The 1060101-nt window shown below is 36.6% G+C and overlaps 2 protein-coding genes, 1 long non-coding RNA gene and 1 pseudogene across 6 annotated transcripts; 1 reads left to right on the top strand and 3 right to left on the bottom strand.

The window, feature by feature from the left end:
• Positions 1–39513: 39513 nt before the first annotated feature.
• Positions 39514–41635, bottom strand: LOC311600356 (ATP-binding cassette sub-family F member 3-like; annotated as a pseudogene). Its single transcript has one exon. The product of its transcript is annotated as an ATP-binding cassette sub-family F member 3-like (transcript).
• Positions 41636–85408: 43773 nt separating this feature from the next.
• On the bottom strand, positions 85409–300975 carry TEX47 (testis expressed 47). 3 transcript variants are annotated; one of them, XR_014780041.1, is made up of 3 exons: positions 300809–300975; positions 299242–300250; positions 85409–85426 (listed from the first exon to the last, which is right to left on the bottom strand). XR_014780041.1 is itself a non-coding variant. In XM_084785950.1 (2 exons), exon 2 carries the CDS (start codon positions 300177–300179, stop codon positions 299418–299420), a length of 762 nt encoding a protein of 253 aa, XP_084642076.1. In that variant the 5' UTR covers positions 300180–300250; positions 300809–300975; the 3' UTR covers positions 297367–299417. The 3 variants fall into 3 exon arrangements, 1 of the variants encoding a protein (XP_084642076.1); XR_014780042.1 differs by lacking the exon at positions 85409–85426 and adding an exon at positions 297367–298158 and having other exon boundaries at positions 299192–300250; XM_084785950.1 differs by lacking the exon at positions 85409–85426 and having other exon boundaries at positions 297367–300250.
• On the top strand, positions 258600–737252 carry ZNF804B (zinc finger protein 804B). Its single transcript, XM_084785949.1, has 4 exons — positions 258600–259021; positions 654168–654311; positions 728795–728925; positions 732897–737252. The coding sequence occupies exons 1-4, from the start codon at positions 258914–258916 to the stop codon at positions 736516–736518; spliced, it is 4005 nt and encodes a 1334-aa protein (XP_084642075.1). The 5' UTR covers positions 258600–258913; the 3' UTR covers positions 736519–737252.
• On the bottom strand, positions 494802–518923 carry LOC311599335. The gene is made up of 3 exons (XR_014779868.1): positions 518740–518923; positions 517281–517383; positions 494802–495286 (listed from the first exon to the last, which is right to left on the bottom strand). It is a non-coding gene; the product is annotated as an uncharacterized lncRNA (long non-coding RNA).
• Positions 737253–1060101: the final 322849 nt, after the last annotated feature.

The following is a 1060101-nucleotide window of genomic DNA, read 5'->3' as shown; positions in this document are numbered from 1 at the left end:
CCTGGGTTGATTATGCAACTGCTCAAAAACAATCATGTAGGGAAGCGTTTTTCAAGTTTAGTTGAGGTGGCATCTCAAGTGGGCAAAACTTGGTATTGGTCCAATTACCCCTATGGCTTTGTTTTTGTTGGCGTAAAAACACAAAACTTAAGGGGACTAAGAGGCTATAACCAAAGTTTTAGAAATCTGCTGAGACAGGACAATCTATGTAATGATTGTATCGCAAAAATTCCCCATGAGACTATTGCGTGAACATATGAAGGTGACATCTAAATTGTATTGAAATTCCGGGTTGTTGAAAATACCAGGACTTTGGGATGCCTGCTGAAAGACCCTGCAGGCATGGAGTGAAGCCATGTTCCCAAAGAAGCTACATGTTCTGCAATTGGCATAATGGAGGGGGTGGGGTTAACCAAGGCTGTCAGAGCACCATCATCTGGCCTTCTCTTCCCTCTATTGCTGCCAAGCATTCTCCACTGTGACAGGCTGTGTCCCCTTAAAGAATGAGCTAAGCAAATTGTTCCTCCCCGAAGTTATGTTTTATTGCAAATTTTGTCACAATAATGAACAAGTTCACACAACAACTTAGGAATTAATAGTGAGCCTTTCTTAAACATTCTTAAGCCTTGTAATAGCCATCACTCTCATTTATTTTCTTACAGAGAAAGACTATGAAAATGGACAGAGAAGGGGAAACCTGTCCATTTATTTGTGTTTCTTAGTGCCTGATGTAAAGGACACTGAAATAAAAGAATAACTATAGGGCATTTCTGAGAAAGGAGGAGGCAATTTTTAAAGGCAAATGTGTTTCACACAGTGATCGCTCTGCGTGTTGCCTTGTTTTAGGTTTTACTATCTCCCAAATGGTACTACCTGACACGTGAAATGAAAGCAAGGAGGCTAGTGACTCAGGGTTTGTTCGAAGCACCCAGATCATGGGTCATATTTTCTCTCTGACTTAAAGGCCCATCTTCTTATGCCTTTTGTGTTTTGAGTAATTTTTTTGTCTTTTAAACTCATACTTACTTTTTTTCCTCTTTTTTCTTTTATTTAAGCCAGGGAATGGGGCAGAAGGCCTGCATAGGAAAGAGAAACTGTGGGGGGTGGCGTTTCTGTGACCGGCTGGAGACTTAAGTCAGAATAGGTCTTTGTGGGGATTTGAGGGGGATTCTAGCGGAGACTCCTAGGAGCAGGGCTCAGAATTTTCTTAACTTGGTGTTTGATGAAATTGTTTTATCATTAATTATAAACTTACATTGTTTTGGCAAATGCCTTTTTCTCTAGCCTTGGGCTGCTTAAAAAGATGACTTTATAGCACACATGTAATACGTGTGTTTTGAACAGTAAAATAGCATTTTCTCCTATAGATTTTCACACATTAGAATGTGCCCTTCACCAATGCTTCTAAAGCATGCCTAAGCTGAATATGAAGTCATTAAAAGGATTATTAGTGAGAATAATGCCCAGGCTAGCTCAAAATTTCCTTTGAAGAGAACACAGGCTATAAAACTGCCACCTAACCATTGGTCTTTGCAGATACTGAAAAAAGAACCCGGCAGAATTTCACTGATCACCATCTGCAAGTGCAGGCAAGAAGGCACTGGGCAATGTTTTCCCCATGTAATATTTATCTTCCTAGCACCATTGCCTCATCCTTCTTCCCAATAAGAACTTCTCAATACATCCATATTTGTTCTTGCTATAAAATTGTATATTTCAAAATAAGCAAGGGAAAGAAAAACGTTTAGTATCAGTAAGCCACACTGAAAGCCATGCTGGACATGGAGGAAGGGTATAGTACCAAACATGTTCAGAAATATATTTCTGACTTGAGAGAGGACAGGCCTGTACAAAGTACTTCTGTCGCTCGTTGTATAAGAAGCTTTCAAACCCACTTATAAAAGAGAAATATGGAGAGCTATGAGAACATAAAACAAGAAGCAATCATTAGGGAAGACTTTCTCTGGGTCTCTGAGGCAGTGGTATTTAATTTAAAGGCCAGAGTATAAATTTATCAGGCAAAGAAGGCTAGAGATGGGAGTAGGGAGGGCAGGGTTCCAAGCAAAGGGAGTAGCGTTGTGAGTAATCAAACCACCGTGCGGCTCACAGTGAGCATAGGGACCAATCAGAGACAAGCTGGGGCTTGGTCTGGCCAGGACATAGAAATCTTATTTGGAACCTTGACTTTGTTTTGTGTGTAGTGGCATACTGATAGAATTTTAAGGAGAGGGATGTGTTCAGATTTGCTTTTGTGGAATTTTAGTCTAGAGAATGGATTGGGTAACAGTGACTCTGCTGATGTGTTAGGAGGTTATTCCAGCGGTACGGGTGAGGGAAGATGGTGGCTTCCAGTGAGGTGATAAAGCTCAAAGGAAAGCCATTCTCATAATCCGTGCTAATTTTAGCTGCTCAAGAGGTTATGTGACCCCATGGTAGGATATTTAGTTCGGGAGAAAGATGAACTTCATTATTCATTCTCATCAATCAAGTGAAGGTAACTTGAGAAATATATACTTTAGAATTGTTTCTAGGGGTGTCTTAATATTTCTGGATGATTGTCTGAAATATTTTTTCTTTAGATGTGTTTTCAGTTCTAATTTACATAATTTTGATTAAGCATTTAAAGTAGATCTCTATTAGATGCCATGCTTATTTTCTTCACATAATATTTATTATATTAGTATATGCTAATAGGCTAATATGAAATTTTATAGATGACTTCAATCAAATGACAATTTTATATCTCAGGTTACAGTGTATGGCCACTGTGATTCTATAATTCAGTCAGTTATTGTGGGAAATATATGTTTGGTGTGTCTTGGGAGGGAATAAGTAGGATTGATTTGAAGGATAATATAGGGGCAAATGATTTAAAAATACATCTTGACTTTAAAAATCTTGTTTAAGAAAGACCAGCGAAACAGGTATTTTGTCGTAGTAAGAATTTCTTCAAAAGACGGAATGTCTAGTCCAGTTCTAAAAGAAATCCATGGTAGAACAACCTATCCTTCAAATGGGCAAAAAGATCAGAGGCTATTCTCTTAAAGATATTTTCTGATGACACTTTAGAAATGTGAAATTTGAAAACTCAACTGTACATTGTCGAAATGGTTTACTGTGCACTTACTGGTGTGACTGGTGAGTGAGACAACACACTCATGTGTAACTATAGAAAGTCCCAAGCAATTAAGAGTCTTTGCTCTGTAATGATTCGCTTCCTCAAAGCTGAAGCAGATTGTGTCGAGCCGACGGAGTCCTGACTATGCATGATCCACAGATACCAGACTGTGGGGCCATGAATGGCCATCTGCCCTGTTTTCTATGCCCCAAAAGCCATGCAGAAAACTGGATATGATCTTGAAAGACATCCTGCATCTATGGGGTAGAGGGACAAAAGCTTAGTTTTGTCCTGGGCAGGTCTTCTCCATATTAAGATTTGACATTCTCTAAGAAGGACTGGCAGAACCTGGGGCAGTTTTAGGAAGCTCTCATATCTTGGGATGTGGATTGGCACATCCTGATTGTTTTCAGAACTACATGCCAGAATTGGTTACATCCAAAGTTACCCAGAAAACTATCCTGCTTACATAGTGAAGTAAACATATTTCTCATCCTATCAATCTGAAAGAAGGGCCTCCACACTTCCTTCTAGGCTCCTTTTTGCTGTTAGTTTATTTGTATCTACATAAGAATATACTAGCATTTTATTCCATGCCCTTCTGAGGGCATATCATAGATAATATACCTCATAATCTTGTTACAAGGTTATCAAACACAATTTGAGTACTATAAAAGGTTATTGATATATTACTTTTTATGTCTTTCTTTATTTTTAGTATTTTCCAATACACAATAAAACCAAGAAGTTTTTACCAAATTTTAGAAGTTAGTCACATTTACCCAATCTTTTTTTCACTTATTCCCATATACTTAAAGCATGTTTAAAAGACTGAGACGTTAAATTCTAATCATCATTTAATCTATAAATAGTTCTGAATATGTTTCTGGAAAATGTCATTTTTTTGTATAAATAAATATTACATCCATGTCTAAAATGTTAATTCCTTAATGCAATAAATATTAGTCTTATAGTCAAATATTCCAAACTGTCTAAGTAATTACCCTTTTTACAGTTTGTTTGTTTAAGTAGCAGCCAAATACTACATTTGGTTATCATGTTTCTTAAATCTCATTTATTTTCCAATAAGCTCTCAGGCTCCTACTTCTTGCATACTTTTATTTGAAAAACAAAAACAAAACAAAACAAAACAAAACAAAACAAAACAAAAACAAACTCCCCACCAACCTGATGATATAAAGTTATTTTTTTCTGAATTAAAACATTCATTTCTGAAGGGAGGTTCATAGGATTCTTGAAACTTATGAAACTTACAAGACTCAGAGTGCCCCACCATCCCCAAGGTTTCGTACTAAGAGTCAGCTTTTCGGTGGGACCGCTGCCTGAGTTACGCCTGCCCCTGGAAAGAATTGAGCTGGTTCAGCAGGCTAGACGTGGGTGGAATCATCTTTGGTGTCTATCCCAGTGTGTTACCTCCTGTGAGTAGGCTTTTGCTAACATCTCCTAAGAAACTCAGGCGATGCCTGCCTATTTTGCTCACAGTGTTTGTTGCGCCCTTTAAAAGAGGTCTGCTCTTCCTTCTCTTTGTGTGTTACATGTTTACTGTCTGTGTGTATGTTTATGTGGGTGTTTTGGTGCTCCCACCCATGTGTATGTAAGTGGAGGTCAGAGAAGGACTTTGGATATTTTATTCTGTTGCTCTCTATCTTATTCCCTTTAAACAGGGTCATTCACCAATTTTGGTATTTTTGACTAGGCTGGCTGGCCAAGGAGCTCCCAGAATCCACTTGTGTCCACTCACAGGCTCACAGTGCTGAAGTCTTGGACATATTCAAATATCCCTAGAATTTTTTAATTTTAATTTTAATTTTTTATTTTTTGAGACAGAGTTTCTCTGTATAGCCTTGACTCTCCTAGACTAGCTTTGTAGACCGGGGTGGCCTCAAACTCACAGAGATCCATCTGCCTCTGCCTCCCTGAGTGCTGGGATTAAAGGCGTGTACCACCACGCACACCTAATCAGCCCTAGCATGTTTAAGTGTGTGCTTGAGACTCATACTTGCATGCCAAGTGAAGTTGCTCACTGAGCCATCGCTCTAGCTGACTCCCGTCTTATTGATTTAGTGTACTGAGTCTGCATGCGCTGATTGAATTCTTACTCTCACCTCAATGCTTCCTGAAAACTAACAGCTGCATCAGAAGACTCTATTGAAGACTCTACTGAAGCCAGGTTCTGCGTTCTCTTGGTGAGAACATCTCCCAGTTGGAACTATTTACTTCTGACCACACTCGAGCTGCTCACGTGTAGTGGTGCTTGGGTAGATCTGCATTGTCGTCTCTGGGCTGACAACAGTGGCTGAATATGTGCTTTGCTTGTCTAGTTTCATTATGAATGATCCTCATACTAAAGATCGTGATGATCCAGTTGCCGACTGTTGGCCAGCGTCAGTTCCTTTAGCTTCCATTCCGTGTCCCTTTTACTTGATCCCATTTATAGTGGTTGTTTTCCTTGTTTGGGGGAGATAAATTCAAAAAATGGTTCTGTTCTCGTGGGTTCTTATTGTACGGATAGAAGTTAGAAGAAAGTTGTTCCAAACCTTAAAACTTTGATTACATGTCTAAGTTATTTTGAAATTTCCCATTTTATAAAAGTTTTGGAATTGAATTTAGGCATTTCTTGAGTTTTAATAATATTGTAAGGATTGTCATTATAAATTACCATTATAATCAGAACAATAAATTCAAATGCTGTTGCTTATAATAGCAGTGCATATTGCTACATTTTTTTCTCTCGAAGATTATACCAATTTATGAGTTATTCTGTAATCCTGTCAACTGGCTATTATTTTTATTGAGTTAAAAGCAAAAGAAATGAATACTGTTATTTTTTACTTTGCCTTTAATTAATAACATGAATGTATTTTTTCTGTTGGAACTGAGGCAAGTCTTTCAGTTAATTTTAGTTTTTATTACGCATCCATGCAAGCGTCTGCTTTACCTGTCTACTGTTTAATCCATCCATCTGCCAGTCTGTTAGGCATCATGTGTATCTAGCTATGTGTTGATTCCCTTGTGTCTCCATATTTAATTCCCATTCTCCCAGTGTCATATTATGTTTCATAGATATATTTTCTCTCAAATATATTCCAGAAAAATTATTCACATGTATATATATATATTCATTATATTATATATTTTATTTTTCACTTTGCTCATTAAGCACTCCAAGGTAAAGCTATATTGTTAGTGTAGGAAATCCTCTGTTCTTATAACTGCAAACTCCTCAGTGGTGTGCCACATTTCCTATTCACCTTGCCTGTGACTGATTTTCAAACTATCTTCAATTTCTCACCAACTATACATAAAAGATACAAAGGATTCCCTTGGTCATATTATATATAGGTCTTTGTCTGAAAAATTCCCTGGAATTCTGATTTTGTGTTGGCAATTACCTGATTAAATAATGCTACACATTTTTTCTATAAGTAGTACAGATAATTTATATATACAGATATCCTTAGCATCTCTTGGTGTTGTAAGTTGCCATGCTCAGATGTGTATTGTTTCATTTCTTTAATTTATATTTTCTAAAATTAAAAAAAAATAGAAATTTTCAGCATTTGCAGTGTGTGTGTGTGTGTGCGCTCGCGCGAACACGTGTGTTGTGTGTGTGTGAATTTAAGTGCGTGTTTATAGTTGCTCTGTTTCTTTGTTTTGTTTTGTTTGATTTGTTATTCTTTTTTATTTTTTAATTAATTTATTTATTCACTTTACATCCCCCTTTTCCTCCGAAAGGGGGAGTCCTCTCTTTTCAGTCCACCCCAGCATATCCAGTCACGTTAGGACTAAGTGTATCCTCTTTCACTGAGGCCAGACAAGGCAGCCCAGCTAAAGGCAAGTGATCTAAAAGCAGGCAACAAAGTACACATTGGAGACAGACCCAACTCCACTTGCTAGAGGAACCACCTGAAGACCAGGTTGCTCATCAGTTACATATGTGTCAGAGGCCTAGGTTCAGTCCATGCATTTCTTTTGGTTGGTGCGTCAGTCTCTGTAAATTAGTTGACTCTGTTGATCTTCTTGTGGGATCCTTCTATCCTTCCCCCTACTCTTCCACAAGACTCCCAGAGCTCCACCTAATTCTTGGCTGTGGGTCTCAGGATGTGTTTTGGTCTGCTGCTGAGTGGAGCCTCTCAGAGGAACGTTATGCAAGGCTCCTGTCTGCAAGCATAGCAGATTATCATTAATAGTGTCAAAGTCCAAATGGATTAAAGACCTCAACTGAAAACCAGACACACTAAATCTGTGAGAAGAAAATGTGGGGAAGAGCCTTGAACTCATTGGCACAGGAGACAACTTCCTGAACAGAAAACCAACAGCTCAGGCTCTAAGATCAGCAATTAATAAATGGGACCCAGTGAAACTGAAAAGCTTCTTGAAAGAGATGCTCAATATCCCTAGTCATCAGGGAAATGCAAATAAAAATGGCTCTGAGATTCCATCTTACACCTATCTGAATGGCTAAGATCAAAACTTCAAGTGACAGCACATGCTGGTGAGGATGAGAAAGGGAAACACTCCTCCATAGCTGGTGGGAGTGCAAACTTGTAAAACTACTTAGGAAATCAACCTGGTGCTATCTCAGAAAATTGGGAATAAGCCTACCTCAAGACCCAGCCATACCACTCCTTGGCATATACCCTAAAAGAGGGTCTACCATGCAGTAAGGTCATTTGCTCAACTGTGTTCATAAGAGCCTTGTTCATAGTAGCCAGAATCTGGAAACAACCTAGATGTCCCTCCACTGAAGAATGGATAAGAAGCTATGGTTCATTTACACAGTAGAATACTATTCAGCTATCAAAAACAAAGCAATCCTGAAATTTGCAGGCAAATGGATTGAACTAGAGACAATCATCCTGAGTGAGGTAACTCAGACCCAGATAGACACACATGGCATATTCTCACTCATAAGCAGATGTTAGCCACTTAATTTAGGTTAACCACATTACAATAGAGACTGATTTGCCAGCCAAGGTCTGTGTAGGATGTGGACCTAGACTTTCTGCTCAGATTGTAGTAGACAGGCAGCACAGTCTCCTTGTGGGTCCCACAATATGGGGAGTAGGGACTACTTCTGACATGGACTCGGGCCTCCTAATGTTCATTTCCCCCCTGGCAGGGTGATCTTGTCAGGCCACAGAGGAAGAGGTAAAGGTAGTACAGATGAGACTTGATAGGCTAAGGTCAGATGTTAGGGGAAGAGTACTCCCCTTTCTAAGGACTAGAGGAGGCAGGGAAAGGGCATAAGAGAGGAGATGGGATCAAGAAGTGATGAGGAAGAGAGCTGCAATCAGGATGTAAAGAATTCAAACTGTAGAACAAGCAGGTAACTTATATTGCTAATCCTGCTACATGGGAATAGCTCTGAGACTAGGTGAGACATGAATGTCTATGCATAGACAAGGTTTCTTGTTGGTCACAGGTTCTCTGTGACTTATTATTAGAGCCCATTCTTAGTATTGCATAAAGGAAGATAGGCAAATGTTTTACTTCTGCTCATACAATAAATAGAAAACCAACCTTAATTGTTCTTTGCATCCTGAACACCTCATACAATGCTGTATAATGCTTGTGAGAAATTATGTTTTCAGAGCAAAAGAACTGGACACTGATGCTGGATCAGACCTGACAGTATTCATTCCACTCAGCATGTTGGACACTGACATCCTGCATCCTCCATGTTCCAGCCCCAGGCACCTCAGTTGCTGTTACTCATCAGAACAGGACAACTTCCAGGACAGTGTTGTAGAAGAAAACTTCTGATCCCAATTGGTCCAGCATTTCAGACTGTCCCACACAGGACTCCTGTTAAGCCTGGAATTTCTTAACATTGAGAAAATGGACCCCAAATGCTATCCCTGGCTTGCTTAACCATTTTCTCCATTTTTTGGCCCCTTCAAAGGTATTATTTGCCACAAATTAGTCTGAAGAAACCTTAAAAGAATCACACCTCATTTCCTCTATGGGGGTTGGGTAGGTTTCTGTTTGCTCTCTTGGTCTACAGATGCTTGTGTTCATTTGGAGTTGGTTATAAGTTACTATTGGTCTTATACAAACATAAAACTAGGTTGGACCCAGGGATGTCCCTATTTTCCTTTATCTTTCTTTCATAAGTAAGGATATAAGAGCTAAAAAGAAAGAAAGAAAAAAAAGAAAGAAAGGAAGGAAGGAAGGGGAATATAGAGGTTATAGAGGGAAGATAGAACAAAAGATAGATTATTGAATCTGCTCCTCAACTTAAAGCCTTAACTGTTCCTCACAAATAAGGTTATTTTTAATTTATTGGTATACAATTTTGTATATAATGCAAAATAAGTGTAATTCTGATACATTCGTATAGAATTTATCTAAGATTATTCTTTACACACACACTATATATATATATTTCTACTCTAGTATGAGATACCCATCCAATTAAATTATAATACAAGATTTACTTCTAATACCTTAAAAGTGGGGCTGCAGCCTATTAACGATAATTAAGTAATACAAGCTAATTGTTAGTTGAACAAATCATGGTAATGTAAAATACTAGTCTAATTTTATCACAAGAATATATATCCTAATCTAACAGATAGATATAGTTCTATAGATATATAAGGTAAAATAGTTAAATAAGGTCTTCAAAAGCCTTATAAACCTGCAGCATATGGCATATAAAGATGTCTTTACTATTATAAAGATTCTTTGACAACAAGACGAGTTAACTCCTGGAAACACCCAGCCTACCTCAAAGAAGATGAGCATCAAAGAACCTCCTTATGGGAAAAATGTCCTTGTTTCTGCCACAGAGAAAATTCTGCCTAAAAATGGGCTAACTTAGATGCAGGTAGAGTCAACAGCCAAACTCTGCCAAGACAGGGTAAGCAAGTCCTCTACAGTTCCTGCCTTGCAAATATGTCTGTTAGATATATTGGGCTAGAAGGTTGACGATGATACTCCAGCATTATAATGACTTTCAATTGACTGTTCAAGCAGCAAACTGTCTGTGTTATTTTTTCATTTTGGAAGCTGCTAACCTGTACTTCTGGTTTACTCAGGTAATTAGACTTTATTCCTTCTCAAGTCTCTGATGGGGTTGAAGACCAGATAGTTTTGTCTTACTATTAAGCTTACTTGGTTAGGGTTAAGATGTTTTTAGATCAAGATAGATGCTTTAAGTTAATGGAGATGAGATATGATAGATATTGATTTTCATTCAGAAATTTAGACCCAACAAGATAGGAAAGATGTTTACTTCAAGTTTGCCAAATAATAAAAAACTGAAAAAAAAAATAGTTTCAAAGGTTGGCTCTCTTCTATGGGGTTTCGTCTCATGTTGGGCCAGTCATTGATTGGTCATTCCCTAAATCTCTGTTCCATCTTTATCTATGCATTTCTTAGAGGTGGGTAAATCTGGGGTAGAAGGATTTGTGGATGGGCTGGAAATCCTTCCTGGCTATGAGGTAGCTATTTCAGTCTCCATGCCCACTGCTACTAGGAGTCTCAGCTGGAGTCATGGCCATATTCTCCCAGGGGCCTATCCCATCTTAGGTCTCCAGCTTGGTCCAGAGATGTCCCCCATCAGTTTCCTTTATTTCCCCTAGCCACCTTACCCCTATTCACCCCACAGCCCTTCCCACCCTCATCCCCCTTCCCAGCCCCTTCCACCTGGTTCCCACACTTCATTCACTTCCGATGTCTGTTCTATTTCCCCTTACAAGTGAGTGGGATCCAAGCATGTCCCCTGGGACCTCCTCGCTTCTTAGCAGAGATGCTCTGCTTTTTGTTTTGTTTTAATAATTTTTGAAAGTTCATTGTCACTTTTGTCAATTCTTCTCTAGCTCTACCCCATTAAAATTTGTAGATATTTATATATACTGTTCTCTTGATCTGTAAACTTTGATTTCAAACACTTCAACTAGTTTAACAAGTTCCAGAAGCCCTAGGCTTTACATCTCTTACAGCATTCCTAAGCTTGTTTCTAAGTTTAATACTTCCTCAAAGATAGCTTTAGTATAGGATCCTGTTGTCTTCTGAAATCTAATGCAAGAAAACCTATTCTTCCTGAGCATCTACTGATCTAGACAACAAGGATTCCAACAGGGATTACATTGTCTCCTGACAGTCTCTTGGAACACCAGTATTAAGCATAGAAAGAGTTGCTAGTTGTCTAAAAGGTGAAGGCATGGGAAACGATCAACCAAACACAGTGTTTACATCCTCTCATTGTTTGTCCAGCTTCTCCAAGTCCTAAGCCTTAGGTGGCACTTCCAGCCAGTGCAGCCTTCAAATGAATTTGTCTCTGTGGTACATTCCCCTTCTACAGTTGTCCCAGAGTTAACTTTCTAAAAGAAGACAGAAACCCTGTGTTAAGTCACCATATGGAAAGGAACCAGAATTTTCTTCCATGTTGAGTAAATATTTTTCACAAACTGATGTCCTGTTTTGTAAGGCATCTGTTCATTCTTTGGCTTATTTATCCTCCAGGGTCGCATTTATACAAGCTCTATATGGTTATTGTCACATTTCATGCCATTTTTACATAAATATTTGTAATGTGGATATTAAAATCACCTTCCTTTTATTTGTCTTTTGTATATTGTTAGTGAATTAGAAAACATTTACCCTTCAATCATTATATCATTTTTATGATATCCAGAATTGCTATATATCAGTACCACGTTGAATCCAGAGGAGGTAAAAAACCATTTCGGTTGTTTGAAAATATCACACACACACACACACACACACACACACACACACACACACACACACACACACATACACACACACACGTATGTGTGTGTTCCAATAAGTTGTTCAATATCACAAATCTTGGGTTTGGAATGTGTTCCATAGCCTCATATGTTAAAAGCTTGTCTCTTAACTTGGCTTTTTCTGATGGATGGTAGAATCATTAAGTAGAAGTTTTTGGTCATGGAGGAATACCTTTAAAGGGGATTGTCTGACCCTGGTCCTCTCCCTCTTCTCTTTATTTTTCATTTTCTCATAATTATATGATTGGTTTTCTGTGCTACATGCTCCTAATATGAAAGTTGCTTCTCCACAGCCCACCCAATCACTTTTCTCTTTATGAGTTGACAATGTTAGGTGTTTGTTATAGTGACAGAAAGCTGACTATCACACTATGCTCCAGGATTGATGTTGGTATTTTGAATTCATTTAAAAGTTATTGATAGGTGAGTTTACATATTATTTAAGCTCTTTAATCCCAATTAAAAATCTGCCAAGTGATTATGGTGATGCATTTCAAATTAGATTGTTTTGTAACATTTCAAATACTTTAAATTTAAGAAAAAATATCACATATGAATTGCAAGAAGAAAAGAAAAGAAGAGGAAATGACTAATTACTTAGAGAAGTGGAGCTAATGGTACTTCTGTGTTATTTTGCATTCATCTTGTAAAGAGCTGTAGACTACGTAGAAAGTGATAAAAAACACTTCTAAACTGTTCTGATTCACTAGAGGATGAAAATGATAGACCAATACACAGATGCTTTCAATGGTTCTACTCTTAGGCATTGTATTTAAATACCACTCTGATTTCCATGGTAACATCCAGGATTGGAGAAATTCACACACACACACACACACACACACACACACACACACACACACACACACACTGCTTCCATAGTTGTTTAAGACTGATGTTTAAATTTTGTATTGGTAAAAAACATAAAAGATTAACATTCTTGTACAGTTAGAATATGCTTAGCTAATAGTAAGAGAAATTTAATAGTGACCAAGCTGAAAAAGTTCATTTTATTAGTCATGCAATAATCTGTAGGCCTGTAACACCTGGCATAGTGGCTCTGATCATTCAGTATTTCAGGGGTGCACCACACCATCCAACCCCACATCTGCTTAGGTGCTACCATCTCTTTCCTCACTGCCTTGGTTATGTTCTAAGCAATTGGGTGTAAGTAAGCAAACAAAAGGGACATATTCTCCTACTTAGGAACATATCGTAGACATTATAGAAGCTAATTCTATTTTATCCAGAGCATATCTGAATCAATGTTTTACTGCTAAGCTAAGCATTGTGGCCCATACTTATAATCTCAGCATTCAAGAAGTGGAGGCAGGGGGATTGCAAAGTTGAGGCCGGTGAAGGATGAAAACTTTTAAGAGACTCTGTTCCAAAAATGTTCTATTATCGCTATCAGTGGTAAAGGAATCTTGAATCTTTGTTCTGTATGGTTGAGTAGCTAAGTGGAAATCTGGTTTTTAATTCTCTGAGAGGGTAACAGAAGTGGGACTTAAGAGGAGCCTATGACTAGCAGCTTCTGAACATCAGTTCTTTGTGGATTGGATTGGATTTTTGTTCAAATCCCAGACTGTCATTTTTTTCTTGATTCTATGTTACCCTCTTTTCACAGCCTGTACTGGGGATCAAACCCAAGGACTTGGATTTACTCATCTAACCTTTTCCTACTGAATTGTATTTCTAGGTGTTTCCATTCCCTTTCATCCCTTTCAATCTCTTTTCCTTTTTTTTTTTTAAAGTTTGTTTTTGCCATTTAACTTGAGACAGGATTTTGCTAAAATACCAAGGCTATCATTGACCTCACTTTGTAGCTCAGGCCTCACCTTCCCAAATGCTTTGCCACCATGCCCAACTGTCATTTTTTTCTTTTTACTTATAATTGGACTATTGTGTTGTTTAAACTAAACAATTAGACATTTATCAATTGAATGTCACTTCCTGGAAAACTTGGCCCAAACCATTCATAACTATTTATAAAATCATGAGGTGATCATTCAGACTCTACCTCACAAGCTGCAAGGTAGACCCACTGCATGACTTTTTAACAAAAGAATACCATGATCAGGGGGCTGACTGGGGAAACTATAGTCAAGCAATCAGAAAAGAACACATTCCAATAGCAGCACCCACTTGAATATTGTTGAGTGCCTACTGTGTTCTTGTGGCCTGGGTGGGACACTACTGTTAAAATCGTGAGCACATGGTGTTTTGATTCTGCCTGTATGAAAGGGAGCAAGGGGTACCTAATCATACAAATAAGTGTGAGAAACAGATTAATTACTGTGAAGAAAGTTAAATGCTGCCAGTGGAATGAAAACTAGACACACTCAGCTAGTGGAAGAGGCCAGAGAAGTGATAATTTAGTCGTGAGCTGCAAGATGGGTCCGTTGTAGACCAGGTATCTCAAGGAACCCTCTTGACACTCTTCTTTTTGTCCCCTTTCCTTTCCAACTTACTTTCTACTCCCTTTTCTTTTCCATCTTCTTTCTATCCTCCATTTCCCTTTTCCTCTTTTTTATCACCCTGTACCCTTCTTTCATTTTTCCATGAATCTTCCCTTGTTATATGGCTTTTCCTGTACTGATATGAACCAACACAATTATTACAGATAGGACACTGATGACAGACCAAAGAAATGATTCCATGCAACTCCTGTCTAGTGTAGCTGTGAGCTTGTTAGGGTTACTTACAGCAACATGGGTCAGGAGTTACACACAGTACCATGGGTGACTCAAGGGCAGCTGCCTCACCTAAAAGCTCTCTTGAGCTCATAATGATTCACAGAAGCTACATCCTGAGGCTCCCTGTATAGCATGTTGGCAGCTTTGCCAATCCTACAGTCTCCTCTTTGCAGTAATAATTACTGTTCATGTAACTTTGTATCAGAGCTCTCCTGATGCCTGTAAGCTTCATAGCTTTTCTGAACCTTGTAAGTTCATTTTTTTTCAGGTCCTTATAAGCCTGCCTCCTGCTTCCTGGAAAGAATGCTCAGAGGAATTAGTTATAGAACATCCCTCTGTCTTTCTTTCTTTTTCTCTCTTTGCTTTATTCTTTCTCCTTTCTTTTTTTTTTTTTTTGAGGTACATTGTACATATGTGTGCTTAGAGAATTAAAGAGGTTTAGACCATTATTAGGGAAATAACTTTGATTATAAATCCAGGGTTGTTAAACAGCTTGTCTAATGTAATACCTTCTAGAGATTTTGAAAAATCTTGAAGAGAGGCATCATTAAGAACTGGGATAGAATTAATACATAAGGAGCCAACAGTTTCTAAACAATAATTTTCTCCAGTTGGTTTTTACTTGTGTTCATCTTTCTTATTAATAATGTATAGAAGTTTTCAGCTCAACATCTCTGGATCTCTTAAACTTTAAAACCCAGCACTTCTTTGGTATGCCGCTCTATACTGGGTAAGTGCGTGATGTCTTTGCATCTCCCTTTCCTGCAGTTTATCAATCCATCTCTCCACCTCCTGACTTGTTCCTTACAGTACCATCATGATGCCCATCATAGCTGTCCCCATTTCTAGGCTACGGAAAAGCTTATATGACACATGGTAATAGAGAGTAGGGAGCAATGGGTACTTCTTACTTCTGTTTGGGCTGAAGCTCCTTGTGTATGCTATCAGGATGTTCATCCCTGTTTCTATTGACTTTGCATCTGGCCATTCTCTGGCTGCCACACCTTATACCTGTCTGTTTTTAGTATAGGTGTCCATATTCATTGCCCTCACCCAGCCTAGGAAAAGATCTCTATTTTCGTCTCAACCTTTTCTGTCTCCATCCGCTAATGGTGTGGCTGATTCAGAGAGCTCCAATTCTATCAGTGTTTTGGGAAGTTGCTCTTCATCTTCTAGCAGAAGATCATGACATTTCTGGTGAACTTTCTAGCTTCAGCTATCTTCACAATCTACCAGCAGGACCTCTGGCTCCTCTAAATGCTATGTACAGGTTGAGAGAAAACAGGGAGCTCTTTCAGATCCATATATTTGGGCTAGTCCCTCAGCCATTTCTAACTGATGACTCAGGCAGCCTGTTCAATACAGTGTCACAATAATCTTCTGGGCACTTCACGTGTGCAGTTTTTGAGGTTATATCAAGGTAGGCCAGCAAGAATTTTCTTATTCTGGAATTTGGTCCACCCATTCACAAGTTTTTTTAGTGAGTATATCTTCCTCTTCTTGACTTTGCCCATGTGATGCTTGGGCTGCACCAAAGTGTTATGTGTGACAGAGCTCTCTTCTCTGACTCACTCTTGCTCTTCTAAGGAAGAGACTGTTCTTAAGCTTCTTCCTCTGTAGAAACAAATGCATTGATATCTGTCTTTAAAAAAATGTTTTTTTTATCAGTTTTTTATGATTGTTTATTTGTTCCCCTCTCCTAAGTCCTTCACATCTCCTTCATGCTCACTGTCTGTCTCAGAAAAACAAAACAAAGCACAAAAATAAAAACAAACAAAAATTAGTAGGATAAAAAGCTTGCCCAATCAAATTAACAAACAAACACCAAAAACTGGAACCAGAACACCATGGAGTTGATTTTGTGTTGGTTAACTACTCCTGGGTATGTGGTCTGCCCTGGACTAGTAGTTGACATACCCAGTGACAGTCCCCTAGAAAAAACTAATTTCCTCATCAATATCACTTGCAGATAGCTTCATGGTTAGGCATGGGACTTTGCCTCCACTCTTCCCTCTCAGTGCTGGGATCCAGTCTGGCTTGAACCTATGCTGGTTCGATGAATGCTGCCACAGTCCCTGTGAGTTGACCATATCTGTCTTGATGGCAGTAGAGAAGGGTATTGAGAGCTGGAAACTCTAAAACTGTAGTTTATAGTCAGGGTCAAATATTACCTCGGGATATTTTTTAAAGTGTCACAAACTGAAAAGTAGGAACAGCATATCCAGTGTCTAGTGAGATGGCCCAGTGGTTAAAAGTATTTATTCCTCTTGCAAAGAGCCTAGATTTGGTTCTCAGCAGCCATATGGTGGTTCTAAACTGTCTAAAGTTCTGGTTCCAAGAATTACAATGTCTCTTTTGATTATGGTGCTATATGCAGCGAATACCTAATTATTTTTCTTATGGATATTGCATTGTGTTGTAGGATATTTGATCTACTTTGAAGCCTGAGGTAGTGAACTGGAAAAATCCTGTTTCTTGTTTAATGTAGTTCAGACCTAGCACACACCTTTAATCCAAAAGCTTTTTGTAAATATGATTAAATGAAATTAACCCTAGGTCAAGAGGTGGAGCATGCAACTAGATTGACAGGCAGTGAGCAAGAGAAAAACCATAGAAGGTGAGAGGAAGTGCAGAGGAATGATAGAAAGATGCACAGTAAGTCGAGAAGGGACATTGAGTTGAAAGGTATTTTAAGACAGCTGGGAGAAGGAGAAAAGGCTTTTTCCTTCTGGGACGGGAGCTGAGTAGGAAGGGATTTTTCATTCTGGGTTGTTGGTAAGGAGGAAGGGCGGCTGGGTGCTTTGTCTGCCTCTCTGAGCTAGTAGGCTTTCACCCCAGCATCTGACTCCTGAGTCTTTATTGGAAAAATCAAAGGCTGAGATTTTGTTTTTCAAAATAACATGTTTGCCCTCAACCTAAAAACCTCAGGTGGGAAGCAGAGAATAAATGCTGATGTGGTAGGAGCCTGGGAACGATCAGCTTCCAGTGAGCTCAAAGCGATTTCTACTTTGAGGATGGCTATAATAGATAGGTATTTTCCTTTTTTTGATCTGCTGCCACCCTACTGTCACCACTGCTCATAACAAATAGGAGGCAGCCACTCCTGGCTCCAGATTGCACGAGGATAGCCTGCCCGTCATCATCTTTGGGTTTTAGAGTTTAGAACTTAGTGATAGTCTTTAGGGATAGCAAAGAGTAGAAGATGACAAAGAGAGGGGCCCCCATTTCAGCACCCGATTATGGCTTGTGTTGGGACCCCTTCGTGTGAGCATGGTGATGTCATGAGAGCACATGCTATTATCAGTGGGGGAGGGGAAAGAACTGCAGTCTGAAGGAGCTGTTTGTTCAAGTGGGTTTGCTTCATTTGCTGTTTTTTCTTGTCTGTAAAAGTCAAATATTGGAATTGGCTCTCTGTCTCCTGTGAAGCACTTGAGGCTCCAGAGCAACTCACTACCCCACCCAGCAGCACTTGCTGTTCTGGTGTTAAGAGTGCACGTCATCATTTCTAGTGAGAGAGGATGCCCTGGAAGCCGTTCAGTGAGATTGCTTGTCAGTACTTTTTTCTTCCTGCGTTTCTAAAGAGTGGTTAATGTGGATTTAAACAACAAATTAAAATTGTTTGAAAATGCCAGAACAGCTATTCATACATTTAATGAGGGCAAGATTTAAAAGAAGGGAAGAAAAGACAATACATTTTCAAGTTTCAGGTATTTTTTTTTTAAAAAGTATTGTGTGATTTAGACATTTATATTAAGTCAAGACATCTGTGGTCCAACCTCAGTCTCAGTTCTTATCTAGTGATAGTATAGGACAAATCCCTTGATATAAGGGTGTTTTCTAAAGTTAGAATTTGAATAGATGTTATTTTCCTTCCTGTGTTTTACCTTTCACTGACCACTGGACTGGGTGGCCTTCTTCTAACACACTGAAGACATGAGTCTAAGGAAAGTCTTCACTTATCAGGAAAGTGGGACAGAAGGGAGGACATCCTATTGGGACTTTAGATGAGAGAAGCATGGGAGAATGGGGAAATAGAAGGATCCAGAGGCTTCTAGAAACCTACAAGAAGAACATTATGACAGGCAAATCTGGGCCCAGGGGTCCTGCTCAAACTATGACACCAGCCAAGGACAATACATGCAGTAAACTTCGAACCCCTACCCAGCTCTAGGCCAATGGATAGGACATTCTCCACGGTTGAGTGGAAAGTGGGAACTGACTTACACACGAACTCTGGTACCCCATAGTTGACCATGTCCTTTTGATGGGGAGACCTGCTAGCACTCAGAGGAAAGAAAGCAGTCTACCAAGAAGAGACTTGATACCCTATGAGCATATACAGAGGGAGGAGGTCCCCCTCAGTCACAGTCATAGGGGAGGAGAATAAGGGAAAAATGGGAGGGAGGGAGGAATGGGAGGATCCAAGGGATGGGATAACAATTGAGATGTAATATAAATGAATTAATAAAAAGAAAAAAAAAAAGAAGGAATTACCCTCTTGCAAATAAGAGCAAGTTTCCTCCTGCCTCATGTCTTGAGTGGGGAGTTGGTTTTCTCTTGCCTTCATATTTAAGTAGAAAAGTTAATTTTTCCTTAATGAGCCCCTGGATCTGCAGCTCTCTGGGACTTGTCAGGCTTCAGCATTACCTTAGCAATTCTTCAGAGACCATCTCTGTCTCTCTGTCTTCCTTTCTTGAGAGATATCATTGTTATTTTTTCAGTTGAGAACTGAATACTATATATAGTTTTATTTAGTACTTAATTTGTAAATTAAGACTGTTTGCTGGCGCCATGTGGCTATTTTTGTCAGGCAGCTCTGTGTTTGTTTATCATACTGAAGACCCCCCCCCGCCCCCCGCCCCCCGCCCCCCGCCCTGTCCCCATTCTTTAAGGAATGCATAGTGAGGAAACTCATGGAGTTTCAATGTCTCAAACAGCACACAGAATCAAAGGGTTATATTTTCATGATTAACAACTCCTTGATATAAAATTAGAGACCAAAAACTACAAGGTCCCTTAAACTTCTATCATCTTACTAAAATTAAAAAAAGTTTTTTGAGGTTATGTTTTCATTGTCATCCACTTTCTTGCCTTTAGGCTTTTTTTTTTTCCCCCTCGCTGATCCAGTCTCATCTCAGGAAGAATCTCTCACTTGGCAATCGGCCAGACACACAGCTTGGACTACAGAGCCTCTTTCATCTTTGCAGGAAGCCGCCAATTGACATGTCTTAGTTTGCATTTCTGGAGCACATCAGCAGGAATGTGGGGTTTTGTGTTCACATAGATGTTGGCACAGGTAAGATGTATAATGTACTTCAGGGCCAAAAATAAACCAGAATTTTATTTAGCTTCTCATATATTTAAATAGAAAGTCTGGTCATACTGTAAGTATAGTACATTTACAAATTTTCCTTTGTTAAGGAGAGATTACTATTCTCTCACAAGTATACTCTTAGCTACCATTGTTATACTTAGTGTCTGTGAGTCTGAAGTATATTTTAGTGGGCATTGTCTCAAGTTGTAAATTCTTAACTGGCTGTTCAATCTCTTTTTTGTAATTAAACATTTTCTATAAATACACAGGTATCCTATCATTAAGTTTATGAACATGAAAATTAAACCATTTTTTTAAAAAATTGAAGGCCTCGCTAATTTATCCTATCAAAATCTTAAAATTAAAAATATTTATCCTATATTTTAAGTCTTGAACATCTATAAACAAACATAAAAGTGAGAATGCTATAATTGGAATTTAATAGAAAATCATGTTAAATGCTTATAGGGATGTGGGTTTGTGCACACTGGCAAAAACTCCAGAGAAAAACAAAAGTTAGGGATTTGTCCAGACATTTAAAACAACATGTACTTTTCACTCAAGTATTTCTCTAAGCCCTCACCTCAGTCTTTTTGTGCTTTTCCCCACCCATTCCCTCCGAATTTTAGTGATCTATTCATAGACACATCATGCTTTGTTAGTGTACACATTAAAAACTACACCATTTTATTATTAAATGAAAAAGTATCTTGTAATTGTGCTGAAATGCCATTTCTTAGCCTTTATAAAATAATCTTTTTTGAAGACAAATTTGTATATTTACTAAGAACCGTGGTTGACCAGAAAAATGGTACAAGTGATTTTTGTAAGATAAAAACAAAATTAAGAAAATAATTGAAGAAAATTGAGGTGAAAAATTTCAAGGCTAGGATATGCTTAGCAGCAAAATAGGTCAGCTATAGCCTCACACATATAATTCAGATGGGAAAGGCAAAAGATGTTTGAGAGTACAATATCAAAAATTAAAAAGGCCTAAAATTAAACTGTGGTAATAATGAGAGAAATTCAAAGGAAATGATTACCACTGAGCTACATGAATAGTTTTTCTCTCCAGAATGCTGTTTACTCTTTTCCTCAATTATTACCCATATTCCCTTGTAAGTTTACCATTTAACATCTTAAAGAGGACAAGATTCTGTATAACTCTAATTAACTCAGGGCCGTAAAGCCAGTTTGTGTGATAGCCCTTTATTTTTATGGCCATTTTCTTTCCCTTTTGAGGTCCTGTATAATTTCGGGTGCTCTTTTGAAAAATATATTTCAAAATAAAAAGATTCAAATGCTTGTATTTACTTGTAAGTTCCAGCACTTGGGAGACAGGGGCAGGTGGATCTCTGTAAGTTCAAGGCCAGCCTGTTCTACAAAGTTAAGTTCTGGACAGCCAAGGCTACATAGAGGAACCCTGTCTCAAAAAAAAAAAAAAAAAAAAAAAAAAAAAAAAAAAAAAGCAAACAAACAAACAAAAAATTAAGTAGTCTTTGAGATTTTCATACACGAGTACTATATTTTTGTTATTTTGAATCCCTCCCTCCTTACCCACATCCATGTGTGTTCACCTAACTCCGTTTCTGGTTTATGACACTTCTTTAATTATTGTTGTTACATATACATATATACATATGTGTATGTATACACACATATATACCATACACACATAGACATATGTGTGTCTTCACAGACTTTTTAATTTTTATACCATGATCTCAAACATCTTTTGGTTTTCCCATCTGAATTATATGAATGAGCCTGTAACTGACCTACCTTGCAGCTAAGCAGAGCATAATATTGCAAAATTTTACCTTTATACATTTTTTTCAATTACTGTGATCTTAACTTGACTTTTATACTGACTTAAGTTTCTCGTACAATATGCTGAGTACATTTAATGTTTCTGATATAAGGACATGTTCAGGGCTGACCTGTTGGGGTTGGGGAACCTACTAAAGGTTTGTCCCTAGAGAAGATAAATGTCTTTCTTTCACAGTTCTTCACCTAGGGGTGGAGCCTTGGCAGTTTACCCCATCCCCATTAGGATGTTAGCTAGTGTTGCCATTTGTTCAGATCTTGTTTTGCCCACCATATATTTTGGGTGCAGCTTCTCTGTACACTATTTCACAGAGGACACTATTTCACAGCATGCACACTGGTCTTCTTTCTCACTCTTACAATCTTCCTGCCCTTTCAATGATATTTCTTGAACATTTAGTGGTAGGGATTCTGTTATAGGCATTTCACCTGGGGTTGTGTGAGCAACCCCAATTGTTTTCTGTGTTTTGACCAGTGGTGGATTCCTGTAGCAGTCTCCATCTGCTGTAAAAAGATTCTTCATTGATGACAGTGAGAGTTACACTTTATGTGTGTGTACTAGACTAAGTATTTAGGTTACAGTTAGGATTTATACTAATTTAGGAAAGTGGCAGGAGTTGATTCTCTTCTAGAGTAATGACCTTACTAGCCAGAGGTAATTGGTGAGGTTATAGCAGTAGGCATGAATACTATTCTGTTGAGCAGGCCTTAAGTCTAAGTAGACATCCGTTAGTTAGCCTCAAGATGTAAATGCCGTTATTGTTTGATGATATCATGACAAGGTGGTTTTGTTTTCCGTTGGCAGCTTGCATAGTATCTTCTGGTTCTGTGAAAGTTAGTCTTCAAGGAGGAGGCTTCAAGGTTAGTTTCAGCTCTCTTTCTGCATGCCTTGTGGGTCTGAAGGGTGTAGCATTTTCAACAGTAGGGACTTACCATCAAGTTCTATATAGCAGCCAAGGGCAACAGCAGTAGCCTATGTTGTTTTAGGGGCCACTTGCACTTTCCTTGTGGTAAGTTCTTTGACCACTCAGTAGCTCAGGTCCTTTTATTGTGTGGAAGGATAATAAAAATTAATAATAATGATTATAATACCTGCCTAACAGAACAACTATATCATTAATATAATTAATATAAGTGAAAGTCCTAGAGTGAGAGAATGATTCCCTAAATATTATTATTGTTATTTTACGATTTTTATAAGTAAGCTTTACTGCTTTAAAAATCAAGTACACTATATACTTTTATCTGAAAGGTGAATGCTAATATCTACAGTTGAGTAAGTCGGAAAGAGAAGAAATCAATGTTCCTGCCAGCTCAGATCAAATCTTGAGATAGGGTAACCCTTGCTACTTTAGTGATTGCAATGTGACGTGTGTTCTCTCTCTCTCTCTCTCTCTCTCTCTCTCTCTCTCTCTCTCTCTCTCTCTCTCTCTCTCTCTCTCCTCTGTGTGTGTGTGTGTGTGTGTGTGTGTGTGTTGGGAGTTATAGAGTAAATGTCACTACAGGCTAAACTGCTACAAAACTTCTTTCCAACATATTTTTCAGGATGAAATAGGGTCATTCTTGTCAGTGTAAATCATTATTATTTCCCCTTCTGGATGCCACTCAGCTGAGTTTCCCTTCATTTGCAGATTATATCAGGAGATCGATACTGTTAGCAAATTGAGTCTGATGAGGTCTTAGGTTCAGAATTATCTTTCCTTCGATGAGCACATCACTATCAAGTGTCTCCTGCTGGTGCATACAGATGACATGAATTACACTATGTTTCTGAGTGTCACTTTGCCTGTCTCATGCATTTAATCAGGTATTTTGTTCTTTATACAATTAACTATTCACTGCAGTGCTGCCAAGATTTTAATGATATTTTCCCACAATACAAAACACATCAAGAAGTCAGAATTTTTGTGTGTGTGAATTCTCTTTTTCTGTCTGCACATCAACAGGCTCTCAGCAACCTTTGTGAATCTTTGGTGGATGCCCACTTCTATTCTCTCAGATCTACTGTGTTTCCCTCTATTATACTACTATCATAATTTTCATTTTTTTATCCTGAAGTAGATTTGAAGCAGGTCAAGATTTATTGGTCTTTTTCTCTAAATATTCAGTGCCTTGTATGTTAGGTGGAACTCATACATATTTACAGAATGAATAAATCATTTGGGAAAACGTCTGCAAGATCTCATGCTCCTAAGTCTAAATTTGTTTGGAGCCAAGAGTTACCTTCCTATAGCTATTCTTAACTTAGTATTTCAAGGCCACCACTGTATTAATTTCCACATAGTCCAACCTCTGTTATGATCCAGTGGCCTGAATTCAAACATCCATAACATTGTGCTTATTGAGATCATTCATTCCTACTGGAGAGAACCATGCACAGTTTAAACATAACTTCCCAATTAAGTGCAAATAATTCATCACCTTCCCGATCTGTCTGTTCCCATCCCCAAGGAGATGCATACTTGGTTGACAAATTGAGTCACTGTTGCTTGTTGCTGATCCTGTATAAATCAGTGAATGGGTATATGTTGTTAGCTAAGCTGCTCCAGGAAACCATCTTTACATTCCTAAGCATAATTGCTGGAGGGAAAGAGATCCGTATGAAGGAGGCTCAGTTTTGTCTTTGGCAACATGCATATGTAGCTACCTTATGCTATTTATGTGAATAATAACCACCAAGCAAGGCTGGAGAGTGGACAAGGCAGAGGCATGGCTGACTCTCAGTTCATTTCAACATGTCATTTATGGTAAGGACTCCGTGTACTGGATTTCTCTCTGCTTCTCTCCCTCCATCCTACTCTTTTTCCACCTCCTACTTTCCTCCACACTTTGTGTTGCTTCAATATCCTAATTGATGAGACAAAGTACAAATCACACATGTATACCAAGTATGTGACTGAGGGAGATAAACTTTTTACCCTGGAAGTCTCATTTTGGCTGATTGCTCCCTGCCCGTGGAGGTGGCGTGGCGCTGCCTAAGGAACGCCTGCTTGCTTTGGGATACCTCAGTGCACAGTGAAAGAAACTGGAGAAATGAAGCAATATGGTATGAGGAGATGACTTTTATACTAAACAATTTATTTTTCTAATTGAGCTCCCACTATTCAATTATTACTTGGGGTGGTTGTAGCCTAATATAAATTCCTAACTCTGTGCAGCTAATTTAACAGAAGTGGGGTTTTTTTTTTTAGGAACTGGAGAGAGTTCTTTGATAGTTGAGTTTCATTTTGCATCATTTTGTGTTATTTTTAAAGTTTTTTTTCCAACTTAAATGTAGAATGACTTTAAGAACACAGGAAACAAATCAAATTAAGACTTTTAAATTTAAACATATCCTTAGTGGGTATTTGGCATTTAAAGTCTTCTATCTAAAATTATGATCTGTACGTTTGCTTTCTTCTGTTTGTTTTGTGCCAAGTTTCATCCAACACTTGTGTGATTTCTCTCTGATCTTTAAGATGTCTTAGTAGTTGTTTCTAAATATTCTTCAGTATATGATATTTAATAGAGTTGATGTGTGAGCTTATATTGTACTGTGCTTCAAGTCCTAAATTCTTTTTTCTTTTTAAAAATATTTATTTATTTATCTGTTTATTTATTATGTGTACTGTGTTCTGCCTCGCATGTACACCTACACACCAGAAGAGAGCATTAGACCACATTATAGACAGTTGTGAGCCACCAGGTGGTTGCTGGGAATTGAATTCAGGCTTTCAGGGAGGGCAGTCAGTTCTCTTAATCTCTGTGCCATCTTTCCAGCCCAATACTAAATTATTAAATAAAAAAAAATCTGAAATTTGGGTTCCAGACTGTAAGTTAAAAGCAATCTCATGATGATGAGTTCCTTGGCATTGAACAAATACAAAACACATTTATGGAATTAAGAGATGGATTAATATCTTAAAATAATTTCTGTAGGTTTATAGCAAATCTATTGTGTACAAAGAACAAGTCAAGTGGTTAAGTAAGCTCATGGGTTTGAGGCAGGAAGTTGTTTCCTGGGCACCCTGCCCTTCTCATTTTGGAAGACAGGCTTTACTTCAGCTGAGCTCGTCAAAGCTGATAGCCTGGCACTCTGCCTCTGGCACTGCACTTGATTCAGCATTTTAAGACAAACGTGAAAAACATCAATATTCTGGGCTAACAGCTTGCCAATTGTTTTATATTGGAAAAAAAAAAGTCTTGTTTGATGCTCTGTAGTCTAGCAATGCCTACATGGGCATTTACAGTCTACTTATCCACAAACCAAAATTGACATGCTACCATCTAAATTATGTACTTAGAAATTCACTGCAATATATTTCTTATAAATAATTCAAATTTGCTAATACTATGGTGCTTCTTTCAATCAAATACCATATTATGCTAAAGCACACTATATAAAATGGACATGTCTTTACAATTCAAAGCAGTTATATTCAGTCTCTTTATATATTATTATCAATGACTTTGACCAAATGAAAATAAGTGATATATTTAACTACAGTAAAAGAAATTTTTACAAATGTTTTTTTTGCCTTAATTACAGTAACACATAGACACAAAGTATTGAATTGATTCATTATTCTCAATACTGTCAGATAATTGTTTCCCCTTAATTTTAAAGCCCCAATGCCAAATATCTTTAGGGATATTGCTGAATTTTGAAATAGAGAATTGAAAAGGCAACAAAAATTAAATGAGGTGACAAGGATGTAACTAGAGATCTTAGAACAAGAGGCATCGTGGATGCTTGTACCTACAGATGGACAGCCACAGTTCATCAGCATCTGTTGTTCAAGTACTCAAACAACTGGTGGTACCTTGTTAGGTCAGTCCTAAGGAGCTCCTTCCTGTAACCAGACCTAATTCTTTTCATTGCTGAAAAGATATAAGAAAGAAGGGGCAGGCTAAGGAAGAGGAAACTGAAAGAAAAAAAAAACAATGTACATGATCCATTCATCCATGGATGCTTAGGAGCAATTTGGAGAGTATGAGACAGTCACACTCTCTTGGGATACAAGAAAAAGGGTGACAGAGGAAACAATATCATTATTGGGTCTTGAATATGCATTAGACCTGTGGTAAATCCTGCTCAGACACTAGCTCACACAATCCCTACAAAAACTCTATTAAGAAGATATCGTTTACCAGCCTGTTAACTGTGATTTTCTAAATGTGTGGGCTGGGGCTTATTGAAAACAAATGGGAGTCCCAAGAACTGAACTCAGACCATTAGGCTTTGCAGCAGGCACTATTTCTTCCTGAGTCATCTTGCTGAGCATTGTTCACTTATAAAATATTCCTATTTTTCCACTTTGTGACACATCTTTTGAGTTTTCCTTTTCCCGTTAAGTATCTTGTTCTACATGAAAAACCCACTGTATGAGTTTTCTTACCTCATGTCCATTAGAAACCAGACTTTAGATCCAGGAGGCCTGAGTTTGTAGGCTGCTGCCTGTAATGGATTCTGAGATCTTGGTTATCACTTTGTCACCCTACTATTTGTATTTTATCTTCTGAAAACAGTGATATGAGAGAATCTATTGCAGGATTATAAAGTGGAACAAATGTACTGGAATGTGTAAAGGATTTTAAATAATGCCTAGTAAAGAAATCAGTATTCACATTAGTTTTTTCTTCTTTCTCTTCTTCTTCTTCTTCTTCTTCTTCTTCTTCTTCTTCTTCTTCTTCTTCTTCTTCTTCTTCTTCTTCTTCTTCTTCCTCTTCCCCCTCTTCATTTCCATTATACTTTCTGTTTTCATAGATATCCTAATTTTAAATTATCATTATATATTGTTTCGTCTGTTGTAAGTCTACCTAGTTGGTTTGTTTTGTCCTTTATCTTATCCTGTAAGACATGTCTGAGTTAATCCTCCAGAGAATATAATGAGCGTTATATTCTCTTAAGGGAATAAAATGTCCTTGAATGCACTAGTAATCATTTATATAACACTTTACAAAATCACCAATTCACTCACAAATCTCTGCTATGATGGAGAACATGTTCAAAAGATGACTCTACCTTTAATTTCTCATTTCATTTACAGAGCAATAAATGCCCCATGCATGCCGTTCAGCAGCGTTCTCCTGTTTTGGTTCCTGTGTACATCCTAGTGTTCAGGAGCCACTTTTATCCATTATCACATTCCTTTCCAAACTTCTAGCACATGCACAATAGTTTGCATGTAGTTTGATTCCAATGGTATTTATAGAATCAATGTGTAGACATGTTTTCTAAAGTCATTAGCACTTTACATAGCTCAGTAGAAACTTAGAATATAGAAAACTTAGCACTGTTTCTAAGGACCTATTAGAGATAAAGGAGGTTTTTTCTGTAACACAATTATAGGTGGTTCTAAGTTGTGTTATTGCATCATAGAAGGTCCTGAGCCATACAGTGAGATGCCTTTATCAGGGGCAGTATTTTTTTTTTTTTAGTTCATTTGCTTTGAGCATGTCAAAACAACCTGATACTTAGCATTCAAGTTCTCAGACTAGAGTCTCTTCTTCAACCTTCATGAGATGAGTACTTGGTTTCAAATACTACTCTGTGAAAATATTGAGCCACAATCCCTCAAATGGCAGGTGGTGGGCTCTCAACCTGTGGTCCGGAGCTGTGAGAGGGTGTGGTTTTTTTGAGGGAGGCTTATATTAGGCTCATAGGAGGCTCACATATTTTCTGAGCTTGTTCATACTGAAACATAGCACGATACAACAGCAGAATCATTGTCAAGGGGAAGAAGAAACTACAGTATTCTTCTCAGCCTATAATACAAAGCCCCGTGCCTGTAAACTCATCATGTGTTCTTCAGATACTTCCTAAAGTATATAAATTTTAAACAAGTATGGATAATTTCTTCCTAGGGACTTTTTAAGATACAAGGGCTAAAAAGTTCTGTCCTTTGATTTGCCCTCCATGGAGTATTTAGAGGAGGCTGGTGTTATTTATAACCCAATGCCATCCTTTCTGGGAAAATTAATTGCTCCCTAGTGTTGTAAAGTAAAGTCTACAGGAAAAGATTGGTTTCTGGATTATTGAGGATTAAAGCCCCATTTATTAACCCAAATTCGGTGGTTTTTTGATTAAATATCCCTATCTCACATAGTAGCTGTCAAGTCTCTACTTACCAGAGAAAGAACTATACTAAACTAAACTAAGTAGCTTGACTGACAGAAATCTAAGGGCAGACTAGATGCTGAATGATGACCAAGTATCTACCAAACTGTATGTGAACATTTCTTTCCCATTGATGCTGTATTTGACAAAAATAAGTGCTAAGATTTGTGTGTGTATGAAATCATTATTTTAATTATATTGAAGATTCCATTACGTCTAATTTCATACCATGTTCAAGTACTATTTATAGAGTATTTTTATGTATGTTTTTTGAGGTAGAGCCTCACTGTGTAGTCCATGCTGGTCTCAAATTTGCTTAGATTCTCTATCTCTTCCTCCTAAATCCTGAAACTATGGCTGTGCACTATCATACCTGGACAGATTTTTTTTTTCAAAAACAACAAAATTCCCCTTTTTGTCATGATTAGTTCCTATATGTATTTAAAGACATAGCTTCCTAGTGAAATGACATGACCTGAGAGGGGAGAAGCCAAAGCTCTGGTCTTTGCTTCAACTTGTTATAAATCCATGCATGCCCTTTACATGTGGCAATTTCTACCACCAGAAAAAGAAATAAACAAAAGGAATGTTCTCAGTAAACCTGCATTATTATAAATGTTTCCTAAATTTATTTTTTACTGCAATTACTATAAAGATACCTCTTCCATGTTTGATATTCTGCATAGTTGATTTTAAGACGTGGTTGACTATATACATAGTCTTTATTTTTTGTTATGCAGATTAAATTAAATTTAGGGCTTCTCAAATGCTAGGTAAATGCTCTACCATAGCACTATACCTGTAGTCTCAGATTCTAAAGTACAAGCTTCCTTCAAATCTGAGCTTCATTTGCTTTATGCCATCACTCTAATCTTTCAGAAAGCCTTGAGATTTGGAAGTTTTCCAAGGAATCTAATGTCTAAGAAATTCTAATTTCTATGTGTGCGCTCACACACACACACACACACACACACACACACACACACACACACACACACACACACATCTCATGCACAAAAAAGAAATTTGTCATTTAAACATCTAGATTGACAGTGATTTCTAAAAATACATGTAAATAGGATCCGATGAAGTAAATTTATGAGTCTAACCAAAACCTACAGCTATTACTAGAAATAACCTGCTAGAGAATGGTGATGAAGGTCAAATGGCAGCACCCGTAAATCATAGAGCGTTACCAATATGCCATTAAAATAAAAGCAATGCATATTTATGCCGGTTAGTACTGATGCTGTTGACAAGGCAGGACAGGAGTAGCTAAGTACTAGTTGCTCTGGCTGTCTGTGTCACATTGTTTTCCACAGTCCCACTCACTTTCTAAAGTACAGCATCTTATTCCTGTTGGACAGTCATTTTCATGGCTATGTTGTCATTCCTGCCTTTCTTATGAAGCCATTTCCTCTATTTCCCCCATCTGTTACTTTGTTTCTTTGTTCAAAATACCATGGAAAGGCCTCCTCTTTCCAGGTCGCCTTAGGAAACCAGCTCCCAAGGTACCTTGTAAAGTACCAAGTACAAGGTATCTTGTAAAGAACTAAGATTGGGCAAAATTCCTTAAGAGATTCAGTAGAGTGAATCTTTCAGAATCAAGCTCATTTACCAGCCACACATCAAACACAAAGAATTGAGCAAACTATGTGTCATTTCTATGAGGAATAGTATTCAATGATCTCTTTTAATCATTGCCATGATGAATTTTGATAAATATTTAGAAATAATGCAAGGTATTTTATTTAGCAAAAATAATAGAAAGGTGGAATATTGGAATATTTTTACTAAGTGTACCTTTTTGTTTGTTTGTTTTACACTTAGAACAGATAATGATAAATCACAGAGTATAATTGTGGAATTACAGTATTAGGTTTTATTATGGAATTTTCAGATAAAATTTGTTTTGCTGAGTCTCCTGTCCTGTCTTCTTTCTTATCTTCCAACTCCTTTTGTACCTACCCCCCACATGCCCTCCTATCTTTTTCATGTATGATGGGTCCTATTGCCCTCAACATCAGCATCCTCACTCATGGCCAAATAGCTAGTTTTATAGACTACACTTGCATTCACTGCATACTTACACATATACATGTAGATATTATGAGCCGTATATGAGACAGAACATATTTTCTCCATCTTTCTGAGTCAGGGTTACCTCACTCAATATCATAATTTCCAAATCCACCTTTGTTTGTTTGTTTGTTTGTTTGTTTCAGATTTCATGGCTTTATTTTTTTTTTTTACAACTGAATAACACAGCCTCCCCACAACTCCCCACCACTGACCCATTTAGACCTTGATGGATCTCTGGACTGGTTCTATTTTCTTGTTAACTCAACAGCAAATAAACATGGGCTTGCAGATACCTCTGTGGTAGGACATGAGTCATTTTAATGTATGTCTACAAAGTAGTTCTTTTAAGTTTTGAGAGACTTCCATACTGTCTTCTACAGTGACTGTACCAGTTTATAGTCCCACAGAAATGAACAAATGGTCCTCTTTCTCTCCCTCCTCCCCAACATTTGCTGTCTCTTTTTGGTGATGATCGTTCTGACCAAGTTGAGATGGACTCTCAAAGTAGTGTTAATTTGCCTACCTCCTGATTTTGAGTACTTTAAATAATAATTATTGGCTATTTTGCTTCTATTTTTGAGAACTGTGTATTTTATTTCTGTTTGGATTCAGACCTGGGACAAGTGGCTGAGGTGCCTATTTAACATATCAAAGTGGACCTGGCCTCCAGGTTCTCCCAGAATTCCTCAGTACCTATTCCTCTCTCTCTCTTTTCCTTTTTCCTCTCACTCACTCTCTCTCTGTCTCTCCTTCTCTCCTGTCTCTTCTCTCTCTCTCTCTCTCCTTCTTTTCTGTCTTCCTTTATATGGAAATGTCCCTGGTCTATTCCTTTGGAACTGGTGAGCCTTTGGGAAAGGTACCCTGGCTTGAATTGTCTCATTTCATTGGTGAAGACTACCTATTAATTTCCTTAGCCCATTTTGTGAACTGGCAATTTGGAGCTTACTTTTAAAGGTCCAAATATAGCTAATAATATCCAGAATGAAAGGGAATGAATCTCTTTTTATAAAAACAAAATGAAACAAAAAACCCCACTGACATTAGCATTCATAAAAATGGGATTCCTTAAAAATTTTGTTGTGTATCTCACAATTTACACTTACACCAAACTCCATCCCACATTCATAAATGAATAAAATGCAGAAAAGAATAAAAATACAAATAAAAAAATCAGATAAATATCCCATGACCATCAGTTACAAGATAGTTCCTTTACTCTCTAAAACATAAAGGTCAAACATTGGCTGATGGAATTGTGTATTAGTAAAAAAAAAAAAATTTGAACAGGGCCAATTGAGGGGAGCGCATCTTAGAAAAATACTTGTACTTTTCAAGTGGATTTTTATCTCTTCTATTTCAGCAAGCTTGATAAAGGTAAGAAAACAAATCACTTTCTTATATTTGACTTTCTTCCCTGAACTCTGAGCATCAGGAACGTTCTTATGTGAAGGGCATGTTTACAGGCTACTGCTTAAATGGCACTGCTCAGTCTCCACTCCTCCACGGACAATGACTTTATGCAAGTGTAGTAATCAGGCACGTGGAAATGAAAGGAAAAAGGGCCAGAGAGGTTATTCAGAGTCATTAAGCATTTCAAAGGACAGTTTATTATCTCTACTTAGTTTTCATGCTTGCCCAGTTCATCTGCAGGAAGATCAGACTTAGCATTGTCATCTGGTGAGGATGCTGAATTGGACTATATTATAGCAGAGAAACTTCATTTATGTTAGGCAGAAACCTTGGCCAGTTTCTATTCAGAGAACTGAAGCATTTCTATGACTACACCATCCTTTTGTTAAGGCAGCTGCACATGTCAACACTTATCTTGAAATGGGAGCCACACACAGTTCTTTCACATAAGAATGGACTAGAGGATTGAATAAAAAGAAATGGCTCATGTTTGTTCTTTTTGCCACAGGTGCTAGGTACAGAGAGCTCATTTAGCTTAATAAAGTAACATTATTACATACTTACTACTGTGAGGTTATTTTATGAATGTGTTATATATGCTAATCATCTTTGTTTTATACCTTAAGTTATATCTAATTTCTGTGATAGGTGATAAACTGAGGCAGTGGGAAGAGAAGCAGCTTTACAAATATTAGTAAATTATTGTAACTAAAGAGCAGGCATGAGATTCATCTGTGCTGTGTTCATGAAGAAAAAGTTAGGTCAAATTAATGATTGCAGATGCTGTGAACATAATTTTAGAAAAGTTGGTCTTATTTTAGATCCCGGTACCTGTAGGGGAGGGAAACACAATTTCTTTCACCTTTCTGAGTTCTCAGCTGGAACTCCTCTAACAAAACACAGATCAATAAGAGGAAATCAAATAGAATTTGGTTAATATATATTTGATACATACATGTATATGAGATTCCTAGGAAATGAATAACTTTCAAAGAGGCAGATTAGAACTCGAGCTTTTGTGCTTCTTCCTAAAGTAATAATGCAGTTTTGGAGACACCTTGACAAAGGCAAAGGACCGTGATCCTCTGGGAGAGGCAAATTATGGGAGATAAGAGCTCCTTAGTAATATTACCTGGCCGAGAATGATTTGTCTCACAATTTAGAGAAGGGAACAGAGGCATTTTTTGGTCAGTGTTGTAGCTTTAAGTAATAAGGAAAAGGGTAGAGAACTTGGCCTATTTTCACCTCTATCTTCAGCTTAAGCTTGTTTTTTCATTTAAAAAATATAGATGCAATAATTAATTAATTAATCAATTAAGTTTTACATCTTGATTGCAGTTTCCTCTTCCTCTTCTATCCCCAGTTCTTCCCAGCGCTGCTCCTCCTGACTCCCCTCCCTACTTTCCTCCATTTCTTTTCAGAAAAGCCAGGCCTCTCATTGCTATCAATCAACCACAGCATATAAAGTGGCAGTAAGACTAGGCACTTTGCTTTACACTGAAGCTGGACAAGGCAACCCGGGTAGGAGGAGAAGAATCCCCAAAGCTGACAACAGAGTCAGAGAGACCCCCTGCTCCCACTGTTAGGAATCCCACAAGAAGATCAAGCTACACTGTAACATGTGTACAGAGGTCCCAGGTCAGTGTCATGTAGGCTCCCTGCTTGTCGGTTCAGTCTCCGTGAACTCCTATGAGCAAAGGGTGGTAGAGTCTGTGGGTTTTCCTGTGCTGTTATTGATTCCTCTGGCTCCTACAATCCTTTGTCTGCTCTTCCACCGGATTCCCCAAGCTCCTCCTATTGTTTGGCTTAGGATTTCTATATCTGTTTCCATCAGTTGCTGATGACAGTTGGGCTAGGCACCAAAGCACAGGAGAAGCATGCCATGATCCACAGACCCACAGAAGCTAAGCAACAAGGAGGGTGACGGGGGAATGTATGAATCTCCCCGTGAATGGAGCTAGAGCAGACATCACAGGTGGAAGCATTAGAACACCAACCCAGCCACAGGACCTTTGCCCTACAATTTGTTGCCTGTGAGATGAGCTTTGATCAAGGTGGTGTAGAATTTGTGGGAGTTGCCAACCAATGACTGGTCTAGCTGGAGACCCATGGCATGAGAGGGAGGGAGGTAACCCTGACACTGCCTGGAGGACAGGACCCAGAGGCTGAGAAGCCTAGAGAAATAGGATAGAAATGGATTCCTAATGATATTCTACTAAGATCATTATTTTTGTTGTTATTGTTGTTTTTCCTTGTTTATTTTATTTTGTTTTGTTTTGTTGGTTTTGTGGCTTTTGGGACAGGATTTGTCTGTTGTGGTCTTGGCTGTCTTGAACTTGCTTTGTAGACCAGACTGACCTCGAACTCACAGAGATCCGCCTACCTCTGCCTCCTTGAATGCTGGGATTATAGGTGTGCACCACCATGCTCAGCTCTAGGATCATTCTTAAAGTGTAGTGGCATGTTTAGGGATAACACTTTGTGCTACTTTTCAAGCCTGACAGTTCGACTTCCCTGCATTTTAACATTTATCCTTGTAATGGGAATGCTACACTTATATCTTCTGTGTTAGGATGTGGAAACTATTTTCCTTCTTCATGTTTCTTTCTGTCTTTATGAGTCCTTATCTGTGAACAACCCATATCTCATATATACCTACATTAATAATAAAGGTTTTATTATCTCCCAAATGTCTTTTTTATTTTGTTTCTTACTTGGTTCCTAACTTTTCCATTCATATTCCTGATAGATAGGGTCACTAAGTGGGCTACGTAAGAAAAATGAATGTAGAAATGTTATAACATGGACTTTGGTGAATATTAACCACCTTTTGTATTTACTGTTATTACTTTAATGCAGTCTCTTTGGCAAAGTCATGCCTCAAAATTCATTGATGGTCTTTAAATTGCAAATTTATGCTATAGTAGCTAAAAGTAATGAAACTTAAAAAAAAAAAAAACCTCTCCAGCTCACATCCTTTGGTTTGACTAATTTGGAGTGATATTTATTATTTATTGTACTAAAAAGTAGTGATGTTTAGCTATACAATATTTCATCTAATCTAAAGTGTTACCAGTAATAGCTTACATATTTATTTTTACACCATTACCAAAGAAAAATGTCTCTAATTAAGGCTAAGATGCTATAGAGTCTGATTTTTCTATTCACCCGTGAGTTGAGATACTTTGAAATTAAAATAGAGGCAGTGGTCAGAGTATCCATATTTCATAGCCATATTACTGATTTCCTGGAGCCTATTGGCAATTCCAATAGCCTTGTTTCAGCTGGGCCAAATCTGAAAAATTAATATAGAACAAAGATTCCATAAATGTGCCTTGATCCTGGCTATGAATTATTCCATAAACATGTCTTGATCGGCTATGAAGTATGCCTCAAAACCGAACCAGTATTAAATTGCTGAGTTTTAACCTGCATTCAAATTCAGATGTCTTTCTAAAACACTAGCAAATAAAGTATTTCTCTTTGAGCACTTAAAACATGTACTCATAGATGTGCATACATAACTGTTCTTGTGAACAGGCATGAAGCAGAATCTATAATTTATGAAAACTATATATTGACAGAAAGCTAAATGATCCAAATAAACTCCACAGAGCACATAACTGGCATCCGTATATCTTTTGATTTGGGTAGTGTTCATCACAATGAGAGATTTAAAGGTACCAAAATGAATGTGCATACCCGATACGAAATATCAAGGGATATTTACCATTTTGGTGGTGTATTGTCATTTTCTAACCAATTAAAAGCTGGGAAAGATTGAATATAAATTCCTGTAAGTGGAGTGTTTTTTTTTTTTTCTTCAACTACTGTTTCTTTTTCTTTGACTGTTACTGCCATGTTGGCATGTTTATTCATGCATCTCGTTGATTCATGGGCTTATTGTTCTTGTTTATATCTAGTGCACAATTGGTACTGTAAAATATGGGCCTGGGAAGTGAGACTCTTGATTTGAAGTAGCTGGCCCATAAAACTAAGCTATTAGATTAACAAGTCAGTGCATTAAAGTGAGGAAGCAGAGCAAGGTTGATTTTCAGTCTATTTATCACTTCCATACCAGATGAGAGAGAAAAATGACTTAGCATTTGCATAGTTCTTGATTCTGTCTGGAATGATTTGCACACTTTTGCTAACACTGTAGCTGCATCTGTTAGACAGTGTTATGCCAGACCTGCTCTGTGTTCTTTAAATACTCTGTGCGCTATTATCTCACGAAGTTTACCCAGAATGGCAGGAAACAAATACAGATTTGTCACAATCCTCTAGTACTTGTGTTTCCTAAAAAATTTCATCTGTCAATATGAATCTCTGAGATACAAGGTAGTTCCCCTTATGTAAAATTTATTCTATCTGTGATTTTTAAGGGGCACGTATCCTTGAATAATATAAATGACGCAACGTGCTAGGATGTATTTGTGACAGTACCATGGAATGATTTTCAAAGAGTGTGCCACATTATTAAAGTATAGCTTTTGTGGCTACTTTTGAATTTCAGAGTTTTAAACAATTGTTAATGTGGAGAGTTTTCTCCATCTCAAGCAGAAATATGAATCAAATACAGATTAGACCTTAGCTCATTTTCTTTTTCCTCTTGATGTTTCACAACCCTAGCTCCCTTGTGTATCTTGCCCGTTGTCAGACTAGTGACACTAATACTATTTTTTTGTTCTATGTTTGCTGATCCCCTATAATTTCTCCTTTTACAGACACTTTCTGCATCAGTAATGAACTGTCAGTGGCTCATTTAGGGCCAGCGAAGACTTGGCTTGTAAGTAGGAATGAAAGGCTTAAGACCAGAAGGCTTAACCTCATTTAATTTGTGCAAGAAAGGATTTATCAAGTATACCACTATTTCTAAAGCACATTTCTCACCTGTATTTTTGTGCTAAGGACTGAAGAAAGTGCCAGGGGTGTTAAAGTGGATGGTAACCTTGCTGGGCACCTGCTGAAGTTCAGCTAACACTGAGGTTCATCACTAATTCCTCTTCATTTAGTGGTTGTGGCCTTTATTTTCTCATCCATTACATTTACATGTGCAACTGGCAAGCGCCGGCTGAAGCAGGCTTCTCTAAGTTTTCTGCAAGTTTATTTCACTGAGTAAACATTGTGGCATGGAAAAGAAATATGTGGACTTGGTTGCTGTGGTAGACTGGGTCCAGACGAATAATGATTTTGTGACTCCTTTCTTCCTGATCTCGAAGGCGATTGCATCATACACAGGCTCAATTGGAATCCAGTCAAGTTGTTGCCTGGAAGAAAAATAAAATGTTCTTACCAATACTCTTTGGAGTGCAGCGTGCTTGCAGTATTTCATGTCCTTGGTGTGTGTGTGTGTGTGTGTGTGTGTGTGTGTGTGTACATATATACATATGTATGCATGTATGTGTGTGTTATGCTCACGTGTGCATGCAGCTGTACATGTACGTAAGTGATTGTGGAAGTTATGAACCTCTATTGCTCACCACGTAATATTTTAAAATCTATTTATTTATTTGTTATTTATGTGTTTGTGTCTGTGTCTCTCTGTGAGTGTGAGTGTATGTACTTGTGTGTGCAGGTAAGCACGGTGGGAGGGGGGAGCCAGAAGACAGCATGACATATCCTCTATCACTTTGCCTTTTTATTTATTCATTTGAGGCAGATTCTCCCCATGAATACGGGGCTCACACAATCACATTTTCCATACTAAGCTGAAACCAGTAAGCTCCAAGGAGCCTCCATTCTCTATCCCCTTAGAACAGGGGCTACAGGGCTGTTCAGGGTACCTGGTCTGCTCCGTACACATGGGATCTGAACTTCTATCCTCATGATTGCATAGAAAATGTTCTTAACTTCTGAACCATCTCTCAAGCCTCTTCACTCTATTGGTTGAGGTAGAGTGTCCAAGTGAATCAAGAGCTCATCAATAAGGCTGGCCAGTGGACCTCAGGAATCCCTCTATCTCAGCCTCCACCCACCCATCACTGGAGTTGGGGCACATACCACCCACCCATCACTGGAGTTGGGGCACATGCCACCCACTCATCATTGGAGTTGGGGCACATACCACCCACCCATCACTGGAGTTGGGGCACATGCCACCCACCCACCACTGGAGTTGGGGCACATTCCACCCACTCATCACTGGAATTGGGGCACATTCCACCCACCCATCACTGGAATTGGGGCACATAGCAATGTACCCAAGAGTGCTGGCAATCTGCACTCAGCTTCTCTTGTTCCTTCTTTCTCTCTCTCTCTCTCTCTCTCTCTCTCTCTCTCTCTCTCACACACACACACACACACACACACATACACACACACACACACACACACACACACACACACACACACACACAGTTATAGACTGAGCATCTCTTCAGAATCTTCATGTCCATTTCAAAGATGAGACATATTTGAATATTCAATGAGCTCTCAGAGGGGTCCTTTCAAGACTCACAAGGAAGAACAGCTGCCATAGAGTCATTTTAATGATGGTTTGAATCCTAGATCCGGCACTCCCTGTAAGAACTTGGGGGGACATTCTTATGTCTGAGATTCAATTTCTTCTTTCATACAAGAGATATCAACATGTTACCCTGGGCAGCTGCTATGTTGAAAATATAAGAGTACACTAATTATTTACAGGAGTTCCTAGAACATAGGTAGATGTAGTGTCAATTCTTTCCCATCAAGGTGTTCTCAGCATGTCCAAGGTCTAGAAATTGCCCTTGCAGATGATAGATGATGAGCTTAAATGAGAATTTATATATATATATATATATTATATGTTTGGTTGTGAGCCTAGCCTTTAATAGCTGAGCCATCTCTCCAACCTGAGAATAAGTTTTTTCTTTTCTTTTCTTTGTTTTTCTTTTTTTTTACAGGAGGGTATTTAATTTACATAGCAGCCACATGGAGCCCTGTCAAGTTGGGCAGTGGGGTACTTATCACTCCAGATGGCACCCCTATCTTCTTCCCTCAGGATTGTATTCATAGGCCCTTGGGTAGGTCTCCCCACATTGTGTAGAGGATGCTCAAGTTGAAAGGAAAAGATAAATTTGGGGAGTAAGGCCATCCCCAGGCAAGGGGGAATCTGCAGCCTGCGGCTAGTGCCTACATGGTAGCTCAGAGGTCTGCAGAACCAGCCCACATCCTAGTCACAGTCTGCTCAGCTGGGCATGCTACAGGAAGCCCTCCCTGCATAACTGTTCTTGGAGGAGGGCACAGTACTGGTCAAATTCGCCCTTAACCGGGTGACACTGCCCTTCTCACACACCCACAGCTCCTTGCACACCAGCCTGATGAAGTGCTGGTCATGGGACACCAGAATTACGGCCCCCCTGAAGCTGTTGAGAGCATGGCCCAAAGCCTCAATCATCTCCATGTCTAGGTGGCTTGTGGGTTCATCCAGAATATAGATGTTGGGGCAAGGCATGGTCATCTGAGCGAAGCCTACCCGGGTCTTCTGGCCCCCAGATAGGCTTGCAACAGGCCGCATGGCTGGTTGTCCAGAGATGCCATAGCGGCCCAAGCAGTGACGATACTCTTCCTCAGGTCACCTGGGAAACATGCGAGCCAGGAGTTCCACAGCACTGACATTCAAGTCTAGCTATTCCACGTGGTGCTAGCTGAGATAGCCTATCTTCAGATTCCTGTGGGCATACCTGATACCTTCAGAGGTCTCAGGTCCCCCAAGAGCAGCTTCAGCATAGTAGATTTCCCAGCAAGCACTATTCTCCCCAACCACGCATATGCGAGACTCAGGATCAGCAGAGACAGACAGACGACTGAAGGTGATGCGTTTAGGGTCATAGCAGAAACCCACTTCTTCTAGCTGCAGAATCGGTGGTGAGAACTTCTCAAACCTATTGGGGAACTTCAATACCACCTCGGACTCCTTCTCCTCCGGCTTTAGTTCAGGTAGCTTCTCCAGCATCTTCAGTTTACTCTGCACATGAGAGGCTCTGTTTGCATTGTACGGAAAACAGTCATTGAACACCGACACGTGCTGGCGCTACTGCTGCTGCACGTCGTACTCGCACTGCCGATTGAGTACCCGCTCGTGCTTGCTCTTGAGGAAGGTTTCAAAATCCCCTCGGTAGCCAGCCAGCCGCTGGCTGTACAGGTGGATGATGGCTGTGGCAGTGGCATTCAGGAAGTTGCGGCCATGAGAGACAACTAGGATAGTGGAAGGCCGCGTCTGCAGGTAATTCTTTTCTCTAGCCACATGATGGCCATGTTTATAGGCTCATATAACAGCAGAAGGTCTGGCCTGACAAAACAGAGCCTGTGCTAAGGCCAATCTCATCCTCTAGTCACCTCAGAACTTCCTGGTATGCTGCTCCTGCATTTTAGGAGTATAACCGAGCCCTGCAAGAATGACCGAAGCTCTGGCAGGTGCCTTATCAGCCTCAGTTTCCTCAGGTTTAGCAGAGATTTCTGCCAACTGTGAAACTGGTGAATCCTCTGCTCTTCCGGCAGCAATCTTGACACTCAGCTTCGGTTCCTGCCATAGCAGGTCCTCTCATATGGTGTCACTTTCCAGCACACTCGGCAGGGCAGGGGTGTCATCTCCTGCAACTCCCTGCTCACGTGGAGCAAGGAAATATGGGTTGGAGCCCGCAGGCTCCAGGTGGCCAGCATCTTTAGCAATGCCGTCTTCCCCAGACCATTGCGTCCCACCAGCCCATAGCATTAGCCCCATGCCAAGTTCACCTCTGCTCCAGCAAGCAGTACCCTATCACCAAAAGACACATCGAATTTTCTCAACTCGCACCTCATAGTACTTAGTTCTTGCAGGATGACTCCAACTGGCTCTCCTTTCTGCAGTCCGCCTGGCTAGCCGATGCCTCCTCCAGGCTAGAGGGCTGCTGGTCTTCAGGGTCTCCTCTGAACGCTTCTTCTGCTTTGCCTACAGGCGAGCTTCTGCCTTGTCTAGTTTCTTTGCAATTACTGTCGAGGACTGTTCCCTCTTTAGTCATTCTGGAAGTTTAGTGTCACAGTCGTAGTTTTCCATTATCTTTGACGACTGGATGGGGATGTCCAGTAGCACCTGGCTGTTTGCCTGGTTCTATGGCTCAGCCAGGTATAGAGTGTGGTACATGAGCTGACAGATAGCCCTGATGTCAGCCTATTTCCTGTTGTCCCGGACACTTTTTGCAATAGTTTCCCCACAACTTCCACCAGGTCATCCAGAGACCTGAAGTCTGTGTTGCCGCTGTGCAAGATAGTAGTCATGTAATCTAAGATCTGCCTGTCAATTTCTGGGAACTTGCTCAGCAGGATATCTGTGCAAGTTGACATGTTTACTCGGGAGTCCATCTACAGGAATGATTTTTTTTTAGCTGTATTGTATTTTAGAATCTCTAAATATATGCTTTCTTTCAACTCTTTTTTTTTTTTGTCATTTTTATTTAGCTTCAAAGAACCTCGCTCATATGTCCTCTGTGTCTCTGAGCTCTATTTTTTCTAACTGAGGAAATGTGTATATATGTGTTTACAGGTTTTTGGGTGCACGTGTTTGTGTTGGTACATGTAGAGGACAGAGCTGGATGTCAGGCGTCTTACTCCAGCCCTCTCCACTCTATTTTATTTTTCTTTTTATTATTAGGTAATTTCATACAGGCATACAATAGATTTTGATCAAGTCTAACCAAGTCCCTTCAATCTCACCCCCTAACCACACCTCCCTTTTCCCTCCTAATTTTGTGTGCTTATTTTAAAAACAACGCTGAACATAGCGCTGCCTGTATAGTGCCACCTTAGTTTTTAGACAGGATATCTCATTGAACCTGAAGCTTGCTGAGCAGCTATACAGACTGGCCATCAGGTCTCCAGGATCCGCCTATCTCTGCTGTCCAGCACATGTGTTTCAGCCGCTCAGTGCCTTACACAGCTTTTAATAACGAGGGTTCTCATGCTTGCATGGTCGGCACTTTACCAAGGCCCTGACCCTTGACCTGGAAATTGAACTGTTATTTTCTTTCAGTTCTTCTAATTGGGAAGTTCAGGCTGAGATGTTAATTGTTTCTTCAAAACCCATGACAATTTCTCCATGACTTCTCATCAGTTTAACTGCTTTTTCTTTTTAAAGTTGTGATTATTCTTGCTACTCCTGTCATCAAAAGTACATTTATCGTGAACTCCCTGCCCAAAGCCATACTTTTCTCTTTTCCCAGTTCTTTTGTCCCCACCATGGCTTGTGTCACACCCTTACTGTCTGTGATGAATATGCAGTCAGCTTTTCACTTCTTTCTTGACCCTCATCGCTTCCTTTTCTTATTCTACATTTTTCTCTCAGCTGTGAGAATTACCACAGCCCCAGGCCTCATTTTCCTTCTTAGAAACTTCAAAAATGGTTACTTTTTAAGCCAAAGACTCTAAGCTAAATGTAATTTTAGTATTTATGTCCTAATTTGGCTCAGGCTCACTTTCATATTTTAGATAATATTGATTTGTAAAATTAAAAACATTGCAAATATACAAGTAAAAAGACTATGTAACAGCCCCACCAATATATATTCTCTGTTCAGACTCAGCATTTCTGATATTTATTTATTTGCTTCAAATTTTGCTGTAATTATGTATGTTAAAATAAGACCTGAAGTCACCCCATCTCACTCCCTTTCCTTCAGTCCCTAGTAGGAACCAACCATATCTTTTTCTTCTCTTTCCTATCTTGTGGGTTTGGAGTGGTGAAATGACAGAGGGTGCCTCTCAGCAAGGATAAAGGCTACTGAGGGGATAAAGGCCTCTATGGGGATAATCTGAGCACACCAAACTCGCCTCCCAGGGGGGAACCCTTCATGTGATCTTTGATTTACTGCTAGATAAGACCAATTGTCTCTTAGGCAACATAACAAAGTGGGCTCTTATGATGTTTGTAATACAAGCAGGGCACTTGGCCTCTGTAAAACAGGGTTTCCTATTTTGATATTCACCCATGAGTTGAGTTAACTTTTTAGTACCTATCTGAGGACTTGTGAAGTTGGCTTAAGATAATGTCTGCGGCTTGAGAAGATGTATATGACCTTACTATACCAGATCCTGGCTCAAATTGTTCTTGTTAAGCTTATTTAAATAACCATTGATGATGGCATGGATCAAGATGGAGTAGATGATATGGTATCACTCTTTTCTTATAAGAATGTTGTACTACAAATGTGTGGGTACCATGAGCATGGCCTATGGAGTTTATTGGATTATAGTAGTTTCTCCTCATCTATAAAGAAAGCAGCCTAACACTTGCAGTGAATGTTAAAACCACTAGGGCTACTAAAGCCTTCTCATGTTTTGTCCTAAACATATATGGTTATAATAATACTTAATGATAAAATAGAACAACAACAGTCATAAAGGCCATAGAAAAAACACATTGCAACCCTGTAATAAAAGTTCACCAAATGTTGCTACTCTTTCTAAACTAGAATTTTCCATTTAATGTTTTCAAGTGGTGGCTGACTGTACATAGATAGGATGTGGTAAAGAAAACCTCAGCTAAGCAGAGAAGAACATTTTATAAAATGCGGACTGTTTGGATTGCATCTGAGTTCAAGGCTGGCAAATACTCATGTCACCATCTCCCTTGCGCAAAAGCCTGACTTCCTTACCCTGTGTTATGATGAGGTTAAGAGGTGCAAGCATCATTCTGACTGTCTCAGGGGAAGCTGTAGTATGGCTGCTTCTTTATAGCCTTTACACCTGATCTATAAATTATCTCCTGCCTATTCCAGAGCCAGGAAATAGTTATGTGACTTGAAGTTTATTTTTTTCATAATATTTTTTGTTGATTATTTAGGAATTTCACATCACTTCCCAGTCCTCCCAGATCTGTCCCAATCTTTGAGACCTCCCTCCCACCCATCTCCACACATACAAAAGAAAAAAAGAAAAGAAAAGAAAAAGTCCATTTTTTTGTTCTCCATATACTGACTACAGCATGGGCAAACTCCTGACGGCCAGTCCCTTAATGAAAACTGGGTCCTTTCCCATCTGCATGTAACCAGAAGCCTTCAGTTGTGGAGAGCTATCTTTCAGTATCCTTATCACAGTTTTAAAGAGTTCTCTTTGATGGCTTCCTGTCTAGACTATTACTTTTGGGGAAGGGTGGTTGGGGTGGAGGTAGGGCTTGTCACGGAAGCCTTCTATGTCCTCTTCCTCAACTGTGAGCCCTCTGTGATCAATAACACTGCTAAAGTAGCTTCCTTGCCCTTTTCAGTCAGTAGAGATGTGGATAATAGATTTAACATAGGTTCTGGTGACAGCGTGGATCGTAGACATTCACATGGTCTTCAAGCATCAGCACATGCCACAGACCTCAGCATGGTCTCTGGTGGCAGTTCAGACCACAAGCATCAATGCTGCCCTCTGTCACTACACAGGTCACAGACACCATCATAGCCCTAGGCGACAGCACAGGCCAAGGACATAACAAGGCCTCAGGTGGTAGTACAAGCCACTGACATCAACATGGCTTTAGGCTGCAGCATAGACCATGGACATCTGGATAACTTTCGGTTTAACACATGGCTCTTGGTGGCACATGGGAGTTTCAATGATTTTAGTGAGACTAAGCTTAAAAAGCAGAAAGGGATCTGCTTAAAGGATACTCAAAGTAGAAACAGAACAGAACATGTATTTACTGTTTGGTTCCCAAATTGTGTCAATTGAAACCAGAATAAATTAGTCATCAACTTAATTAACAGTATCATCCTACTCCCTGTGTTACAATGTCAATGTTTGCATGAAGAGCCAAGGGAAGAGATTAAACAGCAGTCATGACTTTGGCAAAAGTCCACAATGAAGCCAATATGAATAAAGTGGAAATGTTCAGTCCATACTTGTGGCATTCTTAAATATTACCCTCCCCTTTCTAAAGCAGCGGCTCTAAGTAGCAGCTTTGCAGACCTGACATGAAGTCCCGCTAATGTTTATGGTTCTTGGAGTCCCTGTGAGATATTGACTATGCTGAGACAATTGGACATTTCTTACCGGTGACATCCAAGCCCACATTTTTTGGTACTCGACTATAGAAGTAAGCAATAGAATAAGCCCTGGGCAGTACTGTAGCTCTGAGAAGTGGAAATTATGCATATGCAGGAAATCAGGTCCTTTTGAATATCACAAAGTATGCACAAGCACCATTGAGTTTCTCTTTGCTCTTACCTGATGCCCTTAAAGGTTGTACACATTCATCAGAACAGTGTTTATGAAATATGTGACTTCATTAAGCTCATATATAAGTGATACATTGTCTTAAATTTCTGCCCAGGGAACATAAAAGATAGAGCGTGTTGTAGATCATGTGCTGCTAGAAATCATATACATAAGTGGTTAGCTGCAAAATTACAATAAGCTTACTCTAACTCCTGGTTTATCAGGAAGTCTGATTGCCATCTTAGTGGCTCATGATCCCAAAAAAATTAAGTATCTAATCTCTGAAGTGTAATATCTCCAAATGGGACTTTATTTGGGAATTCTATAACAGATGATGTGATTAGTTAATATGGCATCATACTTGTGTATGATGGGAATCTGTCATCCCTCTAAAACAGTGGTTCTCAGCCTGTGGCTAGCAACCCTCTTGGGGTGGTTGAATAACTCTTTCTAGGTCACACAAGATATTTACAGTACAATCCATAGCAGAAGCAAAGTTGCAGTTATGAAGTAGCAATGAAAATAATTTTATGGTTGGGGTCACCACAACATGAGAAACTGTATTAAAAAGTTTGCAGCATTAAGAAATTTGAGAACCACTGTTCTAAAAAGATCAACATGTTTCCTACTTGGACCCTGAATAATATTCCTACAAAAGGGTGGTGAGAGAAAATGCAGTTCTGCTATCAGCGAAGTGATGGCTGGAGAAGCTAGCATTAACATTCACAAGTGCATCCATGGAGTGGGCTTCTGGAAGCAGTCCCTGGGGCACTCAAAGAAACCTGGAAATCTGCCATGGAGGAGAGGCGCATTCCAGGTGTATCCATTGATATCAGGCCCAAGAAAGCGTCTACACCAACGGAGGAAGGAATGCATCATACTGGATCCATGTACCATGTTTAGAGAATGCAATGAATGTGAGGGTTGAATCAGCAAGCCCTGACTTAAGTCCCTGTTATCCAGACACACCCATGTATACACAGGCAAAGTGGGTAAGAGTTAGCTGAGGAGTGTGAAAGTCTTAAACCTATCTTCAGGGTCTGATTTCCTCTTTTGTTGCAGTTAACCAAGCTTCTAAATCTAAACCAACTCCGGGTTGTAGGCATGCCTGGAGAATTCTTCCCAAATGCTCTTGCCTACCCCACTCCTGGAGTTTATTTGAGCAGGGTAAGGCCTAAGGTGTGTGTGTGTTTTAAAGATTTATTATATATATATGGTGTTTGCCTGCATGTATATCTTCACACCAGAAGAGGGCACCAGATTTCATTATAGATGGTTGTGAGCCACCATGTGGTTGCTGAGAATTGAACTCAGGACCTTTGGAAGAACAGACAGTGCTCTTAACCTCTGAGCCATCTCTCCAGCCCCAACCTAAGGTGTTTTAAAGTGGGTTCTGACTAGTTAATGCTCTAAGTGTTTGAGAAATTAGAAGCACATTAAACATCTTTCCAGAAACCAGTGTTGTAGGCATAAGGTTATTGTATAAATTATGATTTCCTGTCTAAATGTTGTGTAACTTCTGACTCCCCATTGTCTCCCTGTTATGTCAACAAAGCAGCTTACAGCCAATCAATGAGAAGGGGAGAGAATAGGGCTGGACTTCCTGCAGGCCAGCGGAGAGGGAGTTAGGAGAGGAAGTAGGGCATTCAGCCATGGGTACAGGTACAAGGAAGGTCAGGAGGAAGGTCAGGAGGAAGGTCAGGAGGAAGGTATAGGAGATGGGTAAATCTACAAAGCGCAAGTATCACTGGGATGTTTGCTGGGAATAAGACAAAATAGCAGAGAGGGTTAAGAAAAGACTTAAATTGCTCAAGATTGTATTTTGAAGCCATGTATTATAAAAGAGCCTCAATTATTTTTGTGATAGCCAGGTTAAGAAATAAGCTAAGAGAAACATAGATATATAAAAATAGCACCAGCACAGTGTAAGAACTGTCAATCACCACTTTTAAACATTTTAAGAAAGCACAGTGTTACGTCTGAGAAAGGCCCAAAAAGAGAAAATGTAGCACAAATATGCTGTGATCATACCACAGATATTCAAAGTAGGCTATCATAAGCCAGGATCTATTGGGAGAACAGAGGAATCTGGCACAGAAAATGCCTAACGCCTTGGAGGAGCAGGGCCCTGCTTACATTGGATCAACTTTCAGATTGAGGACAGTTTTTGCTAGCTCCACTAATTCGTGCATTCACCTTGCTTGAGCTTGGCATACACATGGGAAGCATCCACGGACCTAGCCTGGTGTGATATACAGAGGAGCCGGTGGCACGCCAGAGTTTGACAGATGATGACCTGATCCAGTGGAAAGATCCTTAATGCTCATTCTTCTGTTATTAATTTTCAAAGAATCCCCCAAGGTGAAAATTTAAGGGTAGGGGTGGGTGAAAATTAACTTCCTTCATATCTGAACGCTTCTTAGTGACCTGTTTTAACTTTCATGGTTTTCATTTCTTCTTGGTGTAGTGGAGAAAAATCAGGGCTTGGCAGGTGCGAGGGTGAGCACTCTTCCTGAGATGCTGAGCCAGCTGTATCCCCAACCCAGGAATCTGCTGGTCTCTCAGAAGGCTGTAGGAGGGAACATAACAATTTTTCCACCTTCCCTGGTTCTCCATACAGATAGAGTGTAAAACTATCACACCCCTGATTTGTGGATGTTCAGCATTTGGTCTTTTGCTGATGGCTTGCCAATTTTACCCAGGAACAATTCCTTCCCAACCCAGCTCATTCTCAGTGGAAGAGCCACTTCTTTTCTTTTCTTTCTTTCTTTCTTTCTTTCTTTCTTTCTTTCTTTCTTTTTTTTTTTTTGCTATGTGCATGTCATTGAGATTTAAAGGGTCAGACTTTTGTGTGAACTTGTACCTTATCATAAGGACCGAAACATCTAGAATCACTTCACTCTGGTGATAATTGCTTCAAGATACTGATATTTTTTTCTTATGTGTCACAAAGCTCCAGAATTGCTTACTCCCCCTTCTTAAGATAGTAACCTTTTTTTTTTTGAATCCTATGAGATGTTCACTATTATCCGATGGATTCAATTTTCTTAAAAAAGTAAGGGTGGTTTCATTTTGCTTTCAAATATCCTTAGCTGATTCAGCCTATTTGATAGTTAAACTTGATTGTCAAGTTAATTGGCATTATAATTGTCTAAGAGATGTGCCTCTAGGTGGGTCTAGGTGCCTCAAGGGTGTTTGTGGAAAGGATTACCTGGTGTGGGGAGACCCTACTTTAGAGTGGGCAGCATCTCTGGACAGCAACCACAGTAGGAAGTGGTGGTACGACAAGGCAGGGCTGCCTGCTCGTCCGCCTTCCCTTCTCCCTGATCTGTGCCCTTACTTTTTTCTTGCTGCCACTGTGGTTACTGCCATTCTTCACTCCCGTTAGAAACCTTCAGACTGCCCATGTGGGCTCAAGACCTGTGGCTCTTGAGGAATCTTCTAGGTCTCCAGCTCCAGAGTAGGACTGTTGTAGCATCCAGACTTAAGGGATAAGAAGCCACTGGATCCCAGTCTCTCTCATGTGACAGCTGCTGTTGGATACCCAGACTGCATCATATAATCAGTCTAGTAAACTACCTTTCTAATATAGGTTTAGTCTATTTGTACTGCTTCTCAACCTGTGAGTCACGGCCCCCTTTGGCTTCGAATGGCTCTTCCACGGGATTCACATATCAGACACTCCTGCATATCAGATACTTATTTATATTATGATTCATAACAGTAGGAAAACAGAAGACTTTCGTGGGACGTGCCTTTTGGGCTAGTGCCCAGTTATAAGTGAGTCTTTACCACGTGAGTCTTTCTGCTTCTGAGTTAACTCACTCATTATGATCATTTCTAGTCCCATCCATTTGTCCACAAATTTCAGGATTTCTTTGTTTTTAATAGCTGAGTAGTATTCATAGTGTAAATATACCAGTTTCTTTATCCATTCTTCAATTGAGGGACATCTAGGCTATTTTCATGTTCTGGCTATTATGAATAAGGCTGCTATGAACATGGTTGAGCATATGTCCTTGTTGTGTGGTGGAGCATTTTTCTGGGTATATTCCAAAGAGTGGGAATAGCTGGGTCTTGAGGAGCCCTATTCCTAGTTTTCTGACCAAGTGCCAGATAGATTTCCAGAGTGGCTGTACAAGTTTGCATTTCCACCAGGAGATTGGGATTGATGTGAGGACATCCTACTGAGACTCTAGGTAAGAGAAATATAGGAGATGGGCAATTAAAGGACGCAGAGGGTCCTAGAAACCTACAAGAAGAACATCATGATGGGTGGATCAGAGCCCAGGGGGTCTGCTCAAACTATTGCACTAACCATGGACAATACAATAGTAAACATGGAACCCATACTCTGGTCTACCCAATGGACAGGACATTCTCCACAGCTATGTGGAGAGTGGGGACTGACTTTAACATGAACTCTGGTGCTCCATATTTGACCATCTTCCCTTGGTGGGGAGGCCTGGTGGCACTCAAAGAAAGAATAAGCAGGCTATCAAGATGAGACTTGATAGCTTATGACCATATAGTGGGGGAGGATGTCCCCTTTGGTCATAGACCTAGGAGAGGGGAATAGAGTGAAAGTGGGAGGGAGGGAGGAATGGGAGGATACAAGTAATAGGATAACAATTGAGTTGTAATCTGAATAAATTAATAAAATTAAAATAAAAAATTAAAGAAAACGAAACAAAAAAGCAACAGTAGGAAAATTACAATGATCAAGTATCAGTGAAAATATTTTTATGGTTGTGGGTCACCACAACATAAGGAACTGTGTTAAAGGGTCACAGCGTTAGTAAGGTTGAGAACCATCATTCTGTAGACTCTGGACTAATAGAGTTGTCACCTCATTTCAAGTCTTCTACTTTGCTGAAATTTGATTTTTCATATCCACTAACTGAATTCCAATGATTGCCTCCTTGTAGGAATTAGAAAAGTTAGGCCATTCTGTTATAAACAACCAAACCAAACAACAACAACAACAGGACAAACAAAATCCTTCACAAGATAGTGGCTTTTTGTGTTTGCTCATCAAGTATGTCAGTGAAGTTTTCATAGGGAAGGGTGGTGTGGTGCTTGTCGTAGTTATTCAGAGACTCAAACCAAAAGGGCATATTGAATGATGTCTGCCTACCTATTGCCAGAAGAAGAAAAGAAAAGCCAAATGGGATTTTCATCTTCAGTCAAGGGTTATAGCCTGGAGAGGACCAGTGTTTGACCACATAGCCCCACTCAATAGAGTCCTGAGAAATACCTATTATAAGCACATAGAGACAAAGTACAACAGGTTCCTTGTACTTTGTGGAAGTGCTTTGTAAAGTATAAAGTAATATTTATGTCCATCTTTTGACCCCAAAAGTACCCTCCTTTTACTATGACATATTTCTGTAAACATTGTTGTTAATTTTTGCTCTCCTATAATTATGTAGTGCCAAGAGTTGGCACATACGAGCTTAATCGCGATGCTGTGAGAAGGAATAGTCACCCTTCTCGGGGCATGCAGGTTTCAGTGTATCCAAGAGTGCAGAGCTTGACACAGTGAGATTACTACTATATTTTCCACAGAGAAGAGGATGGTTTCGCTCCTGCCCTGGGAGATGTTGCTGTACCTTTTATTATCTATTTTAGTAAGGTTACTTATACCTCTTTCTGGCTAATCCACTCAACCCCTTCCCAAACTCCAACACCAGGCAGGAAAGAAAGAAATTTAGAGGGGAAAGGAGAGTTCTCTAGTTTCAGCTGTTTAGGGCTGTCGGGTTCTTTGGGGGCCATACCAAGCTCAGTCATCAGAAAATCTACCAGTACAACAAACTAACAACAGCAAACATAGACACAGTAGTGGGATGAACAATCAGCCCTCTTCCTCCTCCAACTGTCTCCTCAAAGTATCCTCTTTGTCTCTCTGTCTCTCTTTGTCTCTCTCTGTCTTTTTGTCTCTCTGTGTGTCTCTGTCCCTCTCTGTGTCTCTCTCTGTCTCTGTCTGTCTCTGTCTCTGTCTTTCTCTGTCTTTCTCTGTCTCTCTGTCTCTGTCTCTGTCTCTGTCTCTGTCTCTGTCTCTCTCTCTCTCTCTCTCTCTCTCTCTCTCTCTCTCTCTCTCTTTCTCTCTCAGTGTCCTGGAAGTGTCCTTCTTCAACCATCTCTATCTTGGAGTGTTTTTAGAGGATATCTTCTGGAAGCATCCTCTCTGTCTCTGGGCTCTGGTATTTATACCCTCTCAGAGTCCTCAGAGTTCAACTATCTCAGCTGGCAAAGATCATGCCCTTTTCTGAGTCACAAGAGACAATTATCTGCTGCAGACAAACTAAAAGCAGCCTCATATACCACACTTGGGATTAAAATAACATAACATAATGTAACATAACATAACATAGCATAACATAACATAGCATAACATAACATAACATAACATAACATAACATAACATAACATAACATAACATAACTGGGTTTTAAAGAAACCAAAACTTCCACTACAGGGAGGCTACAAGCAGATGTTCATCTAGATGCTTGGTTTTTGGGAGTTTGCATTCTAAAGCCAACATTTTTTGCCACATCTACTCCTTGCTCTACATGAGAGTGAATTTTAGAAGGATAGTACCTAATTTAGCTATTTAAGAAACGAGATGTGAAATAAATGTGTTTGCTTGATATGTGATCATTCTATCAAAACACTATTTTCTGTGTGCTCAGAACCACTTGCCAACTCTTAACGATGAGTTATTTTAAAGCTGCTTTTTTCTCAAAAGCACAGAGCTAGCTTTAAATAAGGAAGCAAAGGTTTGTTCTAATGAATTCATCTATTACTGTTAGCTTTACTAGATTTATAAAAGGTACATTAAAACTTTTAGCTGCCTGTAGTTTTTGTCTAGAGGTGAGGCTCCTGGAAAAGGGAAGTGGGGAACAATTATACTATAATCACAAAAAATTTTAAAATATTTTAAAATTCTATCTCTCCTCTGCATAGTTTATAAATATTGATCTTGAGTTCTTAATGAAAGAAATATGCTCTTTCTAAGTCACTTCAGGTGAACACAGGAAAAACCAACTACTAATAAAATCTGAGAAGAGTGTATTCTAGAGGAATAAAGGGGGTGGAGAAAGGTGCTCTGCGGAATAGAAGGAACCGTATTCAGTTCACTCCGACAAACACCTAATGATGCTGTGTCACAGGCAAGCCTTCAGAAGATTTACTGACTGGCTGAGGCAACAAACACAAAAGCTATACACAATAAATTATAAGGACAATAAATGCCAATTAGCGTAATGAAAAGACAAACATGAAACACAAGAGGAAGAAGTGATACATCTGAATAAGCATCAGACAATGTTTTATGGACTACTAAAATGTGTTAGACCTAGAGCAAAGAGTGTGGTTTCAAAAGCACAGGGTGGGGAGCGGGATGTGCCTTGGGGCTGAGGTAGGGACACTTCAGTGGAAGCATACAAGAAAGCATATGGCTTATTTAAGCAATGACAAGCAGGAGCATTATGGGCTTTATGTGTATGGAGGGGAAGACACACACACACACACACACACACACACACACACACACACAGAGAGAGAGAGAGAGAGAGAGAGAGAGAGGGAGGGAGGGAGGGAGGGAGGGAGAGAGATTGAGAAAATTCCTCCAAAATTAGATTTACAACAAGATTTTTAGTGTGGAGACTAAATGAAGCTCACATCATAAGACTATTATAAAAAGGTCAATTCAGATTATGTTGCTAATTTCGATTCTTTTCTTCCAATTCATTCTACTAGCACTCTGAACTTCCTGCTCAGTTTTGCTGGAGATGACCAGTGAACCCAGAGCATTTGAGCTCATGTGAACTGTATTTTTCTTGGCATGTTATTCAACTACAGCCTGACAATCTGTTACCTAAAACACCAGGTTGAGACCAGAAGTGTTGCAGATATTGGAATTTGGATTATTTTCATGTAAATAATGGGATATTTTGATTATGGGGTCTAGATGTAAATAAGACTTTTATTGTTTTCATTTACAAACAAAACTTAAAGGCGATTTTATATTTTTAGCAAGCCTAAGTTTTGTCATCTTGCAAGGTGAAGCCTGAAATTTCAACTCAAGTTCTGATAGTGGTACTCAAGGGACTTTGGATTTTAGGCAGTTTTGGATTTCTGCTTCTCAGGATGGTGATTCTCAAACTCTCATGAAGTCTCTTTCTGCTTCAGTTCCAGAGACACCGAATAATCAGAGATGGCGGACCCAATTTCAAGCCCTTTTGGAGTGCGGCTAATACACCTAGGTGATTTAGAGTCTGATGTTATAACCTGCAAGGCATTTTTACTACATTGGGTTATATTGAGTTTATGCTCAGTTAACACCAGAGAGCTAGAAACCAACATGCACGAACTGGAGACATACAGAAGCGTTGGGTTATATATGTCACACTCTTGCCACACAGTGGACAGCCCACAGCTTTGGCAGAAGGGGGTCTTTTAAGACTGTCTATGAGATGTGGGATTTTTTCCCCTAGTTCTTTGTATTCAGTAGAAGAGTCACACCTGCCTTGGCTTTTCATTACTCTTGTCTTGCATTTGCCCATTTATTATTTGTTTCTTCTGATTTTACTTTAGGCCTCTTGTTATTAGGCCTGTTTTTTTGAGGACTCAGCCCCTGTACCACTCAAAGAGGGGAGAGGAAGCGCTACACCATCAACAACAGCAGACTCTATTGAGCTACAGAAATACACACAAAATTCATTAAAGCCCATTACTGTACCATCAATAATCATAACGCTGAAAATGACTCAAATGATTTATACTATCCTGTGAAGTTAAAATTTGTTCATGGTGAACGTGGAAATAATGAGTGAGGTTAAACGTATTACTAAAAGTAGGAGGGAAAAAGAAGATGTGTGGAGAAAAAGTTACCAACGAGGAAAACAAAACAAAACAAAACACAACAACAACAACAACAACAACAACAAAACAAGAGATGGGGGGGAGCTGAAATAAGAAAGAACAATAAAATCCATCCTAATACTGAGAAAAATTGAACACAAAATCAGATAAAAGGGGAATAAAATAAACTATAAGAACTTTGTTTTGAGAGTTTTCCAAGATGGCGTCGACCAGTAGGCACCATAGCTGATCTTCTCCGAGGAGACCAGGGACTTGAATGGAACCACAGACTACTGGATTTTGAGAACTGTAGGTGAGTGGGGCCCCAAACTCCGCAGACCACCAGGGGGTCCAACCCCGGGACAAGCGACAGCCCCGAGGGCTAAACGCACTCCCCAAACTCTGAAAAGGAATCCACAATCAAGCTGTAGCCAGCACAAAAAACCCAAATTCGCCATTTGGGGAGGAGATTTTCCGGAGCCCCAAGCCTGAGGAGTCTCAGCGAATAGGGTGAAACTACCATTGATCCTCTACATCCACACCACGCCAAACTGCGGAGGGCTCCTGCCTAAGCCGGGTGGAAACACAGGTGGCGAGTCTCACCAAAAACAACTAGAACTGGCGTATAGCTCACGGACCGCGTCCGCGTCCTGCGCTCAAGCTGAAGCCAGACACAAAGGTTTGACCCTGCAAGCTGGGGCAGTTAGGAACCGGCGTGGTCTGCTCCCACACCCCAGTGGGTCCGCCCATGGTATAGGGAGCCGAGGGTCACGCTTGCAGGGACTAACTACTGCCCTAAAGGGAACTGGCAGTACTCCGGCAGGAGATTCATGCCAGCGGTCTGAACCGCCTTTGGCGCCAGCTGCGTGGCCCGGCTGCCGGCAATCCCCCAAACAACTGAACTAACTGGGTCCATCTCTGTGGGCCCGCGACAGATCTACCCAGGATATCGGGAGCCGTGGGTCTTACTGGCAGGGAATAACTGCTGCCCTAAGGCGACGGACTCTACCTTTCTCTAGCAGAAAGGGAAAATACAGGAGATTTGTCGCCAGCCGAGGGGACGAGCTGCTGGCTCTGACTGGGCTTTCCCCGAACAATAGACCTAGCAGGGGGCATTCTTGCGCGCCCTCCTTAGGACCGCCCACGTTATCCGGAGCTGTGGGCCTTGCCGGCAGGGAATAACTGCTGCCTTAAAGCATCTGGGAGCGGTCTAAGCGGCTTATGTCACCAGCCACGGGGACGATCTGCTGGCTCTGACTGGGCTCTCCCTAGCTATATCCCACAATATAGGGAGCTGTGGCTCATGCGTGCAGGCTATAACTGCTAATTTATAGCAAGCTGGGAGTGGCCTGGCATACAGGGGCGTGGAAACTGCTACCTCCTCAGTCACTGCCAGTGGCCTGAAACCGTAGGGTTACAGGCACAGATCCTGTAATCTCCAACAGGCAGATCCTAGCTGTGTCAGCTCCTGCAGACCCAGCAAGAACTCCCAAATTCATGGGAAAGGCTGGACGCTCCTACAGAGTGTAGAGGCAGAGCTAAAAGACAGCTACAACCCAGAAGATCTGATCCACCTGGGGTCTTGGCTACAAAGCAACAGGAAAGACAGACAGCTGGGATCAACCTACACAACCAGAGAGCTTGTGTGCTGACCTTACTCTAGATCCCAACACTGCTGACTTGAGATACAGCAGTAAGGGGAAAAGGCCCAAACAGAAACCTACTTCGCATGACTCAGCCTGGAGCCTAAGGTGTTGAGAAAAATCTACAGGAGTAGAATCTGAATCACCAGCCTGGTCCAGGGAAGTACTCCCTGTTCCCCACAGGTAAGGGCACCCTACCTATAATCAGACATCAACTATCCACTCCCAAACAGGGAAGGTCACTACAAACCACCTCCCAACATTAGAGTCACCAAAATGACAAGGGGACAACGAAAGAATGCTAACAAAAACCAAAACAGGATGGCATCTCCAGATCCCAGCAATCCTAATGAAAACAACCTGGAGAACCCAACAGCAATGGATATACATGAAAACCACTTCAAATCCTTAGTAGGTAAGATGATATTGGAAGAAACAAATAAATTTTGTAAACAAATGCAGGAGGAAGCAAACAAGAGGGCTGATGACTTAAAAGAGTCATATAAAGAGGCATTTGAAGAATTTCAGAAAAACACAAATAACCAGATGAAGGAAATTATTAAAATAGTTCAAGACCTGAAGATAAGAATGGAAGATATCATAAAAGAACGCACGGAAGAAAAACGTGATCGAGAAGCATCAGAAAAGAAAGCAAACATCTCAGAGGTGGCCTTATCTAACAGATTGCAAGAAATGGAAGAACGAATATCAGGACTTGAAGATACAATCGCACAATTGGAAACAATCATCCAGGATAATGCTAAATCTGAAAAGTTCCTGACACAAAGCGTTCATGAAATAAAAGACAACATGAAAAGATGAAATTTGAGAATAATAGGGATAGAGGAAAGAGAAGGCAACCGACTCCACAGCCCAGAAAATATCTTTAACCGAATAATAGAAGAAAATTTCCCCAATTTGAAGAAGGAGATGCATACGAACATACAAGAGGCCTACAGAACACCAAATAGAATAGACCCAAAAAGAAAATCTTCCCGCCACATAATAATAACAACACAAAATATACAGAACAAGGAAAAAATATTAAAAGCGGCAAGAGAAAAAGGACGAGTAACATATGAAGGCAAACCTATCAGAATCACTCCTGACTTCTCAGCAGAGACCATGAAAGCCAGAAGGGCCTGGACAGAGGTTCTGCAAACACTAAGAGAACACAGATACCAGGCAAGACTACTATATCCAGCAAAACTATCAATAACCATTGGAGGTGAAGACAAGATATTCCATGACAAAAACAAATTCACACAGTACCTAGCAACAAATCCGGCTTTACAGAAGTTACTAGAAGGAAAACTCCACCCCAACGGGTCAAACTACAACCAAAAATACATAAGAAATAAATAACTACACCATTGCAAAATCACAACCTCACAAAAACTCGATTGTTACAAATACCAAAAATGAAGGGACTTACCAATCACTGGTCATTAATATCTCTCAACATTAATGGTCTCAACTCTCCAATAAAAAGACACAGACTAACAGAGTGGATGCATAAACACGACCCAACATTCTTCTGCATTCAAGAAACACATCTCAACCACAAGGACAGACATTGCCTCAGAGTAAAAGGTTGGGGAAAAATATTCCAAGCAAATGGTCACAAGAAACAAGCTGGGGTAGCTATTCTAATATCTAATAAAATAGACTTTCAACCAAAATTAGTCAAAAGAGACAAGGATGGTCACTTCATACTTGTCAAAGGTAAAGCCAACCAGGAAGACATCACGATTTTGAACATCTATGCTCCGAATACAAGGGCTCCGACATTTGTAAAAGAGTTATTAACAAAGCTTGCCCCATTCATCGATACCCACACATTAATAGTGGGAGACTTCAACACCCCACTTTCACTCAAGGATAGGACTTTGATTTCAAAACTAAGCCGGGAAATAACCTCATTAACCAATGTCATGAATCAAATGGATCTAACAGATATCTACAGAACTTTCCACCCAAACGCAAAGGAGTATACCTTTTTCTCAGCACCCCATGGAACGTTCTCTAAAATTGATCACATAGTTGGTCACGAAGCAAACCTCAACAGATACAAGAAGATTGAAATAATACCTTGTATCTTATCAGATCACCATGGTCTAAGGCTGGACTTCAACAACAATAGAAATAACAAAAAGCATACCAACACGTGGAAACTAAACAACTTTCTACTTAATGACACATGGGTCACGGAAGAAATAAGGGAAGAAATAAAAGACTTCCTGAAATTCAATGAAAATGATGGAACAACATACCCAAATTTGTGGGACACATTGAAAGCAGTGCTAAGAGGAAAATTCATAGCACTAAGTGCCTTTAAAAAGAAAATGGAATCATCCCACATAAACAACCTAACAACACATCTGGAAGCCCTAGAAAAAAAAGAAGCAGAAACACCCAAGAGGAGTAGACGCCTGGAAATAATCAAACTCAGGGCTGAAATCAATAAATTAGAAACAAAGAGAACAATCCAAAGAATCAACAAAACCAAGAGCTGGTTCTTTGAGAAAATTAACAAGATAGACAAACCGTTAGCCAATCTAACTAAAAGACAAAGAAAAGCTATCCAAATTAACAAAATCAGAAATGAAAAGGGAGACATAACAACAGACACTGAAGAAATACAAAGAATCGTAAGGACCTATTTCAAAGACATTTATGCCACAAAATTTGAAAATTTAAGGGAAATGGACAAATTTCTCGACTGATTCCATTTACCAAAATTGAACCAAGACCAGATAAAAAAATTAAATAGCCCTATTTCGCCTATAGAAATAGAAGCAACCATTGATAGTCTTCCAACCAAAAAAAGCCCAGGGCCAGATGGTTTCAGCGCAGAATTCTACCAGTCCTTCAAAGAGGAGCTAATACCGATACTATTCAAGCTATTCCGAAAGATAGAAATGGACGGAATATTACCAAACTCCTTCTATGAGGCCACAGTCACATTGATACCTAAACCCCACAAAGACCCAACAAAAAAAGAGAATTTCAGACCAATTTCTCTTATGAACATTGATGCAAAAATACTCAACAAAATACTCGCAAAGCGAATACAACAGCATATCAAAGACATCATTCACCATGACCAGGTAGGCTTCATTCCAGAAATGCAGGGATGGTTTAACATACGGAAATCCATCAATGTAATCCACCATATAAACAAACTGAAAGAGAAAAACCATATGATCATCTCTTTAGATGCAGAAAAAGCATTTGACAAAATCCAACACCCATTTATGTTTAAAGTTCTGGAGAGATCGGGAATACAAGGCACTTTTCTAAACACAATAAAGGCTATATACAGCAAACCAATAGCCAACATTAAATTAAATGGAGAGATACTCAAGGAAATCCCTCTAAAATCAGGGACCAGACAAGGCTGCCCACTTTCCCCATATCTCTTTAATATAGTTCTTGAAGTTCTAGCCAGAGCAATAAGACATCAAAAGGAGATCAAGGGGATCCAAATGGGAAAGGAAGAAGTAAAATTATCCCTATTTGCAGATGATATGATAGTGTATATAAGTGACCCCCAAAATTCCACCAGAGAACTCCTACAGCTGATAAACACCTTCAGCAAATTGGCAGGATACAAAATAAACTCAAAAAAGTCAGTAGCTTTCCTATATACAAATGACAAACAGGCAGAGGAAGAAATTAGAAAAATTACTCCCTTCACGATAGCCACAAGCAATATAAAATATCTAGGAATAACCCTAACCAAGCAAGTGAAGGATTTATTTGAAAAAAACTTTAAACCTCTGAAGAAAGAGATTGAAAATGACATCAGAAGATGGCGGGATCTACCTTGTTCGTGGATTGGAAGAATCAACATAGTAAAAATGGCCATCTTACCAAAAGCAATTTACAGATTCAATGCAATCCCTATCAGAATACCTACTAAATATTTTGAAGATATTGAAAGAACAATTCTCAACTTCATATGGAGAAACAAAAAGCCCAGAATAGCAAAATCAATCCTATACAATAAAAGATCCGCTGGAGGAATCTCCATACCTGATCTCAAGTTGTACTATAGAGCAACAGTAACTAAAACAGCATGGTACTGGCACAGCAATAGGCTAGTGGATCAATGGAATCGAACTGAAGACCCAGAGATGAATCCACACACGTTTGCTCACCTGATTTTCGACAAAGAAGCCAAATCCATTCAATGGAAAAACGACAGCATCTTCAACAAATGGTGCTGGTCTAACTGGATGTCTACATGTAGAAAAATGAAATTAGACCCATATTTGTCACCATGCACAAAACTCAAGTCCAAGTGGATTAAAGACCTCAACCTAAAACCACAGACATTAACCCAATTAGAGGAAAAAGTGGGGAAGAGTCTGGAACTCATAGGCACAGGAGACAACTTCCTGAACAGAACACCAACAGCCCAGGCCTTAACATCAACAATTAATAAATGGGACCTCATGAGGCTGAGAAGCTTCTGTAAGGCAGGTGACACTGTCAAGAGAACAAAGCGACAGCCTACAGACTGGGAAAAGATCTTCACCGACTCTTCATCTGACAAAGGTCTAATATCCAAAATATATAAAGAACTTAAGAAATTAAACACCACCAAACCAAATAACCCAATAGAGAAATGGGGCTCAGAGCTAAACAGAGAATTCTCAACAGAGGAATATCAAATGGCTGAGAAACACTTAAAGAAATGCTCGACCTCCTTAGTCATCAGAGAAATGCAAATCAAAATGACACTGAGATTCCATCTTACACCCATCAGAATGGCTAAGATCAATAACTCAACTGACACCTCATGCTGGCGAGGGTGTGGAGAAAGAGGAACACTCCTGCATTGCTGGTGGGAATGCAAACTAGTACAACCACTTTGGAAAGCTATCTGGTGCTTTCTCAGAAAAATGGGAATAGGGCTTCCTCAAGACCCAGCTATTCCACTCCTTGGAATATACCCAGAGGATGTACTACTACACAACAGGGACATATGCTCAACCATGTTCTTAGCTGCCTTATTCATAATAGCCAGAACTTGGAAACAACCTACGTGTCCCTCTATAGAAGAATGGATAAAGAAACTGTGGTACATTTACACTATGGAATACTACTCAGCTATTAAAAACAAGGAATTTCCAAAATTTGTGGACAAATGGATTGAACTAGAAATTGTCATAATGAGTGAGTTCACACAGAAGCAAAAAGAGCTAAATGGTATATACTCACTTATATCGAGACACTAGTCCAAGGTGTACGTCCCCATGAAAAACTGTACCTATCAGAATAGTGGGTAAGAGGGGAGGACATCCTATTGAAACTTTAGGTGTGAGAAGCCTGGGAGAAGGAGGAAATGGAAGGACCCAGTGGGTCCTGGAAAACTACAGGCGAGTCTGGCCCCTGGGGCCCTCCGCAAACTGTGGCAACAGCCAAGGAAAAAATAGGCAGTAAAAACCTTGAACCCCTACCCGGACTAGCCGATGGACATTCTCCACTGTTGAGTGGAGAAGGAGATCTAACTTTCACACAAACTCTGGTGCCCCATATTTGAACATGTCCCTTGAACGGAGATGCCTGGTGGCACTCAGAGGAAAGATAATAGGTCACCAAGGAGAGACTTGATACCGTATGAGCATATTCAGGGGGAGGAGGTCCCCCTCAGACACAGACTTAGGGGAGGGGAGGGGAGTAGGGGGGAAGTGGGAGGAAGGGAGGAGTGGGAGGATACATGGGATGGGCTAACAACTGAGATGTAATATGTATAAATTAATAAAAATGTATATATAAAAAAAAGAACTTTGTTTTGAAAGTTAAAATAAGATAAATTCAAAATATTGCCAAAACTCTAGTAAAGAAATAAATGTGGGAAACACAGAGGTATCAAAAGAAACAAAACCACGAAAAGATAGAAAAAGTTAGTCCAATAATGAAAAAATGCATAAACAGAATGAGGTAGATACATGAATGAAAATGAAAGTAAAAACATGAAGATTAAAAAAAATACTATAAAGTAAAGAAAGGAAAGAAAAGCAAAACAAAAATTAAAAGAAAAATCTAACAAAGTGAAAGTAATCTTAAAAGTGTGACTTTAGGAAGGGGGACATAATGGAAGAAGGGGGAGGGGGAGGGAGGAGCAGGGAAGGAGGGTGTTTTTAATTGGACTAAATTCACTGTTTACCCTTCCCTTCCTAGCTCACTGAGGCCCTCTGCTGGCCATGCTTGGTTTTGCAGTATGTAGAGTGGTCAAGCTCTCTGAACCTACCCACAGGCCCACATCCACCTTTTAGGGTGCCTAATGTTCTAGCTGGAGATCATCTCTCAGCCTCACTGAGAACGGGGTCTGTCCAAGTATTGCCCAGCCTCCTGAAGAAATGCAGCTGTGGTGATGTCAAGTACTGCATAGGAGTGACGTCAGTCTCACACTCTGTGAGACGCTCCACCCTTGGGCATCAGCAGGAGAGCTATTGAACTCCAGATTTACTGTCAGTTGATGGTGTCTGCACCTGGCTAGTGAGGGCTGACTGTCTCTGTGCACTTCACTCCCTGTACTTTCCCCCATTAACTGCCTCAACCAGGGGTCCATCCAGGGGCGGTGGTTAGGAAAAACGCATGTTTCCTAATTTATGGTTGTTTTTCTTTTCTTGGATTCACTAGGTAGCTCAGTTTTCAACAGCAGGTTTCCTCTTAGTGTGGCACCCAGTCATCACTCTCGGAGTAAAAAAAAAAAAAATCTAACTTGGGAGAACTGCTCCCTTTAGACCCGTTGCTAGAGGAGGTACTGTCCCACTCAAATCGGAAGCTGGATTTGAGGCTTGTAGAAGGCTGAGAGGTTCTGAGGGTGTGACTGCCATGTCTTACGTGGTTTACCTGTGGATTGGAGCTCCCAGTTTCTTCTTTTCTGGGGAGCTGCTTTGCTGAGCTGTGTCTTGGCTTAGTTTTCACGTGTTGCTCATCTTTTTCTCAGCAGCCTTCGGCTGTCAATCATGTCTACCTTTGTGGATTTCTGAAGCTCGCCCTCCCTTTCTCTTCAGAGTGCTCTATTCTTTCTCACGCTGACCATTCTTAACCAGGGCACATGCAGGCGTTTTCTAGGCTGCCATCTTACCTGGAATCTCAGAGAAGAGACACTGAATGATTCCTTATGAGCAGTGAAAGATGACTCTGGTTAAGCATTTTTCTTTAGCAGATCCTGTCTGGCATCATCATTTTTCCTCTTAATACTCCAGCGGTCCCATTTCACCTTAAACATTTTTTCCATAGCCAGCTTGTCTCATTTCTGACTAATGATAGAAGAACTGTTGCCGATTTCTCTTTATTTTTTATTTGAAAGAAAAATTATTCTACCATGTGGTTGCAAACAGGATGGATTATTTTTAGTGCTCAAACAACAGGATTTCTTTTATGTTTACCATAAAACTTCTTTATTCAACACATTATCATTTTCTATTATTGGAAATAATTTTAGATGTTGTGCCCATATGTAAATATAAATATTTTATATTTCACTTGGTACCACGAGAAAAATACATATGATATTTATGATATTAAAATTCAGTATGGTAGCCTAGCAATGGTAGTGCATGCCTTTAATCCTAACATTCAGTAGGCAGAGGCAGAAGCGTATCTGAGTTCAAGGCCAGCCTGGTCTATAGAACAAGGTCCAAGACAGCCAAGGCTACACAGAGAAATCCTGCCCCAGAAAAACCAAAACCCAAAATATTCAATACAGAGGTTTAGAGGTACAGATGCTGCTACAAGATGATTAACCAGAATAGAAAGTATAATTAGTTTAAATATTATTAAAGAGAATTATATTCACTAGGCATCAATTAGCTGCAAAGAAAGTTATTCAGATAGTGTTTTACCACTTATATCTGCATACTAGCCCAAGGGGCATGTCCCATGAAAGCCTCCACTTACCAGGAAACTGGGACAGAGGAGAGGACATCCTATTAGGACTCTAGATGAGAGTAACATGGGAGAATAGTAAAGTAGAAAGATCCAGAGGGTCCTAGAAACCTACAAATAGAACATTATGATAGGCAGATTTGGGCCCAGGGGTCCCGCTCAAACTAAGGCACCAGCCAAGGACAACACAGGTGGTTAACTTTAAACCCCTACCCAGATCTAGCCAATGGACAGAACATTCTCCACAGTAGAGTGGAGAGCGGGGTATGACTTTCACACGTACTCTGGTCCCTCATATTTGACCATGTCCCCTGGATGGGGAGACCTGGTGGCACTCAGAGGAAGGATAGCAGGCTACCAAGAAGAGACTTGATACTCTATGAGCATATACAGGGGGAGGAAATCCCCCTCAGGAACTGTCATAGGGGAGGGGAATAAGGGGAAAATGGGAGGATACAAGGGATGGGATAACCATTGAGATGTAACAAGAATAAATTAATAAAAAAATTTTTAAAAAGGTTTCAAATATCTCTTTATCCAAACTCCAAACTGTTCAAAATTATGATATGAACTGAAGACAGATATTCATTTACTAGCAACTCAGCTATTTTAGTAAACAACTGACTAACAATAGAACAAAGTCAGTTTGTGCATGGTATATTAGACTCACGGTTAGAACAAAGAGTATTATTAGGAAGGCCTCACAGTCGGCTGGAGTAGCTAGGGTAGTGCACAATGTAGCGAATGTGTTGTCTAGGCTGTAGTCAGTGGAGTGGGGGAGGCACACCACTAATGAACTAGCCTGCAGGTCTGTTTCATCCGTATTCAGGAGGCATTCTGAAGGAAAGCAAGATGCATGTAGAGGAGATCCTCTGAATGATGGGTAAAATACTGTAAAATCTTGGGCTTCTGAAGGAGGACGTCTACCCTGCCATGTAGGAAGTTCTGGAAAAAAAAACCACAGTCATAATATTGAGTGGTCTCTCACACTGAAAGTATTATCTCTTTGTTGGTATGCTATAAAATAGGTATGGATCATATCAGAGAAGCATAAATAGATGTAATATTAAGTTTGAAACCTGTGATAATTTGTAGTGGAAGAAATGGATGTTGAACTGCTGTATTTGAAATAGAATAGGGCTCGCATTCTGAGGATATGTAAGGAGTTAGATTACTGCAAATCTAAGTCTTTTATTCTATTGGTTGAATTGCTGTATTAGATGATATAATGTTTATAAAGGACCCAGAATTTGACTCATACTAGAACATCAGTAAATGACATCTGAATTAGCCATTTTCCTAATTGCTGTCACAGAACACATGACAAGTGAAACTTGAGAAAGGAAGGCTTCATTTTAGTTCACGATTTGAGACTTTCAGAGCATCATCTCAGAAAGCCTGGTGGGATACGCAAGGGGCAATGCATCGCATTCTGTACAGAGTGTTCAGAAGCCAGAAAGAGCTGGATGCTGATGCTCAACCGACTTCTCCCTTTTTCCTTTTCTATTCAGTTTGGAATGCCAGTCTGTGAAATTATGACATCATCCAGAGATAGCAAATAGTCTTCAGCGAAGGGTTTTGATTGTGGAAGTGGCAACACTGGGAAAATATGCTAGTTTCACCATGAAATGCATATGTTAGAAGGAGACAAAAATAGAGACATGAAAACAATTTAGAAATCAAATGTCTGGCTGAGGCATTGGATTTGTCTACACTGATGTTTTATGTCTGGGGTGTAAGGGAATTTTCAGGTAATAGACTTTTCTCATTTTTCAAAAAATATTGTACAGATGAAAGGAAGGTTTTGAGATAAGTTGATAAGGTAGATGTCATTAAATGAAAGAAATTAAAGTTTCAAGAAAAGGGAAGAATCAATATTGTCAGATATTAAGGTGTGAGAGAAATGAGAGCTGAGCAGAATTAGTTACATTCTGTAACAGGATGATGCATTTGCACCCAGACACTTGCTTGCGAGTGTGTGAGGTTCTGGGAAGGCTGAGGACAATTAGAGAAGGTGTTTGTGGAGGATATAGCCCAGAAAATCTTTTATTTTCCACACTTCTAATACATTTAAATCACCCTCCCCTCAAAAAAGACAAAATGAGGAATTCACACACACAAATAAATTAATGTGGTTATTTTGTTTATTGGTTTTCAAAGAATTTGTTCTGTAAATGACTGATTATCTTTCAGGCTATAGCTAGCATAGTCCAAATGTAGATCGGTCACTCCCAATGTTATCTTGTATCTACAGAGCTTTACACAACACACTCTCATGGCATACACACATATTTTAAAATCAGAGATTTGTATCAGAGTCATATCACATCTTAATGTTCGGTTTGAATTCCTTTCGTAACAATTAAAAATAGCATACGTAAGGCTTTAAAATTAGTGCTAGAGGGAAGGCATTGCGTTTGCAGTTTTACATTAGTATAAAAAATATTACACATTTAATCCAAGAGACACAGGTTACTGAGGACATTTGCCCAGGATATGACTGTGAACAAGAGGTGAGTGTGGAGGACGGAAGTCTGGGTGTTTGACGGACGTGGTGTGAAAATGAGGCACAGGTGCCTTAAAGCTGGAGGACGCCAGTAGACGGAGGGTTTGATGGTGTATGTTCTGTATTTATTTTGCATATGAGAAAGAGCCAATTTATTTATAAGTCTGGTGTCAGAGCTAAATAAAGACTGGGCTAGGAGGTGGATGTTTGGAAATACAGCATGGACAGTGTATAATATGTGAAGAAAATCTTTAATGCGAGATAAAAGGGTGGGGTGGGCCCAAATGAGACCAAGGTCAAGGGGAGAGAGAGAGTGGTTCAAAGCAAGACAAAGGGAAGTTTCAGTCTCTGAAAGTTGATAGAAAGGAGGAAGCAAGACACAAGACCCTGGAACTTGTCACTCAGAGGGCACACACTTGAGTGCTATTCCTCTTGACAGCTTCAATTTCTCTGTGAAACAAGAAACAAGATCATCCACAGAGAGGAAAGCTGGTGAGAGGGAGGGGGCAGGAGTTGGTGCCCCAGAAAGGAGAACACTTTTCCAGCTCCTGAGGAGGAGCAGAAGGATTTGGTCCTGGAAGGGTGAAAATTTTTGCTTTTGTTTCACCTACGTGACCTTATGGCTTTCTCAGATACTCAGAAGTCTGGGTGGAAATTCCTCTGAAAGGAGGCAACAACTGGCCTCATAAAACTAGAGGGGCCATCAATCTTTTGTGCAAATGGAGGCGCCAAACATTTAAATACGTGTTCTCTTTCTTTGTGAATGTTCTAGCTCTTTGTATACTTCACCAACTGTTTAGAAAGCATTTGAATGGGCTCATTCAAAAAGAATCATTAGTTGAGGTTTCAGCTGAAGGTAGTTTAATTAAACTTTATGTTATACTAGATCATATATTATATTTCTGACCTAGTTTTTTTTTTTATGAACATACACAGTAGTTAAACTAAGTGCCCCCTTTGATGCTCTCATTATCTGGCAAGTGACATAATTCTTGTTAGTTAATAGAAAGTGGTCCCTCTTATTATTTTCATGATTTCATGGGTCTGTCCTTTTGTGTATCTATCACAACTCATGTCTGAAGCACTTAATTTCATTATGTGATTTCACAGTATCAAGAATAGTGATGGGGGAAGCATATTTGGAAGAATTTCATCCAGTCTGGGGTCACATTTTCTTTCCCTTTCAAACTTCACTCTTCATAAGGAGTCTGTGAAAACAGATGTCTAGAATAAAAGTCAGCAAAGGACTGAGTTTATAGAGTACAGGCTTCTGCCTTGTTGTTGTGTGTCTAGTCCATGAGCTATAGAGTCTATATTTTTAAATGCTTAGAAAAAATTTAAAAATGAAGAATATCACAGGACTTGCATCTTATTAGCATTACTATTGATATGACGAAACACCATGACCAAAAGCAACTTGGAAAGGAAAGGGTTTATTTAGTTTACATATCCTGAAGTCACAGTCCACTGAGGGAAGCTGAGGCAGAAACTCAAACCTGCAAGATCCTGGAAGCAAGAGCCAATGCAGAGGCCATGGAGGGGCACTGCTTCCTGACTTGCTCCCAAGAGTTGTCTCAGCCTGCTTTCTAACAGAACCCAGGACCACCAGCCCAGGGATGGTACCACTCAAAATGGCCCGGACCCTCCCCCATCAGTCACTAATTAAGAAAATGCCCTCCAGGTTTGCTTACAGATGTATTATGAAGGCATTTTCTCAATTGATGATCCATCCTTTCAGATAACTCCTATTTGTGTCAGATTGACATGAAACTGTAGAATACAACCTGCGAGCCTTCCATGAAATTCAAATTTAAATAGTGTTTTACTGGAACATGCCCACTTTATTCATCTTTATGCTGTCTTTTATTTCTCCTTACAATGCACAATCCAGACTGGGTCAGCAATCCTAAAATGCTTGTCCTCTGACCTCCTGTGGAGGTCCGTGTTCACCCCTTGCTTAGAGGTGGTTCTTGGAAAGATTATGTTTCCATGTCTTCACCACTTTTTCATTTCATTCTTTGCAGTCTTAAATTGTTTAAAAGAGCAACATTGATTTTACACAATTTCCCCCTTTCTTTTCTACCTCCAAGCTCTCCTATGTACCCCACTTGTGTGAATATTTATATACAGAGAGACATACACATACATATATTTTCCTAAATATATAAATACTATGTGCTCAGTCAGTATGATGATACTGTATGTATATAATTTCAAGGCTGACCACTTGATGTTAGATAACCAACTGGGCTCTTCCCTGGGGAAGACTATTACTCCTATTCTCAACATCCATTAGTTGCCTACAGTCCTTTCTCTAGATTTGGGGCTACATTCAATTCCTGATGTTAGCATGTTTACTGATGTCATTCTTGTTCTGGTCTTGCTTAGGCAGCTATGTTGTTGAGACTTCATGGGTGAATATTCCTTGGCATTTCTAGGACATACAACCTCACAAATGTCCTATTCCTTTGGCTCTCTCTTCTGCCATGTTCCCTGAGCCTTAAGTGTGGGAGTTGTGTTATAGAGATATCTGGGACTGGGCTCAATGTGATCTCTTGTTATTTGCATCTTGATTTGTGGTATTTTCTGTAACAGTCTCTGTTGCAAAGAGACATTTCTTTGATGTATTTTTAAACTTTGTAATTGTGTTGGTAGACCAAAATATTAGACAAACCATCTCATGCCACTGATGTATTTAGTTGACTTTTTAAATTTTGGCTAAGCTCTTTGCCAGGTTTCATGGGTATAGCACTGACTCCAATAAACACTGTTCAATACTATTGCCCAATAAACGGCTTGACTTAGCTTTGGTTCAAACTGGGATTTATCGGCTTCTTTCTTTATAAATGTAGACAAGTTCTTTTGGTTATCTCACATGTCCAGTGTAGTGATATTATCCACACATATCTCAAGAGCTCTCTTGTGATCCTCTAATGAGATAATCTATGTATTTAGCAACTTTGCACACATTAACTACTCAATTAATATTTTATTAGTATTACTATTCATAAACTCTACCATCAGATAAGAACCTGGTTCTGTGGCACCCATGAAGAGAAGTATACTAAAACATTATGGGCTACTCTGACCCGTATTCATAAAGCTGGCAAGATTTGTCTGACATGTGATGTGGAAAATATTGTGCATTTTAAAATATGACCAGAACATTGGACTCCTGGACTTGGCCATTTGGGAGCTGCTATATGTAGGCGTTAAGTTTTTGTGGTTTGGAAATGGCTTTCTCCTTTGAAACCTCAGCATTCTTTGTAATGAAAGCTTGACAGATTCAAGATTAATTGTGCACCAGTCCCTGTGGTTGGTAGGAATGGTTTAGATGAGCATTTCTGGGCAGGTGGGGATTCTTCCCTCCAAAACCCTGTACTATAGGTAAGAACTGTGCTTTTAATTGGTGGATTTCCCTGCAGATGAGAGTTGTAATGGTCACTTGCCTCATCCTTTTTTCTTTTATCCCACAATACACGATGGAACCATTAGTCCCACTTCAAACAGGCCTTGCAAACTCCAATTCTCTGTTGCTATTGTGGCTGTCGCGATACATCAGTGTTAAAATTAGAAAGAAACAGGAGAGAGAAGTACAAAGAAGGATGCTAGTGAGAAGAAAAGTCAGTGGGCAATTCAGATCAAGTTCTGTCATTAAAAATCCTGTCTCAGATCTGAAAGCATCACCTGGAGGTCACTGTGCAGAGCCCCTCTCTCCTGAGAATTAAAGGAACTGATTTGAAAAGACACTCAAATTCAAAGCTAAGTTTTCTTGGATGATGACAGCCTCAATTACAGAAATCAAAACACATTTTAATTAGTGGGGCACATTTTAGTACAAATCTCTTTTAGTCATAGTGAAGTCATATGTTTTACTTTGAGTAAGTGATTCTGTTTTTAGCTAGTTTTGAGTTATTTGTTGTATTTTTGACAGTGGAATAAACACAGTGATTCTTAAAGGTAAATTAACTTTGGAGAGAAAACTGAGGTTGAAATTTTGGCATCATATCAATTATGGAATCATGGTAAGCCTTTTAACAATCTCTTGCTTTTCTTTTCTCCCCCTGCACCCATGTGTATTGGATGGGACAATTGAGCCCATATCATGGAATTCTGTGTTGTGTATGTGCTTAAATATAAGTGAGGATATTTAAATATATTATATATTATCTAAACTGTAGTTATGATCATATTAGAAGTGACTACTTTTTGCCTCAGTAAGAGGCAATCTGATTTAATCAGAATAGTTTTTGTTTTTGTTTGTTTGTTTTGTTTTATTTTGTTTTGGTTTTTCGAGGCAAGGTTACTCTGTGTAGTCTTGGCTGTCCTGGACTTGCTTTGTAGACCAGGCTGGCCTTGAACTCACAGCGATCTGCCTGCCTCTGCCTCTCGAATGCTGGGATTAAAGGTTTGAGCCACCATGCCCAGCTAAGAATAGTTTTTGTAAGAATAATTTTCTCTAACTTATCAATGCAAACCACCACTTAACTATATTAAAGCCCAGTTTTACCAACAATATTCTGTAATAAATTTTTCTTTTCAGATAAAAAAGTTCTTAAGTCCTCATTAAACATTAATTTACAGGATAAGTAATTTTATTTAAATGAACAAGAAGCAAATCCTCTTGGTATTTAACTGAAAAGTTGGTAAAACTCTTAATTTTTTAAAATTAAAGATTAAAAAGTGGCAGTGGGATTTTTTGGAGATGTTTTGGTTTCTCAGTGAATACTAACATATGAGACCAGAAAACTGTTACAGAGAAGTACTGAGCCAAAAATAATAAATGGAGATTAATTACAAAGAATGGGCTATTGCTTTTCTTTTCTGTACAAAACTCTGATTTTCACCGTACAGATGAAAGCCATTATCAAACATTTATACTGATTTAATGTGATGGATCAGTATATGGATGATCTTAGCAATGTAACCTGACAAAAAATCATGGCACACATATGAGAAGCAGGAGCTCTACACAAGGTCTGAAACATATGCACTTTTAAAAAGTCAGGGTCTTTGTTTGAAAGTAATAGAAAACAACTCATTAAGTCAAGAAAATGTGGCTCCATTGGGAATATAGAAAGCATAGAGACAGTATCAATAAATGAGCATTATGTGTAGTTTATATGTATGAACAGTGTGGATGGCTACTGACAGAACAGATGTGAAGGAAGGAGGACGTGAAGTGAGTGGATGCTGAGTCTGTAGACAGGTACTGAGTTGTCACTGACGTGTGACATTTGAGTGAAGACTAGAGGGCACTTCAGAAATTCACAAAGGGAGTTCTGGAGGACAAGTGCTGCTTGGGTAGCAAGTCCAAACAGCACTCAAGCTTTGATGTGTGGGAGTGAACGTGAAGTTGGCCAGCATGGGAGCAGAGTATAAAAGATGATGAAGTCTTGGAGAACTTATATGGGAAAAGTAGAGTAAGCCAGGTATCCTAAGGTGCACTATATGACATTCTGACTGTTGTCGAGTTGAAACTGTTGACTAATAAATAAAATAATCTTACTGTGAAAGGATTTCTGTGGCTGTTGTGTGAATCATAGTCTACAGGACAAAACAAGAAAGAAAGAAAGAGAGAAATAAAGAAAAAAGAGAGAAGTGTGTATAGGGAGACACTGGGTATGTCAGGGTTTTGGTGAAATATGATGTTTGGTTGTAATCAGGTAGTAGTTGAAATAACAGGGGAGGTTGATTAAAAAAAGTAGATTCTACAGGATTAATTTATAGAATATTTTTGAAATGGAGATGAGTGTGTGTGTGTGTGTGTGTGTGTGTGTGTGTGTGTGTGTGTATGTGTGTGTAATAATCAATGAGTTGCCAATTCCTTATGGAGAAAATAATGGAAGAGTAAGTATAAGGTCATGTTTACTATTTAAGGGTTTTCTATTAAAGTATTGACTGTCAGCATTTTAAATATTGATTTTCATTTGAGTTGACAGGTGGTGGTTGGGCACAGGAGTCTACATTTCAGGAAAGATATTTATATTGGTGATATAGACTATCTCTTTCAGACTCATGGCAGTGAAATTTCTAAGTAGTATCATTAAAGGAGCCATATTTGAGGAAGTGCAAGGGCTATGCCTACTGTTTTCTGAAGCATCAGGTTGGTAGAAGTTCCATGTAGGTGAGCAGTGCCAGGCTTCAGTCATCTAGGAAGAGGAAGCTGTGGCTCATACTTCCAGCATCCACAGACACACCAGGAGAAGGCTTTGCCATTTCCCTGAGCTTCACATGGAGGAGGCCTTGCTGTTTCACTGGGTTTGAGGCACTGGAACCCTTATGATGTTGACACATATTCATTCAGGACTTCATCTTCTCCTCACTTTGTTAAAATAGTGGGAGGCAAAGAAATGAAAGTCTAGGATATTGGATGGAAAAAAATCATGAATGAATTATAGATATTAGAAACTATTAAGAAATGAGTAGTATTGGGGAGAAATGAGTGAGCCAGGAGTTAAAAGTCTTCAAGCAACAAAGGGATATGTTGCTGGGAGTTTAAAAAAGGAAGTAGAAAAAAGTGGTGGTAGCTGGTAAAAAACAGAAAGTCCTTCCGGGCCCAGAAGGAGAAGAGTCATTAGTGGAAAACCTGAGCAGATTAGGCTTAGGAATCCTCAGGGGGAAGAGTAAGAGGCAAAGAGATGTGTAGAGGAGTTTGAGGATACAGATATACTTTGTGTCTATATACATGTGCTTTGTTGGAATTCTTTCTGTCATTTCTATTTTGTGTGAGAGGATGGCGCATTTCTTCCTCAAATGCCTGCTGGAGCATCCTTACCTAATACCTTCAGGGACACGTATTTCATTTGAGGACTTTGCTAAATTAAAACACTTGATATTTATATGTTTTTGACCCTGTGCTTAGAGACATTTATTCCTTTTATACACAATGTCAGTGGGACTAAAATGTGTTAGATAATACGGCAAACCCTCATTTTTGCATCACTTATCGTAAAAAGATTACTTACATCACTTGGTTTACAGGATTAAAAGATCCTTAATTTTGTTCTGGAGCAAAGATCATGTACGATCTATTGCCTTATCTGTTACATGTACTGCTGTGTCTTCAATGAGTACCATAAACAACGCACTCAACAAACAATATGTTCAAAAGGATATATGAACAGAGACTGGAATAACACATTCATTCATACATAAATGTTACTAATAAAAATGAGTGGTAAGTAGTACTTACAGGAGAAAGAATGGTAGGAGGGGTTACCTGTAGCATTGTCAGTTACTTATTAGTTATGGGGCACACTTATGCCTGAGATAGCCCATAGTTTTATTCACGTTTGGTAAGCTACATATGCAAGAATTTGTAAGGGCAAAAATTATCCTCATTATGGAATTCCTATAACTTCCATGGCTAAAAATATTTCCATGGCTTTAAAGTTCATAATCACAGATATATTTTCTTTATAAGACTTCTTTAAAATAGAAATTCTTACTACTTTTAATTCAAAAAAATTTCTTTCCGTACTTTGTCTTTACATCATGATAAAAGATTTGTTGTAGTTTTCTTTTGTTGTTATTGTTGTTGTTGTTGTTGTTTTGTTTTTAGACATGGTTTCTCTGTATAGCCCTGGTTGTCCTGGACTTGCTTTGTAAACTCACAAAATCCACTTCCCTCTGTTAAGATTAAAGGCATGAGCCACCACACCAAGCAAAAAGGTTTTATCTAGGGAATAAAATGTAAAAAATGTAAGGGCACAGTAAAACTATGTGTTCATTTATCTATCTCTGCCTTCTATATTTTCTTATTCATGCTTTCTCAATGGACATGACTAGTTTTCAGGAATGGTCACGACTGTTCTCACTTCTATTTCTTCATTCCCCTGCCCAATTTTTTTCTTACTGTTGGGAACACTGAAAAAAAAATAATAACATGAAGAAATATTTGTAGAGAGATAATTAGATGTAGGTTTTTTCATATTACTTCTTTTTATAATTTTTAATTTGTTCACTTTACATCTTGATTGTAGCCCCCTACCTCATCACCTTCCTATCCTACCTTCCCTCCCTCATACCCTCTCCCTCCCTCACATAGCCCTCCAAAAGGGGAGCTCTCCTCCCTTAACAACTGACCATAGCCTATCAATTCTAATCTTGACTGCCTGTATCCTCTTCCTCTATGGCCTTGCAAAGCTGTCTTGCCAGGAGGAAGTGATCAAAGTGTGGACACCAGAGTCCATGACAAAAGTAGTCCCTACTCCCCATGTTGTGGGACCCACGAGGAGACTGTGCTGCGTATCTACTACATCTGAGCAGAGGGTCTAGGTCCTCACCATGTATGGCCCTTGGTTGGTGCATCATTCTTTGCAGCACCCGCCTCCTCTGCCTGGATTTGTTGGCGCCAGTGGAGCTCCTAACCCACCCAGGTCACTCTATTCCCCAACTCTTTTATAAGACTCCTTGTGTGCTCCAAGTCTTTGCCCCCGACCCCCCTCATCCACGTGTTTGGCTGTGCTTCTCAGCATCTGATTGGATCTTTTGATGGGTGGAGTCTTTCAGAGGACTTCTATGGTAGGCTCCCTTCCTGTTCCTTCTCTTCAATTGCTTCCAGAATCTATTCTATTTGCCCTTATAAATGAGAATTAAGCATTCTTCCTAGGGTCCTCCTTGTTATTTAGTTTCTTTAGGTCTGTGAATTGAAGTGTGGTTACCCTGTATTATTTGGCTAATATCCACTTATAAGTGAGTATATATTCTGTGTGTCTTTCTAGGTCTGGGCTATCTCACTCAGGATGATTGTCTCTAGGTCCATCCATTGGCCTGCAAATTTCAATATTTCCTTGTTTTTAATAGCTGAGTAGTATTCCATTGTATAAGTATACCACAGTTTCTTTATCAGTTCTTTGGTTGAGGGACATCTAGGTTGTTTCCAGATTCTGGCTATTACAAATAAAGCTGCTATGAACATAGTTGAGCAAATGTCCTCATTGTATGGTGGAGCATCTGTTGGGTATATGCCCAGGAAAGGTATGGCTGGATCTTGAGGTAGCTCTATTCCCATTGTTCTGAGAACACACCAGATTGACTTCCAAAGTGGTTGTTCAAGTTTGCACTTCGTCTAGCATTGGAGGAATGTTCCAGCATGTGCTGTCACTTGAGTTTTGATCTTAGCCATTCTGCTAGGTGTAAGATAGAATCTCAGAGTAGTTTTGATTTGCATTTCCTTGATGACTAGTGACCCTTAGCATTTCTTTTAATTGTTTCTATTTGATATTCCTCTGTTGAGAAGTCTGTTTAGTTCTGTACCACATTTTTTAATTGGATTATTTGCTTTGGTGGTATTTACTTTTTTGAGTTCTTTATATATTTTGGATATTAGTCCTTTGTCAGATGTAGAGTTGGTGAAGATCTTTTTGCAGTCTATAGTGTTGTTTTGTTCTGTTGACAATGTCCTTTGCCTTACAGAAGCTTTTCAGTTTCATGAGGCTCCATTTATTAATTGTTGACCTTAGAGCCTGAGCTATTGGTGTTCTGTTCAGGAAGTTGTCTCCTGTGTTAATGATCTCAAGGCTCTTCCCCACTTTTTCTTATAACAGTTTTTGCATGTCTGGTTTTATGTTGAGATCTTTAATCTACTTGGACTTTAGTTTTGTGCATAAATAAGGGTGTGTTACATGTGATAAATAAAGGTCTATTTGCATTTTTCTACATGTAGATATCCAATTATACCAGGACAATTTGTTGAAAATGCTATCTTTTTTTCCATTGTATGGTTTTGGCTTCTTTGTCAAAAATCAAGTGTGTTAATTTATTTCTGTGTCTTAATTTGATTCCATTGCTCCACCTGTCTGTTTCTATGTCAGTACCGTGCCACTTTTATTACAGTTCCTCTATAGTACAGCTAAGATCTGGGATGGAGATACCTCCGAGTATGTAGGATTGTCTTAGCTATTCAAGTTCTGTAAAGAATTGTGTTGGCATTTTGATGGGAATTTCATTGAATCTCTAGATTGCTTTTGATAAGATGATCGTTTTTTACTATGCTAATCCTACTGATCCATGAGCATGGATGATCTTTTTATTGTCTGATATCTTCTTCAATTTCTTTCTTCGGAGACTTGAATTTTTTTTTTGTACAGGTCTTTCACTTGCCTGCCTTTTTCTTTCTTTTTTTTTTTTTTTTTTTTGGCTATTGTGAAGGGTGTTGTTTCCCTAATTTCTTTCTCAGCCTATTTGTCTTCTGTATACTGGAGGGCTATCTTTCTTTTTTAATTGATTTTATATCCAGCCACTTTGCTGAAGGTGTTTATCAGCAGTAGGAGTTCCTTTTTAGAATTCTTAGCATCCTTTATGTATACTATCGTATCATCTGCAAATAGTGATAATTTGACTTTTTCCTTTCCAAATTGTATCCCTTTGATCTCTGTTAGTTGTCTTATTGCTCTAGCTAGGACTTCAAGTACTATTTTTAAGAGATACGGAGAATGGACAGCCTTGTTCTGTTCCTGAATTCAGTGGAATTGATTTAAGTTTCTCTCCATTTAGTTTCATGTTGGCTATATACAGGCTTGCTATATATTCCCTTTACTATGTTTTGGTATGTGCCTTGTATCCTCAATCTCTCTAAGACTTTTAATATGAATTGATTTTGGGTTTTGTCAGATGCTTTTTCAGCATCTAAGGCTTTTTATTTCAGTTTGTTTATATAATGGATTACATTGATGGATTTCTGTATATTGAACTAACCCTGCATGCCTGGGATGAAGCCTACTTGGTTATGGTGAATGATATTTTTGATGTGTTCTTAGATTTGGCTTGCAAGTATTTTATTGAGTATTTTTGCATCAATGTCCATAAAGGAATTGCTCTGAAATTCTCTTTGTTGTGTCTTTGTGTGGTTTAGTTATCTAGGTAACTGTGCCTTCATAGAGTGAATTTGGTAATGTTCCTTCTGTTTCTATTTTGTAGAATAGTTTGAAGAGAATTGGTAGTAGCTCTTCTTTGAAGGTCTGGTAGAATTCTGTGTTGAATCCATCTGGCCCTGGGCACTTTTTCGGTTGGGAGACTTTTGATAACTGCCGCTATCTCCATAGGAGATATATTCCAACATTTATTTTGGGGAGACTGGAGCACACAGTAGTTAAATGAGTCATCTAAGCTTATATAGCTGAGAAAATTCATGAAAGTCTTTTGAGCATAAAAAATATACCTCAGTTGTGATGGGGGGGGCAAGTGAGAGGGAGGGACTGGGAGGAGAGGAGGGTGAGGAAGCTATGACCACGATGTAAAATAAATAAATAACCAAAGAAATAAATAAATAAAGATTCCATCTAAGACTACATTATTTAATAATTATGCCTTGTCTATTTTAAAATTTGTTTAATTCTATGTCTATGAGTGTTTTGTGCACATGTGTGTCTACGCACCACTTACATGTCCAGTGTCCAAGGAGGACAGGAGAGGGCATTAGATCCCTTGAAATGTAGTTATAGAAAATTGTAAGTGACCATATAGATGCTGAGAATCAAACCAATGTTCTCTTCAAGAAGAACTGCTCTAAACTGTAAAACCATCTCTTCAGCCCTAATGTTTTAGAATTTCTCAAAATGATTTTGCATATTATGTCTAAAGAAATTTTAAGTTACAAATATATTAATTATATATTGTAACATAGGAAACTACCACCAGATTTAGATATTTAAAACAATAAAATATATTATTTTATAATTCATGTGAATCAAAAATCTAGGTGTGGTTTTGCTGGTCCCTCTGTTTCTGGGTTCCCCCATAGGCTTGAAAGTCATTAATTTAAAAACTGCACCAGTGAAGGGTCTTTTAAATTCATTCTGTGGGGTGTGTGTCTCCAGTCCTCACTGTGGACTGGAGACCATTTTGGGAGTGTGGACCTTTCCAAACGGTTACCTCTTTAACATGTGCAAGATGAGAGGGCAAGTGAGAGAGAGTCCATCAAGATACATACTATAGACTTTTGTAGACTGTTCATAGACATGGTATCTCTTTTTAAAGAAAGATTTATTTATTTATTATTTTGTATACAGTGCTCTTCCTGCATGTATACCTGCAAGCCATAAGAGGATATCAGATCATGTTAGAGATGGTTGTGAGCCACCATGTGGTTGCTGGGAATTGAACTCAGAAGTGGTATCTCATCATTTTTGCTGTCTTCTGTTCTTTAGAGCAGGTCTTTAGGTGCAGTACATCCTTAATAGAAGGAAATGGCATATAGATAGCAATGTCTAAAGGCAGAGATCACCCTTAAAAGCTGTCTACCACAAATAATTAAATGTTTATCTTAGAACATATTTGAAAAAGACTTGCTTTTCTAAACTTTAGTGACACAATGAAAAATATGGAGTTAAATATGATGAGTCAACCTAAAGAAAACTTTATTAATAGCATATATACATATTATAAATATCTAGAAGGCAACATACATTACATACACTTATAAAATCATGTTATATGTAAGTGGATGATATTGCATTGGCTAAGGTTATATGTTCTTTACTACTGTGTATTAAGACTTCACTCTCGGTTAAAGAACAGAATCTAAAGTCACTAGACTGAGCTTATAAGCACCTTCTCAAATGTTCTTTAGATCACGTAAAAATGACATTTGAAATTGAAACATGTGACCTGTGTATAGAATATATGTCTTACTGAACTTGGAACAGTGATGTGTTGTAACAGCAATTACAGTAGCTGTGGCATTACAGTGTGATAAAGTCCTTCCCTCTGGCAATTGCAAAGATTGAATCCTAGTTTTCACTTATTTATGTTCAATCTAAAGGATACAGAAACAGAATTATATTGATGAAAATTTCTCTGGAGGTTTTATGAAGAAAATCCTAAATCGACATTTAGGGATTTTTCTAGCACTCCTATTCTTCTGAGTCTTCCCTCCTCTTGAGTATCACAGAGGGCCCCTTCTCTTATTTTTCTCATATGTTCCTCACCAGAACATAACCCCATGAAATCTAACTTAAGGTAAAATGAGCTATGAAGAATTTAGATGGAACTGTGTGGTAAAAAAGAGGAAATCCTGAAAAAGTATTTATCATACGTGAAATAATAATTCCATTCTTCTACCCCAGCATGGGAGAAAAACTCCCATGATCCTTCAGCACAGCCTGAGTGTAAAGACAAATGGATAATGACAATTCTGGAGTGAGAGATGTGAGCATCGAGCATAGATCTCTGAAGTGGATCTTTGATCACTTATCATCTAAGAATAATTATAGGCTTGTAGAAAAAACTAATGTATCTTTTTTTCTTATTTTGTAGGTTTCCCTACCTCGTTGTTTTTTTCAGTAAGACCACAGGTTGTTGTTTCAGTGTTTTTTTTTTTAAATAAGCATGCTGTTTTCAAAATATGAAATACCAGAAGAAGTGAATTTCTGTCTGACAAAAAAATCTTAGAAAATTGAAAATTAAATCTATACCAAATACTCTCATATCTTTACTAAATACCATATCATCTTCATGAAAGCTAGAAGCTGAGAGATAATCTTTGTATTTCTGCCACACTTTATATATATATCTAACTTTTATATTATATATATATATCAATTTATTTCTGTTATGTAGATTCTTGGTGCATTTAAAATATCTCTTCTTTTAAAATGTTTAATAGATAAGCAGTACTGACCCACCAACAAATAATTCGATTATGATAAGAATAAATCTAAGTTTGAAATTCTTAAGCCATGTGATTAGGGGCATTTTAGAAGAGGACTTGGGATTAGGCATGGTTTATTTGAATGATTATTGTAGATTAATAAATAATTAGAACACAGAACCTGTATAATGGAGCCCACCTCTTAAGTATTAGTTAAAAAGGGTCCCAGCGAAAAGATTTCTCAAAGGTTATGTAGTTGGTTTGTGTTAAAAAAAATCAATGGGGGCTGGGGAGATGGCCCAGTGGGTAAAAGTGTTTGAAGTACAAGCTCGGAGACTTGATTTTGAATCCTCAGAACCCATATGAAACCAAACACAACAGTATGAGCCTCAATAATCTCAGTACACTTACAGAGAGATTTGGGACAGATGAGAGAAGCCTAGGAAGCTCATCCCACCCCAACGTCACACAGAAGTATTTAAATTTCATATGCCACAGAATAAGAAAGTCCTTGTGTGGTAGATGACTATGCTAGGTCTTCAGAACTGTCTTAAAACCATGATTATTTATCTTGTTCAGGATTTGAAAGGCTGAAAGCATTATAATAGTTTTCATAATTATTATCAAAGTATTACATTATTTTCTAGAGTGGTGCAGTAGAAACATTTAAAGATACAAGTCTGAGTTTTGCAAACAGGAACTCTGAGGTGTAGAGAGAAGAGGAAATGTACCCAAGATCGGATGGTTTGTTGGAGATGAGATACTAAGGACGGTACCAATTCTTCCAGAGCTCCCTTGAGAGATATTAGTTGCATTTCCCATTTATTATTATCAAACTTATCATTGTGCAATCATGATTTTCTTTGAATTACTCTATAGGAATTCTTTAATAACCAGAATTTCTAGTCTTATTCTTTAAATATATTTCTTTTTTTTTTATTTGAAAGAAGAAACAAGAACTTATAGTGGAATGACATCCACATAGTAAGGTAAGTGTGATAGATTGAAAACAATTACCTAGACATCTGGGCAATATGCTACTCTGAAAAGAGAACAACAAAAGTTTTGTGAGCTTAAGGCTTCTCCATAAACTAATAATCTTAATTGGATTGACTTCCCAAATAAATAGGTCAATTTAATGCCAAGATTTCTAATATAATCATGGAACAAAATGCTTTTGGCTACCATATGCCTGCAGTTAGACCAAACTTTAAAAGATTCCCTTCAACCAAGATATATTTTTTCCTAATAAATCATTTGTCAGTATATATCTTCCCTGCCCAATGGGTAGCATATAATTTATAATCAAGCTCACGGCTTTTTGCTGATAATTATGCAGGTAAGCAGCATAAACCAGTACTCTTGGGCACATGGTGAGGCATGGCAATCCTGTCTCTGTTATGAAAATGGATGGGGTGAGGAATAGGATTTATACAAAATGGGTAAAATTTATTTTTGATGCCTTCCTTTTTTTGGTCTTACCTGATTCATTATCTTTCTTTGTTCTCCTGCCTCTGTTTGCATCCACTTGTGGGTTATGTTGCATGCTATCTCTAGATGGTGTTTCATATCTCACTTTTTTTTAAGAGAAAAATTGCTGTTCTCTTCGTTATGCAGCCTTGGGGCTGCATATCCACAACTTTGTTCCTCCAGCTCAGTTCACATTAAGTGTAAGATGTAGTTTGGTTCCAAGTAAACAAGCTTGAAAATATCCATGTGAGTGTGGTAGGCCCACTTTCTAGGTATGTAGTCTGTATCAGTTTGCATTTCCAAAGAAAAGGTATTGGAACACAATCCAACAGAACTCACAGTATTTAATGGGATGTTTCAGAGTGCCTGATAAGATTTGAGAAAGTTATTTTGCAGTTAAAATCAGATGGAAAAAGCCTTTTCTCTAACAAAGGAAAACAATAAATAGGAAATCAAATAGATTGCATATAAATAACCATATTCCTTCAACCTAGAGTATTCAGTTAATATTTACCATGTTTACTTAATCAATTATCTATCCTTCTTTTAAACATCCATCAGTTTGGGCTTTTAACTTTTTTCAAATGAATTGTTGACTTAATAAATGTTACTTTACACACTTTTGCATCCACTCTTATAAGCAGCATTCCATACTTGGTTATGTTCCCATTTTAATATAACTAATTTACATAGAGTGAAATACAAGTATCTCACATATGATCTACCAGTCATATATCCCTATCTGCCTGTCTATCTATCATCTATCTATCTATCATCTATCTATCTATCATCTATCTATCTATTATCTATCGATCTATCGATCTATCTATCTATCTATCTATCTATCATCTATCATCTATATCTGTCTACCTATCATATATCTACCTATCTATCTGTCTATCTATCATCTATCTGTCAGTCTGTCTATCATCTATCTCTATCTGTCCATCTATCTATTTATCTGTATATCCATCAATTGATAGATCAATTGATCTACCATCTGTCTATTACTTGGTGAAGTTTTTTTGAATGCACATACCAATTTGGCCAGGTTCCTAGCAGGATGTTTTCATTATCATTACTGCAGAAAGTATGTTTCTAAATCTATACCTACTTAGGCTCTTCACATTCAATGTAATAATATGGACAATACTTTTCATCATTGATGAGTTTTTTTTATAGAACTTTTAATAAATGAAGTTACATATACTCTTCTTGATTCTGCTTCTGTCATTTGATATAAGGATTCTAAGATTGGCTTATTTGATTTATATTGTATCAGCAGTTCATTTTTCTTTATTGCCAATATAAGGAAACACTTTTAGGAACACTTATCAACTACACCTCACAGTGGGTTCTGCTTAAGGTTAGAGGTAAACTCAGCCTAAAGGATCTTTATATTAAATGGTGAAATAAAATTGACAAGTTGTTTTTAAGCTTTTCCCACATAGTAGGATGTACCGTTTGAGAATACTTTTCTTATCTGTCTGTTGGAAATTGAACTTCTACTTGTAGATTCAAAAACATAAATTTGCCCTTAAGGTAAATGAATGTATTATATGGAGTAGAAATAGGCAGTTTTCCCCTCTTGACTTTCTTCTACTGCTCCCTGAATAGTTTGGGGGGGTGTACTTATCACGTATAGGCAGCTGTGTGTGCGCATAGGGTGGAGAAGAGAGAAAACCTACACACAGACAAGTATTTGCTCCTGTCACTAAATTGATGTGATAATGCAGAGAGTGTAATTCTTGATTGCAAGAATTTTCTCATTTGCATTCTGAATGACAAAAAGAAATCTCTGAAATGCTTGACAAAGGCCACATGATGTTTCTGACACTTACTAAGGTCTATGGCAGGGGTGAAAAAGGGAGATAAACAGCCAGTTACCCACTGGGCTGCCATGGATATGAAACCCTTCCAACTGTTTAAGGATGAAGCTGCTGTTAATACTATGTACAAGAATCAAAATTGTAAAGGAAAGTTGTTGAGATGATTGAAAAGTGAAATAAATTGCAAGAAAAGAAGTGATTCAATCAGTGAGCTGCACTCTGTCCCCTCAGCACCATCATCCAGGCCACAGCTCTCACTGTCTTCCTGAGAAGGCCTCCTGGCCTAAGTAACAATCAGGTTAGACCCCACTACTCCAATTCCCTGCCTTGTCCCTCTGTGGCACAGCCAGCATCACGAAGCCAGGCTCTGTCCCCTGAGCTCCATCATTGAGAACACTGTTCTGTTTGCCTTTCCAAGGAGGTCCACCAGCACCAGAAACATCAGTGTTAGATTCCTAACTGCCCCCCGACTCCCCCAATCCCCTTCTGGGTTCTCCTGGGGGTACAGCCAGCATTTCTAAGTTTCACTCAGTCCCCTGGGCTTCACCAACCTTGCCACAGCTCTGCCTGCCTTTCTAAGGAGGCCTGCCAGCCCAAGGAGCATCCAGGTGGCCAACTGGCATCAGTAATAGACAGATGACTAAAGGCCAGTATACAAACACAACCAACAAGAACCGAGGCAATATGGTATCTTCAGAACACACCTCTCCTACTACAGCAAGTCCTAGATATCCTAATACAATCTAAACACAAGAAGATGACTTTAAATACAAACTTATAAAGATGATAGAAACCTTTAAAGAATAAATGAATAAATCCCTTAAAGAAATCCAGGAAAATACAATCAAACAAATTTTTTTTTATATGTTCAAGATCTGAAAATGGATATAGAAGCAATAAAGAAAACACCAACTGAGGCAATTCCAGAGATAGAAACCCAGGGGAGAAAAAAAAAACTACAGATGTGAGCATCACCAGCAGAATAAAAGAGATGGACTAGAGAATCTCAGATGTAGAAGATATGATTGAATAAATCAATACTTGAGTCAAAGAAAATGGTAAAACTAAAAAGGTCCTGGCACAAAATAACTAAGAAATCTGGGACACTATGAAAAGACTAGAAAATATTGTCGACAAAATTGTAAAAGAAAAATTTCCCAACCTAAAAAAAAGAGATGCCTATAAACATACATGGAGCTTATATAACACAAAATAGACTGGACTAGAGAAAGAGGGGAATAGCTTTGAATGCATAGATACAGGAAACAACTTCTTAAACATAACACCAAGATCATCTATTGAGACTTCATGAAATAGAAAAACTTCTGTAAGGCAAAGGATACTGTCAGTAGGACAAAATGGCAGCCTACAGAACGGGAAAAGATTTTCATTACCTCTACATGCAAGAGAGGGCTTATATTCAAAATATAAACAACTAAAGGAATTAGACACCAACAAAACCAAATTACCCAATTAAAATGGGGGTACAGAGCTAAACATAGACTTCTCAATAAAGGAATCTCTAACAGCCTTAGTTATCAGGGAAATGCAAATCAAAATGACTGGGAGGTTTCATCTTACACATGTCACAGTAACTAAGATCAAAAACTCAAGGGACAGCACAGACTTGTAAAGATGTGGAACAAGAGGAATACTTCTCCATTGCTGGTGGGAGTGCAAATGTGTACAACCACTTTAGAAATCAATTTGGTGGTTTCTCAGAAAATTGAGAATATATCTACATTGAGACCCTCCTATACCGCTGCTGAAAATATACCCAAAATATTCTCTGTCATATAACAAGGACACTTGCTCAACTTTGTTCATTGCAACTTTATTTGTAATAGCCAGAAGCTGGAGACAGCCCTTGTGTCCATCAACAGAAGAATTGATAAAGAAATTGTGGTATGTTTACACAATGGAATATTATTCAGCTATTAAAAACAAAGACATCATACAGTTTGCAGGCAAAATGGATAGAACTAGAAATATCATGCTGAGTGAGGTTATAGACTCAGAAAGACATGCATGGTGTGTACTCACTTATAAGTGGATATTAGCCATAAAGTACAGGATAACCATGCTACAATCCACAGACCCTTCCCCCCCCCCCCAAAAAAAAAGCTAAGTAAGAAGAGGGCCGAAGGGAGAATGCTTGAATTCTTCTCAGAAGGGGAAATAAAATAGACATCAGAGGTGAATGGAGAGAGGGAACTGGGTGAGCAAGTGGTGGGGAGGGGATCATGGTAGAGATCGAGCATAGGAAGTGTAAGGTGGGATGTGAGAGGGGCAAGAGGGTTGAGAGAGAAAGAAGGGATATTGGTGAGGTACATCTTTGGGAGGAGCTAAGACTTGAATCATGGAGGCTCCTGGGAGCTTATGGGGTGACCCTAGCTGAGACTTTTAGCAGCAGGGGATATAGAGGCTGAAGTGGCCCATGGGGACGACAGTAGACGGATGGGGACACCAACCCATCACAAAGTCTTCTACCCAAAATTTGTCCTGCCTAGTAGATGTGCAAGGATAAAGATGGTACAGAGATTGAGGGGACAACTTATTACCACCCCAACTTGGGACCCAGTGTATGGGAGAGAGCCAACCCATGACACTATTAATGATACTCTGCTGTGCTTGCAGATAGGAGCCTAGCATAACTTTCCTCTGAGAAGCTTCATCCAGTAGCTGTTGAAAACAGATGCAGAGACCCACAGCCAAACATTAGGTAGAGCTCGGGGAGTCTTGTGGGATTGTCGGAGGAAGAATTGAGGAAGCTAGACACCACAAGACCTACAGAGTCAACTAACCTTGGCCCATGGCGCCTCACAGAGACTGAACCATCAACCAAAGAGCATGCATGGTCCATGGTCTCCTACACATATATAGCAGATGGGCAGCATGGTCTTCAGGTGGGTCTGCTAACAGTTGGAGCTGGGGCTGTCTCTGACTCTGTTGCCTGACTTTGTATCCATTTCCTCTAGCTATGTTGCTTTATCTGGCTTCAGTGGGAAAGGATGCACTTAGTCCTTCTTGACTTGATGTGTCAGGAAGGGTTAGTACACATGGGAGGGGGTTTCCCTTCTCAGAGGAGAAGAGAAGAATGGTGTGTGTGTGTGTGGGGGGGTGGGATTAGGATAGGAGTGAGTGGGGCTGAGAATTGAACTTAAAATGAGTGAATAATTAATGAAAAAATAGTGATTCATTGGAGATCAGAGAAATAGTCTATTTGACCCAGTCCTATTAATGCTAGAGCAAATTACCTTCACTTGAAACCAAATTGGGGAAGAGGGAAAAGAAAGGAATTATCCCTTTAAGTGTGTCTCAATCACTGTGACATACTTTGATTCAAGGATTTTTATAAGCAGTAAAAGGAAGTAGAAGAGAATCCTCACTTCCTAGCATTAGCTATACTCTTTAATTTTGATTTATGTCTATGGTAAATGCACACTGCCTTTCTTTTACCTTTTAATTTTTGTTTCAGATAATTTTTTTACAAAATATAATAAAAATTGATAGAAAAATAAGTAGAAGAAAAAATTCTTTAATAAGACAGGTCTAAAATCACTGCCATATTAATGACTTAGAAAAGTTTTTTTCCATTCTTCTCTGTGATTTGTTGTGTCATAGACAATAGAGATCACAGTTCTGATGATCATGAAGAAAATGTTCATAGTGTTTTGAAGGTGAATACCTAACAAAAAGTAAACAAAGGTGAACAAATCTTTCTTTTAAAATGACTTTAACCCTTCTATTTTCAGCATCTAAGTAGTCCATTGGTCATTACACATGTGTCTATCACAAATTGATAAAGCATTTAATTTACCTTAGAGATAATTTAGGTTTAACATTTTATAATAAGCAATGTTGTCAATAATGTATACTAACCATATCTGTATGAAAGCATCTATTAAGCAAGTTCATTGATGATGAGACAGAGTTATAAACCAAAATGTCACAGTGCATTAAGTTAGAAGTATAAAATCAATAATATTCTTACATACAAAATAACTTTGATTTTTAAAAAAATTATATAATTTTGTTACATAACAAAAAAAAATCATTTTTCTTTATTCCTTTCCCTCCTTTACTGTCTCGCTCATTAAACTTCATCCAGTCTCCTCTTCCAGACTTCACTAGCCACATATATCCTATGCCTTTGATATAATCCCAAAGCAGTTGAGATCATCCAATATTTTCACTACTACTTGACTAAAATAAATCCCTTTATTGTTCTTAAAAGACACTTATCAAAAAGAAAAAGTGCAAATACTTTCAAAGGAATCTTAACTTATTTCTAATTCTGCAAATACTCAGCCTCACACCGGAGGTATTCAAGTGACAGAAACTGTCACATCAAACGGAGCCAAATTAGAATTTAGCTTTCATGATCAGAGCTTAGACTTTTCATAATCCACTGAATCCACAGTGATTAATAATGCTTTATAATTTTCATTCCAATAATGTTGTTTCAATAATGTACATTCTCTTTTTATATCTTGAATATATGCTTTATTTAACTGGCTAAGTAATGAGATTTTACACAAAAACTTATTTGTTCTATCACTAGACCAACTGGTACAACAAAGGTTAAAGAGAGACAATATTAAAACCAAAATTGTCGGTAAAAAAATCAAACAGTGAAAATAAGGGAAGAAGCAGCTTCTGTGAAAAATATCTAATGAATTCATATGTGTTTTGAAAATATACATTTCTAGCTTATGCATTGTTTTTTGTTTTTTAAAGATATATAACAACCTATTGGGGATTATAATCACATACCTATGTATGTGAACTGGCCTTTCTGGGGGCAGGGTAACACTATTTGGTGTTGACATTTGTTAAATTGAAATCATTTCTGAGTTGGAATCTAGTATCAAAAACAAAAGCAAAAAAACCTTTTGAGCTGCTATACCCAGCATTTAAGAACACAGAGATAATGACTAGCAACAATAATCTCAACTAGTAAGGAGTAGATGTTGTAAGATTTGTAGTCAAAAGAAATAAAGTGGTTGAAACAGCCTGACTTATAAATCATCTCAAACAAGTATTTGAAATCGATCACTCCAGCATAGTACAACCTAACACTATAAATTATAGTTGCATCCAATGTAGAAGAACATTAAAATGCCATATTTTTCATAGCTAAACCATTGTATTTCTATAAGAGTAGATGACTTTGCATGTTCAATAAGGACAATGCAGTCTCAAATCTGAGCTGAGGTGTTTTGAGCAGCATGTGCTCACACCGCCTAGGATGAGTGTGTGGGCGGCACTCCATGGTCACAGACAAGGTGACAGTGAAGTGACGTGATACAACACAGGCTGACACTGTGAGAAACAAGCTCGGATTCATTATATAGTTAATTATCGACTAAATTTTGGTTGTTGCACATTCAGAAACATTTTTATTATTGATTGTATTTTTGTAGCTTCCAACTCAGTTAAGGGATGCCACATTGGGTTTGGACCTATAATTTACAAAGCTTCCCCTCTGGACCAAGCTGAGAATGTGTGAAGATTCTGGGATATAGCTAAATCCCTGAAGGAAATAGCTGTCTTAGGCCTAATCTCAGGGTGTCCTGTGTTATTTGGGGTTGCTTCTCTGATATTCTTCAGTTATAGCTATTGATTAAGTGCAATAAACACGGTGAGTAAAAACACGCCTTGCTCCAGGTTTCCCCTCAAACCCATTATATTTGCCACAGCTTGAGAAAGTTCCTCACTTGTTCTCAACTTTATTTTTGCTTTAATTCCTTAGCACCATCAAATTCCCCTAAGCAATGACATTAGCTTTTGGGAGTCAGTCATTGTACCTGCTGTCTTTTGAGTTGAGATTAAGCATTCTTAGACACCAGCTGTTACCTCTCCAACCCTCAAATGGCAGAAACAACGAGACACAACAAACCACAAGAAGAAGATGGAAAGTACAATGGAGTAAATTCATGAGTAAATCACAGTATTTAATGATGGAAATAGATTTTAAAATAGGAGCACTTCATTCTGTATCAATATAGATGCCAGGACTCTATGATGAGATTAGAGACTTTTTCTGCCTAATTATGTTATGTTTAATACCATGTGTATTAGTCTAAAAGTCTGTACATTTAAAAAAAATCTGACTGTACATTGGTATCAAACCATTTCAAGACTTACACTAGGTAATAAATAAGCATCATACCTCTCTTATTCCTCATCAAAGACAGACACAATCAAGTTACTAGACAAAATCCAAGTCACATTAAATTATCATTGTTTCATGGAACATGTGGGTGCAGGTCTGAAGCTAAAGTCACCCCACTTCATAGGGAAGTGAAAATGAGCTACTCTACCACTGTACTACTGTTTCCACCTAAAATGTTTTATACGTTGGCTTATCCAATCCTTGTGTTGTGTGGCTATAGGTCTCTAGACTCCTTCACAAGAATCTATTTTACTTTAGATTTTAGTGCATTTTTCTTTGTTAAATTATAAATGCATTTTTCATTTCATTTTTCTCTTGGTTATTTTTTTTTTTTTTGCATTGAGATGATACTTATATTTTCACACAAAACCAAGTCATTGCAGATGCCAGCAATGGGGGTTATTTGCTGGGACTGCCGAGGAGCAGAGTCCAGTTACATGTAAGGATGAATCTCTGTGACCTTGCAGCCTCTCAAGCAGCTTGTTTCTAAATAAGAACCTGAGGTTTCCCCTTTCTAATTTTCTTAATTTCCTTCCCACTCTTTCCAGCTCAATTTAAAAGATCTTCAATATCATCTTCGTGGTGTGTGTGTGTGTGGGTATGTGTGTGTGTGTGTGTGTGTGTGTGTGTGTGTGTGTGTGTGTGTGTGTGTATTTGTGTGTTGTATACAATTGTGACCATGGAATGCTGGGAAGTTTATAGTTGGGCAAAATTTATACCATGGTAGCATAGTCACCATCTGTGCTGCAAAAAATATTGTCTTTCAGATTGACGAAAAATTGATTTTTTTTTTGTCTTGACTTCAGGCCATTTAAATACATTTGAGTAAAATTTTCATTCACAGTAAAGCACTGGTTGTGTGTGTACATGCATGCATTAGATTCACTTCTCTATTCTTTATTTGCCTAGAGCCAGGTGTCATGCCTAGGGAACAATGGGGCCATCACATCAGGCCAGGATAGGCCTGGGCTGGGTGTCTGTAGAAGCCTATGGCTCCCGTGTACTTTTGTACTCCTAAACATTTTGCAACTCATTTCACAGCTTCACAAATTGCTAGAGAATTCTCTTTCGCTGCCTACTCCATTATTGTATTATTAACTTACCTAAGAGCCCATCAGTTCCTTATCCTCTTTTGCCTTTCTGCACTTAATTAAATCTAAAATCTTGGGGCTAGGAGTGCTGAATGCGTTCCTAAAGTCACTAGTCTAGCCTTCTGCTATCAGTTTTTCTCCTTTGAGCATTTTCCAAAATTGTAGATTTGATAGCTTGTGGAAACCCTGTTGGCATTTCATCTTTCCTTTGTGTATGTGTGTGTGTGTGTGTGCGCGTGTGCGCGCATGCACACTTATGTGTGAATTAACCAAATTCTATGCAACAGATAGTCCTGACTAACTAGCAGGTGCAGGGAGAAATAGAGCAAAGCACAGAGATGTGATAAGGCCAGAATTTAGAAATAGTGATTAAATTAGGCCTACAAAAGATATTTAGATTAGCTGAGTAACAGAAAGTAGATTGTAATGACTCATTAAAGATGATAAAAGTGGATTTTGGATTAATGATCTGAGGAAATAGCCTATGGCAGTTATAAGAATTCGATTATCTTTTTCCAAATAAATGTGTACATTGATAAAAATAGTTTTAACTATATATAAAAACAAAACTTTCTTAGTAAAACTTTCATGGGAAATGCAAACAGGGTTCAAACACCTGCTTTGGCTTGTTGAAGCTCACCTCTGCTTATCACTGCAAGAAGCAGAACATGCCAGTGACCACATGTGCGAATTCCATGCCCATATTTTAAACCAAAGAAATTAGAGAGAGCAGGTTTCTCTCTCTCGTTGGCTCCTGTGAGGGAACAGTGTAGACTGTATCCAGAGAACAGACCGGGGCTGCAGTCAGGGAACTTGAAGAAATCCTTTCACGTGCTGCCCCATAAGGACTTGAGTGAGGAACAGAACAGTATTTACACAGTCCATACACTCAAAAAAGAGATTTCATTTACAGGACATGTGACACTGCTGTGTTTACATCTAATTTTCCTTGTTCTGGCCTTGACTTTGAAGGTTCCAGGAAACACTGACTGAAGCAAGGAAGGAAGTGAGGAAGAGTAAGGACGCATCGGAATAGTCCGCACTCTCTCTTGCAGGCACTTAGCTGGGGCAACAGAAGAGAGCGGGGAACTGTGGGTTTATAATTATAGTTTATCAAATTGAGAGAGTGAAAAGAGTTAGAATATTGGGAACTTTCTGACTTGTTAGACGCCGAAGAAAGAATTCATTCCCAAAGGTAGGGGTGGGAAGAAAAAAAAAAGCCGTGTTCTACTTTCACCTTAAATCCTGCTGTTTTAATAAAGAACTTGCATGTTGTATAAGAGTTTAGTATCAGACGGGAAATGAGACCAGACAGGAGGTAATGTCAGCTAGCTACAGGTGAGGTTGAAAAACTATAAAGCTGGTGACAGAAGAAGAAAGGAATGAACAGCCGTGAGAGACTTGAAAGATAATTTCTTCAAACGAGGACTAATTAGGTTGAATAAGAAAACAGGAGCGTGAGAGATTGAGTTGATGTTTCAGGCCCGGTGAATGATAATGGGACTATTTAAAGAATCTGCCAAGAAAAGGGCTGAGCACTGGGACAGTAAAGGAGAAAAGGACTGTGGAATGGGAAGCAACACCAATGATTAAAAACCCTAGACTCATAAGTAAAGAAACAGGGGGAGCCTTGCTGAAAGCAGTGGAAAGGAAAACCATTTCCAAAGAAAATACAATCTCTCGGTAATAAACAACTGATCTCTTCGATACTTGGGAATTGTTCAAGGTTAGCACCAATTTCATCATTTTTTGTAGAGTTATAGTTACTGATATTTACTTCTAGGAGAGAAATGAGAAATGTGGCGCTTACCACATTACAGCACTTGCTATGCTCATTCCTTGTCATCAGTTGAGGTGCTTGTAGTGACTCACCTAAGGATATCAGCCCTGCGGAAGGCAAGCACCCTCCAAGAGGCAGGCAAGGAAACCAGCTCCTGTGGGTAGAGTTTCCATGACAATGATGATGAATGCTCCTACCACTTGCTTGAAAGTGATAAATAGCCACTTAGGTCTTGGTTATCAATAGTAGTTGATTGTCCTTTTTCTCCATTGTTGCTTTTTATGTAACTGTGCTTTTCTTCTGAAATTCCTTCACATGTCATTTTCTTATATGTATGTGTGTGTATAAGTACACGTGCTTGTAAAGGCCAGTGGTTGATGTTAGATGTCTTCTTCAAGGGGCCTTCTTCCATGGGTGCCAATTCTTGGTAGACTAGAGGGGTAGCTAGTCCCCAGGATTTCTCTGAGTATGATTCCACATCTGTGTCATTACAGACATGTCTCACTCTTACTGTGCCTAGCTTCTGGTTTTTGTTTTTGTTTAAATATAGGATCTGAACTCAGGCCAATTTGATATGTCTTTCCAGAACTTCATAATTCTTTATTAAAATTTCTATGTACTTATTTATTTTTTATTTTAAATTTTTATTAAACATTTTACATACACCTTTGTATTAGTACACATACATAAAGTAAACTACACATAGCAAGAAGAACCACAAAACAATCAGGAATTATATTAATGCTACATTCGTAGTGCTTTGGCTATTTGTATTTGGCAGCCTTTTAGAAAACATTTTCCTATATTGGTGAGTCTAAAATTCTGAATTTAAATCAGTATCTATCATATCTCATCTGCATCAACTTGAAGCATCTATCTAGACCTGAAAATATCTTAACCCCTAAAAAACTAACCTTAATTGTGAAACTAAATTATCTAGTCTTCAACCACATCAGAGACTTGAGAAGAAATAAAATTAATTACCCGAGTAAACAGGAAGTGCAGGTTAGCAGCTTCCAAAGTGAAAAAAAAATGGCAGATATAGTTTGCTGCCTGAACAGTCACCCAAAATTCTCTATAATACTAGAGCATCATCTTTAGCCTTCTGGCCCAGTATATCTGACAGACATATTTGTGAGACAGGAACTTTGAAGACTTGCTTATCCTGTCTTGGCAGAGTTTGGCCAACGACTCTGCATTCATCTAAGATTGCCCAATTTTAGGCAGTATTCTGTCAATGGCCGAAATGAGGACATTTGCCCAGTGGCTTGTTTGCCACATTTGAAGCCATCTCCATAAGGAGGTTCTTTGATGCTCATCATCTTCTTTGAAGTAATTTGGGTGTTGCCAGGAGTTAACCTGTCTTACTGTCAAAGAATCTTTAACATAATAAAAACATCTTTAAATGCCATATTCTGTAGGACTCTGAGGCTTTTTGAAGACCTTATCTAACTATGTTACCTAATATGTCTATAGAATACCTATGTGTCACACCAATGATTTATAACCTTGTGATAAAAATAGACTAGTAATTACCATGACCATGATTTGATCAATTGACAATTAATATATATAATTTACTCTCCTAAACAGCCTGCAACAGCACTTTCAAAGTATTGAAGGTAAACCTCGTATTCTACCTTAGCTGTATGGGTACAGTAACTCACATTAGGGTACATATATATATATAATGTATGAAGCATAATCTTTAACTTGAATTCTATACCAATGTATCAAAATTAAACTTATTTCACATCAACATAAAAACATCTTTAAATAACATATTCAAATCATGGTCATATCAATTATTATTCTATTTTTATCACAATAATATACATCCTAGGTGTATAGATAGATATGATTATATAGAAAGATAAGGTAAAATAGATAAGGTCTTCATAAACCTCAGAGAAAGCTTTTGTTTTTTAAATATAAGCTTCTAATATGAGAATGGATTCAAATTTATGGGTATATTGTCAAGATCATACATAGATTTTCTGTAAATTCCACATCTGTTTTTATTAATATTATATATTTGTGTGGATATTTGTTATGATTATTAATTAATATTGATAAATTATTAAGAATTGAAATCTATAATTTATTTGAATTGCCTTAGTTTTCTTTGTAATATTTTTGTGTAGTTAGTCTCCCAAGATGTTCTGTAAGATCTCATCTCTCTGAGCCATCTATAATATTAGACTATCAAATGTTCTTTGTTCTTAATGATGTGAATAATTTTGAAGATTAGTGTGATTTTATATTTTTAGAAGATTACCCAACCTGAATTTGTTTGACATTTTTTTCATAATTAGATTTGTGAGCTCCTGGAAGGAAGAACCACAGGTCCAGAACTTTCATATCATCTCACATGCTCATTGTATATATGTTAATTATGACAGTGTTGAATCTTGACCTTGGTTCAATATTGCATTTTCAAATTTCTCCAGTGTAAAGTTAATTTTTAATTTGTTTCTGTCCATTTTGTATATTTTGGAAGAAGTCATTGTGTGTAGACTCTATTAAAGCAGTGGGTTATTATACTTGCCCTCTTTGAAGGCAGAGAAATTGTACAAAATAGTGAAATTCTGCAGGAATGTTTTTCTTTTTTCCCTTATTTGTTTGTTCATTTATTTATTCACTATATTAGTGTAACATTTATATTTTGGGGTATAACATAATATATTTTTATTCTTTGCTCATATTATACCAAGGCTGGGCATCGGCACTTCCATAAGTAGCCTCCTCCATTGCTTAGACTTACAATAATGTGTGTGTTTGTGTGCATATGTTCATATGTTTGTAATCATGTGGTGTGTGTGTGTGTGTGTGTGTGTGTGTGTGTGTGTGTGTGTGTGAGAGAGAGAGAGAGAGAGAGAGAGAGAGAGAGAGAGAGAGAGAGAGAGAGAACCTATTTTTCTGTTTCCAGAATCATCTTGTTTAATTTCTACCATAATCTTGGAACTTATGATCTTTCCAGGGAAACTTTCTTTCTCCCTTTTATTGCCTTGGAAACCTAGATATACTGATGATGCTAGGACTGTTTTCTTGTTGTTTGGTGTAGTGTTTCCAGAGGGTGTTTATCATGTGAGGAATATATATATATATATATATTGGATATATATATATATAGTTGGGATACAAATAAACATCTTAGATTAAACAAAAATTTCCTTTCAGCACTGACAGTGCTCTAACATGCAGCACAGACTATCTAACAAAAACCTCAACACCATGTATGAGGAACCTTGTTTTGAGTTGTTTGTCAGGGTTGTTCAAGGAACTCCCCAAACATTATAGGCTATTTCTATTACCCTTGGTTGTTTCTCAGAGGAGGAAGTGTGAGTCCCTATTGCTGAAGGCACTGTACACTTTAGATACCATGCCCAGAGGCTGCTGAACTGGATCTGACCCAAAGCCTTCTCCCTGAGGATTAGTTTTCAAGGCACCATAAGGGCCATGCAAGCTTTGAAAGGAGGGAAGCAACCAATAGACCTACCCAGGCAAGATGCCTGTGAACCACATGATGCACCTAAGGGAGCAGATCTCTAATATGAACTTAAGGTCTACTCACCTAGAAGAAAACTATGCCTGGTAATAAAAACCTAACCAACTGCTCAGGGCTATTGAAGTAATGAAATTTAGAGGAAAATCTACAACTACTACTTTGCTAAACCAGGATAATTATAACTGCCTTCTAAATATTTATACTTATATTCACAGATAAGAGTAGTTCTCACTACTCACAAGGAACTTACCCTTTCCAACAGATAGAGACCGTTACAGAAAACCACAAACATTCAAAACAAGGAGTTCTGGGTCCAAGTTGTAACTACTTGTACATTTACATCACAGATTTGGAACCTAGGGCTCAGGGACCATTGCTGAAAAGTTGGCAAAAAAGTATAAGAGCCAGGACAACAGGAAGTTGATATGATATTGTATCTTCTAGAAAAGTCAGAGAAGTCACATGTGTGAAATTTCACTAACATGGCTGTTTAAACATGACCTGAACAAGGACAACATCAATAGACATGCTAACATTGAAAGGGGAAAGTTCATAAGGACTCGACCATGGGTAAAGAAATGCAGGAAACTAAAGAATTCTGTGAGCTGTGTGTGTTTGTGTATGTGTATGAGTGTTCATGTTGTATATGTACACATATTTAATTATACAGTTGACAAATTAGATGCACTTTACTGTGCTGTAGAACTCACTAGTTTTACTACTAATTAAAAACAGAAGATAATTCTTCTATTTAAGCAGTTATGTGTCAAGAATATTAATAATATCATATGATAAAGTATGTTTTCAATCTTAGCCATATCAGATTGTATTTTGTAAATCTCTCGATCTTGTGCATAGTGCATGAAGCAGTTTATAATTTTCTTAGTCTAAAAGGTCATACATAGTAAATAACCCATAGCTATCATGAACACACATAAAATACACAGACTGTGTTTCGTATCTCTGCAACAGGCTTCTTTTTCATTGCTTACTAGCATTTATGAGTAATTATCTAATTGCCTCAATAACGGAGACCCTCCTGATGCAGTGAGATGTGTCAAGAACATGATAAATTTGCAACAGAGAGGATGCAGAACTAATGTGCAAATAGCAAACATAATGAATAACTACAATTATGCTCAATAATTTTCCAAGAAGCTTGCCAAAATTGTTCCATGCTTCAGTGAGGGTATCACAAGTGTGAAAGTGTAGAGCCTTGAGGGCCACTGCTAGAAAGCTAGTGTGTGACTCCTTCTCTCTTACAGGACTGACATGTGGCCTTGGGCATTAAGAAGGCTCCTTCCTTTCTCTCATTTAAGAAGCCAGGGTAGTGCTATCACCATCACACTATCCTTCTAGAGGAAAGGATGCTGAGAGCATTTTGTGGGAAGTGGACAGAAACTTATAGGAGTGTTCTGAACTCCAGTGTTTTCTCATTTTTTGGGCATCAGTGGGAAGCAAGTGTTAGGTTGCATATTAGAAAACCACTTAAATCTATCTTTGTAAATTTCTACCTGCATTACCTTTTGTCAAGTCATTTAATGTTTTAGTTTATTTTATCATCAGGAATATATCCCTTGGCCTTAGGACTGCTGATTGGTTTAGGGTTTAGTCAATAGATATTTGCCAAATATCTGCTATTTTCAAGGTACTTTGTCAACACATGGGCATGCATAAATGATAAAAAGATAGGTTCATATCTTCTTGAAGCTCTTAATCAAGTGTAGGAAACAGACATTGTTCAACCAATGGACTCTGTGATGTAAATTATATAGAGCAAATCTATGGCCTATCACGATTTTATGCTGTAATAAAATAATGGTTCATATGTATAAAATACACAACATAATCATGGACAGTAGTTAAAATATGAGGTATTCCTTCATTGTGTTTGGATTTACTCAGTACCTTTCTCACATTTCTACAAGTACAAAATATGGTACATTCACGTCACAAAGATTATGTCCATTAAGGTTTTCATAGCTCTAGAGTGTTAGTCCATTATAATTAAAGTGAACATTGTACAGAGAATGGGATATATATATATATATATATATATATATATATATATATATATATATATATATGGTTAAATGTGAGATCCTTTGCTGCTTATGAAGTTATGAAATGTATGCTGTATGAGCTACCAGTATATGAGCATGAACAGATGATCGAGATCCATTTTTTTTAAACCTTAAAACTATGTAATCAAACTAAAGCAATGGAGGGTGAATACTAGTATTAAAATAATTAAAATAAATCTTGATTCTATGTACAAGAGAAAGCATGTGACTTATGTCTTTCCCTTCTTTCATCTTTTTTGTTACGTGTCTGTGATGTGTGGGCATGTGTGGGTGTACATGTGCATGTATATATGTAGGCCTAAGGTGGTTTGAAGACTCTCCCTTAATTTCTCTACCAACTTTTTTTTGAGGCAGGGTCTCTCATTCAAACACAAAGTTCAAAGAGAATAGCCACACTATCCCCAGGTGGCTTGCTCCAGGGATCTCTCTCTCTTATGAGGCGGGAACTACAAGTGAGCTGCCATGCCCACATGGCATTTACACAGGTTCTGGGTATCAGAACTCTTGTCCTCTTGCTTGCCTGGCAAACATTTTTAGCTGCTGAGCCATTTTCACATCTCTACCGTTTTTGATGTCCAGTCATGTGTGTTTATTGTTTAGTCTTGACTTATGTGGAGTTGGAAAACATGCTGCACAGAAAGAAGATTTAAATCATTACTGAGTTTGCATATTAAAACATTTTAGAAATGTGCATTCATCTTCTGGAAATACTTATACAATTTACAATTTTACTATTTTTATATTTAAAAATTATGAAATATTCACACCCACATAGAGCTATAAATATTTAAAAAGCATATATATCATTGAGATTTACTATATTTGCTATATTAAAACACAAACCACATTGAGTATTTGGTGTGCTCAGGCTTATTTTGATGTGTGCATTTCATTCTCAGGGTACACACAACCTTAGCATTTTTGACTCAGATGGTTGCCATTCTCCGACCTGCCCTTACAGCTTTCTGTCACTGGCATCTCCCACACAAAAGGTACAAAAACATACTGAAAAAAATATAGTCAGTATTTTTCTACCTTATTCCAATGCTGTTTTTTAGACATGTAAATTCTTCTAATTGTTAAGTCAATGTTGATTTTTATTGTAATCCGTTCTTCTATTGTCAGGTAGGTGCATGTGGTTGATAGATACCTAGTTGAGTTCCTTTGTTTTCTATTACCTGAAAATATAATAATCATCTTATATGCATTTTCTTTGCTAATGGGAGGAATTTTTCTACACCATATTTATAGAAGTAGAATTTCATGATTTATAGGGCACATATCTTCACATTGTCAACATATCAAATTTTAATTATTTTTCTTACTGTTTCACTGGTAGTACAGAAGAATGCTGTCCAAATTTTAAGATGATTTTCATCAGATAAGTATAAAATATATTTTTATACTTTAACTTTCCTGACTAAATAGTAAAGTATAATTTTACAATTGTAGTAGCCATTTGAGTTATAGTTTGAGTTGCCCATTCAGACCTTTTATCATATTGTTTCATTGGGTTGCTTGACTTTCAATTGTCTTAATACTTCTGCTTTGAATCATTATAATTCTAGAAGATATTTTATATTGTTTAAACTCTCCCAAAACATTACAGGGTATTGACAAGGCTATTGATCACCCTCTATAACCTGATAATAAAGTTGTATTATTGAAGACATTGCTTACATTACAGAACATGGAGAGATTGAGCTGGTGTCCAACTAAAAACATCACCATCCTGGACTATGATTCACACTGTTGGAAAGTACTCTGTGTGATGCTGGAGGGAAATTAATCATCAATATCACCCACTTACAAAACCTGCAACCTACAGCAGTGACCTTTCTGCAAGATATACCAGCAGAATAGTGATACAAGGGATATGGAAATTACCAGACACTTGAAAATTATTTTTAAGTATTTTATTTATTTATATTTTTGATCTAAGGCCCACCTTGTGAGATGGAACCCCTACCTATGACAGGTAACATGACCAAGAACTTGAGAGTGGATAAGTCATGGGCCCTAGAGGAAAAACTTCTGCTAGTATTCTGCTAAATGAACACGTTAATATGGCATGTTGTTATGCCTCAGAGCATTGCTCAACCCTCATCAGAAAAGCCTCCTCTGGTAGTAGATGAGAATTAATACAGAGACTCACAGCTGGAAAATGTGGAAAGTTAGAGACTATGGAGCACTCAGTGCTAAGTGGGATGTCTCTCTTTCTCAAGTGCCTTCTGTCAAAGGCCAAGGATTCTAAGCAGAAGAGTAGGCGGAAAGATTGTAAGAGCCAGAGTGGACTCTATGGAGAAGATGCCTTTACGTTCAACAGAGATTGGGACAACACATGCATGACCTGTACAGGCTGAAACAGACAAACTTCTACTCTGTTCAAATCATGGGCACTAGAGTTCATGTCAGATGCGATCTCCTGCTCCCCTTCTCTTCTTCATGTGCAAAATGAGCTGTCCAGTGCCTATATCTGAGCAGGGATCGATAATATTTTCAGATGAGGCAAAATGTGGATCCTACTAGCTATTCAAAGACTGAGAACTTAAAAAAAAAAAAAAAAAAACCAAACAAGATAGTAAGCTCATAAGGAAGCATGAGAATGATGCTGTGATTCAGATCTACTTTTGGGGGCTAGAGAGTTGGTACAGTGGTTAAGAGCAATTGTTGTAAAGAACCAGTGTTCGCTTCCCAGCACACACTTGGAGGCTCACTACCTCCGCAGGCACCAGGAACACATGTGGTGCACCGATGTACATGTAAGCAACACATTCGTACTCATAAAACAATAAAATATAATAGATAAATCTACTTTTTAAAATGTCAGAAATCTCAATTAGATGTAATATTACAAGTGATTTCTATACCTGCATTTTATCTCTTCTTGGACAGTGACTAAATTTTTTCAAACATTTATCATTTGCCAGGCGCCACCCCCTTTTGTGCATCTGGCTTTGCATAGTTAGTGTGGCTTCTTTCTTCTAAGGCCTGGGCAAAGCTGGAGCCCAGAGCCACATGGAGGTGGAGCCTTGGGGATCACTGCCACCTGCTGTGATGAAAGCCTGGCAGCTTTGGATTCATTCTCTTTGGGACACATTGGGTTGAGTGATCCCCCTCCACATCAGCGGTTTGGAGTGAAATCACCAAAGGCTTCTTATTTTACTTCCTCTGTATCTTCAAATTTGCCCTCTTCTCTTCATAACTATAGCAGTAGAGATCCCCAATAGTCTGCCTTCATCTCTTCCTCAAACATGCATCTCCCTTGCTGCTACAGAGCTGGTGACTTCATCCCCATTTTCTCCCATGCAGTGTCTGAGCTCCTTATTGAGGCAGAGGTATCTCCAGGGGTCTGACTGGTGGCCATCTGTAATTCATCCTTTGATCTTCTACTTTTTTGGCTCCCCAAGGACTCCATATCTTTCCTCTCCACAGTTCTGGCTACACTTCCCCTCTCCTGCCCAATGTTAAACAGTCTTCCTAATCCAGCCCTTGCTGAGCCCTTGTTTTTTCAGCACACTGAAATAAGACATACTCTCAGACTGTGGTCCACTGAGCCTCAAGTATCCTTCTACTAACCCTTCCCCCAAACCATTTAGCACAAGAACTATTTTCACTATTATTGTGTTCTGACAGCTATAGTTTTCTTTGATTCATTTAAAAATAAACTCAGGAATAGTGTTAGATGTGCAGAAAAAATTCCAAAGATATTGTGGAGACTTATCACATAAACCGGGCCAATTTCAGCTTCCTTATGTGATCACTGTATATTACTGTGGCATATTTGTCAAAACTAAGAAACCAACATTACTACCCAGCTATCAATAAGCTCCAAAACTGTGTTTAAATTTAATGTTTCTCCATTAGCATCCTTCTGTTGCAGGGTACGATCCAGCTTATTGGGCTGTATGTGGTTGCTGGCTGCTGTTTCTCTTTGGTCGCCTCTGGCCAGTGACTGTTCATCACCTTTTGGGGGTCAAAGGTGAGTGTTTCTAATTCAAAACTTAATCTTACAACTGAAGTCAACTCAGTAAGTCAGAAAATAGAGCAAATTTCTCAGTTTTGATAGCTCTTTTTTCATTTTTAATAAAAAATGTTTTTGAGATTTTTATTATCATTTCTGTCTTCAAAGTCTCCTAAATAACCGGTTCTCTCTCTCAAATTTATGGCTCTGTTTTCTTAATATATATCACATACACACATATCTCTCTCCAATATATGGTCTGTTTTCTTAATATATATTACACCGACATATCTATGAAACTAAGTTATATATATATATATGTGTGTGTGTGTGTGTGTGTGTGTGTGTGTGTGTGTGTGTGTACATATATACACCCCATTCATTCTGTATAATTTTACTTGTATGTATGATTCCAGGGTTGACCATTTGGCATTTAATAACTAATTGGTGAGTTTTTCCATAGGAGGACTATTTCACCATTTCTTCCTCTCTCAGCATTCCTTAGTTGCCTGTAGCAGAGTTGTGAGTCCCAGTCCCAATTGGTATATCTATCTATAAGACAATCCCTGGAACTAAGGCCTAGAGATAATTATGTTCTTTGACTTTTCTTATTTCCCAGCTTTGTCTCCTAACTGTAGTTAAAAATATGAAGCTTCAAATTACTTCTAGTCCCTGCCATTTTTAATCTTGGGGCTTTAGCTTAGCTGCCTTTGGTCCACTGGTGCTAGCTACTTCTCCTTGGTCTTCAAATAGCTAAATGTGAGACCTAGGGCTAACAGTTACAAAAATAAGAAGTTGAAATGTTTCACACACATGTTCAACATAGCGTTGAATTTTAAGGTTACATTCCAAAATTCTATACTTTTCTAGCTATGTAAATGCAGTAGATATACAGTCCACTAGACAAGGATTCGAAGCCCTCCTTAATATTTTATAGCCATCACAGAATGCTGTGGCAGTGTATGGATCAAAAGATTTTCCCAAACAAGCTTCTTTTAGGAATAAATCTTGGCATTTGAGTGTGTGGGTTTGGCATTAAGATCAATAACTCAGTACTAGATCTAAAAGAACAGTTAAAAATGGGCAGGAAGATGAACTTTGGAAAAATCTCTGTGGAGTTCTGTAGCCTTAGGCTTAGACTATTACCTCATTGTGAATGTAGTTTTTATTTACTCAGACAGGGGGATGAGATGAGATCAGTACCAAAGCTTCACAAACACATGACTTGGGTTGAGTGCGGAGCATTTCTATCTAACTATCCCTCAGCCTAGGCCTGGAAGCTTCAAGCACCTGTACAATCTAGTCTTCTGCAAGCCTGGAGCTTGAAGGCTTCAGCTTCCAGCCTCCATCTGCTAACTTAGGCCTGGCATGTTTTCATCCTCTAAGGCTACCTGATGAATTGATGAATAAGCTCACCCTTTCTAGTTCTTTCTGAGCTCTGGTTGGCTGGTTCAGCTGTTCTGGATCAAATCTCTACCGTGATTCTATACGGATTCTCTCCACTTCTCACTGAATTGATCTGCTTGGAAAAGCAGGCTCTGAACTCCACTAGCTGAGAACTGCATGAACTCAACTGCACTCAACCGAACTGCACCTAACTGTACTCTATTCCTGAATACAGTACAGGAATACAGTAGAGCTCCCCCATTGTACTGAACTGTCTGTCTGACTCTCTCTGAGCTGTTATTAAGCACCCCATTTCCAGTGAGAGTTGGGAATAACTTATCTCTAACTTATTCATCAAATCTTTCTCTGATTTGTCACTTTGTCTGTCCCTCAATTAGAGGGCATTGTTTGGTATTAAAGGTGTGTGCTAAAGTCATGCCTATATTCCATCCAGAAGATTTAGAAGTGTGTATTCCAACCAGAGGGATTACGGTCCATACTAAGGGTGTGTCTGTATTCCAGCCAGATCACATAGACCTAGGTCTTTGGATGTCATCCCTTGTCAGAGCAGCCACGTTGCTGACTTAAAATTTCTCTGTACCTCCTTTAATGCCTGTCACTGAGCCTTGAAAGTAATAACTTTATCCTAACTGTATCCAAGCTTTTATACAGAGTGCTTAGCTTTTATTCCCTTGAAATCTTCTATGATGCATAAGCCTGACCTAAACGCATGAATAAAAAAATTACCTGGCTCAAGTGGATGCAGAAAGTAATTTTTAAAATTTACTAACAATGTCTCAAAAGACTTTTTACATTATCCTCTTTATAACCCTTTGACTAAAATACAATTCAGATAAATCACAGTTCTGGAAGCACCTGCACCTGAGATAGATAATAACAAAGATTACAGTTTTTTTCACAAACATCATCCCCAAAGACTTAGAGCCAAATTATTTAGATCCTATGGGGGAAGATAAAACTTGGGGTTGCATTTGTATGTAATTTCATTTTGTCTGAGGCCAACCTGACTATGGAGAAACAATGCCTGGTGAGGGGCAAACAGCTTTGGCTCAGATTTATGGTGGTGTTTGGGACCACAACTGTCAGAACAGAGATTGGTAAATGCATAATGCTCTAATGATTGGCAGTCATAATTGCATTGTATACAGATTGAATCCCACATATGGAAATTTTGGCATCTACACTAGACCAATAACTCACTACTGGCCCTGAAGGGAAGGTGCTTGGTTCTTTGACTTTTGTTTCTGTGAATGTCATCAGACACACACACACACACACACACACACACACACACACACACACACACACACACACAGTCATAGTCCAATCTGTGCGTGGCAAAGAGTTAATAGTACAAAATAGAAGGGTCCAAAACTCCCTGGACCTTGGTGGATATGACTGATTCACAGAAGGAGCAGGTGACCAGAGAAACTTGATAGAATATATATGGTGGCAAATGTAACTAATAAAGTGATATCTCCTAACTCCAAGGATTATTGCAATTCTTCTACATAAGCTGTGGCTGAAAAATGGTTACAATTCATAAAAGCACACTGAGGTTTTAGTAGTCTAAAAAGAATTTTTGTTGAGAGAAGAAAGGAATACTCTGTTAGGTGAGCCGAGAGTACTAAAGAAGTTTACTTACTCCATCCTGTCAAAAATCGTTCCAATGCCATTTCTTACTGACTCTCTTAGGTCCACTGTACACTGCTTCTTCCTTGGGGTCCCAGCCTTAGGATTTTCTTCCAACATAAAAAATGGTGCCCTGGCTACTCTCTTGGAGCACAACTCAGATTAGTTCAGAGCATCATGAAGAAATATTTTGATATTTTGATAGCTTATGAAGTATAATTGACATACAACAATAAAAATCTAAAGTATGCAACCTTCTGTGTTTTGCCAGTTGTATAAACCTGCAAACCATGAATGGCTTTTGATGGTGAACATAACCATATTTCCAACAGTATTTTATTCTCTTCTTCCAGCACTTCTCACCCCATTCCGCACTGTTCTGCCCGCAATAACTGACAAACGTTCCTCACCATGGATTAGCATACATGATGTAGCATTTTTGTCCTTGTTAGTTTATAAGGAGATTGTTGTTGGAGACAGTCTTACACTGTCCCAGCCTGGCCTTGTATTTATTAATGTCCCTTAGACTTGTCTTCAACTTGGGGCAAGCCTCTCGCATTAGCCTCCTAAGTGCTGGGATTAAAATCATGAGCCACCACACTCAGAAAATTTCATATAATTTTAATTAAATGAAGTATAATGTATATTCCATTTTTACCATATTCTTTCACTCAGTATAATCATTTCAAGATTCATTCATGTAAGTCATATTGTGTATGCATGCTGAATTATTTTCAGAAACAGAATGGTGTTATTTTATTATATATATAATATTATATATGATAATTATTATATTATATTATATTATATTATATGTTATTATATTGCTATAATGTGAGAGTGTACCTTCTAGAAATGTTAGGGAAGCTACACCCATGAAGGGTAGACTGAAATAATAAACATACAAAGAATAATTTAAGGACTGAGGAGGCTCCACCTATATCTCTAGGAACATATGTATGTATATGTGTTTGCATAATATTCTGTTAATTTTATTCTGTACAACTTGTCCAGCATTCATTATGCATTATATAATATTTTCATCTTATATTTTTTAAATAAAATAGTCCTATTAAATGAAAATTGTATTATACCTCTTTTATATATTGGAAATTTAAATAACTTGATTAAGTCCTCCATCTTAAGTATCAATACTGGAATTTTATCCAAAGATGTCTCTCTAGAAGCTATGCTATCAAATACTATGCTAGGTTCCTGTTAGGTCATAAATTTAGTATTTTGTTTCCCTTAGGATAAATCATTAAGTTATCTTTTGTGAGCTTATATTATTTCTAAATAGAGATGTTAAGCACCTTGTGGACACACCTATGTTACACAGAACTGTAGCACAGTTAACTGAACATATAGACATCCCATAAACACTAAGTTATATTGAATTCTATGTTCAATTACTTATTATTTACATTTTAAAAGTATGACATAATGTGACTTACAATAATACACAACTACAAAACCACTTTCAAAAAAAAAAAAGAAAGAAAGAAAGAAAAGACAGAAAAGACAGAAACTAAGAATGTGTTGCAACCACTGCTGAGCTTGCTTAGGTGCTAGTTACCCTTCTTGGCTGCATTTTTGTTTCATTTCCTGGACTTCATTTTCATTTATTTTATCAATACTGTTGAGATTGGATTAGGTTCCCATAGCCACAGGCCAAGTATGAGACCCAATCCATTGCACTCACTAGGGCTCGAGAGGCTTTGTTCCTGAAGTATTATGGTAGCTTCTATGCCCAAGTTTGTAACCTAACAAAGCTGTGTTCTCTGAGACACTAGTCATTTCTGATTATTTTATATTTTGCTTAATTAGCTAAAGCTGATTTTCAGCAAACAATCCTGACAACCCTGGGCAGAATATACAGAACACATATTCAGAATATAGAGGCATCTCTTTCATCTCAGAAAACTAAGACTATGGCCATTAAGCTTAAAACCAATATACACCATAAAACTTACCTTTGAGCTTTCTGGGAAAAAGAAAAAAATGAGGTTCATAAATCTTTTTAAACTAAAAGAAAAGGCACCAAATAGTAGCACCAGGAGACAATTTTTTTTGCTTGCTTGGAACTTGAAGAAAAGGATAAAATAGAAAAATTTGTGTAAGATGTTGAGCAACACAGTAGTGCTGTCTTCAGTTGTGGCTTCACCAAGGACCTGCCCTGAGTTTCTTCCCAGATCTCTTGACTTTAGCCTCTAATGCTAATCCCAGTGCTGGATGACACTGCTCTGATTGCCTGACTTGCAATTGTGACAGGAATCTGAGGAAAACATGACGGTGAACCATCCATGTATGAGCATGTGAGTTTTATCAAATGCACCCTGCGAGGAGGAAAAGCAAAACAAAGGATTCAGAAAACATGTAATCACTTTCTCCATTTTTCTAATATGATCCTAGGTATAATTACTTCTTAATTATGTTAAAATACCAAAAAAAAAGTCTAATAAAGAATCATGAGGCCATTTGTGGGAAAGTCATCTCAGTTAAAGAGGAAGGGACATTTAATTTTTAAATTTTTAATTATATCCAGAGGGAAGAAAAACCTTAAATGACTACCATTTTGTAAAGTCTTGTAACTTAACTCATGAAATTCTCTATTGTCACTTTATTCTGTTTTAAAGGGTCCTGATTAGAACTCTTTATATTAAGCACTTTGTGGGGAAAAAAGGTCTTAAATGAGTTGGAAATAGAAAAGTAAACAGGAAAGTTACCATCACTGCAATAATGACACAAAATGAAAAGTGTAATAATAGTACAAGAGGCTTCTCCAACTGCACTCCGGAGAGAGATGGTGCTGATAGACAGCCCATTTCCGTTTGTAAACAAACGAGGAGGTACTAGGCTTTGCCATGATCATAATGGCTGGGGCAGCTCTTTTAAAAGTAAGTTTTCAATTTGTGCAACTGAAAGAAGAATGTTATTACCTCCAAAAGCTCACAAGAAGGTGCAGACAATAAAGCAGTAGACAAATAAAACAGAAAGAGTGAAAAGGACATGGTAGTGTGGGTTTAGGTAATGAACCAACTAGTATGATTTAATAATTTATATTTGTGAAGCTAAATAGATTTGCAAGGCCATGGATTTACTTTTAAAACGGCCCATTTTTTAACCTACGGAAGCAAGAAATAGGTAAAGAATTCTACCTAATAACAAGCCATTGCTGACTAAATCTGAATATATAATAAAATAAGATGGCCTGGGAAGGAGAAATACTCTTTATAATTTGAAAATTAAGGATAATAATATAGTGCTGAGCTCCATTTTAAATATGCCGTATTATCATGATCAAATAATATTTACAACATGACCCTATACAGAAAAGGTTTTTCTCACCTTTAGGCTGGGAATTTAGCATCTAAATACTCTGCATCTAGATTGCTCTATCTCTAAGGAGATGGATTAAAACCAGCACAAGAAATAATTGTCAGGCACATGACAATATTTGAGCACGGTCTGTGTTAGATCCGATGATGAGGTGCCAAGTAGTAGGCAAATGCTTGTTCCACCAGCTCATTGCTGAGAGGGAAACCCCTCTTGTTTTATAGTTTAAGCTCCAAAATGCAATCCAAAGTAATGGTACTCCCCTCCTGTGGCCTCAGCTCATTTATAAGCACCAGCTAAGCCTCATGGCGAACATCATCTCCACGTTACAAATACAAAAGCTGTAGTAGTGAGAATGTAAATGGTTCTCTAGGATTGTGTGGTGAAATGATAGAGGGACTGTGAGCAAAATGGTTTTCAGGAGTGAATTATTACTCTGACCATTCTCCATCTCTTGCACATAATTAAAAATCTCTTACAAGTTTTTCTTTTCTTCTTCTTTTATGCCCGTGCTGAAGTACATTTCCTCAGCCATTATAATTGATAAAATAAATGAATAAAGGAGACCTTACCCAACAGCTTTTAATCTTTGGTTGCTGTTAGTCCAATTAAGTAAGTCTAGTTAGAAAAAAAAAACGAAGCATTTTGGAGAGAGTTAAAACTTAAGAGTATAGTAAAATTTCTGCTCTCTATCTGAAATGTCAAGGCTGTGGTTGAAATAGGAAATATCAGTATACATTGGGTTGTGGGCCAAGTGTGTGGGCTTCATAATTTTTACTTTATTTTTCAAGAATAGAACCTTTTTTATATTATATAATAATATATATAATATGTTCCCTCAGAATTTGGTAGAAAGTTAAAGCGGTTCTCACAGTCTGGTCCCTGAGCAACATCATTAGCATTATCTGGGAATTTGTTATAAATGTAATTTTTAAAATAACCTATCCTTCTGCTGGTGTTCTGAATGAAGAGGCAGGACATAAGAAGCGCCCGATCATTTCAATGCCCACCAAGGATGGAGACCCATGGCTATCACTATTTCAATCTGACTTGGATTCGTTTAGCTTTTGTTGCAGTGAGGAGTTTACCGTGATTCCTCCAGCAGCTCTCTAAGGATAGACTGTATATATGTCATATAGCTCCCATATTGCTAAGGGCATAGAACTCACAGTATTTTGCATTCAGTAACTTGGCATGCTTGTAAATTATGTTAATCATGCTTGTAAAATATACATATTTTGTTAGTAGCACTGGGGAAACAGCATTGTACCTAAAAAAGGATATTAACTGTTTTCAATTGATCAAGGAACCCTAAGAGTATGCTGTGAATTTTCAGAGTCCAGTTTTTCCTTTTACTGGCCTCATCAGTTTTGTTGTATGTTCCTGATTAAGGGGTAACAGTTCAAAGTACAGAGTCTGAATCAAGACTGACCCAAGCTGTCGCCCAGTTCTGCCATCATCTTGGGTTTTGAGGAAGTTATTTAGCCTTTTCATGCCTGAGTTTCTAACTTAAAATATAAATTATAATGACCACATTTTCAAGGTGTGAATGAATTTGAAAAACTAAATGTAACACTTACTAAGCAATAAGCAAATGTTATTCATTTAAAAATTGTTAGTTTTATTATGAGTACCTTGAAAAAATATTTTCCTATGAATAACCAAAAGAATTGTATAATTTTTGTGCTATGAAAGGGTACAAGGTCTTTATTTCAGTGGGCAATCATTTAGGTTCCTAATTATGAAACTGATTAAATTACTTTTTAAAATAAAACACTAATGGTTACAAAGATCCTTTAAAGATGTTCTCTTCAAGGCTACCAAATCCAAATAGCCAAAACACTATGAATGAAACATTTATATAATTCCTGATTGTTTCACAGTTCTTCTTGTCATAGGTAGCTTATTGTATATTGTATTGTATGTATGTGTAATGATATAAATGTATATATAAAAAAGAAAAATTAAAAATAAAAAACAACCCAAAAAATAGTGGATAGCATGCTGCCAGGAAATAAACTATTTTCTTGGAACCTGAAGGGCTGAGCTGGAACCTGAATTTCTATTTTTGACTAAGATTTGAGCTCAAGAGACAAGTACAAAGCACTAGTTGAGAAACAAAGCTGAACTTCACTTTTCCACTATTACAAAATAAATGCAATCATATTTTGTAAATGAGTTCATTTCATCGGGCTGTTATAAGGAACAAACAGCAAACATAAAGGTGTCTGTAAAACATCGAGTACTACATAGCTACAAGACACCATTGTAGGATTGAACTACTGTGTTGCTCTTCACCTGCCAATATGTTTATTTTTTGGTGTGGACATGGCTTAGCCTTAGAGATGTAAAGCGAATGCATGTTGCACAGTATCCATGATGATCTAATAATTTCCCCTGAGAAGTTTGGAACTCAGAAACACTTTCACATGTGCTAATAAAATGCTATTGGGCACCAATGACTTCTGCTATGACAACAGGCCTGCTTGGATTTATATTGGTGTCCATGAGGTGCATGGCATCGCTCTGTATCATGCAGGGCCATCAGGTGCTCTGTCTTTGAAGAGAAAACGTAATTTCTAACCTACTGTCACTACAGCCTTAGTTAATCAGTTCCCTGGGGCTTCTCTTACGACTCCAGGCTGTGCAGTAGCTCAGGCAAAGCTGTATCTTCACAAGGCCTTTGATTTTATTTGAAGTTTTCATGCTCTTCCTTGAATTTTCTATTTTTAATATTTATGAATGGCACCATAGATTTGATGGCAGAATTAAACCCAACTGTGAAATCTAGGTGCTCTGATCTGGCTGCTTTTCCAACAGAACCACCACTTCTGACCCCTCCTGTTGGATAGCTTTCAAGGTTAAAACAGTGGGTCCAGTGAGATGGTTTGGTGGGTAGGAGCACTTGCCACCAAGCTGAGGACCTGACCTGTGTTCAATCCTTAGAATCCACATGGCAGAAGGAGAATGAGGCCTCTGACATCCATCCGCTCAGGCTCTGTGGCACACCTGTGCTCTCTCTCAAATATGTAAACATAAAGGAATAGCAGAACGTAAGATGTGTGCTTCAAATGCGATCCTCTTGCCTTTTTAATTGAATGGAAGTCCAAAGTAGCCAGTGGATGGTGATATATACTCTGTTACATCAAGGGAAGTTTCTATATGAAGGTATCTTAGAACAAATGCTGGGCCCTTAATGGAACTAGAAATGATCATGCAAAGTGAGGAAGCCAGACCCAGAAAACCATGCATGGTATATATTCACATATAAGTGGATATTAGCCCAAGATAGGTGTCCTCTGAGAGACTTCACTCAGTGGGAGATCGATTGAAATAGATACTGGGACTCAAAGCTGGACACCGCGCAGAGTGCTGAGAGTTGTAGGGAAGAGTTGGGGGATGGAAGGTCTGGGAGTGGGTAGGAGCTCCACAGGGAGACCATCAAGGCCTGAGGGTCGGGGCACAGCGGGCACAAACTGATGCACCAGTCAAGGACAATGCCTGCAGAGAACAAAGACCCCTTTTTCATATGTACCCATTGGACTGCCGATTCTCCATGTGGGGGTACACGGGACTGCTGCTTAACCCCTGACATGCACTTGGGTGCCCACTATTTGGTCATTGCTCGTTGGCAAGACGGCCTAGTGGGTACACAGTGGATGGGGATACAGACTATTCTGATGAGACATAATAGGCTGTTGCCAGAGGTCTATGGGAGGGGAATAGACAAAAGAGGGAGGGAGGGGGGCAACAGGAAGATAAGTGGGAGAGGATAACAATCGGGAGGTAATGTGAACAAATTATAATAAATATAATACACATTTAAAAAATCCGCGTGGAGGAAGGGGTTGCTTCAGAGACTGATGCACCATGTATAGCTAGTTCCTAGACACTCTTGCTCAGATGTAGTCAATAGGCAGCACAGTCTCCCTGTGGGTCCCAAATACAGGGAGTAGGGACTACTTCTGACATGGACCCTGGTCCCCCAATGTTGATCACTTCCCCTTGGCTGGATGGCCTTGCCAGGCCACAGAGGAAGAGGATACAGGTAGTACAGATGAGACTTGATGAAATGAGGTCAGATATTAGGGGAGGAGGGCCCCCCCCCCTTTCTGAGGACTAGAGGAGGGAGGGACAGGGGCTAAGGGAGGGAGGGAGGAATTTGGAGGTAATGAGGAAGGGGCTACAATCAGGATGTAAAGTATTTAAATGGCACAACAAGCAGGTAATTTATATTCTTAATCCCACTACATGGGAATAGCTCTGAGACTGTCTGAGACATAAATGTCTTTGCGTAGACAGTGCTTCTTGTTGGTTACAGAATCCCTGTGATTTAGGATTAGATGCCATTATTCATATGGCATGAATGAAGATTTACAGACATCTTCTGCTCATGCAAAGAGCAGAGAACTAGCCTTACTTGTTATGTGCATCCTGCACACATCATATACTTATAATTTTAGGACTGCATAGGACTGTGAGAAATCATATGTTTTCCGAACAAAAGAACCAGACACAGACATTGGATCAGACCTGACAGGATTCATTTCTCTCAGCATGTTGGACATCCACATCCTGCATTCTTCATGTTCCAGCACCAAGTGCTTCAGTTGCTGTTCCTCATCAGAACAAGACAACTTCCAAGAAAGCTTCCCATCCCAGTTGGTCCAGCATTTAAGACTGTCATACACCATGCTGTTTTAATTACTATTACTTTATAGTACAGTTTGAGATCAGGTATGGAGATTCCTCCAGAGCACCTTTTATTGTACAAGATGAATATACCCAGAAGATGCTCCAGCACACAGCAAGAAAATTTGCTCAACCATGTTCATAGCAGCCTTATTCATAATAGCCAGAACATGGAAACAGCCTAAGTGTCCCTCAATAGAAGAATGGATAAAGAAACTGTGGTACATATACACTATGGAATACTATTCAGCTATTAAAAACAAGGAATTCCTGAAATTTGTGGATAAATGGATTGAGCTAGAAATGATCATAATGAGTGAGTTAACCCATAAGAAGAAAGACTCAAATGGTATATACTCACTTATATCTACATATTAGCCCAAGGGGCATGTCCCATAAAAGCCTTCAATTACCAGGAAACTGGGACAGTGGGAAGGACATCCTATTGGGACTCTAGATGAGAGAAGCATGGGAGAATGGCAAAGTAGAAGGATCCAGAGGGTCCTAGAAACCTACAAGTAGAACATTATGATAGGCAGATTTGGGTCCAGGGGTCCCGCTCAAACTAAAGGCACCAGCCACGGACAATACAGGCTGTAAACTTTAAGCCCCTACCCAGATCTAACCAATGGTCAGAACATTCTCCACAGTAGAGTGGAGAGTGGGATATGACTTTCTCACATACTCTGGTGCCTCATATTTGACCATTTTCCCTGGAGGGGGAGACCTGGTGGCACTCAGAGGAAGGACAACAGGTTACCAAGAAGAGACTTGATACCCTATGAGCATATACAGGGAGAGGAAATCCCCCTCAGGAACTGTCATAGGGGAGAGGAATAAGGGGAAAATGGGCGGGAGGGAAGAATGGGAGGATACAAGGGATGGGATAACCATTGAGATGTAACAAGAGCAAATTAATAAAATAATATATATCTTGGAGAAAAAAAAGACTGTCACACACAGGGTTTCTATTAAGCCTTAAATTTCTCAACATTTAGAAACTGAACCACAAGTGCTATTCCTAACTTGTTTAACTATTTTCCCCAATTTTATTTGGGAAACTACAAAGATATTATTCATCCCAAATCAGCTGGAAGAAACCTTAAGAGAATGACACCCCATTTTCTTTAAGTTGGGTTGGGTAGGTTTTTGATTGCTTTCTTGGGTGATAGATTTTATTTTCATTGGGAGTTGACCATAAGCTACTATTGGTCTTATTCAAAAGAAAACGAAGTTTGACTCAGGGACGTCTCCCTTTTCCTTTATCTTTCTTTCTTAGGTTTGCAGATAGGGGCTAAGAAGAACGAAAGAGGACTATAGAAATATGCATGGATGAAAAGACAAAAAGTAGATTATTGAGTTGACTCCTCAACTTAAGGCCTTAATTGTTGCTCGCAAGTTTATTTTTAATTCATTGGTCAAGAAATTTGTATATTGATGTAAAATAAGTTTAATTTTGATACATTGGTATAGAATTCATATTTAAGATTATTCTTCACACACATTATATATATTTCTACCCTAATGTGAGTTATTGTACCCACATAACTCAAGTAGAAATCAAGGTTTACCTCCAGTACTTTGAAAGTGCTATTGCAGGCTGTTTAGGACAGTAAATTATACAAGTTAATTGTCAATTGATCAAATCATGGTCATATTAATTACTAGTCTATTTTTATCACAAGAATATACATCATTGGTGTAAGACATAGGTATGACTCTATATACAGATTATGTGAAATAGTTAGATAAAGTATTCAAAAAACCTCAGAGTCCTATAGAATATGGCATTTAAAGATGTTTTTATTGCTTTAAGGATTATTTGACAATAAGACAGGTTAACTCCTGGCAGCAACCAAACTATCTCAAAGAAGACTATGAACATCAAAGATCCTTTTTATGGAGATGGCTTCAAATGTGGCAAGCAAGGCACTGGGCAAAATGTTTTGGCCACTGACAGAATTCTGGCCTAAAAATAGGCAGCCATGGATGCAGGCAAGAGTCAATGGCCCAACTCTGCCAAGACAGGATAAGCAAGTCCTCAATAGTTCCTGCCTCACAAATATGTCTGTCAGATATATTGGGCCAAAAGGCTAAAGATGATGCTACAACATTATAGAGAGTTTTGGGTGACTGTTTAGGCAGCAAACTGTCTATGTCATTTTTTTTTTCACTTTGGAAGCTGCGCGCACACACACACACACACACACACACACACACACACACACACACACACACGAGACTTGAAAGTATGACTGGTATTAATTAGGAAGAATAAAGAATAAAAGTGTCAACAAGCATGATAGGAAAATAAGAGAAGGTTGTAGGGTGGGGGGATATGATTACAATATATTGTACATGGGTACAATACTATCCAAAATTAAAAAATTTAAAATGTATCTTATAAAAATCTGTAATAAAGATACAAAATAAGACCTGTAGATATAAATTGTGAAATGCACCTGAATGTCAATGAAAAGCAATGTACTTAAGGCATAGGGCTAGATCATCTAGAGAGGAGGAGAGAGATGGAGCCATAGGGAGAGAAGAAATGGGGGAAGAGGAAAGAGGAAAAAGAGAATGAATACAGATGATATAGCCACGTGAATATTTGAATGATGTAATAAAATAATGGAATAAATAAGGAATGGTAGGGGAGAAACCATAGAAGAAGGTGAAGATTAGAGCCAGTGCATTGTGTGTGTGTGTGTGTGTGAGAGAGAGAGAGAGAGAGAGAGAGAGAGAGAGAGAGAGAGAGAGAGAGAGAGAGAGAGAGAGAGCGCCCAAGCAGGCAGAGGAGGTGGTGGACAGAGTAGGAGGAGTCAAGGAAGAGGTACTGGCTGTGTGACTAGGAAGATATTGATTAAAATCTTGTTTTGTGGTAGGACAGCATCTCTTGGACATGTGTACTCCACTTGAGGATTATGAAGTCATTGCGTGAGCTCAGCAGCACAGCTCATGTTTCCTTTACACATGGTTGTGCTCAGGTGCAGGTGTGGACCCGCAGACAGCCGGAGTTAACCAGAGCCACAATTCTAAAAAATGGGTATGCTAGAAGAGAAGATTTAAGGAAGTGAACAAAGAAGAGAAGGAACAATTAAAATTATGAACTTCTTTCATTATTATACAAATAGGAAACTTTCTGAAGACAGTTAATTGTTATGCAGCACAGTTTATAAGCAATCAGTTTTTGGTGTACTTCAGTATCAGCAGTGTTTCTTGTCATGGTAAAGTGCTTCCCACCTTCAGACATGTAGAATATTCTTTGAAAAATTGGATATTCAGCTGGGCATGGTGGTGCATGCTTTTAATCCAGGACCTAAGGAGGCAGAGGCTGGTGGATCTCTGTGAATATGAAGACAGTCTGTTCTAAAGAGTGAGTCCAGGACAGCCAAGGCTACACAGAGAATCACTGCCCCCCTCCCCCCACCACACACACACACACACACACAAAAAAAAAAGAAAGAAAGAAAGAAAGAAAGAAAGAAAGAAAAAGTGGAGGATCTTTATCTGTGCTTGTTCTAATAAATGTTTTTACCTTTGTGCTTTCCATATTTAGCTATGTGTGTGAGGATTCCTCCACAGTCTCACCAGCCAGTTCTAAAGCTCTTCTTCCTAATGAGAGAACAAACAATAACTGTTTCTGTTTGGTTTTGCCTAGAATTTGGTCCTATAAAAAATCTGGAAGCAGAGCTGTCTGGTACTGAGGAAAGCATTACCATCTTAGGACTCCTCACCAGCTTTCTCCTTGGCATATAGATGGATCTCCCTGCTTCTCTGCTTCTGTTTCAGCTTCCATATGTTCCCTTGTGACTCGGCTTCAGGAAGCAGAGTGTAGCAGAGGAAATCAAATCCTTAATTTGATTTACCTCTCAGAAATAGGGAAAAAAAAACATGTGGTGACTTTGCAACATGGCTGAAGCCAGGCAAGTAAAACGGGCCTCCTGTTACGAAAAGATGTACAGTAAGCCTTCTACAAATCCAGGTTGGGACACCAAGAAAAACTAGGAAGCTGAGAAGCCGAGAAGCCAGGGTCAGAGCTCAGCTGTACACCACACTGTCATCCAGCTGGGTCTACTCTCGAGATCTGTTTATGTCCACTCGTGTAAGTGCTGTACGGGCCACCTGAGCTCATTCTGTTTTACTTACATACTCGCCCCTCCCCCACCCCGTCTTGTACCAGCATGCCATTGTGAATGAGTTCTGAAGTTATAACCAGTAGGTAAACCCTCTTAGTCTGAAGCTTTGGGAAGTACACTAAGTCTGCTAACCCCTAAGCAAGCATTTCGCTAATTAGCATTGTTGAGGTAGAGCCAAGCATCCATAAGTCTGTGTTGATCCGTAGGGGACAAGGCTGTAAAAGATTTAGTTCCCTCCAAAGTGGCCAGGGATGTGGACAGTCACCATGTCTGTATGACATTTGTCCCGTTCAACTATGATGGTCCTGGTGGGACAGATCCGTCTTTCCTTTGCTCAGGGTCACAGCATGCTGTTTGGAGGCCTGAGGGTAGCAGGAAAACCCTCCCACATAAAAAAGGCAATAAACAGGCTAGAACTTGGGAGCACGCCTTAATCTCCCCTCTGGCAGACTGAATAAAGTGAACTCTGAGAGCCTGACTGAAAGTCACACTGTTTTGAATGTAGAGACAAAGCCCAAATGTTCTTAATTCACTCCCAGGGAGCACTCCATCCAGCTGACTGCAACATAAGGAACTTAATAAAGTAAGAGCAAGTTATCTAGTCAAACTCCCTGCTGCTTTTTTATAATATCAAAATGAAAATAGGTTTAATTTGGTAGTGGTGTAATCAAATTCATTACCATACCCAAGCATGTTTTTATGCTCCCCCCTTGAATATTATACTGCTGCTGATTGTATGGGTTGAAAGTGGGCAAAATTGCTCCGTTGTTGAATGTAGATTCATTGTGAGCACTGAGCTGTCATTCATCAAACTCCACAGGCACCAGGAAGCTTGTTTCAGAAGGAGAATGTGGTGGCTAACCTGAGTTATTTTTTTATTTAATAAAAAGTCACCATGCAAAGTTTATATGCAGTCTCATGAGTCGAACAGGAGGAGGTCTTTTCAGAGAATTCCATTTTTCCTACTTCCTGTATGGAGCCATTCAGAGAGAGATAGATTCAGAACTCAAAAAGCATACTCTCATTCTGATCTGAATAGGACATGATTTCTGCTCTTTACATAGTATGGGCAGGGCATGGTACCTTCCCTCTGTGTGGCACACAGTGGTCTTGTTCTTCACTCACTACTGAATGTATTAGTGTGAAATATTTATTTAAAATTATCATTAACTTCCCAGTCAGTATGTAGTGTTCTTGTTTCTAATTTTAAACAGAGAGAGAGAGAGAGAGAGAGAGAGAGAGAGAGAGAGAGAGAGCGAGCTCAGCATGATTTAATAGAAAATAATTATAATTTCAGGTCAAGGATGCATTCTATTTCAATATTTTGTCTTGTAATCCAAGCTCTGCACCAGCCCTTTAAATGTAAGGATACTTGACACATGGTATAGAACAAACAAATGGTCCTCAGGTGCCCTTTGCTCAGCACAAAAGAGTCGTTTTAGAAAAGACTTTTTATATCAAAGCTCTTACAATGAGATAGTTCAGGGAAACATTTGGTATTTACAATAACCAGAATTTCAACAACTACAAAGCCCATGTCATATATATTTTTTTTAAAACTATTCTTCTGCAGGCAACCAAGGAATATTGAGAGTGGCTGGAGAGAGGGAGAAATGGTCTTCCTAATGGATGAACTAACTCCCAGATTGGCTACCCATTACCAAAAGGTTAGCTCTGAAATCATAGACATGCCAGTAGCATTATATGGACTGTTCAGGGTGTACTTATATGTTTAGGAATGTGATATATATATATATATATATATATATATATATATATATATATATATATATATACACACACACACACACACACACACAACCACACATACATACATGTATACATCATACATACACACCCATATATATATTTAAATATATATATTTGACCCTAAGCCTTTATAGCAGTGTGGTAGGTGGAAAGACAGGAGTTGATCTGAATTTAGATCTGTGAGATGAGTCTATGCTCCACCTCTAACCACACATAGGTTGTTTACAGTTTTAGCTTTGGTTTTCTCTTTTGTTAACTAATACATGACTTACAGATTTTTCTGTTCAGTGAAATAAGCCTACATATGTAAAGTGCTTGGTAGAGCCAACCTCAATAAGGGAGAGATATCTAAAGAGACTCTTTTTTTCCTACTGTAATTTCTTTTTGATTGTCACTACTTCTTTGCATCTACAAGCTCAAAATGTCACCAGGAAAAACTAAATTCACCTTTGTGTGCTTAAATTTTTTTAAATGGGGAAATATGAAAGATGACTCTCGTGACTTCTGAAGTCCTTTTGCACTGGAAAATAGTTCTTTAATTTTAAAATATTTATTTATATTAATATTTAATTTTATAATGTAAATATTTAACTAAATAAAGATGAAATAATTAAATGGCATACCTATTCTCTTTGATGCCTACCAAATTCACTTTAAAAGCCACTCTCACACTTCATTTATTTTCCAATAAGTTTCTGACAACAGGAATGTGGTCCACAGGGACCCTGCTGTGTTTTGGTAAATGAAGTCTGCAAAGGCTGACTGGGGTCAGCAGAAACTAAATCTTTAATTGTGGTTGTCACACACATTATTTAATGATAGTGCATCTGAAGTTCCAGGCTCCTTATGTTTTCAGTGGAGGTGATAATTAGCTTTATTGTACCTACGAGGTAACACATTTGCGGTTTCCTCACTCCTTTTCACTGCTTTGCATATTCCGAATTCAACCAAAGCTAAATCAGTCCTTCACACCTGAGTCGGGCTGTTTAGGTGCACCTGAAGTGTTTGTTTTTGGACTGTAAGTGATGACAAGCCTAAGACAGGATGCTTGCAGACGTTTCTGTGGGATACAGCCACTTAGATTTTGCTGCAAAACTGTTAAGGCCATGATTCTCCACTTCATCTGAAAAACACTGAACAGAATTAATTCTATTATTGCATAATATTATCATGTACGTAAATAATGTTTCACTTCCTCATTTCTTCTCTTTGTTCTTCCTTGCTTTTCATTTCTGACAACACGTCCTTCATAGCCTATGGATTCTTAGTGCTTTCTTTATACACGATCACTTCAAGTAAATTTTTTCTTTACTACTTTTGTCTGAACTCACTATGACTATTAATTTTTTATTAATGTATGTTATTTACATGAATTTATGTATTTCATCGTGACATTAAAAATATGTTGTATTTTGCTCCAGTTTGTGCCCTTCTCACTTTCAGTATGATGCCCCTAGTTCTGGTGCCCTCCTCCCTCCAAAAAGCTCATTTTGTCTCTCTTCCTCTCCCTGCTACCCATGCTTGTCCTCCCTCCTCCATCCCTTTGACTCCTCCCTCCTCCTTTATTTTTATTGCTTTTCTTCTATTTTTATGTCATATAATCAGTAGTGCATAATTACATTAAAATCTAGATTCCTCATATTAGAGAAAACATGTGGAATTTTCTTTCTGATTTTTTTTCCTTCACATGATGATTTCTATTCCAACTTATTTCCTGCAAATGACATGGTTTTTTTGTTTGTTTGTTTGTTTTGTTGTTGTTTTGTTTTTTTTTTTAACAGCTGAATAAAAACCCACTTTTGAGCTGGGCCTGGTGGTGCACGCCTGTAATCCCAGCACTCAGGGAGGCAGAGACAGGCAGATCTCTGTGAGTTGGAAGCCAGCCTGCTCTACAAAGTGAGACCAGGACAGCCAAGGCCACACAGAGAAACCTTGCCTTGAAAAAAACGCCAACCCCCAAAACCCAACAACAACAACAAAAACCAAAGAACAAAGCAAAACAAAGCAAAACAAACCCCCCAAATCCATTTTTTTTTTTTGGTGTGTGATCCCACTCTCTCTGTGTGCATGTGCCTTTCTCATTTTCTTTGTGCGTTTCTCTGCTGACCAGCACCCAGGCTTGTTGTGTAGCTTGACTATTTGGAATAACACTGCAAGGAGCATGGATTTGTAAGCATCTCCCAGCTGCCATCTCTTAGACTCCTCCGTGTAACTACATCTCCAGGAGTGCTGGAGTTATATCATGCATCATTTTATTTTTTTAAGTTTTTGAAGAATCACTGCACTGGTTTTCATAGTGTCTAGAATGATTTATAATCCTAACATTTGTCAGTGTCTGTTGACACTTTCTTTGTAATTAAAAAAATTTTTTTTCAAATATAGTTACATTATTTTCTCCCTCTTTCTCCTCATTCCATTCCCTCCCAATTTCCTACCATCCCTCTCAAATTCATGAACTCTTTTTCTTTAATTATTATTGTTGTATATATGTTAGAAGACAGTTGCCTGGGACCAGCCATCTCAGGAACGACTTCCATCTTGCTAGCAGTGTTAAAACCGAGCTCTCAGGTCCCAGAACCAATGCCTATGTTCCTTCACAGTGTTTGTCTGTTAGGCAGTAAAAAATGTAAAGAGGGAAGTTGATGATTTTCTAAACTAAGGCACGTAGTTTTAAATGTATTGCTTGTCCTGCCTTAATTGACTACATGCAGCTTGCCCACTACTTTGTTCCCATATAATCCTGAATTCTGGGCCAGAAGTCCAAGAGAGGACCTGACTACAAAAGCTAAGTCAAGGGCCCTGAAACCAGGTGACCCCGATAAGGCCCAGTCACTAAGGCTTACTTCCTTGCTCAAACCTTCCTGTCAAAATATGATTGGACAATGCTACAGCCCTCTCTACTCTCCTCTGCTTTGGGATTCCATCCTTTGAAAATGCTGTGTAGTTTCTCTTTGGAGTCACAGTTCAGCTCCTGTGTCTGTTCCATGGCCGTAATTGATCACTAACTGCCTGAGTACAATAAGATTTTGTCATCTGCTTAAATACTTTCTAGGATGAATGTGCAAAGACAGTCAATTCCTATGTTTGTGCTGTTGTCCCAGACTGGTCAGTTTTTGTTGCATAATTCAAACAAAGATCTTGCTTTGCTGGACTTGGTGACTGCTTGGGTTGTTTTGGGTTTTTGGACCCCGCCTCTCACATTCAACCCATGTAGTCCACTTAGTGTGGCTTGTATGTATATATTTCTAAGGATGCCCACTTGGTATTGGATAACAAAGTAGGTGGCCTCATCCCTTGGGAAGACTATTTCTCCTTCTCTCCATAGTTTTTAATAGCCTATAGCTCTTCATCTAGGAATGGGAAAAATCGAGATTTCCCCCTTTCCTGCTACCATGTCCACTGGTATTGTCATTGTTCCGGCCTTGTTTATGCAACCATGTTGTTTGACTTCATGGATGAAACTTCCCTGTCATTTCTAAGGGGCCAGTTTTGCAGCAGACTTCCTGGTCCGCTGGCTCTGATAATCTTTCTAATCCTTCTTCCCTGAGTTGTTTGTTTTCTTAGTGATAAATATGACCTGGATGAGATAAAATCACAGTGCCTTTGTGATTAGCATTTCTTGCATGGCTAGTAATATTGAATGTTTTTTATGTTCAACATGGTTTTTCATTGCGTTCAATATACTTATTGGCAACTTTAAATCTTTTTAAAAAGAGTTGTCTGTTCAATTGATTCACCCATTTATTGAATGGATTATTTGTTCTTTGGTGTTTAATATTTTGCATTTTTATATATTCTGATTATTAATCTGTCATATTATTGTTTTGCAATGTAGAGGAATTTTAATCCAGCAACATGGCTGCTCTGGCAAGGGATCACATAAAGACTCTTAGATCTGTGCGATTTGGCTGGAATTCTGAAATGTCCTTAGTACATACCTCTAATCCCTCTGCCTGGAGTTTAGTACTCACCTTTTATCCCAAGTAATGCCTTCTACGTCTAAATACATCTAAATGAGGGATAGATAAAGTGACAAATCGGAGAAAGATTGGACAGAATCCATCAGAGATAGGATAACTCTCAGGAGGAGAGGAAAGAGAAGCTGCTTAAGAGAACTCAGAGGAAGGGCAGAAGAGGTAGTGCAGAGAGTTGAGTGCTGTTCAGTTTGTGGATAGTAAAGACCCAAGTAGAGCAATTCAGTGAGAAGCTGAAAGAAACCAGTTTGAATCAGTTAGCTTAGAGAGGAGTTTTGAGCCAGAACAGCTGAGTTGAATCCACCAGCCAGAGTTCAGAAAGCACTACAAAGGGTGAGCTTATTCAGCATTAAGTTTTAGAGACTGAAAACATTCCAGGCCTAGGGTAGCAGATGGAAGCTGGAAGCTGATGCCTTCAAGATACAGGCTTGCAGAAGATTAGATTGTACAAAGTCTAGAAGCTTCCAATCCTAGGCCTATGCATATTTAGACAGAATGCTCTGGGTTGAGCCTAAGCCATGTATTCATAAAGCTTGGATACAGCTCTCATCTCATCCCGTCATCCTAGAAAATAGAAATAACATTTGCATTATAGGGTATATATTAAGACTTTATTATTTCCTTTGCTGTCCAGAAACTTTTTAATTTTGTAAGAAGGCCTCTGTCAGTTTTTGTTAGAATCTTGAGCTATTGGGATCCTATTAAAAAAATCACAGCCTTGTCCTATATCTTGAAGTGTTTTCCTCTATCATTTCCAGTGAATTAAAGATTTTAACATAAGACCTGAAACTCCCTTTGCTTTTGGTGTTTCTTTTCTGTTTAAAAACCAAGACCATGAGTTTTATTTAAAAAATGAGTCTATTAATAATATCTTTTCAAATATTTAGCTATTTTGTGTTTATTTAAAGTTTTGACTCCACCGTGTATTTATAGCCCACTTTGTAACAAGGGGACAGGAGTAACAAAGCCAGCACTTCTTACCGCTTATGCCTGATGTTTTGCCACATAAGTGCAATCTTTACACATCTCTAAAGAATGCTGAATTATCACTCCCTTTCTCACAGTTAACCTTGTACTAAGGACCACTAGAAGGTTCCTTAGTACAAGTTCCTGTCATGGTGATTTAGAGGGGAAAGAGATGGCATTAATAATAATAATAATAATAATAATAATAATAATAATAATAATAATAACAACAACAACAACAATAACAACAACAACAACAGCAGTCAAATTTTCCTGTTGAGGACCATAAATATCTCCATTATGCTGTGCATAAAGGTAGATGATGGTTCTGTGTTTGTCAATGACCTGATTTAGAATACACAAGAATAAAAGGCAACCATTTATGCCACTAAGGTAGCCACTACTAGTGGTTACACTTCAGCACTCTGATTTTTATTTGGCCTTTCTAAAGTTAGTAAAGTACCATTGTCTCTCTTATTTCAAATGTAAACTACTTAAAGCATACAGACATGTGCATGCAGAAGCACACATTCCTTTTTGAATTTATCAATAACAGAACAAAACATTTACTTAGATAAGCAACAATTAACTTTAGCTTAAGTTTTATGTCATTATTTGAAACTGAGTAACAGTCATTAGCATTGAAAACAACTAACTTGTAATAAATTTTTTATGTTGTGAAAGGAGGAAAGAAAAAAAGCTCATAGTCTATAAATTGACTCAGAGGAAAATATTCTGGCAGTGGGGAGCCACCTAAATCTCAGAAGTTTATAACTCTGTCTCTCAAAGATGGATGTTGACCTATTCAGAAGAAAAGATATTGTGATTCACAACCAAGATGTCATAAGTTTTCTTTTCATGTCCTCGAGTGCTAAGGAGAGCAATGCTCACGCCCTTACACGTTCCCATTGCCATCTTCTTCAACTTCATGACTTTTCCATCCTTAGCCTCAACATACAGGACAAGCAGAAATTATGTGCCCTCAGGCTACCTCTTCCTATTGGGCAGAACAGGTGGGTGGTAATAGATTAAAAATTGAGGATAGACGGTATGTCGAGGAAATACATTAGGGAACTGTTATTGGCCACACAGAAAATCATTACAGTAAGTTAAAAAGAATCATTCCCTTTACATTTCAAAAAAGCACACTTGAATTAAGTCATTTATTTTTAAAGAAGTAGAGAAATTTAGGAACTCTGAGTTGGGAGTTGCAACACAATTTAGATTTAGCTTATCTGTAATGCCAACTTGGGTTTTATTTGAGAAATATCTGTAGCTAAGCAATGCCTCTCCCAGAAGAAATGAGTTACTAAATGAAAATCACAGCACAAATCACAGCATACCTCTATATAAGTTAGGTCAGGAAGTCCCCCAAACTCTCCAAAGCATCACAGGCTACTGCCACTATCCTCAGTTCCCCGCCATCGCTACATCCTATACCAGAGCAACAGCAAGACGATACTACACTCTGGACTTCAAAACATTGAGAAACCAGTCTCAAATTGGCCAAGGCATGTTATCCTCCTGGCTAGGTTCCATGATATGAAAAGGTACTATAAAGACTTGTCGGGGACCCAGAGGGGACCCCCTCATGCTGTAACACTGACCTGTCAGGCAAAATCTGCCCACTGGTCAAATAGCAGCACAACTATTCATGATAACAAAACATTTTCTGATTGGATCTGAGGCCTACTTTACAGGAGGGGCATTATGCCTGGTACTGTAGTCCAGGTCAAAAGTCAATGGTTGAAGAGCTCACAGTCTCTTGATTACAGCTTACTATTGTTTATAATACTATCAATAACTTGATGTGACAAAATTCTATTTATTCACTTGGAGTAAGAGTTTTAAAAACCTATAAGTGAACTGATAGTAGTTAAAAGGGAAAAAAAGGAATATAAATGAGTGAATCATTTATATTTATGCAGGAATATCCTTGCTCTGTTTCAGGGAGCATTGTGTAATACTAGCTGTATCAACATTATGGACAAGAAGTGAAAGCTTATTATAGCTACTTAAAAGTTGTTTTCTAATGTACTAGCTTAAGCAACAAGTCAAGAGCCACAAAGATACTTAACAGATCCTGCTTTTTTCTTATTCTTTACAGTCAACATAAATAGCAATGATGCTTTCATAATACTTTGGGGTTTTTTTTTGTCCTTCTCCAGCTCACCCGAGCCCTATTCCCCTATGTATTATTTTCATTAGATATTGTAATTCCATCCCATAGCAGGAGTAGTTGATTAGGAAAGTAATACTACTTAACATGTCCAAAAAATTCATATTCTCTACTTTGTTTAAGATTACTTTTGTAAGACTAGAAGGAAACAGTGACTATGGTTAGCCAGTGATTTCCATCTTCTCTTGCAAAATATAGGATAAATCATGTGAATATTTAAATAAAAAGCATATTTTAGTTTAAGCTATGTTAAAACTTACTAAAGATAATTTTATCGTTGATTAGCTGAAATAATGTTCTCATTTATTAAATGTCCCCTCAAATCATTGATAAAATGTTGTTGAATCAATAGAGTCTAGGAAATGCATTAATGAATAATAAGCATTTAATCTTCTACTGGGTAAAGAAGCTGGTTGGGAAACTAATTATATCTCAATGTACAGGAGTTCTGAAAGCTTGATATAGCAGGCATTGCCTTAGCCATCCCATTTATCAGCTATAACAGTATCTCATGGTCTCCGGATGCCCTCTTTTTAGGATGACAGAAGCGGACCCTTACATCACATGCTAGCCACCAATAACCTACCTGCTCTAAGTCTCACCTTTCCCACAGAGCATTATAGCTTATTATTATGTTCTAACCTTGGAACAGGGATAAAAGCAAAAGAGTATTATATTGTTTGAACAAAGACTAAGAACTTGAAGAGGTACAATTTCCCTCTTTCCTTCTTACACATATGCCAAGTAACTGGACACTTAAAAATATATGTTCAAGTAACTTAAACCCTCAGATTGGCTACGAACAATTAAGGTAGATACTGAATTACTAAATTTAGGCTATTATACATTCCAAAAAGCTAGGCTAACTTTGCTATAGAACAAAGACATATATGACAAGTACACACACAGACACAGCGCTGTGAAGGTGAGAAGTCAGAGGACGATGGATGGGAGTCAGCTCTCTACTCCTGCGTGGGCTCTAAGAGTTGAGCCATTTACTTTGGCTCATGGATAGCCCTTAGCTCTTCGGAAAAGAAAAATAACCAAAGTGCCATGCTATGTATAACACCATAGAAGCACAATGGCTTATAATACTCTTAGAATGACATAGAGAATTATGAATTGATAAGAGAAGCTTGGAATGAGGAGATTCAGGAGGTGATGAATATGTTTGAGATGGACTCACAAAGAAAGTCTTTTCCACAATGACACAATGACATGTAATGCAGTCCAAGTTCATGCACTTATGACACAGGGTTGCAAACACTACATCAAAACAGACATGCTGTTAATCCAGAGTGCATCCAAAACAGGACCTAATGGAGGTTGTGATCAGATCCTGGCACATATGTAGTGGAGGTGGGGGGGGGATGCTATTTATAACAGGTAAAAATTCTAAATTTCATGTTGAAGGATGTTTAGAGATAATGGAATTCTATTTATATATCAACAATTAAAGAAAGAAATACCCATTTTCTTCTCTAAACTAACTGATATTTCTAGATAATTTCACTTTGTCAAACATGACAATGTATACTAAATAATCATACAAGTTTTATTTTCATTAAAATAAAGGTTCATTAGAAATTGAAGGTTCTGAGAGTGGATTGCTAAATTCTTGCTCAAAAGTGATCAAGGTGACCATGCTTCTGTGAACATTTTTTACCTAGTTTTATCCAAATGAGTTGTCTCATTGACCTGCTTCAAATTGATCTACTTAGTTTGTTGTATTGAAAATAAGAACATAACATTTCACAAGCAGGAATAAAAGGTAGTGGATGTTATGTGTGATTGACAATTTCAGCATTTACAAACCAACCATACTGTACAAGCATGACTATGAATTTGTATGCACACATAATACAACTCAATGCATAACTTCAAATGCTTTTCTTGCTGAAACATTTGTTAATTTTTTCATAACATATGCTATCTGTAGTTTATAAGGACTCTCAATCATTTGTTCAGCTGTTAGATAAATGAGTCATGAAATTACTGTTTCATCACATTGACACACATCATATTGACTGAGGCTAGTTTGTTCTAGCTAGTGATTTGGATTAGAACAATGACTCTTTATTAACAAATATCATAGGCTTCTTTCCAATTTTATCCAACTTGCTCTGGTTTTGAACTTTTATTATAAAAGGGGTGTGTGTGTGTGTGTGTGTGTGTGCGCGCGTGCACGCGCATGCATACGTGCACGCACGTGCGTACATATGCGGTATATTTAAGTATACATCACATTTTACTAAAAAGAAAAGATAAATCTGAAACAAAAGTAGAATGTTTGCAAAAGTTGTTGATTTGCAAGAGTATTTTACTTTGGCTACTTAAAAACATTTCCAATTTAAAAAGTAGTTTCTGATTATTAAGTGTATCTGTTTGAAAGAATTCTATACTACTTAGTGTGATGAGGCCAAGGTTCCTTCATCTTGTCCCTGCGGCATCCATCTAAGGTCTGACTCAGAGCTGGACTCTTGTGACCACCTGCCATCTTTCTTGTACCTACTCCTATAGGAAAGTCCTTTAAAACATTGTCCAGCGTTCCCCCAGGGACTTGAGGTCAAGGTGCCCAAGCTAACTGCCACCTTTTGCTTCTGTTAAACTTACCCTCCAACCGCCCGCCAGAATAGGGTTTTTCCTTTAAAGTTCTCTGCAGAAAACAGTCGGGGCTGTTCTGTGAGAACTGTTTTCTCTTCAGGCATTTGCTGACTGACCTAACAAAGACTCTCAAATTCCAACCCTCTTTTTGTCAAGTGACACTTAGAGTCTGTGTTCCACTTAGTAGGTATGTGAACTTTAACAATTATTTTGACATCTCCATGTCTTAATTCAAGGATCTATGAAAGGGAGGTCAACATACTAGAGTTGTCACAGATTTTGCAAGGATTCAATGACTTAATGCTTGTAAAAGCGTTTAGAACAATCACTAGCATATAACAAGTATTCAGCGTTTATTAGTCACTATTCTTATATTGCTTCCTAGTTGAATGATAATGTGTTCTCCTTTAAAGTCAGATGATTTGGTCTCGTGTCCATGCTACCGTTTTTTCTTTCAGTAAGCAGCAATGATATCTCTCTTCCTCTTGCTTCGAGATCTTATGTATGTTACTGTACCTTCGAAGATGAGATCCCGAGTCTTCTGCTGACATTTAAAAGACTCTGCTAGCCCACATAACCCATCTTTTGTTGGCATATTATATATTTTACTTTTTAACCTAGTTACCTTATTTAGTTAGGGTATGTGAGTATTAGAGTGATTTACAACATACCTAGTTGGTTGTGTTTAAACTTTTGGCTAATAATTCTCTCCCTCTCTTTTCAGCCTCATTCCCTGAATGGTAAACTAGATTATTAGCATCACAGAAGGATGACTGAATCATTTTTCAAGTTACTCAACCCTTTATAATTTATCTACTTTGTGAGCCACAATTCAAAATTCCATAGCTGGTTACACTCAACTATCATCTTTTTTTTTTCTTTTTTAGGATGTTTGTTGCTTTTTCCTCTAAGGTTATATGAAAGACTTCTTGAAGAGCCTCAAATGATATATACCAGCCCCTTCCTAAATTGTCTATTTGTTTTAGAACAGTACACATTTGATTGGCATAATTGTCTTCTGTATGTAACAAACAAGCAATCTTTAACTGTGCAAGTGAATGCTTCATCTATGGGGTATTATTAAACAGCGATAGCCCAGAACAGAAACAGCCTAAAGCTGCAAGGAAGCCTAATTAGATGCTCTGCTCGCTTGTGTCAATGTGGTTCATTTGATGATCAGATGAGACCTAATCTAAGTGACCTAGTTTATTTTTAAGCTTAATTTATCCTTTTGATAAAACTATGATTTGTAAAAGGAAAGGTCAAAATGTAGTAGCAAAGCCATTGTTTTTATTGGACTATTAGCATCTTAAGAATGGGATTGCTGAACAAAATGAGAGACTCCCTTATTTTTTACTTCTGTGGATATCAATAAAAAGCTAGATTATATAGGAGAAATAAAGAAAATAAAGAAAGATTTTTTAAATTGCTCCAGTCAACAGAAGTAGGGCCTCAGCTTTAAACACAAACCTTCTTGGGGTGTGAATTGTTGGTGTGGTCTCACTTCCCACTCAAAGAGCGCCGGCCTGCAGTGGATGATCCTGTCACAGTTGTACTTCTAGGTGAGGTGGAAAAAGGACAGCTAGATTATGTCAACACAGAGGCACAGCATCAGGTGCAAGGTGGACCCTGTCTGGGTATCACAGTTGGACAGAGTGTGGCTATCCTCCAGATGGTGGCTGGTGGATGGCATCCATCTCTGCTGGTCAGGTGAGAAGACTTCCATGTCTTGGATCTTGGCCTTGACTTTTTCAATTGTGTTTCATGAGTCACAGTCTTGCCTGCCAGAGTCTTCATAAAGATCTGTCTTTTGGCATCTGCAGTTTGGTCACCTTAGTTGAAGAGAAAGAGAAGAGTGGACAGAAATTAATCTGCTTGCTTCTCTGAGTGGTTGCCGACCATCCACATGGTGAAAGAGTGATGCAACTTAGTTTGGAATAGTGTCTCCTCAGAGTGTGCTATGGGCCGTGTGGGGCAAGTTTTTTGCATGAAAGAAATTTTCTTGTCAACCTTGTTAGCTAAGATTCACTTAGAAATCCAAGAATGCCAAGATAGGAAGAATTGAAGAGATTGGTGAAACTTACCTATTCCAATTCCAAGCAAAAATTTGTTTATACAATTGTGCATATAGGTTTTTTATGTATTTAAAAATATCTATCTACATGTTTAAGTATATTACAACAATTACGTTTTAAAAAGGCCTTGACTTTAAGAGAGGAAGGAGGTATATAGGATGGTTTGCAGGAAGGAAAAGTAAAGGTAAAATGTTGTAACTATATTCCTCAAAAAAACCAGGAAATTTAAAAAGAAAAAATAATTTCTTCTATTCCATCCTGACTTACACATAATCTTTTATATCTCATTGCAATCTCCTATTACTTATCCAAATTTTATAACCTTTCCTAAAAGTGGTCTCCCATCTTGTGATGTTATTTAAGGACTTATGTATCTACCTTTCTAACTAGTTCATGAGTCCCTATGAGGTAAAGACAGCCGACCTCTCTCTCTCTCCTTTCTCTCTCTCTCTCTCCCTCTCTGGATATATGGATATATAATATCTGTATATATTCTATCAACCATATAATACAAATGTATTAGAAAATATATATTATAATGCATTATATAAAATATAATCATAATACTTATTTCTAAATATATAAAATATATTCTTTATATGTATGAAGATCTATCTATCTGTTTGTCTGTCTGTCTGTCTATCACATTTGAACTCAGAGGATTTCACTCAAGCTATCAACTACTCTTTGTTGAATTTAAAACAAAAAAAATGTTTAGACATTTTTCTTATAGAAGAATAACTAGAGAATTTTATTTTTCTTTGTGATTTTAGAAGTTTCCTAATACCTGTTAGGTAATTATTCTTCTGGACTTATGTTTGAACACCAAAAGAAAATCATTAAAAAATAAAATAAAAAGCTTATGAAAAAATTCCCAGTTCAATAGATCTATTTTGAACTAATATGTTTTATGGTAACTATAACTGAAATATTGCTCTGAAAATTAGGATTTATGTCATGTGACCTGTTCTGATAGTGCAAATTTAAATACTATCCATGAATAAAGACTGCGAATTCCCAGTATGCCATTTTCTAATCTCCAAATACAGTTTCTCAGGGATGTAACATTGGGAGCTAAATAGTTCCAAAGCTCTATTATTGTGCCATATTTGAACAATAATTCAATATCTTGTTCTTCCTCTTTCTGTTTCCTTTTCTTGCTTTTGGGAACTTCTTGGAACAATCCTTTGCTTGAGGAGCTTACATTGAATTGATTATAAGTACAACTGAAATAAAAATATGACTACATGATAGAAGGAGAACAGGTTTTGTCTGAAGCCAATGTAGATCATAATCTGCTATGGAAAATTAATTATACACCCTAAGAAAATAAAACTGGCTCATGTTATGTTTCTATATGATTTGCAGAAAAACTGTTTTTAAAACTCCAGTATCACAACATGATTTGATCTTTCCTCTTTTTGGAAAAGAAAATCTTAAGAAAAATGATGCAATTGACAAGGCAGGATGTCGCAAGCCTGCAATTCTATCTCTGGTAAAGCTAGGAAGACTGCAATTCAAGACAACACTGGACTACACAGAGCATGTTTGTGGTCTAAACAAAAGGAGACAGCTTTGTCCAATTAATTTTGAGTGTGAATCCTACTCAGGAGTGGGGTTGATATACCCAGTATCACTTCTTTGGAGAAAACATATTTTCTTTCTTCTAGCAGCTATCAGTTGTAAATAACATTTTTGGGTGGCAGGAGACTTTTTGATCATTTCCCTTTCTTCAGTCTGGGGGTTTTGTCTGGTGTTTAGCTTCACCTAGCTACCAATACTCTAACCTACAATAATGACCTGCCTGAAAGATATACTGGTACAATGGTGGCAAATGTCCCGGGAGGACACTATTTTTGATTGGATTTAATGCCCACTCCCTGAGATGGGACCTATATCTGGCACTGGTGACATACCCGTAAGACTTGAGACTAGTTACCTAATAGGCCTTTTGGAAAAACCCACTGTTATTCTCCAGATAAATGAACAGAACAATAAAATAACCTCTAATGACCTAATGCTATATTCAGAGGTCAGTCATTCCTCAGCCTTCATCAGAGAAACTCCTGCTTGGGGTAGATGGTAATTAACATAGAGAGCCACAATTAAGCAATGTGTAGAGACTGAGAGATCTTGAAACATTCTGTTCTAAAAGGGATGTCTTTATCAAACCCCTCCCCTCCGGAAGAGGAGGCAGAAAAATGGTAAGAGCCAGAGACAGTGGATGACTCCATGGAAACAGCATTTTCCAGATATAACAGGGCAGATATACATGTGAGCTCACGGAGACTCTGGCAAAATGCACAAGGCCTGCCCAAGTCAAAGCCAGACAAAAATTCTATTTTTACATGAGGAAATTGAAGCCTATGAAAAGCACATATTATGTTGAAGTTTACACATCTCCCAAAAGTTTGGCTGCACATTGAAGTTCTTTGGTAGTATTATACTCAGAAATTTGATTTTTATTCTCTAAGAATAGGAAGCCATGAATGCTTTTGTGTAGAGGTAGATATTTTCAGATTTGTGTGTTGAAATTTATCATCTGCCCATGAAAGCACAAGTATATGATTGTTTAGAGGTGTCAGTGGGGAGATGGTAGAAATGTCACTAAGTAGATTGCTATGAGATCTGACTGAATAAAACTTAGGAGCTATCTTCTGAAAATTGGGCGGGGGAGGGGTCCTTATCCGCAGTGCATATCTAGGGGATGATAAAACACAAGACAGTTGTGCTGGTTAGTTGTCAGTGTCAACTTGATACAAGCTTATAACATATGGGCAGAGGAATCTTAATCAAGGAAATACTTCTATAGGACTGACCTGATTTTCTCAGTTGATGATTGATATAGGAGGGCCCAGCTCAGTGTAGTAATGCCACTGCTGTCCTAGTGGTCATGGGTACCATAAAAGACAGGATGAGCAAGTCATGGGAACATACAGTAAGCTGCACTCCTCCAGGCCCTCTGTTTCAGCTCTTGCCTCCAGATTCTGGCTTTGATTCCTGCTCCGACTTCCCTCAATGCTGGACTACAACTGTACGCTAAAATGAAACACTTCATCCACAATTTTCTTTTGGTCTTGGTTTTATCCTAACAATAGAAACCCCAACTAGACAACATTTGCGTTCTTTGCCTATGAGTCAAAAGAGTATTGACAATTGATCTGCTATGTGAGAGTGAGTTAGGCAGAGTAATAAACAGTGCCATTTGGTAATATTTAGTTATATTTGTAAAACATATATTTTGGGGGGCCTACTAATGATACACAATATTCTGGAACATCTTTGAGGGTTATGAAACTTTTCTTGCTTTTTCTGTTTGCTTTAGGTCAAGAGTTAGGGTGTGGGATACTCACAATCACATAAAACGTCAGTAGTCCGTAGCCTTCTGGTTCCCATACCATGAACCCCAGGGATGAAATTAATTAACTATAGAAAGTAAATTTCCAAAAAAAACCCTTTATTTTTTATTCATAGTTGGAATCTTAAGAGAAAGAAGGCAAAGCCTCCTACAGTAGGAGCTGGTCCTTAGCAATGGGATTCTAGGGAGGGTATTGAGATGTGCTCTTAGCTGGATAAACAACAAACAAACAAACAAATGAAACTAATCAGTAAATCTGCCACCAGTCATACCACACAGGCTGATGAATGACTTCTTTGTGGTGTTATAAAGGATGCCATTCCATAATTTTATTATGATAAAATGAGACTGTAGGGGCATGTGAGCATATGAAAATCATATTAAAGAAATCATATAAGATCTGTAGAGGGTATAAAACTCAACTGAGCCCATAAAGTGGGTCACAATTAGCACACACTGACCTCTCATCTGACACTCAGTGTATGTGTCAAGGCCTGACAGGCAGAGAACTCTTGACTGTCCCTGTGGATTTAGCTTGGCTCACTCCTTGGGGCTGTTGACTTTGTCTACTCACCTGCCATCTTTCTGTTACTATGTTTGCCTATTTGTACCTAAATCCATTATCTTTTCATGATCTATAACTTTCTTTGGGACTCTGTAACTTTGCACTTTGACTGTGACTCTCCTATGGTCTGAGCAGCAGTCTTTCCTTGAAGCTGGTCTTGGGTTTATTAGTTTCTCCATATAGACTCTGACTACATGTCTACTAGAATGCTTCTGAAGCTCTTCTGTAATGTTTTAAACTTGTTCATTTTGTAAATCACATATATGTATGTATGTATATATATATATATATATATATATATATATATATATATTTACTGTGTGCTATGTGTTTGATAGTTGACATTAATAATTAAGACTCATTTTTAAAAGACCCTGTATCCAATTTGGTCTCTGTCAGATAGCCAAGGAGGGTAGATAGAATTATCTGACTAATTCCTGTCATTGAAATATTGGAAATCTATGCTATTCTCTCTCTATATATATCTATATCTATATCTATATATATAAAATCTATCAATCATCTATCTATCTGTATACTGTCTATCTATCTGGATTATCTAACAATCCTATTGAATTAGAAAACTGTACCAAGACAGAACCATGTTTATGTGTGTTTGGGAATTGGGTGCCCACAATAGATGCCACTGTCTTGCATTGATATAGGCTGTGGTCATATGGTGGGGGAGGAGGTCCCCTTCTGTCACAGGCCTAGGGGAGGGGAATAAGGTTAAAGAGGAAGGGGGAACAAGAAGATACAAGTGAAGGGATAACAATCGGTATGTAATCTGAATAAACTATTTTTAAAAATAAAATAAAACAAGAATAACAATAAAGTATTATGGAATGGAAGCATGGACAGGGAATGGGCTGCTCAGGACAGTCTCATTCTCAAAGTATCCAGGTGTCTCTCAACTTTGGCACATTCTCATTTAGCGTTACCTGGAAAGGTGTGCTCATTTAGGGGAAATTGCCCAAGGCCAAAATCAGACCTCCCTTTGGGCATTCCAGGCCTAACCAGAGACTTTATGGCTCAAATATTTCTGGCATCTCTGGCCTCGGGCAAGGCAAAACTGCTGACAGCTTTTATACAATGGAGTGGAGTTAAGTGTTGACATTCAGGGTCTTCTGCCCCAAACTACCTATCCAATCCCTGTCTCCTCTTCTCTCTAACCCTCTACTTGTTCCATATCGTTTGTAATCACCATACAGTTGCAATCACATACAGGATTCCTCACTGAATTTGAGGGTTCCAAATAAACAAAACAGAACAGGGTTTTTCTTGCTGTTGCAGTCTATAACGCTGGGCCAGTGTGTGGCTCAGGAGATGGCTGCAGACTCATAGTAGTGGTCTTATATTTATCTTTAGAAATGTTTTAAAATAAATATTTATCTGAAATGATAGTTCTGAGATTACTTGGAGCTGAATTATAAAATACAGTACATGAGTCTAGATTATAGCGCTCCAGTTCCTTCTGTATCAAGCCCTGCGTCGGTTTCATGCACAATTCTCATTAACTTTTCTACAGAGAAAGAACAGGAAGAGCTACTGTTCCCAGATACCTCAACCTTTCTTCTTTGTTGAATCCTCACACAATATTGTTTTCAAAATGTATCTAGAACAGAAGGAAAAGGTAAAAGTTTCTTTTGTTGTGCAGTCAAGTCCAAATAACTCAAAAAATATTGTGTCTTATTGTGCACTTTAAAGTAAATAGTATACATAATTTAGAAAAGAGTATCTTTTTAACCTTTTTGGTGAGCACAGTACTTATGAATGCCATGCATGCATTTGTTGAGTACTGCACAATCTAGATAGTCAAGACAGGGTGGCTAGCATGTGACCCCCATTTTTATCTGTTGTACAGTGGTATTTTGCCTAACATTAGCCGTTTGCCACGGACATCTCTGAGCACACTGCAATGATATGCCATCAAAAGGAGTGCATGGTAATCTCACTGCAGAAGCTGAACTGACTTCACCTGGTATCTAAAATACACTGGATTTCCCTTACCATTTTATAGCCTTCTATCATACCTAATAAATTAGCTGTGACACCAGGAGAAATTTGCACAATTAGGGAAATGTGAAGAATTTTGACCTAAAACACTACTTTCAACATTGTTTCTTCAATTTTTTCCCGAACTGATTATACTATAGATAGAGAATGCTGTGGGGTGTTGAGTTGAAGGCGTGTTTACAGTTCCTGTTGGAAAGGAGCAATTGACTGCAGTGAGAGGTCACTAGCGTGCATTTGCCTTTGTTTCTTCGTGTATTGGGCAGAAATAAGAACGCACAACTCTTACGGTGATCATGAGAATTAGAGTCAATGCTGTGTTTACACTATCCAGGACAACACAAAGGAGCTTTGGCACTTTGCCAAGTACCCTTCTACTTTTGATTTCCTCTATTGTGAGATTTTGTTAAGCTAGACATGTTTCTCACTTTGCAAAATGAGAAGTCCTTCTGCAGAGATTATGAAAGACGACAAATTTAAAATTAGCAAAAAAAAAAAAAAAAAAAGGAGGCTAATGTGGTCAGGATTTGGTGTATAATTTTGGAAAATTTATTCCATAACCCATAACAGTCTCCTCTCTAGGAAATATTATCTCAGTAACGAGCCAGCAGTGAGTGAAGGAGAAGAGAGCAAGAGAGTCAGGGGAGACACAAGCTGACTGGGAGAGTCAACTGAGAGGTCACCTGTAATAAACATGTCAAATTAGGTTCTGGAGAAGATCCTTTTTCTCTCATATTTTTAATAAGTCCTGTCATTAAGGTCAAAGATCCTAATGCACTTTTTTTCTCCTTATGTTACTTGTAATGGTTTGTCTTAGCGAAATCATTGAGCTGCTGGGCTGTGCTCTATTGCCTCTGGGTCAGCCAAGTGCAGTTGGGAAAATTGGTTTTATTTACCTAAGAAGAATGTCTCCTTTGTTCATCATTCCTTAGCTATATCAGACCATTAACACGGATTTTCTCAATTAACTGCTAAATCAGCAATTAAGGCGTATGAGATATCTACTGCAAATAACAAGGTTATTTGATTGTAATTCAGTGACTTCTTGTAATGATGTATATTAATCACACACAGTCTTTAACTGAAAATTATGACTCTCTCTGCCATTTAGTCATGTCATAAAGAAGAAAAGCTAAATGGTTTTCAAATGGCCAAACTGCCAAGATTTACTAATGAGGCAGGGTAGTGTAATGGTCCCCTTTGGAAAAGTCAGTATGCTTTAAAACACAATTTTAAATGACTTCAGATTTACATTTAAGCTTGGCTAAGATCCATCAGGCATTCGATGCATGTGCACATTCATTTGCAGGATCATATAAATTATAGTAAGAGAAAGAAAACAAGTTCTACAACTGCTTGCAGCTATACTTTGCACTTGAACAAAGCAGTACACATGCTAGGCTGTGTTTTGAGTATCAAATTATATTGTTTATTAAATTCAGTGATGAGATAATGGAGGGAGTACAGTGACAATTCATTTATACTAAATTTCTTAAAATAAGAAGGTAGAAATTTCCATTTTGATATGTTAATTTTAATCTGACAAAAATACCAATGAAGTGATGAAAGTATGCAGTTTTTTTTTTTTGTTTTTTTTTTTTGTTTTTTTTTTTTTGGTCAGAGGCTAGAACTGCAACTAATTTAATTTCATATTGGCCTTGAATGAGTTTTGGTATTCTGGAAAGACTACTAAATTACAGAGCAAGGCCACAATTCTCCATCCCAAGTCTTTCCTTGCAATAACCAACTAATTACTTTAGATATGGGCACTTAGATCCTGTTTTTTTCTACAGCCATATACCCCTCACTTGGGCTCAAGAGATGGCTAACTGCACTATAAAAGCCTGCTGTCTTTGCCTTCATTTTGTGTCTCTATAACATTGGTCCACCTGCTCACCTCTGCACATACGTGTGTTAATCACTCAAGGGGTGTCTACCCTATGCTATCCCACCTTACATGGACAGAACATCTGTTGGTCATCTTCCTAAATCTTGGACTCCAGGAACAGGGACACTCTTGAATTCCTCCACCTCGATGATAACAGTCTTTCTTTAAGAAAAGCTTGCTTATATCCTTATAAAATATTACAAATTTGTCCTTTTGTGGGAAAAATTTTGAAGGAACTAGATTTTCTTTTATGCTAAACAGTCTCAAGAGTGCTCAAGCTAAATTTTCACTAGATTGAGTTTAATAGTTAAGGATGATTTTCTTCTAAGTTATACCAAAAGAGGAAAGACCATGATGCATGGTATGAATGCAATTTCCTTGAAGCACAGGATGAGAAATGTTTAAGACTTAGGGTAGCAGGGAACGTACAGACCAACTGGGGCTGCTAATTGGTGATGCCTGAAGGGAAACTAAAGTTGTTCTGGTTAGGAACAGGAATTAGGTTACAATTTGTAGCAGAATGACCATGCAATTTAGGATCCTGTGCTACCAAAGAGTTCAGGCAGCAGGAAGTCTTTGTTTATTGCTAAGTGCACATGTGGGAGGGGCAGACTAGGGAAAGAGGGACCTGCCCTGTGGAACAAGTCGGGCTTACAGCTCTTCTAGAGGGCCTGAGTTCTGTCACCAGAACCTATATCAGGTGACCAACACTGCATGTAACTCCAGATCCAGGGGATCTGATGCCCTCTTCTGATCTTGGTGGGCACCTCGGTGGCATACACTCACATAGATACACATGAATAAAAAAAATCACATGAATAAAAAAAATCTTCTAATAAAGACTTAAAAGGTCAATGCTCCAAGTTGAGGAAATCCAGGAATCCTGATTAGAGCCAGGAAGAAGATCATCTGAACTTCACCACTTTTGAAGACGCTCTAATGCTATTACGATCCCAAGTGTTATTGAGATGCAGTTGTGAAAACTGGACAAGAAATTTTTACTAATGGTAAATGGTTGGGGTACATTAAAACTTTTAGTAGAAACTTATCACAGATTCATCTTCCCAGAGCTTATTATGATTATGATGACCAACTTATTAGAACCATTTAAGAAATAACTAAGTCTATTCAGAAGGTGAACATGATTACTAGTGTAGGCAATATGATTTACTTCCTCATTGATTTCTACTCTTGACCCAGAAACTGAGGAAAACATAGAGAAATAAATGAGGAAAAAGTGTTTTTTTTTCATTGCATGTTGGGTTTTCATAATCCTTATTGTGTTAATAGACTACAGAAGTGGACCATATTGCCATATCTTTGATTTACTGTTTGACATGGAAGTCTTATATACAAAAGACTTAAATGACACTTATTTTAAAGGTTCAGATAAATTCAATGTATCATCATTGGTACTTAATACTTTAAAGTCAGAATTAGTGAGGATGTGGTAAATATGCATCTTTGTCAAGATGATTTTTCTAACATTTAAAATAGTTCACCATGAGGGTTGACATCCTTGAGATGTAAGCAATTCCCTGTTATTGGAGCAATTAGAACTGAAACTATATAGAGATATAACTAGAGGAATCAATGTACTGACTGAAAAACCCTACACCAAATTGATCTCTGAGGCTGCTTAATATTTTTTAATCTCAAAATATTTAGGCTTGCCATCTGTCCAGCCACAGTTATTATTGCTTTTCCATTCAATTATTATTCCCTGAATGTCAATTTTAATTCATTTGAACCTCTCAATGTGGAACCAAATCTGTGAGAGAATATTAAATAAAGTATTATGCCCTGGAAATTATTTGTCTTAAACACATGAAAAAAAAACCCAAAGCCTTCTAACTCTTCATTTGCCTGAATTAACATATAGTTGAATAACATATTAATTAGTAGGTAATTTAAAACCAAAGAAAATATGAAGGCCTTTAACTTCCTCAAGTAAAATTTAAAAACTGAAATGGTTGCATAGCTCCTTGAAGAAAGTTTCAAAATTTGCTAGAAGTATTTTCAGATACCTCTTTATTGAAAGTTTAATATATGTTAGTTTAATTCCTTAGATAATTTGGCTACTTAAAAATATTCAATTGTTTTCTTTTATGTGTGTTTTGCCTGCATGTGTGTATATACATTGTGTGTGCCTGATACCCTAAGAGTACAGACGAAAGCACCAGATTCCCTGGAACTGGTGTTACAGGCAGCTGTGAGCTACCATGTGGGGACTGTGAACTGAACTCAGATTCTCCACAAGAGCAGTAGGTACTCTCAACCACTGAGCCATCTCTCTAGCCCCAAATTTGGCTGAATTTAAATGAAGGGAACTATTGCCTACAAGTGAAAATTTCCATCAGTGAAATAAATAGCATTCTTAGGGACAAGAATCAGAGAATTTTAAAACATTTACATGAATCAAAACTTCATTTTCCCACCATTTATACTTCCTGATAAAGTTATTTTAAAGACTGTGAAAGAGGGTTGCCTTGGTCTTCTGAGAGTTGAAATTGTACTTTTATCAGTCATTTTTGCCAGATAAAAATAGTTTGGCATATTTTACCACTCTTTGTTTTGTTTATCCCCAGAGAAGCTTTCTTATGAGAACATTTGACAACTGCTTAAAAATGATTGAATGGTGTTGTCAACATTTATTTATTACCCATTTTACATTATTGCTTACAAAAGAAACACGTTGAAAACAGACTAACATTCAGTTCCAAGAGAAACAGTTGCTGTGCTAGTTTTTTTTATCAGGGAACTAAATGGCTGCATCAAGCCAGATGAGGAAGTATTTGCTTTGGCTCTTTGTTCTGGATGTGTCTGCAGGTGGTTGGCTGCCTTCACTTCTGCGGGCCAGAGCTGAGGCACAACATCTTAAAGGGAGGGTATGATGCATCCAAGTCATTCACCTAATATTGATCAAGAAAAAGAGCCAGGGACATTTGAATGCCAAAGTAACCCTCCAGGGCACACCCTGTAGTGACCAATTTCTTCCCCATCAGGCATCACCTCCCAAGGATATCATGAAACTATGATGAACTCAGACCTCTCAGAATTGAATCACTTTCCCAAAGCCTATCACCTGGCAACCAAGCCTTTAACACAAGAATCTTTTGGGAGGGCACCATATATTCAAATAACAAGCATGTTGGTATAAAAGCTAATATTTATTTTCTGAATTAAATGATCTATGATTCATCACCAGAAACTCCAACTTAAGTCTGTAGAAATAATATGTATATGCTACATAGACATATGCTTAATGAACTAAGTTGCAGTACTAAAAGTAAAGTTGATTTGGAAGATGTTTTGAATGTGGTCACTTTTTTTTCCCTAGTTCTTTTTATAGAAAATGTTGTCACTTGTCAGGCGGAGGAGAATATAACTAATTTTGAAGGATACTCTAGCAGAAGAAAGTCTTCCTCTAAACAGGTGATTATCAAAGCAAATAAATAATACAGCACTAATTGGTTCCACGTGCACAGGGTATATGTATCTTACAAAACTGAAAAAGTTACCATATCAAGAGAATTTTTCCATGATCCAAACTATGGAACAAATATTTCTATTACTTTTTAAGACAACACTGTACATTTGTGGCGTAAAGACAATGTTTAATGTATTCTGCTGGTTCACTAAAAGGAGAATCACTCCTTATATGTTTTTGAGTTGAAATTTTCAAATGTGTAACTAAAGATGATTTAACATGAGTTGTGAAACAAAAGCTTATGTGCTCTTTTATTACTTATTTTTATTTGTAATTGATTCACTTTACAACCCTAATATAGCCCCTCCCTCATCGCCTCCAAGTCCCACCCTCCCTTCCTCATAACCCTCTCTCCCTCCCCTAGTCCTCAGAAAGGGAGAGTCCTCCTCCCCTAACATCTGGCCTCAGCCCATCAAGTCTCATCCTGACTGCCTGTATCCTCTTCCTTTATGGCCTGCATGGCTGCCCTGCCAGGGGGATGTGATTAACTAGCAGGCACCAGAGTCTATGTCAGAAGTAGTCTCTACTTCCTATATTATGGGACCCAAAAGGAGACTGTGGTGCCTGTCAACTACATCTGAGCAGAGGATCCAGGTCCTCACATTGTATGGTCCTTCGTTGGTGCATCAGTCTCTGTAGCAGCCCCCTCTTATACCTGGATTTGTTGGCTCCATTAGTCTCCTTGTGGAGATACTGTCCTCTCCAGGTTCCCTTATTCCCCAACTCTTCCATAAGACTCCCCGTGCTCCATTCTAAAGATGGGTTGTGAGTTTCAGTATCTTTTTGGACGCCCTGCTGGGTGGAGTCTTTCAGAGGACCTCTATGGTGGGCTCCGTCCTGTTCCGTCTCTTCAACTGCTTCCATTGTCTAGTCTAACTTTTGTGTTTTGAGACTATCTCAAGAAGTTTTAAAAACAAACATCCAACTTCTTAAATTATTAGACTGAAATTAGGATTCAAATATTGGCATATGTTATAAATTCTTACCAAATTTAATTAAAATACCTTCATTTTTCACTAACGTAAACTTCATATGTCCAACAATCATAGAGAAGTGACCACACACTGTAAATCTGGAAGTTATTGAAGTTTATAATTAGGAAAATGTGACTACTCTATGTTACAGAAAGCTGACAGCTTCAGTAGAATGTGATTCTTGGTAGTGGAATTAAAACACAAAGTTATATTTAGAAACAGACAGATCACTTTTCCTTGTGGAATTCAAGAAAGATCCTCTAGAGAAGGGAATCCTTGCTCATCTCTGAAGAAAGAAGACAGGAAAAAAAACTTATTTGGTTTCTGGTACTGTGAGACTCACAAAGCAGTATATATGCTTCTTATTCACTTCCCAGTAAAGTTTCCTGTCACTCATATTCTCCCTTAAAGCATTTAAAATGTAGGAAACATTCTTAATTCCTGATTGTAATGGGCTTCAGGGTAGACACAGTTGGTTAACTATTGCTCAAGCAGTTCTTCTGCTCAATCCACAGAAGATGTCAGAGTCAGCCTCATGAGTAAAACCTTTTCCTGTATAGTAAAATAGGAACATGGCGTCAAGTAGAAATTCTACCAAAAGTAGGGATATGATGCTTTGTGCCTGTATAAAAGAGTAAGATAGGGATCCATAGCCATTTTCCCATGCCTCAGCAAAGAGGACCATACATGGGTTTCAACGACCATGGATGCCTGTATGCAATCCTGTACGAAATGTATAATAGTATGTTCACTCAGGAAGAATTAGTATATTTATTTATTGCACTTGAAATGTTTCTATACCCTGTAGCAATCTCAGTTCAATAATCTAGAAATATAACTTCTGAATGGTTAATGTATTGGAGTGAAGCTTCATAAATGATATTCATGTCTATTTGATTGTATTGAAAAAATACAGCTTATTTGATATTCACATGAATGAACAAAATTAATATATATGTCTCACATCATGAAACTATGACATTTTATTATTTTTATATCATTCAAAATCTAAAAAATGATTTAAGTTCCCTTTGGCCATCACCACCTACCTGTAACACGTGTAACATGATTTTAGCTGTAATAAAAGGAAACAAAATGTAAGAGTTTCACTTAAAATATTATATATTCAATTAAAGCATCTGTTGCAAATCAAGTATACTTAATCTCCTGTTGTCTACTATTAGAAGAATATAACATAGGTAGTTTAGAGAGAATAAGTAAAGCCAATTCTGACTTGACTGTTGCCTCAAGAATATGTGTTTGTGCCATTGTTAAGTACTATGACTGTATTTTATAACTAATACATAGTTTATTTCCAATATTTTACAAGGGGACACTAAGTGCAATTATTATATAAATGTAGCAAATTTGCTTTTTTTGCCTAAATTATCTATATATACAGATAATGGATCTGTTATATCAGATATACAGCAATGTGCATGACAACATATAACATTAATAGTTCCTGATAGAAGCATAGGTGTTAAAAGTATCCTGGCAATATAATATGAAGGAAAGTAGAATAGGTCTTGGAGTCAGGCTGTGGTTTCAAACTGTATTCCATTAGCAAGACCAGACACATTTTTGTAAGCAGAAAAACTAGAGACTTGTATGTTGCGAATGCCAACATCTTTAAAAAGTACTTAACAAATTATTAGCAAACAAAATAAAATTTACAAAATAATTACATACCATGTCCATGAATTTATTATTTTAGATATGCAAGGCTAGTTAAACAACAAGCCAATTCATGTAATTCATATATACCAAGGAAGAAAAAAAAATACCATATGAGCGCATAAAGGATTTAGAAAAGCATCTAAAACTGCAAGGGCTAGCTAGGGAGATGAGGGAGTGGATGAAGCTCTTGTCGTCAAAGCACTGGGACTGGAGTTTGGATCTTCAGGACCAACATAAAGGCTGGGCTGGTGTAGTGACCTGATTGTAACTTATTACTGTGAGAAGTGGAAACAAGTACCCCTGTAGCACGCTAGCCAGCTAGATTAGCTGAGTCCATGAGGTCCAGGTCCAATGAGCGATTCTGTCTCAGGAAATGATGTGGAGAGCAATCAATGATGTCAGACACACGATGTCAAACTCTGGCTTACACACACACACACACACACACACACACACACACACACACGTGTGCAACTGCATACTTGTGGACATGTCTACATAGATGGATGCGCACCACACACCTACACATGTAAATAAACAAACAAACAGAACCACAAAAAACTAGACATACAGAGTAACTCCTTAATTTCAAAAAGAATATTTACTTGACAACTATGCTAACCTCATATGTCCGGAGCAGAGGAAGCATGTGTAAAGAGTGGTTGAAGTCCTGAGTGGATGTATGTTGTTGGCATGAGCATAGCCATGTTAAGGTCCAATGTCTCAGACCTATGTGAACTCCAACAAAGCCATAAGCCCCATTACCTGCACACTGTGAGCCTCAGAGGGATGACAAATTCTTCCTCCAGTCCAAGTGTGAATGTTGGCTGTGTGTGCAAAATCTAGCAGCTACAGCGATCTCCTATAGGATGTTTGCAGCCTGAGACTGCTCACCTATAGAGATCTACCAGGACTAGCTACCCTCTTCCCCCTTATGCTGCACATAATACACTTGCTGAGGATACAGTTTTACAGTAGTTGGTGCTGCTCCATCAAAATGCACAGAGACCACGCGACCCCTGCTTTTCTGCACATGTATCTTCTTCATTCCCTTGCTGTTCCCTGGGATCCCAGCCCTCCTGGATTCTGGGGGTTGTAGTCAGTGAGAAACAAGTGATATTCTATCTAAAACCAGGAACACGGTAAAGATGTTCCTTCCTATTAGTTAACACTGTTTAAATACTGGCAAATCAGGCATAACAGAAAGAAATAGAAACTTTATAGGTTGTACAAAAAAATATATATATATGTATCAGCTACATGTAGATTATTGGTGATATAAACAATGTCAAAGAATCAACAAAATGGTCCCTGACTAGCCAGTGACTATAGCAAAGTTACCAGACATAAGGTTAGTAAACAAACTTAAATGTTCCTAGACACCTACTATGAATAGCTGTTTTTGAAATAAAGTAACAGACATTTACTTAAATGTTAAAAATATACAAATGTATTCAAAATGAAATATGTAAACATTTAGAAAATTTAGTTCTAATACAAGATTTTAACTGAGAAAAACTATAGAAATCTAACAAAAGATATCAATTGCATCCTGAGAAAATAGGGAGATAGTCTGTGTCCATGTGTAGAAGGCCCCAATATTTTTAAGATATCGGTTGCCTCTACCTTACATTCAATTACTTTGAGAATAATGGCACAGATCTGAATATTAATGTGGGAATATAAGGGACTCAGAATATCCAAAATAATAGTGACAAAAATAAAGTAAAAATATTGTCAACCTTGACTTAACCGCTTATTTCACAGCTATAGTCATGAAAACTGTGTGATGCTGGTGAGAAAACAGACAAATAGGTCAAAAGAGAGGAGCAGTGAGAAACATACCCAGCTGACACAAATAAAAACAACTGCTCTCTGACAAAGACACAAAGCAATTCGATGGAGAAATGACAATCTCTCATGAAATGGGGCTGGGCAGCTGTGTTTCACCTGGAAGCACTTGGAAAGAATCCAAACTTAGATTTTTTTTCTTTTTGACAAAAATTAACTGAAAATGCATCACAGTTCTAAACATCTAACAAAACTATGCTTGTATAAGGCTTGGTGATGAGCTTTTTAAGTATAAACTAAAAATGTTATCCAAGATAGAAAATAAAAAGATCAATTAGACCTGACTAAAAAAAAAAATCTTATTCTCTCTAAGAGTCACAGGCTGGAGCGATGGGTCAGCAGTTGAGAGCCACTTGGTATTCTTGCATTGGACCCAGGTTCAGCGACAGAACCCACATGTTAGCTCACAACCCTCTTTAATTCCAGTTCCAGGGAAGCCTATGCTGTCTTCTGGTGCCTGAAGATAAAGCACCCTGTGGTTCACATACAGACATGCAAGCCAAACCCTCATACACACTAAATAAATACATCTTAAAATAAGAAAACAAGACAAGCCACAAAACTGGGGGATGATCTCTTTGAAACACATATATAATAAAGGGCCCATTATTTAAAATATGAAAATATACAAGTTCGAATGCTGTAGTTAGGATTGGACCTATTCCAATATATCTGAGGTTTTTTTTTGGTTGTTTTGCTAGTATTCTATTTTATTTATTATTATTATTATTAATTTATTCATATTACATCTAAATTTTTATCCCCTTGCTTGTCTCATCCATTCCTCCCTCCCTCCCTCTTTAACCCTATTCCCATTCCCTAGGTCTGTGACAGAAGGGGACCTTCTCCCCCACCATAAGGTCACAGCCTATCAAGTTTCATCTTGATAGCCTTCCTATTCTTTCTCTGAGTGCTACCAGGCCTCCCCACCAAGGGAAACTGGTCAAATATGGGGCACCAGAGTTCCTGTCAGAGTCAGTCCTCACTTTCCACATGACTGTGGAGAATGTCCTGTCCTTTGGCTCGATCTGAGTAAGGGTTCAATATTTACTGCATGTATTGTCCTTGGTGCAGTAGCTTGAGCAGAACCCCTTGGGTCCAGAACTGACCATCATGATGTTCTTGAAGGTTTCTAGGACCCTATGGATCCTCCTTCTATTTCCCTATTCTCCTGTCCTTCTATCACCTAGAGTCCCAATAGGAGGTCCCCGCATCTATCCCAATTTCCTGGTAAGTGAAGACTTTTAGGGGACATCTCTGTTGGGCTAGTGTCCAATTATAAGTGAGTATATACCATGTGAGTCTTTCTGAGTCTGGGTTAACTCACTCATTATGACAATTTCTAGTTCTATCACTTTGCCCACAAATTTCAGGATTTCCTTGTTGTTAATAGCTGAGTAGTATTCCATAGTGTATATGTACCACAGTTTCTTTATCCATTCTTTGACTGAGGGACATTTACATTGTTTCCAGGTTATGGCTATTATGAATAAGGCTGCTAGGAACATGGTTGACCATATGTCCTTGTGTGGTGGAGCACCTTCTAGGTATATTCCCAGTAGTAGTTTAGCAGAGTCTTGAGGTAGCCCTGTTCCCAGTATTCTGAGAAAGCATCAGATTGATTTCCAAAGTGTTTGTACAAGTTTGTACTCTCCCCAGAAATGAAGGAGTGTTCCCCTTTCTCCACATCTTTGCCAGCATATGCTGTCACTTGAATTTTTGATTTTGGCCATTCTGATGGGTGTAAGATGGAATCTCAGAGTTGTTTTGATTTGCATTTCTCTGATGATTAAGGATGCTGAGAGCATTTCTTTAAGTGTTTCTCAGTCATTTGATATTCCTCTGTTGAGAATTCTCTGTTTAGTTCTGATCCCCATTTCTTGATTGGGTTATTTGGTTTGGTGGTATTTAATTTCTTGTGTTCTTTATATATTTTGGATATTAGACCTTTGTCAGATGTAGGGTTAGTGAAGATCTTTTCCCAGTCTCTAAGCTGTCGCTTTGTTCTGTTGACAGTGTCTCCTGCCTTACAGAAGCTTTTCAACCTCATGAAGTCCCATTTATTAATTGTTGACCTTAAGACCTAGGCTGTTGGTGTTCTGTTCAGGAAGTTGTCTCCTGTGCCAATGAGTCCCAGGCTCTTCCCTACTTTTTCTTTTACCAGATTTAGTGTCTCTGGTTTTATGTTGAGGTCTTTAATCTTTTTGGACTTGAGTTTTTTTTGCATGGTGATAAATATGGTTCTACTTGCATTTTTCTACATGCAAGTAGACATCCAATAACTGAGCTTTTTATAAAAGAAAATTTGTACAGAGACCAAAATCCTCAGAGAAAAGACAATACATGACAGAAATAAGAATACCAAGTAAAGATGAAGGCAGAGGCAGGAGAGTTTGTCTACAAACCAAAAAACCCTGAGGACAGCTAGAACCTCACTGGAAGCCAGGGAGAGGCTCCCTTACAGCCATGAAAAGCAATATTTCCTACTATCCTTTTAATATAGACATTTAGATTCTAGAGCAATGAGGCAGTCAATTTCTATTGAGATAAGCCATATAATTTGGGACACTTTGTTATGGAAATTATAGGAAACTAATATAGTAATACTGAAAATTTATTCAAAGAAATTGAAACTTCATAGTAACACAAATAAGGTTAGGATTTCAACAAATCGACAGGAGATAGGGATGTAGTAAGAGGCCAAGGTCAAAACTGTACATGAATATTTATAGCAGGTTTGTTTTTAATTGACAAAATGTAGAATAGAGCTAGATAGTTTTCAGTAGACAAATAGATAAATAAATGATCAATTCTATGGAAAATTATCCACTACTAAAAATAAATGAGCTATGGGCCATGAAAAGACTTAGAAGTGGCTTAAACACATGTTAATAAGAGAAAGAAACAAGTTTGCAAAGGCACCATGGTGTGTGGGCCCAACTAAATCATGTTCAGGTAGAGACAAGATTGTGGAGCTAGTGAAGGTGTTTACCATGTGCAGAGAGCTCAGCAGGTGGGATGGACGCTGGGACCGGTGAATTTTAAAGCAGGGAGGCAGCTCTGTGTGGAATTCCAGTGGTGGGTACACTACACTAGGCTAAAGACACACTCAACTGTACCACGTGGAATATAGGTGCTACTTAAGAATAAGGCATTAGCAACTGTGACAAATGGACCCTGTTAATGAGAAATCGGATAGTAGAACAGGGGCTTTCTCTGTACTTGCTGGTCATTTCCCCTCTTCTAAACCTTATACTGTTTTAAAACTGGTCTAACAAGGAAACTATTCTGCAATACTTATTAGTTACGTGTAGTGGATGTAAACATGTTTTTGTTTTGATCCCAAGTGTGGGATGTGAAACAGACTTATGTAAGGGTGTGCTGTGTGTGTTCCTTCCCCCTACTGAAAACAGACTTGTGAGAAAACAGATGATATTTGTCCACTGGAAGAGGAACTGTCTCTTGAGGGGGCATGGTCTTTGCCAACTGATAAACATATATATGCCCAAAACAAAAGGGGGGGGGCTCTTTTATCTTAGCTTTTCATCACTCCACTTCAAGATGCTCCTAGAGAGAACCGCTCCCAAGAATGCATGCAGGCTCCAGGTTTCAGCTACTGCTGTGGGCTCTGGCTGCTGCTCTGGGTTACAGAGGCTGCAGTTGTAGTCATCTTCGCTGAATTGCTAGTTTGCTCCTTAACTGGTCTATTGTAATCCTGCTGACTCTGCAAGTGCAATCATCCAAGGAAATGAGTGTAAAAAAGGTCTACTTCTCCTGTTCCCATTAACCTCCTTTCTCTCCTGTCTAGGGCAGGTGGGTTGGAAGAGAGGTGTAAGCATTAAAGAACCCCAAATAGTTTAAAGCCTACAGTTGTGTGTGATGGGGTGATGTTACCCTCTGGGGTCTCAGTTTTCTCATACTTACCTTTCTCTGTGATACGGGAGAAAAACTTGGTTTTTTTTTTTAATTTAATTTTTATTATTTTTAGGAATGCTTTACCTGCTTATATGTGCATTTATATGCTGCCACATGTATGCCTGGTACCCAGGAGGCCAGAAAAAGAGCATCAGATCCCCTGGACAGAATTACATACTATTATGAGCTACCATGTAGGCACTGGGGATAAAAACCAAGCCCCCTGGAAGAACAGTCAGTGCTCTCAATCACTGAGCCATCATTTTAGCCCCAAACTCAGTTTTCCTTTTCTTAAAAGAGGTTAAAGACTTGCCTTCCACAATAGTGTAAGAATTGAATGTTTATAAACTTCACAGTACAAGGGGTTCTACTTACTACTGATTTAAAAAAATTAACACTGAGAGAAACCCTGTCTCGAAAAACAATAAAAATATCTAATTAAAGAGAAATATTTCATAGATGGCACACACTAACATTTATTTGAAAGAAACAAGGCTCTGACATAGCTACACAGTGGCCTATTATGAATTTAATAGACACTATAGAACAACATTCAACTTCATTGCTTTTCTCACTGGGGTTGTGTGTGGTACACAGTACTAAAACAATCACACTAAACGAGAGATCCACTGGCTATAAGTGTTTCTGCAAGCAAGGGCTGGGGAGCCCTATGCAGCTTCCTGACTTTATGCACACATAGGAATATAGTGTGGAATTTACAAAGTGGTGTTACCATGACAGATAACTATGGACACAGCTTAAATGCCTCCTCCCCAGTGCTCCATTAACGTAATCCTGCTCAGACAAGCAAGAATTTAGAAGCATATTAGTGAGCATATGAGCTCCTTAGGGACCCTTAATAATGACTTATCTCTTCTTATTTTATTAGAAATCTTGCCTTTACTAGCAGGTAAGGTTGGAAATCAGCTTTTTGTTGTCTAACTCAATTTTTGAATCCTGGCAAATGTAAAGCTCACAGGCTGGTGGCAGCATTTGTAAATTAAAGATTACTTTAATCTTCAGTGACAGAGATTTATGAAATATTGCTTTAAATTTGTGCTTCATGTGCTCAAGCAAATTGAGTTTATTTTATAGACAAAAGCAATTTGAGGAAAACCATAGATTACTTTGGCCACTGAAGGGTATAAATTATCTCTAACTAAATGTTGGCAGTACTGTATGTTGAGCTATTTAGATAAAACATGTTTTTGACATTTATTGCCAAATGATACCCTCCTTCACACTCCTGGATTGTATGAAGTTGAGCATAAAATGAATCATTAAGGGAATTAGTAATCCTTCTTTTGACATGAATTGCATTACCCAAGGATGTGAAAATTTGAATGTATTTTTCTAAGTAAATTATTGTGAAAAGGTACCCAAACCTATTATAATGAATTTAAGGTAGGCAGAAACATTATACGACCCACATGCATAATTCGTAGGCAAATTTGCTCCCATTATTTAGGATTTTATGCATATTCATTCCCGCAGGGTATAATCCCACATAGAGCCAAGGTAAGGAATCATCCTGATGGTGGTCTCACTCACGCATAGAGAGAAGTTCATTCAGTGCTCAAGGCTTTCTGGTGGATGCCCCACATCCAGCTTTGGTGTTGCTGTTATTATCCTCCTCCTCCAAGAACAGAAAAGAGGCATCCATTATGAAGAAAGCCTTGCACCTGAAATAAAAATATATATGCCTTAAAACTCCAAGTAATACAGCAGTTAGTGGGCAAAGGAAGCTAATGTGTATTTGTGTATAAACATTAAAACACAGCAAATCACACAGACTCAATGGCTGGGGAAGTGTGAAAGATGAAGAATGGGTAGATGATTAAAAAGAGCCGCTGAATTTGGGCTCAGAAAAATAGTTATTTTATAATATTTACAACCCTGCTAGAGCAATTCTGAAAAGTGAGTTGTGTGATTGCGTGTAGCAACTACTACTCAATAGCATTTCAATTTAATAATTTAAAAATGAGTCATTTTGGCTGCCACTAATTGGAAAGAGAATAATGGGTCTTGATTATTAGTTAACTTCCCCCCAAAAGAAACAAGCATTTCTCTAAATAACCCTAACAGAAGCATTGCATTCATGTTACTTCTGTGTCTGATGTCTATAGCACGCACGCAAGCAGCCTTTCCTCCCGACTGACACAATTTAACAGAGAAGTCATGTTTGTATATCAAGATCTTTCCAGGAGGAAAATTAGACAAGATTCTGTTTCACTTATCTTGTGACGGATGTTTTCCATGGTAGCAGCCATTGTCTGCTCCTTCATGGCCACTGTTAATCCCTCTACACTCTCTGTTGTGCTGAGATGTGTTACCAATTTTTCTCATCTGTTTTCCATGCACTTGTTTGCTCTCAGTTATGTTAAGGATTCTTTTTTTCAATCTGTAATTTCCACTGATGGTTTGTGTGTTGTAAATTGTATCTTTTAGTGGATAGCATTACATCCTTTTGAGTCACAAGTGTGAAAACAGTATTTTTCCTTAATGTTTACGTAGGATCTGTCTATGCTATCACTTTCTTTTCCTTCAGAAGGGGAAAGCTTGACAAGATTCGAATATTGCAACAATTCTTCTCTTTATTATTGGCTTTTATTATTGTCATTATTATAACTTTTAAAGACAAAACTTAGAGTTAAATATTAAATTTCCACCAAGTATGTAAATATTGTGTGCATTCCATCCCTCAGTTCTAGGACATCTTAAAGATAAAGTTCTCTTTGTGGCTGTTGAGGCTCTAGGATTCTATACCTTTTAAGGTAAAGAAATATCCTCATGCTAAATAGTCCCATTTCCCCTACAGAAATTGAAGTAATCATTGATAGTCTCCCAACCAAAAAAAGCCCAGGGCCAGATGGCTTCAGTGCAGAATTCTACCAGACCTTCAAGGGCGAGCTAATACCGATACTCTTCAAGCTACTCCAAAAGATAGAAAGGGATGAAACATTACCAAACTCATTCTATGAGGCCATAGTCTCATTGATACCTAAACCTAAAAAAGACTCAACAAAGAAAGAGAATTTCAGGCCAATTTCTCTGATGAACATCGATGCAAAAATACTAAATAAAATACTTGCAAAACGAATACAAGAGCACATCAGAGATATCATGCATCATGACCAAGTAGGCTTCATTCCAGGCATGCAGGGATGGTTTAATATACGGAAATCCATCAATGTAATCCACCACATAAACAAAATGAAAATAAAAAACCACATGATCATCTCTTTGGATGCAGAGAAAGCATTTGATAAAATCCAACACCCATTCATGTTTAAAGTTTTAGAGAGATCAGGAATACAAGGCACTTTCCTCAACATAATAAAGGCTATATATAGGAAGCCAATAGCCAAAATCAAAGTAAATGGTGAGATACTTAAGGAAATTCCTCTAAAATCAGGAACAAGGCAAGGCTGCCCACTCTCTCCATATCTCTTCAATATAGTACTCGAAGTTCTAGCCAGAGCAATAAGACAACATAAGGAGATCAAGGGTATTCAAATGGGAAAGGAGGAAGTCAAATTATCCCTATTTGCAGATGATATGATAGTCTACATAAGCGACCCTCAAAATTCCACCAGAGAACTCCTACAGCTGATAAACACCTTCAGCAAATTGGCTGGATACAAAATTAACTCAAAAAAGTCTGTAGCCTTCCTATACACAAATGATAAGCTTGCAGAGGAAGAAATTAGGAAAACTACACCCTTCACACTAGCCACAAGTGATATAAAGTACTTAGGAGTTACTCTTACTAAGCAAGTGAAGGACCTGTTTGAAAAAAATTTCAAAACCCTAAAGAAAGAGATTGAAGATGACATGAGAAGATGGAAGGATCTACCTTGCTCATGGATAGGGAGAATTAACATAATAAAAATGGCCATCCTACCAAAAGCAATCTACAGATTCAATGCAATCCCTATCAAAATACCTACACAATTTTTTAAAGACATTGAAAGTTCAATTCTGAACTTCATATGGAAAAACAAAAAACCCAGAATAGCTAAAACAATCTTGTACAATAAAAGGTGCTCTGGAGGAGGCTCCATACCTGATCTCAAACTGTACTATAAAGCAATAGTAATTAAAACAGCATGGTACTGGCACAGCAACAGGCCGGTTGATCAGTGGAATCGAATTAAAGACCCAGATATGAATCCACACACATATGGGCATTTGATTTTTGACAAAGAAGCCAAATCCATTCGATGGAAAAGGGATAGCATCTTCAACAAATGGTGCTGGTCTAACTGGATGTCTATGTGTAAAAAAATGCAAGTGGACTTATATTTGTCACCTTGTACAAAACTCAAATCCAAGTGGATTAAAGACCTCAACATAAAACCTGAGACACTAAGTCACTTAGAAGAAAAAGTGGGGAAGAACCTGGAACATATTGGCACAGGAGACAACTTCCTGAACAGAACACCAACAGCCCAGGCATTAATGTCAACAATTAATAAATGGGACCTCATGAGGCTGAGAAGCTTCTGTAAGGCAGGTGACACGGTAAAGAGAACAAAGCGACAGCCTACAGACTGGGAAAAGATCTTCACCAACCCCACATCTGACAAAGGTCTAATATCCAAAATATATAAAGAACTCAAGAAATTAAATACCACCAAACCAAATAAACCAATCGAGAAATGGGGCATGGAACTAAACAGAGAATTCTCAACAGAGGAATATCAAATGGCTGAGAAACACTTAAAGAAATGCTCAACCTCCTTAATCATCAGGGAAATGCAAATCAAAACAACGCTGAGATTCCATCTTACACCCATCAGGATGGCTAAGATCAAAAATTCAAGCGACACCATATGCTGGCGAGGATGTGGGGAGAGAGGAATACTCCTTCATTGCTGGTGGGAATGCAAACTAGTACAGCCACTTTGGAAATCTATCTGGTGCTATCTCAGAAAAATGGGAATAGGGCTTCCTCAAGACCCAGCTATTCCACTCCTTGGAATATACCCAGAAGATGCTCCAGCACACAGCAAGAAAATTTGCTCAACCATGTTCATAGCAGCCTTATTCATAATAGCCAGAACATGGAAACAGCCTAAGTGTCCCTCAATAGAAGAATGGATAAAGAAACTGTGGTACATATACACTATGGAATACTATTCAGCTATTAAAAACAAGGAATTCCCGAAATTTGTGGATAAATGGATTGAGCTAGAAATGATCATAATGAGTGAGTTAACCCAGAAGCAGAAAGACTCAAATGGTATATACTCACTTATATCTGCATATTAGCCCAAGGGGCATGTCCCACGAAAGCCTTCACTTACCAGGAAACTGAGACAGAGGAGAGAACATTCTAGTGGGACTCTAGATGAGAGAATCATGGGAGAAAGGCAAAGTAGAAGGACCCAGAGGGTCCTAGAAAGGCTTCTAGTAGAACATTATGATAGGCAGATTTGGGCCCAGGGGTCCCGCTCAAACTAAGGCACCAGCCAAGGACAATACAGGCGGTAAACCTTAAGCCCCTACCCAGATCTAGCCAATGGACAGAACACTCCCCACAGTAGAATGGAGAGTGGGATATGACTTTCTCACATACTCTGGTGCCTCACCTTTGACCATGTCCCCTGGACGGGGAGACCTGGTGGCAATCAGAGGAAGGACAGCAAGTTACCAAGAAGAGACTTGATACCCTATGAGCTTATAGAGGGGGAGGTAATCCCCCTCAGGAACAGTCATAGGGGAGGGGAATAAGGGGAGATTGGGAGGGAGGGAAGAATGGGAGGATACAAGGGATGGGATAACCATTGAGATGTAACAAGAATAAATTAATAAAGGAGGAAAAAAAAAAAGAAATATCCTCATTTCATGAGTGCTATTGAAAGTAGCTTAGTTAGGCATAGAAGGCAAAGTTGAAATTCTTTCCCAATAACAATATGTACCTAATGTTACACTGTGTTCTGCAATCTGTTTTGGCTCATGCACACCACTGGGTCCTTTTATGCCATTTACAAGTATTCTCTTTCTTTCTTTCTTTCTTTCTTTCTTTCTTTCTTTCTTTCTTTCTTTCTTTTGCTCTCTCTCTTTATCTCTTTATCTCCTTTTCTTCCTTTACTCCTACTTGCCTTCCTTCTTTCATAATTTCTTCCTTTCTCTGTCCCTCACTCTCTCTGGCAGCCTTTTTTTTTCTGTCTTTGCCCCATTTAATTCCCTCTTCTCCTACCAGTCTTCCCTTTCACCTTATCTCACCAACAGCTTAGGTTGGCACTGAACTCATGATCTTCCTGTGTCATCCTCCTGAGCCATGGGATTAAAGGTGTATGCTAGCATGTACTGCTGATTATGCTGCAGGCACGATTAGTAGCTCTTGAGTCTTATAGGCTCTAAATGACTGAAGTCTAAGCCTGGTATCACTTACCTACCTGGCCTTTGAATGGCAGTCCTGCATGGTACCAGAGGACAGCAGGAAGTCCCAGCACTGCATACAGTCTGTTCTGGTCTCTACATGTGCTAGCCGTTCCATGTACCATGTGAGGAACATCCACTATAATATTTTAAAATTTATTTTACTTGATATATCTATTGATAATAAATAAATAGATATCTATTTAATAGTTATAAAATAATTATTAAAATGTTTTGTTCAGTATATTTCTTTCACATCTCCTCTCAACAGCTTGTATTAATAGTAGCTTGGAAACACGATCACTTGAAAATTCCTTTTATCATGATTACCTCGTAAGTTGTCTTAAAGCCTGGTTAAAAACAGGCGATTTTCATATTTGTAAAATTTCAAAAACAAATATTTGTTTATGTTTTATATAGTTATCATACTATGTGGATTTTTTTCTGTGTTTTCTCATTGATTAATAAATCTTTTTGGCTGATTTTTGTGTCCTAAGAACCTGACGTCTACCCCTAAAACAGTCTTCCTTCCTCTCAATTGCAGCAGATCATAGATACAAATGGGGAACCAGGGTGAAGGGAAGGGGAGAAAAGGCTCGGGAAAGGGGAAAGACAATGAATAAATGACTACTCCATTTTCTTGCCTCCTTCCAGCCTGTGCAGTTCCTATAGTGGCTACTTCTTCACAGCCACAGCTGCTGGAAAGTTCCCTGGGAACAAGCCTAGGTAGTGCCTCACCTTTTCTTTCTTCTTTAATATCAAGAGTGAGCTGATGGTAGAGGTGTGAAAAATAGAACTTCTTTGTCTAATAAAAGTGCCTGGGTATCTCTCTGCCATGGGAAACAAAAGACAGATAATTTATAACATGCAGGACATTGGAATCCTTATTAGTTGCAGGTGAAATGATTGTATGCTAATAAATTGCAAGCTGTTTGGAGAATGATCTTGTGTCAGGGGAAGGTCACTGTTGACATCCCTAAATGGCATACAGAAGTAGGATGAAATGTTTCAGTTTTCAACAAAGCATTGTAGAAAATCATGAACTATTTTGGGAGCTCTTAAAGGAATTGCCTGGATTTACACTTTTAACAAGAAAGATATGTTTAAGAATCAAATGTAGAGTATGGATGTCTTAGTTTATGAGTTGGAATAATAACTTTATCTGTTTCCAAATCCCTTCCTTCATCTCTTTGTAATTTTGAGTAGCATATGTGTGTGCTTTATGTGCAAGTGTGTGTATGTTCATGTGCCTGTGTATGCTTATAGGCAAGAGGCAAAAGGATGTTGGATGTCCTGTTGTCTTAACTCCTCACCTTGTTTTGAGGCTCAGTGGGGTGTCTCTCACTGAATCTGGAGATAGATTGCAAGCACTCAAATCCTAGTGATCTTCCTGTCTGTACTCTCCACAAGACTGGGGCTACAGGGACTTGTGTGGTAAGTCTACATATTTGTCAATTAGGATTTCTTACCCACTAAGCCTTCTTATGACTTATAAGCCATGTTTACCTAACCTTTAAAAAGTAGATTTGGTATAATTACTATCTAGTGGTCATTCAGAAGCCACACTCTCTGCTGAATTAAGGTACGTATAGTTATTACTGTCTCTTTTGTTCTCATGCCAGCAATATAGGACATGTAGCATAACACATTGACTTCATTGGACCTAATTTCAAGGAAAAGTCCAATGTTAATCAAGGAGTACATAATTTTTATCTTGAAGATTAGCATACTATAACTATTATCCTTTCTCATCCAAAGGAGTGGCTCCTTTTCTGAGAGAGTGCTTCTAAAACCATTAATAATGCAAAATAGTGTAGCCTTTGATCTCTCTGGCTATAGATGAATCGTCCCAAGAGGTATGTGTCAAATTTGTAATGTGTAGTTCAAATTCTTATGATTACTTCACATGTATTCTAAGCCTCCACTGGACTTGTCATTGGTTCCCTTTCTGTAGATTACGGTGGGCATTGGGGCAAGTCATCTAACTCACACTGCACATAATTATAAAGCAAGTGAGACCAAATGGCCAGAGTCAGCCACATGAGATCTAGAGTAAAGTTTATAGTAGAAACCTGTGTCTGGAGGATAGTAGTGAACTTGTCCACGTAATGGTAGTCTAGAGAACCACACAAGAATGTAACGAAACTAGAGATCAGGCTCAAAGAAGGCTCCTGGTTGAAGAAACACTTTTGCATGACTTGAAGGACATACCAAATTCTTCACTCATAAATTTGTTGTATAGGGGAAGTCATGTCATTTACACTGATCTACCAATATGACTATTGGCTGGAAAATACCAATCTCGTGCTCTGGCATCTGCCTTGTGAAGGTAGATACAGGTAAAAACGAGCTACTGCCTCTTACCTTGATATACCACTGCAGAATACCTATAGAACTTGGCTATCTTTCTTCCACAGAACAACTTGAGCTCTTCTGCTAGCATGTAACATCTTCTCATGATGACCACTCGCAGGGAAGCAGCCCTGGAGTGGGGCGGGCCTCTCCTTGCCCCTGTTTAGAATAACTAAAGTGAAATGCTGAAAATATATAATTAGGAACCAAGACGCTATGGAGAAGACTCTGAAGATATGATTCACATGGAAGATGAGCGCATTGTAAGACATTAGACAGTATTTAAAATGTGTGCTTTGTACATTGATGCTACAGCAGCAATGCCGGGAAGATATAAAAGATTACACATTAGATTCAAACTGGTAACTCTGAAATTGAGGTAATATGTTTTTCTGTTCACAAGATTTCTTATATGTGAAGATTTGCTTGGTGTTCTAGAATCCACATTAAAAATCCTGTCAAAGTGACAAATTTATTACAATCCAAGCTTTTATATTCTGATTCTATTTTCATTAAAAAAGGGTTTCATAATTTCACATTCTGCTGTCTCATATTGCAATAGGCTGATTGTTAAGAAAATTACCAAGAACACTCATTCTCTCTCTCTCTCTCTCTCTCTCTCTCGTGTGTGTGCGTGTGTGTCTGTTTCTCATAATATATTAGATGAGAGATTGGCTTCTCAAAATGATTCAATTAATACAAAAATAAAATGGCCAAAATAAACTGAAGAATCCAAGAACAGTGAGATAATGTGAATGTGTACTGGAAAGAAGTATCAACAAAATTTATCTGCCAATATTAATTAAAATGCTTTCAAATGATACTTAATTGAGGTTTGATTTTGAATCTTAAGCATAAATTACTTTTTAAATTTTTAGAGGGAAATCTATGTAGTCCATGAGGAAAGCTTCATTAATAGGTATATTTTCTTAATAATTAAAAAAACTAGAGGATATATGTACCACAGTTTCTTTATCCATTCTTCTATTGAGGGACACTTAGGCTGTTTCCATGTTCTGGCTATTATGAATAAGGCTGCTATGAACATGGTTGAGCAAATTTTCTTGCTGTGTGCTGGAGCATCTTCTGGGTATATTCCAAGGAGTGGAAAAGCTGGGTCTTGAGGAAGCCCTATTCCCATTTTTCTGAGATAGCACCAGATAGATTTCCAAAGTGGTTGTACTAGTTTGCATTCCCACCAGTAATGAAGGAGTGTTCCTCTCTCCCCACATCCTCGCCAGCATGTGGTGTCGCTTGAATTTTTGATCTTAGCTATTCTTATGGGTGTAAGATGGAATCTCAGCGTTGTTTTGATTTGCATTTCCCTGATGATTAAGGAGGTTGAGCATTTCTTTAAGTGTTTCTCAGCCATTTGATATTCCTCTGTTGAGAATTCTCTGTTTAGTTCCAAGCCCCATTTCTCGATTGGTTTATTTGGTTTGGTGGTATTTAATTTCTTGAGTTCTTTATATATTTTGGATATTAGACCTTTGTCAGATGTGGGGTTGGTGAAGATCTTTTCCCAGTCTGTAGGCTGTCGCTTTGTTCTCTTGACAGTGTCTCCTGCCTTACAGAAGCTTCTCAGCCTCATGAGGTCCCATTTATTAATTGTTGACATTAATGCCTGGGCTGTTGGTGTTCTGTTCAGGAAGTTGTCTCCTGTGCCAATATGTTCCAGGTTCTTCCCCACTTTTTCTTCTAAGTGACTTAGTGTCTCTGGTTTTATGTTGAGGTCTTTAATCCACTTGGATTTGAGTTTTGTACAAAGTGACAAATATGGGTCCAGTTGCATTTTTTTACACATGGACATCCAGTTAGACCAGCACCATTTGTTGAAGATGCTATCCTTTTCCATCGAATGGATTTGGCTTCTTTGTCGAAAATCAAGTGACCATATGTGTGTGGATTCATATCTGGGTCTTCAATTCGATTCCACTGATCAACCAGCCTATTGCTGTGTACATATACACTATGGAATACTATTCAGCTATTAAAAACAAGGAATTCCCAAAATTTGTGGATAAATGGATTGAGCTAGAAATGATCAAAGTGAGTGAGTTAACCCAGAAGCAGAAAGACTCAAATGGTATATACTCACTTATATCTGCATATTAGCCCAAGGGGCATGTCCCACGAAAGCCTTCACTTACCAGGAAACTGAGACAGAGGGGAGGACATTCTAGTGGGATTCTAGATGAGAGAAGCATGGGAGAATGGCAAAGTAGAAGGATCCAGAGGGTCCTAGAAGCCTACAAGGAGAACATTATGATAGGCAGATTTGGGTACAGGGGTCCCACCAGCCAAGGACAATACAGGCGGTAAACCTTAAATCCCTACCCAGATCTAGACAATGGACAGAACACTCTCCACAGTAGAGTGGAGAGTGGGATATGACTTTCTCACATACTCTGGTGCCTCACGTTTGACCATGTCCCCTGGAGGGGGAGACCTGGTGGCACTCAGAGGAAGGACAGCAGGTTACCAAGAAGAGACTTGATACCCTATGAACATATACAGGGGGAGGTAATCCCCCTCAGGAACAGTCATAGGGGAGGGGAATAAGGGGAAAATGGGAGGGAGGGAAGAATGGGAGGATATAAGAGATGGGATAACCATTGAGATGTAACAAAAATAAATTAATAAAGTAAAAAAAAACTAGAGGAGTTTCAGACTTTGAAAATAACTTGTGAAACAAAAAGAAATCTTAGATGCTCCACTCAGTTGCCACTATCTCAACTTAGTGAGCTGTATTTGCTATAATTGGTGAACCAACATTATACATTATTAACTTAAACACATTACTTAGATTCCTAATCTGGTTTCTTTTCCTTTTCAGTATAATTTCTAGTGTAATTAATACCTTACAGCTATTGTCACATCCCATTTGGTCCCTTGTGATTGAAACACTTTCTTAGCCTTCCCTCACTTTTGAGGACTTTAAATGTTTTGATTTTTCCTAATCATATGATATTTTACACAGTCTTGTTTTACTGGTTTTATTTGATGATTTCTCAAAATGAGACTGTGTGTGCTTGTGTTTGTGTTTGTGTGTGTGTCTGTGTGTGATATGTGTGTGTATCTGTGTGTGTGTGTCTGTCTGTGTGTGTGTGTGTGTGTGTGTGTGTGTGTGCGATTTCCTTTTCTGCAAAAGATCCTGAAGGTAAAATGTGTTCTCATTATAACCTAGGGCTACATACCTCAACAAAATGTTTTATTTGTGATATTAACTTTAATCAGTTGGCTGAGATTGTATTTTTTATTTTAGCTAGCTCCACAGTTAAACCTCACCTCCTATGTTTCCATATTAAACTTATTAGAAGGATGTTGCAGTGTGCTGCTGAGACTTAAGGAGTAAAGTGGAATGTGCTTGCTTCCTGAGGGTGTGGTAAATTCAATTTGTTTGAATTTAACTGTATAATTGGCTGTCTTTTTAAATCTTATTCAGTCATTTATATTTACTAGTATGGACATGGATATATTTCTCACACTTTTGTGTAATAATACAGTAATAATTTTATCTATATCTCAACTTATTCCATCTTTGCCTATAGGGGATCTTTCACTTGACTCCTGGGTACCACTGATAGATACCTTTATGAATCAGTTTCCCTGTTGCCTCTCTTTCCCTTCCTCAATTATGATCACTCTTTCTTTTACTTTCTGCATCACAATAACCTTTTGGTTTATCTTTTACATTTCCCACCCTTATCCTAGAATCATACATTGCTTTAAGAGCTCTGTTCTCTCACCAGTTGAGAGAACAGAGAATTATATGAATTTAACCCAAGTTTTACACATAGATTCTCTTTTTAAAATATTTTATTAATTTATTCATATTACATCTCAATTGTTATCCCATCCTTTGTTTCTTCCCATTCCTCCCTCCCTCCCGCTTTCCCCCTACTCCCCTCCCCTATGACTGTGATTGAGGGAGACCTCTTCCCCCTGTATATGCATATAGGGTATCGATTCTCTTCTTGGTAGCCTTCTTCTTCTGAGTGCCACCAGGCCTCCCCATCCTGGGGACATGGCCAAATTTTTATCTACTTTTATTAGGTAAAACATGAACTCAAACTGAAGTCTAAGCTCACCCACCTCTGAAGGGATTATCCTGTCTCCCTTCACCTGCAATCTTTCATTTCAAATGGAGAAACTAGGATCCCATTTCTTGTTCATGTGTAATATACACTACAGTAGCTTCAGAAGTGTTAATTGTGCTCTTGTGTCTTGTGGAGGGCCAAAATACTTCATCAGCTACAGTACAGTGGTTATGTTCTGTCCCTTTGTCCTTACTTATAGTAAACCCATTTCCTGAGTTTGAAGAGCATCATTTATTCCTATTCTTTTTCTGTAAGATTGATTTTGTCCTTTTGTCACCATTTGTATTCTATTTAGGCTTTCCCCAATATCCTAAGTGAATTTTTTGAGTTATTAAGGTTGACTCTTTATGATGTAAAGTTGTATGGTCTTGATGGATGTTTAATGCCACAAATGTAACAATAGTGTGTCACAAAAATAGCTTCATCAAACTGCTGTAATTATTAATCTGCTTGCGATATTTTGTTTTACCTTTTCCAGAGTAACATATACATGGAATCACACCTTTTTCAGAATTATTAAATTCATAGAAATATGAATTTAAGTATAATCTTTGTTATTTACCTGAATTGATAGAGCATTTGATTTTCTTTACTCTTTTTTTTTCTTTCTTTTCTTGTTTTGCTTTTTATTTTTTCGAGACGGGGCTTCTCTTGCAGTCCTGGCATTCCTGGACTCGCTTTGTAGACCAGGCTGGCCTCCAAATTGCAGAGATCCACCTGCTTTTGCCTCCCAAGTGCTGGAATTAAAAGGTTGTACCACCACGGCCAGCTTTCTTTTCTTTTCTTTTTAAAATTATTATAACTTATTCAGATTACATCCTGATTGCTATCCCCTCACTTGTATCTTCTTGTTCCCACTCCTTCCCTCTTCAGCAGTATTCCCCTCCCCTAGACCTCTGACAGAAGGGGGACCTCTTCCCCTACCATTTGGCCACAGCATATCAGGTCTCATCAACATAGTCTGCACTCACCCCACCAAGAGGAAGTGATCAAATCAGGGGCACAAGGGTTCATGTCAGAGAAAGTCCTACTCTCCCCACCACCATGGAGAATGAGCTGTCCATTGACTAAATTTGAACTGGGGGTATAGGTTTACTGTGTGCATTGTCCATGGTTGGGAGCAAAAGTTTGTGCCGGCACTGCTGTGTCCGGATGCACTGGCCTAGATGGTCTCCTTGTGGGGGTCCTGAACTCTCTGGGTTCTTCCATCCTCCCATTATTCCTTACCGCTTTCATCACTCCCCCGGGAGTCCAATAGTGAAACCCAGCATCTGTCCTGATTCCATGTTGCATGTAGTCTCTCAGAGAACATCTATGCTGGGTAATATCCATGTCTTTCTGGGTCTGGGTTACCTCACTCAGGATGATCATTTCTAGTTCCATCCATTTGCCTACAAATTTCAAGATTCCCTTGTTCTTAATAGCTGAGTATATTCCATTGTGTAAATGAACCACTGTTTCTTTATCTATTCTACGGTTGAGGGACATCTAGGTTGTTTCCAATTTCTGGCTATTATGAATAAGGCTGCTATGAACATAACTGTGCAAATGTCCTTGGTGTGTGGTGGAGCATCTTTTCGTATATGCTAGGAGTGGTATAGCTGGGTCTTGAGGTAGCACTATTCCCAATTTTCTGAGAAAGCACAAGAGTGTTTTCTAAAGTGGGTGTACAAGTTTGCACTCCCACCAGCAACGGAGGAGTATTTCTCTTTTTCCACATCCTCACCAGCATGTGCTGTCACTTGAATTTTTTATTTTAGCCATTCTGACTGGTGTGAAATGGAATGGTCTTGATTTGCATTCCCTTAATGACTAAAGGTACTAAGTATTTATTTAAGTGTTTCCCAGTCATTTGGTATTCCTTTGTTGACAATTCTCTGTTTTTTAGCACTGTACCCCATTTATTAATTGGGTTACTTGGTTTGGTGTTGTTCAACTTCTTGAGTTTTTTAAAATATATTTTGGACTAGCCCTTTGTCAGGTGTAAGGTTGGTGAAGATCTTTTCCCAGTCTGTAGGCTGACATTTTGTTCTGTTGACAGTGTCCTTTGCTTTATAGAAGCTTTTCATTTTCATGAGGTCCCAGTCATCAATTGTTGATCTTAGAGTTTCAGCTATTGGTGTTCTGTTAAGGAAGTTTTCTCCTGTGCCAATGAGTCCCAGGCTCTTCCCCACTTTTTCATCTAACAGATTTAGTGTGTCTGGTTTTATGTTGAGGTCTCTAATGCACTTGGACTTTAGTTTTGTGCAGGGTGCTGAATAAGGGCCTATTTGCATTTTTTTACATGTAAACATCCAGTTAGACGAGCACCATTTGTTAAGATGCTATCTTTTTCAGTTTTTTGGGACAGAATCTCACTATGTAGAATAACTAACCTCAACTCACAGAGATTTGCCTGACTCTACCTCATTGGTCTTGATATTAAATACCATTGTGTCTGACCCCAAGACACTTTGCTGTTCTAAGTAATATTATCTTATATGAATATACTACATGTTATTTGTCCATTAACCTATTCAAAAATATAAGCTGCTACTATTTTATTACCATAAAAGTTACTATAAGCATTCAGTGCATATTTCATGTAGAAATGTATTAAAAAAGCTAGGCAAACAGCTAAAACCATTATAGATTAATTGAATTTTAGGACTATGTTTAGTGTTATATAAAAACTATGATAAAATATATGTTCACATTAAATGGATTGTTAGAATACAAATAATGTGTTCTTGAACACTAGTGATAGTAGGTAAAATGGCTTAAGATAATTAAGCTGATTAGGTAAATGAAAGGATGGGACTTGGGGAACATAGCGGTGTTTGAAGGCTTCATGCATTGCAAAGGCTCCTTCAGAAATATGACACTGTTGTTCTTGACTATATTCATAATTGTGGGTAGAAAATGGTTTCTATAAACCTTCTACCTGTTCTAGGCTATTGCACAGAGTGCTAAATGCAAAATAAGAAAGAATTATGGGTACATCTTGGTAGCTATGACAAGAGTTAATTTTCCATATACAGTAATGGCAAGGGTCCATAGTAAAACTGGTCATATAAGTATGAGAAGAAAGACTAGATTAATAAACCATCAAAGCCAGAAATCAGCAACACCTGCAAGGTTTGCAATAAGCAATGTGGGCCGGCGGTAGTAGCCAATGGATCAGCCAAGGTCAACAGCTACAGAGGAAGAGTTTATGCATGACCATGTTAATTGGGTGAACATAAATAATGTGTAAACATCACCCTGGCTGGGTCAGAAGAACATACAGAGTGTGGAACTCACTAGTTTCCTTGACCCATGATAAATCCAGAACATTAATCAATCTCAATGGAAACTATCTCACTCTTGCCCAATTTCTTACAAAAGTCTTATTAAAAACCCTCAGGCAAACAACTCATAAATCCTAGTGATTCTGGCAACCCATTCTTTGGGGACCTCTCTTATGGGAGCACTTCTTGTTTTATTTCATCAGTAAATCTTCACAGTTTAATATTTATTTCTGTAACAAAAATTCCTTTTAAAAATCACCCTTCATTGTCTTCTAATTTTGTTCTTGTAGTTCACAAAATTGGGGCCCTGAACCACTGGCTCAATAGAGGCTTTAGTGACCAGGAGCATCCTGAACTCATGTTTTGCGCACCAAAGCGCAGGATGTCTCTTGTGTTTTCCTTCATTTAAAAACTTCTATATGATCTTTTAATGTGTTCATATCATTTTTCATTTTCAATGACAATGAGTAAGATTCCTTGATGCTCTGTATATCCTTTAGAAATTGCTGTCATCAACTGTCAATTTAAAAATAACTAGCATCTTGCATTTCATTCAGTTTGATTTAAGTAATGACAATTAATGTTGAATGCCCTGTGTGTTTGGTGTTAGCATATTTTCTTTAGTAAATTGTTTGCTGAAATATCTTACACAGTTTTTAACTTGGCTGATTTTTAATTAATGATTAAGAAATGCCTTTTGTTATTATTGTATATATGTGTGCTTGTATATACTTGTGTGAGTATAGGCATACTTGTCAAGTAAGGTGGAGGTCAGAGAACACATTTTAAGAGTAGGCTTTCTCCTTCTACCATCAATTCTGGGAATTAAACTCAAGTCACTAGGCTCGGCAAGTATTTTTACCTGATGATCCATCTTTCTGGCTTTTTTTTTTCTAAGACAGAGTTTCTCTGTGTAGCTTTGGTTGTCCTGGACTAGCTTTGTGGACAAGGCTAGCCTCAAACTCACAGCGATCCACCTGCTTCTGCCTCCCGAGTGCTGGGACTATAAGTGTTTGCCACCACACCTGACCTTCTTTCTGGCTCTTAATTGAATTGTTTGACTTACTGTTGAGTTTTCAATGTTCTCTTTTCCTTTGTCTTCCAGTCTTTCTTTTTATCATATCCATGCTTTGAAAATATTTTATCCAGAGTGTAGAGTCTTTCTAGCTTCATTTCTTTTTGTTTGTGGATATTTATTTGTTCTCATATCATTTATTAAAAGGTACAGCACATTAAACATAGAAAGGTCGAGTTGGTGCCTTCACAGATTGCTCACACTTGCATTCCAGTTTCTTTGGTGTGGGAAGGTACTCTGCAGGTTATGATAAGATAAACCTGAACATCAGTTGAGCCACAAAAGCCTTGACTTACAATCTATCTTGCCTGTACAATGTACTGGGGCAATGGTGACTCAGAACTTGGGGGAGTGGCCAACCAATTTCTAGTGTAAGATGTCTTAAACTAGCTGAATGGCCAGAAACTGGAGACTGGATAGCCTAGAGACCTAGAGAAGAGCTCAACATGACTGACAGAAAATAATAAATGAATTGATTCATAATGATATTCTCCTATACTCACAGATTATAGATCTTGCCTAGTCTAGTCATTATCAGAGAAGCTTCTCCTGGTAGCAGATGAGAGCATCGCTGACAACGGCAGCCAGAAATTATGTGAAGAGAGAGTCTAAGTTGGATATTTTCTTCTTAGAAGATCCATCTTCTAAGAGCTCAGGGAACCCCATGGAAGATGGAGAAGAGATAACGTAGGAATAGGAGGGGGTAGAGAACACCAAGAGAACAAGACCCACTGAATCAACGAACCAGGGCTCACATGGGCCCATAGAGACTAAAGTGGCAAGTATGATGCCTCCAAGGGTCTGCCCTATGTCCTCTGCACATATGCTACAGTTGTTAGTTTGGTGCTTTTGTGAGTCTCCTAAAAGTAGGATTGGGGGTGTCTCTGACTCATTTGCCTTTTTTTGGACCCCCTTTCTTCCTAGTGGATTGCAGCTTTAATATGAGAGATGTGCTTAATATTATTCTATCATACTTTGTTGTGTTCAGTTGCTGTCTCTTAGAGACCTGCCCTTCCTGAAGGGAAAAAGAGAGGGAGTGGATCTCAGGGAGAGGGGAGGGAGATAGTGGGAGGAGTGAAGGGAGGGGGAAATTGTGGCCAGAATGAATTGTATGAGAGAAGAATCTATTTGAAGAAGTCATTAAGAAAAAGAAAGAAAAGACTATTGTGTTTTATCCATTGACTGCCTTGCACACATACACACACACACACACACACACACACACACACACACACACACGCACACACAGTTTAATAGTAGATCGATTGGAATTGGGTGGCAAATATATATCAAATGGGAAAGACATACAGTTTTTCTTTTTACAACAAAAAGTTTGAGGCCCATAGAGACTGAACCACCAACCAAAGATCAGACTGGACCTAGATGCCCCGCCACACATGTAGCAGATATGTAGCTTGCTCATCATGTGGGTCCCCTAACAACGGGAGTAGGAGTTATCTCTAACTCTATTGTCCACCTTCAGATTCTTTCCCGCTAGTGGGATGCCTTGGCTGGCCTCCGTGGGAGAGGATGGGCTTCGTCCTGATGACATGAGGAGTCAGAGTGGGCTGCTATCTCTTGGGGGCCTCCCCCTTCTCTGAGAAGAAGGAGAGGAGGGAAATGGGAAGGAGGAGGAGGGTGTGAGTGTGGGACTGGGAGGAGAGGAGGGTGGGATCAGGCTGTAAAGTGATTAAAAAAAAATAAATGGGAAAGCAGTATGAGTTAATTTTTTTTCTGTTTTTATTGTATTTTAGGTAAAACAAAAATTTAAGTTTAAATATATTTTGATCGTATTCTTCCCCTCCCTCAATTCTTTCCAGATCCTCCTCTTCTCCCTACCCACCTAACTTTAAGTTCCTTCTCAAAAATCAAAATTAGACCCAATGCAATCACAGAACCCTCCCAATACTAGGAATGAAGGAGGATTACGGGTGCGTTCTAAGGGTGAGTCTCTTTTCCGGCCAGATCATATTGTAATCCAGAGTGTGTCTGCATTCCAGCAAGATCACTTAGACCTAGAGAGTCTTTGGGTAGAATCCCTTACCAGAGAAGCCATGAAAATTACGTTCCCTTTTCACATCAAGAGGTGAAAGTGGAAGTATCTTTGATGTTGCTTTAAGTAATCTGAAAATGCCAATTCGGAATTTAACTAGTTGAATAAACATATATTTTAATTAACATTCCACATGCCGGCAAAATACTAGAAATAACTGTTAAAGTTGAATAATAATTTTATTCTACAATACAATAATAGGAGGTGAACCATTTTAAGCTTGAGTAAATGGGCAAAAATATTTATCCACAGGAAAAATTGACATTATAATCTTGTAATGCTCTATCATGTGTCAAAATGCTTCTCATGGTGACTCCCAAAGCATTGGTGATATTAAATTATCTTGATCAGAGTTTGTATGATTTCATTATAAGTATATAGAAAATATAATTATAGAACTAGAGAGATGGCTCCATTGTTATGACCACTTGATGCTCATATAAAGTATGAAGATTCAGTTCCCATTGCCCAAATGGAAGCTCTCAACTTTCAGTAACCATGAGTCCAGTTTCAAGACTTCTAACACCTTCTGGCATCTATGAACACTTGAAATCATGTGGTACATATAAATTTATGGAGGCAAGTGCACATGTTTAAAAAATAATAAATAAATATTTTCAAAAACAAAAAACATTCTGAAAGTATCATATTTTAGTTAATATACATTTACTTTAAGACTGTCATTATTAGTGAGCCAATATGGCTACCAATTTTCTCTTTGGTCTATATCTCTGTTTTTCTGCCTGGTCTCCATCTTTACCCTCACCTTATACTGGGCACCCTTTCCTTTAAGCGTGACTTCATTAGGGCACTGATGTAGGAAGAGAAGTTATGGACAGATATAAAGCCCATGTATGATAACAAAGAGTAATTCTTTGCTAGAAGGAACAAGTCTACCTATTGGCCTTTTCTCCTGTAGTTGCTGCCTCAGCGTGAAGATGAGTTCCAAGGTACTCTTCATGGACCATATGCAACTATTAGCAAGCAATGGCTCTACCTGACAAACAGACTTTAACTTTTGCAGTGTTTTAAGTGTGCTGGTACAAAATTATCATTAAATCAATGTAAATTATTCATGAGGGGAAAAAGAGATTTTCATTGTCAATTTAATATAAAATATAAAGTTAACCTATTAACCACTTTTAATTTATTTTTGCTGTGAGCAAATAATATTAAAAATTTGTAATTGATATTTATGCTAAATTCCTTTTATATATCCTTAAATTCACCCAATTTGTTCAATGCTGATGATAAGTATTATCATTTTTTAGTGTACTATGAAACAAAATGGTTTCTGGGAGACTACTGTAAAATGATGTATCAGAATGAGAAAAATTTTGTTGTATTTACTGCAACATGTTTTGCAGACTCAAAAATTTATAATCTCTTGGCATTCTGAAAAGTGACCAACACAAAGATAAATGTTTTCCAGCTATTGATAAAATAGTTTAAGAGTATTGAAATGAGAAAGTAGCATGCTTTCTTTAGTATGTTTGGGAGGCCCTGGGGGCACACAGAGGAAGGGCATGCAGACTATCCAGATGAGACCTGATAGACTGTGGTCATATGGTGGCGGAGGAGGTCCTCTTCTGTCAGGGGAAAGTAATAGGGCAGAGGAGGGAGTGAGGGTAGGAATGGGAAGATGCACGTAAAGGGATAACAACTGGGATGTAATCTGAATAAATTATAATTTTTTTTTTGAAAAATGAGGCGTAGGAACACTATCATTTGTGTTTCTGAGAAAGATTCCTCTTGTATATTACACTGTTGAAAACTATTTTTCTATCCTTTAATTCTGGTTAATTGGCAGTAAACTGCAGTCCAGTCTATATGCTATTTCATGAAAAAATGCATCCTTGTGGCAACTTGACACTTATAGATATATTAACAGTTCCACGTTATCTCTTCCTAAAACTGTTTATATGAGATTGGGGAGAAGTTTATGAATCTAGTTAGTTTAAGCAACTTCCTGAGACTTGTAGGTAGCTAGTTTATTTCCTAAACCTTGTTAAGTTCTATTTACTTACTACGTCTTAAGAGGTGTTACTCAAGAAAAATCTCTAAACAACACATGGTATGGTGCAATAGTCACTCTACCAGACTTTCTAGTGTTTTAGCCAAAGTTCTCCCTATGATGGCAGTGGTGTTCTTGGTTATGCAGGATGAGAGAGAGAGAGAGAGAGAGAGAGAGAGAGAGAGAGAGAGAGAGAGAGAGAGAGAGACTCTGCAGGATGAATTTAGACTTCTCAGGAGCAGGGTGGATCAGCCTCTGAAGAACCAAACCCTGATAGATTCCTAGAAACTCTTTTTATTGTCACATAAAAAGGCATCTTTAGCAAGTCAATTTCTGTATACTAAAACTTGTCTATCCTAGGGGTTATCTGGGAAGACCCATCACCTAAGTAATTCTCAGCCATAGGAGCCTTCCTTGTTTGCCAGGCCTGTTTCAGGACTAAGTCATGCAAAGGCTCTGAGAATCCTTCAGAAGAATAACCCCATAACATTTCAGATAACAGTCACTGGCAAAAGGCTACTTCAAAGCTTAGATGCCATCATTCCAGATTCATGCCAGATACAAGTGTTCTAAAATCCTCCTGTACCGTGACTAGTAGCCAGGAACCAGGAATTGTGTGGCTGTACTTGTGTGTCAACAGGAACTCGGTGATGAGATATGAACCACAGAATTATTAGTTATAAGTAAAATTACATTCAGAGATTCTGCTTCTTGTGGTTTCACTTGGACACCCGAAGTTGTAAAATCTCAGACATTATGGATAGTATTCGCTTACATTTGCTATTTTTGTAACTCTGACAATTACCACCTCACTGAAATAAACAAAGCATATTCAGAATCTGGGAAGTCTTGCTGACACAGTGAAAACATATGAGACAACAGCTACTCAAATATAAGCTGTTTAAGTTTGGAGTGATTCTTGGTGAGAGATAATTTAGTATCTGTAAATAAGTCTTCATTTGTAGTTCTTTAAAGGTTGGGCATGATTGATGCTTTACTTACATTCTTCCTAGGAGAATAGAACACTTGATTTATATGGTCTAGAAAAATCTCTCTTTTATTTGAACTTTACCTAGAAGTCTCACTGTATTCTTATCTTCTGTCTATGTGTAATTGCACTTAGAAGAAGCTTTATGATAACATTAAAAATAATTTTATTTTTGAGTTTATACACAAGGACTGCATCAACATCATTTCTAGCCTTCCATCCCTTCTTCAACTCTTCCTGGCCCCTTCACACTCCCTTTCCAGATCAAGATCTCTGATACATATATGAACATATGTATCTATAATCTACTGAGTTAATTGAGCATGGCTCACAATTACAGGTGTCCAGAGCTGAGCACTTCATATTAGACACCTATGCAGGAGATCATCCTTGGAGGAAACTTATTATTCATCTCTCAGCAACTATTGATTATTCATTGTTCTTAATCTATAGGTGAAACAATGTGGAATTTCTCCTGTCCACATTGTCATGTCAATTGGTATTGTCATTATGCGGCACACACACACACACACACACACACACACACACACACACACACACACACGAAATTAAAGAGATATAAATATGAAAAGAAAACAGTAAAATTATCCCTATTTGCAGATTTTATATATAAAAGATCCTAAAGATTTCACCAGAAAAGTTCTCAACACTTTCTTCAAAGTGGCAGAAGATAACATCAACGTAGAAAAAAACCAGTAGCTTTCCTATATACCAATGAAAAGAAATATGAGAAAGGTCACATTCACAGTAGCCTGAAAAACAATAAAATATCTAGTAATAAATATATCCAAACAGAAACAGCAGCTCTACTAGGTAAAACTCAATATCTGGAAGATAGAAAGACCTCCTCTGCTCATAGATTGGAAGAATGAAAAATGTTCATTCTAAGACAAATCAGTTTACATATTCAATAAAATTCTATATAAAGTCTCCCTATATTCACAGAAGTGGAAAGAAAAATCCTAAAGTTCATATGGAAACACTAAAGATCCTCATGTAATCAAAGAAGTTTTGAGCATAAGGTTCAATGCTGACATGGTTACCATATCACAATTTGCTACATACCATATTGATACAGAGAAGTCGCTATAAAAACACCATGGTACTGGTACAAATACAGTTAGGTAGATCAATGGAACAAAACAGAAGATCCAAATATGAGTGCACAAAATTATAGCCACCTTACCTTAAGTAAGGTTACTATTGCTATGATGAAACACTATGACCAAAGCAACAACGGAAGGTGATTTGGCTAGGAAGAATTTGTCAAAAGGGACTTAAGTGAACAAAAAAGCTGTTAACAGTTTGCCGATTCTACCTAGTTTTCTATGATGTTCCAAAAGGGCTTTTTGCTGGTTTTTTGTTTTTGTTTTGTTTGTTTGTTTTTTTTAAGGTTCATCCATTTTTTTTCTGAGTATATAGTTCATGTTTGTATACTCACCGTATGTGGGCAGTGCTGGTGCATGCCAGAAGTGGTCGTGAGCCACTATATGGGTCCTAAAGTTGAACCCCGGTCCTCTGCATCAGCTGCCAGTGCTGCTTACCTCTGAGCTATGTCTCCAGCTCCTCAGAAGGATCGTTGGCCTTAGCCTTGACATCCTTCCGGGGTTTCCAGAAACAGGCTGTTTGCTAGTAGTGCGTCCAGCAGCATCTGCAGGTATCTCTTCTTTCCGATACAAATGGCCAATGGCTTCCTACGCTAACAGGAGGGTGAAAATAATATTTGTACATTTCCTTTGAAATGAGTTCAAGTTATGATACTTAAAATTAATTTGACTAATAAAGCTCGGGTTCATGAAAATTGGAGAGGGCAAGTGATGAGCAGCAAGCCTTTGTACAACTCTGGAAATCTCGCCTTTTTTTTTTTTTTTTTTTTTTTTTTTTTCTGTGTTAACGGGAGCACAGGCTTCAGACACAGCAGAGGTGAAACGGCTTAGAGGGCTAGAGAAGAAGATTAGAATCCACAGATTGGCTGACTGTGATTTCTAATTGTTCTGTTTGTTGTACTGCACGTCGCCAGCTTATTGGAGTGGAGATATTAGTGACGGGCTCACGCACAATCACATTCGGTGCGTGAAGCTGATAGAGCTGTGCGATCCTCTGCAGCAGCCAGCACTGCGGGAGGCTCTCACACAAGCCTCTCTACCTTTAATTGGGGTTTTTAGATGTGGAAAATATTTAGTTTCAGCTGGCCAAACCAAAACAGAAGCCCATATCGGTGTAATTTTTATCCTTATTCTCAAACCAACTCAAATATATTTATTAGCATAATCATAGGCCTCTGTATCTAACATTGCTATAAAATTTAGCATATAGGTTTTAATTTTAAAATTATGTAATTAAATATATATCATCCATCTAAATTTAAACTTTATTTTTTACTTTTAATACTTACATCTTTATTTATGTTTATTGTATGAATATTTTGCCTGTATGTATGTCTGATTTCTTTGAAGGTCAGAAGAGGGAATCAGATCTTCTGAACTAGGGGTTGCAGGTGGCTGTGAGCCACTTTGTGCTGGGAATCCAACACAGGTACTCTGAAAAAGCAGCAGGTGCTTTTAACCATGGAGTCATCTCTCTAGACCCCTTGAAACTTTATTTTAAACTGTACAGTTTTGTGTGAGTTTGTGTGATATGTGCATGTAAGTTCAGTACTTGTGGATGTCAGAGGGCATTGTATCTCCTGGGGCTGAACTTACATGCACTTCTGAGGGGTCTAATGTGGGTTCTGGGAACCAAATTTGGGTCTTATGCAAGAGCAATGAAAACTCTTAACTTATGAGCCAGCTCTCCAGCCATACACATATAGATTCTGTATGAGGGAAATAATGTAAAAGAGAAAGTATGGGAATTTAAATAAATTATGGTAAGATAAATTAAAGATAGATTCCAGGGATATCAAAGTAAATTCTCAAGTATCACTACTACTCCTGTAAGTTTCAGATATTGAGATTAATATAGAATATCAAATCACAAAAGTCTGATGAAGATGTAGAAATAAATTGAAGATATTTAAAGTATAAACTGACCAGTAAATATAATAAATTTAAACCTCTGGATATTATAAAATGATAATTTTATAAATATAAAATTAGAGAATTAACTTTAGTAAAAATATAAATAACTGCAAATCATAGATTGGTCTTATAAACAGATAGAGGCCTTAAATATACTGCTTCTAAAAGAAGAAATTGAAAATTACCCAATCGTGGGGCTAGAGAAATGGCTCAGTGGGTAAGATTGCTTGCTCTTTACATGTGGGGACCTGAGTTTGAATTTCTAGTACCCATGTTAAGACTGACCCTGCATGGCTGTAATCTCAGTGTAGGGGACAGAAATAAATAGGTCCTGAGAGCTTTCTGGCTGGGCATCCCAGGGGAATTGACAAGCTTCTAGTTAGTGAGAGACCCTGCCTCATGACAATAAGATGGAGAGACATAGAAAAAGATACAAACACAAAGAGGACAGATGGACAAATGGACAGCAGACAGACAGACAGACAGACAGACAGACAGACAGAGACAGACAAACAGAGAAAGACAGACCGAGAGACATAATTAGCCAATGTGATATATAGTGAAATAATAGAATAATTACCACTTTTTCTTCATATTGATAAGCACTTGTAATGTTCATATGTACATTTTATGTGAGTTTTACTTTCTTCATATTAGTGGCTATCATTTCGTTTTGTTCAAATGTTTGTGAAGTATTGTTATAAACAATTTACTTGTATTCCCATAATTCTCATAATAAGCCTATTAACTTATGCCTGTTACCTGTTTTTTCCAGATAGCTAAAACACTAAGAGATTCTGTTTCTAGATCATGAAGTGAGCAAGTTGAGAAAGGTGGTATTCAAATCTAGGAAGATATTTAGGTATAATTTGAGTTCCTGACTCAAATTCTCAAAGTATTCAAAAAATAGTTATCCCTGTACTTTCAACTTTCACAAAGGTGAGGTGAGACAGATCACTTATGCTTCCAAAGTACATGACAAAACACATCTATCTATCTATCTATCTATCTATCTATCTATCTATCTACCTACCTACCTATACAGGCACATGATGCCTTAAAGAGGTCCATGACTTAAAAGTAAATATTTAGAACTAGCAAAAATGGAACGCATAATTTTACATGGTGTGTATATGAATTTGGTTGCAGTACAAAGTGAAAAAATAAGTTTCTAGGTGAGTTTATAAAAGCACCTTTTTTTCTGTCTTAAAAATATTCTACTATGACTTGTATAACCTTTCAAAATCAAAATCTTTATAAAATCCCACGTAAAGGTTAGAATGAAAAATAGTAACACATGAACTTTTTAAACCTTTAGAGGGGATTATATGCAGAAGAATCGGTGGCTCTAACCGGATTGGGGTAACACTTCAACACTCTAGCTATTTACTTACTTAGGTAGACTGAAAAAACAAAATGACCTACAGTCATGTCAGTCAGTTGCGCTCCCCAGGTCACCGGATTATGACTGTGCGTGTCCTATGCATATCAAGCACGCTTCCGGGATGAGCAAATGCACTGAATTTTTGCAGTTGTGCCATTTTTTTATCCTCCCACAGAGACATATGATAGGCACACTCCTTGTTATAGGTTAGCTAGAAAAAGATATCTGCCATGAGTAATGTCTACGTCACCCCGAAACAAGCAGCAGAGGCAGCCTCGGAAGACTACATACAGTGAAGGAAACGGGAGGTGGGGGGGGGGGGGCAAGAGTCAGTGCGTTCTTGGGTGTCGAACATCCAGGGTGTGATTCACGCAAGGGAAGTTGAGGACAAGCGACAAGGTCATTATTAGAAGTTTGCACTCCCTAAGTGTGTCTGGGCTTTGATCAGAGGATCAAAATGATATTGGTTAATTTTAAAAACACACTGAAGCTGTTGACTGAAGGAGAGCTTCGAGAAGACAAGCGCGGGAGCGGGAAGATCAGAGAAAAAAAAGCTCTTGCACTAGTTTCACAGGTGACTTGGTTAGAATTTTAATTATGTTGTGCCTGTGGAATGAGGGAGACACAGTCAGGTTCGGAATATATTGTGAACCAAGAGCCAATGAGATTTGTTAATGAATTGGCTACTGGGCGTGAGAGACAAAAGGAAAGCAATAAATGATTCAAGAGTAAAAGGCCAGAGTTAATTTCATGTAAATAATAAGTATACCACGTTTGGGTACCACATGAGTCCAGCCGCATTCAGTTCTCTCCCGCCTGAGGTATGACAGGTAACTGTCTAATCCGATTGTTCCCTTTGTCTGGTCTGTGACCTTCTAGGAAGGGAAACTGTCCTACTACTCTTTCTGTCGTCAGCATTTACTATGGTGCCTGGTAAAGAGTAGGTACTCAGCATGCTTTACAAAATGATTATATTATTAATATAAATGCATTATAAGTAAATATGTACCTACTGCACTCTGCTGAATTATGAGAGCATGCTCTTTATTTTGTAGATTAGAAGGTTAAAATGATAGGTATTGAGTTAATTTCTGTGTTTAGTCAGATTTCTTTAGCTCTAAGCAGGCTTGAATCTAGTTTTCCAAGTTGCTTTCTTAAAACAAATATTTGTCAAAATGTAATGATTAGATAAGTCCATGGATCCTTTGCCGAAAGACAGAGATGTGAACTTGTAAAAATCAAAATAATTTAGTTTAACCAGGCTTGTGGCCTGTTCAATGAGAGTGATTAAGCTAATCTATATCCTAAGTGTGGAACTTCACAAAATATTTCTGGTGACTTAGAAAATCTGTGGGCTCTTAAACTTTCTGTGTTTTACCCATTGAGAACCCTTGTAAATTTTTTCTTGTATTATTTAGGAGACTCCTTTCTCTATTTCTATATTGTCATATATCCAGGACAACATAGCATTAAGCCCGGATTCCCATTCCTTTCTTCTCGTTGGCATCTTATCAGACATAGAGGTTCTTTATACTTCTTCTCAATAACTTCCTATGCATCACTTTTTGGTTGATAACTCTTCCTAGATTTCAGTGTTCGCTGCTGCTTCATTCCTTTAGAAAAGACAATGAGCCCCACCCCACTTACTGAAAGGACACTGCAGTTTCCCCACTGGCACTTTTAAGTGTCTCCACTTCCTACTGACATTTCTGGCATGGATCCACATGCTCTCTTGTCTGCCTGAAGATCTCCTGTGACCTTGGTCTACGCAGAGGAGCTTTCTTGCTATTTCCCTTCCTCCATGCACTGCAATGTCCAATGTTGGCATTGCTGCTGTGTCTATGGAGGCTTCTATCTAATGACTAACCTGTCTGATTCTCCTCTTGCCAACCTGACATCTCAGTAACTCTTCAGACAGGGTTTGAGAATAGCCTTCTGCAAAGGAAATAGCTTCCTCCAATACCTCCCCATGAGCTTTACTACTTTGAATGCACTTCATGCCTATTAAAATAGAATGTAATAGTCTTGGAAGTTTCATCTGAGCTTTGATTTTTTTTCAATTAGGCTGTTTCAAGAAGGGAAAGGACCTATAATTTCAATACTTGGCATCTACAACTTTTCAGCTGCCTTATGCAGGTCAGTATAGCTGTACCCTGGCATTCATGAAGGATTGGGTCTGGGAGCTCCTGTGGATAGAGGAATCTTCAGGCATACTAAAACTTAGATAGACTGGTATAATATTTGATAAAGCTTAGATGTTTCCTCCTCTTTGCTTTAAATCATATCTGCATTTCTTACAATATCTCATAAAATGTGTTATTTGAATAGTTTTATATGGCATCAGTGTGATGAAAACTATCTATACATGCTTAGTATAGATTCTTTTTTTTTCAATTATTTTTTATCTAAATCCACAGATGTAGAACGTCCAGATACAGAGGGTCAACTGTATACTTTAAATGTGGCAAGTGCATATATTGTCTTGGTTATATTTATGATACATTGAAAAAATATATTAAGTGTATTTTATGTTCAAGTCTGTGTATGATTCAGGTACAGGATTGGCTACTGACAGCCACTCTGTCTACATTCATCCTTTTGACTTTAGTGTCTATTTTTACTGAGCTTTTGATACCAATTTAATCTTAGCCCATAACTAAAGTATTGTGGGATAAATTTTATAACTTATTTGAGATGAATTTATGATATACATATCATCCATTTATGACACCTGTTACAATGTTTTACAGAGTCATTATAGCATAAAAAATGATATAATTGAGATTTTAGCCATTAGTCATACTGAAAGTAAAACCCCAGATTTACCTTTTAGTTACTGAAGGGTCAAACTGAGCTCAAACTTTCAGTAAGCCACCTATTGGAGACTGCAGAAGCAAAGCAGCTGCCCATTTCCCTAGATACCCAGTAGGTATAAAAAGAAACAACAGATTCCTGTAGTTTAAAAAAAAACAGGTTCTCTTCCCCATTCTTCCCATAAACAACCCCACTTCCTTGTCTTTAGCTACAAAACCCCAGCTTAAATCATGTAGTCTGTGCTCTCCTGAACTGTAGCTGGTGTGTTTCTGGGTTCTGTGTCCTGATCACAGTGCACCCAGATCTAGAGATACCACCTCTCTTGTACAGAATAAAGCCTACTGCTATTGTTTGAAGTTTTCTTATCTTTTCTTTTTTCTTAAACACTTAATTAGTAAATACCCTTACAGTCTTTGTATATGTGTATCAGCTAAAGAGAAAATGCCTTGATCCAAGATGGCAACACTGATCATGCACTGTGTCTGATTGGTTGGACTGAACTGAGAGACCTTGGCTGGGAGCTAAAAGAACCAGAGCTGGAGTACCCTGTAAGAGGGGTTCACACTGTGTAGAGCATGGATGGGTCTGGCCTCGGCCATCCAGGTGGTCCATGGAGGAGTCCCTGCATCCCTGTGGGCAATGTACCCAATCTCCAGAGTCTGGATGCATGGCTGCCTGCAAGCTGCATCTGCTCTTTAAATTTAAGCCTCTGTCTGGGATGGAACTGTGAGCTGCAGAACACCAGCTTCTGGGTCTACTAGACCACGGGAGACTCCAGGGTGTGGCGCATTGGTGGATCTGACCTCAGGTCACCAGGACAATCCACAGAGAGTTCACGGATCCAAGAAGGCACAGGCACAGGCACAGCCTCCTAAGCCTAGCTAGTCACACTATGGCTAGTAAGCTGCACCCCCTGCTCTGTGCTTCAGAAAGAACTGTAGGCAAGAGGGCACCACTGCCTGGGTCTTTTATCCCAGAGATCCCATGGAGTAGAGAACAAGTGAATCTGACCTCAGGCCACCTGGCAAATACACGGAAAGTTTCCAGATCTAAACCCACCTGATCCATGGAGGTTCCCTGATCCTCACAGGTAAGGGGTCTCAACCTATAGCCACTCACATATGAGCTGCTACCACGTTTGATACAACCCAATGCCATAGACAGAAAGGTGACAAAGGCCAGCATAAAAAAAGAAACAACAAAAGCCAAAATAATATAGCATTTCCAGAACCCAGTTATCCCAAGGCAATCAGCCCTGGAAACTCAAACACAACTGAAACACAAGAAAGTAATTTCCAGTCCTTCATAATGGAGATGATAATTGAAGAAATGAAAAAATACATAAACAAATACAGGAAGATACAGCCAAACAGGTTGAGGACCTTAGGCCATGACAGAGGTTTGTAGAGAGGAAATGAACAAATCACTGAAAGAAATTCAGGAAAGTGCAAACAATCAGGTCAAGGAAATCAACACAATGGTTCAGGTTCTGAGGATGAAAATGGAAACAATAATAAAAGCACAAATTGAGGAAAGCCTGCAAAGAGAGAACTTAGAAAAGAAAAGAGGAACTACAGAGGTAAGCATTGCCAATACAATATAAGAGATAGAGGAAAAAAATCTCAGGTGTAGAAGATACAATGGAGGAATTTGATGCAACCATCAAAGAAAATATTAAATCTGAAAAGCTGACACAAAACATCTGAGAAATCAAGGACACCATGAAAAATGAAATCCAAGAATGATAGGAATTGAGGAAAGAGAAGATGCATAGCACAAAGGCCCAGAAAATATTTTCAACAAAATCAACCAAGAAAAATTCCCCAATTTAAAGAAAGAGATTGATATAAACATACAAGAGGCCTACAGATTACCAAATAGAGTAGGCCAGAAAACAAAGTCCTCCCACCACATAATATTCAAAACACAAAATGTACAGAACAAAGAAAGGTATTGAAAGCAGCAAGATAAAAAGGCAAGGCCAAGTAACATACAATAGCAAATTTATCAGAATCACCCCTGACTTTTCAGCAGAGACTGTAAAAGCCAGAAGGGCCTGGGCAGAGGTCTTGCAAAACCTAAGAGACCATAAATGGTAGGTCAGACTACTATACCCTACAAAAATTCAATAACCGTAGATGGAGATAACAAGATAGTCCATGAAAAAAAAAACCAAATTTAAACAGTACCCACCCACAAATACAGCCCTACAGAAGATATTAGAAGGAAAACTCCAACCCAAAGAGGCTACCTACACCATGGAAAACACAGAAAATAGATAAATTCACTTTAACAAAACAAAAATCAAAGAAACACACATACTACCACAACCAAAATAAAAGGACCTAACAGTGTCTGGTCATTAATTTCTTTCAACATCAATGGTCTCACTCTCCAATAAAAAGGCACAGACTTACAGAGTGGATGCATAAAAGACTGTTGTATTCAAGAAACACCTCTCAGTCACAAAGATAGACATTACCTCATCGTAAAAGTCTGGATAAAAGGCTTCCAAACATACAGACACAAGAAGCAAGCTAGAATATCCTACAGACTGGGAAAAGATCTTCACCAACACTACATCTGACAAAGGGCTAATATACAAAATATATAAAAACTTAAGAAATAAACACCACCAAACCAAATAATCCAATTAAAAAATGGGGTACTGAGCTAAAGAGAGAATTCTCAAGAGAGGAATATTGAATGGCTGAGAAACACTTAAAGAAATGCTCAGTGTTCTTAGCATCAGGGAAATGCAAATCAAAACCACTGTGAAATTCCATCTTATACCTGTCAGAATGGTTAAGATAAAAAACTCAAGTGACACCACATGCTGGCGAAGATGTAAAGAGGAACACTCCTCTTTAGCTGATGGGAGTGCAAATTTGTACAACCACTTTGGAAATTAATCTGGTGCTTTCTCAGAAAACTAGGATTAGCACTGCCTCAATACCCAACTATACCACTCCTGGGCATATACCCTAAAGATGTTCTTTTATACAATAAGGACATTTGCTCAGCTATGTTCATAGCAACCTTATTCATAATGCCAGAATCTGGAAATACCTAGATATCCTTCAACCAAAGAACAGATAAAGAAACTGTGGTTCATTTATACAATGGAATACTACTCAGACATTAAAAACAAGGAATTGTTGAAATTTGTAGGCAAATGGATAGAATTAGAAAAGATCATCCTGATTGAGGCAACCCAGACCCAGAAAGACACACATGGTACATAATAACATGATATATAAGTAGATATTATCCCAACATAGATGTCCTCTGAGAGACTCCATAGCTGGGATCAGGACAGATGCTGGGACTTGCTGCTGGACTCCGGATGAGAGTGGTATGGAAGAATGGGAGTGATGGACGGACTTCGAGTTTTCAGGACTACCTACCACAAGGAAACCATGATCCCGGGAGATCAGGACCCAGAGGGGCCTGCACAAATGGTTGTACCAACCAGAGACAATGCATGCAATAACCTAGACCCCCCCCTTTTTTAGATCTAGCCAATGGACAGCTCTATCTCAACTGTTGTGGGGGGGGGGAGAGGGGACTGCCTCTAACATGAACTCTGGTTCCCTATATTTAACTACTTCCCCTTGATGGAGTGGCCAGGCGGCACACAGAGGAAGCAGAATCAGGCTATCTGGATGAAACCTGATTGACTGTGGTCGTATGGTGGGGAAGGAGGTCCACTTCTGTCAGAGGTCTAAGGGAGGGGAATAGGGCTGGTGGCAATGGGCCAACAAAACAATAGTGATGTAATCTGAATAAATTATAATAATTAAAAAAAACTAATATTAAACATGAGTGAGAGAGAGAATGACTTTGTGAAATGACCAGAAACATTTACATTACAGAAAATTCCATGTTTAAAAGAGGGCCTAAACCAGTTTTCCTTTTCCTTTTTAAAAAATTTTTTTATTAATTTATATTTGTTACATCTCAATGGTTATCCCATCCCTTGTATCCTCCCATTCTTCCCTCCCTCCCATTTTCCCCTTACTCCCCTCCCCTATGACTGTTCCTGATTTCCTCCTCCTGTATATGCTCATAGGGTATCAAGTCTCTTCTTGGTAACCAGCTGTCCTTCCTCTGAGTGCCACCAGGTCTCCCCCTCCAGGGGACATGGTCAAATATGAAGTGCCAGAGTATGTGTGAAAGTCAGACCCCACTCTCCACACACCTGTGGAGAATGTTCTGCCCATTGGCTAGATCTGGGTAGGGGCTTAAAGTTTACTGCCTGTATTGTCCTTCCTGTTACTAACATTAAGATTATACTAAGAAGAGCTTTGAGCACTTGACTTCATGAAGCAAACAAAACCCAGACCAAACCAAACTAAACCCCATCACTATCTCAATTTCTGTTTCATGGAGAAAAACAGAAGATGACACCATAAATATGTACACTTGCTCTCCAATTAGTGGTGTTCTTTGAGGAGATTGTGAAACTCTTAGATCATGGAGCCTTTCTAGAAAGCATTTCCCCCATCCCTGCCCCAGCCTCTCTCTGCTTCCTAATTTTCTCTGTTTCTTGTGTGTAAAAAAAAAATATTATCAGACATCTTTTTGCTCCTCTGCCATGTCATGCTTTCTCCACTGTGATGGGCTTTACTTTCAGGAATCATAAGAAAATATAAACTGTGTATAAAACAAAATAAAATAAAAATAAAGCCACCCTCGCAATGCTTCCAGTCACAGTATTTTATCATAGCAATAGAAAAGTAATGGAATAAATAGCAATTAGTTTCATAAAATCTGTGTTTATTTTTAAACATCCCTTTGTACTTCACAGTGCATTCCTGCTATTAGTATTAACTCTTAGGATATTACTGACTTTGTGTGTCTTTACCTTTGAAACATCAGTATAATTCGTTGCATTTTTGTTAATGTATTTATTTCATTCCAGTGATTTATTTTAATCATTGGTATGTAAATGTCAGATAGCAAACATGCTTTACTTATGATATATTTCAGCTTAAGCTTGTTATTATAAGTGAATGTAAATATAGATTTTGTGTTTTACAAAAATATTATTCATAAGACAGAAATATACTGTACACCTTAAAAATGCCAGTAAAGATCACTAAAATTGAAGAAATATTTCAGATGGTAGAACAGTAAAACAAGCAAAACCACCAGAAAAGAAATCACAGTGAACTACTGGGCTCCTTAAAAGAATTCCTTAATAAAGAAGTTCCAAAGTGGGGAAAAAATGGAGGAAAAGAAATCAATAACTCAAATATAATTTTTATAACAGTAATATAAAATCTGAGAACTTTCTTTCAGTTTTCCTACTCTATGAATATTAGGACTGTATTCATGTATATAACATTTCAGAGTAATGATAAAATGTCTTTCAAAATTTCAGGGGTGAGATCAATTTACTATGAATATAAAGTATTAGAATAACAGTGATCTTTAAAACCACTGAAGGAAGTCAAAATATAAGGGAATATCTTCAAATTGCCAAAGAAAAGAGTTACTCAGGACACATATGAATGATGTAATCTACAGAAAGAAAGAAATCTGGAAGACAATGGATTCATGAAATAGGGACTTCAATTCAACGGAAAGGCAGAGGACATTCCTGTGAAATAGAAAAGGGAAATCACACATTAGAACATGTTCCTCTCTGCAGAGACTGAGACAAAGACCTGGATATGTTTTGTGTGACAGATATGAGCAGAAATGAAAGAACAGGTAAATGATCAAAGAAAAGAAAAGCAGCCTAAATGTAATTGCGTTTATTGGTGTCCAGAGTCAAGTGATGACTTCCTGGATGGTTTGGTCAGAGGAAGGGCAGTGGCAGGTGCCCTGCAGTTCACTTCTATCTTTGACATGCAACTTCTCCTAATTCTGTATAACATTTGGGAGGATAAGACCCCATGGCAAGAGAACACAGCTTGAGAATGATTCTAGGACAAGGTCCTTATTAGAGCCATGCTGTAGTGTCATCAGCTACATCTGTTATTGAAGGTGTGACATAGGAAGTGTAGCTACTGTAGGCTACAGGATCACTCTCTGAGACTGGAGCAAATCAAAATCGTATCTCCTCAGAAGGGAAGAGTTCTTCAGGAAGGTGAAATGAACAGAATGTTTTTACTTTTCTACCTTCTGGGTATTTTTGAGAGACAGGATATCACCATGTTGCAACTCTTTTTTTTATATATATACTTTATTAATTTATTCTTGTTACATCTCAATGGTTATCCCATCCCTTGTATCCTCCCATTCTTCCCTCCCTCCCATTTTCCCCTTATTCCCCTCCCCTATGACTGTTCCTGAGGGGGATTACCTCCCCCTGTATATGTTCATAGGGTATCAAGTCTCTTCTTGGTAACCTGCTGTCCTTCCTCTGAGTGCCACCAGGTCTCCCCCTCCAGGGGACATGGTCAAAGGTGAGGCACCAGAGTATGTGAGAAAGTCATATCCCACTCTCCACTCTACTGTGGAGAGTGTTCTGTCCATTGTCTAGATCTGGGTAGGGGTTTAAGGTTTACCGCCTGTATTGTCCTTGGCTGGTGCCTTAGTTTGAGCGGGACCCCTGGGCCCAAATCTGCCTATCATAATGTTCTACTTGTAGGCTTCTAGGACCCTCTGGATCCTTCTACTTTGCCATTCTCCCATGCTTCTCTCATCTAGAGTCCCACTAGAATGTCCTCCCCTCTGTCTCGTGTTCCTGGTAAGTGAAGGCTTTCGTGGGACATGCCCGTTGGGCTAATATGCAGATATTATGTTGCAACTCTTACTTGTCCTGCCTTCACTTGCTGGATGCTTGGGTTTCAGGGTTACACTGGCATGCCCAGCCTTATTTTAGCTCTTTGACGTAAGCGAAGTCATGATCAAGTGAAGATATAATGTGGGGTTGACCTAGTGACAAATATAACACTAAGAATTAGGGGGAAATAATGGGACAATATTGTTTGTTATATGACTCAATGTTTACATTCATTTACACGGTAACAAGAACATAAATTGTGAATATTGAACAACTAAAAGTTTGATACAATGCATTTGGAGCTGTGCGTGTGTAGAATATGCAAATTAGGATAGGGCGAAAGAAAGATATGCCAATAGATGACTTAAGTTTTAAAATTAGAAGTTATGACATCAGTACATCCTTTAGATATGTAGATATATTGGGATAAAGTGGGAATGTTTTGATGTTCCTGCAAAGTTGAGGCATTTTGAATGGAAGCTGGAATGCCACATAGATATGTAGTATTATATAGATATATACTATTTTCTCAATATGTTCTTCATGCTTTAACGGTGCTGGACCTGTAACTGTTTGTCACTTTCCTGGTAGAGCCATTTGCTTTTATCCTAACAGTATAAAGGTAATAGATCCATCTTTTCTTACAGTCCCTGGAGGTAGATGCTCTCATTTTGATACAAGAAACTTTTCTTTTTCTACTAATGAGGCTCTTCTCTACCTCTAACTCTTTGGTTCTTACAATTTCATTCTTATCCTTGGAAGAGAGGAGCATGGACAAAACAGATCCTAAGTAAGCTTTATGCTGCATAATTGTAGCAATCCTCTATTGTAATGCAAATACTCCTGTATCTGCAAGAGACACCCTCCATCACAATGCATTCTGTTACATATTACACATGTCATCTGAAAATGGGATGTTTACTTTTTATGATAGAACATATGCGTTCATATGTAAAATCCTAGACTCACATACCAAGGTACCATTCTACCTTCTAAAATAATTGAATTTGTTGTTTTTTTTTTTTTTTCAAAATTGGAAAAGAGGAATGGAGTCAGGCAAGAAATTATTTAGTTTTACCTTGAATATTTATGTGAATCTTGAAACGGTTTTTTAATTAAAAATTCATACTAAATTAACTTTAAAAGACTTATTTGTTTTTATTAAAGGTGTGTGAATGTTTGCTTGTATGTCTTGAAACATGTGCATGATTGGTAGCCATGGAGGCCAGAAGACAGCATTGAAATCCCTAGACCTGGAGCTGCAGAGGGCGGTGAAAACCAAAGGACAGTTGCCTGCAAGAGCAGCAAGTTCTCCCAGCCACTAAGTTGTCCCTTTGGCCCCTTGAACTAAAAATTTTAATGAGTGTCTATAAACTCAATTATCACAGGAGAAAGTTAAGTTTTTAGCATTATCCAACCAATTCAATTGACCTTAAATTTTGAAGTAGTGTAATTTTTTTATATTACAGTTTGGTTTTACTTTTATTGAGTTGTTTGCTTTGCCCTTAGTGCAGACATATTAATCTACTTTAAACACTTTGTGGCTCAAAAACTGAATTCAAGAGTTATATAGTTAAAGGAGCTAGGCTCATACTTTAATTATTTAAGGATGGCCACAAATGGCTTTCAAAGAGTGCCTTGGGATTTTTTCATTTTAACAGGGTCAATACCTTTCCTCCCTAGGACCTTTTACTGCAAATGTAATTGCAGTTTATCAAGTCTGTTAGTCACACAGAAAGGATTTGGCAGGTGCCTGGATGACAGGTCTGGGAAGCGTTTTCCGGCTCTATCTGCTAGTATTGCTTGCTGATCTGGAGGTTTTATCCTTGTCCCATGTTTTTTTTTTCTTTTTCACCTTGAATAGTACTTTGTATATTGCAGTGATGCCAATAGCTTTTGGGGAAAAATAGATGAGAATAGTCTAAAGAGGTATCAAAACATTTAAATATTAACATGAAATTTGCCATTTCAAAGACAGAGAATGATAAATAATAAGCAATGTAAATTTTCAAAATGTGTTGCATCGGATCTGAGGTTCTTATACAAAATATCTTTACTTCTGGCATAAATTTTACTTTCCTCTGTAATAAACGCATTTTGTAGACTATTTTGGTAATCTTTGAAAGTGAGATTTGTACAGTAACTTTCAGAGATATATTAAATTCTCCATGTAATTTAGTAATATTGTTAACATTCACTGTATATTTCAATTAGCATCATATTTCCCATTAAATGTTTCTCTTAAAGTTATTTTAAAAATACGATATTATCATTATAATGCTGTTTTTTTGTCAGATAAGGAGGAGGGATGAAAGTTAGAGAAAGCAGCAAATTGACTTAGGCTTAGGCTTCTGATTTAGAGGACAATTTAAGATTCATAGAAGAATTGCATAGGTAGTTCAGTGAGTTGTTCAAAACCCTCTTCAAGATGGCTTCACCTGCAGTCACGTAATCTATGTGATAATTCCTGCATAGTATTATAGCATTGATTTGTTTCCGTTACTAAGTCCTTCACTTTATTTGGATGTTCACAAATTTTTCTGCTAATGTTGTGAGGTCTCACACTCCACTTAGCCTCCTTGGACGCATTTCTCAACTCTCCCTTGTTCTCTTTCACCTTGATGGCTTTTAAGAATGAATCTCAAGTAGTTTAATAGTGTGCTTCAGTTTGGATTTGTCTGATAGAAAAATTTTTCTAACCATCATGATTATGCTAGGATTATATATCTATGGAGACAATGTGACTTTTTCTTCACTCTTTATCAAGTGATGCATAATGCTCAATGACAATCTAGTTCTGATTGTGCCTCAACACTTGATCAAGGCTGTGTTTGCCAGGTTTTCTTTATGTCAAGGGGCTGTACCCTGCTTCCATTCTCTGTTGTCCGAAGTTAGTCATCAAATGCACCAACCTCAGGGAAACTGCAGATGGGGAGCTAAGTTCTCCTCCTGAATAGAGAGTGTCTCTCCATGTTATGTGATGGTCTTGTGAGGACTTACCTCCTCCTCAGGCATCTATTTAGCCAGCACAGACTTGTGTATATTTACTTTAGACTTTGGATTAAGCTCTAACACTGCATTTTTTTATTATGTTGCCCAACTTTGGACATAAGGAGTCTTTCTAAATTAGTTACCTTGCCTCTTCAGTTGGGTTCTAGCAGGCTAATTTATTTATTTAATGGTGTCATATTCTGATACTTCAAAGGCTCCAGGCTCATTTTCTATTTTTCTATAACTCCTCTGATAGTCAACCAAGAAATTCTAGTTCCTTTAAAGATTGTTATTGGAAAAAAAAACCTCTGAAAGTTATTTTAATTGTTCTGGTTTAAAAATATTTATTTTATATTTTGAGATTATAATTATAACATTCTCTTCTTCCCTTTTCTTTCTCTAAATCCAAATATGATAAATGAAAACAAACACACTGGACTAGAATAAAAGAGACAAACAAAAGGACAGGAGGCCAAGAAAAGGCACAAGAAACAAATATTGATTCAGAGATGCACTTGTATACACATTTAGAAATCCCTTAAGAAACAAAACCAGAAGCCATAATCTATATGCAAATGACCTGTAGGGAAAAAAAGCAATAAGATTTTAAAGCATAAAAGAAGGAGCCTTGGTGAACATTATGAGATGGGGAACCTTCAAAGATGCTGTTAAAGAAAGTCAGTTCCTGATGTCACCTCTAATATGTGACCAGGGAGCCACATAAAAGCATTTTGATTAAGTATAATTAAAAACCTCTTCATAAAATGATGACAGCCATTTCAGACCTTGACACATAAAGAGCCCAGTGCTTATTAATCTTTACTTAGATGAAGGAACGGTCATTCAAGACATCTAATTATGAATTAGACTTCCGTATGTTTCCAATATGGTTTTAGGCCCATAGCTATTGTTCAACTAGAGGTACTTAAAAAAAAATTGGTGTCTGATTTAATTCTATTTTATATTATTTCCCCTTGGAGAAAAATAATAATCTTTTAGAATATTAAAAATTAGAACCAGCTAAGCTATTGATTAAAAAAAAAAAATAAAGTTAAGATGCCATGAAATTGCCTCTTGTCCTTTAATCTGGAAACTTAATTTTTCCTTCATTTTTAGTTATGTGTAGATGTGTGTATCTGTACATGGGTATGTGCATGTGAGTGCCTGGGGTGTTCGAAGCTTGGATACTTCTGGAGCTAGAGTTAAGGTGGTGGTGAGCTGCCAGTCAATGCCATATTGGTCTGGGGACTCAGCTAGAGCACTCAGAACAGCAGTGAGCACTCTGAACTGCTGAGTCATCTCTGCCCTTGTGGTTCTTGTTGTTTTGTTTTGTTTCTGAAACTTAAAGACACTTACTGAAGATCTGAAAAACAAATCCTAAATGATGGGCTTTTCCATAGAACTAGCTACACAGTGGTTTCTCATTTTGTGTCTGTATAATGTTATTTAATTATTTTCTGGTGTTCAATTTTATTTATTAGAATAAATTTTAAATTTAATTTCTATTTTTATATACATTTTAATTTTAAAATCTCCTCTGCCTGAAAGGACCAGAAAAACTCCATTTTGAAAAAGAAGTTGCATTTTGTGTTAAACCTAGCCAAGGGCTGAACCCAGATTCCAGACAAGCCACAACCAGAAAAATATTCCCTAACAACACAATCAGCTCACCTTGGGAAAGTCCAAATATACTTTCTGCAGCTCAAGCTGACCAGCAGGTGGTCTGGCACATAGCAACAACCAATTAGGAGAAGCCAGGCCAAAGTTCCTAACGCCCCATGACTGCTTCAACCAATCTTTTCTATAGGCCAACTTGTCCCACACCTATTTCCCTGCCATGAAACGCCAAGGCTTGTAACTCACTCCTTGTAGCTTTTCTGCCCAAATGTCGTCCAACCATATGCTGTAAAACCCATTTCTTTGTCTAAAACCTATAAAAAGCCCTCTCAATTGAGACTCGAGGCCACTTCCCTGCATCTGCTGTGTCAGTGCACTGGAGGGGTGGCCGGGGTTCAAACTTGCATTAAAGACTTCCTTGCCATTCATTGCATTTGGACTCGGCTCTTGGGTGGTCTGTCCGGGTAGTCTCTGAAAATCTGAGCATAACATGCCCTCCTCTCTCTTTCCCTCTTCATCCCCCCTCTCGTGTGTGTGTGTGTGTGTGTGTGTGTGTGTGTGTGTGTGTGTGTGTGTGTGTGTGTGGACATGAGTGGAAGACAGAAGATAACTTTCGGCTCTCTCCTTTCACCTTGGGCGTCCAGGGCATTGAACTCAGGTGTTCAGCTTGGTGGCAAGTGCGTACCTGTTGAGCCATCATGCAGGCCTTCTGTCGTCTTTTAGAACTATTCATAGATTTTCTCTTTCTTTCTTTCTTTCTTTTTTTTTTCAAGATAGGGTTTCTCTGTGTAACAGCCCTGGCTGTCTTGGACTCACTTGTAGACCAGGCTGGCCTCGAACTCACAAAGATCAACCCTTCTCTGCCTCCCAAGTGCTGGGATTAAAGGCATGTGCTACCACGCCTGGCTCATATTCATAGATTTATCACCTCTGCCTAACACTAAATTCTTTTGACACAAATTTTATGTTTCTAATTTGAAGTAATACTAGATTATGTTTTTTTTCCAATTAAAAAATATCTGTGTTTTCCCTCCTGTATGTTTATGTATGTTATGGTGAATCTTGGCTGTCAACTTTATGTGACTAGAATTACAGGAATACAAATGTTTAGGTTTTCTATGAGAGCTGGAAAGGACTAATTGACGTGAGGATGGCATCGAGTCTAAATGTGGGTATGTGGGTGACACCATTCCATGCATTGGATCCTAGACTGAATGACAAAGAGAAAACAAATATTTAGGTTTGTCTATGAGAGCTAGAAAGGACTAATTCATGTGAGGATGGCATCGAGTCTAAATGTGGGTGACACCATTCCATGCATTGGATCCCAGACAAAGAGAAAAAATGAGCCAGGTGATAGTGCCATTGCTCATTAATTCCTACCTACAGAAGCAAAGTGGCCTTATGCTACTAAGCCTATGTCCTTCCCACTATGAATTGTGAGTTGAAATAAAATTCTCTTTCATTTTTGTCAACTATTTTTATTAAAACAAAGAGAAAAGGAACTAGTACAGCCTCTAGCATCATGGAAACATATTTTTTCTATTTGAAGGTTAGTTAGTTGTTTCATGTGGGAAGTTATATAATTTTAAATAACCAATTCTTACTTTATTCTTGTTCCATTCTTTCTTTCTCTTCTCCTCCTCCTCCACCACCTCCTCCTCCTCCTTCTTCTCTGTTTTTTTTTTTCCCAAGATACAGTTTCTCTATGTAGCCCTGGCTTTCCTGGAGCTTGCTTTGTAGATGAAGCTGGCCTCAAACTCATAGAGTTCCACCTTCCTCTACCTCCCAAGTTCTGGCATTAAAGGAGTGTGCCACCACTCCTGGCTTATCACAGGACTTCTAAAAGCTAAGCTTCATAATAAGGATTATACAGCATCGTCATATATAGAATTATGGCTCTGACCACTGTCATGATTTTAATTCTAGATTACTTATATAGAGGAAGGATAGCAGGCTACCAAAAAGAGACTTGATACCCTATGAGCATATACAGGGGGAGGAAGTCCCCCTCAGTCACAGTCATAGGGGAGGAGAGTAAGGGGAAAATGGGAGGGAGGGAGGGAGGAATGGGAGGATACAAGGGAGGGAATAACCACTGAGATATAATATGAAAAAATTAATAAAACTTAAAAAAAGTTTCTTGAGACCACATTAAAAACTTGCCTCATACTGAATACAATATTAATTAGTATTGTTATATTACTATTACTAAATAATTCGTGGCATGTGTTGAGTTAAAGTATCCTATAAAAATGAGCTGAATAGAAATGAAAGGTATCTTATTAATAATATTTCCACCTGAGTCAGTTGTAGCAACATTAACAATTATCTTGCTGTAGCAAAATGTTTTGGTGAGTTTCAGCTAGGTGTAAGACTATAGTAAGAATGAGAATTTGCCGGAAAACCTTCGTTACTTTGACTCCTATCTAAAATGTCTTGGAATTTCTAGCATTTCTTTGTGTGTATGAGAGATACGTACAGGTTATGTGAATAGTGCGACTTCTTTACTGTCATTGGTTTCTCTACTGGGTGATGTTTGGTTAGTGCAACAGTAAGCATAGCAATTGCATTGTTTGTTTTTTGTTTGTTTGTTTGTTTGTTTTGAGGCAGGGTTTCTTTGTGTAGCTTTAGCTATCTTGGACTTGACTTTAGACTAGACTGGCTTCGAACTCACAGAAATCTGCTTGCCTTCCCCCCTCCCTGAGTACTGGTACAGGCATGTGTGACTGCCCGGCTTGCAATTGCATTTAAAAATGTTAATTTTAGACATTACAAAGTTATTTTACCAATATTAGTAACTAATAGTTAGTTTCAAGCTGAAATATGGCCTTTTTAGCTTTACAGTGCCCATCTTTCCCAGAGACCTTGTGGCCAGGATTTTGAAGAGGGATTTGAAGATCTTACGGGGCTGATTTCTGCACTGGGCTCTGTGCTGTAATTCTCTCCTGGCCTTATTACAATCATGCCCCTAAAGAGCACTTTGTGAGTGCAGCTCAGAAAATACGAAATTCCATTTCTAATTATGACACAGTGAGAGAGCACTGCCTGGCAAAATTGTGAAGGAGACAAAAGTGGAATTGTATGAATGTGAAGCTGGATAGTCTAAGGACTATAACATCGTTATTTTTTAGTATCCAACAAAATGTGTCACGTTAGAAAATATGTTTTCCTGTAATGGTTTCCTTACATAAAACTAAGTTAAATCATATTAATGATTTGGAGATTCTTGGAAAAGATTTTGTACCCCTCTGAGTCAAATAAAAAAAAAAAAACCATGCAAATGAGATCAAGGAGAATTAAAAGAATTGAGCTAAGGTTAATTGAATCAGAAAAAGCTGATCACATTTCTTTGCAGATAGACAAGTTAGAAAATTATAGAATGATGCTGTGAAATTGTTTTGTGATACGCCGAAGCCAAGAAATATTGGCGGGGGGAAGTGTCCGTACTTAACCCTTGAACTTTAAAATATTAAAATTATTGAAAAGCTAGTTTTTGGTAAAAAAAAAAATGCATTATTTATTTCTCCTGAAGATATTTGTGGCTTTGTAGCTTAAAGGAATAATAATGTATAATTTATGACAAATTTGAAATTTTAGATTTTATTTGTGTTTATGAGAGATGCAAGTTGTGAGTATACTGTAACTTCTTTCTCATTCTGTCCCTGGTGTCTGCACTGGCAGTTGTTTGGTCCGAGCAACAATAAGCACTGCCATTACATATTTGTTAGAAAAGAAAGCACTTTGTGATTTGCCAGTACTCTTGAGGAGGTTGAATTATATCGTATTCTCGCTTAAAAGCAAGCAGCATTTGGAAGTGTTTGTAAATGTAGGAGCAATGATCTTAGATGAAACTTACACGTAATTATTAGTGCTAATTGTCAACTTGAAAATTTGTGATGCTTTTGCCTGCTTGTGGGATCCTTTTCCTCCTGCTGGATTGCCTCATCCATCTGTAATATGATGGAGGTGCCTAGTCTTACTGCAACTTGGTATGCCATGTTTAATTGAGATCCCTAGGAGGCCTGACCTTTTCTGAAGGGAAACAGAGGAGGTGTGGATGAGGGGAGACAAGTGAGGGTATATGGAGGATGTGGCAGATGGGGGAGAAAGGGGAAGCCGCAGTCAGTGTAATATATGAGAGAATAAATTAATGAAAAATTCTATAGTCAACTGTTAGATGGACAAATTTCTTGATTTTATCAACTGAGGTGGGAAGACTGGCCACTGTAGACATCATCATTCCTTGCCAGGAATGTTGGACAATGTAAGATGAGAAAGGGAGCTGAGAAGTAGCATGAATTCTTCCCTATCCATTCCTGATTTTGCACGAAATATGACCAACGATTTCAAGGTCTTGCCAGCTTGACATCTCCACTGCTACGGAGTGTCTCCATGAAGGGTGAGCTGAAATAAACCTTTTCTCTCATAAGATGCTTCTGTGGAGAATTTTATCATAGCAGCAGAAAAGGAAACCCAGGCAGATCACCAGGAATATGGATGTATATACAATGCATTTTTGTTTGTTTGTTTAGGAGTAGTCACAGACTATGTGTTTCTTCATTGCTTAATGGTGATTAAATCGATTGGTACCAAAAGAAATAAGGCAAAGCACAGTCGTAAGACCTTCTTCGTTTTCTACTATTTCATGGCATTACCCTATACTTAGGTTCCTTGAAACAGTTAATGGTAATGGAGTCACCTAAAGTGGTTGTTAAATTGTTTTGAAAATATATATTAAACACAAAGCATAAACCTTAAATCTGGCTCCACCTTCAGAAAGTAGACATAAAAATGAATGAGATTAATGTTACCACACACATGTCATTCACAGTTAGATTCATAATATCTGAACTTTTAAAAATTTAGCAGTTTTCCATCGTGATGGATGTTGGGCTTATCCATACCACAACCTACTCTTGGATTGTATTTATTATTTTTCTCAACATTGTAGCAAAATACCTGACAGAAACTAATGAAAAGATAACAGTTTTTTTCTTCTTTTTGGTTCATAGGTTCAGGGTATTTCAGTCATGAGGATAGGCAAGGTGTGGGAAGAGGAGCTCGTGTAGTACTCATCAAGTGGTGGTTGGGCAGGAAACAGCATTAGACCAGGACACAAGCCATGTGTAATGTCAAAGCCTGCACCTTGTGACTTACTTCCCTTAATGACACCACGTCCTATAGCTTCACAAAATAGCCTCAGTATCTGGGGTCAAGAGTTCAGGCAGTTGAGGCCTGGGGAACAATTTACATTGCAACTGTGACATAGGGTTTTGGTCAAATGCTAAGCAAAGAACTACCAATTTCAATGTATTTGCACTTAACCTCACCACGGTGCTGGAAACTTACTATTGTCACTGATGGTACTACAGCCAGGACACCAATGCAGAGGAAGCACTATTCTCTATTGCTCTGTAGGAAGAGTTCTGATACTCAAGCAATTGCAGGACATTTAAGAACAGGTTCTATTTCACAGGATGATAAAATGGTTTGTGCTTCACCCGTACTGCTGACTGACTGGTTGCTCAAGGTGGCAGAAGGATAGTAGCTCACTGCATTCTTAACAGTGTATCTTCTTATACCATTGCTCTTCTGGAACTCTGTGTGCACTTGATGAAAATGTTGAACCATCCATCAGTTTGTAAATGTTATTATAATGATGGTTTTTAAAAGTTCTTATTCAAAATATCTATCCATGTGTGAGAATTGTGAGGAATGCAAAGAACCTCTGGGATCTCTTTTGTTGTATGACAAAAGTAAACATAAGAACTATTTAGTATTTTAAATGTAATATACGTATTTACATCCTGATCATAGCCCCCTTCTTCCCTTTCCCCTTCTTCCCTTTCCCCATTGTCCTCAAAAAAGAGGAGCCCCCGCCCCCCCCCGCCAGCATCAAGATGGATCTCCTCCTCATCCATTTCTCCTCCTCATCCATTGAGACCAGGCAAGGCAGCTCGATTAGGGCAAAGTGATTAAAAGCTGGGGACAAAATCCACATCATAAAAAACATTCACTCATCTTACTAAGGGACCCACATGAACATCAAGTTGCCCATCAGTTATGTATGTGTAGGGGGCCTAGGTCTAGTCCATGCATGCTTCCTGGCTGATGCTTCTATTGTTTTTAAAAATTATCTGTATTGCCTGTAGGCCTGGTTAGCAATCAATTAAGACACAGACACTTGTTATATTTTAAAATAGCCTTAGTTAACCTGGGGCAGGGCAGATATCAATCCTCTAAACTACTTTGCATAGTAGGGCCTCAGGCATGGGATCCCTGTCTCAATCCCATGCCATCTTCTTCTAATAGCTTCTATCAAGCTGCTCCCCATCCATAATCCTAAATACTTGTTAATGAGCCAGATTCTCCATCCATGCCGGCCATGTGCTTTGCCTCCATCTAACCCATGGCAGCCTTCCTCTCTTCACTTCAGGTCTCTCTCTTTTCTCTTTTCTCGTGGCCGATTTTCTTCTTCCCAGAATTTCTCTCTCTCCTCACCCCACCTATCTTCTGCCCTGCCCAGGTGGGATGGCTTTTTACTAAGCAAAAGATGGGTCAGACAGCAAGCAGTAACTAGCATCAAAATACATCAGACCATCCCCCAACATGTTTCTGTCTCTGTAAGCCCCAATGGATCTAGGTTAGTTGACTTTGTTGGTCTTTTTGCAGCATTCTGGTCCCGTCTGGTTTCTTCTATCCTTCCCTCCTACTCTTCCACAGGACTCCCTGAGCTCCGTCTAATGCTTGGTTATGAGTTTCAGCATCTGATTCCATCAGCTCCTGGGGGCTCTCAGAGAGCTCTTAAGTTAGGCTCCTGTCTGTAAACATAGCACAGTATCCTTAATGGTGCCAAGGGTTGGCTTTCTCTCATGGGAGGGTCTCAGGTTGGATTAAGCACTGCTTGGACATTCCCTCAGTCTCTACTCTATCTTTACCTCTGCACATCTTGTTGGCAGGGTCAATTTTGGCTCCAAGGTTTTGCAGGTGGATTGGTGTTCCCCTCCCACAACTATAGACCCTGCCTGACTAGAAGGCAGCCCCCCAGTCTCATGTCCCAAGCTGCTAGAAGGCTCCACTAGAGACACCCCCATATCCTCCCTATAGCCTAACCAGTTGCGTGTCTCCACCTTGTCTCAGTGATGCTATTACTTTCAGTTTCCCCTTTCTCTCCAGGCCCTCAAACCTCCCCTCCTGACTCTCCCCACATCTGATCCCTCACCTTGTTTTTCTCCCCACACCCTCTCTAGTTCCCCTTCCACTGTGTATTTTATTTCCCCATCTGAATGAGATTCAAAGAAGGCCTCCCTTGGGTCCTCCTTGTTACTTAGCTTCTTTGGGTCCATGATTTGTACTATAATTAGCTTGCAATATATGGCTAATATTTGCTTATAAGTGAGTCCATACTATGTCTGTCTTTCTGGGTCTGGATGACCTCATTTAGGATGATCCTTTCCAGTTTCAACTATTTGCCTGCAAATTTCATGATGTCTTTGTTTTTAATATCTGAGTAGTATTCCATTGTGTAAATGTACTGAAAAACTTCTGTAAGGCAAAGGACACTGTCAACAGAACAAACTGGCAGCCTACAGCCTGGGAAAAGACCTTCATCAACTTTACATCAGACAAAGGGCTAATTTCCAAAATATGTAAATAACACCAACAAACCAAATAATCAAATTAAAAATGGTGTACAAAGCTGAGAAGAGAATTCTCAACAAAGAATCCCTAATGGCAAAGGAGCACTTAAGGAAATGTTCAATGTCCTTAATCATTAGGGAAATGCAAATCAAAATGACTTGGAGATTTCATCTTACTCCCTTCAGAATGGCTAAGACAAAAAACTCAAGTGACAGCACATGCTGGGGAGGATGTGGAGAAAGGAGAACACTCCTCCCCACTGATAGTGAGAGTGCAAACTTGTACAACCACTTGAAAATCAATCTAGCTGTTTCTTTGAAATTTGGAAATTGTACTACCTCAAGGCCCAGCTATTCCACTCCTGGGCATAAACCCAAAAGATGCTCCATCATACCATAAGGATATTTGCTCAACTATGTTCATAGTGGCTTTATCCATAGTTGCCAGAAACTGGAAACAACCTAGATGTCCCTTAACAGAAGAATGGATAAAGAAAATATGGTACAATTTAGAATCTTCGAGTCTAGATCTTCAGAGTTCTAATGAAGACAATCAGGATAGTGTTGCTAGATTCACAGGACTTATGGAAACACCAAAGATAATGACACTCATGCTCTAACTTACTGAAATGTAAAACAGTCTGAATATTTTCCTTTATTAGTCTTCTAGTCTTCTAGATTTTACTATACTTTAATTTCTTCCATAGTCACTGAAAAAGTATGGATGTTTTACTAGATTACTTGCTAATATTATCTTGCACATACTATACAATGTTTCTTAAAATAGTAAGAACACTATCTGAAATAAACCCTCCATAGTTTTTAAGTATACAATCATTATTGGTGAATTGCATCTCTAGAGTCTATCTTATTTGGTTAAATTCTGTGTCTTTGATTATTGGGACCTCATTTTTACCTCTCAGAGATTTTTGCCCTCACTATTCAACCTTTTGATTACATGAATGTTAGTATTTTAGTTGCCTCATCCAAATTGATTCATGCTTGTCTTTTTGTAACTAGCTTATTTTATTTAGCATGATGTCTTTGAAGATATGATCTAAATATTTACTGAGAGATAAATGGATAAAAATGTGATATACATACACATTGAGTACAATTTAGCCTCAAAAGGAACTAGTTCAACAAGGAATATGGACGATGTCTTATTTTAAAAGAAAATATTAAACTTTCTTACTGAAAATAGTGTTTTCTGATGTTCCAAAGTTACTCAATTTTGGTAGTTGATGTTGTATATTGGAATTAGTTGTTTCAATTTCTTTTTCTATCAGGAAGGCATGATAATAACAGTGGCATTAGCACACTTTCTTGAACAATTATGAACCAGGTGATAAGCTGAGACTTTTATATATCCTCTCAAAAACTCTATGATGCAGATACCAAACATTCTTTTCCTATTGTAAATATGAGAAAACTGAGTGATCATGTAGTAAGTTACTTGCCCAAAGCCACACTACTAGAAACTCTGGACCTAGAGATTTAACAATGATGTTCAGTCTCCATGTTCTCCGGCAGAGTCTTATTTTGAAGAAATAAAGTTTGGCTGTAACATCAAAATGATTACAAAAATAAAGCAGAAACAAGAAAATGAAGGAGGCCCATTGCAAGCCTTATTCTTTATCCCACAGGCATTATTGTGTCCTCAAGTACTGGCATAATGCCCAAGTAGGTATTCAATAAATATTTATGAATTTAGTGAATGAGAAGCAAAGCTACAAAGTGCTTAAGAATGGCAAAGAGAATGTCTAATAAGAACTTAAAATGTGACCAGGAAAACAGCAAGAAGTTAGCATATAATTTTAAATATCCAAAGATTCCTGAGTGAAATATCCTATGGAGGAAATTAATTCAATCATTTGTTTTAATCATTCATATATTCTTTAAAATATACTGGCCATTCGTTTTATGCAAAAGATTCAGGAATCATATACAGATATAGGAAACTGATAAATGATCAAGAATATAAATAAATAATAAAAACAGAATCTCTTCCTTGTGCAAAAAGTATTTTAAATATTTTAAGGTAGCACTTTGAAGAAGAAGCCACAGAAGTTATTTCAATTATTGGTAGTGATTCTGAAAATAAAGCCTAGTAAACTGTTATTTAGATAATAAACTCAAGCAATTATCTCTGTTGACATATTCTGAGCAATAAAAGTAAGGCCTTTTACTGTCTTTAGTACCAAAATACCAAGAATATTTGCTATGATATTTGCAAGCCAGGAATCATTATATTCTTAATGTGATAGGTAAGCAGAATTCGTTATCATTTAGTAAGCAGTTGCATATATTTTACAAATCAGTGGCAGTATTTTTTTTGCTTAGTCAGCGATTGTATCATGACACAATAAAGGAACTGATTAGATTAAAGTGCACCCAAAAGTAGACACCGCAATATACTAGGGAAAACATTTTCTGTATGTGGAAAGCCAACATGAAATCTCATGTTTAGAGATACATATTAAATAGAAAGTGAATCTTCAGTGGCAACAATTCAAAAGTAAGGAGGCAGAGTGACGTAAAATAAAACAGCACCTAGTAGCAAAAGGGTCAAGTGAATTCTGTTGTAGCATGATGGATCGTGGACCCTGTTACATTGATTAACTATTTATGTTCTGTGCATTTAAAAGGATAAAACACCACTGATACTTGTCTAGCATGTAAATATGTATGTGCTCATCAGTGGGTATATGCAAACACTGTACGGAAGTTGAGGCTGGCTGAGCCTAGTACGTAGACTGTTGCTGAGCAGCCTAGTGATGAGCAGAGATGGCCTTAAGCTTCATCTTACTCCATTAAAGCAGAAGCAAGAGGTTGAGCACTAACCTACCTATCATGCTGGTCCAGTGCCTAATCAACTGACCAACAGGAGTAACAGGGGAGCTGACGTGGCTTTGAAGGTCTATGTGCCCCAATTGGTGTGAGCTGGCCAAGCTAAACTTTACTATCAGGAGGTCATTTAGCAGACTTCATGGGAAGCTGCTTTACTTTAGGAAGAATGACTGTCGCGGAGGCAGTTGATATGTGAGTGTCTGTTAAATGCAGTGTTTTAACAGTACTTCAAGCAGCTTGGGATGATAAGTCTGTCCTTGAAGGGCCCTCCTATCAGTCCCCAGTGTAGTGAGCTTTCAGATCACACAAAGAGAACTATAGAAAAGCAGCAGGCTCTTTCCCCAGCCCTCTCCATTTCTTCTGCATATAAACTAACCCATTCTATGCAGTTCCTTTCCGATATTTCCTAATGGCTACCTGCAAAGCTCTGTTTTGTCTCACTTTCTTTAGTTGTGGATTCCATGTGTGAAAGTATAGCACTGGTTTGGAGAATAGAAATTTGTCAGAAAAATGAAAACAATGGAATATTCTAGGGAGGTAAGAGAGGACAAATGACTCTAGGAAACATTCACCTAGGCTTCTCACTGTTTGTTCAATGTGCATGATAGTACTGTCAGCATCAAAGGCAAAGGGAAGACATTACATGATTACTTACGGAGTCTGCATACCCAAAGGTGATGTGGCTGGCTTTTCTTTCTATCCCTCTCAAATAACAAATAATTTGTTATTTGAATTTCACATACTGATTTCTTCTGCAATTCCAATTCTCTATTTATACCTCTGTTTTCTTTAAGTTGTACATGATCTCTGTTGCCACAAGCATCTCTGGGCTTCCTGTTTATGAGCTAGTGACTCCCATGTACCTACCTTTCCCCGTTATCTTCACTTGCTTTCTGCTTCTCATCATCTGCTCCTGTCCCTGACTTTCATGTTCTTAAATTTGTTGACATTCATAATCTCTTTCCTGACTATATGCTCTATCCTTTTTCTCCTCTGCCTTACTCTCAGGATCAAGTATAATAATGTCTGAAACTATAGCTTATATATACCTTTGATAAAAACTACTGGTTACTTTGAGGTTTGCTGAGTTGCTGGCTAGTGCCTGGGACCAAGATTCACCCTTTAATTCTGTTGTATGTGGCAAAAGGAATGTTTCATACATTTAAACCAACATTTACAATGTAGTCAGCCTGGAGTATTGGCACATAGCTATAATCACATATTGAAAACTGAGACATGAGGATCTATGAGTCCAAGGCCAGCCTGGGCTACATGACAAGACCTTATCTCAAAGGAAGTGAAAATAAGCCAAAACAAAAACATAACAGCAATAACAACAAAAAATATTTCATGAGTCCATGTTTACCTTGAAAGTGAGAAACTAGGAAAAAGTTTATATCATACTCTTTGTCAAGAAATGGGCTAAGATTAGAGTTCTTTCTATAGAAACAGTGTCACTATGTCTGCCTTGCTTCTAGGAGAAATGGCTCTAGCATCTTCACTTTCACACCTCTTATCCTCATCACTTGTAGGTGAAATTGTTCCTTCTCTCAAGTCTTCTCCTCAGGAGGCTTGTATGTGCACTGTGTGGGCTCCCATTTTCTGTGACTCTGGATAGTCTGAAGCCATATCTTCTGGCATGATCTGTAGTCTATCTCTCATTCATTTTTTTCTATCCATGTTTTTCTCTACACTGTAATATTTTATTGTTTTCACGTTAGTAACAGTGTAAATCTCTAAAATGCTTTTTTTACTCTTGAGCTGGCACCTTTCCTAAGATTCCTGGCCTCTTTGAATGCAGAGATATTAGGTAGGTGTCAGAATCACGAGAAAGGTATTCCCCCTCCCTTCAGTGTCAACTTTTTGTAATAGTTTTCTATTTTGTTACCTTAGTTACTGTTTTCTTTCAACATATATGTTTTTATTTTTATGTCTAATAATCACTTGGGATAAGGGAACGTCAACTGAGGAGTTATGTTCAGCTGAGAGCTAAGCTGACTACAACAGGGATGTTTTTGTTTCCATCTCTGTTTTACTGGTATTTTGTCTGGGAGTTCCCTGTAGGATGAGGCATGGAGTCCTAACATGTGAAAATTTTCTTAGGGTGGGAAGTAAGTTTAGCTCAGTATCAGTAAACACTTTTATAAAATAAACTTTATTTGTACTGTTTGGAAGCACTTGGCTTATATATCCCTTAAATTTGCTAGCACTCAAGATTTAAGGGCTGGGGGCAACTGTGTGAAGTTTGTAAGGAGAGAAAAATGGCCATTTTCTTGGTAACTGGCTTTTTCTGTGAAACAAATAAGAATGTTGAAAATGCATTTTTGCAAGAATAGTTGATCTCCAGTCACTCTTGTTTTAGTTAATAAGCTAGAGAAAGATTCCTTTATTGAGCCTTGGACTCTGTGCTTTATCTCAGTAGTTTCCATAGTTTTATTTGCTGTAGATGTACCAACTTATTGTGAACCCCTTGTGTTCTGAATCATTTCTGCAAGCCGAGTGTAGATCCTGCTGCTCCATTACTTCCATTGGTCTTTAGGGTCCAATCACTTTCATCTATTTTCTGTTACTCAAAGGATGCAGACTGTTTTCTGCTTCTGTAGTAACATCACACAGACAGAATGAACAAATGAAGAACTGGGGGTCACATGGTAGGCCCTTAAATGGTCCTTAAATAAAGAATATTATTCTGGAAGGATCTTCTATGCTAGCTTTTCTAATAAAGTCTGTATAGAGGAAGATGGGAAGAAGATAGCTTTATGTCTGTATTGAGAAAACATGGAAATGGGGGGTGGGGCTTGGACATCTCTGCTTGTTGTTCTATGTACAGATCTTCAGTTGACTTCATTATTTTCAAATCCACACCCCATTCCTGCTCTTCCTGACACTTGGTGAAGGGATTGTAGTTTATTGTTCCAACCCTGTATATGTCACAGTAATATACAGGAGATAATATGGCATAATTTCATTAAACATTTATTAATAATGGGGACTATCTGAACTTAAAGGTCTAATTCAGATATGTACAAAAAGGCTTTGTGAAATTTCAAATCTTGCTGATTAAACCTATTTATCTCCAAAGACATTTCTGACCTACTGTGATCCTTTATAACAACCTTATAGCTTCTAAGCACATATATAAAGTTAGTATTTGGGGGGGCATAATTAGGAAAAGTATGGTGAAAAAATATTTTAGATCAATTTTTAGGAAAATATTTCTGTTTCATATTTCTTTTAAGAGATTATAGAACATTTCCCTTTAAGAAAATGGAACATGGGTCTATCTTCAGTGGTGGAACAACACTCCCACATCCCATACTTGGGGCCAAAATAAAAACACATTCACATGACACAGCTGAATCTTCAAAGACACAAGAGACTTCTACTTCACAGTAAGAATACACAAGTCATGAGGAGAGTATACATGCTCCAGAAGAGAAACAGAATATGTTTCCTGTGAAATGTCAAGAATCAGAATAAAATGGGGATTCTTAGAATTACTGAAAGGCAGTTGTCTTTGTGGAGACAGAATAATTAGTATTCCTGACGTGTTTGACAACACTGATGTATATAACATGGATGCTACTTATAGGTTTTAGATATCTAAAAATGCTAAGTTGCAAATAGAAAGAGTAGATATAGTGTGATATGTACATCAGTAGTATTTATCCAATGGAGGGGAAAATGCTGGACATATTTCTATCAGCTTTGTATGTAACATAAGTTTTCCAGTAGAAATTACTTATAACTATTGGTTTAGAAGATTCAAATATGACTTGAGATCATTAAATGTTGACAACTTTTTAAAGAAGCTAAATCATATACTAAGCCGAGGAATTACTGTATTTTTCGGACCAGATGACGCACCTGACCATAAGACACACCCTGTTTTTAGAGCAGTAAAACAAGAAAAATATTCTGAACCAAATTAGTACTAGTATAATAAAATATTTATTAAAATATAATAAAATGTGGTAATATTAAACAGTGTTAATGGGAGGAAAGACTTAGAGAATCAAGCACTTTTCTAGTTTTCTGGAAACCCCAAAAACTCATCATTAGTGCCAGAATTTAGGAAGCTCGGTTGCTGACAATTACTTGTATCACTTCCTTTGCTGTCTTCATATATGATATTGTCTTCAGTTCCACCTAAGGCATTGTTAACGCCACATTTTTTTGAGTGGTCATAAAATGATTTCCTCCTTCACTAACTGCCATGATGTTTTAACCCATTCACACATCTGAGTGACAGTGGACCTCTTCATTTGTCCTGTTGGAGTCAGATCATGATTCCCAGCAGCCATCCATTTGTTCCACTTTTCTCACATAAAGACTTTAAATGGTTTGTTGATGGAAACATCGAGAGATCGCAAATGGCTGGTAAGAGCCCCAGGAATTACAGCTAGATGAGTCTTCACCTCTTTAAATTTGTTTTTGTTGTTTGACTAATATGTGCATTGAACTGGTCAAACACTAATAAAGCAGATTTTTTTCAGAAGCCCTCCAGGATGTGTAGACCACACTTTTTCAATCCCATCTGTCTTCTGATAAATGCAGAATGAGTAATTCTGTCTTCTCCCATATGCCCAGTAATGATTTCTGCATAGCAATGTGACCCCACTGGAATCAAGGAGGGACAAATAGTAGCTAGAGCTTCCTTATTGCTACACATTTTACTGCATTCCCTGCCCCACTCCCTGCAGCAAGCTGACAAGCACCTGCTTATCCACTAGGCTAAGACTGGCATTCCGTCAGCTGAGCAGGATAGCAGTGGTGGGGGCAGAGACCAAGGTCTGTATGATTTCAGTGATACAGCCCATTTCTCTTTCTGTTCTGTAGGTCACACTGAACCTTGCCGTGCGTTCCTCGGTGGCACATTGAAGACATCTGTAAGTGACCCCTTTGTTGATGTCCAATGGACAGCAATAGGAACATAAGGTGCCCCTCATTTTCCTCCCACTCTTGGGGGGAGGGGAACCTGCGTCTCATGTCTGAAAAATACGGTATACACACACACACACACACACACACACACACACACACACACATTCTCTCCTCTCTCTCTCTCTCTCTCATACATTTTAGTAACTGAAACAATATTAATGACTATTCCTGATTGCAAAACAAATACTTGTGTTTGTTATGTATTATTATGAGAACTATTTATCTTTGATAACATCAACAGATTTCTATTTTTTCTAGGTATAAGCTATTGTCATTTGCCAAATCATTTAGGGATATTTCTAGATATTAATATAGGTTTGTCAAGATGGTAGTGGTGCCTATCACCAAGTCTCTGACACACCGTGTGTGTCCAGTTCCCAGGAACTACATGGTGGAAGGAGAGAACTGACTCATATTAGATGTCACTTGTCTCTAAATACATGCCATGATATATAAAGGCCCTCACTACAAATAAATAAATAAATAAATAATGAAAACAAGACATAGAAAATGGAAATCTGATGAACAGAATATTGTGGAAACAATTTTTTGGCTTTATGACAAAGATAATTTAATCATTAACAGGAAACCTGATGTCTTAAAAGATGTTATTCTTTTCCTTCTGCTCCTTAACAAGATTCTTTTGAGCATTCCTTTAAAATGTAGCAAATTAACCCGATGAAAACAAAGTAAACCACATCAAAGTATCAATTCAAAATCTAAGTGGTTTTTTTCATGTTCATTATAGGCAAAAGATGATATTGGTAGACTGTCTTTAAACAGCTTTTAATTTTGAAATTTCAAACACTATACAAATGATCTTTTTTCCCATTTATTTATTTATTTTTTGTTAATTCATTCACTTTACATCTCAATCAACGCACCTGCTTCCTCTCCTCCAGCTCCCACTCTCCCTCCTTCTTCCCCCTATCCTCTCTCCGCTAACCATCAAAAGGGGTTTCCCACCCCACCAGAGCATCAAGGCTGAGTGTATCCTCTTCCTTTGTGGCCTGGTAAGGCAGCCCTGCCAGGGGGAAGTGATCTAAGAGCAGGCAACAGAGTCCATGTCAGAGATAGCTCCTGCTCTCATTACTAGGGGACTCATATGAAGACGGAACTGTCCATCTGCTATTTATGTGTAGGGAGCCTAGGTCCAGTCCATGTGGGATCCTTGGTTGGTGCTTCAGTCTCCACAAGCCCACCCTGGACCTTGGTTATTATACTCTGTTGATCTTCTTGTGGAGTTTCTATTCCCCCCAGTCAAGGCCCTTCTATTTCTGCCCCCACCCCACCTCTGCCTTTTGCAAGTCTCCTTGTACTCTGCCCAATGTTTGGTTATGAGTCTCGGCATCTATTTTGCATAGCTGCTGAGTGGAGCCTCTCACAGGACAACTGTGTTAGGCTCCCATCTGCAAGTGTAGCTGGGTATCATTTTGTCGGGGGTTGGCTCTCTCTCATGGGGTGCGTCTCAGGTTGGGCCAGGCATTGATGTGGCAGTCCCTCAATCTCTGCTCTATTTTTATCCCTGCATATCTTGTAGGTAAGGAAAATTTTGGGTCAAAGTTTCTATGGATGGGTTGGTGTTCTCCTCCCTCTTTGTAGGAGTCCTGTCTACTTACAGGGTGTCCTTTTCGGTCTCCATGACCTCTGATACTATGAGTCTTAGCTAGAGTCACCCCCATATTCCTACCCAGAGTCTGGCATAAGTTTCCAACTAGTCACAGAGATGTCCCTGCCCACAGAGCAATCAATCCAATTTTAAAGTGGTATATAGCGCTAAACAGAGAACTGTCAACAGTGAAATCGCTAAAGGCCGAGAAACACTTAAAGAAATGTTCAATGTCCTTAGTCATCAGGGAAATGCAAATCAAAAGGACTCTAAGAGTCCATCTTACACCCATCAGGATGGCTAAGATATTAGGGGAGGGGAATAAGGGAAAAATGGGAGGGAGGGAAGAATGGGAGGATACAAGGGATGGGATAACCATTGAGATGTAACAAGAATAAATTAATAATATTAAAAAAAACCAAATGAGAGTACATGCTAGAGAGGATATGGAGAAAGGGGAACACACCTCCATTGCTGGTGGGAGTGCAAATTTGTATAACCACTTTGGGAATCAATCTGGAACTTTCTCAGAAAACTGGGAATAGTTCTACCTCAACATTCAGCTATACCTCTCCTGGGCACATACTGAAGGATGCTCCATCATACTTCAAGGACATTTACTCAGGTATGCTCATAGCAGCTTCATTCTTAATAGTCAGAAACTAGAAACAACCCAGATTTCCCTCACCTAAAGAATGGATAAAGAAACTGTGGTACATTTACAAAATGAAATACTACTCAGCTATTAAAAACAAGGAAATCTTGACATTTGCAGGCACAGGGATGGAAGTAGAAAATATCACCCTGCATGAGGTAAGACCTAGGAAGACACACATGGTACACACTCACTTATAAGCAGATTTTATAGAATAAACATACTACTATTCACAGACCCAAAGAAGACAAGTAGCAAGGAAAGCCCAAGGGAGAATGCTTAAATTTCATTCAGAAGTGGGAAATAGGATGGACAGCAGTAGTGGCTGAAGAGATGGGTAGGAGAGTGAGCATGGAAAAAAAATGATAGCAGAAATTATAAAAACTATCTTGAGAAATACAAAAGCACATTTTCTCAAAGATGTGCAAAAACAATGAAGTTTTTGAGTAATTATATACTTAATTCCATGAGGATCGAATCATGAAAAGAAAATCTAAGCATTTCCTTTTGTTTAGAGGCTTATCTGTGGCACAAATGTATGTTCCCTTTTCAAAACAAAATCAGTAGGAATATGAGAAAAATGCCATGTTCACCGTTGAAACATACATTTTCAGTCGTTTTGCTCTTAAGAAAACCTGGAGGCTGAAGTGCATTTGGTGTTTCCTTTTTATAAATCATCCTACAAGAAGAACAAAATGGAAGCTCAGCATGAAGCTGCAATTACAACCACATCAGGTATATTTCAGGTGCTTGAAAGCTGTATATTTTCTCTTGCATAAGTTACAGTTTCAACTTTATAACTTCCCAAGCATGTGTGGAATTGGACACATATTTAACTCCTTCTTGTCTCCTTCTTCCAAGTTCTGAATGGCAACTGTAAAGCTTTCTATGATAACCAGCTTTCCAGCCCGCTGACAGATTACCTTGAGGTAAACAACTTAAAGTAGGAAGGCTTTATTTTGGGTCACGGTTTCAGGGGCTTAAGTCCATCCTCATTTGTCTCCATTGTTTCTGGGCTCCTGGTGATCCTGGGGTCATAGTTATCACATGTTAACATCCATTCTCCTGGATGCAGAAAAAGCAAAGAGAAAAAAATGCCTCAACATTTCTTTCAAAGGCACTTCTCCAAAGACCTCCACTTCAGCTTCATCTTCTGACTTCTTTATGGTGTCTCTAAAATGTTTTAAACTAGTGACCAAGCCTTTGGTATGTGGTCTATGCTCTACAGATTTCAGATCCAGACCATAACACTGTTAATATGCTTCCCCAAAGGGAAGTACTACTGATGGTGTATAAATCTATTGAAGATTTCAGTGAGGAGTTGCTACCACAGCCCTCTGCCTGATGCGGGACACTTCTGCTTGTGGAGATCCTTATTAATATGACTGGTTCTTTCCCTTGGGCTGCTCCTTATTTACCCTCATACATAGCCACCAAATTTATTGTTACTTTGCTTCAGTGTGGATTCCCGGTATTATACATGCGGAAAACTTCCAGCAGCCATATCCACAGCCCAAGTGATTCTTCATGTGTTTTTAAGCTCATTCAAAAATTGACTATATGGGTGAAATTATCTCTAATTACTAGGCAAGTGAGGGGCACGGTACGTCTTGACATCTGTTTGTATTCCTCCTAACATTTCTAAAAACGTAATTCTACATCTATCCCCGATGCATAAAATTACAATGGGTGATAACTGATTAGAAGAGGAATTTACTCATTGTTTTCTATGGTAATTTTCAGTTGTTAACATATGGCAAGTACACTATACAGGCATGAAGAAGTATTTTTGAAGATTCTAGCCTATAAAATCTACATTTAAAGGGGATATATTTACAGTTATATGTATACAAAAGTAATCTATGGTAGACTTTTGATTTTCCAATTAAATAGCTAGGTCAGATACATTTTTAAAAATACCATAGAGAATGATTTCCTCTAAGTCACAGGTAAAACCCTGTGCCATTTCTAAAGCTAATATTACTTTATACAAACAGATCAAGTAGCAATGTATTCTGCACTTTATAAACAATTAGTAATGAAATTTGACCTATATAGAAATCAAAGTAAAGTTGACTATATGCTTTTACTGAAGTCATTTAGAGCTTATATGTATGTCATATAATTATCCTTTCATAGTAAAGATGACCTTACAAAATCATTATACATTTTCAGAGATGTCAGAGAAGTTTTGTTGATGTGAAAGTATGGTGTAGTTTTCTAAGTAAAAAATATCATATACCATTCTGGAACAGGAAAAAATACATGTGCTGACAATACTAATTTTGAGAAGTACAGTAGCCCTCGTCAAAATGATCGAAATACTGTTTTGCTCTTTATGACTTTGAACATCAGAACTCTAAATATGTTTTCAGATTTTTAGCTTGTCAAGAAAGCAGAGGTGTTTAGATGTATTTTTTAAAGCTTAATTTCCTATCTTGGGAATTTTCTAGAAATGTTAAAACTATAGTCAAGAAAGCATGTACTTTGGAATAAAATAATCTATTCTTAAATATTCAGTAGTGCATATGTTAGCATGACATGCACTATGCATTTTATAGAGTGATTTCTGGCACCAGAATTGTTACTTTATTTACAGGACGATAAACTTATTTTTTTGTTGTTAACTTTAGTTTTTAGGATTTGTTATTGTTGTTATTTCTGTGCTTTATATATGCATGGTTACTTTGTCTGAATGTTTATGTGTGCACTATATGTTGACTGTGAAAGCCAGAAGAGGGCACAGATCTCCTTGAATTTGAGATACAGATGCTTAAGACCTGCTGTTTGTAATGGGAATTGAACTTTTGTCCTCCAGAAGAACAATCAGTGCTCTTAACCACTGGGCCATCCTCCCAGACTGATAAACGATTTTTATACATGATTTTTTGTGTTATTTTGTGTTCATCCAACTTGTAGGTATCCCATGCTATCCTTTGTCTCCTTTTGTTTTTATTAAGGTATTTATTCGTTTGTTTATTTATTTATTACTTGTGAAGGGTGTTTTGCTGTATGTATGTCTGTGTACCTCAGGCATGCAGTACTTAAATGTAGAGGTCAGAAGTATATGTCAAATCCCTTGGAATTTGAATTACACATGATTGTGAGCCACCAAGGCTCCCATGCCATGTTTAGGTGTTACATTATTTTTTTTTTAACCGTAAGAGTCATTATTTGCTTCAGTAGTTGCCTCAAATTCTCATACTTTTGTTAACAAGTAATCAGAGCTACCTCTAATACTACAATTTAGATACATTTTTACAGTAGTTTTGCTCCTTTTTATGTGCTTTAAGACACGCTGGCTGCATACTTCCTTAATCCAAGACAGGCTTCTGTCCAGCCATCAGGCCCTGCAATGTTCACTCTCGACTGTGTTCTCTTTTACTGGCTTCTGAAACAGATATGACCAATAAGAACTTTTTCTTTGCAAAGTACCTTAGCTAATAAATAGATTAAAACTGCTGAGTTTTTTAAAAATCAAATTTAAGTATGATAATTATATTTAATTAAGTGTGTGTTATGTGGTGTGTGTGTGTGTGTGTGTGTGTGTGTGTGTGTGTGTGTGTGTGTGTGTGTGTTGGGGGATATGTCAAGGCAACTTGCAGGAATCTGTTCCTTCTACTATAAGTGTTTTGGGAATCAAACTCAAGTCATCAGGCAGCAGATGAAATTACCCTCTTAGTCATCTTCCTGGTCTCCAGACATCTACGCTGTTTTATAAAAATATCATTTAAGGCCACCTGACATCTTAGTGAGGCTGCAGTGGTCATTTCCACTCTCTGAGCTTTGTCACCCAAGGATGACAGGAAGAAAGATGCCAGAAAGTCAGCCGAAAAAGACAAAGACCCAGTAAATAAGTCTGGTGGCAAGGCTAAAAAGAAAAAGTGGTCCAAACTCAACAATCTAGTCCTGTGTGACAAAGCCACATACAACAAAGTCTGTAAGGAAGTTCCCAATTATAAGCTTATTATTCCAGCTGTAGTCTCTGAGAGACTGAAGACTCCCAGTTCCTTGGCCAGGGCAGCCCTTCATGAGCTACTTAAGAAAAGACGTATCAAGCCAGGTTCAGAGCATAGAGCCCAAATAGCTTACACCATAAACACAAAGGATGAAGATGCCCCAGCTGCTGGTGAAGATGCATGAGCAGGTTTAATGAGCTGTACATTTTGGGAAAGTAAAACTTTATTAAGTTAAAAAAAAAAACCATCCCCTCTTTATTGTTTAGCATGCTATTTACTGCTTGTCTGTTTATCAGTTGTGTTTAGGCGTTTGGGAGATACAAAAAGAATTTCAGTTTTATCTTCCAATGCTCAAAACAAACTTTGGTATTATGCAGTACAGATCTCTCCAAGACTACTTGGAGAGATCATGGGAATTGTTCAGAGTCAGCAGGTTGGTAATGGCTGTATTTAGGTATCTTGGCTCTTATCCTAATAGCCCATCATTTTGCAAAATTTGAGATTCATTTTCTGTCAAAGAAGAGAATCTATCTCAACAAACATTCCATACACATTTTAAAGACATCATATTTCATGGCTTAAAGAGTAATAATTTGTACAAAGATATATGTTAACATGCTGGACAGTGTTTTTCAAACTACCAATGAATCAGTTTTATTATGATATCAGTTTCTGAGAAGGATGGTAAAATGTCCTACAAAACTGTGCAATCACAGGTTTCTCCCTGGGGTGTCATTCTATCTGGCTTCGTTGGAGCTTTATCATTTGGTGGTGGACGTGGATGATTGTGTGTCTTCTTAATGAGCTGGTCATCCAATTTTTAGGAACTGATTTTTATCTCTGGAAATGCTCCTTAGCTTGTAGTGAGTTTCTTAGGCTTACAGTTTGCATTGCGTATTTTTCTGTTAAACTTCAGCCTGTTTTCATCTTTATTTTAAGGCATCTGTGTTATACCTAATCTACATTTGGGTCCTTGTAATATTCATATTCTATCTTTTGATCTTGAATGAATTCCTCATAGAGTTGACTTTCAGATTATTTTCTAATTATTCTTTGTTCCTACTTATTTCTTTGTTGTTATTATGGTTCTGGTATTATTTACCTGCCTTATCTTTTAATAGTTTAAGATACTATTTTTGTGTAATAGTTGACTTTTCATTTCACATGAGCTTTCATTATCTTCTAGTCCTCAAGAAAAACATTAGAGATAGTTTTGTTTTTTGTATTTTTGTATTTTTGTTTGTGATATCTCTACAAACTGCTGTATGTTCTCACTTAGAAATAATATTAATCATTTAATGTAGTAGTAAGCTTATAAATATGAAGCTCTCATAGTGCTTTACTTTCTATGTTTTGGTTATGGTTATGTTTATTACAGTTGCATGCCTCATACTCTGTTATGGTTAATGTTGATTGTTAACTTGAATCGATCTAGAATATCTCAAAAGATAAGCTTCTGGGAACACTTAACATTATGTAGATTAGTTTAACCTCTATGCATGCACAGAAGTGATTTTCTTGATTAGGTAAACTGGAGTGGGAAGATCCATGTTAAATGTGGACAATATAGATACAAGGCCTTCTCAGAGCAAAGCCTTTTCCTTTTGCCTAGTTGCCTTCACCTCCTGCAGCTGAGTGCTGGTGCCTCTACTTATTTCCTTTGCTTATATCAGAATCCAGCCTCTTCAGACTTCCAGTGTGCACTGAAAATCAGTGGCTCTCTGGGAATCTGATGAATCCTTTTTGCTAGTTTATAACTTCCGAGGCATTCCGACTTTGAACATCTGGGTCCTGACCTCTCCAGTGTGAAGATAGGTTGCTGGGACCCAGGCCCAGGAACTTTGGGGGTGCGGGTGAGCTGGCACAGTGTCCAGAAGTCAGACAAAGGGCAGAAACAGGCTCATTTATCGCAGAAACAGGGCATGCCTTTATATCTCCCTCCCAGTGTCTCCTTGGCTCCCAAACTGTAAGCTGCTGCTGTGGCCCCTCCTCCTTAGTTCCCACTGTGAAGTCACCACTCTCTGGGGCAGTCAGTCTCTCGGGAATGCTCAGGCATGTCTAGGCAGGTCTGGGGCTAACTCTACATGAAGGCCCCCTTCTGCACATGCGTGTTGCCAGGCAGGCCTTGCTCCTGCTCAAGGCAGGTCTTGTTCCAGCCATGAGGTCAATTTGTTGTTAGAGAATATGTACGACCTGGTAAAGGTGTTGATCTAATAACTCCTGTGCCTGGAGTGCTTCAGCCGTCGATTTAGAAAGTCTGTCATTGACAATCTCTGATGTTTTGGCTTATCTGTGTCAAAGCAATGGCCCCGGTGGTTGCCCCAGCAACACCTGCCAGAACAGCAGGGGCTATGGCAGAAGGAGGGTAGGATGTGGCAGGAGCCAAAAAACAAGGGTGCTCCAACATCAGAGGTGGAGTGTGGAGTTCCTGCCATGGATATTGGGGTGGGGTGGGGGAGTCCATGATTGGTGGAAGAGGATTGGAGTGTCCCTGTATGTGGGGAGGCTGAATCGGCCGGGATGGGAACATCCTCCTCACCTGTCTCCTTTGTGGCCATGAAAGGGAGGTCGCTCATAATTACACAACACATATGAACAAGTTTGAGGAAATGGATAAAACAAAGAGAATGGAAAGATGTGTGTCGAACCTGAGAGTCTTGTGCTTACTGGGGGACTTCCATGGCTCATTAGGCCACAGCTGGGCCACATGCGCACATGGTGTCTCCTGTCTCAAGGCCATTTGGGGGGCCAATATGTGGTTCTATTCCCTGGGGGATCAGCCCTTATGTGGAGACGCCGGGTGAATCAAAAGAAGTGAGTGTACCTCCCTGACAAAACCAACGTACACAAAAGAAGAGAGAGGACCCAGCAGGCTCACCTCATGTGAGGGCAAAGAACAGAAAACATAAAGGGGCCCACTTTCCGACAAAACTGCCAACTGGGGTGCTGAGGGAGAAGGGTTAGTGACCTTTGATACAGCACTGACAGAAGAACGAGAAAATGAGGGCCAAAAATGTTAGCCTTGACGAAAAAATAAAGTCTAACCCTAGCATACTCAATGCTCATGCCTGCACGGGCAAGGAGACCGCATTGAGCACCAAATGTTGCTAGGACCCAGGCCCAGGACCCTTGGGAGCGGGGATGAGCTGGTTCAGAGTCAACGGCACAGACTCTGGGAGTCTGGCACAAGGCAGAAACAGACTCTTTTTTTTTTTTTTTGCTGGAATAGGGCTTGTCTTTGATACCTCCCTCCCTGAGAAGATAATGTGGTCTTGCCTAGGTCTGGGCCTGGGGTGAAGGCAGCCTCCAGATGGTAACCCACTGAAGTTTTTGTCTCTACAGACTGATAAGCATCTGTGATAGACTCAAAGGAGCCATTTAGGCCCAGGATTGAAGACAGAGGCTGGACCATCGAGGAGGAGGAGGAGGAAGAGGACATTGAGGAACCCTAGGGAGAGAGATCAGGGCATTCCTGATGGGATGGCTCATAGGGTTGGAAGATTTACTGCAGACAGAGCTCCTGGGGCCTTGGGTCCACGGATGGTGTGGCCTCTTCTGTCTGGTGGAGGATCTGCTAGATTCCAGGAGAATTATGCCAAGGGATTTGCCCCTCAGAACCGATACTCAGAAGGTTTCATTCTTGTTCTCCCTAATCTCCCTTCCCTCCTGTTCAGGATAGTTGGGCTGAAGGGAGGTACATTCATGTAATAGATTCATTATAAAGTTTGATTGTTAAGGAACCGGAGCCAACACCTCCCAGTGTCCCATTGGCTCTCATACTGAGAGTTCCTGCTGTGGCTCCTCCTCTTTGGTTCTCATCATGAGTTCATCAATCTCTGGGCATGCCCGAGCATGTCTAGGCAGGTCTCAAGCCGACTGTACATGAAGGCCCCCTTCTGTGCATGTATGTGTGTTGCCAGCTGGGCCTTGTTCCTCCTCAAGGCAGGTTTTGTTCCTCCTACAAAGACAGACATTGTTAGACTACCTAGACTGTACTGTGTGAGCCAATCTAATATCCTCTTTAATGTATATTCATTCTGTTGCTTCTGATCCTCTAGTGAACAGTGACTACTACAAATTCCTACAAGATAATGTCATATAACAGCCTACATTAAATAATTAGAGAGAACAAACAATTTAATGATATACCCCAAGGGTTGTGAAAAACAAAAAATGAACTAAACTAACATATAGTAGAGGAGAGGAAATAATAGAAATGTAAAGTGGGAGTTTTCAGTTTCATTGAAAGCTCAGTTTTGTCAGGTGGTATTTTGCTGAAACTATTCAGTCAGTAGGGCAACTCTCAGTAGTACATGTGCCTACAGAAACACCGAGAAGGGATTTGGGCTTCCAATTACAAGGCATATGATAGGTTTTGTCCATATTCTTTTCTTACCCCGAGTTATCCTAGATACTGCCGAATCCCCAACTAGCAAAGGTCATATTCTCTCTCCAGTAAGGTTGTCCCCAGCACAATTGGCACAGGTAGGAATACCGCATGAAGTACACCTTTTCAGTGAGTCTATCACAGATCAACACTCCACCCCTAGAGGCCAAGCCATGAACTATATTTGCATTCTTACTTGGTGAGTCTTCCCAGTCTGTTGCCTCACATCACTCATAAATGGCCAGGCCTAGCTGGGGCACTGTACCAGGGAGCTTTCTTAGGCCTCATCCAGACAATCTCATACTGTCAACAACCCTCTGCAGCACAGATTATGACAGAGTTGGAATCACCTCAGTCTCTCTAATAAAAAACAATGAGTATCTAAAGACTAGCTTGCACCCTCTTCTCACCTGATTTGAAATTACCAGAGGCTCCACATGAAGCCTGAGCTGCTGATTGGCTACATCTTTGTAAGAGGCGTAGGTCCAGTTCATGAATGGTCTTTGAGTGATGCTTCAATCTCAGAAAACCCCTCTTGGCCCTAGTTAGTTGGTTCTGTTGGTTTTCTTGTGGATCCCCTGTCTACTCCAGGTCCTCTCGGCACACAGACTTATTCACAACACTCCCTACACATTGCTCAAGGTTGGATGTGAGTCTTAGCTTCTGTTTTGAAGCACTGTTAGATGGAGCCCCTCAGGGAACAACTCTGCTAGACTCCTGTCTGCAGGCGTAGCTGGGTATGGTTGATAGAGTCAGGGGCTGGCCATCTCCCATGGGGTATGATTTGGATTGGCCATTCTTTTAATCTCTGCTCTAACTGGTCTACTTTTATCCCTGTACATCTTATAGGCTGGGTGAGTTTAGGGTTGAAGTGTTTGTGGGTAAGTTGGTGTTCCCTTTCCTCTGCTAGATGATCTGTCTTGTTAGAAGGTGTCCTCTTCAGTCTCTATGGCCCCTTCTACTAGAAGTCTCTGCTAGAGTGCCCTTCTGGTCCTCCCAAGAGCCCACCCTTTACTTAGATGTTCAGATTGTCCCAGAGATGCTCCAGCCCAAAGTTCCTTTTTGCTCTGCAGGACTTCTGTCTTTTTCCTCCACGCCCTCTCTCCATGTCTGATCTCCATCCTTATTTCTATTTGTGCTCCCTCTCTGTCTTGCACCCTCTCTTCATCCACTACCTCTGTCTACTCTATTCCCCCTGATGGGTGAGATTTAAGAATCTCCCACAACTGGATCCACTTTGTTACTTATCTTCATTAGGCTTGTGAATTGTAGTATGTTTATCCTGAACTATATGGCTAAAGTTCACTTATAAGTGAATACATGCCATGTGTGTCTTTCTGGGTCTCGGTTACCTCAGTCAGGATGATCTATTTTAGTTCTATCCATTTGCCTGAAATTTTCATGGTTTCTTTGTTTTTGATAGCTGAGAAGTATTCCATTGTGTAAATGTGCCACAGTTTCTTTATCCATTCTTCAGTTGAGTGACACCTAGGTTGTTGCAGATTCTGCCTACCTTAAGTGAAGCTACTGTGAACATAGCTGAACAAGAGTGGTATAGCTGGTCCTTGAGATAGAACTGTTTCAATTTACCGAGAAAGTGGTTGTCCAATTTTGCCCTACTCCAGAAATGGAGGAGTGTTCCCCTTTCTCCACATCCTCACCATGATGTGCTGTCATTTGAGGTTTTGATCATAGCTATTCTGACATATGTAAGATGGAATCTCAAAGTTTTTACAATTTGCATTTCCCTAATGACTAAGGATTTTGAGCATTTTTAAAAATTAATTTATTCATATTATATCTCAATGGTTATCCCATCCCTTGTATCCTCCCATTGCTCCCTCCCTCCCATTTTGCCCTTACTCCCCTCCCCTATGACTGTGACTGAGGGAAACTTCCTCTCCTTTTATATGCTCATAGGGTATCAAATCTCTTCTTGGTAGCCTGCTATCCTTCCTCTGAGTGCCACCAGGTCTCCCCATCCAGGGGACATGGTCAAATATGAGGCACCAGAGTACGTATGAAAGTCATACCCCACTCTCCATTCAACTGTGGAGAATGTCCTGTCCTTTGGCTAGATCTGGGTAGGGGTTTGAAGTTTATGGCCTGTATTGTCCTTGGCTGATGCCATAGTTTGAGTGGGACCCCTGGGCCCAAATCTGCCTATCATAATGTTCTTCTTACAGGTTTCTAGGACCCTCTGGATCCTTCTACTTTGCCATTCTCCCATGATTTTCTCATCTAGAGTCCCAGTAGGATGTCCTCCCCTCTGTCCCAGTTTCCTGGTAAGTGAAGACTTTCATGGGACATGCCCCTTGGGCTAGTATGCAGATATAAGTGAGTATATACCATTTGACTCTTTCTGCTTCTGGGTTAACTCACTCTTATGATCATTTCTAGTTCAATCCATTTGTCCACATTTTCAGAAATTCCTTGTTTTTAATAGCTGAGTAGTATTCCATAGTGTAAATGTGCCACAGTTTCTTTATCCATTCTTCTACTGAGGGACACTTAGACTGTTTCCATGATCTGCCTATTATGAATAAGGCTGCTATGACCATGGTTGAACAAATTTTCTTGTTGTGTGGTGGAGCATCTTCTGGGTATATTCCAAGGAGTGAAATAGCTGGGTCTTGAGGAAGCCCTATTCCTAGTTTTCTGAGATAGCACCAGATAGATTTCCAAAGTGGCTGTACTAGTTTGTATTCCCACCAGCAATGAAGGAGTGTTCCTCTCTCTCCACATCCTCACCAGCATGTGGTGTCGCTTGAGTTTTTGATCTTAGCCATTCTGATGGGTGTAAGAAGGAATCTCAGAGTTGTTTTGATTTGCATTTCCCTGATGATTAAGGAGGTTGAGCATTTCTTTAAGTGTTTCTCAGCCATTTGATATTCCTCTGCTGAGAATTCTCTGTTTAGTTCCAAGCCCCATTTCTCAATTGGGTTATTTGGTTTGGTAGTGTTTAATTTCTTGAGTTCTTTATATATTTTGGATATTAGCCCTTTGTCAGATGTAGGGTTGGTGAAGATCTTTTCCCAGTTTGTAGGCTGTCGCTTTGTTCTCTTGACAGTGTCTCCTGCCTTACAGAAGCTTCTCAGCCTCATGAGGTCCCATTTATTAATTATAGACCTTAAGCCTGGTATGTTGGTGTTCTGTTCAGGGAGTTGTCTCCTGTGCCTATGTGTTCCAGGCTCTTCCCCACTTTTTCTTCTAACTGACTTAGTGTCTCTGGTTTTATGTTGAGATCTTTGATCCACTTAGATTTTGAGTTTTGTGCAAGGTGACAAATATGGGTCCAGTTGTATTTTTTTACACATAGATATCCAGTTAGACCAGCACCATTTGTTGAAGATGCTATCATTTTTCCATTGAAAAGCCAAAGCTGTAAAATGAAAAAAGGATAGCATCTTCAACAAAGTATGCTGGTCTAACCAGATGTCTACATGTAGAAAACTGCAAACATATTCACTTACCACCCTGCAGAAAGCTAAAGTCCAGTAGATTAAAGACCTCTACATAAAAATCAGTCCCACTAACTCTGTTAGAAGAAAAATTGGGGAATAACCTTGAACTCATTAGCACAGGAGACAACTTCCTGAATAGAACCCCAACAGCTCAACCTCTAAGATCATCAATTAATCCATGGGACCCCATGAAACTGAAAATATTCTGTAAGGCAAAGGACACTGTCGATAGAACAGCCTATAGACTGGGAAAAGATCTTCAACAACCCTACATCCAATAAAGGGATAATATCCAAAATATATAAAGAACTCAGGAAATTAAGCACCACCAAATCAAATAACCCAATCAAAAAATGGAGCACAGAGCTAAACAGAATTCTCAACAGAGGAATAGCAAATGGATTGGAAACACTTAAAAAAGGAAATGCTCAATGTCCTTAGTTATGAGGGAAATGCAAATCAAAACCACTCAGAGATTCCATCTTACACCTATCAGAATGGCTAAGATAAAAAACTCAAGTAGCATCACATGCTGGTGAGGATGTAGAGAAAGGGGAACACTCCTTCACTTCTGGTGGGACTGCAAACTTTTATTACCACTTTGTAATCAATCTGGCACTTTCTCAGAAAATTGGAAATAGTGCTGTCTCAAGACCCAGTTATTCCACTCCTGAGTATATACTGGAAAGATGCCCCACCATACAACAAAGACATTTGCTCAACTATGTTAATAGCAGCTTTATTCATAATAGCCAGAATATGGAAACATACTAGATGACCCTCAACTGAAGAATGGATAAAGAAACTCTAGTACATTTACACACTGTAATACTATTCAGCAATCAAAAACAAGGAAATCTTGAAATTTGCAGCCAAATTGATGGAACTAGAAAACATCATCCCGAGTGGGGTAACCCAGACACAGAAAGACATGCATGGTATATATTCACTTATAAGTGATTATTAGCCCAACATAGGTGTCCTCTGAGAGACTCCACCCAGTGGGGGATGGGGACAGATACTGGGATTTACAGCCAGACTCTGGGAGAAGAGCTGTGAGTTGTATAAAAGGGACAGTGGCTGGAAGTACGGGGATGGGGTGTGAGGAGGGTTGTCAGTAGCTCCACAAGAAGATTATCAAGGCTGACAGATCTGGACCCCGGGGGTGGGGTGGGCATCTACAGACTGATACATCAACCAAGGACAGCACACAGAGAACCTGGAACCCCTGTTTGGGTGTAGCCAATAGATATCTCATTCTCCACATAGGGAAGGGGGAGGGAGCATGGGACTTCCTCTGACAAGATCTCTAGTGCCTGGGATTTGATCACCCCCTTTTGCCAAGAGGCCCTGTGGGAACACAGTGGAGGGGGATGCAGACTATCTGGATGAGACCTTATGAGAGAAGGACCCCACCTGACAGAAGTATAGGGGAAGGGAATAGATCAGAGGGGTGGGTAGTGTGCAACAGGAAGATAAGAGGGAGAGGGATTACAATAAGATGTAATGTGAATAAAAAACAACAACAACAACAACAACAATAACAACAACAAAACAGTAATAATAATAATAAAATGGAAAAAAGGAAAAGTATGATATAAACATGTTTAAATATACAGGAATTGAAAAATGACATAGAATAGCTGAACAAAGTTAAAGAGGTTAGGAATAAACCTCTGGTTGATGTCTAAAAGTCCCCACAAAATAAATAGTTGAATAAAACAATTAGAAGAAAGACATACAAATTAAAGAAAGATAAAAATGCTGTTGAAAACGTAAGTATAAATAATGATGGAGTTGAAAATTTCAATAACTAGGGTTGAAAACCTAGAGGAGATTCTTTATTGGCAATAAACTATATATTTAATGTAATTCCTATCAAAATTCTGATGACATTCTTCCCCAAAAGAGGGGGAAATCCTTAAATTTGAAAGGAAATACAAGAGGCCTATAATAGTAAAAGCAATCCTAAGAATAAAGAACAATGTTGTAGTTATCACAATACCAGACTTCAAATTATACTATAGTGCTATAGTAGCAAAAACAGTATGATGCTGGAATCACAGCACATATGCCTACCAATGGAATGAAAAATATAGAAATAAGCCAACAGAGTGACACAAGGGTGTAAAAATAAGCAGAAAAATTGTAAAGGAATTTTAATTCAGCAACATGGCTACTCTGGCAAGGGGGTCACATCCAAAGTCCTAGGTCTTTGTAATCCAGCTGGTATACAAACATGCCCTTAGTAGTCACCTTTAATCCCTCTGGCTGGAATACACATTCTTAGTCTCTCTGGCTAGAATTTAGTATGCATGTTCAGTCCCAAACAATGACATCTAAATAGGGAGCAGATAAAATGACAAATCACAGAAAGATTTGACAAAATGAGTCAAAGATGGGAAGATACCTCCAACTCTCATGAGAGCAGACAAGAAAAGGAAGCTAATTAAGAGTAGTGCCAAAAGAAGGCGGGGCGTTCATGGAGACAGTACTGTAGAGCTGAGGAGTACGGCACAGTTTGGTGCAGTTTGGTGCACTTCAGTTTAGTTTGTGGAGGTCAGAGGCAGTTTTTTTCATACACAGCAATTCAGTGAGAAGCTGAGAGAAGCCAAATTGAATCAGTCAGCTTGGAGAGTGGTTTTGAGCCAGAACATCTGGGTGTAAACAGCCAGCCAGCAAGATTTCAGAAAGAACTAGAAATGGCAAACTTATTCAGCAGTAAATCTCAGAGGCTAAAAACATTGTAGGCCTAGATCAGCAGATGGAGGCTGGAAAGCTGAACTCTTCAAGGTCCAGGTTTTCAGAAGATTAGATTGTATGGAGGCTAGAAGCTTCCAGGCCTAGGCCTGGAAATTAGAACAGAGAAAAGAATGCTCTGGGCTCAGTCCAAGCCATATGTTTATAAAGCTGGGGAAAGGCTCTCATCTCATTTCTTCAACCGAGGAAATAAAAACAGCACTGACAAAAAAAAAAAAGCTTCTTTAACAAATGGTTCTGTTAAAACTGGATATCTACATGAAGAATAAAATTAGGTCCATATCTGTTATTCCACAGAAAAATCAATTTAAAATGAATCTAAGACATCAATGTAAGATTTAAAACTGAAATTGCAAGAGAGAAACAGGAAAAACACTTAAAGAAGTAGACCAGGCTAAAACTCCCTGCAAAGGACTCCAGTAGCTCAGGAAATAACCTCAGGAATAGGCAAACATAATTACACAAAATTAAAAAGCTTCTGTGCAACAACAATAAGACAATCATCAGAGTTAAAGATAGCCCACTGAATGGGAGAAAGTCATTGCCAACTGTAATTGAGGCAGGTTGTTAAGATCTAGAATTCAAAATACCAGCAAAAATTACACACATACTTCCACATACACAGACACACAGAGACACAGACACACAGACACACACACACACACACACACACACACACACACACACAGACAGAGAGAGAGAGAGAGAGAGAGAGAGAGAGAGAGAGAGAGAGAGAGAGAGAGTTTCAACAAATGAATAGTCAGTTCTCTAAAGAAAAAATACAAATGACCAATCAGTATATCTTTGATTATTTCTTTTGAAATTATAATTACATAATTTTCCTCTTCCCTTTCCTCCTTCCAAACTCTCTCATGTGCCCTTCCCTTCTTTCTTTCAAATTCATAGCTTCTTTTGTCATTAACTCTTGTTATACACATATTAGCATATGTATAAATTATATATTTCTAATTAGATAAATACATGATCCTCAGCCTTATAATGCTACTTATATGTATGTTTTCAGGATTGACCACTTGATATTCAATAATAAATTTATGTGCTCTTCCCTGAGGAGGATTATTTCTTCAACTCTCAGCATTCTTTAGCTCTCCAGTTCTTTATGTAGGGTTAAGGTCCCTTGGGAGTTTTCTAGACCACATTAATATGAATATTGTTGTCCTTGTTCAATTCATGCTTAAAGCAGTCACATTGAGACTTTGCTGGCCTAGCTTCTGACATTCCCACGAGAAAAAAACCTCACCAAAAAACCCCAAAACAAAACAAAAACAGAAACAAAAAGAAAAGAAAAGAAAACAAAAAACCCAAAACCAACCAAATAAATAAACCCTCTAATCCTCTGGTGCTTTCAGTCTTTCTGCCCTTCTTCTGCAATGACTCCCCAATGTAGGGCCTGTGGGAGTTGCATGGCAGCTATTTACATTGGGACTGGGCTTCACGATGATCAGTAAATATTTTTAAAGTGTTAGACATCATTATTCATCAAAGGAATACAAATTAAAACTGCTTTGAGATTCCATATCTTTCCAATCATAATGGATAGCATGAAGAAAATAAAAACTAATGCTCATGACAGTGTAAGAAAAGAGAGGCATCACTCACTGATCGTGGATCATTAACTGTTGTAGCTGCTCTGCAAATGAGTATGGAGATTTCTCCAAACTCTGAAGGTGAAATTGCTATATAATACTTACCATATCAATTCTGGATATATTCTCAAAACACTATAAGTCTTAACAAAGAGGTCGAACCAGACTAGATGTCCATCCACAGATGAATATATAAATAAGCACCATGGATTTTTGCATAGGCAAGAAGAAAAAATTTACAAAATTTATGTGAAATTTAATATAAATGATTTAACACATGCTGAATGGAGAATACTTGATAATTTTGTTATTTGTGAAGCTTAAGGTTTTTTTTCTTTTTTCTTTTTGGTGTGTTTATGTGCATGTAATAGAGTGTGGGTCATGGAATTAGAAAATAGACTGAAAATAGGAAGATAAGATCTTAAAGAGGGCAAAAGTAAGACAATAATAAAATATGTGTAACACAAAAGCAAAATTAGAGCTCTTCAGGAGTAAAGCATGAAATGTAGGGTGTGGCAGGAGGATTAGGGACGGGCACAAATAAGAATACAATGTAATAGTGATCAATATTTAGGCAAGGATGAGGGAAGGGATGAAAGAGGCTCCTCTGTCCCTCACTGATGCATTGCTTCTTATAGATAGACTGAGGGACAGGGAGCGTTGCTGCTTTCAGTAGTGTACCGGTTGATGAACCCACAAAACTCCAATGAACAGTCCCAATACAGTGGTCACACAAGTGAGGATGGTTAACTAAATGGGCTACATCCGTGTAGAGATGAAGAGAAAATGAAATTATGAAAATCTGTATAAACATGGATGGATCTGAAACTTAATTTAAGTGATGCAACACTTCCTGAGTGGAAAACATTTCATGTTTTTGTTCATATGTGGTCCCTAAATTGTAACTTATATGGTTTTGTTCACACAACAAAACCTAAAGCCGTGAATCTGGACAGGTAGGGTAGAAGGAGAACAGTGGGAGGGAAACAAAAGAGCCTCAGGGTGATAAAGTAACAGTTACATTCAGATATGAAATTATCAAAGAGCTAACAATAAAAATGGCATAATGAACTACTTTGTTTTCTAATTCAAAAAAAGAAAATTAATTAAAATTTCTTTAAGATACTTGTTAAATTGAGGCTTTACAAATCACAGTCTGATACTGATAGAAGATTTTGCAAGTACCTAAAAAGAGAACCTTTTCCAGCTTAGGTATTTTATTAACCAATTGCATTATTAAATTCCTTTTTACATGCTAAACATTAGATGAAAACCAAAGGTTTCCCCGAAACAGGTATCAGTACTCAGGAGGCTTCAGTGAAATTTTTGTCTCTGTAAAGACCAAAGATTTGTGATCTATGTTGGTGGTGACCTTAGAAGAAAAATCAAGGGAATAAATTATTGTGTCAAAATTACCTTTATAGCCAATGTTTTTGATGTCATAGGGCAATCTCTGCTTCCCTTTACTCTTATAATTGTATCAGTTTCTCATTGTTAAAGAATTCTTCACCCTAAGCTATTCTATTATTTCTGGAATTTGTTGAAAGGTCAGTGAGTCTCGGGAGCTGTGATTACTTTTTCTAGCTGACATTTATTGATCTCATTACCTTCACGCTCATATTTCAAAAACTTTTTTTCCCATTCTGTTACCATTTCAAAGATGACGGAAATGTTGCAGTGTTCACTGTATTAGAACTATGGGTAATTAAAGTTGTTCGCGGTTTCACAACGGTTTCTCTTTCAAAACCGTGGCAAGTATTGTTTACAAATTAGACTGTTATAATTAGGAAACACAATGTGCATAAAGTCAAGGCTGCTTCTATATTCTAATACATGCTTTCTATCTCATCATAGAAATCAGAGCTTTGAAATTGTTGGACATAAAACTCTTGCTAAGGCTGAATTCTCACTTGACTATTTACCATCATCACTAATGCTCCATGTCAATGATTTACTTTTGAAAAGTTTCCATTCCTGCAAAATTGGTTGTTTCTTTGAAAATGTATGAGGACAGAGTAATAGAGATGGGCAAGTGAAGGTGATTAAGTAAAATTACACTTGAACACCGTTCAAATCTCATTAGTAAGACCGAGTCCTACTTAGACAACTTTATTAAAAAGTTAGACATACATTTCTAAATATTTAACTCCACATTTCTTGCCCAGTTGGAGCAGTCTACACTTAAACCTTCACTGAAATAGCTAAAGTTTATTTAAATAGGTATATTTGCATTAGGATGGCCAGAGGGTCAGTCTTGTCCTTTATTGTTTTAAGACACAGTTATGTGCAGAGGATGTTTTTTCATTTTGCCAAGAGACCAGGCAACCAGAACGATCTAGGATCTTCCTCTGTGCGAGTTAAGAATAGACACAGGACGTAGATCTGTCACGATGAATCAGAAACGTAATCTGTGAATAATTTCCTGGAGGTTATCGTTTAGATGGAGTGGTCTAAGGAGAACCCTTATTTATAGAGGCAATAAGCTGTAGCTGGTAGTTATGACCACAGACCAGAAGCATATTAGATAGGGTTGCTATTGCTTCAGGGAGTTATTTTAGCCCTTATTAATTCATTCATAAGTGTTCATTCCTCTAGTCTTTCTTTCAATTTGAGAGATACAATCAGAAAAGCATGCCAGCCTGTGAGTTTAGGGACCTACTGCAACCTCAGTCTGGCGTTGTTTGTATTTCCAATAAACTTGAAATGGCTTGCTTTGCTCATATTTATTAGAGGTTTCCTGGCACATGACATTCATCACAAGTGGGAAAATCTACTCTCATTGTTAAAAACATCATAAACTTATTGACTGTTTTGACTTCTCTATTAGACTCAAAGAAAATATTCTGGATTTAAACATCTACTATGATAATACGGTATGCGAACTTCAAGAAGTATATTCATGGACCACTTTATAAACTCAGATTGTATGTCTGAAAGAAAGTATCACTCTGTTACTGAAGATTGTGAATTATTATTTTGATGACAAATATGTGGATAGTATATGTAAAGCTTAAAGATTCTCTTTATAATAATTAATAATTTCTGGGTCTAAGATAAACTGTTAAAAAATAGAAAGAGTCTCCTTTCATGGTGCTGGAGATTGAACTTTGAACTTGTCACGTGTATAGCAAGGGCAATACCACCATGCTGTATCTCAGCTCCTGAACAACCATGGGTTTTAATAATATTGAAGCTTGTGATGTCTGATGCTAGATACCTGGACTCTCTTTTTTATCCTAAAAATGTCTATGAATACTATTTTGATTATTTGAAATTCAATCAATAAATCTTCTGGCTGGTACTATATAGACCAAATACCATGCTACCTATAGGGGAAGAAAGGAAGTCACTGGACAGATAGTAAGCTGGTCAATCCTTTAAAGGTCTTTAAAGGTTTGCATTTATTCCCAACAATATTGAAGGTGGTATTCACATTATCTAGATGATAACATTAAGTCTTAGTTCATAAGGAGTAAAGAGAATATTAGGTTCCAGAAAAGCCCAAATTTGAAGCTCTTCATTCTTTAATAATGCCCTTAAGCTTTTTTGAATAAATTATGAAAATAATGGACCTTCTATACATGTTTAAGTTGAGATTCAAAAATCCTTTCATTAATACTTTAAATAGTTTACAATGCAATTTTGACATATCGTAAATATTAACATTTTAAAAATTAATCTCCAAAGTGTCTCGTTGAATCTTTGATGCTCAATATAATTTATTTTTTATAAAGGACTCAGATATTTATGTCATAAAAGTGGATGTGTGTTATTGTTTTTATTAATCAGGATCCTTCAGAGAATCAGAACTGGGGATGGGAGGTTGGGAGAGAGGGAGAAGGAAAGAAATAATGTATTCCACAATTTGCCATCTGAATGATCAACAAGGCTGGGATGACAGTTGAAAGGGTATAACGCCTTACCAAGCGCCCGACCTGAGAACCGAGAGCACGTACAAGGACAAAAGTAACAGTTGTCTCTGGCCAAGCAGAGATGTTGACATTATCTTCCCTCTACCTGATTTCTTCTACTCCGGGCTTTAAAACCACACAAGTGAGTGCATTTTTCTTATTGAAGCCTATCACTTTGCATGGTAGTGTGCTGGATAGTTTTATGTAAATTTGAAACAAGCTGAAGTCATTTAAACTGAAGGAACTTCAATCAAGAAAACGGCTTTATAAGATCAAGCTACAGGTAAGCCTGTAGGGCATTTTCTTAATTAGTGATTGGTAGGGGAGGGCCCAGCCCATTGTTGATAGAGACACTCCTAGACAGGTGGCTCTGGGTTCTATAAACCTAGACTCCCTGTTCAGAGCTATCCAATGGACAGCTCATTCTCCATGGTTGGGGCAGGAGCCAGGACTGCCTCTGACATGTACTCTGGAGCCCACAGCTTCATCATTTCCCCCAGGTGGGAAGGCCCGGTGGCACACAGAGGAAGGGGAAGCAGGCTATCTGGATGAGACCTGATAGGCTGTGGACATATGGTGGGGGAGGAGGATCCCATCTGTCCGAAGTCTAGGGGAGGAGAATAAGAAAAAAGAGGGAGGGGGGAACAGGAAGATACAAGTGAGGGAATAACAATCGGGATGTAATCTGAATAAATTATAACTTTAAAAAAGAAAGAAAGAGAGCAGGCTGAGAAAGCCGTGAGAAACAAGCCAGCAAGCAGCACCAATTCATGGCTGCATCAATTTCTGCCTCTAGTTTCCTGCCATGCTTGAGTTTCTGTCCTGACCTTCATTGATAATGAACAGTGATGTGGACATTTAAGACAAAACAAAAAAACCCAACAACAACAACAAAAAGAACCCTTTCCTTCTCAACTTCCTTTTTGGCATGGTATTCCATAGCAGCAATAGAAACCCTAACTAAGACAGGTATGTAATCTCTTGAGCTAAGATCTTCACATCTGTCCTCTAACATAATGCTTTTCCAGAGCTATTAGACATTCCTTACCTTGTAACCTTGACTCATATTGTTGATTTTAACCCTATCTTGGATATATACAATCCTTGTTAACTGTGTAAATTTCCCCATTTACTTTGTTAATGTTAGTGATTCCTCTTTTTATTTGGAAAAATATAGGTTCTTACATATTAAAAAAATAACATCTGTCTAGCATTTTATTTTAGATTTCTCTCTTCTAGGAAGAATTTATGTCTTTAATCATAAACCAAGTAAAAATATCCTTTTCATTTCCTGAATTAATTTAACTGAGTTATATTCATTGATATAACTGAGACAGTTGTTGTACTAGGTTTTTTATCATTAAGTAACAAATTGCTACAAGTGTAGCGGCTTCTGAAATTGGAAGTTTATGCTCTACTTGTTCTTCTTGTCATCAATCTAGGCACCAAATTAGATTTTGTATTCAGGTGTTTGACTAGCTCAGTTTTAATCTGAAGCTTAGGTTGCTCATGCAAAGGGATCCAGATTGGTGAAAAAAATTAGGTTCTTGATAAGTATATGCTCAGAAGGTCACTCTCATCTTTTAGAGAGTAATTCCTGAAATACAGAAATAGAACTTATTGCTCACTGAATACTTGTTTTAAATTTTTAATTTTTTTCCAAGAGAAAGACTCTCCTAATTAGGTCAGAATCACTGAACATAATTTTTGCTTTTTAAGGTCAACCCATCCATGGAACATAACCTAGTCATAGAAGTGGCTAACTCTTTATCACATTTACAAACTAAATGGAGGGGCTGATACAGAGGTGTACACCAGCAGGCATAATTAAGATATCCTTGTGCCTTTATCACTTTATTATATATTCACTGTTGTAATTTTTTGATCTTTTGAGACCTCCTAATTCCTTTTGTAAAGTTAATAACACCAAGTCTTATACAGTGTTAATAGTGGTTAAGAATCAAGAGATACAGAGTCAGGATTTAGATTCATATCAGAGAACTATTGCCTCTGGGATTTGGGGTAAGTTACTTAACCTCTTTGCCTCAGTGTCTTTTCTATAAAATGTGATACTATTACCTGTTCCCAAAGGCTATTTTGAAGATAGAGTGAATTAATATACACAACAAATATAGAACACAACCAAGGGAATAGCATTCAGTGAATCTTAGTTTTAGTATTTGTCTTTTATAGTTACTTGCAGATTCCTACTCTGTGTAGAAAATACTAGATTTCAGTTATGTTTTGAAGACATGTTTGTCTCATTTCCCATACATGTTAAATGTAGGCACAAACATACTCTCATATATAAATACTAGTCTTCATTAAAATAATGTACTATTTATATTAACAGTTATATAATATAATAGATGCCTCTATGACAAGCTAACTAAAAAGTGGAGAAAGAGATATCATTTGCAAAGCTGATCTATGCAGAAAGAAAAAGTAAAGAGAACAGGAATGCTAAACAAGAGGTAGAAGATGTATTCTAGAGCATAGCAAGCATGTTCAGATGACCAGGAGTGAAAAATAAGGACTGGGTGCTAAGGAACACCAGCAACACATCTGCCAGAGCTAAATTTTTGGCAAGTACTTTGGTTTGCCCTCTCAGGAAGAGAGCTATCAACTGGAAGTTCTTTAGTAGACACGATGCAACCCATTTTGATTGTCATTGAACAACCATGGCTTCTGCATAAGACTATAATTAACAACAAAAACAAACAAACAAACAAAAACCGGAAGGAGCAAGCCCACATAGTGGAACTGGATCATGATAGTAGCTTGGACCAGGGTGTCAGCCATGAAAATTAAAATTAGAGTCATATTATAGAACTATTGGATCCTGATATGGTTAGAAAGGAAGTTGAGAATGTAGCTTTTTGTGATAATGAATTTTTTAAAAAAGAAGAATTTAAGTATGTGTTCCAATACTTTGGTTTGATTAAATAGAAAAAAAAAATCAAAATGCCGCTTACTAAATTGTGGGATTATGATAGGAGGCAATAAGGAGGGAGATATGTAGTTTTTCTTTGAATTTGTTAATGATGTCCCCAAGTCCTTAGGTATTAGGTAAATGATTTGATTATGGATTTAGAGTTCAAGAGTGAGGTGTGGCTTGGAGAAGCAAGTTAGGAATTTTCATATTTTTAAAAGAATACAAGTTATGATTGTACAGGATATTACCTCTATAGTCAAGGGGAAGCTACAAAAACAGAATTCTAGGGCATATCAATACTGCACAGAGAAATGAAAGAAAAAACAAAAGGAAAGATTGCATCTACAGTTGCTTTTGATTGAAAAACAATGGATAGATGATGATGCAAAGGGTCCCGGCGAAAGAAACTAGGATGTAGGTTGTGCAGTTGTCATAAAGCAGAATGGTTGGGTCCACATATATTTTAAAATACAATACTAAAAAATTTAAAACAGTACCTCAAAACTTGTACCATGAAATTCAATATTTAAAATCTATAGATTAGTATGTTGTTATGGTTACCATATCATTCCAATATAGTCTTTCTACGTAAACCAAATTATATATAATGAATTTTTAATCAAATAGGTTATAATATACAACTTTTGCGGAAACACGTTTTTATTCTTTAAATGAACATTTGTGAGGAAAAAATAACAGCATGAAATTAAATTAGAAGTTGTTAATTTTATGATTAATTACTATCAGTGATTGAGGGTAAACTCACTCTACCATCATGACTTTATATATTTGAGTTACTGAATGTATTTTTAAAAATTATTTCTTGTATTTTGTTGAAAGTATAATTGAATCACATTATTTCCCACTCTTTTGTCCCTCTACATCCTCCTGTATGTTCCTCCTCGCTCTCTTTTAAATTCATAGTCTCCTCTATCATTAATTGTTCTTACATACGTGTGTATGGGTGTGTAGGTGTGTGTGTGTGTGTGTGTGTGTGTGTGTGTGTGTACATGAGCACATACACATTCCTATATAAAACCTGCTCAGTCTCCATAATGTTACTTACGTGTTCTTTTGGGCTGCCCATTTGGAATTAGATGACCAGCTGGTATGCTCTTCCCTACAGAAGACTATTTATCCCACTCTCAGAATTTTCTAGCAATGTCAGAAGACACACCCAGAAAGTCTCATTAGCCTGATTGTCTAAACAGGAAGTGAAGAACCATAGATGTAACAATGTGCCCACAAGGCCTCAACCCTACACAAAGAATGACAAGCAACTATTTTTGGCTATTGTGAATAACACAGTAGTTGTATATATTTCAATATTCAGATTTTAATTAATTTTGAATGGTTGAACTATATAATTTTTCTACCTTTTATGATTTCACATTGAAGTGCTGAGCAAAATGATAAGAAACAAAACCTGCAAGAAAACAAGAAAATAGATTGTTGATTATGGAATGTATTCAGAGAAAGCTACATACTCAGAATTTTGTTGACCATGCTATGTGCTAAGTAGTTAGCCTGTGTAATGGAACTGATTTGTTCCACCCATTAAGATAACAATTTCTTTATATGATATTACAAATGGCATATTATCAAGTAGTCTCTTTTCTCCTGAAATTATTGCCCTCCTTTGATTCATTTATTTTACAAGTAATTATTGACCACTCGGCATTCATGAAGCTCATTTCCTAGTCACAGAGAAATAGCAAACTAGACATAATCTCTGTTTCCAAAGGAATTTGTGTTCTGCATCTGAAATGGTGTCCTTAGATCTTACAGTTACTAAACGGACAGTTTTGCTAGTGGATCCTGAAATAAATACAAGTCCACAGGCTAAGTTCTTCAACTCCCAATTACTTCTCTGTTGGAGGAGTGAGTGTATATCCTGTTACTCACAGAGGAGCTCAGCTCTTGGGTACTTATGTGTTCCCAGGGAGGAGAATATCACAACATCCTGGTTGTACAATGTCCTGGGGGAAAGCCACCAGACCTTTCTAGACCTTGAGGACTCATAGATGAGTTGAAAATATAAAGAGGGATTTTGTATTGGGAGATCTGGAAAGTTTTCAGTAGTTGATACCTGATCTGTAATTTTGGTACATTAGTAATTCATGATTGATTGATTTCAAAATTATGTACCCCATAGGGGGCAGATGGACAGAGGGGGGAAAAGTAGGTGCAACAGAAATAAGTGAGGTGCTTAACAATATAGCCACTATATGTAGGGATAGCATCATCTCAAAGAGTACATGTAAAGAAATAAACCAAGTCAAGGTGCCATTTAAAAGAACCATGTATAATCAGGCATGTATATGTGACTGCAGAAGTAATATTGGAAAAGTAATTGAATTTCAATGAGATTTGGGAAAAGTAATTTAATGAACTGTGTTTAGCTGAACAAAGCCTTAAAATGACAATGATTTGAATAGAGCCAAATTAAATTGCATGATGAAAGTTCATGTGCATTATGCAAATGTCTCAATCTTGTACAATATCATAGTGTTAGACTCAACCTGAAGCCTTTTTACTTTGACTATTGTAGGTTAATACCAACATATTTGTTTCAAACGATGCTTTTCCTGCCCTGCTGTCTTAGATTGCTAATTCAGGTAAAGCAGATTTTAATCACACTAATCACAATACACATGTATATGTATATAGACTAAGTAAAATTTTTTTCTTTTAGTCTTGCAATAAGGAGGTTTAATCACTGCTGTGAAAACATCCACAAAATAATACCATTTTCCCTGGAGATCATAGAAATAGGCCAATCTTATGAAAAAGGAAAGACACATTGAAATGCTGAACACGTTATTCTTGAAAAGATTGATGTATTAAATATTTATGCAAACACATTAAATTGGCAAGTGTATGAAAACATTATTACATATTCATCACCTTCACATTTCATCTTTTGGAAAGAACTGCCTTTCTATAAAAGTAAATGGATGACTATAAGTTATCCAAATATTCATTTTTTAAATTGTATAGCATTGGATAATTTTATTTTAGATTATATTAATTCCCATAAATAACCCAATTGATGTTAGATTCAGAAATCTCTAATAATTTATTCAAAATAGCAGCACCAAAGTGCTGTTTCATCATTAGGTTTCCTCTACAAAATCTGATCTAGGGGCTTCTAATATGAAAGATGTGCCCTGAGTGAATATTCCCTTTAGGAAATAAATGAGCTCTTTGGGGTCACAGAATTACTTAAAAAAAAAAGGTTTTGTAAGAAAAGTGAAATGTTATGGAAGAATCAATACATTTGCTAACCACCTAACTTATTTTGAAGGGAAGTAAATCCTCATTGACACCAAACTTTGAAAAGCATTACTTGAATTAAATTTTAAATTGACTTACCTCTCACTAAAAACCAAAAAATTTGATGTGATTCTATATATGTTCTCAAATACTATATAAACTGCCTGATTGTGTTACTATTGTTTATGCCAAGATTTTGTACATTTACTTCCTTTTTATAATAAACTCATTCCTCTCAGATTGTTTGATAACTTTTTTCCAAACTATGAAAAGTGCAATTTTATTTTTTTAACTTTTTATTGATTCTTTGTGAATTTCTCATCATGCACCCAATTCCACACATTTCCCCTTCCCTTTGTATCTGCCTTATTCCCTTACAACCTAACTCCCTAAAGTAAATTAAAAGCTAAAACAAACAAAACACAGAAGACATCTCCTCGTGGAAGCTGTGGTATGCCACCTCTTTCCCACATATCTTTACGTGCAAATGTTTGTTGCAATGAGTCTGCTTCTGGACCTCTGGCTTCTGCTGTACCTCAATAGTGAGTCCTCACCGTGACTATTCTCCAATATCCTGTGCCACAGAGACCCTGCATCTTCACATCTGCAGGATCAGCCCCTACACCTGCTACAGCAGCTGTTCATACATGGGGTAGATATGGGGTTGGGCCAACTCCAAGTCTTGGATCTGGTCCTTGGTGGTAGCTGAGTTGGTTAGCTCACTAGCTCTCCAGCACCTGACCACCAGGGTGAGCTCTCCAGCCCTGGCTATATCACCCAGATTGTTTGATTCTTAGCATACTCATCATTATTTTATTTCCATATCTATATCTTTTTTCAATCCCTGCTTATTTTCTAAGTTTGCTCTGCTTTCCTGATTGTATCTCTATTTTCCACCATCTTTAATGTCATATCCTCTTGCCTTACGTGACTGTTTTGCCTTACGTTGAGTGGGTTTTTTGTTTGTTTGTTTGTTTGTTTGTTTTGATTTTTTGACACAGGGTCTCTCTGTGTAGCCATGGCTGTCCTGGACTCACTTTGTAGACCAGGCTGGCCTCAAACTCATAGAGATTCACCTGCCTCTGCCTCCCAAGTGCTGGGATTAAAGGCATGCGCCACCATCGCTGGCCCTATGTTGAGTGTTTATCCATTGTATATACCTATTTATTTTCTGTTTTTCTGTATGTGTCTGTGTATGTGTGTGTGTGTGTGTGTGTGTGTGAGTGCACACGCACACGTCTCTATGTGTGCATACACACGAGTTATTGCAGGGTTCCCTGGATGCAGAGGGAAGCCCTGTGGTACTGAAGTTGCAGGCAGTTGCTAGTTGTCTGGTATGGGTATTGGTTGTTGAACTCAGGCCCTTTAGAAGAGAAATATGCACTCTTAAAAAATGAGCCATCTCTCCAACCCCTTTTGAACTGGTTCATATTTTGTGTTTAATATGGAGGTTTAGGCTTTCTAGAAAATCAGGTGTAATATTTTGCAAAGGTTATAGATACAAAGGAAATGTTCTCTCTTGTAAAAGTCATGAAATATTGCTTTTCTGTAGAGTAATGGTCCTATGTTTATATTTGGAAGTATTTTCAATTTTATTATGCATAATCAATGCAGCCTAATTTATGAAAATATTCTATGAAAAAAATTTAGATTTTCATTAGAAAATTTTGTGCTGGTCGTTTGCCTGTAAAGCTGATTTTCATGAAAGCATGATTAATTGAGTCTTACCAGATGGAAGATAAAAATTATCCTCATAAAATATTTTAAAGGGTAAACATTTCAATGCTAAAAACTAATCACAGAGAATTTGTGATATGAAGCAACTGTATGAAATAGTAATAATATGAATGATTTAGCTCCTGTTTCATAGTTGATTGTGTAGCCTAAGTTTGGGGTTTCTGTGATAAGGCAAGAAACTCCATTTCTTTCATGCAGCCAAGCAGTGCTACATAAATAGACAAAACTGCAAAATTACAACCAGTTTATCTCCAAGTAATTAAGAGATGAAAATACATATAGAAAAATCTTATGCTGAATTATTATGAATAGCTCAGATATGCTCTTGGCTTTCTTTGTTTTGAAATCATGACCATATTTGAGAAAACCAGGATGATTTTGAAGAATGCACAGCTCTTTTATGTTGTATCTCTTTTCATATACCTCTGCTATAGTGTAAAATACATGATTCTTGAGTCATGTGATATGAATGATGAATACGTGTTTATGGGAAGAATACAAAAGGCACTATAAAACTAATGCGAAATGTGTGGAATAATGAATTATAAAGCTCACTTATTTTAACTTTTGTTCTTGATCATAAGTTAGTTTCATCCTTATTTTGGATCCTTGTTTGAGAGAGTAGGTTTTTAAAGACAGTTATGAGGAAGAAGATGCCACATATTAAAATGTTTACTTGTAGTAAAGGCAGGCTTATATAGTATAAGATCCACATTACTGGAAAGCCAACCATAATGTAAAAGATAAGCATTGCAAATCAGAGACTCCAGTGCAAAAGGGCCACATTTGGTTAAATGGCTTCCTAGGGAAAGTAAATAAATAGGGAGTCCTCTCCTTGTTGCTCTTAAGAGACCGCATTTATCCATGTTCTATGACTTTAGTTGTGGTTTCTTCAGAAATATGATCCTGATTGTTATCTGCTCACTTGTATCTTCCCATTCCCCCCAACACTCCCTCTTTCACCCTGTTCCCCTCCCCTAGACCTGTGACAAAGGGATCTCCTGCCCCACTCACTATAGGATCACAGCCTATCAGGTCCCATCAGGTTAGCCTGCTTCCTGTGGTGGGGAGGCCTGGTAGTACTGAGAATTTTATCTGCTAGCCTATGTCATCTGGGAGAAGTATTGTTTTCCTGTTGTAGAGTAATTCCATTAAAAAAAATATATATATATATAATCCCAAAGTGGGAGTAGGAGTAATGTCTTTCTCTCACTATTGTCTGCCCTTGAATCCCTTTCCCCTAACTGTGCTGCCTCAGTAGAAGATGTACCTAGTCTTACTGCAACCTGGTATGCTAAAGCTGATTGATATCCATGGGAGGCCTCCACTTTTCTTTACACATACACACACACACACACACACACACACACACACACACACACACACACTAAACTTTATAGTGGTATGCTGGCTCAATTTTCTTAGCAATTATATTTTATTACGAACTTATTAACTGAGAGTATTTCACTTACAACCTGACTAACTTAAACAAAAGGAAAAGGAGATCGAAGAATACAATAATGGGACCGTAAGGGTATCAGTTCTGAGGACCAATTCTCCTGGCATAATCAGCAGGATTTCTTCTGCTGGAACCTGAGGCAACCGGAATCTGGAGCCTCAGCTGAAGCCCAGAGGCCTGAAGCTTTCCCTCAAGTGGTTCTCTCTAGGAACATCTCGAAGTAGAGCGATGAACAGCCAAAACTACCCCAAGTCTCCACCTTCTGTTTTTGGCTCACATTTATACCTCCTCTCAGGATTTGTTCAAGGGTGCTTTTCAGCTGGTTAACAATCTCCCCCACCCTGTGGTTCCACTTCTAAGGGGATAAACATCACCTGCTCTCTCACAAGTCTTTTTTGTCATCCCCGACTTGTGATCTAAACAAAAAAACATGTTTCTCTCTCCTTCAGTGGCAGGTTTGTATATGGCATTTATAAAGGTTTTTGTTGCCCCTCCCAAGACTCATTCAGGTACACTTCTCTCCCACGCCACAACCTATATATATCTTTTTGTTACATTACTGCAATTTAATGTTTTATATCACCTGTATCCTTTTCCCCTTTTCCTCAAATCTATCCCACGATCTTAAACATATACATCTATAGATTAAATGCGAATATCTACATGTGTAAAAGAACATGTGGTATTTGTTTCTCTGTGTCTGGGTTACCTCACTCAGAATGACCATTTCCAGCACTTGCCTACAGTTGCCTGAGTTCATTTCCCTTTAATTACTGAATAAAAATCTATTGTTTAATGTACTGCATTTTTACTAATTAGGTTATTTATTTACTTTGCATCCCCTTTTCTCCTCAGAAAAGAAGAGGCCTCCCATGAATATCAACCAGCCTTGGCATATCACGTTGCCATAAGACTAGGTGCATCTTCTTCTATTGAGGCTAGACAAGGCAGCCCCATTAGGGGAAAGGATCCAAACTCTCAGGCAATAGTCGGAGAAAGTCCCTGCTTCCACATTGGGAGTCCCACATGAAGACCCAGCTGCACAACTGGTACATATGCACAGACAGCCTAGGTCTGCCATATGCGTGCTCTGTGGTTGGTAGTTCAGTCTTTATTCACCCCTACGAGCCCAGGATGGTTGATTCTTTAGGGTTTCTTGTGGTGTCCTTGACCCTCTCTGGCTCCTTCAATCCTTTCTCTCCCTCTCCCACAGGATTCCCAGTCTCTACTTAATGTTTGGCTGTGGGTTTCTGCACCAGTTTCCATCAGTTTCCAGGCAGAGCCTCTCTAGGGACAGTTATTATCGGCCCCTGCCTGTAAGTATAGGAGAATACCAATAATGGTGCCAAGGGTGAGCCCCCTGTCATGGCATGGACCTCAAGCTAGGCCAGTTACTAGTTGCTACTTCCCTCAACTTCTACTTCATCTTTTCCCCATGCACATCTTGTAAGCAGGACAAATTTTGGGTGGAAGGTATTATGGCTGCACTGGCTTCTCAATCCCTCCACTGGAAGTCTTGCCTGTTATAGAAGATTGTTGGTTCAGATTCCATAGCCCCCATTGCTAGGGGTCTTAGCCAGGGTCATCCTCATAGATTCCTGGGAGTTTCCCTTGTGCTACATTTCTAGCTCCTCCCACCTCATCACACATGTTGCCCGCCTATACATAGTCCCCTTTTTCCATCCACCCCTAATGAGGTTCAAGCATACCTGCCTTGGGCCCTCCTTATTACTTAGCTTCCTTGGGCCTGTGGTTTGTTGCATGGTGATCCTATAGTTTTTGACAAATAGCCACTTATAAGTAAGTACATATGTTGTTTGTTTTACGGCATCTCATTTCCCTCACACACAGGATGGAATTTTCTAGTTCAATCTATTTGCCTGCAAATTTTATGATGTTATTGTTTTTAGTATATGAGTAATAGTACATTCTGTAAATGTACCACTCTTTCTTTACCCATTCTTCCACTGAGGGATATCTAGGTTGTTTCCAGTTCCTGTCTATTATGAAAAAACAGCTATCAACATAGTTGAGCAAGTGTTCTTGTAGTATGGTGGCGTTTCTTTTGGATTTTTTTTTAACCAGGAGTGATATAGCTAAGTTTTGAGGTACATTTATTCCCTATTTTCTGAGAAGCTGCCAATTTTATTTCCAAAGTGGTTGTACAAACTTGCACTCATACCAGCAGTGGAGGAGTGTTCTCCTTGCTCCACATCCTCATCAGCATGAGCCAGTATGATGGATGTAAGAAAGAATCTCAAAGTTGTTTTGATTTGCATTTTTCTGATGACTAAGGATGTTGGACATTTTAAAAAGTGCTTCTTGGCCATTAGATATTTCTCTGTCAAACATTCTCTGTCTTGATTTACACCACATTTTAAAATTGGGCTATTGGTTGTTTTTGTATAGTTTCTTGAGTTCTTTATATATTTTTGATATCAACTCTCTGTTGACGAGGAGTTGGTGAAAATCTCTTCCTATTCTGTAGGCTGCTGTTTTGACCTTTTGACGGTGTCCTTCACCTTACAGCAGCTTTCCAGTTTCATGAGGCCCCATTTACTAATTGTTGATCCTAGTACCTGAGCTGTTGGAGTTCTGTTCAATAATGTGTCTCCCATGCTGATGCATTCAACACTATTTTCCACTTTCTCTTCTATCAAATTCTGTGTGTCATGTTTTTGTTGATGTCTTTTATCCATTTGAACATGAGTTTTGTGCATGGTGGAAAAAATATGGATCTATTTGCATTCTTCTACATGCAGACATCCAGTTAGACCAACACCATTTGTGGAAGATGTTTTCTTTCTTCTATTGTATGGTTTTGGCTTCTTTGTAAAAAATCTAGTGTCCATAGGTATTTGGGTTTATTTCTGTATCTTTGACACAATTCCATTGATCAACAATTTTGTTGCTATGCACCTCACAAATTTGACCATAAACAAGTCACAAACAAATCTCAAAGATACAAGAAAATTGAAATAATCCCCTGTACCTTATCAGACCACTATGGATTAAATCTGGACTTTAGCAACAACAGAAATAGTAGAAAGCCCTACAAACTCATGGACACTGAATAACTCTCTACCAATGACCACTGGGTCAAGGAAAATATAAAAAAATTAAAGACATTCTAGAATTCAATGAAAGTGAGCTCACAACATAACCAAACTTATGGGAAACAATGAAAACTGCGCTAAGAGGAAAGTTCATAGCACTAATGTACTGCATTTTTATTATCAATTCATCATTTGATTTTCCTTTCTGGCTATTGTGATTAGAACAGCCATAAACACAAATGGGTTAGTACCACCAAGTCTTTTGGGTATAGACACAGTAGTTGTGTAGCTAGATCATGTGGTAGCTCCATTTCTAACTTTTTGAGGAAACTACACACTGATTTTGATAGTGGCTGCCTGTTGTGATTTGAAAGAGAATGGCCATCCCCCTATATTTTCATGCTTGCCTTGTAGTTTGTGGGAGTGTTTGGAGAGGATGGTGAGTGTGGCCTTGTTTGAGGATTTGTGTCACTGGGGGTGAGCTTCAAGATTTAAAAAGCCTATGTTATCCCAGTTAGCATTTCCCTTCTTTCCTTTCCCTCTCTCTGCTTTATGCTTACGGATGTGATGTCACCCTTAGCTAGTGCTCTAGTGCCATGCCTGCCTACCTGCTGCCATGCTTCCCACCATGATGACCATGGTCATTCACCCTCTGAAATGGTAAGCTCCATTAAATGCTGCCTTCGCGTTGATTTGTCATCACAGTAGACAAATACACATTTCCTGAGATTGTCTTTCTCCAGCTGATAGTGAATACGTTTTCTCCCCTTTCTCTTCATCTATGACAATATTTGTTTTTACTTTTTCTTTTTAATCTTAGACATACTAAGGCAAGACAAAGTATCAAGGTAGTTTTGATTTGTAGTTCCCTGGTGGCTAAGGTTGCTGAACATTTTAAAACACTTTTATAGGTGTTTCTTTTGAGAAATGTCTGCTTTGTGCCGTGTCTGCATTTTTAACTGGCTTATTTAGTTTCTTAGCTTTACTTCTTTGAGTTCTTTGTATATTTTAGACAGTGGTTTTCTGTAGATGTATAGCTGGTAAAGAAACCTCATCTTTATTGGTTAAGTCTTGTAGTGACCAGTGAAGAAATGTAATCAATAGTCTTACTTAGCCATAAACCCTGGGAGCTACAATACTGACTACCTTCACAACATATGCTCACATATGGCAAAAATATTATGGGAATAACTAACCATTTTCCAACTGGACTTAACACCTTCCTCATAAAATGTAATTTATTCTGGGCACCCTTAATTGGGCCAAATCTTCTGTTCCTGGGGGGGACCTAATAATATTTGTCTGCTAAATGATCACAGTAAGACATCACTCCCTGATGCCAGTGCATTTCTCAGCCCTCAGGAGAGAAGCTTCCTTTTGCAGGAGATAGTGACTAAAACAGAGATGCACACCTGGCCAGTGCACAGAGGATGAGAGACTACGGAGTGCTTATCTTTTAAATGGAACACATGCCTCTTCCCAAGTCCAGGGGTCAGCTAGGGAAAGGGAGCAGAAAGACTAGAAAAGCCAGAGGCAGTGAACATCTGCTGGGAAACAGCATTTATAGAAATGGAAACAAACTAAATGTCCTTCAGCAGCTGAATGGATACTGAAAATGCGGTACAAGTACACTGGAGAACATTAGTCATCTGTAAAGGAAAGTGAAATCATGAACTTTGCAGGTAAGTGGATGGAACTAGAAAAGATCATACTGAATGAGGTAGTGCAAATCCGGAAAGACAAATGTCATAAGTTCTTTGTCAGTTAAGGCTCCTAACTCTAAATACTCAGATATTCATAAATATTCTGGAGTAAGTGAAGAAACCAGAAAAGTAAAAACGATACCTTACTAAAGTGTAGTGTTGGGTGGGGGAACTTTAGGGAGGGGGGCAGTAGGGTATAAGTGATCTGATTGGGCAAATGCATGAAGGGAGGTATTTTAGGGAGGAGGGAGGTAGACAGATACAAAAGAAGGAAACAGGAAGGTAAAGCAATAAGGTGTCTGAAAAGTTCATAAGGATTCGTATTATTAACTTTTGATCTAAAAAACTATAATGTACATATGTCTCTGTATAAAAATGTACATGAGAGATAAAGACAGACAGAGAGAGAGAGAGAGAGAGAGAGAGAGAGAGAGAGAGAGAGAGAGAGAGAGAGAGAGAGATTTTTACCATGTCAGCTGACAATACTCCTAACAAGATCCAAAGATCCCCTGATAAAAATTCCAATACCAGATACTACAAGCCCTCTTTTGACTTGTTGGTCAGGATTATACAGGAGATTCCTAAAACATATGGCCTATTGCTATTCTCCTGGTTGCCCTCAAGAAATTGGAGGTAGGTCCTTATTGCCATGGACACCATGCATTTTAGGCACAGAGCCCAGAGGCTCCTGAGATGTAGTTGACCTGAATGCCTTCTCTCTGATGACTAGCTTTATGGTACCAAAAGGCACGTGCAAACTTCCACAGGAGGGAAACAGCTAACAGTCTTACCCAACTTTTGTACACATTGTGGCAAAGCTCTGTGAAATACAGAAGTATACAGAGTTTATACCAGACTCTGGGAGCCAAAAGACACCATGACAAGCACATTTCTTGGCATGCTATGGCAGCATGGCTGTCTTTTCTCTCCGCAGACATTCCAACTGGCACAGGAACTTTGCAAACAGAAATAGGATGACAAAAATGCTGTGTAAACAGCCCTGACTGCAGTTTTTCTGTCCTTATGCCTATCTCCAGAGGACGCTCTCCACACTGTGATTCTAATACTAATCATTTAGCAACCGAAAAGGTAATAAATGGCATGGACATTTTCTGACTCGAGCTTTCGATTTATTTAATCAATTTGTGAATCTGAATTATCAAGAGAGATGGCTTCTTTCTCTTGGTAACTTGGAACAGCTGTCAGGATCATTGGTTTCCCCTTCCCTTCCTTCCCTCCCGCCTCCCCCCACCTTTTTCATCAAGGTGTATCTTAGAAAACAGTTTTCAATGAATCCATTTACTCAGATTGAGGGTTTATTATGTTTTATTTCTTCATCCTGCCTTCTCAATTAAGTATATTTCAAGTTGTCTGACTTAACTGGTCTTTTTGTAAAACTAGTTACTGACACAAAGTCTGAAGAAACATCCTAAATTGTTTTCTTGTCTTTGACTAAATTATGACCTTGTCTGAATTTGATCTGATATGAGACAGTACCCACAATATTGAGTCTTTTGCCCAGAGACAGGAGCTTAAGTAGGAGAGGAACCTGGAAGCAAGAATTGATGGAGGTGCTATAAAGAGGTTTACAGGCTTGTTCCTCATAACTTGCTCTTCCAGTTTTCTTATGGGACCCAGGACCACCAGCCCAGGGATGCCACCACCCACAATGGACTAGGCCCTGCCCATCACTCATTAACTAAGAAAATGCCCTACAAACTTGCCTACAACCAGATCTTATAGAGATATTTTCTGAAATGAGGCTTATTCCACTCTGATGACTCTAGATTGTGTCAAATCAACAGAAAACTATCCAGCACAGCGATTAAAATCTGCTCCATCTCCCAACATCAATCTTCCAGTGGGAGTTAATGTGGCAATTATTCTTTACACAGACTAGCAAAGGATATGGAGGCCTGTAATCCTTTTATTCTGTGTGTCAAATGAAAAACAATGTCTTGATTTTTCAGCCTTTGCCTGAGCTACAAACAACAAACAATTTTCGTGTGCTATGGAGAAATAAAAGGAACCTCAGTAAACCATCCAGGAACCAGAGGTGTACTATCGTCTCATTTTACATGTCTTAAGTCAAATTTGTATGTTCTTTGTGCCATGATGTAAACTTTAAAGATACACTTTAAAGTTTGATTTGTAGTGTATGTGTTATGACCAAAGTGGCCCTTCAAAATGGCAGTGCTGGTGACAGTGCCCTAAAGAGAAGAACTCTGACTTGTTAAACAGAAGACTAAATTCTGCTTTTATTAGCAATCTCCTATAGGTGGAGTCTGTATAACAGGACCTAATTTAAACTACTGCAATGATGAACTACCTTGGTCAAGGGCATCTAATTGCTAGTCAATCCAGACAGGCTGTATCAAATTAATATGCCCCACTCTGTTGATTGTCACTTAAATTCTGATTGCTTTCCTACTGTTTTGCTTCTCTCTGCAGCAACACCCCCTCAAGAAAGATAACCCTGGCAATGTAATATCCAATGAACCTATCTCTTTTTTTCCTAAACATGGAGTAATTCTACTTCAGTGGTTTAAGTGTTCTCTTGCTTACATTTGGTCATGAAACCAAGAGGAGAGCACTGGTTCCCCTAGGGCCCTACTGCTCCTTACAGAACAAAGCTGCTAATTGAGCCTTCTTGGATATGTATGGATCATTTGTCTATGCTGGACTCTTCTGTCTACCATATTTGACTCCAAAATTTTGAGTCCATCTCTTCAATTGATTCTTACTCCATCTACTCTACACACTTGTCTCTCTTGCCTACTCAGGTAAGTGTCCTCTCAGAGCTCCTGCTCTGTCTCTCTTTCCTCTCATTGGCTAGCTAGAGCCTGCTATCTCTCTGGCTTGATGAAACATACTCAACAAAAGTCAAGCAGGTAGGTCAGGCAGCTTCCCTTCACCCTTCTGGGTGCCAATCATGTGGAAAAAGATGCCTCTCCACTGTAATTCAGGGCATTTTTCTGATTAGTCTCTTTTCTTTCGGGATGCTCTCAGATTAAGATTCTATCCCATGGCATTTGGCCCTTACCAAGTCACTCTCCTTATTTCTATGTTTCTATGTGATAAGGGTCCTCCTTCTGGGAGAATTTCTGTTTACGGTCCTTTGGTGGTTTACATGGGAATAGCTCCCATAACTTTACAGTTCTGAATGCTTGGTCATTAATGCGTAGCCCTGCTTGGGAGGGATTAGAAGCTCTGCCTCTGAAGTGGGTGTGGTCTTGTTGGAGGAAGTACATTACTGGGAGGTGCACTTAGAGGTTTCAGAAGCCTATGCCAAACCCAGAGTTCTCTCTTCCTGCAACCTGTGGATAGGATGTAGAACTCTCAAGCTACTTCTCCAGCACCATGTCTGCCTGCACCACACCATGTTTCCTGCTCTGCTGCTACTGGACTAAACCTCTAAAATTGTAAGCCAGCTCCAATGAAATGTTTTCCTTTATAAGAGTTGCCATGGTCAGGGTGTCTCCTCACAGCAATAGTACATTGATGAGGACAGACCTCTTTTCTAAGTCTGTCCTACCTCCTCTTTGTCCTGCTCCTGAAGGGATCCCTTCCTGTCTGCTGTCTCTCTTGCTAGGTTGCTGAAGTCTGAACTAACCATAGGCTCTTATTAACTCATCACTCTGTTTGTCTGCCATTTCTAATCTCTTTCCCTCTTTGGACTCAGAGATTCCATTAATCCACACTGTCTTACTGCAAATGGCTTGGGCTCAGTACAAACTAGATAATCAGCCTCCATGGCCAGAGAATGGCACTCTCTATTTTCAAGTTCTCATAGACTGTGACAACTTCTGCCACCAGACAAGCAAATGATCTGAAAAATCCCCTTATTTTTAAGTGTTTTCTACTTTCTACTCTCAAAAACTTATGTCTCAAACTTCTCTGCTCTCTGCTCCCTGTAATCTCTCCTTCTGATCACTGGGTTAAGAGATTCAAATGTCTTTTGGGCCTGGATAACATTGAAATATTGTCAAATGCTATTATACTCTCTATAAAAAAAAAAACTAGTTCTGGAGATAGGACTTCTGCCTGCTCTATAGTCAAGCATGTTTATTCAAAAGCTTCCTCTAAAGCCTCTTCCCTGAGTCAGTCTGGACAGTAACAGGGAGAAGGAGAACAAAACAAAGCATCTCAGGAAAAAGGACAACCAAGAAGTAAATTGTTTCCAATAGAGTTTACTAGTGCCTAAGTATCACTTCAGATGCTTGGCTCTCTGAATGCGCCTTCTCCTTTCTTAATTTTGTTTACTACCTTTAAGCTTTTGCTCAAAATACAACATTTTTTAACTCAGGATTTGTCAGACCATTAGGATGTGGTTTAAAGATAATCTCTAAAGTCCTTAGCAATAAAAGTTAGATTTAAACTTTAAAAATAAAAAGGGTTGATAGTTAAAAGTCTATCTATAGGTAGCCATCACTTTTTCTTTATACACAGATTTACACAGTCTCTTTGCCATGACTTGAGAGGAAAGGGACACCATATCATTTTACTTGGATTCCTCTCCCAGCAATCTCCACTAACCTCTTTTCTCTTAACCTGTCTCACAGTCATGCAATCCAATATGTAAATGACCTTCTACTAACTAGCTCATCACTCTCACTGTCACAACAACATAATGTTCAACTTCTTAACTTTCTAGGGAAAAAAAGGACATACAGAGTTTTCTCTTCCAAAGCTCAACTTCCTGTTCTTCATGTCAAGTTCCTAGGCTCTCTGTTATACCCTAATAGTCATGAACTCACTCTTGATTACAGACAGTATTTATAATCCCTCAGACCTCCAACTACAATGAATAGTTGAAGGTGGCTGGGTACCACAGAACCTAGATTCCATCATTGTTATTCTTGCTTGCCCAGGCTATGAAGCAGCAAAGAGCTTCCTAGCTGAGCTTTGATGTCCTATTAGTCCTGTCACACATGCTTTCTCTCACCTCATAGAGGCATTCCTATGGGTTCTGTTTTGGCTCTCCAAGACCATGACCAATGCTTTCCCCTGTATACTACTGAAAAAATGGAGCCTAGCTCTGCAGAACTTTGAAGCAAATGGAAGGAACCACCTTTACCCCTATTGCCTATCTTTCTAAACATCTACATTCAGAAGTTAGGGGTGACCAAGCTTGCTACAGGCACTGCCATAGTCTTTCTATCAATTAGTCCAGGAGACCTCTAAGCTCACTTTCTGTTGTTCTCTGTCCTTTTACCACACTAGCTCAAGAATCTATCGCACAAGCGCCTCCCTATTTTGTTCATTTGTAAGCTTCAACTTTTTCACATCATCCTTTTAGAAAATGATGATATCTCACTTGATTCCTGTTTCCCTATCAACCCTGCTATACTCCTTCCCAAAGCCACTACCCTCACCAATTTCTTCCTAGAACCTTTTGAAAACATTACCTACAGAAAATCTACAACCTTTGAATTCCCCTCTCACATCCTGACTACACTTGGTTCATAGGTGGAAGCTCATCACTCAGCTCTTCTGGCTCCCACCAAGTTGACTATGCCAGAGTCTCCTCTGACCGACTCATGGAGTCTGTCCCTTTGTCACTAGCCCTCTATTAGTGACATAGCTTTGGGAAATGCCTTTGCTGACAGGACTGCTAAAGAGGTCAGCCAACATCCCTACCTTCCTTCCTCTAGTCTCCTCCAAGCTTAACTCCTACTACTCTGAGCCCCAGCACAGGCCCAATCTTCTTCAGATAATAGAGCAGCCCAGTCTCCTGCTTTGAGATCAGCAAGTAAGCCTCATCCAGGTCCACCCTAGATGTTGCCTGGTCCCTTCTGGCTGTACAATAACTTTAGGTGCAAGAAATGGACACGTTGCTTGATGATGATACAAACTGAGAGCCTTAAAAGGAAAGTTTAAATTACCCAAATCTCTTACATATGAAGGTGTCAAAACTGAAGCTCATTTACCTGCCACCTAAATTGGTTTCCAGGATAAAAGTCAAGACTTGCTTTCTCATAGAGATAGCAGAATTCCTACTGGGTATGAAGTAGGTAGGTAAATTCACAAAACAGGTTTCAATGCAAAAGCAAACCCCAAACTACCATGCTGTTAGTTACTTAAAAGACTTGCCTTTTCAGTGACTTCTCTCAATAATCAAGTACCTATGTCTCATGGTAAATGATTGCATGTTTCCAGATAGAAAGACAAAGAGGTAAGTTTATGCAAGTGGGAAGGATCTGAGAAAGTGATTTAAGGTATGTGAAAATGAGTCATCTTAAAGATGGCACATATTATGCTAGGACTCCAAAATCCAAAGTTTAACATTAGTCAATGGAGTTATTGGAAGTTATTCATCTAGAATTAGTAATAGTTGTAAACAGTGACTCCTGAAGCTCTTAAAAATAATAGTTATCATAGTCATAGGCTTAGATTTTTATTTTCCTTTGGTTGTTCTCTTTTCTAAATATAGACTTGCTGATCCTTGTCAAACTTCTTTGATTAAGTTGGATGTCCATGAGGCTTATTCACCGTCTTCTGTGAAATACATGGTTATTTTTTATTATTGTACCTCATTGGTCTATAACCAATGAGTTTGTTGTGTTTATATTTTTTGATTACCAAAAATCCACTTTAATAATTACTTTAATCCAAACAACTACATTTTGGGGGCCAAATTAGTAAAGGTATGGACAGATGATAGAGAGATGCATAGTGGAGAAACGCAGCTCTGAGTCCCTGTGATCAGGAATAAAAGTCCTGAAGTAAAGATGTCTGAAAAGCTTGAGGCGGGGGCAGAATTGGCCACACCCAAAGTCAGAGGTTTATATAACAGTTGTTCTCTCCTGGTGTAGGTTCCTGCTTAGCATGGACTTTGCCCAAGGCTATGGAGTTTGTCCAGCTGCTTTTCTCCCTCAGCTTGGACATGTTTGCAAAGATTTCTTTGAGGATAGTGTCAAAGGCCAGCTAAACACAAGTAGAATCCAAGACTGGAGTCCAGGAACTGAAGACCATTTAGTTCGAAGCAAGCCTTATCTTTGGCCACTGCCAGGCATGGTGTCTGATGTCTTTCATCCCAGCACTCAGGAGGCAGAGGCTGGTGGGTCTCTGAGTTCAAGGTCAGCCTGGTCTACAGGGCAAGTTCCAGGATAGTCAAGGCTATATAAGGAAACCCTATCTCAAAGAACCAAAACCAAAACCGAGCAACCAAACCAAACTAACCAGCCAAACCAAAGCAGTTCTAGCATCCCTCTGTGGTACAGATCTCATACTTGTTTGTATGGAATGCCAGGATTGTCCTCACTGCTTCCTGATAGTTCCCTCCGAGACAAAGTTGCAGCGTTCCTCTGTTCCATTCTCTGTTTTGGCTCTGCACAGAAAGTGTAGGTGTTTCAGGGGGAGAATTCAGGGGTCTATATTGGCTCCATGTTTTGAATAATCAACCCAGCTCTCCTTTCATTGGATTTAAGGAGAGAGGACCCAGTTGAGGATGGAGAAGGCCCAGCAGCTCAGCTGTAAAACCAGGGTTGCTTTGTGGAAGCCCAGAGGACAGAAATTGAGAACAGTTGCTTTTTTAAGAGAGCATTTTTAACTTTGATGGACACACATGTGCTTGTGGATATGCAGATGCTCATATCTAGGAGGTGTTTCAACAGTTTTCTAGAATTCTTGCACCCGTCTCATTATGGTACTATAGAGTATCTGTGGAGATGTGCTCTACAAACCCCCAGTAGATGCTGAAGAGTCGAATATACCAGATACAATACATACTCTTTGTTCCTATATGTCCTTATGCTGCAGGTTATTTCACACTACTTTCCTTTTAGAGAAACAAACAAAACAACTACAAATTTCCTTTGCTCACAAATTCACAGAGAGGATTCATTCTTATAAACATCAGAAACTTAAGCAGGTGATTTATTTTATAAGTCACAGACTTATACCTTTGCACTTAAATGGAATGATTTCTGGCTTCTTTCTGTCGTATCTGAACTGTCAGGGCCAACTGCGTGCTTTGGGGTTATTACGTGCAATGAAGGTTGTGCGAACACAAGTGCTGGGATATTATAAAAACTATTTTGACAGTACAGACAGCTGAGAGTTAAGGAGCAGATTGTGTAAGTAGCATGGACGTACTGGACTGAGATGTTCATGGTCCAAAGGGGTTGAACAAGGTGGTACAAGATGTCATTAGGCTATCAAAACTAATGCACACTTTAAGAGTTAGAAATTATTTCTAGATGTTTAAATATTTTTTTAATTTGTTGAATGCCTTTGAAATCAGTTCTTTACACACTCAAGATACAATATCTTTATTGTATTTATACCCCTTTAAAGATTTATTTATTTAATTTTATATGTGCAGTTTGTGTGTATGTATGTACACCGTGTGCATGCTGCATATATGTATGTATATAAACATTATACATGCAGTGTCTCCAAAGGACAAAGGAAGAAGGCATTGAATGTCCTGGAACTGGAGTTACCCATGTGAGCCATGAATTCCTGGAAACTGAACCTGGGAGTCTAATTAGTGCTCTTAAATGCTGAACCGTTTCTTTAGACCCTGTATTTATTTGTTGCTTGTGTGTTTTCTCAGAACCTTTTGTCTTTTTATTAATAATAATATTGTAGTATTAATAATAATATTGTAATATTTATTAATAATAATAAAATTAGAAAGATTTTGATATTATTAAAAATAAGATTATTGATATTTGAGTGGTGGGGTATTTTATATAAAGGCCTGGATTGTTGCTAGGAAGACCCAGCAACACCCAACTTGTTGTCAACTATCTTTCACTTGACAAAATTCCAGCATGAAATAAATTTTAAAGAGGAAAGGCTTCTTTCAGCTCATAGTTTCACAGGCTTCAATTCATGGTCAGTTGGCTCTGTTACTTTTAAGATATTTGGTCATGGCAGGAATGTGTGTTGGATGAAATATATTTCACAAAGACCAGGAAGCAAAGAGGAACAGGAAGTAGCTGAGGTCTCAATATTCCGAGGACATAGATACAATAAAGCAATTTATTTTCCTGAGGCCCACTCATAAAGGTTCTCCATTCTCTGATGGCACCACAGACTGAAGTTCACACCTTTAACCGGTAAACCTTTGAAGGACATTCAACATATAAACCTGAGCACTGTTTGGGATCCTGTTTCCCAAGGCTGAGTAGTAGCAGCTCATTGAGGTGCCTACCATGCTTCTTGCTGATCCAGTGCCAGCCTATTTTCTAGGTTGATAGTATAGACTGGTGCCTAATCTGCGAACATGAGCCAAGGCTCCTTGGGTCCTCAACTGTCTGAGCTCTACTACCAACTTCTGTTATCTTATTGGTTCATTAAGTTCAAGGGACAAGAAATTTGTACCATTCCCAGGACCTCATTAAGAATGCCCAATCTCCAGCAATTATTTAATAAAATTATAAAATATGATGTAATTTGATATTATATTTTTTTCTGTCATTCTTTAATTCTTCCTTCCTTTAATTGTTTCTATTTTTGAGGCGATGTCTCTCTACATAACTCTGGCTGGTCTGTAATTCACAGGGATATGTCTGCATCTGCTTCCAAAATGCTGGTATTAAACGTTCATGCAACCACATCAGAGCCTAAAATATTTTTGCAAGAGGCTATATATAAATCATAGATTGGAAGAAGAGGCTGAGAGCTTAAATAAAAGAGAAGGCAAGTTAAATATAGTGTTTCCTTTAGTGAAAGGTGTAAGTTCTTTCTATAAAAAACACAATAATATCACGTTAATAAACACAATAACAATCAATCTTCTCTGTGGAAAGTGAATAAAGAGAGGAGGATTTATGTAAATGATAAAACTTGTGGAACTTGACAGATGTTCCTCAAGATTCATGTGTTAAAACAAAACAAAACAAGCACTTATATTCAGATATATTCATGTGTGTACATACATGAACACATATAAGCATACGAAATAATTTAACCATGTTCATAACTTAAAATATTAAATTTCATTCACCACATTAACATCAATTGAGACCCTCATTCCAAAGCTATTTCTGGATGGCTTTATATATTAAAATCACAGAAATATATAAAAATAAAAATAACATTCATACTATCATTAAAATGTGATGAATAGCCAATAGACAAATGTGTCAGAAACATTAAAATAAAACTTGAAGTGCTTAAAAAGTCCTTATATATATTGAGAAAAATAACATGATGTTGATGAAAATGTAGACAAATCAAGAAAGCAAACTACAAGTCTCAGAAACAACTTACACAGGTATTGTGAACTGATTTTGATAAAGAAACAAAGGCAGCTTAATGAAGGAAGGAGAGATATTTTAATAAAATGTGCTCTGCAACTAGATATTAACATCTTCCAAATTGTACTTAGACATAGATCTTACCCTTTCCATAAACATTAACTCAAAATGAATCAAAGGCTTAGCTCAAAAGGCAAAGCTACACAAGAAAATCCAAGTAATTTTGTATTTAAGAATAAATTAGTAGATTTAACACTGAAAGCATAATCTATAAAATTTGATAAATTATGGAGCTCATTAAGATTAAAAACATCTGTTTTGTGAGATGCATAGATAAAAAATGAAAATGCAAGCTCTGGAAGAGCACACAAATCTTTAAAAAGCACACATTCAATAAAGGATCAGTATGCAGCATAGACAAATGATTCTCCAACAAAACTTAGCAGTAAAGAATTAAATGACTTAATTAAAGAAATGGACTGAAGGTAATAAAAATAAATGATCAAAGAAGAAAAATTGCAAGAAATCATATGAAAATATGCTTGGCATCCAAGTCACTGGAGAATTGAGATTTGAAACAATGAGATACAGCACAAAGTGATTTAAGTAGTTAAACATCAAAATGTTGTCCCTAAATGCTGGTGACAGTAGAGAGTTAAAGAAACTTTCATCCACTGTTAGAGAACACACCGTCAAGATCTACACTGGAGGACCACCTGACAGATTCTTACTAATTCTTACTAATCAGACGAGGGATTGATTTTCTTAGGTTTAGGCAAAAGATTTAGAAACTTTTATGAAACATAATGTTTATAGCAGCTTTATTCCCATGTGTCAAATTTAGGAAGCAACTGAGATGTCCTTTAATAGTTTAATAAACAAAGAGTAGTACTTCCACATGATGTGAACTTGTGCCTAGGGGTTACCATGACAACACTACACAGCCTGGGTTGCTCACTGCCAGACGTTCAATTTCATACCATTGTTGAGTCTGGGAGTCCGAAACTGGGGTCTTGGTGATTTAAGCTCCATCTGAGGGCTACAAGGGAGAATGCATTGATGTCTCCTTCTCAGTGGCCAGTGATTTGCTAGAAATCTTTGGCAATCACTGGAGCATTGCACAATAACTACAGTCTCCACATGGATTTCATTCTCCATGTACCTATGTCTCTGTATCCATCTGTTCCCTTCCTAGAACATGGTCAGATTAAGGTGCATCCTAATGATCACCTGAACTTGTTACCCTATAAAAACCCTGTCTCCAAACAAGGTAACACTTGAAGTAATCAAGACTTTATCATGTTTTGTGGGGAAGCAGCACTTCAGACTGCAATACAATTGAATATTATTCAGCAATAAAATTTAAATGAGATATTAAGTCTCAAAAGATTAATACATTATAACTGTATGACATTCTCGAAATATTAATACTAGAGAGAGTTAAAAGATGAATAGTTGCAAGGAATTCAGGGAGCAAGGAGGAGGGATGATGAGGTAGAAGACAGAGGATTTATTAGAGTCTTGAAACCATCTGTATGATATGGATGTGAATTATACATATCCAAAGCTGTAGCCTATATAACACAAAGAGTGAACCCTAAAGTAATTTGTAGATCTGGGTAACACTGCGGATTATCAGTTTAACTGTTGCAGCAGATGTACGAAACTGGTATAAAGGATAATTTGTGAAGGGTTTAAGAGCGCACACAGGAGCTGTAAACTTTCTGTTCATTTTTCATGCAAAACTAAAACTTTTATGAAGAAGCATGCCTATGACTTTGCTTAAAAATAAAATTTAAAAGCCTCCAGATTACAGATAGCTTCTTTAGCTTAGGTGGCCAGGAAGAAGCTCTGTGAATCAATTACCTTTAAATCTTTAAATCTGGCCAACAGGACAAGACTCTTCCTTTAAAGTACAGGTGGGAGTTTCTAGTGGAGTGGACAGCTGGGCCAGTGAGAGGGCAGTAGAAAGATGCCTGAGGAAGACCGCTAGAGTCACAGGGAGAAGGGGTGGGGCAGGAGGGGACAGCACACAAAGGAAAGCCTTCAGTGGCTAGACTGGGGAAGCCTTTCTGCTGTTTTGAAATCAGTACAGTGTAGTATGACTTAATTCTAAAGGCAAAAATGAAACACTGCACGGGTTAATCAGGATGAGCTAGGGTACGATATGGGTTTGTAAAATAACCCCAACTTTTTGATGTAAGAGAACTCATTGTATATGGAGGCAAAATTAGAGTTAAGGACACTAGTAAGTGAGGAAGATTCAGACTTGCTCAAGAAAGAAGCAATAGTCGTTTCGACTTAGGTGGAGTCAGAGGATATTGAGGCATGGAGTGTATGTGAGATACATTGTTGAAGGTAATAGAAGGGAGGCCGGCTGACTATATCAGTCATCTAAATATGAGAGATTATCATATCAAACTGATTGCAGCCTGAAGTCCATAATTTTGTTATTCACACCACTTTCCATGGAATGAAAAATATTAGATCAAACATTGCTTAAGATAAATGGGCCTTGTAAATATGTGCATGATATTTGCTTTTCAAAGTGTTTGTTGTAATGGGATTTGACTCATCATTAAAACTGACTTTGTGTAGGCATTAAAATGCTTTACTTTCATTTTATTCTCCCCACAAATTTTAATTACTAGACTAGCTTCTTTTGTGTTTGTAACCAATAAATATATACCTTTGTTTTCTTTTGCTATTTGCATTAAGTAGATCATGTCTGTAATACAGGCTGACATTGGTGTAAGTTGTTAAATATTGTACTGTATAGTACAATGTATCAGTCACAAACTGGCAAGGAAAGAAAGTGGATTTTTTTGTTCGTTTGTTTTGCTTAGCTTTAAAATTACTCTTCAAGCTAGGCACAGTGGCGCATGTCTGTAATCCCAGCACTCTAGGAGGCAGAGACAGGGTGATCTCTGTGAGCTCCAGGACAGCCTGGGTTACAGAGTCCATGACAGCCAAGTCTACACAAAGAAACTCTGTATCAAAAAACCAAACAAAAACTGAAAAATAACTTTTAGAATTGTCTAAATAACACATGCCATGCTTTGTCTCAATATTTTAAGATATGTAGCAATACACTTGAAATCAAAGAAAAAATGATATTACTGACTTCAAATAACATGACAAATTACTACCAATTATTTTAAAAAAGACACCCTCCCAAATTAACAAGTTTTGAACATTTAGGCAAATAATTGTAATTTTCGAAAAACAAATTCTTTGTTTCTTCTTGGGGAAGATCAAACGTGCACAGGATGATGTTCTGATGGATAAGAACGTCAGAAAAGTAACAAGTACTTTGAATGAACCATAGCACGATAGGATGGGGTACTTGATTTTATCCTGTATAGAAACACTAGCACTTTTAGAAAATATATTTTATTCTTTTTTAACGTTTCTTTTTTATATATTATTAATTTATTCATATTACAGCTCAATTGTTATATATTTGATTCTTAGTTACAGATTATTAGGAGGTATATTTGTTTACTAAATAAGACATCCCATCAGTGGAATGTATTCACAGAAGGTGAAATTGTATATCTTTACAATTCATTCTATGGTGCTTGCATCTTCCTCAAGGCTGTTTGCTATTTCCATTTATCAAGAGCAAGCTAAACGACAGTATCTCCTTAGAGTAAAGTTTTTTTTTACCTGTTGTTGTAGTTTCAGTATTTAGAAATAAAGTCCTGTATGAAAAGTATGGCTTCATAAACATCTTACACTTTTAAGCTGAACAAATACCATGATGTAAAACCGCTGTCGGTGTTATGGTAAATATATGACAAAGGGGAAAGCGGATGAGGATGCTGAGTTCATTTAGATGTTCAAAGTTTCACCAGGGTAGTTAGAAGCTACCTATTCCCTTCCAAGGAAGTTTTCATTGGACTAAATTCAAGTCAGTTTTTAAGAGAAAATAGGATTCTTCCACCCTTTAAAAAAACTTTCAGTGTATCTTAATTAGAAAAATTAAAATACAGTTTTATTTTTATGTTTCATGTTAGAGGTCCTAAATGTTAGCCGAGGGTGTTTACTCACTGTGAGAGGAAAGAGAGCTCTAGGAGAAAACCTAGATAGAACCAGGAGCTATAAGGGCAGCGGTGTTTCAAGGAATCCAGCCCCGAATGAGAAAGACTGAAGAAGAGACCCTGTCGTGTTTCCCTGCCCTGATCTCAGAGTGGGGCAGAGAGGAATTGCACAGCTCCAAAGGGCTAACCTGACGCAAAGGAGGGGACATTTGCCCTCTGCACAAAACGAATCTTCTTTTTTTTTTCTTTCAGCACATGTTTTTACACAGATGTTTATTTTCAGTCCAGTTCGCTCCCTGGTGGCTTAATTTATGCCTAACCAAAATACCTCCAAGAGCGTGGTTATTACAGATTGGGAAACAAAGACCTCTACCGACCAAAACATCTGCGTCTTAATGGGCAGAGAAAGGCTCAGCTCCTAAGTGCACATAAACCTGCGCATTGGTATCTATACCTTCCTTAAGTTTGCCACTTAAAGTTCCCTTCTCTGCGACGCACTGGCCACCATAGGGTATCTAATGGGCTCTGTTAGAGCTGAACCTCTCACCCCTAGGGGCGGCTGGGAAGCTGTTGCTTCTGCCACTGATTCCTTGATGTAGAGTCCTAGAGGTGAGCGGCCAGCAAATGACTAAAGGAAACCTCTCTTCCTGATCCCTTTATGGTCCTGCCCAGTCATTCTGGGTACCCGCCCCCTTAAACCCCTTATAAAGTTGGATCTGAAGCCAGACAGGCAGAAAGGCTAAGAGGTTGGTGCTGTGGGTTCCAGAAGGCGGAGCAGTGAGGCCGGTGTGGCAGCTGTCATCTCTTCTTGCCGCCCCAATGCGCCCAGACCCTGCAAAACCCTACAGAGCCCACAGCTTCTAGCAGAGTGCTTACTGTCCCCGCGCAGTAGTCACTACATCTTCAACTCCTAGCGCTCGCCCTCTCCCGGACACTGCAGAGGGGGCAGCTCTGGGGCGCTCTGAGGAGCGCCAGGCTCCTTGCACCGGCTACATCCGCTGCATCCCGGGTTCTGCAGCCTGCAGCTTAGCCTGGGGAATCAACATGCCGACAGGCACCTGAATGTCCCCACCCGACTCTGCCTGCACCCGGAGCGAAGGTAGAGGGCGGGGAAATGGGGGCGGAGGACTCTGATTCCCTGGTGGACCCAGGAAGTTGTCCTTTAAAAAGCGCATCTTCAGCCCGCCTGTGAGCACCGCCTTCTCAGAGCAGCATGTGGACTGGTTCCCTGGGTCCCCTAAGTGTTCTGGGCTGCCGCCGCCGCCACCTCAGTCCGAGCTGCCACTGTGGGCAGCGAGAACCACGCTCAGGTCTAGGAGCAGGGGAGCGCGGGCTCTTCATCCTCAGCTTGCTGCTTGCCTCTTCTCGGGAGGTGGCAGTCACTGTTGCTGCCCAGAAGACAGTCTGCATTCCCTGCCTGTTGGTTGCCCAGTGAGGAGTTGAGTCCGCACCTCCAGCCCGGACCCACATGGCTTGTTACCTGGTCATCAGTTCCAGACATCTCAGCAATGGGCACTACCGGGGCATTAAGGGAGTCTTCAGAGGGCCCCTCTGCAAGAATGGATCTCCGTCTCCGGTAATGTGCACACAGGCGCGCACACTCATTCACACACAGTCAAATCCAAATGAAAACAAAAAGAGACATTGAGAGATGTTGTCCTGCCTGATTGAGCGGGTTAGACTCCCAGGGAGTAAGCCACTATCGCTAGTTATGTTGGCAGACACACTTTGCAGACAATTACAGAGAGGAGTGTGTGTTTCCGTATTTCTTGTCATCCCAATCATTTCGATCTGTAGTGTTATGCATGCAAATGTTTACTGAACACAGTTAACTGCAGGGTTGAAAGTAGATCCTCCGGCACAGTCCACTTAGGCATCTGCTGATTTGTGTAGTGTAGAAAGTTTGAGTGACACTTTATTATGTTCTTTGTGAAGTCATACTTTCAGATTCGTTTAATAATTTTACAGCTGCTTTATGATAAAAATAAACTCAAGGGGATTGTCTTGGAAAATGAAAAGGTGTTGTTTTTCAAAGCGTTCTAAAGTCCAGGACTCATTAGACTCCTTAGTTTATAAGGAAGTAAGTTCCTTTGTGGAAATCCAAATTGGGTTGTTTCTTGTATTATATAAAAAATACCTTAACCTGCAATTTGAGTGCTTTTATTTAACTTAGTAAGCTATTCAATTACTGTTGTGCAGAATCAAAGGCCTTACTAGATTTATCAATTAATTCCTGGGTACTATAAACTCACTAATGTTTAAGGGTTGAAATGTGCTTAAAGAATATGTACACACGTATGTGTGTATGCATACATACATACATAGTTTGAGCACATATACATATATAATTCGTTTTTGACCACAGTAAGTGACTAAGTATCCAAACTTAATGAACAACTTTTCTGTTCTGATATTGAGAGTATTTTTGATCTGTTTGACATAGAAAGGTCATAGTATTTTGTACCTCATACTTTCCATTACAGTTTAATACTTTATCAATGTGAAAATCACAACTGCTGTATTTTATAAATACATTGGTTAAACATCATCCGTGATTTGCATAAGGAATCTGGAATTGGGAGGTACGTATACTCAAATACACCACCAAGATCCCCAATGACAAACTGGTCTGTCACATTTTCAAGTACTTTAAAATCTGTGTTGTAACACTGACAACTAAATGGGAGGTAGCCAGAAAGGCTACAGGGAAAACACTGTTTGCATTAACAGTTACAATTAAACTCACAGGGCTAGAAATGGACTTGGCAGTTCCAGCTGGCTGAAAAATACAGGCACAGTCAGCCTGAGCAGTGGGTCTGGATCTTGCCTGCTCTAAGGTTTTAAAGGACTGGCGTTTCTGCAACCTCAGCAAACCATTAGGGTGTCAGGCAACTCACTGTGTCAGGAGCATTCTCCTCAGGGCAAATAAATCCTCCCAGTGCTTCCTTAATCATACGTTGTCTTCTAAACCTAGGATGCTCCGATTTTCTTATAGGCATTTCCCCCTAGTGTGTTGATAATCTCTGTGACTGTCTCCATAACCCTTCTGAGTTGGATTACTGTGCTCTAGAATATACATCTTAATACTTAGGATCAAAGAGACATCTCATCATTCATATACAGTTTAATTCTATTCAGGGAGATTAGAATGTGACATTGAATTAAAACCTCTAGTGTTTGAAGAGGGATTTTCTGGCATTTGGTTAATGATGTCCCTGTGTGTCTCCCTCTGGTTGTACATGTCCCCAAAGCCTGGCTGGTCTCATAGAGTCTGAGTGTGTAAATGCAGATGGCGGACACCAGCCTTCCATCCACATGGTTGTGCTGGTTGTCCAGAGTCCAGTTGCACACCTGTGGTGTATTAGTTTTATAGTTTACTTGGCTGATTCCACTCACGTGTTAATTTTCTTACTCTGTTTTCAAGCCTTTTCAGTTTAATTCCCAGGATGATGCTCACTAAAATGACGTATGAGCTACTTAGAAATGTGTACAATGCCTTTAATATGCACTTCGCAAACCGACTTTCATCTTTTAAAAATTTTTTTATGGTGGAATTTGTGTCTTTTTCAAGGTTTAAAAAGTCTTTCACATGAGGTGGGCTGTGTGGGAAATGGATACTCAATCCTTCTCTGTTGCTGTTGGGTCATTGAGATAAGTCTTCATTTGGTTTAAATTCCTTTGCATGGTATGGTGTCCTTCTCTCTAAGGCAAACCAGGACACCACTTATTAGATCCTCAGCCCTTTGCATTTGCATAAGCTCACTGGTCTCCAGGAGTATGTGCTAGCCTTTTGAACAACAGGTTGCAAAACATAAAATTAAAAATAATGTAGATATGTACATATTTTCATATTCAATGATAGCTGTCAAGTTATATCGAGGTTGGTATTGGTTTATTCATAAGTCTTCAATATAAATATTAAACTCATTGATCACATAAAACACAATCACTTATAATTTTAAATCAGTATCTACTATGATAAGGTATTTTCAAATTAATGTCTAGATTAGTCTAAAATTGGATGTTACCTATTATTATAACTTCCCAAGATTCCATTTACCTAGACTTATATAGAATGGGGTGTCAGTTGATAACTAACATTCACTAAGTTTTCCAATGATTAATGTTTATTCTTATTCCTTTAACTGACGTCTTTCTATTTATTCAATGTATTTGTTGTTAGTACAGCTATTTAAAAGCTGGACATGGCCTTAACATTCAATGAAGTAAAATTATTGAGTAAGTGTACTTTGTATTCTGTTGTTGAAAGGAGAAAAATGACAATTACTTCTTAGCTTAATAAATTTTAATTTTATTTTTTGCTATCACTATATATGTATAATATGGATCTTATAACATATAAAATAATTAAGTCTACATATATTTAAAAATAATTATGCAAATTTCTTATGTTCAAGTCATATCTCTTTAATGGAAACATGAAATATTAACCTCAAGGTACAAAAGAGAATTAGGTATAAAGACATTCACACACATAATTTCAAGAAATTTCATTTATAAATATCTAATACATAGATTTCTCATAATAAATAGGAAATGAAGTTGTTGATTGATAAATAAAGCAGTCAAGTATTTTGTGCTATAAAAATATTCACAGTTTAGTAAAAATCCTAGAGGGAAATTCTAGTTCTACCTTCAAAGTTAACACATAGAAGTATCTTATGATCATCTTTTTGTTCTGCATGAAAAAAATAGAAAAATTGTATTTCTGTTCTGATGAGCATGTGGATAATTGATTTGAGATGTCTTATGTTCCTCTAAATCTAAGATAGATTCAGAAAAATAACATATTTTTAATGTTTAATATGAAAGTTTACTTAACCCAAATACATTTTGCTAAATTTTAAGATGTTTATCCTCTATATAGTCTAATGTAGTCTAAATATAGTCTAAAATAATATGATTGCATGATGCCTCTAGGAGTCAGAGCTGGGTGCACATAGAGAATGGTTAGATAGATAAGTAGCCAGATACTCATGGCTAACTGTGCCCAAAAAAGGTGACCCTATATTAAACTTCTTTTTAGCCACCAAATGTGCAGAACTTGGTTACAATAAAGGTTTCATTAAGGAAGTCTTAAAGCTCTATCACCATATTTAAATTCAATAAAATAAATGATGTTCTTTCAGCACTATGAATATATTCTTCTAGTGATTCTCAGTCATTTTATGTTCTTTGGTTATCATCTCAACTTTAGATTAATTTCAGTGTGTCTTCTTATATCTTAGGAAGACATTTGTCCCTAGCACTTAATCCATTAGTTAATGGTCATAGCTGTATATTTGACCTATGGTATATACTTCATCATCATTTATGTGAAAATCAGAGTGGTTAGAAGTCTGTATTCCTTCCTGGGCACAGTATAGTTAAAAATTCAAGAAGAATTGAAAAGCCTGCTTTACTAAAGTACACTGCATGGAGGAGACCCTTTCAAGTGTCAATTGCATATACATGGTCCTTGAATTGTGATATGTCTTGTAATATTATCCAGAGTTGTATGTTTGTCTAAATCACCTAATATAACTAGATTATATATATGTATATATGCATATTAAACACATACAAATCCCATAACTTCCTGTTGTAAAATTAGAAATATATATCCAGAAGTGATAGGCATTATTTTAGAAACAGTGGAAACCCTGAAGTTTCTGAATAAGGAATTTCCTAAATAAGGAAGTGAATTGTTCTTTTTCCTAGTGACTATCCTAGGCAGTCATATGCATTTTAAAGATACTTATGAGTAATTACATATTAATCACAGTATAAAGCTCACAGTCTGATGAATTTTTCATGTGTCAACTATATTTATGAAGACATGCCGCTAATAGAGAAGTAACCTGTCTCCTTTTCTTGAATTCATGGCTACATACTGCTTTCAGGTGTTTTCAATAAAGACAGCTCCATGTTGACCTGAAGTTTTCTTTTTATACCAAATACCATATTAAGCAAATATCTTTCTTTTTCTTGTCTTTTCATCTCTGCCTTCTCTTTTTAAAACCTTACAAAAATCTGTGCTTAGAATTTGTCTGGAGGAGAGAATGTCACCATTCTGATTTACATGAACCTGTGTTGATTTAACTTCAGAAAACTTCCTTAAGAATGAAATCACTATTCAAGTGCTTTAATTTGTGACTTTTGCTAAGTTACTTGGCATTTGTCTTCTATTTTATGTATCCATTTTTACCTATCAAATTAAGACAAACTTAAGTTTCTGCTTTTTATTTTGGAAGTAAAATAAAATAAACATAAAACATGTTGGCATCAACAAAAAAAAAGAAAGAAAAAAAAAACAAAACAAAAAACAAAATATTTTGACATCACATGGCAAGCTTGGTAGCTGGATGGTAGTTGACACAGAACAACCATTTCCAATTTAGAAATTAGCAGTAATAGCTAAAATACTTGTACAATGTATGTGCTCTAAAATATACTTTTTCCATGAGAAAATAAGAATACAATTTGAATGGTGGTCTGTTTAAGCCTGTATTAAGACCCACTAGCAAGAAGAATCAGGCATATGTCCAATGTCTCTACCAACTGCCCTCAAGTGTGAAGTTAACTGATTATGTCATAGTAACCCTTTGGCATATCCTTACATATTCTAAGAAAAGAATCTGAACAAAAATGTAAAATTCTATTCTTAAAGTATATTTTGCTTGTAGCAATCTTATAGAAAATTCAAAACTTAGGCACGCGCGCACGAGACACAGAGAGAATAGGTCCATATGGAAAAACTAAATATTTGGTGCTAACAGGGATACAGAAATTTTCAATATATGATCTTACACATTCAAAGGAGTACGTGAAGTTGAAATCTTGAAGAGATGAGTTCTTAATTTATAGCTGTAATAATATAGATATAGCTTACTGAAGTAAAAATACAAAAATTTCAAATTTTAAAATGAAGAGATTTCAAAAGTTGTTTTTGAAAATATTTACTACTGATTTCATTTTTTCAGAGATGAACTCCTGGTGTGTTGAAATAAGTTTTTTTTTTTTGGTTTAAATATAATATCTAAAGTCTAAATATTTCAGAAGGATACGTATTTAATTTTTCCATAGAAGGAGAGATACCTATATAGTAAACTTTTTTTGTTTCTACATTTCCTTTGCTGATAGGAAGCCCAGAGATAAATCTGGGCTTTAAAAATGATAGGGATTAAAGGTTGTCTTCAAAACCACATGGTTCACCTCTGCTTATCACTTACCCCCAGTCTAAGTCTTATTTTATTTCCTGTGGTGCTTATTCTTTTAAGGTTTGTTTTGTTCTTTTAATGCATGGAATTTCTTTCAGGAGACTTAGATTTATTTTCAAAACAAGTTATAAATAACAAAATGTAGATTGTCCTTATGTAGATTGGCCACTGAGGACTCTATGCTACCCAGTTTTAATTTTGATTTTTTTTCATTTCTCACAAGGCTGCCAATTAAGGACCTTGACAATGGTGAATTTCCTTTGGCAGATTTTATTTTACATTTCTGTAAATATTCTTTATTTTGAAACAAGTTTTGCAAGTTTGTTTTAAACAGTATCCCTACCCACTGCATTTTTCGTATCATTAATCTTTCTCTACCATTTCTTGATTGTCAATTTTTCAACATCTCTTTGTGTGTTGATTTTCTTTCTTTTTTAAATTAATTTGTTCTTGTTACATCTCAATGGTTATCCCATCCCTTGTATCCTCCCATTCTTCCCTCCCTCCCATTTTCCCCTTATTCCCCTCCCCTGTGACTATTCCTGAGGGGGATTACCTCCCCCTGTATATGTTCATAGGGCATCAAGTCTCTTCTTGGTAACCTGCTGTTTTTCCTCTGAGTGCCACCAGGTCTCCCCCTCCAGGGGACATGGTCAAAGGTGAGGCACCAGAGTACGTGAGAAAGTCATATCCCACTCTCCACTCTACTGTGGAGAGTGTTCTGACCATTGGCTAGATCTGGGTAGGGGTTTAAGGTTTACTGCCTGTATTGTCCTTGGTTTCTATAGTACAATATCTTTAACTCCAGAGATACTAGCTCCTGAACACAATCTGCACACCCCGCACCCCGCTTTGTCTGTTATTCCACTCAGCTGTACGTTCTCTGTAGTCACCACTCACACCTAACATTTATCTCTAGATCATAATTTAGAATTTCCTCCCATTGCCATTAACAACTCACCTCATAGTTTCCTCCTATGCCCACTGATGGTTACAGAATAGTTCACTTTTCTGTAAATATCTCTGTGGTGGTAGAAAAGCAGTCAGTTTCTACCATCCATTTACGTATTCCTTCTAGACGTTCATTTTGTACGGAATAATTCTGTTTGCCAACATCCAGCTGTAACACATACATAGAGCACATTTGTCTACCCTGTTGTAAGTCACATGTAGATATTTCTCTCTTCATGGTTGGAACTGTTGTGTTACTACAAACAGGGGAATTGTTAGAGGTGAATCCAAACAAAGACAGGCTTTGGAGTCAAATTCCCTAATTTTAAATAGTGATTAATTAGAAAAGCTATCCTAATCATTCATCAGTTGAGGGACATCTAGGTTGTTTCCATATTCTGGATATTACAAATAAAGATGCTGTGAGCACAATGGGGCAAATATCCTTGTTGTATGGTGGAACACCTTTCAGGTATATGCCCAGAGGTGGTGTGGCTGGTTCTTGATGTAAAATTATTCTCTATCTCCTGAAAAAGGGCCAGATGGATTTCCAAAGCGGTTGTATAAGTTTGCACTCCCACTAGCAATGGAGGAGTGTTCTCCTTTCTCCTCATCCTCACCAGCATGTGTTGTCACTTGAGTATTTGATCTTAGCCATTTGGACAGGTGTAAGATGGAATCTCAGAGTTGTTTTGAATTGCAGTTTCCTTATAAGTAGGGATGTTGATCATTTCATCAAGTGGTTCTTAGCCATTCAATATTCCTCTGTTGAGAGTTCTCTGTTTAGTTCTGTGCTCCATTTTATAATTGGGTTATTTGGCTTGGGGGTGTTTAATATATAAGACAGGTCTTCAATAGTTCCTGCTCACAAACGTGTCTGTCAGATATATTGGGCCAGAAGTCTGAAGATGATGCTCCAACATTATAGAGAATTTTGGGTGACTGTTCAGGCAGCAAACTGTCTCTGCATCTCCTCATTTGGGAAGATGCTTACCAGCACTCCCTGTACTTACTGAGGTAATTAACTTTATTCCTTCTCAAGTCTCTGATGGGGTTGAAGACCAGATAGTTTAGTCTTACAATTATGCTTAGTTGTTTAGGTTTTAAAATGTTTTTAGCTTTAGATAGACATTTTAAGTTGATAATGATGAGATATTGATTTACATTCAGAATTTTAGATGCACCAAGGTAGGAAAGATGTTTTCTTCAAGGCTACCAAATATAAGTAGCCAAAACACTATGAATGTAGCATAAATATAATTCTTGATTGTTGCATTGTTCTTCTTGTCATAGGTAGTTTATTTTGTATATGTGTAATAATGTAAATGTACATTTAAAGGTAAAAAAATTAATAAAAATGTTATTTTAACTTCAGTTTCTACTTCTTCACAGAGAGGGAGGATGCTCCTACTATGGTGCTTTCACTGAATGTCCTGTAAACATTCACAGTTATTGGCATTCAAAGACGTTGATACACACATGTACTCTTGATGTTGCAAAGTAGAGGATCATTGAAGAATCCTACACAACTTCAACTGGAATAATTTTATGCATAAAAATTAATGCAGTTTAGAGAAAATGTTTATTCTATTACAGCTTTAGTTGGCATAAATATTCCTTTTTGTTCTGGTGGGAGCTTTAAGGGGGCATTTTTTTCTGAACTTTGTCTCCTGTTAGAATCGTATAATGCCGACTTTTCTAGGGGTGGCGTAAGTGCTCCCTTTTTCTGTGGTAGTTGTTCTCACTTTAATATCTACCAAGATCACTTGCCTACTTGCTTTAGGTATAACTTACTTTTCCCTATTATCTGAAGTTGTAAGTGCTTTATTCCCTGTAACCATTTTGGAACAGCTCTTTCTAAAGGCCTTAACACCTAATGGATTGGGCACGTATATACATGGCTGAGATGAATGTGAGAGTTGGTTGTCCTTTACTTTTCATTGTCACATGTGAAAAAGCTTCTGAGACATGAATCACAATATAGGAGCATCATCATTCTCTTTATTTATAAAGGTGTAAGGATAGTGAGGATGAAAAGTTGTGATAGGATATCTACATTATTTCATTTTTTATGGTGAAATATGCAATAACTCCCTGACCAGTGGTCACCATACCCTTTCAGAAAGCAAAACCCAGAGCAGCTATAGTGTGGTGGATGTGTGATTATCAACAATCTCCACTTGCTTAGAGAGCATGTACTTGTCAAAAGGGCTTTCTTAGCACTTGCCTTTTAGGATTAGCCAGGGTATGATCATAAGGAGACAGTGACCTTTTTCTACACAACGTGTTTTATCTATGACATCTAATATTCCAGAGTCAATAACTAGACAGGTTTCAGGAGGGGAATCATGGTTATTATGGCACCAATTTCTTTATACAAATACATTTTTGTTGTATTTTAGTACATTTATTTATTTGTCTTTTCAATAGAGTCCAAACACTGTAAAACCCTTAATAATCAAATTATCCAAACACTATATACTTTTTGTTTGTTTGTTTGTTTGTTTTCAAGACAGGATTTCTCTGTGTAGCCTTGCCTGTCCTGGACTCACTTTGTAGCCCAGACTGACTTTGAATCACAGCAATCTGACTGCATCTGTCTCCCGGATGCTGGGATTAAAAGTGTGCGCCACCTGCCTGGTTGGTGTTTTTTTTTTTAAATATATACTTTTAATATTTTATAATGGTTGACAGAATAATAGTACCTAAATAATACACACACACACACACACACACACACACACACATCTCCAATAAAAGGACAAAAAGATTGTTGTAGATGTAATTTAAAACATTGAGAAGATTATCCTGTACCATGAAGGTTAGCTTCATGTCTTAGGAATGGTCATGTGAGGGTGAGGAGGAGAGCCTTAGGTACCATGCTGCTGGCTTTGAAGTTAAAGCAAAAGCTCATAAGGTAAAGCATGTAGGTGAACACTTGAAACTAAGTCAGGTAGGTAGATACCCACACGGTACTTCCAGAAAGATCACAGCCCTACTCATGCTATGATTTTTACCCCAAAGGGCTTCTGATTTAAAGCAATGGAAAATAAGTTTACATGAAGCCAGAGGACGCATGGTAATTTGTTAATACAGCAACAGGAAACTAATGGTAATCCTTACCCGTTGTATAACATTTAAGTGGTAGAGGTTTATAAGACCAATAAAACAATGATGTCTTCTTTTGTGTTTACCCAAAAGCCTCTGCTTCTTTCTTCCTTTCTCCCACTGATACGTAGGGTGTCCTCTTAAATCAGGAGCGTAGGGAGCCCTGAAGATCTCTATCTTTGATATATCTTTTTACATATTCAGAGACAGTTAGCAATTTTGCATTGCTTAGTCACATGAAGGACTAAAATATTCATGAAGAAAAAGTCATGTTATATGAAATTATTGTTTTGTTATATATGAATTACGTGCAAATTTTGCAACTCTAAGTATTTGTTGCATGTTATTGTTATTTTCCATGTAATGAAAGGTGATAAACTCTGCAAGATGTTGTGATATATTTAGAAAACTAGTGTTCATTTTTACATATTGTCTTCTTAACAGATGTTTTTCTGTTATACTATACATCTACTGTAGTTGGAGCATAAAATCAAACAGCATAAAATCAATTAACTAAAAAGGTATATATTAAGATTTTTTTGGTTTAGTCTTTGATTTAATCATTTTAAAATTCCTATGGAAAAATATATTCATTTAAATAAAAATAATGATATTAGTGATGATGCTTATAGAATAATTACAGTTTTCTAAGTTCTCCCAAATTTCTATAGTGATATCTATAGAAAATAAAATTTAATAATTAAATATAAAATAATATATAATATAAAAATATTATGTAAAATAAATCATGTAAAATATAAGATATTATATAAAGTATAAAAATAATATAAAACATAAATTTTAAATTCAACATTTAAAGAATTCTATAGTGGGATTTAAAAAATTTTTTTTATTAATTCATTCTCTCATATATTACATCCAAATCACAGTTTCCTTGCTCCTTCTGTCCCCAGTCCCTTCTTCACTTTCCTTGCCTCTCATCCACTCCTCCTCTATTTCTCTTCAGAAAAGGTCAACCCTCCCGGAGATATCAACCCAACATGTGATATCAAGCCTAGGGATATAAGACCATGTACCTCACACCCATATTAAGGCCTGAAAAGGCAACTAAGTAGGAGAAAATGGGTCCCCAAATAGACAAAAGAGTCAGACAGCCCCCTTTGACTGTTGGGAGTCTCACAAAGTGCCCAACGATAACACACACACAGAGGGCCTAGGTCAGACCTGTGCAGGCTCTTTGATTGGCAGTTCAGTCTCTATGAGCTCTTATGGGCCCAGGTTGGTTGATTCTGTGGGTTTTCTTATAGCACTTCTGGGTCCAACAGGGATTTTATTTTATTTTATATTAAAAAATCACATAAAATATAAGTTGTTGTGTTGCTAGCACACAGACTTTGGATTTTTTTTTAATGTCTCTATGTTAAAATGGAACTTTAAAGAACCATAGAAGCTTCAGTTGAATCTTAAGATGATGTTACTCCTACCCAATGGAAAAAGCTGTCCAAAAAAAAAAACTGTCTTCTTAAGAAAATTAAGGTGAGTCCAGTGACATGGCTCAGCAGGTGAAGTCATTTCCAGCTGAGCATGGCAACTTGAGTTCAGTCTTAGGAACCTACAGTGTAGAAGGAGAGGACTAACTCCTGCAAGCAAAGTGTCCAGAATGCCATTAGGTGCACTCACAGAGACACACAAGAAATAAAAGTGTAAAACAGAAATTAGTATGTTAAGAAGAGCTCAGTTGACAGCCGTTGGGTGAATAGAGGCTGCCAGTGGTGGGGATAGGGAGGCACGCTGTATTTCTGTTGTTTCTGCTTCACTTTGATGGCTTAACAATCTTGCTATTTGAAATAAATGAACAACAGAATACTGATTAGGTATGAACAAATGCATTTATGCTAATAAAATATATAGGTTAGAAACATGCTCGTATCTGTGAAACATCTCATTATCTTTTGCTTAATTTTCCAGTTGAAACTCAAAGATACAACCGTCTTGTGGATTTAGAAATTTCTTGCAAGTGCATAGGAATGGTTCTATTGGGTTTTCATTATTTGAGAGGAGATATAAATTATGTACTTAGTAGCAGGGTAACAATAAGTGATTAAAAGGCAGACTTACCTACATTGGAATTTTTATAAAGTGACATTTATTTTCAAATGATAGATAAACATTATCAGAAAAGTTGTAATTTCATAAGCATACATGAGGATAAATGTCAGCTTTGTACTGCAAATAATATTATTACCAAGAAGATTATATATTAAGACTAAAAATGTATAAGTCTAATTTCAGTGGCTTTATATGTGTATATGGGACTGTCCTTGAATGTTATAGCTTAGAAATGGAATGTCCCTTCCAAATCTCTGTTGAAATTGATTGTCATTGTAATGGTATTAGGGCCTGGAGTTTCAAGGAGGAAATTATGCTGTTAGGAAAGGTTAATGCTTTTCTCTAGAGAGTGGTTCTATATTTACCTGAAGAATGAATTGTTACTAGCAAGGCCACATTCAGGTTTGGCTTCTTTTACATATATTTACTTGTCTTTCTGCTGTTTGAGTTGAGGCAACACAAAGCTCTCACCCACAAGAAGCCTTCAAGATCCTGGAATGATCTTCTCAGCTTCTCAGGCTATGAGACAAAATAAACCACTACTTAAGAAGTGTGTGTGTGTGTGTGTGTGTGTGTGTGTGTGTGTGTGTGTGTGTATGTGTGTGTGTGTGTGTGTGTGTGTGTGTGTGTGTGTGAGAACTTCCTTTTTTTCCTGAGACAGGGTTTCTCGCTTTGTAGACCAGGCTAGCCTCAAACTTATAGTGATCCTCCTGCCTCTGTCTCCTGAGTGCTGGGATTAAAGGTGTGTACCACAATGCCTTGCTCGTGTGTGAATTTCTTACATGGTCACTCTATCTCCATCATTTCTGCCCCTTCTACCTCACCCTAAGTTATCCTGTGCCCCTGAAATTCATGATTTTTTGTTACATATATACACATATATGTGCAGGAGCATACAACCTACTGAGTGTGTATTGTGTTGCTGACATGTACATGTACCCAAGACTGACTTGAAAATGAGCAACCTGTGCAGACATTGGCTACCTTCTACTGTAGATATTCATTCAGGGTGGGAGCTCATAGACTTCCTTCTGTGCATGCTAGCATGCCAAGTGGTGTCAGTATGCCGGTCTTGTTTAGGCAACCATATTGTTGCAATTTCATGGTACATTTTCTCTTGGACTTTGGGATACATTATCTAGCGGCAGGTGTCTTCAATCTCTGACTCTTACAATCTCTCTACGCTTTCCTCTGTGATTTTTCTCTGAGTATTAAGGTGTCAGGGGTTGCACTGCAGATGTTTCAGTTGGGGCTGGGTACAAAGTGGTCACATGTGGAGCTCTGTAATGCCCTCCAAATGTTACAAGAATAAAAGCTTCTTGATGAGGGAAGAGAGTACGGACTCCACTAACCCACGAGTAGAAGAATAGTTACTTAGAAAACAGAAATTACATTGATTTAGGAAAATGACTGCAGTAGGGTCTCTTCTTGGTTCATTGACCTCTGCCGCCATGGGTAATAGCTAGTTTTACAGTAACAGGCATGAATTTCCTCCTATTGACTGAGCCTTAAGTCCAGTTAGAGAGATATTATTTACCTAAAGATGAAAGTGGGACAGTCAGTAGTCCTACTGAGCTGTAAAAGTCTCTGAACCACAACAATGACTAGGCTGAAAGGATAGAACACCCTTTATAAATAACCCAGTTCAAAATTCGGTTAGAACAGCAGAAAAGTAAGACAGTGCATCTTAAATCAAATTTAATGTTCGTGTTCAACTATTCATATGTTATATAGTGTAAGTTCTAGAGTGCTAGATAAGCTTGCTTGTGTCCTTGGTGGCAGCTACTTTTACTGTCATCATAGGATGACAGTAAGATTTGAGGAACTGTGTTATAAAGGGAAGTAATAAAATGTAATAAACCTTCTTAGGTTTTCTTCTACTCACAGGTCACTTTTCCATGAATTAAAAACAAAACCAAACAACAAGCATTACATCCATCTTATTCTCTGTGATCATCAGGATGTACTTCATACTTGAAGTGATAGCATCAGTTCTCTGCAGAGCAGGTTAAAATGCTGAGGAGGATGGGTACAAACATGTTGGTTTAAACATTCATACAGACTAAGCTGGGGTGGATTTATATAGCACATTAAGATCACTTAATTTGGAGAATTTACACTGAATGCACTTACTGGAATTCACCATGGCTTTTGATTTTAAGAGGATGTTTCCTCTTCAGGGCATCATGAGCGCGGCTAGCTCTAGAATTCTCATCTTGAAGGCCATTGGGGTTGATGAAGTATGGGAAGAACCGTGGCTTAAAAGGTTTTCTACTATATTTGTAAATGGCTGTTATTTGACTAATGTTTTCTAGTCTTCCTAAAGCTATAATAGCCCATTCAATAGAAAGTCTAGAATCCTGCCAAAAGGACATAAGCAGAACCACTTTCTCTGAAGGAAAAAAAGGTTTTGAAGAGTGAATGGTCATCCTTTTAAACAAAGCGAAACAAAACAAAACAAAAACTATATGGATAAAGAAAGTGCCTTTGGCATATGCTCCTTACATTCTGATTTGAATACTACTTAGACTATGAAAGAGAAGACCCTGTCATTTGTAAAGGATAGTTAAAATGTATACATTTTATCTCAATACCTTTTAGCTACCAGATGCATTGATGTCAGTGGGCTTTTATTTAATATATTTGAAGCTTTTGTGAAAAAAACATTAGTGTCCTTTGGAGCTAAGTCCTTAGGAATACTTTTTTTGTGATTAGGGAACCAGGAGAAGTCCCCCCCCCCCAGATATCTACTAAATATCTCAGTAGAGGGGCTGGCCCACTCTAAAGGAGGTAAGTAGTAACTGCCCAGCATAAGGGAAGACATTCAGACAAAGAAGGCTAACCTGGAATAAAAAACACTGGAGGATTTCAATAAAGTCATTAAAGTCACTTATTTAGTCAATCAGATGTTCATATGATTGCTAAAATGTATGTGATAGGTACTCATTGGCCATGTAGCATAACTAAAGGATAAACCACACTGTACAAAATTTCCAGGAACCAAAAAATCTTGAGAAGTAATATTTTCTGTAAGCTTTGTTAAGGACTAATGTCTTTTGGATAAAACTGAAACAAAAACAAATAAAAACTAAACTAAAACTCTCAAAACTTGAAATGAACACACACTGAGGCAGCAACCCTGTTGTTGCAATTCACTTAACCCTTCAATTGTGCCCAAGTTAAAAATAATTTAGACCTTGACAATTTAGTCATATGCATATTTTTCAATCTTGCTCCTTTTCCTCCCCTTGGAATTCTTAGAATGATTTTTTTCCGACTCTAGCTACTTGCATGAGACTGGAAAATGGCTGTAGTTAGGGATCAAAGCTTTCTGGAATTATCCTGGTCTATCTATGAGAGGCAGCCTACTACTAGCACTAGAAGTATAATCAGAAGTGATGTGGTAGAAACTGAACTTGGAATAGAGCATCACTGGCCATCCGTTAGTGAGATAATTGACTACATTTTTTTCTACTGGGAAACTCTACAGGATCTGGGAGACAGTAGCTAATGGTCCATAGAGAACATTCTGCTACGTATGTGAAGAATCCTCCATGACCAGTAGATAATGTGAAACCTTTCAATCCAGATGTTACTAACTATGGATACATATAAGAAACACATCCTCATACTATGATTTGCTTTTTAATATAAAGTAATTGGGAAAGAGCCTTCTCTTAGCTGTTAGGGCCATAAACTTTGTTTCATGTCCTTAAGAGCTGAAGTATTAGGCTAAGAGAAGGAGGCCTTTTGAAAGGATAATGCAAGGGTTGGCTTGAAGTATTGAATGTAAGTTAAATTAGGGCACTCTGCAGAATGAACACCACAAAGATGAAACCCATATAGATGTGACTGGAAAGGGAGGTCACTGGTTGGGAGAGCTCTGTGCTCCCCTACGTTGAAGAATTGCATGTGCTATCCAAGTACACAGGAGAGCATTCCCAGAGCAGACAGGGCCCTACTTCAAAAGCTGGTGGAATTTAGAATGTAAGCTGTCACAGAATATTTAAGGAGCCTTAGTACCTGTCAGCCACAAAATCTGTCTCAAAGAAGATGGCAGGCTAACAGTGGAATGCACTGAACAACATAGTTCAAAATACTCTGTGATTATACAAGCCTTTGTGAAGGAGAAGTAACTGATATGAGAGAGGAGGGAAGAGAGAGTGAGGGAAGGAGGAGATGGAAAGATAGGAGACGATATAGATAAGATAGACAGACAGACAGATAGATGAGAGAGAGAGAGAGAGAGAGAGAGAGAGAGAGAGAGAGAGAGAGATGGAGCAGGGAACACTTGTCTTTGTTACTTGTCTTTGTTAGAGTTTGTTTTGCTCTGAAGAGACACCATGACCACATCAAGTCTTAAAAGAAATTTAGTTGGAGCTGGATTACCATTCAGAGTTTTAGTCCATTATCATCATGGTGGGAAGCACTGTGGCATTCCAAGCAGACATGATACTGAAGAGGATCTGCAGGCTGCAGAAAGAAAAGTAACTCTGGACATGGAACATCTGAAACCTAAAAGGTCACTCCTAGCGACACATTTCTTCTCAAGAGGCCATGTCTACTCCAGGGAGGTCACAAATTCTTATTGCTTAAAAAAGGTGCCATTTTAATTCAAAAGGGGGTCATTTTAATTCAAACCACCACACTAGTACAGAAGATTTTCTAGAGTATGTTATGGCTGATCAGAGATAAGGAAGCATGGGTGGAGTTTTTCTGGCACAGATTCTGAGGCAGGAACTAACTCTAATAATGATTCCTAGGTACACGACCTAACAGCGGCCTAGGAATTGAGTGAGGGTATACAGAGAAACAAGCATGCAAAACCCTGTAGTGTAGGCTATGGCGTAAGCAAATAAATCATGTCAGGCAAACAGACATATAACTTTAAATCTCCCCGCAGAAATAAACATCATCATTCTGTTGTCCTGACATTACATCTTGTCACTTCCTGCTTGTTATGCCTCATGATCTAGGTAGCAATGAAGTTTTGTGAATATTAACAAAATTATATTAATGGAAATACTTCAAAAATGAGAAAATAGGGCTCAGAGCTGAAACATCATTAATCTAGTTACTTGAGTAGTATAGTCATGATGAATGGTCTCTTTCTTGCAGGGAGAGAAGTGGAAATTAATTTTATAGAGCTCTGCGCAGAGCATGCTAACCTTAAGGAACACCACCTCTTCCGTGATTGCGTCTTGACTGAAATGTCAGAAGTTTGTATGTGGCTGCATTTTTGACTGCTTTATAAACTTACCTTGTACTCAAAGTGGAAATATAAAACATATCCCTTTTTGCACTAAGTCTACAGAAAACATCTCATTTCTTATACTGTTGGTGTACTGCCCCCAGTCTGCCTAGCAACCTATGATGTCATTACTTTCCCACCACTAGGTGGGCCAGCTGCCCGGATATAAAAAGGACAAACTCCTTTTGTTTCCATCTCTTGCTGCTCTTGCTCCTCTCTTCCTCTTCCTCTCTCTGTTTCTGTCTCTCTTTCTCTTTGGGTACTCCTTTCCCTTCCCTGCTCTCCCATGCTCCTATAATAAAATTCTCCATATCGTATCTGTTGCCGAGCATCTTATTTTTAATCATTATATTAGTGCTGTGACTTGGGTGATTATGGGCACTAATTTTAGAGTTTCGTTGAAATGGTTGGGCATACAACTCCATCTCTAACTAGCTGTGTTACTGCACTGCATTGCTTTCGGAATTCTCACGTTCTTTTCTTGCACTACTCCTGTAGCCACTGTAAGAGGTGAGTGAGCTAATGGATGTTAAAGACTTACTGCAGTGCTTGTTGGGGTTTGATTTGGTGCTATGTATACAAATGCTAATTATTGGCTTCCAAGATCTGGTTGCTGTTCATATGACTAAATTCTCACACAAACCAAATAATGTTGTAAAAGCTTTGCTCCCCAATATTCCCTGAGTGGTTAAAGTAAAGCTGCTGACAGACAATTTCTGGGAAAAGTAGAGATAGGCTGAGCTTTGGTTCACTGGACTGGAGGTCTCCAGTAGGAAGGACAGCAGGAAAGGGGAAGGAGAGAGAGAGAGAGAGAGAGAGAGAGAGAGAGAGAGAGAGAGAGAGGGGGAAAGAAGAAGAAGAAGAAGAAGAAGAAGAAGAAGAAGAAGAAGAAGAAGAAGAAGAAAGAGATGAAGAAACTGGCCTGATAGAGCAGATCCATTCTAGCTAGGACGATTTTTGGCAAGTAACTTGGGAAATGCTGCTGGGGGCAGGGGCAGCCAGACTAGCTCAGAAAATTAGTTTACGCTGTACTTGCCCAATTATTGTGCTAAAAGTGTTTAAATAAATCTATAGGTCCATGTCTTGATTATTGGGGCACTAGCCAGGCCATAGAATAGCCCTCTAGAATTAGTAAATATTCAACAACAAAAAGCAGTTTTCCATGATTTGTTAGCATGTTCACTGTAGTCAGAGGGAATTCTATACATTTACATGAATACATTAAAATTTTCTCTGTGTAATGGTCTGGTAAGATTGCTCTGCACTATACTTTGTTAGTAACAGAAGGGCAAGCACAGTGTATGTGTGTGTGTGTGTGTGTGTGTGTGTGTGTGTGTGTGTGTGTTAACATTCTGTTTAACACAACTGCTGCAAATAACAGCCCAGTGTTTGCAGTTTTCCTAATGAAAATGCTTAGTGTGGCCTGCCTCTCTGGCACAGCTTTAATTCAAGGCAATGATACATTTCATGTGGCTTTTCTCTTTCTCTTAGTATTTCGATCAGAACAAATTGAGAGAAGTAGAAGTGTTTGTTTTTATGATCTTGCTGCCTTATAGAAGAAGCTTTCTTTTTTTTTTTTATAGGGATAGATTTTTTAATTTAAAACTATTGTCTCTTTTCTGGGAAACATCCAGCCTCATTATTGTGTCTTAATGTCTTCTGCTGCCTCTGGAAATTCTAACAATGGCCATACCCTTATCACTTTCCTTCCTCAACAAGAAGTTATTTTTACAGTACATTATTTGAAATAAGGAAATGTCATATGACTAAGCGCTATGTACACACACACTACGAGCAAGGATTAAGTTGATATGTAGACATAAGCTTTTATTCAAGAACATTCTGTACATATGAATGAAAAGAAAAACACCTCAGTGTATATCATTTTCTACTCCGTGTTGCAAAAGTATCTGTATGGATGTGTTGTCAGGGTACACAGAATCCATTCTCAGCCTCTCAAACAGAGTCATGTACAGACCTGATGAGGAGGCTGAGGGAGAGCAAAACAAGAGGCGCAGACCTGTAAAGACACAGTGTGGCTGGTGCTATTGGATATTCTGCCTGCCCAGTTGCTTCTGTGACTTCTGTCATGCATGGGCTAGCCAGGATAGCTGCTACTGCTACCACCATCAGAACTCTTGATTACTAAGATGATAAGGCAGACAGACCCAGAAGCTAAATTAAAAAAAAAAAAAGATGGCTTTCCTCCATCCCCACCCCCCAGCCCTATCTCCTATCTGGCATTTCTCCCCTAGTGCTTTCTTTTGGCAGATCTAACTGCAAACCAGCAGGCAAGGGGCTCTGGGCAACACACTTTATAGGCTTCCGGCCAGTACTTTCATCCCGAAGAAGAATAGGAAGAGCTAGAGGAAAACTGACTGGTAATAGACAAATACTGAGCACTGCATATACACCGCTTCCTATAAGAACGCAGAAACGGAGTGAGGAGGATTCATAAGAAGGATTTCATATCTATGTGTACACATATATGAGTTTATGTGCTTTACATGCACACAAACATTCCTTTTACATATCTAGTAATATTTGTATCTATAGAAGTGTGATAGATAAGTAAAAATATTTGTGTTCAAAGATAAAAATCTGTAGGCTTTTGGGGGGGAGGGGAGAAAGAAAAAAAAAAACCAAAACCAAAACTAAAACCGACCAACCAAGCAACCAAAAATATAAAACAAACAGACAGACAGACAAACAAACAAACCAAGTAATCATGAACTTGTAAAGTAGCCAGCTCTATTTACACATTGATTACAGTCACCAACACAGCCATCACTGACATTCTCGGCGATGGATGGGAACAGCCTCTATGCTAAAGGACTCTTCTAATTGTGTCTAGACAGGGCATACCTGTATACTTGAAGATAACTGCTTCTTTTAAGGTACTCAGATGTTACAGTTTGAATATGCAATGCCCCCAAAGGATCTTGTGTTGTATGCTTGGGTGGAGCTGTTGGTGCTGCTTTAAGAGGCTTCCTGCCAAGTGTTTTGGAAGTGGAATCCAGTGGGATCCAGTAGGTCACTTGGAGAGTACCTTTGAAGGTTATATTAACTTCCTGGTCTTGGATACTACTCTCTTACCTGTCCATCATGAGGCAAGCTGCCTCCGCTGTCTGCTTCTGTCACCACAGTGCTCTGCCTACAGAACTAAGGGAGACAAGCAATACACAGTGAATAATCTGAAACTGTTGATTTAAAATTAATGGTTGCTCCCTTTAAGAGATTTGTGTCAGGCACTTTATCATAGTGACACAAAAATCACTAATGTTTGTTTGTTCTCGTCTACATATTCATTTTTAATGTGTAGCTTTATAGGTTCCAAGAAGTAGACCATTAGCATCTATGGCATCTACTAATAACCTGCTTACCCTCTATCATAACTTTAGATTCATAGACATGAGTAGGTTTTTGCTGGTTATTGTTTCTCATAGACATTTCAAAAACATGGTCTCCAAATTTCAACCAGTCTTCCCCTAAATGGGCTTTTCTTTCTGGTTGGGAACTTTGTTTTCATCCAATAATGAAAAATTGAACTTTAAGAATATTCTGAAATTTCTTCCCAACTCAATAAATGCTCTCATTGCTAAATACGTCTTCAGTCTCTCCCTCTGCCCTGCACCTCTCCCCCACTTATAAATCTTGTCAAGGAAAGTAGTCATTTTCCTGAGAAGGGATTATGTTATGATTATTGTTGCTGGCACTGTGTTGCTGAGAGGGCCTCTGGTGTGTGTATATGAGGTTGCCCGTGCTGTCTGCTTCAGTGTAGTTTGAAGTCCAGAATGGAGAGTGTACACTGAAAAAGTACTTTTACATAATGATGGACAATCATTACACATATCTGTTCAGTTTCAACTACAATTTAAATTTTGTAAATATATTAGAGAAAGGACATATTAGCTTATTTAACTACAATAAATGCAAATATTTTGTGTGGACCACTTTTTTCTAAATCTAGAATATATAAACAGAAATAAGACTGGTATTTCAATTACTGATATGACAACTTAGTTATGTCTAAGCACATCAAAGTAGAATGGTCTTTACGACTCATTTCATAGGACTCATTAGTCACCTACATTTGGCTAAGTTTCAGATTTTCAGCACTTGAATGAGCTAATGAATCACAAGCCCAGGCCTGGACCTGGAATATACACTTTAGACAAGAAGCCTGAGACTGTATTGATCACATTTTCATCATAAAATCATGGAACCAATCCTAACTCTACAAGACTCTCCTACTTTACAACACTGAAGATATAAACAGAACACAGCTTGATTACTTGCCTGCTTTCTTTCCAATTCCTTTTTAAAATTAACTCTTGTGGCTACCTTCTTTGGAGCTAAGGGACTACTCACCCTTCAAAACACAGTTCCCAAACATAGTAAAGGCAAAGAGCACTCATTTTATCTCAGTTAGACTTTGTTAACTCTAGATGTTCATACACAGATTAGCAGATACTCAACAAAATGCTGCTAATTTGTTCATCTGTTCAATGATAGTTGATAGGAATACTCACAATGCAATAATAAGTTGAAAGCAAAATTTGTATGAATACACATACAATGGAATTAAAATAAAACTTATAGAAATATTCATCTATATCGGTATAGTCATCTCATGTCCTGACTTTTCCTCTGGTGAAATTATAAGACTCTTTTATTTAAAATAAATAATATAAATATAAGAAACTATTCTAAGAAGCCAAACCTACTAAAAATGCATAAGGGTTCAAATACAAACACATGTAATATACAATTTTTTCTCATATAAGCTACAAATGTCATAGTTTGAGAATCTCAAAAGAACCACCCATATGAGAAAGGCAATACAATATAAGTTGCACCTCCCTTATTACTATACAGCTTTTCATATCTGTCTTAAGCTAACTCTATTCATAGGAGTGAATATTAAAAATCAGCTTATTGGTAACCTGCTGTCCTTCCTCTGAGTGCCACCAGGTCTCCCCCTCCAGGGGACCATGGTCAAAGGTGAGGCACCAGAGTATGTGAGAAAGTAATATCCCACTCTCCACTCTACTGTGGAGAATGTTCTGTCCATTGGCTAGATCTGGGTAGGGGTTTAAGGTTTACCGCCTGTATTGTTCTTAGACTTGATACCCTATGAGCATATACAGGGGGAGGTAATCCCCCTCAGGAACAGTCATAGGGGAGGGGAATAAGGGGAAAATGAAAGGGAGGGAAGAATGGGAGGATACAAGGGATGGGATAACCATTGAGATGTAACAAGAATAGATTAACAAAGGAAAAAATATAGAATAAAAAATATCAGCTTATATATTTCAGATGGCAAGGCATGGTACTTTTACTTCCTCCTCCTTTTGAATATATGTAATTAACCAACTCCTTTCTTCTTAGAAACATATAATGGAAACAAAACCCTTTAAAATTGACATAAGTCCATTTTCATCATTCCAGAATTTGAGGACATTGAAATAACAATAAAAATTCTTTCATAAGTCTATTAAGCCATTTAATTAGAATGGTGATATAACTTTATAGCATTCACATTATTATTGAGTAATTTAAGTGGGGTGTCCATAATGCAAACTAATAAAAGTTAATTAACAGATCAGGGTCTGGTTGTCTCCATTGGCACTTAGGCATTTATCAAAGAGTCTTCGGATCTTCAAGAGACCATTAGATCTGCAGCAAACTCCTGCTCAGGGACTTATCCTGTGCTTCATACTGCTAGGAAACACTCTACAATATGCAATGCTCCAGGACTGGTGGTGCAGAAGCATCTTGTATCAGCAGCTTGACCAACGGGCTTCATGTTCCTGAAGTAACCCAGGGCTACTGGTCCGAATTCAAAACATCTTGTGTTATAACTGCATTGTGGAAAGTGCAAACCTGCACATCATACTCCAAACTCGGTTTAATTAAAAATATTTATGCATTCACTGGCTATAGCCTCATATGAATTGCCATGCTTTAATATTCAATATCCAATCAATTTAGAAGCAAGAAAACCAAAGCTCATCTGTTAAACAACCTTCTCAGTGTCTAGTTAGCTGGCAGAAATTCTGAGACAGGAAGACAATTTTTCTAATGTGAAGCTAAAAACTCATTCTATTATCGGTGACAATATTGTTTTAAGGAATGTCAGGTTGCTTAGGGATCATCTAGGAGGAAAAAGAAACAATGAAGAACACACCCATATTCCTTTACCTTACTTAAATGGAACAGTAAAATTGATTGGATAAGTTCAGATGTAGACCTGAGGTAGGACTGGGAAATAAAATCAGGAGCTGAGGTGACAGTTTCTTATTCCCCAGGGTCCATCTCTCTTCACTTTTGCTTCATAATTTTCTTTATTACAAATGGGCTTCCTCTACTCCTCGTCACTAACTATGCTGGGACTCAGTCTCCATCTTTCCTTTCCTTCTGCAGTAGAGGATGAGGAGAAAGAAAGGAAGACTGGAAACACCTACTATTATGGTTCCAGCCTGTGGTCCATACAGGAAGCTTAGGAAAGCATTCTCTTAGGTTGGTAGGTGAGCAATGCCAATCAAATAAGGCTCAGAAGTGGAAAAGATAGTTGACAGAGGATGGTCTGATCATTTATACAAACCCTTAGTTGTACCTGTGCTATTAAATTTCAGTAGTTAAATCTGGTTCTCCCACTTGCTTGTGAGCAACTTTAATAGCTTTTTATGTTGATTTAGATAATTTCATATTTGCACATAAATGTTTAATGTACATATATACACACCTGTACTAATATCTCTTGCCATATTCCACGTAGGCACATGTAACTATTTGTGCAAGGAACGTCTGTTAACCAAGTAAAAGTTAATTTTTTCAGAGGTGTTTTTGGAGCCTCTGCTATATTAAAAGGGGAAAACATACCCATTATCATTTGTAAGTTACCATTTGACAAAAGCAGAAAAAAATAGCATTAGTGATAAGATGCTTCTGTGGGAGGACATGTCTCTGTAAGCTGGTCACTAACACTCTTGATATCCTAGCGTGAACCCAGTAAACATCTTTAGGAACTGACATGGGTAAATGACCCTCCAAAGAATCATCACATAAAGCAGGCTTTAGGTACAAGAGAAATGTGGAGGGATATTTTGTACCTGTTGCAAGCTCATAAAGTCTATAATGTATATGAAATATATAGTATCCTTAATGGGTGTCAAAAAAAACCTGTTAGATTACAGAAACATGTTACTTCTATGCAAATGTCCAAACTTCCAATGTCAGATTCACATTTGCCTACCCTTACGTGATTATACAGAGAAGAATGCAGTAGCTTTAGATCATCCAGTATCCTGGTTAAATACTCCCAGCGAAGTTCTTTTTTTTTTTTTTTTCATACATGAATGTGTTTTATTTTGGTCAGATCCACCTGTCGCTCCTCTGTCCTACTGTTCTTAGGTTCTATCCTCTCTCAACTTCATGTCATCCTCTCTCTATATAACACCTACTGAGTCTACTTAGTGCTGCCTGCGTAAAATGGATATAGATAGCATGGTCTCTCTACTATAGCATGGACAACCTATGAGGGACCTCTCATATGAATGGAATTGCCTTTCTCTTGCCTGGCAGCTGTGTGCTGCCTGAAGCCTCTCAGTTAGAAGGAAGGCCTTATAAGCTCCTCACTTATCCTGGCATCCACTGCAATCCTAACTAGATAGGTCTCATGCAGGCCTTGCATAGGCAGTTGCAGCTGTTGCTATCTTGAATGTAATTGCCTATTATGGCTCTGAACACACTGTTCTGTAGCGGCTCCCTAGGACTCCTGCTCTTTACAACCATCTGAACTTTCTTTCTCAAGGCTCCCGACACTGGACAGTATGTGATTTAAATGTCTCAACCGAGGAGGAGCACTACATAGTCACTTACTTAGTAAGAACTTCTTGGTATTTTAGAGTTCTACTAAACAGCCCTAGTACTAAAAGTACAATCTGAGGACCATATGACTTGGGTCCCAGCTTTAAAAGCAACACTTTGAATGTTTACATTTTGTGTTCTAACTACAGGAAGTAACTAGTAACATGGGAAGATTTGAAAAAAATATATATATAAAGCACTAAGGAGAAAGCATCAATTCACATACAGTCCCTTTTTTAAAAAAAAATCTAATTTCATCAGAGGAACAAGAATGATGCAGGCTCCAGCTAGCTATTTCCTATGTATCAGTGAGCATGGTGATCCTGTTTGCTTCATGTCACTCACAGACATCACAGGACCAATCTCAGTATGAAATGCCTTAGAGAGGAAACAGTTATATTTCTTAACAAAGAGTAAATGTTAAAAAGAGACCCTGAGTGTTTTTAATGAAGGATGATGGGTACTATTTCCCTGACTGTTGTGCATGAAAGTTTTCAGAGAGATGGTCACAGAGAATCATAGGTCTTGAGGATGCTTACAATAATAAGGGAATACTCCAGGAGCAGATGGAACTTGATTACCTCTTTTATTTAAAAAGTATATTAGTTGATGCTAGGTGTTACATTGATTTTAAAGTATGAACAACATGAGACACAATAGAAAAGTGTAGCAGAGATGTTGGAAAAGCTTCCAAGTTTTTTTTTTTAGTCGTTTCAGTTAAAATGCCATTTCATCTTGTTATAAATGCCATATAAGATCGACTTAGAGTCAAAGTTAACGATATACATCAAGAGATAAATGGTTCATGAATTGACCATCACTTTGACTGTGCGTTATTGCCCTTTAAAGTCATCAGTTTGGAAAATTGATATTTGATTGCAATTTGTAATTTACTAGCATGCCTTGAGTAGGCAAAGAATGAAGTGACCTGGACAAGAACCAGACCTCAGAGCAAAATATACTAGTGCAGTATGGTTAATTCATAATGATAGCTTTTATTCATATATTTTTTTCTGATTATGATTTACCTTACCCATACTTCTCCCAAGTTCCTCTCTCTACCCTGCCATCTGGCTCCACCTTCCAAAGTACAAGGCCATTGTCATTGTCACTGAAACTGAACACAAACTACGCTCTTCACTCTAGGTTTCTCATTTTTAAAAGAGAATGTATATCCCCAAATATACTCAATATACTCTAAAAATTCAGAGCTGATATTCATATCTTCATCTCTGGGTCAGAGCCATCTCCTAAGGTTGTTGTATCAGACTCTCTCTTGGGCTGTTTAACATTGATAATTCAGAGATAGCCTGATTTGCCAGGCTTCGTATAGCAGTACCTCATCTTATTTTCTGTATAAGCCCCCCCTACTGCTGTACTCCTCCTCCCATTGCTAGGAACAAACTTGCACCTGTTAAATGTTTTGTCCTGAACATTTCCTCTTCTTCACACTCTCTACTATGAATTAAATACCCAAGTATCTGGCATAACTCTGTCCCCACCCACATCCTTCTATCCGCATTTTCTTTTTAATACATTGTAGGAGTGAAGTGTGCATGAAGAAGCTACTAGAGACTTATGATCTCAAAACAGAAGTGAAAGTACAGTAAGAGGTGATAGAAGGATACGTATTTTATGAAATAACAAGAAGGAATCCTGGGAACTAAAATTTTTTGCATGGTCTGAGGCTGGTGTTGTGGGGATGATGGCAGTGGGTTAACGAACACTAAAAATATAGGTAGAAGTTTTATGAGAATTCACAAGGTTGTAAAAGAATTAAAAATATAATTTAAAATGGAGGCTGGACGGAGGTATGCAACATTAGTGAACAATATTAACCTGAGGAGATACATCATAACTAGATGATAAGGCATTATTGATTGATATCACATGCTTTGGTTGCAGGATACAGATTCTGCATGATATAGTACACATCTTTCATGCAAAATCTGCTTGCTGGTACAACAGTGGCAATACTGTTTATAGAGGTAACCTACTGCTCTATTGATTGGATTTTGTTCTATAGGAAGGGCTTTGCGGCTGCTACTGTAAATATAATAAAATTTAGTATAGAAGCCTATACATATAGGGGAAGACAATGTTGTTTGTAAGTATTCATGTTGTCAAACTGCCTTCTAAATTTTTTTGCTTCTATCTGTAGATTTGGGTTGCCCTCAAACCTGGCTAGGGAAGCTTCTTATTTTAAATGAGTATTGCTTAATACTCATAGCTGTTCAAAATGCTGACAATGAGTCACTGTGAATGCTCTGCTGTAGGTTACACACCTACATCACTACTCCCCAAGGCTCAGAGGACAGCACAGAAATGAGGCTGGAAAAAAAAAAGAGCCAGAGATGTGTGAAAAATGCTGCCCTAAGGGTATGACATGGGTGCTGCACATGTGCAGCTGCAGTAATTATGATTATTCAAGTCAGACAAAGCTAGGTAAGAATTCTAGAACAGAGAGAGGTCGGGCTCTCAAGGCCTTACCCCTAGCTGAGGAGGTCTTGATAACTGGTTTCTGGGAAGGTGAAGTCACTTTTCTTTAGGGGTTTGGTCAATGGTATTTTATCCATACTCCAGTGAATGTCCCAACATCCATGCACATATGTACAACATAATTAAACCTTATGACTATATAAATACATCCATACATCCATAAAAATACCAGAGGACAAGAAAGTGGGTGGGAATTATAATGGCAGGGTCTGGGATGATCTGGCCGTGTGTGTGTGTGTGTGTGTGTGTGTGTGTGTGTGTGTGTGTGTGTGTGTTGGGGTACTACTAAGCAACATTTAAGTATATGTGTGTGTGTGTGTGTGTGTGTGTGTGTATGTGTGTGATTTTAGTTCCCTATATTATTTTGCATCAAAATAGAAGCTTTAATATTTTGATGTTAATGATTGAGCACAAGGCTTCATGCATTCACTGAACTCCTTCAGGCTAGAGTGCATGTTTGTTGAGAAAAATTTCGGTTTTGCTGACAGGCACTTACCATAGGTGGGTTAAGTCATTATTTCAAAATTTGAGTTACTGACTTTATTGGAAGGGTTTTTGTTCTAGACTTTGACTTCTTAGTAGTTTAAACATGCATGGTATTACCTTTCAAACACAGCATAACTGATACCTCTGGGGCTTTGTGACCTTCTTTGTGACATTCATGGATTTTACAATGTCAGTGAGCAGAGGCCCCAATAAGGTATAAATCCCTTGTCTAAAGATGAATAATGCGCTGGTAACAGAGACGATGTATAATAGTAGTCACTCACGTGACTTAAATGTTATTTTTATTTTACTGAGAATTTTGCTGGATAGAGTAGGTGGTCAAGAAACATCATTCTTGGGATAAAATCAAATGTGAGGAATCAACTAAAATACTACAAGGTGTTTGTTTTACTAGTGGGGACTCCTCAACATAGAGTTCTTGGCTCTGCTCCTTAACAGCTAAGTTTTATTATGAATTTATTAAAGAAAAAGTATCTTCCTTACAGCTCAACTACTCTAAGCAAGAAGGAAAAGAGGTTAAAAAGACAAAAATAAACCTTATGGGCCTCAGTTCCATGGGATGGGTCCCTAGGTGTTTCAGGGCCTGTAAGCTGATCCTCTCCTCTATGGAATCAATCTGCCCCTTGTGGTCAGAACCTGCAGTTCTCTCTCTCTCTCTCTCTCTCTCTCTCTCTCTCTCTCTCTCTCTCTCTCTCTCTCTCTCTCTCACCTGTTTGGCTTTCTAAGAAGCACAGCATTAACTGGGAAGGGGAGGTAGAAGGAGACTTAGTGAAATTATTTTGGAGGAGATTGCAGAAAAATCAATTTCAATAACATGCAGATTTGTTTCTAACTTAGAAATTTTATCATCCATGAAGTAAAGCTTTGCGTTTAAGGCTTTTAAAATATTGTCATCAAAATGGACCAATATTTATAAACATATCAGTTATTAGCTATGTGCCTTGCATGTACAAAAGTTGTTGCACACTCACAGAGTGAGCTTTGTTTTCCAGAGGTGAAACAGAAACTGCTAACGCATTTTGATGGAGATAACATTTCTTGAGAATTTCGTATATTTTGTTAAGCTTCCTAAAATCTAGACTTGCAATCAAGTTACATTAATTTTTTTTCATACGAGGAAGCTAAGGCCCAGATACTTAGTGAAACCAATTACAGTTCTACAAAATTACAGAAACTATTTTCAAAGCAGCAGCTTGACAGCAGAGGTTGTCCTGCTGAGCCTTACATGATACCGCCCTTGACATTCATAGATGTATGATCCAGGATGGGGAGACGAGGAAAGGACCAGGAGACTGGAGTGATGAAAAGCCCCATGTGGAGTACGGAAATAAGACCGGAAACTAAAGATATTGTTTAAAAAAAAAACTAAATAAATAAAAGGAAGAAGCTTGTGTTAACTAGCTATTGGTGACAAAGGGGGAATTTGTAGCATGATTTTTGGATTTCTGGTTAGTAACCATTTTGAGAATTTCACATAAAAAAAAGAGCCAAGGTGGAATCAAGCGGGAGGCTGAAGTGGGGAGTAGAGGTAAAGAATGGTAGGTTCTTCTTGGATCATGTAGAGATGGAGACACCTGTGGCCTTTCAACGTTATGTCTTGAGGAGGTTTTACACAAGGAACAAGGCACCAGAATGGACTGTCACAGCAATGGATGAAAAACTTAGAATTCAATCCAGGCCATGATTGTAAATCTTACATCCTTTCTCCCTAGCCACATTTCCCATCCACATTGTTCTCCTTGTCTCAGTTCTACAGACGTTCTGATCTTCTATTCTTAAAAGGCACCCACTTACTCTTAGCCTAGGGCTTTTCCATTTTCTGTTTTTTTCCCCCCCCTAGTATTACTCATCCACCTTAATATACCTGGCAGAGCTGTTAATCTCCTGCTCTTCTTCTCTTCCTCCCCCTCTGAAAAAGTTACTTTCTATCTTGTACAAGAAATGATACCAAAAAAAGAAAAAGAAAAAAAAATCAATTTAGCTCTTTTTACCAGAGGAGGCTTAAATTCTCAAAGAACCACAAGAAGGGAACTAGAGCGAGCAATCTATACAGAAATCCATGAAGTTAATCTAAGGTGGGACAAGAAATATTTTCAGTTTCTACTTCTAGAAGACACAGTCATTGGAAACATGATTCTGATATTTTTACCGTCAGGACCAGGTCCACACAGTGATGAAATGAAAACTATAGTTTATACCATAAGAGCATGCTAAGTGAACAAAGACATCAATACACATCTGCAGTCATTAGCTCTTTTGGGGGAGTTGAGGTCATGGCTTGACTGGATTGAAAAACAGTGTAACTACAGTGAGCAGGGGCAGTAAAGAATAACTCAACAACTTTATTAATTACTTCATGATCGTTTTCTGGATAAAATTTAAACATTTAAATGAAAAATTTGGGTAATATTTTCAATTTGTTAAATCAAACACAGCCAACTGTCTAAGGTATATAAAAAATTTTTCCTAAATTTATATGGTTTTAAGAATATGTTAGGAATACGATACTAATTGGTCAACAAGTTAATCATTATTATAAGTTAACAATTAAACAAATAGCTAGTAAATATTGAAATGTTCTTTATACAAATAAAAAATAAATACCAGTAATAAGGATTATTTTAATGTAGTAATTTATTAATAAAGCTAATATAAGACTTATTTTTGATATTAAATAAAAACAGAATTAACAGTTGTAAAATGATCAGAAAATTGAGTTGACAAAATAAATATTCTTAAGGACTTGTAAAAGAATCAAGATTTTTATACTTAATATTTTCAAATGAAATGGACTATCATTTATCAATACTTAGCATTGCTTTGAGAAAAAAACAACTAGAATCTTTATTTCCTATACAAGGAGGTAAAGTATGTGAGAGGCACTTTTAGGTTTTTGTCTCTGTTTTCTTAGAAATCTATGTGTTATATTTATTCTGTAAATCCTCCTGGCAGGTATCTGGAAATGTAAATAACTGACCACAAGAGGGAGAACTCTAATTCTCCATTACGCCATTCAATGCAATATGTAATAATCAGGAAATATTTTTCTGTCTGTACTTGATAATAGGCTATCATATTCTCACTTCTCTGAAAACTAGAGGTTTGCTCTTGCTAGGTGTAAGTTTACCTTATTCTAAATGTGCATAATTGCTAAATTTATTGAAATCTATCTGGGACTAGCGAGACCCTTCCCTCTTGTCACTAGATAGACCTGTGTCTTTGTATTCTATAGGCCTGCCTACTACTAAGGGATATCTATTGCCCTTGCTGGCAATGAAGTTGCCTTTTTCTCACCTCATAATCCTGTCAAGGTCTTTGAAGACTTCCGTAAGTTACCAGGCCGCCATAGTCAACTAGGCTAGGCTCTTCTGGGATCTCCCTTCCTGACCCATCATCTAGGCTCTGCTCTTTTGTAACTTGTAGACTGTCCACTTTCTCCATGATCTCCTTTCTCTGAGGCACTGGGTGGTCAGTTTTCAGCTATACCATGTAATCTTCTCAGGTCCTTTGGGATCCCATTAACAAGTGTGGCCAGGACACCCCTGCCCAGAATAAGCCTATTTTCATCCACGCTACAGGTTTCCTGTTTCCCCAGAGTTTTACTTTCCAGCTCTCCCAGATAAACTCTGCCCTTCGTGAACTGATGAGCCTTCTAAGTGTACATCTAACAATTTAACAGAATCTACTCACTGCTGCTAGTTAACCATGCTTCCTCAAAGTAGAATGATGGACTTGGAGAGCCACACCAGATGACAGCAGAGGAGAGACCCTGCAAGGTGTATGCTGACCCTTAGTATCTGTGCACTCGCACAGTGGAGCCTAAAATCCTAACACAAACCCAATAAAGGAAAACAATGTTGCAAACACCTTACAGCTTAATACTTTACATTGTTCCCACATAAGACAGAAGGTAGGTACCTTAATCAAACAGAAGACATGACTGACAAACTACTTCAGATGTTCAAGCCCTAGTTCAGAAACAAAGTAAGACAAAGAACTAATGCAATAGATGTCAACCCATTATAGTGGACCCCACAGACTCTCTGCTGAAATTCAAAGAACAATACAAAATTTGCGTGATAAAAACAGATTAAATGATGTATAATTACTAAATCAGCTCTATAGCCGATAATAGAATAAATACTTCAAGCTAAAAAGCAGTAAAAAAAAAAAAAAAACCAAAACCAAAAACAAACGAACAACAACAACAACAAAAAAAACAAAAACAAAAAACAAAAAAACCAAAAAAAAAAAAAAAAAAAAAAAACCCAACCAAACAAACAAAAATCACCCAAGAAGTCACATGGATAATAATTCCAGGACAGGTAATCAAAAAAGGCATGGAAACATAGTGAGGTGGAAATTTCCTGTAATATATAAAAATGATCTTACTGAAGTATCCAAATAATTAAGGAGACAGAGTCCCAGCTGGCCATCCCTTGTCACCAGATGAAGCTTCTAGTACCTGGACTGGATTACATGCAACTGAATTGTTGGCCGTAGGAATCCCACGGAAATCCTCAAATAATCCAGGCTGTTGCCAATACAGTAGGTTATTCACCACAAACTGACAGCAAGAACTGACAGCAAGAACCCACTGTTGAAGACAACACCCACACAATTAGTGAACATGGGAAGGTCAGGATGGTACTCACATAGAACCTTCACCTTCTAGTGTCTTTAATATGGGAAGGTTCTCACTCTGCAAGCTACAAAAAGAGAAACAATCATCAAGGCAACCACAAAACCATTGATCAACAATGCTGCAAAACATTCTTGGGCAATGGAGTAGCCAACCAATGTCTGATTTGAATTAAGGACCACTCTGTGAGACAAAATCCATACCCACCTGTGCTTGGGTTACCAAGAACCAGAAACTAGACAGTCTGGAGATCTATGCAAAAACCAATTACTACTGCTTTTTAAAAAATAAGAGTAAAATGACTCTGCTAGACTCGTAGATCAGTGTGTTATTCGGTCATCAGAAAAGCTTTCTCCTGCATCTGGTGGGAACAAATACAGAGACCCACAGCCAAATATTAAACAGCAAGATAGACCTTGAAATACTCATCTATAAAAGGGAAGTCTTCACTAACTCCCTCCCCTCAGAACTCAGGGAACCATGTGGGAAAGGAAGTAGAAAGAATATGAGAGCCAGAGAAGGATGGAGGACACCAGGAAAACAAGGCCCTCTAAATCAACTGAGCAAAGCTCATATGAATTAAGGTACTGGAACATCATACATAGACCTACGTGGGTTTTCACCTGGTCCTGTGTGTATGTATTATTGCTTTTGTTTTAGTAATTTTATGTGATTCCTGAGTACGTGAATGAGTGGGTCTCTGATTCTTGTGCTTTCTCTTGGGGATCTTTACCTTCTGTTAGTTTGTCTTGTCCAACTTTGATGTGATGATGTTGGTTTATATTATTGTATTTCATTTTGTTATGTTTTGTTGTCACCCCTTAGAATTCAATTCTTTTTAAATGACAGAGAGAAACGGTAGATCAGGATAAAATGGGAGGTGAGGAGAAACTTTAAGGGTCGAGGAAGGGGAAAATATATTGTATAAGAAAGTAATCAATTTTCTTTTTTTATTAGATATTTTTTATTTTTACATATACATTTTTGTATAATTACACATACATACAATAAACTGCCTACAACAAGAAGAACTGTGACACAATCAGGAATTATATAAATGTTACATTTTTAGTGTTTTGGCTATTTGTATTTGACAGCCTTGAAGAAAACATCTTTCCTATTTTGATGCATCTAAAATTCTGAATATAAATCAATATCTATCATATCTTATCATTATCAACTTAAAACATCTATATAAATCTAAAAACATCTTAACCTCTAAACAACTAAGCTTAATTGTAAAACTAAATTATCTGATCTTCAACCCCAGTTTTTATTATTTTAAAGATTCAATGACAATAAGACAGGTTAACTCCTGGCAACACCCAGCCTACCTCAAAGAGGATGATGAGCATCAAACAACCTCCTTAGGGAGATGGCTTCAAATGTGGCAAACAAGCCACTGGGCAAAATGTTCTTGTTTCTGCCACAGACAGAATTCTCCCTAAAAATGGGCAAGTTTGGATGCAGGCAGAGTTGACAGCCAAACTCTATCAAGACAGGGCAAGCAAGTCCTCAATAGTTCTGCCTCATAAATATGTCTGTCAAATATATTGGACCAGAAGGCTGAAGATAATGCTCCAACATTAAGGTTTTGAATGATTGCTCAGGTAGCAAACTGTCTTTGTCATCTTCTCATTTGGGAAGCTGCTAACCTGTACCCCCTGAATACTCAGAAAATAATCTATTTTCATTAAAAGGGATAAACAAAACAAACAAACAAACTGGACAGACAGACAGACAGACAGATCTATATTTATCAGCATCATAATTCCATTTCCCTAAAGCATCTCAAGAATCAGCAATTTTTCCACAGATTCCTGGTTCCTTAACTGGAAAATGATTTAAATACAATTATTTGAATGTTAACTACTATTGAGGTATACATAAAACTATGTATAGATAAAAACATAGATTATAACTATAAATTCATTTCTCTGTCACCCATATATCTATTTAGTTCTTCCAGGACTCCTTCAAAAGTCTACAGATGAATAATATTTACATGTAATTTATACAAATCCTGCAACATACTTTACATTAGCTTTGGATTACTTACTATAACAAATATAATGTAAATACTATATCAATTATTGCTTGTATTAAGAAATAATACATTTTGTCTGTAAAAATAAGAGAGAAAATACCACAAAATCAAAAATATGAGAGGAAATATCACAAAATTTTAAATAATAACCTCTTAATGTTAATGAACTCAATATCCCAGAAATATGCATAGACAAAATAGAACCTATCTTTCTATTCCTTTTTTAAAACATAACTTATCATCAATTATAGACAGCACTTTTATGATAAATCGATGAAAAATGGTAGTCCAAGAAAATGGAGCTAAGAAACAAGTAGGCATATTTATTGTAATATCAGATAAAAAGACTTCCAGTCATAATTAGTTAAAACATATAAAGAAATCCACCTCATTTCCATTAAAAGAATAATTCCCCAATAGGACACTAAACATTTAGACATATACTTATTAACATGAGCATCTAATTTCATTAAAAAATACTGCTAGATCTAAAACTCTCGGTTTAATACCTATACAGTGATTGTGGGTGACTTCTATACCCTATTCTTACCAATGTACAAGTTATTTGGACAAAATCTATAGAGAGAAACACTGTAGATAAACATAATAATTCAAATGGACCCAATAGACATCTGCAGCCACAGAACACTAAAAACAAGCACTGAAAAATACATATTTTTCTCAGTATCTCATGGAATTTCTACTAAATCAACCATATATATTACATAAAGTCTTAATAAATATAGGAAAATTGAAATAATATCCTATGTTCTAGCAAACCACATGGGGAAAAAAGGCTAGCTATCAACCTCAACAGAAACTATAGAAAATGCACAAACTCATGAAGACTAAATATTTCTGAATGATAACTACGTCAAGGAAGAAATCAAGAAAGAAATTTTACATTTTTCTCAGAATGAATCAAAATAAAAACACAGCATTACAAAAGTTTCTGGCACAAATACAGTCATAAGACGATAATTTATTGTATTTAGTACCTAAGGTATAGAAAAGTTCAGGAATATTTATAGTCTTGTTCCATTTCTAGATGTGATCTTGCAGCCTTCTGCTTTGGCTGCCTTCGGCTATGCTTCCCAATATTGCAGACATCCCCTCTGGAATGGTAAGCCAAAATAAACTTTCTCCTACTGAAATTTTTTATATGTCTCAGGTTAGTAAATTAATCATGCACCTGAAGACATTTTAGAAACAAAAACAATGCTCCAAACAATAGACAAGAAGAAATAATCAAATTCATGGTTGAAATTCATGAAGCAATGATGAATAAGATATAAAAATAATCAATGAAATGAAGACTTAATTCTCTGAAAAGACTAACAAGATGTAATACATCTTTAACCAACTAACAACAAAAAAAAGCATGAAGACCCAAATCAATAAAATAGAAGGCAAAAGAAGAAACACTAGACATTGAGAAAATTCAGAGAATAATAAAGACATAATTGAAGTATTTTATTTCACTAAACTGGAGAATCTAAAACAAAATAGTTGAATTTCTGGGTGCATATGGCTTATGAACGCTAAACTAGGACAGAACAAACGATTTAAACAGATTCAAGGCATTCAATGACGTAGAAGCATTAAGTAAACATTCCAAATTTTAAAAAGTACAAGACCAGATGGATTCATTACAAAATTCTACCATATCTTCAATGTACAAATAGTCTTTAAATTATTCTATAAAATAAAATGAACACTTTTGTATTCTTTTCACAAAATTTGCATTATGTAAATATCTAAACCATATAAATACTAAACAATAAAGAGAAAGAATTACAATCCATTCCCCCTGATTTAACATAGATATGAATTTCTTAATAAAATGTCTTCAAGGTGAATTTAAGAACATATCTAAGTGGTCATCCACTATGATTAATTTTGATTCATCCAAGAGATTAAAAGATTATCAATATATGCAAATCAAGTAGTATAATCACCTTATAATAAATATACTGAAACATTGAAACCACATGATCGTATCCTCCTATGCAGAAAAACCCAGGGAAAAAAACCCCTCAATATCTAGTCATGATGAAAGTCTTAAATAATCTAGGAATGCAGAGGACATATCTCAATCCAATACATGTAATATACAACAAACCCACAGCCAACATGATATTAAATGAAGAAATAATTTGACCTAGAATCAGGAACAAGATAAAGCTGGCCACCCTCTCCTCTTCTCTGTAATACAATTCTTTCAATATTAGAGTAATAAAACCAGAGAAAATAAAAGGAAAGTAACTAAGAAAAGAATAAGTCAAGGTTTTCTGGTTTGTAGATCATACGATTCTGCACATAAAAACCTTTAGTAGAAAACTCCTAAAGCTGATAAACATATTCATCAAGTAGCATCATACAGAATTAATACACAAAAATCAGTGTGTCTATCAGCTTTATATACCAAAATCAAACATACTGATAAAGTCAGTGAAATGATTCCATTAACAATTGTCTAAAACAACTTGTAAACAAAAGACTTATTCAATGAAAATGTTAGAAACTGAAGAAACTAGAAGATGGAAGGCCCTCCTATGTACACGGATAAGCACCTAAAGCAGTGGATAGATTCAACACAATACCTACTAGACTGCCAATGCAATTCTTTATAGAAATAGGAAAATAATCTCAAATTATTTTGAAATTCATTATAGTTGGCTTACAATAATGAATTAATAATTGAGTTATGTATCTGTTTTTTCTTTTATTGAAAGTATAAATCCCTAACAGTTAAACACTGCTAGAGCTACCACTTCTCTCAATTTTAAATTATACCATAGAGGAAAAGAAATAAAAACACAAATGGAATAGAATTCAGAACCCAGGTATATATGCCCACATTTCTATACTTGTGTGATTTTTTTTTTCAAGTAGTTCTAAAATACACTCTAGAGAAAGGTCAGAATCTTCAGCCAGTACAGCTGGTCAAAGTGGATATAGAAGAATGAAAGTGGATGTTTATCTCTCACTCTCCATAAAACTCAACTCCAAATGAACTAAGGACCTAAACATGAGACCTGGCACCCTCAGTCTTATAGAGGAGATAGCACGAAGTAGACTTGAACTTATAGTCAAGTTCTCTGAATGGGACTAATTGAGTACACACACACACACACACACACACACACACACACACACACACACACACACTTTTTTTTTTGAGATGAGACAAGTTTTCTCTGTGTAACAGTCTTGGCTGTCCTGGAACTTACGTTGTAGACCAGGGTGGCTTCCAACTCACAGAGATCCACCTATCTCTGCCTCCGGAGTGCTGGGATTAGATCCCCTGTTCAGGTGTAGCCAATGGACAGATCATTCACCACTGTTGTGGGAAGGGTGGGGACTGCCCGTGACATGAATTCTGGTGCTCCTGATTTGATCACTCCCCCTTGGTGAGGAGGCCTGGTGGCACACAGGAGAAGGGAAAGCAGGCTGTCAGGATGAGACCTGATAGGCTGTGGTCATATGGAGGGGCTGGGGAGGGTCCCCTTCTGTCACAGACTTAGGGGATGGAAACAGGTTGGAAGAGGGAGCATGGGTGAGAAAAGGAAGATAAAAGTGAGGGGATGTAATCTGAATAAATTACAATAAATTTTTAATTTTTTTTTAAAAATTAAAAAAAAAAAAAAACCTCTGGGTTACCTGAAATAATTACACTCACTTTGGTTATAAATTCTCTTTATTCATCTGACATAAAAGAGTTACAAAATGTTTTAGTAATGATGTTGTTCTGGGATGAGAATAATAAACCCTCCTAAAGTGACTACTATAACTAGTGAATTTCATTTGAATAAATTCATTATAGTCGGCTTACAATAATGAATTCATAATTGAGTTACGTATCTGTTTTTTCTTTTATTGTAAATAGATTTTATTTTCATACACTATATTCTGATTTCTTGAATTTTTAAATATTACAGTAAGGTAAATAAATGAACAATAACTTTCTCTAGTAATTGACTGTGATTGCTCATGATTTTCATTAGTCTAATGTATTAGTTTTCCATCAGTTTTTCTTATGCCAGGAAATGATACAGACTGATAAATGACATATGGCAAACAATATGGTGGAGACACATTTTACCACTGGTGGAGTATCCAGCCAACAGCAATGACTGGCTGCCTAGTCTTTGCCTGTCGGCATCTCATAAGGTGGTGCATAAAAGAATGAATAGTAACTAATTTATACACATACATGTTATAATTCCAGACAACTGCATAGTCATCTCAGGTCTGTAATTTGAACAGGTCCTAGGAACAGTCCATCTCTATTCTGTATAGTGTCGACTGGTCTTGCTTTGTAATCTTGGAAACAGAGAATCAGGAACCACCAAGTTTTACTCAGCATCTACCACTTGATCCTGGCTGTCAGCTGGTTCCTTGCTGAGGATGTCTTCTGGAAACTGCATTAAGTACTCACAAACACAAAGCTTGAATTCTAAGAGCTCGGGTTTACATGAGCAAAGCAAGGCATTTGGCATTTCCCCTTAGCCTTGGAGGTTGAACAGAGTCATTCTGTCATACTCTGTTGGTTAAAGCAAACACAAAGCCTGTCACATAAAAGGAATAGAAGGGACCTGAAGGACACATTACAACAGGAGCATGTAGAATTGGGTGCATTGGGTAGACATTCTTGTATAATATTATGTGACATAATTTTAAGTATACATTAATGTTTAATTCTTAACCATAAGCTTCACTTCTGGACACACTGGCTAACTTCAGAATGTATTCACCCTGCCAATAAATCCTATCTGACGCACCAAATAGACACTGTTCATTTCCTCTAATATTGCTTGCATATAATCACTAAGAGGAGGAACCCACCTCTCAGAGGTCCAGGGGAGGGGAATAGAGAGTAAAAGGGAGGGAGGGCAGGAACAGGAAGATAAGAGCAAGGGGATTACAACTGGGGTGTAATGTGAATAAATTATAATAAAAATGCATTTTAAAAAAGAATACATTTTAAAGTGGGCAAGAACAGTGTGTTATGTGGACCCTGCAGCATTTCTAAAGCCTGGCAAATATCTGTCACATGGAGGGGGGCTCAATTAATGTTGCATAAAGAAATAGAGTGAACCTTGATAGTGTTTCAAAAAATTCTTGTGTCTTTTAGTTTTGTAACAGTTTTAGTACTACTGATTAAACAGTTAAGAATATGTGTGCTCCAGGACTATTTTTCAAAGGTTATGGTTTTATTTTCTTGAGACAGTGAATTTGCAATAATGGTTTATTTACTTATGTTCTGGAAGCTCTTTCCACCTCTTCCTACTATACTATTTGCATTGTAAGATACCTTGCTACATATTATATTGTATTACTTGTCTATAGTATGCTTGCTTGTAACTTCAGGTTGCAAGTTTAAGTGTCAAGCTGTTAGAATTTACCACCTCCAAACACCTTTCTTCTACCATATGACAAAGACTGTGTGTTAATTGCTGAGAGAGTACATGAAAACCTAAATGCCTAAGTGGTGTTAAATCACTATCACCTTATGCTTTAAAAAAAAAAGTATCCCATGAAAATGATGCAATTGTAAACATATTAAACCCATTTACCTTTTAAAAGTACTGAGTTTTTTAATATCCCCCCTTCAAAAAAAAAAAACCAGATGCATTGTTATGTTTGGGTCTAGATATGCTGAAAATCAGTATTCTGACTGAGCACTTATTTCAATGTCCAGTTGTTTTTGTTTTGTTTTTTGTTTTGAAAGAGTAACTTTAGATATTATCTTATTTTTAAAGTAGTACAAAATCTTCATGGGTTTGCATCATCTCTCCCATCCTAGAAACGGGAAGGAGCTGGCCACACAATCTCAGAATCCAGAGTAACATGTATGGGTCTGTTATACATTTTTAAGAATGTTGCTGGGTCCATGAATTCCTCAGCTGTGCATAAGTACTTGATAGTTTGTTCTGGAAGGAGGAGGTCAGGGGCAACTTGGTGTAAATTGTCACTTGGCCCTTTAGTGCCCACTTTCACGGTCTTAAAAAGGTGGAGTGCCAGTTTGTGGGTCATGGTGAGAAAATCAGTGGTGACTTCTGCTACAGATTGAGACTGTGTCACATCATCTAAATACATAACCGGGACTTTGATGACAGAGACATGCCACTGCATGAACAGCCTCGTGGGGATGTTATGAGAAGCAACAATAATTTTCATGTTTTTGATCATAAATTCTTTTTCACTTTTTTCATGGGCCACATAATCTAAAAGAATTCGGAAGAGTGTGCCATTGGAGGTCTCAAAGATATGCAGAAAAGTACTTGGGTACATGAGTAACAATCCTGTTACCGTTTCTCCTAGGTGATGTTTCAGAATGGACTGAAACAGTTGCTCATAGTATTCAGAAATGTCCTTTTTCTCTACGTTTTCTTGCAAGTGGCCCACTAGAAACATCCTGTGAAGGAGAAACTTCTTGAGCTGTAGCCTTTGTTTCTCTTCCTGAAGGTGCAAGTAATTAATGCGTGGGACTTTGGGCAACAGAAGAGGATCTGCCTGAAAATGTTTTTTGCTGCCCCTCCGATTATGAACAATGAACGACATGATGAAACTTATTTCTTCTTCTAGATGATTTGAGATGAAGTCTCACTGGTGATGAAGTCTTATTTTGATTTCTTCTCCCAAACAAAAGAAACAAAAACAAAGCAGTTAGCGCAGACATTAGTGAATAACAATCCTCCCCCTCTTTGTGCTACAAAAATGTCTTTGACTGGAAGCAAATATGAAGACAAGACTGAAAGTACAGAGATTGCTTCTTCGTTCACAATGAAGTAACTGTCACGTTTGCTTTAGTTAAGAGCCCTCTCTGTGACATGGTGATTGCAGGTTATATTCAAGGCTTCTTTAGTGGTTTTTCTATGGCAAGTGATTTATCTAATATTTAAAACAAATTTAAGTGGTCTTCAAAGGTAAAAATAAATCAGGTATACTAAAGGCTATTATTAGCTTATGTCACATTTAATAGCAATACTAAATGTTAATGTTCTTGCTTCAAGAATAACAGTAAACATTTTGGGCGGGGTTAATTGGTTTATCTTTTTATCAATAAATCTGTTCTTTGGTGCTGTTTTATTAAGGTGTAAATAAAAGCAGACTGCTGCTTTGTTGTAATCGCATGCCCCAGCTACAGTCCTGGGCCATCTTAAACTTCCTCACGTGCTTTGTACATTTACCTGTCTTTGAGGTCCTCTTGGCTTGACCTCCATCTTGCCTCTAACTGCCAGGGTCCTGGTCCCTTAACTGTCCTATCCAGGGTTCTATTCCCATTGGTCGTGAAAGGAGTTAGAATGTTGGTGGCATCCAAGAGCCAGAGTCTACCAGAGAGTGTCCTTTGGCATCCAACAGCCAGAGTGTTTCTAGTCCTGGATCTGACTTCACGAGAGTATCCCAACTAGGACCTCAACAGCACTGTGGCTTGTGGGGAAATGTGGCTTTGTTTTCAGAATGCCTTTTGTTCCTTTGGCTTTGTTTTTTGTTTGCTTTCACCATATACCTTTGCTTGTCAGACAGGTGGAAGATCTGGGCACCTTCTTTTAGATCTTCACAGTAAATTAAAACTGTGGTGGTAGAGCTTGTTCCTATAGTTCACTTACAAACTAGTTAAACACTGTAGGAACACATATCTGAATCTCTATAACAATGCATCTGTTAAAATATGTTTTACAATACCACTTGGGCTACTTAATGTGAGTTTAAGTTAATTTTTAGAATTGAAAATAAAATTGCCTTCTAATATTATACTCACATGAGCTCTAAACAATAATTTTAATGTGACAGTGTTAGAAAAAAAGCTTCTATTTAATTTTAAAAAATGAACCTTACATAACTTTTCTCTCTTGAGATTTTCATTATTCAAGCTAATGACCTGATTTTAATAATTTGCAGTTATAAATTATTCCAGAAAGTGAAGGCTGAGAGGTGATTTAATAAATCTTTAATTGTGTGATACATAACAATCGACCATAATTCCTCACTCACTCGGATTCAGCCCATCACTCACAGAGCCTTCCTCAAGGTGGTCACTCAGTTAATACCTTGTCCAGGGCTGTTCTCCCCACTCCCCTTACTGTGCTGTGAGATAGAACAGTTTTGATCCCAGCCTCCAATAGCCTTTTTCCCCCCTGCTTTCTTGGAACTGGCTTTCCCTAATGGTTTTCCAAATCTGTATCTGTGACATAGTAGAATTCCTTTGGCACTAAGCCATGGACATTGCTGAAGTTTTGTTATCATGAAGACACTGCACTCTGCTTCCTTGAAGTTAGCTCAGGGGGTTCTGTATTCACTTTTATGAGGACATCAGAAAGGTCCTCTATGCTGCTGCCGCCTCCTGATTGCATAACTGATACGGTACACTGATTCCTCTGAGCTCATCTATGGACTGGGGATCTTCTTTAAAAGATTCAAGGTGGTACAACTAGTTGACTTGCATTGACTAAACAACAAAACAAAGCAAAACAAAACAAAAAAGCACAAACAACAACCAACCAACTGAAAAAACAAAAACTGAGCCAATTCAAATATCTTCTCTGACAGGAAATTCTTAAATCATTTTCTCCACCACTTATGTATAACTCTTGTTTCCATAGATGGAAATTTAGATACCATGGTTGTAATTATTTCTTATTAATCGTTTTTTCTTTGTAAAGACTGATTAGTGAAAATGGTCAGACCCCTAAAAACATACATAGAAGTTAACATTATGCTGACTGAACAGGTTGTTTGAGAAACATATATGTATATATGTATATGCAAGCCATAATGATTAGTAAAAAAAAAAAAAAGAGGCATGACTCTGAAGGAAAGCAAGAAGAGGTATATAGGTGGGCTTAGAGGGAGGAAAAGTAAGGAAGAAATGTAATTATATTAGTATCAAAAAATAAAGTAACTTTAAATAGTGAAAAAATTTCTTAATAATATTTACATTAACTTCTTGCCTCTGAATTTCTAAATTAAAACCATTTGTTTTATCTTTTTATATTTCCTAAAAGTTATCCCAAATTATATTATTTGCCTTACTTTAAAAAGTCTTATTTCCCTGGGTGTGATGGCCCATGCCTTTAATCCCACCACTTGGGAGGCAGAGACACATAGATATCTGAGTTCAAGGCCTGCCTGGTCTACAGAGTGAGTTATAGGACAGCAAGAACTACACAGAGAGACCCTGTCTTGAAAAACAAACAAACAAATCTTAATTTCAGAATGCATTTGAAATTCTTGATTTTCCTTAGCTTCCTTCATAAGCCTAGATTTCTCTACACCAAACACTAATCTCAGAATATAAAATATAATCTTATGTAACTTATAGTAACTACTATAAGTCTTTATATTTTAAAATGTATTTACAGAGTCTTTACTGGTACTTGAATACAGAAGAGGAAGATCTAATCCCAGTGGGTGCAGAGTTATCTATGGCATAATTACCAACCTCCAGTGGTGAATTAGACCAGAGAGAACATAGGGTTGGGTAAATGTAACTTTTATTTCCTCAGATGAAGGGATGAGATGAGAGCTGTCTGTCCCCAAGCTGTGTGAATGCCTGGCTTAAACTGAGCCCAGAGCTTTCCTTTCTGTGTTTTAACTATCCCTAGGCCTAGGCCTGGAAGCTTATAAACTTCATACAATCTAATCTTCCAGTTTTTGTCTGCTAACCTCGGCCTACACTGGTTTTTTTCCCCCCCTCTGAGACTTACTGCTGAATATGCCAGCCCTTTCTAGTTCTTTCTGAACTATGGCTGGCAGGCTCAACTCAGCTGTTACAGCTCAAAATGCATCTCCAAGCTAACTGATTTCAAACTTGCTTCTCACAGTTTCTGACTGAATTTCTCTTCTTGGCCTCATACTAACTTTCAAAATATATTTAATTCTTCTGGCGTCTTCTCATTCTCTGGCTAATTCTGTCTTCACCTGTGTCTCTCCCTGCAACCTGTCTCTGTACAACTGGCCTGGTGAAACTTCCTCTGAACTCCATGAACTGAACTGAACCACGACAAACTCAACTGTAGTGCGCTGCCTCTCAACTGACTGACTGACTCTCAGTTCCTGCACTGCTTTTAAGTATTCCCACTTTCCTGTCTGCTCTCAGGAGGGTTGGGTGTATCTTATCTCCGAGTCAATCTGTCAAATCCTTCAAACATGGCTGCTTCCTTCTACAAACTAATTTTATATACATTGCTTGGGATTAACGGTGTATATGATAAGAGTGAGTCTATATCCTAGCCATATCATACTTTAATCCAGGGTGTGTCTGTATTCCAGCTACATCACATAGACCTTGAAGGTCTTTGGATATGATCCCTTGCCAGAGAAAATTGTTTTTCTTAAAATTTCTGTTTTCTGTGGTTCTTACTGATTATTATATACATGTGTAATAATGTAAATGTATATTTAAAAGATAAAAAGTATTTAATAAAAAAAGATTTTTGTATTGCAGTTTGGTAGCTCTTGTGTGGAGTGCACATTCTCCTTGGAATTCTGTATGCTTTTTTCATTCCTGATCCTATGAAAAGTTCAGCAGTGGCCTTCTCACCTACCAGGGGTGAGTTTCTTCATCCCTGTCATTAACATATCTTTTTATTTCTAATATAAACCTAATAGAACAATGGTATTTCACCATTATAAATAGATAAATGACGTAATATTTCAACTAAACCAGTAATTTTTCAATCTCTTAAGGAAGCCTAATTGACACCAGATTTTAAAACATGAATCATTTCTTTATCTTAAAACTTATCTGGCTGTGTCAACTTTGTGTGGCTCAGTGTAATTCACTCTAAAACAGTAGTTTTACTACCCCAGATAGTTTGTTCATTTTATTCTATTTCCTCAGTATAATCTTTTTCAATTTCCCAAATGTTAGGTTACTCTCCTCTTTTTTGAGTATTTATCTTGTTTCCTTGCTTTTTTGTCAGTCATACTAAGGTGTCAGTAAACAAAAAGAGACAAGCACATGCAATTTTAACACACATGCAAATTCCAACTTTGATTGGAATGTATGATTACAGTTGCAAACTTCTGTTTTAGTAGTCACCCATTCTCTGACCTCTGAAGTACCATAATACTTTATTCTCCCTCAGAGGATGACTTCAACAGAAAACATCATTATTGACCCAGCTTAAGAGGTATTTGCATTATTAAATCCAGCATGAACAAGTTAGAGCAGCTGTCCAAGTTCAAGTTTTTGACTCTCATCAGTAAAGAGGAACTTGTGGCATTAATCCTTTTCAATTATTCTACTTTCATATGACATTGTGTTACACCAGCTTACTTTTCATAACTTACTCCTAACACATGTTAAACAGTACATCTTATGATTTCTTACAAATGTCATACTCTGGGTTTCTTGTCAAGAATCAAATGTTCTTTAATAAACTCCCAAAGTCTTTCATCTGTATAGGACCTGTAGGCCATATAGAGTGGATTAAATATCATTAATAGTCTGCAGAAGGTAATTTTTCTCACAGATTTATTATTCATAATAAGCATTGTTATCAAGACATATTATTATATGTCTACCTTAGGTAGGTGGACATTCTTTTCACAATTTATAGAGGAAGATACTAAAATAGAGCATTGTTAATAATTTGCACATTACTTGTCTGCTTTCACCAGCTCCCTTTTCGTGCGAACATTGGAAATATACTAAGCCCCCACCTACCCCAGTGACTGTGTATAGGAACATGGATCAGTTTCAGACAGAAGCCAATATGTCCCATTATAGCAAATTCTATTGCAGCAGCACAGCAATCTTCTGAAATTCCTTACTGTCAGGTTTGGATCATCTTTTAACTGGCAGAACTGAGTTCTTAACAAATTGCTACCTTGGCTCAACACACTGCATTTATCTGATCTGCACATGCTTGCTTGGTAGCTACTTGAGAAGCCAGAAATTTCATAACACATGGATAAAATAAATGTACAGAAAATATGCACATAATACATAGGATTCAACAAAATCATGTCACTCTCATTAACTGGTCATTTGTCTTGGGTTTATTGACAGCATGAGCACTATGCAAGTTGAAATCACATAAATGTCTTAATTTCAGGGAGTGGAGTCTAGTAGGGATGAAGAAATGCTCATGGGTCTCAGATGTTCATAGGAAAGGCCAGGTATGTAGGAAGAATTTATAAGTATTTAGGTAGTAAACTGTAGAGGGGCAAGATTACAGGGTAAATATGTAATTGGGATCCCAGGCTTCTCTGTCCTGAAAACAAGCATTCTAGTCCTTCCCCAAACTGCTATTGTGTTTTGTGGGAAAATGGTGTCTAAAAACAGGACAGAACACTATATGCCTGACAATATCTTAAGATCACAGCTGTGCTACCATCTTCTAGGATATAAATAACACTGAACTCTGAATTACATTCACATTTCATTTTTAATCTAGTTTGTTTTCTGTTTCTTCTTTTTTTGTTAACATATACCCAATTTACATTTTATTTATATTTTTCACATGCCAAAAATCCTCATTACTCACACATATGACTTTAGAAAATGCACCCCCCACAAACAATCCTACAGTTAAAAACAACACTGTTATTTATTTATTTATTTAATTTATTTTTAATTTTATTTTTTATTAATTTATTCTTGATACATCTCAATGGTTATCCCATCCCTTATATCCTCCCATTTTTCTGTTTCTAAAGACATGACTTAACATACTTCTTGAGTGTTGTATCAGGTGACCTAACACAGGCAACTTTCATTTAGTTTACCATGACATAAAGTCTTTGAGGGACCTTGATGTTTGATATATAAAAGGGAGTATGTGTGGAGTAATGTTTTCAGAATTATAATATAAATGTCTACTATGTATATTCTTGATTATGATAAAATGCCTTCAACAAATGAATATAGTTTTTGAAGCTTGCTTTTGACTTATTTTCTTTTTTAACTTGTTTCATAATATGGAGTAAATTGAGCTAATCTTCGTACAGAATTAGAAGGAGTTTAGCCCCAACACAAAGCTTATCCCACAGTTCAGGGAAATGCAGCGCAAAGGAGCTTAGTGCTCTTACAACTCAAAAGTTGTTTACTTTATATCAAAATTGGCAAAACATTTACATGAAAGATTCAACAAGGCCATGGTACCTCTTAGGAGTACTTTCCAAGACAGATGATAGATGTTATGATGACAACATAATGCCTGGCTATTCCAAGATTAGTCATATAAGTCTGAATTTTGCAGTACTCAATAAACACCCATTAAATGTTATTTTAGGAAATGAAGTAATATAGTCAGGTTCTAGGCTTGATGGTGAGTAGTTTAATGAACTTTTTTGGAATATTGGCAAGGCAAAAAATCTTATAGTCAGAAACATCTACTAAAATACTACTGTATCCTGAATATATAATGAGAATTTTTAAATTCTTATTAATTTATTCATATTACATCTCAGTGGTTATCCCCTCCCTTGTATCCTCCCATTTTCCCCTTACTCCCCTCCCCTATGACTGTGACTGATAGGGACTTCCTCCCCCTGTATATGCTCATAGGGTATCAAGTCTCTTTTTGGTAGCCTTCAATTCTTTTTCTGAGTGCCACCAGAGAATTTTTATTAAAATTTAGAACTTTAACAATTATTTGTTTAAGGAATAATGTCTATGAAACTTCATGAAACCATACTATTTTTATTTTATGCACCTAGGAGAATAGTAAAAGGAAGATGAAATGTTTGTCCTAGATTTCCTAAACAGCCTCCCCTTAATTCATTCAGCAACTATTGCTATCCTAAAACTGTTCTCGTCTACACTGAATTCAAAGACATATTCCCATACAAATTCAGGGCACCAACATGTATTTTCAGAAACTAAACCTACTGACATTAGCAACAGGGGAATAGGAGCCCCTAATGCAATAGTAGATCACAGTTTTTAATATGTACACTTGAAGGTACAACCTTCATTTTTTAAAAAAGAGACCATATATATTGGGAAAATAGGTTCAGTTGAACAAGACGAGACTGGAAGGAGTGATGGCTGTGAAGTCCAGAGCATGGTTCCCCATGGGTGATGAACACCTTCATAGTGGAGAGGAAGACACTTGGCCTCCATCATTTGGCTTTGCAGACCTGGACTGAGGGTACATAAATTACCATGTGGGGCACACCTCTTCTTTAACTCTAATTATTTATCTCAATAAAACAGGACCCTCTCCACTCTATAGAAACCACCCTTGGTCTCTTGGAAATCCCTTAAAAATGAGTTCCTGCTTCACAGGAGACTTTTCAGGCAAAAACAATCTTGTTCACAGTACGCGCTGTGTCTAAATTCTAATCACTTTGTGCTTCTTTTAAGTATGGGAGTCTTTAAATAACCCATTTTATAGGATAGTGGTTGAACTATATAAGGTCTTAACTCTTAACCCAATGATGTGAAATATGATCTGTAGGTAAATATTTTACATTCTTTGTGTGATTATCTGTTTGTTCTTGACTGCATAACTTCTACTCTTTAATTATGGCATTCCAGAGAAATTCATATTCAGATGAAGAAAATAAAGACATTTATTTACTTTAAAGACACAACTATAAATGTAAAATTATCCAAATCATGGTAGTTTAAGGGTCAGATATAAAAAATCATTAAAACTTTATTTTTTATAATCATCCACCTTTTTCAAATATGTATGTGTATCAAGATATATATATATATATATATATATATATATATATATATATATATATATACACACACACATACACACACATACATATATGAACTTTTTTCAAGTACATGTTGAAGAAAGAAAACAGCATCAGATCCCCTGGAAATGGAGTTCATATAAGCATCCTGATGTGCAACTAGGAAAAGAAGCCATGTTCTCTACATGAACAGCAGATTTTTTTATTTGCTGAATCATCTCTCTAGCCCCAATGATTATAAAATTTACCTTTGTGGTGACAGGTACTTATTCTTCATACACTGCTCAAAATACTGTACCTATCTGCTAAGGACTTATACTAATCTCTCTGTCTCTGTGAACTCTGTCTCTATCTCTCTCATTTCTGTGTCTCTGCCTCCTTTTGTGTCTCCATTTCTCTTTTTATTTCAGGAATTTTTCAGCAGTAAGCCATGGCACAGCAAAAGAAAACAAAATAGTTAATCTTTAGCTTTTGAACACACTGAGCATCTGTCTTGGATCCCAGGCTCAAAGGCTGCAGGAGGTGATGCATAGGCAGCTGTAGACTCTGGGACCAATGGTGCAATTTTTGTCCAGTGAATTATTCTTAGATGGTAGTGATATATTTTGGAGACAAGCTAGTTTTAGATTTCTTATTAGGTCATTTTCTAATACCTATGTCTCACAAAGGCCAGGAAACTCTGGTTGGTCACGTTTTGTGATACTGAATTCAGTCACAGTTCTCCGGTCTCCTGAAGATTGTCCTTGCTTTCAAAAAGATATTTTGTTTATTTGTTGTTGTTGTTTGAATGTTTTGTTTTTTAAATAAATAATGGATACTTTTTTGTCTAAGCACAATTCTATATTTTTAGTTTTTGCCTTAAAAGTCATTTCTATATAAAATATTTTTAGGGGAAATGAGAGCCTAGTCATATCTGAAAATGCTGAAAAATGAACCCGTCTATCATTGCCTGTCTCTATTTCTAGATATTAATTTAAATGGCATAATTTTGTTATATTTTATGCTTAAGTTTTCTATCACTATTATATAAAGACATGTAACAAAAAGATTAGGTCATGAAAAACTCAAAGAGGATGAGCATTATACCAAGAGATTATAGAAAAACATAGTAAAGTTTAACCAGAATTTTCCTCTCTAGAGGTTTTGGATTAAATCTCCACTGTCTTGTGTAGCTTCAGGAGGTGATAATGGCCTCTCAGAATACTTTACGGCTGGTACAGGGAGAGTTGCTGAGGCAGTAGCTGGGAAAGAGAAACAGCATGTGTGAAACCAGCACCTATTTATCTTAAATTAATCATTTTTTTTCCTGAGCAGACAGATGATAAACCTGGGGCTGATGTCAATGTCTTTTTATTCATAACGGATAAAACTGCAGCTTTGCTCTTTCTGTGTGAATTACACTGTGTGAAAGATCTCAAGCTGTAGGTCTTACATCTTAAGGATTGCTTCTTAGATTTTTCAAGCCTCTGGAACTGAAATCAGTAAATAATTATTTCAGGAATAAATTACTGGTTGCATTGAGCCCATTTTGCCTTTCTGCAAGGAGGCTTTAAGCAAAAGTTTCTAAGTAGAATAATGTTACTTGATTATTATTAACCCCCCATCCCCGGTTGATAGAATTCTTACAGTTGAAGTGGAAGAGCAAATTCTCCTCAATGTTGCTTCACTCTGAAGGTAGAAAGTCCATGTTGATGATGCAGCCTAGAGGACAAAGAGGGTCAGAGTGGCTCTGATACAGCTGTACCCAGAGGATTCTACGAAGGTCACCCTTGAACCAGTGGAATGAGAGAGAAAGAGGAGAATAGAAAGCATCTATTTAGAACCCAGACATTAACCGACACGTGTTACTATCTTTCCTGATGTTGAGGTTAGGCTATAAGAAGGCCATGACCTATTTTGACTTCCAAAGTGACATTTTGAAGGTTTACCCATCTTCTTAGTCCTGTTTTTATCTGTATAATAAATGTGGAAACATGCATATACTTGAATGGAAAGACTTTAAACATTGGGCCTATAAGCAGTGAGTGATATTCAGTTTAATTCAGTTAATATTCTATGCATACATGTATTTGTGTACATATTTTATATCTCTATATACTCGTTTGTGTGTATATAGAGTTTATTTTCCCATTGGAAGGGGCAAATCTAAGTACAATTCAGAATTAAATGAAACAGTGTTCCAGCAGGTTGGCCTCAATTAAGCAGTACTCTTAGAAGGATGAAAATGAACATATGTTTAACAGTATATTAGGTTATAGGCTTTGGCTATGGGGCTTATAGGAGTGAGAAGACCAGCTTTTTCAAGTTATCAGTTTCCTTTTACATACTGAGGACACTGCATGAAGTGTGTCCTGTCAGCCTCAACAGGCCCTAGTCAGCCAGCCATTCCTTGAAGCCCTGTACCCACATGCCAGCTCAGCAGTACAACACCACAGCTTCCTTCCCAGAGGGCAAATTGTGCAAAACCTTGAAATAATAGTAACTTATAGGGCAAAGATTTGAGAGAATTAGTGTTGATAGGGATAACTTGGCATTAAGAACAGATTTATGATAATTACTATTTTAGTGCTGTCTAGTGTGTTAAGAAAAATCTAGCTTTCCAAAACTAGCAAATCAGCTGTTTGCTTCCATCTTCAAAGGTGTGACTGAGTAATCAATTTAGATCTGTTACTTTATGTTTAAGAATTTGCCATATTTTAAATAGTGTTAGAATATTTAGTACTTTACTTATGTATAAATAGTCAATTATTAATCATCTCCTTGTCTGCCTAAAATATTTGGTATGTTAGACAAACAATTTATTTTAAAATGTCTTGAATTTTAAGAACTTCTAACATCTGGCCAATGGTAAGCTGAAAATCTCTTAGAAGGTACAATTAAAGATTTCTGCCTAATCATTTGTGAGTTGCTACTACAAATTTGAGAGTAAATTAAGTATTTAAATTTGAAATGTAAAAAAAAAAAAAAGTAAACTGGGCATAGTGGTGCAGGTTTGTAATTCAGCACTTGGGAGGCTGAGGCAAGAAGTTAGCCAAGAACTCAAAGCCTGCTTGGACTATTTCATGAACAGGAGGCCAACTGAGGTACATAGGAAGATCCAGGCCTGCAAACAAACAACTAACCAAAATAAAATTTAGTGTTAAGCTTCATAGCCAACACAAACCTATAAATAACTGGTCATTTCTGTACATAAAACTGGCTCTGGTGGACAGAGAAACACTTTTATTTACAATATTGATTTGTTTTCCAACAAAGGTGAGGAGATAGAGCGGATGTGGAGTTAGAATGGAGGCTTCCTGCGAGGCTGGACCAGTTTCCCAGCATGGCGGCAGCCTCTTGCGGAGGAAGGCAGAGCTCTGCAAACACACATGGCGCTGGCACTCTGAGGCTGCGCTGTGCAGCTGTGGGTCTGTCTGAGAGAGTGTCCTCATGCAGCCCTGCCGCATTTCCCTCCATATCAGGTTATTTAGGGCGAGAGGACAAAGTAAAGCAACAAGGTGACGTTTACTTCAGTCTTCTAATGCAGAGAAATCGTTGACTACCCATATCTCCTATCCTCTCCAGCAGGTGCAGCCAGTGAAATTTTTTTTTGTTTGTTTGTTAGTTTATTCTTGTTACATCTCAATGGTTATCCCATCCCTTGTATCCTCCCATTCTTCCCTCCCTCCCATTTTCCCCTTATTCCCCTCCCCTATGACTGTTCCTGAGGGGGACTTCCTCCCCCTGTATATGTTCATAGGGTTTCAAGTCTCTTCTTGGTAACCTGCTGTCCTTCCTCTGAGTGCCACCAGGTCTCCCTCTCCAGGGGACATGGTCAAATATGAGGCACCAGAGTATGTGAGAAAGTAATATCCCACTCTCCACTCTACTGTGGAGAGTGTTCTGTCCATTGGCTAGATCTGGGTAGGGGTTTAAAGTTTACCGCCTGTATTGTCCTTGGCTGGTGCCTTAGTTTGAGTGGGACCCCTGGGCCCAAATCTGTCTATCATAATGTTCTACTTGTAGGTTTCTAGGACCCTCTAGAAACTTCTACTTTGCTATTCTCCCATGCTTCTCTCATCTAGAGTCCCAATAAGATGTCCTCCCATCTGTCCCAGTTTCCTGGTAAGTGAAGGCTTTCATGGGACATGCCCCTTGGGCTAGTATGCAGATATAAGTGAGTATATACCATTTGAGTCTTTCTGCTTCTGGGTTAACTCACTCATTATGATCATTTTTAGCTCAATCCATTTATCCACAAATTTCGGGATTTCCTTGTTTTTAATAGCTGAGTAGTATTCCATAGTGTATATGTACCACAGTTTCTTTATCTATTCTTCTACTGAGGGGCACTTAGGCTGTTTCCATGTTCTGGCTATTATGAATAAGGATGCTATGAACATGATTGAGGAAATTTTCTTGTTGTGTGCTGGAGCATCTTCTGGGTATATTCCAAGGAGTGAAATAGCTGGGTCTTGGGGAAGCCTTATTCCCATTTTTCTGAGATAGCACCAGATAGATTTCCAAAGTGGTTGTACTAGTTTGCATTCCCACCAGCAATGAAGGAGTGTTCCTCTCTCCCCACATCCTCGCCAGCATGTGGTGTCGCTTGAATTTTTGATCTTAGCCATTCTGATGGGTGTAAGAAGGAATCTCAGAGTTGTTTTGATTTGTATTTCCCTGATGACTAAGGAGGTTGAGCATTTCTTTAAGTGTTTCTCAGCCATTTGATATTCCTCTGTTGAGAATTCTCTGTTTAGTTCCAAGCCCCATTTCTCAATTGGGTTATTTGGTTTGGGAAAAGATCTTCACCAACCCTACATCTGACAAAGGTCTAATATCCAAAATATATAAATAACTCAAGAAATTAAACACCACCAAATGAAATTTGCTTTTCTATATCGTGAGTTTTAGTTGACATGCAACATTCTGATGTTATAGCACAGAGATTTCTTGCACTTTTTTTCTGGGATTGTACTGTCCACTTTGCTTTTGCCACTTGCTATTTTGAATGCCTTTTATTATTAATAAAACATAAACAGGTACAAAAGTACATTAAACTGTCATTAATATACCATAAACTACATAAAATCATTAATAAAGCACCAGCCATAAAACATAAGCATTATGTTTAGTTGTTGCATAGATTTCATTATACCGATGAATGTTAATATCAGCCAAATCTGGGCATTAGCTGTTTTGAATTGTCCAAATTTTTTGTTTGTGTGTTAAAGTACATAAACAACAGTATAGGGTTATTTTTAAATCTTAATTTCTATTAACTCACTTCATAATTAAGGTAATAACACAGCTGGCACAAATGAACAAGTGATCATTTTTAAGTGTCTGAAACATCCTGTCAAGGTACTTCCCAGAGAGATGAAGCATTTGCCTCAGGAATAAATTCTGAATTATAAAACTTAAAACTGCATTATAGAAGGAACTTACTATTGCTGTTGTAAGCTAAGAACTGCCATTTACTCAAATTAACATAAAAGATTTCAAAGATTAAAAAAAGTCTTGTTATCAGACATGTTAGAACATGAAATAAAAGATGATGTAATGTGAATTTTGAGAAAAGATAGCACACAACGCCCCACATGGCAGAGCTTTACATTTGTGTTGTTAAGAATATATATTGAAAATTTTCATAGGCACATACTAAGATGTTTGGCTGACATATTCTTACAGTACGTAGACAGCCTCTCCCCTTCTCTTCCCTGCCACTGGTGCAGTTACCCTTACCAGACTAATAGCAAGTAAGCGGGCTACATACTTCCTGAACTGAATAGAGTCTGCAGTGTAACAGCGGATTGCAGTACCAGCCAATAACGCTCCTTCTGAACCTAAGGAAGCTCAAACTCCCTCTATTCCAAAAGAAATTCAGCTTTACTCATGCCAAGAAATATTTAGTATTTTGCATAAAATTCCAACTAATGAAACATTCACTAGCTACATGAAGCACAATTTATACTATTAAGAATAGCTGTTATCAAGACAACACAGGATCTAGTCTATTATTTTAAATATTCTTTGATGAGATATATTAAGTCCTGGCAACATCCAGCCTTTTCTCAATGAAGATGATGAGCATCAAAGAACCTCCTCATGGAGATGGACTCAAATGTGGCAAACAAGCCACTGGGCAAAATGCTCTCATTTCTGCCACAGACAGAATTCTGCCTGCGAATGGGCAAGCTTGCACAAAAGAACAAGCTTATGCTCTGTTCTTTTAGACATAATAAAAATGGTAATGTGATTGTTCTATGGATTAAATTTCAATAAACATTAGAAACCAAGTGTAAATTTTTATATCATATTCTGTCTTATTTTTAGTGAAAATTTAAGACATCTCAGAAGTTTTCTTAACTATTATGCACTTTTTAATGGATGGTAAATGACTTATGTAATCACTTAAACACATTTACTCTTAAGATTGAGCAAGTGTTCTCTGTATGTGATTACTTATGTCTTAAATGATAAAGAGGAAGAAAAGAAAGAAAAAGTGATAAAGAGAAATGCTGAAATGTTAAAGAGAAAAGTTTTTGACATAGTTCATGTGCCATTAAAAAAGAAGATATTTCTGTAGTTTGAAGATTTTTGTTATATTTCTTGGCATTAATCTCTGCTTTTAGGAATCGAGTAATATCAACTAACTAAATGTAGCTGAAAAATCCTTTGTCAAGTTAGTTGGGATTTTCATAATTCTGCTCAAATATTAGGGCATGTATCCTTTTTTCTTTTGCCAAGATCGTTAGAGCTCTTATCTAATCAGACTTAATCAGCACAGGAAAGAAGATAGAATTTTTGGAGCTATTGTGTCATTTTATTTCTTATATGACTCAATTACAGAAGAAATTTAGTTTCTTTTCTGGGGTCTGACATATAATCTTCATGATTACACAAATAGTCTCTCTCAGCTGGGTATGGTCATGCATGCCTTTAATCCCAGCACTTGGGAAGCACAGGCAGGTGTATTGTTCTGAGTTTAAGGCCAACCTGGTCTACAAAACAAATCCAGGGCAGCTAAGGCTACACAGAGAAAGCCTGTCTAAAAAAAAAAAACTATCAAAACAAAACAAGTAGTCTCTCTCTGTTTCTCTCTCTCTCTCTCACCTTCTCTCTCTGCCTCTGTCTCTGTCATTGTCTCTGTCTCTTTATTACTCATGTCTTATACATGTCCATACAAAATAATGTTAATGCTGAGAACTTCCAAATTTTCTACAAAATAAGATTATGGCCAGAATCCTTGAAACTCACAACACAGTTTTCATGTGACATGGTCTCAGGTACAAATTTATTCTTTTTACTGTTGTAGTCTTAAACTATGAATAAAGTCTCCACACAGATTTTCTCCGTTTCAAATGAGAATAAGTACAAACCCCACATCCACATCCAGTGTTTTGTGGAGCAAATTACAGTGATGCATCCTAAATTCTTCATGTAATGACTGATACCTGATTAGATTTAACCAAGTCTTCACTTCTCACGAAGGGACTTGCATTTTTATTTTGACATTACTTTCATTTCATGTTGTATAGACTGAGATTTCTTTTTTAAACTTAAGTTTTATTAATATTATCGAAATGCTGACTTATTAGTCTTTGGAGAAAACAAAAAAATTCCATAGAACATAATGTAAAAAGTTAATAATAAATGCTCTGTGTTTCTTAGGCTTGTTTTCCATTGTTCATTTATCCTTAACATGATATTATTAGTGGATAGAGCACTGCAGAGACTTGCAGACTATGTACGTGTGAGCCTGGATAAGCCCTGCAGTGTGTTCACTCCGTGAATCAGCTGACACACACAGGCTGCATGAGCACAGCCTTGGCAGTCTCTGCTGTGATGGTGTCTACATACTTTTCTTAAGATACACAAGGGTTATTTTAGGAAGTATATATTTGGAAGTACACATCCTCTTCCTTTTTACAACACAATTCTACCTTAGAAGTAATGGCAATTTTTATATAAAAGTTATTTCTACAGTGTAAAGTTCTGGAGTGCTCTATCTAGACTGAACTTTATCAATCAATTTTTCCATGTTAATTAATTTTGAAGACTGGAAGTCTTGAATGAAAAAAGATGAATGAAGCTGTGAGCAGTCTATTGCCTGATCTTCATCATTAGTGATTAACACATAGCTTTTGATTTTCCACTTGAGAATTCATCATGTCCTGACATTTTCAGCAATAAAAAAAGATATAAACATATCAAATTTAAAACACATATAAAGAAAACATCACCTCCCAATGCAACAGGGTCAATATGCATATACACTCAGAGTCTGTTCCAGCCCATAAAATAACTGCAGAAGCTTGAGCCACACAAAATTCTTCACAGAGGGGAGAAAGTGGACACAAAGTCCCACCCTTAGCTAAAAAGCTGTTTGGATTTGATACTTGCTGGGGTAGGGAGATAAGTTATATTAGTGAAGTGACACTGAAGAAATACATGTATATATATGAACTAATACTATATATATATATATATATATATATATATATATATATATATATAGTATTAGTTCAAGTGAGGCCCCATGCTCAGGAGTAGCTGACCAACACAGATAGGACACCATCTATGCATCTATCTATCTACCTATCTATCATCTGTCTGTCTGTCTATCTATCATCTATATCTATCTATCTATCTATCTATCTATCTATCTATCTATCTGTCTGTCTGTCTGTCTATCTATCTATCTATCAATTTATTGTATGTATTTGTGTTTTGTTTTTGTTTTACAAGAGAGAAACAACATGAACTTGGCTGGGTAGGGAGGAGTTGGGAGATATAGGAGGGCCTGATGGAGAAAAAAAGAATATGATTAAAATAATTATATGAATCATCTAAAAGTATATTTTTAAATGTAATTTTATTATTTTAATGTGATTTTTATATTCATGTTATTGTGTTTACCATGGCAAAATATGATGTAGACAAAAGTTGGATGCAGGAAAAAAGTATAGTTAAAGCTAAGAACTATTTATAAGCTTTCAACTCAAATTCTTCTCCTTTTAGGCTAGAAGTTAGAAAATCACCATGTATATTGATATTAGTAGGATATGTATGTACATGAATGAAATTAGATATACTATCAAGAATACAATGTAAACATACACGCATATATGAAACCATCTCAGACTGACAGAAAAGTTCCCAGAATACTCTAGCTATTCCATGAACATTCAGTGCCACTGAATCTCAGAACAGACAAGGAACGATGTCTTTTAAAATTTAGAATCTCTCTGAGTTTCCTACCCAGGAAACCCAAGATAATCTCCCAATTTTTAAGATCAACTGTTTAGTAAACATAATTACATCTGAAAATGCACTTTACCATATAATGGAGCATATTGTTACACAGGGCACAGGCATGCAGTTCGGTCATTTGAGGAGATGTAGTTTCAGCACACTCTATTTATCTCAATAGGTCCTTTGAAAATACACATGTTTCCTTGAATTTTGGTTTATTTACACCAATATGTACTAATGGATTCCTTTTTGTGTATTACAACTTTATCATTTCAAACCACCCTTTTCTATTTTTGAGACTTTCAGTGTCTACCAGAGGAGCCCCTTCAAGCTGTGCCCTACATCTTTTGACATTCCTTGTTATTCTCTAAACACTATTATAGAGTTTGGTATAGCAAATATTTCAGTTCAATCTTGTACTTTCATTGACCTTACCTCGTGATTAGCTGCCTTTCTAAAGAGCCCTAGTCATTTAGTTAGACTGATAATTGAAAGCTAATATTTGGTCAGTAGTTGCTATCGAGATAAGACTATTTCTAAGTTGTATCAGTTGAAGTTCACACACACATTTTCATAGTCACTTTATATTATGTCCATTGAAAACAGTCACTTCATGCTGAAACGTCTGTCTGAATTCAGCCACCACAAGACACAATCTTGTTTCTTCTTTCAGGCTTGTAACTCATCGTTTCAACAGTGACCGTGGTTCCTATTGTCCTCTCTCTGCTTATATATTTTAACAGTGCACTATAACAAGTCTCAAACTGACGCCATCACGTTTTCTTCCCAGATGTTCTACTCCCCAAATCATGGACCATGCTCTCACAACCAACAGTGGATGATTCGTCTTTGCTCATACGTTTATTCGCCTTTCAGTCCCTGAAAAGGGCCTTGTGCTGGCCAGTTCCACCCACTGGGTCACTCATTGCAGTCGCTTAGATTCTCATAAACTACACCCAGCATTCCTCTTTTCCATCTGGACCATGTGAGCCCACTGTAGGACATCCCTTCCAACAAGCCTCTTTACTCTTTTCCAGCTCTGAAATCTCATGCAAACTACTCTTCAAAAAGTGGGCACTGTTCTTGGTCTCTTCTTTCAGGTTTGGCCTCAGCATCCTTACGGAGGCCCTTTCTGTCTTGTTCAGACCCTGATGTTGCCCATAGTGCCATTCCTTCCTCTGTCAGATGAGCATCCTCTTCACCCTACTTCAGCGTCCCTCACAAAGCTTCCCTCTTGCATAAATGACCTCTTCACTCTGTGCAAATTATTGATTTCCCATGCCAATCAGTAACCCCCAGCTATGGATTTCCTTCCTGACACACTGGGATTCAATTCCTTGTGCTGTTTTTTATTTATGTGTAGGTGTCTCCTGACTTTCCTGGCTGCTTGATCTGTACTGCACCTCAATGGCATGCTCTTTCCATTAGCTTGTAACTATGCCACTTAATGGAACTATGAGTGACTTTCCTATTAAAGGGAAAGAGGAAAAATGGAGGGAAATTATTAATGAGTTGTTCCACACTTTAATTGCTTTTATTATTGTTGTATTGCAAAAATAACCTTTTATTTAGAATGATTTTAGGTTTAGAGGAAAATGGCAAAGACAGCAACAAGTTACAGAATACCTGAACCTGGCTAATTTCTTACTTTCATCTAGTAAGTTTGTCATAACTAATGCACCAATAAAATGAAATTCTTGGTTAATGTTTCTAGCAACACTTGGAAGAAATGTATTCATTTGAACTTTATATGATTTACCCTTTACCTTCAATACTTTCCCTGCATCCTTGACCTCAGTTACTACTCAAATAGAGACACTCTGAAATAGCTAATGTGTTGATAATTCCCCCGGTAGATATCCTCCTTATTTATACATTGTCTGAGAGTTTTCTATGCTAAACTACTTTGTGTTCCTGCACACCATTTTTGCTGGACAAGCTATCCTATGAGATACATTTGATAAAGTGCTTGGCATTGTAACCAGCTCATTTTATTATTTTGACATTGAAGAAGAGGGTTAGTGAGCCATGGATTTTCTGGTGGCCTTCAAAATGGGTAGTAAAAAAAAAATAAGACCCAGAAAATATAAATATTTCTTTGGAAAAGTGGGAAAAGAAAACAGTAGTTTATAGATGAAGGATTATCTTTAATATTTATGAAGCGTATTTTTATATTGACTTCATGAATTATTAAATACATTATTTATTAAAAATTATATTTGAGGCTTTAGAACCAAGGAGCTGAGTTGGTAGTACTTGTTGCATAAGCCTGAGCACCTGAGTTTGAGTCCCAGAACCATTATAAATAATCAGGCATGGAGGTTCACACTGTTAATCTCAGTGCTGGTAAGGCAGAGGGTGTTGGGTCTTTGGGACCCACTGGCTAGGTGGCCCAGCCTAATAGCAGATCCCAGGGTTTCAGTGAGAGAGCAAAAAGCATTGGGAATGTCTCCCGAGGAATGACACCTGAGTTTTTTCTCTCTGGCTTTTATATGCACATTCATATATGCACATATTTCAACATTCATACATGAAGCTCTTTCCTAATTTTAAATATAATTTCACAGAACTATAGTCCACCAAGTCAATTAACAACAAGAGATAGTACCCCAAATGGACCTGTTATTTTGTTCCCTATTGATGCCTTATAAAAATGCACACCCACTTTCCACATTTTCTTCATTTACCTTGGTTTGGGTGTAATACAAAAAGCACCTGTAATATTTTGGAACAGAGCTCACATACTAACTTTTACTTTTCTGGATGAAACATATCTTGAATATTTTCTCTTTATTAATTTGTCCTAAAAACACAAATCTGCTTTTGTTCTATACGTTTCTCTTATTTAAAAAATTGACAGGATGGGGAAAATTAACTAGCCCTTTCTGCACTCACAGGACGTCCTTTGGTTTTTAGATAGAAAGTCATAAAATCATACAAATAAAAAGTTGTACTCTAATAGTTTAGCAAACTTATTCTGAAGACGGAAAGAAATTATAATCCTACAAAGTTCGACATTTATTGACGATTTCTCAAAACAATTCATTCATATGTTTGGCAAGGTCAAGAACCTGATTCGAATTTTACTGAGGAAGTGAGCCTGTCCTATGAGGCATTATAAAAGTAACTTGTGAACGCACTGGGGATATTTTAAATCAATTTGCTGAGCTTTTCATCAGTAAAGTTGAAGTGAAAACTTAATCAGAACACCAGGCTATGGAAGGACAGGATCACAAATAAAGACTACATCTTGATGCTTTTGTATTTTATTAAGTTTAAATATTTAAATTACAAAACAAGTTAAGCACTGTAAGCTGACAGCATACTTTGCAGAATAGAAGCATTTTATCTTTATCAAGTAACAAGTTATTTTTAAGGGTTGTGAAATCAATTGTCTGAAGTCATGGACATCTGATTTTTTAATGGATTAGGCTTAGCATTAATCTTTGAAACCCTTATAATTAAGACTGCTCAAGAATACTTCTGTCAGTACTGCCTCTCTCTCCTAGGGCTGGGTGATCTCATGGGTGGGGTGGGGTGCAGACCTCGAAAAGTATCAGAGTGGTGAACTGCAGAGTAGGAGACTGACACTTTTCTCCTCCAAACTAGGAAAGTCACACCCTGTGCTTTGTGGTTTCACAGGAGAGATCAATTCTGCATAGATTTTCCTCAGTCTATTCTTTCTCAGGTCTGAGATCTGAATATTTGGCTGGTTTTAATACTAGTCTAGAAGCTTATTGTGTTGGAGCCTAGACAAGGGATAAGGAGGGCGTGGCAAACAACCTTTCTTGTGTAAGCTGCCACTTGGGATTAGGGGCTATGCAGATGACATCCATGGCAGCACTGTGAGTTGTTTTCTCATTGTGATATACATAGCCAAGAACTAAAGGAGGACTGAGAAGTAAAAACGATTTATAGAGAAATTTGTGACTGTTTCAGATAAAGGGACACTAGTAATGGATGGTGACAAAATATGAAAAGATAATTTGAGGTGTCCTATGGTCTTGGCGATCTTCCTCCACACGAGGCTGCGTCATAGGGAAGGAGAGGGAGAAAAAGACTGGAGTGTTGAGAATGGTCAGAGAGCACTTTTCTTTTTTTTTCTTTACCTGGCTGGTACAGCTATAGATAATAATGTAGAAATGTCACAGCCACATCATGAAGGTTGAACTCTGGACCCTTGTATAAACCTCCACGGCATTTCTAAATCATGCCCAATCAATCCTGGCACGATCGTTTGAGTCTAGCTTGTGAAAGGTGGGCTAGGGCATGATTTACAATGCACAAAACCTGTCTTGTGTAAATGTCAAGGATCACCTTTGTAAAGTGAGTTTATTTGTAAAGAAACCACAATAAAGCATAATTCCCTGGTCATATTTGTTCCTAGGCAAGTCAAGTCTCATCAAGTCCAGGCCTCGTGGGGACTGCTGGCTGTGCATACTAATACCAAAAGTGCAACTTATGTTTCCTGGAATCTTCAAATGAAAGGATTATATTAAAAGTGTTCAGATTAAAAAAAATCAGTGTGTGGTGCTATCCAATATACCTAGTTATTTCACTTTGAATTTGCAGTGACCATAAATAATGCTTTTTACATTCTCAGCGCTGATTCACGTTTTGTCTTTGAAAGCCACGGTGTTATTCTGGAGCCCATGTAATTCAGTCCGACTGTAAGCTTACAATAGTCCTCCTGCCTGAGCCTCACAAATGCTGGAAGAACACATATTTACTCTGGGTTTTAAAATATGCCCCTTATATATGCAGCACTGGACATGAGGGGAATATAGTATTGGATATAGCATTGTCTAAGCTACTGCTCTATTGCTGTGAGGAGATACTATGGCCATGGCAACTTATAAAATAAAACGTTCGACTGGGTACTTGCTTACAATGTTAAAGGGTTAGTCCCTCATTATCACAGACAAGAGTGGTGGCGGGCAGATAGACACGGTGATGGAGGTGTGGCTGAGAGCTTACATCTGATCTACAAGTTACAGGTGGAGAGTGGGAAATTGAGACCGGTATGGGTTTTAGAACCTCAAAGACCACCCCCAGTGTCATTCTTCTTCCAAAAGGCCACACCAATCCACACAAAGCCACACCTCATAATCTGTCCCAAACACTTCCAGTAACTGGTAACCAATAATTCAAACATATGAGCTGTGGTGGTCTGAATGACACTAGCCCTCATGGACGCTTAGGGAGTGGCAGTATTGAAGGTGTGGTCTGGGCGGAGGTGTGGCCTTTGGAGAAAGTGTATCAGTAGAGCATGTGGGCTTTTCACTCACAGAAGCTCAAGCCAGGCCTAATGGCCTACTTCTCTTCCTGATGCCTGTGGATCCAGATGTAGAACTCTCAGCTAGCTCTCCAGTATCATGTCTGTCTGCCACCATGCTTCCCACTAGGATAATAAAGACTAAATCTCTGAATATAAGAGTTACCATAGTCATGATGTCTCTGCATAGCAATAAAACCCTAAGACAGAAGACTATGGGGGACATTATCTTCTAAAAGTGCACAGTAATTTTTTTTTTTTTGCCACATATAAGACTATCATGAATGGGTAAAAGCTTAGCATGTATTTGAAAGAGAAATGCATTTTCCTTCATGTTCCCTCCTTCCAGGTCTTCCCACTTTCTTCACAGCATCCCCTCTTAAATTGATGGACCATTTTTCTTTGATTATTATTGGCATATGTTTATATGTATATGTACAGCTTGGTTGGTCTGTTTCATGTTGCTTATGTGTATATGAATTCTGTGCCCACAGATAAGCATAGCTTTCACTCTCCTCCCCAACAAAAGTCTTTGCATCAAAAGGAAACCATAGCAGGAAACCTCAACTGGTCTTAATGCAGAGATTAACTGACTGTGAGGAGCTCATCCACCATGTACTCCTACAGGCTCAGGGACCATTGCAGAAGATGAAGCAGAAACACTAGAGGCCAGAGAAGGAGGAAATCTGCTGTGAGAATGTGTCTCCTAGAAATTACAGAGAAGCTGTACTCAGAACTCAACAATATGGCGGTCAAAACAATACCCGAATAATGAAAGTAGCAATAAATATATTAATATAGAGTGGAGGAGGGATCATGTTTAGGGAAATAACTATAAGCATCCAATAGTTCCTGAGGGAGGAGGATCAGTATCTCCCAGGAAGGAGAAATGATCTGTTTACTGAATAATGCTGTTTTAATAAAAGTAGATAAAACAACTCTAGTCCTCAAAGAAAATATTTGGTCAGTTTAGGAAAGGGCTTAGCTACTACTGCATATAAGACATAATTCATTATATTTGTGGAATTTAGATTAGTGCCATAACATTTATTTTAATCAGTCATAATTAATACTGCTATGATAGGGATAAATGCTGAAACAACTTTGAATTTGGGAAAAGTAAATATTTTGACCACATCCTACTATTGTAACAAAATAATTTTTTGAAGGTGGATATACAAAATTTTTATTTATCTTGTATGGAGCTGTTTTTTTCAACCTAAAACAAAAACAAAAGCACAAAAGCAAACTTTATTTTCATGAGAAATAAATACAGAACCCAAATACTTATAAAGTTCATGATAGTTCCAGATTAGCCATAATTAATCCTGACCTCCTATTTATCTTGTTTTCTTCTCTGCTTAAAGTTCATTAACATTATTTCAGTTACATTGACAGTTATTCTTAAGCCCAGTCAACAATCCAGCTCAGGCAGAAAGGGTAGATCTTCTATTTAAAAAGAAAAGTTTAATTACCCCTTTTAGCTTAGGAATGGGTGGGTCAAAAGACAGTGAAATTTAATGTAGGAACAATTGAACACAGTTCTATTTAGTCTGATGCTTTCCCTCAATTGCAAAATTGATTCTTTTGATCAATACTGTAGAGAGAAAAAGGTAATCTTGCAGAGAAGTGGGATGGAAAATGGTCAATCAATAGGGCTTGACAGTACCACCAGGAATTTGAAGTGACTTACATTCCAAGAATAGATCTGGTAATGCTTCCTTGTAAACACAAATAAAATAAGCAGATGCAATCTAAACAGCTTTCTATTTGATTTAGTCACTTCATTGGTTGTGCTTCTTATCTTGAATAGCCACATGCTATCATTTGAATAAAAAGTTTACATAAAGGCTTATCTACTGAAGGCTTTGTTCCCACCTAGTAGCTGGAAAAGTGTCTACAAGGTGATTAGAACTTGAGAGTACTAATTTCATCAATGGGTTAATGGACTAATGAGCTCTCACTGAATTGGCTATTAGAAGGCAAACCCCAATAAGAAGGAATAGGCCCCTAGGGCATTCCCTGGAGGTTGTATTGTGTCTCTGTCTCAGTGTCTCCTTCCTAGCCATCCAGAGGTCAACAATTTAGTCTGCTATGCTTTCTAGACTGCTGTGGTGTTCTGCTTCATCACAGCCAGGAATAACAGCGCCAGATGGCCATGCACTGAAACCTGTGAATCCAGGAGTTAAAATAAATCCTTTATCCCTTAAGGCATTTATCAGGTGTTATCTAACACCTCAGAGTTACCCAATAAAGCATGTACTTGGTGGGAAAAAATTGGAAAAAGACCTCAAGGTACTTTGTTAGGGTTTCCTGTGTAAGTTAATTTTAAAAAATGTTCAATAGAGCCGTGGACATATTTATGACTTTATATCAGAGTACAAGATATTTAAAACACAAAATTCCCCAAAGTTGGCTCTGGGATGCCCGCATTTAGAATTTGGGAGTCTCATCAGTGTCTACAGTAGTGAGCAAAATGTGCTTGGACATCACCTTCTTGGAGATACAGTAATCATGTGGCCAACTCTTTGGGCAAGGTTAATTTCTGCCAGTGGACCATAAGGATATAGTTCCTAACTTCAAGACAGCACAGGAAGAGGACATTGGCTTTCTGTTTTGAGAGAAAGGTGGAGAGGACTGGTCTGTAAGCAAGGAAATGGCTGATGGAGGTACAAGAAATGTACAGTGAGAGAAGCCAAGAGTTAGAAGGTGGCAACCAGAAGCTTTAGTGCTCCTGGGAGGAAGCAATGAGTGGCCACAGCCTGGAAAATACTGTTTGATTTAGTGCTTTGGTTTCACCTTCTCTATAAACCCCACCATGTTTGTTTTGTTTTGTTTCTGAGAGCATTTGAAATGGCATAGGGAACATGAATTCTGCTAGATGATACCTCCTTAGGCAGCAGGTATGGGAAACTAAAGCCTTACCTATTCTTTCAGATTAGTGTTTAGAAACCACTTCATGCCCCCCTTGAATGGTCTTTTGTCTGTTTCTCCTTCATCTCCACAAACTAGATGGAACTTCTTTTTCTTTGTAGAGCATCATTCGTTTTATGGATCCATCATTGATTTTGCCATTGTGTCCAAGGCATCCAAGCAGATGGAGTCCTACCCTAGAATTCTGATCATCTTGGTCTCAGGTAGACACGTAATAGGAAATAAGGACCTGGAATTAGAGTGATGATCAAATACCGTCTGTGAGGAAAGTTTAGAACAGATGACTTATAACCTATAATAATATTTCTAGTGGAAACTCACCTAGTTCATCATACGTTTTAGGGAACATTAATCATTATAATGAAGATTAATGAAAGATCCAAATAGACCAAATCTATGACAAGGACGTTAGCAATTTCCAAGATTAAAAGTCTATGTCATCTTAGTTTATTTTATTACTTCCCTGGCTTTATCTGTTTCAGAAGATATACCAAAGTCTGTCTTGGGAGTCTGAGATGATCTTTGGGGAAATTCCTAGAAAAACAATAACAACAAACCAATTCACAAGGCACACACGGAATTAGCTTCCAAGCATGTGGCAAATGACTTAGCTATACCAACTAGACCCTCTGAGACTGGCATGGCATGTTCTGATCAAAGCTCATATGGTACTGACCTGCAACCCCAGCACTGAGTCATCATCCTCCACACTGCAGCCTGTGGATCCCTGGGCCATCAGCTAGCCACAGTGTGGGGAAGCCAAAGTGCATTATTACAACCAAAGGGTTGTAGCTTCTAACAGCATGTGACTGTTCCCATTTACCCAACTCTTGTAGAAGGGATTGTATGTAGAGGATGACTTCAATATTTGTCCCAAAACTCTGTAAATGATTTCATGTCTTTTATATTACATTAAAGTTACTTTTCAATTTTTTCATATATGGTTTGATCATATCCTTCCCCCTCCCCCAAACTCTCAAACATTCCCACCTCCCTACCCACTCAACTTCAAATTCTTTTATTTTCAAAAATATTCAAGAAAACAAACCAAAAGAAAAAAGAAAAACACATGGAGTCCATTTTGTATTGGACATTTACTCCTGAGCATAAGGCCTGCCCTGAAGTGGGGTTGATATCTCCAGTCACTCCATTTATATTTTCTTTTCTAGCAGGTATAAATTACACAAAGGTTCTTAGTTAGGGATGAGATATTGTATTCATTTCCCCTTCTCTATGCTGAGATTTTTGTCTAGCTTGAATTTATTCAGGTCTTGTGCATGCTGCCAAGGTCTCTGTGAGTTCATATATACATTATCCTTATTGTGTCTAAAAGATACTGTTTCCTTGGACTTGTTCAACAACTATGGCTACTATTATCTTCCTGTCTCTTCTTCTTCATAGATCACTAAGATTTGAGAAAAGAATATAATAAAGACATTTCATTAGGCAGAATGCCCAAAGTCTCTCACTCTATGCATATTGTTCAATTGTGGTTCTGTGCTTTAATTATCATCTACTGCATGAATAAGCTTTTCTGAGGAAAGCAGAGTGATGCACTGCTCTATGGGTATAGTAACATGTCCTTAAGATGGTGGAAGATATAGTAGGGAATAGATTTGAATTCATATGCACAGGGAAGGCCTTTCTGAACAGGAAAATGATAGCACAGGCATTAAGACAAACAATTAAAAAGATGGGACATTGTGGGGGCTCACAGAGACTAAACCATTGACCAAAGAACATGCATGAGCTGGCCATAAGCTCCATACACATATGTAATAGATGTGTAGCTTGGACATCATATTGGTCCCCTAACAATGGGAGTAAGAGCTGTCTCTGGCTTTGTTGCCTACCTTTACATCCCTTTTCCCTAGCTGGAATGCCTTGTCTTACCTCAGGAGGATAGGATGTGCCAAGGTGGGTTGGTACACATGGGGGCATTTCTCGCTTTTGAGGAGAAGAGGAAGGCATAATAGGGGGAGGAGATGTGAGGGTAAGACTAGGAGGAGATGAAGGAGGGGGCTGAGATCAAGTTGTAATGTCATCAAATAAATGCATTCATGGAGAAAAAAATAGACATCATGACACTTAAAAGTTTCTGTATGACTAAGGATGCTAGCATTTGAGCAAAGCAGCAACCTACAGAATAGAAAACTGCCTTCACCAAGTATAGATACTAACTGAAGAAAAGTTGGTGTATAGAATATATTAAAAAAATGGAAAAAAAAAGAAAGTGAACAACAAAACAACAAATATCCAGTTTAAGGTAGGGGGTGACTATTTGGCCTTGGGTAACCAATGGGCATACATGTCCTCAGGAAGATTGACTTCTCTTGCTCTTGGCATTGCTTAGTAGCCCATAGTTCTCTTTGTGTAGTTGAGGAGTCCTGGCTTTTCCCAGTTGGTTGAGCAGGCTGTGTTTATTTAGGAATATCTATATACATGTAGATATAGATAGACACACATATGCATGTAACAAAAATTAATGGAAAAGGGGGCATAAATTTGAGAGAGTAAAAAAGGATATATATGGGAAGATGTGTCAGAAAGAAAAGAAAGAGGGAATGATGTAATTACATTATAATTTCAAAAAACAAAATAGATATTTAAAAATTGGGCCATAGAACAAAACAATTCTCAGAAGATGAAATATAAATAGCTGAAGAACAGTTTTAAAAGTGTTCAACATTTTTAGGCAACAGGGAAGGACAAATTAAAATTACTTTGGAACTTCAGTTTTTCCCAGTTAGAATGGCTTCAAATAATGAAACAAATGGTAGTAGATGCTGCCAAGGATTTAGGGAAAGGAGAACAATTGCTCATTGGTGGTGGGAGTGCAAATTGGGGCAGCCACTGTAGAAATAATGTGGAGATTATATCTCCACACTAAAAAAGAAGGCTGAAAAGCTGGGCAGTGGTGGCACACTCCTTTAATCCCAGCACTTGGAAAGCAGAGGCAGGATGCTCTCTGTGATTTTGAGGCCAGACTGGTCTACAGAGAAAGTTCCAGGACAGCTGGAGAGCTGTTATAAAGAGAAACCTGTCTTGAAAACCCAAACCAAACCAAACCAAACCAAAACACAAAAAACAAAAACAAAACAGAACAAATAAAGCAAAACAAAACAAAAAAAAAGTGGAGCGTGGTGGGACACACCTTTAATCCCAGCATTTAGGAGGCAGAGGCAGGCTGATCTCTGTGAGTGTAGGACAGCCAAGCTAAAAGAAACTCTGTCTCCTGTCTCAAAAAAAAAAAAAAAAAAAAAAAAAGAGGCTGAGAATTGATCTACCACAATATACAGTTTTACCACTCTTGAGCATATACCCAAAAGACTTTTTATTTTACAACGGAGATTTTTGCTCAACTATGTTTATTAGCAGTGTACTCACAATAGTCAGATCCTGGAAATCACCTACAAGTCCATCAATTGATGAAGGGATAATGGTACATTTTCACAATGAAATACTATTCAGTTGTCAAGGAAATTGAAATTATGAAATTTCAAGATAAATAGAGCTAGAAATAATCTTTCTAAGGGGGATAGCTCGGACATAAAAAAAAAGCATGTATATTTTCTCTTATATGTAGATATATCTTTTAACTTTTAGGTTTGTGTATTTCATTTAGAATATCCACAAATGTTAGGTAACTACTGAGGGACCATGTTGGGAAGTACATGTTGCAAAGAAGGGGAAATAGAATAGAGTGTTAAAAGATTTAGAGGAAGCTACAATAAGTGGATTAATTGAGGAGGACAGGGTAAAATTGGGAATATGGGTAGTGATAACTAACAAAAGGCCTTTTAAAAGGCCATATGAAAATCTACCACAGTTTAAGCTCCCTAAAATATATACCTGCATAACAGGAACTTAAATGGATTGAATTAATGTCTTTTGAAGAAATATCTTTTAGTTCCTCTGTTCCTATGTGGCAATGCCTTTCCCTTAATACTTGCTTGTATCTTGTCCAATGGGTACCAACATTTTTTCTGACTCAGTTTCCTCTTTGTATTAAAATAGCCCTACCTGCCTATGGTAGCCTCAACTGACACAGAGCATATCAGGAAAAGTCCTTATTTTGATTAAGCGTTTCCTTTTGATTAAGTCAGTGTTTATCTGAAAAGCTCACAAAACTTTCATGATTCTTTACAAAGTAGATAAGGCAAGATTCTTTAAAGGGTTGAATAATCTCTTCATTTAAATTTACTTCCAGGTAGCCAGGTGGTGGCCAACTCCTTTAATCCCAGAGGCAAGCAGATCACTGTGAGTTCAAGGCCAGCCTGGTCTACAAAGTTAGTCCAGGACAGCCAAGGCTACACAGAGAAACCCTGTCTAGAAAAACAAAACAAAACAAAACAAAACAAAAAGACAAAACTAAACAAATGCATTATAAAAACCATAAATTTACTTCTAGGTAAGAAAACATTAGAAATAATTTGATCTTGGATACTTAGAGATAATACATTTAGTTTATTTTATACCTTTATTTTTATGCATTTATTTTTGTATATAATGAGAGGAAATATTTTGTTATAACTAAAGCTTTTAGTTCATATTATATACTAACATACAGATATCAATTTTTGATGGAAAACTGGTTTACATCATTTAATTCAATGGACCTCCTTTTACCATGTTGAAGAGGATGTAACAGCTAATGTCTATGTCACATTCCATCTTGAAAATGTTATAATTTAATGTGCCTTTCATTTATTAAATAATTATAACCATTTTATCAGCCAGATACTATGAATCCTAGAGATAGTACCTTTAACAGTAGCCTAATTAGAGCTTTTAGAACTAATTCATTTTATACTAAGGTCTTATTTATATGATGGCTCTAGGGAACAGCACTATATTTGAACACTATATTTATTTTATCGATCCAGTATCTTTACTTCCCAGTAAAGTCACACTAGGTTACAGATTCTTGAGGAAAGATGTTGGTAATAGAAATACAGTGAATACTTACTGTAGACAGTCACAACATTTTAGAGCTGGAAAAAAAATCTTGTTCAGGCTTACTAGCATGAAAAATGTTAAAAAAAAAAAAGAAAGAAAGAAAGAAAGAAAGAAAGAAAGAAAGAAGACAATAAATGTGAACTTGGGTCATGAATTGAAAGATTCAATTCGAAAATTTTCTAGCATATGGAAATATTTGAGGATTAAGTAATAAAAGTGAATCAATTTTTAAGGTGAAAATTATTTCAATTATTTCTGCCAGATGACATGTGGAGAAATATATAAGAAAACAGAAAACAATTTTGGAAATTACGTAGATCTATATTGTTCAAATTATATTCTGTGGAATATTAAGTCTACATAAACTCTTCAGGCAACAGTGGGCATTGTTCTCACATAAACTTGGGAAACATTTCTTTGGCTCTAGTTAAGATCTGTTCAATTTGAAACACATTAAGGAGCATGACACTTTCATGTGTGGTATGTATGGTCAGTCTAGGAGGTCAATTTAGATAACTTAAGGCTCACTTTCTCTCTTACTGTTGCAACAGCTTCCTAATTATGTCTCACATTCTCTCTTTACAAACTCTTCCTATAAACATTTAAAGTATAGTTTCAGTGATGCCTTTTCATTCCGTATCCTCACTAGCTTCTTCCTTATGGTGAATAAAAGTACTCTTAATTTCCACTCAAGACCAGCTCCAGAAACAGCGAAGAGGAGAGGAGAGAGGTGGATCCAAGGTAGAGAGAATTGAGCAGGCGGTGAATGACTGGTTAAGGGAAAACAACTAGCTAGAGGAACCAATTGTTGGGAAGAGGTAGAGGAATGGAGGAAAAAGAAATACTCGGAGATTCAGGCATGTGTGGTACAAGCTGAAGGTCTTACAGGCCGGGAGAACTTTTCTTCTGGCTCTCTGTCTCACTTGCTGTCTGACTCTTGCTCCTTGCTCAGTTACTTGCTTCCTGCTTTACTATATAACTATCTTCTTGCTGTTGCCCATCTAACTCGTTCTTTGTTGTAGATCATCTTTCTCATATTCTTGATTGCTGTTCCTCATCTATCCATCTCTCTTGCTGTTCCCCATCTCACTCTTGCTTACTCTCTCATGTCTGTTACTTGCTTGCCCCTCTCCTTGGGCCAACACCAGTATTTTATTGAAGTGAAGTTCAAATTTTTACTTTACAGATTACCTCATGATTTTTTTCCCCCATCTTTACAAACACTAGGGCAATCAACAGAGTAACAAGGAAATACAAAAAGTTCTATAACCCACAACAAAGCATGCAACAAAAATCAATTAATTTACAAACAGTGGTCAGCATAACCTGCTAGTTCTCTTTTAAACAATACATGGGAAAGTTTAATCATGAATTTCGCTGGGATAAAGCAATGTGTTTAAAAGATGACAGCAGATTACCAAGAAGAGACTTGATACCCTATGAGCATATACAGGGGGAGGAAATCCCCTTTAGGAACAGTCATAGGGGAGGGGAATAAGGGGAAAATGGGAGGGAGAGAAGAATGAGAGGATACAAGGGATGGGATAACCATTGAGATGTAACAAGAATAAATTAATAAAAAATAAAAAAATAAAAAATGGTCCTAGCAACATAGCTTTAGCTAGACATTTTCTAAAGAAAAAAACTTGACTGACTTCCAGTCCCAGACCAATAGGTGAGGTGTGCTATCCAAGCAGAGGCTAACTACCAAGGGGTCCTCTATTGTAAAATATCTGTAAAGCATGTTCAAGCCCACCTTTTATTAAAGCAGATTCTAAAGAAACATTTCTATAGGTAACAGTATCTAGCGAGGGGCTGTTATGTCTAGGTTTTACCTTTGTCTCACGCAGTTTCTGCTTGGGTGCTCATAGTCAGACCAAAAAACTCTATAGTTGTCTAAAGCCTTTGCCAGATGCCATCTTTCAACATTCTTTGTGGGAAAAAGCTTTCCTTGTATGATTTTCCTTAGGGCTGAGAAATAAAGAGAAAAAAAAACAGTTTTAGGAGAAATAGCAGATTTCTAAACATCACCTGAACCATACATAACATTTAGGGGCAGTGGTGATCAGCTTGAGATCTTTGGAACTTTGTCAAGCAAAGCCTCTATGACTTATCCTTATGTCTGCAGCACTTAATGTGATCTACAATATCACATTTGACACATTGTTATTTTCTGTTTCCACGATTATTTTTGGTTTTTTGATCAAGCACATTCAACATAATAAATGCATAGTGAAAATAGAACAATTGAACATTCATAATTTTTATGGGGGCATTGAGTCCATTGATATTGAAGGATATTAATGACAAATGATTGTTAATTTCTTTTATTCTGATGGTGGTGGTGGCAGCAGTTGTGTGTGCATATGTGTGGTGTGTTTGTGTGTTTGTGTGTGTGTATGATTTCCTTTTTTGGTTTTGCTAGTGTGAGATTTATTAAATTCCTAGGTTTTCATGGGTGTAGTTAACCTACATGGATAGAAGATTTTTTTCTAGTGCCTTTTGTAGGGCTGAAAATGTGGAAGGATATTGTATAAATTTTACTATGTCATGAAATATCTTGTGTGTTTGTTTAACTGGATGTTGGCATGCAGAAGAATGCAGATGCATTCATATCCATCACTTTCCATAAAACTAGTGCAATGGAAACTCTATAGAATCTACAAGAATGGCACCAGCAAAGCCTCCTAGACACTGGGTATATGGAGCCTGTACTTAAAATCTTCTGTAACCAGGGCAAGAGTTTGGTTGATGTCCCTGTGAGGCCTGCTCTGCTCTGAGGGGAGGAAGAATGGGGTTAGGACCTAGGGGAGACAGGAGTTTATCAGGAGAGACTAGGAGATGGGAGGGGGGAACTTCATTCTGGGTATAACACAGGAGAGAAGACTAAATTAGAAACATAAAACCAAACCAAACAAAATTAACATAAAGGTAAAATAGCATACTTTGCTAAGTTTTGAGGTTCATATGATACAATGTATGTATTTATCATATAATATCATATATATGCATGCATGTATGTGTATGTGTGTGTGTGTGTGTGTGTGTTTGTGTGTGTGTGTGTGTGTGTGTGTGTGTGTGTGTGTGTGAGAGAGAGAGAGAGGATTTCAAGTCTCTTCTTGGTAGCCTGCTATCTTTCCTCTGAGTGCTACCAGGTCTCCCCATGCAGGGAACGTTGTCAAATATGAGGCACCAGAGTACGTGTGAAAGTCAGACCCTATGAGCATATACAGGGGGAGGAGGTCCCCCTCAGTTACAGTCATAGGGGAGAGGAGTAAGGGGAAAATGGGAGGGAGGGAGGAATGGGAGGATACAAGGGATGGGATAACCATTGAGATGTAATAAGAACAAATTAATAAAATAAAATTTAAAAAAAGAAAAAAAAGTCAGAGGATTATCTCAGTTCACAGTCATTTACTACTACTTTGTTGGAGAGTGAGGATCTCTTGTTTACCTCAGTGTAAACCAGGCCTACTCAAGAGTTTCTGGGGATTCAAATGTCTTTGCCTCTCTTCTTAATGTAATGTTTTCTTTCTTTCTTTCCTTCTTTCTTTCTTTCTTTCTTTCTTTCTTTCTTTCTTTCAACCAGTAACACTGGGATTGTACAGAGATGCTACCACCCCTACCTCTATTGGGTTTAGGGGATTGAAATGTAAGTATTAATATTTTTGTCACAAGCAGTTTGCCCAGTGATCCAGCTTCACGTCACATTTTAGAATATTTCTATCACCCTGAAAAATAATCTTTGGACTTATCCCCAAAAAACCTGAAAGCCACACCCATGCACTTCTTTTTTGCCATTAGTTTGGTTTTATGTTTTTAAGTTCCAGAGGATAACTCTTTAGTTGTGGAGGTTCAGGGTTCAACCCACTGTTGCTCCCTCTGCATGGTAAACTTCTCTGTATAAGTAGAGAAGTCTGAAAGCACATGTCCAGTTGTCTGTCCACTAGTTCTTAGAGTTTAGCAGAGAATCTGGTCACAGAAACAGTCAATCATTTATTGATGGAGCCATGTTCTGAAAAGCACATCATCAGGAGGTTTCACTGATGCTCAAATATTGTACAGTATATTTACACAAAGTAAGACAGATGCAATTATCAGTAGGTGATACAATTTCATGGAACGGCAGCTAGGTATATGAATCAACACTAGCTAAAATGTTGCTAGGCAGCACATGAATCCAATACTCATTACCTTAATACATTATAAAATTTCATCATTAATATTTCTTTTGTAGTAAACACATACAAAATGAACAATGGTTCCATCCAGTAAGAAAAAGAAAACACTTTCAGAATCTAACCGGATGGACATATGATATAAATGACATAGTTTTGAAGAGGACACAATGATTATTCTAACATTCCTTAAAACCTAAAGAATTTTATATTGTCAACTAGCTTATAGTTATTTTTTCTTTTATTGGAAATCTTTTTTTATACAATATCATCTGATCATAGTATCTCTTTCTCCAAATCCTCCCAGACCATTTTGACCACCTCATCTCCCTAAATTCCCACAGCTTCTTTTTTATATATATAAAAAAAGATAAAAAAAAACTTATAAATAAGAATGGGAAAAGACAAACAAGAGGAGAAGAACCAGAGATGATACTCAAAGGAGCAGAAACCCACTCATTAGTTCAGTCAGGAATCCCACAAACTTCTAACTTGGAAGACATAATATATATATATATATATGGCCTGCAGTATAAAAAGAGAAAAGAACAAATATAAATAAAATAAAAATAATAAGATAAACCTTTTTTTTTTTTTTTAAAGAAAAACCCTGAAATGACAGTATGAAAAAAGGAACCGCCAAAAATGCCTTTGAGTTTGTTTTCTGTGGACCATCTACTGCTGGGCATCAGCCTGCTCTGAAGAGTAGTTTGTTTCCACAGTTACAGTCTCTTGGAGAAAACTAAATTTTCATTTACACGTGCCTATCAATTGAAAATTGCTTTTGGGTCCAGGGTGGGGTGTGTATGTACTGCGTTCATCTCTAGGACTCCATCTGGTGCAGACCTGCACAGGCCCTGCACATGCTCCTCAGTCTCTGTGACTTCACATGTGCGTTGATGTTGCTGACTTAAGAGGTCTTGTTTTATTTATGTCCTTTATCCCCTCTGGCTCCTACATTCTTCCTGCTTCCTCTTCCAGGTGTTCCCTGGAGCTCTGAGAGGATGGATTTGATAGAGACATGTCTGCATAATGCCTTGGCTGTTGGTGTCTATATGCTTCCATCTGTTGCAGGAAAAAGCTTCTCCAGTGATGGCTGAGCAAGGTGCTGATCTATGAGTATAATCAGGATGTCACCAGGAGCCATTTTATTGCTACTTTAAAAAAAAAGAACAGTGTACCTTGGTTTTACCCTAGGTCTCTGGGCTATCTAGTTTCAGCTTCTTGGCCACTCAAGCAGTATCTGGTATAAGTTTCATCTCATGGAGTGGGCCTTAAATCAAGTCATATAGTGCTTGGGTACTCCTACAAGTTTGTACCCCACTCTTAAGCAGGGCACCATCGCCAAGGAAATGGTCTGTGGCTGTATTGATGTTTTTGATTTGCCTTCGGTGGAACGCAGAGTACCTTCCTGTATCAAAGTTCCTAGCACATAGGGGTGAGTGTCCTGCACAGGCACCAGCTCAACTTCTCTGTGTTCAGTACATTGTGTAGGTATTGTCTTCAGCAATGGGGCTTTCTTGTCAGTTTTTGGCAGCAGCCTGCACTGTTTGGGGGTTCAAGTATGACCACTTTTGTCAATAACTCCATGAGATATAATGCAATCTTCTTTCCTGGGAGCTTCATTTGATGACAAGAGACAGCCAGCTGGAACTCTGTTTCCCCCATTAAATTTGGTGACTTCATTTAATCTTCTTTACATATGTATATATTGTTTTACGTTGAGGTATTTGGTCGATTTGAAGTTGAATTGTGTGCAGTCTGTAAGTATGGATCTATTTGGATTCTTCTACATGCAGCAGACCAATTTGACCAGTGCTGTTTGTTGAGATGTAGTTTTTCTAGTGTGTAATTTTGGCTTCTGTATTTAAGATCAGGTATTCATAGGTGCGGAATTATATCTAGGTCTTCTACTTAAATCTATTGATAAAATGTCTGTTTTGTGCCAATACCATGATGTTTTATTACTGTAGTTCTATAATACAACTTGAAATTGAAGGTGATGATTTCTCCCACACTTTTATTTTGGTTCAGGATTGTTTCAGCTATCCTGAGTATTTTGTGTTTCAATATGAAGCTGATATCAATAGTAATATTTCATGGAAACAGTTTTGACATCTTACAGATAAATATTTTATAGTTGTGGAGTACCTGGCATCAGGCCTTGAATATTCCTTGAGTGGAAAGGCTCCAAATTTATCTAGTTACTGAACTGTTATATAAGAACAGAAGTGAGAAAAAAGAAGGAATGGTTTCTGAGCTTTCCCAGTGCCTGGTATCTATCATTATGTATCTATTATTTAGAATTTTTAAAATTTATAACTGATAAATTTTCTTGATGACTGTGCTGATAAAATCACAATACAGAATCTATTCTTTCAGAGATACATAGAATTGAGATTGTCCTGTAATGAAATATAGCCATTATTTTAGAAATTCTGTTAGAAGTAATCATAAATCTCGAAGGGCATAGTTAGGGTAGCTTATAAATCAACATGATTATACTCTAGAGAGAGAAAGAAAATTTTGTAATCTGAGATTTTAAATTAAACCTTACAATTAATTAAAAATTTAGCTGAGTATGATGGTGTTTGTCTGTAATCTCAGGATTTGTGAAGTTGAGGAAGATAATTGTGAGTTCGAGGACATTTTGGTATATATAGGGAATTCTAGTTCATATTGAGCTACTCAGAAAAACACTGCCATAAAATAAACCCAAATACAGTAAATAATGAATAAGTAAAAAAGAAAGAAAGAAAGAAAGAAAGAAAGAAAGAAAGGAAAGGGCCACAGATTCTGTCCTCAGCACAGTAGCCCCCAACCCAAAGCCAAAAAACATTTTTTGAAAGAGTTTTTATATATTTTTATTTTTATATTATATAAATATGATATAATGAAATATAATATAGTATAGCATAGCATAGCATAGCAAAGCATAGCATAGCATAGCATAGCATAGCATAGCATAGCATAGCATAGCATAGCATAGCATAGCAAAGCATAGCATAGCATAGCAAAGCACAGCATAGCATAGCATAGCAGAACTGGACACAGTTTTACAGTTAATTATAGGCTGGAGAGGTGGTTCAGTGGTTGAGAGTGCTGGATGCTCTGCTCTTGAGCTGATTCTTAGCAGCTGCATGGTGGCTTGCAATTAATTGGAAAATACAAAGAAACAAAAGTAAGATGAAAGACCTGTATTATTTTTTAAATTTAATTTAATTTATTTTTTAAAGATTTTTTTTTTTTGTACAATGCTCTATCTGCATGTACACCTTCAGGCCAGAAGAGGGCACCAGATCTCATAATAGATGGATGTGAGCCACTATGTGGTTGCTGGGAAGTGAACTCAGGACCTTTGGGAGAAGAGCCAGTGCTCTTAACTTCTGAGCCACCTCTCCAGAATTAAGTGTAGATTGTTAAATTCAAATTTGAGATATTTATGTGAAATCTTCCTTGAGAAGAAAAATGTACATTTTAGTTATCATTTACACTATAGTATTTAACTGGGTGTCTGTTGCAATGTGATGTCATTGAATATGTTGCTCATTATAATCTTCTTAATCAATTTTGCAGCTTCCAAGTTTTCTACAAATTGCATACATTTCTAAATTAATTTTGGTTATTGGAAAGAAATAAGCTACAGTATGAGCTCATCACCTGATTAATGTTTTAATTATCTTTTTCTTTTTTCTTTTTAAAACTCATGATGTTTCCACTGACATTTTGGCCTTGTTTTGCCCTTGGATGTTGTGTGTGATGGCCAGACTTGGTTGTCAACTAAATAGAAGTATAAATTAACTAAAATCAAAACATCTGGATATGCTTGTGAAGGATCATTTTTTCTTAAATAAATAATTTGAAATGGGTGACCCGTTTTTTTTATCCACATCTTTTGAGGTGAGAAGATAACACCCTTAATCTGGGCCACAACCCCTGGTGTCAGCCTATCCACGGACATGCAATAAGGAAGCTCTCTTTCTTTCTACTTGCCTTTCTCCTCACTGGAAGTTCATGCTGTCACTGGTATTAGGGTCTAATTCTTCAGGATTGTGGTATATACTGAATACCATCTGAGATATCCAGCTTTTAAGACCAAACAACTGGATTCTTGCAATTATTTTTGTACTAGCTGGACCACAGCCTGTAAGGCACTATAACTGATCCATTTTCTATCAATCTATGGATCATCTAATTATCTATGTATCTAAACATCTATCTATCTACCTAATATCTATCTTTCTTTCTCTCTATCTATCATCTATCTATCTATCATCATCTATCATCTATACTGCTACCTAGCTACCTACCTACCTATCTATTGAGAGATTCGTTTTATTAATTCTGTTCTTTAGGAGAACCCTGACTAAAACAGATGGCTTGTTTAATGGCTTTCCTCAAATTAAGAGGAAAGGGCAGAAACATTTCTGGCTAATTTCTTACAAACAAAATCATATATGAGTACTAAAAATAGTTAGGCAAAGACTTATGTTGCCAAATGGCTTTTTTTTTTTTTAAGTTCTAAAGGGAACTCAAATTCTGTGATTAAGAGGTTTATATTGATAAAATTAACTAGCGTACAAGTGATTCATGAAAATTTACTCGGGCTCATTCAAAAGTTAGCCATGTGTTCAAGGTAAATATTTTTATTTAGAAACATTTTCTTATGAACCATACAAACAAATACAAGTCAACTCAAATTCTATTTGAAGACAATGACATCATTTTTATTCAATCTCTTTTACTTGATGTGAACTCCAGTTTTTTCAAAATGTTGGAGTCCCATGTGAATGCTATTTTAAAGCTGTTATATGCAATGTTCTAAATTGCCATTATATCTAAAGCAAAACAAAGAAACAAAACAACAAAAATAAAAGACAAAGCAAAGATTAAAAGCTTAAACTAAAACCTTCATTCTATGGTGACAGATATGTTGATATTGTAGAGACAAATGAATAACACTGCCTTAGCCAGATATTAAGAAAGGCATATAATTAGTAATATCAATGTACTCATAATATTGCTGTAAGTCCAATGCAAACTTATTTATGCCATATGCAATGTGAGAAATTCCTCTGTTCAGATAGATAGTGGCAGTGTAAGCAGTGGAAAAATATTATTTAGCATTGGACAGCAACAAACACTTCTTTATAGGATAAAAACATGTATTTGGCTACATCCTAACTATAACTGTCTGTATCCATTATTTTGAAAATTTCCCTTAAGTTAGGCCCAGCCTACCTCCTTGTTTCAACTTCTGCATTATGGAGAAAGTGAAGTAGAACAGTCTTATTCTGGAATCAATTTTCAATCATAGTGTCCTCATGGGCAGAGCTGAAAGCCACACTTAAAAAGCAGAGTTACTTTCTGTGTGCTGGAGTGGGTGTGGCTTTATTGGAGAAAGTGTGTCACTATGGAAGCAGGCTTTGAGACCTCCTTTAGCTCATGCTCCATGCAGTATGGAAAACAGCCTCCTCCTTGCTGCCTGTGACTCGAGATGTAGAACCGTGGGTTCCTTCTCCAGCACCACACTTACCTACATGCAGCCGTGCTCCCCACCATGATAATACAGACTAAACTTCTGAAAGGTTAAACCAACACCAATTAAATGATTTCCTTTGTAACAGCTGCTATTGTAATAGTGTCACTGTCTATGGGCCAAGCATTCAAACACATGAGTCTACGGGGGCCACACCTATTCAAGCCACCACACCGTCCATCTCCTGAGAGGAGCCAAGGATAAAATCAATGGGTTGTATGTTCTGAGGGTCTTTTAGACATCTTTGTTCAACTTAATATAAGGCTTTTCGTGTCTTATGTTGGGATTTTGCTTGATGGTCTTTGGTTTGGTGGCTGAAATATTTATTTGAAGCATCCCAACATTTAGTGAGAATAGGCTTGGAGAATTTGTGTGGTCTATTTAGTTCTCAACACTGATTGTTTTTGTTATAAACGTTTTAAAATTTATTAACTTGTATTTAGGTAATGCAAATATAAAATGTCTATCTTTTAGGTTTCTCTTTCTGCTTTTCATATGATATTGATTTATCTTCCTTTTTTTAAAAAAAGGCTTACTTCTATATTCATAAAATTGACTGTACAATTCAAAGATTTTGAGGGAAAAAGTTTGCCCTCTTACACACAGTTGTCTCTTTTCTAACTTTAGAAGAATTCAAGGATTCTGTGTGGTCACTTGTTTGTTATATACAAATCTGAGGAGATGGCCCATGCTTTCCAACCCTTTTTTCATTTTCAGTAATATGGGTTTAACACTGACTTTTCAAAATGTGGCCATAAGCATTATCTGATGCTCTTCATTTAAATTATAAATAAAATCATAATATTCCATATAGCTGGTTTACTGGCATGGAATTACAGTAGTAAAATGAAGGCAGTCAGAACTTAGCTCTTAAGAAAGTTTAGGACCAATAAGAGCTGTGGAGATTTAGTTTGTATCTTCTACAAAGTATTGTTGTATGAGAGCATTATTATTTGCACTTTATTTCTTCTGCTAATGGTATTAGGGAAATCAGTGGAAATTCTATTTGAATTTTTGCTTCTCTATTATCTTAATGATGTGCCTATTTTCTATTGATCTTATGGAGAAATCTAACCTTCTTACATTGTTTATATTATTTCTAAAAGAATCACCAGAAATAAAAACAATACAATAGGTAGTCTGGTTATTATATATCCTATGGTTAGGATAATGAAAATCTGTGACTTCACATGACATGTTCCAGGCTTCAGTGACAAGATTTAAGTTCCTTGGAGATGTATATAGCACAACATATTTTGAGAGTTGTAAAAATTGTAAAAATGAGATTAGGGAGTGGTGCTCAACCTGTGGGTCATGACCTTCACAGGGGTCACATATCAAATATCGGGTATATCAGTATTATATTGCAACTCATAACAGTAGAAAATTATAGTTATAAAGCAGCAACAAAATGACTTGTGGTTGTTGGTCACCACAACATGAGGAACATCATTAAAAGGTCACAGTATTAGGAACATTGAGAACCAATGAGGTTCAGTCTCACACAGATAAACGGTATAATAAGAAAGAAATTATAGACAAAGAAATTGGTCTTCTTCAGGAATGAGCCAGATTCTCAGCATCTGTGTAGTTTTAAAATACATATAAACTTTGGCATGCTACAAGATATATGTTCAAAAAGTAGTCTGTAATCAGCAAGAATTAGAACTCTAGAAATTAAAATAATCTTTTAAGTAAGCAGCAGTTCTGTGTGGGGAAATTTTTTCCTTGTTAAGAAAAATTGTATTCGAAAAAATCCTACTTAGATAACTATTATTTTAACCAATGCAACTGTGATAATACACACAAGTTACAGAAGAATCCAGCCATTATTATGCATTCATTTTGAATTGCAGTGATTATAGATATTACAGTCCAAGAATAAACTAAGTACCTGAAAGTATATATTCAGACAACATGCTGACAGTACACATCCCTGGGTGCTTCTGCAATCTAACAGAGCCTATGGGAAAAATATGCACTTGATCTTCCTGACTGATTAAAATGCCAAGTGATTTCAAGAATCACGTGACTGAATGTACAGGCAATGGAAACAGTGGGAAGTTATGACTGGAACTTATGATCCCCTGTTGCATTTACTTTACAATGATTGCTTGATTCTCTTGATTGTGGTAAAAGATTGTTACATGTCTTTCAATTATACACTTGTATGCTTTTTATTGAATGTGAATTATACCCTGCAAAGTGTGTGGAACAAAGCATTTGCAGAAGTTGAAATTTGACACTATATTGATGACAAATGTTTTGTTTTCTAAACTTTTTTTTTTTTTTACATTTGGTCTCCTAGCTTCCTATACTTTAGTCAATCTGCATATAACTCTTTGGAAGTAAGGAACTGTACATTTCTGTGTATTTGTGTGTATGGCAGGGATTTGTATGCATGTTCATGTGTGTGTGTGGTGCCTAGAATTGAAATAGATGTCATTCTCAATTGCTCCTTACTGCATTTATTAACACAATGTCTCTTGTGAACACAGGGCTTGCCTATTCTTGCTAATTTAGGTAGCCAGCTTCCTCAACAGATGTCTCCATTGGTCTCCTGAATGCTAGGAGGACACATGGGCTGCATTTCTTCCCAGCTTTTAATTGGGTTCTGGGGATCTGAACTCTGGAACGCTGGCTTTCATGGGAAGTGCCTTATTCATTAAGCACTAAGTCTCTAGCCCAAAAGCAATAAATAAAATAACTGGTAAAATATTTACAAATTGTGTAACAAAACTCCATGATGAGTATTTGCTGTCTACAAAGATTGTGGCATGTTGCATACAGTCCATGTGAGGAAATCACCACTAGGCAGCCATTGCACCATCTCTTACTCATAAGTAGAGCTTTAGTGTTCATGTTCAAATCACTTGTGGTTTTCTCTACTTTTGTGTTAGCATTGGACTATATAGATTTGTTACAACTGGAGCGTCACTGGTGACAAAACAATTTACAAAAAACAAAACAAAACCCCAAGATACAGTCGGTATATTAATTACTTTAATTTTTAACTTAAAGTTCCTTTAATTCTGGGAAATTAGCAAGAACTCAAGATTATGAAATGACAACTTTTCTAACTTCTGTTATTGGAAATCTGAAAGACAGCTGCCTCTGTATCACATGTGCAGGGCTCCTTTATGCTAAGATTCCTATATCTAATTCCAGTCCTTGCTAAGGAAACTAGCATTCTTAAGCAAAATCTAATCTATTTTTAGTGCCCTGATCACTAAGAATGGACATACAAATTTTTATTATTGCTAAAAGCTAAGACTACTTTAAAAATTAAATCCTATTAAGCTGAATAGAACAAAGAACCGCATTGAAGGAGACTTTCCATGGCCAATAGAGAGAAGTGGAAGCTCAAAACGGAGTTCCAATGACAAGTCTGCAAAATGACACTGATTCAAAACAAAGGAAATATAAAGGGAAAAAGGAAAATTAAATGTGCAGTAAGGTCATTGTGATGCTGACAAAGACAGTTTCAAAGACAGATCTTCATATTTTGTAATGGTAAGGAGGGTTATAGATATATACAAATCCTGTATAAACACATGGACACTATTTCTTCACTTCAAAATTTAAGAATAATATATGTACAGGGCTTTTTTGAATAGCAAGATTCAAATGTGTCTTAAAGCAGAAAATAGAAAGGTGCTAAGCTCTTTTTTTTTTTTTTACCTACACTGCAGAGGAAAGTGCTTGTGTGTGAATGTGAAATCAGTTTGTAAGACAAAGGATACATATTTTCTCTTAGTTAAACATTTTCTATAATTAGTCTAGAGCATAACAGAACACTATATTATATTTGTGCTCACAAAAAATTTGTAGAACATCATCATCCTTACCGAGTAGACTCATATTCTACCTACTGATCACATTTGGTGTCCATATACATTAGCTAGTTAATGCTATGTTTTGGTATGATAGTTTAGTGAACTGTTACAAAGAGAAAACATGTTAGATTGTCATCAAATGTTCATTTTCTAGCATATAAATTGCTGAATAATGGTAAAAAAACAATATAATACTGTATATAAACCTGAGAGAAAAAGATTTAATAAGATATTTTTACTTTTGAAGAATTTCATACGATGTATTTTGATCATATTAATTCAACCTTTCCTCCTCCCAACTCCTCTAAGATCTACCCCTTCTTCTACCAACTTTTACTTCAAATCCTTTTCTTTTAGTTTTTGGGAAGAGACTGCCTAGCAGAAGACATCTTGGCTCCCTCTCTCTGGCCCTTACAATCTTTCTCTCTTCTCTAATAAAAAATTTTAAGTCATGGGAAGAAATTGTGTAACTCTATAAGGACGATGAGATAGCTAGTATTCACTATTTTAAATGTAATGAAGATGATTTTATAGGAAATATGTGAACATTAAAGGTAAAATCCAATAGTTCAAAAGGACAATTCACTGTGAATTACTCAGAGCCATCTTGTCATCAAGTCAGTTCCAGGTAGTGGCTTAATGCAATTCAAGACAAATCTCCTTTTGTTTTTAAATCAAGCAAGCTTTATTATTCTAGAGTGCTTCTAAGAGAAATACCCAAAAAACACACACCTCAAGGAGATACAGGACCAGTCTGGCTGATGAATAAGTAAGAAATCAAGTTTATAAATGCACAAGCACATGCAGACATTAGTTACCAATCAATATTTCACTGTGTAACTAAGAGAGTCATCTGTGAGCTCATGTCTTTGGGAAGCATTCTCTTTCTCAGCATGCTTGCCTGTGAACATGTGGTCCTCTGTCGTCCACCTATTCTAGTTCAGTTCCACGTCTTTCCGTCATGCCCTGGTAATATTCAGAAATGAGTGTAGAGTAGGCAGTGCTGGGGGCTGCTTCATTTGCTCATGGCCTCAGTGTTAGAAAATCCTGCAAAGTGAAATCCCGTTCATAAAGAAAAAATGACACTTAATGAAACAGCATAATATAACAGGGTGTAGCAATGCTCATTGGCTTATACTGAAATTATAATCGTTAGGAAGTTTCAATAAATGGCAATTGCCAAGCTTTGCTGTAATATCAAGGGAAAAGGTGCAGTTACTAAGAAAATCTAAATAGGAGATTCCCAGTGGCAGCACCCAATGTGTACCTCTCTAGGGAGTAAAGCAGCAGAGGAGGAGGCTATGAAACCACCTGAAGGGAACAAGCCAGGAGTAGGAGAAGATCAGAACCAGCTCCCCTCACCCCTGTGGCTGGAAGTACCCCAGGTTTGGGAGTTACAGTCTTTGAGAAACCTGTACTCTTTCTAATACTTAAGCCAAGTGCCTGCCCGCTGGGGAACAGAGGGTAGGTGAAGCTAAACTGGTGAGTGAACAGGCTGCTGGATTGAAAACACTGACTTTGGCGCTTCTCAGACTGAGCAGGACAATCCAAGAGTTAGGGAGGATCAGAGCCAGCCCTCCTCACCCCTACCCAGTCACCTCCCACAGCCAGACAGCCAGGCCTGAGCTTGGCCATGGGAACTGTTAACCACCTGCGTTCTTTGCATACTCATATACTAGAGCTGAGTGCAGGCACCCCTCAAGGATCAGAGGATCAGATACATGTATGAATGAATGAGCTGTTGGATCCAAACCACCGGATTTCATGCTTCTTAGACAGAAGGGGATAAACTAGAAGTTTGCTGCCTTCCCCTGGCCCTGGAGCCAAAGACTGTGAGCAGTCTCCACTCTCCACATAGGGGACCCTGAAGAAGAGCATCTGGATCTCAGATACAGCATTCTGGACTCCGAGCCACTATTCTACTCTGCTGCTGATCCCCCTGAGGAGACCAAGTAGTCAGTGGAACCCCGATGAATCCTGGATCTAGGGCTCAGGTGAGTCTACGTTCAGGGAGGACAGGTTTGCTAGGCCTGTAAACCAAGCTGCTGCCTTCTGAAGAGGCTCACTCCCTCAATCGTGTGCTTAGAAAAGCCAATCCCTCACAGCAGATAGCTAAAGGAAGTAGTAAGAACAAAATTAACAAAAACCAGGAAGGAAGGTTCCACCAGAAATCCCCCATCTCTTCTCTCCTCCTGATCCCACCCTTCCTCCCTCTTCCCCTCTCCTTCCCCTCTTCCTCAGAGAAGGGGAGCCCCGACCCTGACCACAGCTCATCAAGTTGCTTCAGCATTGAGTACCTCCTTTTCCCCTGTGGCCTGGTGAGGCAGACCCGCCAGCATGGGAGTGATCCAAAAGCAGGCAACAGAGTGCGCGTCAGAGGCAGCCCCTGCTCCCCATACTAGGGGACCCTTAGAAAACCTGAGATGCCCACTGAGTACATCTGTGTAGGTGACCTTGATTCAGTCTTTGCACGGTCCTTGCTTGGTGCTGCAGTTCACACAGGCCCCTCTGGGCCCTGGTTAGTTGGCTTTCTTGGTCTTCTTTTGGAGCTCCTGTCACCTTCAGGTTCTTGTCTGTTTCTCAGTACAAACAACTGAAGGACATGGACTTTGTAAGATAATATGTATGAAATCCATGAATTAATACATATACAAGCATCAGCATCTCACTGACAGCATCATTGGCTTTAATAAATACCAACTATTCTTTTCATAATAATTAAATTCTGCTAAATTGTCACTAGTGTGATGCACATTAGTAGTTTGACAAGTTTTGAACAGAAACAGATCGTGTGCTCATCCATTACGAATTCCCACTAAACATGCAACCAAACCTTAGAAGATTTCATCCCAGTTTCTTGGTCAATTCCATATTTATTTTTGATGGCTATTTGTTTCAAAAATTGACTCATCACAACTATCAGCTTATTTGTTACCTACATAAACATAGTTGAGTGGTGCATCATTGCAGGCCTTGCCCAGGCTCAATGAGCTAAGACAGGTTGCTAGCATTATATTTCTGATCGAACCTAGTGATGACTTTCTTATATTTGGTTCATTGAGATGGTGCTTAATTATCCACAATTGAATATTAGCCACCATATTAAGTAATTTATATTAAGTTTCTTCTTTAATCCATATGAAAAGCTATATAATTGATTGTTATACCTTCTTCATTTTGAGAAAAAATGAACAAAGACTATACAGTGAGTAGTGACAGATGGGCTGTTTAAGGCCAGGCATTTGCATCTGAGAGTCTTAAGCCTTGTTAGCATTAAGCAAAAAAGAGTTGAAATGCTTATATAATCTACAAACTTATTTGCAATCCTGATACTGTGATTTAAGAGTACAGTCTTTGGAATAATATAAAGTGATGATTGCATCCTCTACCTGCCAGGTTAGTATTTGAACCTAGAAGGGAGCTCTCCAACCCTGTTTACCTCTTTTGCTACTATGAAAACAAAATACAGATGTACTATAAAGGTGGAGAGCTTTAAGGGTAATGAGGGAACTGAAACAAATAACCTACAAATAATTCATGTTTTATCATATAAATTGTATCATGTAATGTCTCACCTCATCAATTCACATTATGTCTTGTTAGTCACCAGGGTGCTGACCGTGTCCTTTAGAAGAAACACCCAATTCTTTCCACAATGTCAAAAGATGTGGTTCTCTTAACGGTGGATGATAAGACATATTAGATGGTTTTACAAAGAAGTAACTGATATTCACTTCGAAGATGCCTTTTAAAGAACATTCATTCTAGTACAGATACAGATGTGCATTTTAACCACAATGAACTGAGAGGCTATTGCTCTGGCCCCATCACATCACCCAGCAGTTGGCTGCTCATTTAAAGAATTGCCTTCCTAATGATCATTGTCATTAAGGTAATTTGCTTGATTGGCAGTTTACTCTTTCTTATTACTGGGTCCCTTGTTAATGAATGTTTCCCATCTGGACAAATATGTTATAAGTGAAATATCTCTTTTAGAGTAACAATACCTACTTTTGTTTATATAGCAATTACTTAGGAGATAAAACGATTAAACAATTCTTAAGCTATCCTTGATAATTTCATGTTTTAAAATTTCAAACTATTTCTGTATTCTTTAGAAGGAGGAATATTAGTAAATTTATATTAGAATGAAATGACTTAGTAACTAGCATTCCTAACCTATTTCAGTCCATTTCATTTGATGAACATTTCCTAAACTGATATCAGATCAACTGAACATCTCAGGGATAGTTTTAAACTGAAATGAGAGTGAACTGAAAAAATTAACTGAAAAGTCACTGAGTTGTGATTAGAAGGAGATTCAATCATCAATGATTTTATCTGACGCTAAGAAGGATGAATAAAGTGGTAGGGGATGTGATCAAAACTGTGTTAATGCATCATGGTACACATGGATCCATGTATAAAATTGATTGACTATAAATGGCATGATATTAAAATATTCTTGAAGTTCCAAATGGTAACAATAAAATACTCATTGACTTTTATAAAATGGAATTTAATAGATGATGGTTATACTATCTTAAAAAGTCACATGGGTGGATTAGAGACATCATAGTACATTAAATTCACCATTTTCTGCAACTCTGCACATATATATAATTTATTAATATTCATTATATAAAGGAATTTATCCTTGACCCAAGAATTATCTGCTCTTTGCCTTGGACTTCTGGTAAGAAGTGCATGTCTCACTTAATGGGAGTATATTTCTAGGGTAAAGCCATTCAAAATGGATCTTTGGATTAAGCTAATCACACCCAAATTTTACAATGTGACTTACAGTACAGATTTTACTTTTTACTTATATTTTGTTTGTGTATGTATTTGTATGTCGATGGTGTATAAGGGTGTAGTACATAGCTGTGTGTACGTGTGTGTGTGCATGTGCAAGTATTTGTTGAGGCCAGAGGAGGACATCAGGTGCATTGTACTGTAAGTCTTTTATTCCTTTGAGACATGTGTTCTCAATGATCTTAGAGCTTTCTATATTTTACAAAGCACCAGCAATTCCCCTGTATCTATACCCTTGGCACTGAGATCATAGGCACACAATGCTCTTACCCACTGAGCAACTGTAGGTTATTGCTGGAAAAGTAATGTGTCTTGGCGCACTTCTGGAAAGTCAGTTAATATCTCATGGCTAGGTCCTCTCAAATGCTGCTTCATGTGTCTCTTCCTTTGGTGGATTTTAATGTTTTTGTTTTGTTTTGTTTTGCTTTGCTTTGCTTTTTTGTTTTGTTTTGTAATAAACTATAGCCACGGGTACAAAAGTTTTAGGGAGTTCCATCATCCTAGAACACGACTCAAACTGAGAGTCACTTGGGGACCTCCCCTCTGGATTTTCTGAAAACTAAGGAGGTACTGAAGAATAAGTATGTGGGCATTCATGTTTGGCTAACACTAGACCTTCTAATAAAAACATTACAAGCATCATTAGAACCCAACTGCCTTCTGAATTTTCTCAGCCTAACTTATATTCATCAGAACTATTATGTTAAGCTGTTCTTTTTCTTAGGAAGAAACAAATACTAAAGATAGCTAACCCTGGGACAAAACAAACACAACACAATCATTGTCCTGTATACAAGATTATCTGACATCTATTATTTTCTTACTCCAGACCATTCACTAGTAATAAGTCAAGCCCTGTACTCTACTGGCACTATATAACATAGTTTACTGTTTCCTCTATGACACAACATAAATATTTTGGTTGAATAAGTAGCCTATTGAGAATCTGTGGTGATTTTTTTCTATTTTTAGCAGGAAGAAACTGAAGCAAAGATTTGGATTTCTTTTCCTGTATGTTTTCCTTCTAAGGTGGTCTTAATAACCCGAGGGTAGCAGGGCTAATTATTTTGTTATGTCCTCATCAATTGAAGAAATGAATTGAGCCAGACAGCTATGTTGGTTCCATTTACTTAGCTTCCACTCGTTCTGTTTCAGCCACTGTCATCTGTTAGGCAGTAAGATTGCAGCCACCAGGTCTCCCGTGAAGTGGAACACTGACAACTCCGTGGGGGAAAACATAAATTCTATCACAGTCCTACCTCACATCCATTATTAATAAAATCCTGCACCATGGGCTTCCGCCTGCAGCACACATCTATGAACAGGTCTGAAAATGAAAAGTGTAAATTAAAACACTGGGCCTTTAATTACAGCTGCACAAACGGTAGTGCTATAGTTACAGAATTGTTAAAAATCAATTAAGGGAGGTTGCCACCTGATCTCTTGGCACATAGTCTGTTTAATTAGGTAATCGGTTTCTGAAATCTAATGTTTCTGCAAACTGAGACTTTTCGGCATCATGCCACTTCGCTCAGAGAGAATAATCCAGAGGTTCCTTGGGCCCTGCTGTTTCATAAGAATGCACAGGAGAAGTGATCATTCTGCTTCGCCCAAGCACAACACAAGTTCTGGCTCACCCAGGCCCTGCCCACTCCTCTCTGCCTTTGCCTGTACCCCAGGGGATGTCTAAGAATGTAATTAGCACTGAGCTCAGAATATACTGTTTCTCCCCCTGTGTAGTTTCATGTCTATTAGGAAGTTTAATTTATAAGTTAATCACAGTAAGAAATTAACAACTACAAGTTTTCACACATCTCATCAAACTCAGCCACCTACCTTACTGAGTAGGTGTTTTTGATATATAGCATGAAACAAGTGCTTTATGGCTTTTCTTTGACACATCTGAATTTCTAGCCACATCACTCTTGCGATTTGGGGTTGTTATTAAGTAAATAAGACTTATTTTTAACACAGGTGTTGCAAAATTGTGACAGTCTGTTAATCAACATAGCTCCTGAGTGGTCGTCTCAGGTGGATCAACCATACAGTGGGCTAAAGGGTGAACAGAGAAGCCCAAGCCGAAATTCTCTCACAAAGCTCAGTAGAATGTGCACTGTAAACTCTGTGTTGTTCATTTATAGAATTCCAATCGAATGTTTTTGGATGGAAGTTGGGGGCAGTTAGCTGATACAGTAGAAGAGAAATTGATGAACAGGAAGAACTTAGCACCATTTTTAACCCGAACTTCTGTAAATGGCCACTTAAAACTGCAAGACAGCTTTTTCTCTTAGTTCTGAAAACCCTGACCTCTTTATGACTTTATGTTACATGGTTACTATTAGAAGCAATAGTCATGACTGTAAAATAGAAGACTTCTATCACTGAAATGGATCCCCACTCATAATTTCTATAATTTTGGATTATAGGAACAATTTAAAGATTTTTTAAAACTTCGAGTTTTAATTTAATGATTTTATTGTGTTTCTTTTTAGAAAATGTCTTGGTATCCAGACCTGGTTGGTCTTATACTAGCTGTATATTTCTTTCTTTCTTTTTTATTATTTTAATGTTTTACATATACATTTATATTATTACACATATATACAATAAACTACCTACAGCAAGAAGAACCATTAAACAATCAGAAATTATATAAATGCTATCTTCATAGTATTTTGGCTATTTGTATTTGGCAGTCTTGAAGAAAGCATCTTTCCTATATTGGTGCATCTAAAATTCTGAGTATAAATCAATATCTATCATATTTCATCTTTATCAACTTAAAACATCTATCTAGACCTAAAAACATCTTAACCCCTAAACAACTAAGCTTAACTATAAAGCTAAACTATCTGGTCTTCAACTCCATCAGAGACTTGAGAAGGAATAAAATTAATTTCCTGAGTAAACAGGAAGTGCAAGTTAGCAGCTTCCAAACTGAATTCAAAAAATGACAGAGACAATTTACTGCCTGAACAATCACCAAAAACTCTCTGTAATGTTGGAGCATCATCTTCAGCCTTTGGCCCAACAGACATATTTGTGACGCAGGAACTATTGAGGACTTGCTGATCCTGTCTTGGCAGAGTTTGGCAGTTGACTCTGCCTGCATTCAAGCTTGCCTGTATTTAGGCAGAATAGTTGTGTATGTCATGTTGGTTCCCAACTTGTCACAACTCTTTTGTGTCAGCCACTTGAATGCTGGTATTGCAAATATACAGCATTACTATGGCTGGTTCTATTTCTCTGAGAACTAATATCACATATATGATAAATTTGTTGTGATTCTTTCTGAGGATAGCTGCTGCAAACACGGGACTAGCAACTTCCTGAAGCAAGAAGCATTTTTTAAAAATACACAAAACGGCTTGTTTTATGATTATAATGTAGATGTCATGGCTCCTCCTCTATTTTGCTCTATATGTTGATTCACTATTACTCAGCTCTCACACATTTTATTTAATATCTGATTTATTCCTTACTAGATTAAGAGGAATGTATTCATATTTTTATTTTCTAGATGATCAAATTGAGAGTCAGGTGGGTTTCATAGATGTAATGAGAGGATCTATTTTTAGGGTATAAGAATTTACAAATCCAGGAATTTAATAAGAATGGTTTTCCTGTGATGGCATTATAAGTATAAAAACATGAGTGAATAACAAGCAAAGTTAAGGTAAAACTCATTGCATATGATATTTAAATCTTATTTGGAATTATGTTTCTAGCTAGCGCATAAAATTTTTCTACAAAAAGAACCCTATTGGTGCTATTGATTTCTCTAGGAAATGTGTGAACATTTTACAAAGTACTCAGTAAACATTGTCAAAGTTAGTCTACTTCACATTACATAAATGTTTAAATAATTATTTTTGTTTAAAATTGTAAACTGAAAAATATAATCATAACCTGACTTCCACTCATCCATTACATGTATTCCACAAACATTATTTTCCTCTTCCAGCTTAGCTGAGTTAAATATTTTTGTGCCAACTCTAAAATAAAATGTTGTTTTCATAAATTCAGTACTTAATTGTATCATTACTGTGCATAAGAAAACTATCAAAACGTATTTGATATTATCTAGTGCCTTCTGTATATTTTATTTGTGTGAATGTGCATGTGTATATGTATGTCTTTGTGTTTGTGTATGTGTGTGTGTGTGTGTGTGTGTGTGTGTGTGTGTACCACAGTATGTGGGTATGTGGGTATCTTTGGAGGACATAATTGGGCTTTTGATCCCCTGGAGCTGCAATTGAGACAGCTGTAGGCCACTTGCCATGGTTCTGGGATCTGAACTCATACGCTTTGTAAGAGCAGTAATGACTCTAAACCTTTGAGCCATTTTCCAGTCCTTCTTTTTGCATTTTACCACAACTGTTAAGCTATTCATAGCAGAACCAGGAAGACAGTGGCAGGTTAAAAGCCAGCCTGGTCTATAAAATAACTTGCTTCAAAAAATCCCAAACAAATAAATACACACAAAAATAACCCTATAAATATTTTTTTTAAATCCAACTGCTTAAAATCAATGGTCCAAAGAAGACAAGACATTGCTTCTATTGCTGTTTCTTGGGTTTACTTAGTCCATGAGACCACTAGCCTTTTTCATGCCATTAAATGATTAAGGAAAATGTCCCATTTGCTTGTTTAATTTCTTTCTCTTCTCCATATTTCTGTGGGTCTGTGATGGATAATAATTTCTGGTAATATTAACAGTATCTAGAAACACTTAGATGATAAACCTCTGAGACTGTATGGGATTAGGTATATTGTGTTAGCCTCTGGCCGTCTCCCCTGATGGATTGTCTAGACAGATTAATGGTGGTAGAAATGATGCACTCTAAATGTGGAACAACATTCCTTGCTCTGGGGTGCTGGACTTTATTCAAAGGGTAAAAGGATCTAAGTGTCAATATTCGTTGCCCTCTGCTTCCCTCTGGAGGCAGTGTGACCAGCTTCCTCATGCTCTTGATGTCATCACCTCCCCATCATGATGGGCTTGTCCTTAACCTGTGGGTAAAACACAAACCCTTCCTATCAGCCAAGAAGGAAGCTTCTCTGACAATGGCTGAGTAGGGTACTGAGCTATGAGTATAGCAGAATATCACTAGAAGTCATTTTTTTACTACAAATTTTTGTTTTTAAAGATCAGTAGTGTTTGGTTTTACCACAGGGCTTTTGGGTGTCAAGTGTCTGGTTGTTAGGCACCTGCTTAGGTTACTGCTTAGTGTTGAGTATGGATTCCTTCTAATGTAATGGGCCATAAGTCAAATCAGACATTGGTTGCTACTCCAATAGGAAATTCACAGTCAACATTACTCAGAGAATAATAGAACTTGGAACATTCAGCTCTAAATGGAATGTCTCCATCAATTCAAGAAACCCCATGGAAGAGGAGGCAGAAAAGCCAGAGGGAATGGAGGACACCAAGAGCACAAGGCATTCTAAGTCAACAGAGCAAGCTCATGAGTATTCAAAGAGACTGAAGCATCAAGCACAAGGCTAACACAGATCTCTCTGTTAGTTTGCCATGTCTAACTTTAGCGTGATTTTTTTTCTTTTATCTTATATTTTGTTGTAACTCTTAGAAGTGTGCTTTTTTTTTTCTAATGATCAATCAAAAGCAAGTAGGTCCAGACGGGATGGGAGGTAGGGAGAAAGTAGGAGGACTAAAAATAGAGAAAATTGTAATCGGGATATATCATATACTGGGGGAGAGGTCCTCTAGGGACACAGAGGGAGGGGTTGCAGGTTATCCCAAAGACCTGATAGGTGTGGACAGACCAGACGGTGGGAAAGGAGGAGAATCCCACCTGTCTGAGGTCATGGGGAAGGAATAGAAATGGAAAAGGGAGAGAGGGTAAGAAGAGGAAGATAAAAATGAGGGGATTACATCTGGATGGGATGTGAATTAATAATAATAATAACAACAACAACAACAATAATAATAATAAATGAAAAAAAGAAAAAGATCCTATTTTCAATAAAAGGGAAAAAAGTAAGTTTATCCAAAAGATCAAGCTTTTATTAAATTACTTAGATCAGGTTATATTGTGACATCAATGAGTAAAATAATTCACCAGACACCTATACCTCTAACATTCATGTAATTGCTAAACAGGGAGTTAGTTTCAGAGCTTAGGTCGATGTGGCTTCAATGACCTCGAAAGGAATCCTCGCTAACTGTGATGTAGATGCTCTGCACATTATCTGGTTCAAACACTCTCCAATTATCTTAGTTTTTAATTTTGCTAAACACCTCTGGATACAGGCGGTTAGAATCTGATTTTCTTCATGGCATATTTGTAAGTTTTACTTTCCCATATGTATCTTGCCATTAAAACATGCAGTTGAAGCATATACATTTTAAAATTTTAGTTTCGTGTTAACCTTTCCAAAACACATCATATTTATATTTTATATTTTCCCTAGATAGTTACATAATGTTGATTTTTACAATAGGAGATAGAGGGAAATAAACTCTTGTATGCACTAGTCCCATATGAATAGTCCTAAAATGAAAAAAAAATTGCTCATTATATTTGTGGTTCCACAAAAAAGCAGCCCTCAGCTACACTAAGACATTGCAGGGGTCTTTTTCTGTGTAGATACTTCTGGAAAAAATGTTCTTACTCTTTTCCTTCTTTCTCATCCTATAAAGTAGTTAGAGTGGGGTTTGTTTCTGGGAAACTCACAAGGGAATGTGAATTTGACTTAGAATGTGAATGTTTTATTTAGAAAGTGGGAGTACAAAGGCAAAGAACTGAGCATCATCTCCAACCTCAGCCAGAGCAGACAGATTTTCATCTGTTGAATGGTAAAGTTTTAACATGTATGCATGTATGTTTGTAATTATGATGTGAGAATGTATGTATATGTTATGCATGTGTTCATAAGGTAGGAAAATATAACAGAATTCAAGACATATATGCATGTGTAATCCCAAGTGATAGTGTATACTGTCAAAAGAGTTCCACCCCTTGTCCACGTAGAGGTTAGGACACGCTCTGGGCTACAAAGGTCACCCAGATGGCATTGCTGTTGGAAAGGAAGCCTGCAGCCTTTGTCATCAGAACTCTTCTTAAGGTAGGCACTAGGTTCCCATGCATGGCTTGTGAGAGTAGCCCATAGGAGATCTTTGAGATAATTTTATCATTTTTATAATGAATCTTTCTATGTTCAGAGAGTGTTTTTGCTCGTGCTGTTTTGTTTCTCTCTCTCTCCTCTTCTCTCTCTCTCTCTCTCTCTCTCTCTCTCTCTCTCTCTCTCTCTCTCTCTCCCTTCCTTATTTAGCTGTCAGGAAAACTTTTAATTATTTTTAGAAAGCACAATACAAGTTATTGCATCTCTATAAACTTCTCTGAACCTCTATTTTGTCTTTTCATGACAGCATTTACTATTTTGCAATTGATTTTTGCCACAATCATTTCTCTCTCTAAATTAGGAGACCCTTAATGTTAGGTGCCATGTCTTTTTGTGTCTGGTAGGCAGTTTTGAGAATATTGCAAGCAATAAGTATTTGGTTATTGCATAAAGAAAGGCTATTGTAAGCCATTTGCAAAATTGAGAAAGAGGCAAAGAGAGAACAAGAGAAGTAATCAATATAGAGAACTGAGATCTAATTTAAGTCTCTGAGTTTGGAATGACTCCAACTATTAGCACAAAAAGGCACTGGTGGCCAAAGATATGCTGACAATGGCATAATGTTCTACATTAAGCTGAAATTTTAATTTATCCATTTATGACATTAAGTTAATAGTGTTCATAATGTAGATGTTCGGTAAATCCCTAATTGTTTTAAAATTTCAAATGGGCATCTTTAGAGACTGATGTGTGGGTTTGAGTACAATGCATTTGTATTTGTCAGACAATGCACAAGGTCACTAGAAGGCACTAGATATGCCTGCTGAGCTGGACGGAAGTAAATGCTAGAAAAAACTTTACAATTTTAATTTGTCTTTTCCAGACAGTGTTTCTAGCTTTCTGGAAGTTTGTGGCACATTCACAATGGTGGATAATCATGTGCTGAAGATGTAACCCATTGTTAGAGTATTTTACCTGTTTGTATGTGCTGAGTTGTCTGTTCAGCAGTACTAACAACAGTCAGAGACAGCATCTCCAAATGAAGTATTCGAGACTTCCTCATTCTTTTCAGAGGTGTATTAGGCAAAGCTCAAAAATAAAACTTTTACATCTATTGAGTGGGCATCTGAGTTTTGCCATAATCAGAAATTAACTGAAACCAAAAGACATGGACTGGAGCTTTGCTGCTTGCTTCTCCAACACCAAGGAAAAAACAAGAAAAATGAGGCTTGATTTCACTTTTTTGCTTTTCTGTGCTTTCATGAAGATTATCCTGGGCTACCTATGAAATGGCTCTCACATGTAGGAGTGTTTGCTCAGTTGGTTCCCATGTAGATTCCACATGGTGGAGGTTGTAGAACCTTTGGATATGAGGCCTTGCTGGCATGTTTGAAGCATTCATTTGGAGCTAGAGGCTTGTCTACAGGCTGCTTCCCTTGTTCCATTCTGAGGTCTTTCTTCTTGACTGGGCACAGAGATGTGAACCAGCTTTCTTCCACTCTTGCTGGATTCTCTTTCAGCATCTCTGGATGCTACCTGTCATTCCCAGCACAATGTACTGTCTTCCCTCAGTCTTTAACAAAAAAGTAGTTTCTCCCAGATGTTGCTTTTGTTAACTATTAGATCATAGTGAATAGAAAAGTGAACTAATGCAAGAATGCAAAAGAGTATACTCTGTCTGTGAAGATGCTATCACTATCTAGATACCCTCAATTTATTTATCAATCTCTCTATCATCATTATCATCGGCCAGTCCTCTGTCTTCTTATATTCATATAATACCTATTTTTAAAGATATGTAGCTTGATATTCATTACCCCAGGAAGCAAAAGAAAAGTAAATGGAAACAAGAACTGAAAATTGTTTGGATTTTAAGTATATATTGTATAAAGTAGATATTTATGATTTGAAACAGTTAAGAAATATTGTAAGATTCTTCTCCTCAAAATGGAGTTTATCAATTTTGGCAGAAGATGACATTACTTTTATAAAATACAGTAAAATAATCTTGATATTATGGTTAATATGCTGATCATTAACTTGTAAAAGATCTAAAATTCTCTAGAAGACATGCTTCTCAGCATGCCTGTGAGGAGTTATCTACATTAGCTTAAATGTTGGATGTGCCTTGAAAGATCGCCTTCATTTGGTTAATTGACTATGAAAACCCACTTCGAAAGTAGTTAGCAATATTTCCTGAGTTTGGGTCCTGGACTGAATATGAAGAAGAAAGATAACCTCCTGAAAATTTTGTTGTTCATCTTGCTCTGCTTCCTGACTGGATGCAAATAACTTACTGCCTTGAGATCCTGCTGCTACAAATTCCTAGGCATGGTGCACTGTAGCCTTGAACCATGGGCCACAATAAACATTCCCTTAACTTGCTTTTGTTCCTGTTTTATTACAGCAACCAGAAAAGCAATTCATACATGTGATATTATGTGAGTGAATTTTAACAGCAACTTTTCAGTGAAATTCAGTTTGCTTTGATATTCTACCTCCTTGCAAGATACTTTTCTCTTTACATAAAACAAACAGCATATCTTGAAATAAAGCTATTATATCCAATGCTGTGCTAATAACTAAAAAACTGTCTCCAATTAAATTTTTTTGTTAAACAAGGTGTGGTTGCCCTCTGAGAGACAGAGACAGGCAGATCTCTGTGAGTTTGAGGCCAGCCTGGTCTACCAAGCGATTCTAGGACAGCCAAGATTACACAGGAAAAAATGCCTAAACAACCTCTCCAAAAATTGTTAGAAAAGATAAGATATTTAGGCTTAAATTTTAATTTTAAAATATTTCAAAGAATCTTATTTTAAGACCTTAATTTCTTAGAACCATTATATTTTAAAATATAAACTAAATAATATTTTAGAAGTTTATGACAATAAATGCACATGTTTTTTGACTGAGAGAGTTAGTGTAACATTTCCCTTAATAGCTGCTTAATTCTGACAAGCTAATCATGGGGTTACAAGGTTGGTTTGGATCCATATTACATACATACTGCTTGTAATCCATTAAGTAACATAGGTTTGAATACATTACATGAATAATAGCACAGAAAAGTAGGTCTTTGGCTCAGGGTGTGACTGTGCTTCCTAGAGGTTGGTAATACCTACACAGATTTGTCCTGACTACAGATGCTTTGTTTGGGTAGCCATGTTTTCTAAGTACCTATGCAAATCCTTCAGGTCTTTATATACAGGAAGCATACAAAAGGGGGAAGGGACCATGATGACAAATCACAATGATATTTGGAAATTATATGAAAATTTGTATGATTAAAATAATTATTTAGATCAGCGATAAACCTCAGGCACTTGGGAATGGGTGGGGATATTTTTGTGGTGACAAAGTATGGAGATATTACTACAGCATCTAACAGAGGGAGGATTGAAATGCTAAAAACAATACAAACAGGATAACATGGGCAGACCTAAGTATACCTACCTCCGAATGAAAATGATGCCCAGATTGAGAAACTTTAGTTTAGGGCATGAGAGATTTGTTGATGGAACCAAAAGGAGGATGAGATGGTCAAGAGGAGGGTGGCCATACTATTAAGAATAAAGTAGTTAGGGTGACATTGGATATTACCTTCAGGAGTAAGTAGGAGCATGCCTTTCCTCATTTGTTAAGAAGCTCAGCACGGTGGTGGAGTATGACTGCAATGCTAACAACTTGGAAGCTGAGGGAGAAGACGAAAAATTTATGATTAGCCAGGTTCCATAGTGAGTTTAAGGTAACACAAACACACACACACACATACACACACACACACACACACACACACACACACACACACACACACACACCAAACACATATGTGCACATGCACATACACACACACATGCAATATTGGTAACAGTGTGCCATTGTTTCCCTTGAATTTGAGTTTAACATGGAGAATCCATTACATTGATGAAATCTCTATAACATTGTAAAATATTAAGTTGTAAAATACATGATAGTTAAGAGAACAGGACTTCAAAAATATGTTTGTATCTAATTTTAAATACTATAGACCTGGTCAACAGAAAAGAGTGGTCAGATCACAAAGATGGAAGAAAAAATGAGAAAAAAAAAATTGGAGACAACAAAGGTCATGGATACATAATGGAGAAGTATAGCATAAGTGGATGGGTTGTCATGGGAAGTCCTAAGCCATGACATAGAAAGTATGGTCCTGCCTGTTGGAGGACTTTGCATCACAATGGAGGAAGTTTAGATTTGATGCAGTGGATTAGGAAGAGTCCTTGTAAGTTCCTGAATAGCAGAGATGGATGAAAATGTCTTTTGCGTAATGTGGTTTTTACAGCCCTGTGTTTGATAGATCATGGCATGAGAAAATGAGGCATGTGACAGAGCGATCAGCTAGGAGACTATTGAAGTTCTGCCCTCAATTTACAAACAAAATATCTCCTCACTGAGACTCATAAAATTTCCCTCACACACACAAAATGTGCCATTAAGTTTCCTTTCAATTTTCTTGGTTATGTACACTTAGTCCTTTAGCCTTTCCTCATCAGGCACATAGCCCAACGTTTGACTGATTTATTTTGCTCTTGCCTCCTTGTACTCGCTCTAATTTTCTTTTCCCATATCTCACTTCATTTACCATGATTCAAATGGAACAGAATAGCTAATAAAACTCAGATCGAACCTGTATAGAAGAGATCTTGTCCATCCAAAGTGAAATAATTGATATTTTTAAATTTTTAAAGAATTTAAAGCTTAAAGAAAATGAGGCCATCCTTAATATAACTTCCATTATTTGATCATAAACACCAAATAATTAAGAAGATGTAGATAATTATGAATGTGAGAACAAGGAAAATACTCTATTAAAATTATTTCCAATGTTATGTTTGTTGTTAGTTAGTCTATATTAAAGGCACCGCCATGCAAGGTTCACTTTGTAAAAACAATTTTAAAATAATAATTGAAGTGTAAAGCAAGCTTATTTTTCACTTAATAGGGTTGAGCACTATTTGTACTGATGCTTAGTAGAAAGAATTAAATGGCCCTTCCTTTCATTATGAATATAATAGAAACACACCAATAAGATTACAGAGAAGCCTAAAAACAGTTTCTTAAAGGAACAAACTATTTTCAAGAAATTTAGCCAGACCACAGAAGAAGAATCAAAAATACTGATAGAAGTATATCAACACAGAGATTTTTTTCCCCTCAAGCCTCAGACTGATGAAATGATTACAGCAATAGGAAGCCCATGCAGAGGTTAATAGAGAAGGTTTAGTCTCCTATTGGAAAGGATACTCTATAAACTTAATGTGCACGAAACAATGACTTTGTAAAACCATGCAGTGAGAAAAGAAAACCTGGTGAGCCACATTTCATATATGTGTGTTTCAGTTTACATTCCGGCTAGAAAAAGTTTGTGGCAGCAGGGCAGGGAATGGACACCAAGGACGAGTCTAGCCTTGTGGAAAAGCTGGCTGGTGTCCTTCCTGAGGAAGGGGGAAGGAGGCATCCATCCAGGAAAAGCAGTAACGAAAAGCTCCAGGACAGAGAAAGGCAGATAACACAGACAGGAAGCTGTAGACATCTGCAGAGTGCAACAGAGATATTCAATGGGGTTCTAATCATTTATTGTACCTGTGAAAATCACCTGAAACATGGAGATAATAGGCCAACAATGTCTCAGAGAAACCCAGAATATCCAGCAAATGTACTAATTCCTCACAGGCAGCCTGCAGACCTTGTAAACCACAGGACTCAGAACTGTTTTGCTCTAGTGACAAATACTTGTGAAACTTTAAAACAACATCCAAGAGGATCAAACTATTCCCATAGTATAGTATGCCTAATATTATATGTATGTGTCTTTACAAAGTTATACATGTGTATGTATTCATATATAAAGTTTAAAATGCATTATTTAGTAAACTAAAATTTATTATGAATTAAAGTCAATCAAAATTTAGCTACCATTCAGAGACAAGAAGGAAATGTAGTAAAAAGACGATATATCAAAATTATCAATAGGTGATGTGATAGAACTGGTTAAATGGCATTAAAATTAATTCTTAATTAAAAAAATTGAGATTATAATACAATTCCATCATCTTACCCTTCCCTTTCTTTCCTCTAAGCACTCCCATATGTCCTTCCAAGCTGTCTGTCAAATTTCAACTAATTCGAAAATCTATTCAGGGCTCAGGACTAACATTTATGTAAAAAGACCAGGCATGGTGGTATACATTTGTAATCTTAGTAGAAGTGATTGTGGGTTTAAAGACAGAAAAATCGATGGGGATCACTAGACAGCTCTTTTAGCCAGTCTATGAGCCAGTCTGAGAGACCCCGTCTCAAAACCCATGATGGAAACGAACAGAGGAAGACATCTGATTTCTGGTCTCTGCACAAATGTACCCAAGTGTCCATGAATATGTACAAAAACATAAATAAAAGCAATGTAAACCATGTGGTCAAGTAGCTATTGCAATGGTTTGTGATTCTAAATATTATCATAAAAATGCAAATACAATTTATCAAGAAAAACATTCTGCTTTGTGTCAATGACATGTAAAACATTGCAGAAGAGACTATGCAATGTGAAAGAAGATGGAAAAAACACACAAAAAATCTGCATTGATCACTCATGAACTATGAAACTCTCAGTGGTCAAGCATAGATGTAATTGAAGTGTCTTGGAGGGGTGATGCTTAAAAGTGTCATTTTTTTCCTTAAACACTGCTGTTTATTTATTATTTGTCTATTTATTTTAAAGTTTTACTCATCTCTCATACTTTGAATTCTGGCCACAGTTACAGTAAGACTAGGCACAAACTGTCATACCAGTGCTGGAAGTTGCTACCCAATAGGAGAAAAAGGGGTCTCAGGTTCAGGCAAAAGTGTGAGAGACAGCCCCGCCCCACTTCCACTGTTGGGAGTCCCACAGAACACCAACCTACACAACCATAACATATGTGCATAGGACCTAGCTCAAACCCATACAGGGTCTGTGTTTGTTATTTCAGTCTCTGTGAGCCCCTATAAAACCTACTCATTTGATTCTGTGGGCAATGATCTCATTGTGGTTATAACCTCTCTGGCTCCTATAATCCTTCCTCTCCTTGTTCTGTGGAGTTCCCCTGGCTCTTCCTACTGTTTGCTTGTGGGTCTCTGCATCTGCTATGGTGACAACTGTGCTAGGTACCATTCTTCAGTGCAGCATTATTCATAATATCCAGAAATCATAAGCAACCTTGATATCCGTGTACTGAAGAGTGGATAAAGAAAACACAGTACATTTACACAATGGAATACTACTTAGCTGTTAAGAAACAATGATATCATGAAACACCAGATAATTGTATGGAACTAGAAAAAATGATGCTGAGTGAGGAACCAAGACCCAGAAAGACAAACATAGTATGTATTAAGTTAAAGTGGACATTGGTTTTGTAAAGGACAATCACGGTACAATCCACTGACCCAGAGACGCTAAGTAACAAGGAGGGCTCAAGAGGGAACACATAGGTCTCCCTGGGAAGGGACTAAAACTTAAAATTATTTTAAGAAGTAGTAGTGGAGTAACACTTAAATTTGATTAAAAAAATAGTTAAGAATTCATTTATATAGAAATCTCAAGCAGACCAGAAACAGGAAGGATTCTCTTCCCAAGGAGGGAATAGCTAGAATTTCTAAGATATTTGATAAAAACGTTAAAGAAATGCTGAGAACAAGGAACAACAGAGCAGTGACCACAAATTTCATTGTAAACAATATAAACTAAAATAAAATGGCCTATTTAAAAAATATTGAACCGAAGAAGGCACAACCTAGAAGCTTTCGCTCAGTTTAAAAAAAAATTATTTTCAAAGCAGAAGATAAATGGACTTTTCCAGAATAATGAAAGTTAAAAGAATCCATCACTGGCAGAGCTATATATGAGAAATGCTGAAGGAATGCAGACGCAGAAGAAATACTGCCCCATAGAATGTTGCTCCTTTAAACAGAATGACAACATGCTTATGTACTTTGAAAACATACTCACTTCTCTCAACTCTGAAAGAAAGGTGGTAAATTCCAAATAATAGGGAACACTTAGAGACTTTTACCTTTTCACTTTCAAATGCCAGGAAGAGCAACAAGTTCATTTGCATCTCTTACAATTTTCCATATCAACTGGGTATGGGGGTCTCCTGACTGTGACCCTGCCACTAGGGAGGTAGAGGCAAAAGATGAAAAGTCTCAGGTCAGAGGAGGTTATGAAGTTATGAAGTGCGACATAAATAGTTAAATAATTGTCAGGCACCTGCCAGAAGTACAGTATGGTGGGGACTGTAAGCAGAGAGGCGGTGTCCTACAGGGACCATTCCTCTGTAAATCCTGGAGTTGGAAAACATCTGCTATTGAAAGGCTTTATGAATAACAAAATCTTCTCAAAAAAGCGGGTGCCTCATTTTCCACTCATAGTTTCTTGAAGTCTAATTGGTATAAGGTGGAGGGGTCTGGGCAGGAAATTTTGTCTTGGTAGACACTATGAAAGAAGCCCGGGTAGAATAGAGAAATTAAAAAGAAACATAGGCTACTTTGAAATAATTATTTTTACAAAGAGAAAAGTACATTCAGATTTAATTTTGTATGTTTCTGATTTGAGGCAGGTCAAAATTTGGCCAGGCCTGTGCTCTTTCTCCCCACAGGTATCATAGGGCAAAATCTGGGGTCAGTCAAATGCTATTTGAGTCCTACCCTCCTAACCTATATCTCTATCCCATCACAATATAGAACATATTTATACTCTCACTCTTGGTGAAAACCAAAGATACTCACTGCTCTGATACTGTTATTCTCTTTGACCTAAGTTATAAAAACCAACTGCTAATTTCTTTATTATAGTATAGTAACTTCATTTTAGGCACATAAGCTCTGTGAAAATATGCATGTGATTGAGTTTTACCTAAGTAAAAAAATTTTTTTTGTTTTGATTTTTTGAGACAGGGTTTCTTTGTGTAGCCTTGGCTGTCCTAGACTCACTTTGTAGACCAGGCTGGCTTCGAACTCACAGTGATCCACCTGTCTCTGCCTCCTGAGTGCTGGGATTAAAGGCGTGTGCCACCACACCTGGCTAAATTTAAGTTTTAAATATTTTAAACGTATGAGTAAGCAACAAATTCTCAGAGTTTGGAATTTAGAGCTTTAAGAATGATAAATTAAGAAATCTATTTCATTTTTTTCTTCAGGCTTTGTATAATATCCCAAGAAGCAATGATTATTGTTTTCTGTTTATTCTCTCAAAACTATTTTGTTCATTAGCGATGCATGTCAAGATATCTTAAGATGGAAATTTTGCTTGTACTTCCCGGAAGATTACGTGAGCATTGTTTGTTTATTTGCCCTAATCCTGTAAATACCAGTGCTTACTATAATTCTGTTACCTCAGTTCTTGTAAACATGGTAAGCCATTCCCAATAAAACTCAGATTATAAACAATTTGCTCTATTAGGAAAACAGTCAACTCCATGAACCTCCAAGGCATGTTTGACTTACATGGGACTCCGAGAAAATTTCTGGTGATGACGGCAAACACTAATGATTCTCTGCTCTGTTATGCTGGTTCTAAACAGCAACACAAACACACACACACACACACACACACACACACACACACACACACACACACGCACATGCACACACACACACCTTTTGAATGTGAAATAATCCCTAGTAGAATGATGCTAATGTTCATTTACAGATGAAATTATTATTGTACTTTGAAAGCTAGCAAATAGAACTTAAATCATCCAATCTTACATGGCTCCAAGGCTACATATGCCTATATATATGTATATTATATATATAATACCTATGTCATACTGACTTACATTAGTGCTTATAAAAATCACCCTCATTCTTCTTTGAAAGGAGAGACAACTTTTATAGGACCCATAACCATTACTTAAGTTGGCTCTCCCCACCTTGCACACTGTGTAAACTAGAAGCATGACATGCCCTGTTATGGGATAGAAATATATATATATATATATATATATTTGTCTTTAACAACATCAGAAGGATGAAAGACAGAATTAGAGAGGTATGAGTATGTTTAGCTTTCAACCTTATTTTGTAAACCAGTGTCTCTTAAAATACACAAGCATCAAGATAATAAATAACCTGTTTTACCCTCTGCTAGAATTAGTTTTTATTTTTTATCAGTTAGTCATATTCTGAGGCAAGATAAAATGGTGACTTTCAAAATGTTTTAGACTCCCACAACAAAGGAATTGAAAATTTAAAAAAAAAATACAGTTGGAACAGACATACCAGTGTTGTCAGACAAAATATGGAAAAGATTTATTGAATTTTAAAATGAAGACTGTATGATGTCAACTCTCTAAAATCTTTAGTGAAATTGGTATTGCTCTTCAAGATAATAGATTTATTCTGGGAAATGTAGAGATGCTGATTTTAAAAAGTTGGTGACTGGAAATATCAGGATTATGTTAGCATCGATTTTCACGTTTTTTTTAAACATTTACTGTTCTCATCGAAAATCAATCTGTTCCCCAAATACTTAATTGTATTTATATATTTTCCATTTATTCATTTGCTTATTGTGAGGTACTGCAGACTGAAACTTGGGCCATATACACTCAGCACACTTTCTATTTGTCTCTGAGCCATATCTCTATCTTTATTTTTAAATGCAGAAAAATAGAAAGTATTATTTGTGTCATACTTAATGTTGAACTAAGGTCTTCAAGTATGCTTTTAAAAGGGTTAAAATTAGGGCCAGCTCATTTCTCAAAAGCATGAAAAAACATTCAATAGGATACAGTTAATGATAGTAATATTTTTGAAAATTCATCAGTTTTCTTAGACTGAGTGATTTATGCTTAAATATCTCAGCAGATTTTGCCAATGCTCTAGACTAGAGTGCTATGCCACCTGCTACTCTAATTTGATGCTTTATACAAGAAGCTAAACTCTTGTGAAAATGCTAAAGCTGTGAAGAGTGGCATGACAACAAAAGGCAGGCGACACATTAGACACTTAATATGACAGTTATCACGCTTAGAACTTGAGTAACTATGATGGTGTAACTATTTTACATTGATTTTATTTGTAAAAGTCAGAGGCTCAGTTGAAGCTGCCATTTTTCTAATTTCACACACTTAGAAAATAGTCTAGACTACAATCTCTCCATCTCCCCAACTCTCTTTCCCTCTCTCCAAGTTTGTGTATGTGCATGCATATTTGTGTGTGTGTGTGTGTGTGTGTGTGTGATTAGTGTATGTATATGTGGTCATTTTGTTTTTCTGTATACTTTTTTTTTTTGAGATAAGGGCTTGCTGAACAGCATACAATTACTTAAAATGCATCACCTGGCTTCATCCTCCTGAATCCTGGGATTAAGTACTGGATTTCTCAATCTATGCTCATCTACTCCTCTTCCTATGTAATTTCCCTAAGATGTAGATTCCAGAGAGATCTAAATAATCTACCTGCGTGAAGTTTTACAGGTTGATAGTATACAATCAATTTACCTTCCTTGTTGCTTTTTTTTTCCCGGTATGATTTCAATTAGTTTTTCTATCATTCCTTGCAAAGAATAGAAGGCAAATTTTCAAGCTTGGTTTTACACAAGTATAGTTCCAGCACCAGGAAGCCTAGCACAGGAAGATGTTGCATTTGAGGACACTCTGGTCTACTTGGTGAGTTCCAGGTCAGCCTGAGATTTCATAGAGTAAAACCTCCCTCAAACAAACAAGCAAGAAAAAAAAAAAAAGGAGCTTTGAAGAAAATACGAGCGTGCACATAACTTGAAATCTGAAGGTAGAAATGAGATTATAATTCTTTCATGAAATTACAGCTAACTGCTTTTCATGGAGTTGGTGGTATCAGAAAGAATAGGACAAAAAATCAAATGTAATGATTAGTTTATAGAAGACAAAAATTAGAAAAAAATTTTAATGAATGCTGATAAGTCGTGTGATAAAATATGATCTCAGAAATCTTTGGATGAAATAAAAATACAGATGTACTTTGTGGCAAGTAGCCATGAAAAACAATCATTCACAGAAAGGCCATAATGGATTATGTTATATTAAAATTAAGATCGATATGATGTACTTTAAAAGAGTTTTAAAGACATTGCAACATAGAAAGTCCCGTTATGTTACAAAGAATAATGATTTTGAAAATAACCATTAACATTCTGCATTTTAGAGAACATAACTGCAACAATTATGGACCTAATGATGCCAATATTTTCTGACTCCTTTTTGTTCCTCTGGTTCTACAGCTATAAGGTAGACGTGTTTTGAGCAGTGATTTCAGACATAAAACAGCTTGAGTTGGAATGTTATTAATGGGAAAGCTTATGAGCATTCCCTGGATGTATAGGAAGAAAATAATGGGCATAAAAACGAGAAGCATTATGAAAGCATTAAAATTTAATATAGTTATTAAGGTATACATTTGTCTTATTATTGGGCTCCTTTGTGCAGTGAGCAATAGATTTTACTTGGCTTATATTCAAGCAACACACTTCATCAATAAAGTGAAGAGTAATGTTGAATGCATTCTTCTCACCCTGGGTGTACCTGCAAGTGGACGATACTTAATCTGTGCATGTAAAATACTTCACGCATATGTCTCTGGAAAATCAATGAGTTACTATACAATTTATATTGGACTATTTTTTATTTGTCTTTTGTATGTTTTTATAAGCCATAGTTTATTATATGCTTACAGCACGAACTTTGGATATACTAACTATGCTTTGCTAATACTTTGCTTGGTTTTATTTATTTTTCTTTTCGTTGTCAGGTTTTATTACTTAAAGCAATTTTTAAATTTAAATATATTTTGATCATATTCTTCTCCTCCCTCAAGTTCCGTTGCTTGGTTTTAATGCGAGCTTGCAACAAATTAAAATCACCTAAGTAGGGAGCATCCACATCAATCAAGACCACGGGGATATTTCTTCAGATGAAGCTCCCTGCTGAGAGGAAGACATGTCCCAGTTGTGTTGATTGATGTGGAGAGGCCCACGCCAACTGAGGGAGGGACCTTCAGGTTTTAGTCTAGATATAAAGAGTATTTCAAAGGGAAGTTTATTCTAGCCCTTTACTCTCTTGGCCATCCCTTTTTCTGCCTCAGTTGATCTGCCCTGTTCTTGCTGGTGCTGTTTCTGTTTGCCTTACTGATATCAGAACCTGTGTGGCTAAAGTTTCAAGGTGAAAGAGGATCAGTGGCTCTCCAGTAATTTCATGGTTTGCATTATTAGATTGGGACTACTGAGGGATCCTACCCTGTGCACTGAGTCAAGATGGATCTTTGCTATCCAGTGCAAACAACTGTTCTGGGACTACTCTGACTATTTAGGCACCCAGATTCAGAAACATTGTACGGGTTCTTCACCTCTCATGAGTAATGGAGCCATAGTCATTTTAAAGTTCACTTAATAAAATTTGGATATCTATCTATCTATCTATCTATCTATCTATCTATCTATCTATCTATCTATCTATCTATCTCCTTGATTCTGTTCCTAAAACAATTCTTCTATCTAAAAATCACATTTAAGCTGACAGAACATTCTCTTGATCCATTGCATGTAACTTTAGCTTACTACAATAAACAATATTATAGATGAAATGTTGGAATTAATTCATTTTTCTTTGCACAAATAAAAATTTATATAGAATTGCTCTTGTGTTTTATATGTAACATTTGGCAACTTTAATATTTTAAATTTTCAGTTGTTTGCTTGATGTTGGAGTATGTTCCTCCTTTCTTTAAAGTTTTAATAGTTGGTATGTATACTGTTGATATAAAAAGTGAACTGAGATGAACTTATTGAATATTATTATGTATACCCTGATGAGTAGTAAAACCATGTTTGGAACTTTCTGCCTATAGTAAAACTTTTATTATTTCTACCCAGAAATAAATATTATCCTTAATTGGATCAAAGGAAGTAACTTAAGATTCATAGTAACTTTGTATTGTATACTAAATTATGAGAATCTACTTTCCATATTTATAAAAATGGGATTGAAATATTTGGACTGTTTTTAGTGTAGAATTATATTACCAAAAGTTAAGTGAAGGGGAAATGAGAATAGAAAAATATACATATGAAAATATGACAAATACAAAATGAGCTATTTAGAAGTTATCTTAGTTAATGTGTGATGCAAAAGAATGAATATATTTAGACCATCTTAAACAGAGACTCTCCAAGTTCTCCAAATCCTCCATATGAAGGCTTCACAGGCATGACCTTACTTTATGTTTTTAATCTTTGCAGGCCAGTTTAAAAAAAATCAAAGGATTTGTTAAGTAATATTTTCCCAGCCCTAGCCAAGGCATTATTGACAATTCTTAGCTGTTGGGACAGGGGTGTCAGCTACTTTTAAAAGTGTAGCCTGTGTCACACTTTTATGTTTAGGCTCCACAGATTGACCTTGAATGGGGTGGAAAATGACACAAAGTAGGAAAAAAAAGGCAACGGGATCCATGTAGAATAGTAGGAGGGAGAGTGAACAGGATTAGAACTAATGAAAATATTTGTTAAGCTGGGACCGCTTTGTGTTTCCTATTTCATTTGTAAAATAACACTTTTGTTGTTGTTCCTGACAGAAATACAAGTCAGGTCTTGTCTGCTGTTGAATCACACTAGTTGAGCCTGCTATGTTTCTGTCTAGGGTGCTAACTGCCTAAGTTGGAAGTGCACAATTTTTATGTTTTCAGTTTCTTCCTTCTGTCAATGGATATCAGTGTACTAGAAAACTCCCCGTTTTGTTTTATGTGTCAGATGTACACTGGTGAGTGACAAAAGGTCCTTTCCTTCAAGAAATCCTGGTCTCCTGAAGGAGAAATATCTCACAGGGCAAATGAAAACAATGGGCTTGCAGCTTTCATAGTTACTGTTGTAAACAGTGGTCATACACAAGACATTATCTCATCACCTCCAAAATATTTCTAGGGAATTAAAGGAAAGTGGAGTCAGGAGGCTTTCAGCAGGAGAAAATGGTGCATGGTGAGTGGACTTGGATGTCACAATTGATAAAAGGCCTGCCTGGATCTGATACCACAAAGCATTTAGTACATATGTGAAGTACTTAATATCTTATATTCACCAGGCATGACACCATTTCTATACTTTCTTTTTGTTGGGTTTATTAAAATCTCTAACAAGGGGTATATACTATGTTTTCTACTGTGATTCCTAAAAATCTTTGATACTCATATTCTTTGACAGATTTTCACTATACTAACAATTTCTTCTAGGTCTTAGTCTGAAGTAATGCTTACATTTGTAGTATTATTTCAAATGAGAGATCTCCTGAAAATGTTACTGCCAGGAACTGGTCTCACTTGGTCCCTTGTATTCAGTAGGTACCCACTCAGGAACCAGACTTTCCTTGTTAGTAAGTTTTGTATGTTTACTTTGTCAATGTTTTTCAGTCTTTTCTCATTTGCCTATTAATCCTTTATACCACCAAATTTTCCCTATACTCCAGCTTTAGTTTTGTTCCCATTACTTTCCCATTCTTTCGCCATCTCACACCAGGATCAACAGAATGGTCTCATTCATCACTCCATATCACCTTCTTCCTATAGGTGAAGTACTTTGAATCTGATCTTGCCATCTCTTTAGCTCCATGTACCAATGGTGAAATGTCTTGCTGCAGTTATCTGTGCCTTTTCAACCAGATTCATGCTTCTTGATCTTTCACTGCATTTCATCTGAGAGTGCTTTTTCATTTCATATTCTCTTCTCACTCTGCAGATGTTGTGATGCCCTACCCATTCTGTCCTTGACTTCCTTAAAATTTATTTATCTCAAGGCGGAGGTGAGTCTAAAAGACCATTCTTAATGGGACTCTTCGCTTATCTTCCAGAATAAGTTGTCTCTATTACCTATACTGGAATCACTTAACCTTTAGTCTTAGTTTATAGATTCTTTCTTATTTTGAAACAGTTTCACATGATGCCCTCTTTCCTTCTAACAGAGCTTAAAATTTAATAGCAGTGAATAGACAACACATCAATAATTTAAAAAGTCATATAGTCACAGTTTTCCAACATGAAACAAAAGTGATTTGGTGGAACGTGACATAAGTGATGATTGGAGATAAGTAGAATATTTAGTTCAGTGTCAGAGAAGGATTCATGAGGAGATGTTGTTCGAACTGTGATAGTATTGCTAAGGGATTAATCAAGCTACACAGCTGTCAGAGAGAATCAAAGTTCAGCGTAATTGTCCTGAAGCATGCTGTTCAGAAAGGAAGCCCCCAAGTCTTTTAATTAAAATAGATTATCCTGTACTTGTTGCCCCTAATAGAGTGCAAGAACCTGTTTCTTTTATCCCTGTAGCTTATTGAACACAATCCTACCTTAAAACTCTGCTTTGTTGTTTTCTGCTAGTGAAATCATTTGGACCAACACCTGTACGTGTCCATAACACAAGCAAATGTCCATCCATAGTTGTGGTTTTATATGCTATGGCTTCTATTTTTTAATCATGATCAAGGTTTATTAAGAAAGAGAATCTGAGTCACAATGATTTAATTGGTGACCTGGTTAATAAAAAGAGTTGTTTTGGTCTTAGGGAAGTAAGATGTGACAAGGGGATTGCAAGAAAAAAAATTGTGGTGATGTCATCCAGCTGGTTTCCTAAAGCATCCAGTGGCTATTGGCTCAACAACCTTGCCTTTGGAGTATTTATCACAAAGAGTAATGAGGAAGTAAATTATGTGTTTCATCTCATTTCCCATTAATTGTCAATGTTGATTTCAATTCTTGTAGCTTTCATGTCTATTCTTCATCAAGACAAAAATGATGAGAAGATTCAGAGTCACGGTGCTCATCTCAGGCTTAAGTGTCACAAGGTCCATATTGGTAGTAGCAGCTGTGGTAGAAGAAATGGATGGTAGCCTTGGGTTAATGGCATGACAAGCTAATGTACTTTGAGAAATAGTGTAAACATGGTGAGTGAACACTGAAAACCAGAGTTGAGTTTCTTCTTCTCGCTTTCCTCTCAGGCATGAATTAAACCTACAAAAAAGTAAATGAATAAAAACAAGAAAATTCTCTGGCCTATAATGCACCTTCAAGTTTCTGTCTTATTTTTCTCTCTTCTTTCAATAGAACTCATTCCTAGATTCTCTGTGTCTTACACATGATATGCCATGGTATCTCAACTTTCTTAATATCTTGTTTGTTAAGATTTTACATTTTTCTGCTGTCATCTGTACTTGTGACCACTTTTGATATATTCCAAAGTGGTTTATATTCTAGGAACTTTTTCTAACTCTTCATCTAAAACATATATATAAACACATTGCAGTGCATCATTGAATCTGCCTGGATCTCTTTCCTTGACCTATCCTTGGTGTCACAGAAACACAGTGGATTCTTGCTACTGAGTTACTATGCATGAGTGTAATGAATTCCTTGGAGTTTTTCATATGCTTCATGAAAACAATTTGTAAACTTATGATATAATTTTAAAGGAAATGAAGATGTTTATTCCAGATGAGATATGAAGTGACAATGAACCCAGAACATTGATTCAGGTTACCTTCAATGATGGGTTTTAGTGTAAAAAGAGTTGCATGGATGTTTTTAATCAGAAAAACAAAGCTATAAGTAAAGACATTTCTAAAAAAAATTTGATATAAATGATACAAGAAAGGTGGAAAAGTTATGCTGTATGTTTTAGATGCAATCAAATAACATTATATTTTGGTTCATAGAAGCTAGTTATATGCTAAGAATGCATTCCAAAAGATTTATCTGAGTATCCGTAGGATAGTATCTCAAAGATAGAGGCAGGTAATACATAGCTGTTGAAGGGACTGAACATTTATGTTTGTGTGGCATTCTACAGTCATGAAGTTCTAACCTTTCAATCATTCTGGAGAATCCCCACTCTAGGTATAAATGGCTTTCTTGGAAACTTCAGTTCGCAGCTTCTCTTGTTGGCCACGCATTGCATTTTGTGAATGCAGGGGCCAAAACATGTTTTTTGACCCACAGTGCCAAGTAGTCTCACTTGTAGGATCTGATATAAGGCTGAATGAGACATGAAGGCTAGAAGACAAATAATAGGAAGAGCCATGTGGAAGATATTGCTGTGTGATGTCAACACCAGTAGTTGTCTTAATCTGGGTTTGATTTCTTTAGTATTTTCAGCTCTCTCTATCCTAGACAACATTACACATGACATGTAATAGAAATTTTAGACATACCATTAAAATAATAAAACACAGTAAGGCCTACAGTAAAACAGACATTTTAACCAGTGCTCAAGTCCTGTATAGGTACTCCCATGCTCTATAATTAGACTGATTATATGTTTCATTATATTTATGAATCATTCATTTACCAGTAGGAGTGTTTGAGGTAATTTATTTTATGCTTTTTTAACTCAAAGGTTTCTTTTGTCCAGTTTGATTTTGTAGTCATAAACTTCATGTGCTAGACAGGATCTCTCTACACAACCTTGACTCTCCTGAAACTTGCTATGGACTAAGTGAGCCTCAGATTTCAGAGAGATTAGTGTATTTCTGGCTGTCTCTGCATAACAAGTGCTAGTGTTATTGTATGTGCCAAATGTGACTATTGTAATTTTAGGAAAGGTTGGCTTTTATTACCCATGTGATTACAACCCATCCTTATTTGTTTGTTGTATCTTTTTGTTACTTTGTGTTGATACTGAAGCAGACTCCACATTAGGCAACTAAATGAATGTGCCACTCCCCAAACGATCCATTTCCCCTGAATAGGGGCAAATCTATTTTTTAAATTGTCCTAAATTCATTGGTTAAAATAAAACCCCACTCTATAACTGATATAAATTGTAATTGTATTCTTAAATATTTTGTGTGTGTGTGTGTGTGTGTGTGTGTGTGTGTGTGTGTGTGTGTCTGCTCATCCTTCTGTCTGTCTGTGTGAGATTTTTGTGCGCCACATGTAAAGGAGCCTGCAGAGACAAGAAGAGTTGTTCTTTTCTTTTTATTTACTTTTTAAAATGTATTTTATTAATTTATTCATATTACATCTCAATTGTTATTCCATCCCTTGTATCCTCCCATTTCTCCCTCCCTCCCATTTTCCCCCTACTTCCCTCCACTAAGACTGTGACTGAGGGGGACCTCCTGCCCCTGTATATGCTCATAGGGTATCAAGTCTTTTCTTGGTAGCCTGCTATCCTTCCTCTGAGTGCCACCAGGTCTCCTCCTCCGGGAATGTGGTCAAATATGGGGTACCAGAGTTTGTGTGAAAGTCAGACCCCACTCTCCCCTCAACTGTGGAGAATGTCCTGTTCATTGGCTAGATCTGGGTAGGGGTTTGAAGTTTTCTGCACATATTGTCCTTGGCTGGTGCCATAGTTTGAACAAGGAAATCCTGAAATTTGTAGACAAATGGATTGAACTAGAAATGATCATAATGAGTGAGTTACTCAGAAGCAGGAAGAATCAAATGGTATATACTCACTTGTATCTGCACACTAGCCCAAGGGGCATGCCCCATGAAAGTCTTCACTTACTAGGAAACTGTGACAGAGGGGAGGAAATCCTATTGGGACTCTAGATGAGAGAAACATGGGAGAATGGCAAAGTAGAAGGATCCAGAGGGTCCTAGAAATCTACAAGGATCCTGTTTTTATTTATTTACTAGTTGTTTGTTTTTACTGTGTTTACTTTATAAATTAAACCTTATAATAAGTAAGAAACTTTTTCATAGAGATGGAAAAAAGCTACATTGTCCATGTGGGGACATACACCAATATGTCCTGAAGTTGTAGACATCCCTGTAGAGACGTGGAAACAACTTGTTGTATATCCATTTAATAACCAATGGAACAGGAATATTGAGAAGTGAAACAACCTGAACCAAGCCACACAGCAACTGGAGGAGTCACACTGAAGCTAAGTTTCAGATTGCAGTTCCATGAATGTCAATTCTTATCTGTCCTAATGCCAATTTTGTTTGTGAAGTCGCATGAATGACATACACAAAATATAATAAATATAATGCATGCACAATATTCACATCTCAGTGACTGATGTATATGCTTTTAGAAGAGTATATATTGCTACTCTGGGGTTTCAGAATGCGAAGGGACTGTATGTTTAAATGTTGAGGATAGTGATTACCATGGAAAATCTCTTCATTGGTCACCTTCCTACATCCACACTTGCCTCCTTTAAGTCCATACCCACACATTACAGTTGAACGTTTCTTCCCTAGTCACCTTTCTACTCACTGGCTAATTAGTACTTCACCAAAAAGCAAGAATTTGATGTTAGAACAGATTTTGAGTATAGTGTATCTAATATTTACTTATCATAATTACCACAATAGTGATTTTTATTTGGTATTCAGGGTAGGAAAAGGTTTACTTCATTTTATGATGATTAGAAGGCATGGAGACTGAAACAGTTGGAGCTGTACGAAGCATATTTTTAAACATTTACGTGCATACTCCTGCACAAACATCAAATAATATTTCATCTGTCAGTATAGAGTGACTGGAACTTCGTTTGACTCACACCATGAGCAACCACTGCCGATTTCAATAGACTGGTTACTTTTATGATGTTTTCAGGACTTGAGACCTTTTTATTCATGTTTTCCATTAATCTCACATGCTTTACAGCGTATCTAAAGACAGGAAAACATATGGGGTCAAATTTAGAACTATCTTTGAACTCAGTGGTAGAATCTGCTAAACCAAATCTAGATTTCAGTCAGCAAAGAGCCTTTGAAATGCTGGTTTGAAAAAGAATCAAAAGCTTTCTTAGTATCCATTCCCTGTAGAAGAGGAAAAAAAAATCTCGTTTTAGTGATTGAAGTCTAGGACTTCTATTACAAGCACACCGATTTTTTTGTTGTTATTTTTTTTAAAGCGGAGTGAGAAGAAACACCTTTTGAAGATGTCATATCATATCATCATATTAATCTCATATCCCAAGTTCACTAACATCACATTCAAGAGAAATAGAATGTCTAAAATATCCAATGTGTTTATCTTTGACTCTATGTTTGTATAACAGAAATTCTTAATAAGAATTAAAAGCAAAACCACATGGTGCTGTTAATACCTGATTTACAAACAGTTTTGAAAGATTTTTGTCATAGTTCCTTGGAAAATAAGACTGATGTTACTAAAACACCGAAGGATGGCATTTGTTTTAATGATCATTGGCCTTTACTATTGTCTCTTCTCTTCCACATTAGACATACCTATCCTGGAGTCTACTCTTTTTTTTTTTTAAGTTTCTGTATTTTTATAGCTAAATTATTTGTTCCATAGCCATATTGGAATTCTAAAAGTTTGAGTGAGAGGGAGAGAAAAATTAATATATTTTCTCCATTAACTTATTTACTCACTTAACAAATTGATCCGAGGCCTCTCCTACCTCTCTTCTCAGTCCCATCCTCATACCCACACTCTGCTCTCCTTTTCTCCTCAGAGAAAGCTAAAAACCCCCTGTGTACCAACCCATCTTGGCATGTCAAGTCCCAGCATGACTAAGCACATCCTTTCCCACCAGGACCAGACAAAGCAGCCAGATCTAAAGGCAGACATCAGAGCCAGCGACAGCTCCTCCGCCCATTGTTAGGGGACCCACATGCTAACAAAGCCACACATCTGCTACATGTGTATAGGGGGCTTAAGTCCAGCACATACATGTTCTTTGTGCCTTCAAGGCTCAGCAAACCTCCATACTTTCTTTCACACAAGATATGCCTATCTTAGGGCTCCCTCTTCAGACCTTCAGGTCTCAGCACTTTGAGGAAAATAGTGTCTACTCAGCACAAAATTAGGACGTGGGTAATCAAGATTCTTTAATCTTTTTAAATATTTTATTTTTAAATGGCATATATGAATTTTATATTTATATAATTCTTTCCCTTATACCTCCAACTCCTCTTGTGTCCTATGTTTTTTTTCTCTCATATATGTGAGAGATTTTATATCTAGATAGATATGAGACATTTCACCTATACATGAAATCTGCTGAGTCCCTTCAGTGTTACTAATATGTATGTGTGTGTAGGGATGACCACTGGGCACTGAGTCTTAATGACACTTTCAGTATAACCTAAGCCCTGCTGACTTTCTGTTTCAGTTGGTAGAAATTCTTCTATTTCTAAATGCCGTCTCTCACTTCAATAGAAAAGGAAAACAAAGACAAGTAAAAAAAAAAACATAAGCCCAAACAAATAACCTTTTAAAATTCTTCATAAGTATACATTTTAATTTTGACAATGTTAGATTTTAACTTCTATCAAATAAATATTTTAGTTATTAGAAAACGTGTGGCTTGAAGATAAAAGACTGCAGGAGCTATATCTTTAAATCAGGAAACATCTTCAGGACTTGATGACCTGGGCACTGTAGGTCAGTTGTAAGCAGGTACCTTCCCATTCTTGAATGGGGAGGAGAATCAGGCAAGAAAGCCAGACAAACTTTGCACAGTTATTCAAGTTAACCTGAGTTTTGGAAATATATCAGTGAGCTGATAGGTAAAGATAATTGAATTGGTCTAGTAATTTTAAGTGGGGATGCTTTGAAAGATAGCAAAGAAAAGATGGGTGAGGTGGAAGAGATGATGATCATAGACAAAGGGTAGCATGAGGTAGTCTAAATAGCTAGTGTGCAACAAGTCAACCATAGATGAAAACAGTAGATTGATTCGGCTTTTCCCTTGCTTTTGATGTACGAGTGGAATGTAGAGAGTTTTAACTGCTTTTTTTTATTCATTGATTTACTTATTTACTTTATCCAGATTGCAGCCTTCCCTCATCTCCCCTTTGTCTTCAGAGAAGGAGAAGCCTCACATGTATATTAACCTACCTTGGCATTTCAAATGCAATAGGACTAGCAGTATCTTCTCCAATTGAGGCCAGACAGGGCAAGTGTAAATAAAAAGATTAACTCTGTGAGATGATGGATATGTTAATTTGGTTTATATGGTAACCATTTTAATACCTATTTGCATTATCATAACATCATGTTCTATACCATAGGTTACACACAATAAAAGATGTATAAAACAGAAGAAATGCTCTAAACAGAAAAATGCATGCATGTGAAATTATTGGAAGGCTGAAGTATCAGACCCTAGAATGACTGCAGAAACCTTGCCACAGAGAAGGGACTTCAAGGTTATAGACAACTACCACCTTCAGAAAGCCAGGTGACTTGAAAATGGATGTTTCCTGGTGCTCTTAGATGAAATTCAGAGATGATGAAATTGCCATTCCATGTGAGAATTGAACCTTGAGGAGATGGATTGCTGAAGCTACTGCTCCTTTCCCAAAGTTTTAATTCTCTTTCTGATGAATTATTTTTAAACACAAGTGGTATTTAAAAAAATAACCTATGCTACCTTAAGAAGTCTAGTTCCAAGGTGATCTTGAAAATGAAGACTAGATTTCTGCTTTTTTGGATACTATGATTTTGCTGAAAGCATCAATCTTATGGGTTTTTCAAGATACCCATTTTTTTCGTTTCTCCTAACCTAACCAGTTGCAAAGGAAAGCATTACGCGCACGTGCGCGCACACACACACACACACACACACACACACACACACACACACATTCTTCAAGAATGCATTGTAAGGTAGAGTATTACCTCTGGAATTTTATTTACTTATAATACTTTGCATTAACATTTTTTATTGATGATAGGGATTACACATTAGTTTCTGATGTTTTTTACAAGGAAAATATTAAGCGTGATGTTAAGATTCAGTACTGACAATAATGTAATATCATTTGGAATGATATCTCAGTGAAGAAGATGCTTCTATATGATTGGCCTGTAGTCAAGTGTCTGGGATATTTTCTTGATTAAGGATTGATGGGAGCAGGTTACCGTGTGTGGTGCCATTCCTAGAAAGGTAGTGTCAATTTGTATAAGAAGGCAGACTGAGGAAGCCATGCTGATAAAGCCAGTAAGGAGCTGTGCTTTGTGGCCCTTGCTTCAGTGCCTACCTTCAGATTCCTGCCTTAATCAAGTTCCTACTCTGACTTCACTTCATGATGGATTGTTATCCAGCTGAAAAAAAAGAAAAACCCTTTCCTTCCCAAACTAATTTTGTTCATGTTATTTATGACTAGAATCTTTGAACAAACTTTTGTACTGGTTTCTTTTATATTGCTGTAATAAAACAACATGAACACAGCAACTCAGAGGGAAAAGTTTACTTGTCCAAGAGAGATGAATTCATTCCTGTATTGTTGGGGAAGAGTGGCAACAGGTAGACATGGTGACTAAAGAAGCAATCTGAGAGCTTGGGTCTCACATCTCAAACTGCAAGCGGGAAGCAGGGAGAGAGAGAGAGAGAGAGAGAGAGAGAGAGAGAGAGAGAGAGAGAGAGAGAGAGAGAGAGAGAGAGAGAGAGAGACACAGACAGAGAGAGAGAGACAGAGAGAGACAGAGAGACAGAGAGAGACAGAGAGACAGAGAGAGAGAGAGAGAGAGAGAGAGAGAGAGAGAGAGAGAGAGAGAGAGAGAGACAGAGACAGAGACACAGACAGAGAGAGAGAGAGACAGAGAGAGAGAGACAGAGAGAGAGAGACAGAGAGAGAGAGAGAGAGAGAGACAGAGAGAGTCAGAGACAGAGAGAGACAGAGAGACAGAGAGAGACAGAGAGACAGAGAGAGACAGAGAGAGACAGAGAGAGACAGAGAGACAGAGAGAGACAGAGAGAGAGAGAGAGAGAGAGAGAGAGAGAGGGAGAGAGAGAGAGATTGGGAATGGTTCTAGCCTTTGACACCTCAATGCCCACCCCAGTGATGGACTTTTTCTAGAAGAACATGCATCCTAAGCCTCCCTAAACAGCACCACCAACTGTGGATTTAATATGCAAATGTCTGAGATTATGGGAGATACATCAGTCAAATCACTCTAATATGAAAGTCCTGGCAACTCTCAATTAATCCTGCAATGTTTGGGGAATAATATAGACCTGTGATTTAGTAAACTTCACAGCAATATAGGAACTAAAAATTGGTGTATGGAACTGCCATACATAGAAATGAAAAGGCACTAGGAAAATTACAAATATTACTTTTTCTTCTATGAAGGTAATTATGGAAGATCAAGTTTGATAATTTGAACTGTCACTGTGAAATCTAATGGGAGATTTTAATATTGTGAAATCTTTGTTAAAGACCATGCAGGCATTGCTTCAGGTTTCTAAGTACCTAAGATGTTAATATATTGTCATTAAAGTAGAAAAACAAGAGTGTAAGTTACCTTAGGAAAAAGAGTAATATTAAAATCTTGAAAACATAGATGAAATATTCATTAAATTTTCAATTACTCAGTAATGATTAAGAAGTAATATATAAAATGCAATATTTTATGTATGGCATAAATATATCCTGTTAACATAAAAATATGTTATGTTTTTGTGAACTTGAGGAAAGTAAAAAATAAACAATTAAAGAATACAAAAATAAAATATAGGTTTTAGCTGTTGTGAACAATAGGAAAATAATTAATGTGTTTCTAATTTAAAGTTCCAGGATTATCATATGTGAATTCTCTGCCTGAGGACAGCGATAGAAGGGAAGCATGTATGAAATATATATATTTTTTTTCTGAAGATAATTTTTATTAGTATATATACATTTATATTATTACACATATATACCGTAAACTACCTACAACAAGAAGAACCACGAAACAATCAGGAATTATATAGCTGTTACATTTTTAGTGTTTTGGCTATTTGTATTTGGTAGCCTTGAAGAAAACATCTTTTCTATCTTGGTGAGTCTAAAATTCTGATTGTAAATCAATATCTATCATATCTTGCCATTATCAACTTAAAACATCTATCTAAACCTAAAAACATCTTGGTCCCTAAACAACTAACCTTAATTGTAAAACTAAACTAGCAAATTTTTTCATAGTTTACGAAATGTGTATAACATATTTTCATGGTAAGCCTTTCAAAGTCATATTCTGTTATGATTTCTGTTACATGAACACAATGCAAATATTTTTCTTTTTCTTCTTGAGATTATAATATAATTATACTTTTCCCATTATTTCCTTTAAAGTCTTTCATCTTTTTTGGGGGTTTTTTTTTTTTTTTTTTTTTTTTTTGGTTTTTCAGGACAGGGTTTCTCTGTGTAGCCTTGACTCACTTTGTAGACTAGGCTGGACTCGAACTCACAGCAATCCACCTGCCTCTGCTCCCGAGTGCTGGGATTAAAGGTGTGCACCACCATGCCTGACTCGATCTGTTACTCTTAACTGTCCTTCAAATCCATGCCCTCCTTTGCATTGTCATTGCATTCTTAAGGCTGAACATTTGGCTGTAGACAACCAATTGGTGTGCTTTTCCCTGGGTAAGATCACCTGTCCTGGTTACTGAAATAGGAATTTTACGTAGAATTTTGCTTCTGATTGACTAGAAGTAAATAAATGCAGTTAGTTCCAATTTAATGAGTTTAGGCAGGAATTATTTAATGCCATACCAATTTTGACTAGTATATCTTTACAAAATTGGTGTTTTAGAATCTATTGATATTTCAAATTATGGAATAATATTTATTTTAAGAATAAACAATGTACCTCATATAACATAAAATATAACAAATACAATTTAAAAGGTATTTAAAATTAATATAATATGGTCTATGGAAAAAAGAATGAATGTTTTGTAAAAAATGTTCTGTAATTAGCCTGTCCTTAGGAGATGTCCTTTCTCTATGACAGCCTTTGTCATCTTCATCTGTCATCTTCACTGGCGTCCCTCATCTCATCAGATCTAGCCAAACTATTCAGGGAACCTTAAGCTCTTCTGGACTCTTGCTCATTTCCATTGAGAGCAAGTGAATTGGATTCTGGCTAATGAGCAGAATTTTCTCTCCTCATTCTCTAAACTCCTCTTTCTTCTTCCTTGGTCTACCAAGACAGAACAATTTCAGCTCACCATAACAACCTTATTTTTTTTTCCCAAGTCAGGGTTTCTCTGTGCATCCTTGGCTCTCCTGGACTGGCTTTGTAGACCAGGCTGGCCTCGAACTCACAGTGCTGCCAGCCTCTACCTCCCAAGTGCTGGGATTAAAGGCATGTGCCACAACCTTTTGGACTTGAACTCCTCTTACTTTGTTCAGTTTTTGCAGGTCTACTGGATCAGTGCTTTCTGTTGAACAAGTAACTTGAGTGGCTTTCTTGGCACATGAGCTCTACACTGCTCCTTTATAGCATGGGCGATTTAAATTTAGTTGAACTTACTTCTAATACTAGGTCAATGCAAGCTTTACCCTCTAAAGAGTTGGAGTTACTTGAATCAAAAGAATCAGTAAAGTGTGTTACAACATCACCATATTTATTTATTCTTATTTCCTGCCTCAAGATATATGACTCTGTTATTAAATTGGACAAATCTTAGAATAGGTCCATGGGTATTTGGACAATCTTACTTTTTTTAACTGAGGAGTACCTTGGCTCAAGATTAGGTGTAAACATACATTTCCCACTTCTTCATTCTCATTGCATTTAATAGAACTCTTTGATTTTAAGTTTGTGTGTTTTAATCATTTCACCTGTAGGACTTTGTAAGCTATTTGATAATAGAGAATACAATTTTATACACATAAAACCGACGCATAATCCAATTTCAAAACATGTTAAATGAAAACTGTTTTTCTAAAGTTTTTATTTTTGGCATATACATTTATATTATTATACATTAATAAAACTACATATAGCAAGAAGAACCACTAAACAATAAGGAATTATATAAATGTTATTTCATAGTGTTTTGGCTAATTGTATTTGGCAACCTTGCAGAAAACATATTTTCTATCTTGGTGTGTCTAAAATTCTGAATGAAAATCAATATCTATCACATCTCATCTCTATCAACTTAAAACATCTCTTTAGACCTAAAAATATCTTAACCCCTAAACAACTAAGTTTAATTCTAAGATTAAACTATCTGGTCTTCAATCGCATCAGAGACTTGAGAAGGACACAAACCTGAGTGAACCAGAAGTTCAGGTTAGCAGTCTCCAAAATGAAAAAATGACAGAGACACTTTGTTGCCTAAACAGTCACCCAAAACTCTCTATAATGTTGGAGCATCACCTTCAGACTTCTGGCCCAATATATCTGACAAACATATGTGTGAGCCAGAAACTATTGAAGTCTTGCTTACACTGTCTTGGCAGAGTTTGGCTGTCCACTCTGCCTGCATCCAAGCTTGTCTATTTTTAGGCAAAATTCTGTGTGTGGCAGAAACAGGACATTTTTTCCCAGTGGCTGGTTTGCTGAACTTGAAGCCATCTCCATAAGGAGATTCTTTGAGGCTCATTGTCTCCTTGAGGTAGGCTGGGTGTTGCCAGGAGTTAAGCTGTCTTATTGTCAAAGAATCTTTAAAACATTAAAAGCATCTTTAAATGTCATATTCTGTAGGTCTCGGAGGAATTTGAAGACTTCATCTATTTTACCTTACTTATCTATGGGATCATATCTAACTGTTAAGCCTAGGATGTATATTCTGGTGATAAAAATAGACTAGTAATAGACATGACCATGATTTGATCAACTAACAATTAGCTGGTATTACTTATTTATCCTAAACAGCCTGCAATACTGCTTTCAAGGTACTGGAAGTAAACTTTGTATTATAATTGAGTTGTATGAACTCAATACTTCATATAATATACCTGTGTGTGTGTGTGTGTGTGTGTGTGTGTGTGTGTGTGTGTGTGTTTGGAGAATAATCTTAAATTTGAATTCTATACCACTGTATCAAAATTAAACTTATTTTGTATCAATATACAACTTTCTATAACCAGTGAATAAAAATAACCTTATTTGTTACTAACAAATAAGGTCTTAGGTTGAAGAGTAGATTCAATAATTTACTTTTATCATATCATCCCTGTATATTTCTATATCTCCCCTTCTTTCTTTTAAACTCCTATCTCCATATCTGCAAAAGAAAGATAAAGGAAAAGAGAGACATCCCTGAGTCTAACCTCATTTTCTCTCTGTATAAGACCAAGAATAATGTATAACCAACTCTCAATGAAAATAAGTATCTGTAGCCCAAGAGAGCAATCCAAAACCTACCAAATCTCCCTTAGGGGAAATGGGGCATCATTATCTTCCAAAAATATTAGTGAAAATATATTGTGAGGGATAGGGATATAGACCAGTGGAAAGATGGTTACCTAGCATGTACCAGGTCCTGAATTAAATATCTATAATAAACTTTAAATGATCTTAAGTGGCATTTGAGGTATAAATGTATAAAATAAAACATTAAGTTATAAAGGCCAAATAAACAAAACAGAAAATATCACAATGAATTTTATTTTAAAACTGAGGCAATGTAAAAATTATATAGAGGATATTACCAAAAATATTTAAACAAAACTTAAATGATTAATTCTGTGTAGATACTGGCAGTGGGGACTAGAAAACAGGATATTTATAGCCTTCACTCTTTCTTAATTTCAAACACTGAGGTCAACAACACCAAGGTCATGAACTCATTTGAATAAACCGGACTATAAAGAAGCCACCAGTACTAACAAATTGACCAGATTATGCTTAATTATTGAAGGAATGGCATTTATGATACATAGTTTGTAAAGGTTATTATACTTTAAATTGCAATCTTTCTCATTTTCAGGATTAAATGGACTTTAAAGAAATATAAAACAGTGGACAAAAACTCAGTCCAACTGAAACCTCTAAACCCAGCCCTTAGAAGGCAGAGGCAGGAGGCGCAAGAGCTGGAGGCAAGCCTGGCTTCCCAATGGGAACATGTCTCAGAAACCAAGACAGTAACCAGCTGATTACCATTACGCAATGACTCAGCAGTATTTCACAGAAAACTCTGCTCAAAGCGAAGTGAGCATGTTGGTATCTTAAGTAGTGTTTTACAAATAAATAATATATTTCTAACTTGGAAAATGTAATGAAGTTATCTTTTTTTTATTAATTTATTCTTGTTACATCTCAATGGTTATCCCATCCCTTGTATCCTTCCATTCTTCCCTCCCTCCCATTTTCCCCTTATTCCCCTCCCCTATGACTGTTCCTGAGGGGGATTACCTCCCCCTGTATATGCTCATAGGGTATCAAGTCTCTTCTTGGTAACCTGCTGTCCTTCTTAAATGAAGATAAAGCTCATGGGATTTTTAACACCTGTTGGTTACTTATAAAAAATTAAAGGATTATATATGGAAATAAAAAGCTTTTTCATATAACTAACATTTGTCATCCAATAATATATTTTGGATAATGAAGAAAACCTAGATTTTTAAAATAAAGATTTGTTTGCAAATTAATTTATAAGATTATATTAATTGGTTGGGTCAATAAAATTAGTGATCTTGCTTATATTTTCTGCTAGATGTATGTCCCATCTTGGTTTTCTTTTAAATTAACAATTGTTAAAATTTAATTTAATTTAGTTATTTAAATAAAGGCACAGAGATTGCATGGCATAAACATAGAATAAACAATATTTGTATTCTAGCTCTTCCTACTTTAAGGAAGTCTAAGATATTTAATATATGCCAGAATATTTAAGATTACTCTGAAATATTGATGAAGAGATTTAACCTTAGGATTTTTATTAATAAAATCTGGAGCTCAAGAAATATAATTATAGGTATGATCACATGAGTACAGAAATAATAAAAAGAAAATATAGTAAAACTCATTGTGGTACATGCTTTTAATTCTAATACTCAAGAGGTAGAGGCATGAAGATCTCTGTAAGTTCTAGGCCCGGCTCCTGATATACAAGTATAGTTCTAGGACAGCGATAGCTGTTAGACAGAAAAACTATATCTCAGAATAAAAATACAAAACAAATGTAAATAAATAAGGAAAGAAGGAAAAGAAAAGAAAATTATAGATTTGCATTTTTTGTTACATTTTTAATTGGCTTATTTTTGAAGAACTGTCTTAGTAATAGAAATTGTTCAAGTTACTTTGTATATAGCTTATACAGCATGAGGAAAGTGAGGAGCTATCAACTACTCCTTACCAATTGATGTGAATGACCTAGCAAATGAGCAAGTGTGACATGCTTGATCTAGAAAGGTTCACATTCTCATAGTCACTTGAAAAGGACTATCATTTGAGAAAAGCAGATTTTCAGTATACATAAGGTTTTCATTCTAGGAATTAATATATTGGTGCAATTCTTCATAAACAGAATTTTTAGAAGACTGCACTTTCCGTAAAAGAAAAAGGAAGAAAACACTCTGGGTTAAACAGGATAGGAAATATTAGAGAAAGGAGCTTTATTTTTTAGCTGGAAATAATTTGCAAATACACTACCAAGTGCATTAATATGAGAAGGAAAATTTGTAGGACTCACTATTAGAGACGTTGCTCTACTTTGGGAGATATATAGAATCATCGATTGACTTTTTAAACTTATATTTTTCTTTCCTGTATTTAGAACTAGGCAAAATTTTATTCTCTCTCTCTCTCTCTCTCTCTCTCTCTCTCTCTCTCTCTCTCTCTCTCTCTCTGTGTGTGTGTTTGTGTTGTTTTTTGTTTTTTTTTCTTGTGCAGGCAAATGAAGGATAGATTACAGAGCATCCGTCTGGCTAGTTTTGTGTCAACTTAACACAGGCTGCGGTGATCTAAGAGAAGGGAACTCATTTAAGAAAATGCCTCCATCTGATCTTTTCTGAGATGAAACAGGGATGGGGAGGCCAGGGGGAGAAGGGTGATGGGTGGGAGCTAGAATGAGAGGAAGAAGGAGTAGCTGTGCTTGAGATGTGTTGCATAAAATAATTTATTTTCAATAAAAAAATCAATCTGTTGCTATATGATAATCAAAGGGGGGAGGAAGAAAAAATAAAAACGCCTCCAAAAGTTTTAGTCACATCTGTAGAGAATATCCTTAATTAGTGATTTATGTGGGAAGGTCCAGCCCATTGTGGGCGGTGCCATCCCTGGGCTGGCAGTCCTGGGTTTGATGAGAAAGCAGGCTGAGCAAGCCATGGGGAGCAAGTGAGCAGGTAGCATCCTTCATGGCCTCTGTCTCCAGGTCTCCACCTGTTTAGCGCCCTTCTTAGCTTCCTTCAATGGACTGTGATTCAGGATATTTAAGCCAATTAAAACCTTTTCTTTCCAAGTTGCTTAGGCCTTGGCATTTCATTGCTGCAACAGTAACTAAACAAGACAGCATCTTTGTGTAAAGCCTGGCTCCCAGGGATCAATGGATTGTAGACAATGGAATGTTAATAGAAGCAGTTATCAGCCATGGCTCATAAAGACTTATTTTACACACTTCCCCAAACTCCTCTTCTTGCCTAGCTTCTGTGAAGCTGACATCCAAGCGAACTTGAATGTTGGTTGGTAAAAATCCAACAGCAAGAAGCATCTTCTTTTTATAGGTCTTTCCAGCTCCAGGTCATGTACCTAACACTCATCTGCTTAGTAAAGTGAGATACCCATACTTACTCACCAAACACTCATGTAGTATTTCTAGGGAAAGTCCTTAAAAATTCGTATTATAATGATTACCAGTAAATTTTGATCTGTGTGATTTTGAGTAAATACTTGGGGAAATAATAAATATTTGTATGTGTGTCTTCAAATTACAATCAGTGAGCTTATTATTAATCTTTATTATCAATTAATTTCATTACCACCTACCAAATTATTTGCATATGTATCTCTATGTACCTGTTCATTTTAAATATAAGTAGTGATACTGTTTTCAGAAAATTCTGGATCTCATGAAATCATGGAGCCAATTCACACCTAATGAAGGCAGATAAATAATCTCACTCACTATCCATCGCTTTCATTCAAAAAGTTATTAGGAATATCAACGTTCCTTTAAAAGGAAATTCTTCAGAGCCTTCCCTCTCTTTCTTAACTCCTTTGTGAAAATGATAAGAAACAAAGCCACTGATGAATATTACTAATATAGAATATTAAATAAAATAATCCCTTAATTTTATATAAGAATGTTTTCATTCCTCTTACATAATTTAAATGTAAGAAACAATATTAATAGCTATATTTAAGCCTAAAACATTATTTAATATAGTAAACATAATGGAGATTTTTCGTGAGACAAAGGCTCTGATAAGTTATAAGTTATTTTTTCATCTTACAGTTTTTTATGTTTTTATATGACCAATGCCATCTTTATCTCAAAACATTTCTTATTTGGATGTTGAGTGGTTATCTTATTTCAAAAAAGCAGCTTGGCATTTTACATGCATTTTAATAATTTAAATAGTGATGCATGTTATCTACTTTATTATGAATACCCAAAGAGCTTATATGTAATAACTGACTTGCCTTATATTATTTACCTAGAACAATTTAGGATAATAAAGCTTATAAGTCAATTCTTTATAGTGTACACTATTTTTTGTATTCCTTCCTCATAGTAATGTGAAGTTTATTTTCATCAGAATGCTGTTGCCATTGGGTAAATCACCATTGTGGCAGTCCACAGTTAGGCTTACTAGTCTTGTTGAATTGGGCTGCACACATTGTCTTTCCAGGATACTGATGTCAGCTTTCTCTTAATGTTTTTCTACTTGAAGTTAAAAATACTCCTGATTACCACACCAAATCCTCCCATCAAGCATGGCTAAATGGAGACCTTTGATGCATATGGAATTTGTATCCCACTTTAAATGACCCATGAGATTTCACATCATCCAATATTTGAAGATTCTTATTAAGAGTTAAACTCAGCTAGTGTTTATGTATTAAGAATCTTATCAACAAAGTGAAAATACATGGGGATCATACTGCATTATCTTCCATGTTCAGGCAGGGATGTTTTTATTTTGGAAAAGATTATCTGTTCTCTTTTTCCACAGAGTATTGAACTATTCACAGTTTAGAGTCCAAATATCTAAATGAGATCACTAGCCTGAGTTTACTATGCTAATTCATTTTTTCTCACAAAACAATACAGACTATTCTTTGTAGTTTCTGTCTTTACAGTTTTGTATTGATATGGTTTGGGTTTAACAATACAATTCTCCCTAAAATATGGTTTAAAAGATCCCATCAAAGAATTCATTCCAATGGTACATCATTACCTATTAGAAAATTTGTTTCCTGTTGAAAATTGTTTTTCCTAAGTTGAATTGTAAAAATGTTCAAAGAACAAGTGTGAAAAATTTTATAACACACCGAGCATGAATAATATATTGGCAAACATAAGTAAATTATAAATTGTATATCCTGAAATACTCCCATATGTTGCATTTTGCTAGTCATAAGATTCTTTAAGCTAGCTTACCAGATAGTCTAAATTATTTTTTCATACTCAAATCTGTAAATTATAAAGGCCATCTAATATGTATCTGTTTATACCTGATGAAACAATATAATGAAATTGAAAATTAATCTCTTTATATTTATGAAATAAAATTATGTATTATTAATTATATTAGCACATAGGTCATTAAGAAAACAATATTCTTTATTGAATTTTTAACTTAACTCTTTACTCTGGTTTATTGCTGAAGGAAAATGTCTAATAAGAAAGTCTATATACAATGATCTACAATCAAACTTTTTAAAAACCTGAGATACTTTGTAAGGTTTCCATTAATTTCAAATATACCCACATGCATTTATCATAAATTATGTAATGGGGTTTAGAGGATACTTGTCTTCTCTTAAATTTGTATGTATTTTGTCTGGAACCACAGTTAGCAGAGAAGCTTTATTGCCTTTCCAATGGTTTAGCCAAATACCAAGGATCTTATATTCTTTCTGATTTTTCTCTTCTTCTCTGACTTTGATTTATAGCCATACTTTTATTGAAGGTAATATAATGGCTAATGCTATATACCAATTTGACTGGTCAAGGAGATAACCATTAACATTATCTCATCGTGGACCTGTGAGGATGTTTCTGGAAGAGAATAGAATTTGAGTGAGGAGACTCAGTGCAGATCTACCTTCTTAGTTACTTTCTTTTATTGCTTTGAAAAGACATCATGACCAAGAAATAAAAAGACACATATAATTGGTTTGCTCACACTTCAGCAGATTAGCCCATGAATATCAGAGTATAAGAGAGAGTGAGAGAGAGAGAGTGAGAGAAAGAGAGAGAGAGAGAGAGAGAGAGAGAGAGAGAGAGAGAGAGAGAGAGAGAGAGAGAAGGGAGAGAGAGAGAGGAGGGAGAGAGAGAGAGAGAGAGAGAGAGAGAGAGAGAGAGAGAGAGAGAGGGAGGGAGGGGGGAGGGAGAGAGAGAGAGGGAGGGAGAGAGAGAGAGAGAGGGAGGGAGAGAGAGAGAGACAGACAGAGAGAGAGAGAGAGAGAGACAGAGAGAGAGAGACAGAGAGAGAGAGAGAGAGAGAGAGAGAGAGAGAGAGAGAGAGAGAGAGAGAGAGAGAGAGAGAACTGGACATGGCATGCTTGAAACCTTCAAGGCCACCTCAGGTGTTACATTTTCTCCAACTTGGCCACACCTCCCAACCTTTCCTAAATATTTCAAAAAGTGAGAGCCAAACAGTCAAATATCTGAGCCTATAGGAGTCCATTCTCATTCAAACCACCACAGTGGGCATCATCCAATCCATCTGTTAATGGAATTTGTCTTATCTAGATAGGACACAGTAGCAGCAGCAAGGTTAGTTCCTCTCCTTGAGTTGGGGTGTCCATTTCTTTTGTTTTAGACATCGGAGCTGTAGTTTTTGGATGTGTATAATCTAAGATATATACCAATGTCCCCAATCACCTATCCTCTTAAGTAAGCTGTGATTTAATAATACTCTGGAAATAATATTGCCATAAGGATCCCATGAGTCTTTTCATTCCTGTGAAGTGACTTAGGTCCCTAATCTTTTAATTGTCTCCCCTCTGATACTGATTTCCTACCCTGAGCAGCACTGGAAATTCTTGCTTTTCCAGGTTTACTGGACAATAAAGCTTAATTTGTGTCTTAGGATGTAATTTTGATGTACCTTTGAGTGTTATGTAAGTATGTACAGCATTATTCAGTGACCAATTACCCAAGGAAGGCAGTTTATAACCTTTTCTAGTTCTTTTTAACTTATTTCAAAATAATTTCATTGGTTAAAAAATGATTGTACAACTAAGGTTAAGTGAAATGAACAGGTTGAATTTGTGTATTTAGGAGACACATATGCCTCCACATGTGGCAACAACTAACAAAAAAAGAGGCAATGAATGTTAAAGAAAGCAAGAAGTATATGGAAGGGTTTGGACGGAGGCAACTAAGGAGGGAATGACGTTATTATATAATAATATAAAAACCAAAATAATTGAAAATTTAACTATATAAAGTAATTATTGTATACATGATATCTAAACATTAAAATGCCAGAAAATAATAAAAGCTGGTCATTTTGTTTCAAATAAGATATAAAGGTAAGAGATTTTGAGTTAGCAATGAGTCCGTTAGTAAGTATATATGACAATAATATCTTTTTCTCACTTTTTTCACTACACATCTACTTACAAGTGGCTCATTCCTTTGAATTGTCTCTGTTCATTTTTCTCCCATAACAGGCAGTACCATTATCATATTGTTCAAGAAATATGAGATGGTTCTAATTTAGAACACTGACCGTGATTTTATTATGACTATCTTATGATGAAAGAGTATAAGCCCTGTGTGAGTTCCCTGAGGAAAACATACTAACTGGTATTAATTCTACACACATTCTTTTTTTTAAACTACAAATATAATTATATTTGATGCTGTAAGGGAAAATATTATACTTTAATGCACATTAACATCCATAAAATATGTGATCTAATTTCTCCGTCTTGTAAGTTTGATCTAAAACTAATATTTGATAATCATCATCATCATCATCATCATCATCATCATCATCATCATCATGAGTAAGCTTTTTGTCCTTGCTTTCTAGGACCCTAGAAGTACTTTTTTTAAAAATTAATTTGTTCATATTGTTAGCTCTTCCCCTGTTTCCTCCCATTCTTCCTTCCCTCCCACTTCCCCCCTTCTCCCCTCCCTTATGTCTGTGATTGAGGGAGACCTCCTCCCCCTATATATGCTCTAAGAATAGCGAGTCTCTTCTTGGTAACTTGCTATCCTTCCTCTGAGTGCCGCCAGGCCTCCCCATCCAGGGGACGTGGTCAGAAGAGGGGCACCAGAGTTCGTGTGAGAGTCAGATCTCACTCTCCACTCAACGGTGGAGAATATCATATTCGTTGGCTAGGTCTTGGTAGGGGTTCGAAGTTTACTGCCTATTTCTCCTTGGCTGGTGCCTTAGTTTGAGGAGGACCCCAGGACCCAGATCTGCCTGTCATAAAGTTCTTCTTGTAGGTTTCCAGGACCCTGTGGGTCCTACTATTTCCCCATTCTTCCATGCTACTCTCGCCTAAAGTCTCAATAGGATGTCCTCATCTGACCCACTTTTTTGGTAAGTAAAGTTTTTCATGGGACGTATCCCTTGGACTAGTGTTTTGATATAAGTGAGTATATACCATTTGTCTCTTTTTGCTTCTGGTCTACACACATTCTTTCACCCTTTCCTCTCATTGCTACAATCTTAACATTTTCTACAAGTAATCTATGATAGTCTTATTATTTTATGTATACATATATTTGCATATTTTCACAACGACAGGTGTACAATATGAATGTGTTCATACATAAGATTCACTCTTTCAGTAAAAAGCATGTTGTGAATAATTCCAATGTTGAAAACTACTTATTGTCACATTTTCTTAACAGGCTCTATAGTAGCAATTTATAAATCTATGTTAAAAATTCTCTATTGATATTTATTACTGAGTACACATAATATTTTAAATATAGTTATTATAGTATATATTGATAAATGATTTAGCAATTTAAGTGCTTTGTATCTTAATAATCATTTAAACCTCTGATTTTGTATTATTGATTACACCTACAACTTAGCTCTAAAAGATGATGAATGAAAAGAACTGTGGAGCCATTAGCACACCTGACACATTTTATTTCATCTCATACATTTTCCATAAGGAAAAACTGATGTAGTGTTTTAGTCTTATTGCTGTTCCTTTTTTAAAAAATAAGAAATGTTTTAGTGCTTTGGCTACAACACACTGTATTACACATGTGCTACAGTATTGTGGAAAGGTTGGTTACCACACTGGCACTGGAGTGAAAGCATGGAAATTTAACAAAAGATGAATGCTCTATAGTACCTTATTATCTTCTCATGGATCATCTGAGGGTCTCTGTGTTATTCACCACCTACTGCAAGGAGCATTTTCTCCCATGAACACTGAGAAATGCACTAATGTGCAGGATCAACCCAGAAAGATCTGAGCACGGAGGGGGAGACAGTGGGCATTAAGTTCCACTCCCAGCTGAGGAACTACAGACAACTGACAGCTGCTAGGATAGGAGGAGCACCAGCTTCTTGAAGGGTGTGGTACCTGGGAGGTAGCTCATGCTCCAGGATAGGCATGTAATATGAAACATTGGGTAACTATAAAATGATTTTCCCTGTGGATTACTCTTTGGCATTCTCACTAGCAATTAAGAATTCTCATTACTCTACTTTAAGACTGACAATTCATTGTTATTGTAAGAAAATTAATATGTGTAGAAGTAGTTGAAACTTTCTTATCCTCATGTATGACAAGTTTAATGATTTGTGTTTCTTGCTAATTCTGTTCTCTCCCACTATTCGCGGATGTACCTGCCTTTGCTTTAAACAAGTTGAGAATATTTTCCTGGGTCTCATAGAGTTTGTATTGTCCTTTCTTCCTGGTGCAGATCACTATGGATATATTTATAATGGAGATTTTAATAAACATATAACCTGCGATCAATAATATCACATTAATTATGTTGCTTTTTTATTGTTTTATTATTTTCTATCCCATTCAAAAATAATTTTCTGGTTTTTTGTCTTCTTATCCAACATTTTCCTATGCAGCATCTGTTTCTTATAACCCTTACGTTTCAAAATTTAATTTGTCAATCACTATTACTTGAAGAATTTATTTCCTTTACCTTTATTGAGATAGTAGACTTTGCGGATTACCAATTCTCACATCTTACATTTTACTTTATCTTTTTCCTCTTCTAATTGTTTGACTTTCAAATTTCTTTTGATCATTTGAATCTTTTAATATTTCCTTTTTTTCTCTACTACTCAATAAGTTTCTTTGTTTAGTATTTATTTCAGATGTTAAAGTGAGCACATTTAATATGCTAAAGTATTAACTCAATAATGTCTTTGTCCTCATCAACGTAAGAACCTCACATGTGTCATTTCCAATTATTAATTTAAATGCATTTGATCTCCAGAAAGTCTATACATTAATTTTGATATTATAATTTATGCCATAGTATGGTTTGACATGAGTAGTGCTTGTTTATAATTATACGTGTGTATTATTTCATTTCTGTAGTTTCTACTTTTTGCCATTTTCCATTTAATAAGATAAATTTCTAATTCCTTGAGCACATGGAGATGTTTTATGGTAATTTTGAGAATGTTAGGTTTTCAATTTTATTCATAAGTACATTGAATCTACTTACAACTACTATGTTTCACCCTCATTCATAAAAATTGTCTTTGTATGGAGTATATCTCTAGCTCAACAGCAAGGCTTTTCTTTACCACTCTAGTGTGTCTGTCTTCTAATATCTAAGAAAAGCCTTGTCCCGGGAGTGTCAGTTCTTCCTGGTGAAGACCTTTGTTTCTTTGGGGCTATGAATGAAAGTTTTATTTTCATTTTACAGTCCCACTGTAAACTTTTAAAAATATCAACATACTTGTAATTTTACAAGTGAATTTACATTATTTATATAAATTGGGAAAGCTCTGTCTTTTATTTCACATTGTCTTTTATGTCACATTGCATCTTCCTCTGAAGTGTATTTTTTTTCTTTCTTGTGGAACTTACTAAACTTCTGTATGTCACATTGTTTGTTACCACGTTCCTGAGAATGCACATTAGTGAAAATAATAATCTGCGATTAGCTGGAACAAGTTTCCAATTATGTCATGTTGAAGTGGACTGGCATTGCTACTCGTAGCGCCAAAGATCTTCAGGTACAAGTTCCTTTTTAAAAGTTCCTAGAGGAAACTTTAAAGTTCCATTATTGTCGTCCCACCAGATAAATTTTAACCTACTTTATTTGTATGTGGATGCTTCCTATTTTGGAGTTCATTGGGCTTTTAATGATGGTCTAAAATTTCATCTGTTTGCTGAGGTTCCAGATTTTGCTTCATGTCCCTTAAGCACTTTGGTCATTATATTCCAGAATCTAGGTCAACAGCTATCAAAAGACACCTCCAGGGCAAATGTCAGCGTCGGCATTTGCTTATCACAGGGATTATATTTTATTATAGTTTCTGACCTCTGACAAATATAGTTGGCTTGTCACTTCCTAAGCTGAGAATTTAAAAAGGCATTTCAAAAAGTGTCATCTATCATTATGGGATGGATATGCTTATCCAAGCACAGCCTTCCAAATTGCCTTATTATATGCAAATTTTATTTTGAGTCATGACTTATTTAAGACCTGTAAATAAATTATAAAATATTGAAATATATTTTCTACTTATAAATTATGTATACTTCTAATTTTCTAATCTATAAATATTAAATAATAACATTAATTAAGTACGAAAAAGTCTTCAAAACATTTAGTGAAAAGTAGATTATCATACAGGAAATTGTTAGATATATTTTAATTTTGTTGAATTTCATATAACCTAATTTAAGAGATGCCCACCAAAGAGTAGTAGGGATAAAGAAACAAGGAAAAAGAAACCATTCTGACACAAATTCTCCTAGATTTAGCCTGAATGTTTGTCATGTAGGTGTTTATGGGATAAGATGATTTGATTATTATAACACACAATCGTTTCTAATAACCTTATAAAATTACATGGCAATTTCTAATTTTTACTTTAATGGCCACTATATAATAGTAAGTCATTAATTAGAGGCATTATTTATGGGAGATGATATGGTAGAAAAGGGATAGACCATCTTCATGGTAGTCTTTAATATAAAGAAACTGAATGAAGAACCAAACTTATTACTAGGGCATCATTACAATAATAGTACTCCCTCCATCCACCTGTCTAATCTGCAAGTAGAACTTTTACAAAGTTAGAAATATTTTATTTATAACTGAGCATTATAATGAGTTTCTCAATTGTAAGCTCGAATGAGCGCAACATAAAACCTCAGTAATTACATAATAATAACATTATTTCAGCTGTAAAATGTTAAGAAAAAGCATGTTAAGCCAATTTAGTTCATCTAGATGTATTGATTTTGAAATATTCATAAAAATGGGATATTCAGTAAGCAATGGAAGGCATGATACATAAGCTATTCATGAGGGAAACAGTATTTCTACATAAAGAAGCTAGCTTGAAGAAGATAACTGTGTTATTGCAACTATGTGAAGTCTAAAAGATGTAATTATAAACTCTGAAAAGAGGCTAGTGTTGTTTCGAGGGTTAAGAGAGAGGAGAAGTTTGAATGAAAGAAGCAATGAAAGCTTTAAGGGCATTGAAAACTACTTGTGTAATAGTGAACCGAGTGAATCAAAATACTGTCTTTATTAATCTTACAGAAATGGAAGACATAGGTTTACATAATATACTCAATTACAGTGTCATCTGGGGTATCAAAATGACAAAATAATCTCACTGCATTAAATATGTGAAGTAATACTACTATGTATGATATAAAATTTTATTTTTTTTAAAACTGACCTCAGAAATCTGGAATTGAGTAGATACTATAAGGCTAAAGACAAGAGGCCTTAATATATATACATAAGCTGTGACCTAGTTAGTGAATATTTCCTTAAATAATATAAAATAAGAAATCTTAAGTTTCTGTTCTTGGATGGAGTTTCGGGAAAGAGTGAATAGTAAGAGTCAGATTTTCTGATGCCGAAGTGGAACATTACACATGAGGAAGAAAGAGAACTGAAAACAGTGTTGTGACCTGGGACTAGATCTGAACCTTCGTGTTCAGCTGAGCAAAACTACAGATATCCATATGTAAAGATGCACACACACCTGTGTTAACATGCATACTGGTTTAGTGATCATGGATATAGTTTTAGTTTCTGTGTGAGAGAGTTTGTGAGTGAGGAAATTTCATTAGTAGGGGCCCTACTTTGTATCAAGATATAGACTTTTTTTTTGAGAGAATAAGAATGCGCAGGAAGGAAGAGGATTTGTCATTTTTTTTTTAGAGTGAGGTTTGCTCACGACTCTCTTGCTACAGTCTCCTGAGTGCTCAGATCACAGGCTCAGAGTGGTAACTCTTGGACCAAGATCTTTAGTTCTAATACACATCACCAACAAATCAAAAAAGTAAACAACAAGAGTAATAGAGCTTCTCAGATAAAGACCGATTTGAAGTCCGGGTTAATTAGTGAGATGCTGTCTCAAAAGACTAAACAAAAATTGAGTATTTTTAGTAGAAGTAATGGTGCATTCCCAGCATTCAAGTGACTGAGGCCAGCTGGGCTGCCTAATAAGTACCAGGCCCTCAGTGTTACATAATAAACCGTACCTCAGACATTCCAACAAAAAAAAAAGTGTGGATTTTTATCTCCTTGCTCTTAATATGTCTTCTCCAGGTGGCTATTTAGGAGATGATTATAGACAAATCTGACAACTACTAGTTTAGACAGACAATTAGTAGTAAAAAGTCACATTGATTCAATGAGTAGAAATTGGCACTTTTGTACATGTCTTCTGTGAAACACACTATCCTGATCTCATTACAGGATAAATGAAGGTATTCAAATAACTCATGAAATACAGTTCAAAAGCAATGTGATAAGATTGAGTCTTTAAATTTGTAAAATTTAGCGTATTAATTTACTAGGTTGATAATATATAAGAATGGTGACGAGTACAAGGGAAATGTCTGTACCATATCTGTAACTATTCTGTAAGTGTAAATTTTCCTCTAGTGAAGGCTTATTAAAACAACTAAAACAATAAATAAACAATGAATCCAAAATTCAGGTAATAATTACTAACAGCAGAGTGGAGGGGGCTGGAGAAAGGAAGAATATAGAGATTTCCAGATAACTTTTGACATTGTATTAAGTAGGTGTCATTTGCCTATGTATTATTTTTTACTTGATAGTCCCATATAATTTACATATTCCTTGATATGTTTATTTCTCAATATTTTTGAGTAATAATTGCCTAGAAATAAATGGTACAAAAATAGAAATACTTTGAAGGCATAGATTTATCAGAGAAAGTATACTGGGTGGCAATACTTACTCATTTGGCCTCTGAAATAATTGGAATGCTATACTTGTAAATGATTTGGAGTTGAAGGGTAGACTGTGAAACTGCAATTATGTGCTGTGTTTAGTGCCTTTTTAAGAAGAACGTTAGAAAGGTCATATTTCAGAAGTGAGAAATTTATTTGGCAGAGCATTTGAAAGGATACATACTGAGTATTATGCATATTAATTTTCTTCATTGAAGAATATAATAATGTTCAGAGATAATAATAACTATAATTTATTTATATATATTATGAGTCAATTGGAAGCTGAGTGCTTTACAACTGCATCGTAAAGGCCTACAAAGAGAATTTATAAAAAGAGATGTTTAATAAACAACTATAATTGGTGTTATTGTTAAAATTATTATTATCCTTATGTGAGATTGTGTTATGCATTACATAAGGCTTTTGTATGTGTGTGTGGTGCATGCAGGTCAGTATGTGTGTGCACATGCTCATGATGGTGAATGTGGGAGACCAGGAGAGATATGGAGTGCATTTTCTCTGTCTCAACCTTATTTATTGATACAGGGTCTCTCACAAACCAGGAATATTGCCATTACGCCCTAGACTTGCCAGCAGCAATCTCCTTGGATCTGCTTGTCTCTGTCATTCAATATTAGGGTTATAAGCCTATGCATCCTTGTCAAGCTTATTTATTTATTATTTATTATCCTAATCATAACCTTGTCCCTCCTCTCCTCCTGGTCCCAACCTCCCTCCCTCTTCCCCATATCCCACATTCCCTGTGTCTAGAAAAGGGGATCCTCCCATTTACTCATCCCAGCACATTAGGTCATATCAGGACTGAATGCATCCTTGACTACAATGAGCTGGTCCAGCTTTATAATTGAGTATTGAAGATTACAACTCAGGCTCTCAGGACTGCACATGTGTTTCTACCCCCTGAACCAACTCCCCAGACACTATCACTAGTTTTTAATCATCAAATGTTGTAATAGTCTGAAAATGGTCTAGTTCACAAAAATATTTGTATACTAATATCCAGAAACTCTGACTATACTACCTCTCATTGTGTGAAACTATTTCCAGATACAATCACGTATCTTAAAATGCAAAAACTATCATGCATTATCTGGGTGGAACCAAATATCTCTATGAAACATTATAAAAGGTGTTCAGCAGATGAAGATTAGCCAAAGATGCTCCAATGGAACCTGAGGAAGCAAGCAGACCACAGACATTTGGAAGCTTATAGGATAGAAATTGCCAAGTAACCAATTCTTTCCTTAAACTTCTGGAAGGAACAACTTGTTGAATATACTTTGATTTCAGAATTGTGAAGTCTATGGCAGCTTTATGGTAGAGTGTCATGGGCGCAGTGGGAAGCTAACATATCATATTACAAAGTCGTGTCAGAGTTTGATAATTTTGAACTCAGATGCTTTAATTTATATATTTAATCATAGTCAACTTAAAGAATATATTTGGTTTCCATGGGCTGTGTCAACTGGGATCTTTCTCAACCACATACTGACCAAAGTTGCCTAACGATGTGGAATGAATAATGCCTCCTAATAAGCTTTGGGTTCTCTGTCAATACTGTATGTACAAATATAGTACAGAAGACGTGTTGTTATCATACAAGCCAAGAAAATAATCCAAATTGTCCAAAACACATTTTGGTATCTCTTAGAATTCTCTGGATGCTTTTAAGAGCCAAAACGATTGACAACCTAATTTTGTTCAAGCACCAGTCCCTGCTCACCCTCTTGCATAACCTCTGTTCTTAAAGCTCCACATCTACCTGTTAGTCTCAACAGATCTCTTCACCAATCTCTGCTGCCCAAACAAGTAATTCTAACTTTGCACATGCAATTTTTTTCTCAAGAAATTGGAACATAATCATTATATCTTATGTACATGTACATCCTCTACCTCCCACAATTCAGAGGTTACATGTACTGTTGTTAATATTTCTGATATTTCTCTCTTTAAAGCATATATTTCTAGAAATCATTAAAAAATGATTGAATTTAAGTAAATTCACATTTGCATCCAGGTCATAGGTACAGTTTTTCACTGTGCTTGAGTTATCTCATTGGAGAGGAATCCATGATTTATCTGCCATGTTTATGTCACCACTCACTAGGGTTCCAGCACAGATGAGAGATGGCTAGGCTACGGCCCCATGCTTGTAGCTGTGCTGGTTCACCGCATCATGCTGAACTGTTTCTAGAACTTCACATGTCGGACAGAGCAATGCTTTCTGTCTTAGAGAGGTTCTGCCACAACCAACCATTCCAGGTCTTCTAGTCAAGAAAGAGCTCAGATATAACATCTCCAACCCCAAATTATTGGGGATGTGAATCCCACTTAAAGCCTTTTCACCTCCTCAGATACAGTGTTACCCCAACTGTAATATTGAAGCAATGTTAGAAAAGATCAGTACTTCATTTAAAGTTTATTATTATTATTATCAACAACAGCAGCATGTGCACATGTGTGTGTGTGTGTGTGTTTGTGTGTGTGTGTGTGTGTGCACGTACATATGCACATGCCATAGAGAGCATATGGAGATCAGTGGTCAACTTCATGGCTTTGATTCTCTCTTTCAGCCTTTTGCATGGGTTCATTGAGGCATCTTGCTGGTCAAACCTCATGCTTAAAATACTAAAATATTCCTAGAAATCCTCGTTTTCTCAAATATGATACTTATGTCTTAAGCTGTAAATATTTCACACTACTAGATATGCTAAGAAATATTGGAACAAAAACAACTAAGAAAAGTCAAGATGATTGCCATGTAGGAACTTTTTGAGGATGGTGTTTTCCACATCACTCTCTACACACTTAAGGAAAATCTGTTGCAAGGTATATGCATTTCCACAATGGACAGAAGACAAAAGGACTTCTTTAATCATCCTTTTTCACCTTGTCCCTTCATCATGTAGATTTGACTTCTCTCAAAGCTGAATTCCTCAGAGTCTTTGCGTCACATTGTTCATTGAAACCTACAGCACCATGCCTCAGTTCTTAGCCCATTCTTCCTGACTCACCATGAGGTCTAACTCTATAGTTCCCTTCAAACCAACAATAACAGAGAATGTACTCTTTAGCCTAAGCTACCTTTCTAATTTAATATTATTGATAGATTGAGTTTTAACCCATTTCATTCTTTTTCATATAAAGCTCTAGAAATTAAGGGCAAGATTTCTTTTTAAGCCCTAGCTCCCAGGACTACCATTTTCACTTACTAAAATGTATCTCTGTTTGCAAATGTAGATTCTAATAAAAATCTGTTTTTACAAAGGGAAATATAAATTCTTGCTTTCTACATTGCTCTATTTCATATATTATAAGAAGTAATTCATATATGGCTTGTATGTGTAGACAAAGACGCAATCAGGGTGAAATAGTGAGTTTCATGTGGGAAAGATATTATGAAATGATATTTCTCAAGATTTAAATAATCATCAATATGATAATGGAAAAAGGTACTTGTTTTCTAAGGCTATGTTTAACATTTCAAGCTGAGAGTTTAATTTCTTTTGTGATCCAACAGAGATCTAGGCTTAAAAATCCATTTCATAGGAATGAGATTATCTAGTATCCTTGATTTATATGCAGAATTTTGATTTCTTGTCTTTACATTACAGAAGCAAGACAGGGTGTGAGGGAAAGGTGATATGTCCTGAAGACATTTTCTAGGTAAATTTAGTTTAGGAAATAAGCCAAAGCACCCTCCCCACTGAGTAATTTATTCATTAAAGCAACATATTTAAAAATAACCAGTAGTGTTATTATTCACAGGAGAATTAATCCATATTAATTCATTAAAATAAGGTAAAATAAAGAAAAGGTACCCTCAGTGTAAACATGGCACAGATTAATCAAGCTTTGTTTCCATTGTAGAATATTTACAACTTGTTATAAACTTCTAAATATTTCATGCAGAAAATGTTGTTCTACAAAATATAAGCTGCATTTAATCAGTAAATGTTTCTAATTTGAGTAAGAAAGATTGATAAAGTCATTCATACAAGTATTAGTAAATGTTACCAAAGATGAAAATATGTTGCTTTATGATTATCATGTTTACTAGGGACAAAATTGAGAAGTATGAATATTCAGAATTTTATTGGCCTACAAAGAGAACAGAATTTTTTATTTTGGGTGAACATTTAAGATATGCCAAAACTCTATTTTAAAACTAAGTTTCTAGATATTTTCTCTCTACTGGGGATTAAAAAATGTATGTTTAATTGAAATAAATTACACCACTAACCCTGTCTCTTTCCTCCCTCTTGTCTCTCCAGATACCCTCCCTTGAGTTCTCCCATGATTCCCCACTCTCAAACTGATAACCTCTTTTCTTTGAGTATTACTGTTACATATGTATATACACATATATTTGTGTGATATACAAAATTTGTATATAAAATGAGTATATAAGCATTTTAACTGAGGAACAAATAAGTTCCAAGTTATACAACTACGTATGGTTCATTATATGACTATTTTGTCTTTATGAACTTATTTACCTGGTATTGTTTAGTTTTCAGAGACATAAAAAGATAGTCAAATTGCCAGCTGCAGAAAGAAGGAAAATTATATTCAAAGGTTAAGGCATGAGCGACTAAATATCAAAACTATGAGATCTTCACATATTCTTGATGCAAATTTTCTGTCGTTAGTAACTGCCTGAGTTTTCATTTGTTATATAGATCATCTCTCCACTCAGTTAATTGTTTCATTTGTTGTGCAGAAACCTTCTAATGAGATACAATTCCCCTATTAAATTCTTTTTATTACATCCTAAGTCATACTCATAAAGTCATCTATATGTCTCCATCTTGAAGTTTTTTTTTTAATTTGCTTTGGTAGTTTCTGTTATTATGTGAAGGTCTTTGATCTATTTGCATTGATTTTAATATAAAATTGTGATGAGACAAGGGCAAAGTAAGACTATTCAAGGACAGGAAGGGTTGATATGTGCTTGAATCCTGATTATATATTAATAAAATACTAGTTACTGTCTGGTGAAGCCTTCTATTAATTTTTCATGGACAGCATTAATTGACTCTGCATATTTAACATTTTGTATTGGAACTGTATGCTTATCTTTATTTTCCTAGAAGATTTGGTATGGCTTTGGCATTTGGGGCTTTATTGAAAAAAGTGGTAAATATTTGTTGAATCAATAAATTAAATTGCCAAAATTAAATATTCTTTCTCTTAATGGCACAAAAAGATGGAAATGAAAAAAAAAAAAGAAGGTGGTAAGGCAGAGGAAAAACATGTTAATTTCTCCAAGTTATGCCTTTTAGAAAAACTAGACTGTTGCTCGTATCAGGGAACTGGGATTAAGAACATAGTTCAGGATCTACCGCTTAAAACTCTAACCAGAAATACCTAGAGAGCCTCTGGACCATGCTGTTTCTTAGCTCAGGATTTTCCCGACTCAGGAGTCTCGAAGGGTTGGGCCCTATAGTTAGCTGGGATCTGTGAGCAGTTGGTTTGTTTGCTGTGCTGGTTGTCACCAGAGAAAAGTTATAATGACCGTAAAGGAAATCAAGGCTGAATGCAGACTTTGCACACAGAACACTGATTATGTCCTTGCAAAATTTGCAAGTGAACTTCGCTCTTTCTTCCTGTAAGAATGCACTTCTGATATATATCTAAATTTCCTGGCTTTAATTCCATCTCTTTCTACTTATGAAACAAAAGAAATACCAGTGTGTAGTATTCAAGAAACAGATCCTCTTATCAGTACCATTCAAACATGGACCAGTTACACCACTCATTTCAAGACCATTTATTTCTACCTATCTTTCCTGTCTGATCTCTTAACCATGAAAATTTGCTACTAACTGTCATTTGGTGATTTTTGTGACAGACCACAAAAGATCATTGACATAATTATATCAGATATTATGAGACAAATGATGCATTTAATCCACATTGTATACAACTGTCCAATGTTCTGTCAGTATAATAAAAATACATTATACATTTCAAATTATACATATGCATATATTTAAATATATTTAAAATGTAATTGAAAAAGATTTCAAGCAGTAATAAACAATAATAATGAAATAAAATTAAGCATAATTTAAAATTATTTTATTGTCATGGAGTTTAATGTAGAAACCATATATTTAAGTAATTAAAGTTACTTTTGAGTCATTAAATTGATTTTGCATATAATAGAAGATAGACTGCAGTCTAAATAAATGATAGCATAAACTATTAGAAAACATGCATCCTATTATTCAAAAAATCTACTTGACATTATCAGAGAAAATTCCTCCTATAGAAGATGGAAACAAATATAGAGAATCCAAGCATTTTACACACACACACACACACACACACACACACACACACACACACAGAGAGAGAGAGAGAGAGAGAGAGAGAGAGAGAGAGAGAGAGAGAGAGAGACAGAGAGACAGAGAGAGACAGAGACAGAGACAGAGACAGAGACTGAGACAGAGACAGAGAGAGTGTTAACCCAGAAGCTGAAGGAGTCAAATGGTATATACTGACTTTTATCTGAACACTAGCCCCAGGAGCATGTCCCATGAAAGTCTTCACTTACCAGGAAAGTGGGACAGAGGGGAGGACATCCTATTGGGACTCTAGGTAAGGGAAGCATGGGAGAATGGGGAAATAGAAGGATCCAAAGGGTCCTAGAAACCTACAAGAAGAACATTATGATGGGTGGATCTGGGCCCAGGGGCCCTGCTCAAACTATGACACCAGCCAAGGACAATACATGCAGTAAACTTTGAACCCCTACCCAAACCTAGCCAATGGACAGGACATTCTTCACAGTTGAGTGGAGAGTGGGGTCTGACTTTTACATGACCTCTGGTGCCCCATATTTGACCATGTCCCCTGGATGGGGAGGCCTGGTGGCACTCAGAGGAAGGATAGCAGGCTACCGAGAAGAGACTTGATACCCTATGAGCATATACAGGACTGAGCATATCCCCCTCAGTCATAATCATAGGGAAGAGGAGTAAGGGGAAAATGGGAGGGAGGGAGGAATGGGAAGATACAAGGGATTGAATAACAATTGAGATGTGATATGAATAAATTAATAAAATATATTTTAAAAGTTTCTCATCAGCAAAAAACTGAAAACAATTCTCACAAACAAAAGTAAAAGGAAGAAATATAGAAGGCACAGCTTTTGTCAGAAGCTAGAAATGCCAAGTGCCCTGGAAGAATGTGTGGACTGTATTGTCCAGAAAGAAAAGCCACACTGTTGTTAAACCATCCACAAGGCTCATTGGTGTGTTGTGGAAATCTGGAGCATTGCATGTTGGGAGGTAAAATTGCCTTAGTCTATAGTCTTTTCACTTGATATCCATTCATTGCCAACCTTCATTAGTCACCCAGCCTCTTTCTGATGAGTATATAAATATTTTTGAATGTTTAAACAACCTTTACCTTCCACTAATCCAAGGCTAAGCATGCCATTAAACAGCACCTGAGACCTACAAGAGAGATTCACTCATCTCACTGAAACCCCCTTAAAATGCCTTGACTTATAACTTTATTTGTTACATTACTAGTAAACACTCCAAAACAAACAAACAAAAACAAACAAACAATGGGGAAAAACCCCTACTTCCAAATTGGGACATGGCCCTAGGGTAATCTACCTCTATGTGTCCTGGGTCACGGCCCCTCAATTTTGGCTCCAGAATAAACTATCTCATATTTCCTTTGAGTCTAAAGGAGGCCTTGCTGCTTGCCTGAGGTGGCCTTTAACTTGGGTGTTGTGGGGCCAGCCTCCGATGCCCTAGTTCCTGACATCCCTCCTTTATACTGGAGCTCTGGATGTGGATTCTCATGTGCTCTCTCCATGTCTTTCACTCGCTTTCCTTTCCAGATTCCCACCTAGGAATCTGTAATAAACTTGTGTCAAAAACCACTCTCTGGGGTCCATGTATTTCATTCTTAAATTCATGATGGACAGAAATGTCAGATCCATCTTCAAGTGTGGGCTTTGGTGTCCAGAAATTTCTAGAACCACAAGTGAAGCACATCAAGACCCAAGGAAGGCTCCGTCATGTTCAAATATACCCTAATTAATGTTCTGGTATAACCTGTTTCCCCTTTGAGGTCAGAGCTATGCATGTTTCACTAGTGCGTGTAAGAGTAAAGGGAAGTGAACTGAAATGCTGCTACATAGTGGGGTTTGTTACAATAAAATGCATGTGACAAGGAAGCAATGTAGGATGACAGTATAGAAGGAAATGACCAACTGAGATGCTAAGCACTGCAATGTGTGACCAACTTTTTAAAGGTGAACCTCAAGAATTATTTTTCCCCAGGGCTTTTCCCTTTTACTAAGAGCAAAACCACACATCATTATTAAACTATTTTGCTAGGCTGTCTTGGTCTTGTTCCTGTTGTTTAGTAGTCGACCTGATTTACTCCTCTGCCCTGTGTTACATTCTGCTTCTGCCTAGTTAGCTTCCTTGAATTTCTTGGATCAGGCAGAACTACTTCTGCATCCTGCTGTATGTTTTCTATGGCATTTATTCTCCACATGTTTCTAATGACTATTTTCTCACCTACTTTTTATTCTCACTCAGTGTAGTCAGGTATGCCTTAACATGTAATGTCAAGATAAAGTTCTCATCTCTGGTTGTTATAGTATTTGACAATGGTGGAAGTAAGATATAACTTATCACTTGAATGCAGTTTCTAAGTATAGGTGGGTTGAAAGGGAAGTATAGCGTTAAAGAACCCAAAGTAAAGTAAGTTTGACCACATTCCAAACCTACACATGAGAGCTTACATGGAGAAATGCAGGAACAGGCAAAGAGCATGGGCTGTGTGCTTTTGAAACTTCAACCCCACCTCACCCCCCAGGTATATACCTTTTCTAACAAAGACACATACACTCCAACAAGGCTGCATCTTCTAATCTTTGCACCAGCTCATCCACTGGGGATTAAACATTTAAACATATGAGCCTGAGGGTAGCATTCTCATTCTTCCCATCACATTCTCTACCCTTAATGTTCGAATTAGGGATGCTCAATAAACATGATGCTCATCAATTGCTACAATGTTGGCTGAACAATAAACTTCAGTTGTCAATTTGCCTCTGCATTCACAAAACACCCACCAGCACTGGGTTCATTGGCATGTTTTGCTGTTCATGTTTTTGGTTTGTTTGATTGTTTTGTAGGGTTTTGTTTTGTTTTGTTTTTTATTTTGTTTTACTATCACTAGCTTTTGGGGATATGAACTCAGAACCTTATGCTTCCATAGCACATATGTTGCTTCCTGATAGAGACATCTTTTTTTTTTGACAGAAAATATAATCTTATAACAAGTAAAATGATATAATTAAAAGCTATGCAAATAACAGTGTTTTTACTGATATTCAGAACTTGTTTGACAATGACTCAGAAGCATATGTAAAATGACCTATGACTTGACTCCACAGTGGCACATGTTACCATAACTAGAGAGCATTCTTTTCCTTCAGTTAAATGTAGTTCTCTAGCTTGATTCCAGAAGTTAAAACATAAGCAATCATTATACATGATGAACCATTAAAATGTCTTAAAAGCATATTTAAATGCAAATGAATAAAAATATGGATATTGAATTTCTTTTACATGTAGCTGATTTTTAAAAAGATGTGGAATGAAATATCTTTGAAGACTTGTGTAAGCCAAGCCTCTTTAAATTAAAGACATTTTCATATGAAAACTTTTTTCATTTCATCCTATTGAGTTTTCAATAATACATTTTAATTAAATGTGTTCATTCTAAACACATTTGTTAGCATTTACTATGTGTCAGGCTTGTGTATAATGTTAGGAGAAAAGGAGAAAATCACCATTATTACAGAACATAAAATTCTCCTATGAAATTCATACAGGTATTTGACCTACTATTTATAATACAAATATAAGTTTGTATGAAGTATATATGTGTATCTTTTGTATTTCAGATGCTCACCAGATTTAGCTTTCACTGTATTAAACTGATGCTAATAGTTTACAGTGCAAAATAGATTGGTTATGTTATAAAGCTGAACTATGCAGAAATTTTACAAAACTATGATGCTTTCTGTTTTATGCTCAAGGCCACTAGTTTTAAAATATTAGTTTAAAGCAATCATGAAAGTTTTACAAGGTTGTTCATAAGTATTAGTGGAAATAAATAATTGGCAATAGATAAGTTTATTACTATTTTATATATAATATCCATACACTTTTTATTTACTTTTTCAAATTATTAGTGGCCTCTTTTGCTATTTTTATTCAAATTTGTCTAATTGTTCTCAAAACAGAGAATAACTATGAGTTAATGGACCTTTTTCTTAAAATGAGAAAATTAACTACATTTAAATATAATTTACTAGATATAGAACATAACAATTTTCTTTAATATTTAATAGTTAATATTTCAATCTAAGCTTTAAAGTGTATATCAAGCTAAATACATTCATTTTATTTTTATTCTGAAATCTTGCTCTCCAAACTTAAAGTAATGAGAGAATTATTAATTCATTTTGTTATGTCATTTAATTACTGTCAACTTTCCTAGATTTTAAGTGATATTTCTGTAAAGTTCATTATTTCATGGGATTAATATTGGTTCTTTATACAAAAAATATCCATTATCAGTATGTCTAACCTGAAAAATCAGAAATAGAAAAACTACTATCTATCCCAAGGTACTATACGACAAAACAAACTATCTTTATTTCATTATCTTCATTCACTTTACTATCAATTAGATGATGTTTTACAGTTCTCTGAATCACTCTTTACCTGGTAAGAATGAGATATAAAAGCTAGAGAGAGCTAGAGAGAGAGAAAATACAGGACAATAAAGTTCTTATAGCTTAATTTTTTCTTCCTGGTAAAACCATAGACAAGATTTTAGAATGAAGCAGGAAACTGTGGGTCTCATGTTCTTAATTGAATCATGCATTGCAAATCTCAAACTTTGACTTCACATTGATGGATTAATCACAATGAAGACTTAGAGATGGTCAATTACCATAGACTCTATTCCAGATAATGGCCTAGGCATATTCCAGTCACATAACAAGACCCAAGATAATTTATTGTGTGCCTAGATGTCTTCATCACAATTGTAGAACAGAGATTGAGCAAATGGCCCACCAATGGCTCCTCAAACTTGAGACCCAGCCCACAGTAGAAAGTCAACCCCTAACACTGTTAATGATATTCTTCTGGTCTTACAAACAACAGTCTAGCATAACTGTCCTCTGAGAGGCTGCACTGAGCAGCAGATCTAAACAGATGCTGAGACTAACAGACAAACAGGAGGAGGAGGAGCTTTAGGAGCCTTGTGGAAGTGTGCTTGGGGTGAGAGGGGATAGAACTCCACAAGAAGACCAACCAAATCAACTAACCTAGGCCCATGGGGATTGTGGAGACTGAATCACCAACCAAAGAATATGCATGGGCTGGACCTAGGCCTCCTATACCTATGTAACCGATGGGCACTTGGTGTCCATGTAGAGCACCTAGGAAATTGAGCCAGGGCTCTCTGACATGAACTCTGTTGTCTGCTTGTGAATCACCTCCCCCTAGGGGAACTGCCTTGCCTTGCATCAGTGGAAGAGGGCTCACTTGCTCAGTCGTGATGTGATTTAATGTGCTGAGGTGGGCTGATGGGAGGGATCCCCTTTGCTGAGAAGTGTAGTCTTAGTCGGGGGCGGGGGAGATAGTAGGAGAGTGGGATGAAGAGGACAGGAGGGAAGGGGCTGCGTTTGAGATGTAAAGTGAATAAATAAATAAACTTAATGAAAAAGGGAAAAAAGATCACAGTACTATAATTGGACTCACATGGCAAAGTCACTCAAAGCAAAGGCTCCAAGTAGCAGATATTTCAGTGTTATTCACAACTGCATAGATAGATAATATTCATCACTTTTTTCTGATTCAGAACTAAGGTCTTCCTTCCTTTTTGTTTCATTTGAAAGATCCCTAAGATTTCTTGTCTAATCTATATCCCTCATACATCATATGCAAGCTTTCACTTTTGATTTCTTTAAGGTTGTGAAGGAGAAATATATAACGGTGGTAGAGTTTTAATAAATCATTCCAAGTTTTTGTTGCTCTTGCCAATCATTTGTAGCAGTTCCCTTTTATAGAGTACTTCCTTTATCCATTTCAGCATATGTGTTTTGTTCCTTATTTATTCATATGCATGTACATATACATTGTCAACCAGAAGGACTGTTCCTTGTTTATACATACATTTTAACTCTCCCATCATTTATGGTTGTATGGTGATGAGGATGATGCCAGACTGAAAACCAGAACACATCTTTGGATGAGCACTGCCTTATGGATTTAGTATGTACAATTTTGTTTCTTTCTGAACACTTCAATTTATTTCTAGAAAGTTATGGTATTGGTAAATGCAAAAGGCCCTATTACAATTTATATTTATATGCATGTACGCATACAGACACATACATACACAGACATATAGGCAGATACACACATATTCATAAAGACACAAGCAGACCGTACAAATTTGGAATAATCAAAAGCTTAAGAAGCTCCAACTTGCAAGTGACTGATGGCTAACCCCAAAATACATATTGATTGACAATTAAAGGCGGATGCTGCAAGGACAGTTGGAGGAAGCCATATTAAATTGCTCCTTCCTTGTACACCCTAAAACGATTTCTTTTTCACTAGGATTAACCATGGGTTAAAGTGTGCTCATCTGATGAACTAGTAGGCAGCTTTTCTCCTCCACAAGAGATCAAGGAAGAGGAAGATGAGACCTGTCTCTTCTATCTCATGCTGACTGCGTTCAATCTTCTAATTGTATTCTAAACCTGATGAAAGAAAACAGTGGTGGAAGACCAGAGTTTCTGGAGTGTGTCATATCGCTTTAGTTAGACCTGAAAAGACAGAAAATTGGATGGAGGCCATTAAGTGGGTCGTTTTCTTTGTCAGTTTCTCTTCCCCTTGAAATACAAAGCTGACTTCATACTTCACTTTATCTCCTAGTAGATATTCCAGATCCAGGGTGAGGTCTTGTTTTGTTACTCGCTCATAATTGGTGTGTTCTCTAATTTGAGTGATTTTATGTTGCACAGGCTTAGGGTTTTCTGATTGCCTTGTAAATGCTCTTATTCTCCAGCAATCAATTTAGGTAGATTGATATTTGTTATGCAGCCTAACAAGTTTCTTTCAGCTGAATTTCATTTACAGTTTTTCTTCTTTTACTTCCATAGTAATCAATTTAGCTTGATTGCTATTTCCTTCCTGACCCTTTGATATTACAGGACTGCCTAAGTGTGCTAATTACCTTCATGTCCATGTGCAAATTCAATTTTACTTGCTTATTTTAAGTTTTCACTGTGAAATGTGTTTATGTAAATAACTACTTGTGTCATTCAGCTTTATTCACTGACGCCAATTGATGTTGGCAAATAATTAAATTTAAATATGATTATTTCTCACTTGGAGTTTAAAGATAATATAATAATTATCATAAAATATATTATAAGTAACATTAAAATTCTCGTGGGTGTAAAAGCATAATTAAATGGAGAGGGTATTTTAGACATAGATAGACGGTGAAGATTGCCATCTCTCTTAAGCCAAGGCATGTTTCACCCACAAGTCAAATGTATTTCTTACCATTGACAAGTTTTAAAAATAAGCCAGGTCACTGTAAATATCCTCTGTCTCCAAAAGCAATTTCAAAAGCCCAGATAAACTGAGTAATGTTGTCAGTGTTGCAGTCTGAAGTAAATAGCCCTCAATTTAAATTGCTTGAAGGTAAAACAGAAGAAATCTTGAGAATGATATAGTTCTAAACAATTCTCTGAGAAATGGAATTGGATGTCTGTTTATTAGATTCAAAAAATGCCCTGCTCAAGCCAGAATTGTCACAGTCACTTTAATAGTTAAACGCTCAACTAATAACTCTGATGAATTAAAATAATTGAAATAGATTTTCCAAAAGGACCCATTCAGTGGTATATAGTAGACATGTGTTCCATGTATATTAACCCTTCTGCTATTTGAATTGCAATTGAAGATGTTCAAGCTGGGAGTGTTTGCTCCTTCTTTTTCTGTTCTTCAGTGAGAACGTGTTTGATCAGCTTCCTACCTTAACAAGGGTGCCTTACTTATCCTGTATCCTTAATATTTGTAGAGGGTAAAGTCAATAGACATGTGACTAGAGAATCACAGTGAAAAAATGCTCCATAAAATGGAAGCAATGCCTCTACATCTGGTGATCCTGTCAACGCTAGTGAAAACTCACAAGACTGCCTTAGCAAGCTTTTCTGTATACATGGATATTCAGGTGCCAAGCTTACCATGCTTCATGTACAGCAGAGGAAATTCTTATACTACCATGTTCCTGAAAGAGAAGTTATAGGTCATTCAGCATTCATAGTATGCAACACAAATATAGTGTGATAAGCATGGAAGTTTTAGGGTCTGTGACTTGTGGTTCAACTTCAGATATCAAAAAATTTCGTCATTGCTTTGGCATAAAAAAAGAAAGGATATAGAACAATTGGGAGGTAACAGTTTGTTGGGGGACAGATTAAAAGCAGCGGAGAGGCCTTAAAATAATTTTCAAGTATATAAGGGCACGTGGAAAAGGCAGAGAATATACTTAGTGGAGGTTTATTATGACAGGCCCTGTTGCTTTCCTATTGGCGTGAGGAGCTACACAGTTCTCGAATGTTTCTCTCCTTGTTTACCCCTTCTTCCTTTTGCGTTTGACTACTTCACTCTCTTTAAGATTTATCATGGATGCTCATCTCTCTCAATATTACAATGCATGTACTGTGGTCCCATTACAACTTACATGTTAATACACATTTTAAGCTTTTATCCACTTTACACAATATGAAGTAACACCCTCAGCTCACACTGATATTTCCTTTTTCCTCCATTAGCAATTAATCTTTATGAGAAAGAAAGATATGAATCCATTCTTCTACTGAAGGACACTTAGGCTGTTTCCATGATCTGGCTATTATGAATAAGGCTGCTATGAACATGGTTGAACAAATTTTCTTGTGTGCTGGAGCATCTTCTGGGTATATTCCAAGGAGTGGAATAGCTGGATCTTGAGGAAGCCCTGTTCCCAGTTTTCTGATATAGCACCAGATAGATTTCCAAAGTGGCTGTACTAGTTTGCATTCCCACCAGCAATGAGGGAGTGTTCCTCTCTCTCCACATCCTCGCCAGCATTTGGTGTCACTTGAATTTTTTTTATCTCAGCCATTCTGATGGGTGTAAGATGGAATCTCAGAGTTGTTTTGATTTGCATTTCCCTGATGACTAAGGAGGTTGAGCATTTCTCTAAGTGTTTCTCAGCCATTTGATATTCCTCTGTTGAGAATTCTCTGTTTAGTTCCAAGCCCCATTTTTCAATTGGGTTATTTGGTTTGGTGGTGTTTCAATTCCTGAGTTCTTAGAAGAATGGATAAAGAAACTGTGGTACATTTACACTATGGAATACTACTCAGCTATTAAAAACAAGGAATTCCAGAAATTTTGGACAAATGGATTGAGCTAGAAATGATCATAATGAGTGAGTTAACCAAGAAGCAGAAAGACTCAAATGGTATATACTCACTTATATCTGCATATTTGCCCAAGAGGCATGTCCCAAGAAAGCCTTCACTTACCAGGAAAGTGGGACAGAGGGGAGGACATCCTATTGGGACTCTAGATGAGAGAAGCATGGGAGAATAGCAAAGTAGAAGGATCCAGAGGGTCCTAGAAACCTACAAGAATATTATGATAGGCAGATTTGGGCCCAGGGGTCCTGCTCAAACTATGGCACCAGCCAAGGACAATACAGGCATAAACTTCAAACCCCTACCTAGACTTAGCCAATGGACAGGACATTCTCCACAGTTCAGTGGAGAGTAGAGTATGACTTTCACACGTACTCTGGTGCCTCATATTTTACCACGTCCCCTGGATGGGGAGACCTGGTGGCACTCAGAGGAAGGATAGCAGGCTACCAAGAACAGACTTGATACCCTATGAGCATATAAGGGGGGAGGAAGTCCCCTTTAGTCACAGTCATAGGTGAAGGGAGTAAGGGGAAAATGGGAGGGAGGGAGGAATGGGAGGATACAAGGGATGGGATAACCACTGAGATGTATAAGAATAAAATAATAAAATAAAATTTAAAAAAGAAAGATATGAAGTGTGTAGCTTTATTAGGTTTCGTGATTATACATGCCAGTGTAAACACATCCAGACCAATTTAGAAAATTTCCATTACTATAGGATGTTACTTTACCCTTTTGAGCCAGTTTCCTCTTTTATGATTATATTGTATATTCATTTTTTCTAGATATTTACATGTATGCAGAATTACTCTCTCTATATATTTTGCATGTGTCTAATTTCATTTAAGCCATGTGGTAGATTTAAAGTCACTCATATTTTATAGTTTATTCCTATGCATTCTAGAGAATATGCATATCATGAATATATAGAAACTCACCCATTTTCCTGGCATATACAATATTTTCAAATATGAAATTCGCAGTGTTCATTGACATTACAAGAAAATGCAGGAACAGATTCCAAAGTGCTGTTATATTTTTTCTCCTCCTTTCACAACACATGACAATTTCTGCTGCTCCACATCTTTGTAGAAATTGATTTTTATTAGTCATCTTTACTGATTTTATTTTTTTTTATTGTGGTTTCAACTCATATTTATTCACAATCTATTTGTTGAATATTTTTTAATGTGTGATTTTTAGTCATTTACACTTTCTCTTTGGTGCATTATTTATTTAAATCCTTAGTATATTTAAGTGAGGAAAATTTAATTTGATGAGGTATAATTTATCAGTCTGACTTCTGTACATATGGCATTTTGTAGATCCTGTGTAGGCAATCCTACTGCCACCAAGGGCACAAATATATTGTATGATTTTTGTCTTGAAGATTTATGGTTTTGAATTAACATTTGTGTATGTTCAAGTAATATTAGTTTTTGTGTATGGAAGAAAGTAAAAGTCTAAATACATCTTTATCCAAAGTTTTTTCTCAAAAATTTCTCCATCTTTAAATTTCGCTGGGCTATGAAAACCAAGTTCATTAAAATTAGCTCCTCACTTATGTTTTTCACATTGAAGCCATTGTTTTGATATTATTGTAAACGCATGGGAAATAATTCTAACCTTTCTCATTGTGGTTTAACTTATGCAATTTTAACTTTTTTTTTTTTTAAAGAAAATGTATTCAAAAATCTTCTAAGTTTGTTTATGCATTAATAAATTGTCAGAAGCACTAGGCATAAAGTGGCCGTTTTTACTTATCTCAATACTTGTTAAATAAGTCAAAAGTTCCCATGTTTTTGTGGAACAACTGGTGGTAACTACTTTGGCTTTGTCTTTCTTCTAAAATCAGTCTTTGATTGGAACATTTACAACACAGCTAACTCTGTGCACAATGGAGATAGTACTATTATTTACACAAAAGAAGAGTGTTCACTGATGGGCAAAGTTAGTTGTTTTCACGGATCTGTTTTAGTGCTTTGATTACCTATGTGAAATTTTAAAAATTTTGACTTTGCTAAATTATTCCTTACAATGTGGATTGAAATGCAGCAAGTCAGCTAAATTAAAAAAAATGGTGGTATTACCTCCCTTATGCCTTAGAGAAGACCTTTTTTCTTATAGAGAAAAGGGAATCCACCATCATAGATTGAACACAAACAGCTATCCAGGGATGTCAGACGTCAGCCTTATCCAGCAGAGTTTTACATGGCAGCATCACTGTCTACATGGTATCAAAGAGGTTCAATTGTATGCACTAGATCCACACAAGAGCAAGACAGCTCGGACACCTGTATGGATGGTGTAAGGGTCTCATGAAATCTCAATTCTATGGCTATTGGCAGTTGACCACTGCTAAGGAGAGAAAGTCAATTTTCTTCAGTGATAGGGCATCTGAAAGCCAACCATACTTACTCAGATGGTCATATACCTATGTATATATAGGCAGCACTATTTGTACTTAATGGGTTAAACACACACACACACACACACACACACACACAAACACACACACACACACACACACACACACACACACACATACACACACACACACACAAACTCAAAACACATAACATTGGTAGTGAAAAACTGTGGTGGGAGGGAATAGAAGATGGACTTAAGGGGAACGAAAGGGCAATAGATTTGATTTGATCAAAACACATTATGTGCATCTATGAAATTATCAATATAAGAGGAAAAATTAAAAAGACCTCACATTTGCACATACAATGTAATTGAAATTTAAAATTTAAAATTATTACTTCCATCCCTAGCTGAATGTCCTACCATATCAGGACAATTTTTTTTTTTTTTTGCATTTTAAAATGTTCTTTGAGCTCTTAAACAGTAAATTGTCCTCTTATCCAACTGACAGAAATGGATTTGCTGATGAAGTCATTTAACTAACTGTCAAAATGGTAATTATTTCTAGCAAAAATAGCAAAAGATAACTGGCTTTTCACACAGCCCAGTTTTACTTTTGTGAATGCCTGAGGATTGCTAAGAGGCAATGGGATTATAGTGTAGCAAAGTGTCAGGCGGTAAATATAGCCAACTGGGCAAAGATGCCATCAAGTTCTGGAAGGCTTTTCTAAAAAGGGAAGAGGAATAGATTGTAGTTAGAATCTGGCTTCCAGGGTATGGCGAGCAGTTCTGACTCCCATAAATGTGCCTAAGGGGATGCAGGATAGGAGGATCATGGCTAAATCCTCTCCTCACTGATCTCCTTATCCCTTTTCTCTAAATCAGGATGTCAAATAACAAAAAGTGAAAATTAAACAAGAATTTGAAATCTGAATTCTATCTCCTCATATAGAAACAATTTATTCCCAGATTTGGTCTCTTGAGGAATATTTTTTTTGCAATGTATGGTTATTAAAACAGAGAGACCCACAGTGTTGAGAGGGTGAGAGACTGTGGCATGCTCATCTCTAAATGGGACATCTATGTCACCTAAAATGACTTAGGGAAAGGAATGAACAGGAACTTTCAATTACAGGAATGGTCTGTTGTTTGTATTGCGCTGTTCTCCCTTGTGGCATTCTGGTTACTGAATGAAGAATGTTTGGTCCAGAGAGTTTTCCTTCCTGTGCATAACTGTCCACAAGCAGAGCAGCAAAATGTTATTTTGAACATAGTCTGTTCTCTCAGATAATAGAGCAAGCTTTCTGCATGCTAATCTACCTATGCTGTAACTAACAGAATCACACATACAAACAGTGGAAGATGTACAATGTACTCACTAACACATTATAAGTTTTTTTTTGTTTTTCCATATTGCTTTTTTTAATTAATTCATTCTTGTTACATCTCAATGGTTATCCCATCCCTTGTATCCTCCCATTCTTCCCCCCTCCCATTTTCCCCTTATTCCCTCTCCTATGACGGTGACTGAGGGGGACCTCCTCCCCCGGTATACACTCATAGGGTATCAAGTCTCTTCTTGGTAACCTGCTGTCCTTCCTCTGAGGGCCACCAGGTCTCCCCCTCTAGGGGACATGGTCAAATATGGGGCACCAGAGTACATGAGAAAGTCAGACCCCACTCTCCACTCAAATGTGGAGACTGTTCTGTCCATTGGCGAGATTAAACTTTACCGCCTGTATTGTCCTTGGCTGGTGCCTTAGTTTGAGCGGGACCCCTGGGCCCAAATCTGCCTATCATAATGTTACTAAGATATTATGAAAACTGAAAATCATTAGTATATAAACAACAATGAGAGCCATGCATTTTAAAATTAAATGTATTAGTTTATGTTTTCAGAGCCATTGTTGAAATGTTTATTAGACTTTAACTAAGACATTCCATTTGCCTTAATTTATCAGTCTTTGGCTTACTTTCTAAACACTTAAAATTGAGAAAGAGATTATAAAACCAGGGATTTAACAGAATACAGTAGAATTTCCTGATAACAAAATAATTTTCCATAATTTCATATTTAAAACAATCATAATTTTAATATTTATGAGTTGTGTATAGCTTAATATTTTTCTAGGTTTTTTATATCAATAGAATGAGGTAAAGCACATTATATCTCTTTTTTTTTCTGGCAGGAAGTTACTATATATTGATCTAGAATTTTATTAGATATACTTTACCAAACTACCAATGTTCCATGTATACTTTTAAGCAACTCAGTACTATTTTGTATTAATTATATATAAGGAGACAATAATCTGCTTCTCTTTAATAGAAATTTCATTCATCACTCATGTTTTTATTTTAAAAGACAAGTGTGTGACAATATGAACATTTCTGAGATACATTTAACTGTCTTAGAGAGTGCTGGATACCTTTGTCTTCTCTAGGTGGTTTATGATGACTTACAATTTTCCAAGGTATTTATTGTATCAAACAGAATCAATGGTATACTATGACTGCCTGGAAATGTTTTTGAGAAATGTTCTTTAGGACTTGAAATTAGACCAGCTGTGCAAGACACTTAGCTGAACACAGTGGATAAAATGGCCTAAGGTTTTTTTAAGTGGAAGGAAAATTAATGACATAAAATTACATGCCATGTGCTTATGAATTGCTTCCCAAAATAGAATTTTCATTTATACTTAGCTTTTAAGTTTAGAGCACTGTAAAAGTTGGACTCTGAAGTATAGGTTAATGGAATGTATTTATTTTTAATAGGTAGACTGAGGCAATATGATCCAAGAAAAAATTAAAGTATATTATGTAGCATGAGAAGAAAAAGAACAAGAATGTAATTATTCATGTAATGTTTGTGAGGTAATATATTTAAAATAATATATAATAGAATTTTTTAAGTTGATTTTTTCCCTATACAATGACAGATACATTTCCTACATTATTTCTCTATCTTATTCAGATTTGCTAACCTAGTTTCTTTGGTCTGTTCCAGATCTTTTCCTTAGGAAACTAGTGATATTTAGATTACACAGAGAGGGCAAAGCAGACCAAAAGGAGGTTCCCAAGTCTGCGCGTGTGATTGGTAGGTTGAATAGAATTGCTTAAAAGATCTTGAGTGAGGGGATCGTGATAGGTGGCAGCTTCATACAGACAAAGCCCTAATCCAGCAAGGGAGTAGTGAAGCTGGGAGAAGCCGAGTCACTCGCCTTCTCCACACACCTTGCCATGATCACTGAGGAGTCTTTCTTTGTCCCAGTCATCCTTTACTGCATATAATAACCACAGGGCAGTGGCTCATGACTAGTGACCTTTTCTTGGACATGGATGTCGTAATTTCCTGTGGTTTGTGTGAGTCTGCTAAGCCTCTTTCCATCTCCAGGAGGGAATGCCTTCAGTCTGGAGAAAACAGCCACACAACCATGTGTGCATATTTAAGTCCAGTAATGTTTTCCTTTAGTTCTGATCACATAATTATGTGATTTGGTTACACTGGTTTGCATTTGGGATAAATTATGTTTGGAAACAGATAGAAAAAATTCAATTTGTGAATATTACATAGATTCCCCCCAAATATCAGCTAATTGATTTCTTAAAATAAGGCCACTCGTCTTTAATGAAGTAGAATAGTAATTATTTCAAACTGTCTTAAATGTCCTGTTGATTTAGAAATCTCTGAGAAAATAACAAACCAAGATTATTAAAAATACCAGAGTTAATCATGTTAAGCAAAAATAGTTAAATCCAAAGGAATATAGATTAATAGATCTAGGTTACATCTGTGTGTGTGCTGAATGTCCTAACTAAATCCATTACATTATTTGATGACTGAAAACTAATCTAAAATCATATATTTTACAGACAATAATTATTTCAAAAGAAATGTTTTATTGTGGTAGGTTCCTGTTACACGTTGCCTTCAGAAATTCTTTTGTCTTTGGGGGGAAGAATCTACAAGGCTACTGGACTTAAACATTCCATATTTATTTTGAAAACTAATATATGGAACTCATTCCTGGATTCTTCTTAGATAAATTCTGTCAAATGTTGGGTCAAGAGATGAGACTGAGAGGATTACAATCAAGATGTAATATGAATTAATAATAATAATAATAATAATAATAATAATAATAATAATAATAATAATAATAATTTTATGGTGAAGACAGACATTTAAATATTTATTATAGGTCTTGTGTAGTTGAGGAGATATGGGGCCTTGTCACAGTGTATTAGTTATCTCAAGTGTAAACAAGAGTGACTCGAAGCGTAATCTCTGATGGAGTCAGGGGTTGAAAATACACTTTTCGGAATTCAAGCCACCTCTTATGTTCCCCTTGGGCCCATTTAAGTATTTTTGTTGCAAATGAAGACTAGAAGATGGTTCGAAGAGTCTTTGAAATGCCAGACTGATTGTGCTGACTGATGCTATAGTGAAAACTGTAAAGAGCAAAGGAAGCCTTAGTGAGTGATGTCCTGATGGGATGTGTGCTGGTGACAGGGCCATGGCCATGTGAAGGATCCCAAAGCTTTAGACCAATGGGAAAATTTCAAAGCTTCCTACGACTGCCACCATCTAGGCTCAGAAATAGCAGAGCCTTTCCTCCTGGGTAAGTTTGAATGTTGAAAATGTGAGCAGAAAATGCTCCCCATGATGCTCCTGGTCTGAAGACTGCTTATACATAGACAATTCCTACTCAGAAGAGCTAAACCTGTCTATATATCCTGTTTAAAATATATAGTAAAAAGGCTGAGATTCCATAGTTTTGCACTGTCTTATTAGGGAGCCCAGCCTACATAGCCTCAGATATTCTGTGTGTTTTCTGTGTATGTATATATATATATGTACATACACATAAACAATTACCTCAACAGTGCCATAGTTCATACTAGAAATTGGCAACAGAATGGTGGGATAACTCGTTGTTATTGTGCTATATTGCTCAAAATGCTAATGCTACCATTTCAATTCAATTTTTCTATTTTTTAATCAGAAAGAAACATGTGAACAAGTGAATAAAACCACAAGAACATTTCCAGTTGCTCATTATTCAGAATACATATATTAAGAAATGAGTAAGAGAATGAAAACTTAGTCACTATTTGAAGGAAAGAACTATTAAAGCAATTATTCATATTTTCCAGAAGTAGTAAAGTAAATATGTGGGCATTAGTTTAGCAAAATCATACTGGTGATTCAGCTTGAGCAATAAGAGAGAAAATATCTCAAAGATGATAGGATTTCTTTTCACTGCAATGATTTTAGGCTCATCAGATTTAGCCATCAGCAGCACTACATAGAAAGAACCAGATAAGTGGTTAGGCCATCTTTGTTTGAGTTTTCATAATGTAAATCCTTTTAAAGATGGATGTGATACAACTGGCATGTGCTTTAAAGAAATAAACTATTTTAATTATATAAGCTACCCATATTAACTACATTTCTGTCGTTGCAATAAAACATTATGACCAAAGCAACATAAACTGGAATTGCTCTAGTGTTTAACCTTGTAAAGCGCAGCTCCAATTACATTATTTCTCCAACAAGGCCACATCTTCCACATCTTCCTAACCAGTACATGCAGTTATGGACCAAGTGTTAAAATATGTGAGCCATTGGTGATGTTGTCATTCAAACGACATCACCATATGCAAAGTGTTATAATTGAAATAAATACCTTAGAGATCTTCCCCATCAAGTCACAGTTCTGTAGTGTCATTTTATCATTCAGTTAGGATGCATATACTGAATAAAGTTGCAATATTTTTTTATCTTATTGAATTTATTCTTTGACAGTTTCATACATATTTATAGTGTATTCTGATTATGTTAAAGCCTGTCTTTCTTAGCTCTCTCTCAACCTTGTTACCCTGACTTCGTTCAAATGCCTGTCCTATATTTTTATTTTGTTTTGTGACATGCTGACTTTAACCAAGACCTTGTATGTGTCCATGTTTTTCAGCCTGTCCATCAGAGTCTGATGGTAATGAGTTACTGCCGTATGTGTTGAACATTGTTAAGAAATAAGGGTCTTGCCTCATTGAAATCAGAACATTTTAAGTATTCACTGGAAATGTTCAGATTGTAAAGATGTCTACAATATGGTTTAAGACCTCTCAATAGAGAAATGAATTATATATTACTACTCACATCTCTATATACCCAAAAGTTAATGTGAAATGGGTTTGGTTTCATATTTTATATAGTAATTTCTGGAATTGTATTTACATATGTTGTAGACATATCATGAATCATGATAGATTTTTGAATTAGTAAAATTCTCCTTGAGATTAGCCCTTAAGGACAGTGGTAGGAGAATAATATTCTTCCTGATGATGAAATGAAATGGTGCTCTAAGAGTGTAGGAGCAATTGAAACACATTGACAGAATGCGTATGCATGCCACACTAGCCAAGGGCAAACTGAAAGGTAACAAGGCTGTTTTCATTTGACTTTTGCCATGAAATAATTATTGAAAGGAATATTTAATTTTTTGAGGGAAGTAGATTGATCAGCTTTCAAACTTTGCGATCTCTGAATACACAAAATTTTTCACTAGAATTGCATAGTTCACCAAGTATATAATATCACAAGCCAGATTTCTAGATCCTCTTTTGCTTCGAGGTGCCTTGGATAGCTGGAGCTTACTTTTGTTCATTAAAAAACGCAAATGTCTTCTAATATGAAATAGATTCATTCATTAGATTATTTACCACATATGATAAAATGAAAAGCAAACTAAATTTTTATCCAGAAAAAGAAGTTGGGACTTGTATTGAAAGCCTATGAAACAAGATGGATAAACTTCTCCAATCATTCAAAGTTAAAACAACATTTATGATTTTTCTAAGTGTATACATGACAAAGAAGGGGTTTGTTTTTATTTTTGTTTGTTGTCTTGGTTAACAGGTAGCTATCCTTTTTGTTTCTGAGATTCCAAACTTCTGAAGTTAAAGTGCTCCTCATGTAGTCTGTTTCTTTGTCACATGGCTCTGTCCCTAGACTGATTCATCATCAATGATCCAAACACACTGCCACTGTAGCATGATTTACAGTGTAACAGCCAGAAGTTGCCCTGATATTGTAATCCTCATTAACAGCATGGGTTCTGAGACAGATCTAATTGTAATGTCACTTGACCTCTTATAGCACAGTATTACAAGGTTTGGTAGAGAAGAAAAACACTCGAATTTGTATCTAAACATACATTTTGCACAGAACCTACTGGAGCTCAAGGTCTATCCTTCAAAGCAGTTCAGAATAAGACATATCCAAGAACTCTGGGCCATATTTATGAGGAATCAGATGTGGACAAATATGGAAATGAGGCCTTCAAGTGCAAGCAATTCAATCGTAGATTAGGATGGCATTGCTTCTCATCACGCAAAAGCAACTTCCCAAATTCTAAACTTAGTTCAGAAGGTTTTTAAAATTATATATAGATGTTGGGAAAGTATAAACTATCAAATTATAGTGTTAATGGAAATTTGTTCTTTGTTTTATACTGTGAACTTAGAAAAGTCAGAATATTACTGATATGTAAGGAGGCTCCTAATAAATATGTCAATATGTAACTAATATATTATTGTAAACATATTAACACATATCTATGTGTGACTTGTTTCTTGCCTTTTCTTTTTTCATCTGTCTAGTATACAGTGTGCATGTATGTGTGTGTATGGCATATATGTGTGGTGTGTGTATGGTGTGCTCATGTGTGTGTGTGAAGGTACAAATTTTATGGCAGATGTCTTCCACCACCACTCTCTTCTTTATTGTGGAAGCGTCTCTTGCTTAACTAGGAGGCTACTTAATGTGCTGTCCAGCTTGCCATGAGCAAACATTTTTTCTCGTTCCTAAGTGCTGAGCTCACAGCTGGCTGCTTTGCTTTCCTGGCTTTATATGTGGTATGTGTGGACCTAAACTCTGGTCTTCATGCATGTGAGGTCAATGCTTCATTCACTGAGCCACCTCCATTGACATGATTGTGCGGCTTTTGAAATAGATATATGACCTTACTTACCTACATACATCTTTTTGATCTGTAGCAAAAGATAGTATTTTCTATATTTGAGTAACAAATGAGCTAGACTTAAGTTTTTTATAAGAAATAAATCAAATGTTTATTTTCATGTTCAATATTAAATGATTTGTATTTATTTATTTATTTATCTATCTCTGCTCTGGTCTAAAGATATTCAAGTGTTCAATTTAATAAAGAAAAGTAAATACATTAAGCAGTCTGATGAAAGCAGAGATTCATTGCAATGAAAAGGAAGCAATAAGTTAACTTAGCAAGTCACATGTCCTATAATGTCCTATAACTTGGAATGCAGGTTTTACCATAAATGTATTGAAGCTAACTTATTTTAGATGTGGTGAGAATGGATGTATGAAGTAAATAGCAACTGAGAAAAATATGAAAATCTGAAATGTTAAGTAATTAAAGGATAGTTATATGCCTTAAGTAGATGACATTTTAGTTCTGAAATTATGTTTATTTATATATATAAATAGTTACTAACCAATTCTCTCTCTCTTTCATATATATATACACATACATGTCATCCAAACTTTGCATGGTGATCTAAATCAACAGAGTATAAATAGGCACATGGTATCAAAAGCTATTGCATCCTATACAAAGTCTGGAGCAGAAATCACTGTTGTATTTCATGTAATTTTCAGATATTCAGTATTCTCACTGTCAAATTAAGAAATTGATAGCTCTCCTATAATTTATCTTAGGGATCTGAGGGCATTAGAAGTAACTTAACTTCAAAAATTTTTGAAGTAACAGCTTTAGTCTGAATACAAATGGCATTTAAGGACTGAAAAAAATGTAAAAGTTTCAAAGAACCCCACATGTATTCAAATTTAATCCTAGCACTTTGAAAAAGAAAGTGGAGGATAACAGCCAATCCAAGACGCACTTAGTAGAGCCACGGTAGGCACAGGTGTAGGGCAGTCTGAAGGTGGATTCGTAGCTTCACAGGGACTATATTCTGAAGAAAACAATCTCTTCCTTTTCCAACAATCGTTTAGTGCCCATAGGTCCACAGCTGGGGGCAGCAGAATCTTTTTATTCACCCTGACTTCCATGCTAGAATTTTGGCTGCCTTGATTTTATAGCATCTTGTTCATGCAATCTGAGTCACTGTGAGTTCACATGTGGGACTGCCCTTTCGTATGCAGAAAACACTTTTGCTGTGTTTCTCCACTGTCTCTGACTCTCAAAAAAGTTTATGTCCCCTTTCTGCAATGATCCTTGAAGCATGTAGTGTGGAACAGGTGTTCCGTTCTGGGCTCTTAATTCTCTAGTCTCTCATTTGTTGCCTGTTCACCAATTTTGCACCTCCATTTTAATCACAATCTACTGGGAGAAAAGCTCTCTGATGAGGGTTGAGGGATGCATTAATCTGTATCAATATAAAACTTTAAAAATTGCTTTGAGATGTGTCAATTTAGGACAATAATGATAGTATGTTTTCTTCTAGAGCAGATGACCTAACTAGCTGTGGGCTCTTTGGCCTAATAACTGGGCTGGCTATGACTTTCATCCAATCAGAGAGTGATTTGTTATAGCCATAGCATTTATGTCAGTACGGCATCGATAGGCAATTCACTGGTCAGTTTTAGATTTTTCAAGCCACCGTCCCTTTATTTTTACTGTCCTCTTGCTTATTTACGTCAAACTAGCTTAAAATATGAAATGTTCATTTGTGGATCATTTTTCACTAATGGTTACTCAAGCAGCATTTCATTACTGTTTGGAGATAACGTCTTTGATGTGATGATGGTTAAGTTAAAATTGGGTCATTATGATTGGCTCTGACCCAGAAACTGGGGTTCGATGAGGATTCACAGAGAGAAACGCCAGGGAATTTTATACACAGAGGAGAGGCCATGTAAGAACAAAGGAGGGGCCAGCTATCTGCAAGCCAATAAGAGAGCACTCAGCAGCAAATGTTCATCCTTCTAGACTTTAAAGAAATTAAGTATTAAGTTACCATCTTCCTTACACTATCACAACACTGTTCTCTCATGGGGAAGAATCATGGAGTCGTCGGTGGCCCTCATTTTGCATGACTATGATGTATCTGTGATATCTTCTTTGCAGGCATACCTGTCATTCCTAAGTTTAATGTCATAAAGCTTTGGTAGACTAAAAGTCCTCCCAGAGAACATGCATAAAATGATGGTCTATGATTGGCTTGCAGTAATGATGCTGCCAGTACTTGTATGGTGCCACATTCTGCACTGTTTGACTTTTATAGTAGTTGAACGTTTTAGTAAGTGCATCATGAATCAGGAATGTGATATAATGGTTCCTTAATGCTTTGCTTTTCAGAAAAGAGAAATTCTGAAGTAATAATTCTGAGACAGACTGCATTTAAGATTACTCATAATGCTATTTGCTTTTATTTTATTATGGTGAAGACTGCTTATATATAAAGCATCCTAAGTACTTTTGTAGCAAAGGATAGTAACAACAGTAAAAACTATTGGTCCATAACATTTCAACACAGCTGACAAAACTGATCTGGCTACAACTGGTCCTGAAGGAGCTACTGTGTTATTTAGATATGCCGAGTAAATGGAATGGTAAGCGAAGCACAGTCAGTGGTCAGCTTCAAAGTCTGTGTTTTAAGAGCCACTCAGAAGAGAAAGCTTTACAGCTGAAATGCCTAAAATTGCAGCAAGCGGCAAGGTGATGATAGCAGTAGGTGGTCTATATGACTGTGTTGTGATCCTCACAACTTCCCTGCCCCAGAACAGTTGTGGGGAGAAAAGACTAGTTAGCATCATAGGGGACATGACTCCTAGATTAAACAAGGATCCATAAATAAAGAAGTGGATCTCATAGAACAAACACTTAAATTCCTATAGACTGTCTCTTCACAGCAGGTCAGATAGGAAATAGTGTGGCCGTGGCAGCATGTGACCATTTAGAATGCATTAGTGCACTCCAAACATCAAGCTGGAACACCTGGGAAACCTATTGCAGTCACAGCTTGGAGAAGGAAGTGGCCATCTGTACTTGCACTAAAAAAAATTCTGAGGAACCTAAAACAGATATGTTTAGAATCCATTATTTTATTTTAAAATGAAAGGAACTGCCCACAATAGATGATTTCTCTAAATAGCTCTAAAAGACAGTGGGGAAAAAAATAACAGTTTCCATGTTTCCTAAACTATTTTTCCTTCATCTAACCCGGGAACATGGTTTTTCAAAAATTTCTGCTTCAGAATTATCTATAACATATTTCAAAGATAAAGTCAGCTCATGTTTGCAAGGAACTTTTAATTTTTTTAATTTTTGTGTCTTCGATCTCATTGTTTTGACCCATGTCTCTATTCTTACATTTTATGTCTGTTATAATCTTATGTCTTTTATACTCAGTCTGGTAAATTATACTGAGATGTCTGCCAGGAAAAAATGAGAGAAGGAAGGATCCTGTTCCTCTGTAGTTTGTTGTGTAAGTGAAGGCCACTCTAAAGAGTGAAGAAGCACACGTGTTTCAGGGGCTTACTGAAGAAGATTTAGAACCTTCTGGATTGTGTTCGGAGAGCTCCTGGATTCCCAGGTGTGCCCTGAGCAGAAAAGTAGTCCTGAAGCAGAGAGTTGTGCTGTTGGTGTTTTAGAGGTTATAATGTGGAAATTTCCAAAACTGTACCATTGATCACAGCCAGTGGAACAGCATGTTAGAGGGAAATGGTATAGGTATTATAATTCATTTAGGTGTCAAGATGGGTTTCTGAGAAAACTCAGACTCATTTTAAGAAACAGAACATTTTAACAGTTAAAATAGAAAACAAGAATCTGTCTTAAACTGAAGAGCATTTTTTATTAGTGCTTTTTCTCAGCTGTAATTTGCACATGCCTAGACAACTGCTTAGATTCTCCATGTTTTCCATTTCCTACCTTACATACAGCCTGAGGGTGACTTGTACTTATTTTAGTCTGTAGTGGTTGATGTCTGGCCTTTTCCCAAGTAAACATTTTCTTTTGTTTCCTTCTCTTCTCTGCTCTCGTCTCCTCTTGTCTTCTCTCTTCTCCTCTTCTCCCTTTCTCTCTCCCTCACTCTCTCACTCTGTCACTCTTACTCTCTCTGTATGTGTGTGTACGTGTATAACTTCCTCTGTATGGGGGCCAGATATTGTCCAGTATCTTCTATTTCTTCCTAACTAATTAGGGTTGCGAATTTCTCAGAACCTAGAAATATTTGTTTCTGCTAAACCGGCTGACCTACCAACCCTGGCCAACTCTGCCTGTCTCCTTCTCTCCAGAATAAGAGTTATAGATATGTACCAACACAGCTGTCCTTTTACCAAAGTGTTGGGTCCTGAACTTAGGTTCTAAAGCATGTATGGAACGCATGTTATCCACTGAGCCATCTTACCCGCCCCAGACATCCCTCATTCAACTACATGTGTTTTGCTAATGTTTGTCCTTTTGTTTGTTTGTTTTTGTTTTTTTCTTGTTTCACAGTCCCAGTCTCACTACTTCACCCATCATAGTAATATGAGCTGCAATGCTATCTTATCCTTATAACATACTGGTACATATACTTAGTTCTTTAACCAAGCCTGCTGGGTGTCGGCTTTTACTGTGTTTGAACCTTATTTGATCATCAATCCCAATGTCTCCTCCTCCTTAAATTCATGTGTGTCAGTCAGTACCTATCTCTGCGTCTTTAGGTGACTAGGTCAACTATGCTATGATACATAGCCTCATCAGCAGGATTATTTGAAGATTCAGCTAAAATGGTCCCGTCTGTGTCTTCATTTCTGAAGAATGATCTTAACCTTTGGTACCATCCTTTTGATTTACAGAATCTATCTTCTTTTCTAAAATAACCAGTCCCTGGCTTTACTTCTGAAGGGCATGGACTTTGTGACTTGACCTTTATTGTCCTGAGCCATCCTGCTTCCATGTGAGATCAAATTATAAAGGCATTTCTGAATAACTATTACAAGAGCAATCTCTGACTGAAAGAGTAACAGTGTAGGTATTTTTAGCTACCAGCTGTACAAGCATTAAGGCACTCTGAAGTCCTAAAAATATTTGGAAAGTGTCAAGTGGGGATTGGCAAATACCCTGGGGTGAGAAAAGCCCTATGTGCAATACATCTGGCATACACTGTCAGGCTCTTCTATACTTAGTCAATATTTTGGTTCTGAAAGAGATCCAGAGGTGTTTCCTCTTGAAAAAGCACACAAAAAAAAAATGACAGAGAAACAGTCCTTGAGTTATCCTCTCTCTATTACCTTTGCCCTTCAAGTTAATTTTCTAAAATGTCTAGATTGGTTCTGAAATTATAGACCACCTTAAAATCTGTGGAAGGAAAATATCACGTAATGTCTAATCATAGTGAAAATACACAATGTGTAACATTAATGTATTTGGAGTTTTGGTTAAAGCTGTCTAAGTATTTTCACAGCTGTGTTTTGTTTGTTCTAACTAATATTCCCGACTTCCAGTTTAATCTTAGTGCAAACTTGAGTTCTGAGATTTTTTTTTTGCTATATTCAAAGTGAAAGATGAAGGTTTGGTCCATCAATTCTATAGAAATTTACCCATAAATCTATTAACAGATATGGAAAGTGGTATTATGGACTGGTGGTTGGTCAGGACAGCTTATTCTCTATAGAATGTGGTTCAAGGCAATAGAGAGACTCTAGGGATTTTAGGGGATCCTACTTTTCCTTATACACTTAAAGTAGGGAGAGATGATTAACACATAGGTTAACAAACGTCATATACTAACACACTTCCCAGAACAGTCCATTAGTTAACAGATTTTTTTGAGATTAAAAAAGTTAGTGTTGACATTCACAGAGATTTACAGTTGTCAGTCTGATTAGCAGTAAGGTTGTATATTATTGCATCCTTGCTTCTTGTCAGTTCCACATCAATTTATACTTGATGTCCAAGTTTCCTCCAAGGATCTAGCACATTTCTTCTTGAAAATTTTCCTCTGTTATTCTAATTACTATTGAATTGTGGTAAAGTTTTAAAAATTCTAGTTAACAACAACAAAATATCTAGCTTGATGGTTTAAAAATATTTTAAATATGGAAACTCTATCTAAGTGATTTAAGTTGTTTAAAAGTTCCACACTTTTTACATGCATCATGCACTGGTCATCTTTAGTAAATTTATTACTCCAAATAACTTTATATTTAAATATTCAATAATTTTTGCAAATTTTCATAAGTACATCATAGAATTTGCTAATTTAAAAATGATTCATATATATATGTATATATTATTCTTCAATTTTCTTTCTTTTCTTTTCTTTCTTTCTTTTTTTTTATTTTTTATTTTTTTGATTACAGGGAAAACACTGTCCAAAAACACCTTCCGGAGCAAGGGGGTATATTTACTTTTACAATTCTTTGGTTTTAATCTATCATCTAATGACATCAGGGCAGTAACACAGGACAGGGACACAGAGTCAGGAAATGAATCAGAGACCATGGAATAATCCAGCTTACTGGCTTGTTCCTCATGGCCTTCTCAGACTGCTTTCCTATATATTCCAGTATTTCTGCTCAGACTTGGCACTATCCACCATGAACTAAAGAATTTCCTGAAGAACACTTAAAGAAATGTTACAGTTTTATCTGATAGGCTGAGGACTTCATAAAGAATATGTAAGATAGAAGCTAAAATTAAATAATTATTATAACTTATATGTAGTATGACTTATATGTAGTGTATATGACTTATATTTAGTGTTCCCTATTACTGACAAATTTGCAAGTTTTAATTTGATATTTTGTATCATCTAAGTATACAATGTATAAATCTAAACAAAATAATATTGAGCAAATCATCTAAGTATAAGTCTAGGCTTATATTCACCCAAAATATTCCATGCACCATTTGAAAACTATTCCTCATAATATTTTAACTTATGGGCAAAACACTCATTATCATTAAAGAAAAGTACTGAACGTCCAAGCGCAGATGATAAGTCACCACGCTTTGTGTCAGTTGACAAGAAGGAGAGAGGGTGAGTTAATGATGTAGAAGATGTTAACGGTGTATTCAGTCAATAGGGACATGATACTTCTAATGCGTGTGGCATGGGTCGTATACAATATAAATTATTAACACCAGAACTGTAGAATTATCTTTTTTTTTGTAGAAAACAACTCAAATGCTCAGATAAAACATAATTACAAAATGGCTTTACCTTACATGGCTTTCCTGTTGTGAGCATATAATATCACCCAGCCATCACTGGCCATTTGCACTGCTCTCTTTTTAGTGTGTAGCTTAGGATTTCAACCACCTGATTGATTCAGTTTCTATACTCTTTTTTAACTATGTTACTGTTTATAGGGACCTGATGAAGTTGTGTTGTTTGAGGGAAATGGAGTTACTTATTCTCTTGTACAGTTAGTCATAAAGCTTAAGCTATTCATAAATTAAGTTTACTTTGGTTTCGAAGAATGAAATTTAAGAATAAAACCCATAAGATCAAGAACTATCCTGAGGAATAGCTCTGTTTCCAGGATATTTTCCAAGAACAGGCACAAACAAATAATAGTTCTATCCACATAGCTGAGTTTGACATACAAATAAATTCTCAAGGTCAAGAAAAGCTGACAGCTCTGTAGAATTCTGGCACTATCTATAGAATCATTTGACATTAAAGAAAGGCTTCATTCAAGTAGGACACTTCAGTTAAAGGATTACCTAAATCAGATTGGCCTGTGGTCATATCTGTGGGGATGGTCTTGTTCAATGATTGATGTGGGGAAATCTCATCCCACTGTGAGTGCCACCATCCCTAGGCAGGAATCCATGGGTTTTATAAGAAATCTCACTCAGCAAGCAGAGAACATGACACCAAGCAGTATTCCATCATGATTCCTGCTTTCAGGTTCCTGCCTAGAGTCTTTGCCTGACTTTGTTCAAAGATGGACTTTTAAGAAATGGAAGTATAAGATGAAACAAACCCTGTAGTTTCCAATATAATTTTGGCCAAGGTGCTTTATCATGACAGCTAAAAGCAAATGACAGATAGAAAGAGTAGGCTTTTGTGATTTCTGTTTGTTTGTGATGATTGTCATTCTTGACTGAGCAATGTGTTTTGCTCCAGTATGAGCTATATGAGACAAACATATCTACCCAGAAAACCTTTCCATCACCAATGTGTCCTAAGTTTCCTTCAGGAACCTTGGTGGTCAAGAAACTTTATGTTTATTCTGTATACAACGTCTAGAAGTCTAGACTTACTTCAATAGAACAATGCAATCATTTTCTACATAAACAGAAACAGCAGCAAGTTGTTCCTCTTCTTAACTCAACATGCTGAGTGCGGTAACCCAGACCCAGAAGACACAAATGGTATATGCTCACTTGTAAGCAGATATTGGTCATATAATACAGGATAACCATGCTACAATCCACAGGCCTAAAAAAGCTAAAAACAGAAGGAGGACCCTAGTGACGTCTCCTAGCCAGTGGGACAAATCGAACCAGGGTTCACCTGAAAGAAAGAGTGGGGATTGAAAGTGGGGTACAGAGATGTGAGAAATAATGAGTCAAGTCTGGAAAATTATGATCAAGATTCTCTTTAATGCAGATGAGTAAGGATAAATATATATATCAAGGTCAATAGGATCTATTCTACTCCCACTCTCCCTAGCCCCCAGGCAAGAATACAATGGTCTGAACTGCTCACTGTAGTTGAAGGATAGCAGGCTACCAAGAAGAGATTTGATACCCTATGAGCATATACAGGGAGAGAAGGTCCCCCTCAGTCACAATCATAGGGGAGGGGGGGAGGGGGAAAGTGGGAGGGAGGGAGGAATGGGAGGATACAAGGGATGGGATAACAATTGAGATGTAATATGAATAAATTAAGAAAAAATATATAAAGGACTTCCTATTTCTCTGAGTAACTCCCTATAAGAACTTCTTAATTCTTTGAGTAGTTCCCTAAAAGAACTTCCTTGATCCTCTGGGTAGTTCGCAGTTGGGATTTCCCTATTTCTTTGAAAGGTACATAGGCCAAGGATAGCCTAGAACACAAGACCTTTTCTGGCAAAGGTCAACAACTCTAAGGTCACAGCATGAAGCACGGGATTTTTTTTTAAATTTTATTTTATTAATTTATTCTCATTACATCTCAATGGTTATCCCATCCCTTGTATCCTCCCATTTCTCCCTCCCTCCCATTTTCCCCTTACTCTTCTCCCCTATGACCGTGACTGAGGGAGACTTCCTCCCCCTTTATATGCCCATAGGGTATCAAGTCTCTTCTTGGTAGCCTGCTATCCTTCCTCTGAGTGCCACCAGGCCAATGGACAGAACATTCTCCACAGTTGAGTGGAGGTGGGATATGACTTTCACACTCATTCTGGTGCCTCATATTTGACCACATCCCCTGGATGGGGAGGCCTGGAAGCATGGGAGTTTTAACATGGCAGAATTTGGCATGTTACCATGCATCTGCCCATTCTATAAGAAAATTAGGAAGAGCCTGTCTTAGGTAGGTGAGTAGAACACTTATTTTTATCCATCATTGGCACATGAATTCCATCATTCATAGTCTGTCTTAGGTTAGATAATGCTCAGAATCACTCTTACCCATCTCTGGCTTGCCTCCATATCAACACATGAATAAGGGCAGGGTCTTTGAGCTCTATGACATGTACTTGTGTTTGAATTGGCTGTGATTGCTGAGAAGGAGCTATATTAGAAAGGAAGGAAGGCACAGGCTCTGATTTCAAGCCCTGCCATCCCCATCAAGGATTATCCATGCTGTAGCATACTGTTAATTCTAACGTGATTATATTGAATGTGAATCTAGCTGCATCCTACTCACAAGGAGTCTAGGGAGGTCTAGCACTGCATTGTAACTTGCTCAGTCATCTCAAATCGCTCAACTCTGTTAAGGCATACACAACATAAGTAAAGCAATGACAAAAACAATAGTAGATACAAGAATAATAACAGAAGGAAGAATGTTTAATTCTCATTCAGAAGGGCAAATAGGACACTGGAAGAAGTTGAAGAGAGAGAGAACAGGACAGAAGCTTATCATAGATGGCCTCTGAAAGTCCTCACCAAGAAGTCATCAAAGCAGATTCTGAGTCTCACAGCCAAATTTTGGAGTAGATAGAGAAAGTCTTATGGAAGAGTTGGGGGATAGAAGGAACTGAAGGGGACAGGAACCCCACAAGGAGACCAACAGAGCCAACATATCTAGCCAGCGGTCGGGTGGTGGGTACTGGTGGTGCTGGGGGAGCTGCAGAGACTGAATCACCAGATAAGGGCCATCCATGGAGAGGACTTAGACCCACTACTAAGATGTAGTTGATAGGCACCTCAGTCTCCATTTGGGTCCCCCAATATGCAGAGCAGAGTCTGTGTCTGACATGGACTCTGTTGCCCTCTAGTTGATCACTTCCCCATGGGTGCAGCCTTGAAAGGGCAGAGAAGAAGAGGATGCAGAAAGCCCAGACAAGACTTTATAGGCTGGGGTCAGATGGTAGGGGAGCAGGGCTTTGCCTTTCTGAGGACTAGGGCCAGGGAGTAGGGGAGAAGAGGGAGGGTGGGACCTCGAGGAGACTAGAAAGGATGCTATAAGTGCGATTTAAAGTGAATAAAATTTAAAATAATAAATAATCAAAAAAAGAATAAAAGAGAGGACATCTCACTAAAGCCCCATTGTCCTATGGTGCCTACACTTACACACACTATCCTCTTGCTAATTTTCCATGCTCTTGCTTCCATTTAGGCTTCTTGCCAACTTGCACGTCCAGTTACTGCTTCTATCATCCCTTCTGTTTGCTTTAATTACTGTTCAATTTTTACTACAACATTTCTCCCAGACTTTATTGCATATAACACTATTTTCTTCATCCTTTCCTTAACCAAAGTTCCCTTACCTTTTTTCAGTGTGTTGCAGGTCATTATTGACAATAACAAACACTAGAATGTTGCAAAGCCGTTTTAAATGACTATTCTAAACACAACACATTGTTATTTTATTCTAAACAAAACACTTTTGTGTTTAAGATATTAAACATAAATACTAACAGAAAATTTTAATTTGCAAAATATTTGTATAGTTAGTATATTTCCTATGTGTTCAAAAATTTAAAAACAATTTATATATGTATATATAGTGTATAAACATATGTATTTGTGTGCATACTTACACATATTACAGATACCAAATGTATATTTATATGATAAACACAAAGTATTATTAAAATTTTGATATTTTAGGAAAGATTAAGAGAAAAGAAGAGAGTGAAGACTATGAAAAAAGATTATATTAAATGAATCTCATTCCTTATAGACATATTATTTTTAAATGAATGTCTTGAGGAAAACATTAACATTCATTAAAATTTAAATAGTTTAGATTTTATAATTTTACATGTGCTTGAAAACTTTAATTATCAAGCACTTTGTGTATTTAATCTTCTCCATAAAAATTCATTAAACTCACTGCACAATTGCAGTATGACAAAGATAGAATATTAACAGCTTCTATATATGATTTTTCTAGGCATACTGTTCATATGAATAGTCAGAGAACAAACTTCATATTTCTATAAATACCAGTTTTGGTGTCTTTAATTAACTTTCAAATATTGCACGTGTTTGTGACTCTGCATTGAGCATAATTACCATATTCTTTACTCTGCTATTACAGGTCACATTCCACCTGCTGCATGGTCCCTTTTTGGGCACCTGAGGGGTAAATTAACCAATAGTGTCCTGTTGTTCTCTCTCTCTCTCTCTCTCTCTCTCTCTCTCTCTCTCTCTCTCTCTCTCTCCCCCTCTCCTTCTCTCTCTCTTTTTAAATTATACATCATGCTTTTAATACAAATTTTAAAAAACCTGGAACAATATAACATGTACAGATTTGATCAATTTTTGTTTTGAACCTAAATCTCTAAACACTCTGATGCTTAACACGTTGCGGAATCATATAAATGGATAGCTCATTCTCTATGGTTGTGTGGAAAGCGGGGACTGCCTCCAACATGAACTCTGGTGTCCCCAACTTAATCACTTCCCCTTGATGGGGAGGTTTGGTGGCACACAGAGGAAGTGGAAGCACGTATCCAGATGAGATCTGATAGGCTGTGATCATATGGTGGGGGAGGAGGTCCCCTCCTGTCAGAGTACTAGGGCAGGGGAATAGGGGAAACAAGGGAGGAAGGGCGAGAACAGGAAGATACAAGTGAGGGGATAACAATCCGGATGTAAACTGAATAAGATATAATAATAATAATACAAAATAAAATAAATTTCCTTTAAATGTAATAACTTGATCTGACTGTGGAACTTTGTGTGAGTGAATGGAGAATGGAATTTATATAAAGATGCAGAGACTAGACAAAGACCGAAGAGAGATTGTTCTTTCATTTTATTCTTTTTGTTTGTTTTGGCTTTGTGCAAATTATTATACTTGTCATATTCACTCCTGTATTGTTACATATAATTACTGACACTTCACTAATGCCATTACTTAAAAATTAGGAAATAAACAGGGATTTGAGGCAAGTTTAGATGTTACCAGCAAGTGAAATGACAAGTAAGCCTGTTTTTCTAATTTTGAGTTCTTATTAACTATGTGTGTTGTTTCTTCTTAGAATTCACACTTTAAACACTCATGTTCTACTATTCTAAAACTTTTTTACTCAGTACCTACTTTTTTTGACATTCCTTACTAATACTTTATGCCACTTTAATTTGCCACCCTCACTCTCACTGTAGGAGTGTTACAAATGTGTACTCATTTACCATCCTACATTTTTAAAAATAAAATATGGTTAATTAATGGCATTCTTTCTCAAAGAGCAGAGTGAGAGTTGCATATGAAAACACACACTTGTGACGTATCATGAATACTGACACATCCTACTATTGTTACTTTTTCAGCTATAGGCTACAGTCACCAAAATCCCCAATCACTCAAACCAAGCTCACTTTGAGAGGAAAAACTTCCTTTTGTCTTACATATTGAAGGACAGAATACACAAAATATTTTTTCAAGGTAAAGCATATTTTGTATTCAATTATATTGTGTGAATAAATTTGAAGCAACTTCTGTTGGAGCCTATTTCCCAACAGCAACTCCTCCATCCCTCTTTTCACATCAGATACTGTAGTATGCTTACGTAGGTTTTGGAGGAACAAGATATAATACCATTTTCTCCAGAGAACATGCCTATTTTTACTAGGACAATATAATTTATTTTTATGTGTTCAGTGAGAAAGTGGACTCTGAAAATGCATTCTCAATTTATACAACAGGGAAGATGTTTCAGAAAAGATAACCAGGACGGCCTATTATATGTTACAAGAGCTTCCAGTACAACTGTACTTTAGTGATAGATTGTTCACACATTAATTTAAGTTTTATTCATCCATAAGTCAGTTATCATTTACTATATTTCCTTGCATGATAATAGAAAAAGCAAAGCAAACCAAAACAGCAACATAAAAATCAGAACATTTTGCCCCTGACTCTGAACGCTATAGTCCTTTTTAAAAATATACATACTTCAGATAATTCTTTATCTTTTAACCATGCCTCAACTTAACATATTTGAACATATTTATTTTCTATAATTATTTATGTTTGTTTATTCATATATATATATATATATATATATATATATATATATATGTCTCTTCATTTATCGTGTATGTGTGCACTCACTATGAATCACATGGACGGTCAGAGGGCAGCTTGCTGGGGGTTGTTATCTTCTTCTAGCATCTAGATTTTTGGTGTTGAATTCACATAGTCAGGCTTCAGGGCATCCCTCTTTACTCAATAAGAAATCGTATGATTCATTTAGTAAACTTCTATAAGGATGATTAGGAGCCATAGGGTTAGAAGAGCATTCTGGGGTTAGAAGAGACGGGAAGTATAGAATACTGGAAATTGGTTTTCATAGGAACTTTCTTGCATAGTGAGACGACTGTGTATCTTGAATGTGTGTTGGTAACAATGTTTACATTTGGCAATTATTGTTTCAGTGTACCTTACAGACTGCATTTTACTTTAGATCAGTTTATTGCATCACTCTAAATAAGCAAATGAAAGTCTGATGAAGGAGAAAAAATCCATTTTAGAGGGTATTAAAGCTTAAATGTTTATCAATAGAAATTGAATTTGCTGTTGTATGACCAGAGACCTTACTTTGCTGGGAACTACATAGGAAGCTACTTGCTAACAGGTAGGTACGATGAAGTTGTTTCATAGAAAGGATGTTATTTTGTGTTTTAAAAGCCAGATTTCAATAGATTTATTGAAACATTTTTATATTAAATCAAGGATGTCTGTCTGTACTTGAATTTAGTAGTTTATTATGCATATAATAAGGAGTTCCAAAAAGAAGTAATATGCTCATTTAGTGATGACCCTGGAAAGAAATATCTTCTCTTATAATCGAAAATTTTTCTTTAAAGAAATGCTGTGTTTTTTTTCAAAGAATTTTCAATATATTTTCTATTTTTCACTTTTGAGAATACAATTTTAACGTTTAAACATACACAAGTAAGAATGAATGACACAAATACGCAGATAAAGAATCATATAAAATTTACATACATGTATACACACATATATACATAATCTATCTTAATATATAGAGAGGGTGAGGATCTGGTTTGTAGCATAGGCTAGCTTTGAACTCATCTATCTCCTGATTTGACCTGAATGCTGAGATAAAGTAATGTACTGATACATGCAGATACTTTATTCTTTTGCTAGGGTATTCTATGTACTTCATATATTGGGAGCTTGGTCTCAGTGAGGTGGAAGACTGGAACTTTAAGAGATATAGCATGGCAGAATGGATTTATGTGCCTCAGAAGGGAGTATAGGACCTCAGATTCTTTTTTTTTCTCCTTTATTAATTTATTATTGTTACATCTCAATGGTTATACCATCTCTTATATCCTCCCATTCTTCCCTCCCTCCCATTTTCCCCTTATTCACCTCCCCTATGACTGTTCCGGAAGGGGATTACCCCCTCCCTGGATATGTTCATAGGGTATCAAGTCTCTTCCTCTGAGTGCCACCAGGTCTCCCCCTCCACGGGACATGGTCAAAGGTAAGGCACCAGAGTATGTGAGAAAGTCATATCCCACTCTCCACTCTACTGTGGAGAGTGTTCTGTCCATTGTCTAGATCTGGGTAGGGGTTTAAGGTTTACCACCTGTATTGTCCTTGGCTGGTGCCTTAGTTTGAGCGGGACCCCTGTGCCCAAATCTGCCTATCATAATGTTCTACTTGTAGGCTTCTAGGACCCTCTGGATCCTTCTACTTTGCCATTCTCCCATGATTCTCTCATCTAGAGTCCCACTAGAATGTCCTCCCCTCTGTCTCAGTTTCCTGGTAAGTGAAGGCTTTCTTGGGACATGCCCCTTGGGCTAATATGCAGATATAAGTGAGTATATACCATTTGAGTCTTTCTGCTTCTTGGTTAACTCACTCATTATGATCATTTCTAGCTCAATCCATTCCTCCACAAATTTCGGGAATTTCTTGTTTTTAATAGCTGAATAGTATTCCATAGTGTATATATACCACAGTTTCTTTATCCATTCTTCTGTTGGGACCTCAGATTCTTGTGCATTAATTATGACCTTTGACTCTTCCTCTTAGAACTGTTTCTGTCATTGCTATGAAGTGATAAAGCCTATGGGATTTTTACCACAGACTTTTCCATAATTCTTGGATTTTCAACATCCAAATACTTAAGTTAAATAAACCTCTCTGATTTATGGAGTTAGTTTATTTCAGGTATTTTATTGTAGTGACAAAAATAAACTAGTGGACATAACAAATATAATTTATTAATATGTATTTATTAATTTATTTTTGATAAATATATTCACTTATATGTTTATGTATGGCTTATGTATGTGAGTGTCCATGATGCACTGTTTGCAAAGGTTAGAAAACAACTCTATGAAATCTTTTCTTTCCTTCCACTGTCACATTGGTTTTACAGATTTAACTAAAGTTTCCAAGCTTTGGTGGCAAGCACCCTTACCAACTGATACATTTCAACAGTCTTTATCCACTGTTTTCCCAGTCTTGATTCCATGTTAAATTCTTGTTTAAAACACATTTGGTCACAATAAGATTGTGATCTATCATTTATCTGTCTATGTGTCTGTCTATCTATCTCTCTATCAAGGTAATATCTACTTATCTATCATCTATCAATCTATACCTATCTTTAATACATCTATGTATCATCTATCTTTAGTCTGTCATCTATCTTTCAATCTTTTATTTATCATTGGCCTACCTACTTACCTATTTATCTGTCACCTGTCTATTCTGTCATCTACATCTGTATAAGCATTATTTAGGTATACTTTGAAGGGTTTTTGTTCAGAGAGGATTTGGCAAATCTCAGTGACATAATTCACCCAGAGTTTGATTGTTTTCACATATGAGTAGAAGTATAGGTATTATAGTTATTATTGTGACTTAAAAATTTTAAAACATTGTACTAGTGTATCTCACAGGATTAAACATTTCTTTGGATTCTTTTCATATTTTATCCTGTAAATACGATCTTTCAGGTTATCTAGGTATAAGTAAACTTGTCTTTTTATTTTACCTGTTTACTAATTTATTTTGACATGAGGTCTCGTGTAGCACAGGCTAGTCTTGGAACATTGATCCTGTCTATCCCTGATAAATTCTTGGTTTTGAACGTGAACCACCTCAACCAACTTCTTTCATTTTTCAGAAACTTTTCAATTTTACCTGACTTGTCCAATTTGGAGGCACAAACACATTCATAATATTACCCTAGTATAATTACTTATTTATATTTTGCTCAGAAGTTTTTTTACTGTAGCTAAAATCATATTAATTTATACAATACATTTTAAATAATCAGATTTTTTTTCATTGATTTAAAATTTTTTGGTGGCACTCAGAGGAAGGATAGCAGGCTACAAAGAAGAAACTTGATACCCTATGAGCATATACAGGAAGAGGAAGTCCCCCTCAGTCACAGTCATAGGGGAGGGGAATAAGGGGAAAATGGGAGGGAGGGAAGAATGGGAGGATACAAGGGATGGGATAACCATTGAGATGTAACAAGAATAAATTAATTTTAAAAAATGTAGACATGAACCAGGTGACAGTGGTGCATGCCTTTAATCTCAGCAATTGGGAGGAAGACTAAGATACTAGGGGAAGAAGGGAGAGGGTATGACATAGGCAAGGTGGGATTGGGAGATAACAAAAGAGGGAGCTACAAGTGGGTTGTAAGGTGAACAAACTAAAACATGAAGAAGGAGGGGGAGGAGGAGGGGGAGGGGAGGAGTAGGAGGAGCAGGAGAAGAAAAAGAAGAAAAAGATGGAGAAGGAGAAGAAGGAGAAGAAAAGAAAATCATATTTGCTATTTGCACCGGAAATGTGTTAAGAATAAACAATTAATAGAGAGAGAAGAAACAATCTTTCTGGGTACAAGACTCCTGATTATTATCCAGTGACCAGCCTTAAACACGTGTAGAGACATGCAACATTAAATGTACTCAGCTGATTACATGCACACACAAACTCACACACCACATTTTTTAAAGAAGTCATGGCTTTAGGAGGCAGTAAGAGGTATAGAAGAGCTTGGCCATTGAAGAAAGGCTTTGTTATGTTGTAACAATATGTGTATGAAAGCCCTGAAAAGAAAACAAAGAAATAAATCACTGAATTAAAATAATGATCTACAAACCATGATTGTCATTAAGGTGCAACAAATTCACATTTTCAAGGTGCAACAAATTCACATTATCAGGTGAAAAAAGCCAGTTTCAAAGGCACCACTACATGACTTAAAAAAACATGAATTTTAGAAAGACAAATCATAAATGAGGAGTTTATAGGTTTCTGGTTTGAAGGAAGAAAGTACTGATATGTGTGACCAAAATAATTGTAATGAATCTATTTGTATGAGGCTACATTTACGACATTATGCATTTGCCCAAACCCACAAAACAGTAGTATAGATATATAGAATATTGATGATTGTTATAGAGTAAGCTGTAATTAAGTGTTATAAATACTTAGATATTATAAATTATCAATATTGGTTTGTTAATTATAACATATGCACTAATAAAGCAATATGTCAATTATGTGGGTATCGGAGTAACTTTTAGCCCTACTAATACTATATTCCTGTAAATCAATTATTTTTAAATATGACTTTTAATTAAACAATGTAAAAATTAAGAATGAAATGTATTTTTTCTTCTTCATTTTTTTTCTTGATGGTCTAGTGCGAGTTGATTTTTAATCCATTTTCTTCCATCGGTAAAACACTTTCATTAATTTTACTCTAAACGATATTTTTATAGATTTCCTCCATCCTACGACTTTATTAATTAAAAATTTTAACTCTCTCAATCTTCTCTTAAATCTTTTGTAGCTCTGGATACCAGTTTCAAAGTCATCTTCTCTATCAACATTTTTTCCTTTGATCAAATGTATTATATTTAGCTCCGTCTTGAAAATGCCACATTATGTAGAGGTTTCCCAAACACCTTATTCTGGGATCATACAGTCCATATCATTTGCGTGATGTTAAATGGAAACAAGTAAGCATGCTTATATGTCTATGTTCTAAGCATCTTTCTCATCAGTTGAATTGTGCCATTGACTTTGCTGTTATAAATTTTCCACATAAAGCTAAAATCAATAACATGAGTAAAAAAATTTAAAAGCATCAAACCCAGAGAAGTTTCTGTGATCTAGGCTTTTAGTTTTCTAAATTAAACTAGTCTGAAAACAGAGAAATCAGATTTCATGCAGATATTAGCCTACTAACTTGCATACAGTTTTAATGTGCTGGAGACTTTTAATTTCCCTCTAGGATCTATGATGGGTACAGTTATGTACGATCAGCGGCAGCCATGTGTTGTGTTGTGTGCTTGTTATTCTAGCACTAAGGGTGTTGATGTCAGATGATCTTGAGTACATGGTCAGCTAGGACTACACAGTGATACAATGTCTGAAAAAATTGTGCTTTTTAAACTTAGGTTGTGCAAACAATACTTGTAAGACTCTGTGCCATCTTTTAAAATTCTCTAAATATCCTGCTTAGAGCTCTTTGCTTGTCATGCTTCTCTCATAAAATCAAGATGCTCCACTTTGGAAGAAGCAAGTTCTGTGCTATCTTAATCCTGCTGTGCAAACCTCAATTCTGATAGTCATCTTTCATACTGACTAAAATTGTCCTTTGATGCATAGTCACTTCACAATAAGTGAAGTATCCGTAATTTATATTTGAATCCTCACTTTTTTCATCAGACATGACTCATCATTAACATTTCTTGTTTGTGGAAGGAAAGCTGGGGCGGAGTAAGAAAATTCAGGCTCATTTTGTACTTTGCTTCCACTTTATTAGGATAAATGTTTGTTCCAAGCACTCATTTTTGGTACAGTGAGAAGATACAATCCAAACAATTGTTTTGTGAACTATCTTTAACTTTTCTTTCCTTTGGATTCTATACTATGAAGCCTTAATTCACAACTGCAGCTGTATGGTTTTCTAATAGAACAATACTTTTGGCAACAGTGTATACTCACTTCTAGGTAGGATAAAAAGTCCAAAGTAAGTACATTAGGATAACTTGAAGAATAGAAGCAATATATTCACAGAAATTCTAACTGGAGTAAGGTATATGTACATCTTTATTCAGATAGGAAGAGAGTGAATTAAATGGATAAATAGTCATGTTCTGTAATGACAAAATAAGCATACTGTTTAGAAGTAAAACATAGTATTTGTGAGGGAGGCTTACTAAGTATTTTTCTAATTATTATAACATTCTTACTATTGCTGTCAAAGATCGTTGCTTTTAGGTAGAATGAGGCAGTTCTCAGTCCCCGTACAACTTTGGAGAATGATTTGTCCATTGGCAATATCTGAACAAGGGATCTAGATTCGCTGCATGCATTGTCCATGGTTGGTGCATCAGTTTGGGCAAGCTCCCCTGGATCCAGATCCACTGGCTTTAATGGTTTCCTTGTGTGACTCTTGAACCCTCTGGGTCTTTCCATCCCCTCACTCTTCCATACCACTTTCATCACTCTTCCCAGAGTCCAGCTTTAAGTGTCAGGATAATCCCAATTCCCCAGCTGGGTGCAGTCTCTCAGAGGACATCTATTGTTGGCTAATATCCACATATAAGTGAATATGTACCATGCATGTATTTTTGGGTCTGGGTTACCTCACTCAGGATGATCTTTCCTACTTCCATGCATTGGCATGCAAATTTCATGATTCCCTTACTTTTAATAGCTGAGTAGTATTGCATTGTGTAAATGTACCACAATTTCTTTTTCTGTTCTTTGGTTGAGTACCAGATTCTGGCTACTACAAATAAGGGCTGCTATGAACATAGTTGAGCATATATCATTGTAGTATGGTGGAGCATCTTTCAGGTATATGCCCAGGAGTGGTATAGCTGTGTCTTGTGTTAGTACTGTTCCCCATTTTCTGAGAAAGCACCAGATTGATTTCCAAAGTGCTTGTACAAGTTTTCACTCATGACAGCAATGGAGTAATGTTTCCCTTTCTACACATCCTCGCGAGCTTGTAATGTCATTGAATATTTGATCTTATCCATTCTGGTAGGTATAAGAGGGAATCTCAGAGTCATTTTGATTTGCATTTTCCTGATAATTAAAGACATTGAACATTTCTTAAGTATTTCTATGTCCCCTTCTCCCATGGTTCTCTGACCTAGAGTCCCAGTAGGATGTCCTCCCCTCTGTCCCGCTTTCCTGGTAAGTGAAGACTTTCATGGGACATGCCCCTTGGGCTAGTGTCCAAATATAAGTGAGTATATGCCATGTGACTCTTTCTGCATCTGGGTTAACTCACTCATTATGATCACTTTTAGTTCAATCCATTTGTTGACAAATTTCGGGAATTCCTTGTTTTAACAGCTGAGTAGTATTCCATAGTGTAAATGCACCACAGTTTCTTTACCCATTCTTCTATTGAGGGACACTTAGGCTGTTTTCACGTTCTGGCTATTAGGAATAAGCTATGAACACAGTTGAGCATATGTCCTTGGCGTGTGCTGGAGCATCTTCTGGGTATATTCCAAGGAGTGGAATAGCTGGGTCTTGAGGAAGCCCTATTTCCATTTTTCTGAGATAGCACCAGATAGATTTCCAAAGTGGTTGTACTAGTTTGCATTACCACCAGCAATGAAGGAGTGTTCCTCTCTCCCCACATCCTCGCCAGCATGTGGTGTCGCTTGAATTTTTGATCTTAGCCATTCTGATGGGTGTAAGATGGAATCTCAGAGTTGTTTTGATTTGCATTTCCCTGATGATTAAGGAAATTGAGCATTTCTTTAAGTGTTTCTCAGCCATTTGATATTCCTCTGTTGAGAATTCTCTGTTTAGTTCCATGCCCCATTTCTCAATTGGGTAATTTGTATGGTGGTGTTTAATTTCTTGAGTTCTTTATATATTTTGGATATTAGACCTTTGTCAGATGTAGGGTTGGTGAAGATCTTTTCCCAGTCTGTAGGCTGTCGCTTTGTTCCCTTGACAGTGTCTCCTGCCTTACAGAAGCTTCTCAGCCTCATGAGGTCCCATTTATTAATTGTTGACATTAATGCCTGGGCTGTTGGTGTTCTGTTCAGGAAGTTGTCTCCTGTGCCAATATGTTCCAGGCTCTTTCCCATTTTTTCTTCTAAGTGACTTAGTGTCTCTGGTTTTATGTTGAGGTCTTTAATCCACTTGGATTTGAGTTTTGTATAAGGTGACAAATATGGGTCCAGTTGCATTTTTTTACACATAGACATCCAGTTAGACCAGCACCATTTGTTGAAGATGCTATCTCTTTTCCATCGAATGGATTTGGCTTCTTTGTCGAAAATCAAATGACCATATGTGTGTGGATTCATATCTGGGTCTTCGATTCGATTCCACTGATCAACCAGCCTGTTGCTGTGCCAGTACCATGCTCTTTTAATTACTATTGCTTTATAGTACGTGCCCTTCATGGGGAGGCCTGGTGGCACTCAGAGGAAGGATAACAGACTATCAACAAGAGACTTGATACCCTATGATTATATAGAGGTGGAGGAAGTCCCCCTCAGTCACAGACATAGGGGAGGGGATAGGGTGAAAGTGGGAGGGAGAGAGGAATATGAGGAAACAGGGACAGGTTAACAATTGAGGTGTATATGAATAAATTAATAAAAAGGTAAAAAATATATCATTGAAAAATATTTTAAAATTTTAAATCCAAAAGAAAGTATTTCTATGTCATTGGATACTCCCTGCAAATTCCCTGCTTAGCTCTGTACCCCATTTTTTAATTGGGTAATTTGCTTTGGTGGTGTTTAATTTCTTGAGTTCTTTAGGTAAATGGAGTTTTTTTAAATACATTTTTATTAATTTATACATATTATATCTCAGTTGTTAGCCCATCCCATGTATCCTCCCATTCCTCCCTTCCTCCCACTTCCCCCCTACTCCCCTCCCCTCCCCTAAGTCTGTGTCTGAGGGGGACCTCCTCCCCCTGAATATGCTCATACGGTATCAAGTCTCTCCTTGGTGACCTCTTATCTTTCCTCTGAGTGCCACCAGGCATCTCTGTCCAAGGGACATGTTCAAATATGGGGCACCAGAGTTTGTGTGAAAGTTAGATCTCCTTCTCCACTCAACAGTGGAGAATGTCCATCGGCTAGTCCGGGTAGGGGCTCAAGGTTTTTACTGCCTATTTTTTCCTTGGCTGTTGCCACAGTTTGCGGAGGGCCCCAGGGCCCAGACTCGCCTGTAGTTTTCCAGGACCCACTGGATCCTTCCATTTCCTCTTTCTCCCAGGCTTCTCACACCTAAAGTTTCAATAGGATGTCCTCCCCTCTTACCCACTATTCTGGTAGGTACAGTTTTTCATGGGGACGAGTGAGTTCACACAGAAGCAAAAAGAGCTAAATGGTATATACTCACTTTTTTTTTTTTTAAGGAAAAAACCATGTAGTAACTTGAACTATGCATGTATTTGATTAGGTGATAAAATTCAGCCCAAAACATGCTTTTGAGCTATTTAGTTGTTCTTCCTTCTTTGGCCCCCAAATTTTCATTTTTAGATTAGTTTTAAAGAAACCCTCTGAGAACAGAAATATATGTTCATCTTTTTCTAAAATTTTGACCTACAGGACAGAGAGTAACCCTCACAGGTAAGACTGATTTCTCTTAGAGAAAATCTGAGTTCCTTTTCCAGCTCCTGTCTCTGGTGGCTCACTACCACCTATAACTCCTAGCTCTCCTCTGGCTTTTGTGGACCACCAAAATCATGTGGCTTATATTCACATACACAATACACAAATAAAATTGAACATGAATCTCAAAACAAAAAACAATTGAGCTATCTATTATACTCCTATAAATAAGAATATGAATGTGTCTATAAATACAAAAAGTATGCATCATTGCTGCTTATATTCTCCAGTTATAGATTTATCCAACATAACACAAGAATATATTTCACATATTCATAGGCAGATTACAAGCAACAGAAGTCAAACTGATACATGATGATTACATTCTCAATTTCTGAGTTGCAGAAGTTTCAAACTCAGAATGAAAACTCTAAATATTTACCATTGGATGATACCAACTAAATATTGGAGCTCATTTGCATCTTGAGTTCACCTATAAAATAAACTCATAAAAACAATCGCTGATTTTTTATGTAATTTCATTATCTTATATGAACTGTTTTATTTCTTAAACTCAAAACTTTTTGTGCATGGGTAAATACGACAAAAATTATCACTATATTATTTTTTAAAAACCCATTCTCTTATATGTATTCCCAAATGTAGATTTCAATAATAACCCAAAACCTCATGTTCTAACTTTTATTTCAAAAACATCAATTTTTGTGTATTTTCACATAATTAGTTTTTACTTCTTATGGAAGATAATAGTTAAGGTGTAGCACACAGAAGCTATCTACACACGACATCAGGAAATATTGCTAGATTTATATAATTTTCTCTTGGTCTAATGAATGTAACAATGTATAACACATAAAATGGCCAGATCTCCTTAGTCTTACTGAGTGTACAAACTTGATATTCTTGAATTTTAAGTAAGGTTAGGGACATGGAATCCTTCAGTTCACCTCTGGGGACTTTCAGACGGTGTTGCATCCCAGAACACTATTTTGCACTTCAGATGTATTTTCTCCCTTACAGGATGTTTACTTATTCACCTCTGTCTTGTGTGTGATAAATAGATTAATGACAGGATTGAGATCATTCAAATCTTCATCCATCTGAACTTCAGATTCTTAGGCAGAAGCATGGTCTCCTCTCAGGTTTCACTTGATCTCTGCACTAGAGGAACTCTGTCTCTCTGGTAGTGAGACCTGACGCTGCCTCTAGCTGTGATGACTATTTCATGAGCCCCACTGCCCATGAGTCTGCCTCAGACTTGATTTCCATCTGTGTAGCCGGATCACTATTGCTCAGTGTACTCCCTCAATCTCAGGAGTGGTAGGCTTCTCTTCCAATTTAAGAGATAGTGTTTCATGCATTATCATTGTTTGTGGTGAGAGTAACCTTATATGGGGACTTTGAGAAGGTGAATCATTCAAGTTTGTTAAATTATCTTATAGCTACATTTCTGTAACATCTTAAATATTAGCATCACATGTGACAGTTCAGATTACTTGAAGAAGTGTTTTCTAATCATAATATTTCCCCTACATTCGAAGTGTAGAAGATAGGATTTTGTGTATTAGTAATATACATGTTGAAAATCTTGCTGTTTCAAGCATTTTAACTTTGAGAATAATTTTAAAAGATTTTTACTTAATATTCATAAAAATGAGCAGAATTTTCCTACTATTTATATAAGGATATCATTAAAAATATCTTCAATAGGTCCCTTAGAGCTGTCTTTTTTTCTTTCTCAAAACTTATCATGTTTGACTTCTACCATTTTCCCTGTCTATATGTGGCCTCTTGGACAAAAATCTTCCCTATAGAATTATCCAACATCAATGTACTTGTGAACCCTTTTATTTTCTCTTACCTTTAATGCAACAAACTTTGAAACAGTGTAGTATGTAGTTAGATTTAAAAATATTATGGGTAATGAGAATAATTTAGTCGAGGTCCTGAGAGGTATCAATAATGATAATACTTGACTTTACACTCAAAATCCACAATGTGCTCAGGAAGAAGAAACCATACCTCTGTGGTGTGTGACTTGTGCTAATTTGAAAGTTGTATGGGCACCAGTTAGCAGAGAAAGTGAGGTCTTACATAAAGTTCCTCAGTGCACACCTTTGAGCTATTGTGAATAATAGGAAAGATGGATAAGGAAAGTAAAGCATCCTAAGGGGAAGATTGCATGTGAGCAGACACATCCCTACACTCCTAGGTGGGAGTTAGCCTTAAAAAAATATGAGGAATAATGTTAGCATTCATTCAGGCCTGTTTCATCTGATGTCTTTTGCTACAATTTTGGTGGACTTAACATTTTGGTCTAAATTTGTTCCAAGAAATAAACGTATTGTTTTTATTCTTTTTTGTTAATAATACCTTTATTCTGCCTGTTTTTCCCTCTCTGAGCCTTCGATTCACATCTCTTTCTCATCTAATCGCAATGCTAGCCCCACCCTTGTCCAGTGTCATAAAGCTCTCCAGGTTTGGGACTTTGGAGGATTTAATCATTGTGTTGAAGGCATGGTAATAATAGCTTCTCTCTGCATCATGATTTTTTTTATTTTTTATGTGCACACTTATATTATTACACATATATACAATAAGCTACCTATAGCTAGAAGAGCCACGAAAAATAGTTAGATAAGGGCCTTTTTATTCTCATATGTGCCACTGAACCCCAGGAACTTTATAGAAATGTATTTGTCTCAAAAGTCATCCACATAGTATAATTAATGGACCTCTTTAAAAATCTACCTCTTTTGGATAAAGTATGGTGGGTTCTTAACAATACATCTCCACTAAAAAAAAAAAAAAAGAAAATGTTCAACCCCACACTGAGCGTTTGGGGAAAAGCAAAAGGACTGGGTTGCCATTTACACATAAACTTAAGAGGGCTCAGTACTACCAAGGATAATGCCTCTGAATCAAAAGTAATTTGGGGGAGTGTTGGAAGAAGAGATATATATCAGATATTACACCATTTGGCAATATTTAAACCAACATGTCCACTAAAATACTAAAGTACACGCTTATGAGATAAGGCTCCATTCTAATCCACAGGACTTTTGACTTATAAGTAAACATGTCTATTGAAGAACAAAAGACAGTTATTAGTAAGTAATAATTACGGTGAATTCTTGAGATAGAAATCCAAACATTACTCATAATATTTTTTTACTATCTTATAATCGTTAAAGAATATGTTCTGGGTTGGTCTGGTTTGGTTACCAAGCACAAGTATTTAAGATGATTATTTTCTATTCTCATACTGACCTTAAATAATATAATTTATGAATTTTTATGCTTGATTGTTGTCTGGAAATTAACTTTGAAGCATGGTTAAAGGATGCATTGTTCAGTAACTTCTATGAATGCCAAAGTAACATTGTACAGCTTTTAAAACCAAAGAGAAATCAAACAAGTTCTGATTTGTACATACCCTGCTGAAATTCAATCCATGGGAGATCCTATGTTAAGCCTATTGCTATCTCCTCGTAGACTGTATCCTCCTGGGCATGGAATTAGAAAATAAAACAGTAGATCTGAATTATTCATAATTAAAGACAGAGACTTATGATCCCAGCATGTAAAAAACTGTTATATCACTGAAGGCAAAAGGTAAAGAAAAATGATGATTGCTCAGCAATTTACACCATAGAATGAAAGGGAAAGGTACTTTAATTAATGATCCCAAAGCCTTGACGCTGCCTCACCATATTTCATCAATCTTCTTGGAGTGTGTCTCCTGTGAAAAGGGAGCCTCACAGTCCTTAAAGGAATACCAAGCAGTTTAACTATCAAAATAAGTAACCTGTTACTTTCTTCTTTAGAACTCTCCCTATAGTACAGAAGCTTTTAGTGTAGAATTTGATTAAAATGTACTCTGTTACCAAGAAAAGGTTTCCTTGTAAAAAACTGTCATTGGAAACTGTATTGAGAAAAATGTGTACTTATAGTCCATTGTCTTAAGGATTGTATAAACCCCAAAATGAATTATCTCTGAACTCGCTTAAGGAGCTGGAAGTTGACTTACAAAAGTTGTATAGAACATTAAACTGTTAAATTGTCAGCTTTACGTGGCATTTGGAGAGTGACTCTCTCCTAGCAGTATGCCAGCTAATTCTACAGCTAGTGCAGCAAGTGTGTAGTCAGATAAAGATGAGCAGCTATGTCAAAACACCCGCACTGTGTTGCCATTCAATTTCCTAGAAAGCAGTGTTAATGTGGAGTCATCTCTTAAAGCACACAGAAAAGAAAATGCCTGACAAGGTTTACCATCAATAGATGCTGAAAGGAAATGCTTCTACATGAATGCCTTGAACCAATAATTTAGCCAATGAGTTTGGACCTAATTTATTAAATATAAACCATATTATTGAAAACATTTTTTATTTATAAGAATATTTAGTTAACTATATGTTTGGAGCATTGGCTGCTTTTCAAAGAAAAGATTTGAATGATCTTAAGTGTTGTATACATATATCTACATATAATAAATATTTATAAACATTATTAATTTCATGAATATATACACATATGGAGAAATAAAATGCAAATGTTTCAACTTACATTGATTATGCATCAAATACTATTTATGTCACTTGTTATTCTAGTAACAGTATTTATGGAGCAAGTACTTCTGTATGAACATAGATTAGCTATTTTTCATAAGACAAATCATCTGAGACAGGTAAAAATCAAGAAGGAGAATTAGATAACACAGGATCATTGGTCCGAGAACTTAGTATTGCAGAAATGTCAATAGTACTCAAATGACTATAGTTTCAGTGAAATATCTATGTTTCCTAGTTTCATTTCTGCTTTTGTGATGAAATACTTTAAAATAGAAGGATCCAGAGGGTCCTAGAAACCTACTAAAAGAACATTATGATAGGCAGATTTGGGCCCAGGGTTCCTGTTCAAACTATGGCACCAGGCAAGGACAATACAGGCCGTAAACTTCAAACCCCTACTCAGATCTAGCCAATGGACAGGACGTTCTCCACAGTTGAATGGAGAGTGGAATATGACTTTCTCACATACTCTGGTGCCTCATATTTGACCATGTCCCCTGGAGGGGGAGGCCTGGTGGCACTCAGAGGAAGGATAGCAGGCTACCAAGAAGAGACTTCATACTCTGTGAGCATATACAGGGGGAGGTAATCCCCCTCAGGAACAGTCATAGGGGAGGGGAGTAAGGAGAAAATGGGAGGGAGAGGAAAAAAGAAAGAAAAGCAGCTTAAGGGGCATATTACAGTTCAGGCTTCAATATATCCACAGATGTCAAGACTGGTATAAAAATAGAACAGAAGAAATTCAAATATAGGTTTTTATTTCAGTGCTTTTTGTTGTTATTATTACTATTTTTTGGTATTGCCATAATACAAAAAATATCAAGTCAATACTCACAACAACTAAAGATAATTAACAACCAAAAGATTTTTTTAACAAGAGAACACACTATCGAGATAGCAAAAATTGAGGCTGGAGCTGTTGCTCAGGGATGTAATTTTTGCTACATATGTAAATGCCTTAGTTCAGGAGCAGTACTGAAAACAGGCATAGCCTATTGGAGCCTGGAGAATTCCACAGCTTGCAAGCAGTGTCAGAGGAAGCTGTAGACCCAGGATAAACATTGGATTTAGCTCAAGTGTAGGTGCACAGGTGTGCAGAGAGTTCCACCATTCCCAGCAGTGTCAGTTGATAAGTAAGCAATGGTGGGTTACAGACATGATACTGGGCAAAACCCAGATGCATGAAGAGAGCTCAGAAATATACACAAAAAGCTACAGCTCCAAGCAGAAGCCCCTACCTGACACAGGACAATTTCTGACTTCTCAGATAAAGACTCAAGATAGAATCCCTAAATACCAACCCCACAGAAGGAAAACGTTAGTTCACCAGTGAATACTGCAATTCAACAACTCAGATAAAATGTGATTAAAAATTTAAAAATAAAATCAACACAAAAGGAAGGAACAACAAAAATAATTTAAATCTACATGCCCAAATCTGAGCACACAAAGAGAAACAACTTGAACATTCAAGAAAACATAAGTCATTAATGCCATAATAAAGGTACCTGATGAAAACAACTTTGAAGAACTAAAAGTGAATTAAAAATGATTATAAATATGTTAAAATATTCAACATGTCATGTGTATACTCCACAACAACAAGACAAAAAAATTAATGACACAAGGAAGTCAGTCCACAATAGGAAAATAGAGGGAGAATTGATAGAGAAAACCAAACTGAAATCATGTTAAATATAAGCAACTCAACAAGCAAATAGGAACCTCAGTGGAAATTATCACCAATAAAATGGGTCATGTAGAAAACATAGAATCAAGCTGATGATAAAGCAGAACAATTCAATCAATTGGTTAAAGTCAAGATATACAGGGAAAAATACCTAACCTTGGATTATGTGTAAATAAAGGTGCAAGACATCCTAACATAATCATAGTGAATATCTTCAATAAAATGTGAAAAGGAATTTAACATAGAGAAAGAGATGTCTATCCAGTAAAAAGAAAGTCCTACAGAATTCCATTATAAACAGAAAGAAACAGAAAAAAAACCCACATGACATATTGAAGTTAAATTATTAAAAACAGAGAATAAAGAATGGATATTGAAAGTTGTAAGAGAAAATAGTTGAGTCCTTCAAAAAGGCAGAAACTTCAGAACCACATCTGATTATTTGACAGAAACTTTTATAGCTAGAAGAGATGTGTAAGATGTAGTTTAATTTCTGAAAGTCAGCAACTGTCAACACAGAATGCTACACTCAGAAAACCATTAAAATTGAAGGGGAAATTAAACATATGTATAATAAAAAGGTTAAAATTTTATAATCAGTAATTGAGTTCTATAGATGATACTTGAAAGAAAACTTCATTTGGAAGACAACAATAAAAGCACCCAAGATGTAACAGGGAACAAAGGCTTACAGATAGACAGACATAACCACAACAAAATGGAAGAACGAACACACATTTTCCAATAAGGACTCTTAATTATAATGGTCTTAACAAAGAGACACAGGCTAACATTTTGGATTAGAAAATAGGATGCATCTTTTTTCTGCCTCCAAGAAAAAGTCACTCACTATCAAATAGAGACTACAACTTAGGGTAAAATTTTAGAAAATGGTATGCCAAGAAAATGGAACTAAGAAACAAGTAGACATAGCTATTCTAGTATCTGAAAAAAATTATAACAAAACTAATCTGAAGAAATAGGGAAAGATGTCATACTTTTAAAGAAAAATTCATCCAAGAGAATATTACAAGTCTAGATATGTTGTCACCACACACAGGCACTGTGAATTTTGTTAACAAACAAAACAAAACTACTTGAACTAAAACTGATAAGTGATCACTTCAACACCATACTTCTATTAATAGACACGTCAACTGGACACACCCTAAACAAGAAAACATTGGAGTTAAATAGCTTCACAAATTAAATGGACAGCTATACTATATTCCATCCAAACATTAAAGAGTGTATGTTCTTGTCAATAATCCATGGAACCTTTCCAAAGTAGACCAAATGTTAGGACAAAACGCAAGTCTCAATAACTATAGAAAATGTGAAATAATATATTTTATTTGACAGAAAGTATCAAAAGTACACAAAGCTACAGAGACTCAATGTCTCCAGTACTGAACTGGATCAAGAAAAAAAATAAAGGACTAAAAAATTAAAATTTTAGAATTAAATGAGGATGAGAATACACCAAAATCTAGAGAAAACAATGAAGGAAACCACAAGAGTAATTGTTCAATATGCCTTCTTTAGAATATTTTTGCGATATCAAGGTAATAAAGTAATGATTCCCCTGAAAGCCTTGGAAAAAGACATCGAAAATAGCATCAAATTGATTAGATGGGAAAAAGTAAACAGACAGCACACACACAAAAACAATGATATGAAGAAATAATTTTTTGGAAATATCAAAAGGAATGATAAGCCACAAACTAATAAAATTAGAGAAAGAAAGAGATATTCTTACTAAATTCAGAAAATAAAGACATACTTTAAAAATATTCTCTCCAAAACTCAAACATTTAGCAGAATTAGACGAATTACTTTTAGATATATATGAGCTGCAATAATTAAATAATAATGAAATTAGTACTTTAAACAGAAACAATGTAATAACCTTAATCAATGTAATAAAAGAAGTAATTAAATATTTCCCAAATAAATGAAGCTTTAGGCCAAATAAATTTTTCCTGCAACTCTACCAGACAAGCAAATGAAAGCTTTAAAATGCTTAAGAAAGCAACCAAAGAAGATATAAAGACCCCATATTTGTGAAAATGGTCATCCTACCAAAAGTAGTCTACAGATTCTATGTAATGTACATAAAATTGCTCACACAATTATTTATAGAAATTTTAAAAAAAGGAGCATTAAAGCTCATGTGGAAGGACAAGGGACCTTTCATATTCAAAACTACCATGAGAAGTAAAAACACTGCCAGCAGTATCATCCTACCTAATATAAAGCCACCGTGGTAGTAACACAAAATCAGACACATTGACAATTGATTAGAACTGAGAACACATATATACATTTGTTGAAACGTTAAAATTATGTTCTTAGGTTTTATTATCTGGAAGAAATATGTAGAAGAATGATAGTTGATTCTCAACATGGAAAAAAATCCAAATAGATTAAAGATATCAAGGTTAAAACGCAAATTCCAAAACTTCAAGAAGAAACTGGAGTATATTTCAAGGCATGTGCTTGGGTAAGGGCTTTCTAGGACTAGTGTCTATGATGTAAACCAACCATCAACAAGTGTCACTTCAAGACACTAAAATTATTATTTGCTACAAAGGAAATGATTAACCAACAAGATGCAGCCTACAAAACAAGAAAAAAGTCTCTGCAAGGTTTGCATCATACAGTGGAACAGTGTCTAAAATATACATGCAACTTAAATTAAAAAAAGTAAACACTAAGAAAAGAAGCACTGGGAAACTGGGCTGCGCTTGTGTGTAGCATACACACATTTAGTCCCAGCACACAGGAAGCAGAAACAGGCAGACTCTGTGAGGTTAAGGTCAGCCTGGTCTACCTATCGAGTCCCAGGACAACCAGAGCTAAATATTAAGACCATATCTAAGGAAAAAAGGATATGTGGGCTATAAAACTGAAGAGAGTTCTCAGAAGAAATACAAATAGCTAAGATATATTTTAGAAAAGCAGTCACCATCCTTAGTTGCCAGGGTAATCCTAATTAAAACTATTTCATTCTCATCTTAACTCAGTCAAAATCACTAAGAATAAGAATACAAGAGAGAAAGTTTGTCAGATCCAGGATACCAAGAAATGAGAAAATGGAACAGGAACAGGACCTGAGCAGTAACAATATCAGTAGACAGGGGTCCCACACTTGGGCAAAGAACTACAGACAACTAATGACTTCTGGGAGAGGAAAAGTTAACGTCTTTTTCTTAGAGATGAGGTCCTTAGTGGGTTAGCTAATACAAAACAGTCCTGAAGCTGTACACACTAAAACAAAAAGGAATGGGCCCAGTAGGGTGCAATATATATTTGTGTACACACTTATATGGCAATAAAAAAAGAGGCTACCAATATTAGAGTGGAGGGTTTAGAGAGAAATAGGAGGTGGAAGAAAGAGGAAAGTGATATAACTATTTTAAATAAAAGAATTAAATAAAACAAAACCAAAAATTTCTAACAAGGATGTTAGGTGTGGGGATCTTTATACACTCATGGTGAAAGTGCCAATTGCTGCAGCTGCTGTGGAAATCAGTATGGTTGTTCCTCAGGAAAACTATGCATAGGTCTACCATTTGCCATTCATGACCATGTATTCAAAGGGCACCATTTCCTACCACAGAGACACTGTACAAAGACCCTAACTCACACCGAAGGCTACTCTATTTACAATAGCTAGAGTACAGGAACAGTCTGGATGTCTATATGAAGAATGGATGATGAAAATATGGTATCAATGATTAATGTAACTGTATTTGTTTATAAAATACAAAAAAAAAAGGTCAATACTGCTAACAGTTACAGAACTGTACATTGAAACTACAAGGTGATGCTTCAGAATTATAGGACTAACTATTCATATCCTAAAGGGCAATAAAACTTACTGATAAAAATGTAGAGAAATAATCCTTTTACATTGTTGGTGGTGTTAGAGAAAATGACAATATGACACTTTTCAGATCATAAAATCAGAGAATTATGATGTGATATAGCAATTTTTGTTCTTGTCATATTAATTGAAATAAAAAACTGGAGTTCACATTAGTGTATCAGTCAGTATGAACTGTCACACTGTTATTAGTGTAAAATAGAAATTATCAAGTCTATTCATGGATAAATGAAACAACAATGTAAAAAGTATGTATATATATGCATGAGTGCATGTGTGTGTGTGTAATTTAGAATAGCGAAGTTTATGAAAATAAAAGATTTCCATGGAAATAGTGATTGCACAAAGGAGGAGAAGGAAATATAACTCAGTGTTTTGTAGAAACAGTTTCAGTTAGAACAATAGAAAACTTCTGGAGATGGATAATGGGCTTTAGTGCTTAACATTGAGAGTACACTTAGTGACACTGAAATTATAGTTAAATGTTAAATTTAATATTATACAGATTGTAACAAGAAACTTAACAAAAAGAAGACTTATGCAAGAGGACATGTATCTTATATTTCCTGCTCCGGTTTCTGGATCTTACCTTTCTTTTTAGTAGTATGATATAAGCAGTAACTGTTCTCAGAAGTCTATGAAAAATCTTAAGCGATCAAACTGTACAGGCCCAAGGAATACCTTCATAGAAAAAGATAGCCTCATGAAGTGGGTAAGAATCTACTGCCACACTTTGCTAAGTATATATCATTGGTTAGCAAGAAGTCTTGGTGGAGATCTTAGTGTGTAAAAAATTAACTGGTATGATATGAAACTTTTAACATGAAAGATGTCAATTATGAGTAGATTTTTTGGCCCAAATCCTAAGAATGAATGTAGACATTATAAATTGTTAAATAGAAAGGTCAGAGAGTAACAGAAATAATTTTCCTTGTAAATGTTTACACCTTCAGGGTGTCATCAAGATTTGACTTGATTATATTTTCAGAAAGATATAGCATTTTATGTACTTTTAATGGACTGAAACAGTATATTCAAAAAAGTGGAAAGCAAGAGATAATCTTTATTTCCCTCTATCTCTTTTGGAAATTGATATCAATGGAATTCATCTATCTTATATTTATTTCTTGTGATTTCAAACATGGAGTAGATGTGTGCATGGAAGCTATTTTCATCATTCAGGTTGGTTCTTTAGCCACAAGAGAGTCAAACCTTGTGAAGGAAGCAATTTGAGAGGAAAGGGCTCGCTATTTTCTCCTTTGGCTATCACATAGATGTCTGAGCTATAAAGAGATGAGGAACTTGGAAACAGATGGCCCATCTGTTTCTGCCCAAAAGAATTGTGGAGCAATGTCAATCACGTCTATTGAAATATAAGAGCACACTACAATTCCATATGTTGTTTCTGTGCAAGCCAAGCTGAGTCATTACTTTATTTATTTATCAATTAGTTATTCTATTCATTGCTGTAATTTGAAAGTATTTATTACTTAGAATTATGCTACTATCTAATGTGTGTCATTTTCCAAATATACTAAGTAAATATGGACTAGGATGTCATTCGATCAACCTTTCTGAAATGTTCTTAAATTCAAAAAATAAAGTACAATCATGAAGAAGAAAGGCTAGTTTGAAAAAAAAATCACCAAATTTGAAGGCAAAATGTTTTAAATTTAACCCAAATTAATTAACTTAAATACTCTTAATATCTGTAGTGTTGTGCTTTTAGATGGGAATTTTACTACCCTATTATATATTCATTATATTATTTTCTATGGGAAAGGCAAAAATATGCATCAGCTTTCCATTACTGTGACAAAATACTGAGAATTTTGGGTTAAAGAGCAAAGGTTTATTATGATTGTAGTTTCAGTCCATGGCAACTTGGATCTCATGTTTCAGACAGTATATTAATCACTTTTTTGTTATTATGATTAAATGCTTTTACAAAGCAACTTAAGGGGAAAATAGTGTATTTTCCATAGCAGGGAATCCAAGGGGTAACTATTTAGGAAAGAAATTTGTCATATTACATCTACAATTAGGAAACCAAGAAAAACAAAAGCTTTTTTTCGGTTAACATTCTCATTTTAATGTAGTCCAAGACTCCAGCCTAGGGACTGTTCCTACTAATTATGAGCAGGTATTGACAATGCATTGAATACAATCACTGCAATCCTCCATGGGCATTGCCAGAGGCCAATTTCCCAGGGGATTCTATATATCATAAAGTTGACAAGTGAGATTAACCATCAAAAACACTGTGGCAGGGTTGAGCAAAGCCTCCCACTTATGGTAGCCAGGAAGCAGAAAGAAAACGCATCCTATCAAAACCAAATCCCAAACCTGTTGAACAACAAATACGTTGAACCAATAGGACGATCATCACTCTCATGATCTAATGACCTTCCAAAGACTCAAAAAATATTTCTAAAATCCCTCATGGATTCAAACCTTTATCACAAGCTTTTGTATTGGATTATTTGTTTTAAAGTAGGCATTGATTTCTAAATCATAACATTAAACTAATGTGTTCATAATTAATTTGAATATATTAAATTCTAAGGCTAGGAAGCAAGCTACATATGTTTATCACACTATGTGTAATTTGGACTGCTTCTTACTAAAATTATTATGAAATAGGTAGAATAATACATGCTTGTGAACATGTGTTAAATAATTTTTCAATATTAAAGCTTCTACAATAAAATGCTTTGTTGGTAGACTGGGTAAAGGATGGCATAATTAATTACTAAAATGATTGTAACATTTTCCTTAATAACTATAGTAGCCCATAGGAAAACTGCATTAAAACCACAAAAGGAACCTATGAATCACTTAAAACTGTTTACTTGTCTAAAACGAAGCTAAACATCTTTAGTTTTTTTCATTATTTGTATTTTTATACAATAGATCAGACCCATAATCCAGTTACAATGACAGAATTACATCATCTCATTTGTATTAGAAGTTTATTAAAAACAACAAACCATAAAATATCCCTGATGACAATTATTATTAAAAAGTTCATTTTCCCCCTTGGGTAAAAAGTTTTATTTGGAAAGAAATCAGAAATAACTATTGGTTAATTGATTTATTTTTACATCTCTGTACTCATCTATGTTAGAGTTTTGTTTAAGTACTTATAGAACAAACTGTCACTGCACTTACAGTCACATGCTCAAGAACCTAAAACAGCAGATGGAGAGCACTTGTCAGGGCCTTCAGGGATGGTGCAATGTACAAAAGTGTTTACAGGTACCATCCATTACCAAACCAATAATAAACTTTGGAAGGAGGCTTCACAGAGTCCAGTCTAGTCTACAGAAATTGAGAAAATTGAGTTACCACTAAAAATGTGCTTTATGTTTTTCTCTGAGGATGCTAAATTTAAAAAAAAAAGAAATGATAATCTAAAATTTAGAACACTACATTACAAAAATGATAATCGATACATATTGCACTAATGATATCGAGTAATAATTAAGTTGCTAGGGACCTTATGTTCTGTGGTAATTTTCCAAGTCCATTAAGCCTTCAATTTTCATTCAATGGTTAATTTTTGGTGAATCATCAATAAAAGAAGTTGAATAGGATTTCCATATACTGACACATCCCTGTGTGGTTTAATATATGTAAATCCTTCAATATAATCCATCATATAAACAAACTGAAAGAAAAAAAGGACATGATCATCTCCTTACATGCCAAAAAAGCATTTGAGAAATACAACACCCATTCATGTTAAAAGTCTTGGAGAGATCAGGGATACAAGGCACATACCTAAATATAGTAAAGGTATTATACAGCAAACCAATAGCCAACATCAAACTAAATGGAGAGAAGCTTAAATCAATTCAATTGAAATTAAGGACAAGATAAGACTGTCCTCTCTCTCAGTATCTCTTCAATACAGTACTTGAGTCCCAGATAGAGTAATAAGACAACTAAAGGAGATCAAGGGAATACAAACTAGAAAGGAAGAAATCAAAATATCACTATTTGCAGATGATAGGATAGCATATAAAAGTGACCCTAAAAATTCAACCAAGGAACACCCACAACTGATAAACACCTTACATAAAGTGGCTGCATACAAAACCAACTAAAAAATCAGTAGCCCTCCTGTGTACAAATGACAAATGAGCTGAGAAAGGAATTAGGGAAACTATACCCTTCATAATAAACACAAAAAAACCCATAAAATATCTTGATGTAACCCTAACCAAGCAAGTGAAAGACTTGTATGGAAAAACCATCAAGTCTCTAAAGAAAGAAATTGAAGAAGATATCAGAAGATGGAGAGATCCCCCATGCTCCTGGATCCAGAGAGTCAACATAGTAAAACTGGCCAATGCAATCTACAGATTCAATGCAATTCCCACCAAAATACGTCACAATTCTTTACACACCTTAAAAGGTCAATTCACAATTTCATATGGAAAAACAAACAAACAAACAAACAAACAAAAAAACCCGAAAAGCTGAAACAATCCTGTACAGTAAAAGATCTTCCAGAGCACTCTCCATCTCTGTTGTCAAGCTGTACTATAGAGAAACAGTAATAAAAGCAGCATGGCACTGGCATAGAAATAGGCTGGCTGACAAATGGACTCAAATTAAAGACCCAGAAATTAACCCACACACCTGTGCACACTTGAGTTTTGACAAAGAAGCCAACACTATACCATGGGAAAATGATAACATCTTCGACAAATGGTGCTGGACTAACTGGAAGTCTACATGTAGAAAAATGCAAATAAATCCATATTTATCACCCTGCACAAAACTCAAGTCCAAGTGGATTAAAGACCTCAGCATAAAATCAGACACACTAATATCCTCCTAGAAGAAAAATTGGGAAAGAGTCTTGAACTCACTGGCACAGGAGACAACTTCCTGAACAGAAACCCAACAGCGCAGGCTCTAAGATCAACAATTAATAAATGGGACCTCATGACACTGAAAAGTATCTGTAAGGCAAAGGACACTGTCAATAGAACAAAACTACATTACAGACTGGGAAAAGATTTACCAACCCTATATCAGACAAAGTGCTAAAAAAATCCAAAATATATAAAGAACTCAAGAAATTAAACACCACTAAACCAAATAATCCAAATAAGAAGGAGCCCAGAGCTAAATTGAGAATTTTCAACATAGGAATTTTGAATGGCTGAGAAACACTTAAATGCCCTTAGCGATCAGATATTGTAAATAAAATGACTCTGAGATTCCACCTTACACCTATCAGAATGGCTAAGATTAAATACTCAAGTGACGGCACATGCTGGAAAAGATGTGGAGAAAGGGGAATACTCCTCCATTACTGCTGGGAGTGCAAACTTGTACAATCACTTTGAAAATCAATCTGTGGCTTTCTCAGAAAATTGGGCATATACCTGAAAGATATCCCAGCACACAACAAGGATGAACTATGTTCATAGCAGCTTTATTTATAATAGCCACATCTGCCAAACATCTAGATGTCCATCAACCAAAGAATGGATAAAGAAACTGTGGTACATTTACACAATGAAATACTACTCAGCTATCATAAACCAAGAAAATCTTGAAATTTGCAGGGAAATGTATGGAAGTTGAAATTATCACCTTGAGTGAGGTGATCCAGACCCAGAAAGACATGCATGGCATATACTCACCTATAGGTGGATATTTAGCCCAACACAGAACCATCCAGTGGGGGTTTGAGACAGATACTGGGATTAGTTGCTTGCAACAGGACCTTGAAAAGAGAGCAGAGAGTTTTATAGAATAATGTGGGGAGATGGAAGGACCCGGAAAGGCCAGAATCTCCACAGAGAGCACCAAGGCTAGTGGACCTCTGAGGTTGGGCTGTGTGATACATATACCCTCAACCCATATTACATATGCTGTATTTTTTTCATGGATACACATTTTCTAGGACATATATGTTAAATGTATTTATTTTTAAACAGATATTTTCTGTTTTATAATTAAGTTTGTTATATCCATTGAGTTTTAACTAGGCCTTTAATACACCAAATATTTAGTTTTCATTGTAGACCAAAACACAAATTTTTGTTAAATCAGCTTTCCATTCTCTGTATCATTTAGCTAGGATAAATTACTTTACACTCAGTTATTTCAAGATCAAATGTCTTAGGAACCCATAAAAAACCAAGCCCATTTGCTACTAATTAAATTTTGTATCTGATGACATGAAATCTATTATCTATTTTTATTTTTTTTATTCTTTTGAGACAGGGTTTCTCCATGTATTACTGACTGTCCTGTAACTCACTCTGTAGATCAAGCTGGCCTAGAACTCAGAGATCTGCCTACATCTACGCCCTGACTGCTGCAATGAAACGTGTGCATGACCACTGCCTAGCAAGACTCTATTTTTCAAGTCTCATTCAATAGCCAGTAATGAAGATTCTAGTAGAGTTGGCTGTTCATCTGTTGTTAGAATAATGTGTAACCTTTAAATGTGAATAGGTTGATGTTCAATTCAATTTTATCAAACATCAAGGTGTGTTCAGTTTGTCCTGGATAAGAAAGTGATGAGTATGCAAGAAGAGGTTAATGCAGCAGGGAAAATAAATCAATTCCAGGTTTCAACTAATAGCCTTCATAGATCAGCTCACCACATAAAAGTTTGCTTTTAAGTGGACATTTAAGCTAATTTGACAGCATGCTTACCATTAGCAAACAATTACTGTTATTAAACTGACTTATTTTTCCTTCTCTCCCCAGTCAATTCTTAAAAGAAAAAAAAAAAGTAGGAGGAAGAATAAAGAACAAACTATTTCCTTTTAGCATTAAATTGTGGCACCTGTGAGTCAGATTCATTGTTTGTATGTAGCCAAAACAACCAATACGTTTGCACAGCCAGGACTTTGCCCCTGAAATCCTTTGCATTTGTTAGTTAGAATCCCTTGCCTTGCTCATAATTTCTGAGTGATGGGTGACTTGTTCTAAGGCTGCATTTATGTCTTAGTAGTATTCGTTTCTTATATTTCTGAAACAAAATAGACTCTTTCTGTATAAATTGTATAGATACCAAAAAAACAAAACAAAAAAAAAAACAAAAAAAAAAAAACCAACTTAATTTATTTGGCTTTACCATTGTAAAAAAAAAACCCATAAAATACAATAGATCTAAAAAGCATGAACTATGACAGGCCAATATATTTTGATTTGGGATGTACAGCTTGAGGAAGTTGCACTCAACTAAAACCTTTTTCTCTGTCTCCTTTTTTCTTTGCCCATTTACTTTTTCTTTCACCTCTTACCTTCCCTTCATGGCTCACTTCTTTTCCTTTCTAGTTTTCTCCCACAAAACAGTACCATAAAAATCTATATTCTCAAAAACAAAGAATTTCATGTAGTGTGACTAAGTGACATGGTACATAATAATATTGTCCACGTCTCTAGACATAATGATGTCGAAGAATAATAATTATAATCAAATTATTCAAACCAGTTATTTAAAGATTTTTCTGTAATTTTTTTGTTAATAGCAAAATTAAACTGCATTGCTTTTGCAAAATCAAAGCTAATTTTACTGATATATATTTAAAATTTTAATACTTTTATTTTTTATGCATAACCTTAGGAAATTTGGAGAATATGAGAAATTGTATAAAATGTGAGGCTTAAAAATACAGCTCAGAGGTAAAATTCTTCCCACTTACCACTTCTGTAATGAAGATAATGTGAGCATAGAGACTGATTGCTTATGGCTTTCTATTTTCAAGTTGCAAATGTGTTTAGCTTCAAGACTATCGTGTAGGGCCCAAAATATAAAATATATGATACATAATTATTCATACAACAACTGTTGTATTAATACATAAGAAGCTTTATGTTTACTTTCTGTCAGTCATTAATGTTGTTACTTATCATTGGCTAGGAATTTACTATTTTATGACATGTATATAATTTAAGTCTTTATTCCTTTATGTAACTTTATTAAAGTTTTCTCATATGTGAGATACATTGCTAAATAATAATATGGGAATCTAGAATATATGGAAATGCTTAAAATAATATATCAAATTCTGACAGATATCTTGTCATTGTGTTACCATTACACACTTTATAAACTGTAGTATGGCATTCAAACATGTCTCAATTATGCCCCAGGTCTCTAAAGTAATAACACTCTGATATATAAAGCTATAGCCTGTAGCTACTGAAATCATTGCTCTACAAAAAATACCTGGAGATCGGGAGAAAATTTTTATATCTAATGAGCCACGAAAGTATAACCTAAAATAAAATAAAATTATTCTTTACTGCATTTTTATTTTCACTTTCCTTTCCTTCTTTTACTCTATTCACACATATTTTTATTAAATCCAAGATACCTAGATTTTCAATGTTGCCTCTTCATTCCCTTTGCTCAGAAATCACGTTGTACCAAAGGATTTCCCCCCCACACCCCAATACTATGTGCTTTTATATTTGGTCGGGGGAAGCAAAGAGATACGCTGGGTCTCGATCGGGAAGTCCTAAGTCAGAACACCTTTACTCTCTTCCCCGGCTTACCTCTTCCTCTTCTCTAGTACTGTACAGCAGCAGGTCAGAGCCACATCCTTTTTCTAAGGAAAGTCTGACGACGCAACAAATAGGCTCATGGTATCAGAAGATATGATGAAGCATCTCTTTCCCAATCCTATTTCCAGTGGAGTCATTCATGCATCTGGACCTAACAAGGGGGCATTCTGTGTTCTGCATGGTACCCTATGGTGACACTGGGCACAGAGGTCTAGGGAAAAAAATGGAATTTTAATCATACCTTTAACTTCGATATTTTTTTATCTTTTATTAATTGAAAATAGATTTTTCATACAATATATCCTGATTACAGTTTCTGTTCCCAATACTCCTTCCAGTGCCTCACTATCTTCCATCTCTTTCTGTCTCATATGAAAACAAATAGGTTTCTAAGGGATAATAATAAGATAAAATATATATATATAAAAACTACACCATAATAGGACAAAACAAGCAAACAGAAGAAAATGAGATCCCACAACCACCAAAAAATAAAAAATAAAAAAAAAAAAGTCACAAATACCCCTAAAAGAGGCAGTGGGGGCAGGGCAAGGGAGAGTTGGAGAGTGACAGAGAGACAGAGAGAGATAAAAAATAAAAATAATTAAAAGATGCGTTTTTATTTTGTTTTGTTTCTGTTTGTTTGTTTGTTTTTTGAGACAAGGTTTCTCTCTGTAGCCTCGGCTGTCCTGGACTCGCTTTGTAGGCCAGGCTGGCCTCGAACTCACAGAGATCCACCTGCCACTGCCTCCCGAGTGCTGGGGTTAAACCACCGCCCAAGGTTAAGATAAAAGTTAAGACAAAAAGAAAAAAGACATTGTGAGCCAAGGAACCTGCAAAGAAGCGGTTGTGTCCCTTTGCTGCCTGCCATCTCTTGCTGGGCATGCGCCGTAGCCTCAGGCGTAGCCTGCACGTGCTTCAACACCCCTTCATTGACTCATTTTTCACGGACACAGATCTCTTCCGTTCTGAAACCCTGTCAGTTTCTCCTGCATTGACCCACCTTTTTCTTCATCTCATTTCTGGGTAGCATCAGACCTATTTTACCACACAGCATGCGTTTACAATACGTTCTCTCACTAAATTGCCATCTTTCCAAAGTCAGATCACATTGAATCTGTCTTATTATTTATATTCTCACAACAGGACCTGGTATAGAGCAGATGCTTAATGAATATTAATGGAAGAGAATGGTTGAAAGTAATGACTTTTTCACTGTATTTTCATAGACAGGAATATAAGCAGAGTATAACATTCTTTTGAGAATGAAAAAAAAAAAAACCAAGTAACCTTGTAGAGGTTTTTTAGGGCCAAACGAATCATCCGTTTTCACTTTTCAGTTTGAATTAGTCAAGTTAATGTGTGGACTCTGAAATCTGCCGTCCTTTAAAACACTTGATAACTAATTGTTGAACTGACAAAGAACAAAAAAAAATGCAAGGTTTCTATGGTCTTTCTTACTACAGTGCTTTCTCTTTAAGTTAAAAACAGAAGCTAAGTATGGTAAAGGAAAGGGGGAAATATTTGAAACGGTATATATTTATAAATGATAATTTTAAACTAACCTTACACAAACCTTTATGCTAACCAAAGCATAACATAGAATCTTAGACCTTGCTACTCTTCCTACCTTGTAATTTTTTAGAAGTACCAATATCTTTCAAATGTAATGTGAAACCATAGATGTATCCAAGCAAGAGACTGTTGACACATATTATTAGAAAGAAATAGAGACTTGATACCCTATGAGCATATAGAGGGGGAGGTAATCCCCCTCAGGAACAGTCATAGGGGAGGGGAATAAGGGGAAATTGGGAGGGAGGGAAGAATGGGAGGATACAAGGGATGGGATAACCATTGAGATATAACAAGAATAAATTAATAAAGGAGGAAAAAAATAAAAATAAATAAAAATAAATAAAAATAAAATTTCAGAATGAAAAAAAAAAGAAATGGACATAGGGATTATTTCCAATTTTAGTAACTTTTTGTTCATTTTTATATCTATGGTGTTGCTTTTCACAAAATATCAATTTTAAAAATTCAACGAGCTAGGGTAGAAGCCTTTCTGTATAAACTTATTTTTCTCTCCTTTACATGATGGACAGCTGCTATCTCTGGGGAGTTTCCTTGTATTCTTTTGAGTAGAATTTAGTGTTTGGTAGAAAACATCAGGCCATCTTCTCCCAGAGATTTTAAGACAGAATCATATGAGGAGAGAGGTCAATTCTCATATATTTACATATACTTTAACTTTAGATGATTTTTTAAATTAAAGATTAAAAAAAGAACAGACAAAGCCTGAAAATTTATTAGCTGTGGTTTTACAGTACACAATATTTTTACAATACTTTTGAATAAATGTTTTTTAAAAGAAAACTACTGCTGACCCACGTTGACAAAAATGCAAATACTGTGTTGTCACGGAGCTTCAGAGGACATTATCTGCTCAGCCATTCATGCTGTGGGGACCTACATTTTTGCTCTCGACCTTGAGGAAACAAGTATCTTGCTGACTGTTTGATGCAGTGATAAAGTTCAGCATTATCTTCAGGTTCTGCCTTCTCTTTGCAATTTTCTTACTGGACCACGGTTTCCTTTTCCATCTAATATTTTGTTTATTTGAGGAAATAAAATGGACACAGTTATGCAGCATTTTAAAAACACTCCTCTCACATAATCCATCCCAATTGTTTCCCTTCCTTCTGCTCCCCTCCCTTCAGCCCTCTCCCTCCCACCTCCTCTTTTCCCCAGACCTATTGCCCTCTACCTCCCTTTAGAAAAGAGCAGTCCTCTCAAGGACATCAACCAAACACAGTGCAACAAGCTCCAATAAGACCAGGATGTACCATAACATCAAGGGCGGCAGAGGCTATCCAGTAAGAGGGAAAAGGATTCTACAAGCAGGCAATTGTCAAAGACAGCCCCCACCCCTACCCTTGTTCCCACTGTAATAAATCCCACAACCACAAAATACGCAGCCGTAACACATTCAGAGGACCAAGGTCAGATGCCTACAGTCTCTCATTTTTAAGAGCCCCCATGAGCCCCAGTCATTTGATTCTGTGGGCTCTGCTCTCCTAGTGTCACAGACCCTTCTGGTTCCTAGGGTCCTTCCTCCCCCTCCTCTGCAGGACTCCCCAAGTCGGCATAATGTTTGACTGTAGGAAACAGTATCTGCTCCTATCAGTGTATAAATGAAGACTCTGTGGTTTCTTTGATGACTATTCTGTTAGTCTCTGGCCCCAGAACATTCTGTAGGACAAGACAAACTCTGTAGGACAAGGTCAAAGGTTATGCAGCTGAGTTAGTGTCCCAATTCCTCCATTTGATCCATTCTCTATTTTCTGAAAAAAAAAAACCATCATATTGATTTCCTCACCTTTTACACATCTTCACCAGCATGAGTTTTCTCTCATGTTTTTGATATTAGCCATTATGACAAGTGTAAACTGTAATCTTGAAGTCATTTTGATTTGCATTTCCCTGATGGCTAAGAATGTTGAACATTTCTTTAAGTGTTTTCCCAGACATTCGAGATTCCTCTGTGGAGAATTCTTTTTAGCTCTGTACCCTATTTTTAATAGGATTATTTTGTTTGTTGATGTCTAGTTTTCTGATATATATGAAATATTAACCCTCTCTCAGATTAGGGCTGGTGAAGATCTTTTCTCATTTTGTAGGCAGATGTGTTGTCCTATTGAAAGTGTCCTTTGCCTTATAGAAGCTTATTAGTTTCATGAGGACTGACTGATCTACTGTTGATCTTAGTGCCTGAGCTATTGATGTTCTTTTCTGAAAGTTGTCTCCTTTCCCAATGCCTTCAAGGCTACTGCCGACTTCCTCTTCAGTTACGTTCAGTATACCTGGTTTTATGTTGAGGCCGTTGATCCACATATACTTGAGTTTTCTTTAGGGTGATAAATGTGAGTCTCTTTGCATTCTTTTACATGAAGACCTCCAGTTAGACCAGCATCATTTGTTGAAGATGCTTCTCTTTTTCCATGCTATAATTCTGCTTTTTTAAGTAAAAAAATCAGCTATCCATTGATTTATGGACTTATATCTGGGTCTTTGAATTTAATTCCATTGATCAATCTGTTTGTTTTAATGCCAATGCCATGTAGTTTGCATTACTATAGCTCTGTGATACAACTTCAAATTAGAGGTGGTGATGCTTCCAGAAGTTCTTTTATTGCATAGAATTATTTTAGCTCTCCTGGGTTCTTTGTTTTTCTTCCAAGGTCTGTAATAATGGTGTTATAACTTTAATGAGGATTTCATTGAATCTGTAGATAGCTTTTGGTAGGATTACCAAATTTTACTGTTAACACTACTGATCCATGGGGATGGAGGTCTTTTGATCTTCTTATATCTTCTTCAATATCCTTCTCCAAAAACTTGAATTTTTATCATACAGGTCTTCTGCTTGCTTGCTTAGAGTTACCTTATGATATTTTATAATATTTGCAGCTATTGTAAAGGGTGTTGTTTCCACAATTTCTTTCTCAGTTCATTTATAAAGGGACTACTAATTTTATGAGTTAACCTTGCATCTGGCCACTTAACTGAAGGAGTTTATCAGCCTTAAGCATTCCCTGGTCAAAAATTTTGGGGTCACTTATGTATACTATCATAACATCTGCAAATAGTGATACTTTGACTTCTTCCTTTTCAATTTTCATCCCTTTGATATCCTTTAGTTGTCTTATTGCTCTAACTACTACTTCAGGTACTAAATTGAGTTGATATAGAGGCAGGTAGGCAGCCTTATCTTGTTCTTGATTCTAATAAAATTGCTTTGTGTTTCTCTCCTTTTAATTTGATGTTGGCTATAGGCCTGCTCTAAACTGTCTTTATTATCTTTAACTATGTCCCTTGTATCCCTTATCTCTCTAAGACTTTTTATCATGAATGGCTGTTGGAATTTTGTCAAAGCCTTTTTCAGCATCCAAGAGATGATAGTGTGCTTTCCTTTCAGTTTAGTTATATGGTTGATTACATTGATAGATTTTCACATGCTGGAACATCTGAACATTTTACCAATTTATATACTCTTTGCATTGAACAAACACAACTCCCAAACTGTTTTTACTACAGTGAATGACATAACTTTCATTGTTTATGTTCTCCTTTGCTCTGAGTACAATATTGAAAATTAATGGCTTTTGTGAGCACTCTACTTTCCAAGTTGAAAACCCTGGCTTTACTGCAAAGTTCTACCATGGCATACATCTGATGTTTTAATTTTTTTCATATGTCTAGACTCAAGTATATGCCATGTCTTAACATCTTCTTTTAAGAAATTGGCCTTACTAGCTGAGTAGTATTCCATATTGTATATGTACCACAGTTTCTTTATCCATTCTTCTACTGAGGGACACGTAGGCTGTTTCCATGTTCTGGCTATTATGAATAAGGCTGCTATGAACATGGTTGAGCAGAGTTTCTTGTTGTGTGCTGGAGCATCTTCTGGATATATTCCAAGGAGTGGAATAGCTGGGTCTTGAGGAAGCCCTATTCCCATTTTTCTGAGATAGCACAACATAGATTTCTAAAGTGGCTGTACTAGTTTGCATTCCCAGTTGAGTGGAGAGTGGGGTATGACTTTCACACATATTCTGATGCCTCATATTTGACCATGTCCCCTGGAGGGGGAGACCTGGTGGCACTCAGAGGAAGGATAGCAGGCTACAAGAAGAGACTTGATACCCTGTGAACATATACAGGGGGAGGAAGTCCCCCTCAGGCACAGTCATAGGGGAGGGGAGTAAGGGGAAAAATGGGAGGGAGGGAAAAATGGGAGGATACAAGGGATGGGATAACCATTGAGATGTAACAAGAATAAATTAATAATAATAAAAAAAGAAATTGGCCTTACTAAACTAGGGATAATCCAGAGGACATTATCTTACATAGGATATTTATTTACTAATTTAAATGCTGTATTTTTCATTCTAGTCACATTATGAGTACTGATGATCAGGAATCCAGCTGGAAAATTTGGCAGGAACATTGTTCAGCTTATTATTTCGATACAAGACAGTCCACTTTGGTGCCTCACTCAGAATGACTCATCATTATCACTCCTGATGTCCACATAGATGGACCAGAACATGATGTTCACAGACACCATATGGACAAGAATCTGATGTCCTATAGACAGTGGATGAATAGGAATCTTATGCCCATCAAATGACTATATTTTCAGTATTCTAGGAGAAACATCCCCAGCTGTCAGCCAATTCTCACAATGCCATTTTTAAACATTGGAAAGTAGTAGCATTTCAACTAGAATGAAGCAATGGGACTTGTGACATAGTTCCAAACTGACCTTCATCAGATTATCCTAATCCTTTTAAATGCTCTGCTTGTGTCTCTTCATTCTGGCATGGTATCCATGACCTAACAAATTGGTTGATCCCTTAGCATTCCAAATATCTAAAGATTTTCAGACTCTGGCTACATTTACTCAATCAGATTCTACATTTTTGAAGATTATCATATATTTGGTTATCTATCTATCATCTATCTAATTACCTATCTCTCCCAGTTGGTGTTCTCACTGCTTATTGCTTCAAACATTAGAAATCACTGTACGCAGTACAAAACTGTCTAATATTACACTCATAATTCATATGTCATTATTATGTGGGTTATTATCTATCTTCAGATATGTTGTTAAATACAAAATATGCACCGGATTTTAAAGCTGGTATTAATGTAGCGCAATAGTACATTTATAAGTTTTTGTTGCATATATATTAGGAGATTAATATCTTCATAATAATATGTTACATAAAAGGCATTATTAAAATTAATTTTATTACCTCAGAGATGGATTTTTTACCGAGTGTACAAATACTCACACATATATGATTAATAAGACATAATTCCAAAAGTTAGTTTTTATTTTTTATTTTGCTAATTTAAAGATTTATTTATTTTTCTTTCTAATATATATGAGTGTTTTCCATTCCATTCATGTATGTGTGACACATGCATACCTGGTGCCATATATGTAAGACGGTCAGATTCCCTGAAACTGACGTTGTGGATGATAGTTATGGCATTCAAACCTGTCTTCTGTGAGAGCAGTAAGTTCTCTAGACCACTGAGCTTTCTCTCCAGCCCCACTTTTCTATTTTAATGTGACTGCTATAAAACTGACAACTGCATAAATGATTTATGCCATATTTCTGATTTTCATTTTGATCTCTCTTGGTGCAGGTGTCTCTGAATGAATACATGTTCACCTACCTTGCAAATTTATGGTCCGTCTTGTACTTTTTGGTACCTAACAAATCTTAACATAGTAGTAAAAAAAATGGAATTAATTTCTTTGGGTTACCTCACTTAATGTTAATAAGGTTCTGTAAGGAGCATATTACTTTCTTTAATATCTACATGCAGAAACAAAAGGAAGGAAACTTAGGAAAAGAATCTTGAAGCCCTGATGTAAGTTGTCTATCAAACATAATGACACTTTGCCACCAAGCCACTACACATTCACAGAGATTTTGAGATATTTGTTTCTGTGAGTGCTTGAAAACTATCTGCTCAAATGTGCACTAAACAAATCAATAGGAGTCCCATTTAAATGTAAATATACCTAGGGAAAGCTTATTTCTTCTCTTTTATAAGACAATCATTTCTGCGGTTCTCTCTTCCCTTGGGGGTCGCCAGCACTGGCTCATGAGGACAAAGGGAGCCGAATCAATGAACGAGGTTCAGACAGCCACGAGTACGTTGTAGAGAAATCCCAGTGTTCAGCTTCAGAGAAGCAGCTCATTTTATTGCTCCAAGGATGAGGTATATAAGAGTTCATAGGATTATGGGCAGGAAGCGCTGACTGGCCACAACACAATACCTGATTATCATATGGGGAAGAAAGTAAGAATGGGACTTACATGCTGGCAGGAAACTCTGTGCAGGGTCATCTTCCACATAATGTTAGGAATTTCTGCCTAGAGATGCTCTCAAAGAAAGTCAGGCAGAAAAGAGGAAGCCCTCTTGAGGAAGGGAGTCCACCATACTGTGCCTGTTTTTGGAGAGATATCTGGACATCGTGGACTATGACCTTATTAGCAAGGTCTTCCAACAAATTCTTCCGAGTAGAATATTGTAACTGGCAATATTATAAATGCTATTACATTTTAAATATATTTTTGCTAATATAACAATTCACCTTATTTTCAGAATGAGTATAGATTACTATTATATTTATATTTATTAAATAAAAATATATCAATTCTATATAGCTGGACTCTAAATTTAGCTTTTTCTTCTATACTTGAGCCAGCAATTGGAATATCAGCTTTTGTTCTGTGAGTGATCTAATACAAATAATGATGCAAAGAAATACATACTTTTTTTACATTAACTTACATATTTTTATTATTATTTTTCCAATCACACAATACTTTGTAACCTCAGTTTTCCCTTCCTCCATTTCTTCCTGTCTCCCCTTATCACTTCCTCTCTCTCCCAGATCCATGATGCTTCATTTCATTTCCCTTTAGAAAAGATCTGGCCTCCCAGGGATATCAACTGAACACAACATAAAAAAAGATGATAAGAGTAAGCACAAACACTCAGATCAAGGCTGAGTGAAGCAACCCAGTAGGAGGAAAAGAGTCTCAGATACAGGCAAAACTATCAAAGTTGATCCAAATCCTATTCTTTTAGAAATCCCACAAAAATATGAAGGTAACAACCATAAGATATACACAGAGGACCTAGCAATCACACTTGCAGGGTCTTCTTTTAATTGAAAATTTACATTTATTTTTCCATATTTATTTATTTATTTTTACATATGCATCTTAACATAATACCTACATACAAAAGATTACCTATAGCAAGAAGAACCATGATACAACCAGGAATTATACAAATGTTACAATCTTTGTGTTTTTTTTGCTATATGTATTTGACAGCCTTGAAGAAAACATCTTTCCTAGTTTAGTGCATCTAAATTTCTGAATGTAAAGCGATCTCCATCACATACTGTCATTGTCAATTTAAAACCTATCTAGACCTAAAAATGTCTTAACTAAGCTACCTGGTCTTCAAGTCCATCAGAGACTTGAGAAGGAATAAATTTGATTACCTGAGTATGCCAGGAGTGAAGGTTAGTAGCTTTCCAAATGAGAAGATGGTTTATTATTTTTGAATAGTCAGTTTTACTTGAATTTATCTACTTATAGATTATTATCTTATTGAAAACCTTTTTACACATATAATCTGAAGATGACTTTCCCTTCCCCATTCCTCCCAAATTCTCCCCACATGCAGTCACCTAACTCCATGCTTTTTTTTTTCTATTTTTAGAAAGTAGGTAAACAAAAGAATAAAGAAACCAAATAAAAAGCAACAAAAATAACAGAAAGACAGAACAGGAAACATACACAGATACACACATATACATGTACTTACAGACACACAAATACACATACACACATACCTCTATTTTTAAAATGAAATCATAATATATAAGCAAAAAGACACGTAAGACAAAAAGTTCCCAGATATAACAATATGAGGCAAAATTCTACAAAATTTGCCTTTGTTTTCATTTTGTGTAGGTCATCTATCTCTAAGCAAAGGACCTAGAGAAAATTTACTTATTTTTAACTAAAGAAATACGTGAAAATCTTCACTTACCAGGAAACTGGGACAGAGGGGAGGACATCCTGTTGGGACTCTAGATGAGAGAAGCATGGGAGAATAGCAAAGTAGAAGGATCCAGAGGGTCCTAGAAACCTACAAGAAGAACATTCCTACTCAAACTATGGCACCAGTCAAGGACAATACAGGCCTTAAACTTCAAACCCCTACCCAGATCTAGCCAATGGACAGGACATTCTCCATAGTTGAATGGAGAGTGGGATATGACTTTCACACGTACTCTGGTGCCTCATATTTGACCATGTCCCTGGAGTGGGAGACCTGGTGGCACTCAGAGGAAGGATAACAGGCTACCAAGAAGAGACTTGATACCCTATGAGCATATAAAGGGGGAAGAAGTCCCCCTCAGGCACAGTCATAGGGGAAGGGAGTAAGGGGAAAATGGGAGGGAGGGAAGAATGGGAGGATACAAGGGATGGGATAACCATTGAGATGTAACAAGGATAAATTAATAAAAAAATAAAAAGAAAGAAAGTAGAGAAGCCAATCAGAGTAATAGGAATTGAAATTTTACACCAGAAGGGTGGACTTTTCCCCCTTGTTATGGAAGTTTTGTGAATTCTTACTTTCTGATTGAGAAAATATATTTACTGTACAACACTGAATTTTATATACTTTAAAAATAAACATATTTATTGATCTTTGATCTTTACTAATGCATTTTGAGTGTAACTATATTTTGCCTTTTACTGATATAGATAACAAGAAATTAACAAAAAATCAGCCATTAATTTGAAAGAAAGCAAGGACTGTTAGAAGAGGTAGAATAGGGATTTGAATAGTATAATTACACCAAAAATGTAAAAATAAAAGTAGACAAAGCAAAAGGTGAGACAAGGTAACCCAGATGAATTGTGACCAAAGATGACTCTTCTTTATGGTGCTTTCCATTTTAAGTTGACTTGTTGCTCTTTGCTAAATTTCCAGAATATTTTAATAGGTCTCATTATCATTTAAAACCTTTGCTTCACTTGTCCAGTGCATCTCTAAATTCTTAATCATAATGTAACTTTTATGGGCTGGCAAAATGGCTTGAGGGATGAAGTATTTGCTACACAAGCCTGCCAACATGATTGTCATCCTTGGACATCATGAAAAGAAAGAAAGAACTTACTACACAATTTGTCCTGGGACTACCACACAGGCACAGTGAAATCAATACACCAACATAAATATATTGTACACACAATACTAGTAAATAAAAATTTACAAAGAAAGCTGTTTCATGATAATATAACATGCATTTCTAGGAATATGTAGGCATGTAATAAGTAGTCTACCTTGTATAAATAATGACATCCAATATTTTATATGGATGAGCATTTCATTCATAAACTTATATCTAGAAATATTCCATTTCTGGAAAGAAAAGCTTTTATTTCACAAATTAATATAATATTTAAAACAATTAGCCAAGATAAGATGATTGTCTAAACTCCTTCTACTTTTGTTAGTTCATTCGAAAATAATTTATATCTTCTCGTACTTTCTGCATCTTCACTGCAGGCTGAAGTTAATAATTTCACATGATTTGTGACTCCTTCTTTCAAGCTATTACACTCCCACTTCCAAAATACATATGAAATTCAAGTCTATTTCTTTGCTTTTGCTGTATTTAGTATTTTATCCAGAGAAGTCAAATAGACTGCTGACCAACTGCCACATGCTCACTGCCAGTATAATGTTAAGCATTGTAGTTTAGCTAATGCAGTTATGAGCCATGATTCAATAAAAACTAATTGCAAGGATGGAAGACACAGAAGAGATCCAGCATGCCTTTTCTGCAGTGGGCTTCCTTTTTCTTGCTGACATAATGTAGTGGTTTTGGCCATTTACCTCTAAAGCTGGTTTCTAATTAACTGAATATGTGATCCTGGAATTTACTCTTCATTTATCCATGATGGAACCGGCATTTCTCTCAGTTTAGTTCACTTCTGGGTCTGTGAATTTCTGCCATCATTTCCATTCTAATACTTAACCCTGAGCCTTGCATTCTTACTTCAGGCTTAGTTCATCCTACTGAAAAATAAAAAAAAGGATTGGCTCAGAAATAAAATTTTTTTAATAAAAGTGAATTTTTATACTAACTACAAATCAGATTTTTTTGTACTTTAGCTACATTCATTGTAACTCAGTTCTTAAAATAATGATAACATTTTCTTAACTTGTGCAAACATAAATTGTAGACTATTTACAGTTCCAAACCCACTCTCCAAGCTATCATCTGGCATGTCTGTTCTTTGCTTTTGTTCCCATGGGTATATATTTGTCCCTCTGATATTTTACTGTTACAATTGTATGACACCCTATTTCACCTCCAGATCCCTTCTAGTTTGTTCCACCTCACAATCAAGCACAGCCTGAACTCACCAGCCACATGGCTTCCTATTGCAAAGGATACATACTGAAAACTGGATTTACATACAATTCACAACTTCATTCTGAGTCACTTGTAAGTCCAAAGATGCATTTTCTCAACTGCTTTCCACAAGCTAGAAATAAATAAAATTTACCCACTAGTCTTTCTGTGACTTAAAAATCTTATAGTCTTCTGTATTGCCATGCTAGGAACATAATAAACACTGGAGTATTGGCTTTGCAAGACAATATTAATATCCTCTTTCATAATTATTTTTTATGATTATAACAATTTTCTTAGTGTTTTAAATAAAATGTGCGACCGCATAACAAGACCATAGTAAAAAATCTCCTTAACCCCAGTAAAAGCAGAACAGTGAAAGAAGTCTCTTTATCATGCAAGTATGAATTCAAACACAGACAAATAAGGTGTCAGGTGAAAATAAAATAATACAAGAGATATATCATAGCAAGATCTTCTCCTGGAATATATGGAGTGCTGGTTTATAGAGTTATTGTCTGAATTCCTTGTCAACCGGGAGGAGCTTTTCTTCTCCCTTCGCATATTATGACTGTTGCAGTGAGAACATAATTTATAAGCCAATGTTGAGAAGGCAAAGAGCACGCCAATTCTCTGTCATGCATACTGCTTCAGTCTTTTGTATTTCTGTTTTGTTTCAGTCTTTTGTTTTTGTGTTTTGTTTACAATAGTTATAGCAACATTGCATAGACAACATCAACAACAACACAAAAAAGTCTTGAAGAGTAGAAATTCCATAGCTAATCTTGAAGACAAATTATGCCTAATATGGGAAGTTACATTATTATACCTTCATATAACTCCTGGGCTGGAGGGAGAAGGACATAAAGACCTAGAATTTATTCAGTAGTCGCATGATTATATCTTCTTAGAAATGCGTCGTTTAGTAATTCCTTAGTAATTTCATACATCGTGTTCTTATCATTTTCACCGCCTTCCAGAATCCCTACCAGATCCATTGCAGACTTCCCAGTCAGTTCAAATTTTATGTTCTAGTTGTTCAAATAAAGAAAAAGGTCATCAGGCTCAAGATTTGCTGCCTATATACTACTGAGTGTGTGGGTATGAAGTAGAGTGTGACCAACATACCATGGTGCACATTGTAAAACAGATTCTTCTACAACTGGTCATCAATTGCCAATAGCCTCTCACCCAAGGGTGTGATTTTATGCCTACCTTCCTCTTTATGCTAGAATTTTGTTTGGCCTGATCCTGCACAGACCTTGTGCATGCTGTCACAACCACTGTGAGTTCACACTGAGTGTCTAGGGCACTTTCATTGTATCTTGATTAGTTTATAACTGCTGGTAAAGAACACTAAAAAGTCCTTTCAAAAAAAAAGTCTGATTCTAGGGTACAGTGAGGGAATGTGGAAGATACACCTGGAGCATATTGCAACAAAAGAATGCTCAAGAGACTCCAATGTTGGAAATTTGTCAGGGACACAGAAGCCAACAGAAGTACCTCCCAATGGACGACCTGGAATAATTTTAGTAAAAAGATATTTAAAGCAATATGTATTTATATTCAGAGTAAAAGTAAATATCAGGAACCTACAATGTTTTGAAGCCAAAATCTATGCACTTCTCTATTTCTACATTATTAGACACCCTCAGACAGATTTCCTTAGTGATCTTGCCATTCTGAATTTCTTCCAAAGTACATTAGTGTTCATTTTCTCCCATGGCTCTCAGCATTTGTGATAAGTATTCTGATTTGGATGAGATGGCCTCTCAATGTAGTTTCGATATGTATTTCTCTGATGGTTTGGGATACTAAAGACTTTTTAAAATGTTTATTAGCCATCAATATTAGTATTTCATCGTTTAAGGGTTTCTGTTGAGTTCTTTAGCCTTTAAAAGTATGGTAATTATTTCTTGATATTTAGCTTTTTGAGTTCTTTGCACATTGTAGGCATCAATTCTCTGTTGGGTTGACTCTCATTCTGTGGGCTTCCTCTTCTTTGGCTTATCTATTCCCTCTGCTAAAAAAGGTCTTAATTATATAAGGTCCCATGTGTTTATTCTGTCTTTGTTTCCTTGGCAACCGTGGTAGTGTGGAGCAATTCTTGAGCTACTCCATTATCTTGTAGTGTAGAAGAATCATTTGCTTGGGAAAATGGGCAGGGTTGGTTTTGTTTCTAAGCTTCAATTCATTCCAGTTGTTCACATCTTCCTTTAAGTCACTGATTTTCCATCCAAGACTTTCTACCTCTCACCTCAACTCTCAAAATCGAATACAATTTTTAGAAATCAACTTCAATGTCATTTGACATTAAATCAGTCCTAATCCTTTTAAATATCACTGGTCTCTTTCTCTTCAGAATACAAGGAAGCCTATTTTAAAGAACAGCTTAAAGACTCTTGTCTGTCTCAGATGTCACTGGTCCTTGCACACATTATATTAGGCATTTTGTAGTTCTTACTTCTTGAAAGAACTAATTTTCTTTTAACCATTGATAGCTTCCCTTAGGATAGGTTACTTTGCAGTCCAAATAAGGCCATGGACATCATGTTTTGGTTCTACTCTACTTAGTAGTTTCTTCTTACTCTTGATATTCTTTAGAATTACATTATTAACTAGAATTTCTCTTTGCAGTTACTTCTTATCCATATAATATTAGCTATGGCTCTGTTGCTGTGGGAAGGCACCTTAAATGTAGAGAATTCTCAATAAAATTGGAAATGACATAATAAAAACATATTGATGTCAGCCTCATGAGCACTCAGATGGAAAGAAATAATTGGATGTAAGTATATACATAAAATTGTGTTCTATAGATCAGGAACAGAGAGAAGTGTGAAGTCATCCTCAACCTGGACTGTGCCATAAAGGAAAAGCAAATTCATCACATATTTACTACAGAGTACATTTCTGGGACCACCGTAAATATAGCCAACTATAATCCGTGGAGGAAGGAGCAGCCAGGGGTCTGATTTGCAGAAGTGTCCCAGTGGTTATCAGGGTATCAAATACCATAGATAAACTCCAGGTAATGTCACAGGGCCATAAAAAGCTAAGGTGCCTGGGGATGGGGTGAAAATGGTGATAGGACAGTATCTTTCCCATCCTACAATATGGGATAATTGGTCTAAAAGCAGGAACACGGAGTTCTAATGCACAGAGTGATTCGGCCTCCTTAATGAGGCACATTAGCTCTGCCTGCCGAAAATATTTCTCAGTAAAACAGGGTAAAAAGGCTTTCACACCAAGATTACCAAGATTTTATTAAATGTGTTTGACCATTAAGGGAAAAATGCGGGAAGCTGTGAGTTATTTTCTTCGTCAAAAGTAATCACTTCCTATTAGTATTAAGGCATAAATGTACGTTCTTAGCTTTCATGCTCTTAGTTTCCTCTGCCTGACACAGAGGACTTGAACACATTTTTTGTAGAAATATGATAGGAGGAAGTTCCAAGATTTAGATCACGTTTATGACAAAGCTAAAAGGTTATGCTTTAGAAATGGGCAAGACATTTCCAGGGCACCAGGCTTCATTGTTCCTTGCTGGACAAGGAAAGAACAAATTTAAAATAAAAGTTATTACGGAATACACATACCACATGATAAAACATTATAATGTCTTCTGTCAAGGACAGAGTCTTATCTCCTTGTTTTAACAGGAAGACTTCATTATGAAATAAGATATTAAGAGTTGAGAAGAAGATAATTCCTTGATTTAAAATTTTCAAAACCTTATTTTGATTAGATTTATAGATTGTATTACTAAGTCACTATAAACAAAGGTAAAGTTATACTTAAAAAGAAACTTGGTCCAACCCAAGACCCACCCCAAGGAGGAGAAACAATCCCTGGCCGTGTTAAAGATACTCTGCTATGTCTGCAGACAGAGGCCATCAGAGTTGTTCTCTGATTGGCTCCACCCAGCTGCAGATTGAAACAGGTGCTGAGACTCACAGCCAAACATTGGGTTAAACATAGGGATTTTACTGGAAAAGTGGGGTGACAGATAAAAGAAACTAGAGGTGACAAGAAGTCCATAAGAAGACCAACAAAGCTCACTAACCAGGATCCAGGGAGGCCTGTGGAGTATGAAGCACCAACCAAGGACCATGCATGGACGGTACCCTCTACATAGATGTAGCTGATGGGCAGCTCAGGCTTCATGTGGGTTCCCTAGAAAGGAGAGCGGGGGCTGTCTCTGACATGAACTCTGTTGCCTGTTTTTTTTTATCACTTCCCCCTGGTGGGACCGCCTGGGCAGGCCACAGGGGAAGAGGATGAACTCAATCCTGATGTGACTTGATGAGCTGGAGTGGGTGGGTTGTGGGTTGGGCCCTCTTTTCTGAGTAACAGGGAAAGAGGCTAAGGGAGGGAAGGAAGGAGGGCGGGACTGGGAGGAGAGGGGGGAGGGCCCTACAATGGAGATGTAAAGTGAATAAATAAATTATTAATAAAAATTTTCATAGTTTTACTGCTTTGATTAACTCATTAATTCAGTACACACAAAGATTAATTGTAATCGGCATTCTTTGATTTATAACTTGTATAGTTGATTTTAATTTTAAAAAATTGTTTAAAATTTAAAAACTGCATTTTATGATAAGTGGAGGTGGAGAATTGAATCAGCATAGCTGAATGTTTTCCATTCTGCAAAATCCTGCTTAGTTTTAATATTCATTTAAAAAATTTACAAAAGACTATACATAAGGGAAGCTTATAACTTACTAAATTATTTATTACCAGATATTTTAGACATATATTAGTATTATGCTTAGCCTACTTAGTCCATTTGAACATTTGTTCTGGTGTCTTCATTTTACAGGTAATAAAATTTCTTTTTTACTTAATGCATAAAATGAGAAATTCCTTGATTATTCAAGATTCCCATTAGTTTCTTAACTATGGAAGAAATATTCATTATTTACCAGGGAAGGATCAAATTTCTAGATAATTCTTTAGAAGGCATTGACTATTTGACACACTACAGCTATACAAGAGGGGATACAGAAAAGTATCATGAACTTCACCAATGGTGATAAAATACCATTTAAGTCTTTCTACTTAAATTTAATGTATTTACATATATATATATATATATATATATATATATATATATATATATAAAACAAAAGGTAAGAGTAAAGTTGTCTGAACCTAAAATATTCTGTCTTCAGAAATATTTATATTCTCAAATACATACAGAACATTTAATCTAAGGACAGTCACATTGCCTGCTCTCTTTTTACCCATATACAAGATAGTTATTTGTAATTACAATGAACTCATAATTGATGTACAGTAATGCAACCCATAAAAAAATGTGTTGGGGCTGGAGAAATGGCTCAGTGGTTAAGAGTGCCACCTGCTCTTCCAGAGGTCCTGAGTTCAATTCCCAGCAACCACATGGTGGCTCACAACCATCTATAATGTAATCTGATACCCTCTTCTGCAGATAAAGCACTCATATGCAATAAATAAAATAAATAAATCTTTAAAAAATTTGTTGTAAAGGTAATATGAACATGTTCATTCATTTCAATAAGTTAGGTTTACATGTTTTATTAAGGTCTAAATGACAATTTCTCTGATCTTAAGGTAAACCATATGATTTATACAGATTTCAACTTCTATCATTAGCCCAATAATTGGCAAATTAAGTGTGAATCAAAACTCTGTAGTAATTTCTTCCTGGAGTACTTGAAGGACTTTATGACCAATTCTGTTCTCCTTATACCTTAATGAAATATCTGTTTGATATAACATGTACTTCCTAAGTGTGGAGAGAAGAATGAGAGAAATATCCTTCTGTCTAGATCTCACAAGACGGAGCCAGTGACCAACTTCTCTATGCCACCCTGATTCCAGCCAGGACAGAGACCCACCTTACATTGGCAAGAATTATTTTCCACATTTATCTGTAATTTAAATGAAACAACAACATTTTAGGTTAGAAACGGCAACCCAGATGATCTTAACTTTGGCTTTGGCCATCAATGTATATCTCTTTTCTGAGATACAAGTTTCTCAAGCTATCCTTAAGCCAAAGTGCTATTGGAGAATGTTACCAGATGCATGTCTACTCCTTTAAGTTTAATTTGTCAGCTAATTCCCAAGAATGGATCAATTAGCGAGCCATCTCTACACTCAAAAAGATAAGTGGAATTTGAGAAATAAACCCTGGCTTTCACAAAAAGAATACAACCTTTTTGCATAAAATATTTTTACAAACTGTTGCTTCATAGACAATAATGTGGCTATGTCACCAAGCACAGCAGGCAACTTCATTGGATGCAAAATAGAAATTGGAAACACACACACACACACACACACACACACACACACACACACACACACACATTTGTAGGTATTACTGAAAAGGTGTGTCAAAGACAAAATAATAGTATTGAATTGAACTAGAAATACTATGCACAGAAAAGGAAATAATCCACAGAATGGTAAGACACCCTACATAAGTAAAAAAGCATATAGTAGTAATAGTAGTAGTAGTAGCAGCAGCAGCAGCAGAATTACAATTTAAAAAGAAAGAAAAAACAAATGCAATTGATGGAAAAATGATGTGGATGCCTTAAAAGATGATTTTGGGTAGTCTTGGTCTTTGATGATTTGAATGAAAACTGTGCTTTATGACCCTTGGGTTTCTGAACATTTGTTTCTAGATGCTGGAGCTACTTGCAGATGTGAAGGGTTAGGGAGGTGGAGCCTGGCTATAGGGAGTATAACAGTGAAGTGGGGCTTTCAGTGCTTCTAGTCTCATCTCATTTTCTGTTCTCTCTGTGCTTGCATTTGAAGATGCTAGTTCTCAGATTTCTGCTTCTGCCACTACACCTGAAACATGGTGCTGTTTCCCTCTACCTTGGTTGACCCTAATACTTGTAGAACATTAGGCAAAAATAAACTCTTTTTCTATAAGTTGCTTTGTGTATCTTGAGATTTTTAGCACAGAAATGAAATTAGCATATTAGCTATACAAAACATAAAAAGGCAGTATGGAATTGTAACTCTTTATATGTTTCAGGTATGCAATTATCAGTGAAATGCAAATCAAAACTCTCACTATGAAGTCAATCTCACAACTGTGAGGTAAACTGTTGGCAAAATAAAAATATGCAAATTTTAATTAGAATGGGGGGGGAACCCCTGTACAGTATTGGGAGGAATGTAGAATTATGGAAAACATACTGATGGCTCTATATAATGTTTAAAAGGATAACAAAACCTGAGCTTCTATGATATCCAGGGATTTCATCACTGGGGACATATTCAAAGGAAAGGAAGTAATATATTGAAGAGAGATCTGTACTGCTATGTTTATCTCAGCATTATTCAGAATAGCTAAGATAAAGACTCAGCCTACATACCCATCAGTGGACAAACTGATAAAGTGTGAGTGTGTGTGTGTGTGTGTGTGTGTGTGTGTGTGTGTGTGTGTGTGTGTGTGTTCTCATGCCTGTTTTTGTATTTGAGCATATGTGTGTGCAAGTAGGAGTGTGAATGTGTGTGTGCAGTGTGTGTGTGCGTGCATGTGAATATATGTGCATACACTTGTACAATGGAATACTGAAATACTTTTGGTCTTAAATTTCTTCCATTTGATATAATATGTGTGAAACTTGAAGGAGTCTGTTGCCTGAACTAAGGCTAAGATTACACTGTCCAATTTCACCTTGATGTAAAAATCTCAAAAAAGAACAACAACTGTAAGTGTAGTGAAAATGGTGTTCACTAGGAGTAGATGGAGGGTAGCGGCTTGAGAGGATGGTGGTGAAAGGATACAGATATTTTAGTTCCGTGGGAGGAATGGGAAAAATAAGCTTAAAAGTTGTAAAGGGCTGCCATAGTCACATTCCTAAGTAATGCTAAGAAACTGGCGAGAAGTGTTGTTGCAACCAAAGTATATCCAGGTGAGAACACCGAATGCATTATTAGCCAGTTAGAGTGAGGCATCCCACAGTCCTCCACACAAAGCACTACATTCTACCCATTATACAGAATTTTGTCCACCAATTAAACAAAAACAGATTCAAAAAATCAAATGACAACTAAATTCTGCAATAATGAGACAACAGTTGGTGGTTGATATGAGGGGGCTCACAGCCTTTTGTTACATCATCTCCAGAGCGGACCCAAACTTTCTGGCCTCTGAGGACTCCAGTGCTTTTATGGGTATAACTACACATAGACTCAAACACATATATACAACTTAAAATAATAAAATAAATATTTAAAAGCGTGTGAAGAATATAATAACCCCTGTTTCCACCACTGAACCAAACCACTACAGATCCCCAGATATTTACACAATATATTTAATTTTATATAAATTTCAATCAGCATATGAGAGACATGGAAGTCTAGCTTATAGACAAGTCAAGATATATGAGAATAGTGTTTATAGGTTTAGTTAACCGAGAAAATATGCATGTGTTTGTTGAGATTTTGGACACTGGATGACTAATTTTCTTTCAGAAAACCATATATAACAACTCATTTTATAACTCATATTCTTCTGCAGTTATGTTTTGCATTCATCTTTTCTTTAGTACTGAACACTTACTGTATTTAGATCCTATCTCTTTTATTTATAACATGTAACCATTCGACTAGAGATATTTTCACATGAACACTTTATAGATGACAAAAATTATGATAAAAAAGGTATTTATTATTAGATCTACCATGATACTTTCCTCCCAGTACAGGGTTCTTAACCTGTAATTGGTGTTGCCTTTCAGAGACTCAAAGTCTCTGCTACAGTATTCTGGAAGCCATATTGGCAATAGTCTTTCCAGCATATTTTGAAAGATGCTTCCAGGCTGGCTCTGTGAACAACAGATGATTCAGTAAGAAGGAATGAAGTGAAACAAATTTGTGAGTCAGAGAATGTAGCAACAGCAGAGGTGAATGAAAAATGTAACTGCTACAAATCAGCTATTTAAATGAATTGGGTCTATGCTGACATTAAGGCCAACTCGATTATTAAATGTGAATTCAGTGTGATTCTGAAGAGGCCAAGTACTTGAGGAACTTGCCATTGTTACATGATAAGTTTGTTTTCACCCTGCTATTGTGTGATATTTTTTTTTTCAAAATACTTACCTAAGTGCAGAGGCAAGCTTCGCAATAAGCTGATGTACTACTAGGTGGAATTCAATTTCGTTTGCACAGTAGATGCTCAAATTCAGGTCATAATAGCAAATAGGTGATGATTTTTGTATGCCTTTTTAGAGATTTATCAGCTTTTTTAGAATACAGAAAGAAGAAATAATCATACCAGAATATGAGCATAAGACACTATAAATTGAGGCCAGATCTCTGATATCAGAAAGTCAAAATAATACCCTTATTTCTTTTCCTAGACTCTCTAAGTACTTTTAAAGAAAATGATTTGTTTTGTCAGGCTCAAAATGCCTTGTAGGATGGTTTGTGGTCTGGAATTTTGCAAACTGTGTAAGAACTGGATAAAACTGCATAGGACTGATACCTCAAAACTTTTGAGTACAGTTCCTGAGGACTGAAGACTTTAGGAAATAGCACCGAGGATTAGTTCCAATAATCATGTCTTAAGTAGCAGAATTAGTCAGCATCAGCTCTTTATTTATTGACCAAGAATATAAGGCACAAATTCCTGGAATTTGAATGCTAGCACCAGAGTGCAACCTAATGTTGACATACAAAAGAAAAATGAAAGTTTTTAATGAAAGTATTTCTAGCCTTCTTATTCATTAAACTATCCCCTATCCATAGACTGAGATTGGTTATTTTACTTAGTGTTCTTTTTCCATAGCCAGCATATCAATTGAGTAGTGAAAATCCATATGTCTCCTATGCCAATTCATTTATGTCAAGCACATTTAAGCATGAGATAGATACAAATCTTGCTATCTTTTCACTTTTATATCATGGAGAGAAATTTTCTGTGGCCACTGAGAAAAGCAATTAATGACACGAAGATGCATTTTCGGTGTATTATGAAAATATCAGTGGAAAAAATAACACCCAAAAGTCTTACCCTCATGGTAAGAAGGACTGGTGGAATCTTCATTTTAATATATAGTTAAAATTTGGAACTTTGTACATTAGGAAATGAAAGGCAATGAAAATTTAAAAATCTATGTATAGCATTCACTAATATGATTTCAGCACCCACTATCATAAAAACTGATCTACTTAGAAAAGGCTGACTATTTTCCTCTTTCTTCTGCACTTGTTTACACATTTTCAAAAAATACTTTATAAATTCTGATTCCATGAACAATTTAGTTATTATTTTTAGGAAACATGATAATAAAATAAGATGATGTAGATAAAACAGTTGAATGATGTGTACAGGCAATATGGGTTTATATGATGAACACACTGCTCTTGTTGATTTAGCCAGTTTTTGAATTTTGATGTTTTTGTTGAAAGATATTGTTGCATTGTGGTAGACTAAATTGTGTTATGCATAGGAATGAATTGTATAATCACAATGTGACAATGGCATACAAGTAACCATGACTACCACTATGGCTCCATCAACTTCTGCCTCTTTGTGAAACATTGAATCTTTTTAGTCTATTTATTATATTCTTTTGCAAACTCAGAAAATAAATTATAAAGCATTTAAGTTTTTTTTACAGAAGCATAATTTTGCAGGGTTTTCTCATTTTTGATATGTAAGTATATGATAATAAACATGTTTGGGCTAAGAATCTTCTAACAAACAAAATTATTGATAACTTGAGTTACCATATATATGCATATATGTGTGTTCCTGCACAATAATTCAGCTATTTATGGAGTGATTGTATGTGTGTCGGTGACCTTACATATGTGTATGCCTGCGTGTGGAGGTCCAATGTCTGCAATCTTCCTCTGCCCTTGTTACTCCTTATTCTTTAGGTGTGGTCTTTTAGTTAAACCAGCACTTTGTGTTAACGCTAGTTGCCCTGCTCTGGGCATTCCCTGTCTCCATCATCTGAGGTTTGAATGGCAAGCTGCTGCCATGGACTCCAAACATTTGTCAGTTCTGAGATAACTCCAGTCAGTTATCTCACTTGAGAGGCAAGTAATTTACCTTCAGATTCTTCTCTTTAACTTTCCTTGCTTCTTCTCATGTGTCAAGTTTCTGATTAAATCCCCTTTTATGAAATTAACACAGATTCTATTGCTATTTTCAGACCCTTGTTGCTCATACCTGAATTACTGAGATATCGTCTGACCTGTCTTTCATGGTTTTAGTAATTTTATCTTTGGTTCCATCTCTTCTTTTCAGTGCTTTAGCTTGATGTTACCTCTAAGAAGTAATCTTTCCACCACAAAGGTTGCTCTAAATTTTCACATCTCCTGTCAGACAATGATCAAAGTAAATATGAAATCGTTTATTTGTTAAGCAGGGTCTATTGTCTGTTTTACAAGAACTCCCAGTGGAGTGAGCCCTGAGTGCTAGGGCACTGGGGATGTTGTGTCGCATACCTTAGCATGTATCACAGTGACCATTTGTGATGTTCATTTCTTTGTTATGAGCTTTTCTGTAAGAAAAATTATAATGTCAAAACTGGAGGTGATCCTATATCTAAAGTAATAAGAAACATGCACATTGAGATATAGACAAGTTATTGATCCTAGCTTTCATGATTCAAGCTGGTACATTCAGGTAACATTAACAAATAGTCAAGGTATTAGACCCTTCATAATCCCGGGATTTCACTTGAGGTAAACTTCCGTGGTGCTAATGGTTGAAACACTGTACTCTTGAAATGGCAGCTACTCTTAGACATCTTGAATCCACTGGCTTATATGACAGCAACACTTCAGAGTCAATAATCAAAGTTACATCAAAAGAATGAAGCAGAAGAATCAAACGTTTTATCAGACAGCCCGAAGTCCTTAGTTGTGTGTCTTTAAAGACAGACTGCAGTACTTCCCCCACACCACTAATGAAAATCTTCCTTTCCACTACTGCCAGCACATTGAAAGCCTGTAATCTTCCTGATGGCATTGTTCCTTCACCAGCCACACTTGGTTACCCTGCTTTGATGTCCTTAATTGTTTATTATGTAAGCATAACTAGCAAGTCCTTACTTGACATAATTGTTTCTTTTTAGTTTAGGAGATGAAGGAGAAAAAGGGACTAAATATTATCTTTGAAATTCTGGAGAATGGAAATAAGTATTAATAACCTCTCATTTGTTATTATTAGGCAAAATAATAGCAAATGGTTTTAATTTTTTATTTACTTTTCTGAGATTTACTAAAAGTACTGTATTTAATTATAAATACCATTTATTCCTCCGCATAATCCCTTATAACTATTCCTGTGTAATTCCCTACTCTCTTGCACATTCATGGTCTTTTTTACATAATTATTATTGTTACATGTACACACCTTTATATATATATAAACACAACCACTGGATTCCACTTAGTATTGCTGGTATGCATATATTTGGGATTGGGTAATCTATCAGGGACTTGTCTATGGAGAAGACAGAATTTTCTATTAGCAGCTATTAAATGCCTGTGGAACCTTAGCTAGTACTAAAGCTGCTTACTATCTGGTAATGTAACTGTGTAGTTTTGTTTAGGTAATCATAATGTTGAAATTTCATAGGTATAACATTCCTGTCTTTTATTTATAGAAAACATGATCTCATAGCAGATGTCCTGGTCCTCTGGCTTTCACAATCCTTTTGCTCCATCTTATTTGTTATTTCCTGAGGTTCAGATGGAGGGATTTTATTGTATATGCATCATTTGGGATTGGCATACTTCAGTTGGTTGTACATTTTGACCAGTTGATTTGTGTGATTTTCTCCATTTGTTGCAAAAGAGGTTTATTTGGTACAATTTGAGAGATGTTTATCTGTGGGTAAATGGATAATTACATAGAGTGGAGTTAGAAATTATACTGGCTTAACAATGTGGCAGTAGTGGATTCTTCTTGAAGGCCCATGATCTCACCTATCACGGATAGTTATTCAGGTTTAGACTAGCAGGGATGAATTCCCTCCTATTGAGTGAGTCTGAAGTCCACTTAATTAAGAAAGCTGTTAGTTACCTCCAAGGTACAGATGTCACGGCTGTACATTTAGGGATGTCCTTCTGGGATGATCACGGCAGTTCATAAGCCTCATACTTGGAGACTAGAGAATTCTTCATTTCCTTATCAGCTTGTGGAGCACTTTTGGTACTGTGAAAGCCAGTCCTCAAGAGGGAGGCTCCTGACTCAGATGCAGGTAAAATACCCAGAGTCCTGTGTTTCCAATGACTGGTGGCTCCAGCAGTAGGGACAACCTTCAATTTCCCTCCCTTGGAAAGTTTGCACAGCACCCTTAAGTATTATGAGATCCAGTCCTCAGGAAGGAGGATTCTTGGCAGTTCCAACTGAATTTCTGCAAGTCGTGTGTCCTGTGTGTGTTGCCTTTACCAGGAGGATCTTATCTTCAAGTTTTAGGATGCAACAAAAGGCAGTGACAGTCTCTTGGATATTTTCCATGGTTGGTGCTGGAGATTTTGCTAGACACTCTATGGCTCTTGTGGAGAGAAATGTCCCCTTAAATGGGATAACTTCATTACATATGTATGTATGTATGCATGTATATATGTATGTATGTATATGTATGCATATATATACACACTCACATGTATAGTATAATGTATTTTAAATAAACATAAAATAATCTATTTTATTATGGCTTTCAAATATCCTTAGTGTTATTATCCATCCTCCCTCTCTCTCCTTCTCCATTCCCTTTTAAATTATCCCTCCCTGTTTTCCCAAGTCTCTTTTTGTAATACCAGTGTCAATCTCCTCTCTAGAGCTTCTCTATTCACTTCCCAAGTTACACTCTATTTCATGATCAGCCTTCTAATATGTCATTAAAAGCTATCCCTGATAATTATAAACATATATTTGATAATATATGTGCTCATAAACTCTTCTTGAAAGTTGAAAAAATAAAATGTTATGAAAAACTGTTATGTAGAATCAAATATCATATATTGTCTTATTTTGAAAAGTTGATAGTTCAAACCCTCAAGGCCAATTCACACATTGAAATTTTGACCCTGGGTTTTAAGAGCTAGAGCTTTTATGGAAGTGGTTAGACCTTGAGGGCAAACACTTCAGGAATGGAGTGAGCAACCTTAAAAAAATATCTTTTATTCATTTACTCTATATGAAGAAACAAGTGCCATCTATGAGGCAGGATGACACCTCTTACCTGATAGCAAATCTGATGGCAAATTGATCTTAAACTCCAGCATCCAGAACCATGAGGAGTAAATGTATATTATTTCTAAAGTTTTGGTATTTTGTTGCAGTAGCTGGGGTAGCTAACATTAGCACAAACTCCAAAATATCATGCGGAAGAGGACTTCCTCTCAATTCACTGAACAATTTTGACTGAAGCTTATTCACCAAATTTGTCCTTAGCTCCAGATCTACTTTCAAATCTTTTTTAAAAATATGTTTTATTAATTTATTCATATTACATCTCAGTGGTTATCCCATCCCTTGTATCCTCCCATTCCTCCCTCCCTCTCATTTTCCCCTTACTCCCCTCCCCTATGACTGTGACTGAGGGGGACCTCCTCCCCCTGTATATGCTCATAGGGTATCAAGTCTCTTCTTGGTAGCCTGCTATCCTTCCTCTGAGTGCTGCCACTTCAACTCAAAATCTTATATTAGCTTTATGTTCATTATTTTATTGTTTCCTTTGTATGTGTGCAGGCACATCATGCTTAGGAATTAGACTAAAATTTACATAATCAATGATAATAGAAATAGACTTCATAAAGGTATTCCATATTGTAGTTACATTCATGCCCCTTGTCTCGTTTTGCTCCTTCCTTCTCACATTATTCCCACTTATTTCCCTAGTCTCACCTTTACTTCTATATCTACATATTTATTATCTATCTATCTATCTATCTATCTATCTATCTATCTATCTACCTAGCTATGATTTAATGTACCTACAGAAAGGCCAGGTTTCACAGTTAAGAGAACACATCCCACAGATATGAAAATTGCCTTTCGGTGTCTGATTTCTTTTATTTAATAGTCACTTTTGTGCAACTAATGAATAATAGGAATAAATAATAGAAATGTTACAGAGCAATGCAATTTAAAAGCATGTTAATATTTATTTTCTAATTGAAACTAATGTCAGAATTTTGGAGTAGCTGAAGGACATTGTTCTGGGATTCACAGTCTATAAGTAATGGAGCCAGAGTTAGGAATTATGTTTCCAGAGTTTATACTTAATACTTCAGTACAGTACTGATCAAGTAAGTACTCAGTCACCCAGGATACAATAAGTGTGGAGGTGGGGCATGTAAACTCATAATCAGTGTGATGGGCTGAAACTGAGAATTGTGTATTCAGCTGGAAGAAATACTCCCAAAGCAGAGAGGTGTAGGCTCAATTTTCTTAACCAATATATTTTATTAACAACTTAGTGACCGAGTATACGTCACTTATAACCCGACTAACCAAAACAATAGGAAATGAGGATTAATGGACACAATAACAAAACCGTAAGGATATCAGTTCCGAGGAATGATTCTCCTGGCATTAGCTGCAGGATTTCTTCTGCTGGAACCTGGGGTAACCAGAACCCAGAACCTCTTCAGGAGCCGGAGCTCTGAAGCTCTAGGTGCATCTTCAAGTGCAGTGATGAACAACCAAATCTATCCAAGTCTCCAAAAAACCTCCTCCTCCAGGTCTGGCTCATTTATATATCTCCTCTCAGAGTCTGTTCATGGGATCTTTTCAGCTGGCAACAATTAAGCTCCTGCATGGGGTGGTTGCTCTTCTAGTGAATTAACCTCACCTGTTCTCTCACGAGACCATCCTGATCCCACACTTGGAATCCTAAAAAACAAGTTTATCTCTCCTTCAAAGAGGTTTCATAGAGGAAGTAGCACTGTGAAAATCCAAGAAGTTTCTGTATTAGCTGGGCAATGCTTGTTCAATGAAAACCTAGCCCACAAAAGCATTTTAAAAGGATTGCTTAGGTTGGCTCCGGGAGAGCAAAATCTGCTATGTCCTATATTTTTCTACGCAAAATAGTGAACGTAGGAATCTGCTATAAACCTCTTTCTTTTTAAAGGAGTTTTTTTTTTTAGGTCTATCATTAGGGAGCTAAAATTATTGTGTCTTTCAAGTCTAAGATTGTTAAAAAGTCATATAAAATTTATACCCTTGAAAGTCCCACCCAGGAACATGTTTCTTCTATAAAATGATTGTTATGTTCCTTGAGGGGGTCTGTTTTCTTGATCAGAAGTGATTTAACACCAAGGAAACGTTCTTTACAGCTTCAAAATAAAAGTCTAGAAGTTTTTAATGTGTCAAAATATAGTTGTTTTAACATAGTGACTTGAGAATAATTTGATTCATCAGAGAATGATAATTTTAAATTAGCTGTGAACTTGAGAGAGAGTAAGATCAGGCACACATAGAGCGTAGTAGATAGTTTTATTGTAAAGAGATATAGCTAAGTAATAGTTTATTTTTAAATGAATCACTAAACAGAAGGATATAAGCTCCTTACAGTCTCCTGACGAATGGCAGTTAGTTTCTGCTATGATGAGCTTACTATTTTAGTATAATATTCCTTCTCTTATGCAATGAAATTGAAACATTTAATATTAGAAATTATGAGGCTGGGACCTTAATTTTTATTCTTATTGTTTTGGTTTGGCATAAATTATTATATCCAAGTTGTTTATGAAAATCCAGTTTCAGTATGTTTACCTGCTTTTACATTGTAGAATTATTAGATGCACAAAGGCCTGTGAGACGCTGTTCTCTTGAACTTCTTAGTGAGCCTAGCATTTCATCAGAAATATCTCCTTCAGCCCCAGGTTCAATGGTTGTCATTACATCATTTGAGAGGGGAAAGCAGAAGTTTTATCTAGACATTGACCTATCTATTTGATTCTGTGTCAAATATAAACACATCAAGGCTCTTTGTTAAGAATTCTGTTCATTGTTGGGACTGGAGAAGTGGTTCACTGGTTAAAGGCACTAGATGCTTTTCCAGAGGACCCTGGTTCAATTCCCAGCACCCACATGGCAGTCCACAGCTGTGGGCAGCTCCAGTTCCAGAGCATCTGACACTCTCACATAGACACCCATGTAGGCAAAAACATCAATCAATGCACAGAAAAGAGGAAATTCTGTGGACTGGTTTTACTAATTAACAGATAAGGGCAAAATAACGATGAAATAAATGTTTAACTGTTCTATAGAATTTCATCATCATGGATACGAATATATACAAGTGAAACAAAAAAGACTGATAAATGAATGAAACAGTGGTTAGATAAGGAATAAAATGAGACAATTTTAGTGATTTGAACGTAAACTGTCTTCTTGAGACTCACGTGTTTGAAAACTTGGTCTTTAGTCTCTGGCGTTGTGCAGAAGTCTGGCTGAAGGTTATAAGTCACTAAAGGAAGAACTTGAGTTTTATAGCCTGGTGTTACTTCCCGCTGGTTCTCAGCTACCTAAGTGCTGACACAATGTGAATAGCTACCCCATGTTCCTATTTCTATGCCTTCTTCCTTGTGATGGGATGGATTGCCTCACACTGTGAACCAACACAAAGATGTTTTCTTGCTTTTGGTTAGGTCTTTGACCAAATGAACAATGACATTTGACAGAAGGAAACATCATCTTTTAAAAAAATACTTTCTAAGTTTTTTCTCTATAAGTAAAAAAAAATGTATCTTACTTAAAAGAAAATATCACAAGGAAATGCATATATACCTCAAAATAGTTAACATCACCAGAAATTTATCAATAATTACATGTAGAGAGTTAATCTGATTTATGTTTCTACTTGCAGATCTAATGGTTAAACATGTATCAAAGCCCTAAAAAAAAGTTGATGTAAATATTGGTATTGTACATGTTTGTTCTCCTTTCTGAATTCTTCCATTTTTGATGTTTGGTAGGTTCATGATGATTATTTTGATCATGATTGATTATTTTTCCCCGAAAAATTAATTACTAGCATTGAGCAGTGTGAATATCCACTGAGAGTTTTATCTTTTTCATCAGGCAATTGATTTTATTTTTCCTTGAAAATTTGATTTCTTCCTTGTGGTAGCACACTACTGAGGAAAACTAAGCACGTGTGCTTTAGAGGCCAAGGAGAAGATGAATTTAGATGGTGGTTGCATTCCTTCATTGAATGTGAAGTATGGCATAATTTGACACGTATCATTCAATTACGTTTAAGAAAAATGCCTTTAAAATTCACTATAGTGAGGGAACTGAAATATTATATTTGAATTCAGTTACACCAAAAATGACATTTTTACTAACCATTTAAATGCATTTGACCTTATATTAAGTTCTAGTCATCTAGTAGGTCTATAGACTTCTGAATATGTTCAAGTCCCCCAAAATCATGATATTAAAAAAACATCCATTTTCCTACACTGGCACAGTTCACTGAGAAGCATGTCTCTACAGGAAATCTGTAGAAGAAATATCCAATACAATGCTTTTAAATCCAATATCTCACCTGTCCATCTTTTTGAATTTTAACTGCTCTTTCCCTTTAGTCATGAGCTCTTGTCTCTAGATCTTCCTGGCAATGGTACAATATCACACTTGCCTCACTTTTCATGTCCTATTTTTCTATAAAATAAGATGTTTTAAACTGGCAATAAGTTACACTGAAATCAAGCTAATGAATGACTCCTAAATTTACCAAATTATGGGCAGATCCCGTCAAGTGAGAGGGGTCTAGGTTTGGACTTTGACGGTCACCATATGTCCTATTATACCCCATGACCGTATTATTAAATGCTCTCCATTGTACATTAAATAGTTAGGACTTTTTGCCAAGCAGCTGTGATTTCACAGAAATTTCATGTCTAATAATATCCCATTGGCTGGATAGGATGCAACTTAGACCCCAAGAAACATGGCTATGAAAAGCCTCTTATTTGACACTGAAAGAAAGCTTGTATATTTTTTCTTCCTGATGAATCATGCCTTCGGTGTCATGTATAAAATTAGTTTGCTTTAAGCAGAGAGTTAGACTTGATTGTTTACCTCTTGCCAATTTTTATTGTAGAAATTTAGCCCCTCTGTTTCAAATTAATAATTTTAACTCATAAACTTAGTATATCTCTTCCTTTCAAGCACCAAGACACACGTAGATAACTTGGGATTTGTTTGTTTATTTCATTTTGCTCGCTTAGGTAAACATGTGTCTCCTCCATAGTTTGAAGAAACATGTTCTGAGCAAACATTACCTGCTCATATCAAGGCAATATCTTAGTTAGGAGCTCCTAGAACTTTGTGCTTTCTGGGACTTGCTGGGAAAATTGTCTTTAAAACAACTCTCTGGAACCCTGTTGTACTCTTTCACTCTCTCACACACACACGCACACACACATGCACATACATGCACACGCACATGCATGCATACACATCCACATAGTGCTAGTTCCTTTTGACAATCTAACAATTATAGTTTCCCATTTGTATGGATCTACATGATGTTTAACGCCCCCACACTTCCCTAATTCCAGTTATATATTTTGGTATTCATTCATTTATAATACCTAGATATTGTTATTTACAAATGAAAGACACATTTCTATGATAGTCTTGGAGATTAAACTTTGTTTTTTACGTATGTGAAATTGTGCAGTATCTTATTTCTGTGGGCATTTTATTTCATTTAATAGAACTGCCTCAATATCAACATGTGTAATATTGTGACTTGTGCACTCTGTAATCCCATTGTACATTCACCCATTTATATAATCCTTATACAGTGAAGATGTCAATAAAAATAAATAAAGTCATTACAGAAAACATATGGTGGTTTCTCAATGATGTTTAAAAAAAGATGACCCTCTGAAAGAGTTAGCTGGTTAGGGATTAAGATTTTATTTTTAGCTTTAGAAAGATTTTGAAGTGAATAGAGATGAGATATGATAAATATTGATTTTCATTCAGAATTTTAGACTTAACATGACAGGAAAGATGTTTACTTCAAAATTTCCAAATACAAATAGCCAAACCATTATGAATGTAACATTTATATAATTCCTGATTGTTTTCTGGTTCTTCCTGCTGTATGTTGTTTATTTTATTTGTGTGTAATAATATAAATGTATATGCTAATAAAAATTACACTGAACATTTTCATTTATACAAGTATTGCTAAAATAAGCTTGAGAATTTTTTGCTCTACCAATTCCATTTCATAATTATATACCCAATTTAAGTACTACTATTTCACGTGGTCATCCTTTTTACCATTGAGATTAAACTTTTAGGACTGGATAGCCATCAATTTGGTCTATGCTCTCCTCTTTGGCTATATCACATTATAATAGATGTGAGTGAAGTATCACAAAGTGAGACAGAAGCCAAATACTCGGGTCAGGGTTTTTTTTTTTAATTTTGTTAATATGTATGGGTATGTTGGCTTTGTGTATGTCTGTGCATCATATGAGTGCCTGGTTCCCAAGGAAGACAAAAGAAAGTGTGGACAGACCCTCTGAAACTTGGAGCTACAAGTGTGAGCCACACTTGCAAAACACCCAATGCTCTTTAATTTCTGAGCCAGTGTTTAATTCTTTACATGGTCCAGTTTTTCATGAACTTACTGACTCATAATATAAGTATAGGAAGACATTGAATAACAAGTAAATGTCAGAAGGTTCATTTCAAATGGAGATGGTGAAAAATGAGGAAATGAGCAAACAGAAAAGAGTTAGAGAGTGCTGCAGAGTGCAAACTGAAAAGTAGCCATGCAGGGAGTACCACAGAAGAAAACCAGTACAGTGTTCAGTACCAAGCATGGACAATGACCTAGTGTTAGGGACTATTTGATGTCTAGGGTTGTGAGATAACCTTTCTTAAATATAGGAATTACTATTTCAGGTGCAGAATTGTATACAGCTGCTGGCACATGGTACATTTTGCCGCAAAATACCCTTAATTATTTCTTAAAATTTTATTTATTAATTCACTTTATATCCAATACAGCCCCTCCCTCCTCTCCTCCCAGTCCCTTTCACTTTCTCCTCTCCTTTTCCTATTCCTCAGAAAAGGGCAGCCCACCCCTATCCACAACCCTATCTCATCAAGTTGCATTGGGACTGAATTTGTCCTCTTCCCTTGTGGCCTAGCAAAGGAGTCCCATAAGGGGGAAGTGATCAGAAAGCAGGCAACAGAATCCAATATTAGTCCCTGAAGCCTGATCTGTCCAGTGGCTACATTTATGTAAAGGACTTAGGTATAGTCCATTCATGGTCTTGTTGGTGCTTCAGACTCCACAGGCCCCTCTGGACCCTGGTTAGTTGGCTCGGTTGGTCTTCTTATGAAGCTCTTGTCACCTCTAGGTCCTTTTATCCTTCACTCCACTTTTCCACTAGACTCCCTATACTTCATCCTATATTTGGCTATGAGTCTCAGTATCTGCTTTGATCTGCTCCTGGCTGGAGCTTCTTGAAGGGCAACTCTGCTAGGCTCCTGTCTGAAACCATAATTGAGTATTGCTAATAGTGTCAGGGATTGGCTCTCTTCCATGGGATGGGACTTGGGTTGGGCCTGGCATTGGTTGGACATTCCCTTAATCTCTGCTCTACCTGTTCTATCTTTATCCCTACATGTCTTGTGGGCAGGATAAGTTTTAGATCAAAGTTTTTGTGGATGGTTTGTTGTTCTCCTTCCTTCGCTAGAAGTCTCATCTTATTAGAGGCTGTTCTTTTTGGTCTCCATGGCCCCTGATGCTAGGAGTCTCAGCTATAATTCCCCTTATATCCTTTCTGAAGGCCTATACTGACTTAGGTCTCCAGCTAAGCCAGTATCTCCTGTTGGGTTCACAGGAGGAGTTCAGAAACATTGAAATCATCAGGTCACATGGAAGGTTCATAATATGGTCTTTGGAAAAATGAATAACAGTATCACAATATGGCCACATGAAATTAGATAGAATATAGATTTCAAATCCCTTTTTTTCTCCTTTATTAATTTATTCTTGTTACATCTCAATGGTTATCCCATCCCTTGTATCCTCCCATTCTTCCCTCCCTCCCATTTTCCCCTTATTTACCTCCCCTATGACTGTTCCTGAGGGGGATTACCTCCCCCTGTATATGATCATAGGGTATCAAGTCTCTTCTTGGTAACCTGCTGTCCTTCCTCTGAGTGCCAACAGGTCTCCTCCTCCAGGGGACATGGTCAAAGGTGAGGCACCAGAGTATGTGAGAAAGTCATATCCCACTCTCCACTCTGCTCTGGAGAGTGTTCTGTCCATTGGCTAGATCTGGGTAGGGGTTTAAGGTTTACCACCTGTATTGTCTTTGGCTGGTGCCTTAGTTTGAGCGAGACCCCTGTGCCCAAATCTGCCTATCATAATGTTCTACTTGTATGCTTCTAGGACCCTCTGGATCCTTCTACTTTGCCATTCTCCCATGCTTCTCTCATCTAGAGTCCCAATAGAATGTCCTCCACTCTGTCTCAGTTTCCCGGTAAGTGAAGGCTTTCGTGGGACATGCCCCTTGGGCTAGTATGCAGATATAAGTGAAACTCTTGTTGTCTCAAACTACTTCTCAGTTGTTGATTTACCCCTACCCATTGCGGACACTTTTCCAGGATAATAATCAGCAAACTGGATTATTTTTAATTATTATTTTAAGATTTTCATACTGAGTGAGGTTACCCAGACCAAGAAAGGCATGCAAGGTATATATTCACTTACAAACAAATATTAGTCAGATAATAGAGTATAGCCACACTACAATACACAGACTGAAAGAAACTGAATAGCAAGGAGGACCCTAGGGAGATGCCTAATTCTCATTCAGAAGGGCAAATAGAAAAGACACCAGAAGCAGTTGAAGAGAAAGAACAGGACTATGTCCTCTGAAGGACTCCACGCAGCAGAGGATCCAAGCAGATGCTGAGACTCACAGCCAAACTTCTGGGTGGAGAGCAGGTAATCTTATGGAAGAATTAGGGAACAGAAGGACATGGAGGGGTCAGGAGCTCCATAAGGATCCCAATGGAGCCAACAAATCTGGGTGGAGGAGGCGTATCCTGCTACAGAGACTGGTGCACCAACCAAGGACCATGCACGGTGTGGACCTATACCCTCTGCTCAGATGTAGTAGATAGGCAGCACAGTCTCCTTGTAAGTCCCTAATATGGAGAATAGGAACTGCTTCTGACATGGGCTCTGGTGCTCACAGGTTGATCACTTACCCCTGGCAGGGCAGCCTTGACAGGCCACAGAGGAAGAGGATACAGGCAGTCCAGATGGAACTTGATAGGCTGAGATCAGATGTTAGGCGAGGAGGCCTCTCTCTTTCTGAGGACCAGGGGAAGGGGGATAACTGAGGGAGGGTGAGACCGGGAGGCTATGATGGATGGTCTACTATCGAGATGTAAAGTGAGCAAATAAAAAATAAAAAATTAAAAAATTAAAAACAAAACAAAACCCCCAAAACCATATATTTAAATGAAAAAAAAAAACCACAAGCAAACAATAAAGAATTTTGTTTATATATTTTGTTTATGTTTGGTCTGCATACTTATTTGTGCACCTGTTGTTATGGGAGGCAAGAAAACTGTGTTAGATACCCTGGGACCAGAATTAGAGCTGGCTGTGAGACTCCAGATGTTTGAACTAAACCTGAGTCCTCTAGAAGAGCAGCAAGTGATTTTGGATTAGTTTTAAGTTTTGATACAGAGACGGAACATATTGCATTTTAATTGAAATTATTGCTAATGTAAGAATAAAAAACTAATTTCAAAAGGGTAAAACTGGAACTTCCTCATGAGCCATAATAACTATCATAGTTTTAGTTGTGGTTTACGTGAACTTAGTATTTGTTTTAGCTTCAAGTTTCTCAAGGTGGAGAACTTTGATTTAGAGTGCCAAGACATCCCTGAAGGTTGATGTTAAGAAGAGGCAGGGGCAATGTTCTAGACCTAGGGCTGTTTCTAGGCTTGGCAAAGGAAGCAGTTACCCATTCTCTGGAATTTTTATCAAACATTTTTACTTTCTTTGTGGTCATTATTAGCTGGCTTCAAAATATATGACAATATCAAGATTAATAATTACACATTTAATGTTAATTGTATATGATACTGTGCTAAAAAGTGAATTTTATATCAATGCATATAAATATACAACAAAGAAATTTTTGAAAGAACAAAGATACATTTTAGAATAAGAAAAAGATATATTGGGCAATTAAAATTGAAAATGTGCCCTGTGGTAAGATGTTCCATGATAAAATATAGAAATTCCTTTATCAGTTTGCCATGATAAACATGTGAATAATCTCAGTGCAATTTTAGTCCACATATAATGCGTTGATCAGTAGGATATTTACTCATAATACAGTGTCTCCTAGAGCACACCAAAAAATCCAAAGAATGCTAAGAAACCTGGGACCATGAATTAATGTCATAATTACTGTGTAGTCTGCCATCATGGAGTTGATAAAACGTCACAGCAAATGAGAAGTGAAGGACTCAAACTGTAACATTGTACAATTCAATGGTCAACAGTCTGCATAGCACAATTATGGCCCTGAGTTTGCAAAACAGAACACCAAACAAACAAACAAACAAAATGCCTCACCCTGACCAACACCATGAACATCTTAGCAGCAAATGGAGTAACTGCACAGACCTTAGTTCTGGCTACTGTGGCATAGGAGGGATGAAACTGGAGTACTGTATCCATGCCTGTCAATGACACAATTCCACAATCATTGTTGCCCACCGAATTGCTCTTCTTCTGAGGTCTTTCACCTCCATTTCGGCGTCTACTGAAGACTCTAATGGAATTGCCCAATTATTGATAAACTGAGTTAAGCCAATATAATGTATTTTAAACTGTGTGGGGAATTGAATCATGAAAATAGTGTTAAGGTCTTTGATCTTATGTAGTATTTAAGTGGATGCATATTGTGGTTGAGAGTAGGATAAATTTGACTTTTTTAATTAGTTAAAATATAAATATAGAATACAACAGGTTACAGTTTGAATTATTCCCTTCTTATTTGTTATTGTTGACTTCATGATGACAGACTTCAGAGTAATTGTGACATATGTCTTCTCTATTAATTGAATAATGGTCCAAGTGTTTTTAATATTCTTTGGATTTTTCACATTCTGTATATGAGAGACTGTATCATGAGTAATATCATACTGTTTAACACATTATGTGTGAACTTAAATTGCACTGAGATTATTCACATGGGCATTAAGTCAAAATGTCAAAGAAACTCCTGTATTTTGTCCTGGAACAACCTGAAGAAAGTATAAAGTACATGACTTAAGATATTTTACCTTGGAAAATATGAGCACATGAGCAAACCTTTTTTGTTGTTGTTTTTTGTCATACTCCATAAGGAACAAATGACAGGAAATTATCTATTGAAGTCTAGAAATTTAATTCAGGTAAAGGTAACATGCCATCATGAAGTGATAACATTCTGGGTATGCATATACATTATCAATGCAGTGTATAAGTGAGGTACACAAAAGCAGAGTTTAGAAATTAGAAAATTCAAGGGACTAGAACACAGCTGATCATGTAGGGGCAGCAGATTATACCTATATAAGGATATTAACATGATAAATAGCATGAATGTAAAATACTGGGATGGTTGTTTCACTGGATCATAGGGTTACATGAACAATGACTTAACATAGGAATGTGTGATTTTTTCTTTTAAAAATATTTATTTTGTGTCCTTATAGATATCTTGTTAATATATATGAAGATAAGAGAAAGACTCTTCTAGTATCTTGGTTAAGAGAGAACAGTGGTCTTATCAAAGGATAACACTAGAGAATTAAATAAGAAAAATCTGAGAAATATTTTAGAGGCACAAATATTACAACTCAATGCCTAGAATAATTCTGGTCTAAGCAAGTTGTTTTCCAAATATTGTTGTATACCACAGCAGAAAGGTTGGGAAATGTTGGAAACCTATTGCAAAAGATAGAAATTTAAGATGGTGGTGTTAAGACTTCCTGAGACATCTATGATAAATAGACAAGTTCTAGAAAGAATGAGCTTGATCATCTATATACCAGCTGCGAGGATAGAACTTTTGATGCATATTCAGTAACATTAATTTGTTTCTTTTATTTTTTGAGATTATAATGTATTATATCACTCTCCATTCTCTTTTCTCCCTCCAAATCCTTTCATATACCCCCCTGGATCTCTGTCAAATTTACATAAAAAGGCCTAGATTTTGAAAAGAGGGATATATGGGATGGTTTAGTGGAAGGAAAAAAAAAGAAGGCAGAAATTATGTATGAGAAGAACACATTTTAAAATTTGTTATCCAATATTAATGAGCGGGCCCAAAAAAATACATACAGGTAACAGATATTTTGACACAAAGATCTCCTGTAGAAATAAAAGAATTTCCAGAGAGAATTTAGAGGGTAAGAAGAAAAGTATTGCTAAGAAAGACACTGATATTCCTCACGTTCAATGACAGAAGAGTGGAGTGGGAAAAAATCCATGCTGGACTTGACAGGATGAATCTTAGCCATGGGGTTGGACCAGCAGGATCTAGATTCAGTGGTGAGTGCAGCCAGCTGAGTCAGGTTTCATGGAATCAGCTCTCTTTATTGGTGAAGAAGGCTATATAAGCCTTGGGGAAGTGGGGCGGGGCTTTCACCCTACATTTCAGGGTGAATGTAGATCAGTCTCTGGGCCTGAGGTGCTAGGAATGCTTCTTTTGCATGAAGAGGAATTCCAGGTGCTAGCTGTACTTGTCCTTATAAGGAAATAGGCAGTTATAACCTGAAACTTGTCCACCAGGCTATATGAGTACCTCAAATGTGTCAGGGGCAGGGGTAACGAGAATAAATGCACTGGAGCATGCATGCCTAGAACAGGGAGGAAACAATCCTTACTCCTGACAATTGGGATTTTGGGTTTTGGACACATCTTGACATCACTCTTGCTCCAGACTCTTTTCCCTGGTCCCAAGGCTCACTTGCCCCACATGTCTACCTCAGTGTTTAATCTCTATCTGTATTTCATTTTAACTACAAGGAAACTACCCTTCCACAATGGATATTCATCAACACAGGAGTATACATCTAAAAACTAAAACTGACATGAAGGTCTCTATTCTCAGACTTTAAGACACTATTGTTTTCCCTGTAATAAGACCCCAAATCTATAGCTGAAAAGTAGATACCAGTAACATGGAACTTTTGGGTTATTTAGTGAAAAAAAATGATGACATTTGGAATTTAAAGCCTTGTTTTAAAATGTGGTGAAGGTACAACTGTCCTTAAATGTCAGATTCCAATACTGGACAAAATTCAGTATTGGACTAACTCTCTGAAGGAAGGGTGGCTGTATTAGACTAGTCTTTGAACCTTTGATTTTCTACCGTTAGAATTTGTTCATTCTTCTTGGTCCAACATATTCTTTCTTTACATAGTGACCCAGTTCCTGATTCCTGACGTATTCATGTTTAGTTGCTTAGTCAGTCACCATTGTTATATTTAGAAGGTCACATGATTAAAAAGTAGCTTTTCATGATAATGGTTTATGTTTTAATACCAATGTACACAGTGCAGTGCATTTTAAAGAACAACAGTGACTTATGCATACTGGCAGGCACTTCAGAAAGCTACAGGTAGTAATTGATCACCTCCTATGAAAGAGAAAGCAAAGTCACATAATAAGTGAGAAAATAAGCCATGTCTTTAGGGATGTAGGGCGAAGAGAAAGCATGAAAATGACCTTGGGGAGAGAGACGGGATTTGTCGGAGTATAGGATTCTGAAAGGATTTGGAAACCCTGAAGGTCAGGTTACTGGGTTTAGTGCACGCTTATCAAATGCATAACGTTGATGGTGCATCTATAAAGCTGCCTTTGTGGACTCAAGCATTCCTTTCTAGTTAGGCATTTGTAACTTAATCCTTAAAAGTAAACCCACGAGCCTTATTCTTCCTGAGTCTTTCATAATTCTCAGGCAGTGCGTGTCATAGAGTATATACAGCCTACTATTTGTTGGAAGATTAAAATTGCTCTTCCCTTTTCTTGCTATTAAAGTGTTTCTGTTAGATGTTTCATGATCTTGGTTTAGTTTCTTTCCGTGTAAAACAGGGACAAAAAAGCAATGCCTATTTCATAAGGTTTCTTTGTGGATTTAGGAAAGTTGTACATATAAAGTACCATAGTCAGGCATGACATATTTAGGTGTTCCGTTTTCTTTTTAGCGCTCATTTGTGCCGTGATTCTTCCACACCAGACTCCTATTCCATGTTCTTAGCATGCTAAATATCACACTATTTTGTTCAATAGCACAGTAAAAGTTACTATCAATATTAATTATTATGACTCATACTTTCTTTTCTTGTTAAAGACACTGATATCTCTTTTACATATTTTTCATATAGTCTTGGTCTGGAACAGGTTTACAAGTGGTCAGGAAATAAGAGAATAAACAATGAAAATTTTAACAGGTGTATATCATTTGGAAAGGCTGATGTTAACAACGGAAGGCTGCTTTGTGTATAATATGAAATCAGTGAGAAACACACATATATATTTGAGCCGTAGAAATCACAATTACTGTCAAACTTGGGAATCATAAACAGTCTACTTAATTTTCTTGAACTTTGTGTTGATCAGCTGGGAAATAAATGTAATTGTATCCAAATTTCAGGAGGACAGCATAAGATATTCATGAAAGATGTGGGTGCTAGAATTTTATTCACAAATGCCACTAGATGCATCTGTAAGGTCATGATCACTATTCTTATTTCAATTTACCTTTTGGTCTCTACAGTTAAAATAGTGAGAACAATTCTCCCTTGTCACTAAATTGTCTGCATCTTACAATGTAATTTCTACTTTAATTAAATTCTAGTGGTTGAAATATCTTTAGTGGAAGAAATTGGAATGGAGAGTTGATCTTTTAAATTTGCAGTGGTATTATGTCAGTACTCTGATTTTTACCTGCATAATTAGAATATAAGGTTATGTACAAAAGGTCAAGGCACTCCTTTGGTATAGTATAAAACATCTCATGAGATTTATTTTAGGAATAAAACAACTACAATATCAAGATTTTACACAAGTTAAAACTGCAATCCCTGCTCATGACTGTTGTATAATGGAATTAACTAAGTTCTCTTGGTGAGTGGGCTACAGGAATCTGCTGAGATGAGCTACTGTGCTGACATCAGTAGAAAGGCAATGGATCCAAAGAGAGGTCCTGTCCCTTGATCCATGAAACATTGTAAGACCAATCTCTATGATGGAGACGATGCGTGGTAAATGACGTCTGAAGCACTATTAATACACAAGACATATGCTAAACTTTTACTATGTTTTCAATAATGAGAGGAAGATAAGCTTTTGAAATTGGGGCATTGTTCATAATAAGGCTGGGGTTTGGGTTTGGTGAGTCATCTTCTTTAATTGTTTGTCCAGATTAGTGAATACTAATCTGGTTTGTTAACTGAGCTATATGTGCGACTGTTATTGCAAATAAAGGAGCAAAATTCAAAGAAGCGTTCTTTAGTAATCATTTTATCCTTATGGTTTCTGTTTGGCTCTTGTGTCTCTATCACTTAGAATATCTATGATTCTAATCTGAGAAATACTATACCTAGCTTGATCTGGCATCATCTTTCAAATAAATTTTGAAGAAATAGAACTTATATTCCTTTTCTTTTTCTAAATATTTATGGAATATACTTTTAGTCTTAAGCAGACATAGTCATGGTCTCTTCCAACTGATCCTAGGGGCTCAAGGCTCATTTAATTTGTAAGATATCTTGAATCTTTCTCCAGCATTCTACTTGGTCCTATGTTTCAGCTGCTACTGTAACTGCTGAAAGAATCATTCAGCTTTGCATTGATGTCACTTTGTATACATTTTTTGTGTTGTTGTTTGTTTGTTTGTCTTGAAATGCCTGTCCTTTGGGCTCCACTTTTGTCATATGATGTTTTTACCTTGACAAGCATGTTCACACATTTCTTCGTCTACAGAGATTTCTCTGATCATGCTTTTAGTTTTAGGTTTCACTTCTGTCCTTATGTCAACATAGAGAATACATTGTGTGGCAACCTTTATACTCAAATAAGCTTATATTTGCATAATTGCCTTCAGCAGATAACTCTGAACTACAATCAGGGCACAATTTATTCTTTGAAACTCTAAAAGATTTGTCAAAAGTCAGTAGACATATGAAGATATTTAGCTTAATTTATGATTAATGTATGTAATATAGATAATAAAAATCTACATCAAAGAACAGAAAAATGGAAGTAAAATCTCATGTGTTATGTATCTTCCTAGTTTTATCTTTGAGCTTTAAGAGTTATGAGAAAGCCCCACAGTCCCTACAAAATTCTGTTATCTTTAAATTGACAATAAAATAGTTGAATGATCTTTTTACCAAATATGTATCATGACTGTGAGCCTCTATTGAAACCACAATATATCAAATAACCTCTGTATCTTGAAACAGTGCATAGCGTTTTTTTTTTTTTAACACCAGGCAAATTTTAGATTCCATAGATTCCTGGCAGGGCAACATATAATATCATATTGGAAAAATGTTTATAATTTTTCTCCAATATTCTTCCCTGATACAATCCTTTATAGTTGCTTGGGGGCAAATGTACTCCCATTTGTTTGTAAGCTTTCCCTTTCACAGCATAAATAATAAACTAACTCAGTTTCAGACACAAAATGCACATTCATTTTATTGAGATCAAATAAATCCCTGGCTGCTCGGTATGATAGGACTGGACTATCTTTTTCAGCATTTTTAGAGGTTAGTTTTTTTTCCTCAAGTTTATACTTCAAAGGAAAATAAAAATATTTTTAAATGTTTAAGACCTATGATGTGAGAAATATATATACTCTGGAAATATTTATTTGCAATACATTCGGAGGATATGGCATGAGAGATAATGGAGATTAGAGAACAGAATAAGTAAAGGACTAAAATATTTGAGGGGATATTTTATTTGACTTTTGTTTTATTTTGCTTGCTTGTTTGTTTTGTTTTGTTTTGTTTTGTTTTTGAGACAAGATTTCTCTGTGTAGCCTTGGCTGTCCTGGATTTACTTTGTAGACCAGGCTGGCCTCAAACTCACAGGGATCTGCTTGCCTCTGCCTCCCAGAGTGCTGGGATTAAAGGCATGCCCCATTGAGCCTGGCTATGATTTGTTTTTTATTTAAAACTAGTTTTTACATTTTATTTATTTACTTTTAGTTTATGGCTGCAATGATAAATACAATATTTTCTTCAATTTAGAGTTTCTCTGTGTAACCTTGGCTTTTTCTGGACTCCCTTTGTAGACGGAGCTTGACTGGATCTCACAGAGATGGGCCTGCCTCTGCTTCCCAGAGTGCTGGAATTACAGGCATGTCCCTCTGTGCCCAGCTAAAAACCCTATTTTGTCCAAATCTATCCCTATCCCATTGTTTTTAATTCTTCTGCTACCCCCACTAGGAGTTCCCCTGGTACTTTTCTCTCTTTTAATGAATGTATCTTTCATGTTTGTGAAATAAAAAATGGATTTATCTTTGTTTCGTTTTACTCTAATTTCAGAACATCTTCAAAATTATGATGTAACATTGACTTTATCAATTTTAAAACAATGTCACATGACAATATACATCAAGTTTGTTGATGGAGAAGCAATTCTGATACATTCATAGTCAGATTCAGACTTGCGGGTGCCCCATGCTGGAAAGAAAGGAGGACATGAATTTAGTTTGAAAACTTCAGGAGCATATGTGTGTAGTCAGGGTTGGTAAAGTTGTGGGATTTAAAAGCACAGTCCATCTGAAAATTCACGTCCCTTTCTTATTTCTTTTTGGTTTATGGTTTGGGGCTGTATTGTAATGGTTTATGAATATGAAGAGAAATGTTTCAAACTATCTATTAACATAGCCACTATCTCAATACTAACCATTTCTTGTGGTAGGGAAATTAGAATTTATTCCCTTTGTAATTTAGAGAGGTTGGTAGAGCAAATGATTTTCAATGTTCGTCATCTGCAAAAAATAATCAAAGAAGATAAAAACATTCATTTACCCCAACACTCAGGAAGGCAGAGGCAGAGAGCTCTCTGTGAATTCAAGGCCAATTTGGTTTACAAAGTGAGTCCAGGACACAGAGAAAACCTGACTCAAAAAAACCAAACCAACCAGAGAAACAAACAAACAAGCAAACAACTTACTCTCTTTAAATGAAGATTTATACCCTTTGATGATCATTGCCCAACAGCATACCCCTATCCAAACCGCTGAGAATATTGTTACCTTTTTAGTTGAATTAATTTTAGATTTCATCTATAAGTTAAAATACATATTGTGTGTCTTTCTTTTAATTTACCTTAGCGTTCAACATTTCCAACCATGTTGTCACAAGTGGAAAAAATCATTTATAGGTGATATACATCACATTTTGTTCATGTATTCATTTGTTGACATGCATTTAAAGTAAATCCATTTCTGGGGTGTTATGACAGCATTACAATATTTCAAACATACTGATTTAAACTCTTTAGGTAAATAATCAGAAACTTACAAATTATATGGAATATCTGATTGTGGGTGGTGTATACATTTTTTTTTCATTTGTGCACAATGCTGGGAATCAAATGCAGATCTTAGTATATACTAGATATATACAAATACTGGATCACTGAATTGATCCCCTAATGCTTAATTATAGTTTTCTTGATGAACCTGTATATATATATTATAGTGCCTATACTAATTTGCTTTCCTATCAAAATATACAAAAGAATCCACTATCTTAGAGAAACACACACACACACACACACACACACACACACACACACACACACACCAAATTCTCTGTCTCTTACACATATAACATTTCATATTTAGTATGAGATTTAAAACATGAATCTGAAAAAATGATGAAAATTCAGTTATAGAAAAATGTTTTCATATAAACAACTTTTAAAGTGTTTTTAGGAGTATGTCTATGAATGCAGGGAAGAAAAACATAAACTGCTTATTGATGACGAGTAGGAGAAATCATTCTGTCTGGAATCTTGGTCTATTTCGGTCATCTAAGTTATATGATTAATCATTAACTAGTTAAAGGGTTAAATTTTCAGCATATTTGAATTTTATCATTAGTAGAACAACATTTATGCATATGTTTCATAACTCCTTAAATTTAGTATGAAGCATAAAATGGGTTTAAATATATAACCTTTGAAAGTGAAACATAAATGATCTCAAGCTGCATATTCATCAGTTTCACTGTCTAAGAATGGTTTTGAGACAACTTCCAAGATTGAATCTCTACAACTTCCTCTTGTACATATACATATTTACCAAATAAAATTGTATGCTAGGGCATGCAATTGTATATGCATGAACATCTTGAAGAGATAAAATACTGGAAGTAGTTTCTGGAAGAAGGAATTTTATTCAAATTTTCAATGTATTCCAAACCAGATACCAGTTATTTCTTATTATATAGTCTGTTTAAAAAGACTCACCTGCTCAAAAACAAAGGACAAACAGGAATACAGTTGTAATTATCCAGTTGCATAGGTTTTGTGGATGTAGGAAAACCATAGACAATTCAAAAGAAAGAAAGTAGCTCCCTTGGTACACACCGTTACTAGTGATGAGGAGAGTTATTTCCATTTCATTCAAATCAAAAGCTTCTCTAGGGTTCAATTCTTGTTTCTTATCTTGGGAGCCAAATGTATTATTAGAATGACAAATTGTTACATTTTCTAAAATGTGTGATTATTTTGCTAATGGTTGAGCAGTGTGTGTGTGTGTGTGTGTGTGTGTGTGTGTGTGTGTGTGTGTGTGTTTCACACATGATAGAATGCATGAGTTGTATGACATAGTAGTCTGCAGAGCTGAAGCCTGGGTACAGAGTAAATTCTCTCAGAAAAATTTGAAGTGATAAGGTCTTGATTAGGTTCTTTGTTTGTTTGTTTTCGCTTTTTAAACTGGGATATTTTTCTCATCAGTTAGCAATCAATTAGACTTTTAGATAAGGTCTTGGTATAAAAATGTATTAAGCCAAAATGGTTGGTAGATTTAATAATTGAAATATATGCCCATTCAATAGCAGTGCTCACATTCGAGTATTGTGTCTTTGTTATTAAAGTAGACTTGGGAACATGGAAAACAATTCAAGTGTGTGTGTGTGTGTGTGTGCACAAGTATGCTTGTCTCTTTCTTTTTTTTTTAATTCATGACTTGAAACTTCTGTTATCTATGTTTGTTTAAAGTGTGTTAAGAAAAAAAAAATCCAAAAAATAGAATGAAACACAGTTTAGCACAATTCCAATGATTAATTCTTTATTTCTTAGAAACCAAAGCACCATTGGTCATTCGTGCGAGTATATAATTATTCAGCTGCCTAGTTTGAAGTTGTAATACCTACTATTAAAAGATATGGGCAGTTTATTTAAATTTTATATCTCTTTATAAATCTGGGCTATCAATAGGGAACATAAAATTTCCTGCCTGTTAATATTACAGTAACTATTCTCAACTTGACTAGATCTTGATTCACATAGAAAACACACTTCTTTGTATGTATTTGATGTAGTCTCCAGATTGAGCTATTGACGTGGGGAAAATTGTTTTAACCATGGATGGCTCCCTAGGCCAAATAAAACATGAGAAGTTGCTTTGAGCATGAGTACTCACTCCTCCCTGCTTACTGTCTGTGGATGTAATATAGCCATCTTCTTCAAGATGTCTCCAACCTGATGGAATGCATCCTCAAACCATAAGACAAAAGAAATTATTTTTTAAGTTGTTGTTTTTAGGCATTTCCACCATGATGAGAGAACTGCCACACAACTTAGTATGCTGTTGTGTAAAATGCATATATCATTACATGAGACATGGGGACACTTCCAGATGTTCAATACTAATAAACATTAGCAATGAATAATATTTTAATATAAATTAAAGTTCGTGATATACACAAGGAAGGTACACTGTCCTGCCCATTCTTTTACAGTAAGCAAATTTAGAAAGCATTTATAGAAAATGTCAAAGTGGAGGGGAAATTACTTAAGTATGTTTTGTAAAATTGTATTCTTTGCATTGATAGCTTGACATTAACATATAAATCATAAAATATTTCTCTATGAGAAATTCTGAAGCCATTGTGTAGCTTGGCGTTCCTACCAAATTCCTAACGGTGAGAGTGGAGGCATCTCTCCCTCTTTTGCCTGCCTTTGAGACCCTTTCCCTCCTACTGGGTTGTCTCATCAAGCCTTGGTGTGAGAGAATGTGTGTGGTCTAATAGTAGACTGTTATTCAATATTTGGTTGATGTCCCTGGGACACCTGCTCCTCTCTGAGGGGAGATGGATGTAGGGGGGTGTGTCTTGGGGAAAGGAAAGGTGGCTGGGGGCAGGAGACTGAGAGGAGGGGAGAGAAGGGAATCTGCAGTTGGGATGTAATATGAAAGGAGAATAAATTAAAAAGAAAAAACTATTCTGTCTGTATATATGAAAGCAAATATATACATACCAAGGTATGGATGCATTTGTTGATTTTAACATCAGGCAGAAAATCTTGGCTGAATTAATTTAAAAAAAAAAAAAAGGCAGGCTGAGTAAGCCAGGAGGGACAAGCCAGCAAGCAGCACACCTCTGCATGTGCTTTGGTTTCCACCTTCAGCTTCCTGTTTGGCTTGAGATGCTGCCAATGGCCTCCCTCAGCGATGGACTGCTACCTGGAAGTGTACAATGAAACAATCCCTTTCCTCTCCAGCTTGGTTTTGGTTCACTGCTTTTTATTACCACAATCGAACACTCAACTAAAGTACCACATCACCATCACATACACATACCCAGATTTATTTCCTATTTCATATTTTGTCAACCGTGTCATAATTTACATGAAGTTATAGATATCTCTTTAAGTCCTGGTTTTATTTTTGGTAGATCTGCCTTGAGTAGATTGCTGAGTCTCATGTTCTTCCTTCTGTCTCCACTAATATATATCCCTGCCATTAGTGTACAAGCGCCTTCTTAGATACCATGTTATCACTTAAGTTTTCATCATGGAATTCTAAACAGGTAAAAGCCTGTTTAAAATTCTATCATCCTGGCTTGGCTTGAATTTGTTCTGATGACAATATCATTCACATACTTATGGCTATTATAATATTTTCTTTGGAGACGTCTATTTGGATATTATACCTTTTAAAATACTGGGTTATTACTTGTTTTCTTGCAATTGAATTGCATCCTCTCTGTCAATGATACTGTCCCCTGATCAGATGAATTCCTTTTTACTTAAGGAGTCACTTTTCTCATTGTCTCTTTATACAGAAGCTGTTGAATTCAATGCCTTTCTACTTGAAAATTTTCACCTCTGTTGTCTGTGCTTTTGTTGTCACTTTCCAGATATCATGGTTTACATATAAGTCAACAACATTGTCCACAATGACTTTTCTCCATAGTCACAATTATTTTATATTTTCATACCTTATAATGGTTTTGAATCCATAATCCATTCAGGGTTTTAATTTTTACAACAGACTGAGTAAAGGTAGAAATTCATTCTTCTCAAAGCAAATTTCTCACCAATATTTATCAAAAAGTTGCCTTTCTCTATATTGTATTCTGGTCAACTTTGTCATAGGTCAGTAGCAATTTATTTCAGGACTTTCTATTTTGTTATGAGTTTTTTATATCTTCCTTTTTCTTGGCTACTCTGCAGTTTTTCTCAGAATAGCTCTATGACATATTTAAAAATTTTTTTATTAATTTATTCATATTTCATCTCAATGGTTATCCCCTCCCTTGTATCCTCCCATTCCTCCCTACCTCCCATTTTCCCCTTACTCCCCTCTCCTATCACTGCGACTGAGGGGGACTTCCTCCCCCTACAAGAAGAAAATCTATGACATATTTTTAAAAGAGATGCTGCAAGGCATCATGATTATTCTCTTTAATAAATATCTACTGGCTGCATTATGTTAAGCAGTTGCATATAAAGTTTATGATTTTTCTCTGTTTCTGTGGCAAATGTGACTGCAATTTTTATTTGTTTTCTTAGCTTAGGAAGAAATATTACATGAACGTACAGGTGTAATCTGGTTCTGGGTCTCTGGATGACATCGTAAAGCTAAGACTGGTACAGCGTGTCTAGTGCCCGCGTCTCCAGGAGAAAGTCTGTCGTATATGTAGGAGCAGACATAAAACCTAATGCTGGGGTATGTGAGGCTTTTGCAGGAGTCCAAGGCACTGAAATTTAGTCTGAAACTGGAGCTCACTGAGAAGGAGGTCTCTGCTCTGATCTTCTACAGAGTTGGGCATTCCATCGTCTTTCACTAAGTATTTCCCTCTGTGTTGTACTGCATGATGTTGGGTATGGGTAGCATAAGGTTTGTGGACTGTTTCTTCTACCATCTTTGATCATTTTCTGTTACTCTGAGTTCTATGTATAATACATTGTCACTTGCTCCCCTTAGCTCTTGCGAAAGTGTTTGTAAGTATGGGTAGTTGTTCAAATTAATGATTTAACTTTAAACTTAAAAATTACCTCTCTCTCTCTCTCTCTCTCTCTCTCTCTCTCTCTGTGTGTGTGTGTGTGTGTGTGTGTGTGTGTGTGTGTGTAAAATGGCAGTCATATCAAAGGATAACTTACAGGAATCATGTTATTCCTTCTACAGTGTACGTCTTAGGGATTGAACCCAGGTTGTTAGGTTTTGTTTGAAAATTTTTTACCCATTCAACCATCTCATTTGTTGGCCTCTCAGTGAGTGTTTCCCTGAGGAAATGAGAGTCCAAAAGTCCTCCTGTGCCATCTTTCTGAGATAGCCAGTGCTATTCATATTTACAAAATGAAAGTATTATTGTTAAGTTGATGTGATACCTACCAACGGAGTCAAATCGTGGCGAAGGGCTTTACGTAACGGCATTACTCCTCTTTCCTACTTTAGTTCAAGGACAAGCAGATGGAAGTGTCAGTGAAGAATACATCTGGAATCACACAGAGAATTTAAATGTATTAATTGCTCTGTCTATTTTATGTTATTCAGTGTTTATAAATATATCAATTTCACATATGTGTATATGAATAGGTTGCAATGTTTCAGGCCACAGTATGTATTGTTTTAATAGTTCTGATTGCAGACTCAGTTTTTCTGAGGTGACTCTTGATTTTTTTCTCTGAAGAATATTGTTAGAATTGCTCCCGTGAATAAGAGAATAGCAATGTTTATTAGGTGTTCCTTCATGTGGTACAAAGGATTCGGCTTAAGAAGGTCACCAACTCTGAGGTTTTCACTCCTGATACTGAGCCTATTTACAGTGTTCCTTTTCTACCAACTTCTAAGGCTTTTCTCATATCATTATCTTATATCACTCCTCAACAGGTCTAGGGAGGTAGCTCCTAGTGTTACATAAGTCCTGTCTCCAGTTGTGTGTCTGGCTGTGCGCAGGCTCTGCTGTTCACAGGATGGCAATGTGACCTGTTCTTGAGTTCTTTATTCCTGCAGTGAACACTTGTGACACTGAAACAGACTGAGTGACTTTTATTCTGCCTCATGCCTTACTCAAAAATAGTACATGAATATTCTTACATATTCCAGACTATAGTATGCTCTATATTATAGATGTTAGATATGAGCAGATTTTTCAACTATGGATGCTAGATAACAAAATAATGTAAATACTATAAGCACAAGCCAATGTTACCAATATTAAACTCCATTTAACAATGTTGATAGCATATTCTTTTCTACAACTTATTTCAAAAAACATGTCCCTTTTATTGACTTTCACTACATATGAATCATCAGTGTAGAGCTAATATGGAGATCAAAGGCAGCAATAAAATAAATCAAACTCAGAATGAGAAAAGAAGAAACTTGAGATGCTCCCTTAAAAATAATATGACTTTTAAATCAGCCCAACGTTGTCTGGCATTTCTACTGATTAATGTCAGGGCTTGCTGAGGCATTCTAATAGGATAAACAAGAAAAAAATGAATTTCTTGACATAAGATGAGGGGCAGCTTAAGATATTAATGCCCCAGCTATATCTCTTAATCACAAATGTTTACAGCCTCAGCAGCAATTACTTCACTGTGAAATTTCTACTGTTAAACACAATAGCTTTTCTATCTGCACATCATCGACTTTCATTGCATCAAACACTGAGAAATAAAGCCAAGCCCCGGTTTTAATTACAAGCACCCAATTATTGTTAGTTTTAATTAAATGGAATATTTTCTGAGTACATTTAGTTATGAAAGTGCTTGGAACAATGCCACTGGGAAACATAATACACGATCTAGCATCAGCTATAAAGTGTCACGGTTGATAAGAAACTCACCGAAAGCCATCCAAAGGACTTCTGGATTAACTTTTGCAGATGTGCTCTTTGAATCCATCAATCTTTATGGCAACCCATTTTAATAAATGCACTGTGGTTTATATTTAAAAGCACTATGCTGTTTATAGCTAAAGCAATTATGCTTCACTGTCTCCTGAACTAGCTAAAGGGAGGCTGAATACGGAATACAGAGACTACAAGTGTGCAGTAGTAATTACTTCAATTTAAGTGCAGAACATTAGACACCGTCTAAACTGGGTCAGAGACCTCCTTGTCATGAGACCAACTTTATTGAATATTTATTAAAGCACTTCATGATTCATGTTAATTAATTAAAGGAAACCCTTTTTAAAAAGTATCCTGTATCCATCACAGATATCTCTGAAATCCACATTATCTTGCCTTTTTTCTTGACCTTAATAGTTTTGTTCCATTTGGTCCTGACTCCAGTCAACTGATGGCTTTGTCTTATGACCACATGCTTGCTTGGAAACCATTGTTTCTGCTGAGGTATTCTGCACCTTCATGTTTCCTGCATTCACATAGCTGCAGATCTTGACCACAGTACCTTTCCTGCTTGGTTGCTCACTCTTCTGCCCTTCTCTCTGACACACTCTTTTCACATTGTGGCTCTCATATACTTCTTCATCAACACAGACTCGATTATAACTCCTTTATTACTTGAAATTCTTTCTCATTTCACAGGGAAAAGTTCTTTATGATTCTAGATCTTTACACATCTTCAATTGCTTTCTCATCAAATACCCAGTATTTACTTCACATTTTTTCTCTACACAGTCCATTAGAAGTCGGTCTTTTCTTTGTGTTTCTCCTAGGGCCTTTTTCATTACAATACCATGTCAGTAACACCATCTATTATTTTACTGCTTGCCGCTTTACCTTTCTACTTTCCTTAGATCAGGTAAAATAAGGACCCAACTACTCATTTTTGACACTAGCTCTGATTTTCCTTGGTTTAATTCATAATTTTGATTGAGAGATTAATTGACAGTTAGGACACCTGGGTAGTGATTCTGACTAGGCATTGATTTACACTTGATTCTAATGGAATTCAAATGTTTTATGTATCAGTAAAATGAACAGTGGAGGAAACTTACAGCTTTCATGGTTTATGCCTGTGTATTATCTAAAGTGTGGGCAAGAAGAGAATGCGCGTCATTTTGTGAGTGCAGGTTTCTTAGTTCACTTAGATGATTACACACACACACACACACACACACACACACACACACACACACGTATTGATTCTCGATTGGTTTCCACTCTACTTATCCAAACACAACAATGAGTTTGCATTTTTAACAAGGCATTGGATATATTTCATTGACCAATATATATTATAGAAAAATAGTGATTTATACTTTGAAGGAAAATAAAACTATGAAGAGTGGTACAAGGTGTGTAACAAGAATGAGGTCAATGAAACTCAGATTACAAATGAAGACAAGTAATTTGTTGAATGATTAGTGGACTTAATGGTATTCACATGAATATGCATTAAAATATCCTGACTGGAAAATACTGATGTGTTTGGAGACATAATATAAAAAATACTCTAAAATATAACAAGGAGATTATTATGAATAATCTTTTTCCACTGGATGTTAGAGTAAATTAGATATTTTTTACAGCTGAAAGAGCAATTAATAGCTTTTCTATGTTACAGATTTTAAGATTAAGGAAGATATAACTAAAAGTGATGTTTGTAGTTCACAATTATTTTTAAAGGATTATGAAATATAATATTTGTTTCAGTATTCTCTGTAAAATGATGTTGGTGCATACCATCTAATTTTTGACATTACCATTTTTCATTAATCATTATGATTCATCAACATAAGATAAATATAATGTCACACCTAGTATGTACATAAAATTAACATTAATATTTCAGTGTACAGGACAATATGCACCACAAGTATAAATATGACTTGAGTAACAGGAATAACTCATCTAGTCATCCTGATCGGGTGAGATGGAATTTTAATGAAGTTTGATTGCTTTTGTATAAGAATTAAAGATATTGAATTATTATATTTATTAGCCATTTTAATTCTCATTTGAATATTGTCCGTCACATTAGTCTGTTTACTTATTGGGTTATAAATACACACACATTTGGGGGCACAAGTATCACTTGTGTCTTCTGTATTTTAACTGTTGACAAGTTTTTTGTCAGGGCTGGAGATATGGCTCAGTGATTAAGAGAACTGGCTACTTTTCCAAGGGACACTGATTCAAATCCCAGCATTGACATGGCACTTAACAACTACCATTAATTCCAGATCCAGGGGATCTGACACACTCATGCAGACACACATGGAGGCAAAACACAACTGTAAATAAAAAAATATTTTTTTAAGCTTAAAAAAAGATTTTGTTCATCCTGCATGGTGTATCTTCACTTGATTGGTTCTTTTTGCCATTTAAAATGCTTAATTCACTTCAGTCATATCTGTTACTTCTTGCTCTTGTCCTTAATGTCTGACCAAGGATCTAACACCCCTTCCCTCTTAGGAAACAATAATATTTCTTTGTCTGGATTTTTTTTTGTGTGTGGTTGCTTATAATTCACTTACTTAAATCTGTTTTTACTACCTCCAGTTTGAAAGTTTGCAAAGAAAATATATATGAATATTCAGGTGTCATTTATGCAGACATAAATTATATACAATATTATTATACAAAATTATACATATATTATCCAGTAACTTTGGACAAATGCTGAGAGGTATGGTTGTTGGATTGTATGGCGATGTCTCCTAAAGTTGCCATGTAAATATACATTCCCAGCAGTGGTAAATGTCTTTGTTTCCCTGTATCTTCGTTGTGTTGGACGTTGTCAATTTGACATTAATAGTAGACATGCTTTCACATGCTAATTTGCCACTCATACATCTCCCATAGTGAGGCATCTGTTCTCATATATGTATTTCCCCCCTGAGTTTTTTTTAGTGTTATTATTGTGGAATTTTAAGAATAAGTTTTATATTTTGGACAAATCTATCAATTATGTCTTTTCTGAAATATCTTCTTACTACCTGTGAGTTGTATTTATTTCTGTTATATGTTTTTGCTTCCCACAAAGTGAAGGCCTTAATTTTAATAAGATGAAGATACAATATGCCTGATACTGTATTTATTTAGTTATAATCATATAAGTAGTATTTAGGTTTCCCAATATTATCTTCCTGGAATTCTAGATTTTCTGTTTAGATCTCTGGGCTCACTTTAAGTAGGTTTCTGTAAAGACTGTATACACAGTGATTAATTTGTGACTCTTTTATAGATGTCTGGTTCTAATAGGCAGCATTCATTTAAAAACATGTTTCTTCTAATACATTGCCTTTGCATTGTGTTAAGGATTACTTGACTATATCTTGATTGTTCTTTTGATAGTCTCTGTATTTTTTCCTTTAATTTGTTTATTCTTTCACCAGTGCCACACCATCTTTATTAGTATAGCTTTGCAGGAAGTTTTTAAGACAGTTTTTGATAGTTTTTCACTTTCAATGCTGAAAAGGCTATTTTGGTCCCTGTGATTTTTCTGAGGGTTTCTAGAAATATAAAGGCCTCTGCATGCACAATGAGATATGATAAAAAAATAATTTGATGTTTGAGATATTCATTCTTAAAAAATAAATCAACAAAATACTGCAAAACATATTTACCAGTGAACAAGTCTGTTATTTAATTCAGCTTCTACTTATATTAAGAGACACGAATATTAAACAGATTCTCTGCAATGTGCACCATGCCTTAACTCTATTCTATCCTATTTTATTTTCCAGGATGGACATGATTAAGATCAGATTTGATTTCATGTGCAAGAAATTGTAAATTATATTTTGCATCTACAGTATAAAACAAAAATAGTTGCCCATATCATGTTGAACCCCTCAAATCCTATTGTGGCAATCTGCTTGCTATTTACTATCTTTTCTAGGACCAATAGCAGTGTATTTTAACAAAATTATCTCTTTATCTCTAATATGATGAATTAGATTACTTCTTGGAGTCTGATTATTAGAATTACTGGTAGTTTATTTCTTATGGCCATCGTTCTCTATTTGGCTTAATAAGTTAGCATCTTTTCCCACTGTCATATATTTTAGTAGTTGGATAAGTAGAAAATTATGAGTAAATCAATGAAATTAATTTTGACATTGATTACAGTAACTGTTTTTAGATATTGTTTAAGGAAGATTATTTCTGTAGACAGCTTAATTTATCTTTTCTCTGGGCACAGGCTTTACAGTTAGGTTAGCTTTGTGTTTAATGCCAAGAGTTAGATTTCACCTAACATTCCTTTCACTTCTGTTTGTTTGGTTGGTTGGTGCTTTTTTTTAAATTTATTTAATTTTATTTTATGTGCATTGGTGTGAGAATGTCAGATCTCTGGGAACTGGGATTTGAGACAGTTGTGAGCTGCCATGTAAAAGCTGGGAATTGAAACCAGGTCCTTTGTAAGAGCAGACAGTGCTCTTAACCACTGAGCCATCTCTCCAGCCCCAGCTTTGTTTTTTGAAACAGCGTTTCACTCTGTCTTGGACTCACTTTGTTGACCAGGCTGGCCTCCAACTCACAGTGAACCCCCTGCCTCTGTCTCCCTGAGTGCTGGGATTAAAGGTGTGTGCCAAGACACCTGGCTCCCTTCACTTCTATGAGCAAATTAGTACTAACACCCATTGGGAATTCAGTAACAGCAAGAAACTTCCCCTTTAAAGGATTGTCTGAAACTTTGTCATGTATGGAGAAGTGGTTGCTAATGAGCAAATTCCTTTTTTAAAAGGAAAGCCTCAGAAACGCAGAGAATTCACTTATACAAAAAAAGTTGTGACAGCTAGACAAGGCTTGGTGTGGTCTAGTATTCATGGCTTCTCTCTGGTTAGTATATTAATATAGTATAATAATATAACACCAGACGAAAAACAAAGTTAGAGGAAAAGGTTTATTTTACATCACAATTTGAGATTTTACTTTATTTCATGGAAGCCAAGGAAGGCACCTGAAGCAGTTAGCCCAAACCACAGTCAAGAATAGAGAATAAATCCATGCATACCTAATCACTCTCTACATCCTCTCTACGCTTATACTAATCATAATCCACTCCAAGGTACAGAACTGTGCTACCACAGGGGGTTGGGTCTTCCCTTATCGACTATCACTGGCAATCCAGGCAACCATATGTGGACAAGCGCAAAGGCCAGCCCTCATGGAGACTTTCATATCACATGATTTTAGACTGACCCAAGGACACAATAAAACTATCACAGTAGATTTTCAATTATAGGCCTAAATTCTGACAGTGATACCTAGTAGTTGTGAAATTTTGTACACTATTTAATTTTCCTAACACAAAATTGTTCATTACATAAAAGGGAAATCTATAATTTCATGACTGCTTCACAATACATATTAGGGACGATGTGCGTGAACAGACCAAGCACAATGATTGGAAAGTGCTATTTGTTGTTGTTGTTGTTGTTGTTAATAACAATAAAAAACTATAGCTTTTTAAATTTATTTATTTATTTTTTAGATTGAGAAACAGATCTTTATTTTAAACGTTGATCTACCAAATTACTGTTTTCCACCAACTTGGGGAGCAGACACTTTCACAGGTTTCACTATCTTTTGTTAGGTGCTGCGTTTGTGGGGGCCTTGGCAGCGGCCATTGCTGTCTTCCTTGATGCCTGCTTAGCCTTTTTGCTTCCTTGGCAGCCCGGATACCTGCTCTCGCTGAGCTTTTCTTACTTCTGGTTTCTGATTCCTCTTGGTCATTACAGCAGCAAGAGGTGCACCGGTAATAGCCCACTGGAATTTGACTGTAGGGCAGGTTCTTTTCTTTTGAATTTCTTCTGAATGTCTCTTTGTATGTGTTCTCTTCTGTAAAGGACAGTCCAGTTTATCTGGTGAGGAATCCTTTTGGAAAGGAATACGGACTCATACTTTGCACTAAGCAACTGGAAATCCTTCTTCTCTGTCCTGACATAGTGCCTCCCTTGTCTAGGGTAAACCTTCTACCCGTTGAAACTGGGCAGCTTGGCCCTTCATGGTAACGGCTGCCAGCCAGCTGGAAAGAAAATGGAGAAGAGTTAAAATTAATTTTTTAATTACTTTGATGATGCAAGTTAACTAACAGTTTTGTTTAAACATTGCTACTAAGTTGAAATAAGGTTTTAAAAGAAGAGTAAATATAATAAAGACTATGTAATAAAGACTATTAAATTAATTTTAAAACATCATTATAGGTAACCATGTATCTTGCAATTCTTTATATTCTGCTCTTAATTTTTTCCTATTCCTTGTAGTTTTCTACAAATTTTTAAAAATAAATCTATGTCACGTTTAAGACAGATTAAATATGCTTTTAAGGTAGGCAATGTGGAATATTAAATATGAAATTTGTGTAATACGTGGTCTTGCCTTTTGATATAGGCAGAGATTCTCTATAAAATATTTGTCAACAATTTGGAAACATGTTTTCATTGATAAGTAAACTTCTAAGTATATTCATAGTCAAATTTCCCAAGCACTCCCTTCTTCAATTTATACAAACTACACTGCCATTAGCGTATCATCAATCATCTCATTCTGTGAGCATTTACTAATTATCTAGTTACTGTTTTGACGCCCTTTTGGTATGACATACACAGTGAGAATGTGGGAGCACCTTTGTTAGAGAAAAGCCACAGGAATGTTGATATGAATGTCCTTCTCTCACCAGCCCAAGTTCCACCAAATGCTATTGCCATTTTCTTTGGTTACCATGATTCACTTTTGGAAAGTGATAATGATGGTTTGCCTCATTTTTGTGAAGGATTGGAGATGGCTTGAATTAGTTTGCAAAAGATGGTTGTTGCATGCTCTATTTTTCTTTTAAATTAATTTTTAAATTTTAATTTCTTCACTTTATATCTAGATGGTATCCTCGTTCCCCCTCCCCTAGTTTTCAGAAAGAGAGAGAACCCTCCTCCCCTAACATCTGAACCCCAGCCTGTCAAATCTCATCTGGACTGCCTGTATCCTCTTCTTCTGTGGCCTGACAAGGTTACATGCCAGGGGGAAGTGATTAACTAGTGTGCACAGGAGTCCATGTCAGAAGTTGTTCCTACAGCCCATATTATGGGACCCACAAGGAGACTGAGCTGCCTATCTACTGCATCTGGGCAAATGGTCTAGGTCTTCACTATGCATCGTCCTTAGGTGGTGTATCAGTTTCTGATGCAACCACCTCGTCGGCCTGGATGTGCTGGCTCCATTGGCCTCCTTGTAGAACTCCTGCCTCCTCCGGGTTTTTCTATCCCGCTACTCTTCCATCAGATTCCCTGCACTCTACTGCAAACTTTGGCGGTGTGTCTCAGCATCTGCTTGCATTCCTTCCTGGGTGGAAGCCTTTCAGAGGACCTCTATGGTATGCTCCAGTCCTGTTCCTTCTCTTCAACTGCTTCTGGTGTCTATTCTGTTTGCCCTTCTGAATGAGAATTAAGCATCCTGCCTAGGGACCTCTTCGTTGTTTAGCTTCTTTACATCTGTGGATTGTAGTGTGCTTATCCTCTATTATATGGCTAATATCTTCTTCTAAGTGAGTATATACTATGCGTGTCTTTCTGGGTTTGGGTTGCCTCTTTCAAGATTATCTTTCTATTTTCATCCCTTTTCTTGAAAATTTCATGAATTCCTTATTTGTACTAGGTGAGTAGTATTCCATTAGGTAAATGTACCAGTTTCTTTATCCATTCTTCATTTGAGGCACATCTAGGTTGTTTCTAGGTTCTGAATATTATCAATCATGCTGCTAGGCAAGGCTGCCCACTCTCTCTGTATTTCTTTAATATAGTACTTGAAGTCTTAGCTAGAGCAATATGGCAACTAAAGGAGATCAAGGGGATACAAATTGGAATGGAAGAAGTCAAAGTATCACCATTATTAGATGATATGATAGTATACATCAGTGATCCCAAAAATTCCACGAAGGAACTCTTACAGCTGATAAACACCTTCAGCAAAGTGGCTGAATACAAAATTAACTAAAAAAAAAAAATCAGTAGCCTTCTTGTATAGAAAAGACAAATGTGCTGAGAAAGAAACTAGGAAAACAACACCCTTCACAATAGCCATAAAATATACAAAATATCTTGGTGTAACTCTAAGCAAGCAAGTGAAAGACTTATATACAAAATTCAAATCTCTGTAGAAATAAATTGAAATAAATATCAGAAGATGGTGAGATCTCCCATAATCATGGGTCAGTAGGATTAACATAGTAAAAATGGCCATCTTGCCAAAAATAATCTGCAGATTTAATGCAACTCCCGTCAAAATGCCAAAACAATTCTTTACAGACCTTAAAAGAATAATTCTCAACTTTATATGGAAAAAAATCCCAGAAAAGCCAAATCAATCCTGTACAGTAAAATGTCCTCTGCAGGTATCTCCATCCCTGAACTCAACCTGTACTATACAACAATAGTAATATAAACTGCATGGTAGTGGTTGTTACACATTTTAAGGAAAAGTTCCAAATGATTTTAAAATACTTGTCATCTTGAAATGGCTATAATACATCATCTGGATGGTGCTTCTGTGTCTCCAATCTTTAGATATCCTATTATTTAAGAATGATTGACAAATATTATTCACTTCTACAATTTAATATTTAGCAAAGTCATGTTGCTAAATCATATATTAAATAAAAATAGGAAAGGGATAGAAAGTCAGTAATTAAGAAAACATAGTTACTGATTTTTAGCTATTACCAAATGTAACTAAGAGCCCAATAAATATAAGATTGACAATTGAGCAGTACAGGTTTGCATTATATGACCCACTTATATGTTGATATTTCTGGAGGCTTACATCAATTTGAATAATGATAAAACATGATACCTAAAACATGAAGCCTAGAAATGTTGAGCATGATAAAAACAAAGTCACAAATGCATCAACTATACATAGATTTGAGCCTTCCTGATATTTTCTGATAAGGATGACACTAGTAAAGACTCATAGTAATGGTATGGATACAGTGCCTGAAGCAGCCATCTTCTGCAACCAGCTAAGACTTCCACTTGTGGGATTGGGACATCCACCTAGCCACAAAACCTTCGGCCTACAATTTGTCCTTTCTGCAAGATATGCTGGGGTAACGGTGATACAGAAATTGTGGGAGAGGCCACCAATGAGTGGTCCAACATGAGGCTCAAGCTCACAAGGGAACCCATACCTAACATTGCCTGGATGGCCACGGATCAGAGGCTAGACAGCTCAGCAGCATAGACTGGCAAAAAAAAAAAAAATGTCAATGAAATGATTCCTAATGATCATCTGCTATATTTATATCTGGAGCCTAGTATAGTTGTCATCAGAAAGGCTTCAATCAGCAACTGATCGGGGTAGATGCCAAGACCCACAGCCAAACTTTAGGCACAGCTCAGGGAATCCCACGGAAGTTGGGGAGGAAGGATTCTGGGACCCAGAGAGGTTGAGAACAGCACAAGAAAACCCACAGTATCAACTAACCTGGGCATATACAGGCTCATAGAGACTAAACCCACAACCAGGAGACTGTATGGGTCTGACCTAAGTCTTCCGCATTTATGCTATGGTTGTGTAGCTTGGTGTTCCTGTAGGACTCCTAATACTGAGTCCTATTAGGGATGGGCCCTGACTCATCTGCCTGCTTTTGGGAACCTTTTCCTCCTTTTAGATTGCCTTTTTTCAGCCTTGGTATGTGGGTTCCTGCCAAGTCTTATTGTAACTTTTTATGTTGTGTTCAGTTGCTATCCCTGGGAGATCTTCTCTTTTCTAAAGAGAAACAGCAGAGGAATGGGTCCAGGGGAGCATGGAAGTCAAGGGGAGGGACTGAGAGGAGTGTGTGTGTGTGTGTGTGTGTGTGTGTGTGTGTGTGTGTGTGTAGAAATTGCACTTAGGTTGCAATATATGAGAGATGAATAAAAAAATTAATGTAATACAACAATGAAAATATATAAATAAAAAACTTGTACATTCAGCCAATTCATATTTCATCCCCAAAAGAATATGAAGTGTTGTTGTTATTCTTAACATTATAATTTGTTAATAAAAAAAGCCTACTATTAATCACAGTTGAGAACAAGATAAACAAGTGTAAAGATTCAATTGTCAATCATAACTGTGATACATTGAGTGCTACTGTAATCATGCCAGGGCCACCTTATATCTCCACTGGAGTGAGCTGAGAAGTTAATGGGAATTTGTTAAAAAATGCCTTGTGATTTGGGTTATTTCTCTGAGCAGTAGTAAATTGAGTATCTCAGAAAACAAGTGTTATCTCAAAATTTTCAGGGAATTCTTACTGTATGTGTGTCTGTATGTCTGTATGATATATAATATTTATATATATTATATCATCAAAAATGAATGTAAAAGTGACTGTTTACTGATTAGACATTCATTAATGGCAGTTTATTAGTACTTAAGATCAATAATAACATTAGATTTTTGAATTCACAGAGATACCTTAATGTTCAAGGCTTACCTTTATTCTTTGTTTCCTGTCTCTGTCTCTGTCTCTGTCTCTGTCTCTGTCTCTGTCTCTGTCTCTGTCTCTGTCTCTGTCTCTGTCTCTGTCTCTGTCTCTGTCTCTCTCTCTCTCTCTCTCTCTTCCTTCCTTCTTTTCTTTCTATTTATTTATTGACAGTGCTCAGGAGATGGAGGGGGGGAAAAGTAGTGTCTAAACTAGTGTGCTCTGAATACTATCCCTTTTAAACATTTAAATATTTTCAAGTCACTGAATAAACTAAAATCAAATACAGTTTCTAATAGAACACAGGTTAGCACACTTAGACTCTAATGGGTTCAAAGTGCTGTGCTGTTTATATGAAAACACAGTTTACAAGATAAAGACTCAGAAAAGAACCTTTTGCCATGTACTCAATATACACAACACTGTGTTTCATAAAGACAACCTGTGTTGACATATGTATTTTGACCCTCTTTTCCCTCCTCACTTTGCCAATTTCTCTCTGGTCAATGTTTCTTTTTTGGTCTTCCTTTTATTCTGATGTTATATGTATGTAAATGATTTCTATGTCTATAAAATATTGGATTTACAAATGCTATAAATCTTTTCTTTTTCTTTTTCTGAGTCTGGGTTAATTCTTTTAATAATTTCTTTATGGATTAATACAACTTCATTCTTGTAAATGTGACACATTGTCTCTATTCGTTCATCTGCACGCAGACCTCTAGGCCAAGTCTATAACTTGACTATTGTGAAGAATGTTGGAGTAAATGTGAGTGTGCAAGACACTTGTATTACATTGACTTGGAGACCTTTGGAGATATATTCACTGAGAATCTTCCTACCTTTTAGCCTGTTGAGGTGACTTCAAACTAATTTCCGTACTGGCCGGGAGAATGAGTCATTCTATTAGCAATGTGTGAGATTTCCTTTCTGTAACATTCTTCCAATGTTTGTTTTCTGTAAAATATTAATTTTACCTAAAGTAAGATGATATTGCAATAGAGTTATAATTTGCATTTCCCGAATGGCTGAGATATTGAACATTTCTATGTTCTTTTGGGCCATTTGTACTTCACCTTTTGATAATCTTTCTATTCATTTTATTGACCCACTTATACTTAACTTTCCATTTCAACTTCTGAGTTCTTTAAATATTCGAGACATCAATCTTCTGTTAGATACAGAGCTGACATATTTCCTCCTACTCCTCAGAGATGGTATACATTCTTCCATTTCCCTAGCTGTACAGATGCTTTTCAATCTTATGCAGTCATAAGTGTTAATTCCTCGTATTGTTACTGCAACTATCAGAATATTTTTCCTAGAGGAACTGCCTATGTGTTTGTTGTGAAATATTTCCCCTTTTTTTCTACCATTTTCTGAGTTTCATGTTCTACATCAAACTATTTGATGCACCTCTAATTGAGTTTTTTAAGAGTTGGGAAGGAATACACTTTCAATCTTCTACATGTAAATCTTTAGCTTTTCAAACATAATTTGTTATACAGACTATATTTATTGCAATGTACATTTTTATTTTTTTATCTTAGTAAAAATTCAGGTGACTTTAACTAGTTGGATTTATTTCTGCATCCTGCATTATCTCTATTATTTTATACGTAAATTTCTGTGCTAATGCCAAGCTGTTTTTTAATATATACTTTTATTTTATTACACATGTGTAAAACAAACTACATACAGCAGGGAGAACCATGTGACAATCATGAGAATACTGAGTACTATATATGTTACATTCATAGTGACTTGGCCATCTGCATTCGTCTCCTTTGAAGTAAGTTTTTTTCCTGTCTTGTTGGGTCTAGATCTCCGAATGAGATTCAATATCTATTTTATCTCAACTGTAATGGCTTAACTTCTTTATCTTGATCTAAAGAGATCTTGTCCCCTAACCAGCTAACCTTGGTTATAGAACTATATTATCTTGTCTTCAATGCCCCTCAGAGAGTTGAGAAAGAATAAAACTTAAATTCCTGAGTGAACCAGCAGTGTGGGTTAGCAGCTTCCAAAATGTACAAATTGACTTAAGACAGTTGACCTCCTGACCAGTCCCCCAATACACTGTATAACGCTGGAGCCTCATCTTTAGCTTTCTGGCCTAATATTTCTGCCAGATTTGTTCGCAGGGCAGGCACTATTGAGGACTTGCTTAACCTGACTTGGCAGAGTGCAGTAGTCGACTCTACCTGCATCTAAATTGCCCGTTTTTAGGCAGATTCTGTTAGCGGTAGAACGAGAGGACATTTTGCCCAGTAGCTATTTTGCCACCTTTGAAGCCATATCCATAAGGAGGCTCTTTTATATTCATCATCTTCTTTGAGGTCGGCTGGTTGTTGTCAGGAGTTAACACCAAGCTGTTTTATTGTTACTATGGCTCTATAACTTATGTCAAAATCAGGTACTATGAGCTTCTCTTAATAGTCTTTTGACTATTGGAGACTTTTGTGCTTCTATATGAATTTTAGATATTTTTATTTCATTGAAAATAATTTTTCATTCAATGTATTTGATTATGACCATTTTTCCTTCTCCAACTGTTCCAAGCCCCTCCCCATGTTTTCTCTCCTCCATATTTACATTTACTCTGTCTCTCTTTAGAAAACAAAAGGGCATCTAAGGAACAATTATAAAATAAGATAAAACAGAAACAAACAAATCAGAATAGTACTAAATGAACACAAGAATCTGCTAAAAAATAAGCAAACACATATAGTTTCTCTCTCTCTCTCTCTCTCTCTCTCTCTCTCTCTCTCTCTCTCTCTCTTTCTCTCTCACAGACACAGATATACCATAGAAACACAAAAGCAGAAGCCATAAGGTACATGCAAAGGATGTTCAAGTTAAACATAACAATAAACCTAAATACCAAACAGATAAACAAACAAAAAAACAAAACAAATAAAATCCACAACAGCAATAACAAAGGCATACCATGACATTATGAGTGAAAGAACTCCCAAAGACACTTTGAGTTTGTTTTGTATTGGCTCTCTACCACTGGTCATGGGGTTATGAGTGGTTTGTTTTCTCCCTTGGAGAAAACTAAGTTTTCATTTGCATGTGTTTATTTAGTTAGAGATAGCTTTTGGATTAGGAAAGGGGCCATATGTCTACATCCTTTCAGCTCCAGGACCTCATCTGTTCTGGAGCCTTTGTGCAGGGCATGTGCAGGCTTCCGTGGTCTGTGTTTATTTGTGAGATGGCTTTGGTGTGTTTAGAAGGCCTCATTGACTTGATGTCCTCTACTGCATCTAGCTCTTACACTCTTTCTACCCTTTCTTCCTAAGGGTTCCCTGAGCACTGAGGCTTGAATCTTCTAAGGTCTCTAAACTCTCTTCACATTGTTCGTGTGGGAGGACACTTCTATAATGATGGCACAGCAAGGCGGTGATCTATAAATATAGCAGAATGCCACTGGGACTTAATGTTATTGTTGTTTCATTAGCAGAAGAGTAGTATTTGTTTTTATTCTGGGTGCCTGGAGAATGTACCTTCATGTTTGTGATAGCGCAAGCTGTGTTAGGTCTTGATTATATTTCATGGAGTGGTCCTTCATTCAAAACAGATTTCGTTGGTAACCCTACAAACCAGAATATCTTGCATGCAGGGTCACTGCTATAGATCGAGACATTTGTAGCTGGGTTGGTGTTTACCTTTCTCCTTAATTAGAATACAGTGCAGCTTCCATTATCATAAACACTTCTTTCTCTGCAGGGGTAAAGGCTCTAAGTGTGCACCAGCTCAGCTCCTCCATGTTCAGTAATTTCATTCTAGTCCATGGCACAGAACAGAATTTCACTTTACAGAGCACTGAAGACTTGCTCAGTTCTGACTCAAAGTCGGCCCTCTAGCTAGCAGTATTCTGTAGGCCAGGTCTTAAAGTATAGTCTAGAGATATTTGCTCTGAGTTCACAGATGAAGCCATTAGGGAAACACTTTACTGTAGAGCCTGGTACCACATAGGGTATTTTACAAATGGTTTCTCACCGCTATGCTGATAAAGTATGCCAGGAAAAAAGAGTTCCTAGCATTGTTTGTCACTGTACATGTATAACTGTGCGCTCTCTCTCTCTCTCTCTCTCTCTCTCTCTCTCTCTCTCTCTCTCAAATAATCTGTTAATAAATGTGCACAGTGAATTTTCTGAGGCTGATTAGATGCCTTTTTTCATGTTCCTCCGTCTCTGCAAGTACCCTCACAGACAATGGGAGGAACCCACAGCCCAGGTAGCTGTGTCCTTCTGGGTAGACTCAACACCCATTAGATTTGCTATTCTCCCTTTCCTTCCATCTCTCCTCCTCTCCATCCCTGCTTCCCTGCCTCCTGTTCTCCCTGCCCCCTCCCCTCCCCTTTTGCTTGCTACTAAAATTTGTTTTCAGCCATTACATACGTTGCAGGGTATCTTTTCTCCAGCTTCACCCATTTTCTCTCTTTTAGCCAAGTTAATGTGGCCATATAATCATACTAAAGTTCATTCCTTACTTTTTAAATTCTGCAACTATCTGAGTTTGTTTATAGGTCTTGATAGGCTTTTGGTCGAATTTTTAGGTGGTTGTTGTATGCCTTCAGGGATATAAGATAATGTCGTCTGTAAAAGAACATTATTACAACTAACATCTAATTTCATCCAGAGGCCGGTGTATGAGTATTATCTATCATCTTGCAAAGGCACCATGATTTAAACTGTAGAAAACTTCCGGGGAGAAGACAAAGAAAAGTTCTGCATTACCAAGTTTCTTACATGTGGAGTTTTATCCATTACTGCAGCATTGTGGCCTTCCTATAAGTAATTTTTGGCTTATTGCCACATAAGTAAGCCTGGTCAACATGTAGGGAATAAGAGACTGCAGACAGCTCAGTCCTAAATATATGTAGATGTCATACCTCACCCCACCTTAGAAAGAACTCAGATATCCTCATGGGCGAGGAACAGAAAACAGTAAGATCTATACAGAGAGGAGTTCTGAGGTGAAGTAATCTTGCCTGAGGCCATAGGACTGCTGTACATATAAACTCACACTGGCTCTGTTGGTCTTCTTGTGGAGCTCTAATCACCTGAGTCCTTCTGTTTCCCCCACTCATCCATAGGACACACTGAGTAGAGCACCAAATTTGCCCAAACTTTGGCTATGTGAATCAACATCTGCTTGGATCTTCTGCTGGGTGGAGTCTTTCAGAGGACCTCTATGGTAGGCTCCAGTCCTGTTCCTTCTCTCCAACTGCTTCCAGTGTCTATCCTAATTGTCCTTCTGACTAGGAATTAAGCATTCTCTCTAAAGTCCTCCTTGTTACTTAGCTTCTTTAGGCCCGTGGATTGTAGTTTGGTTATCCTGTATTATATGGCTAATATCCACTTATAAATGAATATATATCATGTATATTCCTCCAAGTGTGGGTTATCTTACCCAGGGTGATCTTTCCAGCTCCATCCATTTGCCTGCAAATTTCATGATGTCCTCAACTATACTATTCAGATAGCTGAGTAGTATGCTATTATGTAGATATACTATAGTTTCTTTATCCATTCCTCAGGTGAGAGACATCTTGACTTTTTTCTAGTCTCTGTTTATTATGAATAATGCCACTAAGAACATTGAGCAAATGTCCTTGTTGTATGGTGGCACATCTTTTAGGTATATGCTCAGGAGTGGTATAGAGAAGTTCCCAATTTTCTTAGAAAGCACCAGATTGATTTACAAAGTGGTTTGTGCCATCAGCAATGGGGGAGTGTTTCCCTTTCTCCACATCCTTACCAGCATGGGCTGTCACTTGAGTTTTTGATCTTAGCCATTCTGACAGGTATAAGATGGAATCTCAGAGTCGTTTTGATTTGCATTTCCCTGCTGGCTAGGGATGCTGAGTATTTATTTTTTCTTTTTCTTTCCTTTCCTTTGTTTTTTTGAGACAAGGTTTCTCTGAGTAACCTTGGCTGTCCTGGACTCACTTTGTAGACCAGGCTGGCCTCGACCTCACAGAGATCCACCTCCTTCTGCCTCCTGAGTGCTGGGAATAAAGGTGTGTACCACCATGCCTGGCTCATCATTTCTTTAAGTGCTTCTCTGCCAGCTATTCTTCTGTTGAGAAGTCTCTGTTTAGCTCTGTAGCCAGTTTTTAAATTGGATTCTTTGGTTGGTTGATGTTTAATATCTGGGCCCAGGCAGCCAGTAGAGACCAACGAACCAAGCAAGTATCATGCACGGAGAGAACCTAGTCCCTAGCTCCACACATGGTACATGTTTGGTGCATCAGTAGCTTTCCACACTCATGGCTTCAGGTGGCAGTGCAGGAGAGGAAGGACTCGATTCTATTTAAAGAGCAGGCCAGTGAAAGTTTGGCCATGCTCCAGTGAATGTATAGATAACAGAAATTGGACTTCTTGTTGTTGTTGTTGTTGTTGTTGTTGTTGTTATAGAGTCATAAGGGAGGGGCACATAGAAGGTCTGGGAACTAAGTGTAATTGGGGTGTATAGTGTGAAATTCCTAAAGACTCAATAAAAAGAGTATGTTGAAAGATAAATAATAATAAAAAGAGAAAGAACAGTTGGGAGGATAATGTAATGTGGCAATAAGTAGGAATTTGATAAAAGGAAATTGAGGAAGGATGAATTTGATAAAAAAGAATACCCACACATATGCATGGTTTTTTCACAACAATTTTCAAACATTAACTTATAGAAACAGTGAGAAGGTTCTGTGAGTAGAAGTTCTTATGGCCGACCTAAAAACCTGAGTTTGATACATAGAACTCGTATAAAAGAAAGAGGAAAGTGACTCCTAAACATAGCTCTCACCTCCCTGTGCACATCACGGTCTTGTGCCCACCTCACCAAATGAATAAATAAATATAAAACAGTTGCCTTATAGTTCAACTTTTAGATCTATGGGCTGTCGTTGACAAGGAGAAATATAGATTATGACCCACTAACAAGTGCACAATTTTAATCACCAAGCAGTGTTTTAAAAAAGATACTCAGAACGTGGCTTTCTGCATAACAGAAAGTGCTGAATTATATTCTATGTGCTGAATTTTGCCAAAAGGCCTAAATTACAGTTTCTTCTAGGCATTTTAACATATTACCCAAATAAAAGGAAAAACCACAAGTACATACTAATAACATTTGTCATGTTGCTGCATACTAATTGATCATTCTCCACTTAATATTATATTTAATCATTGATGATTTTTCCTTTTATTGTTTCTTCTTTTGTTTTAGAGATATAGTTACTACTATCAGTCTAGTGTCCTGATTTTAACATAGAAATGTTCTCCGAGTCTCAGTGTTCAAACACCACCTCCTCAGTATCTTACCCTTAGTTTTCAGGAAGACTATCCTCTTGTCCACTACTTAATTGTACGATATTTGCAGAGTACAAGACCTACTGGACTTGCCTATTTAGAGGATAAAGTATATATAGTTAATTCATTTCCTGTATAATTAGGTCTGTCCCCTAGACTTTTAAATATCTTTTGTTTTACTCACAGAACATTTAAAATTTTATTTTACATATCTACATGAATTTATGAGTTAATATTTATCTTTCACGAATATTTCTTATTATGTTTTCAGCTGTTAAATCTTTATGATCTAGTGTTATAGTTTTTGTTTTATAATTTTTAAATGTTTATAAAATTTTAGATATCTAAAATTCCATATGTAACTATTCTTGACCCTAGAATTAATATTCTTAACTGTGTATAGGAAAATAAGAATAAAATCAGAAATAAAACATTAAGTAAATTATACCACTAAAACTTTTGAAACTAACCTGAAAATTACCATGTTGAACATTACAACTTATAAATATAAATGGAGGAAAATTTTACTTTGTTTATTTTAGAGAGCGTTTTCTCTGATGTAATAGCATCCACGAACACAAAGATATTTCGACAGGCTTCCTGTCTCTGTTGCTTCTGTTGTAATGTTATAAAGAGAAGCACAGTCACAGAGGGCCCATCTTTCTGTGGCAACTATCTTATCCAGGCATTGAGACTATAGAAAATACTCAAATTTAGTACAATGCTTTTCCAGGTATATGGAAAATAGACATTTTTCAAAGACTGCTCATATTCCTGTAACTTTTTTATGGACTGACTTTCAAAGCAGCACAGGAAAGCTATGAGATTCTTGGTTACCATGTTTGAAGAATATATTTGAGATTTAGCCTTTTTCTGATATCTCACCAGTCAACACTACTCCAACCTACATGCTGCCGGTACATAAAATGGGCAGTGGATTATTCATTAGTGTTAAAAAAAAAACTTCCTAAATTCTGTTGATACAGACATTAAATTTGCCTTTATCAGTGTTTTTGTAACTGAAGAGGACACATTTCTTGAGAATTTTGTAAATATACTTTGGTTTGATTTCCATAATGAAGGCTGTCAGGACACTATTCTGATGGATAAATAAGTGGCATCATGTTTGTCAAAACTCTGATTTTTATCACATTTATCTTCTCATTGTACTTCTATCACCAACTCATAATTTCTAATTTGACAGACACCTGGAGTCCTACTGTTGAACTCAGTAGTGCTGCTCGTCATATTTTTCTTTATTTCATGTGTTTCCTTGGTGTATCTAACTCCAATAACTAGATGATCACATATAAAGACAACTCACACTGAGTAATGAGCTAGATCAGGTGAAATTCTATTTATTTTGAACTCCTTTTGAAGTCAGTTTTAAAAGAAATATTAAAAAATAAATTAAGCCAGGTCTGGTGATGCATGCCTCTCATTCCACCACATGGGAACCTGAGGCTGGTGCATCTTTGTGAATTTGAGGCCAGCATGTCCTACATAGTGAGTTCCAGGACAGCCAGAGCTACAGAATGAGACCTTGTCTCAAAAGGAAAACTAAAGCTGATTTGTCCCAAACTTTGCAGCTTAAATCAAAGAGTTCTGCATAAAGGTCATTGGTTTTAGCTGTGGTCATAATTTTTTATATGTGCTGTTTTTGCTATAGTTTTTGCTTCCTTGTTAAAGATATACAGCATTACTGCTTCCTCCCACTCTGCCCTGAAAACACACTCATTGACACTTTGAATGTTTTTCAGAAAAAAAATCTGAAGCCTCTGAACTGAACCCTTTGCATTGAAAGTAGTGATACGAGAGTTGAAGGTAGAAATTGAGCCTGTAACATAATTGGATCTTGGCTGGCCTCTCTTAATAGCACTGTCACAGACAGGGGGAACAAGGGTAATAGGTTCTGTCTATGTTGAAATGTTATTTGCCACTTACTGTCCAATTTCAGTGCTAAGATGTAGCTTTAACCTCTTCTTACCTTGTTCAGTTTCATTTTCACAACTAGAGGCTTGATGTAACTTAAAATGTGATTATTTTCCTAAAACTGCTCTTTTCCCACCAATTTTATGCACCATTCTCAGCCCTAACTTATGGAAGATGTAGCTTTTCATGATAGATGAGTGTACCTCACCTGCATGCCCTTGTCCTTCCTCCTCAGTGTTCTTTCTCTGGCATTCATCCTGCATTCCAGGAAATCAGCTGCTGCTTTATACATGATAACAACGTAGGAATAAAACTATATATATACTTTGAGGAGAAATCAAAGCAGATCCCATACAATAGTGTCATGTGAAGTCTGTTCCATAAATATTTGTTGACTTATTAGATGTATGGACCATGGCATGATGTCTTTTGTCTTTTACAGATTAGATTTCCAGAGAGATCACTAAATCATAACACTGCTAAGAAAAATGCCATACTGAAGAAAGAAAAAGAACAGGAATGACAAGGGAGAAATATGACCTAACCCACTGTATTACGTCTTCTGGAGAAACAAAGCTGATAGAAGGAATACCGATATGATGATAGATGGATTATTGATAAATCTAGAGAAATAGATGATAGATAGGTAGGTAGATAGATAGATAGATAGACAGATAGATAGATAGATGATAGATGATTAATAATAGATGATAAATTATAGATAGGTAGATAGATGCATACATAGATGCTATATATGTTATAGGTGGATGGATAGATAGATGATAAATGGTGATAGGTAGGTAGATAGACACAGAGATGATAGATATAGATAGATTATAGGTAAATGATAGATAGATAGACAGACAGACAGACAGACAGACAGATAGATGATTGGCAGATATGTATTCACAATGTGGACTTACACAGGTCGGGATGAGGATGTCAAGACTACCTACTGGGCTAGAGAAATGGAAGATCTGTTATCTTCTCAGCCCACAAAGCACAATGCTCTCTGTGTAAAGGAGTGGTAGAAATGAGGTTATCCACTGTTGGATAAGGTGAATTTGTGACCCTGGGGATTCTCTCTCCTGTGGAGCAGAAGAAAGAGAGAAACAGGCAAGAATGGACCCAGTAAAACTGGGCCAAAGTCAGTTTCTGTAGTTGCTTGGCTGTACGTGAAATATTGCTGTTGCTGAAAACATTAAATATTTAATACAGCAAGAAGTATGGTGCTTGTTTGGAGTAAAATCAATCGAGAAATAGAACAGGTTGTTGGAAAATTGCATATGTCTTCTTTGAGTTTCTGATGTGGCTGAAGAAGATAGAAAGTCAGGGGAAACTGATTGAAAAGACTTAATATCCCAGTAATGCAGAAAAGGTTTTCTCCTGTGTCCAAGCCCAGATACATTACATGGAACATATTCACATAAGAGCAAAGAAAGAAAGAAAGAAATTATCACACCAACCAACTTTCTGAGAAACAGTTAACACAATATGTTTCTTTAAATGAAATAAGCTATCTTGCTAACTGCCAAAATGAGGTTAAATCATCCTAGTGATATTATACCTTTCTTCCACTCTTGTAATGAAATACTTGACCAACTAAGTAAAAGAAAAAAGGATTCACCTTGGCTTTATGAATGAATACGCCCCCTCTTTTACCTCTGGCTATACTTTGTAACAGAGATTTCAACTGAAGACGTTAGGTTTAGTATTAATGGAATGCCATTGTGTGTGTGTTTTATCATCACAGTCACGTATTTTTACCTGGTTTTCTGATAACTGGCATAGAAATATGGTGCATTAGTAGTTCTATGTTTGTGCCAGTGCACTTAGGAGGGTGAAATATACTACTTTGCTAATATGGAGAAAAGTTAAGACAATATTGAAGCTACATTAAGCTACATAAACTACATTATTCCATTCAGGAAGGCCCTGATCCAGAGCAATCTAACTTTCTTCCATTCTATGAAGGCTGGTCACAGGTGAAGTTTTAAAAGAAATGCTCACAAGCATCCGAGGGTTGCTCCCAAGTTATAAGGACAGAAATAATTTACATAATACAAAGATTCTAGGAAAAATAACAAATGTTACTGTAAAAATATGAAAGTAACCTAGAGATCTAGCTAAGGGCAGCAGTGAAGACGCTTACAGCAAAGAATGTATTTTCAATATTTTGAAAGATGATGACATCTATGACATTAATACCTAGTGAAGAAAAGCCAATGCCTGTATTCAAAGCTGCAAAATGAAACTAAATCCTGTATTTATGGGTTAATACAGCTGATGGCCTATATTGAAGTCAGTGTTCATTTACCTTTCAAATTCTAGGGAACAAAAAATCTGTAGTAAATAGTGTCTCTTTGTCCCCACTTTTAGACCAACTGCTCAAAAATATTTCTTTCAAAATTTGAACTCATGAACAATTTATCCAAGCTACCAAGCCTGATGTATGATGTGATTAATACTGCATTAACTCTTGCTAAGAAGATACTAATTTAAAAACCTATGGATCTAGCCACAATTCTGAATTTCAAGACAAATGGATGAAACTAGAACATAGCATCCCGAGTGAGGTAACACTGACCCAGAATGACACATATGGTATGTACTCACTTGTAAGTGGATTTTAGCCATTTAATACAGGATAAACATAATACAATTCAAAATCCCAAAGAAAATAAATAACAACGAAGACCCAAGAGAAGATGCTTAAGTCTCACCCAGAAGGAGAAATAGAATAGTCAACAGAAGCCGTTGAAAAGGGATAACAAGGTAAGAGAGGGAATGCAGAGAGAAATGAGGGTAGAGAGAATGGCAGGACAGGAAAATAGAAAGCCTGCAGAGAGAAGAGAAACAATGGGTGGAGGCATCTCTGTGGCAAGTTAGAGACCTAAGACAGGGTGGACTTCTGGGAGGATATGGGGGCGACTCTAGCTGAGACTCCTAGTAGCAGGGATCATGGAGACTGAAAAGTACAACCTATAACTAGGTAGGGCTCTTAGTGGAGGGAGGAAAACAACAACCCACCCACAAAAACTTTGACCCAAAACTTACCAAGTCTACATGATATGCAGAGATAAAGATAGAGCAGAGCTTGAGAGAATGTTCAACAAGCTTAGCCCAACCCATGACCCACCCCATGGGAAAGAGGCAATCCCTGACAGTATTAAAGATACTTTGCTTTGCTTGCAGACAAGAGTCTAGCGTACTTGTCTTCTGAGAAGCTCCAATCAGCAGCTGATGGACACAGATGCTGAGACTCACAGCAAAACATTGGGGGAAGCAGAGGGAGTCTTGTGGAAAAGTGAGGAAAAGAAAGGAAATACCTGGAGCACTACAAGAAGACAAACAGAGCCAATTAACGAGGACCTCTAGGGGCCCTGAAGCACAGACTGAGGACCATGCATAGTGTGGACCTAGACCCCCTACACAGATGTTGCCAATGGGCAGCTAAGGCTTCATGTGGTCCCCTGGTAAGGGGAGCAGAGGCTGTGTCTGACATAGACTCTGTTGCCAGAGTTTTGATCACTTCCCCCTGGTGGATCTACCTTGGTGCACCACAGGGAAAGCAAATGCACTCAGTCCTGATGCAACTTGATGAGCTGGGGTGGGTTGATAAGGTTGGGCTCCCCTTTTCTGGGGAGTAGGGGAGAGTGATATGGGGAAGACAGAGGAGGAGGGGGAAGGGAAGGGCCAGGAGGGGAAAGATGGGGGCTAAGATAGAAATGTAAAGTGAATAAATAATTATTTAAAAACATTTCAAAGGCTGTATTGGTCATATTTAGAGATTCCAATGATGAATCTAGGGTAATTAATTTAAATACCCTCCAAAAATAATTTAACTTTTGATATGCAGTTATTAATATTCATGATTCATGAAAAGAGGACAAAATACCAACATTAACAAAGGCCTGGAAGAAGATGGAGCCACAGATTTTGACAAGCTCAAGGGCTCTGTAGAGGAAGTAGCTTCATATGTGATGAAAGGATTAAGAAAATAATGTAAAAGCGTAGCCTAAAAATGGTATTGAATTCCTAAAATCTTATCATCAGTTTCTAGGGGATGAATTTAACTTCTTATGGTTGAGTAAAGAAAGCTGGTTCTTGAGGTGGAGCCTACCCCTGGTAAAGATGTGAACATTAGTGAAAGAAGAAAACACTTAGATAGTTTATAAGGTGACTTGCTAAACAAGTAGCAAATTTTGAGATGACTGACTTCAATTTTAAAGAAACTTTTCTGTGAATAAAATGTTTTGAAAAACATGCTACAAGAAAATTTTCATGAAGTGAAATGAGTGGGTCATGCTTCAGTTTTAACTCATCTTAAGTAATTGTTATATCAACCCAAGATTGAACAGCTACCACCTTGCTCAGTCAGAAACATCTACACCAAAATAAAAGTGCTGATAAATTCCTAACAATCATGTAACTGTTGACATTTTTGACAGTAATTTATTTTCAAATTGAGGTGTGGTCATTAATTTTAGTTATAATGCCTTATCAAAGTTAAATATACAATGTAGTACAAAAACTATTTTAGAGTTTATTACTGTTTGTGGGAAACAATAACATCAACAGAAAAGTGACTCACTTTATTGGGATTTTCCTTCATTGAAAGTGGTCTGGAAGAAACCAGCAGTATCACTGAGGTAAGCTTGCATTATTGAAATGAAATATGTTTTTTGTTGTTGTTTTGTTACCAATTCTTGTCTTCTACAAGTCATTTGATATACTCTCAATGGGTGATAGAAAAGAAAATATTAGAAATGCAAGAAATACTTCACTCTCTAGGTATTCCATAGCTCTGAGGTATATTAAATCTGCCTGGAATCTTACAATTGTGGTACAACACTCTTGTACCTGCATCATGAACAAGACTTACAGCCTGTGATGTTAGACAGAAAAGGAAGACCTTTGGTGGATTAAGATTGAAGCACTGACTCTCATTGGGGTAGTGGCTAGTTATGAGTTCAGTGAGAATTCCACATGCCAATGCCTCACGCCTCAGTCTCCTCTAACATATTAAATTGCCAGATCCAGAAATTGAAATTTGAAGAAAATGGAGAATATTTGAAACAATGATGGTAGAAACCTATCTACAAAGGCAACAGCAAATCTTGGGATGTCATTGTAGTCAACGGTTAATATTCAACCATGTTCAGCAAACAGACTTGGCATCTCCATGCAGGCAGAAGGAAACATGGATCTCAGGACTATCTAGTGCTTGAGTTTCAAATTGGAGAGCAATACCAGTGTTGTAAGCTTTGGCAAGAGTTTTGTGGATTGCAATAAGAGATCATACAATGCTATGTCCTTCACACAGGAACAGATAGCTGTTGCTTATATATTTGCAAGTAGTTTAATGAAATTTTAAAGTAAAAAAATAACTTGTGGTTTCAAAGACATTTTTGAGAGAAGTTAACAATGTACTATGCTTAATCAGAGATTTGAAATGAAAAAGAAAGAAAACTTACATTACTTGCTGCTCTAAGATTCTGTTTTGTCAAATACAAGGAAGAAATACCATTTTAAGAGTTAAAAATATTATTTTACTTATTTAAATGATATGTTTATAATTACACTAGAAATAATTCTCATTTCTATTTCTGAAAAATAAATATTAAATCACCTTCTCTAAGACACTTACTTTCTTTAGATAATTAAGCAGGTCAAATAAAATTATGCGAATAAACCTACCACTGTAAATAAAAACAACTAGATTGCTAGCCATCTGAAAATATTCTTACAAACCCTGAGTGGAACTTTTTCCATATTTTATGACATCCTACTGAATTACTGTTCTCATACTTTCAAGATAAAGAGTTCAAAATATGGTTAGCATAGGTTTTTAAGTAGCTTCAACAAATTAAAAAAAAAAACACCTAAGAAGAGAAGTTCTTAGAAGACATTATTTGAAAACTCTTGATAGATGCAGAGTCAACAGGGTATTCTTTCATCAGCTAAAACTTGCTTTGAGAGACTTAGTGAGAATGCCTTCCACTGGCAAAGTAGATTTTATTCTTCAGGCATACTACCTTTATGGTCTTCCTAGTACCACAATTCTAAGTGTGTTACTTCTTTGATGAACTGAGTACTGGGGGAATAAAATTTAATCAGAACATTCGTGCTAGGGGAAATCATCCTGTTTTATCTCCCTGAAGTACTCAGCATGTACCTAGTAGAAATACACAAGAATTTCAAAAATTATTGATTATCTATCTAACAGGCTGCATCTGTAAGAATTATCCATACATCTGTATAGACAGAAATTGTTTTGACATATTATTGAAAAATGAAACCTAGGTTTAAATAGTATGCTTAGAAAAATTGTTGCATTTGCTTCTTTGCTAGTTTGTAGGCAGTAGTGATGTTTTTATCACAACCTTGATACATATTTACGACGGGTAACTTAGAAGTGCCAACTCCCACAAATTCTATGAAAAATTGTGTAATAAGAGAAAAGGGAGTATTTTAGGCAAGAGCCAGTTCTCCCTTTCCAGGGAGATTTCCTCCAATGTAGGGAGGAATCACCTTTGAGAAAAATCATTAGGCTATATGTATGTGGAATAAAGTTTAGTTTCTCTGCTCTGTTCCATTGGTTTGTATATCTGGTTTTATGGTAGTAGCATACTGTTCTTCCTGCCACGGCTTTGTAGTATCTTCTAAAGATTCTGAGATTTGAGTTTTCCAGCTTTGCTCTTTTGCTCAGGACTGATTTGCTGTTCGTCTTATTTTGTGGGCTCATAATAATTTTAGGATTATCATTTTCTATTAGTGTGAAGTATATAAATATTTCATGAATATTTTACAGTTATTGCATTGAAAAAGGTTGTCTTGAATATATAAGCAGAATATTGACATTGATTCTTAAAGTCTACAAACTCATAAAGGATATCTTTCCATTGTTTTGTGTATTTTTCAACTTCTTATATGTCATTATAATTTTTTTCATAAATATCCTTAACTTCTCTGCTTTAATGTATGTATACATTGACCGTTGGGGAAATATATATTATAAATAGGATTACTTTCTTTTTCAACACTTTACTGTTGGCACATCAGTATACTACTAATATTTATTTCTTAGTTCTAAACTCATGTGACATCACTGAGTCTGTTAATGGGTTCTGAGGGGATTTTGTTAGAGTCTTACGGTGGTATTATTCACAGATGAAGAGGGTATCACCTGTAAAAGGATATTATCCCCACTACACCTAACTTCTTGAATATCTTTACCATAAAGGAATGATGAATTTTGTAGAATATTTTCTGCATCTACTAATACAATATTATGCCTTTTGTCAACCACTACAATGTTGGTGGAATAAATTAATATTATTGATTTATATATGATGAGCCATCTTTGTTTAGCCACTGTTCTTTAACAATGTAGCAATTTTTGTTTAGTATCTTTGTATCATATTTTTGAATATGGTGTTTTATTAAGTTGTATATTTTTTACAAAAATATTATGACTAAGGGATTTCAATTTGGGGGAGGCTATAATTTTTGTCCGTGTATCATTGTTTTAGAATCAGTGTAGAGTTGAACTCATACTCTAAATTTTACAGATTTCTATCAAATTAATTTTTTATTGTGCATTTCTTTTTTTTTATTAATTTATTCTTGTTACATCTCAATGGTTATCCCATCCCTTGTATCCTCCCATTCTTCCCTCCCTCCCATTTTCCCCTTATTCCCCTCCCCTATGACTGTTCCTGAGGGGGATTAACTCCTCCTGTATATGCTCATAGGGCATGGAGGGGGAGACCTGGTGGCACTCAGAGGAAGGACAGAAGGTTATCAAATTAATTTTTAAAACTAGGTTAAGAATTAGTATTAGAATTTCTTTTAAAATTGTGAAAAATTTAACTGTGTAGACAACTGTCCCTATGCTTTTCTTTGGTGAGAAATCTATTACTGGTTAAATGTTGTTAAATGTTATTGTACTGAGCAAATTATTTTTTCTTCATGGTTCAATTTGATAGGGATACATGTGTGTGTGTCCAGCAGCATATCTGTGCTTAGGTGTTCCAGTTTTTCCCCAAGGTTGTTTTTGCTCATTATTGTGAACTAACAATTGATCTACCCATTAACACTATGGAAATGGTATGAAAAGAAAAAAAGTCATTAAAAGTTAGGCAGAGTAAAAATTGGCTGGTCAGGACTACGTTGAGGAATAACATGATCTTAAACATATATCTGCTTAGGAAGTTGCCTCTTCTATCCACTCATTATGTTAAAAATATTGAGTATGTTTATTCTTACTTTTCTAACTCTGTGGGACAAATTGTTTTTCTTTATGGATTGCATTGTTATAGATCATTTCGTCAAAAACAGATAGGAAACAAATGACTTTCAACGTTGTATATTCTACTTTGTTCTCTAAAACATCTATTAGATTTGAACCTATTTCTCCAATTTCAAGAAATTATCTTTAATTTCTCCAAATGCAGTGTCCATAAATAAATGCTTCATAGTGTTTTGTACTATTATAACTTTTAGTTGTAAGAATTATTTCAATAAGCTATTACTTTTAATATAGTTTTCCCCTTGCAAAGTTTTGCAGTTTGCATTATATCAATTTATATTATACAACACTTATATATGAGCAATCTAAATATTACTATAACCTCATATGAAAAGAAATTAGTAATCATCTTTTTTATACTATTAACCAATGCGAGCTAATATTAGTAATAATCATACTGGAAAAATGAAGCAGATACAAAGTGATCATTGTTAAGTCATTCTACAGTATGTAAATTTTTTCATATAAAAATATGCCCAAATGCAAATTGGGCAATTTAAATGAAAAATAGTCTCCTGAGAGTCTCTATTTCATCTACAGATGTTTCTTAGTAGTATGCAAAATGATCCTAGCTTACTTTACCTTGTACATACTTTTTTAATGCTTTCTTTGTCATGCTCCTACCTACCTTCTTAATATTATCTTTACTTTTTTTTTTTTTGAGACAAGATTTTTCTGTGTAGCCTTGGCTGTCTTGTACTCACTTTGTAGACCCGACTGGCCTCGAACTCATATTGATTTACCTGCCTCTGTCTCCTTAAGTACTGGGATTAAAGATGTGTGTGCCTTATAATTTTCTTTTTCAATTTAATGTCACCTCCAAAAAGAAAATGCTTTTAATGGTATTCATACTAAAAAATATTGTATTAGAAAGATTTATGCATTACCTAGAAATATAAATCAGAGAACTTTTCACATAAATTGCATTCATCAGTAAGTTTCAGATACAGGTGGAGGCAGATGTGGTATTTGGTGGTGCCCAAGCCCAATTACAAAATTAATTTTTTTATTAAGCTAAATTGTAAAGCTCAATCAGTGAGTAAAAAAAAAAAAAGGGTGGAGGGAGGAAGGAAAGAAAAAGGAAATAACCAATTTTCCCTTAGATCTCTCATTCTCACACATTTTTGCTTATACATACAATAAATATATTATTTTAAAGATTTTTCTTAATGAAAATTTAATATTTACTATTACCTCACAGGTGGTGAACATTATAAAATGTAGCTACTTTCCTAATCAATTATTGTAATAGTGTTAATTTATTTATCACTTTCCCTTGTGAATATAGTGTCTTGCTTCTGAGATTTTATTAATTGACAATTAATTAGCCCACCAAAGAATTTTTAAAAATCATGGCAAGAACATGTAGCATTGGTTGTTATCATACACTGTAGACAATAATTTCTACTGCTTAAATTGGTTATTATGCAGTACATTAAAAAAACCATATATTTGGAGTTTCTTGTTCAGGAATTTGCTAATACTCTGAATAATTCCAGCTTAGGAAACTAAAATACTTTTAAAATAAATGAAGGTAATGTAAAACCAATCAATTTGAGACCTTTAACCTTTGAAAATACATGTGTTTTTAGTTATTTAAAGCTTCGCTTTATAGATCACATTCAAACTTAAATGTTTTCTTTTAAAATTTTTATTATTATTATTTTTACATATACATTTATATTATTACACATAAATAGAATTAACTACATAAAGCAAAAAGAACCACAAAACTATCAGGAATTATGCAAAAGTTACATTCATAATGTTTTGGGTATTTGAATTTGTCAAACTTGAAGAAAACATCTTTCCTCTCTTGGTAAGTCTAAATTCTGAATGTCGATCAATATCTATCATATCTCATCCTATCAACTAAAACATCCATCTAGAGCTAAAACATCTTAAACCCTAAACTAGGCTTAATTGTAAAACTAAACTATCTGGTCTTCAGTCCCATCAGAGACTTGAAAAGGAACAAAAATTAATCATCTGAGTAAACCAGAAGTGCAGATTAGCAGCTTCCAAAATAAAAAGAATGAAAGAGACAGCTTGCTGCCTAAACAGTCACCCAAAACGTTGAGCATCATCTTCAGCCTTCTTATGCTTGTTTCTGTGTGAAACCCCAAAGGATGTGAAGGCATTATGTTGAAGTGGCTCCAAATAGTCTTCAGATGTTGAGTAGGTGATGCACCTGATGGCCAGAGTCAAAGATGGCCATGAGTTTAGCCACATTTTTGTACATTCAGAGGAGTAACTGGTAGATAGAAAAAGGTATAAATAAGAAAGCAGTGTGGGATGCGCTTGCCTGTAGTGCGTTGTACCTGTTGTCTCATCATATTGGATACAGCTGTGGGTTAACCAGATGTCCACATCATGACTCTCATTTCATTTGGACATGAAGTTGTAACTGATCTTCCTTCTTGCTACTGTTTTCCACAGTGATGGAAGCTTGCCAGGGCTTATAGTGAGAATTTGTTTTCAAGGACTCTAATAGGTTGGCTAACTCCATTAATAATAAGAGCATGGGAGCTCCCGGGTTTTTCCTTCCTGCCTAGATTTCTATATACAAATGATTAAGTAAGTGCTGTTAGTGAGATTGATCTTGCGGTACCTTTAAACATCTTCACTCAGTGTTTAGAAGATCTGTTTGTTTTCTTTAATTGAATGAGTTCTCTAAATTCCCTACTAATTATTTGCTTAATGTCCATTTTACATATTCTTATTCTTTTTAGATTATAGTTTTAAAACTTTTTTTTGATAAAATAGGGTCCCTGAAAGTTTAGAATGGATATATTTTAAGGATGCCTCCCAGGCTGTTGCTCAAGATATGTATCTGCAGCAACCACATCTGTAACAGGAATTACAGAGCTCTATCCTGAGAGACTGTGAACTCCTAACTTCAGGTGTGAGGATTCCAAGGAAATGGCAGTCTTAATTCTCACTGCGTTAAGGCAGTTCACAGCTCTCATGTGGTCAGACATCCTGGGACATTGGGGTATGGTGCACCTGTTTGGTGTTTCCTATCCATACCCTGGAATTTCCTGCACTCTTGTTCCCACCCAGGAACCAGGATCAGGTTTAGATGCAAGCTCCTTTGGACAAAACACTCTCCTTTCTTGGAGACCTATTAGAGACACCTGTGCTCTCATCAAGGCCTCTGCTGTCTTTCTATGGCGCCGGAGCCTGAACATCTCCTGCCTGTGTGTCCATGCTTGTTAACCACTCTTCCAATAAACATGCTACCCAAAAGGAAAGTTCTGCAATGTCCAGTTGAGCCCAGAACCAGAGACCTCTCAGAGATGATAAAGCCTGAAGTATGACAATTTATGTAAATAATAATTTGCAATTTTGTTGTAATAAAGACGAGTATAGAGTTTGAAAAATACATAATCTGTAGCTCTTTTTAATTCAAGACAGTGAATTGATTCTGCACAAAGTGTCTTTTTCCTCGACCTCTCCTTAGACAAATTTTTCCAAATCACATAAACTTATTTAGCATTCATCCTATCACTTTACAATAAGTTGGTCAAAATCAAAGCTTTCTTGAAAAAATAAATCAATGTTTCTTTTGGAAAGCATTTATAAATTGAGATGTATTCTGTTTAAGAAGTTCAAGTTTGTTCCTATTTCATTGGCACATTACAAGATTTTTAATAGCTTGTCGGAAGAAATGACTGTAGTTTAGAACGCCATAGAACTCTGATAGTGAATCGCGTTTGTTTTCATGGACACATAAAGGCTGTGAAATAGTCTGAGAGTACTCCCTTCCACTTCTAACAAAATAGAGATTTTCCAGTTGTTGAGAAATTTTGGAGTTGATAAATTGAATTAGAATTATTTCCTAGCTTTTAATTACTTCTCAAATCCTCTGGGTTCAGCCTGGAACTGCATTAGCCCATTGAAGCATAGTTAATTGTGGGTCTGGTACAACCAAGCATGTTTGGATGCTTTACTTGGAAACAGGAATATTCCACAAGCCACTGAATGACCCCATTCGGAATGCCTTATGAATGCGGCTGTGACACTCTGCTGGATCCTTTGTCTATGTGCAAAGGAGGCACACAGCTGTTAATTGACAAGGTAAGTAATCTTCCTCTGATTACAGTAGTTAAAGGCTGCTCTCTAATGGATTCGACTTGTCACTTCTAATTCTTTTTAATCTTTGTCTGCGTTTCATTAGAATGGCTTTATCATTTGGATTGCACTCCTGTTGCTTACTGTGATAGATTTAACGGGTTATTTTAAAACTATGATAATCCCTCAAAAATGTAATAGAGTGATATTTAGATTCTTCAGGGACATCTTAAACATGATTACTTTTCCATCCCATCCTTCCTCTTTCACGTTTCACATTTCTTTACAAATCAAGTCTTTTACATTTTTACATGCCCTATGTGGGCTTCTGCTTTAATCTTCCATGAGTTAATCTACTGACTAAATATGAGGTAGTTGGTGAGCCACGTCTGAGAGTCTCTTATCATTTCCTGTCCTATTTGCATGCTGTCTTTAGCTTTTTTTTTTTTTAAAGAAGCAATAGGCTTTTACTGTGCACTTTCAGAAAAAGGAAAGAAAAGACTCAGGTACCGGCTAAAAAAAAAACAAAAAACAAAACAACAACAACAACAAAACACATTTATAAGCCTATGTAGGATCCACTGATAGAGATAGACTGAAAAATTAAATTTTAAAACTTGTTTGTTATGCATTTCATGATGAAGGAATGTAAATCCAGCCATCGTTTATTCTCTAAGAGAGCACTTTTAGATCTTGCATATCCTGCATTACATATGTCTATATGAATTAAACACTCATTCACATCTTCAGAGTGTATCTCAGCCCCCTATGATAGTACATTTGCCAAACAGATTTTATAGGATATAGTGTAATTACTGCACTGGACTAATTAAGGTGTCTCATTGGTGGGAAAAATTTATTGACAGAAGATTATGTATTTAAAGCATAAAATGAAAATAATTTGCAAAGAAGAAACTGCACAGAATACACAGTATTTTATGTTCAATAAATCAAGATTGACTTTTTCCTACCTTAGTTGTAGGAACAATTGAACCATTTAACAATCATATCTAGCAAAGTTTATGTGATAATGAACAGATGGTAGAATTACAGGATGCAAAGTTTTATGGAATGTTTTCCCAAAGTTTGCTAAAGTGAGATCTAATGCATAGTTTTTATAACAACTTAATTCTGCCTGGGAGCTTGTTTGGCAGTACAGTTATAATAGAAATTTGTCTTTGTATGAAATTGAATCCATGCCAAATTATTCCTTTTAGTGTTCACAGCATACATTAAAAAGTGAAAAAGCCCAAATTTCAATAAGTTCAGTGTGTTTATTGATTTTTAGAATGTGCCAATGCAGGTCCAACTCAAAGCTGATGTATACTTGGAGGTATACAAGTATTTTATTTTGGTTCTGTAACCATAGCCTTTAAAATGATAGTATGAACAAACTCTGGTGCCCCATTTTTGACCATGTCCCCTTGATGAGGAGGCCTGGTGGCACTCAGAGGAAGGATAGCAGTCTACCAAGGAGAGACTTGATACTCTATGAGCATATACAGGGGGAGGAGGTCCCCCTCAGTCACAGTCATAGGGGAGGGGAATAAAGGGAAAATGGGAGGGAGGGAGGAATGGAAGGATACAAGGGATGGGACAACAACTGAGATGTAATATGAATAATTTAATACAATATTAAAAAAAAAGACAATGGTTAATACCATGATAATTTTCAATTCCTAATGTACCCTTATTTAAGTAGTAGTTGTACCAATTTGTATAATGTGACACTAACATAGGATATAGGCTTTAATTATAATGTGCATATATAGATATATATTTATATGTGTGTCTATGTTTATGTTTAAATGCATGTTTATGCAAACTCTCAACACTAAGTTTTAGTTAATTATCAAAAATAATAAAGTGACGCGTTATGAGTCAGATCTATGGGAAGCGTAGGCTGAGCTCTTTTTCAATTCCACTCACATTACCACTCCTGCTTCTCTGTCTCACACAGTGCTCCCGCTAGTAACTGTGCCTCTCCCACATTCTAGATCACAGCCGTTGTCTCTTACATCACGCTTTAGGGCAGAACCTGGGACCACTTGTTCCTCTCACTGCTGGTCCTACCTAGTGTCGTTCCAGGCAGAGTCTACAAGACATTGATGTGCTGGAAGATTGTGCCTTTGGAAGCTAGCTTTGATCTCTTTCTCCTAGCTTGACTTTTCAATGATATTGTTCTAGTGGCTCAAGGACATTTCTAGAAATGTCTCGTGAGTGAACAATTGATATACTGCAAAGGCGCAGGCAGCTTCACAGTGCTCATCTTTTGCATTCGCTGTTTTTTAGATCCTCCTGTTCTTTCTTCTCTCCTTTGCTGTTCCTTTCTTATTTTCCTGAAAGCATTATTATGAAATAAATTAGCCGATTAGCCTTTCCTAGTAATCTAAGAAATTTCAAACATAACCTTCTCGTGTAATTATACTTTTATTTCCTTACTTGAGGCTATGATGTTCAACTTTTTTTATTACCTGGGCTTAGGATACAGATTGGTGTCAGAGCATTTCTCTGCCTCGGATCCCTGATACCTATCTTGCACTGTAAAACAAAACAAAACCCATGAACAGATTCTCAATGATAGAGAATAAGGTATATTTTTATCTCAATGTAATTCTTGGACAATGAATTCTACATTAAGTAATGAACCTCTTGATATGACAAGACATTTCATTGTGTTCTACACATTTCCTAAAAAGGATTAGATATACAAAGCTATGTCTTAGGAAATGAGTTTTTTTTCCCTTCATTTTTCTGCATAGGTATTCATATGTCGGTGTATGTTTTAACCTATATACTCTATGGAAGCACACAATGTCTTTCACATTATTCCTAGCTAGGGTAGGTATTAGTGGCAATCTAAAGCAATCATTTTGGTTTATCTAACTTTATAAGAAACAGTATATTTTCCATATTTGTTTTCACACATATCAAACACACGAAAATATATCTGAACAGTCACTCATCACAAACGCAGAAATATCATCAAACAAAACATCAAAATACATCGTAAATGGAATGCCAAAAGGAATTAAAATAAAATTCAAATGGTTCTTATCTCAATGTTGTTTCAATTAATTACAGCTTGCTCCTGACAGAGAGTGTGCATTTAGAATAAAGATGTATTTTGTGATAACTCTACTTTTATAGGACATTCAATATGATGACAGTTTTTAAATTTATTTCAAATAATCTTTTCTTGGGCAACATTCACTTAGAATGTATTGTAGGTCATAATATCTGAAATACAAGACGGAGGTTATCCTAATAAACTGGATATATGGACTGTGCATAAACTACAACTTAAAATGTATTCCTTATATTTCACCAAACTGTTGTAACATTTAAAGAAGTAAAACAAATAGATGCAGTCATTACAACTGTGAAACATTTATGCACAAAGAATTTGCCTCATTTTTCCAAATCCAGAAAGGCGCTGTGATTTCCTTTACCATCAGTAACTATCAGGAGATGCGTGGATACAGTTGAACCTGCTGCACAATTTTCCCTCCATGTCTGAGTTGCAGATCTATAGATATAACTATGAACTGAAAATATCTGGAAAACATTTACACCTGTGCTGAACATGCACTATTCCATAAGCAACAGAGTATTTTTTTACATACCATTTATATTGTACTAGGTATTAAATTATAGAGACAATTTAATAGTCAGCACACCAACGTGCATATTCAAATAACATGCCATCTCATGTGAGGACTTGTAAAATTCTCCCATTTCACTATTTTTGGGAGTCCTGTGATCAATGTCCCATATATATCAAATGGTGACTATTCTGAACTTTTATATTAACACTTTAATATTTAGAGAAGAATAGAATTAAATTCACTTACAGAATTTTAAATATTTTATTCATTATAGCTTCTCCAGGTTATAGCATTATTCTTGGAATAGAATATATTTTCAATGAAGGTTGTGACCTAAATAAAATGACTGAATTTTAAGTATTCTGGAGAACTATATGAAGAGATGAAAACATAAGAGTAGAATGGTTTGGAACATTATTTCTAGGTTTGGTAAGTTTCATGTTAGCATTCTAAATGAATAGAATTACATTTAATAGAAAAGAGAATGGCTTATAAGTCATTAACGAAACAAATTTGTTCCGAATGTTGTATATACACGTGTGTTGAATGTTCAGTGTCCTCCCCAGTCTCATGTGTTGAGAGCTTGCATGGTAGGCCCTGGTGGACTTAGGAGGGATGATTGGCCTTTGAGGACCCTAACAATGAATTTCTTTGCTCAGGACTGCATAGCTGACTGGTTATTGGGAGGTGGGAACAAGTCAAAGGATGTAGACCCAAGGCAAGCCAGTGAAGAGTACAGCTTGTCCCCAACTGTCATTCTGTGTTATTGCTTCCTGATTTCTATGATGTAAATAGCTTTTTTCCAAGCATGTATTTCCACCTATCATGGTCTGCCTCTATACAAGTCCACAACAATGAGGAAAAGTGACTTTTGATTAAATCTTCTAAAAGAATAAGCCAAAACAATATTTTCTTCCTTTGAGCTCTTTTTTTTCACATATTTTGCCATGGAAACAAAAAAAAATAATAACATAAAACATATTATAGAAATATTTTGAATTTCCAAGTTGCTTTTATATATTTGATGAGATTTCATTAGAACAGAACAATTACAAATATGAACTTTCACATAAATGATTATCTATTTTATTGAGGCTATATTCCCCTGCTGAGGAATTGGAATATTTTGAATTTCCTGGCCTTCAATAATGCAGGTGTATATTTATTTGAATGGATTTTGTATATTTCTTTCATCTTTCTGTAGAATTCAGTTCAACTAACTGTACCATTCTGGTTTTTAAGGATTTTGTAATTTGTTAAGATAAACACAAATATGTATGTGTAGAAACAAATTCAGATGCTTAGAAGATACAGATATGGGAAATATTAAACTCCATAAAAAACGAAGACAGAATATTACAAACTAGGCCAAATGGAAAATAATGTTAAAGCTTTACACAAGTAATTCAAAGTAAAGTTATGATCAAAATTGAATAACTCATCCTCATTGTGTTGAAAAGTTAGGGAAAGAGTTGAGTTTCCATTTTGTTTTGTCTAATTTGCTTCTCCTTTTTTTTTTTCTGTTTTTGAAATTCACTTTGTATTTAGCTGAATAATTTAATGATAATTTTTTCATTGGATTTCATTTCATTTCACAAAAGATTGGCTGTAGCGGTGGGTAACATATCTGGAAATACTTGCATTTAAGGATTTTAATCAACTCAGGATAATGTTGGCTAGAGAAAAAAAGTAATTAAAGTCTTTCAAATTAAGCAGCTTAGATGTAAATTATATGTAAATCACACATCATTATAAAAAGAGACAATTTCCTTCCAAACCTGAGAGAGCTAGCCAAACAGCAGCATAAACAAATGCATAAAAACAGATGTTACTTGAACTACAACAGGAAAAGTGTTTATCATTGTATAATCTTCCCTGATGAGATTTGCCTCAGTTTCCTACGCTGACTTAGTTCAAGCTTTCAATAGTGGAATTTAAAGGAGTTTTCTCAGTAAAAATACAGTTATCAGACAAACTCAAAGTTTATATAAAGCATAGTAAAAGCATAGGTTTATCTTAAAGTTGAAGGATCTTTAAATAAGCAATTGATATCTTTCAAAGAAAAACCTACAGTGACTATGTGTGAGACACAAGGACTCAGATAACTGGAGCTGGGTCTAACCTAAAGCATTTCTTCCTTTAATACAGCTTTCACGCTACCAGAAAATTCTATGAAAGCAGCCATGGAAAGGAAGCAATTGCTAGTCATAGCCAGCTGCAATAACTTTAAACCACAGCAATGAACAGCATGGCAAGGTACTCATAAAGGTGCAAGAAGTGGCACTCATATATTGGTGGTAAAGAATAGCTGTCTGTCTAATAGAACTTAAGTCTCACTTAATGGGAGGCAAATCATGCCTCACTTCTGCCAGTTAGTTTCTGGGTAGAAATAAAGCCATCTACTGGAGCGTGGGTAGCCTCTCGGCATGAGCGTCTTTGAAGACAATTGATGTCCTCTTCCCCAGAAGTCACCAATTGAAAACAATTGATGTTTGATTTTTCTCGGCAGCCATTAGAAGCTCTTCACCTACAGCTAGGACTTCATGACTATCTTCCATCATTGGGTCTTGTTTAATTTGATTTGTGCATGCAGTGGACTCACCTATGCAACTGCCCTCACATCTCCAGAAAACATTGTCCCACTTCGGTCATCCATCACCTCTGACATTTACATCTTTTTGTGTTTTCTTCTGCAATGACCTTGAGCTTTGGGAGGAAAGATGTCCTGTTCAGGTCTGAACATTCTCCTTTCTTGTTCTCTGCAAATTGACTATTCGTGGGGTTTTGCATTCATCACCTCCTGCTCTAAAAAGTCCACAAAGATGGATTCCAAGAATAAACAAAGAACCAGGTTTTAATTTACATACTATGTTTCACATGTTCTGTCTACAAACAAGAATCCAAGCCAAGCTAAAGAAAAAAGGGAACACAAGGGGACGAGGAGCTGAGAGCAAAAGAAAAAGTTGAGAAAGAGCGCCCCTCAGGGACCCTGGTTTTTAAAGCCCTGGTATATGAACTGCAGGAGGCATACCCAGGTTATCTCCCAGCACCAGCCTCTAGAATGGATTCACTCGCTCATTCAGAGGTTGCTTTGAAGTGTCCAAATGGAAGCAAGATAGCGACACCATTTCGGCAAATGAGATTTTATGGTTTCTTTCTGGAGACGGAAGGGAATGCTTCCCTTTATCTGTGCACAGGTAAAACTGGCTTCTCCAGAGAGGGGCAGACTCAGACCTCTGCCCAGAAAAGTCTCACAATCTTCCTTATACATTATGTCATGAAGTATGTAACATGCCTTCCCTTTAGGGGATGCAGAAACTAAACACCATCTTGGAGGGTGAAAGCATCTTGCACCGAACAGCGAATTTGCCTGGACTTTGATCTTGACCTTTACAGTCCCTATGAATGAGATCCTAGGTTTGGAAAACCATCTGCAGTGTATGATGCTTTATTCTAAGAGTATAGACACATTACAACAAAGTACAATTTAAATTAAAAGTTTCCCTTAACTATTATTATATTTTGACTGAGAGAGGATCTCAACTGTATGTGCATTTGGTTTCTAGAGTGAAACAATCTTCCTGCCTAAGGCCCCTGAGTGCTGGGGTTACAGGAATGAGTTACCATGTCTGGCCTCAAATTAATGTATATTATTCCTTCAGCCTTTCTAGCATTCTTATAACCTGTATTCATCATCAATGCCCCTCTGCACAACCCAGTTTTAACATCAATGCTCCAAGAAATTTAATATGAGTTAAAGTGGTTTGAATGAGGATGACCCTCAAAGGCTCGTAGGGAACGACACTTTGGAGGTGTTGTCTCTTTAGAGTACTCTGACTTTGTTGGAGGAAGTGAATCACATGAGGCAGGCATTGTGGGTTCATAAGCTCAAGCCAGGCCCAGTGGATCTAGATGTAGTACTCTCATCTCCCTTTCCAGCACCATGTCTACCTATATGCAGCCATGCTTCTTGGGATGGTGATAATGAACTAAACCTCTGAACTGTAAACTGGTCCAAATGGAATGGTTTTCATAACAGTTGCTGTGATCGTGGTATCTCTTTATAGCAATACATAATTAACTAAGACAGGCTTGCTGTACAAACTATTTTCCATTGAAAATCAGAAGTATGACTGATCTAGTGTTACACACAGGAAGAGAATTTATCATTCAGGTACAAGATGTTTAGGGCTGTTTCGAATCTCAGAGTTGCTAAAGAAGAATTGCTTAAAGGAAATGATAGCCAGATAATGATGTAGACAGTAAGCAAGCCTACTGATAATCATCAAACACTCCTTTTTGACGGTCTTAATCTCTTCTGGCTTCATATTTACCTTCATTTGCTCCTACCATGTGATATGAAGAGCCACATATTTATAGTCATTATATCTATTTGTTTCTTTGGATTAGTAATGTTCTCAGTTATTCACTTTAGAATAATTTAGTGCAATGATATAAGCACAAAATTTCAGAGATTTTGTATTTTCCCATTGTCTTTAAAATGATATTTTTCTAATCCCACTGGTGCTTTTGAGCATATGCTTTCTGTTGAGCTCTTTTTTAAAGTAATTTTTATTATAATGTTTCCTCATTTGATACATATTCATTGCTTTTTATTCCTAGTAGCTCACTGACAGCACTTTTTAGGAGCTACTTGTTTATAAAATTAAATAAAATTGAAATTATGCAAAGAAACTGACACTGGTCATCTATAGACCTTTCTTGATCTTCCTTGTATATTGAATTATTACCTTCCTAGATTTCAGCCTCAGCACTACTTATCTTTAATCTCTGCATATCATGGAACTCATTTCAGTTGCAAGGCCCACTTACTAAGGAGTCACACAGACTGCTTCAGGCTAAATCCCAAATGCTGTTTAATGCTGTGTTTCTCAGCAACACTAATGGGAAACGTGCGATTGCATCTCCAGGCGGATCTCACCTTCATTTCTTGCTGCAATCTTCCTTACTCATCTGTTAAGCGCTTTTGTTTGCTTGTGATCAGAATGCACACTCTTTCATAAATGCTTCACGGGCAGATTTTACTCAAAGGCTGAATTTTCTTGGGCTTGGGTCACAAATCCAGTTCAGTACTGCGCAAGTTTGTAATATACATAAATGAGCAGTGGGAAGGTAGCCACACTAAGCTTCTGAGTCAGTAAATTAATCTGGAATAGGAAGGGCAAAAGGAACTGATCCATGAGGACAGACTAGGGGTGCTAATGGACGGCAAATAAATAAGTAAAAGCAAATATTATATAATTTATGAGAAAGGATCTGAGGACTCCCCCACTCATCTACTAATAGTTAATAATTAATTGATAGTTTGATGACTATATGGTTTCAAATTTATTTTTTATAAATAGAAAAATAAATATAACTGATCAACAACAACAAAAAAGAAACCCAATAATAGTCCATACTTAAAAGGACTTAAAATTATTTAAAATCGGTAACCCCTAAAATAAAACCAAGAGTAGTCATGCACACCTTTAATCCCAAAGCACTTACTAGGTAGATGCAAATGAACTTCTGCAAATTAGAGTCTAGCCTCCTCAACAGAGTGAGTGCCAGGACAACAGGGGTGACACAGTGAGGCCTGTTTTGAGAACAAAAACAAAAACAAAATTATATTATATTTAATTAAAGTTGTAACACAGAACTCTGCCTATATGAATAAAGCCCAGAACAGGGTTTGTATCAGGTATGAGGACAAAGGGTGAAAAGCCCAGAGGTCTCAGGCTGTAACTGGGGGCTGTTTAGACTTAGTGACCTCTTGATGGGGTGGATGGTAGAAAAAGTGGAGGCAGGTAAAGGAAGAGAGCAAAGATTGCTCAGAGGAGAGGGCTGGTGCAGCAGCCCATGTTCCATGTTTCAGCGCCAAATGTTATATCATGATTGATCAAAGCAACAGATGACGAGACTGCCTTCTCCTTAAGCTGACTGACTTCAATTAGTACAATCAAGGTTATGCTAATATATATGTTATATATATATATAATATACAAAATATATTAACTACATTGAATATGTATTTAATATATGTTATATTATATTTATATATTATATATTAAATATATAAATTCATAATGTAATAATATGTTAATCAGTACAAAGTTCCTCAGTTGAGTGGAGATTTTGCTGAAATCAGCTTTTTTAATCTAATTTTCTCTATTTGAAATTAGATTTCTTTTGTACAGTATATTCTGATTACTGTTTCTCTTTTCTATCTCCTTTGAAATCTTCCACAGCTCTTTTCACCCAGGCAAATCCACACCATTTTGGACTCTGTGTAGAAAACAAAAATGATAAGATAAAACACAACCAAGAAAGGTACAGAAGAAAAAAAGAACTAAAGAAAGATAGGATGAAACATATATAGAAAGAGAAACACACATGCCCACAAACACAGGAATTCTGTAAACCCCACAAAAACTGAATGTCATAGAATAACATAAATAACAGTAGAAAAATATAGCGTTAACTGTGAGTGGGAGGGAGCCTTATGTGCTGGTGATAACTGAACTCTCTCCATGGTCTCCAGAAGCACAGAGTCTATGATGCAGCTAAGGTACAAGGAGAGCAGTTTGCAACCTGTGGGTTATGACCTTTTATGGGTTGAACAAGCCTGTGACAGGGGTCACATGAAATATACCCTGCACATCTGGTATTTACATTATGAGTCATAACAATAACAGAATTACAGTTATGAAGTATCAATGAAATACGTTTATGGTTGGGGTCACTAGCAGTATTAGGAAGGTTAAGAACCACAATACAAAGGGTAGCTGCTCCTTCTTAACATAGAGAGTGTGCATTGTGATCTTTCCTATATTCTAGGTTTTTTTTTAATCCCTTCAATTTTTCAGAGCTAAGACTAAGTCAATAGGCACAAATAAAGTTATACTCACATTTTTTAAATGCCCTGCTGCAACATTGAGAGACAAAGAACTTCCAAAGTTTCTATTGAGTTTATGTAGTATTGGCCATCTACAGTTGTGCATGGGGCCTACTATTTTTTATATTGCACATATGAAAAAAAATTTTGTCTAGCATTACAGAGGCTCTAGGTCTGATCCCAGAAAACTACATGTTGGTACATGAATGTAATCCATGTGCTTGGAGGATGGAGGCAGGATGATCGGAAGTTCAAGGTCACCCACAGCTACATAGAAACTTCTATGGTTACCTTGATAAAAGAGTCTGTCCCACACTACTACTACTACTACTACTACTACTGTTACAACTATTACTATTACATAAGGTGTAAAACCATCTTATTGAATATTTACTTATTTTATTAAAGATGATTTGTAGTTGAAAGTATTAAGGTCATATAGCTACAGATTCAAAGTTTAGTCTAACCTCAAATTCTATGACCCTCTGACATAAAATATAGTTATATTATTCCAAAAGTATTCTCTTTTTCCCGAAAGTATTTTTATCTTTATGTGCAAATGAGAGTGGGAAAGCAAGTTAAACTCTAAAATGCAAGGATAAATAATTCAGTAGATATTTATTTCTTTAGTGAATTTTTCCTTTGTATTTTTTACATTTATTCATAATAAATATTCGTTAGTCAATGTCCCCAGTGATTTAATTTTAAGTAAATTCATTTATTCTTTCTAACAGCAAAAATATTCTCTCAAGCTAGATAGTTTAATTATTATGCATTGAGTCATATACTTAGGAATTGAAAGGAAGTTGTAGCTAAGATATTCGTTAACAAACAGCCTGTGTTTTCACTAAAATATTTTTAAATGAGTACTTTGTTCAGAGATGCATGAAGAACAAAGTAACCAAATATGGCTGTTATTCTATGCTTAAAACTTTATGCCAAATTTAAGTTGTGATATTTTAACAAATTAAGTAAAAGTATAGTTCAACGGTATATGCAATGGATTTGAATATTGGTTATATGTATACTATTAAAGAAGTCATATAAAATGCTATTTAGGAAAAATGAAGATGTTTTAAAAAGGATATTTTTTTAGTTATAGCAATTTATCATTGTGGACTATATTTGTGGACAACCCTAGAAAGCAAGATCATAGGGCAAAAATCCATTACAGTCCAGATTTATCATAATGATCTGAGGATTTCCAAATCTACAAAAGATCATGACATCATCAAACTCGTAATTATGGATGCAAGTAAACTTATTTTTTAAACTAGGAAAAGTCATGTCTTAACCATTTGAAGACCCTGTGAGTTAAGGGCTATCCTGGTCTATAGAGTGAATTCCAGGACAGTCTAGGCCACACAGAGAGAAACCCTCTCTTGAAAAAAAGAAAGAGTATCAAGTCTCTTCTTGATAACCTGCTGTCCTTCCTCTGAGTACCACCAGGTCTCCCCCTCCAGGGGACATGGTCAAAGGTGAGGCACCAGAGTATGTGAGAAAGTAATATCCCACTCTCCACTCTACTGTGGAGAGTGTTCTGTCCATTGGCTAGATCTGGGTAGGGGTTTAAGGTTTATCACCTGTATTGTCCTTGGCTGGTGCCTTAGTTTGAGCGGGACCCTATGAGCATATACAGGGGGAGGTAATCCCCCTCAGGAACAGTCGTAGGAGAGGGGAATAAGGGGAAAATGGGAGGGAGGGAAGAATGGGAGGATACAAGGGATGGGATAACCATTGAGATGTAACAAGAATAAATTAATAAAGGAGGAAAAAAATGCAAAAAAAATGTAAAAAAAAAAAGAAAGAAAGAGAGAGAGAGAGAGAGAGAGAGAGAGAGAGAGAGAGAGAGAGAGAGAGAGAACAAAAAAGTTTGGAGAGCTTATTTGAAATTTACCTACTTGGTATTTTTTAGGAAGCAGATCTCCTTCTAGGAGTTCCATGAAGATCTCATGGAATGGAAGGAAAACACCATCAAGAGTTCTCCGTTTAGGGAGTCTCATGCACAATAGTTATAGTATCAGAAATGCTCTGATTAGTGGCTGCTGAAGTACTTTGACTGAGAATGTCCCCCAGGGCCTCTGTTTTTTGAATACTTTTTTTTTTTTTTTTTTTTTTTTTTTTGATGCTGGTCTGGTAGGTTTAGCAGAGAGGAAGTACGCTCATTAGGAAATGGCTTTGAGGTTTTAAAAGCCAAGAGCCACTCTCAGTTTTCTTTCTGCTGTGGTTCACAATGTGAGCCCTGAGTTTTTGTTCTAGCTGCCATGTCAGCTGATTGTTGTCATACCTCTCTGCCGTGATGAACCCTTGTCATCTGGAATCATAAGTCAAAATAAAATGTCCCTTCTATGAGTTGCCTTAATCACAGTGCTTTATCACCACAGTAAAAATGTAACCAAGCAGAGGAGGAGGATTGCTGAGATAGAGGGATGCAGGATGCTTAGGGACTTTGGGCTAGAAAAGCAGTAATGTGTTGAAAGAAGAACTTAATGTGCCAACCTAGTAGAAGCTTAGAGGACAGTTGTTCAGAAGATGAGTAGACTCTGCAGGCCAAGCACAAGAGAATACAGAGGGGGACAAAATTAGGTTCCTGGGCTAGAGACTGTTTCTGGGGTATTTTACAAAAAGTATGTGGCTGCTTTCTGACTGTGCCTTAGGAATTTGACTGATGCTAAACTAAATAGTAATGACATAATTCATTGGAGGGGAGATTTAAGAGAGACTAATATTGAATCTGATGCATGGTTATTAGTAATCACTTTTACTCAAGCTTAGAATGAAAAACTGCAAGATGGAAAAAAGGAATACACAATATTCAGTGTGATGTAGCAGTTTTAATTAACACCTATAGATTCAAATGTACATCACTTCCCTGTATGACTGTGGCAAGACTGAATAATCTATATTCACAATACACATCAGCTCCCATAGCAGAGTGTTTATCTCTGAGCAATTCACATGCTATGCATATAGAGGTTTACATCAAACAGACATGCCTAAACTGAATGATTTTCATAATTGTCAGATATATTACTTTTGCATGATAATGGCTATTTTAATAAAACTCAGAAAGTAGTCTTTGCTATTTGAGAATGGACCTGGATGGTGGCTGATTTTGCAGGGGCTGCATCATTAAATAAAGTTGACCCTAGGTCTTTCAACCAGTATGGCCCAGCTAGTGATTGGATTCTGTGCATACTACTTCCCTCCATGTTGAGATTTTTGTCTATCTTGAGCTTGTGCTGGCTTTGGGATGACTTTCACAATTGTTAAGTTCATATGTACAATTGCCATGCTGTTTTCTGAAAACAGTGTTTCCTTGACATTATCTATGACCTGGGTCTTAAAACTTTTCCATCTCCTGATCTGTGAAGATCCCTGAGCCGGGGGATGGGGTATCGTGGGGGGGGGGGATGTGACATGTGTATTCCACTTAAGCTTGAGGACTTCATGGTCTTTTATCTTCTGCACATAGTCAGTTACAGGTTACTATGTTAATATCTATCTACTGCATGCAAAAGCTTTTCTTATGATTGGTATGTGAGTCACTGGTCTATGAATAAAGCAATAGGTCATTAGGAATCATTTTAGCAGTATGTCTACTTAGCAGAGTAACAGAATTAGGTTCTCACTTAGAGCTGTTGAACTATCTACCCTCAGATTTTGGCTCAGTTAACAGTTCTAGAAGTGGGTTCTATCTCATGGAACAGACCTCAGCTTAAATCAGAGTAGTATTTTACTCCCATAGCATTCATGGCACAATTACACAAGTGGCCATATCTTTTCTTATTTGAGGAATCATTTATAACATTTAGTATACTGAGAACACAAGGAATTTTGAGAAAGTAAGGTAATTAAATTGATTTTAGCATTGTATATATGTGGGAGCTTGTGTGACTTGTAGAAATGTTCAGCAGAAGTGATAAACATAGCACTGGAGCTCAGATAAACAGCCTTCTGGAGATGGAGCAAAAGATGTTAAAAGAACAGCCATTGAGAGAAAGAAAAAAAAAAATAAGGAAAATGGACAAATTCTTCAAAATTACATTTGAGAGGAAATTTAGCCTAGTTATTTAAAATGTTTGTTGAGATTCAAGATAGTGGCATCTATCACTCACTGTGTCTGGCATCGGGTTGGAGTGGCCTGCATGAGAGGGGTCAATGGTGTTTGGAACACAGGTGGGTCTTGCCTTGGGCCATCCATCTGGTTCAGGGAGGAGTCCTTGGGTCCTTGTAGGTATGTGCCCTGTTCCAAGAGTACGGATGCATGAATACCTGTGAGCTGTATCTATTGTCCTTATCTCAGACTCTGTGTCTCGGACTGAACTGTGTGCCGCAGGGCACCAGCATCTGGGTCCAGAGGAGACCCTAGGGTGTAGAGCATGGTTGGATCTGACCACAGATCACAGAAGGCTCTTGGGCAGAAGTGGGTCTGGGCACTGTCACCAAAGCCTAGCCACATTCTGGCCAGTGTGCTGTACCGCCACTCTGTCTTGCACTGAACTGTGGGCTGAAAGGCATCAACATCAGTGTCTGCTAGCCCAGGGGAAACCCCAAGATGTAGAATACAGGAGAATTTAACCCCAGGGTCACCCAGCCAATCCACAGAATCCATGGGTGCAAGCAGGCACAGGTGCAAGAACAGTCACCAAACCTTATCCGCACAATAGAAGGCATGCAGCATCATTGTTCTCTGTCTCAGATCAAGGAGTGGGCCAAGGCACCAGTGTCATGGGCTTCTAGCCCAGAGAAGACCTCACCCTGTGCAACACAGGTGAATCTGATCTCAGGTTATCTGGCTAACCTAAGGAGAATTCCTGGTCCAAGCAGGCACAGGCTCAGTCTCCAAAGCATAGCTAGCCACACCAGCCTGTGAGCAGTACCCGTGATCTGTGTTTCATAGAGAAACGTGGGCTGCAAGGTGCCAGTGTAGGGGTCTTTTAGGCCAGAGAAGACCCCTCAGTTCAGAACACAAATGTATCTGACCTCAGGCTACCTGGAAAATAAAAGGGAAGTTCCCAATTCTGAACCCAGATCACCTGCCTGATCCATTGAATAGTTTCCTGATCCCTGCAAGTAGGAGTCTCAACCTATAGCCAACGCATATACAAGATGCTTTCAACAGCCAGTGAAGGACACCAGAAACTACCACCCAATGCCAGAGACAACAAGATGACTAAAGGCAAGCATAAAACACATACATACACACACACACACACACACACACACACACACACACACACACACACACACAAAGTCCCAAAATAATATGACATCTCCCAGTTATCCCAAAGCAATCATCCCTGGAAACGAAAACAAATGAAACACAAGAAAATGACCTCAGATACTTAATAATGAAAATAATAATATTGGGAATTAATAAAATCTGTAAGGAAATATAACGAGAGACAGTCAAACAAATTGAGGACATTAAAGAGGCCATGACAGAGGCCTATAAAGAGGAAATGAAGAAATCACCAGAAGAAATTCAAGAAAATGCAATCAGGTGAAGGAAAACAATTAAATGGTTCAAGATCTGACGATGAAAAGGGCAACAGTAATAAAAGCACAAATTGAGGAAAGCCTGAAAAGAGAGAACTTAGAGAAGAAGAAGAAGAAGAAAAAAAAGGAACTGCAGAGGTAAGCATCAATAACAGAATATAAGAAATAGAGGAAAGAATTGCAAGTATAGAAGATACAATGGAAGAATTTGATGCATCCATCAAAGAAAATGTTAAATCTAAAAGTTCCTGACATGAAACATCCAAGAAGTCAAGGATGCCATTAAAAGATGAAACCTAAGAATAATAGGAATTGAGGAAAGAGAAGATGCCTGGCTCCAAGGCTCAGAAAATATTTTCAAAAAAATTAGAGAAAGTTTCTATAATTTAAACAAATAGATGCATATAAACATACAAGAGGACTACAAAACAGCACATAGAGTAGACCAGAAAAGAAAATCCTCCCATCACATAATAATCAAAACACAAAATGTACAGAACCAAAAAAATATTAAAAGTAGCAATGGAAAAAGGCCAAGTAATATACAATAATAAACTTATCAGAATCACACCTGACTTTTCAGCAGAGACCATAAAACCAGAAAAGCTTAGGCAGAGGTCTTGCAAACCCTAAGAGACCACAGATGCCAGTCCAGACTACTATAGCCTGCAAGACTTTCAATAACAATAGATGGATAAAACAAGGTATGTCATGACAAAAACAAATTTAAACCGAACCCATCCAAAAATTCAACTATAAAGAAGATAGTAGAAGAAAAACTACATCCCAAAGAAGCTAACTACACCCAGGAAAACACAGGTAATAGATAAATTCACTTTAGCAAAACAAAAACAAGAGAAACAGACAAACATACTGCCACAACCAACATCAAAATAAAAGGACCTAACAGTCACTGGTAATTAATCTCTCTCAACATCAATGGTTTCAACTCTCTAAAAAAAGACACAGACTGACAGAGTGGATGCATAAACAAGACCCAACATCCCACTACATTCAAGAAACACATTTCAAAAAGAAAGAAAGAAAGAAAGAAAGAGAAAAAGAAAGAAAGAAAAAAATGAAACATATCTCAGCCACAAAGACAGATATTACCTCATGGTAAAAGGCTGGAAAGAGATCTTCCAAGAAAATCAATAGAAGAAGCAAGCTTTAGTAGCCATTCTAATATCTAATAACATATAGTTTTAGCTAAAATTAATTAAAAGAGATGAGGAAGGTCATTTTGTATGCATCAAAGGAAAACTCAACTAAGATGACATCACAATTCTGAACATCTCTGCCCCAATATTCAACCACACATGGATTCCCACACATTAGTAGTGGGAGACTTCAACACACCACTTTCACCAAAGGATAGATCAGCGAAACAGAAACTGAACTGAGAAATAATGGCACTAAGAGATGTCATGAATCAAATGGACCTAACAGATATCTAAAGAACTTTTCATCAAAACACAAAGATTATACCTTCTCAACACCTCATCAAATCTTCAATATTGACCATATAGTAGGTCACAAAGCAAGCCTCAACCAATACAATAAGATTGAAATAATAATTGTTTCCTACTCGACTCATGAAATAAAGCTGGACCTCTACAACAAAAGAAATAACAAAAAGCCAATACACACATGGTAACTAAACAACTCTCTAGTGAATGATAACTGGGTCATGGAAGAAATAAGAAACAAATTAGGAACATCCTAAAATTTAATAAAAATAAAGGTTCAACATACACAAACTTACGGGACACATTGAAAGCAGTGCTAAGTGAAAAGTTTATAGCATTAAATGCATTCATAAAGAGATTGTAAACAATTATATGAGCATAAGCCAAGTGCCTCTTTCTGGGTCTGGGTTAACACATTCAGGATGATCATTTCCACTTCCATCCATTTGCCTGCAAATTTCAAGGTTTCCTTGTTTTTAATAGATGAGTAGTATTCCATAGTGTAAATGTACCACATTTTCTTTATCCATTCTTCGACTGAGGGACAGAGTCACATGGCATACACTCACTTATAATTGGACACTAGACAAGCAGAGATATTCCATGAAAGTTTTCACTTAGCCAGAGATTGGAATGGATACTGGGACTTCCTATTGGCACTCCAGGTGAGAGTGGTAAGGAAGAATGGAGAAATAGAAGGATCCAGAGGGCACTAGAAACCTATAAGAAGACAATTAAGGCTGGCAGATCTGGACCCAGGCAGGTCAGCACAAACTTTGGTACCAACCATAGACAATTCATACAGTAAACCTAGAACTCCTATCCAGATCTAGCCAATGGACAGCACATTCTCCGCAACTGTGTGGAGAGCAGGTACTAACTCAGACATGAACTCTGGTGCCCCCTATTAGACTACTTCCCATTGGTGGAGAGACCTGGTGACACTCAGAGGAAGAGTAAGCAGGCTACCAGGAAGAGACCTGATAATCTGTGATCTTATACTGGGGGACAAGGTCCCCATCTGTCACAGACCTAGGGGAGGGGAATAGGATGAAAGAGGGAGGGGGGTGGTATGGGAAGATACAAGTGAGGATATAACAAATAAGATATAATCTGAATAAACTACTTAAATAAATTTTTAAAAAAGAAATTTTAAACATCTCACACAGGCAATTTAATGACACATCTGGAAGACCTATAAACAAAAGAATGAATAAACCCTAAGACGAGTAGATGGCTACAAATAATCAAATTCACGGCTGAATCATTAAATACAAACAAAGAGAGCAATGGAAAGAATCAACAAAACCAAGAGCTTGTTCTTTGAGAAAATCAACAAGATGGACAAACCCTTACCAAAACTAACTAAAAGGTAGAGAAACAGTCTCAAAATGAATAAAATCAGAAATGAAAAGGGCTACATAACAACAGACACTAAAGAAATCCAAAGAATTGTTAGGTCTTACTTCAAAAGCCTACACACCCCAAAATTTGTATTGGAAAATTTTCTTGATAGATTCCCCCTCCCTGCCAAAGTTGAATTAATATCAGGTAAAGAAAGTAAATAGTCCTATTTCTCCCATAGACATAGAAGCAGTCATCAAAAGTCTCCTGATTTAAAAAAAAAAAGCCAGGGCCAGATGGTTTCAAAAATGAAAGACCTTCAAATAATATCTAATATTGATACTCTTCAAAACACTCTACAAAATAGAAATGGATGGAACTATACTAACCTCATTATATGAGCTCACTATTACCTTGATACCTAAACCTCACAAAGACCCAAAAAAAGGAAAGGAATTTCAGACCAATTTCTCTTATGAACATTGATGCAAAAATGTTAAATAAAATATGCACAAATCAAATCTAAGAACACATCAAATATCTCATACACCATGACCAAGTAGGCTTCATCCCAGGCATGAAGGGATGGTTCAATATATGGAAATGTAATCCATAAAGAAACTGAAAGAAAAAAACCACATGATCTTTTCCTCAAAATGATGAATAGCATTTGCCAAAATCCAACATCCATTCTTATTTAAAGTCTTAGAGAGATTAGGGATACAAGTCATATACCTAAACATAATAAATGCTATATATAGTAGCATGAAACTAATTAGAGGGATACTCAAAAAATTACACTAAAATCAGGAACTAGACAAAGATTCCCAGTCACTCCATAGCTCTTCAATATAGTACTTGAATTTCTAGCTGGAGCAATAAAACAAAATAAAGCGGTCAAGAGATCCACATGGGAAAAGAAGAAGTTAAAGTATTACTATTTGAAGATGATATATATGATAGTATACATAAGTGAACCACAAAATTCCACCAGAGAGCTCCTACAGCTGATAAACACCTTCAGCAATGTGGATGGATACAAGATTAATTTTTAAAAATTAGTAGCACTCCTCTATACAAATAATAAATAGGATGAGAATGAAATTAGGGAAACTACACCCTTCACAATAGCCACAAATAATATGAAGTATCTTGGTGTAACTTCTAACTTCTAACCAAGCAAGTAAAAGACTTATATGAAAAAAAAACTTGAAATCTCTAAAGAAAGAAATAGAAGAAGATAGAAGATGTAAAGATCTCCCATGCTTATTGATTAGGAAAATTCAACATAGTGAAAATAACCATTGAACCAAAAGCAATATGTGGATTCAATGCAATCAATATCAAAATATCTACACAATTCTTTACAGAACTTGAAAACTCAATTCGCAACTTCTTATGGAAAAACAAAAAAATCCAGAATAGTTAAAACAATCTGGTACAATAAAAGATCTTATAGAGTAATCTCCATTCCTGATGTCAAGCTATACTGCAGAGCAACAGTAATTAAAAAGGCATAGTACTGGCATAGATATAGGCTGGGTATCAACGGAATCAAATAGAAGACTGAGAAATAAATCCACACATCTATGGACACTTGATTTTTTACAAAGAAACTGAAACCATAAAATGGAAAAAAATTGGCATCTTCAACAAATGGTGCTGGTCTACCTGGATGTCTAAATGTAAAAAACTGCAAATAGATCCATATTTATTACCCTGCACTAAAATAAAGTTGAAGTGAATTAAATATCACAATATAAAACTAGGCACACTAAATGTGTTATAAGAGAAAGTGGTGAAGAGCACAGAATTCATTGGCACAGGAGACAACTTCCTGAACAGAACTCCAATAGTCCAGGCTCAAAGATCAACAATTAATAAACGGGACTTCATGAAACTGAATGCTTCTGTAGAGCAAAGGACACTGTCAACAGAACAAAACAACATCCTACAGACTGGGAGAAGATCGTCAGCAATCCTACATCTGACACAGTACTAAAATCCAAAATATATAAAGAAGTCAAGAAATTAAACACCACCAAACTAAACATTCATTTAAAATGGGGTATATAGGTAAATAGAACTTTTAGCAGAGGATACAGAAGGGCCAAGAAACTCTTAAGTGCTCAACATCCTTAGTTAACAGGGGAATGCAAATCAAAAGGACTCTGAGATTCCATCTTACACCTATATGAATGGCTGAGGTAAAAAACTCAAGTGACTGCACATGCTAGAGAGTATGTGGTGGAAGAGGAACACTCTTCCATTGCTGGTGGGTGTACAAACTTATACAACCACTTTGGAAATCAATCTGACACTTTCTCAGAAAATTGGCAATAGTGCCATCTCAAGACCCACCTATTCTACTCCTGGGTATATATCTCAGAGGTGCTCCATTATACAACAAGGACATTTGCTCAACTATGTTCATAAGAGCTTTATTCATAATAGCCAGAATCTATAAGCAAACTAGATGTTCCTCAACCAGTGAATGGATAAAGAACCTGCTAAAATTACACAATGGGATACTACTCAGCTATTAATCCAAAGAAATCTTGAATGTGCAGACAGAAGGATAGAACTACATATGATCATCCTGAGTGAGGTAACCTAGACTCAGAAAGACACACATGGGATAAACTAGTTTTTCAGTGGATATTAGCCAATGGAGCATCAGGACAGATGCTTGGACTTTCTTCTGGAATCCAGGTGGAGTGCTGAGGGTTGTATGGAAAAAAAAGGGGGGGGGGAATGGAAGGAACCAGAGGGTTCTGATGCCCCACAGTGAAACCATCATGGACGGCAGATATGGACCCAGGGTGGTCTGAACAAACTGATACAGCAAACAAGGACAATGTATGCAGTAAATCTAGACCCTCTGTTCAGGTATAGCCAATGGACAACCCATTCTCCCTGGTTGTGAGGAGAGCAAAGACTGCATCTGAAATGATCTCTGGTGCCCTAGATTTCATCACTTCCTCTTGGTAGAAAGGGATGATGGCACACAGAGGATGGGGAAATAGGCTATCTTCATGAGACCTGATAGGCTGTGGTCATATGGTGTGGGAGGAGTTTTCCTTCTGTCAGAGGTCTAGGGGACAGAAATAGGAAAGAAGAGGGAAGGAGGGTGTGAATGATAAGATAGAAGGGAGGGGAAACAATCAGGATATAATCTGAATAAATCATAATAAACTAAAAATAAAAAATAAAATGTTTCTTACTAATTAAAAACTTTTACTTACAACTAATACTGTTATTAGTATTTTATTGGTCTACTGTTTTTTAAACATTTTTATGAGAAGAATGCTTTTTAACATTCTGCTTACTGAATATTTTACATTAATTTGTATTACATAGAAAGGACTGCTATATATATTTGTAGTAGTTTCATACATGTGGGTCTTTATGTTGAAATGGTGTATAATACATGTAGTTGTTCTTTTCTACTTTTTTAAATCACTGATACTTTGCTCATAATAACACTTTTGAAGTTTCTCAGTGCCATTGGTGTTATCCATAGTAGAAAGAAATAGGTTTAAATCTTTATGATTATGACTTCTAAAGACTGTGACTGAAAATTGAATAGGGGATGAAAATAAGTAGACAATATTGCTGTCAGATGACTTTAAACTAGGGAGAAGCAGGGAACTGGGCTTATAGCTTGGGAGAAAAAAGATTCAGCCTAGGAAGCTGGTTGGGTGGCACTTACCTGATTCCCTTTGAAATGAGAGAGAAAATCAGAGTGGCACCCCAGGTCTTAATCTACCCAAATGGATTGGTAGAGAAGGCCAAGTACAGCTTTCAGAATCTTCCCATTATATGTAAATTACTTTGTATTATATGTGGACTGGCGGCGGGGGGGGGATGTAGATAAAAGTTTGGTTATCCCAAGGAAGTTCCAAGACAACAGAAAAAAGATGAACAACAAAATGTGGGTAGATCACAAGCTTAAAGAGAAAGAGAGAGTGGTCTTGGGACTACATTGCTGCAATGGAATGGAGGCCAAGCTAGCAGAGGCATAGTAGAGAATCATAACACTACTATGTTGACAGACCCAGTTGATAATAGAATGTAATACCACTGTCTCATTGGCAGAAAGCATTGACATACTAACTTTTAGATTATACAAGTTGGAAATGTTTCTTTAGCCATCTGTCTGTACATCAGAATATAATGTCGACCTAGCTGTGTTATTTTTTTCCATTTTTCTATCCTCTAGTGAATTAAGATTGGTGGTTTGTGCTTCAGACAGAAAAGAGAGAGGGCAGAGGCTTAAATGGTGCTTCCTCCAGGATCCTTGATTCTTCAGGGTGTCTCAAATAGGTGAGAAAAAATGAAAAAGAGATGGAGCCAGTGGCCACCAAACATACACAGGCCATGACCTCAATCTTCATCCATGTAAGGGAGGAAATATTTAAGGTATACAAAGTGAGTGAGTGTGAGGGGTGTGTGTGGGTGTGTGTATAGACCTCTCCAAGAGGTTCTGATGTAAAGGCAAAGGGAAATATAATTCTGTGTTCTTGTCCAGGAAGTGAGTTGGCAAGGTCAGTCTAAGGATGGGGCTAGGGCCTCCTCACAGAAGTCAAGATTGCAGAGTCTGGGGACCAGGTTGTATGCCTTAGGTTGTGGTTTTCAGTCCTTATGCAGCGGTGCCTGGGGAATCCCATGTTTTATGCCAACATTTTGTGACATAATTTTCTGATGGCTTTGGACTTTTTCCCCTGAAATAATATATGACTCTACTTTTTTGTTTGTTTGTTTGTTTTGCATTTTTTGAGACATGGGTCTCTGTGTAGCCTTGGCTGTCCTGGACTCCCTTTGTAGACCAGGCTGGCTTCTGCCTCCTTGAGTGCTGGGATTACAAACATGTACCATCATGTCCCATCAATGCTGTACATCTTAATAAATTTGCTTGGTATAAGTTAACATTTTATGAAAGACTTCTTAGTCTTGTGATTGTTTTTGTCTTTTATATTTTCATCTTTGTCAGTTTACCATTCAGGACCCTTATTCCTTTTTGCTTAAGATATTTTTTAATGACCTTTACGGCCAGGATTACTAGATCCTCAAGACTGAGAAATTTCAAAAATCTGGAAAGCATTCATTCTCCTTAGGCAGTCTCACAGTAACCTCTGGAAAAAAAATCTTGTTTATAAATGCATTAGCTATACCAGAGATGTATTATTATTAATAATAGTAGTAATTTTTATTGCTATTGCTGTTATTTGTGTGCACATTTGTAGTACAGAGAGTGTGGTATACATGTGTGTTGTGTGTGTTTGTTTGTACATGATACTCAGAGTTTTGCATGCATGATGGCCTGAGGTGGCCATTGTGTTTTGTTAATCTCTGCTTTATACTCTTAATACAGAATTCTCACTGAGCCTAGAACTAGACTGGTTACCACAACATCTCATTGTTTACACTGTCTACACCTTGCACAGCACTGAGTTTACAGGCAGGTGTGCAGATACTCCCAGATCTTGAACATGGGCGCTTGGATCTGAATTCTGGTCTTTAGTCTTGAAGAACACTATACTCACTGAGCTCTACAGCTCCCTCTGACAGTCTTAATGGTGTGTATACTGCCATATTATGCAATGAAGACAAAACCCAGTGGATATGTCAAGATCTGGGTCAACGATAACCATTTAGAGAAACATTTCTGTGAGAAAGACTGTAGAAGACAAATAGCAAGAGGTTAAATAAGAAATAAATGAGAAAGAAGGTTAAAAAAATAATTGAAGAGTAAGAAATACTGGCTACAAAAATGGCTGGTAAAAGGACAGACATTAAAATGCTTAAGCTATGTATAAAGAAGACCAAAGAGATGAGATCTATTGCTTAGAAGTCCTGGAAGCAAAAGAGAATTCCAATAGATTAAAATTGCATACATATTTAAAAAATAAAAACTTTCATAGACAGTTGTGTTATTAGTATTGTAGAAAATGCTCAACAAATAGTTATAATGTATTCATAAGAATAAGTAAATCATGCTTGGGTATAATTAGAAAGAAAAATCAATAAAGGAGAGAAATATTTTATATCTACTAATAGAGCTAGAATGAACCATGTGTTAGGTATAATTATTGGAAAACACTTGAATCATAGCAGATGATTCAACAACACACTTTTATTTAATGCACTTATTTCAAATGAAATCACGATGCTTCTGACATGTTCTCTTGTCTCTGTGTTATTGAGGTGGGAGTGGAAACTTGGGAAGAAAAAGCTACCTGATTTGAAGATATGTGGAAATGTGCAGATGTCCTAAATTTACATTAAACATTGTATAATGATGCAAAATATTTTAAATAAAAACTCATTCTCTTATGAAAATAGCTTTCTCTGCAAGTTCTGTGGGTCAGTGCCTCCAATCCTGCTATTTGACACTCAACGGTGCTGGATTACATACAATACTTTGTCCATCTTTTACCATCAGATTTCACTGCTCTGGTCACTTCTATTGCACACTTATTGGCATAGATTCTGAATTATTGCTAGTGTCTGGGAATTAGGTTTCACAACCAACTTTTTCTATTCCCCCCTTCATTTAAGTGCCTAATTAATCTTTTTTGAAGTACATCTTTAATCATTTAACTCCTGTTTTCAAAAGTCATTAGCTCATTTTAGCTTCTCACTTATTATCTTTTAATTAAATTGGTTTACTTTATCATCTAGCAGATGGAAAAGTATATTTTCTATTTTATTTCTGAAGAGAAATTAGAACTGCTAGCATTGCCTAGTGTCTCACATGGGGAACCTTTAACTCACTTATGTACTAAATTTAATTATATGACCTTTTGCATCAATTTGTAGTGATGTGAAAGATCAATATGCAATTGGGGATAAATGACTAGAAAATATATAGCATCTGTGCTTGAGGAGCCTACTAGTTCCTCAGATAAGGACACCAATGATTGCAGATTAAAATGTAAAAGAAACTAAGGAGAGTAAGGGGGCTATATGAAGCAGTAGCTTCACAGCAATTTAAATGTAAGTTGAGATCCAGGTGGATATGTTGGTTGATTAAATGAAGCCTGCATATTTGGTGTAAAATATTTTCATCATATGTGTGCTTTGCAGTATTATGATGATGATGATGATGATGATGATGATGATTATGATTATTATTATATTTTACAGTTTGTTGCTTGCCTTTGCATTCTTTTAGTAGTAATTTCTTTCTTCTTTTTTGATGTTGGTTCTAATATTAAGGAAAATGTAACATTATAATATTTTCTTACATCAACTCAGCTCCTAGTCCTATATCTACAAAGTCATTGCTAACACAAAAATATGTGAATATATTTAATGCTACCAAAAAGTATACTTACCATGATTATACACTAAATTAAAGTCGTATGTATTTACCACATGGATACAAAAATTTACTGCCAAACTGAGTACCATTCTTATTTTATCTCATACTGGTAGTTTTTGGTTTCACATTTTCAATTTAGGTCATGATTCAGTTTGTATTATCTTTTTGAAAGGGATCAAGTCAGAGGCTAATGCATTTGTGCACATGAACATCCAAATGTCAGTGCACTATTTTTGGAAAAGTCTGTCCATTCTGCATTGAATTAACCTTTGATACATTGTCAAAGATTTCTTCACTGTATTTGTGTGTACCATATATGAGCTCCTTATTTTATTCAGTTATGCTATGCTTGCCTGATTAACACCACTTTGTATAGAACCTTGAAAGATGGATATTCCATATCCTCTAATTTTGTTCTTTTCCTTCAGTTTTGTTTGTATTCTGGAATGTTCACCATTCTATACAAACCTAATATGTGTTTGTCATCATATGCATGGTAGTTTGTTAGAAATTTTTATTAGGGTTTTGCTAAAGCTATGGAATAATATAAGAACTACTGATGACATACTAGTAATGTTGTCTGTTTGCTGGCTCTTTTGAGTAAAGCATAAAGATAATAAAGTATAAAGAATAAAGGTAATGTTTCTATTTCTCAAATTAGGGCAACCAGATGGTTCTTGTCTATAAGAAGGGAAGTATACAAGTCTTAAAGAGATGTTGATAAACGAGGTTTGGGATATTTAGAATTTGAATTGCCCCAAGGCAAGTTGGTAAATCAATCATCATGAAACTGATTAATGGTATATGACACACAAGTGTCTCAGCAGGATATACAGATTTGAAATTTTTCAACACAGATAAAACTAAATGCCATGATATTTTCTTCACAAAACACCAATATGAAAAGATATAAGCTGTTGTTGGAAAGCTCTAAATGTGAAGTGGAAAATTAGGAATAGCTGCTTAGTAAGAAATAAGAGTGAGGAGTTCAGAAGTGGGTGAAATGAAACAACATAATATATACAACAGAGACGTTTGATTTTTGTAGCATACATTTTTAATTTTTTCACTGAATTTTTACTTTTAGTCATTTCAATTAAATTATAGTTATATCACATTTTCTTTCTTTTTTCCTCCCTACAAACTCCTCCATTCTAAGCTTCTCCTTTTAATACCTTTCTTTTACATGTTAAGATAACTTAATTTATAATTATATAACTATAACATAATATATTATAATTAAATTTCTCCATTTCATTTCCTCCCTGCAAATACTTACAAAAACCCTTCAGCACTCTCCTTCAAATTCTTGTTTTTTTTTTTAAAAACTAATTATTATCTCATGCCTATAGAAGTTTGCTTTTGAGTATATAGATAAAATGATTTTTGTCTGTATGAAAAATTGAGATAGCATCATAAAAACAAGTGGAAATGTAAAACCAGCTAACTGATAAGCATAAAAGGTAGCACAAATATGGTCAGCTAAAAGGAAACCATATAATTTAAAGGACTTGATGCAAAGACTAAGGATAACATTTCTGGATCATGACTACTTACCTGGGATACACTGTAATGTGTTTATATGTTGAAAGAAAGGATTCAGAAGTTAGAAGCTGGGACACAGGAGACCCATTTGCCCAAAAATAGCTAGAAGGAACTTATTACAAAAAGTTTCAAGTTTAGCACTAAACTTAAGAAACTACTGTTTCCTAGTTAAGCAATTAATAAGAGAGCAAATAAGTAGTTGAAGAAATCCTTATACCTGGACTCAAATATACATTCATGTGTGTGTGTGTGTGAGTGTGTGTGTATGTGTGTGTGTGTGTGTGTGTGTGTGTGTGTGTGTGTGTGTGTATGTAAATGTAGCCCACTGGTAGAGGTCCACACAGGTTTTATGATGAGACTTGCAAAATTATGAACACAACTGGCAAAATAAGCATTCTTATTATTCAAATGACTATTAAAGTTAATAAAATGTTTATTTTGTCTTTAACTTAAGAAAATATTAGGTATTTTACTTCCAATAGTCATTTCATTTTTGGTGGTAGTTAAGTACATAACAATATATTTGATAGTGACAGTAAAAAGTTTAATGAAACTCCAACAGAATCTCTCCCAAATGGCTATTGTCACTATATAGAACTTCACTGATTTTTAAAATCTTTGGGTCTGGTTGTTTTTTATTTGTAATTTTTTATTTGAAACCTTTCTTTTTATTATAAAGTTAAAAGCATAATTTTAATTAAAAACTTAACAGTTCCCCATCAGAAGTAGAGTGTAACTATTTTTTAACTCCTTCCTAAACTCAAAGAAACCAGGCATGTAAAATTGAGACACACTTCAATCAAGCTAGTTACTAGGCTAATTTCAATAGTAAACATTTTGTGATGAATGGATGAAGTCTACCTTTGGGATATAATTTATCTTTGCATGAAATTAGTCACCTCTGCCTTCATTATTTCTGGTAAATAGCCTCTTTACTTGGTTTTCTGTCAGGCAAGGTCCAATTATAGATATTTGAAAGAATTGATTGTATAAGTGTGAAATCACCTATAAAAATATTTTGACCATGTCCCCTGGAGGGGAAGACCTGGTGGCACTCAGAGGAAGGACAGTAGGTTACCAAGAAGAGACTTGATACCTTATGAACATATACAGGGGGAGGTAATCTCCCTCAGGAACAGTCATAGGGGAGGGGAATAAGGGGAAAATGGGAGGGAGGGAAGAATGGGAGGATACAAGGGATGGGATAACCATTGAGATGTAACAAGAATAAATTAATAAAGGAGAAGAAAAAAATAAAGTTGGGAACCACCAAAAAATATTTTAGAGTTGACAGCATTAATATACAATCATTCATAATAATAAAAACTAATCATATGAGAGTCATCAGCATTCATGGTCATGGGGTTTCCTTTAACTAAAGCCACTGCTGAGTGGTGAAACCAAAGCAGTGGCAAGACTCCCAGAGACAGGATGAGTTCCCTAGAGATTGGGTTAAGAGAGGAATTCTCTCCTATGTTACAGCTGCTTGAAAAACTCCATGAATATTAAGATTTATCATGACTATGGAACTGGCAAGAGACACTGCACTTGTATTCTTTCTTTCTTTTTTCTTCTCTATTCAATATTTTTAATGTGGTAAAGAAACATGAAAATTAGTTGAGAAAAACTGGGAAATGCAGTTTGTTGATCTCTATTTTCATTAAAATTCCTTTCTCAAATAAAAAGAAATACAGAGCAAACAATTTTTACTGGCAAAATGAAATCTACCCAAGAATCAATTACTCTTTGAAAAGATTCTTAGTTGGAATAGGGACTTGATGAAAAGAGTCTTCACTCTTGCTGTTTACTCATCAGTCTGGGGACATTCAAAACTTCACAAACACAATGAGAGGATCACATCTCAAATGCCAGCATTACTATCGATGGGAAGGGAAGAGAGACATCTACCATAAACCTATAACAGTGTATTAAGGAAGATTCATAGTTACTAGGGTTTTGGACTTATTCGCTGGTATTGAGAAAGTTTGTTAGCATACTATTTTTTGAAAGCAAAATAATTATGTTTTATGTCATGCATTTTGAAGCTACAAATAGAATAGTTACATTAGAATATTGACAGTGTTTTTGTCTTAAGTAAAACTATAAAGTAGGGATTCATGAAAGTAACCCTAAAATGCTTAATAAACTGAAGTAGAACAAAACATTTTTGGATAAAAGAAAATAGTTTAACATTATTATCTATGTACAAAGAGGAAAATTAGTTTATATGTTCTTTTTTAACTTAGTCACTCTACAGCCTGATACCAACCCCTTGCTCCTCTCCTTCCAGTCCCACCCTCACGCTGCTTTTTCTTTTCAGATAATGGGTACCCCTAATGGGTACCAACCAAGGCTGGCGCCTCAGGTCACAGAAAGACTAAGAGCATCCTCTACCACTAAGGCCAGACAAGGCAGCAACAGTAATTTAAAACTTCAAAGTATTGGTTTAGGAATAGACTGGATGATCAATTGAACTGAGTCAAAGACGCAGAAATAAACTCACACACCCATGTGTAACAGTCTCAATCCGTTTTTTCCCCTCCCAGGAAGTTATAGTTTAATGAATAGTTTTAAATATCTCCTTAACAAAATATAGAGAAATATTAGAAGGGAGTCCCAAAGATTGTATAGATCAAATTTGTCCATTGGCATGTCTGATCACCTTAAATGACATGAGCAAACTCAGCCCACTCTTGGATTTCACACTCCCTGGGTGTGTAGATCTTGAAATATTAAAAGACCAAACCAAACCAAACCAAAGCAACTAACCAAACAAACAAACCAGCAAAAACCAGAAAACAAGATCAGCATTAGGCATGTGTGCAATTATTCCTTTTGCCCTTGGATATGATGCATTAAGCTCTTGAGAGTATCTGACTTGGCCTGCTAAAATTCTGAAATTCTGAGCAAACAACCCCCTTCCCAAAAGTCGTTTTGTCAGATTATTTTATCAAGCAACAGGAGTAAAGTTAGAAATAACTAAAGGGTTTCTGAAATGCCTCTATTTTTCTAAGCTGTCAGTATTCAGTTTTGTTGGCTAATTTTGTTCTTTGACAAGTGTGCACATATAATTAATGTGTTCTGACCTTACTCCTTGCTATCACTCTCATTCTCTTATTTTTTTTCACCAAATCTCTTTCCCACATTCATGTTTTCCTTTAATATTCATTGAGTTGAATTAAGGCCACCTTTGTGACCCTGGTTTTGGAAACATGCACTCTAGCCTGGAGGTTACACAACAGAAACAATGACCTCCTGCTCATCACATTGGGCTGACAGTTGATTAAGACTCTTGATGTCTTTAGACCCAAGAATCCCATGTGGCATCTTCCAGGACTATGAAGGCAATCCAGCGGGGAGGGCAGACAAAACTCATTTCTAACATACATAACTAAGTTATGTATCAGTTTCAGAAATAATATGTTGTCATGTAGTTCTGGTAGGTAATCAAGAGAATGGGAGGAGCCAGTGTTCTTTGGGGGCATTCTGGGACCTCTCTGTTTAGAAATTCCTGTGGAGTAATTTCATCTGTGATGCTAGTTTTGATTAGTGACTCATTGCTTGTAAGACTGAATTATCCAGCTATTTAGGGTATCTAATTGTGGTTTAAAATGTATGATTTATGACAGATATATTTTTAAAAGATCTTGAGTTACATTATTACTAGATGTACCTAGAGAATAGGGTCAGATCATTATAGCTGAGCATTCTAAATCACTTCTAAATAAAAATAATTCAAGAGGCATCATTTCAATATTTTTTCATAGTACTTCACAATAGGAGTTTTGAGTTTCTGTTATCTTATTGGTTTTTTTTTCATATATTTGAGAAATAACGAAATGATTTGTGTTTGAGTTTTATCATGTGAAGTCAATTATTAAACTTCATTTCTGTGGATAATAAGAGTTTTCTCACAAACTAGCATAGTTTAAAGTAGTGATGTTCATGAGGGCTGGTGATGTATATTCAGTCTTTATTTCTATTTTATTTGCCAGCACCTACCTTTTATTTTTCAGAAGAAAATGTGAGGGTAAGAACTAGAAGGATTAATTTGTTTTTAACTAATTTTATTTGCCAATTTTATTTAATTATAATACCTACTAGTAACCTTTCCACATCTTCCTTTATTTCTGTTCCAAACTTGTTAGTCCCACTTCCAAACAAACCTGTTCAGCCCATATAATATAAGTCCGTTTTCAGAGATGTTGATTCTTAATCTTAAGACATAATGCTGGTTATTTATAGTTTCATTTTATAGTTCAAGTAAGGAAGTTTGAGAGCAGTTAAATATTTTCTTTGAGGGATAAGTAAGGATCAGAAAGCAAGTCTTCCCAGGCTTTCAGCTTTTAGTAAACATTGCCTAAAGTAACATATTCCTTAACTAATTAGTATGATAATCACTACCATTCCTAGGTCATTTGGCTTTATTTTTCACTTGGTGGTGAATAAAAGACCTTGAATACTTTGATCTCTTGCAAACATTCATCATCTCTCAAGGTTACAAGGAAAAATCTAATTAATCAAACAGTGAAGCATTGTTGTGTAAACAAATACATTGTGATCTGCTACTTTTACAATGCAGTATATTGATTTATTCACAAAGGGACAAGAGCAATAGCATGCCCTTGGCCTCTGTACTTTTCTTTTTCATGTTATCAAAGTAAACTTCTTTGAATCTCACCTTGCAAATTTCATCCATTTGATGATTTCAGCTACTGTCCGAAATCTGAAAATTGACTCTTAACTTAAGGCACACCTTAAAAAGTGCATCAAATATTTCAAGAGATTTGAGATAGATATTAATATTTTTTAGAAATTGAAAAGGCTACTTAACTTCCCTGAAATTTGGCAAAGCCAAGACTTGGATCTGGAGTGTATCTTGTGCCTCAAGTTGATTGATGCTGTGGTTCCTTGGAGTTTCACATGCCAGTAGAGGGCTCATTTGTTTGGGAGGCAAAAAAAATTGTAATTTAATTTGGAATCAAGACAGACTCTTGGATTTATGTTGTCCTGGATTTACATATAAAATCAATATTATATTATGTTTCCACAGAAGACTATTATATGATCTATAGAAATTGTTAAGATGCTTCTAGTAAAAAATTATATCTAGTGTATTTTTTAAATATGAATTTAACATCTCCTTTTATTTCAATATTATCACTAATTACCATGTAATAGTGTGTTTTATAATAGTGGCTAGAATATAATGCATCAGTTATAACTTTTTGAATTTTTAAACTATAATCTACTCACACTAAAATTAATGTCATAAAAAAAGTGATAAAGCTTTTAACTGTATTAATAAAAATTTTAAATACAAAGTCTAAACTTTCACTGTAGTAATGTTATAGCTCCTGTCTTTATTCTTGATTTCTGAAAATTTTTGAATTTTGAATGCATTCATATCCAAAGGGGTATAAGAAAATTACAATAAGAATGAATCAGGTTCTGATATTTTCTATTACAACAAATATAATACTTCATACCGATTTTTTAGGTAGAACAACAGAGATGTGAACTTCAAAGAAACAAACTTTGAGAACTGACACTGTTGAAATCATTTTCAAAAACGTCTGTAGCTGTCTGGGTGTGCCATTTCTGTAACGAGGAGAATAACCACAACAGTGACTCTTAGAGCCGTGCTTTTCTCACATGACCGGCAACAGCTGCATGGAGCCGCATGAGTTAAAATTAGATAAGGATACGGAAAAATGTCAGGTTGTCAGACATGTTTGACATATTTGTTGTCCTAAATAGATGACATGTGGCTAATAGCTACGTTTTGGATGTATAATATATTTGAATATATAATACATATTCAGTATAATGTATATCATTGATATCACTACAGAAACTGTGTTGCCACTACTAATTTTTAACTTTTATCAGCCAAGTTATTTTAGTGGATAATACCATCATACCACAGGTTTGACTGTCATACACCTTTGTTGCCATCCGTTCCTTCTCTTCCAGCAATCCACGGACGTCTATTTCAACTGTAGAAAGCTCTCATTGTCTACTACAGGTGGTTGGTGCCTCATACACTTTATCATGGCTTGCACAGATAGTGATAAGTTGTCTTTGGGTGCCATGGTAACCTGTTTCCTCAAAGAATACACCCCCATCAAACAGTCTCTGTCTTTTCTTGCTTACTGTCGATTACCCAGGAATCAGAGTTAGGTGTGCTTGCCCTTGTAAAAGTGCTAGTACTTTGTCTTTATCCTATCTTGCTTATCAACTTAGAGCCATTACTAAGCTCATTTCTATTAAGCTCCATCCTAATCTGTGTTCCCCAACTGACCTTAACTAAGCTAACTACTCACATCTCTCCCTAAAGAAGTCATGCCTGGACCACCTCTATGCAACTACAGAATCTCATGCATGATTCCTTCATGCCGTTTCCACAGAATATATGATATGGATGTCCTTGTCTTATGATGCTCAGGAGGATGTGAATTCTTAGAAGACATGAATAACATTTTACTTACTTTAGAATTTCTAGGACACAGTTCAATACCTTTTTATGCAGTGACCACTAACAGATAGACAAAGAGAGAAAATTTTAACATTTTTTAAAATATCTTAGCTGTGAATTGGTACAGGGAAAAAGAGAGTTGGAGTTACGTGTGAGGGTTTGGAGATAAGGTAACTAAGAGGAATCGGAGGAAAAAACTAACTCTATTTTAATAAAATTTTATTTTATCAATTCTATTTTATTATACTAATTATATTTTAACAAAAACATAATTTTTAAACGAAAAATAGAATATGCACATCATAGTGGAAAGACTAGATGTGTCAAGATCTCCTTTAATGATGAAACGTATTATAGGTGTATGAATGATAAATCATAATAACTTTTATGAAATTGTACAGGATGCTATTTAATTCAACATGAAAAATATGAAAACAGCCTTGGCTTTGACCAAGTACTGTGCAGGGACACAAGGGTGTGTAACTAAGATATTTGCTTCTCTTAAAAGGTAAATTTTTTTGTTGGTAACAAGTCACAAAAGGTAACAAACTATGATGATAACAGTTAATATTAATTTACTACACATAACCTTCTAATGTTAAATGTGCCTTATATATTTTCTTATTGAATTATCATTAAGCTTTGTTATGAGTACTTTTTATAGCTTTCCAGTTGGCAAAACAAAACATTATGAGTGAGTTGTCAAAAGACACACAAACCATCATCACCCACACTGGAACATGGCCTGGTAGACTTGTAATTTGTAAGATCTTCTAAAGACTTATTAAATTCCACAGAACACATTCTTTAAAGGCTCTCATGTTAATGGGGAAAAAAGGCAATGGACTGGGAATGCAGACAAGTATCAAGGATCTGAAGCAGGACCACAGGCAAATTGTATTCCAGATCTTATTCTCACACAGATGGGCCTCCTGATTGAACCATGAAGAACTCCTATAAATCTTCACAGCACAGAAGCTCGAAGTAGCAGTGACCAGTAGGGTACACCATGACTCTCCATTACCTGCCAACCATGCATAATGACAGGTTACGTCTGGTGAAGGGCACCAGGAAACAAACTGCTCCTGAGGGAGATTTTTATTTTTTTAAGGCACATCCTAAATATATACTATATATACTAATACTCTTATCTTGAAAAGGTACCAAAGAGAGGCATCTAGACAACCCTAGAAATGAGGACATAAGTTAACTGGCCAGTTGTAAGATAACTCAGTCTTACGTAGAAGACTTTCTCAAAGTGACGAAAAAACGGAGCTATGGTGAAAAATTGGTTGAGTAAAAAGTTCAGGGGAGATATGTGAATGGTCAATGGAAAAAGTGATCAATGCTCTTCTACTGTTCTATGTGGGAAAGGAACAGACTTGAAATGCAAATTATAGAATACCATTAATTTTTGAAGTCCTTACTCTTAATCAGTCACTGTGTTATGTGTGCCACGTACATAATCTTTATTCACATTAAGACCCTACAAAGTCATAACTCTTTCATTTATAGGTGAGGAAAAAAAGCTTAATGAAAAAAAAACAGCTCTTGAAAACTTAGATGTAGTGGCTCTCTCAGACATGAATTTTATAATATTGTCTGTAGGTGAAGGTGAAAGCCAGCAGAGGTTTTTATGTTGTCTGTGACCAAATTCACAAACGGATTCAGTCGCTCATTCTAACCAACTCCTGTTTATCCCCTCCTAGTCTTTGTTGAAAAATATTGAGACAAATTTCAGCTTTACAAGAGTCTTTCTTCTACTTGTCCACCTGTGCAAGAACCTTTGCCACTGTGCACCCTTTGGGTGCTGCTCAGATGTTTCTATTCCAACATGAGCAACATTTGCATCATCACTAACCTTGATGGTCCTCAAGGAGACATTGTAAGAGCCAGTCTTCTTGAGTGTTTCCAGTTGTACTTAGCTTTTATGTGTCAATATGACAGATTTCAGGGAAACATCTTGGCTTCTCTTAATCCATTTGGCTTAAAGGACTTCTGGCGGAAATCCTGATTCTTGCAATGAGCAGGCTGCCCCATCTGTGTGTAGAACCAGGGGAATTTTTAGAGCTTAAAGGTATAATAATAAAATTACTATACCTACAAGTAATCAATTTCCTGACGTAGTTTTGTGGCTGTAGCATGCAGTGTCATGTATATGCAAGTATTAATATAAATACAGATAAGTTGTATGTGCATTGTGTGTATGTAGTTGATAAATTTATCAGAAATTATCAACATGTTATACTTGAACTCACTTCATATTCACTTACCTTTTGGAGTCTTCTCACCTTCATAAAGGAACACTTTCTGACAAGATAAGTCAAGTCTTTGTTGACTGGTACTAATTATATCAACTAAGGATAGAGGAAACTTGAAGGAAATTTATTTTTAATTAAAAAGATAATATTTAAAATGTAAGTAGATTTTTATGAAAATTCATAAGCTACATTAGTTTATGAAAACTCATGTGTCTTATAGGTTTATAAAAGAACTGAGTATTCACAGCCACTAATCTGTGACTGTGTCTTTTGATTCCAAGGTACCACAGTCAATTGCTAACTTTAAAACAGTGTGTTGAAATTCCCATGATCAAAAATTAAAGTGATTGACACCTAGTTTTATCATAGACATATAAATAATTTCTAAAGTAGCTTGAAGTTTAGGGTAAAAAGGTATAAATTACGTGTTGGTGTCCTGGTTCTATGAAATATTAGTAGTTGTTATTTATATGTTCATTTGCAAAATAATTGTTTTTCATGTACAAGGGCTTAGATTTAATACTCAACTCCAGAAAAAGTAAAATGAAATGGATTTTAGGGGGAAGAAATTTAAAACTGGACAATTAATATTTAGTAAAATATATAATTTGCAATATTTTGATGTTTTAAAATTAAAGTCTAAAAAGCAATGTGACACACTGGTTTTTCAGGCAGTTGTTTTGTGATACTTAACAGACTGATTACCCACATATGCAGCCCTTCTACAGTGCATGAGCTCATGGAATCTTTCCTAAAAAGAATTTTGGAAGCTAACCTCTTTATTTTCTTACTCATTTATTATTTTATACTTTTATTTAATAATTTTACAGCCTGACACCAGCCCCAGCCCCACTCTCCCTGCAGTTTCCACTTCCCATTCTCCTATCTCCTTATTCTCAGAGAAGGCGGGGCTCAAGTCATACCAAACCACTCTGGCACATCAAATAACATCAGGGTTAAGAACACCTTCTCCTACTGATGCCAGTTAAAGCAGCCATCCTGGGGGAAAGGGATCCCAAAACAGAACAGACCACAGAGTCAGAGATAGCCCTTGCTTCCATTGTCAGAGGACCCCCATGATGAACATGATGCACGTGTGTTATAAATGAATAGAAGGTCTGGGTCCAGCCCATGCATGCTTCTTGGTTGATGGTTCATTCTTTGTGAGGCCCGATAGACCCAGGTTAGTTTACTGTAGGCCTTCCTGTAGTGCCCCTGACCACTCCCTCAATCTCTCCTTTCACTCCTCCATAAACCTCCTAGAGCTCAGCCTATTGTTTGGCTGTGGGTCTTTGCATTTGTTTCCATCAGCTGCTGGATGAAGCCTCTTAGAAGTCAGTTATGCTAGGTTCCTGTCTGCAAGTGCAGCTGAGTATCATTACCGTATCAGGATTGGTGTTCTCCCGTGGGGTGGATTTCAAGCTGGGCCAGTCATTGGTTTGCTAGTCCCTCAAACTCGAATAATCTTTATTCCTGCATTTCTTGTAGGCAGAACAAATTTTGGGTGGAAGATTTTATGGGTGGATTGGTGTCCCTCTCCCTCCACTGAAAGTTCTGCCTGACTACAGGAAGCTGCAACTTCAGGTTCCATGTCCCTCATTGTTAGGAATCTCAGCTGGTATCACCCCATAGACTAGCAGAGCATTCTCTATCCCAGAGATGCTCTTCAACCTATTCCCGTTGTCTCTCCTGGTCCTGCTCTCCCTTCCTATCTTCCCCTATTCTCCCTACACCTGATAGTCACTGCTGTTACCCTACCCTCGTGGTCCCCTCTCCCTCATAGTCCCCTCCCTCCATCTACCTCAGAGATCTGTCAATCATACACTCTGCAGTCATACATAGAGGCTTAAAACCTCGGTTGGTGTGTTTGCAGGAACATGATAAGTAGATCTCAGAAAAAGAGCTTTAAATTATGTAACTCAGGTTTCTCTTAAGAAAATGATACCTCTTCTACCTACCCCAAAAGGATGTCAGGAGGTAAAAAAATGAAATCAAAGCAGCATGTGTGAAAGTGGTTTGTGAATGGCAAGGCAGCCTATATAGACAAACAGCTTTGTGAGCAATAATGATCAGTGCACCTGATCATTTCTGAAAAATAGTATTGTTAGTAAGTTAACCAAAGCAGAACATCCTTCTGCTCATATAAAAACTGTCAAAATAGCTGTGTATATCAAAACATAATTGCTTTTGTGAAAGAAAAAGAAGATATAAACAAATATACATATGATTTTCAGGGGCTTTATAAAAATTTAGGTATCAGTCCTCTTAAAATAATAAAAGTAAAAATTATTGAGAGAAGTTGCATTGTTTTTGTTCTTGTTTCTGGTCTATTTTACACCATTCTACCTTTTACAACATTGAAGAGCATAAATCCCCAAACAGTATTTCTTAAGGTTATTGTGTTTTTCAAGGTAGAGTTATTTTAAGTGAAATCTCCAAGGAGTGAAGAAATGTGCTGAAAATGCCTCCGTGATCAGACTCTCCCTTCTTGGGAAACTTATGGAGTACTTTTCAAATCCTGGTCAGAATATGTTTTTGCACTCAGTTTTGATTTTTATAGAATTCCCAGATGCCACTACAATAGCTAAGAAAGTTGTTAGGAATGGAAAATGTAAAACCAGACAACATAGGTCTCCTTGGACCCAAAGGAAAGCCATGCCATCTTGATACTGAGTAAAATATATGAAATTGTATAGATTTTACAAAGATCACATACACTTTCTTTAATATAACTAATAAATGATGCATTTCACTAAATATACACACACATATATAACACACACACACACACACATATATGATAATAAGTTTTAAAAACAGTGATAAAGAAGATGTTTTATTTGGAAGGATATAAAATGGAAATTGACTTTGTATAACACTTGTTAGAGAACTGAGTTGTGTGTGTGTGCGCATTTGAATGTGAACCCAGTTTCTAAATATAATCTGTTCTAATATAAAAGATAAGTAAACTTACACCAATATTGTGGGAATAATCTCCTGATAAATGTAAACTCATATTTATAAGTTTATCTAAAAGTGAGAGAGGATATTAAATGATACAATATCAAATTATTTGTATTTAGAAGACAGAGTAGTTAGAAATGATAAAATATCAATCCATGAGCAATTCATTAGCACTCTTAAGAATTAAGAAGAGCAGCTTCAGTGAGCCTAGCATGGACACACATGGACCAACTGGCAGAACTCTTGCCAGTCTGCCCTACCCATGTTTAAAACCTGCAATCACAGAGAATGGGCAGAGCCAGTCCTTAGCAAACACAAACAGATGAAGTGAGCAATTTCTGATGAAGGAGAAAAGCTGGGAGAATTTGAAGAAAATACCAGAGAATTGCTTGATAGTAGGAGCTGTACTTGTGTATGGCTCTTAAGGAAATTGTCTCCTTAGAAAATTGTAAGCTCTCAAAAATGGACTAAATAAAAAAGGACAAAACGAAGCATCTTACAGATCAGCTTTATGTTTTTACCCTACCCCCACAGTTGTTCATTTTCTTCAAGAGTGGCCTACGTGTAGCTAAAGTGGTTCTAGGGATATGTTGAATGAAAGCCTGTTACAATTGTTACAGTAAAACTCTACCAAAACATAATGGAGTAATCTCATAAGTGAATTACAGGCAATTTCTAATTAAATGACATATAAAATATGTAGTAAAGCACTATTTAGATAAAATACATTTAGATCGGTCATTTGTGTATGTGGTTATTCTGTATAACAGTATCTGCTATTAATTGAGGGCATATACAGGAGAACACACTCTGATGTTCTGCATGGGAAGGAACAGGAAGTTCTAGTGTTCCAGGAACTGAAAGGCTGGGAGGAGGAAGAAGAATGTGTGAGAACACCTACACGGCACACACACACACACATAAATGTAGAGAGTAGTAGTATGCATCCTTATGCAACGTACAATTATAGAAGTCAAAACAAATCAAGAACTGAAATATGGTAGAATTGTTTTTTAGAAAAAGAGTATCACATGGTGTTGACAAAATGAGCCAGAGGCTGAAAAAATGATATCTGAAGCAAGAAAATTAGCAACCCACAGATCTGAGGCCAGGAAGGATGAGGAAATTGGAACAAGGCATCAGCCTCATGGAAGAGCCTCAAACACAGCCTGAGGCCAGATTTGCCTAGATTTAAGCCTCCTTTTGGGGAGTTATGTAATCTGTCAGTGCCGTACATCTATCATCTATAGAATGAGTATTTATTTATTTTTCTCAATCTTTATGAAATGGTCTTAGAGAACCAATGAGTTAACATGCAAATTCTTATTATCTGAAATTCAACGGGTTAAAAAATAGTCAGCAAGCTTCAGCTTCTATTGTTCCTGTCATGCCCAGATAGGAGACCTGTTTTCATGACTGAAAGGAGGCCAAATTATGAAACAATATTAATTACTTCACAGACAATGTACTTTATGTTTGCCTACAGTTCCTCTTATGTTCTCAACAATCCTAAGAGGGGAGTATTGTTTCTTTTTTATTTTAAGTTGATTAAAATGAGATATAAAGGGGGGAGGAGAGAGGGAGAGGGAGAGAAAGAGAGAGAGAGAGAGAGAGAGAGAGAGAGAGAGAGAGAGAGAGAGAGATGGAGAGGGAGAGGGAGAGAAAGTAAAGAAGAATGGTTTGAAGGCACAGGGTTTGGCCTTTCGTCCATGTTTTTAAGAGATAATCAATAGTATCTTGATTAAGCATTGCCATGTCCTGACAAGGGAATAGATTCTGTCTCAGAAACAGTTTTACTGAATGAGCTTGGAGCAGGTAAAGCAGAGATTCAGGTGAGTGCTAGGTGGGCTTTGGGAGCAGCTGGAAGTTAGTAGGAATGCTGATTCAGTCGAGGTTTTATGTGGAGGATGGCAGCATAGAGATTTTCAGAAGCCTCAACCAAAACCTGGGATTTGTTCTCCAGACATTGACAGCGGTTGTTTGGAAAACCTGAAAGTGACAGTTCAGTGAGCAAGAATCAGATGTGGAGACCTCATGACTAGAAAAAAGGGAGGCTTCCAAAGGGTGGCAGAGAAAGGGACAACCAGATGTCATCACATGAAACCAAGCCTGGGTGGTCCGGTTACCTGTACTGTTTTTAAACAGTGCTACTGGAATCCACCTTGTTTGTATTCAAGAATTCAGTGAATACATTTTCTCCTAGTATGTGCTGCATTTCCCCTGTCCCAGTAGAGCGCTTGCTTATATTTTCCTGGCTGCTTGTTGAACAGCAGTCACTTAAAAGGAGACAAAACAGTCCTGGAAGACAATGGCTGTTCCTAATGCAGTTGAGATTTTTAAGCTATGTACCTTTAGACAGTTTATGAGCAAGTACTAGAAATAAACGTCATGGTTAATGCACTTCAGCAGTAAATGGCTTCAAAACAGAAAGTGTTGCCAGGAGTAAACTGTTTAGCTAAGGAGAAGAGAAACCATGATGGAGTGGTAAATTGAGTTTATTTTGTGCCCTCCTGGGGGAACTCCAAGCTCTCTACAGATATTCCTCATTACTAGCTGGAGTACCTATGAGAAATATGCAAAACTATTGTTTTCTCCTGTTTTTATATAAGAAGCTACACCTGGGAATTTACTGGATTGTCTGTGAACAGAAATAGATCTCTCATTTTCACAGAAAATGCTGTTTATTAAATTGGTTGATTGTCTTATAAGTCAGTTCCTCATCATAAATGGAAAAAAGTGTCCACAGCAAAAGCAAACTAGCAGACAAATAAAGAGCAAATGAACCAATCAACTTATTTCAATCATGTACATTATTGTTTTAAATAAGAAAATTTCAATAGACATTTTCAAGAGCCCAAGACTTTTGTGAAAACATGTAGAGGAACAGAGCTGTTTTCTTGGTTCTACAACCTTCATTGGCAGCGTTTCAGTCCACATCTGGGATGATCTGTGCCTCCACGATGATGGAGCCATGATGATGGAGCCATGATGATGGAGCCACAATGATAGACCAATTCTTGGAGTTTCTAAAAACAAAAAACTGCAGCAAAGCTCTGCAACTTTCAGCCAAGCTGCTACTTGTTAGTGCATAGCTGAGTGTTTGGTGTAGTTGTTCCTTTACATACCTTTTCTCCAATCTCTTTCCTTCAGTTTTAGGGATTCAGAGATCACTTGGGTTGAGGCATAGTAATGAAAGCTTCAAACACTTGTCCCTTCACATATGTCTGCTTGATTGTTATTCTCAGACATGATAACTCTTGCTTTCACTGCTCTTAATTGTATAAGTACCTAGACAGTTGATTCTCTTTTTATGACTCTTTGAGAGATAAAATATTTCAGAATTGCTGACTACACCTGCCTTGTGCTTTGATTTGAATCTGGAATGTCCCCCAAAAGTCCACATACAGTTGGGGGACTATAAAGAGTTAAGGAGGTGAGAAATATTGAGGATTTGACTTCAACTGAGTCCCTGTTGTGCACACCTGTAATCACAGCACCCTGGGGGGCAGAAGCAGGCAGATCTCTGTGAGTCTGAGGCCAGCTTGGTCTATTAAGTAAGTACAGGAAGGCTACACAAAGAATCCCTGTCTGCATAAAACAAAACAAGAAACAGAAAACAAAACAAAAACAAACAAAACAAAACAAAACAAAGCTCCTGGGAGCCCTCTTCTTTCTCTTCTCTTTCTGTTATAGCTATGAATTAACATTATTGTCACCGTGAAGTGCTTGCTTGGTGTGGGCCCAGAACAGTCCTTAACTGCAGCCTCTAAAAACTATACTGAAATGAACCTTTTCCTTTTGAAGGATCCTCATTGCTTAGGTCTGCAACCATAACATATACATGACATTGTGTCTCCAGGCCTTGCTCTGGTTTCATTTCCTATGGCTGGGATAAAACACTATTTCCCAAAGCAACACGGTGAAGAAAGGGTGATTCAGCTTATTGCTGATGGATGTCAGAGAGAAACTCAAGGCAGGGATCTGGTGGCAGGAACCAAGGAGAAACATGGCTGACATGTTTGCTCTCTGGTTCCTGCTCGGCTAATCTTCTTAGCCATCTCAATCTATCTGGCACCAGATGTCCTGGTTCGCTGCTTTGTACAATCTTTCTGTCCCTTCTTCCTATACCTGAGTTGTAGGTATTTTGCTGTATATGTATCAATGGGGCTGGGAACCCCATAGTCACTTACTCTCTGAATGTTGAACAATTGTGGATCTCTAGAACAGCCTCCATCTGCTTTAAAAAGATGATTCTTTGAGGAGCGAGTGTTACAATTACCTGTGGATATAAATATTTAGACTCCAGTTATAAATTGTATTTGTTTACCAAATGGCAATTGTAGGCTTTCCTCTAGGGTCTATGATCATTCTAGCCATGGGTGGTTGGCATGGTTTCCTCTCTTTAAGCAGAACCCAGTCCAATTACACAGTTGTTGGTTAGTTTCAAGATTAGAAAAAGCTCCACTATTCCACCACTGTACTTGTGCTGAGACAGTCATTGGGATAGTTTACAGAGTTTGCAGCTGGTAAGACATGTGATTGCATCTCTCCTTTGTTAGTTTGCATGTCATCTTCTAATAGAATGATAGCTAGGCTTCAAGGAGGGTTACAGGTCAATTCCACCACAATTCACCAAGTCCCGTGTCCAAAGCATATGATGTCTTCAGGGACAGGACCCTGCTTTAACATTCGGGTAGGAAACTAATGTTTCCTCCTATACCAGTTAGGGAGTCTCTTGCAGTTCCTAACCTACAACTCAGAGGGATGTTTCTAATACCTGGCACTGAGACTTTGTTAGATAGTAATTGGCTTCTGAGAGAAATGGGCATTGTCATTTTGTGTAGCATAACTCAATTTAAACAAAATATCTCATTTATTTTAAGAAAGCTTATAAAAGAGCACACTTCTGTGGTCTTCTCAAACATCCTTAGTGCTATTGACTTCCAAAAGTCATCATCAAATGCCAATCCCTAAGGTAATTTTTCTGACTTGAAATATCCAAAGAATTTAAGCTTTCTTTGACATGGTTGGCTGCATCTTACACTCTTGTATATGCCATGGAGTCATATGGAAGTCTAGAAGCTTGTTTAAACACTGATTAATATTGTACAATGCCTAGATATTAATTAAAGGTATCTACACAAAGCTATTTCTTTATGTATACATCCTTTTACTCCTGTATATTACATATTGACATTCAATTTTAACTACGTAAAAGAAAATAATTATATTTTCAATTAGTCTGCCTAAGACATGTTTATTTTTTTGTCTGACAATTTCATGTCATTTGCTTCAGCTCCTGTGGTAATTTCTGGTCTTAATTTATATTACATGTCTAGCAGTTTATATCTACTTTTCCTCTATAAGGCATCACGTGTGGATATTATTTATGGCTGTTTTTTACATAAGCAAGTGCCCTGTCTGATCTACAGAAAACAGAAAAGATTCTTATTAGCTCCTTATCATTATACCGTTACCACATATGCTTTTTAATATGTTTGAAATATGAAGGAAGCATTGTATCTTTCTATCTACATTTTGAAATCCTTTTACTTATTCTTGTATATTAAAGGAAGCAGGAATAGGCCTCCTTCTTGCTTATCTGTGTTTATTACACAAGACAAGATGAGTGACTTTTATATACTCTAAACCTTTGAAACTGATAAAATTGGCAAAATTATGAATCTCTTGGCTCAATATATTTTATACACAGATCAGATTAAAGTGGACAGAATCCTAAAGGATATTAAAAAATTGTCATCAGAATTTTTTTTTAATTTTGGCCTTTTCTAGCATCCTTGATGGTATTGATTTCCAAAAGCATCATCAAATGTTAATGCCTGAGGTAATTTCTCCAACTTGAAATAACAGAGGAAATTAAGATTTTAAGTTATATTTTTAAATCTTACCAGTGGTTCAACCTATGTGAGTGATAAACTGGTGGCTGCTGATGTCATGCAGTGATAATGGAAACAGAGGAATCCTAACTGCAATCTTAAAGTCATATCCTGTTTATGTAATATACTCTTCAATTCATTCCAAAGTTATATACTGACTTATCACTCTGGATTAAACCTCAAACTGCAAACTAGTAAGGATAATGGCTAGAACATATTTTCTTCCCTATGTTTCTGGGAGACATTCTATGTAATTGATTCTGGATCAGTGCACTAATCCAGAAGATAAATTTTATTTAAACAAAAAATCTTTTAGTTCAGTAGCACTCCAGCTAGGGAATTAAAGAAATGAAACCACTTCCTTAATCTTTAAATGTTAAGGGGAGTGGACATGTTGGACGTTTACTTTTCAAGCAATTAGCCAATTGTCAAAAGTTTCTAATGTGACATCAAAATGAGCTTAGATCAGGCAAGGTCTAAATTAGTATCCAAATAAAGCAATTGTTGAGCCTCCAAATTATGCTTGCATTCATTACGCTCCAACAGGGAAGTATTAACCCATCATCCTTTCCATCATCATTACCACAGAGTTTCTGTCAAGCTCAGTACCTACTCAGAAATATCGATAGGATACATTTTGGTGAACTCAAAAGATAATGAAAATGAACTAACATTTATCAGTCTAGAAACAGAAGAAAACATCTTACAACTCAAAAGCATTTTGTAGAGTGCAATAATATGCCTATGTATTATGAAATAACATACAGTTATCAGGATGTGACATTAATCTAAATGTGGGAATAATTAACATGTCGATAGAAATGTTCAACTGGGAATTGATAAAGGTGATATATGGAAATCATGAGCCACCTAAATGCAATACATTAAAAATCCAGCAGTGGCTATAACTGACAAGTTGGGGTGTTTTTCTGCAGGAGTCCCATGGATTTATGGGAACAAAATAAAGCAATTCAGATATTAATAGAAAATTGTTCCTCCTGAAGTCTTCCACAAAAGAGAGCAATTATGAAAATTATGTTCCTACGCAGTTTTGAAAATAAGAAAATCAAAATAGTCAAGGTAGCTGAAATAGGATAGGCATGTATTCATTTCTACAGTTCACAACAGCCTGTTGCAAGCTGTTAAAAAAAATGACAAATTTAATTCAATTTAATTTGAGTGTTAATGATTTTTTCTCTCACATTGTCCTTGCATTTCTTTTTCTAGCAGCAAGTCTTAGCACAAACTATTTTTTGAAAGTTACTTAATGTTAAAGAGAAATTTTTATTTTCTGTGAACTTAAATTTTGTTTTTAAAATTTTCTTAAATACATCACTATCAATTATCACATTATTTTGCACTAATATCACAAGAGAATACATGAACTGAGGGGGGGTGGTCTCGGCATTCAATGTGACAGAGGCTTTCTCATACGACAAAGAGATTTGCTACTTTTCATCCCTGCAGTCAAAGACAGGTCACACCATCTCTCTAAATTTAAATTCCCTATATGCGGAGTTCGTATGCAACATCTCCGTGCCAGTACAGTTATGAGTGGCAAAGTCATGTCTGGAAAGTGCTTAATTGAGTACTTCATATATAGAATTTTTCTAAAAAGCAACTAGCGTTACCAACTATTATTCAGTCATGCAAATTAATGGACAAAGTTTTTCTGTTTGTAATTAAGTCGGCTGTGATGTCCAGTTACTTCTAGAATACAATTAGCAAAAATTACATGAAGAAGCCAGGATCAAAGATAGACAAAGGCTTTATTGTCTTGGAAATTCAATAGCTCATTCTACTTGTCTTTTACTTTTGATTCTCTTTGTGATAAACATAGAAAAATGTAGAAGAATGGCGCTTCAAAATGATATGATATAATTTAAAATATTCGTGTAAGTAGATAGAGGAATAAAAGAAAACTAATTAGAAAATTAAAATCAATACCTTTTCTCTAAAGAAATCAAAGGAATATGACTTATGCAAAAATAACTATTGTTGAAAAGCAATCAAAAAGGGTTGTGAGTAGGATCTTCAATAACATGTTCCACAGACCATTGTGACAGAGGGACAATTCCTAGTTGAAGCTAATAATAAATTATCATGTGTTGACTAAATCTATTGAACACTGTCTTGTCTGAATTTAGTTCAAGCTTTTGATTCCCAAATTAATATCTTTGTTTTTCAAAAATAAATCCTCCATTTTCCTTTCTACTCTCTGTTATGCCTCTGTAAACAAAACAAAACAAACAACCACAAAAGAAAAAGCAAAAAAAAAAAAAATTCAAACTGACAAATGCTACTGAGAAACACTGTCTCCCTAGGAGGAGTCTTTGGGACACCTCCAGAGCTCCTCTCCTAGAGACTTGAGCTGGTCTGTTTCTGGCTCCTTGTACTGTCACTCATCAGAAGGAGGCATCAGAAGGTTACCCCCAAGCTGAAATTGAAATCAAACCTACTGACCCTAAAGTAAGAACCATGTATTTTGTTCTTTGGGCTGGGTCACATCTTATTCAGCCATTGTAAATTTTTAGTGTCTACTGTTTGATTTCCCATTCAGTATTTTGAAACTCTTTCGCAGGACATTTTACGAAAACAAGCCTGAAAGAGTAGAATTTAAGCTGCCAGTCATGAACTTGTATATTACATTTAAAGTGGAATCTATTCTTAACCGAAAATATGCCTTGGTCAAAGATTTAAATCTGACACCAAGTGACACTTTCGTCATTTTCTTAAGATTAATTGTGTCCATTCTATGTTAGCTGATGTTACAGTGTTTGTTAGTTATTTGTAAATAATCACATAAAATTAATAATAAGTTAATATTGTCAGTGGAGATATTATTTGATTCTACTTAATTTTAAATTTGAATTTTTCTTGAAAACTTCATATGTGGAAAAATTTTTCTTCATCACACCAGGCCCTCACTCTTCCCTCCAACTTCAAGCAGGTCTCCTTTCCAACTTCGTTTCAATAGACAAAAGCAAGTATTTATATCTTCTCACCTCTTCTGTTGAAAGCCAGGGCACAGTTTTCACATTAATGTTCAAATCATCATTATTTAAAAAGAAACTTTTACTCCATGCTTATCTATCCTTTGTCAATTGTAAGTACTTAATCCCTTTAGTCCCAGCTTCTAGTAAACTTTCCTGTCATGGCAGAGAGAAACAACAAAGGGATTTTCACTTGATCCAGCAAACTGGTAGGAGAAAAGCGTCAGCATAGAGACTCCGAAAAACATTTGCAGGCATCGCTTGTATTGGTTTAGTGAGTACCGATCCTATAATCCGTTATCGACAATTGACATCCTCTAGAAATATACTTGATGACATGCTCATTGTTTCTTATATGTGCCATAGTGATCGGGAAATATTTAATAAACAGAATTTTGCCTCACTGGAAAGCTTGATTTTTTTTTTTTAATGCATGGCAGATGTCAGGGGAAAATAGGACTATCAAAATATTCACTGAATCTCATTAAATGATCCAGTGAATATACTTAGAGACAGAATAGTGTCACACGCATGCGCGCGCGCGCGAACACACACACACACACACACACACACACACACACACACACACACACACACGTGCATGGCTCCCAGGCATGTTTTCATATTAACTGCACTTCTGCTTTTGAATGAGCCAGTAACTATGTTCTGCTTTTCCTGGAAAGTGAGAGGCTTCTGAGTGCTTGAAAGACTAGTTTTATTGATATATATATATCACTACCAAGTTCCTTTCATGTCTATTGATATTGGGTTTTGCTGCACCGCAAAGAGAAATGTGAAAAGTGAAGAGTTTTCTGAAATGACCAAAATTAGAAAAGCTTGTTTTAATCAGAGAGGGGAAAGTTCCTACATTTCTAAAGTTCTAAGACTTTCTGCGGACTTGAAGCTCTTTGTATGATGGACTGTCAAGTATGTCTGATTGGTTTGGAGCAGCGCATCCAGGAAGGAGCACATGGTGGAGCCAAGCTTCATACATCATATTCAGAGCTAAAGGGAAAGATAGACAGTGACGGGTATTGTCATTATCATAAAAAGCACATCTTTGATGACTGAAAGACCCCCTAGATTTCAAACTACTTAGGCTTCTCCTACCGTCAAGTAGGAAAGACAAGCCACCAAGCCCTTAACATGAGGACTTTAGATAGATAACCTGAATCCAAATCACAGTATTTTGTGGTTTTGTCTAAAAATGAAGAACAGATTATTAAGGATATGATTGAAATTAGTACATTGGAATTAGCTTTAGAACACCTATCTATTTGCAGTTACACTAAATACAAAATATGAATATTTAAAATTATGTTCTCTTGACATTTGGAGGGGAATAAAAAGTAGCATTTTTGACCTGAGTTCTTCTTTATTAAATTGAGGATGAGCATATTTTGCTATAGACTTCTTTATGAAGTTTATTGCCTTATGAATATGCTTAAAATAATCCATCATGTATACTATTATCTCTCCATCTCAACTTGATTATAAGACATATGATATGATATTGCAATAGTGGATAACCTGTGATCCCTCATCTCAAAAACTGATTTATCATCAGTGTAGAATTGAATTCACAGACCGTAGCTTACATCACAGACAGAAGACACTCCAGGTGTGTTTCATGATTTTCATTAAATGGTACAATTTATTAGTGTTTCTTGCTACAAAATGGTAAATGGGTTTGTAACTTAATGGGAATTTTCAAGATATTAGGGTGAAATGTATTCGAAAATGAGTATTTTCTAAACTTCTCTATCCTCTGAAAAATACTGCTGCTGCTGCTACTACTACTACTACTACTACTACTGATGATGATGATGATGTGATGATGATGATGATGATGATGATGGGGTGCTGGTGGTAATGGTAATAATAATAATTACAGTAATAATAAAGCCCTATATAAAGAGCCTTGGCTAGTACAATAGCAAGGCAGGAGATTTTTTGTTGTTGTTAAGATTTTACATTCACAGACTGTGGTCTTTCACAGGGAGGAGCAAGATATAAAGTTCATACTACAGGACTCCAGTGTAGATTGATAGGTGGATTTAGAGTTACACTGAAGTTTATAACAGCAAATAGTTCTCTCTATCTCTTCCCTTCTCACTCAATATATAAAAGACATTAGCAGAAATGCCAATGTTTCGCTATCCTGGCATTAATATAACAGAATAATATAACAGACAATATACATGATCACCATCACTACCCATATGGATTTCACTTACTATAAAATACTTCTAATTTTATAGTTTAGTTAAAGTCATAACACAGTATCTTCTTGATCTGTCCAGCAAGGACTCAAACAAAACTGTTCCTAAAGCAGTTTTTTTTCCAGGAATTTACTATTCTAAAAAATATGTCTTTTTTTTCACATAGATACTTTAAGAAATCAAAGATGGTATTGGAACTCATGGACATAATTGATAAACAGAAAACTTTTGTCTGGCTTTCAGCAGTTTCTACAGCTGCACTCTCATTTGCATTCTTCTGTTATATTAAATTAAAAATACTAGTGTATTAAACTGATATAGGGATTGCATTGAATCTATAAATTGCTCTTGGTAAAATGGCCTTTTTTACCATGTTTATTCTCTCAATTCACAAACAAGGGAGACCTTTCCATCTTCTGATATCATCTTCGATCTCCTTCTTCAGAGGTTTGAAGTTTTTTTCAAACAAATCCTTCACTTGTTTGGTCAGAGTTACTCCTGGATATTTTATATTGCTTGTGGCTATCGTGAAGTGTGTGGTTTCCCTAATTTCTTCCTCTGCATGACTGTCGTTTGTATATAGGAAGGACACTGACTTCTTTAGTTAATTTTGTATCCAGCCATTTTTCTGAAGGTGTTTATCAGCTGTAGGAGTTCCCTGGTAGAATTTCGGGGGTCACTTATGTACATTATCATATCATCTGCAAATAGGGATAATTTGACTTCCTTCTTTTCCATTTGGATCCCTTTGATCTTGTTTTTGTCTTATTGCTCTGGGTAGAATTTCAAGAACTATATTGAAGAGATATGGAGAAAGTTGGCAGCCTTGCCTGGTCCCTGATATTAGAGGAATTTCTTTGAGTATCTCTCCATTTAATTGGATGATCTTTAAAAGCTATATTCTGTAGGTCACTGAGGCTTTGAAGACCTTATTTAACTTTTACCTTATCTATTTATAGGATCATATCTATCTGTTAAACTTAGGATGTATATGCTTGTGATAAAAAGAGACTCGTATCTCAGAAAATTGGGATTAGGAATAATTTAAGACCCAGCTATTCCACTCCTTTGAATATACACAAGATGCTCCACCACACAACAAGGACATATGTTCAACCATGTTCATAGCAGCCTTATCCATAATAGCCACAACATGGAAACAACCTAAATGTCCCTCAGTTGAAGAATGGATAAAGAAACTGTGGTACATTTACACTATGGAATACTATTCAGCTATTAAAAACAAGGAAATCCCAAAATTTGTGGACAAATGGATGGAACTAGAAACAATTATACTGAATGAGTTAACCAGAAGCAGACTCAAATGGTATATAGTCACTTTAATTGGACACTAGCCCAAAAGGCATATCCCATGAAAGTCTTCACTTGCCAGGAGATTGGGATAGATGTGAGAACATCCTATGTGAAAGAAGTATGGGAGAATGGGAAAATAGAAGAACACAGAGGGTTCTAGAAACCTACAAGAAGAACATCATGACAGGTGGATCTGGACTCAGGGGTGTCTGGTTAAACTACCTCACCAACAAGGACAATACATGCAGTAAACATTGAACCCCTACTCATATCTAGCCAATGGACAAGATATTCCCCATGGTCATGTGGAGAGAAGGGCCTGACTCTGACATGAACTGTATGCCCCATATGCCTCATATGCCCCTTGGTGGGGAGGCTTTGTGGCACTCAGAGAAAACATAAGCAGGCTACCAAGATGAGACTTGATAGATAACCATATAGTGGGGGAGGATGTCCACCTTAGTCAGAGACCTAAGGAAGGGAAATAGGGTGAAAGTGGGAGGGATGTAGCAACTGGTGGATACAAATGAGGTGAGGGATGTAGCAATTGGTAGATACAAATGAGGGGAGGGATGTAGCAATTGGTGGATACAAATGAGGGGAGGGATGTAGCAACTGGTGGATACAAATGAGGGGAAAACAATTGAGATGTAATCTGAATAAATTAATTACATAATAAAAAATTTAAAACTAGACTGGTAGTTTACATGACGGTGATTTGATCAAGTAACAACTAGCTTGTATTACTTAATTATTCTAAACAGGCTTCAATAGCACTTTAAAGGTATTGGAAATAAGCTTTGTGTTATAATTGAGTCACATAGGTTCAACACCTTATATTAGAGTAGAAATATGTATATACAATGTGTTTGGAGAATAATCTTAAGTTTAAATTCTGTATCAATGTATCACATTAAACTAATTTTGCATCAATATACAAAATTCTATACCCATGAATTTAAAATAACCTTATTTGCTAGGAACAAATAAGGCCTTACCTTAAGGAGTAGATTCAGTAATATAGCTTTTATCCTATCATCCCTATATATTTCTGTATCCCCCTTCTTTCTTTTCAACACCTATCTCAATATCTAGAAAAGAAAGATCAAGGAAGAGAGAGACATAACTGAGTCCAACCTCATTTTCTCTCTGAATAAGACCAATGAAATAGGGTGTCGTTCTCTTAATGTTTCTTCCAGCTGATTTGGGGCTAATATGACCTCCAAACTCTGCTAAGACAGGGTTAGTAAGTCTTCAATAGTTCCTGCCTCGCAAATATATCTGTCAGATATATTAAGCCATAAAGCTGAAGATGATGCTACAATGTTATAGGGAGTTTTGGGTGACTGTTCAGGCAGGAAATTGTCTCTGTCATTTTCCCCCCTCATTTTGGAAGCTGCTAATCTGCACTTCCCTTTCCCTGAAGTAAATAAGTTTCATTCCTTCTTAAATCTCTGATGTGGCTGATGACCAGATAGTTTAGTCTTACAATTAACCTTAGCAGTTTAGGGGTTAAGGTGTTTTTAGGTCTCGATACATGTTTTAAGTTGACAGATATGAGATATGATAGATATTGATTTTCATTCAGATTTAGACTCACCGAGATAGGAAAGATGTTTTCTTCAAGGTTGCCAAATACGATTAGCCAAAATACCGTGAACGTAGCATTCATATCATCCCTGATTGTTTCGTGGTTATTCTTGCTGTATGTAATTTTTTATGTGTGTATAATGATATAAACGTATATGCCAATAAAATAAAATAAAATCTTTGGAAAAAATAGCTACTCTGTGAATGTTCCCCATAGGTGCTATGAGACATTCTCAACTACCTCCAGTCAGTAAACATATTATTCTTTATTCACATTCTCCAGCCTTCCTACTGCTTTTAAAAAGTATTATATAATTTAATTAATTTCCTTGATACTTTATGTTTTCTTCAGAATCATCTCCTCTACCTCAATGGCTTCAAACATATAGTACTCTTTGATTGGATTTATAACTCAAATCCAGTAGCATTTCTGACTTTCCTATTTTCTTTTTCAAGTTGGGGATTGAACCCGGGGGTTTTAACTGTGCTCTCTATTGGCAGTCACCACTACTGGCTCTTTACTTCATTTTGCTAATCTGATTAGTTGATCCATGCTAATCCACTCTGGATGAAACTGGAGCTCATTTTTGATAACCAGTAAGCAGATATTAAGCCTAGATTTTTCTCTTTCCTAATGCCACACATTTAAATAGGGAGTGATTCTGTAAATTTCATTATGTCACCGGCCTGGTCCATTACTTTTTTTATCTGAATAATTAGGGCATTGTCTTAGATAATTAGCTCTCTACCTCTATCTTTGATAAATGCCATGGATTTCTACATACCCTTTCTGCTTCCAGCCTCACGTCTTCAAGTTTCTTCCTCATTCTGCCATCATAGAAACTTCTAACATCCAAAATTTTTAATTTGTTTTCTGTCACTGTCTGTGTTTGGAACCTTTATCAGTCTGCTGCATTTCATCCCAGCTCTTCATACAGTGCCCCTCTGCAAATCCCCTCCTTCAATGCTGAACCATTCAGGTTTCCAAATCTAAGTGTCTGTGTCATGAAATTGTTTTTCTTCTGGATCTTCACTTACAATACCTTCCTCTGATCCTGGATAGTAACTTATTGTCCAACAGCAATGATTTTTGTCTTTTGTGAACAGTTTTTTTTACTTTGTATTCTCAGGCACTCATTTCTTCAGTGGGCCCCTCAAATATATTTCCACCATTACATTTACATTGCATTTTACTTACCAAGACAGTAATTATGTTTTCAATTTTGTAAGCCATGATAGATATGCGAACAAAAACATTATAGAGAGAATGTATGAGACATGGCTATTGTAAAATGAAGTGATGTTATCTACAAAAGCAGAAATCCTGGCTGAAATGTGTCATCTGTACATACTTTCCATATGAGAATCATATTGATAAACCTATTCATAACTATAAAATAGGTATAGTAGGCAGACTTCTGAAAATTTGCATGAACAAAAATCAAATAGACATGAAAAATGGGAGCATGGCTAGTGCTCAAGAAACACAATTCTTCTCTGCATCTCTGTAGAAGCCTACCTACTCTAGAGAAATTTTCATGGTTATTAGTTTCTCTATGGTTCATTTTGCATCAGTACCCTGAGTCCAGCAATTTAAAAATAGTTAATTTTTTAAAGTTGTAAATAGTTGTAGCTGCAAACATGGTATTTAAAGCTCTACACTTGCCAAGGATAAAAGCAACTCAAATAATTTATTCTTACATATCTTCTCCAAAGATGACAATTATTGAGCCTTAACTCCTGAATGGAGAATTATTCAAAATCTGACAAATTGAGGGAAGAGGTACGGTTGAGAAGCAGATGTGGAAATTGCTATCTTTTCTTTCCACTTTTCTTACAGACCTTAATGCTCTATCTATCATCATCTATTTGAGAGTAGCAGAGATGCAGCAAGAGAAGCAGAGCAAACTCTGCTGATACTTTTCACACTGAAGTGTGTAAAGTACAAGGAAACCATGATATCTGAAGGCAAGAACTTCATGCAATTCTCTGTAAATATAAAATATATTTAGTTTGTGTATGAGTAAGTTTATTTTTTGTATTCTGTCAAGTTATTTTAAAGTACAATTATATGATCCTCTATATACAAATCAACTAACACATCCTCCTTAATGAAAAGGAAATATTAAAATCTCCTATGCTAATTAATGAAGCAGCTTTCCCAACTATCACTTTTCATACACATTTGAGAAAAAGCTCTTGATTGTTGAGTTGTCATGTTTTTAGAAGCTGTAAAACATGTACTGAAACACATATTGTAATCTAGTCATGTAATGGGATATTAGACTCCATTTTGAACAATGCGATAAAAAAAATAAAGTCCTTTGAAAAAGTACTCTTTGATTTCTTGAAAATGATCAGATTTTGTGTCTAGAGCTGCAATCCTTAAAGGATTCATTTATCAGAGCAGAGTAACTATCTACAGCAATCATCTTTCTTTCCTTCTGAAAAGCCAGGCGAAGGTAAAATTCACAATAGAGTTAAGATGAATGCCTGGGAGATTCACCAAGGAAAGTATTTTTGTGAAGTATAGGGAAATAGCATAGATAGATAGATGAGAGAAATCAGCACTGTCCTCTAGTTAGCTCCTTGCCAGTGTAATCCTGAGTATACTACTAAATAGTATTTATTCATCATCATGAGCATGTTATAGAGTAATGTGTAACAGACATGCACAAGTGATCAGGAATCTTTTTTTGGATGAACTGTCCTGGGCTTTTCTCAGCTTTGCAGCATTCATCCTTCAGATGACAGATTCGTAAAGTAAATAGAAGGGAGGCACACGTGTCCAAATCTTTTTTCTATTTTCTTTTGTGTGTGTGTGTGTGTACAGAGAAAGTAAAAAATAAGTTGGGTATGGTTTGATGTGTGTCATTGAAAGCAGTAGATTTGACAATTCCTTTCAAAAAGGTGCTGAAATAAGTAATTGAAACTGGAGTAGAAAACATTGTGCAATCTGATACTGTGAATTGGATGAACATTTCCTTGCTTGAATAAAATACAACTGGAAATTAATAGTTTATTCTTCTAATGTTTCAAAACTATATTATATTATATTAATAAAGTTTTGCAATGGATTCTCTTTCTTCTATGGCAGGAAATCATCTTAGTGAGTTAGTGTGTGATATGAGTTAGTGTAATACCACAGAGATATATCTATATAAATTATAGTGTGAACTCATTTTTGGATCTTGCACACATGAGTGTGGGGGGTATGGGTGTGGATGTGGGTGTAGTTCTTAAATATAACCTGCTGAGCCTGTAAACACTACTGTATTTATGTTCTCAGAGACAGCCCTTTTCTTTAACTAATTGGTGTGCTCTTTACTGAGAAGGCTCTCTCCTATTTTGAGCATGCCTTAGTTGCCTGTAATCTTTGCCCAGGATTGAAGCCTAGTGGTTTTCTTCTTCCACTTTGCTATTTCTATTGCTGTTGTACTTGCTCAGTTCCTACTGAGACAGTTATTCTGGTGGGATTTTATGGAGGTAGCTTCTGATAATACTAGGAAACAGTCTCTCAGCGAACTCCCTCATTATATTACTCTTGAAATCTTTCTGTACCCATTCTGCAGTGTTTTCTGAGCCTTAGATGTATGGGTGGTTTGTAGATATGTCCATTGGACTGGGCTCTGCAGCTCTGATTTTGATTGGTAGTAGTTTACTGTAATAATATCTATGAGTTGCAAAGGGCAGTTTCTTTGATGAGATATAAGGGTAAACTAATATTTGGGAATATACTGTAAGTAGAAGGTAAGTCCCTATTTCTAAAGACATCATGAAATCCAGACACAGAGCCTAAAGGAGGCCGCTGAGTTGTAACTGATTTATCACCTTCTCCCTGGACACTAGTTTTCATAGTGCTATAAGGCACCATGCAAGATTTCAAAGGAGGGAAGCAATGAAGTGTCCTAACCAGCTTTGACTCTTCTGAACCACATCAATGGCCAGCAAGAAACAATAACCTTAAGGGTGCATTAGTGATATGCTTACCTTGGTGGTAAACAGTATGTCCACATTTGTGTGGAGAGTGGGGACGGACTCTGACATGAACTCTAGTGTTCATATTTGACCACTTCCTCTTGGTTGGGAGGCCTGGTAGCACTCAGAGGAAGGGGAAGCTGACTAGCTAAATGGGATATGATAGGCCATGATCATATGGTAGGGGAGGAGGAACCCTTTCTGTCCAGGCCTAGGGGAGAGGAAACAGTGAAATAAGGAGGGAGGGGAAATTGGGGAAATACAAGTGAAGGAACAAAAATGAAGATATAATCTGAATAAATTATCTAAATTAAAAAATTTCTCTCTAGTTAGATTGAAAACCCTCTCAGCATGAGGGAACTAATCGTACCGGAAACCTAGCCAATGATCCAAGGTTAGTGAGCTCTGGATCTTGGAGAAAAACCTACAGTGGCCCTATTACTAAAGCATTATAGTCTTGAAACTTGATTTTTAACTGGGCTGGAGCCTTTAAATTAAAATTGTTGTCCTTGAAGTTGTCGTGTTTCTAGAACAAGTTACACTGTGTTCTCTCTATATAAATGTTATTGCGCAGGTCTTCTTAACAACTGAAAGTCCTATAGCCATCATTCATTTCTCTACCCCTATGAACAATCCTCAAGGGCCAGTCACAACTTTACTCTAACACATGTCTGGGGGTAGAATTTTTATTTGCATTCCCAGGCCACTGTGTCAGTCCCTGTAGCAACATCAGTTAATCATTTCCAGCACCTTCTAAAATTTGTACCAGCATCACCCACTCTAAAACTTTCTATGTCATGATGGTATAACTATACTGTATAAATTTTCTTCTAAAAAAGTCTATTTACTTCACAAAGATTTTAGATTATATTCCTTATAGTTCATGTATCCACACATGGTATAGTAAAAACTGTTTTCTGCTCTTGTGTATTTTGTCCAATATAAACTATAATAAGTTGGAATTAAACATATATTCTGTTAATAATGTATTTTAATTCAAATCTTCAAGATCATTTTGGCTGAATCTCCAACATAATTCCAGAATTGTCTTGGGAAAGCATATACTACACCCCAAAAGGGTGAATGAGTACTAGAAATGCCAATTGCCTGCAAAGTTATAGAGAACCTTTTCCGTGTTTGTTTCAGAGGTGGACAGAAGTGCCTCATACTTAATTTTTACCGTTTCCTGAATATGTCATCTGAGTACTTTTACCTAATCAGTTTTAGTAGTATCTCACAGAGAATGGGAACAATTTTAAAGACAGTGGTAAATGTTAGAGAGTAAGTATATGTGAGATGGAGAGTTCAGCTACGACAGGCCTGCCCTGGTCTCAAACCTCATGGGTCAACACCTGCGTGTTCTATAAGCACATATTAATGCTTAGCACATGACATCTTTGGAGGCATTGGATTTTGCTATTAGCAGGACTTACAATAGCCACATACCTTATTCAAGAAGAAAGCACTGAGGATAGCATAGAAACTTTCTATCTGCATTCCAGAACATTGTGTTAGTGTAGGGAAGGTTGAAGACTAATGACCAATCTAGGGAAAGAGAAAATATTTGGTAAGATCTTCCAGTATCCATGCTTGGTTCTGAAATAGCCCTGAGTTGTCCCCAGTTAAGAAAAAAAATCAAGTCATACTTGTATGAAGTGTAATGTCATGTCTACCATATCCTAAAAAAAACTTAGGTGGTGTTCACTTTGTCTTAGTCTTTTAAAATAATAGTAACACCAGGGAATACTATGCCCCTAAGGATAATGCACTATAAAATATACTTCATAAATATATGATATTCTTTAATCTAACTCATAACACTATAAATTTCACCATTGTATCAAAGCTCTTTTTCCTGTGGTATCTTCACGTGTGCTTAATCTGTATACTTTGAACAATAAATCAGGGTAAGAAATGATCCTCCTGTCACACTCCATCATGTCACAGTAATAATATTTGACATGCTCAGAATGTATGATGAATCACCATTTGTGATAACATCATGAAGAATACTTAAAAGTGCCATAGGTTGTTGAATTCTACTCCTAATATACTTGGAAATTTTTGAACTAACTTTGAAAAAATAAACATTTTAGATAAGAAAAGATCAATATGTTCCTATAGTTACCGTATCACGGAGAGAAAATCATATTTGAGCTTCTCGGTTGCCGATGAAGAACAGAGGATTAAAAAGGAAAATACACCTAGTACTTGAAAATGGTATGTTTTCTTTTATGTGAATGGAAAGATCAGCTTCATTAGCCATGCAGAACAAATACATTGATTAGCATCAATATAATATATGTTTGAATTTCATTGTTGTTGACTATTATTTTCTCCCTGCTATAACATTCATTATGTGCAGACCTACTAGTCAAGTTCTCAACTGAACACTTTTTCTATGTTAGGCAGATTAGGTTGTACAGGGACTGCTGGACTGTGTGCCAATATTTTCACTTGTTCATTTGACTACACTGTAGCTGACAGATTGTAATTACCAAGCCCATTGTCACATATAAGTAGTACACTGTAGACTTAAGATAAGATCTAGACATTGAATATAGGGTCCAGACTACAATGTCTAAAGATCCCATTCCTTTCTTCTCTCTCTGATGGAGCTGAGTATCTGGCCAGGACACCATATCCAGTGCCACACTCACCATCCTTTTGGAGAGTCTGCTATGGGTATGAGCTAGTATTCTGTTCTACAGAAAGGGAAAGGCTGGTGAATTCTGACAAAGCTGAAGACTGACACCTACACACCAGCAGAGCCCAGTGTGTTCTGTGCACAGCCTTCCTGCCTTATGCAATTCCACACTGACTCTCATCATAAGCACTTCTAAAGTCAGTTTATAAAACTCAGCAGGATATATCCAAGAAAGCTCTGTCAACAATTTTCTTATAACTGAATACAATAAATTTAGCACTAAACTTTAGACTCAAAGAAAACAGAACAATTCCTGGGTGACATTAACTCTGTGGTCTACAGCTGTATTTTAAAGATAATTCTCCATGGGAATAAACTAATGCATGCAAAATGCAATGTAATGTAGTGTATTCATAATTTTACTTGGCAGCGGCAAAAATAGAATTAAACATTATTGAAAGAATAAAATTTTATTACCTTTGCATAGATATGTTACTTTTTGGATTAAAAACTTTCTTTTGGTAAAGATTTTCTTGACTTTTAAAGAAAATGGTAATACATTCAAATATGTATATATAATATGATTTTATAAATACTCATTTGAAAAGATACTATCAAGACATTCACCTACATGTTTTTCAGTGCATCTGTATCTCCTATAGAAGTCAATATGACACTGGTTGTTCTGTCTAACTATTAAATATGATATTATTTTTAGTGGTTAATTTATGTACCAATATCCACTTATTATACAATGTAATAGTTATGTTTAGATACTAGAATTTTAGCTAACTAAAGTATATATGCAGATAAAAAGAGAGAGAGAGAGAGAGAGAGAGAGAGAGAGAGAGAGAGAGAGAGAGAGAGAGAGAGAGCTTTCTATATAGCAATAGAGCCAAGGTAGAACACAGGAATATATACTTTGTTAGTCCATCCATTGATCCAGCACACTATAATGTAAATCTCTAGTAAAAATTTTATATTACTTTTGTGGGAAATGTTCAGACCTATTTTCACTTACTACCATCTTTTATTTTGGTCTAGACTAACACCTCTAGTTCAGCAAAAGCAACTAGTAGTTTTATTAATAATTACAGTTGAAGACTGAGGGGGATGAAATATATTTCATTGAAAAGATCTGTTTATAGAGGACAGTGTTTTAGGGAAATAAATCACAGCAAGAGGAACAAACAAAACATGTTTTCTCATTCAGGATTTTAGACACACCAAGATAGCAATGATGTTTTCTTCAAGGCTGACAAATACAAATAGCCAAAAGAATGTGAGTGTAACATTTTTATCCCAAAACACTATGAATGTAACATTTTTATAACTCCTGATTGTTTTGTGGTTCTTCTTTCTGTGGTAGTTTATTGTATATATGGGCTAAAATATAAACATATATGTAAAATAATAAAAATAATTAAAAACACAACAAAAGAAAAACAACAAAAAAGACTAGGACAAGAACAGAACTTGAATTTAAGAAGTGAGAAGGAAGAACTTTTCTTTGTGATACGTGAGCCAATAAATAAGTATTTAATTAATAAAAAAATCAAAGTAGTCAGAATACCTAAAAGCAAATATTTTATGTTGAACAGTCTGGGGTCAATGACAGAGGCAAATGGAAAAAAAAGCCCAGGGAATAGTAGTATGTTCTAAAGAAAATGCTTTGCTAAGAACATGTCACTTTTATGTAGAAAGCTCAATATTCATGGTTAATTTTTCTTTCCCTTCCTTCTTGGAGGAGTTTCAGGGATTAGATATAATAGTTTTGGTTTGATTTGCTTTATTTCCATTTTTTATATCCAGATAAAGAAAACATGATTATTCTAAATGCCCTAGATTGTGATATGTATACTGAGGACAACAGAAAGAGTGTTACCTATAAGGACTCTCAATTCCTAGTAGCCTTTTAAAATTTTGTTTATTGGATTTATATCATAATAAGTGTTATCCAGCCAAAACAGCTATAGCTAAATACTGTTGATCAGTTTAACATAAAAATCTCTTTATGGATGATTAGGAGGAAGTTCTGTATAGTACAGTTAGGGTAGATAGGCAGCATAGGGCTCAGCCTGAACCAATTTAGAAGCCTTTTCTGCCTGTGCCTGCAAATGAAAGAATAGACGACACTTCTGTGTCCATACATTCTCTCTTAAATAAATAGTTGTTTTCTTTTGTCATGTAACTTTTCTGCTTGCCTTCTGTCTTCTGTTTTCTTTTCTTGTGCCTTTCACTCCTTCCTCTTTTACTTTCTCCAATCCTTCGTCACGTGTATTTTGACAAAGTTTAGCTGATATTTGTATGTGAAGCAACAATCACTTTTATATTAATTTAGTTAGAGATTAGTTTTGCAATCATATCAATCAAATAATACAACACCATGTGGTCTGTAAGGCCTTTTGACACATCAGTCAAAATAACAATTAATTGTATGTCTAGTGAATCCCAATAATACCAAATATTCCATTCATTGACTTTTACATGTGTATAACTTATGTAACAACTACAGTGCATAAATTTCAGTAAAAACGATTTGTTTTGTTTTAACTTTCACCCTTCACAATCACCGAGAACTATATTATGGGGGCATTCATTTGAGAATACTGAGCTGAGATAGTTGCAATGGTCCTTCGGGATATGTGGGCTTCTAGGTGGTTTCTGGCTTTAAGGAATCTACAATGAGCACTGAGAAGTGCTTTGACCATGTATGCTTTGGCAGATAAGATATTTCACAAAGCAAGCAAACAACAAAGAATCCTGTCCCTGATGCAATAGACTGAGAGGTAAATATCTTGAGATAGATCAAGAGTGTCCACCCATCATGTTCCATGGTAGTCAACACAGGGTGGCAGCAAACTAATAATTGCTGACCTTGTCTTCCTTGATAGAGGACCTCAGTAAATCTTTACCACAAATACTTAAAGAATAATTTTTAAAAGTCTCTATTTTATGTTTGCTAATACTAAACAGAATTATCTTTTTAAATTTGTGCATGAGGCTTCTGATATTTCTAGAGCATTCCTTTTCAAAGACTATAAGCAATACAACTTTGTTCGGATAAACACTATTAGAAAATTGGGCATTAATTACCCATATCCTACAGCTTTTCCTTATTCATTACTTGACACAAAGTATATTTTACAAAGTGAGAGTAAGAAAACAAATAGTGAGAACTTATTGCATTCTTTTCATTTTTCTGGCTGTTTACAGACAGGCTTGCCACCTAATCTTGAAAGAAGCTCTGCGATGCTAAAATTCATGAACATCTTGTAATTAATTTTCTTTCTATAATCTGCAAAGAACTCTTAGCTTCACAGAGAAGATACATTTGAGGAGTAAGGTCATTTAGTACTATGGGCAGTTGAGATCATATAACTTAAGAGTTAAAAGAGAAGCATCAGCTTAATTCACCTACTCTGGGAAACGATGACATGAAGCAAGTTGAACAAACCAATATGGTGAGACACTGTTAAAAGGGGAATAAGATCTTCCAGCGGAACGCAGCACACCAGTGTTGATCTGGTGCAGATCATCTCACACATCTGGTATAGAAATTGGTTTGGTAGTTTTATAAAAACATGTAAATTTGTATCTTAACAGTAGTAACTGCATTCTATTTACATATTATATAACTTTCCTAGTATTAAAAGTTATTTTCCGTTAAAATTGAACTCAGGTTGCATTATTCCAAGGAAGAAGTTTCAGACTAGATTTATAATCTCTAGGATTCACAAACAGTGTTTCAAGTTGTACTGGTTATTGCTCTTTAATTTACCTGTGTTCATTTTGTTCTGTATGATGTAACGTGAAATCCTGTTTCTGTATATCGAGAGGAAACTGAACTTAGCCAACAATAGGTACTTGAAAAAAGCAACTCTTTCTCAGCAAAGCACTTTGTACCATATGCAGGCTTTACTTGTTGAAACACCACTTTAAAAAGGTTATTAACAATAGGGAAATGTCTGAATTAAGGAATGGCTTCTATGAGGAGAATAAAGGGAAAGTCCTACTACAGGTTTTTCTTTTATATTTCATTGGACTATTCCTACCATAGCTGAGGCACTACTGAAAATTGTGGCATTAGTTATTAAACAGAACAGAAAACAAGAAGCCCAAAGGTGATCATTAAACTGAAAGATTTGTCATAACTATTTGATTGTTTTAAGTAGACTTACCTTTCTTTACATATTAAATTAAACTAGGAAACCAGAAAAAAATACCTTTTCTAGCAATAACATTAAAGTAAAATGATCATTAATGTAAGGACACAATAATAACATTCAAAAACAGTACATCGTGCTTACATTTCAGAACCAAAAGTGTTTATTTAAACTTTCTATTCAATGAAGTGATTAGGGAAATTGGCTTTATTAACAAAGTGGGCCTCAGCGAAAATTACTACCATAAATTTCTTTTCCCAGAATAGGTAGCTTTTCTTCCATTTCCTTTTTAGAAGTCTTGATATCATTTATGTACTGATTATAAGTTTCTTTTTTTCCAATAGTAACTCCTGTTTAAGAAACAAATAAACAACCTTATAATAAGCATTTATACTCAGAATCTCTGAAGTTAAATGTAATTCCTGCAGAATTTACTTTTGTGTATGGGTACCATTGATCCACAATACTTTAAAGATAAACTAATTAAGGGAAAGTGATTCCACAATATGAAGCTATTGGCATCATATATTATTGTTTGTTTACTTCAGAATAATGTTTTGGACACAGCACTTCCAATGCCCTAATAGATATTTCATCACTTCCTAGCCTGGCTAATATTCTTGTTTCTTTTAAGTAATTGACTAATGATAAGTAACTCATGCAATCCAGAAATTATGGGATAACACAGAGAATCCCCAGTTTTAACTCAGAAAACAGATACATCTTCTACAGTAGAGCTGAAAATTCAAATTTATAAATGTCTTCCCATTTGAGTAAAGTTATTTATCCTTTTGTACACAAAATTTTCTTTCTCATCTGTCTTAGTATTTTTATTTCTGTGAACAGACACAATGACCATGGCAACTCTAATAAAGAAAGACATTTAATTGGGGCTGGCTTACAGTTCAGACCTTCAGTTCATTATTGTCACGTCAGGAAGCATGGCAGCGTGCAGGCAGATATAGTGCTGGAGAAGGAGCTGAGAGATCTACACCTTGATCTGCAGGCAGCAGAAGGAGACTGCGTGCCACACTGGCCATAGCTTGGGCGTGTGGGACCTCCAGTCCCATCTTCACAAAGACACACTCCCTCCAGCAAGGCCTCACCGACTCCAACAAGGCGACACCTTCCACTAGTGCCGCTCTCTATGGGCCAAGCATGCAAACAAACATTTGAGTCTATGGAGGCCATTCCTAACCAAACCACCACACCATCCTCCAAATTTTCCTAGTTAGGTTCTTTCGAAACAAGAATAAAAGTAAAATAAAATTCAATTAACATGTGCAAAATAATATGCATGCCCTGTGTTCAAGAGTTGCTTTTCTGTAGTTGGAAAGTTATGGTCTTCGAACAAAATTCAATAACATCTGTTTGTTTATCTTTCCTAAAAAGTAGTTTCTTCATTTTAACTTATATATCAACAGTAAATAAAATATACAGTTATAATTTATGTGTGTAGCTTGTCCAATATGTTGAAGAAGGAATTTGAAATCCCAGGAGTCAAATGTTTGGGGTTCGGTTCAGGGGCTCATGTGCCCAAGGATGGCATATTACAATTGGCTTCCTTTTATCTGTTCTTTAGGTAGTATGGTTTACAAAATGAAAGGAAGCTACCATTAAAGCTGCAAGTCAATTTTTAGTGAGTAGTTGAGAATATTTTTGTCAAAATTTTTTAATAATTCTGAATAAAATGGGAGAACAAATTTCAGTGCATTTCAAGCATGCTTCAGTGTTCATTTAACTACACAACCCACATTATCACGTATTTGCAATGGTTATTTTAAAAACATTACAATAAAATACCTTAATATGAAATTTTTAAACACTTTATTTGTGAAGTTTTTTTGTAACATCCTTAGTCTTTATATCTCTTTGTAAAAAATAATCTTTTATTGATTGAGAGAGGTATCAGCCAGCTGTAATCCCAGAGTTTGGAAAGCTAAGGCTGAATGATTGAGATGAATTCTCTCACAAATATGTCTGTCAGATATACTGGGCCAGGAGGCTGAAGAAGATGCTCCAACGTTATAGAGAGTTTTGGGTGGCTGTTCAGGTAGCAAAATGTCTCTGTCATCTTCTCATTTGGAAAGCTACTAACCTCCACTCCTATCATAGTCAGGTAATCAAGTTTATTCCTTTTCAAGTCTCTGATGGAGTTGAAGACCAGGTAGCTCAGTTTTACAATGAAGCTCAGTTCTGTATGGGTTCAGATGTTTTTTAGGTCTAGATAGATATTTTAAGTCGATAATGAGAAGATGCAATGGAGATTGATTTACATTCAGAATTTTAAACACACCAAGATAGGAAAGATGTTTTCTTCAAGGCTGTCAAATACAAGTAGCCAAAACACTAAGGATGTAGCATTTATGTGATTCCTGATTGTATCATGGTTCTTCTTGCTATTGGTAGTTTATTATATATATATGTATAATAATATAAAAGTATATGTAAAAACGTGTTTTAAAAAAAAGAGATGAATTCTAAGCCAGTCTGGAATACAGGGTAAGACCCCATCTCCCTGTTATAAATTAGTAAAAGTGAAAACTGAAGTGACAGAATGTTTTATATACTTATACATTTATATACTTTTCAATCAAGTTTAACATATATATATATGTATATATATCCTTAGTTTAACATTTAAAAATCTTTTCTTTGAATTTAGGAAATATATATGTATACATATTATTGTTTTCTATAATAACTCAGAGACATAATCATGTTGAAGTTAGGTATGCCTAAAAACATAGAACTTTTACACGAAACTTCAAAATAGAAGATAATGAGTGTTTAAACTTTTTTCACTCTACAATGGTACCTAAATGTGAGATTGTAGCCCATATTGATTTACGTAATCATGGAAGGTATCAGTTTTCTCTCAGTGCGGAGCATCTGGATGCAGACACTATAACATGTCAGCCGGTGCCCTAGCCCGTCCTTCCACAAAAGTTGCTAATGGTGACAGGTTATCTGTAGACCTCTGTGAGATAAATTGATTATCACATTAAGTTTACGAAATAAGAAAAAAAATTGGAGGATTGTTTCTTTGTTTAGACCCAGAATATGCTTACAAAGGAGACACTGAGAGAACTTGGAGAATGATTTTAAAGCCTATTATATTTGGAGCTTGATAACTCAGTCTACCAATGAGGTAGAAGCTTTATTCTTGTGGCACTCCTGGGTGCCTTTCCCTGAGTTGTGGGGTTTCATGAATGCAGAAGCTTGTTCAGAGCTAGACATATCAAGAAGAATCAATGCCAGTTTTTTTCTCTTCTGCAGGTATTCCCTCTAATATGATCCATCAGACATATTGTTTAACCAAATCAAAACAATATTTGTTTTTGTAATAAAGTGTCTCACCCTATGGCCCATGCTGTCCTGGAACTCAGAGAGTTCCCTAGGTAACCTGAGCTGGCCTAAATTTCACAACAATCCTCTTGCCTCAGTTTCTTATGTTTTGTGTTTATAGGCATGAAAAAGTAAGTCAGACTACGTTTCACACTATTATTTGAGTGCTTGCTTATCAGACATTAATAGTTAGACACTATTAATGGCAAATCTTTGGGAATTTAGAATTCTTAGGTCTGCTTGACTTGTCAAACAGAATTTTTAAATTACAAGATCACGTTGCAGCTTTTAGAAACAGATAGTTGTATTGTTGACATAAATACTGGGTGGTAGAGGAAGATCTTATGGTCTCATCAAGTGCAATAGGGGGAAGGACACATTTGGTGCTTGACATTATATGTTAAATTATATCAGGCTAACAAAGGGAACTTGGTTACTGAGAAGCTTCTAGCTGTGACACTCATACTGAAAGTAGACAGAAGCCAAACCAGGCATGGTGGCACGCACATGTACTGCCAGTTCTTACAGAGGCAGAGGCAGAGGCAGGCAGATCACTGTGAGTTTGAAGCCAGCCTGGTCTGCAAAGTGAGTCTAGGACAGCCAAGGCTACACAGAGAAACACTGCTTTGGTAAACAGAAAGGAAGAAAGAAAGAAAGAAAGAAAGAAAGAAAGAAAGAAGAAAGACAATATAAAGGAAGGAAGGAAGAAAAGACAATATAAAGCATTTGGATAAGGAAAGTGAATAGAACAGCTTTGGGAAAATAGGACTTTTTAATAATGTTTCATGTGATAGATCCAAAGGTCAAAGAGGAAAATAGCTTGTAGTAATGAAAGAGTAAGTGACATTGAGTAAGAGACAGAAATTAGTACAACTACTTTTTAAGCTAGCTGAATTCCACATTCACATTCCTACTGAAGCAAATCCATGTTTCGTGTAGTTTTCTTTCTCATATTTTGTTTTTATTGCCTTGACAGCTATTTTAATTGCTATAATTAAGTTTTTATTCTTAAATTTATTTTTCCCAAATACCCAATTAATGTACATAACATATATTATTGAAAATATGTGTTCTGGGGGTCTCGAAAGATGGCTAAACTGTTAACAGCACTGACCAATCTTTCAGAGGACCGGGTTTCAATTCCCAGCACACACATGGAAGCTCACAACTGTCTGTAACTCTAAGAACTGACACTCACGGACATACAGGAAGACAAAAATTAATGCATATAGAATGTGTGTGTGTGTGTGTGTGTGTGTGTGTTTATTGGTAATCAGAATTTATTGCGGTTAGGCAAAACCCAGGTTATTACGACATGAGTTAAATTCAAAGTAGGATTTTCTTTTCCAAGGATAATTTGAAGTAATAAGTATGATTTTATTTCTTGAATTAGATTGTGATAAGAATAAAAGCTTAAGTAAAATTTTTTGAGAAACCCACACTGTGTATCTTATGGTAATCTTCCTTCAAAATAAATAAAATTTGAAGAACACAGCTAAATCTTTTCCAGTGCTTCCTTTGTTAGAAAGCACACAGAAGAAGGTAAGGAGTTGCAGAGACACCTAGCTTCTGAAAGCTGGGACTCAAGGTGGTCATAAAAAAATCAGATTGTGACATGAGTTTTCCTGGAACATCCATTAATACCTTGAGTTCTTTCTGATCCACAGTGTTTGAAAAAGAACCTAAAATTAATGACAAGACTTCTTTGTTTCAAAAAGTAAATCCTTGCTTTAAGAAACATCTGTATGGACCTCTGTGTAAATTTTGATTCAACGTTATTAAATGTTGTATTTTAATTCTCTTTCCAGATATATCCTAATCACCTTTCATTCCATCTACTAATTATCACAAAGTTGGCCATATTCTTTCTGTTTACTCAAATTTGATTTCATACTGCTTTATTTAATAAAATATATTTCAGGAGAGAGAATATTATACGTCCTACAAATAAATGTACTAAAAATATTTCACATATTGAATATGGCTGAACACATGTGTCATGATTCAGCAATCCTGCTTTAGGATACATATTAATTTTTTTTAAGTGGCTATGAGATATTTTTATTTTTTTATTTTTTTTTAATTTTTTTCCTCCTTTATTAATTTATTCTTGTTACATCTCAATGGTTATCCCATCCCTTGTATCCTCCCATTCTTCCCTCCCTCCCAATTTCCCCTTATTCCCCTCCCCTATGACTGTTCCTGAGGGGGATTACCTCCCCCTCTATATGCTCATAGGGTATCAAGTCTCTTCTTGGTAACTTGCTGTCCTTCCTCTGATTGCCACCAGGTCTCCCCGTCCAGGGGACATGGTCAAAGGTGAGGCACCAGAGTATGTGAGAAAGTCATATCCCACTCTCCACACAGGCGGTAAACCTTAAGCCCCTACCCAGATCTAGCCAATGGACAGAACACTCCCCACAGTAGAGTGGAGAGTGGGATATGACTCTCTCAGATACATATTAATTTTAATGATTATTTACAGCCTTCCCATTCCAAATACTCCCAAATTAATATCAATCCAAATATGCTTCAGGAATGAAACAGTAAAGGTAAATAAACAGTAGTATATTTCTATAATAAAATCATATAGAAACAAAACTCAACAAAATATCATCAGTTATGTGAATTAATCTGATAATCATTGTCTTGAGACAAAGAAATGAAATCATAAAGAAAATATGCTGTTGTCTATCTTCTATCTCTTTATCAATCATATATCTATCTGTCTGTCTGTCTTTCTGTCCATCCATCAGTCCATCCGTCCATCCATCTATCCATTTATCATCATTATCTATCTATCTATCTATCTATCTATCTATCATCCACCTTAGTTTTTTTTTATCTGTCTACTGCTCTATCTGTTATCTATTCTATCTACCTACTTTTCAAATCATTTACAAGTAAAACTCATTTCAGAAGATATAGAAATTTACTTACACTGGGAAAGGATGTAAGAGGGCTGGACAGATATGAGGTGTTTGATTCAGATGTTGTTTATAAATATCTATTATAGCTCTTTGAAAATTTATAAAAATTACAATGTATTTCCTCATTGTATATTACTTGTATTTTAATAAAAGTTGCAATTTTTAAAATGTGTCGGTTAAGAGAACTTTCTCAAGCCTTGTCAGGTACTACTTTATTTTCTATTACCAACTAAATAACTAGAATACTTTCTTAATATTTCAACTTGTACATTCTCTAAATGAATGTTTAATTGAAACAGAAACTACAGCAAATTAACTTTGAGCAGATGACATTTGATTCAATAGGATCAAGTAGGAAATTGCCTTGTCTTAAAGATGCTATTCAAAGTGACATGCTACTTAGCCACAAGCAGCAATCACTAGATCTATCCATTCTACTTTAAAGAAACATAGCATTAGAGATAGCGTTTAAGAAATAAAAACTTGAAATGATTCATGAAAAGACCTTTAGACATATTGTTAAAGCATGTTCTCCAGAGAAAGGTTCAGCTCATTTGGACTTGTTATCTGAAATTTAAAATTATTGAATACAATGTTAGGATGCTTATGGGAATTATGTGTGACAGGTGGAGAATTTAACTCAATAGATGTTAAAGGAGGGTAAGTGAAGACCAATGTAGTTAAAACTATTGCCCACAAAGAACAGAATCCTTACAAACCCAAATGATAATTTCTTTTTAGCTGACCAATATTCATGAATAAACATGATTTTAATATTTATCTTAAGCAAATGCTGAAATGACATGTAAGATGAAAATTAAAATATTCTTGATCACTTTAAACCAAATAAGCTTTGCCATTTCTTCACAGATTTAAGAGTGAAGGAAGGGTGAAGTGGCTTAGTATTGTTTGTGCATTAATATAAGAGAACACCAGGAATAAACATGTAGAAAATCATTCAAAATCATTTTCTTTCTCCCAGGTGAATAATACAACAGCCTTTCCTCTAACGTCCTTAACCATATTTTCCTTTGGCTGCAAATGTGCATTTCCAAGAGAATTTGCTAGTTCAAGTAAAGTGCATCTAAGATGTGAATGAATAGTACAATAGTCTGTAGGCCACAGGAGGCCTTCTTTGATGGCAAAATGACCATAAGAAGATTATCCAGCATCATATCCCTCCAGTCTTATGAAGGAAAAGAAGAAGACTGTCTGTCAGTTTATTTAAGATTTCCTGTGGAAATCATTCTGGCATTTTCATCTTATTCAGCATCTTGTTGGGAGGGCTGAGTCATTTCTATGCAAAAGAAGCGACAGGCACTGACAATTCTTTCTGTGGACCCTTAATGGCAAACTTTTATAGAGCTAGGCTTGTTCAGGAGATGCTGTCGCTGTTGGAACCAAGCAAATCCAGTAAACAGGAAAAAGCTTCCTCGCTCTCTATTAAGCAAAGGTTGGCCTGGCCTAAGGTTAGATATACAGAGGCAGGTTCCATATAAATACAGAATGGGATAAAGAAGCAATTTAGTGGGTGAAAAGAAGTTCTCCTAGATGTGGCCTAACGGAGCACCATATTGTTAAGCATCACTCTGAAAAAGGTTGAATACGCCTTTCTCCTTTCTTCCTCTCTCCTTCACTCTCTGATCTTCTCTGTTTCCCCATCTCTCTTGCTCTTATTTTAATAAGAGCAGGTGCTTCTTTGGATGAAGCACATTTTAGATACAGGAGACCTAATCCAGCATCGTATGGAGTAATTCATTTTTTCCAAGATATATATTATTTTATTAATTTGTTCTTGTTACATCTCAATGGTTATCCCATCCCTTGTCTCCTCCCATTCTTCCCTCCCTCCCATTTCCCCTTATTCCCCTCCCTATGACAGTTCCTGAGGGGGATTTCCTCCCCCTAAATATGCTCACAATACAGGCTGTAAACTTTAAGCCCCTACCTAGATCTAGCCAATGATCAGAACATTCTCCACAGTAGAGTGGAGAGTTGGATATGACTTTCTCACGTACTCTGGTGCCTCATATTTGACCATTTTCCCTGGAGGGGGAGACCTGGTGGCACTCAGAGGAAGGACAGCAGGTTACCAAGAAGAGACTTGATACCCTATGGAGTAATTCATTTTAAGAATTCATTCTCGTGGGTGGTGAGACAGTTTTTAAAAAGGAAAAATGACTTGTTAAATATCACGGCTCATCTCCTCAGCCTAGGGATAATAATCAATGAAGAGAATAATTCAGTTTTTTTGTGAGTTACCATAGTATATGTAATGTTTAAGTCTAAGGGTGTATATTTAAGCATAGACACATGTGTTTATGGGTAGAGGTGCTAGAGTGTAGCTTTGGAGGGGTACTTTCCTGGATCGCACAACACAACAGGTCTTATCAAGAAAGGTATTGGAGGGGTGGATGAAAAATCAGCTCAGAGTGCAGACAAGAGAGATAGAGACAGAGACCAGAGACAGGGAGAGCAAGAAAGACAGATAGACAGACAGAGAAAGAGGGTGGACTATGTTGGAGGAGACCTTTAAAAATATGTGCATCTCCTTTGGTGGCTGGTGATGATCTGGCTGTTGGGGCTAAGGCAGGCTGGGGGAACACCTAGTTTGTAACATTCCTCCTTTTTTATTTAGAAAGGCGAGGAATAGGAAAGGATAAGTGGTGAGGCACAGATGGGTGTCCAGTGCTTTTAACACTGCTTCTTGTGTTCTGCGGGCACAGGCATCTTTAGGGACACAAGAAAGCTAGAATGCTGGGCATGTACCAGAACAGCGGGCTGTCTCACTCACTGTCCAGCTCTGCAGGACCTGCCTGGCCACAGCTGGAGATGTTTGAAAGGCTGGACCACCTGGGACTATCTGCATTGAAGTTTTCCAGGATGCAGAAATGAGAGAACACCTTGAGCTGGTATAGAAATCTATTGGAATAGTTAAACTCAGTGAAGAAAATAAAGATAGGAAGTTTAAGACAAAAATTATATCCAGGGTGTACATTTGGAACTTTTAGGCCCATGGTCCTAGTAGTTGGGGCGGGGGGGGGGGAGATCTCAAGACATGAGTGAGAGGGAGGGGGGCAGTTAAAGAGAGACAACATAGGTTCTCATGTGGATGGCACAGCAGGGCAGAGAGAAGCAACAGCTGAAGACTTTTACTCTAGAAATTGGGATCGAATTCACAAAGAAATGATGAGTACATTCCAGGAAAGAATTATATCAGCAGTTTGGTTCAGAGGGCAAAGCAGTTGGGGAGAACAGTTGTGTGGGGATTATGTGCATGCTGCAGCTGGTGGGCTCCTTTGCTCCCCCTGCCATGCCCCAGGTAAGGCACTGGCTCCCACTTTGCAGCAAATTTACAGAGGTAGCAACCAAAACTTAAAGACGGGACATTTATACATTGTGTATGGGAAGAAACCAGACAACAATAAATAGGGATTGGAGCTGAGGGAAAAATAGGGAATGGGGATATAAAGTGTACCAGGGTAGCCATTTGCTTTGTATTTTCAGGCCTGATTTTACTGTAAAAGTGAGCAAGCTTAGAGGCTCTTAAGTCCGGTGCTAGATGAACGGGTTGAAGTTTCTCCAATGGAATGCCAGAAGGTACAGGTGATGCAGTTCCCACATGAGCAGGAGTGGGAGCTGCAAGGCCTGAAGTCCAAGGCACTTCCCACCCATACACCAAGATGCACAAGGACCAACATGGGAGGCACAAAATGTTCTGTGGGTCTTCACCTCATGGAAGGTTGCCAGGACAAAGTCTGAGAGGACATGGTACTTGGTACCAGGACTTTTGAATAAAGTAAAAAACAAAACACAAAACATAACAAAACAAACAAAAGCAAGCTCAAAATGAAGCCTCACCCAAGAGAACAGGCCAGAGGTACGTTTGATGAAGAGGGTCAACAAATTTAGTCAGTTTGATTTTATGTTGAGGTCTTTAATCTATTTGGACTTGAGTTTTGTGCAGGGCGATAAATGAGGAGATCTTCCCTCAGGAACCCTAGAACCCCCAAAGACCCATGTATGCTTGACTAGTCTGATTCCATTTCAGGCTTTGGGTTTTCACTCTGCCTAACTAGGCCAAGTTTCTGACAATTCCTGGGAAAGCCACAATTCACAGAGAACTCATGGATGGATCATGGACAGCTTATAGGCCAAAATGACCAAATACTATTTTCTTTTTCATTACTTTTTGGCTTTGGTAAAGAACACATCTGGCCCTGTAAATCAAATTAAAGGCCAACTCCTGAGTAAGAGCCAAAATCTCAAAGACTCAAAAAGTGCCCAATAACCAAACAACCAGGCAATCCTGAATCCCCTCATGTACTCTGACTCAATCAATTAAAATTTGTCACAAATTCCTCTGTATATAAATTGAGCCTGCTTGCTCATTTTAGAGTTGCCTTCCAGAGGAGAGTGGTGATCACAGCATGCTGGAATAAATGTTCTTTGTGTTTGCATACTGCCTTGGGGCTCTTCTTAAGCAAATCACCCAAATCCCAACAATAAATATGGATCTATTTGTATTTTTCTACATGAAGAAATCCAGTTAGACCAGAACCATTTGTTGAAGATGGTATCTTTTTTTCCATTGTATGGATTTGGCTTCTTTGTCAAAAATCAAGTGTCCATAGGTGATTTAGTTTTTTTTTTTTCTGGGTTTTCAATTTAATTCCATGGGTCAACCAGGCTATTTCTATACTAGTACCATGCTTTTTTTTTTTTAATTATAGTTGCTCTATAGTCCAGCTAGAGACGAGGGATGGAGATTCCTCTGGAAGATCTTTTACTGTGCAGGATTGTTCTCGATTTTCTGAGTTTTTCGGTTTTCCATATGAAGTTAAGAATTGGTCTTTCAAGGTCTGTAAAAAAAATGGGGTGCAGAGCTAAAAAGAAGTCTCAACAGAGGAACATCTAATGGCTGAGAAACTCCTAAAGAAATACTCAAAGTCCTTAAATATTTGGGAAATGCAAATCAAATCAGCTCTGATATTCCGTCTTACACCTACCAGAATGGTTAAGAGTAAAAATTCAACTATCAGCACATGTTGTCAAGGGTGTGGAAAAGGGGGAACACTCCTCTATCATTGGTGGGAGTGGAAACTTGAACAAACACTTTGGAAATCAATCTGGCACAATCTCAGAAAATTGGGAATAGTTCTACGGCAAGACTCAGCCATCCCACTCCTGGCCATATACCCAAAAGATGCTCCACCATACAATAAGGACATGTGTTCAGTTATGTTCGTAGTAGCTTTATTCATAATAGCTAGAATCTGGAAACAACCTAGATGTCCTTCAACCAAAGAATGGATAAAGAAACTGCTGTACAATTGCACAGTAGAATACTATTCAGCTATTTAAAAATCAAAGAAATCTTGAAATTTGCAGGCAAATGGATGGAACTAGAAATGATCATCCTGAGTGAGGTAACCCCAGACTCAAAAAGACACACATGTTATATACTTACTTATAAGTGGATATTAGCCCAATAGAGATGTCCTCTGAGAGACTCCACCCAGTTGGAGATCAGGACTGATGCTGGAACTTGCTACTGGATTCTAGGGGGAGCACTGAGAGTGGTATGGAATAGTAGGAGGTTGGAAGGACCCAGAGCATTCAGGAGCCCCACAAGGAGACCATCAAGCTGGTGGATCAGGACCCAGATGATCCAGCACAAACTGATGAACCAACCAAAGCCAATGCATGCAGTGAGCCTAGACCCCCTCTTCAGATCTAGACAATGGGCAGCTCATTCTCTCCAGTTGTCAGGAAGGCAGGAATTGCTTCTGACATGAACCATGGTGCCCCTTATTTGATCACTCTGCCTTGGTGGGGAGACCAGGCAGGCATACAGAAGAAGGCTGATAGGCTGTGGTCATATGGTAGGAGAGGAGGTTGCCTTCTGTCAGAGCTCTTGAGGAGGGGAATGGGTCTGAGGAGGTGAGGGAGGGTGGGAGCAGAAGTTACAAGCAAGGGGATAACAATGAAGAAGCAATCTGAACAAATTGTAATAAATTAAAAATTTTAAGGTACATGTGTTAAATTTGGTGGCTAAGGATGACATGGTTGCTGGTGCTGAGGAGCCTAGGGACCAACTGGTTTCTATGAGTAGGTGTGTGTTTAGTTGTATGTATGTTTAATTGTATGTGTTTATATTTATATGTTTAAATTTTTTCTCTTGATATATTCTGTAGGTTTGGTGATTGTGTTATTTAGTCTTTCAATATTTATAAGTAACATTTCTTTACTGCTTTTCTTCTATCAAGTAAATATTCACAAATATCTTCTTCTACTACAGAAATGGATTTGATCAATGAATTCAACACTGAATTCTATAGTCTCTATGAGTTACCCTTCTCAAGACCAGCTGCTCAACTGATTCATTACAACAGGCATGACAGATCTCTATAATTGACAATATATGTATTAACTTAATACACCTGCTATGTATCAAAATTATGACTAGCACCTTTGACAACACACAGCTGAAACAAATATTTGTGTACAATTGTATATATTTCCAGGGGGAACTAGACAGAATATGTGTCTATAATAAGTCTTGCAGAAAATATTGATGGGCATCCATTTTTGAGTTTATGTGTGCACACATATCTGGGCATATGTCTGCCAATGTGCTTGCACATGCATGCATAGGCTGTATCTCATCAATTCAGCTACATTGTCTGGCCAATAAGCAGCACAGATACTCTGATCTCTATCTTCAACAATGGGATTATATATCTTTGAATGGAAAGTGAGGGTCCAACACAGGTCTTCATGTTGAGCCACCTCCTCATCTTCTTCCATTTCTGTTTTCAGTAGCATTTTGGCTTAGGTAAGGCCAGCAGAAAGAACAGAACATTGCTTAAAATGAGCATCTATTATGAACTTAGATGTGCATGAGAGATGCAGGAATTAGCAGTTACATTATTATTACTGCACAAAAGCACAGGATAATAACTTTACAATATACCTGGAAAAACAAAGAACATTAAAAGTCTCATCATATTTAGCATAAATATGCATATAACATAGTCATGACTATAGTTTATATTATATATTAGTGGATCAAGTTCATAAACTAAGAAACCTCCAGTGTGAGCTCAAAGAACACTGAACATAGCTGCAACTTTGAGAAGGACATTGAATGCAAATTAAGTGTGAGACACAGTGCCTCCCATAGCAGTCTTACCACACAGAAGTGGTATTCCCTGAAGTAGCATGCTGTGAGACCAGAGAAGTTTCACTGTTCTAAATAGTCCTTCCATGAGCAGTCTGTAGCATCATGTGTACCTGAATCTTAATCCATGTGTAAAATATTTAATAGATATCAGAAAAATGTTTCTTTGTTTCAGTTTCTATTTTATTAAAAGGAAGTGTTAGAATGTCAGGACATTAAATACCAAATTTGTGTTTTTCAAGTCTTAGTACTACAAAACTACAGAAGTCATATTAAACAGTATTATTTTATATTAAAATTACTCAGAATATACAGATGTCCATGAAACTGGACATTTGAAATTTCTGTGTGTGTGCTGAGAAGTTAAATCTTGAAATGTGAAAATTAATATCTGAAAATAAAATTAATATATTATCAATTTAAATAATAATATAGTTTTATAAGTGAAAATTATAAAAATCCTTCTGTATGCACATGTCACTAATGTAATTTTTTATAAAATATTTGAGCCTAGGTAAGAGAAGCAAGGGAGAATGGGGAAATAGAAGGATCCAGAGGGTCCTAGAAACCTACAAGAACAACATGACAGGTGGATCTGGGCCCAGCTGTCCTGCTCAAATTATGGCACCAGCCAAGACTATACATGCAATAAACTTCAAACCCCTACTCATATCTAGCCAATGGACAGAACTTTCTTCACAGTTGAGTGGAGAGTTGGGTCTGACTTTCACATGAACTCTGGTGTCCCATATTTGACCATGCCCCCTGGATGGGGAGGCCAGGTGGCACTCAGAGGAAGAATAGCAGGCTACCAAGAAGAGACTTGATACCCTATGAGCATATACAGGGGGAGGAGGTCCCCCTCAGTCACAGTCATAGGGGAGGGGAGTAAGGGGAAAATGGAAGGGAGGGAAGAATGGGAGGATACAAGGGATGGGATAACAATTTAGATGTAATATGAATAAATTAATAAAATATATTAAAAATATTTGAGCCATTCTGGGGTTCTCTTAGAAATACTTGGCATAGTACAAAGACAGTACTAATTCTCATTCCTTAGAAATTTTAAATGAAGATGATAATGTAGCTTTGTTCCCTTCTATGCAAAATTATTCTTTATGTGGTTAAGAACATATTACACAAATAATAATTCTTAAATTTTTGTATAGAAAATTGTTTTGCTTATTTGATGCAGTAAGATGAGTGTTGCATTATTCCATACTAATGACCTTTGCCCAATGGTAAAAATGGAAGCCAGTGAGCTTTATATGAAGAGTGATTATTGCTAAATGAAATAAACTGTATAAGAAACACTAGTACTAGGATGGAAACAAAACAGAGGAGCAAACAAAGAAACTCCTTTATTTGGATAAATGCATCAGTACAAAAGAAAAATAGTAATATGTTTAGATTTAATTTTTCCATATTTTGTGTGTTTTTTAAAGGTTACATTTCCTACCTCCTATTTCCCTGTCTTTGTTTGACCCCCAAACTCCTGTGCTTTAGAGGACAATTGAACTTGTTTACAGCTGAGAAAAAGGTCCTGGATTTGAAATAAATAACTTTCATATTTCCTCCAGTAGTAATATTTTCTTGATTAAAGAAAATACAGTTATAAAAAGAACAATGTGTGTGTTCACCTGCACAAGCCTAGGTGGTGGGGCTTTACATTTGTGTTGCAGTTATGGATTCATGTGGGAGGTGTGGAAAAAATCACTTTTTTTCTGTTCACTTTGAAGAATAATAAGAGCCCTGGCAGTTTAATTTCTGTGGAAGCAATCATCTCAGGAACTTCTGTGGGAAAACTATTTCCCTTGTTTCTACTTTTTCAATATAAATATCTTAGTCAAGATCTGATAGATTCCATGAACCTTGATGCCAGTCTCTGAATTGTAATTTCAAAATTACTTTCAATATTTTATTTGCAAAAGCACAAATATCTAAATACCTTAAGTTGGAACTCAAAAACATGTCTGCCCTAACTACTGCACACTTTCATAGGGACATAAATTAGTTCTAGCCTTTTATGGTTGAGATATATTTTAAACTCCCAATTTATTTTATTTTGTTTCTGATAGAGATAGTCATTTTCATGAAAGAGTGTATTTACCCTGCCACACAAATTCCCATGGGTCACACTCTTTTTTTCTTGACACTGTTCGAACATACCAGTAGTAACAGGACATGCATTGACCTTAGTCCTTTGTCTTAACAAAGAAATGATAAAGAAGTTTGGAACAAGGAGATAGACAAACCCAGACCTATAAGAACGAAAAAGTCTGTACACATGATTCACCCCCATTGAACTAGTAATTGTAGAAACAAAAGTCTTATTTGGCTACAAATAACTCAACTAAAGACAACTAGGGGAGTGGGTGTAGATTTGAATTAATTTATTATGTCTTCCTGGTGTTTGCCCTCTTGCAAAACATTGGTGTGGTGAGTGTTCCTTATTTTCTGTGGATGAATAAATGGCTGTAGAGAGATGTTAGCCTGAGTAATTCACGTTCTTCTCCCAAGTCTTTTCTGATTCTCATATTTTTCAACACATTCTATTATCTGACTCTTTTTCTCCTCTAATATACTATTACTTTTAATGAGTCTGTTTCCAACAATTATTGATGCAAGTGTTTAAACAGCCACTGGTCTATTAACTAAAAAATTCTTCTAGAGCTAAGAAGACTGGAAAGTAAAATTTACATAATATGTCAAATTTTTCAAGAAAAAGCAAAATTATTAAGTATATTTTCCAAAAGTAACATTTTACAATACTACAATGATGGTTTTGTTAGTTTAATTCCCAGTTTATAAAATATTGCAAGCAAGCAATTCATTTTTTCCATGTGATCGTCGATTAGCTCATGGGTCACTATCAAGTAACCATAGAAATTATTTTTATGACACAAAATTGGCACCTGAAAACTGCTTATGTCTTATAAGATTGGGTTGACTATAGGAAATTGGCCACTGAATTACTGTTTGCCTTAGATGAAATCCTGAATTGCTCCCCAGCTCCTGGGGTTATACATACAGGATATGAATTAACTATTTCACTACTAGACTATTTGACTTATTTTCAGTTTTATTTTCATCTCTCTGGAATAAATGAAATCACTGTTTGAAAGTTATTTAAATATAATTCAATAGTATCTGCCTTGTGAATATATACATTTCCTACCATGAGTGAAAATGTGAACAGCATGCCAGGAAAGGGAGAAAAGTCATTTCCTAGGAACATTTTAAAGCAAGGAGAATATAACCAGGTGGAAGAGGAGACATCTGAACTCGCTAGACACTTTAGCAATGTGCTGTCCAAGCATATTTTGCATATTAAATTTTACTCTACTTACAAAAAAAGATACATATATGATTGTAAAGTTGTTAGCAACATTTTTCTAGAAATACATTCAAGGTACAAGAATAATTCTAATTTTTAACTAAAAATAATTAACTATCTCAGAATAGAAATTGATAATGTTCTGTTAGGGTTAGGATCTGTATAAGTCATTTCTCCAAAGCAAGAAATTTAAAATTCCTATGAAGAAAATGTTAAATAAATGAATAAGACTGACCATTATTTCATTGCTATTTGTTGATATATATTTACTTTTATAGTCTGTAATCATCTTTGACATCTAAATTCACATATTAAACCTTGGCTATTATAAAGATAGTTTTTGATCTGCAGTAGTCTCAATTTTTTTCCAAGGTTTTTCCTTCTACACCTCCCTCAGTTTAAAATATCAGTGGAAAACCCCAAATTAGCATGAAGAGGAGATTGGATTTAAAATTACCACCTTATAGTACACCAAACTCAAATGTTAGTGACTGACAAATTGATACTGACAATGTAAGTTAAACCCAGGAAATGTTTATAGAGGAAAGGCTGACAAAGTGAATACACATTTTGTCATATTGATATAAAATCTTATGAAATGTCACCTAATTTTTGTGACAACATATTGCAAACATGGACATTTAATTAACTTTTGGAAGGAATGGTGTATGGCTGTCTAAAGAGTTAATTTCATACTTTCTCATCCTTAGAGACGTCAATATCTGACAGGAGATGATTCGCCTTTCCTTAGAGGTAACATGAGTTTCTACAAAAGTCTTGCTGGAAGAAGATAAGAACAGCTGGAAATAGGGAAGTTGTAGTCATATGCAGGCTGTTCACTTGCTGAGAACTTATTTATACAAATCCTTATCTACTGAGATGCCTGCATAACAATTCTTTCTCTCTTTCCCTCATTTCCTCTTTCACTGCCTGACCACAGTGATAGTCCTCATAGAAATGTTTCCACTTTCTTTCTTTATATCTCTTGATGGTATATTAAAATGAAAAAAAAATGGGGAGAATTACTCAGAAACTTTAAGTGCTAAAGCAGAAACCTAAATTTATGTTTTTTGAACTTTATTTTTATTAAAATGGTAGGTTTTTTCATTTTTAATTTTTTTAATTTTATAATATATTTTATTAATTTATTCATACTACATCTCAATTGTTTTCCCATCCCTTGTAGCCTCCCATTCCTCCCTCCCATTTTCCCCTTACTCCCCTCCCCTATGACTGTGACTGAGGGGGACCTCCTTCCCCTGTATATGCTCATAGGGTATCAAGTCTCTTCTCGGTAGCCTGCTATCCGCAATGGTAGTTTTTATTTTAATTTTTTATTGAAAATAGAGTCTTCTCTCACACAAAATAAGATCACAGTTTCCTCTCTCTCCACTCCTCACAGAAAGGAGCAGGCTTCCAGGATACAACAATCCTACACAACAAAACAAGATACAATAAGACAAGACAAAGGCCCTCATATCTAGGCTGCACTAGGCAAACCAACAGGAGGAAAAGAGTCTCAAGAACAGTCAAAATAGTTAGAGACACAGCCAGTGCCACTGGCAGGAGCCCCATAAAAACAAGAAACTGATAAGCATATCATGCCTGCAGAAAACCTGGCGTAGAACCATGTAGGCACCATATTTGCCACTTCACTCTCTGTGAGCCCATACATGGGCTGTTGAGTTGACTTGATGAGCATATTCTACTGGTGTCTTTTATCCACTTTGACCCCTACAATCTTTCCTGTCCTTCATCTTCCAGCTTCTCTGAGTTCCAACGCGGAGGGGCATGATGGAGAATTCCAATTTAGACGATATCTGCATATATCATATCTAGCTGTGGGTCTCTGCACCTTCTCCCATCTACCAAAGAAAGCCTCTCTGATGATGACTGGACAAGGCACCAATCTATGAGTATAGTAGAATATTATCAAGAGGCATTTCATTGATTTTTGCTTCTACCCTAGGTCTGTGAGAAATCTTGCATCTGCTTCCTGGACACTTTCTCCATCCACACTCCCACACCATTTGGTCCTACCTACTCCTGTCCTTACCTGCCTCCAGTGAGGCACAGAATCTATTCTCGTTCCCAAGGAGATACACGTGTCTGGCCTAAATCCATCTTCTTTATGTAATCTCGCTGTGTTTGTGGGTTGCAGCTTGTTTGTCATCTACATAACAGCTCATATCAAATTTTAAGTGAATGTATACCATATTTGTCCCTCTAAGTCTCGGTTATCTCACTCAGGATGATGTCTTCTATTTCCATGGTTTGACTGAAAATTTTATGATATTATTATTTTTAAATAGCTGAGTAATATTGCATTGTGTAAATGTACCACATTGTCTTTATCCATTCTTTGGACATCTAGGTTGTTTCCAGCTTCTGACTTGTTAGGAATAAAGCAGCAATGAACATAGTTTATCAAGTGTCCTTGTTGTGGGATAGAGTATCCTTTGGATATTCCCAGGAGTAGTGTAGCTGAGCTTTGAGGAAAACTGATTCCCAATTTTCTGAGGAAGCGCCATATTAATTTCTATCATGGCTGTATGAGTTGGAACTTCCACTGGCAATGGAGTAGTATTCTCCTTGTTCCAAATTCACACCAGCTTGTGATGTCACTTGAGATTTCGATCTTAGACATGCTGTCGGGGGTAAGCTGGCATCTCCAAGTTTCTTTGATTTGTATTTCTCTACTGGCTAAGGATATTGAACACTTCTTTCCAAGTTTGTCAACCATTTGAGACTCCTTTATTGATAATTCTCCATTTAGATATATCTTACTATATTTTTAACTGGATTATTTGGTTTTTATTTAATATCAACTTTCAAGTTATTTATGTATTTTGGATCTTAGGCTTCTACCATATATGAAGTTGGTAAAGGTCTTTTTCCATTCTGTAGGTTATTGTTTTGTCCTATTGATTGTGTCCTTTGCCATATGCCTGTGCTATCAGTGTTCTGATCAGAAAGTTGTCTTCCTACCAATGGCATCAAGGCTCTTCCTCACATTCTCTTCTATCAGAGTCAGGATCTCTGCTTTTTTATTTGTTTCATTCTTTGCTTTCAGGCATCTAGTTAGACAAGCATTATATGTGAAAGATGCCTTTTTTCCCAATGTGTTTATGGCCTCTTTATCTAACCTCAGGTAGCATAGGTTTGTGTATTTATGTCTGTTTCTCCAGTATGATTCCATTGATTAATATGCTGGGTTTTATGGAATACCATGCAGTTTTTGTTGTTATTATTGTTTGTATTTGTTTTTTTTGGGGGGGAGGGGTAGGGCATTGTGACTCTTTTTATTTATTTTATTTTACAAACAACAATAGCCCTCTCAAAAACAAAAACAAAAAAAACCAATACAAGCTATAATAACAAAAACTGCATAGTATTGCATAAACACAGGCATATTTATTGCTAGAGCAATAAAAGAGCTGCTGGAGATATCACCATCTTGAATTTTACCTCTTTTATTACTCAGGATTTTTTTTTTTTCATATGAAGTTAAGAATTGTCCTTTCAAGGTCTGCAAAGGATAGTTCCGTAAACTAGGCCTGGTGGCACATAACATTAATCCCAGACTCAGGCAGATCTCTGTGAGTTTGAGGACTTCCTGGTCTACAAAGCTGGTCCAGGAGAGTCAAGTACACAAAGAAACCTTGTCTCAAAAAACTTAAAAACAAACAAACAAACAAACAAACAAAAAGAATAGTGTTGTTATTTGAAGGTGATTATGTTGACTCTATAGATTGATACTAGTAAGATGGCCATTTTTCCTAAGCAAATCCTACCTAACCATAAGCGTGGACAATCGATCTTTCTATTTTCTGATACCTTCTTCAATTTTTTTCCCTTAATTACTTTTTTCAAATCCTTGTGGTTTTTATCATGCAAGTCTTTTACTTCCTTGGGTATAGTTATACCAAAATATTTTATCTTATTTGAGGCTATTGTAAAGAATGTTGTTTCCTTAGTTTCTTTCTCAGTCCATTTTTCATTTGTATATAGAAGGGCTATTGATTTAAATTTCTAACCTCATATTTGACCATTTTCCCTGGAGGAGGAAACCTGGTGGCAATCAGAGGAAGGACAGCGGGTTACCAAGAAGAGACTTGATACCCTATGAGCATAAACAGGGGGAGGTAATCCCCCTCAGGTACAGTTATAGGGGAAGGGAATAAGGGGAAAATGGGAGGGAGGGAAGAATGGGAGGATACAAGGGATGGGATAACCATTGAGATGTAACAAGAAAAAATTAATAAAATAATATATCTTGGAAAAAATAAAAAAAATAAAATAAAGATAAAAAATAAATAAATTTCGAACCTCAGTGGCCCAAATACAAGGGTACCAACCCTACTACAGCTTAAATCACATATTAATCCTTATACACCAATAGTGGGTGACTTCAAAACATAACTCTCACCTACAGATATGCTATCCAGGCAAACCCAAAACAGAGAAATACTACTACTAACAAACATTATAATCCAAATGGACCTATCAGATATTTAGGGAACATTTCACCCAAACACAAAAGAGTATACATTCATTTAGGCACCTTATGGATATTTCTCCAAAACTGACCACAAAATAAGACACAAAGCAAGTCTCAACAGATACAAGAATGTTGAAATTACTTCCTGCATTCTATCAAACCACCATGGCATAAAGCTGGGCATCAGAACAACAGAAATCACAGAAAGTTTACAAACTCATGGAAACTGAACAACATTCTATTAAATGAAAACTGGGTCAAGGCAGATATAAGGAAAGAAATTAAAGAATTTCTCAAATTCAATGAAAATGAATATACAACATAACCAAAGTTATGTGGCACAATGAAAATGGCGCTAAGAGGAAAGTTCATAACACTGAGTCTACATTTAAAAAATATAGAGATTGCATATTAGTAACTTAGCAGCATACCTGAAAGCTCGCCCCATATTTGAACATGTGCCTTGGATGGAGATGCCTGGTGGCACTCAGAGGAAAGATAATAGGTCACCAAGGAGAGACTTGATACCGTATGAGCATATACAGGGGGAGAAGGTCCCCCTCAGACACAGACTTAGGAGAGGAGAGGGGAGTAGGGGGGAAGTGGGAGGAAGGGAGGAATGGGAGGATACATGGGATGGGCTAACAACTGAGATGTAATATGAATAAATTAATTAAAGAAATGTAAAAAAAAAACAAAAAGAAATAAGCACACCTAAGAGGAATAGATAAGAAGAAATAATAAAACTGCAGGCTGAAATCAATAAACTAGAAACAGAGAGAACAATATAAAAAAAAAATCAATGAAACAAAAACCAGTTTTCTAGGAGCATATGAGGGTGACACTAGCTAAAACTCCTGTTAGCAAGTCATGGACACTGAACATGCCACCCTCTCACTTAGCAGGACTCTTAGTGGATGGAGTGGAACAGCAACCCACCCACAAGAAACTTCAACCCAAAATTTACCCTGCCAACAAGATGTGCAGGGATAAAGATAGAGCAGAGATTGAAGGATTGTCCAGCCAATGCCTGGCCCAATCTGAGACCCATTCCATGGGAAAGAGCCAACCTTGACACTATTAAGGATACACTGCTATTCTCCCAGACAGGATCCCAGGAGTTGTCCTATGAGAGGCTACTCCCAGCAGCCGATCTAAACAGATGCTGAGACTCTTAGCCAAACATTTTGTGAGGCGTAGGGAGTTGTGTGGAAAAGTAGAGGGATTTATAGAAGGACCTGGGGGTGAGGGGACCTCCGTAAGACCAACAGGATCAATTAACCAGGCACAGATGGCTTGTGGAGACTTAGGCACCAAGAAAAGATTCTTCATAGACTGGACCAAGGACCCCTACACAGATGGAGCAGATGGGAAGTTCAGGCTTCTTGGGGGTCCCCTAGTAAGGGGATAAAGGACTGTCTCAGACATGGACTCTGTTGTCTGCTTCTTTATTATGCCCCAGTGGAGGAGCTGCCTGACCAGGCAACAGGGGAAGAGAAAGTTCTCAGTCTTGATGCAACTTGATAACCTGGGGTTGGGGCATCCCCATCTCTGAGGAAGAAGGGGAGATGGGTAAAACAGAGATGGGTAAAACAGAGTGAGTGTGGAAGTGAGAAGAGAGGACGGAGGGTCTACATTCAGCATGTAAAGTGAATAAATAAATTGATTAGTTGAAAAAAATAAATGATACAGAGTCAGTTCTTTGAGAAAATCAACAACATAGATAAATTCTTACCCAAACTACTAAAATACAGAAAGAGCATATCCAATTTAACAAAATCAGAAATGAAGAGGGAACATAACAACATACACTGAGAAAATCCAAAGAATCATTAGGACATACTACATTAACCTGTTTTCAACCAAATGCAAAATCTACAAGAAATAGTTTTTTGATAGTACCACTTGCCCAATGTCAAATCAAGATAAAGAAAAAAACCAGCTTAAGTAGATCTATACCCCTTAAGCAAATAGAAGCAGTTATTAAAATTCTTCAAACTTAAAAAAAGCACAGGGTAAGATGGTTTTAGTGTAGAATTCTACCAGACCGTCATAGAAGAGCTAACACCAATGCTCTTCAAAATATTCCATAAATAGAAACAAAAAAAAACAATGAGAAATTAATTTTATGAGGTTTTAGTTACCCTGATATCAAAAACACATAAATACTTGTCAAAGACAAAATTACACACCAATTTCCCTCATGAATAATAGATGTAAAAATGCTCATTAAAATACTTCAAACCAAATCTAAAAACACAATCAGAAACATCATCCAGATCATCAAGTATGTATCATTTCAGAGATGCAGAGAACGTTCACCATAGGAAAATTCATTCAGTGTTATCTACCATATAAATAAATCGGAAAAAAAATCCACATGATTACTGCATTAGATGGCCAAAAAGCATTCAACAAAGTCTCAAACCCCTTTACAATTTATTTCTTATTCATTAAAATGAACATTCTCTTAATAACATACAAATTATTATTTTTTAATTAATTAATTTTATTTTCTACATGTACATTTATAGTATTCCACATATATACAGTAAACTACCTATAGCAAGAAGAACCATGACACAATAAGGAATTATACAAATGTCACATTCTTAGTGTTTTTAGCTATTTGAATTTGACAGCCTTTCCTATCTTGGTGTGTATAAAATTCTGAATGTAAGTCAATCTCTATCACATCTTCTCATTATTAACTTAAAATATCTATCTAGACCTAAAAAACATCTTAACTCCTAAACAACTAAGCTTCACTGTAAAACTAAGCTACCTGGTCTTCAACTCCATCAGAGACTTGAGAAGGAATAAACTTGATTACCTGACTATGCCCAGAGTGCAGGTTAGTAGCTTTCTAATTGAGAACACGACAGAGGCAGTTTCCTACGTAAATAGTCACCGAAAACTCTCTATAACGTTGCAGCATCTTCTTGGGCCTTCTGGCCCAATATATCTGACAGATATATTTGTAAGGCAAGGACTATTGAGGACTTGCTTACCCTGTCTTAGCAGAGTTTGGCCATTAACTCTGCCTGCATCCAAGCTTGCCCTTTTTTAGGCACAGTTCTGTCTGTGGCCAAAACAAGGACATTTTGCCCAGTGGCTTGTTTGCCATATTTGAAACCATCTCCATAAGGAGGTTCTCTGATGCTCATCATCCTCTTTGAGGTCGGCTAGTGTTGCCAGGTGTTAACCTGTCTCATTGTCAGTGACTCTTTAAATAATAAAAACATTTTGAAATGGTATATTCTGCAAGTCTCTGAGGTTTTTGAAGACCTTATCTAACTATTCTACCTTATCTTTCTAGGTTTGGAGATAGGGTTGAAAAGAAAGAAGGTGGGAATATAGAAATATACAGGGACAATAGAAGAAAAAAGTTGATTAGTGGATCTGGTCCTTAACTTAATGCCTCATTTGTCACTCACAAGGTTATTTTTAATTCAGTGGTATAGAATTTTGTATGTAGATGCAAAATAAGTTTAATTCTAGATTCAGTGGTATAGAATTCAAATGTAAGTTTATTCTTCACACACATACACCCACACACTATATATATATATATATATATATATATATATATATATATATATATATATATATATATATATATATATTCTTTGGCCTTCTGGACCAATATATCTGACAGATATATTTGTAATATTTATAAGTCAGGAACTATTGAGGACTTGTTTACCTTGTCTTGGCAGAGTTTGACCATCAACTCTACCTTCATCTAAGCTTATCCTTTTTTAGGCACACAGAATAGATACATATATACTCTAATATGAGGTATTGTACCCATATAACTCAATTATAATACAAGGTTTACATCCAATGCTTTGAAAGTGCTATTGCTAGTTGTTTAGGATAAATACGTTTACAAGTTAATTGTTAGCTGATCAAATCATGGTTATGCCAATCTCTAGTCTACTTTTACTACATGCAAATTATTGATATCCCCCTTCATGTACAATAGATATCTAAAGCACAGGCTGGATTTATCTAAGTTACATTTAAGTACACTAAAAATATAAATTTAAACATATATTTATATTAACATATATTTATTTAAAAGAAATGCAAATATTTTTATATGAATAAACTTTTCTTCAGTTGCTTACAATTTGGATGTGCATTACAAGTTGTAAACACAGTGTAGGTTTTAAAAATATTGACATTTGAATATATAAAAATAGTCTGAAATGATTGATAAAAAGAACATAGAGTTTAGAGTTTTTAATTTTCCATGAAAATATTAACTAAGTGGACAACAGAACTGACAAATATATTTTTTGCAAAATTATGCTTTAACTCTAATTTCATGGACTAATTATTCTGAGACAAGTCATATAGGCAAATATAGCAATATTTTGTGGGAACACTTCACAGATTCATGAACACTTCATATTTCACATATGCATGATTTATATCACTGCAAACAGATAAGTGACTTGGGACCAAATAGTCCTTTTATGTATACATTTGAAAAAGTGATTCCTACATTTTTGCTATTCATATTAACATGTATAATGTTTATGGTCATTTTGAATAATCTTTTTTAGTGTTTATACTGATGAAAATATATGCATAGTAACATTAATAGCTTTATAAGATCAAAAATGTTTCTAAAATCAGATCAATTTTAATTAATGAAAATGATGTATATTATTATATGTTTTATGCCAAATAAAAGATAAAGTGGCTTTAAGATTATTGGTCATGACATAGAGGAATATTTTCATTATAAGGACAATAAAAATAACTATATGACATGAAAGCATGATCAGGGATAACTTAATATTGATCAGGTAGGACTTCTACACAGAATAAACAGTAAAATTTAAGCAACTACCTTTTATATGGTTGTGTTAAAAACAAAACTGAAGTCTATAATCTCTAGTTAATAACAAAAAGTATTTAAAAATTTGTCTATGCATAAACTATGAACAGTGGCAAAGAGTATAAAGTAATAAAAGACCAGGTAAGAAAGCCAGCAGCCAGCTGCATTAGAAAGCATGTCTTGTTTACAGTACAGAAAATATATCTTTAATGCAAAGAGTATTATTTCTACTAAGTAGCTTATCTAGAATAATATGTCATATGGGGAATATGGAAAAATAAGCCAGCAGTAAAGAACACTAATGCCCCCACAGGACTTTGATTAAATGCATGTGACTAAAGCTCCTGGTTGTCTCTCATTGGATTTATTTTTCTTTTATTCTCCAACACTGGTTAGTCCTATATGGGGAGAAACTTGTTTCACATTGAATACATCACTCAGTTAGATACACATAACCACATCACTTCCCTATGGAAAAGATTGTTTTTGGCATAGCTTGTGGTCAAATACTTTATGTACAGATACTGTATAGGTGTCAGTTACATTAATGGTGCTAAAATTCTCTTCAAATTCTGTTCCCGAACAGAGAGAGAGAGAGAGAGAGAGAGAGAGAGAGAGAGAGAGAGAGAGAGAGAGAGAGAGAGAGAGAGAGAGAGACCAGGGAGGACAGAAAAAGGAATAAATAAAATCAAGTTATGACAGCATGTATATGTATATACTAATTACCTTATATCACACCTAAAATATTAGAAGACTTGTCAGATGAATCAGTAGGTAGGAGATCTTGCTACGGAAGCAGGAAGACCTGATTTGTTTAGGCCTCCCTGGGTCCAAATCTGCAGGTCTTTATGGTCTCCTTATGGGAGTCCTTAACCCTCTGGGTCCTTCCTTCCTCTCACTCTTCCATACTTTTCTCAGTACTCTGCCCAGTACCTGACTGCAAGTCTGAGCATCTGTCATGTTCCCCTGCTGGATGGATCCTTTCAGAGGACATCCATGCATGATATATATTAATTTATAAGTGAGTATTAGCCCACCATAGATATCCTTTGATAAAAATTATTTTACTTAAGTTCTTGATGTTGCATACAGAAAAAATTAATGCTGGTTTCTATATTTAATGGCATAGTGTTTTCTTGTCAGTAAAGATTTTCTTCTTATACAAAAGAAGAGATTTTTCTAGTTAATTGGGTTTAAATATCCCCTGCAGCTAAAGTTAAAATTAACCCTGAGTTAAAATTAAAATTTAACCAAATAGTAGATACAATCAAGGTCTTCCACAGATTTGTGGGTAGAAATAATGTGGTAGAAAATAATTTGTAAAGACAATTTGATTGTGCTTTGAATAACTGAACTCAAACTTTGTTCAAAGACTAAGAAACAAATACCTTTAAAAAAAAAAAAGAACCTATGAGACGTTCTGGGAAAATAGTTGCATGGGGTATACAGAAGAAAAACTTGAAGAAAATTGTAATTATGACCTTGGCCACTGGTCAGAAATGATGATTAGTTGCAACATAAAAAAACGAAGTGTTGAAGTCACAGGTCTTGTAATGTTTCCACAGTTGGTTTCTTGTTAGCAAAAGACAACTTCTGTAGTAACCTCAGTATCAAGTGGAGCTCCATTGAAACTATGGAATACTCCAAATAATCACCTCAACCTTGATTAGAGAGTGCATCAAGTGTCTTTGAATTTTATTTTCTTCAGAAGCACCAAATCCACCAATAATAAAACAGACCCACTGGATATTCTAGTCTAATAAGGTTCATTTGCTTAGTCCTGTAAGGGTTACACAGCCAGTCACCTGGCTGCTTTGCTTCTCTGAGTACACACAGCACACAAATACCTACTGATGGTTATTCACTCAATGCATTGTCCTTTATATCACATGACATAATATCATCCTTGCAAGTTATCAAAAATGTCTTTAAAATGTGGATTTTTTTTGTTGTCTTATATAGTACACCGGTGAATTAACTAATTCAGCCTTCATAAACAGCAAAATATTCATGCCACCAAACTCTTTCAAGGAAAGCACAGAAATGTTAAAAGAAAAATTAGGCCACCTTAGCTGTGAATTTTTCATCTTAGTGTTGCTCCCAAATCACCAAGGGATGGATGGCTTCCTTTTTTCTACAGTTAGGTTTTAACACGTAGTGGAATCCTAAATGAGGCTTTTAGGCTTGGAGGAATAGAGGAAAGAAAAAGAATCTCTTAAGCATGATTCCTTTGAAGAAAAGGTTGTAAAAGAGAAGTTGTATTCCTGCCTTTCCAAGAATAAGGGATGGTGGCTTTAAATATCTTGATAAGTATATTTTGAATGTAGTTATATAATTTAACAAAAGGTAGATAATATATTTCTTTCCATTTTACATCTATGTCATTTTAAAATTTTAATTTTCAGAGGAAAAGAAATATTGTCCCTGAATTAAATGCATATTTTAAGTTATGAAATGCTCTGCTCAACTAAATGATCCATTGTTTCTCTCAAGGGCAGAGGACAGGAGTAAGAATCCTCACCCAGAAACTGCTATTTGTCCCTTGCATAAACAAAAGCAAGCCAATTATTTCTTCTAGTAAATTTCCTTTTCTGGAGGAGTATATACAGTCTTTTCCAACTCAATGTACACAGGATGGTTCTACCATTAGAATGTTGTTATATTACAATGGAAGCACAAACACCTGTCTATTGTACACAGGCCCCATTTTAAATTGCGTCTGTTCGTAGTGCTCATGCGCACACACCAGCACAGCTTACTAATAGTTGTACCAGGAATGAATGTGGAGTTTGCAGACGTTGAAGTGACTGTGACAATCTTTCACAAATGTAACGTATCATCGTCCTAGAGGGCTGCACCATTATTCCTGTCATTCATTGTGACAGAATTAAGTTCTCCCCAGTTTCCAGCTAATCAGCCTTTCTGATTACAACTAGGAAACAGTTTTAGTTTATTTTCCAAAGTGAAATGCATGCATGTGTATGCATGTATGCATACATGTATGTATGTATATGTAACCTGACATGACATCTTTCTCTTTGGTAATGTCTAGATGTGTTTTTAGTTCTCTATAAGAACACTTAAAAGACAAAACAAAGTAGCAACTATGTCTTTCAAAGTTGGATGAAAATAAAACCGGGCTACTATGATAAATAAAGATAATTCTGTTTGTAGTACTAGATTGGCCTATATGAATGTCTTATCTTAAAGTAAATTACCACTTTTAAACTGTTTCTCTAACTGATGAATGATTTCAAAATTTGAAGTTACTATTTCAAGATTTGTGGCACATACAGCTTTTGTGAAGTGTACATCTTTCTTAATTGTAGGTTTCCCCAAGTTTGATGGCGAATCATTACAAGTTACAGTAGCTGGAACATACAGTTTGAATTGACAGTGCTAGCTCCTGGCAGGACTGCATTTCCAAGCCATCATGGAAGAAGATGTGCTCAATCCTGATGGTTTTGATGTGCTAGGGTGCATTAGTGGGGGGGGCGCCCTCCCACTTTCTGAGGGGTAGGGCAGAGGGGATGGAGGAAGATGGAGGGAGCAGGAAACCCAGAGGAGAGAAGGTAGGACACTACGATTGAGATGCAAAGGGAATGACTAAATACAGAAAAAACAAAACAAAACAAAACAAAAACAAAACAAAACAAAACACAGTGCTATGTATCTTTGTGAGAAGAATCACTTTTTAAACATCTCTGGGCATCGATCAGTCTATCTAGATGGAGCATAGATAGGCCAGCATAGATTGAAGAGAACAGAGTGCATCTTTGGGGTGCTTAATAGAAGCTGAAAGAATGAAAATAGCTTGACAGTCACTAAATCTTTTTTGAAGGAAACATATTTGTAGTCAATTCCCAACCAAAAGCAAGGCAGTGTCTAGGACATTATCTCTGAATGAGCATTTTTCCTGTCTATAATTGTCTCAGTTTTTTTTGAATTAAAAAGTGGTTTGTAACTGAGCTTTTGTCACTAGCAACTTTTTAGAAAAGTAGTTACCTGACATTTTTCATTGATTTCTCTTACACTAGAAAATGAAATGTCAGACACTATTAATTGCGATTTTTACAGTAAGTAGCTGTACCAGGAGTAACAGCTAAATGAAATTGTTTCCTGTCTGATGCACAATGAACATATTCATTTAAATGTATTCAATTTAGGTGAATACAATATGTCTATATTCATTAAGTTCTACCTATCTGTGCTTTTGAATTGATAGGGCGATAATTACTACCTCTAAAAGTGGTGCAGTATTGTAGGGAGTCTGAAGCAAGAAAAATCATTTCCTTGTCATATTTTATACACCCACACAATAGACAGTTCCAAAAATCATAGCTTTAAATAGAGAAATTTTCTCTTGACTCTCATGGGGCTTTAATGTTTGTAAATACAGTCTATCAATGGTTCCTGATTTTCCTCAGAATTGCTAAGGGTTGTTCGTTGTCATATGGGAAATGACAGAAGGGGACTGAGAGTCTAACAATCTCTCCACAAGGGAAACTCAGATTTTTCATTCCGCATTCCTACAGCTGTGCTGTAGTCATTACCTGACAGGGGTCAAATTATTTGTACATAGAACTTGTTTTTCCTTAACTTTAATGAAGAAAGAACAAGTAAAATGTGATTTACTTAGACATTTTTCTAACTACAGGAATATATATTCAGAGTATTTCTCTGAATTCCTGTAAGACTCCTCTGCTCTTACCTATTCTGTGCAATGCTGTGGGTGGTGCTACTAATTGACAAATCCAGACTAATGCATTATTGTGGTGCTTGAAATGAGAAATGTATCCAATAGCATCACATATTTAAAAAAGTTTGGTCCCCAGTGGCACTGTTTGTGGAGATTATGGTACTTTTAGAAGACATAAATTTGCTTAAGAAAGTACATCACTAGGGGTAGGCTTTGAAGATTTAAAGTTTCTCTGCCACTCACTCTTGGATTATAATTTAAAATAAACTTTTCTCCATGACACACTTTGAGCCATGAAGTCTTTTATCACAGCAACATAAAGTAACTAATAAAATTATTATCGGGATACTTGATCTTTTACATTGAAGATTATACTTTATGCTGTAAAATTATATAATTTGGCCTCATCATATGTAATTCAATTTCAAAAAAAAATCCCTTTATTCTAGCTTGTAACAAAACACATAGAGAGAAATAAAATAAACCTATTCATTTATTTATTACACTTTTCAGGTGTGCATTCTTGATAAACATTTACCACCTATGTCCTTTGTCTTATAGTCCCGGGCATATTGTCTGACTTCACTGATACTAGTTTGGGTGTTCTTAATTAGAAACTGATAGGACATTAGTGTTGGATAGCTAGTATTATATATAGCAAAAATAAGCTGTTTAAATGTCTTTTTATTTTTTTGCAGATTGGTTGTTCTGCATAACAATCTACAACTTCAAAATTTGTGCAATATTATATCTGTTTACAACCAATAAGAAACATAGAAAGATAAAAACATAAAAAGGAGGGTAAAAAATCAGAACTATATCATTAACTACCTAAAAGTAACTAAAACATATAAGTTTGTGTATACATCTGCAAATGTAGCTTAAAACATCTTCCTATATGTGCTGATCTATACATATGTGTGTGTGTGATATGTATATATTTAGGTATATATAATGTAAGTATTATATATTTAATTAAATTAATTAAATTAAATTAAATTAAATATATATATTAAAGGTAAAGAGGCCATGAATTAGAATAAGTCAAAGAAGAGGTACACATAAGGAGCTAGAGTGAGGATTGAAGAAGGGGTGAATTATATAATTTTAGCACACTCTCTAAAACTAAAAATTTATAATACAAAAGAAATGTGAAAACTATATTATCCTTTTTGTTTTATAACTAGACATACAAGATTAATTTAGCAATGAATCAATAGATGCTTTTATGATCATATTAGTATGCATCTGGTATTTTCTCATTTCCTTTCAAAAAATTATTTCTGGTAGAACTGTATATGAAGATAATATAGTCGAGAAAAGGTGAAGTTGGTGGTCTTGAGTTCTGTTAAACATTTAATATTACTGAAGTGAATGTATTTTTTTGAATAATGCTCACTTTCAGCAGTTTAAAAAGCTTTTCCAAAATTTGCAGTTATATAAGGAAGCTCAAAAACCACAGATGATATAAACATGTTGGCATTTTACCAGAAGCTACTCAGAAATTTGTCATTCTTTCCAAATTAGAATAGATACTGAATTACTGCCAATGTAGGCTTCCCAGAGACAATTTCACATGTTTAATGTGATTGCATTTGTTGTTTAATGTGAACATATTAAATTAAATCATTAATAAAAAGAGAAGAATCACTTGATAATCTAGAAATTGGCTAACATTATATCTTCCCTTGACTAAGACAGAGAGTTCCAGTGATTATATCTGATTTCAAATCTGAAAAAAAAAAATCTAAACATTGCTCACAATTAACTGCAAAGATAAACATTGATTGTAGAGAAGAGAAGAGCATTGGAAGCCAGGAATCCACATTTGTATGTGTTACTCTGTGCTGTTTAGAACATTCTATTACTGTGGGAATTTTTAATAGGTTCCTTAAATCCTAAGAATCTTCATTTTGAAAAATTCTAAAAGTTCAACTTGTTTAAAATCACACTGACTTAGTTCAACTATCACTATGTCAGCAGTTCACATCTCTATGGAAACTTAGGTTGACAGCTTAGCTTATGACATCTCCAAATTAAAGGGAAAATGCATCCTTTACCCTTATTGTCTATTTATTTATTTGTTGAGTTTCTTTTACATAAAAAACACTGTGTTAGAGGCTGTAAATGCAAAGACTATTCCTTTTATGGAAGAAGCTTATTACAACTTTGAGGAAATCAATACTAATAATGTTAGTGTAATTAAGCTAACATAATGCTATCTTGATTATGTGCGTAATTGCTAAATAGTACAAGTAATATAGACAGCCATACAGTCACAAAACACAATAAAAACAAAAACAAAAACAAAAATCAACCTGTTAGGGTAGAGAAATGGTGATTACAAGCCAGCCTGAAAATGTGCATAATCCCCCAAAACACATACACTAGGTAGAGACAATAGATTTTATTCTGATCTCCACATGAGGATGTATGGCAACACAACCACATGTATGTACACTTATTCACACACACAAACAATAAATACATGTTTTTAAAACTAATTGGGTGCTATAATGAACACATTTAATGCCTTTACTCACACTAGAGAGATATAGAAATCATTTTAATTTTTTGGATAGTCTGATTTACATAGTGAGTTCTATGTCAGCCAAGGCTATAAACTGAGACCTCAAGTCAACAATGACATAATAACCAGACCAAACAAGTAAAATCTTACTGAAGTCTGAAAGCTCTAATGGCATGCAAAAATGTATTTTCTGTCTTTGGTTAAAAATATATTGTTTTAATGATGCCTTGACAACAAGACAGGTTAATTCCTGGCAACACCCAGCCTACCTGAAAAAAGATGAGCATCAAAGAACCTCCTTATGGAGATGACTTCAAATGTGGCAAAAAAAAGCCACTGCACAAAATGTCCTCATTGCAACCACAGACAGAATTCTACCTAAAAAAGGGCAATCTTGGATGCCGGCAGAGTCGACAGCCAAATTCTTCCAAGGCAGGGAAAGCATATCCTCAGTAGTTCCTGTCTCACAAATATGCCTGTCAGATGTACTGGGCCAAAAGGCCAAAGATGATGATTCAATGTTATAGAAAGTTTTGGGTAACTCTTCAGGCTGCAAAGTGTCTCTGTCATTTTCTCATTTTGGAAGGTGCTAATCAGCACTTCATGTCTACTCAGGTAACTAATTTTACTTCTTCTCAAGTCTCTGATGAGATTGAAGATCACATATATTAGTTTCACAATTAAGTTTAGTTGTCTATGGGTTAAGATGTTTTTAGGTCTAGATAGATGTTTTAACCTTATAGAGATTGGATATGATAAATAGTGATTTACATTCAGAAATTCAGACTCTCCGAGATAAGGAAAATGTATTTTCAAGATTTCCAAATAAAAAACAGCCAAAAAAACTCTGAATATAACATGAATATAATTCCTGATTGTTCTGTGGTTATTCTTGCTTATCTAGTTTATTTTATATATGTGTAATAATATAAATGTATATGTAAAAACTAATAAAAAAATTAGGAAAAAACAAAGTTGCAAAATAAAAAAGAGGTAAATAATTGGTAGTGAGAGGAAGAACAAATTTTCTTGTTCAGATTTCTAAATGTTTTAATAAAACATATCTTCAGTGACAGAAATATATCACACACTTGCATATACACAGATGTTCACACATGCACCTAAATACATGCACACATGTTTTATACATATAAAACCACAAATACACATATTCAGACACATTTGCGCCCACACATGTACATTTATAAACACAGGCACACACACATATAAACACATGCACACATACCCACATGCAAAAACACACATATACACTCACACATATGCACAAAATGCATATAGATACACACAAGTATACTTGTGCTCATGCGCACACAATCACAACACACATGTATGCATGCATACAGGCACTTCACACATGCGCACACACACACACAAATATGCACACATACATATAATTATCAACACGGAGGAAGAAAAGACATTGCTCTTAACTGTCGTTTGAATAGTAAAAGACAGACTAACAAGAGAAAAACAATAAGAAATTTGATGGCATATGCACTCTACAGTCTAGAGAGACAACACAGACAATGGGTTTGTGCAGTGCAGCTCCAGAAGTCACCTCAGCCTTTATGTTTGAACGCCACCGTCTTCGACATAAAGGAAATAGTGAATAGAAAAGTTCTGACTGAGTACCAAAAAGCACATGAAACACAAAGACTTTTGGTAAGAATTAATTCTTTCCCTTTAAGAGTCTCAGTCTGCAGAGAGGGTGGACTGGGCAGATGGCAGTAGACAAAGCTTAAACTTTGCAAGCATGAGGACCTAAGTCTGGATAACCAGCGCCAACACAATACAAGACCAACGTTGTGTGGGCACAGACAGCAGAGTCTGTGGAACCTGATGGCCAGCTTGGCCAACTTTGGTGCATAGATGGAATACAAGCCAGCAAGAAGATCAGTGAGAGGCCTTGCCTAGAGGGAACAAGATGGGGAGAGGTAGAAGAAGACAACCAAAGGTCTCCAGGGGCCTCTGTATATGACTAAGCGTGTGTTGCACACACATGCATGCTCCTCACCACACATTAGGAGAGTCTCTAGTGACTTAAAGTCATCTGCCCTTGTGGGTACTGAAACGTAGAAACAGATGAAAATTTCCCTCATGGACACACATTTCTCTTCTGAAAGGGTAGCATTTGGGAGCAACTGTGCCTGTGGTTTCTCAAATGACAAGCTGAGGGTTATCTTCACTCTAAAGATGCATTTGACCTTGGGTACTTAGATCATGTTTTGTCATAGTCTGGAGTGGTGCTTTCTGACCCCATTCTGCATCAGTGTTGTACTGTACTAAGTACAAAAGTTATAACACTTTCCTTCACATCAATCTTGCTAACTACTTATTATATTACTCCCTTTAATTTATTCTGTGAACATTGAACTCTTCAGTACTTGAACTATTTTAAGGCACAGGCTGACATTCAAGGTTCTCATTCTTCAAAGACTAAATTACTTTCTCTGTATAAATAAAATGAAATAAATAATCACTGAAAGCGTGTTTTCTTAGTTCAGTTTTATAACAAGGTACGAGAAGAATTGGGCCAAAATATATAAATCAGCAATATCTACTTGTTTGCAACACAGGTAGCAGGATTTTTGAGGACCAATAGAATATGTTACAGAATGTTAGAATTCTTAAAGGAATTTCTTGCATAATAATGGAATGTCAAACACAGGCTTTTATTCAGTATGAATTGCGCCCTCTCATCATTCAATATACCAAAAAGAATGTATTTCCTATAATTTATTTTACAATCTATGTACATAACAGTTGAACAAGATGTTGGACATTTCTTATGGCTTATTAATGACCAAGTTTTTAGAGTGGCTGTGAGCACAGGCATTAATAGCTCTTAGGTCAGGCTGACCTTAGCCTAGTTTCAGGCAATGCACCACGTCCTGAGTCACAGTGTTTGTACCCGTCCTTCACAGACCTAATGGGAAAACCATAACGCATAATTTATAGCACAGATTAAGCAAGATAAAAAGAATATAGTGTTTGCATAATGGTAGTTTACAAGCAGTGCTCTGTGCTTTTTGTGGGCAGTAATCATTGTGATAATTGCAGCAATTTGATAGCAAATATTCACTCTTTTAGTTAAACGCAGTACTTTGTCAGAATACCTGCCAGTTTATAGACTATAAAATTCTTGGTGTGAGAAAATATACATATATATATATATTCTTTCTTCACACCCACAATGTTAATTATACAAAATAATTAATTATTCAGACTTATTACCAAATTACAACATAAAATTGTCATCAACATTACGAATATTTTTAAATAACTTGTTAAGAAAACTATCATGTTCACACAGTAGATAATTAACAATCGTTGAGTATGATAAACAAGGAACTATCTTTGGTGTCTTAGATGTGCTATGTTGTTAAATTCCAGACTATTCTCCACTACCATACATATGAACAATCTGGGTGACTATAAACCAAAGATAAATTTATATCTTGTTTCACTACTATATTTATTTTTACTGATAATATTTACTGGTAATGAGAACAGGTTATTATTTTTCCTTCTTTTATATTTATCCTATATTTTCAAATATATATAAAGATTATGTAATATCTTTAGAAAGTAAATATCTTCCTAATTTGTCATCAGGGCTGTTGGATTAGTAAAATTACCTTATCATTTGATTTTAAAAAAATACAAATTACTTCATGCTTACTGAATATTTAATGGATAGAGATAGAGAACTTAAATACTGTCATTAGGACTTTAGTGGTAAAGAAGGTAAGAGCTTATGATTCATTTCTTGTAAATAAATAAAACAAAGAATGTGATGATTTTAAATTTTAAGAAAGTTTTAAACTTTTAAATCTGGAACTGAAATCCATGTAATATGATAGTTGAAGGAGTTTTAAAACTAGATTAAGAACAAAATAGAGAAACTAACTAGAAGAGTCTTGTTGCTGTCCTCTACATAATCTACACATGTACTAAAACTCAAGCATAAACTCTGTTATTTCTTTCACTGTCTCATGAACTTGAGGAATTTTTGCCAAGTGGCCCCCATGTTAAAGACATAAGACTGTTGTTCTAATGTCACAACATCTGTGATTATCCTAAGGTAACCCTTAGAAAGAGTGAGGTGGGAAGCAATGGTAAGGACTGCATGAGAATAACCACTTTCCTTCACGCTAAGTCTACAAAGTCGAGAGGATTATCACTCCTTCAGAACCACCCTTATGTGTCACTGGTGAAGTGACAGCACCCATGGGCCATTAATCTGGTTCTTTAAACAACTGGGCTTTTGTCCCTAAAGCCAATGTTTTCCTTACTGGATATAGACTAGTGTGTGCTTTCTATCTCCCGTTAACTTAGAGTGTAATCCATTTCTTCGGTTCTTTGATAGAGATAAGAAAATAAGTATTTTGCTTATTCTTGCTGTTTGTTAAGGATACTCACCTTTTATTGTGTGTATTGTATTCAATTTAATATTGTGCACTTCAATCTGAATCATGTTTTAGGTATTTATTAACAAGGGAGATAGGCATAGATTGTTTAGTTCAAGTCTCTACCTCCTCCTTATTTGCTATGTGATGTCTGTCAACACTGGATGATATATCTATAAAATTTTTATGATCATTGTTTTCATCCTTATTTCCATATAATCAATGATAATTTGAGAGCATCTTTAGCAAATAAATAAGTCAGGTGGTATGAATATGTTGCAATTACCAATAGCTGTAGATATGCACCTGTTCTGGGCTACCCAGTGTGCTGTGTAACAATGTAAGCACACACACAAATAATAAAATCATGTTTTAATATAGTGGAGCAAAAGACTTGCAAAAATATGGCATGCTTGGTGATAGTCAGAGAAGACTAGAGGTGTGATCATGGTGAAGTAGAAAGGAAGTATTATGACATAGAGGGGAAAACATAAAGGGAAATAGTAAGTCACTGATGCTAATTAACAGGGGAGCAAGGCATACATTGTCTAGTTTATATCTCTTTGCAGCCTACTCATTTGGTGACTGTGTGTGACATCTGTGATATTGAAATATAAAATAATATAATTATAATATAATATAAACGAAGAATATGAACATTATGTCAACCTTAGGACAATATAAACAATGAGATAAAACTTAAAAAGACAATGGTTTTGAAACACATAAAATTAGTATATTTGAAGAATATACCAGATACTGAAGCCTAGGTAGACATTGAGAGGAATTCTCAGACTATAGCTGCATCATGCCTTGGCAATGGAGAGAGGAGGGGCATCCCTGGTAGAGTGTTCAGTGGGAACTGATTGGGTGGAGGTAGGGTTGCATGAGGGGCAAAAAATGTAAGAACTATGCAAGGGAAAGAGAGGAGTGATGAAGATAAAGTAGAAATGGCCAGGACTGACACACTTTGATAATAGGCAGAATTCCACCTTGGCCTGGATGGCTAGAGAAGAGATGAGCAATATCCGGGTTGCCACAGTATCCACAGGATTGCTTCTGGAGAACATCTATGCTCACTGGTAGGTTAGGAATGATGGATGCCCTGAACTGACTTCCTGGGTCCTCAGAAAGTCTCCACGCGCAACATTTTACTCTAGTCATAGTAAAAATTAAATACTAGCCTGGTCAATATGAAAATCTCCTTTCTCTCAGACAGAAATATAACTGACATTTTTGCCCTTTTTAAAGGATTTTGCCGAAAAGGAGAAGTCCACAGCAAAAGCTCTGGAAGATGCAAAGGCAAACTTTTACTGTGAATTATGTGACAAGCAGTATAGCAAACACCAGGAGTTTGACAATCATATCAATTCGTACGACCACGCTCATAAGCAGGTAAGCCAGAATGGGAGAAATCCTTCCTCCTCCTAGATTTATATGTTCAGAGCAGAACTGCAGAGATTTGGCCTTATTTATTATTGTCTAAGACTCAGAGGCGAGATCATTTTATGTTCGTTTTCTGTGAAAGGGTTTTTTTTCCCCAAATGTTAGGTGAACTCATTTCTTGCTTCAAAGCACCATAAAGTTGAAGGTGAATGTTGAGATTCCATATCAGTAGTGACTTATGTAATGTATGTTATGTGTGTGACTGTGTACGTGTGTGTGTGTGTGTGAAGCCAGAGACCAGTGAACGCAATGTCATATTCAAAGTAACCTAAGTAGTTACCGGCAGAACTATTAGCCCCTGACTAGCACATAAACAGAATGCATGGCAGCAGAATTGACATCATCACTCAGGTGTTTGTTTTGTTTTTAACCCCTTCAAACAATCCAAGATGTATTTGGAAATCCTGGGTCAGAGCACTCAACAGAATAAAATTATTACTCAATAAATGAGACATTTCAAACAAAAAAAAAATTTAAAAGTCAATCATCTAAAGCCAACAGACGGAGGCAGGTTTATACTTCTCAGCTCATTTCCTTTAAAGGTCACGTATGTTGTTCTCGGCTTGGCCATTGTTCATTTCTTGCTAGATTTCTTCCCTTGCTGGATGAACTATAGAGAGCTGGATGACTGAGGAACAATGATTGCCATCTTGCTATTACCAAGAAAGAACGTTTCCGTGGCTAAATGTTTATTTCTAACAGTTACGGTGTCAAATGGAGCTGATGTGTTGGAATCTATGGGCAGATTTTGTATACTCTGTATCTAAAACATTTATTCAAAGCAAATGAGGTGAAATCTTTTCTGTCACTTATGGGGCGAATACTGAACATGTGGCCTTGAGAAAACACAACACTAGGATAAAACAGCTTCTATCCTGATGCACAGGATGTATATTTATATTTAATTGTTGTATTTATCTGACATAGGTTAGATTGGTGTGGTGGGGCGAATACTACAGGGTTGTAATGTCTAGCCCTCATGTGTACCTTAAACACCTCAGAATCTAATAATAATAGTAATAGTAGTAATAGTAGTAGTAGTAGTAATAATAATAATAATAATAATAATAATAATAATAATAATCTCCAGTGTTCTAATTTGATAGCTCTGAAATAGGAAACTGGATCCCATAATTGAAAGCATAAGACATTCAAATGTAACACAGTGAACTATTTGTATAATGAATTTCTACACTATTCTTGTTTCATTTATATCACCACACTATCCTTGCTCCATATTGTTATGACACTTTTAAGCAAACCCCAAGTAGCATATAATGCTATCTCAGATCATTACAGCATGCATCATAATGTTTTAAAATGTAGCACTTTCATTAAAAAAATAACTTTGAATTGCCTTTTCCCCCTAATTGTCTCATAATTGTAAATTCTGGTAGTTTGAAATCAGTACACGTAAGTATCTACTTCTCACATGCTATTACGTGTTTTAAATTCTTTTTAAAATATTTAATCTACAGGTGTTTTGCTACTCATTTAACAATCATACTTTGCAATCTTTGTATTATATGAGATTTTGTGAAAAAATTTCTAGTGTTCTGATATTCCATCTTTCTTAGCCTTCTTTCTGTGTTTTCATAAAATGCGTTTTCTAGTTTGTTATCTGGTCAAATTCATATTTCTACTTTACAAGGGACTATGTATGGGACTATGTACAAGGGGAATACTGTATCCTTCCATAAAGACAGAGATGATTCTGTCACTTGTCTTTATAAAACACAATATTTATAATAAATAGGCACAGGTACTATCCATTTGATGCATGAGTGAGCTCTATAGCCATATCAATTGCTCCATTTGAAGTTACAAACATGGTTATGCAAAAAAAAAAAAAAACTCTCATCTTTTCTTCCTTATTGTAAGGAAATATGTTGATTGAGACAAAGTTTTTCTAAGCATTGCCCTCAAATGAATTTTATTCAAGCAGTCTTCAGGCTATATAATAATTTAAAAAAATACTGTGGGTACTCAGGGAAAGATAAGGGAAGATCTTATAAAATAGTGTTATTTGATCTTGAGCTGTAATTTACACGGGCGTGTGTTCATGTATGCACATTTTGAAACTGAGGGTCCAAATGAGATGACATTGTTGACAGCAGGCATACTTATGGTGAAGAAACAGAAGATAATTAGTTTCCTACTGAGAGCTGTGTCAGCATGCAGCATCCGCTATAGTTTAGGATTATGCTTAATCAATTTTCTTTCTATCCTTTTCTTCACACTCATTTATGTTGGTTTTCTAAGATCTTAATAGAACAGCCTGTTCTCAATCTTTTCATCACATCTGTACACTCATTTCTATTTATTTGTAGACTTACATGTAACTTTCCACATTATTCACTTTCATCAAATAATTATAGAGTTTCTAATGTGTGTTACTATGATAGATACATAAAAGGATGGATTTGGTTCAGAACTTCAGGAACCTAGCAGCATAATTGAGGAGACAAGCCAAAGAATATCATTATTCATTAAGTGCTATAAAAAAATAGATGCTGATAAAATTTAAAGTTGATAACATGAAACTGACTTTATGTAGAAGAGAAAGCAATCTACATTTTAATAATATTGTAGGAAAGTAGAAGGATCCAGAGGGTCCTAGAAACCTACAAGAAGAACATTATGATAGGCAGATTTGGGCCCAGGGGTCCCGCTCAAACTATGGCACCAGCCAAGGACAATACAGCCCGTAAACTTCAAACCTCTACCCAGATCTAGCCAAAGGACAGGACATTCTCCACATTTGAGTAGAGAGTGGGGTCTGACTTTCACACGTACCCTTGTGCCTCATATTTGACCACGTCCCCTGAATGGGGAGACCTGATGGCACTCAGAGGAAGAATAGCAGGCTACCAAGAAGAGACTTGATATTCTATGAGCATATAAAGGGGGAGGAAGTCCCCCTCTGTCACAGTCATAGGTAAGGGGAGTAAGGGGAAAATGGGAAGGAAGGAGGAATGGGAGGATACAAGGGATGGGATAACCATTGAGATGTAACAAGGATAAATTAATAAAAAAAATAAATGAAGAAAAGAAGTTAATCATGTAACTAAAACCAATACATCCTATATGACAGGAAATCTACATCAAGGCATTGAAGACAGTTATGAACCTGGGTGCAAAGAAGTACAAACAACTTACATTCTGCCAAATGCATTGATCTTCTCTTAGGAATTTATCTTTGAAACAATTTCATATATGTAATTTTCTCAATGCCTTATATTTGTTTCTCAATTTTGCATTCTCACTTTTTCCCAATCTTCTTACGTGCCATTACCACAAGCCTCTAACTGAACCCCCTATATCCAGTACGTTCCCTATTGAAATTTAGCTTATCCGCTTATTAGCAGATTAATTTACCACATTCACACAATCACTCCTCCTGGAGGCACTCTCTAGAGCTTGGCTACTGACATTTAAAAAGGGATAGGCTTATTCAGCTGCCACCCATAACCCTACATTGTGGCTTTTATGTCTATTTCCAAACTTATGTAATGGAACTCCAGCATGCCCGTCCAGTTCTCTAAAAACTTTCTTACAGTTTTTCATCTGCCGCTCTTGGCTTACAGTCTTCCCTCTGTCTAAGATGCTTCTTCACTTAATGGCATTATTTCAATTCACATTTCTAGATGTTTCATTGAGATTGGCAGCTTCTATCTGAGCTTTAAAGGAGCTGAGACTTTATGGAAAGCTAATGAAACACAGAATTCTCCAATTTCTTCTTGCTAAAAATTGATTAATATTTTGATTCTGCTGCCCACTTTTGTAAACCCCATAATAATTAAATCTGCAGTAGCACTTGTTAGTCTATTTCCAGCATAGCATGGAAATGCTTCTTTTTAAAATTTGATTTTGGCCCAAAATGTTTTAAAAATTGCTTAAGTTTTAGAAGAAACCAAGTTTAAATTTGTTTTAAATGAAAAGAAACTCTATGCTCTGAAAATGAAGCACTCATTAAAATAAAATATGCAAAAACAATCTCAAATTTTCCAAGCTGAGTATCACCATTTGGTTCTTGCTTCATTAAGAACTCTTCATGACAGGCGTACTGATTATGACCATGGTGGGATCTGACTAAGAATAGCTTTTGGCCTGGGTACTAAGAACGGTTGCCAACAGTTTTCTTCTATGTGGATTCAGATGAAATTTCTTCCCTTTGCTGTTGAATTTCCAGTAATATGATCTCCTTTTTAGAGAAGTCTAAACTTAGAATCCATTCATTACTCAGCAGTACAACAAATTACAACTAGAAATAAAACAACCTTTGAATTCTCCTTTTATCTCCCTTTGATTCATTATCCTGAATTATAATTCTGAATCTTAAATACATTCCGTATCTAAATAACAATATAGTATATTTGATTATTTTATTATAATGATATTGTTTATGGATATATTTTCTATTATTTATTTATTTGTGTGTGTGTGTGTGTGTGTGTGTGTGTGTGTGTGTGTGTGTGTGCAATTGTGTGCATGCATATGAACCATGTGAGTGGCTGATTCCTGCAGTGGCCAGGCGATTACATCACTTGCCCTGTAACTGGAATCAGATGGCTTTGAGCTACTATATGGATAACAGGAACTGAATTCAACCCTCTTCAAAATCAGCAGGTGCTTTTAGGTACTGAGCCATGTCTTTAGTTACTTATAGGCACATTTAAACATTTTTTATTTATTTAGATACTCATTTTACATGCGAGTGGTAGCCTCCTCCTTCCTCTCCTCTAGGTATCACCCTTCCTTCTTTTTTCCCCTAAATCCCCTCCCTTACCCCTCAGAAAAGTTAAGCCCCACCCCCTACTAGGCCAACCCAGCATATCAAATTGCATCCTGACTGATCACATCCTCTTCCACAGTGGCCTGGCAAGACAACCTCACCAGGGGGAAGTGATTGAAAAGCAGGCAACAGAGTCCATGTAAGATATGTCCCACTCCCCTTACTAGGGGACCCACATGAATACCAAGATGCCCATCAGGTACATGTGTGTAGGAGACATAGGACCAGTCCATGCATGGCCCTTGGTTCGTGCTTCAGTCTTTGAAAATCTCCCTGGGCCTAGGTTAGTAGACTCTGTTGATCTTCTGTGGAGCTCCTGTCACCTCCAGATCCTTTTATCTTTCCCCTGACTTTTCCACATGCCTCTCAGCATTCTGCCCAATGTTTGGCTATGAGTCTACACATCTGTTTGGATCCCCTGTTGGAAGGAGGCTCTCTGAAGACCACGCTAGGCTCCCATCTGCAAGCATAGCATAGTGTCACTAATAGAGTGAAAGGCTGGCTCTCTCTCATGGGGTGGGTCTCAGGTTGGCCCAGGCATTCCCTCCATCTCTGCTCTTTATTTACCCTTGCACATTGTAGACAAAGTATATTTTGGGTTGAAGTTTCTGTGGGTAGGTTGATGTTCCCCTCCCTTTTCTAGGAGGAGTCTGCCTAGTTTGAGGATGGCCTCTTCAGTCTCCATGACTCAAGCTACTAAGGGTCTCAACTACAGTTACCCCCATGTGCTCCCAGGAGCCTACCCTCTAGTAGGTCTCCAGCCTGTCTCAGATGTGCCTCAGCCCATGGTTTCTGTTCTCTCTGCAAGCCCTCTGTCCTCCTACCTCCTCACTCCCCACGTCTGATTCCCACCGTTATTTCCCTCTGCACTCCCTCTCCTCTCCTATCCTTTGTCTTCAACCACTTCTGCTGTGTATTCTGTATCCACTTCTGAGTGATATTTAAGCCTCCTCCCTTGGGTCCTCCTTGTACTATATGACTAATATCCACTTATAAGTGGATATACTTATATCCACACATATATATACTTATAAGTGAGTATATATGATGTGTGTCTTTCTGGTTCTGGGGTTACCCCACTGAGGATAATCTTTTCTAATTCAATCAACTTGCCTGCAAATTGCATGATTTCTTTGTTTTTAATAGCTGAGTAGTGTTCCATTGTGTAAGTGTATCACATTTTCTCTTTCCATTCTTCAGCTGAGGGACATCTGGGTTGTTTACAGTTTCTCGCCATTTTGAATAAAGCTGCTAGATTATCAACAGACAAAAAGGGCATCCTACAGATTGTGAAAAAATCTTCACCAACTCTACATGTGGCACTTTCTCAGAGAATTGGGAACAGCTGTACCTCGAGATGCAGCTATACCATTCCTGGGCATATACCCAAAAGATGCTCCATAATAGGCACATTTTAATTCCGTGGAAGTAAATATATAGCTTTAAAGAAAAAAAAACAAAGGTTCCTATTGAACACTTAATAATATTCTATAATTTGATCAATAATTTAGCTATCCAGGCATTATTTACAGAGAAAATTTAGCTCATCATCAGCACATCTGAGCATTCAAACTCTCTCCCATGAGGAAATATAATGAGGCTCTAGCTTTGACAAGCTCTTTCTATTTATAGCTCATGTTTTGAGGAAACAGCTCGGTTGTTTCATCAATAACTCCAGACATCACCTAATTCCTTACAAATCTGAGCTTCACTCCAGAAGCAATTGTAATGTGTATATACATGACAGTCCCTTGTCTAAAGCTACGTTATGATTATTAATACAGTGAACATGTCAATAGCAATTAATTCCTCATGAGACCATCTTTAGATCATACTCGTCTGCTGAAGACAATTAGCTGGAAACGTTTTATATTAAAACATTACCACACATCTTCATGTTAAGAACGCTTTTCTGCCGCAGAGACACTTTTGTTCTTCTAAATTAAAAACAACCACACACAAGCTAGATCACTCTATAACACCTCCAGTATTCAAGAAGGATCCCACTTTCAGACTCTCCACATGCGGAGATTAATCCTCCTAATCTCTCTTGGCTTTACACAGGATTTACTTTTACTCAGGGGGACTTGTTTAGTTGTCAGGTTTAGATGCACACTCAATATGACTCATTTCTAAAATGTTATTTTGTATTCTTTTTTTTTCTCCTACTGTACTGACTTTAGGTAAAATATCAGAGCAGATCTATCATTATCAATTTGTCTAAAAGGGGAAAGCTGATGCCTAAAACTGCATATTAAATTCTTCCTATTTCTTTCTTGTTTTTTTCCCTACAATTTTATTTAAATTACTTATAAATCCTACCCAAATAGATCCAGTGTAAAAAGAAAATGTAAAAGTCTGGATAAGCAGAGTGTTAGTAGTGTTTCTTATTGTTGTCATGTGATGTTGTCTGACAAGAAACAGCTGAAGGGATTATTTTCACGTGCAGTTTTAAAATGGATGCTGTCCACCGTAGCAGGGAGGCCTGGCACCATGTGAGGGCAGCAGGTATCATTGTGTTCAGTGTCAAGAAGAGAGATAATAAGAAATATGGCTAGGCTATGAAGGCTCAAGGGCTGCACCTGGTGATATATTTCTTCCAAAAGGCTGCATTGTCCTACAGTCTTCCAAAGTGGTTTCTACCTGCTGTGACCAAGTGTTCAAACACATGAGCATGTAGGAGACATTTCATGCCCAAACTGCAAGTCACCTAGATTGAATAAATAAAGATAAGAGTTCTGTAATGACACTGTAATGTAATGAAATATTCTTCTTTGTTTTGCATTCTAAACATCCCTATTTAATAAAATATGGTGACATAGTATTTAAGTGTGTATTTATGCATGTTATGTATATATACGTTTGGGTGTAAGTGTTCTTGTAATTATTTAGCTGTAGGTGGATTCTCTATTAGTGATAAATTATAGCAAAATTATCACAGCTTTCTGCTCATATTCAATTTATTCTATATGTTGATTTCACATTGGCAAGAGAATTTTGATCTCATGATTTTCTATTTACAGAAAAAAATCTATTTAAAAATTTTCATTCTCCTCTTAGATGCGCCAAGTGCTTTCTTATTTTAGGGCAGCTTCACTGGCAATTCCTCAGATCTACAGTTCTTCCATCTGACCTTCAGCTTTCTGCTTCTTTTTATTGAAGTCTTAAGTCTTACATCATCTCTTAGCAGAACCTTTCCTTTATCTCCTAATTCAAAGAATGAATTATCTTTTTTATTTATTCCTAACATCCTTGGGACTAGCTATGATGATCCAAGTCACTGTGATTATGTCTCTCCAGAGCCAGATGTTCAATGCTAAGAACTTTTTGTTGTTTTTGTTTTGAGACAGGATTTCTCTATGTAGCCTTAGCTCTCCTGAAACTCACTCTTTAGCCCAGGCTAGCACTGAACTCATAGAGATCTACCTGCCTCTGCCTCCTGAGTTTTTGGATTAAAGGTGTGAGCCCAGCAATGCCCAGCAATGTTCAAGAATTTTTAAGAGCACATTGTTTAGCCATTGTTATCCTGAAATCAGCCACAATAAACAGTAAAATCTCAGGCTTCTCCTCTTCTATTTTGGTATCTTAAAGAGACAGTGCACTATCATAAAATTACCTACATTCTTAGAATGAAAAAAAAAAACAGGTTTGGTTTTTAATTTGTCTATGCTCCTAATCTGTCTCTGTCATTAACATTGCAAGCAGAAGTCAACTAAGGATTCTAATAGGCTCTATGACTCTAGAACTGAATGGCAAGGACACACATGCCAATAAGTCAATAAGGATTTGTAGTGGAATTAATGTTATTAGTTCTTAGAGACTTCGTATAGTGTGTTTTTATCATATTCATTTCCCTTCCCCAGATCTTTCCAGATACAAACAAAATATCCTCTTTTTCTTTTAGCCCATTGATTTCAATTTCTGCTTCTCATATAATCTAGATATGTAGGTATATGCAGAAACATGGTCTATGTCCAAGGGACTACACTATGTGCAAAATAAGTTTCATTCATTTAGCAGTTATTCATTGTCAACAGTTCTTCAGGTAGAGGTGAGATTTTATGCTCACTTCCTCTCCATGTTGGTATTTTGTCTGACTTGATCTTGCACAGATCTTGTGCATAAAGTTATAACCCGTGTGAGTTCACGTATTCAACAGAAGACACTGTTGCCTTATACTCACCCAGTGCCTCTTGTTCTTATACTCTTTCCACACACTTTCCTGCCTATTCCACTTAGGGCTGAGAATTTCTCAAGCTTTTATTTTCTGCACCTTGACTAGTTCTGTGTCTCTGTGTTAATCACCATCTACTACAAATCCAAGCTTTTATGATGAGAACTGAAATACACACTAATCTACAGCTATAATGAGACAGTGTAAGGAAGCAGTGTAATACTGTGTCTATTTAATAAAATAATTACAGTAGATTCTCATGTAGGGCCTATTATTTATCTTACTACAGATTCACAGAGCCAAATTCAGTGCCAGTCAAGATTTTCATCTTTAAACATGGGCCTTAAATCCATCAGATAGTATCTGGTTCTTCCCAGCTATTGCAACATTGGACTTGTCTATTCAGGCTAGTCATTTTTGAAGCTTTCAGAGTTCACACCTGGATAAAACTGTGATTATTTTCTCTTTGGGTAGCATGGATAGTTCCCTTCAGTGTTATAAAAGCTACCCCATTGAGATGAAACTTCCAGGTCACTACCAGATTGAGTTCTGTATGTTTTATGACACCAGTGTTTAGTGTCTTCCATGATATGACAAATTTTGGAGAGTAACCCATAGCATTGGGTATAGTCTGTAATGTTTACGGGTCTATGGAACTTCCCTGGCTAACAACCACAAAAATAGGTAACTCATTTCTGGAATTGGGCATTTGGTTGTTGTTATTGTTTATTTTTGAAATTCTAACTTAATTACAATATTTTTTCTTCCTTTCCTTCTCTCCAAACCTTTCTTGTACTCCTTTCTTCTCTTTTTCAAATTGATGGCCTCTTTTTTATTAATTATTATTGCATGTATCTATGTATTTACATATATAGATATATTCTTAAATATAATTTGTTAAATCCATACAATGTCACTTGTATGTCTTCCAGGACGACCAATTGGTATGATATCATCCCCTGTGGGAGACCGTCTCTTCTGCTTACAGATTTATTTAGTTTCCTGTAGTTTCTTATGTAGGGCTAAGGCCTTATAAGCATTTCTCCATAAGTTTGGCATATCCACTGGTGTCATCTTTGTTCAGCTTATGTTTGAGCGGTCATGTTGGTGATATTCTTTGGATGTAGCTTCTGCTATTGGTAGGATACACAATCTCACAGCAAACTCCATTATCGTGTGGTTCTCCCAGCCTTTCTACCCCATCTTCCACAATATTCCTTGAGTAATTAGTGTGTAAGTAGTTGTAACCATTGGGACTGTGAACCATAACTCTGTGGATCACTGGCTATGGCTTTCTATATTTGTCTCAGTCTATTCCAAAGAGATTTCTTGATGAGGGGGCTGAATACTATTCTTATCTGTGCATATGAGGACACATGTTTATACATATTTCTTAGAAATTATATATAACTAGACTTTTTATTTGTTTACCCAGTAAGTATCTAATAAAGGAATTGTTGACACATTATAGGGTAACTGATATTTTAGCTATTTTATATGTATATATTACCTACTAGGAAGTTTCAGCAGTAATAAGTGTCCATATGACTTTTGAAAGGTATTTAATATTTTTTATTTTTCCTCATATTCCATGCTTGACTCTGCCTTCCCACCTGCAATTTTAATTTAAATGTTCATTTTATTACTCCTTTATTTATGTACATAAATTAGTTCTCTATCTTCTCTCTCTAAAGACTCACTTTATGGTTCTTTGCTAACTTCTTGACCCATGTCACTACTCCAAATGAAGCATACATATCTGAAGATTAAAAGATAGTAGCTATAATTAAGAAAAAGAAGCAACATCTATATTTATGTGTCTGGCTTACCTAGTGTATAATGATTTTTTTCCAGCTCCATATATTTACCTGTGAATCTAAAAAATTTATTAACATATGTATATTATTATATTTTGTAAAAACACAACATTTTTACTAATTTTTTATCAGTCTATGAGCATCTGGGATCTTTCCTATTTTGCTATTGTGAATATAGCAGCAATAAATATGAATAATTATCTTATAATAGGATATAGCATTCTTTAGGCATATACTCAGGAGAGATATAGCTAGATGACATGGTAGATCTGTTTTCAGCTTTTTAAAAAAAAGACTTTTTCTTTTTATGTACATGAGTATTTTTATCTGAATGCACATAAGTGTACCACATGCATACAGAACCATCAGAAGCCAGAAAAGGGCACCAAATCATTTGGAACTGTAGTTACAGATATTTGAATCACCCTGTGGGTACAGAAAACTAAATCTGCTCCTCTGCGAGAGTATCTTAAGTGATCTTAAGCTCAGAGCAATCTCTCTCCCTATTGCCCTATTTCTAACTTTTCTGAGGAACACCCTTGCTGATCCCCACAGCTGTTGCACTAGTCTACACTCTACTAGTAGTAACTTAGCATTCCATTTTCCCTACAATCATGCCTCAATTTGTCTCCATTTATTTACTCTTTGGCATGTTGAAACCCACACTGCTGCAACCACATGACATTTTTTAAGGGGCCAAAAATACATATTGAGCTAAAAAGCATTTTCAACAAATGATTTTGGTCAAACTAGGTAGGTACATGTAGAACAATGAAAGTGAATTTTAAAATAAATTTAATATCATAGTTTATTTATTTATTTAATTTTTGAAAATTATATTTCTTTTCTTATATAGACATTTATATTATTACACATAAATAAAATGATCTACACAAACAAAATTAACCACAAAATAATCAGGAATTATATAAATGTTACATTCATAGTGTTTTGGTTATTTGTATTTGGCAGCCTTGATGAACACAGCTTTTCTAACTTGGTGAGTTTGAAATTCTGAATGTAAATCAATATCTCTCATATTTCATCTCTATCAACTTAAAACATCTACCTAGAACTAAAAATATCTGAACCCCTAAACAACTAAGCTTAATTGTAAGACTAAACTATCTGGTCTTCAACCCCACCAGAGTCTTGAGAAGGAATAAAACTTAATTACTTGAGTAAACCAGAAGTGCAAGTTATCAGCTTCTGAAATAAAAAAATGACAGAGGCAGTTTGCTGCCTGAACAATCACCCAAAACTCTATAATGTTGGATCACCATCTTTAGCCTTCTGGCCCAATAACTCTGACTGACATATCTGTGAGGCAGGAACTATTGAGGACTTGCTTACCCTATCTTGTCATATTTTGGCTGTCGACTCTGCCTGCATCAAAGCTTGCCCATTTTTAGACAGAATTCCATCTGTGGCAGAAATGAGGACATTTTGCACAGTGGCTGGTTTGCTGCCTATGAAGCCATCTCCATAAGGATGTACTTTGATGCTCATCATCTTCATTAGTAGGCTGCATATTGCCAGGAGTTAACATGTGTTGTTGTCAAGAATCTTTAAAATAAAAACACCTTTAATGTATTCTGTATGTCTCTGAGGTTTTTGGAGACCTTATCTAATTATTTTACCTTATATCTATAGGATCATATCTATCTGTTACACCTAGGATGTATAGTCTTGTGATAAAAATAGAGAAGCAATTGACATAATCACAATTTGATCAACTAACAAATAGCTTGTACTATTTAAAAATCCTAAACAGCCTGCAATAGCACTTTCAAAGTATTGGAAGTAAACCTTCTATTATAGTTGACTTGTATGGGTACAATAAAGCATGCTAGAGTAAAAGTGAATTATTATCTCTCACCCTGAACAAAGCTCAACTCCAAATGGATCAAGGACCTAAGTGTAAGACCTGATACACTGAATATGTTAGTGAAAAAATAAGGGAAAATGCTTGAACTCCTCAGCACAGGAAGGGACTTTCTGAACCAGACCCTGATAGAATAGGTATTATGATCAACATAAAAAAGGGAACTATTGAGAATAAAAGTTCCTGTAACAGCAATGCACACCATAATTAAAGTGAAGGAGCAACCAAAAGCTGGAAAAACATCATCTGTTGCTCCCCTGATAGAGAGTCAGTATCTATAGCATATAAAAATCTCAGAAAAATAGATATAAGAAAACAAACAACCCAATTAAAAATGTGCATTAAGCTAAAGAGTTCTCTAAAGATGAAATGCAAACAGTAGAAAAATATTATAAAACTGTTCAACATCCAAAGGCATTGGGGCAGTGAAAACTAAAACTACTTTGATATTTTAATAAGTTTATTAAATATGAATGGATGAATAAATAAGTGAATTTTGAGGGTTAGCCATTTCACTCTCCTGCATCAGTGTATGTATTCATCACTGGTTAATCATAGCTTTAAAAGATTATGGTGAACAACAAAAACTCCAACATTACTTTAAATATAATTATTACATAAAAGCTGTACATTTTATATTCTATGAAAATATTGGAGTGTGCATTAATGCTGATATTATATGTGTCATCTAAAAAAATTTAGACAACCTTATAAGGAATTGTTAGTCTCAAGGATTTTTAAGCAATCACGTGATCTCATCCTGTTTAAAATTACAAACAAAAAAAAAATTAGGGCTAAATATTTGTAAAAGGTAGGCATGAAAAGGATTAAGCCGGCTCTGCAGTCAGATGTGTATTTTAGTGTCGTTGGAGTGTGTAAAAGTATCTTCTATTCACCAGATGTAATTGCTGTCTTAGACGCTTACTGCCTCCACCTGTTAACCTAAATCTTGCCTGGAAGCTTCTAGCTGATATACGATCTAATAGAGGCCTAGAATGTTTTCAGCTTTTGAGACCTTCTACTGAGTATGCTCACATTTTCTAGCTCTTTCTAAACTCTGGCTGTCTGGTTCAACTAAGTTGCTCTGGCTCAAACTCCCCTTCAGTCTGACTGATTCAAACTGGATTCACTCAGATTCTGAGTGAGTTGTTCTGCTTGGCCTCAAACTAACTCTAGCAATCTCTTCTAATCTTTTGCTGCCATGTCTACTTTCACCTATGGCTAGCTTGTTCTCTCTACAACCTGTCTCTGTAAAACTATCTTGGAAAAATTGCCTCCTCCACCAACTCAGCTGCACTGCACTGTCTCTCAATTGACTCCCATCTCACTGTTGGAACTCAACTGGACTATCTTTCCCTGGGCTCTCTTAAATTGTCCCCCTTTCCTGTCTCTTCTCATAAGTTGAGTGTATCTTACCTCTGACTCATTTGGTCAGCTCTTTCTCTGATTTGCCATTTTGTCTGCTTCTCAATTAGACATCACTCTCAAAGGTGGGTTCTTTACTCTACAAACTAAGTTTACCTTTATTGTTCGGGATTAAAGATACGTACTAAGGGTGTGCATGTATTTCAGTCAGAGTAGCCATGTGGCTGGATTAAAAGTCCTATACAGGAGAGATAGGTGTGCTAATACAGAATGAGAACATGATTTATATCAGAGACTTCCAGGAGCTTATAAAATGGGTGCAGATGCTTTACATCAAGAGTAGCCAACTAAATACAAATTTATAGAGATTTTAAACATAGTCTAGGAAGGATGAAAAGTTCCTGGTGCTACTCAGTATTGATGAGAGGGGGAAACTGCATATGAGCATAGTATTTCAATATTGATTCTACTCTTAGTTATTTGTGAAATATTTTAAAGCATGAATTTACTTAGGAAGCCTTCCCTTCGGCATGTGTTTTAAGAAAAAAAATAGATGAGTGTCAAAATTTGATGTACATAACTACTTAGAAAACAAATTCACTGCAAGGGATGTAAACAGTGAAAAGAGAATGACTAAATTATGTTTCATATAATAATGTACAAGAGACTAAGTTGGTGTAATGTCTATATTTTTCTGTGAACCTTGCCTGTCAGAAAAACAGCAAGTCCTTATTGTATTAGTTTCTTCTTTATCTCACTTCTTATTTTATATTTATTTAGCTTTTGTACATACTCAGGAATGTGAACTTTGCAAATGTCTGGAATAAACTTTAAAAAAAAAGAAGCTTCACCGACATTCTCATCATTGTCAGCTGATCAAAGTGTATGTGAGAAAAGGGAAAATTAAGATATACAATAAAATATCAGCTATTAAGTGATTCTATATGTTAAAAATCAAAAGAAATGATGTGTGTAGGGAGTGATGTTTTTTAAAAAAATTAACAAGATGTTTAATCGAATACCTTAATTAAAAGGCAATGATGTTAAAAGCCAAGTATACTAAAAATAAGGTGCCTCAACCTTATTTTTTTTATGACCTTAAGAACAATGAAAATGAGACAGTTTGTCAGCTAGGTCAGCAGCCTATAAACCAGCAATTGTGGGCATTATTGGAGGTGACAGTTGAATGGAGACAGAAGCCTGTGTTCATTACCATAACTCTAGCTCAGCTGGCCTGAAACTCACTATGTAGACTAATTAGCTTTTAGCCCATAACAACCCTCTTGCTTCAGTCTCCCAAATGGTTTGATTATAGGCATGTTAATTGATTTTGCAGTTTCTGATCACTCAATTAACTGTTATGTCTATTAGGTCCCTGGCTTTATATGTTGCTCTTTGGAAGTAACCATTAAAATCCACATCTTTCAAATTTATAAACAAAACAAAACAAACAAACAAACAAAATAAAACCAAACAATGATAATCAAAGCACTAAGGAAATATCTCTATCCATGTAGCCCTGACACTAGGAGAAAGTATTTCAGGACACTGGAGGTCAAATGCAAATACTGAGATGCTAGTGATCTTAGGTATCTGTTGTTAAGAGTTGTTTATGTAACATTGGAGCTTCTAGAGTTAATATTTTACATTGTATGCTTTTCTTATCACTTTCATTATCGCTGTCCTTCACTACAACATTCTGAGAGATTTTTTTTTCATAGAGTGGGGGTTAAGGTTTTATTTATGATTTATACAGCAGATACCTTCCTCAACTATTTTGTATTGCATGATTATTAAGTGTTAATTATAATTTAAACAAGCAATGATTGACCTACCAATACGTAATCATTCATAGACTTCCAAGTGACACTATCTGTGAATGTTCTTAGAAGCCATGAAACATAGTTGTTTGGAGTCTTGCCACTAGAAAGAAATTCACTTATTATCCGGCTTATTCGTTTTGGTACCAAACATATTATTTTATCTGGTTTTAGAACTTATTTAGAGGGTCAATAACTTAGTGAGCAAAAGGACATGTCACACCCAACTGATGACCCCAGCTCAATCTCTGGAACCACATTGGAAAGGAGAAACAACTTAAAAGTAACATTTTTCTTTCTTTTTTAAAAATTAATCCAACATTTTTATTTTTTACACATACATTTATATTATTACCCACATATACAATAAACTACCTACAGCAAGAAGAACCATGACACAATCAGAAATTATATAAATGTTAAATTCTTAGTGTTTTGGGTATTTGTATTTGACAGCCTTATTTGCCTGATTTAATTGTTATCTTAGAGGCTTTCTGCCTCTGTCTGCTAACCTAGACCTAGCACTGGAAGCTTCTGGCCATTGGACAGTTTTATTTAGGCATTTGTTTTCAGCCTCTAAGACTTACTTTTGAATAACTTTGCCTTTTCTAGCTCTTTCCAAAGTCTGGCTGGCTGGTTCAATTCAGCTCTTCTGGCTCAAATTCCTTTGCAAGCTGACTGATTCAATGTGGTTTTTCTCAGCTTCTGAGTAGATTGCTCTGCTTGGCATTAAACTAACTCTAGCAATCTGTTCTAATCTTCTAGCTTCTTCTCTGTATCATTCTGTTTTCTCATAAGTCTAGCTTGTTCTTCCTTCAACCTGTCTCTGTAAAACTCTTCCAGTAAAAACTGCCTCTGAATTCCACAAACTGAAGTGCCACAAACTCAAATCCACTACACTGCCTCTCAGCTCACTGCTGAGCCAAACTCCTTAAACAAAACTCAGAGATCTGCATGGTTCTATCTCCTAGGTGCTGTGATTAAAGGCATGTACCACCCTGCCTGGACCTAAATTTTTCTTTCCCTGAAACATGCTCTGTATCAGGCTGGCCTTGAACTCAGAGATCCACTTGTATCTATCTCCTGAGACTAAAAATGAATTTTTATTTCAGCTGGATCACATAGACATGGAAGGTCTTTTGATGCAATGTTTGAGAGAGGAACAGTGTTCCAAATTAAAATTCCTATACATCAACTCCTACTCTTCTCTGACTTCTACATATATGTGAGTGTGTGTGGGTTTGTGTGTGTGTGTGTGTGTGTGTGTGTGTGTGTGTCTGTGTGTGTGTGTGTGTGTGTGCCCATGCCCAGGCATACATACACTTGCATAAACACACTCACACAGGCACAAACACATACTCACAAATAATAATAAATGAAAACATGGCTTAGCCATAGGATATAGCATAAATCCCCAAGACTAGCTCTTGTCTGGTTCAGTATCTCTGTAGAGAAATACCATCTTTTATGGCAGAGCAGATTAGAGGACCTATAAGCCCAGTAGCTTTTATGTAGATTGCAGTTAATTCTCCCATTTTCTGCCTCAGTTTCCACTATTTTAGGTCTAAGTCTTGAAAGAAAGAAAGAAAGAAAGAAAGAAAGAAAGAAAGAAAGAAAGAAGGAAAAATAAAGAAAAGGGAGATCACAGGATCAACATCAGTTTTTCAATATAGTTGTCTGTTCTGGTTTTTCTTTTATATTTATTCTTCTTTCCAATTCTCCAACCACTCCTCTCCTCATTGTTCTCCTTTCCACATTCTAGTTAGACCAACACATTTTTGTTTCTAAGTACATAGGGCCACTACTTACTTCCCAAGAGAATTATAGTGATGATTATATAAAAATTTGCATTAAGTCCTCTTAGGCAGTCTCTAGAATAATTTCTCAATAGACCTGAGAGGGCATCTTTCAGATGCTGCAATTTCCACTGAAGGCTTGAGGGCCATTAACATAGAATATTGTTTGAAGAATTCTTTCATTAAATCGGTAACTAAATTGAAGGCTGTATTAGCTCTAAAGTGGTGTATGAATAAATTTTGAATAAATGAATTCTTTTCTCATTTACTTTAATCTTAGACCTAAATAAACATCAAAAGCAAATGCCTTTCTGTTGATTTTGCAGCCCTTGTGCCATAATCTCTGCTTGGTACTTTCTTATTACCTTCTGAACACAAATTAAGGTCTTTATTTTGAATTTTTCAGTAAATATCTAGAAGTATTTGCCTCTTCACCACATGTAATTTTTTTTACCTTCTGTGGATTCATGAATTTCCAGATGAAATGGAATCAGTGTTTGAATGACAGACTATTCCAAACTCTCACAAGAAGAAATAAATAATCCAAAGAGGCTTCATCTATTTAATATTTTAACTCAATAATCAATGGATTGTAAAATGGAGAGATCTTAATAGGGAAAAATAATAACACATCATATATATACGCAAATGATTTCTTTCAAACAACAAAACAAACAAACAAACAAACAAAAGAATATGTCAACTCTTCACAGTTCCTTTCAGAAAATAGATAGCATGGAAATGCTTCCGTGTTGATTCTATGAAGCAGCATCACTTTAACACCAAGAGACAGAAATAGTTTAAGCAGAGAAGACTAAACTTGGTATCTGGATTTGTGAAGTATGTGAAAAAGAAAAAGGAGACCTGGTGGCACTCAAAGAAAGGATAGCAGCCTACCAAGAAGAGACTTGATACCCTATGAGCATATAAAGGGGGAGGAAGTCCCCCTCTGGCACAGTCATAGTGGAGGGGAGTAAGGGAAAAATGGGAGGGAGGGAAGAATGGGAGGATACAAGGGATGGGATAAACATTGAGATGTAACAAGAATAAATTAATAAACAAAAAAAAAAAAGAAAAGAAAAAGTCCACAGAATATTAGCTAATATAATCTAGCAATATGGAAAAAGAATATTATATAATGATCTTCTAAATGTCGCGTGGTAGGCTAAAATTTAAAAGCTGAGGAAATGTAATCTTTCAGGTCAGCAAAGAGGAAAACCCATGTCGTCATTGCAGTAGATGTAGGGTACACACTCCACAAATCCGAGCACTAACTCATGACAGAGGATTTGAGAAAATTGGAAGCTGTTGGTGTAATTCAACGGTAAGAAATTAGCATGGCTGAGGTCTTGGTTTGATTGTCATAAAAATGTATGGAATTTGCCAATGAAGAACTAAAACTGTCAGCCTTAACAGATTCTTTAATTGCCAATTTAAAAAATTGATCTTATTAGTAATTAGACAAGGTTTCATGAAGCGTGTTTTCATGCATTAATAGTCACTTTCTCATGCACGGTCAATGATCAAATGAAAATTAGGACCACAATACCATTTATTTTAACCTTCTGAGAATAACATTGATAAAATATAACAATTTATATAAAGAGGCTATGGAAGGAAAACATATGAACATTGGTAAAGCCAATCAAAATTGAGTTAAATAAGAGAAATTATGTAGCATAACTTGGTGTACAAATTCAGTGCCATCAAATAAAACAGAAAATCTTATGTCAAGATGACTCTGTGCTAATGCTCCTTGCCTCTAAGCTTAACAACATGAGTTTACTCCCCAGAACTCACATGGATGAGAGAACCAAAGCTAGCAATTTACCCTCTAACCTCCAAAGGTACACTGTGATGTGCACACACATGTGAAAACACACACACACACACACACACACACACACACACACACACACACACACAACTTCCCAGTGACGTAGATCAACTCCCTTTTCATCTCCTCTTCAGAAAAGAACAGGCCTCCATGAAACAGGAGCCAAAGAGGACAAAACAAGATGCAATAAGACAAGGCAAAACCCTTCCTATGGAGGCTGAACAAAGCAATCCAATAGGAGGAAAAGAGTCTCAAGAGCAGCAAGAGTCATGGAAGTCCCACAAGAACACCAAGCTAAGAGCCGTAACATACACACAGAGGACCTGGTGCAGACCCATGCAGGCCTGGGCTTGCCACCCCAGTCTCTGTGAGCTCTGCTTAGTTGATTGGGTAGGCCATGTTCTCCTGGCATCCTCCATCTTCTCTAACCCCTACAGTCTTTCCTCCCCCTCTTTCTCAGCGTTCCCACATTTCCAAAGGGAGGGACCAAATGGAGACCTCCAACTTAGACTCCATCTTGGCATAATGACTGGCTTGTGGCCACTGCACTTGCTTCCGTATATTGAATTTGAGGTCCATGCAATAGAGAGAGCCCAAGATCTATACACCTTGTACAGCCAGGAGCTGGAACTGGAAAGCCTCAAACCAAAGACGAGTGGGGGGAAAAAAATCAATGAATTGATTTGTAATGATATTCTGCTATACTTGTTATACTTGTATAAGCTTTTATAACGACTGATACCATGTTTAGAAATAGTGATAGGCTCCTGATATTCTCCTTCAGATCACTGTATTTACACTTACAAGTATCCCACTGCTAAGAGTAGAGGCTTTATTTATATTTTTAACAGTATAGATTTAGCCTTTAAATTATAAGAGTGTCTTTCTTTCTTTCTTTCTTTCTTTCTTTCTTTCTTTCTTTCTTTCTTTCTTTCTTTCCTCACAGAGCTTGCCTCTGGTTTAATTGTAAAAACAGTATAGGACAATGGTTATCTGTAAATAGTGTGAAGGCAGGTGTGTCACACCAGTCCATTTGTCTTTACGTTGGCAGAAACCTTTTCTATATGCCCTTCCCAGGGGCCTGGGCACCTTTGGGAGCATGAGATGGGGCCGAAGCCTGGGCCTTAGCTGGAGGCGCAGCCTCTTCTTTGGTTTGCACGTTGGGCTTTGGTTGGCAGAGCCTATGACCCTTGGCGATGTAGCTTTGAATCTTCTTCCCAAGCTTGGGGTGAACAATGAAGGCAAGCTGGCTGAGTTTGGGGCCCTTTAGCATCTTGGGCTTAACAGCCTTAGGCTTCACAAGGGCCTTAATGGCCTCTGCACATGCACAAATTGCCTTTGTGTTGCTTGTCTGCATTTTCTCCAGGCCTTTCTTGTTGTGCTTCTTGGCAAAGCACATGTTCCTCAGGATCTTGGGGTCAAACCCCTTAAGAGCTGCATATCTTTGTGACCGAGATTTCCTGATGCCATTTCTGTGCCAATGCAGGACTGGTTGTGTGTGCTGTGGTTCTTGGACTTGGCCATGTCTACACAGTAACCTGTGGTTCCTGCAGTACCTGGAACTAGAAGAGGAGGAGCAGAGTTTCTTGATATACATGAAATTTTATGTATTGGCATCATATCCCGGCAGCTTAGAAATTTCATTTAAAATATTCAGTTTCTTTTTTTTAATTTTAATTTTTTAAATTAATTTATTCATATTACATCTCAGTTATTAGCCCGTCCCTTGTATCCTCCCATTCCTCTCTTCCTCCCACTTCCCCCCTACTCCCCTCCCCTCCCCTATGTCTGTGTCTGAGGGGGACCTCCTCCCCCTGTATATGCTCATAGGGTATCAAGTCTCTCCTTGGTGACCTATTATCTTTCCTCTGAGTGCCACCAAGCATCTCCATCCAAGGGACCTGTTCAAATATGGGGCACCAAAGTTTGTGTGAAAGTTAGATCTCCTTCTCCACTCAACAGTGGAGGATGTCCTGTCCATCAGCTAGTCTGGGTAGGGGTTCGAGGTTTACTGCCTATTTTTTCCTTGGCTGTTGTCATAGTTTGCGGAGGACCCCAGGACCCAGACTCGCCTGTAGTTTTATTGACACAAGTTCATCAAATAACCTGAATGTTTAATGGTTTACAAGCATACTTTCACATATGAAATGATATCTAAGCCCCCAAAGCAAACATTATTGACCATAAGTAAGGGTTAAATAATAATTTCCTAATTGTAATACTGGCACAAGTGTTTTCCAGACAATATCATGAAAATCACCCTACTGAAATTATCACTTTTGTGAGCAGGAAATTGATGTCTGCAAATGTACAGTATTTTTCTGAAATCATCTCTTTTGTTGTTGGAGACAGGACAGAGTCCATATCTGTGGTCTAAGTATTTACTTCAATTCCATCCAGTTGTGAGTTAATTCTGAAATCATTTTAGAGGTGTTGTGTCTATCAGGGTCCTTCGTGGCTCTGTAGGCTTTTACTGTGGCTGTTCATATCAATCCCACAGTGAGGTGAAAAATTTCCACTTCCCACTGCTTTTCCCCTGCATGTAGTTTTGTTGCAGGCATATTTCTTACAGCTGCTTTTAAGAGAAAATCATTATATAATTGGCAGAGCTTTCTTCCTAAAGAACTTCTGCTTTTTGTGATTTAGGATGGAGTCCTCTCATTATTCAACTGTTTGATTTGTATTTGATGTCTCCCTTTACTTATGTTCTTCATTTAGGGTTTGATGTGTCTCAGATCAGTTTCCTCTGCTTTAGATTTCGTTGTATTTTCCTATTTATCCTCACTTGCACTCTACCTACCCTGAGTATTAAAGTAGACTAAGTTCTCTACCCTTGGGCCAGAGCATAATTTCTTGTTGAGCACCTGACACTTTGCTATATCATTGTACTCTATAATTCCTTCCTTTGCTGTCCGTTAGAAGTCAGTCCTTTGTTGTGGTACAGTGTTTGGATTATTTTTTGAAGAACATGCCTGTCTTTCCTCATTTCAATTCATTCCTGGTTATGTTTTATATTTCATTTGGCTTTTGGTAGGTAGTTTAGATTCTACAGCATCAACAGCAGACACTTTTCTTCTATATGTCAGTATGCATACTTTTGAATCTGAGTCAATTGGGTTTTTTGAAGGGGAGGGGATGTTTATTTTTTTTCTTTAGCTCACAGGAAATTATTGCACCATAATTAACAAGACATTGGGCACTGAATGTGACTAACTATATCTTCCAAGATGTACATGATGTCTTTACTGAGTATAAACCTCCAAATCCCTTTCTTTCGAAAGAATAGTGTATAGATTCCACCTATTCCCCACTTGATGAAACTTCAAATGCTCAGAAAGTCTTGTTTAATAATGTACCCTGTGTTGACCTTTTTCCAGCTTCTGTGATTGCACATCGATTCTCTTCAAGTGTTTTCTGCCTGTCTTAAACACAGTACTAGCTCTTGAATCCTACAATATGATGTGTGTGTGTGTGTGTGTGTGTGTGCGCGCACGCAACCACAACTTCAGTATTATTTTAAAGTTATACATCCTGCACTTATCACACAGTAAATCCTGTTAGTTTTGGAAGAAATAAGCAAAGTCACAAACTCTATGTAAAATACCCTTGAACATTACTGTATCTAGTTAAAGTTATTATTATTTTTCTTTTTTTCTTTGCTCTCTTTCTTTTTCTTTTCTTTTCTTTTTTTTTCTTTATAAAAACATGGTTTCTTTGTGTAACAGTCTTGGCTGTCCTAGAACTCTCTTTTTAGGCCAGGCTGACCTCAAACTCACAGAGATCTGCCTGCCTCTGGCTCCTGAATATTGGAAGTAAAGGTATGTTGACCACATCTAGCTTAATATTAGGTTTAAACTGCAACATACTCTTTTCTGGGAGCAATTTTGTGTCTTTTATATTACAATGTGATTAGCTTCATCACACTGTGTAGTAAAGTTCATATCAGTAGCCACAGAATGTGGATACAATCTAACCATTATATATAAAATATTTATAAACTTTTTTGACATTGATGTCTAAAATTTCATCACAAGCTACACTCTTTCACATTTTAAGAAATATAACATTATTTCCTCGCTATTTTATTTTAAAGTACTATGGACACCACAGGAAAGGAAACCCCCTCATCCATGGAGAAATGATATGCTATGGTCTGTCATCTTTATGTCAAATTCTCTTTTGTCTATTTTCTACTTGCCCTATGAAAAGTCTATTAAATATCTCTTACAAAGTTTTTATGTCCTCCAACCCTTCCTATAAACTGCTGTTGCTTCCTATTAGATCACATAATCTGATCAAATAACTTTTTCTTTATCATGAGAGAAAATTAAAAACACTGAGTTATTTATTATCACAATTCCAGAATTGGAACACATTTAGTTCATACAAACATTCAAGTATTAAGTGAATTCATAAGTTTATAATTATCTGGACTGGTGATATGCCTCAGTGTTTAACAGTACTTGATGCTCTCATAGAAGATGAGTCTGAGGGTAGCAGCACCCACATGACATTTCACACCCATTCAAGACTTCAGGTTCAGGGAATCCTGTTAAAGTTATTTTTATAAAACTGTGTTTGTTTCTCTTAGTTTCTCTCTTAACACAACTATCACACAAATAATTGAGACTCTCATGTTTGTTTAATAATAAGCTTCGTAGCACAAGAACCGAGCAGTTATTACAGTAATCTTTCCTCTCTAAGCTAATTTCGCTTCCTCCCAGCATACATCCCAGTGATACTTGGACTTTGTAACTTTCCTTATGTTTCCTTTGACCACAGAGGCTGAATCCACTGTCTGCATCCCCTGCTGAGCACCCTTTTCCTCTTCTAGCTCCACCCTTACCTGGCAGAAAGTTCGGCCCTATTATTTCCCCTGCTCCACAATTGACTGTAAGCTGCTTTATTGGCATAAGAGAGGACAATTGGGGAGCAGTGCTTACACAACATTAAGACAGGAGATTCTCAGAACAAGACTTGCAGCCAGATATGGGGCATACAGAAATCAGCATTTGAATTACACAATAACATTATGCCTACAGGACCCAGCACCATTTTCTGGCTTCTGTGAATATCAAGCATGCATGAAGTGTGCATAAATACATAAAGTCAAAACAATAATACATAAAATAAAAATAAATAGACCTTTAAAATATTATTATTGTTAAAAGAGTAGGGTATTGTTAGATCTCCAAATTGTTTTAATTAAGTGTATATGGTTAAGGAATATCTTTTATCATATTGCCCCAAATGATTACAGTTGATGCTGGGCCTCCTTGTTGATCATTTTTCCTTTTAAGGTATTATGTATAATTCATATTTTAATTTTTTTAGTGTGTTGCCAATGTTAAACTTACTTATGGTCCATTTGATGATTTTTGAATTATGATAAAAAGATATCAAAACTTAAACTTAAAATTTTCAGTCTCATAAGAGTGTAAAACCTCCAAATAATGAAGTGTTTGAATTTGAGTTAATTCTGCTTAAGTAAAAGCAAGTCAAATGTAAAAAGTAAAGTAATTGTCAAAACATACAGTATATCCAAAAGCAAATGCAACAAATTAATTGCACCAAACCAGTTCATGCTATGATGTTTGTAGCAATCTCTCCCTTACCTAATAAGATATTGACATTCTAAATGTTAAGAATCAGAACTTACTAGTGTAGCAAAAAGCTTAATAATGTTCTTTGCTTATCTCATTAAGTAACTGCACTTTCACTATAGTACAGAAGCAAAATTGAAATGATCAAATGCCACTCACACAGGCTGCTCGTGGCTTTTGTCTTTCAGCAAGAAAATCTGGTTTAAATGTCATGTCAGGTAATGCAGTTTTTTATTTTATGCACACACAATTATGAAGACTGCTGGGATTTATTAATAAACATGGTACCTGCCACATGGAAACATTAATCATGGCAAGAAAAGAAAATAAATAAGCAGTTTCAACATTTAGAACCTGTTCAGCTCAATGAGTTCACTTGAATCATTTGTATCAAAAATCTGAAAGAGCAGTGGTTCCTTTAAATTTACTGACTAGATAAACTAAGCTTGCCATTAATTACTGTATACAGAGGAATTAGGTCTAGCACTTTAAAAAAGGAATGCAAGTCACACGTAAATGAGCAGTTTCACCACCTTTAAATTGAAAATGAAAATCCTCAGGATGGTTAATTTCATAGTTGTTAGCAGTATCCAAGTCATTATAAGTAGATTCTTCGTATAGCATGGCATAAGACATTACACAAGTTGATTACTAGATTTTTGTATTTAGTAAAGAATGAACAACAGAAATGTCTGTTAGGGAATAGTTATAATCTTTTTTGTGTTCTATTTAATGTTTCCAGACTATAAAACACTAGCACAGAGTGATGAAGGTGGGCGTGCTGGTTACCAGAGGAAAGGATGTTATATGGGTTGGAACAAGCACTTAGGTTTACTTAAATGCTTTTCTATTCCAGAAAAAAATGTTAGTATTGCCTTGTTTTGGGCCCCTTGATTTTTTTGAAGATGCAACTGTAATTGACAAATCCCCTTTAATTCCTACATTGACCTTACCATGCTTTGTAGACACAACAGGATGAAAATACAGAAATATTAGTAAAATTTGCCATGTCAATTGCTCAGGAACTAACCATTACTTCCATGGTTAGTCTAGAACCAACGTCTGGTGTGTTTTTCATTTGGTAAATATTTCTTTAAATATATACATGTTATAATTTTTCAATATTGTAGATATTTGGTTCACTCTATGAGCAACAAGTGAGAAAAGCTAACTTAAAATGATAACTAGCAGAAACTCATATTCTGAGTGACTACAATCTGAAGATATGAGAGCTTTGAACCTTGAGAAGCAAGTATATGCAAAAGATGGCTATAATTCACCAGCATAATTGATGAATAATGGTAGAGGATCCTCTCAGAGACTAAGTCAGGACTCTTATCTATCTTATATATTAAATTTTGATTGTTTCAACAAATCATCTAGAAAAAAACTTCATAAAGAAAACTACCTTATTTTCATTCACATGTCTTAAAGAAATTAGCATGTGAGAAATTGACTCCATGATTTTAGATATTGACAGAAGCAGGATATCATGGTAGGCAGAATATGGCTGAACATAACCAATCATGGTGTGCTGAAAACAGAGAGGAAGTATCTGACCTGCCAATATCTTCTGTACAGGCAGGCCCAGGCAGTATAGTTTTTGTCCACTAAATCCCACCTCCTAAAGATACCATCAACTCCTTCCTGATATCACCATATCTTGGAGACCAATCTATGTGCTTTCAGGGATAAGAACATTTGTTTTGTTAAACATATATATTTGACAAAACAGTTGTCATTCATATATATATATATATATATATATATATATTATGTATATGTATATATGTGTATATGTATGTATGTATGTATGTATGTATGTATATATGTATGTATGTATATACAATCCCCTGGCAGAAAACATTGATGAGAAGAAAGGTTATAACCTATTCTCAAAACTCAGACATTATAGATTTAGTTAAAAGAAAAACATCTTTTGTTCTGAAAACATATAATTTCCCACAAGCATTGTACAGTCCTAAAATTATATATATATGAGGTTTGCATGATGCAGAGATCAATTAATGCTGAGTCTCTGTTCTTTATATGAGCAGAATAAAGACATCTGCAAATATTCACTCAAGCAATACAAAGAATGGCATATAATAATCAGTCACGGTGATTCTGTGACCAACAAGCAGCCTTGTCTATGCATAGGCATTTATGTCTCAGTCAGTCTCAGAGCTATTCCCATGTAGCAGGATTAGCAATATACGTTACCTGCTTGTTCTGCAATTTGAATTCTTTATATACTGATGGTAACCCCCTCCCTCATAGCCTGCTGATCTCACCTTCCAACCCCCATCCCCTCTCTCTTCCTCCCCTAGTCCTCAGAAAGGGGAGCCCTCCTCCCCTAACATCTGACATCTGCCTATCAAGTCTCATCTTTACTAACAGTATGCTCTTCCTCTATGGCCTGGCAAGGCTACCCTGCCAGGAGGAAGTGATCAAAGTTGAGAGGCCAGAGTCCATGTGAGAAGTAGTCCCTACTCCCCATGTTGTAGGAGCCACAAGGAGACTGTGCTGCCTATCTACTACATCTGAGCAGAGGGTCTAGGTGCACAATATACATAGTCCTTGGTTGGTACATCAGACTCTGTAATATAATGTGGTTATCGTGTTTGGGTCTGGGTTACCTCACTCAGCATGGTTGTTTCTGTTTAAATCCATTCGCCTGTAAATTTCAAGATTTCCTTGTTTTTGATTGCTGAACAATATTCCATTATGTAAATGTCCCAGAGTTTCTTTATCCGTTCTTCAATTGAGGGACATCTAAGCTATCTCCAGATTCTGGCTACTAAGATTTAGTCTGTTAAGAACAGATGTCCTTGCTGTATTGTCTGTCAGTTATATCGGGCCAGAAGGTTGAAGATGATGCTCCAATGTTATGGAGAGTTTCAAATGACCTTTCAGCAGCAAACTGTCTCTGTGAATTTTTCATTTTAGAAGCTGTTAACCTGCACTTCTGGTGTACTCAAGTAATTAAGTTTTATTCCTTCTCAAGTCCCTTTTGAGTCTGAAGACAAGATAGTTTAGTCTTTTTAATTAAGATTAGTTGTTTTTAGGTCTAGATAGATGTTTTAAGTTGATAAAGATGAAATATGATAGATATTGATTTACATTCAGAAATTTAGACTTACCAAGATATGAAAGATGTTTTCTTCAAGGTTGCCAAATGCAATTATCCAAAACACTGTGAATGTAACATTTATAAAATTCTGGATTATTTTGTGGTTCTTCTTGCTCATGTAGTTTATTTTATTTCTGTGTAATAATATAAATGTATATGCCAAAAAAAGAATTGTGATGAATTCACCTTTAACATGGCTCTGAAAATTGATTGCTGATGTTTTGTTAAATGGATGTATAATAAAACTGCTTCCAATATAAAAAGGAAGAACATCTGCAAGGAACTTCAAATGGAGTACCAGACTCATTGAAAGAAGTACTAACAGTTTGCTAAATTATATCCCATGCATGCATCACAGAAGGTCGGCAGAGCCAACCTGTAAATAAGTTTACCTGAGAGATTTCAGTTGTTCTTTAAGTCCACTTCTTTTCACATCAAAGTTCTGTGGAAAATGACTCTACTCCTTGCTTACTACATACAAAATATTCTGTATCCCTCGATACTGTACCAAAGGATTGCCACACGGTTGGCTAACATATGCCTAAAGCTTTCTAGGCAGCTTCTGAAATGCCAGGCTGCCTCCTAATAGCATGATTACATTTCCCTTGTCCCGAGTGACAGGAGTCAGTTCAATTGGAAGCTAAAACACATGGTCCTTTACCTAAACACAAGAACTTAGAAGACATTGCTGTCTTTTCTCACACAGTTTTCTATGTTTAAAAGAACTAGGAGAAAACCTCATGTCAAATATAATGACGGTACATAGGCAGGTTCTAAATGCCAGTCAACAGCAAAGCTCTGCTGTGGAACAGTCCTAAGCCTACATGTAGGCAACTGAAGACTCTGGGTCCTTATCACAAAGATAAATGGCTGCACTAGATTGCTCATCTCCTTCTAACCCCAGCATTTATTATTCTAAGTAGTTCTTAGGTATTATATTCCATATATGTATGTGTACATGCACATATAATATGTAGATAATATATTCTTTTGTGAGTAGCATGCATACTTATGAGAAATAAAAACATAAAACTGTGAGCCAGCAAGGGGAATTCAAGCTGTGTTCTTCTAATGCTTAAATAGGCAGCTGGCATACTTGTTTCTATTTTTAAAATACAAAGAGGGTTTATTATATTTACACACATGCATATTCATCAATAAGATATTGGCCAAAATTTTAAAGGATACAATGGGTACTATTTTGACCTTTAAGCTTTGTCGAAATGCCATTAGAAAACACAGATTGTGAAATTCAAATTACCCATTTTTGTACTTTTGCTATAGTACTGCATGTGTTAGATATAATGGGGTTTTACTTTGTTCTTGATATGTATTATTCATTTAACTTTTAAAATTATCATATGTGCCAGCAGCATGTACATGTTGATATTAAGAATATGACAGATATATTTCTAGAAAAAATTCTATGTATGTTTGTTGACTAAGCATTGTAATATGAAAGAAAAGTTTTGTCTTACCTCCAGTGGATGGTAAGAAAAATGCTGGTGAATCACACAATCCGATATGGTAGGTTTTCCCATTTGGAATTAAGCATTTAATGAAAACACCTGACCCTATGCAAAAATTGTTTGTTAATTATTTTTAAACACTTTTATTAAGCTTGATGAGGTGATAGTTGTCTCCTATGAATAAATTTAAATGTGTGACATAAATATAAATCAGGCCAAGCTGTCATAAGTGAGAAAATTAATAATTTGAAACCAAGTGAACTTTTAAGGCAGTGCATAGGGGCATTTGGCACTTTAGATATCAGAAATAATAGAGTTGCTTTTCAGACGTGCTTATTCCAGAAGTGTGAGATACAGGGCCTCATTAAATTAAAGTTATAAGGAATAAAATCAAGAACTTTAAAAATATGGGCCATCTAAAATTCTGTACAATAATATTAAAATTCAGAAAATGGTAATTCATGATCTAACTTTACACTTTACATGTAGTTTGCCATCTTTTACCTGGCAACACTTCCCATTGGGCAGGAGGCTGAATAAAATCTATAAGGTTGCATCAGTAATGATGTTAGTGAAACACAAAGAAGGGAGCATTGCTGGCATGCTTTCCAGGAAGTCTCATGTTACGTTCAAAAAGAAAGAAAAATAATCATGATGTATTTAAGTAGGTGTCAAAAAAGATAAAGGTACTATTAATAATTGATGCTTCGAAAGTACACTTAGAGCAAAACATCAGGGCTGATTTACATACCTCTAGATAGAGAAAACCCAGTGAAATGAGCTCAGGGCTTAGCTCCAAAACAACTGTCATATAATAAGTTCAGAGGAAAAGAAACTACAGCTCATATTTTAGTACTATTAAAATTCAAATTCAGTGTCTTTAAATTTTTTTTCTGTAATGTGCTAGAGAGGAAAAATGTGGAGTAACAATACAGTCCACTCAAGCTGTTTTAGAAATGCAGATTATATAGTGGGGAACACAACTCTACATTTATGTTATTGTCAAGCTCATAGACTATATGGAGCTTGGCAGTTGTGAAACCCGAAGAGATGTTTCCGTTCCCTCACAGTTTTCTGTAAAGTTGTGGATACAGGATTTGTGTTCTCACATTTTGCCTATGACAGTCACATTCAGACAAAATGCTCTAAAACTCAGGAGTGCAAAGAAGTCTGCCAAGTGCTTTGCAAATATTTTTCTATTTTTCTATAATACTATACATGATTTGGTTAAGTTAATATAAATTTCTGAAAGTAGTTCTTTCTAAGACATATATTGTGTTATTGTTTAATCTTTATTGAGTTATAATTTAATTTTATTAAATTTGGTCTTTGCCAATTTCATGTGTGTGTATAATGCATTATGCCATTATTTTGCCTACCAAATTTGCCTAGCTCCCTCTCTCCCCATCTAACTTGCCACTTCCATGAATGCCACTTCCACTCTCCCACATTTTTGTTTTGTCTTGTGACCTCTTGAATTTAACAGGGGCCATCCATGTGACCATGGGTTTGTAAAGGCCCAGTGAAGGCTGGGGAAGCTCATCTATGGGTACACCATGCAAGACAATGACTGACCATCAGCTAGAATATTCGGTGATTTTGCAGGGAAATGTAGGTCCACATGTGTCAACCCCTAACCATGACTGACTGACTGTCCCAGCTTGCTGCAAGCCCAGTAGAAGCAACTTTAGCTGCTGTGAGGTCATGACTGCAATTGCTGTGTCATTTCCAGAGAAAAAGTCACATTTCCCAGCACTCAGTCCTTACCTCCTTGCATTCTTTTCATTTTTTCTTCTGTCGCATTCCCCAAGCCTTAGATGGAGTGCTGTCACTGTCAGATTTAGCAACACGCTGTCATGTATTCTCATCAGTAAGAACAGCCACGAATATGTTCATTAACAGTTATACATTTCAGAGAGAACATACTCTCTGTAACTCTGATAAAAAAACATCTGTCTATGGCCACAAGCATAATACTTACAAGATAATTTGAGGCTATATTGAAGTAGATACATCACAACAATCAGGGCCTTTCTAATGCCCAACCTCCAAATAGTTTTTTTAGCTAAGTTTACAGTGCTAGGAATTCCCTCCTATGGCTTCTTATCAATTCAGAGGATATTTGTTTATCCCATAAGAATTGTGTCACTATTTATAATAGATATGACTTAAAACCTGAAAAAAACAGACTCCATGTGTGTGAAAATTGAAAGGCTACTTCTGGCCAGGTGATCAGGTCAGACAAATTAGTGCACCTCCCTCTGCTTTAAAGCTCTATAAAATGGCTCATTAAAGAAGAAGTTTTGTGCTTAGTTTAATAAAAAATACCACACATAATATATGACCCCAGAGGTGGAAATCTTGTCCTTAGCCGGAGCAAGTTCATTCAGTTATGCTAAAATGTCCAAAACTGGAATCATTTACTAGAGAAAATCATTGACAACGTTTCTTTGGTTTTTTTTAATACATTAAGTCCGAATATATATTTTATATCATTTTGCATGATTGCTTTTTAAATGCTGTATTTTGTGATATTGTGAAAAGAATCCAGGGAAAGGAATTATTTTCTCATATTGGACAAATCTTCACACTGAGTTTTGCTGGTAATATAATGCAAAGGGTTGCTGCTCTCAGCCTGTGGCCATCCCTTGCCTTCCACTGTGAAGCTCCACCCATTTCAGGTGCATTTGACAGACACTGATATCTTATAAACTAAGACCATCCAGGCCTTGTGACTATTAGTAGTACACTATCAAATTCCATTTTTCCACACTCTAATTGCTGGAAATCCTTGTACATACAACTAAATGATAAAGTTTAGCTGCACAATAAAACAAGACAGCCTAATTTCAGCTGCATAGTTAAGCTTAAGCAAAGTAAGTTAGGAAAATCTGAACAGTATTAATTAATGACTGTTACATAGGCAGGGTAGCAGTCTAACTGAAGAATCAAGAGTATGTAATGCAAGTGGATTAGGTACACATCCTGTTGCAGTGACTTAGGGCGCTCTGCAGATTGCTTCTGCGAATTCTCCTTTGGTCAGAATTGTGTTCATTTTCTTGGGTGATTATGGCGTACTACTTGTTTTTGTGTATTTGTCCTGATTAAATGGAAGTATTTCTGGAGAGAATAGCACTGGGGCTAAGTAGCTTTTCCTAATTAGCTTTAGTAGTAAGGAGAGAAGCTTTAGTGGCTCTCAAAAATGAAAACACACTGTCCACTATTGACTACCCAGGAAATCTAAGGAAAAAGCCAATCCAAGCAAGCAAGCAAGCAAACAAACAAACAGAAACACACTCTACTGATTAAGTAGGCTCACTTGCCGTGTTGGTTTTCACTGGAGAGGATATATTTTGCTTTCAAAGATGGCTCATACTTTTCTTCAGTGCTGAGAATTTTTGGTTCTGATCACTGCTTGGTTTATGTTTCCACTCCTGCTCATTATTTGTGTACTCTGGCCATTTGTGCAGTGGAAGAGCACCCCTGCCTGAGCTGGACTGCACAGGTCCAAGTCTTGGTTTCTCTTTCATTGTATGGTTTTGAAAGACATAATTGCCTTCTCTTTCTTAAACACTCCAGATGATGGTTAAAGATAACCCTGTATATAAGATTGTTATAATTGCAATTAGTAGGCACTTAAGTTCTTTTCTCTCGTTGTAATTAATTTTAGGGAGGGTAAACTTTCATCCATGATCCATGTCTGTTTCACGTTCTTTTTCCATTTCTGGGCGGATGATGCATCCTAAGCTAGTCCTTGGCTTGATGCTGGAAGACACATGGGAACTCCAAGGCTGTGTCCATTTTCATTTCATTCTATATAATTGAGTTCAAGTTTGGTGCTAAGTAAAAGATCTTAGTTTCTTAAGTTACAACGTAGAAAAAATCTTCTTGTTACCTAGTGAGGTAGATTCAGAAAGCCTGCAGTGCAACAGATTATGCATAAGCATGGAGATACTGGGTGTAAAACAAAACAGTAAAAAAAAATCTTTCTGATGACAAAAAATATAAATATTTTTATGTAATACAGTACATAATTTCAAAAAATAAGAGGAGACAATTATATTCCTGGCTTATATATTTATTATGCTGCACCTTTTATTGTTATTTCAAGTGTGCTCCCTTTATTTATTCAGTGTTTACTATAAGAGAGTCTGCCATCCTAGATTGACATCAGTCTTGTCTATGTGATGTCTCTAGATTGTGGGGTGTGTGTGTGTGTGTGTGTGTGTGTGTGTGTGTGTGTGTGATGAGATACCTACACCACCTAGGTTTGTGTAAGTATAGTCTATGGATCTCCCACAATCAAACTGCCTTCCAAAGCATTTTTTGAAACGTATTCTATGTAACACTGTTTTTACATTAATAAAAAAAAAACCTCTGATAATTATAGCTCTAAAAGTTGCTTATTTTATGTTTGTATGTATTACATCGTCTAATCTCTCTGTGAACACTAATGTTGATATAAAAAGTGCACATTTAAGGTTTTCTGTTTGCTAACTTTTTGACCCATGCAACTTTCTCATTCACTCATTTTCCCTTTATTGGCTCTGTGTGGTGTTTTTTGCTTACTTACGTGCTTATCTTTGAAGCTCAGATGGCTGGCATGCTTCTATGCTCTTTTTACTCAAAAATATGCTTCCTGCTCCTCATCTCTTCCCTTTCTTCTTTCTGTGTGTGTGTATGTGTGTGTGTGTGTGTGTGTGTGTGTGTGTGTGTGTGTGTGTGTGTGTGTGTGTGACTAAGAAAATGGTGTCCTTCCCAGCTATTTTCCTAAGCAAGGGTATGGCAGCCAAATGCTTTTAGTCATTCTAGATACCTTTAGGTTTCTTTTTCTAAACTCCTCCTTCACTTACTGTTCCTCCCTGGGCATAAGTCTGTTATTGCATGCCAAGGATGACCTCCCTGACCAGCTCAGCTTACCTAGTATCCATGCTTGTGGTAATAGTCCTTGCTAAATGGCTCCAGACCTTCCTGCTCTGACACTATCGCTCTTGCATTTTCCTTCTGAAAAAGCTCTCTCTCTCTCTCTCTCTCTCTCTCTCTCTCTCTCTCTCTCTCTCTCTCTCTCTCTCTCTCTCTCTCTCTCATTCCCAGGAATTTTCCTAGAGCTTTTCCTATGCACAAAATGATTCTTTAGAACCTTCATTGGGATAATATATTCATTTTAAGTGTTGACAATGTCATTTGTATCTTTGATGATGATTATGCTAGGCACTGTTCCCACAACACTATGCAGGGAGGACAAACTGTAGGATAAAGTTTTGGGACTGAGTTGGTGTCCCAAACCCTTCACTTGAGGCCTTACCTGCTTACAGGAGATGACAGGTTCACGCTTTGTGTCCTTCTTTACTGGAAATCTTTGACAGGGTTATTTGCATAGATTCCATAAAATTCCCATTACCCTAGGTTTCTACTTTGCCCCTGAAATGCCTCCCAATTTGAATTGTTTTCCCCAGTATATTCTTCTACTTTCTGCCTGTACCTGATCCCTCCTGTTATTACCCCCACCCACCCACAGTCTACCTGCAAATTCTACTTCCCAAAGAGATCCTTGGGTCCCCTGATTCTTTTATTCTTCTCTCATGTAGCCCCTTTATTTCTTAGCCTCCAAGTAAGGTCATGACCTCATCTAATGGTATGATGGTCTTTTACTGTATAGCTAATATCCACTTCTAAGTAAGTACATAACATGTTTATCTTTCTGGATTTGGGTTGTCTCACTCAGGATGATGCTTTAGAGTTCCATCCATTTGCCTACAAATTCCATGATGTCCTTGTTTGTTACAGCTGAGTAATCCTCCATTGTGTAAATGTACCACATTTCTTTTATCTATTCTTCTGTTGAGGGACACCTAGATTGTTTCCAGTTTCTGGGTATTATAATTACAGCTGCTATGAACATAGTTGAGAAAGACTGATGGGAATAGATGCAGAGTACCATAGCCAAAGGTTAAGCAGAGCTCAGAGAGTCCTGCAGAGGAAGGAGATGAAGGATTAAAGAAACCAGAGGGGTCAGGGACGCCAGGAGAACAAGGACCACAGAATCAACTGATAATGACTCAACTAGAGGTTGTTATGCCTGTTTACTTCATGTGCATGGAAGGCATGCTCTCCTCTGAGGGGAGATAGATTAGACGTGGATCTGGGGAAGAAAGGAGGTAGGGGGAGAGTTTTGGAGGAGGGGAAGGAAGGGAAATTTCATATGGGATATAGTATATGAAAGAAGAATTTTAAAAAGTCATTTGAATTGTTTTTAATTGATATGTAAAAATTGTACATATTTATTACATGCACAGTATTATCTTGTTGTGTATATTTTCTGCAATAATTGAGTTACAATATTAACTTACTCAACACCTCATACATAATGATGTCTATGAACTGAGACTGCAGGGGGAAATGTATTCATATATAATATATTCAATTCTGTCATCTTGAAATATAACCTATTAGACTTAACTGTGTTTTTAATTCAGCTCTCAACAAAAACATATGTCCCTACCCTGACCCTGGGAACCTGTATATATGGCTTTATTGCTACAACAGCTCTCTGGATATCATTGAGTTATGGATACAGACACTGGTCAACCTGGACTTCCTGGATTGTCTAAGTTCACTGACACATGTATATAAGAGATATCCAAGAAGAGAGAGACACATCTGTAAGAGGGTGGGGACAGAGATGACTTATGTGGCCTAAGAAAGCCAGGAACCACTAGCTAGGGGAGGCAGGGAAGAGACTCCTTCCTTCCAACACCTTCATTGACAGTGGAGTCAATTTCACAGCTTTTGGATTTTTAATCACATGGTTATGCAAAATGAATTTTTATTGTTTAATTCCCTAACACTGGTGTTCTTTGTGGTGTAGGCCCTGAGAAACTGATAGCTACCCTCTTCTATTAAATCCTACAATTGCAGTTTCTTCAGAAAATAATGTCTCTTAGTTCATATAGAAAACAAATACTAATACCCCCAACTTTGATTTCCTCATCATTTATGAGACATATTTTTCCTTCAGCAATAGTTTATGTTACTGTGACTTTATAACATTTCTGCATCTGCTTTATTCTCAAGGGTACTTTTTACATCTGGTATTTTTTAATATATGAACATGGATATCCTTATCCAAAATTAAACGTGTAAACAAAACAATTTCCAATGTGTGCTCTGTGACATATTTCTTTTATAACTAAACTTTGAAGAGTCAACTGCACTCAGTGTCTTGCCAGTATCTTCTGTCTTTGTGCAATGCAGTCTATATAGATCACAACAATCTATGCAATCTAACAATGTCAGTGTCCTTGACATTGCCAAGACTCTGCAACACTTTTTTTTTTGTCTTTCAATTCACCACATTTTCCCAACTTCATGTTGATAATACCCCAGCTTAGGTCTTTAACTCTATTGACCTTTGCTTTTTTTCTCATTGCTCACCTCTATTTGATCTTATAATATGTGTTTCTTTTTCCTTGGTCCCATCAAGATGTCAGAAGGATGCTCCAGCTTCTGCCTTTTTCCATCTCTTCTAATCACCTTGAATGATGATGAATAGATGACATTGTTGACATAGTATGTTGGGGCTTCCTAAATATAGCTCATAACTAGAATCCTTTTGGGGGCATTGCTAATGAATACACACCTACTATATGGCCTTGTTCGGTAACAATGCAAGAACATCAGTGAGTCATTTATGTCTTACATTTCTCCATTTCTGTTTAAATCTGCTACTCTGTATTATTTGTTGTAGTGACAGGTTGTTCATTCAACCTACCAAAGAACAGAATACTGTTAGTAACTGGAAGGCCATATATATGTACTCCCATGTGATATCTCTGTCTCTGACGTAAGAAACTATTTTGGTGTGTGTGTATATATGTGTGTGTGTGTGTGTGTGTGTGTGTGTGTGTGTGTGTGTGTGTGTGTGTATTACAAAAAATGATCTAGACGTAAATGGGTTTTTATATCTTGTTGAATTATAATGTCTGCTTAGATCACAGAGTTGAGAAAGACTGTTCAAATGTCTCTAGAGACAGAACAAAGGCTGCCACAATTAATGAGAGAAAGATGGAATGGTGCGGACTGGAAAGAACAGCAGCAGCAGAAGCAAGCAGTTGTGTATGGTGTATGATATTGTCTGCAATCCTTTATAATAAAGGGTACCATGTGGGTATGTGTGTATGCGTGTGTGTTTGTGAGTGTGTGTGAGATAGATAGATAGATAGGTTGGTAGGTAGATAGATAGATAGATAGATAGAGAGAGAGAGAGAGAGAGAGAGAGAGAGAGAGAAAGAGTATAACTAAGAGAAACCCAAGAACTTCATAACAATTTATAGCAACAGAAACTTGTGTATTCCCATTTTTTCTTATATTACTTAAATATAGTTGATTTGTTCCATTTGAATTCATTTTCATAATGTTAGAGTATAACCTGAAAGACTAAGATTATATTAAATAATAATAATTTTGTTAAGAAAATGAAACATTTTGCAAAATATAAGTTATTTTTAAGATTTAATTAAGAAGTGGGAGTTTCAGCACTCATCTGTCTTCTCTCCTTTGTGTTGCCCACAATCTGTTTTGTGACCCATGGTGATAGTTGCAGGCTGTGATTGACACTCCCTCTGGAGTGGGGGAAGGCATACTTATTTTCGCTGATGTCTCATAGTAAGTTTCCATGCTGCCGTCCTTTTAGTGAAAGGCCTCAGGCAACTCCAATTCAGAGCAGGTGTCTAACCTGATGAAAAAAGCAACAGCACCATGGATTCTCTGTGCCAGTAGATGATCTAAGCATTCCACTTTCTTTCCTTGTTTCGTTTTGTTCTTTCCTCCATTTGTGGGAGAATTTGAGGTTTGAAAATACATTCTAGGTTTAACAGATAGATATGACTCTATAAATAGACAAGGTTAAAATAGTTAGATAAGGAATTCAAAAACCTCAGAGACCTACAGAATATGGCATTTAAAGATGTTTTTATTATTATAAAGATTCTGACAATAAGACAGGTTAACTCCTGGAAACACCCAGCCTGCCTCAGAGAAGATGATAAATATCAAATAACCTCCCTATGGAGATAGCTTCAAATGTTGCAAACCAGCCACTGGGCAAAATGTCCTCGTTCCAGCCACTGTCAGAATTCTGCCTAAAATGTACAAACTTGGATGCAGGCAGAGTCAAAGGTCACTCTGCCAAGACAGGGTAAGCAAGTCCTCAGTGATTCCTGCCTCACAAATATGTTTGTCAGATACACCGGGCCAAAAGGCTGAAGATAGTGCTTCAAAGTTATAGAGAGTTTTGGGAGACTGTTTAGGAAGCAATTTGTCTCTGTCATTTTTTTCACTTTGGAAGCTGCTAATCTGTACTTCCTGTTTCCTCAGGTAATTAAATTTTATTCCTTCTCAAGTCTGTCATGGGGTTGAAGATCAATTTAATTTACAATTAAAGCTTAGTTGTTTAGGGGTTAAGATGTTTTAGGTCGAGCTAGATGTTTTAAGTTGATAGAGATGAGATATGATAGATATTGACTTACATTCATAATTTTAGACTCACCTAGATAGGAAAGATATTTTCTTCATGGTTGTAAAATTCAAGTAGCCAAAACATATGTAACATTTTTACAATTCCAGATTGTTTTGTGGTTCTTCTTGCTGTGTATAGTTTATTGTATTTATGTGTCTTAATATAAATGTACATGTAGAAAGAAAAATACAGTAAAACATTTGGATATTAAAAAAAAAGAAAACAGATTCTTGAAGATACTATTAGGAGGTTTAGTTGATGCATGGAATGGGGGAGATTTCCTTTCTTTTCCAAGCAATTAGCCTGTTTGTCTCTAACACGCCAACAGAACTGCTGCCTGATGTCCCTCCTCGTCCTCGCTTCTCATACTGCTGCTCTACCAGCAAGTGAGCTGACTTTCTCCTATTTTCAGACAGCTACATAAAAAACAAACAAACAAACAAACAAACAAACAAAAAAACTTCATGATAAAGGTCCTAGCAACATTTCAAACTTTACCTATTTCTATAACATTGATACTAAGAACTCTTAAATATCTAAGAAGCAATTCTGAGTGCAGGCAAATATATCTAAGGAGAATTTTAGGGGCATCCTAACTCTTTACTGCCAAGGATGTTGATTTATTCAACTCCAACTCAACTTTTCAACTAAATTATAGCTCCACGTGTATGTTCAGGGTTCTTTTTTCTAGGACCAGGGATTGATTCTAGGAATCGCACATGTCAGCTATGGTGCACCACATGGTCATATCCCAGTCCCTGCTTCTGCACAACACGAGGAGGTAAATGCAGTCTCTCTGCTGCCTCCTACAGGCAGCTCTCATGCTTTCTCAGCAGCGGTCTTCCATTTAACCCCTGTGTGAGCTCTACTGCACTTTGAGGAGTCCGACATGATACGTATACTAGTACTTGATCCACATAGCCTTTCCATTATCTGCATTCACTTTCAATAATTTTGTATTCTAAAAGTATGGTTATTATTAGATGCGTTGTTTTTAAAGTATTAATTTATCATTTTTAGGAAATATATGTTAGAAACAAGTTCTAAATTCCTAGTATTATAATGTGTGTGTGTGTGTGTGTGTGTGCGCGCGCGCGCGCGCGCGTGTGGAATGTATGGGATTGGAGTATGTAGTAAAAAGTATGTATGTAGTACGAAGGGTTTGATAAAACTCCCTGTATTTATTGGGCAACATTGTAAGCATATTGTAAGTCTCAAAACAGGCTTATGCTGTAAAATTAGAAGTCTTTCTTACTTCAAAGGGATACTTTCCCTACAACTAAGGAGGATGGCTACTCAGAGGAAGTGAGTTAGCTAACATAATACTTTATCATGCTGAAGATTTTTGATAAACCTTATTTTCGGTCATTCTCTCCCTTCTATTCAGTTGGTTGGTAATGATGCACTATTTCACCTCTGAACCCTTTCTGAGTAAGAAGTGCATCTACCTCTTCTCCAGGCTTCATGCGCAGCTGCTGCTGAATAGGTTCTGTGTCCCATCTTCATAGAATCACCCCACTCACTGCAAATGCCCTTTATCTCATATTCTCCCATTTGCTCTGATAACCGCTGATGTCAGCATATAGTGAATGCAGGACTGTGGTTGTGGCAATTGACAAATGAAGCTGATGCCATAATTGTGGAGATCCCTCAGTTCACTAAGACAATGGAGGCCAAAGAGAGTACCAGTAAGATCCTACTTTATCTAGGAGCTCAGGTTCCTAGAATCAGCCAACGAATCCTGAGTTAGAATAATTACTAGAATCACCTAGAGCCAATCGTAAGTAATTGTTTTCCAAAAGAAGGAGATTCCTTCATTAGAGGATTATGAGTGCTGAATATATCTAATCTTCTGATATGGTTTTATTTAATTACGCCTTGTTTTACATATAACTGTCCTGTCTTTGGGAGGCTTTCCACATTCCACCTTACCTTTGCTATCAGTGGTACAATGAAGGCTTTGACCCAAGCCCATGGGAGTCCTTCTTTTTTGCTTAATAAGGACAATATCCACGCAGGATTTATTGCTGGTTTTCATTTGTCAGTCTGTTTGACTGCATGCCTTTGGCACCATGGAAGACTGCCTTTCTAAAGCTGCCTCCTCCTTTTGTTGTCTCTGCCACATTCCTTCCTAACTTGTACATGTTGACTTCTTTTTTGGTCCTTTATTCTCAGAGCTTCTATTCATTCATGTCCACAATATCCCTGCACATCTGGTTTACCTTTTTGGCATTGAACTTACATTTATGACAATGTATAATTCACTTTATCTTCCCAGGGTATTATCCTTGACTGACAACCTCAATTTCCACTTACCTGTCGGTAGACATTCACAGAAGCACAATACATACCCACAATTAGGTTTTTTAAATAACTATTTTCAAGTTAAATGTAGTGACACATGCTGTGATCCCAGTGCTTTGAATTCTAAAGCAGGAGAATCATAATTTCCACGCCAATGTGGAGTCTGGGTTACAGAAGGAATCTCTGTCAAAAGAAGGAAAAAGAGGCAGGGAAGCAGGGGAAAGGATGAGAAGGGGGAGGAGAAGGAAGAACGGGGTCATGGAAGGAAGGAGAAAAGAAGAACTAAGAAAAGAAAATTACTTCAGTTTAAGTCTTTTCTTTTTTTCTGCCAAGGATTTTGCCAACTTCTTTACTAAGCCACCTAGGGAGGTCAGAGTTCAAAGCGGTTCCTCTCCATCTACACATGCCAAAATGTCAGCAAATACCAGCTCTGTTTCACTTCCTGGTTTTTATCACTGCTTTCCATCAACTTAGCAAAATTCCACAGTACCACCTTTATCAAGGCAGTGTCTGTGTCTTCAGTGTCTGCAGTTCCTTGCAGAGCCTCTTCCTGGATGTGAGTCCAATGTCAGCTCCTTTATTTTTCTCCCAGAAAAGTTTTCTTTAAAAACAAAGGTATATAGAGATTTTAATTTCTCCTTTCTGGTTCATATATTTTATATTTTGTAGTATCAAATATTTCCGCTAGTATATTTTTCAAAATAATTGAAAATTTCATGTTCCAACCACATTGAGGTGTTTGCTTCTCTCCTCTAACCCAATCATGGTGATATCTCAGCAGCAGGGCCACACTGTTCTCTGCACTGGGGACACCTCCTATTGAACTCACACCCTGGCTTCTAAGTCTTGGGAGCCAGAACACACCTAACATGTAGCAAATATATGAAAAGTATCTTCATTCTCCACTTCATTTTTTATAAGTAGGAAAAATCTTGTGTCTTGTTTATTTCATGTGCAAAATTAGGGTTTCATCAAAAGCCATTAAAATCCATTGGTTAAAACTTAAATCTTCATTAAACCAATATGATAAAATTGCTCCACAAACACAAGGGAAAAAATGTTTAAGATATTGAATGGCGTCTTAATAATTACAAAGGTCATTGAGGCTGACAGTGTATGTAAAATACCAGGTAACTGTTCAGAAAATGATACTTTCCGTGTATTCCTCAAAATAACTTCTGAGTTTTCAGCTATGCTTTGATGATCTTGCTACTCCTCATAAATGATTCTTCAAATGTTATTTGTAGCATTGTGGCTATCTGAGAACTGAAAAGGGGTTTTGTTGTTGTTTGTTTCTTTTTTGAGACATGGTTTCCCTGTGTAGCTCTGGCTGTCCTAGACCTCACTCCATAGACCAGGTTGACCTCAAACTCAGAGATCTACACATCTCTGCCTCCTACATGATAAGACTAAAAGCTTGTGCTACCACTGGCCAGCTAAGAAAAGCTTCTTTAAAATGCTTTCATCTTTACCTTTATCCCTCTCGTAATTGAGAAGGCTAAACACACACACACACACACACACACACACACACACACACACACACACACAGATACACACACACACACACACACAGACACACACACACACACACAGACACACACACACAGATACACACACACACACACACACACACACACACACACACCTCCTATCAGATTAAGAAAATAAAACAAACATTTAATTAATTCTTTCAAACAGAACACTGGAAAGGCCATTTTCAATTCTGTTTCTCTATACCCAGCTTTGGAACAATTGCATTTATTCTGCCTTTGTGTTATCTGACAGTGCTTATAAAGCACTGAGAAACAAATGCTATTAAGTTGATTTCTAAATGATTGGATAACTGGCTTGCTTTAAAAAAAATAGACAAATTTATTGTGATTCTGAAACTGTTTTCATTGTTAAAAGCTATTCTTCTAATGCAGTTAAAAAAGAGATCAATAATTATAACAAACCCAAGTGTCACTATAAAACCTGCACAAACCTAGAAATATTTATTGAGAAGAAGTTTAATGAAAAATTCTACTTCAAAAGACAGTCAAAAGCAGTGCACTCATGCCGCTCACTGTAAAGTGGGGACATTAGACATCGCGTCCATCCAGGTGGAAGCCATGCTATGCCTAATGAAAGGAGGCTGCTCTTCTGTTCTTTTGGTCACAGGATGCTTTGGTTGGGAGTCCTGTGGATACAGCCAGGGTTAAAGATGAAAGACAAAGGCAAATGCCGACACTGCCTTGTTGATTCAATGTTTTCTCTCAAAAGTAATTTTTAACAAAAACTTAAAGTGCACAGATTCAAATTACTTGAATGTAATCCATTTTTAACTCATAAATATTTGCTTCTAGAAGTGATCAACAATATGTCATTTGGTATTTTTTCCATTTGCAAAATAAAGATGCTTAGAAATCTAAAAAATAAAAAGGAGATTTTATAATTTCTGGTATACTTTTCATACTCATGAATTTTTCTTTGTAAAGATTATCTTTCTGTCTAACATATATTAGGGACTCAAAATAATGTTTTATAATTTGTAGTTGTATTTTTGTCCTTTAGGGTAGTAGATTTAACTTTTTCCCTAAAATTCAATTTTGTTCTTATTTCTTAACTCATCACTATTCCAGATACATAAACTGTTTTTAAAAAGTGAAGCAAATGAAAATTTGACATGTCCCTAAATAATGATAAAAAATCACTTTACACAGTGTGAGAAGTTATTTTCTGCATGAATAAAATTACATGACCTCAAGAAAATATATCTCATTATCTCAGGCAAGGAACAACACTTCTGTATATTGTATCCCAGACAGGGTCATTAATGTGGTCGTACTATAAGGCCATCTTTCTACCATTCTTCCACTGTGGGAGGTAACATACTTACTAACAAAGAGTCCAAGTATGTGAGAGTCCTTAGTTTGTTAGCTTTATCTGATGTGGAGTTCTACCACCAAGATGTGAAATACTTTTTTACATGCTATTCTGAGAAGGAAACTATCATCAAACAAATAGATAATCAACCTTTAATCTCTCCTACATTTATATAACAAGTCCAATAGCAAGTGAACATGTAGGCTAGAATTGAGGCTCTTAATGGGATGGAAATTATGTTCCTCATATCAGAGATAAGACTCCTCCTGCCTATCCCATCTCTCAACATCAGGGGAAAAGACACATAGCCTCACTATAAGAATTTCTACTGGATGAATCCCAGAACTTTCTCTGGAGCTGTTTCCAGGAGCAGCTTGAAGCAGAACAATGAACAGCCAAGCAATGTGAAGCAATGCAAAAGCCAAAAGCAATCCCCTTTTTTGGGACTCATATTTATGTCCTCTAAGAATTCATACCAGGATATTTATCAGCAGGCAAAGACCATACCCTTGCATAAGGCAGTTCTTCTTCTAAAGGATAAACTTCACATCCCCTCACACAAATCTGTTTCACATCTAACACTTGGGAACAAGAGATAAAAGGAAACATGTTTATATTCAGACAGCTGGCTATCACACAAATAACTAAGACCCTATTATATTATTTAAACAAGCTTCACAGCATAAGAACTGAGCAGTTTTAACTCTATTCTTAAGCCTCTAAGCTAATTTGGCTACCTCCCAGCATGCATCCCAGAGATACTTGTACTTTGTAGCTTTCCTTAGTGATCTCTCTCTCTCTCTCTCTCTCTCTCTCTCTCTCTCTCTCTCTCTCTCTCTCTCTCTCTCTCTTTCTCTCTCTTCCCACCCACCCACCCCCCGGCCCTCTTGGACATCTGTGTATGTATGTCTTAAATCCTCTATTTCCTTTTCTCAGTCCTCCTTATCTGGCTAGCAGGAAGTCTAGCCCTATTTTCTCCCCTAATCAGCAATTGACTGTAAGCTGCTTTATTGGCATATCAGGGGACAATTGTGAACAGAGTTTATACAACATTGAGACAGGAGATTCTCAGAATAAGGCTTGTAATCAGTTATGGGAAGTAGAGAAATCAGCATTTGAATTACACAGTACCCTTATGCCTACAGGTGAATGCCATAATACCAGCAGTAGAGGAGACAGGGGCAGGCAGATCTCTGTGAGTTCCAGGCCAGCATGGTCTACCAAGTGACTCTGGGACAGCCAAAGCTACACCCAGAAAATCTGCCTGGAAACAATCAAACAAAAATAATTATCAATAACTTACCTCAAACATAAAGGCATAACTTATTTGAAACCTATTTATTTGAAAAGAGAGCTGGGGGGCATCCTGCTAATACAGTGTTACTTGTGCATGTTTTGCAAAAGGTTCAGGCACCCACATACTTAGAGCACACCATAACCATGGTCTGAGCATGTCCAGTGACCTCTGAGGCTACAGTGACCTTGTGATTGTCTACATGTTGTTGGTTAACAGGTATGAAAAACGAGACAGCTGGAGCACCATTAAGTCCTCTACTCACATTTCAAAGGAAAGATGGGAGTGCAGACAATGTGTGCTAGTCTGTGGTTGTAAACAAACAAATTTGTCAAGTGAAACCTAAGCTGCGTTGGTGATGTGAGAATTTTGTACACATCAGCAATATGGAAAGAATAGAAGCTATATCGGCTGCAGGGATTAGGTTGCCAATCTTTTTGGAGCTCATGGATGCCAACATGAGCCTCAGATGCTAGAAATGGAGCAACAGATTTAAAAGTATGTTCACTCTTGCATTTTATTCCTAGTATAATATAATCTCTTTTTAGTATGTATGTATGTGTATGTAGTATGGCTGCTCCATTCAGAATGCTTCCTGGAAATTGGCTTACTTGGAGAATATACAATTTTCATTCTGTGTGAAACACCTATCTCTTGACTCAAAAATAAAAATTCTCAAATAATGACTTACTTTATTGTTTCCAAGAAAATGGATATTAAACCCTTGGTCCCTTTTGCATCTTGGCAAAACCAAAATGTACTTATTTATTTTAATATCTCACATGTATGCCACTACCATGTTTTTATAAGAATAGTATCAACCAAAAAAATTACCTTACTGAAAATGATTATTTATCTCAGTAATAAAAGACCCATGAGTAAAATTAGACTCCTAAGTAATCCTTTCTCTTTCAAATAATTCTACTGCCTAAATATCTTCTTACTTGTTTCACACTGATTTCCTCTGTGCTCCATCATCTCTGACCTGGTTAGTTTTCTTGCCTGCAGCCTTGACTTGTCCCTCCTTTGACTAAACATGCTGTTGTCACCTTCTCACAGCACTGCACAGCTCAAAATAAAACCTAGCCCTTTACAGTTGCTGACTTAATTCTCTTTCCCATGCTCCCATCTCCTTTTTATTAATGGGGAAACTACACTCTATAATACAGTTTACTTCCTCTCATCCATCTCTCCTTTTTAACTATTTTCCCTCCCTTCCTTGGCCACAAACACACTACTAAATTCCACCTTTATGATTTCTCTGCTCTCAATATGTGGATCCCCATGCTTGGTTTTTCCTTTATCTGAAGCATTCTACAACCACTTTCGTACTCTGCCAGCCACTTGCTACTGTTTTCTCCATGCTGTGCAGTGAATTGAGAAAAGGCAGAGCAATTTTTAACTAGTGACTAGAATTGGCCTCTACGATGATGGGATACTAATACTGAAGATGAAGAAATAGCTGACTTGTAAAGATAAGTGGATATGGACTGGAAAGAAAAAGGTGCTGAGTTGAGAAAAACTATAGGTACCTGCACAGTAGGAAACATAGGCCCAATGGAGAGCATTTTAATGGGGAGAGTAGAGTAAGAATAAGGACCATCCGTGAAACTATAGGGTCTACAGCTTTTTGGTCTACAATCACTTTTGAACTTGTGAATGAGCTGTTTTGTGAAGACTGGGAAGGTTGGGAAGAATGAAATTATGGCTGAAAGATCCACAAGGTACCCAGTAGGTGTGTCAGAAAGGGGTTGCTGAATGTTTGAGATAGGGTGGGGGCACCGACAAATTAAACATGCTACACATATAGAGCTATTGTAAAAATTACCTCATAACTGATATGTAGCATAAATTAAGCACTGGATTAATCAAACATGTTAATGTCTTCATTGGAGTTTACTTTAAATGCTAGTATTAGAAAACTTATGACATCACTTTGCCATGTCAGCTTGAATGCCATGTCATATATTCACATTGTTGTTATGGGTATAAGGTCTTATTATGTTTTAATATGTGTACACACCAAAATGATGTAATATATGGAAAGTGTCTTATCAGCTTGTCTACATATTTTGCACAGTTCTTACCAAATTCTCTTTTATGTATATCTGATAATGCTCAGACTGAACCTATTTTCCAGGCCCAGGCTCAATTACTATAGAGTCAGTTTATGACATATTTTCCCTGCTGTACATGTGACTCTGGCTACATGAGAGCTGGGCCAGTGTTCCCATCAAGACTAACATAGTAATTGTGCCATGGATAGTCTCATGACTGTAGCAAGGTACAATCTTTCCTTCTATGACTTAGAAATAAAGTGAAAGAATCTAATACCTTGGGTAAATGTGAAACCAGAGCCTGGAACAGCCAGGTAAACATCAGACGCATTCAAAAATAGAGAAAAGATTGCTACAATAAGATAGGGAATGGTATTTTTATTTAGAGAGAAGAGATTGGATGTCATGCTGTCTCTTATTGAACATAACACAGTTTTAGTTCATAGACCCTTTGTTCCTGCCATTACCACCTTTGATTTCTGGCTATACTTCCTGCTGAGTTTCATGATGAGGCCGACTTTAGCCTTATGTAAAATCAGCCCATGATTCAGTAGATTTTGATTTCTAACGAATCATCTGTCTTCACTGGAAATGATGTGCCTCTCTCCTTCCCTGAAACACTTTTATCTCTGTGAACACTTCTCCCTTTATCACCCTGAACATTGGCTGAGTACCTGACGTAGAGTAAAATAATAAAACAAGTTACTGGAGTCTATACTCTTCCAGATAGTGGTCTAGATGTAACAGTAGTATCCCAGTTCTGGATCATATGGATTCAAACATGGATCAAAAGGCAACAATGGTGGCAGAGCCCTTAACCCATCACTTTGGAGGTAGGGGAAAGTAGATCTCCTTGAGTATAAAGCCAAGCTAGCCTATAAAGTGGGTTCCAGGGAAGCTAAGGTTACATATTGAGACATTGTCTCAAAAGGAGAAGGATTTAAATTAATTTTGCTTAAAATTTAAAAAATAAACAAGCGTTGGGATTTCTGGAAGATCCTGGCTTATGTCAAATCCAAAATAGAAAAATCATTAAATAAGACTTAAGTATATGTAGAATAATTGCTTTTCTTATAGTGCATCTGGTGCATTTAGGGACATCTAAAATATTCTGGGTAGGGATCATCTCCTGGGAAATAACAGCTTCTTTGAAGTTCATTATGTCTCAGAGGTTCTACTTGTTAATGAATGGAAGGCAAGTACTTTTATGTTCTACCATAGAGATGCACTAAATTTCAGATCCCGAATCCCAAATCAATGATTCAAAGCTTTCACAGATACATGTTTTTAAAACCTACAGTAGATATGAGTTGGAAAATACAACTATTTGAAATATAATTTAAATGGCTTGATCTGGGGGCAGGATGGGCTGCCATAATGCCAAGAAAAGAAAGTGATGTGTTATACAGTCCACACAGAATAAAGTGAAGACAAGGGAGAATAGAGGTTACGAGCTGGGGCTTGAAAGTCAGGAGGCATGGCTTCCAATAAATCATATAAACTTAGTCACTAGCTGTATAATTCTGAACAAGTTACTCAATATCCCTTAGTTTCCATATGTTTGGGTAAGGAAATAAAGTGCAGATTCAAACAGTCCTTTACAAGATGTGCAGAAATGTTAAATAATTCTATTTAGGCATATGCACCAAGAAAAAGGTTGAAGGAGAAAGCAGAATTAGAAACTATATAAAACATATATATTTTTATTGCCTGCTCTTTATTTCTAGACAGGCTCTTATGTTATCTTCCTGCCATCGGCTCTTAAGTGTTGTATTGCAGGTTTCCTGCACTCTGGCTGTGTTATGTAGAGCTGGGGATAAATCCCATATTTTGTGCTCCATCGGCAACAACTACAGAGATACATCCAAAGTGCCTAGGTTACCTTTCCATTATGGATATAAAATATTTTTACCTAAGAAAGATGTGACCTATATCAATATGCAAGATAGAGAAAAGATAGTACGCTATGCCTAGTTAGAGCCTCACTGCAAACTGGACTGTTTACTGAGGCAAAAGATATCTTATTGTCTGCAGATCATCTGCGTAAAAGGACTAATGAAAGCTTACTTTATTTTATATGTTATTATGAAGCTAAATAACTTAGTATGGGTAAGGGACACAGGCATTTTGTTTGTAGAGCTAATTATTGAAACCAGCCTTGGGCATGCTACACAAATAGTCCATCACTCAGTTGCACCGGGCCTCACATTTGCACTTTTAACTGTGACTTGCATGCAGGTATTTGAAGTGATGGCATTTGTTTTTCACGCATTTGCTTTTATAGAATATCATCACTATAGTCCTGTCTCAGGATCAATGGGATCAAATTCCAATGATGCTTCAGTCCCTTATAAAACAAGGTAGAATTTGGAAATGATTGACACATGTCTTTCTACATACTTTAAATCAGTTCTACATTATTTAAAATAACAAATGTAATATACATATATATCCTAGGAAATGAGTTAAATCTTATGTTCACGTCCAATATAGGTGTAACTTTTTCCAATATCTTTTAATCTTCCCTCAGTTGAATCCAGAGATGTGGGATCTGTGGATACAGCCAACCTACTATTATTAGGATACTTTGGAAATCACACAGCCACCCAAGTGATTTGCCTGGAATATAAAAACAGTCTACTTAAACTTTCTTTTGGCATATCAAAATCAGGGTCACATCCACATGTGAGATCAAACTTCTACTCAGTACCTGAAAATAATCTAAGACGCTGATGTTAAGAAGAAAGGAGGAGGCTGGGGTTTTAAGTAAATACTATGTCAACCCTAATGTTATTTTCAAGGTGACTCCTCAGCAAATTTAGTTTTGGAAATATGTACTTTAGTAAAAGTATGTATAATGGTTTACTAAGCCACTATCCTGATGTTTGATGGCTCAGAATAGTTTGTTATTATAATACATGTAGTAAATATTAATATTAACTGCCTAGAATAGATGTAATCTACTTGTGTAGCTCCAGTTATTAGCATGTAGTTATGTATATACACTTTTGTTCTTATATATCTGACATATCGATTTTTAAGGGGTGATATTTTGTTTCATATATGTATGTGAAGATTAGAATGATATTGATTCCTTTATTCATTTGTGTTTCCACACATATCTAAATATGAATAAAATTTTATAGCATTTATTTTTTTCTAATATTTTATTAAGCAAGTAAAAGTTAGATGGCTTTGTTTGGAACAACTGAAGTTGTAACCTTCAAAAATGGCCACATCTATTAGGTTTAATAAATACTTTTCTTTTTTATTATTTTTTTTTGGCGTTACCACCTTGTTTTTATTTTTTTCCTTTATTAATTTATTCTTGTTACATCTCAATGCTTATCCCATCCTTTGTATCCTCCCATTCTTCCCTCCCTCCCATTTTCCCCTTATTCCCCTCCCCTATGACTGTTCCTGAGGGGGATTACCTCCCCCTGTATATGCTCATAGGGTATCAAGTCTCTTCTTGGTAACCTGCTGTCCTTCCTCTGAGTCCCACCAGGTCTCCCCCTCCAGGGGACATGGTCCAATGTGAGGCACCAGAGTATGTGAGAAAGTAATATCCCACTCTCCACTCTACTGTGGAGAATGTTCTGTCCATTGGCTAGATTGATCTAGAAATGATCATAATGAGTGAGTTAACCCAGAAGCAGAAAGACTCAAGTGGTATATACTCACTTATATCTGCATATTAGCCCAAGGGGCATGTCCCACGGAAGCCTTCACTTACCAGGAAACTGAGAGAGAGGGGGAGGACATTCTGTTGGGACTCTAGATGAGAGAAGCATGGGAGAATGGCAAAGTAGAAGGATCCAGAGGGTCCTAGAAGCCTACAAGTAGAACATTATGATAGGCAGATTTGGGCCCAGGGGTCCTGCGCAAACTAAGGCACCAGCCAAGGACAATACAGGCAGTAAACCTTAAACCCCTACCCAGATAAATATTTTTTTTGATTTTGGACCAGCATAGTTAATAGGCCATAGGGAATTTGTTCAAATATAGACTAAATAAAATGAGGAATAAATAACGAGCACAGTTAAATAGCAACAAAAAGCTGGTTATCCAAATCTAGCCTTCTCCAGGTTTAATTTGTCTCCAATCAGCAAACAATTCAGCTGTCAAAGAAGACGATTTCTACTAGAATAATAAATTTCAGTCTATTACATAATCATATCAACTAAATGCCTTGTCTCTTCCTGATATTTCTTTGTGATAATGTCTGAGATTTGAATATGAAAATATCAAATATTTCATAAATACAAAGGGAAGGAACTTGCTAAGGTCAGAAATTACAAACCTGACTTTCCCAATAACTCTTTCCATCCCATCCAAGTTCTGCCATTCTCATTTTTGTTATATTGTAAATCATAGTTTATTTTACATTTTTATTAATTAAAACAACTATATTAATTGATTTTTTTATTTTTCTAGAGTTATTTGGGTTTGCTTCAGGTAAGCCAGTGTAGGCAAGAAGTTCCATGACTTCTTCTGTATACCTCAATACTTCTTAAAGCAACAAAACTAGCGAAATTGATGTGGTACACTATGTGGGTTTTGATTTTGTGTTTAAAAGATGTGCTACTGCAAAAGTGGCACAAAGTTTGTGGGAATAACCAATCAGTATCTGATTGGATTTAGTATCTACTTCATAAAATATAGAAATATTATAACTTGTGTATCATTCCACGAAAAGAAGCAATTAGTGGCGCTTTGGGTAGTCGTTAAGTTACAAGAAGAGACTTGATACCCTATGAGCATATACAGAGGGAGGAGGTCCCCCTCAGTCACAGTCATAGGGGAGGGGAGTAAGGGGAAAATGGGAGGGAGGGAGGAATGGGAGGATACAAAGGAAGGGATAACCATTGATATGTAATATGAATAAATTGATAAAATAAAATTTAAAAAATAAAAAACAACAAACAAACAAAACCTAGGGAATAGTGTAAACATAAGGTTGTTGTGTAGTTTAAATTCTGACATTCTGTCTAAATGTTGTGTAACTTTGTTCCCCAATTGTCCCCCTGTTATGCCAATAAAGCAGATTATAGCCAGTTGATGAGCAGGAGAGAGAATAGGGCAGGAGTTAGGAGTTAGGATTCAGCCAGAGGATTGAGCCACCAGGAGAGGTTCAAGGAAGATCAGGAGGAGGAGGAGCTGAGGACAGCTCAAAAGTGCAAGCATCACTGGGATGTCTGCTGGGAGTGAGACAGGCTAGCATAAGAGTTAAGAACAGACTTACACTGCTCAAGATTCCTGTTGTGAAGTTCATTTTTAATCTAATATAAAAAAAATACTCAATTACTTGTGTGATAGCTGGCTTAAGAAATAAGCTAAGAGAAATGGCCACTCTTTTATAAAGATAACTTCAACAGAGTAGGACTGGTAACTTCTCTCCCATGCAAGCTCAGATCATCCTTTGCCTCTGATATGTAATTATATCTGAGGATGCTCTTCTAAAAGTGGAATTGTTGAGTCAAGGAGATGATGGATCCTGCCCTGCAAGGTGGCCATGGACCTAGGGGAAAACTAGCTCTGACTCTGGCTAATGAACAGAAACAAAATGACATGTAACGACATTCTGCTGTATTCATAGATCAGTGTCTTCCTCAGCCAACATCAGAGAAGTTTCCTACATGCAGTAGATGGGAATAAATACAAAGACCCACAGCTGGAAAACAGGCAGAGGGTTAGGGACTTGGAAACACTAAATTGGATGTCTCTGTCAATTTCCTTCCCTTGAGCTCAGGGAACCCTGCAGAAGAGGAGGCAAAAACCATAAGAACCAGCTGGCGTGGTGGATACCAAGGGAACAAGGCCTTCTAAATACAGCAGGACCAATGCACACGTGAGCTCACAGAGGCTCAGGTAGCATGCAGGGCCTGCAAGGGTCTGGCAGTGATGGGGGTCCCAGAGCTGAGAGGGCAAGCGACAAAAGCTCTAATCCTTAACCCAAAAGCTATCTACAATTGACAACCACTCAAAAATAAAAAATTACTTTTTGCTGAGTCTCACTGGGTATATAAACTACGCTTAAGGCCAGGCTTCATGCCAACAGTAGATGTCCAGCACGAAATGAACTCAATGGTGTTTTTGCAAGTTTCTGGCATTGGGGGGGGTTGTTATTTTTTGTTTTTTGTTTTTTGTTTTGTTTTGTTTTTGGTTTTTTGTTTCATAATTTGTCTGAGCTATTTATTTTATTTTACAGGCCTTTTACTTACATATTATACTTTCTGATTTTTGTCATTATGGGATTTCTGTATGTGTGTCTATGAGTTTCTTGTGTTTCTTTCCTTTGGTCTCTTGTTTTTGTGTTCACTTATTTTTATTCTATTCAGGTTGTTTGTTTGTTTTTAATTCCTTTTTATTTCAGATGCATATTTGTTTCTAATGAGAGAGAAAGAGAGGAAGAAAAGGTGTGGATTTGTGTGAGTAGGGAGGTGGGAAACATCTGGGAGAGTCTGGAAGAGAGGAAACTAAAATCAGCCTACATTGCATCAAAAACCTATTTTCAATAAACAATTAATTCAAGCTATTTCGGATCTGCGGATGATAAAGAATACAGAAAGCACAGCTTATCGGAGTAGTTATAAGTTGAGTGTCACCTCTTCAAAAGAAGGAATTAGTGACAATTTGGGTAGAGAAAAAAAAATATTAGGGAGTAGTAAGACTGGTTTATTTCTCTCCAAGATCAGGTCTACCAGTATTAAAGAAACATCCGTTGCTCTCAATGTGTAGTTATATCTGAGCATGTGTTTCTCAAAGTGGAGTTGCTGAGTCAGGGGATGATGCATATAGAAAAGTAATTGCTGTTGTGAAATTACCCTCTAAAGTGACTGCATCTGTTTACTCATCCATCAAAAGTGAACGGATGTGTTTGTTTCCTCATATACTCAATGTACTAGACCTCATAAAACATTATGACTCCATTGGTTTGTTATAGTAAAAAATGAAGTTTCTTTGATGTCTACATTATATTTCTAGGAGTAAATTTAGTGTATTTTAAAAACCAAAATGAGTCTCAGTAATTTTTTATTCAGAAGATCCACCTAAAACTAGTGCATAATATTGAAAGATATAAAAATAAAATAAATCATTCATAATGTAATTGTAATTTTTAAAAGTGTAGTTATAATTTTGCTTTTATTTTTAAATTCAGCACTTCACCATCAAGATTTTAAGCAAACTAACACTGACCATATTTTATACAAACACTAATTTACATAAAAGTACATTTATATTTTCACTTTATTTAAATACCATTTTTCCCCCAGAAAATCTGAAAATTATCAGTACATTCAACTGTATTTGGAAACTCATTTGGCAGCAAGTTGCCACACAGTATTGCAAATTAAAATGTAAATGTGAGCCTAGTGGCCTTACTATTCATTTAGAATATCTTTCCATGAAGCTTTAGAGTCACTAAAGAAACAATATACAGATGCAATAATATTTTCAATAATAATAATGATGATGAAGATTGATGAGAATTTGTTCAAAAATTTCAATGGTACAAATAATTCATTTGCAAAACATGTGTTAATTAAGGAGGCACTAATTAATGGAAAATAGCAAGGCAAGTTTTGTTTTTATAGTCTTGAAAATGAGAAATTTATAAATAAAGAACCTAAAATGTATTTTGATTTGTTGGATCTAAGCCAAATTTTGGGGTTGAGCACAGGGAGTCTTATGGAAGAGTTGCTCCCAGAAGGACTTGGAAGAGACAGAAGCTCCACAAGGAGACCAATGGAGCCAAAAAATCTGAGCTAGGTTGGGGGAGCTACAGAGAGTGACCTACCAACCAAGGATCATGCATGGTGAGCACCTAAACGCTCTGCTCAGATGCAATCCTTAGGCAGCACAGTCTCCTGGTGGGTCCTATGATACGAGGAGTAGGGACAACTTCTGACATGGACTCTAGTGCCCACTTATTGATCACTTCCCCCTGGAAAGATGGCCTTGCCAGGACACAGAGGAAGATGATTCAGGCAGTCCAGATGAGACTTAATAGGCTGGGGTCAGATGATAGTGGAGGAGGGCTACCCTTTTCTGAGGACTAAGGGACTGGGGAGAGGAGATGAGGAAAGGAAGCTGGGACTGGCAGAGGGCTACAATAAGATGTAAACTGAATAAATAAAAAATAAAAATAAATTAAAAAGAAAATGACAAGGTAAAGATAAATTCAAGCAGTTGCTCACAAAATCTGGTGTAACATCTTCTTTTCTCAGGTGTGCATTCTACTGAAACCTCGGTTTCACAATTTTTTACATTTAGAACATAATATGGCATGAATTTCCTTTAATCAAATGAATAAACATAAAACTTTTAAAAATGTTTCTTATCAACTTCACATGCAAGGAAAAAGTTGTTAACCTTATTTATATGGAACATTCTTTAGTCTTTAATATATAGATAGTGACTTATCATCGTTTCCTTCCTGAGGTGGATGGTCAATACTGCTCATTAGGTTGACTTGATGTAGAATTCCCATGACAACAAACTTCCGAGAATATCACAGAGGGGTCTGCTAAATTATTTTAGCCTGTGGACTTGCCATTCCAGATGACCAAGATTAGGTTAATTTTGGTGAGAGACTCAGCTTATCTATGGGCTGTGACCAGGACTGAATAAAAGGAGGAAGACACTTGAGCACTAATACCCATGACTGTGGATGCAATGTGACCCACTTCCTACTTCTTGTTCATGCTGCCTTGCCTTAACTTGCCCGCCACAACGTTCTGTACCTTCTACCTGAGAGTCCAAACACCTTTTTTCCTTAAGTTACTTTTGTCTAGCATCCCGCCTCCTGTGTGTGTGTGTGTGTGTGTGTGTGTGCGCGCGCGCGCGCGTGTGCACGTGCACATGCCTATGTCATGCTAGTGAAATGCTTTAAATAGATATGAGTGACTCTCTCCAGATCTGAAAATTACTTGTTCATTTGGCTGCTCTGTGGAATTCTATTCAACAGAAGATGCTAGGCTTATTTTGTTAACAAGGCAAGCTTGATTCAGTTAGACTCCAACAGGAAGTTGAGAATATTTACTCTAAGTCAACTTTCTCACAGGAAATTTGTTCCTCGTAATCCTTGGTAGTCATTTTTTTTTTGAGATTCAATTTTATTACTATTAATTAAGTAAAAGGGTTATTTTACTCCAAATACCATTGCCTTTCTTTTACCACCAATGGTTTTATTCTACATTTTCATTTGCTGGACTATTTCTTTCAGGGAAGACATCTTCTGAGGTGTTAAAATATGGAGATAATTGAGTCCTTCATCTTTAACAGGAATACAGTGTCTCTTATCATGGCATGGCAAACTGCATGGAAAGGGCAGGATGATAAATATTTGAAGCTTTGTAGATCAGACCATCTGTAAGAACTGATATACCATCATAGCTGGAAAACAGCCATACATAATAATTTGGAGTAACTGTTTCAATAACACCTTCATAAAAACAAGCTACAGGCCAGATTTCACCCACAGTCATGAGCGTGTTGACTACTACTTCTAAACAATAGGCCTGACACAAAAAGAACTCTGAAACAATTCCAAAACATTTCTGAGAAAATTCATATTTTTAAATTTATTTTATTTTATGTGTATGGCTGTTTTGCGGTCTTGTATGTCTGTACACCATATCCATGATGGGTGCCCATGAAGACCATAATTGGCCATCATATCTCCCTTGTCACTGGAGTCACAGACAGTTGTGAGCTGACAACTGCCATCTGGGATTTGAACCTGGGTCCTATGGAAGAGCAGCCCATGGTCTTAACTATTTTCTAATAGTTTTGAGTAAATTTGTCTGGAAATGTCTTTATGACGTGATTTGTAGCAGAATTGCTTAAATTTGGAGGGAGAATTTTAGAATCCAAGACATGTTACCATTAGCTGAAGGCTAAATACATCCATTACTGGTGGGAAGACACTAGTCAACCCTTCCCCCATGGCCACTCCACTCTCTCTCCTTACTGGTAAACTGGGATTTTTTTTTCCCGGACATATGTCAATATAACTCATTAAAAACCTGGATTTGTCACATTCCTAACAGCTGTCACCATTTGGCACGACTCTAACAAATGGTGTGAGTACAAGTTTATTCAGTTTCCCAAAAACTCCTGTTTATAAGATGAAAATTAATTTTAAAAGATAAAGGCTCCCTTTACCTTTAACCCCTTGTCTTCCTTTTTTCAGTCTGAAATGCAGTTTGCTGCCTGACATTCCTCAGGTGTATCGTGACCCTGAAGATGAAGCCCTGAGTTCAAATTGAAGGAAATTGAAAGCTGACAGACTGAGTTATGAACCCTTTTGAAAAGGTGTAGGTGTCACTGATCCTTGAGTACACATTTTTTCTTACAAATAAAACCAGTATTACTAACAACCTACTAAAGCAAAGTGCCTGATACACGTGGCCTACTTTGATACTACATTTAACTTAAAATAGCATTACTATTACTATTTATGACTTAATTGTAAAACAATCCAATGCACTTTTTAAAACAATAACTGAAGTGTAATGGTATTAATTTCTTGCTTCTCTTCCTGTTTCTGATCTGATACTCTATTCTAAAAGGCAGCTCTATTTCAGAGCAACGTTTAGGTAATAGGTTCAAGACAGCTGACAAACACATTCCTTGGACTGAGAAGTCTTAGTTGGCAGGCATGCCCAGATTAACTACATCGGACAGTGATTCTCTCAGCAGGCATTTGCTGACCCTAAGCCAGGGTTTAAAGGAGTAGGAGTATGAAGTAGAAATTGAGAGAGCTCATAAAATCAATATAATATTAGGTTGTACAAGATACTGAGATACAAGGAATTGCTCTAAAAGAAGCAGGTGGACTCTTGGGTCAGGGAGCAGCAGTTCAAATTCTCTTCTTCAATTGAACGGAGGAAATGCAATCAGAGAGTAACACAGCTGGGGCAGAATGCTGCAGAGTAGCTAATACCGGCCAGGTAAAGATGGGCACACAGGCTCTGTGAAGGGCACAGGTGTGCCATGGGATCATCTTAAGATGCCTTTTTAAATTCTCTAAGGCCAACGTGAGACCATTTATTTTCTAAATTTTTTTTTCACAAGGAATCAAATGAACTCTTCATGTGTACATAAATAAGTGAATAAATAACTAATCCTCTAAGAGTTTGGTTTTGCTCACATGTGAGCAAAAGCATTAATTGGAGAGATGAAATTCAGATGGAAAAATGCCCTTCTTGGTCCTCTTAATGCTACGTTCTACACTTAGAAATATTCCTTGAGAGTTAGAAACTAAGAGTTCGTAAGGATGTTGACAAGCGTATTATAACTGGATTGTATAAACTAGAATACTAAAAAGTATAGATAACAATCTTTTGATTGCTATGAAAAATTCCTGACTAAAAGCAACTTAAAGAGGAGTGGCTTGATTTTAGATTGCTATTTAAGAATAAAGCCTATTGTGACAGGGAATGTACGGCACTAGGATGTTGGGACAACTAGTCATCTTGTTTATGACAGAAGTGTAGAGAGGGCATTGCTGAGGTCTGCTTTTCCTTCATTCTTGGACTGCAGCCCATGGGATAGACTCTCATTGTCAAGGTAGGTCCTGTATTTCAGGTAAAGTTCTCTGGAAATGCCCTTACAAATATACAGACATGTCTAAAGGTTTGTCCCCTAGGCGATTGTGAGCCTTGTTGAGTCAAAGATGAAGACCAACTACACTGACAATAACATTAAGGTGTTCTACAGTTCTTCCTTAGGGAAATGCAGGTATCTATAAAGCAAATAGCATGAGGAAAGTGAGGCCGGATTCTTCTCTGGGAATGGACGTTTTCAAGCCTTAGAACAATGTGTAGACACTTCATGGGAATGAATGCGTGTTTTCATTCTGCTAAGAACATAGAGAGACCCGTCAGCTGAAAGTGCATTATCTGGTATTCACAAGCCAGTCTAACATATAATTACTCATTTATATTATCTCTAGATCTATTGGCATAATATTGGTTATATTCATAAGCCACTACAAAGTTTAGTTTCAGATACCTTGTAGTATATACAATAAAGAAACTTTGTTAAATCCAAGAAGGACCATGCTTTGCACACAGATGAACTGGATCCTGACAATCATAGCTTTATGATGGGAAGACCAGAATAATGCTCCTGAAACAATGGGACACATGATCCTTTACTCCAGTTGTGGTGAGAACCTCCCAGAAGATCCTGAGATCCTCAGAATAGGACTGAGAATATGTATCTCTGTGGCATAGACTTTCCCTGAATATACTGCAATCTCCAAGTAGGGAAATGACTCCAATCAAACTTGGATTACAAAGAAATTTTCATGTATATGGATTATTTTATTTTATAATCTAGACTGTCTCCAAATTATTACTTAAGTGAACAGCTGCCCCTTCAGGCCTGGCTACATCACTTCCACACACTGGCCTCAGCTAAAGTATTGAGAAATGAGCCTGACAAGGAACCTCTGTGTTCTGATTGTTCACACACAGCTGGCTGAATATCAACAATCACATTTAGAGTCCAGTAACTCTTATTCAGGCACATGCAGGAAGAATCTTCCAGGTACTGTTGCAATGCATTCAATTTAACCCTTGTGAGGAAAGGAGGATTGAAATAAAGGATGCAGCCAGGGCACATTTCTTCTCATGCATGCTTCATTCACTTGTGGCGTCAATCATCCCCAGAAGGGAAGTGCATCACAGGAAGGTGTCCAATCACACCCATTCCAACAAAGAAAGGGAAACCATGCTTGTCTGTAGCTAGGACTGTAGAATATGCCAAGTACTTTAAAAAATACTTTAGTTCACTTCATTATCTTTGTCTGTATTGCAACCAGAACATAGAAAATAATGGCATGCAAAAAAAACAAAAACAAAAACAAAAAAACAAACAAAAAACCCAGAAGCAACAAAAGGAAAACTTCATATTAATGTAGAAAGTTTCTTCTGGGAAATAACGACATTCTTTGAAAATAAGTTTACTCCGTGTGTGTGTGTGTGTGTGTGTGTGTGTGTGTGTGTGTGTGTGTGTGTGTGTGTCTGGTGGTTGGGAAGTCATTCCAAATACAAGCCATCATGGAAACACTGACATACATCTTTCAAGTTAAATTCATAAAAACACTTTCACACCATAAACATTTCACAAGAGGTTTCAATTTCGATCTTACAAAAATTAAACTATTAAATTCCTAGGCTTCTATGAATGTTGGACATTCCCTGTTTTGTTTTGTCCCTTGGCATAGATGAAGCCATCTAAATTGCACACACACACACACACACACACACGTTTCTGTAAAACGAAGTTAATAATGTTGAGCATTTCCCTTAAAGTTTAACCCCGCATTGAAGGAAAACATTAATGCCAGTAACTTACTATGGGATCTATGGATTCAAAGCAGAGGTGGAAGACTTTGTTATATGTAATGTAGGAAAAGTAGGCACACTTGAGTAGATTCATTTCCCAGGTACATTCTGCTTCATTGGGCTTGAACTGAGAGTGGCTCCTGAAGTGGACAGATGTGCACGCACACGTGTTCAGGCTGGTAAGCAGCAGTATTGCAAATATTACTATTCCAGACACAGAGATTTACTGACTGGATCAATTAGTTTATTCATTCATTTATTCACAGCTGAATTCCACTAGCAATGCATGTGCCCAGCATTTCCCTGGCAGGTAAGGACAAACATTTCTTAGTTTGTGCTTTTAAAATACCCTCAAAAGAAAATTATATCCCGAATGTTTCATGAATAGATTTTATGAAGTGTATCTCTATAAGGCTTATTTCACTTACTGCTGGGAGATAATGAAATATGGTTAAAGCTGAAGGGTCTATGTGAAGGCAACCTTTACTATCTTTATCTTGACCTCTTCACAAGGTCCTTTTGTGCTACTTTGTTCTGCCGAAGACCAGGCCAGGTATTAATCCCCCAAGCTTGTGAAGACCACTCAGCTCCCAGTTTGTCTTTTATGTTCCTTTTAACAAAAACATCAAGGGCAAAAGCTGTATGCCAAGTGAATTCTTCTACTACAGGTCCCTGTTTTCCTCTCTAAGAAATACTAAGTATCTGGTCTTTCACTTTCTTTCCTTTTCTTTTGTAATTAAGATATGGACTGACCAATTTCATGAAATTCGTTAAAATCTTACCCAAAGTCTATGAAACAAAATTGAAGTATGTCAGTCAGATTATGTTTTTTTGCCATGATGATTCATTATTTTCACTAGCTCTTTGTAATTCAGTCTGCGTAGGTGAATATATGTAAATGAGCAATGAAACCAGGATGGCAATGCCCAGGATGAACTCCACAGGTCTTAACAATGCAGCCTTTTGAAGTGGTTTGCTGTATAACACTCTCCACTGATTTCCCTTGATGGGAAAACAGTTCAAATTTCCAAGTGTACATTTTGTTAAATCTGACAGAAAAAAAAAAAGAAAATATCTTCTGTTTTGAAGGCATTAATACCCAGTGGCAAAATTAAAAGGATTTTTCAAAGAAAAGTCTGAGAACACATCCTATTTTGACCTAAAATTCACTGTGTTATTCAATAATAATATGAGTTTGTACTTGAAGAAGTTATAAAAGTTTCTAATAAACATACATTATTCAACACAAGAAAGCCTCTTTGTTATATGAAATTAATAATAGGTCATCTTAAATTCTTGACACCAATCTAAAATGTGACAAAATAAATAAACACCAAGTTGGTTGTGTTCCTTTGTCTTCCATCTGCCCCTCTTATAAAGTAGTCTAGATGAAAGTCACTATATTCAACAAAATAGAATCAAACATACTTAGTAAAATGCTTTACTTACTAAGGAAGCATTCCTCGCAAGAGTTCCATCTACTAGGATTATCCTCACTCAACAATAATAATTCAAACTCATTGAAAAATTACCATATGCCAGGTGCTTTGCTGAGTGATGTATCTGTCCAAGGTCAAATAATAGTCCCAATAATTCTATCAGGTAGATACTAATAGATGACCAAGTGTCAAAAGTAAACTAAGCTTAGCAATCTTACGGATAGTTAAGCAGCCTTCCCAGAATCTCAGTGCCCCAATGACAAACACAAGATAGAAGCTAAGGTCCTCTTGATTTGGGAATGTATTTTTTTAACCCTTACAGTGTTCTGTCTCCTGCTCACTGTACACATGGAGTTTAGAATCCTTGTTTGTTCCCTGTATTACTAATTACTTCTATGTTTACTTTATTCATTTCTGTCAAGTCAGACCTTTCACCTCCTCTGACTTGTTCCTTCCAAGGCATTACCAATGTGTACCTGATTATTGTTACCATCTTTTAAAAACATTATGTATTCTCTATAAAATACAAGATACCATATAAATTATACCATATAAGCTTTGGCTTATAAACATAACCTAGTCTAGAAACCTGAAGCTAGTTATTTCATCACAGTACTTTTAAGTGGCAACTTGGCCCAACCTAGTGTCTCCTGAGAAGAGTGACTGAATGAAGTTGGCTTGGGAGCAGGGCTGTAAGGAATACACTTCCTTGTTAATTGATGTATGAAGCCTGTCATGAATATGGGCAGCACCACTCCCCAAGCAAGCTCTCCTAAACTGTATATGGGAAGGGAAATCTCACTGAAAGCAAACAATGATGTGTTTTCTCTCTCTTCACACTTATTCTCTGTGTTATGATTATCAACTCGAGCTCCTGCTTTAAAATCCCTGAAACTTTGGCTGTAGCGTGGAATCATAAGCCAAATAAAGCCTTTTCTCCTGGGTTGTTGTTGTTTTCTAATTCCCTCAGATGATTACATCATAGGAACAGAATGGAAACAATTATGAAATTCTTCTATTCAAATAAAATAGGGGAATAAATAAAGCTAATGCTGTTTTAGCCTAGTGTTTGTTACATATTGTTAATGTTAATAAATACTGATTCTAGAAAGAAAATACAGCTTGGATGGGGTTTTTTTCATACTAAGTGAAAATAGTCTTATTAAATAAGTGCCGACTGTAAGAATCTGAAAACCATAGGCATTGCTTTAAATACAAAACTCAGTTTTTACCACTCTTGTCCCAGGGTGTTCTTAGTTGTCTTTGCAATAAGAGAATTGTAATGAGCTCTTAGACATTAACTGAAGCCTGGTCACCACTGGGGAAAATATGTACCTTACAAACATATTTAGTGACTTTATAAAAATGATTTCTGGGAGAATTTATTCATTTTATTTATAATTTATAATAGGAATTATTTAAGTAAATATTAAAAACATATTTGCTCAATTATGTTGTGTATCACTAACAATCCTTAGACAGATTTCCAAATAATACTAAGAAGAAGGTGCTTTGATGTGAGGTCCCAGCCCGTGGGAAAAATCGAATCAGGGTTCACCTGAAAGAGGGAGTGGGGATTGAAAGTAGGATACAGAGATGCGAGAAATAACGAATCAAGTCAGGAAATTTCTGATCAAGATTCACTTTATTGCCGCCGACTAGCAGGAACATATATAGGGCAAGGTCAATAGGACCTATTTTTATCTCACTCACCCTAGCCCCCAGGCAAGAATACAATAGCCTAAATCGCTCCCTATAGAACTTCCTAGTTCTCTGAGTAGTTCCCTGTAAGAACTACATCCTAGATCCTGTGGGTGGCTCCAAGTTAAGACTTCTCTACTTCTTTCAAAGGTAAATAGTCCAAGGATAGCCTAGAACACAAGACCTCGTGGTGAGGTAAAGGTCAGTAACTCGAAAGTCACAGCATACAGCCTAAGCACAGGATTTCTGACATGGCAGAATTTGGCACGGGTCCCCACACTTTGACCCTGCGGGAAGGGCAGAAACTCTTTCTGACTTTCAAACATTGCATAGGGCACAAGATGGATACCATCTTCAGCCTGAACTCAGGATTATACATACACCTTGGGAAAGGGCTCATCTGCAACTCAAAAGAAGTGTAAAGCATTTGATAGTAGGAACTCTTTAATTGGTAGTAATTTTGGATCTCTTTTGGGGAAGAGTGCTGAAGAATTGAGAGTCATTTCCTCTGAGGAACAGGTAGATAAAAGGCAGTACAAGGCAACAAAGTGCATCAAGAGAGGGCTGCTCTTAGCAAGCAAAGTGGAGTTACCTGAAGAACTCTGTTGAGACCTCAGCTCCAGTGCTCCAATCAAGGAGGACTTGTAAAAAGTCAATCCTCTCCAGCAGCTTATGAGAGGAAAGAGAGAAACCCAAGTCTTGGAGCATGTGAGGCTCCTTCATTGTTAATTGAATTGAGGTGGGACGTTGCTTTTCTAGTAAGAAAGCAATCATTTTAAAGAGAAGACAGAAGCTCTAGTGTTCAGATTCCACAGGATCCTGTCACTCTCATTCACCAGGACTTCAAGGCCAAGATCTAGATGAGATATCTGTAGACACTGTTTTGTACTGATACAATCTAGGGGTTGTGAAGTGGGTTTGATTTCTGTTCCAATTAAACGAGTAGAAGGCATAAACCATCTGAAACACAACAGGTAGCCACGAAGACATCTCAAACACTGCAGATAGAACTGGCAGTTAAGGAAAGGTATTTATTGAGGTTGAAGAAACATACATGTGCAGAGCCACACATGGAAAAAGGCCTCTGCGGGATGGGGCCAAGGGAAACTGAACATCCAAGCTCTTGTTGAGTGCTGGGGGCTCTAAAGCCTCTGAAGAGCCTTCCTCCCCTAATGTAGGACTGGTCAGTTTGCATTGGAATAGGATGGTTAACTGGTCAGCCACTGTGATGTGGCATGTGTCGTTTGTGTTAAAAGTACTGAAAAGTAAACAGAGAATGGCAACTTGGGAATGTAGAAAAAATATTCAGTGACTCCTAAATCCATCATCTACTTCTGACGTGTATTTAAGGTGTAAGTAAAAGGTCAATATATGCAGAGCTGAGGGGTCAGATTGAGGTCTGCCCTGTCCCTCATTATCTGGCTTTGTTTCATCCTGCAAAGTGGTCTGACAATTTGTTGTAATTGCCAGAAATCGCTGATGAGATAGTTTCTGGTACCAGCCTTCAGTGTTTTTCTTCTCACAGCCTGAAATTCCTGGGGAAAATCCAATTCTCTGAGGTGCCTTGTTTCAGTTTTATATACAAAAACTATTATGTTTTCACTTATTATGCTGATCATATAAGTGAAAGACAAAAAGGGTGTGGAGATGTTCCTCTTACAGTATAAATTTATGATTATATATGAAATATTTTATCAGTATAAAGATAATATTAGATTTTCATCCTTTTTTCTATCATGAATGCAAACATCTTCCTTCACTATGAACAGTGAATATCTTTGTGAAGTTAAGTAACATTGTAACATGCAGAGACATAAAAATAGTATCATATATCAGGGCTCTGTAAATCCCTCACACATATAAAGCTGGATAGAGTTGCAAGAGGCAGCTTCCAATTACAGACGAGCCTGAGCCTTGGAAAAGATGTCTCTCCTTTCCTGTCTGAGTCATAGCTGCCAAACCCTATTCATGTCTGAAAACAAATTGAGGCAGAACCTCTCTGAATATTTTTTTATCAAATATAAAATTGCAATCTACATCAAGGTTGAGAAAAAAAGAAGGTTCTAAGAGACAGCACTTCTTTTCTTAAAATATAGCTTTCTTTATTACTGTCTTATGTACATTTATGCACTGTGTCTAAATATTTGCATGCTTGTGCCAGAGTACGCTTGTAAAGTCAAAGAACAACATTCAGGTTCCAGGGGTCACACTGAGGTCATCAAGGTCTTCTCAGCAATCTCTTTTAACCTATTGAACAAGCCTTCTGCCTGATGTCTGTGTTACAGGCATAAAGTGCCAGGAGAAGTACTAGGCTGCAAGGCTAGTGGCAGAGCTGATGTTTGTACACTAATGCATAATTTGATAACCACAGAGCATTGGTCATGGATCAACAAGGAATCATTGCATCTAAAGCATCCCACATTTAAGGCCTCAGAGAGAAAGAGAAATAAATATCACTACGCACGCGTATATTTATTTTACTCTCTACTATTCCTTTGTCAGTGCACAGTTAACCTAGCAGAGGAAAGGAGAGGCAGGGAGGAAGCTGGCTAGCTAGGCTAATAAAATTCATAAAAATCTAGGTTCAAAGATGAATTTCTGACTCAGTATATAAAGTGGAGACTGACTGATCAAGACACCCAATGTCAGCCTTTGGCTTTATACCTATATAAGCATACATGTGTACATACCAGCATACACATATCGACACCCATGCCACATGCACTTGCAAGAAACAGCAACAACAACAACATCATCAACAACAACAAAAAGAAAAGGTTAACAAAAAACCCAACAATTATGTTTGTGAGCTTATTGGTAGTTAAGGGTAATGAGGTTGAATATTGGGCTGAAGACTATATTACAATACAAATCTAATGTGTGAAATACTAGTTCACATTGTCAAACCTGTCAAGCTTGCACATGCCAGTTTATGTTGGGCAATTATAGTAAAATGAAAAAGCAAATTAATAATAATAATAATAATAATAATAATAATAATAATAATAATAATAATAGTTCACAGTATAGTATCAACCTTGAATGTTTGTATTGTGACATTGGTTTTTATAAATGGACATGGATAGCTATCTTTAATTACACACTGAAAACTGTATCATTTAAGAAAATACACTATGGTGGGCTATGACATTCAATAAAAAGGCATAGGCTATACAGAATGGATGTGAAAACAGGGCCCATCATTCCACTGTATACAAGAAACATACCTCAGCAAGAAAGATAGACATTACCTCAGAGCAAAGTGCTGAAAACTGGAGTTACAAGCAAACAGACCCTAGACTAGCCATTCTAGTATCTAATAAAATAGAATTTCAACCACAACTAATCAAAAGAGATAGGGAAGGATACAAATTTATACGTATCAAAGGAAAAATGTATCAATACTGAACATGTAGGCCCCAAACACAGGAGCACCCACATTCATAAAAGAAACTCCACACATTAATAGTGGGAGACTTCAGCACCCCACTCTAACCAATAGATAGATCATTGAGACAGAAACTAAATGGAGAAACAATGAAACTAATAGATTTCATGAATCAAATGGACTTAAAGGATACCTACCTAACATTTCACCCAAACACAGAGTATACCTTCTTCTCAGAACCTTCTTCAAAACTGACCACATACTTGGTCACAAAGCAAACCTCAACAGATACAAGAAGATAGATATAACACCTTGTAGCTTATCGGACCACTGTGGATTGAAACTGGAATTCAACAACACAGAAATAACAGAAAACCTACAAACTCACAGAGAGTGAACAACGCCCTAGTCAATGACCTCTGGTCAGAGATGAATTAAAAAAAAAAAAGAAATTAAAGACTTCTTAGAATTCAATGAATATGAAAGCATAACATACTATAACCTATGGGACACAATGAAAGCAGCACTAAGAGGAAAGTTTATAGTACTATGTGCCTTCCTAAAGAAATCCCAAACTAGCAAATTAACAGCCTGCTTGAGCACTATAGAACAAAAAGAACCAAAAAAGTAGACTGTTGGAAATCGTCAGATTCAGTGATGAAATCAATAAATTAGAAACAAAGTGAAGAATTCAAAGAATCAATGAAACTAAGAACTTACTTACTTTAGTTAGCCAAACTGACAAAAAGGCAGAGGGAGAATACTCAGATCAATAAAATCAGAAGTGAAAAGGGAGATATAACAGCAGACACCTAGGGAATCCAAAAAATCATTAGACCTTACTTCAAAGGCTTATATGCCATAAAATTTGAAAACCTAAACGAAACGGACAGTTTTCTTGATAGTTACTAATAATCAAAATTGAATCAAGATTAGGTAAATAAATTAATAGTCCTATATCTCCTCAGGAAATAGAAGCAGCCATCAAACGTCTCCCAACCAAAAAAAGCCCAGGGCCAAATGGATTCAGCACATAAATATATCAGAACATTAAAGAAGGGCTAATATCAATTCTCTTCAAACTAGTCAATAAAATAAAAACAGAGGGAACATTACCAAACTCATTCTATGAGGCTACAGTAACCTTGATTCTTAAACCTCAGAAAGATCCAACAAAGAAAGATAATTTCAGACTAAATTCCTTTATGAACATTGATGCAAAAAATATTCTCAGTCTGAATTCAAGAGTACATCTAAAACATCATTCATTATGACCAAGTTGGCTTCATCCCAGACATGCAGGGGTGGTTCAATATACAGAAATCCATCTGTGTAATCCATCGTATAAACAAATTGAAAGAAAAACCCATGTGATCACCTTCTTAGATGCCAAGAAAGTATTTGACAAGATTCAACACCCATTCATGTTAAAAAGTCTTAGAGAGATCGGGGATCCAAGTCATGTACCTAAACACAGTAAAGGCAATATACAGCAAGCCTATAGTCAACATCAAAATAAGTAGAGAGAAACTTAAGTCCATTGAAATCAGGAACACAACAATTGTCTACCCTCTCTGTATCTCTTCCATATAGCACTTGAAATCCCAGCTAGAGCAAGAAGACAACTAACAAGAGAACAAAGGGGTACAAGTTAGAACAGAAGAAACCAAAGGAGCACTATTTGCAGCTAAAATGATAGTATGCATAAGTGACCCAAAAAATTCTATTAAGGAATTCCTACAAGCAGTAAGTGCATCCAGAAAAGTAGCTGAATACAAAATTAACTAAAAAATATCAGTACCTTTCTTTTACACAAAAGAGAAAAATTAGGGAAACCACACCCTTAACAATAGGCACAAAATCATAAAGTATTTTGGTGTAATTCTAACCAAGCAAGTAAAAGACCTATATGAATAAAACTTCAAGCCTCTGAAGAAAGAAATTGAAGAAAATATCAGAATATGGAAAGATCTCTGTTGCTCAAAAATTAGTAGGATTAATATGGTAGAAATGGCTATTTTACTAAAAGCAATCTACAGATTCAGTGCAATTCCCAGCAAAATGCCAACACAATTCTTTAGAGACCTTGAAAGAACAATTCTCAATTTCATATGGAAAAATAAAATCCCAAGTAGCTAAAATAATGCTATGCAATAAAATATCTTCTGATGTTATCTCCATTACTGATCTCAAGCTGTACTATAGAGGAACAGTAATAAAAATGGCATGGTATGGGCACAGAAACAGACAGGTCCAATGGGATCTAATCAAAGATAACAGAATAAATCCACAAACTTATGAACAATTGATTTGTGATGAAGAAGCCAAAATTATACAATGGAAAAAAGGTAGCATCTTCAACACATGGTGCTGGTCTAACTGCATGTCTACTTGTGGAAACTGCAAATAATCCTTTACTAATCACCCTGAACAAAACTAAAATCCAAGTGGATTAAAGATCTCAACATAAAACCAAACACACTAAATCTGTTAGAATAAAAAGTGGGGGAAAGCCTTGAACTCATTTGCATTGGAGACAACTTACTGAACAGAACAGCAATAGCTTCGGCTCTAAGATCAACAGTTAATAAATGGGACTTCATGAAACTAAAAAGCTTCTGTGAGGCAAAGAACACTATCAATAAAACAAAATGGCAGCCTAGAGATTGGGAAGTGATCTTCACCAACTCTACATCTGACAGAGGGCTAATATACAAAATATATAAAGAGCTTAAGAAGTTAAGCTCCATCAAACTAAATAATCCAATAAAAATGGGTTATAGGCCTAAATAGAGGATTTTCAACAGAGGATTATCAAATGGCCGAGAACTACTTAAAGAAATGCTCAAAGTCCCTTGTCATCAGGGATATAAATCAAAATGACTGTGAGACTCCATCTCACATCTATCAGAATGGCTAATATAAAAAACTCAAATTACTGCACATGCTGGTAAGGACATGGAGAAAGTCCTTTGCTCCTCCATTGCTGATGGGAGTGCCAACCTGTACAACCACTTTGGATTTCAATCTCGCACTTTCTCAGAGCCAGCTATACCTGTCCTTGTCATACACCCAAAAGATTCTTCACACTACAACAAGAACACTTGCTCATCTATGTTCATAGCAGCTTTACTTGCCATAGCCAGAATCCGAAAACACCATATATGTCCTACAACTGAAGAATGGATAAAGCAACTATGGGACATTTGCACAATGGAATACTACTCAGCTATTAAAAACCAGAAAAAAATTGATATTTGCAGAGAAATGGATAGAACTAGAAATTATCATGCTGAGTGAAGTAACCCAGACCCACAAAAACAGGCATGGTATATACTTTCTTATATGTAGATATTAGAAACATAATACAGCGTAAGCACACTACAATACACAGACATTGAGAAACTAAATAACAAGGAGGGCGCTGGGGAGAGTGCTTAATTCTCATTCAGAAGAGCAAATAGAATAAACACTGGAAGTAGTTGAAGAGAAGGAACAGGACTAGAGCCTACCATAGAGGTTCTCTGCAAGACTCCACTAGCAGGGGATCTAAGCAGATGCTTAAACTCACAGCCAAGCTTTGGGGTGGAAAGCAGGGATTCTAATGAAAGAGCTGGAGAATAAAAGGAAATGGAGTGGACAGGGGCCACAGGGAGACCAATGGAGGCAACAAATTTTGGTGGATGATGGGGTGATGCAGAGACTGATGCACCAACCAAGGACCATGCATGGTGAGCATCTAGACCCTCTACTCAGATGTAGTAGATAGGCAGCACAGTCTCCTCGTGGGTCCCATAATATGCAGAGTAGGGACTACTTCTGATATGGACTCTGGTCCCCACAAGTTGATCACTGCCCGCTGGAGGGGTGGCCTTACCAGGCCACAGTGGAAGAGATGCAGGCCTTCCAGATGAGACTTTGGATAAGCTGAGATCAGATGTTAGTGGAGGACGGTTGCCCCTTTCTGAGCACTAGGCAAGGGAGGTAGGGTATGTGAGTGAGGGAGGGTGAGACCAGGAGACTAAAAGAGAGGGGCCTACGACTGGTATATAAAGTGAACAAATATTTTTTTAAAAAGGAATAATCTAGAATTTTTGAACTAATGGATGAAACAAGTATACACCAATGTTTCAAATATTACTCTAAATCAAGAGGGATCAAATATCAATAAATAAGTCAACTTTCTCTGTTATGCAATTTTATGTGCTGGTAATACCAAATACTAAGTAAAAACGGAGTACCTTTTTTTTTTTTAAACATTTATTAACCAGAAGTAAAATACCTAGCTTCACCGGCAATAACCAACTTCTCTCTTCAACAGAGTTAAAGTGAATGCTTTGTATCCTCTTAATGTAAGCAAGACAGTTTCCAAGAGTGGTTTCTCATAAGCCAAGTCCTCACTATAACACTAGATTATAAAGCATGTGGAGTCTGAGGACGTTTATAAACCAGAGTTGGGGATACCATAAAGTTCATTTTCAACTTCTGAACAACTAAAGCCATCAACTGATTCATGGTTAAAATGCTGATATATAGCTGTGCTTGTGAACTAGTGCTTTTTTTCTATTGTTTTGTTTCATATATTTTTTCTTTTCTGGCATTTTTCTAATTTAGGGTTTTTTTTATAGAAATATCAAAAGTATTTATAAAAATTGAATTTTGATTGAATTGATTGAATTCCCTGTGGTTGTTATGTTTCTGGTCTATGTGCTCTTTGTTTAGAATACTCTCAATATTCTCCTTTAGAAAGGGTGCTCTATGTTCTTCAGATTAGTTTAGATATGGGTACCTGGTCTCTGTCTCCCATGACAATGTTTTTTGTTTGTTTGTTTGTTTTTGTTTTATTTTGTTTTGCTTTTAAGGATGAAGTTAATGAATGTTAAAGACTTTGGCCCTTGCTTATGTGCAGGAAATACTCTCCTACTCAATAGATGAGAGCTTCTAGAGTATTCCTTCTCTCAGGATGATCTTTACACGTGAAATGAAAAAAATTTAAATATACACAGGTTTTTAGAACGCTTAACATCTTGTAAAGATCAAGAGAGGATATGCTCAAGTACACCTGCTATTCAACATGAAGCCCCAAGCTTCAAGATGTTCATATGATGGTGTGTGTTTCTCAATTCCTTCAATATTGGTAGCTATGCTGTGTAAGCCTCTAAAGGAGAGATCCGAACAGGTAATGTGATGCACCTAATCTGGCTATACACCAACTGTCTTAGAGCAGCCATTAGAAAAGTATCAGGTTAATTTAAATGAAAAAGAGCCAAGCTACTATTCAGTTTAAATTCTTTTGTTTCTTCTCTTCTATTTATTTATTATAATTTGTTCATATTACATCTTGATTGTTATGCCCTTGCTTGTATCTTCCCGTTCCCATCCTCCCTCCCTCTTCTATTTCCCTCCACTAGACCTCTGACAGTTCCTCCTTCTCTGACTGACCACAGCCCATCAAGTCTCATCTGGATTGCATGCGTCTCCTTCCTCTATGTGTCCCTATGGTCTCCCCACTAAGGGAGGCAACAGAATTCAAGTCATAGGAAGTCGCCACTCCCATCCCTCCCACTCCCCGCAGGTGTAGAGAATGACCTTTCCATTGGCTATATCTGAACGGGGGATCTAGGTTGTCCTTGGTTGGTACACCAGTTTGTGCAGCCCCAGCCCCTTCCCCAGGCTGATGGTCTGCTTGTACAGTTCCTGTACCCTCTGGGTCATTTCATACCCACAAACCCCCATTCTTTTTTTTTTCTCCTTTATTAATTTATTCTTGTTACATCTCAATGGTTATCCCATCCCTTGTATCCTCCCATTCTTCCCTCCCTCCCATTTTCCCCTTATTCCCCTCCCCTATGACTGTTCCTGAGGGGGATTACCTCCCCCTGTATGTGTTCATAGGGTACCAAGTCTCTTCTTGGTAACCTGCTGTCCTTCCTCTGAGTGCCACCAGGTCTCCCCCTCCAGGGGACATGGTCAAAGGTGAGGCACCAGAGTATGTGAGAAAGTCATATCCCACTCTCCACTCTACTGTGGAGAGTGTTCTGTCCATTGGCTAGATCTGGGTAGGGGTTTAAAGTTTACCGCCTGTATTGTCCTTGGCTGGTGCAACCCCATTCTTAATTGCCACTCTCAGCACTGGGCCCAGAGTCCCAGCATCTACAGTTTAAGTTCCTGTTCATTCACTTTCTTTCTTTTTTCGTTTTCTTTTGTCCTTCCTTCCTTCCTTTCTTTTCTTTTTCTTTCTTTCTTTTTTTTCATCTTGTTCTGCATTTGTTATATATCTCCAACTAAAACTGAATTTAAAATCTCATTTAGAACTAACTAGTATTTGGTAATATAAGCAGTTTACTGAGAGAAGTTCATTCTACCAATTTTATTTTGTCAGAATCGTCTCTATAGGTATGAACTAGTGTAGGTGACCTTAGGAAAGCATAAGCTTTGGCCTCCTCTCTCTTTCCACATGGCACATGAACTTCTTTTGTCTTTTATTTTGTTTAGTTTTTGTTTTCACAGACACACAGATGTCTCAGCTGTGTGGCCAAGTGACCACCAAGGACTGGGTCCCCACTTTTGCAGCTCATGCTGAAATTGGCTTTGAGAAACTTTGAAGAACAACCTAGTCAAGATCTCCTTTTATCTACTAAATTTATCCTGAAGCAAAAAAAAAAAAAAATTGTAGGAAAAGTTTTTACTCTCCGTATCCCAAAAAGATATCTTTGCATTCTGGACCATCTTTAATGAAGACTCTTGTAGACAGAAAAGCATATTTTTACTTATTTATAGTATCTTTACTGTTTTATACTTCTATACAGAGATTGAAAGAATTAAAGCAACGAGAATTTGCTCGGAATGTAGCTTCCAAATCGTGGAAAGATGAGAGGAAACAAGAAAAGGCACTTAAGCGGCTCCATCAGCTGGCAGAACTGCGGCAGCAGTCTGAATGGTAAGAAGTCAGGGCTTCCGTGGTCCAGAGTGCTTTTCCCATCCCTTGGGGCTTTGATGGTCCAGAGTGCTTTTCCCATCCCTTGGGGCTTTGGTGGTCCAGAGTGCTTTTCCCATCCCCTGGGAAATTCATTAATGAGTCTACTTGGTTCTCTTCAACAATATAAAATTAACATTATTCAACAAATATGCCTGGAGGCAAATTTTTAATTGGTAATGGTTTGTGAGTCAATCATTTTTTTCATTTAAATTTTTTCCCTTCCCAATGCTTTTAACTTATTACCCTGGTTAATGAAGTGATCATGGAAACAATTCTAATAAACTAGCATCTGTTCTAGCATGACTTGTTCTGACACTACTAATTACTAATTCCTCAGTAATATAAGTTTTATAATCATATAATCATAACTTTAAAAATATTTAATATTAATACATGTAAATAATATTCTATTCTATAATATACTTGATTATTTCAACCTGCATTACATCTCCTCCAATTCCTCTGTCCCCTAGTACTTTTCCTTACCAATTTCACAAATTCCTTCTATACATAAACATCTATAGTTAAATACTTACTATTTATTTCTGACTATATGTTATGTAGGGAAACATCTCATCTGCTGAAACAAGGATAAGTATCTTCATAGGATTCACATCCATGAAAAAAAAATTGACTTTCCTGGTCCCAGTAACCATCAATGGACAAGATCTCCTCAGTTGGGGTGAGGCCTCATGATCCCATGCCCAACCCACAGAGGGAATTTGACTGGCTTGATCTTGTACAAGTATCATGTATGCAATTCTACATGCTATGTATTCATATAAGAAACTGTACTATCATGTCTGACAAATACTGTTCCGTATCAAGCATCTACAATGATAGCTTTTAAAACTATAAACAATAATGCTCCATTGGAATAGAAATTACATGTTCTGTACATTCCCTTGTATACACTTGACTCTAGAATAAATGACACTATCATTGCCTGGTAGACAAACAAAGTATAATTAATGTGGTTAAATTTACTGAACAGCGCCGTTTTAATTGATAATTATACCATAACAAGCATTACACTAATACATACTTGTAACTGAAAAAAAAATGACAGTTAAAAAAAGCTTGCAGCCACTGAATGATTCAAAGTTGCTACCTGGAATGCAATTAACATTGCAGAATGTGAACTGCGGTAATATGAATCATTATGTATAATAGTAACATGGCTAATTAATGTGGTTGACAGCAACCTGCTGGATTGTGAAGTTTATAGCTGTGCCAGAATTTAAATTCCTGTTGTTTAAATGGAAAACAATATGCAATAGCAAAAGTGAATGGTTCAGCCATATTACCGTAAAACATTAGACTTCAAAAGTGATCATAAGAAAATATTTATGATTTGGCTCAATTATTAATGGAAATAGTGGTCGATTTACAGTATTTACATACACACAGTGTTTAGAATATGTTAATTAACATCTAATGCATAAAACATTAAATTTTTTAAAATGTAAGATAAAGGAGAATTAAAGACACTACACTACCTGTATATAGAAATAAAGTTAACATAAAGACACTTGTCCGGAAAGGATCCACACAAAAAGAGAGGTGGATATTATGTTGATAACTGATCTTTCTACCAGTCTATTCAATGAGGGACTCATATCATTCAAGCACATTAATAGATCAGTATTAATAACAAACCAAACATGCTGAAATAGGGCTTAGGAAGCTAATTACTGTGTCCATCAAAGTAGCATACAGGAAAACATCTAGATCACATTTGAATCCCTGCATGACTAGTTACAGGATTCAGTAAATCAAATAATAATAAATGGGAAAAGAGACAGGCTCAGTAAAAGTCTTCACAGGAGGGAACGGATTTTCCTGGGTCATCGACAAACCTGAGGTGCCCTCACCCTCATAGGCATCACTGTGCTTGTCCTTACTATGAAAGTAACTGCACATCCACAAAGCCCCCAGTGGAAAGAATGAGAAGGGTTGGAGAAATCCTGATGATGGTGGCAGTGAAGGGATGATTGTCTGCGGATGATGTGATAGTGATGATGATGACCTGGTGCTAAATTTCTGCGTTGCTGGAGTTACCAGATAAGGTCTTCCAGATTAAAATCTACTCTGGTAAGGTAGGGTATCCATCAGGAAACTCTCTCTACCAATCAAATTAAAATATAACCACTCTATAGGCCACAGTGTGCCCCATTGTTACAGAAAAGAATGTTCAGCTTTCTAAACAGAACAGCAGATCATAAAGATCATTTATTCCTTTCTAGTGCTCACCAACTGCTCTATTTGCTTAAACAGTTTCATACCCCAATAGAAGCCACTTAGAGTTATAAAATATCCTCTTTGTTGTCTCAGGATTGATGCATAAAATTAAAAATAAATGATAATTAAAAGTTTCATGGCTCCTTTACTGGACTGAAGCAGAAGACTATACCTAGTAGAATACCGATGCGCATATTAAATCCAATAAGTGTTACTCTTGTGTACTTACGTTCAGGGTTGATGATAAGGGATTAGATAATACTTCAGGGGAGTCTGCCTGTATCTCTTCATCTAGATATGGAACACTGAGAAATTTTCTCCATTCACATTGGCATGCCAACCAGTGTCATTATATAGGTCTTATTTGTGCAGTCATTGTGATTTCATAAATACAGTTTCCCTATCATAAGACACTGTCACACTGCAGGTGCCCTGATCCTCTCTCTCTTCCACTCTCTCTTTTCTGTGATTTTTCTCTTATAAAATGTGTTGTGTTGTATATGTATCAAGTTGAGCTTGTTACCACACAGTCACTTTTTGAACTTGTTACCGCACAGTCACTTTTTACTACCTTTTTGACCAGGTGTAGATTTCTGAAATAGATTCCATCTCTTACAAAAAGAATATTCTTTTGGGTAGGATTGAGAGTGACACGTTTGTGTAGCTACATGCATAGGTATTTGCTATGCAGCAAGTCCTTTAGAATTTAAGTAATATGTCTTAAAGGTGTAAGTTTTAATATTCTATAGCCAAGAAACAAATGATAAGTAATAATGAAAAGATAAGGAAGAAAACAAAAGTTAAGTGTGCTTCCAATCACATGAAAACAAACAAAGAAACAAAAAGTATGGCATTTCAAATAAGTAGTTGGAAAAGTGATGTAGCACGGCTTTTCCAAGACAGCATCAACATCACTGTGTAAGCAAGAGGTAACAAGGTGTGAAAAGACTAACTTTAACCTAAAAGGTTCTGTCTGCATTTCCTTATATACTGCTCTCTCTGTTTGAATCACTAATGAACCTCAGCAAAATCAACGATCTTGAAAAACCCTCAAAAGACAAAGCATGCAAAATTGGCATAAAGTTTTTGTGAGGAGTAAGAAATAAGAGAAACTACTACAAAAATCTCTGGGAATACTATGACTGCTTGCACACATCAGCTGCTTGCTACTGCGTTCCTTAGCAACTGACGAAAATAAGGACTGAACACCCTGCTTCAGCAGAAGTAAACTGGAAACACTTTTGAGGGAGTAAATACTGCATGCTAAAGGTGCTGAAAAATCACATTAAAACTATTTTTGCACTTTGCATATTTTAATTTCTTACCTATTACGAATGTGTTGGCTGGAAATCTATGAGCCATGTTAAATCTGGATTTCAAAGGATCATAGGTTCTAAGGAATGTATTGTGATGCAAATTTTTATTTTTATTTTGCTTTGCTTCTTCAACATAAGATAATTGCTTTTTAAATTTCTAAATAGCAAACTTGAACAGAGCAGTTGAAAAGAAGCCACTATACAACAGTTATACTGACTTGTACATGCATGATAAAATGGGTATTTTGTAGAAAATAATGCTCACCAATAAATAGAAAAATAACTCAGTGTAGAAGTACAATTCAATGTTGTTTGCATATAGATTTGATTCCAATGCTACTGTCCTGCTCATATAAATATTCACTGTATTTACAGTGTTTCTGGAAATGGACCGGCATACAAAGCCCCCAGGATCGCCATAGAAAAGCAGCTCCAGCAGGGAATTTTCCCGGGTAAGAATGGCAGAAAGGTCTCTTGCGTGAAGAGCGCCCTTCTCCTCAAGGGCAAGAATGTGCCCAGAAGCACCTTGGATAAGCAGCGATTTGCTATGCCAAGCAGACAGCAGCTGCAATCAGACAGAAGGCACTTTTTTGGAAATCGGATAACACAAACATCTTCAGATCTCGGCAATGCTAACCACAGGACCGGAGTATCGTTTTCATTTTCAAAAAAAGCCTATCTAAAATTAGAATCCTCTGCCTCAGTTTTCAGTGAGAACGCAGAGGACACCCATGAGTGTCACAAGTCATCCACCTATAAAGTCAAACAAACAGTAGAGAGCTGCAAGTGTTGCAGATTTGCAAACGATGAGCCAGACCTTACTAGGGAAGGTTTTGTCTCGTCAGGCCATCTGGAAGGCGTTTCAAACAACACCTTTTCGACGAACTCTAAAATTTCACAAAACAAAAATGAACCTATAAGTGGGAAACTGAAAGATTCGGCGGGTCCTCACGCAGCTTTCTCTATGTCTAGCCTCCATCTTTCAGAAAGAGACTTAACTCTTCCCAGCAGAGAGAAAGAAATTAGGAATGCGTTGAAGGATACTTCAGAAAACCACGTTAATCACCCATCCCAAGAAAATGAATTTGCCAGTCCAATAAACGTTTGTAAGCACAGGGAAAATAGGTGGTACGAAAGTCTGGATGAGTTTTTGTCATCGGCACCCAGTGAACAAAAGACTAAAAGATATTGGAATCCTAACTCTAGAATGGAGGACAGAGCAAAGCCTGTAGATGAAGCAGAAAGAGCTAGCAGAAATGTGCAAAGACTTTGCAAGGAAGGATATCCACACGATCTGAAGTCCAAAGCATTGCCTTTCATCCACGTGCAGAGCAAGGATGGCCACACCACTCTACAGTGGCCTACAGAACTTCTGTTCTTTACCAGAACAGAACCTTGCATATCTTACGGCTGTAATCCATTATATTTTGATTTCAAACTCTCTCGAAACTCAAAGGAGGCGCATGATTCAGAGAATATAAAAACAGCGTTGGAGAAAGAGGCTTTGGGAAAAAAGACAAAAACAGAGAACCAAGTCTCAAGCTTCGTTAAAGAACAACAAAAACTGACCCAAGATAAACAATCTCTGAAACCAAAGATGATTATAACTAACCCGGATTGGGACACGTTCCAGAGGAAGCACAATTTGGCCTGTCATGGTTCTGAATCTAGTATGAGTGAATGTGTTAGTCTAAGAGACTTGGAAATGAAAAGTCCGGAAGTGCCTACTTACCATAACCTGTCTCTAAAGGACGGCATAGGACAGGATAATGCCGATGATACGGAATTTATGGAATTTTCAAATGTCCACTTGCAAAGTTACAAAAGGACAGTTCGAAATAGTGCTCAGGAGGGTCTGTCTTTCTCTCCTCACATTTCTAGGACTAAAAGGCATAAGCTGAATTCCTGCCATTCACACTCACAGTTTGAAGAAGAAAGCCAAAGTACCTGGAATACTTCAGGGGACTACAGTGAACGTGGGAAGGACGGCGGTGCAACTTTTAGTAGCTCCAATGTCAGCATGGCCAGTGGACCTTCTACAAGTGGAAAACTAAGTAATGAAAGATCTTCTCCAGTGTGTCCTCTGAGGTGCCACCCCAGGACTCTGGATGACTCTCCCGGAAACATGTCCAGCTTGAGAGACATATGTTCACATCATAGGCCCAATGGTGGTGGCAGCAATCATTTGCTCTACCTTTGTAAAAGAGAATGTGACTCGGTTGAAAGGCACGTGTGGAAAAACAGAAAGCACAATTGTCTCTACTTGTCTGGTGTGTCAATAAACAGTAACTGTCCTCAGTCAGAAACCCAGAGAGACAGCAGTGGTAAAGGATGGGACTCATTTAAAACTAAAAGACATTCAAAACACAGAAACTGCCACTGCAGAGAAAGGTATAAACTAGGTAACAATCAATCATTTTCAGGACCCAAACTCCCAAGACTTTTTCATTGTGATTCTGGCCCACAGGTTTCCCTTGAAGGAAATAGTGAAAAGCCCTTTAATGGCCAGGGACCTCAGCACAACAAATCGGGCTCTTGTTTGAGACAGAGAACCTACTGCTTAGATAAAGACAAGAGAAGCCAAAAGTCTTTGGCCAGCATTCACATTGGTGACGTGGGAGAAGTCAAGTGTAGACAATGCAACTCAGGCACTCTCAACTACCTTTTTAGGAGCTGTGTAGGTGGCCCTCCAGAAACCACATCGTCAAACATTCCAGATGGAGAAGGGCCATCCCTGACAGCCAAGGTTCTTCTAGAAAGAGTGCAATCCAAGATGTGTCAGGAGCCATCAACGATGTTTGAGATCTCTTCAAAGAGTTGTTTAAAAGAATCAGAGACTCATTCGGAAATCCAACACAAAATTGAACCTGGCTCACAAAGTTGTAACAGAACACTACTGCCTTATTCAAAGAAGGGAGAACACATGGGCAAAAGAAGAAATGATAGAGGAAAAAGAGTTCACAAGGCTTCTGACAAAGTCAAAGGCTCCTCAAAACATAATTTTACTATTTTAGCAGACACCGAATGTGAAAACTATCTGTCCAAAGGCGTAAGTCATTCAGTAACAGACTTTCAGTCTTTAAGTGGACAAAAGAACCAGACAACAGAAGAGCAATCTGAATTTTCAATTAGCAGTGTCCAACCTTTTCTTCAAAGCTGTGACCCAGTACCAAATGATTTCCTCGGTGCTTTTCCATCTAATAGATATACTCTTGTAACTGATTCGACCGAGACCAAAGAAGACCAGATAAATCTAGACTTACAGGATGCAAGCATGTCTATAAATCACATAGAGGGAAATATAAACTCTTACTATGACAGAACTATGCAGAAGCATGACAAAGCGGAAGATGAATTAGAAGTGTGTCATAAATCTCTCTCACCCCCTTTAATTCAACAGCCCATAACATTTTCTCCTGAAGAAATGGATAAGTACAAGCTTCTCCAGCTACAGGCCCGGCAGCACATGCAGAAACAGCTCCTGTCAAAGCATCTCCGAGTTTTGCCTGCTGCCGGGCCCGCAACCTTCTCTCCGGCCTCAGCTATGCAGACAGTTCCAGTGCACCAGCACACATCCATCACCACCATCCACCACACGTTTCTCCAGCATTTTACTGTTTCTGCTTCCATAAGTCCCCACCCCATAGCACACCTACACCCTCTGTCACAGCCACACTTTACTCCTATTTCATTTTCAGCTGTGGCTCCAACCATTATCCCTGCACACCCTACTTTCCTAGGTCATCCTCTGCATTTAGTCACTGCTGCTCCCTTTCACCCACCCCATCTAACCTTTCAGCCCCTGCCTCCTGCAGCCTTTATCCCCACATTGTTTGGTCCTCACTTAAACCCAGCCACAACATCTATCTTCCACTTGAATCCTTTAATCCAACCAGTGCTACAAGGTCAAGATCTCTGCCATTACTCTTGCTCCACCCAGATGCAACAGTTAAATAGCGTGAAGGAGGCCTTAAATATGGCACTACACTTGAACTAATAGTTACCACAGCTCATCTTATGAAAGAATAACACACATTTTTGCTACCTGTAAAACAATGCATTAACATCATGTGGTGCCAATTCCAGGTGTAATTCGTACATAAATGTAAATTGAATTATCAGTATCGAAATGGGAGCAATTTTAACAACTTCTTGTTCTGGCAAAAATAATTAGGTTAATTCTATGGGAGGAAGTACTGGGAAGCATTACAGAATGGTTTGAGGAGAGTTGTCAATTAGTGCTGTAAACCGGCAACAGGAAACATTCTGGCGTATCATAAATATTATGATGAAAAAAAATAAAATACCCTATGTTTAAATGTTTGATGAGTGAGTGTTGAATGAATGTGGATTTCAGTTTTATTTTCAAACAATATTAAAATATCAGTAAGAATGTTAAACTATTGTTAAACTTTGGCTGTGCTACCAATTATACTGTCTTTTAACATATTTTTCATAGACCTAAGAGATAATAAAAATATTCTGATGAGTATAAGCTGAAAACAACTACACAAACTCTCTTTACAATTATAGAAATTATATGAAAGACCATTTTGCTTTACTTCATTGTAACTATATCTAGATAACTTTGTATGAATCAATATCATCAGGAATTAAGAATGTTTAAAAATTTTATTAGAAAGCATACAAAAGATATTATTAGTATTTGATAATCAAAAATAATATATCCAAAGAATAAAATTTTACACATATTTGCACTTAAAATAGTATAAGAACTAAAAATTTATCAAGTTTTGTTTACTTTACTACTCAGAAACTTCATTGTATTCAGGAATAAGGAGCATAAGGCTTAGAAATAATCAATTTTATAGTAGGAAAACAAATTATCTTCCATGTAATCAAATATTCATTCAAAAGACTTCCTGGATCATAGAAATTATACTTCTTATATTATGTGTGAACTGTCAACTATGTGATTTATAATTTAATATTCTTTTAATTATACAAACATTCCTTATATCTCCTTTAGCTATGGGTTTCTAGAAAGGGAAAACAAAGCAGGCTTGCCTTATATCTAATGAGGTGAAGGTGCAAACTTGAGCATCAGGCTGGGAAGAGCCTCTGCCCTCCACCCTGGGGAAGGCAACCACACTCACTGAGTACAAGCATTTCACTTCAGATGTGAGGAATGAGAAAAAGTGGGTTAAGTTCTTCCCCTGTCTGGATGGTGGTGATGGATGTGTGCTCAATGAAATCAGGAAGCATAAACAGCTGGTTTTTCATATATGGTAGAAAATATATCTTTGCCCCCTAGGAGAAAAATAGGAAGGGGAGAAATAAGAAAAAATATAAACTTAAATTACTGCCATAAATAACAAATGTACTTACCAAAGCAACACCAAGCATTTGGAGATGAGGTCTTTCATTGAAATATAGAAGGGTCAGAGTCTGGCTTGTTTAAACTGAATAGAAATCAGAAAAAGAAAAAAAAAAGAAAGAAAGACATTAATCAAATAGCAATAGGCCCCATAATTGCATATGACTACACAAAAGTAACTATGAAACATGAGTGCATTTGGGATAAATTGCCCTAAAAAGAAAATGAATGGAACTGTTATTAGAAATGTGGATAATAACTTGCTCCCCAAATCGAAATATGTTGTGGATAATTAGTTCTTCAATCAGATTACAAAGATGGCACAAAGTGCAGTCTTATTACAGAAAAGATAGAGCCATTGATTAAGTTTTAAATTGCCTTGGAGACAATCTAGAATCTCAGATCAAGCCCAGGAACAGTTCTACTGGTTCCTTAGATAGATCAATGTAAGCAGTTACTTTTGAAATGTCTGCTCCATCTTGCACTAGCAATGACAACAGCGCTTATTGAATATTCCACAACAGCTAGAAGATGTTTCCACTTAAACAAAAATAACTCTTGTACTTAAAGGTGACAAGGTATAAAAGTCGTGGCATCAAATAAAGGAAAGGTACAATTATAAACCCCTGTTCCACCTGATCAGTGAGGTCAGCACTCGTGCTGGAATTCAGTTCCCATTTTACTTTTAGAAGAGTGCATTCTTGAAAAACAGAAGTAGAAAGAAGGCTAAATGTATTCTGATTTCTAAAAATAGAGACATTAAGTACACAGTATCTGATGGATCATATCTTGAGTATCATATCCTTCAAATTATTTGATAATTGATTTGAGCAATTTTCTATTAAGTGGTAAATTTATGGGATAAGTGTCTTGGAAGTTTGTTCTTTACACTTAGTCATGGGGACTTGTTTTACAGCTGCCCAGGAACTAAGACTAAAGACAAATAGTGTTGAGAAAGTCTTAAAATATTTATACATATGTCCACATGTGTACAATGGAACAGGCAAATATGTCTATATATTTTATCCCTAAAGACTCAGAGTCACCTCACCATCATATAGCCTCAATGAATTTTTGCAAGATTCAAGAAAGTAAGTGCTTGGTATGATGTTTATTTCTTAATTTTTCAAGGAAAAAAAAACTGCAACAGGGTCTTTTAAAATCTGTTCTCTAATATATTGTTGCTGTTCACCTTTATACATGTTATAAATAATAAAATATGAAAAGTTATTAGACAGTAGAGAGTGATTTACAAAGCCCCTAATTCTGAGGCTTTGCCATCTCTCCCACACCATTACACTGCAGGGAGACATTTTTCAGACTGATCTGAAATTTCTTTCTCATTGAGAATGGATTTGACAGTGCCTACCTTTTCAAGTCTCTGTTGGGTCTTAATGGATCTCTGTTATCACTGGGTAGCGATACATTTTAAAAGAACTAATCCTGTAACAGGTTCTCATTAAGCAGACTATTTTATCACTCAGATTACTCCAGATCATGTTGCAGGAACATGATCTTGCATGTTCTTCTAGAATGAAGTTATTTTTCTCAGAAAGAAGGAAAACAGCAATGAAGTTTTCTAAAAATTTTATAATACTTTGAAGTTTTATTAAAAAAACAAAAACCACACACATCTTGCTCTTCAAGCATTCGAGATGGTAACTGGAGATTTCAAGAGTGACTGAAGACTGGAATGCTGAAATACTACAAGTATTCCAGGATTCTAGAAAGAAATAAATGAAACAACCTTCGCAAGATGTTAGTACAGGTGCCTGTCTAAAAATTTGCTGAAACAACATTGACAACAATATAAAAACACACTACAGATATACATTGTTCTTTAAAATATTCCTTATGTTTTTTTAAGGATAATTGTTAAATATTGTGAAGAAAAACTTGGACTTACCAGAACCAGCTCTCTAAAATCACAGTTTAAAAGACTCACATTTCACACACCTGTGCATACAACTACTCTACTTAAGTGTGATAAGTATTCTCTGCCTCAACAAATCTAAGGAGAGGCTTCCGTTAGGTTCTTTGAATTGGATGAACTCTTAAAGTAGAATGTGCCCTCATTGACTAACAGAAACATTATTAAAAAGCAGAGGTGACCATCTTCATGTAGGAGCCAGGAGAATGCATGGCTGCTCTTTGTGTCTCAGACAGGAACCACTTCAGTAAGATGAGCATTTTGGAATTGCAGGTCTCGTGCCAATAAGCATGGGTCAGAGGATTTTCAAAGGTTATCATTTCATTCCAGCAAAAATATTATCCACTTCTATTAGGTGGATAGTTGATGATGAGTGGTGTACTTTGGGGGCTTAGGCTGTATTAAAACAGAAGCAATGTCCAAATGGGTTATGTTTAGAATAAGCCAATATTTGAGAGAAAAGATAAAGGGTCTTTATCATTCTCTGAAGCTATATATAAAAAGAAATTATTCCAATCCAATTTTTAATTTCCTTTCTCAAAATGACTTCTTAATTTTGAAAGCTACCATCTCTCTTGTACAAAGAGATCAAGAACACTTTGGTAGAAACAAAGAAACAAAATACAGAAAATCAGAAAAAAAGTTACATGTATGAATGCATATGTACATTTGTGTGTGTGTGTGTGTGTGTGTGTGTGTGTGTGTGTGTGTTCGTAATGTACTCTTTTCTTAGGTTGTAAATCTTAATTTTTTGAAAATAGAAAAATTATTACAGTGTTTTCTTTTATTAAAATAATCACAGTGAGACAATCAATTTAAAGAAACAATTTCTAATCCTGTGAAATTTGGTCATTTGCTTCAATAGGTAAGAGATTTTTAATAATTTGGTTGTGTAACTGTGTACAGCAAAGTCGCACTTTATTAAACCCTAAAGTACTTAATTTAATTAAAACTGAATGGTGGTCTGAAATATAGTATAATCCAATCATTTTATCTTGTATTCTCAGTTCAGAGCAATTTTGGTTATACTGTGGCTAAGTAAATTGCACTACTGTACATGCAAAGTAGCTTTTTTTAGGTTATTCAATAAATTACATGGACTGTAGTTCAATGCAATAATATTTTTCAATAAAATGCTTAATAACATAGGAGTGTCAGTCATGTACTTATAACAAAAATTGTACCAAAATATAAGGACTAAATAAGTACAAAATGATGTGGGAATATTCTGTATTTTACACTGTTGGATTATAATGCATTTAACATTTTATTTGTTACTGTGTACATTTATAAGATATATTTAAAGGGTTGAATTTCTTAGACTTTTCTTAACATTTGAGTGTTATCAAATGAATCTGCTTCCTCAAACTCAAAATAAATATTATTTAAAAGTCCTAGAGATGTATTTGTTGTTGAAACATAATACAGATTCTGTACAATATCATATTTTTCTCCTAAAATGTAATCCAACACTTTGTAATGCTCTAACAAAACTATACTTCTCCAAATGTGTTCTCTGACAATATAGTATAAACAGTAATTTTCAGTGTATGTATAGTTATTGGAATGTGAATTCTGAAAATATTTCAATTAAAAACTTTTATTTATATCTAAATAACAATTCTAAAAAGGTCTCACCTCTCTAGGAAATAATTTTTACCAAATATGACCAGTGATTTGAGAATTGTTTTTGGAGTCAACCCTACTATCACTAATTATTTATTAATTTTAAATGTTTTATCTCTATCTCATTTAGGGTAGCTATATGAACCCTCATTTGCTAGATTGTGTGCCAGACCTCAAACCAGGTGTGCTTAGAATTTGCTCTTGTTGTTGTTGTTGTTTGTTGTTCTTCTTCTTCTTTTTCTCCTGCTCCTCTTTCTTCTTCTTTTTCTTCTCTTCCTCCTCTTCTTCTCCCTCCTCCTCCCCCTCCTCCCACTGTTCCTCCTCTTCCTCCTCCTCCTCTTCCTCTTTCTTCTCTTCCTCTTTTTCCTGCTCCTGCTTTTGCCTCTGGTGTTCTGGGATCACAGATGGCCGTCATCATGCTTAGCTGCTCTTGTTCTTGAACCACATGGTGTCTCCCTTTTCTTTACTGTCCAACAAGATTTGTTCTAATATAAAAATAAACAGCTAATGAATTTTCATTTCTTCTTCTCCTCTCATTACACCTATATTAATAGTAACAGGACTCTGTGATATACTCTGCCCCAGTGCCTGCCGAAGGCCAGATTTTAAGTAAAGAAATATTTCAGATATCTTCCATTTTCCAGACTTCTACTCTATGTTCTCTACTTCTATGCTGAAATGTTTAGTAAAACCATTGAAGCAATCAAAAGTTACTTTTCCCAGATATGCAAACAAATACAACTACATGAGAACAAGCCCTCACACAGGCACTGTCCGGCTCAACCATCATCACCTATACTATTGAGGACTTTCTGTGAAAGAAAATAATGTTTTTCTAAAACTGGAATCCAATGGAATCAAGAATTTGATTGAGTTGAAAGAACACGTGATGTCTGTGCTTTCATTGTTAGTCTATTCTCTCCTCCCATGTGAAATTTTTCCCAGGTCTGTGCTCTGTTAACATCCCATATCATGTTTGTATCAATGACTATTTAAGCACTAATATAAAATGGCTGCCACATCCTCGTGAGGTAGTGTTCTCCTATTACACCTGGTAAATTTAAGTAAATTCCCAATGGCATTTTAAAAATACCTTGAAGTCTAAAGAAAAACCTCAGCAATAAATAAATAAATAAAAATTCAAGGATAGGAGCACTCATGGGAAAGCTGCATTTTGTGAAGATTTGTCAGGAGAACAACTCATCAATTAAACTTTTTATTTTCAAGTGTCTTTGCATCTCATTCTATCAGAGATATAGCAAAGACATGATATTATAATTACCTGGTCTGGATATAGTATGACATCTTCAGAAAAAGCTATAGTGTCTCTTTGTGGGATAACTCATTCACGATGAATATGCTTTCAATACACTGTTATCCTTTAATATTCACGGTATTGGGCAAATGAGATTTTCCATACTTCCAAATATTTAAGAAAGTAAAGACAATACACTACAGAAGTAATTTAGTAGGAAGTAAAAGTTTGTCACTCTTCTTAAGTTATTCATTCCTTACATAGGTTTTGTATGATTAGTCAATAATGACTAAAAGAGAAACTGAAAATAAGAGATAAGTCTAGTTAATGAGGATTTTTTTTTCTTCTGGATAATTGTCCTAATCTGTATTTCCTAATATTCATTACCAAGACAAATTTAGGATAGTGCAGTTATTCTATAATATCAAAACTAAAATTTTCTTTAGCTAGCTCAATTATAACTTTAATAAGAAAATATTCAAATAACTTTTAAGATTATACAAATTCCAGACACCCCACCAATTCCAAGTATGAGTATTTTGTTATATTTGGAATGGAAGCTTGAGTACGTGAAGTATATTATGCAAAGGGATGTGGAAAGTTTGGAATATTTGCACTGACAAAACTCAGTTCAAGTACATTGTTCTTAATGCCCCCAGGCAATGAAATGAGTATACACAGCTCATTATCATCAGTCTGGACCTTCTGGAGACAGAGACACTCAGGAATCCATCATAACCACGTTGGCTCTCAACACCATGTGCCATTCTTCCTAATTAAGGTGATTTATCATTTACTCTGGTGTGCTCTATACTTGGGGTCCTTTCTTTTCTTTCTTCTTTTTGTATCCTTTGCAAAATTTTACATTATTTTATTTGAAATGTAATTACATGATTCCACCTGTTTTTGACCCGTCCCATGTTTGACCCTAACCACAAAATTTTGTCTCCTCCTCTTTAGCTATATGTTGCAACATATAAAAATATACTTACGATATTCAGTGATGCCTATGTGTGTTTGATTTGGAGACTGACCACTCAGCATTGTATAACTAAGACAGCTTCTCTTTGTAGAGGAAAAAATTTCAGAAATCCCTAGTTAGCATATGCTTTTTGGAAGCCAACAAGTTAATTTGTTTTTTTTTCTTTTTTATTATATTTTGTTTTTACATATACATTTATATTATTACATGTATATACAATAAAGTACCTACAACAAGAAGAACCACAAAACTATCAGGAATTATATAAATGTTACATCCATAGTATTTTGGCTGTTTGTATTTGGCAACCTTGAAGAAAATATCCTTCCTATCTTGTTGTGTCTAAAATTCTGAATGTAAACCAATATCTATTATATATCATCTCTATCAACTTAAAACATCTATTTACACCTAAAAACATCTTAACCCCAAAACAAGTAAGCTTAATTTTAAAATGAAACAATCTGGTCTTAAATCCAATCAGAGACTTGAGAAGGAATAAAATTAATTATCTGAGTAGACAGGAATCACAGCTTAGCAGCTTCCAAAATGAGAAATGAGGGAGACAGCTTGCTGCCTGAACAGTCACCCAAAACTCTCTATAATGTTGGAGCATCTTCTTCAGCCTTCTGGCCCAATAAACCTGACATACATATTTATGAGGCAGGAACCATTGAGGATTTGCTTACCCTATCTTGGCAGAGATTGGCTGTCAACTTTGCCTGCATCCAAGCTTGTCCATTTTTAGCCAGAATATTGTCTGTGGCAGAAATGAGAACATTTGGCCCAGTGGCTGCTTTTCCACAGTTGATGCCATCTCCATAAGGAAGTTCTTTGATGTTCAACATCTCCTTTGAGGTATGCTGGGTGTTGCTAGGAATGAACCTGCCTTATGGTCAAAGAATCTTTAAAATGATAAAGACATCTTTAAATGTCATATTCTGTTGGACTCTTAGGTTTTTGAAGACCTTATCTGACTTTTTAACCTTATCTATCTATAGAATCATATCTGTCTGTTAAACCTAAGATGCACATTCTTGTGATAAAAATAGACTAGTAATTGACATGATTATGATTTGATCAGCTAACAATTAACTTGTATACCTTATTTATTCTAAGCAGCCTGCAATAGTACTTTCGAAGTTTTGGAAGTAAACCTTGTATTATAGTTGAATTGTATGGGTATAATACTTCATATTAGAATAAAATATGTATAATGTGTGAAGAGTAATCTTAAATTTGAATTCTATACCAATGTATGAAAATTAAACTGATTTTCAAAAATTCAGGATCAATAATTTTTCCTTTAAAGACTTTCCCACCAAAGATTCTCTATGCATTCAAGCTTCATGGATCGGAGTAACCCAGAAATCAGTACTTGGATATGTTTTATCACTGATATTCATATTATGTGATTGTATGCTTTATGAAGTCTACAAGAGCCATTTTTACTCTGATGATACTCATCTTCATATTTTCATGTATGGCCCCATGGTTTCTGTATTTATCAAATCATGAGCTCAATCAAAATATCTTCTGAGTGTGCAACAGTCAGAAATTTTATGTCCAAACTAGAATTCTTCATTTAAAGAAATTCCATTCCCTGTGTTATGTCTGCATTTTTACACTTTATATTCTATCCTCTTGGAAACAATTTTTTGAGCAAGGATTGCTTCGCATGATGCCCTTTTCAACTTTCAATGCTTTTGTAATTTTCTAGAATAATATTGAGAATATGGTACTTTACAGTATTCTAGGAAAATAATAACTGTCCAAGTTACAGAGTCTCAGATAAGTGGTTATTTGAGGTAAAATTATTTTACTGAGCACCAATGGGGAAAGTTTTTAATTTATTGAGTAGATTATATTTTGGGTATCACATCTGTATTTTTTTTTTTGCCAGAGAGAAGATATTAAGAGTACTTATTGATTAATTGATAAAATATTTCTTGAATTTGTGATTCAAGAATATTGTTATTTCAAATTTAAAACATCCAAATGTTCTGACACTTTTCATTGACATAAACTTTATTGACATACCTAACATGCCGATATACATTTTAAACTATACAGCAATCTGTATATGTGTATATTTTATAACATTCATAATTTTGGTGATTGTGCTATGTATAGCACAGGATAGGCAACACACCATTCTGGCTTGATACTTATGCTTATCTATCCATCATGTGCCCAATGCTAATAGTTGGTAGGACAAACTGGAGAGTGACTCATGTTATCAAGAGTTCAGTAATCCATGTTAATTAGGTAGCAGATGCAAATCATGCGTGTAGCAGCACAGATACTCCTACAGAGCTAGGATATGTTAAAATAAATAACAGTAAGGATCATTAAGCTAAATCATGGCAGTCTGCTTGTAATGGAAGGCCCTACATAGGCTTGAGTCCTCTATTTTGTTACAAAATCTGTGTTCCGCTTGCTAGAGGAAACGGTGTGAGTAATGAGCTCCTGACTGATTGGTGAGGTTTTTTTTGTTTACCTTCCTCAAAATGTATGAGTTGAAAACAAAATGACAATAAGAAAGCAATATGTTATTAGTATTGTCACTCTACCACATGGTTCTCCCTCAGCCTATCTTGATGTCAAAATGAGTAATTTAAAATATGAGCTATTTTCATAGAATAGATAATAATAATGGCATATGGAATAAGGAAATACCCATTTAAACATGACTATTTCTGGTTAAATTCTCCTTTCTGCCATAAGCAAGTAATTCATGTTCATAAATTAACAAAATCTGATTTGAGAGAGTATCAGATGAAGATATCTTCTGAGATCTCTGGAGAATCAGCTAAATACCAAATAGATCTATGGTTTGTTATAAATTTTTCACAGAAATAGTATCTCATATAAGGACAGACACTGCAGGGTTCACTACCATTTAATTTAGTTAGTAATTTACTAATAAGTGATTTGTTTATACAACTTTGCTGTAAGCAGTATTTCTTTCCTTGAATGCAGCTTGACTTTGTTCTTACCTATAATTTCAATTGTTTCATTTTTTTTTCTTTCTGTGTGTAACAGCAGGGCTTATTCCATTGAAGAGTAGAATGCAATTTGTAAAAGTTCTTCAAATGAAAATCCAAGCTTGCTGAGAAAGGTTGCCCTTGACTTCTAATGGGCTGCCTGCCAATACTAGAAAAACTAATTATCAATTAAGTCCAATAAATAAGTCTTTTTTTGTAAAAGCTCTGACATAGCTCAAGGTTTTATTTCAGAATGATTCTAGTGTTTCTCCTTGGAAGACCAGAATCTGGACTGCAGCACTGGCCTTGATTGCTTGGTTTCAAATTGAATTGTCTCACTCCTGATGGCAGCATGGGGTTGGTCTGTCACTGCTTGTAAAGATGTTTCTGTGCTTCCAGCAGATTTTTGGCATGTCCTTGAAGCATTACACTGACCATCCTGGGCATGCCTCTTCTCCTTCTGTTCCTTAGATGTCCTGCCCTCATCAATTTCCTCCACATGCCAGTGCTGTCAGAGTTGAGTGTTCACAATCGTTGTGTCAACTGAAAAGAGGCAAACGCAGCCTGAACATCGACCAATGGCAGCTTTATTCTTCCTGCTGAGGGCGTGTAGGCGGCAGCTGCCTTAGGACTTAGTAACCAACTGTGGTGAAGAGAAAAATCTCATAAATTGAAAAGGCTTGGAACAACACAATTACTTAGTTTGCTTGAATCAATGCAGGATTCTGTGCCAACGGATGTATTCTATTTAAGAGAAAGCAAGTACTGCATCCTATTTAGGAGTATGCCATTAATGGATATTTCAGAAAGTAGTGAGATTAAATATTGAAAGACAAATTTATATATTTAAAATTTTCCCCTACTGTTCTTGTTTCTTCAAAGTATATATAAAAAGCATTTGCATCAAAACGAAGTACAGCAAAAATACAGTATCAAATTAAGGAACTCTCACCTATTTGTCTCTTCTAGCCAAGGAAAAACAAAAAATATTATTCATCTGTACCAGAATTGTCAAACACTAAACCAACTGAACACTTGTGATTTCACATCTTGTATTTTTCTTGTTTACTATTATCACTTCATTTCTTGCTTACATTTTGTTGAGAGGATAGTAGTTCCACAAGGAGACCTATAGAGCCAACACATCTGGGCAGGGGGTGGGGTTGCTGCAGAGATGATCCACCAACTAAAGACCATTCATGGTGAGGACCTAAACTCCCTTCCACCATCTCAGATATAGTTGACAGGCAGCACAATCTCCCTGTGGGTCCCATAATGTGGGGAGTAGGGGCTACCAAGACATGGGCTCTTTTTGATCACTTCCCCCTGTTGGGTGGTCTTGCCAGGCCACAAAGGAAGAGGATACAGGAAGAGGAGACTTGATAGCCTCAGTTCACATGATAGGGGAGAAGGGCTCCTCCTTTCTGAGGACTAGGGGAGGTAGGGGGAGATTAGGAAGTGAGGGCAAGAGTAGGAGGAGGTGTGGGAGGGGGCTACAATCTGTATGTAAAGTGAATACATTGTTTAAAAGTTTTTTTTTTTAATTGAAAAGATGATTCAGTGACAATGCCATAATTTATGCAATTCATCCCCCCCAGGACATGGTTTCAGATCTTTGTTGAGTTTTTGCTAATATAGATAATGTTTTATTGGACTTTTCATAAATAACATTTTTAATAATTACTTATATAAGATTAGATTACATAAATAAAAATAAAAGCACACACATATTCATTGTTTCTTAGGTACTATCAAATGCTTTGCAACAAGTTTAAAGGGGATAATAATTACAGCAAAAACTTCAGAATAATAATGTGTATGATTTGTATGACTCAGCCTTCTTCTGTCCATTATCATTATCATGATCAGCAGCATTCTGTCCATATTAATATGTCATAATACTTATTATTAATTAACATATAATAAGGATTCTTTACTGATTTTTCCTTATAAAGCATTTCTTAGTTATAATTTCTTTTTCTAAGTAACTATTAACATTGTTTGAATTAAAAATTCTCCTGAGACTACTTATTTTGTGTGGTTCTTACTTTGCTTAATTCTAAATTTAAATAAATTTTATTTTATAGGTGCAGGTGTGTTGCCTGCATGTATATCTTCGTAGCATGCATGGGCCTGGTGTGTGAAAGGTATCAGATGCCACCAGAACTGGAGCTACAGATGGCTGTGAGCTGCCACATGGAATTGTAGCAAAAAAAGCTACAAACTGTGCTGTGCATGCTGGGATTTGACCCTGGATCCCTAAAAGAGCATCCAGCACTCCTAAACATTTAGATATCTCTCTAGCCTAATTATTTGGTTTTGCTGTATATTATAATTTTGGCATTCCATGTCCCCAAAGTCCTATATGTCAAAGCCTGTGTCCACAGTGTAGTGTTGCTGAAGGTGATAGAAAAAGATTTTTGGGGTTGGCAAGTTATGGTATTAGAGCAGCTACTATGAGACCCTAGCTGTTTTTTTCTTCTTCTACTTCCTGAACACAAGGCAACTAGTTTCCTTTTCTATATGCTCTTTGCTACCATCATCTAGCAATCTCTCCAAAGACCTAAAGACAATTAGTCTCTCAAATTACAGACTGCGTCCTCGAAAATTTTAATTCTTAATAATGGATACTTAACAAATTTCTTATTTCAGGATATTTTGTTATAGTGATGCAAAATTGACCAACACACTATACTAAAATTGTTCAAAACCCCCTCTTTAACCCAAGTATCAACTTAAGATCAGCTTTTTTTTCAACTGATCTCTGTTGTCTGAAAATTTATTAGAAATTTCAAGCTTCAAATATTTTTATTCACTATATATATTTTAATAAGTGAGTCTTATTAAGGACAAAGATTGTATGCCATTTATAACAGATCAATGAAATGAATTTATCAGACATTTTCTTACTGGCTTAGGACTGTGTCAAGAGCGCTTACCCTTGTTGGAGTAGGCAGAAATCCTTTAACCATGAAATAAAGAGAATTCAATGAAGAGAATAGACCTATCATATTCTCTCCTTTGTACATGGTCCATCATATATGCTGTATACCCATCATAAAAGGTGAAGTTATAGTTTGACTATCATCAATTTCATGATCCATGTTATCTTCTGAGTGAATCAGAATTGCAATATTCAAGATTCTGTCTTCTGTTTTCCTTAAGTTTCTGTTTCTTTTAAAGAAACCTTAATATTTGAATTTTTCTTCCCCCTCTTGAGTCAAATCCTGAGATAGGAAGAAAATGGTATTTATTAATCTTCCAAATAGGTAAATAAAGATTGTAGAACCTTGGCATTTGAGAAAGTACACTATGTTGTTCTAAGGACACAAACACGACTTAGGTTTTTCCAGGCCTAATAACCACAGTATATTTTCTTCTATTTGTTCATTTGCTAAAGCCTTACCTGTAAGTACTCAGGATAGACAATAAAATATGTGTAAGTCACAGAGGTTGTTTGTGGGTACAACACTTCTTTTTATATCCTTGAGTAATGAGGACAAAAAGAATCTCATCAGTGGCTTTTGAATTGTTTGGAAGACGTGTGGCCACTGTCACTACTTATTCAGGGTGATCTATAAATTATAGCTTTGAGGTTTCTATCAAGCAAAACTTGATACATAGGCTAATACACAATAAAATCAGATGATGACAGTTAAAGCAATAAACTTCCATATTGGTACTTTACCACAAAGCACAACTATACAATTTAATTCTCTTATCATTTTTATTTAAACATAAAATGTTTCTCTCATATCTTTTTTCTTTTAAGACATTTATTTATTTATTCACTTATTTTTAAAAATATTTTTATTAATTAAAAAGTTACATATACATTTATATTATTATACATATGTACAATAAGCTACCTACAGCAAGAAGAACCATGAAATAATCAGGAATTATATAAATGTTACATTCTTAGTCTTTTGGCTGTTTGTATTTGGCAGCCTTGAAGAAAACCTCTTCCCTATCTTGGGCATCTAAATCTCTGAATGTAAATCAATATCTATCATATCTCATTTTTATCAACTTAAAACATCTATTTAGACCTAAAACATCTTAATTCCTAAACAATTAAGCTTAATTGTAAAACTAAACTATCTGGTCTTCAACCTCATCAGAAACTTGTGAAGGAATAAAATTAATTACCTGAGTCTACAGGGGATGCAGGTTAGCAGCTTCCCAAATGAGAAGATAATAGACACAGTTTGCTACCTGAGTAGTTACCCAAAACTCTCTATAATGCTGGAGCATCATCTTCAGCCCAATATATCTGACAGACATACTTGTGAGACAGGAACTATTGAGGAATTGCCTACCCTGGATTCTCTCATGTCTACACATGTATGCTGCTTTCTTACTTTAGAATTTATACATGAATATACCAAACAAAATAAATTATATTTTTAATATAGAATTATATTTCAATGAGAACAATGATGGAAGGAAAATTCGGGAGCAGAGGAATAACAACCTGAGGTTATTATTTTTCCAAATAATTTGAACTGAACAAAGTTTTAGTTTCTCTGGAGGAAAAATATGATATTCTGCTTGGTTTACAATTTGGGATCTTTACAAGACAAATAGTGCATTTTTCTTCATTCTGCCTCATTAAAGGTATTACATATGATATAAACGATAATCAGATAAAACTATCCTCCTCAGACACCTTGAGACAGAGACTGTATGAGGAAAACTGTTCCCTTCCAAGTGAATACAATCATGAGGTGAGTACTGGGGAAAAGAAAGCAATGTTGTTTAAATTTTAGTTTATAATTAATTAAGGTTTAACTACTAGATATAAGGGGTATAAATAATTCCTGAGATAAGCACAATCCTTAGTTATTAATATGTGCCCTTGCTCATAAATTATGGTATAGAATAAAGTACACAAAAGTTATAGATAAAATATCTCCAGATATTGAAACTCCATAAGAGCAGAGTTGTAATTTATTGTTGATGTTGTTTGTAATTCAACTGTAAAAAAATCCCAAATAAACATTCATACATTGCAAAGTTTTTACAACTTTAAAAAATTACACTTTCATTTTGTTTACACTTTCATCAATGTTCATGAATTTAAACAATGATGATCAACGATAATAATTAGGCCGACTTCAAAATTGACCTCTACAAATGGAGGAATAAGCCTTAAATCAGTGACAGTAATCAATTCATCAAGTTTCTGAGTGTAAAGAAGCTAGACTTTCCTCACTAATGTGTAAAACCTTCAGACATAGTGGAATTTTGTACCAAGTCATGCTGATTGATGTAAAGAACAGATGGTCATTAGTTGCTGGCTAGAAAAGCAGAAACAAATCTATAGATCATTTTAGAGTTGTTTGGGTTAGTTTTTTTTTTTTTAAATAAAATTTCTTAATGATTTACACCTTTATTTTCCAGAAAACTGTATGTACTTGGTGGCTTAATCAACAGAAATTCATCTAAGTTCTGGGACATCTAAGGCCAATGTACTCCACAAAGAGAATTTATATTGAGATATCTTTTCTTGTGTTACAATCACCAGCTGTCATCTCACTATGTGTATATTAATATTGAAATTGTACATAGCCATGAAGATATAAAAAAGAAGGAAACAAAACATGCTCTGTGCTGTCTGTGAAGGTGACTGTCTCCATTATAGAGTCCCATAGTCATTATTCCCTTTAATTGTCTCCTACAGGACTTGTCTTTAAATTAGCATGTAGGACTTCAACCTATAAGTCAGGTTAGCAACACACCATTGATAATAGACTGATTATAAACCTCAGATTTCAACATGAACATAGATTGCCAATGAAATTGACTACATGATCCAGGAATGATTATGCATATTTTTAATCCTAGAACTCAGGGCACTGATACAGAAAGGTTGATATGGATTAGAAGTCATCCTAGCCTTTGTCCACTTAGTAGGTTACAGGCAATTCTGAGATAGAGATGAACTTGTGTCTCAAGAAAACAGACAAACAAATAAACAAAAAGCATAGTCTAATGTAAATACTTCCAGATTAATGGAGAACACTTGTCTCTCTGTGTAGTTTCCTTGCAAATTTTATATATCCTTAGATGTTCTTTACAAACATAGTACATTTTTTTGCACTGAACGTTTGATAATCCATGGCTGTTCTGCAAAGTAATTGCTACCAGAGAAACCTTCTTGCCTGATAGTTTTTTTTTTTTTTATTACTCCCAGGGCCACTAATGCCAAATTCTGGACATAAGTTATTGATTAAACTTTTACAGTATGAAGCAATATCCATTTGAGGTTTTCTATTACTGTAGTCCTAATCCTCTGCTTCCAACATTTTCATATGATCTGTCCTAAATCCTGCAGGAATCCGAAAAAGAGCCACAGATAAAACTCAATCAGTGACATTCTCTAGAAAAACCTGCTTAAAGAAGCCAAACCTTTGGATCTCAGTTCTTTATTGTGATAGTCATAAGTATACAATGTACAACAACCATACAAACCTACAAACAGAGACAAAAATTTCAGTCAAGATTTCTGTAGTATCTGTTTCCTGTATCATTCTACTACGAATCTACTTCCTGGCCACAAACTGTTAAACTGACGCCCAGATTTTCATCCTTCTATTTTATTTTGTACCTGTAGCTCATTCAAATGTTCCTGTTAAATTCTACAGGTTTTAATATATTTAAGTTTAAATGCATAATTATGATGATTTATTGATGGATTGACTAGAAATGTGCTCTGCCGAGGAATTACATTTTTATACACAGTGAAGTGACTCATAATTTATGTCAATATAGATATAACATATATCATTGTATATAAGTGTAAAATATATCAGTAGACAGACAGTAGATGGATAATAGGTAGTAGATCAAAGATAGATAGTAGTTCAGTAGATAGTAAATAGTAGATAGATAAAAGAAAGATAGACGATAGATAGATAGATAGATAGATAGATAGATAGATAGATAGATAGATGATAGGTAGATGATAGATATATGAAAACTGCTATTCTAAAAAGCTAATAAGCTCAGGAAAACACTGAAACTCAAAATAACACTTACAAATTGCTATTATAGGTATTAGTTCCCAAGGAAAGACTTGATAATCTGGATATTTTTGCTGTTTGCTCTTCCATGATAGGCAGATTTGGGCCCAGGGGTCCTGCTCAAACTAAGGTACCAGCCAAGGACAATACAGGCCAGAAAACTTTAAACCCCTACCCACATCTAGCCAATGATCAGAACATTCTCCACAGCTGAGTGGAGCGTGGGGTATTGACTTTCACAGGTACTCTGGTGCCTCACATTTGACCATGTTCCCTGGAGGGGGAGACCTGGTGGCACTCAGAGGAAGGACAGCAGGTTACCAAGAAGAGACTTGAAACCCTATGAGCATATACAGGGGGAGGAAATCCCCCTCAGGAACAGTCACAGGGGAGGGGAATAAGGGGAAAATGGGAGGGAGGGAAGAATGAGAGGATACAAGGGATGGGATAACCATTGAGATGTAACACGAAGAAATTTTAAAAAAAAGAATAAAAGAGAAATTATGATACATCTATATCAATAATTATTTCTACCAGTTTGTGTTGAGTTCTTCATTCTTTGGGGAAAATGCCTCAACTGAAAATCAAGCAATCAATATGTCTGACTTTCAAATAAAGCTTTCCAAGTGAAAGGCACCTAGAGGCAAACATCTCAGCTCCAGAAGAATACATTTTCATGGTTCAAATCTTTGCTTAAAGTTCTTTCCCCTCTCATCTAAGAGAAGCTGTAAAAGCTGCTCAGTGTACTGAAGTGCCTTCATGCTGCAGGGTACAAGGACAAAGAGGATGTGGGGTCCTGAGGAAAAGGCGACATGGTAATTAAGGTGGACAAGCAGTGTGCTACTGATCCAGGGTGCCATGGCATTTCACTTCTTACCTCATGGAGCACAGTACTCTGTGGTAAATGTGGAAAACTGACCTCTATTACTTATTTCAAAGACTAGAATGTGTTGAATACCGCCAAGCTCCTGTTAGAAAGCCTAGTGTTAGGTTTTCCTTTCCTAGTGTTATTTGAACCTCATGAACCATTGGCAGTTCTCTGATATCAGTCTAGAGGTTGTTGTGTACTCTCCTTGCTGAACTCAGTCACTGTCAAATGTATTTTCCAGTTAGTCTAACTAGGTCATAAAAGTACTTGGTTTCAATATAAAAGCTGGTTTATATCTAGTCCCTTAGGTCTGAAATATATGCTATGTTGGCTTCCTCAAGATTTCACTCTCTAACAGAAAGAAGGGAGAACTCTCATTTATGTATCTAGCTTGAAGAAAAGAGTCAATATGTTCTGAGAATCTAACATTATCTGGCCACAGTTGCAACACTGATTCCCAAGCTCACTGTGCAAACAATGCTGTGCAAATTTTCACTCTTACAGTTCTTTACTCTGCTTTTCTTGCTGTCTTTCTGCCTCTGGAGGTCCCTCTTAAAGTCAGTCAAGTAAGGAATAAGTCTTATGGTTGACTGGACTTCTCATTTTCTGAAATACGTGTTGCTACAGGGCACAGGGCACAGGGCTCAGGGCACATCCACTTCTGTAGGGATCTATTCCACCTGGCACAGTACCTGGGACATGGAAAGCAATAAATAAAAATCCATTTGTTAAAAAATAAATTAAACAGAGTTTCCCAAGCCTGACCTGAGACTGCCTCGCAGAGATGACGTATGCTAGAATTGGTGTTCTAAGCACCACTATTGCCCAGCACTGCCATGGTAGATAGAGTTCTACCGGGAGAAGAAAGACCCAACAGAATTCTCCCCTTATGGAAAGCTGTAGCTCAGGGCAATTGAGGAACGCAGATACGGTTGTTTTTCGTTTACTTTCCACTGGGTCTGTCCCTTTTTGAAGTCCTCCGAATTATGTGTCTAACATATGTGCTGTCTTCAGAAATAGGGGCTTACCAACAAGTACCTGGGGGAACTCTAAAGCAGCAATCATAATAGCTTATATTCAAACGGAGTTTTGCTTGGACTCTCATGAGCAACAATTCAAAGGGAGGTTTCACATGTCTGACACTAGAACTTTTATTAGATAGTCTATGGCTCTCAAGGAGAGTGGTGCTATGGCAAAGGATATAACTATAACTGCATTTAAATTATACACATATACACATGTTATATATATTATATGTGCATTTGAAATTAAACATAAAATAATAGATCCCCTTGTGGCATTTTCAAAAGCCCTTAGTGTTATTTATCCACCTCCTTCCCTTTCCCATTGTATTACCTTCCTTCTTCCTTAGCTCTTATAGTACTTGAAGTTGCTATGAAAACCTACCTAGAGAAAATTAATCAATGATTCTATATAGCTGTAATGACTATGAAACACAATTATAACCATTACAAGAAGTTTCTAGTGGTGCAATAATGAGACTTATATTTAGGGAGAAACTAAGATAACCAATAGCTGTCCAGTTCAACTTCAGGCATACTCAAGAGGAGGGCATCCATGCCCTGTGTTATGACCCTAGGCAGATGAAGTGATGGACCCTTGAGGAGAAACTATTACTGTCACTTTACTAAAGCAATATAATTAACTTAACATTCTCCTTATATCTGCAGATAAATGTGTCTCATATACCTCATCAAAAACTTTCCTTTTTAGCATATTCATATGTACGCATATATAAGTCTTTAGACTTATACAAATCCACATTGATGAACTAACCAGTGAAGTACCCAATCCAAACTTATACATATACAACACAATGCACATCTTATACCTAAGGTTTGGGGAACATCACAGAAAAAAAGAGAGGAAAGAGTGTAAGAACTAGAGGCCAGGTTGAATACATTTTCTCTTTCTGCTTTACACTAAAACTAAACAACGACAACATTAACATTATTGTCTCTTATAAAATGAATGAACGAACTGATAAAGTATATGTAGCATTGTAATGAAGGACAAATTTTTATTCTTAAAGGCCTCTGTTATTCATAAAAATAAATATAGCATCTCATTGTCATGCTATTGTGTCTCCAGAGGACATTACAAGTTATGACTTTCAGCAAACTGTTGGTACCTGTCAAACCAGTGGAAGGATACACAAACATACTAGTGATTATGTTAGAAAATAGAAAGGAATGATTTAAAATAAAAATTAAGCACTTTAATACCTATGGTGCTTGCAATAGTGCCCTAGATAACACTTTGGGTAAACTATCTCTGATCAGCACTTTATATGCACATCTGGGAAAATTTACAATTCAACTTCCATTGTTTAATTATTCCAAAATAAAGTTTTAGAAACACAGTTAATGTACTAAAATACACAAGAGTAGCACATCATAAGCAGCATAGTAACAATAAAGTTTTAATAGATCATAGACTATTAAAAGTAAAGCTTGTCCTTTATAGTTTCTGTAAAGTCGTGACAATGGAGGGAATTTCTTTACTCTGCTATTCATAATAAGTCCAATGCCGCCATACTTTATGAATAAATATTTTCCAAAGTCTCATCCTCACCAGTGTGCTCTACTTCCTCACTTTCCTCATTCAGCCTATGCACATACTTGACATCTGAGAAAACACATGAATGTCTGACTCTCTTCTGTTTTCCCACTGAGACAGTATTCCACAGTACAAACTCATAAATACAGTTACTTAGAACCCACATAGAGAATTAAGTTCAAACAACCTCTACAGGACCATGGGGCAGGAGTTCATGTCATGTTGGATTCTGAAGAAAGGGTTTCTCCGCGTAGAGGCAGAGATCGTAGCAAAGGAACCATAAGGAAAGAAGTTCGTGGAAAAAAAAAAAAAAGAACCACTGTAAGCACCCTTGAGAAACAAAGGGTACATTGAAATTTGAGACTGGTATTTTCTTCCAAGAAAGAATTGCAGTCTGGAAGGATAGTTTCCAGCAAGACTAGCCTTCTCTTACTTCCTTGGTTTTTAGGAAGGTTGTTCCACTACAAGGTCTATGCTGTTTCCTTCTTCCTTCAGAAGGGTCTTTTCTTTATTATTTTATGAGCACTTTCTTTAAAGCTTCCAGACACAACTCCATTTTTCCTCCTCGGTGATTTGTATCTGTGTCTTTGGGTAACTGTTCTGGTTGAGATACTCATAGCACTACACATTTTATGCTTGTTAATGGTTATCAACCACGAACTTTTTCCAGTCACCCCTGTTCACTGCTAAATTCACACATAGTAAGGTAATTACTGACAGAGAGCTGCTGTGTGGCTACTTGACTCAGATAATCTGGGATTCTTCTAGTGGTTGAATGGGACTATTAGAATTTCTTGGGCTACTGGAAAGACACATGCACACAAGTGTACTTCAGAGAAATAGTGTTTGTGGCAACATGCAGTCTAGGTTGGAGAAGAGAGATCTTGAAGTGAAGAGGTTAAAAAGCATCCCTATTCTCCTGTGCAAAACGGATGATGTTGCTTAGAAATCTGCTTCCTGTACAGTACAATAGTTATGTAAACTAGGGCAAGGATTTTAAGCTGACAGCATATTCTCTTTCATAACATGTTCAATAGCATGCACACATATTTCCAAAGCAGCTATTAGATATTTTTGTAAATTTTACCAAGCATTTCCTCCTTCATCATGGTGGTTTAATGCTATCAACACATCACCATAGAACAAGGCAACTATTAACGAAAGCACCTAAGCCTTTTCACCCAGACAACACTCAGTGCCTTGGGATTCATTATTTGTTATAATTATTGTAGCAAAAAAAAATGGTGAAGGTTATTTTAAAACTTCCTGTCTTTAGGTGGCATGCCCTTGTGCTCCAGGAACCTAATGAAGGATAATAATAATGATTAGAATAATGATAATCACATCAAAATCATGGAATTATGTTTAAAAGCTTAAAATGAGCTTCCTGCTGAGATGATAAAAAAGGGTTTTCTAAGGCCAAGCAGAGAGTTGAAATTCTACATGGTTCAATTAACTTCACACAGAGACGAGGAAAAAAAAGAAAAGAAAAGAAAAGAAAGAACAAGAATCATGCATGGCCCTGTGCCTTATTCTTAACTCTGTGTACCAAGCACAACAAAGTAATGATGTGATTATTGAGCAGCTAATGGGTTAGTTGTTAATGGTTGCAAAATATTTGCAAACACACCATGGCCAAAAGGAATCAGATAATGGAGCATGCGTAAGTCAGTGGAACTGACAGGAGGTGAGGCCAGGTAACAGAATATACCATAGAGACAATCATCACTTTTCCTTCACGTATTCAAGAGCTGAGAACTTGTTATAAATATTTCTTCATTTATTTTTTAATTTATGTGTATGTGCATGAACCCACATGAGCATATATACACCATACTCACACAGGAGCCCCAGAGGCCAAATAGGGCAGTGAATACCCTGGAACTGGGGTTGTTTACAGGTGTGAGCAGCCATGAGAACGCTGGGAACCAAACCAGGCCCCTCTGTGTTTTTAACCTCTGAGCTATCTCTCCAGGGCCCCTGAGTCTTTTTTATATCTCAGTATCCCCAGCACTCTCTCATCTTGTAATAAATGTTAATGGAGAAATATAACATATTACTTCCCAACTGTACTTTTTTATTTTTATTTAAGTAATTTACTCAGATTACATCTCAGTTCTTATCCCCTCACTTGTATCTTCCTGTCCCCCTTCCCTCCCTCTTTCATCCTATTCCCTTCCCTTAGGTTTGTAACAGAAAGGGACCTTGTCCTCCACTTTAAGTTCACAGCCTATCAGGACTCTTCCTGGTAGCCTGCTTACTCTTCCTTTGAGGGCCACCAGGTCTCCCTACCAAGGGGAAGTGGTCAAATTGGAGGCACCAGAGTTCATGTCCAAGTCAGTCCCTGCTCTCTACACAATTGTGGAGAATGAAGTATCCACTGGCTAGATCTGGAAATGGGTTCTAGGTTTACCGCCAACTGTATTTTTCAAAGAAAAATTTATTTTTATTTTTACATGTGTTGAGGTTTTGTCTGCATGGATGTCTATGCTCCACACGCAAGCCTGCTGCCCAAGAAGGCCAGAAGAGGTTGTTAAATCTCAGGGGCCTGGAGTTACAGATGGTTGGTTTTTTTTTTTTTTTTCCTTCTGGGTGCTCCTCTGGGCCAGTGAGTACTCCTGAAATGGTTGAGTGATTAAGACCACTGGCTTCCTGCTGTTTTTATGAATCACCTTCAGGCCTTCCCTTCAGTTCTACATTATGACAGGCAGATATGATAGTGACTGTGCTCCATTTGCAATCTTTCAGTAGCTCTCAGAGAATAGTGGGAAGGACTCACCTTCTGAACCTTGCCGAGGTCCTCATATCCTGCCTGGAGTTCCAGAACTTTCCCATACTGTTTAATTTATACCTTGTGGTGCATTAATATCATACAATCCTCCCCACAGCTTCTTGTCTCCCCTCCCATGCAGACTTCATTCTTCTAGTAATTAATTATCTAATGACTTAATTGCATAATTGCATAATCATACCTGACACCATTTAATTCTAAAAAATCACATGTATTTCTGTGCCTTCCAATAGCTCACTGCTACCACATCCACCTTGAGATCAAATAGAAACTAGCTCTCAATGTCCCTCAAGTCTGCCATAAGTTATTAAACAGAAAAGCAACTGTATTAGTTTAATTTTCATTATAAGCAATGAAATATGCTGTGCTAACAATCATAATAAATAAGACAGAATTATTTGATTTTACAGATTTAGTAACTCTAGTGTATTAATGCTTGATCTTATTTCTTTGCACCTATCCTGAAAATATGGTAAATGAAAGTCATTGCTTGTCTGGTGTATGACTACAAGAGGGAAAGAAAGAGCTTTGATTCTTATTGTCTTCTTCAAGTACATGACACCAAAGGTCACCCACCAGGACCTATTTCTTTAGGGTTCTACCTACTCCCAATACTGCCACACAGTGGGGATCATTGAACCTTTTGAGTTATTTTTTATCCCCATACATAAGAATTGAAAAACATGTGTATAAGACTATTTCCTATCAACTAAGGAATAAAATATGAAGCTATTTGCATTTTTAGTCACTAAATACAACAAAAATAATTTTCAATCAGAAGTAGTTATTTAAGTGAAGGGCAAAGTTGTATATTGTTTTTACTTTGAAACTGATATATATTTAAATGTTAAAAGTAAAAATATTATACAGAATGAAATAGCTAATATTTGAAAATATGAGTTATAGAATTAGTTATATATGTAAATTTAGTGATAGAATAAAGATCCAAAGAAGACATTTTTATATTAAACATTTCATATGCTTAATATTTTCTGTGAATATACAATTTTAGAGCTCTGTAGTGCAACAGAAGCATTATTATATTTTTGAAGTAAATTGGAAAAAAATAGATATTTTAGTACACACTTCAAGAAGGCTGGAAAAAAAAAGAAGGGTGAAAGCAAGTTCCTAAAAGTTTCCAAAAATCAATTTAAAAAATAAGATTTATTTCTTCTAAATTACTTTTTATGAATTTTAACTAAACAAAAATCTCAATTGTATATTGTCAAAATTCATATTGTTTTTGTTACTCTGTTTCTGTTTGGTTAGAATTGTGCAGCATGTGCCATCTTAGAGAGAATAAGTCTTGCATTGCCTCCCATTACCATTGTAAGCACACCACTGGTGGGGCCCAGGGAGATACATTTCTGCTGGTCCAATATACTCTGCACATGACAATGGAACCTTCATGGACAGAGGCCTTTGAAGTGCAGGCCAACAGATCACTAGTATATTAGCTGCTGACCAAAGATTTTACAGTCATTTAGACTTGGAGCATATGACAAATGGGATGTGATGAGGGAAAAAGAGGTTTTACAATCACTGAATATATTACAAGCATTCTACAAAGCAAGAGATCTGATATTCTGTGTGATGTAGGATTGCTCCTTACAGATAGCCTAATACAGCTCAATAAATTCTAGTGAGTTATTTGCGCGACTTTCATTTTCTTGGAACAAGCCAGAGGCTCCACTCTTAGAATGAAGGGTTTGTTGATCAGTTTTGGCTCTACGACCAGAACATTTCACTGCATTTTAATCTTGTCATTGGTCAAAGGTGGACACCTTACAGTTCTGGACAATTGCACCCTGGTGAAAGTTACATGACCAAAACATTCTTGGCACAAGTTTCATGAAGAGTATTGTCCCTCCTACCCACCTGGCACTTAACTCTCCCATATGATTTAAAAAAATTTTTTACATATACATTTACAGTATTACACATATATAAAAAACTATATATAGCATGAAGAAGCACAAAACAATCAGGAATTACATTAATGGAATTCATAATATTTTGGCTATTTGTATTTGGCAACCTTGAAGAAAACATATTTCCTATCTTTGTGAGTTTAAAATTCTGAATGTAAGTCAATATCTATCATACCTCATCATTATAAATGTAAAACATCTATCTAGACCTAAAAATGTCTTAACCCCTACACAACTAAGCTTAATTGTAAAATTAAACAATAAGGTCTTCAACTCCATAAGAGATTTTCAATGTCATTTAAAATCAGTTAGTACACTTTGAATATTGTGTTTTACCTTTAACTTTTTTTTCCTGTAAATCTTTCTTCTTTTTCTTTTTTTCTTTTTTTTATAATTTTTAAATTTTATTTTATTAATTTATTCTTATTACATCTCAGTGGTTATCCCATCCCTTGTATCCTCCCATTCCTCCCTCCCTCCCATTTTCCCTTTACTCTCCTCCCCTATGACTGTGAAAATCTTCACTTACCAGAAAACTGGGATAGAAGGGAGTTACCTTTAACTTTTGTGCATTTAATAGACAGATCATTGAGACAGAAACTAAATGGAGAAACAATGAAAACCTACAGAATCAATTAATCTGAACGTATAGGGGCTCATAAAGACTGAAACAATGCACAAAGAGAATGCATAGGATGGACTTTAACCCCTACACATATGTAGCAAATGTGCAGCTTGTTCTTTATGGGGGAGTCTCTGACTCTGTTGCCTGCATTTGCATCCCTTTACCCTAACTGAGATGCCTTGTCTAGCCTCCATAGAAGAAGTTACTCATTCTACTGCAGTATGATGTGCCAAGGCAGGCTGATGTCAATGACAGGCCTCCCCTTCTCTGATGAGAAAGGGAAGGGGGATGGAGAAGAGGGAAGGGAAACTGGGATGTAAAGTAAATAAAACTTTCCTCCACCAATTCTATAGATTCAACAAAGCATTTTCAATCCTCCCCAGTTGTTGAGATACTTCTATAAAATATTTGTCCTTGAAACTTTGCAGTAAGTTCTCCAAATTTAAAATGAAGTCATTTATAGATAAAAAAAAAAAAAGATTGGTTTTTAGCCTTAAAAATTACTCAGAGGAAGGACAGCAGGTTACCAAGAAGAGACTTGATACCCTATGAACATATACAGGGGGAGGTAATCCCCCTCAGGAACAGTCATAGGGGAGGGGAATAAGGGGAAAATGGGAGGGAGGGAAGAAGGGGAGGATACAAGGGATGGGATAGCCAATGAGATGTAACAAGAATAAATTAATAAAGGAGAAAAAAAGGAGAAAAAATAAATACTGTGTGCTCTGTACTACACTGGGAGAATTTAAACCTTATGTAAAAAAAAAAATTATAATGCCAAGTTTAAAATCTTTCACATCTATACTTATTCTTTTCATTTTAAAAACTTTCATACTAAAATATTGAAATGAAGTAAGTAACAAATAGTAAGCCCGATAGGATTATAGTCTTTCACACACTCACTACTGCAGAGAAAATTCTGGCAGTGGGTGTGATTCACTAGTTCCCTTAGGAGACATAACACAGAACACCTCTTCCAGGAGATGTTCATTTTCTACACATATTCTACCATTATAGTGATTCTGTCTTTTGAGTGTGGTTCAAAATACATTAGTTTTATGTGTTCGTTTTATGAGTCTTTTTCTCCTCCTCCCCCAGCCCCCAGGGATTTATCTAGGTTGAAAAGGTCATTCTCAGCAAAGATTACCTTCCAGATGATGATTTGGTAATCCCCTCTTGCCTCTGATCTGTGATAAATAGGGCTTTAGTCGTTAAATATACACTTGGATTTTCACACTTGGCAGTGTGACCTATAGGGAAGGTAGTGACTCTCTTTTGGTCATCAGGAGTGGATGTGGGCTTCTGGGTGGGGCCAAACAGTGGCTCAAAAGTTTACATGTCCATTCAGACTTCATGGCCATAAAACAAAGGACTAAGCAAAAAATTTCAGCCTGGTCCTCATGGTTTAATCTTGATAACATTCTCGGTCCTGTTTAAGCGTAGAATGTCTTCTTTTGCACATTTTTCATCTTTATTAATATGAACTTCTAGAATATTTTTCTTCTAAGCTATATACCTTCCAATGCAACTTGATATCCACTTTTATTATTGAGCTATATACATGACCAAGGCACTCAGTTACTGAATCTGCTGAGTTATTTAGGGCTTGGGTTTGCTTTAGATGTATTGGATTTTGTGAGACAACATCTCACTGTGTAGCTTAGCTGACTATTCAACTCTGGACCTGTCTGTCTGCTGCCCAGTCCTGGGATTACAACCATAGGCTATCATGTCAGGCTCCTGATAAGGTCTCAATTCATTCCAATAGTGCTGCAGTTGTTAGCCACACACGGCTGTTCTTTCCCACCACCTTAGCCTTTACGTTATCATAAACTGCATTCATTTTCTGAGCAAATTTCCCGATGATACAAATTTTCTAACACTGCCCAGAGCAGAGTGTAGAATTTTTCTTTTTTTGATACCCTTCTTTCTCCAGACATCACATCAAATATGTCCAAAAGGAAAACAATACTGCCACAAGCTGTACCTCTCTAACTGCCTGTTCTGCTCCTTTGTCATATAACTCCTATTGTTGGTTGTTATGTTTCACCAGAATGAATTTCACAAGTTTTATAGTTCTGTTTATATCCTTTCTTTATTTCAACTCCTTCTCGTGTAGCACAAAGACAGCTTTTAATAAGGCCTTTTCACTTTTCTTTCTATTTTTTAAGAGTCTTCCTCAAATTTTTCCTAAGTGTCATTGGGCTAGACTCCTAAACAGGACAATAAGTAATTTCTCTCACAGTATTCTACAGTAGCACAGTGCACTGAGGCCACTGTAGGATGCCATACATAACAAAGCTGAACAGAAGTCAAGCAGCTGGTATTCCTCTCATAGAGAGAATTCTTATTTTATTTTATTTTATTTTATTAATTAATTTATTTTTTTACATCTCAATGGTTATCCCATCCCTTGTATCCTCCCATTCTTCCCTCCCTCTCATTTTCCCCTTATTCCCCTCCCCTATGACTGTTCCTGAGGGGGATTTCCTCCCCCTGTATATGTTCATAGGGTATCAAGCCTCTTCTTGGTAACCTGCTGTCCTTCCTCTGAGTGCCACCAGGTCTCCCCCTCCAGGGGACATGGTCAAAGGTGAGGCACCAGAGTATGTGAGAAAGTCACATCCCACTCTCCACTCTACTGTGGAGAGTGTGCTGTCCATAGGGAAACCGTGCTGATAAAAAATGAAGTGAACAAACTAAATAGGAGTGACATATAGAGAATGAAAAGGGAAAATGTCACTTCATTTGTTAGCACGGTTTCCCTACTATGAAATGTAGTTAGTTTTATAAGTATATAACCACAACCGAAACTCGGATTTCAATGAGTTCTATCATTTCCCAGAAGATTCTAACACTCCCACCCATTTCACATCTCCAGAGAGCTGCATTACCACACAACATCTTTTGCCTTTCTTTCAATTTCAGTAAGTATGATGGTTATTTTAGTGAAGGAATATTAAGAAAGAACATATAATTACAACAAAGGAAATTTGAAAGGAAATCAAATCAATAGGAACTATTTTAATTTCTCTAATCCTGATTCTCAAAAGAGATTGGTTTTTAGATAGAATGGAATTTTGGTGTATATTCCAAATGAGCCTGATGTAAAGGATGGTAATTCCCTCTTCCCTCCCATCTCCCCATATACGCAAATACAGTTTTTGATGAACGATGGAAGTGTATAGTGCTCTTAATCTATAGTAGGAACTGGGTAGGACAATGTGAGAAAATTAAGGAGGTTCCTATACTCAGTAAATTTCAGGTAAGTATAGTCATCTGGGATTTGTGAAGCCTGAAAGCCTGAAATGCAAGACATCTTTAATGAGGTGTAAAACAGCACCAGGTAGGAGTGCTTACTGAGAAAACAAAACAAAATGGCAAGAGGCTGCCTCATAGTATGTGCTCATACTGAAATATGGATTTCACCATTAGAAAGTTTCAGTCTAATGAAAATATTCTTAGATATCTGATGTCATGGAGTTTGCTAGTGTGTGGATTACGACGTTAACATACATAGTAAAATAGCATGTCATTGTTCAGGAACGAGGTTTCATCCTGATTCCAGTCTTTACTCCATCATTCTTGCTCCCAGAAAAAAAAAAGGAGCATTCCTTAATACACATTTACTTTTACATTGGGGGGGGGTTGTTTTCATTCCATATATTTTATTATTTTGAGGATTTAATGGATAAATATTGTATTTGTGTCATTTTTACTCCACCTTTCCTTACATCCAGCTCTTTCCATGCCCCTCCAACTCCTTCTCAAACTCATGACTTCTTCTCAAATTGTTGTTGTTACACAAAAAACCACGCACATATATAGAAATAATAAGCACAGATAAATGCACACACACTATATATATAATCATACACACACATATATATATGTGTGTGTGTATATATACATATAATCTTATGAGTGTCCTTACTGTTCTTCGTGTGTATATATGTTTAGGGCTGATTACTTGGAATTGAGTAACCAATAGGGAGGAAGACTGTTTCTCCTTCTCACCAACCATTAATTGTTTGTGGTAAAGGCCTGTGACAGCTCTTCAATCCACACTAGCACGCCACTGGGTTTGACATTTGAAAGTCTTGTTTACGTGATCAAACTGTTAAAATTTCATGTGTCCAACTCTCTGCCACTTATAGAAAATGCTACCTCATAACAGATGTTCTTTTCCATTGGCTCTTAAAATATTTTCCTCTCTCTTCTGGAAAGTTCCCAGGGTCTTAGGCTTAAAGATCGTGCTGTAGATGTGTTAAACAAAGACAGGGCTGGCACCTTATGCTCAGTGTTCTTTGCATTTTCTCCAAGCATGAATTTTTTGTGATGGCTTCCAAATTTTGATTTATTTTTTGCTGCTAACAATTTTCTTAGAGCCATTTACTAAATTCTCTGCTATTTCCCCACTAAAATCTGTGTGACACATCAGGGTTCTATTTGGATGTATCATTTCATTGAGTGACAGCATTTATGCTGGCTTATAAATCTAAAACATTGCTTTTTTGTTTGTTTGTTTGTTTGTACAAACACAAAGACACGTTCACTCACTGCCTTGCACAACATCTCTCCAGAGCAAATATCACCCTCTGATACGCTTCTCTTCCTACTCCTCCTACCTGCCTTTGACACAGCCATATCCAAAGTTAAGAAACCATATCACTTCTGCTTGCTCTATTTCAGCCCTACTACTCAGCCTTAAAACAAAACAGGATTGTAATAGATGAGTTAAAAGTAAGTTACATTGTTTCAATTTGAAAAAATCTGTCATTATCATCATCATCACTTTGATGGATCCTGATTTTATTTTTTAGCACCTTTTCTTCACTAACTTAATCACTAAAACATCCCTTGAATTTAGGTATCTATGGAAAAGCAGAAAGTTTTCTATAATGGCGTTATATGTGAATTCTGTTTGTATCTTTTTGTTCAGCTTTTAGTCAGCTAAATTTAAAATTATGTATTGGCTGGGCACTGAACTCAGAGAAACAGTGCTTATCTACCATCCATTAGTGCTCAGGTTCAATTTATGCAATACACATATTCACCATTTTGTAGATATTTTGTTAATGGGTTTGTTGAGTTCAGTCTGAATTTGTGGCTATTTTAAATGGTAATAGTTAAATACTTTATATTTGTATAATTAGATTTATTTTTAAACTGATTAAAATTATTCAGGTCCAGATATACATTGTCTTTACTTCTTTACCTACTTGCCTCATTTTTATGGCAAGTAACTAATTGCTGAATGGAAGCAACCTGTGTTATTTTCCACATTCCCCTTGTTTTTTGCTGATATTAAAACATTATTGCTATGGTATGGATGTATTCCCTTCATCTATAGCCATACACACATTAGAGTGTCTGGTATCCACAGAGGCAAGAGCAAGGTATCAGATCAGATCTAGTCATAACAGAGCTTAAGATGTGAGCATCAATGTGTGTGCTAGAGATCAAACCATCTTTTTCAGCCACTCACTGTTTTAATAATAATTGCTTTCATTTCAGCACCGAGCTCATATTTCTTTTGCAAGTTTTATTTTGAGTACTATTTTTAGATTAAAGCATGTCCTTTGGATTGCTCTCTTTTTAATTTTTTAGCCGATATGAGAAAATTACTGTGCTTGTTATGTTCCCACATAGCATTATAATGCTGGAATAAAACAAATTATTATTCTGCAGCAGACTTTATATAATGTTTTCTTTTATTATTGTTTCTACATAGTTTCATTAAAAACATGGTTATTTTTCTCATTCTGTCACTCTTTTGGTGTCAAGCAAACAAAATTCACATGAATGAATTCCAAGAGTTATCTTTGTATCCATTCTCTAAACTAATTATCTGTGATATATTCCTTATGCCATATTATTGGGTATATTAAGCCTACTCTGAAAACCACTTGAGTATCTTCATTTTTAATCTACTGAAAGACTTTCAATGTCATCTAAAATCAGTTAGTACACTTTGAATATTGTATTTTACCTTTAACTTTCATGCATGTAACAGACAGATCACTGAGACAGAAGGTAAATGGAGAAACAATGAAAACAATAGGCATTGTGAATAAAATGGATCTAACAGATATCTATAGAACACTTCACCCTACACAAGACAAAATACCTTCTCAGCACCTCAAGGAATCTAGTCCAAAATGACCACCTAGTTGGTCATAAAGCAAGCTCCAACAGATATAAGAAAACTGAATCAACACCTTGTATTTTACTGGACCTCCATGAACTAAAGCTGGATTTCAACAGCAACAGAAACATAAAATAACCTAGAATCTCAAATATAATGAACAATTTTCTATTGTTCAACAGTCACTACAGCAGCTAGGAAATAAAGAAATAAAAAAATTTCTAGAAGTCAATGAAAATGAAGGCAACATACCCAAACTTATGGGACACAATGGAGGCATTGCTAAGAGAAGAGTTCATAGCTCTAATTGCCTTCATAAAGAAACTGGAGACATCTCATATTAGCAATTCAAAATTACATCTGAGTTCCAAGTGCCACTTCTCAATTGGGTTATTTGGTTTGGTTCTCTAGAACAAAAAGAAGCAAACACACCCAGGAGAAGTAGAAAGCAGGAAGTTATGAAACTTGTGGCTGGAATCAATATGCTAGAAACAGAGAGTACAATCTAAAGAATCAAGAAAACTAAGATCTGGTCCCTTAAGATAATCAACAAGCTAGACCAACCATTAGGTAAACTAACTAGCAGGGCGCTGATACCAAACACAGTGTGAATTCTGAGAAGGGAAGATAAGAAGCCCCCCCCCACCCCGCCCCGCCCCGCCCCGCCCCACCCCGCCCCGCCCCTCTGATCATGGCTGGAGATCCCCTCGGGTTGGGAATCATAAGCTTCAAGCACACTGCACTCTTCTGAGTACTGGAGCAAGTGTAAGTCCCCTGGGTATAGAAAATCAGCACAGCAAAACAAATATAGCAATCTGGCCTCCAAGCCACTGCTCTATTCTGTGACTGATTCCTCTGATGAGACCAAGAAGTCAGAGGAACCCTGCTGAATCCTGGATCCTAGGTGGCAGAGCTCAGACAAATCCAGCTCCAGGAGGACAGTGTCTGCCAAAGCAGTAAATGAAGCACCTGTCTTTCACAGGGACTCACCGCCATGACTGCCAGCTTAGAAAAGCTGAGCCCCTCAGCAGATGGCTAAAGGAAAGAGTAAGACGACATACAACAAAAACCAGGACAGCATGGCTCTTCCAGGAAGCCCAGATAACAACAGATACTCGAATGAATCTGAGCCTTAGGAAAATGACCGTAAAGTTATGATTATACAGTTATTTGAGAATTATAAAGAGGAAAGGAATAGATCCTTCCAAGAATTACAGGATAATACAAACAAATGAATAAAGGCCTTGTAGGGAAACAGGAAACCATAATCAAAGAGGCAAAGGAAATGAGTAAAGGTGTTAAAGACACAAAAATGGAATCAGAATCAATTAAGAAAACACAAATTGAGAAAATCCAAACACAAAATAATATACCTTCTTCTCAGCACCACATACATGGAACCTTGTCCAAAATTGGACAAAATCCAACACCCTTCCATATTAAAAAGTGTTAGAGAGATTGGGGATACAAGGAATACCTAAATATAGTAAATGTAATACACAGCAAGCCTATAACCAACAAAAAGCTAAATGGAGAGAAACTTAAACCAATTCCACTGAAATCAGGGTCATGACAAGGCTGCCAATTCTCTCTGTACCTCTTCAATATAGTATTTGAAGTCCTAGCTAGAGCAATAAGACAATGAAGGAGAATCAAGAGGATACAAATTGGAAAGGAAGAAGTCAAAGTATCACTATTTGAAGATGACAGTATAAATCAATGACACCTTATTCTACCAGAGAACTCCTACAGTTGAATAACATCTTCAGCAAAGTGGATAGATAAAAAATTAACACTCTTTCTCTATATCTAGTCAATATAGTATTTGAACTTCTAGCTAAAGCAATAAGAAAACTAAAGGAGGTCAAGGGGATAAAAATTGGAAAGAAAAAAATCAAACTATTTCTATTCTTAGATGATATGATAGTATACATAAGTGATACCCTAAACTTTACCAGAGAATTCCTACAGTTGAAAAACATCTTCAGCAGAGTGGCTGGATATAAAATTAACATGAATAAGTAACCCTCCTTTATCCAAGCAAAAAACTAACTAAGAAAGAAGTTAAGGAAACAACCTAGACTTCCCTCAACCAAAGAATAGACAGAAAATGTAGTACATTTACACAATGGAATACTAGTCAACTATTAAAAACAAAGACATAATACAATTTGCAGTCAATTGGATAGAAATAGAAAAGAACATCCTGACTGAGGTAACCCAGACCCAGAAAGACACACTTGGTATATACTCACTTATAAAGGGACATTAGTCACAATGTACAGATAATAGGATAGGACATTGTTCAATATCTGTTGGCTAAATGCTTATAAGTAACAATAGCTTTAGATAAGGGTATTTTAGGGATTTTTCCAGTTACTGTCAGCTAGTTAAATATGTCCATATTTATGGTTTAAAATCTCCAAATTTATTATCATGATGCGGTACGTAATTCTTACTTCAAAATTCTTCCCAAGTGAAGAGATTTTCACAATGTTAAACTCTATTCTTGTAGATTATTCTGTCTGCATGGGCAATGGGCATTTGCTAAAATGTTTTGTTGTCTATCCCTGTTCTTTAAATCTTAGATTTATCAAAGAATGCTATTTGTAAATGATATCTTTCTGTATCAGTTGGTAACTTTAATCAAGATTAAAAACAATAGGCCAAATATAAGCTTAAGTAATAGAGTATACTAAGACAAGAATATGAACAGATCTGAAAAAAATAAAACAATGCAAACAAGTTATTTCTAGCATTGATAATTGATACATTTGCATGTATCAACTCATTTTTCTGGAATACCCAATGAAAAGTATGTGAAAATCAAGAGTTTATAGTGTATTTGGGAGCAAATGTAGAGATGAACAGATGTAAATACTCCAGTAACTTTATCTTAGCTTACAGTACTTGTTGTGATATGTACTTATAGGTTCCACGGAAGAAATAGTGAAGGGTTCAAGTCAAAGACACTGTTCATTAGAATTTATATAATATATGTCATTTGTATTTAATACTTCAATGCCTGAAAATTATGACTATCAAAATATATGTCTACAGTGGTTTAGACATTCTTCCTTTTTAGAATATAAATAAAGAATAATACAGAAATTGTTAGTCATATCCTTATAGGGAAAGATACCCTTGAGCTAGCATTTTCCTAAGCTGGTTAAGTACCCTACTGGATCGCATTGGGTCACTTCAACCATCCTAGAAAGAAGGTCATTAGACTTCAACCAGTAAGTCAGCTACCTAAGGAGCATGAATTCAGTATCCACAAGTTTTTGATAACAGAGAGAGAGAAATACATTACCTGGAGCACAGTTATGTTCACTTATACAATTAATCTTACTGAATGCTTAAATGTATCAGTGCCATTTAGAAACTAAGAAAACAAAAGCAGCATAAGATTTTGCGTTGATCTATGTTCCTTATTTTTTAAGATCTTTCTTATATTTCTATTTTTCTAATGGTAAAAGCCAATTTTCTCAACTTTTTTTCCTAGATGCTCTTTAGTAAATGCTCAAAAGTGTGACCTAGAGTCAGCTAATCAGAAAGGGTTGTACAAGACTTGTCATAGAAGGCACCAGAAAAAAAACTCCTAAAGGAATATTCTTATATTTAATTTTCTGTTGAGACATTCCCTATAGCTAGCACCTGCACTTTCAAGGACAGCATGTCATAACCATGAGAAAACATGGTTGATGCAAGCATAGTGAGGTTTGACTTTACTTTGAGAATTTAGAGAACAGCAAAAAAATCAATATAACTAGACTAAGTTCAAAGAAATGTAGAAAAATGAAGTGTGAGGAAGGGCCAAAATGTAAAATGCTGTGAAGTAAAGATGGATAGATGTTAATATAGATGCATGCCTGGATGATACATACCTACAAACATATACAGGAAGAGGAAAGTTTTTTTCAGCTCATTTTATAAAATTATTAAAATCAGTCTAATAATGTGAAAATATTTATTTTGTGCTTTTAAGCAAAAATAAAAGAATTTTAAAATAGTTTTTTACAAAACCAGACACATTATATGATACTATGAAAATTTGCATGAATTTAAAAGTTATAGTAGGAATCTCTAAAGATAAATTTTGTAGGCAGCTTAGGTAATTCCCAAAACCTCCTATTGGTATGATTTTCCTGTTATTATCTCCTGTAACTAGGTGCATTTTATTAAACCTTAATAGAAGAGATTTGAGAGGAATGTCCTTGTGAAGTGGTGAAGTTCAAAAGTGACTCAATTTTTAATTCAATTGGAAATTTTCAGAATTACAAACTTACTTGAACCATGGTGGCTGAGTGAAAAAGCCCAGACTGTAAAATTACTCTTCACTTCCAAAACTCACTCTGCCTTTTGTTGCCAAGTTATTTAAATGCTCAATAGTTTGCTGATCACAAAAAGTGTAAGAAAACATCATGCAGCTATTAAAGATATTATATTAGACAACATCTCTATATAACAATCTTAAGATACTTCCCAGCCATGACAGCCAATAACCTTCTTTTTAAAGTATATGCAGCAATGAATATTTTTGTAACCCAGTTTGTTTAAAAGTAGAGCTCAAAAGTTGGGGAGGAGCAAATGCTGAGAGTGATGTTTTGCCATAACAACCAGGAGAACAAGAGTTGTTTACATAGAACCTTTTCATGTCTGCTGATGGAATTGAGGTCTTGAGCTTGTGCTCACCTTCCTGAGTGCTCCCTATCTCCCCCAACACCTGGAGATATGAAAGCAGATAAAAATAAATCAGCCTGTATCCTTCACCTGTGGGAATGAGCTCAAGATATTGAATTTGAAGCTAGCAGGCAGGAAAGTTTACATAAACATTAGATTTTGGAACGTACTGGTGGAAAATCAAACTTGGAAACTAACATAAAAGTACCCAACGTTCTAGAGTAAACAAGGACAAATGCATATGGATATATGGTGGCATCTGGAAATGGAATTACGGAGAAACATAAAGATGAAAACCATAAGAACAAGATTGGGTGTATAAAATAACTCATAAACACAAATTCAAACAAAATTTAATGACAAGATATCTGTGTCAAAATATTTCACCAATATATAATAACTTTGAAAGACTGTGAATAAAAGGTATATTGGCTACAACAAATTAGTATTTTGTAGTTAATATGCAGCAAATGGAGGCATTGTCAAAATGCAAGTAATTTTCCAGTAAAAGAAAATGCTGGGTAGATGCTGTCACTCAGTTTTGTGTCTAGGAGCCTCATACAATTTGTTTTCTATGCATCTAACAACAGAAGTCATGGAACAATCCAAGATACACTGGTTGTTGACTACACCGTGCATAAACTTTCTCTCTAACCATTTATGTATCTATGGTTATGTTTTCATCTTACCTTAATTTTCATATTTAATATAGAAAAACATAATCATTCTCTCATAACACATCAAAAGAAGCAGATCAGGTGAGTATTTGAAGTATTAAAGTTAAAGTTAGACTTTATTGTTTACATTGTTATTTCAAAATCAATAAACATACTTCTTGTGAGGTGTACAGTTATACATCTATGCAATACTTTAAAAATATTTAATATATTATACATTATAAGACTACACACAATTTTCTCACTCAGTTATTAGGCTGATGGAGATGTCTATAATCATGATATCACACTGCCATATTATTATCTCTTTTCAGTTTTAACTGAAACACAACAGTTTAAGGATGACAATCATGATGAAGTGCATGGTCCTTATTTTAGTTAAGCATCCAATTAAGATTCCACTTAATATATAAACTTAAGTAGTGTTTATCTTCTTTAATACACATAAACTATCTGATATCCAATTCCCTGTTTATATCAAACAATTCAATAGCTTTTTGTAGGCATTATGGAAACTTTCTAAAGACTTAGTGGGTTTTGTAAAAGAATAATTTCAAACATACTGGGTTCACACAGATTTCCTCTGAGGAATTCAAAGAATGATGGGGCTAAAATATGCAGTTTCTACATGGATTTAGGCTCACAAGTTGTATCAATTTTACTTTTTTTTTGGTAATCTTTTAATAACCTGATCCAGATATATGAATGATAGCACAGTACATACTCTTTTAAATTATATTTTATTAATTTATTCATATTACATCTCAATTGCTACCCCATTCCTTGTATCCTCCCAATCCTCCTTCCCTCCCATTTTCCCTGTACTCTCCTCCCCTATGACTGTGTATGAGGGGGACCTCTTCCCCCTGTATATGCTCATAGGATATCAAGTGTCTTCTTGGTAGCCTGCTATCCTTCCTCTAAGTGCTACCAGGCCTCCCCTTGCAGGGGACATGGTCAAATATGGGACACCAGAGTTCTTGTGAAAGTCAGTTCCCACTCTCTACTCAACTGTGAAGAACATCCTGTCCATTGGCTAGATCTGGGTAGAGGTTTGAAGCTTACTGCACGTATTGTGCTTGGCTGGGGCCATAGTTTGAGCAGGACCCCTGGGCCCAGATCTGCCGATCCTAATGTTCTTATAGGTTTCTAGGACCCTCTGGATCCTTCTATTTCCCCATTCTCCCATGCTTCTCTCATCTAGAGTTCCAATAGGATGTCCTCCCCTCTGATGCACTTTCCTGGTAAGTGAAGATTTCATGGGACATGCCCCTTGGCCTAGTGTCCTGATATAAGTGAGTATATACCATATGACTCTTTCTGCTTCTCAGTTAACTCACTCATTATAATCATTTCTAGTTCAATCCATTTGTCCTCATATTTCGGAAATTCCTTGATTCTAATAGCTGAGTAGTATTCCATAGTGCATATGTACCACAGTTTCTTTATCCATTCTTCTACTGAGGGACACTTAGGCTCTTTCCATGTTCTGGCTATTATGAATAAGGCTGCTATGAAAATGGTTGAGCAAATGTTCTTGTTGTGTGTTAGAGAATCTTCTGGGTATATTCCAAGGCGTGGAATAGCTGGGTCTTGAGGAAGCCTTATTCCCAGTTTTCTGAGGTAGTGCCAGATAGATTTCCAAAGTGGCTGTACTAGTTTGCAGTCTCACCAGCAATGAAGGAGTGTTCGCTGGGTCTTGAGGAAGCCTTATTCCCAGTTTTCTTAGATAATGCCAGATAGATTTCCAAAATGGCTGTACTAGTTTGCATTCCCACCAGCAATGAAGGAGTGTTCCTCTCTCTCCACACCCTCGCCAGCATGTGGTGCCACTTGAATTTTTGATCTTAGCCATTCTTATGGGTGTAAGATGGAATCTCAGAGTTGTTTTGATTTGCGTTTCCCTGTTGGTTAAGGAGGTTGAGCATTTCTTTACGTGTTTCTCAGCCATTTGATATTCCTCTGTTGAGAATTCTCTGTTTAATTCCAAGCCCCATTTCTCAATTGGGTTATTTGGTTTGGTGGTGTTTAATTTCTTGAGTTCCTTATATATTTTGGATATTAGACCTTTGCCAGATGCAGGGTTGGTGAAGATCTTTTCCCAGTCTGTAGGCTGTCGCTTTGTTCTCTTGACAGAGTTTCCTGCCTTACAGAAGCTTCTCAGCCTCATGAGGTCCCATTTATGTGTTCTGCTCAGGAAGTTGTCTCCTGTGCCAATGTGTTCCAGGCTCTTCCCCACTTTTTCTTCTAACTGATTTAGTGTCACTGGTTTTATGTTGAGATCTTTGATCCACTTGGACTTGAGTTTTGTACATGGTGACAAATATGGATCCAATTGCATTTTTTTACACTTAGACATCCAGTTAGACCAGCACCATTTGTTGAAAATGCTATCTTTTTTTCCATTGAATAGATCTGGCTTCTTTGTCAAAAATCAAGTGACCATATGTGTGTAAATTCATATCTGGGTCTTTGATTCGATTCCATTGATCAACCAGCCTATTGCTGTGTCAGTACCATGTTGTTTTAATTACTGTTGCTTTATAGTATAGCTTGAGATCAGGTATGGAGATTCCTCCAGAGGATCTTTTATTGTACAAGATTGTTTTAGCTATTCTGGGTTTTTTGTTTTTCCGAAGTCTCATTGGAATACATCTATTTCATGAACCCTGATCACGTTCTCACTCTTAACACTTTGGTAAGTTCTTGTTTTGATCAGTTCACTTTCCTATCAGTTTGCACTCAGGTCCTGAGGATAGTTTATGAGCACAATGTTTAGGGATTTACATTTGGGGGGGATATAGTTCCTAACAGAAGATGCCATCCTTAACTATACCTCTCATTTTCTACTCTGAATCAAAATAAACGTTTTAGTTCCTGAGCTCATATAGTGAAATGTCTTATTCTCAAGTTGACTAGCATTCTGGGGAAGGCATATGTTGTCTGATGCTAAGCAATCCTGACATCCTGACTAAAGCATTTGTATTATACCCACAGACAATTGTAGTATTTACCCCTAACCAAAGAAATGCTTCTTTGAAACAGATGAAGATTACTGTAGAGAGCCACAACCAATTAAAATACAACTCTCCTTCTCCTTTGTGAGGCTCAGGAAACATTGTGAGAGAGGGAGTAGGATTATTGTAAGAGTCAAGAAGTTTGTTTTATGATTGTGTCTCCTAATAATGTCAGAATGTACACTCCATGAAGAACACACCAATTAGTTGTCCATAACCAACAATTCACCCCCCTGAAAACACACATACAAGTAACATTATATGGACTGAACACTTACATTTATGAATATACATAATATACATTGTTGAATAAAGAGGCTATGAATTTTCAGAAGACCAGAGAGGGATATCTTTGAGGGTTCAGGGAGAGAAAGGAAAAGGGAGAAATGTTATTTTTTTTCTAATCTCAAAAATATTAATGTGAAAATTTTGTTCATGGCAGAGACAATGTGTGCAATTGGCCTGGTAATCCATTGGAAGTCTGAACAATAACCATACAATTTCCCAGCTTGGTGCCATTGTCAATGGCTCATTTAAAAAAGAGAAGCACACATAAAAAATTGGACATAACAAGATTTAAGCAACAATGGAATGTGTCCAGCCGTTCTTGGAAAAGTATAATCAGAATTCTGGTATTGAACAGTAGAGCATCAAATTGTTTCTTGAAAGCAATTTCACTGTATAATCAACAGAAAATTCTCCATGGAGGTATAAATGGCCCAAGATAAGACAAGGTCTTATGTGTTAAAGGGTTATTGGACAAAAGTGGATAAATAACTGTCATTTACAGGATTGGTATCATAGTAAAAATTCTCAAAACCTGAGAGTAGCCACTGTGAAGAGAAGAGCAGACACTGCAGCATTATTTGGATTTTGATCTCAGTTAACACAAAGAAATTATTTTAAATATCTTTCTACCATATTCCGATAATCACATCAATTCACCCATTTATCAAAATAGACAGATGTCACCACATTGCCCTTTGGTTGGCATGGCTCACAGGTGGAACATAAGTCTAATCCTAAGAAACAATGGGTGATGAAGCAGTTGTTACGATTACTGTTCTGCCTACAGCTCAGAGAGTGAGTATTGAATGCTGGTTTGCCAATGATTTCAGTGTACACCAAATGGACGTTAGATTAAGATAAGGTGTTAAGAACTCTATCTGCTTCTCCTACAAGGGAAAACCAAATTATCCACTCCAGACAAGATTGTTGTATTTTTAAAAAGAAACTTTTGAATTTTGGAAACACTACCTACTTTTTACAAATAACCTAATTCAAGGGAATTACACTAAGTGCTTGATCCTGTGTAAAGGGAATTTTCGGCTTGTCTTCATATTATCACAGTTTCTAACATACTTCCAAAAACAACCTCAAGAACAGAATGCATGAAATAGCATTAGAAAAAAATAGCCTAATGTATATTGTCTCAAATATACATATTCTACAATTCTTCAAAATCTAGAGAACTTTGGTGTTAGAACGGGAAAATAATTTTTTCTAACATTCAGATACATACTGTGAAGACCTAATGTTATGTCATTCTGTTGTGAACTTATTAAATAGTGAATGTGAAGACTATTTGATTATCAACCAGACACACCATTCATGCCTTCACCTATTCAAAAAAAAAACCAGTTATTTTAACTGGGCTTTTAAATTATTTTATTTAAATCTTGCCATAAATGAAATATTTTTTCAACTTATTCCAATGCATCTTGCTGTGAATGCTTTTCCCAAAGGAGAGCTGTGTATTACAGCATCTCTCCAGTCTATCAAGGACACACCAAGGCAAGAGATAACCCTCAGAGGCCAGGTAAAAAGTTTCCTGTGCTTTGCCCATCTTGTTTCTAAATTTTTGCCAATGGAAAGTTATGGACACAAACTAGACCAAGACAGTATATACAGCAAGGAAATGAACTTTCTCAACACCCACAGTTCTAAACACCTTATTTGCATATCCTTACACAGTATACTATGTATGGTAAATAATTTATAGAATAATGGCCTGCCAAAACTAGTAACAATCAAACATTGAAATAGTATAGCATTATGAAATATTTAAAGAAGCTATATAAAAGCATGTACTCATTGATAAATGAAATAGAGAAAGCCTGTAGTCCGTATTCATAGTTGGTGGGAATATAAAGTAGCATGGGTCACTTTGGAAAACAATTCTGAAGTTCCTCAAATGATTAAATGTAGGCTTAACATATGTTGTAGCAATTCTATTTCTACTTATATAAAAAAAGAGGTATGAAGTACAGTCTATAAATATATCTTATAAGGCTGAAAGGTATTAATTTTGCTGTTGTTAAAAAATGTTAATGAGATCAAGTTTAACTGATAATAGTGTTCAGTTTTTCTTACACTTAATATTCTATATGCTGGATCTACTAATTACTGGCATAAAGATAAAAGCCTCCACTTTCAGGAAAGAACATGCTCATGTCTGTTACTATTTCATGTACTTTAAAAAAGATGAATGTTTGTGTGAGACTACAGTGTGCTCCTTCGTTGTCTTTTCCATATGTACTAGCCTTATTGCCTCTGAAACTTTTTATTCTTCAATTCATACTGAAAACCATGTAGCTATTCCAACTTTCTTGTTATTTTGCTTGTGCTGAATATTTTCTACCTTATTTCCTCCTTAAACATATAAAACATCCACATGAAGGTGGTTTTCATATACACAGTGTATATTTATGCCATATTTTCATTTTAATTGACTATTGTAATTTTTAAAATCAGAGGTATTACATCCACATATAAAAGTAATGGAATGAGTTGGAAGGCTTGTAAGCTATAAAGGGAAGGGGGACATTATGCAACTAAAACTTAATTTTAATAATTAGCAAAAAAGCTGGACCCAGTGACTTACACCTTTAATCATAGCACTCAGGGAGGCAAAGGCAGGTGAATTTCTGCGAGTTAGAGACCAGCCTGGTCTATAAAGTGAGTCCAGCAAAGGATACACTGAGAAAACCTGTCTTGACAAACAAACAAACAAAGCAAAATATCCCAAACAAAAACAAAAATGTTAATATAAAAACTTAGGTTTATGCTATTGGATTTTTAAAATTTTTATTTTATTTCATATTATTATTATTAGTAGTAGTAGTAATAGTAGTATTATTATCAATTTTTTTTGAGACAGGGTCTCTCAGTGTAATAGCCCCGGCTATCCTGGAACTCTCTTTGTAAACCAATCTGGCCTCGAACTCACAGAGATCCACCTGCCTCTGCCTCCTAAGTGAGGGGATTAAAGGCATGCATCACCACACCTGGCTAGGCTATTGAATTTAATGTGATAGTTGAAATGATGGCACAAGAGGATGTAAAGATGGCTATGAAGCTAGGAATGGCATTTTTGATCCAGTATCTAAATGTGGAGAAAATCCAGGCTTAATTAGAGTCCTGTATAGGACAGTCTGAAATGCTGGACCAATTGGGATTGGAAGCTTTCTTTGAAAGCTGGGAGCTGTCTTGATCTGATGAGGGACAACAATTGAAGCACTTAGTGCTGGAACATGAAGTACACAGGATGTCAGTGGCCAGCATACTGATAGGAATGCATCCTGTCAGGTCTAATCCAATGTCAGTATCTGGTTCTTTTGTTCTGAAAGCATATAATTTCTCACAAGTATTATACAGTCCTAAAATTATAAGCCTATAAGGTGTGCGTGATGCACAGAACATTTAAGGTTTGTTTTCTGCTCTTTATATGAGCAGAAATAAAAGACAATCCTAAATCTTCATTAATGCAGTATGAAGAATGGCATCTAATAGTAATTCATAGGGGTTCAGTAGCCAACAAGAAGCATTGTCTATGCCTAGACATTCATGTCTCAGCCAGTCTCAGAGCTATTCCCATAAAGTGGGATTAGTAATATAAGTTACCTGCTTGTTCTGCAGTTTAAATTCTTCACATCCCAATTGTATCCCCTTCCCTCATTCTCTCCTGATTCTCCCTCCTTCTCTCATACCCTGTCCCTCTCTCAATTCACTGACAATAAGAAAGGTTAACTCCTGTCAACACCCAGCCTACATCAAATAGGATGATGAGCCTCAAAGTACCTCCATTGGGCAAAATATCCTAATTTCTACCATAGACAGAATTCTACCTAAAAAAGGGCAAGCTTGGATGCAGGTACAGTCAACAGCCAAACTCTGCCAAAACAGTGTAAGCAAGTCCTCATTAGTTCCTGCCTCAAAAATGTGTCTGACATATATTGGGCCAGAAAGCTGAAGAAGATGCTCCAACATTATAGAGAGTTTTGGGTGACTATTCAGGTAGCAAACTGTCTCTGTCATCTTTTCATTTGGAAGCCTACTAACCTGCCCTGCAGCATACTCAAGTAATCAAATTTATTCCTTTTCAAGTCTCTGATGGAGTTGAAGACGAAGTAGCTTAGTTTTACAATGAAGCTTAGTTGTTTAGGGGTTAAGATGCTTTTAGGTCTGATAGGTATTTAAGTTGATAATGATAAGATGAGATGGAGATTGATTTACATTCAGAAATTTAGACACACCAAGATAAGATTTTTTTCTTCTTTCTTCTTTCTTTAAGAAAGAAAGTTTTCTTCAAGGCTGCCAAATACAAATAGCCAGAACACTAAGAATGTAATGTTTATATAATTCCTGACTGTGTCATAGTTCTTCTTTCTATAGGTAATCTATTGTATGTATGTGTAATAATATAAATGTGTATGTGAAAAAAAGAAAGATGGCTAATAGGCTAATAAGAACTCTGAATGTTCTTCCAGAGACACTAGATCCAATTCTCAGATTCCACACCATGCTCACAACCCTCTGTAACGCCAGCTCCAAGTGATCCTACTCCTCTTCTGGTCTCTGTTGGTCTGTGCTACACAGGTGCACATGCAGGCAAAACACCACAAACACATGAGAAAGAAGAGAAATGGTTGAATCAATATGTCATAGTTTGCTTCTTCTTATGTTAGAGTTGTTAACAATTAACAATACATCTTTAATTTAAAATCTGATACTTCAAGCATTCTGCAAACTAGTTATGATGCTTTGAGTTTAAAGACTGCACTTAAATTTTTTTCCATGCAATGCCAGATTATGGTAATTGTTGACAGAGCTGAGATGAGGTATATAGGCCTTAATGTGAAGATTCGTTCTAACCTGCAAAGGATTTGGTTTTACATAACATTTATTGTTTTGAGTGTCCCAAACACCAATATTTTGATTTAGGAACTTCTTATGAAGTATTCTCCAGAGAAATCCTGCACATTCCTGTAATAGCAGCTGTAGCAAACTGCTGATTAAATGCTCTTTTACCTGGATGGTCAGGTATAGGGCATGAAATGCATTTCATCTCTTGCCTGCCATAGTTAGGAAGCTTTTTTCTTTACTGTAAGAAAAACATGGAGTCCTTAGAGCTAAGCCTTTTTCCAAGATGAATCCCTCAAACTCTTGACTGCTCTGTATTAAGGTCCAGGAAAATTTCAGAATCTCCCATCTGTCTTCCTCTCTTGTGTGTGCCTGCAGCGGCACAAACTCCAGGTAAACAGTTTCCCCTGCTGTTCTGCACTGGGACAAGGTGGTTTACCAGACCCCAGAGTCTTGATGTGTGTAAAAGCCACTGATAGTAAGCCTAATTATAGCTCATAAAGATATAAAAACAAAACGACAACCATGAAACCCCTGACATCCTTGGGCTAAAAATGGAATTCTGTTTGCATTCCAGTCACTGTTGAAAACAGTATTTTTCTTTTATAATGAAGATAAAAGCAACTATCATAATGTGTCAATCACTTTTAGATATTTTGTACACACAGATACAGATATTTGTTTTTCTTTTCCTGTTCTCTATTGCTACCATGGAGCAATATTAGTAGGAGGCCAATGGGACATCACACATTAGGATGTCAGGGGACTTAGAATTGCTTGTCACTCACTCCCAGACTGCTATAGCACAGATGTCTTCCATTTCAGACACGATGCCAATGCTTACAAATAACTAAGGTTCAAATGTGGCCTACAAGTCAGCATCTCAAAATGAACCTTAGACGTAAAAAGAAAAGGCAAAGAAGAAAATAGCATTCTTGAATGAAACAGGTAGAGCTAAAGCACTGTGTTGTGTTTCATCCTTGTCTCCCTCCTCTTCCTCCCAGTCTCATTTTTATCAAGATTTTATGTAAAAACCCTTGGTGACTAGAGAGAAAAATAATAGTAATAAATGTTATCAAGAACAAAACTATTTCTACTTTAAATTATAAAACTGGTCAAACAAAATTGATAATATTAATCTCACTTAAGTCAGTTATTTTAATGCAGACAGATGAGTAAAGGGCACATCATCCATCACTTTAGTAAGTGTCACATGCCACCTGCTCTAACCATAAAAGAGTAGTCTTGCGAGTGAGACATTTTCCCATTCCTTCAAAAATGTGAAGTTCATTTTCTATAATGCTTTGGTATCCTCTCTTCTCTCTATCTGGATTTTACAGCTCATTGACATTCAAGTGTAATAAAGAAATGCTAAAATTTGATGTCAGATATTAAAGTGTAAGAACGCATGTGAATAGGGAGAGATTTCCCACCATGATCCTCTCTGACACTAATGTCAATATATCAGAAGAACGAAAATACAAGTGACTGATTCCACAGTAAATGAGTATGCTAGCTCCATTTATTGATGGTTCCATTCTCTGATGTTTCGGTAGCCTGTAGTTTACTGTGGTCAAATGTTAATGTTTGTCATGCCTTTCAAGAGAGAGAAAGACCACATTCAGATAACTTTCATCATTTTACTGTAATCATTCCATGTTAATATTAGCTATTATTATTAGTCTCTTACCACATCTAAATTATAAATGAAACTTTATCATGGAAAATTATAGCAATACAGGTTTTAGTTCCATCTGTAGATTTTTATATGTAATGATGGTCTGAAATATATTCTCCATTGATAATGGAGTAAAACTATACTCTGCCTAAGGAAAAACGTTTTCTTCTGTATATCAGTAGAAGTATTAAAATATCAAAATGGTAGAAATATGGCCTTAGAAAAAGTAGCTTGAATTGACTCCATGCTACCTATGTAGATCCCATACACTGTGCAACCTCTCTTAAGTTTTAGTTTAATTAACCTTAAAATGTATGCACCGACTTTACTTCTCAGATTATGGAGATATTCAATTTCATGTATCAATAAAAAGAATGATGAGTGGTAGCTACTTAATAAGTAATATCTATAGTTATTAATTTAAAAGCTCTCATGAGATTGTATTTGTTTATGCACTATTTCCAATTTCAATTAAAATAAGGGTATACAGCTCTCTTTTTGTCTTTATATCTCTAGAGAACATGTGCTGTCTTCTTGAAATGAATATACGGAGAGGAGGAGGAGGGGGGCAAAAAAGAAAAAGTTACTCCTTCTGAATATATTGTGTGCAATAATTTAAGAAAAACATCTAAAAGGTCCTCGGGTCTTTGCTGCATATGAACATGAACAAAAGCATGTATGTTTGTGAAGCTGCTGACTTTTCAAGGCTTCATTGAGGCTGTATTGATCTAATATGTGTTGCTACTGAAATTGGTGTCTAAAGACATTTACACTACTAATGTGAAACTAGAAAATTAGTGTACATTTAAACTACTAACGTGAAACTAGAAAATTAGCGTGAGCTAATTGTTGCCTGTAATTTTAGCCTAGTTTCCAATATGAATTAAAAGAAAATTGGAGACACTACAGACCTAGGAAATAAAGGTGATACTCAAACAGCGCGTTGTGGACTAATAAATCACCATAAGACTGACAACTAGAGGAAGCACGTTCTTCATTGTTGATACATTGTGACCTATTACTAATACACTTCTAACTCAACAAATAAAGATGGATGTTTTACTTGTGGGAATATAGATAGAATGTCACCTCTGAAAAGAGTGACCTTTATTGGTAGATGTAAACAGCACTTTGTTAAAACCTAAAAGAAAAAAGTATACACATACATATCATGGTTCTCATTGTCTTTTGTTTTCTGTTCCATAGTCAATCAAAACACACCTGAATCCATTCAACTTTATGCCATGCCATAGATATATACTATTATTTTTAAAACAACTATGACTTTTGATTATTAACATTTGAACATTTTCATATATGGTCAGATATAAAGAAACTTTTTTCCTTTCTTGGGACAGCAAGTGCCAAAACTTATGTGTAGTTTAGTCTGTTAAACAAACAAAATAAATTAGGTAACAACCAAAGACTGAAAGAGAACTACTAAATAAATATTACTCCAACAAGGCCGTACTACCTAATCATGCCGCTCCTGATGAGCTTTTGGGTACTGTTTTTATTCAAACCACAACATTCCACTCGCTGGCTTATAGCTATATCAAAAGGCAAAATGCATCTAGTCCAATTTCAGAGATCCCCATAATCTATCACAATATCAACACTGTTAAGTCCAAAGTTCAAAGTCTGTTCTGAGACTGATGGCAACCTCTTAACTTTAGTTCCCTATAAAATTAAAAAAAAAAAAAAGAGCAGATCATATACTTTCAACATACAATAGCACAGGATTTACATTGCCATACAAAAGGGAGTATAGTGATGAAATACTGGAACAAAGCAAGACAAAACCAGATGGAGAAACTCCACATCTACATGTCTGCTGTCAAAACATTCTTCAGGTCTCTAACTGTTGAACTTGCTTGGCTGCAATGTACTTCTTTCTCTTGGGATGGTTGACAGCCTTCATCTGTAGGTATCTCAAGCTTCTGGCATCTCTGATATCCTGGAGTCTCTACCACAATTCAGGCTTCATTTTTACAGCTTCATGCAACGGTCTCTCCAGACCTCCATGTAGGGACACCCCTAACATATGTGGTGGAAGCTGCCGTGTGCTGATGCTTGCTGGGACTGGACAGGCCCCTTACTTCACATATTTATCACCAGCTCTCTGTTTTCAATGGTTTCTTTCACTGCCTAAGCTTGGCTGTCCTGGAACTTGCTTTTAAAACCAGGCTGGTCCTGAACACTGAAATCTGCCTGCCTCTGACATCCCAGAGCTGAGATTAAAGCTGTATGCTCCCAAGACAAGCTCTAAGCTTTTCTTTAATTCCTTTTCGCAAATTGGAAGCTTAGGTATCTGGGATCTTACCCCAAGGTCACCATGCTCTTTATTCCACTTAGAATCAGGCTTTTCCTTAACCTTTTTCTCTCTTTGAAGACAGGATTTAGTTCCATTACACTTCCTGGTACCCCCTGTCTCCCTAGACTGTACATTCTGTATTTTTGTTGTTGTTGTTGTTGTTCAGTTTGCACTTTTTCATTGCAGATCTGCATAAGACTGGCCACTAGTAACCACATGACACAGTCAGTGCTGGGCTGCATTGAAATGTCCTCTGCCAAAGCTATTAATCCTAGCCCAGACCCATGTAGGCTCCATGACTGTAGTTTTCCTTTCTGTGAGCCCCAATGAGCCCTACTTAGTTCTTCGTTGAAATCTGTGAGTCCTGTTCTTCTGGTATCTTGGACCATTCTGGCCTCTATGTTTGTTTCTTTCCCTCTTTCATGATATTCCTGGGACTGCAGGAAAAAGGGACCGGGTGGAGATCTCCAATAAGGGCTCTCTCTCTCTCTCTCCACATAACTCTTCAGTTTAGCTTCAGGCAAATTTTTTGACAAGAGCCAAAAGCCACAATGTTCTTCCCCAAAATATCATAAGAATCATCTTTAGCCCACATACAAATACGCTTGAGCCTCTTGGCCTCTTGGCCTCTTAACACAGGTCCCCACCAGTCAAATCACCCTAGGCATAACTGTCATCCATGTTCCTGATGTTATGGCCTATGGCACCAACTCCTACCTTTATTTTTTTTTCCCCGAGTTGTAAAATATTTGAGTTCAAGAGTGTTTGATTACAAAGTGATATTTTGGCATTTTCTTTTTAAAATTCTTTGGTTTTCAATATACCCCAACTGCAGCCTCCCCTCCGTCTACATTTCCTGTTCACCACCTCTCTCCCCGAGATCCAGCCTGCCCCCATTCCCCTTCAGAAAAGAGCAAGCCTCTCAGGTAGAGCCACTAAACATGGTATAATAGGAGAGTATAAGGCTATGCACAAGCCCTCATATAAAGGCTGCGTGAGGCAACCTAATAGAAGGAAAAGGGTCCCAAGAGCAGACAAAATAGTGAGAAACACCCAAACCCCCACGGTTAGGGGCCCCACAAAACACAGAGATAACAAAATACAACATGTAAGCAAGTGACCTAGGGCAGAACCATGCAGGTTCCGTGACTGCTGCTTCAGTCTCTGTGAGGCCCCATTGGGCATATTTCCTTTAGTTCTCTGGGCCTGTTCTCCTGGTATCCCCCACTACTCTGGCTCTTACATCCTCTTCTCTCCCATGGGGTTCCCTGGTGGAGATGGCCAATTGAGGGTCTCTCTCTTTACCTAATGTTTGGTCATGGGTCTCTTCATAATAAGGAAGTAATCAAAACTGACATATACTTTAGAAAAATTGTATTGAGGGTGATAAGAGAAAAGTTTGAAGCAATAAAAATAATAAAAAGCAACTATGGAGCCAATGCAATAATTTATCTGAGGGATTAATAAATGATTTCATGGTGATTAATATAAATGGAAGATGGAAAAACAGATAATAATTAGAATTTGAAAAAACACATAGGAACCTAGGACTTTGTATTGGGAAAGGATTAGAAACATCAGAGAATCAAGCATGATCTTGATTATAACCAAGATATTCTGGGATATCTCGAATATCCTAAAAACAATTTGTAAAGCTTTACAGAAGAAGAAAATTGTCACTGATCATGTATTCCCCACTATTAGGTGTCATCCTAAATAAGGCAGAAGACAATAGCTGTGTGGTTAATGAACTGGACGTGCCAAGCCAAGCATTGTTCTCAATGATTAAATTTATTTTTGAAAACTCTATATATTCTCATTTACTTTGGTAAATATATTCAAATAGTGTGTCCAGTCTCTAGATAGTTTAATCTATCTGTCTGTCTGTCCAATGTACTGTCCAATGAAGAGAAAGAAAAAAATTTGGAAAATGAATTTCACATAATTTTCTACATCACAAAAATATTCTAGGAAAATATCAATAAGTAATACATTACAAGATCAAGTGTGAGGTGGAGGGACAAAGTACTAAAAGAGACCACTGGATCTGAGGGCATTTGGGGGAGATATGGAAACTTAGTGTAGCGGATATTCCATAAAGTATATTAAGGTGTTCCTAGCAAAGACTCCAAAAAATGTGGCATATAGAGCCTGAACATACATCTTCTGTAACCAGGCAAGGCTTCTGGTGAAGCAACTGGACACCGACCTACTACAAAATCTTTGACCTATAATTAGTCTTGTCTGCAAGATGTGTTTGTTGGGGTATCAGAGAGGTTTCACCAAACAACTGATAGGAGCAGATGCAGAGAGCCACAGCCACTCATTAGGTGGAGCTCTGTGAACCTAATATAAATGGTCTACTATATATGATCATTAAATACCTTCACAGCAATTTTTTAAATTTTGGACTTAAGGTTTCAATACTATCAAGTACAAGACTTTGAAACTAATATATTGCTTTATTGGGGGATTTATATTAGTAAAATTATTAGATCTATAGAAATGTAAAATTAATTTTTGTAATTTCCTAGACTGGAATAAGTTTCATCCATAATTTATGTCCCATGAAGGAGAAACGGATCAGTGGTAGAGTGTGCATACAATTCTTGCAAAGAATCCAAGTTTGATTTCTAGCCAAATATATCTCTATCTTTTGGGTAACCAGTGCATTTCTCTGACCTCTGCAGTTACTTTATTCATGTGCACAAAACCCCAAACAGATATATACATACTCACACAATTTTTTAAAGTACCAAACTCAAGAGAAAACATAGTAATAAGCAAACCTGTATGTACATATTTATATTTGCAACTATAACTATAGCTCCATTATTTAAATTTATATCTACATGCAATCTAAACATATATCCTTGCATACTAAATTTGCATACTAATGTAATTTTTAATTTAAAAATTATTTAAGCTTTATTGCTTAATATCTACTATTGAAGGGACCTAAATTTTTCCTAAATGATTACCTATAATGAAATAATATAATTTTCTTTGAAAAACAGTTATTAGGAGGAGTAACATACAAAAGAAATCAACTAAAAGTCACGGGTTTTATTTTATTTAACTTATTAATTGTTTAGGTTTTTTTCTTGTTTTTTCTTCTCTCATATATTACATCCTGACTGCAGTCTCCCCCACTTCCTTTCCTCTCAGTTCCTTCCTCCATCCCAACCACTCTGCCTCCATTTTCTTTCAGAAAAGGGCATGTCTCTCGGAGATATCAACTAAACATGACATATCAAGCTACTGTAAGACTTGACACCTCTTCTTATATTAATGCTGGATGAGACAACTCACTGGGAGAAACCAGATCCTAAAAGCAGAAAAAAAGTCAGAGATGGCCTGTGAATAACTGTCAGGAGTCCCACAAGAGAACCATGCTCCACAGCCATAATATATAGCCAGGAGGCCTAGGTCAGACCCATGCAGGGTTCCTGATGGCAACTTCTGCCTTTGTAAGACCCTATGAACCCTGCTTAGCTGATTCTGTGTTTTTCTCCTTTGGTGTCCTTGAACCCTCTGGCGTCTACAGTACTTCCTGTCCCTATTTCAAAGGTTTTCTGTCATACCATCTGCAAATAATGATACTTTGACTCCTTACAATTCCAAATTCTAAATATTTGACTGTGGGTCTCTGCATCTGCTTCCATAAGTTTCTGGATGTAGCCTCTCTGATGACAATTATGCTAAGATCCAGTGTGAGTGTAAGAGTATCATTAGGAATGATTGCACTGATTTTTTTCCCCCCAGATTTGGCTCTGTCCTAGGACACTGGGCAATCCAGCCTCAGGTTCCTTGTCCTCCGGGGACTGTGAGGCACTGGCACCAGTCTCAAGCTGGACCAGTCATTGACTGGTCACTCCTATATTACTGTTCCACTTTATTCCAGCACATCTTGTAGGCAGGAAAAAAAATGTAGTTTGAAAGTTTTGTGACTGAGTTGTTGTCCCAATCCCTCCACTGGACATCTTAGATTGATTATAGGAGATAGCCTGTTCAGGTTCCATGTCCCCCATTTATTAAGAGTGTTATCTAGGGTCACCATAGTAGATTCCTAAGATTTGCATTGCACTTGGTTTCTAACTTGTCCCCAAAATGCCCCTCAATGCCAGTTGTCTTTTTCAGTACCCTCTTCCTCCAATCTCCTCCGCTGAGAATTCTCTGTTTAAATCTATATCCCATTTTTAAAATCGGATTATTTTGCTTGCTGATGTTTTGTTTCTTGAGTTCGTTATGTATTTTGAATATGAGTCCTATTGTCAGATGTCGGTTGGTGAAGATCTTTTCCCGTTCTGTGAGTGGCAGTTTTGTATGTTTGATGGCATCTCTCACCCTACAGAAGCATTTAGGTTTCACGAGGTTTATTGATTGTTAATCTTAGTGATCAAGCTATTGGAGTTCTGTTCAGGAGGTTGTCTCCTCTGCCAATATGTTTAGGATTATACCCTATTTTCTCTTTTATCAGATTTAGTTTAGATGGTTTTATGTTGAGGTCTTTGATCCACTTGAAATTGAATTCTGTGCAAGGTGATAGATATGGGCCTATTTGTGGCTATTGTGAGAGTTTTATTTCTTTGATTTCTTTCTCAGCTCATTTTTCATTTCTATGTAGGAGGGCAAATTTTTGTGTGTGTTAATCTTGTGTCCAGGTATACTGAAAGGTGTTTATAAACTGTAAAATTTCCCTGGATTGAATGCTTAGGGTTGATTTGGGATACTATCATACCATCTGCAAATAATGATACTTTGACTTCTTACAATTCTGAGCTCTAAATTATATCTCCTTGATTTCCTTTAGTTACCTTATTGTTTTTGTAGAACTTTAAGTGCTTATGAATGAATATAGAGAGCTGGATAGTCTTTTTTAGTTCCTGATTGTAATGGAATTGCTTTGAGTTTCTCTACATTTAATTTGATGTTGGCTATTGGCTTGCTAGTAATTGACCATATTGTATTTATATATGTCTCTTCTATCCCTGATATTTCCAAGACTTTTACCATGAATTTCTTTGGATTTATGAGTATTGGATCTTGTTAGAATCTTTTTTTAGCATCTAATGAGTTGATCACATGTTTTTGTTTTCTTTCAGTTTGTTTATATGGTAGATTACCTTGACACATTTTATGTTGAACCATCCCTTTGTCTCTTGGATAAAATCTACTTGAACATGGTATATTGTAAACAATGTGAACATCTTTGTTTCTTTGTTTGCTTGGTACCAAGTGTGGGATGTGAAACAGTCTTGTGTAAGCATGTGCGGTGTTTTGTTTGTTGGGGTTTTTGTTTTGTTTTATTTTTTTGTGGAAACAGACTTGTGAGAGGACACATGCTTTTGTCTACTAGAAGAGGAACTGCCTCTTGTAGGTGGCATGGTCTTTGCCAGCTGATAAACATCATAGTACAAACTCTGAGAGAATAATGAGAGAATATGTGTGCGTTTGTGTGTGTGTGTGTGTGTGTGTGTGCGCACACACACACACACACACACACACAAAACCAGAGGCATAGCTTTTGTTTTTGGCAATGATTCCTATCGTTTGGCTGTTCATCATTCTGCTTCCATACGCTCCTAGAAAGAAATGCTCCAGGAACTCTTTGAGGTCCTGGGTTCTGCCTGCTACTCTGGCTTCTGGCTTCTGTAGATGCAGAATTCTTTGCTGAATTTCTGGTTTGCTATTTAATGGATCTGCTGAGATACTGATAACAAAGAGAGGAATCACTCCAAGGAACTGAGTCCATAAAGATCTACTCTTGTTCTCATACCCCTGTTTCTCTCCTCTCTATGGTACGTGGGTTGGAAAGGAAGTATAAATATTAAAGAACATCAAATAAAGTAGGTTTGAAACAGTTCAAAGCCTACAGTAGATTATCTTATCCATGTGTTGTTGGATTTAACTTGCAAGTATTTTATTGAATATTATTTCATTTACTTTCATGATAGAATTTGGTTTGTAATTCTCTTTCTTTATTTATTCTTCGTATGGTTTGGGTATTAGGATAGCCTTGACCTCATAAAATAAATTTGGCCCTTCTGTTTCTATTTTGTGTAATAATTTGAGGAGGTTTTTATTAGGTCTTCTTTGAAAATCTGGTAGAATTCTGTGCTAAAACCATTGGACCCTAGTTTTTTGTTTGTTTATTTGTTTGTTTTGTAAGTTTTTTTGTTGTTTTGTTTTGTTTTGTTTTGTTTGATTGAGAGATTTTTAAAGATTGCTTATATTTCCCTAGGGGATATAGATCAATTTTAATTGCTATTTGATTTTATTTTAACTTTTGTAAGTGATATCTATCAAGAAGTTTTTTTTTTTTAATTTCCATTAAATTTTCCAATTTTGTGAGGTACAGGTTTTAAAGTATCACACAATGATTTTTTAGATTTCCTTGGTGTCTGTAGTTATGCCCCCTTTTCATGTCTGCTTTTGTTAATTTAGATATTCTCCTACCTTCTGTGTATCATTGATTATTTGCATTATTCTCTTTGTTATTATTTTACTGATTTCCACCCTCAATTTGAATGTTTTCTGCAATTCTGACATCTTTCCTCTTGGGTGAAATTGCTTCTCTTTGATATAGAGTGTTCAAGGGGGCTGTTAAGTCTCCAGTATTAGATTTCTCTACTCTCATTATGTGGGAACTTGGTGCTATGAGCTTTCTTCTTACCACCCCATTCATTGTGTCCCATAAGTTTGTGTATGTTGTACACTCGTTCCCATTCGATCCTAGGAAGTCTTTAATTTCTTACTTTATTTCTGCTGTGACCCAGAGAGTTGTTCAGTTTCAATGAGTTTGTAAGTTTTCTGTTATTTCTGTTCTTAAAATACAGCTTTAATAAGATACAAGGGATTGTATCAACTTCACTGTATCTATTGAGACTTTCCTTATGTTTGAGTGTATAATTGTTAAGAAAGTCCTGTGATGTGCTGAGAAGAAAGTACATATTTCTATGTTTAGGTGAAATCTTCTGTAGATATCTTTTAGGTCCATTTGAGTCACAACTTCTGGTAGTTAGTTCCTTATTTCTGTTTAGTTATTGTCTGGATGACCTGTCCATTTGTGAGTGCAGTATTGCATTCTCTCACTACTAGCATATGGGAGTCAATCTGTGATGTAAGATTTGGTAATGTTTCTTCTAAAAATGTGGGGGCCCTTGTGTCTAGAACATAAATTTTCAGAACTGAGATGTCAATTATGGAGCTTTTTTCTTTGATGACCATGTAATATTCATTTCCCCATCTCTCTCGATTACTTTGGCTTAAAAGTCTATATTCTTGAGCCGGGCGTGGTGGCGCACGCCTTTAATCCCAGCACTCGGGAGGCAGAGGCAGGCGGATCGCTGTGAGTTCGAGGCCAGCCTGGTCTACAAAGTGAGTCCAGGACAGCCAAGGCTAACACAGAGAGACCCTGTCTCGAAAAACCGAAAAAAAAAAAAAAAAAAGTCTATATTCTTAAATATCAGAGTAGCTATACCAGTTTACTTTTTGAGTTCATTTGCTTGGAAAATATTTGTCATACCCTTTACTCTGAGATAATGTCTTTGATGTTAAGGCATGTTTTTTGTATAAAGAAAAGATTAATCCTGTTTTCATATTCATTCTGTTAGCCAGTGTCTTTATTGGGAAATTCATTCCACTAATATTGAAAGATATTAATGACCAATGATTGGCAATTTCTGTTACTTTGTTGTTTTGTTGGTGGTGTTGTGGTTGTTGGTGGTGGTGCTAGTGTGTGTGTGTGTGTGTGTGTGTGTGTGTGTGTGTGTGTGTCCCATATTTTGGTTTTTCTGGTATGAAATTATTTATATCCTGTGTTTTCATGAGTGTGGTTATCTTCTTTGGGTTGGAATTTTCCTTCCATTATGTTCTGTAGGGCTGGATTTGTGGATAGATATTGTTTAAATTTGACTTTGTCATAAGATATCATCTTCTCTTCATCTATGGTGATTGAAAGTTTTGCTGGTTATAGTATTCTGTGTTGGTTTCAGTGGTGTCATAGAGCCTGCATGACATCTTTCCAGGCCCTTCTAGCTATTAGAGTCTCTGCTGAGAAGGCAGGCATAATTCTAATAGGTTTGCCTTTATATGTGACTTTTCATTTTTCTTTTGCAGTTTTAATATTCTTTTTGTACTGTATATATAATATTTTTGAATATTATCTGGTGAGGGTTTTTTTCTTTCTATTCCAATCTATTTGTTGTTGTGTATGCTTATCATTTACATATTTCATTCTTTAGGTTAGGGAATTTTTCTTCTATGGCTTTATTGAAAATATTATCTTGGCCTTTGATCTGAGACTCTTCTTCTTTTATTAATATTATTCTTAGGTTTGGACTTTTTATATTATCCCAGTTTTATGGATTTTTTAATTTCATGTTAGGAATTATGTAGATCTAATATTATCTTTGACCAATGTATCATTTTTTTCTATCATACCTTCTAGGTCTGAGATTCTTTCGTCCATCTCTTATATTCTGTTGATGATGTTTGTGTCTGTAGTTCCTGTTCACTTACCTAAACTTTCCATCTCTAAGATTCCTTAGGATTATGTTTTCTCTACTGCTTCTATTTCTGTTTTCAGGTCTTGAACAGTTTTATTCATTTCCTTCATCTGTTTTTTTTTTCTTGGTGTTCTCTAAAAAATTTGTTTGTTTCTTCTCATTATTTTTTAATTGTGATTTTCACTATATTTTGTATTGGATTTATTCATTTTCTCTTTAAGAAGTTCTATCATCTTCATAAAGTTAGTTTAAGGTCTTTTTTCTTCTGCTTGGGCCATACTGGAATGTTCTTTCATTGCTATAGTAGGATAGCTGGGCTCTGGTAATACCATGCAACCCTGGATGTTATTTATTTTGTTATTATACAGTCATTGTGACACCTGTGTTTGGGATGAATATAGGTCTAAGAGCCATTTTCTGAGTTTGTTTTTGTTTAATAGGTGTTTTTCCCTTGGTTTCTATTTCCACTGTCCTATTCCTTTCTTTGTGGTTGATATTTATACCAGCTATTATGACCTCTGGTTTGGCCAGGAGTTTCCATTATAGTTGGAGCCTAGACTTCTAGTACCTACTATGACTTTTGTAGCAGCAGAGGATTTCTGTTTTTCTTACTGTCTTGGCTTGCACTTAAGGAGTGGCTATCTACCTGTGTAGGGGCATGACATGGGGTGGTAGAGAGTGGTGGTTGTGTTGTCAGCTGTTGGAGTCTCTGGACTCTGAAACTAGAAAGCAGAAGACTCAAAGGGCAGATAGGGCTCTTGCCTCTCATATATTTGGCTAAGGTACATATGAGAGCATAGCCCCAAGGGCAGGTGGTGGGGTAGAAATGCTATCTGTGAGGTGGGTCTTAGGGATATGAAGCAAAGACACAGAAAGTTCTGAGTACAAGTAGACATCTTACCTGTTCTTCTACCTTACCAGCTGATTTCCACCCATGTAGGGGTGGGTGCAAGGTAAGGCAGCCATGGCCCTGTCTAGGTGATGTCAGTGGCTTGGGTGCTTGGTTTTTGAATGATGGAGTGAGAGGGTTCCAGAAGCAAGTGGGACTCTTATCTGTGCTGACTGTTTTCTTTTTTATTATCTTCTCTTGTTTTACTTTGTTATGTTATTATATTATAAATTTTGTCTTACTAGAAAAGATGTTCATGGGCTGTCTTCATCTATAGAAATGAAGTTTAAATAACACAACATGCCTACCATAGTCTACTACTATGTTGAGGCCCGTGCCAAATTCTGCCATGTCAGAAATCCTGTGCTTAGGCTATATGCTTTGACCTTTGAGTTGCTAACCTTTACCTCACCACTAGGTCTTGTGTTCTAGGCTATCCTTGGACTATTTACCTTTGAAAGAAGTAGAGAAGTCTCAACTTAGACCCATCCAGAGGATTTAGGAAGTTCTTACAAGGAACTACTCATAGATCTAGGAAGTTCTACAGGGAGTGATTTAGGCTATTGCATTCTTGCCCGGGGGCTAGGGTGAGTGAGATAAGAATAGATCCTATTGACCTTGCCCTATATATGTTCCTGCTAGTCGGCGGCAATAAAGTGAATCTTGATCAGAAATGTCCTGACTTGATTCGTTATTTCTTGCTTCTCTGTATCCTACTTTCAATCCCCACTCCCTCTTTCAGGTGAACCCTGATCCGATATTTCCCGCGGGATGGGACCTGACACTACTACATTTCTCAAATACTTCCCTCCTCCATTACACATCATTATTTTTCCTTATTTCTACTTTCTTCATTTCACTACTCAAATATCAATATGCTTAGTTATAGTAATAGCTACAAAATATATCTTCTGCAACTTCTTACCTTAAACTACTTATTTCCATCTCACTATTTGAAATTGATATACTTAGTTAAAATAATGGCTACAAATTATACTTTCTCCAAGCAGTGTTCTGAATACTTATGGCTATGAACTTTATCAATGACAGTAGGGAAATGTACAAGTATCTCCTTGTCCTAACCAATGCTAGGACAGTTGATAAGGCATTAAAGAGAAGTGCACATACTTAACTACCGCACCATGAACAGCAGAAGTAAGCATGATCTGAAGTGAGGACAACTGTCCAGCAAGTCTCATGTAAATATAAACAAGAAAATTAAAATAGTGAAGAAAGGGGAAATATTTTCAAAAGGCAGATATTGCATTCCAACAGATGCACAAAAAAACAGAAAGTATCAGTCAGCTACCTGTGGTGACAGATGCAAAGCTCACAAGTTCTCAACATAAAGCCAAGATACTGGGAGAAATAAAATGTCATGGAAGGAAACTGATGCCGTAGTTTAAAAAGGAACAATAATAAGATAGAGAATTCAAATAGCTTGATGAATAAAGAAAAGATACCAATTTAGCCAAGAAAGTAACCAAAATAAATGAGAAGTTGCTAACACAGAGGACAAAAACAATATGGGCATGAGGTTGACCAACAGTGAACAAAACAAAAGATCTGGAAGTGAATTATTCAACAACAACAACAACAACAACAAAAAAAAACCCACAGTAGGAAGCAACATCACGGAGTTTAAATAGATGATGAGATCAAATGGCATAGATAATATTTTCAACAAAATTGTATCAAAAAATTTCCCAAATTTAAAAAGGACACACACACACAAAGAAATTTTTAAAAACATATCAGAGAAAAACATGATCAGAGGAAAAAATCCTCTTACCTTACCAAAATCAAGATATCACATGCAAAGCAAAGAAATAATATTAAAGATATAAAAGGAAACACCTGTCTTAGCAACTTTTCTATTGGAATGGAAATATTATGACAAAGCAACATATAAAAGAAATCACTTCTTCTGAGAGCTCAAAGGTCCAAAGATTTAGAGTCCATGACCAAAATGATGAGAGTATGGACACAGGCAGGGGGGAATGAAGATGTGTGATCAGCTAAGAACTTACATCTGATATAGGAGCATGAGGCAGAGAGAAGGCAAGAGCTCACATAGCATGGTATAGGTTTTGTAACTATCAAAGCCCTCCTACAAAGTCACATCTCATCTCACAGTGACACATCTCATCTCACAGTGACACATCTCCGAATCCTTCCCAAACAGTTCCACCGACTAGGGATGAAACCTTCAACTATATGAGTCTATGGAATTCTGTCTCATTCAAATACCACCATACCAACTCTATTGCAAAGGCAAAACATCAATATAACATCAAACCTTTTAATAACTCTAGAACTAGAATACTATAGGATGATGTATTTTAAGTATTGAAAATAAATTATTGCTGACTAAGATTGCTTTATGATACAAATCTACCTTTTTTAATTGAAGGAGAAATAAGCACTGTTCAAAACAAACAAGTTAAGGGAATTTATGAAAAGAAAATCACTGAAAAATAATCCTTAAAGAATCTCTATGCATTGAGACAGAAGAAAAACAATCTTATAAATGAAAGCAAGGAAACAATACGTCAATGAGAGGAACTGATGCACAAATAATTTCAAACACATTAATCATACCCAATACAGAAAACTCCAAATACATATAGGGAAGGACAGAGAAATACCAATAAAAATGACAAAGTGAGCACAAACTAATCATAGGAGATCCCAAGTGCCTTTCAGGAACAACCTGAAGTGAAATGGACCCAACTAAAAGATACAGATTAACTGATAGAATTATTAAAAAATTCGAATCATCTGTTGTCTGACAGCAACTTTCCTAGCTAGTAAAGGTGTTTTTTAAAAAACCAAAGTGTTAGAAGATTGATATCAAACAATAAAACAGATAGAAGCAATAAAAAAGATGGCATAACATTTATCATATTTGATAAAATAGAAATCCAGCCAAGCTATAAGTCATTAAGTAGGATTATATCATCTCAATGAAGGTAACAATCCAGAAGTTATAAAATGTTATATTATTTATGAGGAATTCTATTTTGCAAAATACCTAAAATTCATAAGTGTGGCTTTGTTTTTGATACATTAACAGTGAGGAGCTTCAACAAAATTTACTTTTTCATAGGCTTTCCAAACTCAAAATCAGAAAATTTTATATTTAAATTGTTCCATATACTGAATAGATTGAAAATGTATCCACAGGGTATTAAATGCATTGATTTACACTCCATAAACTTCAGTGACTCATGTGAACTTATGTTCTACAACATATGGGCCAAAAGCAAACCTTTAAAATGTAAAATAAATTAAATAGTTCCTTGTATTTTTCTTTCCCTTTTTTTTTTTTTAAGACAGAGTTTCTCTGCCTAGCCTTGACTGTTCTGGGCTTGCTTTGTAGGTCAGGCTGACCTTTAACTAACAAAGATCCACCTGCCTCAGCCTCCCTGAGTGCTGGGATTACAGGCATGTGCCGCCGTGCATGGCTTCCTTGTAATTTTATAAAAATTTTATAGAACAAAATGAGAAGTCAACAAAAGTAACTACATAATTATGTGGAAACGAAATACACGTTTGAATGAACACCATCTAATTAAAACACTCACCAAAGGAAAATATTTCATCTCATCTACCCTCAGATTATATATCTATATATCTATGTATCTATGTATGTATATATATATTATATTTACATCTATACTAATCTATATAATTCACACATATATAATACATATACACATATTTCTATAATATATGTACATGTACACATATATGTACAAGAAAATGACCTCAAATTTTTACTTATGAAGATAATAATGAAAGAAATAAAATCCATGAATAAATACAGGAAGATACAGCCCAATAGACTGAGGCTCAGAGAGAGACCATGACAGATGCCTATAGAAAAGAAATGAAGAAATTGCTGGAAGGAATTCAGGAAAATGCAAACAATCTGGTGAAGAAAATAAATTCAAGATTTGAAGAAGAAAATGAAAAAATAATGAAAGCACAATCTAAGGTAAGTCTTGAAAGAGAGAATTTGGGGAATAAAACAGGAACTTCAGATGTAAGCATCTCCAACAGAATACAAGAAATGAAGCAAGGGATCTCAGGTGTAGAAGACACAACGGAATAATTTGATGTAACCATCAACGAAAATGTTAAATATAAAAATTCCTAACATAAAAGATCCAAGAAATCAAGGACACCATGAAAAGATGAAACCTAAGGGAAGAGAATATGTCCGATTCGAAGACCCAGAAAATGTATTCAACAAACGTAGAAGAAAATTTCCCTAATTTAAAGAAGGAGATGCCTATAAACACACAAGAGTCCTACAGAATACTAAATAGAGTAGACAAGAAAAGAATACCTTTCTGGCACACAATAATCAAAACACTAGATATACAGAACAAAGAAAAAAATATTAAAAGCAGCAAGGGAAAAAGGCCAGATAGCATACAATGGCAAACCTATCAGAATCATACCCAACTTCTCAGCAGGGACCATAAAAGCCAGAAGAGCCTGATTAGATGTCTTGCAAAACCTAAGAGACCAGGGATGCCAGTCAGGACTATTATATCCAGCAAAACTTTCTAAACCATCGATGGAATAAATAAGATATTTCTTTTTAAATTTTTTATTAATTTATTCTTGTTACATCTCAATGGTTATCCCATCCCTTGTATCCTCCCATTCTCCCCTACCTCCCATTTTCCCGTTATTCCCATCCCCTATGACTGTTCCTGAGGGGGATTTCCTCCCCCTGTATATGCTCATATGGTATCAAGTATCTTTTTGGTAACCTGCTGTCCTTCCTCTGAGTGCCAATAGGGTCTCCCCCTCCAGGGGACATGGTCAAATATGAGGCACCAGAGTACTTGTGGAAGTAATACCCCACTCTCCACTCAACTGTGAAGAATGTTCTGCTCATTGGCTAGATCTGCATAGGGGTTTAGAGTTTACCACCTGTATTGTCCTTGGCTGTATCCTTAGTTTGAGCAGGACCCATGTTCATAGCAGCTTTATTCATAATAGCCAGAACATGGAAACAGCCTAAGTGTCCCTCAGTAGAAGAATGGATAAAGAAACTGTGGTACATATACACTATGGAATACTGCTCAGCTATTAAAAACAAGGAATTCCAGAAACTTGTGGATAAATGGATTGAGCTAGAAATGATCATAATGAGTGAGTTAACCTAGAAGCAGAAAGACTCAAATGGTATATATTCACTTATATCTGCATATTAGCCCAAAGGGCATGTCCCATGAAAGCCTTCACTTACCAGGAAACTGGGACAGAGGGAAGGACATCCTATTGGGATCTAGATGAGAGAAACATGGGCGAATAAAAAAGTAGAAGGATCCAGAGGGTCCTAGAAACCTACAAATAAATAAGATATTTCACAACTAAAACAAATTTAAACAGTACCTGTCCATGCCTATCCAGTCCAACAGATAACTTCACTTTAGGGAAAAAAAATTAATCAAACACACTATCACAACCAACATCAAAATAAAAGGACCTAACAGTCACAGGTTGTTAATCTCTCTCAGCATCAATGGTCTCAATTTTCCAATAAAGAGACACGGACTAACAAAAGGGATATGATATGTAAACTGGATCCTAAATTCTGCTGCATACAAGGAACACACCTCAGCTGCAAAGATAGACATTAAATGAGTGTAAGGGCTGGAAGAAGGTCTTTGTTTGTTTGTTTGTTTTTTTAGTTTTTTGAGACAAGGTCTCTCTGTGTAGGCTTGGCTTTCCTGGACCCGCTTTGTAGACCAGGCTGGCCTTGAACTCACAGCGATCCACCTGCCTCTGCCTCCAGAGTGCTGGGATTAAAGGCGTGCGCCACCACGCCCGGCTTGAAGAAGGTCTTATAAGAAAATAGACACAAGACTCAAGCTGGGGTAGTCATTCAAATATCTAATAAAACAGACTTTTAACTGAAATTTGTCAAAAGTGATGAGAATGACACTTCATACTCATCAAAGGAAAACTCAACCAAGAGGATGACATCACTATTCTTAACATCTATGCCCTGAATACAAGGGTACCCATATTTGTACAAGAAAAATTGCAAAAGTTTAAATCATACATCAATCCTCACAAATTAATAGTGAGACATGGTAAACATCTCCCTATCATAAAAGAATAGGTCAATGAAACAGAAGCTAAATCTTAGAAATAATGACAGCAACAGATGTCATGAATCAGATGGACTTAACAAATATCTACAGAAAATTTCACCCAAACACAAAAGATTATGCATTCTTCTCAGCATCTCACAAAACATTCTCCAAAATTGATCATATGGTAGGGCACAAAGCAAATCTCAACAGGTACAAGAATATTAAAATAATACCTTGCATCCTCTCAGACCACAATAGACTGAAGCTGGACATCAACAACAACAAAAGGTTAAAAAACAAAAACAAAAAAAAACCCAACCTACACAGACATGGAAATTGAACAAATATCCACATAATAATAATGTGATCAGAGAAGAAGTAAAAAAATAAATTAAGGACTCATTAAAAATCAATGAAATGAAAGTACAACATATCTAAATTTATGGGCATAATCAAAGCAGTGCTAAGAGGAAAGTTCATAGCACTAAATGTGTTGATAAAGAGATTGGAAACATCTCATTCAAGCAACTTAATGGCATATCTGAAATCCCTTGAAAAAAAGCAAGAGGACATACTCTAGAGGTGTATACTGCTGGATGTCATCAAACTCCTGGCTGAAATCAATAAATTAGAAAAAATAGAACCATTCAAATAATTAATGAAACCAGGAGCTGCTTCTTTGAAAGAAATCAACAAGATAGACAAATCCTTAGCAAAATTAACTAAAAAACGAAGGGAGAGTATGCAAAGCAACAAAATCAGGAATGAAAAGGGAAACATAACTGAGTGACTGGCACTGAGGAAATTAAAAAAGCCAAAAGGTCTCACTTCAAAAGTCTATATGCCACAAAAATTGAAAATCTAAATGAAATGGACAATTTCCGTGATAGATTCTACTTACCTGATTTGAGTCAAGATCAGATAAACCAATTAAATAGTCCAATATCACCTGAGGAAATAGAAGCAGCCATCAAAAGTCTCCCCCTCCCCTGCCCAGAAAAAGGAACATTACCAAACACATATTATGAGGGCACAGTCACCTTGATAACAAAAGGACACAAAGACCCAACAGACAAAGAAAAATTCAGACCAATTTCTCTTCTGAACACTGAGGCAAAATATACTGAATAAAATATCCACAAAGTGAACCCAGGAACACATAAAAGATATCATTTACTATGACCAAGTTGGCTTCATTGCAGGCATGCAAGGGTGGTTAAATTTACAGAAATTGATCAATGTGATCCACTGTGTAACTAAACTGTAAAAACAAACAGACAAACAAACAAACAGATCATGATCATCTCTTTAGATGCCAAAAATGCATTTGACTAAAATCTAACATCCATTAATGTTTAAAGTCTTGGAGAGATCACAGATACTAATCATATAACTACATATAATAAAGGCTATATACAGCAAGCTGGTAGCCAACATCATATTTAATAGATATAAATTCCACTAAAATCAGGTATTAGACAAGGCCACACACTCTCTCCCATATTCTTCAATATGGTACTTGAAGCTCTACCTACAACAATAAGACAAAAAGGGAGGTCAAGGAAGTCCATAAAGGAAAAGAGGAAATCAAAGTATGCCTATTTGTAGATGATATGATAGTGTACATAAGTAACCCCAAAAATTCTACCAGAGAAGTCCTACAGCTGATAAACCTTTTCAGCAAAGTGGCCAGATCCAAGACTAATTCAAGAATAATTTAAAAAATCAGTAGACCTCCTATATATAATTGATAAATGGACTAAGAAAGAAATTAGGGAAATTACACTTTTCACAATGGCCACAAATAAGATAAGTAACTGAAACTCTTACCAAGCCAGTGAAAGACTTATATGAAAAAAAAACTTCGTCTTTGAAGAAAGAAATTGAAGAAGATATCAGAAGATGGAAATATCACCCATGCTTGTGAATCAGGAGATTCAACATAGTTAAAATGGACATCTTACCAAAAACAACCTATAGATTCAATGTAATTCCCACCAAAATACCTACACAATTCTTTACAGACCTTAAAAGATCAATTCTCAACTTCATGTGGAAAAACAAAAAATGCAGATTAGCTAAAACAATCCTGTACAATAAAAGATCTTCTGGAGGACTCTCCATTCCTGATCTCAAGCTGTACTACAGAGCAACAGTAATAAAAACGTAGTGGTACTGGCAAAGAAATTGGCTGTTTGGTCAATGGAATTATATCAAACATGCAGAAATAAATCTACATACCTATGGCCACTCGATTTTTTGACAGAGAAGCCAAATCCATAGAATGGGGTAAAAAAGATAGAATCTTCAACAAATAGTGCTGGCCTAACTGGATGGCTACATGTGGAAAATGAAAATAGATCCTTACCTATCACCCTGCACAAAACTGAAGTCCAAATGGATTAAGACCTCAACATAAAACCAAATACACTAAATCCGTTAGAAGAAAAAGCAGGGAAGAGCCTTGAACTCATTGGCACAAGAGACAACTTCGTAAGGTGAACACCAATAACTCAGGCCCTAAGATCAACCATTAATAAATGAGACCTTATGAAATGAAAAGCTTCTGTAAGGTGAAGTACACTGTCAACAGAACAAAGAGACAGCCTATAGACTGGGAAAAGATCTTCACCAACCCTACATCTGACAAAGGGCTAATATCCAAAATATAAAAAAAAAAAAACTCAAGAAATTAAACACCACTAAACCAAATAATCCAATTTAAAAATGGGATACAGAACTAAACAGATAATTCTCAACAGAGGAATATGAAATGGCTGAGAAACACTTAAAGAAATGCTCAATTTCCATTGTTATCAGAGAAATGCAAATCAAACTGCCTCTGAGTTTCCATCTTACACATATCCGAATGGCTAAGATCAAAAACTCAGTTGACAGCACATGCTGGTGAGGATGTGGAGAAAAGAGAACACTCTTCCCTTGCTGGTGGGAGTGCAAACTTGTAGAACCACTTTGGAAATCAATCTGGTGCTTTCTCAGAAATTTCGGAAAAGTTCTACCCCAAGCTCTAGCTATACAACTCCTGGTCATATATCTGAAAGATGCTCCACCATACAATAAGGAAATTTGCTCATCTATGTTTATAGGAGCTTTATTTATAAAGGCCATAATCTGAAAACAACCTATATGCCCCCTAATTGAAGGATAAATAAAGAAACTCTGGTACATTTACACAGTGAAGTAATGCTATTAAAAACAAGGAAATCTTGAAGTTGGCAGGCCTATAAATGGAACTAGAAATGATAATCCTGAGTGAGGTAACTCAGACCCAGAAAGACAAGCATGGTGTATACTCACTAATAAGTGAATATTAGCCCAACAATGATGTCATCTGAAAGACTACACCCAGTGGGAGAAAGGATAAAGGCTGAAACTGAGGGTAGAAAGGAAGAGTGGAAAGATGGGAGGACTCAAAGGGTTCAGGAGGCCCACAAGGAGACCATTGAGGCTTGCTGATCTGGACCCAGGGGGCGACTACACAAACTAATGCACCAAACAAGTACAGTGCATGCAGTGAACCCAGAACCCCTATTAAGATATAGCCAGTGGAAAGTTTATTCTCCATGGTTGTGAGGGGAACAAGGACTGCTTCTGACATGAATGCTGGTGCACAAGATTTTAGCACTTCCTCTTGGTAGGGAAGTTGGCCAGGCACATAGAGAAAGGGGATTCAGGCCATCAGGATAAGCTGTGGTCAGCTGGTGGAGGAGGAGGTCTCCTTCTCCCAGAGGTTGAGGGGAAGGTAATACAGCAGAAGAGGGAGGGAATATGAGAACGGAAGATACAAGTGAAGGGATAAAAATCAATCTAATCTAAATAAAATTAAAAATAAAAAAAAAGAACATTAGAGAACAAAATTAGAAGTCAACAAAACAAGAAACTACAATAATATGTGGAGACTGAAATACATTTTTGAATGAACACTGTCTAATTAAAAAACTGACCAAGTGAAAATTTTTTATCACAGTTACCCTCAGATTATATATCTCTCTTTCTCTATATATATATCTATATATTTATATCTATATATCAACTCTATCTATCTATATGTATACTAATTTATGTCTTCTACACATACGTAATACATATACTCATATATATGTATATACACACTCATATATATATATGTGTGTGTGTGCATGTGTGTGTGTATGTATGTATGTATGTATGTATGTATGTATGTATGTATGTATGTATATATGCTGTTCCTAGGTTTGTTTTCTCATTTTATTTCAAGCACACCAGGCAATGGAATAGTGCCACTCACACACATACGTTGGGATTTCCATCACAATTACTCAAGTAGAAAATACCTTAAAGATATATCAAATATTTGTTTTCTAGATGATTTTCATAATCCTTAAATGTCTTTAAAGTCCAGAGATAAGACATGTAAGTGAGAGGACTCAAGGTCATTGTTTGGGGCCTTCTTTTATGAAATCTTTGAGAAGATTGGATTGGTTTCTAAAGGGCATAGCAGGGACAGCTCTCTTTTGATTGATAGTCGTGATTATCAAGTCTTTGTTCACTGTGCATGTTCAATTCCATGACATATCTGACTTCAATCATATGGACCCTAATTGTGAATAGGCATAAGATGGTATATACTGGATTCTCAAAAAAAGGAAAGAAAAGAGATAAGTTTGCCTATCTGAGTATGTGTTCAAAACCTGTACAGCTCATAGGGTATCAAGTCTCTTCTTGGTAACCTGCTATCCTTCCTCTGAGTGCCACCAGGTCTCCCCCTCCAGGGCACATGGTCAAACCCTATTAGCATATACAGGGGTAGGAAATCCCCCTCAGGAACAGTCATAGGGGAGGGGACTAAGGGGAAAATGAGAGGGAGGGGAGAATGGGAGGATACAAGGGATGGGATAACCATTGAGATGTAACAAGAATACATTAATTTTTAAAAAATGAAAAAAAAAAAACAAAAAACAAAACCTATACAGCTAGAATCCCCTTCCTTTCTTCATACCCTGTTATTTTTGGACTAAATTTGAGGGAAAAAAGTCCAAGATTTTCATATTTTCAAAGACATTATTGTATACTTTAAAGATAATATAAAAATGATGAAAATCCCTTTGCTCTTTGACTGAATTAATATTACAATAGTTGTAGTACCCAAGACTCTTGGGCCAACAGTGTGTCTCTGTTTGTGCACTAATAAAGCCAAGTGATACTTTGGGTAATTTATTAAGTCTATAACAACTCAATGTCATTATTTTCTCATTACCTTTTACATTAACAGTTCCCAATCTGAAGTGAAAATTACATATGTGAATTCATATGAGAAAGCACATGGTGTTATTGGGTGATGATTGCAAATGAAGATGTACAATGAACAGTTCATGACCAGATGTGAACATCTGAAGAACACCTGGATAGTCTCAAACTAGGCATATGCTACAACATACATAGATCCTAAATTTGAAAACCATGGGGATGTCATAGGTACTTTTGAATAGAAATGGAAATATATATATTTGACAGTATTAGCATACACACACACACACACACACACACACACACACACATACACACACACACACCATCATTCTAATGAAAAAATTTAAGTTTCATCAGGTTTAAGCAAGACAAGAATTAAAGGATACAGAATTTTACAGCCCCTGCTGTTGCATTCTATTTTTTCCATTACAGTAAGAGGGAGAAACAGTGGTGTCTCGCCTCGGGCAACTCATTTGTAGAAGCAGTTTATAAAGAACACACCAGAAAAAGAACTAACAAAATCCAGGCATATTGTTAAAATATTGGAAGTTTATATTCTATTCAACTATTATTCACAGTCAGAATAAAAGTCATCTATAAGCCTTTTTATCAGAATTTCTCGTAATGTTATGTAGTCATAGTGCTTGCATATCTGCTTGAGATTACCTTACCAGAGCAGATGTGAAATACTAGGCTCTCTTTGAAACAGTGTTAAAAGTAATTTAGATTTTATTATAATAATGCACACCTAATGGAATTGTACTCCTAAGTTTTACCTATGCTTGAAAGTGATGTATTACAAGAATAATTTTGTCATCTCACCCATCTTACTACATAAATTATCTCTAATTACATAAAGCAAGAAAGAACTGTATTACAATTCAGTAGATTTGATACTGGAGCACATTTGTCATATGGAGCAACAGTCTTTAAATAAGATCTGGACACTTGGAATGCATTCCATTCATTCTGTGTGTGGGCACACATGTGTATGTGTGTGCAGGTGTGTGTGTGTGTGTGTGTGTGTGTGTGTGTGTGTGTGTGTGCGTGTAGCCAATTTTTAGGCAACTGCACCTCTTTTTTTGTACAAGGTCACTGGTGGCCTGGAACTCAACAACTAAGCTAAGCCAGATTTCCACAAGCCTTGTCCAACTGTCGTGTCTCCCTGGTTCTAGTATGGTAAGCACATGCCATGCTGTCATTATTTGATTTTATATTTTCTTGGTATTAAACTCAAGAATGCTTTGAAGACAAATATTCTTCTGCCTGAGATTTCTCTACATCTCTAATATAGTCACTTTTCAAAAAAGTTTATCTTTATTGCAATATTAAACTTCATTTCTCCCTACACACTTATATTCATGCACATGCAAACATATGCACAAATACGAGCACGCGTCATCCAATTTTTCATAGTTTAAATGGTAATTAAAACTTCAAATGTTGATAATTCTTTATTTTTGTTATGAGAAGGCCATTACCAAGCTGAGAAAAGCATTCATAAGCACTTCTTTGATGTCTGTGTCAATTTGAGAAATTAAAGTGTTTCTTAATATTTTTTTGTTATTTGAGATTATGATATATTATCAGCACTTCTCCAACTTGCTTTCCTCGCTCTAAACCCTTCCATGAACTCCCTACTCTTTTTTCATAGCCTGTTTCTTAAATTAATTGTTGGTACGTGCATATAGGTATATCCATATATATTCCTAATTATAACCTGCTCAGTCTGTATAATGGTACTCTTATACATATTTTAAGAGCTAAGCATTTGGTATTGAATAACCAGTAGGTGTGCTCCTCCCTGGAGAAGATTATTTTCTCCAATATCAGAATTCCTTAGTTGCCTGTAGTTCTTTGTATAATGTTGAGTTCATCCGGTCATTCTCAAATCAATTTTAGCATGGCTGTTGCTGTTCTTGTTCTGATCATGTTTAGACCGTCATGTTGGTGATAATTTTTGTGTGTATCCTGTAAGAATTTCTCTTGAATTGCCATTTTTTTTTGTAAGAGTGTGCTTTCGACATAAAACTTCTCTGAGATATTTGATGATAGACATATCAAAAATCCTTCATATGTCAAATGGAACTTTTTGTGTAGGAGGCATAAAGTCCTGTTTTCCAACCCAGCTTCAAATCCACTACGTAGCTGAGAATGACCTTCAACTTCTGTTCTCCTGCCTCTACCTCCTCAATGCTATGGTTAAACAAACATTCATCACTACACCCAGATTATACTGTACTTGGAATGGAATTGAGGGCCTTAAGCATTTAGGCTACCAATTGAGTTATGTTCGAATTTCCCAAATGTAATTCCTGATGTTTACTGACACTATTTCTTTCCAAATTTTATTTTTGTTGATGATCTACAACCTTTTTTTATTTTATAATACATTCATTCAACACTTTCTCAAACCAAAAATTCTTTTTCAAGCCTCTTCTGCTCCCTTGATTGTGCCAGAACCTTCTCCCAAATATTGTGTTAGCTACTCTGATGACTTTTTCTATTGCATTAATCTTTATTGGCCTGAATTGCTACATTTGCCTCTTCAAATGCCTCCATTTCTTCATTCTTAAAGCCCATTTGAAAATGGGCAGTTTTATTAATTACTTTCTGGTGCCATAATAAAACACCAAGTATATTGGTTTATGTTCCTGAGGGAGATTCCATAAGTGGCAGAAGAGGCATAGTAGCAGACAGGTAGAACAGGAAACTAAAAGACAATATTTCTTTCTATAGACAGCATGCAGAGGTATCTAAGAATGGGATGAGGCTATTGTCTCTCAAAGTCCACACCCCTGTGATGTACTTCCTTCAGCAATGCTCCAAACACTGAAGGCTCCATAATCTTGCCAAAGAGGATAAGCAAGTATTCAAATACATAAGTCTACAGGGACATTGCTCATTTAAACTATTACAACAGCCAAAATAGTCCTTTGCTACCCTAACCAATTCTAGGAGTAGTAGTTCTCCTTAACTACTTTATACTGTCCTTTGCCAGCAAACTTGGCTTCAAACAAACTGGTATTCTTTACATTCATAAAAGGCAAAGTTGATCCTGCTGGGCATTTGTGTATATGCTTTGAGCATAAGTGTATTAAATTCACATTTCCCCTTCAAGTATCAATTCAAATGTTATTTCATCCACAAACATTTCCCTAAAGCTACTTCTCTTGGTTTTGTTATAGTCCAGAATATTTCTACTTCTTCACAGTAATTTAATATCACTAACTGGTACTGTAAACTTACATTTATTTCTCTCTACTTGAACATTATTTCTATTGAAGCTAGGAATCCAATATTTTTTTTAACCACAGTATGCCAATGTATAGAGCAGGCATGATTGAAGGATATAGTGAAAGAGGAAAAGTTATATCCCACTACTGTTGTAATATAAACTATTCATACAAAGGGAGAGAAGACCCAAATTAATAAGGTTTAAGGTGAAAAGGAAGCTATAACAATAGTTACCAGTTAAATTTAGAAAAGTGTAAGGACATGACATTAATTTATAAAACTTAAAAGAAGGAGGTAAATTGTGGATGTTCAGAATATTAAAATTAAACAAGATTAAATAAGTAATTTAATTAGATCAATAACAAAAAAATGAGATTGGAACACCAATAAAACAAAGCCCTCCAGACTAAAACATCTCCAGGCCATAACGGATTTATTGGTGTCCTCCTTACTCAGCTTCCTTTTGGGCTGAGCTCATTTTGGTAAGCCTATACCAGTGTAGCTTCTGATTAAGAGACACAACCTTACAACAAACTCCCTCATCATCTTGCCCTTAAAATCTTTCTATGTCCTTCTTACACAATGTTTCCTGGGCCTATGTATGGGCTTGTTTTGTAGATGTATCCATTGGGACTGGGACTCATAACTATTTTGATCAGTTGTGTTTTTCTTATAGTGGTCTCTATCTGTTGAAAAGAAAAGGTTCTTAAATGAGGGTGAAGACTACACTTAACTATATATTTAAGGGCAAAAGTTTATAGATTATTGTGATGTGTTGCTGGTTTAGAACATTAAACAGTGATAGTGAAATGATGGTTATTGAAGGAGCATATACAACAACCAATTGACTAAGTCAACAGATTTTCTTTTGGAGTTGTCATTGCAAATTTTATAACAGTGTGTTTATGTTTGATTACTACTCAAATGAATGTGTTCTTGTTTATGTAATTCCATTTTCTGTCTTGAATTTTTTGTGATATGATTTCAGATACTCTTTCTTTACCTGTTTATAATGACACTTACTTATTTAAATCAGTACACATTGTATATCTGATTTTAATTTTAACTCACTAAATTACTTGTTATTCTCTTCTTCTCTTCCCATTTCCTTTGGCTCATGCATACATCTAAATTATCCTTGTTGAATCACCACTGGTGGAATTCTGTAATTATACTAAATAACATTGGCCATTTCAACATTGCCTAACGTGAGCTATTTACCTATATTCATTATTTTTATTAATTAAGATATATAGTTACATGCTGGTCATAGTGTCCCCTCTGTTCTCTCCCCATACCCCCTCCCTACCACATCTCCACATTCCACATCCAACCTTCCTCCATTTCTCCTCAGAAAATGGGAGGCCTACCATGAATATCAACCAGCCTTGGCAAAACAAATGCAGTAAGTCTAGGCATAACTTCTCCTATTGTGTCTAGCTGATGCAGCTCAGTTAAGGAAGAAGGATCTGAAGAAAGACAACAGAGTCAGATGCAGTCCCTACTAGAGCTATTAGTAGTTCCACATGAAGACCAAGTAGCAAAACTCATATATTTGCAGAGGGCTGAGGTCAGTCTCATGCAAATACTCCGCTTGGCAGTTCAGTCTCTAAGAGCCCCTGTGATCCCAGATTGGTTGGTTCTACAGGTTTACATGTGATGTCCTTGACCCTTCTGGACACCTTCAGTCCTTCTCCCTCTTCCACAAAATTCCCCAAGCTCTGCCTAATGTTTGACTATGGGTCTCTGTGTCCGTTATCAACAGTTGCCGAAGCCTCTCTGATTACTGTTGTGAGAGGCTTCTGTCTCCACCTGTAGCAGAATATCACTACCAGTGTCATGGGTGGGTTTCCTCTCATGGCATATGTCTCAAACTGAACCAGTCATTACTTGGTCATTCTCTCAATTTCTCTCCATCTTTACCCCTGCGCACTTGTAGCCAGAACAAATTGTGGCTAAAAGTTTTTATGTCTGAGTTGCTGCTGAAAGCAGAAGAAATAGTCTTACTTGGAGAAGAGAACACCAGATGTTCAGTCCTGAAAACATACATACAAGTAACATTATATAGAAAGAGTAGGTTGCATTTATATATTTAGGAATATGTATCTACAAACATATACACACATGCATTTAAGAACAGTCAATTACAAAAAAAAAGGCTCTGTTTTTGACGGAGAACAAGGAGTGGCATATGAGGTGGTTTGGAAGAAAGAAAGGGAATAGAAAATAATGGGTGTAATTATAACCTAAAATATAAAAGAAATGTTTTTAAAAGTAATCCCTGGAATATGTTTAGTAAAGCTTAAGGAGCATACATATCACTCAATGTGAATGCTACTTAGCTTTAACATTAAGGTCTCTGCAACTGTTCCCTCTGCATGTTCTTTAAATAGTCTGCCACCACTAAGAGCTCTACTTACCAGGGCTTCCATGAGACTTAAATAAGAATGTTTCTCCTAATAGGAACTCATTAATAACATGTAATTCATTCTAGAATGAGCCCTCAGGCTTCATTTTATACTTAGACAATTTCTCTGAAGGCCAGCTGTTCACCTAGATTTATCCTTCCCAGTAGTTAAAAACACCACAGAGGTAAAGAGCCTTCTTTTTTCATAGTATAAAACGACCTGCTATCTTAGTTATTGATTCTCTCCCCCATCCCTACCATTGCCCATTCCCTTCTTCCCCCTCTCTTTATACTCATACTCAGTATTTGATTCATCCACCCCTCTTAGCTTTCTAGTTTGACATAATTTCTCATTCTCTACTGCACAATTTGTTTCTACTTCTGAGTTTCTGTGAATGATCTGGAAGCTCCTTCATCACAATCTTCCTCTTAACATGAAAATCCTCTGAAGCATGAGACTCCTTCCTTTTAGCATTTGTGAATACTTGCTCTAGTATCACCTATAATATTAGTTACACTAATTGCTAAGATTGAGCATCTTCCAGATCCTCCACCCCACTGGTCCAGAGGTGCATTTTCAACTGCATTCTTGTATATATTTTCTAGATCTTTTTTATGACCTTTAAATTTATTCCAATAACATTCAAGTTATTGTTGCTTGATTTAATTTTCCCTTACTCCTATTTTAGTTTACTAACTATTGCCAACCAACACATTTTTAAAACAATTAAAACTATGTATGACCTTAGTAAATATACAACTTATATACAAATTCAACTAAAGGAGCTAAAATCACAGCTTTACTCCTAGTTGAAACCATTTGACTTCAGGGACATAATTATAGTCAGAAACTGTGACTTAGGCCCAATTACATGCTGGGCTCTAGCCGGGTGCTGCCTGTTTCTTTGAAGATGAGTAGCCAGAATTAGAATTTAAATTGTCAGCTCAAGGAAACACAGGATCCATTTGGCTTCTGCTAGTTAAAATGTCATGGGAATTCAGAGGGACAGATTCTCATGTCATTCACTTTCTCCCCATTGCTTGAACTAAAAGCAGGGACTAGGTTCTTATGTAAGTGCTTTAATTATCTTTTAATTTAATGCTGCACCCATGTAACACCTTATGATCAGAAGAGGCTCCTGTTCATGATACATGAATGCAACTCTATTCACTCACGTTACATTTAAATGCCAGAGTATAGAGAAGAAGGGAAATGCAAGAGAAAATGAAAATCTCTTGAAATAATGTAGTAGTTCCACGATTTTAAAGCTCTAAGTTTCATTTTAAAAAAATGATAACCAGCAGTAACCTGTCACCCCTGGGAACAGGGAGAAGTGTCACATTTCCTTTAGAAAATACTCTTTTCTGAAAGCACAGACTAAATCAATTCAATTTTATTCTGAAAATTTGTTTCATACCAGTCAATAATAATTCAAACCTGTCTCCTAGAAGCACTGAGTGTGAAGAACTAGAAGGCACTGTCATATGATTTTGTAACATCCTGGCATTTCTAAATGTTGGATACATATGAAAGATGCAGAATGTTATTTAAAACCTGTGTCACGGTAGCTCAAGAAAGAATATCCTGGGATAACATTGCCTTCTCTCCACTCACACCCATGTGTGTATGTATCTCTCTCTCTCTCTCTCTCTCTCTCTCTCTCTCTCTCTCTCTCTCTCTCTCTGTGTGTGTGTGTGTGTGTGTGTGTGTGTGTGTGTGTGTATGTGTGTGTGTGTTTGAGGCATTTGAGTATGTATATCTCCTTTAAGCATTATCATACACATGAAGAAATGGAGAGTTGTTAAAGAACTCACTTCAGGCTTTCCTAAAAGGAAACTCATAGAGATAAATGATATATGAAACAATTTAACTCACCATCATTCACACTAGAGAAATTACATATTTGAAAATAACATAAGTCTTTTAAAATTTCACCAAGGGGTTCTAAAATTTATGCAATGGATAATAAACTGGCAACAAAGCCAAATATCAATACTATGCATGTTGCAATTAAAACAGCAAATAATAATTTCATTCACTGTCTGTCTACAAAATCCATTAAATACATGGAGTTAGGGGAATTTGTATCTAAATATCACAGATATGTATAATGACACTAGCTATATTCAAATTGATTTAATTGAAATCTCAAACAAAATAATATTATTTTTTGGCAAAACTACACCTATAACTTTGCTATCTGAAGTGGGTTTAATTAACGTGATTCATAAAGAGAAGCAAATATGAAAATCATGAAAAATACTGTAATGGTTAGCAATTTCAACTTAACAGGATTTATAATCTCTTAGGAAGCAAGCTTCTAGATATTCACATAAAGTGTCATCTGGATCATATTAGTCTTTGCCAAGACTGCGGAGGATTATCCAGTTTAGGTTACTTAGGTTGCACAGCCCCTCCTTCATTGTGGACAGTACCAGCCCATGAACTAGGGTTCAGGACTGAATAAAAAGGAGAAAGTGAACTGAGCCTGGTCTTTCATCACTCTCTGCTTCCTATCTAGAGATAACTGACCACTTTGCACAAGCAACTTCCACCTTCCATTCCCTTGTATGAAGGACTGTAAGGAAAATGGAACCAAAGCATGCCAGTGCCTTCATCAGCTGCTTTTGCCAGGGTTTTATACCATTTACAGACATGTTACAGTCTGTAATACATGTGACATGAAATGTGCTAAGACTAAAAATGATTCTGAAAGTGGACCTTGCTCAATTATAACTGACCACGGGGTTCTTTTGGCTTTTGGAACGACTTTATGGAAGGAATTCAGAGGCATTTGAAAATGTGCATGAGGAAATTCCTTAAATTATGAAACTAGATCCCAATAGATCATTCTGGTGGGATTAGGGAAGAAATGATAGAAACACAAAGAATAGATTTCCAGCTTTTATTGTATTAGAGGGAAGACGTCAGTATAAGGAGCTGGGATATGAATATAGCTGTACTCTGCCCACCCTTGAGAACTTGGGTGAGGCTAAATTTAAAAGTAAGGGAAAGCTTTGGCAAAATATTCCTAGGAAGAATAGTATTGTTTATGGCCACTTTTCTTGGTGCTCTTTATCCAGGTATTCAATAGTAGAGAAAGAAAAATGTGAATTTCTGTGAGTAAAACATGTATAAGCAACATTATGATTGTGAGCAAGCTGTGAACAGATGAAAAATTATTAAAGATAGATTATTATTAAAGAGAAATTGCATTTTCCCCCCACTGGAACAACAAAAAAAGTTGCAACAAAACCAAGATTCTGCCTATCAAAGGCTCCAACTCACAGAATGAAATTTATTCAAATGGGCAAATCGGAAAGAATGCCACAAAAAGGTATTCCTTGCTCATAAACAGCTCCCTGGGCAGTCACTGCAAATTCAGCTATCAAGAAGTTCAGAAGTGCCACATCCGCTTCCCAGGGGTGCCAGGCTTCATGCCATGGTGGTGCTATTTGGCGTTTTCTCTTCATGGTACTGGGTAAACAGGCATGAAAGATGGACGATTAGGAGAATCTTGTATTCATTATCTATAGATTCAGAAAGCCAATGAAGCCAGTTAATATGCTGCCAACGTGGTGTCCCTTTAAGGATGCCTTGCAATGCTACTTCCTGAAGCTGTGAAGATGAAACCTAAATTAAAAGAGAAATCACAAAATGTCATGTCAAATATGCCAGGCTCAAGGCTCATCAGTGAAGGAAAGTGTGGAGTTACAATTTGTAAATATTTTTTCAAGGAACATTTAATTTAATTAACAAGATTTCAAAACGAAAGACCCAAATACAATGAAGGAGCACTTTCCCTCATTTAATAGCAATGGTTGCGGAAACTCTAGATAACCTTCTTTGAGGACTGTATAAAGTTGAAGGTGCGGTCTCACACTTCAGGTTTAATCTGTTTGAAGCATTATAAGCATTCATTTCACTACTAGATTGTACATGGTATTGGCTGTGATGAGACTCCTATTATTCAGTAAACCCTCATCTCAATCAGCAGGCACATGTAAGAATCTGTAAATAAGCCGGGCATGGTGGTGCACTCCTTTAATCCCAGCACTCGGGAGGCAGAGGCAGGCGGATCGCTGTGAGTTCGAGGCCAGCCTGGTCTACAAAGCGAGTCCAGGACAGCTAAGGCTACACAGAGAAACCCTGTCTCCAAAAACCAAAAAAAAAAAAAAAAAAAAAAAAATTTGTAAATATTATTGGGACTTGGGAAATTGGACTGAATGCTTATTGTACTGTAAGATAACCATGATCCTATCCTACAGAGACTAGAGGATAAATCTGATAGCTTTCAACTCCTGTGTTTGGGTGCCATGTTGAGAAGAAATAGAGCTGTGGCAGTTAATATGGCCAACTTTATAAAATCTAGCTTCACTAAAGGGCAAACTTCAATGTATGCCTTTTAGGGTATCTGGATGAGGCGAGATGTGAAGACCTTAATTGGGAAAACCACCACCTATTGATATCCTGAGAATATGGGCTTGACTCAATACAAAAATCACTCTAGTGGAGCTTAAGATCTGCTCAGCAACTTGGACTGGAAACTTAATCAATTATCAAGAGCTAGTGAAGTCATGGATCCTGGAGAAGAACTTACAAATGATCATTTTACTAAACTAGCATAATCTCTAGTTAGGTTGTAAATATATATCATTATACCCACAGTTAGGTGCAGTTCTCACCCTGCATCAAGGAAACTTCTCCTTAATTTCTCAAGTTATTACAACAGGCCATATACTAGTAACAATGAATGAAAGCATAGCTGTGTCTTTTAAATACTCCATACTTTATTTAATTCCCAAATATATTGGTTTACGTGCATATGCATTCTATGATATTTTGAACATCTGGGATTTGTATGAAGACAAATACACTCAATGTCAAATACTGACGCTATTTACTACCAACATGGATCTAGAGGAGTAAGTTTGTTTGCTTTGGTTGTGTTTTTTTTTAACTTTCCTCTTTTCAGTTTCCTCATTCATAAATAGAAATGATAGTTCTTCCTAGACATTTTAAGAATAAGACTTATAACATGACTCTTTAAAAACATCTCTTATGTTTAAATAAAGATATGATCCTTAAGGCACAGTAGAATTACCTAAGTCCATCTCAAATCTATCCCCCTTTCATAATCATTATGGTTGCTACAAACTATAAAGACAAATGTTCCTAGGAACTAAACAAGGTTTCAACCACAGAGTGTTCTATCTTTACTCTTGTACATATGAATGGTTTAATCATATCTAGACTCCATGAATGACTTTATGTTCATTATTTTCATATTATACTTTCATTACCGAAAAATTTGAACACTATTTCATCAAATTAGCTACATATTAAAAGATTAAAGTATTCCGATGTTTGTTAGCCGTGTCTACATAGTCTGTTACTATCTTTCAGAGTCAGTGTAATGTAGGTTAGTTTGAAGAACCATAACTGAGTTTGATTACAAGTCTTTTGTTAAAAACACACACACACACAACACACACACACACACACACACACACACACACACACACATTCACCTCAAGTTAAGACACTTCATGCCAGAGTCAGTGCAAACTTTCCCTCAGTCCATAATGACAATTATTTGTATTTCCTTTCCTGCCTGGTGGTCTGGCCTTCTATACACAAAGTAAAAACATGTTAGAAATAAAAATTTTGCTTAACAATTTCTTGCTCTTTGCTTATAGACACCAGCACTTTAGAGCTACAGACACCGAAAGCAATGTCAACATTCATGGGAGAGAGAGAGAGAGAGAGAGAGAGAGAGAGAGAGAGAGAGAGAGAGAGAGAGAGAGAGCAGAGAGACAGAGACAGACAGAGAGAGAGAGAGAGAGAGAGCAGAGAGACAGACAGAAAGAGAGAGAGAGAGAGCAGAGAGACAGACAGAAAGAGAGAGAGAGAGAGAGCAGAGAGACAGACAGAAAGAGAGAGAGAGAGAGAGCAGAGAGACAGACAGAAAGAGAGAGAGAGAGCAGAGAGACAGACAGAAAGAGAGAGAGAGAGAGCAGAGAGACAGACAGAAAGAGAGAGAGAGAGAGCAGAGAGACAGACAGAAAGAGAGAGAGAGAGCAGAGAGACAGACAGAAAGAGAGAGAGAGAGAGAGAGAGCAGAGAGACAGACAGAAAGAGAGAGAGAGAGAGAGAGAGAGAGAGAGAGAGAGAGAGAGAGAGAGAGAGAGAGGATTTCAGCAAGCCTGCCAGCCATATGGAACATGGGAGCAAAGGCTTTGCTAAAGAGTGATGAGGTGGCTTTCAGGGTTCTTGTGCAGTGGAGATGATTATGAAGCAGCTCCTTCTGCTACATTCCTATCTTCCCTAAAGAACCATAACAACAGTGTTCCTTGTTCTCTATATGGCTACTTGGCTTATAATATTATAGTTCAGGTCTGAAATGCAGGTTTTTTTTCATAGTAACCTCTGAACTTTGTAGGAAGTCTTTTTGTGGCCTAAAAAAATGCATGTTTCAGGTCCTCCAAAACATGTATGAAGTTCCACAATGCTTAGAAAACTTTAAGTTTTGATGAAAACAAGATAGCTTGAAATGAAAACAATGTTTTTAAAATATGCAAAATATCTTCATATTAGATCTAATATGATCATATTAGATCAACATTACTAGTCAATTTGTATTTATCATTTAATATGTAAAGTTGCATTCTGCTAGGAGGTTCATTCCCGTAATCTGTAATCTCTAATTTTATCCCTAAGGGACATAGTATCCTATTTTATTTTATGAATATGTTTAATTTTAATTTATCCACTTTACATCCTAATTATAGCCCCCTTCTGGTCCCATCCTACCTCCATTTCACCCCCCTTCCTCTCCCCTGGTCCTCAGAGATGGGGAGTCCTCCTCCCCTACCATCTGACCTCAGCGTTTCAAGTCTCATCTGGATTGCCTGCATCCTTTTCCTATGTGGGATGGAATGCCCACTACCACCAGGGGAGGTGATCAATGAGTGGGCAACAGAGTCCGTGACAGAGGCAGCCCCTACTACCTATATTATAGGATTGACATGGAGACTGTGATGCCTATTGACTACATCTGAGAATGGAGTCTAGGTCTTTTCAATGCATGGTCTTTGGTTGGATCATCAGTCTCTGTAGGGTCTCCTGGGTTCAGATTTGTTGGCTCTGCTGTTCTCCTGTGGAGCCCCTATACCTTTCAGGTCCTCGTGTACCCTAACTCTTCCCTAAGTCTCTGTGCTCTTTGATCCATGGGTTTCAGCATCTTCTTCAATCCCCTTTCCGGGTGGAGTCTTTCAGAGTTCATCTATGGGAGGCTCCTTTCTTGTTCCCTCTCTTCAAGCACTTTGGGTATCTATTCTCTTTGTTCTTCTGAATGAAAATTAAGCATCCTCCCTAGGGTTCTCCTTGTTAGTTTGCTTTTTTAGGTCTGTGGATTGTAGTATAGTTATCCTATATTATATGGATAATATCTGCTTCTAAGTGAATATAAATCATGCATGTCTTTCTGGGTCTGCGTTATCTCACTCAGGATCATCTTATATACACATTTTATAAAATGTACCTCAAGATCACAGAAACAAAAAACTTCAGTTAAGTCAGTTTTATTTCCATCTTAAGTCATTAGATGATATATTGAGAACCAAGATTGGATTCTGTGATATAAATTCAAATGACACTTTTATAAACCAGAATAAAGTATAATGAAAATGCACTTACTACAGAGTTACAAGATGAAAGGTCTCTTTTGTTGAATATTATTGTATTGTAGACAATGACATAGACTTATTAACACAACCAGAATATCTTACACACAATCAAGAAAATGTGTGCTCTAGATGGATTTATTATTTGTTATTCTGCTTTTAAGATAAAGAGTAGAGTGGTAAATATTTTATGTGATGGCACTATTAATAAATATACAGTCCGTTCCTGCATTCCTCCTAGAATTGCTTTCAAATATAAATTCACCCAAGGACAAGCTGACTTTTATTTATTTCAATATTTTGTTCCCACTCACTCAGTTTATTATTTTAGACTTCAGAAAACAAGCTCCAATGCAATGTACAGGATTGAGCCCTACAATGTGCCACTCCCCAAACCATCCATTTCCTCTGAATAAGAGCAAATCTATTTTTTAATTGTCCTAAATTCATTGGTTAAAATAAAACTCCACTCTATAACTGACATAAATTGTAATTGTATTCTTAAATATTTAGTGTGTGTGTGTGTGTGTGTGTGTGTGTGTGTGTGTGTGTGTGTCTGCCATCCTTCTGTCTGTCTGTCAGTGTGAGATTTTTCTGCACCACATGGAAAGGAGACAAGAAGAGTTGCTCTTTTCAAAATATATTTTTATTAATTTATTCATATTACATCTCAATGGTTATTCCATCCCTTCTATCCTCCCATTCCTCCTTCCCTCCCATTTTCCCCTTACTCCCCTCCACTATAACTGTGACGGAGAAGGACTTCCTTTTCCTATATATGCTCATAGGGTATCAGGTCTCTTCTTGGTTGCCTGCTATTCTTCCTCTGAATGCCACCAGGTCTCCCCATCAAGGGGATGGGGTCAAATATGGGGCACCAGAGTTCATGTGAAAGTCAGTTCCCACTCTCCACTCAACTGTGGAGAATGTCCTGTCCATTGGCTAGATCTGGGTAGGGGTTCAAAGTTTACTGCATGTATTGTCTTTGGCTAGTGCCATAGTTTGAGCAGGACCCTTGGGCCCAGATCTGCCCATCATTATGTTCTTCTTGTAGGTTTCTAGGACCCTCTGGATCCTTCTATTTCTCCATTCTCCCATGCTTCTCTCACCTAGAGTCCCAATAGGATGTCCTCCCTTTTGTGCCACTTTTCTGGTAAGTGAAGTCTTTCATGGGACATATCGCTTGTGCTAGTAAGTTAACCCAGAGGCAGAAAGAAGAGTTTTTCAAAAGCCTGGAGTTGAAGTTACAAGCAGCTGTGAGTTTTTCTGGCAGAGCAAGAAAATGAAACTGAGTTCCCTGCAAGAACATTAGACACATTTTTTTTCAGAAAGTGCTTAGTGGCAGTCTAAATTATTTTAATATTAGCCAAAGTATTAATTTATTTTACTTGAATATATTTATCATTTAATTTCTGGACACGGACTCACTGTGTAGCTCTTAATGGACTTTAATCAGCCATTTTCATGCCTCCTCCTCAGTACTAGAATTACAAGGTGTGTAGCAACACACCGAGTGAAATGTGTTTCATTATTTTTAACTCTTTTAATGAAAAAACCTGAGGAAATAGTAGTAGTCCTTCTGCAAATATAATATTGATAAGACAAGCAATATTGGTTAAACAAAAAGTTCAGTGAAATATTAGTATAGTGAAACATTAGTAAATGCTGAGCTGTCTAGAAACTTGTACTTTTTCCCCTGAAAGTGGCTATCATTACATGTATAAAATAATAATTGTTTTAAATCAAGGAACAAGATAAGATGAAACTAGCATACAATAGGTTAAATGAAGAATAAGCAGTCTTCCAAGATGAGTCTTGATAGCCTATGACCATATAGTCGGGGAGGAGGTCCCCCTCGGTCATAGACCTAGTGGAGGGGAATAGGGTGAAAGAGGGAGGGAGAGAGGAATGGGGGGATACAAGTGATGGGATAACAATTTTAGTTGTAATCTGAATAAATTAATTAAATAAAAAATGAAACATTCTAAACTCCGGTCTTTAGAAAAACAATGTGATACGCTGTATGTGAGCTTGTCAGTGATACCATGATACTCACTGGTTACATTAATTTTGGATTCTCACATAAGGCTACAGAATGGCACTACTTGGCATCCTCTTTGAAGACTGTTCATTTTTAAAATTAATTTATTCATATTACATCTAAATGTTATTCCATCCCTTGTATCCTCCCATTCCTCCCTCCCTCCCACTTTCCCTCTACTCCCCTCCCCTATGACTGTAACTGAGAGGACCTCCTCCCCCTATATATGCTCATAGGGTATCAGGTCTCTTCTTGGTAGTCTGCTATCCTTCCTCTGAGTGCCACTAGGTCTCCCCATCCAGGGTATGTGGTCACATATGGGGCACCAGAGTTCATGTAAAAGTTAGTCCCTACTCTCCATTCAACTGTGGAGAATGTCCTGTCCATTGGCTAGATCTGAGTAGAGGTTTGAAGTTTACTGCATGTATTTTCCTTGGCTGGTGCCATAGTTTGACCAGGACCCCCAGACCCAGATCCCCCCATCATGATGTTCTTCTTGCAGATTTCTAGGACCCTCTCTGGATCTTTCTATTTCCCCATTCTCCCATACTTCTCTCACCTAGAGTCCCAAAAGGTTGTCCTCCCCTCTGTCCCACTTTCCTGGTAAGTGAAGACTTTCATTGGCCATGCCTCTTGGGCTAGTGTCCAGATATAAGTGAGTATATACCATTTGACTCTTTCTGCTTCTGGGTTAACTAACTTATTATGGTCATTTCTAGTTCAATCCATTTGTCCACAAATTTTGGGAATTCCTTGTTTTTAATAGCTGAGTAGTATTCCATAGTGTAAAAGTATCACAGTTTCTTTATCCATTCCTTAATGTCAACAATTAATAAATGGGACCTCATGAGGCTAAGAAGCTTCTGTAAGGCAGGAGACACTGTCAATAGAACAAGTGACAGCTTACAGACTGGGAAAAGATCTTCACCAACCCTACATCTGACAAAGTTCTAATATCTAAAATATATAAAGAACTCAAGAAATTAAACACTACCAAACCCAATAACACAACTGACACATGGGCCTCAGAACTAAATAGAGAATTCTAAGCAGAGGAATATTGAATGCCTGAGAAACACTTAAAGAAATGCTCAATGTCTTTAGTCATTAGGGAAATGCAAATCAAAACAATTCTGAGATTCCATCTTAACCCAACAGAATGAATAAGATCAAAAATTCAAGTGACATCACATACTGGTGAATATGTGTAGAAAGAAGAACATTCCTTTATTGCTAGTGGGAATGCAAACTAGTACAGCCACTATGGAAACCTATCTGGCAGTATTATTCATAATAGCCAGAACATGGAAGACTCTTCATTTTAAGGGAATCTGAACATTATTGAAAAGCTGTATCTGGAAAAGATATATTTAAAATCAAGATAATAAGTTCAAAGTATGTGAGAAAATAATATCCCACTCTCCACTCTACTGTGGAGAGTGTTCTGTCCATTGTCTAGATCTGGGTAGGGGTTTAAGGTTTACCACCTGTATTGTCCTTGGCTGGTGCCTTAGTTTGAGCGGGACCCCTGGGCCCAAATCTGCCTATCATAATGTTCTACTTGTAGGCTTCTAGGACCCTCTGGATCCTTCTACTTTGCCATTCTCCCATGATTCTCTCATCTAGAGTCCCACTAGAATGTCCTCCCCTCTGTCTCAGTTTCCTGGTAAGTGAAGGCTTTCGTGGGACATGCCCCTTGGGCTAATATGCAGATATAAGTGAGTATATACCATTTGAGTCTTTCTGCTTCTGGGTTAACTCACTCATTATGATCATTTCTAGCTCAATCCATTTATCCACAAATTTCTGGAATTCCTTGTTTTTAATAGCTGAATAGTATTCCATGGTGTATATGTACCACAGTTTCTTTATCCATTCTTCTATTGAGGGACACTTAGGCTGTTTCCATGTTCTGGCTATTATGAATAAGGCTGCTATGAACATGGTTGAGAAAATTTTCTTGTTGTGTGCTGGAGCATCTTCTGGGTATATTCCCACATATGCTGGTGCCTCACCTTTGACCATGTCCCCTGGAGGGGAAAACCTGGTGGCACTCAGAGGAAGGACAGCAGGTTACCAAGAAGAGACTTAATACCCTATGAACATATACAGGGGGAGGTAATCCCCCTCAGGAACAGTCATACGGGAGGGGAACAAGGGGAAAATGGGAGGGAGGGAAGAATGGGAGGATACAAGGGATGGGATAACCACTGAGATGTAACAAGAATAAATTAATAAAGGAGAAAAAAAAGATAATAGGTTCAAACCTTCCAGTGACTGTTTGAGATACTCACTTTTCTCCAGAGGCTTGTACGTAAAGGCAATAGAATTTGTAACTACTATCAGCTTGTCTGAAGTCAAAGTTGTGACCATTTCGGAAGTAAATGCACAAAAACAGACAGACTGCACTCTTAATATCTCCATGAGCTGGGGACATAGGCATAATTTACTTGGCAGTAATAGCAAGCTGTCACAAACTAGGCAGAAGCATTTTCAAGGAGTCTGGATCCATGTGCTGCCCAATTAAGCAGTGCAACCCACCCAGTGGGGATGTTCTATAGTATCTCGTATTTTCATAACAACCTGATCATTTGGTAAATTTAAACGGAAGGTTTACTGAGTACAGCAGCGGCTGATCTGGTTAATGACATGCTAAATCAAAGAGATACATTCCAGAAGAAAAATAGCTTATTTGAATGCAAATCATAATTTCAACAGGACACAAAAACAGTACTATAGTAAAAAGCTGTGATTTGACTCTTTAAAACAGGAGAAAAATGTTTGTATGTTATTCAGAGTAACGTATCCTGTGGCCATAATTCAAAAAGCAAAAGTGTGTGTAGAGTTTAAACCTGTCTCCCAGAAAAGGTTAATGTTGCAGTGGCTTTGCCATAGCTTACTAAAAATACACAGTATTACATTTTTAACATTTTTTCATTTGTTAGTTTGTGAGTGTTTCAGTAACTGATTCAGCCATACTTTGAACTCAACTATATAGTCAAGAAATTCCTTGATCTTGCTATATTTTATCTTCGACTTCCAAATATTTGGTATTATAGTCACAATGCCAATACCTGTGAATGTATGCTTAGTTTTAGTAGGAATTCATTAAAATATAGGTTGAAAATATCGGAAAGCGAGGTCTAGAGCTACATCAACTAATCCAAATTTCAAAACTATGACATATAATTGCATAACATACTCTTTTAAAATTATGATTAAAATGTAATCATTTTACCAAAATGTGCTTTATATTGTTAACATATTTTACAGATAAAATGTTAGAAGAGAGGGAAAGCATTAATATATTATCAGGTGCTCAGTGTGCTTCTTGGAATAATCACCTCTTAAAATACATATTATAGTGGTTTTTGGTGGTGGAAATCCATGGATGACAAAGCTGAAGTTCTCATGTCTCATTATTTCATTAGTAAAAGAAGTAAAGTTTGCCTTGCAATCTTTTTCCCTCAAAATATATTGAATAGTAAAAAATAGAATGCTCATCTTGCTGGTAAACAATCCAAGGCCAAAGACAAATGTATTACTTAATTGGAAAGTTATTGGTGTCATCTTAAATACAAAGTGAACTAGAAATGTCATGATGGTAAAGCTATCTATTCTAAGCATTCACTGAATCCAATTATTACATCACATTCCTCCATAATCCCTGCTTTCTTTTCTTGATGACTCATTATTATTAAATCCAATTCAAACTTCTGTGACGTCTTAGGTTGATTATCATAATAAAATCCTAGGTTATTTTTAATCTCTAAGCTTGGCTCTTCTTCCTAAAATTTTAACCGTTAGTACTGCTATCACTAACTTTCTAAAAATAAGTCCATTCTAGAAACCTCTCGATAGTTCTTATTAGAAAAATACAAACTCTCCTAGGCATAGATAACCATATACAGTTTACTTTATCTTAACCTTTTGAACATTTCATAGCATTTTTCCCTAATATAAAATTTTAAGGATTGTATGATATAATCAGCTTGTGCCAATTCTCTTTGTATTTACCCCATTAACACCAAATTTCATAGTTTTCCTCAGCTCATAACCAAATCTAATTAATTTAAAGTTTCATGTTTCATACACTCATATATCACACTGTACCTTTTTATTGATGGACAGTTAGATGTGATAGATGATGCATAATTATATATATGTATATGTATATGTATATGTATATGTATATATGTATATATACATAAATACTTCTCAAGGTAGTCATACAGTTTCAAATTCAGTATATCTCTCAATTCTTTTTTTTTTTAATTCCCATAATGAACTATCTCCTTCTTTGCTCTCTCATCTAACTTAGCTCATCATTTAGCTAAAAACTACTCCTCTAAGTTTTATGTGGGCATATGCATATATATAATTAACACATACAAATAAGTGTTGTTTCAAATCTTGACACAGTAAGATTTGTTTCAGCAGTGCAGAACCTAGAATGTAGTGTGGCTAACTGTATTTTCCCTAGATTATTTGTCCATACTTCTGTACAATAAATAGCCGTCTTATAGGACACTTAATTATTAGCTGGTCTCATAAATAAAACAAAATAGATTAAATAGAAGAATTCTCTGTCACTTAAAAAGCTCAGAGTTGCCAGTGTTATGCACTATACAATTTCTTTGTAGGAGAAATTTAATTCATATAATTCTGTGTTTATAGAATTTTTAAGATTTAGTTTCTATATTGTCTTACAAAATGCAAATTTTCATTGTTTATATGATACATAAATGATATTCTTAAAGGAATAAATTATTTTATATTTTGTTTTCTATTACTTTTACTAACTTATTTTACTATTGCTGTATGGATCTTTAGTTTGAATGAGAAGTGTACATAGTAAGTATTTTATTGAGTTTTTTTTTTCTTTTTTTTTTTTGTAGCCCAGGCTGGCCTTGAACTCATGATCCTCCTGCCTCTGCCTCATTCAGCAAATCCTACTGGTGTATGCCACCACAACCAGCGAAATGTACATAGTATATTGGGTATGTAAAGAGTTGGTCACAGTTGGTAGCACTATTTGGGAAAGTTTAAAAGGTGTGGCTCTGCTTGGGGAAGTACGTCACTAGGGATGAGCTTTGAGAGGTTAAATCATCACACCAAGTCTGGTTTGCTCTCTGATTCATACTTGTGACTCAAGATCTGCACTCTTAGCTGCCTCCTCCAGCCTTTATGCTACCACTCCTTTCTGCCATGATAGACTCTCCTCCCTCTGCAACTGTAAGTCAAAATAATGGTATTACAATATAGTAAGAGAAAAGTAACAACTTCATCTAGAAAAAGAATTGAAAAGGAAGCTTTGTGTATGCTAGAATTATTGAGATGAGAAATCCAAATCAGCAGATGAGCATGAAGAGGAATTAAAAGAGAAAAGGAGGAAAAAACAAGCATTAGGGAGTTTGAGATAAACAAGGTGATACAAATTAAAACTGGGTAACAGTGTGTTCTGAGAAAAGTTTTATACAAAAAGCATTTTACTGAATTACAATAATCCAATGGGAATGGAAAGATACTTAGTGTTTGGAGACAATTTCTTGTGACTTGCTTTGAAATATTTACTCGATGGGCATTATCTTTCATGCTCTTCAGAATTTCCTTCCTTTGCCAGCCCATCGCTCCTGGGAGTCCAAACTTGTACAACCAGTTTGGAAATCAATTGGTGGTTTCTCAGAAAACTGGGAAAAATGCTTGAGCAATCTTGTGTGCTTTCTTAATCTCCTTTCCTTGCCTTTCTGAAGACCTGGGTATAATAAAGAGAAGTTTTTCTCTCTTCACTTTTCTTCTGGCATTTTTGTTGTAGCACAATCCTAAGGGGAAGTCAGAAATTAGCCCACCCCTGGGAGATGCACAAAGTATAGCCTGGACATATTAATAGACTTTCTGGCCCTTGACTTCTTCCTGACTAAGGTTGAGCTAAGATCATACCATTTGTTTTTCTCCACTAGAGTCTTGGGTAACATAACAAAGAACAACTCAGAGGAAGTAAACATGTTGTAGTAAAACAAAGACAATCATGAAAAATGAATGATTAAGTCCTTATTTCCTCCTCCAGGGAAAATATTTAGAGTTGGCTGTTTGGGTACAGGCTATCTGGAAGATGTGACTCTCATGACCCCTGCAATTACTGCATTCTACTTTTTAATGGTGAACAAATCAGTGTTGTATCAAAGTGTATCCTCTTTCCTTCCCTGACTCACTTTCATTTCCAGCTTTTTTTTTTCCTTTGCTCTTGCAGCCAAGCAATTTTTACTGATGAAGACACTGCTAACATTGTTTATCATAATTTCCAGCTCTAGAACTGGAGTTAGCATATTTTCCACTGAGATTGTCTCATAAATACACTATTATTAAAATAAGCTTTCCATGTTGTGTTTTTCACCTACTCACTGGCAATTTAAATGATAATAATGCCCGGCATGCATTGGTACCACAATTACTAAACATTTGAACTGTAGCTCATGTTTTCCTAACCTAACGTGGTGGGATGCTGTTGCTGTTGTTATTGTTATTGTTGGTGAGATAGAATCTCACTCTGTAATACAGACTAGTCTAGAAGGCAATGTGTAGTCCAGGCTATGCTTTAACCCGTAATTCATTTGCATCTGCCTTTTAAGTGCTTGGATTACAAGTGTATGTCACCGCCCTCAATAATCTTTGATTTATTCTTTGACATATAAATTGTGCTGATATGAAACCAAAGCTTAGGTAAGACAAATGAATGCATAAATTACCATCCAGGCAGTGGTAATGGTGGAGGTTGTGGTTTTATAAAACATAATACTACATTTCAAAACAATGTGGTGATGCTAATGCCTCCAATTTAAGGAATTCTGTGAAAGTCAATGACTCTGTGTGGTTAAATATGCTGAGGATACATAGCAGACATCTTAGACATCTTAGAAAACCTCAAATCTTTAATCATAGATGAATCAAACAGATCAGCAGATACAAAATCAGAAGAAATGAAAGGCCTATTTTTTAAATGTCAATGACCAGGCGATGATCAGATATCTTATTAGACTGGACACATTAAAGTACATAAATACAAGCATATTAAATCTACAAATGTTCCCTGCCTCCTGGCTTATAGGAGCAGTCCCTTACGACAGGCCATGCAAATATCTCACCTGAACTAGATATGATGTCCACTGGACTGATAAACAGAATCATGTTGTCTGGAAAGCAATTCTTTACATGTCAAAAGATGAAGTAGATGGAAAAAAATGAACCACCAGACATTTAAAGAATGGGTCTTAAAGGTAGTAGAACAGGAGACACAAAATAGAAAATAGAAAAGAATTCATTCATGTGTAGATATTCACCCAGGACACAAAATTGAAACTGTCAAAACTGACTAAAGTGGGAATATGCAGTTATTGTTGAGTAACTTTTTGAAGCCTGGACACAGCAACAATCTAGAGGAAATAAGGTGATTATGCAGCTTTAAAAATGTATTAAAAGAGGGATCAAATGCTCATGGAATTTGAGGACATAGAATAGATATCTAAAAATAATTGTTCTAGATTTACAAGATATTTCCAGAAGATAATTCCACTTTTAAAATTAGCATGATTTAATCGCACAAAATTATGCATATGCTCCCATAAAGTACTGTGATCGTATTCATGGCCCAGCATTACCATGCTTGCCTCTTCCACTCTCTGAAATTGTCCTCTTTTGCTTTCAGACATAAATGCTTTTATATATTAAGGTATTAAGGAATGTCTTGGTAAAGGACACATCTGAACATGGGAAAATTCAGTAGTGAGGGACATCACATACATTTGTCAATGACAGAATGATGACAATATATGTTAGAGAGCATAAATCCCCGAACATTGAATCCGCAAGTGTTTTCTACCCTCTTGGCTTATAAGAGAAGTCTCATATGACAGACCATGCAGAGGCCTCACTTAAGTAGATAGGAAGCCCTAAAGAAGTTACAAGAAAAGCAGGTATAATTACAGTAAAGAAATGTGTGTGTGTGTGTGTGTGTGTGTGTGTGTTTTCCTAAAAAAGCCTAAGCTGATGACTAATAACTCATGATACTTGTGACCTTTTGACAGAAAGTTATATGGCAAGGACATTTCCTCTTTTGTGCACAATGAAATAGTCAAGGTCTGTCAATCAGAAAAATGACTGTTGTGTCTTAGAAAAACTGACAAAATCTTGCTTTCCTGATTACTTAAGTCCATTTAGAAAAGAGAATCCACATATTGAAGGAACTTTCAAGTGCTTGAGGAAAAAAATCTGTGATACTAGGTACTATCTCCTATTTGACAGCTGATATCAAAACAAGAAGAATGGGATAGTGAAAGTGAAAAGAATTTTTAGATACCGACAAGAGGCAAAATAAAATTAATTTAGACAAACAAATGAATATAAGCCAATCAATCAAACAGAAACATCTGTTGTTAGAATGCAGTTTTGGGAGGTACACACTAAATGGAGGACTGCAGCTACTTTTGCAATTTGTCTAACTGTTAAAAAAATAAAGAAATGAAGATCCTGAAATCTTAAAATCTTCCCTATTATGACATGGAATTACTAAATTTAGCAATGGCATTAGATTATTGAGTATGCAAAGAAGACTGTGTGTCTGTTTGATTGTCAGTTTGTTTTATCAAGGGGCATATGACATGGTGCATTGCTGAGAGTCAGAGGAGAACCTGGTTCTTCTTCACCTGTGTGGTTTCTAGAAATTGAACTCAGGACATCAGTCTTGATCCATCCTTCAAATACTAAATAGATACATTTAAATGAGAGGTGATAGACAATAGCTCCTTTGCTTTATATGTTCAGGTGTTTTGTTTTTTGATACAGGGTTTTCCTGTGTAGCCCTAGATATCTTGAAATTCACTATGTAGACTAGGCTGGCCTCAAACTCAGAGATCCACTGGCAACAGTACTAGTAAAAGTACATATATTTTAAAACTTAGTGTCTTATCATTTAGAAAACATACATGAAATTTGCAGAGACCCATCATGTGCTGGATAGTAATATTATAATTAAACAGCACTATTTTTAAAGTTTTCTTCTTCATCACCAATTTCCAAACTCACTGACTTTTATAAGACATGAAGTATTTTATCATTTTGACATTAACTCCATTTTCCTAGCAATTACCTGAGGGTAAAATCCAGAATCTCAGTATAGAAAATATTTGCTATATCTTTGCATATCAAAATAAGTATTTTCTTCTCTGGCTATCTGTCAATATGGGAAATTTGATATTGAATTATCAACATTTAAAATTTTCAAATATTTAAGTATAGAGAGACAACTGATAATTATGTAATATATCCACAGAATTTTGTAGTATGAATAACAATACTTGCATTTTAATTTTTTAATAAAGTTAGACATGTTCACGATATATCCCATAAGAAATAAGAAAGACCACATATCTTTTGCTCATGTTTTGTTTATGCATTTTTATACTTCTTTCTTTCCAGCAGAATTGTGAGTTGTACACAGTGTAGTGCCTTAAACTTACTCTAAGGCTGTGGAATACATCCCTAAGAATCCCCTTCCCTCCATAGTTTTGGATTAGAGTTTGTTAGTGAGAGAAACACACACACACATACACACACACACACACACACACACTTATATATATATATATATTTGACTAATTTTTATGCTTTTTGTGGCCAGATTTAAGGCTTCATTAACTATTTACAATTTCAAATGATTGGGTTATTGGGTTTGGTGGTGTTTAATTTCTTGAGTTCTTTATATATTTTAGATATTAGATTTTTGTCAGATGTTGGGTTGGTGCAGATCTTTTCCTAGTCTGTGGGCTGTCACTTTGTTCTATTGACAGCATCTTCTGCCTAACAGAAGCTTCACAGCCTCATAAGGTCCGATTTACTGATTGTTGATGTTAAGGCCTGGGCTGTTGGTGGTCTGTTCAGGAAGCTGTGCCAATGTGTCCCAGGCTCTTCCCCACTTTTTCTTCCCATGGATTTAGTGTCTCTGTTTTATGTTGAGGTCTTTAATCCATAACCCAATTAAGAAACAGGGCTCAGAACTAAACAAAGAATTCTCAACAGAGGAATATCAAATGGCTGAGAAACACTTAAAGAAATGTTCAATGTCTTCAGTCATCAGAGAAACGCAAATCAAAATGACTCTGAGATTCCAGCTTACACACACCAGAGTGGCTAAGATAAAAAAAAAAAAACCTCAAGTGACAGTGCATGCTAGCAAGCATGTGGAGAAAGGGGAACACTCTTTCATTTCTGCTTGGAATGAAAACTTGTACAACCATCTTGGAAATCTATCTGGTACTTTCTAAGAAAACTGGGAATAAGGTTTCCTCAAGACTCAGCTATTCCCCTCCTTGGAATATCTCCAGAAGATGCTCCACCACACAACAAGGACATATGTTCACCATGATCATAGTAGCCTTATTGATAATAGCTAGAACCTTGAAGCAACCTAAATGTCCTTCAGTCAAAGAATGGATAAACAAACTGTGGTATATTTACACTATGGAATACTACTAAACTATAAAAAGCAAAAAAATGCTGAAATTTGTGAACAAATGGACCGACAGGTACGTCCTCCCCCATTATATGGTCATAGCCTATCAAGTCTCATCTTGGTAGCCTGCTTATTCTTTCTCTGAGTGCCACAAGGCCTCCCCACCACCGGGAAGTGGTCAAATATGGAGCACCAGAGTTCACATCTGAGTCAGTCCCCGCTCTCCACTCAACTGTGGAGAATGTCTTGTCCATTGGCTAGATCTGAGAAGGGGGTTGGTGCAGTAGTTTGAGCAGAACCCTTAGGCCCAGATCTGTCCGTCATGATGTTTTTCTTGTAGGCTTCTAGGACTCACTGGATCCTTCTGTTTCCCCATTCTCCCATATTTCTCTCACCTAGAGTCCCAATAGGATGTCCTCACAACTATCCCAATCTCCTGGTAAGTGAATACTATCATGTGACATGCTCCTTGGGCTAGTGTACAATTGTAAGTGAGTATATACCATGTGAGTCATTCTGCTTCTGGGTTAACTCACTCAATAGGATCATGTCTAGTTTCACACAGACATAGGGCAGGGGAACAGGGTGAAAGCAAGAGGGAGGAAGGAGCCAGAGGATACAAGAAATGGGATAACAATTGAGATGTAATCTGAATAAATTAATTAAATTTTTAAAAAAGCAACTTAAAAAATAAAATTTCAAATGAGATAACTTCAAGAGAGCTTTAAAACTTATTAGGAAAAAATGGAATCCATGCAAGTTATTTTTAGGTACTATATTTAGAACAGCCACACTGACATAATTTATTCGCAATCATGAACTGATAAACCCCCCACATTTCTATGAAAGGCATATACAGGAACACTAAGTTCATTCATTCTCCATCATAATTAAGTTACACCCTTCAAGGTAAATCCAACACGTTTGGATATTAACTACCACCCAGCTACATCAGAAATGTGCACATAGAGATGACATCAATGTGCACATCTGATCCATACAGCAGTTACTTATCCCCATTGTTCTAAATGACTTCATTCTCCATGCTATCTTGCCATCAAGGAGAAAGGAGTGTTGACTAAAATCACATTTTATCTAAAGATTGAATTTTAATGGTATTTTTCAGGAGCCTTTGCAAAGTTATCTTTCAAAATTACCAGTCATATTAGTTTGTACTCAGTTTTGAAGTTGAATTCAATAGTTAGCATCCAGATCTGTTGCTGACAAGTGCTTTTCATCTGCATGCATGCTAATGAGTAAGAAAATAGACAAATAGTGGGGAAATGGCAAGCTGTCTGTGAGGCACACTCAGTGTGACTCTATCATGCCTGTTTTGACTTATGTTTATAAAAATGAAAATATTGGCTTCTTGGAGATCATATCTCTATTGAAATGTTAGGCTCTAATCAAGAATATAGACTATATTGATTCATTTAATTCCTTGTCTTTTTTTTTTAATGGAGGAAATTTTTTACTTTTAAGATACTTTTTTCTTTATTTTTTATTTTTTTCTTTTTTTTAATTAATTTACTCTTGTTACATCTCAATGGTTATCCCATCCCTTGTATCCTCCCATTCTTCCCTCCCTCCCATTTTCCCCTTATTCCCCTCCCCTATGACTGTTCCTGAGCAGCAGGTTACCAAGAATTCCTTTTCTTTGTGTCCTCTTAAATAGAATGTATAAAATGTAGTTCTCAATCTGTCATAGATTTTGGGGAGGTTGTTCGTAGATAACTACATTAAACATTTTTGATACTGAAACTGTAAAATTTGATGTGAAGCATCACAGCTTTTTGTCTCACATATACTCTGCTAGATCTCCATCAGCTAAGGAAGATATAGTAAAAATGGTATATTGACATTCAACTGTTGAGAAAATGGAATTTGTAGGTAAATGTAGGAATCTAGAAACAATCATCCTGAGTGAGATAACCCAGGCCTCAAGACACAGATACTGCATGTTTTCTCTTACAGGTGGGAGTAAGCTTTTAAGTTTTATACATATATTTCAATACAAGTGTCTATAACTGTATAGAAGTCTACTGAGTTGAACATACTTTAGTCTGCCTAATTTTGGTATGGCATGCTTTTATTCATTTGCAATTTTGTTATGTAATACAGTATATACAATATTTTTTTTGGTTGGGAGACCTTTAATGACTGCTTCTATTTCCTTAAGGGTTATAGGACTATTTTAATAGTTTGCCTGGTCTTAATTTAACACCCCAAAATTAGGGAAGGGGCTTTCTCTGACTCTGTTGCCTACCAGTGGATCCATTTCACATAGCTGAGCTGCCTTGTCTGGCCTCAGTGGGAGAGGATGCACCTAGTCCTTCTGCAACCTGACGTACCGAGGTAGATTAGTGCCAGTGGGGAGCAGGCCTTCCCTTCTCTGAGGATAAATGAATGGGAGAATGGGGAATGTGTGAAAGTGGGACTGGGAAGAGAGGAAGGAGAAGTTGTAATGATGCTATAAAGTGAATAAAAATTTAAAGCACACTTCATTTAGTTAAGTTTGAAACTACATTGAAAAATCTATTTTACATATCAAATGTAACACTACAATAAGCTCAATGACTGACAGGAACTAGCTAGTTCTCTCCTAACTTAAATTTGAAAACTAAAACAAAACCAGCAAAGTGCTCTGTAAAACACTTTGTTCCTACCAGTTGTTCCAGGAGTTGCTGTATCATGCTTAAGTCCTTGAAGTGCTGAGCTGCAATGTGAGAAGACACTAGGGACAACTGTCAAGGGCTTCTACACCTCCTCCAAGAGCTGGATTATCACAACATATGTAGTAGAGTCCTGGTTGGAAGATAAAGAAAACTTAATCAATTCCAACAAAATTTTCTCAGGCAGTTACCCTTTGTGTGTGCACGAAGGAAAAACCTTTAAATGGCAGAAGTCTAAAATTGGGAAGTATTTATGATAACAGCAACACATACAAGTGCAGTTAAAGAAAATGACACATAAAGAGCTGTGCTCGAGTCATTTAATAGAAATAGGAAGACTTGTGTAAAACTGCAGTCAAGGTTGCACCAAATCAAACCATTTTCATAGTTCCTTTAAATTTTACTGATTTCTTTTTCAGCTTTTGTATTCCATTGGTTTGAGTTAACAAAGCCATCTTGGAGATGTATATATAATATTGACTCTACCTCTATTTTTAAGTGATCTTTTTTTAATTTTAAATTTTAATTTGTTCACTTTATATTCACATTATAATCTCTTCTCTTGTTGCCTCCAGGTCCAACTCTATTTCTCTCATATTCCCTCTTCCCATCCCTAGTCCTCAGAAAGGGAAGCTGTTCTCACTGAATAACTGACCTCAGCCTATCAAGTCTCATCTGGACTGCCTGTACCCTCTTCCTCTGTCGACTGGCAAGGGCATTCCTCCAGGAGGAAGTGATCAACATGTGGGTACAAGAATCCATGTCAGAAGTAGAACCTACTCTGCATATTATGGGACCAACAACGAGACTGTTTTGACTATCTACTCCATCTGAGCAGAGGGTCTAGGACCTCAACATGTATGGTCCTTCCTTGGTGCATCAGTCTCTCTGCAGCACCTCCATCCTCCACCTGGATTTATTGTGTCCATTGGTCTCCCTGTGGAGTTACTGACCCCTCCATGTCCTTCTATCCCCCAACTCAATGTGTTCCACCCACAAGTTCGGCTGTGTGTCTCAGTGTCTGCTTGGATTCCTGCTAGGTAGAATCTTTCAGAGGACATCTATGGTAGGCTCCCTTCCTGTTCCATCTCATCAACTGCTTCTGGTATCTATTCTATTTGTCCTTCTGAATGAGAATTAAGCATTCTCCCTAGGGACTTCCTTGTTGTTTAATTTCTTTACATCTCTCTATTGTTGTGTGGTTATTCTATATTATGTCTCTAGGATCCAATTATAAGTGAGTATATACCATGCTTGTCTTTCTGGGGCTGTGTTATCTCACTGAGGATGATCATTTCTAGTTCTATCCATTTGCCTGAAAATTTCAAGATTTCCTTGTTTTTAATAGTTCCATTGTGTAAATATACCACAGATTCTTTATCCATTCTTTGGTTGAGGGATATCTAGGTTTTTTCCAGTTTCTGCCTATTATGAATAAAGCTGCTAGGAACATAGTTTAGCAAATGCTGTTGTTGGATGTTGGAGCCTCTTTCAGGTATCTTCCTAGGAGTGGTATGACTGCGTCTTGAGGTAGAACTATTCCCAATTTTCTGAGAGAGCTCCAGATTGATTTTCAAAGTAGTTGTACAAATTTGTACTCCTAGCAGCAATGGAGGAGTTTTCTCCTTTCTCCACATCCTCAACATCATGTGCTGTCACTTGAGTTTTTGATCTTAGCTATTCTGATGGGTGTAAGATGGAATCTCAGAGTTGTTTTGGTTTGCATTTCCCTGATTACTAGAGACATTGAGCATTTCCTAAAGAGTTTCTTGGCCATTCAATATCCCTCTGTTTAGGATTCTCTGTTTAGTTCAGTAACCCATTTTTAATGGATTATATGGTCTAGTGGTGCTTAATTTCCTGTCTTCTTTATATATTTTGGATATTAGTCATGGGTTAGATGCAGGGTTGATGAAAATCCTTTCTGAGTCTCTAGGCTTTCATTTTGTTCTCTTGACAGTGTCCTTTGCCTTTCAGAGGCTTTTTTAAGTTTCATGAGGTCCTATTTATTAATTGTTGACCCTAGAGCCTGAATTGTTGGTGTTCTGTTCGGGAAGTTGTCTCCTATGCCAATGAGCCCAAGGCTATTCCTTACTTTTTCTTCTAACAGATTTAATAAAACCAGTTTTATGTTGAGGTCTTTCATCAATTTGGACTTTAGTTGTGCAGGGTGAAAAATATGAATATATTTGCATATTTCTACGAGTAGACATCCAGTTAGACCAATTGTTGAAGATGCTATTTTTTTCCCCATTTTATGGTTTTGGCTCTTTTGTGAATATCATTAGTCCATAGGTGTTGGGTTTATTTCTTTGTCTTCCATTCAATTCCATTGATCTATTTCTTGTTTCTATGCCTGTACCATGCTGATTTTACAGCTTGAGATCAGGGATGGAGATACCGCTAGAACATCTTTTATTGTATAGGATTTTCTTAACTATTCGAGGTTTTTTTGTTTTGTTTTGTTTTGTTTTTCCAAATGAAGTTGAGAATTGTTCTTTCAAGGTCTGTATAGAACTGTGTTGTGGTTTTGATGGGAACTGCATTAAATCTGTAGACTGCTTTTTGTAAAATGGCCATTTTTATTATATTAATCCTACCTATGCATGAGCATGAGAGATCTTTCCATCTTCTGACACTTTCTTCAATTTCTTTCTTCAGAGGCTTGAACTTTTTTCATATGGGTCTTTCACTTGCTTGGTTAGATTTACACCAAGATACTTTTTTCCTGGCTATTGTGAAGGGTGTTGTTTCTCTAATTTCTTTCTCAGCCTATTTGTCTTTGCGTTTACTATATTTAGTACATGCTTTGTATCGCCAATCTCCATAAGACTTATCACATGAACGAGTGTTAGATTTTGTCAAATGCTATTTCAGCATCTAAGATGATTGTATGGTTTGTTTTTTTTCCTTTAAGTCTATTTGTATGATGGATTACATGGATAGATTACCTAATATTAAACCATTCTTGCATGCCTGAAAAGAAGCTTACATGGTCATGATGAGTGATATTTTGGAGGTGTTCTTGGATTCAGTTTGCAAGTATTTTTTAAGTATTTTTGCATCAATGTCTGTAAGCCTTTTGATACTACTGGAAAACAATGGTGGTCCTACAACAGCAAGCCCTGGAGATACTAACACCCAGGAAGCACAGGAAGAAAAATTTAAATCTGAGGTGATCAAAATGGTAGAAATCTTGAAGGAGGAAAGTAAATCTCTCAAGAAATACAGGAAATGCATTCAAACAAATGAAGGGATTGAATAAATCCTATAAAGAGTTACATGAAAATTCAATCAAATGGGAGAAAGAAGTGACTAAAACTATTCAAGATTTAAAAAAGGAATCAAAAGCCACAAAGAAAACACAATCTGAGACAATCTTGGAGTTGGAAAATCTACAGAAGAGAGCAGGAATTGCAGGCACAAGCAACACCCTCAGAATACAAGGGATAAAAGAGAGACTTTCAAATGTGGAAGGTATGGTTGAAGTTATTTATACATCAGCCAAAGAAAATGTTAAAACTAAAATGTTTCTGACACAAAACATCTAAGTTGAACTTTTTATCTCTTCATTTTGTTTTTACATTGAAAATGTTTGCTTTTATTTAAGTCGTTTGTTTTAGACATCATAATAGGAACCATTGCATCAAAGAATATTCTGAAAACCATTGGTATTAAACTAAAAAGTAAACAAGAAAGTGAAAGTGTTAGGTTGGGATGACTATCACACTACATGATCATGCCTTGGAGTTTCCTTGTCCATTTTCTGATCACACAGTTATGTTTTTTACATATATTTTATTGAAAAAAAGTGTTATAATGAATGTATTTTGTACATTAAATTGACCAATGTGAAACAATTCTCCACAATCCAGTCTCCAAATTCTTGGGGGGGGGGGCGGAATTTCTTGTTTCTCTTATGTCTATATCACACCTTGGTTATATTGGATGTAAAACTTTACCAATCAATGAAATATTAAAATTATTAAATTTCCATTTTATTTATACTTCTGTAGTAGTTGCTTATATCCAGAACTATGCTGGTTGATGGACAACTGGTTTACCTATTTGCATGTGTACTGTAAAATTCATAATCCTGCTTTATTTCTCTTTTATCGTTTATTTTCTTCCTGCCTTTAGGGGTAATGATCTTATTCTATATGATTTGTACTGTTTGTTTCTTGGTTTATATAGCTTTGCTCTCTCTTAACAATGCATAAGTGCATTTTCTGTGTCCTCTCCAAAGTGTCCCAGTTCTTCTTGTAATCACAATTCTATTCAATCAGTAATAAACCTCTTTACTCACTCAATTTAAAATATACTTTTATTTTATTATTTCCAAAGAAGACATTGATTTTAATACCAAGTTTACATTCCACATTCAATTTCTTCTCATGTCTCAGTTTCATTTTTTTAACCTTTAGATTTTTTTTCTCCTTTTTCCTACTTTCTTCAGTCAAGTATTTTCATTAAGTCACAATATGCTTTTTTATTCTGACACAAGAATTTAATGCCAAACTAATTTAAATTTACTTACAAAGTAATAGTTCCCATTTGGGGTTTATGTGATTATTCCATTTTCCTTTATTATTTTCCCCTGATTCTCCATTCTTTGCCTTCCTTCCCTTTGCATTGTTTTGTGGACAAGATTAAGGATCATTAACTTTTTGAAAAGTTCAATTCACATAACTTTGGAAGAGCTTTAATATTTGTTAAGAGACTTGAGATTATGCAAATTATTTTCAGTATCCTTCTGTTCCATAGCATTCCATTGTGTTTTCTATCCCTCTCCTTCAGCTATGCATTTTATAATCACACAGTCTCCTTTTCTAGTTTCCTGACCTTAATCTGTATTTTCTCCTACTGGATAGACATATTTAACTGTGCCAGCTAGAATCCACATATGAATGATAACATACAAAACACCAAATTTTTAGACCTTTGGCGGCAGAGGGCAGGGAGTAGGGACAAGGTTTTCTGTGTATCCTTGGCTGTCTTAGACTTTCTTTGTAGACTGGCTGGCCTTGAAGTCATAGCAATCTGCCTCTCTCTGTGCCTATGTCTCCTGAGTACTGGTATTAAAAGATGAGTGCCACCATGCCCAGCAGTTTTTTTTTCCGTTTTAACAACAGCAACTTATTCTTTGGGAAACTGTTGCAGTTAGTATTACCATCAAATAAGTGTAGCCTGATGTTTCCTCTTCATATGCTTGTATTTTCCATATGACTTTACAAGCACAGGATGTGTCTCTGTTCAGTATCTTTGCTACATAGAGTCAGCAGGAAATATGTTTTACTATGTTAATTACTGGTATTTGGGTTGCATTTGTTATTGCAAGAGCATAAGCCACTCATGATATGACGTGATGTTGTTATGTGAGTCTGCCAGGTGATCTTGGGTTATATGAGAGACCAAGCTGAGCAAATCAGACAAGAAAGGTGGGAAGCAGCTCTCCTCCATGGTGTCTACCTCTGCTCCAGCTTGAACTGCCAACGTCGCTTCCTTCAAGGATGGACTCTGATGGAGAAATGTAAAGAAGATTCTGGAGAATGTAGAACTACATTTACTTTTTTTCAATTCTAGCTTCAATAGATTTCTTTGTGATTGAAACTTCTTAAAAAAATAAAACTTTCAAATAAGATCATAACTATTTTGCTAAATAAATATAGATTCAAAGGCTACAGTTAAAGGAATGACTCATGGTTTCAGATGTGTGTTGAAAACAAAAAAATAGTCCAGCCAATTAATGTGTTTACTGTGCTCATATCACCATGGTTCTTTAATTCTTTTGTGCTACATAACTTTATAGCTAGAAATATTTACCATTGTAACTATCTTTTCCTCACTAACTGCAGACTATTTAACACATTTTTGAAGTGACACAGAATTGAAAGTATTATTAAAATGCTGAGAACACTTTTAAAAAGCATATTCAAAGATGTCAATGGTCACTCAGCAGGAAAATTCCATTTCTTACGCCACTACGATTCTATAAATGTTTAGAATACCAGGTAGGGCAAGGTCTCGAGTAATTTTTCAAGCCATTTCACAGTGATTCCACGGCTATACATTTATTCTTGAAATTAATAGCTAGTCATAAATCCTGCTTCCATTTTTTGTTTAATAATCCTTGCCTTCATTACTCACCAAATACATCATGGACCTACTACCTGTCATGATAAGAGACGCTAGAGATAAACAAATTAGGTATAACTCTTACTCTCCTAAAATGATCATTGCAGTTTGCAAGACAATTATTAAACAAATATGGAAGCATGCATGAGAAATTCAAAATACATTATGTCCGGTGGAAAAAAAAACTGCCTGAAGTTATTAAGTGTGACAATTATTGGACCTAGTACCACTTAACACAGGAGGAACTCAAACACAGCACATCTAGTGTGCTATCACGGTGCTAATTTTCTAAAAAGGTTTTCTCAGAAAAGGGAATTTCCTAAAATATTGGGGCTATTTATAAGAGCAGTGGTATGCAGAAAAATTAGGATTTAAAAAAAATGTTTAAGTGTTTAATGAAAAAAACAAAATTCTAAAAATTTAAAAATAATACAATAACATACAATTTTCTCTTCTTTCTGCCTTGTCTATTAGTTACTTGTTGCTACAACTATACAAGAAAACAAAACCACACTCATAGCAGAGAGCTATGAATGCTAGTTTAGCAGCCACCCATGTTTCTTGCTCTTCAGTCTGGGACTCCAGAGCATGAAATGATGCAGACCACATTTATGGCTAGTCTTCCCACTTCTATAAAGCTACTACAGTCACTGACATACTCAAAATTTGTCTCCATGATTCTAAGTTTCTCATGATGGCAATCAGTTTTTCCACTCTCTAATCCTATGGAGCCTATCATAATAACTCTGGATCGGTGCTGGCTAGTTTTATGCCAACTACACAAAACCTATAGTCATTGGAAAGGAGGGAACCACAATTGAGAAAATCTCTCCATAAGTTCTGGGTATAGGGCATTTTGTTCATCACTGATTGATGGGGATGGTCCAGCCCATTGGGTATAGTATTTCCCCTGGGCTGGTGGTCCTGAATTCCATAAGAAAGCAGGCTGAGCAAGCCATGATGAATAAGCCAGTAAGCAGCACCCCTCCCCTAATCATTGCATCAGCCCCTGCTTACAAGTTCCTGCCCTGTATGAGCTTTCCTTTGATGATGAACAGTAATATGGAAATATAAGCCAAATAAACCCTCTCCTCCTCATCTTGCTTTTACTCACAGCGCTAAAAACCCTACAAAGAATATATATATACATACATATATATGTATATATGGTATGTGTGTGTGTGTGTTATAATTTCAAGAAACCATAAGAGGAGCATGAATGTTAAATAAATTAACTATGATTACTGTTTTTCTCCAGGGAACAGATAATCTAGACAATAGTCCCTTGAGCACTAGCTAGTTTATGTTATTTCTGAAAATAAGAAGCTAGAAGACACGATCAATTTCATGGAACCATCCAACTGCACGTTTTTCTCCAAGACTGTAGAACAAATTCTCAATCTACGGCTTCCATTATCAATGAAAAAAAGTGGGATATTAGTCAAGATTCTCAAAATAATTCAATATGAAACAGATGACAGATAAAAGGATACAATGATAGAAGGAATAAAAGCACCACCTCTCTACTTCATCTTTTTTACACCTTCCTGATGAGGCAAAGGGAACACACCACTGTTCATTTCTTAGATTTCAAAGTCTCCAGGCAACGGAATTCTTTTCTCTAGCATCTAGTATCCTTTCACCACTGTTTTAAGCACATTGTCTAGAGATCTTTATTGTATTTAGAAAAAGAATAAGGAAAAGTCTCTCTACCGCATCTGACTAGAAGCAGAAATCAACCATGATTATGCACAAGTCACATTTTTAAAAAATTCCCAGGTATGGTAACGCACACCTTTAATCCTTGCACCCAGAACACAGAAACATGCAGATCTCCAAATAGTCACTTTCAGGCCAGCCAGGACTATGTAGTGATACCTTGTCTCAAAAGAGGATAGTTTTAACTTTTAGTTATTATTTGAAAGTGTTACATTGGGCTATACGTGTTTACAATGTATCTTGATTATATCCACTCCCCATCTCTCCCCACCCAACTTTCCCAGAACCCTCTATCACATCTCCCTCCCAACTCCATGTCCTCATTTCATAATGTTTAATTAATTCTTTCATTTTTAACCCACTGAATCCAGTCAGTGTTGCACATATTTGCAAGAATATGTTATTATTCACTGGAGATAAGAAATATAAGCCAAATAAACCCTCTCCTCCTCATCTTGCTTTTACTCACAGCGCTAAAAACCCTACAAAGAATATATATATATATATATATATATATATATATATATATATATATATATATATATATGGTGTGTGTGTGTGTGTGTGTGTGTGTGTGTGTGTGTGTGTGTGTGTGTTATAATTTCAAGAAACCATAAGAGGAGCATGAATGTTCCTTTAAATACACCTTTAAAAAATGACTCTTGCATCCCTACCTGTGACCAATTGGTAACTGTTCCTCAGCAAGGGGTGTGGCTTCAGTAGCCCTTCTTCTTTCTGTGCTGGAATTCTGACTGCTTTGCTCTTCTGTGGGTCTCTTGCAGATAATCACAGCTTCTGTGGGTACATGTATGCAATACTCACATGCTGTCCAGAGGACAGCATTCAAGCCACCCTGACTCCTTTGTCACTGTTAGTTTTAAGATCTAAAAATATTTACAAATATTTTTCTTATTACAGTTAGAAACCATCATTTGAATAAATTGTAACTCTTTAGCTGTTAAAATGAGACTTTTGTTGTTGTGTTTTCTAAGCCAAACAAACCCTAAGGATGAGAATTAAGAATATGTAAAATTGCCAGATTGTGATGGTGTTTGCCTTTGAGCTCAGTATTCAGGAAACAGAGGTAGTCACATTTCTGAGTTCAAGGCCAGCTTGATCTACAGAGTGACTTCAAGGACAGCAAGGACTACACAAAGAAACCCTGTCTCAAAAAGAAAACAAAGCAAAGGAAAACAAAACAAAAAGAATATGTGAAATAAATTATATACATGATAGAAGTCACTCTTAGTTTGCCATATTTATTATAGAGTGCCTGTTATGTTCCCCAAGTTGGCTGTCTGAGATAAACTGTTTGTTTCATTAAGTGGAAAATAAAAGGGTTTGGGTAAAGGTCACTAAGGGAAATTTGTCATAATTCTTTGGCTATATAGTGATTTGAAGATGTTTCATTTTCAGCCAAAATGCTCTCAACCTAATGCCAAGCATGACCTTTGAAAGAAGTGATCTATTTTATAATTCTAAAATGCATTTCCCCTGTGTGTCTTTTAGCAGCCAAGGCATCTTAACAGGTGAAATGGACTCATGATTGTCAGTACCTGAAATGTAAAACACTATATCAAAATTGGCAGACCAGTGTTGATGGCTCAGAAAAGAGAAAAGAGACAGTATTTTGTCCTCTTACATGTCCTAAGAGGCACAGAGATGTGAGGTGAGTGAAGCAAGAGGTGAGGTAGAAGGCTTGTGATGTAGTTGTTATGATAAATAGTGTTCAACTGACTGAATTTTCAAAATGCATGCTATACTTAATGATGATGTATATACATATGACATGATATATATGTGATGTATATACACATACTATGTCACTAATCTTGTGCTTATCAAGTTTTGTTTGAATAATTATGTAGATAGTCTTTCCTGAATACACTAGATCTCATTTGTTATGGAATTGTTTTTCTAAATAATTGTATACCAAACAGAATGTACAATAAGTATGCATTAATTATCCTTTCATGACTATAACAAAATACCCAGAGGCATTCGTCCATGATTAAGCAAAAACATGTTTTGTAGGCTTCTCGTGGTGATTGTAAGCAGTGTTCAGTGGCTCAGTCGCAGAGACCTGAGTACTTTCAAGATTACACCTCTTAAATGTTTATCTTATGCTAGGAACCCTTGCTTAATACTTATTTTACATATACATATAACTTTATGTTTATATATAAATATTTACATATGTGTTTATGTGTGAATGTAAAACAATAGACTTATGTGTGGTGTCCACCACACAGAAAGCACCATTTTTTGCATACTGATAATTAAAAAGTTCTTACTGATTATCTTATACTGGTGTCGTAGAACACTGTCTCATAATGCTGCTCTTATTAAGTGTAACCGTAGTCTTGATTGTGCTAGAGCTCACTATATAGACAAGGCTGGAATCAGACTCAAAAGAACACATCCTCCTCTGTCCCCTGAGTGCTGGAGGAAAAGGTGTTTATTGCCCCAGTTCACTTATTAAATTTATGTCACAATTTTGTTTTCTGTTTTTTCTTTTTGTCAATGAACTGTTCTATTTAATAGATACTACATTGGGTTGGTCTAACTATATATATTAATATAAACTATATATAACATATGATAAATAAATATTCATATATTATGTGTTGATATATTCATTTTATATATTATATAACTCATATATAATATATACAAATTACACATGTATATGTAATTTATCTCGACAGTTTTTTCTATTTTCAACTATGTTTGAAAGTTAATTCAGCCCGTTATCACTAATCTTGAAGACTTAACATGTTAAGCTCAAACATTTATCAACTGTTCAAAAATGCCTCTGAGTGAAATCACAGTGGTATCATTCCCATACAGTTGAAGTGAAACCACCTAAAACTAATGGTGAGCAGCATAAAAAGTCATTGCTAGAGTTGTTAAAGTCTCTTAATTTTGTACAACAAAACAAAATCAGTCTTTGCATCTACAATAGCCATCAGAAGAAGAATCTACATCCTCAGCTGCACTCAACAGTTGATTCCAACACACTGACAGATACTGCTGGTGAAATGATCTTTCTCTCACCTTGTGCGGAGATATAGTGGAATATTGTGAGTCAATACACAGGATTTGTTTGTGCATATGAAAATTGGACTTTTGACGTACTAAGGCGCAGCTAAATCAGATAGGTGAAAACAATATTGAGTGGATTTTTTTTTTCAAAAAGCAGACTTGAGGAAGTTATATGAAGGATCCTGTTGACTGTTAAAACAGCTGTGACTAAGGAAAAGTTCATTATTGGCATTTCTCCTTCATGTGTGAGTAATGCATACTAAATTTTAATAAGTTATTAAACCTCTTCTGGTTTGTTAGAAGCGTGGAAGGGAGAACAATTTAATCCATAAGCATGACATTCATTGTAAAGCTACAAAGCCATGTCTCAAATAAATATTCCATGGGAAGCCTCTTTCAGAACATGCCCTGAATGGGCAGATAAAATGGGGGTCTCCTTCATCTCTTGCTCCAGTGCTCACATATTTGGATAATTTCTAAAGGCTGTGGAAGCAGAGATGGAGGATATGTGTGGGGGTCAAACATGGCCCTCCACATTTCAGCTATTGTGGCTACACTGTCACTATTGAAGGCCAAGCTTGCTACACACAGAAAGACTGGTATTAAGCTCTGAAGTTTAGCTCCTGGAACCTAAGTGATTATAACAGGCCTGTTTCACCTAGGACTAGAGAGCAACTCTCAGTGTGATGGTTAATCTAGGTTGTCAACTAGGAACCGTACTTCTAATCACTTTATAAGGGTTTTCACAGGAAGAATCAACGGAATTGGAACACTCCCAAAAAATATGGAAACATCTCCTACGAGTGGGACAAACTTAAAGGAGTCCTAGGCGAACCTTCTGGTTTTGTTGCCAAGGTTGCCACTTGCTGTAGCGTATTTTCTATATTGCTTCTGTTGATACTACCATTATTCACCAAATTATCTGGCCTTTTATCATGGACCAAAGACTGATGGCTCTGCATGGATCCTTCAGGATTTGGGGATTTCTGAAGAACCTAGAGCCATGCAGTAATCACCAACCAAAATGTAAGCTTCTCCCTGATCTGAGAGCCAGTGTTGTTCCCCTAGCTAATATTTGTATCATATCTCTCTTGCTATATACCTGTTTTTTATTTTAAAAATCTAATTTGAACAGCTTTCCTTTAATATGTATGTGAGACAATTGTTTAAGTCAATGTGGTTTCACACACTAGCAAAGAATGATTTTATTTTCAAATTTTGGTATTCATAATTATTTATTTTTTCACTGTTTTTTTAATTGAAAAATAAAATCATTCATATTACATTTCAGTTGCTATCCCATCGCGTGAATCCTCCCATTCCTCCCTCCCTCCCACTTTCACCCCATTCCCCTTCTCTATGACTGTGATTGAGGGGGACCTCCTCCCCCTGAATATGATGCTAGAGTATCAAGTCTCTTCTTGGAAGTCAGCTATCCTTCCTTCGAGTGCCATCAGGCCTCCCCATCAAGGGGACATGGTCAAAGAAAGTACTCATAATTTTTTTAAATCTAGTATTACGTTTTTAGACCATTCTAACCATGTAGGAAAAGTTTTGGTTTTTTGTTTTGTTTTGTTTTGTTTCTTGAAAATTTACAATAAGTTATTGTTTCTTATTTTATATGCTACTCAGCACCACTAACATAAAAACTTACATGACCATTGCCCCCTAAAGATTTCTGATTTAAACAGTCCAAATTCTAGGTTAAAAGAATCTAAGTTAAAAGTTTTGTAACTAATGCCACAGATTGCTTGGAATGCCTGCTACATGGATTTTGAACAAAAATTACAAGTCTTATGTAGTTATCAAGGAATCTGATGAAGAAAAGGTACACACACACACACACACACACACACACACACACACACACACACACACACACACAACTTCTGTTTGCCTAAAAATATTGTTTGAGATACTATACCTTAAGGTTGTTATATTGTGTTCAAAAGGGTTGAACTGATCAAAGCTGGAAGTTAATCTTTTTGTTTTTTTGCTCTTTTTAAACAAGAAAATAATCACCTTTTTTAGAACCTTTTTAAATTTATGCTCTTTCTACAATTATCTAAAGAATATTGCACAAAATAGAAAATAGCAAGTGATTCACTTGTCTTACTTTTGCAGAGTACAACCTGAGCATAACAAAAAATGTTAGATGTCTTTTCCTCGAACTTTAATTCACTGTCTCATATTTAAGTTATCAAAATGACTCATTATGGGATTTCAGTAATCAAGATATTTTTCCAGAAAGAAGAAACACTCATTCATTCATTCGTTCATTTGACATAGGGAGTGAGAGGACTTTAAAAGTATAAATATACAGGTATTGAAACTCAACTTTCTCACATTGCCTCTTGTTTACTGTTTTCTTTGTCTGTCCCTGGCTTTTTGGCTCTCGGTCTCTGACTTTCTCTACTCTGAGTTTCTATCCTTCACTTTTCACACTTTAATGGCAAGTGCTAACACAGTCATGTTAAGTGGAAACTGGACTGATAATAATGAAAAGGTCACCTGTAATGCAGACTACAAATGATACAATTTAAGGGTTAACATCAACAGAGCCTAAGAGGAAACTGAAAAACTAGAGATAGAGATAGATGGACGTAAGGCTATTCAAAGAAGACTATATACAGCCAGTAGCTAAGAAATCAAATTGATGACTGGAAAATAAGATTCCAAGTAGGGGACACTGAGGTTTGTATATATATAATCTCCTGTGTGTGTGTGTGTATGTGTATATGTGTGTATATATATGTGTGTGTATGTATGTATGTGTATACATGTATATATATACATATATATATATACACACACAGATACATGAGATTATGAAGTGTCTGGGAATAGATAGGTCTGAAATCCTTTTGCACTACAACACTATGTGTTATATATTCCTTGAGAAGCTCAATTACCAAATATCCCAAACAAGTTGAGTGACTGTTTTTGAAGTGAGGACAACTTTGAAAGTTAGGTAAAAAATGCTACATTACCCTCAGTATTTGGGAAATATTTTATACAAGTTTTTCCTGTCAGCATAATTCTGTATGTGTCTGTAAAGTACTCATAACATGTGAAAGGAAATAGACTTTTTTTAAAAAATAAATTTGAGGCTGTTTCTGGGCACACAAAGTATTAAAAATACACATTTTTATTTAATTACCTTAATCCATTCTAGATTATTTTTCCGTGCTTCAACCCATCAGGGCAGAGTACTTAAAATAAGTTAAAGAAAACAAGCACAAAAGTATCCATTTGAAGGGCTGCTTACATACGAATGCACAGTCCTGTCTTTTTGAATGGCAGCGAGAAAATAGCATTACTGAAATAAGCATAGAATAAACCAACCAGTTTGATGTGGAGTAATAATATATTAGAATCCATTATTGACATGAAAGCATTTCTCCTACAAACAAATACATAGTAACAGTAAGATATTACTTAAATATAAAAATTAGCATGCGTGAGGAACATTTCTGCCCCTTTTACCAATTTTATGCCATGGAAAGTGATGTCATCATTATTCCATAATAGAGGAAGAAACTGAGACAAACACAGGGTAGTCACTGTCACAGTAGCAAGATAGGGGCCAAGCAACATAGCTCCTGGACCTTTAACAGGTGCATTTTCCTTCTCTCTCTCTCTCTCTCTCAAAAAAAAAAAAAAAGCCTAGTTTTTCTTTTTTAGCTTAGAAAGACTACTAACTCTCATGATAGCATATGCTGCTGACATTTTTCCTGCCTTACTTATTCTGTTCCAAGCTTCTGAATAATAGGGTTTCCTGTGTGAAGGGCTTTACTCTCTGAGGGCCATCTCAAAATATGTTTATACTTATTTTGTCTGGCCGAATACACCTGATGTTCCAGAGCTGGAAGAACTTCATCTAGACCAGCCATGTGCTGCAACCCTGTATGGGGTACACGCTGAATGGAAAACTGAAAAAACTGTGACAAAACCAAAAGCTCTCCAGATACAAGGTGACCAATAATTACTTCAACATCAAGGGCTTAATGAGTCCCTGGTGTTTCTGCCAAGTACATGCCTTCAGTGCAGCCTTGGTACTGAACAACAGTCATGTGCACTTGGCATAGTGCATGCGTCAAGCCACATAGAGCTGTTGAATGCTTCCTGACATGATGTAGTTTAGATTCAAGACTACTGTTGGTTTGTTTGTTTGTTTTTCCTTTTCTTTTTAACATTTTTTATTCTTTTAATTTTTACTATGTTCACACTTTACATCCTAATTGTAGCCCTCTCTCAATCCCACCCTGCCTCCCTCATTCCCTCTCCTTCTGTTCCCTGGTCCTCAGGAAAGGGATTCCCTCCTCCTTCAACATCTGACTCAGCCTATCAAGTCTCAACTATACTACACTGTTGCTCTGTCCTGTGAGGGGGAAGTGATCAATGTGTACGTGGTGGGGTATGCAGAGTCCATGTCAGAAGCAGTCCCTACTCCACATATTGTGGGCCCCACAGAGAGACTGTGCTGCCATTCTACTACATCTGAGCAGAGGGTCTAGGTCCACATCATACATGTTCCTTGTTTGATGCATCAGTCGCTGTATTGTAGTATGGTTATCCTGTATTATGTGGCTAATATCCACTTAAGAGTGAGTATATACCATGCCTGTCTTTCTGGATCTGGGTTACCTCACTAAGGATGATTTTTTTTCTAGTTACATCCATTTCCCTGCACATTTCAAGATTTCCTTGGTTTTAATAGCTGAGATTTAAAAACTCAAGTCATATCACATGCTGGCAGGGATATAGGGAATGGAGACCACTCCTCCATTGCTGTTGGGGGTGCAAACTATTGTAACCATTTTTTAAAATCAATCTGGCCCTTTCTCAGAAAATTGGCAATAATTCTATATCAAGACCCAGCCATACTACTCCTTGGCATACAGCTAAAAGGTGCTCCACCATACCACAAAGACATTTGCTCAACTATGTTCATAGCAGCTTTATACATAATAGCCGGAATCTGGAAACAACCTAGATATCCCTCAACCAAAGAATGGATAAAGAAACTGGTACATTTACACAATGGAATACAACTCAGCTACTGTTTATTATTACTGTGCATCCAATGCTTTCTGCTCCAATAGAAACACAATAGTATAATTAGAGAAGCAAAGACTTTCAATATTTTCCTAATTATCATTCCTCATAACTTAAGTATCAAATCAACAAATCTTTGTGTTGGACTGTGTTAACAACACTTGATTTTTTTAAAAAAAATTTGTTTCAGTATCTGACATTACTTTCCTAAAAAATATTTTGATAATTGATCAAATTGAGTAGAGGAGTGCCTAGAAAGTCATTTTAGTACACTGCATATATGTACAGGAGTTTCCACAGAGTAGTAGAGAAAACCTACCCTGATTTTGGATTTTGTATTCCATGATCTCATGTCCTGAAGACACTGATGAAATAAATGGTCTCTCACCTTACTGCTTCTTGGACACCATGAGATGAGGTGAGCTTATCTACTTGGCCACATTGTTAACCTGAGTGCCCTGAAACCTTTAAACCCATGAGTCAAAATCAATAATTTCTCCCTTTAAGTAGCATTCCTGTTATATTTGCTGAGAACCAGGAACTGACTAATACAAATAGCATGTCAAAATCTTCTCTTTGTCCTCTGGTGTCCATGTCCTAAAATATTGATTAGGAACATGAGTGTCCATAATTAAATGTGGAATTTCAATTTCCCTATCTTTTGAAGACATCACTGTGAGCAAAGCTAAGACTCTGGTCAATGGTATATATGGAGAAATGTTATATGCAACTTATTTGTAAAATTCTGTAACCAGGAGAAAGAGTGCAAGTTTTTCTGTCTTCTGTAGTTTGGTAGCATCTGCACCTTTTCTACATACAGCATCTACAAGTTGCTTCTTTTACTATGACTCAGCATGTAAGGATAGCCCGGATCATTCCTGGCTCTGTAATATGTTTTGTCTAGCTCCTTTATCACTAAAGATGAACATTCTTGCCAAAACCATCATCTGGTTACATAGACTTTTTTTTTTTTGTCACAATCTCTGCATTGTTTTATTTTTGAGCCATACATTTACTGAAGAGACCTTAATTAGCATATGCTATGCCTACTTCAGGAGTTTTGGTTGCTTAAATGCTTTCTTACATATAACTGCACCTTGTTTCTTATAAGCCTTCAATAAGTGTTAGCCATAGCTCATACAAAACAGAAACAACAATGCATCTTTCATGGGGATTTTCTATGGCCTGAAACGGCAGCACCTGTGCCATGTTCTGTAGAGTTGTTGGCATATACTTGGCATTCCACCCATATCATTACTCTTACTTAAATGTTTAATTGGCTATATCTATCCAGAGTTAGTCTGGATGAACCTTAAGGGGGTGATAAATTCAAAGCTACACAGAGAAGGAAAGAATTTGCACGTGTATTTCACCAAGCAAATGAATGTTGAATTTTGTCACTAGGAACTGAATGATAATTAAGGAGCCTGAAATTCTCCTTGTAGCAAGCAGAGAGATCTCAAATTCTGTCCATAAAAATAGCAGATTCATTTCTATAGGGCAAGAATAACAATGAGTCACAATTACACTCAAGGCTTTCCTTGACCAGAATTCAGATAAAGGAAAGACTGTTACTCTCCTGGTTATCAGAAGGTATCTCCACAGGAGAGGAAATAGAGTTGGAAAAATAAATCGCTTTTCATGAGCAAAGCTCTATTTCTTAGAATCATAGAGGTGAAACACGGGCAGCTGCTGGGTCCTGGAGCAAAACAGCTACCCCAAGAGAGTAAACTGCTGGGATTCACTAATGAGACAGTTGGTCAATACTCATGCAGGCTAAATGCCGATCCAACGAAATGATGAATCCACAGGAACTGGATCCTGACAGACAAACATGGAAAAGCATGGGGAAAAGAAATACTGCCAGTGTGACAGATCAGTCACTCTCCAGATGTCAGAGTGGAGCGGAATGGCTTCTTGTGCATGGATATTAAAATAGCAAGTCCAGATTCTGGACTTTGAGTTATTGACAGGTAGAAGCTACAAAGTATTGATGATTTTGCAATCCTATGCAGCACTAAGGAAAAGTGAAATTATGAAAAATTGAGAAAAAATGGATTAAACTGGAAAAATATGATACAGACTTAGATAATTAAGACCCAGAAGTGCAAATGCCTCTCCTTCGTCGTCATATGTGAACCATAGCTTATCTGTGAGCTTAATTTTTATTTATCTTTGAGCTTAACTTGGTATGTCTGTAGACACCAGGAATGTAGAGCAGGGTCATGAGAGAGGAAAGAGGCAAAAGAGAGAAATAATAGAACACATGAAAAATAAAAACAGAAGCCTGGAACATTGTGGAGCCCTCCCTTAGCATTTATCAATAGTCAATAGCTCCCCAGGGAGCACTCAACAGTCAAGGGGCTCTGCCTTCACCACTGTCCACTCTAAGGAGAACTGTCTCTGATCAATGCTGAGAATAGCATACATGTATCAATGTGTATAAGCACAAATATTGAAAAGACAATCTGTTACCATTTTAAATTAGCAAAGCAGAAATATCAAGTTTCTCCCCTGATAAACAGATCCTTGAGCCTATGACTTCCCCAGCCATAGTTTTGACAACCACTACAGTAGCAGGCAGACATGGATTCCCTCATGGAAAAGAAATACTAAAATCTTATAACCAGCTATTGATTATCCCCATAAAAAACATGCAACTATTGTACTGTGGACCAGTCTTGCTTGACATCTTGGTAGTGTAGCTCACAGAATACACAGTAAAACTGGTACCGAAGAGGATTCTCCAGTACTCCCCATTGTGTAAATGCTTCAGGTTTTCTTTCTTCACTCATTAACTGATGTACACCTGGGCTGATTCTATTTTCTAGCTATTGTGAAAAGGGAAGCAATGAATATGTGTGTGCTTTTATGAACAATCCCTTCTACCATAAGCTGTGTTCTTGAAATGAATGCCTCTCAGAATTGTGAGTGAGTTAAAAGACAGACTTGTAGGCTCAATTTTCTTTTTTTTTTTTTCTTTTTTTTTTTTTATTAATTTATTCTTGTTACATCTCAATGGTTATCCCCTCCCTTGTATCCTCCCGTTCTTCCCTCCCTCCCATTTTCCCCTTACTCCCCTCCCCTATGACTGTTCCTGAGGGGGATTACCTCCCCCTCTATATGTTCATAGGGTATCAAGTCTCCTCTTGGTAACCTGCTGTCCTTCCTCTGAGTGCCATCAGGTCTCCCCCTACAGGGGACATGGTCAAAGGTGAGGCACCAGAGTATGAATTTTCTTAACCAATATATTTTATTAACAACTTAGTGATCGAGCATATGTCACTTATAACCCAACTAACCAAAACAATAGGAAATGAGGATTAATGGACACAATAACAAAACCTTAAGGATATCAGTTCCGAAGAAAGATTCTCCAGGCGTGAGCTGCAGGATTTCTTCTGCTGGAACCTAGAGTAACCAGAACCCAGAACCTCTGCAGGAGCCGGAGCCCCAAAGCCTTCCCTCGAGCGGTTCTCTCTAGGAGCGTCTTGAAGTGCAGCGATGAACAGCCAAATCTATCCCAAGTCTCCAAAACCCCAGCCTCCAGTTCTGGCTCATTTATATATCTCCTCCCAGAGTCTGTTCAGGGGATCTTTTCAGCTGGCAACAATTAAGCTCCTGCACGAGGTGGTTGTTCTTCTAGTGAATTAACCTCACCTGTTCTCTCACGACACTGTTTCCATCCCGCGCTTGGAATCCTAAAAAACAGGTTTATCTCTCCTTCACAGACTTCCTTTTGGCTTTTTGTAGGAGCATGAATGATGATTTCCGTAGTCACTGTACCAGTTTATATTCTTCTCAGCTGTTTAAATGTTCACTTTTTCTTACATCTCGTCTAGGATCTTTTTATTTGTTTGTTTTTCGTTTTGTTCTGTTATAAAACTATACTTACTCGGATGAGAAAGAAAGAACCTAGAAATACTTTTCTTTTTACTTCTCTGTCAGCTAGGGATATTAAACACATTCTTATTTGGAAAGTTCCTTTAAATTACGTAGCCCACTTAGAGTTTGATTGGGGTATTTGTTTTTTTTTGTTTGGTTGTTGTATTTTGTTTTGATTACATAATCCTTAAATAACAGATCCAGGAACTTCACCAGGAAACTCTTAGAACTGGTAAACACTTTCAGCAAAATTCCACGACACAAAGTTAATTTGTAATGCTCTATGGCCTTCATGTGTAGCCTTCCAATAACAAATGTACTGAGGAAGAAGGCATGGAGTTAGTGCCGTTCACAGTGGCCTCAAAATACTATGGAATAGTCATAAGCAATGAAATTAAAGTTATGGACAATGAAAACTTAAAAATTCGGAAAAGAGAAATTAAAGGAGCTACTAAAAGATGAAAGAGTGGAAAAGGGGGCTTGTGCTCATGGATCGGAAGAACTAATATTGTCAATATTGTCTAGCTACCAACAACAATCTACAGTTCAATCTCATGCTAAAAAAAAAATCTCCATGACATTCCTCATAAATATAGAAAACATACCAAAGATTCATATGGAATACCCAGAAAAGTCAAAGCAATTTTAAGGAAAGAGAACATAATGGTGTTATTACCATACATACCTGATTTCAGATTATGCTATAGAGCAATAGTAATTACAATAGCGTGACTAGTACAAAACCGGCATGAAGAGTAATAAATCAAGGTTTTACACAGTCTAAGTATATTTATTTAGGTGTATATGTATATGCGTGTTTTGTTGTCTGTCTATGCTCATGCATGTGTCATGTGTGCCCCTCTGCATATGTGGAGATCAGAAGACAATTTTGTGGAAGTCAGTTTCTCCTTCTACCATGTTGATTCTGGAGATCAAACTTAGGTTAACAGGCTTGTTGCCTTTACACACTGGGCCATCTAACTGGATTTAGTTCAATGGAATAAATGTAAAACCAGAAGTGAGTCTATGAAGCTACAGCCATGCAATTTTGAAAGAGGCAGAAAATGTACATTGGAGAAAGAATCACATCTTCAAAAATGTTGTTGGAAAAACTTGATATCAACATGTAGAGAATGAAATTAGCTTTAATCTCTTTTTCTGCACATACACATGTCATCTCAAAAATAGATGAAGGATTTCAACAGAGGTTCAGGCACGAACCTCTGAAATCGATAGAGGAAAAGCTTTGGCATATACGACAAGACATAGGCATTCATATTCATAAAGACCCCAGTTACTCAGGAAATAAAGCCATTAGCAAATTTGACCTAATGAAATTAAAATGCTTTTGTACAACAAAGGAAACAGGAAATTAAGTGAAGAGTCAGCGTACAATGGGAGATAACTTGCAAGATGCATACCAAACTCATACAGAAGATGAATACAAGAATATACAAATAACTCACTAATTTTCTCCCCGCCCCCCCACGATTGATATTTTGTAATCGAGCTTTTATCACTTGCTTTTGTTTTGCATTCTGGCAGATTAATTCTGTTTAATTGCAAAGGGTCTTTCCTGGCCTCTCATTTAGTTTGATTTTTATAAATCTGACTATGTACCAACTGCAATTATTAAATACTCTTCTAATTTATGAATCAGATATTATGTTACAGTTTGCTATTGATTTTCATCATTTGTGTGCTTTTTTCTTTATTGCTCAATGAGCTTCTGAATTACTATATAGGTATGTATTTCTTCCATGTTATATATGTTATACAGTTTCTCTTGTCAGCTGGCATTAAAATGGAAACTATGGTTGGATTTTCTAGTAAAATAGATGGAGCCCGTGTGCTAGTGCTTCATGTCTAAGTGTTCAGGGTATTAGCTGGGTAGCAGCAGCGGCCCATATATAAAGAAGTTAAGTTAATAATGTGAATAGACCCATATACGGTTCAATTTCTCCTTTGAATATGAATCTAAACTTCAAGTACCACTCTAAAAACATTAGACATGTAAATAGATATGCAATAATAATCTTCAGAATTCACATGGCTTTATTTCCATATATTTATGTAGTATTTGGTAAAATATATTTGTCAATCAGTAATCCTGAGATATGTTCATTGCTATCCTATAGTTATGTACCCAAAAATTACTCTCAATTACAAAATCCATGGATTTGTTGGAAATTCCAATGCTCTAATAGAGTATTGTATTGACAGTTCCATGAAAAAATATCCCTAATAAGCGTGTGATATGCCTTTCTCTGTGAGTGTAAATTAAATAAATTTAACTTATTCAAACTTATTCAAGTCATACACAGACGAAAAACTACCCAAGCCAGTGCAGAACGGTAAATAAATAAAAAGACAGTCTGAAAGAATCTTGTTCTGAAGTGAAATCACAAGTTGGGCTTTCATCGTCAATCAAGACCACAGTCATCACAGCCCAGTCAGTCTGGTAATGGGCCCAGCACACGATCATCAAAGATAAAGCTTCATGTTCTGGCAGCCCCGCGTGGGATAGCAATCACGGGGCCCAGACGCCAGCCTTTCAAAGGTCCTTCTCTAGCAGCAGGGTCTGACTCACTGGCAGGCTTTTCAAACACTTTCCCTGGCAGCTGCAGAAGTTTTGCTAAGTCAGTTATGTGATTATGCTCTTTGGGGAGCCTCGGTTTGCTTATCATCCTCCCCGGCCACAGCCGTGGACAATGCGCCTCCTCACAAAGGCAAGAATTGTGAGGCTCCCTCCGATCAGCTTAGCACACAGTTCTCTAAGAATGAATTTTTTTCCTGCTACACGTAAATGTAACCAGTCTCCTTGCATATACTTGCCTCGACTAGAGTAAAATTACAGTCTCTGGGGAACTGGTTTATTTTTCTACTTTTAAAAAAATTAAAATTTTTTATTTGTTGATGCTTTATTTGGGTTTGGATGTATATGTGTATATGGGAAAGGGCTCACATTTGGGTGTACGTGTGTGCACACAAGCATATGAATTTGCATGCCTAAACAGATGTGCGCATGTGCACAGGAAGGTCAGAGGACAGCTTTCTGTAATCCCTTCTCTCCTGCTAATGTGGGATCTAGGCATCCTCCTCTGGTCAGGCCTCTAGTATGTTCACTTTACCCACTGAACCATCTTCAGTTTCTATGCTGACTGGCTGGGTGTTTTTCAAGCCTGAGAACCATTCCTGTTCTTTCCTTTTTCTCAAATAGTCTTATGATTGTTGACATCAAGCCACACACCACTATTCCTACAGCCTTTCTAAAGTCGTGCTTTATCATAGAACTACAAATGAAAAAGAAGCCAGAAATGAACACGAAGGATTGCTGAAAGCACGCATTGCAATTTTTTTCTGGTTTCCTCAAAGCATGGATCCTAAAGACAAAGGATTTTTTTCTATTTTTTGCAGGTATTTTTTATTTATTAATTCATTCATATTACATCTCAATTGTTATCCTATCCCTTCTATCCTCCCATTACTCTCTCCCTCCTATTTTACCATACTCCTCTCCCCTATGACTGTGACTAAGGGGGACCTCCTCCCCCTGTATATGATCATAGGGTATAAAGTCTCTTCTTGATAGCCTGCTATCCTTCCCCTGAGTGCCACTGGGCCTCCCCATCAAGAGGACATGGTAAAAAATGAGGCAGCAGAGTTCATGTGAAAGTGAGTCCCCACTCTTCTCTCATCTGAGGAGAATGTCCTGTCCATTGGATAGATCTGGTTAGGGGTTCGATGCTTACTGCACATATTGTCCTTGGCTGGTGCTATAGTTTGAGCAGAAACTCTGGGCCCAGATCCGCCCATCATAATGTTCTTCTTGTAGGTTTCTAGAACCCTCTGGATCCTTCTATTTTTCCCATTCTCCCATACTTCTCTCACCTAGAGTCCCAATAGGATGTCCTCAAATCTATCCCACTTTGCTGGTAGGTGAAGACTTTTATGGGACATGCCCCTTGGGCTAGTGTCCAGTTATAAGTGAATATATACTATTTGAGTCTTTTTGCTTTGGGGTTAACTCACTCATTATGATTATTTCTAGTTCAATCCATTTGTCCACAAATTTTGGAAATTCCTTTTTTTTAAATACCTGATTAGTATTCTATAGTGTAAATGTACCACAGTTTCTTTATCCATTCTTCTACTGAGGGACACTTAGGCTGTTTCCATGTTCTGGCTATTATGATTAAGGCCGCTATAAACATGGTTGAGCATATGTCCTTCTTGTGTGCTGGTGCATCTTTTGAGTATATTCCAAGGAGCGGAATAGCTAAGTCTTGAAGTCTTATTACCAGTTTTCAGAGACAGCACCATATAGATTTCCAAAGTGTTAGTACTAGTTTGCATTCCCACCAGCAATGAAGAAGTGTTCCTCTTTCTCCACATCCTCACCAGCGTCTGTAAGGCAGGAGACACTGTCAACCGAACAAAGTGACAGCCTACAGACTGGGAAAAGATCTTCACCAACCCGACATCTGACAAAGGTCTAATATCCAAAATATATAAAGAACTCAAGAAATTAAATGCCACCAAACCAAATAACCCAATTGAGAAATGGGGCTCAGAACTAAACAGAGAACACTTAAAGAAATGCTCAACGTCTTTAGTCATCAGAAAAATGCAAATCAAAACAACCCTGAGGTTCCATCTTACACTCATCAAAATAGCTAATATCAAAAATTCAAGCAACAAGACAAAGGATTTTTAAGTCACATAGAACTTAGGAAAACCAAAAGCCTCTGCAGAGACAGTAATCAGTGATACAATGCTCCTATGTTCTATGTTTTCCTTTGTGCTTATTCCTCTGCTGTAAGCGGAAAATATGGACACTCATCTTTAGAAAAAGATGATTGTCTCAGTACCAGATGATAACTTTCTATTTCACTAGAATCATTAGATTTTGAACTATGCTCTAAGATCTTTTGAGGGAAGTGGAGAAGCAACTTCAAAGGGAAGATCTAAGAGTTTGCCAATGAAACAAAATCATGCTGATCCTTGACTGACTGAAACCTCAACTGGCTTTCTATTCTGTTCTTACAATCTGCTTCCTTGTCTTTTAATTCAATCAATAGATGGCTTTTTTTTCCTTGCTACTATTTGATGTGAAATGTTGTTTTTATTTTAAGGCAAATTAAGATGCATATATGGTTATACATACACATATATATGATTGTACTATTTTCACTGAGACTTACAGACAATTTAAATCTCCCAAATATGATTTTACATAGTTGCCTTTACCACCGATATAATTCATAATATAACAAAGCTATATAGGTTCAAAAGTTGTTTACATATCATTCGTTTTATTAGTGAAACTTTAGCTTTCAGAGCCTTTGTATATGTTAACAGCATTACATTTTAATTTATTAAAGTGTAGGCCGTCATGATGTTAGGCATGAAATAATGACTTCATATCATCTTTCCCAACACTCTGTGCTCTATTTTTTCATGGCTTTAACATTATTTTCTCCTGTCATATGGCAAGAAAGAGCTGTCTATTTGGAACAGAAGTTTTCCTGACCACCTTCAAGTGCACACTTGAAGGACTCTTTCTCACAGCCAATTGGATTGGAAAAATAAAAAACTAGATCTTATCTTCAGCCTGGGCAGAGAGCATTCAGGAGCCTTAACCATCCAGCCATCCAATGTTAGAATTTTAGCTAAGCCACTTTGAGGGAAAGTTAAACAGATTTGTTGTTAATTTTTTTTCTGCCTCATTATTTCTTCTGTAAAGTTATGGAGAGAATTTAATAACTAAGTGTTTTATTTAGGATATCTACTTTGTGTCTCCAAAATAAAGCTTTCAATACTGCATTTGACTATAAAAAAATAATGGAATATTATTTCATCTTTGACCTTTAAGCTCAGTTTAAGTATTGAAAATTTTTCTTTTGTCTATTTATTAACTTTATGAGTGTAGGATTGAACTGCATACATGAAGTAAACTACCCTATTCCTGAGCTGCACAAGTCTCCTTGAAAATTTTACTTTCATGTATGGCAGGAGAAAAATTTAATCCGTTGTTCCCTTTAAAGAGTCCAGGTGATAAGTACCAATCCTGCATTTTAGCACTGTATAATTCGAATTGAATCTCGAAGACCTAGATGTTCAATGACAAGACAATAAAATCAGGAATTTATGTTTTAATTATAGGAAACTAAATTTCTTTCATTATTGAAAGTAATTTTCCATTTTGTCTGGATGTTCTATTAAAGAAGCACATGTACTAATAAGACTGCGCTCATTTTCCTCCATTTCAGTCTTAACCAATATGCTTTCACCACTTCTTGGCACAGAATGTTTCATTTCTAAGCACATAGACTACCCCACATTATTCTCCTGCATGAAAACTCTGAGGGAAAAAATCAAATTATACTTCATGCAATTGCACGGGTTGTCATCTTTAACTTACACTATCTCTTCACTACTTCAGAGGAACTGCAAATAGTCTTGAAGGGAGAAGATACATCTAAACTTTCAGAGAGTGAAAAAATTTGGCGATATTTGATGGCTTTCTTCAGTTAGAAGGTGAAATCTACCATGCTCTAACTGCTCATACACATCCAGTCAGAGGTCTTGGACCAGAGTAGTTCAGTATTGTCAGTTTCTCAGCTGTTCAGTAGCCAGGCAAAGTTTACATCACAATAATCTTCCATCCAGTTTCCTACAGATATGAGAAATCACATTTTTTTTTTACCTTTTGTCATATAGAAAGTGATTTTTATGTATCTCACAATAGAAATATGGATAGGCATTACTCCTAAACACTATTTGTGCTTCCTCAAAATATTCACCTATAGATTAAATATAAGTCTAAGCATAGTTTAAGACTGAACTTGTAAATAACATCATATGGATTTCATCTAAATTATTTCTCAAGCTCAAACACGTTAGTTTGTTCTCAGTGCTATGGCAAACCCTTAAAAGTGAGAATCTGTTTATTTTAGTTGATTCACTCAGAAGTGTCAGAGTCTGGTCAGTTGGTCTCTCGCATTTGTTCAGACCATAACAGAAAAGGGATGTCTGAAAGAGGTTATACTTTGCTCCTTAGTGGACATTAGCAGTGGATAGGAAGAGACAGGGTAAAAATACATCCCCAAAGAAAATCCCTGGTGTCCTATTGCCTCCAAATCTGTTGTTTCATGCTGCTCCTCCCAATTACATAATCATATTATGGAGCCATAAATAGGCTAACCTACTCACCAAGTGAAAGCCCTCATGATCTAAGTGTCTCAGATGATGTCCTCATAGACACACCCAAAGCTGTGTCTAAAAGACCAATCAGGTATTTTAAAGATTTATTTCTATGTTTTATATTTTTCTTGATTGTATGCCTGTGAAGCATGTGTTTGCAGACCCTACAGAGGTGATAAGATTGCAATGGATCCTGTGGAACTGAAACTACAAATGGCCGCTGGCTACTTTATGCGTGTTTGACATTGAACCTGTGTCCTCAGCAAGAGCAACAAGTGCTCTTAAGTGGTGAGCCATCTCTCTAGTCACCCCCCTTTTTGTTTTTTGTTTTTAGTTTGCTGTTGTTGGGGATTTTTGTTTTCATTTTGTGTTTGTTTGTTTGTTTTGGTTTTTTTGAGTCAGGATTTCTCTGTGTAGCCTTGGTTGTTCTAGACTCACTTTGTAAACCTGCTTGCCTCAGTCTTATAAAGTTCTGCCTGCCTGTGCCTCCCAAAGTGTGAGGATTACAGGTGTTTTCCTGGGCACCTAGCTCTCATCCCCCATTTTAATCCAACAAAAAATGACAATCAAAATTATTATATCAAATAAATCTTATTTTTCATAAACTAAACAAGTAAGAGTATAATTATGTACATGTCCTAAATATTAATGTATTGATTAATTGATAGGCAATTATGTACTTGTGAAATAGGCCACGTTTAATTTATAAATAGGGTATGAAATACACAATTAACTATCCATTTTCTTCTTGAATTTATGTTTTACTTACTTATTGGAGCTATGCTAATAAGTCAAACTTATCTATATTTAATAAAGGCAAAAATAAATATTTAAATATTTATTTGCTATTATAATTTGCCAGGTATCATTATGCATATTTTTAGTTTCGCATCCTTATGATAACATTGAAAATTAAATATTGTTCATTTATGCCCAAGATTCAAATGAGAAAGCATTTTTAACACTTAATTCCTCCTCCAAAGACTGTAGGCTTATGCATCAGCCTAGACTGTCAACATGTTCTAAGAAGTGATTATGAAAAATGACATTATTTTTGTCACTCTGATTTTCTTAAGATTTCCTTTTCAAAATTCATGAGATACATTGTTTTCTATCTTAATTAATATATCCAGAGACAATAAGATATCCAATTCCTCTTAGATAGGACCATTAGTTACTCTCATATTCAAACCATCAGGCTTAATATTCTTACTTAAGGTAAATGCTCTACAAATAGGCTGCAACTCTAAGATGAATGTTGTTAATAATATAGCATTATTAAGATCTGTTCTCTCTAACAAGAGTAAAGAATAATTGTTTCAGGAACTGGTTGAGTGCCTTATTCTGAACAAAAAGTGCAGGGGATAGCAGAGAGAGAGTGTATGTGCACCCTAACACTAAGTTGGAAGTGTGAAGAAAGAAAAATCACATAACAAGAGTATATTTTAAATCTTAAATTGCTCTATCTACCACCCAATTCTGCTGTTCATCAAAAACAGCATCATAATGCCAGTATGGTGCTCCATGGCTCCAAAGTCCCATTCGATACCACTCTCACATAAATGTTTCATATTTTTAAAAATCCTTTCAGAACACCAAAGCTAACGTAGCTTCTCTGAAAATGACAGATAACTCTGGCCTAAAGAGACCAATTTTACTGACTGCCTTGGAGTAAGTTTTGGACAGAGGGTTCTATGATGGATTTCAGTAACAACAGTTATTCCGCTGTTCACAAGCTTGACTGATGGCCAGGCAGCCTAGGAGTCTTGACACCAAATGCCTAGCCTCAGGTTCAGCACTCTGGACAACGATCTGCTTGGCTGTCTGGAAGACATCATTCCTGTCTTGGTACCTGACCTGCAAAGGACCATTAAATTTAGAATGTTGTGCTGACAATAAAGGGAAGGTGCCTGTTCAAGAGTGCTTGATGCCCGGCATGCCTTGTTTTTTTAACATTTCACAGACATTTTTAGAAATATATGTTCTAAATAGCTATGATATTAAAAACATTAACAACACTAACGTAAAAAGAACCATCGCAAGTCAGTTCTTTACTAAAATGTCTATATAATAGACAAAAGCAGGTACTGAAAGAAAATACAGAAAAGAAAAAAATTAATCTGCATAGATTTTCAGTGGTGTGGTGTCAAATTCACATGAAGACACATGTCTAACCTTCACTTATGAGACCATGTGCAACTATGAACTCAATTTCAGTGCCTGAGTGTGAGAAGGTCAATTGACCAGAGTATCAACTGTTAAGGAAAGGTAAAATAGGGATCTTTAAGACAGAAAACCAGTGAATATGAAAGCAATGGAAAGAAAAGGCCAGTTTTCATGAGTTACAGGTAAAATTTTTGTATATTAAGTTATCAGGCAGAATCCAGGGAGGTTATAAGCTCCAGATGTCTTGCTTTTCTGAGACAGAAATTTTTGATACCTGTTAGTCTTTGGATGTTTCAAATTCTATGAATCTATAGAAAAAATTCTTACAAAGTCTTAGAGTTCTTTATGTATTTTAGCTTCTTTTCCCATTATTAGTTTCGTTTCCAAGAATAGGTAGTTCTTAAGCTAATTATGAGTATATAAAATGTGTCTTTCCCCAGCAAAATAGAGAAATGCCATGACAGTCTGAGAAGGGAAGGCAGGGGAAATAGAGAGAAAAATCTTCCCCTACAGCACAGGAAAGATAAATGAAAGTCAAATATCCACACACAAGACAGTGATGTGCATGTTTTACAGAGCAGTTTTCGCCGATTAGATAACTATAGTCTGAGATGCTATCATCAGCAAGGATACAGGCAGAAACACAGCTGTGTGACCTCCAAAGTAAAGACTTTTAAATCAACTAACAGCAACTGGTTGTTTATGCAAGCCTTCTGTCCATAACTCTAGCATCATAGGAAGGCAGTGGCATGAAGAGACAAGTCTGTGTTTTCAAAGCATCTTCCTGATCAATACATGGATTCATTTATTCAATGGGCAATATTTATAAGCATCCAGTGTTTCAGATATTGATTATTTAGTGGCAAATAAGGAAAGTGAAGTTCCAGAAGCAATGGTGTGTTTTCAGAGTCACAAAGACACACATGCCACACTCACACATACACCACACACACACACACACACACACACACACACACACACACACACACACACCACATACACATAGAGGATGGGAATCAGGCAGGAACAAAGGGGACAGGAGAGGAAAGAGAAATAGAAAGTGCATTAGCAAAAACCAATGAGTGAGCCAAGGTAGGATATGGTGACAATAAGGAATAAGTTTTATATTATTATAGATTTGATAGTAAGTGGCGAAAGAGATTTGAGTGGGATAGTACAACCAGATTTACTTTTAAAAATACATGAGTAAAGTGTATAAAAGCAACCAACTGAAGACCTAAGATAGCAATATCTAAAAACTATAGGTAAGCCCAAAGATAAGAGAGACAATCGTGATAGCAGTTCCACTAACTTGGAAAAAAAAATGAAGTTAGGCCTGAGCAGACTGAATGTGGCATGTGAAGAAAACAGTTGAGAGAAGGTAATAAATTATTCTGAACAGCTGGAGGGCTGTTGACATTTCTTGCCATTATAAGTAGAAGGTCACTGCTAGGATTCTAACCCACAATGCCCTAGGTATGAAACTTAGTATGGACAAAGGGTAAAAAGACATGTATATGGCTTGGTGTGGTGATGCATAATGACTATATGCCTAGTACTGAGGATGTTGCAGGAGGATTATGAGTTCTGGGCTAGCCTTAACTACATAATCAGTTTGAGGCCAGCCTGAGCTACATAGTGAAATTTCATATCAAATAACTACATAAATATAAGACCAAATTAAAAATAACTCCTGGGAGAAGTGGCAACTAAGAGTCCTATATTAACCTAAAATTATGAGATATTTTTAGACAACAGGTAGACTGAATACATCAGGAATTAAGTATGTAAGTCAGAGGGAGGTTAATGATGGAATTACAATAAAGAATTATCAATTTACCATGATATTTATAGTTATAGTCAAGAGATCATCACTTTTATTGCATGCAAATAAAACAAGGTGTGAGGACTAAACTTTGGAGAACTCAACCAGTTATAAATAATAAAGAAGATGTGTGAATATTGTTTTTATTTTTTATTTTTGAAGAGGGGATGAGATCAGAACTGAACCCAAGATTTACTAATACATGGCTTGGGCTGAACAAGAGCATTTCTATCTATCCCCAGCCCCAGGACTGGAAACATATGGACTCTGTACAATCTAATGTTCTGCAAGCCCAGACCTTGAAGGCTTCAGCTACCAGCCACCATCTGCTAACATAGGCCTGCAATGTTTTCAGCATCTGAGACTGGCTGCTGAGTAAGCTCACACTTTCTAGTTTTTTTCTGAACTTTGGCTGGCTTATTCAACTCAGCTGTTCTGGCTCAAAACTCCTCTCTAAGGCAATTTATTGAAATTGGCCTGTCTCTGCTTTTCACTGAATTGCTCTGCTTGGAAAAAAAATGCCTCTGATCTCCACAAACTCAGGTACACAAACTGAAGTGCACCAAATTGTACTTTACTCCCAAAGTCTACTGTACTGTCTCCACAAACTCTCTCTCTCTCTCTCTCTCTCTCTCTCTCTCTCTCTCTCTCTCTCTCTCTCTCTCTCTCTCTCTCTCTCCTGCTGCTGCTGCTGCTGCTGCTGCTCATAAGTAGCTTTTCTTTCCTAACTGTTCTCATGAGAATTGTGTGTATACCATCTCTGTCTCATTCTGTCAAATAGTTCTCTGATTTGTCACTTAGTATGTCTCTCAATTAGACATCATCGTTTGGGTTTAAAGGTGTGAACTAAATTCCAGCCAGAGGGATTAAGCGTGTATTCCTCCAGAGAGATCACAGGTGTGTACTGGAGACACATCTGTGTTCTAGCAGAATAACACAGACTTGGGTCTTTGGATGTGATTCCCTTGCCAGAGTAGCCCTGTTGCTGGATTAAATGTCTACTACAAGGATGTTCTCCCAAAGTGACTGAGAGATAAAAGAAGTAAGACAGAAGTCCAGAGTGTGTTTCTTATTCATAAGCATTCTTACCAGAAGAAACTGTGTTCAGTTTGGGGGAACCCAAAGTTATATTAGCTCAAGAAGAAGTCATTACAGTTCACCTAGTCTAAAGATATACTTGTCAACATCTGCATTTTCAAAATCAGTATATATATATATATATATAATATTTGGTGACATCTTATAATTCATAACAATTTTTTGGCAAGGTTTTCTCTTTGATTGGGTTCATAAAACAATAGTTCATTTTAAAACTGGTGTAAGTTTAGATCCAAAGATGTTTAGTACGATGGTAACACATCACATAATAGACAGTAGCATTTATATATGTGTGCCTATTGTGAGCAGGATTCAGACCATTCCTCAAATGTTTATATACTGAAGATTGGGTCCTCAGCTAGTGGCATTCCTTGGAGATGGTAGAAATTTTAGGAGATTAGTGAAAGGAGGTTATAAGGATCATGCCTTTTAAGGATATATTTTCCCCTAGACCCCTCCCTCCTTCCTTTCCCTGTTCCAAAGTGGTTGTACAAGTTTGCATTCCCACCAGCGATAAGGAGTGTTCCTCTATCTCCACATCCTCACCAGCATGTGCTGTCACTTGAGTTTTTGATCTTAGCCATTCTGATGGGTGTAAGATGGAATCTCAGAGTCGTTTTGATTTGCATTTCTCTGAGGACTAATGACATTGAGCGTTTCTTTAAGTTTCTCTCGGCCATTTTATATTTCTCTGTTGAGAAATCTTTTTTTTTTTTAATTCTGAGCCTCATTTTTTAATTGGGTTATTTGGTTTGGTGGTGTTTAATTTCTTGAGTTCTTTATATATTTGGGATATTAGACCTTTGTCAGATGTAGGGTTAGTGAAGATCTTTTCCCAGTTTGTGGGCTGTCACTTTGTTCTGTTGACAGTGTTTTCTGCCTTACAGAAGCTTGTCAGCCTCATCCCATTTATTAATGTTGACCTTAGGGCCTGGGCTATTGGAATTCTGTTCAGGAAGTTGTCTCCTGTGCCAGTGCATTCCAGGTTCTTCCCCACTTTTTCTTCTAATAGAGTCAGTTTCTCTGGTTTTATGTTGAGGTCTTTAATCCACTTGGACATGAGTTTTGTGCGAGGTGACAAGTATGGGTCTACTCTCATTTTTCTACATGCAGACCTCCAGTTAGACCAGCACCATTTGTTGAAGTTGCTATTCTTTTTCCATTGAATAGATTTGGCTTCTTTGGCAAGATGAATTTTAAAGAAATAGTGAGATCCAGATTTCACATATTTGTCAAGCTTTATCCATGACACCCATAAATTTGCAGTTAGTGTCCTTTAGTGAAACACTGGGCCGCTTTTATGCCTTTTAAAAATTGAATTAAATTTAAAAACCCTAGTGAAACTTAAAAGGTATACCAATACATTAATTTTAAACCTATATATGTATCCAAAGAGATCTTGATTATTTCCAAATAGATGACAAGAAAATCATTTGGTGGTTGTGCTTCTTAACATGGCAGCTTGAATGAGAAATATCCCCCCATGGTATTAGGCATTTCAACACTTGGTTCCCAGCTGCTGGCTCCATTCTGGGGGAGGTTTAGGTGATCCATCTCTGCTAGGTGAAGTATGTTATTGGTGGGGTATGCTTTGAGATTAAAAACCTCTCAACACTTCTAGTGCCCTCTTTTACTTTCATGCTTACAGTAAAGGATGTGAGCTTTTGTCTTCCTGTTCCTGCCACAATGCCTGCTGCTTGCTGCCATGCTTCCCCTCTATGAGGCACTCCCATCCCTCTGGAACTATAAACCTAATAAACTCTCTCTTCTATAAGTTGGCTTAACCATGGAGGTTTATCGCTGACACATAAAAGTAACTAACATACTGAGAATAAGAAGATTGGAATGTACATATTTATTAGGAGAATAGTGTCTTCATTGCTTCTATATTTCTGTGACATCATGACCAAGGCAACTTATTTAAAAATACATTTATTGGGGATCATAGTCCTAGAAGGTTAGAGTACATGATCATCATGGTGGGGACATGGCAGCAGGCCTGCAGACATGGTGCTAGAAGAGGTCCCGTGAGCTTACACACCCTGTTCTATCAGTTGAAGGCAGACAGAGAGCTAACTGGAAGTGGCCGAGGCTATTGGACAAAGCTTTCCCTTAGTGCACTCCTCCTCCAACAAAGTTACACCTCCTCCTCCTTCCCAAATAGTTCTACCACATGGTGACCAAGCATTCAAATATATTATCCTATGAGGGGCAATCTCATTCAAATGAACACAAACAGCAAGTCTACATGAGATGCAAGAAGCCTATCTTCACAGAAAAGGTGATGCAGATCAATGGAGAAAAAAAACATACAATCCTTTGAGGTCACATATATGCAATATCCAAAATTATAAATGGATCACATTTTGAAGCTGTGCATCTGCAATGGGTTATGCATTATGTGTGCATGTACCACGTATTTACTTAAAAAAACAATTTACATGTATATGCCTTCCATTCTGGTCACTGTAATGCCCCACCTACCTGCCTCCCCTGGTCACCTTCCTGTCTACCAACAAATTTCTCACACACTCATATCAGTTCACTTTATTTGTGACTTACTGAGACTAACCAACTAACCGGGGCCATTTCTGTGACTGGCTTAGGAGCTATCCACTGGAATGTGGAAGTTTTAGCACAAATAAACAATAAAAGGCAAGACTATACATTCTCTACAAGAGGGCTCTGTGAGTCTCTCCCCTGTTCTGGGTGATTGTTGACAGGGCTGTTCTGATGTGGACCCTCTGGGCGTGTGTGTGTGTGTGTGTGTGTGTGTGTGTGTGTGTGTGTGTGTGTGTGTGTGTGTATGTTTGTCTTTGTGTGTCTGTGGCTTTGTCTGACTGTCTGTCTGTTCTCTGTATATGAGAGTGTGTGTGCTTGGATACTATCACACTTGCCAGAAGAGAAACTACAGTGTCTTCCTTTAACACTTTCTGCCTATTCCTATGAGGCAAGTTCTTTTCCAGCTTAAGCCTCACATTTGCTCTGCATAGGGTGCCTCTACTCTTCTCAGAAGTGGGTTTATAGGCATGTTTGCAATGACAAGCTTGTTATATGCATGCTGGGAAAAGAAGGCCCGTCTTCTTAATTACACAACAAACTCTCTTAACTGCCTCCAACTAGTATAACAGGAACGTTTTTCTTTTGTGATGTTTCCCTAGCATGATTATATTTGTCCTAAAAATCATTTTATCTAATTATAAATATAATTGCATAATCCCCTTCTTCCTGTGCCCTCTTTCAATCTCTGACTTTTTTTTAAAAACAAAATTCTAAGCCTTATTTTTAAGCCTGACTAGGCTCCTAAAATAGTAGATGTATTTTATCCAAGAAAATTAATTTTTCTTTTGCTTTAAATATCTGTTTATATGTCCCTATTCTCTACTTACACTTGAGAAATTTTATTTTTAACATATTTTTCACCAGACCATGCACAGGTTTTTGGAACCAGTGTTTGGATTGAGAAACTTAGAAGGCTGTATATCATTTTTAAGTGTACTTTCTGCACTCATATATCATTTCTGACAAAAGGGGCCTCCATTATCTGTTTGCCCAGGTTGCTCATTAGGATCTAAGCATGAGTCCATGTGACTATATTTCTGGTTTTAGGAATCTCAATTGCTGGAAAATAAGATTTACTTCGCTCTGTTTTAGAAGTGATTCCCCAGACATCCACCCATTGTTTTCATGTCCTCAAAAGCATTATCAAGATGTTGTCAATGAAACAGATGGAGATTAAAATCCTCCACATAGATTGGTCTCTTAAGTAATTGTCTGAAGGGCTGTAAGAAAATACTCTAAATTGATCCTGGACTCTCAGCTTCTTAGGAATCTACAGAGAAGGCCACTCTTTATTTCCACCACTGTAAATAGAATGAGTTACCTAAAGTTGTGAAATGACCACAAATTCCTCAATAAATAGCATTGATTCTGCATTAAGTAGGATTAGGAGGGAGGGACTTCTTCCACAACATGTTTTTCAAGGTCATACATATATGGAAAAAATGACTTCTGGCTAAAATAATAAGAATATTTGAATAAGCAGATTTGAATAACACCTTAAGCATGCATTGGAAATAATAACAACTTAGTTTGTCTAGTGTACCTAATATATGTCAATAAAAGAAAAAGAAGAAAGTCTACATAAAATTAAAGTAGTGACAACTAAGATTTTTTGTTACTTTTGTCTAGGGGCCAAAGTTTACATATATATTCTATGTGTATTCTATTTACTTATTTATAAATATTTATAATAAACATAAATATTTCTTTATATTACATTTGCATTCATCAGAAAATGTATGCTCTTCATCACTTGAGACATGAAGAAACTGAGATTCACAGAATCTTTGAGTTCATTCAGTTCACACAGATATTAAGTGGAAAACCAGAGTTTGAAACCATATAAAATGGATGATTTTCACGACAACATTCTGAACCATAGAAAAATTGGATAAGTCTAAAACACAAACTACATTTAACCCACAACCTAAAATGTTGCTGATGATGTGTGTCATAAATTGTCTGTCACAGTATTTCAGGAATCTCTGCCTAGATTTTTTTCACACTGTTACCTCCCATTTATGGAACATCCTGGCTTAAGATAAAAAAATCAAAACCACTTGTCCTTTTACCTAGCAGAATGAATAAAAATATTATATACTCGGTTCAAAGAATGGCATATGAGAAGGGAGAAGTTGGCCCATAGTCAGTAAGTTTGTTCAAAATACGCCGTACATAACATTAACTTTTTGTCATTTATTCACTGGAATGACTTACTGATGGTACATTATTGACAAAAAAAGATACAAACCAAAAAGCAGAGAACCACATGGATTTGAGCTCCTTACAAGTTCTAAATTTTAGAAATTTGCCCTTTTTCTACCTAAACCTTATTCTAAATGGTTTTAATCATAAGAATTAAAGCTATAGTGTATGCACACTGATCCATTTATTTATTCAAGCATATAATTTAATTACATTTTATTAATTGAAACAAATCAGCTGTAGGGCACTAATTTAAATATCAAAATATTGTCCATGATATTCATTGTATGAGGTCATTCATCCAGACACTGTGAATGTGTTTTTATACAACACCATTTAATATAAAATGCTAGAGGATAGAATCAGTTCTTTGTAACTTGCATTGTAAAAACACTAATGATAATAAGTATTAGACATTATTGGAAAGGATTATTAAGACCTATTTCATTTCTTCATCTCCAAAAAACTAATTCTGGTTGCCTAAATATACACTATTGTCATATACACTGCTGTTATACTGTTAGTGTTTATGTCTTAACCTCCTTAACACTATATTACTACTGACTATACTTAAAACGATTGCTATATTTGAAAATAAACAGTAGTGAGTGTTTAAAAAAACTTTAAAATGATAAAAAAATTCTGAATACAGTTTCAGATGTAAAGATAATTTTCAAAGAAATATGTTATCTTAAGTAGTCTTTCCTAAGATAATAATAATAATAATAATAATAATAATAATAAATATAATTTGTTTACATGGTTCACTATATGGAACCAGTGAAAAGTAAGGAATGCAGCAAGTAAAGAAAGAACCCTCTCCACACAAGTGTAATCACAACCCAACTCCGTTTGCATATCTATGGAAATGGATTGCACCAGAGTATGTCCTGACATGAAACAATCTGGTAAGACTTTCATATCCCAAGTCAGTTCCCTGTGGCTTACTGAAGGTGTACCGGTGCTTGAATTCTGTGTGCAAGAGCCTCCTGTAGGAACTGGACAGGTGTTCTTACTGCCTGGTCCTTGACAGGACAGCTGGATGCATGTAGGGAGTTGCTGGATCTGATAGGTTCTCCAACTCCACTTCACCTCTCCTGAGTCAGTACAGGCAAGATGTTAGGGATTTAATAAACTATCTATGTGATTCTGATGTATCTTAGAGCTTAACAACTACTGACCTAAGGCAATGTTCCAGAAAAGGACCAGCCTCCCAATCCTTCACACCTAGTCAGTAGCTCTGGGCACTAGCATACCAGTCCTGAGAAGAGCATAAGGTGGGCTAAGCATAGTACTAATTACAAATGTTAATTCTCTAGTGCTGTTATGATAATTCATCCCTCTTATCTTAACCACGATTTCTGATTCTGTAAACTGAACTTTTATTTATTTTTATTTTTAAATTTAAATTTATTTAAAAATTTTTATTCACTTTACATCCCAATGACAGCCCCCTCCTTCATCACCTCCTGGTAAGTTCCGCTCTCCCTTCTTCTTCCCCTTCTTCCCCTTCCCTAGTCCTCAGAGGTAAGGAGCACTTCTCCCCTACAGGTCTCATCAGGACCGCCTGCATCCTCTTCCTCTGTTGCATGATAGGGCATCTAGCCAGGGGTTAGTGATCCAGTGGCAGGCAACATAGCCCATAGCAGGGACAGTCTATGTTCTCCTTTATAGGGGACCTATATGAAGACAGAGCTGCCTATCAACCACATATGAGTGGTGGGCCTAGGTCCTCTCCCTGCATGGTTCTGGTTTGGTGCATCAGTCTCCACTGGCCCCCATAGGCCCTGCTATGTTGGCTCTGTTGGTCTTCTTGCAGAACTGCTCTTCCCTCCAATTCCATAGGACTCCCTGCGCTCTGCCCAAAGTGAGACTCAGCTTCTGCTTAGATACCCTGAGGGTGGGGTCTTTCATAGGACATCTATAAGAGGCTCCCTTCCTGTTTCCCCTCTTCAACCATTTCCATTTACAGGAAAATGGATGGGGCTGGAAAAGATGGACATGCATGGTATACACTCACTTATATGCAGATATTAGCTGTATGATACACGATAACCATATTACAATCCACGGACCTAAAGAAGCTAAGTAACAAGGAGGACCGTAGGGAGCATGTTCAGTTCTCATTCAGAAGGGGAAATAGACCATCTACCTCACAACTCCGGCCAATTACATCTAGCCACCACAGTGACAAGCCTGTCACCTTGCGTTAGCATCCTGCCCCTCTAAGAACCATCCCACCACCTCCATAGATTCCCCAGAGGTGCACTTTTCAAATATAAACCAAACAATGCAGAACCCATTAGCCTAAGCAAATCCCTCATTAGACAGACACTCACACTCTGGACTTCTACAACAACTGCCCTAAACACACTCCCATATTCAGCACCAGACAACTACAGCTACTGACGGCCATTGATGCTCACAGAGATTGCTTAAACTGTCAAATCCAGCATCTGACTATGTTGTTTCTCCTGCTTCTCCTCACTGGAGGCTCTCATCTCACAACTTCTCCTGTCTTGACGACCAGTTTTTGGCGCTGTATATGTGTCTCTCTGTGGAGAGACTCCCCTTGCTCTTGGAAACTATTAATAAGATCTTTTCAGTGGTAATTTGTTTATTATGCCCAAGTTTTCCATTTTTTGTTTTGAAAATTTACATTTCTTTCTATTGCAATCCACTCCAAAAGGGCACTTAGGGTTCGGAATGTATGAGGAGGATCCTGCAATGTGAATAAAGCCCTCAGGCAACTGATTCCAACTTTTTTAAAGGTAAATTTTAGTTTGGAATTAGGCACGATAAAGTCAAAATAGCAGCCACATAAAATTCTATGTCATTTTATTTTTTATGAACATAATAAAAATTTGTCCAAAAAAATAGAGCCAGTGGTTAGTTGATATGTTTCATAAAATGCTTGACCCTGGGAACAAAATTTAGCATGCCTTTTGTACTAGAATGTAAATAAGGTTTTCTTTGAAATGGCATGTACGCTTATAAACATTTCTTTCATTTTCACATACTGAACACAGGTATGATGTCATTATAAAGACTATAATATGCATATTTTGCTGGGAGAAAATAACAACAATAAATAACTCATTCTTTGCCTCTCTAGTGAGGATGTATAATTCAAGGCTCCTATTTGGGGGGATGAATAACAATACACATTAAACAAAATATCAAAATGTAGATAGAACTAAATTATACAAGAAAATAGTTTCTCTAGTATAACAATGCAGTGTGCTTTTCTTAGCATTGATTTGCTTTGGTTATTTCTGAGTTGCTCAGAGTCAGCAGTGATGTTTTATTATGTGTTAATTCTTCTTCATGAATGTATATTTCATATTTGAGTGTAGCTATTTTATTTACCAAGGACTGAAACTCAAATCTAAGAATGGAGTCTCAGCTCCACTGACCTTGTCTTTCAGGTATTCTCTGGGGTGCCAACTGTGAAAATTGCAGAAGATACATTCATCTTCATCATGTGCATTTGAAAGCTGTTATTGGATTTTTAAATTAAATAGTTTACAGCTGATTTCAGAGTCCAACATTTTCTGCCAAATTTTCTACCTTATGAGTGATTTATTTGTAGGTCCAAAGCACCAGAGGCTCTGAAGATGGGTCCTGAAAGATTACTGCTTTATTTATAGATTAAAAGCTTTTATCTCACTGTAGGTGTAGCTCACTCTGCACAGATGTCAAAACCCAATGGCATGCAGCATGCCCTCACAAGTTTTATAATAATTTGTGGTCAAAGCCAGGGTAACAGTGGTGTCAATCTTCCTGATAAAATATACTATGGGAAACATTTTTTCCGCGTGCACACACAGACCTTTGAGTCTTATGCCCATGGAAAACAAAAGATGGTGTTTTTTCCTTGTGTTAGAGTTGCAGGTAGTTGTGAGCCACAAAAGTGGGACCTTGGAACCAAAGTCTGTGAGAACAAGTGCTCTTAACCTCTGACCTATCTCCCAAGCCCCTTGTAAGTCTTTAATCATAGAAATGTCTTTGTCTAAGGAGTTTATTATTTACTGTTCTATCATTACCTTAACACTCAAATTGACATTATAAAAACTGTTGTGAAAACAAAGATAATGGTAACAGTTATAATACAATTACTACAATTGCATGAATGTATATAGGTATGGGACATAGCACTGGATGCTTAGACAAATAATATCTTTCAACCTTTAAAATAAGCATAAGATGTGCATTTTTCCAGATGAACTCTGATTTGAATAACTACAATTGTGGTACTCTCTAATGATGCATATCAGAGTCAAGTCTAGATTCCCAGTGAACAAGGAACAAAGAACAAAACAGTTAGTAGCCTTCCTCCATGGCCTCTGCATCAGCTCCTGGCCCCTGTTTAATGCCAAGTTTTTACTTTGAATTCCTTCTGTGATGGATTACAATATGGAAGTGTAAGCCAAATAAGCCCTTTCCTCCTCAACTTGCTTTTGGTCATGGTGTATCATCACAGCAGTATTAACCCTAACTAGGACCACTAGCTTACAATTATCCCTGGTGGAAATGTATATACAAGAAAACTCTGGAACCTCTACAGATAAGAACTTTTTCCTACCCTCTGAGGCAGATTCAGTTCACAGTGCTCAAAGATGAAACACACAGTGGGTTACTTTCACTTCCTAATTCATGGAGAGCATACAGGATTACTTGGCAATTCACACTGGGTCAGGGCCAGATTCTCCAATTAGTCTCTCAGTTATTTTATTGTACAACACCTTTATACTGTGTAAAGGCAATTTTGACTCAAGGTTGCCCAAACATCATTGACTCTTCCCTCATACAATAATCCACACTCCTTGACTATTTAGAATTTTCTACACATGATAAACATTAGGAAATGTTTTTTTTTTAAATTCAGGATTCAACGTTGTATTCTAACCTGTGTAGCTTCTCTAATGCCATTTCCACTCAAAGGGAAAGTAATTCTTCCTTCCCTCCAACCGTAGGCTTTTGTTTATGGGATATTTGTGAATGTGAACACTGAAATACTTGTTTGTATTTGGTTAAGTGTTTGAGAAGATCTAAGAAATAAGATTGTAGTTTAATAGCGTACAGTGAGTGGTTGTCAATGAAAAACATCCAGAAGTGGATTTAAATGGCCAAAGTCACCTTAGGATGAATGTAATGTGGGCAAGAGCTCGACCTTACCCCTTCTGATACATGAGGAAAAGAGATTTTGATCATTACTGTGAGCTGGAAATACAGAAAGCTTTGGAGGAGGCAGGTTGGTCAGTATGATTTGGATACCCACTTGCTAGCTGAATTATCAAAATGTTGTTTGTTCTTGGATATCTGAGTAGGGTTAGACATGGGAAACTGGGACTAGGTAGGTCATGAATATAAGAAAAAATGTTATTGTTCCGCTAGAGAAATGTCGCCATTCTGTATTCATAGCTCAATGTCTTGCTCAGTCATTATCAGAGAAGTTTCTTCCTGCAGTAGATGGGAACTAATACAGAGACCCAAACTCAATGTGCAGAGTGAGAGATCTTGAAACAGTCAGTCATAAATGGGATGTCTCCATCAGATCCCTTCTCCCATCAGAGCTCAGGGATCCTTTCAGAATAGGAGGCAGGAAGATTGTAAGAGCCGGTGGGGATGGAAGACACCAGTGCAACACCAAGTTCCAGACACGCCAAGACTGATGCACAAAGGAACTCACAGAGACCGTGGCAACATGTGCAGGGCTTGTGCAGATCTGGACTAGATGGAGTTCCAGCACACAGCCAGGGAATAAACACATGCGCCCATCCCTGAGCCAGAAGCTGCCTCCAGTTGATAACTGCTAGCAAAGTAAAATGCAGTTTTTTTTTCAGAATAGTGCTGTATATACAAGCCACTCTTAAGGGGAAGTCACATGCCCATCAGTACATGGTCAGCATGAAGCTAATTCCATTGTATTTTTGGAACTTTTTTTTTTTTTTGGTCTCATATAGCTTTGCCTGTGCATTTTTTTGTTTGTTTGTTTTACCTTACTCATCTTTTGCTTACATATTATGTGGTTGTGGAGTTGTTCAATGTTCTCTTGCTCTCTGTCTCTCTCTCTTCCCCCGACCCCCGTGTGTGTGTGTGTGTGTGTGTGTGTGTGTGTGTGTGTGTGTGTGTGTGTGTGTGTATGTGTGTGTGTGTTTCTCAGGCTTTGTCTTTGTTCCCCTGTTTTGTTCTATTCTGTTTCATTTTTTAAATTGTTTTATAAATAGAGAAAGAAAGTGTGGATTTCAATGGGTGGGAGATACAAAGGATCTGGGAGGAGATGTGGAAGAAGAAATCATGATCAATATATATTGTATTAAATATCTGTTTTAAATAAAAGTGATAAATAATTTTCATAGTGTGCCTTGAATTTCTACAGAAGATGCAATATGGTACTACATTTTCTGCATGAATACACTTTAAAGGAAAGCTTCTAGATCCTTGAGGAAAATAATCCTGGGTATAAAAGCAGAGCTCTAAAAAGCTTTACACCTCAAAAACACAGAAGGAAGAATTTACAATTCTCAGTGTTTTACAGAAAACAGTAGGTCAGGATTCTGTAGTCAAGAACTAAAGCGTCTGAAGTTTACACAAGTCAATAAAATAATAATGGTAGCTGGGCCATGCTTACAGAATATCTGAGAACTATGTTTGTTGAGTAAAAAATGCTATGAAATCCTATTAGTTAATATTTATTAATAATACTTTTCATTAAAATTGACTGATAGAGGTAGCTCCTCATTTTAGTTATATTAAAATTTTATAAGTGATGACAACTGTCATATTTTCACTTTTTGAAAAATTGGGTTGTGTAAACCTAAGAATATAAAGTCTGTTGTGCATATATACATACATATATAGTGTATATATATTATATACTGTAAGAGTAAGGTCCTATTTAATATTTTCCCCAATACTTGCTTATTTTAAAGGTGCTTAAACAGATGAATTGTCACCACAGATTTCTTACACACTACCAGAAATTAAGTCTTACATTAACATTTATTTCCTATACATTAAAGGCTGGTGTTATGGGAATATTCTAGCCCCAAGTCAGTTTTCCATCGACCTATTAAATGTGCCACAATGAGGATATTGCTGGTGACATTGTCCTAAACAGAGACCTCAGTGTTTGTTTCAGTTTTCCAGAGACCTCTCGCCATCTGCCTGACAGGCCACGTACCTCAGGCAGAGACGGCTCTTTTCTAATCAACCTGAGCAGCCTATATTATCTCCCTGACTCTGCCTTGCTGTATGTCATATAAATCCTCTTGCTTTTCTGCCATTTTTCTTCTGCCTGTGCCCCACCAGGGGGCAGGGGATAATGTCAGCAAATTGATCTCTACTATACCTTTGTTTCTGCCCTTTGAGTTGTCCAATTCAGTTGTTTCACTGCACCTTCACTTAGGACTTTCTAGATAGCATAAAATTTGTTTATGGTAAGTTCACTTATTTTATTTTTGCTTCGTTAACAATATTTTTATGTTCTAGCCTTAGTATAAAAACTTTAGTTTCTGAAAAATATATTTCTGTAACATTTTCAACAGTTTGTATGAACACTTTCTCACAAAGAACAGTTTTAAAATTAATAAATTATTTTATCTGTTACCATTGTATTGTTTCACTTTCTCAAAAATTTTTCATATATGAAAACTTTCCATATGATGAAAACTTGTTTGTAGAAGTTAGAGTCTAGAGCAGGTGTTCTCAACCGGTGGGTCGTGACCCCTTTGGGCATTGGCTGACTCACAGGGGTTGCCTATGATCATCAGAAAACACAATATTTACATTATGATATATAACAGAAGCAAAATTATAGTTATGAGGTTACAATGAAAATAATTTTATGGGTGGGTGTCAGTACCACATGAGGAACTATATTAAAAGGACACAGCTTTAGGAAGGTTGAGAACCACTGGGATGTTTCTGGCAATACATTTATTAAAATCAGCACCATGATGAAGACATATTTTCTACCCATAGTTTCCAGGCACAAGCTGAGGTTAATTCTTTCCCTTATTCCCAGCCTCTAGAACTTACAACTTTGATTTCTGATCCTGTGCTCTGGTTTTCTAACTTGAAAATATTTAATTGACCAATATTGTTTAAAAATATAAATGGACGTGTGTCTTATTTGACCTGTTAGCTGTGTGTGTTTGCATGAGGGTGGGTATATGCCACAGTGACTGTGTGGAGCTGAGAGGACAACTTGTTCCAGCATATTCCTTCTCTCCTCCCAGTAAGTGAGTTCAAGAGATCAAGCTCAAATGTCCAGTCTTATTCTTAGGCATCTTTACCCACTAGTCCCTCTTGCTATCCCTTTTGGCAACAGACATTTCCAACAGTGAAACTAAACACATCCTTTACTTTAGATTCTTTATCTTCTGTGCTAGGTCACTTTCTCTAGTCTTTCCTCCACTGGGACACTGTTTAATGGAATCTTACAGCACAAATTCAGCCTTTAATTTGAATATTTTTTTTCATTTAAAACACTCTCACTGAGCTTCATTGCAGTCACTGCATGCATTTGAAGTTAATACCCTGTACGTTCTAAATCTACTGCCATTGTTTGTCTCTAATACAATTTATTTTCACTTACTAGTTGATAACAGTTGTTACTTTTTCTTAGTGATGATGTTTAAATTTTAAATATTAAAACAAAATTTCATCATTTCTCTCATTCCCTTTCCTCCCTCCAGCCCTTCCTATGTCCCATAACCCACCACTCACTGGGTACTTCTTAAACTGATAACCTTTTTCTTTTTTAAACCTTAATTGTTATTATTATGTATATATGTATAAATATATTAATTGCCACTTCTCAGTCTGTTTACTGTTTCTTGTTTTCATATAAAGTCAGAACTATTTGGCAATCAACTGGGAATCTCATCCCTGAAAAGACTGTTTCTCCTGCTCTCAGCATTCCTTCACGTGCCTAGTGTAGTTCCATGTCTATGTCTGAGATTCTATGAGATTTGCCTCTTCCATGTTAGCATGTCTATCTATGGTTTACTTGTTCAGGCCTTGTTTAGGCAAACATGGGTAGCCAAGGTGACTTTCTGGTCTTCTGCTCTTAGAGTCTTCCCAGCCTCTGTTTCATAATACTTTCTGAGTCTTAGTAGAGTTGTTTTGTACATGTATGTGTCAGCTGGGTATGGCACCCCAGGGTAAGTTTGTTCTTTGCATTTGGACCAGTTGTAGTTTTCTTTAACAGTCTATGTCTGTTGATTCTTCATCCAAGATATTGGTTCTTAATCTGGCTTTGAGTTAACATAATTAAAGAGACTATACACATGAGTAAAGTTTTGTGTGGAAATCTCACTGCATTCACTTGGAGAAATTTCCTCTTGAAAAATATTTACTTATAGGATTGATATTACTGGGTCACATTGTTAGAATGTTGTTAACTTCCTGTGGTATTGAAAACTTCACAACACTTGTATACAGTTTACATTCTCCCGATGTCACCTGAACACTCTTGCTACATTTTTGTCGTTGCCAGAACTCAAAACTGATATTTTTTAAGCTTTGTTTAAAGCCTTGCTACCTAAAATATAATAACATCATCTTCTGGTTTTACTTTAATTTCAAACATTACTGAGCAGCTAGTTTTGGCTTATTAACTATGCATGCCTTTGCCATGTTTTTACATTATTGTTTGCTTGTTTTTACTGTCCTTAATAAATATGATTTCTTTACATTTTAGTGTGGAAGGCCTTTGGAAACATGGTTTTGCAAATCTGCCTATATTTTTTCTTAGCTATGTTTGCTTTAATCCATATTTCATTCATGCTGCTTCTATGGGATTTAATTTTTTCTAAGACTTAAAGATGAAAAGTAGAGTCACTTTGAGATTTGCCTCTATTTTAGTGCAAGAGTATGATTCACAACATTTTACTCAGGCAGCACTGATGTATCCCACTTCTCTTGAAATTTTTATTCAGTTCAAAATATCCTTTGTGACTACCTCTTTGATTTGGTGATATTTAGAAGAACATTTTCAATTTTCAAATATTTGAGGTATTTTCCAGACTATTTTTTTTATTATCTATTCTGGTTTAGTTTTATTTTCAAGTTCTTCAACTCTATTTAAGTTGAAATTCCAAAATATGGCCTCGTGATGAATATTTTATGCATGCTTGGAAAGGAATGCATTGTATCTTGTTTGGAGGAGTGTCCAATTAGGTCAAGCTGATTGATGGTGTTTTCAAGTCTCATCCATTCTTAATGTTTCTGTGCCTTTAGCAGAGAGCACCAAATGTCTCCATATGTAGTTAGAAGCTTGTCTCTTTCTCTGCTCAGTTTTTATCAGTTTCTGTTTTGCCTCAAATGTTCATAAAATCATAATGCCCTTTTAATAACTTAACCTGTTCAGCATCATTTGCTTTCCTTTTTTATTAGGCTGACATTTTCTGCCTTACCTGACACTGGTATAACTAATATCTGTCCACTTTCTGCTTCCATTGAAAAATTTCTCAATCATATTAACTTTAACATACCAAGATTTATATATCTAAAGTAAATTTTTTAAAATAATATGTTATTTCTTGTTTTTTTAATCCACTCTGCAAAACTCTAGGCTTCTTTTAATACAATATAAAACTCTGAAAATTTATTATTATTATTGTGATTATACTTGAATATATTAATCTTTTTATTGGTTTTTCTTGTCACACTTTTTCTTTTTTATTTATTTTAAACTTTGAAAACACAAGACATTGCTTTATAATTTCCAAATTGTTTTAAGAGTAGAGGGCTAGTTCTGTTTAAAGTTTTGTGGGTTCAATGACACAAAGGACATAGCTAACATTTCACAACTCATTTTTAATAATCTGGTGGTCTGAATAAGAATGGTTGGCATAAGCTCATATGTTTGAATGCTTAGTCACAGTTTGAAAAGATGAGGAGGTATGTTCTTGTTGGAGGAGATGTGTTAGCAGAGACTGGGCTTTAAGATTTCAAAAGTCCAATCCAGGCCTAATGTCTGTGTCTGTGTCTGTGTCTGTGTCTGTCTGTCTGTCTGTCTGTCTGTCTCTCTCTCTCTCTTCTCTCTCTCTTTAAATAATGGTAGATAATGCTGTAGTTCTCCACCATTCCTGCAGCATCTTGCTTTTCATGCCTGTCACCATGCTCTCCACCATGATGATACTGGAGTAAGCCTCTGAAAATTCAAGCAAAGCTCCAATTAAATGCTGTTGTTTGTAAGAGATGCCACGGTCATGATACCTCTTCCCAGCATAAGAACAGTGACTAAGACAAACAATAGATTATTCCTTGAACCAATCTACTCTAACATACTTGAACTTTATACACATCCATCACAAGATGCTCTTACAATTTTATTTGATAGCTTATGGTCTTCAAAAATATGTAAGACATAATGATGGGTAATTTGTTTCCTTCTAATTTTGCTAACCATTCTGCCTCAATTTGTGTTACTTAAGGTTTTCTCCTAGAATTATTTCCTTTCTTTTAGAAGAAACTCTTTTAAGGTGTTTAATAGAACTTTCCAGTGGTAAATGATCACAACTATAGTCTAACAGATATTTTTATGTTGCCCACATTTTAACTCATGTTGACAGTGTAGTCGTTTGAGTTAAAAGCTTGTTTCCCTTCTGTTTTGTTTTGTTTCTGCCAATTGTTACGGCTTCTAATAAGAAAAACCCTGCCAGAGAGGATGCCTCTGGCACCTTATGGAAGAAGATGCAGACTCATAGCCAGACATCAGGCAGAGAGAAACCCCTTGGAGCTGAGGGACCCGGAAAGAAAGAGGAGGATGTGTGGGAGCCAGAGGCTTTGAGGATACCAGGAGAGCATGGCTTGTGGAATCAGCTAAGCAGAGCTCAGCTAGCAGAGTCTGACACAGCCATCACAGGGCCTGCATGTGTCTGTGCTGGGTCCTCTGCATAAATGCATGGCTTCATTTTGGCGGAAGAATACCCCACAGGAGGAGTAAGGCTGTCTGTGACTACTTTTTTATAATATTTTTTATAGGAAGCACCACAAAACATCCACGAATTATATTAGAGTTACATTCATAAAGTTTTGGCTATTTGTATTTGGCAACCTTGAAGAAAACAAGGTTTTTCGTTCCTATCTTGGCAAGTCTAAATCTGAATGTAAATCAACATCTATCATATCTAATCTGTATCAACTTAAAACATCTATCCAGACCTAAAAACATCTTAACCCCTAAACAACTAAGCTTAATTGTACAATGAAAATGTCTGGTCTTCAACCCCATCAGAGACTTGAGAAGGAAAATTAACTACTTAGGTAAACAGGAAGTACAGGTCAGCAGCTTCCAAAGTGAAAAAAATGACAGAGACAGTTTACAGCCTGACCAGTCACCCAAAACTTTATAATATTGGAGCATCATCTTCTGGGTCAGTATATCTGACAGACATATTTGTGAGGCAGGAACTACTGAGGACTTGCTTACCCTGTCTTGGCAGAGTTTGGCTGTCTACTCTGCCTGCATCCCAGCTTGCCCATCTTTAGGCAGAATTTTGTCTGTGGTAGAAACAAGGATATTTTGCCAAATGGTTGGTTTGCCACATTTGAGGTAATCCCCATAAGGAAGTTCTTTAATGTTCATCATTTCTTTGAGGCAGACTAAGTGTTGCCAGGAGGTAACCCATCTTATTGTCAAAAAAAATCTTTTAAAAAATACAAACATTTTAAAATGCTATATTCTGTAGGACTCTGAGGTTTTTGAAGACCTTATCTAACTATTTTACTTATCTATCTATAGAATCATTCCTATAGGTTACAACTAGGATGTATATTTTTGTGATTAAAAATAGACTAGTAATTGGCATGATCATGATTTGATCAACTAACAATTAACTTGTATAATTTACTATCCTAATCAGCCTGCAATAACACTTTCAAAGTATTGGAACTAAAGCTTGTATTCTCCTTGAGTTGTATGGCTACAACACCTCATATTAGAGTAGAAATATATACACTGTGTGAAGAATAATCTTAAATTGGAATTCTGTTAATATCTAAAATATATAAAGAACTCAAGAAATTAAACAATACCAAACCAAATAATCTAATTAAAAATAGAGTACAGAGGTGAACAGAATTCTCAACAGAGGAATACTGAATGGCTGAGAAATACTTAAAGAAATAATCAAAGTACCTAGTGATCAGTAAAATGCAAATCAAAACAACTCTGTGATTCCGACTTACACTTATTCAAATGGCTAAGATTAAAACCTCAAGTGACAGCACTGGTGCTGGTGAGGAGCTGAAGAAAGGGGAACACTCCTCCATTGCTGGTGGGAGTGCAAACTTGTAGAACTACTTTAGAAATCAACCTGGTGCTTTCTCAGAAAGTGGGAGTAATTTTACCTCAAGACCCAGCTATACTATTACTGGGTATATGCTGCACCATACAACAAGGAAATTTGCTCAACTATGTTCATAGCAGCTTTATTTATAATAGCCAGAATCTAGAAACAACCTAGATGTCCCTCAAGTGAAGAATGAATAAAGAAACTGGAACATTTACACAATGGAATACTATTAAGCTATTAAAAACAAAGAAATCTTGAAATTTGCAGACAAATGGATGGAACTAGAAATGAACATTCGTAAGTGAGGTAACCCAGACCCAAAAAGACATGCATGGTATATACTCATTTATAAGTGGATATTAGCCCAACATAGATGCCCTCTCAGAGACTTCACTAAGATAGGGATTGGGACAGATACTGGGACTCGAAGCTAGACTCTGGGCAGTGTGCTGAGAATTGTAGGGAAGAGTGGGGGTATGGAAGGTCCTGACTACTCTGTTGCCTATTTGTGGAACCCTTTTTCTCTACTGGGTTGCTTCACCCACCCTTGATGTGAAGGTTTGTATGTGGTCTTATTGTATCTTGTGCCATTTTTGGTTGATGAGCGAGACAAGGTGAGGGTATCTGGGAGGAAGAGAGGTAGGGAAGGAAGTGGGAGGAGTGGATGGAGGGGAAGCTGTGGGTGAGATGTATTATAAGAGAGAATTAAATAATACATATATACACCCATATATGGTGTGTGTGTGTGTGTGTGTGTGTGTGTGTGTGTGTGTGTGTGTGTACATGTATATGAAAGAAAGAAAAAGAAAACCTCCGGCACCATGGCTGTGGTATACTTAAGCTTTCCTTTACACTTTTTTTTTGAATTTCATGGAACTCTTCATAGAACTGGTATGAATCCAAGCCTGATTCGTCAGTTTATCCATCCTTAAAATATCACTCCGTGACTCTCAATGTAACTGACCATGCTTTAGGTTTTAGTATTTCCATTTTATTTTTCTGCAGCTTCTAAAACTTTTTTTGAAGTTTCCCATGGGTTTCCAAGTGCTGTCACCTATTCTGGAAACTGTTTAACACAGCCCAAATGTTCTTGATTCACTTCTTAGTTAGGTCCTGGTGGTAATTATTTCTTTCCAATTGATGACATTTTTGTGCCCAGGCACATATCTCATAATTTTTTATAGAATGACAGCTAGTGGAGAGCAGAAAATGATAATAAAAATATAGTTTATGTCTTAATGTGAGTACAAGTTCTCTTCTAGAGGACTTCTGATGGAAGGTTTGATTCGGCTAAATATGTGGTTTTCTTTTGATCCATGTCATGACAGGTGTGGCTCCAGTGATATGCTTCCTGGTACTTTGTTCCTAATTTAAGCATAGAGTGTTAAAGAGCTTTTTCTAACATCCCTATCCACAAGAGATTTTCAGTAATCAGTCCTATCCTTTGCCTTTGATGAAAGTCTGTATTAATCTCCTGTAGTTTCCTTTTCAGTGCTCAGTACTGATTTGGTTAAAACAAACAAACAAACAAACAAACAAAAAAACAACTCGGTGCCCTCTTTACCTAGCATCCGTGTTTCCGTGTTTGACAGACTCCAAGATCTTGGCCTCATGCATCTTTAGGATCTGTGAGCTTTCTTGCAATCCAGACTCAGCTTTGAAACTATGTTTTGTCTTAAGGCCTTAAAGTTATATTTTTTCTCTTTCTTGATTAATTTAATCACTTTACAGTCTGATCCCAGCCTCCCCTACCCTTAGTCTATCTTAACCACCATGGAGTCTATGGGCAGTAGGATAAATGCTCACTCCATACTTTTCTCCGCTGCATACATCTTCGTTAGATGTTTTCTCATAGGGCTGTTTCTGCCAATATCTTAATGGGGACATAGTTTGATACTGTTCCCACAGCTTGTTCCTTATATGGGAGGAAGATCCAGGAAAAAGAACAAACTGTATCTCTTTCTCCTACACACCTATCCACCACTCTTTCACTCTAGTGATGCTATTTGACCATCTCTGTTCTTAACTTTACTCTGAGTTCCTAGTGGAAGCCACTGAAAAAGTTTTCAAGTGGATGAAATATCTAACTTTTTGTTTGTTTGTTTATTTGTTTCTGTAGTTTTCCTTTGGATATTTTAAGCTTTATATTTAAGTTGGTTAATTTCTGTAGCTTTTTTAAACACTCTATTGGCAGCCAGATGCCTCCTGTAAAGTCAGGTTTGTCCTATTTTTCTAAGCAGTGAGTCTTCATCCTTATAATCTGGACCTACGGAGACTGGAAAAGCTCCATATCATGCTCAAGAACCAACAACTTTTCTTCAAGAAATGAAAGAACATGATCAAAATTTATTTTTAAAAAGATGCTCAAATAAAAAAGTACTCTTAAAAGAGTTTTTAATTTGAGCATTTGTGCATGCTTTAGTACTTGTACATGTGTCCATATGCTTATATGTGGGGGTGGAGGCCGAGGGGGCATTTGCTCCCTCAGAACTGGAGTTGCAAGGTTTTGCCAGATTTCAAGCCAGTTATATAGATATTAGAATTGAACTCCAGGCCCCATTACTGAGCAGCAAGCACTTTTGGCCTCAGAGCCATCTCTGCAGCTCCTTAATAATTTTAATAATATCTACTATTTATCCTTAGAGATGTTTAGTAAGCATTGTTGAAAATAAATTTTATTTAAAATTCAAGGGTTTCTTTTCTATTCACGTTTTAGCTCAAGAGCAGTTTTATGAGAACGTAAGAGCGAATGTAGGCAAGCTTTGAATCTTAACAGCTTCCAGACAAGGGAAATAGAGACCAGGAAGAGAGAAAGCCATGTCGTTTGTAGTGAAGGCCAATAAGCAGCCACGTGACAAAGGGAGATGAGGGCTTTAGAGAAAGAGTAAATAAAAGCCCAGAGTGTCACAGCAAACATGTCTAGGCTGTGGCAAATACTGAAAAGAGAAAGGAACTTAGAAGTTATAATCTTCCTGTGGTCAAGAGCATCTAGCTGAAATTTGAAGACTAGGTGTTTCTGTACATTCATGTGGGAGTTTGTGAATAAACATGTGCACACAGGCTGTGACATGTAGTGCCATCCTCTCATCTCTCCATTTACTCTGCACTTCACACTGAGATGTAGATTTCAGAACTTCTTAGTTTTCGCTGCTCTTTAGCATAGTCTAAAGTAGCTTTAGAAGACCTTTCTAAGCCAGATTCTGTTGTCATATTTTATTCCTTCCCTCTTCCTTGCCCCATTGTATGTTATCACTGCAATCCCTGTCCACAAAACTGTAATTCTGAGTGCAGAGGTTTGTCAGGTGCTTGCCCAGGAACTTTGGCCCCGTTGAGCACAAAATCAGAAGTGCATGTTCCAGAGTGGAAAAGGGCGAAGCACAGGGTCAAAGAAGCTCAGGGCTCCAAAACTAGATCCAGGCAGCACTCAAGGCTCTACCTGGGTGAGTCAGTGGCTGCTTCATAAGCAGTCTCTAATGGAGGCTTGCTTAGATCACTGAAATCAAGAGAGTCAGAGACTGGTGCCTGCTTTTGTCCAGGAAGACAAAATGCCTGCCTCCGAAAGAGCCAGCCATTTGCTGTGGCAGACAGGCACTGTGATGGGTAGAGCAGCACTAGAAAGATGGCAGCAGTGATCCATGCTGAAACACCAATAAATGGTGGAAGTTCACAGTGGCCAGCAGCACATGGTTGACTGACAAGCCTTCAAACCCTGGAGTTCCAACAATAAATTTTTCAGGAAGAAGGGGAACTCACCCTTCTCGTGAACAAATCATGTGCCTCAGAAGGTCATGGTGAAGTAGATGATGCTGGGCCCTTTCATTTTGTGTGAAACAAGAACTTATACACCTTGGGCAGTCAGAAGGGTTTTGAGGATGAATGTGTTTGATTCTCTGGGGCTAGAGAATGCAGGAACCTTCAGTCTTATCATGACAAGGGGAACACAGAAGTTATTTATCCTGTGGGTTGAGGAAGAACTCCAGGCATGGGTAAAGGTCATTGGTTGAAAGCCAAGACACTAAGACATCTTATAAGCTCAGGGCGGGGCATTTCTAGGAATCCCCAGGTGCTTATTGAACAAGTGTCTTATCAGGAAAGGGCTGCACTTGTAATCTCCCTGAGGAGTATGTGATGCTTTTTAGAATATCTGTGGTTCCCTAGATCAGGCAGAGAGGGAACCCAGCTGAGAAGGGAGCCCATCATCTTATGCCGAGCTCAGAGGCTACCTGGAAATATCAGACTTCGACCTTAACAGCAGTGTGCCTCACAAACCCAGAAGCTACTGGAAATATAGCAACACGTAATTTCTCAAGAAATACATGAATATGTTTTCATTTTTTAATCTTCATCATTTTTGTGTTCCTCGGTGTCTATTTTCAGCACAGCTATCTGTATCCCATAATAACATAAGAAGAAATAGCTGTTAGAAGCAATAATTATATACCAAATACTACTCTACATATTTTTAAAGCATAAACTAGTATGATTTTAAACATTTTACAAAGCAGGCATCATTATTGTATATATTTTGAATGTAAGGAAACTGAAACATGACATAGTCAGGTAATTTGCTAAGATCCTAAACTATGAAGTAGTAAGAACAGAATTACAAGGTTTGGTGAAATTTACATCATGTACATATTGGTTAGGTTTCTTGAATTATGTTTCAAGCCTTGTTTTTTAATATATAATGTTGTGATATATTTTAATATAATACACTGTCAATACATGATATATATGTTAATTACTACATTTATGAATCTATGATTCCCTACAGCATAATATTGAATTTAGTTTTAAAGGAATGTTGGGTTTAGAATAATGCGATTGCTTAAAGGAAATTCATTTTCTCTAACTTAGAAAAAAAGTAAAAGGTACTTATAAATACTTAAGAACAAAAAATCCCATAGATAAGTAAGTTTGATGAAAAATTAATGATACTGTGATCCCTATGAACCAGAAATACTTTCCTCAATATGTCTGAGTAATTATAGTTAAGCTAAAATATGAGTTAGCGTCTCTCAGAATCTCTAACTATTAGCATCAGTGGAGGGATCACTTGTGAGGAGTTTTTCACACAAGGAAACGGAGAAAACTTTTCAAAGTAACTAAGGAATATGACAAAATGATACATGCAACCAACTACTTGATCACAAGTTAATATGTAGTGCATTGCTTTGTCACAGTTCAGTACATATAATTAAATACACAATGTGGGTTCTTTCACTTCCAAATCCAAAGTAGAGGAGATTCAGCAAGTAATGTTTGACAATGACATATTTGATTCTAAATTACTGCATTCTAATAGCATCTATGGTATATTAATAGTGACAACTGCAAATGTCCTGCTGTTTATTGTTCCCGAATGCCTTTCAGTTCAGTTCACCACAAATCTAGGATGCAAAGACTATTGAGATGTTATTTTCAAGGATAAAACCAAATTTACATCACTGGAGCCCTTGGGAAGGGAGTCAACCTACTGTTCTTTAGGACATTGTGTAGAATGCATAATCATTCAGAGAGCCAAGTAAAGTCAAGGTTAACCATTTTCCCTCCAGATAAAACTGTGGTCAATTATTTGATTTCTCATTATTATTTTATCATGAAGGTTGGGACAAGTTGAGACCATATCATCAGTCAGTCACCATGCCCTGAAGATTAGCACCTTCCAATTCTTGTATCTCTACTTCATCTTTTTAATGGAAAAAGCTTCCTAATTAGAAAACTTTAGAACCATTTTCTCCAATTGACCAGTGCACATTAGGTCCTGTCTATAAGATTCTTTAAATGTCCTCTCTGATAGAGTCTCTCTAGAGAATCTTAAACATACTGACTGCCTGCCTAGATTTGAACTTTAGGAAGTCTTAGCTTGTAGCTTTGGAGCCTGGAGAACATTGTTTAAGCTCTTAGTTTTCCAGATTTTCTTTACATCTAAATTGTATATAGTGATTGAACTGATTGAATAAAATTATCATTATAAGCAAATCAAATTTTGAACTGTAAACCTCAGTACCAGATACTATAAAGAACAATATAGGTAAAACTTTTACTCATGTAAAATAATAAACATTAGTATTTAAATATATATGAATTTGGTATATGTACATACATATATGTATAATATATTTACTTATCTATGTAAATATATGCATGTATTTATACACACACACACACACACACACACACACATATATATATATATATGTCATAAAAGTATGACCACCATACCAACTGTGTTTTTTTCTCTTAGTTTACATCTTAAACCAGCTATCATGCAAATAAGTCTTTTATATTTGTTCATAAAACTTTACAACACAATATTGAGCAGTGTAAGTCTGTTCTTCACTCTATGTTATCCTGATGCCATCGTTGTCAAAATCCACAAGTTATTTGCTTTTTAGTTTTCTTTTTGTTTTGTTTTGGTTGGTTGGGTTTTTGGTTTTTGGTTTTTGGTCTTTGATTTTTGGTTTTTGATTTGAGGGGTATTTATCTCCAACTGAATCTCCTTCATCTCTTCTGCACCTTGGCCTGTGCTGAATCCCCTACTTCCTCTTCTAACTCCTCTTTCCCTAGAGAGCAGGAAGTCCAGCCCTATTTTCTCCCCTGCTTATTGGTTGGCTGTAAGCTACTTTATTGATATACCAGGGGAACAATGTTTATAACCATTTATACAGGAAGTTCTCAGAACAAGTCTTACAAGAACAGGAATCAGTATTTGAATTGTACAATAACTTTATGCTAACACACATGTATAGTTATTAGATGTTTGACATTAAAATATCTTCTCACTGTGAGAAAACCAGGACTGGAAGACATTTAACATTTTTCAAATGGAAATCCAAAGGAATTTTAATAATAACTATTTTCATATCAACAGAGAAATGAAAAAGCAAGAAAACAAAGACCATGATTATGCCAATAATGTTCTTTTCTTTGATATACATAGAGCAGGAGAAACATTTCCTGATACTACTGACTAATAAGAACAGTAAGGTAAAGTCCAAGTTCTTAATTGCAAAATTTAGTTCTTTGTGATTACAGCTATCACCAGAGAATTTTTGCTGAATGTTTTTGTTTATTTTTATAATGCATTCACTTTCAAGCTTGTTGAAGCAATCACAAACATATTTGACCATATTGTTTCCAATAAGGCTATTCAAGGAGTGAAAGATGGAAGTCAGATTTTTTCAAAGAGAAAACAGCCAAGCTTTAGGATGCTTCCCAAAATGAAGCTGGAAGTGTGTGCTGTATGTTGAATGCCAACTTGATTTATGTTGAGATTCCTGAATATTCTATTTCTGCTCCTTCAGTGGTTCTAAACAATTTGATAGCTGACATAACACCATCATGTACCACAAAAATCTCAAATTATTTTGATCTCTAGTTCTTATAATTTTGTCTTTTAGTTTTTCTCATATATTTTGCTCTATAGTTTGCTTTAATAAAACTGTACTTTCAGATTATCAGAAACTGGAACATTATATATATCCAGGTAAAGAAATTTTAAAAATAAAATATTGACATTTCAAATATATGTGTGTGTGTGTTATTTCAAGACAGATTAGGAAATATTACTTTATATTTTTGTAATTATATATAAACAATTATGTAACCAGGAAGAATATTACTATACATTATTTGGTTCATTTATGAATTTCTCAACCAGATTCAAAACTGCATTTTGGTTAGAGTAATGTGTGGGATGTGTGTGTGTATGTGTGTGTGTGTGTGTGTGTATGTACACATCTGTCCTTGATGCCTATGTCAGATCCTAATTTAAATAGACAAGACAAAATATAATGAAATAAACAAAAGAGCTTGGTGGAAAAGTTTGAATTCACTCTGTAAGAGCAAGAATAGATATCATTTTCAAAAACAGTGGTAGAGAACCTGTTCAAACAGTCTCAAAAATGATGCATTTTTCATCACTTCATGTCATATGTATATTCATTAATACAAGTTTATTTCATTTTTGGGGGGGATCAACAATATTTCTGTCTCCCTTATTCTGAACACTTAACATCAAGTAGTTGTAGAGGATAGATACTGTAGCAATATTTTTTATTCTCATTTTCAAATAATTTCCTACTCAATATTCAGGTAAAAATGTTTTAAAAATGAAAAATTTAACATTTCAAATGCATGAACTTTTTTCATAAAAGGTTTCTATAGATTGCCACCCTAAGCTATTGTCTGTGTAGGAGGCCGAAGCATGTCATTACTGAGAACAGATGGCCACATATTTATTTATATTTTTTAAAACATTTTTATTTTTTATATATACATTTATCATTAAACACATATACAATAAACTACCTATAGCAAGAAGAACCACAACACAATCAGGAATTACATAAATGTTACATTGTTAGTGTTTTGGCCATTTGTATTTGACAGTTTTGAAGAAAACATCTTTCCTATCTTGGTGTGTCTAAAATTCTGAATGTAAATCAATCTCCATCACATCTTGTCATTATCAACTTAAACCATCTATCTAGACCTAAAAACATCTTAACCACTAAACAACTAAGCTTCAACTCCATCAGAAATTTGAGAAGGAATAAACTTGATTACCTGAATCTGCCAGGAGCGCAGGTTAGTAGCTTTCCAAATAAGAAGATGACAGAGACAGTTTGCTACCTGAATCATTACCCAAAACTCTCTATAATGTTGGAGCATCTTTTTCAGCCTTCTGGACCAAAATATCTGACAGACATATTTGTAAGACAGGAACTATTGAGGACTTGCTTACACTGTCTTGGTCAGATGATAGGAGAAGAGGGCTCCCCTTTCTGAGTACTAAGGGATGGAGGGAGAGCATATGAGGGATGGAGGGAGGGAGGATCAGGAGGGAATGATGGAAAGGGATGCAATCAGGATGTGAAGAATTTAAACTGCAGAACAAGCAGGTAACTTATATTATTAATCTCACTATATGGGAATAGCCCTGAGACTGGCTGAGACATGAATGTCTAGGCATAGACAATGCTTCTTGTTGGCTACAGAACTCCTATGAACTACTATTAGATGCCATTCTTCATATGGCATGAATGAAGATATATAGATGTCTTTTTTTCCTGCTCATACAAAGAGCAGAAAACCAGCCTTACTTATATCTTACAGGAAGAACATCATAAGGCAATAAAATGCATGCTGAAAGACAGCTTTGAAATGAGAGGATTTTAACAGTGGTGCATCACTTTTATCTACTGCAATTTGTTTTGGAAAAGAAAGACGTCATGTTATTGTTTGTATGTTTGCACGTATCCTTTTCTGAGGATCAAACTCAAGTGCCTCGTGAGGCTATGCAAGCAGTTTACCACTGAGCCATGTAATTACCCAAAGGTGGCATGCTAGTTTACAACTGCAATATTTCAGTATCGCTCTGATTTAATGTTTTGAAATTTTCTTCTTCAAATATTTGTGAATGTAGGTTTCATTACATTTTACCCCATTTCTTAACCTTGGCTTTTCTTCAGCATTCACATAATACATTGTTCCCTTCACAATTGAGACCAAGGCAAACTTTATGCATTTTCTCAAGATTATTTCTCTAAGTGGTTACATTAAAGCTACAATAGAACTAGAACAAGAGTTTTAACTCACCATAAATTCTTGTTTTAAAATCCTTCAGTTTGTAACATTATAGGTAGCAAAGGAAGTTAGGCAAAATATTTTGGTGACAAATAGGTATTGTGAGATGGAAACTACCTTTAGTGTCTTTGCTTATTAGAATATTTGGTGGAATTTCATGTTGAAATACATAATAATACAAAAGTTTATACTGTTAAAATATATTTCTCAGGAAGAGTAATTGATGGTGGTGTGTTGAGACAGGGTTTCTCTGCATAGCCTTGGCTATCCTGGACTTGCTTTTTAGATCAGGCTGGACTTGAACTCACAGAGATATGTCTACCTCTGCCTCCCTAAGTACTGGGATTAAAGGTGTGCTTCACTACACCTGGCTAAGTAATATTTTATATAATAACCATATTTCTAAATCAAATTGATAGGTGAATGCAGGGCATCAATATTCTAGATTGATAAGTTTAAATTGTTAAATATATAATGATTTTTAAACTTGGATATAATAACTTGCAGTTTATATTTGTTTACTCTCTTGCCAAAAAATACTTATATTTTAACCTTGTTTCTCTCTAAAAAACAGTCAAAATTCAAGTCCAAGTGGCTCAAATACCCCAACATAAAACTGAATACACCAAATCTAATAAAAACAAAAGTGAGACATAGCCTTGGACTCATTGATACAGAAGACAACTTTCTGAATAGAACACCACCAACTGCTCAGGCATTAAGATCAACAGTTAATAAGTGAGCTCTCAGTAAGCTGAAAAGCTTCTGTAAGGCAAAGCACACTGCTAATAGGGCAAAACTAGTATGAAACTAAAAATCTTCTGTAAGGCAAAGGACACTGTCAACAGAACAAAAAGATAGCATATAGACTGGGAAAAGATTTCACAAACCATACATCATACAAAGGCCTAATATCCAAAACATATAAAGAACTTGGGATATTAAATACCATCAAACCAAATAATCCAGTTAAAATTTGGGCTGCAGAACTAATCAGAGAATTCTCAACAGAGGAATATCAAATAATCGAGAAACACCTAAAAAATGCTCAAGTCCTTAGTTATCGGGGCAATGAAAATCAAAATGACTCTGAGATTCCACCTTAAACCTACCAGAATGGCTAAGATAAAAAATTCAGGTGGCAGCACATGCTGCCAAGGATGTGGAGAAAGGGGAACACCCTCCATTGCTGGTGGGAGTGCAAACTTGTACAACAACATTGGAAATCAATCTATCACTTTCTCAGAAAATTGGGAACAGTGCTACTGTAAGACCCGGCCATATCATTGTCGAGCATATATCCGAAAGATGCTCCATCATACAACAAGGACATTTGCTCAACTATGTTCATAGCAGCTTTGTTCATAATAGTGAGAATCTGGAAACAACCTAGATAGGAACAGATAAAGAAGCTGTGGTACATTGACACAATGAAATACTACTCAGCGATTCAAAACAAGGAGATATTGATATTTTCACAAAAATGCAGGGAAATTGAATCGATCATCCTGAGTGAGGAAACCCAGACCCAGAAAGACACGCATGGTGTACAAGTGAATATATGTATAAGTGGAGATATGCCCAACATAGATGTCCTCTGAGAGACTCCACTCAGGAGGGAATTGGGTCAGCTGCTGGACTCCCTGCTGGACTCCCTGCTGGACTCCTGGCAGAACACTGAACCTGGTAAGGAAGAAAGTGAGGACTGAAGGACCCAGAGGGTTCAAAATCCCCACAAGGAGATATATCTGGACCTAGGGGTGGTCTGTAAAAAACTGTTGCACCAACCAAGGACAATGCATGAAGTAAACCTAGACCCCCTGTTCAGATATAATCAATGGATAGCTCATTTTCCATGGTTCTGTAGAGACTGGGGACTACCTCTGACATGATCCCTAGTGCCCCCATTTGATGACTTCCCCTTCATGGAAGGCCACACAGGGGAGGAGAAGCAGACTATCTCAATGAGACCTGATAGGCTGCAGTCACATGATGTGGGAGGAGGTCCCATTCTATCAGGAGACTAGGGGAGGGAAAATGGGAGGAAGAGATAGGGAGGGTTGGAGTGGGAAGATAGGGAGGGGATAACAATCTGGATGTATTTGAATAAATTATAACAAATTAAAATTTTAAAAATGTCCAAGAAGCCTTTAAAAATTGTTCAACATCCTTAGTCATCATGGAAAAGCAAGTTCAATAGACTCTGAGATTCTATCTTACACTAGTCAGAAGTCCATCTTACAGTAGTCCAAAACTTAAGTTACAGTACAAGCTTGTAAGATATGGAGCAAAGGGAAAACTGTTCCACTGCTGGTGGGAGTAAAAACTTGTACAACCACTCTGGAAATCAATCTGGATGTTTCTATGAAATTTTGAAGTATATCTATCTAAAGACCCAGCTATACCACTCCTGGGCATATACCCAAAAGATGTTCCACTGTACCGGAAGAACACTTGCTCAACTATGTTTCTGGAAGCTTTATTCATAATAGTCAGAAAATGGAAACAACCTAGATGACCCGTAACCAAAGAATGAATAAAGAAAATGTGGTGCAATTACACATAGGAATACTACTCAGCTGTTAAAACAAAGGCATCATGCAACTTGCTGGCAAATGAATGGAACTAGAAAATATCATCCTGAATGAGGTAACCCAGACACAGAAACATGTACATGGCATCTATTCACTTATTAGTGGAGATTAGACACAAAATAGAGGATAACCATGCTACAATTCATATATACATTGCCAAGGAAGGCCCAAGGAAGAATGCTTGAATCTCACTCAGAATAGGAAATAAAATACACTTCTAAAGCAGACTGAGGGAGGGAACTTAGCGGGAGAGAGGGTAGAGAAGGTAAGGGGTGGGGTTCTGGTTTGGGGGGAAATGGAGTGGTGGTGGGGAAGACACGAGATAAAATTGAAATTAGTGGGAGTTTATGGGGATGATCCTAGATTAGACATCCAGCAATGGGGGTTAAGGAACCTGAAGTGCCACCTCAAGGTGGAAGGGCTTCCAGTGGACAGAGGGGGGACATTAACTTACCCATAAAATCTTCAACTCAAGATTTGTCTTGCCTACAAGACATGATGGGGTAAACAAGGAACAGAGATTGATGGAATGACAAACCAATAACTGGCCCAACCTGAGTTACTCGCTGTCACTATTAATGATACTCTGATATGATTTCAGAAAAGAGCCTAGCATAACTGTCTTCTGAGAGGCTTTGTCCAGCAGCTGATGGAAACAGATGCAGAGATCCATAGCCGAACAATAGTCTAAAGTTGGGGAGTTCTGTGGAAAAATGGGAGAAAGGATAAAGGGAGCAGGAGGGGTCAAGGACATTACAAGAAGACCTACAGAGAAAACTAACTGGAGCTCATGGGGACTTACAGAGACTGAACCACCAACCAAATAGCATGCATGGACTGGATCTAAAATTCCTACAAATATGTAGTAGATGTGCGGCTTGGTAACCATGTGGATCCCCTAACAATGGGAGTAGGTGTTATCTCTGATCCTTTTACTTTTGGGTCCCTTTCCCCTAGCTGGGTTGCCTTGTGAGATCTCAGGGGGAGAAGATATGGTTAGTCCTGCTATGACTTGAGATGCAAGAGTGGGTTGGTACCCCTTGGAGGCCTCCACTCCTCTGAGAAGAAGCAGAGGGGAGTGAGGGTGGAGGAGGAGACATGAGAGTGGGAGTGGTAGAGGGCAGGGATCAACCTGTAAATTGATTAAATAAATAAATAAATGAAAAATAAAAATAATCATCTAATTTCGCTTCCCCAAGGTAAAATTTTACGATTACTGAAAGAATTCCTCCCTGTGTACCTTTTTCTTGACCTTTTATATTTCATAAATTTCATGCAGATAATGTTGTAATAAATTGTGTCCAACATGCATATACCTCATTCCTGTAAACTTTATATAATGATGAAAGGGGGTTGAGGATAGTAGGAAAATATAAAAGAACATTCTTCCAGAAGGAGCCTTTCCATTATGAAAAGTTTTACAAAGTATCTATATATGAATAGTACAAACAGGATATGAGGGAGAGAGGTGCTTCAGAAAGTCAAACCTCTTGCTGACCAGAGATTCAAGCCTGTTGACCTGAGTTTGACCTCTGGAACCCATGTAAATGTTAACAAGATAGAAAGAATGCACTCCAGAACGTGCTCTCCTGACCCCACATTAGGGTGTGGTACAAACTGTATGAGTCTCATATAAAGTAATAATATGCCTTTGTAAAATAAGATGTGAATGTTTCCAGCTTCCTTGTCAATTATTCTAACTCATAAATGACAAAAAGGAGAAAACCCAAAAATGATCTTGGTGGGAAGCATGCCAAGAACAAGAAATGGCAACTCCCATTGATGAGACTGGAGAGGTGAAGAGGAAACCAGGAAACCAGTATAGCTAAAATAAAGGGATGTCATTGGATGTCTGTTTCCACAGACTGGCAGAGACCAGGCCTGATCATCACTAAAATGATATATAGACCATGATAAAGATCTGGACTTCCAATGTGTCCTGGAAAACTAGGGAAAAAGTTGTAGCCTGGGCTGGTGTTATTTAACATCTGCTTTCAAAAAATTAATTTGGGTGCCAACATAAAGTAAATTTATCCTGATAAAGTTTTCTGATTTAGTTTCAATATTTATGTGGTGTTTCCAATGAGCATTGAGACTACTTTAGACTAAGGTGAGGATAATGATAATACGTGTAACTTGATCAGTAGATATTAGCATATTAGTAAATATGACATAGTTTGTGTGTGTGTGTGTGTGTGTGTGTGTGTGTGTGTGTGTGTGTGTGTAGAGGTGAGTGATGTTGAAGGGAAATATGTGAACACATTGAGAATAAACACAGGCCCTTTTGGCCTTAGTATGTGGATGAGTGAATAATGGTGCTTTTACTGGGTTGAGGAAGATTGACAGAAAATCATACTTTGGTGTAAATAAAAAATTTCTACTTTAAACATATTTAATTTAAGTTGCCTATTTGTCATTCAGGTGATACTTTGGATTATGAGTTTGGAGATAGGGGGAAAGTTAGACTTGATAATATATGTTTAGAAATCATCATCCAATTGATTGTAGTTCAAGCAAATCAGGTGCATAACATGATATAAAAGGTGTTTCCGAGGTGCAATAAAATCAAGCTTATAACCAAGTGTTCTAGGTCACTTCAGTTTTCAAAGACTGAATAAAAGAAAAGATCCCAACAGTTGAGAAAAAGGTAGAGATTTAGTATTTTGTAAAACAAGAATGTAAGAAAGAAACTAGATGGATGACTAAAATCTTCATGCAATTCTAATAATTCTAATAAGCTTAGAGTGGAGTTGAAAGGACAAAAATGTTGAGCAAGAGAATGTTTAAAGAAAATGGAAGATGAGAATAGTTAATAGAACTGGGTTACAGTTATCCTGTGAAAGGATGAGAACAGAGTCATGGGCTGGAAAGTTACCTAATATACAAGGCAATGCTTCAATACAAAGAAAGAGGGCCATCCTGTAGAGATGGCTCAATGCTTAAGAATACTTGCTGCTCTTCTAAATGATCCAAATGTGATTTTCAGTATCCAGGCCATATGTACAACTGCCTATAACTCCAGCTCCAGGGGATCCAATTAACTCTTCTAGTCTCTAACTCTAACATATAAAAAATCACATATAGACACACACACAAGCATATGATTAAAAATAAAAGCATCTTTAAAAAATTTAAACATTTTCCTGTAAATATTTATCATGACAGAGAAATTGTTGATAATGATAAGAAAAGAGAGAGTGAAGAAAGCTTAAAAGAGGGAAAGGCTAGGGGGAGCAGCAGTGCCTGTAGAGTGGGCCTTTCATAGACACATTCTAATGGTGCCAAGAGGACAAATTAGGGATTGTGTGTTTCAGTGAAAGTGGCCATACATTTGTCAGCTACGAGATTAAACTGTTTTTGTTTGTTTTTGTATTGATAAATGAATATAGGTTGAGGCCATCTCATGAGAGTGGTTAGGGAACATGAAAGGTTGGAAGAAAGAAGAAATACAAATAGGAAAAGAAATGGAAACTTTCACTAATAACAGGTAATATAATAGAATTATCTACTTACAACTGAATGTGTTGTTGACATGCTATATATTTAAGTTATGTTATGTGACATTATTGTATTTTTTACAGAAATATTCACCCTCCTACGTACAGATAACCTAATGATTAATATGTTCAGTTAGAGTCACCATTAATTCAAGTGAATAAGACAAGAAGGATGTCAGGACCTGAGAGCTATAGCATGCTTTGTTTGTTTGTTTGCCATGGTGGCTATTTGTAAATGAATGATTTTAAGGACAGGACATGTTAGCTTGGAAGTTGAAACTAAGACATAGTAATGAAAATGAAAACAGCCACTTAGTCCAGTACTTCTAGTAGCCAAAGCACGAAAAGGAAAGAGGAAGAAGGGAAAAAGAAAAGAAAGCAGACATAGACAGTGCTGTTAGAGGTATTCTACCACAAATGACTATAACCATGTTATAATTACTTTTATTTAAAAATATAACACACGATTTGGAACTTAATCCATGGGCCAGTTCACCCAGTCCTACACTGATCACTGAAATTAGCACCATCAGTCTAAACAGGAACCAAAGCTAGATGCTGCTTTACACATTCATGTCCAGACGGCAGAGTTTTTCTATATGGTGCTAATATGATCAGTAAACGGGGTGGTACTAACCCCACCCACAGCTCATCTCATGCAGAGCAGATTTCTGTGGAGTAGGGATGCATATCATAGACATGACTGCCACCGCACACTGGACATTTCTGCTATGTCTGCTTCTGACACTCTTGTACATGAAATTATGCATCAATCTGACAAGTTCCCAAACATATGCAGCTAGGAAATCCAAAGTAGAACGGCTTCCATTGTCAAATGTGATTCATTGTATACAGCAACGTTAGTGCATTATCTTCAGTTTTTTATTTTCCAATTAAACTTTACTCTCTCTCTCTCTCTCTCTCTCTCTCTCTCTCTCTCTCTCTCTCTCTCTCTCTCAGCAGTAATGATCCTGCAGGAAAGTTATAGTTGCCCACAGCAAAGGCAAACTCAGACACTTGGCCTTCTGTTTTTCTTATTTCTGACCTTTACTTTCTTCATCTCTCAATTCATCTTTGTACAATTATCTTTCCTAAACACCACCTTTATGCAAATGTTTGTCTTAGGGAATTAACGCAGGGAAATGTAAGACTCTCTATAAAAATATATTTTAAATTAATAAGATAGCCTGGTCTACAAAGCGAGTTCCAGGAAAGTCAGAGGTATACAGAGACAACCCCTGTCTTGAAAAATAAACAAACAAACAAAAAAATGAATAGGAAAAATTCACAGCAGGAACAAAGAAGCTCATTCTGTATGATTTTATTTACAGAGACGCATACTATCCCTCCAAACACAATTTAAAATACAACAATGAATAGTGAACAGTGAATCTACTCTTCTTTCACATATAATGAAGATGACATATCTGAATATAGATTTAGGAGTCAACTGTAATCAAACTGGCCTGTGAAATGAGCTGGTCAGCAGTATTTGATATGATTTCAAGTAACTTAAATGATGCCTCTGAAGATCAGTGTGAAGAAATTAAATTCAAAGGCAATTTCCTTTTTACAGATGAGAACACAAATCAGATATTCTTTTGATGAGAATTGTTCTAATTCTTCTTAGCTTTTATGTGCATCCTTTCTGTTCATGTTTTTTCATGGTAGACTGGCAAAAATAGAGTATTCAGGAGAGGATAAAAAGATGGATGGTGGCTCCTTAACCCTGTTAATCTACTTATTTTGAAATGTGTTGAAGTATAGGATGCAAGTTTGCCTTTATTTTGCATGGTTGTGAAAAAAAATAAAGATAAATGATTTTCTTCCCTCTGCAGTTTGCATATTTGTGTTCTCTAATTCTCTAAACTAGAGATGTGCTGAGTTTAACGCAGTATGTCACTCTTAAACTGGCTGCTACTCCTAGCTGTCACTTTTGATCAGGGGGCACACAGGTTTGGGGCATGAAACCTGCAAACAAAAATCACGGAAATAAATGCAATTTCCATTTCCACTTAAAAATTCACAAACATTGGTGCTCTGAGCAGCATGAAGTAGTTAAGGAAACGTGTCTTTCATTTGTCTTGCTTCTGTAGGAAATAGAATTGCGACACAGAGAATGCTAAAAATGTATCTTTCTGCTTCCCAAGCATTTGGGAGAGCTATGGGGTTCTTAACGAAGGCAGAGTGACAAAGTCTTGCTCACATTGTTGGTCTAGGCTTAGCATAGCCAAGTGGCTGGAGATGGTGCTCTACCTGACTTGTTGATAAAATATGACTCTGTATGGTCTGCCCACACTTTTCAGTACAGAGCATGTCTCGAGTTTCTCATCGTTTCCTCACTCTAAATCTCTTCTAATAACAGCTGCAACAGTGTTTGGCAAGCAGAGCCCAAAACAATACTTAGCATAAATAAATAATCAGCATCTAAATTTCATGATTGGTTAGATCTCAGCCTGCTTCTTTGTCAGTGGAATCTTGTCTACAATAATAACTGATTGAATATCAACATTTTGAGAGAGAGAGAGAGAGAGAGAGAGAGAAAGAGAGAGAGAGAGAGAGAGAGAGAGAGAGAAATAGGAGGAGGAAAAGAACATGAAACAAAATTTTCCCTTCAGTACAGTAACATATCCCCACCAAACACAGTTTATGAGACATAAGTGTGCCTATAGAGTCTTTCCTACTAACATATCATAAATGTTATTTTTTATAAATACATCATTGGGCCAGGGAGATGGTTCTGTGTGTAAAAATGCTGAAAATAAGAGCAAGAGGATCAGAATTTGAGTTCCTAGAGTATAGATAAAAACAGGGTGTAGAGTGTGAGTAGCTATAATCTCAAAACTCCTGAAGAGAGATTGGAGGTGAAGAAACCTTAGAGTTCATAGTTCAGCTTTACCTGTATGGGCAGATGAAAAAGTGGCCCCACCTCAGAAAAAGTGTAAGGATAGGACCAATACCTGGGGTTGTTCTCTTATGTTATTGCACACATGTGCATGTGAGTGAGGGCCTGCGAGCACACACACACACACACACACACACACACACACACACACACACACACACACATGTTTGCTTTTTCTTCCTCCTTTTTTTCCAACTTTTTATCCTTACTCAGGCTCCTGAGTGATATAACAACAGAAATGCACTACTAAGTCTGATTTAATGTAATTCTCTGTATACACATTGTGTGTGTGTGTGTGTGTGTGTGTGTGTGTTCATGTGCACATGGGAGTGGGCAAAGCCAAAGCTCAGGTACTGGTCATTAGGAGACACCTACATTATAATTTTTAGAGAGTGCTCTCAGTGGGACATGGGGTTCACCAATGCAGGCAGGCTAACTGCTCAGGTAGTCCCAGGCATCCTCCTGCCTCTGCCTCCACAACACTGGAATATGTACCACTATTCTTGGCTTTTTGTGTGCATTCTGGACTTGAACCTGGGTCTTCAGGCTTAGACAATGCACATTTTATCAACTGAGCTCTCCCTACAATCTATACAATCTTTCAATGCAAATAAGACAATTTGATAATTTAGTTGATTTGTTTATGGTTGTTGTTTTGTTTTCCACTAAAATTTCCTAAATGGAAGTTCCCAGAAGTCTTACTGTTAAGATATTAAATGATATTTTAAAAAACAGTAGTGAACTAACCAAAGGTGGAGAGAGGCAAACATAAGTAAAGTAAGATTTTAGAAGAGAAGATAACACCCTATTGGCTTGCTTATGGGATTAGATTAGAGTGCGTGGTCAACATTACAAAGAGCACAACTGCAAGCAGCAGGCAGCAGGAAGCAGGCAGCAGGAAACAGGCATGGAATTAGCACAGTAGCTGACAATAGTTTATACCATTAACTGTAAGCACAAGGCAGAAAAAAACTAATTGGGAATACCATGGGCTTTTGGAACCTCATTGACCAACCCCAATGGCATGCCTCCTCTAGTAAGGCCACATCTCTTGCTCTTTACAAAATAGTTCCAACAACTGGGCCTTTTCCACTCAAACTGCAACACCTACCACATGGTATCTGGTGCCATTATGACCCTGGACTAATGTTTTAAACACTGAGTTTCCATTCTCACATCTATGATATAAGAATAACAATACTTGTTCTCCAGGATGTTCATAGAGACCAGAAAGTGATATACACAAGTGGGGGGAATTGAAGGAAGGAGACATGAGGATGGGTCAGGGAAGAGAGAAGGGGGCTCTGGGCTCATGCTTTCATTTTCCCATAAATGGAAGGGAAAATACATATTAAGCTACAAAATATTTCAAACTTTTTAATTACTGAGGTGAGAATTTTCATTTTAGAACAGGATTTTCATGGTAGAAGTGGAGAGAAAATTAGGTCCTGACAACGTTCTGTGCTTCACTAGTTACTGACCTGATCCTGGAAAAGCTTTGATATTTCATAAACCCTCAATTTTTAGAATCTCAGTGAGCGACTACTTCTTTAGTCTACAATTTACAGTGAAATATTGTTTTAGTCTGTGATGTTTAGAAAATGACCAAATTTAATTTTTAAAGCAGTCACAAAATAGTGCTTTCAACATGGGCAAGTCTGCCTTGATGAAATGTTCCAAATGATCAAGAAAAAGCAGATTACAGCCTGAGTCAATGATGAAGCATGTTCAGCCTTCAGCCTGTCACCACTGGGACCATCATATAGGTATGCCTTCAAGCAGGATTTTACCCAACTAATGTTCTGCCAAAACTTCTTCATTTCAGAATGCTCGCTATAGACAAGTGCCAGTTCCCAGCTTGTCTGTCTTGTATCGAGGGAGAAAATAGTTACATCCCAAAGGACTTGAAATTTCAGATATAGGGTGGTCCTGATAGGAGAACCCTGAGACACATGACCACGATGGCAGCACGAAGGCTTTTCAGGTGCCACAGGCGCGCGTAATTCTTATGCATCTCAATATTGTGTTTGTAATGCATGTAACACATGGCAGGGCACTTTGTTGAAACACTGTTCTATCAGGGATTTCTTCTTTTATGATAATAAGCACTAAAATTATTTCTACCGTAGTAAGGAATTGTTCTTTCCTTTCAAGAAGAAATTTACTAAATACTAAAGGGAGACCTTAAAGCTAGGTTCAGTAAAACAAATGTAAATATCAGTGCAAATTGCACTGGAATTATACAATGACTTATAATTTACATATATAACTTTTCTTTCTACTTTCTGTGTCTGTAAACTCTGATTAGACATAAGCTTCCTCTGTTACAGGAAAGTGCTCCAGCCAATGTTAATTTAAAGCCTCAGATCTATGGAAGACAATTCACACCACACACACAAAAAAAAAATCATTAATCTTGTTTTACCTGAAAGCAGCGAGGCAGATAGAAAGAGTAAATATAGTGGATGGGGAGGCATTGTTATGAAAAATAGCTTTATCTACAAGGCTTTCTCTCATCTACTTCATGTCAATGACAAACCAAGTCATGTCACAATCTTCTCAGAGGAATCCGAGGGAAACCATATTCACTCACAATGGCATTCCCCTCTGTTCAGCCAAAGTACAGGCACTTCACTCTCCATAGGCTCTGCCAAGCTCTGCACGTTAGAAACATCTTTACAGCAGGTCAATCTTTGAAGTAGAAATAGATGTGTGCATGATTTTAGTTCTATCTGAGCCAATGTTGCTGTGGGAAGTTTCCTTCAGTGCTACTTATAAATGCTGCTTTGCAATTTCCTAACCTGTGTCTGTAATGAGCTGTCGGATATGCTTTGCTTTCCTTATTGCTTTCCATTTCAATGTTCACATCTTTATTACTCCTCTTAGGTATAGCTTTTAGTGGAAAACATTCAACACCTCATTTCACACACACACTCTTGCCTGAAAATAGGTAACTGTTTCACTGCCTTGAACGACAGTACTTGCAAACCAGTCATGTGTTGCTTTGTTTAAAATTAGTAAAATAACACGCAGTTTTTATAGGTACTATATGCAAGTGTTTTACTTAAAAGCAATTTCAACAAGTTTTGCTTTATCTTGAAGTATTCTTGGTGATGAATTTTACATACTAAAGTACAGGTTAGGGAAATTCTCTAATTATAATACTATAAATAGTCAGTTACTAATTCTTAAACATATTCTAACAACTAATTTGACATTATTATCAAACAACTGATTTGAAACAGGATACCAAAACGGTTAAATCATCTGTGATATGTCACCTGGTGTTTAACATTATGTCTTACCTAGTATCTAAAGAAGCAGAAACACAAGAGACCTCTCACACAGCTTATTTACTTAGAAATTTGTTCTAAGCTGGCAAGTAAAAGCGAATCATTAGCTATCACACCTCCAGAGAAATTGGAATGGTTTTATTCTATAAGCTGAATACTTAAAATGAACTATCCATGAGAACATTATTATCAAAAAGGCGTAGATGGAAGAGACTAAGTATCAAGGAGGTATTGAGGGAGGATGCTTGAACCCCGCTAAGAAGGGGAAATAACATAGACATGATAGATACCATAAGCGAGGGCGAAATGGAAATGAGTGAGAGAGGGGGTGAATAGGAGAGGGGGAAGCAGGTTTGGGGGAACAGTGAGTGATGGGGGAGTGAGATGTCTGGGCGAGAGAAGTGAAGTTGTTGTTGGGGCGTCTCTGAGACAAGCTAGAGAACTTGAATGGGGGAGGCTGATAAGAAGATATGGGGGTGACCCTAGCTGAGACTCCAGGCAGCTTGGGATACTGTGACTGAAATGGCCCCATCCCGTAGCCAGGAGAGAATTCCAGTAAGGGGAGAGAGACACCAACCCACCCACAAAATCTTCAACCCAAAATTTGTCCTGCTTACAAGATATGCAGGGATGAAAGATGGAATAGAGACTGAGGGAATAACCAATCAATAACTGGTCCAACTTGAGACCCATACCATGGAAGAGACCCAACAATCCCTGACACTATTAACGAGACTCTGCTATCTTTGCAGAGAAGGACTTAGCATGACTCTCATCTGAGGCTTCACTCAGCAGATAATGGAAACAGACGCAGAGATCCACAGCCAAACATTAAAAGGAACTCAAGGAGTTTTGTGAAATAGTTAGGTGATGGATTGAGGGAGCTGGAAGGATCAAAAACACCATGAGAAGACCTATATAGCCTACTAACCTGGACCCATGGGGGCTCACAAAGACTGAACCACCAACCAAAGAGCATGCTTGGACTGATCCTAGGCTCCCTATACATATGAAGCTGATGGGCTGCTTGGTCCTGAGTGAGCTCCCTAACAATCAGAATGGAGGCTGTCTCTGACTTGGACTCTGTTGTCTCCTTCAGCATCCCGTTTCCCTAGCAGGCTGCTTTGTCTTGCCTCGTCAAAGAGGAGGCATTGCTGACAGGGTAGGCTGGTGCCTGAGGCTGGGATGGGGGGTGGGGAAAGAGTATGGGTTAAGTGGTTGAGATGCTGGGACTGGAGGGAGAGGAGGGAGTGGGTATCAATTGGGATGTTAAATGAACATATAAAATAAAGAAAATGTCAATTAAAATACTACATCTAGAATAGAATGGGACCAGAAAAGTAAATGTATATATATATATAACATATTTATATGATATATGATATATTAAGTATATTTTATATACTACAAATTATATATAATATATAATTTATTGCTATATATTATATATATGATATAATATATTATTTATTGGGGTATATATAATCTTTTCTTAAAACAATGACACATCATTCTATTTAGTTGTTCTAAAAAGTCTTTATAATTGTTTTATTAACATGTCAACAATTCTAAACATCAAAAGCAGTCTAAGTATGTGGCAGGTTCTAAGGCCTGGTATACAGACCCTGCAGAGAAGCAGTCTGTCTGGTTTTGTGGTGATTCCAATGTTCTGCCCATACAGCCATTTTTGGCCTCAGTAGGTACAATGTTTTGTCTTTTTATCATATCCTCAATAATTGTGATCTACAGGCTCTTAAGTTTTCAAGCTATATTTACTAAAAACAGAAAAGGTTGAGAGATTAGCAAAAGATCAATGAGATAGTTGATTATAAACTGAACTCTTGAAATTTCAGTTTGTAACTCAAGTTCCTTATGAAATCACATCTAAGTGTATACATATTACTGCTCTGTGATGAATGGGTCTAACTTTATTCTGTGAATTAGTTCATTTTTAGAATATAATATTGAAAAGTATCATCTGTTTATATGTAAAAGTCTTCTTTTGCAACAAGGAATATGATCCAAAGAAGATGGCCAGCCCCATGTCAAGCATGTTGAACTAATTTTGTTTTTATGGCTCTTAATCCTATTGGTTATCTCCATGCCAACCACTGTTCATCAATAAGGGAAGAGTCTCTACTATGCAGCTGATAGTCAAAGTAACAGCAAGAGTTTTAGAAAGATGTAGTCTATCTTATTATTATTTGTTATCCAAGTAAAATTGTCCCTTTTGTTTATGAATTTCATTTGTTTTTGAAGTTTTTATATTTTGTAGCCAGGGGAGTGGGCATGCCCATCAACTATGTTACAAATCCTAAACACAGAAACAGTAAACAATGATCCTGTATTTTCTTTTATATTTCTTCTAGAACAGATCGAAATAAGATACACAGAACAGAAACTTGCTTAACCAGCACTGTACTGAGAAAAGTCATGACATGGTATCCTTAGCCTCATTTACATGATTAGGAGAGTTTTTTCTCAGCCTTCTAATTAAGGGCATAGCTTTTGAGTATATCTTTAAATTAAAAGTTATTATTTTGTTTTATGTATATGACTGTTTTGCTTGCATAAGTATCTTTGCACCATATGGGTCCCTGAGGCTCTGTGAGGCCAGAAGTGGGTGTCAGACACCCTGGAAGTGATTGTCAATCACCATGTTGGTGCTAAGAGCTGAATAGGGAAGGGATTCTGAAAGAGTAACAAGTTCTCTTAGCCTCTTAGCTACCTCTTTCACTCTGGATATATGACTACAAGAACTATTTGGGAGGAGTTTGAGGAGAGCTGAATATTGCTAAATTATTATAAAAAGTATGTAGAAAACTAATCTTTTTATTGGAAATTCTTTTTCATGCACTATATTTTGATCATAATTTTCATTCCATTGTCCTCTCTCAGATCCTCCCCACCTCTTCACCCTTTCACCATCATGGATCCTTTCTCTCTTTCTTAAAGAACTAGTATTACAGTACTGGAAGGAGCTATGCAATCTGTCACAGGGAGAAATAAAACCAACAGTAATACCAAGATGTAACTCCTATATACCACAACAGTAACCATAACATCATGGTTTTACAGAAGTTGCAATAGTGCTAGTTATATCCTGAGGGCAACCACCAAAACCTTTCTAATTGGAATCCAGGTCCTGTTCAATAGGAAGGATTTCACACCTGATAAAGCTTTCAGCCCTCACCAAGGAGCACTTTTGTAATTCACAGGGACAATTACAAAAAAGCCCCACTGTCAAAAGGTACAGAATAACTGACTATGGATCTCTCAATCCCAATTGATAGCCTAAAACCTACACAGAAGATTAAGGGGACATTCTTTAAGAAGGGACAGAAAGACTGTAAGAGCTAAACGACCAGGATATCTGTTGTGAGATAGCATTTTCCTACATAAAGAAAAATTGTACCCATAAAAAATTATGTATCTGTCAAAACAGAACCAAAAAGATGACAACACTACCAGACAAGCTGAATTGTATGTATGGAGTCTCACAAGGCCATACTCCTAGAAAATACTAGGCAACTGAAAACTGTTGATAGAGAAAGAATTAGTCTTCAACAGGGGGCAAGCCTCCCACGAGGCTATCAGTCCCAGTGGACAGTTCCAAGAACATTTATATATGAACAGTATTAAATAAACAGAGAAGTTTGTATTTACAAATTTATATGCTTGTAACTGTGTGTGTATGAGAGGGTGAGAGAAGGAATAATTAAATAATAAACCTGAGGAGGACTGGAGGGTACATGAAAGAAGTTGGAGAAAGGGGAAGAAAGTGGAGTAATGGAGTAAACAAATAAGAGTAAAGACATCAGTCAACAAACAAAGAAAGAAACACCAGACCTATCAAGGTCATAACAAAAATACACAATACGGAGCCAAAAATATTTGATTCCTATCATATTCATGACAAAGAGAATAGTAATCTGTCTTCTATGGGAAGAAGTTTACCCAATAAAGTAAAGATTCATTTCTATAATGACCAAGTAATCATCTTAAAATAAAGTTAAACAATTAGTAAATGGAAACTCATGAAACTGAAAAGCTTCTGTAAGGCAAATGACACCGTTAAAAGGACAAAACAGGAGCTTAGAGAATGGGAAACCCTTCCCTACATCTCACAGAGGTCTTATACTTAAATTTTATAAAGAACTCACAAAACTAGACATCAACAAATATAATAAACCAATTAAAAATGGGGTATAGATCTAAACAGGGAGTTCATAACAGAGTAATGTGTAATGGCCCAAAAGCACTTAAAGAAATATTTAACATCCTTAGTCATTAGAGAAAAGCAAATTAAAACAAGCCTGGGATTCCATCTTACACCTGTCAGAATGGCTAAGATAAAAAACTCAAGCAAGAGCTCATATTGGTGGGGATGTGGAATAAGAAGTGCACTCTTCCATTACTGGTGAGGATGTAAGCATATACAACCAAGCATTAAAAACCAAGTTAGCAATTCTCAGAAAATCGATAATAGTTCTACCTCAAGACCCAGCTATACCTCTCCTGGGGCATATAGCCAAAAAAATCCTCCATCATACCACAAGGACACTTGCTCAACTATATTCATAGCAGCTCTATTTACAACAGCCAGAATATGGAAACAATTTAGATGTTCCCCAACCAAAGAATGGATAAAGAAAATGTGGTAGATTTACATAGTGGTATATTACTCAGATATTAGAAACATGACATCATGAAATTTTCAGGAAAATTGACAGAACTAGAAAACGACATCCTGAGTGAGGTAATCCAGATCCAGAAAGGCATGGATGGCATGTACTCACAAGTGGGTATTAGACACAAAGGACAAGTATCAACTATCAAGGAGGGCCAAAGAGGGAAACTCTGGAATCTCATGGAGAAGGGGAAATAGAATAGATGTCCAGAAGATGGATGGAGGGAACTGGGTGGGGGATGGGAAGGGGAGGGGGACAGGAGGGATCAAGTTGGGGAAGGATGGAGGGAAAGAAAACAAGGAGGGAGAACTGGAATGAGGGGACATCTTTATGATGAAATAGAAACCTAAGACACTGGAACCCCAGAAATCTATGAGGGTGACCATAGCTAAGATTCCTAGCAACGGGGGATATGGAACCTGAGACAGCAATCTCCTTTAACCAGAAAACACTTCAAATGGAGAGATTGGAACACCAACCCTGCCACAAAACCTTAGAACCACAACTACTCCTGAAGACATGATATGCAGGGGTAAAGATGGAGTAGAAATTGCGATAATGACCAACCAATGATTGGCCTAGCTTGAGTTCCATGCGTTGCAAGAGAGCCTATCCCTGATACTACTAATGATATTTTGCTATACTTTCAGACAGTTGCTTAGAATAACTGCCATGTGAAAGGCTTCACCCAGCAACTGATGGAAACAGATACAGAGACCCCCACACAAGCACTAGGCAGAGCTTAGAGAATTCCATGGAAGAGGAAGACTAAGGATTGACTGAGCCAAAGAGGCCAAGGACATCACAAGAAAACACACAGAACTAATTTTTAAAACATGTTTACATATATATTTATATTATTCCACACATATACAATAAACTACCTGTAGCAAAAAGAACCATGACACAATCAGGAATTATATAAATGTTACATTCTTAGTGTTTTGGCTATTTGTATTTGACAGACTTGAAGAAAACATCTTTCCTATCTTGGTGCGTCTAAAATTCTGAATGTAAATCAAACTCCATCACATCTTGTCATTATCAACTTAAAATATCTATCTAGACCTAAAAATATATTAAGCCCTAAACAACTAAGCTTCAACTCCATCAGAGACTTGAGAAGGAATAAACTTGATTACCTGAGTCTGCCAGGAGTGCAGGTTAGTGGCTTTCCAAATGAGAAGATGACAGAGACAGTTTGCTACCTGAACAGTCACCCAAAGCTCTCTGTAACATTGGAGCATCTTCTTCAGCCTTCTGGCCCAATATACCTGACAGACATATTTGTGAGGCAGGAACTATTGAGGAATTGCTTACCCTGTCTTAGCCGAGTTTGGCCTTTGACTCTGCCTGTATTCAAGCTAGCCCCTTTTTAGGCAGATTTCTGTCTGTGGTAGAAACGAGAACATCTTGCCCTGTGGCTGGTTTGCGACATTTGAAGCCATCTCTAATTGGAGATTCTTTGATGCTCATCATTTTCTTTAAGGTAGAGTGGGTGTTGCCAGGAGTTAACCTGTCTTGTTATCAGGAATCTTTATAATAATAAAAACATTTTTAAATGCCATAATCTGCAAGTCTCTGAGGTTTTTGAAGACCTTATCTAACTATCCTACTTTATCATTCTACAGAATTATATCCATCTGCTGCACCTAAGGTGTACATTCTTATGCTACTGTGCCCAGGTTAATTACTTCTGTGTTTATCACATATAAAAGAAAACACAGAACTAATTAACCTGGGCACATAATGGCTCACAGAGACTGAACCAACCAAACAGAGAGCATACATGGGAAGTGCCTAGGCCCCCTACACATTGTAACAGTGATGAAGCTCAGTCTTCCTGTGGCACACCCTAACAGCAGGAGCAGGAGCTATAGCTGTCTCTGTTGCCAGTCTTTGGATCCCTTTTCCCCTAAACTACTTAATTAAAATTAATTTAGAAGCAAATGAATATTTCACAATATAAAATTACGAAAAAGAGTACACCCAATTAAAGAAGAAAAATTAGTGAGAGTCATATGTGACTTTTAGGTTCTCTAGAAAGCACCACTTTGTGCTAAGGTATATTAGAAATGACAAATACATATTTGGAAAGCTTAGTGTGACACACCAGCAAATTGTTCTAGTTTGCTTTCTGTTACTGTGATAGAAATGCTGACCAAAATCAGTTTGGAGAGAAAAGGCATTTTTACCTTGCACGTTATAGCTCATCATGGAAAAAAGTTAAGACATAAATGCTAGTCTGGAATCTGAAACATAAACGACAAAGGGATGCTACTTACTGGCTGGCTCCCACACTAATGCTTAGGTTCCTTTTTTACACATCAGAATCCTGCTACCCAGAGGGGAAATCTTGTACAGTAGGACGTAACTCTGTGTGTGTGTGTGTGTGTGTGTGTGTGTGTGTGTGTGTGTGTAACAGAGAGTAATAACTTAAGAACATTAAATTTTATATATTTTACATAAGCATATGTAAATATTATGTATATGCATATGTGTGTATATGTTATATAAGAATCCTACATCATTTACCAATCAAAAAAGTGCCCATAGATATGCCCATAGAATCTTATAGAGGCACAATGGAGGTTTCCTCTCCATAGATATGTCTGGGACACATCAAGTTGACAAACACTATCACATTCCTATTTCAATAATAATTTTATGTTGATTGTATATTGAAATAATATTTTAAATGCAAAGGATTAAGTTAAGTAAGCCCGGCAAACATTGGCACAATCAAAATGGGACAAAATGGTTCTAGGTAGCATCCTGCAAAATAATTGCCCTTGGTAAATTCATATTCACATAGTTCATTACTTTAGCAATGATTTCCAAAACAATCCTGGCTCTTAGATGGAGTGCTGAATGCTGTTTTTCATTTTTCCCCTCTCAATTCAATATAATTGCCCATTTGAGAAAACATAAGGATTTATCAATTATACTGGAACAATGAAGAGGCTAAGAGATGAAGATTCATTATGAGACAATAAAAATCATTGAACAAAATATTGAGCAAGACATTGTTGCTCCATCTAGATGACTAATTTGCATGTCTTTGCTCAGCACTTGACTTCTTCCACACATCCTTCTTGCAAAAACCATTATTAGAGATATACTAACTCAAATATTGAGGGGAGAAATACCTTGCAAAACTGCCTGCCAATTTTGAGTCTCTTTTTTCATGCTTCTAAAATGAAGTAGAAAAGAAACTTAAGAGATTTTAAAAGGTAAAAAGTAGTAGGTGCATCTGAGAGCTCATGGAATTGGTATTTTCTTAGATAGACAGTTAAAGGTCTAAATGGAGCTACTTACAATAATCATGGGTATAAATTACATTGAGATTTTAACCCTCATTTATGTAGTGTTCTGAGTACTGCACTTATGTCATAATTAAACAACTGCTTGTATAAAAACACTTTGTGTAGATGGGGTAGAAATCATAAAGCATTTACATGATGAGTTATATAAATATGTATATATTGCTATATAAAATGTCATCACTGTATCCATATAAGTATTTCCCAAGAAAAATTGAACAATCTCTGACTTTAAATAGTATGACTTTCCTCTACCTATGTATGGCCCTAATAATTCTCTAATTGCTCTTTCTTAACACCTTTCATACTTCATATCTATTTCACTAATAAGTAGAAAATTAAATTTTAAAATAGTTTTGTTAACAGTTTCTCTAGTAACAATATGATAAACAGAGATGGCCCTGCCTATAACCTATGAAGTCTCCATTTTTTAAAATCTGCATTCCATACTTACCACTATCTCTTTCTTCTAAGTATTGTTTCAAATTTACAGATTTGCAAAGAAAAATCCTGTAAACTTATATTCTGCACTTATTCAAGCCAAAACCATAGATACTGAGGAGGAGGTTTGAATTCCACTTCCCAAATTACAGGTTGTTGAGAAAAGCCATAAAGCATCCTAATCTGGGGAAGAATATATCTCTTTGAGTTTTATAATTACCTTGTACATCCTTATATCTTGTGCCTATAAGCCTGAGAGATATGAATATGTTTCTTTTTGTCTTCAATGATAGCTAAATTCTGTATTATATAATCAGAAATTTCTACATGAATAAAGTAGGATCCAGAACTTATTAATGGCAAAGCCTTTGGCTTATATTTTCCCTGAAGCTCTAAGATACATGGTCAAGTTGAAGAAAAAGGAGGAGTTAGTAGCCCTCTCACAACAACAACTATGCTTCTTTTTGAGAGAAAAATATGTAAGTCAGCTTCCAAATAAAAGAGTCCTAGCTTATCACTAATAATACACAACATTTCCACATCAGAGTCCCTAAGATTTCCACTTGTCTGATTTTGTTTCCTGTCCCTCCTTATGACACACCTCTCTATCCCCCAAATCCTGACCAATATATTTGGACTCCTGTTTTCAGGGACAACCTGTAACTCCTTATTACCAGGAAAGCACATGCAGCCCTTTAAAATTTTATTGTATTTTCAGTAGTCTCTTCCTATTTATTTTTATGCCTATCACTCTTCTCTCATGAACCCTTTATTTCAGTCAGTTTCTTTGCTCTATTTCACCTCCTAAGGCCCCTTTTCTCTGGATTTCATATCACTTCACCTCATCAATGTATTTAGTTTTTGTTTTTATTCATGTCGTCCATATTTCACATCTGAGTTAGTATGTGTGTCATTGTTGCAGCACTGTGCATCCTAAGGAAAGGGAGACATGTTGAGCAAGTATACTTGGAAGCCAGAATTTTAACTTCCCTATAACTATTTAAACAAATATTTAGCTATACTATCTTCGTGTTTGAAGAAACAACACAAATTAATGCCAAACCTAATGGGTAAAGATTAGTGAAGATTAAATATAAAAATTGAAAAGTTATGAAGAAATTCTTTCACACAACAGAAATAAAAATTCTAACATTTTACAAACCATCCTAATCATCTGACCAAAATTGTCATGAGTAGGATTGAAATATGTCACCTTTGTCACACCATACCCTCACAGTAGTATTTCTGAAGTAATTCTATGCAATGTAAGTCAACTGGATCTGATAAATTAGAGCCATTAAACTCTCCAAGACTGGACTTTAAAAAAAAAATCAATATCCTTCAAAGTCATCAAAATTATTAAAAAAACAAAACAAAAGAGGAACCAGAAGACTGTTGTAGATAAAGAAGGCCAAGGAACAGGACAGGAAGTATTTCACAAATCTTGTATTGCACATCTCCAAAGATCACAGCACCAACTTAAACTCTATTCTAATATCACGTGATACTAGTGGCCTGATTCCTCCCTGTTGGGCTGTAGGTGAGGTTGATTGTCTCCGGAAAGATAAAATGACTCACTGAGCTAAAGAAGCGTACACTAGCAAGTTATCTGTAGTTACTAAGAAACACACTTAATTTTATTTTATTTTAAACTAGTCTCCAGTATTTCAGAACAAAGCAAAAATGTGGAAAACTAAATACAATGCAGGAAAGATTTCACAAATGATGAATTTCATTAAGGGTTTTATAAAATTTCCAAGCACTTTTGTAAATGTTTCTCTTAAGAGTGAAATTCCTTTTCTCAACTGAAGGAGATTCATCTTTGTTTTCTTTTCCTTTGTATCTTGATAGAATACCATGCATTGTCCTACAGCAAAATGAAAAAGAACTGTGACCTCAACATAGCATCCATTTATTCTATTCATGTCTCATAAAATTAATTTCTATGAGAGGTATCCATATAAAAATTCTGTAACTATTTTATTTACAGTGAAGATAATTTGTAAAGATTAAAATGTAGAACCACTTGACATAATTTTATATATACTTTGGTTCTGAGTTCTAGATATGGGTATAAACTTCATTTTACAATTAATGTGTTATGTTGTATAGTCCAGTCAAGAAACACTGAAAATCTGCGCTTTTGTATGCTTTCATGTTTCTCAGTATGCTGGAATATTATGGGTGTTTTTTCTTGATTTTTGTTGTTGTTTTTTTTTTCATTAAAATCTGTTTATTTGAGGATCATTTCATAGTGATATGAGGACATCAACATAAACATTTTAGAAAATTGTCTGCTCATCACACGGTGCTGGGATAACCTGATAAACAAGTGCAAAGAAAGAATTCATCTACTGCACAAAATTGACATAAAAATGAAGCAAAACAAAACAGTAACAACAATAACAATCTCCCTCAATATAAGAGTTACACCTCTTAGGTTAAATCGGAGCTCTAATAGCAATGGATTTGGATTTTTAGAAAATGGTTTCTGAAATTTAATGCCAAACTACAAACAAAACATGAGAAAAAGGTAAGTTGGACACTATCAAAATTTAAACATTTTAGACAGATTGTAATCTCATTGGCTAAGAACAGTGCTCAAACGAAAGACCAGTGCCTACATCAGGTGCCTCACAACCTCCTATGCTCCTGTTCCAGTGGGACCTCATTCACTCATCATCATAGACAACTACTGGGAAAGAACACCCCTACTGGTACACATTACCCCTCATGTGCATGTGTGGTTGAAAAGAGGACAGTGTCACTGCTTTTAGTACTCACAGATGAATAAATTTGAAGCTACTGATTGGTTCAAGGATATTTAAGGCATAGTAAAAGTGACACAACATAACTTTCTAGAATGTTGCACTAAACCTTGTTTTCCAAAGCATCTTGTATGAAAACTAGAGCTAACAGGTCTTAAGCAAGCTTTGGCTTGCTTCCTTGATTCGTCTTTGGATTGGCCAAGTTTACACTCTGTAAAGAGAGGCACAAGGAGCTCTTCATTGACAGTACATCCTTAAAAGATCATCTTCTGTCCTGAAACATTTAAAATATATAAACACACCATAGAAATTTATTAATTTCATGAGAAATTTAGTAGAAGCTCAAATTGATGATTACTGTAGATGATAAAGATATAATATTTGCCAATTTTTTTAATCCAATTAAAATTTGCTGCTAATTAGTGATCTCAAGAAGAACTGCAGTTATGTAGGATTACAAATATAAAGTGAACCTTGTATCCTGAACTCTGAATAAAATGTAAAAATAATATATTATCCTGTCAAAATAATTGAAGTAAAAACCAAAGAGAAAAATCATTAAGTTGAAGAAACAAATTTGTTAGGGAAATGACATAGACCATATGTGAATAACAGATTCCAATATTTTCAATGTTAATCTAAGTATCAAAACATTCCTCTAGTAAAAAAAAAAAAGTAAATCAGTTGTACTTCCAATGATAAGTAAAATATTTCCATTCATCAGAGCAAAGACAATACAAAAGCAGGATATTCACTGTATTTTTATTACTTTACAAAATCTTTAAGTGCATCAGTTTGTGAAAGAAAATATGAGAAAACACAGAACTTTGGAAAGAAATTATAAACTTTTCAAAAACCAATATTTTTACTATATCAAATATATTTAAGAATGAAATATAATAACATTATTAAGTAATAATTCTGAGACTATTACTTTACTCAGGGGATGATAAAACCCCTTTTAATATTGTCTACATAGTATCAGAACCCAGATATGTTATTTAAATTATTTACTTCTTTAAAATACCAAAAAATGCAGTAAAGAATATAGACAGAAAAAATTAAGAGTATGTTGAGAGTAGATAGTTGGGCTCCAGCATAGAATTACAAAAGCTAATGAGGTAATACACAGAGTTAATATTTTTAAATCTTAAGAAAATACCTCATGACGCATCTGGTGGCACATGCCTTTAATTTCAGGACTCAGATCACAAAGGCAGGCAGATGTCATTGAGTTCAAGGCCAGCCTGGACTCAGGTCACAGAGGAAGGCAGATATCTTTGAGTTCAAGACCAGCCTGGCCTAAAAAGCAAGTCCAGGATAGCCAAGACTACACAGAGAAACCCTGTCTCACAAAACAAAACAAAACAATAAACAACAAACAAAAACAAAACAGAAAAAGAAAAAGAGAAAAAGAAAATACCTTACCCTTGTCATCTGAGCATGACTAGGAATAAGATAGGAAGAAGAGGAGGAAGAGGAGAAGGAAGAGGAGGAGGAGAAGGTCATTATATTGCAGATACCATTCAACTGTAGATGACTCTCAAAATGTTATCATGATTGAGGCATAATTCAAAATCTTTAAATCATTGTAAATGAAAACTTTCCATTTTTTAAATAAAATTTAAACAATATAAATTAATAAGTTTCTTTTTCTCATGCTTCATTAACTCGTTAAAGACCAGATAATTTAGTTTTACAATTAAACTTAGTAGTTTAGGGGTTAAGATGTTCTTAGGTCTAGATAAATGTTTTAAATTGATAGAGATGAGATATGATAGATATTGATTTACACTCAGAATTTTAGACTCACTAAGATAGAAAAGATGTTTCCTCCAAGGTTCTCAAATTCAAATAGCCAAAACACTATGAATGTAACATTTATATAATTCCTGATTATTTCGTGGCTCTTCTTGCTGTAGGTAGTTTAATGTACATATGTGTAATGCTATAAATGTATATGTAAAAAACAGAAAAACGTAATAAAAAGAAGTAAAAAATAACAGAATATCAATTGTGTATTGTCTTTATAAGACATTTTTTTCACTCTTAAACTTTTAGTTATACAGTTGTAGAACTGAGGCATGTTCACTGTTTTCAGCTCCTGATTTTTTTATACTGAATTAAAGAAAAGTTATAAAAAAAAAAAGAGGGGGATGCAAGGAAGAAGAGGGCAGAGGATCCACAAAGAAGGGAATAGAAAATCTCAGCAAAATACTGATAAATAATGTCCATTTCTCTTTTGAATGCTCCACATTTAGTAGCAGACACTACTTGGTAGAGCAATTAAGATTTCAAATTCTATATCCAACAGCATATTTATACTCCAGTTCTTCTGTAAGAGGGAAAAAAGGATGTTGAAATAATACATTTTTTCTCTAAGGAAGTAGTAAAAGGGTATTATATACATCACATGTTTCTTTTCATGGGTAGGCACGTTATCTACCCAATACTCATCCATCAAAAATGTTGGGAAGTGCCTTGCTGAAAAACTCTTGGAACAGCTAAATATAAAATTTACTCTACAATGTGCTACACAATCAAATTAGATAATGATATATTAATTTTATTAAATATTTTATTATCAGTTCTGGTCTGATTTTATATTTTCAAAAGAAAGGAAAAGACTCTGTGTCAAATCTAAAGAGACACATCTCACTTTCCTAAATATTTAAAAGTATCTTGAACATGAGTGAGCATAACCACACGAGGAAAAATCACTACTAGAAGATCTTAAAATCTGGAGTATGACTTGAAGTTGAAATTTAAAGGTGACCCCAAGTTGATGGTACATGTGCCCAGTTTGTCACAAAATGGTTGTACCACTAAAACAGAATCATTCAACTGATTGAAATCAGAAGTTAAAATGCACATTCTTTGATTCACTAAACACAATTACTTGCAGCATTTTGCATTGCTGACCATAAGTTGAAAATTTGCATTGAGTCTCTCCTATTACAACCTTGTATGGAACATTAAGATATAAAATTAATGAGGAAAATGGAATGACATGATTAACATAAGTTTTGCATATTAAGATAAATTATAATCATCCAACTGGCTATGCCAGGTAGCAAAGTTCTTTAGACCATAACTGTAATCGGTTGTCACTACATTAGACTTTTGAATAAGGAAAAAGTATCTGCAAGCTTTGTAAGAGAAGTCAGCTAAAGTTAGCATCTAGTTGACAATTTAAAAGAGAAATAGAATCCTATAGGGTCCTTTTATGGGATTGCTTAGCAACAACTCAAAGATATCACTTGGGCATCCTAAGTAATTTCCCAAACCTGTGGTTTAATGATAGAGTATCTGGAAGCCTCCTTTAGTCATAGAACATGGTAGTTAAGGTGCAGAAGAGCCCATTACAACTGTGAGAAGTGCTCTTCCAGAAAGAGACAGTGTTCTGCAGTTGGGAAGTACAGCTTTTAGATTTAACCTCAAATTTTAAGATAGTTTGTTTTTCTTTCAATTATAGTTAGACACTGCAGTTGTGATGTCAATGAATGTCTTGTCCACTATCTGGGTAAGAAATCCATCATAAAAAAAATCATGATAGCAGCAGATGAGGTTGGGAGCTGGGAACCCTCCAGAAGAAGTGATTGGTATGGTGACTGGTGGGAATTGCTATGGGAGAGGGGACTCAGTGCAAGATTTGGGCCATGTGAACCAAGCTCAGCATGGCAAGTGACTCAAACTGGACTGGACACTCGGTTAGGCCCATGAGACTCTGGCTGAGCTCAGTGCACAGTTTGGGCCCAGAGTCCCTAGCTGAACTTGGCAGGCAGTTTGGTCCCAGAGACTCTAGCTGAGCTTGGAGGTTGGTTTGAGCCCAGAGAATCTAGCTGAACTGGGCGCATGCTTTGGGCGCGGAATCCCTGGCTGAACTTGGCAGGCAGTTTGGACCCAGAGACTCTAGCTGAATTCAATGCACGGTTTGGGACCAGAGAACCTAGCTGGACTTGGTGGGCAATGTGGGCCCAGAGACTCTAGCTGAGCTTGGCACACAGTCCAGGTCCTGAGACTCTGGATGAATTCAGTGAGCTCAGTGTGCGGTTTGGTCACAAGACCCTAGTTGAACTCAGCGCTAACTGGACTAAGTGCGTGGATTAGGCCCTGAGACCCATTTGGGTCCATAGACACTATCTGGACTCAGTGTATGTGTGGTTTGGGCCCCGTGACATTAACCTGGACTATGCAAGTGGTCTGGGTTGTAAAATGCTACTGGGAACCGCAGATCAGCAGAGCATTAGAGCTCCGGGACTATGGAAATCTTAGGGAGACAGGGAATAGAGTGGCCATCAGACACCACCCTCCTGGCCTGCTTCTGTCCCTGGAGAGCTCTGGTGCCACAAGGGAACCCAGAAGGCTGTGGACACTTTGGCCTGACCCAGCACCCATTCTGAGACCCAGGGCAATTGCAGGACCCACAGTACAGGAGAGCTGGGGATCACTGGCTGTGAGAGACCCAAGCTACAGTGCTGGTCTTCTGCCATCCAGACCAATGAAGTATCAGAGCTTCTGACCTACAAAAATCATGAGAAAATGGGTGAATCTATCCTCAGACTCCCTTCAGCCAACCTCAGAAGCTACATCCCAAAAACATAGATGGCAAGATGACTAAAGGATAGCGTAAAATCATATGCAAAAAACCCCAAAACAATATGGCATCTTCAGATCTCAGCTATACAAAGAAAACAACCCAGAGAATTCAAACACAATGGAAATACAAGAAAATGACCTCAAATCCTTAATAATGAGGATGATAATGAAGGAAACAAATAAAATTCATAATCAAATGCAGGAAGATGCAGCCAAACAGGTGGAAGACATAAAAGAGGCCTATAGAAAGGCACTGGAAATTTTCAGGAAAATTCAAACAAACAGATGAAGGAAATCAGTAAAACTCTTCAAGCTCTGAAGGCCTATAAAGAGGCAATGGAAGAAACAGAGGAATATACAAACAATCAGATGAAAGAAATCAATAAAACAGTTCAAGATCTGAAGAGGAAAATGGATTCAATGATAAACACACGTGAGATCAAAAACTCAAGTGACACCACATGCTGGCAAGGATGTAGAGAGAAAGGAACACTCCTTCATTGCCGGTAGGATTGCAAACCTGTACAACCACTTTGGGAATCTAGCTGGAGCTATCTCAGAAAACTGGGAATAAGGCTTCCTCAAGACTCAGCTATTCCACTCCTTGGAATATACCCAGAGGATCTCTAGCACACAACAAGGAAATTTGCTCAACCATGTTCATAGCAGCGTTATTCATAATAGCCAGAACATGGAAACAGCCTAAGTGTCCCTCCGTAGAAAAATGGATAAAGAAACTGTGGTACTTTTACACTATAGAATACTACTCAGCTATTAAAAACAAGGAATTCCCAAAATTTTTGGACAAATGGATTGAACTAGAAATGATCATAACGAATGAGTTAACCCAGAAGCACAAAGAATCAAATGGCATATAGTCACTTATATCTGGACACTAGCCCAAGGGGCATGTCCCATGAGAGTCTGCACTTACCAGGAAAGTGAGACAGAGGGGAAGTAAGACTCTAGGTGAGAGAAACAAGGGAGAATGGGGAAATAGAAGGATCCAGGGGGTCCTAGAAATGTACAAGTCGAACATTATGATGGGGAGATCTGGGCCCAGGGGTCCTGCTCAAACTATGGCACTAGACAAGACAATATGTGCAGTAAACTTCAAACCCCTACCCAGATCTAGACAATAGACAGGACATTCTCCACAGTTGAGCGGAGAGTGGGGACTGACTTTCACATGAACTCTGGTACCCCATATTTGACCATGTACCCTTCATGGGGAGGCCTGTTGGCACACAGAGAAACGATAGCAGGCTACCAAGAAGAGACTTGATAACTTTTGAGCATATACAGGGGGAGGAGGTCCCCCTCAGTCACAGTCATAGGGGAGGGGAGGAGGGGGAAATTGGGAGTGAGGGAACAATGGGAGTACAAGGGATGAGATAACAATTGAGATCTAATATGAATAAATTAATACAATATATTTTTAAAAGAAAAAATCATTCATGAGAGTTGTATAAATAATATTTCACATGGTTAAGTATAATTTCTTATAACTGTAATCTCTGTTATAGAAAAATTTTCAATGTACTAATTATTTCAATCTTGGCTATACATTTCTGCTGAGTGTTTAAGACCAGGCAAGTAGCCAAAATTAATTTTTGCATTTGTATTTATGAAGGCCTATTGTAGATCTAGTCCTCAAGGGTCCGGTGGGCTTCTGAGGAACCTTGGGATCCTCTGGCTTTTCTTTTACCACTTGTCCATCTGTGAAAACATGAGTCAAGCTCTTGTTTGCCCTGAGTGTGGCTTTCCTTTGAAACCCTGAGGAAATCTCTCCTCTGATTGACCCTTCTCTTTATATACTGGATGGTGTTTATAACTGAATGGAGTCTAAGTTCTCCCTGACTTTTCACAGTTACAGACTATATCTAGACATGCCCCACAGTACACTGGCACCTCACTGATCTTGGATGGCATTGGGGAAAGCAGAACATTCTCTTCTTAATCCCTCTGATCACATTAGAATTGCCTTCTGAGTACGGTAATCAAACACCCTAAAAATTAGGTACGCCAATCAGGTCATTGAGCTACTGTATAATATTTCAATTGCAATATATTTCTAAGAAAACTTTGATTAGGCATACATATTAGCCAGTTCTTACAATTATTGATATTTGATCTTAGAAACGTTAATACCTTACACATCACAACTTAAGTTTTACCCTTTAAGTGCCTTAAATAACTAACTCAAGCCTTTATAATGTGCATACTCTTTCTAGTTTTTTTCCATTCTGGAACCACCTACCTATCTTAATCTTTGTACATAAACCTTAGTTTACTAAAACAGTTTCTGTCTTTATATTCCTATAACATTTTAGAATATTTTAATATCATGAGTTATAATAGCAGGAAAAATGAATTTATTGCCATGAGAATTTTCTCCCTTGAAGACAGGGAGGCTTAGCAATGTCTATCTCTTTCTCATGAGGTGCAAAATCCTAACCGAAGTTTAACTTAATCAAGTACAACCTGAGAAGCAGTGAGGTCACTGGGCTTACTCACAGTGAATGTAAGGTTATACTGATGGATAAGTGGAAACATGAAGCAACCGTAATGAGGAGTATTCACTCAGTATGTATGAGGCTTTTTAGAATTGGCTGGTTTGGCTGACTCATCTTCTCTTTTGTTAAGAAGTATTAAAAGCTAACTATGACATTTTGATTTATTTAATTTTTATGTTTGCTATGAATAAAACAAGTTTGTACCCTGTTAAAAACTTTAGCTTACAAGAGCACTTGCTTCTATATGAGTCAATTTGTTACTAAGTACATAATGCAAAATAAATAAAAGCACAATCATGTATAGTGAGATTGTTTGTATATACATACTCATTGATTGTGTTTTTTATAATCTTCACTATGAAAGGGAAGATGAATATAGAAACCTTTAGTCAACATATAGCTAGATCAAGCAGAAAAAAAAAACAGACATGTCAGAATAAAAGATTATTAAGGAGGAAAAGTACATTTTAGCTCAGAGAGAAAAATGAGCCTGAAAATACATTAAGACCCAGAAGAAAGCCAGGTATGGTGATGCATGCCTGTAATCTCAACACTCAGGGAGGCAGAGGTAGGTGAATCTCTGTGAGTTTGAGGTCAGCCTGATCTACAAAGTGAGTCCAGGACAACCAAGGCTACTGAGAAAAACCCCTATCTTTAAACAAACAAACCAACAAAAAGACCAAGAAGAGCCTGACATAGTGGTTCCCCCAGGGGAGCAGCATGACTAGCAATTGTCAGTTTATCCTTTGAGTCTCTATTGGGAATTATGAATCTCTAAGTGTTAAACCCCTTTGTTAGTATATTACTGTAAGAGGCACAGAAATGGGAAATCTTTCAGGTCCTCCTGAAAGAAGGCCAGTAAATCTATCATACAAAAATGGTATCAAAATTAAACACACACACACACATACACACACACATTAAAACTACAAAATAAACACTTTGAAGGTCAGTTGTTACCTAATTAATGTAATATTAAAAAGGATATCATGGTCCCATGAGGACTCAATGTGACTGGCTTTATGGATGTCTCAATTTTGGTAGAGCACAGTTTTAAGGTAAAGTTACCCCATCTGCCACAGTTCCACAAGTTCCTGTGGGATCCACACATCTCACAGATAAAATATCAAGTATTACATCTTTTTCTATTTTAAAAAAAGGCAACTTAGATGGCCAGCATGGTGACAGGAAGAGATGGCACCTGTGATCTAGAGAGGCAAGCCCAAGATAGCAAAATAAGGAAACAGAGGAAGGAATTTCCTGGCCTTGGCTCAAGGAAACTGTGTTCATAGGTGGATATTACAGTGTCTAGAAATGACAACATGAGGTCTCTTTCAGAGGTACAGAAGAGACAAGAGGACAAAGAGATGAAGATGCTTCTAAAGTCACAAGGTGTGATGCGGCCAAATCTTCCTAAGGAATGTTACAGCCCAATTCATTTATGTCAGAAATAGTTTAAGAATAAACTGCTCTAAGGGAACAATGCCTTTACTTTTTAGACTGTTTTGTTATAATTTTCCTGTCAGAGAGTTAAGAGGCTTTCCTAACCTAGGACACCAGTTTAGGGAACATCCTGAGAAAAACATGCTGGAGCCTGGACTTCAAAAGCCAAATCCCACATCCTTAGCCAGCTTTTTGGTGAGCTTAAACAGCACAGTGAATTGTGAGAAGCAGATCTTCTTCTTCAAGAGAGGACACTTATCAGCCAAATTAGCATCTGAGATGGACTTTAGGGCACTGGAAGTTTGAGTTGATCAAACCTATTGTGCAGAAATGAAGGAATGAAGGCAAATGCCAGAAGGGAGATAGAAAGAGACTTAAAAGTGGGGAGGTTCAGACCCTTTGCCATTCTGCATTTTAATGCTGAGCCCTGAGATGGTGAAAGTCAAAAGTATTGTATGATTCATATTGGGTTCAGACTGCAGTTCAGACAGGTGAGCAAACACATTCAGGTTGGCTTTAAGAGAAGTCAAGGAAATTCAGGGATGCAGATCTCAGACCCCATTTTAGTCAAGATAAGGGAGACACTCATGTCTGAAAACAAGTCCTCAATGAGAACCAACAAGGGACAGGAAATGCGGAACCAGGGAGATGGAACAGGTGTCCACAGTTCCAGTGACCCAGCAGGCAAAGACAAAGGCAAGAAGCTAGAAGAACCTCTCAGCACTCAAAATTCTAGCAACTTTATGGGCAAAGGCAGAGGCAGAGAGCTGAAGACAGAAACCCAGCATCTCAGTTTGGATGGAGGGTGTCACTGTAGGGTCCCTGTTGATTGACCCAGGACTTTACCTTGGTGTGTGGATAATCGATGTACTTGGGAATGGCAAGACTTCTGCTATGGGGGTCGGTAGATATCAATATCTACCTTCAGACAGACCAACAGATGATAAGTAGGGGAGTTAAAGGAAATTGCCCAAACTGATTGTACATGGCACACCAGTAAGCCCCATAATAAGGCTTGTCTGGCATAAGTAGGCAAATGTTGGAAAAACCCAGAGGTCTCAGTTGAGGGCTAGAGACCCACCGTTAAGCCCCTAATAAGCCTGGAGAGTGAGCAGTTATGATCTGGAGAGGATAGGATGGGTCTAAATAAAGGGGAAAAAGGAAGGAGATGGGTAACAGGAGAGAGGAAAAAGTTACCCAGAGTTGGGGAGACTGGGCCACAGAACTAGGCTGTCCTTTATTCAGAGCAATGAACTTAGTCTTTCCGTGGAGTGGAGACTCTGTACCCATGTGCAGTGTGCTTTGGTTACATACAGGAGGAAAGGGAACTTTAGACATGGCTGATTCCATCTAAAGATCTGTTTCCCTGCAGTCTCAAAGCTGTAAATCCTAATGTAGGTTGGTGTGTTAGCTTCTTATCAGAAGCTTTCTGGCTCCTGCTTGCTGCCATTATAATGAGCATGTTAACTTTCCTCATTTCAACTTTAGGTCATTAACCATTCAGCTTAGAGAATGAGAATAGTAAGGGCAGCACAGAAAATTACAAAATCAGACAGAGTGGGGGCTGGGGTTGTTTGTATAATTGATGTCCTTTGATTGATTGATGACAATTATAGTACTTTCTCCTTCTGGAGATTTCTCCTACACATCTAATGATATTTCTATGTTTCCTATATCTTACTAATAAAAACAATCAATTAATACAATGGTTCTTGACAACTCTTCTTCATTCCTCAAGTATTAATCAAAGTGCCTTCCTAGAATTTATGGAAACATATTAGTCTCACTATTAAGTTTATATGCCCTAGGTAAAAATTATCTTGAATTAATTTTTTCAGTCTAATGATTCAGCTTGTCTTTGTTATTTATTTGTCAAATATCTAAAGAATTATCATAAATGTTTACAAAGAGTATGGTACATGCCAAGGCTTATAAGCCATTGACTTGTTTTGTAAATTCCCTAGCAAAATGAAGATATTATCATCTTTATTTTTAGATAAAGAATCTTAGACGAGGTAGATGGTTTAGCTGAGGGGACAAAGCAAACTACTGGGTTTGAATATAGATTCCATGGCAAAATTCCATAGCCTGCTCTCATATTGTGGCATTTTCTCTTTGGTAGTTTTCTGTCTACTGACAATCCAGCCTGCCCTCAACTTAGGATTGGAATCCATCTTATAGTAAAAAGAAACTAGGTCCATCTTTGTTTGTGATTAAATCTCTGTTCCTCAAGGATTGGACTAAGCCCCACCTGTAATTATACCTACAAATAATTTTGTGCTGCCTATTTCAGGAAACAGTAGCCATGCCTTTGTTTCAAAGAGCTATTATAACTTTTATGAATACCTTGTTCAGACCACCTTGCAATCAGGTTTGCAATTTGCTTCAGGGGGTTGCTATGATCTACTTGTTATGCTTATGTTCTTCTTCTGTAATACTGCCTATTTACCTGCTATGTAGCCCCCTGTTTTAAAAACCCTTACTCTTTAACTATAAAAACCCATATCTCACCCATATCCAATGCTGATCTCTTGAAGCCTTCTTTTAGGGGGAGACAGCCCAGGTACACAAATAAAATAACCTCGCTTTCATTAACTGCTGGTTTAATTATTTTGCCCATAACTTGGGCAGGTAACCTTTCTCCTTACATCTGCTGGATAAACACTACTACCATTACTTAAATTTGTAAAGAAGGAATACAGAGGAAAAAAGAAAACCTTACAACATCTGGCAGAAAACATGAGCAAGTTTGCCACAGCATGAAAATAGTGGAACTTGGATAATGTCTCTGCATGCAATGCTGAGACTCACAAAGATCAGATGATGATGAACATATGGATGACACTAGAAAAATTTAAATGATCATTTATCTCTGTATAAGGCCAATAATAACTTAAAACCAACTCCTGACGAAAATAAAATCTGTAGCCAAAGAGAGCAAACAGAAACCTATCCAACCCAACTTAGGGGATATGGGACATCATGTTCTTAAGGTTTCTTCAGGCTAATTGGGAGCAAATAATATCTTTGTTGTGGCCCAAGTAATATTGGGGAAAATCGTTAAGCAAGTCAGAGATAGCATTTGTGGTTCAGTTTCTAAATGTTCAGAAATTCCAGGCTCAATAGGAGTCCTGTGTGGGACAGTCTGAAATGCTAGACCATTTGGGATTAGAAGCTTTCTTCAGTGCTGTTCTGGAAGCTGTCCTGTACTGATGGGTAACAGCAACTGAAGACCTGGTGCTGGAAGATGAAGGATGCAGGATGTCAGTGTCTGACACACTGAGGGGAATGAATCCTGTCAGGCTGATCCAGCGTTAATATCTGGTTCTTTTGTTCTGAAAAATATAATTTCTCACAAGCATTATACTATTCTAAAATTATAATTGTACGAGGTGTGCAGGATGCACAGGACAGTTAATGCTAGTTCTCTGCTCTTCGTATGAGCAGAAGTAAAACATCTGCAAATCTTCATTTATGCTATACAAAGAATGGCAGCTAATAATAAGTCACAGGGATTCAGTGAAAAACATGAAGCCTTATATATGCATAGACATTCATATCTCAGCCAGCCTCAGAGTTATTGCCATGTAGTGGGATTAGCAATACAAATTTCCTGCTTGTTCTGCAGTTTAAATTCTTTACATGCTGATTGTCAGGAATGTTTCTCTTTTCCTTTATCTTTCTTTCTTAAGTAAGTAGATAGGAGTTGAGAAGAAAGAAGGGGGATATAGAAGTATATAGGGATGATAGAACAAAAAGTAGATTATTGAATCCACTCCTGAACTTAAAGTCTTGTTACTCACAAATAAGGTTATTTTTAATTTATTGGTATAGAATTTTGTATAATGATGCAAAATAAGTTTAATTTTGATATATTGGTATAGAATTCAAATTTAAAACTATTCTTCTCATACATTTTGTACATTTCTACTTTAATATGAGGTATTGTACCCATCCAACTCAATTATAATACAAGGTTTATTTCAAATACCTTGAAAGTGGTATTGCAGGCTGTTTAGGATAATTAAGTAATACAAGCTAATTGTTAGTTGATCAAACCATGGTCATGTCATATAATAGTCTATTTTCACTACAAGAATATATTTCCAAGGTCTAATAGATAGCTATGATTCTATACATATATAAGGTAAAATAGTTAGACAAGGTCTTCAAAAGCCTCAGAGACCTACAGATGTTGGCATTTAAAGATGTTTTTATTACTCTAAAGATCTTTGACATGAAGAAAAGTTAACTCTTGGCAACAGCCAACTTACTTCAAAGAAAATAATGATCATCAAAGAACCTCCTATGAAGATGGCTTCAAATGTGGCAAACAAACCACTGAGCAAAATGTCCTCAATTTCTGCCACATACAGAATTCTGCCTAAAAATGGGCAAGCTTGAATGCAGACAGAGTGGATGGCCAAACTCTGCCAAGACATGGTATGCAAGTCCTAAATAGTTCCTGCCTCACAAATATGTCTGTCAGATATACTGGACCAGAAGGCTGAAGATGATGGTCTAACATTATAGAGAGTTTTGGGTGAATGTTCAGGCAGCACACTGTCTCTGACTTCTTGTCATTAGGGAAGCTGCTAACCTGCACTCCCTTTATACTCAGGTAATTAATTTTATTCCTTTTCAAGTCTCTGATGGGGTTGAGGACCAGATAGTTTAGTTTTACAACTTTGCTTAGGTGTTTAAGGATTAAGATGTTCCTAGCCTAGATAGATGCTTTATGTTAGTAGAGATGAGATACGATAAATATTGAATTATAGTCAGAATGTTAGACTCACCAAGATAGGAAAGATGTTTTCTTCAAGGCTGTCAAATAGAAATAGCCAAAACACTGTGAATATTACATTTATATAATTCCTGATTGTTTCATGGTTCTTTCTTGTATGCAGTTTATTCTATTTTTGTGTAATAATATAAATGTATATTTTTAAAAAGAAATATAATAAACATTTTTAAATGATCATTTATATCACCTTGTATATGAGGCTTAAGTTACTACTACACAGAGAAATTAATGCTTTCTAGTAACTAAGACCAAATTGGATTTTAAAATGTCCAAGATTCTCTCCACTGGAAAACAGTCAGGCAGATGCTCTTAAAACATGCCAAAAAGAGAGAAAGAGAGACTTGGTTCTGGAATTGCTCCAGTAAGAATTGGCAGGGAGAACCAGTCAATTCAATGTTTAGTGAGCAAAGAAATTTTGCTTCTCTGATGTGTCCAAGTCATTTGGCATTCAAACGGTCATCTATAACACAAGCACAAATAGAGGCAAAATTAGGTTTGACACAGAAAACTTACTACTGAAAGATGCTATATAGGAATTAGCACAATAATGGCTTCTGAACCCAGGACCCAGGGCTTCAGTCATTGCCAAGAGTATAATATTTTCAAAGAACAGTTAAAGTTTTATGTTCGGCTTGGGCCATGGTAGAAAGATTCAACGCCAAGGAGAGTAACTGCGGCTGATACTCAGTTGTAAGAATTGAGGTTTGACACTCAGTGAGTGTGCAAGATACACAGCACAAACATGAGACAACATATCTTCAGCAGTAGAAGATATCCTGTTCTGAACAGCGGGCAACCTTCTTTGACAAAGACAGGGACTAGAAGACCTAAGTTGGATTCTTTTGTAAAGGCCAAGTGGGTGTGGGAAAAAGAAATGGGGAATTTTCTATGAAATAGAACTTCCAGGTCTGCCATCCACAGGACTTCTCTGATTTACAAAATACTTGTCAGTCATTGATAAACTGCCTTCCATATCTTCTTTGCATAAGCCATTTAATGACAAATTCATATCTTTGTATAAACTTTCTGGTAGAATTTTCATCCTTCTTCATACATTCAAAAATATATTCTTAACATATATACCACTTATATGCTACAGCGTGCGCACACACACACATGCACGCGCACATGCACATGCACACATATATCTTATGTTATTAGACTATATTGAGGGATATCACATCACTTTAATATACAAACATCTTTACTTATGGCAGCTAATAAGTGCTGTACTGACAAATAAACTTAGGTACTTACATTAAACATACTGACTTTTTTCATCTTTGTCTTATAGCCTTCTATTTTTTTATAGTGTTTCTGGATATTTCCTGAGAATTGCTTCTTTTTCACGATTATGTTTTAATTATGTGTATATTTGTATGCTTTTGTGTGTATATGTGCATGAGTGTCCAACTTCCTGTACAGGATGGAGGCAATGGATTCCCTGAAGCTGGGGCTAGAGGTTGTTGTGAACATCTAGGAGTGACAGGAAATGAAGCCGAGTCCTTTGCAGGAGCAACATGCACCCTTAACTGTTGAGCCATCTCCCTATCCCCCTGAGAATTATCTCTAATTTCATTTCTCTAAGAATCAAAGAGAAACACATAGACTTTGTTGTATTTTTCTATAGAAAGATGTTCTCTGGTTATTAGGATTCAGTCCCAAAGGTGTAGATTTGTGTGTACACACTGGAAACACAGAGACATGCTACAGCTGCTTAATGAGGAGCTCAGAGTCTCTTCTGGTTCAAGAGAAAAAGACATGTCCAAATCACTACAGTACAAATGCTTACTGATGAAGACTTGGAAAAAAAACCCTACAAACATCTCTCATGGGCACAGAAAGAGAAAGTATTTGATTAATTGAGTTTAGGGATATTACGAAGGAGAGCTTTACTAAGGATGTGACATTTGAGCTGTACCTTAGAGGACTGTGGCATCAAGAAGCCACAGAAAGAAAATTAAAGGGAAGGGAGGGAAAAGATATTTTTGGCAGAAGGAGGGAAGAATCTAAACCTCAAATTGCATGTTTTATTCAAGGATGGGAAATAGCAGTCTATATGTGAGTGAGTCTTGAGGGACAAAAAGAAGAGAGGAGCTGTAGGAGGTCATAGATTTTATTATTAGATGCATTGAATGCTCTAATGGTGTTTTAATTTTAGTCCCTAGGAAATGGAGCCCTATATAAATAGGTCTCACATAATGAGAAGCCAATTAGGAGAATGTTAATGACCAATTCTTGAATGTTAAAATCTCACTGTTAAATCTAGAAAATTTATAGTGCTGAAACACTATAGTACTTAACAAAGTTATTTGATTTTCAAAATGAGAAACTGTTTTGTACAAGAAATAAATGTGTAAAAATATTTATTAAACAAGAATAAATTAATAAAAAATAAAATATTGAAAAAATATTTATTATCCTTTTTACAACTGAATCAGAAGAAAAATACAAAACAACCAAGGAAAGAAGAAAGAGGGAATATCCAAAGATGCAGCACTGAGAGAATTTTCCTAGCCTCTGTATGACTATGGGCAACTATGATTTAAGCTTCAGAGTATGAATCAAGGCCCATGGATTTAAAGTAACTAGAGCTGCAGAAAAATGAATAAATTCTTGGAAGGACAAATAAATTGTTTTTAATACTATAGAACAGACTTTGATCCTGGGTATCCACATTTCTAAACCTCCTTTAGAGTTAAGTAAATATGTAGCTAAGCTCTGTCTAATGAAACAGGACTGGTGTTCTCTGCATTATTTCCAAACATGTCCAAAGCTCATTGTATCTATGTGCCTTGATCTCTCACCCTTTACCACTGGGGGAAAATGACAGGCAGCCACACAGGGAGAAGCAGATATTGTAGGAGATGCCTTAATTTATAGATAAGACACCTGAAGACAAGGCATACCTATTTAGTCTTACTTGTGCTGTTTCAATATACAAGGCTTTATTTTTGTCTACTGTTTAGTTCACTAGCATTGAGGTTTGGGGTTTAAACTCCTATAACACAAACACAACAACAGATTTATGAATGTTATGTTACTAACATCTATGAAAGGTTAATAAATAGAGCTGTAGAGTGACATAGAGAAGAAATGCCCAAGTTAAATTGAGCAGAATTGTATATATATATATTCAACATATGCACATATAAATTATTTCCTATGGGTTTTTTATATCCATGTGACTATGAATAATAGCACATTACAGCATTGTAGTTAATAGATGATAATTTATTTACTAGAGATTGATTTTAGGTTGAGGTCAGAAACTTGATGAAATAAAAACATTGAAATAAACATTCTTGATAAAAGGAGAAAAAACTAGAATTGAGCATGACATAAAATCCTGAATATCCATAGGACTTTCCATTTCAACTCTTGGGAAACAGAGACTTAAACCAATATATCTTATTGGGATAGATTACTCTATCTCATTGGTTCAAACACAAAACTGTGTGATGGGTTTTGTTTTGCCCCTAGGTTTACATAGTAGAATAATAAGATAATGGTATAATTATAATTATAATTATGTTACCATTAAGAAGTAATCATTGAATAAGCACAATACCCAACTACTCCCTCCCTAGATCAAGTGCTGAAGCAAGTAAGAAATTCCATACACTGATGTAGTGGCCGGCCATTCTAATTAGAACAGTCAAGCAAGGGCAGTAGTTTTAACAAAATGTGTTAAGGAAGTTGAATCTTCCTTCAGTTTGTCAAAGGCGTTGAATACTAGCACACTCAAATTCTTTTCCTATCATATAAATTGCTCTCAGTGGCATGTCATATAACCTTTTTTCCATATTTTGCTAGCTTCCATAGGGCATAGGTCAGTCACATGCATATCCCCTGGTTGGTAGTTTGGCCTCTGGAACCCCTGTGTATTGAGATTAATTGATTCTGTAGGTTTTCTTGTTGTGTTCTTGAACCTTCTGGCTCCTTCTAACTTAAGTCCCCCTCTTCCACAGGATTCCCCAAGTTCCACTTAAAGTTTGGCTATGGCTCTCTGCACCTGTTTTTATCAGCTGCTGTGTGAAGCTTCTCTGAAGAAAGTTATGTTGGGCTCCTGATTGTAAGTAAAGCAGAACATTATTAACAGTATCGCAGGTGAGCTCCTTCTCACAGCATGGGGCTCAAGCTGGACTAGTCATTGGTTGTCCATTCTCTCAATTTCTGCTCTATCTGCTCTATCTTAACTTCTGCACATCTTGTAGGCAGGACACATTGTAGGTTGAAGGTTTGCAGCTGGATTGGTAGGCCAATCCCTCTGTTAGAAGGCCCCCATTGCTAGGAGTCTTAGCTAGGGTCACCTTCATAGATTCTTGGCATTTTCCATTGCCCTAGGTTTCTAGTTCATCCCTGAGATGTGCCCCATTTCAGTTGTCTCTCCCAGTACTCTCTCCTTCTGTCCCCTCACACCTTATCCTCCCTGTTTCCATCTCTACCACTCACTGTGCGCCTGGGGTACTGTGACAACTGGAGCAGACAGTCCAGAGCAGAAGTGGGGTCAAGTTATATCCAATGTCAGAAATCTTACTTAGAGACTGGTCGGAGTAAGGGCCACTTCCTCCTCGGCCATGATCCACTATATCCTGGCACACATAGCCCTGAGTTCCCTAATTTCATGTACACCAGAGGAGGTCACATAGTGACAGCCAGGTTAAATTTCCTCTCTCCTTATGATGGCATGTCCAGCAAGCACCTGGAATTTCTCTTCACACGAATAAGGCATCTTGTCTCCTGGAGATGAAGTACACGAACCCCAAAAGCCTCTACCCGCTTCCCAAATGTTTAAACAGCTTTTGTGACTCCTCCCCACCCCCCCCCTCAGGTTAAATGAGCTGCTCAACAAAGCCTGATCCCGAGAGTCTGTTGTCCTTGTGCTTATTTGCTGCCCGAGGTCTCCATCATGGCCTGGTCACTCTTGCCTCACCTTCCCTCTCAGGCCATGCATGGGTCTGATTGTGGTTGATCTTGCTGTTAAGGGATGGGGAGCCGAGTGGCAATGATACCCTGCCCCATCCAGTCCCTCCTCACTCCTTCACTCCCATTCACTTACAATGTTGATTCTGCTTCTCCTTCTTAAAGATAGGTCTCTTTGCTGCTCAGCATCTTTGGGTCTGTGGTGGTAGCATGGTTTTCATTTAAGGCTAATATCCATATATACGTGAGTACATACTATATTTGTCTTTCTGGGTCTGGGTTACCTCAATTCAGAATGATTTTTATTTCTAGTTCCATTCATTTGCCTCCAAATTTCATGATGTAATTGTTTTTTAACAGCTGAATAACAATGCTATTGTGTAAATGTACCACATTTTCCCTATCCATTCTTTGGTTGAGGGACGTCTAGGTTGTTTCCAGTTTCTGGCTATTATAAACAAACCTGATATGAACAGAGCTGAATAAGCGTCCTCGTGGCATGATGGTGCATCCTTTGGATATAATAATTGTTCCTTTAAATTAAAATTTTTGCTTTTGTTTAAAAGTTTGGAATGTTTACTTTATGCTAGTTTTATCAAACAAGACTTGTGATGACTCTTTAAATTAGCTGAAGATTCATTTCTCTATCTTCTTTATGAACTTTAAAAGCAGCTTATGGAAATTTGAACTATTTCTGTCTTGATTCTGCATAATTACCAAATACATTGCATTATAAAAGCTTTCTCAAGTTGCCAGATGAAATATAAGTAAAATATTCTTCTTGTAGGTTTCTTGATGGGCAGATCTATGCCCTGAGGTCCTGCTCAAACTATGGCACCAGCCAAAGATAATATAAGAAGTAAACTTCGAACCCCTACTCAGATCTAGCCAATGGACATCCTCCACAGTTGAGTGGAGAGTGGGGTCTGACTTTCACATGAACTCTGGTGCCCCATGTTTGACCACGTCTCCTGGATGGGGAGGCCTGGTGGCACTCAGAGGAAGGATAGCAGGCTACCAAGAAGAGACGTGATACCCTATGAGCATATAGAGGGGGAGGAGGTTCCCCTCGGTCACAGTCATAGGGGAAGGGAGTAAGGGAAAAATGGGAGGGAGGGAGGAACAGGAGGATACAAGGGATGGGATAACAATTTAGATATAATATGAATAAATTAATTTATAAAATATGTTTTAAAAAATAAGTATAAGTATATTTTTGTCAGCCATTTTTCTAAAAATAACACCTTTTAAGGAAAATTAATTTATGCTAACATATAAATAATTTTACTCTTTCATTGTTTAATATGATATTATACCAAATACAAAAGCAATTACTTAAGCAGAAAATAAATTTTCTTTACCCTTCTCATACATGAAAATATTTTACACACTGGAGACCCTCTCGTTAAAGCATGGAGCATTGACTGACTAGATATTAAACACAGATAATTCTTCTCACTTATGGAGCCTCACAATCTTAGAAAATGCTTATGCCTTAGAGAAATAAAAGAATGAACATTATTCTATTAGCCTATTTATAAAAAAAAATAAGTTCCCACATGTTTTTCCTTTTCTAGGTTGATCAGAGAATGTATATATGAAATCACATTACAGAACCATCACTAAGCTCCATTTGGAATATTTTATTATGTACAAAATAAGTTAATTTTAATAGAACATATCAACTCCCAAAGACCTATAGATAGGTGCCTTGTTTTAAATTCTTAAAATTTTAGAAATATACATATATTAATCCAATTTTAATTTCTAGCTTAACTCTCATAAAAAGTCTAGAAAAAAAATAAAACTTACCTTTTCCAGAAACCTTATTAAGCCTGATGAACAATGAGTAGTAAATAGTGAGTTTATCATTAAATAAATTGTATTGTATACAAAAACAATCATTTCTTTCCCTAATATCTTTAAAGTGTATTTGGGGAAATGAAAAGTTCATCGTGTGATTACAAAAAGTGATGAATCATGGGGGACTATAGACTTGAATGAGTATAATATCTGTAGATTTATTTTATACAAGCATTTCTTTCTATTCCAGAAGAATGTAACGTTCCTTGAAGTATAGAATTCAGAATTGGAAAATGAACCTTACAAACAAAGTGTCTCCTTTACCTGTATTTTTGGTATAAAGGATAAAAGCTCCATTTTATTCCACAAAGATTGTCTTTCCCTATATGCTTCATGGGTATATTATTGTAATTTAAAAAGAGATTCTGAAAATAGAGGCAATAAAACTGCTTCACTTGCCTGCTGTGAAATTCTCCCCACAAGACTTGAAATTGAGCTTGCTCAACAGGGAGAGACACCCACCTCCTTCTTTCGATGCTGAATGGGGCTTGTTCAGCAAGAGGAAACCGTCTGGGCAGTATCAGGAGGCAGAACATTACATGTGCTGTGATTGCCACCTCCGTCAGCAGAATTGTCATCAGGTCATGCCAAGGAGGACCATACAGGTGACAAGGGTGTAAGTGAGAACAACAGCTAACCTAACTGCCTAGAAACAAATTTCACAAAAACATGTAAAATCATTTGCTTTCATACTCTGTGTTCTGAAAGCCCAAAAGGACCAATGGTTAAACTGTCACTGTATTTTCCACTTTACTCCATGACAAACCACAAATAAATTTTCATTAGCTCTTAGGATAAAAGATATAAGAAAAGCCTAAAACTTATGAGTTCATCACATGTGAGGGTAAGGCAAAAGAGAAAAAGAGGTTAAATATTGTGTCAGGTGTTTAGTTTTCTATAATAAAAATACATTCACCTTTTGAGTTAAATAACACTTATTTCAAAGAAAAATATGCATCTGAAACTCTGTTCAGACTTTAGATTCTAATAACCTTTCTGCCATTCAGTGTGGGTTGGCTTGGGTGGGGATTCAATATGTACCCTTGCAAATGTTGTACCTGGAAAGATGTTTCCTTCTATCCATTTGACCCTGCTAGGAATTCTGTCCAAATTTCTAGGGAAAGAGTTTTTTTTTAATTTGGATTCATTGTTTAATTAACATTTCTTTCAGAAGAATTTGTGATTTTTTTTGACTTTTGTTTTTTTTTCTTTTCCTTTTTTTTTTAAATTAATTTATTCTTGTTACATCTCAATGGTTATCCCATCCCTTGTATCCTCCCATTCTTCCCCAAGCAGGTTACCAAGAAGAGACTTGGTACTCTATAAGCATATACAGGGGGAGGTAATCCCCTTCAGGAACAGTCATAGGGGAGGGGAAAGAGGTTCTTGTAGGAGGAGAATGGTATGTAAAAGAATATGGACTAATAAGTGATTATTAAGACAATCAGTGAAAAGACTCCACACAGACACAGGTCACAGTACTACCTCATCCCATGCACCCACTGGGTGCTTTGGTCACTCCATGATATAAAACACAAAGTGAAACCTAGAAGTTAATAACCCCTAGAAGTCGGAGTGGATGAAACAATCAGGAAAAGAGAGGATCTTCTTGGAACTTATGGAAAAGGAGCTGATTCCGCATCTGGAAAAAGACCCAAAGTTTTCCAGACCTTCAGACATTTTATATTATACGTGCTTTCTAACTAGGTAACTAACTTTCAAGTAAAAATTATTTGGTAATAACTCTCCTTATAGAGCCATGAATAATAATAAATGAATTGGAGAACTAAAAAGTTTAAAACCAATTAATTTATTTAAGAAAAAGATTGCACAGTGATGATTTACAAAAGCAGTATCTAACATCCTCACATTTAAATAGGAACTGTACGGCCATCGTGTTCATTCATGACACCTACAGTGCACGTATTCTATATTCAATAAGTCATACATGGTAAAAAAAAAATTCAGCTTTCATTTCCTCTCTTATCTATTTTGAAATAGAGTCCTGCTAGGAAACTTGGAATAGGCTCAACCACAGCCAATTAAACACGATATAATAAAGTTCTTGGAAATGACAAAATTAAAAAGAATGAATACTACTTTCTTAAACCTTTTGGTGAAACTACAAAAATAAACATTGGCCAATTGTCACCAGAAAAACAAAGTGATCTCTCAGAAAGACTCTCTGAATAGCATGATACACCTTATATAAGTGTAAGATGATCCCTCTTGATTGCTTTAGAAGTTAAAATTTACTTTTGAGATTTTGCTGAAGCTTTGTCACACATCAGCAACTAACATTTACACGAATCATAAGAAAAAAGCAGTACAATTTCTGTTTAGTTGGAGGGTTCCGCACATAGTGCTATAACTAGGCACACTGTGGCAGAATGAATACTTGCACAGTATCAAGTATCATCATCTACTGTGTGGAGCTTAGTAGAAAGGACTTGAAACTAAAAGAGAAGCATGTGGTCTGAGGATATGGTCCAGCCATCCTGTACTTGTCTCATAAGTGTGAGGACCAGAACTTGGATGCCAAGCACCCATAAAAAAAAAAATGCAAAAACAAGAATAAAACTGAATAGGTGAGTGCATGCAGTTCTGGTTCTGGGAAGGTGAAGAGAGCAGTTTTCTGGCTTGCATTAAACAGCCCTTTAGCTAAATCAGTGAGCTTCAGGGAGAGACCTCTTCTCAAATAATAAATTGCACAATGATCAAAGAAGACACTTTAGGCCAACCTCTGGATGCAGCATGCACATACTCACAGTTGCACCTGTACATATATATGTCCATATGCACACATCTTCATTAACACAAACACCACACACCCAAGAAAACATGCACACACACACACACACACACACACAGAGAGAGAGAGAGAGAGAGAGAGAGAGAGAGAGAGAGAGAGAGAGAGAGAGAGAGAGAGAGAGAAATGTGAAGCATGAAAACAATAGTAAAAGAGATGAGTTGTGGAAAACTCTACTTCATGAAAATACATTCAGGGAAACCTTAGATAAAATATAAGAATATATCTAGTTTTTCACAAATAAATGACTATGTTTTTTTTAAAAAATGTGCTGTTAAGTATACATTATATGTATGAAGAAAAAGATTATAAAGCATTTACTTCCACCACACTATTAAAATAAGAAAGTAAAAATAACAATGATATTCCTAATCCCTTGTGAAGTATGTGCATAGAACTTAAGGAGCAGAAATATTGCACCTGCCATTTATATAGGAGGTGGTCTATGAAATTGCATATGGAGATTAGGAAAGTTAGCCACAGTCAAATAACCATGCACCAGTAGAGATAAGCAATCCTGCTTCCAAAGGCAAATGGCCTCAAAGGATTAGACACATATCACTAAGAATTCACAAGATTTGCTAAATTAAATGTCTTCTCTAGTGCCAGATGAGGTTTCCTCAAATATGCAGCACGGTCATATTTAGCTAAGATGGAGAAGAGAATGCATCAGCATAGATAACTATATTCTAGAAATGCTCAGGTACAAGAAACAACCTGGTAACACTGAAATAACCGAAAGATAGCACTGTGTCCTTCCCAATGTTGTACGGAATGAAATTCCAGAACTCCTTTCACCTATGTTCTGCCCCCTCCATCAAATTATGTAATTATACTGTCAAGGAAGGGAAGACTGAACACTGTCAAAGACCTAACCAAAATATAGGGGAAAAAAAGGTAGAGTAATGACTATAAATGAGTTGCATTTATATTTTGTCTTCTATCGTAATAATTTTATTTTTTTATTTCCACAGCATCTCTATTCTTGGTACTTGACTCAAAGCCTGGCTCTAAAATTATTAATGTCAGCATCACATTGACATTTTTATTATAAATTTTGAATTTAAGATCTTACCTCGGAATATTACATCAGATTCGAAGGACACTACAAATGATTTTAACATTTAATAAGCAAGCTTACTTTGCCCATTTATTGATTTGTAACTCTCTTTACATAGCACATATTGTGTCAGCTATATTTTATCCTATACAAATTTAAATCCTTGAGAACATTTAATGAACCCATAGAATGATGTATGTTATGGATAAATTTTATTGTAATCTTGCCTGAAGCATAACCTACAAATTGTGAATTTTACATTAATTTCCATCCATTGAAACGAGCAACTTCTCTCATGAAGTCTGAAAGTAGTAATAATTTATGCAAATAAAGATTAAAATGTAGGGAGCAGTTAGATGATATTTTCTTTTAGCAACTTAAAAATAGTAAGGTCATCACTGCAACTCGTGAACATCTCAATCATGGGTCCTTGGCCATATTTAAAGGCCAGGTATATGTTTCCTCTTGTGTAGCATGTTGTAAATCCAATCAGAAATGTTCAATCTCATGGGAAAATTTTGTCATCCTGTCATTATTAAAATTCAGAGGACTGACCATTGGGTAAGGCCTTTGATGATTTTTTTTACCCCCAGAATCCTGTACTGCATACCACCTCCTAGTACTATGAAAGCTAGTAAGCATAAAGGAAGCTCTCTGTTCGGCACTAACTTTGTTTGATCTTGCTTTGTGATCTAAATATATGGTGTATTCATCAACAAGGTCTAGCTTCACCTGTAAGGATTTTTTTTCTTAATTAAATCATTTGAAGTGTCCACATTTAATTTTGGACATTTTCAGAGCCAAAGATGTGTTCCTTCAATGTGGGCCACACCTGCTTCTGTCAGCCTGTATAAAGGATATGAGAAGGAAGTCTGCTCTTAGTCTGCTTGTTCTCTCTCTCTCTCTCTCTCTCTCTCTCTCTCTCTCTCTCTCTCTCTCTCTCTGTGTGTGTGTGTGTGTGTGTGTGTGTGTGTGTGTGTCTCTGTCTCTGTCTCTCTGTCTCTCTCTCTCTGTCTCTGTCTCTCTCTGTCTCTCTGTCTCTCTATCTCTCTGTCTCTCTGTCTCTCTGTCTCTCTCTCTCTTTCTCTCTCTCTCTCTCTCTCTCTCTCTCTCTCTCTCTCTCTCTCTCTCTCTCTCACACACACACACACACACACACACACACAGAGGTCCATTCCTTCATTGGAGCCTACCTCTTTGATATTCCAGTATATACTGAAGACCAGCTGAGACATGCAGCTGAATAATATAGATTTTGGTGCCAGTAATGGTTCTAGAGCAACAGGAGTAAAAAGATGAATTTTTTAAGTGTCTGGAATAAGTTTTCCAAATTGCCAACACCTATAGTTACTGAAGCCTCCCTTACTGAATTCTCTCCTGGAAATGCACACAGTACTGACAGACTATGGTGTGAAAATATGTTACAAACTTAAGGAGATAAATGTATTTGATTATCATGATTCACCAATTGTGAGAGGCAACAGATTCAGTGGCACTGTCTTTGAAACTTTTGACAGTTTGTGGAAAAAACAGAAAAAGTATGATGCTCATTGGTTGTTCCTCATACCTCTGGATAAACTGACTAAGAAAAGAATTATCTCCATAATAAAATTAATCAACTTTCAGTATCTCAGAATATGGTGAGGGACAACAGTCAACTCAGAGAGATGATTGATCAGCTCCAGATGTGCATAAAATGTCTAAAACATTTATAAGTGTGTCCAGAAAAAAAATCTTTTTCCATCATTCAGAGAGGTCAAGCTGTGGAAAATCAAACCAAAGCCCTCACTGGCAGTTTACAGTAAATTCAAGCCCAAGTTTCAGAGGGTACCAGTAGTTTCATTTTGTTTTAATATAATTAATTGGTCAAGAATGGGATCCTATTACTTGAGATGGAGATCCATGAAGTGACCCTATTAAATCTGAGAACATTGGACTCTCAGACTCTTAAAGGTTTTTCTCACCTGAGACAGTCATCACAACAGAAGATATACTCCCACCCACAAAATATTGCCTTTTCCATCTTTGACTGAGAAAATTGGGCCTTCATTGCCTGCTAAGCCAGTAGTGACTTTCTGTGAAGGAGACTGCAGGCAAGACAATATTGACGTCCGTCAGGTGCCATCAATAGTTGTCTTTAGAGCTATAACCAGACTTAAGGCTAAGCTGTTTTCTAGATGAAGATAGAAAGTGTAGTCCATAAAGAGGTGAACTACAAGAGCCAGTGTACTTAGTTATTAATAAAACAAAAGTCTGGAGAATGTATGTGGAGATGGATTTTAAGAGCATGGATAATGATTGAAGGGACATAAGTTAAATCAGGTTGAGTTTATTGATAAGGATCCACTGAATGAAGATTTTAGGTTTCATATGGAGGCTTTGACAGTAAAAAAAAAAATGTTGTCAAATCTTTGCCTGAATAGTTGACTGAAACACTTACCAAAATATGTCCTATCAAAAAGGTGTTGAAGATGCTTGGTTTCCCTTGACTTAATGTTTATGAATGGAGTTTACGGCCCAAGGAAATTGCAGTGGTAGAGTGGTATGCTACGTATGCTACGTAAAACCTAAACCTCCACAATGAGAAGGCTCGGGATGAGAAGGCCCTTCTCTAAACATGTCAGAAGAAATTGATGAGAAGGTACCTGTACATTTAAAGAGCTTTGTGGTAGCACTTTTCCTTGTGCTGGAACTGAGGGCTGGAAACACTGCTGCTCAGTTGGATTAATTAAATGCAATGGGTTTAATTGGGCCCCAGTTAAATAACAGAATCATGATGTAGCACTAAATTGTGCAGGGAAGACGATTGTAGTTATTGTAATAGGCAGCAAAGACAAAGCAATGACCAAACCTGTAATGGGCTGCACAGACAAGGTGATTTTTATGGTGGCCTGATTTGTATGGACCTTTTTTGTACTGCCTAATCAATCATGGTATTTTCAGGCATGAAACAGATAAGAAACTTATTGCAATTTTTATCTGTATAAGGGAAAAATTACTCAAACAAATGAAATAAAGGGTACATTAATCATGGCAAAGGAGAATTCTGGTTCATGAACCAGTCTCCAAATGAGCCAGTTTGCAGACCCAAAACTCCTTAAATGAAGGAGTGGCTAGTTTTCCCCAAGGAAGAATCTTGACACCTAATAGTTTGACTGTTAGCCTTTCTTCAGTTCTTCCCCAGGAGAACCTATGGCCTTTTACAAGAGTAACTCTACAGTAGAGGAAAGAAAACCATCAGAGTTTCCAGTGTTTATTGGAATCTGGTTCTGAATTAATGATGATTCCAGGAGATCTCAAGAAATATTGCAGCCCTCCAGTTAAAATAAGAGCTTATGGAGGTCAGGTGATTAATGGAATTTAGGCTAAATTCTGACTCACCATAGGTCCAGTGGGCCCCCACATCATCCTGTGGTTATTTTCTCAGCACCAGAATTTATAATTGGGATAAATATACTTAGAAGTTGGCAAAATTTTCACATCAGTTCCCTGAACAGTGGAATTAGAGTTATTATGGTTAGAAAGGATAAATGGCAGCCTTTAGATTTGCCTCTGCTAGGGAAAATAGTGAACCAAAGCTAGTATAGAACATCAGGAGAAATTTAAAACTTACTGGCATTATCAAGGAACTCAAAGGTGCAGGGGTGAAGGTTCTTACCACATGTCCCTTTAATTCTCCTATATGGCTAAGACAGAAGACAGATAGACTGTATAGAATGATGGTTGGTTATTTAAAAAAAAAAAACTCAATCAAGCAGTCATTCACTTTGTAGCTGCCATACCATATGTGTTGTCCTTCCTTGAACAGATTAACACCTCTCTGGGTACACTCTGGCAACATAGCAAATGCCTCTCTCTTGGTACCCATTTAAAAGGATCACCAGAAGCAATTAGCTATCAGCTGACAAGGCCAGCAGTATCTCATTACACATATATCAACTCTCCAACCCTGTGTCATAGCTATGTTAGAGAGGATCATGATGCCTATTTCTTTCACTGTCTACCACATTGGTTCTCCATATTCATGGCATTATGTTTATTGGACCAAGTTAGCACTTGATAGCAACCACTTTGAGTTTGGGAGTAACATATGCATACCAGAAAATTGGAACTAAATCCAACTAAAATTCAAGGGGCTTCTACCTCAGTGAAATGCCTAGGAATTCACTGGTGTGTGGCATGCAGAGATATTAGTTCTAATCAGAAAGATAAACTATTGTGCCTCAACACTTAGTGGGTTTATTAGGACTTGGAGACCACATGTTCCTCACTTGAGTGTGTTACTCTAGCCTATATACTAAATGACTCAGAAAGCTGTTGGTTTTGAGTGGAGCCTGACACAGGAGAAGGTTTCTCCATAGGCTGCTGTACAGGCTGCTTTACCACTTGAACCATATGATGTAGTAGGACCCAACGGTGCTGGAGCTGTCAGCAGCAAATGGGATGACATTTGAAGCCTTTGGCATACCCCCATAGATTAATCACAAAAGAAACACTTGCAATTTTAAATCAAGGCTTTATCAACATCTGCAGAGGATGACTCTCCCTTTGAGAGACTACTCTTGGCTTCCTATTGGGCCTTATAAAAATCGAACATTTTGCAATGAGATAGATAGTTACCATGAAGCATGGGCTGCCCATCATGAATCATATATTACCTGATCCACCAAGTCATAAAGTAAAATATGCATAGTAGCAATCCATTATCAAATTAAAGTGGTGATGAGACCCAGGAAGGTCTTAAAATCACAAACAAATTATATGAAGGAGTTGCTGAAATGCCTATGATCTCTGTGTACTGACAAACATGCACTATAGCTGCAAGGGGTGTAGCCTATGATCTGTTGACATAGGAAGAAAAGACCAAAGCCCAGTTTACTGGTGGTTTTGCACATTTTTTTAGGTACCATACAGAAGTGAACAGTTGCAGCATGACCACACCTTTGTGGGACAACCCTGAAAGACACCAGCATATAGAAATCTTCACAGTGGGTAGAATTTCAGGTAGTATACATAGTACATGGTCACATACTTTGTTTGGATGGAGAAAGGGCCAGATATGTGATTGTTTGCTGATTAAAGGACTATAGCCAATGGATTGGCTGAATGGTCAGGGTTTTAGAAGGAGCATGATTGAAAAATTGGTGAGAAAGATGTCTGGGGAAGAATATGCAGATGGATCTCTCCAAACAGAAGAAGGATATCAAGGTATTGTGTCCCATGTAAATATTCATCAAAGGGTTACTTCTGCAGAGGAATTCAATGGTCAAGTAAATAGCATGACCTGTTTCTGGGCAGTCAGGCTTTTTTTCTCAGCCATCTCTGTCACTGCCCTATGCACACATGAACAAAGGGGCCATAGTGTCAGAGATAGGTGTTATGCATGGGCTCAACACCATGGACATCTACTGACCAAGGCTAATCTGGCTACAGGTACTGTAAGGATTTTGCTTCCGGCAACCTATCTGTGATATCATTGCTAACCTGCCATGGGGATGTGGCCCTGCTCAGGGCCATATAAAAGAATCAACCCCCCTTGTGGTCTCTCTCTCTACCCCCTCTGCCTGCTCTACCCTCTTACTTTCTCTCTCTCCCTCTTCCTCTCTTTCTCTCTGGGGTACCTCTCTCCCTTTTCCTTCCCTCCCCCCATGCTCATTTAATAAACTCCTTTACAACATAATGGCTGCTGCCTGGTACCTTCTTACATCTTATCACCTTATACCTTACTGTCTTATAGTTAATCAGTGCAGCTACTGCTGTATTTCATGCAGGATTCCTTCTGACAAAGCGACTCACTTCATAGCCAGAGAAGTACAATTGTGGGCACCTGATCATGGAATCCACTGGTTCCCCAGCATCCTGAAGCAGCTGGCTTGATAGAAAGGTGGAATGGCCTTTTGAGAACATTAAAGAGCCTATTAGGTGGCAGCAGCCTGGAGGTCAGGGTCAGCGTACTCTAGTGACAGTATACGCTTTGAGTCAGTATGCAATATATGGTAGAGGTTGCCGTTTATCCAGAATACCTGGGCCCATGAGTCAAGGGGTGGGAAAGGGAATAGCTCTACTCACTACCACTCCCAGTGATCCACTAGGACAATTTTGCTTCCTGATCCTGTGACCTTAAGTTCTTCTGGCCTAGACGTTTTCCTTCCAAAGCAGAAGTGCTCCTGTCAGGAGCTATAACACAATTCCATTGAACTGGAAACTCAGACCTCCCCACTGCCACTTTAAGTTTCTGATGCCCTTAAGCTAACAGGCCAAGAAAGGAATAACGGTGTTAGGAGAAATGATTGGTCCAGATTACAGAGAGGAAAAAATTAGATTGCTTCTCCACAATGAAAGTAAGAAAGATTATGTTCCAAGAATAGGAGATCTTTGGGGTATCTCTTGTTGCTATCGTGTCCTGTTATTAAAGTCAGTGGGAAACATCAACAGCCTAATCCAGGAGGAACGACAAAGGGTACCGGCCCTTCACAGTGAAGGTATGGGTCACACCTCCAGGAAAAGAGCCAAGACTTGCTGAGGGGATTACTGAGGGTGGATAAAATACAGAATGGCTAGTAAAGGAAGGTAGTTTTAAATACCAGCTAAGGCTATGCCACCAGTTGCAGAATAGGAGATTGTAATTGTACTACAATTTTTATGAATGTTTGTACAGATATTTATATTTTCTTTCCTGAATTTCTTACCATTTAATATAACATCAATTAAGAGAATATCAGTGTTTGACACGTTGAAATTTGAGATACCTAGAGGATATCCCTTTAGGGACATTGCTACTTATTCTAAAATTTGAAATGCATTTGTGGTGGTATGAGGGACAGTTATGTCATAGTAGGCGTATTTGTGACCTGGTGTGGGGCACGTGGAGAATCTGGCATGGAGCTAGAGTGAGGTCGAAATGTATTCAAACCCTGGAAATATCATTCTTGATACTGGCAGGAAGAAGGATTGGCTCCCTCCCTGTTCTGCGCAGCATGCCCTGGCACACATAGTCTTGACCCCTACCTCCTCAATTCTGAGTTGTCTTGTAGCCTGGTATCTTGAATTCCTCTCCATGTAAATAAAGTATCACCAGCATCTTAGCCCCAGCCACAGAAATGCACTCACCGTGAAAGTCCATTTCAAGCTCCCCAAGATTCATATAACCTTTGCTCACCTCCAATAAACAAGCACAAGCTGATTCACTAAATATCCTCTAAGAGTTGCTCTTTCACTGGGAGAGCTCTGAGCTAAAAGGCTGGAACACTCGAAGAACTGCTTTGGAGCACTTTCTCTCTCCTGACATTCACCACAGGGCTGTAACCCTCATCTCTTCCCCCAGGCTTCATTCCTTTATCTGGTGTCTGCCTGCTCAGGTTCCTGGATGCTCCAGAAGGGAGCCACCGCCCAGGAGCTCTAACACTGAAAACCAGGAGAAGGGACTTCTCCTCAAGGCACTCCCCCTCAGACTGGCATCCTGCAGCCTTATCCTCCTCAACCCAGAGTGCAGCCATGCCTGGAAGTCCTGAGGAAGGAACCAGAGCATGGCTTTACAACCTGGTTAAATATGTGATGTTTAAGATTGTGTCTGGGATAGTCTTATTATGACAGCACAATCATGACCTGGGGATTGCTTTCACTTGAAAATTAAGCATGATATGAAAAGGTATGATTGTGTGTCAAGGTGACAAGGGGAAGGGCATGATAATTCATGGTTGCCAACTTGACTACACATGGAATTAACTACAAGCCAAATGGCTAGGTTCACCTGGGTATGATTATTTTTTTCTTACTTAAATGATTCACTCAGGAATTTAAGTTTTATTCCTTCTCAAGTCTCTGAGGGGCATTGAAGACAATATAATATATTTCTATAACCAAGTTTAGCTGGTTAGGGGACAAGATCGTTTTAGGTCAAGATAAAGAAGTTTAGCTATTAAAGTTGAGATAAGAATGATATTGAATCTCATTCGGGAATCTAGACCCAACAAGACAGGAAAAAAAAAACTTACTTCAAATGAGACGAATGCAGATGGCCAAGTCACTATGAATGTAACATATATACAACTCATTATTCTCATGATTGTCACATGGTTCTCCCTGCTGTATGTAGTTTGTTTTATACATGTGTAATAAAATAAAAGTAAAAAAAAATAATTTAAAGGGAAGATACACTTTTAATTCAGATCTTTTGAGATAGGAAGATCTACCTTTAATATGGGCCATACCTTCTGTTGGATATGTGTGTGTGTGTGTGTGTGTGTGTGTGTGTGTGTGTGTGTGTGTGTGTGTGACATGGAATAAGGAAGCTTGTTCTCACTATCTGCTTGCTTTTGCTGGCAAGTCTTTCAGGGTTCTGGCATATATTAAAGACCAGCTGAGGCATCTAGTCTCATAAACTGAACTACTGAATTATTGGACCTTTCTTCCATTGGCAGACAGCAAGAGAAATCTAACTATAAAACCAGGCATTAAAACAGATCAAGGTTGTCATGAGACAATATTATTTGCACGTTTTAAAGTTTAAATTCACTAATTTTCATCAAGAACAAGGAAAAATATCAATTTTAAATGTTAATCAATAGTCTGAAGTAACAGACATTTCTACACTAAGGTGACAGAGATGTCATTTATATGAAAGCTTGAAAGAGTTATTATTTAAATAATTGAAAAAATGATTATTTGCATACTTGAATAAAATGGTAAAGTGAAAAAGACTAAATCTAAAAACCATACAAAGCATAGGCACAGAAAAAGACAAAGAAAATCCAAACAAAATTTTAAGAAATGTTGTCCAAGTAGATTTCTAAATGAAATGTGAAAGCTATTGCCTATTTCCCTCCTGTTTTTGGTAAGGTGGAACATAGCAAACACTGAAGGGAAATAACTACTCAAAAATGTGATCCTTAAGATTCAAGGATTGAAAAAATGATCAAATTAAGAAGTCTGGTGTAGAAAATCTTTGTTTGTTTGATTCTTTCTTTCTTTCTTTCTTTCTTTCTTTCTTTCTTTCTTTCTTTCTTTCTTTCTTTCATAGCATACCCAAGGGTATCATCTGAACTGGTGCTCTTCTTGCTTAGAAACTTGTCAAAAGTGGATTTGATTTAGTGAAACAAATCACTTATTTTTGGGCGAGGTATGTTTTGATACTTTATATTGCCAATTTTTGGTATATTTATCTGCTTTATTAAATTTGTCAGCATAGAATTATTTATATAGTTTTATTTTATTTTTAATAGTTGTAGAATCCGCAGTGACATATGTCTCATTTCAGATACTTGACCTTTGTCTCTTTCCTTAAGATGTTACAGCTTTGTTCTTTTATTTTCCCCACAAATACCAAGTTGATAGTTTTGATTTCTAACAGTTTTTCTTTTGCAATTTTTACTTTTGTTTTCTTTTGACTGCCGTAGACTCATATTTTAGTCCATATCTAGTGTATTTGATATGATGTTGTATATTTTTAAACCTATACATTGTAGCAGGCAAGAGCAGTACCACTACTCAAGACCTTTTCTTCTTGTTAATGGAAAGGCCTAATGTTGCTAGTCTCTCTAGAAACACTGTTTTTATTGCACCTTACAATTATATTTCAGATAGTTAGATAGATAGGGTCATATACTTATAAATATTGTATATAAATTCTGGTAGTTATAAAATGATGCCTTGATGTTTTATTAAGCAATCTTTTGCTGTTTGTCCATTGTTTCTCTTTCTCCTTCTGTTTGTTTTCCACCAGGATCACACAGACCTAGATGGTCTTTGGATGTGACCTCCTGTCATAACAGCCATGCGCTGAATAAAATTCCTTCTAGAAAGTTGAAAGTGAAATGGGAATTTTCAGATGAAATTATGGATAAATGATTCTATATGACTATTTAATGATGGACAGGGTAAATTTTAAGCTATTAAATCTTCCGTCACAAAGATTTAAACTTAAAGATAATTTTTTAGGAATTTGAGGTATCAAGTATAAAATACTAACTGTTATTAAAAATAATATAATCCTAGTAAATCTCCAAGAAACAAGCAAACTGAAAGGAGTTGGTGAACTGAGTGTTCTTGGAAATGCATGGATTCTGTAAGAATAAAGCCAAAAATAACTAGATGTAAGCACCGTACTCCAGTTGACTAAGAGTGTTTTCCCACGGAGAAATAAATTAATTAATAATTATGAAACACTTGAATATATTCTATCAAAAAAAGCAAGTTTCAAATGAGTCATATAGAATACAAGTTCTGTTCTTATTATCAGGCTTCAAGTTAGACATAAATGAAGAAAGGTAGAATGAGATGTATGTTGACAGTTTAAAATTGGAAGTCTTGATACTAAGTCATATTTGCTCTAATATGGATACAAGTCCACACTGTCAAAATACATGTAAGTATTTATATATAGATTACTATTGTATGCCCTGTCAGCTGAGAGATCATAAGAATAACCTCATCTCAATAAAATAACACATCAGTTTTCAATGTTTCTAATATAATTCTTCAACTAAATCAACTTGATCTCCTTGAAGAAATGTCTGATTCTCATGCCTAAGGAGCAACATACATGTGAGCATGGAATATCTTGTCATGTAAGAAAGGAAAGAAGTAAAAGCTAAAAAGAGTAGTTGACTTTTTCTCAGGGTCAAGGTGCTAATCTAGAAGACTTTCAATGTCAAAATCTGGAACAATCTGAGAAACTAAATAAAGCAGCAATAGATGTTTAAGGCAATATGTGAAATGTATACCTATAAATATTCATATATGAACTTTAGTTCATTAATTGAATATAGATAGATAGATAGATAGAATAAATGAAAAATAGACAATTATCCTTTGATGAAGATTGACATATAATTTAGGTAGGTACACCATTATTAAGGAGATAGGTGAAAGTTTTCCATATCTTAAGTTTGCAATACAAAGTATAATTTTTCGCAAGTATGGGACAGTCATGGAAATTGTGCAACAGTGAAGAAGCCTGAAAAATATTATCTCAGAATGACAGGAAGGTCAGTATAATCAGGCATAAATGATGGCCTGTATCCTTGCTGTGCTGTAATGAGAATGGTAGTTAACCTCTGTGATCATCTGTACCAAAACACACAGCCCAAGAATAACCATTATTAACAAAGAAAAAGGTAGACAAATTTGAACTGTGAGATAATCCACTAGAGATCTGACCAGCAGTCATCAAACTATCAAGGTTACCAAAACTAGAGAAAATCTGAGAAATTGTACAACCCCACTGAAGCCCAGGGAGACATGAAGACAAAGTAAAATGTGATCTACTGAACTACTGGATGGAATCATAAAAGTTTAACAAGGATTTTGGCCTATAGTGATATCCAAATATTGGACAGCTATTTGAGACAAAAGTGTCATACTGATGTAAGGTATGACTAATAAGGAAAATTGTATCTATACCTCTATTATCTTTATAACTTTACTGCAATGTCACAGTATTTAATAATAAAATTTTAACTGTCTGGTCCTCCCATTCTTCCCTTCCTCCCATTTTCCCTTTACTCCCCTCCCCTATGACTGTGCCTGAGGGGGACCTCCTCCCCCTTTATATGCTCATAGGGTATCAAGTCTCTTCTTGATAGCCTGTTATCCTTCCTCTGAGTGCCACCAGGCTTCCCCCTCCAGGGGACGTGGTCAAATATGAGGCACCAGAGTACGTGTGAAAGTCATACCCCACTCTCCACTCAACTGTGGAGAATGTCCTGTCCATTGGCTAGATCAGGGTAGGGGTTTGAAGTTTATGGCCTGTATTGATAAGCCACACTCTATCTATTATCCATGTTAATGTCTAAGTAGAAAGCAAATGTGATGTGATAAATTTTTTCAATCCATCCATTGCTCCAAAATTACATGTCTTTGGATGGTTGTTACAAACAACTATTTCCAAGAGCTTCTAATAGGTGTTTGCTACAGTTTGTTTTTTAGTTCTTTGGTTATTTATTGCACCTATCTCCTGAAGCTGTAGGTTTACATAAGAGGTCATCTTTGACACTTGACATTTAGAAGCCATTTCTGAAAAGAACTCCTCAAAGTTGAATTAAAATGCATAAACTCTTGCTATTAAACACTGGAACTAAAGCCATTCAAGCCTAAATAAGAGATGTCCATTGCCACCCATTTGCACTACTGTCAAATGGGTCACTTAGTTGTGATTCTATCATGAAATAGGACCTTTGCTCTGATTCTTTTTTGAAATAGATTCCTAAGACCACCTGCCACCATTTACTCTGTTCATGTTTACGCTACCACATTATATCTGAGAATAATAATTTGTTCATACCACTCAGCTGACTCCCCGGAAGAGTATGAGACCTGATTGGTTCCAGCCATGAATCATGTGGAGTATTTATGACAGGGATGCCACTTAAATTTAATTTACAGGGTCATTCTCATTGAATAATTTTTGGTGTAACCTGTGTTCTGAAAGCTTCCACTTGTTCCCCTTTATAGTTAATAATAAAATGACATTCAATCCACAGTTGGAAAAGATTTAAAGCAGATGCTAAACTAAATGAACTAAAATGCTCATTTTCTGAAGTGACTGATGGGGGCAGGAAAGAGGAATGAAAATGATTCTAGTATGAAACAAAAATGATATAAATTTTTAAAGAAATCATTTTTCAATAAAAAAATGTAAAGCAGAAATATGTGTATTTTTTCACATAGCTCAGAGATCATATAAATGCCAGGAGAAGTGACAGTTTCTGAAATAAATGTGTTTTTTATGAAAAGCAAAGTAGTAAAACAAGCAAAATAGATGCATAAAATGGGCAAATTTTCAGTGGATTAGTTATTGCTGCCTCAGGGCAACAATAAATTATAACCTTGTTTTTAAACTTTTTGGGTATTCATGAATATATTCTGGATCTATGCTTGCTTAGCCAGCCCTTGTAATTTGACCCTTTGCTGATTTATAATATTCTTCAAAGTTTGTAAGTCAATGTTTCCCAGATATTTGGATGGAAAAAGTTTTTGTAAATATTAAAAACAATTAAGAGTCAAATACTAACTTTTAGGGATATAAAGTAGTCACTTAAAGCTGGAGATGATGGCTCACACCTATAATTCCAGAATTTAAGAAGCTAAGGCAAAAAAAAAAAATGCCTTGAATTTGACAGGAACTTGGGATACATAGTAAATTCCATCCTATTCTAAAGATTGAGATCTTTCCTCAAACAAACAACTAAATTAAATGTAAGATTTTAATTCATCTTCCTTTACCCCAAAATTTTAAATAAATGCAAATTTTACTTTTTGTCCTTTTTCTTTCAAAAATGGGCAATACTTCGTTTAGTGGTTGAGACAGTTTTAAATTATGACTTCATTTTTCTATCCATTTCATCCTTGTGGATAAAGGCAATTAATTGTAATAAGGCCATTTGTGATGCCACTGAAGTAAATGCGATTGCCTGGCTTGTTCTCTATGACCACGATTAAATGGGAGAGCGATTCTGCTGCACGTACACATGATAGACCTTCATAGACTTACAAGAAGGAGAGCGAGCACCTCTGAATGGAGTTGCCCAAATGAGTCTTCTCTTAGCTTTCTCACTCAATATCTACACATGCAAATGCAATTAAGATTAAAGCAAGTGTGTCAAAGGATAAACATGTTTAAATTTAAACAAAAGCAACAACAACAACAACAAAAATCAGCACTTCAGGTTATAAACTATGAAAGCAGTACAATTTGCCTGTACCTTTCACATATCATTTATAAGACTTTCAGGCCCCTGTTTCTTAAAGGAGCTAGATCTAGAACTGGAGTCAAGTCAGGAAAATTATAGATAGAACAAGATGAAAAACTGATCTGAGAATAATGAAAAAACACATCAAACATAATACTCTCAGCCCATGATATGGATTTACACCTATAGTATTTATAACTTATGAGGAATAATATACTTAAAATGCTCAATAACCCAAAGTTTTTGCACATGTTTTTATCTGTGATCTGGAATTTAACAATAGCCATAATAACATACAGCTGAACTTTCTACACAGATGATGCATTCTATGCAGATATTATTATAATAAATCTATTATATTCATGAAACACACCCAATCAGCACAAAATACAGAACTGTGTACATGAATATTTTAAAGAAAAGTAAATAGACTTTAAAAATAAAATCCCATCCTCTTTCTTTCTCTAACGCAGATGACAGACAGTGATAGCCAGGCATTTGTGAAAAGCAGCTTTAAAATTGAATACAGCCACTAGTAATAAATGGCTAGACTTATTCCCAGTGGTTCAAAGCACTGGTGACCTATACCTGGGTTCAGTTCCTACCAGCTTTTGGTGGCTCACAGCATTGCTAACTCACTTCCAGAAGATCTGACACACACTTCCTACCCTCTAAGTTATTGAACACAAATTGTTCACACATATACATGAGGGCAAAGCACTCATAGACATAAAATAAATAAATCTTTATAAAATTGAATATGATCACACAGAAATTGAAATATTTATAGCTCTGTCTTTAGTTGTAAATGGTGTTAAGACTATACTCATGCCTCCATTCTGATTTTCTTATTCTCTCACAGTCATCAATATAACACCATATACAGCCAAGTCAGACCTAAAAATACAATGTTTCATGAAATAACAGCCTCAGTGAGTACAAAAATATAGCTAGAGACTCATCTCAAGGTCATCTTTCATTAAAAAGTTGCATGTGCTACTTTCAAAGCAGTTTTATTATGAAATCTCACCTACATAAAGATAAAAAAGACGTATGTAGAACTAACAAAGCTTTGAAAAGCAAATACTAACTCGGGACAAAGGACATCTAGACACTTTACTCTTTCCTATATATGTAACTTTCATTATAGCTATACTTTATACCTTTATCTACTAAGAGTGCAACTGTAAATATTATGATGCAGTTTTCACTTCTTTGTTTCCTGGAGTAGAAATGGCAGCATATATTAGTCTTTATCAGACCCCCTTTACATAACATTACTCATTGCTGAAAGTCTATCTACTGCAGTTTCCTAGAGGAAATTTTAGGGAAGGTTATGTGTACTATAATATCATCTGCAAATAAAGATACTTTGACTTTTCCTAAATTGTTGTCCCTTGATATCTTTTAGTTGTCTTATTGCTCTAGCTAAGACAACAAGTAATATATTATGTAGGTATATAGAGAGTGGAAAGTCTTGTCTAGTTCCTGATTTTAGGGGAATTTCTTTGACTTGTATCCATTTAAGTAGATGTTGGCTATGAGCTTGCTGTAAACTGCTTTTATTATGTTAATATCTCTTGTTCTTCCCCTCAAGGCTCAGGGAACCCTGTGGTTTCTGAGGTGGAAAGACTGTAAGAGCCAAATGGAATGGAAGGTGCCAAGGAGACAAGATCTTCTATACCTAAGAGTCCATTGAATTTATAAGCTCATAGAGAGTCAAGCAACCTGCAACAGGGCTGTACTGATGGGGTTCTGGAGATTAAAGGAGAAGTTGACACATGCTCCATTACTAATTCAGAAGTTATCTTCAATTGATAACCATTTGCAAATGAAAATTAGGTTTTCTCCAAGAGATTCTCACTGGGAAAATAAACTACTCTTAGAGGTAGGCTGCATGTGGGGCAATATATGGCTAATAAATATGAAGTTGGGCTTCTTTAGGGATTTCTAGTGTGGTAATGTTGTGTCATGGCTTTGTTTTCCTCCTTTCTTCTTTGCTTCCTTGTGCCCTTCCTTCCTTTCTATTTTCTTTCTTTTCTCTTTCTTTCTTCCTGTTTTTTATTTCCTTCATTTGCTCTTTTTGACTGTTGTCATATATATATTTTTTTATTTTATTTTTTTCTTTTATAAGATTTTTTAAATTTTTTGTTTTTTTTTTACACATTTTTATTGAAAATTAAAAATAATTCCTATTACATCTCATTTTCTATCCCATCCCATGCATCCTCCCATTCCTCCCTCCCTCCCACTTTCACCCCAATCCCCCTTCCCTATGACTGTGGCTGTGGGGGACCTCCTCCCCCTGAATATGGTGCTAGGGTATCAAGTCTTTTCTTGGTAGGTGACTTGAGAAGATGGAGGGATCTCCCCTGTTCGTGGATCGGGAGAATCAACATAGTAAAAATGGCCATTTTACCAAAAGCAATTTACAGATTCAATGCAATCCCTATCAAAATACCTACACAATTTTTTAAAGACATTGAAAGGTCAATTCTCAACTTTATATGGAAAAACAAAAAACCCAGAATAGCTAAAACAATCTTATACAATAAAAGATCCTCAGGAGGAATCTCCATACCTGATCTCAAGCTGTACTATAGAGCAATAGTACTTAAAACAGCATGGTACTGGCACAGCAATAGGCTGGTTGATCAATGGAATCGAATTGAAGACCCAGATATGAATCCACACACATATAGTCACCTGATTTTCGACAGATTTTTTAAATTTTTTGATTCAAGTAGTTTATTCAGATTACTTCTCATTTGTTATCCCTTCACTTGTATCTTCCCATTCCCTCTCTCTCCCTCTTTCTTCATATTCCCCTTCCCTAGGGGACCTTGTCCTCCACTATAAGATCACAGCCTGTCAGGTCTCTTCCTGGTAGTTTGCTTACTCTTCCTCTGAGTCTCACCAGGTCTCCCCACCAAGGGCAAGTGGTCTAATAGAGGGCACTACAGTTAATGCCCAAGTCACTCCCTGCTCTCCACACAACTGTGGAGAATGTGCTGTCCATTGGCTGGATCTGGATAGGGGTTCTAGGTTTATGCATGCATTGTCCTTGCTTGGTACAGTAATTTTATCTCACCCGCCTGGGTTGCGGATCTGTCTGCCTTCATAGCCTTCTTGTGGGGTTCCTGAACCCTCTGGGTCGTTCCATCTCCTCATTCTTCCATACCACTCTCAACTGGAATCCAATAGTGAAACTCAGCATCTATTCCAATCCCTAGCTGAGTGAAGACACTTAGATGACATCCATGTTGGGCTAATATCCAATTATAAGTGGTTTTACACAATAGGTACTTTGTATATATATCACGGCTTCTGGTTGTTATTTTATGGGATTTCTACATATGCAAACAAGTTGGTTTTTGTGTCTGTGTCTTGTGTCTTTCCTTGGGTTTTTCCCTCTTCTGTTTGCTTGTTTTGTCCTATTCCAATATGTTTGTTGTTGTTTTATCTTATTTTGTTTTATTATTATCATCACTTAGAATGTTGGGTTTTTTTTCCCCCTGAGAGGAAAAAAATGGAATTGGATCCAGATTGTAGGGCAGGTGGGAAGGAACTGGAAGTAGAGGGAGGGGAAGCTGCAACCAGGATATATTATATAAAAAGTCTATTTCAAGAAAAGGCAAGAGAAATTATTTTTAAAATCGTTGTCTATTCATGAGGGTACTTATGTTATTGAACACAGGATAATATATTTTTTTCTGAACAGTGTCCTAATTCCTGAATACTAAGTAGCATTGTAGAGAGCTACTGAACTATAGTTATGGCATCTCATGAAAGTATCGAGAGTATTTTAAGTGCTAAGGTTATTGTGGGTAAAACTGGTCATTGATCAATTATACCAGCCATATTTCCCTAAAGTAAAGTCATCTCTGGCCCACCCATAAATCTCTATAAAAAGTGAACCTCACCTAAAGATTATAGGAACTACCTGACCATTTAACTATTATCTCTCCACCTGTATAAATGACACTTTTCTTGCTTGATGTTGACTTCCAGCACTCCTTTTTGCATATGTAACATTTGGAGTCCTTTCCTTTTAAAACTTGAACAACCTGGAGATTGAGGCTGCTTCCCACTACTCTGCTTGGGACAGCCCCACTGGCAGTAATAAATAATAAAGACACTGTGTGACTTATCCAGGTATCTTGGAAAATTTTCCTTTCAGAAACCCCATAACAGCATATCATTACAGTTGTCTGTTTCATTGCTCATGGACATTTATGCTATTTCTAGTATCTGTATCTTATATATTTTATTGCCACAAGCAATCTGTAGATGTTTACTGGTGTTTCCATACATATCATTAGGTATTGACACAAGAGTAGAACACTGAGTCCTATAGAATACATAAGCTTGCATTATTGCTGCTAAATTTGTCTAGAGTAGCTTTAAGTATTTGGAAAATCTATACATTCTTATCTGCAGTCTTGTTTTATTTTACAGTCTTACCAACTCTTTATTATCCAGATTTTGTTTGCTTTAGTAGTCATTGGTAGTAGTTAAAGTATATGATTATTATACCCCGTTGAAATGCTCATTTGCAATTCTACAGTTATGAGGTGAGCACTTTCACTAGTGTCAATTGGCTACTTGGATGGCACTTTTCTTGAAGTAATTCCCAATTTGTGCTTGGAGGCTACTGAGTCATCTCTGCATTGATTGCTAGGAGCTCAATATAATTCAGTACACAAATAAGCCCAAACTACTGTACAGCTTGCATTTTCACTTCATATATTTTGATGAAAAATGTTTTTACTTTTAATGTAGATGCAAGTAATAGTGTTTTAATGAGAATCTCTGAAATATAATTTTCACACTAAAATTTATAACTACCTCTTTCATAAATCAGTAGTATAATTTATATACTTGTTATTTCTCTGCCCATATTTTCAACATCTTGAAATAAAACAAACATGTTCACTCAAAATCTTTTTCTATAATTCAAATATTTAGAGTGTTTGATTTTTAGCTTTTCTATTTCACTTGAGATTTCTGCTAGTTTTCTCTCATATTGTCTTATCTCCACATGTGTATGATTATCTTCACTTGCAGTGAAAAACTTTTGTTACATTTCTCCAGGGGATATTTTATCTTGACTTTGGCCAGATGGCTCGAACCATAATTATTTGAGCTATCTTAGTATAGTGACAGGGATGATTTATTTGTTAGTTTTTAGTCTCATATGTAATTCTAAAATGAACTGGGAGCTATACAAATAAGTAATTTACTTATAATTCATTCAATCAATCCACTGAAGCCTCATTCCAATAGCATCATGGGACAAACTTAAGAAGCTATAACTTTTTATCAGAAGTGCAAGGAACTTAAAAATACTGAACAGTTTTTCAGGCATCCCTTCAATTTTAATATACAACTTCATAATCTGAACAGCTCTGAAAACTGAGGTTCTATTTCTCTCATCTCTCTAAATTTGTCACTGCCTTTAAATTGAATATATACATAAATTCAAATATATGCATATAATAATAATTAATGAAAAATTATACCTCGAATTTGAAAGAGAGTGGGGAAAATCTACTTGAGAAGTGTCAAAGTTATTTTTATAAAAACGTTTGATTCTGTTTCTCTTTTAACTCGGCTATCTCATAATTACAACTTTCTTTCTATTTGTTTAATAATAAGCTTTATAACATAATAACTGAGCAGTTCTTACTCTATTCTTAACCTTCTAAGCTAATCTAGTTTCCTTCCACCATATGTCCCATAGATACTGAGATACTTGTAATTTGTTGTTTTCCTTGCTGAGCTCCTGGTCCCTCCTAGACATTTACAGTAGCTGCATCTCCTGGCTGAATCTCCTAATTTCTCCTCAACTTCTCCTCCCATGGCTGGCAGGAAGTCCAGCACTATACTCTCCCCTGCTCAGCAACTGGCTGTAAACTGTTTTACTGGCATACAAAGAAACAATTGAGAACCAGATTTACACAGCATTAAGACAGGAGATACTCTGAACAAAGATTAAAACGAGATATAGGGAGAGCACAGACATCAGCATTTGCACTACCTAATGACCTTATGCCTACATCTCCTCTTTTTAGTTTAAATGTCTCTCTTACAATAATAAACTATATGTAATAATAATTATGAAAAATATTAGGTAAGATATACATTAGTATATTTGACACCCTTAGCTAAAGTGCTCAATCTATCAACTTCTATAATCCTAAACAATTTAAGCTTAAGTGAGAGACTATAACTATCTATTCTTCAACCCCATCAGAGACTTAAGAAGGAATAAATATTATGTAAATATGTAAGAAGTATGGAAAAACAGTCTCTAAATATATCGAAATGATAGAGATATTTGGCTACCTAGACAGTCCCCCAAAAATATTTCATGATGTTGGAACATCATCTACAGCCTTCTGGGTCAGAATATCTGACTGACTTTTCTGTGAGGCAAAAACTTCCACTTTAGAAAGCTATCTGTCACTATCTCAGAAAACTGGAAATAGGGCTACCTCAAGACTCAGCTATTTCACTCCTTGGAATATACCCAGAAGATGCTCCACCACACGACAAGGACATATGCTCAACCATGTTCACAGCAGCCTTATTCATAATAGCTAGAACCTGCAACCAACCTAAATGTCCCTCAGTTGAAGAATGGATAAAGACACTGTGGTACATTTATACTATGCAATACTATTCAGCTATTAAAAACAAGGAAATTCCAGAGAAGCAAAGGGCAAGCACTTCTTTTAGGGATCTCTTGCTAAAATTGGCTTTCCACCACTTTTTAGAAATTTGTGGACAACTGGATTGAACTAGAAATTATCACAATGAGTGAGTTAACCTAAAAGCAGAAAGACTCAAATGGTATATACTCACTTATATCTAGACACTAGCCCAAGGGGCATGTTCCATGAAAATCTTCACTTACCAGGAAAGTGGGTCAGAGGGGAGGACATCCTACTAGGACTCTAGGTGAGAGAAGCATGTGGGGAATGGGAAAATAGAAGGGTTCACAGGGTCCTAGAAACCTACAAGAAGAACATTATAATGGCAGATCTGGGTCCAGGGATCCTGCTCAAACTATGGCACTAACCATGGACAATATGTGCAGTAAGCATCAAACTCCTAACCAGATCTAGCCAATGGACAGGACATTCTCCACAGTTAAGTGGAAAGTGGGGACTGACTTTCACAGGAACCATGGTGTCCTACATTTGATCACGTCCCCTGGATGGGGAGGCCTGGTGGCACTCAGAAGAAGGATAGCAGGCTACCAAGAAGAGACTTGATACCCTAAGATCATATACAAGGGGAGGAGGTCCCCCTCAGTCACAGTCATAGGGGAGGGGAATAGGGTGAAAGCAGGAGGGAGGGAGGAATGGGAGGATACATAGAATGTGATAACGATTGAGATGTGATATGTATATTATCAATAAAAAATCTATTATCACTCTAAAAAATAAAAAATAAAAGATGAATTTCAAAATTTTAAAAACTTTATTTATTTATTCAGATACATCTCAACTGTTTTCCCCCTCACTTGTAACAACCCATTCCTCCCTCCCTCCTGCTTTCACCCTATTCCCCTCCCCTATGACTGGGCCTGAGGAGGACCTCCACCCACACTATATGGTCATAGGCTATCTATCAAGTCTTATCTTGGTAGCCAGCTTATCCTTTCTTTGAGTGCCACCAGGCCTCCCCACCGTGGGGAAGTAGTCAAATATCGGGCACCAGAGCTCATGTCAGAGTCAGTTCCCACTCTCCCTACAACTGTGGAGAATGTCCTGTCCATTGGCTAGATCTGAGTAGGGGTTCAATATTTATTGCATGCATTGTTCTTGGTTGGTGCAGTAGCTTGAGCAAACCCCCTGGGGTCCAGATCTGCTCATCATGATGTTCTTCTTATAGGTTTCTAGGACCCTCTGGAAACTTCTATTTCCCCATTTTCCCATACTTCTATCACCTAGACTCCCAATAGGATATCCTAATAACTATTCCATTCTCCTGGTAAGTGAAGACTTTTCTGGGACATCACTTTTGGGTGAGTGAATATATACCATGTGAGTCTTCCTGCTTCTGTTTTAACTCACTCAAAATACAATTTTTGTTTTTACTATTAATATAGGAGATATATAGACCATTCAGCAGGTGGCAGGTTAAAACTAATAACCACATCTTATTTATTTATTTATTTATTTATTTATTTATTTATTTAGTGTGTGTGTGTGTGTGTGTGTGTGTGTGTGTGCGCGCCCGCGCGTGCGCGCTGGTGTTTTGCCTGAATGTATGTCTATGTGAGGGTGCTGAATCCTCTGCATCTAGAGTTTCAGATAAGTGGTAGCTGCCATATGGACGGTGGGAATTGAACCCAGGTCTTCTGGAAAATCAGACTGTGCTTCAAACCACAGAGCCATCTGCCCTGTCCCAATAGCTGCCTTTTTAATGTAATAATAGTAGTCCATTGAAATGTATCTGTGCAGACATGAGCCAAAATTATCAAAAGCTGAAAGAAAAACAAAAATTAAAGCAAGTTTGAAAATGGAATGAGCCACAGTGGTAAGAAGTTGATAATCAAATTATAAACCCCATAAGGAAGCTAAGAAATACTCACAGCTTCTGATTATCAGTCATTAACAGGTTAATCCTAAACCACCACACTTAATGGGAAGTAATTGAAGCAAATGTCCATGCTGCACAGCCCAGGATGTCACTATTCATGCTTCCCAGCCCAGGATGTCATTATTCTAAGCCTTAGCTTTTATTACAATAACGCCACATATTAGTAAATGAGCCCGAACTCTCAGTACTAGCTCTCAAACTTGGCAGACCCCTTTTATGTCACATCCATTGCCAATACTGTTCTAGTTCATATGCATCTACCAGTCACGGCGTTATACCTGATAATTTAGGTTAAGTTCACTCAAGAAGTTCTTTGTTGCAAATGTTTTCAGATTTAATACTGGCTTAATCATTGTCCTATTGCTGTGAATAGACACCATGTTCAAGGCATTTCTTAAGAAAGAAAGCATTTAATTAGGGCTGGCTTACCATTTCAGAGGTTTAGTCCATTTCATCATGGCAGGGACCATGGTATCAGATAGGCAGGCACTACGGCAATAGCTGAGAGCTACACTCTGATCTATAAGGAGAAAGACAAAGAGACTGAGCCTGACATGTGCTTTTGAAACCTCAAAGCCCACCCCTAGTCACACACTTCCTCCAATAAGTCGACACCTACCCCAAAAGGCCACACCTCCTAATCCATCTCTAATACTGCTGCTGTCTTTCATGACTAAGTATTTAAATATATGACCATATAGAAGCTATTCTTATTCAAACCGCCACAAATACTAAATGACTCATCTAAAGTAAAATAAAAATTTAAAAAGTAGTTAAATAACAGGCCAGTTGGATAAGCAACATGTACAAATGATGCCTTAATTGTGTAAATGAAAAAAAAATGGCAGCTAACTTTACCGTTTAAAGTTTGAAGATTGAGACTTAATGCTCTTAAATTTTTGTTTGTTTGTATGTTCAAAATATCAGAGGCTGCTAATATGGCATGGGCTCATCACACCTCCACTGTGTTACTTGCTAATTGCACAAGCGAGTTCTGTATACTGGTAAGCTAATTCTGCTCTACATTAGCCTCCTTAGTCTGGACTAAACACTTGGCAGAGGCATGACAATATCATATTAATAGACATGTGACAAACCACAACAACAGACACAACATTCTTTTGAACTTGAACCCTTCATTGACAGAAAATGAAAAGAGCAGTATTTTCTTTGAGCGGTCCCTGCATTCAGCATCCTACAGCTGTGGCAGCTTCAAAGAGACTTCCTGCAGCGAGACAGGCTCCCTTCAGAGGAAGAAGGGCACTGACACTCCTCTGGATCTCTGCATCACAGGGTGCTGTGCATCCCAGCATTTGAAAGTTTCTTGCATTCCCTTCAGACAGGCACTGTTACTTAGTGACATGCAGCTAGCAACTTTTTGTCTTCTACTCAGGACCTATAACACCTTGTCGCATCTCCCCCTTTGTGAAGAAAATACAATTGCTTACTTATCATTGAACAAATGGATGCATAAGTGACAACAGTATTTCTTGGAGATATAACAAATCCAGGGAACAGATGGCCTAAAATGGTAAAAAGGATGCCACAGATATTATTACATTAATGGTCTTAAGACAAGGAAATCATCATCTCCTAGGTAGGTAGGTCGGCCAAAGTCTCAAAAGTGGTCTGAATCAGAGAAAGAAGATATAATTCTGAAGGCAGAATTTGGGTATGAACTTTGGGTATTGAGGAAGAAACCTCAAGCAAACATATTTAGGTACCACTGGGAAGCTGAAAAGGGCAAGGAAAAAAGATTTTGTTTGGTTGCTTTCAGGAAGGATGTAGCTTTGCAGGCTGGAGAGATGGCTTAATTGATAAAATGTTTTCCACCCAAGCATAAGAACCTGAGTTCAGATTCTGAGAACCTACATAAAAGCCATCAAAGCAAAATGGTGCACACCTGTAATCCCAACACTGCAGAGACAAAGACATGAGGATAACCAGAGTTCACTGGCCAGCAACCATAGCTGAAGTAGTGAGAATCCAACATTAGTGAAAGCTTTGTCTCAAAAACTGACGTGGAAATGAGGAAAGAAGACAGAAGGCATTGACCTCTGGCCTCTACAAGCATGACTGCACACATGCAAACACAGGATACACGTGTACACAGAGACATATAGGAAAATACAGCATCTAATATTGTATCTAATCACACTGAAATAAAGTTTACTATCACATGTAGTAGAAACTTCAGAAAACACACACATTTAAAGAGACTGAAAATACTCTACTGAAATACAATTCTGACAATGAAAAAAAAAGATGTTAAAACATTCTAGAACTGATTGAAAATGAAAACACAATCTATGGAAATGTATGGGGGACACAATAAAGGTACAATTAAGAAGTATATAATTCTACATAACATAATATTAGGGTTCTCAAATTAATGACTTATTAATGAACCTGAAATCTTTTTTAAACTCTCCAAACAATAGACAAGCAGAGATAAGACCAGGGTAGAAGTTGATAAAATCAAAACACAAAAATAAAGGTATAATACAAAGAGTCAAGCGAAAACAAATAACTGATTCTTTGAACAATTAAAGATTGGTCAAATTAACCAAAAAACCAGAGATTATAATTAATAAACTTAGAAATTAATAAGGAGATAATAGGACAGACATCAGTAAATTCCAGAGAGTTGTTTATAAAAACTTACTTCTAAAATTTTTATTCCACCAAGTTGGAAAATATAACAGAAATAATAATACAGGTGACATATCAAAGTGAAACCAATAAGAGTTAAAAAAAAAAACTTAAAAGAGATTCTTTACAAGCAACAAGAACCTCCTAAGAAATCTCCAAAAACATACAAATGAACCGAGGCCTATATGAACTTACTGCAGAACTCTAATGGAAGGGTAAGGAAGACTAGAAAGCAATGTTTCTCAAATTCCTCCATACAATAGAATAAAAAAAAAAAACCTCTCCTTGCTTTATAATTTTTACAAATCCACTATTACACTGATACCTAAACTAAATGTCTTGTTGTTGTTTTGTTTTGCTTTGCTTTGTTTTTCAAAACAGGGTTTCTCTGTGTAGCCTTGGCTCTCCTGGACTAACTTTATAGACTAGGTTGGCCTCAAACACACAAAGGTCTGCCTGCCTCTGCTTCCCTGAGTGCTGGGATTATAGGCTTAAAAAAAAAAAAAACCCAAAAGTGAACCCTCTAGGCCAGCAATGACCTCTACAACTTCAGGCTCCCACCAGAATAGCTCCAAGCTCCTAAACCAGATGTTTTAGTATTTCTACTGCTGTGATAAAAAAAAAAAGTTCATAAAGTGACTGATTTTTTTTAAACTTCAAATTATATTTACTTTTTAATAGTTAAATTACAAACAACTTTAATTCCAAACTTTGAAAAAATATAAATTTATTTTAATTTTTTATTTTGAGACAAAATTTCTCTGTGCAGCCTTGATATCCTGCACTCACTTTGTAGACCAGGCTAGCCTCCAACTCATAGAGATCCACCTGCCTCTACCTCTCAAGTGCTGTAATTAAAGGCATGTGCCACCACTGCCCTGACTGAGAGAATATTTTGTTGTTTTGTTTGTTGTTTAATTTTTATTTTGGTAATTTATCAGATTACATCTCATTTGTATCTTCCTGTTACCCCCTCCTCCCTCCCACTCTCATCCTATTCCCCACCCCTAGGTCTGTGACAGAAGGGGACCTCTTCTGTGAGGGTTCCATTGTATAATGGTTAGCACCACGGACTCTGAACTGAATAAGATTTAACAGGATTCAAATCTCTGTATTCCTCTGGATCCACACTGCATCTGGTTGGTGCAGGAAGATCCATAGTGGCATTAGTGGCTTAAGCAAGGGAAGCCAGGGGTTTCTACTAGTTGCATGAAACCACAGGTCCTGGGTATCTCAAGCAAAATTCCTAGGAGATGAAGGGGCAGCCTTGGTGTCTGGAGGCTGGTTCCTGCCAGGGTAGGTTGGTCTAAGCCTTGGAAGCTGAAAGGAGGAAATGATAGCCAGACTCCTGAGGCAGGAAATTCCCAGGAAGCATAAGTGCTCTTACTTGTTGCAGGAAGTCTCATAGATTCATCACCTGGAGCAAGGCTCAGTAAACTAAATAATTTACATTATATACATTATATTTTAATATATATACACATATATATCGTGATACAAAGAACAATGGAAAGCTTTTTTTTTCTTTTGGCTTTTCAAAACAGGGTTTTCGGCGTAGCCTTGGCTGTCCTGGACTCGCTTTGTAGGCCAGGAAAGCCTTGAACTCAGAGTGATACTCCTACCTCTGTCCTCCTGAGTGCTGGGATTACAGGAGTGAGCTGCTGCACCCAGCAAGAGAGAGCAGTTTTAAGCTTATTGCACAGTGAGAAGATGTTATACCTGCCTACCCTCTAATAGCAACATTTACTAATATGTTTCTCCTCAACAATTTTTTATGAAAAAACAATGTAATCTATAAAAGAGGATTTGTTTTATTTTGTTTTGTCTTTTAATTACCTCAAAATATCTAGGGTAATAGAACATCAGGCATTTTCTATCAAAATCCTTCAAAGTATCTGTTCTAGAAATGATTTATTTTGTGCTGCAAAAGAAACACCTCAAAACAACAAATAAATGTCGTGCCTCGCTCGACCAGCAAGAAAGACGCGACCACCAGTTCTTCTCTCAAGCGGTTTTATTCAGGTTTTGTTTCTTCTTTCTTGGAGAATCCCCCGAGCTACTCCCGTCATGCTCATTTATACCACCCAAACAGCCAATCACACTAAGCCACGTCTCACACGCTGATAGGCTCGTAGAGGCGGAGCTAATGCAAGCAGCAGGCGTCTTCCAAATAAGGACTTGTTTACCTCCACCGAGGCAGCTCTGGCTGCATGCCAGGCGCCATCTTGGGGCGAGGTCCACAAAGGGATCTGTGGCTCTCCACAAATAAACAAATGAAAAAAAAAATTAAAGTAAATGCAGAAGCAGAAGCTTCCAGTCTGGAGACCGTTTCTCCGAGTCACTCCAACCCTAGATCAGGAGGAAACATTTCACCTGGGGAAGTACTTGAGATAAAGAGCAAACAAAATTTTACAGCTTTTAGTGGAGCAACAACAACAATAAGAAGTAATGGCACCCTGAAGTCAGAGTCAGGGAAACAGTTGACAAGAGAAATTTCCCTAACACTTGGTAACCTCTGGGGTCTCTATGCAATTAACTCTTTGCCTTCCCTGACCTCCATTTAGCTCCTGGCTTCCATTCACTGTTTTTTAAATCTAGTGTATGCTTACAGTGTTTTTCCTTGACTGTTTAATTTCTGTAGATCTTATGCAACTTTCCTCTCATACACACCAGTTAATGCCAAATTTATATTTTTCCTCTTTTTTCTTACTGTGTCTATATACCTCTTAAAGAAACAGTATTATAAACTCCAAGAAAATATTAACTAGTGTAGTTTTGTAACAATAATTTCTTCTTTGTTATTAAAATTGTGAAATGATTAAAGTGTCAATTTCAATTTCTTTTAAATGTCTATAGTTTGCTTTTAGTTTCCACGGCCATGATATTGTAATAGCTATGGGTTGAAAATAGTGGACTATTATGCTTTATGCTTAGTGAAATGCACTTTGGAGTAATTCAGTCTTATGACAGTGATTCTCAGAAATTTTGTCACTTGTATTGTTTTTTGACACTGTCCTTGCAATTTATTTATAAATTTATAACTTTTAGTCACAGAAATAATTAAGACACAAAATTAGGCTTCACTAGTACTGTTTTAATTCCTTTACATTTATTCCCTTCCTTTTCATTAACAGAACTTTCTTAGTATACGTACACTAAACACATCACTTCAAACACTCAGAAGAAGTTATTTTGCAGATTTTCATAGCTAGCTCATTGCTTCTGAAAGAGGAACACCTAAAATAAATTAGGTTATCACTCTGAAAAGTCAGGCATTATCAGGGCATTACCTTCTCTGGCACTACCTGAAGCTCTTCTCAGTGGCCAATTTGAACGCCTTATTCATACTGCAGACAGAAGCTTATCAGACTACCTATCATAGTTGCAAATGACCTCGTTAACTGGAAGTCATTTCAGATAAAATCAGATATTAATCCTGGGCTCTAAAAGTAGATCGCCAACACAATGCCTGTGGGTAAACTATTGATTGCTAATATGTTATGGATTCTGTGTAGCCTAATAGGACATTCTTTTTCTAAGATTGTTCTGATATGCAAATACATATAAAGAATGATTATCAATTACTAAGTTATGAAATTAACTACAATTGAAAATATAAATTATTCTTAAAAATGGGGTTTATCTCCAATCATAAAATGCTTGGAAAAAGTTCACTTTACTATTGTGATTGAAAATAAAGAGCACTACAATTTAAAAAACAATATTTTGTATCTTCTAAATAAATCACCTTCTATTATAATCTGACATTTGTACCTGAATGCAAGGGTAAACAATTACTGTGTGGTCCTTTGCCTTGTTGGTTTTCTATATACCTAGTAATGCTTTCCTCATAATTTTAATTTCCTTATGATTGAACTAAGCATCACTTTAATATTTTATTTCTTATTACATCCATTCTTTTTCTATTTTTCCTGAATCTTAGAACATCTTATATTTTTCTTAATAGTCTTCCTTATATTATAGAAAAACCAGTATTTCTTTTGGAACACAGACTACAAATATTTCCCCATAACATAGTTTGGCTTCTAACTCTTTCAAGAATGTAAATTTTAACTTTAGAGAGGTATAATTTACAGAAAATCAACAAACTATTTCAAGTACAATCAGGTGATTTATATAACTATTTAGACATTTTTGTCTCTCCACTAATATTCTTACTATGCTTCCCAATAACATCTCTATCATTTTGTTTCCAAATTATCATTTATCTAACTTATATAAACACAGGCTTTATGTTAAAATTTCTTACATTGAAAAATTATTATTTTGCCTAAAATCTTTTTTAGCACATGGCTATATTATATACTGTGTCTCAGTAGTATTATATGTGAATATAAAGTTATTCATTCATTCATACATTGATAAATAAAAGGACATTTTGGAAGATTCATTTTTATGGTAAACATTAATTTTAATTACAAGTAGTTTCATGATGATAGCTTTCATTTCCTTTGGGAAAGCTTCTAAATATTGTATTGCTATCTCTATTGTTTGTGTTTTTAACTTGATAAGAAAATGTCAAAGTGATTTATAAAGTAAACAAAGCCTTCCTGTAGAGCAATTATAAGAGACTGATGTTGATTGACACTTTGCCAGCCACTGTATTTTATGTGAAAGCATAACTCTAAATAGATGATCATACTAAATATGTGTTAATATGATTATTTTCCATTAATATATTATCTTTTTAAATTTTGTTCAAGACATTATATATATATATATATATATATATATATATATATATATAGAGAGAGAGAGAGAGAGAGAGAGAGAGAGAGAGCACTATCAGAGATGTGTGGTCTGCCTAGAGGCCGCTGAGCTCCATCCACACAGGGAACTCAAACTTCTAGATCCGCAGGTGTGTTCCATGTCCTGGGGCCCTATCCCCACCTATAATCCCAGAGACCAGCACCATCAGGAAACAACAGAGCCTTCCAGCAGAGGTGTGGTCTGGCCTAGGGTCAACTGTGCCAGAACTCCCAACCTCCACTCTCTGTCTTCCAGGCATTTTCTGTTTTCTGAGCCCCATCTCCATCTGCAGTCCTGGAGACAAACAACCACCAGGTGACAACAGTCCTGGAGGCCATCAGGGAACAACAGCAACCATCAGGCAACAGCAGATACCTACTGCATAAGGGTCCAATGACTCCTTGCCATCACCATTTCCTGGACCCCATCTTTGCCTGCAGTCCCCCAGAGACCAGCATCCATTAGAGACTGAGTTCTTCCTGTATCTCTGGAGGCCTGCTACCACCCAGGAAAACCATCAGAGACTATGAGCTCTTCCTGTATCTCTGGAGGCCTGCTACCACCCAGGAAAACCAGAGGTCAGCTACCACCTGGGACCACGAGCTCTACGTACAATGCTAGAAGCCTACTACCATCAGGCACTAACAGACTTGCTAACAAGGTCCACCAACTGGCTAAAAGTCAGCATAAGAACACAAACAATAAAACACAGGGCGATATGGCACCTCCAAAGCCCAGATATACTACCTCACAAAGGGCTGCGTAACCTAAAACATGAGAAATGGAAGAAAATGCCTTAAATCTGATGTTATGAAATGATAGACACTGAGGAAAATAAATCCCTTAAAGAAATACAGAAAAATACAATCAAACAGGTGAAGGAATTAAATAAATCTCTTCAAGAAATACAAGAAAATATAACCACATTGGAGAAGGAAATAAATAAAACTGTTCAAAACCTAAGAATGGAAATAAAGCAATAAATAAAACACAGTCTGAGGGAATCTTGGAGTTGGAAGACCCAGAGAAGAGGACAGGAATTATAGAGACAAGAATTGCTAACAGAATACAAAACATGGAGGAGAGAATATCATGTGTAGAAGATACTATTGAAGAAAGCAGTACATCAAAGAAAGTGGTACATCTAAAAAGTTCCTGATACAAAACTAGAAATTGGGGATACTAAGAAAAGAGCAAACTTAAGAATACTAGGAATAGAAGGAGAAGACACCCAGCTCCAAGGTCAAGAAATCATTTCAACAAAATCATAGAAGGAAAACTTCCCTAACCTAAAGAAATAAGTGCCCCCAAAACATACAGGAAGCCTATATAATTCCAAATAGATTGGACCTGAAAAGAAAATCCTCTCAACACATAATAATCAGAACACTAAATTTAGAGAAGAAAGAATTTTGAAAATTGAAAGGGAAAAATGATAAGTCACATATAAAGGCAGATATATCAGAATTACACCTAACTTTTCACCAGAAACTCTAAAAGCCAGAAGACAATGGGAAGATATCTTACAGACATTAAGTGACCACAGATATCAACTCAGACTACTACACCCAGCAAAACTTTTAATCATTATAGAGGGATAAAAAAAGATATTACATGACAAAACAAATTTAAAAAGTACCTATCCACAAGTCCAACCCTACAGAAAACACTAGGAGGAAAACTCCACCCCAAGAGACTAACTACACGCAGAAAAACAGGAAATAAATAATGCCACATCAGCAAAACCAAAAGAAGCACATATCACACACACACAAGCACACTGCCACCACCAACATCAAAATAACAGGAATTAACAACCTCTGGTAATTAATATCTCTCAACATTGAAGGTTTCAATGTCTCAATAAAAAGGCACATGCTAAAAGAGTGGTTCTGAAAACAGGATCCATCATTCTGCTGAATGCAAGAAACACATCTCAGGAAAAAAGATAGACATTATCAGAGAGAAAAGAGTTGGAAAAAGTTTTCCAAGAAAACACATGAAAGAAGCAAGCTGGAGTAGTCATTCTAGTATATTATAAAATAGACTTTCAAACAAAATTAATCAAAAGAGATGAGGAACAACACTTCATACTATTCAAAGGAAAAATATACCAAGATGATGTCACAAATCTGAACATCTATTCCCCAAAAGCAAAGGCACCCAAATTTATAAAGGAACTATTGATAAAACGTAAATCACAAATTGAACACACACATTAATAGTGGGAGACTTTAACACCCCATTCTCACCAATGGACAGATTATGGAGACAGAAATTAAAAAGAAAAATAATGAAAATAATGGATGTCATGAATCAAATGGACCCAACAGTTGTCTATAGAACATTTCACCCAAACACAAAAGAATATACCTCCTTGTCAGCATCTCACAAAACCTTTTCCAAAATTAACCATATACTCTGTCATAAAGGCAGCCTCAATAAATACAAGAAGGAATAAAGCTGGAATTCAATAAGAACAGAAAGCCTAAAAACTCACAGAAACTAAACAACCCCCTACTCAATGACCACTGGGTCAGGGAAGAAATAAAGACTATCTTTGTTTCAACAAAAATCAATGCACCGTATACTCAAACTTATGGGACACAATTGTAGCAGTACTAAGAGGAAAGTTCATACCATTAAGTACCTTCAGAAAGAAATTAGAGAGATCCCTGCTGGCAATTTAATAGCACACCTGAAAGCTATAGAACAAAAACCAAACAAACAACAACAACAATGAAAAATCAAACTTATCAAAGAGTAGTAGATGACAGGGAATGATAAAACTCAGGGCTGAAATCAATAAATTAGAAACAAAGAGAACAATACAAAGAATCAAAGAAACCAAGAGCTGGTTCTTTGAGAAAATCAACAGGATAAAAAAATCCTTAGCTAAATTAACGAAAGGCAGAGGGAGAATATCCAAATTAACAAAATCAGAAATAAAAAGCAGGATATAACAGACACCAAGGAGATTAAAAAAAAAAAGTCATTAGGTCTTACTTCAAAAGCCTGTATTCCACAAAATTGGAAAATCCAAAAAAAAACTGATTATATTCTTGATAGCTTCCACTTATCAAAATTAAATAAAAAATAGGTGTATTATTTAAATTGTTCTATAACCCCTAAAGAAATAGAAGCAGTCATGAAAGTACTCCCAATTAAACAAAGCCTAAGGCCAGATGGTTTTAGCCCTGAATTCTACCAGATTTTCAAAGAAGTGCAAATACACATACTCTTCACACTAATCTACAAAATAGAAATAGAAGGAGCATTGCCAAACTAATTCTATGAGGCCACAGTACCCCTGAAACTCAAACTATACTAAGACTCAGCAACAAATAAGAAGTTCAGACCAATTTCACTTATGAACGTTAATGCAAAAATACTCAATAAAACATAAACCAAATTCAAGAACATGTCAAAGACATCATCTACCATGATTCAGTTGACTTTATGCCAGGCATTCAGAGATGGTTCAACATACAAACTTCCATCAATGTAATAAACCATATAAATACACTGAAGAAAAGAAATCACATGATCATCTCATTACATGCAGAAAAAGCCTTGGACAGAATTGAACACCCCTTCATGATGATATTGTTGGAGAGATTAGGAATATAAGGCCTATACATAAATATAAGAAAGGCTATATATAGCAACATTAACTTAAAAGAAGAAAAACTCAGAGCAATTTCACTAAATTCTGGCACAGGGCTGTCCACTCTCTCCATATCTCTTAAAATAGTACTTGACATTCTAACTAGGCCAATAAAATAACTAAAGTAAATCAAGATGCTACAAATTAGAAAGGAAGAAGTCAAAGTATCAATATTCACAGATGATATAATAGTATACAGAAGTGGCCTCGAAAATTCCACAAAAGAACTTCTACAGCTGATATACACCTTCAACAAAGTGACTAGATACAAGATTAATTCAAAAAATATAAAAATTTCCTGTATACAAATAGGCTGAGAAAGAGATTAGGAAAACTAGACTCTTCTCTATAGCCACAAATAATATAAAATATTTGGTATTACTCTAACTAAGCAAGTGTAAGACCTGTATGACAAGAACTTCAAGTTCCTGAAGAAAGAAATCGAAGATATCAGAAGATGGAAAGATGCCCCATGCTCACAGATCAGTAGGATTAACACAGTAAAAATAGTCAGCTTACCAAAAGCAACCTACAAGTTCAATGCAATCCCATCAAAATAATAAGACAATTCTTTACAACCCTAGAAAGAACAATTCTAAATTTAATATGGAAGAAACAAAAAACTCAGAATAGCTAAAACAATCCTATGCAATAACAGAACTTCTGGATGTATCTCCATCCCTGAATTCAACAATATTACATACCACTAGTAATAAAAACTGTATGCTCCTGGAATAAAAACAGACTGGTTGATTAATGGAATCAAACTGAAGACTCAGAAATAAACCCACACACCTATGGACACTTGATTTTTAATGAAGAGGCCAAAACCATGTAATGGAAAAATGAAAACATCAAAACATGGTGCTGGTCTAACTGGATGTCTGCATGTAGAAAAATGCAAATAGATCAAAAGTCAACTCAGTGGATAAAAATCTTACCATAGAACTAGAAACACTAAATCTAATAGACGAGAAAGTGTGGAAAACCCTTAAACTCATTGGCACAAGAGACAACTTCCTGAACAGAACAGCAACAGCTCAGGCACTAAGATCAACAACGAAAGGGGATTTCTGAAACTGAAAAGCTTCTGTAAGGCAAAGGATACTGCCAATAGAACAATGTGACACCCTACAAATTGGGAAAAGATCTTCATCAATCCTACATCTGACAGATGGCTAATACTCAAAATATATTTTTAAAAACTCAAGAAATTAATCACCAACAAACCAAATAATCTAATTAAAAAATAGGGTACAGAGCTAAACAGAAAATTCAGAAGAATATAGAACAGCCAAGAAACACTTAAATAAATGTTCAAGATCCTTAGTCATCAGAGAAATGTGAATCAAAATGACTCTGAGATTTTACCGTTTATCCCATCAGAATGGTTAAAATAAAAACTCAAGTGACAGGATATCTTGGCAAGGATGTGGAGAAAGGGGAACACTCTTCCATTGATGGTGGGAGTGCAAACTTGCACAAGCACTTTGGAAATCAATATGCCAAGTTCTCAAAAGTTCTACCTCAAAACCCAGCTATACCACACCTGGGTATATGCCCAAAAGATGCTCCACCATACAACAAGGACCTTAGTTCAGTGATATTCATAGCAACTTTATTCATAAAATCCAGAAATTGAAACAACCTATGTAGATGTCCTTCCTCTGAACAATGGATAAAGAATTGTGGTACATTTATACAATGGAATACTACTCAGCTATTAAAAACAAGGAAATCATGAAATTTTCAGGAAAAAATAATGAAACTAGAAAATATTATCCCGGGTGAGGTAACCTAGACCCATTAAGAGACAAATTTTATATACTTACTTATACATGGATATTAGCCATATAGTAAAGGATAACCATACTATAATCCACAGACCCAAAGAAGCTAAGTAACAAGAGGGTCCAATAGATGTTGCTTGAATCTCACTCAGAAGGGGAAATAGAATAGACAGAGGATGTGGGTGAAGAGAGAGGGTAGGAGATAGGTAGGAGATGGTGTGGGGAATGAAACCAGATTGGGGATCAGATGTGCAGATTTGGGGTGGTCAGCTGACAAGAGGACTGAGAAAAAGGAAATGGTGGTAGGGCATGCATTTCTGAGACCACTGGAGACCTGCCACAGGGTAGGCTCTTGGGAAAATATGGGATGTCTCTAGCTGAGATTCCTAGCAAGGGAGAGATGGAGACTGAAGGGGCCACCTTCTACCCTGGCAGGATTTCAAGTAGGAAGGGAAACACTATTTCACCCACAAAACCTTCCGCTCAAAATTGGCCCTGCCTACAAGAAGTGCAGGGATAAAGATGTAGCAGAGGCTGAGAGAATGTCTAACCAATGACTGGCCCAATCTGAGACCCATCCCATAGGAGAGAGCCAACCCCTGACACTATTAATGATATTCTGCTATGCTTATAGACAGGAGCTTAGCACAACTGTCCTCTGATAGGGCAGTGGATAGAAACAGATGCTGATACTCACAGGCAAACATTAGGTGGAGCTCAGGGTGTGTTGTGGAAGTGTGGGGGATAAAACAGAAGGACCCAGAGGGGACAAGAACTCCACAAGAAGACCAATTGAGCCAAGTAACCTATGTCCATAGGGGCTCACAGAGACTGAAACTCCAGCCAAAGAGCATGAGTGGGCTGTACCTTGGCCCCTTACACCTACGGAACCAACGGGCTGCTTGCTTTTCATGTGGATCCCCTTGTAAGAGGAATTGCAACTGTCTCTGACATGGACTCTGTTGCCTACTTTTGGATCAGTTTTCCCCAAATACCCCATGGGGCTGCCTTGCCTGGCCTCAGTGGAAGAGAATGCTCTCAGTCCTGATGCAACTTGATGTGCTGGGGTGGGTTGATATGAGGGGCTCCCATTTCTGAGTTCAGCGGAGGCCAGAAAGATGAAAGAGGGTGTGAGAGTGGGACCTGAAGAAGAGGAGGGAGAGGGTTGCATTCAAGATGTAAAGTGAATAAATTAAAAAAATAGAGAAAGCAAGGGAAAAGAGCTAAAAATATGAAGCCACATTCTAATGACTTGTTATTTGCCTTTGTCAAAAGAAGACAATCATTGATATCCCTAAATACATAAATACAACATTTGTCTTGCTGTAACCTGTTACTTGTATGTATATTTTTAGGGCTGATCATTTACTTTTGTATAACCAATTGGTGTGCTCTTCCCTGGAGAAGAATAATTCTTTATCAGCATTCTGCTTTCTATGAAATTTAATAGAAGAATTTAGGATATTGAGCATTTTGTAAATTGCATAGTGGTGGTGATGGCAGAATCACCATATGAATACTTACACGAAGTATGTGTACATTCACTATGAGAACAAGACCTTCAATTCAATGAAGAATCCAAGGTACCTAATCTGCCCAGGGAAGCTGGCTATCCTACACCGCTCAGAAGAGGGCTATATTCCTAGATCAGTTCTGGGTTTTTGTATCAGTACGTAAAACACTTGGAAACAAGAATAGCCAATGGTTTAATGACAAAGGTAGACATTAAGAAAACTATATCTGCTGAGTTCAGTTTCTATGCTATAGAGAAAAGCAGGATTAAAATGGATATGAGAAAACCACATAAAGACATCTTCCTCAGAATCCCTCCCACTTACCTTATTTCACTTTCTCCACTCTTCAATAATTGATAGCCCTCTTAATGAATTACATCATGTATTTTCTGTTGATACTGCTAAAGTTGCCACCAGACAGTTTAAAAGATATGTTGAACTTGTATTAGTATATTTGACATATGATTTTAAAGGCATGGCAATCTGAACAATAATGTGTCCTCTATTTTATTTTACCTTTGCTAATTCTCAGGAGTATGTTAGCATATTGTCATTTTTCATGTTTTTAAGCGATTGTTTTCTGCTCTGGAAACAAAATTTCTTGATCTTTCCATTTGTTACTTATCTTTTAAATTTGTTCTATATATCAATCGATTGGACATTTAACTTATATTTTGTTACTATTTTTACATTAGCTTACTGCCTGTCCAAATTAGCATAAGAATTTTCTCCTGAAAAGTTCTCAGACTATTATTCTGAAGATAACATCTATTTCTCTGATACATTTGGTTTCAGTTTTCAGCTGGTGCCTCTTTTCCTTGGTATTTCCCCTTTGTTAGTTTTTTTCTTTTACTCTTTCCAATTTTCTTTATGATTATTATTTGTCCTGTCAATATATTCTCTCTAGGATACTTAATTGCAGGAAGCTTTTTATCAATTAATATAGGGAACTATACTGAGATCTAGTGAACATTCCCAGTAATTCACAAAGGTTGTTTATGAGATACTTTATCCTATGAATGTATTTTATTTAATCAAACTTGAACCTCCTTTTTAAAGGCAGACTCTTTCATAATTACAAGTTATTTCAAAAATTGTAGCATAAGCTCCTTCCTGAGTTCTTTGTTTCAACTCCTAACTCTCACACAGTTAATTTTAGCTGCTATACGCACAAAACACAAAAGTCAGTGGACACTTTTTCTTGAATCTATAATGAAAACTTAACTGTATTGAGGTCTTGTTTTTTTCTGTTGTTTGCTTGTTTGTTTATGTTTTTTCTTTGTTTTGGCAATCACCGTTGTAAGTGAGAAAATTCGCATATATCATGCCTCTGACTATTCAGAAGCTTTAAAATGCAAACAAGCAATTACCTTATTTCATGGTAAAATTTGTTGCTGTGGTCTGAAATTCATTGGTAAATAGTAAATTCATCATGGATTAAGCTGAAGGTACTCTAAGATTATTTAAGCAACTTTACCTACCACTCTGTAATAATCTGATGAGTAAACAACAAAGAATCTTCCCTTGAGGATCCTCTAACCACAAGATAAAATACACATGATGGACTTTCTGATATCAAGTGCAGGAGGAAGACAAAGTCAGCTTAGCCTATCAGAATCACACACAATCCACAGGACCAGAAGCAAGAAGTAATTGTCAGTAAGCCTGAAACACTGAGCCATGGGAAGATTTTATTGGCATGCTTTTCAAGAACATACCTAATATTCTATTACCTCTTTAGAATCTTAATTATATTATATGCATTAATGCTGTGGATTTTTGTGGGTGATGGGTATAAAGAGGAAACATACATGCCAAAAAACATGTACATGAATTTACTGGACAACTGTTTAGGGTCATCAGGCTTACATACTATATATTTTTGAGGTATTTCATTGATCTTACTATACTGTTATAAATTCTCAGAAACACTTCCAAATTAAAAAAAATTCTAGCTTTCATCTGAGTATTCCATCCAGATAAATAATAAGTATCTCAAATTCAATATTCAAAAACAAACCTAAATTCCTTCTGGAAAGATCACTTTATTATGTTACTCCCTACTTCAATAAAGAGAAATTTAATTTTTGTGTCAAAAGAAAGGCCAAGATGCTGTATTATTTTTCTTTATTTTTCTCTTTTCTTCAGTCCAACTTATAATTGATAAATCTTCAGTATCCTTGACAACCATGCCATTTTATGAATATACATATATTATATATATTGTGTACATATCTATATAATGTATACATATGTATACTATAAGTATATATACATATTTATGTATACATATAGTGCCACATTTATATTCCTATAATCTAATTTAAATTTTACTGAAGGTGTGCTTAAGAGAAAGCTCACTTTTTAAGAGAACTGAATGTTTTTCCAGGGAACCCATTTGATTCCACGTTTTACATAGTGGCCCACAGCACCTGTAACTCTAATTCCAGGGCACCCCAAATCTATTTTTGGGCCCCAAATTCATCAAACACCTATGTGGTATATGAACATATGTGCAGACAAAATACCTGTGCATAAAATAAAATCATAAAATAAAATCATAAAATAAAGTTTTATTGAGGGCCAAAATAGAATATAAAAAGATACATTTCCAGATGACATATTTTTCTCACTAGGCCTAAATTATTTGTTCTCAATTCCACCTACTCACCTGCTGAAGTAGATTAGAGAGTCATCATTTCGTGCAACGAATAATACATGCGAGGTTTCCCACTTTCCTTACCTTGTGGTGCTTCAACATGCCCCTCTTTACAGTGTTTCTCTTTCGCTAGTTAATTTCAGAATAAATGAAACCTTAGAACACAATAACTCCAACTTCTATCCAATTACATTAACATATGACAGATATGTCAACACAGAAATTCTGACTTTTCATAAGTTTTTAATAATGTTTTATAATAGAAAACTTTTATACCTTCTTCCTATGATGTAACTGCCAAGCCTATTTATCTTTATAACTCTACTGTCAATTGAAGTGCAATACAAAGATCATTTTGATAATTATTCTACTTTATCTACAAAATTAAGCTGGGTTAACTCTTTGTGGAGAATTTGTATAGAAATCAAACATATTCCAGATTTTCCCAATATTATCATCTCTCATCTCTGCTGAGAGTTCATATACAACATAGAAAAGGCATATTATACCCTTCTGATGAGGCCCCCAAAATTCTACCATAGAACTCCTAAAGCTGAAAAACACCTTCAGCAAAGTGGCTGGATACAAAATTGGCTCAGAAAAAAGTAGCCATAAATAATATAAAGTATCTTGGTGTAACTCTGACCAAGCAAGCAGAAGGCCTGTATAAGAACTTCAAGTCACCGAAGAAAGAAATTGAAGATATCAGAAGATGGAAAGATGTCTTTTGCTCATGGGTTGGTAGAATTAACTTAGTAAAAATAGTTATCTGACCAAAAGCAATCTACGCAATTCCTATGAAAATTCTAAGAAGAAAATTCTTTACAGACCTTGAAAGAATAACTCTCAACTTCATATAGGAAAACAAAACAAACAAAGAAAAATAGAATAGCTACAACTATACTGTACAATAAAAACTTCTGGGGGTATCACCACCCCTGATTTGAAGCTGTGCTATAGCGCAATAATAATAAAAACTGCATGGAATTGTCATAGAAATAATATTAAACACTGCATGGAATTGTCGTAATATCAGACCAGTTGATCAATGGAACCAAAATGAAGACTGAGAACTATAGACACTTGATTTTTGACAAAGAGGCAAAAACCATATAATGGAAAAAAGAAAGCATTTTTAACAAATGATGCTTGTCTGATTGAAGGTCTGCTTGTTTAAGAATGCAAATAAATCTATATTATTGTGCACAAAAGTCAATCCTAAGTGGATCAAAGACCTCAGTATAAGAACAGATACACTAAATCAGTTAGAAGTGAATTTGGGCATGAGCCTTTAACTCACTGGAATAGGAGACGAATAGAAATGAACAGAGCACCAACAGTTCAGTCACTAAGATCAAGAATTAATAATTGGGACCTCATGAATCTGAAAAGCTTCTGCAAGGCAAAGGACACTGTCAATAGGACAAAATGGCAGCTTACAGATTGCTAAAAGATCTTCACCAACCCTATGTCTGTCACAGAGCTAATATCCAATATATATAAATAACTCACATAATTAGACATCAACAAACCAAATAACTGAATTAAAATTGGGACACAGAGCTAATCAGAGAAATCTCAACAGAGGAACCTTGAATGGCTGAGAATCACTTAAAGAAATGTTCAATGACCTTAGTCATCAGAAAAATGCAAATCAAAACAAACCCCAACATTTCCTCTTACACCTGTCAGAATGTCTATGATCAAAATCTCAGACAACAGCAATGGTGGAGAGGTTGTGGGACAAAGGGAACACTACTCCATTGCTGTTGGGTGTTCAAACTTGTATAACCACTGTGGAAATCAACCCGGTGTTTTTTTCAGAAATTTGGCAATAGGAGTGTGTGGAGCACGGAGGAGTGGGAAGAGAAGATTCATAGCTTCAATCTGAATGCAAAGGGAATTAGTAAATAAATTTTAAAAATGGAGAAGAAAGGAACGTACCCCCCAATACTCTATTTTTAGTTGAAATAAGTATAATATTCATCTTAATCCAATATTGTCCTTAACACTTGTTTTATGATGACGTCACTAATCAGGGCAAGTTTTTCAGTTTGCTCACTTTAGCGTGTTTTCACCTACTCTGTGGTCATTATTAGGCAACTTGATGCTATTTTGTCTTTAAGGTCCTTCTGTAAAAACCTTTGCTCTTGGTGAACTGTCTGATTTTCAGAATTTTTTCTCTCATTTCATATATTGTTACTGTAGTGTTAAGTAGGTCTAATTGTGACAGTATACAGAGTACTGCTGGGCATCTTTTCCTCTGCATGCTTTAGATGGGTGGCATTTCCTCTGCATGCTACAGATGGATGGCATTTCTGCTGCATACTTTAGATGGGTGGCATTTCAATGACTTTAGATTACTGATGTTGTGTGTTCTATTGTGCTTTACTGGCTCTGAAAATCATAAACTTTTCTATTTTTCTAAAAGTAGCTTTTAAAAATTTATAGATCTTTTAAAATCAAAATTTTATTTAAAATACAAAAATATCACAAATAATCACAATAAGTGTCTGTTTTGTGGTAAAACATATATAATTATAGAGAGTAATAAAACACTGTGATATTTAAACCATATTGAATATCATACACTTTACTCTGCTAAAATTTAAATTAGGAAAGAAGAATAAATACCATTTATAATAAAAATTGTGACTGTGTTTCTACCAATTTACAACAAAAAAAGAATTCTGTGAGTTACCGATGTAGCTATTGGTAAGATTGGCTCTTTATTATGTGTTCTTACTTTCTGCTTTAAGAAGACAAAATTATTTGGGTAAGAAAAGTAGATTTGCCTTTGTTAGAGATATATCTTATATGTACCTTGCTTTGGAATTACAGTTGAAAACACAGTATTGGAAAAACAAACATGAGATTACTTGAAAAACTCACAACCAATAATTCCAAAGTTCTTCCTCTACACTATTTCAAGAGTCAATCTAAGTAGGATTGCAGTGACTACGCTGACCTTCATTCTGACACCTAATTCAATTAACATGTAAACCATATATACAACACAGACTAAATAATTTTAATCATATTTTAAAACAATTCCATTTGTCAAGGTTATATTTAACTTGAAAGAACTTTGTTCTTCTTGACAATGCTCAAGTCTTCAACTATAACCACCTTGTAATTAGTTGATTTCTTATAGTATATTCACCCTTAATAATTTGAAATAATCTGTAAAGATAATGATTGTAGTTTCATTTTATCATTTGGTCTCTGAAAAAGACTAAACTTAATTACTGAATGTCTCTGGAGTTGACACTGACACATTATTGAATAAACTTGTCTTTAATAGAGGCATAAGTACTCTATAAAATATCAAGACAGATTATGATTATTTTTAAAGTTTGTCATTTTTCAAAACACATAGAAAATATTAAAGGGAACTTATTATCAATAAAAGTGGATGTTGATAATGAATTTATAATTTTTATTTTGATGCTGCAATCTGTTCTGAAATACTATGATTAGGCATATCACCAGTATTTTTTAATTGCACTTACCAGATAGGTTTATTGAAAATACATTGATTTTCCAAATTTCATGTTAACTTACTCAGCATTCTTCTCTTCACTTAGAATATAACTAATAATAAAATTGCTAATTAACTGGTCTAACAGTCTTGGGTCTTAAAATTGGAGATGGTAATTACTTCCAAGAACTTTCTATTCAGTCAAAATTATGGCAATATATCAAAAATTCTGGGTAGGCATGATAAGTGTTTCTGTTTATTTTTCCAGTATGGAAAGAATTATAAGCCTACAGGGCTGCTCATGTGTATAAAACTGCAAGGTAATTCCAAGAAATTAAAATGCAGTGTATCTATGACGTTCTGGTCTCTGTTTCCAAGTGGTAAAACTGTTTGTCAAACTGTTGTGGTTGTAAAACATGTCTTTAATCAAGTTACCATAAATGAAAGATGCTTTTAGGAAACCCGCTAGAGGTTAATTAGTTCACTAATTTAATAAACTTAGTTTATATGTAAATACAAATAAACTTTCAACTAATGGCCTGACCCTGCTTGCTTTAACATGGGGAAGTTTAGTGGGAATGAAGTAGGAAGAAAAATCTAAGACCTCCTACTCCCATAATTTCCTGGTAAAGATGCAGAGGTTAGATGGAGACCAAGCAAGGATCAGCAGACATACCCTTTTTTGTTTCAGATCTCCTCTACAGGCACATGAGACACCCTAGGGTGGGGGGCAAATCCAGGGTGCTATTTGCCTTGCATAGCTGGTTTCTACACTGCCTTTTTAATCCTCCTTGAATTTTAATAGATGTCTTTACTGGCTTTACTAAGATACACTCATCAGTTTTTGTTAACTGTTGCTGTGAATTTTTTCAAATAGCATCCCATTGCAAAAAAACAAAAACAAAAAACCAAACTCCCCTTATAGTCATAGCATCTTTCTAAACTGCTTACAGTTGTTAAATTGTATGAGGTGCACTGCTCTTCTTTGTCACAGTCGTTGCTCTGCTGATATGCCACATTCTGAGTCTGTGGCAATCGCCACTCATCTGCGTTGAGGTGACACAGCTCCTGAAGTAAGTTTTAAAGGAACTTAACTTCTTAAAATGCTCCATTTTTACCTTCTTTGCATTCAATTGCTTTTCAAGTTAAAGATAGAAGACAGCCGACTAGAATCTATATCAGTAGGCTCAGATCGGAGGCATTATAAAGCAATGCCAGAAGGATCTACTGACAACAGCATGAGCCAAGTTAATGATTGACGGTTCCAGTTCCCTTTGGTTTAAGAAGACTGATAGCCAAGCATCAAGAAATCATATTTCAGAGCTCGTGGACTACCAGCAAATTCATCAGTGTTTCTTGTAAAACCACCTGCATAAATTTTATTCAGGTATTTGCTTATTCATATTCTGCCTAGTTTCAAAGAGAATTTAAGGCAGTTTACAGAGCCAAGGTACGTTAGAAAAAGGTGAGCCCTCTCTCAAAAGAAATTCATTAATTGTAAAGTCATACACATTTTTTTTGGTGGGTTACAAATTCAACACTATGGTTTATAAGCAAGCAAAGGAGTAAAATAATTGTGATGTGCTTTGGTAAGAGTGGCTTTTCTATTTTTGAAAACTATAAAAGAAATCACTCCCAAAAGGACCAGAAGAAAATAGTCTGAATTGGGAATGAGTAGCACATTATTATTTTTTTTGTTTTGTTTTGTTTTGTTTTTTGAGACAGGGTCTCTCTGTGTGGCCTTGGCTGTCCTGGACTCACTTTGTAGACCAGGCTGGCCTAGAACTCACAGCGATCCGCCCGCCTCTGCCTCCCGAGTGCTGGGATTAAATGCGTGTGCCACCACACCCGGCTTGCACACTATTTCAAAAAGGCATATACAGTGGTTGTAGATAAAAGTATTTAGTACCGAAATAAATTATTAGCCAATAGTAGTATTCTGAGGCATGGCCAAAATTCTCTTGATAGTATTCAGCTATCTTATTGAAACTACTACAATTAATACAACATTTCTGATTCTCTGCCATATAAATTCCTCTCTTTCAGTTGTTGATGTGTTTGTTACTGTAATTCTGATATATGACTGCTGAATTCTATATATCCTTAAGTTTTTAGTTCAAATTTGTTTTCATATATGTAACTCAATCTATAAGAGCATAAATTTATAAAGTCATAAAGAATGTGGCTTATTGTTTAATACTCAAGTGATAGAAAGTAACTTACTTCCACAGGTTGCAGCTTCGGTGTCTATAAAATGGAACTAGAAACTTAGCTCATGAAATGGAGTTTAATTTGGATAATGAAACATAATAATCGCTCAATAAATGATAGCTTCAGCTACCTACAATAGTCTTTTATTCATATAATTAATTATTCTTCATCATATAAAAGTACAGTCAATATGTCAATATAGCATGGGACAGATGTTGAGTTCAGTTTTTATAATCTAGCATGATGCTTTAGACATATGTTAGGGAAATAACCTTCATAATATTGATCTATTATAATCTCTACACCTTGATTAGAATGACAAATTTACTACTCATGAAACAATATTGCATTATATTATTGAAGACATTTTGTAGGTATCACAAGATTCTTAATTAGATGATTGTGAATTATTCAGAAAGGTAATCATCCCCAACAGTCTAAGTTTTTTTTAAGGCAAAGAGATTATAGTTAGCAAAATTCTTAGGCCAGTTAGTTTTCAATCTGGAGCAATCTGGTCAGGTAACTTGTGTTATTCCATCTCAGTTTTCTACTCCATGAAAATGGTTATTAATTTGTTGGTTTAAGCTGTTGAATATGTGGTAACATATTACCCACTAATAGAAAATTAATGTAATACAAATGTCTACTTTAACATTAATGACATTGGGTGAGGCAATGTGTATAATGAATATAATGGCATTTAATATGTATAGCAAGCTTGCAGAGGCAATTATAATTATAAATGTGTTCTCTACTTGTAAAGTATGATTGTGCTTGTAAGGAACAAATACTATAAAATCTTTTTACTGTTATTAATCTTACTGCTGTATGGAACTTAAAAATTGCTTTTGAATGATACCAATTTATTCATGTCTATTCATCACCCCATTATTACAAGAATCTGGAAGAGGAAACTTCTATTTTATTTTTGGATGGAATTGACTTTTTAAAAATTCTGTAGAATTAGTTAGGAAACAGGAATGGTGGTTACCCCCAAGAGGATAGTTCAAGCATATAGAAACCTCACAATTCTAAGAAATGTTCTATATTTTGTTCTGGGTAATATATATGTAAAGCTTAGCAATCCCTGTGTCTAATGTTAGTATATTTTATGAATTTTCTGTCTGTGCAATCCTTTAATTTTTAAATGCTCTCATATTAATAAAGAATTAATTTATAGCAATTGCACTACTGTAAATCAAACATATTACATGTTGTAACTATTTTTCAGGTAAACTAAAACCAAACTGGATACAAAATCAAATTCACATAAGCTTGGTGTTCAAGTATGACAGGTGCAGTAAAAGTTACAGGACACTATAGAGTGGAAAAATCAGGTCCTTCACCCTTCTTTTTGCCTTAGATCTTCTAATATTTCAACATATTACTAGCAAAGTATTTAAATATTCTAGAACCTAGCATTTCAAAGAATTGAAGTGAAACATTTAAATATTTTCATAAATTGTGTAGTTTTTGATAAGACATATAAAAGATTGAAAGATACCATCTCCCTGGAACACCAATGCTGACAGAGAATGTTGGAAAAGATCATGTGCTTATGCTGTGGTACTTTCTTGAAACAACATTGAACTCTCATTGGCAGTGGCAGCAGGTTAATTAAGAAATCTCTTAGGCATGACACATGTTCAATACAGATTGGCATTCCCTGAGACATGGTTTTAGTAAATGCATGTTCATCAATACTCAGTCAACTGATTGACCTTATTTAAAATTAGAAAAATGCCACTTGCTTCAAAGTTTATATGCCTGAAAAAAATCACTGCACGGAAGAATGAAAGGCAGCCACTTGAGGAGCATCAGAAGATAAATTACATTGGATGTCAAGACAGGTGCAATGGTCTCTTCACCCCGCTGACTCTGCTGGATGCTTAAAAAGCAAAACAGTAGCTACTTTTTGTGACTTCAATTTCAAAAAACCAAGAAAGTCCTCCAGTTATCCTTAACTCTCAAGATTTGTTTCAGAACTTGAAAGGAACTTGTAGATCATTGAATTCAAGTACATCTTTACTCATTGCTTGAGTGAAAAGCAAAGCCCACAGATACTACATTGCTAGCGGACAAATAGAACTAAGAAGAGGCTGTTGTGAAATATAATCTTATTATATGATATCCAAATAATGGTTTTATTAAGAAAAATATATCAGTATATAAAATGGATAAAATACTTTTAATGCAAGGAGGTAAGTCCAGGTAGTGCTTGGTTTACAAGCATGAAAACTTGAGTTATATTCCTGAAAGCCACATTTAAAAAGACAAATGTGCTGGTAATTCCTTGTAAACCCAACATTGGAGAGGGAGGAAGATCTAGATTCCTGGAGCTTATTGGCCAGGTTCCTTAAACTACTGAGAGGATTCCAGGCCAGACAGAGACAATGTCCTAAGAGAAAACAAAATAGATTCATTTAAAATGTGCAGAGTGCATGAGCCCAGGAGTCAGGCAGGCAATCTTCAGTCCCCCTCCTCTTCTACAAGTCCAACGCCCAGCTATGTAGCCGACTACATGATGTGGCCTCTATTATCTCTCTGTCCCCTTTCTCAGGGATATACTATGTAGATCCTGGGGTCACATCCTGGTTTTATCCCTGTGAAGGGCTTATGGATCGATTTATCTCCCTCTTCTGTTGCATCCCAATCTCTAAGTGTCAGCTCAAAATACTAAGAAACATATCCTACCTGGGACCTCCCAAGTCCACACCTAACAAGACATTAGACTCATTCTCTATCAGGCACACCATAGCGACCAGACTCTTCTAAGAACCAGAAAAAGCACCATAAATTAGGTAATGGAACACCCATCCAACAAAGACAGTACTGGATATCAGCACCTATAATTACAATCATTCCAAAGCGAGATGTTTAGACACAGGCATAAAAGCACAACCAGTAACAACAAGAGCAATATGTCTTCACAAGAACCCAGCAATTCACCATAGTAGGCCCTGCGTATTGCAACATAGCTGAGGCAAAAGGCAAGTTCCTCAAAATAGCAACTATGCACATATTAGAGGTTCTTAAATACAATATTAATAAATCCATTCATTAATAACATGAAATTACACACAAAAATAAAATAACAGTGAAAACAAATAAAGAAAACAAAGTCATTAGAGAAAATAAAATCAACAAAAAATGGCAAACTTGGGAAAATTAAAGTAAAAAGGAACCCCAGACAAAGTCTCATCAAAATACAAGAGATGGAAGAGAGAATCTCATGCTTTGAAGATAAGATAGAAGAAACTGGAAATGTGAGTGAAAGAAAATGTTACATTTTTAAAAGGTACACCACATCCAGGAAATCTAGAACTCTATTAAAAGGATAAATCTATGTATAAAAAATAAAGTAATGAGAGGAAACCAAGGTCAAACATATAAAAATTATTTCAATATAAAGAAATTTTTTTAACCAAATGATGGTGGAACCTGTCAAGTTACAAGATGCATACAGAAAGCCAAATAGAGAAGAAAGTCCCCTTGGCACATAATAATGAAGGTAAGAAATATAAAGAACAGAGAGAATATTAAAATTTCAAGAGAAAAAGGAGGTCATATTAGATTAACACCTGAATTCTCAATGAAGATTATAAAAGCCAGAAGGGATTAAACAGATATTCTGTAGACTATAAGAGACACAGAAGTAAAACCAAACTACTTATTTACTCACAATAGATGGAGAAAATAAAGCATTCCACATTATAATAAAAATTAATCTGTATCTATTAACAAATCCATCCCACAGGAGGTACTAAAAGGAAAACTTCAGCTTGAAGATGGTAATCACACCAAAGAAAGCATAAGAAATGAATACTATCAGAACAGCAAATCAAAAGTGGAGGATCCATACTATAATAGCAAAAGGACAGTAATCAACAGTTACTAATAACTCTTAACATCAGTGGTCTTGATTTTCCAACAAAAAGACAAATTAATAGAATAAGTTTGAAAAACACGAAAAACAACTTAACATCAAGTAAAGATATTACTTCAGTGTAAAAGGATAGAAAAAAATATTTCAAGCAAACAGACCCAAGAAGCAAGCCAGTATATCTATTTTAACATCTGAAAAAGTATATATTTCAATACCTAACTAATAGACATGATAAAAAAAAAAGAACTCTACATAGTCATGAAAAAAATTCCACCAAGATGACATGTAAATTCTAAACATCTATGCACCAAATAGAAAGGCACTGATATTTTTAAAAGAAATGCTAGTACAGCCTAAATCACACGTTGACCCTCACTTGGTGATAGTAGTTGACTTCAATACCCCAAGTATTACCAATTAATTAAGGTCATCCAGACAGAAACTGAGCAGAGGGATACTGGATCTTACTAATGCCACGAACAAAACTGACCTAAGAGATATTTATAGAACATTTCACCCAAAACAAAAGAGTATATCTTTTCTCCAGCAGCTTATGAGACCTTCTCCAAAACTGATTACATACTCAAACACAAAGGAAGTCTCAATAAATACAATAAAATTGAAATAACATTCTGCATCTTGAAATAACAACTCTGCATCTTCCAGTATGGATAAAAGCTGGATACCAACAACAGAAACAAGAGAAAACTTACAAACTCATGGAAACTGAAAAACTCAATACTGAATGAAAAATGGGTCAAGACCTAGAAATGCAAATACTGTACATATTTTCTTATGTGTGAATGTTACCAGTGAAGTCATTTGATAATAAGACTACCAATCCATATAATAACAGTAGTTAGGTATAGGGATAGATCTCACTAGGAAGGTGAAATAGAGTAGATAGTTATGAATGAATGGAAGCTATCTACTGAAATGGGAGAGTCAGAGAGGGATGGGGAGGGAAAGTGATGCATGGAAGGCCTGTTAAAACCAAGGGCCATATATATACATGTGTTTGTGTGTGTGTGTGTGTGTGTGTGTGTGTGTGTGTGTGTGTGTGTGATTATATAGATGAAGGTGATCTAATTGAAATTACTAAATAATGGGGATAAGAGCCCCCATTTGAAATATCTTGTCACCAGATGAAGCTTCTCATACTTGGAATGGGGTATATCTAACCATAATATTGTCCAAATGGATTCCATGGAAAGCTCCAAACAACCCACATTACTGTTAAGGAGATTGGTTTTCCCCGCTCATATTAACTGTAAGGGTATACATCTAAAGATAACACCTACACAACTCTTTGAACACATAGAGGTGAGCTTAGTGCCTACTTAGAGCCTTTACCTCTACAGACTAATGTTCTTGGTTCTGGAATGTACATTGCATACTACCAAGGGTGAAAAGTAACTACCAACCCAGAATTCCCTCATTCAACAAATGGTGACATGACTAAAAGATATGCTACTGTATTACTGGAAAAAAGTTTGTGAGAGTAGCCAATCACTAATCTATTTGATTTAAACCCACTCCAGAAATAGAACTAATACCCACCACTTCTTTGATGGCCAAGAACCTGATAAAAGATAAGCCAGAGACCTAGGGGAAAACTAAATACTACTGCTCCGCTAAAGGGACATAGCAGTAAAATAACCCCTAACCACACTCTGCTATACTCACAGATCCATGTCTTGCCTAGCCATCATCAGAAAAGCTTCTTCTTGCAGCATGTGAGAACAAATTCAGAAACCAACAGGTAGAAAATGTGAAGAGAGTAAGAAATCTTGGAACCCTCAGCCCAAAATGGGATGTCTCCATCAACCTTCCGCACACCTCAGGCCTCAGAGAACTCTGAGGAAGAGGAAACAGATAGAGTGTAAGAGCCAGAGGGGATGGAAGACACCGAGGAAACAAGGCCTTCTAAACAAAGCACGATCAATGTGCTTATGAACTCACCGAAATTGACAGCATGCACAGGACTTTCATGGGTCTGTACTAGATGGGATCCTAGACATGGAAGAAGAGCATGCATGTTTCAGCTCTAACTCAAAATCTCCAATTGTTAACCACTTGGAAATGGAAAAATGAATTTCTCCAAAGGAGTCTCATTAAGGAAGCAACAGACACTTAAGGATAAGTCCCATCACCAGCAGTACAGGGCTGACAGAAAAATGAACTCAAGAGCATCTTTAGAGGTTCTTCCTCTCATAAGGTATCAGTGCATTTATTTTCAACTATATGGATCCTTTATATATATAAATATATGCTTCCAGTTTTGTACTTTTATGATATTCATGTACGTGTAAATGGGTGTTTTTGCATTATATTTGTTTCTTGTTCTTTTTCTTTGGCTCTTTATCTTCTGTTTGTTTATTTTGTCTTATTCTTGTCTGTTTTTTGTTTTATATTATTTTTAAAATTTTATTATTATGACTTAGATATCTGTTTGTCTCCTAAATAGAGACAAAATGGATGTGGATCCAGATGGAATAGAAATGGGAAGAGGAACTAGGAGTTGGAGAAAGGAAACTGTAATTAGAATATATTTTCAATAAAATAAAAAATAAATACAGAGAATGAGGGATAGCACTTAAAGTTGTCTTCTGGTCTCCATATGTATGTACACTTACATGCACACAACACATACATATATGTATACCTATATGCATATCAATATATAACTTAAAACAGATTTTGTTTGGAAAAGTTTGTAAACTATTTAGAAATTTTATCTTCAATTTTCTTTTGAGGCAATAAAACTTACTTTTAATAAAATACAGGAAGTAGAGTCAATATATAGTGAATATATAAATTGGAAGCAAAATATTGAGAAAAATAAAGAACACAGATAAAGCATGTCTCCCTAATAACAGACACCCATTTTTAACAAGAAATCTCTGTTCTGATGAAATCAGCATTATTATTGGATGGGAAAGTACAACTAGGATACCCCACTTGAAAATTGAAAGAGAAATATAAAGGTTGCTGCTGCTGACAAAGGACTTAGATATTAAATACAAGACATTAAATTGATTCTAAATGATTTATCACTCCTTTGCCATACACATCCATCATTTACCTGTTAGTTTGTATACATTATCAGGACTTTGAATGATCACTAGCTCACGTGTCTGGCACTGATTCCATGGTTAGCACAGGCAAAAAGAATTCTCCAGGGAACAGCCAGTCTAATTGAACTAGGAAACTAGTTAGACTGGCTGGAAATTAAAGCAATTTACAAATTACTCCTTAGACTGATCCCGCTACTGATTAAAATGGCTGAGAGCATCATGTTTCTGTGGTCAGTATTTGACTTTCAACAAGTTATCAATATAAACAATTTTCCCAACATTGTGCCACACGCCAGTATAACAGTGAGTCCTAAGTAAGACTTCATGATCCTCTCTACACAGTGCCCTTTTCACCTTGTTAAATTTTAACCTATGGATGTGTATGTCAAAATCAATCACCCAGTGTATAGATTCAGATTATACATAGTGAGCAACAGAAGCAGAAGCCAGAGGTGGAGCAATATACTTTGTAATGTGTAAGATCCTAAAGCCACCTCTGTCCTCCTCTGCTCGTTAGTAATCATATCTAGGTAACACTCACTTTTGATTTCATCATGCCAGATACTCTCCACTAGATTAGGGTATGAATCAAGATTGAAATTTTTCATTGGAATATTTCCTAAGGTTTCACAATCGCAAAGAAATATCTACTGTAACATTGCCAAATAGACTAATACCTAAATCATGAGTCACACATTTAATTTTATCTCTTTTACAACTTATATGTTAATTGACTTTCCCATCATTGATATTTGATAAGTAACTACAACAAAGACAACAAATAACACCGAAAAACAATCTCAAACAACTCACCAAAGTTCACTATTTATATGACATTCAAAATGGTATTTAAAAAAAAAAAGAAAACTTTACATGTTAGGTGCCATACACAATGCAGTTTATAATATCTCATATTAGGTTGATTAGAGGGCTATAGGGAATTAACATTAAATATATAAGATACTCTCGTGTGATTTTAAATATGTCTTTATAAAGTATTCTATTGAAAATAAAATCAATCTACAAGGATATGAGCAAACTAGATGTAAAAGTATATATACTTTGCTATGAAGTTTATATGATAATACAAACTAGACCAATACTGTACTCTCTAAGCAGCAACGCATTTCCCAGAAAATAATTGATTTTATACAGAATGGAAATCATTTTACAACTGACTTAAAAATGGATTTTTAGTTTTATCACAAAATCCAACTCTTATGTTCAAATTGTATGCGAGAAAACTGTAATTTTCAGAGTCCACATTATAACCTGCTTTCTTCTTTTGTAAGCCTTCCAACTAAATATGTAATAATTTTATAGCAAAAAATAGGAGAAATTGTTTTGTCACCTCTTACTAGATGTGTCGATTGGAAAAATGTCTTTCCTCCTTCCTTCAATTTTGAAAAGCATTTATAATGAAGAGGGGGGAATTGTTCAGTCACTTATTAAAAGTAGTTATTTTAACAAATTGTAGACAGCGAAAGAGTGTAAAGGGATAAAGCATGTGTACTAAAGAGAAGTTTTGGGATGAATATAAAAGTGACTAGCTTAATAATACTTCATACAAACCCACTAAGTTTTCTCATAACCTATTTTTTGACTACTCTTTTAAAATTTTATTTATTTATTCACTTTACATTCCATTCATAGCCCCCTCCCTTCTCTCCTCCTGGTGTCTCCCTCCCACCCTCTTCCCTCATCACTTCCCATCTACCAAAGCACCCTGGCACATCAAGTCTGTTATGAAGGGTGTGGTTTCCCTATTTCTTTCTCAGTCCATTTGTAGTTTGTATACAGGAAAGCTGCTGATGTTTTCAGTTAAACTTTTATCCATCCACTTTGCTGAAGGTGATGATCATCTTTAGAAGTTCTCTAGTAGAATTTTGGGGGTCACTTATGTATGCTATCATATCATTTGCAAATAGCTATATTTTGACTTACTTCTTCCTTTCCTTTGTGTTCCCCTTGACATCCTTTAGCTGCCCTAATGCTCTAACCATAACTTATGGAACTCTGTTGAAAAGATATAGAGAGAGTGGGAAGCCTTGTCTTATCCCAGATTATAGTGTGATTGCTTTGAGTTTGTATCCATTTCATTTTATATTGGCTATCGGCTTGCTGCATATAGCCTTTATTATGTTTAGGTATATGCCTCTGATGTCCTCAAGACTTTTCATGAAGGGGTGCTGGATATTTTCCCAATGGCATTTTATGAATCTAATAAGATGAACATGTATTTTTCTTCTTTCAGTTTGTTTACATGGTGAATGACATTGATGGATTTTCATATGTTGAACCATGCTGCGCCCCTGTAATGAAGTCTACTGGATCATGGAGGACAATGTATTTAATATGTTCTTTGACTCAGGTTGCCGTTATTTTATTGACTGTTCTGCATCAATGTTCATGAGGGAAATTGGCCTGAAATTCTCTTTCTTTGTTGTGTCTTTGTGTGGTTTTAGGCAGCATGGCGACTGTGGGAACATAGAATGAGTTTGGAAATGTTCTTTCTGTTTCTATTTTTGGAGTAGTTTGAGAAATACTGCTATTAGCTCTTCTTTGAAAGTCTGGCAGATTGCTGCACAAAAAATCTGCCCATGGGCTTCTTTTTTGGGGGGGGGGCTTAGGAGATCTTGATGACTGCGTAGTCAGGTGTAATTCTGACAGTTCTGCCTTTATATGTGACTTAGCATTTTTCTCTTGCAGCTTTTAATATTTCTTGAACATTTTATGTCAGGGATTTTTTTTAACATTTTCTTTGTCAGATGTATCGATTTCTTCAATCTTATCTTCTACACCTTAGATTCTCTCTTCCTTCTCTTCTATTCTGTTGGTGACGCTTGTGTCTAGTTCCTGTTCTCTTCTCTAGTTTTCCATGTCTAGGATTGCCTTTGTTGTGCTTTTATTGCTTCTATTTCCATTTTTCAAGTCCTAGACAGTTTTATTCATGTCCTTTACTTGTTTAATGGTATTTTCCTGTATTTCATGAAGGACTTTATGTATTTCCTCACCTGTTTGATTGAATTTTCCTGTATTTTTTAAAGGGTTTATCTATATCATCTTGTAAAAACTCTATCATCTTTATAAGCTTGGGTTTAAAGCTACCTTCTTTTGTTTCCATTTTACCACAGTGTCCAGGTTTGTTGTGGTGCATATCTAGGTTCTGGTGATACCATATGGCCCTGGTTCTTGTTGATTGTGTTGTTAGGCTGGCCTTCTGCCATTTTGTTTTCCATGGTGTTGTCTGGATGTTGCTGATGCTGTCAAGACTCCTCGGGGAGGCAGGCAGAACCATGGACCTGATAATGGAGCTCACTTTGGCTAGCTGGATGTTCCTGAGTATTTGCAGGCTTAGGTGTCCCAGGTGGAAAGAAGAAAGGCTAGGAAGGCTCTAACCTGGATCTTCCTGGAGACCAAAGGGCCTAAATGATTCTGGGGCCTGAAGGCCTATTCCAGAGGGATATTTATGGATACAGGACAGGGAGGGAAGCTGGCATGCAGCTCACCTCTGCTGGCTGTGTTCCCTGGCAGCTGAGAGTAAGTGCCCATAATATAACAACTACTGGTCCTGTTTTCCTGTCATTGGTACTGGCATGTTTTGTCTCAGGCATTCAAAAGTGTCAGTCTTATTCAATCTTTCTGTCTTTCTTATCTTTATCATCCCCAAAATAATAATTGTTATTAAAGTCATATCTTCAAGGTTCTATACACAATTTATGTGCCCTCCCCTTTTTCTTAATTTCAGAAAAAGTCTGTCCTGTGTTGTCTTCACTCCAGTGTTATTAAGTAGAAATTCCCTGGCACTAGAGAGGAAGAGTGATAAACAACAATTTTTAGATGTTTTTATGTCTTATTTAATATATTAGTATTCAACAATTCCTCCTTATTTTGTCTTTTAAGAATCTGTATTTCTTGAACTCACTCTTCCATTGGGCAACAAGCTCTCACACAAGTGACCATGCTTTATAGCTATATTACATGACAAAATGCTCTATGATTGTGGGATTGGTCCACACCGTCCCTGTCTAATGCAGTGTGTGCTCTGTGTTCTCTGCTTACTCAGAATACATCTGATTACAATGAGCAAATTATGAATAAATTACATAGCATCATCTGGCTAGTATACTGGACAGTTCATGCCTGACATAGTCAGTTGTTCTAAAGCCTTTTCATAAGCTGAAATCAAATGTAGTTTTGTGAAATTATGGATCTCATCCCAGTGTTTTTCAGTTTATGAAAATAAATTGGATTCAGAACCAAAAGTTTGCACTTCAAAAACAGTCTCAAATGATCCTAATACTTTTGAGTAGCCCATGGAACAAGTTTGGGCATTGGTACCCCAGAGAAGTAAAAGTCATGTTTTCCCTTGAACAAATGTAAGATGTGGATAAATCACTACTAGATCTTTCTTTGGCTCCATTGCTCTTGATTTTATATTTACTATTCTATTTCTTGTATTTCTCAGAGAATCTTAAGTTACTTATGAACTCTACATCACAGTCATGACTTAAAATATCTTTCATAGTCATACTAATATAATAAACTTATTCTAGTTATTAGATTGAACCAAAGTGAGTTACCTAACAAATTGTTAAATGCTCAAATTTATTTTGTTCATTCTAAAGTGGAATTGTAGATATATTTCCTAACTAGTTAGAAAATACTTTACTGTTAACCCTGACTGCATATATTTGGGTACCTGCAGCTTTTTTGTCAATACAATCATAGAAAAAACTCTAATTGCTTTTGTTTCTGGTGATAAAAATGGCAAGTATCAAAGAGATATTCAATAAGTAATTAATATTACAAAATATTTCTAGACATTTACAAAGGTAAAACAAATGTGTCCCTATGAATGAAAAAATTTAAATACGAAAAAGACATGCTAGCAACCCTTAGCTTCATAGACATAACACTTATTTTTTTAAGAAACTAATACAACTCATATCCTCTATCACAATAAGGCTCTATACCAAAAAGAACAAGCAAGGCATCATTAAAATGCAACTTGGGGTGATGGAAATTCCATGAAAAGAGATGTATTCAAGATCTTGTACACCAGCATGTCTATATAACACCAGACAATTACTTCCTTGATAGGATCCTATTCCTTTAAATTTGCTGTGAAAAGAGCTGTCTACTGAGAATCAACTGCACTTTTTAAATTATAACAACTCAACACTAAATTATTTTTCAAAATTTCCCAAAAGTTTACTTAGCACATTTTAAAAATAAATTCAACCTATATTATTAGAGAGCCAAAAATTGGTGATTATTTCATTATGCAAATCATAGGTTTTCTACTTTTCACAATTATATGTGCCTCCAGTAACATCAAAGATTGTGGTTAATGCACACTCAACACCACAGCACAAGGAAAGGCCTGGATGACATCAGCTGCTTTTAAGCCAATGTTACTAGTTGCTAGGTAACCAAGATAAGAAGTCTGAAGCAGACCTGCAAACAGAAGAAATTGCAGTCAGGCTCTAATGTGTGTCCCAGTGCCTATAATACCATTTAATTTGTATAAAGTCAAAAGCAAAATTTCAACAGAAAGGAGGTAAAGTTTCCCTTACCATGTGACTTATAACTGTCTTTCTTTATCGGTAGCATTTGCCTGGCAAGACCATCTTTATCTAATTTTTCATATGATAAACTCCACTTTGAATTTAGGAAAATTGTTTCTAATGTATTTTGACAAATGTTCTAGTGTTTGTCCAACAAATATCTAAAAGCTTGAAGTACATTTTCAAAATGGCTTGGAGACAAGAATCATTTTGACAAAGTTTCGTGTTTTGTTGTGTGTGCCTTTACTAAATTTCTTGTAACATTATATGTTGTTAGTCCAATTATTTAAAATTCATTTAAAAAGGTAATATAGATGTGAGAAATATCTATATATAATATGTGGATCATGAACCCAATTAAAGTATGTATCCAAACTGCATACCTCTGCTTAGAAACATTTTGTGTTCCACATTAATGAGACAAAGTTTAGTGAAGTAGGTGAGCCTTTCCCCAAGTCTCCAGTAAAGAAGTATACTGTAAATAGAAAAAAAAAAACAACCTGGATCTTTGCTAGTAAGTGGAAATACAGTGGTAAAGGCTGTGTTCTTAATGAATGGGGATGTAATGCCTTTAGAAGAATGTTAATTGTAGTTTTAAGAGTTAAATAATTATCACCAAGGCCTGCTCTGGGGTTTGGTGATCATTATAGAAATGGAGGAAGACTGAAGATTGTATGAAACAGAAACAAAAGAATATTTGCCTTATACGACAGCATACCGCACATGAGAATGCACTGCAGTTGAGACTATATACGGAAAAGTTCTGTGTAAGGAAAAGCCAATCCAACTCTCAGCACGAATGTGAGAGAAGTTCATGAAGTCCTACACCTAAGCGAGATGCTACGGGAGATTGATCACTACTGTGTGAGGAAGAGTTAATGCCTGTCAGATACGAGGCACGGAAAGGCTATCCACGCTCAGTAGAGGACTCCACACGCATGCGCACGTAGGCAGTACTAACTCAGCTCAGTAGATTTATCAATGAAAAGGGCATATGAAGATAGGAGCGAAAAGTGGTGGTAAGGACCGAGGAGTAATGTAAAGAGAGAGAATGGGACAGGATTTAATTTTAAAATTTATATGAGTATATGAAATTCTCAAAATTAAAAGATTTCTGTTCCTGGCCTAACATAGTCATTTTTGTCAAGCCACTGAGTCAAGAAAGGCACTGTTACATAAATTCCATAGAAAAGATATAGAGATGATATTTAAGAAGACGGATAACAGGTTACTAATTGATTGGTATACAGATGTACAGGCAAGAGATACATGGTAGCCTGGTGGATGATTGAAAAGCATAGGTCATATGTTATAAGTTATAATCCAACCTCACACATCTCAGATCTAACCACAGTTAAAACTCCTAACCTATAGTTTGCACTCTATTACAAATACTAGGTGATGTGATAAGACAACACTAAATATATAAAATTAAAATAAATAATTGACTTTCAATATCCAGATTTGATTTGATGATTTCATTCAATATTCCTATTTTAAAATTGTTATTTTAAGTCTGGAGAAGTGGATCAACTGTTAAAAGCTAGGCACACAACCCAAATTAGCTATTTTAAGTAGGAGAGTGAACAAAATTAATATTAAAACAATCAAAAGAAAATTTAAAACCTTAATAATGCCAATTTTACTGTTGACTTATTTATTATTTCAGACATGTCCAACATGTAGGCCTTGTAAATCAGGTCATTCAATTGACAAAAAAAATTAAGACTATAATGTTCAATGTATACATGCAAAACCATGAGGTCTTGAATGAAAGAAGCACAGTGACTTTGAACTGTAATATTAGAAATGTTATTAAGTAAGTCTAACTCCATGATAAGTTCTTCTTTTGGCAATGTTATTAAAAAATGGCGGAGTGCTTCATTTGGTTAATATGATCTACAAATCTCTTTAATTTACTTGACAGCCACCAGCTAATTCAATGCAAATGATAAATCTATTTAAATTTGGAGAACATCAATATAAACAGGGTTCTATGATATATGGGAGCCGGAAAAATGCAAATTGTATAGTTTGGAAATTAATTGGTAGAAAATATTAAAGATTTTTTTGTTTTTTTCTTTTTTCACAAGCATTTCCAGTTATCTGATAACTAAGTAAAAAGCCAAAGCTCTATATTTTAATTTTTTAATTAAAATTGTAATTTTAATTGTAATTATTAAAACCCAAAGTGCAGCCATTAACTTCATAATAGTGGAGAAGTCATCATTATTAAATTGACCCAGAACAAAGACCAAGCAGAGTGCAGGCAGCTGTCTGAAGAGCATTGCCTTGTTCTCTTATACAAATTGCTCCTGAGAAAATACAAAGAGCAGATTCTATCAATTATCTAAGATATAAGATAGTTCTACAAAAGATTTGTTCCCCCCTCCCAAAAAAATAATCAGGAGAGGCCAATTAAGGACTTTTAATGATTTTCAAAAATTGCTGGAAGATATTAACTGATATGGCCTACACGGACACTTCATACTCATCAAAGGTAAAGTCAACCAAGATGACATCACAATTCTGAACATCTATGCTCCCAATACAATGGCACCCACATTTGTAAAAGATCTGCTAAAAAGGCTTAAACCACACATTGATCCCCACACAATAATAGTGGGAGACTTCAAAACCCCACTCTCACTGAAAGATAAGTCATTGAAACAGAAACTAAGCCGAGAAATAACATCATTAACCAATGCCATGGGTCAAATGGATCTAACAGATATCTACAGAACCTTTCACCCAAACAAGAAAGAATATATTTTAATTTTAACCTTCTTTCTACTTATATTCTCAAATTGTGTCCTTAGAATAGGCCCCTCTGCAGAATTCCTAATAGAACAACCACATAATATTGATTACCATGTTGGTTGACTCAGGCAGTGCCTACTCTTCTCATCAATAAGAAACACCAGATTTTCTATTAGGCAGCACAGGTGGAAGCCCACTCAATAGCTCAGAGAAAGAGATGAGTAAAGTTGATCATCAAAAAGGGGAATAGATCAAAAACAGGTCAGAAACAGCACTATGAATATGCAGAATTTATTTGTATATTCTCTATGCAAAACAGCTCATGCTCCAGAATGAATAGTAGTTTTTTTCTAAGCTAATGATGAGCAATTGTGGCTTGGAAACATGCAGTGAAGTTACACCTCATCCTACGCTTCCATAGATAAGTTGCACTGACTTTTAGTCATGCCACAGTAAAAAAGAGTAATAACCCAATGCATTTATCAAAGACGTTGATGATTACATCGAGTAGATATGTTCCAGCGTAGTTGAAATATCACATCTGTAAATTTTAGGTCATTTCTTCAAACAGTCTTAGTTTTAGAATTTGCTAGAGGCTTTGTTCAGCCATGGGCTAGACAAACATTCATCATTAGTCATAGTGATGTTCGATGCATTGCAGAAGGTCGTGCTAAGTGCTTATTAGGTGACTAAGATAATTCAAGAGCAATTGGTGTTACATCTCTTCAGAAGCATGGGGTTGTAATGAGGCCGCCAGACTGGAAGGTCTTCAAAAAGGATGTAGAGGTTTCAGACAACTCCAATTTATAATAACTTAGCTGATTTGGCAAATCAATATCCCTTCTCTTACAGTTTTTCTCTATTTTCTCATGGTTAAACTTTACACATTCTTTTAGATCAAGATGTGTCACTTTAAGGTTCTCTAACAAGCAGTACACGTAAATATTCATATATGTATATGCTTGTAATAGTAATTATTGAAAAACAGGTCATGAATTTGAAAGAGAGCAAGAAGAAATATATGGGAGGATTTGAAGGGGAGAAAAATATAAATGATTATAATATATAATATTATATAATAGTTATATATTATTTTATATATTAAATATGTGAATATATAATATTTACATATTATAATAGTATATAATATATTTATATATAATATTAAGTAATTATAAAATATAATAAAAATTAAATGAAATTAGTTCATAGACATTTTAGGTATCATGCTTGGAATTTGGGGACAGATGCTTCCTGTAAGAATCTCTTTCTCCATAATTGTTCCAGTCACATGATCTCCTCTTACTGAAATAAAGGAATAATAAAATATACGTATACAACATACTCAGTCTGATTAATGGTACTTACACGTATGCTTTCAATGCTGATCATTTTAAAACGAACTTTTCTTGTAAATCCACCCCTGGGACCTAAAAAAGCATATACCTATCTTATTCAATCTTTGTTTCTTTCTCAGAGTCTGTATTTCCCTTGAACTATGAGTTATTGTTCTTTTTGCTTTTCGATCACATACCTTATCATATAAATCTAATCAGTAAATAATCGGAATTTTTCAAATGAATGAGGAATGCATAGAGTGGAAAATGTGACAAGGCTTATTTAGATTTATGTATAAAAAAGCACAGTACTTGAAATCTACCTGTTCATCAAAATGTCATCCATTAATCATTTGAACTGTTACAACTCAACAGTCATTCACTGTATATGAGAATTTATGTAAAATTTCTGAACTCCAAGTTTTTGTATATCTTAATATCATATCAGAAATCTTAATTTTAACAATATGTAGCCTAATAAAATTTCTCTAAAAAAGTATTTACTTTTCCAATTTGGAGGATCTTGATTTATTGTTTGGCTTGTTCCATGAAGTTTATTTTCTGTTAAAAACACACTGGATATAGTTTAAGATCTTTTTAAGACTTTAAAAATTAGGTAAGTTCTAAAATCTTAATTTTAACAATATGTAGCCTAATAAAATTTCTCTAAAAAGTATTTGCTCTTCCAATTTGGAGGATCTTGATTTATTGTTTGGCTTGTTCCATGAAGTTTATTTTCTGTTAAAAATACACTGGATATAGTTTATAAGGGCTAGTATAGTACTGTAGGGATAGAGGGAAGAAGCTCCAGTTTTCAAACAATATTGTGACACACTTGTCAATAGGAAAGGCTTATTGCTGCAGGGGACAGTTACCAAGCAAATAAAATCTAAGACAGAAATAAAAAAAAAATCAAGCTGAAGCAATTATTTTTATTTTTATTTTATTTCTTTTACTCTATAGTAAGAAATTATTAAAGAAAATGACTGCATAAAACCATATTTCGGAGGGAACAAGAGATGGGATAACAACTGAGATGTAATATGAATAAATTAATTTAAAAAGTAAAAAATAAAATAAAATGAAATAAACTAGTTCATCCTAAAATAACAAAAAAAAAATTTCACCACACTATTATTATTTTAACCTTATGCATACCAAATACCTACCTGGTTCCTCATTTGTGACTGATGTCTTACCACAGTGATTCGTGGCCTTGGTCATATGACTGGAATTAACAAATATGATAAAACACATAGTACAAGCAAAGATATTTTCAGATGTGATGGGATATGTTTTCACCAGGTTCCTTGGTGCTTTTGTTCTGGATGTTATTAAAACAATGCTCTGTGTGAATGATATTGAGAAAGCCTACAGGAAGAAATCATTGAGTTACCTCTCAGACTAATCAACTGCAGATGATTCTAGGTGTCTGTGGGAGCCCAAGCGATTCCAGTCCTGTTCAGTTTTTCTTCCTCTGATATTATTAACCAATAATTGATGAGGCTTGTATTTTGTTTTAGTGTAGCTGCAACTTTTTAGTCATCACGAGACTGTCAGAGACAAATTAATCAGGCTGATGCTCTTGTTGTAGGCACACAGTTTAATAGTGAGAAGTTAACTATGAGTTCAGAGGCAAAGCAATGAAGCAGTAAAGCATAGGAGGTGAATGTGCTTAGAATGGTAATTTTAAGATTCTAAGATATTTTTAAGACTTTAAAAATTAGATAAATTCTAAAAAGGTAAAAAATGTCTTATGATATGCTTTGGGGTTCTCAGGTGAATATCACTTACTTGAAAATGTAGACACCATAGATTTTGTTATCTATGATACCATATATGAGAGCCTAATATGCAGAATAATAGCACTGATTATTTAATTCATAACATTTTTCTTCTCAAATTTTGAAAGTGTGCAATTTATTAAATGTTTAATATTCTTGAATATTTTAGGCTACACATACAATTTATGATAATAATAACTGAACTAATCAGTAATAAAAAATTTTCTTAGCTCAGATAATCAATGAATATGCATGAAATCCATGAAAGCATAGAATGACTTATGGGTTATGAAATGTTATAAAAATCTTTTTATCTCATCACTTTATACAGCACTTTTAAAGTTCCCTCTACCTTAAAGAAAACCTATTTAATATTCAAGTTCCTTCATTTAATGCTTCACTGAATGTGTTACATACTTCTTGATTTGTAAATTATATTTATCTACAATTGAGTTCAAGTTTAAACACTATAACTTCAGTTTATAGATACATAGCTACACAAACAAGAACATTCTTTTATATAAAATCCCAAATCCAACTCTTGCAGCCTCACTTGGTTACGTTATTCCTCTTCTGCCACAAAGAAATGAAATAAATAAATAAATATGAAACTATTTTACCCTATGCAGTTATTTTAGTGCTCTGTCTAACAAATATTTCTTGCAAAAGGCAAAATATCCCAAAACATATGATGCTACCAAAGTATTGTCAAAATACAATTGGAATATACTGAAAACATATCCCATCACATCGTTAAGCAATTGAAAGTATTCCTGTAATACAGTTGATCGTATTTATTTTGTGTCCATATTCTATATCTCAAAACTCTGAAATAAAACTCACTAGAAACCAAAAATGCATATGAGCTAACACATATGTAAAAAATGCTTCAGGTTTCTCTCATCTAGAGTCCCAATAGGATGTCCTCCCTTCTGTCCCAGTTTCCTGGTAAGTGAAGGCTTTCGTGGGACATGCCCCTTGGGCTGGTATGCAGATATAAGTGAGTATACACCATTTGAGTCTTTCTGCTTCTGGGTTAACTCACTCAGTAGAACATTATGATAGGCAGATTTGGGCCCAGAGGTCCTGCTCAAACTAAGGCACCAGCCAAGGACAATACAGGCGATAAACTTTAAACCCCAGCCCAGATCTAGCCAATGGTCAGAACAGTCTCCACACTTGAGTGGAGAGTGGGATGTGACTTTCTCACGTACTCTGGTGCCTCACATTTGACCATGTCCCCTGGAGGGGGAGACGTGGTGGCACTCAGAGGAAGGACAGCAGGTTACCAAGAAGAGACTTGATATCCTATGAGCATATCCAGAGGGAAATCCCCCTCAGGACCAGTCATAGGGGAGGGGAATAAGGGGAAAATGTGAGGGAGGGAAGAATGGGAGGATACAAGGGATGGGATAACCATTGAGATGTAACAAGAATAAATTAATTTTGAAAATATGCTAATCTTAAAGAAATGCTTCAGGACCAAAAACATTTATATTAGTATTGATGAATGAGCCAAATCCAAATCCAGAGGAAAAGTGCTCTTATGTGTTGTATGCTTAATAGATACTGTGTACAGTCTTTATCATCTACATAGATAAGTTAATTTAGTCTTTAATCTTATGAATTATATATTTTTATTTTATTGAGGAAGAAATTAAGACACTCATCAGTTAAATGGCTTTTTGAAGGTCACCAGGTTTAAATGGCTGAGATAAGGAAGAAACAGAGTGCTGAAGCCGAAAGCCTGCTATCTAAGTTTGGAATGGGCAACAGCAGAGAGGAAATTCCCCCATTGTTACGTTTCCTCTTCAGCACAGGTTAGTTTTACTGGTCTTCTCAGTATCACAAGCAACACCTTTACAAGGGTCCAGAGCTTACAATGATCATGTCTTAATATTTCCTTGGCACTGTTTTGCGAATTACTCACTAGTAATATTATGTACAAATAGTATTTGACTATTTATATGAACTAGTTATATAACATATCTCTCTAGAGGTTTTGGATCAACTTATATAATATATATGCTAGGCAAAAATTGCTGACAACAAATGAGTGCTAATGAGTTCTCATTTGAAAGTTTATTGTGGTTATATGAAAAATAAAAATGTGATATAATCTTTGTATCATACAAAATTGAATGTTTACAATGTATATAAAAGCTCCCATAGCCTGCTACATATTTGTCTAAGTAGTAGCCCCACAACTCAATAATCAGTTTATCTATGTTAAAGGCAAAGATAACTTGGTACTGAGGGAAAATAGCAGAAGGTCATTAGTAGTTTAACAGAAAGACTCAGCACAGCACCCTAGTAGTTTAACAGAACGACTCAGCACAGCACCAGCTCATTAGTTCTTCATGTCATAATGGGCATCAAAACATAAAACATTGCCAGGCAAGACACATCTGTCATTCAAGAGCAATTTATCACCTCCTGTGTGAAAGAAAGACAATGCACACATCATCAGCTTTCAGTAAATCAAGAGAACTATCTGTCTAAGCTGTGAAAAGGACTTTTTTATCAGAGAATGATGAAAATATATTGTAATGGAGAAAATAAGCTGTAACAAATTCCCATGAGAGGCCAGAAAAGAATAGTTAGGTGCAGGATATAAAATATTAATTGAGCTTATCACTATTATCTTGTCAAATTCATTTTCAGTTATTGATATATTCAAATTTGGCTTGTTCTTGAGAATGCCCATGCAAAAGTAAAAAGATACAAAGTTTAAAAAAAAAAAGAAGCCTTAAAGCTGTGGCTGGAGGTGTGAATGCAGCTGCCTGAGACATTTACACTATAGAATACTACTCAGGCAATAAAATACAAGAAATTTCCGAAATATGTGGACAAATGGATTGAACTAGAAATGATCATAATGAGTGAGCTAACCCAGAAGCAGAGAGACTTAAATAGTATATACTCACTTATATCTGGACACCAGGCCAAGGGGTATGTCTCATGAAAGTCTTCACTTACCAGGAAAATGGGATAGTGGTGAGGACATCCTAAGATGAGAAAAATATAGGAGATTGGGAAATAGATGGATCCAAAGGGTCCTAGAAACCTACAAGAAGAACACTATGATGGACAGATATGGGCCCAGGGGTTCTGCTCGATCTATGGCACCAACCAAGGACAATATGTGCAGTCATCACTAAACCCCTACCCAGATATAGCCAAGGGACAGAAAACCAACAGTTTCCTAAAAGCCAATTCAACATGTGTGGCCCTTTACAGGGTGGCAAGGACTCTACTCCTAAGGGAACCAAAATATGCCATAACATGATATTGACCTATTGAACTTGCAAGGACTCCAGCTTAGAGGGTACTCACCCATCCTGCTGAGAGTTATGATCCGGGAAAGTTGAGAGCATAGCACAAACAATTTATTTGTCATATTTCAGAATGTAAAGACATTGAATTTAGGAAAGAACTTTGGTAAGCAATCCTTCAAGGGTTATCAAAATTTATTTCAATTGACTCATACTTATGGTCCTTTTAATAGAATCTTCTCATTTTTATTCTTCAAGTAATTCAAATCAATTCTGGCTATTGATCCAAAATCTTTCTTCTGTTACCCTCTAGATGTTGCAAAGGGTTCTGTGTCATGTGTGTTGTGTGTGTCATGATGACATGTTCTTTTTCCTATGATTATTATTCATATTGTAAAATAATCATGCCACCTACTGCCATCCCATCTTTTCACAGTCTTCGCATCTTCTCTGGGGGTTACAGTTAAGCTTTACACCTTCTGCTATTTTTAAACACCTGATATTTAGGATGATTGTTTGGTTATAACACTAATTTTTATGTTATTAATTTATTCATATTATTCATAGTCCACTCCTTGGAATACACCCAGAAGATGCTCCAGCACACAGGAACATTTGCTCAATGATGTTCCTAGCATCCTTATTCATAATAGCCAGCTCGTGGAAACAGCCTAAGTGTCCCTCAATATAACACTAATTATTAAACTAGAATTTTGTATTACTCAAAGTCATTATTTCTACAAAATTTCAGTTCTATAAAGCTTGACCTATAAAAAGCACATAATCAAGAAAGCTCATACTACTTGGAGAATGTAAAATGTAATGAAGTTGAATGCCATCTTTATTACAGTGATGACATTTTCTGCTAGACAATAGCTACCTAAAAAATTATCAAGAACAAAGTTGATACCAAGAAAGTATTTCTAATATATAAAAATGCATACAGATTAGAATTATTTTAATTGAGACTTATGATAATTGAAGAAATGAACTGAAAGCTTTCATTGATTTAATACCTATCTAAAAGTGTTGTTAAATTCTGTATTTATTTTATTGTGTATGTGTGTTTGGGTGTGGGCATGGGTGTGGGTATACATGTGCCACAGTATGGATATAGACATTAGAGGACTGCTTTTGAGAGTTGGCTCTGTTCTATCACTGTGAGTGCTGGGGATTGAACTCAGGCCACTAGGCTTGCATTCACATCACACACTTTGACCAACTGAGTCAAACTGATGACACTGATATAATGTGTTTTTATACAGTGATATAACCTTAGATTATGGTGTGTGTGTGTGTGTGTGTGTGTGTGTGTGTGTGTGTGTGTGTGTGTTAATGCAACCACATATGTGCAATGGCAAGTATTGAGAGGTCAGGAGACAATCTCAGCTGTCAGTGTTTCAGCTTTTACTTTTCACATTATATGAGACAGGCTCTCTTTGTTACTTTCCACTGGGTAAATCAAGTTTGCTGGCCAATAAACTTCAAGAGGTTCTTCTGTCTCCACCACACAACTTTTGATAGGAACACTGATATTATTGGGACTCGCACTGTATGTCTGATTAAACATGGGTTCTTGGAATTTGAATTCATGCCTTCAAACTGGCATGGCAAATGCTTTCAGCCATTGAGATATGCCCTTCCCAGCACCACCCCCATTTGACTTTTAAAAAGCAAAGAGATTAGTAATTGAATAGGTAAGTGAACAAATTGCAATGTTGGTGTGAATACCATTCACACCACACTAAGAGGAATAAAACACTTGCCTTACAAAGCATCAGGACCTGGCTTTGGTGCCACAACCTACATTTAAAAAAATCTCTGGAATACTACTCACCTATTAAAAATGAGGGAATCTTGAAAATTGAAGACAAATGGGTGGAACTAGAAATGACCATCATGAGTGAGGTAAGCCTGACCCAGAAAGACACAGATGGTTTATACTCACTTATAAGTGAATACTAGCCCAACATAGATTTTTTTTGAGAGAATCCACCCAGCAGGGGCTCAGAACTGATGCTTGGACTCATTGCTGGACTCAGGGTGGAAATCTGATAGTGGTATGGAATAATGGGAAGATGGAAGGACCCAGAGGGTTCAGGAGCCTCACAAGAAGACCTTCAAGGCTGGCAGATCTAGACCCAAGATGCACAAACTGTTGCACCATTGAAGGACAATGCATGCAGTAAACCTAGACCCCCTGTTCAGATTTAGCCAATGAACAGCTCAATCTCCATGGTTGTGGGGAGAATGGGGACTGCTTCTGACATGAACTCTGATGCCCCCAATTTGATGACTTTCCCATAGTGGGAGGCACACAGAGGGAGAGGAAGTAGGCTATTCAGATGAGACCTGATACGCTGTGACCATATGGTGAGGTCACCTACTCTGTTAGATGTCTAGGGGAGGGGAATAGGGTTGAAGAGGGAGGAAAGGTGGGAATGGGAAGATACATGTTAGGAGATGACATTCAGGATGTAATCTGAATAAATTATAGTAAATTTTTATAAAAATTATCTCACATAGTGGTGCATACTTGCAATTCCAGTCCTGGGGAAGAAGAGACACACGACTATTTGGAACTCAATAGCCATCTAATCTAGTCTAACTGATGAGTCAAATATATGCTCGTATACACACACACACACACACACACGAGAGAGAGAGAGAGAGAGAGAGAGAGAGAGAGAGAGAGAGAGAGAGAGAGAGAAATAAATAAATAAATAAATGATATTCTCTGGATTAAACTAAAGAACTTGACATTAAGGGTATGGAGAGGAGGCTTAGTCAATAAAGTGCATGCCATTCAAGCAAGAGGACCTGATCTCAGATGCCCAGAATCCATGTAAAAGCTATTACACTGATGCATCTCTATGCAAATACCATGGAAGTAGAGACAGGCAGATTTCTAGTGCTTACTAGTTAGCCAGCCTAGTCAGATCAGTGAGTTTCTGGTTCATAGAGAGATAACATCTCAAAACAATAAGGCAATGGAATTATGGTTTAGTGGTTGATAACACTGTCTGCTCTCCAGAGGATATGGGTTTGATTCCCCTTAACGCATGGCACTCACAAACATCTGCAACTGTCTGTAACTACCACTTCAGAGGACCTAACGCCCATTCTGTGGACACCCGGCACACAGGTGGTGTTCATATAGATATGCAGGTAAAAAGGATACTCACTAAATAAAATAAAACACTTATTTAACTATTTAAAAAGTGAAGAACGATAAAGGAAATCATCAGCCTTAATCTGACAGCCACATGTGTACCCACATGTATAAACATCCACTCATATGGAATACACACACACACACACACACACACACACACACACACACACCGCAGTTATGCTAAAAGAAGGAAGTGAAACACAGGCAAAAACATTGTACGATTTTATTTATACCATGTATGTAGAATTAATAACTTTACTGAGGGAATACAATTTTGTTACAGCAAGTAACTGGGAGAAGAAGAGAGCAGGGAGTGAGTTCTTGGAGTGACAGAAATGCTTTGGAACTAGACAAAAATGATACTTTCACATTACAAATGGACTAAGTTCCACTGAATTGCTCCTCTTAAGATAGCTTATTCATTTCAAGAAGTAAAACAAACCTCTCTTGTTTTAAAATATACAAATATATGCATATGAAAACACTCAGAGAAATTCAAATAAAATTTTAATAATACTTATTACTGGATTATGAATTATGAAAAGTAGTGTTTATATACAATTATTTTTATAATATTTTGAAGAATATATAATATTTTGTCAAAATTTCCAAACTGTATGTATCTGACTGAGAGACAAGTTATATACATGAGTTATCATTCCTCAAATAAATACTTTATTTTATTTTATTTATCAAATATATATATATATATTTATTCTTAGATTCATGTTATGACAAAAGGAACCAAAGGAAATATTTAAAAAGATGATAGTATATTCAAGTAATTCTCTATTATGTGGAATTTATATATAATTTTTCATAATTATATGGAAAATATATACAAAACAAACTTTACAGGAAATATATAATTGTATAGTAAATCATCTGTATTTTCAAAAACAATAGTAGTGTAACCTTGGGGTTCTTGAGTTTTATAGCTTTAGACTCCTATGTAGAAACACCATTATTTCAACTGATTCCTTTTCTACGGAAAGGATAATTTTAAAAAATGACGGAAACTTTATGAGTCAATACATTCACTGTGTACTTAAGTAAAGACTATAATTTTAGATGCAGTTGCTGGACTGTTGACTAAGGTAACTGTGGCAGACAAGTAACCAAAACTATGCCATCCTATTTATTAAACTACTATTCATTTATAAAAAAATTGAGGAGTATTGAGATTGTTGTTTATTTATATGGGAACCAATGTTGAATATAGAAAGGAGTTTATGGGTTTACCAAATTGTATAAGACCTTTTAAAAGCAGAAAATATTCCATTGTAAGAAACAAAAAGGTGACCCTGAGAGTTCTGAGACCAAAAATTGATTGGTGTTTCTATTACCAGTTTGAGAAGAGAAGAATACTGGGTACCAGGAATGAAGAGTGACAAGGATGGCCAAGTGCAACCTCAGTCTGCCATCCTACAAGCAAATATTGTATATTGCCATGTAGAACTGACTTCAGTCATTAGCTTTAATGAACCAGATGAGAACACCAAACTACAGGCAAAATATAAAGCTGACAACCTAACATAAACCCAATGTCACCAACTTTGAGCTCTCATTCACAGAATGAAAGAAATTACTGTTGCTTCAAACTTATACTTTTGCAGCGATCGTCTCTGTAGCAATAAGAACTAAGTCAATTTCTGGTTGTATTAACCCTCTTCTCACTTGTGCATTATAAAAACTACAACTGAATTATAGACAGAAAAAAAATGTACCCCAATTAGCCAACTATATCTCAGAAGTAAACGAGTAAACTTCACAAGTCTCAAGAAGTTCCTAAAGCTAACAAGATGCACATAGACCCTTCTCAAGGTTATGGAAGTAGTAAACTACACTCAGAGAGGAAACTTTCTAACCAGACCAGTTTACTTGAAGAGGGGCTATGACTTGTTAAAGAGCCATTATGTCTTAAGGAGAGTTATGGGGTTAAAGCAAATCCTCACCTACGTTAGGGTGACAACTTTAATGAGGCTGCTGCCTTCTTCATCCTATAAGTAAACTCTTATCCACATTCCTGTAGTAACTCCAATAATCTCATTGGCTCATCAAGTGAGATTAAGAATAAACTGTTATTTTGATTTATAGATAGATTTCTAGTTAGAGTGAGTAATCCATGTGCTGGGTCTCTCTATAGAGTCTCATCTGACACCATCCCAGGGGAAAAAAATCAATGACAAGTGAGTTGGATTTATAGGGAAAACCCAAGCAAACTGACACATGACTGCAATATTTGCAGACTTTACTCAGTGATTTAACTAATAGGCTTGTTTAAAAACTTTTATGCAAACAATTTAAATGTAGAATATGACTACAGCTGCCTCTAAAATTTGACCCTTAGTGTATGCCAGCACAACTGACCGTTTTGAAGGATGACACTATCTTTCCAATCCAATAAATAGAGCCCTTAATTGAGCAGAGAAGGTGCATGGGTCTCATCCTCTGCTCTCTCTACATCTGTACCACTCCACCTGGCATTATAGAAGATGTACAGCAAGAAATGGATTCTGATCACAGAAAAAGGTGTTTCTATTTCATGTGATATTCTGGATTTGATTAACATTTATCATCATGTAAGTTCAACTGATCCCAGGTATTTAGAATATTGAATTTCTAAATTCAGTGAGATACCCTCTGGGAAGCTGCCTTGCATGACCATATAGAAGCCATTTAAAGACTTTCGTATATGGAAATTCTGCACAGCAGACAAAAGACTAGCACATGGAAGGTTTATGGACTTAACTTTCAGTATAGTTAATTACAACTCTTGTGCTGTACAAATCATGTTTGATATGGATTATTATCCTCTCCTTAGACATACACACATGCATGTGCCTGTTCACATACATCCTGCAACTCATTTTCAAATTTTCAATACTGACTTCCAAAAGATACATAAAAATAATCTTGAGTATCACTATCATATGTAAAATAATTCTTTTTTTCCAATTCTCTTATTATAATTTATCCACATTACTTCCCGATTGTAATCCCCTTGCTCTTATCTTCCTGTTCCCACCCTCCCTCCCTCCTCTCATCCCCTAGATCTCTGACACGTTGGGTCCTCCTCCCCTACTATCTGACCACAGGCTATCAGGTCTCATCTGGGTATTCTGCATCCCCTTTCTCTGTATTCCTACAAGGCTTCTCTGCCAAGGGGCAGTGATCAAATTAGGGGTACCAGAATTCCTTTCAGAGACAGTCCTCTGCTCTTCCTCCACTTCCTCACATGGAGAATGAGCTGTATGAAGGCTACATCTGAACATGGAGTTCTCTGCATTGTCCTTGGTTGGTGCATCAGTTTGTTAAGGCCCCACTGACTCTAGATCAGCTAGCCTTGTTAGTCTCTTTGTAGAGCTCATGACAACGCCTCTGTCTTTCCATCCTCCTACTCTTCCATACAACTTGCAGTGTTTCTCCCTGAGTCCTGCTTTGACTGACAGTAACCCAATCCTCCACTGGGTATAGTCTCTCAGAGAACATCTATATTGGCCTAATATCTACTTATTCATGTCTTTCTGGGTCTGGGTTACCTACTTCAGAATCATCATTTCTAGTTACATTAATTTCCCTGAAATTTTCAAGATTTGCTTATTTTGATAGCTGAATATTATTCCATTGTGTAAATTGTACCATAGTTTTTTTTTAATCCATTCTACTTTTGAGGGACATCAAGGTTGCTTCACAATAGCCAGAATCTGGAAACAACCTAGATGTCCCTCAACAGAAGAATGGATAAAATGCTCCAATAATTCCTTACAATCATAAATTGTTCAGTAGAAACACATTTCATGGCTTTATTTTTTTCCTTTTGCTATTCTCCATGGAGGGTTGTGCTTAAAATAGTGTCTCTATCAATCTCTCATCTCTCTGTTCTGGGGCAGGAGTGTACTTGAAATATGATATTTGTGTTGCAAAAAGGAATGATACAAGTACAAGTGGACATTGATATGTTCAGTGCTTTCCAGAAGAAAAAAAGTTTCACAACCAAAATAGATTTACTAGTGTCATCCTATGTCATGTCAAATGTGACAACTCCTTTTAATTGCAATGTGTTCTAATTAAATAACACACAGAATGTCATTTAAACTGTTTTCTATGGGAATATGAGGAGTTAAAATTATCAAACTATTTTTTTCTTTATGAAAAGCAAATCATTTACAAGTATTATAGAGAAATTGTACCCTGTTTCCTACCTTCAAGACAAACATTATGACATTTTGACACCAGCTACAAGTATGCAATTACTATCTTAAAGCTCTCAATATGTATCCCTGTATCTAATTTTCCCTCTAGCAGTTTGAATTTTTAAAAGTCTATTACTTATTATAAGACCTTAAGTGTTTACTGCACAAAATTCCAATGTCACACATCTTACTCCTGATGAAACAGAAAACTTCTTGTGATATATAACTTTTAAGAGCATAGTTCCCTCTTGTCTTTTTACTTCCTATTCACCCACACTTGATTTCCTACAGCCATATTGGCCTTGGGGGCTGGGCTGCACTTAATTAGCTGGTAGAGTTACTGTATTATTTTAAATGCCAACCTCTTTCTCCAGATACTAGAACCAATTCCTAATCCACTCCCCTGCCGCCAGCCGTCTGACTGATACTGAATGTGATTCATCAGTCTATGACTTTGCTTGTAATTAATAGCAAATAAGTAAGGAGCTACTCTGGGTCCTTTTGGCTTGCATTCTTCACAATTAATATTTGTTTTCTTAAACTTCAATATGTGTTTTTAGATCTTGGTAGTTTTCTGTAGATGCCCTGATAGATATGATTGTCTTCTAACCAAAATTACTGAACTAATAGCTAATTCCAAAGGAATCTCTTTGGCCTCTCTTGTTTTATAAAGAGAAATTCTTTTCCCTCCCCTAGGTATAAGCATGAGGGGGGCCTCCTCCCCCACTATATGGTCATAGGCTATCAAGTCTCATCGTGGTAGTCTGCTTATTCTTTCTTTGAGTGCCATCAGGCCTCCCCACCCCTGAGTGCGAGGTTCTTTTAAATGTCACAGTTCATACTCATACTAATGGACAAATCATTAAGACAGAAAGTAAACATTGAAATAATAAAACTAACAAACTTCTTGAAACAAATGGACATAACACATATATAGAACATTTCACCCAAACACAAAAGAATATGCATTCTTCTCAGCACCCCATGGAACCTTCTCCAAAATGACCATGTGCTTGGTCAAAAAGCAAGCTTCAACAGGTACACAAAAATTGAAATAATCCCTTGAATCTGATCAGACCACCATGGACTAAAGCTAGATTTCAACAACAACAAAAACAAGAGAAAATTTACAAACTTGTGGAAACTGAACAACATTCTACTCAGTGACTACTGTGTTAGGAAAGAAATAATGAAAATGAAGGGACAGCATGCCCATGAATTAAACCCTGAAGAAAAGCTAATGCCAGGAGTGTCATTAGATCTGATCAAGTTATAGTGCAGAGCCATAGTAACAAGCCGAGCACAGTGGTACTAGAAACAGAGCTATAGATCAGTGGGGTAGGACAGAGGACCCAGAGAGAAACTCACCTTTAAGGCAGGTGTATTTCTGTGAGTTCTAGGCCAGCCTGGTCTATAGAGTGAGCTCCAGGATAGCCAGAGCTGCACAAAGAAACAAAAACAAACAAACAAACAAACAAACAAACAAAGACAACGAAACTACCAAATGGATCAAATATCTTAGCGTAAAATCTCAAATTCTGAACACACTAGGAATAAAAATTAGGGACAAGATTTCCAAATATGTGGAAAAGTAGGAGCTTTCTAAGTAGGATTCCAGTTACTCTGCAAATAGGGATAAGAACATTCAACAAATTAGACCTGAGGAAACTATAAAGGATCTGCACATCAAAGGAAAAGCTCAGTGGAACAAATCCACAGCATTCAGAATGGGAGAGAAATCTTTGCCAGGTACATATCTGGCAGAGGATTAATACCTAGAATACACAACACACTTGGTAAACAATAAGAAAAAAAACATTTAAAAAAATGGTACCGAATGAACACACACTTCTTTAAGAAGATATACAAAGGGCCAAGACACATTTCTAAAAGTTTTTAATATCATTAACCGTGAGGAAAATCAAAGTTACAACTGCTTTTAGATTCCATCTCACACAGACAAAACGGCTAGTATAAGACAAAAATGTCAAGTACGCTAGAGGATTTAGGGGAAGAAGAATTTCTACTTACTGCATGTGGGTGATTAAAATAGTGTAACCTCTGAAGATGTCAGCATGGAGGTTTCTCAGAAAAGCAGAATAACTTTTTGACTCTTTGGCATATGCCCCAAGGAACGCACCCTACCATATTGATTGGTGTACATCTGTTCTAGTTCAGATGCTTTTGCTGTGATAAACCACTGACAGAGACAACTTGCTTAAAGCTGACAGTTCATTATCAAGAGAAGCTAAGGCAGGAAATCAAAGCTGGAACCTAGAGGCAGAACTGAACTAGAGACCATGGAGGAAGACTACTTAATGGTTTGTTTTCTCCATGGCTTGCTCATCTTGCTTTATCATACAATTCAGGACCATCTGTCTCAGAGTGGCAGCAACAAAAGGAGGCCAGCTTTATTAAAAATAAACAAATCTTGAAACTTGCAAGAAAATGGGTGGAACTAGAAAAGATCATCCTTTTCTAGTTGAGTGAGGTAGGTCAGACGCCGAAAGACAGGCATGTCATATACTCACTTGTAAGTGGATACTATTCCAACATAGATGTCATATGAGAGACTCCACCTAGCAGGGGATCAGAACAGATAATGAGATTTGCAGCCTGACTCTGGGCTGAGTGCTGAGAGCTGTATGGAAGAACTGGAGGACAGAAGGACCAAAAGGGTTCAGGAACCCTACAGAGAGACCAGCGAGGCCAGTGGAAATGCAGCAAGGCCAGAGGGCTGCACCAACTAAAGACAATGAATAGAGAGAGCCAGGACCCTCTGTTCAGATATAGCCAATGGACACCTCTTTCTCCATGGTTGGGGGTGGGGAGGAATGGGGACTGCCTATGTCACGAACTCCAGATTTGATCACTTCCCCCTTGGTGGGGCAGCCTTGAGAGCCCACAGAAGAAAGAAATGCAGGCTATCTGGATGAAACTTGATAGGCTGATAGGCTGTGGTTAGACGTTTGGGGATGAGAGCCTCACCTGTCAAAGGTCTGGGGGAAGGGAAAAGAGAAAAGAAGGGGGGAATGTGGGAACAGGAAGATACAAGTGAAGGGATAGCAATCAGGGTGTAATATGAATAAATTACAATAAATGAAAAAATGTGAGAGATAAACTTATGCTGACACTAAGGTTCCAGAGCAAAAGTGAAACATCAGTTGATTAATATTTTACAGTTGTTTACTCTCAACATATACATAATACCCAGGAAGTTCCACATTCATAAGTTAGATAAATATCTCCTCAAAATTTGATGGAGATACAGGAGAATGAAGGAAGTCTTGGTCTTTTATGCTCTGAAAGCCACTATTGTTTATGCTGTGTTAGATACAGCAGACAAACATTTCAGCTTGACACTCTGAAGATCACAGAGATTGTTTATATGATTGTGTTCAGGTGATGAAGACATACTGAATAAAGGATAAAAGTCTACAGGATTAGAGAGATGACTCTGTGATTAAGAGGTCATGCTGCTCTACCCAGCATCTAGGTTTGGTTCCTAGCATGCACATGGTGGATCATAGCCATCTGTAGATTCAGTTCTAGCGCCAGAGTTTAATTATCAGTAGCTAGGTAGAGTAGGTCACAACTGTCTGTAACTCGGGATGCAGGGGATCTGACACCCTCCCTGCTCCCTGTTGTCCCACATACATGTGCATGCCCATGCACACCTGCACGCACACACACACACACACACACACACACACACACACACAGCACTTAAACAGATACAAATATATACATGAGTGAAGGTAATAAAAGGCATATTTTAAAGAAACAGAGTCCACTTTCAGTCTTAAGTCATATAGTTTATATCTTTGAGGCTTCAGTAAGAAGTTTAAAAACCAGGAAACATTTATTGTTGTTTCCAGTTTTATATTGTTAATTTTCCCACCTAAAAATAATTATAAGACATTAAGAATGTTATCTAGGAAACTAAAGCAGAATTTCTGGAGAACATTATTTTTGTGTGCAAGTATAATATGAACACTACTTAGGAATCAAACAAAGTTTCCCCTAGGGGCTGAAACAGTGAATAGCTCATCATAAGACACTGGCTGTTCTTGCAGTGGATCCAGGTTAAGTTTCCAGCACATACATGGTAGCTCACAACCATTTGTAATTCCAGTTCCAGTGGATCAGAGACCTTCTGCTGGCTTCCATGTATACCAGAAACAAGAAAATTAATACACATAAAACAAAACAAAATAAAAGTTAATAAAAAATAAAATAATTTCTTAAAAAATTCACCCTGTTATTTAAGCTTTCAATAAAATTTAAATAATCAAATCTAATTATTTGATATTTCTCCTTTTGGGATTGAGGCAAAAATGTTAATATCTCATCAGTTTTACTGAACATGACTCTGCTTTTAAGTTCAGAATATGAATAACCAGCACCCTATATATGTTGGATTAAAACATAATCAGTGATGGTTGAGAAATGATAGAATTTAAATTACACAGACTGATACAAAAAGACACTCAAAACATTGAGATAAATATGTGTCTTTATTCTGAAATAATTGTAGGTATGAATGTTAACTTTTGGGTGGCAGAGAGAGCCGATGTGCAGTAACTTCGCTGATATCTTTATCTTTAAAAGTATAGTCATATTATAGAAATACAAAAACATTCACAGGATTTTTATGTTCTAACCCTCCAGTGTCTGTCTCAATGTATCACCCATAATAAACAGTGTATACTCTATTGAAGAAAATCTATGTTCTGCAGGAAAAATAAATCTATGATTGTGTGATTTAATGGGCTTGTCCTTTCTAACAGTGTTTATAAAACCAAAGTCACTGGTTTGTTGGCCTGCTGTGGGTACCTGCCTTTCATCCTCAGCCCTTCTTTACAAGGTCTCCTTGCATCTGTCAGTTTAGACATCTGATAATCCCTTGCAGAGTTTATATTGAGCTAAATATAAATACCACAGCTTATGGTGCTGAAATGACAGCTCCTTTCCTACAGACTAGAAATTGGTGGTGCCAAAAGAGTTTTGCTCAAAAATACTAGTAGCCTGATTCAAACACAGATATCAGAAAATAGGTTTGGGCAGAATCCTCTTTTTCAATATCATGCATCTGGAAACACCAAGGAACATTCTACCTGGAAACACAAAGGAGAGGATAAGATGTTTTCTGAAGTCACCCACCCCGCATCTCAACCTAAATGGTGCAAAAACGAAAACTGTCTATCTTCTTCATGTAATGGAAGGAGCGTGAGTTCAACTGTGCATAACCCCATCTACCAGTAGCGTAAGCACAGTATCCCTCCCCACAGTAGAGCAGATGCTTGAACAATGCCCTGGAAATCTTAGAACTGTGGGGGCAATTAAGCTCCTTTTGTTTCCAAGGTACTGAGGGTAGGATGGGTTGTTACTTCAAGGAAAGATGCACTGATGTGAAAGTGTGGACATAAAGTTATTGTGTAATTCAAATACTGATTTCTCTACAGCCCCCTCATATCTGGCTGTAAGCCTTTTTCCCAGAATCTCCTGTATCAATGTTGTGTTAACACTGCTCCCCAATTGTCCCCCAGTATGCCAATAGAGCAGCTCACAGCCAATCGCTGAGCAGGGGAGAGAATAAAGCTGGATGTCCTGCCATGCAGGGTAGGAGGAATTAGAGGAAAAGGTAGGGGATTTAGGCAGCAGAGAGACATCATAAGAAGGAGCTGGAACAGATAAAGCTACAAATCACAAGTATCTCTGAGATGTACTCTGGGAGCAAGCCAAGTTAGCTTAGAGGGCTAAGAATAGAGTATTAACTTCTCATTTATTGTGTTTAAAGCTTATTATTATTAACAAATATAAAAAGATATATAGCCAGGTTAAGAAAGAAACAGAGAAACAAACACAATTTTATAAAAATAATTTTAACATGAAACTTACCAAGAACAATTAAAATGAGAAAAAAATGTGAAAGGAACTGAACTACATACACTTATTCACTGGGGAACTGCTTTTTATGTTAACAGCATCAGTCCATATCTCTGAGGCTAACAATGAAAGTCTGTCTTTTGCTTCTAATTAACTTCATGACACTCACAGGATTAGATGAATCTTGCTTAAGACATTTCCTGTACCAGATACAAATACTAATCTCCTATAGATGTTCATGAAGTATAAGCTGGACTTGGTTCTCATGACTAAATTTGTGTATACATAACATTTGAATGGTTCAATGTAAATATACTTTTAGAGTAATATTAGAAATGTTTAGCCATGTATAAGTGGCACATGTCTGTGATCCCAACACTCAGGGAGACAAAAACAGGTGGATCTCTGTGAGTTTGACGCCAGCCTGGTCTACAAAGCAAGTCCGGGATAGCTAAGGCTACATAGAGAAACCTTCCCTCAAAAAGAAAGAAAATAAGAATGAAAGAAAGAAAGAAAAAAGAAAGAAATGCCATGTAATCTGAAGAACTGATAAAAATCTCATAAGCTTTATTTAATTATATCATATGGCTCTACATGGTGGCCTCATATTTTAACACAGTGAGTTGTTAAATAATATAAAATCAGTCTTGTTAGCTTTATTGGTTATAAACCACTTGGTTGATAGTTTTGATTTCAGAATTTGTAAATTAAATTCAAAGTTTTGACTGGAAGAATGAATACATGTCTTTTGTATTAATTTATTTATAAGAAACACTTTTTCTTTTTATTAATGGTATATCTTTAATAATGTTTTTAAAATATTTAAACTGTTTCTAAAAAAATGTTGTAGCATTTAGCATTATTTCCAAAGCAAGTACTGTGTGTAAAATGGTACTCTTCTGAGATGGGGAGGGGTCTCATTTGGTTAAGGGCCTTCAAGGCAAGTATGAAGATCAGAGCTCATCCTTAACCCCCAAGTAAAATGTTGGGCTTGATAGTGTAATCAGAGTAATCCTAATGCTGAAGAGACAGAGACAAGATGATTGTTGAGATGTGATATCCAGCCAATCGAGCCAATTTGTGAGTTATGATTATAATGAGAGACACTGTCTTTAAAAATAAGGTGAAAACAATAGAAGACACCTTTCATCTATCTCTGGCCTTTATAGGTATGCAAAATGCCTAGGAATACTGGAGCACTTGTATGTACACATGTAAATATGCACACACACAAATATATCACAACACACAGGGAGAAAGAGAGACAGAGAGAGACAGAGACAGAGAGAGACAGAGAGAAAGAGAGAGACAGAGAGACAGAGAGAGACAGAGAGAGACAGAGAGAATGAGCAAGCGCCACCCTCTATAAACTGTCTCTATTCCTTGAGTACCAACAAGAACAGATGTTTTGGCTTATCCTAGTATTATGAAATCTGAGATATAGATTTCTCAGGTAGAGTATGGAAATACATCCAGATGAACAAACTTCTTTCATAGTCAAATGAGTCACAACCAGTTGAGTTAAAGAAACAGATTTTATATTACAAAATGCATACTGAGTGCTAAACAGGAGAGTTATCACATGATCCTTGGCTTCACACTGAAACAAAGTTTCCTAAAAATACAGATTCAAACTCTGCACATGTCATGATAATTCTTGCCTTACCCTAAGAAGGGCAGCCTCAATCAATAAGAGTTGTGAAGTATTCAAACAGACTAAAGTTAGTGACTAGCAAATAGAAACAAAATATAAAACAAACAAACAAACAAACAAAAAGCCCTGAGTATAACACTAATTCAGCCAAGGCAAAGCGAAAGCGAAAGCTCAAGCAAAGAGTTAATAACATTATTTCCATGGGTAGAGGAAAATCCATAAGAAATTACATTAAAATGCTGACTTTGGCCTACATGCAAAAGTCAATAAAAACATTTAATTTCAAGGGTAGGGATTGTGTGACTATTTCAGCTTCATTATTTCCAGACTCAAATGTGCAAGTCTTGTAGGATGAGTTGACATTTTGTTATGGCAAAGTTGCTAATGCTCACATAGTATGCTGAAAGCCATGCCTTGCCAATATGCTCAAATGGAAAAAGTCAAACCAACAGCACTTTCACAGGAAAACATTGCTTCCAGGGGAGAGAGGTCTGTGACCTTATTTAAATAGAAGTCTTCCACATGAGGCTTTTCAGTCCTATTTTAGTCTTCTCTATTCTAGTATATTTTCTGGTTTGTTCTTTATTGTATAATTATCATTGTTTCCACAGTGTTAATAGCCATGATAATAGCAATTAGGGATAGGACTTGAAAACAGCACAGTAACTCTACATAGAACTATAAATAAAATTAAAAGATATATAATGTATAAAATGTATACAAGGTAAAAATAAAAATTATTTCAAACAACTGATGTACTAGTCTAAAGACATTTAATATTTTATATGTTTGGATGCTAAAACTTAGAGCATCAAGAATGGGTCAATATGGGAATTTTTACTCATGTAACTTGAATGTTCTGAAACAGAATGCTGTACTCTTCAAGCCCAGATTGAAACACTGATGACATGTTAGAAACTAGTCAATTAATAAGCTTTAAACACAAGTACTTTCCTCATTCCATTTATTATTGATGTCATAGTAACACAGACGTGCCAAGGAATCAAGAAAGGCACTTTTATATGATCAAGTAATCCAAGTTGAAAGGGTAGAATTGGTTCTGGGAATTTATGAATTGATTTGGATCAGAAAAAAGAGATAAGTGAAAATTATATCAAAAATACCAGTTTTATTGGTATCCGTTTCCTTGCTCTTTGGAATATGGAAAGCAGAATTTTCTATCATTCCATGAGTCTGCTCTCAATAGTCTTAGGAGCTACAACCTATGAAGACACTAAACTTTGTCTTTATTTCTCATTCTGATTCCACTGAGAGTGAACCATTAGGTAAAATAATTCCTCACTTTAATAAAGCACACTTGAGCTTACAGAGTGTCTTGGTTTTGCCTAAGACTTGTGAAGTTCTAAGCATAGTTTGTGAAACTGTTCTACTGAGGTTTTTGAGCACAGATTCTACAGTAGAGCCAGCCTCAAATTTTGTGTCAATGGTTTTAGTTTGAGAAAACGTCCACAGGGAACTTCTATAAAGACAGCAGGAGAAAAAGACTTCCTTGAAGTTGTATTTTGGTTTATCTCTTGGCCCAGCTAGTTTCTATAACCTTAGACAAACATAAGCATTTGATATTTCATCCCAGTTTTTATGATACATCCATGCATTTAAGTCATGATACACCATATCCAACTCATGCTGGGCCAAGAGAAAGTGATAGTGCTGTAATAATTACTGAGAGAAGGGTCCTGAGTAGTAATACTACTGTTACAGCTGAGCACAACCGTTATTGTTAAGTTTAGCTGGCTTACCCTAGAAAGGTGATGTATCTAGAACATTCTAAAGATTTGGCTAAGTAGATCTTGTACAACACAGTCAAGTGTTATTTACGGCCATGCATTCTTCTCTTATCCCAATCGATACATAGGTCAGCAATTGAAAGCCACATAAGTATAGATGCTTAAGTAGTGTGGTCACATGTTTATTCAATAGCTAAGTGTTAGTGCTTCCATGAGTTCTATGCTAATTCAAAACAACATTTCCTGATCTAAAAGTGTCTTATGAAGCCCAAGCCTCAAAAGAGTCAGACAGTATTCTCTCATGCTTCATTTCTGCCACTTCACAAGCCTGCTAACAACTCTAGCTTATAGAAGAGCAATCTTTTTTGTTGTCATTCCACATTATAAAACATACACTGCCATATTTCTGAAGCTATAGTCATTAAAAGAAATAATAAATAAATACTACCTAACTTTATATCTTTCCAAGAGATTTCTGAGTAGGTAACCTTGACTACAACTGCTCAACCTGAAGCGTAGAGTCATATTATTTATATGTAACTATTTGGATGGATTTGTTCCCAGCATGATAAGAAGAGAGACTGGGAGGAAATGATAACAGTAATAATAAGAAGTATTTACTAGCACACATGTTAGGCCTTTGCAAGTGATGTGGACTGTGATATCCATTTTAATAACAAACTCATCACTTGAGCCACACAGCAGTTTCTGATCTCAAATAGCAGTTGAAGCTATTATTGAAGTAACATAACTCAGTATGTTGAAGTTGTACAACTCAGTATTTTCTTGGTAAATGGCTGACTCTATTTTTAATTCAAAAATTATAGAACTTAAAATGATAGGAAAACATACAAAGATTGAAATCTCATTATTAATATTTTATTGAATCATTGACTGGGTACTATGAAAATGACAATTTATTATAACAAGAAGAGGTTAACCTAGACTTTGATTGCGCGGTTACCAGGAAAGGCATTTTTAAAGAGATTTGCACTCAAGGTATTTGAGATCTGAAGAAGAGACATCATTTATAAAACAGGAAGAAGAAAGAGAAATGCAAACAGTGGGTATTCAGTAGAAAATTCAACAAATTAGGTCAAGAAATAGTTGAGTATGCTCATACCAAACTCAAGTTAAAAATAATCAATAAGAAAACATTGAGGTATACAACAAATGTAGAAAATATGATATCTTAGTCTATGCTTAGTGGTTGTTTCATCTGTAATTACACTAAATTAGCAGACATATTTAATTAGAAACAGGTGGTAATATAACATTCTTGTTTTGTTCTCAGTTCCAAAAGTGTGTGTGTGTGTGTGTGTGTGTGTGTGTGTGTATCTCCATAGAATGTAAGTAGGTTTAGATTTAACAGCCTAAAAGAAAACGTCCCAAGAATAAAAACAATCTGATCATGATAAACGGCTGCCCTGTTCACAGTTTCCAGTCCTATGTGCAGACCAGCTGTGCAGTTAGTCATAACTCCTGGCAAGTGTATAAATCTTAGCTTTATTCCATCCCCAGAGATTCACTACTTGTCCAGACAAGTTCAAAAATACATGCTTTAAATTCTGAGAAGATGGCAGTGGTGACAGAGTTCTTGAATCTCTCTGAGTTCCCCATAAAAAGACAGAAAGCATCTAGAATTGAAAAACATTATCTACAGACACTATCAGTGGAAAAGAGGTGAAACAGTATGTGTGACCCCAGAACATCAAACACATAGGACAGGTATAGATAAACTACGATTTCTAAAAGACCTGTGTGGTACCCACAATTTCCAAAGGATCTGTGGTAGCCATCACTATGCAGGAATAACTAGAGAAGAGTAAGGGGGAATAAGAAAGGCCTACAGCAGACACGAAGTATTTAGAAAATGTACAGTTGTGGACTGACAATCCCAGCGGAATATTCAGGAAAGTGTAACTGTAATGCAAAGACAGCTAAAATCTATTCTTTATCAGGTGTTTGATCTAGGACCATCACACGGACACCATGTAGAAAGCATTTCTCACTGCAGGCATATAGAAAAATCATAAAAAATATTTCCTTTAACTACACACTTATTTTTGTCAATATGATCAAATAAAACTAGAAAACACAAAAACTCGAAATATATATATCAAAGTCTCTGTTTTGTCTAAGTGACTTAAGCCACTAAGATGTCAGGAGTGATCAAAACTGACCACTTCAGCGGTCAGTCCCTCTAGATTATATCCTCACATTAAAAGATGTCAGCTTGAAATATAATTCAATTTGAACATGACTGAAAAGAAGGCATGATATAGAGAAGGGTCAAAGGAATCCAGAGAGTAACATAGAATCTCAGCTCTCAAAAAGAAATAGGCCATGTACCTGAGCAATGCAGAAACAGACAAAATGGTCCCATTACATAGCATAATTTCTAGAGATACCACAATCATATAAAATTAAAAGGGTTTATGGAAATGAGAATTAGCTCCATTTCCCCTTGTTTCTTTACTTGATATCTCTTCTTGGAAAATGTCACACATGAGAACTATATTTACATTTTTGACTTTGACTTTTCCTATCCCCTCAAATCCTTCCATGGCCCCTGCTGCTCCATCTTAAATTCATTACCTCTTCATGTGTGTGTGTGTGTGTGTGTGTGTGTGTGTGTGTGTGTGTGTGTGTGTGTTGGTTCTCTCAGCAGTCACTGACTGCCTTCAAAACCTATGGAATAAGATGGCCACCTTAACATGATGCCTCGCAAAGGTGCCGCAGTGGTACTTTTATCTTGGGAGGTAACCACCTGCCAACTGATTGAGCTTAAGCTCTGCTCCTTAGGATGAAACACATGCCTAATGCTTCAAACTTAGCCAACTCCTCATGGACAGACAGCTAATAAATCAGTATAATTTCTAACACTATTTTAAATACTTGTTCTTATAAGTGAAGCTCTTATCCCCTCACCAAAGAAGCTTTTTTTTGTAGTATATAGAGACTATTTAAAAAAAAAACCCATAACTGATCAAAATGCATAGAGCAATGATGGGGAGGCCGAACCTAGCTGGAAAAATTACAAAACAACACCTATAGCTGAGGCTCAGAGCATGTCAAAGAAGAGATGGTAAGAAAGGGTGTTGAAAGGGTATAGGGAACAAAGGACCAGAAAACCTGCTGTGACATAGAATGTCTGCACCCATGAAGGCTAAACAATATTTTCGCCCAAACAAAAATAACAAGAACAACAACAAAAATTGACACCACCAGTCAAAATGCTGATGTGTGTGGAACAAATGTCACAAAGCCTCAGATGAAGATTTTTTTTTCCTTTTTAAACTACTTTCAAACCCTTAATTTCTTTCCATGAAAATATTTGTGTATTCAAGAACTGTAAATCAACTTATGATGTATAACTTCTTTGTGAATATGATTCTGAATATAACTGTCCAATAAAAACAGTATCAGAAACTTATTTCTTTTGTTGCAATAACTAAACCTGTGTTTCTATGAAGTTTCAACTTAGTTACTAATCTTAGTTGGACATAATAGACAAACTTATTTCTCCACAGAATACGGAATGACAGTCTATAAAAGGCATTCATTAATTTAAGGAATATCCTAAACAGAATACAACATGCACACAAAAACTCTAATAAATTCTTACTAAAAGTGGCTCCTGGAGCTCAGTTTAAGTGTAGTTAAACATGGAATGCCTCAGTATCTCCCAGATCCTCAGGCAAGTTTCAACAATGTCTCATAAACTTGTTTTATACACCTAGTGTTTCAGATACCTTTCTAACCCACAATTATTTCATCCTGCAGTTATTATATAAAGCGGTGTTGGTTGAATTGGAAGCAGATAATTTAATTTCTTGAGTTGCTGTGGTTTTATTAGACATAGGGTAGAAGTGATTTGCTAAATGGGATTTTTTTTAAAAAGATCTTTTCTGAGCACCTTCCTCATAGTGGCCACGCTATTACCTTCATACGATTTTAGTCTGATGCTTGGCTTGTAATAGCTTTTGGACACCTGTGCATTGGCGTCCAAGCTGTAGAGTATTATTATTTGTGACGCCCCTCAAATGCCAATTTACTGGACTGCAGATTGCTCTCTGGACCCAATAAATCTTTCCAATTCATCTCAAATGGCTGCACTCTCCTCTTCCACCCTCCTGCCATATATGTTGTATAAGATATTTTATAGAATGATTCTCATAGCACAGCTTCTATTAATTTAAACATTTTGTTGATACTTGAAAATATAAGCTTTATATTTATTTTCCTACTGTACTGTTAACTGTACTATTAATATTTATTTTATTGTAGTTGTCAGTTTTTACAGAAGTGACCATTCACACATTCCACAAGTACAGTTTTATAAGTAATTTCTCCCAAAATTTCTGTGGGATGATGAGAGCACAAACACGTGACATGCATATTACATATAAGGAATAATGGCTGATTTATCAATGATTTACTCATACCCTTACAGATAGTAAACAGTATGATAAGAACTTGAATACACATCTTCTAATTTTAAACAGCATTTTCACCATGACCCAGTTCCTCAGAAAAATTACATCAGCCACAGTGATGTTTAGATTTCACTTCGGGCATAAACACTTAATTGTAATGTAGTTTTCCTTTGATAAGAAAAATTAATTTAGAGGTTATTTAGAATAACAATAAAAAAGATGGCAATGAAGGTGTTTTCATAAATATCTTAAAAGCATGCCCTTATGATATGAAATAATAAATTACATAGCTTTATAGCTCAGTGACTACAAAAAGGCATTTGCCTTTAGTTCATGGAGAAAACTCTGGGAGGGAGACTTTGGTATCAAGAGCTTAGATATTTTAAGCTTGGTAAGTTTAAAATATCTGCTAGGCATTCAGATTTATATTCTAAATAATATAGGCTCTTGAATAAATGTGGATCGTGAATGAGTTATTATTAGGATAAAATATATCTGATGATTCATAAATGTAAAAGCACGCTTTAAAATTTTGAAAGCAGATTATGATCATGAAGATGAAAGAATTCCCTGTAATCCAGAGGAAAAGGGGGGATTTCCAAAACTGCAGAAGTGATATTGATAAATTGATGAAAAGTTATGGATAAATTGAAGAAATTGAAAGCTAAAATTTGATTTTTTTTCAACTTAAAAGTCCTCCATAATTTTTAGAAGACAATTTGGTTCAAGTAAGAAATAGCAAGAAGTTGGATAGATTTCTGAAGAGAATGACAAAAGAAGCAAAATAACTTATATTACAATTTCAACAAAGATGTTTTGCTATAAAGGGGAAAGAAAACACACCAGCATCAACAAATAGCACTAAGCCAATAGTCATATGGCTAGCCCTGGTTAAATTCAACGAGCCACAAAACAAAATCAATAGACACAAACATGAAAGTAAGATCTGGCGGGGTATGCAAGGGCACATATGAATGACAGGAAGGTGGACAGTGAGAATGGTCAGTGTGCACTGCATACTTGTGCAAAATTGTGCAAGAACAAACTTAATTTAAAATAGATGTTGTTTCTACTCAAAAGACAAACATATTTAGGCAATAGACTCGATGTAAAACTTATCCAGAATGTTCCAAACAACTGCTAGCCCTTTAGAACTACATTAAGAATATACTGAGAATTAGGACTGGACTTACACTATAGTGTTAGAGGTACACAACTAAGGCTAGAAATTTGGCTCATTGCTAGAACACTTACCAAGTATGCGTGGGTCTAAAAAAATTTAAAAGCCTGCATGAAGTCATATGAATACCACTCTCCAGATACTAATTTTCAGTTAAAATGTGAGAATTAGGTTCCAAAAAGGCAGGCATTGCCATGGGTAATGTCACTATGAAGAAAAGCAGCTACTCTGTGGTTCTCTCATAAACACAGTGTCCTTCCTGCTCAGCCAAGACAGCTAACACTGGCTCATATTAATTGTGTAACAAATATAATCAGAGTGTTACACCAGTATGGTGGTAAGAGGTAATAAAACTGGAGCTATTGGTTTAAAAAAAAGAATATATAAGGATTTGTTTTTTGCTTAGGATCAACATTTTCTAAGTGTAGCTTTTCTGAAAACTTACCGTGCTGTATGTCACTTTATCAATCCCTGTGATGTCTACAGAATACAAGAGAAAAGAGAAAATATTGAAAACCCATTGGATTTTAATTGGTCCATAGCTAAATATAGACAACCTCTATATGATCATATTTTTCTTGGTGTTGATATTGGTATGATCAATACTCAAGAACAAATACCTATGATCAATATCTTCTATTGATCTTATATATTCCCTAAAATGTTTAATCTTTACTGGCAGCCTGATTACATCTGGCATCAAACAAGAGTCATATCTCTAAACTGGTCCATGACAACAGTCCCAGGAGAGTTTAGCTAAAAAGGAGAAGCCTCTCAGAGTGAGCAGCATCTTCCTGCCGTGACTCAGATAGAAAGAAGTTCCAGGAAGACATGATGCTACTTGCCTGCCTGTACCTGCTGCTGGTCAGTGCAAAGATCCCTGATGCTAATGTCTCTCTGTGTTGGTGTGACATTCCAGGTTCTCCTGCCTTCTGACAAACATCACACCCAGTTACTCTCTGGGTGTCACATAGAGACTGTTAAGACACTCAGCTCTGTGAACCAAGCACCTACCAGGGTCTCAGCTTCTCCTGTGTGAGATGACCATTGTTAGACTGTCCATTCTATATGCCCTAAATCAATGTAATAAGTCCCATTTTATAAATTATATTCATTTTATTGCTTCTATTCCCATACAGAACTTAACTAATGCATTATCCCTCCAGACAGCAAAGTCTATGAAATAGACCAAAGCATTATTCATTTACCTAGCTGTATTTAATTTAATAGTCATTAACAAGTAGTCTTTTGCTATATTCTACAGAGAAAATAGAGGAAGAAATATTATAAAGTAGATGAGTTATTGATAAAGTCTCAGTTATATGATGCCTATCTTGTTTGTCTCTTCTTCTTTCTTTAAGATAGGATTGTATTTACTGATATGGATACAAGAAGATTCTTGTAAATAAGTTTTAAGATAACATAAGAAGCAGAGAACTTTGATAAAGGAAAAATAATAGTCTGATAACAGAATGGTCAAAAAAAAAAAAAAAAGAAGAATAGAAGAATAGAACCCTGTCTAATATGAAACTTTTCCGGGGAAGTGTGTAAAGTGGGAAGATAACTGAAGTGCTAAATGGATAGACTGATTTTGAGAAATGGCTGGAGTAGGCAGGTTCCACGTCTTAATGATTGCTCTTAAGTTCTTTGATGGATATGTCTGACTCACTCCCATGTGGCCAGATGGTCAGTACAGCCAGAAGGAAGTAGGAAAGTTACAGTAAAACACTACATGCCCTAAATTCTAGAATCCCCTGATAAAGGACTTGGTGAGAGAATGAAAAAGAAATAATGTTAGTGTCAAAACTACAACAGCAATTTGAAAGCTGTTTTTTTTTAAAGCGAAGAAAAAAAATAATTGAACAGCTGTGTCTGCCTTTGGAAACTGACACAGCCAGCTCCCAGGGGTAGCTTCTCAGAGAGAAGTAGCCCAGCACAACTAAAGGTTTATCAAGTAATCAACTTATAAGAAGTAACTTTAAGAACTATTTTGTCTCCAACAGATGAGCAAAACAAAATAAAATCCTTACAATTATCCTTTCAAGTATTATACTTAAAATTTTTATTCTGGATTATCCTTGGGTTTTCAAAGGCACCAGATAAGATTGTGGTAAAAGTCAGAATGAACCAAGAAATAAAAGATCTCACAAGAGAGATTGCATAATGAAAGATCAAAAAATCCCAGATATCTTCCACAGAAAACACATATTTACATGGGTATATAATTTCCAGAAAGTCTAAGTGAGCAAGTTTGTTTTCATTCTGCAAATCTAGGAGTATTTCTTAGTGGAGTGGCACTCACAAATCAGGCGAGCCTACTTTCTGAGTCACATTTTTCTTTGCCCTTCGTGTTTTTTTTTTCCAGTTTACTCATTCTTTCATTACATGTGTTAATTTTACTAATTAAAATGTCATTCAAGTGCGAACCCCTTGTGACTTAGCAATGCTATGTATTGATTAAAATAATCTGGCCTTCAGAGTTTTAAAATCTCCTTGCAGCCTGCATGATATCCTGGAAGTTATGACTGGGACACTAAGTGAATTCTGACATCCTGTCCCACTTCACCTTGGCACAGCCTACTTTACCTGGTAGCACTTTCTAGTACTTTAAATGCATTTTATCTCAGGTACTTTCAATATTTTCCTGCCTACATCTTTGGGCTTGCAATTAAGGCATTTAAAATCATTTTTGGAGCCATGCCATTAGATCATATAGAGTAGGTTAGTTGAGAGCACATATGTGTCTCATTAGACTAATGGTTGGTTAAAAACCATTTTGTCATCTGCACATTCCAAATCTCCATTTTTAGCCTGCCTCACCCTCCTGTGTATACCTCCCACTCCAAAAAATTAGTCCATAGAATTTGAGATATTGAGTGAAAACACTTGTCTAAAAAACATACTATGATTCAGTATGTCATTTTGCATAGTCTCAAGGTGAGGATTCACCAGTTAGGTACTACGCTCTAGCCAATTTGCCATCTCTTAAGTTCAGGAAATTGCAATTTAGAGAAGTCATGGTTAGAGAAGGTTTATGCCCATAGCTGGCTGTAGAGTAGAGGTCTAGATTTCACATTTGTCCTCTATGACCTCTCAAGAGCACATCTGCCCTGACTTCTGAGCAAGTAGGACGATGACAGCTCTTCCAAAAGTCCTCTGCTGATAATAACACCCCATGGAAACTATTTATTTTGTTCTGAAGATTGAGTCCTTTAGCTTCATTGTTATAAGAGGATAAACTTGCCATTTCTCCATAGCAAGAAGAGTCCCAACTTTCCTCTTTACATTTTATTATAACTGAAATGGAAAGAGGGTGTATACCTGCTTTTTACCACATATAAGAAAACCTAGCTTCACTACCTGGCATTTTCTGATCACAGCCTCTGGAGAGATGAAAACACATCACCAATCCAGACAAAACTTGAAGTGCAGCCTTCAAACTATTCAATTACCACTCAGGGTGGGGTGAGATTCAATTACTACTCAGGGTGAGATATTTAACCTTCTTGAGTCTCTGACACAATATCAATCACATTTACCTTAAAGAGTTGTTCAAATAATTATAGATAACTTTAGAAGTTACTCAGTCATATTATCCACGAAAGACAGTGTTATAAAATATGCTTCTAACAATGAAAATTGAAGGAATGATTCAGTACAGTACAACAAATGTTAGTTTAGAACATAGCACATACCTGATGGAAAGTAAATGGGAGAAAAAGGGGGAAATACATTTAGGGAAAGAAAAGAAAGAAGAAAAGCATACCATCATTATCATTGCTTAGAGCATCAGAACATTTGCAAAAAGCTACTTACATTGTTATGTATAAAATGGTCTTAGTCATTGGTAAAATGGAATAGTACTAAAAGAATTTCTGTAAATAATAAACAATAAATGTTAAAATATTAACAAGACTAAATGTAAGAAAACTGCTATGGTTATTATCATCAGTACGTGTGATCTTGTAAAATACTTGTAAAGCATACAATTTAGTTCTTTTTATGTATTTAGGCTTAAGTTACATCCAGGGTATCTCAGTTTTGTTTCTAAAAATAACTGAAAGCCAAAAATGTAATGCAATCTTAAAATGTTTAGAAACAAGATCAAATTTTTACCCCCCAAAAAGAAGAAATTTGAAAACTTTCTTGTCTCGCTTCTCTCAAATTTCTTAGCCATCTCCCTTCTCTCTCATCTCTTATTCAATTTCTGTCTTATCCCATTTGACTTGTTTTGGAAAAAAAAATAATACCATGGGTGAATATCTTATAAAGAAATTGGGTTTATTTTGTTCAAGATTTTTGTGGCTAGAGAGTTCAAGTAGAGGCCAACTTTGGCTGCACCACACGGTAAAGAAGTAGACAGTGAACTAGTGCCACAGGGAAGGAGACAAGACATTGGGGACGCCACCCTTTAGCAACCACCTCTTGGAAAACACTTTGCAGTTACAAAGGAGAACTGATCCCCATCCCATTAGGCATCCACTTATGAGATGGACGCCCAGTGACTTAATTGCTTTGTACTAAGCCCCTTATTTGAAAGATTCCACAACCTCTAACCTGGGAACAAAGTCCTAGCAATCAACATTCAGAAGACAAGCCTTTCCCCAGCCGTAGCACTTTCTCATCCTTCTTTGTCATTTATTATGACACAGAGAAAATTTTGGACTAACTGCTCGCTTCTACAATTTGTTTCAAGATCCTATAAGGCAAAGAAGGAGCAATAAACACCTCTCTGTTAATTTAATGTTTCCCTCATGCAAACCTCTTTGTTTTTGAATACCAGAGTTATAAGCAAAATAAAAATGTAAATTTTATCCCCTAAGAAGGCAAACGCCCCATTTTATTCCTGCGTATTTTTAACAAGGGAAAAGGTAAATGCTAGGGCAATGAAATTGATATGAGTACATGCTTTGATACGACAATCTGAGTTCAAAATCTGGCTTTACAGCATATTAGTTTCAGTTGTTTACTTCAAGCCTGCCTGCCTCAGCAACTTGTGCTATAAGATAAGCAGAATAGAAGATATGGCCGTAAATAAAACCAGCTTCATGTATCCCACAGAAGTGCTAAACACATGTATATTGTACTGCAAGTTAGCTGGCGTTTCAGAATCGTGCTGACATAAACATGGTCTTCTTAAGCATCTCATTTGGCCAATTACATCAAACAAATTGAAACTCAGTGGTTGGCTTTGAAAACTTCATATGTCACGACTTTCTTTTAAGTCATTGAAGTTAAAAGCCTGAAGTAGTGGAAACAGAGGGAAGAATGCTCAGCAACGGCAACAACCCTAGTTGACAAAACCACCAGGAAGGCAGCAAAAGATCAGGCAAATCTGCCTGCTAATGCACGTTCTGACTAGTCCTGTCATCTTGCCTAGTGTAAAAGATAGAGCTGATTTAAGACAACTGAGTTAAGGTTCAGCTGTAAGAGTAAAGTATGGCCATCAGTAAAAATGATGATTATGATGTCACACTCATATTGTTCACAAAAGGAAGAGTTGAATGAATACAATCAAAGTACCTAACATTGCATTCTCAAATAATCAATACAAAAATAGCATTCTTCAAAAACTACAGGCATATATCCCAAATTTAAAATCCTATTTACTTCCTTAAGGTTTGTGTCTATTAACATTTTTTAAAATATTTACTTATTATTTATACATATTCTGCTTGCGTGTGTGCCTGCCCACCAGAAGAGGGAACCAGATCTCATTGTAGATGGTTGTAAGCCACATGTGGTTGCTGGGAATTGAACTCAGAGCCTTTGGAAGAACAGACAGTGCTCTTAACCTCTGAGCCATCTCTCCAGCCCCCTCTATTAACATTTTTTAAATTAGTGTGAACAATTTCACCACAGATATATAGTAAAATTTAAAGATTTTATTAATACAATATTTTTCAGACTATAAGATGCACCAGACCATAGGATGCATCCAGTTTTTAGAGCAATAAAACAAGAAAAACAGTAAAAACAACAATCAGACCATAAGGTGCATCCTAATTCCCCCACACCCCCACACACACTTTTGGGGAGAAAGAAGTGCATCTTATGATCTGAAAAATAGAGCAATACATAGTATTTACCTTTATGCTTGCTTTCTGACTCATTTTAAAATATATAATCCCAGCTAATATAAATTATTGTGTGGTGCCTGATAACTTTTATCAAATACAATATGTAGAAAGTTGAAGTATTTTGACAATCAAGTTAACCTTCCCACGTGTTGGTATTCTTCTATCTGGCCTTATGTCTGCATTATGTTGAATGTGTCTCCTCATCCGGCACAATAGACACAGCTGGCATGTAGTCATCAAAGGATGGCTTGTGTAGAGGACTGCCTGTGAAGAACAGGACCTGGAGCCTGCTCTGCTGCATCCTCAGCACCACAACCCTGAAAAAGTCAGCACTGCTGCCTCATATCATTCTGCTGATTAAGGCTACCAGATAATACTTGGGAGCATTTCTATATAGCAAAAAGAGTAAAACTGTACTATCTTATCAGTTGATTATGAGAGATAATGATAATTTAATTTCAGTCCATTTATTTATTAATTGTCTATAGAGTCAGAAATAACCTCCCTTACAAAAAGCCATTCCAGACATCGGCAGGCAGAAAGACTCCTTACAGTTGTTCTCAGTGGTGCCGAGATCACTCGAGTGAATTATTGGAAACAATGGATGCTGAGAATAAAAGAAAAATGATTGGAGAGAATGGAAGTTGATAGCATTGAAATAAAACCCCTCCAGTGGGACAGGCCCGTGTGGAGCTGTGTGTCTCTGCATATTTCCCCAAGGATGGAGTAAATAATGGCTTTGTCTATGAAATGCATTTTAAACCTGTAAAATAAAAAGATCATGTATCAAAATAAAGATATATTACAACTTTATACAATTTTGTATTCGCTTCATTTCTTTCATAGGTGTTCATTACTTTATTCATTCTACAATACTTTAATAGAAAATAAATAGATGGACAAATAGATGATAGATACAAATACACACACATATGAGACAGAAGGAGACAGAGACAGAGACAGAGAGACAGAGAGAGACAGACAGAGACAGAGACAGAGACAGAGACAGAGACATGGAGATAGATACATTTATTTTGGTGCTATCTCACCATTAGCACATAAATGTAATTTAATTCTGATTACTTAGAAGGGTTAATGAATCTAGAAGATAACTGTTGTTACTTTTCCTCACTATCATACTTTCTGAACTGTTTTATCATTTAATCAGGCTGCATTATTCTGAAACTTTTAAATGATGACATCTGTTGCCCACCCACCCAGTATTTCAAAGATTCACTTACAATTGTCAAGACCCAAGTGCAAAGCTCACAGTGGCAAAAGCCAAGGAGACTCTGTCAATAAAAAGAAGCACCATGTCTATAACACGGTGACTTAAACCTAAATCTGAAATTGAATTACTACAAATGGCATTGTTTCTTGAGTTCCATTTATGTTATGTTCATTAGTCAGGGTTCGCTAGAGAAACGGAAGTGATAGAGTGTGTGTGTGTGTGTGTGTGTGTGTGTGTGTGTGTGTGTGTGTGTGTGTGTGTAAGAGAGAGACAGAAACAGAGGGCAGAGATAGAGAGACAGAAAGGGAGAGAGAGAAACACAGAGACCCAGAGAGACATAGAGAGAGATTCTAACAATGGCTCTCTCTTAATGGAATGTGCATGAATCCAGTAACTGCAGTCCACACGGCTGGTTATCTCAGCTTCCCTTCAGGATGTATTGGAATCCTGAGTGAGGCTCTAATACCAGTGAAGGAATGAACTTGACAGTAAAAGCAAGGACAAGCAGGCAAAGAGCCAGGATGGCGAGCCAAAGCCCTCATAAATTTCCATATAGATGCACATGGCTCTCTATAAATATACTCATTGTACATTAATCTGTTACAGTTAGCAATTGGAAACAAATCTATGTCCTTTTCTAGGAATATATATTACTAATATGGTACACTCATATAACAGAACTTTAGAGTATAGTTAAGATTAAACCCCAAATCATAGATTTTAATAAAATTTTATTCTTCAGAATGATGTGTGATAATCCCAGATATTTTAAAATGTGCAATGATCACTATGTATTATATTTAGCTACCTACCACAGAAAAAAAATCAAAATTCATTGATAATGATGAAACAGTCATGAAGTAAAAATAGTATTAATGATGATTAAAGCATACAATGTATAGGTTTAGTTCAAGTATACACTCAAGATATTATTCAGAATCATTATAAAAAGTAAAAAAACTGAATTTTAAAAAATTAGGTAGTGGTGTGTTATCTATATTAATTCATTTGCTTGTGTATGTTAGTTGTACAGTTTGAATCCAGGACCTTATACAAAGCACATGCCTATAAAGTGCTCTACAATTTAGCTATATTCTTCATGGGTAAAAGAGAGGGAAAAAATGAATATAAGTGAAGATGAACTAAGACACTTTGAAAGAAGTTGATCTCAGAATATAAATAAGATGGACTTATTTTTAATTTTAATTTTATTAATTTATTCAGATTACAACTCAGTTGTTCTCTCATCCTCCCATTCCTCCCTCCCTCCCACTTTCACCCTATTCCCCTCCCCTAGGTCTAAGACTAAGGGGGACCTCCTCCCCCACTATATGGTCATAGGCTATCAAGTCTCATCTTGGTAGCCTGCTTATTCTTTCTCTGAGTGCCATCAGGCCTCCCCACCAAGGGAAGGTGGTCAAATATGGAGCACCAGGGTTCATGTCAAAGTCAGGCCCCACTCTCACATAACTGCGGAGAATGTCCTGTCCATTGACTAGATCAGAGTAGGGATTCAATGTTTACTATTTGTATCGTCCTTGGTTAGTGCAATAGTTTGAGCAGACACCCCTGGGCCCCGACGTACCCATCACGATGTTCTTCTTGTAGGTTTCTAGGACCCTCTGGGTCCTTCTACGTCCCCATCTCCTATATTTCTCTTACCTAGAGTCTCAATAGGATGGCCTCACATCTATTCCCATCTTCTGGTAAGTGAAGACTTTCATGAGACATGCCTTTTGGGCTAGTGCCCAAGGAAAAACAAGATGTACTTATGTTGCAAATGTACATAGGCATCTGCATTGTTTAAGAATCTTACATTTCAATTTTAGATGAACCCAAGTACAGAATAATAGTAAACTCTGAATAATATATAGTAAGAAAAGACTAAAAGGGGAGAAAAGAGAAACATTGTGGAGCTAGAAGACTTTTCTCCATCGAATTCTACCAGCCTCCCTAAATTAAAAACCAAATATGTTAACTCAGTGAGTGTGTCTGTGTATGCACTCACTTGTCTGCAGTTAGCACAATTACAATCAAGATTCCCTTTCAAGGACCATGCATAGACTGGAACTAGGCCTCTTACACATATGTAGCTGATGAGAAACTCCGGCTTCGTGTGGGTCCCCTAATAAGGGAGAAGGGGCTGTTTCTGACATGGACAATGTTGCCTTCCTTTTGATCACTCCCGCTGGGAGGACAGGAAGTATGATCCAGGTGTAAAGTGAATAAATAATTATTTTGCTCAAAAAAATAAAAGAAAGAAAGAAAGAAAGAAAGAAAGAAAGAAAGAAAGAAAGATTCCCTTTCACAGATTCTTTAGCCTCTTGTCTTGTACCTTAAATCCTGATTTGGTAGAAAATTTATATCTCACTATTTAATCACAAAGACTATTCCATTAAGCTTCCTTGCTATTTCTAATTGTTTTACCTTTTATGCTCCTTATGTGCCCTTTGCCTACTAGAAATGCTGACTCCTTAATAAAACTGCATCTTTCCCTCAGGCTGAGTTGATTATTGTTTCTTCGGGGACATGTAAGGTTTACCATAGTTTCATAATCAAACTTCTGATACTGTATTGCTCACCTTGGCCATACTATTGCCTCCCTAACTAATTCTGAATGCTTCTTCAAGAGTAAGAATTGCAATTGCTTCGCAAGGAAGGTCCACATTTGCAGACCCCATTTTCCACAGCCTAACATGAATGTCCATCAAATGCAACTCCTAAATGTCCTTCAAACCAGTGATCACTTATTTAGTCTTTGTAGGCAGCTCTTGTTTTCTCTTCTTTATTTGTTGCTGGTATATTCCCTGCATTTTACTCCATGTCTTCTAACTGAATGTCACAATGGCCTGTATTTCCATGGAACATGTTTGTTACTTGAAATTCATAGCACAGTTATATGATTGATCTGTTTCCAGAGGATAATCTTCTCATCTTCTCAGGTGGTCTCCTTAATGACCAGGGATTCTCAATGAACCACTCTGACCACAGTATTTAAAATCAGACTGCAAGTTGCAAAGGAATTGTCACCTATGAGATTTGGGGTCAAGTTTTAAACATTTTTATGATTCAATTTCTCATTTAATAGTAGGGATTACTATTAAAGGCACAACATTAAAATGTTACAAAATCCAAAGAACTTGGGTAAGACACTAAGAAAAATGTCTGATATACAATAGCTCTCAGCATATTTTAATTCTGAAGTTACAAATCTAGGGTTAAACAAAAGCACAGCTGTAATAAAGCTGACAATAAAGCTGTAATAAAGCACAGTAATAAAGCTGACAAACATTTTCTATAAAGATCCTGAAAACAAGAATGTCAAGCTCAGCAACCAGCCATTGACAAAAATCTTTGAAGATGAGTGTGGATGTGTTTAAATAAACTGATTTGTGTTCACCAAAATTTAAATTTCATGTAATTTTCATATCCCATGGTATACTCTTTTGGTATTGTTCCAATTTTTTGGAACGCACAACAGCATTCTGAACTCTCAGCCATGTGAAAAGAAGCAGTTTTGTTGAGGGAGTATGGTTTTTCAGCTTTTGCCTTCAGCTATTAGGTTTCAGACATTTTAATGCACTACTATTGACTAACTGAACTTAGAATTCAGTCAGTATTTAATAAGTACTTAATAGGCTAATGCAATGTGATCTTCAAGGTTTCTGTTTAATATCCTAAAGCTTATTTAAGAAGAAATTAAGTAACATAGAAATCCTTATCATTCCTTGGGTTTGTATCCTTTGAAACCACTTAATCTATTTGAGCCTTTAATTCATTAATCTCTTCTTCTCATATTTATCCTCTTCTCCCTAACTCCATCAGCCCTTTCCTGGTGTATTCAATGCACAGATCACAAATGATGATCACCAGCTATCAGGGAAGGAAAGGTTTGCCTTCCAAATCTGGAAAAGTATTTTGTTAAAAGAGACAGTTTATGAACAGGATGATGGAGAGGCCAAAATAGAGCTATGATAAATACCCCTAGGTAATCTTAGGTTGGCTGCAGGAAATTCCACAACATATGTTTTATTTGGGGAAAGTGTATGTGTCAAAGACAAGGAGATACTAGGTAATGGGTAGGACAATGAATTAGGATCTGTAAAGACTGGTTGAACTGAAAAGATGAGTAGTCCAACAGTGGCTTTTAAGCTTTCATAAGCATGCACTCCCAGCCCAGCCCAGAGGCACACCTTGTTTAAGTCCAGATCACATCAAGTAGACAACAAAGATTAGCTATCACAGCCACCCTTAATAAATATAAATAAGCTAGTAGATAACTCTGATATATAAACTAACTAATAAATGCAAATGTGATTAAGAATCTCAAATGTAACAATATATAAAAGACTATGATTGATTCTGTAGATAACAGGGAAATAATAGAGTCATGGAATAGATAGACATGACACACAATTAAAATTAAACTTCAGAATTAGGTGAGATTTTAAAGCTAAATCTCAGTGTTTGCTCTTTTTTGTTTTGTTTTGTTTTGAAAAGGTTCTGTGAACTTCTCAGAGACTCTCTGCCTCTCTGAAAACATTGTGCTACTCCATTCCAAGCAATTTGTTGAACTTTTTATTAAAAATCTGTCCTTGAAAATCCCCAGTGCACCAACACCCTAGTTGACATTACGTCTCCGAAATATCTTGACTTCATTAGCATGGACTATTTAAACATGGCCTCTGCCTCTGTCATCAGGCATAGATTTAACTTCCCAGGTTTCAAATGATAATCATGATGAACAGTAAAGCCTTGGCACTGAATGATGATAAATACACAGATGTTTTCTTTGTGTTTCTATTCAATATGAATAGAGGGACTACCAAGAAGAGTATTACATTATAATCTAAAAGTATCTAATAAATATTTTTTAAATCTTCAATCTATACACTATAAACTATGATTAAAGATCATTAGGCTAGATCAAGACCTAAGCTGAAGTCATGACCTCAACACACATTGGAGCATCAATTTCCTGTCTTGAAATTGAAAAGGGGTGATGCATACTAGAGTTATCACTGACTTCATAGAATGTGCTGTGATGCTTTCATTAAACACCTATCTTTAATATGTAGAGTAGTGGTGGTGCATTCCTAGTCTCAGGCCATGTCACTCATTATGCACAATCCTTGTGTCTGTCTGTAGAGACTTTCTGATCTGTCTACGGAAACAAATTAAGTAGAAATAAACACGTAGACTCCTTACAGTGACTAGTAAAGTTTAAAAAGTTATCAGAAAAGAAGCCTGACATTCCAAGTCATGCTAAATATCATATGAGTTGACCTTGATGAAAGGGCTCAATAAAAGGCCAAACCAATTTTCCATATGCTGTGGTCTTCTTGTAAAGATTCCCTCAGAATTATTTTATTTTGGTCATATGTGTCTCATACCCTCATGCCTTCTGTTCTTAAACTCAACCTGCTGAATTCCCTAAACACCTGTCTTCAGTGGCTCGGCATCAAGAACATTTAACTACAACACTGGGTTCTAGCTAAATCAACTACACTGAGTCTTTAAGGCCAAGGTTTGTGCCTCTTTTGTCTTTCTAGCTACAATCCTTTGATTAACATATAATTTGTCTTAAAAAATGTTTTAAATTTCATTAGCTAATCCATATAGAGCAGTAAGGGCTCATTGAATAATATTCAACTTGACTGAATTACTGACCTTGAATATTCCCCTGAATTAAGACAAAAAAGATTTATGTAGCTTGTTGGCATGTTTAAAGATTTGGGAGATTCTAGTAAGTCTCTCTACCACATATGTCATACCTAACATTGGACTTTTTCCCCCTGGAATTAATATTCCATGTCATTATTGTAAGTTTATAATAGGACTATCAAAAAGTTAAATCATTGCATTTCTTACAGTTGTAGTTTATTCCAATGCTTGCAAAAGGATATCTAATTTCTATTTCATTTTTCTGTCAACTTTCCTTAAATATAACATAGGCTTTACTTTATTGGTTTTTGGATTTCTTGTTATAGACAAAGTATTTCAATACCATGGTTAGAATGTAATGTGCCTAAAGACAAACAGACAGCATTAAACTCTGGAACTTCGGCCTGTTAATTCAACATTTTTTCCTACTTGAAAACACATTGGAAGTCTTTTCCAGTTTTTCATGAACCAAAGAAATCTGAAATAAAATAAGTAATTTTCCTATTTTTTCTTTATATTAAGTGCTAGTATGAGAGACTCATAGAGGCTTTAGTTCTTTCTAAAGCTAAAAATCATTTGGGGCATCTTAGTGTTTATATACTTTGACACATTAAAAACTATAAACTTAACATCAAATTTAAATTCACTATCTCTATAAGTAAATTGTCTTTTCTATCAAGAGATTGCATTGCCATCCCTATGGAAATAAATTCTGTAATAATTGTAATTATTTAATTCTAATACTTTAATTTACTATAGAATTTTTATTATGAGTAGAACAAAATATTAAATATATGCATACCCATCATGGCAGAATTACGTACATGTAAATAACTTATTCTCAGTGCACATGTTGTATAGTCAACACATAAAACAATTATTTCTCTAGTGTAATACAGTTCCTTAGACACGCAAATTTATTTCTAACATGTCTTATTTTAGAAACACAAAGTAATATTGCAGAACTGTATGATGCCATGTTATCAGAAACTAAACCACAACTTATATTAACAGTTCTCCTAATAAATACTATGGTCTCTGAAAAATGGTTTAGAAGTATCTTGGGGAAGACCCAAGCTCTCTCTAATAATAGCATCTTCATTGTCCTATTTCCACCTAGAGAGATGTTAGCTCAACTATGAATACACATTACACAATCCTTAGTAGGGACTATAACATTGTCTCAATAGAAAAGGATAATATTTGGTGTCCTTAGTTATGGAGAATGGAAGTACCCATGTTGAAAAGTGATATTTAATTGAGAGGTATACAAAGTAACAAATCAGAGAAAGATTGATAAAATAGAATATCCAAATCTCATGAGAAGAGAGAAGAAAGAGAGGTGACTTAAGAGAGAGCAATACAGAATTCTGTGTGTGGCAGAAACGAGGACATTTTCCCCTGTGGCTTGTTTGCCACATTTGAAGACAACTCCATATGGAGGTTCTCTGATATGTATCATCTTCTTTGAGGCAGGCTGGGTATTGCCAGGAGCTAACTTGTCTTGTTGTCAAAGAATATTTAAAATAATAAAAATATCTTTAAATGCCATATTCTGTAGGTCTCTGAGGTTTTTGAAAAATTTATTTAACTATTTTACCTTATATATCAATAGAATCATGTCTATCTGTTAGATCTAGGATATAGAGTCTTGTGGTAAAAACTAGTCTAGTATTTGCCTAGTATTTGACATGACACTGATTTGTATTGATATACAAAATTCTACACCAATGAATTAAATATAACCTTACTTATGAGTAACAATTAAGACCTTAAGTTGAGGATTAGATTCAATAATCTACCCTTTGTTCTATCCTTCCTCTATATTTCTATATCCTCCTTTCTTTCTTTTCAGCACCTATCTCCTTACTTACAAAATAAAGATAAAGCAAAAGAGAGATATCCCTGACTCCAACCTAGTTTTTCTCTGTATAAGACTAATAATAACTTATAACCAACTCCCAATGAAAATAAGCATCTGTAGACCAAGAGAGCAAACAGACACCTACCCAACCCCGCTTAGAGGAAATGGAATGTCATTCTCTTAAGGTTTCTTCAGGCTGATTTAAAGTGAATAATACCTTTGAAGCCCCCCAAAAATTTTGTGTAAAATTGTTAAGCAAGCCATGGATAATATTTATGGTCCCTTTCCTAAATGTTGAGAAATTCCAGGCTTGATAGGAGTTCTGTGTAGGACAGTCTGAAATGCTGGACCAATTGTGATCAGAAGCTTTCTACAATGCTGTCCTGGAATTTTTCCTTTTCTGATGGGCACCAGCAACTGAAACTCCCCAAGCTTAGATGCAGGCAGGGTGGACAGCTGAACCCTGCCAAGACAGAGTAAGCAAGTTCCTGCCTCACAAATATGTCTGCAGGTATATTGGGTCAGAAGAACAAAGATGATGCTCCAGTGTTATAGGGTTGGGTGACTGTTTAGGTAGCAAACTGTCTCTGCCATTTTTTTTTTCATTTTGGAAACTGCTAACCTGCACTTCTGGTTCACTTAGGTATTTAAGTGTTTTATTCCTTCTCAAGTCTCTGATGGGGTTGAAGAACAGATAGTTCAGTCATACAATTAGGTTTGGTTGATTAGAGGTTAAGATGTTTTTAGCTCAAGATAGATGTTTTAAGTTAATAGAGATTAGATATGATAGATATTGATTTTCATTCAGAAATTTAGACCCAACAAGATGGAAAAGAGTTTTACTTCAACTTTGCCAAATATAAATAGCGAAATCCCTATGAATGTAGCATTTATATAATTCCTGATTGTCTCATGGTTCTTCTTGCTATACTTAGTTTATTTTATTCATGTGTAATAATATAAATATATATGTTAAACAAGAGAGAGAGAGAGAGAGAGAGAGAGAGAGAGAGAGAGAGAGAGAGCAAGAGAGAGAGACCAAGAGAGAGACAGAAAGAGAAAGAGAGAAGGCAGTTTGATTCGAAGAGTTTTAGAGAGACAGGTTGACATAATAAACTAGAGAATGAGAAGCATCTAGAAGATTAGAACAGATTTGTAGAGTCAGTTTGGGCTCAAGAAGAGCAATTCAGTCACAAGCTGGGAGGAGCCAGTCTGAGTCAGTCAGCTTGGAGAAGAGTTTTAGCCAGAACAACTGAGTGGAACCAGCCAGCCAGAGTTCAGAAAAGAGATAGAGTGAGCATATTCAGCAGTTAAGTCTCAGAGGCTGAAAACATTCTAGGCCAAGATCACATTATATGGAGGCTAGAAGCTTCCAGCTATAGGCCTATATTTGCAGATGAAAGCAGCAGTCCTCTTAGTGGACTATGACATCTGGCAAATTAAAGATGTTTTTGCAGACTAATAAGATACAAGATACTGTAACTTGTCAAACAACTATTTTCAGTTTATATGGAAAAGGTTTTGTCACCTTGAAATGTTTACATATTTGACTTGAGCCTTTGTTTCTGTACCTTGTTTTTATGGCCGTATTTTCTGCCTTGTCCTATTACAACTCTGATATGGATGAAGTAGTTCATGCAAGCAGAATTGCTGTGCAGGGCACAGGTAAACACAAATGTAAAACAAATATTTCTCACAAAACTCTCGCTTTTATATTCGTGCAGAAGCCATTAACAGAGAATAGCTCACAGAAATTGGAAGTTATGTGATAACTTTCATGTTTCCAAATATAAAGTACATCTTCAAAGCAAAGAAATACAAACATGGAGGTTAAATTCTTTATTTAGAGTCACAGAACTCTACTTTAGGCTAACTCAGTCGTTCTCAGCCTTCCTAATGCTGTGACCCTTTAAAATCATTCCTTGTGTCATAGTCATTCCCCTACCATGAGATTTTTTCATTGCTACTTTAAACTGTACATTTTCTACTTATATGAATCATAACGTAAATATCTGATACTCAGGATATCAGATATGTGACTAGTATGAAAGGCTCATTCCCCCCCGCCAAAGGGATTATGACCCACAGGTTGAGTACCACTGGGCTAACTGGTGCTAAAGTGAATATTATCTGATGCCTATGTCAATGCTACTTGCATCACAGTATAGTATACTTTATCTCCAGTACTCTTATTATAAAAGAAGACTACCATATAGTTGTTTTCATCCTTGATAGAAGTAATGTCAATGGCATAAGAAAAATTTTACAAGTAATAGCAAATGTATATGGCAAAAAATGTATTGAGCTGACAATTGAATATTTATGTTTAAGAATAAACTGGTGGGTGTTGAGCAGCAAAATAAAAAGGAGCAGTAAAATTACAATTAAAAGTTTATCAGACACAACTGTGTCATTTTCAAAACAACATACAAATGTGAGACAATTTTCATGAAAGGCTTTTTTTTTTTAACTTACAGCCACTAGATTACTTGCAGATTTTCCTTTTTTACATCATGATAAAACACATTCACTCAGGTTATATGAGAGGAGACATAAAAAAAGGACATGTGGAAGGCCACTGTTATCTCTTTAATCTTGGATGTTCACTGGAGTTGCTCCAGTCTGTCACGTACCCCAGGGAGTGTAAGAGAATGTGTGAAAAGATGTTCACTTCAGCCACTCCATGAGGCTCTCCCTCTGTCTCTTCTGCAGTAAATAAAATATTAAGTACTGCTTTGTCCTTTATCAACACAGGGATGTGAGAGTTGCTCATAGAGACCCAGTCATTCATGTGGGTGACAGCTTTTCTTTAATGGTTATAAGGTTACACTTTTCTCTTCCCTGTTCATTATTACACAGAGCACACTGCACATTTTTGTTGGATGTCTGAAATGTAATAATTCTACCATGAGACTCTTTAATTAGTATTTGTTTGCCACAAAAATGCTAATAATATCCATAACATAGATGCTTAAGCAATTCCATGTCACCAGAATACTACAGAAGATAATATAGTATCTAAATTGATTTACCCAGAAAGAAAATGCAAGATATTCAGCAAATACCATTGGGAGTTCTTCTGCCAGGTTTTCAATTGTCAAAAATCCTACAAAGAGCAATTTCCACACTATCTACTAAAATCTAACATGTCTGTGAAAACAAACACTATACATTTCAAATTTGTCCAAACAATAAGACCAGAGTATATTTTTGTAGACTTACAAATTATTCTTCGGAATGTTATGTAACAAAACGAACATAGTCTCATTTTGCTACCAATTTGATCCACAAATAATTACACTGGCAAGTGGAATGAAGGAAGAGGAAAATGTACATGTATATTTTTAAAGTGACATAATTGAGGCTTAATAAACTATGTCTCTATATATCACCAGCCAAATCTCAGATACTGTTTCATTCCTAAACACTTTCTTGGTACAATTTTATTCCTGCTAGTTGCCTAATGGGTTCATTTCAGAAGCAGTACCCTCATATAATAGGTAAGTGCAGACTGTAGGAGAAACATTAAATCATGGCTGCAGCATTTAGTGACTGTGTTCCTAAGACATTTTTTTTTGCATCGGGCTTTACGTCTGTAATATGGATAAGCTACTGACTCTGAAGACCTACTGTCATAATTAAGTGACACTGAGCACTGAACTCATTATCTCCACATAGCCTAAAACACAGGTGCTCAGAATTAGCAGTCGCAGCTATTAATCCCCTTCATGATTTCATATTAAGGTGTGACAAGATGACACCTTCTTCTTCCTGTCACTATTAGACTCCTGGTGTGTCCACCCCTCTTAATAATAACTAAATGCAGGAGAGCTTGCTACATCAAACAGTTAAAATACACAAGAGTTCCAAGTGGTAAGAAAAAATAAAGGAGTCTAATAAAGAAGGTAAATTGAACACAAATATAATCACAAGAACCCTCTGCATCCCTAAGCCCAAATAAACTGTCTTCTATAGATTTCCTTGCTTATTGTGCTTTATAAGAGCAATAGAAAAGTACTTAATAATAATACAGACAGTGAGATAGATATAGACATAAAGAAAATAATACATGGTTGCATTTCTTAAAAAATGCAAAAATCAAAATTAAAGATGGTTGTATTATATAAACTTTCTAAAATTATGAAGAATTGTTAAAAATTGTAATACAATGTGTACTTAAATGCAGCACAGCATTATTGGCATTGGTCATATGTTGAAAGCATATATATATTGACTGTCAAATTTCTGCTCAAGTTCACTGGATCACAAGATATCTAAGTCTCTAGTTAAAGATCATTTCTTGGGTAGAAATCCGGGATTATTTTTAAGAAATTACCATTTGAACTTGTGCCCTGTGGAAGAGGATTGTCTTTCTCCGTGTGGATGTTCAGTCCTCTGAGGTCTAAGTGGGACAGTGAGGTGAAACAAGGGGGAACTGTCAGGTTCTCTGCTAGATGGTGGAATGTGAGACCTTGCTTTTCCCTTTACCTCAATGCCTGGCTCTCCAGACTTAATATTCAGGCTTAGAATAAACTCCACAGGCCCATGGGGTCCCAGGCTAACATACTCTGGGTCTAGAGCTTACAGATGGCAGACTAAGTCCCTTCTCACCCTCATAGGTATGCCAACCCAGAACATAATTTTATTCTGTAGGCTCCTCTGTCCTCTCTATGTATGTATCTGTCTTTACGTCTATATCTATCTCACGGTCTCTATTATTATTAAGTACTTTTCTATTGCTCTGATAAAACACAATAAGCAAGGAAATTTATAGAAGACAGTTTATTTGGGCTTAAGGATGCAGAGGGTTCCAATCCACTAAGATCAATTGGAGGCAGCAGGTGGCAGAAACAGATGCTGAGAGCAGAAGTTGAACTGAAAGCACAAAGCAGAGAGAACGCTGAGGATGACATGATGTTTTTAAAACTCCAAAGCCCTCCCCAGGTGACATGCTTCCTCTAGCAAGTCCACTCCTCCTGAGCCTTTATAAACAGCTCCACCAACTGGCACATTGTATTAAAACGTCTGATCCTGGGGGTGGGGGACATTCGCATTCAAACCACTGCACTATCTCTATCTCTCTGCATTTGGTTTGGAGATCAAATACAGTCTGTGAGGTCACCTCACATGTACTAGGAATGAACTACACCACTGAGAAATGCCCAAGTCCTTGAGATTTTTTTTACATTTTATTTTATTAATTTATTCTTATTACATCTCAGTGGTTATCCCATCCCTTGTATCCTCTCATTCCTCCCTCCCTCCCATTTTCCCCTTACTCCCCTCCCCTACGACTGTGCCTGACGGGGACTTCCTCCCCCTTTATATGTTCATAGGGTATCAAGTCTCTTCTTGGTAGCCTGCTATCCTTCCTCTGAGTGCCACCAGGTCTCCCCATCCAGGAGAGGTGGTCAAATATGAGGCACCAGAGTACATGTGAAAGTCATACCCCACTCTCCACTCAACTGTGGAGAATGTCCTGTCCATTGGCTAGATCTGGGTAGTGGTTTGAAGTTTACGGCCTGTATTGTCCTTGGCTGGTGCCATAGTTTGAGCGGGACCCCTGTGCCCAACTCTGCCTATCATAATGTTCTACTTGTAGGTTTCTAGGATGCTCTGGATCCTTCAACTTTGCTATTCTCCCATGCTTCCTTCATCTAGAGTCCCAATAGGATGTCTTCCCCTCTGTCCCAGTTTCGTTGTAAGCGATGGCTTTCATGGGACATGCCCCTTGGGCTAGTATGCAGATATATGTGAGTATTTTAAGTGATGATTACAGTGGTATAGAAATCCATGATGACAGGGTACTTATATTTCTATATGGTAAATATGGACAATGAATAAGCTGAATTACATACTATAGCACTAATTGCTACAAATAAAATTGTATGAAGGATGTTATGTTAGAAACTTAGGGGAAAGGAAAAGGTTAATTTAGATTAAGATGATCTGAGTGGGTGATACTTAAGATGAATAATATGAGCAAACTGTATTTTTATAATGATCTGTAGAATACCACATACTTGAAAAGTTCATGGGAAGATGCAGAAATAAAATTAAAAGAACATAAAATTTCACAAGTACTAAATACAACTATATAAACTGTTATACAAAAGGAAAAAAAGCAGTAACCTGGCAAGGCTAGCTGTATTGATATGTGGAGATGCATGTCTGTATATGTGTGTGTATGTTTGTTTTCTTCTTCTCCTCCTCCTCCTCCTCCTCCTTCTTCTTTTCTATGTCTTAGTAAAAAATTACATTGTTTTATACCCCAAAGGAGAAAAAGTTCAACAGCATGAGGAATACAAAGCACAGCTCATATATCTCAGCACCAGAGTAATATGAAAATACCATGTTTGGTATGAGTTATTTTAATTATGCTTATTTCAAACATAGGAAGAAAATAATATGTGGTATCCATAGTTGACCTAGTGCTAATACTTAAGTCATTTATTTGTTAGCTGATTCTTCATCTCTTCCATCCCACCTAAACTTCTCTCTCACATCATTATTTTCTAGGCTGCTATCAGGAAATATATTACACTTTTCCTCCTTTACTGTTTAATTTTTTCATCAACAATACCTTATGAAAAGTAGGCATTTTCAAGGAAGCAATAGCGTGTTTTCAGAATGATGTCTCGCACTCACATGTCATTTTATATATAATCCCTATTCTCCTGCCTGTACACCAAAAAAACTTTGGGAATAGAAAGGTAAGGCTCCTATGAGCATTTCTAAGTATACATGGCATGCTTGTCAGAATATCTTCACTTATAGGTTACAGCCTGTCTAACGTCTGTTCAAAAAATGCAATTAGTTTTTGGAGGTCCAAAGTCAAACACATTGTCTTAGGAAGTAGTTTTAGAGCAAGCCGTACAGCTCTCTGCTTGGTAATTTAAATGACTGACCGCTCAATTTATGAGCATTCCCTGCGATAAAATTCAGCCTGAACTTAATAATAGCACATTTTATGTGACAACGATGACAATTACAATCTATAGTTACTGCAGTCGCCCTTTGGTCTAGGGAAAAATGACAGTATTAATTATACACACTTTGCCATTTATCAGACTTAACTTGGCAGGCGATTGAGCTGAGAACTATCTCCAACTTGACTCCTACATTTACCATTTTCTAATCCACTGAAACGAAGATAATTAGAATAGAAAAAAAAAATGAGTGGCTCCTTCTCCCCAGGCCTTTTTCTTGATTTCACGTACAGTAAAGTTCTTGGATCATATTAAATTTATACCACTTGATTTAAAACCCTGCTGTTGTTTACTTCCCGAACTACCACATAGGAAATAATGTTTCCCACTGAAGTGTAGTGAGACTTTGTCTACATGCAACTTTCATATTTTCATTTTATATCTTATGTCTATATTTGAACTACTTGAGGATTTGAGGTCCTTATTGTTTTATTTGCCTTCCTAGTTTGTATTATGGTACAATGAGACCTAAAGTGTCTAAAAGCATGAAGTACTGTATAAAGGCTTACTGTCCATGAAAGGACGAAGAGAGAATTCCTAAATAGATCTACTCTAATCCAATCATTTTTAGCATTTTTAATAAATCATAAACCTGTCTTACTCAGAACATTTGTCCTCTGTGTTTCAGTAGAGATCCAATATGTCATTCAAGATTCAAGACAAGTATGATGTCAGGCTTATTTGCTTCTGTGTTTGGGGCACTACAGCACTTTCTCAGGTACCAGAGAGAAATCCTATTTCTTGAGCTGCTGCCACAGTTTTTATGAATAGTCTTTCATGAATCTTTGACATTGATATATTTCTTTCCAGAATAAAAGTAATTTTTGTGTTAGAAAGATTAAGCACAATTAGACCACAGCTAGAGCTCCTGAAGTTATTACTAGTCTAAAACATGTGGCATGAAAAAATAATTATGAAATAGCCCCAATCCAGAGAAAATTAAATAGATAAAATTGTATTTAAATAAGCAGAATTTACTAGATATTGCACATCTATACAGGGGGTAGGCTACACCGGAAAACACCAAAGAGATGAAGAGTACAATGTCACTTGGAGGTGAAGCCTCAAAATATTGACTCAGAAAATGAGTTGAGTGTCAGCTACTGGGGCTGGAAGCAGGAGAAATGGGCAGATGTTAGTCAAAGAGGTTTTTGCTTGTTTGTTTGGTTTGACATTTTTGTTTTGTATTGAAAATAGCTTTTTTTTATACAATATATTTTTATCACAGTTTCCCCTCTACCAACTATTCCCTAATTCCTCTGCTGCCCAAACCCACACTCTCTTTCACTCATTTTCATTAAAAACAAAAACAAAACAGGTGTCTAAAAAATAAAATAAAATCTGTAATAGGAAAAACAAACAAGCAAGAGAAAAAGAACCAAAGCTGGGCACGGTGGCTCATGCCAGTAATCTCAACACTCCTAGAGGCAGAGGCAAGTGGATCTCTGAGAGTTCGAGGCCAGCCTGGTCTACAAAAGTGAGTCCAAGACAGCCAAAGCTTCATAGAAGAAGAGGTCATATGTAGTACAGGGGACACTAGATAAGATAAGGTCAGATGTTAGGGGAGTTAGCCTCCCCTTTCTAAGGACTAGGGGAGGGAGGAGAAAGGGATTAGGGAGTGGATGGGCTCTGGAATTGATGAGGGAAGAGATAGGATCAGGAGGGGATGAGGGAAGGAGCCACAACTGGGATGTAAAGAATTCAAACTGCAGAACAAGCATATAATTTATATTCCTAATCCCACTACATGGGAATAGCTCTGAGACTGGCAGAGATACAAAGGTAAATGCATAGTGAGGCTTCAAGTTGGCCACAGCGTTGCGGTGACTTATTACTAGAGACCACTCTAAGTACAGCATGAAGGAAGATTTGTAGATGCCTTACATAGGCTCATACAATGAACAGAAAACTAGCTTTAATTGTTCTGTGCATCCTGCAGACCTCATACAATTGTAATGTTAGAACTGCAAAATGCTTCTGAGAAATTATGTTTGCAGAACAAAAGAACAAGACACTAATGCCAGATCAGAACTGACAAGATTCATTTCTCTCATCAAGCTGGGCACTGACAATCTGCATCCTCCTTGCTCCAGCCCCAGATGCCTCTGTTGCTGTTACCCAACAGATTTGGACTGCTTCCCAAAAAGCATTGTCAAAAGCTTCTGACCCAATTTGGACCACCATTTCAATCTCCTATTAAGCCTGGAATCTCTCAACATTTAGAAACTGGACCACAAATGCAATCCCTGGCTTGCTTAACCATTTCCCCAAATTTAAGGTTCCTTCCAAGATATTATTCACCCCAATTCAGCCTGAAGAAACCTTAAAAGAACAATGTCCCATTCTCTCTAAGGGGGCTCATGTAGGTTTTTGTTTGCTTTCTTGGTGTACAAACTCTTATTTTCATCCGGAGGTGGTCATAAGTTATTATTGATCTTATACAGAAAAGGCACTAGGCAGAACTCAGGGACATTTCTCCTTCCCTTTATCTTTCATCTGTAGATAAGGAGATATGAGCTGAAAAGAAAGAAATGGAGACATAGGAACATAGAGGGAGGATAGAACAAAAGCTAGGTGATTGAACCTACTCCTTAACTCAAGGCCTTAATTGTTACTCATAATGAAGGTTATGTCTAAGTCATTGGTATAGGATTTAGTATATTGATACAAAGCATGGGCATGCCAAATACTTGTCAGATTCTAGCACAAGAATATATGTATATCCTAAGCCTAAGAGATAGATATGACTTTATCGATATATGAGGTAAAATGATTAAATAAAGTCTTCAAAAGCCTTGGAGACTCAGAGAATATGTCATTTAAATATGTTTTTATAATCCTAAAGATGATGAGCATCAAAGAGCGTCCTTATGGAGATGGCTTCAAATGTGGCAAACCAGCCCCTGGGCAAAATGTTCTCGTTCCTGCCACAAACAGAATTCTCCCTAAAAATGGGCAGCTTAGATGCAGGCAGAGTTGACTGCCATACTCTGCCAACACAGGGTAAGTAAGTCTTCAATAGTTCCTGCCTTGCAAATAAGTCTGGAAGAGATATTGGGCAGAAGGCTGAAGATGAGACTCCAACATTTAGAGAGTGTTGAGTAACTGTTCAGGCAGTAAACTGTCTCAGTCAATTTTTTCATTTTGAAAGCTGCTAACCTGCAGTTCGGGTTACTCAGGAATTTAAGTTTTTTTCTCTCTCCTTTATTAATTTATTCTTGTTACATCTCAATGGTTATCCCATCCCTTGTATCCTCCCATTCTTCCCTCCCTCCCATTTTCCCCTTATTTCCCTCCCCTATGACTGTTCCTGAGGGGGATTACCTCCCCCTGTATATATTCATAGGGTATCAAGTCTCTTCTTGGTAACCTGCTGTCCTTCCTCTGAGTGCAACGAGGTCTCCCCCTCCAGGGGACATAGTCAAAGGTGAGGCACCAGAGTATGTGAGAAAGTAATATCCCATTCTCCACTCTACTGTGGAGAGTGTTCTGTCCATTGGCTAGATCTGGGTAGGGGTTTGAGGTTTACCGCCTGTATTGTCTTTGGCTGGTGCCTTAGTTTGAGCGGGACCCCTGAGCCCAAATCTGCCTATCTGGTGCTATCTCAGAAAAATGGGAATAGGGCTTCCTCAAGACCTAGCTATTCCACTCCTTGGAATATACCCAGAAGATGCTCCAGCACACAACAAGAAAATTTGCTCAACCATGTTCATAGCTGCCTTATTCATAATAGCCAGAACATGGAAACAGCCTAAGTGTCCCTCAATAGAAGAATGGATAAAGAAACTGTGGTACATATACACTATGGAATACTATTCAGCTATTAAAAAGAAGGAATTCCCGAAATTTGTGGATAAATGGATTGAGCTAGAAATGATCATAATGAGTGAGTTAACCCAGAAGCAGAAAGACTCAAATGGTATATACTCACTTATATCTGCATATTAGCCCAAGGGACATGTCCCACAAAAGCCTTCACTTACCAGGAAACTGAGACAGAGGGGAGGACATTCTATTGGGACTCTAGATGAGAGAAGCATGGGAGAATGGCAAAGTAGAAGGATCCAGAGGGTCCTAGAAACCCAGAAGTAGAATATTAAGTTTTTTTCCCTCTCATGTCTCTGAGGGGTGTTGAAGACCAGATACCTTAGTTATACAGTCAAGTTTAGTTGGTTAGCAGATAAGATCTTTTTAGATCAAGATAAATGAGTTATTAGAGTTGAGATGTGATATATATTGAATTTCACTCAGAAATTTAGACCCAACAGGACAAGAAAGACATTTACTTCAAGTTTGACAAATACAAATAGCCAAATCACTATGAATGTAATACTTATGGAACTCATGGTTGTCACCATGGTTCTCCTGTTGTATGTACTTTGTTTTATACATGTGAGATATATATATGAACTCAAGCAACAGCACATGCTGATGAGGATGTGGAAAAGGAGAACATTCCTTCATTGCTGGTGGGAGTCCAAACTTGTCCAACTACTTCGGAAATCAATCTGGAACTTTCTCAGAAAACTGGGAATAGGTCTATCTCAAGAACCAGCTATTCCACTCCTTGGATTATACTCAAAAGATGCTCCACCACACAACAAAGATATATGCACAACTATGTTCATTACAGCCTTATTCATAACAGCCAGAACCTGGAAACAACCTTGATGTCCCTCAGCCGAAGAACAGATAAAGAAACCACGGTACATCTACACTATGAAACACTACTCAGCTTTTAAAAGCAAGGAAATCCTGAAATTTGTGGGCAAATGGATGGAACTAGAAATGATCATCCTGAATGAGTTAACTCAGACTGAGAAAGATACACAGGGTATATACTCACTTATAACTGGACACTAGCCCAAAAGCGATTTCATGAAAGTCTTCACTTACCAAGAGATTAGTATAGATGCAGGGACTTCCTACTGGGACTCTGTGTAGGAGAAGTATGGGAGAATGGGGAAATCGAAGGATCCAAAGGGTCCTAGAAACCTACAAGAAGACAATCAAGGCTGGTGGATGTGGACCCAGGTTGCGGGTCTGTTTAACCACTATTCAAACCAAGGACAATGCATACTGTAAACCTAGAACCCTTATTCATATCTATCCAATGGAAAGTGCATTCTCCACAGTTGTGTGCAGAGTGGAGACTGACTCTGACATAAACTCTGGTGCCTCATATTTAACCACTTCCTCTCAGTGGGGAGGCCTGGTAGCACTCAGAGAAAGGATTAGCAGGCTACTAGGGTGAGACTTGATAGACTGTAACAGTATAGTGGGGAAGGAGGTCACCTTCTGTCACAGACCTAGAGGTGGGGAATAGGGTGAAAGAGGGAAGGAGGGATGAATGGGAAGATACAAGTGAGGGGATAACAATTGAGATGTAATCTAAGTAAATTAATTAAATTAATAAAATGAGATAGGATCATCATTGGATCTGAGTGCAGAGGTAGCAAAATTAATCACTATAGTAAATAGTTTTCAGAAGTAAGGACACCAGAAGTATAATCATTACAATATCCTTACAACATAGCAGCAGGTAAAAGGCTAACTTACATTTATTTTTCAGCACATCAAGCAACCATAAGGCTTTTCTAAACATAAAGAAAAACAAAGCAAATATTTTCATTTTTTGAATATTTTAATGATACTTCTCCAAAGAAATAGGACCAAAAAGAGATAGATCATTAGTTTAATAAATAATGATAATATATAGCTGATGGGTAGATAGATGATAGATAGATAGATAGATGATAGATAGAATGGAATTATTTATGATGAGAAATCGATTCACACAATTACAGGTAATAGAATCTGAATAGATTATTGAAAAACTAGCAGGCTTTGCATAGATGGGGGCATAGGTCAGTCTAGGCCCAAATATCTGTAGGTAGGGGAAACTCATGGTACAATTATGAATCCACATGCTGGAAAATAACAAGTATCCCAGCTCAAAAATCCAAAAGAAGACAGATTCTTCTATCCTTAATCTCTGTGTTCTATTCGGGTCCTTAATAGATTGGAAGATATGTGCTTACATTGGAGAGCATTCTATGGAATCAAGGCCATATCTCCTGGTGGAAGTATAACTTCCTTCAAAATAAAACCTCTAGTCCAACAGAGCCGAGCTTCATAAGAAAAAACAAAAGAAAAATCTTAGTAGGTCATTGTGGCAAAATGTGTGGTGTCACTTCCTTTTTGTTTCTGTTCGAGGCACCAACCCAAGGGGAACTGGGACCATATTTTAAGTGTTAGTTTGAGAGAATGAACAGCCTTCCAGAAGTCATGTATAAAATGTCATTTATCTGTAACTGGGTCTCAAAAAGCCATTTTACTTGTATGTCAATGAAGCTGCTTCAGTATGGTGTACATGAGCAAGATGAGTAAAGTTCATGAGTATGACCACTCCATATACTATGGCTGTCAAGTGAATGCCCTGGCTAAAAGCCAAACTATGGCATGAAATACTGTGATAATGG

Source organism: Acomys minous (genome assembly GCF_964271855.1).
Source record: "Acomys minous genome assembly, chromosome: 6".
In the NCBI taxonomy this organism is placed as follows: domain Eukaryota; kingdom Metazoa; phylum Chordata; class Mammalia; order Rodentia; family Muridae; genus Acomys; species Acomys minous.
Note: the sequence above shows the minus strand (reverse complement) of the source record. Positions and strands in the feature narration are given on the sequence as shown.

Bases quoted from the DNA above. Each gene is read 5' to 3' on its own strand.
- ZNF804B (XM_084785949.1), top strand. From the start codon at position 258,914: ATGGCTTGTTACCTGGTCATCAGTTCCAGACATCTCAGCAATGGGCAC. The intron at 259,022-654,167 runs GTAATGTGCACA...CCCTTTTTAAAG, and splicing joins AGAATGGATCTCCGTCTCCG to GATTTTGCCGAAAAGGAGAA. The intron at 654,312-728,794 runs GTAAGCCAGAAT...ACTTCTATACAG, and splicing joins ACGACCACGCTCATAAGCAG to AGATTGAAAGAATTAAAGCA.
- TEX47 (XM_084785950.1), bottom strand. From the start codon at position 300,179: ATGTCGTTCATTGTTCATAATCGGAGGGGCAGCAAAAAACATTTTCAG.